Here is a 1,153,433-nt window from a genome sequence, read left to right as displayed (position 1 = left end):
TTATGTGATGGGCTTTGGAAGGAATATGTGTGACATACAGGGAATCCACTGGGGTACCGCTTGTATCTCTCTTGCTCAATCGTGGTGGTAAATAAAAAAGTACAGGTGCCCCTGGCAACCACCAACCTACTCTGTTTCTATAAAATCAATTTTTTTTAGGTTCCATATATATCATACAGTGGAGTAAGTATAAATATATGTATGTATATATATATATATATATATACACACAAATCATATAGTAATTACCTTTTGTCTGACTTATTTCACTTAGCATAATGCCCTCAAGTTATATCCACATTGTCACAAATGGCAGGATTTCCTTCTTTCTCATCACTGAATAATATCCCATTGTTTGGATGGATAGATGGATGGATCAATGGATGGATGGTTGGATGGATGTGCATGTATATGCATACATACATTTTTTCCCATATCCATTGATCCATCAATGAGTTTCCATGTCTTGGCTATAATAAATAATGCTACTAAACTGGAGGTGGTGGTGCAGATAACTCTTCAAATTAGTGTCTTCATTTCCTTCAGATATACAATAGTCTCATATATCTGCAGGGGATATAGCCTAAGATCCCCAGTGGATGCCTGAAACCATGGATACTAGCAAATTCTATACATATTATGCTTTCTTCCTATACATGCATACCTATTATAAAGTTTAATTGTAAATTAGGCACAGTAAAAAATAAAGGAGAAGAATCATCATCTGTGTGACTGCATCAAAGTAAGATTGTGGATTGTGTTTGACCCCGGGTAATCAAAACCAAGGGAAGTAAAGTGCATAAGGGTGGATGGCTCTGTACTCAGAAGTGGGGTTGCTGGAACATAGGGTACCTTTATTTTTAATTTTCTGAAGAACCTCCATACTATTTTCCATAGTGGCTGTGTCAGTTTACATTCCTACTATTAGTGCACAAGGGTTCCCTTTTCTCCACATCCTTGCCAACACCTGCTATCTTTTGTCTTTCTGATAATAACCATCTTAACAGGCATGAGGTGATAGTTTGCTGTGGTTTTGATATGCATTTCCCTGATGATGAGTGATGTTGAGTGCCTTTTAATGTATCTGTGGGCCCTTTGTGTATTTTCTTTGAAAAAAAAATGTCTTCAGGTTCTTTGCATTTTTAATTGGATTACATGGCATTGGCTATTTGGTTTTTTCATTCACCTGTGGATTTTGAAATATTAACCTCTTATCAGATATGTGGTTTACAAATATTTTCTTCCACTCCATAGTCTGCCCTTTCATTTTGTGGATGTTTCTTTTGCTGTGCAAAATCTTTTTACTTTGATGCTGTCACACCTGTTTTGTTTCATTTGTTTGTCTGCTTTTGTGGCTTGTGCTCCCATGTCATATCCAAAGATTCGCTGCAAAAATCAATATCAAAGAGCTTTCTTCCTATTTTTTTCTAGGAGTCTTATCGCTTCCTTTATTATGCCTAAGTATTTAATACATTTCAAGTTAATTTTTGGAAGTAAATGTGAGATAGAGGTGCAGTTTCATTCTTTTGAATGTGAATATCCAGTTATTCAATAAGCACCACTTAAAGCCTGTCCTTTCTACATTTGGTATTCTTGACTTTTTGTGGAAAATTAATTGACCATAAATTCATGGGTTTATTTCTGGGTTCACAATTTTGTACCATTGTGTCTATGCTTCTCTTTTTATGGCAGTACCATAATTTTTTGATTACTATAGCTTTGTAATATAATATAGTATTAAATCAGGAAGCCTGTAGACTCCAGCTTTTTTTCTTCTTTCTCAAGATTACTTTAGCTTTTCCGGGTCTTTGTGGGTTTCATACAGATTTTAGTTTGTTTATTTCTCTTTCTGTAAAAAATCCCATTGGGATTTCAATAGGTACTATATTGAATCTGTAGATAGCTTTGGGAGGTATAGACATTTTAACAATTTTAATTCTTCCAATTCATGAATATGAGATATTTTTCCTTTTATTTGTGTCTTCTTCATTTATTTCACCAATGATTTGTTAGTTTTCAGCATACAGATCTTTTACTTCCTTAATTAAATTTACTCCTAAGTATTTTTTGCTTTTAATGCTATTATAAATGGAATTTTCTTCTTCAGATAGTTTGTTGTCAATATATAGAAATGCAACTTATTTTTGTAGGTTGATTTTGTATCCTGCAACTTTGCTGAATTCATTAATTAGTTTGAACAGTTTCTTGGTGCATATCTTCAGGGTTTTTATATGTAAGATCAGGTCATCTGCAGACAGAGATAATTTTACTTCTTCGTTTCCAATTTGGAAAATTTCTATTAATTTCTTCTTGCCTGATTACTTTAGGAAAGACTTCCAGTAATATGTTGAATAGGAGTGATGAGAGTGGGCATTGACTTGTTTATCATCTTAGAGGAAAAGCTTTCAACATTTCACTGTTGAGTATGTTAGCTTTGGGTTTGTCATATATAGCCATTATGATGTTGAGGTGCATTCTGTCTTTGCCAAATTTATTGAGTTTTTATCATGAAAAGATATTAAATTGTGTTGAATGCTTTTATTGCATCTACTGAAATAATCATACAATTTATATCTTTCACTCTATTAATGTGATATATCACATTTATTGACTTGTATATGATGAACTATAATTATATTCAGGGGTGAATCCCACTTGATCATGGCATATAACCCTTTTAATGTACAACTGAATTTGGTTTGCTAGTATTTTGTTGAGAATTTTTGCATCTATATTCATCAGGAATATTGGCCTAAAGTTTTCTTGCAGTGTCTTTTCCTGGCTTTGGTGATGGTAATGCTGGCTTCATGAAGTGAGTTTGAGAGTATTCCTTCTTCTCCAATTTTTAGAAGATTTTGAGAAGAATTGACATTAATTCTTCAAATATTGGGTGGAATTCACCTACAAAATCATCTGGTCTTGTTTTTTGTTTTTTGTTTTTTTTCTTTTTTTTTCTCTCTGTTGACTACTGATTCAACCTCCCTAATAGTTTTTGGTCTGTCGAAATTTTCTATTTCTTCATAATTTGGTCTTGTTAGGTTGTATGTTTCTAGGAACTTACTAATTTCTTCAAGGTTGACAACTTTATTGCATATAATTGTTCATAACTGTCTCATAATCCTTTGGATATTAATTTTCTAATGGTGTCTTTCAATTACTAGATGTTTTAATTTTTATGAAGTACAATTTATTATACTTTATTTCTTTCTGTGTCTTAAGAAGTCTTTGCTTATCCCCAGGAAGCAAAGATATTTTCCTATATTTTCTTCTAGAAGATTTATAGTTGGAGATTTTACACTTGGCCTATGGCCTACTTTGAGTTAATTTTCTATATTCATATAGATATCCAGTTCTTATATTATTTATTGGAAATTGTTTTCTTTGCATCTTTTTCAAAAGCATTTTGTCATCTTTATAAAAATCAATGGCCATATAAGTGTGGATCTCTTTCTGAACACCCTGTCCAATTGTCTTATACTATTTTTTCTGTTTCTATGCCAACATCACAATACTTTTCATATTGTAGCTTTGGAATTTCTTAAAATCATTGTAAATCTTTCAGTATTGCTGTTTTAAAAGATTTTTTGACTTTGTAGTGATTTTGTTTTTACATGTAAATCTTAGTATTATATTGCCAATTTATAAATACTAAGAAAAATTTGTTGAAATATGTATTGAATTGAATTCAGGGTATCGAGGATATCTGGGAGAGGAGTTGGTCTGGGAATTAAAATATGCACCTTAATTTCTCACAATCTACTTAAAGTGTTTGCATTATAATACATTTCATTATTTCATATTACAACAATATAATAATTAAGCAGCTCACCATCCTTTGGGCTGTTATAGTCACATATATTACATTCACATATATTGTAAACTCCATAATGTAGTGTTAGAATTTTTTATGTAAATGGCCACATATTTTTAGAAAAATTAGGACCAGAACAAAACAACAACAACAAAAATATATATATGGATTTTTGCATTTGTTTGTGTATTTTAACACTTCTAATCCTTTTCACTTCTTTCTGTAAAATCCAGGTTTCCATCTGGAGTCATTTTACCGTAGCCTGAACAAATGTCTTTAACATTTCTTATAGTGAAGTCTGCTGGCAACAAAATGTCTGATTTATTTTTTTGCTAATGTTTGCATTTCACCTTCAGTTTCAGAGGACATTTTCGCTAGATATGGAATTCTGGGTTGATGGGTTTTTTAATTTTCTTTCAACCTTTTAAAATTGTCATCCTGGTGTCTTCTGGCTCATTCTTCCTCATGAGGGAAACCATTCATCACTTCTATTACTGTTCCTCTGCATGTACTCTGTCATTTTCTCTGGCTGTTCCTAAGAATTTTTTCTTTCTCTTTGTTGCCCAACAGTTGGCTTATTGATTTGCTTGGGTATAATTTTCTTTGTTCTTTTCTGCTTAACATATATTTAGTAACTTTGCTTTATGGGTTTATCATTTCCTCAAACTTGGCAAATTTGTGGACATTACATCTATAAATATTTGTCTTCCCTATTTTATATCTCATTTCCTTCCTTACTATCCAGCTGTTCTGGCCTTCTTGATCATTGTCATATGGCTCCAGTATGATTGTGTTCCTTTGCCTCAATTTTAGCTGCTCCAACACCCTATGTCCTGGGGAGGGCTTTCAAGTGCAAATTTTACCCAGTGGAGTTCTCTTGATTCAAGGGACAACTCTGCTCCAGTTTCTGCCTCTTTTTGCTTCCTTCTTTGTAATCCCTTCAAATTATCATGTCAGGTTTCTCTCTCCAAAGTTTATAATAGTTGTCTATGGGAGAAATTGGTACAAGCTCTTCCACCATTATCTGAAGGGAATCTCTCCACCTAAACTTGCATGAATCTCTTCATTTTTACATGCACTCAACCAAAAATGAGTTGGCACTCATTTTTACATGAGCACTCAACTCAACTGCTTTTAGTTTTTCAAACATGCCAACTACCCCTTCCTGCCTCAGACCACTTGCAATTATGCCATGCACCCATGGGTGCATGCACAGGCATGCACACGTGTGCATACACACACACACACACACACACACACACACACACACACACCTAGTTTAGACTTGTGTTCTTTAGAACTCAAGTTAATGACTGTATATATTGTAATGAAGCTTTCCCTTATCTCTTCAACTAAAAAAGTTCTTCTTGTTGTCTCTAATGCTTCCTATAATTTTCTCTCATAACCATTATCACAGTTTATAACTTAGGTTTTTATCTGTCATTACTTAATATTTGTCTTCCTCGTTAGAACTTAAATTTCAATAATTTGTGCTCACCAATTTGTACATAGATGAACCTTCTACATTTTAGTAACCATTTTATGAGAAGTGCTGAGCAAGTATCTCATACATAGTGTGTGTTCTAAAAATATTAATTTAACTAATTAATTAATTCATTAATTAATGGCTCCTCACCTGTATCACATCTTAACTGTTTCTAATTAAATAACTCATTGGTACCTTAAGCACCATATACATCAAATAGAATATGTTTTCTTTCTATCAATCTCTATCTGTCCTCTTTTATTTCTAATAAAAGTTAATTATAACTCTATATATCCAGGTGCCCAAAGTAGAAACCTCAAATCATTTTTAGAGCTTTCCTCTACTCTTATGAACACATCCCATAAATATACTTCTTTGGGATATCTCATTAGTTGAATATTTTATCACCTCCCCATTATTTAACTGCCCTAGTTAAGGGCCTTATTTTTGTGTGGATTATTTCTACAGTTTTCTACCTACTTCTACTGGTTTTGGTCTTTCCCCCAGCCATTCTGCCTTTACTATTCATCATACATTCTTATTTCTCAAATAAAATTTTGCCAGGTCCTCCATTAAAATCTTCCTAAACTTCTCAGTCTTAATTGGAGAAAGTTCAAGAACTGGTTTTTTTTTTTTTAAGATTTTATTTATTCATTCACGAGTCACACACACACACACACACACACACACACACACAGAGGCAGAGACATAGGCAGAGGGACAAGCAGACTCTATGCAGGAAGCCTGATGTGGGACCTGATCCCAGAATCCCAGGATCTTGCCCCGAGCCAAAGGCAGATACTCAGCTGCTGAGCCACCCTGGCACCCCAAGTTCAAGAAATTTAACATGGCCTACATTTTTTTCATTGGGTCCCATAGTTACGTGGTAAGTTCACAAATTTAGGCACTACAACCCAAGGAAGACCTCAGCTATTTTATCTTACATAAGGGATCAGATCTTCCCTGCACAGTCCCAGCCTGTTATATAGCCTAAGCTCTGTGTTCAGTGTTCCATCCACTCACAGATATTCTTAGATCTCCCCTTCCCTGTTACTGGGATACTAGGAGTTTATGGACTCCTCCACACTATGTACAGAGCATGAGGAGCCTAGATAGCTCCTTCAGAACTGTTTTGCCATATCTTGCTGCCAAAGGCAGCTCTGCTCTGACAAGATGGTGCCATATCTTGCTGCCAAAGGCAGCTCTGCTCTGACAAGTCCAGTATTTCCCCAAGCCAAATACTGGACTTCTCTCAGGGTCAGAAGGCTGAAGGCTGTATCTTCAAAGTGGACCATGAACCTGATATTCTCAGGAGATTCCATACCTGTCTCCTTGTTTTATAGTTCCCTGACCCTGTATATCAATTTTGACTTGTAGTGAATTAAATCTGGTGCCTGATCTCGACTTCCTGTTTCCCTTTCTGGCCTGCTACCCTGGAAGGGGATAGGAGCAGGCTTTCCACTTCCTTTCACTTTTTCCCAAGCCAACATCCATTTTCTCCACTTACCGTTAGACAGAGTGAAGGTGAAAAAAATATTTTAGCTATAATTGAAGATCCAAAAAATATTATCCCTATTACCCTAAATTTATAGAGTTTTCCATTTTATTTCTAGTCATATCCTCTCTCCACCACCTCTAGGCAAAATTAATTGCTATCACTTCTCCCACAGCACCTTATTCATATTTTTATTTTATCATTTTAGCACATTATAATTATGATTAGCTTCATGTTTGCCTTTCACACTAGACTGTGACATCCTCAAGGACAGGGATTAAATCTTACTTATCTCTTTATTTCCCCAAAAATACAACAGTGCCTGATACAGAGTAGGTGTCCAGTAACTGTCTGTTCAACAAATGAGCAAACCTCCTAGGAGGTGAGGCTTCATATGAAGGAATAATGAGTGAAATACAGAGTTGGAAAGGAAAATTGTAAGCAGCTTACACAGTGCTCTGATTCTGGACCATAATCCTGCAACAGGTATCAATTTTATTTCAGAGAATGAATGTTTTTTAAGATTTTCAGTGAGTGATGAGTGTATTATTAATAATAAAAATATCACTAGAGATATGCTATATACAATGCATCTATAGCTAACAATATTGTGTTGTTCACTTAAAAATTTAAGAATATAGATTTCATGTTAAGTGTTTGTAACACAATAAAAAAAAAAGTGTTCAAACAGTTCAGAAAGAAAACAGTTATTTTGTAATAAACCCAGATCTGTTACCTACAATAAATAAATAATAAAGTTTCAGCATTGAAAAAAGATATTAAAGCACATTAATAGTTTTAAAAGCCTTAAAATTTACTTATTCATATTTCAGGGAGCATCAACCTCAGAACACAAGGAAAAAATGCAGTCATCTGCCTTTTGTCCAATTAACTTTATACATCCATCTGGATGTCCATCATCCAAGTAGATGTTTTAGATGATTTTAATTCAGTTAGATTTTGAACATATTTATTATAAATTATTTTGGTCTTCAACAGAGTACTTTTTAGATCAGTGAGTGTACCAATTTATCATGATAAAAAGTAGATAGGATATAGCTCAACAACACTATCATATATATAATAATATTACAAGTAAATTTGTCATACAACCATGGCAAGCTTTTTATATTAGAGATAACTCCACCAAAAATATGTAAAAAGTATTCTAGTCCATATTGGTATTACTATTCTCAGATCTTATGTGAAAAATGGCTCCTCGTGGGAGTATTATTTAAATGTGAATTTTCATTAATTTAAAACTTTGTTAAAGTATTAACTTGTTTTAGAAAATAGATAAACCAAAGAGATCAAAGCAAAAAGTAAAACAAAAATATTCAGTGAGCAGAAGTCATTGGTGTCAACATAATTCTTTACATCTCTTCAGTCTGTATGTGTGTATATATATGTGTGTAGACTAAATGATAGGAATGTTTAAAACGTAGAAAAAAATGTTTTATGTCACAAGTGCCATTTCAAAGAAAAATATTAAATATTTTTTTTAAATATTAAATATTTTCTTGAATTTTAAAGATAAAGATATATAAAAATAGAATCACTGAACCAGATATTTCTTTACCATACAAGATAATAAATTCTCAAAACTCTTTCTAAAACAGAAGAGCATTTGGAGTCATATTTTATTTTAAGTACAACATCTATTGATTCTATGACTTTAAAACTAGAAAATGCGTACATTTAAATCTCTTCCATCTCCTATTTCTCATGATCTCTGATAGTGACCTTATTTTTGTTAACATTCAGAGTTCATCATCAATCCCTACAACACTGCTTTTCCATTCCTGGGTACATTATTCTGATTTGTCATTTGTAGAGCTGTAGCACATTGCAATTAGTTTAGTTTATTTTGTTTTGTTTTTCCATATTTAAGAATGTGGTCTTTCATGGGGCTGCCTGGATGGCTCAGTTTGTTGAGTGTTCCTCTGTTGATTTCGGCTCAGGCCATGATCTCAGAGTTGTGAGACTGAGCCCGCTTTTGGCTCAGCGTTGACTCTACTTGAGGATTTTTCTCTCTCTCTCCTTCTGCCCCTCCCTCCCACCATCTCTCTCTCTCTGTTTCTAAAATAAATAAATCTTTTTTTTAAAAAGGAATATGGTCTTTGATTTGAAAGGAATATGCTTTTATAATGTAGATCTGTTATGTTTTCTGTACCATTTGTTCTGTTCTTTCCTTAGGAAAGTGCAGTAAGTATATGAAATATAATTTTACTTTTTCTTATATCTATCTTTCTAATTTATATCTTTCGTATTTTCCACTTGTACTTTTCTGTGCTTTCCTTAAGCCTATCCACCACATCCCTAAGTATCATTTTCATCCTATTTATTCTTTTGTTGTTGTTGCTGTTGTTTCTAATTTGACTTTCATTTTACCAATGCATTTAACTGTCCCTTTCCATTTCTTTGAGTTCCATTCTTTCCTGGCAATGATTAATGTCCCTTTTAATCTTTGAATCTCTTCTTTAAATTCTCATGTTGACTATAATTTTGTTGAGAATATGGAAAACCATTTAACTGAATTATTTCCTGATTTTTTTTAACACTTTCTATTATCATGGACATCCACATACTATTAATAGGCTTAGCCTTCTTTCCTTTGCTTGTCTATTTCTTTACTTTATTGTTGTGTTGGACAAGTGCTAGTTCTTTTTTATTATTATTTGTCTTTGAATGGACTACAATATTTTGTGAATAATATGGAGGAGAGGGACACTGGGGAGAATTGTAATATTTGAAATCTTTGTCTCATTTTTTTTTGCACAAGAATTTTCTCCGTAGTCATTTCGCTTTTGAAACTACCCTATCCTCAGTTTATGCATGGCAGGAATCAATATTATAAAACCCTTTAACCTCAACTTGCTTGTGTTGCAATCTGGTGACACACTTTTCATTGTCCCACCCCAGCCTTAGGAAACTTACTTCTCTAATTTTCCTAAATTAGAAAATGGCCCTTTAGAAAATTATAAATAGCGTGTCAATGTGATTTCTCTTTACCTCCATTCCCCTAATATACTACAGTATCAAAATTGGTTACTACATGGAGCACCTGGGTGGCTCAGTCAGGTAAGCACCCGACTCTTGGTTTCATCTCCGGTCATGATCTCAGGGCTGTGAGATGGAGCCCTGGGTCAGGCTCTGTGCTGGGTGTGGAGTCCACTTAAGATTCTCTCTCTCCCTCTCCCTTTGCCCTTCTGCCCACATTCTTTTTCTCTCTCTCTCTCAAAAAATCAGTTACTATAGCAATGTTCTTTATTTTCCCCACTACTTACTTACCTTACTCCTAATTTATGTATTGTTATATTTATTACTTCATTTGTTTATTCAAAATCATTTAATTGGTTGTCTATGTGTCTCATCTAAGACTGGCAGGGATACTGAAGCTCCCAACTACTTGAGACTTAAAGTCTGGTAGAAAACAAGGAACAAATTCACAGATAAATATATAAGATACTTTTAGAAATTACATGTGCCAAGAAGAAAATAGAATTTGGAGCTAGAGATTGGTGGAGGTTAGATGGTATGCTACTAAAGCAAGGATGGCAAGCAGAGGTCTCTCACAGGAAGTGATGTCTAGCTGGAAAAATAGAGAAGATGCCAACCCTACCTAATCTGGGGAATCAGACTTCCAGACAGAATTGACAGGTCATGCAAAAGCCCCAGTTGGTAGAAGTCACAGTGGTTAGATATAACTTTCAGTCTGGGCCACCAGCTTTTAGAAACAGCTGCTCTGGGCTTGAGGTCTGTTTCAGCTCTCAGACTTCTGTTTATTTTCATCCCAAATGTTCATAATTTGGAGGTTAGTTTATTGGATTGTGGTCCAGAGTTGTGTATGCTTGCTTATTTCCTTAAATGAATAATCTTCTCTTTCTTGTATCTTGTTGTTTGTTTATCAGCTGGTTTTGTATTTCCTTTGGTGGATTTTTGAGGATAGAAACTGACTAAAATTGCCTATATTATGGAATCTGTGTATTCTAGTTCTAATGGGTTTTAACTTAAGGGTATCTAATTAAAGGTATGACTACACAGACCGATATAGATGATAAGCCACTTGATGTCATTTTGATGAAAATTGATAATGGGGTGCCTGGATGACTCAGTTGGTTAAGAGTCTGCCTTTGGTTCAAGTCATGATCCCAGGGTCTTGGGATTGAGCCTTACATCGGGCTCCCTGGTCAGTGAGGAACCTGCTATTTTCTTTCCCTCTGCCCCACGGCTCATGGTCCCTCTCTCACTCTCTATCTCAAATGAATGAATGAATGAATAAATAAATAAATAAATAAATAAATAAGATCTTTTTTTTAAAAAAAAGGAAAATAGATAATGGAAACGCTATTTTTTCAAATAGCACTATCAAATATGAATCTTTCTAAACCCTATGAAATAGCAGGACATGTGCAGTATTCCTTCTGGTAGCTAGCTGACCACACACAGATGTCAAACATATGTCACACTAAACTTCTCATTTGTATTATGTTTGCTTAACATAAATTACCTTAGAAATATGGGGGGGGGGGAGATCTAATATCCTGGTACTACATACTGTAAATAAATTATTTTCTTCTTCAGCTCATCAAGTACATATGTAAATCTTTAAGTACTTAAAGTTCACTTGATGAAAACAAAGTTTATGGTATCAATAAATTCTAAAGATATAGCTTGTCTAGAACTTCAACAAGAATAAAATTGCATTTGCTTTTAGGTAGTTTCTCTATTTTCTCCTAAAGAAGAAATAGAATAAAATAAGCCACGTGTTTGAAGCAACCATGATCTTAAAATATTTTAGTTTCCCAAGTTGCATATCATTTCTTTTTTTTTTTTTAATCTAGAAGCATAAATTTGGAAATCTTAGCACATCCTGAGATATCACTGTGTGATATCAAATCTTATCAAGGCCCCTTTAAATGCGGGAGCTTAACTCTCTAAGGCATCAACTTTATCAAGAAGCTTCTCCATTTTCCCAGTGGGCTGCTACACCTTTAGAGGACTGACCCTGGAAGCAAGTTATCCAAGCTAGATAAGTTGCCTGCATTTTTTTTTTCCTCTCAATCAAACAAAAGCACAAGGACAGCAACAGAAAAGTATCAGTAAGCACTCTAAGGCCAATGCTCAAAATTCAATCAGAAGGTAAACAATGAGTGCATTTTTATCAACAACAAAGGTCAGGCTAAATTAATCCCCTGGTCTAATCTCCCTTCTCATACTCAGGCATGTTTCTTTATATAAAAAAATGTGCATTGCAGATAACAGTGAAGTCAACTCTGAAACCTATCTATTCACCTCCCTCCTCCTCTCCAAAGAAGAGATTTCTGAATTTAGTGAGTGTACTTCCCTTGTCATGGTGTATATGAAAAATGTACAATATCTCCATTTATAATTAATAGAATATGTAACATATAGTATAGCTTGGAGTTGTTTTAAAAAGCACATGGAGCTACCATACATTAAGTATCTATTTGGAACTGACTGTTTTAATTCATCATTAGGTTTTGAGATTAAACCACTTGGTACTCATATATTTCTTTCATTTTAATGGCTGCACAGTGTTAATTATATAAATATACAATTTTTAACCTATTCCTTAATGAAAAATTGTTTTTCTTTTTTTTAACTATTATGAATAGAGATTCAACAAATTTATTCTTTAATCTATCCATATTGAAAACAATTACAGAGATTTAAGATGTCTTTACATTAATCTCTTTTATGTCATTTCTCAATCTATTGCAGTATGGTTTTCTGATTTCTTTTCAATTTTCCCCAAATTGGCTTTTTTAAAACTACTAATTATGTATTTAACCTTACAATACTTTGACCAATTTATTTGTCAGCATTGTTTTTTGCATCCCACTCATTTTTCTGAGTTCAGTTTTCTTCTGGTTGAATGCACCTTTACGTAGTTTTTTCTTGGAAAATATGTGGGTTGTAAACTCTTAATCTTTTCTTCTCTATAAAATTCTTTATTCTCCCCTTGGTCGTTATAATCACTATATGGATATAAAAATAGGTGGACAAGTGTTTTGCTTTCAGATTTTGGGAGATATCAATCCACTGTCTTCTAATAGAAATAGGCATAGTGAGAGTCTATGAAAGTCTGATTGCTGTTCCTTAAGCTATATATAAATCCGCCCAATAGAAACCTTTTAAAAATCTAAATTGGTCTTCTGTATACTGCAATTTCACTCTAATGATTCTAGGAGTAAATTTGTTTTTACTAATCCTGTTCAGGAATTAACATTTATTAAAAATTTTGATAATTATTTCTCTATTTTAAATTCATATAAAGTCCCCTCCCACTTCTATCTTCTCCTGAAATTCCATTACAGTTATGTTGGCTCTTCTTTTTCCATTGTCCACACCTCAAACTTCTGTTTTCTATTTTCTATCTTTAAATCTATACTGCACTCTGATTTTTGTAGATCTGGGTACTACTAATTCATAAACTCTTCAGCTAAATCTAATCTCACATTTAACCTTCACATTGAAATTTTTATGTCAAGGACTGCATTTTTCATTTCTTCCAACTCTATGTGGTTCTTTTGTAGCCCCCCCTTTTGTCTTTAAATGATTTAATCTATCCTTCTCATTTCTATTTTGTGTTTTATCTCTTTGATGTACTTTAAATTCTCTTGAATCTGCTCTGCAATCTCCCATGTATTATATCTAATGACTCTTTCAAAAGTGGTTTACTTTCTCTTGACATTTTTTTTAAAGATTTTATTTATTTATTCATGAGAGACACAGAGAGAGAGACAGAGGCAGAGACACAGGCAGGGGGAGGAGCAGGCTCCATGCAGGGAGCCAGATGTGGGACTCGATCCCAGGTCTCCAGGATCATGCCCTGGGCTGAAGGCAGACGCTCAACCGCTGAGCCACCCAGGCATCCCTCTCATGACATTTGTTGTTTTACCGTAAAGTTATTTCCATTAGAAGCCACTCTCATGGAACTCCTATATGTCTTAGAGTGTGGCAGTATTTCTGTAGTATGGTTTCAGGATTACCTCTGCTTTGGGGCCCACATGTGTCTAGTGTTCCAACTTGAATATCCTCATGCAACTACCTGCATGAATCCAGACCCAACCTGGCTCAGGGCTCATTGGCTTCTTCTCCCTCAGAGGTAGCTTTTCTTTCCACCCTTGATTTCTGCAGTTGGCAAGCTTCCTTGTTGCTTTCCTGGTATGAATGGAAGTCAAGTTTTCTTGTCTTTAGTTCACATATAACCCGATCACTCATGACTCTGTTTTAGAAAGGATGTTCAGTTCCAGAGCCACCATCTGCACAATGTCTAAAGCTGAAACTTTTCTTCCTGATTCAAGAAAATAACTGTTACACACACACATACAAACACACCAGAAAGTAATGCACTGATTAAATCCATGAAAAGAATCCATAAACATATTACTTTTGAATTCCAGTGATTTTGAGTTATCTCTTCAGTCCTCTGAAGAGCTTCTCCTGCTTCTTTTTCTTTCCTTCCTCCTTCTTCTTAATTTTAAGCCCAGTTTTCTATTTAGCATTTTTGTATGTGTTTATATTTTATCCAAAATGCATTTGACAAGGGAAGGTGATTTTCTATAGCAGTTTAGTCTAACATAGTAACTGAAAGAACTTTTTCAGTTTCTCTTTGGAGTCATGAGTACTTATTTCCAGAGTCAACTGCCTTGGTTAGAAAAAAATCTTTTTCACTTAAAAGCACATTCTTTTTTTTTTTTAAGATTTTATGTATTTATTCATGAGAGAGAGAGAGAGGCAGAGACACAGGCAGAGGGAGAAGCAGACTCCTTGTAGGCAGCCTGTTGTGAGACTCGATCCCCAGACTTGGGATCATGCCCTGAGCCGAAGGCAGATGCTCAACCCCTGAGCCACTCAGGTGTCCCTTGAAAGTGCATTCTAATCCTATGGCAACTTTAACATTTGGGTCTGTAGTTACTAAAGACCAACCTTTTTGACTCTAGGAAAAATTGTAACTTCTTAAAAAAATCAAGGATAGTTTTATTTTATGTCATATTCCACATCAAAAGGTTTTATTGAATGAATAAATTGATATATGAAAGAATACTTTATTTCCTTCCTAAACATCAAGGCCTAATACTGTTTTCTTAGAAATTTAGTTTCTCATTTAAGAAAGGATAGGTTTTGGACTATATTTTTTTAGCCAGTTCTCTGTTTTCTTCTCCTCTATTCATTAAAATGTGTTGCTATTTTTTCTTGAAATGGATGTTTTCCAATTATTATAACATTGTTACAGAACTTGATTTGCACCTTCTAATGCCTAGTGTTCAAATTCTTTTGTCTAAGGACTCTCAACCTTATTCATTGGGCTCTGTATACAGTTTTAACCTTTTTTTTCTTATTCCAAAGTATTTAGAGAAAGAAGGAAGAAAGAAAGTAAAAATGAGAATACAAAATCTCCTGATTTTTATTGAATCTATCCATCAATGAATAGAGTGCAATCATCAATGAACTGAGTAAAATTTTAAAAAAAGATATTTCAGAACTTTTTATTTGTCTTATTTTAAACCAGTGGTACATGAAGAACAAGTTGTTTAGAGCCATATATTTTATTTCTAGGAATATATTGTATTCTGCCTTCCACATAAGCAATTCCATTTATTTACTTAACTAATAAAAATAAGACTGATCATCCTCAGTATTTCCTCTCTTATAAGGCTAATCAAATTGAAATCCACTCCTTCCTTTTACCAAAAAAACTTTAGAATTTATGACTAAGCCTCATAAACCTTTTCAGTCATTTTATAATGGCAGATCCCAGAGCCAGATGCTCTGAGGCCTCAAAGAATATAGAATGCATAAGAACATTAACTGATTACTAATTGATGAGAAGTGTCATCTTTTAAACAATGGCCAATTAACAAATCCTAATAAAGTTTTCAGAGGACTCATGAAAGTTAATCACGCTTAAATTCCTTCCATAGAGTCTTCTCACTTTAGTCAATATATGTTCCTAAAAATTACGTGTCAACTAAAAATTTACACATTAAACATATGTTTTCATGGACCTGAATCATCAGTGCAAATATACTTTGTCTTCATTTCTGATTATATATATATAAAATATATATTTTATATATATATAAAACTTATATGTATATAGCATATATATAATATATATAACATATATAACATATATAACTTATAACATATATCTAACTTATATATATAACTTAATGTGTGTGTGTATATATATATATAAATTTTTAAGTTTTTATTTTAATCATTCAGTGTTCATCACTCTTTAATCCCTATCACTTATACCTATCCCTCTACCCACCTCCCCTTTAGTAACCATTAGTTTGATTTCTGAATAGTTGAGAGTCTTGTTTCTTGTTTTTTTTTTCTCTCTTTTATCTCTGCTCAAGTTTTATTTCTTAAATTCCACATATGAATGAAATCATATGGTATTTATCTGTCTCTAACTGACTTATTTTACTTATTTTTCTCTAGCTCCATCCATGTCATTGCAGAATACATCAGGTAAGGAACTGAATATTGCAGAAGCCTTAAAAATGTTTCTAAGAGGTTGTCTTTGAATTTAAAGTTAAAGATTTGTTTAGAGTTACAAGTGTGATGATTCCAAATAATCATACAAATAAGTAGATAGTTGAAAGGTTTCTCAAAATCCACTAATTCAACATTTTTTAAAATGGGAGAGTAAATAAAACATATATCTTATTAAGACAGGCTTGGAGAAACACAAAAACTTTAGCTAATGAAAAATATGCCAATTCACCTGATTACATTTCAGTGTCAAGTGAATACATGGAGTAATGTCACATAGATGTCCTCTGCAAATTCGGAAAAGGTTTACAATTTGTTCCTGCCGGTAATATAGAAAAATTAGTTCTTAATTGTAATACCTAAGGCTCTAAGGACCAGGATCAGCTGCCCCATACAGTTTTTATTGAGGCATAAATAATCTTAATTTCTTGCACTTCTAACTTTGTGAAATGGAATTTATTTATGTAAATAATCTATGTAATTTTTAAACATCCTTGCCAGTAATATGGGCAGAATACATGGATATTACATTAGGTAGAATGATCTGTTATCCTATCTCAACCCAACATAAAACAAAATCAAAATAACCAATAACATCCAATTGAAGACAAGGCTTAGGGACCCATCACAGAAAATATTCCCTGAGCCCCAAAGTAATGCAAGCAAGTCCCCTATGCTTCTCTTCTTTCTCTCTCTCCCTCTACTCCCTTAGCCTTCATCCCAAAGAATGAGAAAACTTCTGCCCACACGCAACAGAAATTGTAATTTTATGTTACTATGAAAATTAAGCAGCTTTGAGCTTGTGATCATAGGAGGCCATTCACATTTAAAAACTGAATATAGTTGATATATAGTTGAGATAGTTTATATAACTATAAACTCTCTAATAAAATGCAAGCCAACTGGGAGGACCAAGAGATTCAGTCAGCTTGATTCACCACAGATTGTTTACCTCGACTCGGAGGAGTGGGGATACCTGTCCACAATATTTATAAGGTAATCTTAAGGAGGTATAATCAGTCTGACACAAAAAACTCATGATTAGATCATGTTTGGCCATTATTGCATCTAAACATGATTTCCATCAAAATATTTAAGACAGTAGAGCTATTTTCATATTGAAAAAGATGTCTGTCTAGTAAAATCTATTTTATCAAGATTTGTAACAACCATTGACTGAGTTTCTAACATCCCGCTGCAAATGAGTAGTTGCTATATATTTTCCTTTGATTGGATGCACTTAAAAGTCTTTGCTGAATTTTATACTTCAACAGGGAATTTTAAGTTTCCATTTATATGCTACATACAAAAGGTAGCTGTAATGTCTGTAAGCTGTAATGTCTTGTCCTAAAGAAGAGAACTCAACCATTTTTAAAGTGAAAAATCAAGATGTCCCCAAAAGGCAACTAGAAATAATAAATGCAATTTCTAAAACATGATTCTATTTTATTTCACTCATATCAAATGGTAGAAGGGAGTATTTTAGAGAATAATTTGTTATTTAAATATTTTTTCCTCAAATCTATGAGGTACACCTTGCGTTTACTCTAAAAATTTTAGGAAGTTGGAGTCAGTAACATAAAGATTATGTATTATTTAATTACACAAGAAAACACAATTCATAAAATATTCTCCCTCTTTGAAAATACTCCAGGTATTTTACAAGGAACAATATAGAGTACCAAAAATATACACAACTGCACAAGCAATTAAAATCAGTAATAAAAATCAAACATAAAATCAGTGTACCATGCCAAAGGCCTTTTGAAATAAAAGAGCTTTAAACCTACAGAACATAAACGGAGGCTAATTCAGTGGTTGTCCTCAATTGAAAAGAGAGGACGTTCCATAGCCCAAGGCTAGAAGACAGAAGTTTCTGTGTCTGTGCCTGTCAGTTTCAGAATGAAAATTATATTGCCCCAAAAGCTCACAAGTTCTTTAATATTTCTCTTTTTTCAAGATACTCTGCTTCGAAAATAGTGTCACCAAAGGGATCTTAACTACGAGGTTCAATTGTAAACATATTGTTTTTCCATCACAATGTTAGCCTTTTCACTTTATGGAAAGTAAAATAAAATTTAAAAATGGCACTTTTCACGGTTTGTACTTCTCACATCAGTCAAGTTCCTTGAGAATGTAAAAATCTGAACACTTGTGGATGAAATGGAAAATAGAAGATAGTTTTGAGCAAACTAAAACTACCTCTTTCTAGGAAAAACAAAACGAAATGAAAAACTTTTCAATATGTGTGACTTTCTGACAGGATGGAAAATGTATTCATTTGTCAAGAATGATCCAAAAGAAGATCCAAATAAGTTTGTTGCCAAATGTTAAAATGCTGCTTTAAAACAGAGTAGATAGAGCTCCTACTTCTTAAACTTTATAAAAATCAAATTGCCACCTTCTTTATATGAACAGCCAAATGTTACTCGAGGACTGATCCCTTAGCATGGATTCATTGGATGAAGTATACAAATTCTTATTCATCTACAAGAATGAATTCCAAGCCATCATAATTTAATATGGCCAGGCATATGGTTGGGATATTAAAAGTGGAAGAGAGACTTTTGTCACCAAGAGGGTACATTCAAGTGAATTTCAAAGACATATATTTTGCTGAGTGTATTTTTAGTTTTTTCTAGCATCAATGTGTTTGAAGAAAGAACTTCACACTTCTTTTCCACCTAATCAGAGGAAGCTTTGTGAAATTCACAAGGATGGAAGAGGGAGAAAAGAACATTCACAGATATCAAAAAAGTTTTTTCTTTTCTTTTTGCATTAGGAGAGAAGTTGAAAAAGAGAAAAAGTGTGAAGCTAAAAAGGATAAAGGAGTCAAAACCAGTTTACCTGAAAAAGAAACGTAAGGTCAGAACACAACTCCTGCCTGCTAACTTCTCCTGATCTGGCTCTAGGTGCACACCAGACTTTCTGACAATAGCCTAAAACTGACAGCTTCTGTTCACCACTGTCAGTATCATGTACGAGGCCTGAACAAAGAATGGAACATATTCTGTGCCAGCACCATGGGGGATATATCAACAAAAGAAAGCATTATTCAATATGTTTTATTTGAAAAGAATTATACATAGAATATTTGTTTCATCTGAACCATTTTCTATTTTTGTCTTGATCCAAGAGGTAGAATAAATATTTGATATCAATATCATCTTGAAAATCCAATATTGTCAACTTGGCATGTACTAGGTGACAGTCATTTTGGTCTGACAGATTTTTCTCACATCTCAGTCACTTTCATATTTTAATGAGGGAAAAGAAACTATAATAAAATGCTTATGTAATATATTTTTTTGTCATCCCAGCATTAACTTCAATATGCTCACATTTTATCCCACAAATGATAAGTTGATTTCATATCCCCAAAAGCCCTTCAGTTCATTAGGGAATCTTTTGGTACATCAATATTTTTAGAGAGCTAATTTGTATTCTTTAACTCTTTATACCTTTAAAATATCACAAAGGGTATTTATAATTTTTAACATTAGGCTTTGAAAGCCCCCCAAATCATAAACCCACATTCAAGTACATGCACATGTATTTCACTATATGCTAGAGTCATGACAAAATGGAAGCATTGGGCTAAAGGTGGTGGCACTTAGCTTCTGCCATTGACCCCTAACTACTGAGAAAATTTATTTTCCTTACTGAGTAAGGCCATGGGTGCTATTTTGGTAGCCCAGATAAGAGAGACATCTCCTAGAATTTTCTGTGCATAACTGCAAAGCTACATTCAGTAGTTCTATCTAATTCCTGACATTGGCTGAGATATTTCAGACTTCTCTGTGATTCAATTTCTTCAGTAAAGGACCTAGAAATCCCAAATCCTATGACTTTTATTATACTAAATGGTCCCCTCTAAAGGTTTAGAAGCCATTTAAAAATGCTCCTTGTTCCCTTCCAATTCTATGATGAGTTGAAGTCACCAGTACTAAGCTTAGATACATCTTCAGCAGTAGTATTTCTATGGTAGGACTTCACCAACTGAAAAACCTAAGCTGAGAAAGAGTCAGTATCAAGAAATAGCCAAACAACAGACTCTTAATCATAGAGAACAAACTGGTGGTTACCAGAGGGGAGGAGGGACAGGGTAGGTGAAACAGGTGATGAGATTAAGGAGTACACTTGTTCTGATGAGCACTGAGTGATGTATGGCAGTGTTGAATCACTATATTATGCAGCTGAAACTAATATTATACTGTATGTTAACTAAATGAAATTTAAATAAAAACAGTCAGCTAGGGAAGTGAAACAAAACACAAAAACAAAACAGTGAAACAAAATCACAAGGAAATGGTATGGCAAAAAAAAAAAAAAAAACAGAACAGATCACTTTAAGGACAAATAAGATATTAATTGCCTTTTTTGATGCTTGCTTACTAGTTCAGACTTTTATACTTTTGATTAGGGTAATTTTATTCTTATGGAGTGTTTCTCAACTCTGAGGAAGCCTTAAATAAGATTTAAAATAAGGAAATGCTTTGAGTTCTTTGGCAGCTTTGGGCGTATAACTGTATTTCTTAAAAACACTGGTAATTTTCCTATATTATATAACACACAACTATGAGATCTCAAGACAGGCTTTTGGAAATTGCTTGATTATAACTTAAGTTCTTTTTTGGAAAAAAAATAAAAACAGAAAAGGTTAATTATTGATTGACCTTCCCTTTAAGAGAGAATACAAATCCAATTCTTAAAGTTCTATGGATGTGTTTATTCCCTCTCACCAGTATCTAAAATACATAATTTAAGGAATATGTAGAGCAAAAGTCAGCATTGGAGAATTCAATTTTAATTGGCAGAGCTCACTGAACACTAGATGACAACTGAGGTAATTAACTAATGCTTTGAACATTTTGAGCCAAAATTATTTAAAACCTAGATTTTCATACATAGCTCAAACAAGCAAATTAAGACTTTGTAGATAAGCAAGAGACATAATATTGTTGGCCAGGCATATTTCCAAAAAAGAAGGGGAAGGAGAATGCCAACAACTCATAGAGAGTGCCATGAAAGGGGGATCCAAGTACTGGGAATCAAAATAAGGACATAGAACACATGAACAAGAAATTCCAGTGTGACTGTGGAGCAAGTATTCTAGAAAGTAATTTTCTTTGTTAGAACAGGAAATCGGAGGGATCACAAAAGATGGTCTTCAAGGAAAAAGTGGCTATGATTGTGATCACCTAAACTGTATGGTTAGAAAGTAAAAGATCTTAATGGTAACAGGAACTGTAATAGGAAAGTAAAGGATCTTAATGTATTCTCTTTGACAAAGGAGAAAGAAAGACAACTAGAAATTCAAAGGAAAACAAACAAATTATTCATTAAATTCATAGTTCAACTAGGAACCAAAGTAAGATATGCATAATTTTGGTAATTGGTAAAATGTGAGGAAAAAGAATGAATTTTATCATGACACTCTAAATAATGTCTTCAGCAACACTGAATTGGCATAAGAAAATATTTTGCTGGCAATGTACAAGTAATGCCATACTACTAGAAACAGGGTTAGGACAGAGTTGGACCAAAGAGTAGAAACTCCAAATTTCTCATTTCATAATGCTGAGGTTCAAGAGACACTCCATTATGTACTGATTTTTAAAACCTACTTAATTATTCCAGTTATGGAGTAGAAATAAAAAATAGTAATTAAGAAACACTGAGAGAAGGGCACTTGGCTGGATCAGTCAGAAGAGCATGTGATTCTTGATCTCAGGGTTGTGAGTTGAAGCCTCATGTTGGGTGTAGAGATGACTTTAAATAAATAAAACTTAAGGGATCCCTGGGTGATGCAGCGGTTTGGCGCCTGCCTTTAGCCCAGGGCGTGATCCTGGAGACCCGGGATTGAATCTCATGTCGGGCTCCCGGTGCATGGAGCTTGCTCTGCCTCTCTCTCTCTCTCTCTGTGTGACTATCATAAATAAATAAAAATTTAAAAAAAAATTGGGAGAAGAGGAAAGGAATAGAGAGATAGTATATCTTCTCAGTGATTAATGAGTATATACTAGATTTTATCCAAATTGTTGAGTGAAGAAATAGATGTATGGAAACAGCTAATTTGAGGTTTTGAGGTTAGCTGCCAGAAGTGTGCACAGAAAGGGACTGAAGAAATAACTTATACAGAGTAAAATTGGGAATTGAGAAGGGATGAGAGAATTTCACTTTAATATCATGTTATTTGTTGTGTAAATTTATTTCAAATAATGTAATATTTTATAAGATATAATAAAATTTAAATTAAAAAATATCTTTGTAATATTATTTCAAGTCCTCATATAAACCTCCTCTTCAGTTCAAGCAATGTGCTTAGTTTTACAGATGGCCATAACCTAGAATCATTTCTGTAGACTTACAGTTCCTGTTGTTTGTAAAACTGTAGTTGATTTTATTAGCCAATATGATATTCACTGTACTGAGACCTTTGAGATATATTCCTGTTCGAGTGCGGTGTCACAAAAATATATGTGTCTCTGCAGATAAATTGTGTCTTTTCTTTTGTCAGAAAATAAAAATTGTGAGGCCTTTGGCTGTCAGGAAACGTAAAAATCAAGGTATTGCTCATCAATTCACCTAGGTGGATTAGGTAGTTAGCAGTTCACCTAGGTGTCTGAACTTTTAAATCATCTTTATTCTGCTCTTAATCCTTTTATTTCCATTGGCAAAGGAGGCATTTTGAAAGCTTCCTCAAATACTTGAATTACTAACAATTTTACTGATGCAAAATACATGAAAAGATATTAGCTCTACTACTATCACCAAGGTTTGCTCTAATCATAGCTATGCCCACATTTTTCTCTAAAACACTTTGGATGCCCTGATCATATCAATTATATATCATGTATTTATATCCCCACAACTCTAGCGAGTGCTATGTATATAGCAGGCGCCCAGGAAATGTTTCCACGTTGGACTAACTTAATCATGGTTACCACAATTTTTCAATTTATGGTCAGCAGTAATTTATATTTCCCACGTTACATATAAACAAAAAGAGTTTTACCTCTTGCTACTTTTATATGTCCTAATAAAATTTATCTAAAAGAAACAAAGCTAGTATAAAAGGCTAACTTATGATTTATAAACACAGTAGTATCAGTTACCTTTCACTGAATCACTTTAAATGCAATTTTACTTCTACAAGTATGTACTATGAGTAACAACAACAAAAAATCCTTCTGATAGAAAATCTATCACAGATGATATACAATAGTGAGAGATCTTTTTTTTCTGCAAAGCCCTGCATTTAACAAATATCTGAACCTAAATAGGGATGGAAGAAAAAAACTTCAAAACTCTGATATTCTTTTGAGAAAAATCAATTCCTACATCTTTAATTGAGAGCCCAATCTGTTAAAACACTCAGTAGTCTCACACATGGAAGTTTGCATTCAAGGGTCATTGAGCAGTGATGTTTTCCTGCTGTAACACAGTCATAGAAGTACTTTGAAAAATAACATTGTACCATTAATTCACAGTGAAGTCTCAATGTTTCATCACTTAGATGCTTCCTTTTTCTCAGAGGTAGGCAAACCAATGTCACTTAACGAGCTGAAAAGGTGATATTACCCAAAGAACTGTTACTTTGCAGAAGTACAAGGGAACACCAGTCCGCAGTGTCACATGGAGGCCATAGACTGGCTTATCTATCCTCATATTTTACTCCCACCAGCTTGAAACAGAAACAGAAATTTTTTAGGTCACGGTATCATTGCTAAAAGGCTAAAGTTAACAAGATAGTAGCTTACCTGAGATACCGCAAATATTGGCAGTATTGACATTAATATGTGTATTACAAAAAATATCCAGCAACTAGTAGACATTAAAAATAAGAAAGAGGACAAGGGTATTTCCCTGGAATCAAGACTGAGCATAGAGAGGAGACCCAGGGATGGTGCAGAATGGAGAACCCATGAGCCACTTTGAGAAACAGCAGATACTGAAATGAAAAGGGAGAACAGGGCCAAAAAGGAATGGGAAAGTAGATCATAACATAACATCACAGATTTTTCCATGGCCTCTCATGCATACTGAAATAAAAAAATGGTGAATGAAAGCTTAAATTAATAACAGTAGACTTTGCCTATAGTATGTCAATTATTATAATGTAGGAAGATAAATCAAAGTTATTGACCATTTATTTTTCCTTGAAGAAATACTTTTTGGCCAGAGCAGAACAACCTCCTGAGAGAAGAAGAGTAATACAGAATGACCAGTTCTGGGTAAAATCCTCAAGAAAATTAAACTTGAAAATGGTTTCACAAAAGGGAAACTTAATTATGAGTAAAATATCAGCAATGGTTCTCAACTCTCACTGCATATTAGAATCACCTGGGAAGTTTTAAATAAGAATGAATCCTGAGGGATCCCTGGGTGGCGCAGTCGTTTGGCGCCTGCCTTTGGCCCAGGGCGCGACCCTGGAGACCCGGGATCGAATCCCACATCAGGCTCCCGGTGCATGGAGCCTGCTTCTCCCTCCGCCTGTGTCTCTGCCTCTCTCTCTCTCTCTCTCTCTGTGACTATCATAAATAAATTAAAAAAAAAAATTAAGAATGAATCCTGAGGGCAGCCCTGGTGGCTCAATGGTTTAGTGCTGCCTTCAGCCCAGGGCCTGACCCTGGGGATGCGGGATCGTGTCCCACGTTGGGCTCCCTGCATGGAGCCTGCTTCTTCCTCTGCCTCTCTCTCTCTCTATGTGTCTTTCATGAATAAATAAAATAAAATAAAATAAAAACATTAAAAAAGAATTAATCCCTTTCCAGAGATTCTGATTTAACTAATCTGAGATGGGAACCAGGTATCAACATTTTTGAAGCTCCCTCAACATTTTTGAAGCTCCCTCAGTGACTCTAATGTGCAACTAAAGTAGCAAACAACAGCTGAAGCCAGGATGTAAGCTTTAGGGTTCTAGAAGGTTTGGAAGCTATTGGTTCAGGTCTCTGTCTGTGTATAATACTTGTTTCTTCTCATTTCTTTTTACTAGTGAATTGTTGAAATCACTGCCATAATAGAGATCTGAGTATTAACAGCGGTGCTCTAAGAATGGCCTTCCTGTTGTGTCAAGGCATGAGTACTGAATTCTAAATGTTACACTTGTGGTTGGGACACTCACAAGTTCAAGCATGTTGATCACAAAGACAGTCCGGTGTTAAGAAGTCTTAGCTTTTCAAACTGGTGACTGTTAGGGGGGCATGAGAAAATGTTTGAGGGGTGGTAGATATGTTCACTATCTTGATGGTGGTGATCTTTTTACAGGTGTGTATAGACATGTTGGAACCTACCAAATTGTATATCATTAAATATGTGCCCCTTTATTAAATGTCAATTACAACTTAATAAGGTTTAAGATATAAAAATTCTTAGTTTTTTATAACTTTCAAGACTGTTATGTTTTATACACAAATTCTAAAAGAAACATTAATTTCATATCTTCAAATCAGTTACTCTCAGTGTCTTAAAGATCTAAAAATTTGAAATCAAAAGTAATAGGAAAGATCCCAACCCAGCAATATCCTTCCTACTAACCTATGATGGTATGTAAAATTCCTCTCAGTAACTGAAGCTAAAACCATAAATGTTAGATGGGAATTCTGATGTCTTTATACCAGTAGCCATATAGCACCACAAATTCATATGCAACTCCCAAAGAAAGAAGGACTTATACACAAAAACAGCAAATCTGAGCTAGAAAGAAAGTGAGACAGTGAGGAGAAGGAAGCCACCCAATTTGCACTCAGAAATTCTGGATACCTGAATAGTTGACAGGATGAAGGTGCTGTGATGGAAGGGATCTACAAATGAGAGTTGTGGTCATCAGAGAACAGTATACGCCACAAAGAGCATCATATGCAAGTTAATCTTTATTGGTTTTGCTGGCATTGCTAAAACATCTGTTCTTTAAGAATACTTATATAAATAGTCCTTAAATAATCGATGTCCTTGTGATTGTTCAGGAAGACTCTTTACTTATTGATGTTCTCCAAATGCATTATTCTCATTAAATATAGAAAAAGGAAGATAAGATTGTTGTCACTTTGATAAAGATCGAACAAGTCCTACTAAATTTTATCTGCACATAGTTAAAGAGGCGAAGACTAGGATGTGTAGTCTCAAAATCCCCACATTAATATCAGAGTTAAGAACCCCACATAACAAAGAATTTCTAACTTAGTAAAACCCCATTGGGTGAATCTATGGGTAAAAAAACAGTATGAACAGACAGACCTTTAATTTTTAAGATTCATAAATTCAAAAAAATATATAATCTTCCAAGGCCATGAAATTTCAAGCCATATTGTGAAAATAGTAATATTTTATTAGAAATGCCAGGAGGCTGAATTTATACCATTTTTTATTAGTAGGCAAAAATAGGCTTCCATATTAGGATAGTGAATTATCTACTGTTACAAAGTAGTTTATGGTCCACTCCAGAGACATTCAATAGGACTAGCTGGTGTCAAAGAATATTCATTTATAATTATTGCACCAGAGTAAAAGGAAACACTTGAACTTGGAAGAAAAAACTGCTGTCACTCTAGTGGTTTCCTAATGGCTTTCCCAGAGTAAAGGCTTTAATGGAGATTTTTATTATTGTTCTTAATTAGACTAAACACCTTAGGGAGATGATCTCTTGTGATTCAGCTTAATTTACTGAGAGCCAGGAGAGTATTCCAAAAATAAAAAAAAATAAAAAAATAGAGGGAATAGATACTCTGAAAAGAACTCTCATTTTCAAAATACTGAGCTTATTCATTCATGGAAATATATTTATAATATTTACTTTGTCTTTTTTTTTTAAATTAGGCATTTTCAAGGCTAACCCTTGGTAACATTTTGCTTAGGGAACCCAGAGGGACAAATCATTTTTTTCCCTTTCAAAAGAGTGCCTCCTATTACTCAATATTCTTTCACCCCTCTCCCTAACCTCATTAAAATGTATCTGTCCTGAGGCGCCTGGGTAGTTCAGTGGATTAAGCATCTGTCTTTGGCTCAGGTCATGATCCCGGTCCTGGGATGAAGTCCTACATTGGGCTCCTTACTCAGCGAGGAGTCTGCTCTCTCCCTCTGCTCCTCCCCCAGCTCCATTTCTCCCTCTCTCTCTCTCTCTCTCTCTCATGTAAATAAATAAAATCTTAAAAAATAAAATAAAATAAAATGTATCTGTCCTATATTTCACATCACTGGATCTGTGTCCTGTTGGATAATGACTATTTTTTTCTGGTTTGACTTAAGGTATAGCTGACAGTGTATGAATCCTACTGGAAAACATTTTTTGTTTTTTGCATTTCAACAGGAACCATAAATTCCTCTGCCAAAAGCAATAGAGAATGATGGAAATTTTACACATAATGAAAGGTTCTAGAAGTCTCTAAAGATCTCTTTGAACAAAATAGCTTTTTCCATTGTTCTCCAACAGGACTGCAGAGGCACATGAGGCAAACCTAATGCAACTCAAATGAGTTACAGGTATTACTGCTCAATAGCATTCATTTAACTAAATGAAGCATTGTTTCACTAAAAGAAAGAAAGAAAAGAAAAGAGCCAAAGAACTGATCCCATTGAAAATATGTATCACACTGTAGGACAAAGTCTGAGTCAGGATCAGAGAAGTAGGAAGAGAGTCAAGGTGGAATTGATTTGCAAAATCCAGCAGGGAGAGAATTTCAGAGAGAATTGGGGTTATCAATATGGTAAAATCCTACAGCTTTAAAAAGCAAGGAAATGAGGACTAAAAAGTGTTATTGACTGGTTTTTAGGAGCTCATTATAATCTCCAAGAGGGATTTTTTTTCATAATGTGATGGGAGCAAATAAAAGACTGTAAACAATTGAATTAGAGAAAAGTAAGAACATGATAACAATGGAGAAACACTACTCTTATAAGAGTTTTGGCTTAAAAGAAGAAAAAGAGAAATGAATAAACATGCAAAGTGTTGACAGGATCAAAAGAACAAATACTTCTGCAGATGGGAAAGAACTGAGAATGTTTACTTTCTAGGATAAAGAAGCAAGTTGAGTGGGAGAGATGGTTATCTGTGAAAATAAGGAAATCAAAGCAGACCTAAAGAAAGTTAGAAATAGGGCATTAGGTTTAGAAATAAGAGGGAGAACTACATAATTTGGAGAAATAAATAGGGGGGGGGCAAATCTTGTATTTAAACTTAAATGTGAGAGAAGGAAGAAGTCAACCTCTAATCCATAAAGCAAAAGTTGAGATCATCCTCATGATTTACAGTAGAGCTGGAAGATTCAGCAGACATTAAAATCTTTAGGAAGCAGCATCAATATCCACAAAGAAAACACATTTCCTTTAAAGAAGAGCCATAATGTCTAATGAAAATTCAAACACAAATTTCAAAACTTGAAGAAATTAAATGTAAAAGTAAAGAAATGAAGTGTGAAGGTAAATAAAGCAATGAATCTACATGCCAGGTTTCTGCATGCTGAAATTGTATTTATTCTAGTTAACATTTTAAATTTTAAAACTTAAATTTCGTGGCCTAAGGCCATGTGTTTCATAAATGAGATCAATTAAAGGAATGCATTCTAAGCTCTTCCTTCGGTGAGTGGACAGAGGCACGGCACCACTATTTTTCTCCATAGTTTCTATTCGATAACACTTGTAAGTCTATCCATTTCAGCTGGAACACACGTGTGTGTGTGTGTGTGTGTGTGTGTTGTGCCATACTTTACAGCAAAAGACTGAATAGGAAATGCAAATTTTCAGCTAAACATCCTAATCAAACATTGGGAAGTTTGGCTGGCAGGCAGGAAGGGCGAAAGTAGGTTTCCAGTAGGGTTTTGGATTGGAGTATTTAAGAAAAGCTCTATACTGGCCTCTAATTGCTGAAAAAGGGGGAGGAAAATAAGAAAAATGTCACTTCTTTGCTCTGAGACCCACTCAGGACAAAGTAAAAAAAAAAAAAATTGCTAAGATACTCCCTTTAAAGGAACAAGGGAATTCAATCATCCCTGCTGCTCAAAACAACAAAGCCACCTGCCACTGAAACATCAGTGGAAACACAATGCATCGCAGAGTCTTCAGACATTGGAAGACAGAAGCATTCCATTATGACATGTGGACTATTCAGTGCAGGCTTGGCATGCTTATTGCCCAACACGGCTAACTAGAATGCTGTGAGTCGGCAGGAATTTAGAGGACCATGGAGATCTATAAACTAGGAATCGGATGAGAATGGTATAGAAATAGTCATTCCTAAAGCATGCTTTGGGAAAATGAATTTATTATACACACTCACAATTGTGGACTGGTAAAATATATTGGTTTTACTTAGAATGCTGTGACGATGGATATTCTTGAGGGCTTCATCAGAAGCAATGTGATCCCTTTAATTCATACTCCCTGACTTGGATCCCATCAAGAAGTGTCATCTTTTAGTTGATGGCTCCCATTTTCCCTCCTTATTTCTGGCCTTTTCATTAGAGCTTCAGCCTTTCATGTCCTGCTGCACTACAGGACACATTTTCTTGGTTACCATCTTGCATGCAGGATGATTAGGTTTATTCTCACCTTCTGTCTCTTCCTAAATTTCCCAGCCTTCAGAAGACTTTCGGTACGAATGTAAATGATTATTACCATTCAAATTTTACTTTATACTTGCAAAAATAGAATTTCATGTTGTGAAGGAGACACCTGGGTGGCTCAGTGGTTGAGCGTTTGCCTTCAGCTCAGGTCGTGATCCTGGGGTCCTGGGATAGAGTACCACATCGGGGTCCCCACAGGGAGCCTGCTTCTCCCTCTGCCTGTGTCTCTGCCTCTCTCATGAATAAATAAATTAAAAATATTTTAAAAAGAACTTCATATTGGTTGAGAGTTTTTCCAATTCCCCTAAACATTTCTAGGAATTCCCAGGAGAAAGTGTCTTATGTCTCTGACCTTTCACAATGCCAGAGTGATGTGCATAGATAGGATGGATGCTTCCCTGCTCTATACAATACCCTTTCTCCAGAAGAAATAAAAAGCATGTTTCATGGTCTCTTAAATGAACATGAGTCCTCCCAAATCAGTCTCTAGTCTCTCTATCTTAATGGCTCAGACTTAATCCTTGAACTGGTCCAAATATCTTGTACCAAACCATCCTATCATTGCCTCAGTATTTTGTGCCTTCCCCAAGTTCCCCAGGCAGAAAATTTTCTCCTCCATGCAACTAGAATCATGCAAATACGGCCTGAGAGAGAGAGAAAGAGAGAGAAAGACTAGAGTCAAGTTTTTCTGTGACTGATGTTCAGTATAGGCAGAGCTGGATTTGTGCTGCTCGATGTCAGTGACACCCAGGCTCTGACTCCCCCAAACTGGATGCACCTTTTGAGATAGTCTCTTCTATTCTGCATAGCAAACTCATCACAGACTCATTCATTCTTCAGTTTCTTTATGTCTGAAGGGAACTGGGTGATGTGCGAGGTAGCTCATACCGGCTTGCCAAAGCCAATTGTTTTCAGGCATTTGGTGAATCAGTTGATCTTACATTGTTAGCTTGAATTCAGTCATTGTGAAAGTATTTACACCACAGAAAGTGGCAAATTATCAAAGTAGGGCATTTTCCCCTGGAGTTAACTGTTAAATATTTACCAGCACACCACTAGACAAATCCGCTATTTTCATGCAGAATGGTACTACTCATTAACACTCAGATTTTCAGAGTAATCTCTCAGCTGCTTTCCTTGCCTACTTTCCATCTCATCCATCCAAATCAAATCACTGATTCGGGTGCCTGGGTGCCTCAGCCAGTTAAGTGTCCAACTCTTGATTTTGGCTCAAGTCATGATCTCAGGATCCTGAGATGCAACCCCATGACAGGCTCCATGCTCAGTGGGGAATCTGCTTGAGATTCTCTCCCTCCTCCTCAGCCCCTCCCCCGACCTGAACTCACTCTCTCTCTCACAAAAATAAATAAATAAATCTTTAAAATACAATCACTGAATATTTAAGGATTTACATTAGTTCTACTGCTAAAGGGTCAAATGTAAATGTGAAGTCTTCCAATATGACGCTGTCAATCTTTAAAAATGGGTTACATGGGATAATCAATATAATACACATAGCATGATCCTTTGGGCTATACAAACCATTTAGTAAATATTAGTGGTATTATTTTCATTGGCACTAATCTGCTATGCATTATGTTTATCCTCACTTGTGTTAAGAGAACCTCCATATTATTCTTCAATACACCAAAATCATTCTTCTACAAATTTATTCCCCACCTGACATGTTCTATTTTCCTTTCCCTTAACAAATATTTTCAGATACAGAACAAACCTTATCTTTCTCAACAACATATTCTGAATAACCCAAGGCCACAACTATTTCTTCTAAATTCCTTTAATACTGTATTCTTACGAATACTTTAGCACTTATGAATACAATACCACTAATTATGCTCAGGTTTTTTTATTTTGGGCATGTAGATTTCTTTTCCATGATAAAGTATGAGTTCCTCAAGAGCAAGAAGCATAATTTCAACTTTTGGGGACCAATTCATATATAAACTTTCATACAAGTGGCCTTCATCTGTTTTCACCCAGTCTCAACAGAATATTGTTCAAAAGTATAAATATAGTTTATAAGAAGCCCTCTCAGTAAACAATATTAATCAAACATAATCCCATGACTGTTGAGCTTCCAATGATCCATTCTAGTTTTCACTTGGGTGAAAATAGTATTCTAAGTCACAAAATATACCTCCTTCCAAGCTGTGACCCCTGTGGTACATCCTTATTTTCTTTCAACTCTAAGAACAAATTAAAAATAATTAAAATATGAAGCAGTTTTCATTTATTTTTATTACTTCATAATTCCATCCGTTTATAACTCATTTAAGCATTGCCCATAAATTTCAAAATTATGTGGCAATAAAAGTAATTAAAAAACAGAAGTTAAAACAATGCCAATGGCAAATCCTTTCTAAACTTAATGTCAACACTGTCAGCAGATAGGATGTCCAACTCAGAAGGGGCGAGATACATCTTATATTGGGGTTTCAATGTCATAAATATTCAGCCAAAGTCCATCCCCTATAAGACAATAAGGGAATTTGCTTTCCCAGGCTAAAAACCCCACATGACCAAAAAGGCCCTGATCCATCATAGTAGGAAAGCTAAGCACACTGATTAGCTACATGTCTATTCTGAGTGCATTCATTCCCCTCTGGGGTCTTTTCAGGATTGAATATTGAATCCATCAATATGTTCTCTATCCAAACCCAGATGAAAAGAAGTTTATGGAAATTGCAAGGACCAAGATGGAGGTGATGAAGCAACTCATTTAGCACTCTTAAAAAAGATACAATTTAGCCCTTAGTTAGCTTAGGAGGGGAAAAAATCTCCCCCCCCAAAATTTTTCCCCAAAAGATAGACCATTTTCACTGTATTTATATGTCAGTGTGAGCAGAAGTCTCAGTGTATGTATGTATGTGCGTGCATTTATTTCATTAATGGACTATCTGATGTGCCATTAATGCAGTCTTTGAGCTACAAACAACTAGACATAAAGATCAAATAAGTTAACCACAGCACTGTTTGAAAAAATACGACTTCATCAGCTTCACATCATTCTCCTTGGACAAGAATTATTCTTTGGGGTTAAAGTACTATTTCCAAAAATCAGCTGCTAAAATTCATATCTAAACCAAGATGAGTCTGGGCATTGGAAAAGATGACCCCGCATCCTTTGTATTAATCACAAGCAATAACTGCAATGATGGTTTTTTATCACACCAGGGAAATCAAAATGTATTTTTGCAGAGTCTTGACATTCTCGAGATTTCAATAATTCCTACAATCTTAGCTAATAACAATAGATGCGTTTCTAGAAATGATAATTCCATAGATTATTTTCTACAATTATTATTAAGGGAGAAAATTCTTCTTTTAGTAGCAAAGTAGTTATTAATCACCAGCACACACATTGGTTTCAATAATGTTGATACCACTAACACTCTCTGAAGCAAGGCCTATGGTAAGATGAAATCAGCAGTTAATTGCAGGAACTTAAATGTAACAAAAATGACTGATTTTAAAAACACTAGTGGAAAGGGAAAGATACCATTTGACTTGCATTTATGTCTGATGATGTAGCAGGAGAACATCAATAAACACAATTCTTCAGTTAATTAAATTGAATTCTATTGTCTGAATCCCTAGGACAAAGATCTTTCTAAGTAAGAAGTCAAAAGTGTTCTTTCAGGCAATCTCCATTGCAAAGTTTGCAGTTCCGTGCTTTCAGCCACAAAATTTGCAGACTAAGAGTGACAGGGCAATTGAATTTTCATGGATTGGATTAGTGCTGATTCCAAAGAAGGGAGAGTTTACTCCCAATGTTGCAATCTATGATAATGAAATGAAATATTTAAATTAAATTTCAGGTTGAACACAGCTTCCCCGCAAGATGGCCCTGGCAGCTGTCTCCGAATTTCTCAATACAGTACATCACCCCCTACATAAATTGCACGTTTATGCAAATGAAGCTGCAAAAAAGCAAGAAGTCTGAGTACAAATTACTTCTTTTCCAATCTAAAGCCTTGATTCAAACTACCATAAGTAGAAACGTACTATGTAGTATTTACTTCAAGGCATAAGCTTTTAGAAAAGAATGCCTATATTTTTTTAAGAAAGAAGTAAAGAAGAAGAAGAAAAAAGAAACAAACAATCACAATGGAGGATTTTCTTAAAAGTAGCTCAATGTTCTATGTACCTCATTCAAATGTAGCAAGAAACTGAAGGCAGAGAAGCCTGTTATCAGAGAAAAAGCTAAAATTGCATTTTAACATCCTTAGATTCAATCTATAACTTTTTCTTCTTTTCTGCTCTTTTTATTCATGGACTCTTTACAACTTCACTCAAAATATGTTACCCAATCACCAACTCTACAAACAGAACTTTTCAAAGCCTTACAACTGCACTGAGGAAGTAATTCTAAAAATTCAATACAGTGATGAGGAGATAGATCCTTTACGTAAAACTCTATTAGCTAGTGATGGTGCTGGAGGGTGAGGCCAAATTAGGGTTTTACTTCTTCTACTGATAGCTAGAGTTTTCAGCGGAAAAAAACTTTTACTGCCAAAAAGAATAAAAGGCAAAACAATTTAAATTTGTGTACAAATAAAAGTTAGACAAGTACAAGAACAAAATCTCAAAAGCTACCAAAAGGTGGGGAACTTTTGAGTTTGTCTATATAGCATGCAGTGTTTGGGTCCATAATATTGCTACTATCACCACAATTGTCATATATTTGAGTATCTGTACCAGTTTCCCACTTAATCCAGACATTCAAGAGTTCAATAAGCATTTATTAAGTGGCTACCCTATACTGGCATCATGCTCCATGATCTAGAGGGGAGCTAGGCTTTAACACAAATATATACATACCCAAACAGTATGCAATCTTTCCTATTTTTAAGGATTTTATTGATTTATTTGAGAGAGAATGAGAGTATCATTGGAGGAGGTGTAGAGGGAGAGGGAGAAGTAGGCTCCTTGCTGAGCAGGGAGCCCAATGCAGGGCTCCATTCCAGGACCTGGGATCATGACCAGAGCCAAAGGCAGATGTTTAACTGACTGAGCCACCCAGGTGCTCCTTCAATCTTTCTTGATGCACAGGGCACCTTGGACAAAGAGTAGAGAACAAGTAGATGATTTTATACATTTGCATAACAGCTGACTTCAGGAGTAGCTAATTTTTACAACTGAATATTCTGAGCACTAAATAAAATTACAGTTAAAAATGTGTAAATAGAAGATACTGTTCTAATTGTTATCAAATCATTTTGATGAACATTTTCCCACTATATCCATCTTAGACATTAGCCAAGCAGTATGACTGATGCTAACTCTACCCATCAGACAATGTTATACCTATGCCAAACAGGCAGTAATCTGTTGGTTTGAGGAAAAAAAAAATAATCTATTCAATGCCATTTGAATATATTTTGTAACTCTTACAAATATAGAAGTGAGAGAGTTTGCTTTTTTTTGCCATAATTTCCTATAACTTTTACTACTGGTGTGGCTCAATTTTAATACTCAATTTTAATAATAATTACACACACATGTAGTTTATATACAATTATATAATTGTATCAGATTTATAAACAATGACTTCAGGAACTTAAGTTAGGAACACAGACTATAGATAAATGTTTACATGCAGAATTTGATCATACTACTTGAAATCTATTTTGTTATTTAAATGAATAAAATGGTTGGTCACAATGATGCTACAAAATTGCTAGAATTGCTTTCCAATTTAAGCTTCAGAGGCAATAGAGAAATTATACTAATTACTTTTCTTGCAAAAATTCTTCTAAATTATAAATCCAAAGCCACTTACAAAGTTTTTTCTAGATTTATGTTGCTCAAGACAAGTTCATTACAAAAAGAAAACAGACAATATGCAGACAAAATTTTTCTTCCAAAACCATTAAAAAATATGTACAACTAGATTTTAATTTATAATTTTAAATATATACATTCAAAAATAGCAAAGATTATGCTAATAATTTCAAATATTTCTAAGAAAATATATCATTTTCCTCCTGAAGTTTTTAAATGTCAGGGGTATTTTTGTTCTTTCATTATTAATTAGCTCAAAAGAATATAACCAGTTTAAAATATGACCCTGATCATGAAGAACAAAGAAAGACTGAGGAACTTTCACACAAGGGAGAAAATTAAATAGATGTGACAACCAAATACACGTGGGATTCTTGATTGGGTTCTACCTCAAAAGAAAAAGACATTCATGGAAAATTTATTATTATTATTATTATTATTATTTTAAAAGATTTTGTTTATTTATTCATGAGAGACACAGAGAGAGAGAGAGAGAGAGAGAGAGACATAGGCAGAGGGAGAAGCAGGTTCCATGCAGGGAGCCCAACGTGGGACTCGATCCCGAGTCTCCAGGATCAGGCCCTGGACCGAAGGCAGGTGCTAAACCACTGAGCCATTCAGGCTGCCCGAAAATTTTTATTATTAAAGCATTACGCCGATAACATTGATTTCCTGGTTTTGATCACTGGAGTATGTCTATGTAATATATTAACGTTAGGGGAAGCTGGGTGAAGGGTAAACAGGAATTCTTCATATTACTTTTGCAATTTTATCTAATATAAATTATTTCAAATTAAAAATATAAAATAAATTCCTGAGTAAAAACGTCCTTTGTTTCCTTATGCAATTGGGCATTTGGGACTATAAATAAACTATTTCTTGCAACACGCCTCAGGGAAGATCTAGTGATAATAAGAAACACAATTCCTCACCATCTTCAGAACACTTATTTGATGACATCATTTGCATGAGTAAAAATACAGTTTTTATCTTGTTAAGGAAAATGCTTAAAAATTCAGCAACTAATGACTTCCAAAAACTGTGATAATAATGACAATGATTGAAACTACCTCATTGCAAGCTGTATCTTCTGCATTATTATGTTAAGCTATAATTATCATGTTTTTTCTCCAGAGTCATTTTTGATTCTAAAATTGTAGGTAAAAGGTGCTTTTACAGATTGCATTCCACAGTCTTCTTTTGGACCTTGTCATAACACCATAAACTACAGCAGAAATCAGGAAATGTAGACTAAAGGGGTCCTACCCAGGAGAGTTTGCTAAAGAAATGACTAATGGATTTCAGTATGAAGCAGTTTCATTTCAAGTTTATCCCAAAAGCATTAGCCCTGGGGGCTGTCTTATTGGGAAGTTTAAGTTCAATCTACTTTCCTTGTGAAAGGACTGTAAAGGCCATAATTATGGCCTGTCTTCAGATCCCTAAATTTTAACTTCTCCAAATTATCCTTGGTCAGCCAACATACTTATCCTCAAAGGAATGAGATATAATACCTAAGAAATAGGATTACCTTTACTTTAGAAAGTAAGCAACTTTGTTATTTTTAAGGTCATAACATATCACTCCTTCCCAAAGTCAACTCTCCTTCTGGCCTTTGACATAAATTCTACCTTTTAGGCACTCATTTGGTTTAAACGTTCTGATAGCAGAAGGCTCGAAGGGAAAGCAAACATGTTACAGACAAAGGCGCCCAGGTGTACAGTCATCCATTAATAGGTAAACCAGAAATGGGCAGATTGGCCAGTTTTTTGTTTTGTTTTGTTTTGTTTTAGATTGGCCAGTGTTTAACTCGAGAGAAAGAGGACTAGCATAGGATGGTGAACTTGTAAGTCCAAATGATAAGCTTCTGTCCAGAGTAGAGGGTAAGGAGCAAGAGACTCAGGACCTGGGGAAGAGAGACAAGTATTGGATGTGATAATAGAAACTTTACCTGCATGTAACTGGCTGGAGGAAATGTCAGATGCCATCTCAGAGGTGATGAAGGTGCCTCTCTGAGGCAGTCAGGATGCCAGCAAGCTGTGCAGTGCAGAGAGGAGAAAACACATTCACAGCTGTGAAATTGTACGGTTCCAGATCTCAACCAATGCAAATCACACAACGCTACCTTAAAATATTTACTTGGAGGTCTGAGCTCAAGCAAAATGAATGCCGAGGCACACTGTCATAAAGTCAATCACCGCAGAATAATGGCTATTGTTGAAGGGAAAAAAATAGTTTCGAAGTTGTTTTTGAAACCACAAAATATTACATCGAAGGTTACAATACAGTGTATTTATTGCCAAGGTAATTTTCCCCCCACTGGAATAATAGGATTGGGCAAAATACAATGCTAGAGGAAAAAAAAAAAAAAGAACCCACAAGGAAATTATACAGTTGAACTACCACATATACTTTATTTTAATTATTTAAAGGCTGTGGGCCGTTACAGGTAAACTGCCTCCAGCCTTCTGAAAGCACCTCTCCCCTACGCTTTGCCAGCCCCTCCAAGAGATTTCTTGTCAGTCTTTGTGCTCCTGTGTGTATCTCCAGCTGTTTTCCAATTTCTTGAAACTATTTGGAAGAGACCATTACATCTTCTCAGATTGAAAAATTTAATTGGCATTAACAAAATTATCATATGATTTCAACACTTCCTCTTTCCATGGTGCTCCTTCCAAAACTATTTAACTAATTATCCTTTTAAGGACTTGGCCCAAACACAATCACAGCTTCTTTGTTGAAATAATTTCTCACCTTTTAAAAAATACTCTGGCAGGAATAGCTCGGTTTTTATTTTATTGTGTTTTATTTGTATTAGTTTTTGTTTTGTTTTGTTTTTTCCCCCCTGTGGGTAATACTTTTGGACTCCAGTCTAGTCCTATGTGTCTATCAGATTGAATCCAGGGTCCTCATCATTCCAGGCAGGACTGGTTTCATAGAACATGGGACCTGTGAAGTCACATGTGGCCTTATGCTCAGAAATGCCCTGTGCTTGGTTTAACGTTCTGCTGTCACTATCCTAATTTTTAAGCAAGGACCTTGCATTTCCATCTACATTGGGACCTGCATATTATATGCTTGGCTTCAGGTAACACTATAACAAATCCCAGCCAGAAGTCCCTGCTCCATGGCCTATCTAAACAGGCCACATGGAATCCCTACCAGGTTTGGCCAGATCGTAAAGATATTCAACTTCCTACAGAGTCATTTTTCAGAATGTTACTACAGATTTGCTTTTTAGCTGAAGCCAGCTTTCAAAAGACCAGGTAAGTAATGGGAGGCGGATAAAGAAGTGTGTATAGGAAGGAATCTTAGAAAATGTTGTCTGAGTTTTTTAAACTGGAACACAACATCTTGGGGGTTTCTAAACAGCAGGCCTGAATGAAGCTAGAGCTATATCAGGGTTGGATATCCCAAAGGAAACATGGCCCTCCTGTCCCTGAGCACTTGGTGGTGGGCCCCTATGGTAAGCCCATTGATGGGCAGCCAGCTTGCCTCCATCCCCTTGCTAATAATGACGCCTCCATTCTGAAGAGCAGACAATTGGCGCATGCACAGTACGCTACAAGAATACTTTCAAGGAATACTGCACCGAACCGGGTTCTGAGCATCAGCTGGGATCACCGGCCTGCTATCCCTGAACCACTGCTGCTTGTACCCACTATTGACAAGGGCAGGATAGAATGCCAGAAGCTTTCCCTCCCTTTCTGAAGGAAGAATGCACCAGGCCTCTTGCTGATAGAGTTCCCAGGTTTAACCATTGGAGGTTTTCCTTGGCCCAAGCCTCCAGGGGTTTCTTATTCCTGAAAAAGCCAGTTTACTAGGAGATTGGGCTAATGACCCAGTGTTATCAGTATTATCATATTCTCATCTCCAGTGAAGAACTCTGGCCCTTCTGGATCCATTTCCATCCCTTTGCTCTGTTTTTGGTCTAGGTTCTTCCTGTGGCCACTCAGACCCAGGGTCTCAAAACAGTACCCTGTGTTGTAACTGAGGAGTCTTGACTATGGGATAGTTTTTGCCACAGAGTGGGCCCCTTATGATTTGGTTTCAGAACTATGTAGACATCAAAAGGCATGGAGCACTTGAGGGTGCCCAGGGGGGAATGTTTATATGTCAGCTAGGACAGAGCTTTTAGGAAAGAGCTGGTCTCCTTTTTGGGACACAGGGAAGCAAAGTTGGATGTCTCCTTCCCAGATTCATCCCGTTCCCTTTTGAAATGTGGTATTTAGCTTTTATTGTAGCCAGTCCCAGCCCCTTGCTATATTTTTAAACATAACATGGTTCACATTCAGGGGGAATGGGGCTGCCATTCACAAAGCCCACTCCCAGAAGTTGGTAGAGCTTTCACACAGGTTCTATACTAAGCTAGAACGATCAGTGTTGGTTATCTCAAAAGAAACATGGGCCTCCTGCCCCTGAGAACTGGATAACAAAGGGAAACCTCCATTGGTCACACACACACACACACACACGCACACACACAAAATTAAATAAATAAACTGTAGGCCTGAATTCTAAATACCACTCTCTACAAATGTATACCCTAGTCAGTACTAAAAAAAGAAAATAAACAATTTTAACATCATGATCATAGCTTAAAAGTAGAAGAGATTATAGAAATCTTGTAGATCAACCTTTATGCGTTTCTGTTTTACCAGCAACATGAAAGTCCAAAGGTTCACGTACAGTTAGAAGTCCAGCAGTGAACAAAGTCTGGGTGTCCTGGTCCCCAGTTCAGGGTGCTGCCAAGCCCATCACTCACCTCCTGAAAAACTAAGTGCCCTTCACTTACCTGATACAGGTACAGTTGTGATGCTGCGAAGGGTGAGCCCAGGACATCATCCATACCTCCGTACAGAGTCTCCCCCCATAGAGAACGCCGGAGAGCTTATACTAATGATGTGAACACCAACTCCAGCTTCCACCTGACTGGGCAGGAGAATGGGGTTTGCTCTGTTTGTGTCTACTCTGCTATAAGGGGGATTTGGAGTTGACCACTAAAAAGCATATTTTTCAAAGTATTTTTTTTCATGGAAAGTGTATATTGGGGTTCTCACTGTATACCCCATATTTTTGCCTTGTTTAAATGTTGCTGGCTCTGAATAATGATATTGTTTTTATTTGTAAGTAAATGTGGCATATGATGCCCCCCAAAACACGTTTTTCTTTTCCAGACTCTTTTCATATTTATTATTGATTTTTAAGGATGTGTGTGTTGGGGGGGGGGGGGGTCCTTTGGCTATAGGTGAAATTTGCAAATGAAGAAAGAGTTCTGGTTTTGTTGTGAAGTTAGAGCTCCCTCCAGTGATCTGTCTGGCTGACTGAACTTTAAAAAAACCCTTCCCTTCCAATTGTTCTTCGATGCATACAAATAAATCTAAGTTTTAGCCTTTTCAATGCAGATTTTTATTTTCTCCTAAAAATTAAACGCAGCCAGTAAATACATGCATCTTGATTTCTCCCAAAATCTTGTTAAATATCCATATTCACTTATCCTCCAATATAGAATATTTAGTCAGTAGAATCAATAAAATAAGACATGGTCAAGGAATTTTCATTTCACCAGAGACAGTGTCCATGTATTGTCATTATATATAAACTTTTCTGATTCTGCGGGTGAGAATTTTCAGTTATTAGCAAACAAAGAAACTGGATAGGATAAGTGCCTACCATTCACACTGGAATTGTTATTTATATTTCAGAGGCTTTTTAAATGAGCTGAAATAACTTTTTAGATTTATCGCAGCCACCTCTAGCATTTCTCCTATAAACCACCTTCAATTTACTGGTTTCTACAACCCAAGCATGACGCTGTCCATATCAGCGATGCCACATAACTCGATCAACCACAGGTAGTACCTAAAGGGATACATGAATAATTCATGAAACTAACTGAGGGCCAAGTAGATATTAAATCACTTTTGGCTGTGAGGAAACTAGTAATGATTTTTGTGATTTATTTAGTTGCTTATTTATTTATTTAATTCCTCTGAATACCACATAAGGTACTCCTTTGCTCAGTATCACAGAATCACAGACAAGGTAATTGGTGAGATGCTCTCTTAACCATACAGTTGTTCCCTTCCTCTCCTCCCTCCTGTCATTCCTTCCTCCTCCTATCTCTCCTATTTTATATTTCTCTTCCTTTCCTTTCCCTCTCCCAAAAGGTTCCATTGAGGGTCATAGCTTTAGAGCTGGTAACAACATTAAAGATAAACTGATACAATCCCCTTTGATTTTATGGAAGAGAAATTGAAGAAGGTTGAGAAATGGCGAGTCAAACCAGTTTCCTCTTCTCTCCTCCTTTCTTTGCAGTAAGGTCTTAAGCTCCCATTAGGTTCAGCAAAAACCCTGGTAGTTTCTGATACAGCTGGCCCCTGGCTCACCTGAGTCCATGTCTATGTTTTGGGTTAACGGTCAAGGATATGGGAACAACAATGAAACTAGTGTTGGTAGAAATAATTTTCCGGGTAAAAAGATTTTAGAAAATTAAGAATCTGAGGAAATTACACGAGCATGCAATATTCCAAAACTATAAAATCTGGTATTTTAGGTTTTCTCCCGAAAAATGCCTTGCTTTGGCGCCTTTAAAGAAACCTAAAAAAGAGAACTTAATTTGACATCACTTTTCCTGACAATGATGTTAATAATGTTGCATTTTATTTCTCTTTATACATTATACCTTTCAAAGTTTTCTCACCTAGTGTTCTACTACTCCAAGTAACTATGATCTCCTTGAATCTCATTGACTAGTACTACATATGGCTGAATATAAGGAAGCAATAGAGACCTCAGAGTGACCCTTTTGCATTTCATGCCACCATTAAATGCTCAGTGTTATTGCATGGCTGAGTTCTATATCCATTAAAATGTTTATGCAATTTAAAGGAGATATCAAATTTAGCATTTTTGGGGGGAAAAAAAAGGTTATCAAGGTGTACACAGTGAAAGCTAATTGGCTAGCCATGAATAATTGCTACAGGCTCTCCAACAAGCACAGGCATCCTGTCCCCGTGGCCCACTGCCTGAAAGTCCAGGAGGAGGAATAAACCTAAAGTTAGCCCCTGGTGTTTATCCTGAGCTGCAAAGATTCCTTTACTGGAGTCCACCTACTTGGGCCAAGATGCTAGGCGAGAAGGTTTCAAGAACATCCAGGCATCTTGCTACTCTGAATAGTATTGCCAGATAGAAACTATTTTGGTGAGAAAGTAATTGAAACTTAGAGCCAAAAGTTCACTCTGTAGAGAAAAAAAGCAATGCCAGTTACCCATAAATTTCACAGTTTCCCTAAGCAATCCTATGACCAGGGCAAATCAAACCTCTTACCCTGATGCTGTGGATCTCAGATTTGAGTAGTTATGTTAAAGTGCAGGTTGAAAAGCTTGTTGAAGTGCAGATTTCCAGGTTGCCTCCCTAGTCCTCTCTCTGTAGCTGCTAAGTACACTAAAGTTATCTTTCTTTTAATCAGGAATTTGAGGTGATTCTGATGGGAACTATGCTTTGAGAAACAATATGTAAATGACATCAGCAAAATATGTATTCAGTCCAGGAGGAGGGTTGGTGACCACTGTGTTACTTTCAGTTACTTCCTTTGCCACAGGAAGAGACCGGAAGCAGCTCCATCCCTGCCTCTGCGCAAGAGAACCTCTTTAGCTTGCTGAGTGAGCATCGGTGACCTCATCTTTCAAGATTTGCTTTGCAGAATACACAAGGTTACAGGGAAGATTTTTTTCAATAACGGTATGAATAAAAATATTTCTCAAAGCATAAAACACCAAAGTAAAGTGTTTATCTTGCTAAGGAATGAAATATTAAGGAAATGTTCCAGCATCACTTACAATGTACAGATTCCTACTTCAATCACAGTTACAGTGTCTTCTGGTCGATGATGATTCCCACATACGCATTCTTTGGAAGTCTGAACAAAATGAGTGAGGGGGAGAAAAAAAGAATCACAATTCTGCCCTCCTTTTTTTTTTTTTTTTTTTGATTATTAAAAATGACTGAAGTAAACTCCTCTAAAAGAGTAGTCCTACGGTGTGAACTCCTCCATGAAGATGTACAAAAGTTACAAATAACAGCAATAAAAAGAAAAAAACAGTAGCCCTGCAGAATAGAATTTACTCCATCAGTGTGAGAAAGCAATGCTGCTAAATTTGCCCCAGTTTTTCTAAGTGCTTAAGTTAACTTGAAAATTGAGTCCATGTTCTTTATCAAGATAAGCCAAAATAATAAGAGCAGGCATGCTGATGTAGTGAGGATGACGAGGGTCTTGGACAGGGACTAAGGAATCCGAGTGTGCCGCTAAATCAAACCTTTGAGTCCTCTTAATACCTCAATCCCCTCATCCATAAAATGGGGATTAATAATGTTTTCCTCCCCTCGAGGGTTGTTTAAAAAGGATAACTAACAAAGTAAAATGGTTGTAAATTATTTTGTAGGCCTGCTGTGTTGCTGCCAAATAGGAAAATTTCAATTTAAAAGCTGGGATCTTTAGAAGCTCCAAAATATTACAAAGCAAGTCACATTTCATGGCTAATTTAAAACATCAGGGGTTCACACAAGTTGCTTATAATGATATTTTCCAATTCCCATGCTATTTGATGATTTATACAGCTTCAACTTATACAGTTGAATCTAGCCATTCCTGTCTGGCCATGATTCTCTTTTATCAATATTACCAGCTCACATAACTGTCTATATCTTTGGGGGATTAAGCACTATTTTTTATCTGGACCAGGAAAGAGTCAATTCAGAGATGATAAGAAATTTCTGGTTGCAAGTCCAATGTGTTATTTATTTAGATCAGGAAAAGAGCTGTTAGATACAGGTTTAGGAAGACTTTTTAAAGCACTGATAACATCTTTGTGTGTCAAATGGAATGGCACTGAAATTATTTTAATGCCCTAAAGCTGTTATGAGTTGAACTAAACTTTCAGTAAAAGAGTCTGATTTTTCCTTCTGGATTTGGGGCCTTCAAAAGACAAAAACCAAGCCAAGCAAAATAAAATGACAGAAAAAGCTGATTGCACCAAATCTTTAAATCACAATATTAAAGTAAACAATATTTGTACATTTAAAAGGAACCAGAAAAATTCAGAAACTGCATAGAGGTGGTATAGAAGATATTTGGGATTTGCCAAAAGTAATTTATACTAAGAATTGGCTAGGATGTTAGATAAAAATATAAATTCCCAGACTACACTCTAGTCTTCCTGAACAAGAATCCTGAGAAAAAATCCCTGGGAATCTGAGTTTTCAGCAAGTATCTAAGTTGCTTGCTACATAAATTATTGCTGGTGGACCAGCAATACCAGCATCGCCTAAAATTTGTTAGAAATGCAGAATATCAGCCTCCACTCCAGACCTGCTGAATCAAGATCTGTAATTTAGCAAGATCCCCAAGGTATTTGTATATACACAGAAGAGTGAGAAGCACTGCCCCAGATGATTCTTACATTCGAACAAGCTTGGGAAACAAGTGTAATGGAATGAGTCAGATGATTTAGGTCTGGGTCAAGCCCTGGCTCTGCCACTAAACTTTGAGCTTCCCCCTACAAATGTCTGGGAGTGAAAAAGAGATTAAGTGTGAGTTTGGCATCATTGAAGAAATCATCATTTTAACTATGATGAACCATCAAAGGCCAAGAATACCCAGAAGTTCTCCTTTCAAGAAAAGAGAGAGGAAAGATTAGACAAGAATTGTTACTAAACAGTTGCTGAGGACCTACCATGTGGTAGGTAGGTATCAGGCAATGAGAAAACTGCCAGCCTGCATAGAGCAAAGTGTGCACACACATACAGCATGCATGTAAACCTGGTGAAATTTGAATGAGGTCAATGGATTGGGCCAATCACAATTGGGCCAATTGTGATATTATGCTAGTTACGCAAGATGCTGCCATTGAGAGAAACTGAGTGCAAGGTATACACGGCCATTCTGCATTATTTCCTAGAAGTATATGGGGAACCAACATCTAGATTAAAAAGTTAGGGGAAAACAAAACAGAATTCCAAGCCAACAAGGATCTTCATTTTGTGTTTGAGAAATCTATGTCTTGCAAAGTTAGGTAACTTTTCCAAATATCCTTCCTTATAAAATAGGTGATTTTTTAAATCAGTAGCTTATGGTGGATAGCGCATCAAAGAAGAAATTCACAGGCTGGACTGCATCTTTGTGTCTTCTATATTATGCTGTGGAGTATAAATGCCATTACTTGTATCCTATTCATTAATGCAGGCACTATTGAACCCAAGTACTATATTAATTCAGCATAAATCAAAGCAGGCAGAAAAGAAAGAGAAAAATAAATTTCTCTATTATAAAAACCATTAGATCTACTATCAGGGAACAGGAAACCAAGTGTGTTTTTTTTTTTTTTTAATTATTCATTTTTAAATTTCAACCTCTTTTTTTCTTTTACATCTTAGAAAATATTTTGTTTCTTAAGAGGAACAAGCACTATATACCTACTCCAAATTGTAAATCAAAGTCAACAGAAAATCTTTTCATCTTGGCAGCACTATTTGTTGTTTAATGTTATTTTTAAAAGTATTTCCAATGAGTTTGTTTAAAGAAAAAGAGAGGGAACCCTGGGTGGTGCAGCAGTTTAGTGCCTGCCTTTGGCCCAGGGCGCGATCCTGGAGACCCGGGATCGAATCCCACGTCGGGCTCCCGGTGCATGGAGCCTGCTTCTCCCTCTGCCTATGTCTCTGCCTCTCTCTCTCTCTCTCTGTGTGTGACTATCATAAATAAATAAAAATTAAAAAAAAAAAGAAAAAGAGAGAAAGAGAGAGAGAAAGGCAAGAAGGAAAAAATGAAGGAAGGATAAAAGGAAAGAAGGACAAGAGAAAAGAAGGTAGAAAAAAAGCTAGTAAGTGACATATATAGTAAGAGCTAAATAATACACTCATATTTTTAAAAATAGTTTTTAAAAATGAGCACAGAGAAAAAAAATAATTTCATAAAGTAAATAGCCAATCAGTAGTTTTGTTTCAAATGTTTCCTCTCAACATGAGGATTCACATTTTCTACCCAACAAATTGGAAAACATATAGTTAAAAATTCTAAGTTCTGAGCACCTGGGTGCCTCAGTCAGTTAAGCATCTGCCTTCAGCTCAGGTCATGATACCAAGGTCCTGGGATCCAGTCCCTCATTGGGCTCCCTGCTAAGTGGGGAGCCTGCTTCTCCCTCTGCCCCTCCCCCTGCTCATGCTCACCTTCTTTCGCTTTCTCTCACAAAAATAAATAAAATCTTTTTAAAAAATTGTAAGTTCTGCTAAAGATGTGGCAGGATGAAGCTATCTTATAGATACATTATTAGAGCAAATGGAATTGGCATAGCCTTTCTGGAATGCCCTAGGTATTATGCCTCCAAAAGTGCAAAGACTTCTATGCAAGGACATTCACCATGTCATCTAATAGTCAAAAATTAGAAATAATATTAATGTCCAACAACTACCCATTAAGTTATAAAACATCAAAATAGAATGAAAAGTCATTAAATAACATATTTGAATAATATTTATTGACCTGGAAAGTGATCATTAGGTTACAAATAAATATTTAAAAATATTTAGAAAAAAATAAAAATAAAAATATTTAGAATGGTTATTTCTGGAAGGTGAATTATTTTTTTAAACAATTGATTTTCTAGATTTCTTTCAATAAACACACTTTTTTTTTTTAATAAACACACTTTAATTTAAAGATTATGAATGGATGGCTCTGGAAGAGAAAGATCTTTCTAGGAAGGTGCCTATCTCTGTGATTTCCATTTTCCTCACTAAGTTAGGTAACAATGGACAGAAAAGGAAAATAAAGAAGACTAAGAAAAGTTCAAAGATTGGAAAAAGGACTGGAGGTGTGTCCTTTGCCAGGATTTCTCAAAGACAATGAGGCACGGCCAGTAAAGAAACCAGGACAGGCAGTTACGTGAACTCTACCTGTCCAGGCCCTTTGTGATCACCTTTGGTTAAGAGTAAAAAGATGAGATTATTTCCCATTCATCAGCAGATTTATTCATTTCCATGCTTTTCTGTGTTTTCTTTTCCCTAAGTTTTTTTTTTCTTTTTTTAAAGATTTTATTTATTAATTCATGAGAGACACACAGAGAGAGGTAGAGACATAGGCAGAGGGAAAAGCAGGCTCAATGCGGGGAGCTCGATGTGGGACTTGATCCCAGGACTCCGGGATCATGACTTCAGTCAAAGGCAGATGCTCAACCACTGAGCCACCCAGGTGCCCCCAATAAGTTTCTTATTAAAAGTTTGTATGTAAAAATTCCATCTTGTTTAGCCTTGTTTTCGCCATCTTGGTCAGGCTAGATGAAGAGTAGAATTATACCTGCGGGAGGCCAATGAGACAGTGGCTTCAGATGATGTCCCTGCTTGGGACCAGGAAGGGCCACTTAGAGACAGGGAATACTGAAGAGATTATTAGCTCGCTGCAGATGAACAACTGCAGATATTGCTCCATTCTCCTTTTGGGCTTGGTTTTTATTTCACACACAAAATAAGCTAGACTCTGGCAGTAATTTATAATAATACTGAAATAAATGTGTCTTCAAATATGAAAACAAAGGAGTTCTTGAACAAAAAAGGATATCTAAGCACCAAAAGTCTGTTTACTTATTACGTTTTTGCAAGGCAAGTGCTTGGAGACTGCGTATGTGCCTGAATATATGTGTGTGCTCCACGGTGAGATCCCTTCCCTCCAAATGAGCATAAAATAGAGACGACTCTAGCTCTAATAGAAATTGAACTCTTCTTAACATAAAAATCCTTTGTTAGCAAACAGACCAGTCAGCTCACAAAGAAAAGGACAAGTATAGGCAGTTGCCTAGAATTTAGCCCAACCCATGATAACAATCAGGGCCAGCGCCTTCCTCCTCCAGGCCAGTGTCGGGGGCTGTTCTTGCTCTGAGTCCTGCAGGGAACTGGCACACATATGAATTTCCATTTGCTATATGTGAACACAGGAAATAACTAATGGCTGTTGAATAAAACCCTTTTATTTAGGGTTACTTTAGCGTAGTATAGAATACTATATGGTGGCAAAGCAGATTACATTAGGGTAGTAAAGAATATGGGGTGGAAAGGACAAAAACTAAGGAGGAAAAGCATCTCAAAGTCACCATTGCTATTATTTCTGTGCAAATATTTATAGAAGATGTTTTAATTTTATTTCTGATGAAAAATCAAGATGTAAATAAAGCCAGGTCATGCCAGTAGTAGTCAAATTTTGCCGAAGAACATTCAATCATTTTGAAAAGTCAGCCCCTATAGGTGAAACTCAAACTATTTGTTGGATTAAACAAGTTGACACAGATGGAGTAAGTGGAATTTCATAAATTAACAAAATAATATTGACTTCTGAAAGTCTGTATTTCCAGCTTGCCATTTGATTTTCAGAAATTTTCTATCCATCATCAGGCTCCTGGGTGGCTCAGTGGTTGAGTGTCTGCCTGTAGTTTAGGTGGTGATTCTGGGGTCCCAGGACTGAGTCCTGCATCGGGCTCCCCGCAGGGAGCCTGCTTCTCCCTCTGCCTACATCTCTGCCTCTCTCTGTGTGTCTCTCATGAATTAATAAACAAAATCTTTTAAAAATAAGAAACAAAATAACCATCATCATACAAAGCTTACATACATTTGATATACAAGTGGCTTCCCTTTACTGAGTGCCAACAGCTGCATATTTCTATACTTAAATAGTCTTGCAGTTTATGTGAAAAAAATGCTTATATACACCTATTACTTCAGTAAAAAGCCTCTACATTTTACTGTTAGGACAAGCTGACTGTTGCTTCTTAGGAACGGATTTCTTCAGCATTAAAATATAGCTTATTTCCTCCTTGATTTAGCAACACAATCACCCATCGAGTCCTTAAGTCCCATTCAAAATCATAATGTTGATCTAGGGTGAATGTTGATCTAAGATGATCATATAATGTAGTGGATAAACTGGAACACTTTTGATAGTAAATGGAACCATGAAATAGGCAAACCTGGATGCCTGGTCACCCTAGTCATGTTCCAAACTGAATCACTGCTTTTTGGTGCATTTATCATATTGCAGTCTCTCTAGAACAGAATAAGATATAATTTATTTTTTCTATAATGTATATGTGCTGCCGAAGCGAGCACTATTTTTTCTATAATGTAAAAAAAAAAATGTGTTAAAATGGCCAAAAATACAGAAAGGCAGAATGACAGTAATGTAAATGATTATAAGGTGATAGGAAAATTATTCATCCCTCCCCACCCTCTCGGGGTTTGCTCCTTTCTGGCTCAGAGACCCTTTCTGTCTGTACTTTCTGCCCTTGTCATGCTCCTGCCTGGCTGCAGGCTACACACAATAGAGCATTAAGCAAGTTACAATACTAGCAAAGGCTTTATGAGGTGATTATTTCAAATAGAAATTGAATGCAAAATCTGTCACAGGGCCACTGTGGAGAACATGATTCACCTAGAAAAATGAAAATTTGTCTTTACATCTGCTTGCAGTTTCAGTGGTGGAGAAACCAAACTCAAAATACTTTATCGTTCTTCCCTTCTTTTCCCTTGATATCTGTTCCCTCTACCTATACACACATACTAGTGCAAGTCTTGAAGCACTGGCATTCCCACTCTTATTATTCTTCCCCTTTGCCGCTCTAGGAAGATTCATCCTCTAAAACTTGCTGATTCACATTTACATTCTTTAAATGTACAAAGTAAAAAGAAACTAGTTCATTTTCTGCCTTTTTTCATTTTGATATCTGATTTTTCCATGGACACCCAATATACATCTGGAGACATCAATCTGGGTGATTTTCAGAAAGATAAATTAATCCTGAGAAAAGAAACTATCATCTGTTCTGAACTTGCCACATTTCTGGTAATGGAGGAGGAAAATAAATAAGTTTCTACTTCCAGAGCAAAAGAAAGGAATAAGATGAGAAAGGGAATTAGAATCACATTCTATATATGGCCCTCTGTCTATCTGTCACCAAGTAGCTTAAAAGGATGTTGCTCTAGCCAAAGCATTAATTTTTTAATGTAAAATTTCATCTAGGTATGACATACACAAGCTTACTGCCTAATGAATTTTCACCAACTAAACACACCGTACAACCAATTCACAGATCAAGAAATAGGACAGTAACAGTATCCCGAGTTATCTCCATGACCCCACCCAATCAGTGCACTTCCTTCCCCAATGTGGTAATTACCATCGATTAGTACTTCCTGCTTCAGGACTTCAATATATGATATGAAAACTCTATTTTCATCTGGATTTTTTTTCTAGTTATTATCAAGTTTTTGAGATTAACCCATTTATGCATTTATCATATTACAGTCACTCTAGAACAGAAAATGATATAATTTATTATATCTTGTTTCATTAAGTAGTAGTCACTCATTCTCACTGATGATTGGTATTTCCTTGTATGATTATATCACAATTTATTTATCCATTCTACTGTTGATGGATATTTAGGGTATTTTCAACTTAGGGCTATGACCAAGAATCCTGCTTCAAACTTTCCTGAGTAAGTCTTTTGGTGTCTATATATTGGGTGCAAGAATAGAACGGCTGGTCAAATGGCATTTATATTTTGCCAAGCAATTTTTCAAAGGAGTTGAATTATTTTAGTGACTAAGAGTGCCCATGCTCTACATTCTCATCAAAATTAGTAGAGCCAGTCTTGTAAAGTTTGATCATTCTGGTGGGTGTGTAGTACTACCTTATTTTGGTTTTCGTTTGAATTTCATTGATTACAAATGAGATTGAAGTACCTTTTCATATATTTATAACACCTTGAATATTCTCTTTCTGAAATGTTTGTTCAAGTATTTTGTCCATTCTTCTACTTGGTTGACTTTCATATTCTTATTTATTTGTAAGAATTCTTTGTATATTCTAAGTCATCTACATATATGGTTTGTGTTTTTGTGCTTTTGAGATGCTATTAATGGTATAAAATATTCTGTAAAAATTTCCTCTAGAAGCCTTATGGTTTTTATTTTACATTTAACTGGAATTTCACTATATCCATAATGTGATGTAGACAGGAAATATTCATTTCTTTCATACAGATATCCAATTTATTGAATTTATCAATTTCTAGAAAAACTCATACTTTTCTCTCTACACTCAGTGTCGCTTTGTCATAAAAAAATGACTACATGAATGTAGCTCTATCTTTAATATATGAATATAAGGCTTTCTTGTTTTGATATTTATGCATCCTAAAGTTTGTATATGTCTTATGTTTTTATAAGTTTATACAAAATATCTTCTCATTTCTTGTAGTTTTGTTTTGTTTTTTTACTCATAGTTTTATTCTTCTTAAAAAGTGTGTTGCTTGCTCCCAAATATTTGGAAATATTCTAATTATTTTGTAATTGATTCTAAGCTTTAATTCTAAGATCAAAGGGAATAGTCTCTATGACTTTTATTAGTTTAAAATGTATTAATGTACTGAAGCTTAATAGCCCAGCATTAATCTGATAATAATTTAGTTATAAAGTTCTTTTTTTGTGCCTATATGTTATAATTTTTCCTAAGACTTGATTTCCAACATTTCTGTTTCAACATTTCCTTTTATTTAAGGTATATTTTTTTCAAATAGTTTGTAGATGTGTTTTTTTTTTTTAATTCAGTCTAACAACATTTTTCTTTTAATGGGAAAATTTTTATTGCTTACATTTAATTCAATAACTTCTATACATAGGTTTAAATATATCATCTTACTTTTTATTTCTAGTTTTTCTCACATATTCTATCTACCTTTCTTCTTAAAGCAAAGGATAACAGGTTAGGCATTTATTCACTTGTAGTGATAACATTAGAGATCCTTTATTAGAATTGAGCATAAATAAGAATTTTACCACTTCCCAGATAATGATATGTTCTTAGAACACTTTATTTTCCTAACTCCTCTCTTTCATGTTATTATGTATAAATTTTAATTCTTGATATGGTTAAATACCTTGAGACATTGTTTGTATTATTATTTTCACTTAGGCTTACTCACATAGCCACCTTTTCCATTTTCCTTTATTTTCCCTTACTTTTTATCCGTTAACTGTTTTTCTTCTGCCTAAAAATTTTTTTTCACATTTATTTTAATTCAGGTCTACTGGCAACAAATTCAATTTTGCTTGTATAAAAAATATCATTATCAGTCTTTTATTTAAAAAAAATTTTTTTTAAGATTTTACTTATTTATTCATGAGAGACACAGAGAGAGAGAGAGGCAGAGACAAAGGCAGAGGGAGAAGCAGGCTCCACGCAGGGAGCCCGACGTGGGACTCAATCCCGGGTCTCCAGGATCACGCCCTGGGCTGAAGGCGGCACTAAACCGCTGAGCCACCCGGGCTGCCCTTCTTCAGTCTTTTAAACGATATTTTTACTTAGTTCATAAATCTAAATTGGCAGATTTTTTTCTCCACACTTTAAAGATGACATTTCATTTTCTCTTCTATTGTTTTTATTAAAAATTCAATTCATTTTTTAAAAGATTTTATTTATTTATTCATGGGAGACACACAGATAGAGGCTGAGACATAAACAAAGGGAGAGGCAGGCTCTCTATAGGGAGTCCGATGTGGGACTCGATCCCAGGACCCTGGGATCACAAACTGAGCTGAAGGCAGATGCTCAACCACTGAGCCTGGTTGGCCAGACTCTCCAAAATTTCAGTTCCACTTAGCTTTTTAGTACTTATCTTCTTGGCTTCTAAGCCTCTTGCTTTCTGTTTAGGACTCAGCAAATGCCCCAAAGGAAAAACTGTCATAGACTATGTGGGCTTTCTTCTTTCCATCTCCCTTCTGTCTATAACCTTGGGTTCCCAAATCTCAGGTGTTTTGGGACTTTCAAGCTCCAATTTTTGTCTCCTTAATCTCATAAGATTGTTCAAAACTTTATTGGCTTCTTTGTTTCCTTAATCTCATAAGATTGTTCAAAACTTTACTGGCTTCTCAGGCTTCTCAGCGGACTTATCCTTGGCTTCTGAGGCTCTCATTGTGAGCTTAAGAGTCAATCAATGGTCTCCAGCAGAAAGCAAGGTGTAGAATGTTGGCCCAAGTCAATAAGATTCTCTTCTTTCCAAGACCAGACTATTAGGGCCTTATTGCTTGATAGGCCCTCCGAAATTTTTAAATATAAATATATATTTTTTGTATTTAAATATATCTTTATATAAATATATCTATTTATTTATTTTTTAAAGATTGTATTTATTTATTCATGAGAGGCACACAGAGAGAGAGAGGTAGAGACACAGGCAGAGGGAGAAGCAGGCTCCATGCAGGGAGCCCGACGTGGGACTCGATCCCAGGACTCCAGGATCATACCCTGGGCCAAACGCAGGCGCTAAACTGCCAAGCCACCCAGGGATCCCTATCTATTTAAAATTCAGCTGTTGTGGTTGTTCTCCCTAGAAGCACTGGTCTATGACAAGCCATTCCACAGATCTGGAAGCAGAAGTCAAAATGTTGTTTCTTGAAACTATCCTATTTCACAATGGTCTCTTCATAAAGGTTATGGTATTAACAATCTAACAATTAGCAATCTAGCTAACAATATGTTAGTATTAACAATCATTAGCTTTCCCTTCTAGTAGTAACATAATATATCCCTGTCTTCATTGCCATCAGCCTGGCCATCTGACTTCAACTAGAACTTTGAAGAGGCAGTTTGTGGATTACCAAGCCTGTTTTCCTTCTGCCTGAGACCAACAGTGATTCAGCTTAGGCTGAGTTTTTTTGTTCATTCGTTTGTTTGTATTTTAGATTTAATTAATTATTTGAGAGAGTACACAAGCAAGGGGAGGAGCTGAGGGAAAGCAAGAGAATCCCAAGCAGATTTCACACTGAGCACAGAGCCCAAAGCAGGGCTCCTTTTCAGGACCTATGAGATCCTGACCTCATGATCTGAATTGAAACCAAGAATCAGCTCATTTCTAAACACAGAAGAGTCTTCTGTTAAGATTTCCAAAGGCAAAGAAGATGGAATAGATCCCAATGTGTTTTTGACTTCGACCTTTTCCTAAAATATCCTATTATGTAAAGTCAGTCATCGAAGAATTAGGTTCTTTTACCAGAATATGTCATTCAAAAGATTTCTAAACTTCCTTTCATATCCAGTGGTAATGAAAATGTTTTCCCTGACCTATTTATTTCATACAGTTACTAGAAGGCTTATATGAGGAAAATACTTTGAAGTAGAAGAAAGCTTCATACAAATGCAAGATAGTAAAAACATATATACATATGTATCCTTTTATTTGCAAGAAGATTAACCCCAATCAAATATTTCACTTTCTTTTTAAAGATTTTTTTAAAGAATTATATATTTATTTTAGGGGGAGAGGGAAAGAGAGAGAATCTTCAGCAGGCTCCCATGACCCCAAGATCATGGCCTGAGCTAAAACCAAGAGTCATATGCTCAACTGACTGAGCCACCCAGGCACCCCCAAACTGATTTTATTATTATTATTTTTTAAAGTAAGCTCTATGCCCAATATGGGGCTTGAACTCATGATCCACAGATCAAGAGTTGCATGCTCTACTGAGCCAGCCAGGTGCCCCAAGCAGACTGACTTTTAATAGGTCTTATTATGCATTTTACTTTTCTACAGAAAAAAACACTCACTTAATACTTGCACCTAGAAGGTACCAACCCCATCACCTTCCTTTGACAAATTGTTGTAAGGGAAGAATATTATACTATAGTGGGAAAAATGGGAGGAAGTTTCTATGAGACTAGTAAAGAAGATACATAATATTTCCCTGAAGGCACTTGAAGCCACTAAAGGACTTAACTTTGTTTCATTTTTATTTTTAATGACTGCTGATTTTCCCTATTATAAATGAGTACATATTTGTCAAAACTATGAAAATTAGAGTACAATTTAAAGGGAAAATTTAGGTATTCATGTTCCATCTGTGTAGTGAAATTTTGTTAATATTTTAGTTATTTCTGCCCCGTATTTTTTCAAGCACATACATTATATATGTTCATATTTTACATTTATGTTCATGATTTAAATGTAGTTTGGTGTCTTGCTTTTCACTGAACGGTATATCATGAACATTTCCCCCATATAAGTAAAATTTGTTTAAAGCCATTATTTATTAATTTAATTTTTTATTTTTTATTTATTAATAAATAAAAATTATTTATTAATTTCTTATTTATTAATTTTATATAATATTCCATTATTGGATTATTATTATTATTATTTTTAAAGGTTTATTTATTTGAGAAAATGAGAGACAGAGAATAAGAATGAGGGGTTGGGGCAGAGAGAGAATCCCAAGTAGGCTCCATGCTCAGCGTGGAGCCCAGCTCTGGACTGGATCTCAAGACCCTGAAATCATAACCTAAGCTGAAACCAACAGCCAGCCGATCAACCAGCTGAGCCACCCAGGGGCTCCCTATATGATTTATATAATATCATAATATGTAATGAAAAAGTAGAGCTCATGGATTGAATTTAGTTTTGACATATGTAATAAGCCCTAAAACATAAAGATATGATCACTCTCTTCCCTAAGCTTACAATCTACACTATTAATCTAGAGGACTCAAAAACTAACTCAACAAAGGTTGCTTCTGTGAATCAACCTCCATTTACTTGTTGCTTTGTGCCCTACTATTTTCCTAGAATATTTGGGCCTTGAATATGATTGGACAGAATGTTCTAAAGTTATATTTAAATATGTATGTATGTGTGTATGTAGACTCCATAGCCCACGTGGAACCCAATACAGGGCTTGAATTCACAACCATGAGATCAAGACTTGAGCTGCGATCAATAGCCAGATGCTTAACTAACTGAGCCACCCAGGCACCCCAAGTAATACTTCTTTATTGACACAAGCTTCTTCCTTATCTATTTTTTCAATATTTGGAGAAAAAAAATATATTGAGGAAAGTTAAGGAATACAATATAAGAAGTAAGTTAAAGACGCATTAAAATGTTTTCTTTGGTATTATAGCTTAGTAAAACTGATAAGAATACATATATATTTCAGTAGCAGGGTATCCATATAAAATGAGAAGCTATCATTGTGCCCTTGTCCAACACTTGTAATATTGTGCTCACACTTAAGCCCTTCATGTTTGTTTTCAATCCATGGATTTACACTTTTCTTTCTAACTCATGAATCAGTTATTTACTCTGACTACTCTTCACTTGGTCCAGATCTGACTGCACAGAAGATCTGAATATAAGTGAAGATATGCATGATTCAGCCTAATTTGATGAATGGGAATGCTTGATGCTGAAGTGGCTCAGAAGGGATCATTTTGGATTAGAAGGGAATAGTTATGGGGCATTGCCACCTGCAAATTTGTTCATGGCTTTGCCTGAGTTTACAGCTGAGCTTTGGGCTGAAAAGCTCTTAAACATGATTTATCAACAGCTTCAGAAGTCTCCATGGGGTCTGTACTAATTCAACCAGGACTTTCTGCTACTGAAAAGAATTTAAGCACCACTTTCCAAGGGCACTCATGACCTTCACAGATCAATTTAACAGGTCATTTCAAAGTTAGAAAACAAAAAAGTATTTTCAAGGCCATTCAAAAAAGCATTTTTAATTTAATCTGCAGTCTCACTCACATTGTATCGCATCATACATGTTAGAATGTGATTCCTTCCTACTTTCTGTGATATGATTTCTCTCACAGTTTTATTGTAATGAGAAGATATTTTCTAAGCATTATAAAAATCTACCCATCATATTAGAACTTCGTTTTTGGGCAAAATCTGTGTTTCATGTGAGATAGGAGAGGACCACAACTAAGATACTGCCAGCTATATGATCAAATATATTTTTTTAGATTTTTATCTTTGTGACTTCCATTAATTGTCAAGGTAGGAATATTGCTCTCTTAGGTAAGCATAGGATGAAGCTGTTTGGTTGACAAGTTCGAATTCTAATAGTTTGAATTTATTTAACTAAATGTTCAAATATTACTTGAATGAATACATTTTAGAAAAATGAAATTTTCGGGATCCTGGGTAGCACAGTCAGTTATGCATCCTACGCTTGGTCTTGGCTCAGGTCGTGATCTCAGGATCATGAGAAAGCCCTGCATTGGGCTCTGAGCTCCACATTGTCTACCTGTCCCTCTCTCCCTCTGCTCCTCCCCCTGCTCTCTCTCTCTCTCTCTAAAATAATAAATAAATAGAATCTTAAAAAAAAAAGTCAATCTGCCTAATATTATCACCATTATTATTTCAAAAGTTAGTGCTAAGATACTTTTCTCTACAAACAAACAAGTGCCTGTGGCAGGGCAAAACACTCCCAGGAGTCTAGCCATTGATATATCACTATCCCCTCATCCCATTAATTGCTATCTAAGTCTGCATCTATTAATTCATCAGAAATTCTCTTCTTCCTCCTTCTCCCCTGGAGAAATTTCTCACAATCCTTAGACTCAATTGCTAGGTCTTCCATGAAAACTTTGCCAATAATCCCAAGCAAAGTTCTTCAGGTGTTTTTATGTACTACCTTTACTCCTTCCACATACTTGTATTAGAGCTCTCAAAGCATCATGTTGTTTGTATTCACTGACCACATTTCATTTTCTTTCACCATGCCCTCGTTCCATCTTCACCCTCATTACCACCCTGCATCCTTCTCCGAGTTAAGCTCCAGCATGGGACGAGCAACATCAGCACAAACAGGGAGGCAACGTGCTGGGATGTAGAATTCTGAAAGACATATTAATGAAACAGAATCTAAAATACGCAGGGAGAGCCCATCATCTTCTCCAAGAGTGGCTGAACTCCTTTTTAGGAAGCAATTTTTGAGGTTTTGACCTTAAAAGTAAACCACAAAAGGTGAACCTAAAGGGAGTCACTTTGAGAATTGCTTTGCCTGAGCTCTGTTTTCCAACTGACCATCTACATGCCTTTAGAGAACAAGGATTAAAACATACCTACACGGAGCAAAAACAGCTCCGTATTTGGTACAGAATCCCCAGCCAGGAGCAAAAAGTATCTATTTCAAGACATTATTCCCTGTCTTTGGGGATTAAACCCAGCTATAGGCAAGTGTGGTTAAGGAAGATAAAAGATTCACTCTGGGTAAAAGACCACTAAAATATGATATTCAGAAGAATAGAAAAAAATAAGATCATCATAATCCTTCTGGTGTCCCCTGCTCCCAGCATGGAACCTCTTGACTTTCATTGAGTATTCAATATATGATTATTGAATTAATTTTTTAAAATCACCTGAAGTGCGTTCTGGTGATATAAATATAAATACTAGTGTAAAAATTAAATTCCCATTTTGAGATATCTCAACTTCTCCACTCATTTATAGAAAACATGAATTTAGTAAGAAAGGAAAAACAAGCACACACCACTGGACTGTGCAGTTGAATCTGGTTCTATTTCCAACCCAAGTGGAACTTGCTTGTGATCTTAAAGCTTCAGCCTTTGTTACGCACTTGTTAAGAAGGAATACTGGCAGAGATGTTTTCTAATATCCAAGCCAATCATCTTAGCTACCGTAGGCTCTCCAAGGAAGAGATGGTGGGTATTTTTCTTGAGGCTGCCAATGAGAAAAACAGGATGGAGGCTAAAACACAGCTTCATTTCCTCACTCCTTGGATTCCAGGACTCCTGGGTTAAAAAGTGCTCCTCATCTTGCTTACAGAGCTTTTGACCTTGTCCTGCTTTGTCTGCAGAGAGAAGCTCCTTTCCTCCTGCTGTGAGGTTATACTAGCACTGAGATCGGATAGACCGTGACTCTAGACAAGGCTTTCAAATTCTCTTACTCTTATTTCTATGAAAAGAGTAACAGTAATATCTGCCAGACAGCGTTACTTTGAGGACTGTACTGTACTGTAATGCATGCAAGAGCTCATTGTAACCCTTGACATATACTAAGAGCATAGTAAGTGAAATTAATTATTAGAATTATTACTGGATCTATTAGATTCCTAGGGCTACAATAACAAAGTAACACAAACTGGATGGCATAAATATTAGAAATGTATTGTCTCACAGTTCTGGAGTCTAAAAGTCTGAAATGAAGGTGTTGATAGGGCCATGCTCCCTCTGAAACCTGAAAAAGAATCCTTCTTGCCTCTTCTAACTTCCAGTGATTGCTAGCAATCCCTGGAATTCCTTGATTTGTGAATGCTCACTCCAATCTCTGCTTCTATTGTTACATATCCATTTTCTTCCTGTGTGTTTCTATCTCTGCGTCCCTTCTCCTCTCCTAATAAGGACACTAGTCACATTGGCTTAGGGTACAAAGAAATGACCTCATCTTTACATGAGTATCTCTGCAAACAGCCGCTTTCCAAATAAGGCCAGGACTTAGGATTTCAAAATATCTTTGGGGGGAAGAGTACAATTCAGTCCTTAACAATGGAACTAGACCTAAGAATTATCACCTGTCTAAATGTATACAATATGATTCAAGAGACCACCCCTCTGTAGGAATTTTCTGAAAAAAGCTAATTAAATGCACTCACAATACCCCAAGATTGAGTAAGAAATATGAATACAAATGCAAGGATAATTTGTTAAGAGTCTGTTGACAATAGTGACGGCCTGTGTTGTCATTTTATCAGAGACTCTTCTTGGTCTACTATCAGAGGTACCTTCTCTATCCACCTTGATTAGGGAAAACCTTACTAATTTATCTTTTCCACTCCAGAATCTTCTTCATCCGATATACTCTTCTTTTTTTTTATTTTTATTTTTTTTCAATATATTCTTCTTATTGCAGACAGACCTCAAAACAAGTTGTTCTTTTCCAAAAGATTAGTGGCTCATTGACCCTTTCTTGCCTGGCACTCAAGGCCTGTTTACTGGTCAGCATTGGGGTTCACTCTCAGAATCCTTCTTGGGTCTTGCCAATTTGGCCTTGGCTTTGCCATCTGGACTGAGCTTCTGCTCACTTTCAGGCCCATTCCCTCTCATATTTATATATATATATTCATATGATTTCTCTGTGCCAAACAACTATCCATCAACTTAAATCCTTTCATCCTTCAAGGTTTATATCCATTTCCACTTCCTTGGAGAAGAAATCACTGCAAATGCAAACTATTTAGCCTTCCTCTGTATCCCTATAGTTCTTACATCTATTCCACTGGTTTAGTACCTGTTCATTTGTGGTCCAGTAATGGCAAGTACTTTTAAGATGTATGCTTTATTCCCAAAATTATACAATGAAGTTCTCAAAGAAAGTAAAAATGTCTTATTTTTTTACCTAAATATACAATGTTTTGTATATATGAGATGCTGACTAATTCCTGTTTCGTTTGGCAGAACATGTACTCTGAGATTTAGGATCTTACGGAAGGGACACCACAACTGGAATCACCTAGAAGAAATGTTTGTTGTCTCAGACTTTCACAACAGAGCCAACCAAGCTAAGTTTGATCTTGGAGTTTGACTCAAAACATGTTATGTACACTGCAAACTCCTTTGAAGTCTTAGTAAAATTTGAGCCACAGTAGTTATTTCTAGGGAAAATTAATTTGCTATATAGAAAAAGAGAAAAGTGCATCTTAATTGTTCTCTATGTCTCATTTTGAGGTTCTGGCCATGAAGTCAATTTAAGGACTGAGGTAAAAGAAGAGGGATCTGGGGACCCCTGAGTTGCTCAGTGGTTGAGTGTCTGCCTTTGGCTCAGGTCGTGATCCCGGGGTCCTGGGATGGAGTCCCACATAGGAAACCTGCTCTCCCTCTTCCTATGTCTCTGCCTCTTTCTCTGTGTCTCTCATGAATAAAATAAAAACTTAAAAAAAAAAGAGGGGTCTGACTGAAGAAATCTCTCAGTGGCTCCCATAAGCAGGCTACAGATCTGAATACTCTGTTCAGTACCTGAGGTTTTCCTCCAGTAAAAATGCACCTGGAATGATTGACTAATTTTTCCAGTGTTCTCTATGTGGTGTATTTTAATCAGCAGTACAATTTAGCAGCTGCATTAATTAATTAGCACATTAATCAGGAGAGCATTTTAGCAGCTAATCCGTAGCAAACTAGCAGTTTGTGATAAAATTTTAGCAGCAGGAGAACAAGCAGCGTACCAAGTTATTTTTCAATGTTATCATCACTGTGGGCCTAGCAAGGGCTGAAATTATGCAACCAAATTGAAACCTTTCCTAAAATATACTTATGCAGGGCACATTTGAGAAATTGTATGCTTCACGTAGAAAGGTTTAACAATTACTACTTTTCTGTACAAAGCAGCAGTTCTGAAGAAAACTGTCAGGCTCTCCAGGAAACAAACTCTCTAAGCGTTCTTAAAATAGTCCTTGTGTAACTTCAGATGAATTCAAGGTTCCTCTTCCAGTAGCAAGATTACTTATGCAATAATGAGAAGTTTCAAGATATTATAGTTACTTCTGTTAGAGCGATTAAGAAGGGAATACTCGCCTTAGCAATGAAACTGTTGCAAGTCTAATTTTTAGCTCTTTAAAACCTTTACAGTGAACCGTATACTTGAGAAGGGCAAAGGAAACAAATTTCTTCCAATACAATGTTTAGAGATAAATGCATGTAGCACCACAGCCAAATGTAATGTACTTTTGATGAAATATAAATTGGAAGATTTCACATGGAAACATCACTCCTTTTTTGCTTCGTTATATTCAAAATGCAGTGACATGTGCTTTTATTGAATCCATGCATATTGAATTCCACATGTTCAAAATTTAAAATTTGACTGAAAAGTCCCACAGGCCGATATGAAAACTTCCCTTCCTTTATGAAGCCTGGGGATATTGAATTCTTACATACTGCAATCTATTAGCCTGAACTGTAAGGCAGTTCTTTATCTTCCCAGCATTTCCTGGGAGAAACCAGCTTTCTTTCATGACTCCACATCACTTTCTCAACCTCAGAATGAAGAGGGTCAGGGTAACTGAGGGAGCATGTGCTGGCTAAGCATTTCCTTACATTTCAAACTCTTGTTATATTGATTTTTTCCCTCTGGTTCATGGAAATTGCACTCTATTTAAATCATATACTACAACTTGAAAGAATTTTAATTTCCACTCTGCCTTTTGTCTCCATTTATAAATTGCATTTATATCTCTCAATCTTTTGCCCTTTCTTTATAAAATTTTTGGCTCCTCACGATATATTTATCAGCAGTTCCACTCCAAGCCCAAAGAAATTCCAAAATCTGGGGAAATACAAATGAGAATGAGATACAAAAAAAAAAAAAAAAGTATAAATTACAGCATTTAGTAAGGATGTGAATGAGCTATTTTCTTATAAATGTCTTATAAATAAAAGGTACTGGTTAGGGCTACCCATGCAACTCCATCTACAGTTCTTTGGAGACAATGTCATGTCTTGTAGATTCCTACGTGCGTAGGTTGAAATTTATGCATACCTTTTGTCACAGCTAAAATCATTGTAATTATGTTGTTAGTGCATTACTTGGCTTCATTTGTGAGCACAGTATTTGTTACCAATAAATGGCTTATGGATGAAAAACCTCTTTTAACTATGAGTCACCTTCTATTGATGTAATCCTTCTTTCTTTATGAACTTTTATGACTAACATCAAGTTTACCTGGGCTCACATTCTATCTCACTGACTGAATTTCCTATTCCCTTCTGCACTGTGAATGTGAGTACACGTACACACATTGATGTAAACACACACACACACACACACACACAATCACACACATACACACAAATACCAACCTTCCTCTGTACTATCCGTTTGAGGGAACTCTGGTGGAGTACTGATTCGTGTTGCCCTTTATAAAACCATTGAGTGTTGCAACACTCACTTGCTCTCTCCCTCGTGGCGGATTTTTATATTAAAATCTGGATTAAGACCAAACTTGACATCCTCCACTGACTGGATCAGTGTACCTCTAAGAGAGATTGATTAAATTAATTTGTTTATTTAACAAATATTTTTTGAGAACACAACATACATGGCTTTGGTCAGAATTTGTTATCTGGTCTAATACAATACATCCAACCTGCCTTGCTGAATTTGGTAAACTTCCTCTACCGCTGAACTCATCTTTCACACTGTTGTTAGAATGATCTCCATAAAACATAAATCTGATTGTATTACTCCCCTACATAAAATTGTTAAATGGGTTTTTATAACACATAGGATAGAAGTCAACCCCTGCAGGATGGCCTACCACATCCTTTAGATCTGGCCCTTGTTTACCTCTATCATACCATCTTGTTAGGTTCATTAATTTTATGTGTCAAACCTACTGGTCTTAGGGATCCCATAAAACATTATTTTGTAAATAAGCGTTATTTACAAATGCTGGTAAAACATTATTTCTAGGTGTGCCTGTGAGGGTATCTCTAGAGGAGATTAGTGTTTAAATCAGTAGACTGAGTAAGGATAGCATTCACTGATGTCGATGGGCTTTATCCAACCTGTTGAGGGCCTGAAGAGAACAAAATGTGGTGGAAGGGTGAATTTGATCTGTCTGCTTAAGCTGAGACTTCATTTTCCCTACCCCTGGACGTGATACTTCTGGTTCTCAGGCTTTTGGACTCAGACCACGTCTTATATGGGCCCAACCAGTTCTCAGGGCTGTGGACTTAGACTGAATTATGCCATTGACTTTCTTGGTTCTTCAACTTGCAGATAGTAAATTATGGTGCTATTAGATCTCCATAACCATGTGAGCCAATGCCTAAAAATATCTCCTCCTATATCTATCTATCTGTCTACCTACCTATCTATCCATCCACCCATCTATCCTATTAGTTCTGTTTCTCTGGAGAACCTTGACTAATAGACACCTCTAGTCATCCCTCTGCACAAATCCCCCATTCCAGTTTATTCCATGAGTGGAATGGAATAATTGGAAGTCTGCTTCCCAACACACTATACTCTCTTACTCCTGTGCCTTGTGGACGCTCTTCCCTAAATACAGAGTGCTTTTTCTCTCCTTATTCTCTCCTTGTGCTGTATAACACACGTTCATTTTATATAGTGATTCAACAGTTCCATATATTACTCACTACTCATCAAGATAAGTGTACTTTTAATCCCCTTCACCTATTTCTCCCATCTCCTCATTCCTTTCCCCTCTACCAGCCATCTGTTCTCTATAGTTGAGTCTGTTTTTTTAGTTCCTTTCTCTCTCTTTTCTTTGTTCATTTGTTTTCTTTTGTTTTATATATTCCACATATGAGTGAAATCATATGGTATTTGTCATATTGGTATTTGGCTTACTTCACTTAGCACTATACTCTCTAGCTCCATCCACATTGTTGCAAATGGCAAGATTTCATTCTTTTTTTATGGCTGAATAATGTCACATGTTTATTTTTTAAGACTCACATCTGATATCAGCTATTCCTCCCCAACACATTCTGTCCTGAAGTAGACCTATATTAGTTGCCATCTATGTGGCAAACCTGTATTAGTTGCTTCCTTGCGCCAATAGAATTCTAGCTCTCTTCACAGAAGTTACTACATTTAACTTTAATGATTTTCTTGTCATCAATTTTACCCAGCATACTGTGAATCCCTTAATGTCAGGGACTGTCTTTCATTCTTTTTTCCCCAACGCTTTGCAAAAAGCCAAGTATATTAATTCCTAATGATGTTGGTTGAATAAGAGTAATTTGTGGTGAGAAGTAGAGGGTGGTATCAACCTGGAGCACAGGCTGTTGTTGAAGGTTTGGGGTCCCAGGATGGAATAAATGGTGGTAGGAAGAAGGAGAGGTGTTTTAAAAACATGAGTTGCAAACCTCAAAGTGATGCTGGAGACTTTTACAAAACTGGACTTTTGCAAATCTCATGAAGTCTATGACTAGAATTCGTAATAGAGTAAAATCCTCAGGCTACTGTGGATTTATCTTATAGTTTCAAGACAAATCAACCTACTTTTGAACTCATTAAGGATAACATACCTTCATTGTGCCTAAGCAATGGCAATTTGGGAACAATGAAATTCGTATTACCTCAGTGGTTGAATCTCTCAGAATAAGTGATGTAACTCATGAGATGCTAGCAAGAAAAGTCTCATCTCAGAGAAAGACAGTCCTATAACACAGGTAAAATACCCACGACCCTTATTTTAGATGAGGAAATTAAAGCTCAGAATCATTTAATGATTTTCCCAAAGTTGCACTGCTAATAAGTAGTAGATATAGGTATCATACTTAATTCTGAAACTAAATCCACTGTGCTCTTTATGCCACAAACCATGTACCAACATCTTAAAAGTCACAATAATAACCAGGTATTTGGACTAATAAAACTCATAACTGCTCCTGGTTGTATATGTGTTTCTGTCTAGGGGAGTGAGAGGTAGTGGGGCAAAATTAATGAATACCATTCTGACATTAAATCATTATTATTTTATATATTAAAAATTTGGGGAACTAATTTCCAATTAGTCATTAGCAGGAATAACTACCTTTTCAGCCAGAAGTAAAGTGTCAACCATTTTTTGCCTATTGCTTTTATGTCCTCTGAAATTAATCTTTCCTGGAAATGGAAGATTGCTGGTTGGGCCAAGAGGAGAAATGACAGAGACTACACTGGGTAAGTACTTTGATTAGCTAATGAAATAAAGTTACACTCAACAATAAATAGTAGGGTTTTTTTAAAGATTTTTTTAAATCTATTTATTCATGACAGAGAGAGAGAGAGAAAGAGAGGCAGAGGGAGAAGCAGGCTCCATGCAGGGGGCCTGATATGGGACTCGATCCCGGGTCTCCAGGATCATACCTTGGGTTGAAGGTGGCGCTAAACCTCTGGGCTTCTGGGGCTGCCCTAAATGGTGGTTTTATATGGCTCCCTACTATGCCTATTATCAAATACTTTATAGAGAAAATCTCTCATGAGAGCAACAAGAAAACAGGGAGAGGTCCAGTAACTCAGGAGGAAAAACAGGAAGCTACAAGAGGTTCGACAAAATGACCAAAGGCCACAAACAAAAACAAAATTCTGTCAATACAGAAAAAAAGGGGGGATTGAATTATTTATAATAGAACTCCATGTTAGAAATGAGGTAGAAATGATTGGAAAGAGGAAGCCACTTTGAACAATTATGCTTACCAGTGGCTTTGAAAAGATAGACCAGTCACCTGGGTGGCTCAGTTGGTTGAGCATCTGCCTTGGGCTCAGGTCATGGGATCGAGTCCCACACCTGCCAACCACTCCCTGGTTGGCAGGGAGTCTGTTTCTCCCTCTGCCCCTTCTCTGCCCATGCTCACTCTCTTTCTCTCTCACTCTCTCTCTCTCTCAAATAAATAATAAAAAAAGAAGAGACAGACCATCACTCAACAAAGGAGAAATATGCACCCTAGCTTTATTGCTTTTATGCCGATGCTGAAAGAGCCCTGAGAATCTGACACCATTCAAACATTCTCTGGAGAACCTGAAATTATTTGCAAACTTAGTTGACTGATTTATTATAAGAAATTTCTTTTGAGATACAGGCACTATTAGGGTTAGGGATTCATAAATTAGAGCAGTTATTTGGGGGCACTGACATGAGATTGAGAAATCACTCTTCAACATCTAGCCCACATTCTTAAGAGCCTGGTGTACCCATAATGCTAATGTAGGCATGGTGAGAATAACCATCATCAGCACAACTTGTCTTTAGTTGAATTTCCAAACCATGGTTTAAAATAGTGACCTGGGGATGAGAAGGAAATGACAATTCCGTCAGTTGTCACTGACAAACGTGGTGGACCCTCCACCAGGTCTGATCTTCATGACCAGCCACTGTGCCTCAAAAGTGGTAGTGAGAGGGGTGCCTGGGTAGCTCAGTTAGTTAAGCATCCAACTGTTGGTTTTGGTTCAGAACATGAACTCGGGGTCATGAGATCAAGCCCCAAAACAGGTTCTGTGTTCTACGTGAGATTTTCTCTCTCCCTCTGCCCCTCACCTCACTCTCTTTATCTCATTCTAAAAAAAAAAAAAAAAAGGAGAAGAAGAAGTGGAAATGAAGATGTTCCCAACTCTCATAGTAGAGGGAAAACTCCCACAAGCAACAGCATCTCTCCTCTGACAGAAGACTGAGCAGTTACATGCAGCTCTGAGTTATCATGGAATCAATAAACTTCCTGTGCTTTTCTCTTGTAAGGACTGCCTGGCAGTTATTATTCTAATGAATCTAAATTTGATAGCAACAATATTCTAAAGGGTGTTGGTACTCTCTTATAGGCATAAACTTGTATAATTTCTGATCATCCATCTGTCACTAAAAAGCAAGATTAGCATGAAATCCTCAGCAAGAATTGTATAGGCAAATCACAGTGAAATAATTGAGCAGTTAATCTACTTGGGAAACACTTTTCCTACCAAGCAAATTTTATAAGTCAATCAACTTTATTAAATTGAGGATAAACAGCAAATAAGAGGGCATCGACTTCAACAGGCTCACTCAGTTGTAGAGTACACTTATTATCATCAACTATCACTCCTTAGTAATTGGAGGCAGGGCAAGTATCACTATAAATTAACTTCAAAGTCCTTAGGAGATTTCAGTGGGACAGAGGAAGGAGACTGTAATTTAAAGAACTGAAAGGATGAAGCACAAAGGCAAACGTTGCCAGCAATTCCACTGCTGAGACAAAAGTACAAAGAACCTTGAAGGGGAAAGACAGGAGGAGATTGCCAAAGTCAGAGAAGAAAATTCTGATAAAGCAAATCATTGGCAGGTAAATAAAAGATGAGTTGAAGATGTATAATTAGTAACAATCATGAGTTTCAATTAATAACAAAGCACTTAACCTCAAAATAATATAATTTTATTGATTACAATAATTCTCTTCTATACAAATGGGTTCAAAATACATATTAATGGATTTTTTCTTCCTTTCTTTTTTTCTTTCTTCTTTCTTTTTTGCTCTTTTGTAGGCATTATCCCTTTATTCCAACTACCAGTTGCATTTGTCATTCCATTTTCTTGACCCACATTAAAATTAGGCAAGTATGAAATTAAAACTCCAAACATTTGCAAAAGCTATTTCAAATTCGGAGATTTATATCCCTTGCGAAATGAGATTTTGACTTTGATGCAGGTCTGGGGCGCAATAGATCCCTAAGCACATTTCAATACAGATATGAAACACGTAGGGTAGTGTGAGGGGTGAGTAATTTTTTTAAGTATCTGAAAGTCCTTTGTGACTAACTTTTCCAGGTTATTTATGTATGGAGCTTTTGACAAATTCTAAATAGGTTCTTTTCAAGTAAAGCAAAATTGACTCTATTTTCTTGGTAGCATTTAACTTATATAATGACACAGGTGTTGGAAATAAGATACCTCTGTGATTCTGTCCATACTCAGAATCTAATGTAAGAAATGCCATTGAAGGTCATAAAACGCCCTCTAAACCCAGTGACAACATGAAAGGCATAGAAAAAGGCAGTCAATATACAGGTGCCGGGTATCTCCAGCTTGCTCTGAAATCCATGGTGGAGGGACTGTTTCATTATCACTTAGAATATAAAATGCCACCTTGATTAATATTTACTGAAAATAAATGCCTAGAAAGACCTTTCGTAAAGAGCAAAAATTTAGAAAGAGCTTGTAGTTTAGCAATAAAAATGTTCCACTTAATACAAATGAGGGCAGGGTCCCTATATACAAGGAGCTTTTAATTAAGCTGAGAAGAAATCTCTCACGTGATAAATCAAAGAACCCCTTTTTCATACTCACACACACACAAATACACACAAATCGAACTAAGTCAGAAAAAGTGTTTGCTTAAATCCTGTGGAGTATATTTAAAAGTGGGAATTTGTAGGCAGGCATCCCTGGACTGCATCCCAGCTGACACTCACTGGGAGCATAACTGCCATCAACTTACCCTTCCTGAGCCTTGGTTTGTTCAACACAAATGTGGGAGACTATTAGTACCTCCTATCAAGGATTGCTGTGAAATTGAGGTGGGAATATGCAGAGTGCCTGATATACAGAAAAACACTCAATAGATACTAGTAACAAGAGGAGTCTGTTTTTAATGCAACATAAGATTCACTTCTGGAGCTCCAGATACCTTCAGTCCTCACTTCTTAAGTCCCTTGAGATGGCAATCTATAAGGAAAACGGGGAGTTAAAATTCATCTTCTCTACTGACACTCCCCATTACCAATGTCGCCATCTCATATATTCCCTTCTCCTATTCAGACAGATGGTGGCCTATCATTTATCAAAATATGCTCAGGAAAGGTGAAATCTCAATTGCACTCCAAACTTTCTCCAAAATCTGCCTTCTGGTTTGTCTTCTTAACACTCATCCTCTCCACTCGATCCTTCCTTTCAATCCACCGTCATATCCATGAACTCCCCACATATAAACAAACCGAAATCTAGCCTCCATTCTGCAACCCACTAGTTCTTACTACCTTTTCCTTTTCCCCATCACCAATCTCCAGTGGAATGCGTCTCACACCAATCCTCTTCACCTGTAATGAATTCCAGTTCAAATCATCCAAATATATACTATAGGCTCATGATTAGCTTCTCCGTACCAGGTTCCTGCTAAAAGGATGTTCACTTTCACTTTGTTCTTTTCCTTCTACCACCACATGAGTGATTGCCTCATCATCAACCAATTGCTCTTCACATGCCAATGAAGATAGAATCTAAACAGAATATCGGATAGAGACTTTTGTTTATATTCAGGCCATCCTGCTATTTCTTGCAGCAAAGTTCTCCAGCCCCTGGCACATTGTCTTCTTGATCTCTGTGATTACATTTGCTTCAGTTGTTTTATCCTTGCCACCTTGTAAGCATTTCCATCACTGTCAACCGGGGCTTCCCTGGGTGGTGTTTCTGCCCCATTTACTCAGTGAGGAAAGGGCCTCTGATCCATTTGCAATCACCAGTAGACTTTCTTCAGGCTACATGAGCTACTGCCCAATCTGATATCCTTTATATTTTCAAATGAACTGCAATCCTGTCTGGATTTTCTTGTCATTTTTATCAAATTTCAATGATATCATGAGAGCTATCCAAAAAAAATAAATAAATAAATAAACCCCAAAAACAACAACTTTGCATATAATCCAACTCTATGAATGTTCAAAGTTATTGAGAGCATTGATGAGATGTGATATCACTTGCAACTGAGTACGAGTTAACTGTGCCTTGGTTTACAAATGTTTCCAATATCATATCATCATATCATATCATATCATATCATACAGAATCACAGAATGCTTTCATGCAAAAAAAAAAAAAGGCAATACAGGTCCACTGGTAAATGCTTCAATTCTCCAATTTTGTTAGTAAAAGCAGCCTGTATTCTTCTCTGCACAGACATAGCTAGGTAATCTAGGAGCTGATCTCCTTTAGTAAGTATCCTTATGTAAAAAAAAAAAAAAAAAAAAAAAAAAGCAATTGAAGTCCAACTAGAGATGTGGGGATCTTTTGCTTAAGTTTTTATTTTAATTCCAGTTAGTTAACAGACAGTGTAATAAGTTTCAGGTGTGCAATATAATGATTCAACACTTCCCTATATCACAGGGTTGCTCATCACAGTGAGTGCCCTCCTAGATGCCCGTTACCCAAACCCCCCACCCACCTCCCTTCTGGTGATATGGGATGTGCTTTTTACCACAGTTAAAAATAAACTTAAAAGATAAAAGGAGAACAATAAAACAATAAATAAATATCGTACAACTAAAAATACATATATTTGAGCCTAAATACCTTTAATTCCACACCACAATTGCATTTAATTTTCCACCTGTAACTATACTTAAAGTCTTGTTACATAAGATGTGTAAGCTACAGTGTGCTAAAATAAACTATGGAAGAAGGTTAAATACTGGTCAATTTGAAGAGGGAAATTGTGGTTTTTATTAACTGTAAAGTAGACCTCTAGTTGTATTAAAATGAGAGGTCACTTTGTTTGACTCTCTCTACAATAGAAAAGAAATTAGGTGTCTTCAGCAAGTTGGGAAATTAAGCTTTTAAAATAAGAAGTATAAACCTGTAAATAGTAAAAACACTTAGCCTTTGGTGTAATAGGCAGGAAAATGGCCCAGACAAGCATATTAGCTTTATAGACATCATCCAAGTCATCAAAAGCACTAGTAAACTATATCTGTGTTTCACCTACTTACAATTAAAATAATAATACAAAGTGAGCAAAAAAATTAATTCGCAAAATTAAAGCTTTGCATTAGTAATGATTTTAGAAACAGCCTACATCTACCATTTCTTTCTATATTTTCATATTAATGACTTTTGATGACATAGGTTTTTGCACTGAGGGAAAACTATGCTGTGGTCAACTTCATCTGTACCACCCTGTCACTGGATCCTTCCAGATGGCATTTTCCAATGGATCAGAAAAACTATATGACCCAGCTAAACCACAGAGCCATAAAATTCACTTAGGAGGAACAAGACAGTCTGCATTTATGAAGGCAATATAGGTAGATCTGCCAGTTATTGCACATTTTTATGTGCTTCAAGATGCTTTACATATATTATGTATGTCATTCAATGTTAAAAATTCCATGGATTAAGTAATAACATTCATTTTATAGAAGTAAACAAAGGTTCAGGAAGCAGAAGAAACAACTAATACATAGCAGAGCATGAACTCAAAGACACACTCCTAAATAATCCATATGGTAGTAACAGCACTCAGTATGCTCAGGCTTTTCTTTTTTCCTCCCCTTTCAATTTTTTTTTGTCCCAATCCTATTCTCTTATTTTCTTAATCTCTTCCCAAATTTACCCCCATGGGTCTATATTTTATCCATATAAAGTCATATTTATTCTTTGATTAAAAATATAGGGCTTACTAAAAACACCATAAAATATGACTTATAACATAAATTATAATATTTATAATTACTAAAGATAAGAGATACTTCATGAGAAAACATTGTTAAAAATATGTAGATTTAGGGGTGCCTGGGTGGCTCAGTCGGTTGTCAGATTCTTTTTTTTTTAATTAATTAATTTATTTATGGAAGACACAGAGAGAGAGAGAGAGAGAGGCAGAGACACAGGCAGAGGGAGAAGCAGGCTCCATGCAGGGAGCCCGACGTGGGACTCGATCCCGGGTCTCTAGGATCACGCCCTGGGCTGAAGGTGGCACTAAACCACTGAGCCACCTGGGCTGCCCAAGTGTCAGATTCTCAATGTCGGCTCAAGGCTCAAGTCATGGTCTCATAGGTAGGGAGATCACACCACCTTACCCAGGCTCTGCATTCAGCAGGTGCCTGCTTGAGGACTCTCTCCCTCTCTCCCTCCCCCACTCACAAGCACACTATCTCACTCTAAAATATATACATAAATCTTTTAAAAAATCGATTTAATAAATCCATAAATTGACTTTTTCCCCTTCTGGAATATAGCTATTTGCCAACATTAATCATGAGATAAGGCCCTGAATGAATCACTCACAGAAATGAAACAGAAAGCCTTTCACTGCCATCATGTCCTCACCTTCACAGCCCATTGTGTTCCTTTATGCTATCAGTTTTCATTGTGACCGCACATGTTCACAGTTCTTACCCTTCATAATCAGAGGCAAGACAATTTCATTCTACGTGCCAAGATTTTAGGGAAATTGTACTTATGTGCTCAAAAACTTGTGAATATGCATTAAGTCCATCTTCACAATTAAGAGTGACAAATCTGATTTCTAATGATAAGTAGCATGGGTGCTTCTGCCATTTTTAAAAATGACTGCACAGCAATTTCACCCAGTTGTCTATTAATGTTAGCTTCTGGGTTGCTATTTTTTTTTAATTTGATATCCCCAAGACTTGATTTGACATTTATCCATTATCCTATATTAAATGCTGGTAATTCAAATATATTTTCTATCTTACTGCCAAACTAATATTCATGGTCCCCCATTGCTAAGTGGTTCTTATTAGTGACATGAGATACAGAATTACATAAAACCATCTGTCTACTCCTATGATATTAGGCAGCTCGGTAGAGTTTCCAGAGGAGAAAGGGCATTGTTTTTCTTTTCTCTTTTTAATTTTCTTTCTTTCCTTTCTTTTTCTTTTTTTTTCTTTTTTTTGCTTCTTATCAATCTAAATGACATAAAAGTTTAGATTAGTTCTCATGTAAAAAGATTAATACAAATCCTCAAAGAATGGATAGCCCAGTCTCTAGGTTGGATTTGCAGAACTGTCTAATTTGTTTCTGTTTATAGTGAGATATTTTGTTGTACAAACATGCTTCATATACATATATCATCTCTATATATTTATTTACATATCTGTGCATAACTTATACCTCCTCCACTTAGAAGAAACCACCCTCTTCAATACAATAAACAAAAATCTCTACGTTGCTAGATACTTCTTGTTTTTCATTATTTTTTCTCTCTCCAATATTTGTCATATTCATCGTGATCTTCAAGATCAATACCTTCACAATGACATAGTAATTGTTTCGCCTGTGCAGAATGGTAGAGTCGCCCTAGATCTTGTGACTGTGTTTGTCAGCAGAGAAAGTGGGCCACATGTTGTTGAAATAGACTCCGCCAAGGAAATTAAATATTTTTTTTTCTCTCAGACTCCACCTTTCCACAATCAATTACCTTTAGTCTAATCTGTGCATCAGCAAGACCACTTAAAACATCAGGGAAACAAAGTTTGCAAGTGCCTTATCTAAACTGACCCATAATTTCCTAGAAATCTGGAATTCTAAAATGATGGCATAATTATGAGTGTGGGATATGAGATATATCTTACAAGGTTAGCACATCTTTCTGTCTAATTTTTAGCAGACCGTGTCCCACATTTTTAGGCAACACTCAGTTGACTTCTGATTCTTGCTATATTTGGGAAATCGCTTCCTTCCCACATTCATGGCTAGCTCAACTCCCCACATTTGAGGAAAAATAAGACCAGCTGTGTTAAAAAACGCAACCTAAATTTTCTTACTGCCAAAATTTCCCGCAGACCAATATTTTGGGGAATCCGCAATACAGTTAGCTGGGTTAGCTGGGCACTGATTAGAGAATTGACCAGTGAGATAGAAGTTCCAGAGAAGTAATTAAACTTTCCAAGGCTTTTAAAACTCTAAACAGTGCTTCATAATCTAAACCAATGTGGATAGAATGACTGTCCGATGTCTACATATGTGCTCCACAAGCTTTCAAAGGTGGCATTTCTTCTCTTCAAGATGCCTTTGCTTTCCATTTTAAAATGATTCACCGTTGAATAATGTCAGGGTAGAGAAAGAAGGATCAATAAAGAGCTCTGAGCAGTGAAACTAAATATTTCTGCCTACCACTTGCAGTGACCCTTAATATCAATTTATCTTCTCTGCTTCCTACTCAGAAACAGGCTAAATAACCAGTTAAACCAGCCAGAGCACCAAAACTGACTTCATGAGGGACTGAAGCATATGACAATTCATTAAACCATGAAAATGCAATTAGTTATCTAGTTTTTCAATCAGTCAAACTCTTATCCAGATTTAAACAAGCATGGTTTGACTATGTACAAAGTGGCCTTGACCAAAACGACAAAAACACACATAAAAATATTAGAGGATAATTGGTATAGAGAAGGCAAATTTGGGTGGTTAAAAATGGAATTTATAGTTACTGAACACCTCGTTTAATCCTCACAATTTTTAAATAAATTATGCTTAATACTCTTATTTATAACTATGTAATTGATTCCTGAAATATCAGATAATGCTTGAGATGAAATCGGAAAATATACTTTTTTATTGTAAAATTAACATTTCTCCTTTCCAGCAACTTATTTAAAAATTTTCATTAAAAAAAATGTGGCTGTAAAACAATAGTTGGTCCTTAACATTTTTTTACATAGATTATTTTGAGAGTTTGGGTTTTTGTTTTTTGTTTTGTTTTTAAAGATTTTATTTGTTTATTCATGAGAGACACAGAGAGAGAGGCAGAGACATATGTCGAGGGAGAAGCAGGTTACCTGCAGGGAGCCTGATGCAGGACTCAATCCCAGGATGCCCTGAGCTGGAGGCAGATGCTCAACCACTAAGCCACCTGGTGCCCCCATTTTGAGAGTTTGAATGAGAAAATTATGGGTCTTGTTTTCTCATAAGAAAATTATGGGCGCCTACAGAATGTGTATATATACCCAAAATTATTGACACAATTTCACTGGCCCCTCCAGTATACTGCACACATGCACACCCCAAGTTCCCCAAGACTTCAGCCTCATTCTTTCTCTGAGTCTTTATACCGTAACCTAATGCTTAATATCTAATTTTTAGTTTTCCCCATTAATTTACTGAACAAAAGCCTTCTCAACCATAAAATAATCTGTTCAGAGAAATGTACCTTTTATATTCCAGCTGGCACACAGAAGATGCTCAAGAATCACATGGGGATTGATAGGAAAATGCGAGTAAATGCAAGAAAATTTGAGATCTGTTTGGATGTGTTAAGTCTGAGATACTTTAAGAGACATCACAAAAAGATGCCATACAGGCCATAATATACATATGTTAATCTGGTGTTTAGGAAAAAGGTCTAGGCTAGATGCCTAAATTAGTGGGTCTCCCAAATATTAGCAATAATTAAGGATACAAGAAAAGTCGGTCACCTAGGGAGAGAATACTGACTACAAAAGCAAGGGGGCCAGAGTCCTACTCAAGGATACTCTAATATTTGGAAATTGGGTAAAGATGGAAGAGTAGCCAGAAACAGGATAAAACTGAGAGTGAGAGTAAGAAACTGTGGAATACACTGGGCAGTCACAGGAGAGGGTAGGGAAGTGACTGCTGGTTTAGCAAGATTACTGACGGCTGATCTGGTGAAGAGCAGTCTGAGAGACATGGGAGGGACCGAAGATCCTATGCATTGATCTTGGAATGTGGAACATTTCCACTTGCCAAATGCTTAGATTGCCTCTAGTCATCGTTTCTTCTGCATCTTTTACCCACTAAATCAAGACCCTGTGATGTTTTACACAATCAGTGTCAAACTCTGTCCTAGAGCTAACTAAATTTCAGCTTCAATGAGCCAAATCCACACACTTACAGGACATAGAGTTTTAGCCCAAGTTTTGGCACTTTAGAGGAAAGACATCCTCACTTCTTTCTCTATCTCTGTTCACATGATACTCCTTCATTTGATGTCTTCGCACTGCCAGGTCAAATTTCTTTGCCTTTGTGTCTGACCTAAGGCCATTTAAACCTACCAGGCAAGGACTAGGACTGCCATGGGGCTTCCTTTCATGTGGCAACGTAACAGAGCAAATATGCTCATCCTGGAGAGGAGTTGTGTCATGCTTTGCTTATAGCTAGGTAGGTCAGTTATGCTCAGCTGGCCACCTTATGAAGTCCCCCGAAAATAGAATAGAAAATTGGTATCTCATGCTGAGGATCACAGAAATCTCAGAAAATGTTTTCATATTTGATCAGAATTTCATAGCTACTTCCCTTTTCCTGAAAAGATAAAAACAAAAACAAAAAGTACAACACATATGCTAATGTGATTATAAGGTGTCACATGCAATGTCATATGTTATTTCAGCTTCCTTGAACTCAGTCATAATCCTGAACAAAAATAAGTGAAAAGGGATTTTTACAAAGAATTCTGTACTAAAGATTGCTTCCTAGGCAGTGGATTTAAGACAAAGAATTTATGATGCACACATCTAGTCTTTTGCTACCCTTCCTTGGTTTCATTACAGTTATACTATACAAATAATTAAAGAAAGAAAAAAAACAAGTGATTCTCCAACTACTATTGGCCATTTGTTTATTTTATAGACTCTACCCCTCCCTGTCTTATTTTAGCAATGAAATGGTGGGTTTTTCATTTAGATGGTGCTGAATCTACAACTAAGAAGTTAATTACAGAATTTGCCATTATGGAAATGTAGGATGGATGAGTGTGGGAGGTTTGTGTTAACCTCAGAAGTACCAAGGTGGGCGTGAGGTGTGACCTAAGGAAGGCCTGCTAGAAAATAATGGCTGGGAGGAAGGGGTTTAGTCCCAGGGACATAAATTGTCTGATCAAGGCCTCCAGCCAAAAGATGGTTCTGCAGTTATCCTATAATGAATGCCCTGTTGAATTTTGAAGTCGTTAACTTTGGGAAGAACTCACAATCCTAGATTTGGAAGCTATTTCTGAGTAAACCTGGAGCAGGTGCTCTAGTCGCTGACCTGCCACAGGACACAGAAAACCCATCAAGTGGAAACCAAAACGAAAGAGGAGAAAAGGGTGGAGGAGGGCAGAAATGAGAAGGACATTGTGAGTCCACACAGCCTCAGCATGTAAGGGGCAGGTGGAAACCAGGACAAATGAAAATGGAGAAACTATTCGGTTAATACGACACAAGAGCCAACTTCGAGGAGTTCTCAGAGAACAAATGTCACCTCAGTGACCTTCTTGGTGCTTGCTAAGGCCCAAATGATTAATCATCAGAGGAAATTTGGCCTTTTTCAAAAGCTTGGTGATGATTTGAAGGGTCTTGTCATTTACACAGCGTGAAGCAGCCAGGATTTGAGCAGAGGCTCTGTTCCATAGAGCGGAGGATTAGATGCTGCTAACTAATCTATTATTGTTTAATTTCTCTATTGCTCATATATCTGAGTGGAATCCTACATTCAAAAGGGGGAGAAATGAGATAGGAAAATCTAAAAAAAGGGTATTTCCCACCGGAGGAAAAATGACACAAGATGTTCTTTCTGCTTCCTATCACCAGCCTCCTTTGTAGGCAGGAGCGTAACTCTATGTCATGGGACATCTGACTCCTGAGTTTTGATGAAGGAATTTAGGGTTGCATCTGGGGCAAATCTGTTTCACTAGTTTTTCAAGCGATGTGTCTTACGGATATTTGAAGCAACTAAGTGAAAAAAAAATAGTTCTGACCTGAGTCTAAATATAGTTTTGCTAGACTGAATCATTTATTTAGGAAGAAAACTGGCCTTAATAATCATACCACATTTTAATTCAGCCTCCGAAACCTATTCTCTACGTTAGACACTGTTAGTCCCTCTGTGAACAGTGTCCAACAGTTTTTTTTCTGAAACTATTGTGTTCTTTTCTTCTCATATTCTGAGATTTCTTCAAAGTAAAAACTGAGCAATGATGAATCATGACAAAATTACTTTTGCCTTCCAAAATATTCACATCTGGTCTTTGTTTAAATAACTCTTAACTGACATTTTTCCTTCCAGAAATCAACAAACAATGAAAACAGACATCAAGTTTGGTGTCGTTTTAGTTCCCAAAGGCTTGCCATCTTCATATTGGTTTCCCCCACAAGGCAAAACCACCCAAGTACCACAGAAATCACTATTAGCCTATATTTCTTCCTGAAGTGATCACTCGGTGCAATAGTAAATGTTTCATTCCTGCAACTACTGTTTCTCGCTGTCTCCTTTCATTTGCTTTCAGCAAGAGTGAGACATTTATTTTTGACAGTTTGTTATTATATGAGGAACTACTCATGTTGGATTGTAAAACACTGAAATCTTTTTTAGTGTACTTACTGAGCACCTCCTCTTCCATCAAAATATAGGCTATGCTACATCTTTACAGAATTCCTATTAAATATCATTTATTGTGGTAGCATCATTGAATGATTTTGAAATGTGATAAAAGCAGGTGATCCCAACTGCCAAGTATTTGGCAGCTTCATATCCAAAGGAACAAGGATTTAAACCTCTGTTTTTGTTGAAAAGAAAACAAGTGATTTTAGAACTCCCTTGACTGTTTCCAGTCTTACTCAGTTAAGAGTCCTTTAAGGTTTCCCTTAGCTTGACTAAACTTTAGACGCTTTTCCAGACTAAAGGCCTTGACCTCCCTTTTTTTTTTTAGAGCATTTACTTTATAAAATTTGTAAATTCTTTCTTTGCCCCTTTAAGATGTAAATTTTAAAAAGCTTCTTGCCAGTCTTACCATTCAGGAATGTCTTTCTCAAGGACTAACTAGGGAAGCATCTTTTTTTTTTGGGGGGGGCATCTTTTTGATATGTAAACACCCAGGCTTCCTTTCCCTTAGCTCCCAGTGTCTGAGACTAACTTTGGTGGTCAACCTTGCTCCAAGTTGTAAAATTACCTTCTGTCATGAAGAATACTTTTCCTTTGGTAAAACTGGTTAACAAACCCAGGTGGCCTAGGACCCCACCTCCCCACCAGAGGCTTAGAAACACTTTCCCACTCTGTTCTAGTGAAGTTGAACGCACTCTAAGTTCTTGTGTCCCCTGCAAATTGGCCTTGAAGAAAGTCTTCCTTGCCAGGTAACTTGGTCCAGCACAATGTTTGCTTTGACATATGACAGTGTTTATATGTGCTGTTCTACAGGATCAGTATAATCAAGGTTTTGCCATGCCATTCTCCTGACATATTTTTAAGTATAAAATAAGAAGATATCAAAAACAGACATAAGGCTATTATGAGATATCAGAACTAATGTAATATCAAACTAGTTACTAAGAGAGCTATTAAAATATTCATGAAAAAATGTTCATGAAAAAGTCTAGGAACAAAAAAAAAAATTATTCACTTCCTATATCTTTCTACAAAGGATTCAAGCCAGTTTGGAATCAATAAAATAAGGAACACAAGTAAAAATTCAAAAGGAAAAATAATACAAATATTCCTCCCAGAAGCACTAACATAGGTGTTGTGATTAAGTCTCATACTTGGTTCCGAAGTTCCTAAGAGCCAGGGAAAGAATGGAAAAAGAGTCAATTCCTCAGGGCAACTTTTCTTAAGTAACTTCTAAAAAATGTGTTCGTGTAGAATTTCATGTAGAGGATACTAAGAAATGTAACAGAGAATATTTTCATGTTAAATGTGAACCGGGTAGGTTAAATGTCTGACTGTTGGTTTCTGGTCAGGTCAGGACTTCAGGGTTCTGAGACCAAGCCCCCTGGCAGGCTGTGCAGTCAGCACAGGTCTCCTTGGGATTCTCTCTACCTCTACACCACTCCCTCTCAAATAAATAAATAAATCTTTTTTAAAAACTGTGAACGTACTTTTGTGTTTACAGCAAATGTTAGAACATATTTGCTGTAGTTATTTCTTTCTTTGTATTAATTTGTCTCTTTTTTATTATTAAACTTTATTGTTTCTAAATAATAAAGCTATTCTAATAGCTTGTAATTTATAGAAAATTTGCAAAGATAGCACAGATGGTTCCCTATAACCCAAATTCAGTTTCTCCTATTTTTAACATCCTATATTTATAAGCTGTATTTGTTGCAATTAGTGAACAAATACTAATACGTTATCATAACTACACTCTATACTTTACCAAGATGTCCTTAGTTTTTACCCAATTATCCTTTTTCTCTTAGTATCCTATCCAGGATACCATATTACATTTAATCATCAGGTCTCCTTAAGCTCCTCTTACTGTGACAGTTTCTCAGGCATTTCTTTTCTTTTTCTTTTTTAAATTCCAGTTAGTTAACATACAGCATTATATTAGTCTCACGTGTACAATGCAGTGATTCAAAAATTCTATACATCACCCAATACTCATCAAGGCAAGAGTACTCTTTTTTTAAAAAAAAAATTGAATTCAATTAGTGGACACATTGTACATCATTAGTTTCAGATGTAGTGTTCAATAATTATGAGTTGTGCATAACAACCAGTGCTCATCATGTCACAGGCCCTCCTTAATGCCCAATTACTCCAACCCCCCCACTCACTGCCCCTCCAGCAACTCTCTGTTTGCTATAGTTAAGAATCTCTTGGTTTTTCTCCCTCTTTGGTGACTTCCCAGTTTTCCCTCCCTTCGCCTATAATCCTCTATGCTGTTTCTTATATTCCACATATGTGTGAAGCCATATGATAATTGTCTTTCTCAGATTGACTTATTTCACTGAGCATAATACCTTCCAGTTGCATCCACATCCATGTAAATATTAATATTTGTCCTTTCTGATGGCTAAGTAATATTCCATTTTATATATATACGTATACATACACACCACATCTTCTTTATCCATGTATCTGTTGATGGACATCTCAGTGTTCTCCACAGTTTGGCTACTGTGGACATTGCTGCTATTAACATTGGGGTGCAGGTGCCCCTTCGGATCACTATATTTTTATCTTTGGGGTAAATATTTAGTAGTGCAAATGCTGGGTCATAGGGTAGCTCTATTTTTAACTTCTCCAAGAACCTCCATACTGTTTTCCAGAGTGGCTGTACAGCCTTACATTTCCACCAATAGTGTAAGAGGAGTTCCCCTCTCTCCATACCCTCACCAACATTTGCAGTTTCCTATCTTGTTAGTTTTACCATTTTGACTGGTGTAAGGTATCTCATTGTGGTTTTGACTTGTATTTCCCTAAGGCCAAGTGAGGTGGAGCATTTTTTGAGGAAATTGAAGAAGACAGGAAGAAATGGAAAAGCATTCCATGCTCATGGATTGGAAGAACAAATATTGTTAAATGTCTATGCTACCCAGAGCACATTTTTTTTTTGTTTTTTTTTTTTTTGAGATTTTAAAATAGATTTATTTATTTTTTTAAAGATAACTGCACATAGTATCAATGGGCCTATGGTGGAATGCATCTTGTCACCCCGAAGCAAGCTGCTTTACAAAAACCTTTCCAACTGTGCAAGAAGTTAACTAGCAACAAGCCTGAAAATTTGGTTACGTATATAGGTACAAAGCTGGTTCATTAAATCCCTGTTCTGGCCCTCAACCCAATGCATTTCAACTAAAGCATCATCCACCTCCTTCTTTACATTTATCAAACACTTGAATAGGTAATGTCCAGCCACTCCTTGGAGATGGCTCCGCTTTTCAGACATTGGACTGCTGAATTGCTCAGGAGCCTCTCGGTCCTGGGCTCCATTGCTAGAGCCTTTACAACTCTCCAAAACCTCTATCCCTCCCTTTTCCTCACTCCTTTCATCCTCCACAGATTCTGGGTTTTCTTCTTGGGAAAGCAGATCCTGGCTTGAGCAATGGCCCTCAACAGTGGTAGCCTCGCCTTCCTGTACAGCAGGCCTGCATGGGATACTCTCCTGGGTGCCCTGGGCCAAGTCTTGGCTACTGCCAGACTCTTTGGGGGTGGACTTTTTCTCCTCCAAGGCTTGAATGACATCCTCAGGAGCTCGGGGAACTTCTCTCAGTTGTCTCACTCGTTCTCTTTTCTTTCTCCTTAAATGAATCCAGGAGTTTTCTATTGCTGTCAGAAAAAGGCTAACTTCTTCCTTTCCACAGGGAACTCGCTTATGCTGGACCTTCAGATCGGTGAGGATTTTTTCAATCCATGCTGTTACAACTACTATTCCTTCCACTGTCTCAGAACCCAGAGATGATGCTTTGAGGGACAATTCTTTCATCACAGACTCCAACACTACAAATGTAATAGGTTTTCTTGACTTCTCTAGTTTTCTTCGCTTACTGGGTGGTGATGGTACTGTAACATCATCATAAAAACTCCAAGCTAAAGCCCATCTCATTGTCCGACCTTGACAGAATTCAGTGTAGGTGACTTTAGGAACCCCTTGTATGCGAAGTTCTTCCTTTAGAGGAGCCAGGCTGCATTTTTTCCCCAGCATACAGCTATACCACCTTAATCTTTTTTTAAGTTGTAAACTGTCATGGATGATCCTTTTAACAAACTCTAATTCACCTCCTTCTGCCATGATTCAATCTACACATTCAATGCAATCTCTATCAAATACTATTGAAATTTTTCACAGAGCTAGAACAAATATTCCTAAAATTTGTATGGAACCAGAAAAGTCCCCAAATAGCCAGAGGAATGTTGAAAAAGAAAACCAAAGTTGGTGGCATCACAATGTCTGACTTTAGGCTATATTACAAAGCTCTGACAGTATAGTACTGGCACAAAAACAGACACACAGATCAGTGGAACAGAATAGAGAACCTAGAAATGGGCCCTCAACTCTATGGTCAACTCATCTTCAACAAAGCAGGAAAGAATATCTCCTAGAAAAAGGACAGAATCTTCAATAAATAGTGTTGGGAAAATTGGACAGCCACATGTAGAAGAATGAAACTGGACCATTCTCTTAACACAACACACAAAGATAAACTCAAAATGGATGAAAGACCTAAATGTGAGACAAGAATCCATCAAAATCCTGAAGGAGAACACAGGCAGCATCCTCTTCAACCTCAGCTGCAGCAACTTCTTGCTAGACACGTCTCCAAAGGCAAGAGAAACAAAACCAAAGATGAACTATTGGGACTTCATCAAGATAAAAAGCTTCTGCACAGAAAGGAAACAGTAAACAAAACTACAGTCAACCTACAGAATGGAAGAAGATACTTGCAAATGGCCTATCAGATAAAGAGCTAGTATCCAACATCTATAAAGAACTTATCAAACTCAACACACAAAAAAACAAATAATCCAGTCAAGAAATGGGCAGATGACAGGAACAGACATTTCTCCAAAGGCATACAAATAGCAATAGACACATGAGAAAAAAGACAAGAGTATTCTTAATCCCTTATAGTTATTTCTCATAGTGACCACTCATAGAAGCAAGAGGCTTAACCTAGGAATATGAGAAAGAGCAGGAAAGGTAACTCCAGAAGGAGAATAATGGGGTCTGACTATAACAAGCTTTGCTTGTAAGACTGGGGTTGGGAATTAGGTTTAAAGCACCATAAGAGATGTGATATTCTCTTTTTCTCATTATGCTTTAGAAACAAGTAACCCAGTGTCAGAGTCAGTTTTCTATCGTGAATTTAAGAAAGCTAAGAAATGTTCAGAACTGGATGGAGGTCCACCCACCTTTGTTCAGAAATAGACCCTAGAGGCATCACTGCTGTTTTGCACAATTCCAGGAGGCACATTTACATAAAAGACAATGTGATTCGAGTTTTCTGGCACTGTGTGACTTGTGGCAATGCCAAAATACAAGGAACCAAAGTTAGGATTTGGGGGCTGCTTTAGACAACCTCTAATTCTGAAGCCACAAGAACACATGGAATAAATCTATTTTAGCAAGAAAATGTTTGTGGCTGGTGGTAGTAGTTACCTGCTCCTGTCTAGGAACAGTTTAATAACAATTCCAAAGTGATCTGATTCTGGGAAACATGACATATGGTGGTAAGGAAAAGAGACTCTGAATTTTCTGTTGATAGTTATTTTTTCTCTCTCAGCTATCATCTGAATTGTGAGGATTCTTCTGATGGTTTATTCTGCTCACAATAATAATAATAATAACAGTAGCATTGTTGGTGACATATTATATAATATACATACATATATAATATATATGCATTCCTTTAAATTTCATAAACCCTCAATACCAAATCTACTATTGTTTCCCCCATTTCACAGAGAAAACTGAGGCATAGTCCGGTTAAGTAACTAGTCTAATGTCATGCAGCAAATGTATAATGGCAGCAGGATTTAGACTGACATTTTGACTCCAGGGCTCATCTTTTGGACAGGGACAGGGAAAGTGCCCTTCAATTATTAGAATTGCTCCCTTCTAACAGACTACTTTGCTGGAAAAATGAAAATGGGGTCATGTGACTTTCTTACCAATTAGCTATAGGCATAAAGAATGTGGGTCATTTCCAGAATGAGATAGTTTGGATCTAACACATCTCCTCCAGTCTTATCATCCACTATTTTAGTGAGTTGGAAGCCACCTATGAGATGGCAGTGTCATAAGATGCAGAAGGGATAGATCTCAGAGTCATCAGATGGAGGAAAGCATCTGTCAACGTACAAAAGATTTTGTAGTGAGAACTAAACTTGAAATTTTAATCGGGTAGTCATTTATTTTCTCACATAGTCTCTTCTACTTTTACTAATACAGAGCTCTTAAACACTACCCTATCGTTCTCATTCACTGCTCTATATCCATTCTCTAGATAATTACATCCTCAGCCTTGATTCTAAATGTTATCTATTGCTAACGAATCCAAATTTGATATTCCCATATCTAACTACCATTTGGAGGGTGTAGATTCAAAACCTTGAAAGCTTATCTCCATAATAAAAACTCTCAGTAAACTAGGAATAGAGGGGAACTTTCTCAACTTAATAAAGAAAATCCTTAAATAATCTATGGCTAACATTATACTTAATGGTGAGAAATCAGAAGCCTTCCCACTAAGATCAAGAACAAGGCAAGGATGCTCCATCTAACCACTCCTTTTCAACATCCTACTGCAAGTCTTAGCTAATGCATGAGATAAGAAGGAAATAAATGCTACATACATTGGAAAGAAAAAAATAAAACTGCCTTTGTTCATAGAGGACATGATCATCTATGTAGAAAATCTGAAAGAATAGACAAAAATTTCCTGGAACTCATAAGTGTTTATGACAAAGTTGCAGAGTACCAGGTTAGTATACAAAAGTCAATCACTATTCTACACATCGACAATGAATAAATGAGATCTAAAATTAAAAACCAATACCAAAAAAAAAAAAAAAAAAAAAAAACCAATACCAAAAATAAAAAAATTAAAAACCCAATACCATTTATATTAGCACCTCAAAAATGGATTACTTAGTATAAATCCAACAAAATATGTACAAGATCTATGTGAAAAAAATTACAAAACTCTGATAAATTAAATTGTAAAAAGAACTAAGTAAATGGAGAGCTATTCCATGTTTATGGATAGGTACATTCAATATTGTCATAATGTCAGTTCTTTCCACTTTGATCTATATATACAATGCAATTCTAATCAAAATCCAGAAAGTCATTTATGTGATATTGACAAACTAATTCTAAAACTTATATGAAGCGGCAAAAGACTCAGAATATCCAACACAGTATTATAAAAGAAAAAAGTTAGACCCCAAGATGTAATATAAAGCTTCAGTAATCAAGACAGTGTGGCTTTGGTGAAAAAAGCAACAAAAAGATCAATAGAACAAAATAAAGAGCCCAGAAACAGACCCCTATAAATACAGCCAACTGTGAGGCTGAGAGAAAAATAACTGTTGGCATAGAATTCCACACCCAGTAGAACACTTTTTTTAAGAATGAGGATGAAATGAAAACATTTTCAGATAAACAAAAACTGAAATTACTTACCACCTTTACTAAAAGTAGGTCTAAACACTATATCTGGATGGAAGAGTATCTCTGCTAAAAGTTGAAGATTCAAGAGCAAACAAGGAATAAAAATAATGGTAGCTATGTTGATAAATAGTAAGCAAACATTGACTGAGAGGTACTCCTAAACATTTAGAAACATGTCTACAGGGATGGTGCGCTGGGGCAAGGGCGGATTGTAGGTGGATCTATGCTGACTAATTGGCTTTACACAAAGGAAAAGTAAACATTCTCATGTCTTTGTGATAGATAATTTTACAACTTGGAGCAAGGTATCCCCTGAAGTTAGGCTCCTACTTTTCCATAGAAACTGGGAGATAAAGACATTGTCTTCTTTGATTATTAAACTTCAAAGGGATGGCTCCCATGTCCTTTCTGGATCCATAAAACTGGCAAGAGTCTTTTTAAGAGATGTATATCTCAAAGCACTAGAGAAAGATTCATAAAATTTCAAGTTTCTAACATAAATCCTCTAAGAAAAGGGAGGTCAGGGCTTGAAGACAAGAAATCTGTCTTAAGTCAAACCAAGAAACCCATAAGGCTTTCGTGGTCAGCAGGTGTTATGGACTGAACTGTCCATAGTTGAATCCAAAAGTCATAGTTGAATCCGTAACTCCCAGGATTTGGAGATAGAGCCTTTAGGGAGGTAATTAAGGTTAAATGAGGCCATAAGAATAAGGCCTTATCCAATGGAACTGGCATATTTATAAGAAGAAGAAGAGACACAAGAGCTCAAACACAAAGAAAAGGCCGAATGAGGACACATTGGGAAGGCAGCCAAGAAGAGAAGACCAACAGACACCAACCTTATTAACATCTTAAGCTTATAAGCTTTTGGCCTCCAGAATCAAGAGAAAATAAATTTCTGTTGTTTAAGCCACCCAGCCCATGGTATTTTATTATGGTAGTCTATGAAGATTAACACAGTAGGTATGAATACATGAAAGTGATTGAACATTGCCTCCCATTATTAGATATCCGATTTAAGGCAAGTCCAGTGAGGTTTATTGAAAACATCAGAATTAGTTCAGCAAATGTGGCATTCTTCTGCACACTGATATAATTTTTAGTGATTCTATTAGTATAATTTAGAGCAAAGAATTCATTAAGAAATGGTACTAATTCAATACTGCAAATTAATTATGACAAATCTGGAGAGGTATTTAGTAAAAATCCAAGGATTACAAATCAGAACACTCAGAAGTTCATCATTAAGCTCAGTAATTGGAGAAATATACTAAAAGCCATGACTACCAGAACAATCAGATTTACTGTCTAATTTCTAAAAAAGAACTATGAAGGGAGCAGTGGTCTATAGATGGGCACTTTTGGTCTGACAGAATGAGGTTTTTAAATCTATCTTTATTTCAGTTCTTCTTTACTTTAAATCTTAACATGTTGCACTTATGCTACCACTTAATATACTTTAATCATAATCTATTTCCATGTTATTCAGAGTTTCCTTTAAAATTTGGATTATTAATTCATACTCCTGAACTTATAGCTTATCTATGGTATTTCTGATACTCTAGAGTAAATTATGAAATTTAATTTTAATTTGATATTTATCAAATTATCAAAGGTCTGAAAATTTGTAATTGCCTTCTCATCATTTCTCATATTCTACTGATCCAGCCAACAGCCTTCAAAATCCCTAGATGTGAGCTTGATGCAGTATTTTTATTAACTCATTCAACCAATATTCATTTGACTATTTACCAGATACTATGCCAGTTCCTTGCAACAGGAGTGATGAATCTGATCTATTTCGTGCCTTCTTTGAGCTTACCATTTAGTAGGAGACTCTCATATAAACTAAAAAGTACGAGAAGAAGTAGCCAATTCAAGTTGAGTGAAGAGATGATGTATCTGAAATAAGAAGGTTTACCAGCTGGACTTAACAAATGAGAAAGTATTTTCCAAAGACTCCTAACTCAGGGAAACGAACTAGGGGTGGTGGAAGGGGAGGAGGGCGGGTGTTGGAGGGGAATGGGTGATGGGCACTGAGGTGGACACTTGATGGGATGAGCACTGGGTGTTTTTCTGTATGTTGGTAAATTGAACACCAATAAAAATTAATTAAAAAAAAAAAAAAAAGAAAAAGCACAACAGGGGCCCGATGCATAAAACTGAATCAGGGGGAACAACAGCCTGGAGGTTGGAAATATTTTTAAAGTTTCACAAAATACTTAACCAAATTTGAACAACTGAAACACATAATAAATTAGGTAGTAGAGTTTGTAAAGCAAGACATTGTACTTTATATCTCAAGTCCTTATCAGAAGCATCTTCATGTCTGCCTAAATATGTCAAATAGATCCAAAAGCATCCATATGTTTTTATCCAGAATATTTGTTTTAACTTCAATGGATTTATGTATCAAGATTTGGAGAAACAATTTAAAATGATGTCAGAAAAGAAATTGATGTATTTATATTCTGGGGATTTTGACACTGAAGCTATTTATGATCCCTTAAAATACCTTAAATATTAATCTCTCTTTCCCCCATTATAAACAGAAAACATATTCATTGTAAAACTTTGGAAATATATAAAAATATGAGGATCAGCTGTTCATTATATATACCTGGAATAAACATTAATTAACATATAGTTTCTGTTTTCACTTAAATGATGTTTTTGTTTTTTAAAAGATAATGTCAAATCACCCATTGGAAATGTGATACCAATTTTTATTCCTACCAGTAGTGTACATTTGTTAAAAAAAAAAAAAAAGTAAAAAAGTAAAAAAATAAAAATTAAAACAATTTAAAAAAAAAAAGTAAGTGGAAGGGCTTTGCAAATTTAGTAAGACATATTGACATTTGATCATTTTAATTTGCATTACTTTGACCACTAACAAACTTGGACTTCTTTACCTAAGTTAATTGGCCTTTTGCATTTCTTCTTTTCTTCAACTATTCTTCATACTCTTTGACCTTTTCCTAATATGGTTTTTTCATTGTTCTCAATGATTTATTTTTTAATGATATTTTAAAATATTTATTTATTTATTTGAGAAAGAGAGAAAACATGTGTGCACGCCCATGCAGGGAGGGGGCCAGGACTGAGGGAAAGGAGAGAGAAAATCTCAAGCAGACTCCCCATTGAGCACAGAGGCCCATGAGGAGGTCCCTGATATCTCGGGATCCTGATATCATGATCTAAGCTGAAATCAAGTCTGACCCTTAACCAAGTGAGCCATCCAAGCACCCCTGTTTTTAATGATTTATAAGAGCTGTTTACATATTCAGGAAATTTAGTGTTTGTCTTAGATCTATTTTGCTAATTTTCCCTTCTTTGTTTTGTATTTTTAATATTGTTTATAAGTTTTTAGAAAAGTTTTCAAGTTTTACTTGTTCATATGGTGCTAGGCTTACAAACACCTTTTCAAATATGTGTTCAGGTAACATATGCAATTCCATTTTCTTCCAGTTCTTAATTTCATTTTTATGTTTAAATGTTTAACTTACTGTGGTATAGAATACCAAGATAGGAGCACATCACTCTTTTTTTGTTGTTGTTTAACTGAACAATTAATCAGTTATTCAAGTATCATTGCTGAATGGTCTTTCCTTTTCTGGAGAATTGGAAGTACCTCTTTTACTATAGAGATATTAAATAGGCCTCAGAGTATTTTTATAGGATCTTGTATTCATCTGTGCTGATTTTATATTCTTGTTTTGAGTCATATCATTACTTCAACCATTATAATTTAATGGTAATGATTACATTTAATGGTAGTGAACTACATCTGATAGTTCAAATGACAACATGTATTCAGATTTGGGACTATAAATATTTTGTAGGATGGTAACATTTACCTTACATACATGTATCACATCAACCAAAAAATGCAAATAGTAAAAAATGTTTATTTTAGTCATTTGAAAGTTTCAAAATCAAGTAACATACAAGTCTAAATTACATCAAATATATAGGCTCCTCATATTATTTGCAAGTAGTAACAACTGAGGCAATATATGCATTGAAAACATCAGAATATGAATATCCAACTATTTTTGCTTACTCTACCCAATATTTCCATTATTTAAATGGCTGATAGAGCAAAAGGGAGTGGAAAGAGAATGTTACTACCAGAATCTGAGCAAAAAATTCCAACCACCAGATATTTACCATCAGAGCCTTTTTTAAACCATATCAAATGAACCTCAGTAATTATTTGGGTTCAGAGTCTATTAATACACTAGCAGCAAATAAAAACAATTAATTATTTGATGCGTTTTAGTAAAATTGATTTTCAAAGCAGTTAAGAAGTTTCCATTTAACCGGTAAAAATGATACTGCACATGAGAGGGGCTTGCCAAGGAGTAGCTTAGTAGCTTATCTAAGTATGTTCAATTACTCAATTTAATGATAATTCATTAATTGTAAGCAATTAATGAATAGCATACCTTGGACATTGAATATGGTAGCCTATCATACTGCAGCCTCTTAACAGTGACACTGAATTTATTAATCTTTCACTATAAAATCATGCAAGTATTTGGATAATGAAAAAATGAACTAAGTATGCAGCTCTAACTTCATCTTGGGAATGTTATTGATCTCATTTATGTTGTTAAATAACTTACATTTTAGATATATTAGATTTTCTAAATAACTCATAAGATATGAGTTTATGAGACTGTCATGTCTAAAATATAGTGATTTTTTTTTTCTGATCTTAATGATGTGAGAAGTAGTGGTACTCAAGATGGTCTCTACAAGTATTTTCCAAAGAGCTTACTAGAGAATCATCTATGGACAAAATCATCTATGGACAGAATGTTCCATTATCCAAGGTTTCAAAGCACCTTGCCTAAAAACCAAAGGGCAAGTTGTTCTACTTTAAGAAGGAAATATAATAACAGTAGCTTCCTCTTTTTATTTTTTTTTTCATTAGTTAGTTTCAGGGATTCATCCCATTTTCAGGGAGGTAAACATCTCCTTTATTACAGTTTTCTCTAGCAGAAACCAGTAATAAAAGGAGATAATCTCTATTTCATATACCATGTCTTTCTTTGGTAGTGTATTTTTTACATCATTCTTTTAGTTTTATTAAAAAAATGCTGTCCTCATAGCAGAGCCAACTTTCAAACTTTTAATACAGTATCTTTCTCTGCTTTTACTTTAGAAATTGGGCTCATTTTATGAAATGGGACGTACATAAATTTTAAAAATGTAATAGTTTTAGTTTCTATCCCATGTGTTCCAATTATTTGAATTGTGTATTTAAATAGAGAGATCTCTCTATGAGATGTGCAGCCAGTTTAGATATGGGCAAATTTGGCAGATTTTTAGACAAGTTTTTAATGGGAAAAATTAAAATCATGCTAGAGCTAGATATTATATATCCTATTAAATGGCTAAATTAAAATAAATAAATGGCTAAATTACTTTACTCAAGAAAAAATAATCATGCAAAATAAATTTATTTCCTAAAATATAAAAACCAAAATCTTTGTCTAACATGACAAAGTTTTTAAAAAGTAAACAGGTAAAAACCCAACCCAGGTTTTCAATTTTCAGAAAGCAAACAAGAATGTAACTATCAGTATACCAGGAAAGGAATCTAGGAAAGCCCTGGGGATCTAATTAGTTTAGTACCTCCAACTAGGTTTTTCCCTATTGGGAGATCTATAAAAACAACAGGTGACAAGTTTCTATAAGAACAAATATAATGTGTGTATGTGTGTCTCTATGTCAGTGCATATAAGACCAGAAGAAACCCTGCTCTTGTTGTTTGTGATAATTTGAAAGTTGAAATGTGCAAACCCAGACTGTCAAATTCTGTCACTTAACTTTTTATCAGCTTCAAGACTGAAAGAAAATGAAAGCTAATTTACTATTTTCTCTAAAAACACTATTATGGGAATGATTATAAAATAGAGCAATCAAATTCAACCATTATAGTAGATCAATACCCATATTTTCATTGATTCTCAGTGGGAATGAAGATGCAATTTACTTAAAAATGACAAATGTTTGTAAGGGGTAAAGAGCAGTAGAAAAGACATCATTCATCAGTGCAATCTTGTAGCTACAGGTCAGGTTCAATGTAAATGGCTACAGCGCAGAATGACTCCTCTCCCAGCCTTTGACCTTTTGCCTAAAAAATCACTTTCCTTGTGGTAAAAGGTCATTTGATTTCTTATGCTCCAGAAGCCCTTCAGAAAAAAACATTCTTTTGAAAGCCGCTATTGTATTCTGTTAGGCCCATCAGTTGCAATTCTAAAAAACCATAGTTCTATTTAAGGAGAAAATCAGGTTTATAACTTGTTGGTTGCTCAATTGTCCTTATTGCCAATGCAAAGGAGAACATTTTATGTGAGATTTCAGTCAGGAGAAGAAGCGAGAGCCATAAGGTAAGTAACCCATAAGCCATAAGCTTTACCTTTCTATGGTGCGGGGAGCAGCAAGGACAGCACAAGAATATGACAAAATCATTTACTGGAAACGAAACACTGGTACACAAATAAAGGACCTTATAATATTTGCCATTTGTGTTTATTTGCCGTAAACATTTCCCTGCTTATGAATAATGACATTCAAGAAATTAGGTATTTTTTTTAAAAAGAAATTAAGTATTTAAGTCAGTGTGTTTCATGATTAGAAATAAATTCATGTGTGTATGTGTGTGTGTCTGTGTCCATATTGCATTTACTGCTGTTTTTATATTTTTTAATTTTTAAAAAATTTTAAAAGATTTTATTTATTCATTCATGAGACACACACACGCACACACACACACACACACAGGCAGAGACATAGGCAGAGGGAGAAGCAGACTTCCTGCAGGGAGACTGGTGTGGGATCTTGGGACCCAGGGATTATGCCCTGAGCCAAAGCAGATGCTAAACCATTGAGCCACCCAGGTGTCCCTGTTCTGTTTTTTGTTTCATTTTGTTTTTTGTTTTTTTTTTTAAGATAAAGTAGATATTCAAAGGTTTGCCTTTGCTTAATTGGGCTGTAAATCAGAAAACACCGTAAGTGCTATGGAGAGTTTTTAATCTACTCCAAAGGCCCAGGCTATTATAATTGCCAAACAGCCAAGGTTCTCTAGAAAGTGGAGCCTGATGCAAGAATTTAAGTGGTGATGCTTTACTTGAGAGGTACAAAATAAAGCAGTGATGATGGTAAAAAAGAAAAATGGAGCAAGAAGGGCTACAAACTAATGTGAGGTGAGACTTTACATGTTGCTATCATTTTCCCACAAACCAGAGAGGGCAGCATGATCACAGGTCCAGCCACTTAGGCAATGAGTCTTCTCTGGACCAGATGTAAAGAGAAACTGTGCCTTGAAGTAGTTGATAGTAGTTGAAGGTAAGGAAGTGAAGAAATTTATGTGCCTGCTCCCTCTGGATTTGCTTCCCAATGGTTACCTCTTGGGGCATTAGCTTCTATAGACTCTAGACCTATTATCTGGCAACCTCTTCCACAGCTGCTCAGAATGTCAGAGCCTACCCTGGTAGTGTGGTGTTTCACCAAGTTCTGATGTAACAGGAGGAGTGAGAAACTCTGCATATGTGTCTGGTCAGTTTGGCAGGCCATTCTGGTTGTGCAGTCTGGTCAAGTAGAAAGGCCTAGCTCTCCCGGAGTAAGTGACTGACCAACAGACTGATCCTCCTGCTTTAGGGAATAGAACTGAGTGGACCTTAGCTTCTGTCCAAAGAGGATGTGACTGAGGTGGATGAGAAGCTGGAGGTTTGGGTAGGAGGCAATGCCTAGGAAATCTGAGGAAGAACACAATGCATCCAAGTGTGGTAGATAAAGTATTGGTTAGAATAGAATACAAAAGCAGGAAACATACAATGGAAGATACCCAAATAAAAGGCTCATTTTGTGGCAATAGGATGGGTCTCTCAGACTGACTAGATATCAGATTGTACTAAGTCCCTTCACAGCAGTTTCTGTTTGACATCATTGAGCTAAAAGTTGCCACACAGTCCACGGCAGACTGTCAAAGTGATGAAAAAGAAGTCAAAGCTACTAGCATCTATGTTCCAGAAGATAAAGACATTGTGGAATTCACCTACCATCGATTCCCCTGCAGACTGAAGGCAACAGGGTAACCCTTGGTGTATCCAGTCTTTTTCCCATGATACTATGGACTTCAACACAGGCTCTATGAACAATTATATCTGCAAAACTTACCTGTCATGGCTAATATTAAACAAGACAGAAACATCAATGAAATCTGAGAGTAAAGTCAGAAAAGATGATAAATGATTTTCTAAAACTTATCTTCCTTTTCCAATTGCCCAGAGAGGATAACTTAAAGCGGTGTTTTCAGGCAGGGGCACTTTGAGAATCACTGCGTTGGGGTTGATTTCTGCTCTAACGCTGAACACAGAAAAGAGTTCTCAGTGACAAATTACTGTCTGGATAGAGTTAAACTGACCAAGTAGAGGGGTTTTTTTCAGGCAATCTCATGTAGTTGTGACCAGGGGAATGGGAGGTGGTTTGTCTAACCTCTTTAAGTTGATGGACTTTCCATGAAAGATTTCTAGGTCAAAGTGTGTTTCATAGATGAGCTGCAATCCTTATTTAAAATGCTGATACCCCTCAAAAAAAAAATAAATAAAATGCTGATACCTGGGGCCCATCAAAGTTCTGAATCATATTCGTGTGGGATGAGAGCTAAAAAAAATCTTCATTTTAATTTAAAAAAAAAAAAACCCAGGGTGATTCTGAAATAAAGGTTATTAAACACTGACTTAATGTCATCTTCAAGGGAAAAAAATCTAGTTGGTGCCTATAAACGCTTTTGAATATTGAAAAAAAAAATCACCTGATACCTCAGGGTTCCTTTCTAGTAGTAAAGGTGCTAAGGTTTCAAGCTGAGATTTCCATTACAGACCTAAGGAGACAAGAGTACTCCTGTGCTGTTAATTAACAACCAACACCTATGATCTCGCCTTCAATGAAAGGCTCTTAAGTAGCTCTCACTTGATCTCCCAGCACTAATAACTTAATTGGAAACATAAAAGACCATGCTAATGGAACATTAGGAAAAAGTCTAATTCAAGCACTGCTCACTAAGTAGAGCTGCTAAATTGCTTGATGTTCCCCTAATCTTGACCGTAGTTCTCATTTTGGGTATCCACCCAGTTCATGTGGCTATTGGCAGATGTCTGTGATATCCAAAGAGTCCTTTAACTCAGATCATTACAAATGTTCAAAGAATTTCTGATGAAGAGGAGATTTTATGCGGGGAGAACACTCACTAAATTTGTACTTTATATTAATTACTACGTATTAAAATCGAAATTTGGCAGAAGCCAAGTAATATAATAGGTTTTGTATTCCATAGGAGGCACTAGACCATATACAAAATTCAAAAAGGAGGTTTCTGGAAACTATTCACATGCGGTTTAACCATGAGTTCACCAGAAGAATTTAAACAGATTAAGATTTACATATTTAAAGAGAATTTGGAAGGAGATTTCTCTGGGGAGAGCTGTGCCACCAGTCCCACACGTTGGTAGGAGTATTGAGAATCTAATGAGCCATTGTCAAGACTACTGGGAGAACTTTACAGGTGTCACACCCAGTTTAGAGACACAATGCACAAGCATCTACCTTACACTTAGAGGATCTAGAGGTGCATGAGAGGCTCAGTCAGTTAAGCATCTGCCTTCAGCTCAGGTCATGATCTGGGGGTCCTGAAATCGAGCCCCATATCATTGGGCTCCCTGCTCAGTGAGGAGCCTGCTATTCCCTCTCATTCTGTTCCTCCTCCCAGCTTGTGTGCTCTCTCTCTCAAATAAATAAATAAAATATTTTTTAAAAACCTAAAGGGTGAGACAGAAGGTAGCTTGCTGTTTTGACAATGAATTAAAAGAGCTGGCCCTAGCTTATAAATCCAGATTCAGTCATAGACCAGATGAGGGAACACACACAATAGACGTAGTGTGGGGTCATCTCCAGTCCCACCCAAAAGAAGCACATGGTAGTTGACAGTGACAGAGAGTGTGAAGGTATCAAGAAATTTTAAAGGGCTGAGAAAGCAGTGAACGACTGTCCAAAACAGAGATGCACTTGGCACAACTTATATAAGATTTCCCGAATGAACATAATCGGGCTAGGGAACAGTTTCTAAAGTAAAGGGAAAGAACCCACTTTAACTTCTTAATAATCCCAGAGAGCATGGTACCAGCTAATAAGAACTCTTCCACCTTCATTTTTCTCCTGCCTTCCTATACCCGGACTGCAAGGTGGTCACAAATACAGTTAGCTAGATCAGGGGAAGGAAAAGGAGACGAAAAATGGAAGTGCTAGGGAACCAACTGACCACATCTTTTCCCAACTGTAGGCTTCCAGCCCGCAGGTGGATCAAGTTAGAAATAGGGAGAAATCTCAAGTTTAAGTTTAGAATTTTGATAAGTACACAGGAATGGACATTTTAATATTAACTAAGTACTGTGTCTGAACTTAAGGCCACCATTAGTAGAAGAACCACAGACCTGGCCCTTGTTTTCAACAGAGACAAAAGAAGAACTGGCCCTATAAGACAGATTTGGGAGAAAAAAAAAAAAAAAACAGCAAAAGGTGAAAATAAAATTGTTCTAAAATTATATCTCAAGATTCATTTTGGTTCAATATAATGATTCCTTTTACTCAATGCTTAATTCATTAAATCCACATAACTAAAAAGCAAAACTTGGAAGATTGATTTTTGTAGATATTTAGTTATTAACTGTAAAGTTGATTAATTAAATTCCTTTAAACAATTTAAATGGCATTTAGCAATTCATTGTGACTGATCCCTTTGAATACATTAATTATCCTAAAAAGCAAATAAAATATACACAAACACAGTGAGTCAATGATACTCTAACTTTTTAAACCTTAGAATCACACTGGGACCAAAAGAACTAATACTATGAATGAAACTTAAACTCATACTTTTATATTTCTTCACAGGGTTCTAATTTGTATACCTTCCTAAGATTTCTGTACCAATGTTTACAACCTTTCCAGGAATTAATTTTTTTTTCCAGATCTAAATGAAAAACAGTGCCTACTTAGAATACTAGAACCCAGGCTGTTGGCTGTTTCATTTATGTTTGTGGTTACGGAACTTGGTAGTATGGTCCAAGGTAAAGCAAACTTAAGCCTCTGCAATAGACCAATTGACGTTTTATATAAAACTTTCACTCATAGGGCACCTGGATGGCTCACTCTATTAAGTGTCCAATGGGGCCCAGGTCATGATCTTAGGATTGTGAGATCAAGCCCTACATCAGGCTCCGCACTGGGGATGGAGCCTGCTTAAGATTCTCTCTCTGTCCCTATACCTGAGAGCTCCCTTTCTCTCTCTAAAAAAAAACAAAAAAACAAAAAAACAAAAAAACAAAAACCCAAGCCAAAAATCTTTCACTCATTCTATCCTGAGATCCATGTATCCCTGTCTTTAAAGTAAATTTTAATTTTTGAAAACTTATCTTTCTTTGCTCACAGCTGGAGGTTCTTATGCCAGTGCCTTGACATTATGATACATTGACCTGGTTTGTTTCAATTATGAAAATATGTGTATTCCTTATTAGTATTTCATTAAAATTCATAAGAGTTTATTCATAATGAGCAGAGGCTTCATCTCCTAGGAGATGAGGGATTGAATCTCTGTGCTTTCCCCTCTCAGAATGGTTGGGTCGTTTATAATTTTGGAACATCCTGTTTTGTAATGGTCATTGTGTATGCCTGTATGGCATAGTTGTAATCAACTTTAATAACCTTATGAGTCATTATTGTATAAGGCCGTTAATTCTGATAAGTCCTTTAGCATTTTGTATGCCCACCTCCCTTCTGGTCATTTCCATATTAAGCGAAAGGTCTACCTCATTGTGTGGAAATCCTGTGTCATAATGATTCATTCATATATTTTAATTCCTCTTTCTTATACAGAAGAGTATATGTGCTAGACATATGGAAGCATACGCTAAACAAAGAGAATAAAATGTCATGTCAATACTCTCCTACTTATTTAAAGCAGTAAAGATATAAAGACCCTACTGGAATAACTCTTTTGTTGTATTAGAATTATTATTATCTTTGCACACTTTGTGTTTTCTCTTTTGAGTATAACTGTGAATGCATGGCATTTTGCAGGCTTCGCTTGTTCCAATTTAACCATTAGCATTATTACTCTTATTATTATTTGCTGGCTCTTTTGTCATTGAAACGCTACCCCTGATGTTTCAAGAGGCAGCTCTGATTTCTGGTTAACAGATTGCTTTGGATCCATCTCCTTTTGTCTTTGTACTAAACTTAGAGGCAACTACCCTCCAGGGATCAGGATTTGTGTGCTACGGGTGAACATGAGGGTTGGTAATGAATTAGAGTAGTGCCCCTGCTGTTGCGCCATTTATGATAATGATAGAGCTGGAAAATAAGTCTTTTAAGGACGTGAATTCACACTGATTTTTCCAATGTAACATCTACTGAACCCAACTTTTCTTGTAGACTTGCTTTTATGCTTATAATAAATATGTAATAAATGGAGAAAATGCATTACTTTCACAGTTGGTATCAGAATTCTTCCTCAGGAGAAATCAACCTCCATTGGGAAAAATGTTTTGATTCTTTAGAATAGAAGGTGAGCGCTTCTCTCTTCCCAATTCCCACCATCCAGGTCTAAGAAAAAGCTGATCCCCACATTTTGATGAAGAGTGTGGCTCTTTGAGGGCCACCAGGAAGAAGGGATTTGAATACAGCAGATAAAAGGAGAGGAAAGCCAAGTTTGATGGTGTTATTGCCTCTCACAATGATGCACCAAATCACAGCAAATCACAAACAAAACACTAAATTCTTGGTATGTGCATATGGCAGTGTGTGCAGGAGCTGTTCATGAAATCCGAAACAAGGGCTGAGTGCTGGGTCTGTTTGAGGAATTGTGAGACAGACATCATATGCAAGGGTGAAGAAACACAAAGACTGAGAGACCCGTGAATGTAAGTTCTCTATAAATTTGCCAAAAATTGGGAAAACCCCTTGAGACTTCTATAGACTAGAATTGGTGAGTTTGGCACCAGTTTCATTTAGGTACTGAAAAGTAAGAAAGCCCTCTGTCTTTAAAATAGAACACTATTTGACATATTTAACAAGTTAAAACACAGAACACCCAGTTAAACGTGAATTTCAGACACATTTTTTAAAAATGTTTTTTAGTGTAGGTATGTCCTGTGCACTATTGGGGGCATATTTATGCTAGTAGGAACTCTAACAAGATTAGAGATTGAACCCACCTAATTCAATGAAATAAAAATTATAAACAATCTATCAAATGTGATATATGTATCCCCAAAACTACACATATTACTAAGGGTAATTACAGCATCTGTATCTCTATCACTATAAATACATAAAAGCCTTAGTTGTGATAAATAGAAAAAGCTCCACCCCATTCACTGTTGTTTTATTTCTGTTTTGGTCACCCTGGTTTTGCATGGTCTCTTCATCCTTGGCTTTCCATGGGCCCTGTGTCAATCTGTAAGCACTCATGGTTTTTTTAAACCTACTTTCCAAAAATTTCACAATATCTGTGTGTGATTGCTGAAGAGTCAGGTAGAAGGTCTACAAATTATTTCTTGAGCTCCAGGTAACTCTCCAACGCACCAAACGTATCTTGATCTCAAACACTCAAAGATATCCATGTAAGTTTTATAAAATGATGGTTAGATGTCACCCCAAAAAGGTCCTTTTCACATCTCCACACTGCATCTAGCTCATCAGAGCCTTTTCAGCCTCATATGCCTTGCAATGATGCTTTGAGGGAAGGTAGGAAGCTCCCTTCGGGAGGGATAAAAACAGAATTTGGTAGGTTGAGGAAAATGTCTGGCTCATCCTGCAGGAATCCTACAACGTGCTGGGAGACATGGAGCCTTACCTGCATTTACCTGGCATTTTTTCCCCTCTGCTGATTTCCCAGTAGCTGCACTCTTCTTTTCTGTACCCCCAGTGTCCTGCCTTCTCAAGGATTTTTATATCCTGGGACTTTTTGCATGCAGTGATGTGAAGGGAATTCTCAACTTGGTTCTGTCGTATGATGAATCACAGACACAAAATTAAGAATCCATGAGGGATACATATTGTGTGTGAAAGATGCATATCTAAGGATCTTCAGCAAGAAACCAGTGGTTTATGCAAAATCCTTTCCAAATGAAACACAGAAAGAATTTTTCAAAGTTACTAAAAACCTTACAACCCTGATTGTGCAGCAGTGAAACATATCTGGGAAAAGTTAAAAAAACAGCACTCTCCTAGTCCTGCAGAGAGAAGAGCGGACTATAAACCCTGCCCGGCTGTGATAAGGGACTCACAATGACCCCAAGCCTTCTCAGGGATAAGATAAAAAAGGGATACAAGGTTTGCTTGGCTCACCAAGAAGTGGGAAACCCTCTTCAAGCCTCTTTTTATCTGTACAGAAGGGATGGAACTAAATCAGTGATCTGCAAGCTGTGCCCCAAGCCTACCTGGTATTTGAGTGGAGACACAGAGATGGAGGAGGAGAGGTGCAGGGTCACATTCCTAAACTGGAGCAGTTCTCATTTTTTTTACATATTGGAATTCGCAGAAAATTTCCATCGAAATAAAGGTTGAGCATCTGTGTTTCCCAGGGCTGCCATAATGAACATAAACATAATGGCTTAAACCAAGAGGAAATTATTATCTTGGTTCTCGAGGCCTGAAGCAGGAGGTCAGGGTGTCAGGAGGGCAGTACTCCTTCCAGCAGCTCTTGGAGAGATTCTGTTCCTTGGCTCTTTCAGCTTCTGGTGGCTCCTGGCTTTGCCTGGCTGGTGGCTTCTCAGTCCAGTCTCTGCCTCAGCCTTTACATGGCCTTCTCTTCTTCCTGCATCTTCAGCCCTTCTCTTCTCTTCTAAAAATACCTGTCTTGGATTTCAGGTCCACACTAGTCTGGGGTGAACCTGTCTGGAGATCTTAAATTAATTTCACCTGCAATGATGATTTTTTCAGATAAGGTCACATTCACATGTTCCGAATGGACACGTCTTTCGGGAGGCAGACATCCAACTCAACGTTGGTTCTTTTTATCTACATTTTTCAAACATAGACTAGCACATGCTTGTGGCAATAAATAAAACACACAGAGACGTGCAGCTGCTTATCTGCTTCCTTCCAAAGTCACCTTTCCAACATTTCTCTCCAACTCATCCATATTTACTGCCCCTTCTCCCAATCAGGCTGATGACTCATGTTAACAACCCTGTGTCTGCAGTTCCTGGCTTTACGTCAGTCTCATGGGATTTCACCTGCACACACACACACGCACACACACACACATACGTGTACACACGTACATGTACATCAATGGGGAGTCTAGAATCAATGATAAACTTTGTATCAGATCATGCACACTCCTCTGTGTCTTGCTTTTCTCACTTAAAAATGCCTTGAGTACAACTGGTATAGTTCTAATTTTGAGTATGTTTAGTGGATTCATCATAGCAAAATATTCCACATTGTGGACAAACCGATACTTATTTAAAGCCTTCCCCTGTTTATGGACATTTAGCATATTTCCAACTTTCAGTAGTTTTGCCCATCTGAGAAATTCTGTAATGCATAACTTTGCACATACAGTTTTACAAGCTGATGATTTTACTACTACTGTTGACCCTCGAACAACACAGGTTCCACTTATATGCAGATTTTTTACAACAGAATACTGTAAATGTATTTTCTCTTCCATATGACCTTAACATTTTCTCTTCTCTAGCCCACTTATTGTAAGAATAGAGTATGTAATACACATAACATATAAAACATATGTTAATCACCTGTTATTGGTAAGATGTCCAGTCCACAGTACGTTATTAGTAATATTTTGGAGGAGTCACAGTTACATGTAAACTTTCTTTTTGAGAGAGAGAGAGAGAGAGAGACAGAGAGAGTGAGCTGAGCAAGAAGCCAGAAGTGGGGCTCCATCTCAGGACCCTAAGATCATGACCTGAGCTGGAATCTAGAGTCAGACACCTAACCAACTGAGCCACGTGGGCACCTTGATTTTAAGGTTTTAAAAGTAATTTCATTCTATTCATTTTTTATTCAGGATATCCTCTGAAAGTTTGTCTAACATGCTTTCAGTTTCTGCTGAAATTATAAGCTTTTTTCCCTCCTTTAGTTTGTTAATTAAGTACATTATAATGAGATTTTGATATTGAACCACCTTTGAATTTCTATATAAATTCTAGGTGGCCTAATAAATCTTCTTTTGAAACAATGCCAGATGGAAATACCTTTGCCAGATTTGGGAATTAAGGTTGGACTGCCTTCAAAAACAATTTAAAGAACTTTTCATTTTTTTTCCTATTGTGTAAATAGACTAACATGAGAGATATCTGTTCTTTCAAGATTATTTAAAACTCATGAAAATATCTGGTCACGATGTCTGTGTTTAGTGTTGTAAAATACACATATACAATATAATACAAAATTTACAATCTTAACCATTTTATTCTATTTATTTTTAAAGATTTTATTTATTTATTCATGAGAGACACACACACACACAGAGAGAGAGAGAGAGAGAGAGAGAGAGGCAGAGACACAGGCAGAGGGAGAAGCAGGCTCCATGCAGGGAGCCCGATGTGGGACTCGGTCCTGGGTCTCCAGGATCACCCTCTGGGCTGAAGGCAGCGCTAAACCGCTGAGCCACCCAGGCTGCCCCCAATGTTAACCATTTTAAATGTGCATTAAGTACACCATTTTCAGTGGCACTAAGTACATTGACAATAGTGTGCAACCATCACACTGTCCATATCTAGAAATTTGTCATTATCCCAAACAGAAGCTCTGAACCCATCAAACAATCACCCCACATTTCACCTTTTCTCCAGCCCCTGGTAACTTTTATTCTACTTTCTGTCTCTTTGTCTACTCTGGGTACCTCATGCTAGTGGAATCATGCAATACTTTTATGGCTGGCTTATTTAACTTAACATGTTTTCAAGGTTCAACCACATCATAGCAAGTGTCAGAACTTACTTCATTTAGTTGATCCATTGATCTGTTGATGACACTTGGGTTCTTTCCGCCTCCTGGCTATTTTGAATAATGCTGCTATGAACACTGTGTACATGTATTTATTTGGGTTCTTGCTTTCAATTCTTTGGGGCATATACCTGATAGTGGGATTGCTTGGGTCATGTTTAATTAATGTTAAATTAATTAATGGCTAATGTTTAATTAATTTATAAAACACCATGCTGTTTACACAGTGCCTACATCATATTACACTTCCATTAGCAAAGCACAGGCTTCATAACGGCTCTTTTATATGGGATCGCCTTTCTTATTGCTTTGGTCATAAGCATTCGATTCTAGTTCTGTACTTTGTTATCCATTTTGGTAATGTTTACTTTGCTGAGAAATCAATTTTTTTCTTTTTGGATTTTCAAGTATGTCTCATTCTCTTTTGCTTTTACTGTTCCACTTATCATAAGGAATTTAAGACTAAATTCTCTCTTTTTCCTATGTTCTATGGGTTCCGATATTCATCTTTTTTTAGTGTTTTCGGAGAGTCTACTTTCAGCTTTCATGTGGTTTCATGAGCTAACCAGGAATGTATTCTTATTTTCCAAGTAGCTACTATTTTGGCATTAGAGAAAAAAGAGGGGGCACTTGGGTGGCTCAGTGGTTGAGCATCTGCCTTTGGTTCAGGTCGTAATCTCAGGGTCCTGGGATAGAGTCCCATATTGGGCTTCCTGAAGGGAGCCTGCTTCTCCCTCTGCCTATATCTCTGCCTATCTCTATGTGTCTCTCATGAGTAAATAAATAAAATCTTTAAAAGAGAGAGAGAGGAAAAAAGAGGATCATCATTTCATTGTTTCTACTTTTTAAAAATATGGTCAAAGAGAGTAGTCTGTAAATATGCTTTTTAAAGAAGACTTATCTATTTGAGAGAGAAAGAGAGACAGTGTGGGGAAGAGCAGAGGGAGAGGGAGAGAGAGAATCTTAAGCATACTCCCAGCTGAGCACCATCGAGCCCAATCTCATGACCCCAAGGTCATGGCATGAGCTGAAATCAAGAGTCAGACACTTAACTGACTGAGCGATCCAGAAGTCCCAAAATTTTGCTTTTAAAATTTCATTAAAATTTGCTTTGTGGTCAATTACATTATCCATTTTCTTAAAGTTTCCATGGACATAGAAAGTAATTTATATTCTATATTCAAGGGATATGTTTCTGAATTATTTTTGTTTGTATCTCTCTACACAAGAAAATGTGTTGACATCATTGTTCAATTCTCTTATATATTATTCTAAAAGTGGGTATTAAGGTCTCTCATTATAATTGTAGTTCTGTAATTTATCCTTGCATATTGAATAGATACTGCTTTCTATATTTAGAATATTAAGAGATCTTTGGGTACTTTTGTTTGGTGTTTCAGAATCTTCTTAAATTGTTCATTTAGTCATTTTTTACTACAAAATGACCCTCTGTCTATCTTAATTAATACTTTTAACTCTACATACCTCTTTTCCTACTATTAACATTGCTCCTGCTACTGCCATACCTTCTTTTTTTCTTTCTTTCTTTTTTTTTCTATTTTTGCAATTTCCTAGCATCCCTTTAACTCACCCCTTTATTATAGTCCTTTCTCCAGGTTCTGTGACCTTGGTTCTCAGGTGTTCTGCTCACCAGAGGGGAGAAGGTCCTCACCAGCACTGTCCATCAAAATTATATCTTCGCTGTGCTCGTATTTTCAAACCCCAGGGCATGCACATCTTTCTTCCTCTAACAAATGATAAACTCTGTTAGATATGAAAGCAGGTGACTGAGAATCGTGCCTCCTTTAGGCCACAGTATTTCCAAAATCCTCTCATCCTCCATTGCTTTACTCCTTGATAATTTTTCCTGTTGCTCTCTGCTCTTAAATTACCTTAAATATATAGAGGTGGAGGAAACTCTTCACAGACAGTTAGGAGACTTGTGTTTTTAATAAAATTCTACCAATAATTGTGTGACCTTAAGCAAGTCACTCATGTCTCTAGAGTTATGTTCTCGGTTGTAAAATGTCCAAATTGATAAGATAACCTCTAGGGTCCTTTCTAGCCCCACAATTCAGTTTCTACCATTCAAGAGTGGTAAAGTCAAGAAGGGAAGGGGAGAATGTGAAGGTAGTACAGGTGAAGTACCAAAGGGCAATTGTAAATTTGCAGGGCTACGGACAAAGAATCTTTTTTTAAATCTTACTTATATAACAAAATACTATATACAAAGCTTCTATAGCATAACTAACTTTTAAAATAATGAATGTGAATTGGACTATATGTTTTAAGGCTAATTCTATGGTTCATTGAGATATCTATTAATGTAAATTGAATACCTTAAAATTTCATGTTGGTCTTCATAATTTTCTAATTTAACCCCTAAGTGATGAACAATCATGTATGGAAATGCACCTACATCTGAGAGAGGGAATTATTTTCTGTGTATTTATTTCAAGTCATGATACACTTCTTATCAACAATGCAGCTAAAATCAGAATCAAATTCCATAGTATAATAACCCTCATCTCCAAAGCTTAATGGCGAGAGTAGGTTAAATTGTGCAGCATAAGTTTTCACACCCATTCACAAATATTGCAGCATTCCTCTTCTTTATCTGAAGGAAGGAGAGTGTGGCAGAGATAAGCCCTTAGATCTCTGGTAAATCTTAACACTTAATTGACTGTCCCAAAGCCTCTCTACGGTCCAACAGCAAGAATTCTGGGAAATAAGTCACATTCTAATTCTTCACTCAAAGTATATTGTTTCTTATATGGTCTGAATATTTGTTGAATCCAAAGTCAAAACTGAGATTTTGTTTCCCCTGAACATAAGTAAACCAGGCACAGGCCTCATTCTCCACACTGATTTTTCAAGTTTTGTGATTCAATAGCTTTACCGAGTACCTATTATGAGCATTAGTTGGCTTTTAATATGTGAGATAATAAAGCAGAATAAATACAAAAACCTGGGATCCCTGGGTGGTGCAGTGGTTTAGTGCCTGCCTTTGGCCCAGGGCGTGATCCAAGAGACCCGGGATCGAGTCCCACGTCGTGCTCCCGGTGCATGGAGCCTGCTTCTCCCTCTGCCTGTGTCTCTGCCTCTCTCTCTCTCACTGTGTACCTATCATAAATAAAAAAAGAAAAAATAATAATAATAAAAAATATAAAAACCCAGAAGATTTGATATCTATTCTTAGGAATTTATAACCCAATTCAGGAATTTTTTTAAAATGCTATACAAAATAAGGAAAATAGGTACAAGACAGACTCAGACAATCAAAATGTCATTTGGTCAGCTAAATAATGGCTACCCAAAGACATCCACAACCTAATCCCTTAAATCTGTGACTTTGTTACCTTACACGGTAACATGGACCTTGCAGATGTGCTTAAGAATCTTGAGATGGGAGATTTTCCTAGATTGTATGTGGAGGCAGAGTATAGTCCCAACAGTCCTTCTAAAAGGGAGACAAGATGGTCAGAGACAGTAGTAGGAGATCTATGAAGGAAGCAAACAGTTGGGATGATGCACAGAAATAATCACAAGCAGGTGGCCTCTACAAGCTGAAAGAGGCAAAGAAATGATTCTTCCCTCACAGCCTTCAGAAGGAATTAACCTTATCTTGACTTTAGCTCATCAAGACTGATTATGGACTTCTGACTTCCCGAACTATAGAAGAATAAATTTGTATTGTTGTGGCCACTAAGTGTGTGGTAATTTGTCACAGCAGCAATAGCCAGAGTATGATTTGAAGAGATAAAGGTAGAAGCTCATACCAAATTAAATAATGAAATAAAGCATAGTAGAAATAAATTATTGACAATTTTAACACTTTGTTAGATGAGAACATCTCCTGGTCTTCATTTCTGTGAGGAAGACTCTTATCTAACACCTCCCTTCTCTCTCCTGACCCTTTGTTCACTCAGATACTGATAATATAGAATCATGTCTCTGGTGAATTTGGAAAGAATATCTGTGCATGCTCAGCCACGTTCTGTTTGGAAAAAAAAAAAGCTCCTTATAGGGATGAGCATGTTTCTCTCTTCTTCCTTTTTCCACGAGCGGGCTGGCTCAGGTGGTACTGCTGTAACAAGTAAGGTGAGTCTGCCAAATGTGGGGCATTACATACACTTAACAAGCCAATTTGTCTGTCAAACTAAACTGTATTCTCCAACCTTTCTCTATCATTAATAAGGAGGTGTTTCTCGGGGTCTTTATTTTTTCTAAAATTTTCAAAATATTCAGAACCTGGGTGGGAAAGAGAAGTGCAATTTTTTTTTTTTTTTTTTTTTTTTTTTTTTTAGGGAGGAGGGATGGGTCTCAGAGTCTCAAATGTTAATATCTATAGAGTACATACCACATACCGTGCACCAGGTGCTGTAGAAAGCATTTTGCATATGATATGTCATTTCATTCTCACAAAGACTTTATGAGACCGGTACTAACATAACTGCATTTTATAGCTAATAAAACTAAAGCACAGAGAGGTTAAGTAATTTGCCCAAGGTCTCACAACTTGGAAATGACAAAGTTGTGATTCACACCCAGGTCTTTCTCACTTCAAAGCCAGAGGCTTCTGAACACTCTGCATATTGTCCTTCTTCCTGGAGGGTATGAGGTTGAAAGTGAATATTAATGATAACTCCTAAGAAAAGCTCTGTCTTCTTGGTACAAATCTTGGTTTGACTCCCTTCTAAGAAAGTTGCTAGATATATAGCTCAAAATAAAGAAAGAGACAGAGACACTAGAAATCACAGCAGTCTTGTTCTGTATACTCAATTAAATGCAATTAATTGTCTGGGTCACTTATAACTTGCACACAGCTTAGATTTGGTAACAAAAACAAAACTTCTTCAAAAAGATTTCACCATTTAAACTAAGACCACCCAGGGAGCCTTTAATGTTCCTTGGCATGGCATTATCCCCAGTCAATCAGAAGCCTCCCAAGGGGTCATTTCAAAAACTGATGCCTATGGCTAAAAATTAAGATATCAGATTTTCATCTCATTTGACCAGTTTTATTTCACTTTTGATTCTACTTCCTTCCCCTTCTCTTATCCTGCAGGCAGTGGACCATATATTTCTCACTTCACAGAGGATTTAATAGTTAGTCACAATTCTACAGCTGGACATCCCACAAGGCAATATTCTCCATGATAAATTTTAGCCAGTTTCAACCCTCAGCTTTCCTCTGAGAGCCGTATCAACCATATTGATAAGACCTCATATTACCATCTCAGGAGTATAACAAGGTTAAGACGATCGCTGTCTCAGCAAGATGCTGAGCTTTTGATTCATGCTTTTATAACAACAAGGCTGGATTACTACCATTTGTTGTTGGCATCTCTCCCAGAATGCTCACTGCTTTGACTTGACTTTGCAAAGGATTCAGCAGTCTGGGTGTTCAACAACGAATACACAAATGCCTCCACATACCATATCAGTACAACAAACATTATGCTGAAATATAGAATCGGTTTGAAAAATTGTAGGTACAAGTCCTTGCCTTTAACCCTATGAAACCCAGTGAACCTTTTCCTGCCAGAAACAAGGCTTTCATAAATAACTCTGGTGCAGAACCGACTATGGCTCAAGAGTCTAAGCTACTTGGTAAGAATGTGACACTTCACTTGACTCAAGGCTCCGATCAGAAATATGGAGAAAATTTCTCTTCTGGGGAGCACAGTATGCTTGCAGCAAATTCTCACTTGCCAACACACTTAGCTATCATTTGTCAGAAAAAAAAAGAGTAATACTTATAATACAATAATAGTCTATAATCTGCATTAACACCTTAGAGGAATTCAAAGCACACAATGTCCCAGGATCTAAAGTCTCAATGAGAAATATTTCATATTGACTTTTATAATATCTGGATAAAGTCTCTTCCAATCACCAGACCAGAACTTATCAAAGAATATTCCAGGAACCAACCACCCACAGGTGGTTTTCATTGACTTTTCATTAAAAACACAGATTTCAGGGTTCTACTCTAAGAATCATAAACTTTGGGGTTAGAGCCAAGAATCAGCATTTTTTAAACAAGCTTCCCAGGTAATCTTCATGTACACTGAAATTTGAGGACCTCTGTATTCTAGATAGAGTAAGCTCTAGGAGTGAGCATTCACAAACTTAGTACGTTGGCTCTGATGGGTAGCCACTGTTTCTACCAATGAGGTGTGAATAAATGAGCAGCTGATGAATTCACATGGGGATTCACAGTCTAAGGTAATGTCTTTCTCTGCTCTTGTGATCTGCTCAGAGCTCCCGACAGAGAGCCGCAAGTAGACATCCTGAGATTGAACAAAACAAAAAACAAATAAATAAACAAAAATGAAAACAGAACACCCAGGTAAATTTGAATTTGAAATAAATAAATTTTCACGTATGTGTCGGAAATATTTGGCAATGTTAGCCCCAGACTACATAGTCCTACACTGACCCAGTGTCTTCTCTTGACTGGTGTCCCCTCCCAGACATGAAAAGATGAAAGGTCAGAGGATCTTCGCAGGGAAGCCACAGGGTCTTCCTTATGCCTCCAGGTGTGGGCTTTACTCTTGAGGAACCAGGTGAGATTTTCCTCTCAATCTCATTGCCACTGTCTAGACAGGGCTTTTCCCATGGGTGGGGCTTTTACTTCTCTGATCCTCTGATAACTCATCTATTAAAAAAAAAAAAAAAGCAAAAATGTTCCCTCACAAAGGCTGCTATGCTGATTAAGTGAAGTGACACTTATTAAGCTCAACAATAGTATTTATTTCCTTACCTTTGCTCTCTTCAGAGATCTATCATTTCACAATCAATATTTCACTTTTGTCATCACTACCAATTCACATATGTACATGCACACAAATAAGTGTGCCTGTACTCACCGTTGCACAGACACATACATAGGAGCATGCACACACACTTTCTGGAGTTCTACTTATGCTCCAGGCAGGAGCTTGGCAAGTTAACAGGAAGGTTAAGAGAGACGGGGCCAAGCATTCAAATTCTATCTCTGCCATTTATGATTTTTGTGTGGCTTTGTCTATTTATTCAACCTATTCATACTTGAGTTTCCTCATCTGTAAAATGGGAATAACAATGCCTACTTACAAGACTGTTATAAAGATTAAGTACATTCGTTCAATCAAACACTTAGAACAGTACCTGTGCACGGTGAGCTTCAGTAAGCATCAACTATTAGCTCTTGTTATTGTTATCACCATCACCATCATCATCATCATCTCCACCCAACCCAGATATGGTCTTGACACTCAGGGACCTCATAGGACCAAGAATGACTTCCCTATGTAATCCCTCTCACTTAGGACTGGAACAACCTCTAAAAGTCCATATTTTAATTCTCATTAGGAGCTAGAAAAATAGTTGAATCATACCTCACTAAACTGATTTCCATCCTGCCATAATTTCTAAAACATATTTGTTATTGAGATGCTCTTTTATTTTTTTTAAAGATTTTATTTACTTATTCATGAGACACACACACACACACACACACACACACACACACAGAGAGAGAGAGAGAGAGAGAGATAAAGAGAGAGACAGAGACACAGGCAGAGGGAGAAGCAGGCTCCCGGCGTGAAGCCTGATGTGGGACTCCATCCCGGGTCTCCAGGATCATGCCCTGACCCAAAGGCAGATGCTCAACCACTGAGCCTCCCAGGTGTCCCGAGATGCACTTTTAATTAACCTAAATAACCACAAATAGAGGAATAGTTTAGAGTTTTGTGATTCTGCATTTATTTTGGCAACTAGTTGTTTGGTTGAAAAAGCTTATCCTTAGAATTTATTTAAACCTCAAAATATGTAAGAAATTATTATATTTTAAATGCTTCATATAAACATACAAGATCAAAATGTGTCCATACTTAGGGAAAATTTGATTCCCATTGTCACTACTAATTTGAAGAATATGCCTGATTCTCCCTCATTGACCATCACTATCTCACCTAATGCAGATAACTTAACACTCACATACATGGAGCATTAACATGAAAGACATTTATATATTGATCCACCTACTTAATAAATATCCATTGACTGCCTCTATATGCAAAGTGCTATAGATATAGCAGTGAACAAAGCATACAAATAATCTTGTTCCCATGGAGGCTGTATTCTATGGGGAGAATGGACACCACTTAAAAAAAGGGGGAAATATATAGGATATCATTTGGTGATAAATTCGGTGATATAAAATAAAGCAAGGATTTGGCTCAGGAAATGTAATGAATACTGTATTTTTGCTTAGAGTCGTCTCGGAAGACCCCACTGATATTTGCACAGACACCCAAGAGAGGTGATGAAATGAGTCCTGCAGTTACCTCAGCAGATAGGGTAGCAATGCAAAGACTTTGAGACAGGACAGTGACTGTCACATTTGGTTAAGAGAAAAAAGATCTGTGTGGCTGGAGTGAAAAGAACAGATGGAGTAGTAAATGATGTCAGAGAGAAGCTGGTTGATAAAGGGCATTGTGGGCAGCCTGGGTGGCTCAGCGGTTTAGCATTGCCTTCGGCCCAGGGTGTGATCCTGGAGACCCAGGATCGAGTCCCGTGTCAGGTTCCCTGCAAGGAGCCTGCTTCTCCCCCTGCCTGTGTCTCTGCCTCTGTGTGTGTGTGTCTCTCTCATGAATAAATAAATAAAACCTTAAAAAAATAGATAAAGGGCATTGTCAGCCTTCATATGGACTTTTGCATCTCCCAGGCTGAAATGAAACACTATTGAAGGGTTCTGAGCAAAGGAGTAACAGGATTGGACTTATCTTTTAGAAGGCTCATACTCGCTGCTGTGTAGACAATGACAGTTATGGGGAAAGTATAATAAAAAGGAGACTATTTGGTGTAATTGCAGTAATTCAGGTGAGAGATGATGGTGGTTTGGACTAGGATGATAGAATGAGGGGGTGAAGAGCAGATGGATTCTGGATGTATTTTGAAGGTACAAAATAACATGGTTTATGTCGTCTAACAATCTAAGCACACAAGTAGAGTCATAAACCAAAACAAATGGAAGTGTAATAGAACGTTCCTTAAAATAGTAAATTTTGCATCAGCAAAATCAGGTATGAGGCTGAGAAGTTACGCGGAGAGTAATGTGAGGACAGACCAGAAAGACCGGGAAGAATATGGGGAATCAGAAAGGCCTTGTGCATTTCTGAGGAGGTAGATGAAAGGGGTGGATAAGGAAGATTGTTAAATTTGTTGTTAAATACGTTAGTCGCTTATACGTCTCTCAAATGAAGTTTGAACAATAGCAGTGTATCTTTAAGGACCTTGTGAGGAAAAAATGCTAGTGGGTGCAAACTATCTCAAGCTGTATGCACACAAGTAAAATGGTGCCGTTTCCCTCAGTAAAGGTCAAGTTGTTTCTAGAACGGAGTACCCGGTCCTGAACGAGTATAAGTCAGCACACCAAGTATGCTTCCTGACCAACATCACCAGTGAACAACCAGCATTCTGCTTCTTGCTTTCTTTCTGCATCCCCTTGACTATACGAAGTCTGAATTACCTATGAATTGAGCCTTATCTGCTAACACTTTCATTCAAATATAATGTTTTCCCCCAAGGTATCCTATAGGGAAGCCCACACCTGCCTGGGGACCTACCTATGGAAATAGATTGTTTCTCTATAAAAACTCACTTGTGACAAAGACTGAAACATCTCTTGAAAATCTGTGTAGTTAATCAGGTTTTGCCATCTTCTTAACCTCTGCTAAGTATCTTCCTGTTGTGATGTTGGTACTGGGAAATGCTATAGTACAAGCTTAACTTATAACACTTTAGTATGCTCATATGCCCTTATAAATCTTCATTCTATTAATGTGTTTCTATTCTTTATACCATAAATATATTTATGGGCAAAGGTGTTATGAAGCCACTTGATATATATAACAGGGTGACCTAACGCAATTTCAGTTACAAGACAAAAACCTGAAATGAGGATATTTAAAGTCATTGTAACAACAATAATAATAATAATAATATTAATAGCAACAACAACATACATTGAGTCCCTAGATATGTCATGCATTTTACATATATTATTCTTAACCTCACAACAACTCTGCTGATACGCATCATTATCTCCATTTTTTGAAATCCTATTCAAATAAATTTAATTTCTTGAAGGAAACAGAACCAGGAAGTGATAATGTTGCTATCTGAAACCACATAAATTTGATTCAAAAACTTCTGGGCCTTCTACTATACCACATTATGTTTCTAGTAGTATTTATTCAGTTTACTTGTTTAAATTTGTATTTAAATCATTTTTGTTTCAGTGATGACATTTTAGAATATTGAAGACTGAAAAACTAGTTTTGTTGAAAATACTGTTTTGACTTATTCTTACAAAATCAACATGTATGGGCAACATTTTAAAATGATACTTGGGACTTCTACTTTTTTAGTGTTCTATTATAAATGCCATTTTTAGAGTATAAAATCATATACTAAGATTTTAGTATATGGGCTCTGTCAATGATGAATTCTGTTCTATAAAATAAATGAAATCGCTTTGCGGTGAAATGTGAAAAAATGACAATTAATAACACCATCTATACCAAAAAACCACGTTTTGGTCGGCTTTCAGAGAAGGCTGCTCAGGTGGCCAAAGCACAAAGACCACTTACACATGAGAGGTCATGGAGAAAGGCAGTCACTCAAAACTGGGACCTTCTAGCATCATGTAAGAACATTCTTAGAGTCAATGTAAGCCCATGAAAATACCAGAATTGACTTAAAGTCCAAAAAAAGACCCCATGTTTATTCCCTATTTCAGAGGGTAAAACATTTTTCAGACAAAAATATTTCTGAGGATTAGAATGTTACTATCCCTCCCTCTGAAAACAAATAAAGCAATAAAATTCAAATAGGCTAGATTACTTCTAAATTACTTAGATTAAATCAAGCCACGTAGACTCCATACTGAGGACAATTTGTGGCCCAAACCCAAGGATCATCTACCAGGCTACCATTGTATTGATTCAGCACCCTTTCTGTAATGAATGGAGTTAAGAAATTCAGTGAGAAAAAAAAAAGAAAAGAAAAGAAATTCAGTGAGTAAGCTAAACTGTTTAGGAATCAAAAGAGTCTCCTTACACATGTTACTACCATTTTGCTGAGTCACTCACCCATATCCTCTCCAAGTGTTCAGGGACACATAAGTGGGCCACTAGGAATAGTGTCAGTTGCTCTGAGAAAGAAAAAGGTGAGGCTCGTCCTTGGCTTGGTTGGTCCTGAAAACTCTAATTTCAGTGGTGATTAGGAGTTGTTAAAAAAAATGAATATTTTTCATAATTTCCCGAGCTATTATATTTATATTCAACTTCTTAAGTTGATTTTAAACAAACAAAAAAACCAGCACTGAAGAAAAATATGAATGCAGAGACACTTCTATTGAAAAGGAACACTTTCATTTCATGGTTGATTTTTTTTCTGCCACAGAGTAGACAATGAAATGCGTGACAATGCTTCTGTATTTTCCTCTTCTGCAACAAGCACAAAACATATACATTTAGATGCTTTATAAATACCCCTCGTGAATATTCACCAATCACAAAATCAAAACTTATAAAGTCTACATCTGATCAGAATATTTTGGTTGCAACGCTATCTTCTACAAACAGAAAACTTACTTTAAACTAGCTCCTAAAAAATAATTCCTATGTAATTTTAGTCTGGATACTGTTTTTCTAGGGTTCAAATGATGTCTTCAGGTCCTGGTTTCTGAGTGGATAAGTACATTGGATTTTAAATCAAACCAATATTCTAAGCCCAGGTCTACCATGTTCTATCTAGGGAATATTACAGAAAGCATAAGTTCCGTGAATTTCAGCTTGCTTATGTGAAAAATGGGAACAGTAATAACCCTCTGAAGTTGGAGCAAATGAGAATGTAGAGAAAAGTGTTGTTAAAACTCCAAAGTATCACGCAAACATTAGAGATGAAAGTAATGACCTTCCCGCGAATAGAGTGTATTAAGGAAATTCCAGCTTTGAGAGGCAAGGAGCTGGTGGAGAAGATGAAAGTCAGGATGTCAGAGAAATGTGTAGAAAAGTAGTTAAGGAGTCTGGCAGCACTGGATGGCTGACCAGCAAAGAAAGGAGTATGGAGTGTGGCATGACAAGGTCTTATAATATGCCTGTCCCTGTTAGTACAGCTGCATGTCATGAAGTATAAACTATTCAGTGATGGTATAGTTAACATGAATATCTCAACAAGTAACTGCCAGAGGCCCTTTTCTATAATCCAAGCCTTGGACCACAGCTTTCTCCTCTGTCAAAAAAGGAAATCAAATTTGAAGGTAAGATAATTTAGATAATGCACTTTTGTACGAAATAGAAGATATCCCGACACAAGCATCTGGCTGGCAAGCAAAGACATAAGATGCCTACAAGTTTGTATCCCTTCATTCTTTAAGCAACTGTCTTCTGAAAACTGGCTACTGTGCACTTGGCAATGAGCATACAAAGATAAATAAAACATTCTCGCTATTTTCTTGGAACTCAGTCTGGTCAAGGAAATTTGTATAATAAATAAACAATGAAAATATAGCGTAAAAAATTGTCTAAGGAGGCATAGAGGAGTAATTCTGCAGAGTTCAGGGAAGGAGTAACAGAGGAGAAAATATTTAAGGTGGTCACAAAGAAAAGAGTGGGGGTTTATGGAAAATGAGGAGATAGTCATCCAAGGAACAGGGGAAGGACATGTGCAAAGTCACACGAACCTGAAAGCCAACTGGCATCTTGCTCAGTGTGACTGAACCATGGGAATGCTGGACAATGTAGTTGACAAGATAAAGATCAGATGTCACAGGTGGTGTGTGTCTGGGCCTTATACTGGAGACAATACAAGCTGAGAATATTTTAAATAAGAAGGGAATATGATCTGACTTACGTTTTAGTGTGCCAGCTCTGGAAGATTGTAGAACGTACATGGTGTATAGAAGCAGACACTGAAAACAAAGTGTAGTGTATTGAGGGGTCTTTAGGATAGAGGTTCTACAGTCTCGGTACCTAATTGGACTTAGAAAGATAGTAGGGAGTTTCTCAGAATGAATCCCAGGTTTCTATCTTTGGCAATAGTGACAGTGTCATTAATAATGCTTGAACTTGAAAAAGGAAGAAAATATTTGGGTGTCATCTGAGGTGTCTCTGGACTCTTGCATATAGAAGCACAATAAACAAGTCTGGAGCTCAGGAGAGAGTCCAGACCTATAGATATGGATACTTAAGGAATATCAGCATAGATTAAAAGTTAAAACTATAAAAGTAATGTAATCTCCCTGGCAAGATGGCATGCAGTGTAGGAAAATCTGTATACCACTGAAATGGGTTGGAGAGTAAGTGCAGGTAAGAAATCGGAAGGAGGAACTCTCAAGAAGTCACTAGTGTCTTTTTCTGGATGGTGCCAAAATACCTTTCCATCCTCAGGATCTAGTAAGGTAAACAGCACATAGCAGAACTTGCCAGTCTGTTAACTTCTGGAGCAAATGAACTATAAATTATTTACCATCTTATCATTAAGATACAGGTAGTATCTGGTTTTCAATAAATGTCAAATAAACGAAAGAAAGGAGAGAATGACGTTGGGCAGAATGCTGTTGCTGGAAGGGAAAAACAGAGCAGAGACAAGAGATTTTATTTGGAATGGGAAATGGAACATAAAAAGCTACACGTTCCCGGGCATCAGTCTGTACTGATAGGACTAAATGACTGTCTACACAAATAAATGAGGGAGAACAGACAAATCCTCCTTACAGAAATATTCCAAATAATACATACCCATAGTCCTTCTCCCTTGAGTGTAGGCTGGAATTAATTACTCACGTCCAAACAATAGAAGATGGGAAGCGAAAAATAATAACTTGACAACAAAGAAATCCTGCAAGCACAATCTTAACCAAGCAATCAATGTTAACATCACCGGTGATGCCGCATTGATCTTCTGTACCTTTCTAATGTGATTTGATGAGAAAAGTTCTTCATCTCTGTGGTATTTCTCCCCAGAATCCATGACTCTGGCTTAATCAGGAGAAAAACATCAGACAAACTCAAACTGCAAGACATCCGAGGAAATAATTGACCGGTACTCCTCAAAACTGCCAAGGCCAAAAAATAAAAAATAAGCAAAGATTATGTTAGTTATCCCTCTATCAGGGATAACTAAGGAGACATGAAAATTCCATGTAATGTGTTATGCTAGATTGAGTTATGCTAGATTTGAATAGAAATAGGATGTTAGTGTAAAAACCAGAGAAGTCTCGGGCCCCTGAGTGGCTCAGCGGGTTGAGCAACTGACTCTTGGTTTTGGTTCAGATCATGATCTCAGGGTCAAGATCTAGGATGGAACCCAGTGTCGGGCTCCATGCTCAGCAGTAAGTCTGTTTGAGATTCTCTCTCTCCCCATTCCTCTGACTCTCTCCCTGTTCCCATGCTCTCTCTCTCTCTCTAAAATAAAAGAATAAATCTAAAAAAAAAAAAAAAAGGAACTAGAAAAGCCTAAACTGAGACTAGGGTTTAGTTAATAGCATCGTATCAGCATCGGTTTCTTAGGTTTGACAAATGTAATGTGGGAAAGCAAGATGGAACATTAGAAGAAACCACATGGGGAATGATCCTCACTTCCTAGGGCTGCCATAATAGATTAGTGAAAACTTTAAGCAACCAAAGTTTACTCTCCCACATATCTAAAAGTCAGCAGTTTGATAACAAAGGGCCAATCGGATTGGTTCTTTTTGGAGGCTGTGAGGGAGAATCCATTGCGTGCCTCTGTCCTAACTTCTGGTGACTTCTGGCAATCTTTGGAGTTTCTTGGTTTGTAGCTGCCCTCCAATCTTACATGGCTTCCTCCCTCTCCCCCTTCTCTTTTTCTGTCCCGTATAAGGATACCTGTCATTGCATATAGGCCCCACCTACAACCATGGTCTCCTCTCATGAGAATTATATCTGCAAAGACTCCATTTCCAAATAAGGCCCCATTCACAGTTACTGAGGTTATGATTTGGCCATACTGTTGCTACTATCCAGTCCATTATAGGATATTTGGGAAATCTCACCACAATCCTGCAACTTTTCTGTAAATGTATAATTATTCCAGAATAAAAAGTTTATTCACAAAGGGGAGGGGGAAATAGTTAAGTGGAATCAGTATGATGGTGGTAAAAACTTAGATATTAAAAAAAAAGTCCTCAGGAATGAATATAGATGTTTGTAATTATGTAGGTAAGATGTTAGGATTGTTTGTGGCAGAAGAATCCCATTCACTCTAAATATGAAATAAGATTTTTTTAAGCAAAGTGGGGGTAAGAGAGGAAGAGGGAGTGAGGGAAGGAGGGAGAAAGAGAGGAATTGGGAGAGAAGAGCTATGCAGTTTGAAGGAGTGGGAGGATGATGCTCAAGAACAGAATACTAAGCAGTCTTGGGATCCGGTTGAGGTCACAAACCCAGTCCAGTTAGGTCATTTCCTCTGGCAGCCCTCAGAACAGCTTAGGCACAGCAGGAGGAAAGGATGCTGGTTTGGTTGATCCAAGGAGGAGACTAGTCAATGGGTCCAATGACAGATGAGTGTGCTGGTAAGGAACAAACTGCAATGTGTGACCTAGACATGCAAGCTGGGTAGACAAGGAGCTGAGTGAAAACTGTTAGTGGGGCACCTTGGCTCAGTGAAGTGTCTGACTTTGGCTCAGCTCATCATCTCAGGGTCCTGGGATAGAGCCCCGCATTGGCTCTTCTCTCAGGGAGGAGTTTGCTTCTCCCTCTTCCTCTGCCACTTCCCTTTCTCATGCTGGCTTTCTCTCTCTCTCTCTCAAATAAATAAATAAATAAATAAATAAATAAATAAATAAATAAATAATATCTTTTAAAAAACTGTTAGGAAAATCTGAAAGTATTAGAGTAGACCTTTTCAAATTTATATGTGCATATGAAGCCTCTGAGGATCTTGTTAAATCACAGACTAGGATTGAGGAGGGGCCGGGACATTTTAAGCAGCTCCCAAGTGAGGCCGATGCCACACTGATGGTCCATGCAACTCATTTTGAGTAGCAAAAGAGAATCTAGAGGTCTCAAAGATGTCAAAATGCTGTATCGAACAGGCACAGCAACTGTAGAAAGAAAATGAGGCTGTTGGGATTCAAGGATTCTGTTTCCTGAAATGGGTTCATGGTAGAGGATGGCAGGGGCCCAGGGAGTAGCTCTGGGCATGAGTGGCTGAATCAAGTGACAGTGAACATTGTTTGAAGAGTAGTTAGAGTGTTTAATGGGTCATCCCTTTACGGATTTAAGCCACACAGGAAGAGGACAGTTTAAGTCCAGAGGAATCCTGTCAGCCAAGTATTAAATTCTTCAATGCATTTGAAGAAGACCCAGTGGTTACTGAAGGGTGTTACAGAGAGATTGTCCAAAGGGGTAGATTTCTGTCCATATTTTGGAATAAAAACTGTCTAGAAAATACCGACTCCTGCTTCTGAGACACTGGGAAGTAGAAGAATGTGCAATCCCCAATCGAAGCCTCTCAAACGAGCTTCACTAACAACCTGAATTTACTAATAAATTCCAATTAAATTAGAAGATAGGAAACAAAAAAAAATCAATGTAAAGGATCAAAGTGTGAGGAAAACTGAGAATACGGGGCAAAAAGTTTAGAGGGAAGTCAACAGAGGAAGTCTGGAGAAAGGTGGTGCAACAAAAAGAAAGAGAATCCCCATCTGTGGCACCTGCCCTGCCCAGGAGGACTGAGAGGGGAGGAGGGCTGGCTGCCAGCAAGAAGGGCCAGAAATAAGGTCAATATATTCCTAGAATTTGGGAGAAGTCACAACAGAAAACGACTTCCCTCCCAAAAACACATTTCCTAGTTCTGCACACGTATGTGAACAAGAAACAGCAAGAGTACATCTCTGACAAACTTTCAGTTTTAAGAAAGATGGTATCTGTTCGGTGACAGTGGGTTGAGGACTTTGGTACGATTATCAAGTTTATTTTAAATTCTGATATGTAGAAAGGTAACTTTTTTTTTTTTTTTTTTTTTTACCTCCTACTGTTGATACTCATGGAGACCATGCTTATCACAGGTTTTGGGAAGTGTAGCTCGGGGCCCTGCAGTGATTGACAGGAGTGCTAACAGTGGATGGAATCCAGAAGGGTGGATTAGAGATGAGAACTTTACAGCTGTCCTGCATTCTAATTAGCTGACAGTCATGAAAGATGTAAGCTTCAGACACTGACATTGTCACTTCGGGCAAGGACAAAAGTCATCTAATTTATATTAATATGAGAAAAGTTTAAATCTGCCCATTAAATATGGGAGAGTTGAGGCAAACTTTCATTAGCTTCTTTGGCTGATAAATGAAATGCTGCAAAACTGCAAAAGCCACATCGCGTATCCTATAAATTAATAGAGACAGAAAATCATCTTATGGTAAATCACCCTTTTTATCAGCAAAAAATATCTCTGAACTGGAGCAAACATGAGAGTATTTTGTTATCGTCTTAAAAATCTTACTCTTGTTGTTTTTAGAGCCATTTATGTTATTGTCTATCCTATAAATTAACATTGGGAGAAAATACCTTGGAAGGAGTTGTGAAATCTGGAGATAATATAGAAGATACTTGTATCCTTAAAAATACACAGTTTGCTTTTAGGGTTTTATTCCTCTTAATTCTTTAGGGAGATGTGGTATGTTTATAGTTTTAAATGCCACAATCTAATCCCCTTTAACTTTATTATACTATTGCCTACAGTGATCTAAAGACATAAAATCAAGATGCAGATTTGATTATGAAGGTAATGCTTAAAATCTTTTTTTTTTTCCTTTTTAAATTGCACTGCTTTTGCCCTCACTCCTCAGTTATGACACAGTGTTATAAGCCTTCTGGAGTAAAGGATACATTTACATCTCCTAGAATGCCACTGATGGATGTAAGTAAAAAGCAAATTGACAACTTCTATACTTCTAAAAAGGACTAAGTCACAACTTGTTTCCTAACCAACAACGCCTCCTGAACTTGGAAGTGTTCATTGAACAAACAGTTGCTGACCTTTTAGTGTGTCCCTGAAAGTATGCTAAGTATTTGATTTACAGAGAGGTTTAAAACATGATTCCTATTCTTTTTTTTTTCTTTTTTTTTTTCATGATTCCCATTCTTAAGGAGTCTACAGCTTAAGTAAAGAATAGGACATATAAAAATTATAAAGATAATTAACCATCAAGGCAGCATATGATTAAATGAAGGACACTAATCTTATTTCCTTCATCAAATAGACTAGGTTTTCTCAAAAAAGCTTCTCTCTAGAATCATTACCCAATACTTGGCCTTTAGAAAATCCCAATTCATTCTAGAACACATCCTTGAGGCTTACTATTCTTTTGTCAAGGTCTTAGTCTTGAGCCATTTCTTTTAGTGTTTGGCACATAGTAGGGACTGAAAAGATGACTGAACAACTGGATGAGTGAGTGAATCAAGGAATGTTGAGAGAAGATGCCAACTGTACAATATTCCTCAGACATTTTTTCTTCATCTGAAAACATGAGACAACTTAGTTTAAGTACAGATGAGACTGAACCCAAGTTGTCATCACTGTTTTCTTAAACAGAGCGAGATATTAGGTCCAAGTAGCATAGCTAGTGATCAGTACTGTTCTCTCCGTCTACCACTTGTTCACCTGCACAGGTATCTATCCACTGAGGTTAGAACTATTTTCTCAGTAATGTTGTCCTGGGTGTATGCCTTCCTCATACTTTTCATTTATTATCTAATTTTTTATAGTAACTACTTTCAAAAACATGAAGCACACTTGAAGGTCCTACATCAATGGATGAGCCATATTAGCTCCCAATATTTCCTTCCTCTGGGTCAAACTTGCCCTTCAATTTCTTCCTGCTGTCAGAAGATGCTCTCTTCCTTGACAATCTCCTTCAAACAATATTTCCCTGTTCTGAGTCAACCCTCACTGTAAAGATGCATTTATTTTAATGTTCTTTCTGCTAAGTTAGGATGATTGTCTTTAAATCTTTTTTTTTCCCTCCATTTTAACATGGTTGTGAATCATCTTGATACTGTGGAGTAATGGCAATAAATTGTGAAAAAAAAATTTAATGGTCCAATTTAGAAATATTTTTATTGCTGTTTTCTTCCCATCCATTTGTTCTCATTTTAAAGCCTGGGTAACTATGCTGTCTCTCTCTATGCCTGCCAGAAGGCAGCTACAAAAATAAATTTCAAGGAACAACAGAAAAAAAAAGGTAACAAAAGGCATAATACATATTAATAAACCTGAAAAATATTCAACCAACAGCCTATTATTATTCTTTACATCAAAAGAAAACACAGGAACTGAGCCTCAGAAGCAAAAATGAAGGGGAAAAAAATGATAACAACAGAACTTGGAAATTAGATGAAACATCAGAAGGCTGAAGGGGGTTCAAGGAGAGAAGTCAAAATATCCAGAAGGAAGTAGAAGAAACGAGTATGGCAAGAGTTATAAATATGCTGCTGCATGAGGCAATTGGTAACTACACTCACTCAGAATTAACATTATCTTATTATATGTTCTTTTTACTTTAAAAAAAGTAATGCCTTCAGGCTTAACCTCTTCAATTAAATGCATGAGGTACTTCTAATGTGAATTAACTTAATAACTAGTTATTCATGCAGTCATTCATCAGAAATAACACATCCTTAGTGCTCAAAGAATGCACCCAACCTCTCGAAAATTTCATTGCTTGCTGACCCCAGTGGATGCTATGCTTCATGAGGACTTCAAAAGTTCAAGTTTCTTTCTCATTGCAAGCTCCAACTATTTATATTTTTATTACTACTTCAGATTTCTGACAAGATTTAAAAAATGAGTCTCACCCAAAATGTTACCCAAGAGAATAAGCAAGATACTACATGGCTTGTTACTAGTGTGCTGTCTACTCCACTCAGACCTTGAAACCATTAATCCCTCTAGCGCGCTCAACCACCGCAAAATGGACACATCACTAGACATGGATCATTCATCAAGAATTCACTGAGCCTGTCATAGAGTAGGCTCAACCAACATGCATTTGGGAACCAAAGGAATGCAGGCTGGTTGTGAGGTGGAAGAAACGAGGACAGGAAGACTAGGACAGCTGCTGACTCAGGTATAGGGCTGGCTACCAAAGATGACTCTTGACCTGATGTTCACCATCTCAGTATCTGCTGGGCAGATACACCCTTGGTTCAGGCAGGCACCAAAGACCAGGCTAACAAAAGCGGTACCACAGCAGAAAACCACAGCGCATGTTGATCGAAGTGGAACAGATTTCCAGAATACCTTCAGTAGTCAGGGGACAGGAAACTCAGTGGATTCTTCCTATGGGAAGGACTTGGTGAAGACTCAGAGAAGAACTACCCAGAGAAACATAAGCCAAAGACCAAGCAGGCGGCCTGAACAACTCACAATGTCTGGGGGTGGAGGGGGCGGTTAGCAGGGGGGGAAACTGCAACTCTTCATGGACATACATGAGCTCATAACTTACAGCAGATATTCTTGGTATTTCCATTCTGTCAGGAAGACGAATTCCTGATTCCGAAGGCCAAGTGGGCAGAGACTAAACACACATCCAAAGCACGTGACTGTCTTAGATGCTCAGAGGCAGGAATGGGAAATGATATTGGGTCAATGAAATGGACCGGGCCCTCAGGCAGAGAGAGTCAGGGCTCAAATCTGAAAGGGCTGGTCAGGACTGGGCACCTAAACTGTCTTCATTCTTGCTCCAAGGTGCTGGGCACTGTTCTTCAAAGTGTTTTAGGAACTTTTGCAAACTCTTGCTACTTTTCTCCCTAGGGGCAAGCATAGATATTTATTTAAGGGTGTGATACACTAAACTTTTTCATCAACTCACAAAATGTGAACCCTTCCCAGAGAGCAAAACAGCACACTCCTATTGTCTTTCATTTCCAAGTGCCAGAGGGGAATAGCTTTTAATAAATACTTTTACACTGCACTTCAGTCGAATTGCTATCGTGCGAAAACAGGCCTGAGGAGAATAACACATTGCCAAATTCCCTCCAGCGAGTGCAAAATAATACTGTAGGTTCTGGCAGAGAAATAAAATGGAAATCTGATTACTTCGTTTTATTCTATGTGGAGATAATGTGTGAGCACATTTAAATACATAATTCAACGTATTTCAGCTATGGCCCTAGATGATGATTTAATGTCAGCCTTACACTAACCTTGTAACATGAGAGTTGCATTTAGAGCTGACAACTAAAGAGAAAGTTGATGAAATTACACTTTATTTTATTTTCTGCAGAGCTAAGCAGACCTGTTTATTCCATTCCTAATGCCAGCTACCGCCATAAATTTGAGGAAACTAAACCTACCCAGAGAAGGCCATACATATTAATAAAGCTGAAAGAATTGTCCGCTTACCATATTGGAATAGATTCAACCAAGAAATAAAAAATAAATAAAATGTGGAGATTGTTTTCATGGGTCGCATTATAGTAAGTCATCATTTAAAGTCCCAATAGATATAGAATAACTTTTAATTATATAAAACCCACAACTATATTAGAGATAAATAAACAGCTACTTTTGAAGAAATACAGAACAGTTTTGGGAAATATAGTACAGAAGATAATTTGCACAAATAGTTAAGAGTTTAGGAGGCCACTAGTAAGATATTAAGTAGAGAATATTAATATTCTTCAGTAGTATTGTAGAGTTGGAATATCTCACATTAGGAAATAGCTTTAATGGTAATAATTTGAGGATGATCATTTTAAATTTGGGTTTCTTCCATTTTACAGATTTACTTCTTCAGCAATGAGCATAGGGTAGCCCAGAAAATTGAAGCTTCGAATAGTTTTAATCCTAATATTAATTTTCAGGCCACAGACATAGCCGATAATGCACTCTTAGTAGATTTCCAGAATCCTATGAACCTGTTATGATGATGAAATGCTCCATAATGTCCCCATCAAATTTAGGTTACATGGCAATATTCACATCTGCAAAGCAGGCCCTATGCAAAGGTCAGTTTAACAACTGCTACTTTTGTGAGCCTAGAAGACAATTATATCTCCTCCCACAACACAAGCAGGAAATAAAAAACTGAAATTTTAGAGGGTCCACATAATCCACGTGTTTTTACAAGAATTCCTTACCTATATGAGTTTTTTTCGCATGGAAATGTTCATAAACAAATGAATTGTAATATGGGAGCATCAACCCCAATTTACCTAGATGCTTAATGGATTATGCATGACATTTCTCTTTTAACGCCAAATTTCTGATATCTTCTAACCACAAGAAAAATAGAGGGTCGGTGTTAAAGTTATCTTCGGTATTATCAACTTTTGAGTGCTGAAACCCTTCTTTTGCTGATCACATTACTTCATTTGTTTTACAATGTAGATTTTGGCAATAGTTGTCCTTTTACGTTTTAATTAATAAATTATAGCTTTTTTGTTAAAAATAAAAGGTGAAGGAGATTTGAAGCAACTTATCTCCAGGTCTGCCCTGGCTGTAGGTTTCTTTTGAAATCACTAAATTCCAATTAGTAATACATAAACCCATCTGCCTTAATTGCTACTGCTGCTACCTCTGTTTCTACAATTCTGTGACCACTACTTTTCACATTGCTTTGACCTCTGTGTTTTCATAATTACACAAATTGCACTGAATTGCACAGAGGCTTGGAAATGCCTGTGTCTGGTAGGGAAATTCTATGACTATTTAATCTGCTGCATTTGGCACAGAGTGATTTGGTCTTTGATTGAGAGCAGGGGACTGCATGGTGCCCACATGGTGAGGCTACACTAACTTCTTACCCCACTGTTGGTAAGGACTCATACCCCTCAGACTGATGGGTATGTCTGTTAGGGTCCTTACCAATGACCTTCTATAAGTGTAATTGTTTCCACTAGTTGCTTATGCCCTTCTACAAAGGACTCTGGATTTTCTATCAGCGATTTCAGGGGTCACATTTTCTAATGGTCACTTGGGCTATGATGAGAATTTCCACACCAAACACTCTGGACCTCGGCCTGTGGTCTCTTCCTATCCTCTGGTCTCATTAGGCTCTCTTTAGCTTCTCATGTCTCAAAACAAACAAGACATTTTGGAATTTGGACCTTAAAAATACCTAATATACAAAAACTGCTGTTTACTTGCAAACAGCTGCCATATTGTTCCACAGCTCTTCTCAGTATTTTCAACCTGTTCTAAGGATTATGCTTTCAGAATAAGTGTAGATGATACCAAAGAAAATGCCTAACCCAGTGGTTTCATTTGCCATAGCTCTTTACATAGCTTTCTGCATTGCCAGCCATTCCCTGAAATCTGTGCATCAGCCATGGCATAACTCACCCAGTGGCCTATTTAATACTACTGGAATCTATTTGGACTCATAAGTATCCAACATCTCCAAGCATCCAGGACTCTGAATGATCGAATCAGACCAGTTAAAATTCACAGAAAAAAAATATATAGCTAGACAATAAACATAGACTCAATGCCTGTCATAACAGAAAATGTAAATTAAAATGCATTAAGTGCTCAACTGTCAGTTGAGCATCCAACTCTTAGTTTCGGCTCAGGTCATGATCTCAGGGTCATTGGATCCACCCCTGCATCTGGCTCCAGGCTCTAGGCTCCATGCACAGTGCAGTCTGCCTGAGATCCTCTCTCCCTCTGGTCCTCCCTGCCCTCATCCTCTTTCTCCCTGAAATAAATAAATCTTTTAAAAAATGCATTAGCCATTATATTTCTTTAAAAATTAAAATATTAAATAATACGCAGTCACTTTCATTTAAACTTGTTAGAAAAATTGGTGAAGCCTTCTAGGAGGCAATGTGGAAATATATACCTTTATAAATCATGACAATGCTGTGTCTCAGTTTCTTCAACCCAAAATGGAAATAATAGTAATACTTATTCATAGTATGTTGTAAGAAATAAACTAGTTAGTATACATAATTAGAATTGTGTCTGATACACACACACACACACACACACACACACACACATTCTACATAAGCGTTAGTCATTACGATCTTTACTATTATCGAGTTTTAAAAGAGGCAGTCCTTGGACTTAGCAACTTTACTTATAGAAATTTATCCCAAAAACAGAGGCAGATCTAGACTTTGTCAAGCCAGAAGCTTATGCAATCTGGGAGGCTCTCTTGAAGAAAAATAATACAGCAGTGTGAATTCAAAATTAGTTACCAAAGTGAATATTTATAATGAGAAAAGAAATTAAAACAAATTATAGGCATCTTGGAAACCAGGTCTTTTCTTTTTTTATAAGTTGTCTTTAGGATAATTACCAGAAATGCTCACTTAGAAATGCTTTCTGTTTGCATCCTGATTTCCCTTCCACCAAAAATACTCCACAACTCTTGGCATTTAAGAGCCATGAGAGTGAGGATGGGTCCTGAAGCTTCAGCTTCATTAAATTGACAGGAAAAATCCACCTCTGCGAAGATAAATGCTCACATGTGTGAATAAGGATATCATTAAAGGTTGTCCTTTTTAAACATATGTATATTTATATATGCGGGAAATTTCTAGAAATATTTTTTTAAAAAGTCATCCATGGCAGTAAGGCTTATACTAGCTAAGGGAAAAGAAAATATCTACCAATAGGTGGCAAAGCATGATGATTAAAAGTAAATTCTGAAGTCGGGCAGACTCAGGTTAAGTTTGGGCCCCACTATTCATTGCTATTTGACTTTAGGCAAGTTACTTAACCTCTGTGTTCGCATGTTTCCTTATCTGTAAAACAGAGATAAATAGTCTCTATGTCATCAGGTTATTATAAAAATTCAATGAGTGGCTATTTATAAAGTGCTTAGAACAGTGCTTGACACATGGTGAATACAATTTGAATGTAAAATAAATACAAATCTACTTGGAGATTAAGTAAGTCCATACATCTATACAATAGAATGCTATATAGGCAAGAGAAAAGGAATGATAAATTTATATTAAAACTGAATATTGATATTGAAAGCTGTTATGTAAAAAAAGGAAATCTCAAAACAGCGAAAGTCAATATGATACCAAGTTGGGGAGGAGGAAGATGCTTGCTTTTGCACTACTTGTAAGCAGGGGTTTAGATATAATACTATTTAGAGATATTAATTGTGTCTAATGTAGGGGAAAATAGATAAACAACTCATTATAGTACATGGTTCATACTTATGGAATTCCAGAAACAATCAGTCCCACAATTTTTTGACTTTCCTGCCATAAAGAAATCACATCTATTTCCCTATCTTAGAATCTGGGCTGTGTCTCTCTCTGTTCTACCAATAGATATGGTGAAAATGACACTGGCCAATCTCCAGGCTCAGGCCATGAGAAACTGACAGTTTCCACTTCCTGCTTCTTAGAATATTCACTTGTGAGCCCAGCTCCTGCTCTGAGGAAGCCTAGGCCATCTATAGATGTTCTGGCTGACAGCTCAATCAACAACCAGCTGAAGTACAGCCACCAGCCAGCATCAACTACCACACGTACAAGCTAACATGCGCCTTACTGCTATCAGCCCTAGCCTTCTAGTCTTTCCAGCAGAGATCCTAGATTGCAAGGAACAGAGACAAGCCACTGACACTCTGCTCTGTCCAATTCCTGACCCCAGAGGTTTTAAGCATTAGAAACTGGCTCCCTGGGCCATTAAGATTTGTGTGTAGACAGATAACAGGAATAGATAACTGGAAAAATACATTTGTATTTCTTCCCATGACTGAGCATTTGCTATGCTCTCAGCCAATGATGGTATTTTAGCAGAATATACTTTATACTTCCAACCAATGAGTTTCCCAAAATGCATACAGAATCAATGAGGTCTATGGCTAAAAACTGAGTGAGGTCTACAGCTTGTATTATTTGCTGTATGATGGTCTACCTTTCTGCCATTTATCTATGTACTCACAAACAAATTAAATCCATAATGGTTGTTAAAGGTTTGTTAGTGACAGTGCTAGACCTATCACCAAGGAAGAAGCTCACATTGCTTCTTACGATGCAAGTTTTGGGATGCACAAAAGGCTTTTGTGAGAACAGTAAAAGAAATCAAGGAAAGCCTCACCCAGTAACTGAGAACTAACAGAAGTGCTTTGACATCATAAAGGACATGCTAAACACCACCGTAATCTGAAAGGACTGGGCAACAGTTGCATGAAATCATTGGAAAGCTGGAAAAATCGTGGCCAGAGGCAAGAGAGGCAGATTTAATCTCTGGGAAATTAAATAAATACGGGAAAGTAATTGCTCTGCATGGTGCATGAAATGTACCTCCATGTGGATGGTGCCCTACATTGTGTTTGTGTCAATTCACTCACTGAAAGTTCCCCAGAAACATTACCTCATCAACTATCCAATGGTGGATGGTTCTGAGAGCATTAGCTCATGCACATTAGGGTGAGAGTGTGTGTGTGTGTGTGTGTGTGTGTGTGTGTGTGTGTATTTTCTCACATGTACTTTTATATGAATTGAAAATGCCTGGAAGCATGTGTAAGAAATTCATCCTAATAGTTAATAATGGATACTTTGGGAGAGTCTGTGGACAGGATTTGGGGAAGCAGATGGTCTGTGGGAAGGGTGGGGAAACTTCACTTTTTAATTTCATTTTTTTTACAAGTAGAATGCATTCCTTATATAATTTAAATGAAAAATCAATTTTAAATAAACGAGTCCAATTAGAAGCATGGGGTTTAAAACTGCACTTCTTGGCTCTCTCGCGGATAACGTGGCAGGATGTTTCTATCCTGGCAGGTTTTCCTCTACTCCCTTTCTGAAAATGACAGTACTGGATAGTGGGTTGTAAGTATTCATTTTTAGCATGGAATGGTTATAAAATGTCAAACCCTTATACTTTTCCTTTATATTATTTAGCTCCAAAGATTTCCAGGTTCTAAAAATAAGATAAATTCTCCTGAGTTTATGTATCTTGGGCCTGCTTTAAGTATACAGTAGTCATTTATGAAGTGTGTATCTAAAGGTGGACATCAAACTCTGTTTGCAATAATCATTTTTCTCTTCAAGCTATTTCAGAGCAATCCCAGGAAATGCTCTTTCATGATCAAAGCAAATCATCTCCTGGAAAAATGCACTATTTTCAGTTAACTCTGCTACTAGCAAGTGCCAAATGCATTTGAAGACCGAATGTTTCACACTAGAGAAAGTTAAGTACAGCACTAAAAAGCAGCCATGAGATCACCAAGAGAATCTACACAAAAAAACATGTGGGCAGACTGTACATGTTTATTCAGGGCAAAACCACCATCAGCGTGCAAAATTTAGTTTTATATATCTCACAACATGCCCCAGAGAATAACCGAGACTCGAAAAAGACAGAAGGAAAATATGCATGGCTCTCAACTGTCAAAACAGGCAGTTGGGCAACTATATTAATCGTGATTTAAAAGCCTTATAACATATTCTGTTTCAATGGTATTCCATCTTTTCCCACGAGGAAGGGAATATAGTCCCTATAAGAAAATGGGCAACTGGCAGTTGAACTACCTTTAAAGCCCTTGCTAAGGACAGACACCACAGAGTTTCTGTCTCAGTGGATAATAGTTCCTGATTAAGAAGACCACAAACCCTACAGGAAGGGAAAAATCACAAAAGGAAACTCACAGAGTGGCTTATGATTAGGGAAAGCCGGTCATAACAGACATGTCCCTCCTTTCCACTCTTCCCACCTCAATTCATATCAACTTACCCATTACTAAGAAGATGCACACGTGATTAAGGGGAGCACGACAGAGGGAAGGGGAAGCACACTCTATCTGCTTTACTGTAGCTATAGCCTTGCTACTAATAATGACTCAAAAAGTCACCTCTCATTTGCTGCACAGCTTGTCCCTGTTACTACACTGCAAGAGCAGTAATTTTTGAAGTGGGATGTGGGAAGAAAATATTGAACTTCCTTTTATTCTACTCTAGAAATAAAAAAAGGAAATTAAACTTGGCTAATGTTTACGGATGAATGAACCTGGGTTTCTACTCCCAGTCCATTTGTCCGAGAGTCACGTGTCACATACGTGCTGCAGAGGAGACTGAGGGAAGGGCAGGACTTCCCCAACTCACCATTTTCACTGGTTCCTTAGTTTCCAACATATTGCCGTGAATTACAGATGATGCATGCCTAATTAGATTTAAAGACTATATTTATAAGGTTTCCAACTAAATTAAATCTCAAGGTGGTCAAAGAGCTTTCAAAAAATATCTTTGTAAATAAAAATAACAATGATTTAATCATATGAGACCTTATGCCAGCCCAACTTAAAATTATCAAAAGGTTTCTATCTACTTTCTCTAATGATGAGCTTCCTGTAATTGTTTATTATTCCCCGAGATATTCATATTAACTAGGTGGTATATACAACATATAAATATACACATACATTTTGAGGAGTACATACTCATTTTCTTTTAATGATAGCTGTGCAGGTCAGAAAATATTGAGGCCACTCTTCTAGAACAGAGAAAGGGGTAAGAAGAGATCGGTAGAAAATAAAAAGCATGCCAATTCTTAATTTCTAGTCGATTTGTTCTGAAATGCTGACTTCGCCTGTTTTGTAAGGAAACACTAATTCAAGCAAATACACATTAAAGGGATTGTTGTTGTTTTTTTTTTTAAAAAAAAAAAACAAAAAAACCTTGTTTTGCTAATGTTGGCCCACCTACCTCTAGAGCTATTTTCCTGATGTGATTAACTTAAGAAATGTAGGATGACACTAGATTCCACGTGGAAATGCTGATTCACTTAAATAAGTGAGTAATTTCCATCTTACTTAAGTAGTTTAAATGCAAATGATCCATTTTATGTTTTGTTTCTATGTCTTCTCTTAGGAGAAATATGCATATTATTTCACAGTGAAAGTAGAAAAGCTTCCTTTGAATATTAACATCTCCAAATAGGGAGAACACCTGCCAAGAGGGCCTCTGTTCTCTCAACTTTACAGCTGGAAGGGACCCCAGAAATCAGCCCTCACAACCTCCTCATTTTACAGGTGGCAAACTTGGGGCATGGCAAGATGAAGCTACATTAGCAAGACTGCACAGTCCACAAAAGCCACAAAGCTAGGACCAAACTCTTCCATGGACCAATCATTCTCCAATGTAAGGAAACTGAAGCAGAAAAACCGTGGTATTCTTAGCATGGTATTCCTACTCAAAAAATTAATTCAGATACAACTGCTTTTCCTAAAAGGACTACCTTCCATGAAAATAAAAACTAGGAAAGGAGATAAAGGGCATAAAAAGAGAAAAAATACCTTAGGATATAATACAACCTTCAAATGGGGTTTTAAAGTGACGGCATAGCCCACTGTTTTGACAGTTGGAAGCAGTGCACATTTTCATTCTTTGTACGAAATCTCAGCTATTCCCTGGGAAATGTTGGAAGATAAAGAAACACATTTATGATAGTTTTACCTAGCAGAGAGAGTCTCCACTTGTATTTAATATACTCCAGAAAATTGTGCAGATTCTCTTTAATACTGGTAATCCAGTGACCCAGTGACTCTTTTTGGTACTACATCTCTCTAGTATGAAATAGTTTTGTCTTCAAATGCATTTGGCACTTGTGAGCAGCAAAATTAACTGAAATCAATGCATTTTTCCAGGAAGTGATTTGTTCCAATTACAAAAGATTTCCCATGAGCCCCTTACCCATCTAAAGTAACATTTTTTTAAGAATACAGAATCTTAGAGATTCTGATTCATTGGGTCTGGAAACTAGCATTTTTAAAAAGCGCCTCTGTGATCCTGATGCAGGAGCACGCTTTCAAACATACTGCTTTGTAAGAACTTCTCCATACACTTGTATTAGAGACAATCCCCTTAGAGGAGACCAAGGAAAATACCCCTGCAGGTGCTCAGGGATGCTGCTCAGTACTGCCTAGGCAAATAAGCTGCTCATATAAATGAACTTCTCAGTTTGACCATGTGGAATCACATACCTCACAAAGAAGAATGTTTACTGAGCTCGCACAAGAAATTATAATACGCAGTCAATGAGATGGACTTCTTCAGGGCTTTCCTAACCAAATCTAAACTCTGAGGCCCTTTCTGTATTGTTTCAAATAGCTCCCGCTTGTTAAAGACTAACATAAATGAGCACCTAATAAAGAAAGCCTCTATTTTTGCCTTTCAGATAAGTCTATCACAGAACTTGTCTTGAAATGGAAATGAGGAGCTCCTAATTGAAAACTTTCCCCTCTATGTCTCCTAGCATATCCAAAATTCCTAACAATACCTGTCGTCTTCTAAATGCTATCTAGAAGGATAATATTAATCCATCAATGGTCATTAATGTGCCATTGGAAACTGACTTATCAGAACATGGGACATGGAACTAACGCCTTAAAAGGAATTCAACCAAGTGAAGATCTCGATAGGATTCTAGGTTCGGTGCTCGGGCCTGGGAGGGCCTGCATCAGAAGCAGCGGTGCAGATTGAGAAAGCCAAGAGAAGCACGAGGGAATTGAAGCCAAGGAAGAAAACTGAAGAGAAGAGAGGAAGGAGCTGCAAAAGATAAACACATCTTGGCATTGCGTTGACCTTGTCTCTTAGCTCTTTCATCCTGAACATTTGCAATGACCCACCTTCCTGGAGGTGGCAAGGTAGAAAGCTGCTAGGCTGAGAGAAGCAGCCCAGATTTGCAAATTAAAACCCAAGCTCTGACAGTCGCTGTGTGACCTTCTGTGTCACCTCTGTTCCCCACACAATTCCTCATCTGTAAAATGGGGATGATGATCACGACCTGTGGAGCTGTACGAATTAAAGCAGTAGGCATGTGAAGCTCCGGACATGCTGCTTTATCTCCTCCTCTGCTCACCTAATCTTTATCTGCTCATTCTTCAGTGTAGGAAAGGAGAGAAGGGGAGATGTTTCTCCCTGGTAACACATCTGAGGCAGTTGTGATCTGGTTCCTGGGTTTCCTTGGAAGTATTTGTTTCTTTTTACAAATTTCACAGCTCTTCCAGGGAGAAATAAACATCACTCCATGAATATGAACTGATTATATCTCATTTTCTGTCATTTCAGTACTCTTACAGAAAAGGTGACTATACATTTGGAATATTATGCATCTCATGAAATGAAACAAAACTAACATTCATTCATTGAGGCTTCACTGGGTTTGGCACTAGAGGAAATGCAAAGAAATAGAAGACACGGTTTCTGCATGAAAGAAGTTAACAATTGATTAGAGGCTCAAGGCAAGTGAAAAGTTTCAGAGCCATAAAAAATTCAACAATAGCTCAAGACATAATAGGAAAGATGTCATGAGGCAGTTCGTGATTAATTTCAAAATGAGGAGCACAAACAATAATTGTTATATGAATTTAGAAGAGAAAGAAATCACTTTCATGTATATATATATATATATATCAAGGAAAATTTTCAAGCAGAAATTGGTGGAATTTGGTGGCCTATAGGCTGAAATCAACCAGCAGGCCTATTTAATTTGGAACTCTTCCTGTTTATTTTTGTTTTTGGTTTTGTGTCATTTTTTTAAGAAGTTGCCAACATCAAAAACAAAGAGAATAATGCTTAGAGTCCACGGAAGGCCCTTCCAGAATAAATTGGTTATTGTGGGAATTTAAAGGAAGAGGAATAAGAGAGAACATCCAATTACAGTCTTCCCCTCCATTAGTTCATTCACTTATGAATAGCATCTCTTTTCGATCTGGCATTTCTAGCACTGAAATATATCCCCTGTCTTCTCTACTGTCAAAAATTCTTGTTAACAACTACCTTAAAGAGACTTACTATTTCTTGAGCTACCAAAGATAATTAAAATCATCAGGGTAAAAACCAGCAGTTCTTTCTCCCAGGTGATTATCAGCTTAGAGCCAGCTTCACAGGCTGACCACTTCATAAAGTGAACAACTAGGTAATTAAATCCTCAGGTCTGTAGAAATCCACAGGGACTAAATGGCAACAAGCAATTTTCCATTTGAGGCATTTTGGGAACCAAGCCAATAAATAAACAGATATCTTAGATTTGACTCCAGCAAATACCCTGACTGCAAAGCAGCAAAACAAAAGCAAAGAGCTTTGTTCTCAGTCACTGTCTTCTTATTTAACACTAGTATATTGATAGAACATTGAAATGTTCTCATTTAAGTATTCAGAAGCCCAGGATGGTTTGTTCTCCAAAAACTTTTTGTTATCATATAAACATATGTCCATCTTTGTGGGCTTAATTGACATTTACTGCCTCAAGTTTCTTTCAAAACTTATTTTATTCATTGAAAACACCAAACATTCTGTGAACCAGTATGTATGTCCAAAATATTTTTTTACACAATATTTCAAAAATGGTTCTACTCATACTCTGACTTCTACTGAGTAGTGCAGCATATTTTAATATCTTAACACTTTAGTCTCTGAATTTACCTTCTGAATTTTAATTGACAACAAGGAGAATCACTCAGATCCATATGCCATGTTAGGAGCAAGGATTTGGAGTAGGAGGAGGAAAGATAACTATTTTCCAGCACAGTAGAGCCACTTAACTATACATGTCATCCTCATATTCACCTAAAACAATTTAGCATACAAAAAAATTAGCTCTCCAAAAATGAGAGACTTTTTCACTTTATAAAATATTTTGAGCTTGTTACACGGTACCCCTGGACATTGCCTCAGTTCTTACACATAGTAGATACTTGACTCATTCACCAAATATGAATTAGATGACAAATGACATGTTCATCAAAATCTATATTTTATATTCAACATAATTTTCTTAGAAATATGTATACTTTTATTATTTGAATATACTTATTCTGTGGTGTTTAAGATCATTTTTACCTGCTAATCTCTTTAAGAAAAAAAAACCAAAAACAATTCACCTTGGTCAAGCCTGGGAAATCTACAACCTAGTCACGTTTAAAGTTAGCCCTGAGGATATCCAGGAATCTGCTATAAATTCTTTCAATTCATAGGGCTTCAAAGGATGAATGGCATTAGACCACTCACCTGGCAGCTCAGCCACTTGGGGTTATAATTAAACAGATTGCAACCTTTCATTAAAATGTTCATTTTTGTAGTTACAGAGAAAAAAATGTGGAGATTAAAGTGACCTTTGTTCCTGCATAATACTAATATTTTTTCCATCTCAACTGATATGGGGAAATGGACAAATAATAATAACGAAGCTGCTTTAAGTTTAAAGCAGACGAGGCTTTGCTGGAAGCTGTGCTTAGAGAGGACCAGATATGTCTCCTAAGGTGCGTACAGTCCTGAAACTGGGACACTGTTTAAATTAGATCCCTCCATTGGGCAAATTCAACCCTTTCAAAGATACCTCTTCCTGGACCCTCATGTAAGCATAAAACAATATAGAGCCACAGGGTTCACAAAGCTAAACAAAGCTCACAAAGCTGGCCAGAAGTCAAAGTTGCTCTAGAGGATATGTGCTCATTTAGGCAGCAGGAGGATAAACGGGGCCTCTAAAGCTCAAGCTTCTGCTTTGTTCTAGTCTCTGCGGTAACGCTCTCTATATCATAGAGCTGAAAACAGGGCAGATATTAGCTGGGTGTTCAACGGGCGAGTTTAAAAAAGGGGGGATTTCACTGCATGGCTTTTTCTCTTGCTGTGAAACCTCCTATTCAATTACTATTCACTCTTCAGCTCTGGCTCCCAACCTTATTCCACTGAAACTCATCGACATTACCCATGACTTCCCGATTACAAAACACTGTTGACACTTCTAGGCCTTGCATTGAATACACCTTCCTGCAGCACCCAACGTGATAATTAATCCATCTCCCAAAGCCTCTCCCTCATGAGCCTCGTGAACTTGCGTGATAGCAGGTCTCTTTCTACCTCTGGTCGATCTTTTTCCATGTCCTTTGTAGACCTTTCTTATTCTACGTCCTCCTAACATACCAGAATCTTCAGTTTTATGTTCTCTCTGGACAAGGTTTTGTTCTCTCTCATGGCTTTAGTTACGACTTATTCATTCACTAAATCCACAGTGGTGGCCAGGGGCTGGGAGGTGAGTGGGAGGTGGGGGCAGATAAGTGAGGAGAAATCATTTAATGAGTATAAAGTTTCATATTTTCAAGATGAAAAATACTGGGGATCTTTTCCCAACAATGTGGACATACTTAACACTGCTCAACTGTACACTTAAACACAGTTAGGTTGGCAAATTTTATGTTGTGCTATTTTTTTTTCCATGTTAGATGAACAGATGATAGATAGATCAATCCCAAATCCCAAGTTTAGGATAATTTTGGTTACAAATAGCAGAAAGGTCATCCTCAGCATAATGGCTAGCTTACTCCATGGATTAAAGATGATTACACCTGCTCCAGGCTGCAAATTCTCACACATCAATGGCCTTATAAGCATTAAGGAACTCTCTCAGCAGGTCCCACAAGACACCTCTTTATTTCTCATTGACCAGAATTGAATCACCAGCCACTTCCTAAGCAAATCACTGGCAAGGGAAATGGTTTCACTATGATCAGAACAGACTATTCCAGCCGAGAGGCAACCCTTCCTGAGAATGAGGTCAGGTTTACCTTCCCAAGCTGCACAGAGGAGAGGGAAGCCACAAAGTCAGAGCTTGACCAGCAAGAAAGAGGCAACGTGTTACAGATGCAGTTGGCTAACAACTGTATCTGCTACGCTGATCTCTTCTCTGAGCAAGAGACCCGTGGATATAACTGTTTCTGAAACGTCAGTTCTCATATCAAACTTAACATGTGCAAAACCCAAGTCATTATCTGCATTCCTTCTTCCATAAGAACTCTTCTCATATTTCCTACTGCATTGGGTAACACTTCTATATAATCAAAAGCCTAGTCAGAAACCTGGGAGAAGACTTCAACTATCTCCTTTTTTTTTTATTTATTTATTTTTATTTTTTTAATTTTTTTTAATCTCCTTTTTAGTAATAATCCCAGTTCTGGCATTTTTGATTCCCCACTTTGTTTCTTTTTTTTTTTTTTTTTTTTTTTTTTTTTATTTATGATAGTCACAGAGAGAGAAAGAGGCAGAGACACAGGCAGAGGGAGAAGCAGGCTCCATGCACCGGGAGCCCGACGTGGGACTCGATCCCGGGTCTCCAGGATCACGCCCTGGGCCAAACGCAGGCTCCAAACTGCTGCGCCACCCAGGGATCCCGCCCACTTTGTTTCTATTGCCACTGCCTGCATACTCATCTCCATGCATGTAGTCTGGCCTTCTCTCACCCAGTTCAACTGCTGAACTGATACTAACCAGAGCAATTAATCTAAAGCATAAAGTGACAATGTGACTCTCTTTTAAGCATTGTGTACAATGGGCGTTCTTTGGACTATGACTCCCTGAACTTAAATGCAAAAATTTTGCATGTGTAAATATGTGAAAATTTCTGGTAGACTATTCCAGAGGAATCCATGACTCACTAAAGAAAACAAAACAAAACAATAAAAACAAAAACACATTATGACACTTTTGGCAAAATGGATAAAAACCTAAAATATTAAAAAACACTAAAATATTTAGCATGGAATATAAGACCTTTTATAATCTGTATCCTACCTACCTCTCCAGACTCATCCTTTATAGCGCTTTGCTTTACATCTTATGTTCTCCTTAAACTACTTACAGATACTCAAGTATACCTCTGCACCTACGTATAAACCATTTTTTCTTTCTAGATTATTTTTTCTGCCCTAATTCATTTAACACACACCAATATATCCTTCAAAATCCAGTTTGTATATCACTTCCTCTGTAAAGCCATTATTTATAGCCCCAGAGCATACCACTTCCCTCTATACATTTTTATTCTATAAATATTTTTTTAATTTAAGATATATTTGACATTACTGTATGTTCACCTATTCCTTCCATCAAATTGTGAGCTGCCTCAGGAAAAGATGGTGTCCCATTCTTTTTGCATCCCTGTATCTTAGAATAAATCCCAATAAAACATAAGTGTGCATGAAGCATTTCTTGAAAGTAACAATTTGAAAATACACATGCCTATAATTAATAGTAGCATTGTGGATAGATCTTATATTGAGCATTATCCTTATAAATGCTTCCTTTTTTTTTACCTCTGATAACAATGGTCCTCAAATTTTAATGTTCATCAGCCTTCTAGTGAAGCTAGAAGAATACAGATAATACAGAAAGAAGCTCTGAACCCTATCCCAGACCTACTATAACCAGAAACTCAAGAGCTGGAGCCCTGACATCTGCTTTTTAAATAAGAAGTAATGTATAGAATTGTCAATTCACTATTTTGGAAACTAATACGACACTGTATGCCAACTATACTTCAATCAAACATCAGCAAGTTGCCTAGATAAGCATCATACACATCAACTCCTAATGACTCCACCACAGACAGCCTAAGAGTCTCAAAAATTGAAAGAAATCAGTTTCCATTCCAGGACAAAGATCAGAAAATATTCTTATTGTCTCCCCATTGTGGCCTTAGGTAGAAGGTTCTGTCCCCACTTACCACATTAGAGGATAATCCATCTTAGTCACTGCCAACCTGCTTCCCTTGAAGTTCCAGAAGAAATGTAAAAGGATTTTCAGTCCTGGAAGTCATTTAGACAGTTCCAGTTGAAGAGCCAAAGCAGAAAATTAACATTCCAGCTCCCAGAAACTTTATTTCCACATTTCTTCGGGGCGTAAATAATTTGTAAATCAAATAGAATTGTTCTGGCTCTACTGATTTTGCATAATGACTCAAAGCGTAGCTCACAGCCAGTATTATTTTCCATACATGTCCACAGAAGACTGACCGCACCATTCCCTAAGCATCCCAACAAAGCCTCCAACCCACGCTCAACCCCCCTGCCCAGGCCCATCAGTCACGGAAAGACAAAAAGGTAAGTTTGTTATATAATAAATCATAAATGGCCCAGAAGATAAACCTGGCCAAAGACTTGAGTGCTTGCAGCCAGAGTATAGCTGCTTTCTTTTCGGTTGAGAGAGCAAGCACAACTCCTCAGACTCTCTCGAAGTCTGCTAATCAAGACAGTGGTTTCTTCTCTGATGATTTTTACCCTTTAGGAAATGGAACAGACATTGGTGTTTACTTACCCTTATAAGCATAATTACTTACCTTACTACCATATCTCATCTTATTTATGCAATTGCCTACCTCGGTAGATATGGCAGTCATGGAGGTGTCTTACATTGTCATTCAACAGAACCTACTGTGGGAAGCACAGCTGATTATTAACTCTAGCTGTCGTCCCTCTGGATCCACTGGACAATTATTTTTCCCAGTATGCTTCCAGCCAATGACTTAGCACAATGCAGTATTAGGTCTAGCTCATTTTCACTTGTCATGGTACTCTTCTAATGAGCGACTTTTGCTCAGGGCAGAGACTTTGCCAGGATTCCATTAAAGTTTAAGTCTTTTACTACCTAATCCTCCTTCTCCTCCTTCCTTTCGTAGATATCAGACCTTCATTGTGGTATGAAGGCTCTCGTTATTCTGCTCACTCTCTCTTTATCCTTCACAGATGTTTACCCTCAATAAATCTCCTATCTATTCCCATCTTGGCTTCTTGAAAGACCTAAAACTGAAACAGTGTTTGCTGTGTTAAAATCTGTTGCAAAATTTTTACAACTACTTCCATTAAATGGTGGAGAGTCAGGGAGCCCAGTCTTCCAACCACCCATACCAGGATGTCAACTGAAAACACCTGCGAAGCTGCCAATCAGTCCACCTGCCAGCTGAGTACCACTAAGTTATCTCCATCAAGACAATGGGGAAGCAGAAAAATCACCCAGCGAAGCTCTGCCTGAATTCCAGATCCATATAATTTTGAGATGAAATCAAACAGTTGTTGTTTTAAACATTAAGTTTTGGGGTAGTTCTCAGCAATAGATTTTTCTCTCTTGTTTAGTTGAGATAAAAAATCAATACCCTATGTACATAATTCTTCACAAAAGAAAAAGTTTTAAGACTTTATAAGAGAATTTTCCATAGTCTCTCATGCTATAATTTTTAATGTAAGATTAGGTTTTATTCAAATCTAACCTGTTGGGTTCAATAGAAACGTCTTGTAATTTCATGTGCTAAGAAAGTACCTTTCAGAAGCTCCCCTACCTATGGGTTTTTAATTCATTGGCTTATTTCTACCTTAACTTTATAGGAAATGACTTATTAATCTTCCATTTAGTATGCAATTCTGTAAGATTTTTTTTATGCTGAAAAGGGGTAGGTGGGGGGTGGAGAGTTTAGTGGGAAGCTTTTAAAAAAAATTGAGGCTGTTGAAAAGAGCATGCTGCTGCAGGCAGATTTGAAATGGAACACTGATTTTATTTTGATCAATAAATCCAGATAACACAAGGCATTACCATTCTCAAACACTGCAGATTTTGCTTCATTTTAACTGAATGTGTCTTGTGGAGTCTTGTTTTATTCTATGAAACAGAATGACAATTTTTTTCCCCAGTCAGACAAGCTAGACCTATCTGAAATCAATCTTTCAGCATGGCAAATGCATTGTAAATTATAAGGCCATGTGTACACTAAAGCAAGTGTCGTAGTTAATTTTAACAATTTTTTAAAAGCATGTCAGGATTTTGATAATACCAGAGTGATGAAAATTTCTTACACAGCCTGCCAGATCAGCACAGTTTTCAATTTGAGATTATAGGTCATTGACTAACACGTCATCAGGTTTACATAGTATTTATGGCCTATATGCTCAAGAAATTAAAAGCATTCAATCTTGGGCAAGCTATATATGTGAATGACTAAAATGGAAGACCTAAACTATTATGGTTGTGATAAACACATAGCTTTAATAGATGTTTTGATTTATCTTCCGAGGAACCCAACATCTGCTCTAAAATCACATAGCCATGGAAATTTTCTAATACCCTGGTGTTGCCATGTCCCCTGGAGTCACCTACAATTCAGGCCATTTCAATACCCTTGTCCTTAAATTAATTGATTCTCTGAGAATAGGAATGCATAACCTTAGTTTCTTACTTTATCTTTAAATGCCATTTTTTCTTTAATGGTGCTCAAAAATCCTACTTTTTTGAAGCATAAGCCATTCATTCATACATGTATATATCCACATATACCTTCTACTAGAAAAGGTTTAAAGAAAGAAGAAGAAGAAGAAGAAGAAGAAGAAGAAGAAGAAGAAGAAGAAGAAGAAAAATTGTTTAGCAAAACACAAATTAATTGTTTTATTTTTCAGGGGAAGTGTATTTATTTGTTTTCCCCTTTTAGTAGTTTGGCCGGTGCTCAAACTCTGAGATTGAGAACGACAACTAGTTGGAAATGCACAGATGTCCAGATCTCCATCCCTATCCCTTCCATGCTCCCTCTTCTGTCTTTTCACTGTTTTTTTTTTGTTTTTGTTTTTTTTTTTAGTGATCCCATACGCTCTTTTAGCTACAACTGCCACTTCTTGGCAGATGAAACACCCTCTAGCTTATGAATCTAACCCAGACTTCTCTCCTAAACTCTACCTGTGGCACATCTCCACCTCATTGTCTTCTTTATAACTCAAAAATCAATGTTTTCCTGAAGTTCAATAAATATTCACTTAATCTAAACCCTGCATTTTCTGGATGTGAAAACTAAATCCTAGTGTGCTTTACTAGGTTAATCTATAGCCGCCTCTTGCAAACAAGCCCATTTCCCTGGAAAGAACCAATGCCTACAGTTTGCTCTTTGAGATGACTAGTAAAATTGAAAAAACCTCTGGTTTATCAAAACAAAGTTAAAGAAGGCATTTAAAAAATTACCACCATCAGAAAATGATAATTTTTAGTTCTTGATTTTCCGCTTATTCTTTATTAGAGTTTTCCAGCAAAGTTTTCCATTTTGTCATTAAGCTTAAATTGTTTAAGCACAATTTTTAAATTTATTTATTTATTTATTTATTTATTTATTTATTTATTTACATACTTACTTACTTATTTAAGAGAGACTGAGCAAGAGAGAGAGAGAACAAGCAGGGGTAGAAGGAGCAGAGGGAGAAGGAAAATCAGACTCTCGGCTAAGCAGGGAGCCCAATGACGGGGGCTCTATCCCAGGACCTCCAGATCATGATTTGAGTGGAAGGCAGATGCTTAATTGACTGAGCCACCCAGGGGTCCCTCCTGAACACAACTTTTAAAGTTATTTTAAATTCCGATATCTGAATCACCTGTGGGTATCTTTCATTGTCTACTCCGCCCTAAGGTTATATATGATAAATCAGGACAGTTTATAGAAAAATTTAGAGGATCAAAAGGGTGATGCCATCCTTCTCCAAAGGGCCCTTCTTAAGCTTCTAGAAGGCAGTTTTGAGTAGGAGTGGAGCCATTAACCCACTCAGGGCTTAAGCTTTATCAGGCCTGATCTGTTTGTTTTACCCTTATATACCTTGCCTGTTGACATGTACGGCTTTCAGCTGGGATTCTGGGCCCATCCATCTGGCAGGCCCTATAGTCCAGTTTTTATCTCCCCAGTACCACCAGCCTTCCCATAACTATTTTGTGCTCAGCTTTTCTGACTCCTGGCCCATACTACCTCAAGGGCAGAATTGGCTTAGAAGGTAAACCTCACTTCTCTGCAATTCTCTTTATTCTGGGATTAGGACTCCTCAAATCCTGGCTGCCTTGGAAACCATACAATGCCTTCAAACAGATGTTTTTCTATATTTTATCCAGATTTTCTAGTTGCTCTCAGTGGGAGGATTAGTTAGCTCCAAGCCAGTCCATCATAGCTGGAAGCCAGGATATATTTTGAAGATACTGTGAATGGGATTCGCAGACAAATTAGATGTGTGAGCTGAGTGAAAGAAACTAGTCAATAATGACTCCAAGGATTTTTGTTTGTTTGGCTGGTGATCAAACTCTGAGATTGAGAGTTTTGGGTTTTGTCCTGAGAAACCATAAAAATGGAATTACAAGTAACTAAGAAGAGCAAAGCCATGTAGGGGAAACAGGTTGGGGCAAAATTTGATCAGTTCAGTTATGAGTATGTTAAAAGTGAGATACTTATTACATACACAAGTGGTGATGTCGAGCAGGTAGTTGGAATACAAGATCTGGAGTTCAAAGAAGTCCAAAATGGAGAAATGAATTTGTGAATCTTCAGCCTGTACTTTTGGAGTTTATTTATTGTTTTAAAAAGATTTTATTTATTTATTCATGAGAGATAGAGAGAGAGAGAGAGGCAGAGACACAGGCAGAGGGCGAAGCAGGCTCCATGCAGGGAGCCTGATGTGGGACTCGATCCCCAGACTCCAGGATCATGCCCTGGACCAAAGACAGGCGCTAAACCGCTGAGCCACCCAGGGATCCCATTTTGGAGTTTATGAGGTAGAGGCTGAGATGCACACTCTTAGAATGCAAAACAGTGAGTGGTGATCTTTCAAAGATGAAAGAAGACCCCTTGTGCATCCTCCACACTTTACAGCAGGACTTTCAGATTAGAATGACTCAAGTGGAACAGGACAATGAGAAAGTTGGGGACAGATTCTGTGCTCACAAACAAATCCTACTACGCCCCAGTCTCTCTAAAGGAAAACGATCAAGACTCCTTGTCCTCTCACTCAGGTAGGAGGCTTGGCGCCATTAGTCGCCCTTTCCACTCTTCCTCCCAGAGGACTCCATCTGGTGAGAGGGGCCCGAGGACAGAGAGAGAGGTGTGTATTAAAAGGAAAATTAGAGAGTACCCAGGGACTTGGGAAAGAGAATGGAAAATGAGAAGGAGAAAAGGTGAAATAAAAACACAGGACACTTGAAAGCAAGTAATTCTTATGTTTTTAATATGTACTTAATTCTATCTGCTTACATTAGGACGTCTAGGGGTGTTGTGTTTGAGTCTAACCTCAGTCACCTGTAAGGAACACATGGCTTTATCATTCACCAGCAGTAGTCTACTTATTCAACAGTTTCTCAAGGAAGAAGAATAAAATTGCTTTTGTAAATTGAAGAATCCCTACATCTTCTTTTTGAAAAGTGATTTTTTCCTGTTGTCTCCCCATTCGTATTTAGCACTTCATACACACTGTCATCTTTTAAGAACCCACCTGGGATCAAATCAGAATCACAAAGGCTGAGCTTGGGTGGCTGCATTTTTTAATTTCCATAGATTTCAAAGCCTTGGTTAGGAACCATGACAAATAGTTTTTCACCTTTCCCCATTATTGATGTTATCCAGTCGCTAATTGCTACAGACTGAATGTTTGTGTCATAATCCTTTTGTTGCCATCTAATCTCCTATGTGTTGGTATTTAGAGGTGGAGACTTTGGGAGGTGATTTATCATGAGAGCATGAGCTCATGAATAGGATTAGTGCCCTTATAAAGGAGACCCCAGAGAGCTCCCTTGCCCCTTCTGCCATGTGAAGACATAGCAAGAAGATGGCGGTGAACCAGGTGGCTGGATCTCAGACACACAATCTGCTGGTGCCTTGATCTTGGACTTCCCAGGCTTCAAAACTGGAAGAAATAAATTTGTGTTGTTTAAGCCACCCAGTCCAGGGTATTTTGTTACAGCAGCCTGAATAGACACAGACACTAAATGAAGAGTGGTCCATGGATGTCACCATCACTGGAGGGTATACTTAACTCATGTCAATTCTGGATCATCTCAGAAGCCTCTGATAGCATTTTCCTTCTCTTGATTTCTACTTGACTTTTTGCCAATATCCATATAACTGATAAAATAATCTTCCTAGAACATCATAAAATCACATCACTCCCTAATGAAGAATTTACCTTGGCTTACTGCTATATCAAGTTCCTTTTTTTTTTTTTAAATCTAAGTCTCCCTAAAACAGCACCGTAATTCTCTATCCTTGCCTCTAATGTCAATCTCTCTAATGTGTCATATAACAAAAATTCAATCCTGTTTATATTTTATTTAGTTTCATAAAGTCTTCTTCTGAATTATAATGTATCACACTGTTGGTGTATAATACGTGATGTAATTAGAACTAGACTCTTAAGGGGTTGACTTTCCAAGTATCCATAAAGGCCACTTCAGAGAATATTAGGAAAATAAGCACTTCATGACCTAAGTGTCAGAAGATCAGAATTCTAACTTCAGCTCTGATGGTAACCAGTTATGTGACCTTAGGAAGATCTTTTGATCTCTTTGAGCCTCTGTTTTGTCATTTGCAAAAGGGAAGGCATATATTTAATTATCTCTCAGGTCCTTGTAACTCTAAGCTTTTATGAGGCTCTTACCTCTCATAAAGAAGGGTGAATTAATGACCAAAAATAAATAGCATTAGCTTACAAGTTAGTGATTTTATAGGAAATATGCATTTGAAGCAACTTAATAAACTTTATACTATATTTAATAGACACATAAATTAGCAATGTAGTCTTACAGAGATTTTTATTTGTTTCTTGTTTTTGTCATTTGTGCAAAGTGTTTTGGCTTGTGTTTATAATCTACAGCAGTCTACCTCTGACTGATATGTCTGCTTTACACAAACTCTTAACATTTCCAGACAACCCCAATTGCTTTGAATCTGCTCGCATCTGGTCACAATAAAGATAAAGCTGTGATAACATTTCTAGAAATAAGTTCAAATTATCTGAGAAGCCAAAAAACAATAACCATAATAATAGAGATTGCTACATCTGTTGAAAAACGAAGGGAACTGCTGCAGATTAGCTGCATCTTGGCCATTTTTGCCTCCAAACTTTGCTGAGATTCTCATCCACACAGATTACGTTGTATGGTGCTATCAGTACACCCATTATTTCCTTCAAGATCGGGGTCAAAACTCACTTTACTAGCCCTTCCCTCTCAGTGGTCCTTTACTCCTCTTGAGACAGCAGTCCGGTTTAGCGCCACTCCACTCCCTACCCATTTATAAACTCTCTCTCCCACCTGAAACATCCACATCAGAGCACCATCATCATCATCACTCTCCTCGCTGCTCAGGAAGCACATTCTGATGTGCCCACTCCAACTTCTCATTCTCCATCCCAAAATTCTACACCAATCCTATACAAATTTCGAATATATATCCTGGCCCGTTCTTCTGGATTATGAATATATTAAAGCAAAATATATTGATGACTAAACAGTAGCACATAGGTTAAAATGAAAACATATTTATTAAAAAATGCAGGTTATGAGACATTTGATAGTGTGAAAAAAAAAAGAAAAAACAGACTTCTGCATAGTAGAGTTAGCTTTATCATATTATAGGTCTGGTTGAAAGTCAAACCTTCCATCAAAATGAAGGATGACCCATAGAATTCTCCTGATTGCTATGTAGAAGAGAGAGGAACCATTTTGATTAATTCTAATAGCTAGGTTACATAGGAGGAAGAATGAAGCTTTTGAGAGAGAGTAAATGGCAGTGGTTAAGGGCACCAGCTCTGGATTCAAGCTGCCCAGGCTCAAACCCCTTTGCTCATTACCAGCACAGACAGTGTGAGCAAGTTACCCTACATCCGTCCCTGTGCCTAAGTGTCCCAGCAATACGGTGGGATGGCACTACTTCCTACTTTATGGGGTCCTGGTTACAATTAAGTTGTCCACACATATGTACGTGTGTAAAGTAGATAAGTGTTTCCAATTATTATTGCTGTTGTTACAAGGTCCCTCAATTAAACATATAAAGCAGCAACTTAAGAACAGATAGAGAGCTGGTAACAAAACCCGTGTTTCAAGTGTGAGTTTTTACCAGTTGCAAATGAAACAATTGAGAATTTTTAACAATTGGTCAATCAATCTTGAGTCACAGAGGGAAAACACATCATGAAGAACCTGGTGACACAGAAGAGGATCATCCTACACACAAAGTTTTCAAAGAAAGAAGACCCAGAATAGGTGTAGCACTGGACATTCCCTTAGCATCCAATTTCTTAGTTGCCATTTAATAGTAGAACAATACTGGGAGTGAGTCATAGTGGAGTTCTTCATACATTTATGTAAAGTATAATGTTTATGTTTATTTAGTAGCATTATATTAATTAAATACAATTCATATATCTGGGGTCAGCCCCTGATCTAGTCATATTTGATGCTGTTTCTGTAAAACCCAGGCCCATAAGTGACCATTCATACCTTGTAAGCCAAGTGTCTGGAGTGATGATGCTGCTGAACCCAGGATGGACAGATCAGGCAAGCAGCTCTTCTTTCACAATGGTGCCTTCAGGGGGGCCTATTCCTTATTTTTCTGTCAGTTCAATTACATGACTCCTCTGAAGAGTCCTGTGAATTATTACAAAAGCATTTGAAAGCTTAACTTAAAGGAATGGGTTCAATCATTGCACATAGTCCACTCCCTTCTTTCCAGACTCCTGCTTATCTACATCTCCAGTATATGGATACAGCCAGCTTCCTCTTGCCTTCTTGGTCCCATTCCTCCCCAACACTTCTCCATACACAGTTCTCCACTCGTGAACTAATGCTGTGTTTTCTTCTCAAGAGTACTTTTCTTTTATCTAGCCAACATGTCATATGACCCCTCACTTTCTGCCTTTCTTACTGAAAGCACAGTAATTCTATGCGATTTTTACTCTCTAATCTTTTTGCACATAATTTGCCTCTTTTTGTAGTTTTCATTTAACAAATAATGTGCCAGACCACTAGTGTCAGTCATTAACCTCAGGAAAATGTGTTCCTTCTCTTCATTCTTTTTATGAGTTCAAAAGCTAGCCTAGTCTTGATGATTTAATAATAGTGATAACAACATATGTGTGCTAATTAGAAGGAAAATTTTAAGTTGTATCAGACATGATACAAATATTCTTATCTCAACTTTTTTACAGCAAGGATCCTGAGTCTATCCTCACCATACCTCATTCCTCCAACTTACTTAGGAAAGTATGGTGGTGATATAACTTGCCAACAATATTTGGCTATTGGAAATTTGGAAACATGACTATTCATGTCAAATGACAATGAGAATGATAAGACATCTGTCCATGGGAAAGACATTTTTTTCCTTTACTATGGCCAGTCTGGGATGTCAACTACTCTGTTTGAACGTATCATGGCTTCATGACCTTCAGTAGTCAAGAAAAATGTAATCCTCAAAGAAGAAAGTAGATGCTACTTCATGAAAATTAACAGAGGCACAACTCTGGGTGAGTATCTGGAAAAGGAGACGAGATTATCATGGAAACAGAGAGGACACAACTCAAGAGGAAAGCTCAGTACTTTATTATAAGAGTTACGTACATATTTTTAAAAATGCTGGCAAAGTTGTATTTGGAGAACTCTCAGGCTATCGATTACCCTACCTGTCTCAAGAGCCAGAAAACAGGAAAAGCTTCGATTGCCCTTGGTGAAGATATCTGTCTGACCTGGAGAAACAGCACAACTGAAACGGTGCCAGAGGTGGGCAGCAAGCCCAACAAGCCCTTGGACCTACATCAGTTAAAAACAACAGTCTGATTAGGTCAGCAGGCAGAACCAGGAGCTGATATGTGTGGAGGAGCACTACTACTAGGGTCAAGTCCTAAACTAGAAGCCGCTCTCTATGTTTGCACTTCTTCCTAATAATGCCAGGAGTTGGGTCATATGATTCCCATTTCAGATAAGAGAAAACTGAGATTCAGAGAAATTGACTCACTTTCCTAAGGTCATAGACCCATGAGGGAAGCCAGTCTCCTGAAAGTCTACGTGACTCCATCTTTCCACTGTACTCCCCAGTACCGTGAGAAGAAGGGCAGCATGCAGAGGGGAGAAGTACAGAGAAACAACCACAGCAGGGAATTCACACTTGAGTGAAAGGATGGTGAAGCAAATTCCTGACTAACTTATTGCAAATGTCTGAAACCACAACCGACAAGCATTTATAGACACTACTGTATAGTTAATTTAAGGATAACTAATCAACAACTCTAGATAACATATTCTTGGGGTGTGGATAAAAATATCTAATATTTTTTAGTCAAGTGACTTTTGAACAAAGCACAAAGGTAGGATTACTTTAGCCACATTAGTGCTCCAAAATAATGTCAGGAAAGGCTTCGCAGAGGGGCTATTCAACCTGAATTTCATAAACTAGTAGGCATTCACCAAGTGTGGAGGTGTTAGGGAGAAAGAAGAATATAGGGATTCCCAGCAGAGGACATGAACAAAGATACTAATACCTGAAGTAGCATAATCTGATCTATAAAAAGCAAACCACAGAAGTCTTCTTCAGGAAAATGTACATGCCTGAAAAGTACTTCAGTAAATTTTGACACACATATACAACTGTGTAACTTCCACCCCAGTCAAGGTATAGAGCATCACCACTCCCTAAGACAACCCCTTTGTGACCCTATAATTCAATTGCTACCAACCACAGTCAATATCGGTTCTAACTTTTATCACCATAGATTAGTTTTGCCTGTTCTTGAATTGCTTCTTAATGGAATTATTGGTGGGCAGCCCCGGTGGTCCAGAGGTTTAGTGCTGCCTTCTGCCCGGGGTGTGATCCTGGAGACCCGGGATCGAGTTCCACGTCGGGCTCCCTGCATGGAGTCTGCTTCTCCCTCCGCCTGTGTCTCTACCTCCCTCTCTCTTTCTGTCTCTCATGTATAAATAAATAAAACCTTTTAAAAAAGAAAACCAAAAAGCATAATGGAATTATTGGTATATATTCCAATGTCTGGGTATCAACATAAAGTTTTTGAACTGGGTGCATCGGTACTACATTGCTTTTTTATTGCTGAATAGCATTCCAACATATGGATATACTGTAATTTGTTTATCTATTCAAGGAGCAGGTTGTTTGATGGCTAATGCATGGTGATGGGTTGAAGAATGGGAAATGTATCTCAAAATGATCTTTAAAAAAAGAAGACAGGACAAAAATCAAGGCATATGACTCACTGAAGAATCTGGACTTTATCCTAAGGACAACAGGTAGTCATTAAGGAGTTTTAATGAATTTTAAAGGGGTGGGGTGTGTATATAATCAGATACTAATACCCATCCTATCACTGAAGGCAAATCTCAATCTCTAATCAATAATTACTTACGTCTCACCTCTGAGTCTTTACACTTGCCATCCAGAGTGGATGCATTCCCTCTAATATCTTTCATTTCCATGTTCAGCTAACATATTTTGAGCATCTACTATGTGTCAGAAACACTATTAGTAGATGATGCACACCTAATTCTTCTTCAGGTTCCTGACATCCTCATTTCTCATGAGAGTATTCTTACACTGCAAGATCCACGTCTACAACACAGCCTGGCCATTTGATTTTGTTCTGCATTATCCAACTGCCTTGTAATAATGGGAGGATTTGATTCTGCTCATTCTTTTTGGAAGAAAACATAACTTTGTGATTGGAATTACAGCTGAAAACATGTCTCCCCCACAGCACAGACACACTGTTTCAGTGGCTCAGAAGTATTAGTGTTTAAACATTTCACGTTCAATCTCAGATAAGCTACTGGTGCCAGTTGGACAACTAAGTTGGCAATTGTCAGCTGAACTAGCAGTTATGGCAGTTTTCTGAACTAGCAAATGGAAAGATTCTTCTGACCCTTTTTATGGGACTAGAGCCAAAAAATGCATGCACACAAAATACCCTAGTCTCCATTTGTCACAGGTAGTTCCAATGTAGGAAGTATAAAAAGAATAAGGGCCATCAATTTCTGAAGCTTTTGAAAAGATCCAAAATCATTTGCTTGTTTTATCCTCCTCCATTTAAAACTGCTTTTATTGAGTACAACTATTTAAGAAAAATCAAATTTTAGCAAGTATAATTGCTTAAATACAGAAAAATACTGCTCACTTATAGAGCACTACATGCTTCATAAAATGCTTTGTGAGTCGAGCTTTATGTCAGGGAATTTTGGAATACAGGTTAGCAGGTGATGCCAGACAATGTGGGGAGAAAAGAAAGACAAAGAGTAATGCCAGAGGAAAACAACTGAAAGGACATCACTGTCACCTGGTCCAAGATGAAAGGTGAGTTATTTGCCAGCAGTGGGCCTCCTGGAATTCAAGGAACAAAGGCTACAATAAAGATGGACTAAGCTTAGGGATCCCAGAGGAAACTGAATACAGCTTTCCTGGCAAGCAGAAGAAACCGGGACCATGAATGCCTACAAACTGGAAGTGACCCACATGGCAAAGGCCTCTGATGGGCAACGGAGGGTGGAAAGACTCACTAGCCAAGCCCTCAATGATCATGAGGCAGCTGCACATTTCAAAGACTGATTATTTTGCTGGATCCTTATTTGCCCATTCTCAGTCTATAGATAAAATATGTGTATATGTGCTATGTGTGGAACAGGGTAACTTTAGGATATATTGCTTGGCCTGCATTCTCTTTACCTTCCTTTGCTTTGAAGCAGAGATTGGGCTCCATGTTTGTGTCAGGAGAAGCTCATGGCAGAGCAACCTGGTCTTCCTTTTGACACGCTTAGCACCTTGGGAAGAATGAGGTTTGAAGAGAATGTTCCCAGGCTGAATTATGAGCCTTTGGACTGGAATTCGTACTATAATCTGTAGTCACACAAAACTTCAAGGAAACAGAATCCTACATGGGTCTTCTGGATTGACCAGGATCCCATAATCTAAGAATGAATGGCATGACAGAGCAGAACAATCTGACTGAAAGAATAAGGCAGGTTGAGAGGATACGTATTTCAGGGGTTCTAATTATTTATGATTTCCAAGCAATCCCAAATTTTCAGACCAATAATACGGGACAGAAAGAACATTCACACACAGACCACTATAGTCTCCAGCCAGGCTGATGGCTGGAAGGAGGTACAACTGTTTTTTTTTTTTTTTTTTTTTTTAGCACAAAGTCCCTTTCAGACCACAGGCAGATGGGAAATACAGGCAAAACCATGTGGATTTGCAATTGCTTGGTTGATTTGTCACGGAACATCATTCATGCTCTTTTTCCCAGCTTTTACACCTCCAGCATAAATGTAGTCTTTTTATAGTTAAAAAATTACTTTCCTCATCATTTTATCTTTTATCTGCAGTATGAAATCATTAAAGACCTTTCCCCCTGAACTCCTTCTACCAATGAAGTTGTAAAACTATATAAATTTCTAGTTTTCTTCCCTGAGCTACAGTCATTTTTCTGCTCCTGATTCAGTCTCTAGTAGTCTCCTTACCTTGGAAGAAATCCCTCTTGCCTTAATCCTATTGGACTTCAGCTTTGAAAATAAAACCCATAAAGCCCTCTCACAAATTTTTCTAGACAAAGGAGCAGGAGACCTCACTATTTCCTTGAATAGAGAGGAAAAGGAGCTTTTCTCATTATAAAATCATTATAAAATTAAGACTCATTGTCCAGGCAACTGGGAGCAGAAGAGGTACAGTTATACCACTTCTGAAATGTTAATTCTACTGTGTCTAACATCTGTATTCTAGGCTTCTCTCCTTCCTCGGGCTAAAAATATGAAGAGCCTTTTATGCTCCAATCAGTGTTTCTAAATTTACTCTTATCACAATGGACATTTCAGTCCTATCTATGGTGGAAAGATGACCAGCAGACCACCAAGGCCTCCCCGAAAACTCGGTAATGTATGTAGAACCTTACTAATGTACATGAAAGAGGAGGCACGGGGATGACTACAGTCACATCCCCTCCAGCCCAGCCAGGAAAAGGGCAGAGCAAAAATTCCACTGCCCTCTGAGGAGAAGCAGTAAGTACACACACAGTCTCACCAGCCAGACTTCCTGAGTGGGGAATCCTGGCTCCATCAGGATTACGTTTCTTTGATAAAATACCTGACCCTGGGGCACCCAGGGGGCTCAGTGGCTGAGCATCTGCCTTTGGCTCAGGGCATGATCCCTGGGTCCAGGGATTGAGTCCCACATGGGGATCCCTGCAAGGAGCCTGCTTCTCCCTCTGCCTATGTCTCTCTCTCTCTCTCTCTCTCTCTCTCTCTCTCTGTCTCTCTCATGAATGGATGAATAAAATATTTTTTTAAAAACTTTAAAAAAGATACCTGGCCCCTCTATACCTCAAATTCCTCACTAGCAGAGTGAGAATACTAACAGTATATATGTTTCAAGTGTTGTTGGGTATTGTTTGGCCTATAATTTTATAATTATAGGCTGGGTGGAGGTAAATTTTTATTTACAGATATCCATATTACAGAGAGCAAGAAGAGAAAGCTGAAGGGAGAGGACACTCCTCCCCCGTGAAAGTTCACACATTGCTTACACAAGCAGTTATATTCCATTGGCAGGAATGTATTCACAGGGACACATCCTGGGGTCAAGGGAATGTGATCTTTATTCTGAGAAGTCATGAACTAAGATTTGGGGTGTTCTGTTTCTGAGAGAGAGGGAGAAGAACTAGTAGAGAACAATTATCACCTTCTACCAGAGGTATCTCTTAAAAGACTGGGTTTATGAGTAGAGATTCATTTCCTGCCACAAAAGCTTAGGTTGTCTCGTTCAACACCCGGTACTGAGGTCTTGCAAGTTGTATGAGGTAAAGAACATGGTTTTTCCTCCAAAATGATAAGTACTTCCACAAGATTGGAAAAAGATATGCTAATGAAGGGGATATTCCTAAATTTAGAAATCTTACCTCCTACAAAAGAGTATGAGCGTTACTCAAGAGTAATTTCATGCGGTGCCAAACCTAGCTTATATGGTGGACAGGACAAGCACTATAATCTGAGTTTGTAGATTAATAAAATTGAGATTTCTTATTCATTCAAAACTTCATCTCTTACCCATGACTTCTGACCATAAAAACAAGCATTTTTTTTTCATTAAACTAAGTTTATTTTGTAGCCTATCTAAATAGCTAATCACTGTTTACAACACTTTTTACAAGAAAAAATGGCTCTGAGCAAAGTAGTGTCATGACAAAGTTGTATTTTAGAAGCAGGGCATCTGGATTCTGCTCTCAACCTGACTGCTACTTAGTTTGCATCTTGGACAAGTGAGTAATATTTGTGTGCATGACTTATTAGATTGAAAAATGTGAAAGCTTTGTAACTTAACTCTTAGGTCTATATAATGTGTCACCAACTATAGTATGAGCTATTCCCAGGCAAGAACCTAGCCCTGGTATAACAGACAGAGAACCACCTGGCACTGAGCATACAAAAATAATTCTATAATATGTAATCTGTTGGACCATATGACCTCTAAGGTTATATGGGAAAATGTTTGGATAGCCACAAAGTGTCAAGAAGCATTGAGTAAATGACTGGTGAATAAGTAAAAGCACCTCTGATTTATACCGTTTGGTGAATAAATCATTTGATCCTTGCAGCAAGTGAACCAAAAGGAAATTGAGATATTCTAGGAAGCAAGGTGAATCAGACAAGAGTCTGGAAAAAAAATTATTTTTTAATGAATTTAACCGCTGGTAATTAGGATTGGCAGTAGATATTAGCATAAACACACCATCCAAATGATAACGCAACTAGAACATTGTTATAAATTCTTAATGCCTCTTTTAAGAATAGAAAATGACAACTCATCAAAGAACAATTCATCGGAGTTCACCCAGCACTGACCTGAGCGCTTCATTGCTCTGAACTACGGAACCCTTTCCAATTTACCAGGCAAAATGCTTAGAGTGGAGAAAAGAGAATTTTCATACATTAATAGTCTAGATTGGTAGGTTTCAAAATTTCTTGGCTGAAGAAAATTGTTCCATTTTTTCAAAGGAATTAGTAGGCAGAAATCCAATGTAAAAACAACAATAATAGCAATAACTAATATTTATTATAACTGTGTTCCAGGTACTATTCTAAATATTCTCATTAACATAGTTAAAACTCATAGCATTACCCAGAGATCGGTAATATTATTACACCCAGCTTATACTAGATGAAGAAAGTTGGTAATAGTGAGTTTAAGTAAATTGTGTAGATCACCAAAGTTATAATGGAAGGAGCCAGATTTCAAACAAGTCTACCCCGGAGCTCATTTATACTCTTTCCTTCCATATATAGCAGAGCTGTCTGGTTGGGAGTGAATGGACTCCCCAAGCACTGCCTAGTGGTCTAAATGAAATCTGCCTTCAGAGCACTTCATATGTAGATATCAGGAAAGTATTTCCGAGGTTGTCCTTGAATTTACTAAACAGAAGTCTCTCCTTTTATGATCTACTGTTTTTAAATATATCCAACCCCTTTCCATTTAATTTTCCAGAGTCAGCTCTAAGATACAGTCATGTGCAAATGAGAAACAATTTTTTGAAGTTTCCTTCTGGAGCAGAAGTAAACAGTAGATTCCTCGTAAGGAAAATAAGTGTTCAGAGCAGCTACATGTGACTAAAATGGATGTCAGCTGATTGTGGGAGAGTAATGACCACGTGGAACTCTGTCCTTTACTTATTCAATAGATGTCCAATGACCATGGTGGTCAGAAGAATGTATAAAGAGGGAAAAGGTATGGTTTTCACTTCCATGTGGTAGGTGTCTTCACTTCAGTCTGTTTGTAGACAAGGGTTTTAATCATAGTGTACTCTCCTGCAAGTGCAAGGTCCTTCTCTCATTCTGAAGCCCTATTTTTTCTTTCTCTGTTGAATGAAGTAGAACATATCCCCAAAACATGAGCCCTGGTCTGCAGTGAATACAATTGGCCAAGATAGACTTAGGCAAGAGAGTATGACCAGCAAACCTCTTACCCAAATTCAACTATCCTGGGAGAAACTCAAGCATATCACCCTGTATGACACTTGTTCAAAAGTATAATCTTGTATCCACAGGAACCTAGACCTCAGATAGTAGCAAAAGAAACTTCCACATACTTTTAAAAATCCTTCCTATAACTCAATTCAGTAAAGATTTATCCAGCCCCCAGTCTGTTTTTGGTACCAGTCATATCAAGATGACAGTGACACAGTATCGCCTTGTCAGTGTGTTATAGTAATCATGATCATCCTTGCTCATTTGTAAAACTTTATCTGTCAACAATTTCTCTCCTATCATGGGTGAAAGTCCTCATCCTTAAATACTTTTCTCTCAACAGTGAAAAATTCCAGTGCTTCTCCTGATCTGGCCACAATAGGAAGGAAGTACTCAATTCAGCATCACAGAAACAGCCTCAGGGGGAAAGAAGTTCCCAGGATAGGCTCAGGCTAGGGTTCATTCCCTGGATTTAATCAACTTTGTTAGTGAGTGTGAAGAATCCTAGAACATTAACCACACATAACAATTGTCTTGCTTTGGTACCTGTATTATGAAGGCTTCACCAGCTGGATGAATTGGCTGTTCCAGAAGAAAAATCCTCTATACAAGAGAACAGTGTGTAAGTGGAATAGATGTGACAGATGATGGTATTGAAGGAAGATCTTTCTCATGTCCAAATCTGAAAATTCTAGTTTATACCCGAGAAATGGTCAGAAAGATGGAATATACCATACCATATAGAAAATGAGATTTCCAGCTCTAGGCATTGGTTCTCTATAAAAAGTGTCAATTATTAAAAATCTTTTCAAAAAACATAAAGAGCATACATAGTTCCAAATAACACTAAATTTAGCTTGGAATTTTGAAAGCCTACTATTTAGATATGCAACTAGATAACTACTATTCCTGCTGTGATCATAGATTTTAAAATATGCAAGTGTGAGATCGCTATGCTTCACTGATTACCTTTTCCTACATTTTTATTTTATTTTTTGAAGGAAAAACAGATGTATGTACAGCCCTTTGGTGAAGTATGAGTAACACCATATCAGGAGTTCATTGGAAAGCTTATAATTGATCACAATAATTTAGTAGTACTTTTTAAAAAAAAATTGATAAAATTGCTGCACGACTCTAGAATGCACAGAAGTTGTGCAATTTAGTAGTCATTTACAAAGGAACATAAAAAAATAAAGTACCCATTTTTCCCAGGAGAAATGGAAATGCAATTTCCTAAGCAAAATCTATTCATGTTGGAATTTTTATTAGCTTTCTGTAATGGAAAGGCTATTAAATATATATTGTTTTGTGCTTCTGAATAGTTTTCACATCTTCTTAAGTGAAGATAAGATCAGTATTGCATCACGAAAAGTACCATCCACGCATTCTAAGTACCAGCTCACAATGCGATAGGCTGGGTATAAGGCAAAATAAATTCCAAAATCTAAATAGGGCAAATGTGTTAAGATGAATGAAAGCTTTATTACTTACTCCATAGATGTCATGGAAAGGATCACGAAAAAACTAAGATTTGAAGCTAGCTTTTACTGAAATGGTCTTTAAAGCCATTTATTTGAAAATATAATGACACCTAGTGGCAGATTCAGCTTATCACTACTGTGTAGTCACTGAGAGACCTCTGACCGGCCACCATTCTAAGACATTCCAAAAAAAGGAAAATAAATGTGGCATTTTGGGTCCACATGAAAGATGGAAAGGTAGTTTATTTCAGCTAAAAGAGCAAGGTTTCATTTAATAGTCAAAACTGACAAAATGAGAGTAAGAGAGCAATTTGAGAGCGGGAGGCTATTGTTCTCTTTCCTTCATATTCCTGTGTGTTGGTGCTCCACATGAACCTGAACAGAAATTTGCTAGAATCCATTCCATCATTTCAATGAGGACAATTAACTAAACCTTGTTAATGTCTACTCTGATAACGTATGATAATGTCGACTTGTACAAAATAATAAGCAAAAGGATGGTCTTGATCCAGTCCCATTTCAAGTGAACCAAGGAGCTTCAGCTATAGTACCCTATCAACTTTCCCTCTCGTCTCTAAGGAACTAAATCCAGTTAGATCCTCTGAAAGCATTTACTGAGAACTTACAGGCAGGTTAAGGATTCTTTCCTCACATGTGCCTGCTTAGACACCATAGACTTACATGGACAATTTCTCTTATCCATGAAATATTTAGGCCAACTTTAAGCCCCAAAGAATCCTCCACCAGGTGTGATATAAACCAGAAATTATTGGGTTATCTGTGGAAATGGTTTGAGAAAGTTTGAGATTTCATTAAAAGCTCCATTCCCATGGTGTTATACTTAGTTCTTAATTTTAATCAAAAGATATATTATATGCCTGCTAAGCCCCAGGCACTGTGTTAGACCTAGGAGAACGAAAGTCAAATAAATCAGAACCTTTGACCTTGGAACTCTCCAGTCTGGTGGATTATGAAATCAGGAAGCACACCAACACTGAAACAAAGGTAAGCACTGGATCCTTTTATGAGACAAGACAGGGAAGAAGTCACCCATCCCATTTTGTGCAGGAAGGGGGAGGAAGCAATGACAATGAGAAAAGCCTTCCTTGACCAGATGGCATTGGTGCTGCCTTTTAATTGTTGAAAAATGCAGAGATAGATGAAGAAATGCACGGCAGCAGGGAGAAGGTTGTGGGGAGGGATGGATAAAATGACAGTGAGTTGAAGGGGGAGAGCATAGGATGTATGTGAAAAGCAAATCATCCAACACACATCTTACTCTAAAGGTAATCAGCTGAAGGATTTTAAGAAGAAAAGCCACAGAGGCTCCTTGTGTGGTGAATCTGGTTGAGCAACCAACTCTTGATTTCCACTCAAGTCATGAGATCAAGCGCTCCATCAGGTTCTGTGTTCAGCAGGGAGTCTGCTTGGGATTCTCTCTGCCCCTCTCCTTCTGCCTCTCTTCTCTTTCTCTGAAATAAATAAATATTCTTAAAAAAGTAGAAAAGTGATAGTGTTTATTTGAACTTTTAGAATGATCACTCCCCCTGAGAGTGAATCAAGGGCTCAATGAGACCTGTTAAAGTCACAAAAGACTGTGTAGGGGACTGTTTACTGGATCCTGTGAGGAAAAGGTGCATCTAGTTTAACTAGTTCAATTCCAAGTTGGCTAGTTAGACTCAGGATCTATGCAACTGAGGCAGAGAATCTCACAAATTGGCAAATTAGTCATTTTTAACAATCCAGTAACTTTCAGTCATTTTGCTAATCTAGAAAACTTTCAATTCTCACTTCCTCCTACCTAACAGTAACAAAACGCTAAGAATGAAAAGGAGATGATAAAACTGACAGAGGCAAGAGTCCTTGTGAGACTTTTCCCGATGGTCTTACTGCTCCCACACAGGTTGGAGCATCTGTCAAGACCAGAACTAATGTCTCCAAGAAATACAAGCAGAGAAGCAAGAGAGAAAATGCACAGCTTGGGGAGAATCGTTAAGTCTAATATCTCCATGGATGGGCTCGTGGTTTTTATTGCTTTAGGAAAACAGCAGAAGAACCTCTTGTACTCTTAGTCTTCCAGATATCTTTTGAAGCCAGGCTCCCCTAACATTCCCTTGAAGCACAATCTGATGATATGACTATTTCTCCAGAAAACCTCACAGAACAAAATCAAAGCAATGAGCACAGAGTTGATACAACTACTGAAAGGATGATATGTTTTGTACACATAGGAGGAAAGGAAGAAAGAAGGGACCACTACACAATATGCAGACAAGAAAACAGACACCACAAATTCCAATGACTGAAGCTGCTGGCTGTTTCCAAGACAAGAAATGATGTGGATCTAAACAGACGCATTGAGAATAAAGTGGGAAAATGTAACCTCTTTTGGAAATACCAAGGAAATTGAATAAAACTTACTGACCAGTTAGTTGGATATAGAATACAGAGGAATGGAAAAATCTGAGATAATGCCCATACTTCTGGCTTTTAGAAGGCTAAGCAGCGATGACATTCACCTAACTTAAAAATGTAGGATGAGCTAAGATTGGAGGAGAGAGTGCAAAAGAGAAAGAATTAAGTTTCGTCCAAGTAAGGCTGAATTTTCTGTGGGACATCAGTGAGCTGCCTTCCAGGGCATTGATTGTTGTTGCTGTTGTTTTGCTATTGAGTTGTGTGTGAGTTCTTTATATATTTTTATTTTTTTAAAGATTTATTTATTTATTTGAGAAAGAGAGAGAGAGAGAGAGAGCAGAGCTAGTGAGAACACAAGTGCGAGGAGGGGGGCGCAGAGGGAGAAGGAGAAGCAGGGTCCCCACTGAGCAGGGAGCCCAATGTGGGGTTCCATCCCAGGACTCTGAGATCATGACCTGAGCCAAAGGCAAATGCTTGACCAATTGAGCCACCCAGCAGGTGCCCATATATATTTTTATATTAATCCCTTATCACATACATGAATCATAAATATTTTCTCCCATTCTGTAGGTTGCCTTTTAATGTTGTTGATGGTTTCCTTTGTCGCACAAAATATTTTTAGTTTGATGTAGTCCATTTGTTAATTTTTGTTCCTTTGCCTTCACTTTTGATGTCGCAAGTTATTTTAAGAATAAACTACCCAAGCTACTGCCTTATTTGTATTCCCTCTCTCCAAATTTCTTTCCTTCACTGCATGCTTACCTCTTAATGAGGACTTGACTTTTCAGGACGATGTTTCCTTAGGACCCTGCTATATATACCCACCCATACATGCACGCAGCTCTTCTTTGGAATGTCCCATAAAGGAGCTGCTCTGTTTTGTTCTACTGTGGGGTGGGATGGGTACAAAGCAGTCTCTAAGAAGCAGAATCAGGGACAATGAAATATATGCATCTACTCCAAGATCCTTTCCCTTTATGGACAAAAGAGCATCCAAACTCAAATGTTCTTAGCACATCTGGGTCACTATGAAACAGACGTGGAGGATAGAACCATCTCTCTAAGGGGACGCTTAAGGTTCTCATGTTTTGTCTCTTCTGAGTTAACTAAAAACCCCAGGGAACAGGTCTAGTAGGCCATTCTGGGTTCTTATCAGATATTTGCCATTTGAATGTTGAATTCAAATTATGATGTCAAATGTCAATACTGACCGTGTGGTCCTTTTGAAATCACAAAACCAAAAGTAAACGATAAAAATCTCACCTAACCTCAAATAATTTTTTCTCTGACTTTTTTTCTTATGAGAGACCTATCCACTCCTAATTTTATTCACTCTATCCCCCATCAAAATAGCCTTTATTTTTTAAGACTTTTTATTTATTTATTCATGAGAGACAGAAAGAGAGAGAGAGACAGAGAGAGAGAAGCAGAGACACAGACAGAGGGAGAAGCAGGCTCCATGCAGGGACCCCTATGCGGGACTCGATCCCGGAACTCCAGGATCACACCCTGAGCCGAAGGCAGGTGCTAAACCACTAAGCCACCCAGGCTGCCCAAAAATAGCCTTTAAAAGAAAAGAAGCATGTGTCAACAAGAAGATAAGAGCATCAATTTTAAATTATTTAAACAACCCTATCACAATGTGATTTATTATATTTATTCTAATACAAAAGTTAGTATTTTATTGTTTTAAGATTTTATTTTTAAGTAATCTCTACACTCAATGTGGGGCTCAAACTCAGAACCCCAAGATTAAGAGTTAGCAATGTTCCACTGACTGAGTCAGCCAGGAACCCCACAAAAATTAGCATTTTAAAATGCTAATGCCTTTATATGTAATCTTGGCTAGAATATTCCTATGTATGAATATGGAAACCCATTAACCAAAATATCAAGTTGCATGTAATTCAATATCAGTTCAATGGTCAACTCTGCTTTGCTGTAATTTCAAAAGTGCAGCAATTATTTAGCATTTGCTATATGCTAATGCTGTACCACAAAGAAGGTGATGAATGACAGAGTTAGTTCTTACCTCCAGAAAGCTCATGGTATAGTGGTATAAGAGTTTCATAAACCAGGAGCACTGATAGAGTGTAGTAAGTATTTTGTGCTGGCACATAGTTATGATGTGACAGGCTCTTTAAATCTACTCCTTAATTAGATGAGTTAATTCATGTCAAAAGCTTAAAAGAATGACTGGCACACTATAAATTCTCAATAAATATTAGCATCTTTGGGAGGAATATATCAATGATCCATTTTAGAAATGATTGAAACAACATACCAAGAGAAATTAATAACTTAGCAAATTAGCTAAAATGTGGAGAGGCTGTGATTGGCACTAATGTTGGTCTGACATCAAAACTCACAACCTACCCTCATTGCCCCACTACTTCTCAGTGTGTGCAGAGAAGAGACACGAGTAGGGCTTCATCCCACCTCTTCACAGAGGCAGCAGGACAAGAGCTAGGACTTGAAAAAAAAAAACAAAAAAAAAAACAAACCTCATTGGGAGGCAAAGAGCAGCAGAAGAAAATTCCAAACAGGGAAAGCACCTGCAAAATAATCAAGACTCAGCTGAGCATGATCTAACAAGTAGTCTAGTGTGACTGGGGAGTTAGACAACAAGTAGTCTGGGGTGACAAGCAGTTGGGGTGACAAGTATAGTCTAGTGTGACTGGGGAGTTAGACCATCTGCCCAGTGCAGAGCCGGACCAAGGACTTGAGATTCTCTTGCTCCCTCCCCCTCTGCCCCTCGCCCCCCTCTCTAAAAAAGGAATGAGGAGGAGGAGGAGAGAACATGATAAGGGAAAGGTATCAGAGTGGTAATTTAGGAGAAGTGTGGAGAAGCACTGAGAAGCCTGAAGACAAAACCACTATTAGGAGGCTGACTAGATGATCTAAACTCACTCAGAATGAGAAAAGCCAAATGAGGGGAATGGCAGAAAAAAAAAATAAAGGAAGGGATAAGGAACCCCAAAGTGAGTTTTGGTGTGCTATCAGCCAGATTTACTGATCATTTCCTGGGGATGTGAGAAAGAGGAGTCACAGATGTCAAAGTTTCCAGGGGAGAGGACTGCAAAGTAATTATAAGAAGGCAGAAGTGCAGAAGAGAAGGAGCAAGTTTATCCAGGAACAGAGTTAGCCCTATGATCTCTGAGAGGCCTTCAGTCCCACCGCATGAAGCTGGTAACTGGCAGCTCTGACACGAGGTCTGGACTGGAGACAGAGGTTTGTGGAAATCAAGCACAGTTGAGGGGATGGCAACAGATAAAAGCATGAGAACAGCAAAAAACCAAGAACTCATCCTTTGGTAATGCCCATATTCCCAAGCTCCTGGAAGGAAAGGAAACCTAGAAAGAGGCTCGTAAAGAGTGGTCAAAAAAAATAAGAGGAAATTGTAGGAAAGTAGGGATTCCCAAGACAAAGGATGCTTTGTCATGGCAAATACCATAGATGTCAGGGAGGAGAACCACTGAAAAGAAGCCAATCGATGGCAGGTTGGAGGCTATCAATGAGTGCCCTCCGAGGCTGGCTTCTGTAGAGTGATGGGTGTGAGAATTCTAGAAAACACTGAAAAAAGCAATGAGTAGAGATTTTTCTTTCAAATTTGGCCACAAAGAACAATGATGATATTGAGCAAGAGGTGTACAGGAGATCCAAGGGAAGGGGTAATAATTCCGTGTGGACATTTTTATATGTTGACAACCTGATAAAGGGCCAGTGAAGAGGAAAATCATGAAGATATGAGAGAGCTGGGGAATAAAACTAACTCCTAAGAAGAGTCAGAATGGAGTCTTTAAGGATGAACAAAGCTCTCATTTCATATATAGGTTTTCCTTTAGTCCCTTGCCAGTCTCCCAGTGTTTTTAGAGGAACAAACTCAGCTCACGGGTGCTAAGATCCCAGGATAAATTATTTTTAAAGACAATAATTGGCCTTTTTCAGGCAGTCATTTTTTATAATCTCTTCAGACACACAACCCATTATTTTTGCAATGTTCAGCAATCTTGGTCCTCAAATCAAGGTGTTTAGTGGCAGATACCTACAGTTTCAGAGCATGACACCTCGTCAGTGCTCTCCTCCTTCTCTTTCTTGCCAGGCTTTTTTATTTATAGCTAGCTCACTTGCACATGCTCTTTCTCTATCTTATATATCTATCATATATACATATATCTTATATATATCTTGCAAAATGCTTTAAGTATAGAGCACCTTCTCATTAATTCTCTCCTCACTTGCCTCAGGATTTATCCCACTTGCTACTAATAAACTGGTATGATTTATAACATGCAGTTTACTTCCACCCGTTATAGGCATCTAAGCCTAGCTCTGAAAGCTTTCCAAGCTTTACTGAAGCTGAGTCCCATCTATTTCCAGTTATTTCACAAAATATTCTAGAAAGAAGTTTTGAAGTTTTGAACTTAAGTGCTCCTTCACAAAGTACATTGGCTTCTATCTGAGACAGTTATACTACCCCATACCCAGAATGGACTTCAACTACTGTGTCTTTTTTTTTTTCTTTTTTGTATCGACATATCTCAAATTCACATTGAACTTTCTTTTTTCTTTTAAAGATTTTATGTATTTGAGACCTAGAGAAAGAAAGAGTGTACAACTGGTGGGGAGGGGCTGGGGAAGAGGGAGAAGCTGACCCTCACTGAGCAGGGACCCCAATGTGGGTCTCAATGGGGGGGCTTAGTCCCAGGACCCTGAGATCATGACTCAAGACTAAGGCAGTCGCTTAACTGACTGAGCCACCCAGGCACCCCGATATTGCACTTTCTATGCATCTTTTCAAAGACAAGTCATGATACTTACTTCAGAATATGTTTTTAAAATGTCTTAAGGGGATTAGTTCTCCTATCAGTGAGAGTTTCGGTATAGCCACAACCTCAAGGCAGGTGGGTGGACTGGTTTGTATATTCTTTTCCTATGTGGCATGATGAGCTTTTAGGTGTTTAGTTCAGGTCTCCATATTTCTTCTTTAGTCACCCAAATTGGGACCACATCTTCCATACTGAAGTGGGGGAGACTGGTGGAAGAGCAAGTATGAGGAGGAAGAGACAAGTGAAGATCAAGAAGCTTTTGAGGAAAGTCCAGATGGAGGCAGACACCTTACTCTGAAACTTATGGTAAAGTTCAGGCCTAGAAAACAAACCTTCTTCCTTATTTCAGGAAATATTCCTAATATTTGCCAGGTGGGGAAAATAACTCAGATAACGTTATGTTTTATTTTCTTCAAATTGGCATTCAGCAGTCCCAATGTAGGAGCTGTCATAAATGACAAAGACTAGTACCAGCTTTCCAAGGATAAACATCAAAAAATAGCTCCAAGCCTTAAAGATTCTCATTCAGCAACTAGAACATAGAGCAGGTGGAAACAAATGGTGATGAGATTTCAGATGATTAGTTTTCATCCATGATACAAGAATAAATGGGTTCCATTTAATCAATTGGATAGTTGTTTCTTAGCTCATTTTCCCTTTATCCAGCTTTCAAGTCCATACAAATGACTATAGAGGAGACTGAGAAGGGAGCAAAGAAAATTAACAGTAAATCTGAGGTATGGAAGCATAAAGGCAATGAGATTTGGCGTGCATCAGCAAAAGGGAAGATGTGGAATTCCTCTAAGAAGTTACTATCACAAAAAGTACTTTAGAAAAAATTTCCTTCTTGTTTATGAAAACAGAAAAATAAGCAAAACTTTTTTCCTAAAAACAACATAGGCACCATTTCTGCTTTCCTTTGATAAGCCATTATGAAGGGAAATAATTAACTATGGCATCTTGTAATCATTCATCCACAAAGCTTCCTTAGCAGAGACATTTTCTGTTCTATAGTTTATAAATGGATCTAGGTTTTCATATTCTGTATGAAAGCTCTTATTAAATGAATCACTGTATTCTAGAACTCCTGGGCTCTCTCCAGAAATCAAATCCCATGGGGATTGGCTGTCTACATGATGCCTTATTCCCCTAGTGCATTAGGGAGACAGCATGATGTAGTATAAGGAACTTAGGCTTGAGAATCCTTAAATGGGTTCTATCCCTGCAACCAACTAAAAAGTGATTTCTATGAGTTATAACCTCTTTGAAGATCAGTTTCCTCAACTGTTTAAAAAAAAAAAAAAGGAGGGGGTACGTCTTCCTCAAAATCTTAAAAACTTAATTTTCTTGTTACAAAAGAATTTGGTTAACCATAATTTCACAATAAGCTAACATCACTTTTTTCAAAATCAGAATGCTTCATTAAAAAACCCAGAGACAGAATTACATTATTAACTCTTTATATTTTTTTCTGAGTTATCTTTAACTGTAATCATAGTTATACTGCTTCATATAAAGGGTAGATCCCGTAATTTATATTTTATATTTAGGCCAGTTAATGTGTTCAAAAGGACCTTATTCTTTCTGAAGTCCTAATTTCCATATGAATCATAAACACCTTTGTTAGCAGCTGTTCTACTATAATGTCTTTCTTGGAGCACGTAGGTGTGATAGTATTAAGACCCACAAAATGCACAGAGAGATAAATATCCTCTTAGCCTATTCCAGTCATACAGTATTTCTTCCTGGGGTGAACATTTTCTGAAGAGTCATTAAAACACTATTTTCCCTGCATAACTAATAGCAGCATGGGGTTAAGTCAAGTGAATAAATGACTAAACAGAGATCATTTTCTTAGAGAAATTGTTTTCTCATACATCTAAAGCTTGTAAATTGTCTGGTATTTGTCTGACCCATCATCATTTTTAAACATTATGAAGTAAACAACACATGTGCATATTTGCACTCATTTACATATCACACAAAAGAGAAATAGACATCATGTCTTAACATAAAAGCCTGAACTGCAGCATACACATCTAGAGTTCTAGAAGGTGAATTAGATAATTAGCTATAAACAGTACCAATTCCCATGCTTTACAGGGCACAGACCTCACCCTGATATACCATTCATTCATTTGTTGCTTTGGTTTGTTCATTTAAGTACAGGGTAATACACTGGGTCCTGGCTAAATGCTGAGAAAATATAAAGACAGTCCCTATGATCAAACACTTTTCAATTGATGACAAAAACAGACATGTATTCAATACAACTATACCAATATACCTTGTAATAAGGGTATGTTCTGGGGACTAGATACTGCAGAAGAAAGTACCTTTGTTAAATGTTTTTCTATTGTTCTTCCAGATTCCCCTTCTGCTTTACTCTGTGATGCTCTCAGGAGGCAGACTTTATGGCTATTTCATCAGTCTTACCCTCTGGCTTCACACTGAGCTCAGACAGTGGAAGACACTAAAAACAGGACAGAAGGTACAAGAATTCTGAGGACAGGGTGTTTACTCCCGGATTCCTCTTTGAGAGATAGCTACAGGTGATGCAACAGAGCACATCTCTTGTTAGGTGGTCCTCTCCAGGGTAAACCATGAGGTACTAGCTCCTCTTGCCCCATCAGGCACAGGGGTAATAACTGCTTCCAGCTGTTGGTAGTTCTAAGACCCTGCACTATCCTTTATGGGTTTTCCTTAATCATATCTACACCTTTGTAAATAATCCCTATATTAAGCCCTCCTCACATTATTCATTTTGAGTTTCTATCATCTGTTTCCTGCTGCTTTCTTGATACATCATCCAACCCAAAACGGCCTGGGAAGGAACACATTTAGGAAGCCAAAGTATATCAGTTGGTCAAAAGAAGAAATAAAAGTTGCATAAGAAAGGAAAGGGATTGGAGAATGGACTGTGAAAGTGGAAGGAGTTGCATTTGCAAAAATGGAAGAGGAGAGGAAGACTTGATATAGCTAAAGCATCTGGATTCATTGGCAAAGCGGCATCACAGACAGCCAAACAGGCAGACGGGGTCAGATCACGTAGAGCCTGGTGTGCTGCTATTCAAGGGAATTTGAGTCTCATTATGAATGCAACTCATTTTCCTCGAAGCATTTTGTTCAGTGCAGTTTCAAAAGGTCACGATGGTGGCATTTTTGAAATTAGAGGGGGAGAGGAGTGAAATTGGAGATAGGGAGAGCATTCATCAGTTTATTGCAATTATCAAAACAATGCAGTTGAGAAGTAATGCACATCTGGACTAAGGTCACACCAGCAGGGATTGAGAGAAGGAAACGGAGAAGCACATATTGGATAGCACTTTCTGACCAATTCAATACTGGGAGAAAGGTAATGCAACATACTGGCTTAAATGGCTAAAAAAGCAATGACATCTCGGGGGAATTTACTGGGTAATAAGCACGGTTCTTATAGTTTTACATATCTGGACTTGTTTCTATCCTCCCAGAAACTCCTAAAAATAACAATAATTGTATCCCTGTTTTTTTCAAATGTCGTAAGCAAGGTATAAAGACCTTAACAACTTGCCCAGCATCACATAAGTAGTGAGTTCAAAAGACAAGATTGTGGGAAAAGGAGAAAGAGTTTGGAGAGGTGGTTGAGCAAGATTATGATATCAGATTGGAAAACCATTTAGTTTCTCTAATAGGAGATATTCAAGTAGAGAAATCTGGTGAGCAACTGGATATACTAGCCTGAGGCACTGAAATACAGAAATTTAATGGCTAGAGATACAAACTTGAAAATTTTCAACACATATTCTTCCTACCTGAAGTCTCTGGAGAGGATGTGAGTTCCCTCAGGCGATTATGCAAAGTGAAAAAGGGGGTTGAGGTTGGAGACTAAGGCAATATTACATTTAAGGAATAGAATAGAGGGGCTTGAGCAGTAGACTCCACAATCCAATCCTGTCCTAAAACTCACTAATCTTCCACCCTTCCCCACTGAGTATCACTCCAGACAAATTTATCTCCTTCTCTTGTATTTTGCTTCTTCTGATTAACTCCCTTTAGAAGATGCCACTTCTGCATTTCACTCTTCCAAACCTTTCTCAAGGACCATTTCAAATCCTACTTCCTCATTGGAATTTGGTCCAAATTATCTCATTCTAGGAATTGTAAGTAGCACCTTGCTGCAAACTCAATGGGTATTCTAAGTTCCTTTTGAGGATATTTTTCTTTACTATTGCCTATCTACTTTTTTCTGTAATGATATATCCCCAAATAGATCATAGACCCCCTAAAAGACAAAACAGGGTATACCTGGGTGGCTCAGCGGTTCAGCACCTGCCTTTGGCCCAGGGCATGATCCTGAAGTCCCGGGATCGAGGCCCGCAACAGGCTCCTTACATGGAGGCTGCTTCTCCCTCTGCCTGTGTTTCTGCCTCTCTCTCTCTCTCTCTCTCTCTCTGTCTCTGTCTATCATGAATAAATTTTTTTTAAAAAAGCAAAAAAAAAAAAGACAAAACATTCTTAGTTTTATATCACACTGCTCCCAAAATAATACCTCAGACGTGGTGGGTATTTGGTAAATAGCGTACACCCTTTGTAGTTAACAAGGACTAGATAGAGTCCAGAATCCATGTTAGCAAGTATGTTCTTTACTAAATCTCTGGGAAAAGCCTTCAGAGTTGAAATCTTCTACTCTATTACTATTCTCTTGTCTCATACGCCCAGAGTATTCATGTTTATCAGGATCACTCTCTCTGAGGAAACGTCATAAGCTCTATACCCTTTCTGAGCTATCTCCTATACAAACTCACCTGACCGTAATTCCATTCTCTCAGTGCCATTCTTTTTGCAAATGCAAACTGGTTAACGTTGACTTTTTTTCCCCCTCCTTCAGAAAAAAGGTGAAATATCCAGGCTCCACATAGAAGAAATACACTAGGCCTATAAACATAATTCAAAGGCAAAAATCTAGTCACTATAGAACATATTTTGAGACAAGTAGGATTTGTGATGTTCTGTAAATCTTCCCATATTCTTCTCATTACTAATTATTTCTAGGATCTTGACTCGAAACCTACTAAACCTACTAAAATATAAAAGCGTTTGGGGTAGAATTTTCCCACCATATAAACTCAAAGTTTTACCATTTCTTTTCATGTGGCTTTGGAAGAATTTTTAGGAATAGAATGCACTTCACTTAAAACATATAATAGGAAGAACATTTTATTCACATTTATGTCCTCTTGTAATTTTGGCATGAGTGGGCTATCTACATGCCTCAACTTCACATTGTATAAATCCTAATGTCTGAAATATCTGTAGGTTTACAAATAATGTTTGCTTTGCCTTTAAGATGAATTTTGCATGTCTTTAATTTTTCAGTATAATTGTACACAGATTATTTAAAATGGCATGTGTAAGTGATAATATTAATAAAATACTAATTTGTGCTCTAATAACAATCTCCCACTGATAGACAAATGCTAGGAAAGATATGTTGACATTATTTTTGAAGCAGTTTTAGCTCATTATAAGAACAGCAAAATTGTCTTTTTTTTTTTCTATGATAACAGCACAGTTTCAAAGAGTGTCATCCATTTTACTTTCATCCAGAAAAAGGAATGATATTGATGGCTAAAAGTAGCTCTAGAATTAAAAAAACATATTAAGCCCTATTTCTCAGTAATTCATTTTCCTTTTTGAGAACTAAACTTCTCACTAATTTTTTTTTGTATCTTTCGGGAAATAAACTCAACATTTAAAGAATCCGTGGGGTTATGTCCATTTTAAATATCTACATTGACCTGGAATTGGGGAAGCTCTGTGGGCTTGGAAACAGGTTTGAGTTTTATCTTTATTACTCAGCTCAAGTTATTAAATAGTGATTCTTCTCACTTATAAGGACCTTAATAATGGGCAAATCACAAGACTACAAAGATTCAATTAGCTACTAAATGTAAGAACTTAAGTGTTCTTAACTGGAAAAACCCTATATAAATATAACTTAATATTACCCTGAGTCTTTAAAGAGCATATAATTCAATGTGATGCTATGGAGGGAAAATGAGTTTTGGAGTTCAACACCACCTCCTAGTTATGAAAACTCGGATCATTTACTTAATATCTAAATACCAAAAATCTCAGTCATTGAAGTGCCACTTTCACTAAAGATGCAGAGAGCTATAAGAAAATATCATTTGAGCCGTTGTTTCTAACAATAGTAAAAAGCTGGACAATTTACACAATCATATTTCGTGGTCCTGTCAGAGAACTGAAGCTACCAGGCATCCAAACGAACTAAAGTCCAATGAGTAATAAGCATCTTGTCAGGGAAATAGGACACACGCACTCCTTTACTTTTGGCAGAGCATGGAAGAAGTGACTGCAGTAAAGGCAGAGATCTGAGAAGCAGATACAAAGTTAAAGGCAAGCATGACAGGTTAGCATAAAGGGGTAACAACAGTCTAGAACTAGTCAAAAATGATCGAGGAAGAATAGGTAAGCTATGAACTACTGAAGCTAAAAGCCAATAACAGAAAGCTATCTGGCAAACCACTGAAGATTTAGAAATTTACCAGCACAATTTTAAGTGCCTCTATGGATCAAAGAAAAATCTCCCAAAGGAAGTCAGAAAATTCCTTACACTCTAAAAATGAGCACACAGCATGTCAAAATTTGTGGCATATAGCTAATGCAGTTATTACAGAGACACACCATCAATTGCTTTCATTAGAAAGAAAGAAAAATTTAATTTTTTTTTACAGAAAAATATGAGCAAATTAAAACCAAAGCTGACAGAAGGTAGAAATAAAGACTGGTGAACAATGAAATCAAAAATAGAAAACAACAGGTAAAATCAACAAATGCAAAAGCTAGTTATTTTAAAAGAGCAAAAATATTGATAAATGTCTAGATAGACTGGTCAAAAAGAAGAAACAGAAGACAATATTTGGATGAGAAATTCTGATATTTTGATAAGAAAAGGGGGCATCTCTGCCTATCACATAGTTAAAAGGATATTGAGGATATAATGAACCGCATAATACTAGTAATTTTTGATGACTTTAGATAAAATAAAAATTCCCTGAGATACTATCAAAATTCACTCAAGAAGGAAGAGATGAGGGATGCCTGATGGCTCAGCAGTTAAGCACCTGCCTTCAGCTCAGAGCGTGATCCTGGAGTCTTGGGATCGAGTCACATATCGGGCTCCCTGCATGGAGCCTGCTTCTCCCTCTGCCTATGTCTCTGACTCTCTCTCTCTCTCTCTCTCTCTGTGTGTGTCTTTCATAAATAAATAAATCTTAAAAAAAAAAAAGAGATGAATATAGCCCAATGTCTACGCAATAAATTTAGAGTTAAAAAAACGTTCCCACAAAGAAAACTTGGGGCCCAAAAAGCTTCACTAGGGCACTCTACTAAATACCAAAGAAATTAATACCAATTCTACCCAAAATCTTCCAAAAAATACAGGAGAGGAGACACTTCCCAACTCATTTTATGAGGCTGACATTCTCCTGATACCAAAACAAGACAAGGATTTTAGAAGGAAAAAATAAAGGGGCACCTGAGTGGTTCAGTCAGTTAAGTGTCCAACTCTTGATTTCAATTCAGGTCATGATTTCAGGGTTGTGAGGCTGAATCCTGGGTAGGGCTCCCTGCTAGGTGTGAAGCCTGCTTAAGATTTGTCTTCTTCCTCTCCCTATGTCCCTCTGCTAGCTCACACACCCTTTTTCTCTCTCCCTGTCTAAAAAAAATTGATAAAAAAAATTAAAACTACTCTTAAATTCTTACCAAAAATGTTAGCAAATAAAATCCTAACATTAAATAAAATAGGATTAAGTGGGCCTGAACCTAGGAATGCAAATTCAACATCCCCAAACCAGTCAATTTAATTCACCATGTCAACAGACTAAAAAAGAGGAAATGATATGATGATCTCAACAGATGCTACCTCAAAAGGCATTTGACATAATTTAGCATCCACTCATGAATTTCAGCAAAATAGAAGTAAGAAGATACCTCCTTAGGAATAAGTATAAAATATGGGTAGGAAGTACATGCTGTAAGCTGGAAAAAATACTGATGAGAAAAAATAAAGGAAACCAAAACTAAATCCTGTGCAGGAACTGAAAGACTTATTACTGTTATGGTGTCAGATCTGCCCAAATCACTGTCTAGATTCAATGCAATCCAAACAACATCCTAGTAGAGGTTTTTGTTTTTGTTTGTAGACATTAACAAGATAATTATACATTTTATATGAAAATGTAAAGGACTTAGAATAACCAAAATGATTTTTTTTATTTTTATTTTTTTAAAGATTTGTTTATTAATTTAAGAGAGAGAGAGAAAGAGTGCAGAGGAAGGGGCAGAGAGAGAGGCAGATAAGCAGTCTCCTGGCTGAGTGGGAGCCCTATGTGGGGCTCGAGCCCAGGACCTTGAGATCATGACCTGAGCCAAAATCAAGAGTCAGACACTTACTCAACTGAGCCATCCAGGCTCCCCCAAAATAATTTTTAAAAGAACAATGCTGGAGGACTCACGGTCACTGATTTCAAGATTAGTATCAAGCTAAAGTAATAAACTACTAGTCTAAGGACACATGTGCAGATCCATGGAACATAATGGAGAATTCAAAAATAGACCCACATGTCTAGGGTCAATTGATTTTTGACAAAATTGTTAAAGACAGAGATAAATGAAGACAAGATTGTCTTTTCAGCAATCCTGCTGGGATATCTACGTGAAATTACATAGAGACAGAGAGAAACAAAGGAAAAAGGAAACAAAAAAGAACCTTGAATCTAACCTTGTACTATTTGTAAAAATTAATTCAGTTTATCATATACCTAATGTAAAAGCTAAAACTATAAATCTTAAAAAAAAAAAAAAAAATTGGTGAAGATCTTTGTAACTTTTTATGTTAGGCAAAGATTTCTTACGTATAACTCCAAAAGCACAATCCATAAAAAAAAAGATAATTTAGACAAGCAAAATTTTAAAATGTCTGTTCTTTGAAAGGACAAACCACAGGGCGCCTGGATGGCTCAGTCAGGTAAACATCCAGTTCTTGTTTCTTTGGCTCAGGTCCTGATCTCAGGGTCCTGAGATTGAGCCCCAGATTGGGCTCCATGCTCAGCACAGAGTCTACTCAGGATTCTCTCTCTCTCTCTCTCTCTCTTTCTCTCTCTCTCATAAGAAAATAAATAAAATCTTTGAAGGGCAAACCATAGACTGAAAGAGACTATTTGTAAAATTCATAGCTGATGAATAACTGTTATCTAGAATATATAAAGATTTCTCATAGCTCATTAATAGAAACGAAACAACCCAATAAAAAATGGGCAAAATATTTTAACAAACATTTCATCAAAGAAAAAAGACTGGTGATAAATAAGCACATGCAAATACTTCATTAGTTATTAATGAAATGTAAATTAAAACCACAACTCGATACCATTCTATACCTAGAATGAATAAAATTTTAAAAACTGACAATAGCAATTGCTGGAGAAGATGTGGAGTCTGAAAGTCTCCAACACCACTGTCGGAAACTTAAAAATGGTTTAATTACTTTGGAGAACAGTTTGTTAGATTCTTGTAAAATTAAACAGATAGTTGCCATGTGACACAGAAATGGCACTCAAGAGAAATGAAAATATCTGTTCATACAAAGACAAATACACAGTAACATGTATTGAGCTATTAGAATATTGTATTTGCTTCTCATTTTTGTGGATGTGAGCTCAATGATGTGATTTTCAAATATCTGGCAGACTACTGGATCTTTGGTGACGTGGGACCCACGCAAAGACTTGGTGCTGCATTGTTCCCTCTCTAGAGGTACTGAAGGAAAGTTCAATGAGAAAGAGTAACTCAAACTCAAACTCTGCCAGTGTGAAGCCATTCTCAATTGAATGGAACAGAACAAGAAAATTAAGAAAGAAATTTGTAGACTTGAAGGCTTAATTTTACCGTAGAATAAGGAAGGAAAACTAATTTTGAAAGTTTACTTTCTCTTCAGTATCAGAAGTTTTATATCTCCTTGGCAACAGGCAAACTGAGGTGAATAGATGCCTTTTGTATAGTATGGCCTTGAAATTAATACTCTTTATCTATCTCTTTAGACCATTAGATATTATTAGAAAAGCAGACACATGGAAGGGATGGTGAGAACTTCCCTGACACTTCTCTACTTTTTCCTCCAAGAGAAATGACCTAATTGTAACATTTGATTTTTAAGCCGATCGGTTTAGAGAAAGAATCAAAGGGGATGGAACATAAATGTATGAGAGGGAAGCCTCTTAAGACTTTTTCCTTGCACCCTCCTTTGCATCCCCTTCCAAGAAGGAAAAATGTTAATCTGATTCCAGTATGGAGGTTAGCCATGTTTACTAGTGAATAAGGTAACTGTATTTAAATAAATGAATAAATGAAGTGGCCCATAAATATAGCCATCCCTTCATGTCAGTACATTCTCTGTTTTTAAAAATATTTTATCTTTCTGTGCAGTAGCACAGTAAGCCCTCACACTTGGACTGAGAGGCAAGGAAAAGGTCAAGTTATAAAAACTCTCTGCTGGAATTTCAGGCACAAGTAATAAAGAGTTTCTTTGCTTCCATGGTTATATTCCTTGTGTGTAGATCTTTCATAGGACCACAGGCGAGGGTCATCCATAATTTGGGGCAGGGTTTAATTATCCTTGAATATCTTTTGCATAATAATGCCATATATCCACCATCAAAACCTAAGACTTCATATGTATAATAAAATTGAGATAATGTTTTTACTGCTGATATAGCATATTTGTTACCAGAACTAGGTACATAACTAGCTACAGAATGATTAAAAGCTTTAGAAGAACTAATATTTATTGGAAACCTACCAAGGGCCATGAGATGTCTACCAATAGCAACAATCTATTGAGGTCCCACAGTGTGCCAGTAGGAGCTTAATGTGCTATATGGACTTTAAATCTCACAATAGCTCTATAAAGTAAAGTTTATTACTCCCATTTTATAAAATGAACTGAGGGTTAAGGAAAGCAAGGTCAAAGTTACTCTATCAGTAAATTGTATCTGCAACTAGAGATCTAATTTTCCTACTATATCACATTGCCTGGTTAAGACATTTGAAGTTCTTATATTACAGTAATGTAATAACTTATAATTGTGTGATGCTTTATACTTTAAAATTTTCATAATTTTCAAGAATAATAGCCCTTGATATTGCACAGCCTTGCAAAGTGTAACTTCTTATTCTTCCCCAACTAGCTCCACAGAGCTATTCATATTTTGATGTCCCCCCATCTTAGGTGTATCTCTCAACTCCCAGGGTAGAAACTCTATCTTGTTATGAAGCATATTGTTTCCAAACATAGGTTCCCAGTTATATGTCCCTACTCAACCAGAGAAAACCACACCAGGTATTAGAAAAGATGCAATGAAAAAAAAAAAAAAAGGAAAGGAAAAGAAAAGAGAAGATGCAATGTCTTTTTCTCCATCACTCTTAGACCCAAGTATGGGACCTTATCACAGCAGTATGCTGAAAGCCATATTATTATTTTTTTTTTTGGAAAGCCATACTAAACACACATTCCTAAATGCTGGAACAGATGGAACAAGAGGAATTTGCTCAGGCCAATGTCAAGTTCATCTAAAAAGAACGGGGGTCAAAGTTTGAAGCCCAGACCTGGCTGTGGAACCAGAGGTTGGGAAGCAATGGGCATGGAACGAATCTTACAGAGTTAGACAAAGCTCTTTGAGAAAAGACAGAATATATCATATTCTGTTTTATATCATAAAACATAGTCACAATTTATCTGCCAGTACAACCTGAATCAGGTCATTGCTTCAACTACATTGGGCAAGAAGGAGAAAATGTACAACAGTTCTTTGTACGTAATATATCAGTGTGTGCTGTCCTTGCCTATAAACAAGTATTGCCCAGTCATTGCTCTGAAATTTAACCAATTAAATTAGTATCCCTTCACTTTGGGGAGGATTGAAGAAGGAGAGTAGATGCAAGGAGCCTATAGAGTTTCCACATGAAGACATAAACATTATCTATTTAGTATATGATTCATAAGGAGTAACAATCACCAAATCTTTAGAAAGGGATAGATTTTATTCTATGCCCTCTTCCCATGATCGTATTGACCTTCAGATCTTCAGTCTTATTTATTCTCAAATATTTGATTTATAATATTCCTCCTTATTAGTGTCATTTGTATTTAGGTTTTATCTCTCCCCCAAAATGGGAAATTATCTAATAAAGGTACTAAGCCTTATTCACCTTTGTGTTCTCTATTGTGCCTTCTATATATTATTAGTTCTCCCTACTGCTCTTTTCAAATAAGTAGCCAAGCCAAAGGGAGAGAACTCAGAAGTTTTATTTTGCTTCACACTCTGACTCAGCTAACATATTATTGACTCTGAATTGGAAGGTAAATTTTAGCCAAGATTTTATTACTTCTTAGCAAGGTACTTCATTATGACTTTATTTTTACTCTCAAAGTTTTCACTGGAGAATAATGGTCAGTCTCAGATCTACTGGACTAGATGACAGAAATTCCATTTGGCATCATTTATTATAACCAAACATTATTATACACTGTCATTAATTTTGTCATTTCAGCTGTGGGAGTTCTAATCTTACAAAATGACTTAGAGGAAAAAGCTGAAATATAATTGGCAGCCCTTGTGGTTTCCCTGTGGAAAGACCCATCAGCTGAAAATCTAGAATAAGTCATCATCATCAGTCAGATCACTCATCACATCAGAAAATACCAGAGCTAGTACTTTCCTTCCCCTATTGTGTATTTGGAGGGTCAGGAAGATCAGTTTCATAGTTGATTTTAAAGCCACCAGAAATTGTAAACATTGTATAACATAAAAGCAATTTTTTAAGGTTGAATAATTAATGTTTGCCATGTTCTATGAAATTAAAGGAGTTTCTGCCAAACTAGTTCTCAGGACTGAAGCAGGGAACCGTACAATATGATAGATGATAGTTCAAAGTTGTTTTCGTGTCCTGTTCCATGAAGTGGTCTTACTTAATGTTTCTTTTGTAGCCCTTCCCTTGAGTTTCCTTCCAAGATAGTATAATGTGGTTTTTAAAATAAACTCCACAGTTCTGGAATACTGAGGTTTGTTTGAGTGTTTCATGGGGAAATACCTGCAAGATGCAGCAACCATTTGGCATTGAGTTGGAGATCCCAATCATTTACTCTGAGACATCCAGCACAACGAAATGCTTCTAAATTAGGGCACTCTCTGACCGCTAACTCCCTGCTTCCCTAACCACGGGTTCTCTACCAGTTTTGAACTATTAACTCTCCTATCCTCAGTCACTGTTGGCAGCTGCTAATCTAGAATTTCTGTCAATCTTACAGAGAACTTCTTAGAAAGACCTTGTTAGCGCAGCTACAGCCAACTTTCAGCTGTAGCCAATATATGCTATTCGAACAAATGTAGCTGCCATGAAGCCCAGATCCTGGCCTTACCCAGGCTTGGCTTAAAGACTGACCTAGTCTCTGAGTCTGTGTGAGATTAACCAAACACCTCCAAATCTAGGTTTCCAGTTCTCTGTAGAGTAAGCCAATGTTGATCAAAATAAGAGATTCATATTAGTACATGAAGTGTTAAAAGAGGGGGATAAAAGCAGGCAACAAATAAAATTATATTTAAAAGACCTTCTTTCTCTACATAAAAATTATATACACATTATATTTTAATCCTTTAATTCAAATTAATAATTGGAAATATCTGGCAGTCCACCATCCCTCAGATGCCCCATATCCCATCCGATCATTCACATATTTTTTTTGCTGAAGATGCTTCCATTTGCAGCTACTCCAGAAGTGGATTTATTTGCCTTAATTTTATTTTATACAATTTGATTACATTTCTCATGGAAATATATAATTAAATCTCTTCTGTTGCCATAGAGGTTGTTTTAAATAATAATTGTTATTAGATTTTGCTATGACAACATAAAAACAAAGTTTCTTTTGACACACAGCTTTTCACAGAAATTAGGGAGAAATCAATCAATGAAAAAAGGATGGTGATCTGAGTCTTCTTGCATTCAAGATATCATTCCTTCTGCCAGAATTGATTAATTTTAGCTAAGAGTACGAAGAACTCACTTACCAAACTAAACTTGTGAGCTTCTTTAGAACTATAATTTGAATTCTCTAGTAAATTTACTTGCATGATCCATAATTCATATTTTCTGCCAAAAGATATGACCTTTCATTTAATGAGTATTATTGACAAATAGTCTAATTAGTTTCTTAAATAAAAAATATTGTATTAGGATCAAAAGGTCTAATGTCTCTGAAGGGATCATAAAAACTTGAAACTAGATGCCTGAAAAACAGTAAACACCTCTGAAGTTTCAACTATCACTGCCATAACACCTACTTTATCTGAAATGTCAGGTTCACGTGGGTTAAATGTTGGAAGTCTATAAAGTTGTAAGATAAAGGTCTTGGATACATAAATATGTTAAGCAACTACTAAGGAAAATTTTTTTATATTTTTAATAACAAGCCAAAAGAGGATCATTTCAAAGGAAAATCATACCCAGCTTTCCTTTTTATTGACATGGAAATAAAATTACTTAGTAAATATCATTATTGTTGTTGTTGTTGTTGTTGTTATTCAATGCTTATGACCGAAACATATCTGGCAGGAAAAAAATGGTATTATCTTCATTGAATATCTCTTAAATGGCAAAGAGAATCTTTAAATTTGAAGATGAAAATATGATATCACTGCTTATGGAATGTTCACTCTGTACTTGCACAGTACCAGGGGGGAAGGCAGAGGTACAGTTTCTATCCAAGGTAGTTACCATCTCAGAAATGCAGACAAAGCCATTTGCATATAACAAGAAAGTCAATACTTGAGTTAAATGTCAGAGTTACAGAAGTAACTCTGGCTCTCAAGCAGCTCTTCAATTGTTTGCCTTTTCTTCCTCCTCTATCTTCATTTTTTCTTCTTTTCTTCTTTCAGCTTCTTTGCACAAAGGATTTTGATAGAAAGGGTAAATAAAAGAACTTTCATTTCATTTTGAGGAAAAATGATTAAAGGAAGGGACAGTTCCAAGGACAAAGGGTGGCTGAGAACATGACAGAGGATAGGGAAAAACCTAACCAGGACACAAGAGACTAAGAAAAGAATAAGGCTGAGAGATAGAACCAATTTCTCCAACTGTTCCTGTGTTCTTTCACTAGTAGAGATTGAAGTAAATACTCAGTGTTATGTGGTTTTCTTTGAAGCCATTGGGATTGCAGAGAAAGAGGCAGTGGTTGAAGACTTGGCTTCACAGCCTTCGGCCTGTATTTAACTTAGAGTTAAATTGACTAATCTTGTAGATGGTGACTGAAACAGGTAGGAAAAAACATCCTAAAGGTCAACTTGACCTCCCATTTGGCTCTGAAATATTACTTTAGGGACTCAGAAAAGTCGAGTTTAAATGACTATAATTACTAACCTTATACTGGAATAATCACAAAAGCACTTGAGGGGATGAGCACTGGGTGTTATTCTGTATGTTGGCAAATTGAACACCAATAAAAAATAAATTTATTATAAGAAAAGCATATCCTGAATTCTACCTTTATTTTCATCAATTTCATAATGAAATAACTTTGAATGAATTTACAGAAGCAAACATTGATCATCTTTTAACGATATGAAGGAAAAAAGGAGAGCCAGAACACTAAGATAATCTTGAGTTCCGCAAGCATTACCCTAATAACTCCTCACAGGAAGTCTCCAGGTAAAAACTATCATCATCCCCTTTCTACAAAAGAGGAAACTGGAGCTCACAGAGGTTAATAACATGTTCAACATCCCACAATTTGTAAGCAGTAGGTCAGGATTTGGACCCACTCCTCTAAATACAGAGCCAACACCATGATTCTCTATACTACTTACCTAAGGGGGAGTTGGAGCTGGTCAGATAGAGAGGGAAGATGCATTCACACAGTTTCTCACAAAATGTAGTACATACAGCACTGGTGGTGTTCAAGATTAATTTCTGTGCTATATAATGTATTTATTAAGGTGTGTTGAGAATTAACATGATCAGGTTATTAAGCCCATTATTTCATGGATTTTTTTGTTTGGAATGAGAACTAAATTTTTTTAAGTGAGCTGTTCAATATACATGTAAAGAAAAAATTATGGAAAAGTAATAGTACAAATGGAAAATCAATGAGGGAAAAGGTACAAGCACTCCAAGTTGAAGAAATCACTAGTATAAAGTCATAGGGACATGAAAGCAAATAGTGAACATAAAGAAGAGCAAATACATCATTATGACTAGAGTACAGAGTGGATAGAAATGAGACCTGAGAAGTTAGCATGTGAAGAAACTTAGAATTCAAAACAAGAGAAATCAGGAGTCAATAGATTCGATATGGTCAGATTTATAAGGTAAGAAAAAATGCTCTAGCTATAGTGAAGAGGATGGATCAGAACAGAAAGATCCTGGCAACAAAGAAGGCAGGTAAGAGATCATTGCATCACACTCATTATGATGGCTACTACCAAAAACAACAGAAAATGGCAGTTATTGGCAAGTAAGTGGAGAAATCAGAGCGCTTATGCATTATTGGTAGAAATGTAAAATTGCATCGTTTGCAGCTGCTATGGAAAACAGTATGGTGACTCCTCAAAAGATTACAAATAAAATTGTCATATAATCCAGTGATTCCATTTTGGGGTATGTAGGGTATATAACTATATATTTAGGGTATATTATTCAGCCTTAAAAAAGAAGGAGGTTCTGAAATATGCTATAACATGAATGGACCTTGAGGGCATGATTCTAAGTGAAATATGTCAGTCACAAAGGACAAATGTTGTATGATTACACTCATATGAAGTACCAAGAATAGTCAAATTCACAAAGACAAAAAGTGGAAATGATGGTTGCCAGAGCTGGAGGAAGAGGGAATAAGAAGCAATTGTTTAATAGCTATAGAATTTTCACTTTGCAAGGTGAAAAGAGTTCTGTGGATAGATGGTGGTGACGGTAGCACAACAGTGTAAATGAGCTGAACGCCCTTGAACTGCGCCATTAAAAATGGTGAATGTGATAAATCTTATGTTAATTTTGCCACAATGTTTTTTAAAAAATTAAAAACAAGAAGGAGACCATTACAATAATCCACATACATAAAAATGGAACCCTTTGCTAAAACTTTGAGTGAGAGAACCAAGGCAAGAACCAATAACTGTGGGAGTCATGGATCCCTACTCACAGTGATGGCTGCATACCCAATAGGGCACAACTAACCCAACTGTTTGCCAAGTTGGTCACTTCAGATGTTTTCAGTAGAGTAATTTGTTCATGGAGCCCATTAACTTATGTATATAACAAATAATTATTGAATACTTACTGTGTAGTAGGCTGTGTAAGACCCAAGGATAAACCAAAGAACAAAATAGATACTATCCCTCTGATTTTTTAGAAGTGGACAGGAAAGGTGACAGGTCTTTCTACATTGACAAGTTTTTGCCCTTCCATTATTCTTACCTTGTGGGTCCATTTAGCACCTTCCATTCCCAGCCCATTTTCTTAGCCAATGTTTGGACTTGGGAGTTGCCAACTTCTTATTTTGATAAGGAAAGATAAAGACCTTTTCAATTACCACCAATTCAAAAAAGGAAGAAAATCTTACCTTACAAACAATAGTCTAACACTAGGCATAACTTTAAAATAAAGAACAATCCAATAAATATATTTAACTTACTACCTAGACACTATTTTTTTTTTACATGAAACAATAAAAGCATCTTTGAGGGCATTCCCTCTCCTTTGGACATTCCTCTGGATCAGCAGTCAGATACCATGGACTTAGGTACAGCCAATTCCTCAAAAAGTCTGGACCAAGTTATCTCTTCCTCTTTTGGAGTACCTAATGGCTTTCATGGGCTCCTACTTCAGCTGTCTTTGAACATTAATACCTATAAATAATAGATATAATTAATAATACCTATAAAATACCAAAGGCTTCTTCCAGACCTCTAACAATCCTGATACCCATTAAATGATAAAATCAATTCAGACTCAGACAACAGGCTAAGTACTAAAAATAAAAAGCCCCTTCACTGTGGGATGGAGATATTATCTATTATGCAAACTGGGACACTTCTAACGAAAGGGGCTCTGCTAATACTTATGCCAGAAAAGCTGACCCAAGCAAATCAAGACATATGGTCATGCTACTTATGGAGCTTACAAGTTGATAAGTATCATGATCAAATTGTTATGAAAATTCAGAGGAAGAGGCAATTCATTTAAGGAGGATAGGAAGGCTAAGAGTGGTGATCATGGGACATTTCCAGAGAAAGTAAGTTAATTAAACTTCAAAGAATTGGTAGGATTTCACCCCCAGGAAGAAATGAGTACACTTGAAGCAAAGGAAACAGAGAAGAATTCTTTAAAATATTGGTTGCAATGCTAATATTGCCAATTACAGTTGAAAATATTAAGGGTTTATAAAATAAACATTTGTCACCATTCTTCACTTTTATGGAGCTTGTCATTTTTGAAAATGTAAACACAATTTTTAAAGGCAAAATATGGAAGAAGCTTTTCCCTGGGCTAGAGAACACATACCCAAGTTCCAGATATGAACAAACTACCAGATTAAAAAGGGGGGAGGGGGTAGGAAGAGTGAAATTTATCAGTATAGTGCAGCAGGGTTCTTCATCTCCGCTAACTTCCAACATGACGGCTTTCTGGGCTCAAGAGAGAGTCCAAGGATGAATGGATGATAGATTAGGTTACAGATTCAAGGATCATATTTTCAGAAACTGTTGCTTTGTAGTTCCAGAAACACGAACAGAGGACAAAGCTGATCCAGTTTATAAAATACCTGAGATTTTTTTTTTTTTTACAACATGAGGTATTACTTCCAGAACTCAATGTGTGAGTGTCTCCCAACCCACTCCAAGGGTTAAACATTTGAATGAAATTTAGTTAAGATACTTTCTCCCATTACAATATTTTATAAACTTCTCCCAGGTTCAGTTTATTTCCAACATCATGACAACCCCAAAAATTAACAGGTAAGAGTCACCCGGCCACATAGCCCTTTACTTTCTATTAACTTTGCTAATTTTCATCATCTTTTGACTTTGAGCTAAGCGTCATGGCAGTTAGTCCTCATGTCCAGTGTCACTAAATCACACTAATGAAAAAAACTACATAAATTCTACATGTTAACTTGGGCCATGTTCCAAAGTGGGGATTGGCCAACCGCCTCAGAATTTCCTGAGTAGTAATTATTAAAATGCATATTTCTTTTTTTTCAATGCAGATTTCTAAACCTAGTTTCAAATCATTATTTCAGAAGCTTAAAAGATGGGTCCTGGAAATTTGCGTTTTTGACAAGTTCTGTGGAAATTTTGCCTCCAGACTCCTGCTATTAAGATATGAGGTTTGAAATAATTCCCATTTCTATTTGAGCTATCTTAACAACTTGAAGTAAAAAAGCAAAATCATCTCAAAGGGAGCTAAGGAAATGCTATCTCAGAAGCAACAAACAGAGGTGTTGGAATACTAGTATATGGCATCATCTAAGTTAATAACTTACTCAGCTACGAATGGCTCACATGCTAAAACAATTTTGAGAGATCATAAAATTTTGTAATTGAAGGGTGTATAGGAGTCATTTAGTGCAACCTTAACTCCATATTAAAGTCGAGGATTATGGAATCCAGTTATTATCTATTATTTTATTTATTTTGAAATAGAAGAGTTTTGCTTGCTTTTTCAAGAATCATACATAATAATGACACATAGAAAATAAATGCATTTTTCCAGAATAGCCAGTCTCCCCATCCACCAAGAGAGTATAATCATAGCAGTTCTAACTTATTTTGCTATAATTTAATCCAATTATCTAAACTCCAAATGTAGGGGGGAAGAGAATTTATGTGAATAACTGGTTCAGTCTCGCAGTTATAAATAGGTTAGAATGTGTCAATCATTCTATGCCCTCAGAAGGCAATGAAGACACAATTTCAAATGTCATGCTTTTGCCTGCTATGAGCCACGTGAAGGTTACTGAATTTTAAACATATTTGTATGCCTACTAAGTACAGGTTCTTCTACATACATGCCACATAAGCACAAGTACATTTTGCTTATTTCTGTGTGATGTTTACAGAATCCATCTAACATGACTCAAATCACAAAACACCATAAAAATGAGGTTTTTTTCATATGGAACATACCCCATGAAAATAAGCTTTTGACCAAAAGCTAAAGGGATTTAGCCAAGACTGTCTACCAGAAATCCACAAAATGCAATCCTCCGCAAGAGAGGGAAAGTAGTTTCTTTTTTCAGGGCATGTAATTAATAAAATGTGTTTTCATTGGGAAAATAAAATTGTTAATCACACATTGTTAGAATCACTCCAACACCTGCTTCTGTCTCCTTGCTCTCAATGCAAATGTCTGTTTCACTAAGAAATTAGATGCAATCCTAAGAGAATGGCCACTAGTTTTGACCCCAACATAAGCATATTTATGCTTATAAACCCTGTCTTCTCTAACAGGAATGAGCTATCTATTCTCCTCAAAAAGGCCAAACCCTTCACTATTACTGAATCTTAATCCTCTTATCTTCTCAACTGAAATCACTCCAGTGACTATTTCTCCTACATTCTCAATGGTTTTTCCTTTCTAGAAGATTATTCCTATGAGCATATAAAATCTGCAATATTGCACATCAAAGGAAAGGAAGCAAAGAAAGGAGGAAAGGTGGGGAGGGGAGGGGAGAGGAGAGGGAAAGAAGTTAAGGAAAAACCTTCCCATACCCTTCTACTGCCTCTCTGGTGACCTAAGAGATAATAAGGTTTACCTTGCCAAGACTAATCTCTTAGCCTGGGCTCCCAGAAAAGAATTCACTGTCTTACAGAGCTCCCATGGAAACTGGGGACTTAGTACTTACTGTAATCAATCACGGGCGACCAGAAGCCTGAACCCCTGCCCTGTGAGCTGGTAGGGCAGGGACTGAAGGAATCAGGCTAGAATCAAAGTATCACTATAGTCCCAGATAACATCAGGAGAGGAGCTGGTGCAGCTTTAAAGCCCCACAGCCTCATATCAAAGTAGCTCTTCAGAAATCTGACACTCAACCTGCTAGCTCTCTATGTATTGCCCTAAATGCACAGGACAGCGGAGGCTCAAGCTTCTGATACTGATCCTGCCCCTATGAGTTTTCACCAAACAAACACTGTTCCAGTACGCCTGGCATGTGTGTTGTCTGGCCATTCACTCAACAATCCCATTCTGCTTATAGCAAACCTCAATAATTATCTATACTGCTATTTTTTTATTTTCTTATTCTCACTGCAGAAAGACTCTGCCTCTATTATTCCTCTGAACAACTCACAAGATAGCCAATAACTCCCAGCTACCAACTCAGGCCTTATTTTACTAGGCCTCTCCATAGCTTCCAACTCGGGGCATTCCTCCCTCCTTCCAGAAGCAGTTACTTCACTCAGCCTCTGAAGCATTACTCTTTTTTTTCTGCTTACATGCCACTATTTCACCTCTCAGTCTTCACTACTGATCCTCCAACCCCTAACCCTCAGCTCTCAGAACTTCTCTATCTAAACTTATTCCAGAAATGGTCTCTTCCGGCTTTCTTGTCTTTAATGGAATTAAATGTCAATTTTATGCTGATGACTGCCAAATTTACATGTGCAGTCATGACCTCTCATAGAACTAGAAACTAAACACTAAACTCTGCAACATCCAGACTTGACATCTTTGCTTGCTTTACTTCACAATCAACATCGAATCCATCAGGAAACTGTCACCTCTATCTCCAAACTATGGCAAAAAATCTAATCACTTTTCACATTTTCTATTTTTATCACCCAGATCCAGACCACTATCTCCCATTGCTTGGATTTCAACTAGTCCACTCTAGTGTTTCTCCAGTTGACCACCTTTGAAGGTATTCTTATAGCATCCAGACTTTTCCCTTTCAGTGAAAGTAAGATCTGGTCACTTTTGTCTTATGACTGTCTACTGGCTTCCCATCTCACTTAGATAAGAGTCAAAGTCATATAATGGCTTTCAAGGCTTTATAAAATCTAAATCTGACACCTTCCTTGGTGATATCTGCTATTCTTCCAGTCACATAGACTTCCTGGCAGTCTCTTGAACATATTCCTGCCTCAGGACATTTGTTCTTGCTCTTCCTTCTGCCTGGAGTATTCTTTCGACAGATACTTACATGGCTGACTCAAAGCTTCTTTAGTTCTCCAGAGTCACTATCCCTAACTATGACATGAAAATGCCTACTATCAATCCACGTACACTGGTGTCTTTTATTGCCTCCATCATCTTTTATTATCTTCTATTAACCTGCTCTATGTTTCCCTCTACAGTACTTATTGCCCCTTGACATATTATATAACATTTTTTAAATGTGAATATTTCTCCTCCAGAATGGAACTTCCATTAAGACTCCCATTTTATTTGCTTTGTTCCTTAGCGTACCCTCCAGAGATTAGGACATCACCAGCCTACTGCAGGTGATTATTATTTGTTGAATGAATAAATATATAAATATTAAAGTGATGAACAAATTAAACCCCTTTTTCAATATTTCAATCACAGGTTGACTAAAAATACAATTATTTCATATTCCAATGAAAGGCTTTTAACAGTCATGCAAGAAATTACTTTGAGATGGCTGATTAAATATTTCATTTCCCAAACTAAATCTCTACCCTGGGGTCACTACTTTCAAACAACCTTTCAGCCCTTTTGAAAGAACTCCGCATAGATTATTATTTACTCTTCTTATTTTTTCATAACATTCTCAAAGATCAAGTAAAAAACACATGTCAAAGCAATTTCTCCCTGTTTCTTCTGATTAAAATCAATACTCTCTCTGCTCTTAACAGCAGTAAAAATCAACACAACAGTTTCTGTTAACTCAATAGAATGTCAAGTGATATCTTAGTGTATTGTTACCAGCAGGGATATCAACAGAGGACTACCAACAGCCTATAATCATTGCTGTTTTTATTATCTACAAAATGTCATGTGTGCATATGGCATTTTACAAAACAACACAGTGAAAACAAGGCTCCTATCTCAAGCAGCTTAGAGCTTATTTAGACAAAGAACTAAAGAATGGGGAGCCAAAACTTAAAAGGAGGGCCTGCTGTTGCGAGAAAAGAATATGATTGATCTGACTGTTTTGGGCAAGGTGGTAAGTCTCCTTCCTTATGTGACTGTACTGCTTAATTCTGCTCTTTGGATCCTAAACAACAGCCATAACCCTAATTGCCTTTCTCTAGACACTGAGCCTGTTAGTCATAAAGAAGAGAGCTCAGAATATATTCATCAGCCAATACACTGTTAGAAATGTCCAAAAACAACAAAAAGCCACATCCCACCAATAGTTGCTAGTAACGTCTTATAAAATGTTATTTTTTTAGGGATGCCTGGGAAGCTCAGTGGTTGAACTTCTGCTTCAGCCCAAGTTCTGATCCTGGGGTCCTGGAATCAAGTCCCACTTCAGACTCCCCGCAGGGAGTCTGTTTCTCCCTCTGCTTATGTCTCTGCCTCTCTCGGTGTGTACCTCTCATGAATAAATAAATAAATAAAATCCTGGAAAAAAAATCTTATTATTTAAAGAAAACTGATCTTTCCCAAGAAGTCTCATAAAAACTACCTTGAGCTTAGCTTAGTAGTGAATTTCTAAGTTTATATAATTTAGAACATTGGATTAAGGATGTTTACAGTAAGTGTTATTAGTAATAGTAATAACTTATTTCAATTACTAAGAAGTGAATAAATACATAATAAATACATGTTTTGAATAAATACATAAAAATGTGCAATGAAAGGACTAAATACAGTAATCAAAAAACTGGAAACAACCTAAATGTCCAAAAAAAATTGTTTAAAAGGATTCGGTGAATAGATTAAATCTATACCACACTATACCATAAAACACCACTCAGTCATTAAAAATGGAGCTTTGGGGATCCCTAGGTGGCTCAGTGGTTGAGCATCTGCCTTCACCTCAGGGCATGATTCCGGAGTCCCGAGGTCGAGTCCCACATCCGGCTTCCTGCATGGAGCCTGCTCCTCCCTCTGCCTCTCTCTCTCTCTGTGTGTGTGTGTGTCTCATGAATAAATAAATAAAATCTTTAAAAAAAATAAAAAAATAAAAATAAATTTAAAAAATTAAAAATAAATAAAAATGGAGCTTTGGATCTATATTGATTGTTATAGAAAGTTTTTTTTTTTAATTACAAGGCAGCATGTGTATAATGGTCTTATTTTGATATAAGTATATGTATAAATACACACACTTGCACGTATATATATATACACTCACATATTCCATACATATGAATATGAATACAGAGAATGTGAAAAACAGCAAAAGTGTGACAGAAAAGATGAAAGGCAGAGAAGCCAAAATAAGAGATAAATAGGGAGGCCCTTATAGATAGGATGGAGAAAAGCACATTAAAAGAGAACGCTCAACAAAAAGAGAAACAGGAAAACCCAAACAGGGCCACCAAAGATACCCCCAGAATGAGGCATTACAGACTGCATTTCATAGGGACAGGAAAGTCTGAAAGGATGTATACTAAAAGGTGAATAGTGATTAAGTGTGAGTGGAGAGGTTACAAGAAAGTGTCACTATACCCTTCTGTATCACTTTTTTTTTTTTTTTTTGCCATGAAAACATGCAGCTTTAATTATCAGAAAGGATAAAGTATAAAACTACTTACAAAAGAAATTGGAAGTTAAGAATGAAATGGATGTGCTTCAAACATAGAAATAAACATAAAATCTTCAAGTTCTTAAGTGCTAAAATTTAATGAAAATTTCAATTATCCTTTAAAATCCTGGAAGGTTTGGTCTTTATTTACTCAATAGTGTATCTTAGTGTAGTTATAAGAAAATACATGCAGCCTGTCTTCCAAGTGCCTCTTAATTTATTCTATAAGACCCAGTGCATGCCAACAAAAAAGTTATTTCTCATTCAGAATATCATTTCCATATGAAAACAGCACATACGTATTTGTATTTCATCTTTTCTTTACCTCTCACAACTTCAAAGCCTGGAGGCAATCTCAACATATCTAAGTAGGAACAAAGGTAATCACCATCATGTCATCCAAAATCAGATACAGAAGGGAATTTTTCAGAGAGAAACAGAATTCTTGATCAGAATTAGATAGTTCTTAAAAGTCACTTCAGAGACAGATCCAAATGTAAGGAAAAGTTTACAAAGGTGGCACACAATTTTTGCTTTAGGGAAGATCAGAAAAGATATGCAACTTCAGAAATCATAAAATAAGTCACTCTGTATGCCCCAGAGTAATGAAAAATAGACTGTTTTTAATTCACCAAATTAGGATTTTTAACTTCCACCAGAGAATTCATTAGTCCAAAGAACAAAGCTGAAGATGATCATTTTTTTTAGTAAATAAAAAGCACTGGTATATAAATTTTGTTTCTGAGTTTAAAAATCAGTAATTTTTAATTCACTTCATAAACTGAAAATCAATAGTACAGTAAAAACTAATGATTTTCCACTTAAATAAATTTCTTACCGTATAAAATATAACTGTACATTAAAATCATAATAACAATGTATGTTTGATTTTCAACATCAGACAAACATAATGCTTAGAAGATTACAGATTAGTTTTCATTTCTACCAAAATTTTGAATAAACTTGGTTTAAAATCATGTTGTTCTAAATATATTGATTCCAAACACATGAGTAGAATAACTCTAAGTCACTGGAAGTTTATTGGTGAATATTATTTACAGAAACCATAATAATTCCCTTAAAATACATCATTTGTAGAATCATTACTTGCTTAAAATAATTTACTGTATTTCACTGCTTCCAAAGTAAAATTCTGGAATTAAGCACTTCCCATGATTTTCTAACCAACCTTAACCTTAATCATGAGACTCATTCATCATAATCTTTCTTTTTGGCAGTCACATACATGTTTATTGCCATCTAAGTTGAACTATAATATCAATAATAAAGTAGATATATATAATTTAAATATATATTCTATATTTTGTGTAATTATATAGTATTATTTATTTCAAATGTATTATAAAATATATTGTAGAAGGAGAGCTATAAAAAAAATCAGAGGTCCCCAGGACTTACTATCAGAGAGCCTGACTTAGTTAACTGAGAGTAGGTACGCAGACATGCAAAATTTCAAAAAAATACTGATGTAAAAAGTTTGTTAAAAAATCTAGGAAATTTCTAGATCATAGCCCTGACTATACCACCTTATGGTACTACATTACACTTTGCACTTTTCAGTGTTTCCTATAAATTAATCCTATTGATACACGTCCCATTCTATCCCAAGATCTTTCCACTGCCACTTCCCAGCATATTCTATGTCTCCTCTGAACTCTATTTTATATACAAAATATTTTGGCACAATTTTATATAGGGACTTGAATGACATTGTGTCTTTGTGTACATGTGTATTCTCTCCTTAACTCACGAATTAGATATTTTATCTTACACCTCCCTGATCATTTTTCCTCTTCTGTTTGCTCATCTCCATGTGGTTCTGCACCTGTTTACAGAACATTCCTTCCCTTCTCCATCTCCCTCTCATTATCTCATAGCTGACCTTCCTCTTAATTCTTTCCAATTCTGGAGTTCCCAGTTCCATGACAAATACTCCTCTACTTCTTGGTTGCTTTACAGGGCGTTCTTCTCATCCTTATGCTTACATAAAAACAAAAGCCTTCTCTTAGGATAAGGCTTGTCTTACAACTCCTCTGAATGGAAGCTGCCCGTGTGCTTATGAGTTTTATACACCAAGGAAAGGAAATGGCATTTGTATCTTCTTGGCTGCCCGTGGGTACTTCCAAATCAATTCATTCATCCCACCCCAGTGTGAAAAGAAAATATTTCTCCTTTGATTCCCATACTATCATACACTCTAATTTCTCCCCTTTCCAATGTGTCACTTCAAAATCATTGCACATTGGCTGCAGATGTTAGCATCTAGATCACTCAGATTACTTCCAGTTTTTAACCAGAGGAACGCTAATACCAAAGGAGAGCCTCATAATCTCTTGACCAGCTCAACTGCTATTACCTTCACTCCTCTTCAATCGCTCTCTTTTAAGACTATATCATGAACTTATCAGCTAGTCATAAGTCTTCTATCTCTGAAAAAAAATAATAATTCAACAGCCAACTCTCTGGTCATATTATCTTAAAGAGCAGTGGTCCCCAGGTCTTGGCTCGACCCCAGACTTTCTCTCCTGATTTGTTTTCTCGTTGGGAAATCTTAGTCCTGCCAATAGAGTCAACTTCCTCTTCTTCCCTGATAACCATTAAATCTATCTTTCTAATTCATATTTCTCCTCTAAACTATAGGTCTATACAGTTAGCTCCACTGTAAATTTCTATTGTGTTGCTTTATAACCACTTTAAACTAATAATCAAAGCCCCAATTTCCTCATCCATCCTCTTATACCCACTCTTTTATTCTAGGTTCCCATTTACCAGAATGATAATGCAAAGATCTACTAAGTAACCAAATACGCGAGAGAATCATTCTACATGCACCTCACACCCTGCCACACAACTATCAAGTTCTGTGAATTTTTACCAACCAAATCTCAATCTCTCTTCTCTCTCTCTCTCTCTCTCTCTCTAATCTCTATTACGTCTCCCCCAAATCTAGGATGTCAACTCTTACCTTCACATTTATAATAACTTCCAAACTGAATAATTCTAAAAATTTGTTTACAAAACTATCACTTGATGTGCATGCAGATTTTCATTCCCTTGCTCAGAAATACTGTTCAGTTGCCTAGAATCTTCACTATCAACAAATGACTTTATCCTTTGCAGGCAATTCCAATCCCAGTGACCCATTCAGTCACACTTTGGGAAGCAGTGGACTATCTGGTCTCCCTGCCTCCTCTATTTCTTTTTCATTCCATTCTCCCACTGGTGACAAAATGACCTCTTATTATATTCAACGATCATGTCTCTGATTCTTCCAGGTACTAGTATTAATCAAATTCTTCAGTTGCATAAACCCAATTCAAATTAGCTTAAATTTTGGGAAATATCAGGAAGGGAGACAGAACATAAAGACTCCTAACTCTGGGAAACGAACTAGGGGTGGTGGAAGGGGAGGAGGGCGGGGGGTGGAGGGGAATGAGTGACGGGCACTGAGGCGAACACTTGACGGGATGAGCACTGGGTGTTTTTCTGTATGTTGGTAAATTGAACACCAATAAAAATTAATTTAAAAAAATAAAATAATAAAATAAATAAAATAAAATATACAAAATCAAAAAAATAAAAAAATAAAAAAATAAAAATGTACACATGCCAATTGGCTCATGTTAAAAATAGCCACAAAACATAGAAAAGGAGGATAGAGTTTGTCTGTTGACACCCAAAAGAAAGCTCTCAAGCACTGCAAAGAAATTATTTTTCTCTCTTATTTCCATTTCTCACTATAGGTTACTTCACTCTCCCAGACCAGCTTCTCCAGAAAGCAGCGAATTAGTGGCTAACAATCCTGACTCATACCTTAATGATCTTTGATGTAGAAAAGAAACCCCCATACTCAAACTATAGGTAGCAAAATCCACAGAAGAATCCTGACCAACTCAATGAGGATCATGAGCCCATCCTTGGAGAAGTCATTGTAATGGAAGGGCTGGAATAATGATTTCTCCAACTGTAATAGAGGTCCACCCCTCCACCCTTCAAAGCCCATGGCTAAATCTGCAAAAGAAGCAATTCCTCCAGAGAAGATATTAGTCTCTGAAGAAGCAAGAGTATTGAATAAGCAAAACATAGTTTCTTAATAGGTTGAAATCTTAACTCCTCTATGTGGCTTGTAGGATCCTTCAAAATCCAGTCTGTACCTCTGTCTTTAGTGCAGCTCTACTCTCCAGTCAGGCTGGTTCAAAGAGCTCTTGCTGCTATACCTGCCTTGTACCTTACCTCTATCTCCTCCATGGTACTTACCATGTTATGTCCTATTTCTTTGAGAGACAGGGTGGCAGTGTGTCTGAACCCATGGAAAAAAACTCAAGACATCTTCATCTTTATAACTTTGGTGTCTTGCAAAGTGTTTGGCATAAAATATGTGCCCTATAATTAATTAATATTTGTGTACTGATCGTGTAAATAAATTTTAAATGTTCAATCAAAATGCTGAGGTCTCTTACCCAGACTCCAACATTAGTGACCTGAACTGGGAAAATTCTTTCTTTCTTTGCCTGCCAGGTCAGTCAAGAGATTAATTCCCAGATCCTGCTACTAAAACTGCAGTTAGAAAAGACAGATTCCAGTAGAACATTGAGTTTTCCCATTACAAATATAATTACATAGAAAGCTTAATTTCTAAAACAGTATTCACACAGTAATATTTTTGGCATGTTATATAATAAATTTTTATGTTTGTGCCCAGAAGCTAACATTATTTCTACGATGATAAAAAAAAAAAGTATGCTTTAAGTTACAACTAAACATTAAATCTCTGACCATAATATCCTACAAATTAAGAATTTTCTTCTGAATATACTTTATGTGGCTATACTTACTGAATTATCTTAGCATATCAAAATCATATTTATTATATTACATTACTCTTAAGAGGAGTATAATCTACTCCAAAACAGTTCCTCCTTATTTAGACTTTATCAGCTACTGTAGCATGCCAGCAGGTAACTGCTATGGTAGTCATCACCTATTTGAACAACGTATGTACAGTCTGCTCTCCTTCTAGTCGTTTGTAGTCACAGCCAGTTAAATATACAGCCTGTTAAATACCAAATAAAGCATCATTAAAGTGACTTGTTTATGGAGATTCCAGGAATCATAGTTTTTATCATTTATTTACTGTAATAAGTTTTCCTATCGGTATCAGTCAGGATTCTCCAGAGAAACAAAATGAATAAGATATATGTAAAAAGAGATTTATTTTAAGGATGTAGCTCATGTGATTATAGAGCCTGACAAGGACAAATCCATAGGGCAGGACAGCAAGCTGGAAACTCAGACAGGAAGTAATGTTGCAGTCTTGAGGCAGAATTTCTTCCTCTTTGGGAAACCTCAGTTTTTGCTCTTTTGTGTGTGTGTGTGTGTCTGTGTGTGTATGTGTATTGACTCAGTGATCAGACTGAGGTGTTTTTTTTTTTTTTTACATTTATTCATTTGAGAGAGAGAGAGAGAAGAGAGAGACTATGCACATGAGTGTGAGGAGGGGCAGGGAGAGAATCCCAAGCAGACCCCCTGCTGAGAGCAAAGCCCAATGCAGGACTTGATTCCACAACCCATAGGATCATGACCAGAGCCCAAACCAAGAGTCGGACACCTAACTAACTGAGCCACCCAGGCACTCCGACCCCCATAGTTTCTGTTCTTAAGGCCTTCAGTGGATGGAATGAAGCCCACACACACATCCTTGAGGGTAATCACCTTTACCTCAAGTTTGTAGATGTTAACTACATCTATAAAACACCTTTGCAGAGGTACCTATGTGAGTTTTGATTTAAAAAATGGATTCTATAGCCGAGTCATATTGACACATAAAAATAACCATCACACTATCAATAGGACATACATCAGGCAACTTTTCCATGTTTATTTTGAAGAACTAAGATACCAAGATACATCTCTTCTGTTTTAATTCTCTTTTTCCCTAAAGAACTTCAGTTTCTAGTTGCTAGGGACCTTTCAATTTCAGTGTAAAGGACAAAAGAACCTACACCAAGCTGTCAGATTCCTCAATAATGAGGAGGAGAGGAAAGAGAAGAGACAAAGATTAGGAAGATGACAAAGACAATGGCAGTGCAGAAGAACAAGGAGGATGGGGAGGAAGGTTCTTAGGAACAGAAAGGGGAAGGAGGAGAAATTGGATCCTTTAGGAAAGAATAAAGCACTTCAAAACGTGTAGTTATAATCTCTCACTCATTTATATACATATGAATTTAAAAAGTATAATACAGAACTACAAGGAGCACAGGAGCTATTAAATTTGGACTCTGATCCAGATACCTCCATCAATCAGAGTCCAGAACCACAAACCAGGAACTGACTTCATTTGCTGTACCATATTTATTTGACAATAGTGATGAGAGTGAGTGCCTGTGTTTGTGTTTAAGTGGGAGGATCCCTCAGTCACAAAAGTAAACAAACTGGGGGGGGGGGCTTTTTTCTTGAAAATCACCTCAATATGTTAGGATGGCTATTCAAAATACTACTACTAGTACTACTACTACTATTAATAATAATAAAGTGTTGGTGAGGATGTGGAGAAAGTAGAACCCTTGTGCACTGCTGGGGGAATGTAAAGTGATGCAGGTACTATGGAAAATAGCATTGGGTTTTCTTAAAATATTAAAAATTTCATATGATCCAGCAAACCCACGCCTGGGTATAGAGAATTGAAATCAGAATCAGGATCTTGAAGAGGTATCTGCACTGCCATGATCATTGTAACATTATTCACAATAGCCAAGATATGGGAACAACTTAAGTGTTCATTGATGGATGAATGGAAAAAGGAAACATACATATGATGAAATATTACTCAGCCTTAAAAAGGAAAGAAATCCTGCCATATGCCACATATGGAGGACAGCATACTGTCCTCCAGTTTGAGATTCAAAGTTTCAGAATAACCCAATTATAAAAGAACAAATACTGCACGGTCTCATATATATTAGGTATCTAAAATCGGCAAATTCACAAAAACAGAGGGTAGAATGGTGGTTACCAGGGATGAAGGGAAAGGGCACTGGAGAATTATTCTCTAGTCAGTATAAAGTTTCAGTTATGTGAGATGAATAAGTTCCAGAGATATGCTATACAACTTTAGTGCTTATAGTCAACATTACTGTATGATACATTTAAAAATTTATTAAGAGGGTAGACCACACACACACGCACCAGGAAAAAAAAAAACCCACGTAGAAACAAAGCCAAATCGTGTATTTTTAAATGTGCTAAAGCAGAAAGGATACATGCATTGAAAATATCAAAAATATTATTTGAATCAAAATAAGACTAGTTTAAAAAAAAAAAGGACTAGTTTCATCATTTCAAGTGGCTTCCATCTCCCTCTCTAGATATATAAACTCGGACGAGATACAGCCTCCGTGCCTCATTCAGACTTTTCCACGGATGAATCCAAAGGACAAACTGATCCATTACACTCATTCATTCAGCAAACCCGTATTGAGTGGGCCAGTACGAGGAGTCACTGTATTAAGTGTCACACAGGAAAGAAATATAAGATAATGTACCTGTAATCGAGAAGCCTATAATCTAGTGGTGCAGACATGCATGTAAACAGCTAAACATTACCCAAGGGAAAATGAAATAAGGGCCGCAAGTAGAGGCAGAAGCAAATTGCTGGCTGCCAGAGCACAAAGGAAATAGCACTTCAAATGGAAAAGGACAGACTTCGAGGAGGAGTTTTCACGGAGCCCTGAAGGAAAGTCATTGTCAATTGCTAGAGTCTGTGGGGTAGTTGACAGGTTTCGTGGGGCAGGAGTGTGAATATGCACAGAGGGTGGAAATTGTACAGCACGTTCTAGGAATAGTAAACACTCCAACGTGATAAGGACATCCAGTCGGGAGTAGCCCTCATGCACCTCGTCTCTCCAACGTGGTTTTGTCCAGTTACCTATTTACACACCTGTACTTTCCCTTAAGCCCAATCACTTATCTGCCTTGGGTTATTATTATATTTGATGGGCAGATAATTTTATTTTCTTCTAAAATGTTCTCCCATATAGTATAAGGAGACACTATTTCATGGGCAATATTTCCCATAAACACATGTTCACATGGAAACACAGAAAACCATCCGCCAGGTGTAAGGACAAATGGTGAAAACTGTCTCAAAAAAAAAAGAAAACTGTCTCAGTTCCCTGTCTGCCTCTAAGTCTCTCTCCTCCCCTAAAAAGTAAAGCAAGCATGCATGAGGCCTATGAAGCATACAACAGTAGGTCCACACTGCAAGGACAGCAGGCAGGTGGAAACGTGGAAAAGAGTATTCTAGAAAGAGATAAATCTAAGAAATATGGATTTTAAGGGGGGAAAAAAAAAGGAATTGAGATCCCAGATACTGAAAAGACGGTTGCCCCGTCCACCTCTCTTGCTATCATATCCTGGCTTGGAAAGCAAGCCTGGTCTGTAGACAAGTTTTGGTTCAGTCTCAAAAGAGCCCTCAGAGAACCTCTTCACCCTCCCGCTACCCAACTGTAGGGAATAGCTGTTGTTTTCCCTCTCACAATCAATTTTCACTTTGTTCTAGGAATAGCCCCCAGATTTCCTTTTAGGCAGCTACCTCTCACAGCTTGGAAATATCTGAGAAAATGAAATTGGTACTTGACTAGTAACTAAAAAGAAGGCCTGTACCAACTGCTCTAAGGCATGAGGTGATTTTCAGGGTCAGTATCCCAATGGAGCCACACATTGTTACACACCATTTCCCCCCTTGCATTAACTGATTACTGATCTTGCTTTTATACCCCCAGAGTTTTATTGACTGTTATTAATAGGACAGCTTTTAAAAGAAACAATTCTGAGTAGCTAAAAGAAGGATTTCCTCTCCAATAAGAAATAAAAACTGCTTTCTCCTCTCTTCAGTATGCCTGTCATTCAGATTAAGATGGAGCTCCATCCATCCCTAAGGACACCTCTTGGCCCCCCCTCACATTATCGCTCCAAAGATAATTTCACAAGCCACATTTTTAACATTATGGCTTTGATCACAGAGTGACTGCTGTATTTTGGCAAAATTTCTTGTTAGAGTATTCACTATTCAACCACAGATAATGGATTTTAATGTATACCTTCTTGTCTCTAATAATGGTTATGAAAAAAAGAAAATAAGAAGTCAAGGAAGGAAGGAAGGGAAAGAAGAAAGGAAGGAGGGAAAGAAGGAGGGAAAAGAAAAAGTCTTCTACTTAGGTATTCTGGTCTCATTTTCCACATCTGTAAGATGAGAGAACAGACAAGGTGATTTATAAAGTCCCTTTGGCTCTAATAACCCACGATTTGAAAACACACTAAGCATTTCAGTTGGCAACACTGTCAGATAGAATGACCCTCACCCGGTGTTACCATTCGAATAGCAAACACTATCATTCAATAGGAAGATGAACTGGCTCAAGACAAGTTGTCATTGTGGCACTAGGACTTCCAGATACAAAACTGAAGTCTGAGACCACCACGCATTATAAAAATGAGTTTCTATACAGCAAAAGCATCAGGATTCCTAAGCACGGAGCAGAGGGGTGAGTTTTGGCTGGGAGGGGGCTGTTGTCTCCTCTATAAATGTTAAGCAGTTCCTATAAATCCCATTTAACAAAAAGACATAATCATAATGACATTTCCAAGGAATCCTATAAAAGACACAAAGCACAACCAGTCCTTTTGTCAATGTCTTCTATTATAACCTGAATGATTTAATGAAATTCGAAGTTGACAGTAATGGTCTCATAAAATGACATACTTTAGCTCAATAAAACAAAGGTGAAACAAAATAAAATCTAGAGCATATGCCTGGTATTTTAAAGATACATACTTGCAGCCTATCACAGGAGTCAATTATCCTGACACCTTGTATTCATGTATATTAGTGCATGTAAAATATGCACTAAATTAAAGGTTTCAACTCGAGTTGTGCAGGATGCACTAAATATGGGCCAGCAATCCGAGAAAATACAGAAAAGACAGACTCTTAATGCCATTACTTACTCATATTTTCCAGGGTGTGTAAAAATGTGGAGTGGGTTTTCCTTCAAAATATACCTAGAATTCAACTACTTTTTCTCCACTTCTATGGTAGATTGCCACCACCCCGTACAGAGCTACCATCTTCTCTTATATGATTATTGCAATAGCCTCCTTTTTGGACACCCTGCTTTCACCCTGGTCCTCTAGACAGCCAGACTATGCTTTCAAAATGTCACTCCTCTACACTTTCTCATCCATCGGTTCTCGTATCATTCAATACAAGCCCAAGTGTTTACCATGATCTACAATGCCCTACAGCATAGCAACGCTATCATCTGAAAGTTTGTCAGAAAGGTAAATTCTCAGGTCCCATGCCAGACCTACTGAGTCATAAAAACTCTGGGAGTGGGGCCCAGAAATCTGTTTTAACAAGTTCCTCAGAAGATGAGGACAAAGGGAAATGTGTGAGAACCACAAATTTACAGGAACATACATCCCACCCCCTCTCACTACCTCTTTGACCCATCTCCTATCTTCCCTTGGCATACCAGGTTTAGCTCCAACTACAATAGCCTTGAACATGAGAAGCATGTCCCAAGCTCAGGGGCTTTGCATATTTTGCTACTTCTACACGTAAAACTCTCCATGATATCTGTGAAGCTTATTCCTTCACATCCTTTATGTCTCTGTACAAATGTCATTTTTTGTAAGAGCCTTCCCTGATTACTCTATATAAAATAGTAAGCCCTGGCCCCAGCACTCCCTTCCCTCCTTACCTTCCATGGTTTTTATCCATTGCACGTATTGTCCCCTGACATACAGCATTTATCTCTTGAAAGTCTGTTTCATCCACCAGAATGTAAACTCCATGAGGATGGGATCTTTGTTATTTACAAATAACCAGTGTCAAGGACACTAACTAATATGGAGCAGACACTTCTTTATCAATTATATAATTCAGTTCCCAAGCCTGAGAAAGAAGACATAGAGACCTAAGACCAGACCAATGTGTGAATATAAGCTAAATATCTGCCAAAGTCCCTCCTTTTTAAAAGTCAGCTCTCCTACATCATAGATTCTTATAGCATTAACAATTAAGTCTCCTTAAAAGTCTTATTAAGGAAACTGCATTTTATCTACCTATAACCATATCAGAGATATGTTTACCTAATTAAATTCATTGTCATATATACACACAGAACACAGAATATATACCTATACCACGCAGGCTTTATTTGGAGGGGTAGATACAGGAAGGTGATGCAGAAAAAGTTGGAAGCTATTGAAAAGATTCTTCACTGGCACCTTTAGTGACCAAGATCCATTAAAACAGAGTAGGGAGCCACCAAATAGCTGCAAAAACAATTTTGTCATGGGGATTACTATAGATATCAGGAACCTGAGAGCTAGAGTTCATAGGGTGGATTCCAGAATCAGAATCACAAAGAGTGGAACAATAGTCCAAACGTAGGAATTTGAAATTAAGAAATCAAGGGTGTAAAAAGAAGGGGATGTGGTTTAATGGCATCATTAACAGGGGGAAAATGAGGGTTTTAGTTGACTGCAAGTGCAGTTGTGTTGTACAAGTACCAGAAAGGTTCTTGGGAACATCAGTTATTATTTGTAAAATGTAATAATTAGGAAAAGGGAAGAAATAATTCACCCCTTTACTATGCAGGTAGAATTAGTATGGCACACTCTGACAGGCCACAGACCAAAGAGAACTGGTCAAGATAAAAATAAACAGGATATTGAGAGGGAACAAAGTTATGTCATGTGGGAACACTCAACTCACAGGAGTGAACAAAATCTGGGACATTTACACACAAAAATAGAAATGTGAAAAAAGGAGACATTAATGGTTGCCTTGAACTGTATACAGGACAGCCAGACAGAAACAGAATGAAGTTTGTCCTGTGTAACAAGAGGAGAAACTAAGAAAAATTGGCGGAAATTCCAAGATGGTGGATTGACTCTGTAGAAGAACGTCTTGATCAGAAATCAGAGTTTCCGAAATTAGTAGGTACCCCCAAGACGTGTTCAGACAAATCCTGGCCATAATCCTGGTCACCATCCCTCTGCCTGGGTTACTGTCATGCCCTCCTTGGTCTGCCAACTCCAGCAGCCCCTTCTCCAAGCCTGAGCAAACCATTCAAAACACAGAACTGCTCTGTTTGCCGCACCTAAAATCCTCCAAAACTTCAATTGTCTTCAAGATAAAATCCAAACTCCTTCTTCACAACTCTACATTTCCAGCTTCCTTGTTTGCATGCCTAACCTTGTACTCTAAGCTTTAGCCCAAATGAACATTTTCTAGGTCTTTGAACAGAACATGCCTCTCTCACCCTCAGACTTCAACTCTCACTTAGGTCTCCACATACAATATGATGGCTTCTCAATTTTCGTCCACAGATTGAAACTTTGGTACCCACTTCAGATCTCCTTCTTTGTCCAAATAAGCTAAAGTCACCCCTAAGCTCACATAAACACAAAAAACAGAATCGCAGTGATCGTTTTAAAATATAAACCAGACCACCTCACTCCCATGCTCAAATCCTCAATGGCATCTCCTCACATTGAAAATGAACTCCTCCTCACCACGGTCTGCAAAGCTTCCTGATCTGACCCTGTCCATCTCCATCGTCACTTGCTACCTGCCAGCCCTTCCCTTGGCTCGAGCCATGCCGGCCTCCTTGCTGTTCTTCAAACACACGATTATCCTTCTGACATCACAGTCATTTCCCTTGCAGGCTCCTCTACCCGGAGCAAACATTTTCTAGATATTTGCATGAGTTGATCTCTTACTTCATTCACAATTCTGCTCAATTGTCACTGCCTTGGGACATCTTCCTGAATATCACCCTACCAAAAATAGACCTCCCCACTCTCTCCCTTTCTCTCTCATTATTTCATCTCATAACCTCTATCACTATGTGACTTCCTGCCACATATTTTGTTTATTTTCCTTAATAGAAATAAATGAAAGCTCCATGAAAAAGAGGGACTGTCTTATTCTCTGTACGCCCAGCTCTTAGACCAGTTCCAAGAAAATACTAGGCACTCATTAAATCTTAACATAATGAATAAATAAATCATCCTGTTTTTCTACATGGCGTTCCTCACTACCTGAAACTTAACACCATTCATTTCCTCAGCTGCCTGTTCACTGTGTCTCTACCTTCCAGATAGAATGTAAGTCCTATGAGTTTATCTCTCTTGAGCCTTGCTAGAACAATGCCTCTCAAGAAAGAAGTGACAGATTAATTAGTTAATTTAGATGACACATTTTTAGAAAACACATTTTAGAAACATTCACTGATAACCCTCATCTCTACTTCACCCAGACAAGGTACATGTTTCTTATACATTCTCAATGTAATATCCTGTGTGCGTCCTTTGTCATGGCCCTTGTACTTCACAATAATACTTGGTTCATTGGTTGTATTTCCTGAGGAATTGTAGGCTCACTTTCTTCGCTGGTCATATCCTCAACATTCATCACCAATCTTTAGTATAAAAATTCATTTCATAAGTGTATTCATGTTTGTACAAAAAAGGGAGAGGGGTGGAGGGAAGGACAGATGAAGAGATAGAAGGAAGAACGTAGTATCTTTCCGGGGATTTTTCAAAGATTATTCAGTTTCTAATACTGGTCAAACAAGGTGACCATTGAGGTCCTCGAATTTTCCCCAAATTCAGACCCAAAGGAGTCACAATGGGATAAATTTCTAACTTGGGGCTTTAAATTATATTGGCTTCTTAGAGAAGCCAATTTGAGTCTCAGAATCCAAACACTTGTTTTGGTCAGACATTTGTCAAAGGGGCACTGCTCACTTTAATATCAAAGACACACCAATCACTTGCATACACAGTGTTCAAATAGTTCAAATATTTTTGTTGGCAGGACCTGAGGAAAATTCTGTTTTTCTCCTTGAACCTGTATTTCTTTCCCTTTTTTTTACAGCACGCTATCTTTATATACATATTTACACTTGAAAGTCATTCATTATCATCTTATCACCTTATCTCTGCCACAAATATAGAAATTTATTTTCAATTTCTTTTAAACACAAGGCTATCCATTTTCTGTGAATTAAGAACTCATTAAAATTTTTATTGGCATAAATTTGATAAAATAATTTACATATATTAGCATATATAAACTTAAGAGATAAACACAAACATAAAAAGTATTAATATATAAGGTAAGGATTATAAATGCAAAAAGTTAGACTTTATTGAAACTATCTCCCCATGAGGAGGGGAAATTTATAGTGCCTTAATCAGAAGAAATATTGAACTGTCCCTCTGCTGCTATCCTGCAGGCTCTGAAGTCCCAAGATCATGCCCCAGAATGAGACTCTTGATGGGAAAAGGTAGGCTTTTCTTTTGTAACACAGATAAAGAGGTTTTGTGGGTGAAAAGATAGCAAAGAGAATGTCTACCTCAGGTAACTGCTCAAGTAAATCAGTTTTAGAAAAATACTATATATGAAGGCAATTATCTGCCAAGTGGTTTTCCTTAAGATGACCCACCAGCATAACCCTTGGAAAGTCCTCTGTACCTGGTCTGAGAATCACAGGTTGGCACCACCCTGTGGGAAAACCTAGGGTGCTCTCCTCTCCTAGACATGTCTCCTTCACTCTCCTCACTACAATTCAGAGCCCTGCTTTTGAGTTCCAGATCAGCATTTCCAGCCCCTTGTGTGGCAGTCCCACAGGCACACCTATCTGTTAACTCATATCCTCATAGGATCAACTCTGTCCAATTTCCAAACAAACTACCCTCTCTTATATTTTCTATTTCACATAATGGTATCCACTAGAAAATTGTGGAAATTATGAGAATACTATTCCAGAGTCTGGGGATATGAAGAGACTTAAGCACTCTGAACTGATAGTTGGCCACCCTCTATAAAGACAAACCCAAGGGAAGTGTATTGGACAAGAACTACTAATATGTGAGTATTCCCACAAACACTGCTAAAATGTACATTATACAGGACTCCTTCCATTTCAAAAGGCATAAAATCAACTTAAAGGAGCTGAAGGGGAAAAAAGATGGGATTTCTTAGTTCATATAACTGAAAAACTGAAGAGGTTCATGCTGCTGTTTTTTCCTGCCCATTTTTCAGTTCTGCCCTCTTCTTTAGTCAAATTCTTTGCATCCAACTAGGGAAATGGAGTGGAGAAGATGCTGGCAATTCTCCACTGGAATCCTTGTAGTTTATGATACACAAAGGAAGAAAGAGTCCACACACCCAGTTCCCTGAGGGTGAAGGGGCTCTGACTGACCCAGCATTGGCCACGTGCATGTCCTTGAACTAATCATTTTGGCCGGTGGAAGGAGAGAATCTGGTGGTTAGTCCTGGAGGGTAGGGGTTGAGATGGGGTAACTTCGTTGTTGTGATTTGGGGCAACTTTGAAAAGAGAAAGGCAGTATTGGGTTTGTATAAAGAAAATGGATGTGAGATAAAGGAAGCATTTAAAGTACTGCTTTAGATTATGTAATGCCTTTCATGTAGTTCGAGCAAACAGAGAAAGAGAGAGTTATTCAGAATTACTATTGGGCTTCTAAATTATTCCTTTGACCACTTCCCATAGGACTAGATCCATTATTATACAAATATTATATTCTATTTGTGTTTGCACATATACCTCCCCCACTAGATTGAAGAAGTCTCCTTGAATGTAGTAGTTATACCTTATACTTATTTCCATAGTGCTTTGCAGACAGAAAAGAATCAGAAGTATATCTGTTGAATGAATGACAAGTACATGATATATGATTTTTCCACTCTCAAGGTATTCCAATAAAGTGTGTCCTTCACATTTTTAAAAATCCTAAAGAAGGTGTTTCCATGGCCTCCAATTATAATCCTCACTTTAAGTAAACAAGAATTTCTTCATACCTTTTATAAATTTATTCCAAGGCATATTCTCTCTTCATCTAAATCAAGAGAGTGAAGGCAGTAATAATCTTTCAACATTACAGAATCAGAGGGATTCAGGCATGAAAAATAACTTGAAATACTTAAACCCCATTCTTGTTTTATGGAGATGGAAATCACTCTTTTTAGTTAAAAATATTTATTCACCCAAATAGTTATTTAGTGCCTAAAACCAGGACTTGAGTTCCTAAACTTCAGTTTCAGGACTATGTCCTATATCATCTTGCCCCCTAAGCATTATACATCTTCTTAAAGACACATTCAAACCTCCTCCCTTCTCTTCATACTAAATAAGCATAATTATCTGTGCCTTCCCTTAGTTCCTTGTTAACAAAATGTGTGTGAATAACACGGGTAGTATAAAAATACAGCTTTAGAGTCCAACAAGTCTTGAATCTGCCTTTTTTTTTAAGATTTTATTTATTTATTCATGAGAGACACAGAGAGAGGCAGAGAGGCAGAGACACAGGCAGAGGGAGAAGTAGGCTCCCTGCAGGGAGCACAATGAGAAACTGGATCCCAGGACCCCAGGATCAGGACCTGAGCCAAAGGCAGACACTCAATCACTGAACCACCCAGGTGCCTGGAGCCTGCCTCTTTAATGCTGTACAATCTGACGAAAGTTTGTTTAAAAGGAGTATAATAAAACCTATAGTTACTGGGTATCTATAAGGTAATGAATTGGGAGCACAGAACAAGATAAAATACCTAAAACATCATAGACTGTGAACAAGTATTAGGCTTTTTCCATACCAAACTCAAACCCCCATCCATAGCCAAATAACATTTATGAAAAACACTGAGACATACAGATTTCTATGCTAGAAGTCTATAATGGGTCAGTGAAGAAAGTTTGGCTGGAAGCTGGCCTATCAAGAGATTTTGGTACTCCATGTAAAACTAACCATTCTCCTCCAAGGTAATAATACTTCTTTACCAACTCATAGTCCCATAACACTAGTGAAATGAAATATTCCTTTAAATTTATTTTTATCATGAGAATGTGTTAGCACCAAACAAGTGCTATAGGCCGGCCCACAAAGTACTCAACGGAGTCTTACAGGATTTACTTAAAAGACAAAATTATTGTGTCAGTGACAGAAGCAGAGATTAGAAACCAAGTAACAACTCCCTTTTTCAAACATTACCACCTAATTTACAATACCATGGCAGCAAAGAGAGCAGTTGTGTAGATAAAAAGTAATTTGATAAAATAATGGCACCATTTTTCTACTGCAATTGCTCCAGGACATAATTTATAGGGACCGTACTTCTCCTCTTTTTGATGACAGGTAATGAGAAAAGTTCAGCAGCAAACATTGATAGGAGGCTACGATCATTGGATCAGTACAACTAAGTCATTTTTAACTGTTTCCTCAATTCTTTTTTTTTCAACTTTTACTCCATTACATCAAAAAAAGGACAAAGGTTGATGATTAAAAAAAAATCTGTTCAAAATTGAGATTTGTAGATTAAAAATAACTCTAAAATGATCTTCACCTTATTTTGTAAGAATAGTGATTCATTCTCTGCCTTGAGATGATCATGAATTAGTCTATAATTTGTCACCACGAATATTAAAGTATGCAATAAAGAATTACAAATACAATTCTTGTGAAAATGAAGCTCATAGTTTTTTGTTTGACTCGAGACCCTATGCAGTTCAAATAAATCCTGAAGTAATTTAAAGATTATCACAGATTATAAAATGTGATATTTAAGAATTAAATGAAACAGATCACCTGAAGGATGCAGGTGGAATATTCCTTTTAAGCACCTGAGCTGAGTGCTTAAAAGGAATATTTTAATATTGAATATTTAAATTCCTTAAGTCCTAAATTTAGCTGTTGATTTTCTGGAATCAAAGAATATAAATAACAGACAATTGCAGGAACTTTCACATTTAGCCACTCATATCATACTTTTCCACATATTTTATATGAATTATAATTTCTCCTTTACTATTTCAATTACTCTTTGTATGGATCTTATCATATTTTTAAAATTATGTGGGAAGGGAGGGAAAACTGGGAAGAAACCAGAGAGGGAGACAAACCATGAGAGACTCTTAACTCTGGGAAACAAACTGAGGGTTGCTGGAGGGGATGAGTGGGGGGATGGGATAACAAGGTGATGGGCATTAAGGTGGGCATGCGATGTGATGAGCACTGAGTGTTATACACAACTGATGAATTACTGAACACTACATCTGAAACCGATGATGTACTGTATGTTGGCTAGTTGAATTTAAATAAAAACAAATAAAATTATGTGGAATAAAATAATAAATGGATAATTTAGATCTTTGAACCTTAATATCTTGTACTAGTGATAGCTCAGGATGCCACATTTCTATGCAAGATAATAGAAAAAAGATGATTTAAATACTGAAAGTTTAAACAAGTAAGGAAATGACCGATTAAATTTTACAAGTTTGTGGTAAATATGACAGCTCAGATTACGCTATTGATGTTTAGCTATTCCTGCTGGTAGTAGCTAAGTATGAAGTCTAACTTCTTAGAAACTACTCCTAGAACAAGGCAATACAGTCTACTTTGACTAACATAGTCAAAGAAGTGCCATCAGTTTTTATACAGGACAACTATACAATCCATCTAAAGAAACCATTCCAAAATATTCAGATAAAGGTCTGTATATTTATTTTTTCAATAAATACTCAATGGGGAGCTTCAATGTTCTCGACATTCTAGAAGCAAGAGATTCAATAATGAAGCTGCCTTCATAGAGTTTCCTTCCATTCTAATGAAAAATAGAGACAAAAACAGTAGATGTGGAATATAAGAGGTAAATGTTCTGAAGAAAAATAAAGGAGTAAAGAAATGAAGAAGAGAAAAATGTAAGTAATAACTTATATATTATTAAATATTAGCTGAGTTAGATTGATATTTTCCAAAGTGACTAGAGAAAGCCTGTTTAGGAGGAAGACTCTGGAGCAACAACATGAATGTAAATATCTTGGGGAAGAGTATTCCAGACAGATAGAATAGCGTCTTTCAAGGTCCTGAGGCAAGATATTAGAAAGGAATCCTAAATTAAAAACCAGGCTAATGCTAATTAAAAAGAGAATTCCATGTAGTTTTATATCCTTCCTCTCTCTAATTGGGTTTTGACAACAATGTTTTAAAAGACTGGAGAAGTAATCAAAAAATTTAAAAAAAAATAAAAGACTAAAAAAATAACAATCATCCAAGGATCAACTTCCTGTTAAGCCAATATATGGTTAGGCCAATATATGTTTCCTGAATTTTGAGGAAAAGGATTCTTACAGGTAATTAATCACTAAATAGCTTTAAATCATCCTTGGCAATTTTCTCTAACCATATGAAATTGCTTTGTGTAGTAGTCAATAATAGAGCGCATGTCTTGAATTTTATGCTTCTTATATAAAATACAGTTTGAGGAAATGATAACTCAATTGTTTCTAAGCTAAAAGAATTTGAAATACGTCTCAAAACCTTTATCCATAATTTCAAAGTAATAAAGTAATCCCTATCCTGAGATAAACAAAAAAAATAGTACTAATTTAATAATTTGGCAAAGATGAGGGTTCATTACTGAGGAAGGATTCTGTATAGATGTTCAACTTGACCTATGAGAAATTCTGAGGGAAATGAGGCCTAATTGTGGTGGACGTACTGATGGATGCTCTGTGAAGAGAGAAAGCCTATCATGTATATACCACAGCAGAACTCTCAAGGTTTTATGAAGAATTCAGCAATAACTAAAAAATGGTCTTCTTTGATAAATTAGTTGGTCAGCTCAAATAAAAAATCTCAGCCTGGCATTTCTGCTAGTTGACAAATAATTAGTTTACCCGCAAAATGTACAAACAAGATTTTTTGTTCTCAGGTTAACCATGGTTGGTTTTTCCTTTTCTCTTTTTAGTTACCCTCACCTTCCTCTCTTTTAATCCTGATTTTTCCTTTGTCTCTTGATTTAGTCTACCACTCTCTGTAATATTTGAATGTACAATTTTCGTTCAAAATAATTTTTAAAGTGAACAACACCCAGCTAAATGTCTCCAAGTTATACCTTGGTTTATTTAGGCTTTGAAACACTCTTCTTAATCTAGATTGATCCTTCCAGAATCTAATGAACGTTACTAAATCTATTCCCTCCATAATGCAATGCATCCATACATATCAAATTCTACACAGATCCGCATGGTTCCTGAAGCACCCCTTGCTCTAAGCATGCTAAGGGAAGACCCCCTGAGTGATATAGAGTTATAAACTTCCTTCATGCCATCCACAAAAAGCTTTAGATCCATTCAGAGTTCAGATAATACAAACCGACTCGTGAAGTCATCTACAAATATTAGCCCCTCCCAGTTCTACTTTAACATGAAGCCATACAAAGGGCACAATGTCTCTCTATCTGTCGTGAGCCTGTCTTAAATACCTGATAAAACCTGCTTCCTTAGAGAATATGATATGTTTAAATTGTTATGTGAGCCAATTAATCCTTTGAGTAGATTTTATTGACCAGCTTATGACATTGTTAAGATAGTTTTACCTAATAGTTCTGGCTTCCTATGGGATTTTGCCAAATAATAAAGTCAATATTATCAGCTCTGTTTCTTTAATCAAGTCTCATTGTGGCATATCTACTCTCTGTTTCACATAATTAGAATTGCTTCTTTCAGACAATGTCATATGTAAAGCCCATGTCGTATTATCAAAGCCCAAGAAATTCTCCAAAGAAAAGACAAGACCCTGACTACACCTCAGCAGTCTTTTCTTTTACTGCTTTGCCTTTCCATTTTAGCAAATAATCTGCTTGATGGTGAGATATTTATAAAATTTACACTGGAAACCATCATTTCACGTGGTCATTAATATCATTGTATCTTACTGACGAAGTTCAATAAACTGGCATTGAATCTACATTGTGAGTACATGCCCATGTTAAAGTTGAGATTGTATATCAACTCTAAAAATGCTTGGTAAAGTGAGTAGCTTGAGTGCCTTCTTATGCTGGTAAAGAATCCTATTTGCTGAAATCAAGTAAATGCTCAATCAATAATCAATATGTGTGTGTTCTGAATGCTTTTTATTGTCAGATTGACACCAGCCCTTATTTAAATCTTCCTTAGGTATTCTGCATCCTCAATGCCTAATTAGAAATAGTTGGGATGACCACAGTACCAAAAGCCTACAACTAGCTCAATCAGCAAAGCTAAATGTGGAGGGGTTTCAGCACGTCTCGTGACAGCTTTTATCTCTACTACCATTCTAAGAAAAACTGTATGGCAAACAATCTTGAAAGATAAAGACAGGGTCGCCCCTCTGGAGAAGACAGCAGATTTTTTTTTTAGCGAAAAGAATTTTAAAAAATAAAATTAAAATTAAAAACTCCCTTTGGAACAAATTTTGGCAAACTGGCTAGCATCTTCTTTGTAAGAATGAGGCTCAGGAATCCTCAGCTGTGACACAGACCTGCTGTGTGCATGCCATTCAACTAGGCCAGTTTACATCCCTCCACAGGACTTGGGGGACAAGGGGAACCTTTAAGAATATGGAGCTCAAGCTTCATGCTGTGCCAAGAGTAATAAATCCCTTGTCTCTGATCCAAGAATGTCGTATATTCTGCCCGCATTCTAAACCTGTGGCAAACTAACTGGTGAGTTTGCAAACAAGGTAAAATCTCAGGCCCTTCACAGTTCTTGACACTAAGCTACATAAGCAAAAACAAATGGGATAGAAAATAGTATCCAGGGATTTCTACATCTGGCCTAGATAGAGTAATGAGCCAAATTATCCCCATGCCTAAAATAATTGTAACACTGAAAATAATAAATGAAAATGATGCTTTTAAGATGTTCGGACATCAGGCAATGTAGCACAGGGCAAGGAATAGTTTGTATTCCCAACAGCCAGAATGTAAAACTCATAACTGATAGAGGGTAGAAGAGTATTGCCTCCATATCGGGGTAAAATTATCCTTAGACCAGAGATTATTCTGGACCCACCAATGCCTCAAAAGGATCAAATTGTTTCCAAGTTCACTTAACTGCATCCTAGAACAAAGCTCAAGAATACTTATAAGAATAGAAGAATATACAGCATCCACCAAGGTAACATTTATCATGTCTGGCATCAAATCAAAAGTCACTATGCCTGGGAGGGTGCCTGCAGGGGGAGAAAAAAAAGTCACCATACATGCAAAGAAGCAGAAAAATGAAGATATCCAGGGATATTCTTTTTGTTCAAAATGTGGTTCCCAGAAACCAGCAGATTCAGTGTCATCTGGGAGCTTGTTAGAAATGCAGAAAAACTGAGGCCCCACCTCTGTTCTACTGAATCAGAATCTGCATTTTAATAAGATCCCCTAGGAGTTTAAATGCACATTAAAATTTGACACACAGAAGTAAAACTTATAGTCCGGGGAGTCTCTCAGAGTGACTTAGAGGAACTACTTGTTCAGAGATTTCTATAACAAATATGGGGAAAAGAATATTTATTCCAGATTTCAGATATTTTCTTTCCTAAAAATACCATAAGGTAGTGCATGCACTTCTTTTAACAAATTAAATTCTATCATAAGCGTATTAAATGAAAAGCAAAGATCCCCAAGCCATTTTTCTAGTCCGAAGTCTGGCTTTCAAAAGTGACAACTTTTAAACTCTTGGTTGTAGCTCTTCTAGTAGTTAGTTCTTTAATGCTTAAAAACATACACTAAAATCTGATCTGTCAAATCTGACTTTGGTATGAAATATAACGATTTAGCCTAACACTAGTTCTATTCCTCTATCTCGTCTCCCCTAATTTTTGACTGGCATTATACATTCTTATTCTAAGTTGACTCTTCATTTCTACTGGACACTTATGTAATTTTAAACAATAAATATAGAGAGATATAATATTCTCTTTCATGAATTTGTGTCAGTATTTCTGTATTCTCCAGTCTGTAGGGTCAAGATATTGGCACCTTCTCTTATCTGTCAGCTGTATCTTCACCTTTTTATTGAGAAGACTGATAACATTTACATTCTATTCTGTTTATTAAAGTTTACAATGCCTTGTTGATAAACTGATTATTAGAATTGAAAATGCACTAGTGGTACTTCCATTATTATATGCACGCATATAAAATTTACTGAAAGTTTAGAAGTGTATTAGCATTCTGTATTTGTTAGTATCCAGGTCATATGGCTTCTTTTATATCCCACTAATTTCTCAAAAGCTGCCAATTTGTTTATTTGCTTCATATTTGGATTATGGCCTTCCTACAGAGGTTCCCGTGTGCCTGTGTGTGCTTGCTGGTGTTTTTTCTTGAGTTCAAATTTGCTTTTATTTTCTCATGTTGAGAAAAGTAACATGTCTTCTCTACTATATCACTAATGTCTACAATCACTTATTTTACTCTTAAAATTCTTATCTACCACTTGGATTCTACTCCAACCTTCTTTAGCAGATGCCGCCTGATACTTGATTCTAGGCCTGCTATATAGCTGATATCCTGAATTTGTTTCCAAGGGACTTCGGAATTATTTCCACATTTTTTGAGTATCTCATCTTCCCCTTTATTGGTTTTCAAATTTGTAATGCTTGAAAAAAAGTAACTTCCTTAAAAAATATATAATGGACGTTAATTTTCTGCACCTTTTTGCATGTCAGAAGGGTAATTACCATCATATCTGAGTGGGTATGGAATTCTAGATTCAAAAGAATTTCCACCAGAGGTTTAAAGATATTGCTCCATGGTTTTCTAGGATTACAGGTTATCAACGAAAAGTTTGATGCAAACCTGATTGTCATTCCAAAAGGAATGTACTTTTTTTTTTCCTTTTCCGTTGGTAGGATGTGTACTTTTACCTTTGGTGTTCTTAAATGAAATAATACAATAGCCACTATAGAGGTGTGTGTGCATGTGCACACGTGTACATATGTGTATATTTTCATTCACTATACTTTATACTTGGAGGCCCTTTTCAATCTAAAGACATTCATTTTCCCTATTATTGGTTTGATAATTTCCTCACTTTTCAAAAAAAAACATTCATTTGAGAAAGAGAGAGAGATTGATAGTGAGCATGAGCAGGGAGGGGGCAAAGGGAGAGAGACAATCTCCAGCAGATGCCCCGCTGAGCTGGGAGCCTGATGCAGGGCTCCATGCCAGGCTGGATCGATCTCACAACCCTGAGATTATGACCCGAGCTGAAATCAAGAGTGGGATGCTTAACCCACTGAGCCACCCACATGCCCCATATAATTTCCTCATTTTGTTTTCTTTTCTTATTTGAAATTCTTATTACATGAATGTTATGCTGACCTTCCTATAGAAACCTCCCTCTGTCTCTCTCGTACATTCTATATCTTTCTCTTTCTACTCTGGGAAGTTTTCTACTTTACTCCCCAATTACTGACCAATTTACCCATGTTCTTGTTCATTTTGCATGGATATTTCTAATTTTTAAGAGTTCTTTCTTATTCTTGTTTCTTTTTTTTTTTTTTTTCATGAGATGTTGACCTGGTTTTATTAGTCCTTGTGTCTTGTTCTTTCTAATTATACAAATTAGAAGTTTGGAATTTATTGTTTGTATTTCTTTTAAGCTATAGCTTTGTTGTCTGAATTAGCTCTTTTTCCTTTGTGATGTTTATCCTGGATGTTATATACAGGTGTCTTTTTTCCTACTAGGTCTCTTCTAAATAGAAAATTTAACTAGGAGCGGTGTTAGTGGACAGGACTCATGACCTCACAGATTTCACTTTAAAGTAAAGGGTAAGGAAGCAGCTTGTAGGTGGGAAGAGAAGCCCAAATGTCAGAATAGCAGCCCCAACTGCTCCCAGGCAGTTTTATTTAATTTCTGTGTAGAAGAATCTTCTGGATTTTCTTGTCAAAGTTTAAATATTGAGTTGTCCACATTCCGCCTGCCAGAGAACAGGAAAAGGCAAAAGGAAGGGAGGTGTGGAAACCAAAGTATTTTTGTTCCAGCAGGCACACTTTTAATTCCCTCATGCCTGTTAACACACTTTCCTATTCTCACCCTCCTATACTGGCCCACGACAAGTCTGGTGCCTTCTGAAGGCTCCTGCCAGACTTATTCTGGCCCCTGGTCCTAACCGGGCTGCATGTACCAGCATGCTCCTATCTGCTTCATCTTCCAGATAAGAACTGAAATACCCTGTCAGCTGTTCTCCACTCTCTTCACCGCTGAGTGTATTCCATTTCTTAGTCTTTAACATTTTATTTGGGTCTTGAGAGGGAAAGGAGGTTAATGCCTGTGCTCCATTAGCCATCTTAAATGAGAAGCCAAAACAAGCGTATTACATACATAATTTCACTTAGTCCCCATGTAGCCTCTGACCACAAAATAAAGTCTGTCTTTTCATCACCTTCTGACCACAAAACAAGGTCACGTGTCCTCTGTGTGTGCAAAGTATGATGGCATGATTTTTACCCCACACAATGGTTTGACTGTGAATTTTGGGGGGGACCCAAAGAGAAGGTCTTAGCCACTTTCAACAGCAGCCTGCCTCCACAGCCTTCTTCTTGCTCCTGGATCATCTTCCTGACCCGGGCCACCCTATGTGATCACATGTGCATCCGGAAGCTACTTTGAGAAGTGTCAGCAGTGCTTCACAGCAGCAGCACATAAATGCCAATGTCTAGCCTGCATGCCATCGGCAAACGTTCCCTGAGGCTGAGAGTGCTGCCTGCAGACATCCCAGAGCTTAGCCCCTCAAACTATCAGAATATTGAGGATGTCCTTCACTCAGGGCCATGCCACTCATTCATATCTGCCCCCAAAACAATTCTGCTTGTACCCAGAAACTCAGAAAATCTAAACTGTTCTCACAGCTTCCTCAACCCCTCTTTGGGAGCTCAAACTTTTAGTCCCTGGAACCTGGTGAGATATTGATACCAATCTCTTCTCTTCATCATCCATGCTCCTTCCTGCTCTGGCTCTCCCAAACCACCCCCAACCCCCATCTCTCCCTGACACATATGCAAGAGCCCTCATGGTTATCAATAACACATACTGCTAGTTCGTATGTGACTTAACTGGGAGTCCTACGGGAGTTAACTCCCTATGGGAATTAAATGGTACTACCGCCACATTTAGGGTGAGATTGTATAAGATACAGCTGTGAGTAACACATAAAGTTTCTCAGATTACTTTTAGTAATGAATCTGAAAATCAGAATTCATTATGTTCTTTCCATTTCCCCCATAACGGTATATGGTTCCTCATTGTAGACTTGGTATTTGCTTCGAATAGCTGGTAACTACTCACTTTATTTTTGTATTTAAAGAGAACTTTGGCAGGGTGGATTTCTTAAAGTTTTTTAGTTCATGACTTAAATTTCCATCCTGAGACCCAAATAACACTGCTCAGCAGAACCCTGAGAAGCATGTCAAGCTCACCACTAAAAGTGGTATAATATGGGAAGTGTGTCATGCCAAGACAGTACAACGAGGTCTTTTAAAATCTGCCACAATTCTAAAAGGGAGAATAATACATCATACGACAAAATGGAAATGTTACCTGACTTCTTTTAAGTCTGGATAGGCTCAGGTTTTAAAGAGACTTCAAAAACCATCAATTCTCTTTCTACAATGAAGGAGCAGGCTGTGTTGTTGATAGTATATAATATCACTACAAACAGAAAGGAATGTGTAGGGAAGGATCCCCCTGAATTTGGCAGATAAGAAAATGGTAGCTCCCCTTTCTTCAGAAAATAACAATCTAAATTCTTTCTTTATGTTAGAAAAAAAATTCATGGTTTTTTTCAGGTTCAGTCAGATTTCTATACTAGCTTGACTTGCAAGGGTGAACTAGTTTCGTTGCTTAAATTAGTTCTCATCCCTAGTATTAAATCTCTGCTTACGAAAGTGGTTTTTTTTTTTTTTCTGTGTTAGCCTATAATTGTAACCATCTCCGAGGTACCAGATTATCAGTATTGACATGAGATTTGTGTTGGATAGAGATAATGCTCCTCATTTTTGCCACTTGGACAGTTCAGTCCCTTCCCTAAAGAGAAGGATAATTAAAGGAAAGTAAACATGAAAGAAACACATCCTGAGGAAAGCACCGACTCACTAAAGAGATTAGACCATCTTAAGAACACATCAGCTCACTGAGTAATTTAGAATCACGTTTTAAGCAGACACAGTTCACCAACACAAACCCTAAACCGCTTTTCCAATGGCTACAGGCAGCATGTAGACTCTGCTCAATTAAAAAATGCAAGTAATTTTTGTAAAAGGGGAGATAATGGCTCAGCACAATCCAGCACCACTCCAGGAAAATGCAGTCAAGGTTTGTGCCATCGTTTGTATCCCCCCCCCCCAAAAAAATTGTTTAATTAAAAGAAAAAAAAAGGGTAATGCACTTGAGGGCATTCTTGTCTCATATGCAGATTCAGACCTCAGGGGTCGACACACCCAGAACACCACCCCAAAGAATAAGTATTAACCGTGCCCAGATGAAAATGTTATTTATGATTGTCAAGTGACTAACTCACTTACTCTCCATCCACATTTGCAGACCCAAGAAGAATGTTCATTTTCCTTATCATTTGAATAAAAAGCAAATTCCTAGTTCAGTAGCCCAGACCTGGTCCCCTCTGGGTCTCAAGAGCCACCATTGAAACTGACACTAATTGGTATCATTGCTGACAGCACAGAGTGACAGGGAAGGTTCTGCAGAAGCACCATTCATCCCTGGGAGTGCATGCCAGCTTATTCCTAGATGGGGAAATTCAGGTAACCCCACACTGAGCCTCCCCTTGTCATTCATGCTCTGTGAAGACAAAGGACGACAGGATTTTTGATCCACCACTTCCTCCAAACACTGTTTACAGTCTTTGCCTCTGCACATCACCTCCCTTCCCAAGCTGAACTGATGAATAGGAATTCAAAGGCAATGAAAGCTTGGCTCTGATCAGTGATCCACGCATGGCAGGTGCTGAGAGGCCCACAGCAGTACTCACAGCACGTTTGGGTGTTATGACAGGAGCTCAGGACTGTGATGCTAATGAAGCCCGTGCAGCAGAATGCAATTTCCAGCCCAAAGAGGCACTACACAGCCGAGTGATAGGAATCTTCTTGGGTTCCACTGCAGCTCACTAACGGTGTGCATGGCAAAACTCATCCCATTGCTAATTCTGTTTCATTCACATCCTTCCTATCTGTTCTTAAATACACTCAGCTTCTTCCTACCATAGTCCTCATATTCCATACCTACATAATTGCTGTAGAACTATAAAGTGGATCAAAAAGTTTGCATTATAAGTCCAAAAGAACATAGACTTTTATCATACCTACTCATAACAAGAGAAGAGTTTGTTCCTGTTAGGGTGTGATCCAGAATATTCATCTTGAGACAATTTATATACAGATATAATCACTAAGTTAAACAAAGATAGAACAAAAACAGCCTTAAGAAAAAAAAAAGCATCCATGTACAAAATGGAAATTTTTCAAGTAGGGAAAAGAAAGGAGAAAAATTTCAAAATCAAATATTGAGCAGCCACTGAAAAAACAGAGACGCACAAAGAGATTCATAATAAATTCACAAATACAGTGTATCTTGAAGAGACAAATTCTATTAAATCTGTATATGTATTTTTATTTTTTATTTTTTTTGCCTTATCTCGAGCTTAGAGACTAGTACAGGTTTCACGGGTCATTTCAAAAGTCATTCTGTTCGTCCCAGAACCTACCACATGTTTCAAGTCCCCTGCACAGTCTTTGGAAGGGTATGTTCTTATTAGCAAAATAATATCATTAATTGGAGTGAGCCAGAGATAAAAAAGAGTGAGTTCTATTTTTCCAAAAACAACAGCCAGCAAATCAAATTTGGAAGAGGATTGCAGGTTGAGATTAATTGTTGGGTTTAAGACCATGTTAAACCCAGAGTTGGAGAGAGGCTCATATTGAATCCATGTGTCTTGGGCCCAACCATTCAGAGCCCATTTAGAGGAATGAGTTATATCAACACATAAGTCCACCAAGCAAATAATATAAAGTAGCTGTAACAGTTAGGAATGCCTTAAAGCAATAAACTCATAATATAAAGACACAAAGTGGAACTCTATATTGAAAATAAATATTCATTAAAAAACTATGGAAGAAACTTGTTATCTGACACTGTGAAGAACAAGAGTGATTTTTTTTCAAATAGGGTTATATCATATATATCAGAAATTTCCCATTACTCAGTGGTAGATGAAATTAAAATTATGCTGCTTTAGCATCGCAACACCCAAAACAAAGAGAGCCACCATTCCCCATAAGCCCCTTAGGCAAAAATGAAGAAGATGTAGGAAGAGCGATGTTAAATGTCTTTTTCTAAATTCTTTGGTATCCCACACAGCACCTTACACATCATTTAGTAGATCCTTGTTGATTAATGATAAAGTCCTTAGACAGGCATAAAGAGCTCTACCAAGCAAGCTAAAATGATTTCCCTCAGGCAAGGAAAATTATACATTACAAGGTTCAGATCAAATTTTAGAGATCTGAACTCAACCTTTCATTTTTTTTTTGAAGGGAAAATTTAGGCTTAGAATGGTAAAGAATTCTCCCCAAGGTTATTCAGTTCGTTTACTAGAAATGTCCAGTCCCTTCAGGAATTCAAGGGACTGAATTCCTTTGCTCTTACTATATGTCAGGATTCTGCAAGATACAGCCAATGGTAGTACCCTTGCCTTTGTGAGATGACAATCTTTGCAGAAGGTAGACGTTTAAAATAGTTGCTACAGGGAAATGAATTGTGTTCCCCCAAGTTTCATATGTTGAAGCCCTGGTTCCCAATATTACTGTATCTGGAGCCAGGGTCTTCGAAAAGCAATTAAGGCTAAATGAGGTGGTAAGTGTGGGACTGTGGCCTTATTAAAATAAGCTCTCTGGCTCTGTGTGTGCGTGTGTGTGTATCTGTGTGTCATGTGAGGACATAGCAAGAAGGTGGCTGTCTACAAGTCAGGAAGAGAACATTCACCAGAAACTGAACCCTGCTGGAAACTTGCTGTTGGACTTTCCAGCCTGCAGAACTGTAAGGAAGTACATTTCTATTGTTTAAGCCACCTAATCTCTGGTATGTAATGGTGGCCTGAGCTGACTAAGACCATAGCTATGGTAATGTTCAGAGAAAGAGAACAGACAGCGCTCCTCAAGATCTCAGTCCAGACCTCCAAGAGGGAAGCACCAGGGCCACAGTGGTCCACTTAGCATCTCTCCCTGGATGACGGACAGAGTGACTGGAAAGGGCAGAATTTTATGACACCGAGAAGGAGAAACAGCTGAGACAAACCACCCAGTTGCTAAAGCAGCCCCAATCAAATGAAACATGAACGAAGAGGCATCCCATTGACCTATTGTAGGTCAGACATCCATTGGCAGCGTGAATATTTATTGAGTGGCTTCTTTAGGCAGACACCCTGCTAAGCAACAGGTATACGGCAGTGATAATTCAGACATTGGCCCTACTCACAGGATCTCCCCTCTATGGGGGAGAACCACCTAAGTGGGCTGCATCGACCCCAGTATTCCCGGAAAACCCAATGAATTCTACAGATTGTCCATAAAACCGGTCTCTCTCCATCTTATTCTGCACTTTAGCTTCTAATGGCAAGAACTTCTGATAGTTTTACAGACACCTGCTACAAGCTTCCTGATGTCACTTTGAAAAAAAAGCACTAATTGGACCACAGTCTATAAGGATTCATCCCTGTGGATGAGATCTGGGGTCATGAACAAAGCTTTTGTGTGTGAATACGGCCAACCAGGCTGCTAACTCTGCTTGTGGCCCGGCAATCAATTTGTGCAGTTCAATAGTTGGTGGCTAGTCTGTCTACCTCTCAGCCAAAGAAGTCAGGATGATTTTGTCCTTTGGATCTCTAGAGCAGAGCCCTCAGAAAATCACCCATTAAGTGGATTATTTGCTAGATGCAAAACATATATCACCATTAAATGCATGCAGCAAAGGCTGCCATTTTTGACCGGCACCTACAAATCCCACCCTTACTGGAGCTGGTGTTCAGCAGACAGGGTCTAGGTATGATCTCTGACAACTATGACTAATGGATTCTGACACCCAGAAAATAAACATCAAGGGCATGTTTTAATACTGCAGCAGGCAGCCATGGCATTTTCATTTTTTTTAAAGGTTCCATTTATTTACTCAGGAGACACAGAGAGAGGCAGAGACACAGGCAGAGGGAGAAGCAGGCTCTCCGCGGGGAACCTGATGCAGGGCTCGATCCCAGGACCCCAGGACCATGACCTGGGCCAAAGGCAGACACCCATCCATTGACCCACTCAGGTGCCTCACCATGGCATTTTCAATGCTTGAAGTCAAGACTGTGAATCACCCTTAATCACTATTAAGTTTCCTCTAGAGAGGGCCGTGGAGATTTTAGAGAAATCCATAAAGGATTTGAGATTGAAATCCATGCTCAAGTGCAAATCCCAATGGCCAGAAACCCCCGGGGCTCTGTCCTCATTCCCACACTTTCAGAATTTCAGAGATTAAATGTCTGAAAAGAATAGCCTCTGATGAAGAAATTTCTAATCAGTTGTAAAAAATAAATTGATATAATGCATTAGAACAAGAAAGTCTTAAATAGAAGAGGTGGGCAGCCCGGGTGGCTCAGCGGTTTCGGGCCACCTTCAGCCCAGGGTGTGATCCTGGAGACCTGGGATCGAGTCCCATGTCGGGCTCCCTGCATGGAGCCTGCTTCTCCCTCTGCCTGTGTCTCTGCCTCTCTCTCTCTCTGTGTCTTATGAATAAATAAAACCTTAAAAAAAAAAAAAAAAAAAACAGAAGAGATGGTGTGCCTTTAAAAATGCAATTAGGGACAGATTTGGGAACTTATAGCCAGAATATTTTCACACAGAGCCAAGTTCAGCAAAGTAGGCAGGAAAACTCCCTTTCTTCCCAGGATGCCGAGGTTGGGCAAGACGAGAAATGTTAGAGTTCCTGGTTCTACTATGTGTATGGCCAGGAGAGGGGGACAGTGAGTTGTAAAGAGACAAGTTCATGAAGTTTTATCTGAACCAGAAGGCAATTTTAATGGAAACCTATACCCAAGGTCTCAGAGAGGGGGTTGGCAGTAGTTTTAACTATTTTTTGATTTAATGATTGAAGGAGACTAAGGAAAGGGGATGGGGCTCTACAGAATAAACAAACAGAAATTTATGTGAGTTTAAAACCACACTTTTCTTTCCCTCAATGTGGAAATAAGTTGTCAGAGGCCTGTCAAAACAAAAACCGAATGAGGATTATAAGCAAAGAATAGTGATCTCTGAAAATATGTCACAAGGGGTGTTCCAGGATAGTCTTTCCTGAGAAGCTAACATTTAAACTTGGTCCGGACGTATGATTAGGAGTTGGCCCTTTGGAAGGAGAGTGGGAAGTGGTAAGAATGTCTTAGTCAAAGGAAACACCACGTGTAAAAATCCTAAGATAAGACAAAACAAGGTGCATTTGAGGCATGAAAGACGCTCAGAGTGAAACACAGGAAAAGAGGGAGGGAAAAGAGATGAGGCCAATAGTCTAGAACCAGTCCAGGTGGCAGAGTTTATAAACTGGATTGAGGGATCTAAACTGTATCTTCAGGACAATTCATAATCATGAAAGCATTTGAATATGAAACTTAAATTGTGAAGTTTTGTAATGTTGCTTTACCTAAATAATGTAAAAAGGATTTAAGAGAAACATAATTGTAACCAGGAAAATGAGTCAAGAGCTGTTGGAAAACTCCAAGTAAGAGAGGATGGCCAAGACAGGAGAGGTGGCTGTGGAGATCTGAAGAAGAGGACACTCTACGTACTTGACACTTCCGGCTTGAACAGGCTGATCTTGGAATCTTCTGATGCAAAGCATATTCAAGAGCCAACTAACAATCTTCAGTCTTTTCAAGTCCAGTAAAAGGCATAATCATTCTCCTGGAAGTGCAAGTCAGAAACCTTGGAGACATAATAGATTTTTCTGTCTTCCTTATTCCCTACCCCACTTCCATTCACAGGGACACAGGACAATATTTCTAAGGGAACAGGGAAGCAGGATGGGCAGAGCAACAGAGGCCTCAGCTGATCCCACAGGGCCCTCTGGGACTAGAATGGTCTTTCCAAGTTGTCCTGACTTAAGGCAAGGGCCTTATTCTTCTTCCTCTTGGACCAGTTACTGGGTGAGAGCCAACCCAAAGCCATGATCTTAAATGAGGCACTTCTGTTGGGCAAAGGACAAGTTCTGGAGACAGACTAAGCTCTAAGTTATTAGCAGTCAACATTCCTAGTAGCCAGAAGAAAGTGTCTCAGTCTTAAAAGGGCCCCTGGCCAGCATAGCACAGAGTCCTCCACAGTAATATTTATTTAGTTCCTTCTCTATTGTTACCAACATCATTGGAAGCCACTATCATCTCTCACCTTGACAATGTGTTAAATCTGTTGCTTTTCTCTGCCCCTATTCTTGATACCCTCCAAACCATTCTCTACCAAAGAGCCAGAGGTATCTTCTCGAAATGGGAGGCTCACCATGTTATTCTCCAATTTTCAATGATTTCCCACTGCCATGAAAATAAAATACGAACTCCTAACCCTGCCTATGTCTACTACTTCCTGACCCTTCTTGTCTTAGTTCATTCATGCTGCTATAATAGAACACTATAGATTGGGTGGTTTATAAATAACAGAAATTTACTTCTCACTGTCCTGGAGAATGGAAAGCCTAAGATTAAGGGACTAGCAGATCCAGCGTCTGGTGAGAGCCCACTTTCTGGTTCACAGATAGCCATCTTTTTGCTGTGTCTCCATATGGCAAAGGGGGAAAGGAGCTCTCTGGAATCCCTTTTATAATGTAGTCTCGCTACATTATCAGCACTGTGAGGTTAAGACCATAAAGATGGTGTCATCTCTGTATCTCCAGAACCTAGCACAGTGCCTGACAGATACTTGTGGAATGAATGAACAAGCCAATGAGTGAAGATTACATCAGGAGATATTTAGGAAATGCAATCAACAGAATCCTGCCAAACGCAGTGGGTGACTGGGGGTGATGGTTTCGGGAGAGTGACTCCTATGATTGCATATTGCACATTTTGGTGCCATCTATTGAGATGTTACAGGAGAAGTGGTGTGTTGGGAGTGGAAGGAAGTTCATCTAACCCTGACTCGTGACATCATGTGCTTAATATACACTTTACTCCCCACAACTGTGAAAACAAGGACATTTACCAGACGTGCCTTTTTTTTAACCTTAAAGTCAATTTCTCTCTTAATAGGCAACTCCTGCTAACTTTGAGCTTTCTTGACCAGCAAACGCTTTGGCTTTGATCCCCCGTTTTCTTTCACTGTAATCTGACAGCTCTTAACGACCCCTTAGCCTCTACAACATGCCAAATTAAGAGCCTGCTCGTAGGACAAAAGCATGAGAATCAGACAAAAATACAGAATATGAAAGAGGAAGGAGGAAGTTGAATATGGAAAGGAACATACAAAGGGGGGAAAACAGCCAGTAGGAAGATAAACCTTTGCCCCATGAAGAGCAAGAGACAAAGACTCAACTCGTTGTATTGAGTTTAAGGGTACAGACCTCATGGAGAGCAGTTAATGTCTTCACTAGTTCTACCTTTGCTCCTCCATGGATGCTTATTTGCAAGGATATGTTGTATGGGAAGCATAGAAACAGCCATCTCTGCAGTATCAGAATTCCAACAATCTCTCATGCTTCATTTTTTCATTGGTTACAAATATTTGCATTTAATTTCATACCACAAAGCCATAGCAGAATGTACAAAATATATCTGTGTTTACATCAACTTTCAACTAACCTTGCTGTTTTAAGTCTGATGATATGGATAATCCCAAGCAGCATTAAACTTCAAATCACATATACATGGCTTTCATTATTACATAGGTTTTTGGCTATGTATTTGCCTTTTCCAAATACGTACTCTAGAATTTATCTGTGACTCGGCAGTGGTTACAATGATCCTGACAAGTTAAAAAAGAAAGTATCTTCCTCCTATTACAGATGAGGAAACCAAAGTCCACAGGTCACTGTGAGGTAGCTCAGTCACATGCTTATTTTGTGGTGGAACCAGGGTTCAAAATTCCCAACCCCCTATTAAGTTTGGCCTGTGGTAAAACAAAACAGCATGTATGAACTGTTCTCATGACCCAGTGATTTCCAAACTTGGAGAGTTACAATACTATTGATGGCCTCATTAACATTACCCCTCAAGATGACTTCAAGCATCATCTAGGAAAATTTAAAAACCCTTCAGATAATGGGGAGCATATTCCAGAGTATGAGAGTATAGCTGAGAACTAAAAATTATGCAGTTATTCTTCAGTTAGTTTCTTAAAGTCACTCTTAGTTCTTCTCTCACTCTGACCTGTCCCTAGAAGCCTGTGCCAAAGGCCCACATCATCCTAGCTCCTTTGTGGCCTGGCCAAAGTAGGGCTTGGCCCATGGGCATCACCATAAGGAAACCAGAGGTTGGGAGGAGACAGAAATTAGTATATTTCTTCCCTTTACACTCTATGCTTTGGACCATTTCTGCCAATTATATTCTTCTAGGTCTTCAATTAACAGTAGTTAATCCCTTCTCTGAAGCTGCAACTTTCATTAGGTTCAAGTAATGCTATAGCCCTTCAAGCTCAGGGACTCGAATGGCTTCCTTTGTTGCTACTTTCTAGGCGCCTTGACATCCTTTGTTTCCCTAATGCCGTTCATCCTCTGTGAATGGCTCTTGAACCAACAGATTTTTTTTTTTTCTGGAGCTTGACCGACACATGCATATAGAAACTGAATATTAATGTTAAGGTGACTCAATTAAATATGCACCCCCGAAGCTGCAATGGTGTATACACAACTGTAATTAGCTGAATCTTTAGTAGAAACAGCAAGTGGAAATAGTTTTAGGTTTGCGTGGAGTATCGCTTGTGCTTTTAATCACAAGCTATAGCAGTCGTAGGTCTACAAAAACCAGCTCAAATAGAGGGGAGAATCTGAGAAAAAGAGATTCAGACACTTGGGAAAGTGTCACCTCTCTCCCCAATTCTGGACTTATGAAGTAGTTGAAGTTCATGCCTCAGAAACACCAGTCAAATAGAAGTAGTATTAATTACATCTAAAACAGCGATGTTATCAGAAAATGCCAGAACCCTGTCTGAAAAATTGCTACATTACCTGCAAGTCCCTGACAGCTCAATTCGATGTTAAGGTGTTTTCACCAAAACAATGGCTTAATCACTCCATTACAGGCAAAAGTGCTATATTAACTGATAAGGCTTATGGTACACTATCCCTTATCCCTGGCAGCAGTGGATAGGTCAGCCCATGAGAGGGTGACTCGCAAGAACATATATCATAAATCCATGCTTAGAAAAACTTCAAGCTTCAGCAGTTCCTGCATTTCCCAGTGACTGCATTCACTTGGAGATTGGGAGAAACAACACTGATATTTTATGTAAGAGTTTAAGTAAATTTATAAGCCAGTACTGCCACCACTGTATCATCTTCCAAGATGTACAACTTAAGGAACTCCCTATATCTAGAACTTTTTGGGTTTTTTGATGCCCACAAGTGACTACATTAAGGCAAAGAAATATAAGCCTTACCCATGTGGACTATTGGTATTTTATATTAATTTCTTTCACATTTAATCTTCTGAAAATTACCTGACATTGGTCATTCCCTTATCATTTTTTTTTATTTATATCATTCATTCATCTGTTTGTTTATTGGAATTATGGACACTAAAGTTCAGAATAGTTAAGTTGCCCTGGATCAAACATGCCCTAAGAGGCAAAGCTCAAATAAAGAAAAGTCTTCTGACTCCCAAGTCTCATGCTCACCCCCCCACCACCACCACATCGTGTGTTTGTTCAGACTGTTCAAAAGCACACTATCTCTTCTAAGAGAAAAATTAATAAATTCTAATTCAATTATACTTCCAAATATGTTCCACTTTAGATTTCTCCCCTTTTCCTTCTCATTTCCCTATTGCCACCCACCATAGTCTCTCCTCCGGACTTCCCCGATAGTCTCCTAATTCATCTCCCTGCTGCTATCCTTGCCTGCTCTCACTCTAATAGTCCTTACTCCACAGAACAAGAGGAAGTGATCTAAATATAGATCATATTATGTCACTACTTTGTCTTGAAAGTCTAATGTTTTCCCATTGCACCAAGAATGAAACCCAAACTTCTTACCAGGCCTATAAGCTCCTGTATGATCTGACTCCTGTCTGCCATGCTGACCTCTCCAATCACCATTATTTACCATGCCTCAGCTACCTTGGCCATCTTTCACCCTTTGAGCAAGCCAGGCTCGTTTCCACTACAGGCCTTTGCACCTATTGTTACCTACATCAGGACTGCCTCTTCTCCAACTCTACCCATGAATTTCTCTGCTCATTGTTCTACCTTCATCTAAACTCTGACCACCTTATCTAAAGGGGCTTCTTGCTCTATCTCCAGATAATACATCTTATTAGCTGATTTTACTTTCTTTATGATAAACATAATTCTCAAAAAATCTTACTCATTCACTTTATTTTTTTTCAGGTAGATTTGATTGTTGTCAGCAAATAGTCACTCTTTCCCACAGTATCCCCTATGAGAGATATGTACTTCCGCAGTTCATTGACCTGACACTTGGTCACATGACTTCCTTTGGCTGATGATATATAGTTGGAAGTGACAATGAGCTTTAGGGACCATAAGTCTCATCACCCCTCTTGTTTTCCTAATACCCACTCCCCCCCACCTCCCATGAGAAGAGCCTGTCTGCGGCAGCCACTGCCCCTTCAACCTGGGTCCTGAAATGACAGATACATGGAACAAACAAGAACCCACTCATAGCAGGGAACAAATCACTATAGTAACCCCAGATCTGAGAGCATGAAATACATGTTCTTTATTGAAGGCATTATGAATTTATCATTCCTTGTTGCCATAGCAAAAATTCAGAGCATTCATCACTCCATGAGTTATTTGTTTATTTGTTAACTTGTTTAATGTCTGTTTCCCTGGCTAGAAGGCAAGTTCCATGAAGGCAGAGACTTTGGCTCTGGCTCACTCACAGCCCCCAAAATAGCATCTGCTTTGTAGTTGGAACTCAATAATTACCTGTTAAAACTCATTAGCAGTGTCTGATAAAATCTACAACTGTAGAAAATTTAAAACTCATTGGACAATATGATACTTTAAGATATAACAATTAAATATCAAAATGTGGAACAATTTCCTAAATTTTTCTGTTAGTTGACAGCCAAAGGAGTTTTTATTGTTCTCCCAAATCAAACCAATTGAGAATGAAAACAATTGAATTATAAACATGTTAAGCAGTGAAAAGGAGAAAGCCTGAGTTACTTCTTAAGAATAACAAAGAAGTTTCTATGTGCTGAGAGTATTTCTCAGTCAAAAGCTAAAGTAGTAGACTTGGTCCTAACCTCTCTTCCACTCAGACTCTCTAGTTCCACCCTAGGCCTCTTCTGCCTTCCTGCCTTTGCATTTTGTCTCACATTCCTCCCTTTATCTGGAGCGCCTTATCTGATATCTCTACATTTTAAGATTATGGCCATTCTTCAGATGCCAGCCCTTTGCAAAACCTTTTCACTCTTTGCCATACAGAATTAATCTTTTCCTGGGAACTTAGGGAGGCTATTTGTACTCTCTATATAATGTTTGTCACATCTTGCCTTCTATCTGGGCGGGAGGACCTCTAATAAGCTAGTGATGACAGGAATCATGTCTTATTCACTGCACCTGCTCTGAAACAGTGTATTTCCAAAAAATATTTGTCACTTTGAAAAATATACTAAAGTTTCACACATCCCTTACCACCATGGTATGCATTAGGACTAGAGAAGAGAAGAGACTACATTACTAACCAAGCCTTCTCACAGTACGGGATTCTTGCGGAAGTAGAAAAGTCAAAAACTAAACCTACTTCTTGTAAGTTCAAAGATGCAAAAAGAGGCTGATATTTTTTTTTCTTATGGCTGACATCCACAGATAATAATTACCCAAACTGATTCTGAAATGTTTTGTAAATATGTTTGACTTTGCCACAAAATCATACTTATGAAATTTATCATTTCTTTCATGAAAGGGTCAATTTGAATATTTTCACATCCAAGCAAGGCTAATTTGTGGGGAAAAGTATAGGCATGTGCATTATTTGGTATTAGAAAAGTAAATACCACCCACTAAATACAACACATCATTCAAGTTTCATTTCTGTAGGGTAGACGGTATCCTCTTTTAAAATTTAGATACACTTGGGGCAGATTAAGCTAAATATCAGTTACTCATATCCTAATTGAATTAATTTAATGACCTTGCTTCCCTCCTGACAGCCAGTAAAAATTGTTGGCCCTGGGAAAAGAGAAGCTTTAAAAATCAGAGAGTGTGGACAGGAAACTGTAGCAAATGAAACTGTTCTGGGAACACATTGCTGATGGGAGCCTCAGCTGACCCTGAGCTGTGGGATATTAGGAACTGGGGAGGGAAGAGGTGCCAGAGATGAAACAGGGGAGCAAAAGAGAAGATACGTGGGTGCTAAAGAAACTTCTAAAAATAGGGCCCAGCAGGGCCCTGGGACAATATTCATGTAAACTGAGTTTATATGATGCCAAGTAAGTCCTTTGGGCTCAGTCACTTAATTACATTGGAGTGGGGGAAATAATCAACATCATCTTCTGTTTTAACTGTCAAATTCCCCAATTCACATTAAGAAATTTCCCCCAAGGTAACTCAGAGACTGTGTTTACGTGCTGGCAAATATATATATTAAATATAACCTTGAAAGGCATCCAGAACAAATGTCTATATAGCCAGTTGATCTAAAACAAAAATTTAGAATGAAGATTTGGCATCACCCACGAAGATATTAAAATAAACTACTTTCCTCACCATTTTGATTCAGACGTTTGAAACCCTATGATCCAGAAATTGGATTAGAAACAAAAATAAATAAGACAGATTTGCTGTCTTCAAAGAGCGAGTAGTTAAAAGGCGGGAGGCAGACATAAAGAGGTAATTTCAGGCCAGCGTGAAAGGACTGGCCCAGCATGGCAGAGAAGAGGTGCCCCCTGCAGAGCCCCTGGGGGTGTGGGCTGTCTGAAGGACCGCCCTGAGCTCTCCCTAAAACTGTGAAGTGGCAAAGGATGGAGCTTTTGCCTCATGGGAGACAGAACTCGTACCACCGTCTCTGCCATGCTGAGCAACTTAGAGGCTCTTCTCTAAGGAATGGAAATCTAGAGAAGAGTTTCAAGCAAGGGAGTGAAATGATTAAAGGTGTGGTGATGTGGTTTATGGCTTGATGTGGGCAACGGTTTAAGTGATATGTGCTGGGAGCATGAATAGGACAGAGACAGTAAGGATCAAAAAGAACAGAGCAAAATCCCATTAACGTTGTGGCTCTTGGGAAGATGCTGGGTTCACAGGTGTTCTCTGTATTCTTCGAATAAGCACACATGCTATAACATACATACTTGTCTTCTGTATTAAATATTTGACTTAAGAGAATTAAGAAAAGGAGTTGCAGATTACAGAATATGCGAGTGTTCAAAATTGAACAGAGATGTGGGTAAGGAAGCAGAAGAATCTAGAATGAGGATTGTCCCCACACAGTCATGCATATCGTGCCCCGAACTGAGGGGGGAAGTGGGGACTGATGCCCAACCTGATTTTTGCTCATCAAGTTGGGTTTGTGTGTGCTTGGAGAAAAGTGAGCCTCTCCTAGAAAGCACTGCATGGCCAAGGGGCAGCCCTGTCTATGGTAACTCCCAGTTTTCTGTCTTGAGCAACTGGATGAATGGTGATAGTACCAGTGACTGAACTGCTAGAAGAGAAACTATTATTGGGTAACCCTGGGCGTTGTGGGGGTGGGAGGGGGAGAAGATCATGATATTAATTTCAGGCCATGTATGATAGTTAAGAGAAGACATCTAAGAAGCATGTATATATGATTGTGAAGGTTGGAGGAAAAGGTCAAAGCTGGATACAGAGAGCTCAGTGGCACAAAGCATAGAAGTAGGAGAGAGTAGCAAGTACAAAACAGTATCACCTCATCTGGAGGGGGGGCAAAGATGAGCCCGAGAAAGGGATCATTGAGCCTATTGTTCTAAACAAAGATTTAACATTCTCTGATACGTTGTTTCGGTGACATCTTATTGCACTTACACTATTTTCCTGAAAACTCAAAGCTTGTTTCCTACAAACAACGCATTCAGTCCCCTAAAGCACCAGCAAGCCCATTTCTCATCAACATTAAGGCTTTTAACTATGTCCTTATCTCATCTTGAAAAACAACTGATTGCCTGTCATTGGCTTATACTTTCCAAGATGGATTCTATAAAAGGTATTTCATCTTACACATTGCGTTAGTCAGCCAAGGATATATTGCCTCATGTTTCAAGACACATTCAATTCAAAACTGAAATTTAAGCCTCTGTCTTCAGCACTATGTCCTTTTGCCCCTGTGGAAAATGGAATTTTTATATAATATTTTTGGTGACAATCTTGCCATTCAAATGGCCCAAACATTTTTTAAAGCAACACTGCACTGTAACATCTTATTAGTAAAAAGGAAGAAGTCTGAGGCGGATTTCTGAAAGAGAAGAGTAAAGTACTTTCACCCACAAGCTGTTCACAAAGGACTTAGGGACGATGACTTCTCAGCCAAATGAGATAACAGTGAGGTTATCTCATTAATAGAGAATTTACTATTATTAGTTACACTTCCCTTTCAAGGGAGAGGCCAGACTTTATCTTAGACCTTGGGAATTCAAAGATGATATTATCCCCACACTTTAGAGATTCAACTTCACAGACTATTAAGAGCAAAATATCGCAAATTGTCAGTTAATATTTTCTCCGGTTCTAATTGTATGAGAAAATATGAAGAGGTCTCCATCTTTATTAAAATTTTATTTTAATTTTACTAAAAAATGTTACATCATTGCCCAATTCACTCTATTATTGCATCTGTTCTCCCCTAAGTTCTTAATTTTAAAACTCCAAAATAAGACAGGCTTCTATGACTTATTATTTATGACATTTTTAATATACTCATCACTATTCAAGGTAAATGCTATACAAAAAGAGATAAATTATGTGTCCAGGAAGGCTGCAGTTCATAATTCTTGTTCTCTGTAATGTCAGTGAGCCCTGGACAAGTTTTCAGGGACAAGCTAGCAGTTAATGTAGATTATGTAGATTCAACCTTAACCATCATTTTATGACCCAGAAACTCCTAGATTTCCAAGCCTGAATTACAAATCAACTTGATATCACATTTATTTTTATTTTATTCACCTGATTATATGCTGCAAAATAAAATAAGAAGACCAAGACACTATATCATGTTATTTATTCTCTTTGGAGTCAATAGAACATGTACCTTGTCCACTCATCCAACAAATAATAGGTGAGCATATACACTGTAACAGACCCTACCTTAGTTAAGAATGGTGTCTATGTTAATGACTATTATGGTCCCTGAATTCTTAGAAACTTAGTACATTTCTATCACATTTCCCTTTGTTTTATTTCCAGCTAATGTTATACATTATAATTAATGTTCATATATTGTTATTACATGAAAAAATGCTCAACATCACTCAGTATTAAGGAAATACAAATTCAAACCACAATGAGATACCATCTCACACTGGTCAGAATGGCTGAAATGAACAACTCAGGAAACAACAAAAATTAACAACTCAGATGTTGGCGAGGATGCAGTGAAAAGGGAACGCTCTTGCACTGTTGGTGGGAGTGCAAACTGGTGCAGCCACTCTGGAAAACAGTATGGAGTTTTCTCAAAAAGTTAAAGATAGAGCTATCCTACAACCCAGCAATTGCAGCACTAGGTATTTATCCAAAAAATACAAACACAGTGATTCAAAGGGGAGCATACACCCCAGCGTTTATGGCAGTAATGTCCACAATAGCCAAACTATGGAAAGAGCCCAGATGTCCATCGACAAACTGATAAAGAAGATGTAGTGTACATATACAATGGAATATTAGCCATCAAAAAGAATGAAATCTTGCCATTTTCAACGATGTGGATGGAACTAGAGGGTATTATGCTAAGTATAATAAGTCAGTCAGAAAAAAACAAATACCATATAATTTCACTCATATGTGGAATTTAAGAAACAAAACAGAGGCGCACAGGGGAAAGAAAGGAAAAGTAAAATATGATGAAAAATGAGAGGGACACAAACCATAAGAGACACTGAACTCTAGGAAACAAATTGAGGGTTGCTGGAGGGGAGGTAGAGCTGGGGGGGGCAGGTGGTGGGGGTGATGGGGTAACTGAGTGATGGGCATTAAGGAGGGCACTTGATGTAATGAGCACTGGGTGTTATATGCAACTGATGAATCACTAACTTCTACCTCTGAAACTAATAAAAAATACAGTGTTACATTAGTTTAGGTGTACAAAATATGATTTAACAATTAATTCTATTTATCATCAGAATTATCAGTGCTCATCAGAATTATCACATTTCTTTATGAGAGTTTGTAAATTCTCAAAAAGACATTGATTAATTGTCTCCTAAAACTATATTTGAGGAAAAAAACTGAAAGAGCTATTTCTCAGGATGAAATATTATGTTTATTTTAGTGGAGTCATATTACATAATAACACAAAACAACCAAAAAAGATCATATGAAAGAACCTTATCTGTAGCTCATTCAAATGAGTTTATTGTGTATTTTGACGGTCATCACAATGTGGTTCAAGGACTAGAGAATCCACAATTGATTTGACCAGCAAATACAAAATTGTAAATACTGGGAGCTGGGCATTATTAAAGGGGTAGACAAACTATCTTCTCAACAAAAATGGCAACATATTAAAATTGTTCCATTTATTTCTTTTACAATCTCCTACACTGCTCTTACCATCCCCTTTGATGATAGAGATTAATCCATCCTAATTTTTCTTCTCCCTCTGAAAACATGTTTAGATTATTGCCCTTAGAATTTCAATAACTCCTCTAGTGCTTCGCTAGGAATTGTGCTAGATTGGGTTTCTAGAGAACTTCCAAATAGACAATAATTTTTGAGTTCTTTAAAAAATCAGTGCTTAAGGGACACCTGAGTGGCTCAGTTGGTTAAGCATCCAAGTCTTGATTTAGACTCAAGTCATGATCTGTTTGGAGCTCTGCATCAGGCTCTGCACTAAGCAGGAAGTCTGCTTGGGATTCTCTCTCCCTCTGCTCCTCCCTCCACTCAAGTGTTCTCTCTCTCTCTCTCAAATAATAAAATCATTAAAAAGTTAAAAAAATGAATATTTAAAAATGTGAAAAATAGATGCTCAAATCACTTCCTGAAAAGCTAGTTTCCTAATCCTTAGAAGATATGTCCCTTAATTGTTCAAAATAACTACCACCCTATGCACGCATGCACACACACACACACACATACGCACACCCCCTCACATTTATCTTCTTTTCCTCTACCCAATAATCAAAAGGACCTGAATTTCAGATATGATGATTGCAAGCGATAAAATACACCAAGGAAAGAACTCATCTATAGACTCTTAGTTCATATGCATAAAACATATGAAATACACTTATAATCAGTAGTGGTTTCAAGTCGGTCTTGTCCTATTCATGATGGATTGTTCCATTCATTAAATCTACCTATATGCTGGCTTCTTTCTGGTGACTACCCTCATAAGGAGTCGGGCTCAAAAAGGTCTTTTTTTTTTTTATTGCAACTTATATTTGACACTCACTGGTTGGAACAAGGCATTAAATCACATTTAGTGACTCATAATGACCTTGAGAAGGAAATAAATGTCACTCTTCTAAGCATATTATATGAGCAAAGGTTAATATGAAGGCAAAGATTTTTTTTTTTGTAAGTCTAACTTTTAAGAAAATGTAAAAGAAGCCACCACATTATTTTAAACACCCAAGTTTTTGGTGTGCCCCAATATTCCATAGTACTTCATGGCCTAGTAAAGACATAGAGATAGAAACAGATATAGATATATAGTATATAATTATGATTATATTATACAATAAGCATTATGAGATATATATAAATATATATCTCCATACCACATTTTCATAAAGTCTCCTGTCATATCCCAAGGTACCACTCTAGCCAAAGCTCTTTGGAAGAAAAAGCCTAAGCTGGGCCAATTACATGTCTCCCATCTGTCATTTTATCAGAGTTTGAACTAAGAGATCCCAGTCAGTCTCTGTTGAATATTTTAGCTATGAGATATATTTTAAAATACTGGGGCGGTCATTTTTCCATCCACTTCAAAATGACATAAAGAGAGTCAGTTAACAAACAAAGTGAGAGAATGAAGCCAACACAAAAGAGCTGGAGACCCTGAGGACAGGAAAGCAGGAGAGAGCAACTGCCTTGCAACTATATGATTTTTCACATCCAATGCCAACCCTTTCTGAGGTCAGACCACACATTCTACCTTTGAGTTCTATAAGATCTACCAAATCTTCCTTCTGCCATGGCATATTTTTAATAGGTTCTGTTTCATGTAGTCAAATTACATTTGATTCAAACATTGATCCCTTTTAAGTATAGAGGAAAGGCAAGGTGCCAGGCGTTGTCAGAAAAGCTGGCTTTGGCCTTGTCTTACAATTCATTTCCAACAGAGGATATGTGGTTGTCAAAAACGGCTGTGTGATCTTAGGAAAGTCATGGTAACTTTGAGCCTGTATTTCTTTACCTTTGAAAGAAAGGTGTAAGGACTTCTACATTTGACAGTATGACAGATTAGATCCCGCCAAACAACCTTTTGAATAAAATAAAATATCAGGTACAGTTTTTTAAGTATTTTTAAAAACGCATCACTGAGCTAACACAAAAGCATTACTGGTGTCAGGCCTCAAAAATAAAGTAACCCAGAAACTCTAGGGGATAAAAGAATGCCAAGGCCCAGTTTTGACCTGAAGATTTTTATTGAAGCTGTGAGACCCTGAGCTTCCACTCTGATACCTACTTAGAAGGTAGGGGATGTGAAATAAAGTCCAGGGCTCCTCAAGACTGTTTCCCGCCACCCCCACTGTATAAGGGTGAGAAATAGCCCTCACTGAGTACAGTGAAACAGAAAAGAAATTCATCTATGCCAACTAAACTCTCTTAAATGTAAAAAATATATACATTCACCCTAGTAATTCATAACCATAAGCCATCCCTACACCACATTTGCAATCAGAGTTCACACTATCTATGTGATCTGAAAAAATCCTCAAGAGGAAATTTTAATTTATGGCAGTTCAGGTTGGTAGCAGCCTCAGGGAACTGGCAAAATAGCTGCAAATCTTATTTTGAGGTGTATTGATCATCAACTAATTAAAGAATAATTCAGACAGTAAATGAAATGCAGCCCTATTGTCTAAATACAAAGCTGATCATATAACTCCTGTGCTTAAAAAAAAGTCATTGCCTTTTAAAAGTCAAACTCTGTTCAGTGTCCTCCCAGTCATATATAATGATCCACCCACAAAATATTTTGTCTCCTAGTCCCAATGTTTAGAGGTTCTTATCACACAAAGGAGCAAATTCCTATACAAGAATTTCTACCACAGAACACCAATAACAGTGCTCTCCAATGGAAGGTAAGACGGCTACTTGACCATCCTGGGATCCTCATGCCATTGGGAAAACAGGCAAAAGATCTTGTTGACCAAGATCCTAAAGTAGTTACTACTATTAAATGCATTCAGGGAGAATGGCTGGAACCAGGTAATTCCCTGGGACACATTCTTTTACAATCCTGCTAGGTGATAAAAATTAATTTGAGTTTTCAAATGGGCAATGGACTTGAATAAACATTTCTCCCAAGAAGGCCCATAAATGGCTGACAGGTATAGAAAAGGTGCTCAACATCACTTATGATTGGGGAAATGCAGGTAAAAAACACAATATCACCTCGTATCTGTTAGGGTGGCAGTTATCAACAACAATGAAAAGATATGTATTGGCAATGATGTGGAGAAATTAACACTCTTATATGCTATTGGTGAGAATATAACGTGTTATAGTTGCTATGGAAAATAGAATGGATGCTTCTCAAAAAAATTAAAAACAGAACTAGCATATGACCCAGCCACCCTACTTCTGGGTAAATTGAAGTCAAATCTTGAAGAGATATCTTTACTCTCATGTTTGTTGGAACAATATGCACAATAACCAGGATATGGAAACAAATCAAATATCCATTGACAGATGAATTTAAAAAAATGTGCCACAGTTTTCCCTCATTATAAATAGAACATTCCTATGAAACCTTTCATAAAGCAAAGAAGCAATTCCACTAATTCATATGGGAAAATTTTTTAGCATTCCCAGACCCCCAAAATAACCTCTCCTAGGCTTTTCTGATACTTTAGGACATATTTTGTTAATGGATACACAAAATAAATGGAGATAAAGCACAGATGCTCACAGACACAGTTCAGAGCTATGGCAGCTTGATGCGGAGATGCTGAGTGTGGTTCTTGGGGAAGGAACTTGGTGGGGCCGCTCTCGGGATGTGAGCTGCCTTTATAACGGCTCCCTGCAAAACAAGCACTGGACACTATTTTCACCTTTTTTCCAAAAAGTGAAAATCCTTTTTTAGATTTCTTTCCATTGGCAAAATCAGGTACCAATGTGGTCTTTCATAAAAGTGAAGTGTTGTAATGCCAACCTCCAAAAAGTGGGGGATACCCATATATACTTAAATGGAATATCAATCTTTGAAAAGAGGGAAATCCTATCAATTGCAAGAATAGAGATGAACATTATATTCATCTCCAGACATTATACTACATGAAATAAGCCAGTTTCTGAAGGACAAATACTGTAGGATTCCACTTCTAAGAGCTACCTAAAATAGGCAAATTCATGAAAACAGAGAACAGAATGGTGGTTGCCAGGAGATAGGGGAGGGGGAAATGGGATGTTATTGTTCAACAGGCACTGAATTTCAGTTATGCAAAATGAACAAGTTCTAGAGATCTACTGTACAACATCGTGCCTATAGTCAACACCAGGGTATTGTGCACTTTAAAACTTATTAAGAGGGCACCTAGGTGGCTCAGTGATTGAGCATCTGCCTTTGGCTCAGGGGGTGATCCTGGGTCCAGGGATTGAGTCCCGCGTTGGGTTCCCCGCAGGGAGCCTGCTTCTCCCTCTACCTATGTCTCTGCCTCTCTCTCTGTGTCTCTCATGAATAAGTAAATCAATTTTTTTTAATTACAGAGGATCGATCTTATATTAAGTCTTTCTACCAAAAAATGGGGGGCAAATGGCAAGGTGAGATACAAGGTAACTTATTAATGGACATGATCATTACCTTGATTGGGATGATGGTTTCAAGGTGTGTGCATATGTCTGAACCCGCACACATTAAGCATGTGCTGTTTTTTGGGCTATATCTGTCTTTGTTTATACACTGATAAAGCTGGTAATAGAGTGAATCAACAGCCATGAAGACTCAATGGCCAGGGTTTTAGACTTTTAAAGAAGGCATATTTGGAACATACATGTTCCAGGTAAACAACCCCTACCACAGGCAAAGGGAACTGTAAATGGGTAGCGCAGAAGAAATCCTAAGTACAAGAACTAAAAACTCTAGCCCTCACTCATATTCCCTTCATTGCTGAGTCATCGTTCTTCAGTAATTGCCTTTCTCTTTGCAGGTGCCCTCCACCTATACCGTAACTGACGCTTAGTGATGGGGGATTAACCTTGTCATTTAGTCCGTAATGTGGGTCATATCAGGATGGACGGATCACAGAGTAACCACGAGGAACAGAATATACCACCCAGATATCTCACACACAGATTAAAATGCAGGGACATGCCACAACGTCAGGCTGTCTCCCGCAGGGAAACGAGCGAACATAGTTTAGGTCGTAAACAATGTAAAAGGTAGGAACATTTTTGAAACTCTATTATTAGTGTTTCTCAATCTTCTATTAGTATCTCCCCCAAGGAGAAAAATTTAATTTAATTTAAATTCTCCCTAATGAGAGAAGTTAAATAGTAAGGAATAAGATTTTGTGATATAGGGTTGAGCTTCGGAGAGCCACAAACCATTGGAATATTGGATTTAGTTTCTATTCCTATACAAATGATCATAATTTAGCAGCTTAAAGTGTAATTTTTTCTTCCTACAGTTCTGGAGGTCAAAAGTCCAAAGTCAGTTCTACTGGGCTAATATCAAGGTGTTGGACTCTGTTCTTTCTGAAAACTCTAGGGAAGAATCCATCACCTTGTCTCTTCTAGATTCTAGAGGCAACCTGCACTCCTTGGTTCTGGCTCCGTCTTCCACCTTCAAAGCCAATAGCGTAACTTCCTTGAATCTCTTGCTTGTGTCATCACATCTCCTGTTACTGACCCTGAGCCTCCTGCTTTCCTCCTAGAAGGACCCTGTGATTACACTGGGCACACTCAGATAATGCAGCATAATCTCTTTTTCTCAAAATCCTTAACTTAGTCACCTCTGTCCCTTTTTACCAAGTGAGGTGACATAATCACATATCCTGGGGATCAGAACATGTACTTTTTGGAGGCGGGGGGGAGGACAAAAGCCTACCACAAATATTCCTTCCCCCTGAGAACCAATTTTGCCCCCTTGAGAGTAATATTGCCTCCACTTAGAATGCATGCCGTATGCATGGAAAGGATATGCACGGATGTTAAGTAGCCAAACAATGAGATATACTAAACAGCTTCAGGGATTGGGAATATTTCCATCCATTCTCCCTTTTCTTGGCACTATCAAACTAGATTTACTTTGGAGAATGGCCCTTTCTTCATTGTGTGCAGCCTTAAAGGACTCATATATCAAAGTGCCCACTTCCTGCCAATCAAGGTGGTCAACTAGACCCTCTCTGTGAGCAGTAAAAATAGGAGTGGCTGGAGTTTCATTCGGCATGTAAGGAGCCCATCTCAGAGCCCTCACTTCCTTAACTCCTGGCTTTTCTGTACTCCTGGTTCTTCAGCCTCCCCTCACCTCCCACTCCACTTCTAGGTTTCCACTAGATCCTTTGGATATATTCCATTTTTGATTGAGTTGGCCAGAGCTGATTTTTTTTTTTTTTTTTGCATGCATGCATTCAAGTAACTCCAACTCATTCACAGTAAGATATTTTAATTTCTAATACTAAAATAATACGTTTGAGGCCTAGAATTTCGGGCAAAATGAATCACCAAAGTCATATTACTTTCATGTTGAATCAAAATGAAATCAGGCAATTTAACAATGAAATAACTAGAAGAACGCTCGCCAACAAAACTTTCTGCGATGGTGGAAATGTCCTGCTGCTGTGGTGTCCGATGCAGCAGTCCCTAGCTACATGAAGCCTATCCAATAGCCCCTAGCTATGTGAATCTAACAAGCACTTGATATGTGGCTAGTGTCACTGAGGAACTGAATTTACAATTTTATCGAATTTCAGTGAAACTTAATTTAGGTAGCCACGTGGGACTGTTGGTTGTAATACTGGACAAAGAAGAATTTTTATAATTAAGAAGGGTCTTATATACAATAAAGCATCTTTAAATAAAGGATGAGACCTTTAATGCTGAGAAATAATTACCCTCATTTTTATAAATACTCTGAAATATCACAACAAAGACTAATGGCCACTGGGCTAGATATTTTGTTTGCCCTTCCCAATCAAGCCTCTATCCTTCTCTTCAACACTTTTGGGGAGGATGCCATCCCCTTCCTGCAAGATAGCTATGAGCTACCGATATCCCTCAATCATGAGTCACAGCTCCTTTCAGGCAGCTGTCCACCTTTCTGTCTCTAGGTTCTGGTAACTACCCTTCAGTCTGCCTCTCCCGTCCTACAGTGAGTGATGGCACTCCACGATTACTAGCTCTCAAGTATTTACTGCTCCAAAAACCCCACCCCTGTTTATTGTTCCACTTACGTATTCCATCTGTTTCCTGCTGGGACACTGACTGATAAAATCAGTCAACTTTTTCATTTAATAATACTTTAGAATAAGACTTAAAACTATAAGCTAACAAATGGATGTATCTCACCACAGAGCTAAAAGAGGACCCTAATCAAATGTATCATTGATCACTGCCATAAATATTAGCCATTTAACACATATACACATCCACACACAGCACAAACACACATACTCAGAGGAATAAAGTTCAACTCAAAGCTCAAAGGGACAGTAACAATATTTCCATCATTAACAGCAAATATCAAAGATTCTTCTACAAAAGCAATTACAAATTACATCTGTGTTGACACAGATCCTAAACTGCAATTTGGTCAGACTCCTGGGAACTTGTTTTCAAATGTAAGTCCCTTGGAAAAGAAGATAAAATATCAGTGGAATCCCATCAGTTCAGCCTAGTTAGGTTACTATTAATCAAAAAGGAAAGTGGAAGCAGAACACAGTGTTATTTGTCAACTAAACACAGCTGGAAACAAAAAATGGAAAAACTTGTGTTTTTCTAGGAGGATGAGAATAGGTTATATCCAAAAGCAACTTTAGGGCTCATGTAATGGAAGATATTCCAGAATACGCTGGGGGTGGTCCTCTAGGAAGCTTCTACGGAGCCTTCCTTAATCTAATCTGCTGGGAGTCAGCCCTCCGCCCTCCTTTCAAAAGAAACAATTCTAACATTAATCTCCTCTGAGTTTTAAATTGACCAAACAAGTCACTGCTAAGAAAGAGAAAAATATGAAAGCCACTCTGTTTCAAAGCCATTCCTTATTCCCATTAAAAATGGGGTCTTGAGCAGCTTGGGTGGTTCAGCAGTTTAGCGCCGCCTTCAGCACAGGCCTGGAGATCTAGGATTGAGTCTCATGTCGGGCTCCCTGTGTGGAGCCTGCTTCTCCCTCTGCCTGTGTCTCTGCCTCTCTCTCTATGTCTCTCATAAATAAATAAATAAATAAATAAATAAATAAATAAATAATCTTAAAAAAAATGGGGTCTCATCTAAGATAAGGGGTTTCACCAATGGCAATTATCTTGCCCCTCAAACCAGGTCTCTAGAGTATCTACCAATTGTTCTTACTATTATATTCCAGTCATTCCAATTAAAATAACACCAATGTTTTCCTTTCACGTGTGTTTGTGCATAATTTGTGTGTACTGTGTGTAAATATCTTATATATAAAATACATATCCATTACTTATATACACACAGACATATATTTATATTTACTTATTTATAACCTTTTGAAGGATCTTGAGGAGGAGTGCATGGTCCAAAGTCTAGTTATTCTCTATATTGGTTAGAGAAATACCAGCTGCCACAATGTATATTGCTTCAAACTCAGCAGGACTTTATTTCTTGCTGGGCAAGTGATCAGATCAGTGGAGTTGCCCTCCTCACAGTCATTCAGGGACCTAAAGTGACAAGAGGCTTTGCCATCTTCAATGCATAGCTTCCAAGGCTCTCATGCCCATTTCCCTCCCAGCCAGCCAAAAAGGGAAAAACAGCACGAAAAATCACACTTGGAAGATTTTTCAAGGCTGGGAAAAAATGTGGCATGTATCACTTCTACTCACATTCTATGAGCTAAAGAACCCAGTCATAGAGCTATATCGAACCGCAGGACAGGCTGGGAAACGAGCCTAGTTGTTTGCTCATGAAGAAAAGGAGAACGGGGATTTGGGGACTATCTAGAAGTCTCTGCCACAGCAGCATTAAATCTTTCTTTCAACTCCTAAAGCATATATGCCTAGGAAACAAGAAGAGAGAGAATCGGCCCTGTTTTCTAAATGGGAAAGCTAAAGCATAGACTGTGTGCTGAAAATAGAAGCAAAAAGAGATCTTTCCCTCCCTTGCCATTAGGCCTGAGGCTAGTATTAAGCGTCCCAAACCATCCTGCCAGAATGAAACACAGTGAGTTGAAAGCACATCTTATCCTAGAGGAGAGGAGTCAGAGGAATTAAGTAACTGACCTAGCTCCACCACTGGCTTCACTCATTGCTTACTGCACAGTGAACCGTCTATGAAATTCACTGCCCACAAGAGGGGAAATTGAACCTACTGACCTATGCCAGAAGACTATGTGCTTGCCAGTCATTTCTCAAGTAGTGGTCTAGGGCTCAACCCTCCTCAGTAGCTCCAAAGTCTTACCAGTGGTCAGTTAGGTTAACACTGGCTGCTCTACAAACCAAAACCCTGCTGAAATCTCAGCAGCTTAACTCATCAGTTTATCTCTCCTGCATGCAAAAACAAAATGGGTGTTCCTGAATCAGCTGCCCGAATTCCTGTGAGCAGTGTTTGAAGACCCAACCTCCATCCAATTTCCTGCTCTCCTACGTTCAACGTGTGATTTCCAAGGTTACCCCAAAGGTGGTCATCCAGCCAGCAGGTAAGAAAAAGAGTGGATGGAGAAGGTGTGTCTCATTCTTGACCCTCTCTTCCTGCAAGTGACACATGTCCGTTCTGCTCATATTTTGTTGGCAAGGCCATTGGCATGGCCACACCTAGATGTGAAGGAGTCTGGGACAAATGAAGTTGTTTCCCAGCAACGGCTTTACACTATAATAGCAAGGACACAAGTTTTTGATGAAGAGCTAGCTCTCGCTGTCACAGCCCACTAGGAACCAGTGGAAAGAATCCTTTTATTTGACTCGTTGTTATCTGTGCCACAAAGAGCTCTGTTTCCATAAATAATGACTTACAGTGGATTTTCTTTAGCCTGGTGTGGCTGAGCTTCAAAGGTAAATGAACACTTTGAAATGTATTCAAATTTTCATGCGTAGGTACAGACTCCATTTTTTAAAAGGGGTCCATAGTCTTTATTTCAGATTTTCAGAGAGCATCAAGACCACTCTCCCCAGATATTTTTAAATCATCACCACATAGAGATTCTCTAAACTAGCTTTGTACTTCTAGACCTCACTGCCTAACCCAGTGGTATGTGAACTAAGGAATCACACCCACTGAGGATCATGTTGAATGTACAGATTTCAGGACCCTACCCAGTCCTACCTAATTCCATGATATTTTTAAGATGGGATGGGGGAGAAATTAGGCAGTGGAGGAACACGTGCATTTTCTTAAACTTTCCACGTAGCCATTGTTCTCACTCCCTGAGCTAACCTGAAAAAGTGCATCACTTGTTAAAGAGAGGCGAGCATGCTTATTCCTCCCTAATGCTGCCAGTGATCAGCTTCCCCCACTCAGAGCACATCCACATTCCCTACAGTCCATCCGCAGTTCTCAGCTTGTCTTTAACATACACAATTTTCAGTCTATTCATCAGACCCACTTTCAATTTCGTGTATATCCCTTAAGGATCTCTTTTTAATTATATTGACTGACTAAACATCTCTCAAGGGCCAAGCACCATGCTTATCATTTCACATTTCATTTAAAACTCACAGCCACCCATTTGCAGATGGGTAGACTGGGGCTTCTAGGCCTCTACCATTTGTCCATTGTCACTAGCTAGCAAGTGTCTGAACCTAATGTCAAGCCTCACTGCCCAATTCCAATCTGTTAGTCTGATAGGAGAACCTATTTTTAATCCCTCCTTCTCTTCACAACATTGCAGAATGCTTTCAAGGCTTTATTATTTGCATCTCCTGCTCTCAGCAGTTTTGCTCTGCTCAAATACTACTTGAGGTTTTTATCTTTCCCCAGTTTAAAATTTTAATTCTGAGTACTCTGTGTATAAAAAAGAGGAGCTCAGTAACTGCTTCCCAGTGGAAACAATGCATATATTATTTGTCATCAATTTTTCAATTCAGAAGCACCAAGTGAAGTAGATGTGAAACATTCAGGATGTTGGGTTGAGCTACGGAGATCTTTTTCTCTTCTTGAACAGAAAAAGAGAGATGTTGGCTGTTACAAGTCTACAGATATCCTTAGAGCTTTGATCACAACATGCATAGCTGAGTGAGGCTGCTAATGACAAACACTTCAAAAAATAATTAACTGTTATATCTGACTTCACGTCTCAAGGAATCCAAGGTGTAATATCAGGAATTTGTGTTGAGACTGTAAATTATTTTGTGGCCAGATGGCACATGGTTACATTTCCTTAACTCATTCTGTATAAATGTCCCATGCTATGTCTTTCCGAGTCCTGTCTCAGCTCTCACACTTTGCTGACATGGTGTGATTGAACTCCACTGGGAAGGGCCAGTCTGGAATCTCCAACATCAGAAGGAAGTGGTTACAACTTTTTTAAGTTGCAGAAAGCTCCTGACCATAAAAACCTTAATTTTCCTGCTGTGTAGGGCACTTCAAGCACTTGGTTGGAGTTGGGGGAGGTGGAGAGTGTTTTGTTACATCGTTTTTGCTGAAGGAAATGTCAGAAATTTTTTTCTCATTAGAATTTTTTTTTTTCCTGGAAGTAAGCGAGAAAGGAGAGATAAAACATAAGCCAGTCAATGACACTGTATTATGAATTTCACTAAAATATTAGGCAGATCCAAATGGTTAAAAGAAGTTTAAAAATAGTTTATAATAAACTGTTTGGGGATTTCAAGTGTTCCTGTCATCATTATACCAACAGCATTGTTGTTTGAAAAAAAAATAGGTAAGAAAAAAGGTAAAAGAAAGGAAATGCCATTACAATAATAGGAGATCAGAGACATAGAGTTGGGGCAGATAGCAATGACCTATTAAACCAATTTAAAAGTTAATTTGAAAATAAATAAATAAATAAACAAACAAACAAATAAATAAATAATTAGACAATACACCTTACATATATATTCTTTATAATTCCTTACTTGTACCTAACTCACAGTCCCCTAACACCCTCCCATTCTGAGCTATCAAGGTGTGTACTGGACAGGTGCAAAGTGGTGTGGGATAAGGCATGGCCCGTGCCCCTTCTGACCCTTCTGAGAGTTCTTCCCTTCCCCTATGTTGGGGAGCTTGTTCTTGTTTGGGAGCCCTCTTGTTTGGGAGCTTGCTTTCTGAAGGGGCCCAAAGTGGCTGCAGCCAAGCGCTCCCACTCTGCTGGCCCACTTGTAGGATCCTCGCTTGGAGATGGAGAGCCATGCCCCATCTCCTTTCCCATCTCTCTGGATGAGTTTCTGTTTTGCACTCTCAACACCTGCCAAAACAAACTGCCTACATTGAAGAAAAAAAAAAGAAGAAGGAGAAGAATGTGGAATCTTGCTCCACATTACTTGTCTCTTAGCTTCATTAGTACCATAACTTTTTTTCAAACCTTTCGTCCTCTTGTACCCTCCAGTCTCCTACCCCTGCTAATAAATGCACCCAGATTTCTTTGATCCTAAAAATGTATCATTGCTTGGTCCCTACCTCTAGTTCTGTGCTTACTTTCTGTTCAGCTGTTTCTGAAAAATATTCTAACTATCTCCACATCCTCGCTTCCCATTCCCATTTTCTCCCAACCACGAAAAGCTGGTTTTCACCTCCTACCCACCCCACACTTGCCTCCACTCTGCAAAAACTGCTCTAGAAATGGCAACCAACAATCCTCATAGTGTCAAAACTGTCAATTGTCTATTCTTATACTACTGGTCCCTTCTGTCCCATTTGAGAATGATAGAGACCCAATCCTTTCTAAAATTGCATATCCTTGGTTTCCATGGTATTATTCTCTCCTAGGTTTTACCCCCTCTCTGACTATTCTATTACTATCTCCTACATGTGTATTTTTGCTTCTCCTCTGCCTGTTCCTTAAAAGTTGATGTTCAACAGGGTTTGATTCTCTTCTCACTTTTTCTGCGCCCTGCCTTTCTCACCATATGCCCTTTTCAGGTATCTGCATTTGAGCTAATGATCTGAACTCTTACTTATGCGCTAAGAACAACAAAAGCTAGTTCTACAGCCCTGCCCTCTGCCCTGAGCTTCAGATTCAATCAACCAAATGCCTTTTTACATATGCCCCCTTGGATGTCTATAGTCATCTCCTGTTCAATACAGACAAACTTGAATGTGACACCTTCTCCCCCACAGTACTCCTTCTCCGGACTCATTCCTCTTTTGTTCCCAGTAACATGTTTGATAGTAACGTGTTTTGGAATCGTACCTCAGCCACATAATCACAAAATCATTTCCTACCCATTGGTCCTGCTTAATTGGACAGTACGCCATTGATTCTGCTGACCCACAGCTGGACCAGGAGCCAGAAAGCAGCAGACATTTGGTGTGCAGCTCAGTCCCGGGAATGGTTACACACAAAGGAAAAAATGCATGAGCTCCTGCCATTAAGGTTCATGAGCAGTCTTGAATCTAAAACCACCACCCTAGTGAAATTGAAATCCAGACCTCCTGACTCCTGTTCTCAGGAGAGAGTCTACTTGTGTTCAGCACACTTGAGAAGTGTCTCTGCTTCTTGCCACCAATATAATCCTGACCAATAATAAATAACAACTTGTAGCTTTAAATCAGAACTGATCTCAACGCTCACACAGGATTACAATGCAATCCCTATTCGCATAAAGTGTGTCTACTGCTCAGAGTTTCTCATTGCCATGCAACCCCCAGAATTTACTCTAATTATAACATGGCTATCTAGATGCGGATAGCTAAGTAGGATCTCAGGCAACATATTGTCTCTGTTCCAATTCTCTTCTCAGTCAGGAACTGCTCAGAATCTAAATGTCAAATATAAATTATTAAAGAATACATTTAAGAAGTCGTTTCTGTAGGTTTCCAGAATTCCTGGTGCTGCATTTTTTGCTAGCCGTTTTGATAATCCTCTTTTAAATTCCATTTGTCAAATTACCTTTAATCAACAAGAGTGCTGTTACATGAGGGATACAAATGGGAAAGAATAAAATGTTCCTCAAGGTGCCTCTTTCTGGAATGAGCCCGGAAAGTGACACCTGGGTGGACTCGATTTTAAAGAAACATACACTCCGAGTTCTAGCATGAAATGTCACACTTTATCATAAAGGAAATCTAGATGTACTAGGCACTGCCTGACATCTAATGCTAATATTCCTAACTGTTAAGTTTAAAAGCATTTCACATGCAGTTGCTTCTTTCAGGAATAAAATGAAGTCCTTTCTTCAGTCTTGGCTTGCGATTCTTTAGTGAGTCAGAAGTAATACAGAGTAGCTAAAGGTTAAAGCAATTTGTCAGTCACATGTGAGCAATTCAAAGTTCTTTAACCCCTCCACTTTGAAAGGATGTTTTCCTTAAAAGCAGACTGTGACATTATTTTATGGGCACTAACTAGCTCATAGTACATAGGAGAGTAAGAATCAGTAACCAGCTTCCCCGACAAAACTCTACAAGGAAAAATATATATAATTTTGCAGTCTAATTCATTTTAAAAAGTCCTAATTAGATATTTTGTTAGGGTTCTCATCCTAGAAAAATGATAAATACCTCCAGCTTATACCATGCTATTCATAAATAGTTAATCCAGTAGCTTGTCAAACTATGATTCACCATGAGTCATAGTAAAGAGGGGGGAAAAGAAAGGAAAACAAAGGGGGGAATAAAACTACCAGGTTGAGCTGCATTTACTCACTCAACATCTTCATTTTTTTAAAGTCACCCTTCAGTCATACCCCTAAAACCTTGATGTTGTATTCAGAGCAAAACATGAAAGTGGGAAACAGCTCCAAAAGAGTTTGTTAAACTTTTCCTTTTACATTAACGAAAAAAGATGTGGGCCAAGTCACCATGTGAACTTATCTGAGCTCTGCTGAAATCTAGAGACAGACATTTTTATTAAAAGGCTACAGTCTTATTTGGTCTATTCATGAACTCAGAATGTCATAATCTTGGTTTTCATATGTGGGATATAAAAGCATATTATCATATAGTTAAATCACTAGCCTCGCTTGCCTAGGATATCATCCTAGGGCTTAAATGACACGCTGATGACGCACATTAATACATTTTAATAAAAATATAAGTTTCTGAATTGTACTGAGTGGAAAAAAACAGGATCATGAAAAATGGCTGTCAGTAATACAAGATAATAAAATCAAATTTTCCCTCTATTATTTAATATGTTGCTTTGGAATTTCAACAGAATTCGATTTATACGCACACATACACACATTCACACATTCTCCCATACAACTCATGCCAAAAATGACAGATTGGGATGACCAAATTAGAAGGAATGTGGATTGTATCCTACCAATTTTGAAATATGCTTGAGCAACCTAGGAAAAGAATGGTTTATTATAAGTAAGATAGACTCTATGTCCAGTATTTATCCAAAACACGTATATAAGAGGTAACTCAACAAATTATATGTAAAATTCATGTAAGAAACAATTCCATGACCACAAGGAATATATTTTCAAACTAGGAAGACAAAAAAAAAAAAAAAAAGCAAAGGTGTGAAAATAGATGGGGTACAAAAGGAATTGGGGAGAAGGGCGAACTCAGGTGGGCTTTATAAATTCACAGTCTCTCTAAAGCAGTAGTTCTGAACCTTGGCTGCACACTGAAATGACTTTGGCTCCATTCTATTTAGGTTCTGATTTAATTGGTCTGGAGTGTGGGCTTGGCATTAAAAATTTTTTTAACTCCCCAGGCAATTCTAATCAGCAGCCACAGCTGAGAACCACTGCTCCATTAGGTGTAAACCCTGCACCACCTCTATGGTCAGATTGGGATGGATAGAAGAAAGTGCACCATGAAGAGGGGAATGGGAAGCACAAAGTCAGGCATTGTAATTTGAAAGGTGAGGTAAGCAAAAAAGTACTACTGGCAAAAACCCCAGGCACCTGGCATCCCAGTCAGAGCTTCCTGTGATGGCATTTACTTAGTGAGAGCCCCACAGCTCAGAGCATGACCTTCAATTTTACACATTAGAGAATATCAATTATCAGCTGCTCAATCTCTCAGAAACCTGTCTCAATAACCAGTTTCACAAAATATTGAAGTATGGGCCAGAATGCCAAAGAATGCCTTTTCAATAAGAGACATATCGGCCCAGCGGGTCAGATATCATACTGACATTGGGTCAAAGCTTTTGGGAAGCCAGATTAGAGTCAAGAGTTTAGTGTAAAGAATCAGAACAAGGATAACTAATTGTACAATTTCCGTGGCTAATATAGCGAGCATGGAGAGCTGGATGCTTCCATCTCTTCTATATATGCATACGTGATTTACGGACCAGAACCCCAGGCAATTTCAAAGCAATTTTTCTCCAAGATGATGCTCTTATTCCTCATTTTTCTTTGGTTTCATGCTCTTGCCGGCTTCTGTTGGTAAATTCTTCCTTTAGCGATGTTAATACCATTGATTATATTACATTTAAGCTTGGTTTATTCTTTTAGATTTGAATCTGGGAAGCATATTATTTCTTATAATTACATATTGATTGTATTTTTTTTAATTCTCAGAGATCTAGAGAAACCTTAATTTTGTTACCTACAGAAGAGAATTGGGAATCAAAGTCACAGAACTGAAACAGAGGAGACAGCTGCAGAGGTAATGAGAAATCAGTTTGTACGGCTCTGATGAGGACAAGAATCCTGAAATATGGTGTACTTATTTATTTATACCCCCCCAAGGCCTCTATCAAAATTCTGTACATAAAATGGGCTATTTATTTGAATGTTATGGATATGTTTACACATGTATTATATATATATAATACATATATATTTATAATTTAATTATGTATTATATAATTCAGCACACTGATAACTTATTTATTTATATTTGCTTATTCTTAGAGAGTAAGTTAGCTGGTAGTAGGGCTTCCCTCTTTCCTTCTTGCAGCTGTTATTTATAAAGGATCTCTTCTCACTATCGTGCTATCCCCAAACTCTAGATCAGATTGGCTTCTGAGTCACAGTTCTTAGGCCATTTCATGAGATTAATCCCTTTTTCATTTCAACAATATATTAGTGTTACAAGATGAAATCAATACCTTGATTTTGAAAAATTCGAATAAGAAGAAAATATCATAACCTGCCCAGAAAGCAACTAGGAGTGTTGCTGCTGAATTATAAAAAGGAAATATCACTTCTAATCATTGGATTTAAAAATAAGTTAGTCATCTTACTCTTCTTCTGAGTGGAACTGAAGCCTTGGTTTAGTGAAAAAAAAAAATGGAAACAGATTAAGACACCAAATACACTTATGTTTTATTAGGATTGGTTAGCTTTTAGGTGATACTTGACTTAATGCCATTTTATATTTAAGCATAGATACATCTCAAAGCATTTATGGAAGGTCAGTGTGATTCACCCAAATTTCAGCTACCAAGAAATTGATTCAGAGGAGCTATGCTCCTGAATTCATGTTCTGCATTTTTTAGTCTATTAGCTGGATTAAAAGCATGCTTAGAGGCTGAATTTACCCTTACATCATCACCATCACTGGTCAACTCTCTTACTGGGCATTCTCCCTCCCAGTTATCTCTGACATTCACCCAAGAGTTTCCATGGCCCCTGGTCATCTATATCACTTTGCATTTTTTCCATTGAGGAACTCACTTTAACAGACTCAATACCCATACACCTGAAGTTTTCTTGTTTTCTTCCCATGCTTCAAATACTAGTTTACCAAATATCCCATAAATTAATAATAGCATATTCCTTCCAACATTTTCTCTAATTAATCCTCGAATCAAAGAAACATAATCTTACAACATAACTCTCTCTTTTCCCAATACCTGCTATTTCTCTCTCCTCGGAATATATGGATTCATTGCTTTTAAATAATTGTGACAGGTGAATTCCAAGGAAAAGATCAATATCTATTTTTTCTCTAAAATTGTAAGCATACTAAATGCTAATGGTTCCAGAAATTTTCCAGAATTCTCCAACACTTTTAAAAGAATTCAATTGTATGAGGTATGATTAGATGTATCAAATGAGACATTTTCTCAAGTTATCACTTCAGGAAAAATAGATGGTTAAATTTCTATCAAATATTTAGGAAGTTTGGGAGGCCACAGATATCTTCTGTGTTATAGAAATTATCTTTTTTCTCAAAGGTCATTTTCAAACTGTGTAAGGATTTTCATCTGAATCAACACAAATCACTATTAAAACATTAACAGTAATTAATGACATTCTATTTTAGTCTTTTTTTTTCCCCCTGGATATTGTTGTTATTGTCACTAATCTAATTATTTAATATAGCCATGCCTAGAGAATTTTAGCCAAACAGCTCATAGTCAGAAAACAAAGTCACTAAAAAATAGGAGAGAGCAAGTGAGAGAGTGAGAGGCTAACATGAAGTACAAACATATTTCTGAGGGCAGAACAACACAGTAAATTCACACTTCTTAGTCAACCTCTTTCATACCCAAAATTGTCCATAGACTTCCCCAACACATCAAGAACAACTACAAAAGTCAGTGATCTTGCATCTTTCCATTTCTACAAAACTCTAAGGTAACAGTTCTTGTTCATACTTCTACAGACACATCATTGCTTTAGCTCCCTTCTCACTGGGAAAATTGGTGATGTCAAAAACCTGCTGGGCTTTCAATTTGCAATAAGAGGCACAACCATTATTCAAAAAGCAAGACTTACTTCATGAAGCTTTAGCCACATTTGTAAAAGGTTAGTTATTCTGTCCATTTCCCCATCTGTAAAACAGGCATAATAGCACCCACACGGCTGTTGGCAGCACAAATGATAAAGCTTGGTGCATAGAAAGAAGCATTTTGGAATTACTAATTCTGGGTGATACTTCTCTATGTAAGAAGTGAGGGAAACTCACATCTCTACTGCTGCCTTAAGCAAACAATAGTTTTGTCAACTAATGAATCCAACCAGAATTCATCGCTGTCTCTGGCTGAGTTGAGAGATGCTCATAAATATTCTTATTTAGGAGGGGTGATAGCTTTTTGTTTACAGTTTCTTTATTTTAGGGCATAAATATGTTTGGTTATCTTATTCCTTTAAGTTAATTATTTTGAATTATTAGCAGTATCCACTATCTATTCCTTTGTAACAAAATCACCTCATATATACATTAGGGTTCACTGAGCTCAGATTTATGTGTACTGGGCTTTCTTAAGGGACATCTCTGTGTATTGCCTCAAATATGTCCTACAGATGGCAGGACAAGATCTCTCATAAGCAAGCAATGTTTGGTCAGGAAGATTAAGTGTACCTGGAAACTGAGTCCAAGGTTCACTCTGAAAATCTGATTATGAAACAGCACATTTCTCTGTTGTTCAAGGACAGAAAATTTAAAGAATACTTTAGAGATAATATATAGGTATTACTGCAGAAAGAAGTAAAGCGATCTTCCTCAGCAAGGAAGATGCAGAGAGAGCATGAAAAACCCAGCTGAGGCAAGTCCCAAAAGGAGGCTGAAACTCCACATAAAGCTTTTTGCATTACAATTCCTTAAACAAACCTAAATTTGCAACATTAAATACATGTTCTGCTTCTGTAGGGAATGGCCTCAGGAATCCATACTCCAACTCTGGAATTCATCCAGTCCACTCTCACTGGGACTCCCCACAATACGGGTTTCTTCAGCACAGATTCCCACCCACCAAAATCCCAATGCCCAATTTTGCTTCATGCTTCAGCTATGTTTTCCTGACAAACCCAACTGATTTTCACAGCTCAATCTTCTGTCTTTGACACCAACATGTCTCAGAAACCAGACTATCACTATTTGCAAGAAATCAGACTATGGACAGGAGGCACCCAACTGGAATCCTAACTTAGATCCTGAAGGAGTAAGTGGCCAGACCTACTCCTCATCAACAGCTCTTCTTCAGAGGAGGGAGATGGGATGTTCCTTAGAGACAAGAGAGATAAATCATGGAGCAAAACATTTAGCAGTTGGAAGTGGTCTGAAGAGGGAGAAGCAGTCTCTGGATGTATATCTGTTCATTCACTTAATGAACAAATACTTATTGAGTCATGTGCTCAGCAGTGTTCTATACACTGAGGATAAAGGGATGAATAAGACGATGTCTCTATTCTCCTAGAGCTAACTAACTAGTTGAGGGGGATAGACATCAAACAAAAAACACACATAAGTGCGTGACTAAAACACTATTAGTGCAATAAAAAAGAGTAAGGGAGTGGAGGCACCTCTTTAGATTGGGCAGTCAGGAAAGGTTTCTCTTAAGACATGACACTTGAGCTTAATCTAAATAAAGAAAAAAAGACAGTCAGGAAAGGATATAGGGTAAGAGAATCCTAGGCAAAGGAAATGACACCTGTAAAAATCCTGAGCTGTACATAAACTTGGTAAGGTTAAAGAACACGAAGGTATTCAGTGTGGCTAAAGCACAGCAAACGAAAGTAGTGGATGATGGCAGAGATTAGTGGCGCCAGGATATATAGAGCTGTGTAACAGCATGATAAAGTGTTCAGATTTTATGCTAACAGCAGTGGAAAGCAATTAGAGGGCTTTACGTAAGATAATGCATGGTGTGATTTATGTTTTAGGATCTCACTGGCTACGAAATGTAGTATACATTATAGGGTTCAAAAGCGGTTGCAGAAACAGCAGTAAAGGGACTCATGTCCAGGAGAGACATGATGTTGGCTTGAATTAGGGCTTGCTGCAGTAGCGGAGGGGCTCCATAAAGCGAGTTGGAGTCTAGTTTGAATGGGGCACTGGGAGACCAGCTGATGATGCACGGGATGTCAGCTACAGACTGACGTGCCATTTACTGACACGAGAAGTAGAAGAACTAGACTGAGGGGAGAAGGTCAAGATTCTTCTTGGGATAGACTACGTTGAGATGCCTCTAGATACAGAAGGAGAGGCCTCCTTAGTCTTTCCAGACTACTATAATGAAGTGTCATTACTATTATAATGAAGTGTCAGAGACTAGCTGGCTTACAAATAACAGATAATTTATTTCTCACAGTTATGAAGACTCAAAGTCCAAGACCAGAGCATTATCATGGTCAGGTTGTGGTGAGAACCATTTTCTGAGTCAGAACTGCCCATTTCTTGAATCCTCACACAGCGAAAAGCAGTTGAGAGAGCTCTCTGAGGTCCCCTTCACAAGGATATTAAATACCATCCACGAGCTGATCCCCTCCCAAAGGCCTCACTTCCTCATCCCAACACATTGCAGGTTAGAATTTCAACATTTGAATTTGAGGGCAACACAAACATTCAGTCCACTGCAGGAGAGGACAAACAAGAGCTAGACTTATGACTCTTGAGCTTGGTAGCTTGGAATTATGGATAAAATCTTGGACTCACTGGCATATAAAGACATAAGACTAGATGAGAGAAATGAGATGGAAGGTCATCTAGGACTGGGCCCTGGGGCACACACCACCATGTGTAGGTCAGAGAGCAAAGAAGGAGCCAGCAAAGGAGACTGAGAAGAAAAACCATGGAAGCCAAGAGAAGAAAATGTTTAAAGGAAGAGGGTTCAACTCTGTCAACTTCTGCCAAGTCAGATGAAGACAGAGAAGGGACTGGGTCCGACCGGGTGAGACAACTGTGGTGCCCAGGTGCCGCTGGCAGCCCCTGACGGGGTGTGTGTCCTAAAAGCTTGAACCTTAGATACCACAACTGCCTCACCCGGACTCCAGCTCTGTCTGGAACTGACCGTTGAATTTGGCAACAGGGAGGTTACTAATGAGCTTGAGGAAGAAATTACCAGCGGAGAAGAAGGGACCGAGCCTGAGCAGTCAGTGATGGAAAGACCAGCCATGAGGAAGACAAAATAGTGAGGGTCAATAATGACACTGAATTGTTTCTGGGGAGGGGACAGAGAAATGGAGCACAAGCCGGAGGCAGATGTTAAGTGAGGGCAGTGGCTGAATCAAGTAAATACTGAAGCATTGTCTCATGCCAATGGGAATGATTCAGGGGTGACAAAATTAAGGGAAAACAGGAAATTGCAATCCCAGGGCAGGGAGAAAAAAAAAATGTCCCTACTCCAGGGGGAAAAGAGGAAGAGGAGAGAACTATAGCCAGAGGTCCCACTGCAAAGAAGCCTGGGTCTCCTCCAGATAAAGCAGCCACTCAAAACTGTACCTTGCAGATGAGTAACTCGGGCTGCAGAGGAGGTGCCCTGCTCCCAGACGGTGCTCTAAAAGCCTTATCCCTTAAAACACTTAGCAGCATTTCGGCCTGGGCTATCCTGAAATGAAAAACACTGCTAGTTCTGGTGGGTACAGCCCCATCTGTCGGGTCACGGGAAGATGGAAGAGATGGTGGCAGGAATAGGCACCCAGAGAGGAGAGGACAGTTGTGGCAATGACAGTGGCTCAGCTTCAGAGCGCAGAGGTGCTGACCAGAACATCTGCAGCATTGCTGTCGTCTGTCACACGGTAAGGAGGCGAAGGAAGAAGAAAGAAGAGGAAGAGAGGGAAGAGAGGAAGAAAAAGAAGACCTACTACTGGCCCTCCTACCACCACAACTCATTTGCTTTTTGTTTTGGTTTGGTTTGGTTCTGTTTTTTGTTTTGGCTGCACTTTATAGTATGTACTCAGTACCTTATTCTCTATGCTGAGGAGTCTGATGACCATCTAGGCCCCGTGCTAGGTGCTTTCAATTACCTCGAACCCACACAGCAATCCTGAAAGTTCTATGTTATTTTCTCACGTCTACAGGTCAGCAAACTGAGGCCCAACAGGGACAAATGATTGTCCGTGGTCACAGAGACAACAGCAAAGATGAGATTCAAACCAAGTCTGTTTGAGTTCAAGGCCTGTGGGTGCTGAGGACAGAGAGCAGAAGAGCCTGGAAGACAGCTCTTGGTGTGGACATCAGCCAGCCCTGAGTAAGACCACCGCAAGGACAATGAGAACAGCACCCAGGACTCTGTCCAGAGGGGGAGGAACGTGGGGAGCACAGGAGAGAGTGCATTTTCCTGGTGATTAAGAGGATCCTTTTGGATGTTGCTACTGTTACTGGGACCATGATGCCTGCCCCTTTAGGTTGGTGGGGCAGGGGAAACACTGCTCGGTCACCGAGTAATTCTGCAGCTAAATACACACTGTGTAACTTCCCACTCTGCTCTCAAGTTGCTGCAGCTAGAAAGAAAAAAAAAAAAAAGGCTTATCTCCATGTGTACAATTAAATCTCTACAGAGAGCAGTGTTAGTCCTACTCAAAGACATCTGTGTTCCCCTCGTTTTATGAAAGAATTATGAAAGTGTTCCTTGCTGAGTTATGTCCTAGAATCTTTGAAGAGAACTTAAGTCTCTCTGGACTTGCCTAGCTCTCTCTTGAAGTGTGTAAAACCGGAAGGAAAAATAAGGTTGCATAAGCTTCAATTAAAGTTTCTTTTCAAATATCCACAACTTAATACACATAAAGAGTAAGCTCTCGTTATTACTCACACTATAAACATTGATAATCTTTTAGGATGTATACTCCACAGAAGAAACACATTTCCATAGTTAAAGATTTTTTCTATTTTCATATTTGGAAAGTTGCAAAATGGGTTCTCTGGCTTCTGACTGACTTTCTTCTTTATCAAACTCTGTAAAGCATCAGTTTTTCACCACTAATACTACCTTCCTCTCCACAAGGCACCAAAAAAAGTATCAATTCAAAATGGGTCACAGGCCTAAATGTAAGAACTAACACTACACACTTTCTAGAAGAAAACCTAGAAGAAATGTGTCATGACTTTGGGTTGAGCAAGAGTCTTAAAAACAAGAGCAAAAACATGATAAAAGAGAAAAATGATAAACTGGTGTTAATCAAAATTAAAATCTTTTGTCTTTCAAAGGATACCATTAGGAAAACGAAAGGACAAACCACAGATTAGGAGAAAGTATTTACAAATCCTATATCTAATAAAGGACTTGGACCTCAAATATACATAAAGAATTCTTTCAACTAATAATAAGGAAACACAACCCAATTTCAAAACAGATAAATTATTTGAGTAGATATTTCATAAATATGTAAATGGTTAATAATCATAAACTTTGCTCAATGGCATGAGTAATTAGTGAAATGAAAACTTGCTCAATGGCATGAGTAATTAGTGAAATGAAAAGGAAATTAAAATGTGATACCACTGGACACCCACCTAAATGGCTATAATCAAAAAATTATGTTGCTGAGGATGTGGAGAAACTGGTGCTCTCACACATTGCTAGCGGGAATGTAAAATGGTACAGCTGCTTTGGAAAAGAGTTGAGCAGTTTCTTTAAAAAGAGAAATGTAAACTTACCATTTTATGCGGCAATTCCATCCCCAGAAATTTACCCAAGAGAAATGAAAACATATGTCTATGTAAAGGCATGTCCCCAAATGTTTTTAGCAGCATTATTCACACAGCCAAAAAGTAGAAACAAATCAAATTTCCATCAGTTAGTGAATGCATAAATAAAGTGTGGAATTTCCTTATAATGGAATACTAGTCAGCAATAAAAAGGACCAAACCACTGACTGGTGTTGAAACATGGATGAATCTCAAAAACTTGTTAAGTGAAAAGGGAAAAGTGCAAAAAATACCATGATTCAGTTCAGATTAACATTCTTCAAAAATTATTATTTCTTTTAGAGGAAATGTCCAGAAGCAGAAAATGTTTACAGACAGGTAGAAAGCATATCACTGATTGTCTGGGGCTAGGGGTAAGAGTAGGGATTGACTGCAAATGGGCAGAGAAAACTCTGGAGGATGATGAAATTGCTCTAAAACTGGATAGCAATGATTGTAACAACTTTGTACATTTACTAAAAATCATGGCATTTTAAGGGTGAGTTTACTGTATATAATTATACCTCCATAAAGTTGTTTAAAAAGAATTTTCGAAAGAAAGAGCCATTAGGTACCTGTCAGTCAGCAAGATATATCTATGGCTTTCAAAAAAAAAAAGAATTATGTAATTCCCTGATAAGAAATATTTTTAAATACTCATTAAATTGAGAAAAAAAAAAACTTATAGTCATTTAATACCACACACTGGAGAATAGGTTAGTCAGGATGTGCTATGATATATACAGCAGTAACAAATCACCTCAGAATCTCTGGTCTAAAACAGAGGTCAGCAAACTTTTGCTGCAAAGGGCCAAGTATAGTAAATATTTTCAACCTTGTAGGCCACATGGTTTCCACTTCAATTTCCCAACTTAATATCCAACAGATGGGCATGGCTATGTTCTGATAAAACTTTACAAAAACAGGCAGTGAAAAAAAAAATAAAAATAATTTAAAAAAAATAAGAACAGGCAGTGAGCCAGATTTGGCCACTAGAACATGGTTCTCCAGCTTCTATTGTAATTTATTTACATCCCCGATTTATTTACAATCCTACTTTATTGTAAGTCAACTGGAGGCATTACTCCATGTCATCTTCACTGAGACCCAATATGATGAAGAAGTCACCACATGGGTCATTAAAATTTACTGAGGCAGAGTCCAGAGTACATAACAAATTTCTCACTGGCCCTTAAGACTCTGCTCACATTTTATTGCCCAAACAAATCTCATGACTACAGCTAATTTCAAAGGGAGTAGGACCATGTAAGCTACCACATGCTTAAAAGACAGAGAGTGAGAAGTCACTGGTGAAATATGTTTCATTACTACAACAGAGAGAATGGAGAGAAATGAGAACTCTCATCCACTGCTGAGGAGACTGTAAGTTGGAAAACCACTTCAGGGAATCATTTAGCATAGTTAGCAAAGTTAAATACGCTCTACAAACCAAAATTTCTGCTCTCAGGTGGGTGCCCTGCAGAAACTCCCACATAAGACCACTAAAAATATATACAAGGATGTTCACTGCAGCATAGTTTACAATAGAAAAAACTGAATGCACCTTCAACGTCTATTAATAGAATAGATAAAATTATTATTCCTTTAATAAAATGACGTCATACATAGCAGTCTAAGTGAATAATATATGGATCAATGAAAACAAATTACTTAATCAGTATGGCTACATCTAAAGAAAGTAATTTTGAGTGAAAAAAGAAAGTTACAAGAGTACGTACACAATGATTCTGTTTATTTCAATTAATTTTTTTAAAGATTGATTTATTTATTTGAGACAGGAAGGGGAGGGGCAGAGGAAGAGGGAGAGAGAGAGAGAGAATCTCAAGCAGACTCCCCACAGAGCATGGAGTTGGACGTGAGGCACAATGTCAGGACCCTGAGCCAAAATCAAGAGTCAGATACTTCACCAACTGAGCCACCCAGGAGCCCGTTTATTTGTTATTAAAAACACATTGCTTGTGGAGACGTAATATAAATAAATGGGCACACATTAACTTTATGACATGCTTATCCCTGAGGACATTTGGACCTTAAGGGACTTTCCTATCCGCAATGCTGTATTTCAGTAAAAGCATCTAATGAAGTCATATCAAAATATTAATATGTATTAAAGCTGGATAGTGAAAAATGTGGACTTCTGTTATATTTCTTTTGTTCTTATTCGTATGCTGGAAATATCTCTTAAATTAAAAAGAAAAATAATTACTGTAGCTAGGATATGATTGTCAGCAGAGAGAAGTGTCATGGTGATATTAAATGACACAAAAGAACTGGCTAAGAGCAAGACAATGAGTTGCCCTTACAAGCTATAAAAAAATGAGCCATGAAAGGGAACAAACCAACCTCACTGGCTGAGCAGTCTGAAAGCAAAAATGTGGGGACTCGACTCTCTGATTTAGAGAAACTTAATAGTGAATAAAACCCTCAAAATGTAAAGTCCGTCTTTTCATGACTTTGAATAACACCTTGTGGTCATTTAAGAGATGATTGTTAGGAGTTTTATGATATAACAATGATCATGTCTTCCGCATTGTGAAAGTGTTCACATATAACAGAAATAAAACAGAAGGGAGGATGGGAAGAAGGAATAAAGAGAAAGAATAAGAGAAACAAGGAATGGAGCGGGGGAGGGTCTGTGCTGGGAGTCAGGTAACTGAGCTCCCATCTGTTAGCTCTGTCACTACATCTGTCTTGAGCAAGTAACTTCAGCTTGGTGAGTCTCAGTTTCTTCCTCCCTAATAAGAGGACAACGACCTAGATTCCAACTTTATATTCTGTGATCCTTGAAATATCCATTCAGGTTCACATTTGGAAAAGAGGCATTACCCTGGGATAAAACCCTCATCTTCTGTCTGATCCAGTGAACAAAGTGCTAGAATAAAAAGTTACAGTCACAATTCAGCATGAAGGTCAAAGCTATACATCATTCATCAGGGCAGCTGCTAGGCAAGGGTAGGTGGGGTGGGAAGTGACTGAAGGTAACCTAGGGAAACTTCTGGGTTTCAGACTTCCATTTATGATGAACAGGATCCAATGGCCACACCCTCAGTCAGGAAGGCCTAAAAGACAACTGCGAGGAGAAGCAAAGACTTATGCCCACCTCCAATTTTCAGAATCCCAGAGCAACACAGGAAACAGGAAACTCTGGTACAGTCAAACCTTTAACTTGCCCCCAAGTTTGTGTGAAACAGATTTAGATTACAGGATATAGGACAAAGTCTCACCAGAGTGGTTTCTAGAATACCAATTCTGTGCCAACCACTACACTAACATCAAGAAAGAAATACAGAGGGCAGCCCCGGTGGCTCAGCAGTTTAGCGCAGCCTTCAGCCCGGGCATGATCCTGGAGACCCAGGATCGAGTCCCACATCGGGCTCCCTGCATGGAGCCTGCTCCTCCCTCTGCCTGTGTCTCTGCCTCTCTCTGTCTCTCTCTGTCTCTCTCTCTCTCTCTGTCTCTCATGAATAAATAAATAAAATATTAAAAAAAAGAAATATAGAAAGACACAGAGAAAAACAAGGGCAAGAGGGAGGGAGGGAAGGAAGGAAGGAAGGAAGGAAGGAAGGAAGGAAGGAAGGAAGGAAGGAAGGAAGGAAGGAAGGACGGGCTTCAGCTGTTCCCTTCCCATGACCCATCCCATGTCACCCACCAGGCAGTGTGTCAGCCCCTCCCTACAGAAGCCATAACAACTTCTAACATTCCCCTCCAGTCTCAGCTCTTTGCCTTTGAAGTGTGATTGGGTCACATCAAGCCATTTTCCCTGCAGCTACCCACAAGAAGTCATAGAGGAAATAAAACTTGGAGAGATGAAGGTAGCGCATGGGACCTGTGATCTGGAGAAGCTCCCTTGAGAGGCAGAATGTCACAGGTGTAAAATAATTTTGCTTCAGAATTACAGATCGATACTCTCAAGTGAAAGTTTTCCAAACAATCCAACTATCTCTACATTTGATATGATGTCATCACAAATCAAGATCTTTCCATTAAAGTGTCAAGACTCAGATTTATACAACAGACATAAAAATAAAAGCTAAACACAGAGGCAAAGACTGTTAATGGAAGTTATGTACATGCATTAAGGGGAAAATGTACCTCTGAGTGTTGTTTATGTAAAAGGCTATTTGTAAGTTTGAACTTGCATTTCCTTAGACATTATTTGAAAGTGTCTCTATTACTGATGTGCTAGAAATATTTCTCACATTTTAATTATGCTGTGGAACATGCTGATTCCAATCAACACATTGAAGACAGTTTTAAAGTCCATGAGCAAGAAAAAATCCTCATTCATACAGAATCCAGGCTTTATGTGTACAGATATTAACATAGATTACGTACCTACCATGTGCTTTACTAAACACAGGTCTTGTTAAGCACAAGTATTTAGATACTAATCCTTCTCTTCTGCATGAATAATGAAGTTTCCCTTTTGTGCCCTCAAGTTAACATGAGGATAATATTTTCCATGTGGCAGAGAGCAACCAGAGGTCAGCATGGAAAGGCAAGCAGAGGCCAGACTGCAAAAGATCTTGTATGTCAGACCATCATCTCAAAAGTTATAAAAACCATAGAAATTATTCATCTCAGGAGGTATGGGATCAGATGTTCACTTGTTAAAGGTCATTCTGGCCAAGGTGGCAAGAACAAGGTACATGTAGGAACAAGGAGATGGGTTCAGGGTCCGTATGGTAATAAAGGGCTTGAGTGTGGATGAAGCTTGAACAGATCCATTGTCATAATTTGGTAACCAAGTGAGTTGGAGGTCCAGGACTGAAGGCAAGGATAACTCATTGTTCCCAGGCTTCGGCCACCAGAAAAGAAATGGTACCACTGGCTGAAAGAGAAAACAGAAGAAGCAGGTTTGCAAGGAGAGGAGAGTAAGACAGTGAATTCAGTTCTAAACATGTCTGAGGTAGCTGTGGGCCGTCCTTGTAGAAATGTGTAGAGAACCCGAGGAAAGCTGCTGAGAGCTCAGAAAAGATATATAGGGAATACCTGAGGCTTTGGGTGTAGATGATCCTCTGCAAGGAGAGTCTCTCTGATGGAAGAGATTGATAATGATAATACCCAACACTTAAAGAGTGCTTCCTATGTGCCAGGCTCCGGTCTAAATCCTTTACATATATTAATTGATATTTTCACAGAAACCCAATGAGGTAGGTAGGCATTTATCACTAGCTCCCTTTTGTGGCTTGTGAGGCTATATGGCACAGTTAATATAAGCAACTTGCCCAAGGTCACACGTAGCTAATCGGTACCAGCTGGGATATGAGCCCAGACAGATTGTCTCCAGTATGGACTCTTATTAATCTCTAAATGATACAGTCTCCCTAAGACAGGATGGAGACAGAGGCACCCTGGGCAGCAATGATGTGAAAGGAAGGAAAGGACCATTTGAAGAGTATTGAGAATGGGAAGCTAAAAAAGAGGGAGTGGGAAGGCCAACGGAAGAAATAGTTTTAAGAATTAGAGAGGGGTCAGGGTCAGTGTCAGGGGTGCCTGTGTAGTGCAGTCAGTTGAGCAGCCAACTCTTTGGGCTCAGGCGATGATCTCAGGATCCTGAGATCAAGCCCCAGGTGGGGTTCTATGGTCACTGTGGCATCTGCTTGAGTTTCTCTCTGTCTCCCTCTGCCCCTTCCCCCATGCTCATGTGCCCACACACCCATGTGCTCTCTCTCTCTCTCTCTCTCTCTCAAATAAAAAAAATAAATCTTAAAAAAAAAAAAGAATTACGGGAGGTCAGGAATGTCAAACACTGAAAATATCATACCCTATCATTTGTAAACACACAGGAGGAGAAAAGAAAATTCTCTAAAAAGAGTCAAAATAAAACTTAGAAGCAATCTAGTAATAATATTACAAACATTTATGTTGAAATTATAAACAGCTTCTGTCCCTAGTGACCACATAAACATGAGGCTGTTGGGCAACGGGTATGAATTTCAAAGTGCAAATATATGTTATTCAAAATAAAGTCTCCTTCTGTTCCTCTTCTGTACAGTTATCTGGAGTTTAGCCTTTCCTATTGGTAGGTAAGGGCCACTGAAACCCAAAATGATTCATCCTGCTGGAACATCGCGCCCAAAGGAGACCGTGAGATCAGTGAGGGCACTTCCCAGCAAGGGTATTAAACCCAATTTGGCCAGCACTAACTCCCCACTGTCACTGCCAAAGAAATGAAAAGAGGAGGCAGAGAGAAAGCAGCTTTGCTAGCCGTCCTTGAAAGAGCCACAATCAGATCAAAAACAAACAAAAATCCTTAAAGCCTTTAGATACGCTCACTGAAGCCGTTGATGTGTCATAAACCTTGACATATCATGCATATTCCAAGAGTCTGCAAATAACTGAGCATCCCAAATCTAATCTCTCATCCCCAAAAGAAAACAGTAAAGCTAAAGGATAGAAAGACTATCTTTTTCTCATTTTCAATTGGGGAAATACACTAAAATATCCTGCTCTAAAAAGTTTGAAGTTGGTTATCTCATTAGCTCCATTCTCTCCTTCAGTGGCAGTATATCTCCCTCTTGTGGATTTCTGGGATATTTCCACCTAGGAGAGTCCTTGCCAACTTCTACTTCTGGGTTGAATTGCATAACGATAAGCATAAATAAAAGATGAGATAGTCACTGTACCCTCCTATTAACTGAAGTACTAGCTCGGAATACACACCCTAGCAACTCACATCCATTCATTCTTCTTCTGGAAATGAAGTAGCTGTTAAAAAAAAAAACAAAAACCCTGATCATGTATCAAATATTTATTGAGCTGTTATGAAAAGCAGGGACACAGGGCACTTGAAAACACAGAGCTTGTTTCAGCAAAAAATTTACAACCTAAAAGAGAAGACCAAACAGCCCATTAAAACTGTGTGTCATTTGCTCTGATGGTAAAAAAAATAAAATAAAATAAATAAAATTAAAGGAAAACAACAACAACTTGGACAAGGAAAGCTGCCCAGGTCAAAATCCCCACCTGAGACTAGTAGTGCCAAACACCTAGATTCTAAAAGACTCTAGGTCCGGGGTGAAGAATGCTGAAGTCCCGTGACTATGAAACTGACATTTTCCCTTATACACATAAAAAGTCAATATAGGATTTAAATCTCATCATCCTGTACACAGCTATGCCTCCAGACAGAAACACCACTGAGTTCTTGTACTACTACCTTAAATTTTTTCAGTATCTAGGTCTACTCTTCCTTTATTTTCTCCTATTTCTGGAAAGTATCACTCCCTTCCAAGGGTAATTTACATGTTTCTTAGCTTCATCCTCCTCTGTGGGCTGCTTTTCCTCTACCTACAATTTTGCTTAGGTCTCTTTCATCCCCTCCCCTGACACTTCTTTGAACTATGAAGTCCACTAGAATTATTCCCATTCGAATAAATTAAGTTCTACTGTGTTTCATTCATTCACTAAGGAATCCTCAGCACCAACAATAATGACTGTTACATAGCAGATACGAATAATATTTTTTCATTATTGTCTATGGATGTCTTATTTGAAATATAAGTCATACCATAAAACACACCCTTTTAAAGACACGCGTGGGTTGTGAGTATATCCACTAAGTTGAAAGACAGTGATACAGTCAGTTATCACCACTATCAATGCTTGCTTATTTTTTCTTTTCCCCCTTTTTTTCAGCTTTACTGAGGTATAATTGACATATAAAATTTATAATATACTTAAAGTGTACAATGTGATAATTTGATATACACACAGATTATGAGAGGATTCCCATCACCGGGATAATTAACACATTCATCATTTCACATATTTCTTTTTTTCTTCATGAGAAAAGTTCCACCCTCAGCAAATTTCAATTCTGTGATACAATATTATCAACTATAGTCAGCATTATACATGAGATCCTCAGACTTTATTTCTCTTCTAACTGCAAACTTAAACCTTTTACCAACTTCTTGCCACAGCCAAGACCAGAGTCAAGGACCTTATGCTTTCTTCTGGCGTTTCATGGTTCCAGGTCTTATATTCAACTCTTTAAACCACTTGAGTTTTTTTTTGTGTATGGTAGAAGACAGAGGTCTAGTTTCATTCTTTTGCATTTGGATATCCAGTTTTTCCAATACCATTTTGTGAACGGAATATCCTTTCCCTATTTTATATTCTTGGCTCCTTTGTCAAAATTAATTGACTTTAGGGCATGTGGGTGACTTCATCAGTTGAGTGTCAGACTCTTGGTTTCAGCTCAGGTCATAATCTCATGGGTCTGGGGATCGGGCTCCATGCTCAACACAGAGTCTGCGTGAAAGACTCTCACCCTCTGCCCCTCCTCCCACTCTCACAGGCACTCTCTCTCTCTCAAAAAAAAATTTAATATATCTTTTAAAAATTAATTGACTGTACGTGAGGTTTATTTCTGGACTTTCTATTCTATTCCACTGATCTATGTGTCTGTTTTTATACCAGTACCATACTGTTTTGGATACTAAAGTTTCATAATCTAGTTTAAAAAGAGGAAGTATGATGCCACTAGCTTCGTTCTTCTTTCTCAAGATCGCTTTGACCGTTCAGGCTTTTTTGTAGTTCCATACAAATTTTAGGATTATTATTATCTGTGGAAAATGCCACAGTAATTTTTATAGGGATTGAATCTGCAGATTGCTTTGGACATTTCAACAATATTAATTCTAAATCACAATTAGACTTTGGATAAAAAAGGAAAAATGGCGTCAAATATAAAATAATCAGTTTGTGTTACTCTAAAGTATATTTCCAGATGAGATTAGCATTTGTATCAGTGGCGGATTCAGTAGGTTGAGCCTCCCAATATGGATGGTCATTATCCAATCTGTTGAGGGCCTGAAAAGAATAAAAAGCAGAGGATTGGAATTACACTACTGACTTTCCTGGGCAACCAGTTTATGGCAGGCAGATAGTGGAACTTATCATCTTGTATAATTGCATGAGCCAGTTTCTCATAATAAATAAATAAATGTAAACATATATATTCTGTTTCTCTAGAAACCCTAATACACACACAGGTTTAGGAAAAACTAGGTAATCTCAATGATAATTTTCCTATCATTGATAACTCTTCTATCTCATTCAACTAGGTAATCTTTTGGCTGGAATAGAAAATGCATAGTTAATTAGAAAATCCTATAGATTTTGTGGGGCACTTGGGTGGCTGAGTCAGTTAAGCGTCTGACTTTGGATCATGATCTCATGGTTCTTCAGATGAAGCCCTGCATTGGGCTCTGCACTCAGCAGAGAGTCAGCTTGAAGATTCTCTCCCTCTGCCCCTCCCTCTACTTGCTTGTTTGTTCTCTCTCAAAATAAATAAATAAATCTTTAAAAAAGAAGAAAATCCTACAGAATTTGTGATATTAAACTTCATTCTCCTAAGCATATAAACTATGTGAATTACCAAAGAAGGTACATTTTAATTTGCTACAAAATTCTAAAAATTATGTGTGAGCTCCCTGATAATTTAAAAACAACTGAGATGCGTGAACTGGATTTATATCAAATAAAGCCATGACATAATTTTGCTATCTAATAGAAACTATGTTACACACTATAATCAACTAACATTTTCACCTGAAAAATAAAATTCCACAAAACAACCTATACCCCTTTCAACATACAATTTGTTATTGCTGTGGTCTGAATTTGAGGTCCCCTCAAAATTCATGCACTGGAATCCTAATGCCCTAAGTGACACCATTAGGAAGTAGGGCCTTTGAGAGGTAATTAGGTTATGGGTGTGGAGCCCTCATGAATGAAATTAATAATCTTATTTTAATAAATGATCCCAGAGAGCTCCCTTGCCCCTTCCACCATGTGAGGACACACCAAGAATTCTGCAAACTGATAGAGGGCCCTCTAAGGCTGGCATCCTGCTATGGAACTTCTAGCTTCCAGAACCTCGAGCAATCAATTTCTATTGTTTATAAGCTACTCAGTCTGTGGTATTTTGTTACAGAAAATTAAATGGACTGAGACAGTTGTGTTCTATTTTCTTTCTAGTAGACATTTCGTCTCCATTTGATGTCTAGAAGAACTAAAAATCGGATGTGCTTTTCCTCAGGAAAGACAAAGGAAGAAATGAATGAGGTATTTCCAACCGCTACCTCAAGACTCCAAAATAAAGGATTCTGCTGATGAACTGAAATGTAGCTCGTTTTTAAATACAAAAGAGTGGTGCTTCTCATCTCATGAAGGTATAATTATTCAAGAATCCCATCCTGGAGGAGCACAAGTACAAAAAAGCACACAGTTTATTATCTTTTCATGCATTGGCTTCTCTAGAATGTGGGATTCCCAAAGGAATTTATACTATCTCCTGACAACCCCTAAGCAGAAAATTAATAAAGAAGGTAAAAGAAAATTTGCTCTAGAGATTCAGAGCTGATTAACTTAAGCCTTGCCCGTCCGTCACTCTCTGGAAGCCAATTAAGTAAAGTACTCAAATGCAACACTTTAACATCATAAATTAAAGTTGGCAAAAAGTTAAATCCTATCATAAAATTAACCATTGTAAGTGAAGTAGTTGTGAAAATGTACCTTTTAAAAATAAAGTATATTTATGTCCTAATTGCTAAGCAAAATACAGGAAATTTTTATTGTGAAACAGCCAAAATGACCTCATCAATCTTTTCTAGTTTTCCATTGGGGGAAAGAGGATCTTTGCAGTATGAGGGATGTGAAATTAATCTCCTTCCAGGGTATTATTCTACAGGATCTTATGGAAAAAAAAAAAAACCACGTACAGTATCTTAAAAATAAAGATGGAAAACTTACCAGATTACTATTTCTCCCTTGTAAACTGTTAAAGTTGACACAGAGCAGCAAGATGGTCAGAGACAGAAGGAAGGGGATTCATGGTCCTGATTTATTGTTTTCCCTCTAATTTATTTGTAGATAGTGTCACCTGCAATCGTATCTCCACACGAGTAAAGAAATGAATAGACTCATAGATTAGATAAACTAGTCCTGTGATGCTGTCTTGTATGCATGCCCTCAATACATTTTGCTTTGGTTTTGTTAACTCAGTTGTCAAACACCTGGCTACTGGACCATGACTTTATGACATTATCCACCCCAGCTGCATGTACTGCACTTCCTTTTCTGTTTACTATAGGTGAACTTTCCATGCTTCCATCCAAAGCCAACTCCTCTACTTGAGCACTGGATCCCATAATTTCTCAAGTAAATGCTATTGCTTTAGAAATTCTCCTCTCTTTCATGATTTTTGTCATCGCTACTATATCATTCTGTTAAGCATAAAATCACCAATTCATCAATACTTCTATTGTCAAGTTCACGTCCCTTTTGCTAAATTAGGTCTCAGTCTTCCAACTAAATGACATGTCTACAATATCTGACTTAGTCAGATATTGACTTGATCACATCCTCCTCCTTGAAAGACTTCATTCACTTGGGTTCCAGAATACCCCACTCTCCTGGTTTCTCCCCCACCAATGGAACACTTCAGTTTCCTTTGCTGGCTCCTCCTCCCCTTTTTGATAACAGCACTGGAGGGCCCTAAAGCCCCATCTCTGGATCTCTTCTCTATATGTACTTATTTTCTGGATGATCTATCAGTCTTCAGGCTGATGACTCCTAGATTTATATTTTCAGCCTGACCTCTCCCATAAACTCCACAGTTAATTGCATTATCTAACTGCATTCATCATACCCTGCTTTAATAATGCTATGTAACAAATACCTCAAAAATTTCACTGTCTTATTATGATGCATTTCTTGCCCATTTATCTGCAGGTCTGCCAAGGCATCTCTGCTTCAGGCTACAGGATCAGTTCCGGCATATTACACATATCTCATTCTGGGAATAGCAGCTCCTCAAGGGCATGCTCTTTGCATGGCAGAGAGAGAACTCTCCAAAGGGATTGCCACATTCCTTGCCATGCCATTGATGGCCTTAGCTTAACTGGCATACTATTATTTTCACCCACATTTAACTGGTGAAAGAAAGTCAGATGGCCAAGTCCAGCATGAGAGAAGTATACTCCACCCCATGGAAGCCATGACAATGATTGACAGGTAAGGACAAATTGTGAACAAATAATATAATCTACTGCACCAACCCCCTATTCAACATCTTCCAAAAAACATCTCAAATAAAAATCTCCCAACTTCTGATGGAAAAAATTGATTTGACCTTCTAAACCTGTTTCTCTCACAATTTTCCCCAGATCTAAAAAAAAAAAAAAAAAGTATGATCATTTCAGTTGCTTCAAAGTCGTCACTGACTTTTTGGAAGTCATCACTGACTTTCTTTCATACACCACATCCAATCCTATTACCTTTCAAATATGTCCAGAATCTCACCTCATCAACTCTATTGCAATCACCTTGGTTCAAGTCACCATTATCTCTTTAAAGGAGTATAATAATAGCCCCCTAACCAGTCTCCAAAGTTCCACCCTCCTTCTCCTATAGGGTATTCTCAATGTGACAGCCAGAATGAGCCTTTAAATGTGAGTTAATTGGGGTGCCTGGGGAGCTTAGTCAGTTAAGCATCTCACTCTGGATTTCAGTTCAGGTCATGATCTCAGGGTCCTGGGATCTGGCCCTGCATCTAGCCCCTCTCAGGCTCTGTGCTCAGAGGGGAGTTTGCTTGAGGATTTCTCTCCCTCTACTCCTCTCTCCATGCACACATGTGCATGCTCTCTCTCTCTCAAATAAGTCTTAAAAAAAAAAAAAGTTGTATTGTGTCACTCTTCTACTTAACCCACCATCCATCTCCCTTACCACTCTGACATCATCTACTATTTTCCCCTTCATTCCATTCCTACCACTCTATCTCCTTATCATTGCACACAACAGATATATTCTTGCCCAGTGACCTGGTACTTGCTCTTATCTCTGCCTAGAAAACTTCTCCTGATACCTGTATGGCTCTCTCCTTTGCCTTTTTTCATACATCTCCTGATACCTGTATGGCTCTCTCCTTTGCCTTTTCTCTCCTTTGACTTTATTCAAATGTCACCATTTCAGGGAAGCCTCCTTGAAAACTCCAATTGCACAGTAAAAGGAAGTACTATGAGAACACAGTGGTGGGAACCAGAGGCTCAGCAACCCAAACTATGAGTCAATGTATAAAGGACCTGGATAGTAGTAAGGTGCCGAAGAAGAGCTGTGGAACATTATACTTTGCCATACACAGTCCTGAAATTCATGTGGTCACTCCCTCAATCTGTAAGAGATGAGTACTTCCCTGATTCATTGATGTTGATGATGTTCATTCATTGATGGAAGGCCACATGACTTCCATTGGCCAATGGACTATGCAAAGGGGTACCGTACAAGCAAAAGCTTTAAATCTGCTATAGTGATTTAGCATGACCAATCATGCTTTTATCAACTGCCTTGAAAAGAACATGTAGTTGCTTCTGGTCCCTGAATGGTCAGTATGAGGTCAAACCGAAACCAATCCACAAGCAGTATCCAAGCCCAAGAAGCCCAGCAGAGCCCAGCAAGTCAGATCCAACCCACAAGCCCACTAGAAAGAAAGACACTATTGTTGAAAGCCATAGATTTGGGGGGTTATTTCAAGGATTTTATTTATTTATTTGAGAGAGAGTGAGAGAAAGAGCAGGACCGGGGGAGGGTTAGAGGAAGAAGCAAACTCCCCTGCTGAGCAGGGAGCCCAATGCAGGGCTGGATCTCAGAACCCAGGATCATGGCCTGAGCTAAAGGCAGACACTTAACCAACTGAACTGCCCAGGTGCCCATGAGAGGTTGGTTGTTATGTAGCATTACTACAACGAAAACCTGAAAGTATTTTCATACACCACATCAATACCATCTAGAAAAATTGCTATAACACTTTCTCCATTTTTTTTTCCACCACATCTCACAGAGTTTTATCCTTTCTCTAGTACCCAACTACCACTAACACTTTTCTTCTTCAGTGCTAACCTCTTGAAGCAACTATCAATGCATATTTGTTTCCTACTCATTTCCCAACATGGTGTAACTCTTCCAATCAGGTTTACATCTTGACATCATAGAGATGTCACTCGTTCCTATACCAAAGGGGCATATATGACACAGAGCTGGGGCAGTAGGAGTCATAGCATCAATAAGCACAAGCAAAGTGTTGGGTTGAATTGGAGAAGAAAATGTAAAGCAATTTGAGAAGCACTAAATTTTTAATCTACTGAGTATTTAATCCTATCCCCTCCCTTTCAATCTGCATATTAAAAATTAAAATAACTTATCTGCTAAATGAGGAATCAATCTTAGTTTTCTCAAAAACTAATTTGGTGATTTTATGCAGTGACACTTCAATTTCTGGATCCTGGTATTTTCATTCTTAAATTTAAAAAGCTAAACCGCATAGTTTTTAAGCAGAAACTTCTGGGAAGTTTTCAAAATTCAGAACCATTGGAGCCTCCTACTCCTCCATCCAACTCTGATACAACGCCTTAGAGTAGAGAGGGATTTTGGCAATCTGAAATGCTCAGCATTGATTTCTTATCTTCTCAGCCCTGTGGCACATCCCTGACACACATGCACACTGGTCATTCAGGACCACTGAGGCAGATATTGTCCAATGTTCCTTTAAATATTTAGTGGGTATGTTTAACTCCTACAGATTGTGATTTGAACACTAACTGAAATAATGTTTTGTACCTCTAGAGCAATCTATTCTATCTAATGAATATGATTTCTTTTTTCCTTTTAGAATATCCATCAAAGCACAAAATGTTAATGCTCTTCATATTAATTTACCCTCCCACACCCTCAAAATACCATATATGCAAGCGCTTTTATGTCAAGCCAAAAACTGAAGTAACATATATTAATTTCTTCATATAACCCAAAGCATGGAGGCTAAGAAGAATTCAAAAACTAGTGTGAGTTGGGAATTGTGTATTTTAGATATACATTTTTCCCATGACATTAACATTTGAAAGCATTATAATAATCGAATGTTTTCTTCTTTTCATTATCTCCCTATTCTGAAAAATGATTATATAATTTTAACTTAATTTGGTATTTTAGGATATGAATGCATTTTTTCATACTTTTCTTTAGCCATTTCGATGTGAATTCACATACATACACATGTACCCACCTTCTAAAAATCTAATACCCCTGCTGCACAGACAGACATTAAGCAGTTTCCAAGGGAACATTGCTTCAAGGTAGTGATCCTATTAAAAAGATCTCTCTGAGAACAAATATCTTTTCTCTTCAATATCATTCAGAAGCATTAAATTAGAGCCACTCCTCTTGAAATGAAGAGAACAATCCTGCACTTAACCATCACAGGGTAATAGAGAATGTTCCCCTTAAAAGCATAATTATTCTACAGGGTGGCGGTACTGGTATGGACCATTAGCTCTGACAGTGAAATGCTTCTGATTCCTCTACAATTGAAAAGTTGCTCGAGACAACAAGAGATCTACAAATCATGATTATCTTAAAATCAGAGAATCAGACCATGTAGCTGAAAAGACTCTCCAGAGATCTGATGCCCAAGTCTTCTGGCTTGGGCAAGGAGCATAGCCAGAAACTAGCTTTGTTGAGTGGTCTTTAGGGAGTGCTGCTTGCCTACCATTAGCCATCAGAGCACCAGAGTACCTCTTTAAAAGTTATTTTTGGTATTGTTCTCATTACAAAACAGTAAAATTTAGAACACATAGAAAAGCACAAAGAGATAAAAAGAAAACATACACGGAGCACCTAGAGAGCCACTGTTAACATTTTGGGACAGTTGTAAACCTACTCTCTGACTCTATACTGACTGTTTAAAGACTCAATGAGTCCATTAGCATACACATAATGCACTTTTTCCACAGAATACATTGTTGTAAATATTTTCCCCATATTACTAAATATACTAGTAATGATTTTAAATTTCTGCAGTAAATTCCAATTTACTATACTGGAATTTATTTAATAATTACCCATTCGGGCGCACTTAGATTGTGGTTTTTCATGCTTAGAACTAACAGGAAAGTAGACATCCTTCAAAATAAAACCTTACATACAAGGTATATAATTTCTACAGAACAAATTCCTAGAAGGACAAAAACTGGATCACAGATATAAGTGTGTTAAGACTTTTGATATGGGACACCTGGGTGGCTCAGTGGTTGAGTGTCTGCCTTTGGCTCAGGGCATGATCCCAGGGTCCCAGGATCGAGTCCCACATCGGGCTCCCTGCATGGAGCCTGCTTCTCCCTCTGCCTGTGTCTCTGTGCCTCTCTCTCTCTCTCTCTCTCTCTGTGTGTGTGTCTGATGAATAAATAAAATCTTTAAAAAAAAAAAAAGACTTTTGATACACTTTGTCAAAGTACTCCTCCGACAGGTAGTAACAATTAAAGGTCCACCATGGGGATCTGGATATGAACACCAGAAATGGCATTGGAATCCTTGGAAGAGGTACACTCAGGAAAGTTCTATCTGCACACAGCAAGAGCCAGAGTAACTCTGCCACCGCATAAAGGTGAGAAACTAGATCACTGAGAAATATTAGATTTACATTAAAAATTAAGAACTAAATTAGGTTTACTGATAATGGTAATTTTAGAAATACTTCTAAGCATCTATAGATATTCCACAGAAAAATTATAGCAGCAAACTCCAGCTCCTCCTCAAAAATAAGAATATTGGGGGGAAAAAAGAGAGAGAGAGAAAATACTGAGCTGGAGCTAGAGTTTACTCTCTTTAGTTTGTTCTGGAAACTTCTTACTAGTTTAAAAGAGCCTCCTTTTGGGGAAACTGGCCTGCTCAGTCAGTGAAGCTTGGAGTCTTGGTCTTGGAATTGTTGGTTCAAGTCTCATGTTGGGTGTAGATCACTTAAAAATAAAAAAATAAAAATCTATAAGAAAATAGTATAGACTTATTAGTGCTTAGCATCACTCTTTTCTTATACAAAGTTGTGATAGGATAAAAGGACCCTTACTACAAATGCCTGACTATCAGAGAGCATAAACCCCATCAACTATAAAGCCCAGAGAGGCATATAGACATATAAACTTTGCCAATATTAAAACATGGGAAGTAGTGGAGTCTGTAGCAAACTAGAATAAAATACTATTAATTCAAGTGTGGGTTTTTTTTATCATGAAAGACAAATTATTTTATGGTGGCATTTTACATTTTTTTTAGACTATTTTGTAGAGCAGTTTTCATTTACAACAAAATTGAAAGGAAGGAACAGAGATTTCCCATATACCCCTGTCCAAACACCTGTATGGACATTATTATGTCCTGTCTCAGTAACATCACCCACCAGAATAGTACCTTTTTTTTCTTTTGAACCAAGGATGAACCAACAGTGGCATACTACATTTAATCTCTAAAGTTAATAGTTTACCTCAGGATTCACTCTTGGTGAGGAACATTCTACGGGTTTGGACAAATGTCTAACGACATATATCCATCATTATAATACCATATTGGGTTTTTTCACTGTCCCCAAAATTCTATTCATCTATTCATCATGCCTATTCATCTCCTCCATCCCAATCTCTAACAATCACTAGTTGTTTTATTGTGTCTATCGCTTTGCCTTTTCCAGAATGTCATATAGCTGGAACCAGACTAGTGCATAGCCCTTTCAGATTGACTTCTTTCACTTAGTAGGACATCTTGGTTGCTTCCAACTTTTGGCCATTATGAATTAGGCTCCTATAAAGATCCTTGCATCAATTTTTGTGTAGACATAAGTTTTAAACTCCTTTGGGTAGACACTAGGAGCACAATTGCTGGACTATATGGTAAGAGTATGTTTGGTTTAATAAGAAATCCCCAAACTATCTTCCAAATTGGTGATACTATTTTAAATTCCCACCAGCAATGCATAAGAGTTCCTGTTGCTCCACACCCTCACCAGCATTTGGTGGTGTCAGGATTCCAGATTTGATGATTCTCATAGGTGTGTAATAAGACAACACTGTTTTAACTTACATTGCCCTGATGATGTATTATGTGGAGCAACTTTTCATATGCTTGTCATCTATCTTCTTTGGCGATGTCTCTAAGGTTTTTGGCCCATTTTCTAATCAGGTTGGTTTTTTTTTATTTTATTGTTGAGTTTTAAGGATTTTTTTGTATATTTTAGAAAACAGTCCTTTATCAGATGTGTTTTTGCAAATATTTCCTGCCAATCTGTGGCTTGTCTTTTACTTCTCTTGACATCGGCTTTCACAGAGCAGAAGCTTTTAATTTTAATGAACACAGCTTATCAGTGTTTCTCTCATGGATCACGCCTTTGGTGCTGTATCTAAAAAGGCATCACTGTGCTCAAGGTCATCTAAGTTTTCTACGGTATCTTCAAGGAGTTTAAAAGTTTTACACTTTACATTTAGGTTTATGACTCGTTTTAATTTCTGTGAAGGGTGTAAGATCTGTGTATAGACTCACTTTTTTTGCACACAGATATTATTTGCATGTGACACTTCAGCACCATATGTCGAAGAGATTATCTTTGTTCCTCAGTATTGCCTTTGCTCCTTTGTCAAAGACCAGTTCACCATATATATGTAGTCTGTTTCTGGGCTCTCTATTGTCCTGCATTGATTTATTTTTCTATTATTGCACCAATGTCATGCTATCTTGGTTACTGGGTTTATGGTAAGTCTTGAAGTTAGATAGCATCAGACCTCCAACTTTTTTCTTCTACTTCAATATGTGTTGGCTATCTAGGTCTTTTGTTTCTTTCTATAAACTTTAGAATCAGTCTGTAAATATCCATAAAAATAGCTTGCTGGGACATTTATTGCATCAAGTATATAAATCAAGTTGAGAAGAACGGACATCTAGACAAGATGCAATTTTTTATTCGCCATCATATCTTTCCATTCATTTAGTTCTTTGATTTTATTTTTCAGCATTTCATAGTTTCCCTCATATAGACATTGTGCATATTTTGTTAGATTTATACCTTAGTATTTCATTTTTGGAGTGCTAATGTAAATGGTTATGATTCTTTACATTTTAAATTCTATTTGTTCATTTTCAGCATATAGGAAAGCAATTAACTTTTATATATTAACGTTGTAGCCTGCAACCTTTCTATAATTGCTTATTAGTTTCAGCAGTTTTCTAAATCAACTTTTTTTTCTTGGATTTTCTACACAGATAATCATGCCATCTGTGATCAAAGAGAGTTTTATGTCTTTTTTCCCAATCCGTAAACCTTTTACTCCTTTTCTTGCTGTGCTGTATTAGCAAGGGCTTATAGTATAATATTGAAAAAAAAAAGTGGTGAGAGGGGACATCCTTGCCTGTACCTGATCTTAGTGGGAAAGCTTTGTGTTTGTCAACATTAGGTCTGATGTTACCTGTAGGGTTTTTGTAGGTAATTTTTATCAAGTGGAGAAAGTTTCCCTCTCTTCTAGTTTACTGAGAGTTTCTATCATGAATGGATTTCAGATTTTATCAAATGCTTTTTTTTTTTTTTTGGTATCTATTGATATGATCATATGATTTTTCTTTTTTAAACTGTTGGGGTAATGGATTACATTAGTTGATTTTTGAATGTTGAACCAGCCTTGCATAAATGTGGTAAATCCAACTTGGTCATGAGGCATAAAACTTTTTATAAATCGTTGGATTCAATTTGCTGATATTTTGTTGAGGATTTCTGTATATTCATGAGAGATGTTGCAGTATAGTCTTTTTTTGCAGTGTTTTTGCCTGGTTGGTATTAGGGTAATATTCACCTCAGAATAAGTTAGGAAGTATCCCCTCTTCTTCTGTCCTCTGAAAGATATTGTAAACAATTGGTATAATTTCTTTCTTAAATGTTTGGTAGAATTTACCAGGGAACCCATCTGGGCCTGGTGCTTTCTGTTTTGGAAGGTTATTAACTATTGGTTCAATTTCTTCAATTTCTTTAATAGATACAGGCCTATTCAGATCATTTTATTTTTCTCTTGTGTAAATTTAGCAGATGGTGTCTTCCAAAGAAATGATCCATTTCATCTAGATTAACAAATTTGTAGACACAGAGATGTTCATAGTATTCCTTTATTATCTTTCTTTTTTTGAAAATATTTGAATTATTTATTCATGAGAGACACACACAGAGAGAGGGGCAGAGACATAGGCAGAGGGAGAAGCAGGGAGATGCAGGGAGCCCCATTGTGGGATTTAATCCCGAGTACTCCAGGATCACTGCCTGAGCCAAAGGCAGACACTCAACTGTTGAGCCACCCAGGCATCCCCCTTTATTATCTTTCTAACATCCCTGGGATCTCTAGTGATGTCCCCTCTTTCATTTCTGATATTAGTAATTTGTGTCCTCTTTTTTTCACAGTTAGACTGGATAGAGATTTATTGATTTTATTGATCTTTCCTAAGATTCGGCTTTTGGTTTTGTTGATTTTCTCTATTGATTTCCTGGTTTTGGTTTCACTGATTTCTACTATAATTCTTAGTATTTCTCTTTGGATTTAATTCCTGCACAGTGGAGAAGTAAAAGAAGCCGTCTCTGTAAGCACAGCTATACACAGTGCTTACTTTGGATTTAATTTGCTCTCCCTTTTCTAATTTTCAAAGTGGAAAATTGGATTAATTTTAAATCTTTGTTTATTTTCTAATATATGCATTTAATGCTATAAATTTCCCTCTAAGCACTGCTTTGCAGCTACTTCAGATCTGGATAAGTTGCATTTTCACTTTAATTTCAAATTCATTTTTAAAATCATCCTGACAGGCAAAACACACTGAGGGAAAAGTTTCACTCATAGGCCTCCAGATTGCAACTGTAGGTCTTTTGTCATTTTGTTGTTTTTTACGATTGTAGATTATTCTCAGTCTCGGACTAATGATTGATCAAAGTATGCTTTGAGCAACAAACATTTATTGAAAGATTTTTATGGATGTTTGCTTCAATGTACTCTTAAAAAGAAGACCCAACCTGTGACATCTTATTTACTAATACTTTTTAGAAGATTTTATTTACTTACTTACTTACTTACTTACTTACTTACTTACTTACTTATTTGAGACAGAAGGAGACCATGAGTTGGGGGGATAAGCAAGGGAGAGGGAAAAGCAGACTCCCTGCTGAGCAGGGAGCCAGATGAGGGGCTCAATTCCAGAACTCTCGGATCCTGACCTGAGCTGAAGGCAGATGCCCAATTGACTAAGCCACCCAGCTGCCCCTGAAATGGGGTTTATTTCTATTTCTGTATCCTGTGTTGTTTGTGTCCTGCCTTGCTGCAGCAATTTGTGATCTCCATACCCATGCAGCCTTAGCTAAAAAAATAAAAAATAAAAGAAGAAATGACATTTTCCCATTACCCACCTCCCCATGGCAGCTCTGGAGATATTCCTTTAAACCATTCTACCCGCAAAAACATACGAGTCCTTCCCTTACAGTAAGGATAAGGTCATTCAGGTTCCAAAACACTAAGTTCCCCAAAGTTAAATGGTGCTTTGCCTTTGGATATAGCAGCATATTCTAGTCACTAATTTTAGAGTTAAAATTGTTACAGATCTAAAGCCATACAACTGAGTCTCGTTTGTTGCAAGGTCTCCCAAAACAAGTGAGAATACAAGCAAGGATGGAAAGGAAGCACTGACAAGGAAATGCAATGGGTGCCCCTTGCAAATCTTGATTTTGAATTGGTAAGGCTGATGTCCCAAGGGAGTAGAACTCTATTTAAGCCTAATGCTTTTTGGGGATGGTTAAATTTATTGAACTCACAAGCTGAAACAATCTCAAGAGGGCTGTTTATTCAGAAGAGACATATTAATCCATTAAGCTAATGCTTTAACATAAAGGCTAGACTCACTACATTAGCTTCAGTGACCCAAGTGATTTTATCCATTTGAATAAAATAACCTTTGGTGTGAACAATATAAAAAAAAAACCAAATGGGCATCAAATTCCACTGTGTGTGTGTGTGTGTGTGTGTGTGTGTATTCATCTGTTGGGTTAAATTCCTAGCCTAGGCCTTTGTAATACTCTGAAAATCACAAAATCTCCCATACTCTGAAACATGCATCTGATCAAAAAAGAAATTGCAACCGAAGTCCTATACTTACTTGGATAAAATGAAAGTTTTCTGGATGTGTTTAAGGGGAAAATGCTGCATAAAAGGAAAGATAAGTTGTGACAACTTGGGCCCCAAATAATAACAAAATAAAATTATATCTTAATTATAATTAGAAAGGTTTGGAGAGTACTGAAAAGTGAGAAAACCATTTATGTTTTCAGTGCATTTACTCAAATATGTTGAAATATCATTTTCACTAAGTCTTAGTAAATCATTTATGGCAGATGTTAAGTGTATCAGTATAACAGGATCATGCAAAAGAGTTAGTAAATTCCAGCCTAGTAAAGCATAAGGCAAAACAAATGTGTGTGATTAACAGTGACAGTTTGAGAGAAGAGCTCTAAGCAATTTAAAGACCCAGGGACCAAAAAGCTCAAAAGAAACAAGTTACTTTCATTGGGTAATAGAAGTAACTTTCAAATTGGGATTGTTGTAAGATGCTACTTAAAATGAGCTACAGGAAAGGAATGAAAGAGGACCTATTTTATTCTTGCAAAGCCTGTTCTGTCAAGGTTGTTGGAGAACCAATTATTTTTAGGAGTTCGTCAAATAAATGCCTCTGAGCCTGTCTCAAGCTAAAAAATTACATACAAGCATTTAGCATGTATTAGTTTGACCCCATGAGCTGACCTCATTCATGAGATTTCAACAGAGTTGTTGAAAAATACTTCAACATGCTAGCATACCTTAATTGAACATGGCATGTTTTATAGCAAAGGGTATAATGTGGGAAATTGCGTGAAAATGAAAGTAAAAAAAAGAAATTAATTTAATGCTGTTCTATATCTCAATACTATTCAGAATTTAACAAGAAACACAAACTATATAACCACTAAATTCTGATTTCATTGATCCAAATCCCCTCCGACTTATCCAACCAACCCACTCAACCTGCCTTGTTTTAAACATTTATGAACACAGCTTTTATAGGGAATAATTATCAATTGCTAATTGTTATATTAATAATAGAAAATTACATTCAACACTGAAACAGATGGTCTCCTTTCACTCCACTCCAGTCTCTTCATCTTATTGAAAACTCTCCTAAAAGCCAAAAACTATCAATCAGTTGAATGGGTTTTACAATATGTTTATAACTCAAGATGGGGTGTCAATGAAAGCTTTTCTTAGTGAGAAGCAATTATTTTGATGTGGAAAAAGTTCACAATATGTTTGATAATCAACATTTCTCCAAACATAATTATTTTATCTTTTTTCCCATTTAAAAACACACAATCTTGTACCTTCCAATCTCTTATTCTTTGACATTTTATTAACTATTAACCTGGTGAATACTTATTTGATATTTAGTGAAAATATAGATAATATATTAACATATATTTGAGAGTATCTATTTAGTGTGGCTTCTCTGGGATTTGGATCTCCATGAACATTGCCTTCCCTCTCCATTCTGTGATCTCTGTCTGTGACCTCCCATGCTTCTCTGATAAAAATAGACCCCATGACCTATTGGAATTCCAGATACTTTCCCAATTAAGTCATCCTCATCCAATCATACATGGTATGATGGAAAAACAAGAAAATCTTCCTAAGAGAAAAGTATTATACATATGTTAATTTTCAGGACTATAACAAAGATACAAATACAAGTTTGATATATGAAGATCTACTTACACATTTTACAGCAGTGCTTTATTTCAATATTTATATTTATTTTCTATGAACATAAGAAAATTTAATGGCTATAACTTTCATGGAAAAACTAATAAAAAATAAAATAAGTTCTTTTTTTCTTTTTTTTAATAACATAAGTTCTTGTAAAGGAACTGGCAGCAAAACACTTCAGACTCAACATGTGAATTATATGTATTCTAGTCATATTATTAAAGTAAATAACACTAATGTCAATTCTTTACTTACAATGCCTTTATTCTGATTAAAAATTAAGAAGTATTTCAATAAGATAAATGTGTCTATTTTATTTATCATAAGCAATGCTCTTGTTTCCTTTCATTAACCAACTGCATTTCAGCATGAAAAACATTAAAATTAGGATAGCCAGTTCACTTTAGTTGTTGCCTTATTATTTATTAATAGGTTAAGATATCAGGCAGGAAATTGCACTTTCCTGCTTTTTCAAATCCTAAACTATTACTCAGTTGCAAATGATTTAGCAAGTAGAAACCATTCCTTCTAAACTTGCAGAATGAATTCTGTTCCTAAAAGTTTAATTGTCTCTACAGCATCCTATGATAGCTTTCTTGTGGGGGGGGGGGGGACACTGCAAATAAGACAAGACTCTGAGATGGAACTTTGCCCCTAAGAGTCATGGTCGGCCTTGGTTCTGCTGCCAGAGATCCTCAATCCTGATGCTCAGGCAACTGAACTGAACTCCTTCTGGAAAGTTTTGCCCTCCCTTCCCCTCAGAACAGTTTCACTCAGAACTGATGTACTGACTCTAGAACAACCCTTGATATCTTTCTCTACAGTAGCTTGAGAGCAACAAGGACAAAGGGAAATTCTCGATTATAGGCAGGACAAGGTGTTTGAAGTCAAAGCTAGAGACACAGTGCTGAACATCAGGTGGGAAGGTGAAAGAGGCTGTGCCTAGGAAGATAAATCATATGTTAAAAGCATGAGGGATAAGGCCCACATGAGAATATGGTACCTCAAAGGGTGGGGGGGGCAGGCAAGTACTTCAGAATGAAAACCATGACCAGTGCATGGCTGTTCTGTCATAACAGCCATGTGACATGGCAAAGGGCTTTATAGCTAATAGGACCATGTAAGTGTTACTTTCTATTCTGCAGGCAATAGTATTATTTAGAATCTTAAGCAGAAACATGACACAATAGGATACGCATTTCAGAGATTTCACTCTAGTGTCAACGTAATAGATTGGAGAAGAGGTCATGTTAGCCGAAGGTAGCAAAGACATTAGGAAACAGGAAATGACAAAGGTGTAGATGAAGGCACTAGAATTGGGGTATGTTTGAAATATATGCAGGGAATACAATGGATAGGAATTGGTAAAAATTGGCTACTGGGTTCTGTGTGGGGGCTTAAAGTGGTATTTTTGCATAATTCCCTGGTGTGGCTTGGTCAAATGTGAGAACAGAACTATTTGCAGAGATGGGTAAATAGAAAGAAGAGCAGACTTCTGAGTAAAATAATGAAGTCAGTTTTAACACTTCCATTAAGCAAGATAGAAGTACCCTGACCAAACCAGAGACCACCCCTTCAGCCACTCTGACTTGGCATTCCCATTCTCCAGGAGGAAGCACAATTTGCAGCAAGAATATCACTGTATTCACAGATGCTCAGAAGTGTCCATAAATTATTAAACCTTACCTATTGTTGCTTTTTAGTGCAAATCTAGTATTTCTCAGCGAATCAATTTCTGGCCTTTTAACAGGTAGAAGAATCCCTCATATCATTGCTAAGGAACTGTCCTGGGCAGACTTGCCCAAGGACTCCAGGATTTATACGCTAATGGTGGACTTTCAATCATTACTACCTTTCTAAGGAAAACTTTGGCCAAGTGTATCAAAAGTCTGAACACACGTTTATTCTATGATCTAGCAATTCGCCATCTAGACATTTGTCCTAAGGAAATTACTGGAGACATACACAAACATTTATGAGGATGTCTAGCACACTGTTAAGTTATGCGGGAAGAATTTAAGGACTACCCAATGGGATTGCTTAGCAAGCAACTGGAAGTAGCTGATCCCTAGTAGCCCATCTCTACCATCCAAATGGGCAGATTTCACCTGCAGATCCAATCCTTCTTTATCTCTTACATCTTTCCTTGATCTTATTTTGCCTTCAAGTTGCCTCATGCCTGTTCCATGTTTCATCCAATCCTGCCCTCCCCAAGACTATTCTACACTCTAAATTTTACCTATCTGTTCTTCATCTAATTCTCACAACTCTGGTCTCTGAAGATGACAGACAGTTAATCAGATATTCAAGTGCATGAAACAATACAAGCAGAAGCCCAGATCCATTGTATGCTCTCTACTCTTCTCCAAGATGAGGTGTTCTCCTAAATGCCATGCACTCTGTTTCTTGTGTTCCCAACAGTATAATTCCAAGCATGAAAATGCCAAACAAAACAGAAAACAGGAATGCCATGGCAGTGAGTCAGGTAAATGCTTTAGCAAATGGGGCTTTCTGGTCATCACCCTTCTATCTGGTCATTTATTCCATTCTCCAACTGGGTCCATCCTGGTCTCTAATCCATTTGAGGGTTGCTTATCTACTGCTTTTCTGGAAAATTAAAGTAAGTCAACCTTTCTGAAAATATTTATCTTGCAAAAGATTGTCATTATTCCTGCAATATGTTGAAGTAATTATGGCAGAAGGATGCTTAGTACATATATGAATATAGCCAATACTTTCTTTGGCAGTTAAGGACTAATACCAGTGCAAGAACTGAGAACACTGAAAGAAATTTAGCTTTAGATGGTTTTATAGTATTATAAAACTTTTGAGAATACATTGTCCTAGATGCTGTCCTTCTCAAACTGCACAGAGCCACCCAAGAGAACCAAAGTAATTCCATTAAGGGTGCCACAGTACATTTTAATTGTCAGAGGAAACGCAGAGACTACTGTCAGACACCATACACAAAGTACAGCTCTAAGATAATCCAGTTTCAACATTAGATCTACTTACATTCCTTTTGACGATGTTATGTCTTTTTTCCCCAGTTTTATTAAGATATAATTGACATATAACATTGTTTTAGGGTTTAGGTGTACATCATGAAGATCTCATATATGCATGTAGTGTGATAGCATCATATCCTTTGAAACATTTTCAGATGTTTCTATGATAAAAAAGAACTAAACGAAAATCAGTGTAAAACAAGAAACGAGAGTGGTAGTTCCATCTGATTTTACAGTTTGAGAATGCATGCCAGGTCCAACAGTCATATACATACTCTTAGTAAATAATTGTAGGTACTGAAGAATAAAATAAAATATTATTTTTCTTTTCATTCTAGGTGTATTATTTTTCCAAATGGCTTCTATGACATTAGAGCATAAATACTAAGTTGCTTGGGCCTCAATATTTAATAAACAGGTATATTAGGTATTTCTTTTGGCCTAGGGACCCAGTGAAAAAATTACCAGATACTACAGGTACTTGCTGTTTACAGAGAGAGTTTGGGAACCTCTGTCTAAATGCTACAAAACTCTAGACAAACTATCCATTATTATTATTACACCATGGCTCTTTCACAAAATTGAATGAAACAATTTTTATAAAATTGTATTTGACTATGACAAAAAGTATTTAACTTCCAAATATAAAGAAATTCTTTTTTTTTAATTAATTTTTATTGGTGTTCAATTTACCAACATACAGAAAAACACCCAGTGCTCATCCCGTCAAGTGTCCACCTCAGTGCCCGTCACCCATTCCCCTCCAACACCCACCCTCCTCCCCTTCCACCACCCCTAGTTCGTTTCCCCGAGTTAGGAGTCTTTATGTTCTGTCTCCCTTCCTGATATTTCCCAACATTTCTTCTCCCTTCCTTTATATTCCCTTTCACTATTATTTATATTCCCCAAATGAATGAGAACATACACTGTTTGTCCTTCTCCGATTGACTTATTTCACTCAGCATAATACCCTCCAGTTCCATCCACGTTGAAGCAAATGGTGGGTATTTGTCGTTTCTAGTGGCTGAGGAATATTCCATTGTATACATAAACCACATCTTCTTTATCCATTCATCTTTCGATGGACACCGAGGCTCCTTCCACAGTTTGGCTATTGTGGCCATTGCTGCTAGAAACATCGGGGTGCAGGTGTCCCGACGTTTCGTTGCATCTGAATCTTTGGGGTAAATCCCCAACAGTGCAATTGCTGGGTCGTAGGGCAGGTCTATTTTTAACTCTTTGAGGAACCTCCACACAGTTTTCCAGAGTGGCTGCACCAGTTCACAGTCCCACCGACAGTGCAAGAGGGTTCCCCTTTCTCCGCATCCTCTCCAACATTTGTTGTTTCCTGCCTTGTTAATTTTCCCCATTCTCACTGGTGTGAGGTGGTATCTCATTGTGGTTTTGATTTGTATTTCCCTGATGGCAAGTGATGCAGAGCATTTTCTCATGTGCATGTTGGCCATGTCCATGTCTTCCTCTGTGAGATTTCTCTTCATGTCTTTTGCCCATTTCATGATTGGATTGTTTGTTTCTTTGGTGTTGAGTTTAATAAGTTCTTTATAGATTTTGGAAACTATAGAAATTCTTAATATTTACCCCTTTTTATGAAACTGTTGCTAACCATTGTATAGGATTTTATAAAGAAAAACATTAAATATTTAGTTTCAAAAGAATTCGTTTTTCCTTTTCTCTTTGGTTTCATATTTCTGTAATTTAAGGAAGTACAGGCTTTTAGGCAAAGTACCTGCTAACTAGTTGCCAAAGAATTTATTTGTATGGAAATTTCTCTGCAGCCCTCTCTACTGATACATAAATATTGTATGCAAAGTTTAACCTCATTCATATAGGAACAAACATCCGAGGCATGTCAATCAAGCCAAAATCTTTTATAAAATTCCAGGTGTGTGCTTTGTTTTCAATATCCAAACTAGCACCAATTATTCAAATCATCTTATTTTATGTAAATTAGTCTTTTCAGAGAACTACTTTAATCCAGGCAGTTATTAAGTGAAATGGGATTTACCTCACTAATGTCTGCACAAAGAGGGAAAAACACACAAGGGAAATCCCATTATAGCTTGAGGAACTGGGCTCTCCTTTGTTGACTTACAATCCCTCCTTTGGCAAGAACAATGAGCGGGGTATAATTTTCTTTCCTTTTTTTTCTTTTTTTAAGAGAAAGGTGAGAGAGAGAGGGGTAGAGGAAAGAGAGACTCTTAAGTAGGCTCCATGCATAGTACAGAGTACAGAGCCTGCCACGGGGCTCCATCTCATGACCCTGAGATTGTGACCTGAGCCAAAATCAAGAGTTAGACGCTTACCCAGCTGAGCCACCTGTGCACCCCATGTAATTATTTTGACTCTCATTTTTGCAGTTTTAATTTAATGCTGCATCTTAAGGAAAAGAGAAGAGGCACACAGTGAAGGAGCCCTTTTGTTCTATACCAGTCTGGCTTAGTGATCAAGACAAGGAGACATCAATTTTCCCCTCATTTCAAAAGGGATATATTTAAGGAAACCTGAACATCTGTGCTTAGAAAGTAGGATAGACTGATTTTCCAACTGGTATGACTGTTTCACTGCTCAAAATAAGAATTTTCACTAGAAAAGAGAGAACCAACTTGGATTTTTTTTTCTCCATTAAGGAGCAATCCATTTTTAAAAAGTTAGAGCCCTCAAGAAGGCTTATATCAAGAAGATATACAATCTTGGGATGGGATAGGAATCAAGCATAGGTTTTATAGTATTAAACTAAAGAAGTTTAACCAGGACGTAAAGGTGAGAGTTTTGATGTCTGTTTGAAAAAAGTCTCAATTGCTATGTATCATAAATTAAAGAATAGCCTGAGGAAAAACCACTAATGTTTGGAACAAATCCACAGTCACCAGTGACAGACTTACATTCTTTTATTTATGTTCAGACCTTGCATGTGCTAATTTAAAGCTGGCAAACAAAGGCCTTAATCACCTGGAAGCCTGGGAAAATGAGTTCTTCTCACAATGTCCCTTTGAAGGTAGTGGCTCACATCCCATACTCCAAAGAAAGTGACACTTAATTTGGCAGATCCTGGTTTTAGGCACCCAAGAGAATACTACTACCCTGGTCACATAAGGTACACAACTGAGGTTGGCTCAGGGTGGAATTCACTTCATCAAAATGTCATAAGCAGCCTATGTCGGAAGCCAGGGTGAAGCTGATGCAAGGCGGATCATGAGAAAAATTATGAGATTGGATGTTTCTATTTTTTGCTATTTTAATTTTTCTAAGACTTGCATTTTGCCAAATGATTTTTTGTATTATTTTAATATATGAGACATTCATTCCAGACTCTAAATAAACACAAGTAAACCTGAAAAACATACTAGTTATCACCTATATACACCATGTTATCACCACCTTCCCAGTCTCCGATGAATCCTGCTAGAGGAACAACAAAAGGCATTTTTGGTCTCCCTGATTTTTTGAGTAATCGGTGCATAATAAAGTGTGAGGCCTAAGCAAAAGCTACCCATAAAAAATGGGAACAAAATTAGGAAAGTCATCCTCTGCAACTGAAATGTATATTAATTAATGTCAAATGAATGTTATTAGCCTTCTGCAGGAGTGACCATCGAGAGGCATTTTGAAATGAATTGTGCAAAACATCAAGGTGTCTCTAAATCTCCTTAGATCTCCAGTCCAGATATAAGTCACTATAGCCTGGGCTTTGACATTGGATAACCTGAATGACCACATGCTTATAATAAAAGCAGACACAATGATGTGGCACTGTGCATGCAGTTTAGAAAATGTCAAGTCGAAGAAGAATAATTTGTTGGGTCTTATTCAGAGAGGTCTGGAAGACAAGTCATTAGATATACTCAGTGGGAAATAAAGCAGGAGTGAGTCTCTAGTTTTTGCCACAACCCCAAGAAATACCCTTCAAGGCTACTCGATTTATTTTACCATCCACCATCTCATACGTTTATGTTTGCCTCACAACGCCTTGATTAGCAACTTGGATTCCTGGGAAGTTTGATAACAGGAAGGGCTGCCTTAGATGAGGATTTTCTAGTGACAAAAAAGGCAAATCCCCACTGACTATTAAGTTAGCACTTGTTCATAAATAAATCCATGAGACTTGTTAGCCGGAAGTTGGTCCCCAGGAGCTCATCCTTCCTAACTGAACTGATAGCATCAAGTTTCTTGAAACTGGAGTTTGGACCCACCAGCCTTTCATATCAGTCTGCAAAGAACCTGCTTGAGCAAATGTGTGAAATGGTTCAAAAGCAACACATGGAACGTGTCGTTATAACATTTGTCAAAGCCCGTAGAAGGAATACCACCAAGAGTGAACCCTAAAGTAAACTATGGTCTCTGGGTGATAATGATGTGCCAATGTAGTTTCATTGATGACAACAAATGTACCCCTTTAGTGCAGAAGGTTAACAGCAGGAAAAGATGTGCTTGTAGGGGGCAGGGGACGTATGCTACTTTCCATTCAATTTTGCTGTGAGCCTAAAACTAACTCCAAAACGTAGCCTGCTTGAAAAACATAATACATACAACCAGAAGGAGTTAAGACATACGCTTGGGAGGCAAAGAGACCTGGAGTAAAATCCTGACATTGGCCCAGGTTGGGTGACATTTATCCTTTCTGAGTTTCAGCCCTTTTACCTGTAAAATGGAGGAAATAAATATCTGTCTTTGGTGTTACAATAGTTACATGAAATAATACATATAAAATGTGTAGAAGAGCGCCTGGCACTTAGTAAGATTTCATAATTTCCATGCTCTGCCCAAAACAAATCCTATAAGGTTGGGCCTGATTTCGAAATTTTTCTTCATGCCAAAAAGTATGACTATTGCTCTGAGAACCGAAGGCACACAGAGTAAAAGGCTACAAGACCAGGCCCCTGGAGAAAGAAAGCATCTCCAAATAATAAGTTGTTAGGGTTAAAATTTTTGCAAAGCATATTGCTGCATCATCAAACTTTCTTATTAAAATATTTGGTGTAGGGGCACCTGGCTGGCTCAGTTGGTAGAGAATGTGACTCTGGATCTCAGAGTTGTTGGCTCAAGCCCCATGTTGGGTGTAGAGATTACTTAAAAATAAAATCTTTAGGGGCACCTAGATGGCTCAGTCGGTTAAGCATCTGCCTTTGGTTCAAGTCAGGATCCTGGGATGGAGTCCCCAGCGGGCTCCCTGCTCAGCAGGGAGTGCTTCTCCCTCTCTCTCTCTGCCCCTCTCCCTGCTCATGTGCACTCACTCGCTCTCTCTCTCTCGCTCTCTCTCCTTCCCTCCCTCTCAAATAAATAAAATCTTTAAATAAAATAAAATCTTTAAAATAAATCACATTTGATGTAAGCTTTATTATATTGAATCTAAACTATGTGCCAGACACTGTCTTAAATGATGGAAATAGAGAGATTAATAAGGTATGTATTCTATCCTCAGGGACCCAAACAACAGTGGAAACCAATAATAATAATAAAATATATACCATAAAAGGTACGATGGAGCTCCCCTCACCTCAAAAAAATTCTTCCATGGTCAGCAAACAAAAATGTTTCTAAAGAGTAACAGGTGAATCTTGAGAAATATTTCAGCTCACAAAATGTTCATGGAAAAAAATTCATTGAACAAAGACCCGATCGTAAAGAGTTTGCCATTTTCATGTGAGGAATTGCAGCAATTCAAGTCAAAGAGGCAAAGCAACTTTTAGAGGAGGTTAGTAAGAATTAGTGTTAAAAAGAAAAATATGGGCAGCCCCAATGGCTCAGCGGTTTGGCGCCAGCTTGGGCCTGGGGTGTGATCCTGGAGATCCAGGATCAAGTCCCACGTCGGGCTCCCTGCATGGAGCCTGCTTCTCTCTCTGCCTGTGTCTCTGCCTCTCTCTGTGTGTGTGTGTCATGAGTAAACAAATAAAATATTAAAAAAAATTATTCCATAATCTAATAGGTCCAGCACATGCTGAGTTGAAAAACATAAACATTGACAAATAGATTTCTTTATTGCAGGATTTCTTAGAACTTTTTTTTGAAGATTTTATTTATTTATTAGAGAGCACACATGAATGAGCAGGGGGAGAGGCAGAGAGAAAGGGAGAAACAGACTCCCCACTGAGCAGGGGGCCCAATGCAGGGCTCAATCCCAGGACCCTCAGATCATGACCCGAGCTGAAGGCAGAAGCTTAACCAACTGAGCCACCCAGGCACCCCTTTCGTAGCACTTTTAATGTGCAAATGTGCACTATATTTGATGTAGGGCATTTTTGAAACTTATCTGACTCAGAACCTCTTTTTTCATGCTCCTTACAGGATATGTCATTCAACCCATTCTAGAACATGATGTCGTTGTCTAGGAGGAATCAATAAAGAGTCTCGATGGGAGAGTGAGGCAAACAAACTTCACATGCAGATCCCAATGTCCTGTAGAACCAAGTCTAACCCCTTGTCTTGCCCTCCCAGCTTGGCCAGGCACTACTTCTCAATCCATATTTCAACTCCCTCCCTCTGTGTTCTCTAACCCCGGACAAACTGGACATTCCCTTTTCTCCTAAGAATGTTTTAGATTCCCTTGTTTCTGAGCTCTTGAATGGCCTCCTTTTAAAACTCTACTCACTTTTAGGGATACAGCTCAAAGACTACTTCTTCAATCAGTCTTTCATGATCCCCCAAAATCATGTTATTAACACTCCCTGTGTGTGTTGCTTTTATTTCGAGTCAGCCCATATTTCATTCTATTTTGTCTAACAGATGGCAGTGCTCATGTGCAATGGGCGAAACTTGGGGGTGGGGAACACTGGTGACTGCTTGCCAGAACTACTCAAGTACCCGTTCCAAATGTTTCCTTCTATATCACTGTTTCCTCTTCCTTCGCCCAGTGGCTGCCCTACTTCACACACACACACACACACATACACAGCAAAGAGTACCAAAATATCACTCATTTCACACAAATGTGCAGAGAAAATTCAGCTTCTTTATTTTGTATGAAACCCATCTAATCTGTCTCATTAGCACCCCCCCTGCTGACTAGTGATAAAAGCTGAGTTTATTCCAATCTTGTAAATTAATCTACTTTTTTTTTTCTAGACAACCCAGTCTTTTCCGGATTAATATCCAGTCTTTCAGAGGTTCTCTCTCTTCCTTCTCTTCTGCAAGAGGATATCTGGGCACAAAAGACGTGTTTCCCGTATCCTCCTGACAGTAGGAGGAGGTCTGGGGTTTATATTCTCCATCCTTATGCTTTTCTCTGGACTGGCAATCATTGACACACCACTGAGCCTGTCCCTGGGGGATCTGCTGTTAAATTAGGTAGATGTTAAATTCATCAGTTGGTAGGATTCATGATCTGCCCTCTTTCTGTTCCTTAAGCCCTCATGGTCTGATGTAGGCCCATCTTCTCTCACTGAAGCAGTTAGTTCTGGCCCAGGTTGTTTATCTGTGACTCTCAGCTATAAGGACACCTCTGCTCTGCTGCAGCAAGCCTCAGCATGCCAAAATCTCACCTCATTTTCTCTTCCTCTCTCCCCTCTGGGGTCTGCAAGATAATCTGGGACTCCCTGCAAATAGGACTGGAACAAAAAGACAGCTTGGGAGAGCCAAAGTCAGTAGGTGCTCAATAAAAATATGAATGCTAAGAAGAAAATTTTTACACATTTTAACATTACCAGTGCCTGTGATATTATTTTCAAGAAGCTCTTGCTAAATAAAAATATAAATTTTATCCAAAGATGTCAACATTTCTTATAACCATTTTAATGTACCTCAGATTTGATTTCTTACTTATTTTAACTTAGCATCATCACTATCCATGTTACAGGCTCCTCATTTTACAGTAACAAGGCCCCTACCCTCAGACATTTTAAATTTTAAGAAAAATAATTATGATATAGATATACGAAGCAAGAGTATTATTTTAGCAGGAACAAGGCCCCTTCCCACAGTTCCTTTGAGTTTTAAGAAAAATAATCACAGTTTAGATTAAAATGAGGAATAAGCAGACAAGAATGCTTGAACAAGATATAACTTCAGGAGGGTCAAGACACAGAAACAGTCTGAGAGTGAAATGAGGGAAGCAAAAGCATGAGACAAGCAGACTTTGGAATGCAGACAAAGTAGGATCAGGGATTTCTGTCATTGGTTTTTCTCCATAAAGGTAACATCCAATGTTATTTAAAGGACAGTAAGCATCTCTAAGAATGACCTTAAGTTCTTCTCCAAATCTGAGACTATCTGAATGAATTCCAAACTGATAGAATCTTTCAAATAGTCCTCTAAGACGCAGGTTCAGAATAAAGAAAATCAAAGAGAAAAGAAAATTAATCCCTTTCTAATATGCTAATCACATCTCCTCTTACTCTTCTGTATTAGTTCACAGGTCAGAGACTGGCTTCCAGCTTCCTGCTAATTGTGACATTAGCGGAATGTAACACTTGCTTTTGAAGGAAAGAGAGAAACCCAGACAGCTTTTAGCATTTGAGTAATTAATCATTTAGTAGGTGCTAGTGGATGTTGGGTCAGGGGAGGAGGATTAGAAATCATTTTAATAGTGGATCAAAGGAAGGCAGGAGCTTTGGATATCATTTTCCTTCCTGGGAATGTCCCAGAAGTTGTCATGTTAAAAAATATATATATTCCTGATACAGAGTCAGGAGTTCATCAGTTTATTTCTTTTTATTTTTCATTGTAAGTAAAGTCTTCCCCGAAGATTGCTGTACCACGTAAGTATGAAGCCAAGCATTACTATTTCATCACGCCGAATACCATCTCTTTTCCTCTGAAAGGTGTTGAAAGGTTCATTTAATCCAATGACTCAATTGCAAACTTTAACAATGCATTTTATACGACACACAATTTATCTAGGTCTTAAAAAAAATGCATTGGAAGAATAGCTTTGTACATTTCAATGACCCTGAGAGAACCCCAGTTACTTTAGATCATATGGATATTGTGCTACAACCTGCCTGCTTAACTATAAACTTTTATCTCCAATTAACTTCTGCCTATGATCAATGTTAAACCCTCAGAGAAGGTGGGAGAGGTAAGAAGTCAGGCAAAGGGCTCCTCCCAGAATAAGGCAGCTCTCAATCAGCTCATAGTATCAAAGGACAAGGAGGCCAACAAAAGCTGCACAAAGCAGGGGATCTTGACTTCTTCATTCAGCCTACACTGAGCCTGGTGGGCATGAACTGGCAGGCTGAGCTGAAACATAGAAATATTCCAAGCAGGCAAAGCAACAATGAGAAGAGCCTGGCCAGTCCTCCCCAAGCTCAGCAAGCACTGGCTCCATGTAGCCACCAGGACTGAGGATCAGAAGATCCAAACCTGAGGGCATTCATTAGCGCAATGAGGGCAGAAGCAGAAATCAGATCCCAGAGCCTGTACAAGTGCATGTCAGTTGGACGAAGGCGGTGGAACACAGATAACTAGCAGCCGATCAGATAATAAGAGAGCTGAAGCCCATTACAAGTGAAGCCAAAGGAAAACTGAGAGACAGGATGTCACCTCCCAAAGGGAGCTGGGTCCACAGTGCTTGGAGAATCAGCACGACTCCTTGGGGAAGGTGGAGAACTTTCTTTAATATGCCCATCAAGCTATGATCCCTTCCTTCCTTAAGGAGACTACATCCTCTTGATGGTGTGCACGTTTGTAACATGCTAAATTCTTTTTTTTTTTTTTTTATTTGTGATAGTCACACACAGAGAGAGAGAGAGAGAGAGGCAGAGGGAGAAGCAGGCTCCATGCACCGGGAGCCCGACGTGGGATTCGATCCCGGATCTCCAGGATCGCGCCCTGGGCCAAAGGCAGGCGCCAAACCACTGCGCCACCCAGGGATCCCAACATGCTAAATTCTACAAGCATTTAGTTGGTACCGGCAGCACTGAGTAACTCTTCAAGAAAGATGATATTAGGCCCCACTGAATGCCTCTTCTGGGTTAGCTAACACCACCAGCAAGTGTGGTACAACAGTCTGCTGCTCTCCACCAAGCCACAGCAACTGTTCCTCATCATAATGTCCCATGGCCCTCTGTGTCCTGGGTCCTGCTTACAACAGACAGAGCATATCCAGCAATTTCAGGTCAGAGTCCCTCATTAAGTTAATGATCTGGTTCAGGGTCAAGCCCTGAGCTTCACATTTCAATCACCGGGGGAATGCCTGCAAAACAACCAGCATCTGGGAAAGGCCTGGATGTGGTATAGATCTTCCCAGAAGAATGTAGTGTGCCCCCAGGGCTGTGCATGGTTGTCCAACTGAAGACATTACACGGAAACAGCAGTAAATGGCAGTGCTTATGGTTTTTCAAATCAGGGAAAGCTCTAACCTGCTAATTCCTGTGGAACATAGCACAAGATAGGGCAGTTCTCACCCTCCTAAAGAAATGGTTCCAAATTGGTTTACCTGGGGATCCCTGGGTGGCGCAGCAGTTTGGCGCCTGCCTTTGGCCCAGGGTGCGATCCTGGAGACCCGGGATCGAATCCCACGTCGGGCTCCTGGTACATGGGGCCTGCTTCTCCCTCTGCCTGTGTCTCTGCCTCTCTCTCTCTCTCTCTGTGACTATCATAAATAAATAAAAATTAAAAAAATAAAATCTTTAAAAACAAACAAACAAACAAAAAACAAATTGGTTTACCTGTTCGTTGTCTTGGGGGCTTGTTGTTGTTAACATACTGGCAGCCCATCACGGGTATGTCCGAGAATCTCCTTGCCAAGAAGTGTTCCCCGCCATGTATTCATTTAATCCAGGCTTCTGTGGACCACGCAGACCGGCAGACCAACACTACCATGGCCCTGGGGACGATCATAATGTGATTGATTCTACCCCAAATCTCCCATCTTGTCCTCTGCTGCCCTGGAAGTCCTGAGTGGTTCATGTCCCCACTGCAAAAGTTTCTGCTTTTCTGCAGCCACTGTCATTGATATCCATTCTCCTACAGCTGCCATTATCAGAGGCTTGTTGACCAACCACAAGGTCAAGTAGGAGGCTGGGTCCTTTATATAGTATCTCATGCCTTCCCTGGCCACACAGGTCGGGTTAATTAAACTTCCCACATGCTGAAAGAGCTCACTCTACTTTCTGACAAGAACTTCTTTTACAGACCGAGTGCTTGCCTGTTTTCTTGCCCATAATGCACCATGAGAGTAGCATTGGGTTTTTGGCCATTATTCTATCCCAAACAATTTCTCTTTCTCTATTACAAAGCAGAACACTCTTAGAGGCCATCCACTTAGAGGCAGCCTGACAGTTGAACCATACTGCCTGATTTCAAATCCTGCCTGCCACTTACTGGCTATGGGACCCTGGGCAAGTTTCTTAGCCTCTCCACGTAAGCACGTCCCCCTCTGCAAAACAAGGATGTCAAATAATAAATGACAATAATAAATAATAAATGTGCTACTAAATATAAAGCGTTTAGAACAGAACCTGACATCAATGACCAACTGCTCTGGTTTGCCCAGGACTGAGGGGGCTCCCAGGATACCGAACTTTCCATACTAAACCTTGGACGAAAGTCCCAAGCAAACCAGGATGAGTTGGTCACCTTAGTTGGCACCCAGGAAGCAGTATGTGCATGTTAGCTTTTGATGGATGTAGTTGATGAAACACGAAAAGATGGTTCTTTTAGGCCATCACTAGGCAGCTACAGATCTCTAATGTCTGTCACTTCTCCAAAAGTCAAGTCATTTGAACAAGATGCATACCACCCAAACTGCTCATCCTGAGACCAGGACTCGGTGTGCTTATGCATTCTTTTGTCTCCAGACATATCCAAAGTAGAGGCCTGAATCATTTCCATTCCATCCTCCCCAAGGTTTTTACTTAAAATCACCAACTCATTTCTCATTGCTTTATTTACTCTTCAGGCCTGCTTGTTAGAAATAGGCTTACTTCTTGTTGGCTCATTTGTTTGATCTTGTTTAATGAAGCAAATTTTCGTAACACTAGGAGGTAAAATATTATTACTGTCAACAGTGCCCAATGTTATTTGGCTTTCCATCATAATGCCTGCTATGCATAAGCAAATGACATTTCTTCACCTTTCCTCATCTCTCAAAGCTAAATAATCTCAAATGATATTAAAAATAGCTCAAATGTGCCGGCCCAAGCTTACATAGATATGTATACATGTAACACAATTAAAAAGTAATGTGAATTTTCACAAACACAACGGAGCTAAACATTGCAGAATGATGTTGTTCCCCTGGAAAGAAAACAACAGGGACGATAAGAAGGAGCAGAACTTTGGTGCCAGAGAAATCCCAACTCTACACTAGTTCTAAGGGATCTGAGATCACCTAAACATTTTAATTCTGTTTCCTTCTCTGACAGGGATAATACTTGCTTCATAGGACTTCTGTGAAGATTAAATGAGAGCAATGTATACTAATCACTGAGCTGCCTTCTTCTCACTTTTACATCCAAGTTATCCTGGGGTGCAAAGGAGACGCACAAAGTCATTCCAGAGAGGATGCTGCTACACAAAATATCTTGGAATTGCTTATACCACAGCCTTGTAAATTTCTAAACAAACAAAAATTCATTGATTCAAGTCTGAGAAGTGAAGAAGGTGACTCAAGCAGGGCAACACTCTCTGCAGTAAGAACATAAGTCCCAAGTAACAACAGGCGCTCTGAATCACTTCCAATTTGGCACTGCCCAAATGGAATCAATTTGTGGGCAAATGAATTCTTAAAATGTTTAATAAGCCTCAATTTATCTTTTAACAGTTCTAGTGTCAGAAAAGGAAAATGAAGGAGACCCCCAGCACCCCCAGGAGCAAGAAGCAACAAGATGTAGGTACCATGAACTGCTGCTTTCCTGCTGCCTCTGAAAATGGTGGAAAAGCTGCTCCTGGGTTTTGGGTCCTAGCTCCAAAGCTTTTGCATTATGACTTTTCGGATTTTATTTGGGCTTCGTCCTCGACTGGTTCTGGAAGCTAGCCAAAGTTGGGCTGGGTCTGGAGTTGGAGTGGGTCCGACTTAGAAACCCTGCTGAACTAAAATCAGGCTGGGCACCTTCAGAACCACACTGGGTCCAGGGTTAGCCTGGGTCCAAACTCTGGAACCAGACCTGAGCCCTGGACTGCATCCAGGGACCCACAGGGTCTGACTTTAAAACTGGACGGGGTCTGCGGTCAGGTTGGGCCCAACTTAGAAATCCAGGAAAGGCTGGGTCTGGGAATGGACAAGGTCTGACTTAGAAGCTAGGCTGGATCCGAGGTCAGCCTGGGTCCTGCCCTAGAAGCCAGATAGGGTCCAGGAAGGACCAGGTCCAGGGATAGACTGGGTCTGACTTAGAAGCTGGACTGGATCTGACTTAGAAACTGGACTGAGTCTCGAACAACCTGGATGTAACTTAACAACCCAGCTGGGTCCCAAGATAGACCAGGTTTGACTTAAACGGGATCGAGTCCTGTGAAGCCTCAGGTGAATAAAAGTTTGTTTTAGGGGCACCGGGGAGCTCAGTGTGAGCGTCTCCCTTTGGCTCAGATCGTGATCTGGAGTCCTGGGATTGAGTCCCATGTCAGGCTCCCTGCATGGAGCCTGCTTCTCCCTCTACCTGTGTCTCTGCCTCTCTCTCTGTGTTTCTCATGAGTAAATAAATAAAATCTTTAAAAGAATTTTTTTTTGTTTTAATGCTGAACAAGTAGGTTAAACTTAACCAAAGATAATCTTGAATTATAGTGGTCACAGTGGAGAACTTTTAACCATCTTAGATACACTTACCCGTTTATGAAACATCCTAGCCAAAAAGGGGTTTCTACCAAGTGCTCCCTAAAAAAAGGTAGAGGGAATTTTTTTTTCTCTATAGTTTCTGATGATCCACTGAGATACCTCACTCACTCACTATAGGCAGCATCCTGGAAAACTGGCAAAAGACAGCAAAGCTAAGAATTCTTAACAAAACCAGCTCTCCCCAGATTTCTTTCTTTGATGCCTGGTTGAGAGATGAAGATAGCATTTCATGTTCTTTTCCAAATTCAGATTGGCAGGAAAAAATATGGGTTATCAATTCTTTCTATCCCAGGGACAGCTGCTGACTTCTTTGTCTCATTTTGTGTTCTGAGATTTATCAACTGTCATGTTGGGGGCTCCCAAAATAGTGCAAGACAGAAATGTGGGCTGCACCCCATTTGTAGCTAGCGTCCTACCAACTCTTCCCAGCTCTTTGAAAAAGTGTGTAAGTCTTTCTTTCAGTTATCTTTGGGAGTGGCTTGGGATCTTGCAAGGTTGGATCTTTTGGACCTTCTTTGGGGACCCTTATTGTGTCCATGGGGTTGATCATACTGCCAGGAATATTTACATTAGTCCCAGATGAAACTTGACAGGAATTTTTTTTAAGTACCTTTATGGTCATAAATTGACCACACTGGAAACTAATACTCAGAACCAGATAGGAACTTTTTTTTTTTTAGGTGCTCTCTCCTAAGCTAAAATGAAACTGTACCCAGAAGGAAAGAAAAACATTCTGAAGCCACTGTGGAAGAATTTACCAAAAGTTTCCAAAGAAACACAGCTCTAAATTTGGAACACAGGAATCTTTTGATTTCTATCTTAGTCGAAGATCTTCTCCCTAATATAAAGAAGCAAATTGAGGATAATGTAGTTCGATGGCTAGGTGAGTGTCTTGAGGTCACTCAGGTTGCAACCCAATTCTTTGAAGAATTTAAAATAATTGTACTTGTCTTATAATTGAGTCTTTATGAGAACAGAAATGCAGCTCTAGAAATAATCCAAACCCCACCTGTCTGTCCTTTTTTACCAATCCCCCAAATTCCTTTATTTATCTTAAAAGGCTTGCAGATACTGTAAAAGATCTAAATTTAGGAAACAAAAGCCCTTCTTGGAGAAAATTCACATTTTTTTCTCCATGCCTTTGAGATGTAAATGCCCTGCCAGATCTTGTCTAGGAACTCAAAGCCACCTCTTGAAAAGCAAACTTATAAGAGGTCATTCTTATAAGAGAAATAAGAAAGCTATTTGGAAATTAGGTGAATGAAAAATCTTAAAAGTATTTCTCACAAATACTAGTAAAATTTTTAGCCACCTGCCTTAGCAACATCTTCCTAAATATGTCTCCTTAGGCAAAGGAAACAAAAGCTAAATGAAAACTATTGGGACGACACCAAAATAAAAAGCTTTTGCATAGCGAAGGAAACCATCAACAAAAGGAAAAGGCAACTTACTGAATGGGTGAAGATATTTGCAAGTGACATGTCTGACTAGGGGGTTAACATCCAAATTATATAAAGAACTTCTAAAACTCAACACCAAAAAAGCTCCCAAATAATCTGATTTAAAATGGGCAGAGGATTTGAATAGATATTTTTCCAAAGAAATACGGATGGCCAATAGACACATGGAAAGATACTCAACATCACTGGTCATCAGGGAAGTGCAAAGCAATACCACAATGAGATATCACCGACACTGTCAGAATGGTTAGACTCAGAGAAGAAAGAAAGAAAGAAAGAAAGAAAGAAAGAAAGAAAGAAAGAAAGAAAGAAAGAAAGAAAGAAAATGAAAAGAAAAGAAAGAAAAGAAAGAAAAGGAAAGAAGAAAAGAAAGAAAAGAAAAGAAAAGAAAGAAAAGAAAAGAAAAGAAAAGAAAAGAAAAGAAAAGAAAAGAAAAGAAAGGAAGGAAAAGAAAGAGAAAGTGTTGACTAGGCAGTGGGGAAAAAAGAACCCTTGCGCACTGTTAGTAGGAATGCAAATTGGTACAACCACTATAGAAAGTAGTATGGAGGTTCCTCAAAAAATTAAAAATAGAAACGCCATATAATCCAATGACTACATTACTAGACATTCCCCCTCACCCCCCAAAAAATCCACAAAAACACTAATCCAGGAAAATATATACACCTTTATGTTTACTGTGGCATTATTTTCAATAGCCAAGCTATGAAGTAACCCAAGTGCTCATAGATGAATGGACAAAAAAAGCTATATATATCATATCACATATTTCATGTATATGTAAAGATATATATTATAAAGAAGATATATAATATATATAATAGAATATAACTGTGCCATTAAAAAAGACTTATTGCCATTCGTGACAACATGAATGGAATTAGAGTATTGCGCTAAGTGAAATAAGTCAGAGAAAGACAATCACCATGTGATTTCACTTTTCACAAAAAGCAGAAATGGACCCATAAAAACAGAGAACAAACTAGTGGTTGCCAGAGGGGAAGGGTAGGGAAATGGGCAAAGTTGGTGTAGAGGTATAAGAGGTATACAGGATTCCAGTTATGGAACAAACAAGTCGCAGGGATGAAAGGCACAGCACAGGGGTTATAGTCAATGGTATTGTAATAGATGTATGGTGATAGATGACAGGTACACTTGTGACGAGCAGGGCATAAGTATTAGACCTGTAGAATCACTATGTTGTAAACCTAAAACCAATGTACATTATGTCAACTATACTTACATTAAAAAAAAAGAATAATTGTAAAAAAAAATTTCAGCCATCTGCGGAGGTAACTTTAATTTATTCTATCTGCCAGAAGTACAATCTGTATCCAACCATTCTTTGATAAGCTATGGAGTTCTGCATTATCATCATACATGTCTCATGGCTAAAACTTTTAAACAAAAGTTATGAGATCTCTGCGCAGACATGTTATAGATGTATGATATTTTTCTACCTCTGGATGGTATTAGCAAAAGTAATTTGTAAAGTTAATTTCTACTTACTTGACTCAAAGAGAAACAAGCATTAAAATAAATCAAGTATACTCTCAGAAATATAAAACCTAATTCCACTGTTTTTTTTAAGTTTACATGATCTAAGCTAATGATCAGTAAATAAAAGCTTCCTTAAGCTTGTTGGTTTAATTACAGTTATCAGCAGTGAGTATAATACTTTTATGCTACTTAAGTTTACTAAAAGTCACATAAGCTCATGTTATCTCTGTTACAGAATTTGTTTTAGCAAGAAAAATAACTTAAGATGGCGGTTAGCTGTGTAATTCTCATGAAGTGTTCATGAGTTCCCTAAATATAATTGTTAAGAACAAGTAAATTAAACAGATATGAGTAAAAAAAAGTTTATAAATAAATTTTTCAATAATAATTATGATTTATGGTATGTCTACTGAACAATAATCTCCAAAATCTTTTTGGTAACTTGAAACCTTAAAGTTACACTGAGATAAGTTGAATAATAGATATTCACCAAGTATCCAGACCCTTTCCAGGTAAGATAAAAACCTATAAAACTTATAAAATGTTACTGAAACATTAATTACTGAACATAGGTTTATCCACTGTTGGTTTCCTTTCTTACAGAGGAACTAGAAATATTTGGGTCTATTAGTAAATGTGTATTGTGCTGCACTGAAAAATTTCCTAGGAGGAAGAATGTACTTCTAGAAACTGTAACACGTATTTCTAAACTTGTTAATTCACAGAATGTAAGTGTAACAGCCCATAATTGCTTCTTAGTTTTCACTAGGAACAAAGGATTCTAAGGGTTAAGAATTCTAATCAATATATAGGATTAAAACTACTTAGAAATAATAAGAGTGAAAGGAAACAACCATATATGAAAAGTAGGTAAGGAAAATAGAATGAATAAGTGGTTGTTTCGATGAGAAAGAGAAAAGCCATACGACAAAACCTGACTGGATATATTTTAAAAATTATAGAAGGTACATGGAGAAGGAATCTTTGAAAAGGAATTTATGGATGGTCAAGGTAACTAAAATTGGAATTGATTTATTTAAATTTTTAAATAATGAGTTTAAATATCAAAAGTATATTGGTACAAAATTAGAATTTGGTTTTCTCTCTGTTAAAAGGATGACGGTTTCTTGGTCTGGTCTTTTTGTTTTTTTCTTGGTGTGCTCTTGATAAGAGATTTGTGTAATCTATCTGGAAAGCAAAATTTGTGTGTTACCAAAATAATTTACTGCCATTTCATGTTGTCTTTATCAGGTCTTTGATTACGTAAGAAAAGCCAGTCTTCTCAATATTAAGAGCTAAATTTTATTCACAACTATGTAACCTTCTGTATTTGCCTTCAAAATTTTCTATTGTCACTTTAGTTAAATCAATAAATAATATTTCATAATGAGCTGAGATTCTAGTAGTCAAATATTCAAACCTTTTGACATTTTGACAACTTCTTAAAATAATTTTTTAAATGGAGTTCCTTTAGTCTCAGAGTAACTTTGAGATTTCCCAGAGGGTCTCTGAAAAATCTCAAAGGATTTGTGTCATCCTGTAAAGTAGAGATGTTAAACTAATTAGGTTTATTTGGCGATTTATTTGGTACATTAAACTATGTGGAAAGCATTATCAAATAAGAGGGAATGATAAACCTGCTTAGGTTATCTGTGTATGGATATATGTTACTAACATAGGTATCCCAGAAATTATCTAAAGTTCCCAGAAAATTGTCAATACTCTCATTGTCCAATTATTATCCTAAATTATTATCTGTCACAGAAATAACTACATTTCCTTGTCAAATGAATTGTCATCAGATCTTTAACCATGGGCATTTTTCAAGTCTTTTTGTCATTTATAGTTATTGTTCTACTCTAATGCTTTTGCAAAGAGATATTCACTAAAAGGACTCTGACAAATACTCTAGAATACCGGTTTCTGGTGACTTTAAGATCGTAAAACTGAACTAGATAAAAATTTCTAGAACCAATGAAAACACTGGATTCAACCAGAATGAGAATTAATAATATGGTATTGAATGAACTAATGAGGATGATTATATTTTGTATAAATTTTTCTTTGAAATATTACTAGTTCCTTAATGTTTTATTTTGCAGATTTCAGAAAATCTGTTTCTTATCTCATAAGCTATCTGTGACTTATAGTAATTATGTAATGTATATCTATGTAGAGGACTGAAACATTTACAGGGTACCTGGCTGGTTCAGTCAGAAGAGCATGCCACTCTTCATCTCTGGGTTGTGAGTTCAAGCCCCAGGTTGGGTGTTAAGACCACTAAAAAAAAAAAGTTACTTTTTTCTCCCTTCCTGATTTCTCTAGAATTCAGAAACTTATTGAGTATTCTTATTTTCATGGCAATATAGTGATTTACATAAGTTCAGTAAGAATCTGTTGTTCTTTAACGGGATGTAATTGGAAACATTGGTTATATTACTAAGGCTTTGACTACAATGTCATATTTGAAAATATGCACAGAGTCAGATATAACCAGATAGTTTTAAGAAACTAAAGTTGACATTATGGAGCCAATAAAAGCCCCTTGGAAAAATTGGTCTTGTACCTTGCCTTTATGGGAACCTTATGGTTCCCAGCGGTCTTACCAGCTGACTATGAAGAGTCACTTTGTGGCAGGCCCAGCAACCTCAAAATATTTAGGCAACCCCCAGAAGACAAGAATTTACCCAAATCTATACGTATTCCAGGCAAAGTCTAATGGTGAATTCTTGGCTTGACTTCTAAGCCTAGAGAGGCTTTTAAAAGTCCAATCTAAGATTCCTTACGAAAAGTTCCAGCAAAGCAGATTTAAAAAGAGCATATCCAGATGATCATGATTCTTGCTGTGCTTACATAAATAATCAGGCCAGTAGACTTATTTTATAAACAAATTAGTCTTGCTGTGATTATCTTTGATAGACATGACAGTGATTTTAGAGGAAAGAATTATGTTTCAGTAAAAAATTATAGCACAACTCTACAGGTACTGGATTATGTTCATTGTCTTTGAGATTTCATTACATATCTATAAACCAAACGGGATCAGGAATTCTTCTATTTTCCTCTAATGTCCTACTACTCTCCAGACTAGCACTTTCAATTTCCTCCCACGGTCTGACTTTGAATCAGTAAAAACAAAGACTGCCCTTGAACATTGGAAGGGACCATACCAGGTCCTTCTCACTACCCAAACAGCAGCCAAAAATACAGGTACCTGAACCTTTAGTCCACATCCCCCAATCAAAAAGGGTTCCTCCAGCTACACACTAGCTGGAGATCTAAAATTTAAATTGATTAGGGAGGTTTCTCCCCAGAAGCAGACAGCATCTTGAAGTAGACAGATCTCCCAAGATCACGGATCAAGATCTTTATTTCCAATTTTAAAGCTCTATTTCTTCTGCCTTTTTGTTACTTGCTTTTTCTCTCTGTTCACACATGGAAAGTCAATGCTCCTTAACTTTGGCAACTATGTCTAAATCTACTGGTAAGGCTATAGCTGTACAACAGTCCCTAGATTTTCTTCCTGGTGGCGGGGCTGAAGGGTGTTAGATAATAGAATTACTTTAGATTACCTTTTGGCTGAACAAGGAGAAGTCACTGCTGTGGCAAATACCTTATACTGTAGCTGGATCAACACCTATGGTATTGCGGTAAATATAGGAAATTAACAAACAATCCAGTTGGCTGAAACGAGTTGTTGTTCTTTAAGTACATATTTTTATTTATTTCACACTGAATGCTTTGGTGGATGGAGGTTCTGGCTAAGGAGCATGCGTCAGTCTCTTGGTATTATCTTCCTAGTAGTTATCTTTGTAGTCTTGCTGATACACTCTGTTCTCATAGATCTTAAAGGCATGTTCATAAGTATCAGCAGTACATTGGATGGTCTCTCTATACTTGAATAAAAACAGAAACATGGACAATGAGATGAACTGCAAAAACAGTTCTTCCCCAGATCTGACATCACAACCGGTGAGTTTCACAGTGAGACAAGAGCAACTTAACTCTGATGGTGCCTAAGAGTGGCACTAATACCAAATTTTTGGCCAATCGCTCACATATGAGAGGATAACCAAAGGTGGAAATTATCAAATTAATTAAACAAGGAGACCATTAGACTGTTATGACTCTAATGCCATGGCAGCCTATGTAAGCAAACCAAAATCCAAGAGTGTAAGTGTGTCAAGGTTGCAAAATCAAAGCCCAAGGACAAGTAATCACAAACAGCCAAAGAGGCTCTATATTATAGTTAATGGATAATTTCCTCCTTTCTGCCTTTTCTCCATAAGAGTCTCTCCCTGAGCTCTTTTTTTTTTTTTTTTTTTTTAATTTTATTTATTTACGATAGGCACATAGTGAGAGAGAGAGAAGCAGAGACACAGGCAGAGGGAGAAGCAGGCTCCATGCACCGGGAGCCCGACGTGGGACTCGATCCCGGGTCTCCAGGATCGCGCCCCGGGCCAAAGGCAGGCGCCAAACCGCTGCGCCACCCAGGGATCCCCTCTCCCTGAGCTCCTGACAGTGAAGCTCCCTTAATCACTTTGGGTTTGGTGCTGCTGTTTCCAATTGATTTTTGCTCAAATAAACTCTTAAAGCAGACAAATAAAGTAATAAAGTAATAAATTAATAATAAACTAGTAAGGAGAAGTAGATTGTAAACTAACTCAGGGAATTCTGATAAAGGGGTTTCAAAAACATTTTGAAAATAGAATACAGGGCAGCCCGGGTGGCTCAGCAGTTTAGCGCCACCTTCGGCCCAGGGCCTGATCCTGGAGACCTGGGATAGAGCCCCGCGTCGGGCTCCCTGCATGGAGCCTGCTTCTCCCTCTGCCTGTGACTCTGCCTCTCTCTCATGAATAAATAAATAAAATCTTAAAAAAAAAGAAAATAGAATTTTTTCAAATTCATTTATAGATCCCCAAGGTAATTCCTTAAAACAGCAACCCTAACCTGAGTGATTGCTTCAATGTTCATTTCAAAATCACATTTATTCTCATCCCTTTTATATAATTAAAATTAATTCTGATTTCAGACACAGATTTAGGTACTCTAATCACCACTGATGCTTGATATGTCATAAACCAAAGTTGAAAATTATTTCTTGTTCTGTACATTCTTCGGGGTTTGCATAACAATGAATAAGGTTGTGTATATTACACATTACTCTTGCTGATGCATACATGAAGGGCAGAGTTTCACAGCCAGAATGAAGAATAGATTTTTGCTTCTCATCTTGACATTTAGGATACAATACCCACATAAACTGGTTAAAAATCCTTTGGTTGCAGTGTGATTAAATAATATGCTTGCATCAATATCTGTTCACTTTGCTATGAACTCTTGCCCTCAATATGCATTATCAGAAACAGTGAAACATGTTCCCAGTTCTCTTATTTCTCCAAGTAAGAAGCTTTTCTACTAGTAGCAGCTGCCATATCTGCTCAAATAAAAAAAAATATATATATATATATATGTTCTTGGCCACAAAGATAAATTATAGAAGAATTTTTAAAAGTTAGGTTTACTGATTTAAGAGGCACTTGGTGAGCTTTCAGACCTCAATTAAGGCTGTGATTTGAGAAAAAGAAAATGAATTTTCCAAGCAATTAGGTGGTAATAGATCTAATGGCTTTGGGGGGAAAGAAGTGGGTATTTTTAACTTTGACAACTGGCTGCCATGCATTTGTTATATAACCTCTTTTGATAAGTATTTTTGCTCCAAATACCTTTTTTAATTATCTGAAAATGGCTTTTGCAGGGAATTATAAAGAGTAACAACCACAATGGAGACAGGCATTGTGCCCTACAGAGTCAATAGCATTCACTTTTCTAAAAACATCTCACGTTAATTTCATAATACTCATTTTAAAAGGTCCAAAAATATGTGCTTACCGATAAACCATATGGTCTCAGAAGGATATTTTACAAGAAAATGTGTCAGCTTTCATAAACTTCCACAGGGGACCCTTTTCCTTTTGAAAGAAAAAACCTGACATTGAAAACACAGTGGAATTTGAACATGAAAAGATTTTTTTAGCAGCATGAGAATGTAATAGAATCCAACAAAATCAGTGTATTTCATATTAAAGTAAGGCCCTGTCTTCAGCTCATTCGTGGGACAAAAGAACAACCCGTTGGTTACAGTGATGTAGCATGGGTATTCAAAGTTAATGGAGATTTAAGTTCCTCATTTACCTATTGTTAAAGGAAAGGCTAAGATTGATTCATCTGAAAATAGAGCCATTTTTCTATACCTTATGCTATAGGCAAAGAAATCGTTTTTTAAGCTTTTTTGTTCTTCACTGCAAAATTTTCTTCATTATTTAACCCCACTTTTCCCCAACCAATTCTATAGAATATCTAAATGTGCCCTACAAAGTCTCACAAAGATGGAAATCTTCCATCCACCACTTTTGTATAAGCAAGGAATAAATTACTTGAGCTTTATTGTCTTCCTCCTCTAGGTCCAAGGAGCTTGGCCTCTTTAACCTACAGAACAGCACAAATACTTGGCTTTGGGGTAGCAGAAAATATTTCAACCTAATAACTGAATGAGATTTCTCTAGAAGAGGACATAAAAAATTAAAACACATAATGGTTGAACCTAAAACTTGGCTGGAGACAAAAGAAGTTTAATGTCCTCTTTGCTGGCGTTGGAATAATTGTTCATGAAATGGGGATTCTGAGGTCATACCATCAATCCATCAATGACTAATGAGTGGAACAATAATGGCCAACTGATTCAGTCACTTTAGGCACACTGATAATGAATATTGATTTCTTTTTTTTTTTTAAGATTTTATTTTTTCTTGAGAGACACAGAGAGACTGGCAGAGACATAGGCAGAGGGAAAAGCAGGCTCCCTGAGGGGAGTGTGATGTGGGACTGGATCCCAGGACCCTGGGATCATGCCCTGAGCCAAAGGCAGACACTCAACCACTGAGCCGCCCAAACATCCCTGAATATTGATTTTTAAATCCAAATCATTCAGGAGGTAATCTGTAGTACTCAGATGACAAAACCAACAATCAGTCCCATTGCCCTCCTGGCCCCTTAGTAGTAGATCCGAAGAGTGCTTGCTTTTGTCAGAGATCAAAACATAATGAGATAGTGATATTAATAGAAAAGTAGGAACTCTCCTAAACTCAGGAACCGTATCTCCAAGGGAAGATGCAAGAGGACCCTAGAAGGAGCAAAGGGTGTACCCAGCTCCAGAAACCTGGGACAGGACCTCAGTGCCACAGAATCAAGCAGGAAAGAGCAGCACAGGTCAAAGAGCCACAGTGACAGAGGCTCAAGCTAAATGCAAAAACACCTCATAATACCAACATCTGGCATATAGTGAGCATAAATATTTGTCAGGAATTGTATTTATCTCAGCAAATCTTGACAACAACTTTTGAGATAAATTCTATCCCTGTTTTAGAATGAAGGAAACCAAGACTCAGGAAGCCAGTGTTAGAGTCAAAGTTAAATCCAGGCAATCTGACACCAGAGTCCTTACTTTTGCTAGAACCTCTTGGGAGCACTGGCCGGAAGTGAGGAAATAGCCAAAATGAATATGAAACTGAATTAATCAGCCAAACATGGAAGGAGGGATAAAAGGAGAGAGTGGGCATATGTTCAGGGGGCTGAGCCCTATACCGGACCAGGAGGTAAGTGTGTGATGCTGCTTTGGAAGCCTGTTTTCAGCCGCATTCAACAGCTATGGCCTGCCTCTCTCTGATCACCTGCGATTACAAGCCACCATCATGCAGGAATAACTAGAAATAGCCATATTGGCAAGTATGGTAAGTATGGGTAATTCAAGAGCAAATTCAGCAGATCAAATAAGATTTTTTCATATATCCTCACACTTTAGAAAAACCATTATTTTGGGGTGCCTGGGTGGCTCAGTTGGTTAACCCTCAGGGGTCCTGGGATCACACCCCACCTGAGGTTCCCTGTTCAGTAGGGAGCCTGCTTCTCCCTCTCCCTGCACCCCAGCCCCTGCCACTTGTGCTCTCTCTCACTCTCTCAAATAAATAAATAAAATCTTTTTTTTTTTTAACTATTATTTTGAAATCTATTTGTAAGCCTTGCTTGAGAGGAGGGTCCTAACGTGGAATAGCATGTCTTCCTCTGAGAAGCTCAAAACATTTTATAAAACACTCTCATGGTGGCCCTAGTAAAAGAATCATTATTCAGCGCCCTGAAGCTAGGGTTGGAGTATTAGAAAACAATGGTGAGTTAGACGTCACCATCTAATAGCTTTTTTAGTAGAAATTACACATGTATGCGGAACCTCCGAAGGCTGAGTATGTGGCTTATTGTGAATCAGGGAATCGGTGGCAGAGTCTGCAGGGCCTACCTGATTAACTGCTTTGCCTGCGTTGATTTGTTAAGCAATTAGAACGCGGGCCATATATAGTCTTACACCCATTAGATGCCAAGCTGGTAAATAGCCAGCTTTAATCTTCAGTACCTTTAAATGGTTGCCATTATATTATATGGTCCTCAGTGGATCCATGCATCTGGTTATAATCCTTTTGTTTCTAGAAACGTGATTTGTAAAGAAATAGATCTGACCAGTGAAACCCATAGTATGAAGCTGACCATCTTTACTAAATCTACATATGACACTTTACATTTACAAAAGACTTTGCTGCCGCTGGTTGTCTTCTTCGGTGGATCCCTTTAGGAGAGGATGGCTGTTTTCATCTTGCTCTTGAAGGCTGACTGAGATCACATGGCTGCCATTTACCCACTGAACTGGTGACTAGAACAGAAGCCATATGCTGATACCCGGTATTGTGTTTGGCCCATTGTTTTTCTTTCACTTAGGCAAAAGGTAAAAAAAAATACAGGCAATTAACCAATTCTCATGTAACTAATCATTATAGATATATAGGTGGAAGGATTCAGACCAAATCCTTTCCTGATCCTCATTTTACATCAGTACCAGGATTTCTGTGAAGAATTACTTACTAAATGGCATATGTACTGGTATTTTTTAAATATTTTATGTTTTAAGTAATCTCTACGTTCAAAGTGGGGCTCAAACTCACAATCCCAAGATTAAGAATCGCATGTTCCACCGACTGAGCCAGCCAGGCACTCCTGTACTAGTATTTTAATTTGTTTTGGTTATTAAGATTTGAGGGCACACACATTATAGACCACGCACTGTACTAGCTCTCCAGGGCTGTAAGGGCAGGCACAGGGACAAAAGCCCCAGGTCTACTTCAAGTGACAGGGTGCTCAAAAAGCCACAATATAGAAAATGTACTCAAAAGTGTGTGACAATAGTCAGGTCAAATCCTAATGAATAACATCCATCTGCAGAGCTGCTAAGAGGAAACTTTTTGAGCCACAGTCTATAGCCTCCTGGTTTTAAACAAGATTTAGCAAAACCTAATTCCCACATACCAAACAAATAAGAACCATTCTTTAGACTTTGGTGTGATGGTATTTGATAGCGTAAACTGAGTGAATACATGCTAAAAGAGTGGTTCTCAAAGTGTGGTCCTAAACCCAAAGCATCAGTACATACCTCAGGCCACTCCCCAGACTCACCAAATCAGAAACTCTGGGATAGGAGCCCAACAATTTGTTTTCACAACTTTTCCAAGGGATTCTGATGCCCATTAAAGAAGAGGCAGCTGCTTAAGGTGGAATGAGATCAGAAATGTTTCTTGAAGGAAGAGAATCTTGAGTCAGACTCAACAAGAAATAGAAGACTTGCCTGATTTTCTCTCTTGATAGGAGACTCTACAAGCAAGCCAAAAAAAAAAAAAAAGATTAAATATTTACCTTTAAAAAAAAAAGATTGTATTTATTTACTCATGAGAGATACAGAGAAAAACAGACATAGGCAGAGGGAGAAGCAGGCTCCCTGTAGGGGAGCAGAACTACTGCAGAACTCAATCCCAGGACCCTGAGATCAGGACCTGAGCCGAAGGCAGATACTCAACCACTGAGCCACCCAGGTGCCCCTAAATATTTACATTTTGAAAGAAGCTTCAGCTCTGTTTAGATACTAAACCATATCATACAGCTACTTTGGCAGATCTGTTTTCCACAGATGTTTCAGCTTCAAAAATATATACTCCCCAGGCAGCCAGTGAGCTATCTTAAGAAAACTAACAATAACTCCTAAATACTTGAGATTTCACATGTTATCATTCAAGATGAAATGTGAAGTACTTCCCTCTCCGACAATCGTTATTTATTTTCTTTGTCCATCTTGTAAACCATATGTTTATTTCAAAAAGAGACACTTGTAGGAAATTTACAGAGTATGAAGAGGCTGAAATTAACGTGAGCACGATGCTACAAAGATTGCTAAATTCTAGTCAACTTTTTTTTTTAAGTTCTTATTCCTGCTAGAGTCCAGGTTCTCTTAACACAAATATACCACACCTTGTCATTAGGCTCCCTTTGACAATTTTAGTGTTCTACTTCCCCCTTGTGGTGAAATAAGTATTTTTACTGTTTCTGAAATCCTAAAGGTTGATAGAAAGGCAAAGAGTTATCTATGCCCAGCATCAAGTTTAAATACAAATTGACAAATTCAACCATTTTATTGATTTCCTGATAATATCCACATTCAGATCTTTTTTTAAATACCCGACGGTTGGTATAATCTGTTCTTTTTCATCCTGATATGTGGAATCATCTAGATGCAGACAAAAACAACTGATGGGAGTGGCTAGTCAATATTTTTTCAAACAACATTAAATTGTTAATTCTGCCTGAATATAGAAATCAATACATTGGACTAATGCAATCATTACTGTTAAATATAAAGTCACTAATGACCCTACAGAGAATTTATGGTAGGCTTCTCAACATTTATTTTGTAAATACTGCACTAGATAACGGATAACTAACACTAGGAAGGGGGGGGAAGCCCAATGTAGTCAAAATATCACTATAAAATCTGAAATTTACAGCGGTAGAGTTGACTTCTCAATAGTACTGGATTAAGTACCATCACAGCAATAAATTTCATTCATTCATCAGAATGCCTTTTGGGTTCAATTACCAGGGGGTTATGAGTGTGGTGTCAAGACTGACAACTTAAAATATAAAACCTTCAAAAGTCAAAGGATAAAAAAAAGGAAGAAATGACACTTTCAAAACAAGTTTGCATTCCTGTTGCATTCAAGTTGTCAACTCCTATACAGTGTCTATGTGAAAATCTCAGAAGCCCTAATTATATCGTCCTAATGATGAACCACACAGGAATCTGATTAATGAAGGTGGACTGGTTACGATATACAACCTCAATCCAAGCAAAACTGGGAGACACAACAATGGACTCAACTTTCAAAGAATTCTAGTTTCCTTCCTCTCTAAGATTGTTAAGCGGTGACATTTATTAAACATTTGCCACATTCAGGATGTTAAACTAACGAGATACTGAGAGACCATCTTATCCTTCAAGAACCAGCTCAAATGCCAGAGTATTTCTAAAATGAGACAGAATTAATTCATCCTCTTCAATGACAGGACAGTGCTTTATTCCTACAACTAGGAATGCACTTCACACATTATTTTACAACTGTTGTGTGCCCACTTGTCTTCCTCACCTAGGTTCTGAACTCTCTGAGAGGAGCCACATGTTAATTATGTAGAATTACTAAGACCTAGCATAGTACCTAGTATGTAGTAGGTGCTCAGTAAATTTTTATTAAACGAATTGAATAAGTTAGAGTAACATGTATGCTACAAAGGAGTTGAAAGTATAATCATTGCTCTCAATTAGCTTATGGCTTATCTGCATAGGTTCCCTAAGTGTATATTGACTGGTTTGGTCTTTGCATGATTGTAAGAAGTGTAAGAAAGTGTGTGTGATCTCTTCTGCAGTTAAAGAGAACGAAGAGATGGTGTTTTATTTGCTAAATGCCCTTTAAATCATCTTTTCCACTAGCCTTTCCTCGAAGGCACAGAACTTGCTGTGTAGCCAAATGAAGCTGGGCCCTTTTCTTGATCAGTGTGATTTTTTTTCCCCTCCACAATAGCTGTATGGACCCCAGCTAAGGCTGCATATGGGCAGATTTGGAAAATGGTCTGTAACCTGTGTTTTTAAAGATGTGAAGAAGACTCCAGTGGTCTCTGTTAACTATAAATTCACCAAAATAACATCGATTCCATTATGTTATAAATTTCCCTGTTTTAAAATGCAATAGCCCCTTGGAGGGGCAGCTCACCCAGTTCCTGGCACCTTGGTATGTGCTGATGTTTATTAGACTACCTACCATCTGTTCTAACAAGACCTGAGAAAGAGCATAAGGATTCTGGGTACTTAATAAGGGAAGGGAAGTGCTGAGGGGTGAGAATGAACATAAATGCTCTGACAGTGAAGTCGAGTAAGCCCTACCATTCTAGATCACTGCCTTCTTGGGCTGCTCAGGGACCCATGCAGCTGGGCTTCCTGTACATTTTCTGCTATCACCCATCCACTCACAGTTTATTACTATGATGCCTCCCCTTCAAAGTGACAGCTAATTAGAGAGAAACCATTCCTTATACTATGAACCCTCAGAATGTTCCTCCTTCTCAAGTAACATATGCTAGCTTATGTGATGTGGCAGGCTGTGATTAAACCAAAACCAGCCTCAGCTTAGCTTCCAAACAGGAAATGCCATTTCTACCAAGGTTTGAAAGCTTTCATCACATAGCCTTGGGGCAGAGTAGCTCAGTTATCCAGCTAGAAATCTGTCAGCAAAAAGTACACAGACCCAGGGCGAGATGCAATGGGGCAGCTTCACACGGTCCTGCTTCCTCCATAAACTAACAAAGCCAGCATCTGGCAGCTTCCAGAAGACACTGAAAAGACACTAAGCCCTGAAAATCAGTAGATGGTAATAATCCTTCAAAACTATGTTCTGGGCTGGAGCTTAACTGAAGGCTAACAGTTCTCTATGATCAACAATATAGATCCTAAAGCAAGAGGGAGACATGCTCTTGTAGACAGAGCGCCAAGAACAGCCTGAAACACTCCAGAGACGAGTCACCCTGGACAGATCACTAGATCTGAAGCAAGGAGTTAGAATCAAGTGGACAACTGTCATTACTCTTGTCATTGTTATTATTACTGTTGGGCCAAGCAAGATATCCTCCTTCCTTCTAATGTTACCTTAATTCCCTTTAGGGGAATTTCTTCTCCAGCTCTCTGTGAAGTCCCAGTGGGACTACACCTTACCCTAACCAGAGACTGGGCATCAAGTCAGGGACTGGGACTCTCTCCTGTACTCTGAATATATGGAGAAGGTGCTACAAATATTGGATATGGAGAGGAGTAATTTTTTATTAAAAAAATAAAGTTGGGGGCACATTCATTCTGGGGCAGAGCCTGTAAAAGACGGTCAGGTACTTTTCATGGCTGAGAGACTGCCTCGGTTTCTGTTCTTATTTTTGAGTGTGTGGAAATCATCACATTTCAGAGCCTATGCATTCTGTGATGAATCTCTCCAATAAATTCGCTTTTTGCTAGAGTTAGCAAGAACAGTTTAGGTTGCTTATAACTAAGAAGTCCCGACTAATATGCCTTGTAACACACACACACACACACACACACACACACACACTGCAATTGTATATTGCAGATATACAATTTAACCCATAACCGGCTGCCACTGTGTAATAAATCTAGTTATTATTCTTAAATACCTGTACCAAGTATCTAACCTGACTGATTGAAGATGCCTATGGTAAGCAAAATCAGGTAAATGGGCACACAATTCTTAGAACTTATCCTTCTGTGGATATGTCATGTGCTACATTTTAATTTCATCAACTTATTTCCAGCCTCTTTCTGGATGATGTCCAAGTGAGCCAGGAGAACAGAAGCAAGGGCAGAATGTTGAGCATAATCCTCCTGACCTCATTGCATGGACCTATTGGAATAGAAAATTCCATTTGTCTCTTGAAAAGGGAAAGAGGCTATTTCTCAGATGAAGTAAAAGAATCAATAAGTGGTACCAAACCTCTAGTCCACATACCTTTGATTCTCTCAGTCCCAAAGAAGATTATTCTTGTGATGAGGGCATTTTTCCTCACAGTGGGATGTGGCTGGCAGCAGATTCACTGGGCTGGATCACCACTAAGGCTCCCACGGGAGAGCTGAAGAGGCCAAGTCCAGCCAATTCCTGTGTGTCTGTCAGTTTGGGTGCTATAACAAAGTACATAGACTGAGTGGCTTGTAACAACAGAAATTTACTTTTCACAGTTCTGGAGGCTGGAAGACCCAGATCAGGGTGCCCGCCTGGTTGGGTTCTGATGAGAACCCTCTTCCAGAATGCAGACTGCCAACTTCTCATTGTATCTTCATTTGGTAGAAAAAGAGCAAGAGAGCTCGTCGTCATCTATTTCATAAGGACGCTAATCCCATTTATGAGGGCTCATGACCTAATTACCTCCCAAAGGTCCCACCTCCCAATACCACCACATTGAGGGTAAGGATCTCAACATATAAATTTGAGGGGGACACAACATTCAGTCCATTGTACTGAATAACAGAAATGTCCCTCGGACATAGTAGTGTCAGGTAGGAGTTCAGTCTCTTGTTTTCTGATCCATCTGCTCCATGTCACCCACTCCTTCTCAAAGGCAGAGTTACATTTTCATTGGTTTATTTACCCCTAGGCACCACTCAGCTAAATGGAGGTTTAATAATTATAAGAAGAAAATTATTTTCTCACAGTTCCTGAGGTTAAAAATCCAATATCAGGTTACTGTCAGGGGGAGTTTCTGGTCAGACTTGTCTTCTTGTCTCTGGGGCCAGGGGCAGGGGGGTTCGGGGGTGGGCTAGGGTACAGATATACAATTTAACCCATAACCGGCTGCCATAACGAAGTACCACAGATTGGGAGGCTTAAACAACACTAATTTATTTTCTCATAGTTGAGATTGGTTTCTTCTGAAGCATCTCTACTTGGCTTGTAAACAACCATCTTTCTTTCTGTGCCTTCACATAGTTTTCCTTCTGTATAGGTTTGTGCTCAGATTTCCTCTTCTTAAAGGACACCAATCACACTGGATGAAGGCTTACCCTAATGATCTTGTTTTACTTAATTAACTTCTTTAAAGACCCAGTCTCCATATATAGTTATATTCTGAAGCATTGGGAGTTAGGTCTTCCATATATGAATTTTAGGGCCCTGGACACAAGTCAGCCCATAACAGTAAAATAATAAGTCAAGAAACTGGGCAAATGATAAGAGGAAAGATGATGAGGATAAAGAATGAGACACGTATCAAGGCTGGGTCCCAACTCTGCCTCTGAGGCCCATAGCTGCCAATGCAGAGAGAAAATCTTGATTAGTTACAAGATATCATGCTTTCCACGAGGATTTAAATGATGTTCTTCCACAAGAAGTGTGGTTTTGTTGTCTAATTAGAAAGTCATGACTTTAATGGTAAGAGACTCAAGCCAGGAAGAAAAAAAAGAACCGCACCATGACAGGCTAGTGGTAAATAAATTCTCCAGTAGTCACGATCTTAGGGATTCCTTCAAAATATGGTCATGAGGCAACTATAAGTATCTCAAGATTCCGGGGGCAGAAAGAGCATCCCCAAAGAAGCCCAATGTTTCACAAATAATATATACTTATATGTGTTTGCATGGGGTAATCTTCAAAAATCATCTACTGTAGTTATTTTAAACAACCTCCTTAAATTAACTACAGGTTTTTGTTTTGGTTTGGGTTTTTGGGGGGGTTTTTTGTTTTTGTTTCTGTTTTTTGTTTTGTTTTGTTTTTGTTTTTTGGAGAGGGAGGTGGGGGAGAGGAGCAGAGGGAAAGAGAGAAAGAAAGAATCCCAAGCAGGTTCCAGGTCCAGCACAGAGCCAGTTGCAGGTCTCCATCTCACAACCCTGAGATCATGACCTGAGCCAAAATCAAGAGACGGACCCTTAACCAACTGAGCCACCCAGGCCCACATGGTTCTAATTTCTCAACTCAGTAACAAAAGTCATGAGGGATCCTTAGATCTAAATAGACTCTTCATGGTCTCTAGCATGTCTAGGTCTCTTAAAAACCATTACAACTCAATGGGTTAGAGATGAAGAATGTTCAGGTGCTAGAATCACAAAATTTAACCTTTGACCTGTGTCCTACAAGCCACTATATCCCCTTTGGAGGAGAACTAAATATTTGTTAGTGAGGAGACAAGAAGGCATACATCAGAAGAATGGCTGAAGATATGTGGTCAGCCTTTCCAGTCCCATTCAGAAATAAAGTGTATCCACAACTGAAGGGAATTATCACGTAAGCCTCCTTTTCTGCCACAGATAGGAAGCCTTATGTAACGCTAAAGGGTCATGAACTTGAGAGATAGTCTGTCTGAGTTTGAAATCCAGGATCAGCATTTATTTATTTTTAATTATTTTCTACTTGAAAATAGTTGATACACTATGTTACATTAGTTTCAGGTGTACAACATCGTGATTCAACATCTATGTGTCATGCTATGCTCACTACAAGTGTAGCTACTATCACCATACCCCACTATCACAACACCACTATATTCCCTATGCTCTTTGATTCCCGTGAGTTAATCATTCCATAATTGGAAGCTTCATCTCCCATTCCCCTTCACCCATTTTGCCCATCCTTCCACACACCCCCTTCCCTCTGGCAACCATCAGTTTGTTCCTTGTATTTATAGGTCTGAATATTTTTGTTTATTCATTTGAGGTTTTTAGATTCCACATACAAGTAAGATCATATAGTATTTATCTTTTTTCAGTCTAACTTATTTCACTTAGCACGATAACCTCTAGATCCATCCATGGGATCCCTGGGTGGCGCAGCGGTTTGGCGCCTGCCTTTGGCCCAGGGCGCGATCCTGGAGACCCGGGATCGAATCCCACATCGGGCTCCCGGTGCATGGAGCCTGCTCCTCCCTCTGCCTGTGTCTCTGCCTTTCTCTCTCTCTCTGTGACTATCATAAATAATAAAAAAAAAATAATAAAAAAAATTAGATCCATCCATGTTGTCACAAATGGCAAGATCTCATCCTTTTTGTGACAGCACAATATTCCGTGTGTGTTGTTTGTGTGTGTGTGTGTGTATCCTATATCTCGGCTATTATAAATAATGTTACAATAAACACACGAGTGCATATATCTTCAAATTAGTGTTTTTGGGGTTTTTTTTTTCAGTAAATAAATACCCCGTAGCAGAATTATCTGGTCATGTGGCATTTCTATTTTTAAGTTTTTGAGGAACCTACATACTGTTTTCCACAGTGGCTGCACCAATTCGCATTCTCATCAACAGTCTACGAGAGTTCCTTTTTCTCTACATCTTCACCAAGACTTGTTATTTCTTGTTTTTTTTATTCTAATCATTTTGACAGGTGTAAGGTAATACCTCACTGTGGTTTTGATTTACATTTCCCTGATGATGAGTGAGGTTGAACATCTTTTTATGTGTCTGTTGGTCATCTTTCAAAAAAGTTCTATTTAGGTTCTTGACTGTCTTTTTATTTTTTTATAAGATTTTATTTATTTATTCATGAGAGACACAGAAATTGAGAGAGAGGGAGGGAGGGAGGGAGACACAGGCAGAGGGAGAAGCAGGCTCTCCATGGGGAGCCCAATGTGGGACTCAATCCCAGGACCCTGGAATCATGACATGAGCCAAAGGCAGATGCTCAACCACTGAGCCACCCAGGTGCCCCCTCGCCTGTCTTTTTAGTGGGATTGTTTGTTTCTTGGGTGTTGTTAGAGTCACCATTTATTAAATGTATGGCTTTGGGAAGTTCCATGAAGCTCTCTACATCCTAGCTCCTCATTTGTTGAGGAAGAGAACAACTGCACCTATGCTGGGGTTTGTTGTAAGGATTTGGTTAAATATATAAAGCTTACAACAGTGCTTGGCCTTAATAAGTGCTATTGTTATTAAATACTTCTTTAAGCTCTGAAAATTACAAGTTGGTATAATCAGATTTCTATTGTGTGACTAGAAATAAGAGAACAGTTTCAGCCATATGTGTATGTTTACATGGCCTAAAATGTTTTTTATATTGTGAACAAGGTTCATGTATTCCGATACGTAATGAGGGACATGAGTTTCTTCATCAAAGCCTCATAATGAGGCACGTCTGCATTTAAAACCCCAAAGGGAATCCTCTTTCCGAGCTGTTGTAATACCTTGCAATTCAGATAGCATCAGCTATCTGCTATCACTCCAGGTCCAGGCTTTACACATTTTCTTCTCCAACTGGGGATCTTTATTTAAGATTATTTTCCCCAGATGCGTTTGTGTTCACTTTTCTCAGTTGAATCTTCTTATGTTTGCTAAAATCTCCGAGCTCCCTTAAGTCTTTGTAAACTACCTTGGTCTGCGGTGTGAGCACCATCTCTTGGTGCTGTTATAAGCTTCACTGCATGTCTTCTCTCTGCCAAATCACTAATGATGCTCTTTAAAATTTACATCCAAGACTTTTTTCAGTCTTTTTCTTGCATCTATATGCCTTTCTCCAGAAAATGTCGCTGGTTGGCTGGTTCTCTCCCTTTGTTCTCTGTCATTCATTTTCTCCTCCTCTTTGTCCTTTTAAGAATGAAGGGAAACTTTGTTAACCCAAACAGGCTCACTTATTCCAAGATGGCTTTTCCCCCTTCCTGTACTCAGTGCTGATATGTAACTAGTATAGAACATATTTGAATGGGATAATTTGTTTTATAAATTACAGCCACAGGCTCATCTGTTTTTGTGTACTTTCTCTTCTTTTCCCTAGTATCTAAAGTAATCGGATTTACACCGCTGCTTATGCTGACTCCCTGTTGTTCTTGTGATATGTGACATCTGTTATTTTACAGTACTTAACTCATGTGCACTGGCAGCCAGACACCTACTAGAAATAACAATTAAAGGCATAAATAACACACATCTGCATGAGTTCTGGCACTCACTCAGGTATTAACTCTGCTCACCATCTTCCAGAGTTATTCTCTGCTGCATTGTGACAACCATTTGATTTTGGAAAGTTTAGCTTTCCTTCCTGTGGAGATTTTGGCATAGATTTATATAATTGTCCATTTTTGTAGGTTGGGACAAGTGTGTAGTTGTGTATGTGTTGTGTGCTCTTTGATAATTGCACATTTAGGAGAGAGAGACTTTCCCCATTGTATTCTCTCATTGCAGTTCTAGCCTTCCCACCTGAATAGTTTTTACAACAGCATCAAGCATGACTCATTGGTAATCCCTGCTGATATAAAATTCATATGCCTGTGTGCTTCCTTCTAAAGGCAGTGATTTGCATTTCTGTAGAGGTTTGAAAGAATAGAAGGTTATTATCTGTTATTATTTGCTGGCCACCCACAGCACTCACAATGGGGTACAAGAGACAGAAAGGAGAGAGGTCAGCTCTTTAAAATGTACGTGTAACTAGCTCAGAGCCAATGGAAGCATCTTGGTGGCACTTTAATTAGCAGCTTGCAGGGTCAGAGGACTCTAAAAAGCTTCCTAACATCTACTTGGAGCCCATGGAAACTGTCACTTCACAGACTCAGGAGATGAGAGGGCTGGCAGAGAACAGCTGTGAATTCTCTCTGCTTCACTGTGGAACAAGATGGCTAGTGCCACCACACTCCTACTTTTTAGAGCTTGGGACTGGGATGCTCCATGGATGTCACTGGCATCTGCTGAGTGCAACACAAAACCTTTAAGGGTTTATTTCCCCTCGAGAAAACAGGAACAAAGGAGGAAGGAATCATCCGAAGTCAGTGACTGAAGGGTGTTTCAGTGGATGGGATTATAATGGCAGGGCAGGCGAGATCCATTGGGAGACAATGGAGCTGGGACAGAACTTGAATATAAGGAGGATTCTAATGGTTAAGTCAGCCTGGAATCCTAAACCCATACTTCCCAGAACTAGCCGTCAGAAAGAGAGTAAGAAGGCTTTTTCTTTTTTTTCTTTCTAAAGATTTTATTTATTCATGAGAGACACAGAGAGACACAGAGACACAGGCAGAGGGAGAAGCAGGCTCCCTGTGGGGAGCCCAATGTGGGACTTGATCCCAGGACCCCAGGATCACGCCCTGAGCCAAAGGCAGATGCTCAACCGCTGAGCCACCCAGGTGCCCCTCTTTTTTGTGTGTGTGTGGAAACAAAAGCATGGCTTGTAACACTAACAATTCTCTCACAGCCACCTATTTTTTTTTTAAACCTTTCAAATGTTTCTAAATGATAGAGCATGAGGTCAGAGAGTTTTCTGTTTATTTTTGGAGGATGACAGATGAATGAGAAGGTTGAAATAGTTTATATATAATTTTTTTTAATTTTTATTTATTTATGATAGGCACACAGTGAGAGAAAGAGAGAGAGAGAGAGAGACAGAGACAGAGACACAGGCAGAGGGAGAAGCAGGCTCCATGCACCGGGAGCCCGACGTGGGATTCGATCCCGGGTCTCCAGGATCGTGCCTTGGGCCAAAGGCAGGCACCAAACCACTGCACCACCCTGGGATCCCTGAAATAGTTTATATATAAATTACACTTTCTAAACGATAGCATCAGAGATGAGAGCAAAGCTTTAAGTACTAAAATCTGTAAAATATGATAATACTAAATAAAAAAAAAATCTAGATATGCAAATGTCCAATGGCAGGGAAATGGTTTAATTATGTTATATCTATATGAAGGAATTATTAGATAACCATAGAATTATGCTTCAAGTTATTTTAATGATCACAGAAATGCTCACTTTATAATGCTAAGTGAAAGGAGCATAGTACAAAACTCTACCCTTAGTATGACACTATTTATGAGAGTGTATGTACAGATGTCTACACACATACACACTCACTCACACTGGAAGGAAACACATCCAATTGTCAGTAACACCGTTATATCCAAATGGGAGCATTAGGGATGATTTCATTTCCTTCTTGATTTTTTTTCAATCTTTCCATGATTAATGTATCTTACTATGAAAATCAAAAATAGATAATAAATGTTTTAAACCATAGCCTGTTCTGAAAAGACAACTCATCTCATGAGTAGGACAAACATTCACTCATGTGATAGAAATTTAAGATTTTTAAAAGTCCATCCTGGGGCTCCTGGGTAGCCCAGTCGCATAAGTGTCCGACTCTTGGTTTTGGCTCAGGTCATGATCCCTGGGTCATGATATCAAGCCTGTGTGCTCAGTGAGGAGGCTGCTTGAGGTTCTCTTTCTCCCTCTCCCCCTCCCTGCCCCTCCCCTCCCCTCACATGTGCACACTCTCTAATTAATTAATTAATTAAATCTTTTTTAAAAAAATAAGTCCATCTTCACCCAAATCTCTTCTGCCAGCATTCTACAGAAATTTACTCCATAACGTATTTTGAGCAAACAATATATATTGTATGATCCTACTTCTGTCTTTTAAATAAGTAGGTATTCTAATATGTATTTATTTTTACTTATTTGTATTTGCTTATTTGTATTATAATAATACATGTGTCTGGAACCGACCCAAACCAACTGGTTCACAAGCACTAGGTTCTTTTTGATAGACAGCTACAGGCTCCAAAGATTAGAAGTAGGTGTTAGCAAGGGTCTCTTCCCCACAGCTGCCCCATCAGAGGGTATCTAGTCCCATGAACACAGGTCTCAGAAGGACTGAGGACACAAGCACAGGACACAAGATTTCTCAGCAGGCAGGTCCAAACACAGGCGTGCTCACTTCTCTTAGCTCAAAGTACACACAGGACAGAATGGCATCCTCAACTTAGTGTGCCAGGCTAGGGTATAGGATTGAACTTAATCAGTTCTTACGCACTATTCATCATGTGCAGATATGTCCATATAACATTTTTAACCAATTCACACATCACGAATACTAATGATTTTACAAAGGAAGAATCATTTCTAATATACATTGTATGCTAAAAAATAAATGATTCTAATAGTTCTTCCAAAGTGTGGCCTTCTGATTAGTCTTCCAATGGTAACTGACCATCCCTTGAATGTTTACCATGATTAGTACCTGTTGAAGATAAACTAATCCACTCTAAGGTACTGATTAGAGACACCTGGGTGGCTCAGCAGTTAAGTGCCTGCCTTCAGCTCAGGGCGTGATTCTGGAGTCCTGGAATCGAGTCCCACCCGCTTTGCTTTCATCTCTGATGCTATCAGTTTAGAAAGTGTAATTTATATATAAACTATTTCAGGGATCCCAGGGTGGTGCAGTGGTTTGGCGCCTGCCTTTGGCCCAGGGCACTCTCCCTTGCTTAGACAACACTGAACATAGGGTAAGAGAAGGAAGGGAGAATGCCTTTCAGAGTCCCACAGAGCCCTTTGATTTTAGTGGGAACCTTTGAGAAGTTATGCCCTCTATTGTTACTATGCATTAATACTTGTTGTGGATTAGTTTATCAGGCTGTAAGAAATCATGATGAAACCCAATCGAGCCTGCTGCCTGTGTCTCTCATTAATAAATAAATAAAATCTTAAAAAAATAATAAGGTACTGATTAAAGCTAACACACATACTTAAGTAATTTATAATAAGTCACAGAGCAATCAATGCATTTACCAAAAAAAAACAAAAAACAAAAAAACCCTGAAGAATAACTAGCAAATTATTATTAGTTGTATTCTCTACAAAGAATGGCATTAGGAAGAAGGGATTTCTTTCACACTCTTCTGTATTATTTGAAGAGTTTACAAAAGCAAATATTACTTTTGTAATATATGTTTATACTAATGAAGTTTTTTAAAGGATGGGATACATGATAATCAGGATTCATCCAGAAATAGGGGCTGACCTCTGAGCACCTTTAGAAGTACTCAGCAGTGTGCTACGGATTGGGGAAACCACAGAATGAACAAGCCATATAAAGAGTAAATTGTGCTAGGATTTTCAGATGGGTTATAGCATTAAGCAACCTAAATGGAAAGCAATTTAAAATAGATTTTTAAGCAGTTTCCCCCTGGCCTTCCTTTCCCCAACCCTATAACCCTGCCTCCCACCGTAATTCCCCTCAGCCCTTTGATTTTAGTGGGAACCTTTGAGAAGTTATGCCCTCTGTTGTTACTATGCATTAATACTTGTTGTGGATTAGTTTATCAGGCTGTAAGAAATCATGATGAAACAATTACCTACAAGGGCCAAAGAATAAGTAAGTAAAGGATGTAATGGGTGGCAGTTAGTGGTTGGGAGATTCAAAGAGGAAATGCAAGAAGGAGAGAAAGAATAGTGTGGGCCTAAAAGGTAAACTGCAAAGAGATACCCTGAACTCTGGGGGCACCAAGCCACTAGCTCTTTGGGGACTAGAGTTCTGAAGTGGTGTGTGTTGGGGCCCAAACAGAAGGAGTGGAGCAGAGAGGTCAGGGAGCATTAACACCAAATAATTTTATTTCACGATTTTATCCCTTCCCAGAAAAAATACAGAGATAAATTCAGCAGCAGACAGCACTATGTCAGTCATAAGATTTGCTGCTGCTGATATACATCTGTCAGCTTATTTGCATCAAGCAAAAGAGCTGAAACTACAAGCCGTGTTCATGATAAATGGAGATTTGGAAGACATTTGCTTTATCCGGCCTTTTGCTTACTTAGGCATCATGCAGATACAAAAGACACTGCCAGCATTTGCTTAGACAACACTGAACATAGGGTAAGAGAAGAAAGGGAGAAAATCACTATGAAATATTGCCACTTCCATTGCAATTCTGGAACCGTCATTCTAAATTGTGAAAGGCTTGCTGTTGCTGCATGCGAGGAGCAGGAGCCTTTCCTGATTCAAAGGCATTGGCAGGGGGCTTCATTTGTCAGGGCAAGAAAATGCATAATTCAAAATGAAAGTCACCTGGCCCTGATAACTTGAAACAAATGAAGCAAAACTTCATTCTTTGGTTCAATGCCAGGGAACCACTCCTGTCCCTCTAGAGAGGGAGAGTTTCCACCCCCACCCTCACCATTTCTCACTTGCTCCCAGACCTTAGAAGCCCAGGGAAGGAAGAGAGAGGATGCTGGGACCATCATCAGGCCAATCAACATTAACAGCTTGTTGTGTATTTAACTTCAGTGGCCTTAGGAAAGTAGCACAAGGCTCTCACTCATTCATTGTTGTCTCTGTCACTACAGGACAGCTTGATTCTGCTCCTGTGTCTGAGTGACTGCAGACCACTCCAGAATGTCTGCTTGCTTCTTTCTCCTGACATTCCTCTTTTCCCCTTCCCTTTCTTCCCCAACGTCGCTCCCTGTAAACCCAAAGTCTAACTCGGGCAGCAGGTGCCTGATAATAAGTCCTCCATCCATCCATCCATCCCCCATCTTTTAGACAAATATTTATTTACAGCCGGTTATGGATGAGACGTTTGAGAAGGGAAAAAAGGCAACGCCCCCACACCCCTTCCAAAGTCTATATCCCTGGAAGATTCTGGAAACTCTGCCCCTAAAGTGACTGTAAACCGTTTGCTGCTATGATCTGTACAGATCTATAAAGAGAAGGTGTTACATAAAAATTACAAATCTATCCTAACAATGCTCCATGATTTCTAGCTGAATGCTACCCTCTTCCTTCAGCAGCTAAGCAAAATGAACCAGCAGAGCAAATAGAATCTGGTGCCCATGGCAACATACATTCCTGCTTTGAACTTGTCAATCCACCACAAGGAAATCACATTAATGGGATGTTTTTCTGCTACAAATAGCTTTCGCTTTCACATTTTAATTACAGGAATAGATTTTTCTTGATTTCTAAATTCTTCAAAGACCTGGGCAAAAAGGGAAAAAAGTAAAATAAAAGTAATGTTGTTTCAAAATGTCCTTGAAATTCCAAGCAGCTTTTTAGTTCAGGGAAGGAAGGTGGAGGAAGAGAATTTGTTTGTCCCCATTTTTTCCCCCACTTACAGGACTGTGAAAGTGAAAGGCTTAGGCAGATACTCTTTCAGCAATTGGTTTCTTAGTTTTTTTAAGACAGTTTTCTCATCTGTAAAAACAGTGATAACAATATCTGCCTCACACAGAGTGTTGTGGGGTTTAATTAATGCTCACTAAGTGCTGAGGATAACTGTTAGGGATTATCAATTAATATTGCTGCTTAATCCTGGGTGGGGGAGCCTCAGTTTCACCTCAGGCCCTTAGCTACTTCTTTCATTCACTATCAGCCCCAAAATGCTCATTTCTATCTATCTTTAATTGCTTAACTGTAGGCCATGACTGTACAAGGTTATGAAGACATTTTATGAACAAATTAGTAAGTTCATAAAAAGGATGAAATTAGAACCAATTTCCAGCACTGAGAAAGCTGGGGAAATAGGAGATGGCACCTCGATTCCACCATGTATTCTGCAGGAAACTTCAAGGAGGACAAATTTGGACAACAAGAAGGAAAGAAACCATGAATATTTAAGTTGCAGATTTTAGTAGTCTTCGTTCTGACCTCAAAACCAGCCATATGAAAAAAAACTAGGGGAGATAAACACTGTAATTAAAAAAGAGAGTTGACAGTTTCTGATTTGTAAGAATCTATCTCTGGAGCTCTAAAAACATTTTTAAAGATTTATTTATGTGTTCATTAGAGACATAGAGAGAGGCAGAGACATAGGCAAGCAAATAGAAGCAGAGGGAAAAGCAGGTTCCTCACAGGGAGGCCGAGGTGGGACTCGATTCCAGGATCCAGGAATCATGACCTGAGCTGAAGGCAGACGCTCAATGAGCCACCCAGGCATCCCTGGATCTCTAAATTTTTTAATCTTGATTTTTGAGAAGAATGGACGGAACAAATCTATACAAAATAAAGAACTTACTTGCAGGCCTTGACTTTATTCACTTTTTCTACCTGTAGGTATGAAAGAAAAAAAGAGGTAGAAGATGACCCAGAGCTCTAGGCCCTCCTAGCTCTTCTTAACAAGGAAAACCTGCTATTTACTTTAGGATATCATTGACTAAGGAAATTGGACCAGCTTTAGCCACTTCCTAACAGCCACTGCTATCCGACTGCTTCTAGTTTGTTGGACAAACTGGACCTCGTTGGGCATAGAGTGCAAGCAGAAAATGGCTATCAGTACTCCCTTCCACTCTTCCACTGGCTCTCACAGCTTCCTCTTCTGTGTCCTTGAAGGAAATCCTGGGCAGGTCTGTAGATAAGTCCATACAGGTAATAAAAAATGTCCTCCAAAGTGTTGGTGAGGATGTGAGAAAGTGCTTTGCTGGTGGGAATGTAAAACGGTGCAGCTGCTAAGAAAAATAGTTTAGCAGTTACACAAAAAGTTAAACAGAATCGACATAATCCAGCAATTCCAATCCTAGGTGTATATCCAAAAGAATTAAAAACAAGAACTCAAGGCACCTGGGTGACTCAGTGGTTGATCGAGTCCCACATCAGGCTCTTTGCAGGGAGCCTACTTTCCCCTCTGCCTGTATCTCTGCCTCTCTCTCTGTGTCGCTCATGAATAAATAAATAAAATCTAAAAAAAAAAAAAAAAGAAACAACAGGAACTCAAATACCTGTAGGCCAATGTTCAAAGCAGCATTATTCACAACAGCCAAAAGGTGGAAGCAACCCAAGTGTCCATCAGCAGTTAAAGGGATAAATGAAATGTGGTACATACATACAATGGAATATTATTCAACCTTAAAAAGGAAGAAATCCTGACACATGCTACAACATGGATGAACCTTGAGTATGTTATGCTAAGTAAAATAAGTCAATCACAAAGGGACAAATATTGTATGATTCCAGTTATATTTAGTATACCTAGAATAGTCAAATTTGCAGAGATAGAAAGTAGAATAGGGGTTACAACAGGCTGAGGCCAAGGAGGAATGGGTAGTTATTGTGGGTACAGAGTTTCAGTTTAGAGGAAGAAAAAGTTCTGCAAATGGATAGTGGTGATGGTTGCAAGACAATGTGAATGTACATAATGCCAGTAAACTATACACTTAAAAAATGGTTAAAATGGTAAACTTTCTATTCTGTATGTTTTATCGTATTAAAAATTTAAGCCCTCTAAGTATTTTGGGCAACAGAATATCTGACCAAATTTAATACTAAAACTTTATCCAGTTTTACTCCCTTCCTCCTTCCTCCATCTGCAGGACCCACCCTTGAGGCCAGAAAATGTGCAGTGGGGAAGCCCAATGCATAAAAACTGTTCAATGAGTACAGTGTTATCAGATGAACCAAATATGCATATGAATCCAAATGAGGAAATGGGACACTGAGAAGGTATGTCTTAATATAGATCAGAAATGCCATAGGCATATCCTATGTATCCAAGAGCAGGGGGCAAAGGGGGTGTTGATATGATGGGGTAAATAGAGGAATTAAAGGAACACACATCAGCCTTCCTCACAGTGGAGCTTTGCACTTAGAACGGGCTCTACCCCCCGACTTCCCTACTGTCCCCACTTCTGACTTGATCCTCTTTCTTTTATGGCCCACTCCAAAGGACAAAAGCATGCACAATGGACAATTGATGGCTAACAATAGAAAGAGCAACGGAACACAGAATGAAAAGGAAAACCCCCATAGAATGCCATTCATTTTAAGGCATGCTGTGGCATCTGGGCTGTCCACAAGCTTTAAAGCAAAGCAAGGCCTCCATCTAGTGGAGAAGCAGAGGTGTCCAACACTGCAAATGTTGGTTGCAAATTTATGAAACTCTCTTCCACCCTCCATATTAAATTTGGCAGCTGTTCTAAAGCTATAAGCCAACTAAATCATGCTTGACAATCATATTTGTTTCTGGCTACTTAATTCATTCATTTAGTCCAGTAATAGATATTAACATTATATGCCCTACAGCAATGCAAACAATTACAGACATTTGTAATGTCCCAGCTTCTGCTGTGTCACAGATGCTAATGCATCAGTGAAACTCAACGAAAAAAAAAATGTGTCCCTCAGGGAGTAGGCTAAATAGAATAAAGGTAATCTTTTCTTCTTTACCAGTAATAATGGAAAAAGTGAAGAATCTGACCATTTTGAAAAAAGTCAAAAAAAAAAAAAAAAGAAAAAAGTCTTTTCACCTTTGGGCAATATATATTTTTATCCACCTAATTAAAACAAACAATATGTCTGAAACTGCAATTCAACCAATATATACCAAGTGATTTATATAAGAAAGAATGGCAAAGTCACTCTTTATGCTGTAGTGTAATGTGGAAAGTTCTTCAAGATATATGAAAATTAGCATCTGACTATCCAAGACACAGTCCACAAGTAAAATTAAAGGCCTGGGGGGTGTAATCTATACCTTCCTATCACTACTCAGAGTAGTTGGGGGGAAATATCAGTCTGGCAAAAATGTGACCAAGTACCACCAATAATAAAAATTTATTAGTCCAATTAGTGGTATGCTTCCATAAGAAATGAAATTGAATTGAATTCCTCCATGTTTTTATTACACAGCAGAAGCTGCAGAAACTTCTGCAAGTCAACTTCTAATTAAAAATTTGGCACAGTTGATAGACAAATGATTATTTTTTTAAATGTGTTTAGAATTCAGTAGAAAAGTAGTCAAAAGAAAAAAAAAGTCAGAAGAAAATAAAATCAGAGAATGGAATAAAAAGAAAGCTTTCAACAAACGGCAACCAGCAGAGTTTAAAAAAAAAAAAGTTAGAACCCCAAGGGAGGATAAATTCATGTTCATTCATGACAATCAGTACCTTTAAGATAAAAGGACAACAGGATGTCTTCAGAGATAAGAACGGAAGGAGTGAGGAGGGCCTAATGTCTTTCATGGAAGTAGGAGACATGGCCAAGAATAGAAGAGATGGGACTATAGTTACTTGGGTATTGCTGAAGAAAGTAGATGCAAGTTGAAAAAGAGATCTGGAAAGTTTAGTGGGGATTATCAACAAAGGGGGAGTAGTGCTATTGCTGGTGAGGATAATGGCAAATGGGAGAAATATATAAACTTCAAACAATAGAAATCCTCCAGGAAAAGGACAGTGGGGGGTGAGGGGGTGGGGAGGGGTTACAGATAGAGTTGTGAAGACTTGAAAAAGTGACTTCAAAAGAATAACAAAATTTAGAATCAGTGTTATATAATTGGCATGGAATATTTTTGGGTACAAGTTTGTTTCATGATACTCTGATGCGACCACCTAATTTTCCAGATAAAATTAAATCTGGTTTGGATCCCTTCCCTTCCCGTTGATGAGAGAGTCAAAATCATCATTATTGATGTACCCTGCTCCCCTCTGAGAAATGTCCGGGAATCCTGGGCTAAGAAGGGACAGCAAAATGGAGCAGTCCTGCCCTTGAGTCCACACCTGTCAGCATCCTTCACCTTGTGCTGCCTGACTTGGCCAGTAAGAACTGAACCTCTGTCCTCTATGACACACTGTGTTAGTTTTCTATGGCAGCTGAAACAAATTACCACAAACCTAGTGGCTTAAAAAACAACACAAATTTATTATAGTTCTAAAGCTCAGAAATCTGAAATGGGTCTCAGTGGGTTCAAATCAAAGTTTGGCAGACCTGTATTCCATTCTGGAAGCTCGGAGGGAGAACCTATTTTCTCATTCCATTCCAGCTTCTAGAGGCTGCCCTCATTCCTTGGTTAATGGCCCCTGTTGCCATCTTCAAAGCCAGCAAAATTAAGTCTTTCTCAGGATACCATTTCTCAAATCTGACTCTTCTGCGTTCTCTTTCCCATTTAAGGACCCTTGTGAGCCTATCCCTCCTGGATAGTCCCGGACAATCTTGTAATGTTACAGTTAGCTGATTAATGATCTTAATTCCATTTGCAAATTTAATTCCCCCTTGCCCTGTACCTGAACATACTCAGATTCTGGGGTTAACATGGACATCTTTGGAGGGCCATTACTCTATCTACTGCAGACACTGTGATAGTAGCTCCATGTGGCAATCCTCTGTGGGAGCTTCCCAACCTCTTTTTACATCACAGTGGAGATGAAAATATTTCATAGCATATTGAGGCTATTTTACAGCAACTGGAAAACCTTATGATCCAGCACAATTTTTGGGAAGCCCTGAAGTCTACACTGACAACAGGATTGATAATAGGGGCAACACATTACTGCTATTAAGGCTGAGGCACTCATAGACCTGCATGTACTGTCTCCGTGGAGTCTTCCAGGGAAGCTAAATGGGAGGGGAAGCTCTGCCATTTAACTTGCCACCCCTACTTCCTCCCATTCTCAGGGGATCACTCTCTCACCAGGCCAGCACATAGTCATCTTCTTACTGAAGCATTACCTACCCTGGTGTTCCTGTCCTCTCCCTTCCTTTTTTTTTTTTTTAATTTTTTTATTTATTTATGATAGTCACACAGAGAGAGAGAGAGGCAGAGACACGGGCAGAGGGAGAAGCAGGCTCCATGCGCCGGGAGCCTGACGTGGGACTCGATCCCGGGTCTCCAGGATAGCGCCCTGGGCCAAAGGCAGGCGCCAAACAGCTGTGCCACCCAGGGATCCCTCCCTTCCTTTTATGGGGCAACCCAATGTGATTCCTTGCCGATGGAGGTTTTATTTGAGTGACAAGTGCTAGAATTCGACTAGAATTCAAACACCTGATGGAGGGTTTATTTGAGCGACAATTGCAAGAATTCAATCAGACTGTCTTACACAAAAAGAAGTCATCTTTGGCCTTTTATAACTAAGGAGTCCAAGAGGAGTACTAGCTTCAGGCATAGCTGGATCCAGAGCTAAATGGCCCTGAAATCCTCTGTAGCTACCATGAAATAGCTCTTGGCAAAATCAGGTTCATGTCAGTCTTTCTGTTAGCAGTCCCAGGGAAAAGATACTTTATAATCTAAACATGAATTCACTGAGATTTCTTTGGGATACCTTGTGATCAATTTGAAAATATTCTACAAGTGTTGAGAAAGGCAAAATTCTTTTGTTTATGATTATCAAATAGGGGAAATTGTCAGTACACCATTTATTGTGGCTGTAAAATGAAATTTAAATTATATGTTTAGGTGCCTGTGCCGAGACACACAGCTCAAAGGGGTTGGGAGAAAGAGTATTCTTTTAAGGTTTCTAAAAGATAAGCGCCACAACCCCATTCAGGAAAGAAGATCTATCTAAAAAGTTAACACTTGACTTTAACTTCTTAACTCAAAAAAAGTTTTTCTAAACTCCCCCTTTGATCTTCTTATAATTGAGGGGCAGTATACTAGTTTTCTGAGTATCTAAAGATCACCAGGATCCGTATATAAACTGATTTTGTCTTCTTTCAAGAATAATTTCTCATAAGATAGTATCTCTGACAGTTTGGACATGGTAGATGAACAGAAAATTATTTTCTAACACTAAAATGTCTGACAAAAAGAATGAGAAAAATTAATAGCAAAAGAGGTGTTACTTAGAATAAAAAAAATGCTGGATGACTATGTCAGATTCCCAATATATTTATGAACAGATGTCACTCTTAGTTACGGTAGTCAAAATAGCTCTATTCAGCTTAATCTTTTATGAGATGAAGGATTCTGTAATGTTTCCAAAAGTCAAATTGCTGAGATATGTGCATTGAGTAAGATGTCAAATTCATTCATTCATTCACTATTTATCAAGTATTCACTCTATGGTAGTCATAGATCTAGGCACTTAAGACACATCAGTGAACAAAACAGAGATTGGCATTCTAATGGAATTTCTATCAAGAGGAAACAGATAACATACTAAGTAAGCAAATAAGTGCTGTGGGGAAAAAATGGCGATGAAAGAGATAAGGAGTGCAGAGGAGGGTGTGCATGGTATGGTATTAAATAAGATGGCCCAGGAAATCCACTGATCAAGTAATATTTGAGCTAAGACTGGAAGAAGGTGGAAGGGCTGGCCCTATGTAGAAGAGTGGCCCAAACTAGAGGAAACAGCTAGTGCAAAAGCCCTGAAGAAGGAGCATGCCTGGCATGTTCCTGAAGGAGTAAAAAGTCCAATCTGGCAGGAACAGAGAGAACAAAGGGATAAAATTAGTGAGTTGAAGGGGAGGGGGGGCGGTGATTATATAGGACTTTGTAGACTATTATAAAGAATGTAGCTTTTATTGTGAATGAGAAGGGAATAAAAAGGTTTTGGTAGAGAAATAATAGGCTCTGATTTACCTTAAGAGAATAATCCTAGTTGCTGCTTTGATAACAGACTATTGGAAGTAAAGGATGGAAATTTATCTTTACTCAATCTGTATGAAATGATAATGATATTTGCATTGGGGGTGATAGGAAGTTGTGGGATTCTGGAAATATTTTGATGATATAGCCAGTAAGACTAACTATTGGGTGAGAGTGCAAAAGCATGAAAGAAATCAAGAATCACTCCAAGGTTTCAACCTAAGTAGCCAGAAGGATGGATATGCAATTGGCTGAGGCAGAACAGATTTCAGTTGGAATATCACAAATTGTATTTTGGAGGTGTTGGCAGGAGCTGTACTTTAGATAGCTGAATATATGAGTATGGAATTTAGGAGAGATCTGGGTTGGAGGTAGAAATTTGGAAATGGCAGGTATATTGACAGTTTTAAAACCACGAAAAGAGGACACATAGGGAGTAAGTATAATCAGAAGACAACAGAGGAAAGGAAAGGAGAAGGAAAAGGAAGAAGAGGAACGAGAAAAGAAAAAGAAAGAAGTGGAAGGGAGAAAAGAACCAGGACTAAGAAGATGAAAAGAACAAGAAGAATCAACAAGGGAGCAACCAGTGAGGGAGAAGAAAAATCAAGAGAAATGATCAATGTGTGATTTGACATTGATTTTTCAAAGTGAGCTCAAGGAAAAGAGAACCCTGACAAAAAAAGTGCTGGCAGAGTGATGTAGCAAAACTTCTCCACAGAAGTAGACATATGAGACAGCAATTGGTTGGCAAAGTGGAGTCAAGAGAAGAATTTGCTTTTAATATGGAAAGAATAACAATAAGTTTAAAATGGGAATAACTGAATGGGAAGCAAAATCTTTATAAGAAGGAAGAATTTCTGGAGCAATGTATTGAATGTCCTGAGTGACATGATCCAGTGCACAGTGGAAGGGTTTGCTTTCAGTGGGAACATGAAGTTTCTTGATGGTAACAGGTTCATGCAAAGGTACAGAAGGTAGAGTTTGTGCTATAGAGGGATGGTGGGAAACTTGGAAAGTTCTTTTCAGATTACTTCTGTTTTCTCAGTAAAGAAAGAAGATCAGCTATAAATGAATATGGATGCTTTTACCTTTGCATTTTTTTCCCATGTGGGTGAATTTTCTAATTTCCCCAATACAGGCTTTCTATATTCATTTTTTATGTCATTTTCCAGGTGGCAAACATATATAGAAGTCAAAGGGCACTCTGGGAATAAGAAAAGAAGGACTTTTGGGCCCTTACTCCTTTAGAGATACATTGCCATAATCACAGGTATTCTAGCTTGATGACCAACATCCAACTTTAATCTGGAGCTTCTCAATATCCACAACAAAGAAAAGCAAGGTAACACCATACACATGTACTCTGCACTTTTAACTCTGCACTTTATAGGTCTCTTCACATCACTCTTCTAATAAATTCTTTCTATACCCACAATAGCTTTGTGGGGACATTAGTCCTAACACTTGTTCGCGGAAAGCTTTAGGGTAAAGCTTTTAGAAGTTTACCTTTTCTACAAATATTTGTTCTTTAATTAGATTTAAAGAAATATTTAGTCCAAAGTTTCCAAAGAGTATCAGTTTTACTTAACTAGTCCAGAAAGCTGCTCATTGAAAAAGGGTTTCTTGTCATAGGTTTTATTTTTTATTTTAAAGATTGTATTTATCCATTTGAGACAGAAAGAAAGAGACACAAGCAGGAGGAGGGGCAGAGGGAGAAGCAGACTCCCTGCCAAGCAAGGGGCCCAATGCAGGGATAGATCCAAGGACCCTGAGACCATGACCCAAGCCTAAGGCAGACGTTCAACCAACTGAGCCACCCAGGCGCCCCTTGCCATAGATTTTAGAAATGCCTCAAACTATATCTGCTTCTTGGAGATATCCAACATAAATTAGCATATTAATGACTTTGAGAAGTCTTAGGATAATAAAAACTTTCATAATCCAGTGTTTCCCATACTTCATTCTAGAATTCTTATTTTCATTAAACACACATATAACACACTTTGCAAAAAAGCTAGTTTAGCACTATTCCTTTTATGGATATATAATATTCCTAATAAAATCATTAGACATATTTTAGTTTGCTAATATTTAAGAAAATGAATGTGACTACTACATTATTGCAGTGTAGACTAACCAACTCTAATATACACCTCTACCTACATAGAAAAAGAAACAGTGATAAATGGATCATAACCTTCCCTGAAAGCAAAGAAATGTTTTTCTCTATGTAAATATAGAAAATACTAAGATTAAACAACAAAATGCTGTGGCTCTTTCAATCATCTACATGTTAACACATTTAGTCGTACCTAAAAGTCAATTGTGAACTCTCAGCAGAGAATTTTATTTTAATGACTTTTCCTTAATATATGTAATGAATCATGTAATACTTCAAGTGATTATTATGCAATATTATATTTAAAAAATAGGAAATTAAGTTTAAAATATTGAATAGTTGAAAGTGCTTGCAATATTGATTTAAATTGCTAATTTAGGGTACCTGGGTGGCTCAGTGGTTGAGTGTCTGCCTTTGGCTCAGGTCATGATCCCAGGGTCCTGGGATCAAGTCCCACAACAAGCTCCCCTCTGAGAGCCTGCTTCTCTCCTTGCCTGTGGCTCTGCCTTTTTCTCTGTGTCTCTCATGAATAAATAAATAAAATCTTAAAAAATAAAATAAACTGCTAATTTAGTGAGTGATAATTACATAATGTGTCCCACCCCAGAAGAGATGTTACCATGAGGCATCCTTGCCGCCTCATGGCCTCAGCAGCATAGGCTGGTGGTAGAAGAGATGAAAACAGTGAGTTGGTAGGACCAAGATTAAGGGAAATAATCCAGATGTCGATTTGACTCCCTAAGGGCCAGTGGATAAAAATTCAAAGCCAGTATTCAAATAAATGAAGGAAAATGGGGTTTGACTGAGGCAGGAACAGAGAGGCAAGTGGCAAAAGATAGGACCAGGTAAGTGTGCCATGGTAGCAACCATCGTCAAGAAAGAAAGAGAGAGAGAGAGAGAGAGAGAGAGAAAGGAAGGAAGGAAGGAAGGAAGGAAGGAAGGAAGGAAGGAAGGGAGAAAGAAAGAAAGAAAGAAAGAAAGAAAGAAAGAAAGAAAGAAAGAAAGAAAGAAAAAGAAAGAAAGAAAGAAAGGAAGGAGAAAGAAAGAAAAGAAGAAAGGAAGGAAGGAAGGAAGGAAGGAAGGAAGGAAGGAAGGAAGGAAGAAAGAAAGAAAGAAAGAAAGAAAGAAAGAAAGAAAGAAGAAAGAAAGAAGAAAAGAAACAAAACCACAAAAGAGGTAGAATACAATAAATAAACTTGACACTGATGAAAGGGACTTGGATCTCTAATTTAGTGAACACCGTGTAGGAAACAATTTCCCTCTTAAAATGCCTACATAATGGCAAATACAAACTAGGGATATTTTGATACACAGATGTTAAATTAGGCGGCTAGGCATGCTTTCTACCTAAATGAATAGTAGACTAGTAAGGCAAAGAGTTCAATTTTGTACTTTAGAAAAATCACAGATTACTATATTATGGAACTCTGGGGTCTGTTCCAAGTAGTTGGAAGCATAAATGTTAAACCTACCAGTGCCAAGATTCTACAGTATTTAAAGTGACGTTGGTTCCTAACTCAAAAACTTGGGCACCATTTGGGGATACAAAGAGAAGAGCCCACTCCTCTATTAAAATGTCTAACAGTAAGGAATAAATCATAAAGGAAGTAAAATGTTCAAGACCACTGAAGTCTTTTTTTTTTTTTTGTAGTATTCAACTATTCATAGCATGCACATCCTTCCCCTCCATCCTTCCAATTCCTAATAGAGCACTGCTTTTTTTTCTTCAGGTGTCAATACTTCTCCAGGAGACCATGACTTGTAGGGGAGAATAGCCCCAGCCCCAGAGTGTGGTCTTGATTGGCCAATACCAATGATGGTGGTCGTATTCCCCCCATTAGTGATTGGTCTAGCTGTGGGTATGTAACTGCAGGAAACATTTGTGGTCAATAAGATGGGAGGGAAAGTTCTTTGAAGGGCTTCCAGAGAAGGTTTCATTGCTCATAATAGCCATCATAATGAAGCCAACACAGAGATCAGAGGAAGACAGCTACAAAGCAAAGCCAGATTCCTGGCAAATCCTGGAGCTGCCTGACCTTCAGACTCTGTTAGAAAAGAGAAACATCTTATGACTTGGGTAGATTTCATTATAGGGGTTTTCTATTAGATGCAGGCATCCTAATAGATGGACGAGGGTTTGGGTTTTTTTTCTAAGTTTATACTAACGTAGGAAAAAATGCATCCACAAACAGAAACTCAAGCATCAGAGGTTCATGTAAAATGCAAGTAAGTGTTCCCCAGCCTCTCGGTGCTACATCTCAGAAATGATGTTAGCAACTTTTCTCATGCTGGTCATTAAAATTGCAAGTGATATATGCTTAAATCACTACTCTTTATCAACTTTCAAGAATCAATTGATGACCTACCATGAAAGAGGATAGAATTAATACACTAACCTTGTCTTCCACCTTGCCTTTCTTTCCTTTTCCATTTCCCAATATGTAAGGTACATTTTACATAATTCCTATAAAAATAATTAAATATTTTGTATACTGTTTATAGATTGATTGCAAAACACTTACGATTATGTAAACAACTTAACTGCAAATTAAGTAATTAGATCCATGAAAGAAACAAAATTCATATTTTCCAAATTGAGAAATTCCCAACCGTCAAATTCTAATGTAGCCTCTCGATTTCTTTCCAGCTCTCTATATTCCTATGTGAAGATAAATACTCAGTTGCCGCTGTCTTGTTTCCTGTGTTGTACCCTTTCTTGAACATTGTAATTTAAAGCAAAAATCAATATTTAATCCATAAAGGATATGTGGGTAATAATCTTTGAGTTCTTGCATTATTAAAATGGCTTCATTTTTTTCTCACCTTCTTTTAATCAAATTTTATCTGGTTATGGAGTTCTAAGTTTCAAACCACTTTTTCCTAAGACCTTTGAAGACATTGCTTCATTCCATGTCAGCACCTGGTATTATTCAGATGTCTGTTCAATTAATTCTTGCCACTCTATAGGGAAACCTTTTAACCTCACTACCCCCCCCCCGCCCCACCACCAACTTCTCTGTAGTTCTTCCGAGCAAAACTCTATACACTGCTTTTCTAGACTTGATGTCCTCCATCCTCTCTCTCACCATTGTGTAATAATTTTTTTGGTATGGTTGGGTTAGAAGAGAAACTAATCTTTATATTCTCTCACAAGATGAGACCATCTTGCCAGCACTTGCCAGAAAGCTTATGATGAAAGTTGGCACTAGAAATAAGGTCAGTAATTTTTTATTTGTGCATATACGCAGAGAAAAAAGGAATCAATTCTCAAAAGACTCTAATAAATTATTCACTGTATAGTATTTTGATCTGTTTCCATTTATCCCATTATTCTGCAGACATAGCCAAAGGATAGTTCGCCAAGAAAATGTATGTATAATATAGGAGTGAGTGTCATTATTCTATTCCTCATTACCTAGAAATACCTCAATTCACTAATCAACTGTCAGAACCTGTTTGATACCACTAGCTGCTAATACTGGTCCAATTACTAAAGGATGACACAGTGAGAATCATTTGCTCTTTATCCTAATAATCACATTTTTAATTCTTCTGTACTCAAATACTATCTTATTTTTAAAATACAATTTAGTAACAATGACTAGTTTTTATTTTCTTGGGAGACTAATAAAGGAGTTTTTCATTTTATTAAATTGTACCGTCCTATTTTGCCTGATGATGACTTTTATAGGTGTATAGTCCTGAAAAAAACAATGTTAAATAGCTATAGCAGCGATCAAAAGAAAAGCATGGTGATGAAATGTAGACTAGACTAAATAAAATCATAATGGGGCTGATGAGAGCTTTTTCATATTGTAGTTAATTCAAATAGATGAGAGAATGGGAACACAAGCATATCATTTTTGCTCTACTTGAAGAATTACTATTTAGTATGTGTTTGTGGACATGTTCAAAAGATTCATTATGATTTTTTTACTCAGTTTTATTTAGGTCAGTGTTTACCAAACTTTGTCAGTGCCACATTTGGATATAATCAAATAGCTCTGTGGTCTAGTAAGTTTGGCAAACAATAATTGGTATATCTTCTAGAAATTCATAATATAGACTGGCATATGGAAAGCTCTGAAGTCACTAAAAGGGCTGGTTCTGGGACTCAAATTTCCAATGCATGGGGGCATGTTTTCTCCCCACACCCAAAGCAATGCTCTGGACACCAGCTGGGTGTCCTACAGTTCAACTCAATTATGACACTGGCTACCTGGAGACATCATCAGATCCCGCAGGTTAAGGGCTCCATCCTACAAGACTACCCCCACTTCAGATGTCAAATTCAAGCCCAGCACATTACTTGTGTTTCTGACCAAACGGTTATATGACTGGAGGTTCCCACCACTTCCTCCTCAGGCTTGATTAATTTGCTAGAGCAGCTCACAAACTCAGAGAAACATTTTACTTACTAGATTATAGGTTATTATAAAGGATATAACTCAGAAACAGCTAGATGGAAGAGATTATAGAGCAAAGTATGAAGATAGGGCATGAAGATTCCTTCCACAGGTTCTCCAGGTATACCACTCTCCCGAAATCTCCATGTGTTCAAACTGGTAAGGAAGGTTGCTGAACCTTCCCCTTTTGAGTTTAATGGAGGCTGAATTACTTAGGCACAATTGATTAAATCATTGCCATTCTGGAGAACAAGCTACTTGCTACACAGTTGGGAGTAATAATTGAAATTCTACTACAATATCCATGTTAAAAATTCTGTCCAATAATTCACTGTAAATTATTTTCCAAATAATTTCTTTAAAAGCACTTAGTTTGGCTGCCATTCTCTTAAACCTGGAGGCACCACTACCACCTGATAGAAACTGGTCTTGCCAAAGTCATTTCTGACCTCTAACTTGCTAAAAAAAAAAGAAGAAAACTCACAAAAAAAACAATGGTCCACTCTAGGGATTATCTTACTGGACCTAGTGGCAGCATTTTACAAAACTGATCATTTTAGACTTCTTTTTTTTTTTTTTTTCACATTAGGCTTCTTAATAGATTTTTTTTTTTCACCTTTTCCCGACACAAAATTCTTAATGCATTGGCTATTTCTTCTCATATATCTTCGTAGGTACCTCATTTTCTTATACTTTTATTAGAATACCTGAGGGCTCAGTTCTTAGATTGTGTTTTGTATAAATATTCCCTTGATTTCATTTAGCCTCAAGGTTTAAAGTATCATCTATATTTTGACAATTCCAAAATACACATTTCCAGGTCAGCTCTCTCTCTCCAAATTCCAGATGTATCTCCACCTTTCCTATATTGTCTCAAAGTTGGTATGGCCAAATCGAACTTCTGATCTTCCTTCTTAAATGTCTTTCTCCTGTAGCCTTCTCCATCTTAGTTAATGGCAACTATCTTTCTGGTCCCCTATAAACACAACCTTGGAATCATCCTTTCCTTCTCTTTCATACCTATATTCAAACCATAAGCAAATCTTGCCAGCTTTTCTTGCAGATTATGTGTGGAATCCAATCACTCTCTACCACCTCCATTGCTAGCATCCTCGTGCACTGGGTGAGCTGCACCAATTTCTCATTCTGGAATACTCAAATAGCCTATTCCATCATTACCCCTCCACAGTTCATCATCAACACGGCTGCTAGAATGATCTCTTTTAAATGTAGGAAAGATGAAGTCATTTATCTGCTTGTAACTGAGTTATTACATCACATTGTAAGGCCAAATTCCTTATGAAAGCCAAAAGCCCTACATAATTTGTCCTGCTCCCAACTCTCACTACCTTTATGAACTCATCTCCAACTACTTTTCTTTGTTCACAGGCCTCTAGGTACATTGGCTTTTTTGCTCTTCCTAGAACTTGTCATTCGTGCTTCCATGCAAACAACTCAAACCTATGCAAATTCACCTTCTCAGTGAGGCCTATGCTGACCATCCTGTTGACAATTGCAACACATGCTTGGCCTGCCTGCTCTCTCAATATCCCCTATCCCTCCTCTGTGCTACACTTTTTCTGTAGAGTTTATCATCTAACATAGTAATTTACATATTTATTATGGTGATTTCCTGTCTCCTTCTACTGGAATGGAAGCACGGGCACCCTATAGCGTTATTATAATAAATAACAATAAATAGGACTGCACAACAAATCACTGTAGAGAAAAACAATTTTTCCTATTCCTTTCCAGGTTCTTGACTGAAGTAGCTCCTCCCCCACCACCACCCATCCTGTAATAAAAGATTAACAGGAGAAAAACAAACAGATGTTTAATAACATCTATATCTCCTGTACATGGGAGATACCCGGAATTGAGTGATTTTAAAATGGCCCAAGCTATCACCTTAAATACCATCTCCAGAGAAAAGACAAAAGATGTTGGGGTTGAGGGAGCTAATTATGGAAAGCTTTCAGGTAAAGCACAGTAAACAAGAGTAAGGTTGTTCCATGCCTTCTCCATTGGTGAGGGTTTCTAGAGACTTAGTCATCATCTTTCTAGTGCAGAGGGAGACACCCTTACAAATGGAGATTTTCCTTACAAATATGTCTCCTATAAAAGCCAACATCTTCCTGGTTTTCAGAGCTTCTTCCATGACTACAGTTTTTTGTTTTTTTGTTTTTTTTGTGGGTTGTTTTTTGTTTTGTTTTTAGAAAAGTAATCAGCCTAAAATAATTCTGATGCCTAAAGGGCATATTTTGAGATGGCAAACTCTGCTTTTCTTCACTAGATAGTTCCCCCATAGAGCAAGGTCTAAAGAAAAGTCGGGGAGGAGTCTGAGCAGCAAAGTGGAGATAAGAGGAAGAATCTGAATTTTGTAGAAGGCTTAAAGTACAGCCTGCATGGTAGGGAACACATGTACCACGTATCTACTGTTATCTTCCTGTGACTTTGGTTGTAATGATTACATGCAAATTGCTTCATCTATCCTTCCTGACACCATCAGCAGATGGAAAGAAATCTTGGAGAAGCAGATTAGATAAGACAAAGACCTATGCTTGATTCACAGATGTAGTATTTTATCAAAAGTCTGGTAATTCTAAAATTTTAAATTATCTCCTAGTATTAGAATTATCTCCTGAATTATATTTGTCAGGGTTGGATATCAGGGTTTTTCTTCCCTGCTATTGGTTTTCCTTAAATGTCTGATATTCCTCAGGCATCTGTATATATTCATAAAGAACTACATCAAATTGCAGATAGCTGTGAAAAGCAAGTTTCCTCAGGAATTACTATATATGCCTGCATTAGACATCCACTTTAAACAGAAGCTATGGTTCTGTTTAAGTTGTTAGGGCATTTCAAGCAGCAGGCACCTATAGGTCAGTATGTGGACAGCATGCAGAAGCTATTCTTGACACGTGCTCAAGTAAGGAGGCTTTAATCTGGGAGTGGAATGCTATCTCACCCTCCCTAACCCCAAGTGAAAATTCACTTCACCTCTATTCTACTATGGCACCTCAATACCCTCACTAGGGAGCCTCCCTGACAGAGTAATCTGTATCTTCAAAGAGTTATTCTTTTAGGCTTTACCCTAAAGAAAGCTATCTCAGTAACAATTTATCTGGAGGTAAGAAGCAAGGGCAAGGGTTCCCAATGCAGTTCTTCAATGAATCAGCATTACTTGAACATTGGCCCATTCCTTGTCTCCTCCCATTCCTGCCCACTCAAATCTGAGCCTTAAAACTTCTCATGGATACTTTCCTTGGCTCTGGTTATTTGCTTTTTCTCTCAATCTAATTCCTTCTGTTTTATACCTTCTTGGAATTTCTCGAAACTCTTGTTTTCCAAGCACTTTTATGACTTCATTCTTATATTTTCTGTCATTGGGACCAAGAGAGAGGGGAAACAATCATGGCTGATTATATTCAACTGGTCATGTGGAATTGAAGGTACCAGGATTAACATTAATATAAAAATTTTAGAGACCTGTTGGTAGTACCAATATTTTTCTTCTTTCTTCCGTTTGGCAATGGTCTCTTCTTCCTCCAGTGTGTTCTTTTAATTGCTAAACAGACTTCTATTTCAGAAAATACCTACCCTAGGAATGTGCAAATTTTTAGCTGTCCTTGGGCAGCCTGAATTTTCATAGAACTAATCTCAGAATTGAAACCAAGACTCATAGCGCAAAAAAATGCCTAAGATCAACAAGCAGATAAGCGGTTAATTATGCCAATTCTGGAGCACAAAAAAATCTCATGTCTACTATGTGCCTTACAGCATCCAATTCAAGACATATTCAATCCAGAAAACTGGAAGGATAACAGAAAATTCATTCAGTAGAAAGACTAAAGGTCATATTATATATATTACTATTTTGTCTAGAAGGAAAAAAAAAGACTGTTGATTTGTGTAGGAAGTATAGATTAAGCTATTGTATTGGTCATTTTCCATTTTCTGTCTGTATACCCATACAGATTAAAAAAAAGAAAAAGTTTAAGTTATTGAGGAAATGTTTATGTTGATTACTGATCTAATTTCCAGGTGTTTATATATCAAACCACACACACACACACACACACCTCCACAGATTACCTAAGTATCTTTTCAATATTTAGTTTGTACCTTAAGTGTGTATGATTCAGGGTCTATTGTTTCCTTGCAAAAATCATGCCAGAGTCAAAGGGAGGTTTAAAAAAAAAAAAAAAGGAAGGAAGGATTTCAAATAAATCTTCAGCACAGGAAAAACAAGAGATAATCAGGTCCTGCAAAAATGGGGACAGCTGCTAAAAATATAAAGTTAATCCTGATTTGGAAATGGCTTTTTTTTCTTGCCTCACTTGTTCTGTTTGATAGGCTACAGATGATGCTTAGACCAAAATTCAAGCTACAGCTATTTTCTTATTATCAAACAAAAGTATTAAGAATACCTTCCAGGAAATAATTAAGATACATGAATTTAATGTAATAATTTCATTTTCTTCACAGCTTTCAAATTAAAAATGATAACAAATAACTTTATGCAAAGTCTCTCCTTTTTCCCCAGTGAGGCCTAAAATGGAAAGTATACTTGCTCCTAGCAAGCAAATACACCAAAATTAAAATTAACAAAATCTTTAAGGTACCAAAATTTGTGAGGGAAGGAAGATGATAAGAAAGTAAGAGAAATTACCAAATGGCAACCAAACAAGGTCACATCAGGGTTTCAGGTTAGTCCAAAATAACTTCTGGAATATGGTCTATGGCCCCATTGTTTATATACCTTCCATAGCTCTAGAACTACAGAATAAACTTTTAACAATAAAATGAGAACCGAGAACATCATATTGTAAATATTATATTTCTCTCACTCACAATGTTGTATGAGACATTTACTAGTTTTAATATGTATCCATAGGATTAATACTCATATGGAGTATGATGCAAAAAGTGCAGGACTAAAGAAATAAGTCTATATGAAAACAAAAGCACACATTTCTTAGGATTTAAAAATATTGCACATAATAAGGTTGCACAGAAATTACTGGCTGTTTTTACATATAGAATGAGGTATTAGTCAATCTATAGATAAAGATGAGTGCAAAGAGGAGGAACCACACACACAAAAATACATAAATCCATGTAAGACCTAGAGCGCCAACAACTAAGAAATGTGAAAAGATGTGTAAATTAGCTATGATTTCAACACTACAAAATCATTAGCCAGGGACCAAACACAGAACAATCTCTTGGTAATATTTCAAAAGTTTTCAATGTTCTTTTGGCCTAAAGGGCTATGAGCAATACAATCATTTCCTTTACTCCAATTTTCACTGCAGGAAGGTATGGTTCTGTGGTGAATATTAAATCATGCCTTTCTGAAGCTTTCAGTGGAAAGATACTGCTATCCTTTGCTGAATGACTCAATTACAATTTCATGTACACTTAGCAACCCAAGTCAGAGATGCTGCGGAGCATGCAATTTTAAATTAGCAAAGGTTTCACTGCAAAAACCATTCAAGTTCACACAATTTAAATCTACAATAAGTTTCAAAGGCTAACCTTTAAATATATCAGGCGAACTCAATCTTTTCTTGGTAATAAAACTGGCCACATAAGTAAGCCCAAGGGCAGGTAGAGAAAAAACCAGGCAGAATTACAATCTTTTTTTTTTTTTTAAAGAATCTTTCCTAATCAGGGAAATTAATAATTAGCTATTTCTCTACTGAGTGTTGCTGAATTTGTCAAAAACCATTTAAATACATTTAATACCTTATCAAGTTAAGTGAAATCATGCACTTGTCAAAATAGTTCACAGAAAATTGTTTTGCATCAAAGATATTGAAGAAAATTCAACTAGTTGGGTTTAGAAAGAACAGAAAAATCGTGAACTACTGTCCTGAACAGTCAGTATATGTAGTAACCATATTTCCTCTCCGTTGAGTGACAGTCCTGCAGTGCTTGCTAGATCCATGGAATCTATTTTCAGTCTGTACTGTGTGCCGATTGGTGGTGTCAAAACCACTAAAAGAAAACATTTTCTCCATATCTTCAAACATGTCATCAAACAGTCCACCTCCAAAAGAAAACTCCTGGAAATGATGTCTTTGTCTACTGGAACCATCCTGGCGTGTCTGGAAGTGATTCTCAAAATGCTTCTTGGATCGAGTGTTTTGGTTTTGACCAAAAAACCCAAAGTCTTTAAATAAGTCATCAAAATTGAAGTTAAATGATTGCTCAAAAGGACTTCCGCTACCTCTTTGTCCTTTAACGTTAGTAAAAGCACTGTGTCCAACTGTATCATATTCTTTTCGCCTATTAGCATCTGAGAGTGTTTCGTATGCTGAAGGAAATAAAAATACTTTAGTAACTGAAGGTAATGAAAATTACATACATCCAAATCTCTTCAAATAAGTGAATTCAACTCTCTTTTTTAGGGAAAAGATTTCATATCACCATTAAGCCAAGGCATCACAAACACAGGAAAAAAAATGAAAGGTACAAAAGGCAGGGCCTTTGTCCTATATACTGTGCAGTATCAGCTGTTGGAATAATGCCAGCCCTTAGTAAATAACCAATAAATGAATGCTACCATTACTTACAAATAAGCATGTGGACAACAATTACAGAGTTATTTTCCATATTACTTGGGTAAAACCATTACCTGTATTAAATAATTTAACGATCCAATACAACCAATTAAAATTTTCACTTACTTACTAGTTGAAGTAAATGTTTAACTCTCTATTCAATTACTTCCACCCACCATTAATTACTGAATGCTCAGGAGGTGCAATTTGTTTTGGAACTAGTCTTAAATCAAAATTTGTTTCATATTTTTCCTTTAAACACAAATGTGGCTTTTAAATATAGATCAAGTGAAGGAAAAAAACCTAAACATTTCAGTCTATTTAAATTTTTTATAGCTAATATTTTATATTTAATCTCCATACTTAGTAAATAAAAACTGTTTCATAAGTTAGCTTTTTACATATCTAAAATTCCTTTTAACATGGAAACAAGCAATTTCATAAATAATAAAAGAATAAAGTAATACATTTTTAACATTTTAGGATCTATATGACAATAAAAATTGATATTACCATTCATCCATCCATCCATCCAGGAATCAAAGCAATTGTGGTAAAAAGATAGTCTCAACAATCTCCTTTATTTAAATGTAGACCCTACTCTGTGACCCATCATCACATTATCCCCAAATATACACTTCTTAGCTATCATTCTCCTTTACTACTAATTAGTATTTGTAAGACCTCAGAGATAATCATTTACTTACCTTCTGCAATCTCTCTGAATTTTGCTTCAGCATCAGGACTCTTATTTTTGTCAGGATGGTACTTCATGGCCAACTTGTGAAAAGCTTTCTTGATTTGGCGCTCTGATGCTGATTTTGGCACACCTAAGATATCATAGTAACTTTTTGATGCCAAAATTAATTCCGTTATCATTAAAATGCAGATTGCAAAGACGAAAACTGACTGGGGAGTAGCCATTTCTAATATCCTAAAAAAAAGAGAAAAAAAATTTTATCCATGGAGCCAACCTTACCACTTCATTCTTCTTTTAGGATACAATGCATACTTAACGCGCCATCAAAATGTTAAGCATATAGTATCTTGTACTTGTTCCCATGTTATTTCGTTTTTGCAGGCTTTATTACCTCTATGTTGGTTGTGACCTTCTTAAAAGCAAATATAATTCAAATTGAGAAAAAAATCGCTTTACCTTTTCACTAATACTCTGATCAGACACAGAGTAGACACAAAAATATTCAATAACTGTTTTTTACCAGTAAACACTGAAGGCTAATGATTTGTGAACACTGTAAAAAGGGTGGAAAATCCAAATACTTTTCAAAGGGATGTCAACTTTCCTTTCAAAAACTCGTATTCTAAGAGGACTAAAAGTATCTGACTTCGCAGGGGGAAAAAAAAAAAAAAAAAGTACAATACCAAGGTAAAGAGCCCAGTATGTCTGAACTGATGATCCTCCCTCCCTAAGAAAGCCCTGACTTCAGCTTTCCTTTCAGCAAGGTGAGCCAAGGGCTGCACATACTGAATCTCAGTGGCATATTAATCTTGACAATACAATAGCACGTGATGATTTTTAAGTGTAAGATTCCCAAATATTTAACCCCAAAACAAAAGTATAAATGGTGTTTTGCTAAAAAAAAAAAAAAAAAAAAAAAAACCTCCTAACGGAATTTAAGATTTCTGCTCAGACTCCCAGAAACATCACAGTCCGTACTTTTAGATAAGGTAAACACGTATTTTTCAAGCTTCTTGCTAGTCATGAAAACCACTTCTCTAACCTTAAAAAGATGGTCTATCTACGTAAGGAATCAACATAGGATCCTGCGTAGTATACATGCGACGACCTGGGATTCAAAAACGAATGCGATCCCGTGTTCCGTGAAGTCCGCACTGAGTCCTTAATAACCTGTGATGACATAACGAGGCTGACGAAAGACGCTAGGGTTTGTGGAAACTGCCTGCCTTCCTCTCCTGTGGCCTCTGCTGAGCGCAATTAGCAGTCGGATTCCTCCTTTCCGAAGACTTACTCAGAGTCACGGGTACTACGGGTCAAGTACGAGCTCCTCGTTCACAGAAGGCAAACCTGGGGCAGCCCGGCTGGGGCGCGGCGGTTCAGCGCCGCCTTCGGCCCAGGGCGCGACCCCGGGGTCCCGGGATCGAGTCCCAAGTCCCGCGTCGGGCTCCCTGGTGGGGCCTGCTTCCCCCTCTGCCTGTGTCTCTGCCTCTCTCTCTGTCCCCCTCATGAACAAACAAATAAAATCTTTAAAAAAAAAAAAAAAAGAAAAGAAAAGAAAAGAAAGAAAACGGAAGCCGCGCGGGGGCTGTGGGCGCCACCGAGACTGCAGGTACTTGCCCCAGCCCGAGGGCAGGTCCGCACCTGACGGGGGGAGGCGCACCGCGCGGGCTTCAGTGAGGGCCGGCCCGCCGCTCCACATGCAGCCCACGGACGCCTCCTTCCCGAGAGCGACCACGGGGACAGCGGCCTGGGCCAGCCCGCATCCCCCGACGCCCGGGGCCCGTCCGGCCCGTCCGGGGCCGCCGCCGCGGTGTCCTCGGCCGTCCCCCGCCCTGGGAGGAGCTGTCCGACGCCCGCAGAAGCCCGCGGCCGGCCCCGAACACGAAACGCCCTCGTCGGGGCTTCGGTCACCTCCTCCTCCTAAGCCCTCACCGCCACCAGGCAGGCAGCTGGGGGCCCCGCGACGGCCGCGGCGGACCCCGGGACCCCGGGTCAGCCCGCAAAGACCGGCCGAGGCCCCGGGCGGGCCGCTCTGCACACCCCTCCCCGCCACCCCGGCCTCGTCCCTCACCCGCACCCTCCGCCGGCCGCTGCCCCGCCGCAGAGCTGAGGCGCCGGGAGACCGACGCCCGGCCCCTCACGGGCCCTCGCGCCGGCGCCCGCCGCCCCCCTCCGCCGCGCGCACACAGACCTAGCGCTCCGCCAGCCGCCGCCGCCGCCGCCGCAGCCGCGTCCCCTCTCAGCTCGCTCCCCGCTGGCCGGCGGCCGCCGCTGCCGCCACCTCAGAGAAGACCTTACACGAAACGCTCCCCTATTGGCTCCTGCGTCCCCACGTGACCCTGGCGCCCTACGCGCACGTGGAAAACTGTTGTTGCCGCTCCGCCCGCGCGTCACTTCCGGCCCCAACCTCCAGAAAGGGCGGCGCTGAAGCCGGCAGAAGCGGAAGTGAGTCGACGGTCGCGACCGTCCTTCCGGCTCGGCCGCTTGTGGCGCAGGCGCAGTGGCTCGGCGACGCGCCGGGGGTGGTAGCTCGCTCCGCCTTGGCGGACGGGGTCACGCCAGCGCCCCTCGCCGGCCCGGCCCCTCCGGGCCGCCGCGGAGGGAGCGATGCCTCGCTACTGCGCGGCGATTTGCTGTAAGAACCGTCGGGGACGAAACAGTAAGGACCGGAAGCTGAGTTTCTACCCGTAAGTTGTCCCCGGAGCAGAAGCGTCCGCCTTTACGGTGAGGCCACAGGGCTGTGGCGTTTGGGGCCGGCGGTACCTGCAGAGTCGTCCTCGGCCCCACCGGCGCGTCCCTTCGCAGCGCGGGAGGACGTGTGGAGGCTCGAGTTCAGGTTTATTTAGAAACGTCCTAACCGAGAAGGACACGGGGCTGGCGGGAGGCGTAGCGGCCCTTGGGGGTGGGGGGGTAAGCGGCCGGGCTGGCGCGTGGGGCGGCGCTCCGCGGTTTTCAGAGCGTTTCCCGCCCTCGCCTGGCCTCTGTTGGGCGAGGACCTCCGCCTCAGGTGAGCCACAGGTGCGCCTCAGGTGCGCCTCAGGTGCACCTCAGGCCGGCCGCAGCGGCGCTCACGCTCACCTCACGCCTTCTGGGAGGTACTCCGCTTGCGTAGACGGCCCTTCCTTCCGTTTTTTCCCCCCGAAGAAACGGAGGCCCTTGAGGAAGTCCACCCTGGGAGCGTCGTGAGCGCGCGCAGGCCGCCGCGTGACTCCCTCCCGACCGCCCCGAGAGCGGGTCAGGGTTGTGCCCAACTAGCCGCCGCGCCCTGGCCCCGTGAGGCCACAGCAGGGAAGCCCCCCTTCTTATTCAGGAGAACGGGGGAGCCGGAGCGGGTGGCATTTTCGAGTGCAGGTCCCCAAAGCCAGCCGGACCCCGGAGGCCCCAAGCCCGGCGCCGCGACTCTGAAGCTGACTGACCTTCCGCACATTTATTTCAAAACTCTGCCTAAGATCTCCCACCTGTAAAGGGAGATTCAATCGTCCCTACCTCCTTTCGTGTGCAAATAGGCAGAGCAGCCCTTAACGGTCAGTACGTGCTTAATGTATGTGAGAATCCACATATTTACAATATTCGGTTTCCTTTTTTTGTTTGTTTGTAAAATTGATTTAGCTCTAACCTGATCGTCTTTTAGATTTTTTTTTACCAGCTATTTTGTGAAGACTTTTTTTTTTTTTTTTTTTAAGACCGGAAGCTCTCTGCTCACAGACACGGTTGTTTTCCATTATTTTAACTAATGGGTTTGGGGTGGGGGAACCCTGATAAGCCAAAATAATTCACATGTGGCAGTATTTCCAGGACTCTTTCCCATCTGGAGGCCACAAGATGCAGAGAGAGATTTTGGGGGAGATTCTAGTTTAACAATAGCTATGGCTCTTGAAAGTTTGTAACAAACCCAGAAAACGAAAACATGTTGAACTTGATTTAGCCTCATTTCCCAGATTGAATTAGCCTTCATCTGGGGGGCAATAATCCCAGACTCCCAAATTCTTTAAATTTTTCCATCGTTACTGTATTTAAGGAAGGTAAAATAACAATGCCAGACGGAGTTAGTTACAAAGATTTTTTTCTTCAAAATGTGAATTTACCAAAATGGATTTTTTAAGGTTATTTCCCCATGTAACCCGCAAAATAGAAATTAGTTTTGTTCCCCTAATAGCATCAAACTTGAATTGGATTTGTTAATGCTGACACTGTAGCAAGCTGTACTATATATTACTTTGAGAATTCAGCTTGTGTGTGCATATAGTAAGTTTATAATATGATTATTTTATGCTTTTGGGGGAATTAGAAAGATGGTGAAACAAAATTACAAGCAAATCGAACCACTGTAAAGGCCCTGAGTTGTTCAGGAAACGTATTGCCTGAGATTTCTTAGAGATTTACCTGTTGAGAAAGCATTGCAGTCCAGTTACCAGTAAGGATATTCAGAGTATTTTTTTTAATTGTGTGATAACTTAGTATATAGGTATGATAGAAATAATTTGCAAACAGCATCCTTATACATGAGATTACATGTAAAAATATTGTAAAGGGCATATTCTCATTTTAGATGTAGCAGAAAAGGTTTGAACTTTTCTATGGCTAAAAGAATTCAGGTCCTCTGAAAAGAAAAATTATTTTTGTCCTTCAGTGCTTTTTCTGATTATGTCTATAACCTGAGTTCTTGATATGTGCAAGGTTTAGGAATTTTCAAACCATGTGTGAAAATTGTATCTGTTGTAAGAACTTCTGAAGGTAGGTCATCTGATTTTTCCATGTAAGGGTATTTGAGTTAAAAATTATTTTCTATAAAGTATCTAGACTCCTTTTCTTTAGCATCTTGTAAAGTTACCAGTATTTGCAGGATGGGAGGAGGGGAGGAAGCATGCTATTATAAAGCATAAACTAAGTGGTAGGAATTGAGAGGGAATATATAATTGCTGCTTTTTGTATGAGAAACCTTATATTCTTTTTTAAAAGTAGGAAATTAGACTTCATAAAATCATTTTAAGAAATATGAATACTGTGTTAACTGTTTAATGCAGTTTAAACTGAAACCTATTTAGACTGGTAGGAAAAAGTTTTCTCTCAGATTCTGTCATTAGCCCAATTTTGCCTATAAAACACATCTCAGTAAGCACCAACTCTCAATAAAGGTTATTGTCAGCACAGGAACAACACATATAAAGAACTGTCTTACCTTTCTCTGTCTTTTCTGTTTGATTTATTTCATGTTATATCAGAGTCTATTTGTAACCTGTTCTTGTGTCAGTTTTCAGAGATTGAATTTTAGGGTTCTCAATTCTCTAATCGTAGAAGTTTAGAAATACTAAATTACATATGGGTAGAATTGAGCCTGAATCTGGTAAAGGGAATGGAATATTAGTAGTTTTATAAAATTTAGTATTCATTGTCAATTAAATCACTTGTTTGAACTAACTTCTTATTTTAAAAATGTTAATATAAGTAAGAGCCTAAAGCTTAATATTTCTCAAGTTATAGACAAGACACCATTTAACTTGTAGTATTAGTGTAGAATACATTTGAGTGGGACTTTGTTTATGAAAAGCTTTTTCCTAGTTCTAGGCAAAATACATAACAAAAATGAAATATAATCCACAGAAAATATGAATAGATTTTACCCTTTGTTGGAACACATATATTTTTACTTGAAGGACTTGTTATGTTTTACCAGCCATTGCTCTTTTTTGTTTAAGATTTTATTTAGAGACATAAAGTGCTCCCGCAAGAAGGGGAAGGGGCAGGGGCTGAGGGAGAGAAGGAGAATTTCTGGCATGCTCCACATTCAGCGCAGAGCCCAACTCGGAGCTCAGTCCCAGGACCCTGAGATAATGACCTGAGCTGAAATCAAGAGTCAGACGCTTAGTCACTTAGTCAACTGAGCCACACAGGAACCCTACGAGCCATTTTTCTGAAAAGCTTTGCCTACACATTTTATAGCTTAGTCATCTTTACTGTAGATGTAAAGTACATCTTTACTGTAGAATTGTCATTAAGGTGCTTTTACTCAGTGTAGATGGTTGCCTTGCTTTTGCAGCACTCAGTGCATAGGTTACCTATATATGCAGTCCTGGAATTTGCAAAATTGTAAAAATATAGCAAAGTTTTCCTTTTTTAATTTCAGGTTTCCTCTACATGACAAAGAAAGACTTGAAAAATGGTTAAAGAATATGAAACGAGATTCATGGGTACCCAGTAAATACCAGTTCCTGTGTAGTGACCATTTTACTCCTGACTCTCTTGACATCAGATGGGGTATTCGCTATTTGAAACAAACTGCAATTCCAACAATATTTTCTTTGCCTGAAGACGATCAGGTATTGGAGGCAGCACATAGGGGAGAGGGGGACAATGCTGAGCAGGATGGTAGGTTGCAGGGTGGCAGGTAATGGAAGTTAAGGGAGGGAGAGGGAAAGATAACTGCTGGGGAAACAGATTCTTGAGGAAAAGGAAGACTAATTTATGCTTCTGCTAAAAGTGTAAATAATTTTATTTAAAAAACTTAAACTGAAGAACAAAAGATAACACATACATAAATCATTAAGTTATTAATGTAAGTTAATGATCTAAGATTTTGGTACTGGTCTTTTGAGTGACCTGCAATGTTTCCATCATGTATTGAATGAATATGCTTCATACTTTTTTAAAAACTAAATTTAGAGTATATTTGAGTCGTTATATGCTTAGAACATTTTTTTAACTTGTGTAAATTTACTTGGCTGGTATTTTTCTCAAAGTTGTAGTTAAATATTCAGCACTGACTAATAAGAGAATAAGGTTAGTGAGGACATCTTTAGAATTTGAAAATATTATTTTCTAGGATAAAGACCCTTCCAAAAAAAAATCTCAGAAGAAAAAATTAGATGATGAGAAAGAAGTGTGCCTAAAAGCCAAGTCACAAGAATCATTTGCTTCAAATGAGTTAAAGAAAAATACAGTTAATACAAATATTCTCCTTGAACACACAGAATTACGTAATTCATCTACTTTGGTGAAGCCACCAGCTCCCAAACCAGAATGTATACAAAATAACGTATTAACTCTTAATCTGCTTAAACAAGATATTGGAATACCAGTATCTACCTTGGAAACTTCAGTTACCCAAGACATAGATATAGGTGGTTTTCACACATCTTTTGAGAATCTAAATTCTACAACTATTACCTTGACAACTTCAAACTCAGAAGATGTTCAGCCATCTTTGGAAACCCAAGAAGTGTTTGAAATAACTGCGGATCATCTTGCTAACCCAAACTTTACAAATAATTCCATGGAAATTAAGTCCGCACAGGAAAGTCCATTTTTACTCAGCACAATTACTCAAACAGTCGAAGAGTTAAATACAAATAAAGAATCTGTTATTGCCATTTTTGTACCCACAGAAAATTCCAAACCAATTAATTCTTTTGTATCTGCTGAAAAAGAAACTGTGGAAATGGAAGATCTAGACATTGAAGACTCCTTATATAAGGATGTAGACTATGAGACAGAAGTTTTACAAATTGAACATTCTTACTGCAGACAAGATATAAATAAGGAACATCTTTGGCAGAAAGTTTCTAAACTACATTCAAAGATAACTCTTCTCGAGCTACAAGAACAACAAACTCTTGGAAGATTGAAGTCATTGGAAGCTCTTATAAGGCAGCTAAAACAAGAAAACTGGGTATCTGAAGAAAATGTCAAGATTATAGAAAATCATTTCACAACATATGAAGTTACTATGATATAGAGTGTAAAGAGTTTAACACTATGACTTTTATATAAGCTTTTTGCAGCCAAACTAAATTATATGTAGCTTTTTCCAGCATAAAGTTCTCATCTTAAGCTAAGAAAATGTTCTAATGTTAAAAACTGCATCCCATTCTTGTAGTTACTCTTCATTATTAAGAAAAACAAGAGAGTTGTTGGACTGTAGAGAAGAAGTTTCACCACTTGGTAATCTTCTAAATTAAAGTTAAAATAGAGTGAATAAATAATATGATTCATAAAATGGGACAACATGGAGATGGTGAAAGGAGCCCAGAAGAGAAATCAGGCTTGGATATCAGTGCCGGTTCTACCTTTGGCATGTGATTTGGGCGAATTACTTTGAAGCCTCAGTCTATAATCTGTACAATAAGGGCACTTACAAAATCTAGTCTGTTTATAGTTCCTTTCCTTTCTATTAAGATACTTTTTTAATAGAACAACTTTTTGGTAAGGTAATACATACTTATAATACTAGATGTTGGCTAGTATTTGATGTTATTTGCTATTGGATTATCCTCAGAATTGAATTCTGTGGTATTTGACTTGTTGACTATAGTTATTTGTAATAATAGTACTCCTTTTATAATTTTATTCCACTTGAGTGATAATAACCATTAGTCCGGTTCATAAGAGAGGTACTTTAAACTTCAAAGAATATGTATTTCAATACCCTATATGTAGCTGACCATCATAATACATAGTCAGGTAATCTCCTTAACATCCTATATTTAAAAAAAAAAAAATTCTATATTTAAGGTTATAATTTATAAACCAAAAATTGTAATGAGGTTAATTTTTAAAACTATATAGAATACTATATTTTAGAAATCATAACTTATATCTATTTAATGTGTCACTTTTTTAAATGTGTGCTTTTGTCATTTTTAAATTCCAGAATGATAGAGTACTATTTAATATTATACATGCCCACTTATGTATATGTATTTTATTAAAATTTATATGCAAGAAACTGTAGATCTGGAGTGATCTTAGACAAGCAAGAAAGGAATGATGGTGATGTAAATAAAAATATTGCTTATATCCATGAGAATTTTTTTAAAATGTGTAAAAGACAGTGGGAACAGCAGAAATGTAGAAATAATGATTTAAAATTGACAGTTAATATAATTGAATATGTTACTGATTAAAGTATTGAGCAAGTTCCTATCAGTTCTTATCACACTTTTCCTTGCCTTTTTTATAAAAAAAAAATACTACTACTTAATCTCAAAGGAGTGTTTTGAGAGTTCAATGAAGTAACATGTTTTTGGTTCTGGAAAATAGGAGGTGCTCAATAAACATTAGTTGACTGCACAGCAGATACTAATTGTTTTGTAAATTCATGGTGATTATTTTTGGCCACACTTTATTTTTTTCAAGCTAATACAATTCATTGGTATTATATAAGTATGTATCTTAAATATGAAAAGTTAATATTGGTATCTTTATTATGGGAGAAAAAAAACCATAGATTTTTGCATAAATTATGTACAGATAATTGGTAGAATTAATGTATTTAAGTATCCCCATGCTCCATTTTACAATATTTATTTGAAATAATTACTGTAGATGAAAATAACTTTAATAAGTCATTATAAAATAATGTTTCAACTCTGTTTTTACCTGTGCATATTGTATTTATTTTCTCTTTATTGAAAGTTGTAGTCTACTCAGGAATAATTTAAACTGGTTGTATTTCTTTAAACTTAATAAATTATAAATATTTAAGATATTTTCTTGGCTTGCCTATGTTCAATTCAGGGTGTTTCCAGCCTTTTAATTTCTATATTTGGGGGTTCTGGCCAACTCTATTTCTTATTTGGATTATTTTAGTCTCTTAGCTGATCTTGCCAGTGTTTTCAGTCCCTTCCATATCATTCTAGATTTTGCTGTTAGCTTTTTCCTTCAACTATAGATCTAACTATATCATCCACTCACTACTTAACTTTCCCAGAAATCTGAAATTACTCTTCAATATAGAATAAAGCCAAGCTTCTTACCATATATGATTCTCTGTGATTTGCTTCATCCTGTGTTCTAGCCACACTGGACTACTTAGCATTTGCCAAACATACCATACAGGTGACTTTCTTCATGTTTATTTTATTCCCCAAATTCAGTCAAAATTATAGCTTTGGTTGAATTTTGTCTCCCTTTTCTCAGTCAAAATTGTTTCCTGTCTACTCCTACAGAAAACAAAACAGCTTTGTTTTATAATACTGTAACAGCATCTGCCTTATATTTTTTTATATCAGATATATGGATGTTCTTTTGACTAGATTGTAAGCTCTTTAAAGCAGAATTTTCATTAATTACTTGTTTCTCTGACAGTGTAATTCACTCAAATGTTTGGATAAGTATTTTGAATCTGCCTACTTAATTCTTTTCCCTTAAAATCAAGAACCTTCTTACAAAATGGATCCTTAAGATCTTAAACATCTTAAGAATGTTTAGGAAAAGACCTACATCTTCACATAATCTTTGAAACATTCCATGTCCTCAATGGACAATGCAATTTACCAGTGCCTGCTATGCCATCTATGAATAGATTGTATTGTGGAAGGCTATTCCCACCCCAAAATAGTCTCTGCTTTCTATCCTGTATAATAAAAAAGGAAGTAAACCCAAATATGGCTACAGAATATATATCATTCTGTATTCTCTTCTATAGTGTGACCTTGTCACTCCCTTATCAAGAGGTGGAATTTATTTCTCTACCTTTTTTAATCTGGTGGGCTATGTGAATGCTTTGACCAAAAGAATACGGTGAAAGTGATAAAGCCAGTTCCAAACTTAGACCTTAATTGGCCTGAATTAAGGCTTAATTGGCCTTAATTCACTTCTTTGTAACAGTATCTTTTAGTATGCTAGATGTCCTATAAAATGTGTGATTACCAAGAGACCATGCTGGAAAAGCCAGAGCCACATAGGCTCTGGAAAGTGAGACATCAGACACATTAGTGAAGAAGCCAGTAAGCAATTGTGTTTCTATGACAGAATCATGAAAGACTGTAATTGAAGTTAACAGGTATCTGGAATTGGAGGAGGAGGTGTGAAGACCTCCTGTTTATAAAAAAAAAAAAAAAAATGATACAAGCAGTAGTTACCCATACAGCTTGGTACATGTCCTTTTTCTAAACTTAAAAGTTTGGAGGTTTATTCCCTAAAGGGGACAAATAGAAGTTCTTCAGAAAAGATAGAGGCAAAGATGCCATACTGAGAAGAGGTGTTAAGTGAATGATTGTAAGCTGAATACTGAACTCCAACCCAGCCTCTATCACATAATTTGGTTCCCAGAACTGTGGCAACCAAGCTTATGCCCTCTACTTTTCTCTCAGGAATTTAACAAACTCATTAGAACAAGATTTCACATTGCAGGTTCAAGTTGGGTCCAGCTAAGTCACTCTGCAGCAGTGATTCTTAACCGTTACTCCATCAGAATCACTTGAGAACTTTTAAATGTTTTCATTACCCAAACCGTTTCAATTGGTTTGGTATAAAACTGAGTCATCTGTGGTTTAAAAATTTTCTCAAGTGATTCTCATATACAGCAAAAATTGAATCTCCTTGCTTTACAATGAATCTTATGAACATAACTCATTCCTGAGTACTGAGCTTCTCAGTGTCCTGCTGTCAACAGTCCTGAAAATATTTAAAGTACCAAAATTAGTAGAAAGCAATTTAGAGAAAACACTAAGTAAAAGGAAAGTTAGGGGGAAGAACTCAACTATACTTAACATTTACTGAGAAACTCTATTGCATACTTGAAAACAATACATTTTTGAAAAAATATTAAAAAGGGCTCTAGTAATTTAAAGTGTGTTAGGGGCACACCAAGGCAAACTATTTTTAAAAATCAGAACTTTGGACACAAAAGGATCTTACCTTCAGCAGAAAAAAAAAAAAAAAAAGTCAAGAACAGCTTCAAACTGAATGGCTACACTGAAAGCAAGAAGACCGGAGATCAATGATCTGAAAATTTTGAGGAAAAAAGATTTCCAAGTTAGAATTCCATACCCAAAGTCTCCAAAGATTGCCTCCTCTGTATCCTTTAAGGCAGCTATTAGAAAATGCATCCTATGGAAATAAGACCGTAAAAGAAAATCAAGAGAATGGCTTATCTCCTAAAATTATTTTCTAGATGATATTATCATTCAATTGATCTAGAGATTAGAAATAGGAAAAAGGAAATCCAAATAAAGAAGCAGAGGGAATTCTAAGTTGGTAGTTAAGGGAGGTCCCAACATAAGCTGACCATAGGCCTAAAAAGCCTCCAGCCCAAATTGGAGTAGGTCAGAAGGTTCAGGGATAGAGTTCTTCAAGAAGATGAAAATTGATAGAATAACTAACGTGTTAACCCCTTCAGAGGAATCTCACATATCTGGGGGCATTTTAAGGGTTGAGTTAATAATACAGATAAATAAATTCAGAGAAAACTTTACAAACAAATCAGAACAAATATCCAAACTATGTAGAAAGGTCAAACCATTATATCCTAGTACACACTGTATTTGCATAGTCAAAATAATGTAAATACAGTATAAACACTATTAGGAAGATAAGGTGTGACAGGAGAGGTGTGTGTGTGTGTGTGTGTGTGCCTGCATGCATGTTTGTGCTGGGGCCAGGAGCAAGGAGTGATTGATGTAATTAAAGCAAAACTCTTTATCAACCATAGTAGGATATCAAAAGAGAATGCCTAAATGCAGAAACTTTAAAAATAGCAAATTAACCATGTTATTTTGAGATCTATATAGGCAAGTATATAAAGAATCTGTATATGTAATTGGAAAGGGTTGGCTCAGGAAAAGAAATGAAGGACTTTTTTGTAACAGGGCTTATAGAATGATGACTTTTTAAGCACATGTTTAAGGTTTTTATTTCTATTCATCCTTTAGAACTGATCTGTTCATTATTTTATCTAGAAAGCCTTCATTTGCCTTTCCAGATGCCCTTTTTGTCTGTTAGCTACCTTTACTTTCCCCCATCATACTACTTCTCTTCCAAAGTCATCATTGCTTTTTTACTTCTTTGTTCTTATACATAGCCCCAATATAAATTTTCATACCTTCAAAGTATAAGCTTTTTACAAGCTTTTATGCTTCATCATGTGAAGCATAAAATTTACGCCCAATTTCTTTTTTTTTTTTTAAGATTTTATTTATTTGAGAGAGAGAGCAAGAATGAGGAAAGGCAGAGGGAGTAGCAGACTCCCCACTGAACAGGGAGCCCATTGCAAGACTCGATTCCAGGATCCTGAGATCATGACCTGAGCCATAGCAAATGCTCAACCAACTCAGCCACCCACGCGCCCTTAGCACAATTTCTAATACAGAGTAGGAGCTCCATAAACATTTGTCAAGTGAACAACTTGTCACGTACTAAACCATACTTTAGCAATTTTGTTGGTCTAATTCTGTCTCTACTTTGAGACAGTCACCAGATAACCAAGTTTAAGCTTTATAATGCATTTTCACCCCACTATTCAGTCAGGCCTTGTTAAATTAATAACTTGAGTTATAAGTATACTTTTATTTAAAAATATTTTTTTTTATGTTTGGAGATGTTATAGCATACAGTGGCCTGCAATTTGTAGTTTATACAAACATTTTCTGATAATCTCACAAAGCTTGAAAACTAAACTTTGACATGTGTAATGCTACTTTAAATCTTTCATTTGGCATGCTATAAATAGTGCCTAGTAAATGTGAAGTAGCATTCCTTCCAGACATGAGTTTTGTAACTTGGAGTCTGAACTATAGGAAGTCTCCAGGAGAGTCACTGGATCCCCTAAAATTTAATGTAAAATTTTTCGTGTATAGACATTTTTTTGAAAAAAAAAAACCATAATTTCTATTATGTTAGGAAAGGTATAAATGACTTCAAAAAATTTAAACAATGCAATAATATTTTAAATTGTGTCATAAATCACAGATCAGAAGCTCTTTACATACTTTATTCTCTATTTTGTTCTAGATTTGAATACACAAAAACCCCACCAATTTAGGTAGAGTAGAACTAGAATGACAAGGAAAATCAGCCCTTATCCAAAAATGGGCTGGGCCAATTCTATACAGAATTCTTAAGAGTTTCAGACCAGTGTTATTTCATATTTACTGAAAAATAAATTTTATTTTTATTTTTTTTAAGATTTTATTTGTTCATGAGAGAGACAGAGAGGCAGAGACATAGGCAGAGGGAGAAGCAGGCAAGCTCCCTGTCGGGCAGTCAGATGCTGGACTCTATCCCAGGACCCCGGGATCACGACTAGAGCCAAAGGCAGATGCTCAACCACTGAGCCACCCCGGTGCCCCTGAAAAATAAATTTTAATGTTCAAATTACTATATAAAATATCAAAAAGATAAATTCAGAGACTATATAAGTACTATTTTGATTATTGGAAGATACTATTTAAGTTCAGTTCACTTGTTTCTTGGTTACTGAAATACATTTCAAAATGAGAAGCAATGGAGCAGGATCAAGTTCCAGAGTGAGTCTAATCTTTCAGCACATGGTTCAGGTTTTTCATTAATGAAAATGTGTAGTGTTGTAATATGCACAACAGACTAGAATATCACAGATGTGAAATGAGGTTAATTTTATTGAATGCTTAGTCTAGATGAAAATGAATTTACTGACGTGAGACTAGAACATATCTGAACCATGGATGAAAAAGAAGTCAGTTCAGTGATTGGGTGTTAAAAAAGGAAAAGGAGGGGATCCCTGGGTGGCTCAGTGGTTTAACTCCTGCCTTCCGTCAGGGCGTGATCCTGGAGTCCCGGGATCGAGTCCCACGTCGGGCTCCCTGCATGGAGCCTGCTTCTCCCTCTGCCTGTGTCTGTGTCTCTCATGAATAAATAAATAAATCTTAAAAAAAAAAAAGGAAAAGGAGTTTTGGGGGGAATGAGGTAAGAGAGCAAAGGGCTTCATTCACATTTTCCAAATAATTCCCAGATAGTCATTAAATAAGAAAGCACTCATCTATTCCTCTTTGGAATAATAAGTAATATGTTTACAAGGGTAATATGTTAAATTTGGTGCTTTGAAACATCTTTTGGCATATCAACTTGCAAGTTCACCTGCAAGTTTAGTTTTATTAACTAGAAAATGTGAAGGGAAAATATGTGATAGGATATAGGAGGGGCATAGAGCTGAGACTGAAAAAAACCTGTCTTGCCTCAGTAATATAGTCTCCTTTGTCAGTAGGCAGAAGCACATGACTAGATATCATAACAGAAATGCATTTCTGCAGAAAAGTACTGTAAACAAAACCTTTTAATGAGAAAAAAAAAAAAGCCAAGCCAGTCCATGTTACAGTGCAGTAAGCAGCTCCTTCCTTAACAATAGCAAAATACTGAGAATGGAGAAACACCACTACTAAGAGAATGGAGCACCTAGTTTTTAACAAGTAATGTTTGGTGTGGGAGAAATTGCTTCCAAACATGGATAAAGTATTCCCACAAATCTTTCCTTTCTCTCTTCTTCTTTTGTTAATCTGGGCGGAAGAGAAACAAGAACTTCATGGAGAGTGGGGCCTTGTGTATCACTGAGAAACCAGTTCAGATGTCACCTTTTTGATGTGGTCACATGCACACACACCAGTTAGTTATTCACTCCTCTGTCTTTACAAACTCTATATCATTATAACTAGATCATTCTCTGTCATAATTACCACCTTACTTATCAGTCTCTGATTACAAGGCAAGTTACTGAGAGGTGGAGGTCAACACTTACTCATCTTTGGCAGTCTATGATTGGAAAAAATTTCTCTGCCTTCTTAGATTCCGTGTCTGGGCCTGCAAAACAAACTTGACAAAAGCTAGATTAACCAGAGAAAAAATTTATTAGCATATTAACATGTATACTCATTGCACATATATATGGGGTAACTGAGTGATGGGTAACTCGAGTGGTCAGAACTTAGGGCTTATAATGGCTTTTTTTTTTTTTTGGAAAGAGAGTGTGTCCACATGTGAGCAAGGCAGGGGTGAGGGGCCAGGGGAGGAGGATGAAGAGAAGGAGAGGGAGGGAGTCCCAAGCAGATTCTGTATTGAGTGTGGAGCCTGACACAAGGCTTGATCTCATGGCCCTGAGATCTTAAACCCAGCCAAGGTGGAGCCAGATGCTCAACCAACTGAGCCACCCAGGCACCCCTTTTATGTAGCATCTTAACAAAGGAAAGCGATAAGACAAAGGAAAAACGGTTGAGGTCCCTAGGGATGGCGAGCTGTGGGAAGGTAAATATATCGGGGAAGATAAGGGTTATTTTAGTAAGGTTTTTTATGTAGCTTACTCTGATGCTGATAACAGTCTAAAGTTGTCTCTGATGATTAAGAATTGTCCTGCTCTTCCTAATAAACAGAGAACAGGGAGGATTTTTTTTGTGTCTGTTTCTTCTCAGTTATCTTCATTTGAAAACAGTCCTATGTCAAAGTGGTATGTTTTGGCATGACATACTCTGAACCTCTTTAGCACCTAGTATGTCCTCAATTAGTTTTGGAAGAACAGTAACAATATGCTATCTCTTGTGGCTGTGTTTGAATGCTGATGGTTAAAGTACGTTGCATTATGCTTAGATCTAATTACTTCTAAATGCTATAGAACACTAAGTAAGAATTTTAAATTATTCAGTCTCAAAGCTCATTCTAATTCTCTGCTAGTTCTTTTGCTCTTAATGTGTAACATCTCAAATTTACCTGTTAACAGCAAATAGGAGTTTAAAATAGTTAAAAATAGGGATATCTCTCTTTTCAATTTGAAGCCCCACCCAGAAAGTCACAACGTATTTAACCCAAGATTTCTCTTTTCAATTGCAGTATGTAGAATGATTTAAAAATAAGTAAAACTCAAAAATCTAAAAATCCAGTAGTACTAAAGGTAACTTATTGACCATTACTAAGTCTTCCTTTTGTTGAATTTACCTAAATTTTTTTTTAATTTTTATTTATTTATGATAGTCATACAGAGAGAGAGAGAGAGAGGCAGAGACACAGGCAGAGGGAGAAGCAGGCTCCATGCACCGGGAGCCCGAAGTGGGATTCGATCCCGGGTCTCCAGGATCGCGCCCTGGGCCAAAGGCAGGCGCCAAACCGCTGCGCCACCCAGGGATCCCGAATTTACCTAAATTTTAAATTAATACTTTTTAGGTCAAGCCTTTAATTATTTACCGGATAATTATCTTCATCTTGAGTAATTTATCTCTTGATTTGGATTTTATTTTATGAAGTTTAAACTCTACCTGCATTTATTCTATAACTTCAAAGAATTTCAAAGACATTATTTCTGGAAGTGTTTGTTTCAGTCACTCATGATTCTCACAATTAAACTGAGAGCATATTAAGTATACTTTGAGCTTGTTAGAGAACCTGCCATTGGTCTTGTTGCCATGGAATGTTTGCTGCTAACTCCCTTAGAGTGACATATATTTACTGCTTATGATTGTTCTGGGAATTACACTTACCTATTTAGACATGAAAAGTCATTTTCACTACACTTTAACACAATATGGATTTTCCAAATGCTGTTTCTTAATGTGAATAATGCTATGCTTCATCTACTGATCTTCTTGAACCTTACATCAGTTCATGTTATGAAGCAATTCAACTGTTTTGTCCTTCTTAGAAATGTGTCTGTTTTTTAAAAGGTAGCATGAAATTCCACATAAACAGTGGCAAGTTACATTTCTCTGAGTAAGACAAAGTGAAGCAAAATATAATTTAGAATCCTCTTTCCTGAGACATGTGTCTCACAAGTTTGATTATTTCTTCCTCCTAAACTTGTTTTACTACATTTCCTATATGGAATTTAAGGAGAACCTATAGAAAGTTTGTTTCACATTCATTTTTACAACCCCTTTGAGTTTTTTGTCTTTTTTTTTTTTTTTTTTACCCTATTCTATGTCAATGTCCTTTTTAATTTAGAGGATTGAAAATTTTGACCATGGATTATCTCATTTTCTTCCTTAAATGTTTGGTAGCAAAATCACCTAGGCCTGGAGGGTTTTTGTGTAAAGAGGTTTCTGAGAACAATTCCAATTTTTATTTTTTTTTAAGATTTTATTTATTTATTCATGAGACACTGAGAGAGAGAGAGAGAGAGAGAGAGAGAGAGGCAGAGACACAGGCAGAGGGAGAAGCAGGCTCCATGCAGGGATCCCAATGTGGGATTCAATCCTGGGTGTCCAGGATCACACCCCGGGCCAAAGGTGGCGCTAAACCGCTGGGCCACCGGGGCTGCCCAAATTTTTTTTTGCCCCAATTTTTAAAATAGAAACAAGGATATTCAGATTTTCTTTTTGATCTTCTGTTTATATTAGAAAGTTGTTTTTTCAAAGACTTTGTTCACTTCATCTAAGTTATCAAATTTATCGGCATATGGCTATTCATAATACCCTGTTATTATCTTTTCGATGTCTGTAGAACTTGTAATGATATCTATCCCTTATTTTATTCCTGTTATTGATTGACCCCTGAGTTAAGTATCATCTTTAAACTCTTTTACATGTGGGAAAGTAAGACCCTAGTGGTAACCTGTATAACTTGCTGGCTCAAGATGGTATGGTTTGCTATTAACCTCTAATTTGTAGGGCACTGTGTTTTTCTGCATATATGTTTACCTGAAATATTTCACATTTTATTTGGCAAACAGTCAAAACTATACCTCGGATGAAAACTAATATGAAGGGAAACTCAGATCATGTTGGTCTTGGATACCTTCAGGTTGGCTAGAATAATTCAATATAGCTATCAAAAATACTTCGAAATATTTCAGACCTAGAATTGAAAAAGATCACGGTTGCTACAAATTGCATCATTTTATTTTTCTTTTTTTAAAAGATTTTATTTATTTATTCATGAGACACAGAGAGAGAGAGAGGCAGAGACACAGGCAGAGGGATAAGTCAACTCCATGCTGGGAACCTGATGTGGGACTCGATCCCAGGTCTTCAAGATCACACCTTGGGCTGAAGGCGGCGCTAAACCACTGAGCCACCAGGGCTGCCCCAAATTGCATCATTTTAAAGATAACTTTTCTTTTGGTAAGTAATCATTTGGTGATGCACTGCATAGCATGGGTCCATAGTCATCAGGATTCTAATACTCTTATGATGGTAGACGGCTATCATCATTTTTCCTCCTCCCTACAGGGAGCATGTCAAGCGTGTCATACTCCCATCAGGTAGTAGAATATAGAACCTATTCCTCCTCTTGAATCTGGGCTGGCCTTAGTGACTTGCTTAATGAATAAAGTGTGAAGCGATATTCTGGGACTTCCAAAGCTAGATCATAAAAAGCCTTGCAGTTTCTGCCTGGGCCTCTTACAACACTCTATTTTGGGGAAACCAGTTACAGTATAGGAAGCTTACCATGTTCTAGAAGCCATGTGAAGATGCTTCAGTCAATATTATGAGCGTAGCATTTTGGCCATGCCTACCAAAGCACCAGACATGTAAGTGAAGCCATCTTGAACCCTCCAGGCCAGCCAGTCTGCCAGCTGAATGCGATTAAATGACTTAGTCAATGCCGTATGGAACAGAAGAAGCCAAACCATGCCCAGATACCCAACCAATGCAATTTTGAAATGTAACAAAATGCTTATTGTTTTAAACCACCAAGTTTTAGGATTGTTTCACAGAAGAAAACCAGAAAAATGACTATAAAATAAATGATGGCAAACATCCCTACTATCTGGATTTGTAAAGACATATGTGATATTCCTGGTTAGTTGAGAAAGAACCTGGGAAAATGCCACCATCAAATCTGCCATACTAAGTGGTATATCCTAAGCAATTTTGTTCTCCTACACAGTGCTAAGATGGGAATACAGTTTCTAGAGTTTATGAAATTTCTTGCCAACATAGTTATTTCAGTTTAAAGTTATTAACTATTTCTGGTCTTCAGCCAGTAAAGACTTGATTTTATGTGTAAGATACTGTAATGAATAGGACTTTCTGATTTCTGGTCATCCTGAAGAGAAAAAACATCATGTATAATGAAATATTTGAGTTGTAATGCAAGAGTTGGGCTTTGGGGGGTTTGGGCTGGTAAACATAGTGGGCTAGCTCAGATTTCAGGATGCTTTGAAACAAATCTCTATGATTGAATGAATCTGTAATAGAGGATTCACTTCCAGAGAGAATCATCTCCTACTGGAGCACTAAAAGCTTTATGCTGGATGCCTGTGGAGCCTCCAACATAATTTAAGGTTAGTCTGTGCTTTGCAACTGCTTTAGCCAATAAGATCATAAACAATATAACAAAGGTGAACATATAAAAAGAATGACTGCTAAATTTAATCAAATCTCTGGTGCTTTTTAAACAACATCCTGGATCATAAATTACTTTCAATAAAAGTCCATCCTAATTTGGCTTGGTGAAAACTTAATTAGAAAGTGTATATAAAATAATTGAATATGTCTATTGTGAGTTTTTAATCTTCCTTTTTATTCTTTAATGAAGAATAATTACATAGCAACAGAAAATACAATCAATATCTAAAGTCATTGATTCTATTTCATGCAAGAATCATTCTCCTTAAAAAATGTAGAGAAATAGTTATTAAAGAAGCTTCTCCTTGGGGCATATTAAAAATCATTATAAGCCTTCAATAAATGACACGTTTCTATAAGTTAGCTCTTTTTCTTTAGCTTTAAAGTGATACTATCAAAAATGCTCAGGTCTCTGAAGAAAATAAGAGAAAGTAAACTGGCTCACATACCCATTAAAAGGAAACAATCGAATGACTTAAACTTCCAGCCTTGTTTTTAGCTCAAAAGGGCAATTGTTATTTTCCTATTGCCTTAACAAAAGTAATTAAATACAGAGTAGACTTTTTAAAGAATATGACTTATAAATAGTAAATCATATCTTCCCTAAAGCTCAGTGGTTACATAAAGTTCATAATAATCACTGTTTTGGAAAGTGTTCATTTCTCAGGATACACAAAGGCCTCTGTCAGTAATAAAGTGACTTGTATTTGACAACTGTTGTTGGCAAGTGAGTAGAAAAGCTATCTTATCTCTTAAAGCTAGTAAATTATAGAGAGATTTTACTTACTGAGCAGACCAAATTGTTCCATGGCTTATGATTATGTTGTAAGGCAATAAAAGCCATAATAAAAGCTGTTATTTCTGGTTATTTATGTATATATCAAAAGATATATTATAGATTATCCCTATGCATTGTGGAAGTTATTGCTCCCTCCCATACCCTGAAGGATTCATTTAGTCATTCATTCCTTTATCAACATTTAATGAGCATATATTGCCTTAAAAAACTTCTATATTCCTAGTTTGCAACAATAAACAAACCAGAAAAAAAAATTCCTGTTCTCTTGAGGCTTACATTCAATTTGAAGAGAGAAAATGATTTTAAAATTTCAAATGAATGTATTATACAATGCATGAGAGGAAGAAATAGTATGAAGAAAAATAAAGCAAGCTATGGAATACATTATAATAGGAACACATTTTTGGTGGGATGTTCAGTGAAGGTCTTTCTGGAAATGTGACACTTTTTTTTTTGTTTTTAGATACTTTTTTTTTTTTTTTTTTAAGTAATCAGTGTGCTCAACATGAAGTTCAAACTCACAACACTGAGATCAAGAGTCGTATGCTCTACCAACTGAGCCAGCCAGGAACTCCGAGGTGACACTTTAGGCAAAATGTAAATGAAATAGAGGGGAAAACCATGGAAATATCTGGGTAGAGAGTGTTTCAGTCAGGAATACCAAGTGTAAAATCTTGAGACTAAAACTTGATTGATATTTCAAAGAATAGCAAGAAGACCTGTGAATTGGAAGTGACCTAAGGAATCATCACCACGATGCTAGAAAAATGGCCGTAGCTTTGGATTTTACTGTGTGATAAGAAGCCATTAAAAAGTTTTGAGCAGAGAAATAAAATATTCCTTCAACTGCTGCATAAATGACAGCACAAGGGCAAATAAGAAAGCCCTGAGAGCAGTTAAGAGCATTTAGGAAGCTATGGCAAAAAAAAAGATAGGGCCTTGGATTAGGATGTCTTTCAGATATTTTCTGTTTGCTTCTCCATGGTGTTTTGTGTACCTAGGAGGCTGGTTTGATTTTGCCAGTGGGGGACTCTGGCAGAAATTGGAGGGCAGGAAGAGAGTAAGGAGAGTACCTATTGTCCTGGCTCACTTCCTGCAGAGTCACAGAAATTGGTGTGTTCCTCTACCCCTAGCTCCTCCCAGGTTGCCCTCTTCAAATTTTTATTCTTTCTAGGTTCTATGACATCTACCATTCACCCCTTCAAACGTAGGCTAATGAGGGCTCTGAACTGTTGCTAACCCTGAGATTTCATACCATCTCTTGTTGAGTTTGCTAACTCTACTTGTACCTTTAAACAGTACATCTTCAATACACTCTCAAATTACCGAGCTTTAATGAGGTACCTGTTTCTTGCTGGACCTTGATGGCACAGAGTGATAATGGCGCTAAGAAGTAGTTAGATTTGGGATATTTTTTGTCAGGATCTGCTTAAAGTCTGATTGTGTGCATACAACATGAGATATGGAGAAAGAAACAACTTGCTTTTTCCTCTTAATAGTAGGGAGGTTTTCTTCTGAGTCAAAACATACACCTCTATTTTTAATTCATAGAATTCCAAAACACAGATATACCATAACTTAATAATTAATCATCCCACTTGAAGACATTTAGTTCCTTTATGACTTTATGGTAATATAAATAATGGTGCAGTGTGCCCCCACTCTATATATCCTTGCTGTATACATCCTGTATCTTTGTGCATGTGTGGATTTCTTAAGGACAGATATGTAGAATTGCTATACTAAGAGGTGGGTACTGTTAAAACTCCTATAGATATTTCCAAATTGCTCTCCAATAAAAGTGACTTTTACTCTCACAATCAAAAGATATTATCAACTGTTAAAAAATCTTATGATAAAAACGTTTTGTTATCTTATTTGCTTTTCTTTGAATGCTAGTGATATTGAACATATTTCCATGAGAGTTGGCCAGTGTTTGATGAGGAATATGATTACACATAGATCCAAAATAGCTCCCACAAAACACTTAATTACAAAGAGAAAAAAAAAAGATTTCACAGTGTAGAAATCTGGCAAACACCACCTTAATCAAGGGCCAGGGCACCTGGGTGGCTCAGTTAAATAAGTGTTGAACTCTGGATTCTGCTCGGGTCATGATCTCAGTGTCGTGAGATTGAACCCCCATACTAGGCTCCATGCTCAGTGGGGAGTCTACTTCTCTCCTTCTCCCTCTCTTTCTCCCTCTCCTTCTCCCTCTGCCCCTAGTCCTGTTTGCATGTTCTTGTGCTCTCAAATCTTTAAAAAAAAAAAAAATCAAAAGACCAAAGTGAATTTTATCAGTAATGGGACAAGTCAGAATTGTGGACCGCCTAATGGTAATGAAATATAATAAGAAAACAAAATCACTTCTGTGGTATTACTACCAAAGATACATAGTATGAATCTAATCATGAGGCAAACCCAAAGTAAGAGATAAACTACAAAAAAAAAAAAAAAAAAAAAAAAAAAACTAGTTTGTGTCAAAGTCATAGAAAATAAGGAATGACCAAAAAACTATTCCAGAGTAAAGGAGACAAAAGAAATGTGACAGTTAAATGGGGTCTGTGGATTAGATAGTAGTCATGAACCAATGTTAACTTCCTGATTTGTAAGCTCGTATAATGATTTGTAGGAGAAACAGTCCTTGTTTGTGGGAAATCTCACTAAAATATTAAGAAGTGATGGGGTAACAGGTCAGCAACTTATCCTGAAATGGTTCGGGAAAAAGAAGATATTTATATTCTATTGGAAATTTTTCTGAAAGCTTGAAATTATTAAAACAACCACCACCAACTTTTTCATATTAGAAATCACAATATGTATTTCTCATGAATACTTCTCTACTTGGCACCCAGTGGACACCATATATTTATTTATTCTTGTGGCAGAAAGGATAAATCTTAACTTGCTTTCTCTTCCCTGGATTTTCTTTTTCTGATGTAGATTTCAGCAGTCATAAATTACATCCTAGTGGCTAGAGAAATGTCTCATCACACTGTCTACAAGTCAGAAGAATAAAGGTTTCTGAAAGCTAGTCAAAGGCTGGTCATTGGAGGGGAAGACTTAAGTAATATATTGGTTTGTTCCTCATAAACTCCAAACTTTTCAAGATTTCAAATTTAGGGAAGTTTCCTGAAACCCTATCTTAAAAGCATTCAAATGTTGCAAGCATTCACAACAAAACAAAACAAAACAGAAACAGGTCACCAAAATCCCGATCCTTTATAGAGGCAATGGTGTACTCTACACATTATTTGTAAGAATCAATTTAATTTAGGATCAAAAAGTTAGTTGCAACAAACCATTATTAAAGTACAAAAGTCTCTAAATATGAGCTAAGTAAAAAAATACTTGCTTTCAGAATTATTTTTGCTCTTATTGCTAGAGATATATTTTAAGTTTCTCAGCCTATTTAACACAAGAAAACAAAGTTACTATGGAATATATTTAAAAAAAAAAACCTTAGAATCTAGTGCAGAGTTCTGAAAACACCAAAATTTATTATTCTTTTATTAAAAATTTGTTATTTTTACTTCATTTTCTCTTCTCTCCCACCTCCTGCTTTTAAGTAAATTAACCTTAAAACTCAAGTTCTAAGCTTTGAAAAGCAGATACAATTTGTTACTTTGGGCTGCCATCTAGTGTTAAAATAAAGAAAACATCTGCCTTTTTGCCTTTGTAAACTTCTGTATTGATAGTATTTTCAATATGACGGAAGGTAAAAGCTAATATCATTAAAAGATGTTTTAGTTTTATTTTTCAAAGACTTTTTTAAAGATTTATTTATTTATTTTAGAGCAGGGGTTGAGGGAGTCGAGGGAGAGAGAAAATCCTAAAGCAGACTCCCCACTGCGGGAGGAGCCAGACTTGGGGCTCCATCTCACTACCCTGAGATCATTACCTGATCAAACCAAGAGTTGGCCATTTAAATGACTGAACCACCCAGGTACCCCAAAGATTTTAAGTGGCCACTACACCTAACATGGCACTTGAAGTCACAACACTGAGATCAAGAATTGTACTCTTTACGAACTGAGACAGCCAGGTACCCCTCATTAAAAGATTTTTTTTTAATTAAGCACATTTAAAGTGTATAACATGCTGATTTGATACATATATTCATAGTGGAATGATTACTACAGTTGAGCTAATTAACATTTCTCCTCACATAGTTACCATAGTTGGGGGGAGCGCACTTGAAATCACTTTAGCATATTTCCAGTGTCCAAAACAAAATTAAATATAGTCATCATGCCTGTACATTAGATTTCTAAACTTGCTCATCCTACAAAACTACAGCTTTGTACCTTTTAACCCAACATCTCCCAATTTCTCCACCATCCCAGCCTCTGATAACCACCATTCTACTCTCTGCTTCTACAACTTTGACTTTTTTGTTTGTTTGTTTTTGGTTCTACATACCATATATGGTATCATACATACACATACAAACACACACAGTTGAACCTTGAACAATGCAGGGTTTGGGGTACTAACCTTCCATATAGTCGAAAATGCATGTATAAGTTTTGACTCCCCCAAAACTTAATACTAATAACCTACTAGCAACTTGGAAGCCTTAATAATAACATAAAAAGTTGGTAAATGTATTCTGTACATGCTTTATATGTATATATATGTGTGTGTGTGTATTCTTATAAAAAGCTAGAAAAAAGAAAATGTTGACACCATAAGGAAAATACATTTATTTATAGAACTGTTGTGTATTTATTGAAAATAATTTGTGTATAAGTGGACCTACCCAATTCAAGCCCATTTTGTTCGAGTCAACTGTGTATATCTTCTTTATCCATTTATCAATTGGTGAACACTTATGCTTTTTTCATATCTTGTCTATTGTGAATAATGCTGCAGTGAACATGGGAGTACAGAAATCTCATCAAGAACTTGTTTTCAATTTCTTTGGATATATACCCAGAAATTAGATTGCTGGAACATATGATAGTTCTATTTTTAATTTTTCGAGGAGACTTCATACTGTTTTCCATAGTGGCTCTACCAATTAACATTCCACCAAAAGTGCACTCCACATCCTTACCAATATTTGTTATCTCTTCTCTTTTTGGTGATAGCCATTCTAACAGTGTGAAGTAGTATCTCATTTTGTGGTTTTGGTTTTTGCATTTCTGTGATGATTAGTGACATTGACCATCTTTTCGTGTACCTGTGGCCATTTGTAAGTCCTAACTGGAAAAATACCTACTTAGTTCCTTTGCCATTTTTAATCAGATTGTTTGGAGTTTTGCTATTGAGCTGTATGTTCTTTACATATTTTGGACATTAACCCCTTATTGGCTATGTTATTGCCAATATTTTATTTGGTAAGTTGTCATTTCATTTTGTTGATGGTTTCCTTCACCGTATTCCTTCACCGTACAGATGCCTTTTAATTTGATGTATTCCTACATATTTTTGCATTTATTACCTTTACTTTGGGTGTCAAATCCAAAAAAATCATTGCCAAGACCAAGGTCAAGGAGCTTACTCCTTGTTTTCTTCTAAGATTTTTATGGTTTCAGATTTTAAATGTAAGTCTTTAATCCATTTTAAGGTTATTTTTGCACATGACATAAGGTAAGGGTTCCATTTCATTATTTTGCGTGTGGCAGTCCAGTTTTCCCAGCCATTTATTGAGGAGACTACCCTTTCCCTATTGTATATTCTTGGCTCCTTTGCCATAAAGTCTTTTCTTCTTTTTCCTTTTGAGATTTTATTTATTTATTCATGAGAGATACAGAGACCTAGGCAGAGGGGGAAGCAGGCTCCAGAGAGCCCAATGTGGGACTCCATCCCAGGACTCCGGGACTATGCTCTGAGCCGAAGGCTGGTGCTCAACCACTGAGCCACCCAGGCGTCCCTCCTTTGTCATAAAGTAATTGACTATATATGCATTGGTTTATTTCTGGGCTCTCTTTTCTTTCCATTGATCTATGGGTCTGTTTTTATGCCAATATTATACTGTTTTGATTACTATAACTTTGTAATATAGTTTGAAATCAGGAAGTATGATACCTCCAGCTTGGTTCTTCTTTCTCAAGATTCCTTTGTCTATTTGGGATCTCCTGTAGTTCCATACAAATTTTAGGATTTTTTTTTTCCATTTCTGTGACAAATGACATTGGAATTTTGATTTTGCATTGAATCAGTAGATTGCTTTCAGTGGTATGGACATTTTAACAATAATAATTCTTCTAATCCATGAGCATGGGATATCTTTCCATGAATCTTCTTCAGTATCTTTCATCAATATCTTAGAATTTTCATTGTTCAGCCCTTTTACCTCTTGGTTAAATTTTGAAATATAATAATATTATAAATTTTTTAAGATTATAATAATCTTTAAAAAATTTAAGGTTTTATTTATTTATGAGAGGCAGAGAGAGAGAGAGAGAGAAGCAAAGACACAGGCAGAGGAAGAAGCAGGCTCCATGCAGCGAGCCTGACGTGGGACTCGATCCCAGGTCTCCAGGATCATGCCCTGGGCTGAAGGCGGTGCTAAACAGCTGAGCCACCCTGGCTGCCAAGTTAAGTTTATTCCTAAGTATTTTATGCTTTTTCAATTATAAATGGTACTTTTTTCTTAATTTCTTTTTCTGATACCTTGTTGATAATAGATAGAAATGCCTAGAAACTAGATAGTAGATATCTAGATAGTAGATAGAAAACTGATTTTTGAATATTGATTTTTGTATCTTGTAACTTTAATGAATTCCTTTATTACAATAGTGTTTTGGTGATATTTAGGGTTTTCTATATAGAATATGTTGTTGCCTCTATATATAATATCATGTCATCTACAAATAGAGACAAATTCACTTCTTTTTACTTTGGATGCTTTTATCTTTTGTTGTTGTTGCTTTACCTTATAATTGTTCTGACTTGGACTTCTAATACTATGTTGAATAAAAGTCATAAGAGTAGACATCTTTGTCTTATTTTTGATCTTAGAGGAAAAGCTTTCAGTTTTTCAAGAAACCACTCATTTTTTCTTTTCTTTCTTTTTTTTTTCTTTTCTTCTTTTTTTTTTTTAAAAAAACCACTCATTTTTGGGATCCCTGGGTGGCGCAGCGGTTTGGCGCCTGCCTTTGGCCCAGGGCGCGATCCTGGAGACCCGGGATCGAATCCCACATCAGGCTCCCGGCGCATGGAGCCTGCTTCTCCCTCCGCCTGTGTCTCTGCCTCTCTCTCTCTCTCTGTGACTATCATAAATAAATAAAAAATTAAAAAAAAAAAAACCACTCATTTTTAATGACAAAATACTAGGACAAAATTCAGTAAAACAATGGTACCCAGCATCCTCTCATTTGCTGTTGAAAACTGTCTTAAGTGTCACCTTCCTTGCCCTGTCCGCTTTCCAAGAGCTCAACATCTTCCTGTGTCCCTTGCTTGCTCAGAACTTCTAGCTAAGGCTCACGCAGGCCCCTCTTGCTCTCATCTACTTATCCTCAGACCCAGGCTTCTGTCCACCATAGCTTCTGCTGGTTGTCCAGATTCTTCTCAATCTGAAGGCTAAAACTGAGCCTAAAGCATAAGGCTTTTAGCAGTTTCAGCATCTTTCCCCACCTCTCCATCCTGACCCCACTGCTAATCATACCTAAAATATGATGCCTGATGCTAACCACTGGGCTTTTACAATATGTCCCATGTTGAAGCCTCCAGCTGATACATTTTGATATTAGGGCCCAGCTCCTAATCTCTGGAAGTTTCAGACAATACATTTACTCCTTCAGGTAATAGGACTTGCTCATTTTTTTGCAAGTTCTCTCTTGTCAAATACCTAGCATGCTCATTCTGTTACAGAAATAGGCTCAACCATGCCATGACCACAGTTCTCAGAGTCCAGCTGATGCCTAGTGTCTGATATCTGTGGATGCCTTTTTAGATCTTTAGAGCTTTCTCAGCATTATCCAAGCAAATCCACCATTACTGTGTCTGTTTACCATAGGGTTTTTGTGACCACCTATTTTCAAAGTGCTGTAATCAGCCCCTATCACAGAGAATTTCTTTGTTCCTACCACCCCCCTGTAAGTGTGAGTCCTTGGTCTGTGCTTCATCTTATTAGACATTAAGTGGGCAAAATCTGTGTAGTCTAAGAAATGACAACTTCACAGTTTTACCTCACTGACTTCCCATTCAAGAGTTGATGACTGAGAACATCTTGGCTCAGTGCCCCCCTTCACAACTGATTTATTACCCTAGGAATGCAGTTTTAATGGCAGTCCCCTTGAGGAGGATTAGATGAGGATTTGAGGATTTTCACCACTTCTTGAATCATTCCACACAAAGCTCGTTTCACCAACAAGTAAAATAGTTTCTTTCTCCCTAATTTATGTCAGGTTAAGAAGGAAGGGAACACAAAGACCCTTTCAGAGGAAAATTAAGAAATGAACAGGGTGGAGTAGAAAGCTTTTTAATGGGTGCCAGAAGCAACCTTTCTGTTTGGGCCTCAAAAATTGTCATTATCCCTGGGTTTAAAATCTGGTAGATATTCACCATGAGCCAACTTGAGAGTTGTGAGGCTCAGTGAAATGCCTTTGTCTTATCAAAAACAAACAAAAAACCAACAACAAAAACCCTGCATGTACATTTTCTTGGAAGTTGCATTTACACTTTTAATCATTACAGAAACAAAAGAAATAATTTAGAATTGAATCAAGCTGAGGTTATATATTTCCAAAATAAAGGTACCTGGATGTCTCAGTTGGTTAAACATTCAGCTTAGGTCCTGATCTCAGGGTCATGATCTCAGTGTCGTGAGATTGAGCCCCACATGGGGCTCCTTGCTCAGCTTAAAGCCTATTTAAGATTCTCTTCCTTCCTCTCTCCCTCCCCAAGAGCTCGCACACTCTCTTTCTCTTAAAAAAAAAAAAAAGTATTCCCAAAATATAGGAATATTTTTTCTGTTCGTAATGTCATAATTGGCAAATCTCCCTTTTAAATTGACTATGCTAGCCCAGGTGGTCTCAATGTTTGCAGACCCAAAATCTTACTTTTTATTGCAAATATTTGGTAACACTTTTACCATTCTAAAACAAAATTTATAGATAATATAACCCTCCTATAGTATTATATATATAATTTCTAACTGTAACATAAAAATGAAAGAGAAAGTTACTTATAATAAAATAATATATATTTCAATGTGTAAATACTCAGACATGATCACAAAAGGAGACAAATCAGCCGGTCTGATGCTGTCATCTATATCTAGTACCCACCTGAATACAACAACTACAAATCTTATTTACAGATGTGTTATGTTACATTTGAATGCTACAGATGGTGTTGACATTAATAATAGACTTTTCTTAGTAAAGTTAGTAAAGTTCTGAGGAAAACAGGATAAAATCTTTCCTCAGTATCCATAGCAGCTACATTTCTGGAAAATTCAGAAAATTAAAACCATACCAAAAAATACTATGTGTTTATGAAAACTGAATAAAACCTGACAATTATTATGAGCATACGTTTCACTTCATAAATGTCTGGAAGAACATTCAAATACACAGCAAGACCTGATAATTATTTACTATGCAGAGTTGTGTGCAAGGCGAGATGTCTAGTCTCTGGCCCCAGCCACAAAATGCCAGTAGTATACTCTTATAATTTTGATATCCAAAAATGGCCTGACAGGCCAGTGATGCCCCCACTCCTGCATGAGATTCATTTTCTTAGCAATTAGAGACAATGAACAGACACATTGAAAATTACCAATTATTTTCTAAATATTGATGAATATATTATCTTATATTATGGAATATTGCATCTCTATATTTGGTAATATTTCTTAGAGATCCACAGAAATAAGCCCTTTGTCATAATATGTAATAATGCAGGGAAAATCATAATTGTCTGAGCTCAACATATTTAAAATATGGAAGAGATTATAATATAACTTACAAGTTAACAGATATTATGATAGTAAGACACAGATATATAAGGAGAAATTTGATGTAATTTCCATAAATTATTGTTTAGAAATGTTAATATACTATTTATATCCTTCTATACTATATTTATTATATTTTATTATTTTATTATAAATTTTATGAGTGTAACAAATTTTCTTAAAACTTCTATGGATCTTAAGATTTTTCTTACAAATGCTATGAGTCAAAAGGAAAAGAAAAAACTAAGGACAAATGGGAAAAGAAAACAAATAAGGAAAAAAGAAAATATAACTTTAAAAAAAGGATAGATAAATTTTAAAACAGGAAAATTTGGAGAACAAGTCTATGTAGCTTGTTACTTCTTTTTCTTCCTCAAAATTAATTTCTATGACTCAGTAATTTTAGTGATCATAAAAACTCACAGGGATATTTCTTATACTCACAGGGATATTTCTTATTCATCTGATAAATCTGTGGATCCATAGAGTATAACAAATTACGAAAAAAGTCTTTAAAACCTGAACATTTATTTTGCTGGGAAAAAAATTTTATCTTAATTCATTCTATTCTTCTATTTCTATCATAAATTGCTCTAGGTTTTTTGAAGCATTAGATATGAACCTGGATTACTTTCTTAGAGAGTTTTGAAATTATGAAACTTTGAGGGAAATAGTAAAAATATAGGCAAGAAGGGAAAAAAACTCACAAGCCTATGTATCAATTTAGTGGCCTAATCTCATAGTCTGATCTCAGTAATTTTTATATATATTTCTCAAAACTTTTTTTAAGAATATTGTTTTCATTTTTTTAAAGACTCATAAATTTAAGGATAGAAAGAAACTCTAAAAAGTGTAACTTTCTCTTTGCAAGGTAAATCTAAATTAACTGTGGCCCAGGACATCTAGAGATTTCTGAAAAAGCCGGAAGGGAAAAATGCAATCACTTCCCTAGGAATTCAATGCTTAGAAGCATATTGGTCAGGAATATTCTTTAACCTATAGTTTCACCCTTATTCATATATGTTTAGTAGGCTTTTAGATGATTTTTGTAGTTATTGAGGATGTTGATCCCATGTCATTAAGCTTGACTTTTCAAAGGTCAAATCTAGATAACCTTGTTATAGCAGAAGGTCACAAGGACTTCTGTTTCTCTTGATTTCTCGATAAGTGACTTCCCACCAAAGTTATGATAATCTAGAAAAGTTTCTTTCTGTTCTCAGCTTTTATCTACTGTTCGTCAGGGTGGGAGTTGAATGGACATCTTATCTGGTTAGCCAAGTAGAGTTTGTGTCTTTGGGGCTGATTCATTACCAGGATTAACTTACCTAAGGTTAAGTAGAATGAAAAAAGGGCTGTATCTAATCTAAAGCCTAAAGAAGACCACGTTTCAAACTGACGAAACTAAAAAAATAAGCTGGTGAAGCTCAGAGACCATTAGACCCATGGTGCCTGGATGGGCCAAGTAGACCTTTTATATTGGAAATAATCCAGTATTGTAACTCTAGGTGGACTGAACATCACTAGACTCTCTTCAGGCCTCATTTAGAGATGGTAGGGATTAAATAAAGACTGGAATGAATGCTCTGGCATTTTATTGTCTTTTTGTTTGGCCACATTAAGGCATGGTTTTTAATCAAGTAAGGAAATACACCTTCCTACTTCTCTGTGCCCATTTTTACTCCCAAAATAAAGTAATTCTGAATACTGTAGTTTATAACTAACGGCACAAGAGGCAATTCCATAGGTCACTTATCTTCTGCTTACAATGGCTTCCTCCAAGAACAAAGAGCAACAAATCAAAGCAACTAATTGCTGTTACACTCAAGAAGATTTCATTATAAAATGCAACAGTATTGTTACAGTCACTTGAGTTTGCCACCGTGTACAAGTAATAGATCCTAAAAAACTGATAGGGAAGGAAGCAAACAAGGATGACTCCTATAAAAAATAGGTTTTTCAGCTGGGCCCAGAACTCCTGGTGGGATAGAAAGGAGTGGCGTAGCTTCCGCATCATTGACATAATGATGAAGATCTGGAAGACCAAGAGAATCACTGCAATGGCTATGACAGTAGTGACTATCATATAGTTGATGACTTGCACATATGCTCGATCAAGTTCTTTGTGGAATTTAAAACAATGTTGCTCATCATACCCCTCGTAAGTTCCATAGTGAGAAACAACCACAGGTACCACAATGACAATCACCAGCAGCCACATGCCAGTACTGGCAGCCACAGCATGCAGTTTTCTGTAGAATTCCACTTTGTCTTTGTACTTGAAGAAGATGAGGTACCTAATGACCAGGATCACCATGTAGAACAGGAATGTAAGGTACATGTGGATGTGTAGCATGGCACTCACAAATTTGCAGAAGGGCAACCCAAACATCCAGGTGTGCTTGATGAGATACGTCAAGCGAAAAGGCACTGTCAGCAGAAAAACACTGTGGACCACTACCAGGTTAATAACCACTGTGGTAGTTACAGATCGGGTGTTCATTTTCACCAGCAGGAACAAAATGGAGATGATGCCCACCAGCCCACCAATGAGTACTATGAAGTAGAGCGTGGTTAAATGGGGCGTCAGTATAGGACTGCAGGAAGAAGTGTTGTGGCCAGCCATACTTCAGAAGTCACCTGAAAGAGACGAAATTCCAATAAAACTGAAAAACCTTCAGAACTTTGTTCTTATCTCCTTCTTAGCACTAGCAATGTGATTTTGTCATTTGTTTATATGATATAAATTTTAAGTACCTTAAGAATAAAGACTATGTCATATGCCTATCTGTATACTCGAGACTGAAAACATAGTAAGTCATTGATTCTTAAGCTTTCATAAGTTAGAGGCCTCATCGAGAGGCTCCCAGAGATGTGTGTGTATGTGCGTGCGTGTGGGTCCTTGAAATGAGCCCCAAGTAGAGCTTGCTGCTCAGCAGGGAGTCTGCTCCTGCTTCTCCCTCTACCTCCCCCCTCATGCTCTCTCTTTCATGTTCACTCTCTCTCAAGTAAATATAAAATCTTTTTTTTAAGTGTGCATAAAACTGGATTGCTGACCATCTATAGCTGATGCATAGATAATAGTACTGCAGCAGCCAGTGGGGGAAAAATTATAACATGGAAGGAAAGTTAAGTGAGTGTGTTAAGTACACAAAATATTTTTCTTTGAAGTATGATTCTAATTCTCTAAGTCCTTTCAATTCATCAGCAAATGATTCGAGAATATACATAATTCGTTTAGGATACTGGTTAGTTTGGCCAAAAAAAAATCGATTAAGTCAAAGCAGCAACAATCAATAGGAGTATATGTGAATTTCTTGTCACAGCTATGTTATCTTCTAGCAGTGAGACTTCGGCTAAGTTCTCATGGGTTCCTCTAAAAATGCAGCATATCTCCCAATTCTCCCATTCCAATACCCTCAAATGAGTAAAAGAACCACTACCATTTTTTTCTCTGGGGAAATCCTTTCCCCAAATAGTGTTGGTCGCTTTTAACTCATTATCCACATTCTAATTTATTCTCTCTTTTTTTTTTTTGTATTTTTTTTATTGGAGTTCGATTTGCCAACATATAGTATAACACCCAGCACTCATCCCATCAGGTGCCGCTCTCATTGCCTGTCACCCAGTCACCCCATCCCCCCACCCATAATTTATTCTTTATTAAATGAAAGATTTAAAAATCTTTTAATTACACTAATCAAGTACTTATATTTTCTTATTTAAATTCCTTCAGTGGCTTCCCATTTCCTTTAAGATTAAAAATATCCTTCTATGTCTAGAATGTTCTGGGTCATGGCAAAATCTGATTCCTTGAAACCAGATTTAAGAAATAATCTAGAGGTTAGGATACCTGGATGGCTCAGTCAGTTGAGCGTCTGACTTTGGCTCAGGCTGTGATCTCAGGGTCTTGGGATTGAGCCCCACTTCTAGCCCCACATGGAGCCCTGAATCAGGCTTCATGCCCAGTGGGGATTCTACTTGTCCTTCTGTCCTTCCCCTCCACTCATGCTCTCTCTTTCTCAAATAAATACAATCTTAAGGGAAAAAATAAAGAATCTAGAGGTGAAAATGATAGAATTTAATGAACTGCATATGGGACAATGAGGGAAAGTATCTCAGTCACTCCTAGATTTCTAACTTGAACAACTGGTTAAAGATGTTTACTAACAGGACACCTGGGTGGCTCAGTGGTTGAGCATTTGCCTTTGGTGCAGGCCATGATCCCGGGTCCTGGGATCAAGTTCTGCATCGGGCTCCCCGCAGGAAGCCTGCTTCTTCCTCTGCCTATGTCCCTGCCTTTCTCTGTGTGTGTCTCATGAATAAATATATAAAATCTTAAAAAAACCCAAAAAGATGTTTACTGACAACAGGGAGCCTGAGAATCAGATTTGAGGTAGAGCAGTAGTTGAATTATAATCTTAGTACCTTTGTAACACATTTGCAGTTAGTCTTATTCACTTCATGAATGTTTTTTCGTACAATCAAAATTACCCAGCAATAAAAGTGAACCACTGATGAACCACAAAAGCATTAAACTCACATACATGTAAATCATATATTCTCAAAAATTTGTTCTTGAAGTGTGAAAAAACTTTACTTTTTATGCATAAAACACATACATAAGTATATAAATAGACACAGAGTATATCTTGGTATTAAAATTTCATAAGGAGGGGATCCCTGGATGGCTCTGCGGTTTAGCGCCGCCTGCAGCCCGGGGTGTGATCCTGGGGGCCTGAGATGGAGTCCCACATCCGGCTCCCTGCATAGAGCCTGCTTCTCCCTCTGCCTATGTCTCTGTCTCTCTCTCTCTCTCTCTCTCTCTGTCTATCATGAATAAATAAATAAAATCTTTTAAAAATAATAAAATAAAATAAAATTTCGTAAGGAGAGAAGAGACAATTAGGGAATAAATGGCTAAAAAGGCTCTTTACAAGGGTAATAGTTTTAAAAGTTAAGAAAAGGGGGGAAGTTAAGAAACATTGCATAAAATAAGAGATGCCAGCCACAAAGGCTACATATCATATAATTTCTTTTTCTAAAAAATTGAAATTAATGAGACAGAAGATCAGTGTAGCCCAGGGCCTATGTTTCAGGGGTAAGGATTGACTTCAAAGGGGTATAAGAGAATTTATGGAGGGATGGGATGTTTTATGTCATGTTGGTTACAATTGCAGTTTTTTGTCAAAGCTTATCAAATTGCACACTTAAAATTGGTGAATTTTCTTGCATATGACTCATATATCAATAAAACTAATTTTAAAAACCAGTAATAATAACCTGACCCCAAGGAAGCTCTGCTTCTGTGAGCACGGAATAGAATTTACATGTGACCCACTTAAAAGATTGCTTCATGTTATACCTCTTCTATGTTATGTGTAATCTCTGTATTTGTCCTTTATTTTTTCCTTTGAAAAGTAGTTCCGGCAAGCAAATATGTAATTTATATTGTGTTTGTATCTGAATCAGGGGTGAATGTGCCACCACAAGTTCTATCATTTTCTTCAGCTATTGAACTAGAATCAGGACTGACTTTTGAAAGAAGAAAGTATAATCAGTCACATATCATCTCTCTCAAATCCTCTTTCATTCTTATAAACTGCCATGATCTCTCTGTAACAACCAACTCTGGTTCCCAGACATTCCAAGATATTTTGTAAAGTGTTACAGAATATAGACAGACACCTTCTGCTTAAACTAGCTAACGTGGGTTTTGTTGTCAGTAGGTAACAACCCTGACATACCTTGTTATTTCCTATTTCTCCTTCAAGAATCAACTGAGGCATCATTTCCTCCAGGAAGCCTTTCATAATCTCCACTCTCAATTCAGGTTCCCTTGCCTCATGGAATGCACCATGCTTACTTCAGTTATGGCATTTATCCCATAGACCATAATTCTCAGTTACCCTTCTGTCTTCCAAAAAAGATTAACAAGGGAAGAATCTTGTCTTCCTTTTATCTACAGAAACTAATGAATTTTTTAAATTAATGTAAATATTGTTATTGAAAGCTAAATACCTATAGTAGAGTGCTCAGCTGTAAGGATATATAGCTCAATGAATTTTAACAGAGTAAACGTAGCCTCACCATAGTTAATCTCTATCCTGGCAACTAACACCATGGAGTAGGTTTGCCGACCTTGAAGTTTATTTGAGTTTAATATCCTTGAGCTTCATTCACTAAACATTATGCTTTCAGATTCATTCATGTGTTTGATTTTAATTAGTTCATTTTTATTGTGGTTTATTATATTGTATGAACAAACATATCACAATTTATTCATTCTATTGCTTTTTAATTTTTATTTATTCATGAGAGACATAGAGAGGCAGAGAAGCAGGCTCCTCACGCAGAGCCCGATACAGGGACTTGATCCCCGGACCCGGGACCACGCCCTGAGCTGAAGGCAGACACCCAACCGTTGAACCACCGGGGCATCCCTTATTCATTCTATTATTGATGGATAATAATATTCTTTCCAGTTATAAGGCCATTATAAATAATGCCATTCTGAGCATTCTTATAAATATCTTTTGTAAAAATAAGTATCCGTTCTTTGGGAATTTACCTAAGTATGGATTTGATCGATCATAGGGTACATATATTTCCCTGGTTTCAAAGTCTGTATACCTGGAAGTGATACAGATATCTTTCTTTATCCAGTTGATTATTTATTATAATATAAACTGTTTGCCAAAGAGTACAGCTGATCTCTTTAAGACCTGAAAGAGGAATCCCTCGATGGCCCAGCAGTTTGGTGCCTGCCTTGGCCCAGGGCGTGATCCTGGGGACCTGGGATCGAGTCCCGCGACGGGCTCCCTGCTTGGAGCCTGCCTCTCTCTCTCTGCCTCTCTCTCTGTGTCTCTGCCTCTCTCTCTCTCTCTCTCTCTATCTCTCTCTCTGACTCTCTCTCTCTCTCTGTGTGTCTCTCATGAATAAATGAATAAAAATCTTAAAAAAAAAAAAAAAGACCTGAAAGAAAGTAAGTGGTGTAGTTTCTCTTCCATGGAGTAATACAAGGAACCAGAAAATGTCTTTAAACAACATTTACATTTATTTGCTGATCCTGTTTAGATATCTTATCCATATATCTTCATTGTTTTACCTTTTCCTGAAATATTCTATCCTATTCAATCCCCTTTTTGTATCCTTGAGATCTAAACTTTATTTTTTTTTAGAAAGAGAAAGAATACACACATCTTTGTGCATGAGGAGAGAGAGCAGAGGGGCAAAGAGAGAGAGAGAGAGAGAGAGAGAGAGAGAGAGAATCTTAAGTAGGCTCCACACTCAGCATGGAACCAATGTGGGACTCAATCTCACGACCCTGAGATCATGACCTGAGCCAAAATCAAGAGTCAGACACTTAACCAACTGAGCCAACCAGGCACCTTGATTATTTTTTAATAATCGCCACAAGTTGTTAATTGAATGGGTGAAATAATGATGAAAAAATGTCTTAACTTTATTAAACATATTCTTGACCGGACCCCATTTGGATCTAGTCTAGTAACTGATGTCAAGACCCCAGAAATAAACTATCTACAGTTTATCTAGAGCACTATTCTAAGGGAGCAGGACTGTCTCCCTGTTTCTACACAAACTACCTTGCCTTGCTGGGATCTCTTCCTTATCTGTGATTGACTCCTGAAGCTTAACAAGAAGCATGCCCTCAAATTCAGTTTCCCTCTGCCTTCTTTCATTCTCCTACTTAAAATCCTTCTTTGGTTCCTTTTAGTGAAAAGAATGAAGTTTGGCACCTACCATGTCATATGAGCCTTTTACAATCTGACCCCAACTTATGTTTCAAGGTAAATCTCCTGTTATGACCACCCCCCACCCTGACATTTCCTCACCCTCATTCTATGCCCTGGAGTTACTATTTTCATGCCATTCCTACAATGTTATCTTTAAAACCCCCAGGTTTTTCTTAAAGTGTAAAATTATGATATTCACTGTGAGACTATAGATGCCTTTAATCAAGTGGAGGAAATTCCCTTTTATTTCTAGTTTATTGATTTTTTTTTTCATGAAAGGGTGTTGAACATTGTCAAGTGCTTTTTCTGTGTCTGTTAAGATTGTCATGTGGTTCTTGTCCTTTTCCCTCACCATTCTTCAGATTATATAATCTCTATTGCTCTATCTCAGGCATATGCACAGTTTCTCTGGCCTCCTTCCCCAGGGACAGTACAGTTTAAGCCAGTTCTCTTTGACTGAGCCCTGTAAGCTTCAGTCTGGTTATCACATCTACCAGTTAGTTTCCACTGATTGATAGCTGATTTTTCTATTGCTTTTGATAACACCGTAGATCTCTCCGTAGATCCTCTGTAGACCCCAAATGTGCAGCTAGACACTGAGACTGAAGTCTAAATGCTGTGATAAATAATATTGTGTCTCTTCTTAAAAAATTTCCCCTGGCCTCCTACTGTCTCTTGGAGATGTGTAAACTTCTTTGCATGCTATGCTAGATCCTTCCCCTTGGCTTTTGTAGTTCTAGATCTAGCCTCTATGCCAATAAAGCACCAGGATTTCCCTGTCCTGCCTGAATGATTTCTTCATCATCTGTACTGACCTCAGTCTACGTACTGCAGAGCTCCTCAGCTTACCCTGTGGTTTGGCTGGGGGATATTTCCTTGTGTCTCTACAATTCCCTTCCCAATTCTTTGCCTACAAACTTGCTTAGGTCTCAGTGGTCATTGCCCATGGCCCAAAAACTGCCTTAATATTAGAAGTGAGATATTGGAAATGGCTTCTGTAGTTGTTTTATAGAGTCCATGACAGAGCCAACATCAGAGACCAGCCTACAAAATGAGAGTCCTAAAAAATTGTAGAGCTCTACAAAAAGGTGTCCTCCTGAGTGCGTAGACCTTAGGTCCCAGACCCCTTCTTGTTTAAATTGAAAAGCAGCTACAATCAACATGGGATTTTTCATTTAATTTAATAAACAAATCAGGTCATTGTATTTTGTATAGTATATAGTGAAGATTCTGAGATGAACAAAACACATCCTTGCATTTAAAACTCTTTCTCTCTGATCTCTTTCTGCCTCTCTGTCTTATTTGCAAAACCTACAGGGCATTAAAAACTGCCACAAAAATTCAGAAAGGGGAGTGATTGATTTAACACATAGTGGAGAATGAAAGCATCAGCATGTAGTGGCAATAGAGAAATTCTTGGGCACAGATGTGTAACAGATGCTGGATCTTGAAGGATGCTTTGAAGTTCCAGGTACAGACAGGAAGAGATACAGTACTCCATGTATAGACAAGAGTTGGAGAAAAAGCATGTTCAGAGAATTACCTGTAGTTTGCTGTGCCTGGAACATTAGGTAAATGAATAAAACACAGATGAATTTCTGTAGATGAGGCTTGCCAAATACATAGCATGTTGCCACTCTGAGGACTTCCTATTTTATCCTGAAAATTATGAAAGATGCAAATTTTAAAATATAAAATGCCATTTAATACTTCAATTCTAAAAGCTTGTTTTTGGTTTTATTGGAGAAAAGATTAGAGGAAGGCAAGACAAAAAGAGCGATACCATTAGCAGGCTATTATGCCGATCAAGTTTAAATATCATAAGGATTGGTGCAAATTGGTACTGCTTAGGGTAATTGCCCCAAACTAAACAAAATTGAAGATTGAGGTTGGAGAAGATTTTGTGTGTTTCAAGTATGTCCATTGGCGAATGATGACATCTTCATATCAAATCAATTATAAAAGAATAGGAATAATCACTGAATATTTTAAGAGTACAAATGACACATTAAAAAGACATCAAATCCCTCAGGCAAAAAGAACTATGAGACTAGTTAGTTTTCTAAAAGAGAAAAGAGTAACTTTAAATTTTAATTCATACTGTCAAATAGAAGAGAATGATGAGAAATTCAATTATAGTTGTTACTGGATAAAAGATATACTGAACCAGCACTATTAGTGAGCTTGTAAGAATGTTCAGAAGGATTCTCACAGATGGAATACAACAACAAAAGACCAAGAGACAGATGGTTTAAAAGAAACTCTAAGAAACACCTAGGGCAAATCTAGAAGTTCCAACAGCATCTGGAAACAGTAGAATGGAATGAAATATTCAAATAGATAACTGAAGAACATTCTTCATACATAGAAGAAAGAAGAAGAAGAAGAAGAAGAAGAAGAAGAAGAAGAAGAGAAGAAGAAGAAGAAGAAGAAGAAGAAGAAGAAGAAGAAGAAGAAGAAGAAGAAGAAGAAGAAATCTTCATGTTGAAGATTTTACTCAAGATTGAGCCAAATTAATAGAAAAGACTCACATTGGACATATCAAAGATAGAATTTCAAGTCACAAAAGACAAACTACATATCCACTTGGATGTCTAACAAAATGTCTCAAGTTTAGTGTATCTAAAGATGAACTCCTGTGCTTTTCCTCCCACCTCCCAAACATACACATATACTGTTCCTCCCAATATCCTCCCAGGCTCATAATAGGAACTCTGTTCTCTAGTTGCTTGAGTGAAAAACCTTAGAATCTTCCTTGATTCCTCTTTTTCTCCCCAAATTCACCTGAACTCCTTAACCAATTCCTATCCCTTCTCCTTCAAAATAATCCACTGGACCAGATTTTTTTTTCTGTAAAAGGACATTACTGAGACAATGAGTAAGACATGAATAAAGTCTGTAGATTAAATAATAGAGTTGCACCGATGTTACTTTCCTGATTTTGATCATTGTGTGTCATTATATTAAAAATGTTATGTTCCTAGAAAATATACACTGTATACCATAAAAGCACCATGTCTTCAGTATACACTCAAATGGATCAAAGAATCATGATCAAAATATATGTGTGTATGTATATGTGCTTATATGTGATATATATATATATTTATTTATCGCATTGTGAAAAGCAAATGCGATAAATATTACAAATGGGGAATCTAGATGAAGGGTATATTGGAGTCCTTTCCTCCATACTTATACTTTTATAAACACTTCTAAGTTAGAGGCACCTAGCTGGCTCACTTGGTGGAGCATGCAACTCTTGATCTTGGGGGTTGTGAGTTCAAGTCCCATGTTGGGTGTACAGATTACTTAAACTCTTAAAAAATTACTTCTAAGGTAAAAGGTTATGAAAAATCAAATCTGAAACATGTCTACTCTTCACCACTTACATTGCTACCACTGTGTTTCAAGTCATATCATCTTTCCTTTTTTTTTTTATATATATCATCTTTCCCTGGGAATTTTGACCTACCCATGAATTTTCCCTTCTTTGACTCTTGTCTCCTCTACTGTCTATTCTCAACTCAGCAACCAGTGCTCTTCAATGTCATTCCTCTTACCACAATTTTCTAATGGCTGCTTATTTTACTCAGAGTCAAATCAAAATTTGGAAAGTGGTCTATTAGGTCCTAAAGAACTGAAGCCTGTCTCCCCCCTACTCTTTCTTTGATTGTATCTCCTACAACTATCACTTTCATTGGTATATTCTAACTAGACATGGTTTCACTCTTTGTTTTTCCTCAAACATCCATGACATGTCCCCACCCCAAGGCCTTTCCACATGGTTTCCTCTTCAGGAGTGTTCTTCTCCCAGATGTCTGCACTGTTTGATCTCTCCTTTACCTGCTTCTTGTCTCTAGTCAAAGGTCGTCTCAGTAATCCATTTCCTGACTTTCATATTTAAAATGTCAACACTCCACTTCCTGCCAGCACATCTCATCTCCTTTTCCTACTTTATTATTCCCACATAAATCCCACAGCATTTTTCATTAATGTACAATATGCTTTATTTGTCTGTCTTCTTATTCCCTCCACTGGAATTCAAGCTTCTTGAGGACAAGCTACTTTTTGACCTCTAGCTTCTGGAACAGTGCTTTGCACGTAAGAGCTTCTTAATAAATAGTTGTTAAGTGAATGAAATTAAACATCCTAAAAGTTCTCATAGTGGGGGGAAAAAAACAGGATAATCTATAACCAGCATTAGAATTTTGACATATATTAAGTGCTGGGGAAAAAATCTGAATGGTTTTGAAAGATGATTTTGAATTTAAAAATCTGCTTTCAACCAAATCTGAATTCAAGTGAGAGAGAAGAGGAATAGCATTTTCTGACACACGAATACTCAGAAAGTTTAACTCTCTGAGCCTCTTCCTGAGTTATTAATGTATATTACAGCAAAATGGAAAAGGATATGCGAGGTTCCAAAAATACAGTAGTGAACCAAAATATTAGTGATACATGATTAAATCTATGTTACTGAGCATACAAAACTAATAATGGTTTTAGTATGGTCAGGGCGGTGAAAATAAAAGGGAGAAGTTGTATGTTAAGATTCTTGTTTTATTGGGTAGGTGATTGAATGTAGTATTTAACTGTAGAGAAACAAAAAAATATGAGTTTAAATTCTTGAGGAAAGTTAAGAATGGTTACTTGGTGAATAGAAGTCGGGATGGCTTATAAATTATGAGAAGGAAAAATGAAATAACGATAAAGCCAATTAAGCAAAAGAAGGGAAGAAAATATAAAATGAACAAGGAAACATGGTAAATAGACAAATTTTAAAAGGAAACAGTAAGTCCAGACACATCTGAAATCATAATATACACTGTATTGTTCCTTCCTCTAATTACTAAAAAGAGGAATTGTATGTATCTCTGTGATTATACTAAAACCCACTGGATTGTACACTTTAAAACAGTGAATTTTATGGTATAGGGATCATATCTCAATAAAGCCATTATTTAGAAAGAAAGAAACTGTCTGAACTGAGCCTCTGATAGTGAGGAGGAGAGAGAGAATCATTATTGACAAGGCAAAGAATTAAGACAGTCAATGGTGCTAAGCAAAAGATTGCCCTCCTGCTGGGAACAGAGGTGTAACTCACAGCTCCCTGGTTAGACAGATATCAGCTCCCTGCTCAGTGGCTGCAATGCCAGGAGCTAAGAGCTGTGGGTGACTTGGCCAGGCCCATGAGAAAGGGCATGTCCCTTTGAGCTTACACTTCATTCTTTTTTGCTTCCCACTCCGTCCCTGGATTCACTTCCTCCTGCTGCACTCTGAACCGATGGCACCGTGGGCGGATTCATTCAATACGAGAGAACAAGTGCCACCCCAGTCATTTTCTTCATAGCGCTTATCACTTTTTAAAGATTTTATTTATTTACTCATAAGAGACACATGTAGAAAGGCAGAGGCGTAGGCAGAGGGAGAAGCAGGCTCCCCAAAGGGAACCTGATGTGGGACTTGATTCCAGGACCCAGGATCATGCCCTTAACCAAAGGCAGATGCTCAACCACTGAACCACCCAGGCGTCCCAGCGCTTATCACTCCTGTCTCACTTTTCATTTATCGGGTTTCATACCCATCCTTGTCCCAGAAATGAAGGATTCATAAATGATGTGTCATTCGCCATTGTGTCACCAGGGCCAGCGAAATACCTGTGCCAGGGATCAGAAGACAACATCACAAACTCTTCCCTTAGAATGCAACCTAGAGATCATGGTGTCCAGCACACCATTTAAACTGAGGAAGACACGGTAGCCCATTCAGGGACCTTCGTTACCTAACAAGTACTATCTAAGCCTCCAGTCTCCTGTTCCACTGCAGAACTGCTTCCCTATCACATGACACCTATAGAAAGACTCTAGAGGCCCAGAGAAATGAAAGGCAGCTTCTGAGCAGCAGAGCCATGCTTTAACCCCACCCCCAAGAATCTCTCTTCAAGGACATCTAGGAGCCAGGATGAATATCCAGCCCCGCTAGAAGATGCAGAACAATGAGAAGAGGCTGTTCCCTGCCTGTGAGATATCCTCAGAACAGATTATATTTTGTTATGTTTATTGAAAAAAAAATAGGAGCATTTGCTTTAATCACTCTGGGAAAATCAAGCAGCATTTTATCCAAAATGTTTTGAGAAAAAGACTCTGCAATGACAGCTCCACATTAAGCATCACCTCAGGGTAGCTAAAAAAAAAATCTGTCTGCAAATATCAGAAGCAGTGTGGAAAACAACAAAACATAAATGTCAACTCTAAAGAAATCCATTTGACAGAATTATATGCCTAAGTAATATATTTAAAAATCTTCCTACCTCTTTTGTTTGTGTTTGCCATCTCTCCCAGTCCTCATCCTTTGCTATCCTATTTTGAAGTTTGAAAGGAATCTCCTGGCTCTTCAACAAAAATTGCAAAAAATACTTCTTAGGCAGCGTTAAGTAAAGCAAGATCTACAGCCTCACTAATCAAAAGTATCAGTCCCAACCAACAATAACATTCTGGGTTTGAGCTATTATTTGTCCAGTTAATTGAGTTGTTAAACACTATTCCTGACTTTACAACTTCTACGGGAAGTGAGAGCTGATGTCAGAAGCCCATGAGGTTGAAACTCAGAGACTTTGTGTTTGTACAGAGAGATATACTACTTCATAAGCCACCTTAGTACACTATTTACCACATATTTTCTCCCAAAATAAGGAGCAGTCTGTGAGGTCCTTCCATTCCTGGGGAGAACTTTGCGCATATCTGTAGGTCTGTAGTTATTAAAGTGTGCTATGAAGTCTGAACCCACAGTATATTCTCAAGCCCTCCATGAGCAAAACCAACAACAGTGAAAGAAAACTGCCAGTTCTAAAGGTTCTAAAAGTTCTCCTGTTCAAATTGTAGTTTCCCTTCCCATCTAAATAGAGCTCTAGGAAAATCATTGACCTCTGTCTTGGAGCCCAATATAATCTGTCAACAAGTCAAGATGCGATGGCCAACAGAACACCTGAAGGGGACTGGGAAATGTCTTTAGAGAATGTTGAAGCCTCTTTATTAAGGGAAAGATGACATTTCATTTGGGAACTAACATCTGTGGCAGAAGGGCACATGAAATAGAAGCTTACTCAGAGCAGAAAGACTTTCCTCAAGTCAAAGCGACTGAGAATATAGCCAGACAATAGCCAGAGAATAGCCAAGGCTCACCCTCCTCCCTTCTTTACTCCCAGGCGCCTCCGAATTGATGCTTTCTTACCAACAGTGGGCAAGTCTATTCAACACAATTCGTTGGTAATGAAAGCTGCCCTGGCACTATGGTGGAAATTTCACATACATTACTTATAATCCTCCCAAGAAGTCTAGGGCATGGGTTTTTTTTTTTTTAATCCAAAATATCAGATGAAAAAATTGAGGCTCAGAGGGTGGCTCAGTTGGTCAAGCAGCTGATTCTTGATTTTTGGCTCAGGTCATGATCAAGCTCTGCCTAGAGCTCCGCACCCAGCAGAGAGTCTGCTTGAGCATTCTCTCTCCCTCTCCTTCTGGTCCTCCCCTCATGCTTTCTCTCTCTATCTTCCTCTCTCTCTCTTTTTCTCTCTTTTCTTTCTCTCAAATCAGAAAGAAAGGAAAGAAAGAAAGAAAGAAAGAAAGAGAAAAAAGAAAGAAAGAAAGAAAGAAAGAAAGAAAGAAAGAAAGAAAGAAAGAAAGAAAGAGAAAAGAAAGAAAGAGAAAGAAAGAAAGAAAGAAAGAAAGAAAGAAAGAAAGAAAGAAAGAAAGAAAGAAAGAAAGAAAGAAAGAATGAGACTCAGGAAAGTTAAGCAACTTTCCCAAGATCACTCAGCTAACAAGTAGCAGCACTGAAGCCCAAGCGTTGAGTGTCACTTTACTGGGTGCTGGTACAAAAGTCCTGGGCAAAAAAAAGTAGACATTCCATCTCTGCTTGTTTCTCTGGTGCATTTATTTGTATCTCGCGATCAAGGTATTTAAAGACAATTAATTTGAATACTAGCAGGAGACTTGGAGAGGTAATTAAAATAAGTTCACTCAGTATTCTCTAAAGTCAATAAATGTTTGAGAATGAGTTCATCAGACTGCAATATAATAGAAAAAAAAACTGCATTAATATTTAACTACCAAAATGTAATTTATCTTACAGATAGATTCCTGAGCCCTTTTCTTAATTCTTTTCACTTTTTGGACTATTAAGTCCTTAACCCAATCTCCTTTTTGAGATTGAATATCATACTGAGAGATGTTATGGTAGGCCCTGACCAGCTCAACCCAAGAGATCTAGCTCAGGGGAGGCCATCTGTTGCCATTGACAGGCACAAGGGGCTAATATCTGCAAGTGTCTACTGTCCTGTCCTCAGGAATCCCTGGATAAAGAGCTAATAACTGGGACACAGCCCTCCCAGAAATACCAGGCTCAAGTCATGCCAGCCTTGACTCTGCTCTTTTGCCTAGGTCCTGGTTCACTTCCCAGCCTCCCTAGATCTTGAGCCTCCCTGAATCCCATCGATTTCTCCTTGTTTTGGTACTCCTTTCTTTCACTCCATGCCCACCCATTTATTTAGTTGTCACTTTCTGATCAGTGATCTTCCCAGGACTAGTCAGCTCTTCAGAATCTGGTTCTAACCTGACTCTAGAGTTCTCTAGGGCCTACTTCCTCAATTATTCCTGCTAGCCCCTGTTTGTAAGGGCAGTTCCTACTTCTCTTTAACCTTGGTTTATTTCTAATGGAATCCCTGGAAGGATTCAAGCCTTGCCTTATACTCTTATTCCCTCACCTCTTCCTTTCAAAGTTTATTCCCTGCCCTGTCTCACAGGGACTGAACCCTACTGAAAGCTCGAGAGTAGAAGATGCCACTAATTTCCTCAGCTAACTCTCAGCTTCTTTGTTCTTGATTTACTATCCAGCTGCCCCTGAACTGCACATTCTAACTATGGCAAAGGTGAGCTCAAAGATTGGACAATTCAGGCCTTTTTACAACAGTGATTCGTGGTTCTCAGATATATGTGGCAAACGGTAAATTTCAGTATTTTTGAAGAGAGGAACTAAGTCATTAGGAGCATTTTGGTCCTTTGTACAGGAAAATGAGGACCAGTTTGCCAATTAAACTGAGGGTAAAATCCATGTTGAAGTAATTAGAAGAAGCTACCAACAATGCTGGATAAAGGAAGGGGCACCAGATGTTCAAATATGGTTCAGAAAACTTCTTGGCAGTTTGTTGTACAGAAAACTCATGGCTGAATATGATTGTCGAGTAAGGTAAGACTGTGAATTAAAAAGACCTGGCTTCTGCAGTCATATCTTACTCCATCTCTTAGGTCACACTTCCTTCCACATTGGGCTCAAACAATACTCCTGGTTACCAAGCAGCTAAAGGCATTTCTTTTGGGCTTTCTGATTCACCTTTCATCTTCTTAAAGCTACCTGATACCAAATCGGCAGCTTCTCTGGATTCTGGCCACAGAATTAACTTCATTCTTGAAAGGTCTTAAAATAGAATATTCAAAAAGGACTTAGACTTTAAAGTTCCAAGACTGTCCAAGGGGAATGGCGGCGTTCACTAGAGATCTCAAACTTGTGTCATTGACTTGGCTTAAATATTTTCCCCTAGGTGATATTTTCTCATCTCAGATGACATTCTAGTATTTCTATTAATGTTCTATATTCATTTATTTATAGCTAGAACTGCTATGTACAATGAGAGCAGAAATGCCCTATCTTTCCCATATTTTCTGAAAGCAATGGTGTAGTGGGATTGAATGGTGACCAGCCCCCAAAGAAATATATCCAAGTCTTAATCCCCCAAGCCAATGAGTTGATCTTATTTGGTAAAAGAATCTTTTTAGATGTACTTGGGGATCTTAAAATGAGATTATCCCAGATTATCCATGTGGGCCCCAAATCCAATGGTAAATGTCCTTTAAAAAGACACAGTGGAGAGGCAAAAGAAGAGAAGAAGACCATGTGAAGACAGAGGCAGAGATTGGAAATATGCAATCATAAGCCAAGGAGTGCCTGGAGTCACTAAGAAGCTGGAAGAGGCAAGGAAGGATTCTCCTTTAGAGGCCTCAGAGGGAGTGTGACTCTTTTGGCACCTTGATTTCAGATGTCTAAGGAAATAAATTTCTTTTGTTTTAAGCCACCAAGTTTGTGGTAGTTTGTTATGACACCTTTAGGAAACTAAGACAGGTGACCATAATTTTGGTGTTTGCATTATCACCAGGAGAAGGAAATCTGAATTGTGGAAGAGCCTCTGGGTGTATAATGTCAGAACCACCCAGATCTGTGTGGACATATTCAAATACAAATTGCACTGTATACCACAGCCTTCCCAGATTACAGGAGAAAGTGAATATCATCTGATGAAACTCCCTATTTACAAATATAATAAAGCTTACTCTTCATGTCTCAATAGTGTCCCCTACAAAACTTATCAGGAAAACCTAAAATAGAAGAGTTTTATGAATCTGAGCTCTGTTTGAGACACTGTGTCTTCAAATTCCAGGCTGTTGGTGGGCATGTGAAACTTAAAATCCTTGAAGTATTTTTATATTCTCTATCGCCGTTGTTATCTCAGAAGAACCCACACTTATGTGGATGAGGTTCTAGTATCAGTTCATCTCTTATTCCTGCTTAGGGCAAACATCATATTTCCTTTGCCTATGAGAGGCTTTTTAAAATGTTCCATGAATTCATGTAGTCATTCCATTTACTTCAAATCAGGGCTCATCAGCAGAAATGACTTTTTAACCCTCATCTTCTCTAAAGCTTCTGTTTTCTCCTGAATCGCCATTCCCTGCCGACATAACATTTAATACAATGTCTGACTATAAATGTGCCTGTTATTTTGTATATTGATTTACCTTTTCTTTCACTAGACAAGAATCTCCCATGAAAGCAGTGATCATGACTATATAGTTCATTACTAGTACGATGCTGGATACATAGTAAACATGAAATATTTTGTTGAATATTTGTTGAATTTAATGCTTCTCATCTCTCTTACAAGGTATAAACCTTCTAATGATGGCAACTTTCAATGTAATTGTCTATTTAATCCGAAAGAGAAGAAGCAATGCATTGCAAAGCTATGAGAGCAGAAACCTATTTCCTGGTGTATTACCTTTAAACACTCTTATTTAAGATGCATATGTTTTCCCAAGAAATTGAAAGATTATATAGTAATGAATGAGGGTCAAAAATAAGAAAGGACATCACCCTGCTCTCAAGAAGCTTATCATCTACTGAAGGAGGCAGATACATGTAGTAGGAATATACAAAGGTAGAATGAGAGAGTGCCTTGAGAGCAGAGTGTTGGGAGAACAAGCTGAACTGGGAGAAGGAGAAATCCAGAGAAGCTTCACAGGAAAGGCTACTTTTGAAATGGAATTGAAGGATAGAAAGGATTTGGTAGACAAAATAGGGGAGAGAAGGAGAAGACAGGAAATGTCCAGAAATAGAACAACATGAGACTCAAAGGACAGACACCAAACTTGGAAAGGTTTGTTTAAAAAAAAAAAAAAAAAAAGGAAAGGTTTGTTTAATGAACAGCACAGTCTTCTTCATTATAGCCTGAACACACAGATCAGCAAATATATACTCTATGTGTAGACTTTGATTATCTAGGCCTAGTTGTTCAGATATGTTCTCAATCTACTTAACTCCAGGAGGAAAGAGGGTGACAAGGTATATTTGTATTTCTCTTTTATTGGTTCTATTTTAGACCATATGCTCTAGACTATAGGGAAAAATCATAGCTTTTTGCTTTCATAGATTTGAAAGCAGTTTCTCATTCTTTTCACAAGGCCTCAATCTACATTTTCTGGCCACATTCCCTGTTGAGGGTTACTATGTGTTTAAGAAATGACAAATGTTAACCATAGCCAGACACATAATTAGGAAAGCCCCTTTGGAATCAGACACCCCCATGGTTTGGACATGTCCTTATTCCCTTTTAATCACAGTCATCATGGAAACTTGAGGCTCCCTGGCTAGGGAACCTTTCACATATCTTCCTGGGCACCTTATATAGAACTAGGCTTTAATAAATGTTCATAACACCCTTGGCCCCATGAGAAGCACTTATCAAACTCCAATCTGTAAAGGAAAATCTTCACTTTAATGTTTGGATACAAAGGTTGAGTTGAAAATTTGGCTGGAAGTTTAGCAATTTTGTGTCCTTTTTCTAAACACATGAGATACAAGCAAATAAATAAAGTTGAAACTTCATGCAGAAATAGAAATTCTTGGGGCACCTGGATGGTTCAGTTGGTCAAACGTCCAAGTCTTGATTTTTGGCTCAGGTCATGATCTCAGGGTTGCAAGATCAAGCCCTGCATCAGGCTCCACACTGGACATGGAGTTTGCTTAAGATTCTCTCTCGCACTCTCCCTCTGGCCTTCCCTACCCCTTGCTCATTCTCTCTCTCACTCTCTCTCTCTTTCTAAAAAAAAAAAAAAAAAGAAAAGAAAAGAAAGAAAGAAAAAGAAAAAAAGAGAAATCCTTAAGAAGAGAACTACTTGAACAAAGAAATACAATTTGTGGTACACTGGCTTCCTGAGCAACAGAACTAACTGAAGGAGTTGTTACAACTAACTTTCAGCCAACAAGAAATCATGCTTTCATCCGTATGCTTATTTTTTTGGCCATCTTTATTAAGAAACTAATCCCAAATAAAATAATGAAATGGGCTAATTTTTTTCTTCAGGGTGCTATGTTTCTAGCTATTACCTCTTGTTCTAATCTCCCTGTCTATCCTATTCCCTAACAAAGCTTGTTTTTTCCTGTGTCCTGATTTCTCTCAGCAACATATCACACATGACCAAGAAAATGCCTAACTGGTCCTTTGTGTTCTAAGTCGTATTTCAACTCTTTCAAGAATTTTCTATTATTCTTCCAGAAATATAATTATCTTTGCCACCCCAGTAGTTGTACCAATTTCGTTTCACATCATTTCAAGTTTTGTTATGGTTATTATTTTAGCTCTTTCCTCTCCATAATAAATATATAGACACGTAGGGAAGAAACTATGTTTATTTTTTTTATTTTTATTTTAGTTTTCCCCACAGTTCTTAGGAAGACAATTTGTTGTCTACATGGTTCATTGAAAGAATGAATAATATTGCAGATGGTTGTATTTGCCTGCATCCTCAGACTCTAGTTCTGCCTTCCTCAAAACTCATCATTTCCATTTCAGAATCTATGTCATTCTGAAGAAATTGACTCCATGTCTCAACTCCAAAGATGGGACTCTAACCTGAGGCTAAGGTAAACTGAGCAGTACATTTAATTATTTAACTCACATCTAATCACAATTATTGGTTCACGTTGGATTTATGACCCAAAATTGGTCCAATTGGAAAGAATTTCAGGACTCTTTATTGTTTAAAGCTTTTTTTCATAGTTTGGAGGGTTTTTTCTTTAATTATTTGAGAGAGAGAGAGAGAGAGAGAGAGAGAGTGTGTGTGTGTGTGTGTGTGTGTGTGTGTATAGTGGTAAAGGGAGAGGGAGACAAGTATATTCTCCACTGAGTGTAGAGCCAGATGTGGGGCTTGATCCTACCATCCTAAGATCATAACCTGAGCCAAAATCAAGAGTCAGATATTTAACCAACTGATCCACCCATGCGCCCCAGGAATTTCGGGATTCTTTCTGGGAGTGCTGGCAGGGCAAATTCTCTTGTTTTAGAGAATCGAGTGTGTGTATTTGAGACTTAGAAGTGCTGCAGTCATATTATTGCCATTAACAGAAGTCAACATATAGTAAGTTCATGATGCTGATACTGCTTAGCAGGATGCAAGTTTAGGTATCTAGTATAGGAAATATGTTCTAATAGAAAAGAGAACAGGAGGAAAAATCCCAAGTTTTGAACCCGTCAATGTCTGATAACAACACAAAAGTTAAATTAGAGTTATCTTCAGTTTGCATTAATAAAAATGCTATTATTTCCCCTCTGTAATATGGGCCCAATAACAAGATAAATTATGTAAAGTACCCAGCATGGGGCTAGACACTATGCGGCTACTCCATAAATCTCAATAATTTCTCTTTTCCTCCTCATCTAGAAGTCTTTTTTAAAAGACAAACAAAAAACCGAAATATATCAATAATGAAAAATTCCTGTAATATGTTTTGAAGAACTCAGGATATGATAAATTGTGCTCAGGAAAGAAACTTCATCTTTCAGCCTTCATGAGGGTATAACTAACCCAAATCAGAACTCACTGAGTTTTGCAAAACTCCTAATGTTTGAGACAGAGATCAATGGCAAGCCATTGCAAATAGGGTAACAGCTTACATCCTGTTTCTACACATCTGAGTAACAAACCATGGTGCAACAGTGTTTGCTACAAATATGGCAGATCAAAACACAAAAGTAAATTCTGGATTCCTTGGACCAGATCTGTACATTTTTAAATGTTCATTGGAAAGTGATTTATTTAAGGTTATTTGGATAAATTCAAGTTTATTTGGCTCATTTTTGGGTTATTCTATAACTTGAATCATTCAAGAAGTTAGGTAACCAGCAATTAGTTACCAAGATTTCCAAGTTCCTGAAGAATCTTGTTACAAATCTAACACTCTAGAACCTAGTAGATTATAAGACTGCATAGTAACTATGTTCTACTAAGATATTTATAACTATTTCATTATAATGTGAGGAATACTCACTCTTTTATTATTCCCAAGTTCTTCTAGAGCCCTATAGAAAAATACAGTCCTTTGGAGTCAAATTAACTGGCTAGTGCTATTACCAAAAATGCACACTATCATTCTTTCAGTTACTATGATTAAATATAGTAATTTAAGTGATGCAAGAGAAAAGTAGCCTGAGCCTAGGTCCCAGCTCTGCCACTTATTAACTGTATAAATCCCTTTACTTCAAACTATAGCCTTCTCAGCTTTATAGAGGACAATAATACATGCTCTGCCAAACCCATGGGCTTTCAAGAGAATAGAAAGGGTCCCAACCAACAGTTGCCACCAAAACACCTGGCATAAAACCTACCCCTCACTGTATCTCAGTGGAAAATCTAGAAACCCAGGTCAGGGAGTAGGTGTTGGGTGGTGGGGAAGGGGAATGAAATAAAAGTCATGCAGAAAATAATAAGGGGATCCCTGGGTGGCTCAGCGGTTTGGTGCCTGCCTTCGGCCCAGGGCATGATCCTGGAGTCCCAGGATGGAGTCCCACGTCGGGCTCCCTGCATGGAGCCTGCTTCTCCCTCTGCCTGTGTCTCTGCCTCTCTATCTATCTATCTATCTATCTATCTATCTATCTATCTATCTATATCTGTATCTCTCATGAATAATAAAGTTAAAATCTTATAAAAAAAGAAAATAATAAGAAAGTCATTGACTTTGAAGCTGAACACAACCATATTTGAATTCTGATACTATAACCAATTTGATTTTTAAGCCATTTATTTATCTCCCTGAATTCAGTTCCCCCATTTGTATAATGGAAATTATACTGTCAATATTGCAGAATTGTTAAGTGAGACAACAAAGAGATTAAAAGGGTCCAGGAAATTGTTAATAAATGGTGGCTGAAATTACACAGGATATTCAAGTAGAGAAATAAGGTTTCAGTCATGTAAATATTACAACTAATGGGTACTTTGAGCCATGAATTGGAGGTTCTTCAGCAGCAAGACAGCATGTGTTGAAGATGGTATATACTTAAAGTGATGGAGCAGTTGAAGCTAGAGTTGGGAACTTTCATTAGCTAATAAGGCTCCACATGGGCAAGTGTAACATTGGCACCATGTGGAATACAGAAAAATTAAAAGAATCTAAGCAGCAAAAGAGGAACAGAAATCTAAACAAGAGATACTCCTTGGATACATTGGCTGAGGTAGTTTTTAACAGTTTACCCATAAGAAAGCATTTTAGATTAGCATCAGAATCCAATGGTATTTTATCTGAATTTTCTTATATGTAATAATGTTTAATTTAATTGATAACATGATATATATATATATTTGTAGCAGGAGCATTATTTGCCCAGTTCTTCGCTCTCCATCCCTGTGTGTACACCAGTACACATGTGATTGTGCAATCCCTCCCACTGCAGGAAGAGCTTGTATTTCCAGTCCCCTTGACTTTACGTTTTGCCAGATGACTTGCTTTGGCAAATAGGCTAAGGTTTTAAAGTGACAGGGTACCAGTTTTGAGCTTAGACCTTAAGTGGCAGTATTTTTGCATATCCCCTGTGCCTCTGCCATTAGCACGAGAAGAGCATACTGGGCTAGCCCCTGGTCCCAAGAGGAGGATGGAAGACACATGGAGTGGAACTAAACCATTCAATAAATCCCAACTTGAGTCAGCAGGAACCAGATGTGGGAGCAAGCTGAACTGAGGTCTACAGAACCACCCCACTCAGCCTAGACCAACTGGCTGACTCTCAGCCAACACATAGGAACATAAAGATAAACAATTGCTTTTTTTTAAGCTACAGAGTCTTGGGATGAGTTATTACACAGCATTTTGCTGGCAGTAGCTAACTGAATACACTATTCTTAAGAGGCGTCTTGTTTTTTAATGTATTGTCCCTATCTGCTGATTCATCAGAAAGGCAACCACGGTTTCCCCTCTTTCAGGTGTCAGATGTGCTTTAAAAGAAAAAAAAATGCTTTGATTTATGACCTAATACATTATCTTGAGAAGCAGAGAAAAGTAGTACAATAAGTGAATAGCAGTCTAGTTTTTATGGCTCAGACAAACGTAGTATTAAGTATGCAAAATCGATCACTATATTACCCTTTTTGTTTTTATTTCTTCCATGCTCTTTAGTATTGTCTTATCTACTCCCCACAGGTAAACATGTCAGTAATCTGAGTCTCTTTCTTTTCTTTTTTTTAAGATTATATTTATTTATTTTTGAGAAAGAGTGAGAGAGGTAATCTGAGTCTCTTAATCACCAGTACTAATCCCTAGGTCCTTCTCCATACAACATGTACACCTACGAACACAAGCCTAGGGAATATGGAGGTAGATAAGTCCCTGTTATCAAGGCATCCATGGGCAGAAACTCAGTTATTCCTCTCTTCTTATGTCCAAAAGCCTGTAGAAACTTGTGACACAAGTAGTTACTCTGAGATTGCTGAATTGTTATGAAGTAAAAGTATTTACCCTACCTTTTGGGGTATCTGTCATCTATTTTTACTATACACAGAGGGCTGAGATTTCCAAATCTCTGACACTTTTGGCTGCATTTAATCAAACCTTGAACTTATTATTCAGGTAAATCAGTGTGTCTTTTATGGAGTTGGAAATTTGCATTTCTAGGATAGCTAGTTCACTAGATCACTCCTTGTTTAAGAATGTCTAAATATATCCTGCAGAAAGTATTTAGGGCCAAGAAAGGATACAGGCAGAAGCTATGATATTTCAGAGAAAGATTTCATATAGATAGGAGACCCACATAAGATTTCCTGGTGGTGTTTGAAACCGGCTTATATTGAAATCAATGGCTTAATTTGCCAGCAGGGGTAGGTTGTTTTTTGTTTGTTTGTTTGTTTGTTTGTTTTTTAAGAACCTGATTTTTAAAAGAAGAATTTAACCTAGAGGGATTAATCTGTGATGAAAATTTGAAGACACCAAGTAGATTGAGAGAGGCAAACTACCTAGCCAATTCACAGTTCACCTGCTCCAGACCCCCTGACTTGATTTTTGCAGCATGTGTTCACAGTGCTTTTCCAGGTGGCTTGAAGTGAGTTTCTCTGTACTTTTAACAGAGCTGTAGCCAAGAAAATGCTCACTTTGGTTATTTATCAGGAAACCGCTAGATTGGAGCCACTCAAGGTTAATCCATGCATTGGTAGCACTGACCTCACCAGGGACTCACGCAGACTGAATCAGAATCTCTGGGCTGATGCTCAGTGATCAATTTTCAAACAAGTTCTTCAGAATATTCTTGACCATATTAATATTTGAGAACTATTGACTTAATTCACCTTGAGCAAGTCACCTCTCTGTCCTTGGGGTATCTGTCCACAAAATGAAGAGGTCAAGTTGGACAATGTCAATAGAGCCTTTGGAGCTCTGTCAGTATCAGTCTCTCCCCTGCTTTTTTTTTTTTTTTCAGTTTTGATTCATGATTGTGACAGTGTATAAAGGAAGATTTTAAGAGCCAGATCATGTGGTAAGTCATCCCCATTTTCACCCTAAAGAAACTGGAACACCACTAGTTAAAATGAATACATGGAATATTTGATTAAGCAAGTATGGAATTCTGAAACTCAAGAGGAAAAAAGTCATCCTGTTATATAGATAGGTAAACAGCAATTAAAATTGTGTAAGCAAAACAAAAATACCTTCTTGATACATCCTAGCTCTATCCAGAAACAATGACCACCACAATAACAAGAAGCATCCCTGGCACCCAGATTGTGGGCTTTAAATATAATTTCCCTAATGCGCCAGAGCTGCCTGCTAGAGAAAAGTGAGGGAGAGGAAAGAATTCTAGGTTTTAAAAGATATAATAAACATATCAACAAAGGCAGTGTATAGGCCCTGTTTGGAACCCAATTCAAGAAACCCAAACTGAAAACAGTATGAGATGATAAGGAATATTTCAACAAAAACAAACTATCTGAAAACACTAAGGAATTATTTGGGGCAAGATAATAGTATTATTGTTATTTTTTTTAAAAAAGGAGTCCTTACTTTTTAAAAATACATATCAAAATATTTATGGGTATTACATCCAGGGTTTTCTTTAAAGTGATTGGGTTGTAGGGTTTAAGGAAAGGAAGAAATCAAACCGGAGTTGTGACTCAAGTCATAGCGGGAGTAGCTAGATAATACGTACATGGGGTTTCATTGCTCCTTGCTGTGCTGTAGATTTCCATTTTTTTCTATAATGGCATTTTTAATTGTTAATCTGAAAAGAAAAGAATAAGGGTAGAAAATACCCACCCCCAAGACAAACAATGAAAGATAGATACACTTCCATTTTCTATACTGAAGAGTGAATATGGTTAAATTCAGTGCCTCCAAAGGAAACATTGTCAGTGGGGGGTCCCTCCAAGTGCTCTCACTTTTTCTACTTGGAACCCATCCTTGTTTTACCCTCTGCAGACAGGGCATTGTGAACAAAGAATCCATGCTATGAAACAAGTGCTGAGCGAGTGTTAGTGCAGGCGTGCTGGGCACACAACAGGCACCCAACAACTGTTCACTCACTACGAAATACCTTAAGTAGAAGGAGAGGCCAACAGACACATTTGAGACCCTGCTCCTGTGCTCTCTGCTCTCACATTCAATCCCCAAACCTTCCTTGCCCTTCGCCCCTAGGTGTCTACCATGCCCATTGGGAGTTACTTGTGATGATCTGATCTATACTGTTGGCAGAAACATCTAGTTTAAGACTGCCCTTTACAGATACTTCTTTTATCTGTGCCTTTAATGAATTGTGCTGACAGGGTAAAGTGATCTGTTATCAGTGGTTTTCAAATAAGTGAAAAATGAAATGGTAAGATCTTTTTCACCTATAAAGTTAGTGAAGTAAAATATGACAGTCATTAGTGCTGGCAAACATGAGGTGACACTGTTTATTAGAGTTGAAATTGGGATCACGTTTCCAGATGTCCATTTGGCAATTAATGGCTAGATCACAAAGAGCAGTTATGCTCTTTAAGGAAGTAATCCCTCTTCTAGGAATTATTAAGAGCAATACTAGCAATATGTATAAAATGTACAGATTAGAGGCAAAGAGACTGTTAATGGTAAGTTAATTATGTCGTACACATATGACCTATAAAGCCTCTGAAATAATGCTTAAATAAAATAGAAAATTCATGTGATAGAGAAGACAAGACTGTTTATACACTGATGTCTATATAATCTGAATATGTATTTATTGAAAATGGCTCTATCAAATATTTAAGAGTAATTGGTTTGGGCAGTTGGATTATGAATGATTTTCATTTCTTCCTGTTTACCTTTTCAGTGTTTTTTGTAAAAATTTTTTGTGATTAGCAAAATACTATTTTCATACTCATAAACATTTTTAAACATTAGTTCTAATATTTCTTCCCTTGCCTTATACTTCTTAATTGCCTGATGTTAATGACTTTGATGACAGAAACAAAACAACCATTATAGATACACTCAGGATAGGTGCTATTGCTTGTGCATTTAATATAGTTTTCCTTGGCTCAGTTAAAAGTATAGTTTAGTAAGAACTCCATCTCAAGGTCACTTGGATGATAAATGAGACACTATCTAGAAAGAATCTGTATAAGCCGTTAAGTTCAGTTTCCTTTGTATGTAAAATGTTGAGAAGGCTTGGGTGAGATACCATCCCTGAACATGACTTGTAGTCTATGAAATGTAAGACTGGTAGCCATTGTTATACTCATTCGAATACACTTTAAGCAAGGCATTTGAGCTATGCCATCTTGTTGCAGCTCTAATCCTCTTGCATGAGGAAGTCAATGGTTATGCAAGGAAAGGACCTATTTGCATGGGTTTAGTACCCTGCACATGCCTCCTTGTTCCCCCTTACCAGTTGCCTAAAGTAATCTGCCTTTTCCTGGGAGGAATACATGACTTTCCACACACACTGTTCCCCTCAGACATGATATTATTACTCATTTTCCTGGGTCTTGCCAGGTCAAGGTTAGCTTTCTCCACTCCCTGCAAATGGCACCTTCTTTTGTCACCACTGTTAATATTTCTATTAAACTGTGGAGGAAGAAATGTGTCTTCCTAACACAAAAATAAATTTAGGAAGAACAAGTCCTGCTTAATTGAAACACAGACTACTTTGGGCCAGCTTTTTTGCCAACTAACTTGTCAGGAAACAGTTTGAGGGAAATGCTGGCAGGATCAGATACTAGATTCAGATTCAACCATTTTTCCTCATCATGCTTAACATGGCCACTTACAAAATTACATCCTTAAATCTGCTGGGCTGCTATGATGGTTTAAATAAGCTAACTCCTAGATCCAGTGCATCTTAGACATTACATATCATTTAGGAAGTCACATATACGCCAATGTTCCTTTCAATTTAGGAAATTTCTTTCACATCCAGACACTTCCATCATCCTAGAATTCATACTCTTGTTTTGCAAGGCAGCCCATAGCATTGTTAGACAAAAATAATTGCAGGAGAGTTTTTTATAATATTGTATAGAAGTTTACCTCCCTATAACAACTCCACCATAGTTATAATTCTATTCTTGGGAGTTTTACACTCTCAGTGTTTTGGGTTTTTTTCCCTTCTAAGTGATATTTCTTCATCAACTGACTGACTATTCCTGTATTTTCTCTTTTCTGTCAACTTCTGTACCCTTCTGTCCTTACTTCAGGCAAATAAATACGGTTACCAGCATAGCGTAGAATTAATAAGCTTTGGCACTGAAGTCCTGCCTTTATCATTTGCTAGCTGGGCTGTCTTAGGCAAGTTATTTAATTAATATCTCCATACTTCATTTTCCTCATCTATAAATTGGATTATTATAATGTTGCATATTTCATAAAGTTGTACTGTTTTCCTTGCATGCAAATAATCTAAATAAAGCAATCAATAGGACTTGGTATAGAGATGGCACTCTATAAATGTTTATCATGAGAGTAATTAAGATGGTATGTTTTACTTCTTCATATGGCCAGACTAAATGGACACTCTGGTTTATCAGTGTCCTTATTCCTGGAGGAATAAGCTTGTATAACCAGGAAAACTCAGAATAGGTGGGATGTATATCACTTGATCTGGATATTAGTTATTTGAAACTGAGCAAGTTACTTTATTCCTCTAAGCTTTTATTTCCTCATCCATAAAATGGGAATGATGGGATTATCTGCTTTGCAAGATGTGAAAATTTAGTAATGATACTACACTAAGGTACTAAATATGTGCAAACATGGTTCTAAGGGCTGTATTTAGGTACCCTGAGTATGATCATCTTGGCAAGTAGTAGACATTCAATCTCTTCTTATTATTATGAGAGGAAAAGATCTGGGAGGCTCATGGTGCAGCTGTCTGCCTCTAGGATTTTTTTTTTTTTTAATCTCAGGCACAGAGTCTGAGGTTACTCCACCCCCCAAGAAACCCCACACGTATCTAACCACATTTCTGCCCAGCTCCACTGCCAGATACTTTAACAGGAAGGAGATAAAGGGAAGAAGAGAAAAAGCTTGGGGAAGCATAGAGGAGAAAGAGGAAGACGGAGAGGCTGTGGGAGTGAGAGAGAAGCAGGGAACACATCAGGTTGCTCTCAGAAAGAACAGGAGAGGAGAGCCACCAACACGAAAAGGGGTATCTTGTATTTTCCTTCATCCATGCTCATTCATGTGAAAAATTTAAAAAAGAACCCTACATAATCCAAACCACCACTTGCTTTTAAAAATGGCATGAAAAACAAAGAATATGAGCTTTGGTACCACACATATTCTCCTTTTTTTATAGTTGCATTTTCATGGTATTCAACATTAAACCCTCCATTTGAATACCAGATTCAAAATGTTCCCTTAATTCATTGACTTAGATCCTTTTTTTTTTGTCCTTAATTTGTGAATTCTTTAGCCCTGCCAGAAATTGAGGGTATTGTAGGGGGAAGAAAATATTTCCACTTCCTCTTGCTGCTAATAGGAATCTGGAGGATCAAGAAAAATTCTCTCCACTGGGAGAACTTAACCTCAAGTCTTCTTGAATCTGGAAAAATGCTTCAAGAAACATTTTGATGTGCAGAGTCACCGATAAGCCTGAGCCCCCTCTATGCTCTGAGTTTTGGAAGTTTACCTATGTCAGTCCAGTGATTCTCAATATATTGACAAATATGCACCATTTCTGCCCTTCTCTATATCCTCTAGACTTCCTGGCCAGAGTTTAGAGTTAGATGCTACTAGTAATAAGGGGTTTCCTATGACAATTTGATGGTGAAACTAAAGAGAAGCCATCACCTTTCGTTTGTAGACAGCATTCAGGCTTAGGGCTTCTGGAGAGAGCAGATAAGTCATTCTGGAGGAGGGTCTCAGGCTTCTGCTGAATCACGCTTCTTGGAGCATAAGCAGCTATAGTTTTCAATGGCAGTTTTCTGAGTTTCCTATTTCCTATTCCTATGCTATATATTTCCTGAAGTTTCCAAAGAAAAAATACAGCAGCTGTCCCCAGTCTTTACTCTCTCGACTTTCTCAATGGTGTTGCAGCATCTGATCCTCTACATGAAATCCTTCCCTGTTTGGGAAGAAACCACCTGGGGTGGTTTCAGGTTTTTTTCATGGTATTCTTGTTGATGCCAGCTACATAATAGAATTGTCTGGAAAGCTCTTGAAAAACACTGATGCTTGGCTCCCACTTCTGGAGAGGGTCCTAGGCATCCATATTTTTAAAATGCTCTCCAAATATTTCTGAGGGGCACCCAAAGATTAAAAGCCACTGTGTCAATCTCAAATTGAATTCCCAACCTCAGGCTTTGGTTTCTTTTTTTGTCAGACCCATTTCTTAGTCATTTCAAATCAGCTTTATCAAATCAGAGACCCTGCTCTATCCCTTCCTTCAATATGTTTTCCCAACACAGTGAGGAGAGGCAAGTATAAGCAACTTTCAAAGTGGCCTAGGGTTTCTTGGTGTCTTACAGAAGGTACCCTGCAGAAGCAACTGTCAATGCAAATATAAAAATATAAAGAAATAAAAGAATACATTAAAAGTAAAAGATTAAAAGGAGGACCAGGCAATTTTTAAAATAGCCAAAATTATACTTTTGAAAATGAAAAGTATGCCAATAGAACCAGCATCTCAAAGGACATATTAGGTAAAGAAAACAAAAATTGGTGAACCACGTAATAGATACTAAAAAGTTCCTCAGAATGCAGCACAGAAAGAAAACTATTAAAAGCAAACACACCATATACCTTTCTTAAGAAGCACTTTGCATATCATTTCTCTTGTAATCCTCACAATAATCCCATTAAGCAGATACTGTTGCTTCCCTGTTTTAGAGATGAGAAAACTGAGGCATAGAGAGGTTAAGTAACTTGCACAAATTTACATACCTAATAAGAGAGCCATTATATTTAAGTAACAGAGCCTGACTTCAGTTACTCAGCAACTATGTTATGTTCTTATCAAGAAAGTAGAAATCATAAAAAAGAAGAGACTTGGATGCTAAATTTGTGTAGAACAGAAGATAGAGCAAAGAAAGGCAGTTTTTTGAGAGCTAATGGCTGAGAATTTTCCAGAATTGATGAAATTAACAATTATCAGGCTCAGTAAGCTCAAAAAATCTTAAACAGGATGAATAAAAAAAAAAATCCATACTTAAACACAACAAAGTGAAACTGCAGAATAGTAAGGAAAAGAGGCTGCTGATCTTAAAGGCAGTCCAGTAGAGAAGACAAATCACCCAAAAGGAAAATACTTTACACAGACAGTGGCTTCTTATAAGCAGCAGTGGAGGCCAGAGTACAGTAGGATATTATCTTAAAACAAGAATAAAAATAACTATCGAGGTCCAAAGTATACCCAGCAAAATGATCTTTTCAAGAATACGGGCAAAATGAAGAATGTGTATAAACAAAAATTGAAAGAGTGTAACACCAACTTATCTTTAAACACGTGGAAGATAATTTTAAGAAAGAAGGACAGTTATACAAGAAGCACTATCTGAGTCACAAAGGAAAGAAACTGCTAATCAAAGGAACTGTAAATATATGGTGCATCTAAACAGATTTTATATAAAACAACAATAATAATATCTAATTTGTTGGGTTAAAATATAAGACAAAACCAAAATACTGGGCAAAAATATGAAACTTGAAGGGGGGGGGCAGCCCCGGTGGCCCAGAGGTTTAGTGCCGCCTTCAGCCTGGGGTGTGATCCTGGAGACCCAGGATTGAGTCCCAAGTCAGGCTCCCTGCACAGAGCCTGCTTCTCCCTCTGCCTGTCTCTCTTTCTCTTTCTCTCCCACTCCGTCATGAATAAATAAATAATTTTTTTTTTTTTTAAAGAAACTTGGGAGGGGATTTTCTGACAGTGTTTCTAGGATCTGTGTATCATTTGAGAGGAAAGCAAGACACTTTAACTTTAGGGCTTTTGAACTAATATGAAGTTCATATTTCTTTGAAAGCACTAAAAGAATAAAAATGGAATGTATATCTCCCAAACTAGTGAAGAGGAAAATTAAATAAAGAAAAAGCAAGTGTGGGGCACCTGCATGGCTCAGTGGTTGAACATCTGCATTTGGCTCAGGTTGTGATCCTGGGGTCCTGGGATCAAGTCCTGCATCGGGCTCCCCACAGGGAGCCTGCTTCTCCCTCTGCCTGTGTCTCTGCTTCTCTCTGTGTGTCTCTCATGAATAAATAAATAAAATATTTAAAAAAGAAAGAAAAATCAAGTTCAAATGATTCCAAAGAAAAGAGATCAAGGAAGGAAGGAAAGAAGGTCCAGGGAAGGAAGGGTAAAATGAAACCTACAAAAAGGTACACAAGTAGCAACAAATTGAAGGGTAAGAATAGATGCACATTTCAGTAATCATTTAAGTGGAACAAACTCTACAGTTAAAAAGATCATCAGGGCAGCCTGGGTGGCTCAGCAGATTAAGTGCCCAGGGCGTGATCCTGGAGTCCTGGGATTGAGTCCCACGTCTGGCTCCTTGCATGGAGCCTGCTTCTCCCTCTGCCTGTGTCTCTGCCTCCCTCCCTCTCTCTCTCTCTCTCTCTCTCTCTCTCTCTCTCTCTCTCTCTGTGTCATCATGAATAAATAAATAAAATCTTTAAAAAAAATAAAATAAAAAGATCATCAGACTTTATGTTTAAAAATTCATTAGAAGCCCATTATTTAGGACACACCTTAAATAAAAGAACCTAGGAAGTTTGAAAGAAAAAAGTAGTAAAAAGCTACACCAGGCAAACACAAACAAACAAAAAACAGAAAATAAAGGAAGGAATTGATATGCCCATATCATCATGATTACAAAACAGGCCTGAAGTTCTATATAATGAATGCTATAATAGAAATAGGAGCGTCTGGGTGGCTCTCTCTTAAGCATCAGACTCTTGATCTTAGGTCAGGTCTTGACTTTTGGATGGTAAGTTCAAGCCCTGCTGGGCATGGAGCCTGCTTAAAAAAGAAGAAGAAGAGAAAAGGTACCGTCTGTTGTGAGGGAAAAGGGAGCAGCACCTACGTCTTCTCAAGAGAGGCTGGGAGAAGAATTGAGAGAATTTTTTTTTTAAGATTTTATTTATTTATTTGAGAGAAGAGAGAGAAAGGGAATATGGGCCAGGGCATGGGGAAAGGAACAAGCAGACTCCCTGCTTAGTGGAAAGACCGATGCAGGACTCAATCCAGGCCCCTAAAATCATGACCTGAGCTGAAGACAGATGCTTAGCCAACTGAGCCACCCAGATGCCTTTCCTCCTTATCTTACGATTTTATTTATTATTTGAGAGGAGAAAGAGAGAGAGAGAGAGAGAATTTAAATGAAGAAAGGAAAAAACATTTGGCCAGTATTTGTTGAGTAGCTGCCTATTCCTGGCCCTAACCTAGGAGATTTATTTGCATTCTCTCCTTGTAATCCTTATAATAGCTCTCTGCAATAAGAATTATTACCTCCAGGTCAACTAGGTTGCCCAGGCAGGGCTCTCTATGTGGCTGAGCAGGAAATTGAATTCAATTCTATTAAACCAGAGAAGTCACCGTGTGAAAACTGAGCTGTAATTCATGTGTAGAATTGACAGATAAAATAGAAGATACCCAACTGATCTGAAATCCAGATTAATAGTTATTTTTGTACAAGTATCCCATGCAATACTTGGGACATATATATTTTGTAAAAAGTATTTGTCACTTATCCAAAATTCAAATTTAACTGGGAGTCCTCTATTTTGGTTTTCTACATCTGGCAACTCTGTGTAGAAGTGAAATGAAAGGGAAGACAGAGGTGTGCTGAGATATAATGGTGCTTAGCAAAAGTCTCCCTTGTGTCACAAAGCAAGGCTCCCCTCCTTTCCTCCTGTGACAACCCACTTAAATGTATGAAAAAAATATTTATAGATCATTATTTTCTTAATTGTTATTTAAGGGTGGTTTTAAACTGAGCTTGTGGGAGAGGAAGAACATAGGTTATTCTTCCAAAAGAAATAATATTATCTAGTGGGCCATATCCATAGAAGTATGTAGGAGCTGGGTATAAATTAATGGATAAATTTTATGACTTAATTTTCATGAAAAAGATCATTGTGTGATATTCAATTTTAAATATAAAATCATACAAATACTCATGAAGCCCAATAGGGCTCGATCTCACAACCCATTAGATTATGACCTGAGTCAAAATGATGAGTGGGACACTTAACCCACTGAACCACCCAGGCACCCCCTTACCTTCTATTTTAAGTGCTACTAGCAAGGACATAACCAACAGCTGCCCAAGAACTTGTCTATGAGAAGGAGGAATAGAGATGTTTCTAAAATATTCAGAGAGATGATCTGTGCATCGTGGCCCAGGTGCCCATCGCTCTTCAATACATACAAGAGAGGCTACCCCAGGGGGAGAGACATAGCTTTATTCCTTTTAGCTAGGTTTTCTTTATAAAAAACCATGACTCTCTCAGCCTTTGTATACTTCTAAGTGACAAACACATCTGCTATGCCCCACTCCTTGGTCAACTCCAATAAGCCTCAACTTTTGTGTCAGTAAAAGAGATCACATCTAACTCAAATAAGAATGATGAGGATCAAGAGTATTAACAAATGAATATGCCCAGGACACAGTATTATTCAATAATCATCACCCTTCTTCCCTCCTACTGCCACTGTAGAGGTTATAGTTCTTATAATAAAACAAATTGAAATTATTTCCATTTCACTGTCCCATCTGTCAGTGACATTCAGTAAAAGGCCACAGGGACCACAGGGACCTGTGTAGATGAATAACTCTGGTTTATTACTCATTGCCTGGAGGGAGAACATATAACATGGGGAACCATGAGGTAACTTAGTAAGATGATGTTGTAGGTTTGAGCCCCGCACTGGCTGTAGAGATTACTTCAAAAAAATAAAATCTAAATAAATAAATAGCTTTCAACTTTATTTACAACAGAAAAAAAAATCCTTTGCTATATTATCAGAGACTGGCAAAAAAATTTTTTTGTAAAAAAATCATAGTAAATATTTTTGGTTTGCAGGTCATATAGTCCCTTCCAGGATCACTCAGCCATCCTTGCAGTAGGAAAGCAGCCATAGATCAGACATGGACAGATGCATGTAGCTGTGTTCTAATGAAACCTTATTTATTAAAAAAAAACAAACAAAAAAACTGTTTTAATGTAACTGACTGTCACATTCCTTGTTAGTCCTCCAAATTTCACTTAGTAAGACTCAGTTGAGAGTCCCAACCTTCTCCGTCTTTATTGACCTTCAAACTCACTAAATTACCCCAGCACTCGGAGTCCACATCATGCTCATGGAGTATGGAGGCTGCTAGGGAAAACTCAGAACTTAATAAAATTCGCTTTCCTGACCTGCTGCAGTATCCAGGTGACCTTAATCTTTGATTCTGTTATTAGCACTGTAAAGGAAAAATGATCTAAACCTAGCCTGGAAGAGAGCTTTTTGTGTAATCCACTTCAGTATGTTCTTCTGGGAAGCAATTAGTATTCTTGATAAAAGGCTTTCAATTTTTTCTAATAAGCCTTAATGGGATTAAGACCTGGTAGAGAAAACTAGCTACCTATACATCATTTAGCTAATGACTTTTATTCAATGTTCTTTTTCTTTTTATTCAATCTAATAAAAATTATCTAACCATTTTTTTTTTCTGTAGATGTCTCTGCCAAGAGCAACATCTTAGAATTGGCCTGTTTCAGATCTTCTCAGTGAAGATAGTTTGACATTAAACTTTCAGGTTCTTTTAATTAAATTTTCTGGAAAAATTTAATAGTAAAATAAAGATTATTATACCTATCTCCTGCTTATTAGCCATTAAAAAATTTGACAAATATAGATTCCCATAATGACATGATCTTTGCATTTGTCTTACATGAACAAATTGTCTCTTTCCAAATGTATTAATAATGTCTCCTAGACAGAAGGAGTCATAAACATCTTTGAGTATTTCTACATGTCTCTCTACCTATAGTATTATAAAGAGTGAAGTAAGTATAAAAATGTCTATTTTACTATTAAAATTTTTTTCCTGAAAACAAGAGAACCTAAAAAATTTTTTTTTCTTTAAAGATTTTAGTTATTTATTTCAGAGAAAGAGAGAGAGAGAGAGAGAGAGTGCAAGCATGGGCAGGAGGAGGGGCAGAGGGAAAAGCTGACTCCAGCTGAGCAGGTTGCCCAATACAGGGCTCAATCCCAGGACCCCGGGATCATGACCTGAGCTGAAGGAAGATGCTTGAATTACTGAGCCATCCAGGCACCCCAAAACCTAAAAAGTTTTATGTGATATTTGTTTCATGAGAAGAGATCTGGAACAGGCCAACTTAACAATTTTGCTGTTGGTAGAGATGTTTTTAGGATATATTATACATAAAATGGTGTATATAGAGAGAGACTGATGGGGCGTGCAGATTGATGAATGAGAAATTTCTTTTATTTTTTTAGTTGTTGCATATCTTGTCCAAAGCCCAGCTAAAGCTTCTCTAAATCAGGCCCTTGCATAGAATAAAGTCTGCGCTAGATATGGTCACTGCTCTGCAAAGAGATTACGACCTAGGGAAAAGAGAAGACCTGCATAATAAAATAATCTAAGGCACTGTGTGATAAATTACATGAGTGCCATTATACAGGTATGAAATAACAAGAAATACATATATTTGTCTCTGCCCTCAGTCCGTGACACAGGATTCCTTAACCCCTTATAAGTCCCTAAGTGATAAGAGTACTAGAAACATCCTGTTTCATGGTGGTGCTTCTGGGTGGGCTTGCGGATAGCCTCTCGGTGAGGGCTGGTCACCAGAATGATCAAATCCCAGTTAGAAACTTGGAATTTTCAGCTCCATCCCCCATCCACAAGAGCACGGCGAGGGCTGGAAATGGAGTTAATAATTGATCATGCCAAATGAAGAAGTCTATAATATCCTAAGAGTAGGGGAGTTGGGGCTTTGGAGAGCTTCCGGGTCAGTGAACATATCCACACTGGGGGGCGGGGAGGGGTACCTTAACTCAACAAGGACAGAGCTCCAGTGCTCAAGGCCCCTACCCAGACCTTGCCTTACATATCTCTTCATCTGGCTGTTCATTTGTGTCCTATATCATATCCTTTAATAAACTGGTCAACATTAAGTAAGTATTTCTCTGAGTTCTATGAGATGCTCTAGCAAATTAATCAGACCTGAGGAGGGAATAGTAGAAACCCCATTTGCAGCCAAATCTGACAGAGTTATGGGTATCATAAGGACCTAGTACTTGTGATTGGTATCTGAGGCAAGCTGGGAACCATTTGGTGGGACAGGGCCTTTAACCTGTGGGGTCTGACCCTATCTCTAGGTAGAGTGTCAGACTAAATTAAATTAGAGGCCACCCAGCTGGTGTTATGGAGAATTACTTGATGAGGGAGGAGAAGCCTCTATACATTTGGTAACCAGAAGTGTCAGAGGTGAGGCATTGTGTGTTAGTACTGAAGGAGACACCCATAGGAGGGAAAAACACTCATAGGAGGGGAAAGTTTTTCTAATGCACCAAGTGACAGAACAATTCCACCTATCAACATCAACATGTAGTTGCTGTACTGGTTCTGATGACTAGGAGTCCCACCGAGGAAAGTGAGGTAGTGGCATTCTAGGCATGGATCACAGGATTAAAAAGGAGATAATGTGTAATGTGAATTTGGGGAGAGGTGAGATGTTGTAATAATTGACACAGGAGAACCAGGTTGGAGAATAGTGGGAGATGATTCACACCAGGTTTTCTCAGACTAGGCCCCACTATTTTCAAGCCAGAAATAGCTGGAAGCCAGAAGAGACAGGCAATTTATTTTTTCATGTGATTCTAACAATAGAAGCAAGAATTTGTCTTTACAGAAAAGAGCAGATACTATGAATCCATTTATGTTAAGGACTCAGAATAGTCAACTTGAAAGAGGCAAAAAGTAGAATAGTGGTTACCAGGGGTGAGGTAGGGAGTTATTGTCTGGTGGGTACAGAGTTTCAGTTTAGGATGATGAAAAAATTCTAGAAATGGATAGTGCTGATGACAATTTGTCCATGTAAAACAAATGCAAATAAGGTATCCAATAAGGTGGATATAGTTAATGCCACTGAACTATACACTTAAAAAGAGTTAAAATGGTAAATTTTGTGTGTACTTTACCAAAATAAAAATGAAAAACAGGAAAATAATTTGTTTTTAGGGCAGAGTCTACCTTTAAGTCAAGAAAAGATAATTTTGGTGAGCTTTTTAGTAATACAAATAAATGGAAGGTATTGAAGATGCTTCAGACCTAAATGGATCACATTTCTGTTCAACAGGCCTTGCTTTTTAGAGATGATTGTAGTATGAATTTATTATTATTTTTTTTAGAGAGGGAAAGGGGGAGAGGGAGAGAGAAAGAATCTTAAGCAGGCCCCGCGTCCAGCACAGAGCTCCATCTCACTACTCTGAGATCATGATCTAAGCCAAAATCAAGAGACACACTTAACTGACAGAGCCACCAAGTTGCCCCTGTACAAACTTATTTTTGAGTAGAGCTTATTATATATTATATATTATAATATATATTATATATATATTATAAACTTATTATTTAAGCGGAGCTTCACATAGGAAGGGAGAAACCCGAATTTAGGTTGTAAAGGGAAGAAGGGTAGAGCTCTGCCCCAGATTCATGAGTGGCCTCAGTAGCATGGCCACAAACCAGGGCCAAGGGAGAGATGGCTCCTGGGGACTTCCAGGAAGAAGTACAGTACTGATGCCTCTACCAGGTGATTCTAACTTTGAGACTTTCATTTTCTTCTGCAACACTGTAACTTTTTCAGTTGTCATCCAGCCTTCAATATAGTTCATGGGCCAGCAAACTATAGGCTGTGAACCAGCCATTTGTTTTTATAAATCAAGTTTTGTATTAATGCACTATGTGCTTTTGCATGACACCTGAAGAATTGAGTAGTTGTGTCAGAGATTGTATGGCCTCTGAAGCCTAAAATATTTGTTACCTAGTCTAGTCCTTCAAGAAAAAGTTTGTCAAAAAAATTTGTCACAGATTCAAGTTAGTTGTGTTTGAAAGGGAACCAGAGGCACCTTATCCACTTTTTGGAGTGACTGACCAGAAAGTCTCAGAGGTGATCTGCAGATAGATCCTGGGGCAGCAGTCAGACGAGAGACACTTGCTGCCTTGGGCTTCCTAAAGCACTTCCTTGAGTGTCTCAGAAATCCTTTGGGAGGGGACTAGGCTTCGTGTCATAACCTAAGCAAGACCTTGGACCTTGAACATATTGGATTATATATTTGAGATCCGGGACGCCTGGTGACTCAGTGGTTAAAGAGCCTGCCTTCAGCTCAGGGAGTGATCCTGGAGTCCTGGGATCGCATCCCACATCAGGCTCCCTGTGTGGAGCCTGTTTTTCCCTCTGCCTATGTCTCTGACTCTCTCCCTGTGTCTCTCATGAATAAATAAATAAAATCTTATATATATATCACAGTATTGTCCAACATCAAAAAGAGAACCAATCTTTGACCTTAGTGACTACTGTTCTTAGGGCATTTTGGGTTCTAAGCCTTTGGTATCTATGGCACAAAATCACCATGATGGTGTCTTCATCTTTTCATTCATTCATTCACTCATTCATTCATTCAAAAAAAAATATATATATATATATATATTTGAGATCCCATTTACAACGGTTTTGGGTTTTGGCCTATATGTGGACTAATCTCAATCCCTAAGGAGATCCAGGAATATGACTTTAGCACAACCTCTAAACGGTTGAACAAATGGTGCTGTTTAATGCAGAGTGACACTGCACAAGCAAGCTCTCTAATTACAACCCAAAATGAATAGTATGTTGCTGTTTCCCTAACAGCTTTTAGAGGTGGAGAGGGAGTGAAGGCAGGGAAGGAGGTAGGATGTACTTTTTTGAATAAGGACATTTCAGGCATAACTCCAGATACATGTAGGATTATGCAGGCTTTTTATTAACATTTCTTAAATTTTTTTTTAAATCTTAAGATTTAAATTTCCCAAGAGAAGTGAATGAATCACAAACCAGCTATTGTAGCGTGAGTTTCTCTTTCAGAAAATGAAATTATTCCTAGATAGAGAAGAGAGGTACTTTTGGATCCAAGTTATTCTCTACCTTCCCCATGTAGCTTTGGGGAATTCCCAGAGAATGGTACTCAGATTTTGGCACCATCAATTGGCCAGGCAATGGAAATGAGGCTAAACCTCTTTTTTAGGGAGCATAGTGATACTCTAAATTCTGTTAGATCTGACTTTTGGATTGCCCAAGAAAGCCTACCATTTAGGTATAATGCTCCAGCTGATACCACCTCCTACTTGGTCTCAGCAGGAATGTCTTAGATGCTGAGCATGCTGCTATTCCTTCAACAAAACATCACTCTCATATCACCCCATCCCCCAGACTAGGTCACTGGAATATCTGTAACACGTGAATTACATTCAGCAAACTTCACTCTTTTTGGAAAACGTGACTTAATATTCAGGAACTGCAATCTTTAGCTGACCAAGTATTTTGAAATCACAGTTATGTCCAACATCAAAAAGAGAACCAATCTTTGACCTTAGTGACTACTGTTCTTAGGGCATTTTGGATTCTAAGCCTTTGGTATCTATGGCACAAAATTACCATGATGGTGTCTTCATCTTTTCATTCATTCATTCATTCATTCATTCATTTATATATCCATTCCAGAGATGTTGAGCACTTCCTGTGTGGCAAACATTGTTCCCAAATACAAAGATGAAAAAAGTATAGTTCCTGCTCTTAAGGAAATCATATTTTTAGGAAAGAAATTCTGCTTAGGTTAAGTCTGATTATAATGGTCATCACTAATGCCATTGTCATCAAAAACAAGATGAGGTGATAAGAATATTTGATTAATATTTTGACATAATTATACTGTGAATTATGAAGATACTTTGCAAGGTACTATCTCAGAAATGTCTAATTACAGAATTTTTCTCAAAGTTATTATTTTGAAGGATATCATTGATTTGTGCAAATTACAATCTTTAATATATTTTGACATGTTATTTTGGTCATAATATGCTAACATCTATTATAATGTTAACACAGTAGCTTAGACATACTAGGTACTTAATTAAATATTTCACTAAATTTCAAATTTGGAGAACATCTTTAGTCATCAGCTAGTTCTATGATCCTTGACCTTAATTGGATTTTGAATCCTTTGAAAATCTGATGAAATATGTGAACCTTTTGTCCTATTGAAGAATAACATGTTTACATACACTCAGATTTTTGTATACAATTTTAGGGGATTGGTGGATCACTCTATGTATCATCTATGAACTCCTACATCTTCCATTTTATAATTGATGAAAATTATTACCTATAACAGGGGTTGGAAAATTATGGCCCTGAGGCCACATATAGCTCATCTTCCATTTTTGTACTGCCTGTGAGCTAAGATGGCTTTTACATTTTTAAATGATTTCATATTGGGATCCCTGGGTGGCGCAGCGGTTTGGCGCCTGCCTTTGGCCTAGGGCGTGATCCTGGAGACCCGGGATCGAATCCCACATCAGGCTCCCAGTGCATGGAGCCTGCTTCTCCCTCTGCCTATGTCTCTGCCTCTCTCTTTCTCTCTCTGTGACTATCATAAATAAATAAAAATTAAAAAAAATAAAATAAAATAAAAAAATAAATGGTTTCATATTACCTTCATATTATCTTCAATTTTGCCTGTTGGCCTGCAAAACCTAAAATATTTACTATCCAGTCTTTCACAGAAAAAATTTGCCAAACCTTGGCTTAGAATGGTTAGAAAATATTTTCTAAATCACTCAACCAATTACAAGAAAATAAAAGACTTGGATTCATACCACCTGATTCCTCCTCTATTGATCTTCCCCTTACTCCTGTTGATCAGTTAAAATATTGACTAATTGATTTAAACCCAATAAGAAAGAAAACAAGGAGTTGTAAATCTGGAGTCCCTAATAAAATTTCTTAGATAAATAATTATGCACTTAATTAAGAAGTTGAAATCCAGGAATTAAGTGACCTATCCAAAAGTATATCACATATTTATTAAAGAAGCAATTAGGGGTACCTGGGTGTCTTAGTTAAACATCTGCCTTCAGCTCAGGTCATGATCTTGAGGTCCTAGGCCCAAGCCGCAAGTCAGGCTCCCTGCTTGGTGGAGAGTGTGCTTCGCCTTCTCCCTCTGCCTCTCCCTCCCACCCATGCTCTCCCTCCCTCCCTCTCAAATAAATAAATAAATAAATACATAAATAAATAAATAAAATCTTTTTTTAAAAAAAGAAGCAATATTAAACTCTCAAACTCAGGTTGTACATTACTGACTTTAAGTTTACATTATATTCTATTTCACATATCTGATGTGCAGTACTTCTTGTAAAAAGGAAATAAAGGTGGAAAAGAAGCTTAATGTAAAATTATCTGAACAGATGTTGTTTTTAACTCTTGTGTTATTTTCAGATTCCTCCTTTCCTGTAGTACTACAAAAATAGAATGAAAAGAATTACAATAACCATTATTACACATGTTATTTTGAAAATACTTCTTTTACAAATTCCAATACCTGATTACTATTGATTTTTTCTGTTATTAGGGCTGCTAGAATAATTTTAAATCATATGTGAGAATATTACCAGTAATAGAGTTTAAAGACTTTCATAGTGAAAAAAATACCACTTAAAATATAAACATTTCAGTGATATATAAATGCAGTATCAAATGCCCTGAAGAACTCTATGATGGTTTTAGCCAGACTCTCTTTTTTCTTTTGACAGATTCTGAAACCACTTTTGTTCATATTTAACCACTTATAAGAAGTAGGTGTTACCTTCTGTACTACACAGGAAGAACTAGACAATTCTTTCTCTAAAGGAGGAATTGTAATCAGAGTAAATAAGCTTGCTTTTTACAGCAAGGCTGAAGATTTTTCTTTTAAAAAAAAAAGATTTTTTAATTTATTTGAGAGAGAGAGAGAATATGAGCAGGAGGAGAAGCAGTGAGAGATAGAAAAGCAGACTTCCCACTGAGCAGAGAGCCCAGTGCAGGGCTTGATGGGGGATTCAATCCCAGAATCCTGAGATCATGACCTGAGCAGGGAGCCTGATGCAGGGCTCAATCCCAGGACCCTGAAATCATGACCTGAAAAAAGGAGATGCTCAACCAATTGAGCCATCCAGACACCCTGAAGATTCTGAATTAGAGCTTCACTGGCAAGTTTAGCATGCTCTCTTTAAGCATAACTTTCATTCATGAGCCCTCCACCCCAGGTCTTCCGCACTTACCTGAAAAAGCCAGACTTCTCAGGGAGGTGCAGAGATGGGCCACCTATTTGAGTTCTGTATAGGATTCTTTTCTAATAGTAAGCCCACTGGACACTTCCATGGTCTGCGAGCATGCCAGAGGCCTGGCCAGTTCACTAAAGCAAAAGGAAACCAAAGTGTTATAAGTTCCGCAATGTCGACAGCAACCACAAAACCTCAAAACTATTTCAAACATACTAGCATTGAAAAATCAACCTCTTAAAATGAAAAGTCCAGGTTGCAAAATGACAGCAAGGCTGATTGTCAAGAAGTACTAAAGTTTTATGGCTACTGCAAGAATCCACTTAAAAAAAAATCATTCAGACCAAATTTTGTAGATAATAGGAGAAAAAGTGATATTAGAAAAAACAAAAAGGAGAGATAAACTGTGTACTGTGTTTGGGATGAAAGATTATACATATATGATATTTCCTGTACAAAAATGTATAGAATTATTCTGTAACCCCTTGGGGGTCTAGAACTACTATTTTTATATTTTGGTGATTAGATCTGTCATTGATATATAATATTATATTGACTGTGATATGAGTGTGTTTGTCCATAGCCTCACTCTTTAGATTCAACATTATCTCAAAAAGAAGATACGCACACACTCACAGAAATAAGTGGCAAATATTGAAAGAAAAATTAGTTCCTCAGGATCCCTGGGTGGCTGTCAGTTGACCATCTGACTCTTGATTTTGGCTCAGGTCATGATCTCAGAATCATGGAATCCAGTCCAGCATCAGGCTCCATGGTCAGCTGGGAGTCTGCTTAAGATTCTCTCTCTCCTTCTCCCTTGGCCCCTCCCTGCCCCACTTTCTTTTCTTTCTAAAATAAATAAATCAATCTTAAGAAAAATAAGTTCCTCAAACTGCTCAAATTTGCCTATCATATTATACAACACTATAGTATTCTATAAATATTATAATTATTGTGTAAATCACATGATAATGTATAGAAATCTGAGAGTTAAAAATGCTAATTTATTAAATATCAACATTTTAAACATATTCCAATTTTTAGCTCTAATTTGACATTTCTGCATTTAAAAAAATACACAAGCATCAAACACACCATTTCTGGGTTGTTTCTACTTTAAAGGCCCTAATTAGAAAGATAATTTTGGTAATTTGCAATGATTTTTGGTCTCCTGTACAATGCTGAAGAATATTCTAGGCACACATTTTGCAATTCCTGTTTCCTATTGTTCACATTTCTCATTTTGAGCATAATGTTATTAGTGCACCTGACTTTTTTTTTTTTTTTTTTTTTTTTTAGTTTCAAGGGAAGGCCTCTTTGTCTGGAAAGTCTTCAGTTTCAGCAGCTGTGCACTCTGTTTGTTATAGGAATAGAAATGTTATATGTTTCAAAATAACTCATGCTGGAGGAGTTTTAGTGTTTAGTAATGGTAGAGAAGACTGTTCCATATAAGCCCACCTGAGAACAACTACAAAAATTGGATAGAATATAAAATCTATTGGTTTGAAAATCTATTGGTATAGAAAGCTGGCCAGGTAGTAAGAACCTGGAAAAACAAAATCCCCAGGAAAAGGGAAATACAAATGTTGAATGTGATTTTCAACTCTAGTTTTCATGCAAGGTATTTCTGATTTGTAACTGGCCACTGAGAGGCAGAGAAATCGAGCAGAAAGGGGTAGCTAGGAGGCTCAGAACTGAAGGACATCTGGGTTAGTTGCAGAATTAGAGTTCAGGGACCACCAAGAAGGTGATGTCCTTATAATTATGCTTTCAAGGGGGGACATTTGTAGGACTACACCTTTGGAGAAAGCATAAATTAGAAATACTTTGCCATCACAAAGTTAAAGCCCAGTTTCTAAGCAACTAACTTAGGTAAATAATCATTGGACTGATTAGGAGATTCTCCTTCCTACCCCAAGCAAAAGTAATGTCTGGAGAAAGATAACACTATCTAGATCAGTAAATTAGCTCTCAAAATTTTTATACATAATGTTTGTTTCAGTAAATATATATTTTATAATCTGAAGATACAATTGGCTTTATTAAATGACCCATGAATCAAGGAGCATCCCACCCAACAAGTTAAGGAGAGTTCCTCGAGTTTCGATTAATATTAACAGGCATGTCAGAAGATAAAACCTAATAGCCAAAATCATGAAAATAGACACAAAACAGAAACAAATGCATAAGGAGATCCAGACTGGGGGACTTTAAGATAACTGTGATTAATAGTTTGAAGAAATAAGGTGAAATATAGAGAATTTTATATTTTATTCCGGAATCTATCTTAAAACTCAAATAGAAATTCTAAAACAGAAAAATAAAATAATGAAATTAAATAATTAATAGGGACTAATAGACAATGAGACACGGAAGATGAAACTAGAATACATCAGAAGAAAATACCAGATTGAAGAACAGAAGAGGGAAGAAAGGGAAAAAATTACATGAAATCACAAAAGAATACACAGGGAAAAGTTCTAACATGTTCATAATTCGTGTCCTAGAAAGAGAGAAGAGAAAGAGTTAAGCAGAAGTAATATTTAAAGAGGAAATAATATGTACATGTGTAAGCAGTCAAAAACAAAGTTTTTTAGACTAGATGAAAAAAAAAATACATGTGACTCAATGTTGATTGAAAGACACCCCTAAAATACAACAACACAAAAACCCTAAATTGAATGGAAAAAACATTGAGGCCAGTATAGCTATGTATTTTTAATATATTTATCAGACAAATTAGACTGTAAGGTAAGAAACTTTATTGGGCATAAACAATGGAAATTTTATTATAATAAAAGAGTTAATCTTTCCAAAATATTATAGTTGTAAATTTGTTGCACTTAGTAATGAATTTCAAACTATATAAAGCAAAACAATGATGAAACTAAAAGGCAAGGTATAAATTCATAAACATAGGGAGATCTTAACAGATGTCTCTTAATAACTGATACATCAAGCAGACAAAAATTCAATATGGTTATAGTATATTTAAACAATGCAATCAATAAATTTGACCTAATTTACATAACTTATATTCAACAAATACAAAATTCACATCAAATGCCAAGCTGATTAACCAAATGATGACTCTAAAAGAAATTTTTAAAAAATATCAAAAAAGTAAAATTATATAGAGTACATTTTTGACAACAATACAGTTAAGCTAGAAATCAATAATGAAATGAGATAACAATAAAAACTATATGTTATGTTTGAAAATTACTCAATACACTTCTAAATAATTCAAACACTAGGTGTACCTAGATGGCCAGTCAGGTCATGATCTCAGGGTCCTTGGTCCAGCCCCAAGTTGGGCTCCCCGCTCAAGAAGGAGTAGTAGGCTTCTCCCTCTCCTTGTGCCTCTCCCCCCTACTTGTGCTCTTTCTCTCTCAAATAAATAAAATCTTGATAATAGTAATTTAAACAATAAAGAATAAATACAAATGGCAATCAGGAAATATTTTATTTTGAAGATAACAAAGAGTATCTTTATGACCTTGGGATATAGATTTATTTTAGAATACAGAAATCTCTAATCACTAGAGATACTGATAAGCTAAACTACACTGAAATAAGATTTTTATGCCCAACAAAGACATCATCAAGAGAATAAAAGGGCAAATCATAGGGTAGGAACAGATTTTTATAGTTCATAAACTGACAAAGAACTCATATCAGGTATGGATCAGGAACAAAACGATAATACAATGAAGTTAGTATACACAAAATACACAAATAGGCAGTTTGCAAAAGATTTCCCAGTAAGCACATATTAGTGATTTGGGAACTGCAGATAAAAACCACAATGCAATACCACTAACTATACACCAGATAGCTGAAATTTAAATAGAATTTAATACCTCACGATTAAAATTTAAATACAGTGTAATGACTTAGAGCATTAAGTATTGCAGAGGATATGGAATAAATAGAATTTCATACACTGCTAGAGGGAGTGGAAAAGTGGCACACCAAAGCGATGTTTTTACAGCTAAGCATACAAATGTCTCGTGAACTAGCAATTGTATTCCTAGCTACACACCCAACAGAAAATGCATATGTGTGTATACCAAGCAAGTTACAGGAATGTTCATAATAGCAGTAGGTATAATAGTCCAAATCTGGAACATCCTAGAGGTCAAAAATAAGCATATTATAAAAACAAAAGTGTGGAATGTCCAGAATTGCTCTTGCCACGAAAACGAATGAGGTAACGCTACGTACAAAAAACACGGATGAATTTTGCAGACATTGTATTAACATATCATTCCAATTTTAGTGTATGCACTGCCATAGCCAGTACATCGTATTAATATAAAGAGGCCATGGCAAATTGAACTCCAATAAAAAAATTAAAAAATAATATAATATAAAGAAGCCAGCCACAAATGAAGTCATTGAGTGATTACATTTATATAAAATTTAAATACTGTCAAAACTGATACAGGATGTCACAAGTAAGTGGTTGAAAGTAGGAGGACTTCTATACTCACTCTTGATCTGGGAGATAATGTGCTTGCTTTGTGGCAATTCATCTGGTTTTACCCTTACAATTTTTGCACTTTTCTGTCTATAGATTATACTGAAACAATAAAAGTTCATGTTTAAAAATGACCCATACTGGAAATGCAGTGCTATAAGTTGTTTGACACTAATTATTTTCACCGTTCTGTGGCTTCCAAATAAGACTTCAGCCAACATTCCTTTTCCTCCCTTGAGGCTTCAGATGGAGTGTTCTCCTTTTCCAAATTTCTTGCATGCTACTGCTCCTTTTCCTAGGTTTGATGCTCACAGAGCCTCTTCCTCACTTTGAAATACGTTTGGTCAGTGTTTCATCCCCAGTGAAACAAGTGCCAAAACAATTAGCTCCAAATCCATTTTCGGAGCTCATTTGGAACAAATTTGCATATAGCATTCGCGAGCTTCCTGCCCTTACCTATTAAATCAATACGCAAAGTAAACTCTGTTTGAACTCTGCTGCAGATATTCAAAATCCTCCTAAGCTCATTAAAGGATTGATTTTCAATATTGAGACCCTGTGTAAAAATGAGGCTGGTGATGATATCCCGTCAAATATTTAAAGAGCAGGGGAGGGATCTGTGAAGCTCAGCAGCTCAGTGTTTGAAGATACACAGTTACTAGAAACACCCTTCCAAGTCATCATCCAGCCTGCCTGCTCATCCTGTGACAGTACTGACATTTAAAGTGATTCATTTCTTACAAGCGGAAATGTCTTACTGTACTATCTACCCACATCTCCTAATCCCCCCCTCATAGCCACAGAGAAAAAGCCTAAGCCCTTTCCTGCACAATAGCCCTGCAAGGACCTGGCGACATTTGCCTTGTCCAGTCTGAGTCTTCTCCAAGCCAGGGGCTGTGATCTATTAAAAAATATTCACGTGGTGTGGCTTTGAGTTCCTCCAGCCTCCTAGCCTCTCTACTTTCAATACCCTTCAGTTCATTTAACTTTTTTCTTCATAGGGATTCATCCAGAACTCCAGGAAATGCTTCCGTGTGCTCAGACCTGTGAAATGATATCTCTTTATACTGTGGTGGGTTTTTTTTGTTTGTTTGTTTTTAAAGAACTGTCAACACATCTCCTCCATCCTGTGCTTTTGGAAACAAGAGAAGACCTTTGCGTTGATCTTGCCTAAATTTTATTTTGCTACACGGGTTTTCAGAACTTTTTAGATCCTAAGTACGACCACTACGTCTTTATTCAAGATGTGCAACAGAACTGAAGTCCAAGGTCTCTGCCCATCCAGAAGTTTCCATTTGAGCATCAGTCCTTCAGAAAAGTTACTCTCTAAACACCAGACAGCCTGTGTTTCCAGAATGTCAATATTGCCAACAGCAACCTTGCCAGATGCCTGGATGAAAACCACATACCTGTGTCTAATGAATATTGTTCAATTTCATTCTGGTAACCTGTGCAAGGTATCCCTGTCGCAATGTAACTTTCCAGCCACATGAATTAGGATTTGGATTCTTCATTCACAGTAGAATGCAACGATTTGGAAATTCAGCTGCATTCCAAGTTCCTCTCTTTTATTTAGTGAACTAGATGCCCTTAGACCACATAGACTCCCTGAGCCCCCATTTTACTAATTAAGACAATGGGATAATGCCTGTGCCTCTAATGCACAAATTTTTAAAATTTGCTTGTTTTATGATTTGTATGGCCTTTATCTAGAGCAGTACTTTCCCTTTAAGGTATTCCATGAATTTCAAACTCCACAAGTAGAATATTCTGAAACAGAGACCATCAAACATCCTCATCAGTGCAGAGGCCCAAGGTTTTCACCATTTAATGCATCCACACATTATACTTATTTAGAAAAAAAAATTGTCACCTGTAAAGAAATCCCTTGTAAGGATGGTGATAATGATGATGATGATGGCAATGATGATGATGATGTCCTGATATCCAAACTGGGGCTTCACCCTAAAGTGAAGTGTTGCTAGAATAACTGATGTTATTCACTTGGCTTCCTCCAGACTTTGAGGTGTTCTATTTATATGCATGTCTGGATATTATAAGGTATTTTAGGGTAGTTGCTAGGGTTGACAGATGAATTTTATGGAGGAACATGAATACACCTCAAATCTATACTTCCTCTCAGCAAGGAACTAGATTCAAGGCCTATGTAATTCTCAGGAAACAATTTCTACAGGACTATTTTTAAAGCACAACTTGTTTTTCTAGAAGCAGAGCAGGAGTTCCTGTATTTTGGAAGACCACACTCCTATAGAGAAGAAATCTAATGGTATTATAACTTAAGAAATCTTAGCATATGGGGGAAGAATTCCAATCTCCTATGTTTTTATTCGCCAGTAATTTACACACACACACACACACACACACACACACACACACACACCAGATAGATCTAGTAACTGAATCACCAGGCAAAAATGTTTATTCCAGGTTAAGCCAGGCCAACACCTAATTTTAAGCTTCAAGCATCCCAACCCTGTTTACAGAAATAGTCTTATTTTCTCTGACCTTAACCTTAATTTCCTTGCTTGCTTTCCATTTCTGCATCCACTTAGCTCTTAACTGTTTTGCTTTGTCTCCCGTGAAGGACCCTGTGCTTGCTTTTTGTAGTTAAGGGTGGATTTGACTTCTTTAGTTCCAGGTAGCCTTCCCACCTGATTGAGCCCTAGCCAACTCATCATCTATCATGGTTTCCTTGGTTCCTTAATACTCACTCCTCAAGTGAGAGGTTCACAGTTCTCCTGAGAATGACCAGCTCTTTCCAGAGAAACTTAATAGATAGTTATAGTGGGTCTTTACTTTAGCTGCTCCTAACGTTGCATTTTTATTTTTTTAAAAAATCATCCCATGTTTTCCTGTTTCCTTAACATTTGTGTCTCCGTCCTCATTTTGGTTACTGCATCTCTACAGTACATTTTTTTCTTGGAGGATGAGTTTGTTTATTTTAAAGATCGATTTATTTGAGAGAGTGTGTGTGCGCACATGAGCAGATGGTGGGGTAAGGGGAGAGAGAATGTCCAGCAAGCTTTTTGCTGAGTACAGAGCCTAAGGTGGTGCTCGTTCCCAAGACCCTGAAATCATGACCTGAGCTGAAATCAAGAGTCAGATGCTTAACTGACTGAGCCACCCAGGCGCCTCTTAGAGGATGAATTTATTAATTTATTCAGCAAATGCCTATTTTACCATTGTATTTAGGTACTTACCAGCACAGCTCCAGAAGCTGCCTATTAATTTGATTCTACCTTTGCTGGGGAACTTGTCATCTCCTTGTACTACATCATAGGCCTCATGATACTGGCCAGCAGTCGGCTAGATGCTATTTATTTCTGAATTCCTTTGCCTTGGTACACAATTCTCCTCATTCACACACAATCTCTCATTTGCTATCATTCCCAATTTGTAAATCAAAACCTTAATTTATCTACTGTAATAAAGTCAAATTTAAGTCAATATACATATTTTGTTTATAATTTAACAGAAAATAAATTCTATGAAATTACAGAGTATAATGTATATACAGTGACTGACCAACACTTAGCACAGTAGCACAAAACACGTTGCATATGCTCAATAATTGTTTGCTTAGTGGGAAGATGGATGGTTGGATTGATGTATAGATGGATGGATGGATGCTCAGTATGTGCCAGACTGATATTAAGAATTTCATATAAAATAAATAAGCCCTAGAGATGTAATGTACGGCGTGATGAGTATAGCCAATACTGTATTATATATTTTGAAAATGGCTAGAAGAGTAAATCTTCGAAAAGAAAACTATAACTGTGTTTGATGGATGTTAAAGTAGAATTATTGTGGTGACAATTTCACTATATATGCAAATGTTGAATCATTATGTTATACATATGAAACCAACATAAGGTTATATGTCAGTTGTATCTCAAATAAATAAATAAGAATTTCATATTTTTTTTTATATCATCTCTTCAGCAACTCTTGGGGGTAAGAGTCATTAGTCTCATTTTCTAGATGGGAAAGAAAACTCAGAAATAGGACGGTAACTTTCCAACACTGTTGCTTATAAATGCTGTTATTACTTGGTATTCTGTTAGAGTTGCATTAATGATTATGATTAATAATCCTATTAGCTAGCATCTGTTGAATACTTATGCCTTCCATAAGTATTTTCCTCACATTATCTTATATATAGTCCTCAGGCAACCCTGTAATACATTATTATGTCTGTTATATGTAGTCTTTAGTATTGCATCCAAAAGTGTCCTCTCTGTGCATACAATTTAAGTGAGGTGTGAAACACTACCTTTTCACTTGTTCACACTTCTCTCTCCATGGCTAGCACGAGAAGTAGAACCTCTGCTTCTGCTTTCCGGGAAGCGGTATTATCCAACGTAAGTAAAAATCAGTAAATGTCAGTTAGTTGCTCCTCCAGTTCCCCATTACTAGAAAAGATTGTCATCCAGATGGCTAAACTGTCATCACTAAATTAATCTGACTTTATCTCCCACTATTGATAGGGATTAGGATAGGACTGCAAGGTTTTGACATACTGTGATAATATTAAATGTACGTATTTGTTTTCTTTTACGTATCATGTCGGGCAATTAAATAGCTTGCTAAATGACGTGCTTTTCTAAGAGAACTCAACTATGAATTGGATTAATCTAATACCATCATTCCTGATTTTATTTTTATTGAAGTGCAATTGACATGTAGCATTCTATTAGTTTCAGGTACACAAAATAATGATTTGATATTTGTACAAACTGTGAAATGTTCACAATGAATTGTTAACATCCTTCCCCATACAGAGTTGCAAAAACTTTTTTTCTTGTGAGGAGGACTTTAAAGATTCACTTTTAGCGACTTTCAAATGTGCAATACGGTATTGTTAACTATAGTCACCTTTGATTCTTAGATTGCCTCTCTTAATAGAGTCTGAGACCCTCATAGGGTTTCTTCACTTTTCAAAAATCTTATTTCTCTCTCTTTATCCACCTGAATAATTTCTAAATTCCTATCTTCCAGGTTTATTCTCTTTTTTCATCTGATCTGCCCTATTACCAAAGCTTTCTAATGCATTCTTCATCTTATTTATTGACTTCTTCAGTTCCGGAATTAAGATTTCTTTTTTTAAAAGTAATTTCAATCTCTTTGGTACAGTAGTCCTTCTGTTCATTAATTTTATTCTTGGGTTTATTGAATTAATTGCCTTTCTGCATTTTCTGTAGTTCATTGAATTTCTTCATAACAGCCATTTGGGGATTTGTGTTTTTGTTTTAAAAATTTTTTATTTGAGGGTAGTTGATACACAATGTTCCATTAGCATCAAATGTACAACATAGTGATTCAGCATCTCTCTAAGTCATGCTATGTTCACAAGTGTAGTCAGCATCATTACCCTACAACGCTATTACAAAATCATTGACTATATTCTCTGTGCTGTGCCTTTTATCCCCACGATCTATTCACTCCATAACTGGAAGCACTCCCTTTCACCTATTTTGCCCATCCTCACTTCCCTTTCCTCTGGCAACCGTGAGCTTGTTTTCCATAACAGCTATTTTGAATTCTTTATCAGTCAGATTGCAGTATGCCGTGTCCTAGAGTTCAGTGGCTGAATTGTCATCTTCTTTTTGTGACCCCATATTACTATGACTTTTCATAGTGTTTCATGAAATGCGCCTCTGCCGTCACATTTAAGGTAGCAAACTCCTTTCTTATTTATGGAAGGCTTCACTTACCTTGATGGTAACAGTTCAACAATAGGCAATTAGAAGCCTTTCTCTTTATTTCCAGGAGGTGGTGCTATAGCACAAGTTTTTTTGGTGTCCCTTATTGAGCCAAATATGCTACACACTTCATTTGCCACCTCCTCTGCCGGAGAGGTAACCGCTGCCAGCTGCTACGCTGCCACCAGCGCAATCCCAGCATGTTGCAGCATTAGCTCTTGGGAATGGGGCTGCCTCACCTTCTCCTTCCCTTTCCTCTGATTCCAGAATTGTCTGTGTCTCCAAAGCCTCACCAAGTTCTCGCATCAGGTGGGCTAGTCCTCCACAAATTCTCTATTTCCCATTCGTGTTCTCTCCAAATTACCTTTTTCCTGATAGCAGCAAGTGGGGACCATCCTCAGACTCCCTTGGGCGCGTAGCCTCCTCCGAGGTCCTCTTGACCCACTTTTGGGTGCACATGTGGGTGGATCTCGCAGGTGTTTTGGTGTACTATGCAGAGGCACTTTTGCTCAGTTCTGGATGCCCCGTTGGTTGTAAATCAAAGGGGAGGGGGGAAAAGGAACAACCCACACTGTTCTGATGGTAATCTCCTCCAAAACTTTCCTTTGACGAATGACGGCCCTAGGGTAACTAATTTTTCTTGGTTTGCCCAGAACTTGCATAGTTTTAGCATGGAAATCCCACTTTCCAGAAAACTCCTCAATACTCAGCAAGCAGGGAACTTGAGTCACCCTGCATGTCCCTTCAAAACAAGCCTCTAAGATCTGATACCAACGCCATACAAAACTGGAGTTCCATGAAAACCTATCAACCCACAACTCTATTCTTAGATAAATCACATTTCTTTTCTATTTACTAAATATGGCACCTTCTTTGAAAATAAAAATCTAAATGATATCTCTCAGGCCTGATGGTGATGATGCTAGAAGGACAGTGGCTCACCAGATTGGGTGAAACTTGTGAAAAACTATGGCCATTATGTCAGGGTTCCTGCCATATCTCCTCCATGGCACAAACTGGGCTCCAAACAGCCGACCATGTAGATGTACAGAGGATGAAACCTCCGGTAGCTGTGGTGCCAATGGACGGGGATATCTGTGGGCACACACCATAATGTGGCCAGTGTCTCTAGTGGTTGCTCAGTAGTGACCCCAGCAGACTTCAGGATCTTTCCTGAATGGGCTCACAACAAAGCTTACTTTATTTTTTTTTAAGATTTTATTTATTAATTTGACAGAGAGAGAGCGTGTGCACAGCAGAGGCAGAGGGGGAGAGAGAGAGAAGCAGACTCCCCACTGAGCAGAGAGCCCGACTCAGGGCTCAATCCCAAGACCCTGGAATCATGACCTGATCCAAAGGCAGACTCTTGGCCAACTTTGCCACCCGGGCACCCCTGCAGTTTACTTTAAGTATGAGCTTTGTCCACACTGATGCTCTCATTCATATTTCGTAGCACTTTATTATTCAGTACTTGTCTGCCCTCATTTGAATGAGCATCTTCAGGAAACTTGTGTCATATTATGGGATGCTCTAGGTAGAGGTCAGAAAACTTTTTCCATAAATGGCGACATAGTACATATTTTAGGCTTTGAGTGTCCTATGAGCCCTGCCACAACTACTCAAATCAGCTGTTATAAGTCAAAAGCAAAAAAAAAAAAAAAAAAAAAGTCAAAAGCAGTCATAGACAATATATACAAACGGCTGTGTCCCAATGATATTTTATTTATAAAAGCAGGCAGCAGGCCACATTTGGCCTGTGGATTGAACTCTGTGAACTTCTACTATTAACAGAAACAAGTGTAGTTAGCCACAGAGTTCTAGAGCAAACAAATGTTGAAGCAGTTCTGGAGAGTGTTACATAAGATCCAGTTTTGTCCATCTTTAGATTGCTAAAGATTTGAAACCATTGGCATCTTGATCCAGTTGTTAAACTCTTTGAGCCACCTCAGACATTTCAGGAAAGCACTGCCATTCTTAACCTCTTATCCCAGAATATCGTGGGAGAGTAGGTATAGATATTCTAAATATACCTGATTGGGAAAAAAAGAGGGGGGTGGTTTCTCTGGGCTATCTTTGAGTATATAAAGTGAACAGAATCTCTGATTTACTATTTTTTCCCAGAATAAACATCTCATCTAAATTCTGGTCCTAATATTTTTCAAATTTCTCTTTTCACTTACAGACTGCCATATGTTCAACTGGCACATAGTGGGCTTCATAACTGTTCTCTTGCCAGCCACAGTGCAAAAAATGTCCCAGGCCCCTCAGAAATTTGCCTGAGTGACTACAGATTGCCTGGAAGTGTGAGTGCCTATAGCCGGTTATAATCTTGAAGGACACGTTGTTCTGAAATGAATTTTAAGCTTGTAGGCTCACTCATTTTAAGTTTTGGAGTCTTGTTAATCCAGTCAACAATTCCTACCTTAACGGAATCATTACAAACAAAATGATCTCATTAAATATAGGCTTTTAAAAACTTACACTTTTAGGGGATCCTTGGGTGGCGCAGCGGTTTGGCACCTGCCTTTGGCCCAGGGCGCGATCCTGGAGACCCGGGATCGGGTCCCACGTCGGGCTCCCGGTGCATGGAGCCTGCTTCTCCCTCTGCCTGTGTCTCTGCCTCTCTCTCTCTCTCACTGTGTGCCTATCATAAAAAAAATTAAAAAAAAAAAAACCTTACACTTTTAGAGAGTTTTGAAACCTATCCCCTAATCAATTTCCTATCCCTTTCCCAAAGATGTCCCCCACCCACCCAAAATGATCCCTATTTTGGTTACCCACAGCTCCTCGGGAGATTGAATCTATTTTAAAACTGTCTGTGCCATGGTCATTTTAGAGAACTTTGCCGTAAGAAAAAAAAAAATCCCCTTTGTTCACATAAGCAAAGGCTAGGGAGGAAGCACATATTTATCATATCAGAGAAAGTTCTTTCACATAAGACCTATCTCGGGGACATAGGTTCAGACAAGTCTCTAACTTGGCTGCTTGTGGCAGGTAGCTCACTGGGGACATACTCCAACCAGCTCTGCTCTAATGATCTTACATAACACTCCCATAAAGTCTGTGGAGGCATCGTTAGGGTATGAAATTGTGGCAAACTTCTCTACGAGTTTTTCATGGTATAAACGGCCCAGAGTTGCTATCATAAAATTAAGTTTCTCCAATAAAATACAGCATCTGTATTTTATATCCACCATTAGTTAGCAGCCCCAACGGAGATTTTGAGTTTGCCTTCCCCTCCTCCAGAAGGACCAGGTATAGGAAAGTGATTCTTAGTTCAATTATATAGATTATACCCAGCCATCCACCAGAAGATATTTAGAAATAGCCCAAATTAGGAGGCCTTTCACATCCATCTCAAATATTGCTTCGATGATCTTAAAAAAGAATTTTGAACAGTGGATGGTGGCGGCTGATGGTCCCTTCACAATGGCAAACAGATTCATACTCTTACTCTCTTAGACATAAAGCCTTAATGTAGAGAAGGAAATAACATGAAATAAAATGAATTCCTATAAAATACAAAGCCAACCCTAATAATAATAAAACCCACCCACCTGGGATCTCAAACCCATCCCTGGTCCAGCTTCCCAAATACAAAGCAAACATTAGCTTTGCTGTGGTAGCGATGACCCAGATAATTTTTTTTTTTTTGCATAAGGCCAGAGCCAACCTCTGAAACCATGTCAACCTACTCTTTTCTCTGCAGTGAATTCTGGGAGACTCTCTTTCAGTCTCTTAGACCACCAATTTGTGTTTCACTCATATCTACTTTGCAATCTCCTGTTTCCTTTTCTATTTCCAAGAATTCTGTCTTGATTTATAACAGCTACAGTTCCAATTTTGTTAATGTTTTCTGTTGTCCTCACCCCCGGCTGATTAACTCTGCTTCCTTGTGTATTTCTTGTGTTTTCATGATACCAGTGCCTCTGTTTCATATTATTAGTTTTCCTGAAATATTTGAAGATTTAAAACTCTATGTTCCTATTTTAAGTTGATAGTTTAGACTTAAAGTTCTATTGGTTAGGGGTCTATTTTCATTCACAACGGAGAATTCCTACCTCCCTGCTGTGACTAGAAGTCCTGGCCATGGACAAGTGGTGTTTATTGAGAAAGGGGGTCTGTGGATGAGGCTGGGCAGAGTGTGCAGAAGCCTAAGATAATAGGGTAGGGCTCCGCATTTTTCCTATTACCCAAATGCTTCTCTGAGAGTCTCTGTATCAGAACTGTCTCTGTAGAAACTCATGCCTTGGTTTTAGTCTAGGGATAAAGCCTGGTGTCTACTTTGCCTTTTCCATTTTTAATTCCTGGCTGTCCCCAAAAGTACAGCTTTATCTCTACCTTTGCTCTGCCTTTTTGGCTACCCCACAGTATCCCCAGGGCTCTTCCTGGTGGGCAGTGTGAGCAGAGAAGCAGTGGGCCACCAACTAGCCTAGCTATTTTGAAGGAAGACCTTTAATGAACTCCTCTGATGGTTGTCTTGTTTCCATTTGTTGACTCTGTTTCCATTTGTTGACTCTGACTCTAAAATTTCTGTTTGGGGAGAGACAGATCCCATCTGAGACACTTGTCTCCAACTTGTATTTTGGGTTGTATTCTTTTAGCTCTGATTCCTTCATAATTACAATGCCTTTCGACTTTTCCTTCCTGATAGCAGACTTCCATTTTTTTCCATCACTGTTAGGAATTATTTCTTTTAAACTACATTTTTCAGATATGTCAATGAAACTTGGAACAGAAGAGAATAGAAGCAAATGTTTCATCCTTCAACTTAAGGCAGAAGTTCCAAGAGGTTATTTAACCTTATTACCAAAAGGCAAATCTTGGTAAAAAATGTATGGGTTTGCGCACTATTTTTTTTCCTCTCTCCCTCTTTCTCTCTTTCTCTGTCTCTGTGGGTATATGCATGCATTTGTATACACACATATATATGCACAATTTTCCAAGCCTTAAAATAATGTTTTAAAGTATTAGGGTCATCAATTTTATGGATGAAGAAATTCAATTAAGGCTTAAGAACTTTCAATTAATGGGATCTAATTTCAAATAAGTAAGAAATTTTGTACTATACTTGACCTAGTATATCTTTTTGTCTATTTTTATCTAAAGTGATTTGCCCAACTAGACTTTGAATTCTATCATTTTGGGATAATGGTTTATTCATCTCTGTCACTGGTGCCTAGCAGTGGCTGACATATACAGTAGGTACTCAATGTGTGTCTATTGAATTCAGTTGAACTGAAAAAAACAGGATTCTAAACACAGAGTGTCTGATTTCAGAGTTTACATCGTTTTTTGCCACTCTCTGTCACCAGGGCTAACAATTGCTTTAATTCTTCCAAGTTAAGACACCACTGTCTCGCAATGCAAATGAAAGAAAACTGCATTCTCATGCAATCCCTTTCTCAAGCCTGAGGCGTTTTCCCAAGTGATCATTCTCATAGTCAGAAACTATTCTGGATAGGTGACTCCAACAGTGAGTTTTAGAGACTGGAACTCTAGAGAGGACAAGCAGCATGTGTCGTGTTTGCTTTTCTACTTGGTTTCCTCATGCCACAAAATTAAGATCATATACAAGTTGGATATACTAATGAGATGTGAAAATATAATGTAATATCAGGGCAACAGCTTTGGAGACAATGGGGGCAACCAGTTTGAGGTTGTGTCAGGGCTGAAATTCAACAGTGATCATGATTAGCTGAGGTTGTGTCAGGGCTGAAATTCAACAGTGATCATGATTAGCAAACAGCAATTAAAGAACATCTGTTCTCACAGAACCATCTATGCTACTGCTTTTGCTTTGGTTAAAGAGGAAAAAAGGAGACCATGCATGCAGGCTTATATGGATACATAAAGGCTGAAAGGGGTGCAACTTCAAGTATCTTCCCAAGATGGAATCCATGGGCCTAGTACTAAATCATATGGGGGGGGGGGGATCTCTTTACAAGGAACACTCACAGAATTGGGCACAAGCAGCATTGCTTGGCTCCCCAGACTATAGATAAAATGCAACACAGAGTGAGAGCCATGAGCATGGTCTTCAATTCTGCTCCAGACTCATTAATCATTGTGATTCTAGTCTTGTGAATTAGTACGTTGATGATGAAGGCCATAGAGTAGCCACAGGACACCCACGAAGACCAGGATGTTCAACAGGAGGTCATGCAAGCCCAGTGGATACCTGTGCAGAAAAATAGTAATGCCTAGACCACACTTGGAATTATTGTGAGACAAATGACATGTCTTGAGAGGGATCCCTCAGAACCTATGTGGGGAGGTGTAGAAAGCAGACTTCACAGAAGACAGGTCACAAAAGATAATGTTGTGGGCCCAACTAATTTGAGAATTAATATTAACATGACCTCACCTTTCGCTCAGCTGTTAAGGTCTGTGAAGATTCTGACTTTATTTCCTTTACTTTTAACCATTTTCTCCATTCCTAATACCATGTATGTTTAGGCATAGTAGTATAGCTTACTTAATAAAACAGGTCCTGAAGTCTAACTGCCCAGTCTGGACACAGAATGTTGCCATTTGCCAGTTGTGCCCTGAATTTACTCCTTAACCTTTCTGTGTTCACGAGACATATCTGTAAAACAGTACTTCCCTCAAAGCATCATTGTGAATATTAAATAAAATAAAGGACCCAAACGCAGCATGGGGCTTGGTCCACTTTAAGCATCACTTTGTGTGAGTTGTATTGTTACTATAATTAGTGCTATCATCGTTAATATTTTTGAGTTTATTTTCTTTTAGAGCATTAGGCCTGCTCATCCCACTCTACTTGTCATTTTCTCAACACTGTTGTGTTGTCGTAAACTTCAAAGGTTCTCTGAATAGTCATCTCTATGCAAACGCTAGACTCTTGCTATAAATTTTCCCTCATCCTTTTGATAGTGGTATTTGTTGACATTTATTCCTTCACTATTCACTGCATCACTTATTTACCCATTATTTATTATGTCTACTATATGCTAAGGATTCTTCTAAGAACTAGGTATACAGCATTAAGCTACCCTCAAGGAGCTTCTGTTCTAATGGTAGAGATAGATAAACACATATGTAATAGAATATCGGGTCAATGTAAGGGCTATGAAAAAAAATAAAGCAAGGCAAATGAAGAGAGAGAGTGATATCAACTTAAATAAAGAAATCAGGGGGATGCCTGAGTGGCTCATAGTTGAGCATCTGCTTTCAGCTCAGGGAATGATACTGGGTTCCTGGGATTGAGTCCCACATCAGGCTCCCCCTAGGGAGCCTGCTTCTCCCTCTGCCTGTGTTTCTGCCTCTTTCTGTGTGTCTCTCATGAATAAATAAATAAAATCTTAAAAAAAAAGAAATCAGGAAAAGCATCCCTTTATTTGTAACAGCATGAGGAAGTTCAAGTCCAAGAGCATTAATGAAAGCAGTAGAGTTCTCAGAGGTGAACAATTAGGGGGAGTCTCCTTAATAACAACAGGACAAATTGTTGAGCAGCTAGAACTATGACAGGAAAACAAAAAGCAAGATAGCTAAAAAGAGCCCCGATGAAGTAAATCAAACCTCAAAGACTACTCCTGCAAAGGAGGCTAGCTTTATCTAGATCAGACTATGGGGCAATTTATGACCCAGGGTATTGTCAAAAGCTATAGAGGAATCAGCTATCAATCAGTGGAAACTAACTGGTAGATGTGATAACCAGACTGAAGCTTAGAGGGTTCAGTCAAAGAGAACTGGCTAAAACTGTACTGTCCCTGGGGAAGGAGGCCAGAGAAACTGTGCATATGCCTGAGATAGAGCAATAGAGATTATATAATCTGAAGAATGGCGAGGGAAAAGGACAAGAACCACATGACAATCTTAACAGACACAGAAAAAGCATTTGACAATATTCAACACCCTTTCATAAAAAAAAATTCAATAAACTAGAAATAAAAGGGAATTTCCTCTACTTGATCAAAGGCATCTATACTCTCACAGTGAATATCATAACTTTACCCTTTAAGAAAAAGAACAAGAACAAGGATGACTACTCTCATCTTCTCTATTCAGCATTGCACTGGTAGTTCTAGACAGAGTAATTAGATAAGAAAAAGAAATGAAAGACCCCCAGATTACAAAGAGAGAAGTAAAACTATCTCTAGTTTCAAATGACATTATCTTTTATATAGAAAACCCTCAGGAATAGCTTTTCTATGGACAATCCTAAGGAATCCACTATTAAATGAGTTAAGCAAAGTTTCAGGATGATCAAACTACAGAAATTGATTATTTTTCTTTTCACTTTTTTTAAAGATTTTATTTATTTATTCATGAGACACACACACACACAGAGGCAGAAACACAGGCAGAGGGAGAAGCAGGCTCCATGCAGGGAGCCCAATGTGGGACTCAATCCCGGGACTCTAGGATCACCTGGGCTGAAGGCAGGCGCTAAACCGCTGAGCCACCCAGGGATTCTCGATTATTTTTCTACGTAGCAATAATGAACAATCTGAGAATGAGATTAAGAAAACAATTTCCACTTGCAATAGCATCTAAAAGAATAAAATACGTAGGAGTAAAATTAATAAATGAACTACAAAGCGTGTAGTGTTAAAACTATAAGATACTGTTGAAAGAAATTAGAAAAGACCTAAATAAGTGGAAAGACATTTACATTCATGGATCAGACTTCATATTTTTTAAGATAAGCATACTCCCCAAATTGATCTACCAATTCAATGTAATCCTTATTAAAATCCCAGCTGGCTTCTGTGCAGAAAAGACATGGGGACTGTGGAGTAGAGAACAGATGGAGGAGGCAAAAGTGGAGGTGGAACCCACTTTACAGGAAATTGTATTCATCTAAGTGAAAAGTAATAGGCTGGGCTATGCTTGAGGTGGTGGGGATAGAGAAATGTGACTAGATTCAAGACATATTTAGTGGGGAAAATCTGCAAAAATATGAGAATAAACCTAGGGATAAATAACATGAGTCTGTAAGTGAATATGATATTGGAATAATTTACTCTAATGAGCTCTTCAGAGAATAACTGCTAGATGAATCTAAATAAATAATGAGAATCTGCTCATTGACTAAGATGCAAAGCTATTCTTCAGTGAGTGTTCTGCATAAAAAGCAACATCTTTCTTGATTGTTCTTGGCAACTTCTCAGAAGTTCTCATATAATTGTTTTATTGTAGAGCAGCAAGTCTTGCTGTATCTTCCAAAAACTTCTTCCCAAAGTAAAGTCTTTAGCGGAGAATAGGGAGATAACACAGTACAGGTGCTCAGGATTCCTAAAAAAAAAAAAAAAAAAAAAAAAGACAGTCATTTATTTAGAATGAATATTCAAAGCTATTACATTATTGACTTAAAGGATTCAATAAATGGGGGCCTGAACTTTGTTTCTGACTTCAGTTTTATTGAGTTACAAGTGACATATATACAATTGTAAGATATTTTTTTTAAAGTAGATCCATGTCCAGCATGGAGCCCAATGGGTGGCTTGAACTCACGACCATGAGATCAAGACCTGAGCTGAGATCAAGAGTTGATACTCAGCTGACTGACCCACCCAGGTACCCCACATTATAAGCTACTTAAAGTGTGCATCATGGTGATTTGATATATGTTTGCACTGTGAAAGGATTCTCTCCCATCTAGTTAACTAGCACATCTATCACTTCACATATTTGTCTTATTGGGGTGGGGGTAAGAACAATTTAACTTCTACTCCCTTAGCGAATTTCAATTACACAATACAGTGTTATCAACTATCATCTGAACTTCTAAGCAATTTTTTCTCTCTCTTGGCTTTAAGATACCATCACAGATAGCAAGAAAGACAAATAGGTTAAGTAGTGGTTTTCTTGTAAACATGAGTTCATTCTCAGGTTGCAAAATCAAATGGATTAAACCTATGGCTGTCGATTTAATCATTTAACTGAATAATGATATATTTTAGCCTTGTGTTCTATACTTCAAGTTTGAGGGTTTTTTTTTCCATCAGCAAAATTCATCCTTTTAATTTGTGACTTTCAATCTAACTATTGACTTTTTATACAATTTATTTAGCCCCATTTCTGTACTTATGCTGATCTCATTTGAAGCTCATTTTATCAAATATTTTTTAACACCTGATTTTGTATGTGCTTTCAGAATTAGATAGCCTGGAGGGGAAATGCTTTGTTGGGCCAAAAATAAAAATACCATTTAAAAAATTCTATATCACCAGGTATGGTTGACATGGATTATTAGAACTTTTAGTTGACTATGGTTATTCTAGGGTTTTATATTAACTGAAATCAAAGCTCACATTTTTATGTTGTTAGCAGAAGGAACTATATATATTATTTTGTATAAATAGTTCTGCCAAATAGGTGCTGAATTCAATACTCATATCAAAGCTAATGTATTTTTATATTTAACCTTTATGCTGTAGCAGTATTAAAATGTTAAAGTTTTTAATGTGACACAGTTATAGAAATTCCGGGATCTGAAAATTAGATATCTTTTATGACAAAAACATTTTTGTTCTAAGAGTTAATTTAGTTTAATTTAATTTAATTCTGGGTAAGTAAAAAAATCAGGAAAAGCTTTGATAAAGTTAAGGAAAGAGTAGGACCTTAGAGGAAATCCTCTGTGGAAATATTTTTAAATCAAGTACATCATATATATATATATATATCCATTTATGCAGGCTTCATATATATATTCATATATAACCAAGCAAGTGTGACAGACCGTTATAGTGGCTACGATGAGACTCCACCTATTGGGATAATCACCCTTTGGCTTAAATCACACTACATCTTTCCTTGACAACCAAATTAAGTTAGAGGGGAAAGAGAACATTACCAGTTACTATGTGCTGATCATGAGGTTTAGTCCTAGCTTCATAAATTGATTTCAGACATTTAGGACACCAAAAGCTCCAACATGCTTTCTTCTCAGTGATACTATCTATAATTAGTAATAGCACAGTTAACTCCAAAGATACCAGTCCAAATTATTATCACAAATAAAAACACATCTGGTGTTAGAGAGAAAAAAAAAAAAAAAACCCTGAGTACTATCAAGAAGCCGTTATGATAATTACCCTCTTTGGAAAAGGGTTAAACTTTGGATGCAGCTCTATGAATTCAGTGGGTTAATATTTCTAATGTGATTTGGTCTCAGAGAAGCAGATGTTTCAGAGCATGATAAGCTACACTGTAAGATATAGACACATGATGGATGAGTGCATGGATATGTAGACAGATAGATACTGAATACTTCCTATGCATCAGAGATGGTACCAAATGGTTTACATAATTACTCCTCACAACAGAACTATTCTCCCCATGTAAAAACAGCAAGTTATACTATTGTACCAATGTCAAATGGGGGCAGACTAGGAATCCAACCCAGGCTTGTCTGTTTCCAAATCATGTGTTTTAAAAATCATTACATTGTGCTCTGTCTTATTATATTAGCAATTATATAGGAGATGTTTACTGGGTGCCAGTGTGTTTACTCTTTGATTATATGTTTTGTGTTTCAAATACATGATCTCATCTGAGCTAGGTATTATTTTACATATGAGGCTCAGAAGGGCCAAATATTAAATAGTTTTATGACTACCAAATCCTTGGGCTTCGTTGACCTTCCAAATTTGATCACTTGGAAAATATGATATTTTTATTCTTAAGAATTTGAATAATCAATGCATAGGAAGAAAGGGTCAGTATATACCCCCCTGCCCCCACCCTGCCGCCCCCATGCCCTTTTAGATGAGGTAACTGAACCACAAAGAATTCAGTGACTTGCAAATTCTCCTTCACCGGTCAGTGGTAAAGTCAAAATTATAGCTCCTGGATCTGAATCATGTTGTTTCTCTGGAATGCTCCTCACCTGAAGGGACTATAGTCAGCCTTGGTTATTCCAATGCCCATCAAGATTCCTGACTTCACATTGCTTGTCTCCTCTGGGTGGTCTCCAAGGAGACCAGGAGGCTACTGCCTGGTAGAAATAGTGCCTGTCTTCTAATACACAGCAAGACCATAATGGGTCTCTCAGCAGTGCAGGTTTTTTTTTTTTTTCCCTCTATGTATAGTGTGTGTTTGTGTGTGTGTGTGTGTGTGTGAAAGAGAGAGAGAGAGAGAGAGAGAGAGAGAGAGATGTATGTGTCTGTCGTTTTTTCTTTTTTTTTTTCCTTTTTTTTTTTGTGTCTGTTGTTTTTAATAGAAGACACTTTTGAGGGGATGATGTACTGGCTTAACTTCAGCTTAAAAAAAAACAGTTTTTCCGCTTATAATCTAAACACTCTCCAAAGATGTGGAAACCTGATAACAATCCACAATAAAGGGCTCATAAGCAGAGGCTTTCCTGCACATACATTTCCCAAGGGGAGAATCAAAATGCTTTGCAAAGCAGGATCTACAGAGAATGCAGTCTCTTCCACACACAGAAGTGTGTATACTGCGAGAATGCAAAGACCTGCTTCCCCAGTGGCCTTGGCGGAGGAGAACAGTCCTTCTTATTACCATGACACTGGGTAACATAGACTGTTGGCTGTGACAGGGGCAAAGAGGGGCCAGCCCCTTTTACTGGGCCAAATGGCCAGTATTGGCAAGAAGGACAAAACAGCTGAGGAAGCTCACACCATCCTTGTTCCTATGAGGCTTAGTGAAAATAGCACACACTTAATCAGGTAATTTAAACTAGTTACGATTCCTGGTCAGTAAAATGATGACAAAAGTAACAACAACTACAGTGATGACCTTTCAGGGAAGGTTGTTGGGAAATGTTAAAGAAACTGAGGTTGTGGGCAGCCCGGGTGGCTCAGCGGTTTAGCGCTGCCTTCAGCCCAGGGCGTGACCCTGGAGACCCGGGATCTAGTCCCACATCGGGCTCCCTGCATGGAGCCTGCTTCTCCCTCTGCCTGTGTCTCTGCCTCTCTTTCTCTCTGTGTCTCTCATGAATAAATAAATAAAATCTTAAAAAAAAAAAAAGAAACTGGGGTTTCAAACGCACAGTAAACGCTGGCTTCCTAGGTTCTTTTGGTTCTGTCCTCTTTCCCTACCTCAACCTGATTTTTGTCCAAATGCTTGGGATGGCTCTGAAATCCCCTTTTCTGTTTTGATTTGAATTTAAAATTCATTTTGGTGGTTTAAAGAAAACATCATCTCCTGTCCTCTACTATAAGAATTATGACTTAGACGTTTCTGTCGGCTCTAAGCTACTGGCTTCTCCTCAAGACAGTAAACAACTGAAATTGGAGGGTTTCAGAGGTTGGTTATCTTGCCTTTTGAGTCACAGACACAAAAGGCAAAAAAAGAGATAAGAGAAAAGCATTCCCTTGAATGTGTACTATTCTCTTAAAACCCATTCTTTTTCTCTTTTTCTCCTGCAACCTCATCTGCTCATCAGCCCACAGCATTCCCTCATCCCGTGGATATTCAGTAGCTGAACTGAGTTGGATTTCCTTTATGTTAGGGTCAGAGTATGTTTCCTGGTTAGAATGCTTGAAATAGCATCTCTAGGCAATCTCCTACTTGTTCTCTGCCTCAGTGTCTTTATACAAACTGTCCTTTCTGTCTCAGGCTCTTCAATATCAGCTCTGTAACCCACTAGCAACCCCCAGGGACCCCTCAGCCCCAGTTCAATCCCACCCCTTTGTTAGGTTCCTGTGAAGCCTTCGGATCCTAGCCAGCTGCTTAGGTAAATTGGATCCTCTTATTACACATCCTAAAAACAAAGAACAAAACAAAAACCACATTTTTTTTTTCAAAGCAGTTGTCACAGGTTGCAATTATATGCATATGTTTATGTGGTTATTTGGCAAACATCTGTCTTCTGCACAGCACCATAAGCTACAGAACAGTGAAGGTTATGTCTGTTTTCTTCTCTATCACTGTACTGAGTCCAGTGCCGGGCACATGGTAGGCAGATGTGCATTTATTGAATGAATATAGTATTGGTAATGACCTAATAGAAAGACTCATCCCCATTAATATTCCAATGCCTCAACTCCACGTAGGATGATGCTGAAATGTCCCCTTAGAAGGGGTATTCACTGGAACAAAAATCAAGGATGCTTTTCAGGTACATCATGGTCAATCCTTTGGTTTAAAACCTAATTCAGGGATCCCTGGGTGGCGCAGCGGTTTGGCGCCTGCCTTTGGCCCAGGGCGTGATCTTGGAGACCCGGGATCGAATCCCACGTCAGGCTCCTGGTGCATGGAGCCTGCTTCTCCCTCTGCCTGTGTCTCTGCCTCTCTCTCTCTCTCTCTCTCTCTATGACTATCATAAATAAATAAAAAAAATTAAAAAAAAATTTAAAAATAAAAATAAAAATAAAAAATAAAACCTAATTCAGGGCAGCCCAGGTGGCTCAGCGGTTTAGCGCTGCCTTTGGCCCAGGGTGTGATCCTGGGGACCCGGGATCGAGTCCCACATCAGGCTCCCTGCAAAGAGCCTGCTTCTCCCTCTGCCTGTGTCTCTGCCTCTCTCTGTGTGTCTCTCATGAATAAATAAACAAAATCTTTAAAATAAATAAATAAATAAATTTTAAAAACCTATTACATATACATATACATATACGTATACATATACATATACATACATATATATATGGTGGCAGCATATATACAACACCCAGGAAATATGAGCTGGTCTCTCTGTTCCACGACTGTGTCACCTGCCTTTCTGAGCAACAGCCAGCACATAGAGGAGGGCATCACCTCTGTCGCTCTCCTATGATGTGCCCAGTACTTTGCCTACACAATTTCCTTGAAGGGAAGGACTGTAATTCTGCTATTCCACATTCCCTAAGGCACTTCTGTGAGCCTTGGATACATAGCAAGGATTGTTGTTAACCACGTGTTAATGCTTGTCAGAAATGTCATTTATGAAAAGAGGGACCCAATGACATGTGGGCAACCTCAGACAAACAAAAACCATGGTGGCTTATGAGGACATGTTTTACACTTCTGTCACGTAGAAAAGGGAACTGTAGCTGAAATAAATTCTGAAAATTAAAAAAAAAAAAGTGTTTGCTTAGTCCAATAGGAGAAAGTGTTGAAGTAAAAGCAATTAAGAATGTGTGTTCATCATGGAGATGAATTTTTAGCTAACTGTGAAAAACTAAGATAGCCAAACTTTAATAGGTGTGGGAAAGGGGTGCTGATTATATGGCACCTTGCTCCAAAGACATCCCCTAAGGTGTTTGGCCTCAACATAGGCAAGTCCTCAAGGTTTTTTTTGGCTCAATCTTCAATCATTTTGAACCGGGAAAGTCTTCTTTCATCTACACCTCCACCATTTCTCCCCCCAATACTAGATTATGTGTAACAAATTACTGATATTATAACATTTCATCTATGAATGTATCAATCCTAAAAGATAAGGACTCTTCCTTTTAAAATAACCACAATACCATTATTATACCTTAAAAAAATTCCTTAGTGTCTTATTCAATCAGTGCTCAGATATCCTAGTATGTCATATAAATGCTTTTATTGTTGGTTGGTTCATTGGTCGTTGTTTTTTGTTTCATTTATTCTCACAGTTGTCTTGTTGGAATCAAATCCAAACAGGATCCCCATTATGCATTGGTTGATATATCTCCTGTGCCTCTTGTAATCAATAGTTTCCTTCTCTTTTGTATTTTTATTTGCAATTTATCTTTTGAAGAAAGTGGGCCATTTGTTCTGTAGTCTTCGACATAGCGCGTCTCATTACTACGTCAATGGGATATTGTGTAAATGCTTTTCTGTCCTTTGTGTTTCCTGTACAGCGGTACGTATAGGCTTGGTAGGTTCAGGTTCAATGTTTGGCAAGAATACGTCATCACTGGCATTTGGTACCTCCTTTGCATCACGTCAGGAGGCCCATAGTATCTTATTGTCTCTGTTTTTTGTTATGTTAAAACTGATCTGTAGATTCAAGTGTTGTCAGCCTGAGCTATTCACTGTAAAGTTTCTTATTAGCTTTTCACTAGATGATTTTAATAGTGTTTTATGCCCTTTGCCTAGATCCAGTTTTCATTAGAGGTTCTGAAATGTTGATACTCCTAATTCTATCATTCTTCCTGCAGTTTCCACCTAGAATTATTTTATAAAGAACATTTTCTCATCAATGGAATATGAATATGTGGGCATATGTATATATTCTACATTATAGTTTGTACACAAAGTGCAAGATACTTTGTTTACCAGTTTTCAGATTGAATGAGATGAGTTGCAGATAATTTTCTAATGGTGATTACAAATTTGTTTTCTTTTTAGAATATCACTATGAACTCATGGATTTAAACATGTTTGATATGAGTCACCTCGTTGTAGCTATTATCCTTACTGATGGTTCAATTCTCCTATTTTTGAGACAAGTGGAAGCAATTAAAGTCAGCTCTAGAGTCCTTCTGCTATGACCCCAATGATTTTCAAATAACTTCCTTACTTTCAAGATAGAGGTGTCAGGGTTTATGTTGTTCATTTGTTGTCACAAATGACCTGGAATCAGCTATTTCTCTGAAATTTTATTGGTAGTTTTCTTCTCTACTTCTAGAATCTCTTTATACATGAGGTGATATAAGCAGCAGTATTTTTTCCTAGTTGGTCTTCTGTCTTTTTACTTTACTTACATGAAAATTGCTTCTGGATTTTGAGTCCTAAGTAGAAAAGTATTCTACACTCTATAGAGGAATTCATCCATGTTTTCTTCTAGAGTATATGTAATTTCACTTTTCAAATTTAAATTTCTAATTAATTTGGAATTTATGCTAGTACACAGTTGAGGGATAGATCAATGTTGTCCTTTTACAAATGGCTATCTAATTATCCCAATAGATGTATTAAAAAGTCTATCTTGCTCTTCTCTTCTTTTTCCTCCATCTAGAAAACAATTACCCATTTAAGCCACTTAGTTGTATATTCTCATGTAGAACAGAGTGTCAGGGGCTGAGGCTAAGTAGGGTGAAAAAGCTGAAAGGGAAAGGATTTACAGAGGTTATCAGAGTCCAGGTAGGTCTGGAAGGTATCCGTGTGGGTAATGATTACCCAGTGTTAGGAATCAAACCCAACAATGGGAGGTAGACATTTACATGTGTGGGAATTAAAGTATGAAATGACAGGTCCCAAGCAGAATGAGGAGGGCATATATACATGAGACTGGCCAGGAATGAGGTGTCGAAGCCCAAGCAGGGAGTAGAGGATGTCTGCACAAGAGAAACCCAGCACAGATTGTCAGCACCCAAGTAGCATGATGAAGTCATCTTTGCGGGGGAGAAGTGTGGCAGCCGTGATTGGGGATTGATTATAGCCAGAGGAATTGATCAAACAGTAAATATGTAAGGGATTTTGAGAGCTGATTATCTCACTGTTGGAAAAAGGAGTCATTAATATAGAATAAAAGAAAACTAAAATGGACACCCCCTCACTGAAAACTATAGAACAATGGGGGGAGAAATTCAAGAATACTTAAACAATTACAAAAAATACACTTTAATATATTGCAAAACTCATTATTTTTTAAATGTGACTCTTTCCCAAAATGACTAATAGATTCAATATCATCTCATTCGCGATTCCAGCATTTTGGTAAAAATTAACAAATCGATTTTAATTTTTTTAAAAGATTGTATTTATTTATTCATGAGAGACACAGAGAGAGAAGCAGAGACACAGGCAGAGAGAGAAGGCTCCCTGCAGGAAGCCTGATGTGGGACTCAATCCCAGGACCCCGGCATCGCGACCTGAGCCAAAGGCAGATGCTCAACCACTGAGCCACCCAAGTGCCCCCAATTTTAATATTTATAAGAAACACAAATGGCTTATAATAGCCAAAAAATCTTGAAAAGGAAAACATTAGAAGAAGAAAAAATTTGAAATCTTTAACTAGAGGCACCTGAGTGGCTCAATTTTTAGGCATCTGCCTTCAGCTTAGGTCATGATTCCAGGGTCCTGGGATCCAGCCCCGACTTGGGCTCCCTACTCAGTCTGCTTCTCCTTCTCCTTCTGCCTCCTCCCCCTCAAATAAATAAATAAAATCTTAAAGAAAAAAAGAAATGTTTAAATGATCTTAAATCTTATCGGAAAATTATAATTAATAAAGCATTTTTATTAGGGATAAATATACATCTATGGTACAGGTCATTTTTAATTTCTCTTTGCAACAGCTTGCTGTTTTCAGTATAGAGATCTTACATGTTATTTGTAAGTATATTAGGTTTTTAATTCTATTGCATATGGTATTTTTTTAATTTGATTTTTTTCAATTATTTGTTGCTAATACATAGAAATATCATTAATTTTGGGGTGCCTGGGTGGTACAATTGGCCAAGATTCTGATTCTTGGTTTTGCTTCAGGTCATGGTCTTGAGGTCCTGGGATTGAGCCCCATAACTGGCTCTGCATTCAGCACAGAGATGGCTTGAGACTCTCTCTCCCTTCCTCCCCCCTCTGCCCCAACCCCCACCTCTCTCTTGCTCTCTCTTAAATAAATAAATCTTTAAAAGAATAAGAAATACAATTAATTTTGTATTTGACTTGTATCCTGTATGCTTGCTCTATTTGTTAGTTCCAATAGTTCTTACAGATTCATTTAGAATTTCCTACATATATAATCATATCACCTATGAATAAAAATCATTGTAATTATTTCTTTCCCTTGCATACCTTTTGTATACCTTTTGTTTCATCTTCATGCCTTATTGCACTAGTTTCGATTCCCTATACAATATAAAATAGAAATGGTGAGAGTGGGCAATTTGCCTTATTTCTGGACTTGGGAAAAAAGCATTCATTCTCTCACTCCTAAGTATGTTAGGTGTAGATTTTTTTGTGTAAATACTTTTGATCAGTTTGAAAAGCTTCCTTCTATTTCTAATTTGCTGAGAGGTATTCTCATAAAAGGATGTTTAATGTTTGTATGAATCAGGATGATCATATGGTTTTTCTTCATTCTGTTAGGATGATGAATTATTTTGATTGATTTTCAAATGTTAAACTCTGCATTCTTGAGATAGAGTTTACTTGGTCATAATGTGTTATTCTTTTTGTATATTTCTTGATTTGATTTCCTAATATCTTGTTAAGAATTTTTCCATCTATGTACATGATAGATATTGGTCTATAACTTTTCTTTCTTTTAATGCCTGCCATTTTATTTTCAGGGTTATGTTGGCCTCATAAAATAGGTTTTGATATGTTCCCTCATCCTATGTTTCCCAAAAGCACTTGGGTAATATTAGCTTTATTTCTTTTTAAAATGTTTATCATTGAAGCCATTAGGGCCTGGAGATTTCTCTGAGAAAAGCTTTTAATTATAGATTCAATTTCTCTAAAAGAGATGGAACTATTCACATTTTCTATTTAATTTTATGTTATTTTAGAAAAATATGTTAGGTCATTTCCCAAGGAAATTTTCATTTCATCTAAGTGGTCAAATTTATTAGCATAAAGTTGTTCATTATTTTTTATAATCACCTTATTAGTATCTTAAACCTTGTATTAATATTCTTTTGTCCTTCTCAATGTTAGGAATGTGTGCCTTCTCTCTTTATTGTATTTATCAGTCTTTTTTTTTTTAGGTTTTATTTATTTATTTGAGAGAGTGAGAGAGAGCACACGTGGGAGAGAGAGGGAAGGGTAGAGGGGAAGGAAGAAGCATACTGAGCAAAAAGCCCTCCATGGAGCTCAATCTCAGGACTCTGGGATCATGACCTGAGCAGATGCTCAACCAGCTAAGATTGTCTTTGTCAGTCTTGACAAAGGTTTGTCAATATTGGTATTCTTTAAAAAACTAAGTTTTGGGTTTATAATATTATTTATTAATTAATTTGTGCTTTTATTTTTGTTTTGGTCATTGTGTATCTCCAGATTTATCAGACAGATTTCAATACTCAAATGTGTTAGAGTGACCTGTTCATACACAGAGTCTAATCACTTAGGAAATGAACTTCTTTTTGTTAAAAGTTACAGGATTGACCTTCAATAGAAGCTGTTTACTGGTAGACATTATCCAATTAAGGAGCAAAAGCAAAACAGACCCCTTAAATAAGCAAGAAATACAGATAGAAACATTAATATTATTTGATATTATTTAAATTTTACTGTTAAATCTAAATGTGATAAATTATTCAAGTTCTAGACTTGGACTGTAAAAATCATATTATCTTCATGTTATACTACATAATCATTTCCTCATGGGCACAATTTTTCAGAAACCTTTTGACAGTGAGAAAAAAGAATCACAGATTTAACTTTGAGACACTAAAGAAAGTGGTTCACAATTGTACATTTAAATGTATGCTATCTATCTATCTATCTATCTATCTATCTATCTATCTATCTATCTATCAATCAAGAGACAGCACAAGCTGGGAAGGGAGTGAGGAGGGGCAGAGGGAGAGGGAGAAAACAGACTCCCCGCTGAGCAGAGCCCATGACCCTGAGATCATGACCTGAACCAAAGGCAGATGCTTAACTGAATGAGCCACCCAGACACCCTGATGTATGCCATTGTTAATTATTAAATTAGTTTTTTAGTTAATTTAATAGGATTTTTCCCCTGAGAAACTGATAATAAAGCTTGTGATGCTTGTAATTGATTATATCTCTGAATTCAAGAACTAAGTATTTTGCAGAGAAATTGAAATTTTCATTAATATTGATGACCTTTTAGGAAAGATAAGAAACCAAATTAAAAGCAAGATGTGGAAAAATTCTGAGCTGAACAATAATCATAGAAGAAAAAGATGAAGTTGTCAAAACATAAAAGCTGCTGGCCCCAAGGGAGCTACTTCTCAGGCATGTTTGTTCAGATCTTAAAGAAAAGATTATTTCTTTGCTATTTAAATTCTTTTTGATCTTATAAACAGACATAAAGCTTCCTTATTAATATTAGAAAGCTAGTATAATCCTGATACCTAATTCTAATAGAAAGAACACACAGAGAGAAAAAACCCAAAACACATTGTATGTTCATTTGTCAATGCTAACTCAGAAATCCCAATAGAGAATTTAATTTTGAAATATAAATTTTAGAAATTCAATGGTTAATATTAGGATTTCTAGTAATATTGTTTATGAATTGAACATATTTCAAATGTCTGATGGAATAAGAAAAAGGGGGAAGCTGAATTAAAGTCAAAGAAATTTCCTGGCTTCAAGTCTCCTCACAACCTTGATTTGTTCATATACAAGGAGAAGCTGTCTTCATTACTTCCAAACTTAGGTGATCATAAAACCTTTTTCTTCTTCTTCTTTTTTTTTTTTAAGATTTTTTTTAAAGTAGTCTCTACACCCAACGTGGGGCTTGAGCTCAACCCGAAGATCAAGAGTTGCATGCTCTACCACTGAGTCAGCCAGGCTCCCCCATAAAATCTTTTTTAGTGCTAGAAATAATATGCTTTACAACTCAGTTTGAGAAATGTTGAATAGTGTCAATATATGAAAAGGGGAAAGCGATGATCAAGTGATCATTTTGATAGATGTTAAAACAGCAAGTGACAGAAAAGAAAAAAGGAATAAACACACTTACATATTTAAAAATGCCTGGAAATTCTAACTGGAGTACTGGTACAAGAAAAGAAATAACAGAAGCAAATACAAAAAGAAAAAGAATATATAACATCACTTTATAATGCTATATATAATGACTGGTTATCAGGAAAATAACTCAAAAAAGTCAACCAGTTAATGGTAAATCATAAAAATATTCAATAAGTTAATCAATTAGCAAGGAGAAAATAAAAACTATTAACAAAAGATAAATTATTAGGAAATATAAGAAAATATAAGCAAGAAGTGTTAAGACATCTGGCTAATTGGGGGAAGAGAAAGCAATTAGAGCTCTACTTCATATACTACATAAATATAAATACCAGGTGGCTAAAAAAATGTGATTACTAGGATAAATCATGTAATATGTAATCATACAGTAGGGTATGCTTTTTTAAGCCCAATGCCAGAAGTGGAACCCATAAAAAGATTGATAGATTCAGTTATCAAAATATTGGAAAGCTTTTTTTAAAAAAAAGATTTATTTGTTTTAGAGAGAGTGCACATGCACACATGAGCAAGGGGAGGGGCAGAGGGAAAATATCACCAGCAGACTCCCCTCTGAGTGGTAACTCATGGTACCACTTGATCCAACGGAGGGGGTGGGGGTTAGGGGGGTTGATCTCAAGACCCTGAGATTATGACCTAAGCTAAAAGCAAGAGTTGGATGCTTAACCGATTGAGCCACCCAGGCACTCCAGAAAACATTTTTCCAATAGCTTCTATGCAACAAAATACCCAGGAACATAATTTACCAATAAATAAAAATATTTTCAGTATATACTATAAAGAGTAAATATCCTTAATATAAGATCTGATAAGAAAAGAATATAATAGGGATGCCTGGGTGCCTCAGCAGTTAAGCGTCTGCCTTCAGCCCTGGGTGTGGTTTTGGAGCCCCAGGATCCAAGTCCCACATTGGGTTCCCCTGGAGGAGCTTGCTTATCCCTCTGCTTATATCTCTGCCTCTCTCTGTGTGTCTCTCATATATGAATAAATAAAATCTTTAAAAAATATACAATAAATTATAATAAAAGGTTTTTTAACATACATTTGGAAGGGTAGATAAAATTAACCAATTGGTACGTGAAAATAGGCTTTACTTCATAATTAAGCAGAGGAACACAATTGACCGTGAGTTGCCAGGCTTTACCTATGAAGCTGTCAATTTTTTAAAAACCTCATACCTACTCAGTGGTTGAGGCGACATAGAGCAGAAGAAAGACTGGAACTATTTTTCAGTGGGCAATTTAGCAGCATACATACCAACATCTTTAAATACCTTAAATGCCACTGCAAATGTTTTATTCCATGGGAATTTTTAGAGATCTAAAATCTAAACCTTTTAGTGAAAGGTTTAGCTCTGAAAGTTTTGTCATTTAGGTGAAAATTTGGGGAAGCATAAATGCTCATGATAGGAAATTGGTTAAATCGTACCAAAATAATCTATTCTATTATTAATTATGCTGTACATGAAATTTTGTGGTAAGGAAATACTCTCCTGATATATTAAAAGGAACATATAGATTAGGAAATGTTGAACAGAAATGAACAGAGACTAACAGAATAGAATCACAGAGAAGAAGACTCAGATGGATATACACTAAGCTGTTAGACGTAGCTGTGTGAAGGGCTTTGCGGTGTGTTTTTAATTATCTGTAACCTTTTTTTTTTTTACAATCAACATGCAATGTTTGTAACAACAACAAAAAGAAATAAAATGTATTATCTCAATTTTAAGTAATATTACACCAAAATATTAACAGCAGTTAGGACAAAAGGATTGTGGGGGGCTTTTCATTTATATTTTTATTTATAAGCCTTTCTGTATTCCCTTTAACAGGCAGGTATAACTTCTGCAAAATGAAAAAAGTGCTATTTTTTTAAAAACAACACTGAGATGCCCTCTGTTACCCTCATGATAAGAGTCCAAAGTACATTAGAAGATATATAATACTTGTGACTTTTGCCCTTGCTTTTACCACAAGCCAGCTCTCTTACTACATCCTCTACTGCAGTTGAATAAGGCTGGATAGGACAACTTTCAGTTCTCTATAAACAGCAGAGCCCACTCTCCCCTCTAGGCATTTGCTCCAGTTCACATGTCCCTTCCTCACTTCTCAAAACTCCTTTACTGGAAAACCTCCCTCACCCTTCATACACTGCTTGGTGGGTCAGGTGCCTCACGCATACCTACGTCCCTTTATTAATCACATATTATTTTCTGTTTTCTTGTCTTTCTCACTCACCAGGTTCTAAGCTCCTATGAGAAACTACTTAATGAGTGAACAGTTATTGTTGTCAAAAGAGATAATGAAATAAAAGAATGAATGGAACCAGCCTCCATGTATCAGATGCTGCCATGGGCATCTTATTTATCTCATTGAATCTTAACCAAGATTTTATGAAGTAGGTATTACTATGCCCTTTTCCAGATAAGGAGATGAAGGTCCAAAAATTTAGGATTTGGATCACCCTGAGCAGCCCCCAGCACCCAGTAAATGTAATCATTACAGAATAAAAGAATACTCAATAGTCTATGGTAATTTCTCTAAAGGCAAAGCTAAAAGAATTGAGCTTATTATCTGGATAACTAAAGCAAAAAGCACCTTGTTATGAGGATGAGATTGAGAGTAGAAATAGGAATAGGTTGTTTATTTTACTTTTTCCTTTTTGTCCTGAATTATTTTAGATGGCTACATAGAGTGCCTGGATTCATCTGCATTAAAACCCCTTGAGAATTTTTATAGGTTGAACCAAACAGAATAATGAAATGAACCCTCCCAGGCAGAAAGGCAGACGCAGACATGAAAGATGATTTCTCTGAATTATTTGGCCTTTATAGGAAGAACCATGATGAGCTTCTAGAAAATGTATTATTGATGTGATGTAATAAGGTGAGCTTTCTTTTTTTCTTTTCTCTTTTCAAATAATGACTTATTTTATATTAACTGTGGTATGACACATTGCCGCTAAAGGTTGTTTTCAGCACAAGTGAATTGTATTTGATTTCATACCCGGCCTTTTCCATCTATTTCAATAGCTCTCATGTTTTGTCAATGAGGTATTATTCATGTCATTATTCGATTTCTAGTTCAACATGGATTCAATGGATTCAAGAGATTTTTCTTCCCTAAATCATACCCTCTGTTCCCTACATTCATTGAGTTTTCTTTGATTTCTGAGTAGTTCTGGTCAGTTCATACTTACCTCCATATTTCATTTATTTCATTTCCATCTACATAAAAATAACACTCTCCAATTGTGCTACAGTTGAGGAAATAGAGGTTTCAAAATAATTAAATATTTTTATTTTAAAAGGGCAGCCTCTTCAATGTCTTGAAAAATATTAAAATCCACAATTCTGTTCTTTTATTTTATATACAAATCCTACATGCATTCAAGATTGTTACTGGAGCACCAGGACAAACAAACTCAAGATCCAATCGATAAAGGGAGAATGGTTAATTAGGGCTTGATAGAAAATTTACAAATTTAAATTACATAAATATTAATGTTCTTCCCATTTGATTCTTCTCATTACCATTCAGTAATGATTTGTTTTCTACTTCAGCATTCAGTTAGCACACACATAAATACAAACTGAGCAAATGTCCATTTTCTTCCATTGTACAACAGAAAGTCTCGTGTGCCATGCACTGTGCTAGACACAGGCTCTATTCTCTTGGAGTTTATAGTATAGAAGGAAGACAGATGAAGTCACACTAGTAATGTATAATTACAAATCAAGACGTGTGCCCTAAAGAGAAGGAATATGGTTGGAGGAACTTCTTTGGAGTGGGTCAGTCAAGTGGCACACCTGCCAGACCTTTAATCTACGGTCTCTGGCGAGTCTGTAGAATTGAGCTTATGTGACTGTGACCATATTGAAACACTTCCCTTGCTAAACACTTGAGATGAAAACTTGCTAGACCTCACCTGGCCTGAGTTCCAAAATTCAGTTGGAAAATCTGCTTCTACTGTTAATCTTGCAACACATTATATTTTCAGGTTTAAAATAAGAAGTTTCACCTTGGAGGCGGCTGCCCACCTGCCAAGTCTTCATTTAAAATGTGTAGTCCAAAGTGTTTGAGTATCCCTAGCAAGGGAGGGTATGGGATAGGCACCAGAGTAAAATCTTTGAGTGTGTGGCAATGGCTAGTTAACATGGTAGCACACAGGGGCTTTGGCAGCAATACTCAGTGTTCCCTGGACAACTCCATCCTGTTTCACCACTGCTCACAAAGAAACTGCCTTTGTGCGTGCACACACACACACACACACATACACACATGCACACCCCTTCCCATCGAATGCATAAACTTAATTAGAGACATTAGGGAAAAAGTGAGAAAGCAAGGTGCCTGAGTCCATTAGGAAAACTTAAACCCAGGGAAAGAAGTGAATGAGTAAAATTTAAAAATTGGTTTTTTGACAAATATTCATGGTCAAGGTAGACATTGTACTTGGGAATGATTGATTAGGTATAAGGTTTAGTGAATTCATGTCAGGTACTTGGTGGCTTCACATGAGACAAATATCATCTTACCAAATTGCAGAAAAATATAATTCAGAGAGTTAAGTCATGTATCCAAGGTCACTTCATTTCTAAATGGCAGACTAAATTTTAACTTGTTTGTTCAGAGTTCTTTTCCCATCATCATTTTAGGGAAAAAGATGTTGAAACTAAAAACATGATGAAAAATCCAAAGTTCATCTTGTGATTGCTGCAGAGGCTTACAGAAAGGGTCCTGGGTGAGGAATGAAAGGTCTTATGTCCTAGGCACCAACATAATAGGTCACCACATAAAGGACAGCCATCCTTCTTTAGAGAGAACCAGTTATTTCTAGGGTAAAAGACAAGGCCCTTACAAAACCAAAGGCATGGTCCGTGAAATAAATAATTGATAACCTGGACTTCATTAACATTAAAGACTACTGCTCTGTGAAAGACACTGTCAAGAAAAAGAGAGAACAGGTCACAGACTGGGAAAAAAATATTTACAAAAGACACATCTGATAAAGGATTGCTATCCAAAGTATACCTACAGTCTTAAAATTCAACAGTAAGAAAACAAGGAGCTCAGTTAAAAAAAAAAAAATGGGTCAAAGACTTTAACAGACACTTCACCAAAGACGACACAGATGGCAAATAAGTATATGAAAAGATGTTCTACATCATACATATGTCATCAGGGAAACTCAAAACAACAATGAGATACTTATCATATGCCTATTAGAATAGCCAAAATCCAGAACACAGCCCAAACCAAATGCTGGTGAGGATGTGGAGCAACAGAGACTCTAATTCATTGCTGGTGGGAATGCAAAACGGTCTGACCACTTTGGAAGACATTTTGGTGGTTATTTACAAAACTACATATACTCTTACCATGCAATCCAGCAGTTGAGCTCCTTGGTATTTACCCACAGGAACGGAACACTTAGGTCCACAGAAAAATCTGCACAAAGGTGTTTATAGCAACTTTATTCATAATTGCCAAAACTTGGAATCAGGCAAGATTTACTTTGCTGGATGAACAGATAAACTGGTACATCCAGACAATGGAATATTATTCAGCACTAAAAAGAAAGGAGCTATAAAGCTATGAAAAGACATGGAGGAGTCTTAAATGCGTATTTACTGAGTGAAAGAAGCCAATCCGAAGACTTCATACTGTATGGTTCCAACTATATGACATTCTGGCGAAGGCAAAACTATGGAGACAACAAAAAGATCAGTGTTTGCTGGAGACCTGCGGGAGGGAAAGATAAATAGGCAGAGCACAAAGGATTTTTAGAGCAGTTTAAATATTCTGAAGGATAATATAATGATGGATAGGGATCCCTGGGTGGCACAGCGGTTTGGCGCCTGCCTTTGGCCCAGGGCGCGATCCTGGAGACCCGGGATCGAATCCCATGTCAGGCTCCCGGTGCATGGAGCCTGCTTCTCCCTCCGCCTGTGTCTCTGCCTCTCTCTCTCTCTGTGACTATCATAAATAAATAAAAAATTAAAAAAATATATAATGATGGATATATGTCATTATACATTTGTCCAAACTAGTCGAATATACAACACCATGTGAGACCCCTAATTTAATCTGTGGATTTTGGGTGATTATGATGTATCATTGTAGGTTCATTGATTGTAACAGATGTACCACTGCGGTGGGAGATGTTGACAGTAGGGGAGGCTGCGCATGTGTATGGATGGGGCATCTGTACCTTCTTCTCCATTTTTCTGTGAACCTAAAACTGCTTTGAAAAAATAAAATCTTTTAAAAATAAAATAAAAAACAAGGCCTTTATAATATTTTACTTTATCCACTTCTCCAATTGATAATCTCTGATCTAGAATCCAGTTGGATGAGTGATGATTTCATTTTTTTTCTCAAATACATGTTTTTGATCTACTCCTTCTCTGTCCCTCATTTCTTTTTGAGTTTTTGTCCAGTTTTCTATAATAATGTGAGTGCCATGTTGACAAATATTAGTTTATTATCTTGATTCTTCTACCCTTAATTGCATATTGTGATCAATAGTGAAATAGCAACTTAGCATTTGTGGAAAAGGGAAATTTGTAGGAACTTGGAGGAAAGAAACATGTACTTACTTACTTCCTAGTTTCCAAGTGATTTATGTGATACAGGGAGCTTAAATCCTCAAGTCAATATTATTATGACTCTTTTACATATGGATAAACAAAGACTCAAAATCAAGATCATATAGCTATGTACCCATATACTACTTGGCATACGGTAACTGCACAGTCACATCTAAATCTGCTACAATATTGAGAGGGTGCCATAAAATGACACAATTAGGAGTTCAATTTTAGGTTAGAAGTTAATCTTACTCTTGTCACCAGGGCAAGCAGGACACTAACCCTGCAAGAGGACACAGCTGGCAGTGCCACCACATGCAGCAGAAACAGGAGCAAGGGCTGCAGCATTACTAGCATTCCTAAGCTAAAAAGCAAGAGCTAAACAAATTCAACAACAACAAAAACAACAAGTAATAGCTAAGGACCATGGAAAGGCAAGAAGGGGCTATTCCTCCTTAATGAGGTACATAAAGAAATGGATCAGATTCCCCCAGCACCAGGCCATTAGGCTTGCTGGTTAAGAGTTATTACCAGTTAACACAGCGAATGGGGTCTGGACATTAATATCAAAACCTCTTGCAGGGACACCTGAGTGGCTCAGAGGTTGAGCGTCTGCCTTCGGCTCAGGGTGTGATCCCAGGATCCAGAATCGAGTCCCACATCGGGCTCCCTGTGGGGAGTCTGCTTCTCCCTCTGCCTGTGTCTCTGCCTCTCTTTGTGTCTATCATGAATAAATTAATAAATCTTAAAAAAAAAAAACTCTTGCATATCCTTTGGAACGAATCAAATATAACCATAGTTACTCCATCAACTTGTACTTGGTGCTCGTCCATAGAGTAAGGGCTAATTCTATCTAGAAATTTGATTATCATCTCCATAAGGGCCTAAATTAAAGCACCTCATGTAGGTGTTATTTTACCCCTCGGGAATGCTCAAATAGCACCAGATGCCACTAGATGGCCACTTAAAACAGATCTTTGATTTGTTCACCATGATGATTGGGTACAAATGGCAGTTAAGAATTGAGCCAAGGTTGAATTGCTGTGCCTAATAGGGGAGGCAACTATTTTACTAAGAGAAGAGGAGGTTACAAGAGAACCAGTGGATGCTGTCAGGGGAGAAGAGGCTGGTGTCCAGAGGACCATACTGCCAGGAAGTAACATTAAAGAACAAAAATGTCTAACAGGAGGTTTTAAAGTTATTTTCTGTGGAATATCTGACATAAACACCCTCCTCTGCCCCCAAGGACCTTTCAGTAAAGTCTGCATCATTCCCCAATGTTTTTCCATCAGTGGAGTCTTAGCAGGTAATTAGCCAAGTGATGAGCATCTGGATGAGTGTGGGGTAAAGACAAATACAAAAGGCTGGGAGAGATGGCACAGCAGGCACAGGTGAGACCTGGCCTGTGGAGGTCATCTCTGTCATCATTTGGAGTTGAGATTCTGATGTGTCACAGAAGAATGGGAGGCAAGACATAGGAGAAGAAAGAAAGAGAGAGGAAGGAAGGGAGGAAGGGAGGGAGGGAAGAAGGGAGGAAGGGAGGAAGGAAGGAAGGAAGGAAGGGAGGGAGGAAGGGAGGAAGGCAGGCAGGCAAGCATGTGGGGCAGCCTGGACCTCAGAGTTGTTTAATTTCTCTTTGGATGTGCAGAGTTTGGGACTCGAACCCAAGTCTCTCTGACCTCCAAGCCCTGCATGGTCTACTTAAGTGTAAGCATTAATCCACATTTCTAAAAGTCAGCCCACCACATAAACTCAGTCCTGCTGACTGACTACAAGAAACCGAGCAAATTGTAATGGTTCCCATGACTCAGTGAAAACACCCAAAGTGCTAGAGAGATTTTCACAGCTTCCCCCCCATACCCCCCTGGCACAGTTCCAGACTACTGTCTAAACTTACTTTCCAGTTCCAGGAACAGCTGTAGTCTGCAGCATTTCATGCTGTCGCTCGTCTCCCTCTGGGCTTCCCTTTTCCACCCACCCAAGTCCTTCGTGTTCGTCACATCCCTGCTCACATCATCCCCGCCCCCCTTCCGGAGGACTTCCAATTCCCTTCCTGATTCTGCTCATGCTCCCATACTCCCATCACCTGTCTCATGTCTGAGGCCTACTTTAGCTACCTGTGCATCCCCCCATAGACCCAGCACAGTACAGAGTCTATAATGGGTTCCCAATAAATAATGTTTACATTGAACTTAAACATGATGGGTCAGTAACTTTACTGGCAGCTAACCTTAATAACCCCTAGAGGTTTCTCCTAAGCAATAGGAAAATCAGATTTCAGTGGTCTAATGCAGAATTCAAATGTGTTGTAATTGGTACTTGTTACTCCTGGTGCTTGATTTAGAGGCTGCCTGCCGGACCAGATTATATGTTTACATTAGAGACAATTAGGAGTATGAAATGATGCTGGAGAGAAAAAGTCCTATTCTGTTTCATGCACCTCAGCTTATCAGCTGAGCCTGGCCAGCCATATCCAGTTTACAACAATTACCAGAGGCTTGAGGTTTTCTGAGGTGAGCCATGAGCTTGAGTGGGCACGTTACCGGGGCCCAGTGTCTGCTCTGGGAGATGCACCTGCTTCGATGCCATTGGGATTTCTAATTTTTTGGCAAAGGTCCTCACACCAGCTGGAACCACAACTCTGGCAGATTCCAGGAGGGGCTGTCTGCACTGCCCTCGGGCTCACAGCTAGCAGATCTGTTCTGCAGGAATCTAGAAATGCAGTGCCTGTCTCTTCCTTTACTCCTTAATTGGCACAGAGGAGATTTCATCTTCCCAAAAAGGCCACAGGGAGACAACAGCATGGTAAATAAAACATCTTGACCATTGAGATGGTAACTATGCCATGAACACTCACACCCAAATGGAAACAAACAAAATCACGAAGTGGTTTATGTCCTTATTGGTTATTGCCAACATTATTCTTTACAACCACATACTGTGTTCCTGTACAAAGGCCCCAAAATGCTTCTCAGATGTCTGGACACGAATATTCCTAAAAAAAGAGCGGATACTGTTGAGTGGCATATCTTATTCCTGCTTCAACAGGCTTCTTCTCTAACTTTAGCATCATTTGAAAATGAGGTAGAAAAACTGATAAAGGGAGGAGCTAGACAGATGTAGACAGGGATAAAAGTCAAATAGAGCCAAAGAGAAAGAGACAGACACAGGGAGAGAAAGAAATAGTGCAGAGGCATAAACAGAGACAGAGTGATGGATGCACAGATGGAAACACAGAACCTAGGCAGAGCAGACTGACAGATCACCAGGGCTGGTCCAAGATAGCCTTCCCCAACCAGTGCCAGGGGCTGCCCTGGGCCAGATCATGCCCAAGACTTGTTTTTCCTAAGAAGCAGCACTCCATCTGTTCCCACCACACCTTCCCCTCTCTTCCATCCCCCTAACCGTGACCCAGCCTGGAGTTGGCAACAAGGAGATGCCTCATGGAGTAAGAGAGTAGAAACATAGTCAGGACGCCTGGGTGGCTCAGCAGTTGAGCATCTGTCTGCCTTCAGCCCAGAGCGTGATCCTGGAGACCCAGGATCGAGTCCCACATCAGGCTCCCCGCACGAAGCCTGCTTCTCCCTCTGCCTATGTCTCTGCCTCTCTCTGTGTGTCTCTCATGAATAAATAAAATTTAAAAAAAAAGAAAGAAACATAGTCAAGCAAAGAGAACACAGGACAACAGCTATGGGAGAAAAAAAAGGAAAGGAGAGAAGATGGGTCAGGTGTGGCAAGGATGGATATCTCTGGGCATCAATTTTCACACTACACAGGTGCCTGGTGGGAGTGGGCATGGGGAAGAGTTGGGGTGTTATCTCCTTGCTTCACCAGACTTCCTAGAAGGTGAGGGTGCGGCCTTTTCTGGGCTCCCTGCTTTATAACCCAGGTGCCAGCCATCTGGTGACCTCAGAGTTCCCAAGCTCTTAGGGTTGAACTTTCCTTTCAATAGCTAAGTGATAGTGCCTTGTATTTAGGAAATATGTGCTTAAGTTTATAGAGCTCAAGTGCACTGAAACTTATATGCCAATGGCTCCACAAAAAATAAAAATAAAATAAATAGTAAACATTAAAATCATACATAGAAAATGAGAAGAAATAAAGCAAAAATGGCCAAATGTTAACAATTCTTGACTCTGTGATGAGTATAAAGGAAGTCAGAGTGATAGTCATTCAACATTTCAGGATGTTTGAAACTTTACAGTTATAAAAGGTTGGATTTTGATTTTTATTTTTTTAAAGATTTTATTTATTTATTTATTCATGAGAGACACAGAGAGAAAGGCAGAGAAATAGAGGGGAAGCATGTTGCGTGCAGGGAGCCCCATACAGGACTTGATCCCAGGACCAAGTGGCTCAACCGCTGAGCCACCCAGACATGCCAAAAGGTTGGATTTTTAAAATACAGAATAGAAAGGAAGAAAAGAGTAAGTAGAGGTCCTTGCCCAGTGGGGAAGAAATCAGTGTTGTCCCTACATTTCCTCAGGGCTTACTTGCTCTGGTTCCTTAGGCCTGCCCCTCCATCACATTATTTTCCTGTTTGATGGTATCCTTTTAGCTTCACCCCACATAGACCCAAACATGGACTACACCGCTTTTCTCCTTGATACCTACAAAATTCCCTTGCAAGGCAGGCGTGTGCATCACTTTCATCATGGGGCTATGTGATCCTGGGGCAATGTTTGGGGCCAGGTTTATACTGCAAACATCATAGGATATACATGAAAATGGAATGTTTTTTAAATTTTATTTATTCATGAGAGACACACAGAGAGAGGCAGAGACATAGGCAGAGGGAGAAGCAGGCTCCCTGTGGGAAGCCCAATGTGGGACTTGATCCCATGTTCCTGAGATCACACCCTGAGCCAAAAGCAGACTCAACCACTGAGCCACCCAGGTGCCCCAAAAATGGAATAGTCTTAAAACTACCAGCACTGTTTGCCTTTATGGTTTTTCAAATGAATATACACTTTAACATAGTATTCTTTTGGTAATATTTTCAATAAAGTGAGATAACTACAGGGTGCTATTTCTAGAATTTCCCTGGCCAGTCCTTCCACCAGGAGAGCCAGCTTCAGTTTTTCTGCCGGTCATCCCTTCTCACAACCCAGCCTCCTCAAGAATCAGCCTCCTCCCAGCCAGCACGCTCTCTTTCCTCCTCCATTCCCTCCCTCTCTCTGTCCACACAAACTCTGAATTCAACTCAATTTTTCATGCAGAACCACTTACTTCCTTCTATATTCTGTCTCCTGCTCCCAAACCCCATGTCTGTCTGTGTGGTAGGAGGGGGAGTTGTACTATAGAACCACAGATCTGTTAATTCATTTGGTTGAGGCAAAGATCATTTGCCCCCCTGAGAGCAATTATGCTAGCAGAGGGCAGAAACATCCATGCAGTGTTTATTTTAAATAGCAATTTAAAAAATTCTTGCTACCCTGAACCGTGGCTTCACCAAAGAACCCTATTTAAAATGTGGCAAACACTCAGTAGCAATTTGTATGGGAACTTTGTCTGCAAAGGCAGCCACAGAAATGCAGTCCTATTTAAAATGGGCTATAAGAATGCTACTGTCATTGTATTTTCCTGGGTCACTAGCCTGGGAGAGGACAATTGAGACAAAGTAAAGAAGTCTCCCTCTGCCCCATTTTCCCAGCCTGGGGATCTGTCCAACTATCATTGGGATTTGACTCCATCCTCCAGCTGACAGCTCTGTTCTCTCCATTCCTCTTTGGGGCCTCGCTTTGTTCTTTTTATGCCAGGGTCCCAGGCCTATCCTGGATCTCACCTGTTCCTGGAAAATCTGCTTTACTTGTGTTGTCCCCACACTGTCCAAGCTGTTTAGCTTCATGTGAGCAGGACTCAGTGACCTCTGTTTCGCCTATCGTTTTGCCAGACCCAACTTTCACAGGCAACATGAAAACCTTGAGGAACATCCCCCCTGCCCTGTTATCACAACTCCTCTGCTATCCCAGCTCCCACAAGATGTTTCTTACCGGAGAGCCTTATTTCAATTCTCCACTTTGAAGGAAGCCAGTGCACTCTCTGCCTTGCTTCTGGAACTTTGTAACGTCAGAAAGAACTGTGGAAACATTGGTCTGATGACTAGCCAAGACCTCCTTGTTCTGGACAAGACCACATTGGAGTCCTTTACTTGCAATAAAATGGAAGCTTCAGAATAATTAGTAGACACTTGTCCAAAGCTCTCACTCTCCCTGTCCTATTAAAGGAAGTACCAGGGACACCTGGGTGGCTCAGCGGTTGAGCATCCGCCTTTGGTCCAGGGCGTGATCCTGGAGTCCCAGGATCAAGTCCCATATCGGGCTGCCTGCATGGGGCCTGTTTCTCCCTCTGCCTGTGTCTCTGCCCCTCTCTCTCTCTGTGTCTCTCATGAATAAAGTCTTTAAAAAAAATAAAGGAAGTACCAGGGAAAGTTTATCAGCACAGTGTGGATAAAGGAAGGCTTCTCCCGTTGCACACAATTCAGACCCCAGACCTGCATGGAGCCCCACTCGGTGGGGGACGGTCCTTGCAGCAGCCAAACTCTGTGAGTAACCAGCACAATCCTTTCTGGGGCAGGGTATCCTTTTCCATGCTCTTGCTATTTCCATTCAGGCCAAAAGTTTTGATCATAATCTTATCTTACCAAATTCAGGGCACTATGGGATAAATGTCATTCTAATTTCAGTAAAAACATGAAAGCATGATTTCCAGACAATGGGCTTTTAGCTGATGGTTTGCAAAAGTTACATGTTCTCCTTTGTAATTGCAGTTACCCTGCAGAGGGGCATTTAGACCTTCTTGTACTTTTCCTAAAAATCTGCAATGAATAGCCCCAGCCTGTTAATCCTATCTGTTTCCCATAACTGAGAAACAGTACCTGACAGGGTTAGGAGTCTCCTGTAACAACCACATGCCAGCAAGTGGTACAGTTCTGAGAACATCTGCTTTCTCTGAAAACCGTGCCCCCCACCCTTTTACAGACATATTCCTACACTCTGCCTCAGTGACTGGTCTGAGGTTGGGCCAACCTGGGCCAACCTGGGTAGAGTCCTTCTCACGGAATTAAGCTCAGGAGAGACAGCCCTTTCCTCTCTGGAGGGAAGATTTGGAAAATGTTGAGTGCACAGCTATTGCCTGCCCCTGTGCCTATTACATGTCCTAAGCCATCCTACAGAAAGACAGAACTCAACATGAACAAGAAAAGCAGAGGTGAATGATGCCAAGGGGACCCAAGTTTCTAGGGTCAGAAGTCCTGAGAAGAGCCCTGGGTATGGCCTTCCCAAGGTTCTGCTTTTAAGTTATGGTTTTCTTTTTCTGATGTTGGTTTTGACGTTCTCAACTACCCAGCCCCTCCAATAAATACTTTTATGTTTAGTTGAATCTAAGATGGTTTTGTAATACTTGGATTTCAAAGAATCTGACCTCACAAATGGCCCATAATGATTAATCTTTTATTGACAATTGATATAATCACTATACTCCAGGAATCGTGTCAGGCCCTGAGCAAATGCAAATAAGGAGGATGGCCTCCATTCTTACTGTGCTCACAACCTGGAGGTGGGTAGTGTGGCAGGTAACATAGCTCCATAGCACTCCTTTCTCTCAGCTCCTGGATTTACCACCCTGAGTGCCAATGACTCATCTTCACAATACTCTAGCACACTCACCCCAAAGAAGTAGCAAGTCACTGCCCCTTTTTCCCTATTATAGTCCTATTGTTCAGTGCAATTATAAAGGCCCTCTGCATATTTGTTATGGGAATCAGTGAAATGCAATCATAATAACAACAATGCCACTTTATGATTTTCAGAGCCTTTTTAGATAAATTATCTCAAATGTCAAGGATATCCAGTCCATGGAATCTTTATAGGAGAAAGTTGATGTTTATCAGGCATCACAGACAAATGAAAACATCCTGTAAGACCTTCCACTTCCTTCCCTTTTCTTATCTAATCTTAATTTTACTAAGTAGGTTTCCTTACTGGGAAAAAAAATGAACTAATGGCTGGGAGCAGGAAAGGAATAGTGATAAAAGTATCTGATTAACTTGGTTACATTTCTTGAAAATAAAATTCACTGGTTTTTGTTGAAGATGAATCTCAGGGCCTCAGGTACCTAAGAGCATGATCCTCCAACCATGACCCAGGAACTAATGTTCAGAGTCTGCAAAGCTGCAACCCCAACATCTCATTTACTTACTCATTTGTTAAGCTCTATTGGGTGCCATTATGTACCAGGCATTATGGTAATTGTGACTGTCTGCACTCTCTCTCATGAGTTTGTAAACTATTACAGTGGTTCTGAACTTGAATCATACTCTAGAATCACAGGAAGAGCTTTAAAAAATACTGATACCTGAGTCCCACCCCCAGAAATTGTGATTTCATTAGTCTGGGGTATGATCTGGATATTTAGAGTTCTAAAATGTCCCCATGTGACTCTAAATGTTCAACCAAGGCTGAGAACCACTGGTCTAAAAAAGAAAGATGAATAAGCAGGGAATTATTAGAAAGGGTTTAAACCCATGATGCAATAGGGTCCAGTGAGGCCCTCTCCACTCGGGCTTTGAAGACCCTTAGAGGCTTCCTGGAGGACAGAGCGGAGACCTGAGGGGTCAGCACTAATCAGGTGATGATATTTGGAAAATGGGAGAAGAGTATTCTGAGCAAAAAGAACAAATGTCATAAGAAAGTGCACTGAAGAGAGGAGGTGTTGGAGAACAGAAATGTCAGCAAAGGAGAGAGAGGAAGTGATAGAAATCGAGCTTGATGAGGTGAGCAAAGATCAAAACACAAGAACTGAAGTTTTGAGATGTAAGGCATCTGATCTGAAGGCAACGGGGGCTTATTACAAAGGGTGCTGCAGAAGACAAGGCTGGGCTGCATTAGAGACCAACCTGCCAGTAAGCCCTAAGTCATCAGGCCTGGGATGGCCACGCCCATACGTAGGACAGCCCCGGAGCAGCAAGGTCAATGTGGATTGGTGCTTGTGTTCATGATTTATCATTCTTTTTAAAATCTCGTCTATACCTAGTGACAGTGTTGGGTATATTTATAGGTTTCCTTTTCTCCCCAAGAGATCAAAGTCACCGCACCATCTCATTAACTTCGCTTGGCATCCCTAAAGGAGATGGCAAGGTAAGTAACATTAGGGAAAATTTTAAACACTTAAAGTTTGAAAGACTTGCCAAAAATACAGTACAATAAGCTAAGAAAACACTGAGCTCTGGGCCTGCTGTATCCTCCAATTCTGAGGCTCCAATTTACCCGCAAGATGACATTGTGGAGAACGGGTCAGCTTGGAGCATTTTCGCAGAGCAGGGAGGGTAGTGCTGAGCTTCAGGCTAACCTGCACTTAGAAAAAAAAAAAAAAAAAAGAAAGAAAGAAAAATCAGAGGGGAATGAAATTGCTTTTTACTCAGGGAAGCTCTTCCAATTTCAGTTCCAGGGGAAATAGTTAATTCATGAGCCGAGCTGTGAGAGAAATGAATGCACTGGTTCCCAGAGGAAAAGGGATCTGGCCAACTCTTCAACTGCTAATACAAATTTTAGGCTATTTTACATTTGCCCTCACGGGGGGAAAACTAGATATCACTTATCTAAAACTTAAACATTTTGAATTGGATCTGACCTGGTCGATTTTTGCTAGCTCAGCCACCGCACGTTGAGGTTGGCTCGTTTGTTCGGTTTTGAACCGGTCAGCTGTATTCCCAGCAAGCTGCTGGCTCTGTATGGGAGGCCCAGACCTGGTTTTTGCTGCTCTTACCCGTATAAAGTTCCCTCTCACCTGAGCACCTGGAAAAGCTGGTTTGAGTTCCGCCTGAGTTCAGACAAAGGAGTCAGAGTATGGGTTAGACGGGCGCTTCCCAAACTGTAATACACTCCCCAGGCCACCTGGAGGCCTTATGAACGTGCAGACCCCACATTCTGCCTTTCTGCCAAGTTCCCAGGTGGTGATGATGCTGCAGGTCCATGAGCCACACATTTTCCTCCACCTGTTCGGACGCTCTGAGGCAACCTCTTGGCTCAGAGCCGTCGTCCCTATCGGCCTGCTTCAAGTTCTATCATTAGAGAATCATCTGAGTCTCGAAGGCCTTTTGCCCTTCCAGAGTCTCCTTTTTAAAACAGTTTCCCTGGAGGATTAACATTTGATGCTCTCTCAGCTAACAGTATCAGGAATTAGATTTCAATCCGTTGAAATCCAAACCAAAATGGAATGAGTTAGGACTGAGGATACTAAAGGGACAAAGGCAGCAGGGAACAGAGAAAGGGACACATTAATGACACAGTCTTCCCCAGTGAAAGGGAAACTAACAAACAAATGAAAACAAAGCCACTCTTTCTGCCCTCAGAGGAGTTTCAAGCCAGAACACACTGGAGAGTCACAGCCTTGGAGCTAAAAACCCCACTGTGCCCTAAGATTAGGACGGGGGGCAAATTATGTAACCTTCTGTGTTCTCTCCCTAATTTGTGGAATGGAAATGACAATACCTGTCATCCACCCAGTGTTGTCATGAGGGTTAAAAGAGGCCTTCCATCCTAGATATCACCAAGCGCCTAGTATGGTGGCCCTAACAGTCACTCAAAATATAATCAAAATGTGACTAACGCTGCCAGTGAAGTTTGCAAAGTTCAGATTAGTAGGACTCAGGAAGGGCTTTTGGAATTCAGAGAGGTCTGGTCTGGGGGTGAAGGGAATATTGTTGATCACACGATGTGTCCTGTCAGATCTCGTGTTCTATCTCAGCCCTCAGCCTTGAATGATGTCCTTTCTTTAATGACTGTCCCTGTTGAATTTACTTGTAGAGTTTTCCTCTAGAGAAATCTCACACTCAAGAAAAAGTGCCCCAGCACTTATTGCGGATCCCTCTTGGTATACCTTACTGGATCAGAAGGCAACACTGGAAATGAGTGACCTCACTTGCCAGTCACTAGTTGACCTTGAGCAAATAACAAATTTTCTCACCCTTGGTTTCTTGTTCTGTAAAGTGGGAGTGACAGTAGCTGTCTCAGAGGACTGAACTGTGGCTTAAATGGAGGATCCTACATGGCCCCTCGGTCTCTGCAGATGGCAGGCCCCCTCTTCCTCAAAATCCCCCATCAAGATGGCATCACCCCATGTGACCCACGGACAAGTCCCATGGGAGCAAGCAGACCAAGCTAAAGATGGATTCTAGCCTTATCTCTTCATTCCCCCCCTAAACTTGAAATGTTCACTCCTGTCCTTTTAACCCCTACCTGAGCTGATGCTGCCGGTTTTCCCCCAAATTGTAGAAGCCCAAAGAACTGTTAGAGAAGCTGAGCTGAATGTGATGTTTTAGGGCTGTTCTTTTCTAACAATAGATCCAAACAGGGCAGATTCACCTGTCTCAGGAGGTCAGCATCTCAGCCACTCAGCCTCAGGGTGGGAACCGCTCCCAGGAAATGATGGTGTCAGGCACAACACTGGCAGGGGCACAGTGAGGCCCAGAGAGGGACCCCCCCTGCTTCCCCCTAGAACTCAGATAGCCGCGAGCCAAGAATTGGAAACAAAATTGCCAATATATGGTTTGTTTCCCAACAAACGATGTTCAGTTTAGGCCATGACAATTTTTCTAAAATCCCATTTAATATAAATTTTGTTTTATATGAGCTAGCAGATTGGGTCAGAAGCTGCAGAGCAGGATGGCTGTACAGTTTGTGATAAGTCACGTTGGGAGGGTAACAGGCTCCATGTGTCTGTGTGGGGTAGGGAGCTGTTAAAACAAATAGGAAGAAAATCAGGTCACCACCTAGGTATTTTGAAAGTGAAAAAAAATCCTAATTTGGAAACCTAGGGGTTGTTAATCTTATTAATCTGATTTTTTTTTTTTTTGAGCTGGCAAATGAAGTGTTGAGATGCACAGCAATAGAGCACCACCTTTACCAAAGTTCTCTTCCTCTTGGGGCCTCAGTTTCCTCATCCAGAAAATGAGTCAGAGATGGCAAAGAGATTTCACCTCATGTGCTAACTCTAACCCATGGCAGTGGCTGCTATGAGGTCTGATCTGAGAAGTCTAAGGCTCTAGCTGGACTGGCGTCACAATAGATGATATCTCTCATGAGTCTGGGGTAGAGTCAGTCATAGTTGTGCTAAACACTTGCCACCCATGGGAATTGGATGGCCTCAGAAAATTGCGTTTTTAGTCGTCCTTGGGTCAATTCACCCACCACAGCCGAAGGACACAGGCAGAGGAGTAGTTGTAGAAGATCAGACTGGAAAGCCCAAGAGAGAGGAGTCACCTAGAGATCACTCAGGAGCATAGCTTTGGCTAAAAGACATCCTGAAGTTTGACTTGCCTTGTCACTAAACTCCCTTCACAAATACAAGCCTAGGCAATAGGTGTGACAAAGAGACCAAGAACATTTTTTTTTTAAACGACAAAGACGTAAGTCCTCATAGTTCCCTGACTCTTGGCACCTATAATGGGTTGAATGAGTGGTGGTCCCCCAAAAGATTTTTCTATTTCCTAATGCCCAGAGCCTGCGAATGTTACCTTATTACAAAAAGGGCGGGGGGTGGGGGGTCTTTGCAGAAATAATTAAGTTAAAGATCTTGAGATGTGATCATCCTGGATTACTCAGGGGGGTCCTAAATCCAATGACAAGTGTCCTTATAAGAGACAGGAGAGAAGGCACATGAAGAGGAGGAAGCATGTGACCACGGAGCAGAGATTGCAATGACGCAGTCAGGGAGGCCAAGGAGTGCTGACAGCCACCAGCAGCTGGAAAAGGCAAGGACGGATTTGCCCCCTGCCTCCAGAACTGTGAGAGAATTCACTTCAGGTGTAAGCCACCACGTTTGAGGTCATTTTTATAGCAGCCACAGGAAATTAGTACAGCAGCCTACAGGAGGAATAGCGGCCAGAGGAAGAGTCAGGGCAGTGGCTTTGTGGAGAGGACATCAGCCCAGATCCTCATCATTACTTCCTGCCTCTCAGACCATCCTTTACACAAGATCTCTTCTGCAGCTCCCCAGGAAGGTGGTTCTTCTGGGGCTTGCCACTCATCTGCACCACCTTGGCCCTCAAATGGCCTCATCCAGGCCACCCCTCATGCCTGCCTTGATCTTGGCCAAGTTTTATAGTCGAACTCAGCTACCCGCTTAATCATTGATCATAGTTCTCCTTGTACGGAACGCTCCTGGCCATGTTGGAAAACATACTCTCCAGCTAGACTCCCCCCCCTTTATTACCCAGGTGACAGCTTACAACTACATGCAAAATCAGTGCCCAAACTCTGCCGGCGTTTGGCAGCTGAGGGATGGCGCAAAAGAGGAACTCAGAAGCAAGCAAGCTCCCTTTAAACAGTGCTTGACAAGGAAACTTTCATCTCCATTTTGCAGTAAGTAATGGGCAAAGGGGTCGTTTCTGAAATTTCATCTTTATGGCCTCCGAACTGCAATCTCATAGTAACAGCAATTCACAGTAGGAACAAGTGGACCAAACCATGAATTCCTCTTGATGCTATTGCCCTTGCCCTACCTTTCTCTAACGCCGTTTATTGCCTGCACATACTGAGAAAATGTGGATTTTACCATATAGCAACCCCCTCCTCCAACCTGGGAACTTGCCCAGTCTAACTTCCACTTCTTGTTTCATGTCCAGCCCCTTGTTCATACTGAGACTTTGCGAGGACAAACTGTCCTGTGACCTCAGCCTCCCCACCACTGTCACAGCAAGGGGGTAATCTGGTTCTCATCTCTTCCTTCAAGGAAAGCCCAGGCCGCAGATTCTAGTTACTGTATGTTACTATGTGATATCATTCATGACCATAGTCTACTATTCACCATCTGCGTGGTGTGGAGCATTTACTTAGAATCTGAGAGACACTGGCTTCTCGTCTATGAGAAAGGAGTAACAACAGCTTCCATGCATGATTACAGCGAGAACCAACGTAACTGGTCTAGGGCTTGGCACTCCTAAAGTCCTCAGGAAATCTTAGCTACAGTGACTCGGTTGCTATTATTTTGTCTGTCATCTTTAGTGCTCTCTCGCAAAGACATATAATCCCTTACTCCCACCTCCCCCATTTCTGCTTGCTTCCATGTGTGCAAGGAATGGAAGCAAAACTTCAATCAAAAGAGATCTGGAAAAAAAAATGAAAAAAACAAAAAAACAAAAACAAAAGAGATCTGAGCCATTCAAGGATTAAGAGGTGCATTTGAATCTCAACCTCTGAGTATCTCTGCCCACAGAGTCCTTGTTAGATGCTTTTACTTCAGAAATCGCAGCAGCCCAACTGGCACTCGACTTTGTCTCCAAAATCACCAACCTGTACATGAAATAGCCATCACCTCAAGAAACCACTTTGTTTTGTGAACGACAAGACATGTGACTCCAGAATCACCCCTTGTGGATAGCCTCCATCCCCTCCAACTGACATCACCGCTGGTGTCCTTTGGCCAAGCACAAAGGGAAGGGCTCCTGCTTCTGTCCCCACCAGCATGATGTTTGTCCCTTGAAAGCGCCAGCCTCGTCCTCTTGGCAGGCTGGCTCTGTGCAGCGCTTTAATCTGTGGTACCTCTCACTGTACCGCCTCCACCACCTCAGTGCTGACTCCTCCCCTCAACCCACCCACCTCTGCCCTCACCTCTCCATTCAGCCATGCTCTTCCGTAACTCTACCCTCCTGGCTCTTGATGAAAATGCAGGTTATTGGTGTGGCCTCTGACCTCCTTAGGCAAACTTCAACCCTCTTGATTGTTCCCACCAACTTAGCCCGGCTCTAACCTAAGTGGGTGCAAGGCCCCGGGAAGTGTGCCTGCCATCCAGGCAGTGCCCCAAGTTCCTCCTGCAATCTTATTGCCCTAGACACACACGGACTCTCCACCATAAAGTCACCTATTAGGGGGAGGCCAAAACGTTGGGAATGTTTGTACCTCCTCAAAAATGAGTTGCTTCAACAAAAGCCAATCAGTTGTGTTAGTTTGGTAGGACTGACATAACAAAGTATCACAAATTAAGTGGCTTAAACAACAGAAATTTACTGTCTTGCTGTGCTGGAGGTGAGAAGTTTGAAATCAAGGTGTCAGCATGCTTGCTGCCTTCTGAGGGCTGTGAAGGACAATCCTTTCCATGCCTCTTCTAGCTCTAGCTTCCGGTAGTCTCAGGCAATCCCCAGCTTGTAGACGGTGCTCTTCCTTGTGCTTCCAAATTCCCCATTTTATAAGGACACTAGTCATACCAGGCTGGGGACCACTCTAATGACCTCATCTTATTTTGATCATCTACAAAGACCCTATTTCTAAATAAGGTCACATTCACAGGTTCTGGGAGTTAGTATTCCAACATCTTTTGTGGGGGCACAATTCAACCCGTTACACTTAGGTACGCTTATCCTTATTTATGTCAAGGATGTCTTTTGGAAGACCTCATGTAATTTAAAGCTCTCATAATTACTTTTTCTAAAGGGAAAACAATAGTTGAGGGCCCGATGGAGGGACTATTGTCTCAAAATGTATCTATTCACAAACGTATAACATGTTTGCCCTTCGATCTTCTTTCTTCTCTCAGTATTTTCTCTAATATTTCCCTTTGAGAATTGACTAATTTTACTGCTTGGCCTATCTCAGTGGTTGTCTGGCTTCTGTAATGGCATTTTATGTAACTTGCACTGCAAAGTCACTGATTTCCAGACCCGGTTTTCAGCACTCATACGAGCTCTATGACTTAATGACATCTTGGATGATACTGTTATGTGATTTGGAAAGTTTTAAATGCTTAAGTAGCAATGCATATTAAAATAACAGCACAAAAGTGACCAAACTCTTTTGCAGAGATTTTGGTGCATGTGAGCAGGAGGGTGATCCACAGCCCACTGGCAAAGGAAGCAGGGTGTTTTCATCAAGCAGCTGAAGTGACATTGTCAAATATGAACATAGCATATCGTTCATTTGCCCCCACCCCCGCTTTGAAATTGTGTGATTTTTTTTTTAAATTTGAGGCATGTATATATATTTTTTCAATTTAGGTAACCATTTGAGACCATAATATTTCAGGTCACACTATCTCAAACTCACATACTTCAAATTTGCATTGAGTGCCATTGGACTGTGTAATAGGCACCTTTACTTCAGTAAAAAGAATCACAGGGCAAAACTCTCCAAAGGAGGAAAGGCAGATGGAAGCTACACGTCAAGTTACAGAGGCCAGCTTTGTGTCGGTTAGGAATAAATGGGTTTTAGCCACATCTCTGGCCATTGGTCTTCAAATTATTTATTCCTTTGTCCTCTCTGCCTGGCTCTCAAGTTTACTAACAAAAGAAAAACTATCTTTATTATATGATTTTTTTTTTGTCCTCTCCTGCCTCAAGCCACCAAAATAGGCCTTGCTATAAAATGTTAAGCTCCTAAAGCAGAATGACACGAAGGCAGCATGAGGCAGTCAAGTGTTCAGCGGTGCTGTGCTATGGGAGGCCACATGGCGGGAGTCCTGAGACTTGGCTTGCAGTCTTGGCTCTGCCACCAACAAGTTACACTTCCTGGAATGTTTCATTTCTCTGGGCTTCCATTTCTCTATGGTGAACGGTTTTGTACATTTTTTGTTAAAGGGATGGAAAGCCAAAGGCAATACACAAGATGCACAATCATTTGCTTTTATTTATTTATTCTTGAGAGACACACAGAGAGAGGCAGAGACATAGGCAGAGGGAGAAGCAGGCTCCCAATGGGGGAGCCGGATTCAGGACTCGATCTCAGGAACCTGGGATCACGCCCCGAGCCAAAGGCAGACGCTCAACTGCTGAGCCACCCAGGAATCCCTGCACAACTATTTTCTCATAAAGAAAAGCAGCACAGGTCATGTGAAGGGGATCTCAGAGCATGAGCCCTCTCTCCTCCCTACTAAATCCCTGGTTCTCCCAAGTCCTCATTTGGGGGGGACTCCCAAGTCACCGCAAATATCTACCTCAGGTAGAGCTGAGGTCTTGTGTGCTATAGGAAAACCCTAGGGCTGCTCTCACTGGTTTTGCCAATTGTCTCATTATGAGTGGCCTCACCTGCCCCACTCTACCCCTGCTTTCATCTACACCTTCATCCAGCCCTTCTAGGGGGAAGAATGTTTTTTTTTTCCTTTTAGGACATGGTGCTGATCCTAACTCTGATTGCCTGGCAGGTCCTAGACAGGCTCACCCTTTGGCTCCTGGATAGAAGGGTCCTAGGTAGATACAGTATCCCTATTTTCTGAACCAAAACATAAATTGGTTTCACAAGAGATTTATACATTTTCCAGGTAAAATAATCAGAAAAACATGAAAATCAAATATTTAATTTTAGCCTCTAATTAATTGCCTTAATCAAAAAGAAACAAAATTACATTAGTTTCATCTACCTGAGGAGACCCAGAATGAGACACATGGCCACACACCTTCCCCTTAGGTGTGAGGGACTGGACTCCTCTCCCCGCCACCCAGCTGCCCTCTGTTGCTAATTCCATAGCTGAGCCCCATTTCTTCTTTCCGAAATTCTTTCCTCTCTCCATAAAGGAAGAAATTAATTTTCAGCCTCCTGGAAGAATAAATAAATCTTTTCCCGGTTTTTAGGAATTTCAGTGTAAAACGTGTTCTGAAAAAAAAAAAAAACAAAAAAAAACGTGTTCTGTTTGTAGAGCAAAGGCTTATTATTTTCACTGCATCTTCCACAATGGTGGCTTCCAGAAAGTTTTGGAATTGTACCTTTTGGTTTCATCCTCAACATCTGGACGAGTTTGTGTATGTTTCGTTGTTTCTCCTCTTATGAGGGTGGGAGTGGAGAAAGAAAGGTCCTCGATACTCAGCTCTTGCCTGCCCCACCAGCAGTGGCAGCAATGGGGGTCAGTATATGAAAATGACCTGGGGTCCCCCATCTGTGAACCACGTTTCCTGTAGAGCTGCTGTAAAAGTTGGAGGCGAGAGGGAGGTTGGAGTCAGGAAGACAGTGCCTTGCCTTTGCAAGGTACAGTCGGGGCAAGTGACTTACTAAGGAGATAGAAAGGCCTCACAGGCATGAGCACCATCCCACCTAATTTCTTCTGGAAGCAGCAGCGCTCAGAAGAGGGCTGACGAAGAGGTCAGAATACACAGTTATTTTAGAGCCATTCGACAATTGTTTTCTGTATTCCACCGAAAGGTCATTAGAATTGCCAGCAGCTGACGTGGCCTGCCCACTTGTTTGCAGGAGAAACCAATTCTCACAAAGCCCTCTTGTCTCAGATTGCTTTACTGTCCTGACAGCTTTCAGAAAAGAGGAAGAAGCAGATGGTTCTCACGCTCGGACTTCAGTGGGCTTCCCACTGACCCCACCGGCAGCGGGGGCCTGGTTTAAGCCCCGTGGGTGCCTCTGAACCAAAGTGCTGCCTCCCCTCTGGCATCTGGTTCTGCACCCCAAGCCTCTCCGGCCCAGTCCGCAGAACCAGGACAAGGCCTCCTCTGTGTTTTTGTTTTTTAGACAGTGAAATTCTATTTTTCTGTTTTTGAAAACAACCGAGAGCTGCAGCACCAACTCTCAAGGTGAACTTGGCCAGCTGAAGTGCAATTGTAGACTCTGTGACCTGCCAGCTTGAGTGACAGGCTGTTTACACTCATTAGGAGACTCCAGGAATTGAAGGCCTCTGTGGATTTCTTGATGCTTTTGAACACTTTGAAAAATAGAGTGTCTTTTAAAAGGGCATCATTTAGGAATCATCCAACTATCTTATGATTCCTAATCTGTGTATGTGACCCTCTGTGGAGTATATCACTACAATAGGGGCATTAGTGATTAATAATTAGTAGTGAGGAACCATAGAGGTTCAGAATGTGTAGTCATTTAGAGAAGCAGCACAGCACAGTGGTTACGGCACAGGCTCTGGAGCCAGCCTACATTGGAACTGTGGCTCTGTGACCTTGGACAAGTGACTTGTTGCCTCGGAGCCTATTTCTCCTCCTGTAAAAATGGCACGAGAAAAGTAATTTTGCACAAGGTTGTTTTGAGGACCAGACCCTTGGGTCAAGACCCAGGCATCAGTATTTTTCAAAACATCAAGATGATTCTCATGTGCAGCCAGGCTCTCCAGCCAGGGGTACCCCTTGCCTGCCTTCAGCTGCTCCTCAGAGGATGCTGAGGTGGAGGAGGCCTGGACTTGATGGGACACCTGGCAAGCTGAGAGGATGGTGAGTGAACCCCACACAAGCTTCTCTTCCACAGGCACTGCATGCAGCAAAGGGGTCCATCTCTGGGGTTGTGCCAGCCACATCAAAAACAAGGTCCTCCAGTAGCCCCACTACTAGAGGTAGCACCTCCAGTAGCCCAAGGCACAGCCATGACCTTCCCACACACTAGATGGGTAACTCTGCTCAAAGTGTGCAGACTGAGGAATGCCATTTCTGTGCTGCAGGGCCGAGGACTAGGGAGGTCTGGCAAGACTCCTACGAGGTGTAATTTTAGCTACAAGTCTCTAAATTGGGTGTTTCCAGCAGTTTGCAGCAAATGTTCCTCCTGTGACTCCCTTATAGCTGAAAGGTGATTGCTGTAACCGTGCCTCCTCAGCAAATAAGAACTTCTTCATTATTTCATAATTGTTGATATAAACAATTTCAACTGAATTTGAGATCCAGTTGCATTATCAAGGCATTTTCTTTTTTTTTTTAAGATTTTCTTTCTTTCTTTTTTTATTCATGAGAGACACAGAGAGGCAGAGACACAGGCAGAGGGGGAAGCAGGCTCCCTGCAGGGACCTGAAATGGAACTCCGTCCCAGGACCCCGGGATCACAACCTGAGCCAAAGGCAGATGCTCAAGCACTGAGCCACCCAGGCGTCCCAAGTCATCTTCAATCTAATGTTTGTCAATGAAAGAAAAGGAAGAGCTGTTTGAGTCTTTAAATATCATTTTTGAATTGTTATTACATGGTTTTAAAGTTTTTATTCCTGATCTTGACAATGATGGTTTTGGTCAAGAATTTTAAAAGACCATCATTTAAAATCTTGACCAGAAACTCCATGCATAAAATCTGATTATTTTTTTTTTTAGATTCTATGTGGAAGTTTTATACAAATTCAGTTTCTTAACACAATTATGTGATATTTAAATTTTATTTTCTCACCAATAATCCTGAAGATACCCCCCTCAAATCCCTCTAGCTTCTCCCAATGTGCTGAGCAAATATCATTGTTTTCTATGAGTGCCATGATGGGTCAGGAAACATGGCCTTAATAAAGAGAAGCTTTTGTGTGAAATATATACAAGAATATTTAGAGTGAAACAAACAGGAAACCACCCAAAGGCCCATCAGCAATAGAATGGATAAATGATGGTGTGCTCATTCAATGGAACGGGTTGCAGCAGGGAGAAATCAATGAACTTCAGCAACATGTCAACATGAATGAATCTCAAAACCTTCGTATTACACAAGGTAAAAAAAAAAAAAAACTATAAAGTTCAAAAATAGGCAAAACCAAACAATAGATTTGGAGGAGAGAGACTTCATGATATTTTTAAGGGAAAATAGAGCTACTCATTCATTCAAGTCTGCTCAGACCTCAGAGTCTTCACATTCAGTGTTTTTTTCTACCTGAATCCTCTTTCCCCAGAGTGTTTTGGTTTGTCTTTCCCTGTAATTAGGTCTCTGTTCAAACAGTACTTTATCTGTGTGAGGACTTCCCAGACCAGCTGATATAGAATCTGGCAAGAGAACATGCAGCTTACACCTAGGCAAATGTGCACATGCATACACCACACACAAAGACACACACACCACGTGCCTATCTCTTACCCACCTTATTTGACTTTTCTTCATAGAATTCAACATGTGGCACACAGATGTGTTTCCTTTCTGTTTCACCCCAGCCCCCAAGAGGGCAGGAACTTATTTTGTTCACTGCTGTCCCTCCAGCACCTCACAGAGTATGGCTGGCACATAATAGGAGTTCAGTTAAAATCTACTGGATCCAGATGAGCATTTATTTAGCCCTTACTTCCTCCCAATCCACCAAATTCTAGTGCAGGTACAAAATTTATAGTCACCAACCTGGGCATAGGAAAATGAATTTTGTTTTGCCACAGTTGGTTTTTCTATTGTTCTCAAACCTCTGCTTTCCCTGGTTGAGAAAATTTAAAACTTTCCATTCCAAGGTAAATCTTTCCATTCTGGATTTTTCCCCAGGCTCTCCTTTGAGTAAATGGTCAATATAATATTTTACCCCACTCACCACCTGGCTCTTGTTTCTCCCCCTGTCTTTGGAGGTGAGGTAGTTCCTGGGACATGGGTGCTTACATTGCGGTGTGAGGGCCCCACCTGCTTCTCCATACAGCCTGCTGCATGCTGACATCTGTGACAGTGCACTTGTCCTGCTAAATCTTTGTTCACAGACATCTGTCTCCACTGTACCCATTGATGAAATATTTGAATTCCACCCTCTGCTCTCATGAGCCACCCACATCACTGATTATTTTTGTTGTCACTGCATAGCAGCTCCATCATATGAGCCCCTCTGAGGGGCATAGGCAACTCTTAGATAACGCCCTGTATCACCCTAGAATTGCAAGAGATCCAGGAAAGGGGATGTAAAGGTTTTCTCTCACACCATTTCACATCTACACCTCCTCTCCCATGTTGATCTATGGCTCTGCTGCCTCTTCAGACTTCATGCAGACGAAGACACTCTGAGGTGGCCCCAAACTCAAGGGGAGTCTCTCTTGAGCATCCTCCTCTTTCTAGTGAATCAAGCTTGATTTCAAATCCCCCATGTGACAAAAACAAGATCTTCCATCATTCTGAGTCCTTCCCTATTCTCTAAAAACTCGAGGAACTTTTTCTCTCTCAAAAACTTGGCTCTGACTCCATTACCAGAGGTTTTCAAAGTAGTCAACTCTCTTCAGAAACTCAACTGATTCTGAACCCATCATCTCCCAGAGCAGTAGATGACTCAGTGGGTGGAGAGCTGGGGGCAAAAAGCAAAGTGAGGAAAAGAAGAACATCTGTTGTTTTCTTCGAGTTTTATCTCACCACAGCAGTACCCATGGCACCACAAGAGCTTAGGATATGGCTTTATAAGTTTCAGTAATGCATTATTTATCTAATCCTTTGGGAAACCTACAGAAGTATCTTTTTTCTCTAACAGATGTTCACTACCCACAACTCCCATTTTTTTTAGTTTTTAACAATTCTTGATGGAAATATTTATGCCACATATTTCACACCTTATGAATTTATTCAGTGTATATAATCCAGAAAATAATGGCCTGATTTTCAAAAGAAAGTTGTCCTATCAAGAATATTAATTATTGGGCAGCCCCGGTGGTGCAGCAGTTTAGCACCGCCTGCAGCCTGGGGCGTGATCCTGGAGACCCTGGATGGAGTCCCTCGTTGGGCTCCCTGCATGGGGCCTGCTTCTCCCTCTGCCTGTGTCTCTGCCTCTCTCTCTCTCTCTCTCTCTCTGTGTGTGTGTGTCTCTATGAATAAATAAACAAAATCTTTTTAAAAAAGTGTAGGAAAAACCAACTCTTTAAAAAAATAATATTAATTATTACCTCATGCTATCCAATAGCTCTGGGAACCATCACAGTTAGGGAAATGGGCAGGATGACTTGACTTCTACTATACCTGGCTCACCTCTTTTTCCTTCTTTCACTTCCTTTCTTACATAAGCTTTTCTCAAGGCTGCTAGCATTTCTGGAGGCCAGGAGGAGTGCCCAGGCACCCTTTCTGTCTATAACAGATTGTTCTTGCTTCTCCAGGTGTGGTCCTTGAGCCCCAGCATCAGCATCACCTAGGAGCTTCCAGAAATGCAGAATCTTAGACCCCTCCCTAGATCAACCGAGTCAGAGTCTGCATTTTATCAAGATCCCAAAGTGATTCATGAGCACATTAAATTTTTTTAAAGGATTTATTTATTTATTCAGAGAGAGCGAAAGAGAGGCAGAGACACAGGCAGAGAGAGAAGCAGGCTCCATGCAGGGAGCCCGACATGGGACTCGATCCTGGGTCTCCTGGATCACACCCCGGGCTGCAGGCAGCACTAAACCACTGCGCCACCAGAGCTGCCCTCATGAGCACATTAAAGTAGATGAAGCACCACTCCAGATTCAGTGCTACCCAAAAACCAGACCTGGCCTCACCCCCAAGATGTATCAGTTCAGTCTGAGCTCAGGTCTGAGCGGCCCCCTACCCACCCATCCATGTGATTATGAAAGGTGACTTGTGGACCAACCAGCATCGGGCTGACATGCCTACATACAGAACAATTCCCAGTATAAGGTGAGCTAGGACAACTGCCCCCGCCTAGAGTCTTGACATTGGGGCAGTAAGTCAGGAAGGCAGCTAATAGGAAAAAGAATGTAATGGAAAAAAAAAACAAACAAACCGCCTCAGACACTTTTTTATACATAAGCCCCATCTGCTTTATTGCAATGGTAAATCATTGCAATTGTGGTTACAAACACACGTACACCTTTTCCCTCACATCCGCCAGATTGTACTTTTGTGATTTATTTTTATCCATGACACATCCCTTGGTATCTGCCATGAATTGATTTGACCTGAATTGCAATTTTCCCTGGGTTAGTAAGATGAGCCTAGACTGGAGGGGGGGGCGGGCAATTAGGGTGAGATCAGCTGGGCTCTTCTGACCCCTGTCTGGATCTTGTAATTGTAGGTCAGAATGTGTTCTGGGGCTAGACTGCCTGGGTTCGAGTCCTGACTGCCTGGCCACTAGTGCACTACCAGTTCCTTCTTCCTTCCTTTTAAAGATTTATTTCTTTATTTGAGAGGGCGAGAGAGAGAAAGAGTGTGTGTGTTCATGTGTACAAGTGGGGGAGGGGCAGCAGGCACGAGAAGCTGACTCCCCGCTGAGTGTGGAGCCCAACGCAGGGCTGGATCATGACCCAAGCTGAAACCAAGAGGGGGGAGCTTAACCGACTGACCCACCCAGGCGCCCCAGTACCAATTATTTCAACCTCTGCCTCAGTTTGCTCATTTATGGTCCTGAGATGATCATAGGCGTACCTACCTCTCAGGGTGAGTGTAAGAATTGTATGAACGAGTACAAGTAAAATGCTTAGAACCACTGCTGATACATAGTAAATGCTCAATAAATCATCGCTATTAATACTATTATTCCTAAGCCCAAAGAGAAAGCCTTAAGCCACTTTTATTTCCTCCTCGAGCCGGTTTCTAGCCATGAGATCCTGAGTAAATTTATTTGTTGTCTCTGTGCCTCAGCTTCCTCACCAGTAAAAGAAGAGGTGCTTACCTCAAAATGGATTAAGAGTAAAATGAGAAGATTTTTAAAGAAGCACCTAGTAGAGTATCTGACACATGTGGGCCCTGAACAGATCTTAGCTCATTTCTCTCCTTTGCCATGAAAACAAATAGTCAACACAACTAAATATTATGTTATTTTACATGCAATTCACATTCAAGATGCTAAGCCCAGGAAATACCTACGTACCCTTCCCGACCCACCTCAAATACCTGCTTTAGTGAAGCCTCCCCACCCTCCCTCAGGGACCCCATCACTCTGTATTCCAATCTCTCCCAAAGCACTTAGCCCACTGGGTCATGGCATGTCTGCTCGTATGTACATCCGCTAAACTAGGCTGTTCACTGCTTGGGGGCAGATATCATATTTTATTCATATCTACAGCTCCAGTACCCCAGCAGGGCCTTACACATGGGTAGGTGGATGAAGTGGTTGGCGTGGAGGAAGATGGGTGGAGAGAGGAAAGCAGGGGAAATTCCTTAGTCCTCTTAACAGGGAAAGATCTAGAGACCTGTTCTGCTCCGGTTGTTTCACAGTCGTGTTGGAAGGCTGGGGCTACATACTACAGGTAAACAGTGCAGTAGTCTATGATGTTATGAATAGGGAACTGCTTTCCTCCAGGTGCATATACAGGCAGAAATAGAAAAAAGTTCTCAACGTTTAGGTAGCTTCAACTCCATAGGTAGCATGTGTGTGCATCAGCGTTGTTCAGAGTTTGTGTAAACCCTTTAGGATAGTGTCCTAAGTCCTCTCTGATCTGGCTCTAGCCTCTCCTCCCAGGCTTCCTTCTTTATCTCTTCACTACCTCCTGAGAACTGATCAATCCAAAAGGATTTTCCAGATGTCCATCTCAGTCCATTGCACCCCCGCCCCCGCCGCACACCCTCAGAACACCACTGAATTTTGCTTTGTTATTTACCATTTTGCAGATAAGGAAGTCGAGGATTAGAGAGATGAAGTAATTTTCCCAAACTCACACAGGTAGTAAGTAGAAGCATCAGGATTTGAATGCGGCTGCATGGCTTTGGAGCAAATGCTCTGGAACACTATGCAGAGAGCAGGGATATTAGGTTATCTTAGTGGTTATGTCAAGAGTATTCTGGAAAAAAGGTGCTGATGTGCTGCCAGAGTAAAAGCTGAAGTTCAAAGCGGGGTCAACTTAACAGTAACTATTCTTTCACTAGCACTTTTTCCCGCTTGTTACTGAAGGACTTACAACCACTGCCAAGCCTCCCCAGAATCTGTTCATTTCAGGGAATCCTTTTCTTTTAAGATTTTATTTTTAAGTCATCTCTACACCCAGTGTGGGGCTTGAACTCACAACCCTGAGATCAAGAATTGCACGTTCCACCAACTGAGCTTAGCCAGACCCCCTTCAGGAATCCTGTGAGATTAAGGCCATGATGGTTACTAATACATGATGTGGACCTTCTCTTCACCTGTTCTGGACACCTTGGGTGAGGCTTGCTAATGCCGCTTCTGTTGTCACTAGCAGGACAGCACCATACTTTCCTCGATTTACCAAAACCATCTTATAGTCCAGATATAAAGCAAGAGAATGCCTGTCTCCTTTATTATTTCCCTTAGGACTCTAAACTCCAAAGTAGTTTTAGATTATCCCCATGTCCCCAAGGTCTTAGCAACACCAAGTGTTTTTGACTAGACAGTCAACCACTGGGCAACTGACTAGTCCCAGTATGGACCCTCTGCTCCTGTTCTCTAGAGCTCTACTTCTCCACACTCACGGTCCTCCCTGTGCTTCCAGAACCAGACTCAAGGTCTGCATTTGACTTTGAAGCCTCTTTGGACTCTGCTGTTCTCTGAAAATTTCTTAGGGTCATGAAACCACCTTGTATTTTTTTTTTTTTTTTTACAGTTCTTTTCCAAATAAACAGTGGCTCTTTTTTTTTTTTAATTTTTATTTATTTATGATAGACACACACAGAGAGAGAGAGACAGACAGAGACACAGGCAGAGGGAGAAGCAGGCTCCATGCACCGGGAGCCCGACATGGGATTCGATCCCGGGTCTCCAGGATCGCGCCCTGGGCCAAAGGCAAGCGCTAAACCGCTGTGCCACCCAGGGATCCCCAACAGTGGCTCTTTGAACTTCACCTTATTAATCTTTGTCACCCACCTTAGAGATAGGCAAGACTAGTGTTTGTAACTGCCCCAATTTGTAGGTGAGACAGTATAGACAGGCATTACAGAAATACTAAAAATGGTGCATGATCCCTGAAGAAAGGCTAGGATGCCCTTGTTTAGTGTAAGTGGAGATACCTGAGTTGTCATGCAATCATGCTTTTCAACTTGAATTATGCAAAAGGCTCTTACCTAGTAGCTTGATGGGGACCAGATGAAAAGAGACACTTTTCTTGCAGACATAAAGTCGATGCATGGAAGAAGGTTATGATGAATACAGTGGGGTAGCATTAGGAAGGGAGGGTGCAGACAATAGTAAAATGAACATGGCTTTTTACTATTTATTTACATTTTGGGGGGATTACTTAAGGACTCTCTGGGAGGGAAATAAATTATGTGACCACAGGACTTTATCTTGTGATTTTTGGTTCTTTATGTCATCCCATTGCCAACACAACCTGAAGAAACCTGGAATATTTTCCAAAGAAGTGTCTGCTCTTGAAAGAAGGGTAGCTTTTCTGGTCACTTAACTTTAGAAAATCCTGGGTTAAGTAAAATTAAACAGGTCTTTTTTTGTGTTTGCAGTATTTCTTATTTTTGCTCTTGGGAGTATGAATCTCTATGAAAAGAAAGTAACACTCTTTATTTCCTCAATAATTTGTCCACAGAACTCCTTCCTCCCAGAGAACTTTGCAGGGCCCAATTTCACAAAATGCACTTTATGTAACATTGCTTTTGATCCAGTGTTTGGGTATTTCTGTAGAAATGTATTTGCTTCTCCCTCTGCCTGCCACCCAAAAGGCAGATACAGGCCCTTGAAACAAGGGATGAGTAGTATCTGTTGTTTGGGGGCAGGGGGATGTTTCTGTATTTTCCTTGAGAATGTCATTATGTGATAAAATACAGTCTCTCCATCCCACAAGGCAAGGGAAGATGAAGATAAGAATGAGTAAGCTCGGGGGTTGTCAGAAGACCACTTGCGGTTCATTGAGAACTTTAGAGACCAGGAAAGAAATGTGTATGAAGAGTGCCATGAGCTGAGAGAGTGATCGATTTTATTCAAGGTAGCCTCTGTTTTAAAAAATCTTGAATTTTTCTAGCCTGGCCTTTTTACCCAAATCTTCTAAGATATACCTCTATCCTAAGCAGCTCCTCCTTCTGGCCCAGCCAAGGACCAACAGGGCATCCTTTCCCAGGCAAAACCTGGGAAGAGGTGGTATAGTCTACCCTTGGCTTTGCTACTTCAGAGTGCCCAGGAATCCAATTAGTCCTGAGGTCCAAATCCAAATTCCCAGTCCCTGGCCTTCATGGTTTCCAGGCTCGGTGTTCATTTTCCTGGTCAGGCCATGTTATGGACTAAATTTTGTCCTCCTCCCTGCCCCAATTCCTTTGTTGAAGCCTCAGCCTCCACTGTGCATTTGAGATAAGGTCTTTATGAAGGTAATTAAGGTTAAATGAAGTCATAAGGTCAGGGCCCCAATCCACTAGGAGAGGTGTTTTATAAAAAGAGAGACAGGGGTGCCTGAGTGGCGCAGTCATTTGGGCATCTGACTCAATTTCTTTTTTTTTTTTTTAAGATTTTATTCATTCATGAGAGAGACACAGAGAGAGAGAGTGAGGCAGAGACACAGACAGAGGGAGAAGCAGGCTCCATGCAAGGAGCCCGACATGGGACTTGATCCTGGGTCTTTAGGATCACACCCTGGGCTGAAGGTAGCGCTAAACCGCTGAGCCACCCAGGCTGCCCCCTGACTCAGTTTTGGCTCAGGTTGTGATTTCAGTGTCATGAGATGGAGCCCTATGTCATCAGGCTCTTTTCCGGGCATGGAGTCTGCTTAAGATACTCTCTCCCTCTCCCTCTGCCCCACCCCTCCCCCATGTTCTCTCTCTCTCTCTCTCTCTCTCTCCAATAAATCAATCTTAAAGAAAGAAAAAGCAGGAAGAGACAGATACCAAGAGAGCTCCCTCTCTGTGTGTGCAGAGAGGAAAGGCCATGTTAGGACACAGTAACAAGGCAGCCATCTGCAAGCTGGGAAGTGAGGCCATAGCACAAATCAACCCCAGCCATTCATGGAGCTTGGACACCCAGCTTCCATAACTACAAGAAAAAAATTTTTGTTGTCTAAGCCACCCAGTCTGTAGCATTTTGTTATGGCAACTCTAACAGACTAGTACAGGATAAAGGTCCAAACAGGTCTCTTCAACAATTGAGAGAAATCTCAGTGCAGTAAAATTCCCTGTAGGCTTCTTCAAAGAAATACATTGCTGGGACTCCTTTTGCCCCATTGATTATTCCTTACTCACTGGTTTCTGTAATTCAGAGAAATATTCTGCTGCCTCTGAGCATCCTGCGGAATAAGGATCATCAACAGGAGAGATATCACCTAATCTCAACCATAGAAAGACTCCCGCAGGGACCAAGGAACACAGGTAGAGAATTTCATTCTCTTGGCATCTCGGCTCCTATGCAAACAGGGGTTGCTGGGAAAAGCTTTACCCCACCTAACAGAATTGCTGTAAAGTAATTGCTAATGACTTTCCAACGACTATTGCTCGATGCAGAGCACCTGCAGCCACCTGACACAGCACAAATCCTGACATTTTGGCAGCATTTCTTTGTCTTACATAAATCATCTCATTTTCACAAGCAACTGGAGCTGCCAAAAGCCCCAGTGAACAAACACAGCCTGGCAGATGTCATGATGGGACCAAGAATACAAGGTCCTGGAGAGGGGACCGGCAGGCTTACACACCTCCTTAGGTCCCAGGAGACAGAGAGAAGGCAACAGACACCAACTGACCTGCATGTTAATGTCTCCAAAGTACAGAGAATAGAACATGGGAGACACAGGAGGAAATGCTGGTTTGGAAGTGTTTTAAAGGGAAACAACACACTTCTCACCACTAACCACTAAGGAGATTTTCAGATTATTTAATGGCAAAGGCAGCCTATAAATAAGGCACAAGCACGTAAAACATGTTTTTAGCTGGAATAAGCAATCCAGGGCTATTTTAAATGCTTCACATAAAAGAAATATTTATATTTAAATGGAAGGCAGAAAAATGGTTAATTGGATTATTTTAAAAGAAGGACCATTGGGGATCCCTGGGTGGCTCAGCGATTTAGCGCCTGCCTTTGGCCCAGGGTGTGATCCTGGAGTCCTAGAATTGAGTCCCACGTTGGGTTCCCTGCATGAAGCCTACTTCTCCCTCTGCCTATGTCTCTGCCTCTCTCTCTGTGCCTCTCATGAATAAATAAATAAAATCTTAAAAAATAAAAGAAGGACCATTAAAACATATTTTCACAATAATTGGCAGCATCTTTCCCAGGGACACCTGTGTCTTCAGGAGTCCCTCAGGGGGTTTGGAAAATCACCCATCTGCAGTGGCAACTTCTTGGATACATCCTTTACACTGCCACCATGCCACCATGAGCTTTTCAAAATATAGAACTCTTCACATTAACCTCTTACTTAAAAGCCAACAGTTGGGGATCCCTGGGTGGCTCGGCGGTTTACCGCCTGCCTTCGGCCCAGGGCGTGATGCTGGAGTCCTAGGATCGAGTCCCACGTCGGTCTCCCTGTGTGGAGCCGCTTCTCCCTCTGCCTGTGTTTCTGCCTCTCTCTCTCTCTATCATGAATAAATAAATAAAATATTTTTAAAAATAAATAAATAAAAGCCAACAGTTGATCCTTTTTTGCCTTATAACTGCAATCTAAAATCATCCGCATGGACCACAAGTTTCTTCATAATGTCCTCCTGCCTATCCCTCTGCCATCATCTCCTACCCTTGGATATCACCCTATACTATCAGTATCCCAGACTACTTGCTCTTTTTATCTCTACAAGTTCACATGTACTATTTCCTCCTGTACTCTACTGAATGATTTATGACTCATTCTTCAAAATATGGTTCAAATTTATCCTTCTTTTCAAAACTTCTCTGATGTCTCTAGGCAGTGTTACTTGCTCTCTCCTCTAAACCCTCAGGATGCTCCATTCTTCCCTCTGATGTAAGGTTAGTATTTGGTATGGCGACTATTAGTTAGGATGTATTGATAAATGTTGAGATGGTATTCCCAGGGGGCAGATACTGTTCTTATTCCTCTTTGAATCTCTTTGATACCCTCTACGCTGAGCATATCATCTGTTGACCTAGACAGATATTTTCCTATTAAAATATGTGGAAACAAACAAACAAATGAAAAACACAAGGTGATTAACAAAATATACAGAAGCATATGGAAAAGGTAATGTTCCTGAAAACTTAGAAGAGCATACATATAAAAATGTATTTCAATAACCAAAGAGGAAAGAAAGAAGGAAGGAAGAGAAAGGAAAATTTTAGAAGGCATTGGCTTGGTGTTTTAAAAAAAACACAGAGAGCATGACCTCCAGAAAATAGGATCAGGGAACTAACTATAAGGACAATAGAGTTGAGATGAAATAATAGATATGGGAGGAACTTGAGGAACTGAAAGAAAAAGTATATAAAAAAGGAAGGGATTACAAAATGCAAAAGCAAACCTAAGACTGAATTAGTGCCATAAACAGCTTTTTCTCATAGTTCAGCTATGCCCACCTGGTACATAAGATCCTGGCTCCTTCCTCTGGCTTGGTCTACACTACAGAAGTCCCAACGGATCTTCTGACTTAGCCCCCTCTTGTTATGAATCTCTACTATCTGGGGAATCTCAATTGAGGCGAGGGACATGTAACTAGGATTCTCAGGTAGGTAATTAGCTGCATCTTGGTCACTTTTGATAAAAGTCATCAAAGTGAGAGAAAAGAAAAACAAAAATAAAAATAGTTGTAAAAATAAGAAGAGAGATAAGGATTCATTATCTTTACAAAATTAGTATTTTGCTTTTTTTAAAGATAATAACATATATCTGACTCCAAAACAAAGTCAACAAAAGCAAAAAGAAACAAGTGGAGCTATATCAAACTAAAAAGCTTCTTTCTGCACAAAAAAGGAAATCATAAAGAAAAAAGAAAAATTTGCCTATCAAATGGAAGAAAATAGTTGCAAATCATATATCTGATAAAGTGTCAATATACAAAATGTATGAAAATATATAAAGAACTCCTACAAATCAATGGTAAAGGCCCCAAACAATATGACTAAAAAATGGGCAGAGGATCTGAATAGACCTTTTTCCAAAGAAGACCTATAGATGACCAATAGATAAATGAAAGGTGGTCAACATCACTAATTGTCAGGAAATTGTGAATCAAAACCACAGTTAGGTATCACCTCACACCTGTAGGAATGGTTATTATCAAAAAGACAAGAAGAAATAAGTGTTGGCAAGGATGTGGAGAAAAGAGAACCCTTGTGCATTATTAATGGGAAACCAAATTGGTACACCCGCCATGGAAGTTCCTCAAAAAATTAAAAATAGACCTACCATATGATCTAGCAATTCTACTTCTGGGTATTTATCTGAAGAAAACGAAAACACTAATTCAAAAAGATATTTTTACTTCCATGTTTATTGTAGCTATTTATAATAGCCAAGATAAGGAAACAACATAAGTGTCTATTGATGGATATATGGATAAAGAGTTTATATATATATAATTCATATATATTATATATATATAATTCAAATTATTATATATTAATTATTCATATATAATTCATATAATTCATATATATATGAAATTTTGCCATTGTATATAAATTATTCATATATAATTCATATAATTCATATATATATATGTATGAAATTTTGCCATTTGCAACAACATGGATGGACCTTGAGAGTGCTATGCTAAATGAAATAAGTCAGACAGAAAAAGACAAATATCATATGATCTCACACATATGTGGATCTAAAAACAAAAAAATAAAAAATTAAACAAAAAAACCAAGCTCCTAGACATGGAAAGATCCCCACTGGAGGCAGAGGGTGGGAGTGAGTGAAATGAATGAAGAGGGTCAAAAGGTACAAACTTCCAGTTATAAAATATTTTGTGGGGATGTAATGCATAGCATGGTGACTATGGTTAATAATACTGTATTGCATATTTGAAAGTTGCTGAGGGAGTAGACCTTAAAAGTCCCCATCACAAGAGAAAAAAAACTGTAACTGTGAATGAAGATGGATCTTAACTAGACTTATTACTGTGATCATTTTGTAATATATACAAATATTGCATCATTATGTTGTATGCCCAAAACTAGTATAATATATATGTCAACTATACTTGAATAAAAATTATAATAAAGATTATATTACATTATAATGACAAACAACAGAGAATTTGGAAAATACTTCAAAAACAAGTATTAAAAATAAGCAAAACTATCCCCAAATTACCACTGACATTGTATTCTACAGTTTCCCCCAAATTTTCCATGATAATATGTAAAAGATTATAGTTACCCTACACTTATATTCAAATCCTACATCATTTTCTTAAGTCCCTGTTGAAAATATCCTCCTAGAGTAAATAAATCTAGCTGCTATAAGAGATAAACCCAGAAATCTGCATCTAAAATGATAAAAGTGTATTACCTCCTCAGATCTCAGACCACTGCAGACAGCAGAGCTGTTCCACTTGTCACACCAAGGCTCTTTTCAGCTCGTGATGCTAGGAGCTCAGAGGCAACATCTTCAATAAGCCTCCAAGGCCACTGTGGATGAGCTCCTGAGAGGACAGGCCTGGAAGGAATGTGCATGCATCACTTCTGCTGATGTTCATGGACTCGATTTCAGTCACAGAGGTAAGAGTATGACTCCAAAAACAAAGGTGACAAAAAGGAGTAAGGATAGAAAATTTAGCTGCATGCCCAACATGAGAGGAGACACACAGAGATTGGTGAGCGGTAGCAGTCTTTGCGTTGTGTGGTAGTTTGAAAATATGTCCACCAATTATTTGGTACTCCTCCCTTCAAAAGGTAGAGCCCGATTCCCCTACATTTCAGTGTAGGGTTAAGTTCTAACAAAGAGATGCAGTGGTGTATGACTTCTGAGATTAGGACCTAAGAGGCACTGCAGTTTTCTCCTTGCTCACTCACTTTTCTCTCTTGAACCAGTTACTCTAAAGGAATGCCAGCTGCCATGTCAAGATGACACTCAATTCAACAGCCCTATAGAGAGGTTGAAGTGATATGGATTTAGAACTCCTCTCAACAGCGAACAACAACTGAGGCAGACTTCCTTTTACCAGCCATGTGAGAGGGCCATCTTGGAATTCATCTTCCAGCCCCAGTCCAGCCTTCAGATGATTGTAGCCCTAGCCAACATTATGACTGCAACCTCATGAGAGATCCAAACTAGAAACACCTAGCTAAGCTACTTAGATTTTGACACACAAAGTCCATGTGACACAATAAATGTTTAATATTTTAAGTCACTAAATTTTAGAATAATTTGTTATGTAGCAATAGATAATTAATACAACATAGATCAACACACACACAGCGTAAGCCTAGGCAAAGTGCCATCTTATCACTAAGTAGGACTTTGGGCCCAGACCCAATATTGAACCCTTAATGGAAGCTCAGTGACTCACTTCTTAAATTTGGCAGCTATGAGAGTAAGGGGCAAAGCTGACAAAGACACTTCCTCCATGCATTTCCCTTTGGCCCAAACTCATATTCTGACCCTCAAATCATTGCCACACAAACAGCCAGGTGAAGCCATTCCAAGGGGAATCAGGCCAAAGAAAATCAAGGAGGAGGTAAGTAGAATTTGAATCTGATCAATAGGTTCCCGGAGGTAGAAGGGGGAGGCATCCCCTTACCCCTTTTTGCAGAAGTAGTGCCAGGAGAAAGGAGAGCAAATTTGCACAGAGGGAAAGAAAACACAGAAAACTTTCCATTCTGACCTGGAATCAAAACTTCTTCCCTTGTTTCTCAAAATTCTCAACATCTAAGTGCTGGGAGTCATTAAATACCCTTGTACACAGATCCATTCACATTAGAATCCCTCTGACATGGGATGAGGTGGGTTAATGCAGAGGAGTTTTATGCTCTCCCTAGAGGCCAAATGGTGTTATTTCATGGCCTCCTTCACTGCTTTCTGATAATAAAGGCTGGAGTCTGGCTCAATTCCGTGGAAGAATAACAATTTCTAACAATAGCCTGTCTTCTCAAGTTCATTTTCACTTAATAACCCCATACTCTAGCACATAGTTACTCAAAAAAATAATCTACAGAGTGTTTCCAAATGGAGACCCTGCTAAAACTGCCTTTAATGGACAGAGTACTTAGTACATTAATTGTTTATATACAGCAACAAACATTAATTTCATGAGTTTGTTAATGTCTACAATTTTTAAGTGATTTTTAAAACAAATTAAAACTGCCCCCTTTCATTAAATTATCACTAATTACTTCCAACTTGACAGATAGCTCATATTATGCCTTGTGTAAATTATCAACAAATTCCGAACTTAGCTCAAATTAAAGAAATATTTTACCAGCAATAGAAATTTGCCTATTGTCCAGCAGTCAATTTTATCCTTTGTTTAAAAGACTAACTTGCATGGGGCATCTGGGTGGCTCAGTTGGTAAGTGTCCGACTCTTGATTTCAGCTCAGGTCATGATCTCAGGGTCATGAGATCTAGCCCCATGTTGGGCTTTGTGCTCAGTATGGAGTCTCCTTGGGATCCATTCTCTCTCTCTCTCTCTCTCTCTCTCTCTCTCTCTCTCTCTCTCTCTGCCTCTCCCCTTCCTCCTGCCACTCACACTTGCTCTCTCTCGCTCTCTCGCTCTCTCTAAGAAAAAAAAAAGACTAACTTGCATGATAGCCCCTTTCCTACATGGATAGAAATAGGCAAATAGGTAGATGAAGTGAAAGGAAAAGAATGAGAAAGAGATGCATACACAGAAATAGAAGGTACATCTGAAACACACAGGAGACAAAGAAACCATGATTACTGGGCAGAAAGCACAACACCCTAGAGTCTGAGACCTGGTTCTATTTTCACCCAAAGCAAGTAACTGAAACCACTCTCAAGTCCATGCCCTTATCTCTGATAGGGAACACCACCACCCTGTCCTGCCTGAGGTGTTGAAATTCTTAATATTGGTGCCGGAGCTCTGAAAGAACCATCCAGAGTGTGAGAGATCATGGGGATGAAGACAACAATGGCTCATGTGGCCACCACCTCCAGTTCCTAACTGTCCAATTCCCAAATTGCTTTTGGTGCTCTGATGGGAGTAGAGGTAGCTTCTTGCCAGGATTCCAGGAGGTTTAGTTCCTGTGAAGCCCCCCTCTCAGGGACTATAGGCCCAATCTTTAGAGAATGAGCCAGAGAATATTTGCATCAACATTCATTTATATCATGCTCCAACACTTTGTTCTTGCCTACCCCAAACGTTTACTTCCAGAATGGACCCAAACTTTTGCTAAAATAAAAATTAACTATAAAGGACTTTAGTCTGAGCACACAACAGCCAAGACCCAAACTATGAATAGATTCCTAAACTCAAACCACCAAAAGAACAAATTTATTCACTCTTTGTCCTCCCTCCTCACATCTATGATGTTGGAATGACCTTTGCTGACCTTTGTCCTCCCTCCAGGACTAATTTTCATCATAGTATCCAAGGGCCTTACTGAAAACCACCAGATTCTCATTACTTTACAACCTCCGCTCCCACCCTGAGTTGCCAAGACTAGCAGGCAGTTAATTTCCCCAAGGACTTCCCCTCTCACCTCCCCAAACACATGACTGTGCAAAAAGAGCAAGTTCCCTGCCCATTTATCCCATCATATCCTCTGCTAACCTGTGGCATGGCATTTTGGTCAAAGCATCATTGAATGAATCATAAATGGTGAAAGAGGATCCCCACTTCACAAATAGTTTCAACATGGGTGGCACCTTACCTTAGTGGATTTGTTAACTGCTTTTTCAGGTTCTGGAATCATGGCAACCTTTAGCAGCTAGCATAGAGCTCAAGAAAAACTAGCCGAGAAACCATTAATGGGATATAAAATGGCAAATATGCCCTAGGCTGATGGAGGAGAACGCAAGTATGTAATCTTAATCAAATGGTTCATGGGCACCTCTAGGTCTTGTCAGGATGCCCATCACCATTGCAACTGCATCATGATTGTTGCAACTGTTTGTATGGACAAAATAAGATTTTCTTTGGCCAAAAAAAAAAAAATACTCAGAGATGACCGATTTCTGTTAACCCAGTCTGAAATTTAGGGGAGCAAGGGAATTCTAAGAAATAATTTTATCACCTCTAAGCAACTGAATGAACATACTAGTCACTCTAAGATACGTTTCCACAAGCCCACAAAGTGCCATTCTCTTTGGCTTGGTGTCTTCAGTCCCACCAGAAAAGCCTCCTGAGAATCCATGCCCATGTGTTTACTCTAGATCTTCATACCTGTGCCTCCCTCAGTGGGCACCAGAAAATATATTTATTGGAAGCCACCTCAAAATTCGGCAGCTTATAATGGTTTGGGGAAGCCTGACTTCAGTCCAGTGTTGCCATGACTTTTGTGACTTCTTAAAAAAGATTTATTGTGATGCCTGGGTCACTCCATGATGGAGTGTCTGCCTTCTGCTCAGGGCATGATCCCCAATCTGGGGATCGAGTCCTGCATTGGGCTCCCTGTAAGGAGCCTGCTTCTCCCTCTGCCTGTGTCTCTACCTCTCTCTCTCTCTCTCTGTGTGTGTCTCTCATGAATAAATAAATAAAATCTTTTTAAAAAGTGATTTATTTATTTGAGAGAGAGAGAGTGGGGAGGAGGGACAGACGGAGAGGGAGAGAGAGACACTCCAAGCAGACTCTATGCTACATGTGGAGCTAACTCAGAGCTTGATCTCACAACCTTGAGAGCATGACCTGAGCCAAAACCAAAAGTCAGACATTTAACCAACTTAACCACCCAGGTGCCCCTTGTGACTTTTTATTTCCATTGCCACTACTGCCACCACAGACAAGGGATTACGAGAAATCAGATCAATTACTGTCACACCAAATGGTGGGACTGAATAATTTTGAGGGCCCCAGGGGAGTAAATGTGTCATATTTTAAAATTAGGATGGGAATAGGACCTTGGTCATTTTCTTGTCCTAAGTAAGAGTCAGCTCTCAGCTTCTGGACTCTGGCTCAGATTCATGATCAAAGTCTTGGGTTTTGTGGCCTTGAGCTTTCTCCACCTTCACTGCTTTCCTCCAAACAGTATGACAGTCTTCCCGGGGCCTTCCCAACAATACAGGTTGCACACAGGTACAACCAGGGAGTGGGAGGGTAGGTCCCTGGGGAGGACCCTGGGTAAATGCCCAGGCTTGCCATGCTGGGTGGGACAGTCCTAAGGCATGTTCTACAGTTTCTCGGAGAGTTCCTAGAAAGCTGGAGTCCCCATTGTGTCCTGCAGCCCCCTTGTCCACATCCCCTTTGTTGGCTTTCTCCTTCTCTGCCTCATTGTACTTCCTGCTTCCACTTCCTGGGGTAACCTCCCAGTAAGCCCCCCTGGACCTAAGTTCTTACCTGAGTGTCTGCTTCAGGATGCTCTGAAGAAAATGAAGACGTTCTTGTTTCTCTTTCTATTCCTAAACTGTGCTGGAAACTCACCTTCTGAGGGGCAAAGCTTGGGGTACTGGATGGGTGCCTGAGTCATGGGGAGTGTGTGTGTCAGGGAGACACCAAAGAATGCTTGAGGACACAAGCTGGAGCAGCCGGCGCAATGCCTGGCTAATGTCGACAGATTCTGTGATGACATTTATCAGAGAAGGTAGGCAGAGATGTTGTCCTTGCTCCATGTTCCTGTATGGAAACTCCCCAGGGTGCTCCGGGGGCCAAATGCCAACAATGACTGTGGCTTACTGGGCCCTCACCTTGTGCCTGCATTGGGAAGAGCACTGGGCAGGATCTCAGTCTGGCAGAACTAGAGAATTCCCCCCCAAATCCCCACCCCCACTGCCAGCATCAGCAATGAGAAGGATAGTCTATTTTCTTGTTGTTGTTGTTTTTTTTAAAAAAAAAAAACAGATTTACAAGATGAGAACATTGCTTCTCCAGCAAATGCACAAGCTTGTCAAGCAAACAAGAACATCAGCAGCGAGAGCATTAGAAATGCAGCAGATAATAAAAACGCTGTGGCTTTCAGTGGGACTTGAAACCCTTACAAAGAGAGAACCCAACACGCAGAATCTAGGTGCTGAGAGTCCCGCGTCGAGGGCATCAGAGCTGAGCGAGGGGTGACGCTGCAGAATCCATGAGCCGTGCCCACTATTCCAACATGCTAGTGACCAGGTGTTAACCCTAGAAAGCCACTCTTAAGTTAGAGTGTTTCAGACAAAGGGTAAGATCATAGAAGATACCTGGAGTTCGGGGATCCCTGGGTGGCTCAGCTGTTTGGCCCCTGCCTTTGGCCCAGGGCACGACGAACCTGGAGTCCCGGGATCAAGTCCCACATCAGGCTCCCGGCTTGGAGCCTGCTTCTCCCTCCTCCTGAGTCTCTGCCTCTCTCTCTCTCTCTTTCTCTCTCTCATAAATAAATAAATAAATAAATAAATAAATAAATAAATAAATAAATCTTAAAAAAAAAAAAAAAAAGATACCTGGAGTTCAAGGCCTCAGAAGTCAAACGTACTAAAATTAATGGATGGGTGACCGACGCATGTGTGAGAAAACAGAGAGAAAGGGACATGGTCTTTATCCCTGGGGAATTTCTTCATGTTGTAAAAGATGAGTAACTATGCTAGAGGAAACTGGTTAGTGAAATTAAAATATCGATGCCGTGCAACTTTAGAGTCAGAAAAACCCAGACTCAAAGCAGCCTCTGCCACACAGCAGCTGTGTTCCTTGTTCAGCTTACTTGCTTGGGGCTGCTTTTGAGCTAGAGCCGGACGGTGAGGCACTCACCAGGCTGTGCTGCACGGCTCCCTCATCCACCTGCTGCTTTGTCTGTGTTAACTCCTTGCCTCCTTCGTGTGCTTTCCAGATGCTATGATGCACTCTTTTACTTTCCTCTCTCCTCTTTATTGCCTAGATGTGCTTTTCCTATTTCATTATGAGCTTAACAAATCAACACCAGATCTGTAAAGGACGAATACTACACGAGGTACCTAGAGTAGCCAAATTCATTAGAGACAGAAAGGTAAGTGGCCGTCGCCAGGGCTGGGGGACGGGAGGAGTGGAGGGCCTCATGGGTAATGGGTGGAGGATTTCAGTTTGGCAAGATGAAACGAGTTCTGGTGATGGATGGTGGTGGTGGAGCAATATGGATGTACTTAATACCACTGAACTGTACACGTATATTGGGTGAAAAGGGTAGACTTTGTGTTATGTATGTTTTATCATAATTTTATAACTAGTAAAAGAAAAGAAATAAACACCCCATTCACTCCCATGATATTTACCTCCAAGGTTCACCAGAATGGAGATATTTATCACATCCAGACCTGCCTTAGCATTGTTTTCTGGGAGGAATCAAACAGGAGAAATACACACACACACACACACACACACACACACACACGCCCGCTACACAAGAAGGATATATATGCACCACCCAGCAGAGGGCAGAAGAGAGTCAAGGTGGCATTTTCCCCTGACTTTTGGTTTTATGATCATTCTTACATCTTCTGTAATTCAGTCTTAATTAAATGCCATCCTTAAAAGTGAACGTCTTTCTAGGACGACCACATTAGAGGACAGAGGGTAAACAACTCTCCCACTGCATATCTTGGTTATATTAGGCCACCATTTAAATTATCACATGAAAATACTTGCTCCGTGCTGGGTTTTCTGGCGGTAACAGGGTTTCAACTTAACTAGTCTTTTTTGTTTTATTTGGGTTGTATATCATTTACCCACATCATTTTGCAAAGTACTCAATGAATACCTGTATGGATGTTGCCACAAAAGGGCACTTAGTACTGCTCTAAATCTCAGCAGAAACCCTATTGAAACACTATTGTAAAACTGATGGGTTTGGGGTTTTTAGGTGTTTTCCTTCCACCCAGCTGAGCTACATTGCCATAACCAAATATCATAAAGATGCTACATTGCCAAACATAAAAAAAAGGAAAATATCTTTCCTTCCCTTGGTTTCCCACAACATATTTTCCAGTTATCCTTTATGCACTATAATTACCTGGAGGAGTTTGCTTTTTGGCTTAAAAGCCTATTGCCGTTTTATTATTTTAGAACACCAAGGGAAACATTTTCAAGGAAGGGAGCAGCATTTTCATGACAAGGGTTTTCTCTTCTCACTTGAAGGAAGCCAGACCCTTTGCTGCCACATGTAAGGCTGCGGATTGTTTTCTGACTTCTTGTTTCAAACAGCCTGAAAGCAGCATGGATGACATATGGATTTGCAAGGACAGTTCTGTTTAATGGCAATGAGCATCAGCTCTCTTCGCCTTTTCCCTTGGCTGCTGCTAGGCATCATGTTAAAACAGTGGCGGCAGCAGTATCTGCCCAGGCAGCTCTGGTTCTTCCATTTATTCAAATAATTTGGATGCAGATAGTCTTTCTCTTGCAAGCATCGAATATGATTCAAGTTTCAAATATGCATTATTATTTCACCTGCCTTGAAATGGGAATTGTAAGCACTCTGATAAATGATTTGAAAGACTGTCTAATTTCCGTAACTACCTCTGTCAGCTGTTAACTTACAATTCCGTGATATCTAAAACATTCTGAAATTCCTCTGTGCATTTCCCTGAGCGAGCTGACAGCCACATGTCCCCTGTATCTATTCTTCCAGAAAGAAAGAAAGAAAGAAAGAAAGAAAGAAAGAAAGAAAGAAAGAAAGAAAGAGAACTATGTTTCTTTTTCTCTGGCAGTGGAAAAATACTGATCTCAATGAGTCCAGCATGTGTGAACAATGAGTCTTTTTCCATAGAATCGAAATAATGGGGGAGTCCATCACAATGCACACTAGGTTGGGCTCAATTAATTTAATTTCTGTCTCCAGAATGCTCTCTTTTCCTTTCTCAGGGTCGAGGTGAGGGAAGAATGGGAGGGAACAAAGATGGGAAGCTGAGAGATCAAAAAAGAACAACTAAATGACTCGGGAGCCCAGTGTTGTTTGAAAGGCTGAAAACCCTCTGAGCTGATGAACCCTGTGTTGTATGTTATATGAGTATTTGTTGCAACATGAAGATAGCTTGGGGTCATCTCTAAGCTCACCCTGCTATACATGGTGACCTGTTGATTTATTATAAGCTTCAGGAGAGCCAGGTTTCAAGAGGAGCCCCACCACATTCAGGAGCTCCTCAAGAGTCACTTTCATACCCCTAAATCCAGAATTTCCATGAGGACACTCTAAACAAACTGTATAGACTAAATAAACATCACTGTAGGGAAGGGAGGGCTCCAAATTGGAAATCATGGTGACACATACATTGGCAGCAGTTGCATGCTACAGTAAATTAAAATGTAAACAGCTTTCCTTGATAGAAAATCCCATATGGAAAATGGAATCCAGCTGTAGACTATAGATCACATAAAATGCCATGTCTCTGCACTGAACGATAAAGCTGAAGAAGACAGTACAGGGGCGCTGGTGTTTATCCCAGTCCGCACAATAGAGGGTGAGCTCGATGTGTTGAACTTCATTATAAAAGGTGGATGCGCAGTTCCCCAGAGGCACATTCCACCTGGGCTCAGGTTTGCAAGCCAGAATTTGTTTCCTTGGTTTCCAGGGTAGAGATGCCGGCTTCTGACAAGGGGTGTGAGAAAGCATCTGAATCCATAATGGGTGTTCCCTATATGCCAGACACTAGAAGAGCTTAATTAAAAACTTGAAGAGAAAAACAGAAAGACTACAGAAAATGATTTAACAAGCACTGTTCCGGATTAACAAATGTCAATATTTTGTCCTGCTTGCTTCAGATCTTTGTGCATTTGTACAAAAGATGTAAAATATTCCAGGCAAGACGGCTCCTCTCCTGAGGCCCATTCCTCTCCCTGGAGCAGGGAAGCCACCACACTGCATCTGGTGAGTATCTTTCTCCTGTGGGTTATGTTACCACATTATCTCATTCAACCCTTCCAGCAACTATTTGAAAAGGATATTATCCCCATGTTACAGATGAGGACACCGAGACCCCCAGGAGATCAGTATTTGTCTGTGGTCACACAGCAAGTAGGTAAAAGTGTTGGTCTCAAACCCAGTTTGCTCTTATTCAAAATCTGTGCCCTTTTTACTGCATCCCACATCTGGAAGAGCTGGTCTTCTTTCTCATGCCACCTGAAAACTGCAGGGATTCCTCCCAGTTGAGTCATTTCACCTCTGTGAATCTTGATTCATGGGCTTTACTTTCTGATTCCTCAATAAATAATTTTTAGATTTTTGCCTTTTTGGTTTGTAAAGCCCAAACATGAATCCAACCAGGGAGGGATAAAATGGGAGAATTACACTATCTTATTATATGCATTTGAGCATCCTGTCTGTTTTTAAATATACCACTGGGCCCTGATTACTGACCTGAGGACCGACAGTGTATCTCATATATCACTAGTCCCATACCATGAGGGGAACTATCTGTAAAGTGTTTTTTAAAACCCCTCCATGGGTACTTATAATTTGTTTTATAGCTGTAACATGCAAAAAAAGACTTCCAGACAAAGGTCGGACAAAAGCAAAGTACAACTTAGATTTCATAGTGGCTACTATACAAATTGAAAAAAAAAAATGCTTTTGCGATTTGGTAATGATGTATCATGAACCACATATCCATATCCATAATCCAACATACCCATAATCTTTGACTCTAAGAACTACATTCTGAGAATCTATCGGAAAGAAGTAACCCAAATAGTGGGGAAAGCAACATTCAAAACACTTCCTAGTTCTGTTATTTATTGAAGTCTGGAAGTGACCTAATGCTCAACAAATCTTGTTAGACGTACCATAGAAGAACCCGTTGATTGAATCGTGTATTGTCATTAAATTGATAATTTTGAAGAAAAGCAAGGTGCCTCACTCTGCTAATTAGCTGTGTTATATTTGCCAAACTGGCTAATCATTCTGATTTTTAAACTTTTCATTTGCAATATACAAAATACTGACATCTGCCTTAAAGATATGAGAAAATTGGATGGACTGAAACATGAAATAATTTATCCCACTTACTGGCACCAGATAGTACTCAATAAATTGTATCTAATAGAACGATTATCTATGAAAAAGGTATAGATATTTGCAATTACTACAAAGTAAGTCAATAAAACGGACTGCATTCAAATATGTAAAAAAGATAAACTATGTTACACGCTTTGTATTACAATAAAAAAAATTAGAAGTATTTGATTTGAGGTAATGGTGTAGGAAAGGAAACATTTTTACTCTACCCTCTTACCTTCATGTTTTAGAGGCCTACAAATTAAATATAAACTTACAGGTTAACAGGGAAACAACCAAAACTTATTTATACGCATATGGGAATACACAAAAGAAGTGGCTTTCTGAACAGAAAAGATGGGAGTTATATAGCTAACTTAGTGTGGAGAGGGGAGGAGAAGAAAAGGGCTTCTACAGGAGGAACAAATGGCTTGCTAGGAGAACGAATAAGAAAGTTTGTGATAATGTTTATGCAAGTCAGACTGGTCTTAACTTTTTTCTCCATGGTCATAAAAATCCCCCCAGAGATCCCTGGGTGGCTCAGCGGTTTAGCCCCTGCCTTCGGCCCAGGGCTGATCCCATGATCTCTCATGAATAAAAAAACAAAATCTCTAAATAACAAAAATCCCCCAGAGAGGGGATTCTTGGCAGCCCCACTTCCAAAATTTCTGTAAAGGAAACTTTTTGCTGCTTCATTAAATCTCAAATGTCTTTGCGCTCAAATAATCTTTATATTAATTCTGGAGGGCCTCAGTGAGTCTCCACATTGGCATTAAAATACTTTACCTGGGACGCCTGGGTGGCTCAGCAGTTGAGTGTCTGCCTTTGGCTCAGGGCATGATCCCAGGAGTCTAGGATGGAGTCCCACATTGAGCTCCTTGCAGGGAGCCTGCTTCTCCCTCTGCCTGTGTCTCTGCCTCTTTAACCGTGTCTCTCCTAAATAAATAAATAAAATCTTTAAAAGAACACACTTTTCCCCCTTATACATTAAACAAACTTGCTGTAATATTGTTAGGCAGATTTTATAGAGTTTTAAAATAAAGCAATATTTTTTTAACTGTTACTGTATAATCTATGTAAAGGAATCTTTCCCCTACAGGAGAAAAAAGTTCTAGCACAATCTATATCCAGAGACCATTGCAACGGTTGAAAGAGCCCTCAGCTAGTAGCCCAGGGACCTCTGATCACGTCAATGGAAAAGGGTTCACCTCCTGTGTTCCACCATCCAACAGACTGGAACCTGCGGTCCTCAGTTTCCTCATCTATGAAGTAAGAATAATAATAATGTCTAATTTGCAGATTTCTTAAAAAGAACTGGATAAGATCTGTGTAGGTTGAAAGGTCATTTCATTAATAAGGACTCAATTGTGTTAGCTTATAATACTTTATACATATGGTCTTATAAGTAAGGAGACATTTTATACATTTAATGAATAAGAGAAGAGGGATGGTGATTAAACCTGAAAACTTAAAGTATATATACGTATTCACCTCCAGGGAATGGCATTCACCCTTAGGCATTCTATGGCTATTGCTTACGTCAATGCTGTCATTTTAAAGACAAGCTTGTTTTTTTTTTTTTTTTTAAACTGGAATTAAGTAAGGGCTAGAGTCCTTACTGAAATAAAACAGTAGCTACTTAAGGATGACCTTGAGCAACATGACCTTGCAAAATGAGACTGTTATTAGAGAACATTGCACTGGATACTCTGGCCTTGTTATTTTCACAGCTCAAACCAGAAATGCCAGCCTCTCAATCTCCTGGAGTCTCTGACATATTTATGGACAGAAACTGGCTGACATGGGTTCATTTTCACTTGGGCAATCTTCAGTTAAACATGGAATTTTTTTTTAATTTTTTTATTTATTTATGATAGTCACAGAGAGAGAGAGAGAGAGAGGCAGAGACACAGGCAGAGGGAGAAGCAGGCTCCATGCACTGGGAGCCCGACGTGGGATTCGATCCCGGGGTCTCCAGGATCGCGCCCTGGGCCAAAGGCAGGCGCCAAACCACTGCGCCACCCAGGGATCCCTAAACATGGAATTTATCTGCTAATTTAACCAAACATTGCCTATTATACCCCCACCCCCACACACACACAACTATCTACCATAATGAATTTTCCCTGAACCTTATAGCCTCACCTGGAAGAAACATTAAGCCATCCATCAATGAAACTATTAATATTAACTTCAAAATTGTCCTAACAAGGTCCAAGTGAATATAAACATTGGAATAAAGTACTGTGTGCACAGTGATTCTTTTATACTATGCTTCTAAAAATTAAGCTTTTCATGTGGAAATTAACAAATAAATAGCTGTGCTCATTTCTGCAGAGAGAAATAGCTCCGAGATGTCATTATTTGTTACAAATTTTCAAAAAAAAATTGGTTAAAACTCATATCTGGCTAACAGCCTGACACAGGCTCTCCGATTTTCCACAAAAAAAATACATACAAAGGGTGTTTTTTGTTATTTTTTTTTCTTTTAGTGATAGTCATAAAATACAATTTTTTTAAAGGACTATTGCCAGAATCTGGGAGAAATTTCTGCATCTCCAAAGTCAAATGATAGACAAAAGCAAGTGATTAGTTGGTGCTTTACCTCTGAAAATAATGGAGGCTTTCATTCTGAAGTATACACAGATAACCCTCATCCCTTCCCAACTTCATCCTCCTGTTACAGACTCTGCCTTGCAGGCACTGTTCTGATGCCTGGATAGACATTTGTAAACCACCCAGAACACCAGTCAGCCATTGCCCAGAGCACCTCTCCTTTCTCCATGTAGTCAGAAACAGTGACCCCCCCCAGAACGACTGAAGTGCATTGCATGCTGGGCCTCTCCACTTCCTGAAGTGCCAGAGAAATATGGACAGAGGACCTGCCTTGGTAACAGGACATTCTAGGGACTGTACATTTTTAACCTTCTTCATTTGCTCAGAGTATCAGGGAATCTTAAGCCTGTAGAAGTATGCTAAATGAAAGCTCACCAAAGCCTGAGAAATCTGCCTTAAACCTGTATGCAGAATAGGGCCCCGGGCATCCACGTCCACTGCATTACCACCCACCAAGCCACTATTTATTTGCGGATAGATAAGTATAAATTTGGTAGAGGTAGCTTATAAAAAAAATAATACAGATAAGAGAAAGGAAGAAATCACTAATTTCTGAAATGATTTTTAAGGCAAGAGCCCATAGAAAGTCATTTTGAATACTCTGTCGTCTTCACTAGCATGCTGGAAGGCTTGGGTTCAAATCTTCTGTGCCTGGGGCTGTCCCTTTGTCTACAGCACATGCCCTCACTACCTCACTCCAGTTCTTTGAATTACTTATCCCTATTTACGCTTCAATATTCAACTCAAGCATTGTGTCCTCCAAGACCTATTGTCCATCATATGAAGTATGTCCAACAAACGAACAATTTCCATTTTCATGGTCTCCCAGAAGAGAGCTACTGCATTCTGTAGCAGTAGCTCAACGACCCCTTCTCTGCGTTATCCTAAAACTATCTCTTCCATGTCTGCCTCTGCTCCTGCCCAGCTGAGGTCTTGAGGACAGAGCCTATATTCTGTGTAGCAATTCTCAACGCTACGTTTCACCATGAAATGATGTTTTCTGTTTTCCAGTGGATAGTTTAACATACGGGTTTTTTTTAAGATTTTATTTATTTATTCATGAGAGACAGAGAGAGAGAGGCAGAGACACAGGCAGAGGGAGAAGTAGGCTCCATGCAGGGAGCCTGACGTGGGACTCGATCCCAGGTCTCCAGGACCAGGCCCTGTGTTGAAGGCGGCAGCGGCAAACCACTGAGCCACCCGGGCTGCCCCTGACATACGTTTTTAAGACTATTCCCACATTAACAGTAAACTATGTAGTGAATTACAGAGCACAAAGAACAATGGTCCAGATTTTCCAAATCTGTGTTTAAGGTATGACGCATTCACCTCATATCGGTGTATGTGTGTAAAATACGTCTGAGTTAAAACAATCTACGAAACCAACATTTCCTAAAGTTAGTTCCTAGAAACTCTTGTTTCATGAGCTATTCCGTGAAGAAAGGATAAATGAATTTAAACATTCTGAAATATCCTACATTCTGAAATATCCAACTGCTGGCATTGTTGAATATGACGGTTCTAAGAGGTATTTGAACATGATGCCGTTTTGTCAAATACACTTATAAACCTTCAGAGTAAGTAGAGTTCTGTGGATGTACATTCTGAAAAATTCTGACTGACTTATTTCAACCAGTCCTCCTGCCAGACGTCATGGCATAGAGAGACACAGGCAGAGGGAGAAGCAGGCTACTTGCAAGGAGCCCAATGTGGGACTCGATCCCGAGACAGGGATCATGCCCTGAGCCAAAGGCAGTTGCTCAACTGCTGAGCCACCCAGGGGTGCCCATTTAGGTATTTTTAAAATTAAGGCATAGTTTGGGAAGTATGTACCAAAATGCACTCCTAATTTGCAACTTTGGGTGGAACAAGAACAGAACTTAGCTTCTCCTATTTTATTCATGAAATCTTAGCATAGGAAATGCTATACTACCCATTTATGTTTGTGGCTTCATATTCAGCACAAAATTAAGTTTTCCGCCTGGTGTCATTTGTCAAATAAGCTTTTTAAGGCAGTAATTTTCCTGTATCTCTTATAAAGGCAGCCTTTTTTTAAAACCAGAATGTGCCACGTTACTCAACAAATTGTTATTAAGGAGAAGGAACGGCATGAGAACTGGACATTATAATGCTGACCAGGTATAAAGCAAGGAATTTTTTTTTTTACTAACATCTTATCTCAAATGCAAAGACTCAAATATCAACTTTGGTAATAATTCAGAAGGTTAACTAATGCTCTGGCCTAAATCTGAAATAGGCATATATTACATTATACATGTGTTGACAGTACACACTATACCAAGGTGCCTAGTGCACCATAAAATATACATGTATTGTATACAAAATGATGAAATGCCAGTCTAAGTATTTAAGAAATTTCGGCTCTAAACAAAATATTTGTTCCGGCAATAATAAATAAATCATAAATGAAATATTTGATATCATATATAGTTGCTAAGAGCTTAAGATTTAATGATGCTTTAGAGAAACCATAGGAAGTCCCTATCTTATTGAAATGCTAGATGGAAAAGTCTGGTTGCTACATCTCTACCTAGAGTCCTAAAAGCAAATCATTTTGCGTTTTCAAAAGAACCTGCAATTACCTCTCTTCACACTAGGTGGTGCAGTCAAGACCAAAAAAAAGCTGTCAAATGGATGTATACATTTGATGTAGCAAGGTCAAAACTGAAGGAGAGGATAATTTTAAACTTGAAAACAGGGAAGTATCTTATATTAGAATTCCAGTGTATTTAATAAATACACACACAGACACACACACACACCGAGAAACCATAAATAAGGAATGGAAAAGCCTCTTCCAATGGCTCTGGGGATATCAGGGCTTCCCAAAAAGTCAGTCCCTCAGCACCAGGGGTGGGCAGTTAAAATGCACATTCCTAGGCCACGCTGCCACACTTCAGAATTATTGCATCAGGATGGTGAGAATGAAGTCGGAACCTGAGTCTGTTTTCCTAACACATACTCGAGTTGATTTTTAGGCAGAACTCCGAGAACTAGGTTTAGATTGCTCTAAATCTGTCTACTAGTAAGAAATCCCAGTTGACAAGTTTGTGATGTTCAGAAACTTTTTTTTTCCAGCTTCCTATAGCTGTATCTTGAAGATCAGGGGTTATAGATTTCACTATAAAATCTCCAGGTGAATCTTTTACTAAGTTACTATCACTGTAAGAAAAATCAGAGAGGCACATTTCAATCTTGTGTGTAATAGAATATGTGGAAAGCAGTTTGAGTTTCGTAGAATGGCAAAAATGTATTTTATGGAATGCAATGAAAATGAATCTCTTCTGGGAGGAATGCGTGGTAGTTTTATTAGATATTCAAAAGTCAAACCACATTGATCTGCCTTTTGAAGTAATTACATTGATATCTGCAGTTTAAAGAAATGTATTGCTTGTTCCCTGTGGATATTTTCAAAACCTTTTTTTTCTTAAACCAGAGCGGTTTTTTTTTTCTCTAGCTTTAGTCACAAAGGAAAACATTTTCCTCAAGCGTGGCTAATTATTGTACAGGAATATGTGCATATGGCGGTGTGTGTGTGTTCTCCAGAACCACCTGAAATTAGTTTCTTTTTTTTTTTTTTTTTAGTTTAAATGAGATTTTTTTTGTAGAGTCAAAATCTTACTCCTTTAGGCTCACTTATTTTAAGATATTTGTAAATGGACAATACACTGAGAAGAATTTCCCACCGAGTGAAATGTAACCATTTCTTTAAGGCTTAGCACAATCATGGGGTACCTGTCTGGCTCCATTGGTAGAGCACGCAACTCTTGATCTTGGGGGTTGTGAGTTTGTGTCCCATGTTGGGCGTAGGATTTACTTAAATGAAAAAAAAAAAACCACTTAGCACAATCTGTGTGAAAATGTATTCGTACAGTGTTTTTAAGTAGCCATTTCTTCAGGGCTCGCTGAGACTATTCCTCTACAGTGTCTGAAACCAGGCAACTTGGTTCCTGGCCTTTTTGCATCCACATTTTATGGTTTTCTGATTTTCCTTCCTTACTTTCGATTGTTATTTCATGTTGCCATCAGTACACTAAAGCAGTAGGAAGGACTTCTTTTTATTCACTCATGCATTCATGCATTCATTTAGAGAGAGAAGGACAGAGAAGAGGGGCAGAGGGGGAGAGAGTCTCAAGCACTCTGTGCTGAGTGCAGAGCCTGACTCGGGGCTCCATCTCATGACCCTGGAATCATGACCTAGGCCGAAATCAAGAGTTGGACACTTAACAGACTATGCTACCCATTCGCCCAGGAGGACTCCTTCTCTGTCTAATCTGCAGAAGTCTTGGAAGGCTGATAGCTACGTTTAATTTGTTAGAAACATGGATAGAGTGCAGAAGAGTAGGGGGGGCCCAGTGGGGGAGAGGGGAGCCTGCATTAGTAAAGTGGCAGATAATTGGCAGTGTCTATACTGGCTATACTTTTATTTTCTCATTCTTGATTGTTGTCCCAAAAAATGAAGCTGCAGGTGGTTGAGCCATGGGTAGTTGAACTATTATTTCAAACAAGTCTTTCTAATCTATTTTTACTTGTGGTTATAACCACACAGTCATAACATTTATAGAAAAGGTTGACGGCCCCCTCAAGTTATATAAATCTTCTTATTTTTCACGTACTAATAGCATAGTGTACTTTCTTTCTTAACAAAAATGTCTACATCCGCTTCAGAGTTTTCATTGCTAAGCGAGCGTTCTCTGCATTATTCTGTGTGCATAGATAGATGTGTGTGTGCATACGCACAAATATGAATGCAAATATGTGAATGTCTATTTAATATGGGGCAGAAAAAGGAGCTTATTCTTCCACACTGGGAAATCATTTCACATGAATCTGCTTTCTTTTGAGTCATTTTCATTGCTTGCTTAATTATCTTTATCAAGGTCACTAAATGGTAGAAATGCTAACAGAAGAAGGAATAAGGGTGCTTTACAAAGGAACAGAACGCCAGGACTGTGACTGTTTGTCTGCTTTCTCTGGGGCAGGGTGGGGGAGTTGGTGAACAAAAGCAACAGTTTCCAAGAACAAACAAAGGCATTCTCTGTGACCTGGAGCACAGCTGGCAACTCTTTGTCCTCAAACATCAACTCCCTCCTAAGACCCAAGCTAACTTTTCCTCCAGCCACTTCTACAAGGCCAGCATCTCAGACACTTTGGACATCTTGTTTTTTTTTCTTTTCAGGTTTTTTTTTTTTAATCCCTCATAATCAACATAAAAATAGGAGTTTATATATGTTTTAAAGATTGTGATTATTTGAGAGGGAGAGAGAGAGCAGGAGTGAGAACACACAAGCGGGGAGGGAGATGCAGATTCCCCACTGAGTATGGAGCTTGTCCTCCTGGGGCTGTCCCTGGATGCAGGGATCATGACTTGAGCCAAAGGCAGATGCTTAACTGACTGAGCCACCCAGGTGTCCCTATATTTTTTTAAATTAAAGAACAACTCCAGCAACTTTACAAATCTCTAAATACAGGGGGGCCTGAGCTTTTTTTGTTGAGACTATTATCTGGAATTGCTAAATACTCCCCTGACCCTGATCTCAATGGAGACAGGCTCCGCTTTGCTCAACGTGGTTGGTCCTCCCTGAGTGGCCCGGGGCCTGGCGTACAGTAGGCCCACGACAACCATGGTTGATCAACCGATTGACTATAGTTATGAAAAGAAAATTGCCTGTGGGGAGAGATTAAGTCTAGCCCATACAAGGACAAGTCAGATCAAAACATAAATGTGTTTATATTTGTGTCTCTGACAGATTTTTTTCCTCTTGTTTCTCCTCATAGAGCTTTTAAAGTTTATGAGGAGCAAAAGATATGTCCCACTGCACCATCTCAAATCTTCTTCTCTGAATTCAGGTTTCATCTCAATTGTAGAAAAAGCAAGCACAGAAAAGTATATTTTTAAAAAATACCCATAATCTCACTGCCCAGGAACAACAGCCACTAACATAGTTGCTGTTTCCTTCACATTTTTCTGTATTTATGTCTTCAATTTATATCTGTGTTCACATAATTGAGGTGTTGTAAATATAATTTCATTTCTGCTTCTTTCATGTTCTTTCATAATCATATGCCAGTCATTAAAACCTCTTTAAGAAGCACAATTGTAATAGTCATGCAGGGTTCTACGACAGAGCATGTCATGTAATCAAGTTAAATTCATTTCTCTATTGTTGAACATTTAGATCATTTGGAATATTTTATCTTTATGACCATCTAAAGATAGTGTTTGTGCATATCATGTGCACCCAGTGTTTGTGCACAACAGATTACTTCCTTGGAACAGTTTCCTAAAAATAGACTTGACTATTTTAAAGGCTCTTGATTAAGTATTGCCATAAAATATTCTGGTGTTATTACAATTTGTAGATTAAACTTCTACCAGCAGTGGGTAGGACTGTAATAGTAGCTCACAGCAGCTACCTCTTTTTTTTTTTAACATCTTGTGTGCCAGACACCGTGCTAAATGCCTTATTATATTATCTCATTTAACTGTAATGACAGCAATATGAAGTAGGTATTATTTTATACTTATTTACAAAGGAGAGACTGAGGTACAAAGAAGTTACATAATAACTTTTCCAAAGTCATACAACCGGATTTGGGATCCAGATAATCCAACTCCTGAGACCAGGGCTCTCACTACACTGATGAAGTCTTTACCAACACTGGAAGATAATACTGAATAACCAGCATTTTAATTCTTTGCTAGTTTCCTGAAAGAAAAGACAGTATAGTATCTTGTTGTTGTTTCTATGTTCCATTAGTTTAATATTAGCAACTTTATGTGCTTTCTTAGTATAGGTACTAGCAGTTATATTTCGTCTAGTGTGAATTGCCTCTTTCTATCATTTGCTACCTCAGTAACTCTTTGCCCTTTCTTAAAAATATACATTCGTTAAATATTAAAAACATTCTGGTTTTCCTGTACCTGTTAGTGGCTAAATATTGCTCCTGTTTGGTATATAATTATATTTATGATATTTGAACCTGTGAAAGCTCTTTGTTTCTAAGAAGTCAAATATAGTATTTCTCTTGCTGATTCTTTTCATTGTTAATTTTATGCTTGGATAGTAGTTCCATGTCCAGGTATCAGACATTACCTTAAATTTTCTTTAGAAACTCTATCCTTTCCCTACGTTGATCAACCAGTCTGTTTACCTAGAAAGTCTTGCTGATGGCCCCAGGTTTCTTCTATTTGTCTAAGACTACACTGTTAGAAACCAAGTTGAAACAAATGTTTTCTAATATTTCTGGTACTCTGAAAACACAATTCACAGAAATTTAAAGGCAGTGACTTTGCTTCCTCTCCCCAGAAGAGGAAAACCAAGAAAGCATAGATGCACATTGCTCGTGACAATTATTTAATAGAGAGTTGGGTTTTGGTCCTGGGCATTCTGCTTTGGTGCTACCAACACAAGCTCCCTTTTCTGATACTGTAATTCACCTGGGCTCGCTCTCATTATAAGGAGCCAAAAGACCTGAGTCGTTCATGAGGTGTTGATTTTTGAAATATAAACCCTAAAAGGACATATTTCCAATCACTGAAATCTGCCTTCTGTGCTAGATCACTGTAGAGCAGTCTTTGTATACAAAGCATCACATTAACTGGCAACAAAACCTCATAATGCCACAATTAAGACTCCTTTCATTTTCCCAACACTATTTACTGATTAATTCTTCACATAAAAACTTTGAGATATTTTTTTTCCTACTAATTTATCCCTACATAAATGGGGGTATAGCATTCTGTTTAAAAAGAAGTAAATAAAATAAAATAAAATAATAAAATAAAATAAAATAAAATAAAATAAAATAAAATAAAATAAAATAAAAAGAAGCAAAAACATGTTTTGGGGATACAGTGTAAAATTTAAAGCCTAACATTTTTATTTACATGCAATTTTCAGTGATTTGTTAATTAATTATCAACTAAAGTAGGGCTGATGTTGAAAGGGTGGATTTGCTATTGGTTCCTAAACTACTTTAACTACCAGAAAAGGAAAGCCTATAATTATAAATAAGACATAGGCAACCATGGTAACAGATCTACTTTTCATAACAAATAAAATTTTTCAAAAACAATTAAGGTTCCTGAATCTTTCACTAATTGTTACAAGCACTTCCAATGATATCTGCTACATTCTTGAAGAAATTAACATCCACATAACTATGGATCTAGATGTATTAACTTCAGATCAGTTATATGGACCTAAGTAATATTAACTTTAGACTTGAAAACCCTGTGATTATGTTTTAATCCAATTTTAGGCTATTTTATTTTACACGTACCTTATCAACAAAGAGTTAATAATCTGGAAGTTATACAATGATTTATAATGCATCATGGGATATTGAGCAGTTACTATTTGAAAGTAATAACGGCAATGGAAATCCAAGTGGTTTTCCAAATATGAGGAACAATAAATCTTCTGCAGCTACTTTTCTTACCATAAAACTGGAAGATATTTCACAGATTACCTGGACCAGCTTTAAAGAAATGGAATGGAATAAAAATTATTTCCCAGAATACCCTAATCAGAAATGATTATTCAGAACAATAGCTAAAATTTATTGAGCACCTACTATACGCCTGAGAGTTTCCTATCATTTGGCACAGATTTCTCACGTAGTATGTCATCCTCATCTTATGCTTAAGAAAAATGAGGCTTAGAATAGTCAAGGAACTTGTTCAAAGTCAACCTTCTGATAATGGGCAAGGCTAGGACTTAAACCTGACCTGAGTTCAGGAGCTGAGCTCCTATCTCCTATGTAATAAATAAATGTCAACCGCATCTCGCCAACCCATCCTAGGTATGTGACTATTTAAAAAGCTGGCTCTTCCATTCTTCCTAAGCTTCATTCAACCAACATAGTGGTCAAGATATCTGGGGAATTGGATTCCATAAAAAGATGCCAGAAATGACCTGATTAGCCAAGAACACGTATTTTTAAAGGTAAATAAGATTGTTTGAAGGTCCCTTGTATTTGAAAGCCCCACTTTCTGAATAATGCACCACCTTTTGCATAGAATCTTTTCTGTGCAGGAATAAAGATCAAAATAGCTTGAAAGGTCTTTTAATAGGATCCTTCTTTTGGGGCACATATGGAGTGCCCGTTCGTGACTAATTTATAGCCATTCTTTAAGTAAATAAATAAATAAATTTGGACCAAAATTCTAAATACTAAGTGTACATTTGAGGCTTTGTGATGCTTATTCTCCCTTGCTATGAAAATATGGCCAATTCCCTGATTGTGTTAATGCGCTCTATTATGTAAGATATCATTGGCGAAAGCTGAGTAGTGGGAACATGGGACCTCTCTGTACTATTTTTGCAACTCCTCATAGTGTCTATACTTTCAGAATAAAAGTTTTAAACTACTGCCAAATTTCCATCTTGCCAGGGAGATGAACTTCTGGGTTTTGCAGCTGGTAACTCATATCCAATTAAGGTTCCTCTTGGGGTACTCGTCATCAATTTGAAAAAGCACTGGTGTGTGAAATGGGCACAATTTGTTATCGTACAAGGACCAACAGAGCACATCCATAGGCTTGCATCAGAGGGTCAGCCACATGCCCTTCTCCTGGTATCTAGCTGAGGGCCAGGCTGTTTCTGAAAGCCTCATTAGAGCTGAAAGTCAGCCTATTGAGGAAGACTCTCAGCTGCCTCCCGTGGCACTAATCCCCCTGCAAAAAGACAAACTCCGCAGGTAACAGGATGAGTCCCAGACACGAGGCTTCAGTGAATTTAGGAGGAGTTAGCTATGCTCCTTAGCCTGGCTGCTGCCTCTGGATATTTACTTATACGTATCAATGCCAGATCCTGACAAGGACAGATCACAGGAACGCTGGGTTCTAGGAAGGAAACGTGCAAAAGAGAAAAGCAGGGCAATCTTGTGCAGGCAAGCAAGGCCAGTCCTGAGCTTACAGGGCCCCTGTCATCAGCGGGACTGTTCGCATGGTCACCCAGGAAATCTACTCTTTGTAAACTGCCTTGAGCAACTAGAACGGTTCCCAAGAGAAGACATTGATTTGGAAGGACTGGTGGAGGGTAAAAGAAAAAAATGTAAAGATCTGTTCTGAAAGCAACTGCCTGAAATGCAGTCCCTGCTTTTTTTGTGTATTTGTGTTAGGAGAGAGAAGGGGACAAAAGAACCCTGATAGCTTCATCTAGTTAATGAGGCTGATCCTGGAAGTTCCTGGAACTCACTTTGGCCCATCCTGCCCAGAAACACTGCCCCAAATGAAGGTTTGCCCCAGTCAGTATTCAGGGGAACCTGTTCAAGGTGGTACTTGGAACAAGGTTGCAACTTTGAAAAGATAGAGCCCTGCACACAGCATGACTTCAGAGGTAGAAGAAGATCTGCTAACAGAATTTGGGAAGACAAATGACAGGGCAGGGAATACAAGGAACTCTCGCACGAGCCATTTCATAGACTGCCCCAAAACTGCCCATTCGTCTTCCGCCGTCAACCTACCAAAAGCCCTGTTGGCGTCCCTGGAAATAGATTGCTAAATAAGCCTAAGCTTTTTTGGTTCATAGAATTGGCGAATCAAAGGGTCAGAAGATTTATCTCATGCCTCTAAAGATCATTTATAACGTGGCTAAGTGGCCCAGGATAAAACCACAATAAAGGTGATTCATGCAGGAAATCCATTCTGTTGAGGCAGAAATGAAAATCCACATTAAATCACAGTCTATTCTGTGCATGGGAGAATTGAAGTGAGCCAAGCTCAGTGGATTCCCAGGCACACTGAAGGCTGAAAACCATTGTTCTTGTAAAATGGAGGAAATGAGACTCCTTTAAAGTGAGAATGCAGCCTCTAGCTCTGAGAGCAGGGAGGTACTCCTGACCAGGGTGAGCAGCCCAGGGGCCCTGCCAAGCTGGTGTCTGGGACTATATTCCCGGATGGCAGCCAGCCTGGGGATCTATTCAATTACTGCAAGTTCCTTGCCAGGAGGCTTTTATCAGCTGCACTATTTGTCAAGACAATCGGACCTAGTACAAAAACCCACCTTTGCAAATAGCCATGAAAGAGCTGTTTATGTGGCTGAATCAGGGATGTCCGCTGCCTCTTGGCTTTTGAACTTAACTGTGAAAGTTATTGCATTTTCTCCTGGCTGGGATCACCTGAAAAAGTTGCTGTACACTCTCCTTCACCTTACCTTCTTGGTCTAGAGGTCTCATGTATTGAGGGATGATGTAAGTGCAAGAGCAAGCTCACAGAGCAATCACGAATTATTTTGTATGTGTTTTATAATTTTTTGTGTGACATTAAGGTTTTTTCTGCTTCTTTCCCTTTCTACAGCTGCAACCACACTTCTTCTCTTTTTCCTTCTATTTATCTATCAGTTCTCACTCTTGGGCATTGGTTTTGACTAAGTGAGATGACTTCCAAGCCCACATCCTCACTTTTCAGTGAGAAGTTGACTGACACTACATCAGAAGGCCTTGATTATATTGTAAATTAACAAAAAATGTCGTATTTTTAGTATACTTAACTTGGGATTTTCCTTCTCCATTGGCCCTTTCCTTTACGTTAGCCTTTATTCATATAGTAACATTGCATATGACTTAAAATATGGTTATTCAATCATAGCGGACAATCTCTAATGAAAGCCAGTTGACAGCAAGGGAACCTGAAATGGATAATCCACAAGTGTGTACAGAACAGTGTGGCACTCACCATGAATCATTAGTGCTCATCTGTTGTCTTTACTGAAAGCTGACAGTAGCCATTGTGACACATTCTAAAGGGTGGTCTAAGCAGCATGTTCAGAGCTGTGATAAAGGAAAGGTCGGAATCCCATCCACGGTATATTTAGCAAAGACAAAACCTCATCAAAGTAAAGCCCCTTCCCTGAAAATAAGTAAAATCTATTAATTTGTTACACCCTTATCAAAAGTAGCTGGTGTCCTTATGGGTGATGGTAAGCTATCTTGTCTATTGACAAACACTTGAAAACTGGATTTATAGGAGAATCGTTGGCGTTCTTAAAAAATAATTCATGCCTCTTCTTATGCCTAGGAGGGATGCACTGCAAACATCAGCAATAAAGAAGGCTTATTTTATGGTGAAAGCAATCTGGTAGATTGTAGATAGAACACTAAACATGTCTGGTCAGACAAATCTTATGAGCTTGAACTAAAACATACTGAATGCATCAATTAACCAGAGTTCCTATTGGATTTTTAAATTTTTTGTTATTTTTATTTTATTTATTTATTTATTTATTTATTTTACCAAAACTATTTCTCTGGGATGCCTGGGTAGCTCAGTCGGTTAGGCATCTGCCTTTGGCTCAGCTCTTGATCCCAGGCTTCTGGGATGGAGCCCCACATCCTGGCTCCCTGCTCAGCAGGGAGTCTGCTTCTCCCTCTCCTTCTGGCCCTCCCCTAGCACACAAGCATACTGTCAAATACATAAAATCTTTTTTGAAAAAAAACCTGTTTCTCATCTCAATACAGTCAGTACTTTGATTCGTTCCCCTTTCAAAGACTAAGGGAAAGGATATGCCCCTGGTAACAGGCTGCTGCCCATCAAACTAGATGGAGAGAATTAATTTAATGAAGTTTCTATTTAGGAAGGAGCAGTAGGAGGAAAGGGCAACAGTTGGGGTTCCTACCAGGTTGGCTGGTGTTTTACATGCTGGAGAAGCAGCTGGAAATGTGGATGACAGTTTTGAAAGCCTGATGATAAGGAAAAGGTCACTGAAATTGAAATGGTGGGTGGGAAAGAAGCAGACCAGGATAATGTGGCAAAACTGAATCATCTCATGCGTGTTAAAGCTTTTAAGGAACTCTTTTCTTTTTGCTTCAAACAGTTTGCTATTCTCCCTAGTGACGATTGTCCCATGAATAGCATAGATTATTTGCCTTTTTTTCTTCCACCTAAATCAATTCTAAAAGCAATTTTTTAAAGTTCAGTTTATACGATAATGTTCTCATCGAACCTGAGTCACATTGTGAATGTGTGCCTTTTGCTTTAGTAGGTAGTTTTTTTAAGCGAACATTGTTCCCAAACTACCTCAGAAACAATGTGTATATTTACAAAACTAACAAACATTGTAGCTTGGAAAATTCCTTTGGCAAAAACAGGAGTGTTCAGCCACAAATGCTCCTGACTTAAAAGCTGAACCAAATAAAACTTGACAGCAAGACAAAATATTTTATAGGCAAAGTGACATTTTATAATAATGGAATAATAAATGCGGAAGGGAAAGTGAACCAAAGCTGAAATATCATCTGAGATCCATTGGATACTAAAGGGAGGTGAATCTCATTTAGATTTTTCCTGTTTTTATTACACTAATAATTATGTCTATGACTGAAGCACTCTTCAACTTGGAGAACTGCAGTATTTCTAATCACGTTGTCACATATCTCCAATCACTTGTCTGTATGAGATCTGGATGATGCAGTGCAGAAGCCTTGATGGCATGCTAAAGTCGATGGGTAGAGAAAGAAAGTGATGGAAAAATCATAAAACCACTTTATCAAGCACTTCAATTTGCAACCAAATCAAGCAATGTTTAAATAAACCTGATGAACACAATCCAACCCAAAACATATCTACAACTTGAGGTTAAATCAGATTACAAATAGAATTAATAATGATCAAGTAAATTTACTTGCCAATCTCCCATCTTCTACCCTACTACAAAGCTCAGTGAGCAGAGTTGAGTTGGGCCAGTTTAGGAGAACCAGCAAGGGTCTATCAACCACCTTCCTAGTCCATAGGACAATGGTAAAGAGGGTACAAAGCATTGACATTTTAGTCTGGAAAAAAATAGGAATAGTTGAGGCTAGTTTTAACACAATTAGGTTAAATTAGGATGAAAAGAGAGCCAAGGTTGCAAGGAATGTTGGTGTGTGGATCCTCCTTCCTGCCAGGAGACATGCGACTGCCTTTTTGAAGTGCTGGTCAAATGCACTTTGGGTTCATTCCAAATGGATGGACTCTGGACTGGGAAGAGCCCATCAGTCCTCATGTTCATCACACAGAAACATTTATTTCCCCCAAAAGAATGACCGTGATATAATACTGAAGAAACAAACCAAGGTAACAACTCATAGTCATCAAATCAGTGGATAAACAATGATTTTAGCTACTGTATGAATTAGTCATTTGACAGACTTTTATCACTTGACAATAGTATTAGACATGCATCCTTTGACCTACTTTTTCATAGTAGTATGTGAAGTGTTGGAGGATGATTGGAAATGATATAAGCATCTTATCTCTGGATATTTGGTTTCATTAGGTCCAGAGTGGGGTCTAGAAATACATTCATTTGCTTGTTTGTTTGTTTGTTTTAAAGTCCTGAGATGATTCTAAGCATTAGCAAGTTGGGAACCCACCAATCTGAAACAGAGTGTCTCAGTCTCTGTGTTGCCTGGTACGTCAGAGAGGGAGCCGTAGGGAAGAACCAGACCTGATGCAGAAAGCATTGATCATAACTCCAGTCTCTGTGCCTACAGGACAGCAGCTACAGGACGTGTTGCTGGGGAAGACTCAGAACTTTTGATCCAAACACTGTTCCTGCTTAGAAGCTGTGTGACCAGGAGCAAGTAAGTAAACTCCTCAAAGGAACACTTATTACACCTCCTTTCAGAATTGCTAAACATTCTAAGTGAGATTGTAACAAGGCCTGGTCTGGTGCCTCATCCACCATCAGGCTTAGTTTCTGTCCTTCTCTTGTGCATACAGTATAGCCTTTCTTCCTCACCTCCTATAGGGTTAAAAATTGCACAACTCGGGCAGCCCAAGTGGCTCAGTGGTTTAGCACCATCTTCAGCCCAGGGTGTGATCCTGGAGACCCGGGGTCGAGTCCCGCATTAGGCTCCCTGCATGGAGCTTGCTTCTCCCTCTGCCTCTGTCTCTGCCTCTCTCTCTGTGTGTGTCTCTCATGAATAAATAAGTAAAATCTTTTTTAAAAATTGCACAACCCTAACCCAACCTACACACTCCTGGAAAGCTTCTTGACACTTCCAACCCCCCCACCACCAAGGCTCACCGAACTTCTCTCCTCTTCGTACTTCTCTGATCCTTATATTCAGGATCACATAATCTGATACTTAATTGTCCTACAGTTTTTTCCTGAGTCTTGATTTAGTTTTCCTGTCCTAGCTCTCCCTGAACACTTGGACAATATTTTCTTCATAAAGGTCCAAAAGAATTACTTGTTGGTTGACCAAAAGTACCTGTTGGGCTGCCACCATAAAAGACATCTAAAGAGGAAGGGGAAACCCTCGATTTTCTGTCAACATAATGCAGTGGAGACCAGCCAGCATTGCCACTGCTTCTCGTAGGCATTAGTATTCTGAAATAATCACCAGAATGCCAGTTTCCTTCCACCCCCACTCACTTATTTTGTTGGAAAAATGCAAAACCTGCATTTTCCATGAACCAGATCTCACTCTTTGCACAGAGTGAATGCAATGTCTGTGTTTAGCATCCCAATGTGATAATTATGCATTATGCTTACACCATGGCTAAATCCTACATCTCTATACTAAAACACAAAGGAATGACTAAATACTCTAGTGTGTTGTCTTACCCTCCCGTACCATCGTGGGTTTTTTTCTTACCATCTAGATTGCCCCCATGCTGAAACGTGCCTGTAAAAATAACTGAGGAGCTTCAAATGTGTATATGACTTAAAAGGTGAGTGATGAGAAGAGGTGAATTGCAGGGACATCTCTGCCAGCAAACACATGAGCATATTGGGAAGAGGTACCACTGTGTATGTGTGTGTGTGTGTGTGTGTGTGTGTGTGTGTGTGTGTGTGTATGCCTGTGGAGAAAGCAGATTTTTTTAATGAGGAACAAAAGCTGGGTTATGTAAGCAGCACTGTTCAAAACAGCTTGTATAGCAAGAATGGAAACAAGGTATGAATATTCATAAGTAAAATGGAAGAAGTGTTCATTTGCAAGGAGGAAGTAGAGATGAAATTCTGAATATTGTTTGACCACAGTTTTATCCAGGAAGATATGATAATTATCACATAATTTATCATACAAACACAAAACCAACTAACCCCATTGCCTCAATATTCCCCTTCTTCAACGCACTAATAACCAGTTTATTAATATTTCTACATGTTATTCAGTCAGGCTGTCTTAAACTTGATCCTTCTCTGGACACCTAAAAGTGAAAGAAGAAAGAGATAACAAAAATAAGAATCATATACAAAAATTAGCTCCAAATGAATCAAAGGCTTAAATGTAAGAGTCAAATCTATAAAACCCATATGAGAAAACATACGGATAAATCTTTGTGACCTTGGACTGGGCAAGGTCAAGGTCACAAAGATTTGTCATTACATATGACATCAAAAACATAAGCAAGATAAGAAAAAATAGGTAAATTGGATTTTATCAAAATGAAAAACTTACGTGCTTCCAAAAGACACTATCAAAACAGTGAAAAGATGACCTATAGAATGGGGAAAAATATTTGCAAATCATATATCTGATAGCCTTGCATCTAGAGTATATAAAGGACCCTGGCAAATCAGTAATAAAAAGCCAATAGCCCAACTAAAATTGGGTAAAGTATCTGAACAGACATTTCTCCAAAGAAGATGTACAAATGACCAAGAAGTACCTGAAAAGATGCTTATTAACATCATTCGTCATCAGGGAAATGCAAATCAAAACCATGAGATACTATAATACACTCACAACAATGGCAGTAATCAAAAAGTCAGATAACAAGTGTTGGTGAGGAGATGGAGAAATTGCAACCCTCATATACTGCTGGTAGTAATTCTTCAAATGGTTGAACATAGAATTAGTATTTTACCCAGCAATTTCACTGCTACGTATATACCCAAGAGAGATACAAAAACTTGTATACAAATACTAATAGCATTTATTATGCTATTATTTATTTGTGATAGCCAAAAAATATAGAAATAATCCAGACATCCATCAACTGATGAAGAAATAAACAAAATGTGGTTATCCATACAATGGAGTATTATTCAACCATAAAAAGGAATGAAGTACTAATTACATGCTGTATCATGGATGAGCCTAGAAAATGTTGTGTTAAGTGAAAGAAGCCAGTCACAAAAGACTGTGATCCCATTTATATGAAATGTCCAGAATAGGCAAAACTCCAGAGATGAAGAGTAGATTAGTGGCTACTGAAGGTGGTGAAAGGTGTAAAAGGGTGATAGCTAAAAGAATATGGGACTTCCTTTATTTGTATTTTTTAGATATTTATTTATTTATTTATTTATTTATTTAATAATAAATTTATTTTTTTATTGGTGTTCAATTTGCCAACATACAGAATTCATCCCATCAAGTGCCCCCCTCAGTGCAAGTCACCCATTCACCCCCACCCCGTGCCCTCCTCCCCTTCCACCACCCCTAGTTTGTTTCCCAGAGTTAGGAGTCTTTATGTTCTGTCTCCCTTTCTGATATTTCCTACCCATTTCTTAGAGAGAGAGATAGAGAGTTGGGGGCAGAATGGAGAGAGAGAGAGAATCTTAAGCACACTCCCCGCTAAGCAAGAAGCCCAAAGTGGGGCTCAGTCTCATGACCCTGAGATCATGACCTGAGCTGAAATCAAGAGTCAGGTGCTTAGCCAACTGAGCCCCCCAGGAACCCTAGGGCTTCCATTTAACGTGGTGGAAAATGTTCTAAAATTGACTGTGATAAAGCTTGCACAACTCTGGGATTATACTAAAAAATAATTAAATTGCATACTTCAAATGAGTGAATTATTATTTCAACAAAACTATTGCAAAAGAAAAAAGAAGAAAGGAAGAGAGAATAAAAAGGAATAAAGAAGCATTCACCATGATCTTGGACTGTTAGAAAACTCAAACTTTTTATCAAGTGAAACTCCATCAATGAAATTATCAATGAATTGAATGATATGAACAACATGAAAAGAAAATGATCAAATGAAACCCGTTTCAACCTCTACTGCATTCTCAAGTCTTATATCCCATGATGTGACTTTTTAATAATGGGTTCTTACATAAGTGAGACTTTTTTCCCCCTCAAGTAGAACTTTGATCCCTCATTACTTGCCTGGAAAATTGGAAGGCTCCAAACAAAGTTGATGTCAAATGGCAGACTAGAAGATAGCATTTGTCACAATGTTCAATCTCCGGAGCTTAAACTTGATAGTATTTTTCTTTTCTACATGAAGCCAAGAACAGATTGTATAATCTTTCAGAATTTGATTTAAAAAAATCAGTGGATCTTGAAAAGGAGATGAAAGTTTTAACCTTGGTATCAGGTATAGTAAGTGCAAAAATTAAATTCATTTCAACCTATTCACACTATTTAGATAATCAGCGAAGAATTGACCTGTAGGCCTGTGTTCTTTGTAAAAAATATTTTATTTATTTATTCATCAGAGACACAGACAGAGAGGCAGAGGGCAAAGCAGGCTCCCTGAGAGGACTTGATCCCAGAGGATCACGACTTGAGCCAAAGGCAGACGCTCAACCACTTGCCACCCAGGTGCCCTGGGCCTGTGTTTTTCAAATTCTGCTCTATGGAGTCTTCTGTAGGAGGAAGGGAGTCAAGGAGGGTATGATCCAGGTTCTCCATCCAGAGGAGCTCTACATTCACCTGTTCTAAATATGGAGTTTCTGCTTAAGGAAGGGATTCTATGGCTAAACAAGAGTTGAAACATTCCATTTTAATTCAGAGAAGCATCCTGAGCTTTCCCAGCCTCACAAGGTTTTTGGCAAAACAGGTCATGTTAAGGTTCTAAGTTTACTCACAGAGAAAATCCCACCAGTTCACAGAAGCCCTGCTTCCTATAAAGGACCCCCCACCCCAAATATTTCTCAGTCTCCTGGAGGCATTTTGCACACACTCAAGAACAAGTCATCATGCCTTTATTCAACAAGCATTAATTCTGTGCCTGGAACAATGCAGGTACCTGCCCAGTGTCAGGTGAGAACTTCCTGCCCTGCCCTGCCCTTTCCCTTGACCTTTGTTCTTTTGGTGAGGCAAGACAACCATTTTCAGTGATGAGGGAGCGAGCATCTTTCCAGTCATTTTTGACCAGCTACCAATAAAGAAATGCTATAACACCTGGAGGAAACACAATTCCCCCTAATTCTTTCAATACAAACACATATTAACAAGATGTACTAGCAGTTAAAAAAAAAAAAAATCTAAGGGTCACCTGGCTGGCTCAGGGGAAGAGCATGCGACTCTTGCTCTAGGGCATGTGAGTTTGAGTATAGGGATTACTAAAAATAAATAAATAAACTTTAAAAAATTAGACAATTTAATAGTTTTTTAAAAAGTCTATACTGTCTTAGGTCAGAGGTAAAGCTAGATTTTTTCATCACGTAGCTTTAGACTCTGGAATTTCAAAGATTAATGGAATTTCGTTGTTTGTAGAATAAAAGGGCTTTTGAAATCTAACTCAAAATGAGCCGTTTCTGGTTTTATGTGGCATCTAACCAGCAGTTTCTGACTTGGCTTCATCCAGTTTCCCACTGAAACACCCATGGAAACTCAGAGAACAATGAACCCTTACAGACAGCTCACCTGTCACTAGAACACGTATGGCACCAGCACTAACTCATTAGTGGAGTTAACATTTGAAGAGCTGAAACTGCATTTGGCAGAACCAAGGTAATATTTTATGATTGAAAAAGCCTTATCCCTCCCACCCTGGCTCAGGGACCTGAGTCTCTCCCAGTCATCACTTGGATACATGTTTGGTCTTCTCCTTCGGGAGGCCAAAACCAATATTTTCAGATCCAAGTATTTAGAAAAGATTAGGTCTTTTTATTTTTGTCTCTATATTTTTGGCAATATCACTTCTATATGCGCTTGGCCAGTACTATGGTGACATTATCTTAAATTTAAATTACGATACAAGGAATTCACTTTTGTGCCCTGCGAAGAGTAGACATTCAATTAATATTCATTGTTTGAATGTTTGTAGGAGTTTTAAAAAGTCAGTAGGACCTCACAATTCTAATCACACTTATACTTTAATTTTTAAAGAGAATGTAAAAATAAATAAATAAATGAAGAAAATGTAAGCACAGAATTCTTAGATAATGGTTAGATAATTTTATAAAGAATTTTATCATGAGATTCAGCAAGAGCTTAGAGAAATACAGGAGTTGGTTGAACGAAGGAATAAACATTTAACAGCAAGGGAACTAAAATAGCCTTTGTTTATTAGTGACCTTCAAGGAATCAGCCCTGTGTCCTCTCCCCGCCTCACCAAAGCAAGTGTTAACAAGCCCACTCATTTGCTGGAGCCGAGCTGGGTTCCCTGTCAATGCTGCTGACACTGGAAGGAAAGAGAAATAATTACTTCTTAAAGCCACGCATTAATTTAAGCACTTGGGAAAATTCAATTTGTGAAAAATAAAGAATTAAATGGGAACAAAAGAAATACTGTGTTTCATGTCAGAATAGAAAGGTTAGAGATGAAAACTCAGTGAACAGAATGAAGTGTGTGGAAACACAGGGAGCTGAAACCGATGGGGAGACCAACCCCACACCGCAGCGTGCTTGGCATGCAGCTCTCCACCTGTGAGTGTGGACATTACACTCTGCACACTACTACCACCGGCTTCCCTCTGTTTAGACAAGGTGGAGAATGCTCACAAACCTCCTGACAGCCTGCTTGCTTTAGGAAGGACATTAAGATCATGAGCATAAGTGCATAGGAAATGAGAGGTAGCTCTGGGGCCTTCTTTACCCTTTTCTTTAGAACCCTGCACTACACTCCTCTGATTTCTATATATAAATTAACGTTCCTCCTCAGCTTTGACAGATAAACATGAAATACTAGATTAAAATGTTTTTAATGAAAAAAAAATGTTTTTATCTCTGCCATTTAAAGGTGCTTTAAAATACAGGTTTTATTATTATTTAAGTATGATAAGGCCACCAGGTCAGAAGACAACTGCCTCTGAAAAGATAGTTTGTTATACCTTTCGATCCCAAGAGGAGTGGGTGTGCCAATGCCATGAAGAGCTACATAAGGAAAGCACCAGGGTCAGTCAGGAGGCAGAAGAAGAGAGGAAAATTGTGAGCCAGAGCGTGTATTTTGATTTCTAGAGGAAGGCATAGGCTTGGCATGATAAGCGGACTGAGGATTGGCTAGTTTGGATAAGTTCAGTGGGTTCTGGGGCATAGGGTCTGTACCTATTTGTCTAGTATCTAGTATCTAGTCCTGAGGGGATTAGGGCAAGTGGATAGTGGCCCAACTTGTGAAGCCAGAAGGATGTGGTGGGGAGTAGGGCTCTGGATTGGCTGGTTTGCATTTGAAAGGCATGCCCATTGGCCAGTTGTTTACTCTCTCTCGGAATTGGCTAACCCTGGGAGTTATAGTCCCTCAGGGTCTTCCAGGCCCCAGATGTGAAAGCATTAGAGCACTGAAAATAAGAGACATGGTTAATACAAAAGGCACTTACATAGATTCAGCTTACCAGAGTAGTAAACCAAGCATTTCACTTGACTTCCATTACAATGTAGAATTCCAGTATTGGAAGGTCAGGCTCCCTATAAATACAAAACCATAAAAAAAAGGTTTCAAACTGGATATGAATAAACTACTTCTAATGCCAGGGAACCATCCTCATCTTTGCCCTGATGATTCGCCCTATCTGAGTACTAAGAAAAAATACTGCAGGAGGACGCTCATGCTTTATTATTGACCATTAACTTGTCACACCATGAAGAGAAAGGATGGTTTAGGACTGCAGATAAGAGCAAGAAGATTTTCTATCACAAGGTGGAAATCCAACCTAGTGCATCAATAGCAGGACCTCTTATCACTCAATAGAAGTTTAGAGCCTTGGAGAAATAGGCCTGAAGAAAATTACTTTCATGGAGGAGAAAAAAAAATGACATCAGGTTATTGGTCCCAAATGGCTCATCCTAACCTCCAAAAATAAAATACAGATGAAGATGTCAGGAGAAGGGAGACATTCAACCACATTTAAAACTAAGACTTTCTACCAGCCTATTATTGGAGTTTGAAAAGAATGCTCTCTAGCACTAAAGCTGATGGAATTGGATAGAAAAATACAATCAGTGGTTCATTCAATGAATGCCAATTTGCCAAAAGGTAGGGAGTGCTTGCCTTCATCTTGCACAGTTTATGCCCTGGTTATTAAAATCCAAAGGGGGACTGTATAGATTTTTCTTCCTCTGGGATGAATAGGCAAGCAGAACAAAAACAGAAACATAATATGCCTGCGGGGGAAAAAAGGTATTACCAAAGGATAAAGAATGCCAAAACAAGAGATTGAGAACTCCAGAGGAAAAATAAGCCTCTGAAATGACTTTATTTCAGGAACTGAAGGAATTGTTAAAAACTGTCAACCTCAGCAGGATTAAAGAAGACATAACCTTCACGAAAAAGAAGCAGAAAAACAAAAAAGAAATAGAAGAGTCTGAGATGCAAAGGAAAATGGATAAGATAAGGAAGGCATTCAAGAAGACTGAAAACTCAGAACCACAACCATTATTGGGAAAAAACAAAACTGCTAATTCAGAAAATCAAATCAGTGCTAGAGACGACAAGATTAAGAAACTTCGGGAAAACAGAGAAAGAGAATTAAGAAAAATGTTTAAATGACAAGAAAGAAAATGATAAATGTCTAGTACAGAAAATAGTCAACAGAATAATTATATGATGTACCTGAAGAAAAATCTAAGGGCAGAACAAGAACAAGAATCAGACCTAAAGGGGATCCCTGGGTGGCTCAGCGATTCAGCGCCACCTTAGGCCCAGGGCGTGATCCTGGAGACCCGGGATCGAGTCCCACGTCAGGCTCCCTGCATGGAGCCTGCTTCTCCCTCTGCCGGTGTCTCTGCCTCTCTCTCTCTCTCTCTCTGTGTGTGTCTCTCATGAATAAATAAATAAAACCTTTATAAAAAAAAGAATCAGACATAAATATGTAATACTTTCAAAGACCCAAAAATGGGGAATTCAATCAATTGGGTTTATCACATTTCTAGAAACTTAGATACATTCTGACAAAATTCTTGCTTTGCAAGAACTGTAAGAAAATAAAAAAAAAAATAAGCCTATAAATTGAAAAGTGGGTTATGGGCAACAGATAAAAATCAGGTTGTCCTTCACAGAGAAAAATCAGCCTTTTTCTCTGTGACACTAAATGCTAAAGGCAAAATATTGGCAGAGTTTTGAGGCAGAAAATTGAAATGTAAGAACTTTATCTTTATGCAAGGTTGTCTTCTCTCAGGGTGAAGTCAACACAAAAAAATATTTCCAGAGTTGATAGGGCTCTGAAAATATATTATTAGCTCTTTATCTTTTAAAAAAAAAAGGTATGTTCCATCTGAATGAGAGAGAAACTGAAATAAAGAACTCAAGATTGTAGATTTAAAGTCAACCAATAATGATAGGCATCACTTAGTTCAAATAACTATTGAAAATTTAGTTATAGTAGCAAATGCAATTGTAAAGTAATTTTTGACAAAAGAAGATTTCTATGACAAAAGAATAATTTAATTCTCAAAATCTTAATCAAAACCTTTAAATTGTTACAAAATCTAGGAATTAGGGTGATTATGATAGAAAAAGGGGTTTTAAATTCCACATTTCATATAAGGAAGACTCAGAGGATTGCTTTCCATTCTTGATTTTAATGTAAGAAGATGACAGATATTTTATGTTTATCTACAAAAACCTTAAAGATAGCCAAAAGCATCACAGAATGCACAACATATAATCTTTAAATCAATGAAGATAAAATGCAAACATATTATGATGTGATCGTACTTTTAGTTCTAAAAATGTCTGTGAAAATCTATATGTAACATGGTGGCATGTATTTTTTCAATTTTCACTGTTTTAGGAAGTGAACATCTATTAATTTTAAACATAGAAAGTGTTTTTTTAAAGAGATGTCTCTCATATATAAATGAGAAATTCACTGGCATTTTTAAACCAGTTTCCATGAGTAGCATTTATTTGCTCTCTGCAATTCACCATCAGAACTATCCTTATGTGCAAGACCCATTTAAACATTCCATGAGAGGGATGCCTGGGTGGCTCAGGGTTGAGCATCTGCCTTCAGCTCAGGGCAGTTGAGCATCTGTTTTCAAATCAATCCCGTGGTCCTGGGATCGAGTCCCACATTGGGCTCCCTGCATGGAGCATGCTTCTCCCTCTGTCTCTGCCTCTCTCTCTCTCTCTCTCTCTCTCTCTCTCTCCCTCTCTGTGTCTCTCATGAATAAATAAATTAAATATTTAAAAAAATAAATAAACATCCCATGAGAAAATGGGCTTAGTGCAAACTTCCAGTTGTACTTTTGGGGGAAAAAATGACCTGTCTCATTTTAAGCCACAATTTTCACTTGATCAAACATCATTTGCACAACATTTGCACTGAGGTTGTATAGAGGGTTCTTCTTTTCTTTAAGTCCTAGAATGACCAACTACTCATGTAGATGAGTAGATCTAGATAGTGATCTCTTACAAGCCCAAGATTGTACTACTCAGCCCAGAGCCTGGTTATATGTTTGTCACATTCAAGTGAAATGAAATGATATAAATGAAATTGTTCTGCTAGATGATTGTTGCTATCACCATGTTCATTCTCCTTATTGATCAAAAGGTATTAAGCTCACAGCCTCAAATTTCTGTAGTTGCATCTTGAGCCATTCCAAATTATTCCTCTCTCCGTGTTTTTTTAAAGTCTTTCACACCTGCAAAACACAGGTGGTGTTTGTTACTATATATGCTTTTAATTACCAGTAGCTTAAATGAGCCATAGTTGTGAAATTGCATTTTCTGCTTAAATTTAAAATTCTTTTTCCATCATCTGATTTTATTTAGGTTCTGACTTTTCTTCCTCCAAGTTCTATGGCTCTGCATTAATTTTATTTTCTTTAGAGAACTTGTTTGAGCTAACAATTTAAACATGGCATACTTTTTCATACCCCCAAGCCTTTGTTCATGCTGTTTACTTGGCCCAAGTAGCATTTTTCCCCATCATCTTTATACTAATCTGAATTTTGATATCATCTCCTTGATGAAGCTTCTTCACCTATAGGTTTCCATTGCACATTGTACGGTCATTATAATGTTTATCAAGTAGCTCAGGGTCTGTATCTCCTTCATATCAGCCCCATTCTTAGAACACTAGAAGATATGTGCATTTGGTAATTTGATAAGCCTAACTTATGGAGAGTTGTGTGTGAGTCCTTCTCCCAGACTCCCAGGATATAACATTGAACAGGTAATGAGCTATGACATGGTCATCTCTTCCTGGAGCTCCCAAGCTTATCTAATAAGATAATGATTAGTTTTGACAGAGACATGATCAAAATAGATGGAATCATATACGTAGAGTGTGTATATGTGGGGGTCTACTTTACATAGGTAGTCAAGGCAGACCTATTTGAGGGCAAACTAAGGCCATGGTCCAAAGTACGAGAAGGAGCTAGACATGTAGAAACCAGGTAACTGCCTTCCAGGCGGAGAAACGAGCCGATGCAAGGGTCCTGGGAAGGCATAACCTTACTCTTTTCAAGGAAAAGAAAGAGGTTAGTTTGTTTCAAGCAAGAGGGTGAGAATCACCCCCAAGGGAGAAGATGGCATGAGCTGTCACTTAGGCAGAGGGACCCAGGCAGTGATGGTCCTGCAATCAGCGGTAAATTTTGATTTAATTCCATTAGTCATTAGTTACTATTCAAGAGTTTTAAATAGGGAAATGATATTACCTCATTTCTATTTTTAAAAGAAATGAAAATTCTTCACTGGGGAAGTAAATTGGCATAAGACATGGTTTGGGTGGATAGTAGTGCCATTTCCTGAGGTTGAAAAGAAGGTGGGGCAAGGGGCGTTGGAGTGATTGGGTGGAAGACACCGTCTGTTTGAAAGTGGAACCATCAAGTAGGTAGGAGGATGTGTGAGCTTGCAGTTCATGAGAAGCGTCTGGCTCAGAGATTTAGTTTGAAAGATATTCTCATATACATGGTATTTACATCAATGGGATAGGAATGGATTACTCTGGAAGGAATGGCGTAGGACTCAGGCCAAGTCCTGAGGCAACCAAATGTTTGGAGGTCACATGGAAGAGGGAAAACTAGCAAAGGAGCCCAAGAAGGAGGGCCCAGTAATGTTGGGGAGTGTGATTTGAAGGAAAACGAAAGGAAAGTACTTGAGAAGGCGTAAACAGCCCAGTGTGTGGAACGCTGCTGGGAATGGAGTAAATGAGGACAGAGTTCCTTCTGAGTAGATACACCCCAGCTGGTTGGTGGCCTTGTCAAAGCTGTTTCGATGAGGTTTCAGGGACAGAAGTTAGATTGGAATGGATTGTAGAGGGAGTGGAGGTGAGGAAGGAGAGATGATGGGGGAGTAGCTTTGAGAGAAATTTTGCCATGAAGGAAAACAGAATTACTTTCTGCCTATCTCCGTAACACATACAAGACATAAGTTTTTAAACACACTGCAATACTTTTTCAAGACTACTCAAAATATAAGAAGAATCAACTGACCAAATAGTAATATTTATAATAAGTAGTGTGAGTTGAGAGAAGTCTTCTGTTAATCATAGTCCTTTTTTGTTGTTGTTGTTGTTGTTGTTAATTTCTGTTCCATCCTACACCACTAAATAAATAATAGCTGATATCTTAGGAGCAATTGAAATTTGCCAAATAAAATATATGGCTTTATTCAATACTCGTAACAATCCTATGAGGCAAGGGCTCGGACTATCCTCTCTTACAAGTCATGGAGAGTTAAGAGATTGCATCAGACCAGAAACCTAGTAATGGTACAGGCAGGATTAGAACCCAAGTCTTGACTTCAGAGTATGCATTTCTAAACTTTGCAAAACAAGAATTGGAGATAAGAGGGAAGGTATTAATGACACAGGATAAAAACTAGAATCTAAGCCATCCTCATTTACAGAAAAAAAAAATGGTCTTTCTCAGTTCACTCATAATTTTGGTAACAAGATGAATGCCTTTGTTAAATAATCCTTAGCAGTAATTTAGATAATTCTGTAGTAGCTGAGAATAAATGAATGAAGGCCTTTGATGTGATCCCTCTACCACCCCCGCACCTTTTTAATGCAAGCAGGAAAGAGGTTTAGGAAATGCCATCAACGTCCTACTAAATCTGGAATATTTAAGACTTAATATTCTAAAGGTCTCTAACAATATGCCCCAAACATTCATAAAGGAAGTGTCTGAGTAAAAGTAGACACTCAGAAAAAGTAGTGTCTGACTAAAAATCCCTTTATTTATGGGATTTATGAAAATTGGCATATAGCAATAACTTCTAGGTATTTTTTTAAAGTAGGTTCCCCAAACATTTGACCAACCAGAACCCACACTCCATCAGTGTTTAAGGCAACATCCAATTAGAAAAGCTGAGCCTCACACATTGCCTAGAGAGATCACCAATGTGTACCAATGTAAAGAAAAGACAGAGGTGGCACGTGAGCCTGCAGAGGATGAATGCCCCCTTAAGCAGAACCCACTTGGCCCTCCAACCAATAGCTGCTCTACTCATTCAGAGAACAAAGAGACACAACTCAACTCTAAGAAATGTTTAAGGCGAATTGTCATTCAGGCATCCATGCATTTAGTCATCTCACAAATGGTTTTGAGTTTTTCAAAGCACATAGCATTGCAAAAGAGGCAGTTCAAGCTTTATGATCATCAGGAGAAAGATGAGTTCTTTGGCTTATTTGCCAAGTGCCAGAGGAGTGATAGACACCAAAAACAAAAACAAAACAAAAAAGGGGTTGTGAGAACAGAAAAAAAGAGTAGTAAATAGTGTCAAAGTTGTTGAACTCAGCACAATCTTTATTTGTTGTACCTTATAAGATGACTTGTGATAAACACTTTAGTACCAACCATGTTTGTCTTTTTCTCTAATAATTTTAAGTTTACAACATCAGAGTAAATGGGAGTACCTACGTGGCTCAGTTGGTTAAATGTCTGACTTGTGATCTCAGCTCAGTTCTTAATCTCAGTGTCATGAGTTTAAGCCCCACTTTGGGCTCCACCCTGGGCATGGAGCCTACTTTAAAAAAAAAAAGTTGAAAAAGGGAAATATTGCCAGAGTGAGTGACACTTCTGGATCAAAAGACAGGAACATTTTTAGGGCTTTTGTTAAATGACTTTCCAGAAAGACTCCAATGATTTCTACTTCTTCTAGGAATGTATAGGTATGTCTGTCTCACTAAACTCTAGACTACCATAGTCATTTAAAAATATATATATATATCATTAATTCAATGAGTAAAACAGTTACTCACAGTTATTTGAATTCTGTGAGTTTTTTACTTAAATTCCATTAACATTCCATTGCCACCTGCATTTTCCCTTTTGTGAATAATCTTTTAATAACCTTTGCTCATTTGCTTTTTGGAATGCTAGCGTTTTAATGATGGGCTTGAATTCATTGTTTATCAAGAATCATAACCCATTACATATTTATAACAAATTTTCCAAATATCTTCCTCACTAATGGTTTGCCTTTCAGTTGCCTTTGCTTTCTGTCAGCAGGATGGACAAAAGCAGGGGCAGAGATGCATTAAAGCATCTGATACCTTTGGGAGGAGTTTCTGGACACATGTGTGCCTCTGTACTGGCAGATGAGTCTGAAAAGTGGCCATTAAGAGCTGTATATGGTTCATACTTTGGATTATTGTTAGAATACAGTGATGAACTCTTGGAGTTTTAAAACGGGGGGGGGGGAGGAAGTAACATAATCAGATCCATCTCTTAGAAATAGAGATCTAGGGATCCCTGGGTGGCGCAGCGGTTTGGCGCCTGCCTTTGGCCCAGAGCGTGATCCTGGAAACCCAGGATCGAATCCCACGTCGGGCTCCTGGTGCATGGAGCCTGCTTCTCCCTCTGCCTGTGTTTCTGCCTCTCTCTCTCTCTCTCACTCTTTGACTATCATAAAAAAATAAAAAAAAATTGAAAAAAAAAAAAAAAGAAATAGAGATCTAGCAGTAGGGAAAAGGATGAGTTGGAGGGGAGAGGGAACTTCCCAGTCTGTCCTTGGACTATTAGCAGAGCCTTCTTAGTGATCTCCTAGGGTTAAATTTCACGACTCTTTCTTTTTCTAAATTTGAATATTTAAATCTAAGCTAAAATAAGGAATAGAGAAAAGGTGAAAATTTCTTTCTCAGAGAAAGAAATAAAATAGGTAAACATGGGTGAAGATATCAATAAATTGGAAGTGTTTGTGAGGCTGACATTAAAGGAATACAGGACTTTCTTTTTCAAAACGTGCTTGCTTGGTGAACATATTTGACTAAATCCTAGTAATTATGTAGAAAAATAAGAGAGATAAAATCAAAAGACATAGGCTAGGCTGAGAGCAGAAATGTTAAATTTAGAATTATTTGTAGGTGATAGGTAACCTTTATGTTTTAGACATAAATAAAGTAGCTTATTGGGAATGCTTTTTTTAAAGATTTTATTTATTTATTCATGAGGGCCACAGAGACAGAGAGAGGCAGAGACAGAGGCAGAGGGAGAAGCAGGCTCCATGCATTGAGCCTGACATGGGACTCGATCCAGGGTCTCCAGGATTACACCGTGGGCTGAAGACAGCGCTAAACCACTGAGCCACCAGGGCTGCCCACTTATTGGGAATGTTAATCTGGGAATGTGTAGTTTGGATTAAAAAGAGAGAGAAGAGAAGCAGGAAGATCAGCTATAAGTTTATTGCTTTGATACAACATTTCTGTAGCATAATTTTGGTGATATGTAGCAACAAATATAATACATCTATCTATCTTTTGGGTTTTTTGGTTTTTTTTTTTTTTTCTATCTTTTGACCCAACAATTTCACTCCTCGGAATTGATTAAAGAAATAATAGAAAAAATTGTTTAAAGTTACAAGTGCAAAGATGTGAACTAAACTGTCATTTATAGTAGAGAAATAATTTTAAGACTAAATATCCAACAATAATTCATAAGATGAAATGCTATGAAGTGATTAAATGTCATGACACAAATCCATACTTATTAACCTTGAAATGGTTTCAAAGCATATTTAAATGAAAGCAGAGGGATGAAAAAACAGTGTATTTAGAATGCCTCGACCTTTATTTTAATCATATAGATCAATCTCATCCTGGTAATGCTTATAGAATTGTCATCTCAGTGGTGGTTTCTAAAGGAAACCTTATTTAGAGTAAATTTCAGCAAATAAAATGGTCAAATTCCACTCTTCCCTTCCTCTTATAGGAGTAAAACAAGATAGGGGCTAGGGCTTGTGTATATACAGTCCCTGATCCAAATGACTCAGTACGTCTGTGCCTAATATTAAATTAGGCATGTTCCATGTCCTATAGGTCTGTAATATATAGTAATACACCAGTTCTGCTTCATTTCAATAACTGCAAAGGTACTTTTCCCCAAATACCATTTATTATCTGATAGCCTTCAAACCTAAGTCTTCAACAGTCCCTGAAAGGTCAACTGTAGAAGCGAGGTATGGATTTCTGTTGTAGTAGAATGATCATGGTTCTGGATTGAGAAATCTGTGTTCAGTCCTCACCTGCCACTTTGTAATGAATTTGGCAAGTCACCTAACCTCTTTGAGTCTGTGTTTCATTCTTCAAAGGAGGTTAATAAAATATCTTTCCTCTAGTTGATGTGAATTGAACACAAATAAAAGCCCTTCCTTGACTTAATTCTTGTCTCTCTAGATTAGGGATTTCAGACAAGGAAAATAAATACTAGATTATTATATTTTTTATCTTAATTAAAAGTAACATACCCAGGAGTGCCTGGGTTTCTCAGTTAGTTGAGCGTCCTACTCTGGGTTTCGGCTCAGGTCAGGATCTTGGGGTCATGGGATGCAGCCCTTTGAACTCCATCAAGCTCTGAGCTCAGTGCGGAGTTGGCTTGGGATTTTCCCCCTCTCCCTCTCCCTTCCCCACTGTGCCTCCCCCTGCTCTCTCACGCTCTCTCTCTCTCAAATACATAAATAAATAAAATCTTTTTTTATCTTTTTTTTTAAATATATTTTATTTATTTATTTATGATAGTCATCACAGAGAGAGAGAGAGAGAGAGAGAGAGGCAGAACACAGGCAGAGGGAGAAGCAGGCTCCATGCACCGGGAGCCCGATGTGGGATTCGATCCCGGGTCTCCAGGATCGTGCCCTGGGCCAAAGGCAGGCGCTAAATCGCTGCGCCACCCAGGGATCCCAATAAAATCTTTTTTTAAAGCAACATATCCACAACCCACTGTGGATATGTCACCTAACATGTGAAATATGTTTCCTTTATAATTAGTCTTTTGGGAATAAACCACCATTTATTTTCACCCAATATCATAAGACTTTATTATTTTCATAAGTGTACATGCAAACTAAAGAGGATCTCACCTTAATTATGAGTATTTAAGATAACATAATTATGTTATTCATATAACCTATCTCAGATTTATGATCAAATTCATAGTCTATTTTCCAGAAAAGAAGGCCTAACTTGTTTAGGTTCATCTAAAACATTTTGCTCATGGAAACAGAATGCTATATAAGATTTTTGCTATCAGGCAAATATATAGGGAATCCTACTTGCCTTTTACTTTCCCCATTTATGCCCCTAACACTAGACTCATTAGGGGAACAAATCCACCTGCTTAGAAGTGAGTAATTACTATTTTTGGTCATAAAGGATGTTTTATTACCATGATAACTAATGTTGCTCTTCCTCTAACGTTCACCCAAATATTTAGCAAAACTTTTTTCTTTTTTTTATGTAAGTTTTTTCTTCTTTTTTATGTATTAAGAACCATATCAAATTCAAAGCCTTAAAATTGGCAATTAATAGGAAAATTACTACCCTATCTTTAAATCATCTTTTCACATTTAGTTGCATCACCTCTGTTTCCTTTGAAATGAAAGAAGAAGAAAAGAAGAGATAAGGTCATATTTGTGAGGGCAAACAATATCGGGTGTTAACAATGGCAAAAACTGGGACTCTGTCTTAAAATAAAATTGATGGCATGGTGGATCTTTGGGAGCTGAAAGTAACCTTCAATCAATCTGGGTCCTAGATAAAAAAAAAATCAATATATAAAAAAACTAGAGATGAGCCAAGTTTCTGTAGGTATATATGTCTTTGGAGAGACTAAGCTAGTAGATGAGCTGATGTGTGCTAACCACCTGGATTGTGTGTGGTGACCCAGGAAGGGAAGTTGGAAGATGCAATTACGATTTTTAGAGATGATGTAAGGAAAAAGGTGGGAGAACAAAATGGTTCAGAGTGACTAATTAATGTGTCATGTGCCTGGACAAAGAGGGAACAATGTTGCAGAAGAATTTTGAGTGGTATCTGGAGGGTACAACTGAGTGTTCTATAGACCAAAAGGAGAGCTTTTTAGGGGTACTGCTGTGGCTCAGTGGTTGAGCATCTGCCTTTGGCTCAGGGTGTGATCTGGATTCCCGGGATTGAGTCCCACCTCGGGCTCCTTGCATGGAGCCTGCCTCTCCTCCCTCTGCCTATGTCTCTCTCTGTGTGTCTCTCATGAATAAAAAAATAAAATCTTCAAAAAAATCTTAAGGGCAGCCCAGGTGGCTCAGTGATTTAGCCCCACCTTCGGCCCGGGGTGTGATCCTGGAGACCCTGCATGGAGCCTACTTCTCCCTCTGCCTGTGTCTCTGCCTCTCCCTCTGTCTCTCTCTCTCTGTGTCTCTCCTGAATAAATAAATTTAAAAAAATCTTTTAAAAATCTTAAAAAAAAACAAACAAAAGGAGAGCTTTTCAGAAATCCATTTTAATGAAGCATAGTTTTTATATAATAAAATTAGTCTTTTCTAAAATTAAAGATTTTTATTTTGATATTGTTGTATATTCACAAAAAGTCATAAGAAATAATACAGAAATATTCCTTGAACCATTTATCCAGTTTCCTCCAATGGTGAAACTATCGTAACATATTACGATATCGTACAATTATACAATTGATCTTGACTATATCAATGTCAAAATCCTGGATTGTGATATTGTATTATAGTATTATTGTAAAATGTAGTGGGTAGCATACTGTACTACTGTGTACTGTACAGCAGTATCACAAGCAGAATATTGACATTGCCGCAGTCAGGATAAAGAGCAGCTCCTATCACCACAAGGATCCCTCATGAAGCCCTTATTTAGCCACATGCCCCAGCTTCTCCCACTATCCTTCTCCAATGTCTCTGACCCATGGCAACCACAAATCTGCTCTCCATTTCAAGAGCTTTATCATTTCAGGAATGGTATTGAAATGGAATCATATGGTGTATAACCTTTTAGGGTAGGATTTTTTTTTTCCACTCAGCCTGATTCCCTGTAATTCTTCCAAGTTGTTATAAAAACCAATAGTTCATTCCTTTTTATTCCTGAGTAGTGTTCCATGAGACAGATGACCTCAATTTGCTTACCCAGTGAAGGACAAAATGTACTAATTCTAAGTTTATGTTTTTGATGAGTTTTGACAAATTGATACACCCATGGAATCATTGCCATAATCATAAATGGGACATTTATACAAGAGAAATGAAAATATATGTTCACATACAAACTACATGAATGTTTGTAGCAGTTTCATTGATACTAGCTAAAAACCAGAAGCAATCCAAACAGCCAACCTCAGATGAATAAATAAGCAAATAAGTAATCCATACCACTCAACAGAAAAAAGAAAGGAATTACTGATATAAATATCAGTAATACCACTGAGCAGTACCACTCAGCAAGTAAAAAAAAAAAAGGAATTACTGATATAAATATCACACATAGTAAAAGGGCAAGACCTAAAAGAATACATGTTCTATGATTCCATTTATGTGGATTTCTAGAAAAGGTAAAGCTTTTTTAGTATCAGAGAGCAGATCTGTGATTGCCTAGGGCTGGGTGAGTGGAGGAGAAGGATTGATCGCAAAGGCGCATGAGAAAACTTTTCATGGTCTAAGAGAACATTTTTAAACCTTAAACTGGGGAGAATCTGTTGCTCAGAATAGAAGGACCTTACTTTCAGGAAAACAAAGAAGGGCTGAAAAATACATTTGTTTATGGTGGATAGTAAAAAGAGTAAAGTGGGGATATTAGATGTCTGAAGAACCAAGGTATAGAGGAATAATGAACCCCAAAGCTGAATATAGAGGAAACTTGAAAGAAACTTATCAAAACTTCAAACCACAGAAGGCGGCTTGGAGCATTGTAACACCAGGGATATGAGTCTTACCTATTTGACATCAAGTTTGTAATATGCAGGTTCTCCCCTACTTGGTTTGTAGATCCTTCTTTGGGTCCCCAAATAAAACTTAGCCCTGTAAATATAGAAGGAAAGAGCGTGGAGCCTGCAGGTGTAGAAATTCTGGAGGAAAATTGACAGCAAAATTCTCTTGATCCCACTAATTGGTAAGACATCAAGTTGAAATTACCTCCAATAGCAGGAAGCAAACAAGGAACGATTTCTTTTTTTTCTTAGAACTCTTTCATGACAAAATACACTGTGCTATTTTCTACCAAAGCCCTTCTGGGAGCCCTCTCCATTCCTCTAAAAAGTATGCAGTCCTGATATAGGAAATGGCATGCCTAGATGGAACTAAGCCCTTTTAGGCCAATATATATCCCCCTATTCCCCCTACCCTTCAAGGAGACAGTACTTCCCTGGTTATGGGGAGAAAGACTGGAGCAAAAACAACGAAAGACAATAGGACTCGAGATATGATTTCAGTCTAAAACAGAACATAAAAACAGAGGTCCAAAGCCAGGTGAAAGTAGTGGGGGGCAGTTCCAGAGGGCCTGGAGGGGAGAGAGAAATGAGATATGGTTAGTGGAATTCAGAACTGGGGAAATAAACTAAATAGGAACCAAGCTGTAATCAAACTGTAAGTGGGGAGACTTGTTGGGAGATGCTAAAACTACTGGATAAAATACCGTTGTGGAATAGAATATTCAAGCAGGGCAAAGTATCCTGCCACATTTCTTATTCTTTTTCTTTTTCTTTTTTTAAGATTTATTTATTTGAGAGAGAGAGAGAGAGAGAGAGAGAGAGAGCGTGTAAGTACACAAGTGCACAGAGGAGGAGGAAGAGAGAATCTCAATGGGAGAATCTCATTGCGCTGAGGATGGAGCCCAATGGGAAGCTAGATTCCATGACCCAAGATCGTGACCTGTGCGGAAACCAAGAGTCAGAAGCCCAACCAACTGGAGTGACCTAGCTGTGGTGACACTTCCCAAGTGGTTAAAGTTGGTACCACCGAGAGTGGCATAGACTGACAATGTATACACCAACCAGTATGATGCAATGTGGAATACCCACATTAACGTGAAGCTCAACTCCTACAGAAGTACAAAGGATAAAGGGGTAAGTGAAATAACATCATAAGAAACAGACAAATCCAGAGTGTGAACTATTCCCTAAGAGGGTTTTCCTTGATCCTGCACCTTATTAGTAATAGTGATTAGAAATACAGGTTCTAGATAGAAGGAAGGGGATATTTTACCTCCTAATACTGTAGGCCATAGATAAAATTAATGGACAAGTTAGAATCTGGATGACTAAAGAAGAAACCTCAGGTAGACCCTTAGACCCAATGTTTAACAGGAATAAAACTGGAGATTAAGAACAGGGTCTCACTATATAGTATTTGTGGAATATAAGTAAGAGGGGGGAAAAAGGAAAAAAGTAAGTGGAACTAATGAACCCAAAGAATCTGATCCTCATCGTGATGGAGGGAGCCCCTTAGTGGGGTGTTATTCAGAACCCTAGTGTTCTTACCTCATCTGTGGATATGGGGTGACATTGGGCACCTGCATCAAACCCGAAAAGATTTACAGAAGGTGGACCGAGGGCTTTGGTCTCCTATATCAACCCCACAAACACAGACATGGCCTAACAGTAACATAGCAAAGAATTTCCAGTCGTGCTTTGCCATTGGATTGGTGGTGAGATAGAGACACATTTGAAAAATAATTGACAAGACCTCAGGCTGTATTGTTCTTAATGGTTAATTTATATGACAACTATTTTTTTTTAAAGCTGAAACTGGCATCTTTCAAGGGAAAGATGGCTAAGATGAGAGAGACTTGAAACCACAGGACTCAAAAAGGAGTTAGAATAATCGAGAAAAGTCAGTCCTCAGGAGAGAACGTTCAGCTAGAATTCAATGTCTTTAAAGATCTATAAAGTTATCTCTTAGAGGAAGGATGTGAGTTACTCCATGTTAACTGCAGAGGGCAGAGCTGGGACCAAAGGTTACAAGGAGGTGGATTTTTCTAATTGCTGTGCAAGGGGAGACAGAGTTCCCTGTTTACTCTTGGAACATTAGGACAGCTAACATTTAGTGAGTGCCGGTGATGCTCTGCGCTACAGTTAAAATCTTGATATGCCTTAGCTAAAAAGTTGTGGATCGAATTCTTAGTTATCATTAGAAGCGCCTCATGGCATCATTAATAAAGGCTCCATTTGCTGATTGCTTATTCAGTTGCTTCATTTTGATAGTTAGCCCGTTTACTGTTATTATATCATTATCATTTTACAGATGAGGAAATAGAGAAGATAGATTGCTTTTCTGGAATCATCCTGTTTTAAGTTATTGGCTTATAATGATCTGGACCCAAATCTTCCCGGTACTAATATCGCCTCCAGAGGTTATGCATATAGTAAGAGGTCAGATCAGGGCTGTTCATTAGAAATAGAATGTGAGCCACTAATGAGAGCCATCTGTGTAATCTTACTTTTTCTATTTGCCACATTAAAAATGTAAAAAGCCTGGCTGGCTCAGTCGGTGGAGCATGGGACTCTGGATCTCCGGGTCGTGAGTTTGAGCCTCATGTTTGGTGTAGAGATTACTTAAAGAACCTAACTTCTTAAAGAACTAAAATCTTTTTTTTTTTTAAAGATTTTATTTATGTATTCATGAGAATACACACACACACAGAGAGAGAGAGAGAGAGAGAGAGGCAGAAGACACAGGCAGAGGGAGAAGCAGGCTCCATGCAGGGACCCTGACCTGGGACTGGATCCCAGGTCTCCAAGATCAGGCCCTGGGCTGAAGGTGGTGCTAAACCGCTGAGCCACCCGGGCTGCCCAAGAACTAAAATCTTAAAAACATTTAAGAATGTAAAAAGAGGGATCCCTGGGTGGCGCAGCCGTTCGGTGCCTGCCTTTGGCCCAGGGCGCGATCCTGGAGACCCCGGATCAAATCCCACATCGGGCTCCCGGCGCATGGAGCCTGCTTCTCCCTCTGCCTGTGTCTCTGCCTCTCTCTCTCTCTCTGTGACTATCATAAATAAATAATAATAATAAAAAATTAAAAAAAAAAGAATGTAAAAAGAAAATAGTGAAAATATTCTAAATTATATATATGTTGTGTATATTTACACTATATATATTTTATTCGTATATACATTTTACATATGTATTATATATATATATATATGCATTTTTTAACCTAATAAAATAACCCAATGGACTGATCACATCTTACACCATTAGCATTTGTTGAAATGATATAACCAGCATAAAAGTTTCTAGCAAGCTATTTTACATTCTGTTTTTCATACTAAGTCCGGTGTCTGTTTTCCACTTGCAGAACATCTCAGGGCACACATTTAGAGTGTTCAATAGTTGCTCGGGGCTCTTGGCTGCTAATGAACAGCCAGCACAGGGGAGGGGGTGGGACTGCAATTTAAGCGATTTCAGTTTTTACCCTCCACCTCAGAGGCCGATGCCTCCCTGCTCCCGGGTTACCAACTTGGCCAGTTTGAAGGGAATGCATTAGTAACCGCCTTTGTCTTTTCTCGGGTATATATATATTTATATTTATATTTATATTTATATTTATATTTATATTTATATTTATATTTATATTTATATTTATTTATTTATTGATTGAATTTGTTGAGGACAGGTGTTTCTCCTGCAACCTTCCAACCGCTGTCACTTGCCTCCTGGCAGCTAGGCTGGGAGTTCCTATTTTTTGATTCTCTGCTTTGGAAAAATCACTGGAGTGGGTCGCATCAGACAGTGCACCTCCAATACCGAGCTGGCGAGGGTAAGAACGTGTCGCTTGGTGAAAAGTCCTGCCAAGTCGGGGAGTCCTCGGTGTAACTGATGAGCGCTGCAGGGCGCACATGCCTGGGGGCTCCCGCAGGGAGCAGCAGAGGTGGGGTCACCTTCGCCAGGGTCAGCCCAAACGCCCCCCGAAGTCTCCCCCCCACCCCTCGAAATTGCCTGCCGGCTGCCAAAGATGAAAGCACGTGAAGGGCGCCACGCGCGCTCGGCCCCCGGAGGTGGCGCTATGACGGGGACGGCTAGTTGGTGCCCGCCCGGCGCCGCGCGTGAGCTCACCCGGAGTCAGGCCCCGCACACACCGTACTTACAGCCCCCCTGAGGCGCGCGCGCCGTCTGACGTTCTCCTTATTTCCAAGTAGGGGACTCCGGAAAGTGGTGGGCGGCCCCGCCCCGCGCCCCGCCGCAGCCCCCCGCCCCGCGGGGCCGAGCGCGGCCGCAGCTCCCGGGGCGCGCGCGGGCGGGGACGGCGCCAACCCCCGGGTCCCGCGCAGGTGCCGGGCGCGGCGGCGGCCCCTCGGCAGGGCCGCCCGGCCGGGAGGGGATCGGGGCCGCCCGCGGGATGCCTGCAGATGCACCATGTGTCTCCGGCCAGCAGGAGGGAGGAAGAGGAAGTGAGAGCAGCGGCGGCCGGCGGCGCGGCGGCCGGCGGGGCCCCAGGGTGAGTGCGTGTGCGCGGCCGGGGATGGGCTCGGGGTAGAGGCAGAGCCGCCCCCCCCGCCGCGGCCCCGAGCCGCGGGACCCAGCCTCGGGCCCGCTCCACGGCCGCGGGGCGCCGCCTCCGCCTCCGCCTCCGCCGCCGCCGCCGCCGTCCTGCGACCCCGGGCAGGTTCGTAAAGTTTCCTGCGCGGGCGCCGCGCCCCGACTCGCTGACCTCGGCGCGGCCCGGGCGGGGTCGGGGCTCGGCGGGGGGCTCGGGGGGGGGCGCCCTGCCCCGGGGCCGGGGGGCGCCCCGGGCGCCGCGGAGACACTTTTGCCCGCGCCCCGCTGCCCCGCTCCCCCGCTCCCCCGGGGCGCCGCGGCTGGAGCCGGGGGCGGCTGCGTGCGCTCGGGGCGCTCGGCACTTGGGGAAGTCCGGGCTGCGCCCCGCGGCCGCTGCGGGAGCGGGAGCCCGAGCCGGGGAGGGGAGGGGAGGGGGCGCCGGGGAGGGGCCCAGCCGGCTGCTGGCGGCCGGGGACGCGGCGTGCGGGGCTCGGGGCACTGGGCGCCCGGCAGGCAGCGCCGGGGAGGGGGCCGGCGGCTCGGACCGCGGCTTCGTCTCCCGCACCCGCGGGTGGGGGCGCGGCCCTCGGCGAGCGCGCCCCGGGGAGGGGGCAGCGATGGGGGCGGGCAGGGGCGCGCGCTTCGGGCGCCCGGGACCCTCGGGGGAGGCAGGTCCCCGCCGCCTGGGGACGCCGCTGGGACCGCGAGGACGGCGGGGGAGGGGGCCCCGAAGGGCGATCCCGGCTCGGAAGGGGGCGCAGCGGGCGGCCGTGCGCGGTGGCGGGCAGCGGGGCGCGGGCCCGGGTCCCCGCCGCGGGGGGCTCGGAGGGAGGGAGGGAGGGAGGGAGGGAGGTGCGCACGGCGGCGGCCCGGGGCGCGCGGGGGCCGGGGCCGGGGCCGGGGAGCCCGAGCGCGTGGCGGGCGCGCGCGAGGGCGGGGAGCGTGGGAGCCCGTGGGCGCGGCGGGGCGCGGGGGGCGCGGGGGTCGGGGCGCGGGGGGCGCGGGAGCTCGGTGCGCGGGGCTTGGGGCGCGGGGGTCGGGGCGCGGGGGGCGCGGGAGCTCGGTGCGCGGGGCTTGGGGCGCGGGGGTCGGGGCGCGGGCTGCCCGCCGAGTGGCCCCCGGTGCCGCCTCCCGCCTGGGGCCGCTTCGAGTCGGCGGCGGCGCGCGGGGGTCGCTGGCGGTGCCGCGGGCGGGCGGGCGCGCGGGGCCGGGCCGGGGCCCCTGGACAGCTCCCGGCTCCCGGCTCGCGGCTCCCGGCCCCAGGGGGCTGCGCCCCGGCCCGCCGCATCCAAGGTTTCCAGAGGCGCCAGGACTAGGGTTCGCGCCCCGGGGGGCAGAGGCTGCAGGTCCTGGCTTAGCGCTGCCCCCGACTTGGGGGGCCCGTGGGGCACTGGAAGACTTCAGGAGTCTGCTGCCGTGTTTTTTTTTTTCTTTTGTTTCTGAAATAAAAGTAATTGATGATGTGTATTTAGGCATTGACTCTCTGAGGGGTAACTTTGAGAACCCCAGGAGGGACCCAACCCTACTCAGGTTCACTTTTAGATCAAAAAGCCGGGCAGCTCATCCCAAGTGCCCCCCCCCCCCCCCCCCAGTGCCCAGCACTTGGCGGGATGAGCACTGGGTGTCATGCTATATGTTGGCAAATTGAACTCCAATTTAAAAAAAAAAAAAATTTTTTTTAAAGAAAGGAAACAATAACAAAAATAAGAGGAAAATCTCTATAAGGGATGCCTGGGGGGCTCTGCAGTTGAGCATCTGCCTTTGGCTCAGGGAGTGACCCCGGAGTCTCAGGATCGAGTCCTGCATCGGGCTCCCTGCATGGAGCCTGCTTCTCCCTCTGCCTGGGTCTCTGCCTCTCTCTGTGTGTCTCTCATGAATAAATAAATAAAATCTTAAGGAAAAAAAAAAAAAAAAAAGCCAGACAGCAGCCCTTAGTAAGGGCCTCTTCTGGTCATGTTTTTCCTGTCTCCCCTCCATACCTACTTCCCAAGGTTATTTCAAGGATTATTGTCCCTCAGTTTACAGAACCTGGAAGCCCGGATGCCCTGCTGTCATGTGGCCGACTTTATTTTTTACGGTTGCCCTTCTGAACCCCTGCTCCGGACTAGGGTACATTTCCTCTCTGGAGGGCTGTGGTTAAATGTTGCCTTTTTTTCCTACTGCATCTATTACTCAGATTTTTTTTTTTTTTTTTTAAATTAGATGGACTGGTTGTCTAATGGGGAAACTGTGAGGGAATGACCAGGAGTGTTGGAAGTCTGTGGGGGGATGGGGTCAGGAGGGAAGGGAACTGGGGGAGCAGCTTAGTGGATATCAGGGAAGGGGCCGTTGTGAAGCAGGCCCAGGCCTGAGTCTTGTGGAATTTAGGTGCAGGCACTGGACTACAGGATGGGTGGTGCCATGAATGGTCCTAGCTCTACCTCCCCTCCCCCATGTCTTATCTTCCTGCTGTTTTTAAATAAAATATTTATTTATTTTAGAAAGAGACAGAGAGAGTGTAGGAGGTAGAGGCAGAGAGAGAGAGAATCTCAAGCAGACTCCCTGCTGAGGTGGGGCTCCATCCATCCCACAACCCTGAGATCATGTCCTGAGCCAAAACCAAGTCAGCCACTTAACCACTTAACCGACTGGGCTGCCCAGGTGTCCCCCCTGCTTTTAACTGCAGCCATTCTGACCACCTTACATTCTTCTTCACCAAGTTCTCTCCCCAGGGCCTTTGAATGTGTTACTCCTTTTGTACAAAGAATGTTTCCCTGCATGTCCAGATAGCTCACTCCCTTGCTCACTTCAGGTCTCTCTGCCCAATTGTCAGCTTACAGGCAGCCTTTCCTTATTAATTAATTAATTAATTAATTAATTAACTAATTAATTAATTAATTAATTAATTTAAAGATTTTATTTATTTGACAGAGAACCAGAGAAAAAGCATGAGCAGGAGAAGGGGCAGAAGGAGAAGCAGGTTCCCTGCTGAGCAGGGAGCCTGATTAAGGGCTCTATCCCAGGACCCTGGGATCATGACCAGTGCTGAAGGCAGATGCTTAATTGACTGAATCACCCAGGTGTCCCACAGGCGGCCTTTCCTGATTATCTGTGGAATAGCAACCAGCACCCCCTCTGGTCCTTTTAAGCTCCTCAGTTTTCCTGCTGAGCACTTTTCACCCCCTGGCATTATATATTCATTTATTTATTTGATTATGTCTGTTCCCCCCATTAGAATGAAAGTTCCATGAGCACAGGGACCTTGTCTCTTCTGTATAGATTCAGAACCTAGACCGATTGCCAGGACAGTAGGTGCTCAAAAAAGACTTGCTGATGGACTGAGTAAGAGATGACTGTTACGGGAAATATACCGGGAAAATATTGCAGCGTCAGTGGCAAGCGAATCCAGGTAACAGGCTTTTGGATTGTTTCCTCTGTCCTTTGCACCATGTCCAGCGGCTCTTCTTGCAGACCCCTTTCTGCCTTGAGCCAACTCAGAGTTTCAGCCCGAAGAAAGAAACAGAGAGATGGTTCCTTGGGAGAGTGGAAAACCAGTACAATTTATTGATAATTCATAACCACTTAAGATCCGGTGTTTGTTTTGTCATACTCCTTGGAGAAAGTCTTTTCTTTTATTATTGTTTTTAAAGATTTTTATCTATTTATTCATGAGAGACACAGAGAGGCAGAGACATAGACAGGGGGAGAAGCAGGCTCCCTGCGAGGAGCCTGATGTGGGACTCGATCCCGGGACCTTGGGATCCCACCCTGAGCCGAAGGCAGATGCTCAACCACTAAGCCACCCAGGCTTTCCTTTAAAGATTTTATTTATTTATTAGAGAGAGAGTAAGTGAGAGAGAGAGAGGGAGAATATGAGCAGTGAGGAGGGGGAGAGGGAAAGGGAGAAGCAGACTCCCCCCACTGAGCAGGGAGTTCCTGGACTTGATCTCAAGGATCATGCATGACCTGAGCCAAAGGCAGATGCTTAATGTAAGACTGAGCCCCCCAGGCGCCCCTGGAGAAAGTCTTTTCACAACATGTGTTGCTTTGGCCAGGGCAATACTCCCCTAGAAAGCAGGGCATTACCGTGAGTGGGCTGAGGTCAGAGATAGCCCCTGTATCCCACTCTGCTCCCCCAGAAGATGGAGGTGGAGGCAGAGGAGGAGAGGTAAGGGAGGAAGCATAGGGAGGCCGGGTGGCAGACGCAGGGGAGAAGATAAATGAGACGCGTCTAGGAGAAGAAAAATAAAAGAGAAAACAGATGAGGGGCCTCTACAGTGTTTCTAAATCATAAGCACTTATTAAATTATGGTATTGAGATAGGACAATACTTAAGTGTTTTAAAGTAACTTACCCCCTTTGGGGGTTTGGTGTGAACTGGTGGGGAGGGGCGGAGGAAGGGAGCGCTTTGAAGTCCCTGCGGAGAGGATGTGGCTGCGGGCGTGCCAAGGGGCTCTGCGGAGTGCACACTTTGCTTACCTTGTCATCTTAACACTGAGGGTTTAGAGCTCTTCGTTCCTATGGAGGACATTTCCTGCCCTGATCTAAGACAGCCAGTACCCTTAAGGTTTTGTAACTGAAGCCTGCAACCACTTTTTCATGCCTGAAACCATCCAAGTGGGTCCTTTGGTGTTTCAGACCTTCATTCTGTCTGAATGAATGATTGGGAAAAGGTGGGGAATTACTAAACCCTCTCTGCATCACAAAGCCTCAAGTGTTTCCTCTAATTACACAACTCAAGTTCTGCTTCCTTCTCCTCAACTAGTCTAGTGTTTTTGAAGTTTAGGCTTGCAATCCAGGAGTAGATCATAGTGTCAATTGATCAGGTCCACACCAGCAAGTCCAATGGAAAAATAGGGCGTTGTACAAAACAGATGCTGACTCTTAATGTCAAGTGTATTGCTTAAGGCGGTAAAAAAAAAAAATGTCTGTTTTAATAATTTTGGAGGCCCTAGGAATCTACATTTTCAACCAGTTTGCCAGGGATTCTGATGAAAGTGGTTCATAAGGCCATACTTTAAGAAATATTTAGCTGCTCCCACCCCTTACAAAGTGCTATTGGTTTAATCTCCTGCAAGAGCTGCCATTTATAAATGTTCAGTCAGATGCAGTAAAAGCGTCAGCCATGGACTGAACTTTTATTTTTTTTATTTTTATTTTTTTTAAAGATTTTATTTATTCATGAGAGACACACAGAGGGAGAGAGAGAGAGAGGCAGAGACACAGGTAGAGGGAGAAGCAGGCTCCATGCAGGAACCCTGACCTGGGACTGGATCCCGGGTCTCCAGGATCATGACCTGAGCCAAGGACAGACAACCGCTGAGCCACCCAGGCATCCCGGACTGAACTTTTATAAAGCTGCTTTGAGGGCACCTGGGTAGCTCAGGCGGCTAAGCGTCTGCCTTCGGCTCAGGTCCTGATTCGCTCAGGTCCTGATTCAGGGGTCCTAAGATCCAGCCCCCATGGGGCTCCCTGCTCAGCGGGGAGCCTGCTTCTCCCTCTCCCTCTGCCCGAAGCTCCCCCTGCTTGTGCTCGCGCTCCCTCTCTCTCTCTCTCCCTCTGTCAAATAAGTAAATAAAATCTTAAAAAGTACTGCAGTTGAAAGAACTTGATGGTGCAGTGGGTCATGAGTCCTCCGTGGTGGCAAAATTGGAAATCCAGGTGGTATGTCTGTCACTGAGTGAGATGGCAGTGGATTCATCCCAAATAGCCCTTTTAATCTTACTGCGAGGAAATGACTGTCCAAGTTTTACTTCAGAGCTTTGGAGGTCTTTAAGCTTTTCAGGTCTTTGGAACTTGACTCTGCTCAACTTTTCCTTCCATATTTTACACGCAGTATTCCCCATAGACCTATTTTAATTACTTTCAGATTTTTGCAAAGACCGTAGTCTTTTCTGGTGGCGGCACGCTACCATGATACAAAACCAGATAAAACAGTTCAGGTGACTTGGCCTTGGGACTGGCCAACCAAAGAAGAGGAAGGATGAGACTAGCTCTACCCGAAACAAGGATTTTGAAGACCAACCATCCCGGTGGCAGGGTGGCTCCCTTGAAAACCTTTGACTCGCCCTAGCACCAAGTTCTTAGGTATAGCAAAGTCACCCCTGCATGCATCATGCACAATGGGTTGCAGTTTGCAATCTCCCACCCACACCCCCATGATTTGGGTTGTCTGAGTGTTAACCATTAGAACTTATTTGCATTAGCCAGCACCGAAGCCTGAAGGACACTGTTAGGATCCAGGAGTAACTGTGGTTTCCACGCTTGCCCAGGATAAGTGCAGGTACAGTTGGAGCAGAGTTTTGTCTCTGGCCTAAGGTGGAGTAACAGTGAAGCGTATCCAACAGGAATCTGTGTGGGAGAAGGAATGCTAGCTCATCAAACAGAATTAAGCCCAGCAACAACCTGGCGTAGTGCTCAGCGGAGAGATTAGTCACACGTATAAATAGAAGGAGATGACGATTCTCAGTGTTCTAGGCCCCCACAAACACCGATTTCCAGAATCCGAGCAAGATTATTATTGGAACCTCAGTTTTAGGAATTGAGGCTACAGTTTTGGCTATTTTAGTTCTAACAGTTAATTCAGGGAACAGAACTTTCCTCAGTTAGAAAACGTTTACTACTTGCTGGACTCCAGGGCTGCTGTGTGCCTGGTGGGTTGTACTTGTTGGACAAAGAACAGCGGTGTGAGGGCACCATGATTAGGTCAGCCCTGACGGAGCATTGCCCCAGAGATCTCCGAGTCACAGGATCCATGTGATATTTCCCTTCCTGCCTCGACAGCTGACACCCTTCTTCCTGGAATACTGCTTTGGAAGTGGTGGAGAACAAGCAGTATAGTAGTAGTATCCCCATGTCATAGGTGTGGCCTGGGGAGAATGAAATGTCACAGGGATATTTGGAGACGAGATCTGAGCCTACACCCAGCTTTTCCAACTCCTTTTCCCCTGCTCCTCCTTTCCCATGCACCATGATGCCTGTACTGGCTATTATCTACCCTTTTGATTCTCCTCCACTAGCCCGGCCAGCCCCCCCCCCCCATGTTGAGCTCTGCTGCAGTGCATCTAGGGAGCCTTCACTCCCATATGCTTGTAGAGATGCCCTGGGTTCCAATGGAGATGCTCTGGGTTGCCATGGCTCCCAGGGACGCGTCTTCCGCCACTGAGGCCGAGTTTTGCCGAGTTGGTGCCTCTCTTTGGATTTCTCATTCCAAAGCTAAACTTCTTAGCCTTGAGAGTTAGTGGATCCTTTTCTTGGGCACAGCGTGCCCATCACCTAAGCTCATGATATTGAGGCACAGAAGCCAGAATGGAATTCATTAATCAAAAATGAGAACAGTGTTTGCCAAGGAGAATAGACACATATTCTTTAGCAAACACTTTTTTTTTTCTCCCCTCTGTGGATGAGTCATGGTGAAAGCAAAAGCATGGAACCAGTTGCTGGTAGGAAGGGACCAAGTGGGGATAGGGAATACACTTAACGGAGTCTTAACTTTTACTATTTCCCTGGCCCTGTAGATGAATACCAACTAAGGGAACCAGAGACTGGAAGAGACTGGAGTCTTTCACCAGGAAGGTTTCTCCCTTGGGTGATGCTGAGGCTGCTTGCAGGCTATTATTGCCCCTTTAATGCTGACCCTTTATTTCAGGAAGATTCAACTTCAGTACTCTTGACGTACGGGGCTGGATAATTCTTTGTTGAGGGCCTGTCCCAGGCATCGTTGGAAATACTAGCTTTTTTGACCTCCACCCTCTAGATGCCAGTAGCAACCCCCAGTCGTGATAACCCAAAATGCCTCCAGATATTGCCAGTTGCCCTCTCAGGGGCAACCTCTCAACCCCAATTGAGAGCCATCGTTTTGCTTTCTTGCATAAGTTAGACTAATTATGTGCCGTCAGACAGGCTAGGCTTTTGACAGCAGTTATAAGTGCCCCATTTTTCTCTTCCTGCTTACTCCTTAGACCCTGACGTGGTGTGTTCACATGTTGGTGGCCTCACCCTGTTGTATGTTCTTTAATTTCCTCTAGATCTTCGCATTTCCTCTGAAGCTTCCTTCCCTCCTGTATTTATAATTACCTTCCTAACCCCAGCTCAGCTTCGTTTGAACTTCACGTGTGTTTCTCCCTGGTATGCTATGGCTGGAGAAACCCATGGCTAGTGATTTCATATTTCAGTTCCCGCACAAGGTCTAGAATCACCTGGCCTCTGGTTGCTGCGCTAACTGTAACCTCTACCTGATGGGAATATGATAAATGAAATCAGGAAGGTGGTTAACGAAGCTCATTCCAAGGCCTCTGTCCCAAGATTAAGGAAGTGTCTGCGTGGGAATGAGTTACCGGGGTGAAATCCCTCCTACATTTATTTGCTTGTAGAATGTACCTTGGCTAGTTGGCTAGTAATAGACAGTCCATTAGTGTGACCAGGACATCGTCCCGGTCGGGGGGAAAGCTTTAAGGTGTGTCTATATGTGAAGTCCTTTCCTGCTCTATCCATTAGATGTCGGTCCTAATCTTGCCACATTTATTTCCTTATGTAATTATCTGTCGACCTTTTATTTACCTTCGATGTTTGGCTGCAGTAATAGTGCAGAGCAGCATCTAGTGGCTTAAGTGATCTAGAAATACTGCCGGCTTGTATGCGGGCTGTGTCTCCCCAAGGCAGCAGCCTTCTTCTAAGTCACAGCCCTATAGCAGCCCTCCACCCTTCCTTCCGCCCTTTGTGCCTCTCTCTCTCTGTCTCTCTGTCTTTCTCTCTTTTTTTTTTAAGTTTGAAATTGCATTTAGAGAGCCAGCATTTTGTGCTGTGGGGTTCTGTGGCTGAGCAGTACTGGATGAGCTATATTTTCCAGGCTGCTACACACAATTACCCTTAATTTTGAAGCGTAATGCATTTCAAAATAATTTTTTTTTCTGTTTTCAGGCTCTTTAATCCAAATGCAGAGCCACAGCTGGCTTTGCCCATGGCCCTAAAGAGGCATGTGGCTTGGGAGGTAGAGCTAGGGGAAGGACTTTGGTTAGACTGCGTATTTTTGGCCAAGTGAAGAGTGAATTCCAATAACTCTCAGTAAGGCTGTTTTTTTTTTTTTCTTGACTCCTGACCACCTTTACCCCTTGCCCCGCCTCCCCATTTTCATGGCATTTTTATAGTGGACCTTGTGCCCTAGTTATTCCAACACTGGGCCATTCTGTGGGAAGTGACTGAGTACTCAACAATTTAGATTTGGGGGGAAGGGGACTGATTCTTTCCTGCACTTACTAGTAAGCTTGTGTGTGTGTATGTGTGAGAAAGATACACACACACACAAATATCCACGCTGCTCTCCTAAGAATGCAAAGTCTTTGGAAGCAAAGAGACTTATTATATCAGCTCCTAAATCATATTTTCTCCAGTGCTTGTCACATTTATAGCAAGTCAGTACAAATCTCATTAAATCAAAATCTTTATCAAGGAATGAATATGTTTCCATCATCTTTAGCCTTAACTCCACTGCCAGAAAGGACTTCAACTCATTAGAACTATTTTCTCAATAACTGTCCATTCTTCAGTCAAGAGTTTTAGGTAACATTTGCCTGGGTTTCTTTTTTTTTAATATTTTATTTATTTATTCATGAGAGACACAGAGAGAGAGAGAGAGAGAGAGAGAGAGGCAGAGACACTGGCAGAGGGAGAAGCAGGCTCCATGCAGGGAGCCCGATGTGGGACTTGATCCAGGAACTCCAGCATCATGCCCTGCGCCAAAGGCAGGCACTAAACGGCTGAGCCACCCAAGGATCCCCCTTGCCTGAGTTTCTATGAGAGAAGCACAATTAAACATGTATTTATTAATTGTAGTATATTTTTAAAAATAAACGTGTGGCTTACACTTAAAATGCATGTAAGTATTTTCAAATTGAAATGTTGCTTGACTTACAGCCCCCATCATAATACATAATTCACTCATTCACTCATTTATTCAACCACCATTTTGATTGCATTTTATGTTCTGTAGTCAAGGCACTTCCTGGACGTTATAAGATCCACTTCATATGAGCAGTATGGGGAGGGGTGCTGTCTGGGAGACAGACCCATTGATAGTCATAATGGAGTGTGATAAATGTCTATGTATGTAGAGTGTTTGCAGATCACAGAGGAAAGAGTTCAAAAATGAAGTGACATTGAGAAAGATCTGGAAAGCTGAGTATTAAAGCACATGACATATCCAAGGAATACAGCAATCAGAGTAGTCAGGAGATAGTCTGGAAGAGGGCTCGTGTCAACTCTTCTGGGACCTGGGCATTTGGTTTGAGTGGAAAGGAAAACCAAAGGATCTTAGGGAAGGAAAAGACACAATTGGAAGTCATTGAGAAGTTTAACTCCCAAGGCAACAGGGAAGGTAGATTAGAAGGTACGGCAGGAAGGAGGTGCCAAGGAGAGATGGAAGCTGTCAGCTGCTTCCTTCTGGGCCTACCCTAAGAAACACACAGTCTTGGTCAAATGAATAAATAAATAAAGCCGCGTGCTTGCCGTGGAAATGCCACTTGAAAAGCCTCTCTGCCCCCACCTTTTAGTCTGAGTAGTGAACCATCCTCTTCCTTTAAGGAGACCACTTCTGGAGACCCCCTGGCTGGACACAAGAGAAAGGATGTTGACATTGATGATAAAAAAAAAAAAAAAAAAAGATTTGGTAGCTGATTGAAATTGGAAAGAAGGGAAAAGCAGGAGTCTTTAAGGTTTAAAGCTAAATAAATACTTGTCAGGCAGGAGGGTTCAAGTATCTTTTTGACTCTACCTGCTGATCCATTTGGTATAAGTTAATTATCATTCATTCTCAGCCTCAGTTTTCTTATCACTCAAGTGGAGATAATCTAAGTTCTTACCTCTTGGAGCTGCTGAGGTCATTAAATGGAATAAATGATTGTAAAGTAGGGTACCCCAAAAGGAGTGGATTGGATTTGCTGCTGTTGTTGAGGTTATTATTACTAATTTAATAGTTCCTATTCAGGTTTTTTTTTAAATTCAAATATCTTGCTAAAATCTTTTAAAGACATGCGTTTATTATTTCATCTTCTCTATGAGTTGTAGCCCAGGAAATTCCTCCTAAGATTTCTGCTGGAAATTTCATTTGATTTATGTAACTTTTCCTCAAGCATACAGAGACGTAGACTGCTGAAATACAGGTCAGGGAAAATTATGATCGATTGTGAATTAAAAGAATTGACGTAACGAATCCTGTTAGCAACCTGAGGTCCTAAAGACAAGCTGTCGTAAATAGACCTCCATCCCAAATAGACCTCCGTCTCTCATCCCAAATAGACCTCCGTCTCTCATCCCAAATAGGCCTCCGTCTCTCGTTCACTTGGAACTAACCTTGGGTTTTGTTGTTTTATTTTATGAGTATGTTGCCTTGTGTAGAGAGAATGGAGGTTGCTAATTGTGGCTCTTTCCCATTCCTTGAAGCCTTCTTTCTGGGGGGTTGTTTGCACTTGCCCAGTGTGGACGGAAGCCCAGTGAGAAACCCCCAGTCAGTGGAGTACCGGTGGAGGAACAATTGGCAGGAATTGAGTTCAGCTGAACTGGGTTTCATGTGATTGTGTTGCCTACTAAGGAAGTTCACTCCTTCCAATAACACTTGGTAAACATCCCTTTTTGAATCATTTGGAACATTCCAGTAAGTGGGGGACTGTTACTGTTCATTGGTAGGTGGGTGGAAGTAAAGTGTTAATCTTTCTTCTTTGATCTGAGCCTATCAACCGGATTAGAAAATACTCTGAGGATAAAACAGAAAAATAAAAGTAGGGTGACTACAGGCCTGAATATGAAACCCAGTATAGCTCTGTTGGCCCAGCATGATGGAGCGTACCAACTTTCCCTTTCAAAAGTGTCTCAGGTTGGACAATTCATTTTATGGCCACCTAAGTAGAAGCCACCTGTTTCCATTCCTGTTTATTCTTTCTGGCTATTGCCAGTTTGTTGGGGTGACTTTTCTGCTTTATGTGCCTTCAGGAAGGCAACACCTAGCTTACAGACTTGCCAGTTCATTCCCCAGTAGCTCATGTACCTGTCACTTGATAATGGCTTTCGTGAAGTGGATGAGAAAAAAAAAAAAAAAAAAAAAAGATAGACCTCAATACAGACATTAAACTGCCCTGAAGTATGGGTGTGCAAGAGAAAGAAATGTGCCAAACGGAAACTATTTCTCTAAACTTTCGCTTTGAGAGTATAGCAATCCCCCTGTTACTCTAGGAATGAAAAGTCACTCATCTAATCACTATATGCAAATCTTGTTTGGTACCTGACAAATTGCACACTGTTTTCAGTGTAAAATAAATTTCCTCTCTCTCTGTGTCTCTCATGAATAAATAAATTTAAAAAAAGAAAAGAAAAGAAAAAAGAGGGACACCTGAGTGGCTTAGGGGTTGAGCGTCTGCCTTCTGCTCAGGGCGAGATCCCTGGGTCCTGGGATCGAGTTCCGCATCGGGGTCCCTACAGGGAGCCTGCTTCTCCCTCTGCCTGCGTCTCTGCCTCTCTCTGTCTCTCATGAATAAATAAATAAAATCTTTAAAAATAAATAAATAAAAATAAATAAATTTCCAGTCACTATCTCTTCCCCTAAATAAGGTGGTAAGTATGCATTGTTCAGCAGCTGTATCGTCGACGGTGTAGCAATCAACGCAGGATTGGTATTAGGATTGGTGTGTAACTTTAAATAGGATCCAGTGTTAACTAAACATTTGAAGACCCGCAAAAAGGGCAGCCCAGGTGGCTCAGAGATTTAGCGCCGCCTTCAGCCCAGGGTGTGATTCTGGAAGCCTGGGATCGAGTCCCATGTCGGGCTCCCTGCATGGAGCCTGCTTCTCTGTCTCTCTCTTTGTCTCTCTGTCTCTCATGAATAAATAAATAAAATCTTTAAAAAAATAAAAATAAAGACCCGCAAAGAGATTTATATAGTGAAATACAGATTTACAGTAAATCATTGGAGAATTATATTCAGACCGAACTCTGTAACAGTTTAACGGTGATTCAGACACACTGACTTAACCCTGTACCCATTTTACAGAAGAGGAAATCTACCTGCTGGAGTGGCTGCTGCCCAGCATCATGCAGATCCAAACTCAATGCTCTTTCTGCAGCACACGTATTGCTAACTCTCCTGCAGCCAAGTCTCCCGTCAATCTGTCAAAATCATTTTTGCCTCAGTCGAACCTATTACATGGGAATGTTGTGTCGAGGGGCCGTGCTACTTGGTGAAGGAGGGGAACAGTATGTCCTGAGAGCTTTGCTTCAGGAGCAAGTGAGAGACTACTGTCGGGGCAGCACACTGTTCCTTACCTGAGCCAGGGCTGACTGCCAGCAGGATGGCAGAAAGAAGAGGGCAGATGGGGTGGCTTCGCTTACATTCCCATGAGACACTATTCTGCTGTCACAGAAATTGTGTTGTGATTATTGCTGACTCGTTTGGGGCCATTTTAAGTCTCAGAATGTGTTCCTGACAATTCCGGCATCTGAGAGGGCCATGAAACAGTCTGAGAATTGACCTCTGGAGCTGAGAATGCCAAGGCCCATGAAGAGGTACAAAAATATAAGAAGTCAGATCTCCAGGTTTTTTAGTTCAAAATATATCTTTCAGACAACGAACAGGCTTTAGGGTGAATTGTTCGTTACCAGATCAATGCAAGGCCCAGAGAAATGGCACAATAGCAGTTTTAATATTGAGTTTCACTCTTCTTTCAGACTCCGGGAATTGCATTACGAAGAGTTGGGCTCATCCATCTGAAGTGATAAGTACCAAAGAAGGTATCTAGTATCTGACAGAGGGAAGGGAAGCTACCAGAAGACTTGAGTCTTCAGGGTACCAGAGAGACGTTTGGAGTCCTTAACTTTTAGGAGAGGGGTCAGAGTGTATTTCATGGCTACCATGGATCTGATTTTGCCTCCAGCATTTCCTTTTCTTTTAAAGATTTTGAGAGAGAGAGAGAGAGAAAGAGAGAGAGAGAACAAGCAGGGGAGGAGCAGGGAGAAGCAGACTCCCCACTGGCAGCGATTCCCCATGTGGGGCTCCATCCCAGGAGCCCTGGGATCATGAGCTGAACCAAAGGCAGACAGACGCTTAACCGACTGAGCCACCCAGGCGCCCTGCACTTCCTTTAAAAATACTTATTCATGCATTTGTTCATCCACACGTGTTTATTGAGCACCTGCCGGGTACCATGGGGTGTACGAGGGGATGCATAAATACCGGTGAGGGGGATCCCTGGGTGGCTCAGCAGTTTGGCGCCTGCCTTTGACCCAGGGCGTGATGTTGGAGACCCGGGATCGAGTCCCACATCAGGCTCCCTGCATGGAGCCTGCTTCTGTGGTTCTCAGAGCCTGTGTCTCTGCCTCTCCCTCTCCCCCACCCTCTGTCTCTCATGAATAAATAAATAATATCTTTAAAAAAAACAACAACACTGGCGAGTCCCCTTCCTACGGAAAATAGCAGACCCATTGCTGCTTTCCTGGGCTGCTTAGATACTCAGTAGTGGAGGAAAGGTACATTGATCAAAGGATCCCACGAAGAAATATGACATTTAAGCTGTGCCAAGGGGTGGGGGAGAAAGGTACTGATGCTGGAAGAGCCTACGGCAAGGGATTAATGTGGTCAGAGTTGGCTGGGAAGAGAATGGGCTTCAGTGCAGAAAGAGGAGTCCCTGCAGATGACGAGTGGATGTGAAGAACAGATAAAGATGAAGGAACCGAAGAGCCGAGTGCCCAGGGCGGGGAGCACTCCAGGCCCAGATTAGGCCGGGGAGGAGGGCTCATCGGGATCAGGGGTCTGGGGCTTCATCAGAAGAGCAGTAGGAAGTCACTGGAGTGTTTTACCGGAGGGAGTGACAGGATCAGATTTATGCATCGCAAAGGTCTCCCTGGCTTCGGTGTGTAAATTTTACATTATTTAAGCTTGCTCACAATGTGACCGCACTCTTACTACTTTTAGAATCTAACAATTTCTAGAAGAATCAATTTAGTCACAAGTGTCTCCTTCAAATGTTAAACAGTTTAGCTGAGTGATTTAGCATGGATATTGCCACTACTTAAGAATGATACAGTACCTACTTCTGTGGTTCTCAGGCTTCAAAACGCCTAAGAATTGCTGGGCACCTAGAAACTGCATAAGTCCCAGTGGTCCCGGCGCCACTTTGAGAAGCATCATTCCCCAAAGTGCCAAGGAGTGAAAAAAGACTATAAACCTCGAGGTAAAACACTGTGGAGGCCGCCAGTAGAGGAGGGAGCCTCTTTACTGCCTGGGTTTTAATGTGGACCTGTTCTCCCGATACTGGAGGGATTTTCTTCTAGTGCACCTGAAATGGATTCTAAATCCTTTGAGTTTTTTTCTAATTTATTTCCTAATCCTTCCATATGCAGCTGTTTTCTCAGATCTGTGGCTTATTCCCCCAATGTCTCTGATATTTTACTTTACATCTTGTCACCATATTTTAATCAGAATCTTTTTATGTAAGTCCCAAACGAGGTTGCGAGGCAGGGAGGTGGTGGGGAAGGCTGGCCGGAGGAGGAGGAGGAGGAGGAGGAGGAGGAGGAGGGGGAGGAGGAGGGGGATGAGAAGCCCTCCGCGGATTTGCTCAGCGAGCCCTTTAGAGCAGGAGACTGAGTGTGTTCAGGTGTCCCGCCAAGGTGACCTTAGGTGGTTACCCTAAGAGGGGATTGTTTTTGGCTGTTCCCCCAAGAGAGTATAAGAGCCAGGATTCCTGCTCGGGTGTAATGGGGTTGAAATGAATATTAAGGGCACATTTAGAACAGAAAAGAAGCCACAGTTCAGTGGGTGCACAGAGAGTAGAGTGCCCTGGACCTACGAGACACAGCCCTGTGGTCACCTCCTCTGGGAACCTTCCTTGCTTTCCTGGTATCCTCTCCTAGGACACAGTGAGTCCTTCTCTGTGCTGAGCAGACAGGAGGTCCTGAAGGTACATATTCCCAGCGCTGAGCCCCGAACAGGCACTCTGTGAACGTTCCAGAAAGAAGTAGATGAGCGCAGGCTGTGTCCTTCATTCCCTGTGGGAGGAGCCCTTTCAAATGACTCCTTCGTCCCTGAGTGAGGAGCCCAAGGACACAGGGGCTGCAACCTCTCACTGCATGAACCCGGTGTTGCCGAGGTCACTGTGACCGAGGCGCGGGCCAGGCCAGGCGTCAGACGGGGCGAGGCGGGTGGCCGCGGGCCTTGCCATGCCTCATCCTGTGGTGGCCTCGCTTACGCCTTGCTGCCCTTGCACCACACCCAAAACTACCCTGGATGTAAGGAACCTTCCAGAGGAGGAGACCAGCGCCTTGTCCTCTGCATCACTGTCCTTGTAATTCTCCCCTAGTCCCCAAAACTCCCGTGGGGCACAGAGAGGAGAGACCGTCACATGTCAGGACGTGCGAGACATTTCTTGGTGCAAACCCTGGAGCGTCTCGTCCCTGTGCCTTGTCCACCGTTCAGCCAGTGTTGAGTCTGGAGAGAACGTTCCTCTTCCTTCCTCTCTGCTGCCTGTGGGTGACCAGGCATCCGTGACACACACTGGGGGCTGGGATCCCTACCACATATGTGGTTACCCACATTTCATTCATTGCATTCTGAGAGCACCGTGGCCCTGATAATTTATGTTTCTGGGCTGTAATTGCACATTATTTTTCTAGCAGCTATCAAGGGTTTCAAGCTAGCAATTGAAACTTGATAGGTGTCGTGGCTCCCCATTGCTGGGATGATTAATCCTGGTGTTCCAGGGCCGAGCCAAGCCCATCTCTTTTAAGCCAAGTAGCACACACGCAGTAAACCCCAAACTTCAGTGTGCTGAGTTCACTCTGAAAGGAGAGCGCATCCGGGTCTTGGGAACCGCATTCTCCGATCCTCCACAGCCCCTTTCCCCCCTAATAAAATAAACAAAGGACGGCTTGCTTCCCCAGCGTGGGGCCTTTGCCAGGTGCTGAGCAGGCCTATTTCGATGATCCGCTCTGGAGCTGGAGGATGACCGAGGGGTGGGCTCCAGGCCCGCTGGGCTGACTGTGGCATGGATCTGAGCTGCAAACCTCCACTGATCACCCGAATCCCGGGAGCACCAACCCCGACTGGTGGACCACCGGTGACCCTCTGGGTCGCCTGGCGTCAGTGTCAGTTCAGAGCCGGTGTCTAGTAATCCCCCAAAGGTCTGATTATTTCCTTTTTCCCAGTGCGCGTTCCCCCTAATGAAAGGCTTGGAGGTCCCTTTGGAGGACGTGTACCTTGTTGGCCATCTACCAGGGTCCTTCCTCAAGGGGACCCAGGCCTCCCCCTTCACTTAAGGGGCCCCGGGTCTCTAAACTGCTTCAAGCCTGGGCATTGATGGAGAGGCCATGACTGTTTTTATGATTCAGGTCAGACTCGTGTACACTTGACTTACAGGTTTTGTGCCTCTGCAGATTAAGTAAGAATTTAGAACCCTTCCTGCCTTCACTTCTAGAAACACTGTGACTAACTGGCCAATACCAGAGGTCTGTGTGAATCCAGCTCTTCTGACTGGTCTTTGACTCTGCCATCCGTGGGGTAACCACACGGCACTGGAAAGTGCTTGGAGCCCTTGACCTCAAGGCTGGAGGGCTGACCTGTTTGCTTCCTTGGACACTTCTCCGAACTGCCTCTGGGAAGCAACCGAGGCAGGAGCTTCACAGCCACACAGATCGAGGTCAAAATTACTCATCACCTCCTTGCTGTGGGCAAATTCGTTATGTTCTCATGACTTCTGCTTCCTTCTGTACGAATGGAAATGGTGCCCAGGTGTTGTCACAACAAAATGAAAACTGTCACCAAGGGATGGAGTTCTTTGGCCCTGGCGGGTGTGCAATAGATGTGAAAGGGTATATGTGTATGTGCTTTCTGAACCTCTTCTCCAGAATTGTGTGTTCAAGCCCATCGGTTCATTGGAAGGTGGAATTACGAGTCGCAAATGGACTCCGAGGACGCACTCTTTGTGGCTAGCTTCCGGTACCCTCCAGGTTTGCTGAAGACTCTGAAGTACGTGCTCGATTTTAACTGCTGTAGGAAAAAAAAAATGCCATTTTATTAGAATAGGTTATGGCTACAAAAACATCTCGCATTTCCCGTTCTCTGTATTATGATTTAGGTTGCAAGTTCACTGTGTTTTCCAGTATCAGAGTTTGATTGCTGGGTCTTCTTTTTCTCTCTTTAGAGAAATAGGGTCTGTCTGGGACAGGTGACCTTCTTAGTGTTTACCTGATGCTGTGGGGAGTCCTGTTTGTGGGTCCCGTTTGTGGACTTCATTCGTTAACTCATTCTTCAAACACTCGATGCCAGGGAGACAGTGATGCACGGGCAGTGGCTTTGCTCCCTCCAGGGGAGGACGCAGCACCAGTGGGCACACTCATAGCACAATGGGACTACTATCCTATCCCCATTTAGGCACCAACCACTGTCACCGTGGGCCAAAGGCATGTTTTACGGAAGATGTACATAGTGGCCCAGGCATGGAATTCAGGATCAAGAGGCCAGGGGCTCATAATGACTAGAATCTGTGGCCTTCCTCGGTTGCCTCGGTTCTCTTAGTTCTGTAGCATGGAAGGAGGATGCTGCTCGACCTGATGGAGAGATCCCAAGCAAAAAGCATGGACCAGCTGCTTCAGGATCATCTCAGCAGTTAAAACAATTAGAACCTGGGCCCTCAACCTCAGAAATTCTGATTCTGGGCAGACTCTGGGATTTGTATTTACGCAAAGACTCCCTGCCCTGGCTAACTGACATACAAAGCTTCTTCTGGAAGGCCCCGGCTTGACTTCTGGTTGCCCTTCTTTCCCATAGCTCCATTCTTCATCCTTTAAAACCTAACACCCTCTTAAATGTCTCCTTCAGAAATCCTTCTTGACCTCTGACTGATTGGCCCTTCATAGAGAATTAGTTCATGCCTCTGTCCAAAAAGACCCAAACAAAACTCAGCAACGTGCGCTTGTGTACGTTTCTGTCTCCCCTGATGGGGTGGGAGCTCCTGAGTGTAGTGATGCCAGCACGTTCGTCACTGCATCCTCTGTGCCCTGCTCTCTGGAATATGTCCAAAGGGGGAGTCTCAGCCGGCAAGAGGGGAGAGTGGGAAAAGTGGAGGGCAGCCTGTAGCACTCCTTGAAGAGACTGTAGGGATGTTTCAAACAAATCACTCCAGCATATTTGGGATTGCCCATTGACAGTCTTAATCTGTGCCAGGCCTTCCTCGCCAAAATCTGCCTGTTCCAGAGATTACCTGCCTTCTTCCTGTAGCCTCGAGACCCCAGGATGGACATGGAATTGCTGGGAGGGTGAGGACCAGAAGACGAGTTGCAAACTGACAGTGTAAACTCAGGTGTTTTGCAAATATAAGTAGTCCCAAAATATTCCTTGGCATTCGCCTCTCTTTACCTCTCCCCTTGCCCGATTGGAAAAGACGAGCAACAATCTGTGGTCCCAAATCCTCCCGTGGACAGAGTGCAGTCACGCTGAGAAAAGGGAAGCTGATTTCCTGGTTGCCCTCCCACTCACAGAGTTCTGGGTGGCGCCGTCCCACACTATTTGCATCACTGAGCTACACACGCTGCCAAGACTGCATCTTAAATTTAAACATTTGGATGAGGGTAAAGCAAGCCTGGGGGGAAAAGGTAACACTTCACCATAAGTGGTGCGTAAGCACTGTACATCGTATGTTTTACTTCTGCTTTTGGATTAAGGACAGAACGTTAATTAAAAAGTAAAAAGCTCATCTTGTGAGCAGCAATTAATTTGTGTTTGTTCTGCTTTCATCTGTTGAGTCTTTGAATTTTTGAAAACATAAAGGCTTGGAAAATGTCTCCTTAGGGGTCTTTCCAGTGTGCCTTCCCATTCGATTGTTTTGATCTTTAGGCTCCATATCGACTTGGAGAGGAACCAGTGTTATAAAAAGAAATGTCATCGCAAGGTTCTGGTCTCTGATCGTCATTTGGATGCCACAGATGCGGCAGGGCTGTGAGCGTGTACTCTGTTGTTCGCTGGTCCTGCCCAGTCCCTGTCCAGAGTCCAATGTTCCATCTAGCCAAGACCGCTAAGAAGCAACATAACTGGATTCATTAGCCTGAGTTCTGAAAGCTCCTCTGAAGAGTTATTTTTGTATCATACAATTTTAATTTTTGGGGACAGGCTGTACCACTTTCCAGGTGCCAAAAGTGATCACTCAGATTTTTTTTATTAGGTACTATTTTAGCTTCAAAAATATTTTATTTTTTATGGACTGCTTTGTGCCTTTGACCCAGTTCTCTTTTCCCTGGCATGCATGTCCTAAGAGGATGAGGTTTATGATGTTAACAATACCTGGAATATATTAATTCCTTTCAAATGAAATTGCTGTCCCCGTCCTCCTCCAACACACACACACACACACACACACACACACACACACACCCCGCACATACACACACACCACACCACTTCCTAAACATGCATCCTTCATATTGATAAACTGTGTTTGGAGTCCGTATGGAAAAAGTGATTTTTTTCTCCCTTTATCAGCAGGAGAAAGAATATACAGGGGTCTTGTGGGACACAGCTGGAGAAATGGAGGACTCCTAATTGGCAGACCTGCACACTGTTGTCTTCACCGCTCCTTGTGGCAGGACTTTCATACTCATGGTAGCTGTGGCGTGAAGGAGGGACCACAGACCTTGCAGAAATAAGAGAACGTGCCATTCGCAGATGTGAGCTGTCAGCAGCCATCTCCTCAACTGTAATTTGCTACAGCCTAGAAATGAATAAGTGACAGCTATTAAAAGGGCTTTAGAATAATTGCAGTTAAAAGTAAAGATATTAAAGAAAAGACATTTTAGACTACCACTTATACTTGTTTCTACTCATGAAAGAGCCCAATGTTTGCGGGCCATGAAGTGTGTACATAATAGAATCCTTGGTCATTTTATTTATGACTGGTCTACAGTGTTCTTCACGGTTTCTCTCTCTCTCTCTTTTTTTTTCCCACCATAGTGGCTTTGGTTTCACTGACATCTGACGGAGGGTGGTATTGCCTTGGAGTGAGCTGTGACACATTTTCAGCATTGGTCGCTGCCAGCGGGGTGAGGTGACTGGGGGTTATTTCATCTGAGGTGTCAGTGCTTCAACATGTGCCTTTCCTAGGGGGAGGGGGCGGAGCAGGTGCTCTTGTTCTTGGCTGGGTGCCATCATGCCTGTTATGTGCTTTTTGGTGAGTTTTAGCTTTAGAATTTGAAGAAGTCTTTGCCCAAAATATATCTTAAAAAAATGTCTTCCTACCTCTCAGCTAACGTCGTACCTCCTAAGAGATGTCCTTTTATTCTGTGGATTGAACTGCAGTGGTTGTCCATTCTTGCAAAACATTTTGTTCCAAATAAGTACACACATTAATTTGCTTGACAGGGAAAAATTGTTGAAATATCTGAACTTGAGTGAGAATTCTAAATGCCATTCTTGCCTTGGAAAGTCACAGAGTCAGCTCCATGCCCTTTGTCATCTCTGATTCCAGCTGTTAAATTATTTGAATCTAGTTTCTACAAAGGACCCCTTTGATGGTCTGAACCATGATCCCTCCTTAGGGGGATCAGGTTAGCTTTGGGAAACTTAGTTTGTGATTTCTCAGGAGAGAAGATACAGGATAGTTAATTGGAAAGATCTTGGAGATTCTTTTTTTTTTTTTTTAAGATTTATTTATTTATTTAAGAGAGAGCGAGAGCGAGAAAGAGAGAGGCAGAGGGAGAGGGAGAAAGAATCTGAAGTAGACTCCACACAGAGATGGTAGGAGGGGCTCCATCTCACCTCCCTGAGATCATGACCTGAGCTGAAACCAATAGCTGGCTGCTCAACCACATGAGCCTGGGGGATCTTGGAGAGTCTTAGTTAAGTTTCCATGCCTATAACATTGGAGAGGGGTTAAGTACTAATGCTGGATTTTGATATATTTAAATAATTTTTTATTCATTTTAATACATATTAGAAAAAGGCATAAGTGCATCAAACCTATGATTTCACAGATTTTCTTGCATAGGATGTGACTAAGATGCAATAATCTTTTTTTATAAGGTTTTTTGTTTATTCGAGAGAGAGAGAGAGAAAGAGAGAGACAGGAGGAGGAGCAGAGGGAGAGGGACAAGCAGACTCTACCGAGCATGGAGCCCCATGGGGGAGCTCCATCCCAGGACCCTAAGATCATGACCTGAGCTGAAACCAAAAATTGCTGCCTAACTGACTGAGCCACCCACATGCCCCTAAGATGCAGTTATCTTAATGTTAAAAGCAATAGGGCTGGAAAATGGTCATTGAAGAACTAGATTTTGGGAAATGCTGATGTAATCCAAAGGCTGCTTTCTGCCTGTGATGAAGCTAGGCAGGGATCCACTTGCCAAAGTCTACTTAGTGGTGAAGCTGAGACTGGAATCCAAAGTATGTTACATTTGTGAAGAGTAATAAGAACAGCTAACGTTTATTGAGTGTTTACTGCATACAATGCAGAGGGATTTATGTACGTTGTTTTATTCTCACTGCAGTCCTTTGAGTTAACTACTATTAATATCCTGATTGTACAGATAAGAAAACTCAAAGGTTAGGGAGGGTGAGTCACTTGAGCCAGAAAGGGGCAGAGGTTACGGGAAAGATGGTCCACAAATCAGCTGATCTTAGGTCAATGAAAAGAATTAATATTAAAGAAGACCCTGGAGAAGGGATCCTTTTGTTAGGAGACTTTCCCGGGCCTGTGGAACAAATATTTATTGAGAGATTAACGTGTGCTGAACTGCTAGGTGCTAGGGGCCCAGAGAGCTGCCTGAAGACTCTAGAATGGAGAGTTTGGTAGCCTTACTGGAGTGGGGGACTCCCACAGGACTTTCCTGGGGAGAGTCTCTTCATGTAATAGCATGCTAAGTGCTGAGAAGCCTGCAGTCAGAATTTCTTCATAATATTTTTGGTTTTCAATCGCAGTTAACCACAGGCTCCCTTTTGCTCTAATAAAACCTATTGCATTTTGCAGAACCGGTATTCTGTGGAGCATGCGCTTGGGACCTAACTTAATCCTTTTAAACTCATTTTTCACACAAGAAACCTGAGGTCCACGATGATTTGCCCAAAGTCAAAATAGTTGTTGGCAGAGTGTGTGTCATTTACCCACTCATTTAACAAGTATCCACCCGGTACCTCCCAGGAGCCAGGCATTCTAGGAAGTGGGGTTTAGCGGTGAGCAGATGGACAAGACAAAGATACATGAAAGCAAATCAATGATTTTAGGTAACTGTAAATCTATGAAAATTGGAAGTTTTTTCTTTTTTGCATTCTTTTCAGGATAGAAAGCACGCCTATTTCATCTTTGTCTTCCCAGTTTCTAGCACAGGGCAGGAATGCCTTTTTGACAAATATTTGTGGAATAAATAAAAGAGCTGTTAGTGATTTGGGGTCTTTCCTATTATGTAACAAAATGGTCAATTAAAGAAATACCAACTGTTGTTACTTTGGGGGTGTATTACTCTTTGGAAGTTAAAAATAAGATCTTCTGGGAGGTCCGCAGACTGAAGTAGGCTCATTGGTCACCTCTGCTAAGAAGCCCAGTTCTGAATAGCATCGACTTTAAAGAGTCATTAGAAGAGAGATACGGGGCACCTGGGTGGCTCAGTGGTTGAACGTCTGCCTTCGGCACAGGGCATGATCCTGGGGTTCTAGGACTGAGTCCCACATCAGGCTCCCTGCAGGGAGCCTGCTTCTCCCTCTGCCTGTGTCTCTGCTTCTCTCTGTGTCTCTCACAAATAAACAAATAAAATATTTAAAAAAAAACAACAACGAGAAGACAGATATGTTATGAGAGAAGTCATGTTTGAAAATCACCTCTATAGGTTTCTCAGCATTGGTAAATTGTTTCATTGCCTTGGATTTTAAGACCACATCTGTTTTTTGATTCCCGGGCTTTTGGCCATGTTGCTAAAATGCCGGAATCTCTAAGGCTCTACCCAAATTGCTAATATCAAAAGATTCCTGAGGAGTATATGCTTTGTTCAGCTGCGACAGAGGTGGGACACAGAAGCTTATTAGATGGCCAGTTTTTCATGACTTGAATTAAGGGGGAACCTGTGGGTACTGGACAATCTGTCTGTCTACTGAGTTTTCTGAACTATATAGCACAACGTGGCCTTCTAAATCTCTGTCCTGAATATTGAAAAGGACTGAAATGGAAGGATGCTTTATACATCCAAGCATGCGAGAAATGGCTGATGTTAGTACAGTGTGAAGGTTCTATGAGTCCACTGGACTAGAGGTTCTGAGCTGCCCTGGTGGTCAACACTACTAGGAAAGATGTCAAGAAGGTCAATAAAACAAATGACTTTTCTACTTGCATGACTCCTTCTCTAAGGAATTTGTGATTGAGGAAGACCATTGTGCTATGGAGGAAATGATGATCTGACACCAGCGTGTTCCTGACTCTTTTCAGTTTGCTTTGTTGTCCCAGGAAGAAGGGAGGTGCTGGACCTCCCTTGCTCTGCATTCCACAAGGGACTCCCTGCCTCCAAGGGACCGCCACCCACGAGGTCGACCAACAGAGCCCTCAGGAAGTACTCGCCCAACACATCATCTCAAGCAGATCATTTAGTTTAGGCGGGCATTTCAGAGAAGGGCGTTTCAGTGGTTAGAAATGCAGCCCTAATTTCAGAGAAAGGCACTTTAGTGGTTAGAAATGCAGCCTCTCTGGTAGAGGGCACTTATAATTTAAAAGAAGAGAAAGGGAAATGAATCTGACACTGTCTGTCAAATTCATTTCTAGGTTTCTCATGGAAATCTAGGTTTCCCCAAGAGGGTATTTCCCTGAAAAGGGATTATTTCATTCTACATGGCTCTGTGCATCACAGCAAAATCAGACATCTATTTCTGGGGAAAAGAGGCAAAGAGGAATTAGGATAAGTATTTGAGAAATAAAATAAAATGGAAAGCTGCAAGTTTTATCTAGCCTCAGAAGTGAAAGCAGAGCTTTTACAGGTTAGGTCAAGAGACGCAGGCTTAATTGTATCTGTAGGAGTTTCCTGTAGGCTGTAAGAGCAATGTCTGACTACAAAGAGCGACGAAATGATGGCATGTGTTATTGAAGGGAAATAGCGGATATTTAACCCTTTCGTATTTTAGGTAAATTATCTGCAACGTAGAAGACATTGGTGCAGGGCGAAGAGCATGATACGTAGAGCTGGAAAGAGCCAGGCTTGAATCCCACCCTCTCCATTTATAGATGTGAGAATTTAAGCGAATTATGTGGTGGTTTTGATCCACAATTTCCTCATCTGTAAAATGAGGATAATAATACAGACTTCTAGAGGATGTTATGTGGTGCTTAACAGGCCTGGCACAGGAAGAGTGCCAAAAAATGGTAGCTTCTATTGTGAACCATAAATAGAAAAATATCTAAATAGTGTCCACCGTACCTGGAGAGGAGCTCTGAAATGCCCTTTGGAGGTTCTTTCAGACCCTGTGACTTAATTCAGCATGGTATCATGCTTGTCTGTTTTTTTTTTAATTTCCAAAGAAATTTTATATTGAATTATTACACTATGAGAAATGAGACATTTTGGAATTTGCACAGTCCATTAACTAATTCCAAAACCCTTTTTCTAAACAGGAAGACAGGTGTTGCCTGCTGCATCTGCCTATTTGTACACCTGTTTAAGCATTTTGAAATCCAGGGAAACATTTAAAATCATGAAAGCCAATTGCTTCACAAGTAAACAAAATTCCCCAAAAGTGTTGTGTATTCCTGCCAACAGCTGAATGCTCTAAAAGAGTCAGGAAAACCACATGAGCTTCTTTATTAATGCTCTTGTGTGTTGAGACTTGTACCAGGTCCCTTAGGCCAAAAAGAAGCACAGATTTGGGAGAGGGGGGAACCCAGATGAATTGAGCCAATAAGATTCAGTCTCTTGGCCAGAGAGATGTAAATTCTTTGTCTAAACAGAGAAATAAGACTCTATCGGATCTGAAAAGACTTTGACAAATGATACAAACTCATTGCCTCATTGAATTTATTTCTCCGGATGCCATATGTATGTAATTGGGGATTGATAAGTAGTGTTTGCTTGCTTTGTGAAATTGTTTCAAGTTGGGGTAAGGATGAGTCTGTGGTGTTGAAATAGAAGAAAGCTAATTTTCTTATTCTGGGATTGGCTTTAATCTTATTAGCCAGATGTTCTAACCATTATAGCTAACCAGTCAGACCGGGCCACAAAATCTCAGTTGCACAATGTAATTGGATTGTGAACTGCATTCTTCAGAGGTCATCATTTGTATGGGACGGAGGCACCTCTTGTCTGCGATTGGGAGCGCAGGTTGGCTCCCTAGTTTCATTCAGGTCAGAGACACCACTGCCCATCACTTTTGGCCCTAGCTCCTTGTGGTTAAATCACAGTGCATTTGTAAGCTCCAAGCGCAGGGGCCAATTTTGGCCAATGAAAGTGGTTAACCCTGCTGCCTGGCTCTCTCCTGCTGCTGTTTATGAGGCATGGCTCTTTCATCCCTGCCTGTTGGAAGAGCATTCAGAAAAATCCGTTGCAACTCCCGATTTTGATAAAGCCTTTAATTTTCCAGCCTTTCCTTTGGCAGCTTCAATCCATTTGCTGCATATTTGGCTCTGAAGAAGCCAGGGTTGAATCAAGGTGACAGTTTCAGAACGGCCTGGAGTTTAGGAGGTGTGATTATATTAGAGAGTCTCCAGCCCTGAGTTAGCTTGGCTTTGAAACCTGGAGGACTATACTCCCCTCACAGGGAAAGATTTACGGCCTCTGGGGAGAGAATACCGTGACCCAAATAAAATGTAATATTTTGATAAGGTGCTTGGGGAGGCTACTGGATATAGAGCAGAGTGGTTTCTGATGGGTAAAACAATCTTCAGCCCTCTTGGGTGATAATTGCAAAATGTGTGCGCGCACTAGGAGATGAGAAAATATGCGGGGGGCAATCTAGAAAGAGTCGAGTTGTCTAAAATAAGGAAATAGGGAAGAGAAACCATTTGAGAGAGAATTTGGCGTATATTTGGTATTTGTGTCTGTTTTTCTCTTGCAATGGGCTGATGTGTTGGCAAGACCCTTCTGGCTGTTGTCAGAGATAGGAACATCTGTGCTCCTTTGCAAAAAACTCAGGATTCTAAAGTATTTGGTGGAAACTGTATAACTGCCTCTCACAACGTCTCCTCATTAAGGAGTTAAGCCTCAACTGCTCAGAGTGTGCTTTTTCAAGGAGGCCGTGGCTTATGGCTCTGGGCTTTACTTTTGCATACCACGTGGCAGGAGAGAGTTTCCAGCAATGAAATCCAAGGCCATCAGATTCAAGTGTGCGTACTTGAGGCAAATCAGCTTTGCTTGCTTGGTTGGAAATAAGAATGATAAGATGCCAAGTCAGCAAGGTTAATTGTGCAAGCCCAGCCAGCAGGAGGTGTGGCTAATTCTTTGAAGGCTTTGTCTTAGCTGCTATTGGTAGCGGTAAGTGCTGTTACAGCGATCCCAAAATATCAGTGACAACACAGAAGGGGTATAGTGATTGGTCACCTCAAAGTCCAGTGCTGGTCAGTGGGGTCACCCTGGGCATCAGCACCTGGCCAGCACGCCACCCATCTTCTACCTGTCTTCCTTTCTCCAGAACTCAGTCACAGTGGCCAAACGTAGAGGAGATGGGGACATGTGGTTTGGCGATCCGCTTGGGGAAATGCAATGAATTTGTGGAATACGCAGCATCGTCTCTACGGCAGCCCTAAAATTTCTTCCTAAACGGTAGTGGATCTAGGTGTTGTGGGGCCTAAAACTTAAGCAAGTTTGGGGCTCACTTCAGAAAATAATGCAAAGTTAGGTACAAAAGTGAATATTCATTTAGTGTGGGATGGGAAGGGCTGAGGTTTCTTAGTGCCACCATAAATGTAGCTCTGTTCCTAGATGTCCAAATATAAAATGTGTTTTTCCCCTGCTTGCAGTGTAACCGAACTGTCCTTGCTCCATGCGCCCTGCAGGGCACTTTGTGCTAGAGAGGGTGCACCGGGCCAGCTACCTCACACCGCTTTTGGGGTGAAAGCTGCTTCAGCCTTTCTGGGGAGTCGCTTGCCTCTGTGCACAGGGAGCCCCTGAGTCTTCATGTGTTTTGACCCCATGGTCTTACCTCTCCTCCTTTGTGTGTCTGCAAGGGGCTGGGGGCTGGGGTGAGGAGGTGGATCCAGAGTGACTGTAACCCTGTTCCCAAACCTTTCCAGACTAAACATTCTCCCCCCCCCCCATTTATAAAATCGGCATAAACAGAACATGTGTCAGTATCAGGATCAGTTGGGATGATGCATTAAAGTGCTTAGTGTAAGTGCCTGGAACTTAGTAAGAGGTTAACACGTTTGGTGTATTTTTGTTTACCATTCACACTAGGCGAAGATTTATGTGTGAAGATGTTCAATCTGAGTTAGTGGCATGTAAAGAAATGAAAACACTCTAACTGGTGACAGGTAAATGCTTGAATTATGTCATCATACAATGGACTATTACAGCAATTACAAATGGTAAAACATTTTATGCTAGGAAAAAATGCATTTAATAGGTGAAAACAGAATGATATGAAACAGTGTGGCTCAATTATATAAATAATGTGTAAATTTTTTAAAAGATTTTATTTATTCATTCATGAGAGACAGAGAGAGAGAGAGAGAGAGAGGCAGAGACACAGGCAGAGGGAGAAGCAGGCTCCATGCAGGGAGCCCGATGTGGGACTCGATCCTGGGACTCCAGGATCACGCCCCGGGCCAAAGGCAGGCGCTAAACTGCTGAGCCACTCAGGGATCCCCTAAATAAAGGGTAAATGAAAAAAAAACACTGAAATTATGAAAATGTGAGCATTGGCTATTTCTGGATGATAGACATGTGCCCAAACTTTATCCTCTTTATAGTTTTCTGCATGTTATAAATTATATATAATTATTTAAATAATGATACTGTTACTGATCTTCCCTTATAAATAGCAATGTTGCAGCCTTAAATTTGCCTCATAGAAACTGTTTCTAAAGTCCTATCATATCACATTTAGTCTTCACAGCAACCCTGAGAGAGCAAGGAAAAAAACCTGCATTTTTAGTTGAAAACAGATAAAGCAAACCCATCTAGCCACTGAGAACTTTGAATTTATTGAAATTTCCAGGTAGTGTAGTCACATAGTCACCTTCTTTGAAATCCATCTCCTTCCTCATGCTCCCAAATTAATTCTGCTGTCCATCAGGCCCTGTAACAAAGTTAAGTTACTACTCTCCTCTCGATTAATACGGTTTTCTATTTAGCTTTTTTAAATTACAAGAAATTTTAAAACTGTTGGTTTGGATTCTTTTTTCATGGCAGTTCTAGAATAGAACTTGGAACCCTGGCCTTGTTCGGCCAGAAAATGCTCTCTGCATTCCAGCCAGGGAGTTTGGGAATGCACGCCCTGGGCCGGAGCCTGCCTGCTTCCTGAGCAGCTGCCTGCACTCCCCGGCCACCACCGCCTCTGCAGGTCTGGCCTTTGGGGCTGCCGAGTGGGGTTGTTGGAACAGTCTAGGACCAGCCGGACCAGCCCCTCCAGATCAGATCATCCTGGATGCACTTCTCCCCTGGCTGACTGGGTGTTCTGTACCTGGCTTCTGTTTTGTTCCAAGTGCCAGTATCCTTTGCCAGAATAACCCATGGGGAGCTGGGCGCTTGGCTCACACCAGACCCTCCTTCTTGCCTTCATGGCCCTCTGCTGCACGAGCGGAAGTTTGCTTCCCACCCAAGCCTGGTGACTCATGCCTCCTTATAAGACTTGCCTGAAGCCTCCCCCGATTAGTCTGACTCCCTCCCTGCCTGCCCCTGAGAATATTGTGTTCCTAGATTTGCCCTCCCCACACGTGGCCCTGCCTGATGCTTGTTAACTCCAACCTGTGGATGCTGACCCGGTTACTTGAGCTACTTCACATGCATCCGTGGCACCGCCATCCAGCAGGTAGAGAATTCCGCTGGCACAGCACACTCCCTCCCAGCTCCTGCAGCTGAGGGTAGTGCTTACCCCAGGGACCCGGGCAGATCCGATTCCAGGTTCTGGACTCTCCCATGGGTCTTACCTGCCTTACTGCAATTAACTGGGCCAGGCCACCAGACACTGCACTTTGAAAAGAGAATTTGTTTGAGAAGTTGCTAACTGCTTGGAGGAGCGCAGAGTTGCAGGCTGCCAGGGGCGCTGGAAATTGGGTAAGCAGGATAGCTTGTGCAGACCTATACCTAGGGAGAGAATCCTCTTATTTCAACTGTAGTTGAAAGTATGGTTCCAGGCAGTTCAAAATATGTTACATTTTCTACCTGTAGCAGTTTCAAGTCCATTAAAATAGCCTGGAATGGAAGTTTTCTTGTCTCTTCTTTAACAGACAGGTCAGGTTCAGTGGAAAGCGTGGGCAGGGAAGAGCGTATTCAGGGAGCCTGGGTTGCTATGTTAGATTCCTAGGGCTGCCTTAACAAATTGCAACAAATTGGGTGGCTGGAAACAGAAATTTGTTCTTTCACAGTTCTGGATGCTAGGGGTGCAAAATCAAGGTGTTGCCAGGGCTTTGGTCTCTGGGAAGTCTCTAAGGGAGGATCCTTCTCTGCCTCTCCCAGGCTCTGGTAGTTCCAGGCATTTCTTGGTTTGTGCACACGACTCCTATCTCTACCCTCATCTTCATATGGTAGTTTGCTTTTTGTGTGTCTGTCTTTGCATGACATTTTCCTCTTATAAGGACACCAGTCATATTGGATTAATGCTCACCCCAATGATCTCATCTTCACTTGACTCCATCTGCAAAGACCCTGTTTCCGAGTAAGGCTACATTCATGGATACCAGGGTTAGGGCTGCAATGTAACATTTTGGGAATCACAATTCAAGCCATAACAGTTGCCTATGATCCAGTCCTGCTGTACTCATTGCAGTGGTGTGGCCATCAGCAGGACTGCTTTTGGGTTTTAGTTCCCTTGGGTTTAAGTGGAGGTAATAACAGTGCCCTGTAATAGGATTGTTGAAAGCATTAAATGAGATAATGCTTAGGATCGGATCTGGCTTATAGAAAATGCTCAGTAGGTGTTAGCTTTTATGGCCAGTTACTTCCAGTTTTTGATTTTGTAAGCTGGTTCATGGAGAAATTGAGGAAGCCAATGAGTCACACACAAAGTAACACTATGGTGAAGCAGGAGGTTAATTCTTCCGATGCTGTGATTGATGGGACTCATCTGCACGGTGAGATGGTTGTTTCCAAGGTTGTTGTTAGGACTTGAGTTTGCCCAAGTATTTGCTTGATGGAAATCTCCTATGCTGCTCTTTAGAGTGAATGCAAAATAACTTTCTTGGGCAAGTTCTGGGGAATGTTGGCCTTGAGCTGGACCGAGCAAATATGTCTATCCTTTCAGATCATCCTGTAAGACATGTGGCATGTGCACCCCTAGGCTCCATGGAGCCATTTATATGGTGGCCTGTGTGAATGGCGCTGTTGCCAGCATTCCAGGGGACATGGCCTGGGCTATTGTGTAAGGTTCTTTCCGGGGTTATAGGACATTGGCAGGTCACACAGTCATAGTGTGAAACTTGAAGCATATTCTACTGGTTTAAATCTTTTTTTAAAATTTTTATTTATTTATGATAGTCACACAGAGAGAGAGAGAGAGGCAGAGGGAGAAGCAGGCTCCATGCAAGGAGCCCGACATGGGACACGATCTGGGGTCCCCAGGATCACTCCCTGGGCCGAAAGCAGGTGCACTACACCGCTGAGCCACCCGGGCTGCCCCTAAGAGTTGTTCTTAAGTCAAACTGCTATTTTCTTCCCCACGTTGTCTTTGTGAAGTTCGTGTCATCGGTTTCACAATTGGAGGCACATCTGACGTGGAACATAGATGCTACACGTTGAAGGTCTAAATAAAGCTTAGCTTTAGATTGAAGTCCAATAAAGGAATTCTCTATAATTCGTTCACTTATTTCTGCTACAAGTCAGTTGCAAAACTGAAAATACAGGCTTGAGTTTGCATGCTCACTTAGTGATGCTGATCATCTGAAATGCCGATTATTAAGAAAGATCATAGATTTCATTACGGTATACTCTTTGAACGTACTTTTATGTGGGTCTATTGATGTTCTGGGAATTGTGTTCTGAGATTTGTTGAAGATGTGCTGTAGCTATCTGGTTTAGGAATTGTTGAGGTGCAGTGTGTTTTTAATATACTCTGTTCTTTCTTCTTCCCAAAGCAAATATTCAGGAATTCATGTTTAACTTTAAGTGAGATTCATTTACTTTATATTGAGAGTTATTATTACTTTATGTTCCTTTTTCCTTGAAGCCCTGATGTCTTCTGGAAGATAAGTCTTTTTGTGTGCTTTTTGATATATTGATTATTTTTCTTTTCAGTGTTATTACAACCCCAGCCGTGAATGTTATGCCAGTCACAAAGCTAACCTCTCTAGGAACATCATCATTATTATTTAATTTTTTTATTAATACTAGATTTTTAAGTAGTATCTGTTAGAATTCACATTTTATGATTAGGATTTGAGGCCTGGGCAAACAAAGTTGCCAACATTAGAAGTGGTGGAGCTAGGGTTTGAGCCCTGATACTCTGACTCAGGGGTCCTATGCTTCTCCACCCTGTACTTCTGATATTGCATATGTAGTGAAATCTTTGTACCTAAGGAACTACAGATGCAATCAAGAATTTTTCTGAGATTCAGAAGGCCTCTGCATTTTCATGTAATGTGAATTTTGGGCCAGTGGATCGATTCACTTTGCTTAATTTGTTTTGTTCAGGTTGACATTATGCTAATTTGCATGGGCAGTAGCTGAAAGCAGTGGGAGATATCCCAGGAAGGTTCTGCGTTGCAGGAGAAATGAGCATGGAATTAAGAAATTCACAGGTCTACATAAATAAAATCTTTAAAAAAAAAGAAAGAAACTCACAGGTCTCATACATAGATAGCCTTGAGAATTGACTCACTTGTTATTGAGGATGCGTTTCCAAGAAGAATGGTACTTGATTTTGTGTAATAATACCATGTCAATTCAACTTTGATAACTGGTTTTAAAAAATAGGTTTTGTTTTGTTTTGACTTCAGGAATTTCTCAAGGCCTTGAATATATGCTATGTGCTTTTACAATCCTCAAGAGAGAAAAAGAGCATTAAGTGTTTTGGGAATGTACCTGACAATTGTTTGCTGGTTTATTTGTTCTTATTTTATTCTGGCAGGTAAGGTTTCTCATAATACACTCAGGATGTGTTGTTGTAGATTTTTGCAGCAAACATAGCAGTTAGGGTGACTTTGATTGTAAGTAAGGGAAAGCCCAGAGCCAAGTGGCTTAAGCCATAAAAGCTTATATATGTGCAAAGGTTAGAGGTATAGTGAGCTAAGAATTAAGTCTAATTCAGCCACTCCCTAGGTCATTTAGGATTTGTTTTCCTTTTTTTTATTTCTGTCCCTGCCACGGTTGAACTTTGGATCTGAGCATGGGGCACCTTCCCCTAGCAAATGAACAACAGGGTGGTGACCAAAGAATGCCAGGAGAAAAATCTGCTCATTTTAGGAAGAGCACATGGGTGCTTGAGAGGTGGCCAGCAAAGGTCCACCACGGCCAGTGACTTGGATATGCCTAATTTAGGTTAATGAAGATATTTCCAGCTTTTCTTCGCTTCACATGTATCAATATTCTACATGTGGTGAATAGGGTCCCCCGCCCCCAATATTTTTGGTGAATATTTCTTTTTAAAAAATTTTTATTTATTTATTCATGAAAGACACAGAGAGACAGAGAGGTAGAGACACAGGCAGAGGGAGAAGCAGGCTCCATGCCGGGAGCCTGATGTGGGACTCGATCCTGGGACTCCAGGATCAAGCCCTGAGCCAGAGGCAGGCGCTTAACCGCTAAGCCACCCAGAAGTCCCTTGGTGAATATTTCTGTAGTTACCTCTAAACACAGAAAAAGTTTCCAGCAGGATACTCAGAGGTACTAGTCTGAGTATTACAGTTTCCCATGTATCAATCCCATAGATCTGGTAAGACATTAGCATTGGCTGCTAGTATCCACGAAAGGTTTTAAGTTTTCTTAGCAAAATGAGTGACATGATGACATTAAAGCCATTCATTGCTATGTGACTCATATTTACACTTAATATTATTTTGAAGTGGAAGTGTTCTGGTGAATGTAGGTTGACTTCTCTTAATTTACTTTTAATTCACTTTATTGCTTGTGTGTTTTCCCTCAGTTCCCAGAAAAGTACCGCAGGGTGTTTCACTAAATGATAGGCCAGGGACAGTGAGAAAAAGAACTGTAGGCTGTAAGTTTGCATGTCACACGGCCCCTCGTGAAATGGGGATTTCTTCTGAGAAGTGAGAAATGCCTTCAGATAACTTGGTTCTTTGCTGCTTGGTCCTATGTATCTGCCATATTGCACCAACTGGCGTTTCTTTCTGTTGTTCAGTTAATCGACTGAATGCCTGCTACGTGCAGCAAGGTATTTTGTGTGGATTCTAAGTTGATTGAGACTTTCTCCAGAAACGCAGCTTCCTTGGTCTCAGTCTGGCTGGGGAGGGGAGACAGGCACACAAATAACTAACACAAAGAATCAAGTGCGAAGGGAGGCTCAAGAAGTTCCAAGGGGCTGGGAGGAGGGAAGGGTTCCTGGTGAGCTGAAGAGTCCTGTGAGAGTGGAGGAAGGGAGAAGAATGAGGACTTCAGACGGAGGGAGTGTTGTTAGCCAAAGGACAAGTAATCCAGAGCCTAGATGTTGTGAGTCAAAAAAGAAAAAATAAAATAAAAAAATAAAAAAACATGAGTTACTTCGAGATTTATTGTTTTCTAACCATGACCCCAAAACTTAGTGGCTAACCCAACTAAGGGTTCTATTACCTTTGCTAGTTTCTATGGGTCATGAGTCCAGGAGGTGCTTGGCTGGACAGTTGTGGCTCGTGGGGTCTGTCCTGGTGTTGTACTCAGATGTCAGACGAGGGCTGGAAGATTGGCATCCAAGGTCGCTCATTCATGTGGCAGGCATGCTGGTGCTTGTCTCCTTGACGTGATGGCCGGCCTACCCCAGACTGAAGGGCTGACACAGAGTCAGTCAAGGGGCAGCTGTGTCTGTTTTATGGGCTAGCCTTGGAAATCACGTAGCATCGTTTCCCAAACCTTCTATGTGTTAGAAAAGGCCAGTCTACGGAAGGGGGAGCGAGGAGTCACTGTTTAAAGGGAGGAGTGTCAAAAATAAGTAAGTAAATTAATTAATTAATTTCAAAGAAAGTGCACAGATATTTTAAAACCTATACTGTTCTTGAAAACAAAATGACAGAAGCATCAAAGACAGTTGTAGGGCAGTGGTCTTTCTTTAGTTGTTTCTACATAACCTTTCCTCACGTCAGTTGACGTGCTAGACGATTTTGATTGGTAAACTTGGTATAAATAACGTCTTAAGGAGTATATTTTCATCTACTAAGCTAGCCATTTAAAATAAAGGATGGTAAAAAATAAATAAATAAATAAATTAATTAATTAATTAAATTAAATAAAGGATGGTGATGTCCCCAAGAGGGATCTCGCAGCAGGAACTTGCTTACGTAAGGTAGTAGATAAAGCAGAAGTGGTTCAGGCTGAGGTGGAAGTGACGGGGGCGGGGCACGGCCTCCCCTGACCACTCAGGAGGACCCCACTGACCCCATGACCCCTGAGCACCCCTTTTGAAAGCCGGGCCATCCATGGACCCTTCCAGTTGCTTTTCGATTTTCTTCATGGATTCAGTTTGTTCTTTTGAAGAGCTCTTTCCTCTGCAGTGATTTAGAGTTGCTTTGTAGAGTGTGTTCTAATCATAAGAATTATTCTCCATATTTTATTCTATTTTATTACTCATATTTTATTTATTTATTTATTTATTTATTTATTTATTTATTTATTTATTTATTTATTTATTTTTATTCTCCGTATTTTAAATAGGTGGTTGGGCCATGGCAGCACCGAATGATAGTGCTGTTTCATTCACAACGTATGTTTTGTGGGTGGAGGTGGGAGGTGGTTGAGAGAGAGGAAGACGGACTTTCTCTTGAGCAGAATCTTCCCCTCTGTGGAGCACACATTAGTTAAGCACAGAGTTGGGACTGAAATGAAGGGGTGGATGCAGCCATGGGAGCCGTGAGCCACCAATCTCTGGGGTATCAAAACTGAAGCCATCTGTGATGACGTGACCTCAGACCGTCACAATATCACTGCTGGAGTGGGAGGCAGAGTTCTGAGAATGGAGATAGGCGTACTTTTGCCTAAGTGTTTTTCGTAGTTACCAGAGGTAACAGGACATTTTTATGAACCAGAGAAAGACAACTGTGCTCATTAGTCATATGAATATTAGTTTTCTCAACATGACAACATGCTGCTAAGGCCCCTCCCCCTAAAAAAGCCATTTGTGTACACTGTGTGCAGGAAAAGAGGCCCTTCAGTAGAGGAATTGGAAAAGTGGATTACATCACCTCTCTTTAATTTAGCACATTTAAAGGGCAGTAGCCAGCAAAATTAAATGTTATTTGAAGAAATTTGAGGACGAAAAGCACAGAGATACTACTTTTTCTCTCCTATCACTTTCCACTTTCATTGCTGCTCCCATGAATTTGACCCACCTGTTCCTGGAAAAGAAAGAACACGTAGCTTGCTGCAGAGATTTCTTTTTAAAATTAAGAAGTGTTGGAGTAAATGTAGAAAGCCTAGAAGAAACTAGGAGCTGGTGGTAAATGCAAGAAAGAGGACTGTATTTGTTTTTTTTTTTTTTTTAACCAAGAAGTGTGTATGAAAGGAGATTATTGCTCTTAATTCATCCATTAACAGTCACTGTTAATACCTGTGGGGTTTCCCATTTAGAATATTGGTGGAGTGGAATTAGCTGCTCTATCTCCATAATTATGTCTTAAAGTGGTTTTCTACGAGCACGTAAAATGCTCTGCTACTTCTTGTTCCTCCTTCCTGTTGAGGCTGTTCCAGGTTTTATTATGAAAATGTATGCGTGGGAATAGAAGGCCAAGCTCTTACTTAGCAGAGGGCCTGGCACAGGATAGTATCAGTAAACATGAATTCTCTTCTTCCTTCCCTTCTCCTTTGGCGTTCCGCACTGACCTCGGCATCTAAGTAGAGAGAGTGTCACAAGCTGCTAGAGTAGTTGGCTTATTATGGAAAGCATCCTTTTCTTCATTCAGCTAAAAATCTTTTAACTTATGTCTTCTTCCCTTTGCAGCTTTATCCGTTTCTCCCCAGCATGCAACCCACTGTTTTTTTTTATTTCTTCACCAAAATAGAAGTCAGGTTGCCTTCATTTAGGGCGGGACCAACAGGCCCAGTGACAGCATCTCATTTCTCGAATTGCACTAGTTTTCTCTCATTTGAGTGAAGAAAATTATTAGAAATTTGAATTGTTCATTCTGGTTTTTTTCCTATATATCATTCATCCATTCATTTATTTGTTCAGCATAGATAACACTTATTGAGAGCCCACTGTGTAAGGTTGTACGTGTATTGGGGTGGGCTGTGGTTTATGGAGACTGTTGTGACCTAGACTGCCAGCTCTCTGACCCTGCATTTTAGTACCTCACAGTCTGGTGCAGAAGTGGAGAGATAGACATGTTAACAATTAAGTTCATTTCAAATAAGCATTTGTCCAACTGTTGCTATGTGCAAGGAAATGAATTGAATTTCATATAAATACCAGATTATGCTAAACTTGATCCTTTCCTTCAAGGGAGTTCATAGTTTAGGACAGGAAAGAAGACACATATCTAATTTGGTGACCATTTAGAGGGCTTTCTATGTGTCAGTCACTAAACTGCTATAGTTGGGAAGTTCAAGTTTATTTTCATGTTACTTACATTAAATAGCCCTTAGTATGCAAAGAAAGTACGTATTTTTGGAGCGGGAGTATTTAGAGTGGGACTTGAAGAGAAAGTGGGAAACAGAGTAATTATAAATTGTTGAATAGTTAAAGGCTCTGGACTCTGGGAGTCAGATATACCCGGACTTGGGTCTTGGCCTCATTACTTGTGACTTTATAGGGGGGAGGCGGTTAATTACCTTTCCAAAGTTCAGTTTCCCCATCTACAAAGTGGGGATAATACTGTTGTAGATTGTATTTTCCAAAGATGGCCAAACCGATATCTCTCATTCCACATGTTTTTACAAATGTCACTTTGACAGTCACCTCCCTTAGTAATAGGGTTTCTGTCTCTTCTTTTTGATCTTGAATGGAAGTGACCATCTTTTTTTTTTTTTTTTAATTTTTATTTATTTATGATAGTCACAGAGAGAGAGAGAGGCAGAGACACAGGCAGAGGGAGAAGCAGGCTCCATGCACCGGGAGCCCGATGTGGGATTCGATCCCGGGTCTCCAGGATCGCGCCCTGGGCCAAAGGCAGGCGCCAAACCGCTGCGCCACCCAGGGATCCCTGGAAGTGACCATCTTGATTGACAAGAGTTTAGTAGAAGTAGTGCTGTATGACCCGCAAGGCAAGGTCATAAAAATGCTCTACAACTCCATCTTGCTGTCTGGTGTTCATTCTTGGAAGCCGGCCACCATGCTATGAGGAAGCTCAAGCTGCTCCTGGAAAGGCCCAGGTGGGAGGAATTGAGGACCCTGGTCCACAGGCCTGGCTGAGGTCCCCGCTGACAGCTAGCACAGCTTGCCGGCCATATAAGTGAGCCGTCTTGAAAATGGTTCCTGAAAACAGCCCCAGATGAGTTGCCTGGGCTGACTCCACGTGAAGCATAGACCGGCCATGCCTGCGCCACCCCACCAAATTGTAGTGTCATGAGTAAAATAAATGATTGTTGTTGCTTGAAGCCACTACTTATTGGGGTGGTTTGTTACACAGCAATAAATAACCAGGACATCTGCCATGTAAAGTTGCTAAGAGGATTCAGTGAAATGATGCATGTAAACCAGCGCAAAACTAACACTTCACTAATGACAGCTCTTTTCATTATTGTGAAGATAATGGAAATCCGCATTAGTTTGAAGCATTTAATGGCAATCAGCATTTGTTCGAAGTATTTAATGGAAATCAGCATTAGTTCAAAGTGAGGTCACAATCTAAAGTTCCTCCCATGAACTTCTGGTATCTGGTAGGTTTTAGGGAACTTGTTTTGTTCACTTTTTTTGTCATTTGCAAAAACTGTTGTGTATCAGCTTCGCAGAGTTCTTTTCTCCTGGGTTTATGATACAGACTCTGCTAGTCTCTGTCCTCCTTTGGGTCAGAGTTTCACTCAAACTTTCAGTGTCATGACCGGATTTGTGATCAATATTTACACTTTTCCAAATGTTCTGTGAATGTCATGCTCCTGATGTTATTAGAATTTTTTTTAATTGTGGTAAGAAATGTAACATTAAATTTTTCATCTTAACCATTTTTTGGGTGTATAGATCAGTGGAACTGGATATTGTTGTTCAACAGATCTCTAGAACTTTCTCATCTTGCAAAAGTGAAGCTCCACACCAATTGAACAGTAACTCCTCATTCCCCATTCTCCATGCTCCCCGCCCCTGGCAACCACCACTCTACTCTCTGTTTCCAAGAACTTGACCACCTCGTGTCATAGAATCATGCAGTATTTATCTTTTTGTGACTGGCTTATTTCATGCAGCAAAAATCCACAAGATTCATCCATGTCGTGGAATGTTCTTTGGGGATAAAGACATTTTGCAGGATGTGCTTCTTTTGAAGGCTGGATAATATCCTGTTGTCTGTATATACCACATTGTATTTACCCTTTCATCTGCCAGGGAACATTTGGGTTGCTGCTGCTTCTTCTCGGCTATTTCAAGTCATGGTGCAGCAAACATAGATGTGCCAATATCGCTCTGCTGATATTTTTCCCACCTCCCACCAATACCAGAATTTCATTGAAATGCATTTGAGAGAATTAAGGGCTTATTTGTGTTCAGTGCCATCTTTTCTAGTATATCTCTGAGAGTTGCACATCATTAGGTAGCTGAGCTGCCCAGATTCTTCCTGGGAGCTTCATTTCAGCATGCATACCTGTTGTGTAACCTGTGGAAGATTAGAGTTCACCTCTATCTGCAGGGTTCTTCCTTGCTTTCTTCTTTTTCTTCTTCCTTGCTTTCAAAGCAGTTTCACAAGCATGATCATATTTAACTCTTGCTGAATGATGGCATGAGGACACAACGACGGATGTAAACTCCATGCAGCTGTGAATAGCGTAGTATTCATGTTCTCTACCAAAGTGGACTTCATTTCTGAATAGACCTGACGTAGTTGTTTATTTTTTAAATTAATAGATGCTGTTATTTAAAGAGAAGTTTTAGGTTTATAGAGAACTCAGGCACTAAGTACAGGGACTTCTCATACCCCTGTCTCCCTGCACAGTTTCTCCTATTACTAACGTCTTGTATTAGTGTGGTCATCTGTGACAGTTTGAACCTGTAGGTGGTACATTATTATTAACCGAAGACCATAGCCTACGTTAGAATTCACTCTTTGTTTTGTACGTACACAAATGTATAATGTACGTATCCACCATTACAGTATCCTACATTAGAGTTTTACTGCCCTAAAAATCCATGTGCACCTCTTCATCCCTTACTTACTTCTGCTCACCCCCAACTGGAGCCCCTTGCAACTATTGATCTTTTTACTGTCTTGTAGTTTTGCCTTTTCTGGAAAGCCATATAATTGGACTCGAACTGGGTGTGGCCTTTTCAGACTAACTTTCTTGACTTAGAAATATGTATATAAGACTCATCTTTTTGTGTGGGGGAGGCTTAGTAGCTAATGGTTGAATACTATTCCATTGTGTAGACGGACTGCTGTTTATCTGCTCACCTATTGAAGGATGTCTTGGTTGTTTCTGAATTTTGGCAATTATTAATAAGGTTGCTATAAACATTTGTGTGTAGATTTTTGCACGGACAGAAGTTTTCAACTTATTTGGGTAAATACCAAGGAATGCGATTGTTGGATCATATGGTGGGAGTATGTATAATTTTGTAAGGAACTTCCAAATTGCCTTCCAGAATGGCTGCACCATTTTGAGTTACCACCAGCAATAAATGAGACTTCCTTTTGGTCTGCATCCTCACCAGCATTTGGTATTGTCAGTGCTTTGGATTTTAGCTATTCCAGTAGATGTGTAGCGTTATCTCATTGTTGTCTTGCAATTCCCCAATGACATATAATGTTGATCACTTTTTCATATGCAACATGGTTTTAATTTTTATTTTTTAAATTTCATATTGAACTCATTATAGACTCACAAGAAATTAACAAACAAACAAACACATATAGAGCCATCCCTTAATCTAGCTTCCCCCAATGGTAACATCTTACTTAATTAGAACATTATCAAAACTGGGAAATTGACATTGCACAATACAATGAACTAGACTATAGACTTTTCTGGGATTTCCTGTTTTTTTTGTGTGTGTGTGTGTGCACTGGTTCTATTTCTGCGTGTGTTTACAGTTCTGTAAAATTTTATTGCTTATGTGGATTCATGTAATCACAACTACAATCAAGATATAGAACTGTTCATCACCCCACGGACACGCCCTAGATCTCTGCCTTCATAGTCTCCCTCCCCTTTTAGCCTCCCCCAGCCCTGCCCTGCCTTAATCTCTGGTAAGTACTGTTCAGATATGTGTTCTTAAAAAATATCCCTGGAATTATTGAATTGAGTTTTGTCTCTGCATCAGCATAATTTGTGGGTTATTGATTGATTGATCTTGTTTTTGACTTCTGATATTTACAGATCTGGTTTCAGGTTAGTTAGAATGAGCACGTGTATCTTCATGTACCTTTGGGACAGGAATATTTCTTCCCAAGATTTAGGTATAAGGACATTTGGCAGACTGTTGCAAAGGTTTGAATGGGTAACAGAAAAGGGGGCAGTTTAGTGATATAGAGTAAAATGAGAACACTTCAGAACTTGGGGCGGATTTGACTTTAGTATGTGTGCGTCTTGCTACAGATTCTAAAGTATAGTTATTAATTTTAATGCAGCAGATGAATTAGGCTGGGATTATTGTATGATAAAAACTTCACAAAAGTTTTATTAGCAAGCTTCTTTGAGTAAAGATGTACCTTAGTTCACTTAAAACATGATTTAAGGGGCACCTGGGTGGCTCAGTGGTTGAGTGTCTGCCTTCGGCTCAGGTCATGATCCTGGGGTCCTGGGATCGAGTCCTGAATCAGGCTCCCTCCAGGGAACTTGCTTCTGCCTCTGCCTGTGTCTCTGCCTCACTCTCTGTGTCTCTCATGAATAAGTAAATAAAATCTTAAAAAAAACAACAACAACCATGATTTAAATTGAGCAAAACAGGGGTGCCTGGGTGGCTCAGTCAGTTAAGTGTCCAACTCTTGATTTCAGCTCAGGCCATAATCTCAGGGTTCTGAGAGGGAGCCCCTTGTGGAGCTCTGTGCTGAGCTAGAACCCGCATAAGATTCTCTCTGTCCCTCTCCCTTTGCCCCACCTCTTGCCGTTTGCATACTCTCTCTCTAAGAAAATAATAATAAATTCACCAAAACATAACTTACAAATAATTTTTCATAAGAAACTCCAACTGGTAGTTACTAAGTAGCAAATGATACCACTGTCTGAAAGTACAAGAATCATAGGAGAGACAGGACATGATGGAAGGAGGGAGGGAGTCATTGTGAGTGTGAACCCATTTCAGGCGTGGTAAAGCTGTTTGACAGTAGTGCTGGAGCCCGCAAAGACGTTTATTTGGGATGTTGGAAACATTTTAATCTCTTAGGTTTCAGAGGGGAGGAAAGTGTACTTCAGAGGCCTCTGGTGATTCCTTCTTCTCTTCCTCCTCCTCTTCTCCTTCTTCTTCTCTTCCTCCCCTTTCCCTCCCTCCTTTTTCTTCTAGGAAAAGGAAACATGACATGTTGTGTCTTGGACCTGGTAGCATCCAGACTCCAGCCACTGGCTGCTTAAAAGAGTTACGCATGCCAGGAAAGTTATATTTGTGCCAGGGGATTATTAATTAAATAATTAAAATCTACAAACCACTGTATTTTATAGTCCTAGAACAGTTTCTCAGCCTTAGTGCTATGGATATTTTAGGCTAGATAATTTTTTGTTGATGTGGGGAGCTTTTCTCTGCATTGTGGGATGGTAGCAGTATATCCGGCCGATGTCTGGTAGATTCCACTAGCACCCCCTGTCCGAGTTATGTCAAGGAAAAGTGTCTTCAGACATTGCCAAATGTCTCCCAGGGAGCAGCAAAGGGGGAGTCACTCCTATTTGAGAACCACTGATTTTATACAGATACTTTCACACGCACATATCCCTGAAAAATATATGGTATTATTTTCTAATTTACGTAAATGGTGTCGTATTCATGTTATCATTCTGCATCTTGGTTTGTCCATTTATTATTATGTTATTATGTCTCAGCCATTAAAGTAAATACAATTTATCCCTTTAAGTGCTATATATTGGTGGCCTTCAGACTGTATCCATATGACATTTTATTTATCTGTTGATGGACATGGAAGTTGTTTCCAGTTTTGCCATTAAAAAATTATTCCTTGTGGCTTAGTCAGTTGAGTGTGTGTATGTGTGTGTGTGTTTAAATTATTCCTCAGTGAATGTTTTTGTCTGTGTCACCTTGAGCATGTATGTAATTATCAGAGACATTGAGGAAAAGCCCCACTGAATTTATTCAGCTTTACTGTAAATTACCAAATTATTCTCCAAACAGGCTTTACTAATTTATTTACACTCCCAATCAGCCGTGTAGGTCATCCTACTTACTCCATATTCCTATTGAAACTTGATACTGTGGAATTCTTTGTTCTTTGCCCTGAATATCTTATATGGTATCTTATTGTTATTTTCATTTACATTTTCCTGATTACTAGTGAGTCATTGTTATATTTTATTTTTTTAAAGATTTTTTTTTAAGATTTTATTTATTCATGACAGACATAGAGACAGAGAGAGAGGCAGAGACACAGGCAGAGGGAGAAGCAGGCTCCATGCAGGGAGCCTGATGTGGGACTCGATCCCAGGACTCCAGGGTCAGGCCTTGGGCTGAAGGTGGGCGCCAAACTGCTGAGCCACCCAGGGATCCCTAGTCAACTACATTTTAAGATGAAAAAACAATACTAGGAATATATCTTTACTTTATTTATATTACTTTTATTTGCTAAGAATATTTTTGTCTCATTATGTTTATGTCCCTTATTTTATTGTGCTGAATGGAAACCTTTCACATTTGCAACGAAGGTGGGAAATGTAAAGTAGGGAAAAAAGAAAAGAAAAATTTTGATAGTACAGATTTACCAGCTACCCCAAGAAGATGGCTCTTCACTGAACTGATTGTGTTCGGCGCAGGGCCTAGTACAGGGAAGGCACTCAGGTGTTTTTATGAAGGATGGAATGAGCCCTGAGATGTAATGAGCTAAAGTCAAAGTCCTAGGAGCAGTTTAAAAATACCCTTAAAACTAGATTTTCTCACCTCTTGCACCTCTTGCTTGAGTTTGATTTCCTGATTCTTGTCTGTACTGGCAGTGGAACTAGGAATTACTGATAAGGGAAGGAAGTGTTGACATTTTCCTTATTAGGGTGGGTTTTCCCAGTGAATTTTGACTCATGCTCTTGAGGGCGGTCCTCTTGAGGCCATCCTCCCAGAGGCCAGCTAATAGGACCAGCAGAGCTGACCCTCTGGGGTAGAGCACTGTCCCCTGAGGGACACGCAGTTTCCTCTCGAAGGCCTCTGGAGACTGACTGGAGGCAGTCCAGCCAGTCTGGACCGTAACTGTTGTGACACTAGTAAGCTCATCTTCCAGACAACCTCATTCTCATTAGCAAACCCAGCATCCCGAGGCCCAGTAAGTACGCCAGAAATGATTTCAGTGCCCCACGCACACGCAAGTTAAATTGCTTTGTGGTTGCATAAGATGCGAAATGAGGGACCATATTGCCTACAAGGAGTGCATTTGTGATTGTGTCTAATTCATTGCATCACAGATATTTGTGTCAGTCAGAGCCACATGGAAATGTATTTGTTTTACTTTGTGATTTGGAAGCATAACTGCACATAATCAAGCTTCCCCTTGAGTTAAACTTTGTGGGTTTATTTTTATGCTGAATGATGCACATAATGCGTGTTAATATTTTGTCAAACTGAAAAATATTTCTTGCTGAAAGAGACTCTGTTTATAAGCCTTTTAAAATCTACCCCGTGGAGGATGCTCTAAAGTCCCTTTGTGTGTTTATTTCTTTTGTGAACCTTGTTTGGAGTAGGCATCTGTTGGTGACCTGCTATAGGCAGCATGCTGTTCCAGTTGCAGGAGCTCAGAAAGGCAAATAAGAGAGAGGCCCTGGTCTTTTGAGCTTTTTGTCAAGTGGAGAGAAAGACATGCAAACAAGATAGTCACTATGAAAGGTGATAGGTACCAGGTGATACAGAGCAGAGAGGAGGAGAGCCGAATAAGCACTCGGGAAGGTTGCATGTTTCTCACTGGATCCTTAATAATGAATGTGGATGCGACAAAGGAGAGGCCAGTGGTGGGGCTGAGGCTGGGGGTGGGCATTTCAGGCAGAGGGGACAGTGTGTGCAAAGGTTGGGAGTTGTCAGGAAGCCTGACATTTTGGGGAGAGAACTGTTAGTTATTATTCATTCTTGGTGTTTGGTCTGAATGTATTAGAAACACCCATGCCCTGCTCATGGGAATAATTCGTTCAGATAAAATCCCATTATCACCCAAAGGGATGCTATCTAACACAAGCATTTTAGTCTCCAGCTGGTGGTCCCCATTACCAATGCTTCATTGATCTGGCCACAGTGACTTCTCTCCAGGGAATGTTTGCTCAGCAAATGCCTTCTTTCGGCCAATTTCATAGAGTCTACACTTTTCAGCAAGGATACTGATCATGTGCCCACTTGCATTTTATTCAGAAGAGATTTAAAAAAAAAAAGGAAATAAAGAGGGGAAGAGATTTGAGCCAAGTAATCACTGATTTTTTTTTTTTTTACTAGATATTTTGTTTTTTTCATCAAGTAACAATTACCCAGCTATAACCTCAATCTGTTTAGAACTAAAATTTCAAGTCAGCCTTCCAGACCCCAGAAAAAACCATGGAAGAAAAGATTCAAGAAACATTTGGGACTATATAGTGTGGAACCTCCTTTTTTAAATATATATTGAATTCAGAAACTGCTCCATTTCCACAGAACAACTAGATCTCAACAGGGGTTCGAGTTCTGGGCCCAGCAGCTGGGGAGCGGTGGAACACGTCTCGGGTAGAAGAACCCCTATGGAAACCACCTGGAGGGCCTGGGGGATTTATTATTTACTAGATTATTACTTCCATTAATGCAGAGAAGCATCTGAAGGAGACCTTTTTCACTCCCAGAGATGTCAGAGGTAAAAATAACTTGGGGACCCCAGGGATGCCTTGGAAAGCTGAATGAGTAGTGGGGAGAGGACAGGGGTGCCCAGAGAGCAGGAGCACTGGTGCAAATAACTGCACGTCCTGCTGGAGAGCGCCGGGTGTGCCCAGGAGCGCCCTGCAACGGAGGGTGAAGGGACCGTGGAGCAGAGGAGCCACCTAAGGCGAAGGTCAGAGATCCTTCTTGGTAGGAGTAGGGGCAGGTGGTTTGTGGAAAAGTGAGATGGGGAGGGGCTGGTTTAGACCTTCCCGTGCCCTCTTGAAATTGAGTGAATTTCCACTCAAATGGAAGAAAACTTATAATTTCAGGAATTCTTTCCCTCCCTCCCTCCCTCCCTTTCTTCCTCCCTCCCTTTCTTCCTTCCTTCCTTTCTTTCTTTCTTTCTTTCTTTCTTTCTTTCTTTCTTTCTTTCTTTCTTTTCTTTCTTTCTTTCTTTCTTCTTTCTTCTTTTCTTTCTTTTCTTTATTTCTTAGTAATAGACTTTATTTCGTAGAATGGTTTTAGATTTACAGAAAAATTGAGCAGATAGGACAGAGGGTCCCAATATACGATCCCTTTGCTGCGCACAGTTTTTCCTGTTAGCATGTTGTATTAGGAGTGTGGTACCTTAAAAAGAATGAATGGATCAATATTGATACATTATTATTTATTAACATCTATAGCTTACATTAAGGTCCACTCCTTGTACTGTACAGTTCGATGGTTTTGGCAAGTGTATAATGTCATGGGTTTACCATTATAGTATCCAACAAAATAGCTCGCTGCCACCGATCCCCCTACGCGACGCCTGTTCCTCACTCCTCCTCTCCCCACACCCGCACCCCCAGCCTCCAAAGCCCTGGAAACCCACTGGCCTGATCTCTTTATTGTTTCTGTAGTTTTTTCTCTTCCAGAATGTCATATAGTTGAAATCAAGCAGTCTATAGCCTTTTTCAGACTGACTTCCTTTGCTTCGAAATATTCATTTAAGACTCATCCGTGTCATTTCATGCCTTTACAGCTTCAACACTTGCTGGATTATATGGTAAAGGCTCTAAGTGTTTAGCTTTGTAAGAGAGTGCCAGACTGTCTTCCTAGGTGGCTGTACCTTCCTCCTTGCTTTTTAACTTTCCACATGACTTTAGTTTGGGAAAAGAACTTAGAGATAGTTTATAGAGAAATGCAGGTGCCACTTACGGTGCAGCGCACTGATTCTCAAGTACCAAGAGAAGTGTTTTATGTTGGATGGGAAACAGTAGCAGAAGACTTCACCAACAGTGCCTTTTGCTCTAAGGACATTTGTTGTTTACTTAACCAGAGGCAAAAACAAGTGGCTTCAGATTCATTAAATAGCTCAAGATGTCATCAAGGGCCCAGGCTCTTCTCCTCGCCCGTGCTGAGTAGGTTGGCCTTTTGTCCTTAGCTTGCATTTCATCATCTCAAGATGGCTACTGTAATACCAGGCATTATGCCCTCCCATGCTCCACAGGAATACAGAGGAAAAGGAAACACTAATAGCTGTCCTCTTACTTTGTCTCTTTCATCAGAAGAGTGACTGTTAGCAGATTTCCTCTGATGTCTTATTGGCCTCAAATGGGTCATCTAGTCACTCTGGCTGTATCGAGGCCAGGAAGTGGCTGTTTTGAGCTCCTCTAATGTTTGATCAGGCCTCACCCATTTATCCTGTGGATTATTGCTACTTGTCACTTTTGTTGGCTTTAGTTGGCATTCATCTGTGATATGAGGGTCGGAGTGTTCACTCACTTTCAAACTGTGTTTCCATGAGCCCCAGGTTTCTGATGGTGAGCTTAGGAGTTCCTGCTGGGAAAATGAGTGGGGATAGAGCTAGCCAGGTTCTAGGCTCCTAATTTTTTCTGGATAATCATCCTTCCAACTTCCTTACAGGTTAGGGCTCCTGGAGGGTTTCCTTTGGATAAGGCTTTGCAGCTAAAATTAAGACTGAAGGCATCTTGAGTTAGATGATGGTGAATGTCTCTTTCAATTCTAAGAGTCAGATTTTTGGACCAAGGTGAAACAAGGCTATTCGTCTCCTAAGTGCTTTGTAAAATCCTTAGAATTTTTGTTTTGGAAGATTTACCAGATGCACATGTCATGCACCATTTGAAAGAAAATTGGTTTTGTCCTCTGTCCTAAAGGGGGGCGGGGAGGACTTTGCCGTTTGGAAAGTGGTTTAAATCTTACTTCTTCCTTGACAAGGAAATGGTCTGGTGGGAGAAGATAAGAAAGATGGTCAGGAGCCTGAGTGTTACCACTAAAAAGTAAAAAAAATTGGTCTGTCTTAGTCTTTTCAAACATAGTTAATCAAATATCTTTGAGCAATTGTGGGAAAGGATGATTTGTGTTCTCTTCTCTCCTTTCCTAACTTCTGTCCAGGTTTATGTGAAATTTGTGGCCTTTCAGATGGGCATTTTATATTTGATGCAGTTATTTTTTGTATGTGCTGGATAATGTTGTGGGCTATTAAAATATATTCAGTTAAAATGCTTTGTAATCAGTATTTACGCACTGAAGTGATTTTATGAAATTTTATGGAATATAAAATACATTAAGCAAAACAAAACTAGGTGTGTGCGCCCGAAGATTGAATAGGTGAATCTCCTGCTGAGTGAAGCTGGTGTGTTCTGTTTTGCTTGCTTGCTTGCTTGCTTGCTTGCTTCCTTTCTCCTTTCCTTTCTTTTTTTTTTTTTTTTTTTTTGAAATAACTCCGGTGGCTTCATCGTTCATGCAGCACGTTATGATATACGGACCGCATGCTGATACTGATTCTAGCCCGGGATGCCCCCCTGAACCTGGCGGGGCAGCCTGTGCCTTTCTGGTGTTATTGGTACAGTGTTTAAGTAAAGAAACCCTGTTCTGTGCAAGACAAAGGCCCTCAGTTCTAAGTGAGCATATGCTTTCTGATGTTTCATGTTGCCATGTGTCATCTCATTTATAACACGCAACTCCCTCCAAAGTAAGTGTTACCTCATTTTGCAGTGGAACACAGTGAAATACCAGACTGGTGCCATATTAAATAGTGCCAGAACAAGAGATGGAGGCTTCCCAGAAGCCTGAACATTTGCCACTAAATCAGTTGCCCTGCCTTCCAAAATAATTGGCATTTCTCACATAAATACAAGGGAAAGAGAATTATTAATTTTTGAAACACTTTTTTTGTGTGTTTATGCCAAATAATTTGCATATTTAAAATATCTGCTCCTCATAACAATCCTAGGGAAAAGAGAGTTTAGTTGGCATGTGGTTTGCGGGTTATAGTATCATCACCACAAACTGAGGATTGAGAATTGTAGAGGAGATATGTCCTTCAAGGACATGTGAAAATCTGAAGAAAGAAAAAAAAAAAAGGACATGTGAAAATCTGCTAAGGATGTTGGAGAAAGGTACTCCAGATAACATAGCTTCGAGCTTCCGTGGATTTATAAAATTCCCCCAGAGTAGTCAATCAGCTTATTCCTGTGACTGTCATGCATTGTCCAAAAATGTGGTGAATGTTTGTCTACTGGAAGAAAAAGATAAAAACTTCAGCCTTTCTTCCTTTCCCACACACTTTCACAGTGGCTCATAGTCTCAGTACTTGGGACGCCCCCTCTTTGCCTGCATGGGGCTGGCACTGGGGCTGCAATGGAGGGCATGCTATGCTGGCGTGGCCTAACTCTTCACAGGGCCTTCTGAGAGTGAGTTCAGGCCCTGGTGAAAAACAAATTGGTGGTCCCTCCAGTGAGGACTCACTGGCCGAAAATCTTTATATATAATTGAGATTGACACGCAACAAAATTTCCTGATATCCCCCCACACACTTTCCCAAGTCTTGGGAGAAAATCATTTCCTCCCTGCTCTCCTTTCTGCCAAGCAGTTTGTTGAGTGTGTTGAATAAAGGGCTTCATCCAAGCTCTCATAGTCATGTCCTGGCAGAGCATGGATGGGCTAATGGACATCCTGCAGGACAGATCAAGGAGGAACCAGAACCTGGAATGGATGTGCCTCTGGGATTGAGGCAGGTTCCAGATTGGGTAGGGGGAAGGGGGCAGAAAGCCAGCTGGAGCCTGAGGATCTTTGTCCAGCCAAGTGGCGGAACATGGTATCTAGACTGGAGGATCTCAGGGGCAGATGTTGGGCGGTTGCCTTGTTAGGTTGGTGAGGGTACTGATGAAGGGGTCTGCTCCTTGTCCCATTAAACTTTAGCATTAATGATGCTGGATCTGGCCTGGTTTCTTCTGGGCAGGAACATGCCGGCTAGGTGAGGATGATCATTTTCGGAGGTCAGTCTTAAGCCAAGGTTGATGTTTCCCAGAGAGGACCCAGAAATAGGAAGCTTTTCTGTGCCTCTGGGCTTGGGGATGGGGACCCTGCGAAGTAGTGAGGAAGGGACTATATACTGGGCACAGACCTCTTTAATAGGTTTATCAGGGCCAAGTCTAGGAGTAGTAGTATCAGGGTGCCATGGTATGGGTTTTTTTTTAGGATTTTATTCATTTATGAGAGGCATAGAGAGAGAGAGAGAGAGAGAGAGAGAGAGAGAGATTGGCAGAGACACAGGCAGAGGCGAGAAGTAGGCTCGCTGCAGGGAGCCCGATTTGGGACTTGATCCCAGGACCTCGGGATCACGACCTCAGCCAAAGGCAGACGCTCAACCACTGAGCCACCCAGGTACCCCACTGTGCCATGGTTAAGGTCATCCTTTATTTCTAGTTTCTAGTGGGATTTATGGAGGAAGCTGAGGCTGACAATAGCAACAGTATACAAGAGCTTGTGCTGTCTTCTGATCCCTTGTCTTTCTTTGTCATTCCCTGGAGGAGGAATCTTTTGCCCTTTGGTTTCCTTATTTAGAAGAGGTTTTTTGTTTGTTTGTCTCCAGTGTCCAGAAAGCCTATGTCGGGAGGTAAAGAATATAATGGAAACAAAGCAGGATGATAAACAAGGTTGGTGAAGTCAGTCCCTTTTTGATTTCCTACCTGAGTTTCCTTATCCTGTTTCTTGAATTAAACAGTGAAAAGAGCTTTGGAAGAAAGAACATGTGATGATTAATTAAATTCTTACATTTAAATGAGTCTCTGATTGGGTTTTCATGTGAAAGAAACCTTATAAAGTACTGGAGATAGAAAGGGAAAAGAAAAATGAAAAAGATATTAACCTCCTTTTTAGGTGACTGAGAATACAATTGAAAAGGCTTTTCCTGCTTTTCTCCTGTATTTACACTTCTTTTTTAAAAAGTGACCCTGGAGGCAGAAAAAAAATAGGACGTACTTACTAGTATCTGTTATGTGTCAGGATGTGAGCTCATTTAATGCTCACAAAAGTCCCAGTGAAATGTGCGTTACTGGCCACATTGATGAGGAAATTGAGGCTCAGAGAGGCTATGTGGGCTGCCCAAAGAGAAATCACTGGTAAGTAGACCCGAGGGATCCCAACCCTGTCTTCACAAACATGCCAACCATAACCCTGTTAGTGTGTGTATGCTACTGAATGGGACAGTCCTACAGACGCCTTCATAGCCATTACTTTTACCCTACATGTTCCTAACATGTTGATTCAAAAGTGAGCTTGAACTTTCTTTCAGTTTCCTTAACCTTTGATAACTAACCCTTCCTGTTTTGAGCATGAGGTATTTTAGGCATTGCTATTCACAGGGATGGAAAGTTAAAGAAGAAATGAAATTAAGAAAGTTTATACTGTGAGAGGCCATAAAAACTATTTTGGGCTTCTGTTGGGTCTTATTTTGTTTCTTGGACTAATATATAAGTAAATTTAAAATTCAACGGATTATATATTTTGCAGATATTCTATTTTTTGGAGTTTAAGACTATGCCCAATTTTGCATATCCAGCTAACTTTTTTCTAATGAAAATTCTTATTTTTAGTGTATACTATTCTATCTTTCTTAGGGTTTAGCTCTCAGATTCGGGGTAATAATCCTTATAAGGTGATGCAGTCATTTTTAAAATTTCCCTTTTCTTCTTGTTCAGTGAAAGCATTTGATGCTATGAATTTTCCTCTTGCTACTTTTTTGCCTGAGTCCTGTAGGGTTTTGTATTTAGCATTCTCAAATAATTAGTTTCTGGGCAACGTTTATTGAACACCAATGATATTTTAGTATAAAGGCAAACTAATATACTTAAAACTTGAAAATAGGCAAATAGCGAAAATGATGACTGGGAGTCCCTTCAAAGTCATCCTGGATTATTAGCACCATCCAAAGATTATCTAATTCTCTAGGTTTGTTGCCTTTCTTTGGTTTTCTTTGATTTACAGTTTACTGTTTTTAAGATTTTATTTATTCGAGAAAGAGACAGAGCAGGAACAGAAAGAGAGGCAGAGGGAGAGGGAAAGCAGACACCCCACTGAGTGCAGAGCCTGACATGGGGCTCGATCCCAGGACCCTGAGATGATGAGATCATGACCTGAGTGGAAGTCAGATGGTTAAATGAGCCACATAGGCACCCCAACTGTTTATCTTTGGTTAAGGTATTTCACAAGTAGGTAAGGGTAGAAGAATACCTACAGGAAATGGTGCAATGCAAGTGATTCTTGTCCATTAGAAAAAAATAATCTCCCAAGATACAGTTTTGCTGCCCTGCAAGGCATTACCCAGTTATCTACTTCAACGATTTTATTTTAGCAGTCCTTCTTTCAGTGACTATATATAAATATGTCTCTTCTCCTATAATCTTCTGAAACAACTTTTCTATCCTGTTGGTTTCTCACTGAATTAAAGAATCTTTAATATGTATTCATTTTACATTCGTATGAAGGTCATGTTTTTAAAGTTTTGAAAATTGCTTTACACTAAGAACGATGTAACAGGCTTTCTTTCACCTGTGTCTAAAAGACCCAGAGCTGCACAGTAGTTAAAACAGTAAACCTGTTGTTACAGGAACAAAGGGGGAAAAAGAGGACTGGACCCATTCCTAATGTAATAACAAAGGACAGCAGAGATTTATAGCCAAGCATCAGGGAGGGGGTCAGTGGATGGGGAACTACTAAGAGGAAACATCAAGAACAGGGGATTCTGTGAAACTGACTCAATAGGATTCTTGCTGAAGGCAGACCAGGGTGACCGCCTATCACCCAGGGGAGAAGGGAGGATGAGGGATTTGGTCAGATACTGAGGGTGGAAATTCTCTCTTAAGCTGATTTAGCAGGATTCTTGCTAGAATTGGACTCCACAGGGACAGAGGTGGAAGCTCATGGTTCAGTTTAGTTGGGCAGAGGACTCAGGAGCCTGACTAAAATTTGATCAAGGAAAGAATCCTTGTCATATGCATAATGCAACTTAATCCTCACATAAATCCTCTTAGGTGAGCTTATCATTGTTTCTAACTGTACTTAGGAAGAAACAGGCTCAAGAGTGTTCAGGCGGGTGTAATGTAGAGATACCAAGTGAGCCCAGGTTTATAGGATTCAAGGTCAACTTCACTATGTTACTCTGAGGAGCCACGTGCTTCTCACCGAGAAGAGCAATGACAGTGTGACCCAATACAGTGCATAAAAGAATATGGATAAATAAAAGGAAGAGATAGATGAAGGAAAAAAGTTTGAGATCACCTAAAAAACAACTATGATCCCATTGAGCTTTTTCTCTCTATATGTCAAAATTAAAGCGTGCAAGATGTCTATGCAATTGTAGAATTGGATGGATTTTACTTGGAAAGTCCCTATCTCCTACATCAGACCTGAATATTTACTTATTGGATATATAGAGAGAAGTGGTTTAAAACAAGAAGCAGCAAAGGTGCTTGCTTTACACTAACAAAACAAACAGAATGGTGGGAGAGAAGAACTGTGCTTGCTTCTAGACCCTGGGTGAACATTGGGTCTGCCGTCTTTCACTATGGAAATGTACAGTTCCACAGCTTAGCTTTTTAACACTGTGGGGTATTTTTAGTTTTTCTCGAGGATCTCATAAAGTTCTCAAAACAAAATTGGTTATAATTCACTTTACTTAAAAATAAATACATGAGGGGCGTGCTATGAAATGAAGTCAACAGTTTGCTGCTTCCAGTCCAAAATCACTGGAAAGGATTAGGGAGACATAAGTGGTAGGTAGTAGTGAGAGAGGCAAGGATGAACAAGCTTTTTTTTTTTTAAATTTTTATTTATTTATGATAGAGAGAGAGAGAGAGGCAGAGACATAGGCAGAGGGAGAAGCAGGCTCCATGCACCGGGAGCCCGACGTGGGACCCGATCCCGGGTCTCCAGGATCGCGCCCTGGGCCAAAGGCAGGCGCCAAACCGCTGTGCCACCCAGGGATCCCTGAACAAGCTTTAAAACATCTCTCTCCTGGGATTGAGTCTCACGTTGGGCTCCCTGCATGGAGCCTGCTTCTCCCTCTGCCTGTCTCTCTCTCTCTCTGTTTTTCTCATGAATAAATAAATAACATCTTTAAAAAACAAAAACAAAAAAAATCTCTCTGTCTTCCTGTAAAACTACTCCCAGTTAGGCCCACAGAAATCACTATAGCAGGTAACGTTAGGAACTCCGATATCATGAAAGTACTGGGGCCGTAACCCCGCATGCCATGCTATCCGTCGTAGCAGCATACCGCGTCCTTGAAATATACTCTACTTAGCGGGTTGAATGTAATTTCTCTGGGATTCCAGATTAGGGGTCGGGAAATCGTTTTGTGTCTGCAAGTGCTCAATCAGCAACACCTACTGTTGTTATATTCTGGATCCTGATTACAGGATTCCTGTCCATTTAACCCAGAAGGCCCTCTGGGCACTCCTGGTACTTTTCTCTCCTCTACGTCTCTCACTCCTGCAAAATCCTGTGGCTGTTGCATCCTGTGTTTCTAAAGAATCTGGCGCCTGTTTCCTCCGCACTGTTCCTGCCCTGGGTGAACCCTCCTCAGCCTCTGGTATGAAGATGACTTCAATTGTCTCCTAACATGTGTCCTTCCCTCTGTTCCCTGCTTCTTCCCCTCTGGGTTCCTCTCATTGTTGTAAAAATACCCATATGATCTTGCCAGTTGGCTTCAAACCCTTTAGTGGTTTCCCAGGGCTTACAGACTCTTGCTGAGCATCCAAAGCCCTTCTAACCCAGTGCCCGTCCTCCTCGTTCTCCAAGTCTCCCTTCTCCTGTAGTTCACCTTTGCTTCAGTCTCATCTGGAATCTGTTTACATCCACTTTCAGGCAGAGCATGCAGACTGTGTGAGCCAGCCATGCCCGTGTGGACTGCTTCCCTCTCAGCCTGGACTGGGTCAAGCATCTCCTTCGCAACACTGCACCGTAGCTGTTTATTTATAACATTTCTATAAGAGACCATGCTTCTGGGGGCAGGGCAGCATCCAATATACATTAGGGTCCCTGTGCTTACAGGAAGAGGCTGCCCATAAACATTTGTGGCTTGAGTGAATGAATGGCTGAATGCATGAAATGGGACCTTTCTTGCATGAAAAAAACTTAATGCCACTAACCTCTATTTAGCTCTGGAGAATTTGTGTGAGAAGGACCTAAGGTATTCTGTATGTCATCTCTTGTTTCTTTTCTTCTACTCCATCCCATCTCTTTCTATAAATGTGTCGGTGTGGATCAGCTGTCATTACTATGACTGCAGTTCCCTCCAAGGAGGAGGCAGGTGTCCTAAAGCAGGGAGAGTACAAACGAAGATCTGTCCAAGCCCTCCCTAGGCCAGCCTGGCTTTGGGGTAGGCAGGCCAGTCTTCACGGACATGTGGGGATTTGAGTGGGCGCGCGCACACACACACACACACACACACAGAAAACCAAACTGGTGGGGAAAAAAATGAGCGTCACCAGCAATGGGACAAATCAAAATCAGGCACCACCTGGTAACATGTAAGGAAAAGGATGCAGCTTCACTTTTCCATGATTTTCCTGCCAAAAACTCCTAACCTGACTCTAATCACAGGAAGCATCAGACAAAGCCGAATTGAAGGACTTCATAAAAATAAACAGCCTGCAATTTTAAAAACTGTCAAGGTTAGAAAAAATCAAGGAAAGACCTAGGGAGGTGTTTTAGGGTGAAGGAGACCGAAGAGACATAAGAACTAAAGCACTGGTGTGATTCTGAACTGGATCCTTTTGCTATAAAGTACATTGTTGGGACATTTGATGAAATTTGAATGGGGTCCAAGGAGCAAATGTAACATGTGTTGCATGTTAATTTCCTGATGTTGATGGTTGTGTTGTGATTATGCAGGAGAATGTTATTGTTGTAGGAAACGCACCCTAAAGTATCAGTGAGTGGTGGAGCTTGGCGTTGGCAAATTATTTTCAAGTGGTTAAGAAAGAAAAGTTCTTTGAACCATAGTAGCGATTTTTTTAATAAATTTGAGATCGCTTCAAAATACATTTTTTAAGATTTATTTCCTTGAGAGAGTGTGTGCCCACACGAGTAGGGGGGTAGGGGCAGAGAAGAGAACCTCCAGCAGACTCCCTGCTGAGTGAGGAGCCTGAGGTGGGGCTGGATCCCACCACCCTGAGATTATGACCTGACCTGAAATCAAGAGTTGGGCACCCAACCGAATGAGCCACCCAGGAGCCCCTCAAATAAATTTTTTTAAAGATTTTATTTATTCATGAGAGACACAGAGAGAAAGAGAGAGGCAGAGACACAAGCAGAGGGAGAAGCAGGCTCCATGCAGGGAGCCCGACGTGGGACTCGATCCCGGGTCTCCAGGATCAGGCCTGGGCTGAAGGCAGCACTAAATCACTGAGCTGCTGGGGCTGCCCCCAATAAAAATTTTTTTTAAAGAAAAAAAGTCAATAAACAAACTTGGACTTGCTCCAGGGACAGGCTGTCCTTATGAGACGTGGCTCTCGGTGTATTTATATTGATGAAATTGTGCAGAAGAGGGGCTTGGTTTTCCTTGAACTGAATTGGAAGTGGAGATGTGGTAAAGTTGAGGGGCATGGCTGAGAGCCAGCCTCCATCCCGTGTCATCGTCTCCCCCCCAACCAGCCCTCAGCAGGCCGCCTCACCTGGAAACAGGCTCACAAGCCAGACTGTCAGCTCCAGGAGAGCGGGGCTACCTCCCAGGGGTAGGTGCAATGGCAGGTTCCTAGCGACTGGGGAGCAAGCTGCCAATTTGATGATTTACTGTGATGTAACCAAAGCCACTGGCGCTCAGAGGAGCAGATTTCCTTTGTATAGTAAGCTTCAAGGGAGGCTTGGTGGTAATCAGGAGAGTGTGACAAACAAGGAATCACAAGGAGAAGGGCTGGTGTGATCAGTGGCCAGAGGCATCCTGTGAGAGGAGCCTGGTTCCCCCATCCTGCAGGGCAGCCTCGCACTTGGCAATGGGATGTGGAGCCGTGATTCTGGGGCAGGGCTTGGGCTCCCTTGGGTGCAGCTGGACTGGCTTCCCAGACTCCAACTTTTGCCTGCGTTCAAGGTTGGCCACCTTTCTGCTTCTGACTGATGTGTTCTTGCTTTAGATATGGTAATAGCCTCAGCCCGATTGTAGACTCTTGAATGTCTTGGTGTGTCTACGATTCTGTGTTGACTGCCGGGTTGATTTCATACGTTCACTCTCAGAGGCATAGACTGCTTTATTCGAGTTCCTTAGGGGTCCTCCTTGCCACTTCTGGCCGCGTGGGAACTTGGACTAGAGAGAGGCTATACTCAGAGTAGCGACTTCCCTTTTGCTGTTTGTTTTTTTAAAAGTCTGGAGCCATGTAAAAGGAAGGAAAGACCTAAAAAAAAAAAAAAAAAAAAAAAAAAAAGGCTTACCTTCTTGGGATATGTTGTTATCTTTAGAGTTCTTTAACTTCCCTAGGTTGCAGACTTTCTTTCTTTCAGAGACTTAGCCAAAATAGATATTTTTCCTTTTGAGAACACTGTGCCCCTCCGCTGTGAACCAAAGGTTTTCAACTTTTTTGGTGCAAAGTCCATGTGGGGCTGGATGTTCTGTGTGTGTGGCGTTTCTAGCTCTCTTTCTACAGCTGAGGAGTGCTCTCTCGGGCGTGAGATTCCCCGGCCTCTCATCCCCCCTTCTCTGGAGTGTTTGCAGTTCTTCCTCGCACGCGTGCTCACGTCTCTACCGGGGCACTGTAAGGCCCCTGGGTACTTAGCCCTAGAGCTCAAGGTTCCAAATGGCTTCGTTTGTAAAAGCCATTTGTTCCCTGGTGGGTGTCACGTGAGGTTGCCCAAACCTTGAGGCTCTTGAGCACCAGAGCATGTTTTTAAAGATGGCCTGAAATCAGAAATGCAAGTCAGCCCACAGAAAGAAGCGGTGGTTCTGTATGGCTCATTAGTTAGAGACCAGCCGACAGGGTCCAGGTCCTTCTGTGAGTGATGAAGGGCTGGGTCCTTTCAGGCACGAACCCCATATTCTCCTTATGCTTAGAAGGTTGTTATGATTTTTGCAGAGGAAGAGCATACACATAGAGGGATCAGCTCACACTGGTCTAACTTAGAGTCCTCAATTTAGTGTAATTTTATATTTTGTTTTCTCCTTTTCCCATGTCATGATAAGGCCCTGCACACAAATGCCTTTATGAACGATAACCAGAACGTGCCTGGTTGGGGATTTCCATATTGGCCCCCAGGTTCACTGGGAAATTGACCCCCAGGTTCATTGGGAGATGGGGAAGCAGCGTCGACAAGATCCCAAAGTCAGGGATCCCAGAGAGAGAGAGAGGCAGAGGGAGAAGCAGGCTCCATGCAAGGAGCCCAACGTGAGACTCAATCCCAGGAGAGAGATGTTTTAAAGCTTGTTCAGGGATCCCTGGGTGGCACAGCGGTTTGGCGCCTGCCTTTGGCCCAGGGCGCGATCCTGGAGACCCGGGATTGAGTCCCACGTCGGGCTCCCGGTGCATGGAGCCTGCTTCTCCCTCTGCCTGTGTCTCTGCCTCTCTCTCTCTCTCTCTCTCTGTGACTATCATAAATAAATAAAAATTAAAAAAAAAAAAAGATCACAAGGTCAGCTGCTGAGCCCTGGCGTGGCCATCTGTGCAACCACGTCACCCTCTCATCTGAAAATGCTGCCTCATGAAGAGTGCTTAGCCCCTGGCTGACAGACCCAATAGACTGGAGAGTGGGGTGGTGAGTGTCCGCGAGGCTCAAGCAACAGACTTGCTTTCCATCTGCAAACAAAGCAAAACTGAAAGCCCTACGTGAATTCTGGCATTAGTCCTTGCCATCTATTTGATTTTTTTTTTTTTTAACCAGGTCAGGAGCTATGATGAGTATCAAACTCTGGGCCAGAGAAAGGATTAGAAATAGAATCACCTGAAACATGCTATTCAGGGCAGGTAGGGCCTGTGGTCTGCTTAGGGACCTATAACTTTCCCTTTCATTCCATCCCTGGGCCTCCTTGCATCTGAGAGTCAGAGAATAATAATAAAATAAAGGCAGGCTGTAACGAGAAATGTGATCCTTGGGGTACCCTACGAAGCTGTGCCTCTGTCAGAGTTCCTATTTGATGGAAAGAGCCCTGGCCTTTCCAGCTCTGCCTGGCATTCCCCTTGGCGACGGGGCACGGGCTTGATGTGAAACCGATCCCTCCGCTTGCAAGTGGCGAGGCTGACAGCTGTATACGGGAACGCTCCCTGGAATGGGCTTCGGGTCTCTGCTCGGGCAAGAGGCAGACTTTGACTCCCAGTGACAGCTGCAAAGTACAGATTTATGGTGGGTACTGGCTCCGAATTCCAATTACCATCTGAGTTTCCAGAGAGTCTACATTTCCATGTCTATGGTGCATTTTTACAGCTTGCCACTGTGATAGGCGATACACAGCCATCCCCTGTTACTAATATTTTTAACCAAATGATGAGAGCACAGGTGATATATACTTAAGGCTTTTTTGCTCCTTGCAAGGTGAAAGTGCTGGGGAGTCTGCTCTGAATTTCAAGAGGTGAGAGAGGCAGGTGGGATGGTGAAGGCGATGAGGCCGTGGAAAACATGTGTTTCTGTTTACAACAATTCATTTGTGTTTCAGAGAGCGGCTCCCCCTAACAAGGGTAGTGTGTGCCAGAGTCAATAAAGGACTCGGGGGGCGCTTGCACTTCTTGCTTTGTGCACGCCATCGGTGGATGCGGTAGCATTGGATTCTCTGGCTCTTGACAGTCTATTTCCTGCGGTTGAAGGATGGCTAGATTCGCTGTCGTGAGAGCAGGACCTTGAGGATCTGCAGGCTCGCCTGTCCCCTGAGCTCAAGCTGTCCTTCTTGCCTGTTAATGCTCCATAGAGCAGGAGGATGGAAGGGGTATCTCCTAGCTTGACAATTTGTGGCTCTCTGAGACTCTTGCAGAGCCGAGATGTTTTAGCAATGGATGCAAGTGTACAGGTTTCAAGTGACAACTTTGCTGCTTCTGTCAGAGGAAATCCACGTGGCTGTCCACATGCACGTCAGCACAATGGAGGAAAACATCTCAACGTTTTAAAATAGATCTTTGAAAACATTACCAAGACTACTTCATGCTTTAAAAAAAAAAAAAATCCTCCTTCTGAACTTTCAAAGTCTTTTTCTCCACACATAAAGGAAAGGTCTTATGTGGCTGTTTTGCTTAATGTGGGCTGGTTTTATTTTGGACTCTTTGAAACCCAGCGTGAAGGCTAAAATTCTATGTGGAGAAGTAAAAAAATGAAAGGAATGGCGAGGTTTGGGTTGTGCTAAATTAAAGTGACAAGGTACAGATAACAGGGCACGGCTGTGCCCACAAATTAGCCCTCTCTAATTTGCTGCTGTGGAAAGTACTGCTTTGGTGTGCATTGTAATTTCTTTCTTGAATTAAAAGTTTAGAAAGTCTAGTTTGCTCAAAAGAGAAAACCTGAAAAACCTAAGCCTCTCAGTTTTGAAATGGCCCATGGTTCCCTATGGCCAAGGAGCTGTTTGAGGAAAATCTTGCTTCAAAAATATGTAAATTACACGGTTTTATTTTTCGAAGCCACACTGTGTGTTGGATTATTATGTGGGCTCCTTGAAGGCAGCCTTTTCCGAAGTTTCCATCTCAATCTAGGAGGCACTTTGTGTTGAGCAGGTGGCCGCTGTATCTTGTATGGTCTCCTCTGTAAATGAGGTACCATATCACGTTTGGAATGGATTTCTGGTGGGGGAGGGAGGTAAAGGAGACCCCAGTTACTCTCTCCAACTTTGGTTTCGCTCCAGGCAGCAGCTCAATATCGATGGGGAGCCAGGATGACACTTTCAGTTTCTCCAGCTACATGTCCTACCCCAAATTACAATATCCCTGTACCCCAAGCTTAACTTTCCAGAGGGCTGAAACGTCATTCTGTGAAACGAATTATCATATTACCAAAAAGTTGGCCATATAGATTGTGGAATAAGACTCAGGATTGTTTCTTATGATACTGTAAAAAAAATAGCAATTCGTGATCATTTATCTTTTGTTTTTAGTTTCTGTGGGTGTTTTCTCAAAGAGAGACCCACTGCTTCCATATCAGATTGCCTACTCCTGGATGCTGGGCACTTTCACCCTCCTAAGAGGCTTTAACCCATCATGGCTCATCCACACCTAGACAGTTATGATGTTTCCTAAATTGTGTTCCGTAGGTGATTAATAGATGAGATGTGGAAAGGGTTTTATAGTCAAATAAATTTGAGAGATGCTAGGATAAACAAAGCCAACAGATTGCTTTATTGAAGGACTTTTCTGAGCCTTTAACATATATACGTGCACGTTGTAAATTGTCAGGACAGTGAGTGAAGTAGTCATCTGGCACAGGAATATGTTCCTAAGTGCATCCTGGGAGAACAATGCCTCAACATTTGGCTCTACCTGCCTGGTAGGGGTTCAGTTGTGTCTCTCCCAGAAAAGATATGTTGGAGTCTTCCCCTTGCCCCCAGTACTTCAGAATGTGACTTTATTTATTTATTTATTTATTTATTTATTTATTTATTTATGGCACACACACACACACAGATTGAGAGAGAGAGAGAGAGAGAGAGGCAGAGACAGAAGCAGGCTCCACGCCGGGAGCCTGATGCGGGACTTGATCCCGGGACTCCAGGATCATGCCCCAGGCCAAAGGCAGGTGCCAAACCACTGAGCCACCCAGGGATCCCAGAATGTGACATTATTTTGCAATAAGGCCGTTATAGATGTGATTAGTTAAGATGAGGTTATACTTAGTAGGGTGAGCCCGTGATCCATTATGACGGGGGCCCTTAATAAAGAGGAATTTGGAGATAGACACATATACACTGTAGGATGGTGCCATGTGAAGATGGAGTTATGCTGTCATACGTGAAGGAGCTACTAGAAGCTAGGAGACAGGCCTGGGATAGATCTTTCCTGAGCACGCTCAGAGGGAGGTTGGCTCTGCCCACACCTTACTCTCAGACTTTTAGCCCCAGAACTGTGAGGCTACATATTTTTGCTGGTTAAGTCACTCAGTTTGCGGTGCTTTGTTATGGTAGCTGTAGCAAACATTGCTATTCTGGGCTGGAGCTCAGTACCTCAGGCTTCTTTTCAGGATGGGCTAGAACCACATCCCTAGTTCTAGAAGCTTCTTAGCCAGGCTACTCTCTGATCTCTTCTGAAGATTGTTGATTCATTCTTTGTGGATGCTGTTTGAGATACTTTCCACTAGGGCATGGGCTTTCTTCCCATTGCCCTGGAACAATGGTTTCTAACTCTAGTTGTGCAGAGGAATTATCTAGGAAGCTTAAAAAAAAAATACTAATGCCTAGGCCCTGCCTAATTAATTAGAATCTCTGAGAGTAGGGCTCAACCATTTCCCTTAAAAGTTCTCTAGGTGATTCTAGTGTGCATGTGGGATTAGGTATTATTGAAGGAAGCAAGCCTAAACTGAGTGTATGTTGGATGGTGGGGAGCTGGGTGTTAGGGGCACCAGCCACAATTCAGCAGGGGATGGTGGTTTTCATTGAAGTGAAAGAGCTGGGTTTGAACCCTGAATCTTCCACTTAGCTATTGTGACTGTATAAGCGTCCTTTAGTGGCTCTATACTGTGGCTTACTCATTTATCCAGTAGGGATTATAATGACGACCCAGGAAGGCTGTCATGAGATGTCTTAGCTCAGGCTGCTATAACAGAATATGATAGATTGGGTGGCTTTTAAACAACACTGATTTATTTCTCATGGTCTGGAGGCTGGGAAGTCTAAGATCAAGGTGTCTGCATATTCAGTGTCTGGTGAGAGCCCATTTCCTGGTTCATCTTCTTGCTATGTCCTCACACGAGGGGCCAAGGGAGTTCTTGGGGGTCTCTTGATTGGGCTCCACTCTCATGACCTAATCACCTCCCAAAGATCCCCACTTCAAAATATCATCACACTGGGAATTAGGTTTCAACATAGGGATTCTGGAAACATAGATATTTAGTCTGGAACACGAAAATTTGGTGAGATGATTTGAGTCCAGGGTCTGAAAGATAAGCATTAAAGACTATTGGTAAACATATCCAGAGACCCTGTGATCCTCTTCTCAGTGAGTCTTCCCAAGGCGAGAGAGAACATCCTGTCCCTGCAACCTTATGTCCTTTATCCAAACCTATGCCTTGATTACTCTTTCTTATTCCTCCTGCCCTTCCCAACCGCCTGCACATTTGGTAGGCTTCCAGAACAAGGAAACCTGCATCCTCTGTGTGTACAACATCTCTTCACACACACACAAAAAAAGAACATTGGTTGAGGTGTGTTTATTCCTTAAGGAAGTGGGCTCCAGGCCAAGGATGAGGTCACTGTGGCCCATACCACCGTGGGCCGCAGGCAGTGCTTTTATATGTGGTCATTCATAGCCAAGAGTGGGCAGCTAAAGCACAGTATCTGAAACACTGCCCAGGAATCCTCAAAATGAAAAGGAGCTTCAATCTTCAGTTAATAGGTAGCTCAGCCTCTCATAAGAAGCTTCTGGTTCCTGGCTCTGAATCAGAATTAAGCCTGTGAATGCCTGCTGAATCCAGATCTCTAGGGGTTCGACCTGGTGTTTGGAGTTTCAAAGCTCTAGAGGCCATTCTGATGCGAGGTCAGAGTTGCCATCCTTCGTATTCTCTACGTATATACGTCTGTATGTGTGCACGTGTCTTGTCACGTGGAAATCTAAGCACTCATTCAGTGCTTCATCCCCTGCATGCTGATTAGGTGTCAGTGTGTGCCAGGCTCTCTCCCAGATGGGATATGGTGGTGAACCTAACACTCCTGCTCACCTGAAGCTTCTTTTCTAGTGAAGAATCCAGAACATAAACAAGTAAACAAATGCCTGACATAACATCAGGCTTCGAGGAGCACCAATAAGAAAATAATGTGAGGGAGGCAGGTGGGAAGGACAGAACACTGTTTTGGTTAGTGATCGAGGCAGGCTTCTCCAAGGAGGCAATGTTAGACCCTGAGTAGAGAGAAGGAGCACACCACAGGGGAATTGGCAGGGGAGGGAATGTTCTGGGCAGAGGAGCAGCCCTGTGCTTGATGTGCTGGAGAATGGCAGGACCAGAGTAGCAGGCCTGGAGAGAGGCAAGGAAAGAAGCACAGGGAGGGGCGGAGGCCAGACCATAGAGGCTGATAGACTTTAAATATGGCTTGAATGTTTTCTAAGTGTGATGGTATGCAAGGTTTGGAGAACAGAGGTGATCTGATCTGATCTATGTCTTAAATGAATTATTCTGGAGAATTGACTACCATTGGCCAAGGATCCCAGAGTGCCAATGAGGCCAGTGAAGAGGTGGATTTTCGGGCGCTGTCCAAGGACGTTTATGCATTTGCTGCTGGAAAAAATAGTAAACGAATTCCTAGGCAGTGTTGGCTCTGCTTAGAACTTCAAAGCAAGGTATAGAATGTATACTTTTTTACACTTTGTCAAATAATTCTGTATGTTTTTAAAAAATGATACCTACTATGTTATTTCCATATAGCCATATGACCATAGGTTCAAAGCAATTTGTGTTCATCTGTATTCCTGTCTTTGTGTGTGTTTGTGTGTGTGTGTGTGTGTGTGTGCAATCCTTGCTAGTTTCATTATAGATTACAGTAAAAGAAGTAATTTGTCAGGGTCAAATTTCAGAGGCAGGCTTTTGAGTAGGCCTAGACTTTAGTGTTTTTCTGACAAACAAATGAAGAGTTTTGTTTTCCTGCAATCTGATTATTTTCACCATTCTTTTTATAAACACTGTATCTTTTTTAATGACTGGCACTTTTTATTTGCATCTGTATCACTTCATTAATCTTGTTTAAGTAATTAAATGTGTGTTGCAGACTAAATGTATGTGTACCTCCGAGATTCGTATGTTGAAACCTAATCCCCAGAGTGATGGCATTTGGAGGTGTGGGGCCTTTGGGAGGTGATTAGGTCATGAGGACAGAGCCCTCGTGAATGGGGTATGTGCTCTCATAAGAAGAGGCCAGAGAGCTAGGTCACTTTTTCTTTCTGCCATACGTTGGTGAAAAGAAGTAGACCGTCTGCAGTCAGGAAGAGGGTCTCACCAGAATTCAACCATGCTGGCAGCATGATCTTGGATTTCCACTTTTCAGACAGAAATAAATTTCTGTTGCTTATAAGCGACCCAGTCTATGGGTCTTTGTTACAACAGACCAAATGTACGGAGACAGTGTGCACATTGGCATATGATTCATGATGCATTTGTTTTCAGTTTATATGACATTTTTATGGATTGTCCAAGCAACATATTCTATACATACTATAAGTAAAAGATAGAAGAAGCCAAAAAAAAAAAAAAAAAAAAAAACCCTCACCTATGTATTTGAAAGTTTACTGAAAGCTAACACCACTTATTTATTTGGGGGAAGGGGTATTTTTTATTTATGACAAATATCCCACATCTGTGATCCTCTCCAGTCAGAATTTCTTTGAAACCATGCCATCAGCCTTGGGCAGCTGGAGGATGGAGTCATCTGACTCACCCATCCTAGGAATGACCCCACAGATAGCGTAGGTTTTAAACCTGCCGTTGAACCTGCCTGTCACCTTGTTAGCTGTGTCCATAGTCATCTGGATGGACACGTGATCCTTGGTGCTGTTGATGTGGTTGCTGGCAGAGTATTTTCCCGGCATGTGGAAGTCCACGAACTTGTCAGTGTTTTTCTGCATGTCAAGGGCACACGTGCTGCCTCTGCCATGAGCATGGGCACAGAAAGGAAGTGCTGCATCCGCCTGACAGCCAAAACTAACATCATTTTATTTATTTCTTATTTATTTATATTTTTAAAAAGGTTTTATTTATTTATTCATGAGAGACAGATTGAGAGAGACAGAGAATGACAGAGACATAGGCAGAGGGAGAAGCAGGCTCCCACAGAGAACCTAGTGCAGAAATTGATCCCAGGACCCTCAGATCACATCCTGAGCTGAAAGCAGATGCTCAATCCCTGAGCCATGCAGGCATCCCAACTAACATCATTTTCGATGATTAGACACTTTTCCTGTAACACATTATAAGATAAAAAGGGAAAGTACTAGAAACATTACATTTGGTAATTAAAGGAAGAAATAGGTAGAAAATAAAGATGAGCCCTCAAATAAAAACTCTGAAAATATAACAAGATACACAGCCATTGAAACTATGTAAATAGACTCATTTATGAAGTGTTTCACAATTTTTGTGTCAGATGCCCTATAACATAAAATTCATGAACTCACTGGACAGATACAATCATAACCAAGTATTCAAAGTTGATATCCTCATCAATGGGACAGACCAACTGCATGTGTCTCTTGATATGAGATATGACACCACTCCTGTCATATTTCTGCCAAAAATCCATTACCAGAATCTCATTGTGAGGAAACATTAACAAACGCAAGTAGAGGGATATTCTACAAAGTAACTTTTATAGATTTTTCCTTACTTTTCAAAAATGTCAAAGTCACAAAAGAAAAAGAATGACTGAAGAACTATCCTAGCTTGAAAGAGACCAAAGAGATTCTTACAACTCAATGCTGTAAGTGATCCTGGATTAGCTCCTAGAACAGGGAAACAAACTTTCTTCTTTTATGGTAAAGGACATCATTGGGACAATTAGAATTTGAATGGGGCCTGTAGATTATATAATAGTGTTGTATCAATTTTAACTTTCTGATTTTGATAATTGTGTGGCAATTACATAAGTGAGTGTTGTTGATCTCTAGAAATACATATTGAAGTATTTAAGGATAAGGGAGCATCATATTCGCGACTTTCTCATAGATGGTACTGGAGGAGGAAAGCTCTTTTTCCTGTATTCTTCTAGGTTCTCCAGCTGGGGCCCTGCACATTAAACTGACAAAAAAAATGAAATAACAGGAGAAAAGCAAACAGAAGTATATTAACACGTGCAGCATACATATACATGGGAGAAACTCAGTGATGGGTAACTCAAAGGAATGGTGGGAACTTGGGCTTATATAGTATCTTAACAAAAGAAACAGTAAATTTCAGAGAAGTGAGAAAGACAAAGGAAAAGAATTTTAGGCTTTCAAGGGTAGCAACATATGGGAAGGTAAATGGGTGGGGCAACTACTGGAAGAAAAATGTTAATTTAGTAAGGCTTGTTTGTGCAGATGCATCTCAGTGCCATCTCATGTAAGATGATAAGATTGTCCTCGTCCTGGCTTGGAAAGCAGGAATTTATGTTCTATTTTCAAGCAGATTGGTAGAGGACAGAAAGCTCATCCTGTGTCCGCTCTTTTAAAAATTGCCTTCAGCTCACAGTAATCATTATGCTAGAGCAGCACGTTTTGGGAGTGACTTACTCTGAACTCCTTCACTGTTTGGAAATAATACAAGAAAAAGAGATAAAGCTACTATGATAAGATGTTAGTATTGGAGGAATCTGGGCAAAGAATATATTTCATATTCCTTTTGGAATTTTTTTGTAAGTCTTAATTTATTCCAAATTATGAACTCCAAATTGGGTTTAGGAGTTTATTTTCCTCCAAATTTCAACCCCTCCCCCCAGTACAAGCTAGTGGTTCTTAAATGGTAGGACGAAGACTTATCCTTTTTTTATTTTTTAAAGTAAGGCAAATGCTTCTGAGATTGTCTTAAATATTTTATCAACTAGCTAAAAACATTTCAAACATCATCTTGTATCAATAGAGCAGTGTGTCTTGACATGCCAAGAGAGCCAGTTAGAATAAAGTGGACCAGTGGGAAGTATTTTTCTTATGCTTGATTCTTAAGTAGCCTTAAGTAGCCTTAAATTCTTGAAGAGAAAACTAAAGTGTGATTTAAAATTTTTTATTCATACTGCTCATAAACCTGCAGATTAGTCTCCTTGTTTCAAATATTATTTTAAAAGGGACATGAAAATTTACGAAGAAGTGAGAAATTCGCTATAGAGGGGACTTCCTGAATAGTAAGTTTGTAGAAAAGTAGTCAGTAATCTACAGCTCTGTGCCACTGAAGATTTAAACCAGAGGAACTAGCTACAAGTTCTTAAGTGACAATTCACAAGGGAACCCCAAGTTACTTATAATAACAATGAGTGATTTATCAATGCCATGTAGGCTCTGAGATAAACAAAAATATGAATTATGCAATTACAATTTTTTTAAAGATTGTATTCATTTATTCATGAGAGACACACAGAGAGAGGGACAGAGACATAGGCAGAGGGAGAAGCAGGCTCCATGCAGGGAGCCCAATGTGGGACTCCAGGATCACGCCCTGAGCTTAAGGCAGACACACAACCGCTGAGCCACCCAGGCATCTGTAATTACAGATATTTTTAAGAGTCAAAGCTTGAACCATCCACAGACCAACGTCCAGGTGAATTTACATGTAAGACGTGAGAAATCAGGTGTTCTTACCTGTTTCTAGCCTACAGAAGTAGACAAAATCTTTGACAAGAACCTAACCATGTATTTCCCCCTAGAAGAATAGTTTAGCATTTGCTAATTCGGTGTTCCCATTCAATTTATAGAGTATAACTGCAAGTAGAGAGAACTGACTATTTGAGCTCCCTGAATTTCAGCTTCCATATAGGTAGAGTGACTGTGTATCTCATCCATCATACCACCCAGAATGAAAGTGAGAGTTTTCCAAACAGTGTGCTGGTTCATTGGGTCTAAGTGGACTGTCAAGCAAACTGGGTCACGTAGTCATCCAATTGTAGGTAGCTTAAAATACCTAATTTTAGTAGCATTCAGCAAATATTTATGGACCATCTCCTACTTTCCTGGTAGAATGTGAGGTAAGATAGAGCCTGACCCCTTTCTAGGAAGACTTTAGTGGCTGAAAAGTTAATGAACGAGGAGAGAATGTTGCAAGGTAAGATCCTGTTAAGGATTCTAAGAGCAATGGGAATCCATTGAGAGATTCTAAGCAGGGAAGTGAGAAGACATTATAAAGGTTCTCTGTAGTGTGTGGAATTGGGAGTGGAGGGAGGAGCAAGTGAATGCAAGGGATCTGTCAGGAGGCTATTACCACAGTCCCAGCAGAAGTGATGGTGAAAGTGAAGATGGAAGAAGACTGCTCTTCTTGGGAGGTCGGGTCTATTGGTCTCGATGATGAATATGAATGGAATGAGAAAAAAAAGAACTATCAGGAATGAATCTCTGATTGTTGTGAGTAGAGGTCCATTTTCTGAAAAGAGAAATGTTGAAGAAGAAACATCATGGTGAGCAGAGTCAAGAATTTAGCAAGTTAGATGTAAGCGTATTTACATAGAAGACATAGAAGACCATCTGTAAATTTTAGTTCCCCCTCCCCGTTTTATTCCTGGCATAGCAATTTTTGAAATGATGTTTGTTTTTTTTTTCCTCCCCCTCTCTTTATCTCTGTGGGTTTGTGCATATTGGCGTCCAAATCTGGTTACTATTCTTTCATTTTCCATATCAATTTTCTGAGCGTTCTGTTGCACACATTAGTTGGAATCCGTGAACTCCCCATCTCTTCAGTCTACCACTACCCACAAATGAGTAGTTTTCCTGGTCCAGGTTTGAGATCTGCTTCAGGCTGCCCAGGGGAGACAGAACTAGGGGCCTCAGCTCATATCTGGTCCAGGTTCATATGCAGGCCACACGCGGTGGGGGGAGGGGGGTGGCCTTCCAAGGGGATCACTCTTCAAGGCACACATCCGAGCTGAGCTACTGCTCCAGGGCAGGCTCCCCAGGCCAGCATGACTGGCTCTGGGGGAGCTTTCTCCAGATCCTGCTTTTGAACTTGGGTTACACTAATGACTTCTCCCGTCTTTGGGATCTTTGGGGAGGAACACTTTCCTCTACCCACTTAGTTTCAAAAGGTCTGGGGCCTGCCGTTTAACTGACAATAGACAGATTAACAGGGAAAAGTGAAGGTTTATTTACATATGCATGCTGGAGGGCTCAGTATTGAGTAATTTGCTGAATAGTCAAAGGTAAAGGTTTATGTACTAACAATAAAAAGGAAGTGTTGAGAGCTTCAGTGGGAAACTATGGAAAGTTCTGTTGGGCTTTTTGATGCTAATGGCAGCTGAATTCATACTTCCTGGGTCAGTCTTCCCTCTCAAGTCATGGGGTGGGGGGGGTGTTGGGGGTTGGGGAAGCCGGGCAGTAGGTGTTAGTGGAGGATGTATTTTCTGAAGCCTCTGCTTAAGTTTAGATAATTTTCTTTCTGTGGCTGCTGATTGTTCTGATGTTTTCAGTTTAAAGTAATTTTAATACCACTTTGATGGACTGTTAATTAATCCCTTCAGACTCTCGATTTCCTTTTATGTCAGGACAATCCCAACCCATCAGAGTCTTAATTAAATCGAATGTACTATGAGAGGGATTCTGGATGCCTTTTGTCCTGTGGGTAGAGGATAGCTCCTCTATCCTTATGCAAATATATCCACCTTCTCTTCCTTGATCTACTAAGCCCTTCAAGGAGTATTGTAAGGGGTAACCCTGCTCAGGTCACAAAAGGTCACTCCTCCTCCCTCTCATCATTGGTACAAGTTCACCCCTCTTTTGCATAACTATGGGAGGCTGCTGTGTTGACTCATCCCCGAACTAAGATCTGCTTCTAGTGATTTATCTTTGTCCACCCAAGGACAGACACATGGCCTGGCAATTTCCCTTTTGAAACGTGTAAGACCTGCCACACATCCTGTGGATACAGAGATTTTTAACTAATGGGTAAGTAAGCGATGCTGTGAATTACAGATTCACAAATTTCTTTTTTTTTTTTTTTAAGATTTTATTTATTTATTCATGAGAGACACCGAGAGAGTGAGAGGCAGAGACACCGGCAGAGGGAGAAGCAGGCTCCATGCAGGGAGCCCGATGCGGGACTCGATCCTGAGTCTCCAGGATCAGGCCCTGGGCTGAAGGCAGCACTAAATCGCTGAGCCACAGGGCTGCCCAGATTCACAAATTTCTTGCAACTTTTTGATCTTGAATGAATGAAAAATGCCTTACATAACAGTAAACATTAAGTCAGGGCTTTGATCAAAGGTATAATCCTAAACCTTTGCTAACTGGTTCAGCCCTTCCCTCTGGAGCTGCATGAATCAGTGCTTTTTGGTTAGGACGAATTTGGTACCTATTTAACCGGTTCCTAAACACAGGAGGGCTTCCCTTCGTTTTCAGTTACCAAGTTTTTAGCAGAGAAAGGAGCAACCTGTTAAGATATGATTGTGTGTGCATTTGAGTACTACTTTGCTTCAAGGAGAGGAAATATCAGAGGAATCAGGGAGATAGGAACAAAGAACGAAAAATTACTTGTAGAAGTTCTAGATTTTTTTAAACGATTAACTAATGTTCCCTTTATCTGGCAAGTGGTAAGGATGCCTCAGATATAGTATATTCAGCTTTTTGCAAGACTTCCAAAAATGTATTAATAAGTTCTTGGACAACATGGAGAAATGGGAGCTGGTTGCTGGTACAGTCAGACACGAATGGTTGCATAACAATCACATTTTCTGCCGCCACCTCCTCTTTCCTTCCTGGGCTTCTTGGGTGTCCAAGGCGCTGGCCTTCAGCCAGGACTCACTGGTATACTGGTCATGGCCAGCATCCCTTATGATTGGTCATTGTGGACTCTGTCTGGTGTTAAATATTTTAAATGTGATCTCAGGGTATAGTAAGCTAGAGCTCTTGGGAAAAGCTGTCCGAAGCCGGACTAAGCCCAGACTAGCTCCTTGGGAACTTCAGCCATAGTGCTCACACCCTATATATAATTAAAATGAAAACCGTTAAATAAGTGTCTGGAAAACCAACGCAGTGCACATTCTCTCATGTTGATGACCTTGGTATGTTTTTAGAACTATTGAGTAACAAATAATGTTTTATTTTCTCATTGATTGGATGCTCTTGCTCCGTTAGTGCCTTAACCATGAGGCTTGGTTGGACTCCGAGGGAGTCTCCTAAGGTTGCAAGGAAAGGAGAGAACTGGGAATTATGGAATGATTCTATTTACATTTTGAGCTTCTATCAGTAGTTGTGTTGGCTTAAGTGAATAAAAATTGTTTGCACAGCCATGAAGCGTTTATGATAACGTGTTGAGTTTTTTTTTTTTTTTAAAGAAAAGCACTGCTTAAATTAAAATAGCACCACAAACAAATAAGCCTCGGACTTCTTGTAATGGAAAGATGAAGCACAGTACTCAACAGAGGGATTTACCACAAAAGTCTAAATTTATTAAACTACCACTTTTGCATATTGGTTTAGTTAGATTGTTTGCTTTTGGCTTTGGGGTAAGTCCGCATGCCCTTCCCAGAACAGACCTCCTCTAGACTCATCTTCACTTGTACATCTGTACATCTGATTCTCCTGCTGCAACCTGAGGCACCGACTCGCAAAGCCGATGGCATGGGGGGGATTTCAGGTGAGGGTCTCTCAGGTGATCTTTCCCTTAAGTGTCACAGCACCCTGTGATGATTTCTCAGCACGAGGGTGAGATCAGAAAAGCAGAGGAGGATGTTCCTTTTACAAGGATACAGGCCTGGCTGTGGCTACATTTGCCATCATTAAGAGCCTGACTGACGGGGGAGATGATGTCTCCTGATTATCACTCTCTTCTGCTCAACGCAGGTTGAAAAGGAAGATAATTATGAAAAAAGAGTGCCGAGGAGAGGCACTGACTGCCAGTTCCCTTGACGAGTGAGGGATTTATCTAGAAACAGCTGAAAATACCAATTAAATATGTAAACTAGACTGAAGGGATTGGCAGAAAGAGTGGCCAATATTTATTGAATTACTGCATTTTTGTTAGTTTGGAATATACTTACGTATGTTTCATTTAGCCCCGGGGAAGAGAGAAAAGTATAGTAGTATAACTCAAAGTTATAAAAGGTATTATTAAGTGGCTATAATTTCAAAAATGAGATGTGTAGGTTAGAGGTGGATAAAAAGAGAAATCTATGGAAAATTCTGTTTTGGACCTTCCTGGCTTTGTGATTTTAGGATATAAAAACAGTGATCACACACTGAACATTTATTATGTGCCAGTGTCTCATGGAAGCACTTGGCATCATGTAATCATCCCAGAAGACCTGTGAGGTAGCAGTATAACCCACATTTAACAGAGGAGACATTGAGGATTTCGAGATTTGCCCAGAGTCACCCTGCTGCTTAGAGATAGAGCCAGTTAGTAATCGTGATCTCAGAGATTATGGTCTTATCACATGAAGCTATGTTTGTTGCCTCAGTCACTTTCCTTGTTAGCTTCCTTATTTTTAAAATGCGGGGATAAGACTGAATTATTTATAATAAATCAGTGAGTTTTAGAACTAGAAACTCACTGCTTTTTTTTTTTTTTTTTAAATAAACCGAGCAGAGCCAGTGTTCATCTCATACTCACTGCTAAAGGTCAAGACAATGACTAAGTGGTAATTACTAGCAAGTTACTAGCAAATTAAGTCATTTCACGATTTTCATTTTGACAATTATTTTTATTAGTTTTAGTAACGGGGACATAGGAAGAAGATATTTCTGAGCATATGTCTCTGTTGCTTTCTCATTTTTCTCTGTATAAACTGCCACCCTACCAACCCCATCATCTTCTGGAGTTCCTAAATAGTCACGTGACAAGCCATCAACTCATCCAGGGAGTGATGAGTAAATGCAAAGGGATGGGTGAGAGGAGGGAATTTCAGGCAAGGAATAAGAAACATGCCACTGATGAAGAGAAGCAGGAAGAGACTGCATTTATTCTGTGCTTTTCAAATGTGAAGGTTATTTAACTCTGCCTCAGTAGAAAACATGCTCCTTCCTTCTTTAGGAAAGAAAAGATTCATTCTCTAGTGCATGATAGATTCTTCTGCGTCATACAGTTTGTTGAGACATAGCTACTTTAAATATATACAAGAAGGTTTAAAGATACTTCTGTTATTTATTAGTAGAGGAGTGTCTCACTCTTTTGTTATCATGCTAAAATCTGGTGTTTCACATAAGTGAATTTTCTAGGTAAATAAATATCGACACTTAAAATTTTTATTTTAATAAATTATGAAAAAACTTCACATTTTTGTTAAGAATACCATAGAGGCAGATGAGGATATATAACATATATGCATTATTTAATGAAGAAAAACAAAAAATTAAAACATACCCATCACCCAACCTGAGATCGAGAACATTACCAGTACCTTTGAAACCCTGATCCCTTTCCCCTCCCTCACTTTTGAAAACTTTGTGCTGAATATTTCATTCATGATTTTTTTAATTTTTAGGGCTATATAAATATAGAGAACATATTTTGGAACTTTATAAAAATGGAATTACTCTGTATGAACTTTTCTGTGACTTGCCGTTTATTTTTCTCAAGATAGATATTTGAGTTGTCTCCAGTTTTTTGCCGTGAGGATGATGCCATGAATATTTTTGTATACCTCTCCTAGAGCAGATGAGTAAGAGTTTCTCTAGGATGTATACTCAGGACAGGAGCAGCTGTGATGTAGGGGGTTTACACACCTACTACTTTACTAGGCAATGCTATCGTGTTCCCAAAGTAGTCATGCCAAATTAAATTCTCCCCAGGAGCGCATGAAATTCTTGTTGCTTGACATACTTTCAACACTTGGTATTGTCAGATTGTATAAAATTTCTAGTCTCAAGGATATTAAAATAGTGTTGCGTTAGGGTTTCTCTCCATTTTCCTAATTACCAATGAGGTTGACTATCTTTTCATAGGTTTATTGATCTTCATGCTTTCTCTATCATAAAATGCCACCATGCTTTTGGTTGCTTATTCTTTTCATATTGATTCATTGGAGCTCTTTTTATATGTTGTGTAGTAAGTCTTTGTTCATTATAAATGTTATAAATATCTTTTCAATAAATGATGTAAAAAAAAACCCAAAATTTAACCAAGTAAATTTTTATATCTAATTGGTTATTAAATGATACATAAATCAGGCAACATCCCACTTAGCAAGTAGAGAGATAGATGCTCCAAAGAGTTGTACAATAATAATTTCATGTAAATTACTGCATTTTGACTATGATTTCTAGCTTTTTGTTTTTGTTTAGAGTATTTTGATTCCATGACTGCAACTGGAACCCAGGTCCAGTGCCCAATAATTTTTTCTTTCTTTTTCTTTAAGATTTATTAATTTAGGGGGATCCTTGGGTGGCTCAGCGGTTTAGCGCCTGCCTTCGGCCCAGGGCATGATCCTGGAGACCCGGGATCGAGTCCCATGTCGGGCTCCCTGCATTGAATCCGCTTCTCCTTTTGCCTGTGTCTCTGCCTCTCTCTCTCTCTCTGTGTCTCTAATGCATAAATAAATAAAATCTTCAATAAAAGATTTATTAATTTATTCATGAGAGTTATTATATTATTCATGAGAGATACAGAGAGAAAGAGAGAGAGGCAGAGACACAGGCAGAAGGAGAAGCAAGATTCCTGAGGGGAGCTTGATGCGGGACTCGATCCCAGGACTCCAGGATCATGACCTGAGCCAAAGGCAGATGCTCAACCACTGAGCCACCCAGGTGTCCCCCAGTAATTTTTTCTAGAACAGTCTGGTGGTACTTAGTTTGCATCATGCTTAGGTAAGCAATTCTTTCTAGTATAGTCTTTTCCAGGCTCTCCAGGTCCCGCACTTACTGAGTTGAATCTGTTACTTGCTATTTTTCACTGCACTTCTGAGGAATTTCCTCAAAGTGTCTAAGAAATAAATGACTTACTTAAATCTAATCAGTTTATTTATTAGTTACTTATTCACCAGATATTTATTGAGAGCTTACTGTGTGGTTAGACGTATAATGGTGAAGATGACAGCATCCTTGCCTCATAGTTTACACTCTAGAGTAGAATTATGACAATAACCTAATACATGAGTGTATAATACGGTGCAAGGTAGGCGACTCCTGGGTGGCTCAGCAGTTAAGTGTCTGCCTTTGGCTCAGGTTATGATCCGGGATCCGAGATCGAGTCCTGTATTAGACTCCTTACAGGGAACCTGCTTCTCCCTCTGCCTATGTCTCTGCCACTCTCTGTGTGTCTCTCATGAATAAATACATAAAATCTTTTTAAAAAAATATGGTGCAAGGTAGTGATAAGTGGTGAGTGAAGAAGGGTGACAGAGAGAGGAAGAGGATGATTGAGAATTATGCGTGCTGGCACGTGTGGCAGTTTTACTGGCATTGGGTGATATAGACAAGGCCTCTCGGAGGGGATAGCATTTGGGTGAGACATAAGGTGAGAAAGCAGCTCTGGGAAGTTGTGGTAACAGTGGGAAGAAAGCAGGGTATTTCTGAGGAACTTCAAGAAGTCCCACGTGGCCAGAAGAGAGTGAGCGAGGAAGAGCGGAGTAGGAGATGGGGACAGTGACATAACCATCTTACATTTTGTACTTATGAAGCTTAAAGTCCATGCACATATTTAGTAGTATGACAACGCGGGAAGGACAGTGGTGTTCATGGTGATATCTTCTATGTCTCTCTATGCCTAGGAAAAGATAAGTGATGAGTTGGAATAATCATAAGCAATTGAGAGAAGAATCTGCTATTGAGGAAAAGAATGTTCAGATCATCACCATCGATTAACTAGTTGGTTAGCTCTTCAGCTCTCCACTTTACCTCAGAAGCCACATTTTCTCCTGTATCTTCACACCAGGTTTGAATTTTTATGATCACTGAGATCAAAGTTTTGGTCCTAAGAAATAATGACTGAGATGAGTAGTTTGTATTTGAGAACTGGCGCTTTGGTGGTTCTGCAATAGACGGTAGTTTTGTCTTCTGCTTCTTCTAATGAGGAGAGCTTCTTCGGGGACCAGTACTGAGCCCGTCTCCGGCTGGGCTTTGTGTCCTGCTGCTACTTTGGTGTTGGCCCGCACTAACTGGCGGGAGCTTGGAGTCCATCCCTTTCCTGTTGGGCTCTGAAGCCCCTGGCTTCACTCTCCTCGCCACGCTTCAGCATGATCCCCTGCAGCAAGCTTGGGAATTGATTCACGGGAACAACTGCTTTCATTTCCAGGTGCTCATTTGAAGGACTCTTCACTCTGTGAAGTTTCACAGCCTTTGATTATCCTAAGACTTTAGGACCACATCATAGAATTTAAAACACGAAATGGCAATGTGGCCTGATGTTAGAAGTTATTTCTGTGAAAGTGGATGTGTTTTCTAACCCATGGGAGGAGATAGGGAAACTACTATTCCTTTCCCATCCCATGCAGACTCAGATGTAAACCTGTGCTGGCAAAGAGCTTTTTATGTGATAAAAGCTAAAAACATACCCACATTTCTCACCTTACAAGTTATGACAGTCATTCACAACCATCAACTATAAAGATGTTTTGGATCCCATCCAGAGATAATCTTTAATAAGTTCCAGTACTAGACATATAAGAGTTTGTAAAAAAACTTTTTGAGCTTTTGTAAGAAGGTGCTTCTGGCTCATCTTCAGAAGGAGTGGCTTTTTGAAAAAAAAAATTTTTAATCAGTAGTGTTAGGAAAGGTAATATCCTGAGCTGTCTTGCATCTAAAAGACAGGATGTGTCTACCAAAGTGCTCTACTTTGCTCCCCTTTCTCAAACAAAACTTACACATTTCAAGATGATGAAATGACAGCGAAAACAAATTTGGTTTGACTTGAATTTTTCTTATCTTAATTATAAAAATTAAGAATTATGAAAAACAATACATAGCAGAAATAAAGATCAGAATTAAAGCACTAAAGCATGCCTTATAGAACTCATGTGGTTATTTTTCCTGTTCATTAAAGATTTTTAAAACAAGCAAACATGCAAAGAAGGTCTTTTTCTCCAATTGAATTAATAACATTTAGGTAAAAGCACAAGTGTCAAGTGTGAGTAAAACTCTTCAGGAAATTCCTAATTTAAGCATACGTTTAAACATTCCAGATTTTTGTCTGAAACTTGAAACACTTTTCGTCATGAATTCAATAATATATTTGGCAGAATCAGCGTCAGACACACAGCCATATGAAGGTCCCCTGAGTATCTCTAAATTCTCATTTTATATTGATAAAGACACAGATAATGACTATTTGAAGAATTTGATCCTAAGGCAAAAATGTATTGAGAGTTCCAGTTTAGCTTGCCAGGAGGATATCATCCTTTGACACCATAGTGGCCTAGAGATAGGGATGTACCAGGGCATCTTCTTGCTTTCTGTGGGGAGGAGACTCATTTGTATCTGAGAGATTTATGGCCTAGGGCAGGGTCTTAGAGATGAATTAAGTGAGGGATTCCTGAGAGATTGGAATTAAATACAAAAGCACGAGTGTCAATGGGCATTGATGGTCATGAAGTCATTAAAGTCCTTCCAGGGTATAATTTTTCAGAGAACCCTTCCCTGGCTTCTTTGGTTTCCTACATTCTGTTTAATTCCTTTCCCCAATTACCAAGGACTGGAGATAACTTCTTTTCTCTTTCTACTTCTGTCAGTGTTTAGATCTTAAGGTATTATGAATTCTGAGAACTTAATCATCATTTCTTGAGATTTTTCAGGAGTTATTTTTCCCCTTCTAGTAAGAAATGAAGGGTAAGAAGTGAAAGGAACAATAAATGTGTTTTAGAGTGACTTCAGGTAGATGGAAAGGAAAATGGAGAAGAGGGGAGACCAAGTTCCTGGTAGGAATTTAGCGTGCTAGAGCAACCAAAAGAGGGCCAGAGGAACTGAAATGGGATTGGGACGGAGGGAGGGAGGGCACAGTGGAGACAGAGAGAGGACGACGGAGAGTGAGAGTGGATATGACTGAGGTCTGGACAGGTGGGCACTGGTTGGATTATTTAGGCCTTTGTGGATCTGTTAAGACTTTGTATTTAAGTCTGAGTATAGCAGGGAGCCACTGAAGCCACTTAAACAGAAGAGCCATAAGAAAATTTTTGTGGTTTCTACTTTGGTGGCTGTGTGGAAAAGAGACTAGAGGCCTGTTATAAGAGTCCAGTTGAGAGATGTTGATTTGGCCATGAAAATAGAAAAAATGGGATATATTTGAAAGGGTTTAGTTGGATTGGTGGTGAATGGGAAGTGGAAGGTAAGGGAGAAGGAGCGTCAAGAAGGATACCTAGGTTTTCACATGAGTACCTGAAGTCCTTATATTAGTCAGAGGAGGCTAGGGCCTGCAGTGGTAACAACAGCCTCAAAACTTTGGGCCACTAGCACAAAGTTTTCGGTCATGCCAAGTGGGCTACACATCCAAGTGACCCTCTAGGGCAACTGTTCTCTAAACTCCTGTGATCAGACTGCCCATTTTAACAAATCTGGTTCCACCAAATTTGCTGTAATGGGAAAAAGAGGACATAAAGGGTCGTGCAGGGACTCTTTGGTGCTTCTGTCTCTTCTAGTCACCTGTCACTGGCCACAAGAGGTTATGTATATGGGTGTACCCTTTTATTTCAAGGAGCTGGAAGTCTAATCCTCTAGGGTGCTCAGAAGAAGAGGAGAAACAGAAAGGTTGGTATAAAGGTCTACCACAATCCCATTTTCTGGTACAGAGAACTCTAAAGGAGGAACAGATTCTGGAGAAGAGAGTTTCATTTCAGATATGCTGTTTGAGATGCTTTCGAGATAACTACATATCTGTATAAAGTAGGCAATTGACTGTTTGAGGAAGGAAGGAAAGAATGAAGGAACAGAGGAAAGGAGGCAAGAAGGAAGGAAGAGGGAAGGGAGGAAACTTGGGGTTTGTATATAGATTTAAATATATCTATGGGATCATATGAAATTGTAGAGACAGTGTCTAGAGAAAGACTAGGATGAAGAAACGAGCCCTTTATTAGTTAGTTAAGCTAAGCTATGCTGTGGGTCCGGGCAGAAACTTGGTTTGAATATAAAATGCAGTGTCACCTTCCCAGCACTGGAAGAGGTAGTACCTGGTAACACCTAGCAGGAGGTAGGAATTGATAAGTTATATTATGTCACATGTATATGTGATACAACGTATAGTTTGTACACCTGTATGTCCTTTCTGGTCAGCTTTGTGGAGATAGAACGAAACCAATCACTTTTCATTGAGTGAGTGTACTTTAAGCGATGTATACAGTCATGCAACCATCACCACAATGAAGATACAAACCATTTTCATCTGTCTAAAAAGTTCCCTTGTGTGCCCTATGAAAGTCGAAACCCTCTGTCTCCAAACCCTGGTAACCACTGATGCGTTTTCTATCAATAGAGTTTTGCCTTTTCTAGAATTTCATATAAGTGGAATCATACAGTATATGTTCTTTTGTATCTGGTTTCTTTTATTTGGCATAAGGGTTGGCAAAGTTTTTCTGTAAAGATTCAGGGAGTAAGTATTCTTGTAGGCTGTCGGGTCATTGTGGGAAGTATTCAAACTCTGTTGGGTATAGCATGAAAGCAGTCTTGGAAAATCTGTGAATCGAACGTAGGTAGCTCTGTTCCAATGAGACTTTGTTTACAAAAACAGGCAGACGGCCAGATCTGGCCTGTAGGCTGAAGTGTGCTGACCCTTGATTTAGCACAATGCTCTTCAGAGTCATTTCTATTATTGTGTGTAGTAATTCATTCTTTCTTTATTGCTGAGTGGTCTTCCATTGTATGGATGATATTCTATAATTTGCTTACCCATTCATCAGTTGATGGGCACTTAAGTTGTTTTTGGTTTTTGGCCTTTATGAAGAAAGTTGCTATGAACATTCCCTTAAAAGTCATCGTGTGAACATATGCCTTGATTTCTCTTAGGTAAATTCCTTGGAGTGGAATTTCTGGGTTGTATAGAAAATGTACATTTAATATTATAAGAAACTGCCCAAACTGTTTCTTAAAGGACACCTACTATTTAATGATTTAAAAAAATATATTTATTTGAGAGAGAGAGGAAGAGCACAAGAGACTTAGCAGAGGTAGAGGGAGAAGATGAAACAGACCCCCTGATGAACAGGGAGCCCCCTATGAGGGCCATCCCAGGACCCTGGGATCATGACCTGGGCTGAAGGCAGACATTTAACCAAGTGAGCCACCCAGGTACCCCGGAGAGCTACTACTTAACCGACAATGTATGAGAATTCTAGTTGTGAGTTCTTGGCATTGTAGGGTTTACTGGAATACATATTTATTAGTATGGAAATATTAATGGACATAAATGAATCAGTGAAAGTATTTTGGGAATGTTGTTTAGCATCATAGATTTTTTAGATGTAATTTTTAAAAAATGTTTTTTAAAAGATTTAATTTTTTCATTAAAGACACAGAAGGAGAGGCAGAGACACAGGCAGAGGGAGGAGAAGCAGGCTCCATATGCAGGGAGCTCAATGTGGGACTTGATCCCTGGAATCTGGGATCAGGCCCTGAGCCAAAGGCAGACGTTCAACCGCTGAGCCAATCCCTAGATGTGATTTTTTAATGACTACTTATTCCATCTTATAGTTTTACCATAAATTATTAAATAGATTTCCTGTTATTAAACCTTGAGACTTTATAAAATTTTCCTGTTGAAAACAAAGCAGTCACCAACTGTGTAGAGGGGCAGTGAGTTCAATATTGCACTTACTGGGGAAGGTAGCAGAGTGCAATCACTCTTGACTCTTCTTGGAAGTTACTTACCACAACATGTACCTTTCCTGGTCAGTTGATATGGGGATTGGGTTGAAATCCTTTGGAAATTTGATGAGCCGAATTTAATCCCACTTTTGAGTGGGCAGCCACCCTACCTCTTCATGAGTCTGTCAAAGAGTACCCTCCTGCAGATCCCAGATTTTTCTTAAAAAAGTATTTTGTACCTCTTGGTCCCCCAATAAATTTGTGCCTTAGCACATGGCTGAATTAATTTTTGCCTGGACAATCTTTAAGTTAATGATAAAATGTCTGTTGAAATGTCTGTCTACCTCAGTTTTTTTTTTCTTTTTTCTTTTTTCTCAGTCAAGTTTTGTAAACTACTTTAAGCTGTGTAACTTCCCAGTGAATTTATACCTGAGTGAATTGATTTGCTATTTAGGTTTTTGCCATAATAAGCTCATTAAAAACTGGGGCCTGATACCAAAAATCATTATTTCAGTTTTGAGTACTTGTTCTGAGGCTATATACTCTGACAGAGCTAGATGTCAATTAAGATTATTCCTTGTTAGTGGGAATAAAATCATGTTATCAGCTTATAAAAGAGTCCCTCTGTTCTTTCTCTAGGGATTTAGGAGAGTATATCCAACTCACGCAAAAGTTTATCCATTCATTAAGTGGAAAGGTAAAAAGATAGAGGCGGTCAAGAGATCCCGGTTTTACCTTACTGGAAGTTATGCTTGAGCCATGGGGTATTTTTCCCGCAGAGCTTTTAGGGTAGTGTCAAGTCGCAGTGTCAAGAAGTGAGTCTGTGTGGAGCCTGAAAAGCTCAGGCCATACGATTCCTTCCATGAAGTCAAAGTCAGAAGCAAGTTCACTACCTCACTATCAATATTGGGTTAGTACAAAGTGGGAAGGTACAATAGGGATCTGTGGTGAAGTGCTTAAAGCCTTCTTCTTCCTCATGAATCATATTTGTTGTAAAATCCTGGATTTTTTGTTGCCATCATCATCTTATTACTCATCTCAAGAAGACTGTGAGGAAGGTACTGTGGTTTCCCCTCCATTTTACAGTTGAGTAAACTGAGGACAGAGAGCAGTTCTCCCAAGGCCACAAGGCTAAGAGGCAGTAAAAGTAGGATTAGAATACATACAATCTGTGTCTAATCTGTGGCTGTAACTGCTGTACTCTGCTGCCTCTCAACTTAATAAGAAGGAAATGGCCATGAATTTTAGGTGTAATCTACAGTAGAGGAAATAGGCCCATAAGGAAGAGGTGGGTAAGAGGGGTGTCTCTTGTACTGATGGCTTGGAGTTTACCACGGGTTCCTCTGGATGAACTTATGCATCCATTGACTTGACAGTGGTCAACAGATTGGCAGAGAGCACATCTTCTATTTGGAGTAGTCCTAGTTGAGTAAATGGCATCGCCATCTATTCTGTTAAGTAAACCAGAATCCTGGTCACCCTTCACCCCAGCTTTGCCCTTGTCTCTGCATCCAGTCTATCATCAATTCCTGTTGATTTTTATTTTTTAAATACCTTGTAAACCTTCATTTTCTCCATCTCCAAGGCACCATATCAGCCCAAGACATTGTCATCAATTTCTTTCTTACCAAGCTCCTCCAGTCCTGTGTATCCTTGCTCCATTAGGGTGTGTTTTTTCCCATAGCCTAAGGCAAAATGCAAACCTTGTAATCCTGTGCCCTGGCCTAAAGCATTGCCCATATTCACATTCAAATCCAGATCTGTCTAATTCTAAAACCTGTCTTCTTTCTTATGCCATCTTGCCTCTTTATAAAGTTTGGAGCAGTGAGCTTTGATTTGAGGAGATGAAAAAAGTTAAGATTCTTAGGTGTCAAGTAGAATCAGGTTTTCTTTGACCTCATTCATTAAATTCATGCCTCAGATAATTAGGTCCTAGAATCTGACCCCGTTACCAGAACTGTCAGCAGAATTCAAGTATTCCACAAAGATTTATAATATCTGACTGCTTTTCTAGGCAAGGGCAGGGTATATTGTTATAAGAAAATGATAAGATGCATGATAGCCTTTTCTAATTTTTTTTCTCACAGTCTCACTCACTAATCTAGCTGGGTTTTTTGGTTTGGGGTTTTTTTTGGTATGTGGTTGTTTTTATTATTATTGGTTTGGTTTTTGCCTAGTCTTTATCAAAACAGATATTAGTTGAGTCCCAAGTTTGCTGGAACTGAGTGCAGATAAAAAGGACTGTTTGAAGGGACTTAATTATTTGTTTGTTTATTTATTTATTTAACAGAGAGAGAGAATGAGAGAGCACAGGCAAGGGAGCAACAGAAGCAGGCTACCTGCTGAGCAGGGAGCGGTTTGTGGGGCTTCATGCCAGGACCCTGGGATCATGACCTGAGCTGAAGGCAGCTGCTTAACCGACTGAGCCGTCTAGGTGCTCCTAAAAATGGCTTTTAAATCATCAGCATCCTGTTCATTTACCAAAGTAAAATTTTAAAGGTACTCAGCAAACTGCTAGCACTGAGTTAGAAGTCCTTCTATCTGTTTTCCTCTTGTCAGCTTTTAATCTCACCCCTTCCCAGGGCATGCAAACAGAGTGTAGGGAAGCTCTGCCCAGGGGAGAGTGAGGAGGAAATGAGCACGCAACAAAAAAAATCCATCCAGAACATGATCCACTGGTTGGCAGTAAGCAGACTGGCAACTCCTGGGTATAATCAGTAATACCGGTTTTTAAAACAGAACTGCAGGCCACCTTTCCCCCAGTTTGTAATCAGTTTTATTTTTATTTTTAAATGAACATGGTAAGGAATATCTGGGTTCACATACATGCCTATGGAGGAGCAATCCTTTTGTTTGTCGACAACAAACGCTGGGCTGCTGGATCCACTAGTATCTGGGTGTTTGTGTGAAAAACTCTTCAAAGTGTAGCCACCTGTGCATGCTGATAGCATGTGCCCTGATAGTATTTTATCTTAAGGCAAATTGCAGCCAACTTGTGAGGGAACCCAGATAAAAACCGGAAGAGGAGATTTCTATCATATAATCCTGGGAGTCTTGACAGAGCCTCCTAAAGCAAAGGAGATAAGAGAGAAAAATCAGGTTTTGGTTTTTGTTTGTCTTGCTGAGGGTGTGGGCTTGTGCCTAATTACCAAAGGGATAAGCTGTCTAAAGCCCTGAAAATGGAGGAAATTCGTGTTTTCTAACAGAAACTTTCCTGAGAAACATTTCAAAGTTCTGTTTAGAGCCAGGATATGGTGCTCCAGTAGAAGTGCTGGGTAATCGTTAGTTCCTACTGAAACCCCAGCTTCTGGGGAGCAGCTGGGCCCAGGTCTGGCAAGCCAAGCTCATCAGGCCCCTAGTGCCTCCCCTCTGTCAAGTTCCTGGGTGGAACATTAGCACTTTAGGGCTACTCACTTGGAAAACACAGCCCAGTGTTTTCCTTGGAAGGACAGCTCGGTTAAGGGGGGGCAGCTGGATGGATCAACCCCTCAGACGGAGAGGTTGGAAGTCACTCCGCAGGGCTGGAGGGACATACAGCTGGGGAGCTGTGCAGTAATAGTGGGGCAGGTCCCTCTCTGGGTAGAGAGCACCTCTTCCATTCTTCTCAAGGGACTCTTAGCTATCTCATAACTGAAGACTACACCTATTTCTTCCTGGAGACAAAGGATTGAGAAGTTGAGTCCCCTCCCTATACTTAGAGACCTTTCCTGCGAGACATGGGTCAGGAGAGAAAATAGGTCTGTAATGCTCCATCTGCTCGGGTTATCTGCTCAGGCATTTCTGCCTTTGAAAGGCAGGTGGATCCTTCCAGACTCTTAACACAACCTTTCCCCTTCCAATTCCTCCCAACCTAGTCAGTCACTTGCCTAGAAACCTGGGCGCATCTTTTAAAACCCAGAAAAAAGAAAAAGTGTCCCTATTTATAAAACATCCCTGGACTTGGAGCTGAGTTCTCATTCCCCTCTAGTGTCAGAACGCTGTGTCCCCTTCTGTTTATGATGTTAAAGGGAAAAAGAACCACCATGCGGTGGGACCTCTGTGTGTTTCACTAGGGGGGCTACAGGGGGCTGTACCCGGGTACCCCATGCCTGCTAAATTGGTATTTTATGAATACTACCCTAGCAGGCTCTGTTTTCATTGCCTTATATATTTAGTCTTCACAACATCCTATGAGACAGGTTCCAGGCTTGCTCCAGGGCTGCAGAGGAGGACATTGAGGGCTGGATGTGTTACGTAACTGTCCAAAGTCACAGAGCTGTGGACACGGCAGGACCTGGCTTAACACCCAAGCAGCCCTCTGACCTCACTCCCTCACCAGCTCGTGCTCATCTGGAGAATGAAACCGGGTGGACCTGAGCGGGGAGAAAAAGGCAGAGGCTAGGACCGTCCCGTGTGCGCCACTGCATTCTGTGTGCGTTCAGAATGACTAATTCAGTGCTGAGTTGTCAGGTGGCAGCCTGTGAAGGCACAGCCCAGCACTCTGCCTTCCGCAGAAAGCCCTGGCTGCTCATCTGATGCAATCGAATTTCCTAGGGTGGCCTTTAGAGCTCGGCTGTTGCTGGAGAGAGGGAGAAAGAAGTTTCACATATTGTTTTTTGATCAGCAGGTTTGGAAACTTTGAGTGTTTGGCTCACAGGATGGTGGAAATGCTCCAGCATTTCCTGTGGCCTCGAGTCTGGGTTCTGAGATAGAGAGCCGGGCCCGAGCTTTGCCTCCCCCACTGGGGAATGTCAGCCACATCACGGGTGACAAGGCTTGCCTGCCTGCCCGGAGCAGGGGAGCTGGGGGGAGCTGGGGGGTGGGGCAGGAGGGGAACAGTCACTGGCATTACAACAGCTGAGAAGGAATTCAAAAAGCAAATACCCCAAAACCAGAATAAAGGAGGAAGTGTGTGCATTAGTTTGTAAAATAATGAACTTTCCAGTTGAGATGCTGATTCCCAAAGTGCAAGAGAGCTCCTAGTGAAGGGCAAAGAACCAGCAGCTCAGCTCCTGTCTCCTCTTGTTTTTGACAGAATTTCTCCAGGAGGAAAACCAATCTAGAGTAGGTCCTGCTCTCACCTCTGGGCGCCTCTATTTCTATTCCCGTCCAATGGGACAAATGAATAGCTGCTGCTTGAAGAAGTGCCTGGAGGTTTTCTGAGAAAGGAATTCTGGATTTCAAAAATGCATCATTGATTTGAGTAATCCTTCACATTTTTTTTTTTTTAAATCTCTGACTTTGCTTTTAAGGAAAGAGTGATTCATTCATTTATTCATTGACTTGTCTGAAAACTATTTACTGAGCTGCTATTCGCCACACCATCTGGTCAGGACTGGAGGTGCCGAGATGAGTAAGATATATGATGCCCACCCTTGCGGGCCTCAAACTAATAGCATCAAGTATGAAAAGGTGCTCTGGTAGATGCATCGCAGGCACCTAAGAAGGCACACGAGGCAGTTGCTTTTCAGCTTGGGCGGCTATGGGGTCAGGGAAATCAGAGGATCTGGCACATGAGATTGGCTTTGAAGCCCAGGTGGGACTCTTTGAAGCCAACCCGAGGGTGGAAGGAAGGGAAAGACATTGCAGGGAGAGGGAACATTATGAACAAAGGCAGGAGGCACAAGAATTTGCCATGCCCAGGAAATGGCCAGCAGTTTGAGGAGGAAAGAAAGCCACTACTTGTCTCGGTGCCTTTCTTCCACTCAGTAGAGCATGGCAAACTGGAGACGAATCCTGACCTGGCCAGTCTGGGCCTTGCCTTATCCATGCAGCTTTACCCACGGCACTGCAAAAGGACTGTCAGAGATCTTTTTTTTTTTTTTTAAAGATTTTATTTATTCATAGAGACAGAGGCACAGAGACACAGGCAGAGGGAGAAGCAGGCTCCATGCAGGGAGCCCGACGTGGGACTCGATCCCTTGTCTCCAGGGTCACACTCCAGGCTGCAGGTGGAGCTAAACCGCTGCGCCACGGGGGCTGCCCGACTGTCAGAGATCTTAAAGAAAAACGTATTCATCATAACTTACAGAGTTGTGGCGAGTGTATTTGGGGGTGGGCACAGGGGTGCAGTTGGTGGGCAGGGGGCACTGGTGTGCTCAGAGGCAGGCAGGAGCCAGACTGTGGGAAGTTCATGTGAGATAGGCCCTGAGTCACCATCTAGAGTTTTATTTATTTTTTTTTTATTTTTATTTTTAAATTTTTTTTAATTTTTATTTATTTATGATAGTCACACAGAGAGAGAGAGAGGCAGAGATACAGGCAGAGGGAGAAGCAGGCTCCATGCACCAGGAGCCTGACGTGGGATTCGATCCCGGGTCTCCAGGATCGCGCCCTGGGCCAAAGGCAGGCGCCAAACCGCTGCGCCACCCAGGGATCCCACCATCTAGAGTTTTAAAGCAGGAAGGGAGATGTTGGGATTCAAGCTTTCACAAATGACAAATACTGTTTCTTCTGCTCTTTGTTTTCTGCCTGTTTGCACAGTAAAAGTTATAGCTGATTGAATTTTTTTTTAATGCCCAATGTGAATTGGAAAGAGTTACTCAAAAGAATTGGGCTCCTTTCCTGGAGATAATCCCACAGATGCAGGTGATGATAATTCAACATGGGACGAAAGGAAAAAGTTTTCTCTGCTACTTTCCACTGTGTATCTGGCCAAGACTATTCAGCACTTCTTTGTTTCCTGAGAAACAAAGGAGGTGAGTGGTCTCAAAGCATCATTTCCCAAAGTGTGTCCCATGTGAAACCGGTGCCACAAGATGCTCCATGGAAGAACAAAAAAAGAATTTTCTAGAAAGACACATTTGGGAAATATTATGTATTGCATAGGAAAATTTCATAGGACACATATATTACATTAAAAGTCCAAAGCGTCCTATGGTAAAGGAACCTCTTAAAAAATGTGGTATAGTGATTAAAAACATGGGCGATGGAATCCGACAGATGTGGATTGAGTCCTGGCGGGCCTCCACATTGGGATATGAGATATTGGACAAGTTACTCAGTGACTGTGCATCTTAGTTTCCTAGTCTGTAAAATGGTTTAGTAACTGTACCTATTGCATAAGGTTGTTATGAAAAATATATGGTACGTGAACTTGTTGGTTCCATAATTAGCTATTATTTCATTCAGTGTTTTTACAAGAGATTTAACTTTTTCTTTCCTTTTCTTTTCTTCTCCTGCTTCTTTTTTTTTTTTTTTTGGTTGTATCACATTACATTTCTGAAGGAAGTAGTATTGTGGAAAATGCCAGGCCAGGACTAATTCCTGAAATGCCTGCATGACTCCTGGTTGCAAGCCAGGAGAGGAAAAGTAGCTCCTAGGCACTGAAGGCTCCATCAGAAATGTGGACATTGCAGGTATCTGAGTCCTAGAACTGGTGAATAAAATGTCATTCCTGTTTAGCTCCAAGGTTAGATTGTGTGACTTCAGTGTTTTGCGTGCCAGTTGTCTCTCTAAGGGACTGGCAAGATTATAACTTGGGGCAATAAACAGATATGATAGGGTTGATGTATTAGTTTGAAGCTTTTCTATTATAAGTGATGGAAACCTAACTCAAATTTATTTAGCATAGCAGGGAATTTGTGGGCTCATATATCTAAGAAGAGTATTAGGAGAGCTCAGAGAATGGAAGAAAGGGGATCCCTGGGTGGCGCAGCGGTTTGGCGCCTGTCTTTGGCTGAGGGCGCGATCCTGGAGACCCAGGATCGAGTCCCACATCGGGCTCCCGGTGCATGGAGCCTGCTTCTCCCTCTGCCTGTGTCTCTGCCTCTCTCTCTCTCTCTCTCTCTCTCTCTCTCTCTGACTATCATAAATAAATGAAAATTAAAAAAATAAGAGAATGGAAGAAAAAGTGTTAGGAGCCCGGAACTCAGCATGGGGAGGACTCTTGTCCTCTTTTCCTCTCTCTCTTGGCTGCTTATTTTTGTCTCTCCTTGCCCCCTTCCTTCCTATCGCAGACGGTTTGTCACCCCGTGGAGGGAAGACGGCTGCCAAATAACTCCCCCCAGAAAGAGAGAACTCTTCCCTTCCAGGCCTCATAGAGCAATCCCCAGAAATTGAGTTGCTTGGATCATGTGTCTGTCCCTTGGGCTAGTCAATCACTGTTGCCAGGGAGATGGGTATTGTCATCCGCCCCACACATGCCCACTGTTGGTTGTGGGGCAGGACCTGATACCTGGAGAGGAGAGGTGGGAAAGCTCATGAGATGGACCAAAACCAAAGCTACAAGACTTCTCTGGAGCTCTGTGTGAGGGAAGATGTGCCAGAGTAAAAGGATACAAAATTGTCCTCAAGTGGTATCAGGGTTGTCATGTTTTTACATAAATTCTCTTTCCTGTTGATTTAAGCAACTTAAAAAAAAAAGATACTATTTATTTACTCATAAGAGACAGGCAGAGACATAGGCAGAAGGAGACGCAGGCTCCCTGTGGGCAGCGTGATGTGGGACTTGGTCCCTTGGGATCATGACCTGAGCCAAGGCAGATGCTCAACCACTGAGCCACCCAGGTGCCCTGTTTTTAGCAACTTAAAAAAACATTTTTTTTATTTCTTCAAGTGAATCTTGTCCTACATCTCATCTCCCTCTTTTTTTGCAGTTAAAATAATGTATTTATGACTATTACTGTCCACTTTGTAAAGTTGGTTTATGTAATACGTTTTTTGAAAAGCAAGATTAGAATCAGTAACCTTAGTGACCTGCTTTTCAACTAGGGATGATTTTGTCTCTTAAGGGACATCTGGCAAGGTCTGGAGACATTTTGATTGTCTCCAACTTCTAAGCAATCATTTGATTGTGTAACTGGCATCTAATACTGGGTAGAGGCCAAGGATGCTGCTAAAAGTCCTGCAGCGCCAAGGATGAGCAAGAATTCTCTGATCCAAAACGTCAGTAGCGCTGTGGTTAAGAAACGCTGCTTTAGTGGTTTCATGAGAACAGATCTTCTTCTAATAGACAAATTTATTACCCTACATTTTGTGGATTAAAAATAAATTAATTTTATTTATTTTTAAAGGGTTTTTGCTTTTTTTTTCTTGATTGCATCAATGTATGAGAGTGTCATTTTGCCCACATGCTCACCAGTCAATAAACGTTTATTTCTTGCCAGTATGATAGACAACAAAGGTATGATTTGCTGTTTTTTTTTTTAAGATCTTATTTATTCATGAGAGACACACAGAGAGAGGCAGAGACAGGCAGAGGGAGAAGCAGGCTCCCTGTGGGGAGCCCGATGCCTGGGATCTCGCCCAGAGCCAAAGGCACACCCTCAACCCTGAGCCACCCAGGTGCCTCTGATTTGCTGTTTTGATTTGCATTTTTCTTATTACTGTTAAGAGTGATCTTTGGGGTATTTATTGATCATACAATTCGTCTTGCGTGGTTTACCTTATTTCCTTTTTTTAAGGTTCTGCAAGTGTTTTAATATATTTATAGGAGATCATTATTAAGGATATTTAGACTAGATTAAGTCACAGCTGTTGCAGATATTTTCTTGATGGTTTTATCATTTATTTTTAAATTTTTATGGTGCTTTTTGGAATTTTAAGCATTTTGTGAGAAATCATCAGCTTCTTCTTTATGCTTTCTGTCTTCAGTGTTATATTGGTTTGCTAGGGCTGCCATAACAAAGCACCATGGCCTGGATGGGTTCAACAACAGAAACATTGTCTCACAGTTCTCGGGGCTGGAAATCTGAGATCAACATGTTGGCACCGTTGGTTCCTTCTGAAGCCTGTCTCCTTGGCTTGTAGATGGTCCTCTTCTTACTGTGTCCTCGGATGCTTGTCCCTGTGTACCTGTCTGTGTCCAAATTCCCTCTTATAAGGACAGTCAGATAGGATGAGGGCCCATGCTAATGACCTCATTTTAACTTGAGTTCCTCTATAAAGGCCCTATCTCGAAGTACACTCATATTCTTAGGTACTGGGGGGTAGGTCTTCAACATATGAATTTTCAGGGGACACAGTAGCTGACAATCATGTTAGAAGGGGCTTCCATCACCTCGGGAGTATGTAAATATTTTGAGGAAGTTATTGAAACTCTCTATCCCCAGTATTCGCATAATCATTATAATCATTTGCCACCAATAGATAATGATGGCCAGTGGGGCAGAGGACAGTTTTCCTGCGGAGGAAGGAAGGGACAGAGGAGTTGAGGCAGATCATTTATCCAGCTGTTAAGTATTTATTCCCCATTGATCTGCCTTTTGGCTTCTACAGGCCCATCTGTCAGGCCCTTTCAGTGCAACCGTGGGGCACACAGTTCACCCAGGCAAGTGTGTTAGTTTTTCCATTACACAGCTCCTATAGGAATGTCCTCTTAGGCTTGTTTTTTTTTTTCCCTCTTTTAATGGGGTTTGCTGGTGTAACAAAGACTAGAAATATGATAAAAGGGTTTAAAGCTATTTATAGCTATTATATTTTGAAAGCAAAAACTATATGGGAAATTAAAGGGGAAAAATCAGGTTATTTGGGAACTTTATGCATCCAAGACCTAATCAAATTGACTGGAAAAAAATGTAGAAATGTAACAGTGAGATGGCTTCAAACTCAGAGATAAGTAGAATTTTGGGCGAAGAACAATGTATAGAGACAGATTTCTAGACGGATTTTTAAAAAAGATTTTATTTATATTTATTTATTCATGAGAGACACAGAGAGAGGCAGAGACACAGGCAGAGGGAGAAGCAGGCTCCATGCAGGGAGCCCGATGTGTGGGACTTGATCCCAGGACCCCAGGATCACGCCCGGAGCCGAAGGCAGACGCATTAACCGCCTAACTGCCGAGCTACCCAGGCGTCCCTCTAGATGGAATTAAGAGTGGTTTCCCTCCGTTGTCTTGGAAACATGTGTGGCCCACAGCTAAGAAGGAGACATTCAGCAGAATGATAAAATTTCAACTTGCTCAAGGGTTATGGAGTCACATCTAACTGACAGGCAGACTTAGTAACTAAGTCCCAAATAAAAAGTGACTCCTCTTATCTCTTTAAAATCACTCAACAATCAACAAGCCATTTGATATGCATATTAAGGTTGTAGAATCTTCCAGTTAAAATTGGAATCAAGGAAACCAATCAGCAGGCAAGCAGGGACATTGTAGAATTCTCCATCCATTTCCCAGCTGCCTCCAGGGACTCAAGAGTTACCTTCCGAGACAGAATGATTGGAGGAGTATCTAGCCAGCTGCAGAGACTTCCCTTTAGAGGGTCTTAAATTTTAGTTTGCATAAGAATTATTATATCAGGCTGTTTACACAAATTTATGAGCCTTATATTTACTGGGCAATTCTGACAACATTAGGCTCAGTTTTACTGCTGGTGGCTCTGATGAGCGAGAATTAACTGTTCCTCATGCCAATATAAATTCAAGAGGATAAAATGTGGACTTCTGAGGCTAACGATGTGGACTGGATTATTCATTCTGCAGTTGTGCACCTGACTCTACCCCGAGGGAGCCCCGTCTGTGCTGTTTGTTAGTGTGGGCAATGCTGATGAGGTCTAATTGGACTTGTCAAGTGAATTCCCAGGGGTTTCCCCCGAGACTCTTGGCTTTCTCAAAGGCTCCTTTGTACACTGCAGCTTTCTTATTCTCCACGGAGACTCAGGGAAAGCCACATCATTGTACTCTCACCTGTCCAACAGGTTTTGTCTCAACAGTCTTTGAGAAATAAATACCAGTTGAAGGGGAAGTAAAACACCCTGGGTTTTTGATTCCTGGGGGGTTAGATGACCCCTTTTAGTGTAATTCTAGACGATTTTGTGTAGAGGTGGGAAGAGGGTGCTCAAAACGCATTTTGATTTTCATTTTGAATTCTCCTGACCCTCAAGATGGTGTGTTCTTTATTTGAATAGTGTTACCTGATATTTACACAGTGTATTTCCACGTTAGAACCTGTTTTCTTAGTTTTTATTCTAAGGTGTATAACTGATCTGGATCCTGAATTGAGATGATGTGGTATAGACATAATACATGGTTCATAGCATTCTCAAGTGAGTAAAAGACGGTGCAGACTATGAAGAAGAAAGCCTCAGTACAGATTGTCTACTTGTATTTGCATATATGAGACTTCATAATTATTTAACAAATCCCTGTTGGAGAATATTCGATTGTTTTCAAGTTTTGGGAATCATAACCAAAATAGCATTTGTCATTTAAGATTAAGTGAATAATTACTTCTTGAGGGAATATGCTGGAAAAGTAAAATAACTTGGAGAAACTGTAAGATTTTTGGTAGTTTGCCAAAAGGACCTCTGGAAAGTTGTATGAGTTTACACTCTGAATAGACGAGCACAGACATGAACTTTCTTCTTTAGGACTCATAAACCAAGAGGGTCTAGGGACTCAAGTGTGTGGTGAATGAACCTCTCAAGTTATGACCCAGCTGCTACCAGAACTACTTTTGCCCTTACTTGGTTTCAGCCACTTGCCTGTTTCACGAATATGCTAGGCCTGTTCCTACCTCAGAGCCTTGGCACTATCTGTTTCCTTTGCCTTCAACATGATTTCTCCAGATCTCCTCCTGGCTCACATCCTCACCTCTCAACAGCCTTTTTTTTTTTTTTTTCTCACCAGCCTTTACTCAAATGCTGCCTTCTCAGCAGAGCTGAGCTTTCCCTGATTTCTCTATTTACCATTACACTTCTGCCTCTCAAATGCAGATACGATCACATGCTTCAGATGCTCCTTCTCTGTTTCTCGTTTTGCTCCTTGAGCCATCTAACATCTGGATTTGCTGCTGTATCCTCAGCACCGAGAACAGGCCTGGCACAGAATAGGTAGGGCTCAGGAATTGTTGAAAAGAACCACTGCTTTGTAGATTTGCTCTCGCTGGTTAGCACCGATTGGCTTCACAGCAGGCTTCCCTCATCATTCTTGGCCAAAGGAGCAGCAGTTTTGTTTTGGTTCATTTCTTACACTTGTCAGCTTGGCGAAGTTAGTTACGTCCGTAACTGTCGGTGTTGTCCAGGTGGCCATTATTGTCCGTTGTCTCCATCATCTCAGTGATGTTCAGCTGCCACTGAGATGGGGGTGATAACTGACAAGGCCTACTCTGGTCTGATAAAGAGCCAAATGCATATGTTTGATCAGAGTCTTCATACACAGATCCATTTCTAAGAAGAAAGGACCAAGAACCCAATAGAAAAGGGACCAAAGATTTGGACAGTTCACTGAAAAGTGGACATGGGACTTTGCCTCTTTATGTTCAACCGCACTCACAGTAAGAGAAATACACATTAAAAGTACATGTGGTATATTTTTTTTCAGTGAGTCAGATGTGCAAATGTTCAGTCTGTTGGTGAGGCTGTGTGTAAATAGGCAGCCTCATCCGTTGCTGGGGGTTGTGAGGGGAGAGTACAGATTGGTGCAATGCCTGTGGAGGGATATCTGGAAATGGCTATCAAAATGTAAAACTGCATATGCTTGGGACGCCTGGGTGACTCAGTTAAGCAGTAGATTCTTGGTTTCGGCTCAGGTCATGATCTCATGGGTGGTGACATGGAGCCAGGAGTTGGGCTCTGCACTCAGCAGAGAGTCTGCTTAAGATTCTCTCTCTCCCTCTGCCCTCCCCTCAAATAAATAAGTCTTTAAAAAAATATAAAATAAAATGAAAGTACGTATGTTTTCTAACCTACCAATTTCACTTCTGTGGAGCTGTTGTAAGGAGGTATTTGCACATGCGTAAAATGATGCATGCGTAAGGCCACGCACCACAGCCTCATTTGTAATAGCTACGAGTAAGAAATCACTCGAGCACCCAGATGATAGATAACTAACTCTTCCTATAGGAGACTTCCATATAGAGAATTACTATGCAGCTGTAAAAGGAGCCGGGCTGCTTTATTTGCACTAATATCCAAAGATTTAGAAGATAGGCAACGTGAAAAAAAAATGGTATGGAATGCTGCCTCTTTTTTATAAAGAAAGGGTGGAGGAAATGTAATATATTTTTCGTCTGCCTTACGTACATGCGAAGACTTTCTGGAGGGGCACGCAAGAACTGGGTAGCTGGAGACATAGGGGTAAACGTGGCTATGGGGGGGATGTGCAACTGTAAGAGGAGGGAGATGCTACACTGTATTTTCTCTCTTTCTCTCTCTCTCTCTCTCTCTCTCTCACACGCGCGCGTGCACACACACACACACACACATTTATGTTTCGCATCATATGAATATCTCACCCATCGGAAAATACTAAGTTAAAACAGAGAACCGGGCTAATCTGGGAGAGGCTGCTGGGGATCATCTTCCTTCGAGAAAGCCACACTGTTCATTCCGGGGAGAATTCAAGGTCCGGATGGGAAGGCCGCTCTCTCTGCCTCGGGGTTTGCCTGTGCCCCGACGACGCAGCGCACAAACCAGCCTCGGGCATGCGGCACTGAGCGCGCATGTGCAGGTGTGCAAACCGCAGGGCAGGTCTCCTTGTTCATGAACGACATCCTGGTTGCATCCTGGTTGCATCAGTGCGGAGCTCTATTTGTGACACAGAATACTGTCCTCGGGCATGTGGCACTGAGCACACGTGTGCATGTGTGCAAACCCCGGGGTAGGTCTCCTTGCTCACGACATCCTGGTTGCATCCTGGTTGCATCAGTGCAGAGCTCTGTTGGTGACACAGAATACCGGCTTCGGGCACGCGGCACCGAGCGCGCGTGTGCAGGTGTGCAAACCCCGGGGCAGGTCTCCTCGCTCACGACATCCTGGTTGCATCAGTGCGGGGCTCCATTGGTGACACAGAATACCGGCCTCGGGCACGCGGCACCGAGCGCGCGTGTGCAGGTGTGCAAACCCTGGGGCAGGTCTCCTCGCTCATGACATCCTGGTTGCATCCTGGTTGCATCCTGGTTGCATCAGTGCAGAGCTCCATTGGTGACACAGAAAACCAGCCTTGGGCATGCGGCACTGAGTGCACGTATGCAGGTGTGCAAACCCTGGGGCAGGTCTCCTTGCTCATGACACCTGGTTGCATCCTGGTTGCATCAGTGTGGAGCTCCATTGGTGACACAGAATACCGGCCTCGGGCACGCGGCACTGAGTGCGCGTGTGCAGGTGTGCAAACCTCTGGGTGGGTCTCCTTGCTCAAGATATCTTGGTTGCATCCTGGTTGCATCAGTGCGGAGCTCCATTGGTGACACAGAATACCGGCCTCGGGCACACGGCACTGAGTGCGCGTGTGCAGGTGTGCAAACCTCTGGGTGGGTCTCCTTGCTCACGACATCCTGGTTGCATCCTGGTTGCATCAGTGCGGGGCTCTATTTGTGACACAGAATACTGTCCTCGGGCATGTGGCACTGAGCACACGTGTGCATGTGTGCAAACCCCGGGGTAGGTCTCCTTGCTCACGACATCCTGGTTGCATCCTGGTTGCATCAGTGCAGAGCTCTGTTGGTGACACAGAATACCGGCTTCGGGCACGCGGCACCGAGCGCGCGTGTGCAGGTGTGCAAAACCCGGGGCAGGTCTCCTCGCTCACGACATCCTGGTTGCATCCTGGTTGCATCCTGGTTGCATCAGTGCGGAGCTCCATTGGTGACACAGAAAACCGGCCTTGGGCACGCGGCACTGAGTGCATGTGGGCAGGTGTGCAAACCCTGGGGCAGGTCTCCTTGCTCATGACACCTGGTTGCATCCTGGTTGCATCAGTGTGGAGCTCCATTGGTGACACAGAATACCGGCTTCGGGCACGCGGCACTGAGTGCACATGTGCAGGTGTGCAAACCCCAGGGCAGGTCTCCTTGCTCATGACATCCTGGTTGCATCAGTGCGGAGCTCCATTGGTGACACAGAATACCGGCCTCGGGCACACGGCACTGAGTGCGCGTGTGCAGGTGTGCAAACCTCTGGGTGGGTCTCCTTGCTCAAGATATCTTGGTTGCATCCTGGTTGCATCAGTGCGGGGCTCTATTTGTGACACAGAAAACCGGCCTTGGGCACATGGCACTGAGCGCGTGTGTGCAGGTGTGCAAACCCCGGGCCAGGTCTCCTCGCTCATGACACCTGGTTGCATCCTGGTTGCATCAGTGCGGGGCTCCATTGGTGACACAGAATACCAGCCTCGGGCACGCGGCACTGACCGCGTGTGTGCAGGTGTGCAAACCCCGGGGCAGGTCTCCTCGCTCACAACATTCTGGTTGCATCCTGGTTGCATCAGTGCGGGGCTTCATGTGTGACACAGAAAACACTTGAAAGAAACGCGGCTTCCTGCCCTGACTTCCTGGGCAATCTGCTCTTCCGGAGACTGTTGAGCGCGAGGAGCCCGGGAGGAGCCGGGAGCGGGAGCCGGAGCCGGAGCCGGAGCTGTGCCCGGGGTCGCGCCCGCGCTGGGGCCTGGGCCTGGGCCTGGGGGGGGCCGGGCCGGCCGGGGCCGGGGCCGGGACCAGGGCGCATGGACCGCGGGGCGGGGCGGGGCGGCGGTGCCCCGTGTGCCTCCTGCACCCGGAGCCGTTCCTCAGACCTCAACCACCAGTGAAAACAGGAAGTGATGAAGCAGAATTCGCCCTGCATCGGCCCCGAGCAACTTCTCTTCCTTTTGTCTGTCGTTCCTCACCAGGTGTAGACACGTGCGGCCGTCGGATCCGGGTGCTGCCAGCCTCGGACTCGCCGGGGTCAGGATGCCGCCCCCCGCGGACATCGTCAAGGTGGCCATCGAATGGCCGGGGGCCTACCCCAAACTCATGGAAATCGATCAGGTCAGTGATGCCCGCAGCCAGTTTTTGGTTCTTTGCTTTTTTGTTTTTTTTTTGTCTTTCGGGCAGGTTATTTTCAGGCTTTTTTTCTGCTTGGGAATTTTCCCAGACTTTAGGATGGCTCTTCCCCCACCCCCCCACCCCCTTTGCTCTCTCTGTCTGTGTTGAAAAATCTGTGCAATAATAGTTGCAGTGTAGTGTGATTTCTGTACCACATGCAGTGGCGATGGATGGGGGTTTTATGCTCGTTCAACATCCCCTTGGACCGTGTCAATACAGGGCTTGTGTCTGGGGCTGTGAGAGGCGGGAGGGCCCAGTGGGCTGGGCTCTGCGCGGTGGACACAGCGGAGGCTGTCCCAGCCCTGCCTGGCAGGGGCTCATGAATATGTGCAGATTGTCTTACTACAGGCAACACAAAACTTAATTTTCTGACTCACTTTCCCCTTCGATTTTTGCAGAAGCCAACAAGTGCATTATATTAACAGCTTAATAATGACATCATTATTTCCGTATAGAAGGACGCACTCTTGCATCCCAGCCAATTATACCAATTATAATTTTATGATTAGTGTAAAATGCGCTGCCTGTCTAATGTCTTGTCTGGCATGTAATAAATACTCAATGAATATTTACTGAATGAAAAAATATCCAGAAGATTTTTTTACATGGCCTGACCTTTATTATTATTATTATTTATTTATTTATTTATTTATTTATTTATTTATTTATTTTTTGCCCTGACCTTTAAAGGCATCCTTTACCTTGGATCTGGACAGTCTTTCGGTATAGCTTTGGTTGGATTTGATTACAGGTTATCTCAGGAAAGTTGCTTATGTCATTGCAGAGCAAATGATTTAAGGGGGAAACAAGGCTGAGACTTAATGTACACTTAGGGTTTCATAAGGCAACTAATGTAGACATCTAGATGGCCTTTGACATTTTCAAAATTAGGGTACGCTTAAGGTTTCATAAGGCAACTAATGTAGACATCTAGATGGTTTTTGACATTTTCAAAATTAGGGTACCATGGCAACTCCACTTTGTACTTATGCTCTCAATACTATTTTATGATTATGATCTACACTTTTTTTTTTTTTTGCCCCTGGTCAGATTTTATTATCTGGTTGAAGAATATTGCAAGAGTTGTATGGCATTGTGTGGATGCAAAAGACTCATTAAGATAAATGATAAAGGTCAAATCAGAATTAGTTGAGCTTGAGAGTGAATGTAAGAAAGGGTAACATTTTAGGATTGTTGTCAGAAAAGGTGTCATCAGTCCAGCTCACCATTGTCATTTTAACTGCTCTGTGGGGTAGTTTTTGCCAGGCTCTAGAAGCAACCCGTGCAGATAGAGAAGCCCACCCGGTCGTCTTCTCTACCTTTGTGTCAGGTACCAGATGTCTTTTTTCGTGTGCTGTTCAAGAAGAGGATAGGAGTTGAATTTTAAAATATGTCTGGAACTACTTGGTGTGGACTAAATATAGTTAGATTAGGTTCGGCTACAACCGAGAGAACGAATGGCTTCAAAGAGGAGCTGTCCTCTCACATCCACGTGGTGGTCCTGGGCTGGCGTGATGCTCCAGTGTCGTGGGCTTGGGCCCCTCGGTCTTGTGGCTTTGCCTTCTGTGGCTGGGGACAGTTGGTCTGGGCTTCCCCCCGGGGGCCCACTGGAAATGCAGAGTCTCAGAACCTCCCCGCCCCCACAAGACCTCCTGACCTAGAATCTGCGTTTTAGCTAGGTCCCCAGGGGATTCCTGTGGGTAGTTAAGTTTGAGAAGTGCTGAGCTGGATACCTGGTGCCCAAGTCTGAGTCTCATCCGGATCACCTGGGGCACTTACTTAAGTGTTCTTGGGGACCCTGTGCCAAGAGATTCTAGGTCAGTGGTTTAGGGAATTATTTCCTTTTCATTCTTCCGTGGCCCCAGGTGTTTGGGAACCTCTGCTGTAAGACCGCAGCCCCTGATACACATTCTTAGAGGTTTGTGAAGTCAGTGTCCTGTTCTTGCCTTGGGCGATGGCCTTTGCTGTGCGCCTTGATACTTTTTAAAAATCATCTCTTTTATTTTGGAACAGTGTTGGATTTACAGAAAAGATTGCGAAGATCATATGGAGAGTTTCCATATGCCCTTCCCTCAGTTTTCCCTAACGTTAACATCTGAATATAACCCGGTACATTTCTTAAAACTAAGAAATTAACCATGACACATGACTGGTTACTAAACTTCAAACTTTACTTGGATGTCAGCAGTTTTTCCACTAATGTCCTTTTTCTGCTCCAGGATCTAATCCAGGAACGCCAACTGTATTGTAACCTAGTCGTCATGGTTCCTCGGTCTCCTTCAGCCTTTGCTGGTTTCTCAGTCTTTTCTTGTTATTTCATGGCCTGATGGTTTTGAGGAGTAACTTTAATTTCAGGACAGTTTCAAACAGAGAAATGGTGAGAATAGTACAAAGAACTTCTGGCTACCTTTTATCCAGATTCTTTAATTATTAATATTTTGCTTCACAGGCTTCATCCGTTTTTCTCTCCTTTTAATATATATCCTTTTTCTGAGCCATCCGAGGGTGATTTAGGGGCATCGCCCCCCTTTATACCTAAATACTCAGTGCATCTTTCCTAAGAACAGACTCATTCTCTTACATAACCGTAGTCTCTTTATAAAAGCCAGGAAATTGAACATTAGTTCAAAACTATCATCTAATTCAAAGTCCATAGGCCATAGTCAAGATTTGTCAGTTGTCCCAATAAGGTCCTTTATAGGTGTTTCTCCCTACAGTCTGAAATCCCTCCAGGATCATGTATTACTACATTTATTGTCCTGTCCCTTTGGGTCTCCACTGATCTGGTAGTTTCCTTAGACTTTATCTTTTGTGACCTTGACGATTTTGTGGAGCACAGGACAGCTTTGTGGAATGCCCTTCTGTTTGAGTTTCTGTGATGTCTTTCCCCCAGGTTTTGCATTTTGGGGTGAAATGCCAGAGACATGTCGTCATGTCCTTCTTGGGACATTGTATCAGAAGGCACATGATGTTTCCTTGTGTTATTCTTGGTTCTACAAACGCAGATATTGAGGTTCGTGGAAGTGATTTGCCAGTTAACGAAGCAGGACACAAAGCCAGGCCTCATTTACACTCCAGACTGAATTTTTAAACAGTTGGCTAAATTGTGGGCATCGCCTTATGGAGACCCACCCAAAGAGTTAGAATCCCTGGTCTTGGTCACCCCATGGGTGCTGAAGTTGGAGCAAGAAACTAATGGCAGTCCTGGTGTCAGGTGTTTTTTTTTTCTTGATGGTGTCAGGTGTTGTTTCTTGAGTCTGACGTTGGCACAAGGATTGGAAGTGTATTTGCACATGCAGTGAAGACTTGAGGAATGATCGTGACTTGGGTTTTCTTCTAATTTCTGCCTTCTTCAGTGAGGGTCACAAACCCTGCCTCTGCCTCTCTCCTAGGGCGTGTTACTTTGTTCAGAAGGCTCATTGCTCCTTTTTAGCCTGAGTGGCTACTATGCCACTAAAAGGTTATTTCTGGAAGTTGGGCTGGGCATTGCTATCTTATGGTCTTCTAAAACCTTGAGTATCCTTCCACTTGTGTTGTCACTCTCTGTTAACTGAAACCAGTGGTCTGACTCAACCTGGAGTGTGCCCAAGAATCACCTAGGGAGCTGACGAAAAATGCATAGTCCCAGCCCAGCTGCAGAGACATGGATGCCTTTGGCCAGGGATCGGGCCCCTCGTCCACTGTGTGATGAGCACTAAGTGAGTTTGATGCGGGGGCTCCCACACCTCATGGTCCAGGGGCTCATGAAAAAGAGTCATGCATGAGTCTGTAGATGGTTTCACCTTGGAGTGCTGCTTCTCTAGTGCCCAGAGAACCATCCGTCCTTGATCAGTGGGTCAAGGGTTAATTATGACTAACTGGAAGAGGAAGCTTCCTGACCAGGGGGATCATGTCTGCCCAGCCTTGCTTTAACAATGCCCCTGTGGTTCAGGGGGATGTCTGCACGGAGAAGACTGCTTTGTCTTCTTTCTAAACTGTGAGGAGCCTTTCTGTGTTTGCACTCTGCCAGGAGGAGCCCCTAAGGGCTTTTTTACAGGTGGAGCCTGTGGTACCAACCTGGTGACTGTCAGCAGGTGTTGGCTCTCACTCGCGGCTTCTTTGCTCTTTTTTTGTATATTTTTTAATTGGAGTTCAATTTGCCAACATCTAGCCTAACACCCAGTGCTCATCCCGTCAAGTGCCCCTTCAGTGCCCGTCACCCAGTCACCCCAAACCCCCGCCCACCTCCCTTTCCACCACCCCTTGTTTGTTTCCCAGAGTTAGGGAACGTGACAGACGTTCTCTCACCCTCTCTGATATTTCCCACTCATGTTCTCTCCTTTCCCCTTTAATCTCTTTCACTATATTTTATATTCCCCAAATGAATGAGACCATGTAATGTTGGTCCTTCTCCGATTGACTTCCTTCCCTCAGCATAATACCCCCAGTTCCATCCACGTCGAAGCAGATGGTGGGTATTGGTCGTTTCTAATGGCTGAGGAACATTCCACTGTATACAGAGGCCACAGCTTCTTCATCCAGTGCTCCGCATCCCTTGCCATCAGGCAAATACCAATCGGAACCACAATGAGATACCACCTCACACCAGGGAGAAGGGTGAAAATTAACAAGATGGGAAAGAGCCAGTGCTGGGAGGATGTGGACGGGGAAGGCTCTTGCCCTGTGGGTGGGAACGTGAGCTGGTGCAGCTGCTCGCTCGTGCTTCTGCTGTGGCCTGTGCGGTGGGTGGCTGAGTGCTCACCCTCCGAGAGGCACTTGGGGCAGCCGTGGGGGGCACATGGAGCCTGAGGGGCTGCTGCCCACCCGTGCTTCCCTCCTGCGGCTAAGCAGCCCCACTCCTGCCCAGAACCTGGAGCCCTCCCTGCCGGGGGTCGGCCCAGGGGTAGCGGGGCCTCGGCCTGGGGCGCTCACACCTGAGCCCCACATACCCTCCTCCAGCCTCAGTACCTTGGCTTTGTAAAGCTGACATCATCGGTTTCCACTTTCACGATTGTTGTGAAGATGAGGGGAGATGCGTGAAAACAATGAAGGACGTTGCCTGGCTCAGAGCGACAGCTCCATGAAGGCCGCCCGGTTGCCCTGATTGCTGCTGATTGCTGCGGTTGCCCTGATTGCTGCGTGTGTGAGCACAACTGCATGAGATGCGGCCCCCCGGGTGGCTCAGTCGGGGAGCGTCCACTCGGGGGGTCCCTGCCTAGCGAGGAGCCTGCCTCTCCCTCTCTGCCCCCCCACCTCACTCATCTTCTTTCCCTCTCTTGCTCTCTTTCTAATAAATAAATAAAATCTTAAAAAAAAAAGTGAAGAAAATGAGATGCACTGGTTTTCCTTTTTACCTGCTCTTCACCATGGACAGTTCCCTTGCATTCTCCTTTCTCCACCTAATGTTCTTTTTTTTTTTTTTTTTTTTTTTTAAGATTTTATTTATTTATTCATGAGAGACACACACAGAGAGAAAGGGAGGCAGAGGGAGAAGCAGGCTCCATGCAGGGAGCCCGATGTGGGACTTGATCCCGGTTCTCCAGGATCACACCCTGGGCTGAAGGCGGCGCTAAACCCCTGAGCCACCATGCTGCCCTCCACCTAATCTTCTTAATGTTTAGGAAGGACAACCGAAGAGTTAGGGCGGGAGGCACCATCTAGCAATAGGGGAGAACTTTATTTTTTTATATATAAATTTATTTTTTATTGGTGTTCAATTTGCCAACATATAGCATAACACCCAGTGCTCATCCCATCAAGTGCCCCTCTCAGTGCCTGTCACCCAGTCACCCCCATCCCCTGCCCACCTCCCTTTCTACCACCCCTAGGTTGTTTCCCAGAATTAGGAGTCTCTCATGTTCTGTCTCCCTTTCTGATATTTCCGACTCATTTTTTCTCCTTTCCCCTTTATTCCCTTTCACTATTTTTTATATTCTAGGGGAGAGCTCTAACTGCACATGCAGCCAGTTTGCGCTATGGAACATTTACGGGCTCCCTAGCACTTCTCCGTGATCCCTTCTTCCAGCCCTTGCCCCCTCACCAGCATTCCTGGCAGCAGCCGTGATGCCTTTGTCCCCTCTCCTCCTCTGCTCCCCCACTGCTGGCAGAGGAGGGAAGGGTGGTCCTGCTTCTTTCCCAGGGTGCTTGGTCTGCCCCAACCTTTGTCTCTTTGGCGGTTCACCAATAAGCTTTTCTATTCCTACCTTGGGAGACCCTTCTCTTAACCTACGAATTCTCTTGCTGGTGTGTGCTTTATTTTTTTGTCTTTCCATTCCAAGTTTTTTTTTTTTTTTTTTTTAAGATTTATTTATTTATTTATTTATGATAGACAAAGAGAGAGAAAGAGAGAGGCAGAGACACAGGAGGAGGGAGAAGCAGGCTCCATCCATGCCAGGAGCCCGACGTGGGACCCGATCCCGGGACTCCAGGATCGCACCCTGGGCCAAAGGCAGGCGCTAAACCGCTGAGCCACCCAGGGATCCCCTTAAGACTTTATTTATTCTTGAGAGACACAGACAGAAAGGCAGAGACATAGGCAGAGGGAGAAGCAGGCTCCCTGCGTGAAGCCTGATGTGGAACTCCATCCCAGGACCCCGGGATCATGCCCTGAGCCGAAGGCAGGTGCTCAACCACTGAGCCACCCAGGTGCCCTTTTCAATTCCAAGTTGATTTACATGTTGTCAGTATATTTGTTGCATCAGTATCTACTTTCCTCTCCCTGGAGCTGCCCTCTGAGGGCAGCAGTGCCCTCTGCTTTGCTAAATCAAGTGGTCTTCACTCTGCCTTGGTTGGCCTCACTGTCTTGGTTATACTCTGCAGAGCTACTTACTCATTCTTATCTTCTTGAAACCCCGTCCTTCCCTTCATTAAGCTGCGGTTCTGAGATTCTCCCCCCTTGTCTGATTAGGCGTTGTTTCCTTCATGATGCCATGCCTTTCTCCTTTTTTTCTAAATCTGTCCCAGCCTCAGTGCTTAGCCTTCTGGTCCATGTGCTCACTCCTGATACTCTTTGTCTATGTTCTATGTTCTCTCTTGGCTTGAAGTGTAACTTCTATCTAAGTAATAACTGCTCATTAGGTGCACTGCTAGCAGGTCACCAGTTCTTCTCTGTTGGATACATTATTTCTCTCTCTAAACCTCCATGTACCTACAGAACACAAGCAGGTGGTTGGTGAAACTGCCCAGATGGAAATCTACAGAAAGACAGTCTCATAGGTGTTAACCAACCTTTGGAAGTTATTTCATGTAGAAGAGGGATGGATGAGATGTGTTGCTTATGGCTCCAAGTACAAACTCCATCCTTTCCATACAAGGACATAGAGCCCAATTCTACTCAGAAAAAAAAGTTATCATAGGCCATCTGGGCGGGCAAGGGGCCTGGATCATCTCTCTTATCTGTACACCAAACACTTGGGAAGACATAACATCTGTTATGCCTCAGGTTCAGGTCCAGGAAGGACGATGGGGAGAGATGCATGATTTTCAGCTTTTTAGCTGAATCCTTCTCAAATGCTTTTGGGGTGAGGGGTATGCAATGTGCTTCCGGGTTCTCCACGTTCAGGTCTGCAACAGCACAGCTTGTATTGACCTGTGTCATTTTGTGATGCTTTTGGGAAAGATTTTGTTTGAAGAGAGTATACCACAATTGAAAAATAAAAAAGTCATAGACACAATTCTTGAATAATCCTGAAACTTGGGTCAGATTTTTTAACTTGACTTCCTGTCCCTCCTTCATGTCCCTATGATTTCCCTTCATGTTATCCAGGGTTCAAGGCATCTACAGGTACTGTGTGCGATTTTCAGGTACCATCTTGCCTTGTAGAAGCTGCCCCTTTAAAAGTGTGTCCCTGCCAAAAAAAAAAAAAAGTGTGTCCCTGCACATTTATGTACTTGTTCATCTCTTGCAGTTTCAGCTTTTCATTCCTATACATCTGGCTTTGCTAAGCACTGCCCAGAGCCTCCATCATACTCGAACCTTTGTGTAGGTGTTGTCATGCAGTTGTTTCTCCATCCTTCTAATTTCTCCTTTGCCGGTAGCTTTTATTCAGTTAGTTCAGTCTGCACGGAGTGTTACTTACATTTTTTTTTAGCTTACCCGTGACTTTTGGAGTAGATTACATGCTCCTGGTGGTCAGTCTGGGCTTTACATACATTTGTGTGTTATGATCCCTTACATTGACTTTTCTTTCTATGTGCAACTACTTTAGGTTTGAAGTATGAACAGGATGGATGAGAGTAAAACATTGATAGTCTTCAATCTTCAAGCAGAAAAATTGTAGTAGCACCCCTTACCCCTATATGGTTGGGGATTTTATTTCCCTAAAGGAAACATAGATGATGTGTTTTTAGGCAAGCATGTACAGAATGACTGCCTGCATTTTTCCCTCGGCTATCCTATTTATATAGTATATTTAAGATAAAATCTAATATGTATAAATTTTATTTACCCAAGACCTTTTGAAAGCTCATTAATTGCAGAAAGCACATTTAAATTTTTGTGCTTGATGTTGGACCTTTTGCTCATTCTGTACATAAGAATGATGGTAGCAGTAGTGATGCTAGCATGCATGGATCATGAGATCAGCACATACGATGTGCCAGGCAGTATGTTAAATGCCTTGATGGAGTATTTCATGTCCTTACTACAGCCCAACAAGGCAGACTGTAGACTCCCTATTTTGTAATTGTTCACAAGTTCATTAATCTGCCTCAGGTCACACAGCTAGGAAGCTACTGATTTGAATCCAGCACTGCATGACACTAAAACCGAGGCAATTTCTACTAAACCATAAATCTGTTTGGTAGCTCGTTTTTTAAAAATTTCATTTCAGCTTTCTCGAGGTATAATCAACATATATAATTATAAGATATTTAGAGTGTACATCACGGTGATTTGATGTACAAATATACTGTGAAAGGATTCTCCCCCACCGAGTTAATTAACACATCCATCATTTCACATATTTATCTTTTGCGTGTTTGTGTGAGAGCATTCAAGTTCTACTCTCTTAGCAAATTTCAATTATACAATACAGTGTTATCAACTATAATCACCACGTTTTACATTAGGCCTTATTCATCTTACAGGTGATGGTTTGTATCCCTTTACCAACGTCTCCCTATTTCCAATACCCCCCGCTCCTGCCCAGCCACTTTTCTATTCTGTTTCTATAGGTTTGATTTTTTTAAAAAAATTCCACACATAAGCGATATTTTGTAGTATTTGTCTTTCTTTGTCTGACATCTTTCACTTATCTGGTGGTTCTTTTTCCAGGTCTTCATCTCTTTTGCCCCCACCCCAATACCAACCCCCCCCCCCCATTAACACCAGCCTGATCTGAGCAGATACATACATGATTGCCACTTGGCTTGCTCCATCCACTTATGATGGGATTTCCGGGGACCCATTGTGTTCTGAGAGCAAAGGTGGTATTTTTTTAAAAATTAAGGAAAATGTGGCAAGTGGCCTGGCTTACTGCAGAAGGAGCCCACCTGAAAAGAGACATCCTTTTGAGGCTGGCAGTTTGGCTTGGTGCTTACAAGCATGGACTGTGGGTAGACTGATAGGGACTAAAAATCTGGGCTGTCACTTAAGACTGGGGACAAGTGTCCTGCTTTGTAAGGAAGAATTGGCAATATTCATACATCCTTCCTGGCATTGTGGGGATTCAGTGAGATAATCACTCAAAGCTCTGCTTACTAATGGTAACCGTTAGGAGCCAATTATGAATTTTTGAGAGTGGTACATAGAAGAGAACAAGCTTTTTGTGTTCCAGGCAAAATTGGAACCAATAATACAAATGTCCCCTTCAGTGCATTAAGCCAATTCTGTAGCCTGAAAACCCATAATTCCTATGGCATTTAAATATTGATAGCCTGGCGAACTAAAATGACAGCTGAGCTCTAAAGAGAAAGTTTTGAATTCGAAACTTTAAGATCTCATAGCACACAGAATGCACAATAGGAATGTACTGAATACCACTGGATCGTACATTTAAAAACGGTTAAGAATGGAGATTTTATGTTATGTGTAGTTTACCACAATAAACAATTTAAAAATCCCATAGAATCAGGAAAATGAGACTGAATTTCTGGAATGGGAGGTTCCAATCTTGCATGGCAAAAATTAAAAGTCATGTGATTTTCCTGGACTGTTCTTTCCCCAGTGGTTGGATTATATCAGAATTTCTCAGCCTCAGCACCACTGATGTTTTGGACTGGATTATTCTTAGTTGTGAGGGCCGTCCTGTGCATTGTCGGAGTTAAGCAGTATCTTGGCCTTCCCACTAGGTACCAGTGGTATTCTCTCACCCACTCGTAGCAACCAAAAATGCATCTAGGTGTTGCCAAATGTCCCCTGGGCAATAGGCAAATTTCTCTCTTTCGAGGGGCTTAAATCAGTGGTTCCCAAGCTTGGTTCTTTCTTGGAATTGTGTATGAAACATACTGAACAGACAGTGGATTACTTGTAGGTACAGTTAGGGGCCTAGAGATTTCCCATGTGTATCCAGCTCCATGGCACTGCTAATGCCCTGGGACCCAGATTCGGAAATCACCGTTGTGAGACCCTTTACATCTAACTGTCTGTGCTGGTGACCCCTCTGCTTCCCACAGTAACCCTCAGCAAGTGCCTTATACCTTCATCAGGAACTACTAATTCTTCTCGTCTCCTTGCTTTCAGAGGGTACAAATGTAGCACCGGTAAGATCTCCTTTTGTTCCATGCAACAAAGACGCAACAAAGCCCATGTGATGCTACACTAGTGCTTTTTGTGGTGTCATGATAAGGTAAAATGACATTGTGACAGGAATAGGCCTTCCTCATCTGATTTTTGCACCTGTTGGATTTGGTGTTATAGCAGTTATTTCTTAAACTTCCTTTAAAAGAAGTGACCGGGCTACTTCCCTTTCTGGCTTTAGCTCTCTTTCCCTGTGTGATGGAGTATATCTAACCTCATAAAACAGAGTTTGACATGCTTTGGAGGAGAAAGACAGCAAACATATTTCTCCTCTCAACCAAGAGCTCAGTTTAATTGAGCAGAATGAACTCTAGCATTCCGCTTTTCCTTCTGAAAATGAACTGCAGATTTTAGTTCCCTTTCTCCGTGGATTTCAGCAGGGAGGTCTTTCTGCAAAGGGGGGGAGGTGGCCATGGTGAGTCCTTGCTCCCACCATGCATTCTAAATGTATTCTTACATTTTGTTAGCTGACTTTATGAAGATTTATTTTTGTCCTTCATTCAAAGCCATCGATAGCCAAAAGACAACCAAATGGCTTTGAGATGAGATATATCCATTTTCAAAATGATTGTGGGGGTGCCTGGGTGGCTCAGTCCATTAAGCAGCTGACTCTTAGTTTTGCTTAGTTTATGATCTTAGAGTCATGAGATCGAGCCCTGCTTTCGGCCACCACACTGACATGGAACCTACTTGAGGTTCTCTCTCTCTTTTGCTCCCCCCACCTCTAAAACAGACAAACAAACAAACAACAAAAAACTCAAAATGATTGTGGATGGGTCATTACTCTTGGGACAAGTTTATGGTGATCTGTTTGAATTTTTCAGCCACCATAGGATGCTGATCATTTCTGGCTTATTTCCTTCTTGACCTCCTGATCCATATAAACAACTACCTATTAGCTCATTTTCCTTACCCATCTATATGTCCCTTGCTCCACAAACTCAGCATCTTCAAAACTGTCTTTATTGCTCCTTTTCCTCCACAACCCGTGCAGTTTTGCTTCAGAATCTTCATGTTTCCTCCTCCTAGTGATAGATGCCAACATACACCCAGTTTGCTGAAGCTGAAACTGTGTCCTCCTAGGCTCTACTGTCTCCCTCAGCTTTTCTATACAATCCATTACCCCAGAGAATTTGCCTGTCACTGGCCCCTCTTTATTGCATCTACTGCTGCTGCTCTGTTCTCTTTGGGCAATGTAGAAGCACAACCAACAAGGGAGGACTTCAGTGTAAGTGTGGTGGATATCCCCCAAAGGCAGAACTTTGAGAGAGAATAGTATTCACTCAAGCAGGAGATTATGAGCACCAAGTAGGCAGATACAAATTGAGGAATATATGGATATGAGAAAGAGCCAGTTAGAAACCTTAGAAATAGAAAATGTACATTTGGTAGGTGAAATCTAAAAAAGAAAAAATACAAAAGATAAATAAAAACAATATAATACATCGACAAAGTTACCCTAGAGTAGATTTGGCTAAAGGAAGAATTGATAACTTGGAGGATGAAATTGAGGAATTCATCCAGAACATAGCCCAAAAGATGAAAGAATGAAATATACGAATGCTAAATTGTGTTTAAAAGTTACATTAAGAGGGGATCCCTGGGTGGCTCAGCAGTTTAGCACCTGCCTTTGGCCCAGGGCGCAATCCTGGACTCCCGGATCGAGTCCTGCGTCAGTCTCCCTGCATGGAGCCTGCTTCTCCCTCTTCCTGTGTCTCTGCCTCTCTCTCTCTCTCTCTCTATGTCTATCATAAATAAATCTTTAAAAAAAGAAAAAAGAAAAAATTACATTAAGAGATTTTGTCCTATGTCTAACTGGCAGTCCTCCTAATAAAGAATGGAATGAATTATGGAGAGGCAATATTTGAGATCTTGGCTATTATCTTACCTCTCTGAAATTGAAGAGAAACACCACAGTGGGAGGGAACAGGGGCTCTGGCTTTTGTTGGTTGGATGAGTAAAGGCTCTGCTGTGAGGAGCTGAGTGGACTTAGTACTTTGTCCAAGAGCCAAAGGCAAAAGGAAGGTTTATAAGCAGGGGGTCGACATGGTATGATTTGTACTTTTAGAAGATTTCTCTGCTGAAATCTACTAGAAAGCAGCCTAAAATCTGCAATTCATCTTCAGCAGGAAAAGCAGAATTCTAAAGTTCATTTTTGCTCAATTAAACTGAATTCTCAGTTGAGAGGAGAAATCTGTTTGCTGTCTTTCTCTTTATGTTTTGCAAGAAATAAAATGAAATAAGAGAGATTAATTTGACAGTCCTCACAATAGTCCAGGCAAGAAGTGATATGCTGTGACTTAGGATAGTGATGGGAGACAGAAAGAAGTGAAACATATGTCTCATCCAGATGTAGAAGAAGATTACATTGAGGGCAAGGGAGAGAGAAATGTGGAAGATTATTTCAAGATTTCTTGTAGGAATAGCTGGGCAAATGGTGATGACAGCCATCATGATAGAAAACACTACTGAAGGGATATTTAAGTGGACTCACAGTCCAGAACCTTATAAATGGGTTAAGGAGAATAAGGCAAGTATCTATATGGCTGCACCTCCTTTCAGATTCTCTCTGGGTTTCAGTACACTAGCCAATTTGTCCACCCAACTGGTCTCTTGGCCTCCAGTGCATTCACCTATCATTAGAAAATGCACATTTGATTATGTCACTTTCCTGCTTAAAAACTCATGATGGGTCCTAATCATCAAGAGTTGTTTATAGGATTTTGACATCTTTTGCCTCTGGCTTGCCTCTTTATTCCCTCTCTCTCACTCATGCATGATGTTGTCGGCTCCTCTGTATGCCACATGGTATTTAGCTATGCCTTTGCATTTACTATACCTTCAACCAAAAGTGCCCCGAGCATCTATTTTTAATTGCTTCTCTGTACCCGTGGGCAGGATAAAGAAGAAGGTTTAGAGATTCACCTGTGAGATTGACTTGGTAGGGCTGATGAACAAGTAAAAGGAAGGGCATGGAAGCTGTAACCTTGATTGCAAGCGTATTTTCTAGCAAGTAGAAGAAGGTGAGTAAAAGTTGAAAATCGAGAAAGAGAGTTTTGGGGTAAGGTTTGAGTTTGAGCTAAAATAGCCTGAGACAGAAGGCGACTCCAGCGAAGTGAAGTCTGGAGGTGTGGATTTGAGCATAAGGTGAGAAGGGAACCTGAGCACAGAGGCTTCTTCCATTGGACCTCAAAAGCCTCAGTGTTGGGGCTCAGCTGGTTGGACATCCAAGTCTTGGTTTTGGCTCAGGTCCTGATCTCCTGGGTCATGAGATGAAGCCCTGCATTTGGCTCTGTGCTCAGTGGAGAGTCTGCTTGCGACTTTCTTCCTCTGTTTTGCTCCCCAATTGCACACACACATGGGCTTTCTCCCTCTCTCAAATATATATATATATATACACATATTTTTTTTTTAAGGCTCAGTGTTGGGGTGCCTGGGGGCTCGGTCAGTTAATCATCTATCTTCAGCTGGGGTCATATTCTCAGGATTAGCCAACATCAGGCTCGCTGCACAGTGGGGAGTCTGCTTCTCCCTCACCCTCTGCTCCTCACCCCTGCTCATGCTCTCTCTGTCAAATAAATAAATAAAATCTTCAAAATAAATAAAATAAATAAATAAAATCTTCAAAAAATATACATATATACATATATAGATAGATAAAATTTACAAAGCAGATAGGCTCGGTAAGATAAACAGAAATGACTGTCAACCCCAGTGGACAGGGTATTATCAGACCAGTGAGCAGATACCAGAAAGCCAGATAAAGCTCTGAAGGCAAAGTAAGGTTCAGGTCCAATTTAAACACAGGATAACGAAGGTTTATCAACTGCAGAGAAACTGAGACTGGATAGCAGACAGCAGTCAAAAGCACACTGAGAGGAACTGGTGGTAAGGGCAGTTTTAAGAAGTGAGTTTACTTTTGAGTCATGTTATCCACCACCCCCCGCCCCGGCTTTTTCTTCCTGACTCTCTCCGCTGTGTCCTGAGTTTACTCCTTTGGGAGCAGGTGCACTAATGCCGATTCATCCTCCTTTCTTAAAAGGTAATGGATGTGCTAAGACAGCTGCCAGCAAGCAGTGGAAGGACATGGGCTTCAATTCGCAAATATAGGTGCCAGGAATGGGACAGTGACAATCTAAGGCTAAACCACAGCCATGAGCTGAAGGCAGACGCTTACCTGACTGAGCCACCCAGGGGCCCCTGCCTTTTAAATTTTAAACCATGCACACAGGTACTGTTGACCTTCCACCTATGAACTTGACACAAATAAGGATTTCATGTGAAGGTAGGCAGACCATAAGGCCTGAATTGGTTTGCAGTGTGAATCCCTCATTTCACATTGCTTCCAAGTGTGTGGTGGAGTAAAATGGCATGCCAGCCAGGGCAGGGTCGTGTGGGTGTACCTCTTGGAGATGACTGACATTAAAGAAAGTGGAGAGGGATATAGGGATTCTGAAATTGATTGTTGGGATCCCTGGGTGGCTCAGCAGTTTAGCACCACCTTTAGCCCAGGGTGTGATCCTGGAGACCCGGGATGGGGAGTCCCACGTCGGGCTCCCTGCATGGACCCTGCTTCTCCCTCTGCCTGTGTCTCTGCCTCTCTCTTTGTGTCTCTCATGAATAAAGAAATAAAATCTTTAAAAAAAAGAAATCAATTGTTGTTGCTGCCTGCAATATTGAAATCTGGGGGAAAAATTCGTTTCTTGTATCTCTAGCAACATTCATATTAGGACAATATAAAATAGTCGAGGACGATGAAGGAGAATCACAAAAGATAATTGATAATCATTAGTGCTTTATTTTTGCATTGTTCATTTTTATGTTTTTGTCACTTTCTAAAATAGCAGTTTCCCTTAAAATTGAAGAAAAACACAATTTCTGCTGAGGAGAAAAGTGCATCAGACTACCGAGAGAGGTTTTTTCACTTGTCTTTAACCCGCTAACACACGAGAGTGCTAATTATTTATGTCTTTGCTCATCTATGCAGTCCAGTGATTTTTATGACACAAAGATTGTACTTGATCTTGCTGAAATGTAATATTTAATTAGTTTCATGGAGCTTGAAACAAGTCATTATAAGGAAACCATTTTTGAAACGAATCATTTGTCAAGAAAAAGGTGGCATAGGCTGTCATCTTTCAATTTTTAAAATTAATGTGATACACATGGTTTTACTACTTTGGAGATGTCATTGGGAGTCCCTTTGTCACTTCTGACAATTACTGCAGTCTTGTGTCAGTGCTGCACATTGGAACTGTTGTCAAAATACTTGCTTTCCAAGAACCAGCTAAATTTGCCCCCAGAAAAGGGTGGTTTTGTCATTCTCCTTCAGATTCTTTAGGCTGCTATTAGGAAAACAGAGTAAGCACACACACCCCTTACAGCACATCAGATTCTTCTATGCTAAAGGTATATAGCTCCGAAGCACGGAGAGTAGTTATAGGGCTCACTGTGGGGGAAATATAGCTGTTCTAAGATGACTGGTGTCATTGACACAATGTCAGGAAGCACCTCCGGGAACTAGGCGGGTTCTCGTACATTAAAGTTTCTCCAAATCATATTGTAGGCTAAGTCGTAGTTAACATGCGTATCCCTTCTCAGGGGTGTCCTGACGTGTGGAAGCTGGGTTTCTTTTCTTTCTGGGCCAACATTACTCATAACTGCTGTGCAGAATGTGTTCAATGAGTTTCCACTTATAAAAGCAAAGTGAAATCCCAAGTGCTATGCTGTATCGCCTCAAAGTGTCAGAATAAAGCATCTGTCACATTCTTTTAAAGCACTGGAGAAAGGCTTTTTAATAGTCCAGGACCACAAAGCTTTAAGTCTTTGTGGCCAATAAGTTTTGCAATTAAAGGACTGTCAGGCGACGGCCGTATGGACAGCCGATGGATGGTGGGGACCGAGGACTGCTTCTGCTTTGCTCTTGCTGTGTTCCATCTTTAGCTCCTGCCTGAGCTTTGGCGGCAGTCAGAAAGAGACCAGAAGAAAGGGAAAGAAGCTGAAAGTCTGAAAAAAGGAAGATAGGTTCTTAATCAAACCGTATGCATTAATTTCATGTGGTGCGGGGGTCCCGCAGCCACTTGCCTGAGAGTGACAGAGGTGTCTCGGAGGAGGTCTCTGCCTCCAAAGCAAGTATATTCAGGTTGGCAGGTGAAATGAAAATGAGCTGAAGAAGTGAAAGACAGGAGGAGATGAGAGCCAAAGGCAGCCACGGGGCCGGGGTCCCTCGAGGAGGAAAGAGGAACTGGGTATCCATCCGTGTATTTATTTAACCAACGTTTTGAGAAAGTGCCTGCAAAGTGTCCAAAGGGGATACGAGAATTGCAAGAGCCTGTTCACAGGTACATCGTGCAGAGCCGTGCTCTGTCCTAGGTGCTATCTCTGAGGATTTACACGTGTCATCTCAAGTCATCCTCACGACACTGCAGTGTGCGAGGGACAGTTTCTGTTTACAGAAGAGGAAGAGGAAGCCCTGAGGGAAGTCTTAAGACTAAGGTTACAAAACCCGGGGCTGTGGGAGTTGGGGTTCAAGCCCAGGAAGTAATTTTCTTTTCTAAAGGTTGTATTTATTTGTTTGAGAGAGAAGGAGAGAGAGAGAGAGAGAGAGAGAGAGAGAGAGAGAGAAAGAAAGAGAGAAAGAAACACAAGCACTGGGGAGAGAGAAGCAGGTTCCCCCACTGAGCAGGGAGCCTGATGCGGGGCTCCATCCCAGGACCCTTGGATCATGACCTGAGCCAAAGGCAGGTGCTTCACTGACTGAGCCACCCTGGCGCCCCCAGGAAGTAATTTCCTAAAGTTATTCGAAAGCTCGCAGTTGAGAGAAGATCTCAAAAATCGGGAGTAGATAAAAATTCATCATTCTAAATGCTTTTCTGGTGTCTGTGAACTTAATGTCATCTCAGAAGCATTTCCCCCCCTCTTGGGTCATTAAAACGTTTAAAATGAACGCACATTCAGTGAAGCCAGGCTTTCTTTTCTGGGGCATGTCTGTTTTAGGACAAGTGTGTGCCTGAGAAGTGAATGTCAGAGGCAAGAGCTGCAGCCACAATGCCCAGGTGCTCTCGTCGGCTGGGCGGCCGCCGGCCCATACTGGCTGGTGCGAAGGCAACAGCAGACCTAAGAGCCCCGAGGTGAGCATTCGGGCCCAGTGAGCCTCCAGGCCAGGTGCCTCGGCCAACGGATAGGAACAGGTGGTTAATATTTAATTGTGCTCCTCACAGGCATGTCAAGGAGGACACATGGATGTGGGGAACCTCAGGGCTGTCTCCAGGGAAGGAGCCTCAAGGCAGGCTGGACCCTGCCCCCCTCCTAAATAAATAAGCAGGGATTCCCAAGGATATTTCTTTGTGGGGTTCTCTGATGCTTTAAAGGAACCATGTGGTTTGAGTGGGAGAATAAAATTTTTTAAGAGATAAAAGGGAGCCAAGAGGAAGATCTGGTTTAGTAAGGAAGAAGATGAAGTGTTAAGCTTGTAAGGGTGGCAGGATCCATGTGGATCCACACGAAGGGTTATTGGAAATGCTGGAGCAGACCTTAGAAGCGGAGTCAGGGTGGGACGCATGGATTCAGGAATTTATGATCCTGGCATTTCATTGAAGGCAAGGGAGAAACGATAAAAAGGAAAGCAAAGGACCTACACCCACTTTAAGGACTAGAGAGAAGCGAGTGTTGCCAGAGACAGATTAAAAATGAATTGCTAGAGGATTTGGCCATTCTCAAAAATCTAGGTGATTTATGAAAAGTACATAAACAGATCTTTTTGTACAGTAAATTTGCTATCGGGGCTTACCGTCTTTGGTAGATTAAATTAAATCGAATTCTCTTGGATAAGAAGAGTTAAAATTAAAAAGGAGGAATAAATCTTAAAAAACAGAAAAAGCTACCCTTTGAATATAACTGTTGGCACATAGTACTTTGCCAATCAGATTCATATGGAAATGAATACTTTGTTTGACAAATAAAAGTATTTCTGCCAACATGAAGATTTTCCCAGAATAATATAAAGTGAAGAAATACTTTTGTATGCTGCAAGATGACTTCACTATTGCTAAGGGGAGGGGGAAGAGAGCGTGGTAGTCTCCAGCCATCCTGATCCCCCTGCATGTTGCAATCTGATAACTGGCTAACCCTCCAGGTTATCCTTAAAAACATTCTTGCTCTTCCCATCTTAGCTCACTGCTGAGTCCAAGAAAATAGTTTTGACCTTCAAAATAAAACGCTTAAGGAATTTAGTTATGATTAAAAAAAAATTAGGTAGGCTCTGCACCCAATGTGGGGCTCAAACGTATGACCCTAAGCTTAAGAGTCACACGCTCTAGTGACCGAGCCAGCCAGGTGCCCCAGGTATGATTTTTTTAAGTCATGAAAACATACTCAGGTAGTTCAAATAATTTTGTCTCAATATTCCAAATTCAGGTTTATTCCAATGGAGTGTAGAATTTTATTTCTAGTTCCTTTAGGTTTCCTGGAATCCCAAAGAGAAGAACCAGTTTTCAGCCTTTTAGACCAAATTTTCTTTTCTCCCGAGCCTTTGCTCTCAATGAGGTGAAAGACAAATTGCTCATCGGGTCTACTGCAAGCTATCAAGGTGTCACCCTACTCCCGAGTCTTAGCGATCTGGGCAGATAGGCAGAAACATCTTTTGTCGCCTTGAGCAAATGTTAACTAAAACATAGGCCAGCGTTCCAAGCCAGTGTTTGGCTTGGAATTTAAGTCACGCCAAGAGCTCAATGTCAGAGTAGGGCTGTATGTAGGCAGTGGGAAAAGCGGTGACACCAGACTAGACATTTCTGCTTGGGGTATCTTGTTCAGTCCTGTTTATGATAGTGCCGCTCACCTGTGTGACCTTGCTAACGGATGGTGACAATCATTTGGCTGGTATCTGTTTTATCACCTGTTGAATCACACTCGTCAGCTAGCCTGCTCCGTGCTCTTCGGAGCCGTGAATCACATAACCCCTTCCCAAACTGTCTGTGCAGCCTACATGTGTCTCACAACTTAGAGCCAGCAGCTGCTTAGAGCCACCCAGCGTAGTTTACATGAGAGGAAGGGGGATGTGCGCTAATGAATCCAAGCTGTTCTTCAGAACAGTTTGCTTTATAGTCAACCTTTTTTCTTTTTTTCTTTTCTTTTCTTTTTTTTTTTTTTTGGTTTGTTTATTTTTTAACAGAAAGTGAATGTGTGGCTTTTCCATTGAACAGAAATGCATTGAGTCTCCTTTTAGATTCTCTTAGCACCTGTCTACTGTGGTAACTATTTCCCAGGGCTGTAGAAGATTAAGATAGATGAAGTAAGATGTTGAATTCTCAAGGGACAAGAAGATAAGGCAGATACAAAGTTTTTTCTTTTTTGAAGATTGTATTTATTTATTCATGAGACACACACACACACACACACACACACACACACACACACACACACACAGAGGCAGAGACACAGGCAGAGGGGAAAGCAGGCTCCATGCAGGGAGCCCGACGTGGGACTCGATTCCAGGTCTCCAGGATCACACCCTGGGCTGAAGGCGGCGCTAAACCGCTGAGCCACCCATGCTGCCCAGATACAAAGTTTTTAGGAGTGATTTATTTAATGTGCTAAGTACAGGGAGGGAATGACCTGCGTAGTTGGAGAGATCAGGGACATGTGTTTGTAGGAGAAGGCTTTGACGTGGATATTAGTGATAGTAAGAGTTCATGGTTAGAGTTGGAACCGAAAGGAGAAGGATGTTTCAACAAATGGTGTAAAGTGAAAGTATGGAAGTGGGGTTTTTTGTTTTGTTTTGTTTTGTTTTGTTTTGGTGAATCAGAATCCAGAAGTCTGGGCAACATGTATAGCGTTAGTAGAAAATTTGACTGCTTGAGCCCAGATCATGGAAGGCCTTGGATGACAAGTTAGTTAAGGGGTTTATGCCACATAGGCGGTGGTCAGTGGGGATCTGTGGAGGATATTGGAGCAAAAAGAGTGACTTGAGCAAAGTTTATAGGGAAAATCCAATTTTGTCTGATAATGGCCAGTGGAGGGGTTGGAGAGAAAGAAACTGGGGATGTGGAGACTTATTTGCAAGGATCTGGTAATGGGGTCCTGAGAACTCTTAACAAAAGTGGTGGTAAGGTCTGGAAAGGATAAAGGAGAGAGAGGTTGTGGGGGAAATAATGATGAGACTCAGTGTAAATGTGTATAACACAAAATAGGGTAAAGGAAAGGGGAAGGCAATGACGAATTCTCTAGAAACGTATGTGGAAAAAAGAAACTGTCCAAAGTAGGCAAGTCGAGTGTAGGAAGTAACGGAAGATAGAGGAGTCACAGTTTGATGTGCCAGTGAAGCATTTGATTGAAAATTTGTGGTGAGTGGTTAGTAATGAAGGGCTGACTCAGGAACAGCACCGGGACTAGGGAGGCAGAGAGAGTTAAAGATGATGGGGTGGGATCCCTGGGTGGCGCAGCGGTTTGGCGCCTGCCTTTGGCCCAGGGCGCGATCCTGGAGACCCGGGATCGAATCCCACGTCGGGCTCCCGGTGCATGGAGCCTGCTTCTCCCTCCGCCTGTGTCTCTGCCTCTCTCTCTCTCTCTGTGACTATCATAAATAAATAAAAAATTAAAAAAAAATAAAGATGATGGGGTTAGGGGACAGTGTGTCTGATAGCAGGAGTTGGGACGAGGAGTCAGAATTTTACTTTATTTATTTTAAAGATTTTATTTCTTCATGAGAGACAGAGAGAGAGAGAGAGAGAGAGAGAGAGAGATAGGCAGAGGGAGAAGCACGCTCCCTGCGGGGAGCCTGATGCAGGACCCAATGCAGGACCCTGACATCACGACCTGAACCAAGGGCAGATGCTCCACCACTGAGCCACCCAGGTGCCCTGAGTGTCAGTATTTTAGAAGAGTAGTTAGGAGATGAAAAGTAATGATGTGAAAAAGCTCCATAGCCTTGTAACTAAGTCGACCCGAAGAGTGAAGGAATGAAGGCTAATGATGGTCCTTAGCAGTAGTGGTGCCCTGACAGCAAGACTTCGAGGTGGGGGTGGGGCACCTTTGGGGCCGTGCTATTGCTGGGGCAGATTGATGGGTGAGGGTGATGCTTTTTGTTTGTGTGTTTAGTAAGGTGCCTGCAGGAGAGTGACCTGCTATATCTAGCGAGCTGTCAGAGATTTGCAAGAGAGGATTTGGGGCCAGAACTATACATGCTCAGGGCAGTTGAAGTAAATGAGGAACTGACTGATTAGGTAAAAGCGGAAGAGACCAGAACAGAAATTTGGAGTTAGGTTGCCAGAGGCAAAAGAGAAACAGTGAAGGATCTCTTGGGTTTTATTGAAGGTTTATTGGCTAAAACTGTAGGAAACTGAAGGAAATACCATAGAAGCTCTGGAAAGAGGGTTTCAAAAAGAAGGTGGTAGTAACAGATAAGGTGGCTGCATTGATGGGAGCTGAGAACTGAAAGGCTGTTGGATCTAGCGTTGGGTGGTGGGGCCAATGCTCCGTTAGAACAAGAAGAATGGAGGGGGCAGGGGCAGGTGTGGGAAGCGGGTCATGGAAACAGCCCCCATCCTCACGTAACGTCCATTTTAAGCGCTGAAGGCTGCATTATGGGTGCATTGTGTTCAGTTAACTGTGATTCCTTTTCTCACCGGTAGTTTAGAGCTTTTCTGTAATCTTTGTTAAATCTCTTAAGTTCCCCCGTGGTCTGTACTCCTTTCATATATCCAACTGAAAAATATTCTAAATATAATAGTACCCCATAGTCTGTCTTTTCAATTTTGGTTCTAAATCTATGAATCAGACCTGAATTTAAAAAAAGTCTAAGAAGTTCTTCTATGATACCTCGACGAGGAAAATATTCTAAATATAATAGTACCCCATAGTCTGTCTTTTCAATTTTGGTTCTAAATCTATGAATCAGACCCGAATTAAAAAAAAAAAAAGTCTAAGAAATTCTTCTATGATACCTCGACGAGGAAGTCTAATTCTGGGAGCTGTCGTTTTAGATGCCTTCCCCTACGTCAGCAGCAATGCTCTCTTGATCTGATCTGTTGTTTTAATGTAACTTAAAGCTGACATCCAGCCGTGTCATTTAGATTTCAGTTTTGAGATGCAAAAAAGAGGAGGGGGCTGGACTGGTAGGTCTTCCTGAAAACCGATTAACATGGAGAAGGCCCTGGCGGTTGGAAGTGCAAAGTCCTTGTCTTCTGGGCAAAGTGTTGTTCCTAAAATCCCTTTGTGATTTGGTTGTGAGAACACCTTCACCCTCAACTCACAGGTGGGGCCATAAGTAGTGGACAAGTTCCTGCGAAGCCCTTGGCTTCTACAACACGTGTCATTGTAGAGCCCAATCTCCATTTCTCCTCTTACTCTAAAGGAGAGCAGCGTAGTAGGTCGGGATACCCCAGCACCCTCAGTTTCCATTCCTCAGTGATTCTAGGTGCCCCTTCTTCCCACTGGGTTTTTAGTTGAGTTGACCATTCTTTTGAACATGTGGTGGTGGACTCAGTCATAGAGGTCGGATCTCTGGTGGAGGGAGTTCATTGAGGGAATACCATTGGTGGACTGAGCTGGAGCTTCTAGCTGGAGCTGGAGGCCCTTGGAAAGGGCTGTGAACAGTGTTCAGAATTCACCGACAGGACAGTTACAGTAGCATCGTGTCCAAGGGCACGTGTGTAAGGAGAAAATGGAACCTCTTCAGCGACATAAGAGGGTAAGAAGCCAGAACCCTAACCCTTTTTTGAATTTTTTGTTCCTTGTATTAATTCCCTTTTAATTCTTACAGCAGCCCTGAAGAGTGGATAGGTCCTATGCCCATTTCACAGATAGATTGGTCGAGGTTCATCAACTTAAAGAAATTGTAGGTTATACTGCAGACGAGTTAACAGAGTTAGGATTGGAATCCATTCTGCTTGATTCAGAATTCCTTTCCCCATACCACGTTGCCCTTCAGAGGGCAGAAGCAGAACATGTTTACGTGTAGACAGCGTTCTGTGTTTGTATCTGAAAACCCAAGACCATGTGTTTCTTTGATTTTTCTTCTCCCCTTGTTTCTTGTCTGTGATTTGTTCTTTCCGTTGACACGCTACCACCCACCCCAGGGGACAGACAGGATCTGTTTGTATCCAGAGTAGAGAAGTTTCAACATCACTGGGTGAGCTGTGTGTGTGTCTCTCTCTCTGCTGCATTCCTTCTCTCTGGAGGCAGGCGGAGCACAGCTGTGGCTATTAGGCCTGGAGCACAGCTGTAGTCAGCCGGCCAGTTGACACCACGGCACATGGTGTCATGGTCTCATTACTCAAGTGTGTCCAGCTCAAGCTGCCGCAAGATTGGCATTTGTCAGGGCCATGGTTGGGAGAAGAATTCTATACACTTTGCAGGAACAATTTCGCAATGCCTCATGCTCCATTTGCCACACGTTCTCATAAAAATATGAATCCAAGCTTGTTTGCATAAAACCAAACTGCCGGTTGCCAGCTTCATGTACTAATTAATCCCAAGGAATTCTGGTTATCATTTAACCTCGGGGCTTTCGTTGTTGCTGTGTTTTCATCCTGATTTTAATGCAGCTAAGTTAAATATGATGCCTATTTTGTCCAACTGATAACGTTAAGAATAGAAAAGAGGAGCACAAGGGCAATAAATCATTATTATATTTGGTGGTGATGGCTGGTAGATTACACTTTGAAAAAAATAACAGACTTACTGACAACAACCAAGAATAGCAAATGTAAATTCTCCTTACTTAGATATCTTTTTATTAGGCTTCCTTTTCTTCTTCTTTTTGCTTAAAATGATGAAATGAAACTAACAACATTTCCCTTTTTTGCTATTTTGCAGAAAAAACCGCTGTCTGCAATAATAAAGGAAGTCTGTGATGGGTAAGTATTACTCAGGATTCATCTGAGTTGCTTCAGTCCACAAGTTGAGAAGCTAATAAAATATTCCTGAGCAGTTATAAAATATTATTCATAAGTCACTACGTGACCTGCCCAAAGACAGCACAAATTACTATGTAAGATTTACATGCCCTCTTACATCAAAAAATTACTGTTGTTCCTGGAAGAGCAGGAAGTGTGAAATGGCTGGTGTATGCACGCTGGGACTGGTTTTATTTATTTTGAAAAGTTGTGGTTCATTCATCCAACCCAGCAGGGAGCCATCTGAAGTTCCCGAGGTTAAATACACACCTCATCTGATACAAATGGAGAGGACCATTTAGGTTCCCATAGAAGATAAAAGAATTTAAAAGACCAGTCCATGTGTCGTTTTTGCTTCCACGTGAACTTCACAGTGTTACAGCTTTCCTCTCTGTCTTTGGCTGCCCTCACGATCCACAGGAGAGGCACACAAAGAAGTTGCATGAGGTTTTTCTGCTTTCAAAGCAGAATTATGAAGGGAGTACTACTTGCAGTTTATTTAAGACCTGGGGTACTTAATTGGGATGTTTCTGTATGCAGCAAGCATGCTGGTGGGGGACCATAGAACACAGAGAGGTTGGAATGACACAATTATCAAAAATTTAAATTGTATTCATTTATTTTGTTTTCTTCTTTCTGCTCCACTTCTTCAAAATGAGGAAGAATGTAGCTTTGTATTTAAATACACCTGCTCAAAGCCATGAAGACAGAATATTCCAGGCACTAGTCATGACATAAGACCAAGATGGTCCACGTAGGGAATGGTTGGTCAGGCTAATATCATTTTGTTTGAGGAGCTGTGCTGTGGGACTTGTTGAGTATGGGCCCGCTGCCAAGTGCATCTAACTCTGTCGATGCTAGATAAATGAAAATGACCATCATTTGTTTTTCTGATCAGTTTATGCTTATATTTTTCAGGTGGTCCCTTGCCAACCATGAGTACTTTGCACTGCAACACGCCGATAGTTCAAACTTCTATATCACGGAAAAGGTAGGTCAACCACATTATTTAATCTTGGACACTTACATCTTTAAAAAAATGAAAACCTGACTGATATTTCCTCTGTTCAGGACTAGACTGGACATTATGGTCTAAATTCTAAATTTCTACCATCCGTGAAAATAGTGTACAGAGCAAACAATGGCTACTTTAGTATTAACAAGACAATTTTTAGCCCATTCAAGAGTGAAGACAGACATGTTTCTGCATCCCATCTTAGCAATTACATTTGCCCTCTAACAGTGAATTTACTAATTATTTTTCTTTCTTATTCCTTGGTTAAAGCATTTGTTTGATGTTTAATGACTCCTTTCTCAGACTTTTTTTTTTTTAAAACCAATCTCTAAGTCTTCTTTAAAGTAGTTGAAACAATGACAAAAAACCTTTTCAAAGGTGTTCTGTGGCTCCTGGGAACTTGCTTTTTTCTTGGGTGATTTTTTTTTTCTTTTTTATTAGTTCTTTAGCAAGCTTGGAGAAGAGGGAGGGAGTGAGGGGTGAAGACTATAGTGATTCTGGCAGTAAGTAAAAGCAATGTCTTAGGGAGATCCCCGATAGGAGAAGGAAAAGCTAATATTTATTTGGCACCCACTGTCCAGCAGTTGGACCAGGCCCATTGTTTGTGGACTTCTTCCTCAAGACCAACCTGTGTTATAAACAATACTGGCTTTGGTTAACAGATAAGAAGAAACTGGATCATAGAAGTCTGATGGCTTGGCCCCTTATCTCAGGGGTACTGAATGATAGAATCAAAAAGGAAGTTCAGACTTTTGTGCTTCTATCACTTTGCCTTTTGGGAATTTCTAGAAGAGCTTAGCATTTAGCTCAGTTTTAATGGAGAAGTCACTGAAATACATAGAACCAATATTGTCCTCATGGAACCTGGTAAGCTTGGTGGGGAGGGAAGGGTCAGTCCTGTGAACAGTTCTCATGACAACAAGCTGATCAGTGCTGGGACAGAAGTGAATACAAAGTGTTCCTGGAGGAAGGGGCATTGGATGACTTCAGGCTCCAGGCTTTATTCCTTCCCACAAGCAATCCCTAGTGTGACTGTAACTTTACCCATGAATCAAGTGATGGTGCAAGGTGGAGGCAGTTAACAAGCTCCTGTTGGTCTGTGAGGGCTCCTTCTCCCCAGAGTGTGTGTGTGGGGGCAGGGAAGGGGTCAGCCAGAGGCCTGGAAATGCTACTTAGAAATTGCTTCGTCTTCCCAGATGGGATCTGGAATTTTCATAACTGATCACATTTTCCTCTTCATGCTGGTTGAGGGAAAGCTGAGAGTAAACAAGTTGACTAGATTCCCTGGCCTGTGTTGTCTTTAATTTTGCTTGTTCCTTTGATTTGTTCCACACACTCTTAGTTTCCTGTCTTTATTTTCCCTTAGCTCCGTTTTCTCAATATTTTTCATTTATTCTCTAATGCATTTATATGACCCACGTGTTATTCTTTGTGAGATCAAGAGGGTATAAATAAATAAGTTAAATGTTGGCCATTAAATGTATTGCGGCTATCTTAAGCAGAATTCTTGTTTTAACTTGGTTTGCCTTTTAGAGATAACTAAAATATTGCAACTTTTGTGGTATTATTGGAAAGCTCGGATGGTTTTCTACTACTTGGAGCATAATATGAGAAATTGTAAAAAATTATTAAGTGATACAATTGCGGGGCAAAAAAGTTCCAATAGGGTTTTCAAATGTCACCAGTTGGTGGGTAGTGATATCAATTTTCTTGGCTATGAGAGCATTAAAAATGAGAATAGAATAGGTCACAGCACATCACCTATGTTGTTTGTAAATCCTTGGGTCATTACACACCCATATACAACACATGTATATTGTACTGGGTTTTTACCCTGGATTATGGTAAAACCACAACCAAAAGTCATGGAATCACAATCTTGCCTTTGATTAATATGCGTTGGCTTGTGTACCCTGGGATTGTCCTGTCTTCTGTCCTCATTGTCAGACCTCTAAGTTTACTGGAGATTACTAGGATGAGATTCTCACACTAGAGAACATACACATTGAAGGGAGAACCTTTTAGAAATGTAAGCTTTCAGATCCTACCCCAGAGACTCAGATTTTGTGCCAGCCTTGGATATGGCCTAGGATTTTGCATTTTTAGAGCCTCCCTGGAATTCTACTGTGGAAACCTGGGGACCACTTGAAGGAATACAGCTCTGAGACTGCTTTTTCAGTACCAGCACCCACAGGTACAAGACAGTGGGCATCGTAAACTAGAAGTTATGCCATAAGTTTGACCTAAGAGTTTGCGCGCATCCAACTCTTGGAATAATTTAAAAATTCAAAGAATAGGGCAACCTGGGTGGCTCAGTGGTTTAGCGCCGCCTTCAGCCCAGGGCATGATCCTGGAGACCCGGGATCAAGTCCCACATTGGGCTCCCTTCATGGAGCCTGCTTCTCCCTCTGCCTGTATCTCTGCCTCTCTCTCTCTGTGTGTGTCTCTCGTGAATAAGTAAATAAAAATTTTAAGAAAATTCAAATAATATTGACGCTTTTGTTCTAATTAACATTAATGCATACTCAGAAAATTAAAGCTACTCAGAACAGTGGAAGAATTGTTATTTTCTCAGGCATCCTCGTCATTTTTTGGGAAAAATCTTGTGCTGCCTGAAGAAATCGTTAATGTTGAGTTTGAAAGGGACTGCCACCTAAGTCTGTCACCCAGTCTGCCCATCTTGAATGGGCAGGAGGAGAGATTATTCTTCTATAAGAGTTTAGGGAATGAGAAGACTCCTCTTCCCAATCACAGCCCTTTGTTTGTAAACAAAACGTCCTTGCTCCTCCTTTTGTAGCTGTTACTGGGCACAGCTGTGTGTCCATGTGACACAGAGCTCGACAGGACGTGCGCGGGGCAGGAGAGGGACCTCGAATCTTGGGTCACAGGGGCAGACCTGGGCTGCCTTGAGTCTGCTGTTGGGTCTATCTACTTCTTTGCAAGTACTCCTATAAATAGAGCTCATTTTCCATTTGAAGTAACGTGTTTAGTATCATCTTGGTTACTTACAGCCCAGTGAGCTGTTAGGTAATATTTGCATCACCATGGTAACTGGTGACTAATTTTTGAAACTTATGCACGTTCTTCCTAGTTACTGTTTTTTCCTTGCCTGTGAGGTGGTCTCCCTCCCTCTGCCAGAGATAAAATATCACCTGTGATTTTAAAGAAGAAAAATGCCCCAGGCCCAACAAGCTAACACATCTTGTGACTGATGGATGGGTGGTGTGACTCTCTTCTAGAATCCCCAGGAAGGCACCTCCCCTACTTTTCTCATGTTATCGAAATGTATTTGCCAAAACCGTTTTCATTTACTTAGTGGGCCATTCACTTTGGCTTTTCAGTGCAGTGGGAGAGATTGTCATGTTGTTGGGCAGCGTTCAGCAAAAGCATTGCGTGCAAATGCCTTACAGAAAGTTAAGATTCACAAGTTCAAATTCTGCCCCAGAAACTTTTATACTTCAAGGTGATGTCCCAGAGAGAGAGAGAGAGAGAGGGAGAGAAAATAAAAAGTGAATTGTGTATCTTTTTTTCAGCTCTATTGAAGTATCATTAACAAATAAGGTTGTAAGATATTTAAGTTTACATCATGGTGACTTGACATATGCATACACTGTGAAAGGATTCCCCTCCTACCATATAATTACATCTTAACACCTCACCGATTTATTTATTTATTTGGTGAGAACATTTAAGTGCTACTCTTTTAGCAAATTTCAATTACATAATATAGCATTGTCAACTATAGTTATGTATTTTAACATTAGATCCTCAACCTTGTTCATCTTGTAGCTGAAAGTTTGTATAGTTTTACTAGCCTCTCCCTATGTGCGCCCCCTCCACTCCAGATCCTGGCAACCATTTTTCTTTTCTTCAAGATTTATTTATTTATTTTAGAGAGAAAGAAAGAGAATGTGAGTCGGGGGAGAGGCAGAGGGAGAGAATCTTTAAGCAGACTGAGTGTGGAGACTGACACAGGGCTCAGCCTCATGAGAGCCTCATGAGAGGCCCATGAGATCATGACCTGAGCCGAAACCAAGAGTCAGACACTTCACTGACTAAGCCACCCAAGAGCCCCAACCACTCTTTTACTCCCTGTTTCTGTGAGTTTGACTAAAGTGATACCACAAGGTATTTGTCTTTCTGTCTGACAGTTAGCATAATGCCCTCAGGGTTTATCCATGTTGCTGCTAATGGTGAGATTTCCTTCTTTCTCATGGCTGAATAATATTCCATTGTATACATACACCACACACTTTTTACCCATTCACTTGTTGACAGACACTAACGCTGATTCTATACCACGCTGTCATGAACAATGCTGTAGTGAACGTGGGAGTGCATGTGTCTCTTTCATAGCCAATTTTCATTATCTTTGGGTAAATATTCAAAAGAGGAGCTGCTGGTTCATTTCATATGATACTCTTATTTTTGAAATTCTGAGGAGCCTCTATACTGTCATCCTGTTTTCCTTGTTGGCTGCATCAATTTACATTCCGACCAATTGTATGAAGGTTTCTTTTTCTCCATATTTTGGCCAACACTTATTTATGTATTTGATGATGGCCATTCAAACAGGTGTGAAGTGATAGCTCATTGTGGTTTGGATTTGCATTTCCCTGATGATGAGTGATGTTAAGCACCTTTTTATGTACTTGTTGGCCATCTGTATGTCTTTGGAAAAATGTCCATTCAGTTTCTCTGCCCATTTTTAAGGGGATTGTTTGGGTTTTTTTCCCATTGAGTTGTGTGAGTTCTTTGTATATTTTGGATTTTAACCCTGTATCAGATAAATGATTTGCAGTTGTTTTCTTCCATTCCATGGATTGCCTTTTCATTTTGTCAATGGTTTCCTTTACCATGAAAAAGGTTCTTTAGTTTGATGCATCCCACTTGTTTATTTTGTGAATTGTACGTTTAAGTATTCCAGTGGAATTTGTCTTCCCAAAAAGAGTTTTATATAGAGTGAGTGCTAAGCATTTCAGCTCATTATCTCATTTTTATCTGGTAAATGCATGTGTTATTGTGTCCATTTTACAATGGGAGAGGTGAGACCCAGAGAGGTTAAGCAACAGGGTTGTTGAGGTCACACACATGGGCAGTGGTCAAGCTGAGGTTTGAACCCAGGTGGGTCTTTCTGCAAAGCTTTCTAGGTCACTTTTGGGAAACCCTCGGTCTGTACTGCATGCGCCCCAGCTTGTTTATGATGCCTTTTCTCTACTGACCCCGGGCCAGTGATCCTGATGGCAACCACCTCAAGAAAATAAATACAGGAAGCTACAGCCTGTGAGCATTTGTTACCAGCCTTAGTCTTGAGGCTTCCTTATTCCCTAAGAGGATAACCTGAAGGAAGTTGTCACATGTAGTCTTCCACTCACTAGGGATTAGCAAAGTGCAGTTGACCCTTGAATAACATGGGTTTGACCTACACAGGTCCACTTATATATAGACTTTTTTTTTTTATAAATACCATATAGTACTGAAAATGCATTATCTCTTCCTTATGATTTTAATAACATTTTCTTTTCTCTAGCTTTATTGTAAGAATACAGTATATAATACATGTGACATATAAAATGTGTGTTCATTGGCTATTTATGTTATTGGTAAGACTTCCAGTCAACCGTAAGCTCTTAGTAGCTCAGTTTTTGGGGAGTCAAAAGTTATATGTGGCTTTTTGACTGAGTTGGGCGTTAGTGTTCTTGACTCCTGTGCTATCACTGGTCAGCTGTTGTACATTTTCATTTGCCTTTGATATAGATTGTATAATTGTCTAAGGTAGTATTATTGCACTCATACCATTCCTTTTTGGAAAGTTGCCTGGTCATCCTTAACCCTAAGCATGCAGAGAGCATGGGGGCATGGTGAAGGATGCCATTGGTAGACTGTAAACTCTACTGTTAACCCCTACTACCATCTGCTTCAAAGTGTATGAAATATCGTGATATACCTTGGCAGGATCTTATTTAAATGCATTCTTACTGTGTAGTAAGAGAGATGACCATGGGCTGTCTTGGCAAGGTTGGCCCCAGCAACCTTTGGGGAGGAAATGAGGTCATTTGAGGGACACCCCCTTTTTATGCCATTCTCATCTCCCAGGTACTTTCAGTTTTCAGAGGCCTTGAGCCTCCCAGAATCAGGGCAGATAGGGATTGTGTCCCTGGGATTTGTATGTCCCACCCAGTCAGGTAACCACTTGATTATCTTGTGGAATGCATTTCAGTAATCACACATTGAATACTGGGTTCCACAAAGAGCTTAGTGAGAAAAATATGTTCCATTCTCCGCATTCATGATCTCAAGATCTAGTGGGGGAGAAGGTCTTGAAATGGGCACAGGTTTTGAGGAAGGAGAGGAAAGAACCAAGTGATTATAGAAGGGAAGAGGAAGCCAAAAGGGTTCTGGAGCAGGCTAACTACATCTAACCTGAATTTGGGAAATATATTCATTCCAAGACTGAACTCTTTTTGTGAGTTTTAGCACCCTGGCAGTTACTTGGTTGGGGGAAATATTTGGTGGGTGCTTGCTATGTGGCAAGCTCTCTCCGCCAAGTGCTTCACATGGATTGTTTCTCTTACTGCATCTTCCAAAAAAAAAAAAAAAGGCTATCAACCAGGTTTTATTATTATATGTTTTGTTTTATGGAGGCACAACAGGGGCTCAGGGGTGTAAGTAAGTAAGCTGGAATTGGACCCAGGAAGACTGACTCCATGCTCTTAGGCTGTTCAGTGAGACAGGCAGGCATTTTAGCAGTTCTCACCATGCCATACCGCAAATGGGGCGTACGCCAGCTCTTGGTGCTGGAGATGAAAACAGATCTTTCCATCCTCTTCTTTTACCCCCCCTGGTTTCCTCCGCTGAAGTTCCTCATTCTATCAGCCCTTGGTCCTCCAGAAAGCCTTTGATTCTACATACACCTTTGACCCAGTAACCCAATTTGAGCAGCATTGCTGAACCAAGTATTTTTGCCTTAGAAATTCTGCAAAGTACACACATCACCAGAGAGCTGCTTTCCCACTGGGACAAGGCTAGTGAGTCCAAGGGAACCGGTTCCCTCTCTGCGTGGGAGAGTCCGCTTTGTACAGAGATGGTGGATGGCATCTGAATGGAGTCAGCTAACACAAGGGTACATGTCTCTGTTGGTCGCTAAACAAAATGAGAGCAGGGATGTCATGTGGCTGGCTCAAGAATGCTGCAATGAAAACAATTCAAACTTGTACATATGCCTTGGGTGACTTTTATTTCAAAGGTGCCCCTTTTAGTGTGATGAACATCGGCTATCTAATAAAAGTGAGCAGGGGCATTTGTGTTAACATTTTTCTGTTTCTTGTAGAAGACATCTCATGTCAACTTGGTTCATCTTTTAAAAGCAGCTAAAATTTTGTGGGGTTGGAGGTATTACTGAGAAAAGATTGGGGAACTTTCTATTTTAAGTATAATGTGAAAGTGTAAAACTTTTTAAATAATAAAATTATAGGACAATGGAATTACTAGTAGCATTTTTCAAACTGTAGATCCTCACTCACTAGTGGGAATGAAATCATTTTAGTCAACTGAAAGAGCTTTAAGGATGGACTATATTAGGGTATAAAAATATCAGTCTATTATATATGTTATTTTGTGAAATATTTGTTTCTCATACATTCATAATAATATGCAGATGGTCTTAGTTTTTCCCTTGGCTTGGGGTCAAAAATGTTTGAAAGTCACTGAAAAATCATTACAGGGGAGGGTTAACTAGGGAGAAGGAATATAAGGCTGTATTTCAGTTTAATAGTTTACAGAAGGCCTCACATTTAGAGTGTGTTCTTCCCTGGAGAAAGTAACACGAGTACACAGACCACCTCTGCCACCACCACCACCAAGCAGAATACAAAGCAAACAGGTATGTCTTTAACTGGGGAGCTGTCCTGCCCCTGGTTCCTGGGAGGAGCAGCTCTATGGCCTGGTGCCATGTGTTGTTTCCCTGTTGCCCCCACAGCTCATGGTACAAGGAGCTGACACCTTAGCCTAGCTGCGTCCCCACACATTCTCTTCTGGGGATCTGAAATTGAGAGGTGAGTCGGGTGATGGTGTTTGCTGGAACGGGAAAGTCATATGGAATCACATTCGATGGCAGATGAATCTTCCTGCAAGCTAAATATAGGGCTTGGTAGACTGAGCCATAAGTGCACAGAGCGAAACCCGCCTGCAGGAAGAATTGAGATAAGTGAGGATCAAGGCCCCTGAGGGAGTTAGAGGAGGTGGAGAGGGAGAAGCTCCCCATCCTGATTTCCCCCTCTGTGTTCTGTTTCCTGTCTTGGCACCCTTGTGAGAGGACCTGCTGGGGCTTTTCAGTCCTCCCCTTTCCCTTAAACCAACTTTAAGTTGATCATAGTTACTCTTGATCAAAGAACTTTCGCTGGGATAGGAATTTTAATTTGAGCAAACCAGAGCCCAGGAATGTCGCAAATTTCCTGACCCAGCCACATCACATTCCCTTTTCTGCTGCGTGTGGTACAAGATTCTGGATTTGTTCATCAGGAACCGCTGTGGCTGCCTCTGCAAGCCTACCCCTCCACCAGGTGTGACAAGCCCGGGGCCACCACCTGCAGACCTGGGCCAGTGCCCCAGGACTGGCTCTCAGCAGGCAGGAATACAAAGAAAAAGGTTCCTGCTTTTTCTCCTTGCCCTGTGCCTTCAGCTCTCCTGGGGCTCCTGACTCCAAGCGTTTCTCTCTCGTGCTGCCCCTTTGCTCTCTCCCTTGTCTTTCCTCACAACCTGCTGCCTGCTGTGGACTTGTTAAAGACTCCACGTTCACATGTGCCTTGCTGCTGAGTTCTTTCTTTTTTGACTTGTGATTGAACCGGACTTCTGTGATGGATGCTCCTTGCCCTAATGGCTGCTGGAATGCCTGTCACCAGCTTTTGGAAAGCACTGGACTCTCCTAGACAGGCTACTTGTACTGGATCTGTCAGCTCATGATCCAGGTCTGTCAAACAGAAACAGCCATGCCAAGAGGAAAAAAAAAAAAACAACCCAACTCTGTATGCATATATTCAATAAAAGAACCTTGTATTGACTTCCTTTATGTCCCAGGCACTGTGCTGAGCTCAAGATGGTTCCAACTTTAATGATTCTCATAGTCCAGAAGGGAAGAAGGACAAATATTTACCCCAAATTAACCAGTTACAATTGCAGCTGTTACAAAGGACAGATGAAAGCATCCAAACTTAATTTAGCCTGGAAAATGGTGACCTTAAGCAGAGATCTAAGACAGAGGTGGAGGCCCTTAAAATGAGCAAGATGTGGCTAGAAGGTTTTTGCCAAGCCTCAATTCTCAAGGCCTTGTAAGGCCATAATAAGGATTTTAAACTTTTTTTTTTAATAGGCTCCATGCCCCATGTGGATCCCAGCGTGGAGCTTGAACTCACTACCCTGAGATCAAGAGTCAGATGCTTAACCAACTGAGCCACCCAGGTGCCCCTAGGATTTTAAACCTTATTTATTCTGAGATCACCAGGGAGCCTTCAGAGGGTTTTAAGCTGAATCATGAATGACTGGACTCCTTATGATTAGTCTGAATGCATCATATGGGAAGAGTGGTCAGACTATGCTAGAAATGACCAGAAAGCCATTTACTATGGAGAGAAAAGAAATACAAGGGTATTTTGAAATATATCTAGAGATTGACATCAAATGCGGGGTGGCACTCTTGATTCCAAGGAGATAATGGGACCTAAGGAGAAGAATTTTCTTGAAATGTCTACCTCCAAAAAGCTTGCTATCTATTAACCTCCTTGATATCCTGGCGAAGGTTAATAATAACACGTTGCAGTTAAATAAAACTACTCTTTATTTATTTCCACAGTGATATCTTCTTGATGAATTTGTTGATCTGCACAGCCAGATAAAATGTTAACATATAGGTACCTGACTCACATACCCAACTTTAACTTCCTTTTTGGGTACTCCTAATTTAGAATGCAAAAATTTTCTAACTTCTATTCATAGGAAAATAAGTAGAAAAAGTCTGTAATAGATTGGGGCATAGGAGTACCAGAGGGAGAAATTGATTTACTCAAATTTGACAGTTAAACAGTGCTGGGGTGAGAAAGATAATTAAGTGCCTGATTTCATAGAGTTTTCAGTCTGGAGGTAGACTAGACTGACACCAATTGATGATTGATGAGGGTCGTGTTTGGAAAGATTATTGGAAATATGATTTTAGAATTAATTAGGTTTATACTTGTCACCCTGCATTTTTGGACTTACATGATTGAGTTCACATTAAAAAAAATCTTTTAAGTAGGATCTGAACTCTTCTGCTTTATTTTGTAAACATCTGACTCATATACCATAAAATCTGCCCAATTAAGGTATTTGCAGCATCAAGATATCTAGTGTATTTACGGTATAATCGTGTATTTATGGTAGTGCTTTACTTTCTAGATTGTAAATGTGTCATGTCCCCCTGGGGTATTTTCATTTTCCAAAACAGCAGCGCTCAGACTTAAATGAAAGTCGTGTCAAATCTAGAGACTTAGATTCAGTAGATCAAGGTTAGGGTTCCAGCATTTTTAACAAGTCTGGGTGGTTCTAGTGCCGTGTTTGAACACTACTACCAGAAATGTGAGCAGCCTCTGGATCATTCCCCGTTATTCCCACATATGATGAAAACCCACCCATATTACGAATTCTTATTGGCTTGTAGGCCTGTGTGCTCCCTGAACTGGAGCCATCCTTCTGATGGGTTTCCACTGTTGGTGAGAGAGAATGAGGTCCAGCTTCCTTCCTTCCTTAACCTGGCCATCAATCTGTGTCAGCAGGCTAACCCCAGGCCACATTTTCAGTGTTGCGGTCTTTCTCCTCTTCTCTCAACTTCAGACAGACTTAGTGTTCTCCAAATAAACCTTGCTCCTGGAACTCAATCTTGCTCCTTCCTCCCATTGTGTTTCAGGTGCCAGATTAGGTGCTGGGGGTAAAGACAGGAAATGACACACTCCTTGCTTCTGGGGAGATGAATCTTAGCAACAAACACACACCTGGAAGCAGTGTTATTAAAATAATCACCATTTCAGGACAGCTGACCTCTTCTCCCTGCCAATCCTAAATTGTTTGAACTGGAAGAAACCTTGACTGCTGGCCTGAAATGATCTTAACCCCAGTTTTGGAGGTTAGTTTCTTAATTCGGTCCTTTTGTCAATGTCTTCTCTTCTTCTCTACTGCTATCAGGATTATTGCTTCTTTAGTTTATGGTCTCTGCGGTTCATTTGTTAGCTAATCAGAATCTGTATCTCTTTACTCTTGTCTTGAACCGTTGTTTAACTATTTGTGTGCTAATTTGTATTTTCTTTTCCACTCCATTAGAAATGCCTTGCGATCAAAACTCTGTTTTCTGCCTCTAGATCCCTGTTCCATTGTCTCACCTGGTTCCTTGAACAAAACAAGTAGGTGTTTGAGGCCTGTTTGTTGATTTAATGTGATGCAGTTTTCTTTGTAAGATAGAAAATACAATTAGTCTCTTAATAAATTATGTATGATGTTGGTTAATTCAATTACCAGAATGTGCGCATACACTTTCAGATTATTCACCGTGGAGGAACTGTAGAGTAAATGAATCTTAATGCTTCTCTTAGAGTCTTAAATCACTGTTAAAAAGTTTTGTTGGCTTTTGGCCCCCCACGACTTATTAATTATCTTTTCCAAAATAAGTAGAATCTATACATTCTCTCCCTCCTCACACACACACATCTGTACTTTGTTGGATATCAATTAAATTTTTTTGAAGATTCATGAGGTTTCATAAAATAATTAAACCACTTCCATGGATTGAAGTACTCCCTATTTGGAATAAATGACCTATTTCTGAGGACGTGGTCAAATTTAGGAATTTATCTTTAGGAATTTATCTCCAGTTCACAGCAATAGCCATAGGGAGAGAAAAATAAGAGCTCCCTCTCCCCCCCCCCCCATTCCTTATATTGTACAAATAAATCATTATTGTGCAGATAATCAGACTGTAATCCAGTTTCAAAGCCAGCATTATCATTTTTATTTTCATTGTAGCGAATAGCAAACGCTGAGAATCGAACTGTAGTTGTGAATGATAATTCACCCTTAATTATGTGGTAGTTTAATGCTGAGAAAACTTGTTTTACTTTATTTCACCATGGGGACCCATTAATATTCATGTGGTTCACGCATCTCAAGTTCTTGATTTCAGGCAGCTCTGAGGAAGCAGTGGTCACAGGAGAGCAGAGAGCGCGAGGCTTAAATAAATACTTAAGAGTTTCCATGAAGGAAAATATGGCCCATGACTTAGAAACCTTGCTGGCATTCTCTGCCCCACCCCCGCATACTCTCTTTTCATTAAGTGAAGGAGAAACTTATGATAGTCACACTTCCCTGTGGTGACCCATTTTCCAAAAACAGGGAACCACTGAATGCAGCCGTTTGCAGTTGGCATTATGTGTACATATGGTGGAAACAAGTCACCAAGAATAGAGGTTGGAGCAAGAATTGTGGCCAACACAAAAAATGCTTTGAAATAGGTCATCTTGTATCTTAGTCCTTTCAGGCTGCTATAATAAAATACCATACCAAGCGGCTTGCAAACAACAAAATTTCATTTCTCACAGTTCTGGAAGCAAGGAGTCCAAGATGAAAGTGCTGGTAGATTTGGTGTCTGCTGAGGGCCTCATTCTTGGTTCATAGGTGGCCATTGTTGCTGTGCCTTCACATGGTAGAAGGGGAGAGAAAGGTCCCTAGGGTCTCTTTTATAAGGGCATTAATTCCATTCAGGAGGGGAAAGGCCCACCTTCCCAAAGGCCCCACTTTCTAATACCATCCCACTATGCATTAGGATTTAACTAACAAATTTGGGGGAGACACATTCAGTCTGGAGCATTGCACTACCTGCAAAGCAACTGTGTCTTATAATCCTCCCCAGACCTTACATTTTAAGTTTTTCTAAGTCAGGAACCAAAAGATTACTAATATTATTAACATTTAGATTTTATTTTTTTAAAGATTTTATTTATTCATGAGAATACACACACACACACAGAGGCAGAGACACAGGCAGAGGGAGAAGCAGGCTCCATGCAGGAGCCTGGCATGGAACTTGATCCCCGATCTCCAGGATCAGGCCCTGGGCTGAAGGCGGCACTAAACCGCTGAGCCACCAGGGCTGCCCTAACATTTAGATTTTATTAGACCTGTTAGACTTTTCCCAGTTCAGTAGATGAAGACAAAAGGCTGGGGTTGAGCTATGGGCAGCATGATAGCCATAAGGCACACCTGGGTATTTGATTCCTGTGATATTGTTTGGGTTAGGAATGATTGGTACCACTTGTGCTTCCCACAGTCCTTTCTCAGCCCGCCAAGCCCAGCTTGTGAAAATTGAAACATACCTGCGCACACACACACATCCACACATGTGCGTACACGCCTCGGATTGTGCTAACTTAGCTCCCCAGCTCTTCAGCCCTGGCATTGGGCATCCACCAGCCATTGCCTTTCTGGGAATGTCATCTCACCTCTGTCCTGCTGTTTTGCTCTCAGTGACTCAAACTAAATTGGCAGTAGACTTTCTGAAATTTTCTGTAAAAACATTTTTTGGGTGGTTTTAGAATTTCCTAATTAGAGTTCGGGAATTGGATGGGAGCTATCATTTTAAATCATTTGCTGCTTTTCCTCTAGGGAAGACTTGGAAGCATATATACTTATTTCAGGATGAAGGGGGAAAAAAAGCCAGTCTAAGCTGAGTCACATAAATGAGAGGGTGCAGGAGAGAGGAGGTACTGACTGCCATTGGTATTACTCAGATGTCAGTGGTTTTATGACATGTTATTTAATGTTTACCACTGACTGTTGGATAGAGGCTATCATGCTGATTACACAGGCAGCTAATTTTTTTTTTTTTTGCTTGGTCTCTCTAGCTTGGATTTAGTAAGATATGACTGCTTCTAGAATTGCAGGCAAAGATAAATGCCAGAGGTCATGATAATTCCATGTTCTCTAGTTCAGCTATTAAACCAATGAATAGATTGACTCAAGTACTCAAACATTTAACTGTGTAATGCTCAAATGCAGAATGAGTGACACACTCTGAAGGCAGGAACTTGTTTACCAAAAATGGCCCTAGAAACACTGGAACAATCCTTCTAAACAAAGCTAACAACAGTATAAAACAAAACCCTTTATCAGTAGAGATTAGTTCTGAGAATGGCTCTGCAGACTCTTACAATGTGTTCCAAAGCCAGCAACTTAATTGCAAATTTGCTCAACACAATCTCATTCATGGTTTTTAATACTTCAGAAATGAGGTTTATTTTTCTCTAGCTGTTAGACTATGTTTCTCAAAGTTTTAGGATGGAAACACAATGTAGATATCCTGTGTTTGTGTCAAAGGATAAAAGATTCACCAAACAATAGTCACTATACTACTTGGAAAGCCTTTTTGTTGTTACTTTTAGTCTGTTATTTTCTGTTTTATTTTTATTTTTAAAATGTTTGCTGGGACCCTTCAGGATGATTTTTTTGACTACTAATAGTTGTGACCCACGGTTTGAAAAACATTTTATTACAAGGTCACAGACAAAGTTAGATTTCCTCACTTTTGCTGTCCCAATGTCTAAAAGCTGCTCTATAAATATTTGTCTTATGAGAAATAAATACCCACTACAATAAATAGTAAATTAGTGACCCAAGGGCAGCCTAAAGGGGTAGATATGAACAAAGATCAAAAGAAAAAAACGAAATAAAAAAAAAAAAGAAAGGTAGAAAATTAGGTAGACAGACTGGGGACAGTGCAGAGGAAAGAGATCTTAACCTCCACCTGCTTGCAGCTGTTTTCTGGACATGACACTGGGTGACATAGGGGTTCTAGTTCATTTACAATAATTACTGTGTAGTCCTTTCCTCTTAAATCTGCATTGCTCCAGTTATCTATCATTACTCCAAACTTAGAAACATAAAACAAAAACCCACTATTATCAGTGGAAATGATTAGTGATACTCTTTGATGCGCTGGGTCAGGGGCTTGGACATGGCCAAGCAAGGATGATGCCTTGTCATTGCTTGATGATGTCTGGAGTCTTATTTAGAAAGACACAAATATCTGGGGGATCGAATCATTGGAAGCTTCATCACTGGTATGTCTGGCCTCTGGACTGGGATGACTCAAATGCTCAGCTCAGCTGGGACTGTAAACCGGAGTGCCTACATGTGGCCTTTGCATGTGGCTTGGGCTTCCTCACAGCATGTGGCAGTGTTCCGAGAAGCTGCCTGAGAGGGTACTTCCTAAGAGCCAGGGTTTCAAGAGAGCCAAGCAGAAGTTGCATGGCTCTTTATGACCTAGCCTTACAAGTTCTCTGGAATCTTCTGCTTTACTCTATTGCTTGAAGCAGTTATAAGCCTGCCCAGAGTCAAGGGGGAGATGGCAGGGGACGTTCCTCTCTATGGAAAGAGGAGCAGAGAGCTTTGGGGCTTTTTAATTTAAAAATATCTTTTTACCTTTCAGGAAAGAGCTGTCAGATAGGTTTACTACTTTTCAGAGGTTATTCAAAGATTAAACTGTGCCTTTTACTTTTTCTAGATTTCAACTCCTTAAGCTAAGAGGAAGAAGAAAACATAAAGAAAAGTGGAAGAGATTTTACATTATTAAAACATACAGCAGCAGCAATGAGACAATTTTCTGATTGATAAAGAATATAGGAGGAGGAAAGATACCTGTTTCTCTTTCTTGAGGGTGGGGAGGGGGAAACAGTGATCTTGTAAACTCAGAACTGTTCACAGGAATTTAGAGGGAATCCACTAGGCACTTTGAGTATTGACACCTTCTTCTTCTGCGTACAATTTTGGGAGAAATTGGTTTACTTCCTTTACCATACCTAAAGTTTAAAGTTAAAAAGTGAAAGAGAGCACTTTCTTATATCAGCTGTACTTGTGAGCTGGTAACTCCTATTCATTTTTCAAAGACAATCTTGAACTTGCTCCTGTAGCTAATGAGAAAGATCTGAAAGAGACCTGGTGGGTTAGTTGCAGTCCTATAAAGTCTCTGAGACTGGTGTAGGTCAAGTAAACCTTGGTTATCAAGCATACTCTTCAATTCTCACTCCTGTGGGGGGGAAATAAAACAAACAAACAAAAAAAAAACTTTACAGCTGATTCATTTTGTGATCCTATTTAAGATTTTCCATTTTATTAAGAGATGAATAAGAAAGAAGAGCTTCCTCTTGCATTATGATTGTTTAAAATATATTTCTTCTCTTTGGCCATTCTTTCTCTGCTCCCTAATGTTTATTTATTTTTTTCCTCCTGTGACCTTGTTTCTTCCTGCTGATTTTTCCTTTCAGTCTTTCTATTGGTGACTTCATTTGTCTCTCATTCTATCTTTCCATACCATCATCTTTAGGTTATTAGCCACCTTTTTTTTTTTTCAATGTCTCTTCCTGGTCTTTGTTCATTTACCTTTCGTTCTCTTCCTCTATGTTAAGATGCCCTCTCTCTTGGCAACTTCAGACTCACATGCCCTGTAGTTAGGTTTGGATTTTTAGATAGAAAAAAATAACGAGGTACAGGTACCATTTTATTAATTTAATACAACTTACATAAAACAGTCCTTTTCCCATTATTTGCTGCTCCTCAGCAATCTGATGTGATGTATCCAAAGTTCATTTTAAAAATGTACACAAACAAAAAAAATAAAAAAAATAAAAATGTACACAAACAGAATAAGCACTTTGGAGACATATTAGAAGAAAAGAAGAAGAGTAAAAATTGTTTAAATGATCACAATTCAAAAAAAATTATCACAATTCTGTTATGCGGTGAAAACTGACATTTTAGTATACATACTTCAAACACAATTTGAGTTTGGGTGTGTATTTGTTTTTGCAAAATGAGATCATAGTGTACGCATTCTTTCACAATTTTCATTTTAACATGATACATAGTGGACATCTTAACACGTTGTTAGTTAATATACTCAGCCCCTTTTATTGTGTACTGATATTAAAAGGCTGAATGCTGGCAAGACAGTATGCAAGGCGCCTAGCCCATGGTCATCCCTTAGTGAGTCATACTTTTTATTTATTTGTCAAACTTCCCTTCATGGCTGAAAGTATTCAACTCAATTTTATTTTTATTTTTCAACTCAATTTTAAAACCAGGGTTTTTTTTTGTTTGTTTGTTTGGATTTTTTATTTGCCTTTTCTTCTCTTTCCCTTTTTGTTTTTTAGAACAATGCTAAAGTGTCCTCCGTTCTTTAAACTGAGTCTTTTTGTAATCATTTCACTGTTTCCTTATAAAATAAAAGTTTAATGATGAGTCAGAAGAAACTGGGTCATCCTGCTTATGCCGTCCATTTATTAAGGATCCCCTAGGCGCCAGGCACTTTAATGGGTGATTTCATTTAATCATTGAAGGCCCACAGGGGTCTGAGGGGCTTTGAGGTTTTAGGTTACACAGCTTCTGAGTATCAACTTTAGAACTGAAACCAAGATCTTCTATATTATTATGAAGAAAGTTCCATCTCAGGGGTTTTCGGAGGTGGTTCAGGAATTGCAGATGTATTTGACTGATATAGTCTTTTAAAATATTATTTTGAGCTATTTAAACATAAGTAAAAGAATCAACATAAACTATAATAATAACTTCATCACTATTAACTTAAAGTGCCAGGTTAAGTTGACTTTAAACAGACCTTAGTATGAAGCATTTCATTTCTTCCATCCCTGTGCATATATTTACACTGCTTATAAATGTGTCGTTGACTAGGAAGATTGTACTGTTTTATTTTAAATCAAGCATGAATCTATCCATTCAAGGAAAATCATTAAGCAAGTGTAGCACTGCTGCATCTGCGTGCTGGCTCACATAAGATCAGGAGTAGCTCAGATATATTGTCTTAAGAGCATGGACAACGTCTGGTAACAGGTGAAGATCCAATTTTATTCCACTTCTTTCTGTGAGGTTTGAAATTTTTGTCTGACTTTGAATATCAGGAATGAGAGTTGAGATTAGATGTGAGGTATATAGATTTGAAAGAAAGAGTGTTCCAATGGACCTTTGCCAAGCTTCTGAAGAGTACTCCTGAGACTTCAAGGTAAGCTCTCAAAAACAGTTACCACTGACAGGTGCATTCGTGTGTGTTGTTGGGAGAATCCAAGATACTCACCAGCTGGTGTCGCATTCCCGGTGTAATTCTTTCTCTTTTGAGTGCGGTCTGGACCTGTGATCGGATGTCATTTCTGTGATTATATTACACTGTATGTCCAAGGGATTTGCAGATACAGCTAAAGTCCTTAATCATTTGACTGGATTAATCAAAAAGGTGATTTTCTTCATGGGCCTCACCTAATCAGATGGGCCCATTACAAGAAGCTAAAGCATTAACAAAGATGCTTTCCTGCCGGCCTTGAGAAGGCGCAAGCTGTCCTGTTGTGGAGAAAGCTCCAGGGTAAGGATGTGAAAGCAACCTCTGGTTGCGGAGCATGGTTTCTGGTCAACAGCTAGCTAAAAAAAACGAGAGGAAGAGGGATCTTAGTCATACAACCCCAAGGAAAATTCACCGACAACTGAAATGAATTTGGAAGAGGCCTCTGAGTTCCTAATTAGGATTGAGCCATCCAACCTCTATTTCAGCCCAGTAAGACACCAAGTAAAGGGCCCAGCTAAAATATGCTAGATTCCTGACCAGTAGAAACTACGACATGGTACGTTTGTGTTGCTTCTAAAGTTGTGGTAATTTGTTACGCAGCAGTAGAAAACGAGTACGCTGTGAGAATGTATCCAGATTTTCTCCACACTGAGAAGATAAACAAAATACAGATTAAATTGAATGTGGGAGCTTGTTATAATATTGTAAAAATCATCCACAATATCAGATATTTAATTTTTATCTTAATAAAAATACATTTATACATTTATAAACCTCAGCTCATAAAACATGTTAATATGAATACAATACCTCTTTGTCTATTTTAGCTTCTGAGGCATCATCTGAGGGATTTTTTTTTCCCCTTTCTAGAACAAAAGGATTTCCTTATTTGAAAACCACTGGCTTGACTAATAGGCACTTTTTAAAAAGACTGCATTTTGGTTGTTTTAAGAATGTAACTGTTGGCAGGGAAAAGAAAAGCAGGATTGTGCAAGGCTAATTTATAGTCAGCACATTGTTTTTAAATACATGTTTATCTTTAATTATTCCCTCATTACAAAGTAATGCATAGATGTGAGAAATCCAGCCACTACTTTTGATTCAGACAGATGACTTTTGCTCTAGTGATACTGCCTTTTAACAGAATTCATTTAAATGGTAATTTAAAACTTTTTAATCATGCAGTATTTCAAACATTACCAAAAAAGCACAGGAAATGATGTAAGTGACACCCATACATACCCAACCATCTAGATGTTAATAGATATTAACAGTTTGCCTATTTCTTCAGATGATCTTAAAAAAAAAAAGTGCTGGTCTGGCTAAAGCCCTACTCTGTCATTCTTCCTGTTTCTCTTTTTATTCCTCCTCCCCAGAGGTAAATACTAGTCTGAAATTGATATACATTATTCTCATGAATGTTTTATAGGTTCTCTACATATTTATGTTTCCATGAATAATATAGAGAATTGTTTAGCATTTTAAAATTTGAGTTATTGCTGTCATACTGCAGGTAGCATTTTGCAATTTAAGTTTTCCAACAAAGTTCTATGTTTGAGATGAATTATGTATCATATCCCATGGCATAAATAAACCCCAGTTGATAAGCAGTTGTTTCCCCAATTTTGGTATCACAAATAGCAGTGTAATGAATATCCTTGTACACGTATTCATGCGACCTTACTTCAAAGTTTCCCCAGGACAGGATGTAGAAAGCCATTGGGTTGGAGGGTGTGCCCATCCTTAACCTCACCAGGAATTGCCCAACTGCTTTCAATCATCCTAGTGCCACCCATAGGGAGTTCCTATTCCCTTTTTCCTACCCAGTGCTTGCTGTCACAGTCTTGCCTAATGTTAGCCACGTGGAAGGGGTGCCATGTGGCTTCTTGTGGTTTTAATTAATATTTCTCTAACTGCTGAAAGCTGAGCATGCTTCCTATGTTCCTTTCTATTCAGACTTCCCTTTTGCAAACTGCCTGTCCAGTCTTTGTCCAGCAGTGAGAGGGGAGTGTTGTACTCTCATTGATTGATAGGACTTCTTTAAAGGATATGGACCCAAGTTCTTTTCTTTCTTTTTTTTTTAATATCTCCACTTAGCCCATAGCTGTATGTTAACTTTTCTATGGTGTCTATTGCCAAAAATAAGTTGAAAAATCATTTTAATATGATTGAATTGTTTTTTCCCTTTATTGTTTGGGTTCCCATGTTTTGCTTAAAGGCATTTTCTCTAGCCATATGTCATAAACATAGTCTCTTGTGTTTTCTTTTGCAAGCTTGATTTTTTATATAGGTCATCAATCCATTTTGAAAATATGTGTGTGTGTGTGTGCGTGTGTGTGTGTGTGTGTGTGTAATAGGTAGGGATCTAATTTTATCTTTTTTTTTGTCCTAGCACCATTTTTTGACTAATTCGTTGCCTGTTTTCCCACGCTCAAGATTTGCATTGTCACCTCTGCTGTGAGTCAAGTTTTCTCAAATATAGGCGTCTGTGTGGCTTTTTGTTTTGGTCCTTACCATACAGCTTTGGCCATTTACAGCTTGGAAACAAAATTTGATACCTAGTAGGATGAACCTGTCTTCTTTTTCTTTATCAAAATCATCCTGCCTAGTCTCTACTCTGATTAATATATATTTTAGCATCAACTTGTCAAAGCTGATGTTAGGATTTTAACTAACATTGAACTAATTAATGGATTAATTTTGCAGGAAGTTGCTTTCTTTAGGGTATTTTTCTATCTCATGCATGAAAACAATGTATCTTCATTTGTTAGAGTGTTCTTTAACATTTTTCAATTAAAGTCTTGTGATTTTTTTCCTTTAATTACATTTAGTAAATAGTGTACACTTAGCAAAATGTACGTGTAGGCACCTCATAATTTTGTATCTGTCATAAATTACATGTTTTTAAGCACTTCCATTGTTTATAGCTATTTATGTATTATTTATTGATCATTTGCTGTTTATAAGCCATTCTTTTGAGCTTAATTAATTTCTGCAAATACACTGAGACGTATTCACCAGTGTATTTCCTGTTTTTTTTCTTTTTAAGGTTAACAAAATTAAATATCAGAAAGATTGAGTAACATTGAACATGATTGTATATGACTAACTGTACAGCCTGGATTTTTAACTCAGTTTTATTTAAATCTTTACCCTTTGCTAAAAGCCATGTTTTAAATGGCTTTTTAAATCAGCTGATGTTTCTCTGATGTATGTCATCTCGTTTCACAGGATCTTTTTATAGTGAAAAACCCAAAACCTCATTATAGAGTCTCTATGTGAAAAAGGCATTTAATTCACCAAGTAGTTGTCCCTTCATATCAATTAGTTAATTCATCTGTATTAGAACGTTTATGGCAGAGAATTAGTCTATAAAAAAATGCTTTCTTTGGCAGTTATTTTTAGATTAACTCTTAAGGAAAACACCCTTCCTAATTGAATTGGCATGGTCTTGTTATTGCTGACTACGTCACTGGTGCTTTCGACCAAGGTAGAGTTATTTTTTTGTCCCACCCACCCACCCTGACAAGACAGACAGCTTCTGGAGACTAGGCCTGGATGTCTGAGTGCAGTGTGGGTGCTCCAGTGAAAAAGGCAGAGAAAAGCTAAAATGCAGATGAGTTTTTAATACTATTTAAAGGTTTAACTGTTGGGACGCCTGGGTGGCTGAGCAGTCGAGGATCTGCCTTTAGGTCAGGGCGTGATCCTGAGGTTCTTGATGGAGTTCCACGTCAGGCTTCACACAGGGAACCTGCTTCTCCTTCTGCTTATGTCTCTGCCTCTCTCTCTGTGTGTCTCTCATGAATAAATAAATAAAATCTTTTTTAAAAATAAAGGTTTAACTGTTTACTTACCTCCTCTTACATCTATCATCCCTACTAACTCCTCTAGAAGATTCTATTTAAACTCGAATTTCACTCCTGGTGCAAGGAGGGAGAAGAGAGGATGGCATGAAGGCAACTCATGTGGATTCCAACTAAAGCCCATTCTTTCTTTGGTGTTCACTGTTGGGTACCTTCCCTCCCATGCTAAGTCCACAGCCTGCTTTCCTATGGCATCCCTCCTACTTCTCATAAACGGGCCCTTTCCCTTAGGGCAGGAGCAGGTGAACCAGAAGTGGTTCTGGACGGTCTTGTGAGCTGCAGAGCTCAATTGTTGCAGAGCTCTGGGGCTGTTTGTTTGTCACTTTGGTCCTGTGCCAGGGCAGGCTGAGGCTGCGGCTCAGAACAGTGTGGTGGAGGGATGCCTGGGTGGTTCAGCCATTGAGTGTCTGCCTTTGGCTCAGGGCATGATTCTGGGATCCGGGATCGAGTCCCACATCAGGCTTCCTGCGAGGAGCCTGCTGCTCCCTCTGCCTGTGTCTCTGCCTCTCTCTCTTTGTGTCTCTCATGAATAAATAAATAAAATCTTTTTTTTTAAGAACAAAAAGAACAGTGTGGTGGATTATAGCTCATTTCCATTCAGAACACCATTGGGAGCACATGTATTGGTATTGGAACACAAGCAAATATAACTCAATTCTCTCTTTTTAAAATAAGGATTTATTTATTTACTTGAGAGAAAGAGAGAGAGAATGAGTGAGCGAGCACACAGAGGGACAGGGGCAGAGAAAGAGAGAGAGACAGAGTGTGGAGCTGGACACGGGGCTCGATCTCCCGACCCTGAGATCATGACCTGAGTTGAAACCAAGAGTTGGACACTTAACTGACTGTGCCACCCAGGCATCCCTCAATTCTCTTTTTAAAAAAATGCTGAATGAGGGGTACCTGGGTGGTGCAGTTGGTTAAGCATCTGCTCTTAGTTTTAGCTCTGGCTGTGATGTCAGTATTGTGAGATCGAGCCCCATGTCGGGCTCTGTTCTCTGCATGGAATCTGTCTGGATTTCCCTCTCCATCTCCCTCTGTCCCCCTCCATTGCACATTCTCTCTTTCTCTCTCTCTCTCTCTCTCTCTCTCAAATAAATACATATTTTAAAAAAATGCTTAATGATAACCAATGCCTCATAGTAGGCATGAAATAAATATCCACTTGTTGACAGAAGGTTGTAGAAGAGGGAAGGAAAGGAAAGATAGTTTGAGATTTATTTGCATTGTGGGAGAACAAAAGGGGCTGTATTTCTGTCTTTGAAGATGTAAGTGGCCAGTAAGCTTTAGTTTACAGATATGTTCTGGCTCTTACCCCCTATTTTGATAAATATCAGAGGAAGTTCCTTTTTATGTCCCTTTTTCTCCTTAACCCCTACATTTTTGATTTTGATCAATTTTGATTTTGATTAAAACACCCATTCCATCCTTTTAAAAAGTATTTTCTGAACACATTTCACCCACCAGGCACTGTTTTAGGCATATGATGCCCCCTCTTTTCTTGCATATGTTCTCGTGTGTGTGGACACAGACAGGAAATTCTTTAAAAATGAGCAATGTATTTATTTTCAGATTGGGGTAAGTGGTCTGAAGTAAGTGACGTCTTGTGAGAAAGCCATGAGCGTAGAGTGTGGTAGGTGTTGCTCTTGAGGTTTAACCTGTTAGGCCCGCCATAGGATACAGGTTCAAGAATGGGTCAGAAGTATAATTTGGCTTGGCTCAAGTTAACAAATAACTGGATAAAAATGAAATAAAGCTACAAGAGTGTGGACATGGTTTCCAGCATTGGGAGCTTAGGACTCTTATTTTTCTAACATGTGAGCCCTGAGAAGAAAACTTACACCTCCTCTCTAAGCAGTCATTCTCCTGTGAGGATTTGTGCTACCCATGGTTCTGGGTCTTTGTCATAGGGTCGTGCCATCTCTAGGGCAATCCATATCTGTCGTGAAGGTCCAATGTCCATCTGTAAGCCTTGGCCAAGATTGCCATGAGACATCAGGAATGTCTCTCTAATGAGGAGACATTTGAGCCAAGACTTGAAGATAACAAGGAGGCAGAGCAGAGCATTTCAAGAAGAGGAGCAGCTGAAATGATAGCCCTGAAGCATGAAGAAATTGGTGTTATAGGGAACAAAAAGGAACAGGGTAGTGAGCTGAGGGCTGGGAAGTGGATTGGATGTGACCAGAAAGGTTGGCTGGGGCCACATCAAACTGAGTCTTTTAAAGCATAGTAAATACTTGGATTTTCTTCTAAGTCCAGTGGAAAACCACCATTTTAACCTGGGGGCCATGAACTTATTATATAGGAAGAAAGTTACAACTCTGTGAAAATGTGAAATTTTGCATTACTTCAATCATGAGTGTAGGCAAGAGGCCATGGTAGTACAAGCAGTATCTGTGCCAATATTACCAGTAGAAATCATAGTTATTTCCATTTATCACTGTTATTACAGCTACCTCAACATGTCATTTATCATCATTACACTTAATTAGAAATTATGATAGTTTATTAGACCTTTTAATATATCTTGTTATTTCATGCGTTAATACAGGTGTCAACAAACTAGCCTGTGGGCTGAATCCAGGCTGCCACCTAATTTTATAAATGAAATTTACTGAAACACAGCCATGCCCATTTATTTATGTATCATTATTGCAGACCTTCTGGCCTGCAATGATTAAAATATGTACTCTCTGGCTCTTTCTGGAGAAAATTGCTGATAACTGCGTTGATAAAGCAGCATGTATGTTACTATGATACAGCTTAAAAAGTGTTTGTATCACTATTGCTTTTTTTTTTTTTTTACAAGCTTATGCATTTTATTTATGCAGTTAAAGACATTCAGAGAAGAGGCCCCATAGCTTCACCAGACTGCCTAAACCTCCATGGCCATAGGGAAGGACAGAATAGAAAAAGAATCTTTTGTCCCAAGGCAGGTGGACAAAATGGCTGACTTGTGTCTCCTTTGTCTTAGATTCTCTTCTTCGTTGGGCAAATTTTCCATATTTTTGGTGCCTGGAACCGAGGCTGCCCCTTCTTTATGATGTGTTGCGTCCATACTGTACGCAAGACAGAGGCTTTTATTAACACTATCTTATTTAACCCCCACACCAATACCATTTAGTTGAGGTGACTGTCTTTATATGGCAGTGAGGGAGGCCCAGAGATGTCGTCACCTGCATGTAATTCACTCAGCGAGTTTCCCTGAGCACCTGCTGTGGTGCCAGGTGCTGTGCCAAATGCCCTGGTGACAACGCTTGAGTGGCGAAGCCAAGCTGTGAACCAGGCCCTTCTGATGCCAGTGTGTAGGTGGGTCACACCTCAGCAGGTTTACGTTCTGGGTGCCATGTGACACCACACCGTGTGCTTGAAGCCAGCCGGCAAGCTTGTTCGGCCCTCCCTCCCTGGTGTCTCCATCCCCCTCTGGTCCATAGCCCTATGCTGCAGAGGTGTGGTCTTGTTCTCTCTGACTCTTGTCTGCCGTTTGCACTGGCATTGCCTGGAATCAGCCGTGGAGGCCACATTTCCCCAGCTGTCCCAGCGTCCTTGGTGATCCCTGCCAGTGCCCCTGGAATGGCCCTTTAAAAGTGTGTATTTTTTGCAAGCATGAGCTGCTTTCCTGTAAATGCTGCTCTCTTCTCCAGCACTTTGTGGGTTTCTGAGGCCACAGGCTCGAACTTGCCAGGGACACTGTAAGCTCGGTTTAAACATCTGCACGTGACATTTGATTGGGGGGTAAGTTAGAATTGATGGCAGTGGGGAGAGGCGCAGGGGGGATCGAGTGTCTCTCAAATGGATGACAAAACAGGACTGCTGGGGAAGGACTGTTGCGTGTGTCCCCTCTAGTTTGCGCTGGTCCCTTCTGTCAAAACCAGAGAGGCTACTTTCTGCCCCAGAAACATAGACAGTCTTCATTAGCTGGGTTGAGTGAATACCCACAATTCCCGGCATTTTTCCTGCTTTCTTCCCTTTTTTTCACCTGTTGCGAGTGAAGAGCATCGTTCATGTAGTTGCCTACACGGGCGCTGGTATTTTTTGGTGTATACACACATGTTCTAGTCCATCAGTCTGAACCCACACTACAATAGTTTGCCATCCACATTTTTCACTGCACAATATAATGCGACACATTCGTGTATCACTAAACATTCTTTTATACCACACTTCAGTGGCTGTGTGACGTATCGTGGGCCTGCTTGGCCATATTTACTTGAATTTTCCTTCACAATTAGGGAAACTTTGGATGACTTGATGTATCAGTCAGTGTCCAGTCAGGATATAGGAACTGTACCATTATTTGAACAGGACACTTTGATTTTAAAAAGTGGTAACTAGTGGGAGCTGCTTAACTGCCAGGAAAGGGGTAAAAGGTGTGTGTGTGGGGGGGACTCTGATGATTCCAGAAGGAGCAGTTGCAGCAGATGAGCTGTGGCCTTTAGTCCAAGGAGTGGACAGCTTAAGAACCAAAGACCAAGAGGGGGCACTGCCCCTCCTCCAGGGCTCCTCAAAGAGGGCGTCACTCCCACAGGGACATCACCACCACGGTGAAGGACGCAGGCCTGTGTTGGACAGTAAAAGTGGGTCTCTTGCTGGCAAGTTGAGAAGGCGGAGCTACTTCGAAGCTCCCCCTGTGAGGGGGATCAAGGGGGGCGTGTAGGGCGGGAGGCCTGAGGGCTTTTTTCCACAATAAATTATAAGTGGATGGATAGAGAACCGCCTTTCTCTGACCAGGCCAGATCATCTTGGTGCCCTCTCCTGGAGAAGCTTAACATTCTCCCAGATGGCAAAGGGGAATGCTTAGGGCCAGCTCTCCTGTCCCAACGTGGGGCCAAGAAAGCTGGGTTTTGAGATAAGAAACAATAAATGATTAACTGGGATACTTGGATTTGCTTTTAGTGCTTTGCTCCGTTATGACCAATATTGCACCGACCTCTTTTGCAAGATGTCTGCATCTCCGATGTTTTCTCTAGGACAAATCCATAGAATTCGATTTTGAAGGTTTTTAAGGCTTTTGTTAAACATCACAGACTCACCCAGCAACAATTTGGCCATATTTACCCTTTTTCAAGTTATGTATGTGAGGAAAGGCATGTATTTTTGCCACAGAGCGTACGACTTACTAGCTTTTCAGATCTTGGGTTCCTGTATTAGATTGTTACCGTGGAGACTAGAGATGCTCAAGGCCAGTGGTCCTGGGGTTGGAGCCCGCAGGCTGCCTCGGTAAGTGCCAAGCCTGCAGTGACAGAGAGGCAACAGTGTGTTGCAGGAACCCTTCATCACCTCAGCCAGCCTCCTCCAATTCACTGCTGCTGACAGATTCATTCCTCTGAAACATCCCCTTCATCACAATCAGTAATTTTGCTCAAAAGCCTTCAATATTCCCTCTTTTGTTTGTTGTACTGAGAATAAAAGAGAAGAGAAGAGAACTGACCTTTGGCACTGTGCCCCTTGCTTCCATTCTGTTGATGAGGAAACTGAAGCCAATTGACTTGCCCAGGGTCACATGGGAAGTTATAGCTGGCTCAGGCCCAGCCTCGGCTTCCTTCCTTGTGGTCCTACTGCGCTTTCTAGCCTCCCAGACCCTGTGGGTCCATCATGCTCATGTCCTTACTGTTCCCCCAGAGCAGTGCCTGTGGCGGAAGAGATTTTATTAATATACGTCCTCATTCCCCGGATGCTCACACTCTGCCCTTGCTGGTGCTGATCCCACTGTCTGGATTGCTAAAATGGTCCCCCTCGGCTTCTGCACTCAAGGGGACTGCCTGCCCTCACTTCAAGGCTGAGTCTAAGACTAGTCCTGCTTTTTGACAAGTTGGACTCGGTCAATTCTTACCTGAGGGTGTCAGAGGGACCTATTTATGGATTGGATTCAATCTTGAGCTTTTGGTGCCTGGGCCTGGATGCCAGGTGAGGATGGGTGTGTGCTCACTCCTTCCACGTGGACCTGGCTGAGGAAGCAGGCAACTTCCCTGCCTTACTGTTCAGCCACAGTGAACACCTCACAGCGCGTGTTCCTTTAAGATAAGACAGCATGTTCCTCTCCAGCAAAACATATTGTTCTTCATCTCTGTCCTCTACAAGTGGTTGATTAAAATGCTAAGGGGGACAGGCATTCTCCCTGTGTTCTTCCCTTGGGGCTCACCTCATCCCAGTTGACTGCCTGGGCTCCTGCAAGCTGTCTACCCACATCTTTCCCCTCCTTTTACCTGGGTTCTCATTACCGATGGAAAGAGAGCAGATCGTTCTTGTGCAACAGGCCCTCCACCTCCATAGTCTGTGTTTACACACCACAAATAGATAGGTAGTAGATATCTTACTTAACATCTGCCTCGTCCTTCCTTCTCTTGATTTTGGGGATTGTGTAAAGGCTCTCTGGGTGCTGCAAAAAGTAAAGTGATGGAAGAAAAGCAACTGAGGGTAAAATCTAGTTAGGGGCAGAAAAACAGAGTGGAAGAGAAGTCAAACACAAATCCTTCAATTAATGGGCGTGGATGACCTGCTCCAGCTGTCTGGAGGTGGTAGGGACGCAGTCCCTGATGGTAAATGAACCTGGGGAAAAAATGTTTTGTCTTTTTTTCAAGATTTTATTTATTTATTCATGAGAAAAACACACACACACACACACACAGAGAGAGAGAGAGAGAGAGAGAGAGAGAGGCAGAGACACAGGCAGAGGGAGAAGCAGGCCGGGTATCATGCCCTGAGCCGAAGGCAGATGCTCAACCCAGGCCTCCCAAGGCCAAATGTTAATTATAGGAAATATGCATTTAGAACAGGTTGCCACCACTCTTTTTTCTTACCCTTCTTCCTCACGCCCCCCCCCCCACCTCTTTTTTTTTTCCTGGTTTGGGAGGTTCAGATTTTATTTTAGGGTATTTCTGACATTCCTTCTCAAATGTTAGACCTGTAGTCCTCTGTCTGGAGGCATTGCTCCGTAACCTAGCAACCAGTGTATCATGTACTGTCCTCCGTGATTTCCTTCAGCCTGAAGATTTGAAGATCACTCAAATGGACACACAAAGGACAAAAGGGATCAGGTTTACATGCAAAATCAGTGTTTGTCATGTTTGAGCAATGGGTGTGAAGAACAGCGCTAGTTAGGAGTAATACATCCAAGGTGAGGACCCCATCATCACTTCCAGGGAGAGAGAGAAACACAAAGACAGAGAGAGGAGGAGGAGGAGGAGGAGGAGGAGGAGGAGAGAGAAAACCAGCGAGAAGACCCTGGAGCTGCCTGCCCTCCAGGAGTCTGGACTTGCTAGGCTGTAAGCCCCTCTCCCCCTCTGACCTTCTCTTTTTCTTACTAAATAACAGGAGCAGGGCTACAACTTGGATTTTTGACCAGGGAATAATTCTTAATTTGTCTGGCTAGAGAGAAAGTTGGCATACTGAGAAAAACAAATTTCAGAGGGAAAAATAGGAGAACAGTGACATTTTTCAGCAGGATCTTATTATCCAACCCACACAGAGGCCGAGTCGCTGAGCTGGTTCTGTGAAGAAACACAAAGACATCCTATCGAGACGACTGTGAATGTCAGGGGCTAGTACAGTCTGGAGCTGCTGGGCCTGAGTAAATATGACAGCAGAGCTCTAGCTGGCTTTCACCGGGCCACTGCTCCTCGGACACTGTGTGCGGTTGGGACATTCCTCTGCAGAAACGCTCTTGCTCCTGCTTTTCTCTTCATTTTTGAGGAGCTGGCATTTGTCTTGTTTGCCTCAGATTTTATTTCCTTGAAATTCAGAATACTTATTCTAAATGTGCTGGGTCGTCTTATGAGTTAGAATGAGATGATGCTAAACACTGTGCTGCATCAGAGCTACTTGGGATCGTAGTGAAAATGCAGCACCCCAGGCCCCGGAGTCAGTGGCTGTGCAGTAAGAACTGTAGCAACCAGCAGTTTAACGTGCACCTCTGGTGACTCTGAGGCGGATGAAATAAAGATCAGGGAAAAAAGGGAAGATTGAAGACTGATTTCCCAGAGAGGGGCAGGGGGCAGTTTCTTGGCCTGTGAATTGATGAATATATTCTTCATTTTTGGAGGATATCTGTCTCCATCTGGGGAGGAAGGGGTTGGCCCATTACTTTCTTTTCTTCCCCACGTGCATTTTGTATGCCATTCAGGGGTGGTGTTCCTTGGGGAGCCCGGAAAAGTGACCCTGACCTGGTACAGTGCTGCTGGATTGACCCGTTGAAGGCTGCTCCCCAGAGGTCACCAGTACAACCTGTTGATGAGACAAAAAGGTGGTTAATAAATTGCTCAGCGCGGTGAGGGAAAACATCGCCATGCAAAGCTTTGGCAGTGTCTCGGTAGGTGGAGTCAGGTATTGGTCAGGGTTCAACCAGAGATGCAAAACCAGTAGGAGATATGTGCTAAGAGGTTGATTGCAAGGGGTTGGCTTGCATGATGGTGCGGGCTGGTTAGGCGAATCAGAAATCCATAGGGCAGACCTTCAAGAAGAGTAGGCTGCAACTCTGGGGTAGAGGCTGCATCTGCTACCTCCTGATAGAACTCAAGGCCTTTCAGTCTGTGGAATCAGGCCCACGCAGATTGTCTGGGATAATCTTCCCTGCTTCATGTTAGCTGAATATCAACTTTAATCACCTGTAAATACCTGTACAGTAACACCCAGATGAATATTTGATTGAATAATTGGGGACGGCAGCCTAGTCAAATTGATGAATCAAAAGACCATCATAGAAATTAACGTCAGAATTTACTGAGAATTGGAAGTTTGATTTAGGCTGTTCTTTCAAAGCATGTGTGGATGGATAATGATACATCAGCCCAGGGTCGCTGTTAACAGCAGAGAATTTCCATTGGAGGGAGGGATCCAAAGAATCTTTGCATGAAAAGTTTTGCACTGAAGAATTTACTTTTAAGTAAACTTTTAAATAAACTTTTAAGAACTTTTAGGAAGTTCTTAAAAGGAAATTCCTGCAGTCCTTTCTAATGAAGGAAGACATACCAGCTTTGTTCCCAAAGCTCATCTTCTTTACTTATGGAATCGAAGCATTAGGCACAAATGTGGCTACCATACTCTCCAACTGGCTGCCTCAGAGAGAGGACACATTCACGGGCAGCAAATCAGAGCCAGAATTTCACCCCACGGACACCTTCCCCTCCCTCTTTAAGTGGCTAAAGGCCAGTCTTCCTTGTAAGTGTCCTATCTTTCCATTCTTTGTGCATCCCAGGCTCGTCAGTGACCGCACAAGACTATTCTGTGTTCCATGCGGATGTCTTGTGCTTTGCAGTGTGCTGTTTCTTCTCTCCTGGGAAACCCTTGCTTATAGATTAAAAGGCCCTTTGGAACTTCACCTCCACTAAGGACCTTTGCTGAGTATCCTCTTCCTCTCTTCCTCTTGTCACACATATGTGCTCATACGGGGCTAGTCACTCACTGTAGAGGCCAGAGCTTTTTCATGGTATTGATATAACACCTCAATCTCCCGCTTTGTTGAATTTCCAGAAGACGGGACTTAAGTCTTTTTTCTTTAAAAAATATTTTATTTATTTATTTATTTATTTTTTTATTTATTTATTTAAGAGCGAGGGAGAGAGCACAAGCAGGGGAAATGGTAAGGGGAGAGGGAGAAGCAGACCTCCCACTGAGCAGGGATCCCGATGCAGAGTTCAACCCCAAGACTCTGGGATCATGACCTGAGCTGAAGGCAGTTGCTTAACCGGCTGAGCCACCCAGCCACCCTGAGGAGTTAAGTCTTGTTTAACTTTGTATGTCTCATCTTTGGCCAGGCGTATAGTAGGTTTAGACATTTATTCAACTAATATTTATTGAGCACTACCCATGTGCCAGGCCATAGGCATTCACTGTCTTAGAAAGAATGCCACAGCAGTGACACACCATCTACTCTCAGGGAGGTGACATTCGGAGGGTGGGGGCTGACTGCCAGTAGATACACACACGTACACAACACACACAGCGCTTACTGAATGCTTGCAGGACTACATCAAAGAATGCCTCTCCAAAACAGATGTAGAAGCTCAAGAATGATAGAGCAGTGAGTGCCACTTCCCAGCCTTTGATGTGAAGCACAACGTGTGGCACAGCTCCTTATTGTTGACAACCCCATGTTGTTTTGTTGATAGAAGATGCATCCATTTGCTAATATTTGTTATTCTGCTACTGAATTTAGGGTCTTGGACTTAGGATAACATAGATTATACTATTATTTTTGTTGCTCAGATGATATAGAGAGAATTGCTGAAAACAAATAAAGCTAAGTAGCGATGTACTTTTTGGGTGATATTTTTGTGCCTAATAATAAACAGCCAACTTAGTTTTTTCGAGTGTTTGCAATGTGCCAGGCACTGTTCCAAGCACTTTAAATGGATGATTTCAGTTAATCCTCAGAACAACCTAGGAGACAGGTACTATCCCCATTTTACACCCGAAGGAGATAGCACAAAGGACAGCTGTGTCACCTACACCAGATTTCCCAGGGAAGAAGTGAATTGTGGTCACATCCAGACTATCCTGTCTGGAGACCCCGCTCTGAAATGATGTTCCATGTGGCTTGGATGGAATTTATAGAATCAGGGCAAGCATGAGCCCCTTCCTTTGCTGGCCAAGTTAACATCCTTCAGAGAGTAGAAGGTGGCATCAGCCAGGGGTAGAAGAGTGCAATCTGGTTGATTCTCCTGCGAGAATACAGCTCCTGAAGCGCTGGTGTGCACTCTCTTTCCCTTTGGGTCTCATCCACCTGTCTGCTGGGAACTTAATGTTTTTTAATGCATATTTAATGGCTCACCTACTTAACTGCTTTTATTCCAAAATGCAAAGCATGAACTTAAAAACAACTCTTTCAGAGGAAAGGGAAAAAGAGAAGGGGAATGAACTGCCATCCGAGGAGACACAGGCAGAGGGATGGGAGCTGCTCTCTAGTGGCGATCACTCTCAGTTTTGAGCCAGTTCTAGGCCAGGCTCAGTGTCTGTGTCACCTGTGGTTCTTATTGTCCTCTAAGCAATGACTTGTTCTCCCCACTTTGAGGAAGAGAAGGCTTACATCAGAGTGGGTTAGTAGCTTGCACAGAGCACACACAGCTGGTGCAAGGTGGATGAGGAATTTGAACCCAGCTCTGCCTGTCAGTGGTTATAGTACTACTTTTGTTTTAAATAGACTATCCTCAAGACCCTTTCTTCAAAGAACTTGTACGTCGATCCTAGAAAGTCAAGAGTCAACATTGCAAGAGTCAACATGGAGGCCAGCTGCTTGTTTTCACCCCAGTCATACCCCCATCCGGTTTCTTCTATCTGTGGCCTCACAGGGAGCCTCTGGGAATCTGCAGGGCATTCGTTACTACCATGGTTACTTCTGTGCTCTCCTGAATGTTGACCAGTTGATGAGGATAGGAGCATTGCTCCTCTGAGGATAAATGTAAGATCTTGGTCTTCTTCCAGAACGTTAGAGCACAGCTTCTGGTGTTAGACCTCGCTCTTGCTCCGTGATGTTGGGCAAGTGACTTATCTTCTCAACAGCTTTGGTTTCTTATCTTTAAGATGGGCAGAGACTTGGGGCACCTGGCTGGCTCAGTGGGTACTACATGCAACTCTTGATCTCAGGGTTGTGAGTATGAGCCTCATGTTGGATATAGAAATTACTTTTAAAAAACTTTTTAAAAATGGACATAGAGTTATTATGATGATTAAATAAGCATGACAACAAACGCCAACAATACCTCAGCTCAGTGCCTTTCAGTAAATGTTTATTGCTGTTATTAGGAATCCTTTATCCCCACTCCAAATTTCCATAAGGAGATTTTATCCTAAATCCTTCTGGCTGGCCTCTTTGTATGAGCAGGGCCTCTTTTTCTTCTTGACTTGCTATTTGGGAAGAATAAACTGGACACTCTTTTCCTCTGGTAAGGTCTTACCTCAACAGGTATGCCAATCTGAGGGCCCAGTTAGCTGTGTTCTAGTTCTCACTCTGAGCCTTTTTCTCCATAAAAACTAATAAAGGGGAAGTTTTAGGTTTTTCATCTTCTGACTCTTATTTCTCAATTCATTTAGAACCTGAGCAGTAAAGAGGTATTCAGCTTCCTTAATATTCAATAATGAGTATTTGCTGTCTTCCTTTCCCATTTTCATAGAGTTGCAGAATTTTAGGGCTAAAAGATTTTTTAAATGACTGAAATTAATTTCACCATTCCTGCCCATCAGGTGGTCATTCAGCCTTTGCTGGACACTTGCAGTAATGAGGAGCTTGCTTTCTTAAGAGGCAGCCCTGGGTGTCTGTGTGGGGATGCTCTGGATTGGGCTGGAATTGCCCAGGAGGGTTTAGATCTGGCAACGTTGGGCTTTCACGCCATCCTGCACTTGATATAAAACGTTCAGATTAGGTTTTCTTTGGGAGACAGTATGGGCCCAAAGCCTGCTCCCTTTCAGGTAGTTATTTTAGAAAATTCATTTTCCGATACGTAGTCAGAATTGGCTGAGCGAGAGAGTGGGTGAGTGTCCTATGTGCTTTTGGCATCTTATCCTGAGAAATTTCCCACCACTTGAGTGCACCTGCTGAGCAAATTCTAGCTTGTGGCTGGTCTTGAATGATGCAGGAGAACGATCCTCGTGGCACTTTATTAACTTCCTGGCCTCTGTATTCCAGAGTAGGGCATGTGGATGTGTGACTCCTATCAGGTCACCTCCTGAAAGCTGAGTGTGGTGCGTACTCTGGTGGCAGGAAATAAAACTGCCAGTGAAATTGTACTTTCAACGCCAGGAACCCTAAGTGACTGCTACAGAACACTCACCTCAAATACACCTGCCAAGTGGAGGAAGATTGAATTGGGATCTGCTTGTTTATGCTGTTTGTTCTTAACATTAAGACATGCAGTTAGAGCCAGCAAATGTTAAGAAGCCAAACTCCTTAATATAACCTTTAAAAATAGCTTTTTTTTAAAGAGTGTATGTGTTTGTGTGTGTGTGTGTGTGTGTGTGTGTGTGTGTGTGTGTTATTCATGAGAGACACAGAAAGAGAGACAGAGGGAGCAGAAGGATCCCTGTGGGGATACTGATGCGGTTCTCCATCCTAGGACCCTGGGGTCCCTCCTGAGCCGAAGGCAGACTCTGCTCAACCACAGAGCCACCCAGGTGTCCCTAAAAAATAACTTCATTGAGATATAATTCACATTCCCCCAAATCTACTATTTAAAGTGTTCAGTTCAGTGGCTTTTAATATATTCATAGATTTCTGAAATCATCACCACCATCAACTTTAGAATATTTGCATCCCCTGGAAAAGAAACCCTGCAACCATCGCATTCATTCCCCCCACCCCTACCCACCAGCCCTTGGAAACCACTAATTTGCATTCTTTCTCCACGGACTTGCCTGCTCTGGATATTTGATATGAATGGAATCATAACATATATGGTCTCGTGTCAGGATTCTTTCACTTGGTGTAATGTTTTCAAGGTTCATTCATGTTATAGCATGGATCAGTACTTTTTTAATTGCCCAATAATTTCTGTTGAATGCGTATACCATATTTTGTTTGTCCATTCATCAATTGATGGACATTTGGGTTGTTTCCAACTTTGGACTATTACGAATAATGCTTTTGTGAACACTCATGTACAAGTTTTTGTGTAAATTTGTTTTAATTCTAGCAGAATTGCTAGGTCATATTTTCGAAATAACCTTTCAAAATTGCTTTTTTTTTGGTTTGCTGTTCTTGGGCCCCATATTCCTGTTCTTTGGATTTATATTAACTTCTGTGCAGGATACATCTGATATATTAACTTGATAAAAAGTTACTATACCCAGTTTAAAGTTCTTGGTAGAAATAATTTAAAAATTACTCAATAATTTTGAGAATAAAGTGACAATAAACTGAATCATAAGAATTCTTATTATATAGTGTTACTACTAGATTATTTTTGCCTTTGCTCTCGTTTACCAAGCTTCTTCACGTTTGAAGATTTACAAAGTTTTTATTTTTCTTTTCCAGAATCGCAATGAAATAAAAAATGGCACTATCCTTCGGCTAACCACATCTCCAGTAAGTTGATCTTAGTGTATAGCTTTCTAGCAAACATTTTGCTCTCCAGTGCTGCTGTACGTGATTATGAGTTGTTAATTTTTGAGGGTGACTTTAGTGAAAAATAGAAGATCTCTGGAATGTCCTCACGTGCAGATTCTGGGTTAGCAGGAATGCCCTTCCTCATATTTCTCATTACAGAGGAGGAAGCTTTTATTGCACGTTAGGTACAAGTAAAATGACTTTAAGGTTTGAATTTGGTGGTCTTTTCAACAATTCTTGTATTACAGACGGGATAACTCAGCTATACTGTTTGGTTTTACCCTCTTGCCCAGCACATCCACTTACTGCTGTCTGAACAAATTCAGTCAACAAACAAAGCAAACAAAACCGAAGACAGCCTGTTATTCAAAGTCAGGGTGTGTCTGTGTGTAAATGAGAGAATGTTTAATTAAGCATTTTCTAGTTTTGGTCAGTGATTATGACAATTCATAATAATATAGTTTGAGAAATGTCGTCTGTTTCATTGACAGCTGATTCTAGATAAAACACTTTAAAGTCTTCCAAATAAAAGCTGCTAAACAAAATGCTATAGAATATTTAGACTACTGTAGCTGGCTGTGTTACTTATCTTCATCTTTCTTACTTGCTTGTAGATACTTTGGATAGTAACATTAGCATATTCAAACTATATTATTTCACAGTGCATTTTATTGCTTTCCTAAAAAATAATCTGCGCGAAATATACCAAGTGTTACTATTTTCACTCTGCCTATGTGATAAAAACTGTGTCTAACTCTTATTTTCAGTTTCCACTGAAGCCATGTGGTAGGCTAAAAATAAATTTAGAAATTGGGAAAAGCATCTGGCTAAAGTTAAATTGTGGGTACTGTAACTACCACACATTCTTCTTATTGAAAATCACATTAGAGAGGCTTAAAAACTCCTAAACACTTTACCCAGTAACATCCTGAACCTAAACACGGTGACAAGCTCCACAGAAAGCATTGCTGGAGTTGGCCAAACTGTCTTCTGAAGCCTTCTTTTCTACTTACTGGAAATTATAATTCATACTCCTTTTTCCATGGCCACATGATGAGCTGAGACATTTTCGTCTGACTTAGCATTGACTTTACTTTAGTCAGCATGAATGAATGTTAATTTGACCTTTTGAGACCATGGTTTCAGCTGGTTTTTGTAGTTTCTGTTTATCCTGTTACAGTTGCTCATCTGCTGGCCGGGCAGAAAGAGTACACCTTGCCTTCCATAAGGTCTTAGAATTAGAAAGGCTCAGTTTTTTATATCAAGGTCTTCTATAAGCCAAAGAAGAAGTTAGTTCTTTTTTTTTTTTTTTAATCATCATGGGTTCGTGAACAAAATTTCCACAATGTGAGCCACTCCTTGGTAGAAGGTTAGGTGTTTGGCAGGGTGAAGTTTTTTCAGCATCCTTAAAGTCTGTGCTTTTCAAGTAGTGAACTTCACATTCTCAGAATGGTAAATGGTGAGATGGGAAAACCAATATACAAAATATCATAAGATAGAGTCCACCTACAACAGACCTGTTTACATAATCTAAAGAGCAGTGATCATCAGGCCTGAATCATTGGCTTAAAGCCTGAACTTTAAAAATGCTGATGTTTGGGCCTTTTACAGAGAAGCTAGATTATGATTTCTAGAGATGAGGTCCAGGAATCTGCATTTTATTTTATTTGTTTTGTTTTAAAATATTTTTATTTATTTATTTGAGAGAGAGAGAGAGAGAGAGAGAGAGAGAGAGAGAGAGAGACAGACAGAGATAGCAAGTGAGGGGGAGAGGGAGAAACAGGGTCCCTGCTGAGCAGGGAGCTCGATGCAGGCCTCTGTCCCAGGACCCTGGATCATGACCTAAGCCAAAGACAGATAATCAGTTGAGCCACCCAGGCACCCCTGGGGAGTCTGCATTTTGAAGAAGCATTTTATAATTTGGCTGTAGCCCTAAGGGCTAGAACTCATTCTATAAGCAAAATATTTTGGATCTGTAAACCTCACTTGTTAGTAGATTATTTTTTTATTATTTTATGTTTGACTAAAAAATATGGGTCAGCATATGCTAACTCTTTCACTTTTTATACACATACACAAAATGTTAAAAGAAATATAACCGTCTCCATAAAATTTGCTAGGAAGTGTTAGTATACCGTCGAGAAATGAGCAAATGGTGTTATACCATAAAAATGTTCAGTTTTTTCACCTACCTCGGCTGAACTCTCTCTGTCTCCAGGCAGAAGACACACACGCCTACATGGGTACACTTGTGTACACTTGTGCACGCACACACGTGCACACACACTCTTGCTTTAGGTAATGTGCGACTCTGCTGGGTTCCGCCTCTGACCTTGGGCAAGCTACATAACTTCTCTGCACTTCAGTTTCCTGTGTACGATGAAGATGATGAGGACACCTACCAGATAGGATTACTATGTAGATTAAATGAATTGCTTCATGAGGGTATTTGGAATAGTGGCACCACAGGGAACTTCGTTGTTCTTATTACTAGTATTAGCAGCACAAACACGGTTAGCATTGATACTGACAGTGAGGTAATCTTTGAGTACTCCTTATTATCATCGTCAGTACAGCAAATGCAGACTTCCTGCTTGGAGAAAAATGTACTTTTCGAGGAATTCAAAGTGATCCACTTGGGTTAAATATATGTGAATGCCGTAGAGCCGTTTGAACATTTTAGGAACAATCTGTCTTTGAGTGATTTTTAAAAGATACAAACTTGGGATTTAGGCTTTGGGTGACTTGTCAGATAGCTGGGGATCTGTGAATGAGTAGAGAGTTCTTGTTCTCCTGTTTCTTTCTCCCCCCTTCTTTTATTTATTTCTGATGCAAGGTGTCAGTTGTGGTTTTAACTACGATGGGAGACCTCTATGTGTCTCTGATCATGGTCGGGTGAGGGGGCGATTGGGTTTCATTCTGTCTTGGTCCCTGAAGAGGTGGCATTGTTTCCCCGCTGGGTCCCCTGCTCTCCCGGGGCTACTTCCAGGTGACAACACAGAGGGTCCTGGGCAGGGAGGGAAGGGACCTTGGCTGTGCAGCCTGTTGGGGTGGAGAACCTTTGCTGACAATACCTGGTGGATTCCCTTGCTTCACTCTGCAAACTTAACCCCGTTACAGCTCCCTTGGGGCTCCTCGGATAGTTCTAATGAGTTTCTGCTCAGAAGATACCTCACTGTTGGGGACAAATACCCCCATCTTCCCCTTTCTCTGGAATATAACAAGTTTCGAAGGAGAAAGCCAGAGCCCAAGAAGAAGAATCTGAGGATGGCAGTGGCACATTGCGGTTTTGAGTTAAGTAATAAGTGCAACAGATGGTATGTCCATTAGGCGAAAATACAGGCAGAAAAATTTAATATTTTATTTTTCTTCCTGTCTGCCCCAACTGAAAAGTAGATATGAAAACCATGACTGGATGAATGACTAATAAGAACTGCAGGTTATTATCCAGAAGGTCAGCTCCTCCCAATATATTTCCATTCCTTTCTGTCCTGCTTGTAGTAGCCAAGGGCAGATGCCTTAAAAGGAAGTCTAATTTTAGGCAAAGCTGCTAATTTGGTTTCCTAATTATTTTGTTTTATGTTTATGCAGTAATTAGCCAATGCATGTGAAACACATGATGTTGAAAAGTGAAATTTATAAGCACCGTTGTGCTATTGAAAGATTTTCAGTAACTGGGAAAGATCATTTGGGGGTCTCATGAAGCTTTGGAACATGGTGTGTAGGCAGGTGTTAGAGTATTGACTGAACAGGTGAACATGCTGCATACATTTGTGTAATTGCGTAACTAAGCAAATAGCTTTTTGTCATTTGTAGGTAATAATTATACTTAAAAGGTAAACATTTCCCCCCATTTTGGTCTCCTCACTGCCACCCTGGTTCCGTTGGTAGGGCTTTGCTGTTTTTGTGCTCTTGCTTTTCCAAGAGTTGGAAATATGGGCTCTGTCAAGAAGGCAGTTGATTCCCGTCCTCCTGTCCTGATGTTAACAGACATTGCCTGGGGGTGGAGTCATTATGGTTGGAAACCTGCCCGTGGTATAGAGTATGCATGTGGTCTTGTGCTTTTGGCCTCTATATCTTCGTTTTTCAACAAAAGAGTAATTTTTCATCTGTTGTGGTTTCCTCTGTGAACACTCTTTCCCTTTGTTTTTGTCCTTGACAAGGCTCAAAATGCCCAGCAGCTCCATGAACGAATCCAGTCGTCGAGCATGGACGCCAAGCTGGAAGCCTTGAAGGATTTAGCCAGCCTCTCCCGGGATGTCACGTTTGCCCAGGAGTTCATAAATCTCGACGGCATCTCTCTCCTCACGCAGATGGTCGAAAGTGGCACCGAGTAAGCATCTTTTATTGAGACGCTGAGTCTGTCCTATTCTTCCCAGTATTCTGGTTATTTGTTACTTTCCTTGTACTAACAATTTCTAGTTTTGAGGACCAGAAATTGCTCCCCCCCCCCGCCCCCTCAAAAAACTCCTTATGTTTCAAAGTCTTAAGCTAGGTTGAAATAGCATCCTTGAAGTAATCTTAAAGAAGTTATCATTTGAGGGGCCCCTGGGTGGCTCAGTCGGGTAAGCGTGCGACTCTTGATCTCAGCTCAGGTCTTGATCTCGGGGTCGTCGGTTCAAGCTCCACTCTTGGCTCTGCCCGGGGCATGGAGCTAACTTTAAAAAAGTTATCATTTAAATGATGAAATGTAGATCCGTAATTATTTAAAATTTAATACAATAAATATTGTTTCGGTACTGTGTACAAAGAGCGAAAGTTGGTAGAATTTAAAAGATGTGAGCCTTGCCATTACAAAATCTACAGAAGCAGAATTCAGCTGAGGTATGATTCCTTCTGAGGGCTGGGAGTCTAGAGGTTGGACCAGTTGCAGCTCACAGAACCTGACAGAGGGGGTGTCAGTGAATGGGCCTTGAAAGAGTTTGAGTTTCGTCATGATCCCAAAAGGGATGGGCATTTCTCCTTGGGGAGCTCACTTTCTCAAGGTAGGCTTTGCTTCTATGGTTTGACTAGAGAGTATAAGGAGCCAGATGGGGCTAGCTCTTACGTGTGTGGACAGATAAGTCCCCTGACCTCGAGTCCCAGGGTAGAGGCGACAGGGAGCTGCTCATTCCCATATGGTCAGGTGCTCCTGGCATTCACTAGTAGAGCATGTAAGTTAGAGCATGTGAAGATAACATGGTGGTTAATTACACATTAATATTCTAAATTATTGATGGGAAAGTTGGTATAGATAGTTCTGAGGAAAGAGAAAATGCCACTGAGAACTGGGGTTTGAGCCTGGGCAGTTAGCTCTGTCTTCAAGACCTGGTGATTCAAAGAATGAACCGTTGACTGGGCATGTTGCAGATCCATCTTGACCCTCTCCCTTCCTTCATTCTTTTGTTCCTCCATTCTTCCTTCCATCTCCCACATGTGGTTTCTGCAGTTGTCACTAGTGAAAGATTCTTTTTTTATTGGCAATCAAGCTTGGGTGATTTGGAAAGGGTTGACTGTAGACAGGTATCATTTTTTTTTTTTAATGAGGGCTAAAACTCTGCTCATTAAATTTTTGGTGAACATCAGCTTGGAGCAGACCAGGGAAACTCAAATTCTGGGTGTTACTGGAATCTTAGTGTGCCTGCCATACATTGGTGTTGGTGTGAAACCACTCAAGGGAAGTTGAATAAGGTTTTGGATCTAAGGGGCTTGACCCAAGAAAAGGAGAAAATGCTTTATCTGTGTTGAAAGCTCCAGGCTGAGGTCTAGTGTGGAATGTGTCAGATCCCTAATTCCGTGGTACTAATGAGCAGGAGGGTGTGAGCTATGATTATAAACATCTTCAGTCTGTGGATGCTGTCATGTGGTTGCGACACGTGGAAGGTTCTGCTTCCTGCCTGTCACTGATTCTGGTGGGACAGTGAGCCCTGGAGGGTTCAGCCTCAATCACATTCACAGCATATTAAGTGAAAACGTAAAAATGTCCCTACATTTATTACCTGAGTCCCAGCCATTGATGTATCAACATCAAAAGGAATGTACTTGAGCCAGTGGTAACATAACCTGCTAATATGCTGCAGATACCCAAGTATCCGGGGGCTCACACTCTTGAATATTCAGAATGGTATAGTGTTAATGCTTTTAAATTTAGCAGAATTGCGGTCATAATTGCAATTACAATGTTAAATTACACTGAAAGCACTGGTCCCTGTGATTTGTAGCCTGAATAGGGGCTGGGACCTCCAAGGCTGGCAGTTATATATTTTGATAATGAGGAAAAATGCATGTTGGGAGCTTCAGTTTTGTTGTTGTTGTTGTTATTTATTTATTTTCTTAGTCTCCATTATATTTGTTTACTAGTGCTGCCACAACAAAATATCAGACTGGGTAGCTTAAACAACAGACATCTGTTGTCTCACAGTTATGGGGGCTGGCAGTCCAAGATCAAGGTGTTGACAAGGTTGGTTTCTTCTGTGGTCTCCTTGGTCTGCAGAGGACCGCCTCCCTGCTGTGCTCTCACACAGACCTGTGTCTTTGGTCTGTGCACACCCATTTCTGGTGTCTCTTTCTGACTAAATTTCCTTTTCTCAGATGGGATTAGGACACACCCGAATGGTCTCATTTTAACTTGATCATCTCTTTAAAGGCTCTGCCTCTAAATAGTGTCCCATCCTGAGGTACTGGGGGTCAGGGAATCATCATATGAATTCTAAGAGGACACACATTAGTCCATAACACTCAGCAAAGGGACACTGCCCTTTCTGCTTGAAAAGAAAAAGAGTGAAAAGGGATGCTACGCATTTGTCTTGTCAATTGTTACTTATTATCTGTGGCATTGCCTTTCTCTGTAACTCATCTTGACCTGTAGAGGGGCCCCAAAGAACCACTAATTCTCAGACGGGGGGACTGGGGAGGCATCTGAATTCTGTCCCATGTTGCACGTGTATACCCGGAGAGGATGTTGACACTGAACGTACTTTATGTGAACCACAGTGATTGAATTCCTTTTTTTTTAAAGTGTGTTATAGTTATTAGTATTTTAGTTATTTATAATCCGTAAGCCATGTCGATTTGTTCCCATGCAGCCAGGTTTCAGACAAAGGACTCAAGGCCAGATCTTGGGTGAGTTCTGGTGTGCATTTATCTCTTACACTTCCCCACCACATGCTGTTATGGGAAGGAATGGTGTCTGTCTGGATCACCTTTGGTGTCCTCCTCACTATCTTACATCAGTTCAAAGTCCTGCTGCTTTGGGGGATGGAGGAGGGAGGCTCTGGAGCCATGCAGCCTCTTGCCTCCTTCTTCTGGGTCATGCAACTCATCTTAAGAAGCTGCTCATTTGATGCACAGCTATTTTTAGATCTTTTCAGATTAAAAAAGATAAGAGAAAGACATTTTTCTTATAAGAAAACCTGGCTTCTCAATTAAACTTAGAGCAAGACTTTAATTAATTAACAGAAAACTTTGGGAATAGAAACTGTACAAATTAAAAAGATCCTGCAATTTGGAATGCATTTAGTCATGACTCCTGGGCAGATTTCCAGCTGGGGAAGGCAGAGGTTGCCTAAGCAGGACCTGTGGAAATTTTTAGGAAACACAGAAGAAATGTGGCTGGAATTTTCCCCCTCACTTTGAGTTATAATGAGATTCCAAGATTATTCACCTGCTTGTCATTACTCAAGGCTAAGCTTCTAAAGGTCTCTTTCCCGTTGGTACCAGGAGGGGCCATGGGGCAAAATGAGCAACAAAGGAGCAATGGGAGTGTCACTTTGGCAAGACACAATGTTTGAAACCTGAATTGAATTTTTCCATCCTTGTGGAATTTTGAAATTCCATTCCTAGTTTAAGCTTGAAACATATGCGTATAAGGAAGCAAATAAAGTTGTGGGGAAGCATGTTAGCTCAATCTGGGCAAGGAAATGGTGTCAGGTAAGGAAATTTAAGGAATGGGCAATGTATTTCTTTTAAGTGAGTATTAAGAGATTTCTCAAGGGGTTAATATCCAAAATATATAAAGAGCTCATACAACTCAATAACAAAAAAGAGCCCAGATAAGAAATGGGCAGAGGATCTGAATTAGACATTTTTTTCAGAGAATGCATACAGATGGCCAACAGGTATTTGAAAGATGCTCAACATCACTCATCATCAGGGAAATGCAAATCAAACCACAATGAGGTGTCAACTTACACCTGCCAGAATGACTACTATCAAAAAGAGAAGAATAACAAGTATTGGGGAGCATGTGGAGAACAGTGAACCCTTGTGCATGGTTGGTGGGAATGTAAATTGGTGCAGCCACTCTGGAGACCAGTATGGGGGTTCTCAAAACATTAACATTAAAACTACCATAGGATCCAACAGTTCAACTCCTGGGTATTTATCTGAAGAAAATAAAAATGTTAATTTGAAAAGATACACACATTCCTATGTTTCTTGCAGCATTACTTGCAATAGCCAAGATATTGGGAAACAGCCCTAAACATCTACTGATCATTGATGGATGAATGGATAACGATACAAAATATATGTATAATGGAATACTACTAAGCCATTTGTGACAACATGGAGGGACCTGGAGGGTATTATACTAAATGATAGAAGTCAGACAGAGAAAGGCAAATACCATGTGATTTCACTTCCATGTGGAATCTACAAAACAAAACCAAACCAAACCCAGACTTAACATGACAGGAAATAAATTGGTGGTTGCTAGAGAGGAGGGTAGACAAAACGGGCGGAGAAGATCAAGAAGCACAGACTTCCAAGTCTGAAGTAAATAAGTCACAGTGATGTAATGTACGGCTTGGGGAATGTGGGCACAATAATGTTGTATTAACTTTGTCGGTGACAGATGGTAACAGACACTGTGGTGATTATTTCACAGTGTATACAGATGGGGAATCGCTATGTTGTACACCTGAAACTAACATACTATTCTGTGCCAGTTACATCTCAATAAAAAAAAAGTTCTCTCAGACATGATATATTTTATTTTACTTGAAAGAAAAAAAATCATGCCTGCAACCCTAAGTCTGATATAGCAAATAACACTGCTTTTCTTGGGCTTTCAATAAAACACCATGGTCTTTGTCTATGCCTCTATGCACACAGTCAGTTGGACAGTTTATCCTGTGCCCTTTCAGTGTTCAACAGGAGAACAGGGGAAACATTTCCAAGAACGAAAGGGCAGGATTCTTATAGTTTCCTTCCCACTTGGCTATGTGACAGGAAAATTATGCCGTTGAAATATGAGTAAGCTGTAGCACCACCCTGGGCAGAAAAGTCAAGGGAGAAAAAAAAGTTAAATTCATGTATTTACAAGAAACTCAAGACAGTGTTTTGAATTAGCTTTCTCTCCTTAAAAAAAATATATATATATTATTTAAAAAATAAATATAAGAAAACAGAGGAGGAAAAATAAGAATCACTTATAACCTGCCTTCCCAGAGAGATTTTTTAACATTGTAGTGTATATATCCTTTTTGTACTTCTTTTTAGTACACACACACATGCACAGGCTTTACAAAAGGAGAGTTATAATGTCTACTTGTAGCCTTTCTGTACCTGCCAGTATTTCCATGTAATTAATATTATTTCGGTCAGCACTTTTGCTGTTTGTGTGTTATTTCATTTTAAAGACTTTGTGGAGGTACAGTTGACACCCAGTATACGAATTTGAGGGATGTGCATGGTATGGTTAACCATTCCACTATTGTTGGACATTTACATCGTCTTCTGGTCTTTTTCACGATTGTGAACATTCTTTAATCAGCTTTTCTTTTAGGAAAATCTTTATGAATATTTATCCTGCTGGAGTACAATTCTTGATTCAGAGGATATACACATTTCAAGCTGTTCTTAAAATAAGAACAGGGACGCCCGGGTGGCTCAGTGGTTAAACATCTGCCTTTGGCTCAGGGTGTGGTTCCCGGGATCCGGGATCGAGGCCCGCATCGGGCTCCGTGCGTGGGGCCTGCTTCTCCCTCTGCCTGTGTCTCTGCCTCTCTCTGTGCCTCTCATGAATAAATAAATAAAATCTTAAAAAAAATAAAATAAAAAAAATAAAAAATAAAAACAGCCCTGTAGCTCACTGAAATATCCTCATTTATACTTACCCCTTGTGGAGGAAGCTGTTTGTTTCTAACACCCTGGCCAACACCGGGCTGGTGTTCTCTCAGGGATTCTCGCTTTCCTAAGAAAAATAGCAGTGAGATAGTTGAGGGGTTCTCACTAATCTGGGGAATTTACGAGTGCTTTTTATTTTTTTGGTTGAAGTCATTTCTCTAGAATTTGGCAGAATCAGGAACAGTGGAAAGAGTCCCAGAGTTTATTTGAGAGATATGTAAAGCTCCTAAATAATTGTCTTAAAGACAATGTTAATTGTTTAAATTACGAGTCCCCTTCACTTCCTATCATACATATGACACAGATGAGGACATTTGGCTGTGCGTATGTGTAGCTGTGTGTGTTTGTGTTTTTAAAAATTGTTGTCATCATTCATTAACACACAGTTTCATATGAAACTTTAATTGTTCGAGTCATTTTCTCCTGGACAGCATCAGAGCTATGACCATTCCTTAGGAAATGTGAAAATTGATGTATGACTTGAATTAAGCACCCAAATGATGTCTTGGCTCTGATGTTGCCTAGTACCCACGGTTTAGAGTGGATTTGCAGATTTTATTCCTTTAGTAAAGTGTATATTATTTGAGTGCTCACGATTTCTGACACTGGGTTAGGCACATGGGAGGAGGTGTGTGTGGGGGGGAGAATCAAAGATGAGTATGACAGTTTGGGACTGAGCGTTTTATGATATTTTATCTTCATGCAAAAAATAACTTTGCTTTTTGAAAGTAACTTTGTTAACCTCCACGGACCTGGATTGTCAGCTCTAACTTAATGCTCTTGTTTCTAAGAATTTAGTGTCTCTTCTAAACCTTGGCTGTTCTGGAAGCTCCAAGCCAGGCCAAGTTGATCAGCGACTCACTGTCTAGCAGCGAAGCACGGGTCACACAGTGCATGTCCTGCACGTCACCTTGGACAGAGGCCACAGGGAGGAGCAAGCAGCTCCCTGGACCAAAAAGAAGCTGCTCTGTGTGGTCTGCGGGCCCCAGCCGTGAAGGCTGCTAGGTCTCCCCAGATCCATCTGGCTGATTTCTTGGATCCTGCAGTTAGCAGAGTGCAGGGAGTTCCAACTGGAACAGCCCTTCTGGGGCCCTGCCAGGAGTTTGCATCACAAACACCCAAGGGGCCAATCATCATGAGCTTTGTCAGCCGCTGTGTGGCAGAAAAATCCCTTCAACTGGATCTTCCTCCTTTCCATCGCTCTTTGCTTTGTCTCTGGGACTTTGTCCATCTGTGCAGCCACACTGCAGCCCAGTCTAAGTTAAGGGTGGGCGATGGTCCAGTGAGGCCAAAGAAAAGATCCGGAAATAGCAATGGAGACACAGGTTTATTGGGGAAACTTATAAACAAGGAGTCTAGAAGCAGTCAACTGGACAAAGCATCTGCTGCTGGGATCTGCACGCAGCAAGCTTTTATAGCACGGCAGCTTAGCCTAGCAACTGGCTGCAGCCTCTCCCTTCTTGCATGGCCAGCCTTCCAAGGAGATGAAGGCCTGCCATCTGGACACCCTTCATTACAAAGGAGACCCTCTGGGTTGAGCATCCCCAGGAGCCCCTGACCCTGAAGGCTGCACAACACATTCTTCTACACATTCTGCTTGATGGGAATATAGAGGGTGATGGGATCTGTACAATTCTCAAGACAGTGATTAGCAGGGACATTCAGAATGTGCTTGCACAAATGAGCTCTGCAGCTTCACTTTGGAAGTGAAAATGGAGATGAGAAGGGGTTACAGAGCCTGTTTAGAGAGGAAATGATCTTCTGCTAGGGAACAGAATGCCATACCTTGGGCTCAGGTGAGAGGCTTCTGGCCAGCCTGAAACATCAACCTTATTATTTTTTTCCTGGTATGTTTCTTTTAAAAAAAAATCGGTATATTGAAAGAAAGAGAGAGAGAAAGAAAGAGACAGAGAACCTCAGGAAAAGAGACTTCATAACGAAAACTTCCTCTTTGTTTATGCTTCATCTGAACCCAAAGTGAGGAAGTTGAGAAGAAGAAGCACTAGTCAGGGAGGAACTCTCAAGGCCAGAAGAGTCTGCTGCGGCAAGTGGAACACACATAAAAACCTAAAGGTGCTCAGGCCCCAGGCCAGAAAGCTGTTGTGCAAATTTGCGGGGATAGCTTTGTATATTCTAGACCCACACGAGCACACACAGGGGCACAGATACACACACCTCTGCCCCCACATACACACTTATTTTGAACCAGTCTGTTAAACAATAAACTGAAGCATATTAAAATTTTTAAGAATTTATTTGAGCAAAAATCAATTAGAAGGGGGTCAGTGCCGAACTGAAAATGGTTAGGAGTGCTGCACCCACAGGGGCCAAGAAAAGGACTTTTATAGAGAAGAAGAGGAAGCAAAGCAAAGCAATTGTTTGATTGGCTGCAGCGTAAAGCCTAGCTGGATATTTGTGATTGATTGTCCATAGGTTTCGGGGTTTTTTGGTAACCCTGTGGCATTCACGGGCTTAGATTTTGTCTTGTTTATATAGGCCCCTGGCCTTGGGACAACCTCAGTTAACGGCCTCCTTGCTTAATTAACTCAACAGTTCTGTGCTTACTGGAGGAGTTTCCAGATCAAGTTTCACACTTGTCTGTGTTGTGTCCTTGAACACAGAGCTCTAACTTCAGAAAGCACCTTGCACCAGTCTGCCCTGTCTTTATCTCGCTCCGTGTGGAACTAGTCCTGAGTGGTTCCTTTTCTCTCATGATGTCGGCACGTTTTAAGATTATAGTTCAGCCACTTTCAGAATATACTACAATTTGGGTTTGTTAAAAGGCAATTCATTACAGGTGATTTTTAGGAAGAGATAAAAGCCTGGCTCTCATACAGATAGAAGAATGAGCATGTGTTAAAACAATTTTACTCATGTGATGTGAGGGAATTAGGCAGATGTTTTAAGGGTTTCAAAAGAAAAGCCAAAAGGGCACCAGTTTCTCTGGAGCAAAGGGTTTTGGAAATGAATTGCAAATGAAGGCAAAGCTGGCTTTTCACCTGTAAGGAGGAAGTCCATTAAATCACTACAAGATAGGACAAAATATACATATTCATCAATTAGCTACAACTTAGAGACAACCTGGCTGTCATCTGATAACTCAGAAGGATATGCACAGCTTCCCACTGGAACATGATTTTTTTTTTCCTACAGGCTTATCCTGTATTGCTTTTTGTTGTAAACCCATATTACTCATCTTTGGCTGGAATATCACAGCTGCCTTGTGGTTATTATTTTTTTTTTCATTGCATCCTGTTGATGGCACATGATGTCTGTCTTATTCCTGGTTTCACTGTGGCCAATTAAGAGAGTGTGTTCCAAGGGTCTCTACTGTAACACTTTTACCCCACTTTGTAATTAATTAATAAATGATTTTGGAGTAGTTAGACCATGGAAGACAGAAAACAGTACAAGTCAGGTTGGTATGCATCCCCCACCCCCACCCCCACCCCCATGAGATGTGGTTCTTGAACAACACCGGCACACCACTCTTTGAAATGTGGACTCAGGGGATCCCTGGGTGGCTCAGCAGTTTGGCGCCTGCCTTTGGCCCAGGGCGCGATCCTGGAGACCCGGGATCGAATCCCACATCGGGCTCCCGGTGCATGGAGCCTGCTTCTCCCTCTGCCTGTGTTTCTGCCTCTCTCTCTCTCTCTCTGTGTGTGTGACTATCATAAATAAATAAAGAAAAAATATTTTAAAAAAATGAAATGTGGACTCATTCGGTCCTGTTTAATTCAGTAAGCTGGAACCTGGGACTGCTGTCATTTATTTGGGTGCTCAGTCTGTTTCAGATCCGGCTGTGGAAGCTTCAAGCAGCCTTCTGTGTCCTTCTGACCTGTCTCCTATTATTCTTGGAACATTTCATTCCTTCCTGGCCCAGTGAGCTGTTCTAGGCTTATCTAGAGCTTTCCTTGCCTCAGTCCTTCTACAAGGAGCCCTATTTCTTTTAGTGGATGGTAGTGTTTGGCCCTTGCAAGAGGACCCAACCCCTGCTCAGGTCTGCCTTCCTGTGGTCACCTACTACTTTCACCCTGAGCAGTGGCTTTTTGAAGGAGGGAGGAGGGAGGGAAGGAAGCTAATGATGTTTTTTTGTTTGTTTTGGTTTTTGTTTTTCACAGGCAGGTAAAGGAAGGGGATGGGGAGGAGGAAGAAGATGGCTATATATGTTTTTACGGACCCCCTGACCCCCCTCCACCCCACCCCACCCCACCTGTGATTTACCAGAGACTAGATCTGATCTCCTTGTGGTCAGTTAGGTTTCTGAAGTGGTTACATTTTATGTGGATGAAAATGAAACTTAACTTCTTCTGAAGAGCCAAATCATTCATCAACCACTTACTGAGAATTTCTCTTCCATGTGCCTGACATTATGATACTGAGTCCCAGTGCTAAGACCCTGCCTTTAGGAAGCTGGAAGGTCAGTGAGATGTCCTACCTAAGTCATACGGTTAATGTTTCTCTCAGCGAGTGCAGGTGTGAATGCCACCCTCAACCTGGTCAAGGAAGGGAAATCAGAAGTCAGGAAGGCTTCCCAGAGGAGAATTCACTAGAATCTGGTGAGTTTGGAGTAGGACTTAGCTAGTTGGTCAGGCTGCTTAGCAGGGAAGAGTATTCAAAACGGAAAAATTTGGCAGATTGGAGGGATGGTAAGTGGTTTGATAGGATGAACATGACTTGTTTTCTTATCTTCTTGACCCCAGTTTTTGTAAGAAGCATAGTTGTCCTTTCTTGCAGACAAGATTTGTCTATTGCACATTTTCTTTTTTGCAGGCTACCATCACAGAGTCCCATTTGTTGTCCAAGACTATTGAAGTATCTTGGGATGTCTTACCTGCAAAGAGGCAGCAATCTTTTCTCAAGAAAAGGCAAAGTAGAATTAGTGGGCATTTTCCCAAACGAAGATAATCCATTATTTCTTCATTGTTGAGCATATACTTAAGAACTGGCCTAAGTAACTTTTGGCTCCATGTTTTTCTCTTTGAAAATGTACCCATTCAAAAAAAAATGAAAGAAAGAAAGAAAATGTACCCATTCTTGTATCTAGGAATTTTCTCCCCATTGAACACATACCCATTCTGATCCAAATGGAGTGTTCTGGTTGTGTTTACTCTTAAGTCAATGCAGTGGCTTGGTGATAGTAGTTTAACTCTTGTCTTTTGATTGTTCTTTTCACTGGAGAACACCAATTTCTTACCTTGAATAATGTTTTGAAGTGAAAAACATCCTTTACATCATGGCAGTTAAATCTCCCCCATATCTAATCCTGAGCTTTCTTCAAGATATGTTCTTTGTAAAAATTATTGCTTTCAAACATGCTTCTCATATGGTTTCTTTCAAATTTTGCAGACGATACCAGAAATTGCAGAAGATCATGAAGCCTTGGTAAGAATTTATGATCAATTAATATAGATGATGTAACACTTCCTTCTTCTCTTCATAATTGAACTCTGTCCTCTGACTGATTATATAACTATGCATCTAGATATTTTGAGTAAGTGAATTTTTTTTGCTTCTTTGATGTTCTTATTAACAGGTTCTTCAAAAATTTATCCCCCCTCCTGCTTTTTTCTCTGCTTTGTGGTAGAAAGGATACTTTATGTTTGTTGCCACAAAATGATTACATCAGAGTTGCTATCCTCTTCCTGGAAGAAAGCTAGGCATAATTTTATGTATTACTTTAAACAAAAACTCCCTTTTTTGTGGCCTGTGTGATGTTCAAAGTCAAAAATCTTTGATTTTCTTCAATGGCTCAGTATGAAAAAGATACACATTAGAAAAAATTCAGGATTGAAGTATGGAATGAAAATTATTTACTCGTAGTCTCAGGAAGTGCTCAGTCACCTATCAGGTGAATTGCATGATAATTGTGTTTGGAGATCTCAGAACTTCTTTTCTCAGAGTTTTTCCTCGTCAGTGCGTTTCTTATCCACTAAACAAGGTGAGTCCAAATAGAGTCTCACAAACCCTCTGCAGTAGGCAGAACAAATTTCCATTTTGCCAAGTTGTTAGGCAGATAATTTCAATTTAAGGAGCAAGACTGAACAGCATCTGAAAATGTGCACCTTAGTTTTTGAGTCTTCAGAGAAAATTCTGATCGCCTTCAGGGTCTAATACTGGTCTTGAGTTATTCATCTTCTTCTCCCCTTCCCACATAGAAAAAAAGTGTACACTCTTTAGTTATCAAATCCTAATAAAGCAGAAAGCACTGTTGAGTTTTTAGGTTAGGTTTTTAAAATATTTTTTGGTATGTAAATTTAATAAAGTAGAAATACTTAATGGTAATGGCAGCAGAAACCATCTTTTATGAAGGTTTACTCTGTTCTGGGCACTGTCTAAATGTTTACACTCATTACCTTTGATTCATACTTGTATCCACCACACGAGATCAGTATAATGAGAATTATCTCCTTGATGCAGTAATTAAAAATCAGGTGGTGGAACTGGGATTCAAACTGAGTTTTTCTCTGACAACCTCGTACAACTTGCTAACATAGAGGAATTTGGAGGCTCTGAAGCCAAAGTAATTTCTTAAGCTTTATCTGCCAATAGTTTTAATCTTTTGGTATGTAGGGATGCTGGAAGTATGCCTACACATGGACCATGGTTTTCACTTATCTAACATAGACAAAATCAGTGCTCAGGGCCTTCATTCTGGTGTTGGCATAATATTTTAATTAGACTTCATACAGATAACAATTATAAAATCTAGACAAAAGATTTTAGTGTAAACAAAAACACCTAAATACAACTATTTGAAGAAACTGGATAGCAACCTAAAGTAGACAGGAAAAGGGAGGTCAATCCTTGAAAGAACAAATGGGCCTTGGATGAGATTTGTGTGTTTGTACTTTTTGCCTGAAGATAACCACTCATCCAGTTAGCATGGGGTGGTTGAAAGCCTCAGTCAGCCCCAAACTATTTCTTCTTAGTAACTTACCAAGACTGAGGCTTATGAGGGAGAATCCATGAAAAAAGGGAAGCTCAGAGGGTATGAGATCCCGTACCTACACATCTACATATACCCGCCTATAAAATCTGCCCAAAGTGGAAGTGTGAATGTACATGTGTGTAAGTGTGTATGTATGTGAGAACCCCAATGGGCCTGGTAAAGACAGCAACTAGAAATGGAAAGAACTGAGAAGAGATTTCAACTGCCACTCACTGCAGAATTTGGAGTTTGATTCTAGCTAGGTTTCTTTCTGCTCTAACAAAACATTCTTCAGAAGAACAAAACTGGATATTGAGACTTGACAATTTTATTCCCAATGTTCAGAGTATAATAAAACATTTATTCCCAATGTTCAGAGTATAATAAAGAAATTACTAGATATATGAAGAATAAGAAAAGATGACCCATTCTTAATAAAAAAGTAAAGTAGTGGAAGCTGAGCCTGAGATGCCCAGGTGTTGGAACTAGCAAATGAAGATTTTAAAGGAACATTTATAAATTAGAAGACAAAAATATTAGTGTGATGAGTGCACAGATGAGAAGTCTTAGCAGAGAAATGGAAACCATAAGGAATAACCAATTGGAAACTATAAAACTGAAAAGTATAATATTTTAAATGTATGGGAGTTGAAGAGGGCAGAAGAAATAGTAAACTTGAAGATGTATCAGCCCAAATTCCCTAGTCTGAAGACTGGGCAAAATGAGTAGTGAGTAATTGATCTGTGAGATGGTAACAGTTGATTTAAAATACATTTAATTGGGGTCTCAGAAAGAGAGGAAAGAGAGAATGAAGCAGAAAAATATTTGGGTTTCCAAAATTTGTTGAAAAACATAAATGTATAGGGTTAAGAAGCTCAGTGATCCTAAGTGGAATAAATAGGAAGAAAACTGTATGTGGAAACATCATAGTCAAACCTCTGAAACTTAAGGATTTATTTACGTATTTTTAGAGAGAAAGAGAGATCGAGTATGAAGGAGGGTGGGGAGGAGAGGGGCAGAGGGAGGGAGAAAGAGAGAATCCCAACTAGATGCTCCGCTGAGTGCAGAGCCGGACATGGGGCTCGGTCCCACAACCCTCATCATGACCTGAGCTGAAGTCAAGAGTCCCACACGCTTAGCTGAGGGAGTCACCGGAGGTGCCCTGAACTTCTGAAATTTAAAAATAAAAGGATTCCTGGAAGGCAGAGAAAAACAGCTTATTACATTAAGAGAGTAAAATAAGAATGAGAGTGGATTTCTCATTAAAACCAGTAGAGGCCAGAGGGCAACATTTTAGAAGTGCCAAAAAAAAAAAAAAAAATCCCCCAAAACACAAACAAAAACTTGTCAAGCCATAATTCTTATCCAGTAAAAATATCTTTTGGAAATGAAGGTGATATAAAGACACTTTTAGATGAAGGAAAATGAAGGTGGTTTGTCGTTAGCAGGCCTGCACTATATAGGAAATATGAAGGAAGTTCTCCAGACTGAAGGGATGTGACACTAGATAGAATTCAAGGTCTATGGAGGGAAATTATAGAGATGTGGATAAATACAAAAGACAAAGTTTTTGTTTTAAAATTTTCTTCTATTTCTGGCATGCTCAGTCTGTTAAGTGTCTCACCCTTGGTTTCAGCTCAGGTCATTATCTCAGGGTGGTGAGATCCTAAAATCCTGGGTCTGAAGCCTATTCAAGATTCTCTCCCTCTCCCTATGCCCCCTCCCACCCCCAAATGCTTTCTTTCAAAAATAAATAAATCTTTAAAAAATTTTTTTTCTCATATTTCTTTAAAAGACATGTGACCATACAAAGCTAAAAGAAGGATAACTCAAAATCCAATAGAGGAATTAAAATGGACTATAAAAAATATTTGCTTACGCAAAAGAAGGTAAGGAAAGAGAAACAGAACAAAACGTAGTTGAGACAAACAGGAAATAAATGATAAATTGACTTAAACCTAATCATATCAATAATCAAGTCTAAATAGATTAATCACTACGATGAAAGGATTACAGATCAAATTTGAAAACACGTGACCCAGACATTTGCTATTTATAAGAGATGTGCTAGAAATGCAAAGGCGCATGTAGTTTGAAAGTTGGAAAATGCATAGGTGTAAATGTGAATAATACATGTGATTGTGAATAATAATAAAACTAAGTTGTTTCATTAATAGCAGAAAAAATAATACTTCAAGAAAATATTTTGTCAGAGATAAGGAAGGATACTTCATAATAAAATGGTTAACTTATTAGGAAGACATAAAAGTGTTAAATGTTTAGTTAATTTAAGATTTCAAAAAGCTTGAGACAAAAACTGACAACTAAAGGGAAAAATAGACAAATTCATAATAATAATTGGATATTTTAACACTGTCTTCTAACTTAGGAAAACTTGGCAAAATCAGGGTATATAGGATTTGATCAACACTAAGGATCTTGGCTTTTTGTATAGAGAGTATCACGTTCAACAGTAGCAGAATATGTACTCTTTTCAAATGCATGGGCAACGTTCCCCAAATAGACCTTATACTAGGCCATGAGAAGTCTCAAGAATCTTCAGATGATTGAAATTATACAGATTATATTCTTTGACCACAAGGAAATTGTATTAGAAATCAGTAACAAAAAATTTGCTGAAAAGCCCCAGATATTTGAAAATTAAAAGACACCCAGGAGTCAGGTAATAAACCCAGGTGAAAATGCAAAATATTTTGAATTGGATGATAATAAAATACAATATAGCAAAACAAAATCTGTGGACATAGCTGAAGCAGTGCTTAGAGGGAAATTACAGCCTTAAGTGCCTATATTGGGAAAGAATGGTTTTAAAAAATCAATGATCTAATTTTCTACCCTAAGAAGGTAGAATAAATAAGTGTGAATTACATAAGTAGGGAAAGGAATAAAAAGAGGACCTATCAGTGAAATAGAAGACATACAAATAATAGAGAAAAAGCCACAACTGATTATTTTTAAGTATTTAGTAGGAAAAAAGAAGAGAAAAATCCAAATATCAATACTAGGAGTAAAAGAGGAAATATTACTATAGGTTACACTGCAGGTAAAGGATTATTGTGAATAACTATATGCCACTAAATTTTAAATTTTAGATATCCAATGTGCCAGCTAATCAGACCATCTAATGAACACTGGTGCAAAAGCCCCTGGCAATGTATTAACAGATAGAATCAAATGATATATAAATAGGATAATACACTGTGGCTAGTAAAGGTGTTTTTTTTTTTTTTTTGTGGCCAGTAAAGGTTTATCCCAGAAATGGTTTAATGTTTGAAAAGCAGTCACTATGATTCAGCATTTAGTAAAACAAAGGCGAAGACTTAAGGAGAAAAATTTTTTTGATAGATACGGAAAATAATTAGAAGATACAGAAAAAGCATTTCATAAATCCAACATCCATTCATAAAGTTCTCAGCAATCTAAGAATAGAAGGAACTTCCTCAATCTGATAATGTGCACCTACAAACAAACAAACAAACAAATGCGTCATACTTAATGTTGGAGGACTGAATTCCTGCCAATCTCTGCCCTCTTAAAAACTGTGGATATAGTAAATATGTTTACTTTATACACTTGTGTTAACATTGTACTAGAGTGTTTAGCTATAGCAATAAGTCAAGAAAGAAAGAAAAGACATAATGATCAGAGAAGAAGGAGTAAAACCAACTCTATTCATAGAAGACATGACTGTCTATGTAGAAAAATCACAAGGAATCTGTAAAGAAACCGTTAGATCTCATAATTTAATTTAACAAGGTTTCAGGATACAGCATCAGTGTATAAAAGTGATGTGTTGTTATACACTAACAGTCAACAACTAGAAAATGAAATTTAAAAAATTCCATTTGCAGAGTGTCACAATCATAAAATTCAAAGAAATAACTTTAACAAGAGACATATAATATCTGTTCACTGAAAAATAAATACATGGCTGAAAGAAATTAAAGACCTAAACAAGAGGAGAATATGCCATTTCCTGGAAGATATAATATTGTTAAGATAGCAGTTCTCCCCAAATAAACCTGTAGGTTCAATGCAGTAGGATTGTTTTTAAGATTTATTTACTTATTATATAGAAGGAGAGAAATCATGAGCCCCAGGAGGGTCAAAGCGGGAGAGAGAGAGAGACAGAGAGAGACAGAGAGAGAGAGGGGAAGCTGACTCTCCACTCAGTGGGAGTCTGACGCTGTGGCTCCATCTCACGACCCTGAGATCATGACCTAAGCCAAAACCAAGAGTTGGCTGCTTAACCTACTGAGCCACCAGGTGCCCCCAATGCAATATGATTTTTTAAAAAGACATTGCAGACCAATCCTAAAACTTAAAGGAAATGTATAGATAGCGCCTAAAATAGCCGACACAGTCTTGAAAAAGCAACAAAGAGAAACCAAGTTGGAGGATTTCATTAGCTGACTTCAAGACTTACTAAAAAGTTATTAACACAGTGTGATACTGGTGTGAGGCGATAGACAGATCAAAGAAATAGAATAGAGCCCAGAATTGATTTGCAGTTAAATTTTTAACAAAGGAGCCAAAAGAACGTTTGCACGCAGAAGGCATGCTATGAAATCTGAAGGCCAAGGGAATATCTAAAGGGTGATTTAGAAATGCATAACCTTTTATGTATATAATGTTTACCATATACAACAGGAAACATTTGGAAAAATTCAAAGGGCAGAGCAGAACTATATTCATTAACTTTGGGCATTAAGGATCTAGTGAGTATGATGGATAGGATTTATCGATAACTTTAAGAAGTGGCCTTAACTTGCATCTTATCTCCCCTTCTGCCTTGGGCATGGCACCCAACCGAAACATTTGGAAGCACTGTTCTTTTATAAATTTAGCAGCTTAAATTGAAATGCCTTGAGATTGGCTGAATTTTGTTGGAATGAAGATGGTCTCTACTGAGTTGATGAGAAACATTTATTTGAATCATTCCAGCACACATGGTGTGTTGGCTGTGACATGGCTCTCGACCAGAATGTAAAGTTTGCAGTCGGCTTAATTTGTGGCAGGCAGTACTGCAAAATCTTTAGCTTAGCACTTTATAAAAAACAAATAAACCAAACAAATAAAAGTGCTCCCGCATGTGCCATGTGGTGGCTTTATACTTGTAACCCTTTTGGCCTTGATCTTGTGCACACAGCCTTGACTTCAGACACAGGGCCTTGGCTCCTGCCTTCTGTCTTTGGAGTCTGTGTCACTCATCTCGGATTTAAAGTAAACATCTATGTCAGGGTTCGATAAGGGCTTTTATAGCTGCATCATTTGAAATTAGGTGATTGAGTCGCTTGGATTTGGAATGCAATAACATGTTAGCATGGACATCTTCTCTTTGCAATTGAGGTTTTGAGGTTGAATTACAAAAAATTCTCTCTTGTGGAAACCTTGTATGCCATCTAACAACCAGCCACAGTGAATTATACTTATGTCTTATGTGCTATAAATACATATGTAGCATATTATATGTGTACATTTTATATTGTAATAATACAACACATGTATTTGATATCTGTTATATATAATGTAAAAATAGAATATATATGATCGAAGAATATATATAGAATATATTAAAATATATCACATGTATAAATAAAATGTTATTAGGTAGTAGTTCTATAAAATTGGAATATAAATAATACAACATTTATATAAACTGTTATTAGATGGACCAAGGGAGCGATCCCTGCTCTGGGCATCTTGGTGTGTGTTCTGGAAGAAGCTTCTCTCACTTACCAGTCATTCACACTGATGGATAACAGCAAAGCATATAAAGGCCTACCTGCAGTTGCAGAAATGGTGCTCCACGTCCTTCACAACCGTGGAGATTGAAATCCTGGCCCCAAAAGCAAAACGTGGATATTTGGAAACCAAATAATACTCTTTCTCTTTCTCTCCATCTTTCCTCCCAAGTCCTTGCATCCTGCCTGAGGAGTCCATGGGCAGAGCTCTGGAGCATTTGAGGAAGTGGGACAATCCCCAGGTGTTACTAAGGCCACTTGGATGATGGGCCCCTTGAGTGGGGAACAGAGTCATTTTGCCTGCTGATAATTAGCAAATATAATTTATTTTTTGTTTCTAAAGCAGTTAAGGAAGACTAATCCTATCTCTGTTCTCAGCTTTAAGTAGCTCTAGGGGATATAAAGTAAGGAGTTGGATTCCAATAGCTTTTTTCTTTGTCATTGTCTGTTTCATTGCTTGTACTGCGAGTGACAACACGAGGCTGTGTTTTGCACTGTATGGAGGCCACGGATGCCATTCTCCGATGTCGATGTCATGTATAATGGGAGTCTTTTAGCCGTTGAGGTCTTTTAACTTGCCACATATATGCAAATGGCAACTATTAGTTACCATGTTTGTTTCCCCCCTTTCTAAGCAAAAAGGACAAAAAATATGCTAATGGTGTTTACCACTCATGCTATAATAAAAAAATACATTAGCTAATATCGTTTACTACTAATACTATACATTATTATGTAATAATATCTTCACAGTAATACTAATGCCAAGACGTTTTATTAATAAATCTTACTAATTGCTTTAATACCTGGCTCTCTTATTTTCCTGAGGCAATTTCCTTTTTTATTTTTTTCCTCTGCATAATCTGACATCTGGATTTTCTTGTGATTCATTGTAGAAAGAGTTGTTTCTGGATTTTCTTTTTCTTTCTTTTCTTTTTTTTTTTTAATTTAATCTTTCTTGATACTCTTTTTAACCCATTTTTCATCTTTCTACTTTTTTTTTTTTTTTTTTTGGTATTCTCCTTCAAGTAAACTTGGGTTTTCCGGTTTGGATATTTTGGGGGGCATGCCATCTAGGGAGAGCCCCTGTAAGATTGGTATTGCCAGTATGTGATTCTGAGAAGCCTTAAAAAAAATGTATTTCTGACCTGAGTGGTTTGGCTCTCCTTGCCTTTTTTTTCTGCCCTGGACAGAGAATCCTTGACACAATGAAGGCAAACATTTGAAGATCATGAACTTCATTTACCTTTCTAGAAGATCACTTTTGCGTAATGATCATAGCTAACAATCACATGTTGCTACATATGCGCTACACACTGCTGGAGAAGATTGAAGTGTGGTAGCTTGTTCTGTTTCCCCAGAAATCCTAAGTAAGGTATCACCACCACCACTGGCACTTTTAAGAAGGAAACTGAGGCACAGCATGCATCAGTAACTTGACCACTTTGAGTTGCAGGGGAAACTGGTGTCTGACTCCAGACACCACCCACATAATGGTGTCTTTCTCTTGCATCCCATCCTCTCTGATCTCTAGTAGCTTGGGATCACGGTCTTCTCCTGAGAGCCTCACAGCCTCTGAAGTGATGCAGAAGGCCCAAGGTCATCCCAGAGGCTGGGCTGAGAGCACTGGCCAGAAGGGAAGTTACGAAGCTGTTTTAAAAGAAATAGGAGACTGTTTTCTATTCTCTTTGCTGAAAATAGTTGAGAAGTTTCATTCTAAACATTCTATGAGACTTTGTAGTGTAACAATTGTGGTATGTAGGAGTCTGGAGATTCGAAATAGAACAACCAACTTTATTTTTTTTTAAAGTCTCAAGTGCATGAAATCTGTGAGATGGCATACATGGGCAGAAATCCCGATGGGCCTCATTCAGTGTACTTGAAGAGAGTACTTATCTTGAGAGTTAACATTTATTATGGTGATAATTTACGGTAGAGGTGAGTTTCTGTAAGACTCTGAGTGTCTGTTAAGTGTTGTTTTGAGAGCATTAGAAACCAGGATATTGTCTGATGAGGAACAAGGGTCAAGTTGTTTTAGAAGGATAGTGCTTTTGCCTGAGTGCATCTGATCTCTGTTCTGATTTCTAACCCATGCATTCAAACCTTCTACAGCCCTCCAAATCACAGCAAGTCTGTGGCCGGCAAATAATCATTATTTTCACAGATATTCTGTAAAGCCTATTAATAAGGATATAATGCTGGCCAGTGTAACATAGAAATGAGTACGCTCATTTACATATATATTACATATATATGTAATATTTGTATCGAGGTGTTTGTGTGTGTGTAAGCACTCACCTAGACACACACACATACGCACATGTGTATATAGACCACTCAGATCCTCTGCAAAGTGCTAGTGATCTTACTAGAATTATTTCTAATTATTAGATACCCATGAATAATAAAAGAAGCACATTGCCCTCTGTTGGCTGAGATTTTCTTTAAGCTACCATCTACTGAATGCTTATATGCTGTACGTTATTAAGTGCATTACAAGCAGCCCTGTATTAAATAGGTATCATTATTCAGTTTTTCAGCCAAGCACATAGAGGCTCAGGGGGATTAGTTAATGGCCCCATATGACACAGCTCACCAGAGTGAGAGTCAGTATGAGTCCAGGTCTGTCGCACTGAGGCCCTAGCTTACTTTGCAAAGCTCACCTACCTTCTTCCCACTGACTCACATTTTTGAGGAAGTTTCCTATGGCCCAGCTGCTTATCCCAGTGATCTTTTACAGATCCATTGCATTCACTTTTCTGAAGCTTTCTCACCTCTGTGTCTGTCCTCCTGCTCAGCTCTTGGTCCCATCTCCATTAATCCTCTTTGTGTTTTCCAGCTTTGGAGACATGCTGTCCTTCACCCTGACGGCCTTTGTTGAGCTGATGGACCATGGGATAGTGTCTTGGGACACGTTTTCAGTGGCATTTATTAAGAAGGTAATGCAGCTTGTGATTTTTGAGGTTCAAATCCCTTTCATAGATATTTTGCTCTGCTTTGAGGATATTGCTTGGTGGTTTCCTTTCTTCTTTGTGTTACAGTTGGTGTGCCTGTTGAGAGTATTATGAATGTGGGGGTCTGGGCACTTAAATTCTGTGCAGATGACCTTGTCTCCCCACCAGGATCATAACGACTTGTTCACAAGAACCTTCACTCAAGGGAAATCAAGGCGTCACGTTGTCAACACCACAGTAGTGGTCCCTGCTGTGTCCCTGTCCGAGACTCAGTTGTTCTCAAGACCTAAGTAGAGTTCCTTTTTAAACTTTCTGCCCTCAATCAGCTATTCAGGGAACAAGAAAGAGGCAGAGTATAACTTATTTCCTACATGCCCGGGTTTAAAGCAGGGACGTAAGAGAAGGAGGTGTGCTTGGGTCCGTGCTTCTTAGGTGGAGCCCACTTACTTGTTATCATGGAGCAATAAATGTCTCTGGGATCGATTGCTCCCTCTTTAGGAGGAAGCTAATGAAGGGGTGGGAAAGGTGGACTTGGCGTGGGAAGAGAAGGAAGAAGAGCTCCCACCATTCCCCACAGGTGAGTTGTGTAAAGACACATTTGCAAACCTACAATTCTGTTTCCTGTCCTGTAACAATAAATAAATAGTCATGCCTTTGTAACTGTTAAATATGGCATTAAATAATGGATTATTTTTGCTATTTATTAATTTGTTAATTGATTTTCCCTCTCTTTGTAATTGTGAAATGGTTTATTAGAATATTGGCATTTTTCTTCCTGTTGTTGTATTGGGAGTGAAGAGATGTTTGGAATTCATGCATTTCTAACTATAGATTTCTGGGAAGGGTTATATGAAATAAAGACTTTCCGAGAATCCGTGCAAAAGCTGGAAAGTCAAAGCAAAATCCAGAAGAATCACTTGAATTTTTTAAACATTCTATGTTGAAATCATGATAGGCTTATAGAAAAGTTGCACAAAGTAGTATAGAATATTCCCATATACCTTCATCTAGCTTCCCCTAGGTTAACATTTTGCATAATGATGGTACAATTCCCAAACTAAGGAATTAACAGTGGTGCAATAGTATTAGCATTATTTGATTTCACCAGTTTTTAATGTCCTTTGTCTGGTTAAGGACCCAATTTGGGATCCCACATTGCATATAGTTGTCTTCCAATCTGACAGTTCTTTGTTTTTTTCTGAATTTTCATGACTTTTGTTGAGTACTGGTCAGTTATTTTGTAGAAATCCAAATCAATTTGAATTTGTTTGATATTTGATGGTTTAATTAAGGTGGTGCATTTTTAAAAAGATTTTATTTATTTATTCATGAGAGACATAGAAGGGGGGAGAGAGAGAGAGAGAGAGAGAGAGGTAGAAGCAGGCTCCATGCAGGAAACCTGATGTGGGACTTGATTGCGGGACTCCAGGATCATGCCCTGAGCCAAAAGCAGACACTGAGCCACCCAGGTGTCCCAAGGTGATTCATTTTTGGCAAGAATACCAGAGAAATAAAAAAAAAAAAAAGAATACCAGAGAAATAATACTGTGTCCTTGTCAGCTCATTGTATTAGGGTCCATGCTGTCTATATGTATTAGTAATGGCGGTGTTGACCTTGATTATGTGGTTGCAGTGGTATCTGTTGGGTCCCCTCACTGTGAAATTACTCCTTCTCCTTTTGAAGTTAATCAGTATCTTGAGGGGGGAACAATCTTGAATTGAAGGGCACAGGAGAGCCCCTGTGGTTGAATGAGGGTGTTGGGAATGGAAGCCCCACAGATTGCATGATGTTGCACGTTTATTTCAGACAAAGAGCTGATTGGGAACTCAGGGCCTTCTCAACAGACCTCTGAATTTTCTTTCCTTATATAAGGGCATAAAGCCAAAGGAGATGATTAATGAGAACCACTAGAAAAGGAAGCCTCTTTTTGCCTGTATTATTCAGTGATACAAATTGCTAAAGAGTAAAGAAATAACTGTAGATGAGAAAGCCAGAGAAATTTAAACCGTAAATTATAAATGCAAAGAACAAATTGCTGTGTTCTGTCTTTCTAGGATAAAAGATCTATAGAAGTAAGTTCAAATTGGAAGATACTGAGTTTTGTGGATTTTTCATACTTAACAAATATTTTATCCCATTCTGGATTTACGGCAGGCCTTTCTTTGCTACATTCAAATTGCCTTGCCTGTCTGTTGTTAGAGCCTCTTTGGCTCTAAAAATAATGCTGTCCTGAATGCAAATTCCTTGAAGTTGTGTTGTGCTTTCATCCACAGTATCTCTTGTGATCTCACAGCAATCCTTTCCAGAATAGAATGGGCCATCTCGCTATTCCTGGTCAGGAGGCAAGGATGCAGTCAATGGCTTGGAGAGGTTAAGTGATGTCACAGGGAGTGAAGTGTTATCAGTCCCATGGTTAAGGGCTTCTTCCCCCATGTCATGCACTTGTGCTTTCAAGTGGTGGAAAAAAATAGCTCCTGAAGACTTGGTGAACTGGCATCGCTTCTGTTCAGCCCTCCCTGACCTCACTGGTATGGAGTTAAGTGATTTCTTCTCCTCTCCATTCTCTTTGGATCTCTTCTTTGCCCTTGTGCTAACACTCACCACATTCTGTGAATTCTTTTTTCTTTTTACTGGCTCCCAGTAGACCATGAGTCCTAGGAGGCTGGCATCACAGGTTTCTGCATGACTTTATCCTTGGGGCCTGGCACAGAGTAAGACATTAATATGTTTCTGTGAAGTGAATGAATGAAATTTGTTTTGGAAGCATTTTTTTTAAGCCCTAGAACTTGAAGAAGAGAAGGAATATAATGACATTGTATTTAAATATATTTCAAGTCAAATTTCAGTCATGAATGGAAAGGAAGAATGTCAATAATTTAATACCTAACTTCTTAAGAAAATGGTTCTCACTCACTAAAATTAAATAAAAAAGCATCTAAGGAAGCAAGGACTAGCAGTCTTGGCAGTTTAAAGAGAAAACAAAATATTTTCTCAAAAAGCAATACATTTAACAAATCTCATGTTCTCATTCCTGGTCACATTCTCTTTCTCTTGCATTGCTACTTAGACCTCAATCCCTTTGTGTGAATCTGAAAAATGGTCATCAGAAAATGACTTTATAATTGATAGTTTTTGTAAGGTTAACTTTTTTTATTCATTAGCTGGATCAAATTCAGCACTTTGACAACCCAGGAATTGTATGCAGGCAACTGTCTTTTAAATGGAGCTTTATCTCGACAAAACTCAACTAGGAAATACACTGACAAAAGATGCTTATCTCTGTGGTCCAGACTTGGCTTCCTATTAATGCCAAATTCATACCACTTTGGAGAAATATATTTTTCCCTGCCAGCCCCTGTCTTCTTCTTTACTGTTTTCTTATGTGGGGATCTAAATTCTAGTTTGCAGACTTTGTCTGCAATAAGTAAGGTCATTCCATAAACATTTGAAACATGGGCTCCCTTGATGCCAATATATAATGTTGCTTTTTAAAGATTGCTACTTAGGGAGAAGGTAGGAAAGTATGGAGAAGAAAGAAAAGAAAACCAAAACAAAATAAAACAAAAAACCTGTAGAACTTCCTGTATTGCGATTTGGTTTTCCCCTAGCCAAATATAACACCAGTGCCTTTTCTTGGAAGGAGTGTTTCATACAAATGCTCTACACCCTCGGCCCTGCAGGAGGGCCTGGTTCACCCTATGGTGTTCTTGGTGCCTGGACAAACATCCAGCCAGTTCTGTTTAGATACCCAGTAATTTTTACCTCTTAAAAACTTGAGAGATTTATGGGCCTGTGCCCAGATAATTTAAAATATGGCAATGGAGCTGCATGCTCTCTCTATGGTTCTTTTTAGTTTGCACGGGAGAATTTTAAGATCTCATTCTAAGTTATTCTAGGAGGTGTTTATGTGATTTTAATAGTTTATGTCATTGATTCATGCACTGTGATGCTCTTGGCTTCTTAGAAGCCATGCAGTTACTCTTCTGTATTATTTAGGTAACATTTTTAAGTGAATGGAAACATGTGGAAGTAGTATATACACTTATTGCTAACTCTTCTTACCTCTTCTTTCTTGTGGTACAGTCTTACTTTCATGCAGCTGTGCGTTGGCTTATAAGAGCTGGCTCACCTGTGTCAGCCAAAAGTGTAGTTACGGAGCTGGGGATAATCTAAAGGCAAAGAAAGTCATTATTGATTATTTTTGTTGGGGGAGGGTATGGGAAGACAAGAGAAATTAAAATTTAACCAGAAAATCTTTAATTCTCTGTAACTATACTAAGACCCATAGTTTTGAAAATAGAGAAAATAACATTTGTATTTTGATGAATTTGTATGTGCACTTAATGAGGAGCCTGTCCACAGACATTAGGTTCACTCAGCACTGATGCCTTGGTTATTAGAACTCCTTCGATGAAAATATTGGGTCATTTAAATGTCTGGTTAAAACAACTGACACATAAAGACAAAAGATAGAAATTAGTTTAAAAACACCACTAGTAAAAAAAAAAAAAAAAAAAAAAAAAAAAAAAAAAAAAAAAAAAAAAACCACCACTAGTATCATCCACAGACTTGTATGTAGGTCTGTGATGTTTTGCATGCCTGCTGTCTGCTCGGCAGTACTCAGCTAAGCATGCTACAACAAAATGCTCCTTCTGTAGCCTCATCAGTATTGCTCAAATGACAGGTTCTAGATATCACAAAAGAAATGAAATAATAGAAAAGATTAATATTAAAAAATATTTTGATGAAAGCAAGAGATTAATTGTATGGGAGAGAAATATATATAAATAACCAATGGAAATGGAATATGTATGTGGAATTCAAATATGAATGAAATAAAATAAAGACCACGAACTATTTTACGAACATTGAGCAAGCAAGCCCCTTCGGAGCATGATCACCAGTAATTTGTAGAGAACTTTGAAACCCATTATGAGAAGGTGTACTTTTTATCAGCAAACACTGAGAGTTCTGGTTGGGTATTTAGAGAAAGGAGATATTATCAAAAGGATATGTATGGAAGGAAAGGATAAAATTGTATCGGAAGGGAATCTCAAACAGAGAGGAAAGTAAAGGAGATGCTTAAGAATCCAGGAATGAGTTGGATCCTGAGCCAGTGTTGTACATGTACACCTGAATGTGTATCAAAGGGGAGACCTCACAAATGTGTTCACAGGGATGGAGCACAGGAGACTGGGACTCTGAATCACTAATGATTATGACAAATTTGGAAAAAAAGTGATCACTGAGGGAGGAGGATTAAGAAGACAATGAGTGGAGCGCCTAGGTGGCTCAGTGGTTGAGCATCTGCCTTTGGCTCAGGCCATGATCCCGGGATCCTGGGATCGAGTCCTGCATCAGGTTCCCCATGAGGAGTCTGCTTCTCCCTCTATGTCTCGGCCTCTCTCTGTGTCTCTCATGAACACATAAATAAAATCTTAAAAAAAAAAAAAGACAGTGAGATTGGTTTTCACACCATTTAATTTTAGGCTTTGTTGGATATCTAAATGGAGCTATACTTTTAAATGCCAAGAATAAGCAATTAACATACTTTATAGTAAATGGCTTTTTATCTCTCTGTCTTTGCTAGACTATAAAGTCCTTAAAGGTCAAAATCCTGTGGATTTTGCTTATTTCTCTATTTCTAGATCCTAGGACAGTGTAAGCCTGTTTGGTGTTACCCAATCCATACGTATGACTTGGATGAGTGAGAAGAGAGTGCAAAGGCTGAAGGGTAGGGGAGGGAGTCTTGACAGTAGGCTCTCAGGTGGGAGATTCTAAATGGGGCAGCCCCAGTGGCCTGGCGCTAAACTGCCGCCTTCGGCCCCGGGTGTGATCCTGGAGACCCCGGATCGAGTCCCACGTCAGGTTCCTTGCACGGAGCCTGCTTCTCCCTCTGCCTTTCTCTGTCATGAATAAAAAACAAAACCCAAATTGACTAAATGGGGACAAGAAAAGAAGCATGGCTGGAGGAATTAGTGCCGAGAAAATCGGAAGTATCCTCATCAACAAACTTCTTTGTGAGTTCTTCAGTTTTTTTAATAAGTGCCAGGAATTGTGCTGGGATAATGGAAAATGGTTGAGGTGGTGTCAAGGAGGAAGCTGAGGAATTGGCATTCTGTTTAGAAAAGGTCCAAGGGATGTGTTAAATCATGAGCTCAGGGTGAGGGTAATTGGATTTTTGTCAGAAAAAGATGGCCTTAGCTTGGTAGATTTGACAAAGGGGAGCAGATTGTGAGCATTAAGGCAAAGGCTTGCCAGGGACAGTAAACACATTGGAGGAGTTTATTAGCCATGAAAGGAGCTCAAGCAGCCTTCTGAGAATCTTAAAATTCTCGTACTCTTCCTGTACTTTATGTTATAAAATAATAGCTTTTTGGAATATAAAATGCTAATATTACTATACTACTTCCTGTCGTGTGTTCCCCACCCCTGAAATCTAGATGTATCTGGGGGCAGAGAGGGTATTGGTATCTGTCCAGCTACCCCTACTTTCACCAGGGAGTCATCAGCTAGAAACAGTGGAGATGGGCACCTCAGTTGCCATGGGCACCTTTGCATTTTCTCTTGTCCAAGGGTGGAGGGGGAGATGAGGAGGAGGGGTCAATGGGATAGCAGAAAGGAAGAAATTAGTGTCGATGGGGGACGAGAGCAAATGTCAATTTGTCATGGAACCAAATTATTTAGCTTTTAAGAAAGCAGTCATTGTGTTGATGTAATAACAGCCTTTTCGTGTGAGTTGTCAACAGATAGTAATAACTTTTAATGAGGCCTCTAAAATAAAACCTTTATGGTACCCACGTGTTTGGGTTACTGTGATCCATTATTCTAACCCTTATTTTACTTCCCTCTTACATTGTGATTTATTATGTTTGACGCCTCGGTGATTAATTCCTTGGGGAATACATTTTAGTGCTTAAGCTATTATTTTAACTTTTAGCACTGCTAATTTAAATATTTTCCTGTGTGCTAAATTTGAGATGAGAAGAATTTGTTTTAACCATAAGAAATTGGAGAATGGGGGAAAGAGCATCTCATCGTGGAATAACAAGGAGAATAGCCAGTGACTGAGAAGTTGCCAGTTGAATTGTGTTGACAAGTGTGATTTGTGTGAGTCCCTTAAGAATGTAACAGGGTCATAATACAAACATAAAAATCACACATTGTGTGGGTGAAGGAGTAGCCTTGGGAATGGAAGGGGATGGCTATTAGTATATGTTGAAATTACTGCCTCAAAGAAATGCAGGAGTCCTTACAATATATGTGTGGAAACCATCTGCCTCTGAAAGCTAAAACCCCGAAGAAAAATCCCAGAAAAACCAGACAATAATTCCTTGAAACTGTCTGCTTTTGAGGATTGCTTATTATTAAATTATAGAAATAAGATATAAATAGTGCTTTGTAGTAATATGAGCAATCATCGCTGACTTGATGCATTTCTTACTATTCCGCTCTAATTCCAGATACGTTTCCTCCTGTGTCTGGTGTTTCTTAAGCGAGCTCCTGATTTACTTGATTAGCTCCCTTCTATGCTTCTATGCTCTGTTTACCACGAGTGGTCAATTGTGTCCTCCTTGGATTTTCAGATAGCAAGCTTTGTCAACAAGTCAGCCATGGACATCTCAATCCTGCAGCGGTCCTTGGCCATTTTGGAGTCAATGGTGCTCAATAGCCACGACCTCTACCAGAAGGTGGCTCAGGAGATCACTATCGGCCAACTTATCCCACATCTTCAAGGGTAAGCATGCTGTCACCACCCATGTGGAAAGGGGGAATGGTTCTGGTAGACAACCACCACAAAGCCCTGGGAAAGGTTTTCGGTTGGTTCGATTAAAAATGCAGAAAAGGAATCTTGATTTGGCATCAAGCCACACCATGTCCCATCCCCATCCCCACCACACTAAAATGGCTCAGCAACTGGCCTCTGGGGATGCGGGGGTGGGGGTCCCATACCTGTTCTTGGCACCCTTCTGTCCCCAGTGGTTCTTAGTAGGCAATCGATTTTGATGAATGTTGGTAGATACCGGTAGAGTTTTGTTCAACGTCATAGGACAATTTGCTGTCTTAAGTTCTCAACAGCATATTTCCTTTGTCATTAAAAATAGCACTTTCTGTGTCATAATGAGTCTTTTCATAGATAATTAGGAATTTTTAAAGGTAGGCTTCTTTCTTAGGCTCAAGGTGATTACAGTGACCTTCTTTTGTCTTTTATAAAGTGTGTGTTTTATCTCCAGAGGCTTGAGCTATAAGGCAAGGCCCTTAGCAGCCTGCAAGCTTTGGGGCTCTCTCTCTTGTCTCCACTCAGGTAATTAGTAAGATTGTCCCTGAGAAGAACACCACTGTACAGTGCTACTTTATAAATTAAAATATGTGGAGTTGCAGGTGGCACCAAACCCCCTGAGGTGGCTTAGTCAGTGAGTTTATTGAAAGGATCCTGGGGGACTTTATAGAAACCAGGAATGACTTAAGTAGCTAAGCCTTGAGAAGAACAGAAACTATGGCTTCCTTGGAGTGGTCACAACAGGCTTTTTCTCAAGTGTACTGGTTGGCACTAATGTGACTTGGTTCCCAGCATCTGCCACCCTGCTCTCTCAGGTCCCATTTGAAAATTCTCAAGAGGAAATATGATTGGCCTGTTTGGGTGGGGGATGTGGGCCGGGGATGTGAGGGCATATTCAGTAGTTCTCAATATACCCAGAATGTTAACTGTTGTGTTTATTATGTCTACCAAAGTGCATTAGATGTTTCCTTCATGTGGGAGGGGACATGGTGACCACAATGTAAAATTTTAAATCATACAAGCTGTGGACTCTGGCCTCAGGGAGAATGAGCACATGCTCTTTTGTGTGAAACCTCTCTAGAAATAATTTTCGCATTTCCCTGAATGTGAAATGTATTAATTCTACAGTCTGTGTCTCTTCTCTGAATCTCAAGGGCATACTTGGCATTCACAGTGTGCTTTGCCAAAGCAGAGAGTTTCTTATTTGGCAAGTGCCGCGCTGAGGATTTTATATACATTAACTCATTTTATCCTAAAAGCAACACCGTATATTAGTGTGCTCTTACTCGGTGTTACAGATCAAGAAACTGTTTTGGGGACACCCTGTGAACTCGTGCAAGGCCAGACAGCCAGTCTGCGGTGCACTGGGCTTTGGATTTCATCCTGTCAAAGGCCGTGTTCCACACTTTGCCTCTCCCTAAATTATTTCTGAATGCAGCTCACTAGCTGTTTTGTTTATGCCTGGGGTCCTTCCTATTTACTGTTTACCACACGCTTCTATGGAATTTTTTTCTTCCTTTGGAATTTCTAATTTCATTTCAACAAGTGTATACATTTTGAAAACAAAAACCTATTCTTTTTGTTATTAAAAAGTTTCTATTTGGAAATAGGTTTTTAGAATATGTCCAATCATTGCCATGGAGGCAAAGCAGTTTCCTATGTAATAAGTCCAGGAGTATAGGGATACCCAGTTCTAGTCCCAGATAATACTTCATGCATCAGAAAGAAAATCATATTCACCCTGCCTGCCCCCCTCCATGTACAACCCCCTGGGTTCATGTTTTTAAGCCTCGCAGAGGAGAAGAGGAGAGAGCTCACTGACCACCTATACTTTCTGGGTGATCTCCACTAAGCAGTACATTGTCCAGCCAGTAATAGTAATTGTCTACCCCCGCCCCCCCATCCTCACCCTCCCACTGTATCTCCTTTCTCATGATGGTTGAAATATATTCTCACTCACTTGCCAACTGCATTTTCTAGGCCATGCCTTTCTCTCTCATCTTTTTTAGGGGGAGATCATGACCCTTATCATGGTCTAATTCAGAGATAAACTATTCTTTTCTTAAAAAAAGATTTTATTTATTTATTCATTCATGAGAAACAGAGAGAGAGAGGAGAGAGAGAGAGGAGAGAGAGAGAGAGAGAGAGGCAAAGATACAGGTAGAAGGAGAAGCAGGCTTCCTATGGGGAGCCTGATGCAGGCCTCTATCCTAGGACCCCGGCATCCTAACCTGAGCCAAACCAGATGCTCAACCACTGAGCCACTCAGGCACCCCACCTATTCTAACTTTCTGTATTATTTCATGTGTCTTTACAGGACAGATCAAGAAATCCAAACCTATACCATTGCAGTGATTAATGCACTTTTCCTGAAGGCCCCTGATGAGAGAAGGCAGGTAAGTTGCATTTCTTTTGTTTGAAGACTGTACTCAGGGCTGGCAACTTTCAGGGCAGTGAGTGCCCTCTTGTTCCCATCCTGGGCACTCCTTGGGCATCCCCGCTGCTCTGCAGCTTGGCTGGCCAGCCTGGGATCATTCACAGATCTGGTGGGAACTAGGTAGAGATGCGCAAGCCCTTGTCTCAGGAAGAATGCTAGGAATGTTCCAGAGGCAGAGTCCTTTCAGCAATGAAACCCAGCGTAGAAGCTAAAAACATAAGAAGATGAAAGCATTGCTCCTGTGGTAGAAGCAGAGGTAGGAGCCCTTAGAGCTTCTGTGATGCCATTGAATGCTCTCTAGGGCAAGGGAAGTGTTGTCCCTATTTTCCTGATGAAGACATTGAGACCCTGAGAGGTGTCTCGCTTCGCACATGGAAGTTTAGATGGAAAGGATAGGAGGAGAACACACAGTTTGCTGCTACTGGTTGAGATAACTGCTTAAATGTCAGGGGGGCTCTTTGCTGTGACATTTCTGATGTCCATGTGTGCATGTGGCCCGGGGGGGGGCGGGGTTGATGAGCAACACATTTCCCTTCCTCTGCTCAAACAAGAGAAGGGAACCCCTTAAATGTACCTATGTGAAACCCATCCTTTGTGTCTTTGGTTCTTCTGCATTGAGGTAAAGGATCATCGTAGAGGGAGGTGTGGAAGGAGTTGATTCTTGTGTGTTTTGGAACATAGCTTGCACCTCGCAATCTATTCATGTTTTTTTTTTTTTTTTCCGTCAAGATAACATATACTGTGTTATCTTGGTCACACAATTCACCTCATCTAAAAACCAGGTGGAAATAAGAGATCTTTCAACCAATAATGTACCGGGAGCTCAGTGACAGTTACCACTACATTGTTTTAGAAGAATTTAGAAGCTATCATGCTACTGAACACTGTGTCAAGAATTTAATTTTTTTTTTTCATTTTGATTTTTTTGTTGCCAAGTATTTTAAACCTCAGTGACTAAATGTGAGGGTTTTTGGTTTGTTTTTCATTTAGAATTGTTTGCTCATTCCTTGGGCTATGTTTGCACCGGGAGAGGAGTGACTTTGTTGTTTCCTGTGCTTTTGGTTTGGTCTTGGCTGGAGCTAGGAATTGCCTGCTCTCCTTAAGGCCTTATCTTCCAGGCTGGATTTTTAAGAGTGGCTTTGTAGGTGGATTCCTAGGTGGGGCTCCTCTTTTTATATCCAAATCTAAATGCTGAGCTCATGATGACTTCCAGCAGCTCAGCGAATTGCCCGGCAGCTCTCACATGTGCACTCCTGACATAGTCCTGGAGAAGCTTGATCCTCCTACGGGCCAGACCAAGGACACCTGGCCAAATAGGTAGCTGAGAGTGGGGCAAAAAGCCATCTGGTTTGACCTCATGGGCTTTTTCTTTTTTCCTGTGGAGGAAGTTTGGATTAGGGCAAGCAAAAACTCATGCCCACTCTTACTGCTATGATTTGGATCCCTGGATCTAGACATGCATACACTTTGCATCTTCCTTTTACAACAAGAACTACTGTTAATCTGCTGAATTGGAATCGTGTGACCATGGAGAAATAGGGACTCAGGTGCTAACCTGTACTGACTCTAGAATAATCATAACCATGAAAATATAATGGCACGGCAATACAATATAACATTAGGTTCAGTTTCTGTGAATCAAATTTTGTTTTTTGAAAATTAGACAGTATTTGAGATAACACAGATTGGCAATAATTGCCAATAATTGTGATTTAAAAAAAATCACAAAGGATAGTCTATTAACGTTGCATAATTTAAGAAAATAATCCAACTAAGATAGCGTGTATATAATAATACAGAATATCCAGAGTCTGACTAATTTAGTCTTCAAAATAAAAATAGCGACAACAAAGAAAATTAGCTTGGACTTTATAAACTGTGCTGAATTAAAGATGAGTCAGTGACTATTGTTTGTCAAGAAAAGGGATATTTTGATTTTTAATTTAAAAAATATTTTTCAGTGAATTAAGGAAAGAGTTGGTTCTAAAAAAAACTAGTTTCAAGTTCATAATGAAGAAAAGTTTGATGTTATTTTCTGAAGGTTAGTGGAGCCTGTAAAGCAGAAGACCATACTAATTGGGGGTGTCATCTGGGTTATATTCTGTATTGTTATCGGCTTTTCTTGAGAAAAATTAAACCTTCTGAATTTGGGGAGTCGGTAGGAAAATTTACCAAAGCCTGCCATCAGTGATATTCTGAGAGCTTGCCACTTGCCAGGCTCAGGGTTCAGTGCTTTGTGTCCTATGTCACTTTATTCTCTTAGTAGAAAGCCTTACTCTTGCCTTCTTACAAATGAGGAAATTGAGACTCACAGGGAGTAAGGGATTTGATCAGATTGCTGAGCAGATAAGAGTCCCACGTAGGCCTTGCTCTTCTCTGCAGAGCATCCCATTGTCAAGGAGGCGTCACCCACCGAATTCTCTGATTTGCGGAGTGAAGAACTCCCTGGAGCCTGAAAGAGACTCCAAGACCATTTTCTCACTCCAATTAGATTAAAACATAATCTAAACATTTGTTTATTAGATTTACAGGAACAGCTTTGTTTGTTTTTTTAAAGCCTTAGGATATTGGGTAAATTCCACTTCCGCGCAAAAACTTTATTTCAACTTCTCTTCCCGACTTTGGGCCAAGCCCATTGGTAGGACTCCATTATCTGGGTTTTCTCTATTTTTCAAAATGTATAAAATGAATTTGATGGATTTTAAACACCGATATCTACTTTTACTGAAGAAAAATACTACCAGAGTCAGATCTTTTTACTTGGCAGACAAACTGGAGTGATATTTCTGTTTTGCATTCGCTGAGTGCCCTTTACTGAGAGAGCTGTGGGTTTGTAGAGAGCTGGGCTAGAATTTCCTGTTTTGCCAAGGCCCCCTGGGCTCTCTCCCATTGGCTGGGAGGGTGAGGGAAGCAAGGGAGGGGTCTTCCCCATGCCTCCTGGATGTGGGACATTCTCCCTTTCTCTGCACAAATGAAGAGGAAAGGGTATTTGTTTTGTGAAGACGAGGGCAAAAGGATCCTTTTCCTTATAATTCCTTGCCATTATTTTATTATTCCCATGGCAAATATGTTGGTGAGGTCCCTTCCAAATTTCTCTACAAATATTTATGACTTTCATAAGCATTATTTAAAAACCATTATAAAAGTTAAAAGATGTGGGAAAAGCAGAATGATTGCATGCCCTGAGAGAGGACCCTTGCACACATGGGGCCCTGCTTTGGTCTATGCAAAGACTTTTCTACATACATCATCTTTTCACTGGATGGGATCATACTACTTGTACTGTTTATTTTTTTCTAACTGCTTTTAAAACTAAACTTGTTTTGTGAACATCCTTCCATACTAATATCCCTATATCCATATTTACGTCTATCTATACTTTTATATCATCTTGATGGTATAAAATATTCTCCATGGAGTCTTGAGTTTTCTCAAACCCTTTTGTAATATTGAACAATAACAACAGATCCATGATATGGACAAGGATTTTTCTATTTTCTCTCTGACCAAACTTCTCTATTCCTTAGTAGTAGAAAATATTCTTTCAAAAAAAAAAAGAAAGAAAGAAAAAGAAAATATTCTTTCATTTTCAACCAAACATTCACTGTCTACTCTGTGTCAGACATAGTGCTCTAGGCCTGGGAATACAAGGATGAAAAAGACAGTCTCTGTGTTCCTAAGTTGACCATGGTCTTATGAAGAAAATAAATCATGTCAACAGATAATTACAACAATTGCTATATATATTGGAACTATATTGTCCCTTTGAACTTATTTTAAAATGTCACAAATCAATAGGCTAAGATAGGCACGGAAGATATTTTTCTTTGTGTGTCAGGCAGTAATCTCATTTTTATAAAAGAAAATAAAAGGGCTCTAGGGTGCTTTGGGCCCTTTTGTTTTTCATCTGGTCTGGGAGAAAAAAAGAAAATGGACCTATTTGCGTTTGGAAGCAAGCCCTGCTTTCTGTGCACCAAGGAAAGACAGGTTCCTTCTAGATTGCCATTACCCTTGTTCCCGAATGCGTCATTGTGCTTGCGCTCTTTGTTTTCAAGATTGAAAGGTGTTTTGAATCACGTCACAGTATCTGTGCACTTGGCTCTGCCAGGCAGTGGGTCAGCAGGGGTGTTAAAATCAAGTTGTAACCTCTAACAGAGTGCTCTGAACTTCCATGCCTTCTTCTCTCCTGCTTGCTTTCCTTTCTGTGGTGGCGATGGCGCCGCCAGGTTGGTGTAGAGAGCAGTGTTGACATCCTTGATTGTCCTCTGACTGTAAGTCCTCAATCTTCTGCTCCTGCCCAAACCCGCCTGTGTGTCCCCCTCACCCTTCCCACCCCTGTGTCTGGGCTCTCCTTGCTTCCTGCGAGTTTTTCACCTTGATCGAATTCACGGTTGTAGTTTTGAATCATAGCCTAGTTTCTTCTCTACTCAGCAAGAGTAGCAACTTAAACGCTGAAATCCAGCCCCACCCTACCAAAAAACACTCAAGTGCCTTCCTGAATATGAGCAGTATTTTCATTTTTGAATGTTTGCACCAAGGTTGTACCCAACTTTATAGTTTGAACTTAATACCTGTTTCTCGATATTTAGAAAGAATGTCTATGAATCATTTCTTTTAATAAAGCCACCTACGAATCCTCAGTGCTAGGCAGGCCAAAGTCCCAAATACAATTTGTATAAATGAGGCCTAGCAAGGTGGGGTGGGGGCTCTTGGAGATTAGCCCCTGCCCAGATATTTGTCTGTCCTAAAAGCGCCACACACTTGACTGGCAAAGACTGTTTTCAAGCCCTGGGGTACATACCACTCACTCTTTGGTTTTGCACAGATTAAGATCAAATGGCTCTTAGAAGACTTGGAGACTTAACATGGTTGGAACTCCTTGGTGCAGGCATGTTTCCTAGTAAAACCTCTCTGCACATGTGCAGTCTAATAAAAGCCGATGAACCTTTTGAGTGGAGAACCATTGCTTTTCATCTGGAGAATTTGCTTTTTATTCAACACTCACTTTTTCCTGGAAGGAGGAAATTCCTTAAAAAAGAAGTTTGTGGGTGCCAGATTTTCTTTCTTTGCTTTTGGACGAGGCTCTGTTATCTGAACATAACATGCAAAAAGCAATTTGAATACGATGGACTGTTTGAGTCTCTCCTTTCACAAGAAATACTGCTGATATCCAGTTAGGAAGCACACTCAGGATCAAGCCATTTGGGGCCATGTTGAAATGTATTTCTCTAACCTCAGGTTTTGCGTGGGTGTGTTTTTCTTCAACAGGAGATGGCGAACATTTTGGCTCAGAAGCAACTGCGTTCCATCATTTTAACAGTGAGTATCTCTGTGGTGTGAGTACTGTCTTGGGCAGGAATGGTTTGGTGCATTCATGTTTCTCCTCTTTTGGCTTCAGTCTGTGGTCTGTTCTGAGCCTTTGCTCCTGTGAGGAAGCAGTAGTAACTAGAAAGGAAGAAGAAGTGCGCCTCTGGAATTGGAAGAAACGGGCTTTCCCACAGGAATGGTCTCATGTGACTGGAGGGAGGAGTCTCTGGGACTGCTCTAGAAAGACTTTCTGCCAGGAAGGGGTGGAAACCTCTCCCAAGGGGGCAGGTTTATTACACTCCCCATCACATCAGTTTTGCATTTAGGAAATCAGGGGCTCTAGGACCTAAAAAAAAAAAATCCATTGCTGTGAACCTAAACTGTTTTTAATGTAGAAGCTTAACTGGAAACCACTTGGACGCTGACAGAAGTCCTGAAATGATGACAAGCATCTCCCTGGACCCCTTTGCAGCAGAGATAGGCAGGAAAGGCCTACATGGAATCTACTCGTTAACTGCAATGCAGAGATGACCTGAAATGTCAGTGGAAAAGAAGCCCTACACGTTATGTCTTGAATGTTTAGAAATAAATCAAGTGGCATGATTTCCTGAGGCCTTATCCGCTATTTAACTTTAACCAGAGACTGAAAGAAGCATGCGTGATTGATTCCCAGCGTTACCAAAGAAGCAATTTCTGTTTCTGTGATTTCAAAGAGTTCTCTGCAAGCTCACAATCATACACACACACACACACACACACACACACACGCACGCACACATTCCAATACCGTGAGGCAACTGCAAATTAAAAACCTTATGAGGGCAAACACAATAAATATTCTAGAACCCAAAGCCAATAGCAAGGACTACAATTTGTCATCAAGTGTGATCTTAAACTTCCTGGCTGACAAGGCCTTAAAAAGAAACATATGAGTGTGATTTTCATTGTTTGATAAAAGAGGTTACCTCAGTTCTTGGGGGATGACATACCTTTTTCCCTGGAACTGGAATATGAAATGGGTGACGGCAGAGCATTCGAATAGATTCTTGGCCCAGGAATAGTGTGGTAGAGACTGCAGGAGGATTCATAATGTTAATCTTTACCCCAGTTCTCAGTGAAAGTGGAACCTACAGTATCAGAGCGAAGTTCAGGGAAGGTATTTGTGTAAGAGGAGGAAGGTGGAGAGACGAAGGATTGGAAGTGTTATATTAAGGTCTTAGCCTGCTCTTCTTATTTTGGTGTGGCCGTCGGCGTGAGAATGCCTGTAGATGAGGTGGGTGGAATGGCTGTAACCATCGTGTCTGAAAGATCCTTTTGCTTCGATGGGACTTCTGTGGGGCCGTGATGGCTGGCAGTTCAAGGCTGCTATTCTCAGGCAAAAAGTTGAAGTGCAGATACTTTGGAGTTGCTAATAAAATAGATGGCCTACACACCTTGGGTAGGAAGCATATACTCTGAATTAACATTCTGTTCTGAAAATGGAAGGACACAGGTTTCTTTCCACCCCCCATCCCCAAATCTCACCGCCTACCTACCTTCCCACCCCCACCGCCCTCATTATTTTGGTTTTGTGGCTTTTTTCTGTTCCTCATTCTTCTCCCCACCCCTCCCTCTTTAACTGACTATTTTGACATGGTACTCACAGCCAGGGCGTGGAGTCCCAAGTGCATGCTGGGTTGGGGCACCTCAAGAAAGTTCTTTCAGACAGCAAGACGTGGTTGGGTCCAGGGCATTCAAAACAACCGATTTGAATGGTTGTTTCACCACATTGACTGGTTGTTTGGCATTTTTAAGACATAACCATGGTCTCTGTGCAAGAGGATGTATGTTAGGCCCAAGTGTTCAATCTCCTTTCTGACCCAGCTCCAGTGGGGGGCAAAGGTACCCATATCTAGTCCTGCCATTTCTTTTATATCTGTTCCATTTTGGTTCTGTTTCTAAGGGGGTCATTTTATTTTTTTCATTTAATTGTTGGCAAGTGAGTTAAGTTAGGCACGTGAATCCGCTCATTTTCTTGTGGTGGTGGTGGTGGTGGTGGTGGTTTCTGGAGACGTTTACATAGTGAATTAACTTCGGGTCTGATTGGGACTTTGCTTTTTTATGTTGCTTCTCAAACTCCGCCCCATTTAGAAGCTGGATCACCTGTCAGAGACCATTGTAGGGTAAGATGATGGCAAAGTTGCTTACAATACCTACGCACCATTTGTCCCTCCACTGCATGCAGGGAAGGCTTTTGTTGTAGAAACCCACCTTTCTCTTCAAGATACTCTTATCTCAGGCACACTTTCTTGATTTATATAGCTGCACTCACCAGGGCATTTGCAGTGCCTTCCTTTCTTCTACTCTCTGCTGCACACAGGAGGTCTTTACCTGGATTCTGGCCCACACATCCAGAACTTTATTGGGCTCTGGAATGTCAAGAAAAGCTCCAAGATCACCTGCATCCTCACCTTCCAGCTGACAGGTGATCCCACCAACCTGCATTCCCCGTGCCTCCACGGGAAGACTTCTGGGCTTCTGCTTGGTGTAATGATGGGGCTTGATTGTTGCTGGCTTTTTCTTTCTTCCTTTTCTTAAGAAAAAAAAAAATCCTGATTTCTGAACTATCTCCCCAGCACGTCATCCGAGCTCAGAGAGCCATCAACAATGAAATGGCACACCAGCTATACGTGCTGCAGGTACTTACCTTCAACCTTCTAGAAGACCGGATGATGACCAAGATGGACCCCCAGGACCAGGTGCGTGCTCACTAGACAGCAGCAAAAAGGCACATAAGGGAGAGAAAGTGGTTATTAAAATCTCTTGGGCTACTCCGAGATCCAGAATTTTTAGATAATGATGTTGTTTTCTTACCATCTGAGAACTTGGGGGAATGCATTTTTTTTTTTTGAGATTTTATTTATTTGAGAGAGAGAGACAGAGAGAGTGCAGCAGGGGGAGGGGCAGTGGGAGAGCGAGAAGAAGGCTCCCCGCTGAGCAGGGAGCCCAACTCAGGCCTCCATCCCAGGACTCTGAGATCATGACCTGAGCTGAAGTCAGATGCTTAACTGACGGAGCCACCCAGATGCTCTAGAACTTGGAAGAATGTATTTAGAATTTAGATGAACTTTGACTCAGAGAATAAGAATAAAGCAAATGGATTCTTTCATTATGCATCACACACATGCGTACTCTTCCTTTCTTGGCTAAGAAAACCTGATGTCACATGGCCACCAACCTTGGCCCTTGGTCCCAATACCTTCAAAAGTAATAGCTCTGGAGTCAAGGTCCCAGACAAGTAGGGCCTCTGGTTGCTCCGCATGATACTTATTCAGGTTGAGGAAGTAATTTCCGTTCTCAGTGATCAGTGCCGAGGGTGGGGGTCCCAGGCTACACCTGATCTCTGGGCTTGCATTTTGGTCGGGCTGTTTGTTACAATTCTCTCTAGGTCTCTGGTTGTTGTGTGTGGAAGGTTCTGTCTCTGTCCAAAGGCTTTTGGGGAACTTGACTGTGTGAGGACAGAGTGTGAGGAAACAGCTGGGAGCCCTGCTGTAGCACATTTTCAACTTAAGCAGCGCTGCAGCTTTGGAAAGGAAAACACTCATTATTGGCACGTGAGGGCCTGATCTATTGCAGATGTGCCCTGCACATGTGAAGTGTGTAACTGCTGCAGCACTTCGTCCATGGCGCGAGGCCATGCGATTAAGGATGATGGAGAGGCTTTGAGAGGCTGTCCAACGTGCCCCGGACTTTTGGCAAGGCCAAGTGTAATCATCTGAGAGATGAGACTGTCATCTTACCACTCCTAGTGACGGAAGGCCATGCATCTTAATGTGGAACGGCCCTCCCCGTTTGGAAATGCTTCCTTTTATTTATTTAAAACATACATATTTTTTTTTCTTATTGTGGTAAAACATACGTAACAAAAGGCTTGCCATTTTTAACCATTCTTCAGGGCTTGTTTCTGTGTAGTCACTTCTTCGTGGAGTCCGGGATCCCTTGTCGCTTAAATACTGTTCATGAACTTGTGTGCCTCTCACTTTGTTTCGGACAGCGTGGGGCTCCCAGGTTCTTGAACCTGACTTCCCCCAGGCCCAGGCTCTCTATCATATTTGGGACTCCATCTAGAACTTCACTAGGCAGTTGACCTAAGCACTTCAAATGACTTGGTCGTGAGGACAAACATGGAATGAAGCCAGGGCTGACCAGCAGGGAGAGTGGCAGGGGAACTATGCACAGCTCTAACTTAGAACATTGGTTGTCTTTTATCTGTTTTTCTTTTTGCCTGAAAGCAGTGATTCATTTAGGCCCTGGGGAAAGAGGGAGTATATGTAATGTCACACAATGAAAGCAGCTCTTCCCTCCCCCTTTTCTCTCCCTCCCCCAACGCCTTCAGGCTCAGAGGGACATCATATTTGAACTTCGAAGAATTGCTTTTGATGCAGAGTCTGAACCCAATAACAGCAGCGGCAGCATGGAGAAACGCAAGTCCATGTACACCCGGGATTACAAAAAACTTGGCTTCATTGTAAGTAAGCTGTCTCCAGTAAGCTCTCTCGTTCCAACACCAGGGGTCTGACCTCAGCCACGTAACTGATGTCTCCTCCGAGCGTGTGGTCCTCTTGCGCCTCGCGGAATAGTTTCCACATTTTCCAGATGTTTAGCTGGTTTAAACAGGATCACATGAAAATCTCTTCTGGCTGCAGCGAGTCGGAATAACTTGCACAAGTGTGACTAATACTGAGCTTGTTTATTTAGTTCTGATTAAGTGTAGTTAGCCCAGAATGCATCTAGACTTCATTAAATCTACAGCACAAGATGCTTAAGGCTCTATACACGAAAGACACGGGGGATGGCAACTGTGGGAGGGATCTTATTACTGGGTTAGTGACTGGATCACTTATATACATGGGTTTCATACCCAAATCAAATTGAGAATCTCCTGAAATGTATTCACATGGAGATTTATGCAATTTATAGTTTCCTAACAGTTTTGTCTTGTTATGGATGCTAATAAGATGACTCCTCCTGGATTTTCTTTTTTTCCAGTTTGCAAATCAGAACACAGCTTGTCCTAAATATAATCTGTTGTTTTTGTTTCTCCATGGGTTCCATTCTGGCCTTTCTCACCATTGCATTTCTCTGGTGACTTTGAGCTGATTAATCTCAAATTCTACGTATGTAAAATTGGATTTCCATTTTGGCCTGCATGGTAAATGGCAAACAATGAAATTTTGGCTTCAGCGATTAGAAATCACTAGGCAAAAAAATAAAAATAAAAATAAATAAAAAAAAGAAGAAATCACTAGGCATTACTTTATAATTACAAATACACCCTTCTTTAGTACACACACAAATATTAATTTTATATACATCAGTATCACGCTTTGTATATTATTTGGGAAACCTTGTCTTTCGTGGGGATTGTTTTGGGATATGTTTCCACATTAGTTAATATGTACTGTTTTTCATTACTGAGGAGTTTTTCATTTTTGGATGGACTACAGTATATTTCAACCAACCCCTTCTGCTGAATAATCCAATGCTTTGAAATTACCAATAAGTCTGTAATTGACATCTTTGCCACCTGGTATTTATGTGCATCCACGATCACATTATTAGGATAAATTTGTGGGACTGTCATTTCTATGGCTTTATTTTTAAACTTGTTGATATTTACCAAATTGTTTTCTACAAACATTGACTCATTTCCATTTTAACTAAATGAATCAGAGTGACTTCTGTTTTTTTTTGTTTTTTACTTTTCTAGTAATGCTTCCTAAACTAAGATTTTATTTATTTATTCGTGAGAGATACAGAGAGAGGCAGAGACACAGGCAGAGGGAGAAGCAGGCTCCATGCAGGGAGCCCGATGTGGGACTCGATCCCAGGACCCCAGGATCACGACCTGAGCCGAAAGCAGATGCTCCATCACTGAGCCACCCTGGCGTCCCAGAACAATGTATTTTTTTTTAAAGATTTTATTTATTTATACATGAGACACACACACACACACACACACACACACACACACAGAGAGAGAGAGAGAGAGAGGCAGAGACACAGGCAGAGGGAGAAGCAGGCTCCACGCAGGGAGCCCGATGTGGGACTCAATCCTAGGACTCCAGGATCACTCCCTGGGCCAAAGGCAGACGCAAAACTGCTGAGCCACCCAGGGATTCCCCAGAACAATGTATTTTTTTAATTGAAAGTTAATCTGATGTGGTTTTTAAGGCTTTAGATATTTTTTTTTCTTTTTAAAGATTTTATTTATTTATTCATGAGAGACACAGAGAGAGAGAGGCACAGACAGAGGCAGAGGGAGAAGCAGGCTCCATGCAGGGAGCCCGACATGGGATTCGATCCTGGGACTCCAGGATCACCTCCCTGGGCCAAAGGCAGGAGCTAAACCGCTGAGCCACCCAGGCGTCCCTAAGGCTTTAGATCTTACGTGGCCTCACTTGAAAGGTCATTTGAGTAAAAGCGAAGACCTGGAACGCAGAATAACCAAAAAAGAGTGTCGGTTTCCTTTATTTTTCCATGGCTCTTTTTTTAGTTTTCAATTTTAGTCCTTCCCCCTGAAACTTCTTCCAGGCCACGATCTTGCATCAGGAGAGTTGAGAAATTGGAAAGAATCATTTAATAATGATTTTCTAATGGTGGAAAACCTCCAACAGTTTTGACATCAAAGCAGAGATTTTTCACTTTTGAGTGCCCAGTCCCCCAGAAATAGGCAAGTTCCAGTAAATGGAATCACGCGCTCATTGCGCCACCTAGAGACCATCGTGGGGAAGCGCTGGAGCTGGCGGAGGCTAGTACGGGCTCTGGATGCTGCAGGCTGTGCAGGTGCAGAGCTCCCTGTGTGCTTCTGAAGGACGAATGATCGTGCCCCTCCCTTTAATGAACTCCTTCCTTGGCCTCCTTTTAGGAGCAATTGAGGTTTTGGAAAATCTTTGGAATCTCGTTGAAGAAAACTTCAGTTCATACGATGAAGATGTTATTTCCCACATAACATCTCCCCAGTAGGCACTGCCCAGGGGGTGTTACATGACAAGTTTTTAGAGTCGAGGGGGCCTAGATTTCAATTTCATTTTTCCTAATTACCAGCCCTTGGACCAGCGGGTTAAGTATTAAAACTGCTCGGGCATCTGGTTCCTCTCTTATGCTGTTACTCTTGTATTTCACGGTCAAGTAGGAGGCCACCAAAGAGCATCCATTAGTACCTGGCACAGCACCTGGGATGGAGGATGTACCCAGCGAATAGTACTTCCCTTTGTTGCTCTTCGGAGAGTGCGTATCGTGGAAATCACAGGCAGCTTCTTCAGTTTTCCAACGTGGAAGGGGCAGTTGCTCCAACAAGGCAAGCAGAATAGTTGTTAAAGGATAATAGGGAACAGCACCTTTGAGGAGGCAGATGGCCTTACATTCCTGCTCAGCACGGCATCCCAACAGAGCAGATTTTTCTGATGAAATAATTCTGAAATCTCAATTTAAAGTGGCTAAGTGGCGTGTATGGTTAGTCATAACACAGAGAGGCACCTGCTTCTAAAACAAAGCAGCTTAATCTTTTAAGATCTCTCGGTTAATGATTCTCTGGTTTCTGCATGGACGTGCAGGTGCCTGGGCGGGAGAAGGGGTCAGGGTTGTCTGGGATAACGCTGGTTTATTGGCACTCACAAGGCAAGGGCCATGTATTTCTCAAGGTGATGGAAGGCAGATTCTCATATTTAGAATGACTTTATTTTGAAAACCAGGGAGATGCCTGAATACAAACTGTTATCTTGTTGATTATCATCACCAAGAACGGTGCAAAATGGTGTTCGTACTCTGTGAAGAGTTGTGTTCCTGGCCAGAAAGCCTTCAGAGTTTGTCTTCTTGTCAAATTGGTAGATTCTCTTTTGTGAATTTTACCTTCATCCCGTCTGTTGGGCAGTCATTACAAAGGATGTTATCTGTAGTTCATTTTTCTGATCTCTCTTGAGCCAAGGCAGATGTTGAAGTTGGACAAGGCTGGTGTTTTTTTCCCCCCTAAATGTCTTTTCTTTCCTGTTCTTTTAGCTTGTCCCAAAATAAACTCATTTTTGTTAATTAATTAATTAATTAATTAAGCAGACTCTACGCCCAGTGTGGAGCCCAATGCAAGGCTTGAACTATGACCCTGAGATTGAGACCTCAACTAAGATCAAGAGTCAGACCAACTGAGCCACTCTGGTGCCTCAATAAACTCATTTTTAAAAGAAACTTGCTGAACAATATGTCTTAATATGAGAAGTTTTGATAAATCTTTCCCTTAGCATTTTCAGATTGTCTTTATTTTTTTTTAGATTGTCTTTAAAAAGTGACTAAAATGTGGAAGCAAAAAAAGCTAATGAGAAAAATATTATTTCAGAATTAAGATTCTTTTTTAAAGTGTAGGTTTGATTGTGTTTAGGTGTGGCGAGGCCAGCACCTCACCTGGAGGAAAGATACCACATTGCTCATAGTTCTCAAGAGAGGGAGCGTGTCACACCACATAGAGCACCTGGACAAGCACTGGGGACCGTCGGGAAGCAGCGGAGTGAGGGGAAAACGTGGACAAAATGGCCTTTGTTGTGGTTTCCATGAAAAAAGTGAGGCAAGATAGTGTAAGCAGATTTAGGATTGGCCAGTTTGAATAATCTCATTGGACTTTGGAGCACAGGGGCTGCCCCTAGTTGTCTGTTATCTGGCCTTGTGGTGCTGAGGGCAGGGGAATAGTGGCTCAGAGTGTAAAACTCTGATAAGGGAGATCTGTTGGGGTTTGGGGTCTGGATTGACTATTTTGCCATGAAATGCATGCTTCCTGTCTCTAGGAATTAGCTAACCCTGGGAAGGGCAGTTCCTCCAATCTTAGCAAGGACCCAAGATCTCAAAGGATCAGAGAATATGCACAAATAAGAAAACATGACTAATACAGATTCGTGTTAAATTTTTTAGAGGATTTTCTGCTTCCCAGATGATAGAAGATAATTACGCATCTTTACACAAGTATAATTATATGTAATTGCATATGCAGTGCTTGGTGTCATTTTAATATATTTTTTCTCAAATACAGATGGCAAGGAATGAAGTGAGATACATATTTATCCATGTCTTCCTCCATCTCCATCCCCGTCCCCATCTCTGTTTCCCTATCACAGGAGGAAGCCTCCTGGTCTAAATGAATTCAACTGTAACTGTGAGCGTGACACGCGGATTAAGGTTGGGCTCTGAATTCAGGCTGCCGGTCGTTGATTCTTGACTCTCCTTCTCACAGGCTGAGTGACTTGGGCAGATTACCTGACCTCTTCATATCTTAGTTGCCTTATCTTTAGGGTATAAGAGTTGTCTCCATCAATAAATTTGTTGTGTGAATATAATTAGATGCTCGTGGATCATACATATTAACACAATGGCTGGCACATGGTAAGCAGGCTAGGCATTTAGATGCAGTTATGCTGATGTTATAATCACTATTGATATTATTGGAGCATCACACAGTGTCCCGTGACACTATGACAGGTAGTGACGGGGGGTGTGAGGGTTTTAAGTTGTGCCAGGAGGATTGTGAAAAAGTGTGTAGTTCAAAATACGAGTTACTGATGAGAGAATAGTGTATGTTTAGGCAACTTCCAAAGGGGTCATGGGCTGACATTTAGGTCGCATGGGGAGAGTAGAGTTGGCTTTTGCAAATAAGGACAGATTATAGAGAATTTTAAATTCAAGAGGGTTCGAAAAATTCAGGCAATCCTCATGGTTCGTGGATTCCGTGTTTGCAAATCCAGCTCCTCACTGATATATATTTGTAATCCCCAAATCAACACTCGTGGTGCTTTCATCATCATTTGCAGACACGGGTCACAGAAGGTGACACTGCCTTCTTATTTCATGTCTCATACTATAAATGGGAGTCCCTTTTGTAGGCTAGCCAGGGCCTTGATTTTTAAAATTTATCCCTTGTGTCGGTGATACTGCTGTTGCAAGTGGTCCCCGAGTGTAATACTGTAGTGGTGCCTGGTCCCCTAAGTGCACGGAGCTGTGATGTGCCTTAAGGGGGAAATGTGTATTAGATGATAAACCCAAGTCCGGCACACATTAGTGTCGTTGCTGTGAGTTCAACGTCAATGAACCAGCAATATATGTTAAATCAGTTGTCTTATAAAAAAAAAAAAACACATAAAGTTATGTATCAACTGATTGACAAAGTCTTGTGACCAGAGCCTGGAAGACACCTAACCCTCTATTTGCCTCTTGGAAGCAGTGGCTCAGTGTTCGCTATCTCGGGATTTGCAATGACTTCGTAGAACATAGCTACCGGGAGAAAGCAGAATGGATGTACTTTGATTGCTTGGGGAGCTTACAGGCAGGGGTAAGCGCTGGAGGGGAGAAGCCCAGGCTGTCCTAGATTCACTTCCCTCCTAGCTCTGTGGCCTGTGTGTGCTAAGTGGGGAAGAGAAAGCCCACCCTTCACTAGGGTGACAGGAGCATCTGCCCAGCACTTGGCGCTGCTCAGGACGGTCACGGGGGAGCATGACAGCAGACTGGGATCTGATTCATTTGTTTGAAGTCAGAAGCTGCCTCGAAACCGCTGCTAGGTGAAAATCTCATGACATTGAGGTCAGGGGAATTTTCAATCCATAATCATTGTTCATAGAGGAGGAATCTCTCTGCCTATGGCGGACTTGGCTTTTATTTTTGCATCATTCCTGACAGGTCATCCTCATAAGGTTTTGTCTCTGAGAATGTGATTCGGTCCCTTGGAGCCCAAGGACAGTGTTAATAAGAATCGAGTACGTGTGTGGGAAATGTAGAAAGTAAATTTTGACATTTACCTAATTTTGTGGTGCTCCTCATCCCTCCCCCTCTTTGCAACAAACCGCCTCTTGGCCTGGTAACCACAAGGTAAAGCAGCTTTCTGTAAAGTAAGTGACCTTTCTCCGTATGAATGATTTAATAATTAGGGTAGTATTCCTAATAACCAAGCACTTTGCTCTCAAATAGTTAAATATGTGACCCTTAAGCAGTAGGTCATAAAAGCAAAAGGACAACTAATAATTTTTTAAACTGTTGTTCATTGAAATTATCCAGGTTTTAGCCACTCAGAATTCAGGAGGTCCCCGCGTGGGCTGGGGTGCTCTTCCAGGAAGCTCTGGCCAATCTTTGCCAGTTCATCCAGCCCCAGACCATTCCTTCCCTCTGAGACCCCCAGGGCATGTTGGTGAGGGATTATCAGAGACTGGTGAATTCACAGGCAGATACTGGGCGTGCTTGTTCCTTGGAACCCAACCTTCTATTTTCTGCCTCATGGACACCACAGTCTGGTCTATTCTGATCACACACTCCCTTTCCCCATCTGAAATGCTGCAAAGCCCCAGTCCTAATCATTTCCACTCTTGCCTCCCATCAGGGTGCAACTAGCTGGGAGATTCCTTATCAGAGAAGCTAGAGCAAAATCGGCCACCAGATGGCACCAAAAGCACAGCCGTGGACTCCCAACCAGCGTCCCCAGGGTCACACTGCCCCCAGACTGGAACAAACAGCCACTGGGACACCCAGTGACATTGCAGCTCTGCTTATCTGCCTGCAGAGCATGAGGTTGTGGGGCCAAAACAGGGGCCTTAGGGTCTCCTCAGGGTGGGATGGGAGGCTCTAGCCTACATGGGGGCCTCCAGGGGCTAGGAACATTCTAAGATGTCCAGCGGGCCTCCCTGTTCGTTGAGATTTGTCTCTTTGTGGCAGATGAGCTTTTATCTAGTACCTACGTATCCTGACTTTCCTTCTCAATTCTTTTTCCTTATACTGTCATTGAGGGCTTTTATATGGGTATAATAGTCTGCGTATCTAGTATTTTTTTAAAGACTTTATTTATTCATGAGAGACAGAGAGAGAGAGAGGCAAAGACATAGGTAGAGGGAGAAGCAGGCTCCATGCAAGGAGCCTGATGTGGGACTCGATCCCAGATCCTGGGATCAAGCCCTGAGCCCAAGGCAGACGCTCAACCACTGACCCACCCAGGTGTCCCTGCACATCTAGTATATATCTTCTGTCTTAACATGGACATGCAGGAAAGAATGTGCTAGAAATGGAAAAGCTAAATGAATATTGGCTGTAGGAACAATAGTAATGATGCATTTTGAGTTAAAACTACACATAATTGGGCAGCCCGGGTGGCTCAGCAGTTTAGCGCCGCCTTCAGCCCAGGGCGTGATTCTGGAGACCCAGGATGGAGTCCCACATCGGGCTCCCTGCATGGAGCCTGCTTCTCCCTCTGCCTGTGTCTCTGCCTCTCTCTCTCTGTGTCTCTCATGAATAAATGAATAAAATCTTAAAAAAAAACTACACATAATTAAAACGTGTGATGCAATAACATGGAGGGGGTAGGAGTGGTCAGTGGAGTCCCAGTAAACTAGCATTGTTGTGATGGGGTCAAAGCTGTCTGGGGAAGTCTGAGCTGACTTACTTACTTTCTTTCTTTCTTTCTTTCTTTCTTTCTTTCTTTCTTTCTTCTTTCTGTCTTTCTTAGTTTAATCATTTGAGAGAGAGAAGAGAGATCGGAGAGGAGAGGAATTGGGGGAGAGGGAGAGAGAATCTGAAGCAGACTCCCTGGTGATCACAAAGCTGACATGGGGCTCAATCCCACAACCCTGAGATCATGACCTAAGCTGAAATCAAGAGTCAGAAGCTCAACCTACTAAGCCACCCAGGCACCCACCCCCTGAGTTGATTCTTGATCAACATTTCTCAGTTGAAAATGATCTTACAGAGTCATTTTTCAGCTTTTTCTTTTAAGTAGCCACTTCCTGAGTTATATGTTCAAAGATGTCATTGAGACTTCTAACTTGATGATAGAAAGTACTTGAGTCTCTCGGAGCCTCGTGGATAATTTTTGCTTTTATCTCTGCCTTTGCCTTCCTTACTCCAACAAACAGCGGGGGTGGGGGGTGGGCGGTTTGGAAAGGAAAGTAGCCAGTGGAGGGCATTCAGTGAGGCTGCCAATAGTTCAGGCAAAAAGTTGCAGGCAGTTGTGTTGCTCCCCTCCTTCATTGGTGAGTGGGAGTCCTGTCTTTCAAGGGACTCTTCCCGTACAGGTGAAAATCACCAGTGTCCTGTCCGGGGTGGGCTCTGCGGTGTTTTTCGTGGATGTCTTTGGTTAAATGATACAGAGCATGGCACACACTGTCTTCACATTTGGTTTCAAGCGCAGAGACCATAGTTTCGTTGTCCTTGTACACGTCGAAGAGGAAGAGTTAGCTCCGGGAAGATCTCTCCCGCAGACCCCAGGAAGATCAGATGTTGGTTTGCAGATCCCATCAGTGAAACCGGCGAGCAGATCACTGGGACAGAGCTCCTGCGAGGTGGGCTCTTCAGGTTGGGGCAGCCTCGTAGGGCCACCTCTCTCTCGGGTTAGTGTCCTCACGCTTCCTAGTGATGCGGAGAGACAACCAAGAAGTTCCATGCAGAATACTTGCAGATCTTTTCTTCCCTGATCTTGCTCTGCTCTCTGGATTGGGGAAGGACAGTCCAAACTGGTGCAGGGTGACTTGCAGGGGCAGCCCCAGCATGAGTTCTCACTGTGGAAGGTGGAGGATAGACTCTCATTTCCTCTGCCTTTCTCTTGCTGCTTGGAGTATGTTGTCCCTCCCATTTCCATCAGGTCAGTGATGTACGTATGTGCCACGTTATTCCCCTTGTGCCCACCCTAGCAGGGGGCGGGGCTCAGAGGGCCAGTGGGACCTGGGGATATAACCTCATTTCAGAATCAGCCCCCAGACATCCAGCATTTACTTGCTGTGGATGCCCCCCTGAAGATGGTGAAAAGCACATCAGTCCTTACTCCTTGACCAGGGACACATGAATAATTGTGCTTGTGAAATGCTTTGATATTTTTAGAGGAAATATTTGAAAAGGAAACCTTTTAAAACCAATAAACTGTGATCCATTGTCATGACAGTCTTTGAGCTTCGTCTTCCTCTTGTATTTTTTATTGTGATTTATTTTTCAGGGATGGCTACCGAAAAGAGGAAGGAGACAGATTTCCCTTGCTCCCTATTTTCCCAGCTCCTTTGCTGTTTCAGCACCCACTGTGCCCCAGGGCCTTTTAGATCTCTGATAGAGCTGGGTCTGCTTTCTGTCACTAGGGGGTGCTCCCAACAAAGATATGTCTATTAGTTGCTATCCAGGCTGAAGATGTCTTTACAAGAGCAATTCAGATGTGCTTGATAAGGTGGAGTATTTAGTACGGTTATTTTTATTTTATTTTATCTTATTTTATTTTATTTTATTTTATTTTATTTTAATTTAATTTTATTTTATTTTATATATTTTATTTTATTTTTTATTCTGTTCTATTTTTATTTTATTTTATTCTACTTTATTTTTATTTTATTTTATTTATTTTATATATTTTATTTTATCTTTTATTTTATTTTATTTTACTTTATTTTATTTTATTGTGAGAGAGAGCGAGCATGAGAGAGAAGGGACAGAGGGAGAGGTAGGCTCCATACCCAGTGCATAGCCAGATGTGGGGCTCAATATCATGACCCTGAGATCATGACCTGAGCCGAAATCAAGAGTCAGTCTCTTAACTGACTGAGCCAACCAGGCACCCCTGGTGGGGTAATTTTTAAAAGGTTCAGAAGAACCCTGCCCCAGCCAAAACCTTTCACCTTCCATTTGTAGCTTAAAACACGCAAGAACTTTGTCCCATTTAAAACATGTCTGTGGCAGAAGGAGGCAACATACTGAACAGCGTTAGTCATTAACCTCTTTTTTTAAAAAAAATGTTTTATTTATTAATGAGAGAGATTGAGAACGGCAGAGACACAGGCAGAGGGAGAAGCAGGCTCCATGCAGGAAGCCTGACGTGGGATCACGCCCTGGGCTGAAGGCGGCCCTAAACTGCTGAACCACCCGGGCTGCCCTTTTTTTTTTTTTTTTTAAGATTTTATTTATTTATTAGTGAGAGACAGAGAGAGAGAGTGTGTGTGTGTGTGTGTGTGTCATTTGTCATTAACCTCTTAGAGTATTATTGTGCACACCTTTTTGGCATCCTTTCTTTGTACATGGAACTTTGGAGCGAAAGGGCACCATCCACAGGTGTGAGGTTGCTACATCAGGGATGCAGGTTTAGTGATATATAAACAAGTCAATTTTATTGAGACTCTATAGCACAGCTTCTGTGAGCACAGCCTCTGGGTTAGACTGCCTGTTTTTGCTCACCAGCTGTGGGACCTTGGACAACTCATCTTAACTTTTCTATCTTCGTTAGTAAGATGGCCATAGTAATAGTAATAGTTCCTACCTAGGCTTGCTATGGAGATTAGCGAGTTAATAGTTGGTAAGTTCTTAGAAACCTGCCTGGCATTGAGAAAATATTAATAAATTCTAATTATTGATATAACCATTTGGATCTGATGGTCATAATGAGACCAGGGACTGCATTTTCTCCTCCTTGGATGACTGGCACAGTTCTCCATCCGACCATAACCAGCTGGGTCTGAGATTAGAAATAGGTATCTTTATTTTATTTTATTTTTTAAGATTTTGTTTATTTATTTTTGACAGACATAGAGAGAGAGAGGGAGGCAGAGACACAGGAGGAGGGAGAAGCAGGCTCCATGCTGGGAGCCTGACGTGGGACTCGATCTCGGGACTCCAGGATCGCACCCTGGGCCAAAGGCAGGCGCTAAACCACTGAGCCACCCAGGGATCCCCAGAAATAGGTAGCTTTAAAAGCAGAGCTAATCCTAAGGGGTGACAAATCCCAAAGTCCATGAATTCTCGAGAATTTTCGTTAAGAGTGCTTATCAGGGCAGGGATTTTATACCCTTCAAAGGGCCTCTTTAATGAAGGGGTAGTTATTTTTCCTCTACCTTTTTGCTGCTCGAGAGCTAGCACACAGGGCCATCACTAAGTGTGTCTCTCCTTACGGGTCCAGTCTGTCACAGTTGTCTGCTTCTGTGAGAATTTTCAAAGGCAGGGAGGGCTCACAACCACAACATAAATAAAAGAAATTTTGTTAGCCACAGCAGGAAGCATTTTTCAGTTGGCTGGCTCCATCTAAGGTAACCATTTCAAGTGCCTTGAGCTTAGGCTGGGCAGTACTAGAGCCAGAGCCTTTGATCAGAGTAGGATAGAATGAACGGTTCCGAGGTTCTGGCATCTATGATGGGTTGTTGTAAACATCTAGCACCTCTTTCCCTTATGCTTTGCTGTCATTGCCTGTGATTTTGCCCCTGGTGGGATGGCATCAGAGCACCCTTGAGAGCAGTTCTGGCTCTTCTGGGGTGCAGGAAAGAGGACGAAGGAAGAGACACCCAGATACAGTTGCCTGCTTGCTGTTGGCCTTGCTTCTGACAACCATTAAACAGCGCTATGTGGATTTTAGGGTGCCTCCTATTTTGATTCTTTTTCCAGAGACTTTTTTTTTCTTTTTCTTTTCCAAATGGTCACCAATTGTCACTGTGTCTCATAGCTCTGAATTTGGTGTGATGTGACCTTGGAAGAGGAGGTGTGAGCACGACATCCAGACCTGTTTCATGTCTGGGAGGAAGTAATTTATACACCAGGAACTGGCTTCATGGCGTGGGATTCTAATTCTGGGGATGGCATTTTGTATGTGTAGGAAGACTGTCAAAACCTTTCCAATGGGAAGGGACAAGAACCAATTTGAGAATAATGTGGTTATATAAAAACTGTCCTGGTGCAGGCATCTTGGCACCCTTCCTGTACTTGTTCATTCTGAAGGGGAGAGGAGGGGGGCAGAAGGAATTCTCTGGTGGACTCCTGCAAACCTCCAGACTCTCCAGTGAGAAATGACTCACACTCTCGAGATGGTTCTGGAGATAACATAGTTAAAAGGGGAACAGGTGTTTATTAACTCTTTGCTTTCTTCTTATTCTTGCCCCTCCTCTTTAAATGTTGGCCAAACTGATTAGCCTGCTGAGAACATACCATTTTTAGGTGACTCCTTGGGGTTTCCACTGGTTTTATATCCGTAACGAAGCCGCCGCTGCAGCCACCCCTGCCACCAGCAGCATTTTGGGGCGTGTCCTGGGGCATGGGTCAGAGGGCTCCTATGCGGTATTTCATTTAATCTCTGCAAGGCACAGGGCACAGCTACTAACTTTCCTATTTTAGAGATGAAGAAAACGAGGCTTTTTCGCTTTAGGAGGTTAAAAACCTGCCAAGGGGACTGCATTGTTTTGGCAGGAAAAGGACACTCTTGTAAACTTAATGTGACTCCTTGAGTTGTTTAGCCAAAGGAACAGACTGCAGGGGAAGCAAGGTGGGGAAATGGGTGCATGCAGTGTATCTCAGCGTGGCTCTTTTTCTGGCCCCTAGGAGCGCTGAGTGGGTGTGCAAAGCGGAGACATTCTCCGCTCCCGTAGAGTCCTGCCAGGGTTGAGAAACCCACCAAATGCTTGTCTCACCGTGGCCTTTTCATTCTCAGAACATCGCCATGAATGAGGACTGCACACCAACTGCTTGCTTCTCTCCTCTTTTTTAAAGGCTTATTTATTTGGAAGAGAGAGAGAGAGAGAGCAGAGGAGGGGCAGAGACAGAGGGAAAGCAGGCCTCCTACCCCCACCTGCCACTGAGCAGGGAGCCCACTGTGGGGCTCGATCCCAGGACCCTGAGGTCGTGACCTGAGCTGAAGGCAGACACTTAACCAGCTCAGCCACCCAGGTGCCCCTCTGCTTGCTTCTCTTTAAGGGAATGTGTACAGACCCATTGACTTTGCTGTTCTCAAATCAACCCAGCTGTTCGAGTACGTCCACATCCTTGTCTGGGGGTAGAAAGTAGAGTAGTACTTCCAGTTTTTCAGAGTCCTAGAAAACCTCTCCTAGCACTCAGGGCCAGCAAGCAGCAGCCCCAGGGGTGGGTGTCCCTGCTGCCTGACTGGTTTCCTCCTCAGCCTCTAGGCTGTGCTGTCTGTCTAAGGAAAAAGATGAAAATGCCAGATGAAAGTCTCACTCTCTAGATTCAGTTCAGGTTAACAGAGAGGCCTTGTTTCCATTCTCTGCTTGCTTAACTGCCACCTGCTAGCTTGATGCTTTTCACTCATTTGAATTTCATCCATTTTGTCTCTGGGGTTTCTTTGCCCTCCCCCTCTTCTTCCTCCAAATTTGGAGTCTTTCTGCTCAGAGGTGCTATCTCTTTACCGCACTGATGTTCACTGTGCTCCGTAACTGAAGCAAAGTAATGAAGGGAAGCAAGGGCTTTGATGACCAGAGTCCTGAATGCTCATCTCCCTAACTTGATGGCAGTCGGCAAATTGTCTGAATTCTTTGCCTCCTATTGCTCGTGGAACACGACATTAGCAATTCTGATCTTGCTTCTCTTGACCATCCAGCTCTTCGTACGTCTCTCTGAGATGCCGTATAAGTTCTTTCTTAGCTTCCCTGGAAGGTTCTCTCCCACACCCCCACTGCAGCCCTTCCTGGTCACTGGTGGGCAGTGGGGAAAGTGGACAGGCTGGGGAATGGAGAACCAAAAGAAGGAGAGCCCTGCAGTTCAGCTCTGGTTCTGGGGGCGGAATCCATTTCGAATAGTGTATCTGGGACCAGGTTGTTGGGGGAAAAGCCACACCAGCCCTTGCCAGATAGGAAAGCCACATTAGGAAGTACATTCCACCCCTACTTGAGGAAAGCAACGCAAAGCCATGCATTGAAGGGAGCCCCACCTCCAGCTGCCTGGGCTGGGCTGAGCACCCACACCGGCTCTCCAAGGCATGGGAGGAGGGGTGGCCTTGGACTTCAACTGTCTGGTCTCAGTGGGTCACTGAAAGATGGCACCCCATTGGGCACCTGTAGAGTTCCTTGATAATAATGGATCAGGCAATGGAATGGGGGCAGACAGAGTGATAAGGGACTAATGAATTGGCTCGTTATTTTTCATGCAACCAATATTCACAAGCATTTACTATACTTAAGATGCTGTGCCAGTAAACCTCTAGTCATAAAGATGAACCAGGCCAGAGCCCACACCTGCATGGAACCCAGTGTTTAGGGAATTCTCCTTGTCCCTGTGGACCTCTATGCATAGTATTCCCTCTACTTGATCTCTCTTCTCCTTCTCTCCCCTACAGTTCTCAGTCCAGTTGTGATTCTGGTGGGATGTATTACACTCTCAGACTAGAAAAGGTGAGGCGGGTGGGAGGTTCAGGACCTTCTCCTGTTTCAGCACCTACCATCCTCATCGTTATCACTTGTTTGCCAGTGTGATGTCTCTGTAGAGGGACAAACCCTTTCCTGTTTTGGTCACCATAGCATCCCTTGTACCCAGCACAGTCCCTAACACTCGATCATTGCATAGGCATATGGTGTGTGTTCAGTGAATGAATGAATCAATCAATGAGTGATTCTCATTCAAAAAGGGAGATGCATTTGTGTGTGTGTGTGTGTGTGTGTGTGTGTGTAATACCAGGTGGATGTTGACATACAATATAAGAAAAATACACAGTAGAAAGTGCCCTTGAAATTCCAACAGGAATAAAAATTTTTTTGAGGAATCCGTGAAATAATATGGAGGGGACATTGGAGTTGGTGTTAAAGACCAGGCAGTGTAGACATGCAGGAATTGGAGGAAGAACAAAGGAACCCCAGCATGAGTGAGCGTGACAGAGGAAGGAGGAGCATGAGTGACAAGCAGGGAGATACTGAAAAATGTGAAGAAAATGCTGCTTGGACAACGGGCCATGGGAGATTGTGTGCTGGGGTGTTTGGATGAAACTTGATCATTTTTAAATTAGGAGATGATGTGAAAGCTGAGGATTTCCCTTTGGAAGTTTAAAGATGACCGAGTGGTGCATAGCTTCTTAGTCTTTCTGCTCTGCGTACCCGTGAGGGTGCTGTAGGACTCTAATGGGCATCCGGGACTAGACCTGTGTTAAGTACCCACAGTGGGTTCTTCTGAGCAGAGCGTGGTAATGGGCTTACATGTTTCTGCATGTTGTATGTATATATGCATGAAGCGTGTGCACACATGTCCCTGTGTGTGCCCATCTACCAGCGGGAGTCAAAGTGAATGGCTAGAGAAAACTGGGTAGCCTGTAACACCAGAACTCTCGGATTTATTTGTAAGAGCTAGGAAACCTAATTAATACTCTTCCTATACAAGACCATTTGCACAGTCCTATTTTAGTGTTTCCTAGTGATGCAACGCTGTATATATAGTACTCCCCTATTTTTAGTGCTGGGCATGAATATACTGCAGAAGGCTGTTGGTTACCAAGAGTGTTGTACCTTTAAGCTCCCGGTCCTGCAGGGAGCCACCCTGAGTAGTGGCCCATGGCCCTGTGTCACTCCCTGATATCCCGGAGCCTAGCAGAGCATATCCCTACCCTGGGTGGTCAACAGCTCTGTCCTTTTTGCCCTCCACTACTGCTTATCTAACAGCCTTTTGTTTTCACTCAGTCTACATATTAGAAAGAATTACCTCCATCCTAAAAGAGGTTTTTGTGAAAATATCAGTCTGGTAGAAGCATAGCAAGCCAAGGGGCCTTGGTTGGGTAAGCACCAACTTTTGGGTTGTGCGTCATATCCCCCACCCCACCTCGTCTGGCTCAGGGGCTTTACATTTGCTCTGCCTTCCTGAGCCATACTTTTCCTTTGAATTCTTTTCCTTCCCTTCTGAGAAACCAAGGAGGAGGGCAGTCAGAAGTGCTCATGAAGTCCTTGGCAGTGTTGGCATGATAGTGCAAACGTGTAATAAACAGATAATTACTTGTCAGGTTAAATCCTTCAAATCTCAAAAAAAAAAATTAAAAATCCTTCAAATCTCCCATAAAAATTCCCTCACCAGATCTGAACATGTGTCTGCAATGTTTGGTTTTGCTTTTGGTACTTTTACCTTATGCACGTTCTCTTTCCACTTTTTAACAGCATTTCTCTCTGCTGCTCCATCTGGCGTGGCCCTATTATGGAAACTTTAGAGAGCAGAGGCAGTGGTGAAGAAGCAAAGCAAACACACAGGAGACCACAAGAAAGCTCCCGTATTCCCGCCCCCCACAGGCAGGCACTGCTACTGTTTGGCCTGTTTCTTTGCCCCTAATTCTATGAACTCTGTTCTTTACACAGTTGAGATTACACCCTGTGCTCAGTTTCCTATCAGTTCCATATGTCATCACTAGTCCTTGATGCAAATCATGTGTAGTGGCTGAATAGCATTTCATTAAATGATTGAACCATAATTTACTTAGGCCTTCTCCTGTATAATTAAGGATTAAAAAATATATTACAAAAAAATAATTCAGTAAACATACTGTGTGTAACTATTGGTCCACATTTAGAATTATTTCCCTAGGAGGGATTTTTAGACTTTTGGGCCCAAATGTAAGGACATTTTTGAAACCCTCATCTATAATTTTGTGTTTTTGTATATTTCTTCCAGCTTTCCATACGGGAGATTTTTATTCATATCATTTCTACTACTTTATTTGAATTTTTTTTTTTAAACTCACCTGATTCTAAAAGCAGGACATGGCTGTTGCAGAGAATTCAGAAATGTAGATGACCAAAATGATTTAGGTAAAAATCAGCCATATTCCTTCATATGTAAATAAAATATCGTTATGATTTTGGTGAGTATCTTTCCAGATATTTTCTATACTTATATAGATAAATAATGCTTTTACTAAAATTGTGATCATATAGGTTGTTTTTTAAATTTTCAAAATGGGTTTTATTTATAAAGTGTCTAGTGAAATGCTGGAATGGGAAAGTTTATTATGCCATTTTAGTATATGCTTAGCTTTATGTGACAGATAGAGATTTTCTTCCTTTCATGTCTCAGGTACAAAACTTTGATAATAAAAATAATTCCTATAGAAAGCATATTGAGACATGTTCTCTACATTAGTTGTGGTGTTATTAAATGCTAATTATTGCTATTAATGTCTATCTGAGACTAATCAACATGGTACCTACAGAACAAATGAAAGGTCTAATCTTTCTACTGGAGCAAAGTAATCCTTTTACCATCAATCGTCTGTCATTAGCATAATGTTTATTTTATGCATTGCAGACTTCTTATCGCCTGAATTATAGCTTATAAATATTTACCTATTGATCTTCGCTGCTCTTTCGTTTGCTATTAGAGTTTCTGATAAATATCATTTTTTTGTAAGTGAAGGACAAAACAATAAAGTAAATCTAGATATCTGATGATTGGACATGGCTGTAGAAAGATTCCAAATCCAGGATTGTCTAGAAACATAAACCCCTCAAGCTTTCCTAGGGGCTTACATTACAGCTTATCCATAAAATCCACACTGATAATATGTTCTCTTTTAAATAAAATGCAGAGTGAGTACAATAACACCACCTACATATTTTACCCAGCATGGTGATTGTGACTTGCATGTGCCCTATAAATTATCAAATCCCGTGCTGAAGATGTACTTGGTTTTATCTCACCAAAATCTACAGCCATTTATTTTCTTTTTCAAGTTTCAGCAGTAATTTATTGAAGCATTTTTCCCTGGAAAAGTGCCTTTTCATTCCTTTTGGAGTTCATTACTTAGGCTAGATCATGTGATCTGATTCCAGGAAGGTAGTGAAGATCAGCTCTCTGAATGACCAAAATAACACACCCATGCTCCTCCGAGAGTGGCTTCTCTCTTTATACATAGCTTCTGAGCTTCAGTTCCCTAAGGTCTAAATGTTCTTTATCTCTGTCCTCGGATCCTCCTGAGCTCCTGCTGTCTTTCTTGAGTCATAACAGGCATTAGGTAGACTCATTTTTCTCAAAGGTTTAGAGTTCAGGTAATTGTCTTTTTTGGGGTGAGTCACTGGAATCTCTTTTGTTGGAATGACTTATGTCCTTATTTTTTTTTTTTACCATGCAAAGTGGTGATGGTGATCTTATACACTCCTCCCTTAACAAAGTTGTTACACATCAGAGGGGACAGCGTGTGTGCGTGTGGTTTGTAACTTCTGAAGCATTGTGCAAATGATAGCAACAATTGCCATTGGAAACAAGATTTTGATGATTTTATTTTTAAAAATATTGCGAGTGGATCTTGTCACAAGGTGCTAGGAACCATTGAAGTGAGAAGACTATATATATATAGAGAGAGAGAGAGAGAAAAAACTATATATGTATATAATCACATTTAATTAATTAAAAATTTTAAAAGATCTATTTATTTTAGAGAGAGAGAGACACACACAGCATGAGTGGGAGGGGCAGAGGGAAAGGGAGCAAGAATCTCAAGTGGATTCCATGCTGAGGGCAGAACCCAACACGGGGCTTGATCTCTCCACCCTGAGATCAGGACCTGAGTTGAAACCAAGAGTAGGACACTCAACTGGCTGCGCCTTCCAGGCACTCCAGTCACGTTTAATTTATTAGGTATCAGTTGTTGAGCATTTGAGTTGCTTTCCCCTTTTGGTTATTAGGAATGATGCTGCATATGAACATTTGTGTAAAGTCTTTGTGTGGACATATGTTTTTATTTCTCTTGGTTGTATACCTAGGAGTTGAATTATTGGGTCACATGGTAACTATGTTAAACACTTTTGAGAAAAATGTCAGGTTTTTTCAAAGTGTTCACGCTAAGTTTAATTCTCACCAACAGCTTATGAGGCTTCTAATTTTTCCACATCCTTCTCAACACCTGATATTATTTGTCTTTCTGATGATAGTCATTCTAGTAGGTGTGAAGTGGGCATTGTGGTTTTGATGTGTATTTCCCTGGTAGATAATGTTATAGAGCATCTTCCTGGGCTTATTGGTCATATTGGAGAAATACTCATGTCCTCTGCCCAATTTTAATTGGGTTGCTCCTCTTTTTGTTCTCTATGTATTCTGGATTAAGTCCCTTGGCAGGTATATGACTTGCATATTTTTCTCCCTCTCTGTGAATTGTCTTTTCCCTTTCTTGGTAGTGTCTTTTGAAACATACAGGTTTTTAATTTTAATGATGTCTTTTTTTTCTTTTATTGTGAATGCATTTGGTGTCATAAATGAAATCATCATGAAGATACATACCTATGTGTCTTTTGTAGTTTTAGATAGGGCATTTCTATCCATCTTTTCCTTTTCTTATGAGTTAGCCTTGAGGAAATATAAACATTCTGTAATTTAAGTAGTGAAGTGAGAAAGTTGAGGATTGGAGAATCCATGGCACAGTCTTTGACCCTTCTTTCCTTGGTGCTACTTCTCACTTTGTGCACACCTTTGCTGCTTTCGTAGAGTGAATTCCAACTCATCTCCTAATTTATTCTCTTCTCTGATGGGCCCTGAACAATAGGAGATCAGCTTCTAAGGCTTTCTTATCTCTTTCCCTAATAGGAGTTGAATGAATGGGTAACCGAATGAATGAATGAATAAATAAATGAATGAACAAAGCTTTTGGGTCACTCAGCTACTATTGTCCCTCTGCCTTTTTCTTGTAACTGTCATATTTTTATTGCAAATGCTTTCGGGTGATTTGCAAGAAATCATACTGGTTACGGAAACAATATTATTTATAGAGTACAATGGCAGAGCGTATGCCGTTTTTCTTTATAATCAGGTTTTATTTTTGTACAATTTATTTAATCACTATGAAAATGAAGGTGACAATCCCTGTAAATAGGCCTGTCCATCCTCCTGCCCCTCTACTCACATGTTATATCTTCAATGATGTCACTAGCTTTCATTAGTTCTCCTGGGCAGTTTTTACAGTGTCCAGTTCTAAAATATTCCCTGTGAAAATGGTACCATAAAAGTAAGTCTACACATCAATTGCTTTTACCACATGCATCTTGGTCATTGCATTTTACACCTACCTTCTCTGTGTTAGACCTTTTTTTGACATTTTGTGTAGGGCTTTGAAGAAAAAAAGAGAATAGCAGAAGTGTGAGCCCTCTTTATGGATGACCAGGCCTAGGGGGGAGGGAGAGAGGAACTCAAAATTTGTCTACTTGTTATCTTGGGCCAGAGCCTCTCCTGGTGTTTGACATACACTTTCCCTATTCAGTCTTCACAACTAGCTGGTGGGATAGATCTTTTGCCCCTTATATTCTATCTGAAAATACTGAGGTTAAATAACCTGCTTAGAGTCTCACAGACAGTAAGGAGTGATTCAGTGATTATTTTTTTATAATAATCAAAATATTAATCAGTGATAATTTTGTCTCCTACCCAAGTCATTGCTGTTTGGCATTAAACCATGCTGCAGCTCTCTGAAATAGAAGGTTAGGAGAACTCAGGAATGCAAATGAGAACGGGTTTGTGGGCAAGGGTGATTGATTTGGCTTCCTGTGTAATAATTTCTACCCTTTCCCCACTATAAAACTATGTGATGGATCTCGTACATACCCCTCCTTCCAATTTAAGAGCTATTAAGAGCCTCTCTTTCAATCTCAAGGACACAGCAGAGTGCAGGTGAATAGCTCCAGGCCGTTACCATGAATCTGCTTATGGTATTTGCCAGTGTAGAAAACACACTAGTGTGTAAGATGCATGGCCAATGTTACAAAACCGTGGAGAAGGTGAAAAACTCTGGTCTTTGTTAAGCTGCTTGCCTCACAGCTGCCAGCAGGGGACAGTATCTTCACACAGTTTCCTTAGTGGGCATGTGGGAGCGTGGGCAGTGCTGTCATCAAGCTCACTCCCAACCTGGTTAGCTCTTTACCTCTTATCATCCACGCCTGACCACCCAACCTTAATTAGGCAAAGTGAATGCAAGCCAGTTTTTAATGGGGTTTTCTTTTCTTTCTTTTTTTTTTGGAGGAGGGCGATGAAAAGGAGGAAATACTCCTTGTATGTTAGCACCCACACACTAAAACATTTTGTACTTTACATGCATGCATGTGTTCTGTGTATCTAGGGTTCCTTCCTCTACTGAGAGTACCCAGTCCCTTTGCCACAGCTGCCGTGCTCGGTGTATGTCTCGACGACAAGTTAAACCTTATTTTGCTAAAGAAACCCTGCAGCGTTGGAAGGCACTGAAGGAGCTCAGAGCCCTTTTGGTAAAGCCCACTGTCCAAAGTGCTGATTTTAGAGTCAGCCAGCCTGCATTCAAACCCCAGTTCAGCCCCTTATTAGCTGTGGGACCGTGAAGGTTATAATACATGTTTGTTTTCTTTCATTCAAGGAGGAATTTTTTTTTCCTTTTTTACAGGTAGAACAGGGTATTATGCTCTGTGTGCGATGGTATTTATATATATACCTCCCAGATCAATTTCACATAAATTGGCCTCTTATGTCTGTAAATACATTTGTATTTCTGTCAAAAGCCCTGGCTGATGCAGGGAGATTCAAAGGTAAGAAAATCTGGGAGTATAAAATCAAGTGACCTTGGGCGCTATCAAATTATTTAAGTTAGAGAGAGAAATTGGGGTGACCTACAGGGTGCCCTCTTGTTGAACAGTACCTGCAAGGGCATGAGGTGAGTGAGCGTCCTTTAATCAGCAGCTTAGCCTAGCTGAGAGTAGGTTCTGCGATGGAGCTTGTAGGGCAAGGGATTGACTCTTGTTTGGGGTGGGTGCTCTGTGGCCACTGGGCCTGTTGATAGCTTGCCAGCTAACAGTATCGTCTGCTACTTGTCTCCATTTTGAGTTTGAGCAAACTGTGCCCCCTGAATTATGGATCCTAGAGGCTCTCCCAGGACTCTCGTTATTACTTTTATTTTTATTGAGGTGAGATTCACATAATAAAATTAACTGCTTTTTAAAAAAGATTTTATTTATTTACTCATGAGAGACAGAGAGGCAGAGACATAGGCAGAGGGAGAAGCAGGCTCCCTGCGGGGGAGCCCGATGCAGGACTTGATCCCAGTACCTCGGGATCACACCCTGAACCAAAGGCAGATGCTCAACCACTGAGCCACCTGGGTGCCCTAAAGTTAACTGCTTTAAAGTAAATAATTCATCTAGTACATTACCAAAAAAGGCAGCTGGCCCCTCTATCTAGTTCCAAAAACTCATTATAATTTTCAACCCCTCATTTTGGTAGAACTTTGAATTTAGTACAAGGAACTCCTGCATAATCTTCACCCAGATTCAGTTATACTGCTTATCTTTTCCCACATTTCCTCATTGCTATTCGTTCTTGTTCTCACTCTCCCTAAATGTATACACACACACACACACACAATATACACATACTTACGTATGCATAGGTAATATATGTATTATGGATGTTATGCTATATTCTGTATTAAATACAAATGTTATGCTGTATTCTCTATTAAATATAGGATAGACACCTATATCATATATATGTGTATTTGTACACACATGCACAATGTATATACGTACATTTTTTTTCCTTGAGCCATCTGAGAGCATGTTGGAGATACTGTGTTTCTTTCTCATTAAATACCTTAGTGTGTATGTTTATGTACTAATAAGGGTACATAATACAGTTACTGAAATCTGAAGATTTAACATTGTTAAATGCTCGAATTTAATCAAATAGTCTTCATACCTTCATTTTTTTGCAATCCAGATCCACTCCACAGTCATCCATTGCACTTAGTTGCGATCCTCTTTGTTCTCCTTTTGTCTAGAGCAATTCTGCTTTTCTTTCTGTTCCTTGACATTGATATTTTCTGAAGAGTACTGGCCAATTGTTTTGCGACATTGTCTCTCAATTTGAATTTGGCTAATACTTTTTGTGATTAGATTCAAGTTCTTATTATATTTTCTACCATCCCCTATGGAAAAATGAGTCCTGACTTCCAAATGCTAGACTTATGAACGTCATTTATCATTCGACTCTTTCAAAAACCCATTGTTGTGTTTAGTCGGCATTTTTCTAGCTTCTCATTGTGAAGATGCCCTAACCCTGTGGGCTACAGTGGTAGAATTAGATTTACCTTCCCTGGGACCACTGACAGTCTGTTGCCATGTGGATTTAGAAATCATTAAGCTGGAAGTTTATGGCTTTAGGACTGGAGGCAGTGACTGAGAATCATGTTGTGCAGCCCTCTCTGTTAAAATCATTGTTCTTTGATATCACGGAGCCAAATGGAGTTTACTGTATGTTCATTCACTTGTCAGATGTTGAATGAGAAAATGACAGTTTGCAATGTAAATTGTTAAGATAATTAAGTCAGTCTTCTAGGGCATGGTGGAGAATACTTGAGGCTGCCTGTTGGGCTCCTACACCCCTATCCAAGGAGGATGGAGAGGTTCACTTCCCCAGGAGTGTAGTTTCCCTCGGTCAGGCAAAAATGTGTTACTGTGCCAAGAAGAATGAAAAGCAAATCAACAATGTCAATTTGGATACATGGCTAATTTCTTAGGACTATTTTATTTTTATTTGTACAGCGACTATCAGAAGCAGATCCAAGGAAGTGACCTTGCCTTTCTACTCTTACCTCTTCCTTTCATCCAGTCTCCCTCAAATCTGTGCTTTTCCTTTTCCTATCCCAATGTCGTCCACAACTCAGCTTTTCTCAAAAGTATTTTGGCTTTTGTTTTAAATGTTGAAATGGAATAACTAATGCAGATTAAATTTGGATTATTTTTAAGTCACATGGACAAAATTCCCCTGGCTAGTTTGTTCCCACAAAGAAAAAGTCCTGTGTTGTTGCCTTTAGCTTTTAGACTTTTAATTTTGGAATAAGTTTAGATTAGCAGAAGTGTGTCAACTCTAGTACAGGGAGTTTTACCTAACCCTTCATGTAGCTTCCTCTAACATTAGTGTCTTACACAATCATAGCATACATATCAAAACTAAAAATTAACATTAGTATAATGCATATTAACTAAACTAAAGAGTTTCTTAGGATTTCACCAGTTTTTCTGCTAAAGTCCTTTCTTTCCCAGGATCCCAGGGTCCATTTAGATGTTATGTTTTCTAGTCTCTCTATCCTTCTCAGATATAAAATAAGATATAAAATAAGCTTCCCTGTTTATAATGGCCTTGGCACACTTTTTAAAGATCGAATCAGATATTTTGTAAAAATTTTTCTCAATTTGAGTAGGAGGTCTTCTCATGATTAGACTGGGATTATGGCTTTCTGGAAAGAATACAACAGAGATGAAGTGCCATTCTTATCACATCATATGGGGGATACATGTTATCTTTGTTGATTTTTGAAATGTTCTTATTTTCTTCCTCTGTTTTACAGTTTTAAATATCTTTTTATGGTACTAGAACTATTTTTAAAAATGGAATGTTGTGGATCAGTTGCTGGGTTGTTCATTCCAAATCCCTAGAACCGTTTAGGTTTTCTGTATAATGTGGGCTATCTCCATGAAAGAAAATCAAATCTGTGTCACTTCCTCTTTCTCAAATACTTTCAACCTTTCAACTCAACCTCAAAAACATGGGTATAATGCTTTATAAAGTGTTTAGAGAGTTGTGGACAAAACATACCAAATCTTGAGATTTCTTTTAAAGTGATTTTTGGAATAAATCATGCATGAGAAATATAAATGATTGAGTGAGTGAGTTCTGTGGCTCTAACCTTCTCACTGAAGCCAAACTTTGACTCTGACTTTCAGAGAGCCTGGGTTTTTTTACTCAAAGAATCTGTAGTTTTTTTTTTTTTCTTACAGAAAGCTGATTTTAATCCTAATATAAACCTCCCTTTCAAATATAAAGAATCACATAGATGTGGCTTTATCTCATGTCCCTTCACTCATGAGCTTTCTAGGTCCTAGTTGATAGTGTCTATTAAACAGCAAGTCCAAGTGAGAAGGAGCCTAAGTCATCCACAAATGTCATCAATGCATGACGATCACTAAGTGAAATTGTCACTCTCAAGCTTTCCCTAATTAGTGGTACACTTCAGAAATCTTTTATAATGATGTCCTCTGGAATATAGAGTGACAGAAATAAAATAAATCACATAACAAAATAAATACATAATTTTTAAAAATAAAGTTAATCTTTAGAAGGAAGGTCATCCTTGTTTACTTCCTAAGATTTAATTCTAATTGTGGCTCCCAGAACACATTCTGAATTATTATGGTGAAGCTTGTCTGTCACTAATTACCCCTATGCTTCCAATTGGGAAACAACAACAAAAAAAAAAAAAAAAAAGGAAAAGTAAAGAAAGAAAAGAAATTTAATTAGCTCTGAAGTTTGAGAACTCTTGAAACAAGCGCTATTTCCATGCCATTTCTCTGTACTTTCCCGTGCAGATGATGCATGTAATTGCTAATATGTCTCGCCTGGTGCATGATGAATGTGTTTGGCAGCTAGCACCACAGAGTTGAGTTTCATGAGCTTTCATAGGTTACGTATGTTCAGAAGGTTTTCTGACAGGGCAGAGGAAAGAACATCTCAGACCTTCTGTAGCCTGCAGCCTCCCACTAAAACATGCTGTTTTGAGGACTAATTATTGAAGTTCTAATTGGAAAGGTGATCTTTTTTAGATTCCGTGAAGCTCTTAATTTCACTTGCACTGAGAACTCTTCCTTCTACTTTCTGTCTAGTTTTTAACAGGCGGTATCTGTTTGCATGAGTGGGTCTGTTTCCCCACTGGAATACACATCTATGCTTCTTCCTTATCATTTTTAATTGCTGTGCCATCTCCATACTTTCTCATTAAGCTCAGTACTCTACGTTGGTCTATGTCAGTATTGTCTGACGTAGACTGTGTATTTTTCTAAAAGCTATGAACTGTTTTTTGCCTCTTTCCTTCTTTAATTTTTCCTTCAATTTTTGTTTATTGCATGAACGCCAGCCCAACAATGATAAGAAAACAAAAGAAAAATAGTTTCTGTGTTCTCATTACAATGGACCAGTTATTTTTGTTCTCATCTCTTTTTAGTTTTTGATCCACATGTAAATGTCAACTTAACTGTAGTACCAAAGGACAGCTTTTTATTACTTGAAGCATTATATCATAGTTTTTTCATATTCTTGCTTCACCATCATCCTAATGACTGTTTACTTTGTTGAGTTGACACACTGTCATATATTTTGATGTTTTCAATTGCTGGACATTAATGTTGCAGTGTTTTTCTATTTATCAACAATATTCTATTGCATATCTTTGTTCTTAAAGTGTTTGTCTTTCTTTTCTAATTACTTCACTGTGACAGGTCACTAACCAAAGTGCTTGAAGATTTTCATGGTTCTTAGGCTCTATGCTCTGTTTTGCTTGTGTTTGTTTTTAGCACAGTGTTATGTATAAGAAGGTACTTTGTATATATCTTGGGATGAAGTGATGTTAAGGAAGTCTATTTTGGAAGCAGTCTTCTTATGTGATATTGTCATTGGGATTCTGAAGATGTCTTTTAGTGAAATAGTGAAAGTAAAGCAGCCACTGAGTCTTGAGGAGCTTGTCAAATCATTGGCTTGTGAAAGGCCATTTTGAAACTCATTTGTCTAGCCCACTGTAATGTATACTGAAATTATTCCTAGTGACTACCGATATATTCTTAACAGTATTCAAAAACTATTTTAAAACCTGCCTTGGTCTCCTGTATATCATTCAAAATATCATTTCAAAGTTTTCTTTTATGTCTTGCCCAAATCTCAATCTGCCATAGAAAATCATTTTCCATATTTACAGTCTGACTTGCAATTAAATGAAGCTACATTCTCCTGCATGGAGAATAGAGGCAAATCCTAAGGTCCTTTGTAGGGTTTTGAGTTGGGCGTGGAAGAGAGTGAAAGCAAAGCAAACCCTAAGGTCCCTGTAGGATTAAGAGATGTATGTGAAGGTGATCCTGGATATTACTCCAGGGTGGGGTCCTCTTTCTAACATTTCTTTAGTTTCAGTTGTCCTAAAGGGAGGACTTACTCTGCATCCCGATCATGTCTTCTTCTGTGATGCATGACCATTGTTACCCCATTCCAATCAGACAGTCTGAAAATCTGCTGAACAATTTTTTTAAAAGATTTATTTATTTATTCTGGGGAGGGGGGAGAGAGAGCATGCAAGTGCAGGGGGGAGGAGCAGAGGGAAAGGGAGAGACTCTCAGGCAGCGGACTCCCTGCAAAGCGTGGAGCCCCACACAGGGCTGGATCTTATGACCCTGAGGTCATGACCTGAGCCAAAATCAAGAGCCAGACACTCAACGACTGAGCCCCCCAGGCGCCCCTTTGCTGAACAAATTGAAAGACCTGTAGGTAGTTACTAATTTGTATTGGGTAAGGTGATGATAATAAATGACAACTTGCTCTAAAGGCCACATTCAACGTTTAGAAGTGATAAACATTGTATTAATATCCTCGTTCCGAAAACCCTCAAGCTTTCTTTTTTTTTTTTTAAGATTTTATTTATTTATTCTTGACAGACACACACACACACAGAGAGAGAGAGAGAGAGAGAGAGAGAGAGGGGCAGAGACACAGGCAGAGGGAGAAGCAGGCTCCATGCAGGGAGCCTGACATGGGACTCGATCCTGGGTCTCCAGGATCACACCCTGGTCTGAAGGCGGTGCTAAACCGCTGGGCCACAGGGGCTGCCCCCTTTATTTCTTTTTTAATTTTCTCTCTGTCCTTTTCATCTTAGTTTTCTCCCCCTTTGTCTCTTTTCTGATGTTTCAAGTGCTAGGTGTGTGTTTTTTTAACTCTTTCCTTTCTTTTTTCCCTTCTGCACCTCTTCTTCTTTATCATTCCCACCCCTCTGTTGCATCTTTAGAACTCCCTTCTTTCTTGGTTTCTGCCATTCTTAATTCCTTTCTTGTTCCTCTGGGAAAATAGGCCTTAAAGTTTGAATGCACTAAGGGAATGCCATTTCATAGTGAAAAGCTGCAGGACTCAGGGACTGCATTTGTGGCTTATTGATAGAGGCCGTAGGAGCTAGTGCTTATGGAGGTGATTTAAGGGTGATGGCTCAGTGTCTCAGGTGGACTTGATTATATTGTGGGACAGCTGGATTCCATTTCAGCCTGATTTTGACCTCTCCTTGCCATGTAATTAACAGTGTGCCAGCCACAGATCATAAAGTGAGTGCCATTCAATGAATAATATCATGTACTGGTGCCTGGAGTTTGTCTTACCCATGGGACCCAGTGGGCATGGGGTATGGCTGAATGTCTAGCCAGGAGTGACATTTAAACTGAATTGCCTGATGCTGGGTGATGAGAGCTCTGACATGCATCCCCAGACAGCTGCTCAATGCAGATGGCTGATGAGCTCTGAAGCTGCAGGCTGACGTGTCCAGGAACCCAGGGGCAAACTGACCCTTTTCTCTTTAGGCACAGCATCTGTGTTGACTGTTTAGAAATATTCAGAAGACATTTTAATTTGTTTTCCAGCCAAAGCTTGGGGGGTTGAATTTTTGGTGATTAAACTAGACTTCTAAATAGATTTCCTCTAACCCTGAACACCTTGAACAGAGATTCATGTAGTAAAGTGGGTTGGCCTCCCTTGATGAGTGTTGTAGTGAATTCAATCCTTTTATGGCTGTTTTGTTGTATATTGATCAGTAGAAAACGAGCTGACTGCCAGGCACATTCATAGAAAAAAAAGAAGTGGGGGGGTATTAATCATGGAGTAGATAACTCATTTACTTGAGACACATAAAACAGATTGAGATAGAATGTAAGTGTTCAGGGCAGAAGGCATACACACACACACACCAATCATGGTTTCATTTCCTATTTGAGGAATTTGGTAAGGTAGTTCAGATATAATCAAGGGCTAAATATGCAAACAGTCTTCCAATAATCACGAAGGTATTATTCATAACACAAGCCAGTTGACTTTAGTTTCACCGGAAGTTGGGCAGACATGGCCAGGTAGTCAGTTCGTAATTATAGGAATTCTGGAGTCTTGAAGGAGCCACCGCTATTGTGGTTTATCTTTGTCCAACCTCGTGAATGCCAACAGAACAGGTACCGTCCAGGCTGCACGTGGGAGTTTGGGCTGGTGGTCCCAAGAGGAGCCCAAAAGAGAGAGAGCAGACAGTTAAAGGGAAGACATTTCTGTTCCCTAAAAAAGTTTTGAGTTTAACAAATACCAACATAAAAGAAGACGTTCACCTTAGGTGTATACTTCATGCCTGCCTGTGGAAAGATGCCACCATGGGGAGACAGGAGAACTGATCAGAGAGGATGGGCCACCGGGGCTGTTCTGAATTCCCTACACATTCATTCATTTGTGTAATCATCCACTCAGAAACAGCAGCATGAGAGAGGAGCTAGTTCTAGCTTTTGCAATTTAGCTTCACTAGTTACTTTTGAAAATTTGTATATAAGTGTAATTGACCTACAATATCCTATTAGGTTCAGGTGTACATTGCAGTGATGGGTTATTTCTGTACCTTGCAAAATGATCCCCGTGATAAGTCTAGTTACCATCTGTCACCATATCAAGTTGTTGCAATACTATTGACTATATTCCCTATGCTGTACTTTACATCCCAGTGACCTATTTATTTTGTAACTGGAATTTTGTGCTTCTTAATCCTGTTCCTGTTCATTTATATTGCCTAACCCTGCCCCCCCCACCCCCCGCCCCGGATAACTAACATTTTGTTTCTGTATCTATGAGTCTGTTTCTGTCTTGTTTGTTCCTTTGTTTTGTTTTTTAGATTATGCATATAAGGGAAAATGTATGGCATTTGTCTTTCTCTGTTCGACTTAATTCACTTAGCATTAAAACCCTCTAGGTTCAGCCATGTTGATGCAAATGGCAAGATCTCATTCTTTTTATGGCCGAGTAATATTCCATTGTGTGTTTAAGTGTGATATATATATGTATATATATATATCTATATCACATCTTTTTATCTTTCACGGGTTGGTAGACACTTAGATTGCTTTTGTATCTTGGATATTGTAAATAATATTGCTGTTTCCTTTGAAATGAATTCTAAAGGCAAATCTTTCAATATTCCACTCCATTTCTTCCTTCTATCAAAGAGAACTGTCGTGAATTGGCCCCTAATCCCTTAGTGATCCCTTTCCTTGGACCTTCAGATGATAACATGGGGTCCACAGGTTGGGACACAGGAAGAGATGGATGCTGTCCGATGCACCCATATCTGCCAGGTCTGAGAATAGGGGGATATTACTGTAGTCACTAGATCTGATTTCAAGAAGTGTATCTCTAGAGTTCAATGAGTTTGCCTTAAATTCTGAATGGTTGCCGGTGATGTAATCCTTTGAGGCATTTTATTAGGAAGATTAAGTTAAGGTACAGGAAATGCTACTTCACATTTCATTGGAATGGAAGTCAAGTCTTGTGAAAGTTGTTTACTATAATAGGTTGTGGTATATTTGTTTGGACTCCGTTTTCTCATTGTTTCAGGATCTGTGTTCTTGCTATCCTCTCCTCATGCCTTGCACAGTGGAAAATCCAGTCTGCTAGGAGTCTGTTGAGATTATAAGGGCCCTCTGCCATTTGTGGGGAATTTGGGGTCAATGAAAATAGTCAGTGAAAACCTCTACTGTATCAGCCACACAGTACCTAGATACATACATGGAACCTATTTATTTAGCTCCTGCATTGTAACTAAGATGTCAGTTTTCCTTCTCGGCATAGCATGTACATGCACTAGTTTGATGGCAATTGAGTAGTTGACTTAAGTTCTATTTCTGGTATTGATGATGTGCCCTCCATCTGAGATGAGTTTTTTTTTTTTTTGGCTGCCGAAGACTCTAAAATCCCAATCAAGGCTGTTAGTACCTCCTGATAGCAAACTAGGTCTTTAATTTACATAAATGTCACACCAAATCTTACCTGTTCTTAACTTAGCTAATGAAGTCTATGAACAGATAGGGAGAATGATAGTCTGTTTTTGGTGTGTGGTATTTTGGACAATGGTGTGAGGAGGAAACAGAATGAGGGATGCCTTGAAATGTTTCATGTAGTCTTTCTTATGTAAAAAGAAGTACCGAGAAAACATTTCCTAGATATTGAGAGTAAATTTCTTTTCTGAAACATCCTAAGTGGCTCAGAAGAGGATTTCAGTATGAAATGACGTCTTTTTTTTTTTATAATGAAAATACAGACAATTCTCTTTCCACCCTCAACCCTTTACAGAATTTCAAAGGAGAGGAGAAATAGAAATGAAGTTGACAAGAGAAGCCATCTAAAATTATAACTCTCCATATGGAATTGCTTTTTCTTTTCCTCTAGATATTGTACTCACTCTAAGTCCTAGAGACTCCACTCCCTCTTTGAGAATTTTCTTACAAGATGGTCATCGGAGGCTCTGTTAACTCTAGCTTCCATCATCATGCACAATCTGTATCTTCTAAGTGGTGAAAATATGTTCTTCTAAATGACAAGTTTTTATTTTAAGCACATCTTTTCTAACTTTACTTATATATTGAGTAGACGACAGTACAACATTCAAAAGTTCCAGAAGGTAAAAAAAAATTGTAAAACCTGTTCCTTTCATCCCTTCGTCCTCCCCTTTCCCTTCTCTAAAGGCAAATAATATTCTCCCCACATTCTTTGTTGATTTTTAGTCTTTGTTTTGGAGGTGATTGTATCTAGGAACTAAGGGTATGTAAGTACCTCTTTATACTAGATGTGATTTATTGGTTTCCATCAATTTAAATGTAGTAGTGAGGAAGGCCTCGTTACAGTAATAAACTAATGGATCATATTTAGCTACTCATATAAGCTTACTAGAAACCTCATGGGCAAATCATCCTGCTGTTCTAGCTACATTGATATGCTCCTATTTCACTGTCCAATCTGCCATTCATTAGTAGACACACATTTTATGTACAACTAAAAAGGAAAAAAAAACCCTAAACAGTTAACTATTACTCAGTATTTCCATTATTTCAGAATTTTAGAAAATATCATGTTTATTGAAAGAGCCCTACTAGACTTGATGATACACAAATGCTCACCACTGAACACTCCTGTGTTTCTTTTGAGCATAAAAAGAAAATACTGGGGAAGTAGATTAGGTAAATCTGATTCCTGAAACTTGTATCCATGGAGCCCAACTCCTTCGAATCACTTTCAACTCAACTTTTTGTTGTCTGTATTGTCCCATGTAATTGTCCTATGTGCCATCAAGAGCATTGGCAATTTTGTTTAGAAAGAATCTGAAAAACAATTAAAAGCTATTGGTGATGAGCTCTTGAGACACTATCCTTCTGCAGTTTGGTAGAGTTAAACCTTCTGATTAACACTGGGCTAGAAATGTCTTAAAGGAGGTCTGGATCACCCGAGCTTCCTGTAGTCTCCACAACCATTTGGTGCTCGGGGTTAAAAACCATTATGGCATTGTCTCAATGTTTATTCCAGACCCAGATACCCATTCTGCCCATGTGATGCTGGTGTTTTTAGTATTCACACATGCCCATGCAAAGAAAATTCCTTACTGACTGTGGTCTGCTTGAGAGTAATTCAAAGATGCCATTTTTGGTGAAATTCTACCCAAATTTAGAACTGTTAAAATATGAAAAAAAGGACATATTAGGATTAATGGAAGATGATAATATTAATTTTAATCTTATTAGTTAAAAATAGAATTTCTCAAATTTTTATTCTTTCACATGAAAATTATCTCTAAATTGTGAACTTTTGCAGTGCTTATAAATCAAAATCCTAAGTCGTAAACACTGAGCTTTGATTTTTTGAAATATCTTACATTCTTCAGTGTGAACCTGCCCTTCCTTAGTATGCTCACAAATAATGATGACACATTCCTTTTTCAAAACACCTGAAGTGAGTCAGTTTGAATACTTAAGTGGCAGGTTTAAAAATCTTTTTTACCCCCTCCCTGCTGAGTCAACTATTTGTTTTTACAAACCCATAAATCAGATTTGAGGATGATCTTCCAATTGAAAAAGGGAACAAAAAAAAATCTTTTCTTTTTTTAATTTAAATTCAGTTTGCCAACATAGAGTATAACACCCAGTGCTCATCACAACAAAAAAATCTATATTTGCAACCCAACTCAAGTCATAGCTATTTTTCCCTTTCTTTGAAATGTGTAGTGTTAGAGTCTATAGGCTACTAAGAAAAGTTACTCAAAACTTGGAAATAAGGCAAAAAAAGTAGAGCAGCACATCTTATCCATGTGATATTGGAGCAGTCAAAATAGTAATAATAATTATAGACCTGATCAAAGACTCGTTAGTCTTCTAGGAGAACATCCTTCTATTTGACTTGGTTATTTACTGTGGTTAGAGCCCAGACACTGGGCAATGTTACAATGATGTGTAGATTTTTGGGGCTGGGAGAGCCATCTAGTAGGAAAGCTTACCCCAAATGTTGACATGCTCTGTGGGACATCAACCAGTTTTGTAGGTAACCTAGCAATCTTACACTACAATTCTTTTTGAAAATGCTGCAAAGCCCATTCCCCCTCAGTGCTCTTTGAACTAACTTGAACTGAATAGATCTTGACACCTGGTTAATCTGTGTTTCTATGAATCCCATTTTTAATTTTCTGAAAATTTTACTTCATCAAGATTTAATTCTCTCAAGTTAAACAGTTATTGCCAGCTCTTGTGATGCATATTTCTAGATTGACAAGTGTGCTCAGCAAGTGGTCCACGGTAGCCCGAGAGCATGATTATGTATGTTTACCAGGTTCAAAAGTAGTTTGCTGAGGCTGTGCATGAATTAGCCTCTATCCAGTGGTTCTGATGTGGTTAGCAAATGATTCTGTTTGTGTGGATGAAAAAGTTTCAGGAGCCAGAGCTGGGCTTGCGTCCCAGGAGTTGTGGGATTGCAGTCAGACCCGGCATGGTGTAGAGAACCGTGAGCACCATTCCAAGAGAGCAGCCTAGGGGGTGCAGGAGTGCCCATGGAGACAGATGCTGGCATTTACTCCTTTAGCACTAGGAGCAGGGTTTTCTAAGCTCTCATCTGTGTGTGTAGTGGTTGGTTCCCTGGAGTCACCACCCTTGTCCTTCTGGGAATATCAGACATCAAATTCACTTAGATCTGTTCCCCACCCACTTCTCCAATTATTCTTTTATTTTCTCTTTCCCTCCTCCATTAGTCCGTTTTTTGCCCCCCTCTTCTGCCTCCCTGCCCATTAACAGGTGTTCCCTGTGTTGGAATGGTGTGGAAGGTGACATCATGTTTAACCAGATATATATCTATTTGATTACTGCAGGGCTTTCTAGAATGCCTTAGTGGCAGCCTTCACAGTAAATGCCAATCAGGGAAACACACAAATCAGTGAAGAGAAGTGTCTCCTTTATTGTAGCAGTGCACTGATCACCCTCTTGGGTATCTCTAAGCCATTTTGAAGTGACAGGATACTCACAGAACAATGCTGCATTATCTTCTGTAAGTTAGCACCTGGAAGCCAGGTAAAATGTTGCTGAATGTATGAGTGAGTGAAAAATGAGAAAAGCTATTGAATTTTCTTTGCCCAGAAGTCCTTATGAATGGAACAAGTTACCAACAACAGGAGGCTGAAAACTGCCATGCTTGAATGCAGGAAGAGGGAGAGAGTCGAATATCCTCCAAGATCTTCTGGAGACTTGTTATTCTTTTGTTAGTTGATGTCTGATCCTGGGTTGGGGAGATGGTGCAGCCGTGTCAGGAAGGAGGCCTCCTTAGCACAATGCTGGTGAAATCCAGGAGTAAGTGTGGCCTGAGAGTAGTCCGGGGAATCAGAACCATGGGACCAGTGAGAAAGCCAGATGTCAAATTTGTGATGGCCGAAGTCTTAGAACTCAAGGTCAGTTGATGTCCTGAGGGCATCCAGTCCTAGAATAAAGACTAGGCTTCCCAAACATAGAGCTCCAGACGGAATGGAGGGTTATGGAGGATACTGATGCCACTCGATGGAAAGTGAATAAGGCCCAGCTACCATTTCCCCCGGGGCTTACCTGGCGCTAGGCTCTGTTCAAGGCGTTTTCTACATGTTCTTTCATTTGAGCTTCACACCAGGCCAGTGAGAGAGTTGATACCTCAACGGTCACAGGTGAAGCAGTGGGTTTTAGGAAGGTGACAATTCTTTTCTAAGAACATCAGCTAATATTGAAGATTGCATTGGATCTGGGGTTAATGAAAGTCTGGGCTGCTTATCCCCAAGCTATGCTGCCCCCGGCATGTGCTTGTTTAGCCCTCTGTGGTTGGTTAGTCAGGCTCTTTCCTGATGAAGCCCTATCGGGCTTGAATGACTAGAGTCTTTGCCACCTGTGCAGAGCCATCTGGGGTGGAGCATCTGGAGGCCATGTAGAGGCCCCACGAGCATGATGGGCACAAGACCCAAGTGGTCCTTCTCCCAGCACTGTCCTCCCAGGGTGGGCTTTTCTGGGATCTTCTGGAGCGAGGGGCAGCTGTACTTCCTTTGAGCTATTCCTTGAGTTTTCCCTTCCCACCCCCTATACACAGGGCCACTGAGGGACGTCCTACCTCCGCCAGCTTTACCGATGAAGAATGAGCACTTTGTGAATGAGCAGACCCATCCTGCCCCCTCTGCATGTTGTCTGCTACGAGAGAAGTCCGCAAAACTCCTTCACATCAGGGTGCCGAAGACAAAAAAAATGATCCTTGACTAGAAAGTGGGGAATAGGAGAGGAAATCATGCTCTTTTGGTGACTAGGGAGGATTTTATATAAATACGTTGAGAATGGTTTTACAAAAACTGCCCATATACATACCGAGTCTGTTCAAGAAAGATTCATTTGCGGAGGATTGAAATGTTCCTATTAATATTCCTTATCTAAGAGAAACAGAGGAGTCCGGTGAATTTCACGAAAAGGTAATATGAAAACTGATCTCTGAGGGTCTTCTTTAATATTTTGCTTCCTCCTTTGTTGTTGGAAATATATTTCTGTTCTCCTTTACATGCCAGCATACAGCAGAGGAAAAAGGTAGCATAATCAGTGTGAAAGTGGTATCAGACGAAAGTACCCATTTGCATTTCTGGCAATGACTACTTTTGATCTTATATTGTATTATTCTATAATGTTTAAGGTGCAAAGTCCTGAGGTCATTAACCTACTTTAGTTTGCTGAGGTCAAATAAGATTAGGAAAATGTAGACTTTCTAAATTTGAACTTTAATTATGGAGTATTTTAACTGGAGAGAAAGAACAGAAATCTAAAAGGCATTCGTGTATGTATGCACCACTCAGATTTAACAGCAACTGACATTTTGCTATATTTTCTTCAAACACCTTTATTTTGGCAGGGGTACTATTACGGAAATGAGACATTATAGGTTCACTGGACATCCAGCCCTCTCTTCCTGTCTGTTCCACTTTCCGTCCCTCATTTGCCTTCCCATGTGTATTTTTTTCCCTGCGTATTTTTCGTACTTCGAAAAACTGGTTGTGGAAATTTTGAGTGAAATTTTCTTCACGAGTACATTTTGTGATAACACGATCAGTTGAAGGCCATATATGTATATTTTTTAAAGTTATTTTGCTGGGAGATATAATTATCAAAGCACCCAGTTATTAGAAGAGGTTGAAGTTTGTAAAATAACTACCAAAAAAATAAGTTTTGCTTTAAGGAGTTAGTTCCAGTTTCTCCTGGCCTCACCCTCTGAGAATCTTATAGATCCTCCCATATGTGTGTAGAGGGGGGGCTTTCCAGACAAGATTCTTAGAGCATGTGAGGGTCACAAGGAGAAAAAAGAGCTTTTTTTTTTCCTTTTTTTTTTTTTAAACATAGTAGTCTCTAATTCCATCTAATCTGTTCGCTAAGGTTAGGGGCAACTTGGTATTCACATGCTATTTACCTAACATTTCCAATAGTTCTCATCCTCTGTCAGAGTTTATTGCCTCTCTGGTTGTGGTAGTGGTCTCAAATTCTTATTTTTCAGATCCTCATTCTCAGGAGTGAGAAAGTCACAGTCCCTCTGTCCGCAGATGGGGAGATTGATATGGGTGAAACCAGACTGAAAGGATTGCCTGTCTTCCACTGGCTGTGCTAAGTGGCACCCAGGAGGGGAGCTAATTCCTTCTTGCTATTCCTCCTTGGATTTCATAGTGGCGGGAGGTGTGTCACAAGATGCACTTAGAAAAGTTTATTTAAAAAATTAATTTCAGTGCTGATTTTCAAACCAAAACTGAGGCATACCCTGTTGGTCTTTTTATCCACAGCTACAGCTGATTGCCTTTGAGTTGTTTCCAATTTATTCCCTAGAAAGCATCTCGTCTCAGTAACTTTCAACATCACTGGGGGTGATTGCATCTATTTAGCTCAATTGTTATTAGGTTGAACCATGCGAAATTCCATTTTCCTAGGTCAAAAATGGTTGGATGTTAGCAGTTTCAGTGGTTCAACATAATAGGTTTGGGGAACCCTAAACATTTACAGGTCAGAGTACTTTCAAGCTGCTAGGTCCCATCAAGATCGGATAGTTGTCCAACTGGTGACATTTACAAGCCATCGCCCTGGCACCGGCCCAGAATTGCCCAGTTGTCCCCTGACAAGCTGTGAGGTGTGGTGTAAACTATCAGGCTGTAGGAGGTGCTGGCTTAAAAGGGTCATGATAAGTGAGGGGAGGGAGTCGTCCTTTAAGCCCAGAGGACTATACTCTGGCAGGACAGGCAAATTGAGCAAATATCCTGAAATGACCCACATTCATGAGGCCTCAGGATTTAAGTTTGCCCCTGGATCTGAGATTTTGATTCAGACAGGACCTGTTCTGGGCTTCTTCCATTTGAATGAAACCCTTCTCATCCCATACTGTCTGAAATGCTGTCTATAGGATCCAGATCATACACCGGCCTACACAGGACTTACTTGAGCAGATGGAGATGAGCCTTTCTGCCCAGTGTGTCCCTCTGGCATAGCTGGATACTGGCCTACAGGGAAGGCTTCTGCAGAGGGTTCAGAACAGAGTCCTGGATAAGAATTCAAACTGTTTCTCATGTTCTTCTGCATAGATCCCTGTTCCCTTTTGCTAGAGAACAATGGACATAGCTTTAATCAAATATAAGTAAAAATCAATGCATTTTCATTAGAGAAAATTAGAAAAATATGGACAGGTAGAAAAAATCTCCCACCTGTCCACCACCATAAATAATTACTATTAATACTTAGGGTTCTTTCCAGTTTTTAAAAGCATTTAAAAAATTCCTAATTACATGCTAAGTCTATATCTTGGTATTGCTAATACATATATATTGTATGTGATAAGAATACTCTAGATAAAATACAATTGCCAAGGAATATATACTACTATAGAAATTCTACACAGACTAAAGCATACGTTTTATATTCCTATCTTTTTCGACTTATGGTAACTAGCTCTCTGTGAACACAGTTTTTAAAGGCTGTGTAGTATTCCATCAAGTTATCTTTTTTTTCCATTGTGTAGTTACCCAATTCTCTTCTTAGAATACTACTTAAGAACATGAGTTCTGGTCTGCTGGGTTCAAATCCCAGCAAAATGGGTGTGTGCACCTGACGAGATACTTAAGCTCACTATACCTCTCTGTTTCTTCCTCTTTAAAAGAGGCATAAGAACTGTACTGATTCTGTTGTGGAAAAGAGACCATAGTCCCCAAATTCAAAAAGCCAGACTTTGCCATTACAGGAGCTGTACTGAAGGGAGGAAGGAGGAGAACACTTAGCAGCTACAGTCCAGGCTCCTAACATATCACAATTGCAAGCAGGCTTCTACCCCCGACTATATCAAAGGCTCACTGCAAGGTTTGCCTTTAGTCAAGGGTGGGGAGAAGGGGCCCAGAAATACCAGGGTGGGGCAGGGAGTCAGGAGTAAAGATACTGAAATCATTCCCTTCAACATAATGGAATTTGTCCTTGTGAATCTTTAAAATAATTACAATGTTTATCCAGGAGAGTAAAGCATTGGGCATTTACGGGAGGGTCATAGTGTTGTCCAGGGAGCAGAACATTAGCATCTATTTGTTAGTTGAGCTTCTTAACTTCTATTAAGGAGGGACTGATTTTCTTTACTCAAAGGATTGCTGGAAGGACCGAATGCATAGAACAGGGGAAGGCAAGCTCTTCCTGTGAGGGGCCAGGTAGTAAATATTTTAGGCTTTGCAGGCCATATGCAAAAGCAGCCACAGAATATGTAAATAAATGAACCTGGCTGTGTTCCAATAAAGCTTTCTTTATGCACTGAAATTTGAATTTCATGTAATTTTCACATGTCACAGATTATTATTCCTCGTTTGATTAAAAAAAGATTTAAAAATGTAAAAATTTCTTTTAATATTGTATGTGATACAACTGTGCATAAGTAAGTGGTGGACCCAATTTGGTCCCTGGGCTTTAGTAAGCTCTGGCTCGGAATAGCCCTTGGCACCCAGTAAGTGCTGTGTGTGTGCGAGCTCCCACAATTAGAGTTGTTATCGCCGCTGTCACTGTCTCTACCCCAGGGCCATGCAGTGCCTGTCTTGGAGGAGGCCAGGGTGGCAGCACACAGGCCCTTGCATCTCTGTGACCTCCCAGGAATCCGTAACAGCTGCAGCTTCATCAGCTCTTGGCTTCATCATGGCAAAGAGCTGCCTTCCAAAGGCTGCTTGCTTGGAGAGCTATGCTGGAATCCAGGGAACAGGCTTCCTGACCGGGGAGCTAGGCCTGCTCTGGAGCTATGGTAGCGCACGTTCTTTGTCCTCCCTCTGGCCGACCTTTACCCTGTGCTCCTCCTGGCCATGGGTGAAGAAGAGAGATGGAGATCCCCATCCTAGTTCATGTCCTGTTCAGAGTAACAAGGGTGGGGAGAAAAGGGGGTTCCAAACACATGGTAAAAACTCAAGCCAGATGTGGAAGGAAGAACCAGGAAGGAGTCACTAGCATGAACCACGGTGCTTGGATTGTTCAGAATCCTGTGTGTGCTCAGCTCCGTAGAAAAATTGCAGATATCTTTATAAACCTTGACAGCATTATTTCATTATTCATGAAGGCTTTAAAAAAAAAACACACACAACCAGCTTCGTTTTAAAGGAAATTTATTCTCAAGGCATTTTTTAATTGAGTTTTTATGGTAATTCTTTGTGTTGACTGTTGACTCAACATTACAAATAAACGATTCACGTTTATCCTTTTATTCAGTAAGTCTTAACTTTGCCTGTTCAGGATAATGAAGTGAGAGGAAACCCAAGAGTTTTCTGAATTGTGTACATGGTAGTACATGGCCTTTTCTGACCTCTGAAGAGTAGTTTTTAAAAAGGACATTATTTCTTAACTAAGGACATTTGCCTTAAATCCAGAATTTTTGGTGTGATCATCCATTGTGTGCACATGTGGAGTTCTTTATGAATGAGTGTGTGTGTGTACACGTGTATTTCAAAGCTGTGTCATGAGGACTTTTGATAACTTTTGAGTTGGAAGTTTTTTGGAGGCAATGACTTTTTCGATTTTCTTTCTTTCTTTCTTTCTTTCTTTCTTTCTTTCTTTCTTTCTTTCTTTCAATTCCTCTTAAATTATTTTATTCTATAAAATAAAATATGTATAGTGAACCTACAGTGTTATGTTAGTTTCAGGTGTACAATAGGGTGATTCAAATACTATTTTGTCTTCAATTCATCTTTGGATGAAGCTGATCAGGTCAGGTCCCATGTACCTTGTGCACGAGTAAGAGCCAACATTTTCTAATGACAAGAAGATGGCTGTGAGGCATCGAGAGGTCATTGGCTCCAATCCTCTGCCCTTTTATTGTCTCCGTGACACTCCTCCTGTATGTCCACTCCTTGTCTCAGCATTTCTAAGGACAGGAACCTCTCAGCTAATCCTGTTTTCTTTTAGCTGCACTGAATAATATTCACCCTTCAGATGCCTATAGGCAGAAGTAGTAGTTCAACCCACAACACCCATCCCACCTCCAATACCATGCCATACAACCCTCTCTTTTCTCCTTGGGCCAAATATCTGAATTGGTTTTTTTCCCTCCATACTTTTCTGATATGCCTTCTATTCAGACATTTCTTCTTTCTGACCACCCTTCTATGCATGATTTCCTGTGTGTCAGGAGCTGGCTCGCTGTGTGTGTGCTGGAACTGTGTACTATATCCAGATGTAGCCTGACTTGGGACTGGTTAGTGGAACCTCCTTTGTTCTTCTTGTTGTACTCCTCTTAATGAAACCCAGCATGTTAGAGGCTTCTAACTACCCCGTGAAATTGACTCTTCTTGGACCTATTGCCAACTCTTAACTCCTAGTTCCTGATATTATCAATGGTCTTAGACTCTCCTAGGTTTCAGAACACTTCTGGGGAGGGGGTTCCTTTAGTGACAGTAGGTGGTTGCAGATGGTCCTAGAGCTCAGTTAAGCCAGAAGTGTTATCCAAACAATAAGTGTGGACTTGCCAAACCAGGAGAAACAGCCAGGTTGAGGGGCAGGATTGGGAATGGAATGACAGAAGCCACCAGAGGTATTAGAGAGGCCAGGCAAGGAGAAAAACATATGCTGCTGAAAGGGAGGGATGGTAAGGAAGTGAGGTGGTTGAGAATCTGCTGCCCTGAACCCTTAGCATCTTACTGGGTGTTTCTTTCATGCATATCTTTTGTGTTTTACCTAAAAGAATCAAATTTTAATGATGAGGTGCTGGGCTCTGATGAATTATTCATAAGCCAGATTTCCCTTATTCTCTAGATGTGTGCTTGAATTTTTAAAAATTTTTTATAGGATTTTACATTTTTCTGATTAAACTTCTTGCTAATAGGGCCCATCTTCCTATTCTCCAAAGACCTTTTGGACCTTAATAGGAAAAAAAGCTACAGAATTGAAGTGGTGACTCTGCCACTTACTAGCCATGATCTTACATAAGTCTGGGGTTCTGACCCTCATCTGTAGGAAGAGATGAATAACATTTATCTCATTCATAATACTCCCCTTATTGGGTAGTTGGGAAGATTAAATGAAATTCCACATTTGGAGAGCCTGGCATGATGCCCACCAGTACCAGTCCCCAGCTGGTCACAGATTTCTTTTTTCTGCTTCTCAGCATATTCACCATCTTGCCCGTTTGTAGGGCAGATTTCATAGGGTGCCTTCTCTGTATTCATCCAAACTGTTGATTTTTATTGAATTTAATGGAGAGAGACTAGGGCCAGAATCCAAAGATTTCTAGAAGCTGCTTCTAGGACTCTTTGGAATATTGGTCTACGTTGGGGATCACAAAATTGAATGCTATTGAGAACCTCCTTACGTAAACGTGCAAAATAGCCAATGACAGAATGGTGGGGCCTGCATGTCCCAAGTAGAGCAGGTTGTGTGTGTGTGTGTGTGTGTGTGTGTGTGGTTTTGTTTTGTTTTGAGTAATAGTTGATTATCAACCTAGCTTTATGTTTTATACATGCTTAGTTAACATCAATTGTATGAGGTTTGGATGTTTCTTTTTCACATAATTATCTTCTTTTTCATTTCAAGTCCCAATCTAGACCCTGTGGAAACTTTACCCTAATTTAAACAGTTCTTTTTTAAAATTTTATTTAAATTCAATTGACTAATGTATAGTGTATTATTAGTTTCAGAGGTAGAGTTCAGTGATTCATCAGTTGCATATAGCACCCAATTCTCATTATATCACGTGCCCTCCCTAATGCCCATTACCCACTTACCCCATCCCCCCACCTTCCTTCCCTCCAGCAACCCTCAGTTTGTTTCCGAGAACTCGGTATCTCATGTAGTTTGTCTCCCTCTCTGATTTTGTCTTGTTTTACTTTTCCCTCTCTTCTTCTATGATCCTCTGTTTTGTTTTGTTTTTTAATTGCCCATATGAGTGAGATCATAGGATAATTGTCTTTCTCTGACTTACTTTGTTTGGTGTTAATACCTTTTAGTTCCATCTGTGTCATTGCAAATGGTAAGTTTCATTTTTTGATGGCTGAGTAATATTCCACCGTGTGTGCATATATAGGTATGTGTGTGTATATATATCACATCTTTATCCATTCATCCATCGATGGATATCTGGTAGAGCAGGCATTTCAATAAAAGTCACTGCCTAACTGATATAGGGAATCAAGGTTCCAATCTGTTGGCTGGTGGATTTAAGTCCCTAACATACATTCCTATGACATTAGAACTGTGGTTCTCAAAGTATGGCCCAGTGACCATCAGCAGCACCTGGAAACTTATATGAATGCAAATTCTCGAGCCTCACCCCAGACCTATCAAATCAGAAACAGAGTGAGGAAGGGGCAGCAATCTGATGGACAGACCTTCTAGGAGATTCTCATCACTCTCAAATTCGAGACCCACTAATTGAGGAACATGTTCTCTACTGTGGCTGGACATTGGATAATCTGGGGAGTTTTAAAAATCTAATTGCTTGGTCCCTACCCACAGTTTCTCATTGAACTGACTTGGGGTACAGCCTGAACATTGGGACTTTTCAAAGTTCCCTAGGGGATTTTCAGGTGCATCCAAGGTTGACAACTACACTTCTTGGGAGCCTGTTGAAGCTGTAGTTTGACACAGCTCCCAAGTGATCTGTACCAATCAAACCCTGCCTCCCCTTGGAGAACATGACCTTAAACTACCAGCCTCATGAAATATCCTTGAGAGGGCTTTTTGTAGACTGAATATTCACTAAATGTGATTTGTTTTAAAGGTTGTTTTTAATGCTATATTTGTTCAGCAAATGTAGACGCTCATATAGCACAAATATTAACTCCTAAATTCTCAAAGGCTTTCCCCACGATATGCCATCTGGCAAGCATTATTGTAATCATCTCTTTATTATCCACACTAATGAAAGACTAGCATGGCATTAGTAATTGAAAAACACAGATCATTTAAAAAATCATTCAGGCTAGTGCTGGCCCCGCTTCCCTAACCAGGAAGCATTCAGGAGTAGGAAATAGTGACGGATGACAGTTTCCTACCTTCCCTGGAGGTTCTAATACATCTTATTTTAGTCAGAAATTTGAGCAATAGAAGAAGAAAAAGGCTTCTAAATTACAATTATTTTTTTTTCTGAATAAAGGAATCTGTTTTCTCAAGGAGAAGCCAAAAAGCACAAAACAGATAAACAGTGAATATACTTAAAATGCATTTGTATGTTGGAACCAGTGCAATCACAGTGTGCTTTCATAGAAGTTGCATGGGATTTGAGGGAACAGTGGGTCTGGATTCTAGATCTTATTCTGCTATACTTGTGTTATCTGAACATTTTAGGCACCAGCAGGGCTCAAAGTGTGGTCCCCATCCAGCAGCATCAAATCACTTGGGAATTTGTTGGAGATTCAAATTCTCAGACCCATTACAATCCTTCTGAATCAGAGACTATGGGGTGAGACCAGGAATTGGTGCTTTAAGAAGCCTCCAAGGAGATTTGAATGGCTGCTCAAGTTTGAGCATTGCGGCTCTCCACCGGGGTACAGTTTTCTCATCTATAAAATAAAGCTACCAGCTTAAATCATATTTGAAGGCCGTTCCAGCTCTCCAGTGGCCTTGGTGTAACAGGTTGGAAGATTCTCTGTCTTAGGCCTTGAACCTTTTCTTGGATGTGTAGGTAATTCAGCTAAAAAGCTGGCATATGGGTAACAGAAAAGAAACAGATCTCTGGGAACTCTATACCCAAACACCCCATAGAATGTTCACTATAATGTAAATTGTGCTTTCTTCATCCATTGTCCCAAAGTGGAAAAACCCTGGTGCTTTGGGAGGGAAGGCAGACGCTACCCCCTCCTTTGGGGGCTGGAGCTGTCTAATGTGATTCACGGAGCAGCACTTCTATGGGAACTAACAAATGGCATCTCAGAAGGGTGTACAGAGGTACACGGGCTTTGCAGTAAAACAAGGAAAAATTTCAAGCTATTCATCAAAGCTCTTGCAGCTTCCATTTCGAGACAGGTGGAAAAAAATAACATGGAACAAGCAAAGAAAATAAATCTGTATCCAGAGCATCTCATAAATAAGAAAGGACTGGGGAAACTGTTGGCCTTGCTGGATTCTCAGGGTATTTTTGTCACGGTATAGAAAGCTTTCAACTGTTTTGGCATGTAGTTCTTATTCTTTTTCTCATTATCAAAATCTGGGGTTGTAAAATCATTTTACTGCTTATTAAAATCAAAAGAGAAAAAAGAAGCATTTCAAGGAAAGGGAGACTGGGGAAATGATATCTGAAGTTAAAAGTAAGAGAGAGGGAAAGCAAGTGAGCACAAGTGGGAGAACGCATAGTTCCCCCAGAAATACAAAGTAATGTTTTTCATCTAAAAGGCAATGATGCTTTATCAATTCAGGGCAAGTCATAGGGAATCAAAGGCAGTTTTCTAATTGGCTTTTGTTTAGTAAGGGTCTATTTGTTGGAGACAATAAGGCATGGTTTATTGAACATGAGAGAGACTTTGGCTTGTTATCTGGGAGGGATAGAGAAATTATAGCTTTTATTCAAAGGGATGGATCACAGGCCCACTTTGCCTGAGTGAATGATGCTGATTGAGGAGCTGCAACGGTCATCTTCGTGGTATTCCCAGCAGTGTCCAGTTGACCAATGACTTGACATTAAAATCCTGGTTAAAGCCCTGTGCCCTGAGTTCAGATTCCGGCTCTGCCACATAACTGGCTCTGAAGCTTGGGGCAAGCTACCCAGATGCTCAGCAATTGTCGTTCAAAGTAAGATAATAATAGAACCTACTTTGGGGGAAGTTTTATGAGGATTAAGAGTTAGCATATGCAAGGTACTTTAAGTAATGCCTGACATGTAGCAGGCATTATTTTATTGGGATTATTTGCTAAAGAGCTCTAGATTTCTTTAAAAGAATCCTAAAAATAAATTATATTATTTCTTAACTGTAAGACCTTCTGAGAGCAGCATCACCCTATTAGATCTCCTCCATATGTGCCCAAGGAGGGGTGTGATTGCTATTAGGCTTTGAGTGGATCCTGGAAGCACAACTGAAACAAAACTGATGACTTTAGTGCCATAGGGACCTTCTGCTTGGTCAGCTTCACTGACATAGCTTTGTGGGGTTGTTCGAATTGGATTCAGAGGAACTAATTTTCGTCATTTGATTTCCTTTTTGTGTGTTTATTTTTGGAATGGACTCAGAGCAACCCTAGAAATAGGTCTGAAGTACATGTCATCTTTTTCTCTCTTACATTTGGCACAGTCTCCTTTGTTGGCTGGGCTACTTCATAGCAGCTAATATTGATTAGCCTGTATTTTTCTCAAATAGACTTTTCCCTGGCTATGGAAAGTCTAAATGCTAGCAGCACCAAAATAAATGCATTCAACTTATAAACCAGTGGTAGGGAACAAAGTGGGAACAAAAGCGTGCTGAGACATACTGTCCAAACAAGACATTGCCTGCTCTGTCAAATCCAAGCTGTGAGGCCCTGGGCGAGCTTCTTGTCTCATCTAAGTGGCAGTTTCCCATCCATACAGTGGGGATACTAGTAATGCCCACTGCCTATTTATTATTAGATCATACATGCAAAGCACAAACTAGTGCCAGCCCTCAGAAAGTACTCAGCAAATACCAACTTTTAAAATGTTGCTTATGTTCATAAAAATCTAATGTATTGAAGTCAAAATAATAAATTTGTGTATAATGGATGAATTCCATTATTCCAAGAACTAAAGCTGTCGTAAAATCTTTCATTACAAGTTACTTTTCAAACTGAATCTCTGGTCATTTATTTCTAGCCTTTTGGTCCCCTTGTTATTGATACAAGCCTGACCCTCCTACTTTAGTGAGTATTGAATGAAGGCTAAACACTACTGCATTTGGTCTGCCCAGTGATTTTTATTTTTGTTACAAGTATATTAATTTTAGGAGATGCATCTTTCTTATTGCAAGTGGTAGTGTTTGGGTATTTTAAAATCTTTCTGACATCTTCTATTGATCAGAATAAAATGCTAAAATAAAATATTGAAGTCACTGCACAGACCCACCTTGCTATAGAGATATGGACGGGGGAGATCCCTGGGTAGCTCAGTGGTTTGGTGCCTGCCTTTGGCCCAGGGCACAATCCTGGAGTTCGGGGATCGAGTCCCGCGTCGGTCTCCTGGCATGGAGCCTGCGTCTCCCTCCTCCTGTGTCTCTGCCTCTCTCTCTCTCTCTCTCTCTCATAAATAAAATAAATCTTAAAAAGAAAAAAAAAGAGATATGGACGGGGATGCTCTTGAAACTTAGGCCAATAGGCAGCACCACTGTTCCATAGGTCCTTTATTAGCTCATATTTTTTTTTTCCAAATCAGAATGGAAAAGACAGTTTAGATGTACTCTTCAATATTGCAGAAAAGTATTAGTTGTTTGAACCTCGAGCAAGTGAACAAGAAGGCTTTCCTGTACTTAAATTAGAAAAAATTGCAGTGAACCAAAATGTCCCTGGCAGATCAGAGATTCAAGCTGTTTATTAAGACATACACAGGAACAAAACAAAAATATGTAGCTGCATACAAATTACCTGTGTTATGAGGTAAAAACAGTTTTCTTTATTATCTCTTTAACATTCTTTTTCATCTCTTTAACAAAAAATGAATTAAATCATTTACCATGTAGATCTGAATTTTTGGGACAGATCTTGGTGATCCTTTTTAATGATGGTGGAGAGTGGTTTGCAGCTCTGAGCAACAGTCTTGTGGTGTTTACTGAGTGATCTTGAGCATATGGAGAATTTGCTGGGCATATTTGTAGCTATTATTTTGTCTTTGTGGCCCTTGGCACTGTGTGTAGTGACCACAAAACCAGAACACTGCCTGTCAGCAGGCTGATGTCAGGAATGTGTGGACATCTGAAATTTTATCAAGTGTCTGTACTCAGAGGCCTGCAGATGGTCTAAGCCTGGACAGTGCACAAAGTCCATGGGCAGATATGGCTGTACTTAGCCCTCACCCAGAAGGATGAAGACACTAAAGTACAGAAGGATGAATGCCAGAGATGTGGCGTCATCCCAGATCTCTCTCCCCAAATGCTACTGGTTCCACCAACAGCACAGCCACCAGAAGTACAGTTTTTACATTATTTTCTCTTCCCCACAGGGTCATAGTGTCTAAGAGTAATCTTATATTTCCATTTTCAGCTGAGTATCCTAAGCCCAGATATTAAAGCTGCACCCGTAGAGAGAAGCCCTCACTGCCAACCCAGTAGGTTTACCTGAAGATAGAAAATGTCATCCTACTTGGTTATTTGGAGCTGGCCTTGTGGTACTTTGGTCTTGAGAGGAGAAAGAATTAACCTGATCCAATATTTTGTTTTAATCACAGAATCATGTCAACCCTGCCATGGACTTTACCCAGACCCCTCCCGGGATGTTAGCCCTGGACAATATGCTGTACTTTGCCAAGCACCACCAGGATGCCTACATCCGGGTAAGCATGCAGCTGTTGTAGGTTCCCAACTGAATTTGAATTTCTAACTTACAAGTATGGAGGGATTACCTTTAGGTGAGTGGCTCCAGAGTTTTGGCTTTCATCGCCCAGTAAAATAAATATTAAAATAAAATAAAATCAATAGGGACACAAATTGAGATTTTTTTTTAACTTAAATTTTCTCACATGATGACATTTAAAAATACACAGTAGATACTGGAAAGTGTCTTATATAAAACTCATATATAAGATTCTTATTTACAAAAATTCTTAGGCTTAAATAGCAAGGAAGAGAAATGAAATATCTACCCTAAGCCTCCACAATTCCAACTTTAGTGGAGACCCTGATGGCTTATTCCACTTGTTGGAAAAGAGACTGAGAATTCTCTCTGGTTCTGCTTCTGTTCAGTCCAATGCTGGAGACACAATGAGATAAACAAAAAAGAAAGAGAAGAATGGGAGAGATGGGGAGGAAAGAGAAATGATTTTTCTCACATTTCATAACAGACTAGTGAAACTCCCACCACTGAGAGGGACTCTTTTGTGGGTGGGGCAGAAGGAAACAAGAAGGTGCCGCCTGCTGAGTGGGCAGTGCCATGTGGAAAGGGCCAAGTGTGAACCAGTAGGAGCCTAGGGATGGTGACATAGGGCAGCTCCACTGGGTGCACTGGAATTGTGCTGACCGCTAGCCCCTGTCATCGGGGACAGGAGCCCAGATTCAATGGGGTTGAGGTATACTCATCCAAGACTGAGATGGAGGAGGATATGAATACACGGGCCAAGGGAATTGGCAAGTGGTTAAAATGACGACTGGATCTCAGCTAAGAAAATACTTGATGAGTGAATTGCCTAATGCAGAAAGAGTAAGGCTCAAACTAGAAGAAGATGAATCTAATACTCTGATATTCTCTGTTGGATCCCTCTTGGCAGCACTGGCTTTTGGAGACCAGGGTTCATGACTGGGCACTGTCATGGTGTAGTGATAGTAATGTGGACAACTCCTCTTGTCTAGGCTAAGTTTCTTCTCCAAACAAGAGAGCGGTACCCCTCCAGAGGGCATTTGGAAATGTGTGGGTAGGTTTCATAGTCGCCATGCCAGTAGGGTACTGCTGGCCCAAACCTGTAATTCATGGGACACTGCACAGTGAAAAATTATTCTACCCGGGAACGGCCCCCTTGAAAAAAGCCATGCCAGATTTCTGAGTTCCCTGTAGGTACTATATTTTAACTTTATGTGTTTTCCTATATGTGCAGTTTGACAAGCTTTGATTTGTACTGAAATATTATTTGTAATTTGATTATGTAAAGGATTTGATGCATTCCCGTGAACAGTCTGGGATCAGGTGCTTAGTCAAATGCAGTCTTTCATAAGAAAATTATTTTTTCATGAAAGTTTAATTTGGCTTATACGTGTATATATTTATTGTACAGATTTTTTTTCTAGGAATATAATCTGCTCTCACAGTAAGTAAATAGTATTTTTGAGATACCATATAGTATATAGCCTTGGAGAGTTGAGTGTGAAAAGAAGAAGCCAGATAGAAATTGAATTTAGCATTAACTGATTAATGCCTGTAGATGAAGGTTTCTAAAATTAGAGCTTATTGATGCTGACTGTATTGTTAATTGCATAAGAAGCATATGTCTCACGAAAAGTAATTTAGCGTTTGAAGCCCATTTTCCTCAGTGTATTCTCTAAACTGTTATAAGTAAAATGAACACATGGATTAATACATGGCACCCGTAAGAACTTTATATCTGGTAAGGACTTAAAAGAAAATAACATATTTGTAAAGAAAAATGTGGATCTTTTTGTCCACGTGCCCTTTTCTTTATTATTATTTTTTTCACATGCCCTTTTCTTTACCAACTAGACAGTATCTACATGCGATAATATCTATATCTCTGTCTATAACTGAGATGTCTGTTATTTTCTCAGAAGTATTACTTTCCTTTTTTTTTTAAAGATTTTATTTATTTATTCGTGAGACACACAGAGAGAGAGAGAGAGAGAGAGGCAGAGACACAGGCAGAGGGAGAAGCAGGCTCCATGCAGGGAGCCCGATGTGGGACTCGATCCCGGGACTCCAGAATCATGCCCTGGGCTGAAGGCAGATGCCAAACCGCTGAGCCACGCAGGGATCCCCAGCATCACTTTCCTGATATTTCCTTTGTCCCGTCTGACTTTGGGGCATTTACTTCCAGATGGAAAGCCAAAGTCATTTACATGAATAGTTGGGTTTAGGGGATCACATACAAAGTCTGAGAGCTTCTACAAGGAAGTCTTGGAGTGGCTCTGGAAGCCGTTATCCCAGTAATAGTGAAGTAGTGGTTACAGATGGTGAAAACCGTCATCCCAGACAGCTCATTAAATTTTTATCTATGAGCTGAGTGGTCTCTTCTGAAACATAAAAATGGGTTCCTTTTATTTTTTATTTATTTTATTTTTTAAGAAGATTTTAAAAATTTATTTGACAGAGGAGAGGGGGGAGAGAGAGAGAGAGAGAGAGACCATAAGCAGGGGGAGCAGCAAGTAGAGGGAGAAACAGGCTCCTCACTGAGCATGGAGCCTTAGGTGGGGCTCGATCCCAGAACTCTGGAATCATGACCTGCACCGAAAGCAAACGCTTTAACTGACTGAGCCACCCAGGTGCCCCAAATGGGTTCTTTTTAAAAAATAAGTTTATATTTTGATGAAGCTTGCTTTATTTTTGACAGGTAGATCTCCTGTCTGAATGCAGTAATTTATTTATTATTTATATCTTTCATTCAGTAAACTCTTATTGTGTACCTGAATGTGGCCTCACCCTTCACTTTGCCAGTCAGATTTCCAGTTGAGATCTTTAAAAGGAATTATGACACACACACACACACACACATTTCCTCTTTGCCCCTGACACCCCTTCCAGCTATCATATTCCTTCAAACACCACATATTTGTATTTTTCTGGATTGTCTTCTTGCCGTGTTCCAATTCATCTGCCACTCACTTCTCAGCACCCTGCACCAAGGCTTCCACTAATCACTTTCCAGAAACTGTTCTCCTGCCAAATGTAGAACAGCCCCTCTCTTCCTTCCTCTCATCTGCCCTTCCATTGACACCAGACACTGCCATTGACCAGTTTCTCCTTTTTGCCTGAAGCCAATACTGTCTGTCTTGATCCAACTTCTTGTCCATTTCTCTTAGCCTCTTTGGTGGGTTTCTTTCCCTCTGCCTGCTCCATCTTCATGCCCAGAATGTCAAGGACTCAATTGTAGAGCTTTTTCTCTTTTCAGTGACTCAGGCTGCACATGGTTACTGAGTAACTATCAAATGCTCAGCGGGGAGCTAGGTGATGGGGATTCCCCAAGGAGCAAGTCACTTGTGAGTACTGTCATTGAGGAGTAAAGGAGGCATGAAGAGGTAAATGCCAGTCACTTTCCCAGCCACGTGGAGTATAGTTTGGGCAGGGGAAAAGGGAGCATCTTGGGGACACAGAGGAGAGTCACCAACACAGGTGTGGGAGTCAGGAAGTGGCATCTACACTAGGACCTATTGGATAATGCTAGATAATCAGGCGAAGGGATGGGGACATGGAGAGTAATCCAAGTGGAGGGAAACATGTAAACAAGTGTATAGAGGTGTGTGCCTTTTTTAGGGAACCAAAAATAATAGAGGATGGCTAAAGCAGGGAGTGGTGAATAGGATCATGGCTTGAGGCCATGTGAGCTGGCTCATTAGGAACCCTTGAGGCCATATTAAAGTGTTTGTTTGGACTTTCACCTCAAGGCATTGAAAAATTTCTGAAGTGTTTTAAGTAAAGATGATGTGAGTTAATTTTAGAAAAATCACTTTCCTGCCAGAAAACAAATGTGAGAAATCAAGACGAGAGGCAAAAATAAGATTTGGGACCTTAAGGAGAAATGACAGTAATCTGAACTAAGGTAGTGACACTGAGGAGAGGCAGTTTGAGTGAATTATTTTGGGACTAAAATAAACTGGGCTCTCTCTGAGGGAGAGGGAGATGACTGGCTTGAGTGAATGGAAGGATGGTAATGTCATTAATGGGACAAACAGTAAGGGTCTGTGAGGGGCTAGTCATTTGGAGACATCCAGACCCTTATATGCATGTGGGATATCTGTCCGGTGGACGTGTCTAGTAGGCAGTGAGATGTGGGCAGCAGAGCTCGAACCCAGGTAGATGCCACATTCTATAAATTCTACATCCTTAGACTTGATCATTCCCTTTAATCTGTTCATCTAGATGGTTGCTGAATTATCTTAATGGCCTCCCTGCTGAAGTCTGGTATCTTCACACCCACCTTCCAGACCAGCTAGAAACATAATCTTTCTAAACAGAGTTCAAACATTTTGGGAACTACCCCTGGGCCATAAGCCTACCCTTTGTAGTACCTGGCACACAGTAGATTTTAATAATTTCTTGTTAATTGATTAGAGACTTTCTTTAGTTTTTATTTAAATGGCCTCTTGCCAAGGATTAATTCATTTTTTTTTATCATCTGAGAATCATGGGCTTCATTCCTTTTAACAGCTTCATAGAGGTATATTTTTGCAACATGAGTTTATTGACCGGCAGCCTGATTTCTTGTGTGTTATTTAAATGTACTCTCTAACTGGGTACTAATGAAAGTACTGGATGTAATTGAATTACCCCACACTTGGACAGGCCAGGAACAGGAGGAAGAATTAGAAATCTGAGCATCCCATTACGCCTGGAGTAAAATCTTGAGGCATAGTATGATTTCAGACTTCTGGGTCTTATTTACTCCGGGCATAATTGCTTTCGCTTTTTCTGAAGTTGCTTCACTTCCCGGCTCTCCCCCCGTCAAAGCTCTCTCTGTGAGAGGTGGAGGGTGACACTTGGCTTGCTCCCATGATCCTGCTGTCATTATTTCACAGACAGGATAATGGTACAGAGCAGAGTGTGTTGCATGTTTTGGTTTTGTTTGCTTTTTTGTTTTGCTTTTCTCCCCCATCCCTGGAGTGGCAATTCTCAGTACCTTAGAAGAAAGAAGATTAGTGACTCCACTGGAAATAAAACCTTTGGACTTATAACATGTGTTCTTGTTATATTTAATTATTCATTGGGCGCTACTGAAAAAAAAAAACCCAAAATGATTGGGTTTTACATTCGGTTCAAGACTCATGCTGGCTATTGGGGGAGCCAAGACTGAGCCACAAAGCAGGAAGTAATGATGAGGAAATCTCAGGGCCCCAAAACACGTGATGCCCAGGTCTGAGGAAGAAGTAGGATCATGAAAAATACTTAAGACACACTACAACTAAAAGAGAGTGGTTTCAGGACGCAGTCCAGTCTTCACAGTCCCATTTGTCATCCCCTGTTTGAGAAAATGTGTACCTAGCGTGTGTTGGGTTAGCCTAGAAGTCATCTTCTGTACGTTAGCTCAGTCTTCAAGAAAATCCAGTGGGAGAAGCATTGTCATCACCATCTTGTAGACCCAGGAAGTGGGATCTAGAGAGGTACGGAGAGTCCCAATAGGACAAATAGCCAGTAGACAAGTGCAACTTGAACTTCAGTCTTTGGCCTTCAAACCTGCAGTGTCCTGTCTCTGGGCTTGGAGTGTGGTGGACACAACAATGCTCTTCTTGATGAGATGGAGGAGAAGAGGGCAGAGTCAAAGACTAATGGTTAGAAGACATGGAGAGTTGATGATGCCATCAAGGAAGTGTTTGTATTTACTTACAGTCTTCCTAAATCTGGCATAATCAGAAAGTCATTCCTCACAGTGTGAGCGGTGGTACCTTCTCTTTTCATTTAACTACAAACTTTATGCATAAACATCAATACGTACATCAATACCTAACTACAAACTTTATGTTTATACAACATCACATTACCTTTATTAAATTGTAAATCCTTTGAAAACCAAGGCTGTCTTTTTCCTTTATGTTACCATTTTACCCAATATTTGATTGAGACTCGAATGATGTTATTTAAAGAAATAAATGAACCCGGCAAAGGTATCACTGCCAAGCTTTCCAGATTTCAGACGTGGTTGTAAGTTTCAGACTAGTGACATGAGAAGTGACATTTAGAGGATCAGGGGAGCTTCAGAACCTATTGTCAGTCATCTGTCTCCCTCTTGGCATTACAGCCAGACAGAAGCGTGCTGTGCATTAATCCCAGGCCCTAAAGACGTCAGATAAGCTATTTAAATGTGCAACAATAAAAGCCAAATGCATGCAAATGAGATATTTCTGTTATTGCTTACATCTTTTTCAGGGGAAAAAAATTCACACAGAAAAGAAAAACAGCCCATCTTCTTAGATGCTAAAAAGCATCTAACTAAAGGGAGAGAAATCCCTTGTAACATTCGCATTTTTTCATTCACTGACTCATTCAGGAAATATTATCAAACACCTACCATCTGCCAAGCTGGTGCTATGCACGGTAGCTGTGGTGGTCAAGAAGAAAGGCAGGGTCTAGTTCTTAAATATCAGAAATTAGAACTGCAGGCAAAAGAAGAGAGTAGAGTTTGTTTGTCTTATTATGTTTTCTTTTTGTTCTCCCCTTTGGGGTTTTTCTTGTCTTCTTCTGGATTTTTAGATGTGACCTATCCTGGATACATCTACCGAGTCACAAAGCCTTTACTTGACAGTTCTTTGCAATTTTCCACAATATACTGAGCAGGTAAACATTCACCGATTTATAAATTATCATACTGTTTAGCTATATGAGAATCGTTGAGGACTTGCTTTCTTAACCAGTGACCTAATTTTAAGCAGCGGTACTCTTTCTTAGAGAAATACTCTGGTTTTGGGTCACTGTGGACTAGAACAAACCTGACCTCTCTTGTATACTTTCTTTAGTGTGATATTTGTCATAAGTAAGATGTTTTCTTAATGAGACTATTACATACCTAACACGGAATTTATAAAGTCTTGAGGCTTCTAGTAACAAAATTAAGAGTAAACACTGGAAATGACTTGTTCTTCATGCACCCTGCAGTTCTTGCCTCAACATCCCTCCTAATTTATGATGAACATTTTCAACTAATTGGAATATCTGAGCACACTGGGTAACTACGCTAGAACATAATGGATTTCCTGAGTGGGGGAAGAATAGAAATCCCTTTAAAAATAAGATTAAGTATAATGATTTCATGCAATTGTGAGCCAGGGCACATGTATGTTTCTAATGTTACACTAAATCAGGACAGAAATATTTATAATACGTCAAGTAAATTAGATTACGGGAAAAGGCGGATATTTGTATTTAAGAATTGTTTTCTCAAGCTTCTTTCATGGTAGTCATTTTTTTTTTTTAACAGATGAAAAATTTAAAGTGTGTTTACACGATTTCAAAACCTTTTGACGGATTCTTCCTCCTCAGGATGCATACGTGGTAAACACACTCGTAAAAAAATAGTTGAAAGAAATATTGACTTAGACCCTAACTCCCCACTGAGACCTGGAGGCTAGCCCTAGAGGCAGTACTGAAAAGAAATGCTCTGAGATGACCTACAATGGTAAAAGCTGCCATCTCTTAAGCCTTTGCATATTTTGAGTACTTCACACACATTATTCGCAATTTTCCCTTCAGTGCTCCCAGAGATGGGAAGATAAGGTGACCCTCATACCCTCTTCTTCCAGGACACAGATCTGTTTGCTGAGACCCACATCAAATTCAAAGCCTTTTGGGGGAAACTCATTTGGACTTCTGTCTCCTTCATCAGAAGGCATAAACATACGTGTGGTAGCAAACACAGAGCTTGCCATGACATGACAACTGTGCCAAGCCCGTTTATTAATCTTTCACAACACCCCTCTGAGGTCAGCACTGCTGTTACTTCTATTTTACAGACGAGGAGACTGTCACACAGAGAAGTTAGGTGGCTTGCCCAAGGTTGCACAGCTGGGGAAGTGCCAGAGCTGAATTTAAAGCCAAGCAGTCTGCTTCCGGTGGCTTTTTAGGGGTTTTTAGATTCCTACGGGGGGTCTCAGCTACGGTTCAAATGAGTCTGTGGATGTGTTTGCTCAAGTGGCCCAGTATTTTTAAAGGGAAGAGAATTTGAGTCGCCTGTAGTCTGGGTAGGCATTCTCTCTTCAAGTAACCATGAGCCCCAGAACTCTCTATCATATTGTCTGTCTGCTTCATGCATTCTAGTTACGTGCCTTGTACCTGAGGGACCTGAGTTAGTGGCCTCCAGTACCTGGGGGTCCACGGTGACGTTTGTGAAGTTCTAAATACAGTATCAGCACACAGTGGGTGCTCAAACCATTTTATTTGCCTTTTCCCTTTCCCAGTGCAAAAAGTTATGCTTGATGAATATGTCCTCTCTCTCTTGCTAAGAATAAAGAACTTAAATTTCAGCCTCCCAAGGGCGGGCAGAAGGAACAGTCATGCTTCCCACATTCTCCGGTTGTCAATTTCAAGGACACAAAATCATCAGATCTTATTATAAATACAGTGTTCTTGGGGCCGTGCACATGGTCAGCCCTCCACACCGTATGTCAAACCATGCAGCGGCTCCCTGGCTGCCCACTAGTCGTCATTTAAAGGGAGCAGGAACCAAGTATCCTCCACTCACTAAGGCAGGGTGCTGATGGAGGCAGTGCTGAGTCTTTAAAATAAATTAAGGAACTTTTAACATTTCAAGGGGGAAATTGGCAGTTTCCCAAGCGGCATAATTACAGGACAGTGTGTAATGTGTAATTAAACTTAACTATGAAGCAAATGATTGGAATAAAGCTTGGTGGCACATCATTTTTTGCTCCCACAGTGCTGACAGATCCTCCCCTCCTCTTGTCCCTGAAATGGCTTTAGCAGCAATTGCTCCTAATTTTTTTTTTTAATGAAATTATATGTTGCCAGTTAAACACACAGTTTCATGTAAAGGAACCTTTTTTATTTGAATGACGTTTTCCTTCTAGGTGATCTGGAGCACAGAATCAATTTGGAATAACAAGGACCCCAAGGCCTAGCCTTGCTGGAACTTTAAAATGACTCTTTGTCTAATAACTCACTGACATACTTTATTCTTTGCTTTTATTTTTATTCTTTCTTTGACCAAGGTCCACAGCCTGGAGGCTTATTTTCCTGTGGCTTTTTTCATGTTATAAAAATAGCGGCATTAATTTCATTGATTGTGAATAACCAAGCTGTTACTGCTAGTCAGGACCCCTTGAGAGTGTGAATATATGTGATTAGATTTACTAATTGCACTGGAAAAGCAGAATTTCTGACTTCCAAAGTCAGTGATTTGAAAGGGATGCTTCAGGCCTCAGGATGAGATCATTGTTTAACACGGGCCTGGTTTTGTCTCAGAAGATCCATCATCCGAGGAGGGGCAGGCAGGTTCCACGTACATTCACTACTCGGTGAGACAGTGTATGTGCTCATGCCACCTGAGTTCTTTCGGTGCCGGATTCAGAATCTGAAATCTGAAGCAGGTCCAAGACAGGATGACTATCTGTTTCATTCTCCTTTGCTACCAGCCCAAGCTGGGTATTAGATTCAGAAATGTTTTATTCAGCTATATTTGAAGGTTTTTCTGTTTATGTATTTTTTTTTATTAAAATGCAGTAAGGGCTTTACAACACAATGATAGATTGCTTGAGAAAAAAAAAAAAAAGAAACCAAGCTACATAATGAACTCTATGTAGTTGACACACTGTAAACCCAAGCCCAGAGTGAATTACAAGGTTGGAAACTACAGACACCCTCACTAGAGTACCAGCGAAGCCCTTAGCAGTCACTGCCCAGAGGTCTCTTAGACTCAGTCATACCTTTCCATTAGTTCTCCAAATTGGTCCTCCCTCAGTCCACATTGTCCATTTTGATGTCTCGCCGGGCTAAACAAATAAATATTTATTGAGCACCTGTTCTGTGACCAGGTGCCTCCTTTCAGCTGTCATTGATCAAGCTTCCATCTTTGATTATACATTTTCTACCTTCACAGTACAGAGCTCAACAGCTGCTGTGCTGGGGGTTTGCTGTTGTTCCTCCCCCCTTTGGTGTCATTGCTGCACCGTGTTGCAATCCAGAAAATCCAGGAGCTGCCACTCGCTTGTGCCTGTCTTTTTTTAAGAGGGAAAGTTTTCTGGGAATCCTCTGTCTTTTTTGTGCCTAGATTGGAAGGTATTATAGGCCTCATTGGCTTCTTAGTTATTCTTAAATAATAGACTTTATTTTTAGGAGCAGTTTACAGAAAGATTGAACAGAAGGTACAGTGTGTTCTCCTACACCCCCTGCCCCTCTCTGTTGCACACAGTTTCCCCAATGATTAGCATCTTGCTTTAGAGGGGTACATTTAGTTAAATTCCATAAACCAGTATCCTGCAACTTTGCTGTAATTGCTTATAGGTTCCAGGAGTTGTTTGTTGAGTCTTTGGAATTTTCTAGATAGATACTCATGTCATCTGTGTACAATTTTATTTCTTCCTTCCCAGTCTGTATACCTTTTATGCCTTTATCTTATTGCATTACCTAGGGCTTTCAGTAAGATATGGAGGAGTAGTGGCAAGAGGGAACATCTTGCCTTGATACTGATCTTAGGGGGACAGACTCAAGTGTCTCAGCATTAGGTATGATGTTAGTTTGCTGTAGATTTTTTAAATAGATGTTCTTTATTAAGCTGATGAAGTTCCCTATTAGTATCCATTTGCTAGGACGGCGTAAGAAAACACCATGGACTGGGTGACTCAAACAACAGAAATATTTCCCTTCACATTTCTGGAGGCCAGAAGTCTGAGATCAAGGTGTCAGCAGGATTGATTCCTTCTAAGATCTCTCCTGTCGGTTTGTAGATGTTTGTCTTCTGCTTGTGTCTTAACATGGTCCTCTTTCTGTCTGTGTCTGTGCCCTGTGGAAGGACATCAGTCATATTGGATTAGGACCCACTATAATGACCTCATTTTGACTTTATTAACTTGTTAAATACCCTGTCTCCAAATATGGTCACATTCCGAGGCACTAGGAGTTAGGGCTTCAATAAACGAATTTGGGAGGACATAATTCAGCCTGTAACACCCTCTATGGCTAGTTTGCTGAGGGTTTTTTATCATGAGTAGATGTTGGATTTTGTCAAATGCTTCTTCTATGTGCATTAATATCTTTGTAGGATTTTTCTTCCTTTGCCGTGATGAGCTATATTAATTGACTTTTGAATGTTGGACCAACCCTGCGTATCTGGAATAAATCCCGTTTGATTACAGTGTATAGTTATTGGGTTCTATTTGACAATATTTTTTTGAGCATTTTGCATCTGTGTTCATAAGAGTGTTGGTGTGTAATTTTCCTTTCTTGTGATGTCTTTGATTTTGGTTTAGAGTAATGCTGTTCTCATGAACAGATTAGGAAGTGTTCCTCTGCCCCTATTTTTTGGAATAGATTGTAGAGAATTGACATCACTTCTTCTTTAAAAGTTTGATAGAATTCACCAATAAAACCATTTGGGAATGGTGCTTTCTGTTTTAAATGGTTACTAATTATTGCTTTCATTCCTTTAATAGATATAGGCCTATTCAGACTATCTGTCTCCTGTCTCTTGAGGAATTGGGCTCTTTCATCTAAGTTATCACATATGTGGGGTATAGAGTTGTTTATAGTATCACCTTCTTACTCTTTACTATTATCGGGTCGGTAGTGATGGCTCCTCTTTCATTTTCGATGTTGGTAATTTATCTCTTCCCTTTTTTTCTTGGTTAACCTGGCTATAGTTTTATCATTTTAAGTGATCTTTTGAAAGAACCACCTTTTGGTTTCATTGACCTTTCTGTGTTAATTTCCACTTTTCAATTTCACTGATTTCTATTCTAATTCTAATTTTTTTCTTTCCACTTACTTTAGATTTAATTTGTTCTTTCTAATTTCCTAAAGTGCAGGAATTGATTTTACATCTTTCTTCTTTTAGAATACATGCATCAAATGCTATAATTTTTCCTCTAAGCATTCTTTTGCTGCATCCCATAAATTTTTAAAAGCTGTGTTTTCATTTTCATTTAGTTCAAAATATCTTCAAAATTTTTTTAGGCTTTTTCTTTAAACTTTGTGTTATTTGGATGTGTGCAGTTTAATCTCCAAATATTTTGGGATATCCTAGCTATCTTTTGCTTATTGATTTCTAGTTTAATTCCACTGTGGTTCAACAGCATACTTTGTGTGATTTCTATTCTTCTTTTCTGTTAAGATGTATCTTATGGCCTGGAATATGGTCTACCTTATAAATGTTCCATGTGAGTATGAGAAGAATGTGTACTTGGTTGTTACTGGATGATGTATTCTATGCATGTCAATTAAATCCAGTTGATTAATGGTACTGTTTATTTCAACTCTATTTTTAATGATTATCTGCCTGCTGAATCTATCAGTTATCAAAATATAGATATTCAAGTCTCTAAGTATAATACCAAATTTGTCTGTATTTTCTCACAATTTTATCAGTTTTTGCCGAACATAATTTAGTATTCTGTGGTTAGGTGAATATGTTTAAGGATTCTTCTGTCTTCTTAGACAGTTGACCTCTTCGTCATTATTTAATGTATCTCTTTTCTTCTTGACAGTTTTTCTTGCTCTGAAGTTTGCCCAGAAAGTCATATTGATATAGCTAGTTGTTTTCTTTTGATTCATATTACCAAGTCTGGGGGTGCTCCAGTCGGATTGGGGCCACTAAATATGGGGGGTGCCAATGGGATGGGAGCCAGCAACACAGATGGTGAGTAGGTATGGGAATGTATGGAATTTTCTCTCTTTTTGGTAATCTTAGTAACTGTGCCTGTTGTAATTGGCAGTTAGGGACTATGACTATTTTGAGGTGGATTGCTTAATGAGCCTGTTTGTATTGCCTGTTTGCATTCAGTTCTGTGGTCATTGTGGGCCCTTTTGTTTTGTTTTGTTTACCTTACTGAGGTTTCCATTGCTCAAGCTTGTTGCCTAAAAGCGGTCTCTATACCAAGACATATCTTTCTCCATCTCTCTACTTTTATAGTCTATGTATCTTTATATGTAGAGTAGATTTTTTGTGGACAGCGTGTAGTTCGATCTCAATTTTTATCTACCTTGACAGTCTCTGTTTTTTAAATGATATATTTAGGGATGCCTCCGTGGCTCAGCAGTTGAGTGTCTGCCTTTGGCTCATGGCATGACGGGATCAAGTCCCACATTGGGCTTCCCACCAGGAGCCTGCTTCTCTCTCTGTCTATATCTCTGTGTCTCTCTCTGTGTGTCTCTTGTGAATAATTTTTAAAAACATATTAATTACCACACATTCAGTTGATATATTTAAAGACAATTCACATTTAAAGCAATTATTGATATAATTGGATTAGTATCTACCATATTTATTTCTGTTATCTCTTATCTTTCTGCGTGTATGTGTGTGTATTTCTTTTGTTTTTTCACTTTAATCTACCCTCTCTGCTTTAATTGAGCATTTTCTGATTCCTTTTCTCTCTTCCCTTGTTTTATCGATCATACTTCTATTAACAGTTTTTAGTTGCTGCCCTAGAGTTTGCAATATACATTTAAAACTAATCTAAGTTCACCTGGAAATAATATAATACCACTTTGCAGGGAGTACAGGTACTTTATAAGAGTATTTCCGATTCCTCCCTCCTGCCCCTTATTCAACTCACTTATCCAGAAGCTATAATTATTCAATACGTTATGGGTATTATTATTTTGAACAAACTATTGTCTGTTAGATCATTTAAAAATAAAAGAATATTTTATTTTGCCTTCATTTATTTCTTCTCTAATGCCCTTTCTTTCCTTATGAAGATCCAAGTTTCTGACCTATATCATTTTCCTTCTCTCTGAAAAATTTCTTTTAATGTTTCTTGTAAGACAGATCTACTGGTGACAAATTCTCTATGTTTTTGTTTGTCTGACAGTCTTGATTTCTCCTTTATCTTGCAAGGATAATTTTTTTTGGACACAGAATTCTATGCTTTTTTTCCCCACTCAGCACTTTAAATATTTAAAAGGATAATTTTTTTTGGACACAGAATTCTGTGTCTATGCTTTCTTTTTTCCCCACTCAGCACTTTAAATATTTCATTCATTCTCTTCCTGATTGTATGATTTCTGAAGAAAAGTCTGATGTAATTCTTATCCTTGTCCCCCTTTTGGTAAGGTGTTTTCTCTTTCCCTCCAGCTTCTTTAAGGGTTTTCCTTGTTTTTGATTTCCTTCAGTTTGAATATAATATGCCTAGATGTAGATTTTTTTTTTTGTCATCTATACTGCTTGTTGTTTTCTGAGTTTCCTGGATCTGTGCTTTAGTGTCTTTCATTAATTTTGGAAAACTCTTAGACATGTATGCATAGAATATTTCTTCTGTTGCTTTCTCTCCTTCTCTTTCTGGTATTCTCATCGCATAGGTGTTATAACTTTTGTAATTGTCCACAATTCTTGGGTATTCTGTTCTATTGTTTCAATTCTTTTCTTTTTAAGCCACCAAACCATGCCAATTCTGTAGAGTTAGGAGATGTTGCTGGAGAGGTAGGCAGGGGACAGATCAGGAAAGACCTTGCATGCTTTGCTAAGTAGTTTACATAATTCAACAGAGCATTTCTGCGTTTATCTGCTTCACACGTTGTACTTCTATGTGAATATTTCATTTAGATACAGGGTCTAGGGATCCCTGGGTGGCGCAGCGGTTTAGCGCCTGCCTTTGGCTCAGGGCGCGATCCTGGAGACCCGGGATCGAATCCGACGTCGGGCTTCCGGTGCATGGAGCCTGCTTCTCCCTCTGCCTGTGTCTCTGCCTCTCTCTCTCTCTCTCTATGTGTGACTATCATAAATAATAATAAAAAAAATTTAAAAAAAAAGATACAGGGTCTACTTCTAAAACAGCTATAGACAATGGCAATGACAGGAATTTTGAACTAGTGAGTGATGTGGTGCCTTTAAGAAAGATCAGGCTGGTAGTGGTGTGGAGAATGAATTGGTGGTATCTGTAACTAGAGCAGGGTAATTCTAGTGGTCCAGATGAGAGATGAAGAGGTTTGATGTAGAACAGTGTAGCAGGAATGGGTTTGAGATACCAAATTCCTTTTTTTTTTTTTTTCAGCTTGGGAAGTTTGTATTGCCTTATGTTTAACTCACTGATTCTTTCCTCATCCCTGACCAGTATACTAATGAGCCCATCAAAAATGTTCTTATTTTTGTTACAGTGTTTTTCATTTCTGGCATTTTCTTCTGATTGTTTCTTAGGGTTTCCATATCTCTGCTTACCTTGCCCATCTGTTCTTGCCTGTTGTCCACTTTTTCTGCTAGAGCCATTAGCATATTAGTCATAGTTATTTTTAATTCTTGATCTGAGAAGCCCCAAATCTCCACCATATCTGAGTCTGACTCAAATGTTTTCTTTGTCTCTTCAGATTGTGTTTTTTGCCTTTTAGCATTTCTTATAAGTTTTTCTTGAAAGCTGGACATAATGTATTGGGTAATATGAACCAAGGTAAATAAGCCTTTAGTGTGAGAGTTTATGTTTGTTTAGTTAGAAATGATCCTGTGTTCACGGTTTGCTATAGCTGTGGTGTCAGAGGCTGAAATTCCCTCTGCTGTCCTTGTTTTTGTCTCTCCTGTTGCCTTTGTGTTTCTCTAGAGACTCCTTCAAAAATAGAGTCTGAGGCTTGTTGGTTTTTGTTTTGTTTTGTTTTGTTTTACTTGTAATCTCCTGTTATTATACAGGAGCCCTGTCTATATGATGGTCAAATATGGAGAGAAGGGGAGTGTCCTATAGTCCTTTGATTAGGTCTCTTTCTCTCTCTTTCTTTTAAATGAGCCTGTGCCTTTGTGCTGTGAACTTTTACCTGTCTTTCTCAGTTCCCTTCTCCTCTTTCAGATGAGACAAGAAGGCTAAACATGGCTATAACCTGGTATTTCCCTTCCCCCAGATTGCTTGGGCTCTACAAAAAGTAGTTTAAGCTTTACAAATCCCTTGAGGGCAGGCCACTATTAAGGAGAATGGAATTCTCTTTAGAGTTCAAGACTTAGTCTAATATGCTTAATTTTTTTCCTCCCCCTGATTGAAGGAAGAGATGATTTTTCTTTGATCTTCACCTTGAGAACATAACACAGCTCCCAGAGGTATAACTCATGGAAGTGTGGGGGTCCTTGTTAGGCTGGGCCCCCAGGAGATTTTCCCTCTGAAGTCTCATCCAGTCTCTAGCAATGTTGCTTACCCTTGAGTGTTCCCAGCAGGCTCCAGCATTGGTTTCTGCTCCCAGTAAGCTGCAATCCTCCTTATTTGCCTGTTTCTCCAGTTTTGAGGGTGACAGTCTGCCCTGTGGCCTCAATTCTCTGATGGAACTAGGAAGAGGTATTGATTTTCAGTTTGTTCAGCCGTTTTCTTGTTGGGAATGTAGGAGTGACAACTTCCAAGCTTTTTACATGTCAGGCAGAGAAACAGAAATTCCCTCCTTGGTTTTTTTTGGGAGGAAAACACAAAACAAAACATTTGAATTAAAAAATAGCTGGCAATTTTGTTTCATTGCTGGAAATTCCTGTACTCAGTTGTTATTTAGCTACAAACATCCTTCTAGGATCTACTTTCTTCAGGGGTTAAACCTGGCTAAGTCTACTTAGAACATTAATGCTGAAATGTTTCATGGCACTGAGTATGGGTTGCCGCAGTAGCTCCTTCCAATGACTCTAAAATCCCTGGCTCAGAGGATTACTCTTCATTTCATTAACACTCAGTTGCCATTAACCTCCATCAACAAATTCTCTTGATTCTACCTACAAAATATACACACAATTCCACCTCTTTTTCCCCACCTCTGCTGCCTATATAGTAATCTAATCCATTGGGGCGCCTGGGGCTCCTTGGTAGGTTAAATGTCTGACTCTTGGTTTTGGCTCAAGTTGTGAACTCAGTGTTGTGAGATTGAGCCCCATGTTGGGCTCTGTGCTTAAGGGGGAGTCTGCTTCTCTCCGTTTCTTTCTCCTTCTTCCTCTGCCCCTTTTCCCCTCTGCATGCATGCATGCTTTCTCTCTCAAATAGCTAAATCTTTTAAAAAATAATGTAATCCACTAAATATCCCTCTTTTAATATTATAATAGTCTAATTGGTTCTTCCTGCTTCCACCTTTGTTCCTCTTGTCTATTCTTTTTTTTTTTTTTTTAAGATTTTATTTATGTATTCATGAGCGACACAGAGAGAGAGACACACACAGGCAGAGGGAGAAGCAGGCTCCATGCAGGGAGCCTGAAGTGGGACTCAATCCTGGGTCTCTGGGATCACACCCTGGGCTGAAGGCGGTGCTAAACCGCTGAGCCACCAGGGCTGCCCCCTCTTGTCTATCCTCAACCCAGTACTCAGACTATTAGGAAACCAGAACAATCCTAAACATTTTTCTCATCATTATCACTTCTCTTCTCTAAATCCTCCAGTGGCTCCCATCTCACTCTGAGTAAAATCCAGAGTCATTGCCAAGACCCGGAAGAGTCGACCATAGTCTGCTGCTATGTCTTCATGTCCATCTGTTCTTTGCTTACTCCAGCCTCAGAGACCCCCTTCATATGGGTCTCCTAGAGCCCCCATAACAAAATACCACAGACTGGCTGGTGTAAAAATAGAAATTTATTTTCTCAGAGTTCTAGAGGCTGTGGGATCAAGATGCCAACAGGGTTGGTTTCTTCTTTGGCCTCTGTCCTTGGCTTGCAAACAGCTGCCTTCTTGCTGTGTCTTCACACAGGGCATCCTGCTATGCACTAACGTCCCTGGTGTCTCTTCTTCTTACAAGGGCACCAGTCCTATCGATTTAGAGCCCCTCCCTAATAGCTTCCTTTTAACTTAATTGCCTTTTAGAAGGCTTTTATCTCTCAGTATAGTCACATTCTAAGGTGCTGAGGGCTAGACCCTCAACAAATGAATTTTGGGGAAACACAGTTCAGTCTATACATCCTGCTGACCTTGGACAGACCAGGTATAGTGCAACTTCCAGTCATTGTACTTGCTGCTTCCTCTCCTGGGAACCTGCTCCGCAGTTATCCCTATCATTTCCTCCCTTGTTGCCTTTAGGTTCAGGATTGGTCTTTCCTCTCCATCAAATATTCAGTAGTGATTTCATCCTTTTGCTCCCTGTTTATCACCACCCCCCCCCCCCTTTGTTTTTCTCCAAATGTAGTACTTGTTTATTATACTCCGAAATTTTTTTGGTATTTATTTCCTGTTTACCTGTGCTGGTGTATAAGCTCCATGAAGGCAGACATCATGTGTTGTGTCTCTGCTATGCTCCTCTGTGTAGAGCAGTGGCAGAGAGACAGAAGGCACTCAGCACATATCTGTTAGATGGTAGGAAGCCATGGAAATAGGTTTCCATCTGGAACATGCTATAGCCTTCCTGGCTGTAGCTATCCTTCTGGCTTTTGTCCATCCTGCAATGGAAGCCAGATTAGCAGCTATACTGGTGTGCCCCCAAATGGCCTTGCCCCAGATATGCTGATACTTATGCTTGGGTGAATCACTGCTGATTTTTGTTTTAAGTTGTATTCATGTGACCAGAACCCAGCTAGTATTAGCAACCTGCCTACCAAATCAAAAGGCATTTTGTATTAGTATAATAAAATTTAGGTGGTAATGTTCCCAAGTGTACTATTGTATTTGATATAAATAACTTTTTTTTTCTGTAGGAACTTTACAATATGCCTGGTACACCCAGGAGTGTTTGACATGTCAGGTAATCTTATTTTCACATTGACCTTAATTTTATCAACTTTTTTCCTGCATTGGTAAAACCCAAGATTCCAAGATTTAGATAAAGTCATAAATAATAGACAACATTTTTCTTGCATTTTATAATAAAGCAATTAAAACACTATTAGTAACAAATACAAAGGTCCTGAATACTAATTTCTCACTGGTTGATTTATTAAATTTTATTCTATATAAGAGTCCTTATACCTTATACTTGGAGGCTTTTAGAATCCAAGACCCCAATGTATGTCATTCATACCTACCTACAAAGTCACAATTACCAAGATCAGGGAAACTAGCTTGATTGACTTTTCAGTTCCTGAATGAAGATGCTCCTGTATTGCAGGACCTTTGCACTAGCTGTTCTTGCCGAGTCAGCCCCTGTTTTCTCGATCTCTACCCCTAACTGAGCTTTCATTTGTTCTTTAAGACTTCATCCTTAAGGCTTCTCTCTTGTTGATTATGTTTCCTTGTTATTTCTTTTATAGCACTTATTCAATTTGGAACTATAAAATCCTATTTTTTATCATTTGATCATTATCGTTTTTGTCCTTCCTCTGTAGCACTTGACCATTTAAATTATTTGTTAGGTGAATAATTAAAGATTTGGCATGTTCAATCCCCAACCAGTGTTATTTCCCTCTTTTCCCCTCTGAAATCCTTCATGGCCATGTCAGAGGATCAAAACTGAAAACAGACTTGGAAGAAATCTCCTTTTCAGTGAGCTGATGGGATTATCTAGATGGGCACAGTTTGTCAGGACTGATGAGCTACATGATATTAAGCCTCAGATAAAGTGTCAGTTGTGAAAGCCATCAGAATATGTGTATGCTACATGCGTGGGCGTGAGTTCTGTATGAGAACATGACTAAGAAGAGCAAAATTTAGTTAATTATTTTGGCAGTGGGGTCAATTCTGCTGATAGCCTGGTAGCTTGGAGCTCCGTTCTGTATATGGTAGGAATAAATAAAAGGTAAACTGTATTGAGTCATGAATGCATACCAGTGGCTGCTATGAATATTTTACATACATTATCTCATTGAATTCTTTTTTAAAAAAAGATTTTATTTATTTATTCATGAGAGACACAGAGAGAGAGAGAGGCAGAGGCACAGGCAGAGGGAGAAGCAGGCTCCATGCAGGGAGCCCAACGTGGGACTCGATCCTGGGTCTCCAGGATCAGGCCCTGGGCTGAAGGCGGCGCTAAACCGCTGAGCCACCCAGGCAGCCCTATCACATTGAATTCTTACAGCTCTATCGGTTTGGCACTATTGTTGCCCCATTTTGCAGATGATGACACCGAGGCTCAGAGCTATTAAGTAACTTGTTCATTATTATAAGTGGTGAAACTTATAGAGACTTGAAATTTCGACCAGACAGTTCTGGGGGTACCTTCTTAGTACTTTATATTTAACTCAGTGGTGTGCTGGTAAATATGCTTTAAAAGAAAACTAAACTGATTTGTCAATTTCTGTGTTATAAATACTCCCACTGTGGCTGATTTCAACCTACCAATGGTTTATGGCTTACAATTTTTTAAACAATTGCTAGTTAGCTTGATTTAGTGCACCACGCATTCAGTCCCTCCAGAGCTTTCACCTTCACACCCATTATCCCATTTGCTTTTCTCACAATATGATAAACTATGTGGAATCAGTGGGATTAACCTCAGTGTCCTGATCTTTTCAGTGGGTGGTTGGCATGCCCAGTTCCTCTTGCCAGTAAGTGATGTAGTTGAATGAGGGGCACTCTCTCTCTCTCCTACTGACTCACCCCTGCTTCTACACATGCATGACCTCTTCTGCTATCAGCATCACCCATCAGAAGGGACATTTGTTACAAATCAGTGAACCTACATTGACACATCTCAATCACTCAAAGTTTTTAGTTTACATTACAGTTCACTGTTGGTGTTGTACATCTATGGGTTTGGGCAAATGTGTAGTGACCTGTATCTATCATTATGGTGATATACAGAGTATTTTCACTGCCCTAGAAATTCCCTGTGCTCTGCCCATTCATCCCTCATCACCATGCCCAACCCATGGCAGCCACAGATCTTTTTTTACTGTTTCCAAACCTTTCCTTTCCTAGAAGGTCATATAATTGGAATCATATAGAATGCAGCCTTTACAGATTGGCTTCGTTCACTTACTAATATGCACTTAAGTTTCTTCCATGTGTTTTCATAGCTCAGTAGTTCATTTATTTTTATTTTTATTTTTTAAAAGATTTTATTTATTTATTAATGAGAGATACACAAGGGGGGAGAGAGAGGCAGAGACACAAGGCAGAGGGAGAAGCAAACTCCATGCAGGGAGCCCGACATGGGACTTGATCCTGGGACTCCAGGATCATGCCCTGGGCTGAAGGCAGGTGCTAAACTGCTGAGCCACCCAGGGATCCCTAGCTCATTTCTTTTTAGTGCTGAATAATATTCCATCATCTAGATTATACCAGTTTATTTATCCATTCACCTACTGAAGGACATCTTAGTTGCTTCCAAGTCCTGGCAATCATGAATGAAGCTGCAATAAACATCTGTGTGCAGGTTTATACATGCACATAAGCTCTCAGCTCCTTTGAGTAAATACTAAGAAGTGCTGCTGCTGGATTAGTATGGTCAGAGTATATTTCTTTTGTAAGAAACCACCTAATGGTCTTCCAAAGTGACCATACCATTTTGCATTCCTATCAGCAAAGAATCAGAGTTCCTCTTGCTCTACATCCTAACCAGCATTTGGTGTTGTCAGGTGCAGATTTGGGTGGTGACATGATTTTAATGGAACTCTCCCCCATTTAAATGGAGTGTGAAGTGGCACAAGCTTCTTGGATGATGATTTATCAATATATTTTAAGTGGCAAAAATACTGAGATCTTTTGACCGAACACTCCCATTTCTAGAAATGCACTTAAAGTAAATGATTTTGTAAATAAACATTTAAAAAATGCTCCACAAGAATGTTTAGCATTAGGCTTGGGTAATGTGTGAAGGAGAGCCCTTTGGGGTCAAGGGAGGAGTCTGGATGCAAGAATGTGAGTGAGGGTGCAAATGCCAAGCCACTGTGCCTCTTTGCCTTGACAGCCTTGCATACATCAGGATTTGTGTCTTTTTTTTTTTTTTTAAGAAAATATTCTAAAACGAAGAAGTAGAGTCTTTTTTGGATATAGCAACTGTAAGACAGTTGATCTCTCTGATATTTAAACACTTAAAGTCTTTACTACATTGGCTGGTTGGGAACAAGAATAACCAGCCTCTCTGTGGTGCCCAGTGGGCACCTCATGTGGCATAAGAGGGACTGGGTTAATTTTAGAGGACAGTTTGGGGCTGGTCAAGGTTGCTTCCTGGGAAAACCTCAAGCATTGCTTTGGCTTGCTTTACTCTCTGAACTTCTCTATCCATATCTTCAGAGATCTATGTCAATTATAGGTAGGAGAAATCTCCGTGTTAATCTTGCTATAAAGGAATACTTTTGAATGCCTTGTTTTCCATTTCTCATGTTGTACCTGCAAACGTAGAATTAATGGAGACGCCAGTCATCAGGCAAGGGAAATGGGGCTCACATCGAGGGCCTGTTTACAGCTGGAACAGGGGAGTTGTAATCAGAACTGGTGCCCAAAATGCAACAAAGAGATGGAAGGCCTACGAGGGAAACATGAGTAGGTCTCCCCTCAGGACTTCACATGGGATGCCAGCCCTGAAGCTCCCTTTGTGGGTTGCCTCTCCTCTGCCTCTAACCCCCAACGCAGGATCCCCTTGTAATGGGAGAGTGAAGAGTGGAGCCAGCACACCATGCAGGGTGTGTGCAGAGACGTCTTTTGCTATGGAAGCTGGCTCCCTGTCATTTCATACATTTTTTTTCCTGCTAGTTCTCACTCACAGTATTTACAGGAAGCATTTATAGCAAATACTTGCCAAGTGTTTTCCATAAACACAACTAAGGACATTTTTCACACATTCCAACAGCTCTGTAAATGTTTGTTTTCACAATGCACAAAGAAGGTGAGTGTAGTTTCCCTAAACAGGACTTTGAAATATGGGCTTTGGCCCAGTGAGAATTTGCACTGGGTTGCTCCTTCACTGTGGCCCCCTCTCCCTGGGGAGGGGGGGACCCCTCAGGCCCTTGCAGAAGATTCCAAAATGAGTTTTCCTCCATAGTTTGGATTCCTTGTGTGGCCAAGTGCTCCAGCTGTGGGGAAGCTTATGGGTCCTGGGCGATGGAAAGGGTGAGATTGGAGGTTGCTGGGAGCATCATGGAAATCATGACTGCTGATAGAGTCCACAGGGAAATAGAATGGGGAAGACGGATGGCAGGCAGAAGAAGGTGATTGTAACTCCCTGAAGATGCATGTGAACGTACAGAAGAAAATTATGAAAGTATTCATGTTAAAACCAGGCAAGTTGATGCTTGCTGTAAGGGATGGAAATGTCTGGTGGACCCTTGGTGGGGACTGCCAGCCCAACTGGAGGCCAGAGTTGTGTCCTGTACTGTCCATTCCCTTGTGTTAGTCACTGTCTCATTAACAAGTGCCTAGTGTATATGTGACTTTACTACACTGTGAGGGATTCACAGGTGATTGAGATGTGGTTCTACCCAGTAGGGAAAATAAGGCACACATACTTTGCCACAATTTCGGGCAGAAAGTGAGAACTGCTGCAAGAAAGACAAAGGGCTTTAGGAAGGAATTGCATAAGGTTTTATGAAGAGAGTAACATTGAGTTGGGTCCAAAGGAGAAGAGAAATTTAGACAAATGCGGGAAGGAAATGAGAGGGGGGAGTAGTATCAGGGGAAGCAGTCTGCAGAGAAGGAAACCACATGGGGACCCAATCCTGTAAGAGGGCTGCCCCACAGAAGAGAGCTCTCCTTTCACAGAAGTAGCCAAGGTTTGGGATGCTTATATAGAATGAGATGAGACAAGGTGAATTCCATTTAAAAATCTGGATTTAATAGAAGAAAGATTTCCTTTTCACATTAATTCAAGTAAAACAGTATATGGCCTAATTTCTTAATTAGGTTTCAAAAAATAATTTCCCCATTGTAGCTAATTTAATATGTGTGTAATCAGAAAATCAACATTTCCAAACAGAAAAGGCTGATTAATTATTGTCTAGAAGAAGGTGATAGGAAATAAATAATTCTCCTCGCCTTTCCATCCCCACAAGTCCATTCTCCCAAGCCAGAGTGAATTTATAAATCTGTGAGCTAAGTGGGAAAATGAGGTGTGATCTGACTTACAGGGATTCGTTTTATCACTAACTCTCCTGGAATGTGTTTGTTTAGTAAAGCGAGTTATGTCCAAATATGTTTCAGACAATATATGTGGAGCGTAACTTAGCTTTAAGACTGCAATAACTGTTAAGGCAGTAGTGACAATTTTTCAGTACGAAATCAGGCTTGAGAAATGTCAAGCCTAATTTTTCATCCAGCAGTGACTGTCAGACAATGCCAGCATCTCGGTGTCTTTGCATTCCATTGAAGGAGATGGAAGGCATTTGTATTCAGTAATGTAATGTTGAGTGAGTCGAAATTTTGCCCCGTGATCCTGTGATTTATTGCTAATACTGCCCAAGATGCAGAGGGGCTTCTTTGCCTTCATTCAGCATCCAATTCCCAGTTGCAATTAATCTTTATTACATTCCATAGCTCACCTCTGGTCTGGAATGTTAAGATGCCTCAGGAGAGAGTCTGGTTTCAGTTTCTTCCCCTTCAAGGCTCACCCTCTCTGTACAGTTGACTCTGCTTGCCCATTGCATGTCACGCGAACCTTTATCCCACAAAGTAACACTTCCTTGTAAAAAATGCAAACAGAAGTAGATAAAAGTAGATAAAAGAGAGACATAGCAAGTGAAAGCCTGTCCACCCTCCAAATTTCATCCCCTTGCATCTTCCAAATAGATCACAAGCCCTTAAAGATGGTATTTGGTTCATATATGTATTTTTAGCAACTAGCAAGTCCTTAACAATGAATGCTTAAAGAAATACTTGTTGGAAAAAAAAAAAGAAATAATTGTTGAGTGAATGAGTGAATGAATGAATGAATGAGTGAATGAATCAAAGGGTGGGGGCTAGAATTCATATGACAGATTTGGGAAGTACAGTACCTTGCTTTTCAAAATGTGGTTCTCGGACCAGCAGCATCAGCATTTCCTGAGAACTGGTTAGAAGTGCAAAACCTCAGGCTGACCTCAGTCTTTTGGATCAGAATCTGTATTTTAAGAAGATCGTCAGGGGATCCATGATCTTTAAAGTTTGGATAAGACCGTAGTAGCATATGTCTACAAAATAATATAACATAGGGGTGCCTGGGTTGCTCAATGGTTGAGGGGCTCCTGGGATCAAGTCCCGCATCAGGCTCTCCTTAGGGAGCCTGCTTCTCCCTCTGCCTGTCTCTACCTCTCTCTCTGTGTCTCTCATGAATAAATAAGTAAAATCTTTAAAAAATATATATAATATAATGATAATATAATAAATACATATTAATATACAATCATATATAATATAGTAGACATATATGTATATAATATAATTAATACATGATATTAAATATGTTTCATGTTAATATGATAATATAGAACTATTATAATTAATATAATGAATGCTGTTATATTTGTATATTCAATATAATTATATATTTATTAATATAATCAATATAATAATAATAATACGGATGTGAGTTTTCACAAATAAATGCAAGGAAGCGTGTGTGATTTGCCTTTAAGCAGTGTGCAGTGGAGCCCTTCCTCATCAGTGGATACTGAGGGCTTTGTAAGGACCTCATGCTTTACTCCTCTCTCAGGCTGCATGTAGTTGTCCTTGGGTGTCCTGTAGGACTATTATCCCGGGCCATTTCTGAACCTCTGGTGCCTCTGTCTGGTCAGCCCCCCACCCCAGCTTGGAGATAGAAATATTTTATGCCACCCAAGAAGCAGTTCAAACCATTGCACAGAAGTTACGAATCTTGCCTGTAGACTGACGATGCCAGCGCATCCCATTTAACGGATAGACAGCAGATGCAGTTCTCAAGCTGCAAGGCATGGTTTCCTCATCTGTAACATGTAGTCCTGCTTGATGGCTTGTGGGGACCAAATGAGTTAAACACTTGAGAGTTTGCACATGATCATCAGTCCATCTGTATTCACGCTTTCTTAAATTGAGGTGAAATTCACGTAACATAAACCATTTCAAAGTGAATTATTCAGTGACATTTAGTACACTCACATGTTGTGCAAATGCTATATCTATATGGTTGCAAGACATTAATTATCATCATCCCCAAAGGAAACCCCATCTCCATTAAGCAATCGCGCCCCATTTCTCTCCCCAGCCCCTGGCAACTACCAAATCCGCATCCTCTATGGATTTGAACTCATTAATGGTATTTTTCATTAGTCACAGAAAAATATCAGAACCGTCAGATTTATTTATTTCTGCTTTTCATGTCTTTAAAAGCAAGAGGTTTGTTTGATAATGATGAAAAATGAGAATATAGACGTGGCATAACTTTAAATTAGTGACTGGTAAAGTGTGGTCCCAAACTAGCAGCATCCACAGTCTCTGGGAACTTGTTGGAAATGCAGATTCTTGGGTCTACTGCAGAACAACTGAATTATAACTCTGGGGTCGGAGCCCAACAATCTGTGGTTTTAATAAGCTTCCAGATGATTCTAGCACAAGCTCATGTTAGAAAACCATGGCTTTAAATAAACAAGATGTTACCTCTCCAAGCATGTAGTGATGCCTGCAGGTGCTGGCCACACCTGCACCATCCTTGGGCCCAGGAGGACATGTCCTGGCCTGAGAGGAGGTCTTGTAGCTGTTTCTGTGATGCAGGCATCAGCAGGGGAATCCCTCCTTCTGGCCTCTGACCTTTGAAGAGTCAACAGAGCCGATGTCTCAGCTTCCCTCAGTGACAACAGTCACTATGCAGTTATAGACTCACATCATCCTAGCTCTTACGTAATCTTTCCCTCTTGGTGTTGCCCAGCTCCATACCCCCAGGGAGGACTTCTCAGCAGAGCTTGGCTCTGATTGCTTGGTGTGCTCCACACATCCTGCGTTGGTTGCACTATATCAAAGTGCAGGCAGCGCTTCTTTTTGGTTGATTAATGTTCAATTTGAGGTCTATTATGAACCTCCAGGCTTTAATTACTACACCATTACCCAGTCAATTCCTTGCCATTTTATATTTATGGCTTTTGTTATGCCTCTGTATGTGCAATTGCCTAATTTCATTCTGGAAGGATTTCACCTCATTAGCTGGGTTTTATACCATTCTTCTCATTTGTCCAGATTGTTATTTATCTCAGTTCCCTGTGTACGCTTTCTACTTTGTTTTCTTCACTAATCTGACCTCTTATACATTCTTTCTCTTCTTTTCCTGGGATGCATTGTTCTTTTGCCCTTGGCAACAGCTCTTGAAGTCTTTGCATACTCTGCTCTGGGTGTTCCCAGAGCCACATTCTTAACTCAGTTATTCCATTGCAGCCACTTGGTGTCATTGGCCTTGTCCAAAGGCTTTGAGGCCTGTCCTTTAGCCCTGGACATACCATGGGGAGTTTTATTATCCGACTTATTTCTTCCTCCACCCAACTTCTGTATGTGTATTTACAAGGTGCTTTTTTTTTTTTTTTGAGTATACTGCTAAAAATATGTTTGAAATGTTCTCTAAAATTCTTTGTAACACGCCTTCCCTCAATCCCTTCAGCCTCTCAGGGTTATCTATGGTTTAGTTTGCCTGCTTGTGTATTTTGTTCATTTCCACCCCAGGCCTGCCAAATCAGACTCTGTGGGAGCAGCCCCCCAGTCTGTGTCTGGCAATCCCTCGGATGATTCAGATGCCTACTCAAGTTTGAGAACCACTATTCCAAAGAGATGCTGAAAGAACCTTATGAACCCCATCTAAGTGAGAAATAATATTTACCCCACCCGAGCCCTTCCTTTGCCAAAAAGCAAGATTAATAATCACTATAGCAGTTTTGTTTTCTGTTGTGTGTGTGTGTGTGTGTGTGTGTGTGTGTGTGTTTTAACAGCTTTGCCCTAGAATTATAAGAATATTTCGGTAAAGCGAAGACTAATACCCTGGAACAAGAGCTCATGTAATTATTGATAGCAATAGGAGATCAATCACCTCTACCACTGAGTGTTTTAGAAGTCTTAGGCACTAAGGAGATCTTCACCTTCCACTTTTTCTCAGTAATCTGTACAACCCTTGTGGATAGGTGTTCCTGTCCCCATTTTTGTAGGGGAAAACTAAGGTTAAGGAACGTGCAGAAAGTCACCAAGCCTGTTAGAAGTGGATCAAGGAAAATCCTTTCTGTTCAGAGCCATAGAGGTGTCTACGCATCTGTTAGGGATGAGTCCCATGGTAGGGACTTCCCCGAGCCAAACTTTGCTACTGTTTCATCCTCCGCTTTTTCAGTAGGAGCATGTGTAGTGTGTTTTGATAGGAATCGGTAAGTAGGAACATGTGCTCTGCTGTGGGGCCACCTAAGTTCCTGTGTGGGGCCTGTTTCCATACTATGTGATATTGGGCAAATGAGACAGCATCTCTTTGCCTCAGTTTCTCCATTTGTGAAGTGGGATGGTGCAAGTATTTCTGTCATGTAATAGAATGTATCCCTTCAGTGAGACCATCAGTGGAAGTTCTTAGAACGAGGCCTGGGAAATAAATGTTCTCAGTAAATATTAGCTGCTGCTTGTCTTTCTCTGCCCTCTTGTCTGCACCTTTAAAGCTTTCTCTTTTAGGTACATTAACTCTGGGGCCTCACTTCCCTTATCTGTAGAATGGGGGCGGTGGATCAGGTGGCTGAGCAGCTGGGATTCTGACTTGTTCTGGTTTGTTTTCCTACTTGGCATGCTTTCTATAATTGTAATGTTCTTTGTTCTCTGCCCATTTGAAATCATCTTATTAGGGTTCAGCATGTTTGTTTGATTTTATGGACTTGCTCAAAATTCATGATCACAATTAAGCTCTTGTGCAGCCCCCTTGAGGCCGCTCAGTGTACTTTCTAATGCTTCTCTCTGGCTTCCTGGGACCAATCACCATTAGCACTTGGTACCATATCAGTACCAAGGGGAAACTCAGGAGCAGTGTTCCCTCCTGGCTCCCAAGTTGCTGTGAGAGGACCTGAAGCTGGGCTTACACTCTGACCTTAGAAGAGGTCTGGGTCTTGGTGATGGGATCTAAGGGCTAATGCGCCCTTCTGGGGTGTTTATGATCCTGTTACTAATGTGAGTTACTTCTGTGTTGCAGAGGGAACTTCATGGATACAAATGAGGGTTTTTTTTGTTTGTTTGTTTTAGTTGTTGGTTTAACATAGGAGAAGATTGGCACTTCCTCTGGTGGGTCAGGAGACGGGTTTTAACAGAGCCTGTGAGGTTGACAAGACCCTGAGGATAAGTGTCCTGGCGTGGCCATAATGGTTTAGCATTGGGACTTGTTGCCAAAATCATCAGACTGTGACTTATTTATTCTTCACGGTCCTTGCTCATTCTTGCACTTGTACCACCACATCCTCCTGTGGAAGACTCCTGCTTGATTCTGAGTCCATGGGGCTTCCTATCTGCATTTTGGTGTAAGCAAGTGGTTATATGGTTATATGGTTCTCCTGCTACAATGATGTGAGAACCTCTGGTTTATGTTCATGTGTCCCCCAGAGAGCCAGCCTCACTGCAGTCATAATTTTGTTTTAGTTGCTGGTAAGAGCATCATGTGGATGGCAGCTGAGGGGGTCACACAGGAATAAGAAGAGGAAGGGCCGTAAAGAGATAATAAACCACGAATAGATCAGATCTGTTTTGGGCACTTGGCCTTTGTTTTGTGATTGCACCACAGTCCTGGGAAGTGAGCTTTCTGTAACTTCTGTATGTCTCACAGAGATGGAATGCCTTGTACAAGTTAAACTAGTTTTGCTCAGACTCTGTACGTTTGATGGTTTTCCTAGCAGCCTTGAATTAGAATCGGAGCAAGACGGACAATCCCTTCTCTTTGGAGAGAGCGCAGTCCATGTTCACACATTGTCTTGGGTGGCCTGTGAAGAGACCACTGTGCTTCATCTGACTCTGAGAGTCACAGCAGCATATGAAAGAAGACTTCATGGGTGAGAGAGGTAGTAGAAGGAACCCTTAAGGCTCTCACTTCAGGGTTGGCTGTGGGGAAAACAGAATGGATTGAGCTCACCCTAGAAGAGAACTCGAAAGAAAGTGAAGGCAAATGGGTCAGGGGTAACCAGCTGAGTAAGTCAGCAATGTGACGCTGAGGCCAAGGGTGGCTCCAGGAGCCAGAGAAGGGGCAAGTGCTAGAGTGTGGCCAGCCTTCTGTTTAGCACTTAAACACTCAAGCCACATAGGTTCATGATCTGAACCAGTGGAGAAGAGAAAATGCAGAGCTCTCAAGATGGGTACTCAAAAGTTTAGAGACGTAAAGTCTGTGAGCTGCTCCATGCAGCACTGGGTCACTCACCTTGAGTAATTGTTGCTGATCTTCAGGGGATGAATGAGATGACAGAGAATCTTGTATTTTTGTCTAGGAGGAGCAGGGATTTATAGACCCACTTCAATGAGATGGAAGAAATTGATCAAAGTTCCTTAACCTCTTTAGTCATGAAATCCATTGGGGTTTATGACAGCATGTATGTGAAGACCATCTTCACAGGTAGAGATTTGGAAATGGAAGACTTCACAATGAAACTCTATGACTGACCTAGGCTTGCTCTGTGATCTAAGCAAGTCAACTCTTCCTCTTGTGCCAAGAACTTAAAGAGATTAATAGTAGTACCTGCCTTATCAATCTTATGGACTTGTTGGGGGATCAACTGATAGAAGTTATGTAAATATACCCTGCAAACCAGAAAGTCTTTAAAATACAGTTTGTGCTTAATATGGCACAAGTATCTGGTGTTTTATTTTTACAAGACATGTAGACAATAACAACTTCTTTTGGGGTATGGCACATTCTAGGATGAGTGATAATAGCAGGCTTTTGAGCTCCATCCATCATGGTTTCTGTTCCAGTATGTTTAGTCTTAAAATTAAAGAGTGAGGAAAGAATGAAGATGGAAAATATGCCTTGGTATATTTTCAAATGGAACTTTTCAGAATGTCTCTTGTGAACATGGTTAATACCAGAATGTTGAGATTGAATATAGATAGATCAGCGCATTAAATTTAAAACAAAAAGCTACTGTCTAGTTTAAGAATTATCTCTCACTCTAGTAATACTTTATTAGTAATGTTCATAATCGTAGTCTTTTCTGAATATTTCTGCAGAAACGTGGATCTTAAAATCCACACAGGTAACTTTAAAGACTTGTGTCTGCCTTGTCTAAAAGACACTGCTCAAGAAGGAGGGTTTATTTTTCTTTAGGTGAGTAAATATGATAAGACGGATGGTACATTAAAGAGTAAAGAGAAGGGCTTCTCAGAGCTGATTTACATATTGATTACTTAAATTACTCCTTAATTTAGTACCTGCTAATAAACAGTGCCTTGGAAATGTTTCCGGAACATTTATTGGCTGCAGTAATTCTATCTTCGGTGTATGCAGATCACATCCTCATTAAATATTGATGTGCTCATGAAATGTTAATAGAATGTTAATGTGAAATGCAGGGGAATGTCCTCAGTGGGAGCTGGGAGCTGGCTGGAAACTACCTGTCTTCCGTCTTTTCTTTATATTCTGTTGTCTTCTTGCTCTGTTGTTTCCATTCATTCCCCTGTCACCAGGAGATCGGGATTTGCTCCTTGATACATGTCTAACTGTTCCAGATACAAAATTTTTAAAACAGAAAAATTCACTGTTTGATGGGGATTTAGCTGTTCTCCCCTCCTGCCTTCCTGAACCGGAATTCCTGATTAGAATGAGAAAAAATTCCCTTAACAGGAAAGGGGTGATTCAGGGTCAACCTAATGAGTCCTTGCACTCAGGTAGATTGCCCAGAAGAGACTGCGAGAAGGGAATGAATGAGCCTTTCGAAGACTCTTTACCACGGGTCTTCCTTGCTTGGATGGAGGAGGGGTTTAGTTGGAGCTGATGTTCAGCTTTCTCAGAGGAAAAAAAAAATCGACTCCTAGCATGTGGACCCAAAGGGACCACTGGGAAGAATTTTCATCATAAATCCCAAGGACAATAAAGGTTATGCTCATGATGATATTCAATACATAATTATTTATGAGAGCATATGTTCCAGACCGTTGGAGAGTCTTACAAAACGGTGTGGTTCATCAACTTCTCGGACAATCATGACGGAGGGAAAAGTGGTGATGGTGGAGGCTCTGAAAACTGTGCGTGGCACATCGAGTGGAAGGGGAGATTGAATATGCAAACCATGTTGTGACTGTGCCTAGGTTTTAATGCAATGCTTGCAGAAATACCTCCAAATGGTTGGTTTGTTATTGGGGTGCCATCTGCGCATAGAATAATATATGTACATACGGATGTGTTATAGTGTTTGTGCAGAAAATAATTTGGAGCACATTTTTATTAGAATCTGACTCCTTTGGTTTTAGTTATTTTTTTCTAAGATTTTATTTATTTATTCATGAGAGACACGCCAAGAGAGGCAGAGACACAGGCAGAGGGAGAAGCAGGCTCCATGCAGGGAGTCCAACGCAGGACTGGATCCCGGGACTCCAGGATCAAACCCTGGGCTGCAGGCGGCGCTAAACCGCTGCACCACCGGGGCTGCCCACCCCTTTGGTTTTGGTTTTGGTTTTTTTTCCACCCCTTTGGTTTTAAAGAGTGCACCTAGTGTGCAGCTCCCTTACATCACTTTGCTGTTTAGAACCTGACCGGAAAAAAAAAAAAAAAAAAAAAAAAGCCCTGATACCTGTCCGTATCAGTAAGATAGCACTTCACACTTAACTTTTCCTTCTTCCCCCTTTCTTCTCTCCTTCCAAGTATTCTTTCTTTCCTCTTGCTTTTCTAAAAGCCTTTCCATCCTTCTCCTGTTCATTCCTTGCCTGCCTCTCCTTCCCTATGACTCCATGCTAGGTGCCCCATGCAGGCCCAGTCTGAGCCACTCTTGGCTCTGCCAGGGATGCTGCCCAGGGCCTGCTTGCTTTTTTTCTTTTCTTTCCTTTCCTTTCCTTTCCTTTCCTTTCCTTTCCTTTCCTTTCCTTTCCTCTCCTCTCCTCTCCTCTCCTCTCCTCTCCTCTCCTCTCCTCTCCTCTCCTTTCTTTCCTTTCCTTTCCTTTCCTTTCCTTTCCTTTCCTTTCCTTTCCTTTCCTTTCCTTTCCTTTCTTTCCTTTCTTTTTCTCTCTTCTAGCCATTCTCTGTACTCCCAGATATTTTCATAACAAATCAGGCTGTGTCACTCATGTCACTTGCCTGCCTAAACCTCGTGGTTAGCATCTCTAGGTCTTAGGGTGACACCTCATGGAAACCCCGGGGCAGGGGCCCTGGCTCACCTCTGCTCCCTGCACTCGGGCTCCTGCAACCCAAAGTGTTGCCTTGCATAACCCCATATCCCTTCACATTATAGATTGGGTGGTGTGCTGGCCTGTCCCAGACACATCCTGCTCAACTCAGGGTCACTGTCCTTGATCCCTACATTCTTCCTTCCGGACTTTGACATGGCAACCTCTTTCTCTTCCTGGATTCCCAGCAGTCACTTGGTTATCAAAACTCTGCTCCTCAGGCCTTTCCCGTTGCTCTTTTAGCACCTCAGCCAGTTATTTTTTTTCCCATAGCACCTGTGATAAACTGTAATTACCTATTTTTTCATTTGTCTTCCTCAGTTAGAATGACTGCTCCACGAGGAGTCTCTACTTTGTGGAGCATCTTCCTGGTAGATAATGGGTACTCCATGACTGTTAGTGATGGAATGAAGAAAACACTCTGTCCACCACTGAAGAGTTCATAGTCTAGGGGGTAAAACAGCATAAGTTTTTGCACAGCATTGGTGTAGATGCTATTGGGAGACACGCACCTACTCAGGATGGTATAGCTCTTGAGAGGAGGTAGCAGACAACTGTATTCGAGATGGCTCCAGAGATGCATAAGCTGGTGATTCCTTTTTGTCAACATATGAATTTGAAGTTTAATAATTTTAAAACACAGTTTTATTGCTTTGTTTTACTTTTGTCTCATCCATGTGTGCAATGGTTCCCTTAATTGTGGTAGCAACATTTCAGACAATCTTAAGGACAGAGGAGAATTTATTGGACCAACCAAAGAGTTTTCAGAGGAAGGGTTTGAGCAGATAAACTGTAAGGACAGGGAAGCAGCTTTGCTCTAGGAACAAATAGGACCAGCCATTCAGGTGCTGCCAGGGCTCCCATTGCCTCCCCTCTCTGCTTTCCTTTGCATTTGGGCTTTTTGTTTGTTTGTTTTGTTTTGTTTTAAATTTTATTGCAGGCTTGCATTCAGGTAGCTCCTGTGCTCATACCTCTTGGGTACTGTCAGCACAATTGGGCCATTTTATTTTCTCTTTTTGTATGATAAATCCCAGGGACGAACTCTGGTTAGTTCTGTTTTTGTCACATGTCCCTTAGGCATGCTCTGGTCAATTAGTGCCAGGGCTTGGGGCTCCTGGATGGCTCAGTCAGTTCAGCATCCGACTCTCATTTCAGTCATGTCATGATCTCAGAGTCATGAGATTGAGCCCCATGTCAGGCTCCAAGCTGGGTGTGAAGCCTGCTTAAGATTCTCTCCCTCTGCCTCTCACTCCCTACTGACTCTCCCTCTCTCTTTCTTTCAAAAAGAACAACAAAAAAGTTTTAAACTAATGCCAGGGGTGAGATCCTGTAAGAACATGGACCCACCCCTGTGGGAGATACATGATTAAAATGTAGGAGTTGAAGGTCCAAAGAACTACTCTCTCCAGAAAGGGGAAGATGTGACTGGGGAGGGGCAGGGGGGAGCAGTCTTATCACTTCAGTAACAGGTTTTTATTGTCTTGGTTTGAAAAACTCTCCATCCATCAGCACTTCTGCGTAAGTATAACCGATGAGCAAAAATACCCTCTTAGAGGGTGGAAAGTTTTAGGAGATTTGGAAAGCATAAGAGTTTTACATGCTCTATACTGAGAATATACTCAGAGTATAATTTTGTTTTGGCCCTAAGCCTGACTTTGGTAATCTCAAGTGGATCTATGTCTCTTTTACCACAAAGCCAGTGTTTTTGATGTTTTCCACAAACTGACATCCCGTTCTGACCTGTTCCCTTTCTACTTGCAGATTGTGCTTGAGAATAGTAGCCGGGAAGATAAGCACGAATGTCCCTTTGGCCGCAGTAGCATAGAGCTGACCAAGATGCTGTGTGAGATCCTAAAAGTGGGCGAGCTGCGTAAGTAACACTTGTTTCCCACACGGGCATGACGCTTGGCAGGCACCCAGCTTCCAGGGTTGTGCCTGGACTGACACAAAGAATTCTCGAGGTGCTGACAGCTATGCATGGGCAACCCCCGTGGACCTAGCATTCTTTGGTTCAGGTTTGCAGTGTATGTGTTTCTGCATGTCTGTCCTGGGAATAAGCATTATTAAAAACTACAAGAATTGAAAAATTTGCAGGTATTATGACTGACTTTCAGATATTATAAACATGAAAAGATATTAAAACAGCCCTACCTATAGTAATCTTTTAAGGAAAAAGATCAATGGATTTCTTTTTTAAAATTCCAGTTTTTAACCTAACAGTAGATCATTTTCTTTTCTTTCTTTTGAAACGATTTTTCTCTCTAAAGAGAAATTGAATACCTTATTAAAATCCTCTTGCTCCCAGTATCTCACTTGTTTAGAATGCTTTCTCTAAGAAAGAAGGAATTATAGAAGAAAATGGGTAGCTGATCATGACAAATGTGGTCAGAGATATGCTCATTGATCTTTTTCCTACGTATATTACAAAATTTAGGAGAGGACACCCAGATAAAGGGGGTATGATAATTTTCCTGCCTTGTGCTCATTGGTATAATTTGAGTTGAACCTGTTACGATGAATCTGATTTAACTTGGCCTGCAGTCATTGTCAACACTGAGCCTCCTTCAAGTGGCTGGCTTCCATTCCCTCCAACATCTCTAGAACTGACACACATATAAATCTTCCCTTGTAGGCTTAATAACACGGGTGCCAGAGAAAGACTGTTTATACCACAGAGATGTTGGGTGTATAGTGGTGTTGTGAAGGCATAAATATTCAGTTACCTGCTTGGAGCTTAAAATAATGGTCTGAAATGATTAATGGAAAGGAATCCGATGATTACATTGGAAGAGGGGGTTATGCTTTATTTACCTGACTATAGGTCCTGCTCAGGTAAACTAGAAAATGGAGAACTTCGTGAGGAAAATCTAACAATTTGAGTCTGATCAAACCCAGCAAACGCTGTCCTCCAGTATGGGTAGACGGGGGAAAGGAAGCATAAACTGATATGGAACTGCCAAGAAAGTTCATTACCTAGGAGCCCAAATTAGGGCATCTTTGTATTAGAAGAGTAGCAGCCTGACCTGAGAGATTTCTTTATCAGTCTGCTCGGGATCATGGGTCACCAAGGTTAATTCAGTTTACCTGCATCCTTGACCTGAGTTCTCCCTCCTACTCTCCATCATACTAATTTGATGAGATTTACATCTGTTGCCTAGCTTACTGTTTATTTGGTTGAAGGATTAAAGTCCTAAATCAAGCAAATCCTACTGAATTCCTCAGTCTGATAACTGTGTTTCACGTTTATCTCAATTTTATGGGGGGACCTGCAGGAAGCCACTTTCTAAGAAGCATTATAAGACCATCTAGGATTTCTAGAGACTGGACAACAGTCAGGCTGTCCCCGGCTGGGGCTTGTCGTGTGTTTGTTATTGTCCCCATCCTTGTGGCCTGCTTGGGCTATCGGTTCTCATCTTGTTGGCAGCAGCAAGTGTAATCTTTTGTGCTTCACTACAACACCCAGCCTCTGCTCTTTTCCTTTGCCCAGCCGACATGTATCTGTCACACTAAAAGTTAACCCAGAACAAAGATGCAGGGGAGTGGAGGGAGGATGCTGGCACTACAGGGGAGCTGGGTTCTGTCTCTACCATATAGGACCTTTGTGTCCTCGGGTAACGTGCCCGCAAACTTCATTGTGTTATTACAACTCCACATCTCCCCCAGAAGTAGATTGGTAATATTTGGGGTGATGGTATGGGTAGTTGTATTCATTTTTGGCTTAGTCGCTGGTAAGGGCCCTGGGAACAGAGCGTATTCAGCCTAGGGAGACTACCTTGGAAAGATGGCTAAGTTCTAGGCTTTGGGCAGGGCAAATGTGGATCTGATTCAGACCCTCGTCCATGTCAGTGGGGCCCTACTTGGTGGGCAGGGGTTGAGGGTGGGGTGGGCGTGGCAACGAGAGTCTGAGCAGACAGTGCTGTTCAGGTGAATGTCTTCAGGTGAATGTCAGCTCTGTGCTTCCTGGGTTGGGGGGGTGGTGATAGTGGTGATACAGAATAGGGACTGACCTCTGGCTGGTGCCAGGCAGCCCTCTCAGACTGTTGAGGACCCGGTATGAAGCCAGGAACGAGGACAGAGCCCCATTCCTAGGGGCTGAGATAAAGAGTGGAGATGAAAGCAAACACCTTGGGGATCTCACCTGGGGTGCCCCAGAGGCTGTTCTTGCACTGTATATTATTCCATATCTCACCGTCTGCTGCAGAGAAGGCTCCAGCCTTCTATTACAGCTCATTTAGTACCTAGTCAGTCCCACCTCTGCAGCGAGGTTGGGCTTCGTCTCCTAGGGCCTGGCATACTCATGGCAAGCTCCCTTCATCCCAGATGACAAATGTATGTATTCATCTGTTTAATAAAAATCTATTGATTACTTACAGTGTGCCAGGGACCATGATGGACAATACAGATGCAAAAGTGAATCAGATATGGCCCCTGTGCCCCAGAAGCCTGCACTTGAGAAAGTGTAAGAATGATTTGGGACCAATATCTTCTACCATAAGTTATAAATGATTGCATATTTATTTTAAATGCCCATTATCTATTCTAAGGCATAATTTTTCCAATATTCTGAGAGTTTGAGTTTTCCGGTTGGCCTATTACTTGCACAGTAAAGGTCATTCTGGACGTTTGGCAAGGCTTACAGAGGACTCCACATTTCTGCAGTCTACATGCCCAAAAGAGTTGTTCTCTGCTCATAAAATATTAAAGGATTGCTACATTCTGATTGAATGCTAGACATCAAATGATAAAACACCCTGTAGTAAGAGGAAAATTGCTTTTTAATAGATTGCCTTTTGCCCATTGCCATATTAAATAAGTTACTAATATGGAAAACAAATCTGAGTGCACCCTGATGTTGAGGGAAATATCTGTTTTTCTTCTGAGGAAAATTAGCTTCACGTACAAATCCGTCTTCCTTTGGTCTGTTTGGTCTGCTTTGGTCTGCTTTTCTCTGTTTTTAAGTTCACAGTCCTTCTCAGATTTGTGTCAATAATCGACCTAGAAGATCATGGTTGTGCTAGATCTATAAGCAAGAGCAGAGATCAAAGAAATACCAATTAAAAATCTAACTGATTGAGGGAAAGGACATATACAAAAGTAGAAAGATTCCGTTTTCTACAATTGCTTTGTCTTTTAATTTAACTTACCGTCTTTTGAGGAAACCCACTTCTGAAATACTGGTTATATTTTGGTGTCCAGAGCACACCTATTAATATTCAATTAAATTACTGATACTAAATATTTATGCATAGTGTTTTTAAGACTACTTTTTAAAAACACTATTTTTCTGCTTCCCAATTATTAACATTGCAGGAGGCAAATGTTTCGTAGTGTGGTATAAACAACAATATCTGATAATGTATATGCTTAGAGCACTTTATCAAGGTAATTTAATTGAAGCCTATTACACCCCCAGGAGTTAATCAAGATCAATAGCTTCTATGTTTATTAATGAAGACAAGACTTAACACTTACTGCATATTGTCTGGGATCACTGAGCTCAAATCAGTGTTCAGGAAGCCCAAAGAATAGTGTAGAAAGAAGCAGAAAAGTGGAGTGGTTGCATTTCGGCACCTGGATGACCCGTCCTTGAATCACAGAGCAGCTGCCTAATTGGACGCCTTGGACATATATTTCCTCTCTGTTCTGAGCTTCTGCTTCCTTATCTCTTTGTAAAGATAATCCTGCTGCACACAGTTGTTGGGAGGATTAAATGAAATAATGGGTGCTTTTTTGTTACAAGATAGATGGTTTCTTTTGCGAGTGATAGAATCTGACTTTCCATAAGCAGACTGCAGGTTACACGACGACGGAAGGAGAATGCTCTGATTTAAGTAACAGCTGGGACCAGGATTTGGAACAATGACTCTTCTTTCTTCACTCTCTACATTCTGACAAAAATTATTCTTTGTAATCTGCTTTGTCCATGAGGCCCTTTTGAGAGCAAGACACTTGTTTTCCCTTAGTTTCAATTTTAAAAATCACAAAGAATACCTATGGACCTGAATATGGTCATAGGTCCCCACAGCATGGGTAATATAATTAATTGGCAGCCCGAGTTCAAAGAACAGGATTGAAGTAGAACGAAGAGCAAGTCTTTAGAAGAAGTATATTTGTGTGTGTATGGAGGGTCAGAGTATGGGACAGAAGAAGGGAGGCATGTCACAGACAAATGCAAAGATCTTTGCTATAGATGTGAAGTCCTTAGGCAGATACCTCACTCTTACCTATGGCTAAAAAGTAGTAATTATTGTTTGTGTTATTATAGCACTGCCCCTAAAACTGTAAGTTGTTGAAGGATAAAAGGAAAACTTGATTCCTGGCACAATAGCTTGCTTACGGGATGCCTGGGTGGCTCAGTGGTTGAGCATCTGCCTTCAGCTCAGGACATGATCCCGGGTCTGGGGATCGAGTCCCACATCAGGCTTCCTACGAGGAGTCTGCTTCTCCCTCTGTCGATGTCTCTGCCTCTCTCTTTCTGTCTCTCTCCTGAATAAAGAAATAAAATCTTTAAACACACACACACACACACACACACACACACACACTAGCTTACTTAACTTACCTTTTGGATATGTAGCATCTCATCCAGTTATATTTCAGTATCTAGTAGAGCTAGGATACTTCTTTTTGTCTCTCATTCATTTATTCACTCATTCATTTATTCAGTATTTACAGGGCTTCTTCTCTGTGAGTCAGGATCTAATCCCTGATGACATGGACGTAGAACACACTCCATCCTCAAGCAGCCTTCCTGCTGACTGCAGGGTCCTTCACAGAAACGAATAATTAGAAAGTACATTGTTATTTAGAACATTGCATTTAAATTATGTTAGTGTCACTAGGAGGCAGTGGTTGGTTCTTTCTGCTCACAGGAAGTTGGACAGGCTAAGGAAGGGACAGTCTTTGGAGGTGTGACACAGAAAAGGAGATACTTGAGTATGTGGAATCAAGACATGAAAAGAATAACCAGGTAAGCACAGGTATGTGTATGGTGGGCAGCGGCTGTTAAAAATTCCAGGCAGTGAGATGTAGGTGAAAAAGACTTGGAGGTTCAGATAATTCTGGTTCCATGCAGCTAAAGCAGATAGCTTGAGGGGGCAAGTGGAGGAGATGCTAATAGAAAAAGCAAGAGTTAAATCGTAAAGAGTTGCCACACAGAGGAGCTTGGATTTTACAAGCCATGGAAATCGATAGAAGGATTTTTAATAATAAGAAATGCTCTAGTCCTGGGCATAAAATTCTAGAATTAGATTATGTCTTCTGGCTATGACAAGAACTAGTGAGTGTGATAATGTACAGGGCCAGGACCAGGGACAGGCTTATCTCACTCTAGCCCCAGCCCAGTCAGGATAGCAGTTAGGAGGTTTCAGCTACAAGTGATAGAAATCCCGACTCAAAATCGCTTATGTATGAAGAGCCTTTATTGAATATTGTAATTGCAGAGTTAGATTAAGTCCTAGAGATGGTTAATTTAAATGTTCAGCAATGTCATTAAGGACCCAAATCCTTTCTACCTTTTGGTTCTCTTATCCTTGATGTACAAGATTTGTCCTTAGACAGGCAGCAAAATGGTGATATCATCACACGGTCCAGAGGAACAAGAAGCTGTTTCTTCTAGATGTGTGGAAATGTTTCCAAAAGTCCGTCAGCAGACTTTCTCTCATGTCTCATGAGCTAACATCATGGCCTGTGCCTATGCCTAACCGAGTCACTGATAAGGGGAACAGGATCAGTCACTAGCTGCTCCTTAGACTGGGCATGAAACCAGCCTTCCTTAAGTATATGACCACAGGATGATCTCGGTAGCTAAAGAAAACTGAGGTTCTGTTCAGATAGGAAAAATAGCTACTTGCAGCCCTTAATTCTGTCCCTTTACTTGGAAAGCTCTTTTCTGCATTTTCCTTACTGCTAGAGAAAACTATAGCAAATTAAAGTCAGATTACAGCCCTCTGTCATTCTGCCTTTACTGGGAATTGGGGGCTGCATTAGTATTTTTTTTAATGTAACAATATCAAAGGTTGCAGAAAAATGGCAATTGGGGTTTGATTATAATGTATTTCATTTCTCATCACTAAGATGCTAGGGCTCCACCACCTTACTTTCCTCTAGCAAATGTGTATTTTTCACGTCCTCAATTATGCTTTTGTATGTGGGTTATTCTCTGGTGTATTTTGAAGGGCAGAGCGGACATACATTTGTGATTAAAGTTTTCATATTTCCCTGAAACGGTTTTGCCATCTTCACCTATTTGACTATATATAATTAGATTAAAATTTAATAACTACTTCTCTGTTTTGAAAAAACAAGAATGAAATCTACATCACACACTATGAAAATACACAGCATTTCCTTACTTTGTCTTTCAGTGGTAATATTTATTATAACACACCAGTGGTGCTGAGTGAAGCACCTTGTATAATTTATCACCCAGACACCTCTGCTTTAGCAAGTAAAAATAACACAGATGAGCAATCTGAAGACCTTTTTGGAGTACAGCAGCAATTAGAATGGACACTTAACTCTGGGACATTGGTGTTTTTGTACTTTGAGAAGTACCATCCATCACTTTCATTCTTAGAACATTCTGGCTGAAGAAAACTCAAGAAAAGTAGTTTTTAACAGTTAAGCCCCTTAAGGGACTCCCCCCCCCTTTCCTAATACTAGCTTATACCCATGCTCAATGGAAAGTTGAAGCCTCTCAGATCTTGACTCTGTCTTGAATCTTCACTTTTAACTTCTGCTTTCATATTACTTCAACCTTAAGCTTAACATAAAAATAAACAAAAATAGATAAAAAGAATGTTCGAGGCCTGAGCCTATATTGAGAAGACTATATGCACTTTTGGCCCAAATTAAAAATGTCAGGAGGAGAGAGTATAAAAGTCTATTGAGAATAGGGTTTACAATAATTATAAAACTGGTATCAGGATTTATAGTAGTAGTGTCACAAGATAGGAGGACCCAATATAAGATTCTTGCATTCAGAATCAGAAGTGGTTGGTAATTGGCATAGCTGATCTAAGGAAGGGCTTTTGTCAAGATGGTTAGCCATCTTGCTCCTTAGTCTCCCATTTGTAACCTGGGGATGTCATCATCATCATCACCACCACCACCACCACCACCACTACCATCATCATCATTCTCAGCTCAGAATTAGATGAAGAAATACAGGTTAGAGTGTTTTTTTTAACTGTAAAATACCCTACTTGTGAAGGAGGTAACTGCTGAAATATGCACAGATTTAGAGACACCGAGATGTATCTCATCTTGTAGCAAAGTCAACTCTGTGCATTTAGTGACTGCCTTAAGAATTTGAAGTTCTGTGGCGATTTGTTGGTGTTTCAGAAGGCAGTACTTGTAGATACTTCTAAAATCACAGGGTAATCCTTATCACCATAGAAAGTGATTGCTGAGAGAAATTATACTTGGCAATTTAAAAAAGAATATCTCAAGCACATCTCAATTACAAATGGATGAAAATAATTCATATTTAATCATAGGCATTTTTAGCACTTACTCCTGTTTACATCATTTCTGAGAAGATAAGTAGCTGGGAATGACCAGCATCCATTTCTGTTGTCTCTGAGGTTATAGATTGAGAGGTGAGCCTGGGAGGTTTGCCCAACCTCATAAAGAAGGGAGACAGACACAGAGAAAGAACACAGATGCCCACTGTCTTCCTTCCAACCATATGGAAATACTTTTCCACCAGCTTCATCTCAAACATCAGGTTTGGATGACCATTTTGATTCCTCTTCTGAGTGGGTGCTATCGAACACTAATATTCACCAATATTATTACTCCTTGACCTGGGTGACACAGACAAATAGACGTATAGTTCATTGAAAAAAAAAAAGTAGTTTAAATTATAGATAATGAAACTATCTATCTAGAAACTCCTGAAGGAGCAAAGGAAAAGCTATTCGAATTAATATAGTTCAGAAGAGTAGCTGCTTAGTGGGTAACAGAAAATTGGTAGCCATTCCATGTATCAGCAGTAATTAGTTAATTATAAAATGGATACAAAAGATTCTTTTTAGTAGTGTGCATACAAATGTAAACTGCTTCAGATTAATCCTAATGGAAAACATCTCAGACTTATATGTGAAGAAAGCTGTAAGACTTCACTAAGATATTCAAGTTTTAAATAAATAAATAAGTGAATGTTTTATTCCTGGTAAGAATACATCCATATTGGTTTTTTAAAATTTATTTATTCATAGAGATGCAGGGAGAGAGAGAGAGAGAGAGAGAGAGGAGAGAGGGGCAGAGACACAGGCAGAGGGAGAAGCAGGCTCCATGCAGGGAGCCCGACATGGGACTCGATCCAGGGTCTCCAGGATCATGCCTTGGGCTGCAGGCAGGGCTAAACCGCTGCGCCACCGGGACTGCCCAGAATACATCCATATTGTGATAAAGATGTGGGTTCCTCCAAATCAGTTCATCGGCTCATGTAGCATTCCAGAGTGCCAACAGAAACAGAGATGGAAACTCCACAGAATGCTTGTGGGGTTCATTTGGAAGAATAACGAAGGGAAATTGGCAAGAAAGGACTGATAAGGAGAATAGTGAAAAGTGAATGGATATAAAATTATATTCCTTTTTTAAAAACGTTTTTTGCAAGGAAGTCCAAAGCACTCATTCATATACAATTTTCACCCAGGTTTACCTATTGTGTTAATATTTTCCATATTTGCTTTATCATTCTCTTTCTACACGCAGACACATGCATGCAGCCCCAGATACACATTCACATGTCTTGTTATTAAAATATGAAAACTTTTTATGACAAGAAAAAAATATAATTTGAAGAAAAAGAAGTGAATAAAAATGATTTTAAATTGGATCCAGGGCAGCCCGGGTGGCTCAGCGGTTGAGCATCTGCCTTTGGCCAAGGGCATGATCCTGGAGACCTGGGATGAGTCCCACGTCCGGCTCCCTGCATGGAGCCTGCTTCTCCCTTTGCCTGTGTCTCTGCCTCTCTTTCTCTCTGTGTGTCTTTCATGAATGAATAAATAAAATCTTAAAATAAATAAATAAATAAATTGGATCCAGCTCTAGCTGTATCCTAGGTGGAGCAAAGGTACTGGGAGCCCTGCCTAGCAGGAGGCTTCTCAAGAGAGCTGCGGGGGGCGGGGGGGGGAGGGAAGTTTCTGGGGGCTGCAGGATGAGGCATCATTATGGAAGCAGTGTTGGGAGTCTGGCTTAGAATACTCAACTGCGGGAAGTCTGAGAGAGGCTTGCTGCTACCGGACAGCCACCCAGTGCAGGTCAGGGGTGTGTGTGCTGATGAAATCTATGCCCACCTTTCCTTCTGTTCTTTTGCAGCACTATGGGTGCGGCTTACCTAGAACCCAGTGGTTATATACATGAGAAACTATGGATTTCAGGACATGCAGCTTCCTATATAAGTTAAAATATTATAAAGAAGGCATAAAAGTAACAGGATACCCGTAGATGAAAGAAGCCATTTGCATGAATGATACCTTCACTTCTCATCTATTAAATCACTCTAGAATTAAAGTTAGTAGTCTCACTCCAAAAATGTAAAATGTAAAACTACCTTTCCCTAGTTCTATATCCTGGGCTTGGGCCCACAAGCTCTTTTCCCAAAGCAATAGTTTAATCAGCCTCCTCAGCTTTTATTGTAGGATTGTAATATACCGGGCCACAAGTTGAAAGGTCCTAGCATGCTGTAAAAGTAGAATAGTAATTTGGAAAGGTAGCATGAAATTAGAAAGTGTAAGCAGAGGGCCCAAAGATTCAAATACATGGTAAAGTAGGATAAAGTGGACCGCAAAGAATTAAAATGACAGCAATCAGAATGCCCAACTGCACTGAAATAGTGATGAAATGCTATGCTGTGAGGTTTTTAAAATCAAAATATACATGAGTAAAACAAAAACACACAAAACTGAGAAGCATGTTCCCAGCTTTGGTCTTTAACTCACTTCCCGCAGAGGTGTTTCCTCCCTTCAAGGGAATCCCCAGTGGTTGGGAGAGCAACAGAGGACAGGACACATTAGGATGCCTTTTACAACCTCTCATCGTTTGGGTGGAGAGGTTTTCCTAGTGGTTAGAGTAGATTAGGAGGTAGATGCCAATGGAGTCTCCCAGCCCTGGGCACTCGAATTTCAATAAAAAACCACTTGCTAATTTATGGGAAGTCTGGGTGGCTCAGTTAGTTAAGTGTCCGACTCTTGATTTCAGCTCAGGTCATGATCTCAGGGTGGTAAGATCAAGCCCTGCATTGACACTGAGTGTGGAGCCTGCTTAAGATTCTCTCTCTCCCTCTCCTGTGCCTCAACACCCACACAGCCACTCATATGTACCCTTGCTCTCTCTTTCTCATTAAAAAAAAGCAACAGCTAAAACATTTGCTGATTTAAAAATAAGTAGAAAGAATTTATTTTTAAAAATGTAAATGATCACTGCCATTTTTAGATGCCTTCTACATGGCAGGTGATTCCCTGAGGTCAGTACATTGCTAACCCTTTTAACATCTTCATTTACAGACCAGGGGTCCGGGCCTTTTGCAGAAGTTAAGTAGACTGGGGTCACACAAGCAATTAGATACAGTTAACTGTTGTGGGATGCTGTTGTGCTCTTTACTCTTAACTGTTACACAATCCTGTAAACCACTGCTTTCAGTTTTTAAAATGTCTTGTCTTCCTCACAGACTATAAGCTCCCTGAGCACTAGACTCAGAATTAATCCATCTCCCACCCTACCCTGTAGTCCAGTGCTTTACATATCATGTGCACGTAATAAGTATTTATTGCATGAATAGAGTAGCTTTCTATTTGCTTTAGGGTCAGTTGCAAAAATATTTTTTCAGACATCACTAAATTTTTTTATGAACTTTCCGTTTTACCCTGAAACCTTGCAAACAGCATTTTTTTTTTTTAAATAAAGTGAGAATGAGTTATACAAAAGGGTGCCTCCTCAGTCCTCCCCCTTCTCTTCCTCCTCAGGATAATTTAGTGAGAAGGCCTACTGAGTCCAAATTTGAATCAGAAAATATCAACACTACAGTATGTTCCCCAAAGAGGAAAAAAATGATCTATTTTCAATCTTGTGTTTCAGAACACACAGCTGTGTGACTTCCTAATTTATTGTATTCCCAACTGCCTCCAGACAGCTCTCAGCTTGCTGTTGCTTTCCTAGCCACCACCCCCTGGATGTGGGAAATAGGGCGGACTTTAACCAGTCCAGAATGAGGATGCAGAGAAGCCCATGAGCTGCTCCTCCACAGGTACGCCCAGCAGCTAGGACCTGAAAGGAGCCATGTTTCCTGGGATGGCTGCCTTGGGCCAGAAAGTAAGCTGTTGACTCCTTGTAGATCAATCCCAGCTGCACGTGTGCAGCTCTGGAGTGGGGTCATTCCTCTGCCTCTAGGGAGGAGGACACACAGCTTTGGATCCCAGCAATCAAGCCCTATGTGGCTTCCCTTAATTTGGCTTTCCAAGGGTTTGGCCATGAGAACAGATTGCAGCTGTGGCCTGAGCATCTTTAGAAGTGTGAATCTTTTTTTTTTTTTTCTGAAGAAGCTATTTTGAGCTTTATAATTGCATATTTCATGTTTTTTCATAGAGTAAGGAGAATGACTTGCATTTTTTTAATAGATATCTGCTGGGCTTTTTTTTTTTCCCCTCTCTTCTGTCTTGTATAACTTGGGCAGTGATTTCTGAATGTGGTGGCTGTGCATCAGATTCATTTGGGAGAGCTTCTGGGAAATATAAATTCCTGCCATGGAATCCAGAAATCAGTATATTTAATGAACTCGCCAATTCATTCCTAGGCAGCTGGCTCTCCTCTCCTAAGTTTGGGAATCTCTGTTGAACTCCTTCATGGTAATTTGGATTGTGGTTAAATGGCTACCTTTGAGGTGATAAGAGTGCTAGACTGAGCATTAGAAATCACAGATTCTAGTTCATTCTGGCTTCATTCTGATCAGCTCTAGATAAGTCTGTTCTCCTGTGTGGTGCCTTAGTTTCCTCTGGTATAAAACCATTATTGCCCAGGGGGCCACCAGCTCCGAAGCTGCTGTGCTAAACACGGTCCTTTTTATGTACCCAGGATAGTGACTCTAACCATGAAATAAGTTGACCAACACTTTGCCATCACCAGTTCTTGAGGGATATGTATAACCTAGGTTGGTGTTGGATTCTGTGCAAGAGAAATGCCCCAAGACCTTGTTAAGAGGGGTTCCTGGTGATGAGACCTGCAGCATGGACCGAGGACTTGTTTCCTGCCATGCAGATATGACTGCTCTCACCTTCTGAGTGTAAAATGTAGTTTAATGTGATTTTCCCACTCTGAATTTTTTCCTCCTTTGAAATATCAACTTTATTGCCAGCAAAGAGTTCTTTGAGAAGAATCAAACCTTAATTTTGCCAGAACAGATAAAGGAAATGGCAAAAAAAAGAAATCCTCTGGCTTTATTCTAACCTGCCTAGCTGTTTTCACACTGTCGTTTCCCACCTTGATTCTCTCGGCTGGGTTTGGTGGCTCTTGCCTCCCCGTCATGTGGCGGGGCTGTTGGCTCAAGCAGCTGCCTCTCCCCTCTTTACTTGGGAACAGGAGAGTTTAAATCATACTGAAACTTGGAAGAAGAAACAAGCCTAAATCCAAATGCTATTTAACATTTCTGCAAGTCATACCTATTCCCACCCCGACAAACACAGCTCTAATGGTTCTTTGGCTTTTATTGGCTATGTAATAGTTTCAGGAATTGCTTTGTACTGGAGCCCAGACAAGTCCAACCAAAGAGTGCACACACTTCATTTCCCATCTCTCCCTGCCCAAGTCAGAACTAATCCTGCTGCTTTTCTGTGTCATTAATGGTATCAGAGGAAAACCTCAAATTTAAGGCCTCGTGGGTTGACTGCTCCTGATCAGTTAAAGATTTTTGTCTGGGGTTAGGAATTTACCTTAGTGCATATACTTCAACGATTTTTCCTATTTGATTTTATTCTAAAAATGAGCTAATATCATCCTTGGCGCTTTGTCACCTGATTCTTTTCACTTAATGTGTTTATAGACCTCTTTCTAGTGAATTTATTCATTTGCAGTTTGTTCAAACTTTCAATAGCTTAATAGTATTTCATTTCATATGCATATGGGCCACATTGTGGATATAGATATAAATAGTACCCATTTTATGAAAGTATGGGTCTTTTATCAACAGGCAATTTCATTGCTTACAAATTTTTGTTTTTGTTACGAGCACCTGGATGAACATTTGCCCAGTAAATGTGCTTAATTAACACCTTAGTACTAGGGCTGTAGCAATGAGTAAAACAGAACACCGTCTCTTTCCTTAAGTTGCATATATTTATTTTACTTGGAGAAAAAAATAGTAAAGAGAGAAGCATGCCGCATGGTGGGAAGTGGAATGCAGAAAAATCAGAACGGAGAGGATGCGTGGCATTGCCTCATTGAAAGGTCTGTGTTTATCACAAACCTATGCATCTAGGGAGGGAGTGGGCCAGGATAGTGTTGGGACAAGAGTTTTCTTGAAAGAGGGAATTGCAGTTTAAGTGCCTGGAGGCACGGGTGTCCAGCTTAGGAAGTGAAGAGCAAGGAGGCCAATGTGATGGGAGCAGAGAGCACTAGGTGGGGAGTAGCAGGAGGTAAGGTGGGGTTGGAGAGTAGAGACATTCTCCACTGTAGCAAATTTAGTTTTTATTCTGAGTAAAAAGAAAAGCCATGCAGTGGATTGAGCATATATGTGACATTATATAACCTACAATTTGAAAGAATCATTTGGGTGATCTGTAGATCATTAGACTATCCTACGCGCCATGACGGTAAACAAGTTGAGGGGTCACGGTGATTGGAACCAGAGTGCTTGCAGTAGAAATACTGAAAACCGGTTGGATTCCAGATATATTTTAAAGGTAGAACCAAAAGGACTTCCTTGACAGATTGAACGTAGGTGGGAAATAAAGAGTTGAGAATGGGCAGCCGGAAGCATGGACTTGTCATTGAGATAGATGGAGAACATAAAAGACCAGCAGTTTTGTTTCAGTTATGCTAATTTCGAGATGCCTTTTAGACGTGGAGTGGAGATGTTGATTTCGTAGTTGGATATCAGGGGATGGTTCTGAGCCAGAGATTTACCTTTGGGCATCGTCAGCCTAGGAACAGTATTTATAGCGGAGGTTGGATGAGAGCATCCAAGAGGCTCCAGGGTTTAGCCATGAAATAGCCCAAAAGTTGCTGGTTGGGGAGAAGAGAAAGAACTGGGAGAGGAATCAAAGGGATGTAAGAAGAAAATCAAGAGAAAGTTCAGCTGGAAGTGAAGGAGAAGCTGCCTGTGTGGAATGCTGCAGATGCTGGAAGTAAATGAGGATTGAGAATTGATCTTTGATTTTAGCAACGATCAGTAGAGGCCAGGGGTGACCTGAGCAAGAGCAGTTTCACTCGGGTGGTGGGATGAGATCCTGACTGGAGGGGGTAATGGCAAGGGAGGGTACAGAGATTAGGACGGTGAACACGGAGGAGTGACACACGGCGTGGTCCGGGGTGTGCTGCGAGGGAGGTAGCGCAGAGTCAGCCTTCGGAAACCTTTGTAGCGCTTTGACATGGCCACGGCATTCAATTCATGAGCATTTTTCTAGTGATTAAGTTTTATTTTATTTTTCAGGAGGGTCTGTTTCCAGTCAGCAAATTAGAAGTGAAAAATGACCTGGTCCTTCACCTCATAGTGTGAGAAGTACTGGTGGAGGTGACTGTTTAAAGGGGGTTTGCTTTAGAGCAGAGTAGAAAAATAAGGTGGAAGCTGGAGGGGAAGTTACAGTCAAGTGAATTTTTTTTAAATGATGGTAGAAATTATAGGATGTTTATGTGCCTATAGGAATGACTCAGTAGAGAGGGGGACAAGTGATGATGAAGGAGACCTATATTTCTATGGCTACATCTTTGCTCGCATCTTTAATAATTTCCTTAGTGAATGCCTCCTAATGGATCCTGAATCAAACAGTACATGCCTTTCATGGTTTTGTAATCCAATGTAATATATGTGCATCGTTGGAATATTTTTAAATGTGGAGAAGCAAAACTAATAAATCGTCCATTATCCTGCCACCAAGATAGGTTGGTTGGTAATTTTTTTCCCATAAAATGAGATTAAATTATATTGTTTGAAATACTCTGTTCTTTCCATTTAATATATTGTGACTGTCTTCCTACAGCAATAAATATATACTTACATCATTATTTAATGTCTGCTTAATATTTCATTGTGTGGATCAACCATAATTATTTTGGCCAGACTCTTATTACGAGATATTTAGGGATGTTTTCATTTTTAGCCGAAATGGCTCTATAATGAACATCTTTGTAATTCCATCTGATTCTTTCCTCAGCATCAACTCTTAGAAGTTAAAGTTCTATGTCAAATGATCTGAAATTGTAAAGCTTTTTATTCCTTTATAATTTACCCCTAGAAAGACTAAAGCATCTGCACTCCACTGAGCAGGCATGTAGATTTCAGGACAAGGTTAACACAATTTATTGAACTACTGAAAAAATTGGGAGTGGAGGAAGAAACCTGAGATGGGGAGATTTGGGGAGATGATATATAGGGAGACATTCAGACAGGTGGACACAGACCTAATAGATACAGACACGAGAGAGATTTATAGAGTTAGATGTGATCGATATTTATTTATACCACAGCCACATTTATGACTTTCATGAGACCTAGGTGCTTTTGCCTTTGTGGATCCCTTCCTCTTTAAAATTGTACTAAAATTTATAGTTTTGACTGCATTGTTATAAAGATGAATATTATCCAGACTGGATTCATTATTATATATTCATTATTATCCTATTTATGGTTCTCTTCTGATTTTATTTTATTTATTTATTTAAAGATTTTATTTATTTATTCATGAGAAACAGAGAGAGAGAGAGGCAGAGACATAGAGGGAAAAGCAGGTTCCCGGCAGGGAGCCTGATGTGGGACTTGATCTCTGGACTGGGGATCACGCCCTGAGCCGAAGGCAGACATTCAACCCCCGTGTCCCTCTCTTCTGATTTCAGAAGCGATTAAGCTGAAAACATTTCATGGGCTTCTAAAATATCATGTGCCCTCAGAACTGTGCCTGGCTGGCCCCATGTATAGGTCAGCCCTGATGACACTTCTCTATGCTTTTAATATTTCTAATAATGAATAGATATTACTTAGCACCAAAAAGAAAAGAGAAAAAAAATCAGACTAAATTTATAAATACCCATAGTCCCTAGTAGGTTTCTTTAGTTTTTTTTTTCCCCCACAAAGGGAGGAGATATTTTCCTCTTTTCTCTTATATTCTATCTCACTTCCTCTCTCCAGCAGTGGGCTTCATGGAGGACCTGGCTCCTGCTATAAAGAAAAAGTAAAACCTGGGCATCCCGGGTGGCTCAGCGGTTTAGCGCCTGCCTTTGGCCCAGGGCGTGATCCTGGAGACCCAGGATCGAGTCCCACATCAGCTCCCTGCATGGAGCCTGCTCCTCCCTCTGCCTGTGTCTCTGCCTCTCTCTCTCTCTCTCTCTCTCTCTCTGTGTGTGTGTGTGTATGTGTCTCATGAATAAATAAATAAAATCTTAAAAAAAAGAAAAGAAAAGAAAAAGTAAAACCTAACCAGCTTCCTTTCCAAACTTGCTGCTACTCCTGATCCCTGGTGTCACCATTTACCTAATTGTTTGCCCTGGGATTGATGTCATCTTTGGTCACAGCCTCACATCCACAGTCAGTCATTGACCCAAGTCCTGGCACCTAAAGGCTTTTCTTTTCTTTTTTTAAATTCGGATGTAATTGACATCTTACTTTGTATTAGTCTTAGGTGTATAAATGTAATGATTTGAGAAGGGAAGCTGATATATGTTTATATTGTGAAATGATTACCAGAATAAATTTAATTAACATCCAGCACCTCACATACTTCCACATTTGTGTGTTGTGATGAGAACTTTTTTTAAAAATTTAAATTCAATTTGCCAACGTATAGTGTAATACCCAGTGCTCGTGATGAGAACTTTTATGATCTACTCTCTTAGCAACTTCAGGTATACAATACAATATTGTTGACCATGGTCACCATGCTGGACCCTACGTCTTCAGAAAGTTTGTACCTTTTGACCCCTGAAGATTTCTGTCTCCTGATTGTTACCCTAATTCAGACTACCGTGGTACTGCTTCTACACTTGACACTCTACTCCATCCCTGCTCCATCCTGCAACCTGGGCTTTATCTAAGGCATGAATCAGGTCTGTTTAATATCATTTATTAAAATGAGGGGTTCCTCTTTTCTCCTGTCCTCACACAGGAGGGCTCCTCTTTTTTCTCAGAATAGTCTGAACTTCTTTTCGCTATCCCCATGCTCTGGAAATCGCAACATGACGTACTTCCTCTTTACCCTGGACCTTTACACACTTTTTTCTCATTCTAGAGCACCTATCCCCCAATCTTTTGTGTCCCCCACTCAGACCCACTCTTCAGCCCACCCCCATCTCCAATAGCACTCTTCCACAGGGCTGTGTTTTCCCTGAACTTTCCCCATGGAAGCACATCTCACGCTACATGGAAATTACTTGTCTGTCTTTGCACATTATCTCCCTTCATCTCTATCTGCTTCATAATTAGTGTCAATTCCATCCCAATTCTTGTGTAAGGCTGTCCCTCAATCAACATGGATGAGAAGCTTCTAGAGGTTGCATGGGTGGCAGCCAATGGTGCCGTAATAGAACTGGACATAATACAGTTTTGTTATAAAGTTGAACCGATTGTCGCTGGGGTTATAATTGGGCAGTTTAGTAGTCAATAAAACCTCTCAGTCAGGACAAGCAATGTCATGTGGGATGACAGAAGGCAGTGGAATGGGTCTTAGCCACAGTGTCTGACACACAGGAAGACCTCAGCAGATACTGTTTGTCACTATCATCCCGATGGAGGTGGCATTGGGAATTTGGCCCACCAGGGTTTGCCCTCTGCTCCCTGGAGGCTGCCTGTTGGGTGGTGGAGCAGCCCCAGTCCAACATGTGTTACTATCAGTCAGATAGAGGTCAGAGACCAGCAGGTGAGTCCTCTGGTTGCTAAATTGTCACCGGTTGGTAGGACCAAGCTCTTTGTTCTGTTTGTATGAGAGAAGGACCCAAGTTTCTTTGCTGATCTTGGCTTTGAGAAAAAAAATCAGAATCACAGCCCTTGACATGTACTGAGCTATTTAGGTTAGTTAGACGGCTGGGTTTTCAGAAAACAAATGATGAGAAAACAAAGAAAAACAAGATAAAACTCAAATATATCTAAACAAAATACATCTAATCCTCTGGCTTTTGACCCCTTTTGCTTTTCTCTTAGATTGGTCATTACATCTGGTTAGATGGTAAGAAGAGGACCCCAGGATTTTTTTTTTCTTTTTTCTAGGATCTTTTTTTTTTCTTTATGCCATGTGGTTGCCTGCATTTATGCTTAAGATAATAATATAATTTGTATTGTTTTTGAATATTCCTTGTGAGTCATGACCTTGAGTCATTGGATTTCTAACTTTGAATAGTTCATGAGACATGGTTGTAGGTATTTTATCTCAAGAAATAAGAAAAAAATATATATCTGGAAGGAGGCAGTCAAATGGATTACTCTCTTGAAGTAATTTCAAATAGTGACTCATCAGGGGTAATGAAATCACTTTAGTGAATTTTGAATAGAGTTTTAAGAAATGGGATAAAATAATTTTTAGAGTGCTTCACAAGTAGCAAAGATAAGTGTTTCATTAGATCAGTTTTACATTCATCTGCATGTATACTGGGATGAAGTACAAATGTGTCTTGTACTATAGGTCACAGCTGAAAAATTTTAACCCCCCCCAATCCTGTCATAAGACAATTCACTCTGAAATTCCTTACTCAATAGAGTGTTGTTTTTGCATTAATGTTTGCATCACACTTTTTTTTTTTTGGCTCAAACATGTTATTCTGTCAGAGTTTATCTTAAGGGATGAGTGCCATGCCATGATTCAACTGAGGTGGCTCATGCTCACGTGTTTTCTCTGCTCCTGATTCTTAGTGATATCCCTTAATTCTCAGACTTGTTCCCCTTAGAAGGACTTCTTTATAGATTAGAAAATGAGAATCGTATATGTGACATTTCCTATGCATGCTTAAGAGGGAGCCACGAGACATATCTTTAAATGAAAGGACAGTGTCCGTCCTTTGTGCCAGAAATGACTGGTGCCTTTAAACAACTTTTGTGTTTCTGATTTATTTCAGTGTTTTTCCAGTGTTGTGTCTGAAAGAGGATATTCTGTTTCAAATAATTACTAATGGAAAGCCATCAACTGCCATTTATATAAAAGCCTGTATCTGAAACCCAAGCAGAAATGTCTGGTTCAATGATAAACGCCCTTCCTCCTGGGCCCCCTTTGCACACACTTGAGGGAACATGAATGAGAGTAAGTGGGGCATTAGAAGGCAATTTCTAGGTCCTGACTAACAAGAAAATTGAATGATCATTCTCTCCCACCCAAACCCAGGACTGTGGAAAATCAGCTATTGTTTGGGGCCTTTAAAAAAATCTGTCCTCTGCTCTTCTGACCTCAGACCTCTAAATCAACTCCCCTAACCAGTTTATGTTTTGTTGAGATGGAGCCTATTTGCAGCTTCCTAACTGAGTCAGACAGGTCTCTTCCACTTCCTTGGCTCCTTGGCACTTTGTCCTACAGCTGCCTTTGGTTTAATATCCACCCAGCTTCTGTGGCCCAGGTTGGTGCCACAAAACCTTTGGGGATCCTCTCTACTCATTTGAATTCACTCTGCTTCTACCATATTCTAAGACCAGTATTCACATATGACAGCAAAGAAGACATGATTCTTGTCTTCATCCTTTCTCCCTCCCGAGATCCCCAACTTACAGAATTATTAGACAAGTATCTACTGAGCATCTGTGGTGTCCCACATCTTGTTCCAGGCACTAGGACTTTACTGATCTATTGAAGATAATCTACAAGTCAGCTATGGAATTATCTTTATGCTCCTCATTAGCTTATATTCTAGAAACAAAAGACTAATAAAGCTATTTTCCCCCTGGTAATCCTTCAATTTTTATCTCTGTTTAGATGAGTGATATTTTATAGCATATGTTTTATTTTGAAATTTGTTACTTTTAGAGAAGATCGGTATTTTACTTTTCTAAATGAATAATCACATAATAATTGCTCTTAATTTTTTCCTGCCATTTCTCTACTGAAAAATTACATAAACCCAGCATCATATCACATATATTTGTATATATATATATACATAAGATTATAAAATACATTAAAAATAATCTTAAAAAAAATAAAATAAAAAAAAATAAAAATAATCTTCTTTAAAAACAGCACACATTCACTGTTGAAATTTTACAAAATGGGGAAGATGTTTCAGGAAGAAAATTAAAGCCACTCACTATTCTGCATCCTGAGATGACAGCTGTAGGCACAGTGGTATGTTTCCTTCTACCCTCTACTGATTTCTATGTTTGTAGAGTCACATTATCTGCATTATATGTAAGTTTGCATATACATGTATGTAGAAAAAAATGTGAGGTCATACTGTCTCTAAAGTTCAGAACCATCTATAACATCTGTCTATATCTTCAAATATCTTTCAGGGACATATTAGTTGATGACTTGATATCATTCCATTATGTTGATATATCATAATTTATGAAATAGATGCTAATTTTTATGTGTTGAAGTTTTTCCTAATTTTTACTATTATAAATACCTATAAATTATCTTGTAGATAAATCTTGCATTCATCTTTAATCTTTTACTTAGAATATATTTCTAGAAGTTAAATTACTAGCCACATCCATCCTTAAGTTCTAGATATCTGTTGCCAAACTTTTTTTCTGATAAGGTCATCTCAAGGTGTGTATACTCTTCAAAAGAGTATGAGAGAGTACCTGTTTAATCACACTAACTATTATCATAAAAAGAACAACAAAACCGAGAAACCAAGAAATCATTAACTTGAGCATTCAAAATGTTGCGTTATTTGTGACTGTTACAAGAAATGTTAGACAGTTTTTGATGTATATACTGGCTATTTATATTCTGTGTATCAAAATGAGTGGTTCTCTTCTAATTACATGAAAATCATATGTGTCTCATGTTGTATAAATAGGGAAAAATGGTGACACCAACAGGTGACATGTGTTTTTGATACAGGGACTGTTAATATTGATTCTTTGAGATAATGGGAATGGGTGATTCTCATTTGAAAATGAGAAAAATGTATAGGGTCATGATTTTACTTAGATATTTCAGGCTGTTTGAAAAATATTAAAATAGAGGAGCAATACATTGGTTTGCATTCTAAGGTAATAACAGATCAAGTTGTGAACAGCCAGTCTCTATTTTCAGAGGGAACCCTTTTTAAAAAGCCCCCCATTTAGGCATTTCATCACTTTGGGGGAGCACTCTTCTGTTTATTGAGTGTCCAAAGGCTATGGGGTAGTTGGGTATTATTTTTTTAAGGTTTTAGATTTTTTAATTTAATACTTTTATGAAAAGAGTAGCACATGATACCCTAAAGTATTTTATGTAGGAGATTTAAAATAAAGAGAATGTCTTTCTCCATCTTCAACTTGTTTCTTTTTGTATCCTAGCTCCTGGCAGGAGCTTTGATTTGATGGGCTCTCTAGTGCTTTTTAATTGCATGTGTGTGTGTGTGTGTAATATTATTGAACTCATTATTTTTAATGGCTAGATAATATTCTAGAGCAATGTCTGATCTAAGATAATTCTTTTTTTAAATTTTATTTATCTATTCATGAGAGACACAGAGAAAGAGAGGCAGAGACACAGGCAGAGGGAGAAGCAGGCTCCATGCAAGGAGCCTGATGTGGGACTCAATCCAGGGACTCCAGGATCACACCCCACGCTGCAGACGGCGCTAAACCGCTGCACCACCGGGGCTGCCCCTGATCTAAGATAATTCTTGAAATGTGGTTTATCTACAGGACATTTTGTTTATTTTAATCTGTTGGAGAAATTGAAGGACCCAGGAGATGATCTTTTTGGCAAATGTTGGTAGAGAAGATATAGTAAAATGTGGTGTTGTTTTAAGTTATGTCAAGTAAAGGAAGATGATACCAAACGTAATTATCCTCTTTATTTGATAAATTTATTTAGCTTTGGGGAGCCTATTAAATTTGGAGGAGGGGAGTTAATGTGTACTATCAAGAAGCTGTCTCTGAAAATCTAAGGGAGTTGAATCAAAACATCCAAAAGTGATTTCTCTTGTTGAACAATAGTCCTACTCAAAACTCTAAAGTACAATTATGAAATCCCTTGCTAGTTTCTTCTTGAGATTGTGAGGCCAGCTTTGGGAAGACACATTTTTTGCTAGGTTTGGGAATGTGGTGAGAACATGAGGTGTGTGTGTGTGGATGTAGGTGTAGACGGGAGTGATGAATGAACCAGGTAAGCTTTATTTTGTTTTGCTTTTTTCCTTCTTTATTTGAGTCAGGTTTATTGAGATATAATTAGCACAGTAAAGTTCACTCTTTTTAGGTGTAGATTTCTTTAGTTTTGAGAAATGTAGATAGTCATGTAACTACCACGACAAGCAGGATATAGACTATTTCCGTCTCCCCAAAAAGTTTCCTATTGACAATTTGCTTGGTCTTTGATCAGTAGTTCTCCACCAGTAGAGAATCCTGGAAGAGGAAGTAGTGAAAAATCTAACCTGACTGATGTATACCTCTAGTAATCTTATATATTCATTGCTTAGATTTTCGCTGCTATTCCTTGATGAAAGTGTCGCCCTACTCCTTGTGAATCATACAGAAAGGAATATTACAGTAGAGAAAAGAGATGACTTATGTTCTTTTCCACTGGATTATCACACTTTACTTAATCCAGGTATGGTGGTTCCACAGGATGGACCATAACCCCTCCCTGGCAACAGAGCAAAACTGATGTCCATTATTCTGAAATTTACCTCATCATCTTTAACTGGAAGACCATAATAGCCAAAATAAGAAAGCCTTGCTCAAGAAAACAAGGGGTCATAGGTGACAACATGAGTTGCTCATCATTGTACCTGAGAGACAGATATGATCCAAATTTGATACTTAAACACAGGTTCTGAATATTGCACACACGTGCATACACACACAGAGACCCACAAAGTTCACAGGTGTCCGTAGAAATTACCAAGGGGTGTGGTTTTCAGTGAACTAACCAAGTCGATAAATAGATCCTTTTCTAGGTCTTAACCCTCTAAGGGTGTGGTTTTCAGTGAACTAACCAAGTCGATAAATAGATCTTTTTCTAGGTCTTAACCCTCTGCTACAAATGAAAAAAAAAAAAAAGTAAAAGAAGATTGCATCTTTAGAGAGTTTCTCTCAGCCTCCCATATCCTCTTTAAGTCTGTTTATCACACTCCCACAAGATATGGAAGGCTCTGGAAGCACTGGAGAACGAAGTGACTTGAGCGGCATGGCCCCTTCTGCCATCAGACAGTGCCACGAAGGTAGGGTAACAAGGATAGAAAATGGCGCAGTTGCACTTTTCCTCTCTTTTACCTCCTCCAATTGTGATCTTCTCACCCCCCAGGCAGAGTGTCTTCCATGTCTAATCGGATGAGGTGAAGAAAAGAAAATTGCATTTATTTTAAGCTTAAAGTTTAGCCAGATGGGAGCCAGCTTAAGTTTCGTGTGAATGTAATTTGATTTTTCCATCGCACCAGCCCATGTTGAGTTGCCTCTGACAACTGATAAAATTCACATTTCCAAGCAAATCTTGGATTTAGATATAAATATGCAGAGTGAGCACGCAAATTAACTCATGTTCTCAAAGTTAAAAAGGGTGAAAGCGGACTAACTTCACATAAGAAAATTTTCAACTTAATGCTGGTGAAATGGAGCAAAATAGAATATAACCCATAATTAGACTCCAAAATTCTTTCAATTCATAATTTTTAACAGAATGAGTGGGAACATTCTAGCAAAGTTGATTACTAAGTCTGAGACCCATTTTCTCATTAACTTTTGGTATAAAATTGCAATGGATTCCATTTGAGGTAATTTCCCAAAGATTGACCCAAAAATGCTTGTTATGAAATAAATTTGGGCAACATTATGAGATGTGAAACATTAGAAATGTTAGCACCTATTAGCAGTTCACATTTCTTTGCTGCACCAAGGCACAATGTGAGGATTTCTCAGCTAGGAAATTTCTTCATTTCATGCTAACAGCTCCTGGACCTTTCTGCTATTAGTTAACCAGATTTTTATCCTGTCTTGTAAGGTGAAGGGGCTGGGAAATGATAGATTGAAATTTGGGTTTTCATTCTCAGTCTGATTGAGGTTTAACTTTCTACTCCAATGGTTTGGGTCTAGAAACTTTTTTTTTTTCTTTTAAATAGATCAGCCTTAGGAACAGACTTGCGAGGTGTGGATAAGGCAAGCTTTTATACTCTTGAGAGGAAATGGGCTAGAGTTTCACCTCAATGGCTGGGAACTACATAACTACATGGCCCATCTTGTATCTCCACAGCTTTAATTTAGGGTGCACCCGGAGAGGGGGATGAGTCATGGGAACATTTATATGTGTCACAGTGGAATACATGACCCACTTTCAACTCCTCTCCAGGACGGTGGTACATGCCAATCCATGGCCAGTGATTACCTCTTGATCTCTTTCCTAAGCTTAATATTTTGTCTTGAATATTCAAATGCAAATGTTTTGGGTCCCTCCATAATGCTAAATTTGGTAATATCGTAACATCAGGCAGAGATTGAATTATTTTATTTATGAGTGAGAATAACCTGCCCAAAGTCCATATTTCAAACTCATCCTTTTGAGATTTGTGAAGGAATCCAATCCAAGGAGAGCCTACAAGAACACATTTATCAGCCACATAACCTTCATTTCCAAGGAAACTTTTTAACCTTCACAGTGTTAGTAACAGAAGAAAATTCTGCCTTTTTCTTTTTAAATTTTATGTGCATTTTCAAGATGGTCTAGACTAACAGTTTCTATTTCTGGATTGTTAATTTTCTGATTCTTAATAGAGATAAACTAGAAGCAAAGATGTTTTAATATTTTAGCAATCTAAAGCCATTTCTGAAATTATCTCCTTTTTGACATTTTTCCTTAAACCTCCCCCCCCCCCCATGGTGGTGAAACAGGCTCCTATACACAAAAGAAGAATTAGAAAAAGAAATAAAAAGTATCATCCCAATAGCCATTGCTAATATACTTTGAATTTCTGCCTGTCTTTGGTGCGTGTGTTTTTTTTAATTTTTAAAAAGATTTTATTAATGTATTTGAGTCAGAGAGAGAGTGAGCACAAGCAGGGGGAGGGGCAGACGGAGAAGCAGGTTCCCCGCTGAGCATGGAGCCTGACAGGGGGCTCCATCCCAGGACCCTGAGATCATGACCTCAGCCATGATCAGCCACCAAAGTCAGATGCTTAACTGAGTCACCAGGTATCCCATTGGCGCATGTGTTTAGAAATTTTGTTCATTACTGTATCCGAGCATCCGACAGACTTTCTCAAAGTTGTTAAGATGATCTGCACGTATGTATGGGCTGGATGATATTTTTCATGTTGGTTACTCAGTTCGTTTTTTTTTTTCAATTGATGGAGCATCTTAGCACCATTTGATCAAAATATTTACTTCTGAAACATCATATTTGCAGATCAGTGTGTGGGCTGCCTGCTGCCCCTCAGGAATCATTTAAGATCTTTATCTAAAAATGCATGGATGAGTTTCCACAGGATACATGGATCCCAATTTATATCAGGTCCTCTTTAAATTCCAGCAAGGTTTGCCTCATAAATACTTGTGCAAAATTGTTTCTGCCCCTAAAATGACTCAGATAAAGAATTTATTCCCAAGTCCTCTTTATTGGCATCTCTGTTCAATCAATCAAAAATCTTGCAGGTTATTGCAGCCTACTAGTTTTTCTTAACTGGGTAATGCAAGTGGATTTCCAAGTAGCAAGGCACAAATATGTTGCCCTCCAGTTTCTTTATTCCTAAAATTAATTTTATTCTACCCTAAAATTGATAGGAGTCCTTGAGTCCAGTTTTCTCAGTATCAGTAGCTCTTTGCGGCACTAAGGCCCACTGGCTTGAAACCATAATGCCTTCTCAGTCACCTCAGAAGACTTGGGTGCTAAGTGCCAAGGGACATCCTGGGGTCTGCAGCCAGGGGACCTGCATGTGTTCTTGCAGAGTCACTTTGTGCTGAGCAGGAATCCATATTGTCTAGTTCTTGCCATTACCCTCAGGTTGCTGCATAGATTCAAGAGTTGGGCTCCACATCCCGCATAAATGTTTATATTTATGGACATGCTACATCCAGTGGTAATTGTGAAGCTCGGTACCTACGGATTTGGCTCCAATTGCTCCTTCGGTGACTTACAAGATTGACACTCTCTTCTTCCCATGTAGCCTGAATGCTGCTTGAGGCAGGCAACATTCTTATTCTTGATTTGTTCCTCCTGTCTACTAGGATTATTGTGTTTTCACTGTCAGAACAGACACCTGATCAGATCAGAGAACACAGTAGAAAAGCCTGTGCTAGAGATAACAAATTGCGAGTTCTTGCCATATAAGTTGGTGTTAAAGTCACAGCATTGGTTAAGATTGTCTTGAGAGAACTTAAGTGGGACGTGCAGGAATCCAGGATGTAGCACCCTAGAAAACCTTCATTTAGGAGTCTCATAGAGGAAGAGGAGGACCCTGTAAAGGAGAGGGTGGGGCGGAAGGGCACAACCAGAAGATACAGAGGCCCCAGAGGGAGGCTGCTGAGATTTAGACCAGAAGAGGACTAAAATGTGTCTGGGAGCCATGGGAGATCTTAGCCAGAGCAGTCTCCATAGGGGAACGGAAATGGAAGGAAGAGTGGGATATGCAGAGTGGAGGAGAGATCTGGGTATAAAGAAGCCCTGAGGGAAATAGCTCCTCCCAGGCGCCTAGCCAGAGGACAGTAGCAGGTTGGGTAGAGGGTGAATCCTGGGACTTTTTTTGGTTTTGTTTTTGTTTGTGATGCTCTTTGTTTTGTTCGTTTGGTTGTTTCAGGATGAGAAAAAAAAAAAAAAACAGCACACATCAATGATGTGCCAGAGCAAATTATTAAATTTTCCACAAGTTTGGTGGCCAATTGTTAAACACGTGGAGGTTTAAAACTGGACAGGGCAGAAATAGGTCTGTCACAGAAACTAGCAAAGACAAATAAGCCCCCACCCAACCCCAAGAGCTAGTGGTTAAATATTTACCAACATAATTCTGGACATACCTTAAATACAGATAGATAAGGCTGCTAGAATAGGAGAGAGGAAGTGCTGATGGGGCCTGGTGTCTGAAGATGGAAAAGGAAATGGAATCCAACTATCTATGGAGAAACTGGCTTTTAAAAGCAGGAAGGTAAAAAAAAATAAAAATAAAAAAAAATAAAAGCAGGAAGGTTATGATCTCTATTTTAATGGGGTGCCAGGAAAAGAGGATGGGAGAAGAGAGGACCAAGGCTTATAAAAACAGTGGTAGTTATCAAAGCTAACATTCCTGAGTGCCTTTTGTGTGCCAAACATTTTTCCATGCACTTTGTTTGGATTATTTCCTGTAGCAGCCACACACTGAGGCAGGTACTGTCATTATGTCTTCATCGATGAGGCATCTGAAGCCCAGAGAGGCCTAACAGTGGTTATATCAAGGAGTCACAATTCAAACGCAGTGGTCTGACGCTCCAAGCCCTTGTACATGGCCTCTGTGCTCTAGAGTACATCCCGGAGGATGTGTAGATTCTATAGCAGAAAGTTGACACAAGTTCTCTACTGATCGCTTTTGATTTCTCTCTGAAGAATCCCGTGACATCTACACCCCCTCAGAATGAGGGGACCTAATAAGAGACGTTTAAGGAAGGTAGAAAATGTGTAAAACGATGTGGCCTGTGGGCAAGCAGGCTTACCAGAGAAGGCTAGCTGTGCATTCAGGCCATGCAGTGGGATTGTATACCTTCAGCCACTTCAGCTGTTCTGGGTAGGCACAGAGCAAGTGGCCTGTAGGGCTCTTCCATGGTTAGGATTATGACACTGGGACGGGAAAGAAGATTGGAAGGACAAAGGAGTTTAGGGACTTTGGAAGATAGAGCACCATTGTAGTAATGCACCATGGACTCTGGATGGGAGAGGAAGGAGGTGGGAGGAGGCTAGTGGACTCAAGGTTTCAAGGAGGTTGAAGATCTATCGCAGTGGGAGTATTTGAACTAATTAGGGAGGTTGTCCCTAATTGTCCCATGGTAATTACAAGGAGGCTGTCTAGAGTATTGAGATGTACTGATTCTGGTGATAGCACATTTTCTTTCTTAACATTCTCAGTTCAAGTATGATTGTGGAAGGATCGCCAATGTGGAATGGCAGTTACGGTCACTGAAGATGATGCCAAGGGTCACATGCGTGGGCTTAAAAGTATCAAGGGTGAAGGCAGGAGTTGTGATGAAAAGAAAGACTGTGACCCTGGTTCTAGAATATGTATGATTAAATAACATGTCATTTGACATCTTTTAATGAATGACCTTTAGATATGGCTGATATTAGTTGACAATTTTGAAGGTCACTTGGTATCTAATTTGTTGTGTCTATCAGAGAGGAATATAATCAGACTTTGTCCAGGTGTGAACACCATCAGTTGGATTGACAATCACATAAGGCTTGAAACCTTAACTTTCATCTGAGTTTCAGATCCCTGCCCCCTTTCCTCTCTGGAGCTCTCACTGAAACCTAAAGAGAATTGGACATTCGTAAATAATAATAAGTTTATTATTATTGTTATTACAGTGTGTTTATTGGGTCTCCTTTTCTTACTGGCTGGATGAAACCACTTCCCATGCCTTGGTGTGTAAGGAGAAGGGGCCTATGTTTATTTTCTTTGATCCGCCTGGAATTCCTGGGCTCACACGCACTGCACTATCACCTGGTCAGGTGGTGCCCCTGGAAGGGAACAGATTTCTTCCTGTAGTGAGTTACTAATGTGAGTGTTGTTTGCCCTGGACCTCATCTTGAGGAAAGTGCGCTGCTTTGTTAATGAAAACCTCGACCGACCTGTGATTCCCTTGCTTAGGGACAGTGTTTCCTTGTGCTCCACGTGGGACTAATTTTCATAACTTCATTTACTAGGTCCAGGAGGCGAGCTGCTGTTGCTATGGGAACAAGTAACTGAATTTCCTTCCTTTAGTACACTTAACACAACAACAATGATGCTGTGGCGGCATAGGTACATCATCCTTTCTCCACTTTGATTTCCTTTTCCTTTTTAGACAGATTATTGTTGAGGGAAGGAGAAGGGGGAGTTAATTTCACCGACTAGTTTACCTGATGAGTGTGTCATAATATTCTCCTGGCCAGGGTCCCTGGCTGGCTTAGTCGGTTAGAGTTAAGTGTCTGCCTTCTTTCAGCTCAGGCCCTGATCCCAGTGTCCTGGAGTCCAGCCCCACATCAGGCTCCCTGCTCAGCAGTTGTCTGCTTCTCCCTTTCCCTCTGCTGCTCCCCCCGCTTGTGCTCTCTCTGTAGCTCTCTCTGCCAAATAAATAAATAAAATCTTAAAAAAAAAACATTTCACCTGGCCAGTTGTTTTCATGGTAATTACAAGTCCAAAGGATGTGTGTGTCTAAGCTTTATTTCCTGCCTCCAGTTGGTTGGTGCTCATTCTGACGTGCTTTCTAACGTCATGGAGGCCCTCAGGGAGAGAAAAGTGTTGCTCATCCTCATGCCCCTGGTGCCCAGCCTCGTGCCCCAAACTAAATAATTGCTTATTGAACTTAACATGGCTTTGTGTACTATGATAAGTTGTGTTCATTCACATTTTGTCTTGACCACCATGCGTCATTTCTTCACTGAAATTAAAAGGCCTTTTGGGTTAGATATCTATAAGCACATCGAGTGTGATTGTCAAAGAGGTACTTGCATTGCATTTCTAGGCCACATAATCTTTAGCCTAACATTTGCATATTAATGGATAATTGTAAAACATTATGTAAATTATACATGGTGGTGAATATATTATCAAATCAAATGGCCTTTAGGGGTAATTACAGGATGTGCTGTGTCAACCAGGATGCTGCAGGTTGAATGCTGAACACTCTCCATAGAATGAGATATGTAACCTGGCTAGGGTTTATTTCTGTCCAAAGTCATGGGTTGCCTTTCAGTGTGATTCTTCCTTTTGTTAGATGATGAATCTAACACTTGGGGTGATATTAGTTGCAGAATATTAGGGATTAAAAGAATAAAATCCTGACTGAAACACATTAGACTGTGGAAACTTTTAAGGTTGGTGATTAATTAATCTTAAATATTTGAGTCACAGAGAAAGTCCCATGAGTATTTACGTCTTTCATTATACTTACTGTAACATGTTTTCTTTTCCTTTTTTTTCTTGCGAAATAATCCATGCTCATAGTAAAATGGAGGAGACAATGCAGCCTTCTCAAATTACCCCACTACTAAATGACTTCATTCATTTATCAATTGCTTACATGTACTCTCCTTGAGGACCACTGTCTGACTTACCACTCTGTTCTCCACGAGTCTGATTTGGCGTCTGTTCTGTATATGCCTGCAAGAGAGCATTGAGAAAGGAAGGAAGGAAGCCAGCAAGCTAGCAAGGAAGGACACAGGGAGGAAAGGAGAGAAGGTGGGATGGCAGGAGGAAGAAAGTTGGACCAATAAGTGCTACTATGATGAAACAAATCTGGGCAGCCCTGGTCATTTCTTCTACCATTTGTTAAGCTTGTGGTAGGAAAGAAATAAGGTTTCTCTTGAGAACGTGTCTTTTTCCATGAAGGAGATCAATGAAGTTTGGCTGTATCTAGTGCTTTGAAGGGAGGCTACCTCTCTGTAAATATCTCCTGTAGTAAACTATAGGTAGCCAACCAACTGTCATCTATCACCATTTAAGTCTATTCCTTAAAAATATATATATTTTATTTACTTATTTTAGAGAAAGACTGAGACTATGCAGGGGAAGGGGCAGAGATGGGACTCTCCATGCTGTGCCCCACATGGGGCTCCATATCAAGACCCTGAGATTACAACCTGAGTCGAAACCAAGAGTTGAATACTCAACCAAGTGAGCCACCCAGGCACCCAAGTCGGTTCCTTTCTAATCCCTTGTTCTTAAAGTTCCAATACTACTTGATTTCCTTGCAAAATGACCTCCCACCCCTATTATTCTGTTTCTGGGTCTCAGGGTTCTCTTTTCTTTGTGAAAACTGAAGGTGAAACATTTTATCCTAAAGGAAACCTGATATTATGGCAGATATCCACCTTCCAAAAACAAAATACAATCAACTAATTTCAAAGATCAAAAGCCCAAAAGCCATGTGGACCAAAACAGTCACTCAGATGTGTACTTGCAAATCTGAATTTTTGCAATGAGGAGCCTCCGAGATCAGAAAGTTTCTGTGTCTGAGTGCTCTGCTCCTTTTCCTCTTCTGTGCTTCCCTTGTCTCCAGCCCATCACCAAAGTGGGCTGGAATCAGGTGACTTGGGACTTTAACCCCAAATTCTGACACATTATTTACTCAGTTTAGTTTTACTGTAAAAAGAAAAAATCCAAAAATCTCATATTATACAGGCAGTAAAACTCAAAAGAATTGTTGACCGAGGTTTTCGTATTTTGATCAGTTGTTCTCGAATTTTGTAGGCCCATTTCTAACCAGATACAGAGAAAGGAGCGCTGCCTCATTAAGAGATATTTCTGTTGCTTTTTTAGCACCAGAGTTTGAATTAGATGGTTAAACGTCCCCCTTTCCCCTTGCTAATTCTGTAACCTTGGGCAAATACCCACATAGGCTCTGCTGCCCTGACCTTTCAAGATGTGGGAAATGCTTCTAACTCATAGGACTTGTTGCAAGGGTCAAAAGAGATGACAGATTTGAGCCCCTAGCAGGGGGCCTCATCCCTAATAGGTGCTCAATACCTGTTTTTTTCTCTTGTGTACGTCTTTCCCTGTTTCCTTCCTCTTCCGGTGATGGTATCACAGAAACCTCTAAAAGTGATTACTGCCTAAACTAAAATGCCAACAGGCAGTGAGGTGCAAGTCTGCACCTGCCCTTAGAGAACTCTGATATTCATCATCAGTTTGCCTTTTTTCCATTTCCAGCTCAGATTGGTAATTTGGAATCATTGGGAACTAATGAGAAAATGAAGGACATTGTTATCATTATTGCTCTGGTGCCGTGAGGTCTCATGTGGGAAAATTTGAGAGAGGGAAAAGGATAATAAAAGGGGAAAAAAAAGAATCCTGCCTGGTATTAAGCTATGCTATCTAGGGCCTCTGTCACAGGACTTCAAAGCCACATTTCCTTTATGTGGGTGTTAAAGGTTTAATCTCCTTGCCAGTTAGAAATAATTCCTAGTGATTAACATAATAGTGAATCATTTTTTGGCTCTGTGAGATACTATTGATGGTCACTGAAAGGCAAGGAAACGCAAAAATGGCCTCTGCCATATGATGAAAGAGGAAAATAGAACAGCTAATTAATAGGCTATAGAACATTCTCTACTACTATGTGCTAAGTTTGACACACATGCTGTTCATTTTCAACAAGGATAAGTTATCCAATTTTTATGGTGTTTCATATGCAGAGAGCTGATACATTGACCCTAAGCTTGCATTCCTGCCTTGAAATCATTTTAACCTGACACTTGTGACAGGTGCTGTAAGGATTGTGGCTCATTGGGCTCCCTGATTTACAGAGCATATGTATATAAAAGTCCCTTAACCGGTGTGTCAATTGTCCTGGGCAAATCAGAATTACCCCCCCCCTTGGGTTCATTAAGAGAATTCATCAATATGAATACAGAGGAGTGAAAGTAAGGGAGCTGTCACAGGGTGGCTCGCTGGACATTGGGAAAGATTATAGCATCCAGCTCTCATTTGAGGCTCTCACTACAGGGAGATCTCAGGTGCCTCAGATTGCCTTGGTGGGAAATCTCAAGCCACCAGGATGCCTCATGGAATGCAGTACTGTGCCTAGAGGGTATTGGCCCCTCCACATAAGCCCCCAGAAAGGAAGGATCCTCCCATGGGTTCCAGAAATCTTTCTTGGAGTATGGATGAAATCAGACCACTAACTCTAGACTTTCCAAATAGTTTATGCTCTATGAGGAATCCTTCTGCCAAATATTCTTGGATGGGGATATTGCCCCTATGGAATCTAGGGCCTCTTGGTTTTCTAGAAGTATCTTCATACTACACTTAATACCTAGAGTGTGTCCTGGTCCTGGGGAACCACCCTAGGGTCCCTGTCTCAGATTCTCTGAAAGAGAGGTCACAGCACATTCCAATGCAAGGTGTTTAGCCCTTCCTGAACCTGCAGGAGTTGTGTTTTGTCCCATATGGTCACACAGGATCATTTCCCATCACCTACTCTGGTTAGGCTGTTAAAAGCTTAGCAAGATTCCTTTTCCTCACTTTCTTCCCTGGTACCCTGTGGATGCCTGCCCACTCTCCCCAGTGTGGCAGGAAAGTGCAGGGAGAATGTAAGAGTGCCCTTGAGGGCAAGAGAGAGAGCAGCTGCTACATGGCTCCCCACCTTTCAGGTTTTTTTTTTTTTTTATGATAGTCACAGAGAGAGAGAGAGAGAGAGAGAGAGAGAGAGAGAGAGAGAGGCAGAGACACAGGCGGAGGGAGAAGCAGGCTCCATGCACCGGGAGCCCGATGTGGGATTCGATCCCGGGTCTTCAGGATCGTGCCCCGGGCCAAAGGCAGGCGCCAAACCGCTGCACCACCCAGGGATCCCCCTTTCAGGTTTTTAAAGTGAATTTTAAAATCTACAATGAAAATGTGATGAACCAGCTAAATCTCTCCCACAAGAGTAAGAGATTAAAAAAATTTTTTTTACAACTCTGTTGTTTTGACTTGAGTGATGTATCCTGGAGAATTTAACATTTGTGTGAAACCAGTTCCACAGAATCAAAGAAAGTGAGAGCAAGTCCAGAGAACTTTGGACTAAGGGCCCTGAGCATTTTTACTGTTCAGCAGTGACATATATACTATGACATATAAACTATGACATATAATGTGTGTTTGTCCATGCTTGTTTGTGTGTGTTAGTATAAAGTTGCCATCTTATAGCACTGAAGGACTAGTCTTTCTGTATTTGTGCCCTGACAACTTCTATATGATTAAAAATGTCTTGCTCTTTATTAAACGTTGGTAGTAACAGTAGAGGACTTTTTAAATGGTTTTATTTGACACAATGGGAAGTTGATAACATTATGCCAGTTCCCAAATTTATAAGAAAACGTTTACTACTCTGTAAAGGCCCAAAATAGAGATCATTAACTAGCAGAACTGCCAGTAACCACTTCCCACCAAACTCAACTCTTTAGATGAAGCTCAGAACTGTGAAGAGATGTGTTCTTCCTTACAGACACACGCTGAGCTCTTTGCGAGCATGTGCATGTGTGGATGTGCACACATGTACTCATGTGTATCAAAAGCTTAGACTAGCTTCTCCTCTTCTAATAATGCTCTAAATATTCTTGGCCGAGGGGTTGTTACTGAGCTGAGTGAGCTATTTTAGAGAAATCTGAAAGGAGGAATGATGAAGGCCTTGTAAGAAATAAAAGTCATGAAAGAGTTTCTTTTGTAGAAATTTCATGAGAGCCTCATGACTCTAGGAGAACTTTACTTCTCTTTCCAAGTGGCTTTACCATTTTCTGTCTGGTGTAACAGATGGCAGGACATCTATTGTACAAAGAGCAAGCCTGGTGGAAGTCACTAAAAGAGTCAGTCTCTAACCTTTTATTTTCTTTAATCCTATAAATTTAAACATTTGCGCAAATGGTTGTTAAAATTTAGCTTTTTTCCAAAAGTATGACAAATCTGCCCCATGATATCATTGATTTTAACCTTAAATTGGAGCCAGGATGCAAAGCCCACCAAAGATTGTATAAAAAGCAGGGGGCGTGGGGGGGTGTCCCTGGGTGGCTCAGTGGTTTAGCGCCTGCCTTGGGCCCAGGGTATGATCCTGGAGTCCCGGGATCAAGTCCTATATCAGGCTCCCTGCATGGAGCCTGCTTCTCCCTCTGCCTGTATCTCTGCCTCTCTCTCTCTCTCTCTCTCTCTCTCTCATGAATGAATAAATAAATGTTTTTTTTAAAAGAATGTATAAAAAGGAATAAAATAATATAAAAACTGCCATTGGTAATAAAATTTTCCTCAAAATAATCATAATTGATGTCTTGTTACATGTTTGCCTCAATCCATTTAACAATCATTTATTATTCATCCTACTGACTCTCTGTGATATATTTAATAATCATTTTTTAAAGATTTATTTATTTATTTTAGAGAAAGAGAGAGAGCACAAGCAGGAGGAGGGACAAAGGGAAAGGCAAAGAGAGAATCTCCAGCAGGCTCCCCACTGAGCGAGGAGCTTGACATGGGGCTCGATTCCATGACCCTGAGATCATGACTTGAGATCATACCCTGAGCTCCAATTGGTCATTCAGCTGACTAAGCCATCCACACACTCCTATCATACTCATATTTCTGAGTACTTACCATGTGTTAGATATTTTGCTAAGAATTTTTAAGCCTATTACCTCATTTAATATTTAGCCAACTTAATGGTATTAATCTCCATTTTACAGACGAGTAAACTTATTCACAGGCCCAGTGACCAGCATGAGAATGAACACCTAAAAGGGTCCAGAGAACAAATGAAACTCAGGACTCTAGCTCTACGCTTTCACCCTTCATACTGGGTTCCATCATTGTGGCCTTGAGTGTATCATTGCATTTCTCCTCCTACTTTTCCACCACCATATACACACCCACACAAAGTCAAAAGAAACTGCTTTTATGGTGGGCAATTCCATCTGCTAGTCCTAGAATATCCTTCCTCTGTCCAGTGGAGTCCCACCTTTGGTGCCTTACGACCCAAGTAGGTGGGTAGTCAAAACTGCTTGCTTAGAATGCACCAGAAGTAAGGGCATATTTCCTTCATTCTCCATGTCATCCCTCTCATATTTAAAAGTTGCCAGATTAAATAGACCCAACTTGTAATAAAGATATCCTGTCTTGTTTTTTAATAGGCACTGACATCCCATCCAGCGGACCATGGTTGGGTTTAAACTTTTTCATGGGAGCTGTGGTTGGTCTGACCAGGATGGTCACAGTAAGAATTTTGAAGGTGTAGTACTCTCAGTATTAGTTATCTAGTGAATGGATGCATGGAAAGCAGGCCCCACTTGGTGCTTCTTGACCAGTTCCTTAGAAGAAACTGCAACTCTTGTTGCTTTTTAATCTCTACTTGTCTTTCTTCTTGAGTACACTGACCTCATAAAGAATGGGCTAGAGATCTATAGTCAATAAAAATAGCTTATATTTAAAAATCGTCTTTTCCCCAAGATGAAAGAACTACTCCACAAATTTTACTGAAATTAAAATACTTCCTGAAATATTATTGAAGGAGGCAAGACTAGTGTAATTATAAATTCCTTTTGGGTAGGATCGTGCTTTTACATTTCTCTTGCTCTTTTCAAAGCACCCGTGTTTACTAAATAATTTGTAATTAATTGGTTCCTAATTAAGGTCAATGCTAAATCTTGGAGTATATGTAATGAAACATGATAATCCAGGGCTGCCGCTTCTGTGGCAGCCCACTATGTATGGTTAGGTATTGATCATCTGTAGGTGTGCCACTCACATGGCCTGTGGTAATTATGGTGTCCCCTAGAATTGGGCACTGCTCAACCATTTACAGTAATGTAGTTCTGGGCACAGCAGGACCCGTGACTAACAAGACTTAACACAGATGTGGTGAGCAGATGCATTCCCCAGACAGCTTCCCACTCTCAAAATCTCAGGAGACAGAACCAATGAGAGATTCCACCTGCTGGAGGGCTGTAGCTAACACCCTGTTGAACATGACACATAAGCTGGTTGGGGAAGATCCTGCAAATGGAGAGTTAGTGACCATGCTTTGTTGGTTCTTGAGAGAATATCTGGGCAGTGAATCTGAAGGGGGAGGGTAGGAGCCTTGAAACTTGATTCTAGGCTTAAACACTTAACTAGAAATTCTTAAATCTATGTAATAATGGACCCAGGAGTCTGTTTGACTCCTGCTTTAGTATCAATTGCCAAAAGTTGAAGAAATTGAGGTTCAGAGAAGGAACTTTTTTGCCCAGATTCCCATATCTAGGAAGCTATAGACATGCATTTCACCCAAATATTTAAAGCCTATGTTTTTTGCAGTATACTCCGCTGCTTCTAGTTTGAACAAGTTTTTTTTTTTTCCTATACACATCCCAGCTCTTTGTTTCTTGTTATCATCTCTGTGTATTTGTCCACTGGCCACAGAAACCATTTTCTCATATTCATTTTGATGTTCAGCATTTACGTTGAGGGATGAGTTGCAACTGCTTTTTGACATGGCTGACAGGGAGACATGGGTATCATGGGGAAGCTAAATGATAAGCTTCTTAGAAATCTGTTTCCTGGGTGATGGAATATGCTCAGCTCTATTGTTTGTAAGCAGTAGCATTATTGCTAGGACAAGAAATGCAATACATATGCTAATACGTGCATGAATGGTTGGAAAGATGTTTGAACCAAAGAAGCTTGTCTGTTTCACATTTACAGGCAATGGAAATTGAAATTTTTTAGCAGGTTTTCAATGAAGATGGGAGAGGTGCCAGAAACTGGAGATTGCTACATAGTGAATTACTCTGAATTACTATAGGCATGCACACTATTTGCAAGGGCTTGGGTAAAATTATTTTGAATCTTGAAATCCTATGATTCTGTAAGATATTACGTAATAGAGGTATACAAATCCCCCGGTTACACTGAACATAATCTGTATAAACAGAAATTCTTAAATTTAATTTGAATTAAGATTATACAGAATGCTAAAATCTTACCTCTTTTTCACAGTATCTCTTAAGATTTCTTAGAAGCATCTAACAAAATATTAGTACATTTTGCCTGTCATAACTAACCTCAATGTAAAAGTAGCCCTTGTAACTTTATATATTACTTTATTATAGTACATATCACTTTCCTCCTTACAGTGTGGTTCTTGTGCCCATAACCAATTTAATCTTCTTCCCAGATATTTGAAAATAGAGGCCAATTCTTGTGCATCTTTGTGGCAGGCAGGTAATCAGTGTATGCTGAGAGACTGAGGGTGAATGGTATCATTTTCACAATCTTTGAAACTAGATTCTGAAAACTATCACTGATAAAATTTTTAAATAGATTATTGAAAAAACTCATGTTTGGTTTTTATAAGAGAAAGTAACAAATACTTGGAGACGTTCTGGGTTTCTTAGATTTAATTTATTTTTTTAAGGTTTTTTAAATGTATTTATTAGACAGAAAGATAGAATATGAGCGGGGTGAGGGGTAGAGGGAGAGGGACAAGTAGACTTCCTGCTGAGTGCAGAGCCGGACATGGGGCTTGATCCCAGGACCCTGAGATCATGACCTGAGCTCAAAATCAGATGCTTAACTGATTGACCTGAGCTCAAAATCAGATGCTTAACTGAGCCACCCAGGTACTCACCCTAGATTTAACTTTTATCAAAAATCACTTTCTTTTCTGTAATAAATATTAACATGATAAATTAGGCGTACTGTAAATAGAGTGTATTTAGTTTCTAGCATCAGGTTATGTTTTAAGAATTTCTTAGAATCAGTTTCTTGGAGAGAACATGAATCTATCCTTGGCTGTATCTTTTTAAGGATTTGAATCCATAATCTGAATGAAGATATGCAAATTATACTCATCAGACTTTTTAGAATACTCAAATTAAGAGAAGCATTTCATAATTGCAGATTTTTAAATGTCCTAATAGGCTGAAAACTCAGGACAAATATCAAGATTAATTGAACTTTGATAAAATTCTTCACTTAGATTTAAAAAAATCAGTTGCACAAGTTTAAAACTCAGGAGACTTTGATCAATAACTCAAGGTAAAGAACCTGAGCATTTTAGTTGATGACACTGTCAGTCTAATCCCATGGTAAATGGTTGTTAAGTAAAACCAGTGCAGTCTCAGAATGTACTCACAGAAAAAGAGTTCCCAGATCCAAGGAGGGAGTTAATAGTCTTGTGATGAATATACTTGCCGCAGACCATGCCTAGAATACTTGGAATAATTCTAGGACACATATTTTAAGAAGGTGTTTAGCAATCCAGGAGCATATATAGGGAAGTAAGTAATGATGTCTTTAAGCAACAATTGAAGAAATGGGGTATGATTAGCCTCAAGTCGAGAAAGCCAAAAAGAGACACATCAACTTTCTTCAAGAATTTCAAAGGTTGTCAAGTGGAAAGGTATTTGATTTACTGCATATAACTTTAGAGGGTAAACTGGGACTAATATGTGTGGAAGTTTCAGGAAACTACCCGATGGTTTTTTGTTTGTTTGTTTTAAGCACATGAAATTGTACTGCAAAGTTGTGGGCAGCGCTTCTGGTCCAACCAAAATTACATGACAGTCTTGTGGGTATTGCCAATTAAGAAATTTCTAAAAAAAGGATTTCCTCCATGTCTAGAAATGCAAATTCTTAGGATATTTTCACAAAAGTACCTCCAAAGATAGAAAAACAAAGAGCCATATGATTTCTACCTGACACTCACCCCACTCCAAGACATCTGTTGAACAATTCTTAAACCATATACAGTTCCAGGCTTTCTCTATGGAGGAGACTAGAAAGCCATCCATAGGGAATCTTTTGATGGAGGGACTATGGTGGTTGCTGTCCTTGGTGCTGAGCGTAAGCAGGACCTTTTGGGCCTCCTCCCAGGCTAAGGTTTGCTTTTTTACTTATCTCTGCCCTGCCACCATTCAAGGTGCACCTCTTGCCTATTGATCTGCCTTCATATTATGGCTCCATACCATTTGGATTATACCCTTACATCAAGACTTTTTTTAATATAATTTTGCCTGCCTTTCTTAAATCTGACTGGCACCCAGCCTGCCTTGACCTCTCAGGAAAGATGAATTATGGAAGAGATTTGAGATTTGGGTAGGGAGCTGCAGTAGGTGAAGCATGACATTCATAGATCTCTCTTGACCTATTAAGCAATTACATTTCTTATCATTTGAAAACTCATGGTATATATTCATTGATTCTTAGACAAAGACATGAAAACAAATATTAGATAAGGTGGGTATCTGGCTGAGGAAGAGGGTCTTAAGAGTTTAATCAGGCTACTGATGAACTAGATATAAAAATTGGAATTCTTAACCTATACTTTGGTTTCTCTAACATACACTGTTCTTGATGGCTGGAGATATCAGTTCTTTACGCTAAACTAACATGGCTTTGCATGGAAATGAAAAGCTTTTAGGAAAGGTCACCACATGACAACTCTAAGGACCACCGAGACAGAGCATCTTGACAACAGAAGCAGAGATATGATAAACTTGGGCTTTACAAAACAGACAGTCATGTTCTGAAAATGAGAGAAGGACACTGCTGGGCTAGCAGGAAAATGTCCTTCTGTCTTTCTGTGGGGTCTCACCAGACATAGAGAAATTGATGGGAACACTGTTCCCTGTGGACCCAGGGAACTAAGATTGAGTTCAAATGAGAAAATCTTGGAAACCTAAAATTAAAAGGAGGAAAAAGAACTACTAATGGAAAAGAATAACATGAAGCATAATGGAAGGAAAAGCCTGAAAAATCTCTTATATTTAATGATAATTAACTTGTATAAAAACTTGCACAGAAGCCAAACCACTTAAGGTTCATAAATTATATAGCCAAATTTTAATGGTAAAATTCCTTAAGGAAAGAATTCATTCAAAATTTGCTAGTTATAATGTATAAAACATTGTTGTTCACAGTTATGTGGTTAGTAAATGCTTTCCATGATACATGTGATTTTGATTAAAAAAAAAAAAGAGGAAAAAAATCCCACTTAAATTAAGGGGAAAATAGAAACATCATTTCAGGAAATATAACAAATGAAACTGTTAATCCTCAAGATTCATCCAGTGAGATTTTGTGATTAAATAATATTTCATGTAAAGAACTTTGAGAGTGAAAGAATCTGCACTCTTTCATAATTTAGGGCAGTCCTTTAACAGCTGGTCAAACTGAAGGTCAGATTTATTGGTTTTAGAAAAATTATACAAATTGGGAAGAGGCACTAAAGAAGCAGCCCATTTATTGATTAATTCACTTTGAACGTTTTTTTTTTTCTGAGTAAAATATTCTCCAGAGCTAAGGTGTTTCAGTGTCCATTTGAAAAGCTTTATTCTCATATATTACCCAATGTGATAAAAAAAAAAAAAAAAACAAGCAGACAGGCCCATTTCTCATCATCTCCTTCATCTCTTATTTTTTTTAACACTGCAGTTGTTTCAAACATTTTGGTGCTACTAATATCCACTTGGAAAGAAAACAATATTTGATTAAGCACTGTGTAATAGCCAGAGGAGGAAGGAAACTGAACACGTCCAAGAAGGAATTCCTATGGGAAATTCCACATTTTACAGCAGGGCACCCTGCCTGAAATCCTTAGATGTAAACTAAGCCCTCTGTATGTGTTGTCTTCTGGGGTTAAATTATCTCCCTAGTTAACCTCGGTTGGAGCACACTATCAGACACAAGTGTGTGATTTTTGGGCAGCCTGGGTGGCTCAGCAATTTAGCGCCGCCTTCAGCCCAGGGTGTGATCCTGAAGACCCGGGATCGAGTCCCACATCGGGCTCCCTGCATGGAGCCTGCTTCTCCCTCTGCCTGTGTCTCTGCCTCCACCCCCACCCCCATGTTTCTCATGAATAAATAAATAACATCTTTTTAAAAAATGTGTGACTTTCTTCCACTCAAGCACAGATGAAACTGTCATAAAACACTTAAAGTTAGCCTCTGAACTTGGCTTCTCCATCTATCCATTTTATGATATGGAAACTCTATCTCAGCAAAGCTATTAATTCTTTTTGAGGGGTGAAAAAGTGGTATACTCCAACAGCATGGACCCTGAGGACAGGGCTTGGGTTCAGAGCCCTATGAGTTGATAGTTTATTGTTGGTGGCTTTGGGCGAGTTACTGAAGGACCCTACAGCTCAGTTTCCTTGTCTCTCAAATGGAGATAAGACTTCCTTCTGAAGTTGGCATGAGGATAATTGCGACAATGTATGTAAGATATCTACCAGAATGCTTACCTTAGAGAAAGTCCTCAGCAATGCTGATTGCTGGGAATGGGGGAATTTGGCAGTACTGATAGTGTGAATAGAAGTAGGTCTTCAGTATGTAAGGTCAGAGCCTATAAGAAGCCCTTGTGAGAGAACATTTGACCAGCCCATTTCAGGACATATTTCTTCCCCTAAAACTGTATTAAGGAAAATTGAGTTCTTTGTATTTGCTCAATAAGCCCCTCTTCCTTCGCCCTCTTCCTAGGCTGACCTGGAGACAGAATCAGCTACTTCACTTATGTAAGTATGGGGCTAGAAATCAGACAAAATTTGTAAGCTCTTCAGGGAAAGCAAGGCACCTTTAACGTCACCCACTACCTCCCAGCCTGGTTTCCTTTATGATGGGAAAGCTGAATTGGACAAAGAAAAAGTGTGTTGAACATGTCCCATATCTTAATTAGTATAAAAGGGCCATCAGCTGAATCCCTTCTGCAGCAGAATGGTCTTTCCATGGGAAGGTATGCAGCCAGAAGAGAATCCTTGCTGGAATACTGAACCAGAGACTTTCTGGAGAGAGAACCCTGGGATTCCCAGAGTCACACTGGCAGTGCTCAGGCTGCAGGAAGCCCCTCCGTCCCCCAATTTAGATCCTGTATTTATTTCCCCAGGTCATTCAATATACATGTACTAAGTGCCAGCTGTATCCGAGGTGGTATAGTAAGTGCTTAGTATTTATCCCTAAACAAGATGAATGTAGTGGTCTCTGTCTTAAAAGCTGACATCCTGGTGGGAAGATCAAAGAAAACAAGTTAAAGAGAAATAATTGCACATTGTACCAAGTTATGAATAAATCAAAGGGCTAAAAAAGAGAATAGCAAGCAAGTGCTTGCTTTCCCAGTGGGTCTGTCTGACCACATCACATCACTAGAGTAGTCCTTTCTATACACTTGCACATCTGTGAAAAAGGAAAAAAAAATGCCCACATCAAGAAATGTAACCTAAGCCCTTTTAGTGAATGCACTATATTCTGGGTCAACTGAACTTTAATTATCCAAATAGGTTACTTCTTAGGCTCTATTCATAAAAATCTTACAGAAAACAGTAGCTTCATGAGTCCAAAGAGAGCCATCACTTTGAAAACGTTAAAGAACATAGGTAGAAATCACTCTGATGATTATCTCATGGAATGTTTTTAACCATGCGTTCAAGCTAAGTCCTTCCCTGACAACTTTCAAATATAAGTGCTTTTATTTGTTTTGTTTTGTGAGCTGAATGGCAAGCTGATCTCAGGACAAAGGCTTCTGCTCTGTAACACCAAAGAGACAAGGATCTTTTCAGCATTTCAGAAAACAGAAGTCATAGTTATTGTGCAAATACGCAGGAAAGAATGCTTTTCATCTACTCACTTATAAAATAATTAAAATAAAGTTCTATGACATAAAGAGATTATGTCATTTTTATAGTTTAAGGAAATGTGTTTTTTAAGTATGTAATGTATAATAAAGTAGGCTTTCCACTAGATTTTAATGGCTTAATCAGTGGCTCTCATGGAGAGTTAGTTTTACACCCCAGGGCACATTTGGTAATGTCAGGAAACATTTTTGATTGTCACAACTGGTGGAGATTGCTGCTGGCATCACATGGGAAGAGGCTGCTAAAAATTCTTTTAATGCATAGGACAGCCTCCTCTCAACATAAAGTTATGTAGCCCCAAATGTCAGTACTGAGTTTGAGAAACCCGTGCCTTAATCAGTGAAAATTTTTATCATAAATTTCAAGATGTGAAGGTTTAGTTGTACAAGGGAAAAGCAATAATTTATGATAAAGTATAATGATTTTTCAGATAAACTGCCATAGTAAATATTTAACATGATGACTTATATTTTGATCAAAGAAAGCAAGTTTCTCTCATTTTAAGATGCTTTTTTTTAAAAAAAAAATCACTATTTCTCTCAGTAAGAGGATAGGGAAAGAAAAAACTATGATATGAATTCCTTTCCTGGAGACATTTACCCACTAGCCTCAACTGAATGCAGAAAGATCTCTTGGTGACAACTCCAAATTCAAGCATTAAGAGTTCATGTACTTTATTTAGGAAAGTCTCTCAAACTCTGGCACAGGCCATGTTTATTTGTAGGTTAGGTAAACTTCAGATATGTTTGTGGTAGCAGGTGTGGTTATGCATAAGGCACTTAACTAGATTGGACCCCAGGACCCAGTTAGGAAGAGTCTGCTGCTGTGGTGCAGCCGGAATTATCTTATTGAGGGAGATCCTTGAATGCCGATGCATGGAGCCCATAGAACAAGTGGCACTGTGGTGGCTGCATTCACTCACTCAAGGGCATCTGTTCTCCTCCATATCCCTTGTAGCTCTCAAAGTGCTCATAGGCCAAGCTGGATCCTGCTCAACTGGGGCCAAGCTGGTGTTCCTGTTCGTTACTTAACCTGGACCCACTTTTGTGATCAGCCCTGCTCTCTTGATTGTGTGTTTCAAAGCTGGTACAAGAGACTGAAAGTCGGCTGTGTATAGAGAAGAAATTCTGTGACAGGCAGGTACCCTGATTAATGAGCTATTTCTGTATTTAACAAGCTATGTTGTTCAGCTGGCCTATAAAATGCAATGCCAGGTCATTTGTATTCAACAAACATGTGTTGCAGATGAAGTGCTGGAGGCTGGGAACGGAAAGGTGAGCCAGCCCTAGCCCTGCCCTTCTAGGCATTCACTTACGTTGCTCAACGCTTTCTTTTTCTCTTTTGCAAGTTAAAGAAGCTCCAGCATCAACTGCTAAAGACAAATGGTGGAGACTATTTTCTTTGAGGGTAATGTTTGATCGCTCCCGAGTCATAATTTCTTTACATGGGAATCTGCGACTTGTAAACACAGGAGGAGGATTTCTGTTTCATTATAAGCATATAGTGAGTTGTTCGCGGCATTTCTCAATCTCTTCCATAAACTGAAAGGATCTTGAAAACCTCTTTGTGCTTTGTGCTGCGATTGCTTAGAGAGTTCCCAGGTCCCCTTTAAAAAATCAGAAAGTGAATTTATATCAGCTGTTATTTTGCTCCAGAAACTCCCTTGATCTCTCAAAGATCTCCTTCCTCGATCTATCAAAATCTCATGCAAGGTACATATTGTTGCTTTCCCCTTGATCTCGCCATGAGTTTCAGACTGTAGGGTTAACTGCAGACATTTGCCTCAGTCTTTGATTTGTCTCATGCTTTGATTTTTTTTTTTGTTTTGTCTTGTTTTCATCATTCTCATTCTCCCATTTGATTCATCAATGATTATAAAATATCAAAACCTCAAACCGAAATTCCTGCTCTAACGAGAGCAGACACACTGGGGTTCTTTCCGAGGCCGATCTAAAGCCTGGAGGGCAGCTCCAAGTGGGATGCTCATAGTCCTGTCATTATCTAGTAAGAAGGCGGCTGGCCAGAGGCCTGGACCTCTTTTTTTTTTTTTTTTTCTCACATTTATTAGTGCCAATGTCTTGGAATTCCTTGTGGGAAGGAGATAAAGAAGGCTCGATGTTTCTGGTACAATCACCAGAGATGGTTCTGACTCCTAACAAACATTACTGTGTATGTGTAGAAAACAATTTTCTCCCTTTCAGAGGCTGACCTTGAGTTCATCTGTTGAAACTGTGTATAATTGCTGGGCAGTTATATAGACTCTATAATTTTAAAAGGAGACAGGCAGGTAAAATACAGTGAAAGATCAGCTGGCTCTTGGGTTATTTATGTTCAGGAAGCAGGGAAGTGGTATGTAGGCAAAGGTGGACACCGTGATTATAAACTGAAGATTGATTTAGAATTTAGCAAGATGTTTCTATGGGCTTTATTTACAGAAGGCTCCTCCAGAGTGACAGTGTGGGTTCCAGGGCCGGCAGGGTGGAGGAAAGGCCACAAGGCCTGCAGGAAGCCGACACCCTGCATGGCTTGAAGGTTTTACTTCACCCCTCAGAACCTGTTTTCTAATTTCCAAATAAGGATAATTATTTTTATAAAAGATTTTATTTATTTATTTATTTATTTATTTATTTATTTATTTATTTACCTACGAGATAGAGAATGTGAGGACAAACAGAGGGCAGGAGAGGGACAGATAGACTCTGCACTAAGCATCAAGCTTCATGGGGGGCTTGATCTCAGGACCCTGAGATCACGACCTGAGCTGAAATCAAGAGTCCAGTGCTTAACCAACTGAGTCACCCAGGTGCCCCAAAATAAGGATAATTTTAAACCTTACAGGAGTTACCTAATATGTGGAGAAATGCTTTGTTAACTCTGAAGTATTGCATAAAATATACTCTTTCTCATGGAAAGAGTAAAAGACTTTTGTAATTTTAGACTATTTTGGAATTTAGGAAAAATAAGACTTTATTGAATTACTTTCCTTTTCTCTCAATTCCTTTGTGGAACAAGGCAACGCAGAGATATGGAAATAACTCTTCTTCCTCCCAAGTTTGAATAAGTGGTATTTTTAAGATTTAATAGAGAATAAAGGAGAGGGAAATTGCTGTAGAGCAAAGTCAGTGATGGGAAAAAAATGTTTTAAAAAAAGCTTTTGAACTATTGTGATGTGAAAAAATGTATATATACCATCTTATCAAAATAGAGACTTTTTTTTGTAACAATGACATGTCATAAATTTGGAGCAGTAAAAAGACAATGCCAAATCTTACTGGTTTCTTATACCACTATTTTTTTAAACAATATATTTTGTACAGTGTTAGATTTACAGAAAAATGCAAAGATGGTACGAAGAATTCCCATGTACCCTGCACCCAGATTTTGTTATCTTAGTGTGTTACATTTGTTATCATTAATAATATTAACTAAAGTTCATACTCTCTTCAGATTTCCTGGAACAGCCTCAGTAAATGACAGAGTGTCAACCAAATTCATTTACATCACTTCTAGCATTACTTTCTTAGTTCATGCTTCCTTATTTTTCACTAACTCTTTTTGTACCATAGAGCATTTTGAAGCTTTCAGAATGAGTCCCCTACCCATAAACAGCTGAAGGTTACGTAAGATCCTAGAATAAATCTCGGTCAGAAGACCCAGAAGTTAGTGGGGATGAAAGTATTATTCTTTTAATGACTTTAGCAGCTTTTGAATTCATCATAATGACAAGTAAAGATGTGAATGACGTAAGAATATATTAAGTGTTCAAAGATGCAGCTAGTGAAGCTCAATGACTAAATCTAGACTCTGCTTATGTCACAGGAACTTTTCTAGAACTTTCTGCGGAGTATATAGATGAATCATCTTTTTAAAGCTAGGAGTAATCAAGCGACTCAGTAATTGGGACTTACTATTTCACCTTACTACCTGTGATGCTCCAAACCTTCCAGGTGACCTGAGAGAGGGGAATGGTCATTATCCTCGTTAATCCGTAAGGACACTCATCCTCCCCCAGATTGGAGGGCAGTAGTAAGCATAGTCGGACAGAGCTCTTCTTCCCTTCCCGTGCCTAACTGAGGATTTTCACATCTGCCCCAAAATAGCCTATTTGCTGTATCATAAACAAACAGAACAAAAGAAAAAATATTAGCATGTGTCCATGTATTATTATTCTCCACTTAAAAAAACTGAACGGGTTGTAGCGCTCTGCCCTTAGAACAAACATTCCATGCCACTCCCCCTGGCCCTGACTCTGTCTGATGTGTATAAAAAAGACTACCCATTATTCCAGCCCCTTATTGGGCAGTAGGGATAGCATCACTGTAAAGAAGTGAGAGGAGAATGTACCTCACAAACCTCAAAAATAGGAACCCTGAACCCTTTCAGGGCTAGTAGCACAGCTGGCCTTTGGCCCAGCCCCTTCTCCTGGTGGCTTCCCCTCCTTTGTGTGACTATTCTGTGGCCATGGGACTCACTTTGGGCTCCATGTTAGAATAACTGGGGAGCTTTTAAATCATGTTCTGGCTCAGGCTCTGATGGTTTCATTTAGATCATCTCAGGTAGACTCGGACCTCAGCAGTTTTTTGCTAATTACATTTATTGATATATAATTTACACACAATAGAGTTTACGCTGTTTGTGTGTGTGTACAGTTCTTCGAGTTTTGACACGCATTTATAATCAAGGAGCCAACACCACAATCAAAACACAGATTATTTGTATCATCCCCCAAAACCCCAGTGTGCCCTCATAGCCAGCCTCCCCTTATATACCCTGTCTTCGAAACTACTTATCCAATTATTATGCCTTCAGTATTTTTTGAAAGTAGGCCAGTCTTGAGAACTGTGGTCAGTAGAGTTACCTAGCAGCCTTTAATAAAATTCTGGGTGCAGTGGAGGAAAGCTGTGGTGTCTTTCCATACATTCAGGGAATCCATCAGTTTATCTCATGTCTTGTTTTCTTTATGACTATTGGCTGAGAAAAGACTACTCTGTTGCTTGCAGTTTGCTTGGTTGTATCTTTGCTTTAGTCGTGGTTAGACGAGAGAAGTTAATGGAGTGATTGAAAGGCTCTGAGACTTTGCCTGGGGGAGGCAGACTTCTCAGACCTGCCTTAGTGGCAATTTGACGTCACCAGATACATTCACAGTCCTTTCTAGGTGTCTGCACTGTTCTCAGCCCTGTGGACACAATGATAGGCTGCATATACAATGTCCCTGCCCAACGGAGGCTTGCTGCAAGTGGGTGGAAAGGGAAAGTGAATAAAAATGTCACATTGTGAAAAAAATGCAATGCACAGACTGAATCAAGTGATATGATAGCTGCTACTTCAGACCGAATCTGATTGTGAAGAGGTCACATTGTTAAGCTGAGACCTTAATGTCACAAGGAAAGCCACCATGCAGCATTAAGGAATATTCCAGGCTGAGGAAACAGCCAGTGCAAAGGCCTTGTAGTTGGAAATGAGATTTGTGGGTGTGAGGACAGCAGGAAGTCAGTGTGTCTGGATGTAGGGGCAAGAGAGGGACATTGAAGATGAGGTGGGAGAGATGGATAGAAGGCAAAGCTCCTAGGGCTTCGTAGAATGATATCCAAGTAGATTTCATTCTAAGTGTGACAGGCATGTGATTTGAAGCAGGAAACAACACATTCTGATGTGTTTTATTTTATTTTTTTATATTTTATGTTTTTATTTTATTTTTATTTTTTTAATAATAAACTTATTTTTATTGGTGTTCAATTTGCCAACATACAAAATAACACCCAGTGCTCATCCCGTCAAGTGCCCCCCTCCGTGCCCGTCACCCATCCACCCCCACCCCCCGCCCTCCTCCCCTTCCACCACCCCTAGTTTGTTTCCCAGAGTTAGGAGTCTTCATGTTCTGTCTCCCTTTCTGATATTTCCTACTCATTTCTTCTCCCTTCCCCTCTATTCTGATGTGTTTTAAAACATCACCGTTGGATGCCACATGGAGAATGGATTACAGCAGGTGTAGTGGGGAGGAATGAAATGACAAAGTCTAGTTAAGAGGTTGATGAGGTGAGGTGACAGTGGTTTCCTTACACTGGGGACTGAGACAGTGGCCCCATTCGTGTTGATACTAGAGATGTGTGACAAGCAGCTCCTCTGGTCTTGTAGTGGCTTGGGTGCAGAGTGCCAGGGGAAGAGCAGAAGCAAGGGTGTCTCAGAGGTGGAATTGAACTTCTGATCTCTTGTGGTAGATTTCCACTGGCTTCTCCCCACATAACCTGCATCTTTATTATAGCTTGCTGGGCCCAAAGATGTTAAGGCATAATCTAATCGTGACATCACCAGTGTAGCAACTAGGCAACTCATCTTGAGCTCATGCGCTCTTGCAGATTAACCCAGGAAAGAAAGAAATCAGAACGTGACTGAGGGAAACCAATACCAAGCAGGAGGAATGGGGTTAACAGAGAAACATTTGATTAATTACTACAGCACTGCCTTAAACAAACCAGGTTTTACAGAAAGACCTGGCTCTGCATAGGCCTCTCCAGTGAAATGCAAAATAAAATGTGAAACGTAAAGTCCCTGTGAACATGTCACTCTCTTAAGCAAGATAGAGCTGTCGAAAACACATGAAAGCAGTTACTTAGGTTTTGAAACATAAATCATGAGTGTCTTTATTTTCCAAAGTGTAATTAGCTGCAAATATTTCATCAAGGTAGCAAACAAAATGAAGAACACCCAGGACCACTTTGGGCTAACTCGATGGACAGTGGCTCAGTTCAGGATGTGTCCCTGCGCGGGGGGCCACTCTGCCATATTGACTGGTGTGCTCTCGAGGGCAGGGTCACCACTGTGCACAGCTTGATTACTCACATTTTTACTCCCCTTTCTATGGCCAGTACCAGGTGTTATGACTTCATTCTTGTTCACTGCATTTCTTTTAGACTTACATCAAAAACTCATCCGTTTTGAAAACAACAACAAAACACTCATCCTTTTTGTCTCCTTGGCAGTACTTTTCAAATAATGCCTCTATCCTACTCCCAATCCCCTCACTCTGGCTGGGAATTTCTAGGAGAAATTGGACAGAATATATATATGGCCCTGCTGTTCTAGTGATAACTCAGGAGCCCACAGGCAAAGACCTTCCTTTTTGAAATATACCTTGTATTTTTCAGGGGCCTGTAGCCCAGCCATGCTGAATAAGGCTTCATGTGTCCATGCTCATGACAAATGGCGACAATCTTTGCATTGTTCCTTTTCCTTAAGGACATTATAGGAACAGCCAAGGTGGTACAATGATGTAACATAAGTGTTGTTTTTCTTTATTTTTTTCCTATAAGGACTGTTAACATTACCTATTATATATGTTACACTTTTCTTTAATCTCCCCAACTTGCTATCCCTGACTTACATAGAATCTTAATGATACACCTATGAGGGACACACAACACCTGTTTCCTACACCCACCATATTGTGGCTGATGGGGTGGGCCATTATAGTCCCATTATAATGTTCCTCCTTCTCTCATAGAGAAATACGCTAACTGGAGGTAACATGATGTGAGAAACATGTGCTTTAAGTATGTCACTGGCTTCTTTTGTTCCAGGACCCACTATGAATGGAATTATATCTTGGGGGAGAGAAGGGATTTGCCACTCTTGGAGTGTTGTACATCACATCAGGCCCATACTAGTAGCAGCTAGGTGGTTTACATTTCTGCTATTCTAATGTTCTGCTTTCTAACGTCTACATTTCTGCTATTTCTGTGTCAATGTTACTGGCATAAAATATTAAATCCTTTCCATGGAGATTCACTTCTATCGGTCATGAATTGGAAGACCTAATATGCAAGAACTCTTAGTACAATATCCCAGCAATTTTTTTTTTCTTGAACAAAGTCACCTGTTTAACCTGTGCCAAAGGGAGTACTGATGAGTAAAATGATCTCAAACTATTTCTATTCAATTTTAGTTTTGTACTTTGAGACTATTTTGTCTGATAATAGGTGTTTAAACTAAACATCTTTCTAAGACTGCACTTAGCCACTAGCCATGTATATCTATTTAAATTCAAATGGAGTAAAAACAAATAAAATATAAAAATTCAGTTCCTGGAGAGCCTAGGTGGCTCAGTCAGTTAAGGGTCTGACTTTGGCTCAGGTCATGATCCCAGGGTTCAGGGATCAAGCCCCATGTTTGACTCCCTGCTTAGCTTTTCTCTCTTCCTGTCCCTCTGCCCACCACCCCCTCCTGCTCAAGCACTCTGTCTCTCTCTCAAATAAATAATAAGATCTTAAAAAAATAAAATAAAAATTCAGTTCCTTGGTTATACTAGCTACCTTTCGAGTGCTTAATAGCTCTGCCCAACACACACACGCACACGCACACACAGAGTTTCATTATCACAGGAAGTTCTTCTAGATAGCATTATAATATACCATCTTTCCTGAGTAAAATAAAGATTTTAAGTTGTTGCATTTTTAATTATCCTGGGTTGGAGCCTACATTTTTATCTTAAATCATCATTATGTTGATCATATAGATAGAGGAGAAAAAACAAACTATTTTACCTCCGACCATGGCACGTCATGATCTGTACATCTCACCCTTCAATAAATACCTGATGTAAACGGCCACCTATTTTATGAGCCTATGTGTGCCCACATGAGTGTTCTCACAAACAAAGTCACATTTACTTATAGCAGCAGTGATTCCTTTCTTTAAATCTTACACGGAACTTCTTCTAACCCTTTGAAGAAAAAAGAAATCAATCATAGAGTTTCCTGAAATTGGAAAAGTAGTATTAAAAAACATGTAAGCAAGGAAGAAACTTGTCATATCTTTTCATTTCCAGCCTCTGTTGCTAAGAATTTAAGGTGTAGGTGATGCTTAGAATATCTAGAAAAAGCAACAACACTAATAGTAAGAATTGAGACCAGAAAGTCTATCCCAGGGGATCCCTGGGTGGCTCAGCGGTTTAGCGCCTGCGTTTGGCCCAGGGCGTGATCCTGGAGTCCCAGGATTGAGTCCCACGTCGGGCTCCCGGTGCATGGAGCCTGCTTCTCCCTCCTCCTGTGTCTCTGCCTCTCTCTTTCTCTCTATGTCTATCATAAATAAATAAATCTTTAAAAAAAATCTTTAAGAAAAAAAAATGTCTATCCCAAAATATTATGAGCATCCTTGGGGTCACAGGCATGGACTTTTAATTCATGGTTTCTACAAGGTTTCTATTAAAATAAGGGAAATTGTCCTGCAAAAACAGGGCACACTTGGGTGGAGATCCAGGGACATGAGTGCACAGGCAGGTCAGCATCCATGGGCAGGATGAACAGGGGACTAAGTGCACATGTGTCCTATGAGATGACAGCCAATGAGGCCGAGGAAAGACAAGAATGTTATGAGCAAGGGAGACATTGGAACTTATAGGAATAGGAAGTGTAAGAGTATAAAGCTGGATGATCCTTGGCAGTTGTTGCCAAAAAGCTCATAGCCTCATGCTTGTTTTCTTTGGCTTCCATCAAGGTTGTCTGTGTGGTTCCCTTACTGAAAAGCATGGGACCATGTAGGACACTTAAAGGATATATATTTTGGGGGTATGGTGGATTGTGGACTGAGAAGGTGGGTCCACTTAAGCATTACGTCTGTTAATTTGGAACCATCATCTCTGGAAACATTTATTATACTTTTTTTTAAAGATCTTTTTTATTTTTTTGAGAGAGAGCACAAGGCATGGTTGGGAGAGGCAGAGGGAGAGGGAGATGGACAAGCAGACTTCCCAGTGAGCAGGGAGCCTGACATGGGTCCCAGGACCCTGGGATCATGACCTAAGTGAAAGTCAGACACTTAACTGGCCAAGCCACTCAGGCACCCTGGCATTTATTATACTCTTGATTGCAGTCTCTCATCAGTGTTTCCAAGTAGATTGACTTTTCCATAATTCTTACATAATTTCTTTTATTCCATATTGACACTTTTAGGGGTGTCAGCTGCCCAATTAACCATATCCTGAAGCCGTAGATTAGCGTATTTGTGTGGGCATTTTGATATTCATTTGGTCAAATGAGATGATGTCTTGAAGCAAAAGCAAAAAACCCTTTAAAAATGGCCTGTCTTGTTAGTAAGTTTCTATATTCCTTACGAAAAATACTCAGAGAGAAGTTCAGAATATAACAGAGATGGAGAGAGAAAGAGAGAGGAGAAATATTTCCAGATACAGATATTAAATGTTACCCCCACTGGCTCCTTGTCGTCTATGTTCATGCACTTAGAAAGCAGCCCGACCTTGACTTCTGACCTTTCCGAACTTGGTTCGGTGTTGGTAAGGGAGCTGGGCTAGTAGCCGATTTCTGTGGGTTCTGTCACAGATTGTTATTTGCCTCAGCTCATTTCCCCTCCCACCTCCCTCTGTCTGAATTTTCTCCAGAACGAAGTTGGCCTTGCTTATCTTTGTCACATTCCTTTGCCAGGGGCTCCAGGCCCGTGTCCAGGCCGCTCAGGCCTTCTGATGGCCTGATTCCTGGCACTGCTTGCTGAGTCCTCACCACAGGCCATGGTTGTGTCTCCCCAGGTAGCAGCTCAATTATCTTCCCATGTCCTCAGCCATAGGGGTTCGTGGACAGAACTGGCCAGAACTCAGTAATAGAATGGCGGATCCGTTTTTTGGCCGAATTGGAGAAGGATATGCAAACGTAAATACCAATCTAGAGTGAAAACAAAAGCTTTTAAGGTTAACAAAAATAACAGAAAAACATGTGTGACTCTCCCACATAATGCACAGGAACTGTTGGCATCAAACCTATTCCCATGAGAAACCTCTTCGCTGCAGATTTTCTTCTGTTAAAACATTAAAGGGCAGATACTAACTCTCCTTTACGTAAGAGAATCGCCATTTTGTTTTCTGTGAGATCGACTAGCAGATGCAGAAAATTTTCCTCTAATAAAGTCTCAACTCCTCATTTTATTATTTGGTTAGAAGCTTACTTTTGGTTCCGTAATAACCTCATTGGGGTTTCATACCAGCGAAGTCCTCCCTCCTCCCCATTTTACCATTTTCTTTCCTCCATCCAGCTTCCCATTTACACCAGCCACTTTATTCTTCTATGATTTCTGCAAAATCAGGCTTTCAAGGTCATCTTTGTTTCTTTCATCTTCTCTTCCACTTCTGTTCAATTTGTCAAAAATCTGTTTTGAATATTTCTCTATCGCGGAAGTCCAAACACTGGTTATATCACTTCTGGGTTACTGGGTCCTTTCCAGAAGCTTCCATCCAACTCTAGTCTTGCATCTATTTTGAAAAAGAGGAAAAAAACTCCATAGCCAGAATGCATGGCTCTGTTCTGTGGACTTTCTTCTGATTTTTAATAATTCTTTAGAACTCAGCTCAATTACAATGTATAATACCCAAATATCTTTGAAGATACTTTTTTATACATTTTCTCCTTTGATTTTTCTCAGCTATGTGAGGTTGTGAGAAATTAAGTAATTCACCCAGAAAACATATGTCTGTTCTGTATTGGAGAGTGGACCAATACTTAAGCCTGCGAACAGCCTGCTTGCTTGCTTTACACCGTGCTCCCATCTAATTCAGAGTTGCTCACCAACTGTTTACACCCTTTCTTTATCGTCTCTTGTCATTATTCTGCACCACTGAATGTTCTGGATCACCTGCCCCTTTCTGCCTTGGGCACTGAATAGGTTTTCCTCTCAGTGTCCTCTGTATGTCCTCCTCTTGGCTTTTAGAGAATCAATTCTGATTATCTTGGATGTGGATATTCTTACCTGGTCATGAGACAAATTGCCTTGTGGTTCCTTTTGCACATTCTGTACTTTAATAGGAACCCCTGTCATCAGAGACACTGCCTTTGCCTCATTTCCTCATATATTCAACCTGCCCCAGATCATTATACCCCTACCCTCTGGGAACGACCCTTCCAGCCTTGGCTGTGGGATGCTGACTCACTTGAAAGTTATAATCTAGTGTCTGGGTTTTTTCCTCCTTAAACACATGTTCTAGACATTGTTTTCACTTCATTTTCACCCAACATGCATGATAACAAAGCTCTGTTTTCATAGAGCACTTTTCTCCTACAAAATCCTAAGTGCTTTGAACATTATCCATTCTTGCAGTGTGCCTCCGAGGTAAGTGGGTGGTAGTATTTTTATCGCTTTCTATTAAAGCGGAGTCAGAATTCACGGCACCAGGATCCCCTGGAAAGCAGAGCGATCTGGACTTAGTCTCTGCTCTGTTTCATTTATTGGCCACCATAAACCCACTCCTGATAGAACTGTGCATGGAAGCATCTTTGCAGGCAGACTTCTATGCATGCATTTAAATGGCTTCCAAGAGACGTTGATTATGGAATTTGGAGCCTGAATGTAAGTGGAATTTGAAATGAGCCTGCCTGGGAAATTGTTCTCAAAGAAAAACACATTCAGAACTATGAATTAGATTCTATCCATCCTCAAGTCCAATTCAAATGCCAATTTCTCTAAGAAAATAAACCCATCCTCCCCCTGGATTTCTCCTAACCCTTTGTGTGTTCTTCCTTTGGGGCATATAACTCACTGCACTTTATTCTGCTGCTCTCCTTCTGTGCAGAGTCCATGTCTGATTTACCTCTGTATATAGCCACTCAAAATGTTTTCTGGAATGGAACGAAAGGAATTAACCTCTATTGTTTACAACTATGGTGGAACTTAAAACTTCTTCCACTGGCAGCACTGGAGTGTCCTAGGTGACCTGTAGGAGGTGGCAGTCATTTAGCTGTCCTCTCCCTTTGCTTCATGTTCACTGCTTGACCGCTGGTTATGCTGGAGAATGTCTCCTCTAGGTCAGGCATTGGAAGATCATAACCAAGAAAGCATATCCAGCTGGCCACGTATCGACAGCAGCCCTGGGAGACTGGTTTTAGGAGCCAACCCTGCAGGAGGGTATTGTGCGCTGTCGTCACCTCCTTCGAGCATGCCTGCCTCCTGCTGATGACAGGGCAGAGTGAGACTGGCCAGCTACCGGCCTCCCAGGAGTAGTGTGAACTTCGAATGTGCCAGGCCATCAAAGTATCTGCTGCTCTGATGAAAGGCACTTTAAGCAAAGTTGCTTGTTAAAAATAAATAATGCCAATTCTTGAGCTGCCCCTGGCTCCCTTAGATGTTTCTAAGAGGTGCCAATGAAGCCCACAAAACATCAGTAATGAAAAGGAAGGCGAGCAAGTTCTTTTTGTCATAACAGTGAACTGTGAGTCATGTCTCCTAACTCATCGTGAACATACAAAGGAAGCCAATCAGTGGGGGTGCACCCTAATAGGATGTTTCTCCAGTGACTCAGGCAGGCCTGGAATGAGGAGCAGCCTGAATCAAGCCAAACAAGTATATTTTTAAATATGGGAGGGCGCGCTTCCTGGTACAATATGATGATGAGTCCTACACACTCACATGCTTATTTTAGCCCAGGCACTGAAATGTGTGGGCATGGTCTCTGCAGAGCCTTCTCCTGTGGTCATGTTTTGTTTTGTCAGTGGGGAGGGATGTTTAGTGGTTAACAGACACTGGCAAGAATATATTTCAATGCAAAAGTTGAGTATAAGGAGATGAAGTATTTTTGAAAGTTGTGACTTTAGTAACTTTGCACCATCAGTCGAGGACCACTTCACAATGAACCATGCATTCCACAACATGACTTGAGGACCTAAGTACGGAGGATACAAAGACAGGGAAGGCATGGTCCCAAGTCCCCAGGATCATAGAATTCCTATGAGGAGACATGAAAGCAGACAATTGGGAAATTGGCAGAGGATGAGATGGAAACACTTAGAAGTGTCAGCCTCTAGATAAGAGGAATAAAAGTATTCCATAGAGGTGCTACCAACTGCAATGGAACTTAAAGACCTGTAGGAATGTTCACTGAGAAGGGGAGTGGGATGAGGAAGGGTGTTGAAGTCAGATGTCGGCATCTAGAAGTCTTGTAAATGGTGTATTTGATCTTTTTGGTCATTTTATTTTGTTCTTAAGATTTTTAAATTCTTTTCTCCCGCTCCCTTGATAAATGCACTCTGGAAGTTTTATTTTTAAAAACTTGCCCTGAAATTGGCTTATTCAAGACAAGGCATAGTCCACATTTATTAAGGATTAGGGACTTTATCTGAGGGATTTTAAACAGAATGGCTTAATTATTTTCACTGTGAAAAAGCACTAATTAAACTCTTGTCATTGCTATATCTGTGTTTTGTTGTGGCTGTATTAGATTTCAACAAACTCTGTATGTGGACCAGTGAGGAACACAGATGCATCACGAGGGTGGGAGACCATTTTGAAAGTCTTTTGTCATAATCTGGGAGAGCAGTGATGAGCATTTGAGCCAAGACAGGATGAAATATGTTTAGGATATGAAGGTGACTGAGAGAGTAGGCAACGCTGACCTGGACAGCCAAGTAGATTAGCAGCTGAAGTGGAAAACCAGTCAATTTGGATAATGAGTTTGGGTCCCTTTGAGTCTGAGGCAACTAAGGGACATCCAGGGGACATATCCAGGAAGGAGGTGTTTGTCTGGAGCTCAAGGGAAATACTAAGGCTTGGCATGGAGATTTGGCAGTTGTGAGCATTGAAGTTGCAGGACTAGATGAATTTTCCTAGGACAAGAGTGAAGGGAGAGAAGAGAAAGATGAGAATAGAACCTTGGGTAGAAAGGAACCCTGAAAACGAAGAACAAGTCTATGAAGGAGGTGACAGAGAGCTGGGAGACAGAAGAATAACAGTTATACAACATTAGTGTGCTGTTGTCATTATGTTTTCCCCTCTAAGGTCCTAACGGCCATTGGATAATCTTGAAGGCATTCGTGAGGAATCCACCTGCATACATACATGCTAGATGTAATGGCTTTCTTCGCAGGAAACATGGTGCCATATTGAATATCTTATGGTACATTCCGGTGACCATATGAGATGTCCTGGTCACTTGTATGGGTAAGAGAATAACAGTAATAACAGAATGATCTCTATTTTTAGAGAATTGGAAAACTTCTATAAAATAGAAGTTCCTAGATGCATTTGTCAGGGAAGAGGAAAAGAACTCTTTCAAAATATCAAGAACAAAATTGAATGATCAAAAAAATGAGATAAGTGTCTACAAAGAATGAAAATTAAAGTGTCTGAGAGCATTAACTTTTATTTCATATAGAAGGAAGGTCTGAGAGTTTCCGTCAGCATCTTCCTACTGAGGCTAAACGCATCTTATTTTTAGTCTTATCCTTACTTAGGTTTTTCATTAAGATGCATCCTTATCTAAAATGACCTCTTTTTGGTGAGGGTTTAAAAAGAAAGAAAGAAAAAGATGATCGCCACGAAGCTGAAGGCCAAAATAACTCTTGCTGAATTTGGTTTAAGGCTAATTCAACTGGAGGCAAAGTCTGCCATTGGATAACAACCACCCGAAAATACAAGGATGTTATAGAAACTGTAGGGGTTCATTATCATTATATGTCAGCAAGACTGGGGAGGCAGAGGGGGAGTAGCAAATATTTAGTATAAGAAGAATTTAAATAACTAACGAAGGGTTAAAATAGATCTTCACCCATCAATTTAAGACGGAATTCTTCAGAAACACACATTTCTAATGCAGAATCTATGTGTGCATCCATTCCGGTGGGCGAGGGACAAGAAGCCAGTTTCCACTTTGCTAGTATACCAGTTAGTCCACAAAACTGTGTAGTGTGAAGAAAAAATAGTCTCATTAAAACAATAACAAGAGCTTCAACCTAATTTTATTAGTGAAAATAATTTTTATCAACTGCGAAACTAGACTCGCTTCCAAGATGTGTGTACGCTCAAGACGACATGATCGGTTCTTAGAGCACACCCTTGTGAACGTGCCACGGTCTACTCAAACTTGTGTTGCAAGATACTACTGAAACACTGGCAGCTGGGTTTTTGTTTGTTTGTTTTTGAGTCTCTTTCTGTGAAATAAAGAGATTCAGCCCTAACATAATCTTTTTTGAAAAAGAAATCAGAGTGTGTGGCATTTTTTAATGTGAGGACGTGATAGAATTTGGCTCTTTATTGATGAGATTCTAAAATCTGAGGCACCTGGGGGTAGTCATGGATCTGTTGGTGACCAGACAGGGCCAAAGGGGCCTAGTGACCTTAGTATATGTACTCTGGGCAAGTTCATATCTAACCGTAACGGTTAGGACAGCAGCAGCTACTATGTAGTTAAATAGCTACTGGGGCAAGGAGACCTCCGAATGAGCACACTGATTATGCCCCTACTTGATTCAGAGCACAGCCTCTGCAGGCTGATCGCCTCCTACAGGCACACTCTGGCTGTGTGACCTCAGACAAGTCTCATAGCCTCTCTATGCCTTGGTTCCCTCACCTGCGAAATAGAGATGAAAATCGAATGTGGCTTATGTTTAATTCTCATATAATTAAATCATTTAATAATCTTAAAGCCCTGAGAACAGTGGCTCATATATATGAAGCACTATATAATTGTTTGATGAAAAAAAAAAAAGATTGGTCTCACTAGCTTGATTTCTTAATCTTTCAGGATATTAGCCTGCATTAAAAGAGATAAATTTTATATCTTCTTTATTAGGATAAGGATCTATTAAGCCAGTGAGCGAATAAATGTCCCTGAAATTAAGAGTGTACAAATTGTTGATTTCCACCCCCCAGCATTGAAACAGTAATGTTTCAGTGGGAATGCATGTCTGCCATAGACGAATTGGCAAAAACAGTGCCGTCTTACCAACTCTAAGAATCGCATATCCAAAAAATTATCTTAGCAAGATCAAGTCTTCATTAAAGTGGTGGGTCTCAGAAGAAAGAAATGGAATTAAACTTATTTTTAAAGCATAGTAAGTAGGCATTCTAGAAATGCTTTAGGCTCTAGGCTTTTCTGCTTTAAAAACCTTCAGTGGAGAGAAATCTCTGTCCGATGAGCAGCAAGATAACAAGGACTCTGGACCCAAACCTTTGTGAAACCCTGGCTCTGGCTCCTGTTAGCTCTGTGAGCCAAGCCATGTCGCTCCTCTGTGTCTCAGTTTCTTCATCTATACAGTGGGATGATAATAGCTGCACCTACTTCATGGAATGGTTTTGATGATTAAATGAGAAAATACTTGTAAGGAGCTTAGAACAGTTCCTGGTACATGCTCATTGTGATATTCTAAAGTAAGTAACACCCTTTTCTAGGCTGCTCACCTTCTAATTTGCTGAAGCTGATTCCCCAAGTGTCTTGTTATTCAGATTATGTCCTTTTCAAGTTGCCTAGCCAGCTGTTTCTGGTTTGATATTTAATGCCTTATCCTTTAGCTTCCTCTTTTTTGGTAAATCTCAGTCAAGTGCCTGTGTGAAGCTTGACCTTTTCCTAAATTATTATGGCGATGCTTGAGGATATGTTTTTTGGGGCCTGGTGTTCTGTTCATACACTGAGGGCCTCTCTGTCCCTCCACACAGACCAGCCCACATAATCTTGAGCAAGAGAGAGACGTGCTTCTTAGCATGCTCTCTTGTTTAAGAGGACTGAACGGAACTATATATAGGCAAAAATATTAGGGACTTAACTCTGTTGTTGTTCACTGATATAAATCTCCATCCTTTCAAATTTCTCATTGGCAAAAGCATGATTGTCAGTGGATTATTCCCTTAACATCCTCCCATACCTCCCTTAGTTCTACCAACCAGGGTAAATGCATTGTTCACACTGGCATGTAATTCACGAGGCCATATGTTTCTTCTGACAGAGTCCAAGAAGGGCCCAAGACAAGAGGTAGACCCCGTGTTCCTCCTCTTAGTGGGTGTGTGGTGAATGAGGTGGGGTGAGGAATGGTGAAGGGAAGCCCCCTCCCAGGGCAGGGGTGTTGGCAGTTGATCTATGGAGGAGGGTAATGCCTCTGTATTTTAGCAACATCATCAGATTTGTTTTTCTTTTCTGTTGAATTTGTGTAATTAATTTGCTTCCTTTATAACGTCCCTCATTGTTCCCCTAAGAGAACACTTATGCTTGGGTTTCAGAAACGTGGGGGAGAGGAGAGGACTGGATCATTTTGCAGGTTGGACTGTTTTAAAGCAGGGGGTGAAGGCTGTCTAGATCCTTCCACCCTTATCATGGCAGAAGTACTGAGATGTGTGTTGTACAAAAGTTGGGGCATCCTGTTAAGTGGTGCATGAAGTGGGGCATAATGGCAACCATGAGGAAGAATGGCATGCCACTGGAGAACAAAGAGGGTCACCGAGGAAGGATGTGCGGGCACGTGCTAAGGGGAGGCTGGCCATGTGAGAACTATGAACAATGTAGAAATGACCAAAGCCTCCTATTTTTGTAGGTTCATAATCAGAAGGGGCAGTCCAAATAGGTGGAGGAGAAAATGAAAGGTCTGTAGAAACACAAAGGGGAGAGACAGGCAGTCAAGGCTTGAGTCTCGGAGTGCCTTTAGCAAAGGGATGGACTTTGGAGGACAACTCAGTGGGCTCCATGAAGAGGGAAACCTGTGAGCTGAACACATAGCAATACAAGCAGGGGTGGTTTATTTGCTAAAGGGACAAACTGTGATTGATTTTAGAGTTCCATCAGAGGATAGACATTAGAAGGAGCGGAATAGGTTTAGCCTGGGAAGTGCTGAATGTGCTAACCCAATTGCATTTTCTCCTAAGAGTTATAGGTAGTCACTGAGATTTTTAAGGGGAGTCATTTACTGAGCATCAAAGATAAGAAAGAGTGATATGATGAGCAAGCCTCAGCATGTCCTCTTCCCTTAATATTGCATCTATTGGATTCAGGAATACTCATTTTTAGCCATGTTGGCCAGCTCCCTAGCTCTGGCTAAGGCTCTGAACCTCAAATAAGGTGTAACCAATCCATGGTCATGTGATGGTGTCCACGGTTCTTCCTGGGTCTTCCATTAGGCACATCCCAGCTGCTCCTGAATCTGCCTCTATCCCAGCATAACCTTTGAGTGCCCATCTCACATGGTTGGACAGGCAATTATTTATATCCATGCTAAATTTGCTGTATGACAGGCTCTTAATGTGCCACTTCTCAGAATAATTTTCCTTATAAAGGAGTTTTAACAAAGATATGCAGAAATTTGCTTCTTGACTATGCTCTTCCTTGCCCTGCCTTGAATTATTTACCCCCCAACTAGAATCTTCCTTCCTAATTTTCCACTGGACCCTCCGAGTGCTCTGGGCACCCCACCCCCAGAAGGCAGGTAAAATATCTTTAGCCAGGTAAGTGTGCTTCACACTTGGTTTATACATCACTAACTCACACCACAAATTTGATATTCTTCCAAAGAATTCCTTTTTTTTTTTTTTACTGCCCTTTTTTTTTTTCTTTTTGGGCCAAGAAAGAACCCTTTCATAGACCTGTAAGCGGATCCAGAGATAATGATTTTGCCAAAAGATAAGATGTCAAGGACCCAGGTTCCATTTTCCTGCATGTCATAGTTGTTTCAGCCAGAGGACAAAGGAGAAGCATAAATGCAGAGCATATCAGCAAGACCATTTTTTAATTATAAGCAAACTTCCAGGGGTCACTTAGCTTGCTCTTATCAGAAATCTTAATTTAATGGAATTTCTGCACATTTTGTCTTTTTGTTAAATGTCTTGCAAGATGATGATGATATTGTTGCTCTATAACTTTCCAGGGGAACGGAGTACCTTCACAAAGGGAGGAGGTTCAAGTAAATAAGATTTCACCACAAGCTAAACCTCATATTCAATTCAACATTTGGAGGGGGAAATCACACACCATATTTGTATTCTGAACAAGTCTTTATGGTTAACATTTATTGAAAGCTTATTATATGCCAGGCACTGTGCTAAGTGTTTTATGGGAATCCTCTCTGTCTTCACTCAGTTCTACAAGCTATGAGTTACTGTTATTGCCATCATAATAAGAGACTTTGAGACATTAAAGAACTTGGTTGGGATATATAGTTAAGGTACAGAAGGAGGATTCTAGCCCCAGTCTAGTCTAGAACTGACACTCATAGCCACTTACCTCTAAAATTTCTGTCTGATTTATCACTCATCCTTAATATACTAAAATATCAAGTAAGTGGATTCCAGAATAACAGGAGTCTTCAATTCACCTGAATGTTAATCCCATTAAAAAGAAAAAAAAAGTAGAGTAAGAAAGGAGAAGGGGAGGTGTTACTTTATCATCATCTTATTTAAACTCCTTTAATGGCTTTCCATTGCAGGAGGAAAAAAGCCTGACCTTTTAATGTGGTCTCCAAAGAATTAGATGATCTGATTCCTGCCTACTCCATCAGCTTCATCCTTTACTCATCTATCCTTGCTCATAAGCTCAAGGTCATTTGGATAGTGAGTGGCAGAGCCAGGATCCAAGCTCAGACAGATTGACTCCAGGGCTATGCTCTTAACTACCTTGCTAGTTGAATGGATGGACAAGTGGACAATACATGTGGATGGATGGATGGATGGATGGATGGATGGATGGATGGATGGGAAGGAAGGAAGGAAGGAAGGAAGGAAGGAAGGAAGAAAGAAAGAAAGAAAGAAAGAAAGAAAGAAAGAAAGAAGAAGAAAGAAAGAAAGAAAGAAAGAAAGAAAGAAAGAAAGAAAGAAAGAAAGAAAAGAAAGAAAAGGAAAGAAGGAAGGAAGAACAGAGGAAGGAAGGAAGCTATAAATGAATGGGTGAAGGAAGGGAGGAAACTCATTTAAAAGAAAATTATGATTATGACTCTTCTTCGAGTTCATATACAAGCAGCCAAATCTAAGGTCAGGATCCTCATTTGCAGAAGAAAATGCAAGAATATACATAACCTTCCAATAGGTGAAATGATACTAAAGTCCAGGTGTGAAGACGTGCATCTGACCAACTTTAGAAGCTGATACCACTTAGATAATTGTGCTAGGATGTGCCTTTTTATCTAGCTGGTCAACCTGGCTGGGTAAAATGCTAAATCTCTGTTTCCAGAGGTGATGGGTAGGGCAAAGACAGTACCGCTTTTGAGAAGTCCATCTAAATCATCTGCAATAGTTTTACCCTGTCTAAAATGTAATTGTCTGTTTTTGATCACCCAGAAAGCTCATGTTCTACTTTGTAAAATTAACTTTTTATGTAAGTGTAACTTAAATGCATAGAAGTGTTCAAATCCTTAAAGCGAAACACAGCTCAATGAATTTTACAACTGCCAAATGACTATCCATTTAGCTACTTTCTATCTAGATCAAGACAGAGCATATTATACAACCATAGGAGACTCTTTAGGGTTGCCCTCCCCATAATTTCTTCCCCCCCTCAAAAGAATAATCTGTTTCCACTACCATAGATGAATTTTGCCTGTTCTGAACTTTAGATAAATAGGATCATATATTATGTTCTCTTTTGAATAGGGCTCTTTTTGTTCAACATTATGTTTTCAATTCACTCATGTTATTGTATATATCATTTTTTTTTAAAAAATCATTTCTTTGTAGTAAATATGTTACTATAGGAATAAGCTATCATTTATCTAATCTCTTGGGTAGACATTTGGGGTTTTCAAGTTTGGGACTATAACAGATAGTGCTGCTCTGAACTTCCAATTACATTTCTTTTGGAGAGCATATATATGCATTCTTGTTGGGTTTAGATGTTTGGGTAGAATTCTGTGTCATAGAGTATGAATATCTGGGTTTAACTAAATACTACTCAAGTGGTTTTCAAAGTGGTTGAGCCAGTTTACACTTGCATCAACAATGTATGAGAATTCCATTTGTTCTACATGTTTATCCCCAGTTAGTATTTCCTGTCTTTTCATTGTAGCCATCCTAATGGATGTTTGAAAGTATCTCATTGTTGTTTAGATTTACATTTTCCTGATGACTAAAAAAGCTGAGTGCTTTTCCATGTATTTATTGGCCACTTAGATATCCTATTGCATGGAGTGCCTATTTACATTTTGCCCACTTTTAAAAATTGAGTTGTCTATCTTTTTCATACTAACTTACAGGGGTCTTTATATATCATGGAAAACACTTCCTTATCAGGTAATCTTGCAAGTTTTTCTCCTACTCAGTGGTTGCCTTCCCATTGTATCTTTTGTTAAATAGAAATTCTTGATTTTAATATAAACCAAACTTTTTCCTTTAGACTAATGATTTTTCAGTCCTGTTTAAGAAAACCTTGCTTACCTCGAGGTCCTGAATATATTCTCCTATATTATGTAGAAGCGTCATTGTTTTTCCCTTCACAGTCAGAACTGTAATCCACTTAGAACTGATTTTTGTAGATGGTGTAGAGTAGGGAGTCAAAATTGATTTTTTTTCCAGATACTTATGCAATTGGCCCAGCACAGGTTTTTGAAAATCCACTGTAGTGTTATCTTTGTCATATATCTGGTGACTGTATATACAGGTCTGTATCTAGACTTACTGTTCTATTCCATTGTTCTGTTTTTGCATCCATAGACTAATATTGACAGTAGAATTGCTCTGTCATGGCAAATATTGTTTTTAATTACTGTAGTTTTATAACGTCTTTGCTTCTCAAAGTGTCATTTCTCCAAATTTGCCATTCTAGCTACATACAATAATAATTATTTTGCTACTAGAACTGGTAACAACTGGCATTTATTAAGTGCTCGTTTTATATTAATATACGAATCATGTATCACTATACATTTAGCCCTTGCAGCAATCTGATGAGATAGAAGGCATTGTCTTTTTTTTAATTTTATTTTATTTTTTATTTTATTTATTCATGAGAGACACAGCAAGAGAGGCAGAGACATAGGCAGGCTCCATGCAGGGAGCCTGACGCGGGACTTGATCCTGGGACTCCTGGGATCACGCCTTGGGCCAAAGGCAGATGTTCAACCGCTGACCCACCCAGGTGTCCCTTGTCTTTTTTTTTAACAAGGAAATGGGGTCCCGAGGAGGTATAAGTTGATCAAGGTCACATTGCTATTAAGTAGTGAGACCAAGTTTTGCACCCTGGCCAACCTTGCTCCTGAACTTCTACTCTTTTAATAACACACATTGTGTTGCCTGGGATGGGCCTCAGGTCCTTCTTGCTGAATTGGCTGTCCTTTGGTGCTACAGTCTAATTTTCAGTCCTAACACTATAGTCAGTATTTTTTTTTCCTTTCTCCATGTCCTTAAAAAAAGCCCACAGGAAAGGTGAACAATGAAGCATTGGATTAGCTACTGTGTGTCTTTTCAGTGTGGATTTCATACTATTTTTAGGCATTAGAGGATAGAAAAGAATATCTAGAGTTCTATTAAACCAGGCTTCAGGAGCTCGAAAGAACTGAGCGGGTTTCAAGCCTCTGATCCCCTGTCCTGAAATAGTGGGGGTGGTAGCCTCTGTATTGGTGGAACTCAGCGGCGGTTGGGGAACTTCAAATTCTTTGCCCTCACTCTCCTCTTTTCACCTCTCCCACCTACAAAAGGTTCTGAACTTTCGGCATCTACCCACACAGTACCAAAACCCCTAAACCAAGCCATTAAAGAATTCCGGGTCTAAAAATAGAAAACTCAAAGGCTACAGGGGTAAGATTTTCTGCAAAGGTATAAAGGTATAAGTATGCATTTGCATCTGAGAATTCATAAATATATTATCTAGACTGACCCTAGAGCTGCAAATAGTTCTGATTTGAATTTCCATGCAATGGATAACTAGTAAGATTTTATAACCACTCTAGCAGTTTTCATGTATTAAACACTTTTGTGTGAATATGATTTATCTGCTTCTTCTGAAACTCATAATTTTAAAACAAAATGCCCTTTATGTTAAGCCAGTGCTTATTTCTTTTTTGGTAAAAATAATCAGAATTTGCCTAGTGCTTCCCAAATCTGTGTCCCTCCAGTCACCTGCAAATGGATTCATAGTCTCTCTTAGAATAATGAGGGTCATGGGAAGAATGGAACAGAGCTTTTCAGCATCTCAAAAATTATATTTATCTTATAAAATCCCTATGAAATAGCAGAAATTTTGTACATTTGCCTGTGTCATCTTGTCATTCTATCTATAGTTAAGTAATCTTCTTATGTAATGGTCTCCATTAGGTTATATTAGTAGGTTGAAAGGGTATAAAAACATCTAACAATTTTCTTATGAAAGACAGAATAGGTACTAGCTCATCAAATATTTTCCAAGCCTAGCAAATGCCATTTTGATGCCTTAACACCCTAAATGAAGTGTGTAGCCATCCTGTCATTCAAATAAATAATAATTTAGGAAATAATTCTAAGTTCAGTGCAGGTGCGATCTCCACGTTGTTTAATTGTTGTTGGGCATTAGAGAATTGAAAATACATTATCTGGTGTGTGTGCATATGGACGTGTCTGTAGTTTAGAATTTTAGACTTGGCGGGAACTTTACCAGCCCATATCACTTACAGGTAAGAAATCTGGATCCCAGGGAACTGAGATGACCTTCTGAAGGCTATGAGTAGCACTTAAAACCCATTCTCTTTCATTGTTTACTCACTATACTACAGTAGCCCTTGTTTCCCTGAGACTCCAAGGGACAATCCCCACCTCGTCTCGCATTATCTGATGGAAAAATAGGAACAGATCTACTTTGAAGGGAAAAGTGTGACAAGTTTATGGCATTCTTATTTTTATTTTTAAAACATAATGTACATGGATTATGGCTGCTTTCACAGCTGGCCTATTTATAAATGAATTCGATGTCAGCAAATTAATAAGAACTCGTTTTACCCTCAGTTCTGAAAATACCTTAATATTCCAAACTTAAAACACCATCAAGCTGATTCTTTTTTGCAAAGTAGAATCTCATTGTGTTAAAAATAGTGCACTTGAAAACAATTTGGTTTTTGAAAAGTCTTACTATTTTTGTCCCATTGAAAGTTCCTCTGTAAATTTCATTTATAAAATCATTGCCTAGTAACTCAACACTTTTTTTCCCTTAGTGTTTTTATTTTTAAAAAGCAATAATAAGCCTCGCCCTCTGTGTTTTTGTTTGTTTAAACCTCTGAATTAAGGAACCCATTCTTGAGACTTAGGCCATCCCTCTACTGATGCAAGCTTACGCTTCTCAGTGGAAAGGGCTGGCCGAGGGTCCACCTGATACCCGGGGAGCATCGTCTTTCTGTGGCCTCGCACATTTATTGAGATTACTTCTCGTAGTCACTGTTTCCACTGAATCCTCACAACAACCTGATAGAGTTTATACTGTTGTTGCCACTAGTTAACAGATGGAAAGAATGAAGTATTAATAGATGAAACAACTTGCCTTGGTGACTGAGCAGAAGTGAAAGAACCAGATTTTGAACGTGGCAGTCTGGTTCCCAGCATCTTGGCCCCCTTTCTGCCATCATGAACTCTTGGGCAACCTGTTTTGCCTTTCTCAGTGCTCTTACCTACAAAGAGAGGAAAGCAGATCAGATGGTCTGAAGGGGTGCTTCCTGCTTGATAATCCTCAATCTTGAACATCTGCAATCTGAACATTTTAGAGAAAAAAATATATTAATAATTTAATGCTTTATCCTTGTCTCTAATACTGGAACATCCTTAAAACAAGAAGTCATGAATCCCCAAATACCTCAGTATCTTTTCATTGTCTCCCGTGTAACATGTCCAGGAACAAATTATTTTTGATTTATTTTTATTGAAGTGCAGTTGACATACAATATTGTATTAATTTCAGATGTACAACATAGTGATTCAACATTTATATACATTACAAAGTGATCACCATGATAAATCTAGCTACCATCTGTCACTGTACAAAGTTGTGACATATTATTAACTATATTCCCTGTGCTGTATGTTGCATCCCTGAGTCTTATTTATTTTACAACTGTGAGTTGTTTGCCCATTCCTCTGCAAGGAATGAATCTTTTAAAGAAGTTTAGGATAGGGGCACCTGGGTGGCTCAGTCAGTAAAGCATCTGCCTTCAGCTCAGGTCATGGTCCTGGGGTCCTGGGATCAAGCCCTGTGTCAGACTCCCTTCTCAGCAGGGACTCTGCTTCTCCACCTCCCTCCACCCCCACTGGTGCTCTCGAGGGCACGAGCACTTGCTCTCTCATTCTCACAAATAAATAAAATCTTTAAAAAGATGAAGTTTAGGATAATGGTGAGCCAACGCCTTCATATGGAGGCTGTAAACACTGTTGAGAGAATACTGGGTTTGATTCCAGGCCCTGTCACTGCAAGTGACTGAATTTCACTGTTCTCACTTTCCTCTTCTGTGAAATATGGATGATCACAGTAACTCTGCTGTTACTGAGGGTTCAGAGTCGGGACAGGCAAAGCTTTTACAACAGCGGTCAGCAGAGAACTTTCAGTAATTGCTGACTAGTATGGTTTCTGAATTTCAGCTCCTCTGGTTACCTTTATTCCTCATGAAATCTCCATTTAAGCTGTGTTTTCCAATGCTGCCACCACCTAACTAGACTGCTCGTCAGTCTCGAGAATCACTCCTGCAGGAAATGTGCCCTGATGCTAACTCGATCCTGCTATTAAGCCATGGTTGTGTTGTCTCGGTGTTCTTCAGCTGCGGAGGCCTGTGGTTTCAAAACACAAAAGACAAAGGAAAGTAGGGTAGTTCCTCCAGTATCCTTCCCGTGTGACTGCTGTTCTCCCAGCCTCCACCACTTGCGCCTTCCTCCCTCACTGGGAGGGCAAAGGAATTGTGCCCTAAAACATTGATTCTGGGGTCCAGTCCTCTGTCCAGGGACCATCCCACTGTTTACCTCTTCATGAACCATTGGCAGCATCTCTCTCATTACCAACTTGAAAGAGCTATAAGACTTGGGTATTATTTGGAGGTTTGAAGAAGAGGATGGAAACTTAGACTTAACTGTGAGTCAAAGCACAGCCTCTGGCAGACACTTCACCCCCTACAGCCCCGGTAGGTATCTTACTAGTGTCCATCTTCCTGATAAGGAAGCTGGGGAGAGAGATGCTCACATCACCGACTGAGTGAGAACTTGAATCGAAACTCACCCGATTCTGAAATTTATGTTCTTTTCATAATGCAACACAGTGGGAAGGATCCAGGTGCTATTTTTCTCTCCAGACAATGTTGATTTGGTAGTGTTGATGGTACATGTGCACTCAGCATGTGAAATTTCAGCTTAAGCATCTGAATGTCCCATGGGATTTTGACATAACAAGAATGATTGGCTGACCTTACGCCCTCCCTATCAGTAGGACCCCAAAGACCATTCACTACATTTTTCTACTTCCCTTATCTCCTAGAAGTATTCAAGTCTTTAAGAAACCATAGAGTACACTGATGATGATAAAAGTAATACTTAACAACCACTGTTTACTAAACCTATCTGTATGCTAGATGTCTTATCACCTTCTTCATATACATTACCTAATGTGATGCTTATAAATTTTATATGGTCATATATTTCACAAATTTGGGGAGTTTCATTTTCTAAGCTTGTGTATACCCTAGGGGAGCATCGGGTTTGGTCTTTGAATGTAGTAGTCTGATTGTAGCCATTATGAAATCCTGCCTCCTTATTCCTACTTACTCCATGGCCCCAGTAATCCTGAGCATATGTCCTCTTATGCTAATATCTGTGCGCTTGCATGAATTTAAGTTTCCATATCAGTAATTTCACATGTCTAAGAGCAATAGAAAACCTGAAAACAGTGACTTAAATCCTATACCAAAACTCCTTAGGAGGTCAATTCAGGTATGGTGATTCCACGGTGTCATCAGGAGCTCCCCCTAAGTCTCTATTCTAGGGGATAGCCTGTATTTTTATGCTAACAGAATGGCTACAGGAGTTCCAGTCACTACTGGACATGAAGTTGTGTTCTGAAATTAAAGAATTTGAGGGGGATCCCTGGGTGGCTCGGTGGTTGAGCACCTGCCATTGGCTCAGGGCGTGATCCTGGAGACCAGGGATTGAGTCCCACATCAGGCTCCCTGCATGGAGCTTGCTTCTCCCACTGCCTGTGTCTCTGCCTCTCTGTCTGTGTCTCAAATAAATAAATAAATAAATAAAATATTTAAAAAATAATAATAAAATAAAGAATTTGAGGTGTGAAGGCAGAAGTAAAAGGAAGAAACCAGTCAAGTGTTTTCTTTTTTAAAGGTCTTTCCTGGAAACTGTACCCAGCACTATCCATGTATCTATCACTGGTTAATATTGGGTCATAATGATCACTCTTAGTTATAAGAGAGACTGGGAGGTGTACTTTTTTTAGGTGGGTGCATTGTTGTAATGAACAAAATTGGGGCTTATTAACAAGGAACCTAACCTGTTTATTTCTTGAAATAAGTTACATAAATTAATCTAGTGTGACTCTTCGCCAGGAACTGACTATCTATAGGAAACCTGATGTGTTCTAGAGGCCAAGAATACCCCAAGAAGATGAAAGAGTTGGTTCAGTAGAAGCTAGAACCAGGTGCACTATGTCTTAGGTATTCAAGAGAGTTGTCAAGAGTACAGCTTGACCCAACCCAGAGAAAGGGGAGGAGTGTAACCTGGTGATTTGAATCTAACTCCACTTGGACCAGGACTAGTAGAGGGAAAGCAGAGGAATCCTAAAATCGAAATATATCATAAGTATTAATAGTTAATGCCACTTGTAAGATTTTACTTCATGAATATTTTCTGTGGGTATAAAAGCAATTCTTTCATACTTGTGTTGGGTGGGGGAGGTGCAGTAGAGTCAGAGTTAATTGGGAAACAAAATAAGGAAATAAGTACAACCAGACAATGATGGGCTTTGGTGATAGAGGTTGGAATCCTCACTGTACTACTTGCAAGCCTGGTGACGTGTGACCTTGGAGAAGTCACCTAACCTTTCTAACTCTCCTTTTCTAATTAAAAAAAAAAAAGGAAATAAATTGATAAAATCTTCCTCACATGCTTCTTGTAACAACTAATAATGTAGATCCCAATGCCTGACATATGGTGGTGGCAGTGGTATGGCTACTGTTGGTACTGTCACATTGACAGGTGTTGTCCATCAGCAGATGCTGGTTGTATACTTGCTGTGAGCCCCACTGGACTCGGGGGTCAAGATCCTGGTTTCTCTTGAAGGAGCAGTTCAAGAGAATCTGAGTAGGTGAGAAGTTAATTTTCAAAGCAGCAGTCACAAGGAAATGTCCTGTGCTCTTGTCACCTAAGGCAGGAAGCCTGCTGAGCCAACCATAAATGCAGGTTTCAGATGCTCATTTGGGGCCACCTCAAGAAAGCTCATGATGAAAGGTTTAATTTCTCCAAGTTTTATCTTCTTTATATATAAAATGAGGATAAGCATAATGCCTGCGTCCCAAGTTGTTGTGAGGATAACACCAGAAGAGCCCCTGGCACATGATGTGTACCCAGGGTATATTCTCTATTATTAATGATGTTTCTTCCCTCTCTCTTCACCAAGCAACGGCAGGGGTTGTAGGTCTGTTTTGTCTGGTTATCTCAGTAATCCCATAAATACTTTAACTAGGGCATAAAGTACGCATATGATCACAGTGGGCCCCAAAAGATACGGTGATAATGTGATTAATCATGAGTCTTGGATAGCAGTAGAGTTTGAGAGTGCTGCTGTGGACTTGTAAATTCCACCGGCTTCGGTGCTTACGGAATTGAGACTGACAGCTCATTGCCCAGGGCAGCAAACACACAACCGCCTGTGTTTACGTTCCAAGTTCTTTAAATAGCTTTGTGTCCCAGGTCAGAACTTCACTCTTGCCATTTTTCTGCCAGTGACACAGGCTGGGGGCTGGGGTGACATATGTTCTTGCTGCTAATTTCTGAGATGTGAACAGGCTTGACTAGGAACTGGGGGGAAATCAAAGAATGGCCCATGTTCTCAGCAATGATATGCTGGCACAACATTCCTTATCACCACCACCACCTTGCTCCACGTTTACGACAGCTTCTCCCCCTTCAAATCACTTTCCCGTGAGTCATGTCATCTGATCCTTTCCAAAACCCATGAAGATGGACAAGGAGATCTCATTAACATTTTTTTAGTTAAGAAAATCCAGGTGCAGAGAGGTAAATGACTTGCTCCTGATCGGCATGAGCTGGACTGGAACCCAGATTTTCTGTCCTCAGACCCAGACCTTTCCTACATGACTGTACGTTGCTATTAGCCTGTGTCCTTAGCTTGTCTGGAAGAAAATAGCATTTATGGATCTTCGTATCTACCCTTTCAGAAGCCTGGAATCCTCTATGATAGAAGAGGTTGGTGCAGGGTAGGTCGTGGCCTCACCAGAGCAGAGTGTGTTTCCTTAGCTTTGGTTAAGGTTTACTTGCTGGGGCCTGCACCAGAGGATTTTCTCTGGGTAGAGTCAGCCACATAGCAGGTGCAGGGCTTTCCCAGGTACCCAAGGTCTCTGCTAGAAACCCAGCTCCTGCCCTGCCTCATCCTCTTCTCCTAGGCTTCCAGGGCTTGAAATTCCACTCTTTGGAACCCTGAAGGCTAATTAGCCTTTAAAGAGATGCCAATTAAAATAGGAAATCTTTCACTATGCACAATAGCTTATATTAAAAAAAAATTTAGGGTACTGTTTTGAGTGGGGGGTGGCCACAAAACCTGGCTCCTTCTAGTATCCTCATCCGTAAGGCATGAACCGTAAGAGGCATTGTAAGATCAGATAAGATGTATGTAAAAGGAGTATAAAAATGTAAGCTGCCCAGATAGCAGGGAAGCAATGGTCTGGGAAGGAGGGGAGAGGTAGGCACAGCTAGAGCTCAGAGCGCTGGCTCCGACACCCAAGCTCTGCAATGGGGAGGCATGAAGGCAGTCTGGCTGATTTCACATTTTGGTCCAGGACTGGACCATTCACGGCCTCCAGAGCCATTTGGGTTGCTTTGACCTCCAGCCATCTGTGTCTGGAATGCGAAACAAATGGTTAATGGCATCAGATGGTATATGATCTCATATGTCCCCCTGCTTACTACCGTAAGAGGGAAAGAGCCCCCTGGAGAAATAATCAAGGATGCTATTTTCAAAGTTGCAATTAATTGTGTGCTCGGGAAAGCTCATCCTCTGCCAGTTATTCTGTCGAGAAAGGGGAAATTAAGGGTGATGGAGCTGTGACGAAGAGGCCAGTTTGAATCGTCCTTTTAAGGTCAAAAAGCAGGCATAGAGCCCATATTCAACACCAGGGATCCTGAAAAAAAAAAAAAAAAGATGTAAGGGTCTTGTCGTGGGGGTTGGTTAGGAGCTGACTTCCTTCAGGCAAAATCCATGCCTAGGGACTGGTCTCACTGGCTGACCTTCAACTTGACAGCTGCACAGGGACTGTCATTAGGTTGCTTTTTCAAAAACACCTTATGTCCACTGTGGCTTGAGCCCTGTCATCTCTCTTTGGGACACCTATGTGTGATTGTGTCCTCTCATTTCACTCTGCAAACTTCCTCTCTAACGTCCCTGCTCTTTCTTCCAGCTAGTGAGACCTGCAACGACTTCCACCCAATGTTCTTCACCCACGACCGATCCTTCGAGGAGTTCTTCTGCATCTGTATCCAGCTCCTGAACAAGACCTGGAAGGAAATGAGGGCAACTTCTGAAGACTTTAACAAGGTAAGGGGAATCTGATGCAGGGGCATCAGGTTTCTGGGCCCCAAAGAAGCCCCACATCTGGTGGGGCCCCTTAGCTATACACGCCTGTATGGACATGAGCTTTGTGTTCATGATGCTTTCATCTCTCCAGGGATGAACTTGGAGCAGCTTTGCTCCTTTTGGCTAACCAAACTGTAGCCACCAGCAGAGACCCTTTCCTGAAACGTATCATCTAGATTAACATTTTCCCTTAAGGACATTAGTCCAGGAAGCCTTGATACGGCAACATCCTCTGGGAAAAATGCCTCCTGCTCCACCTGTGCAGGTGGCTGTTAGAGAAAGATCAGGAAGGCTGCTCTGTTTAGGCAACTTGATTTCTTCGCGGATTATGGATGTGTTGAGATAATCTGTCCTTTGCTGTGTCAAAAGAATTTTTATTGAAGTGCAAAATCTCTTTCAGGGAGTTGAGTAAGTTTATATGGAACATTTTTTTAGTTTATGGAAAGCATTCAGTTCTTTGAACGGATGAATTTCACATTTCTGTTTGTAAGTAAATATTGGGTGCTGAGAACAGTGTTAACCAACTTAGAGGAAGCAGAAATATCATGTAAACTTTTCTTTCTTTTTTTCTTTAATTATTTAAGATGGCCTTTGCCTTTTTTTTTTTAAGATTTTATTTATTTATTCATGAGAGGCACAGAATGAGAGAGGCAGAGACACAGGCAGAGGGAGAAGCTCCATGCAGGGAGACCCATGTGGGACTTGATCTCGGGTCTCCAGGATCACGCCCTGGGCCCAAGGCAGGCACTAAACCGCTGGGCCACCAGTGCTGCCCATGTAAACTTTTCAAGATAAAATCTCTATTCTTAGATAAAGACCTTGTTAATGATAATCACAAGGCCAGTAATAATTGGTAGTTGGGACAGGTATGTTTAGGACAGGAATATTGGGAGAGTCCTCAATACTTTTAATTTGCTGCTATTTTCTGGATGTGGATTTGATCCACCACCCATGCCTGCTGACCTGGTCCTGGGGACATAGCTGTTGCTAAGAGTCTAAGGGTCTGATCTCACAGTCCTGTAGGGCCTTCACAGCTGGTGCTTGGGGCATAAGAGAATATCAGAATTCCAACCGTCTCATTGATCTTTGCCCTCCTGTCACCTTTCCTCTGAACTTACATTCCATCCTTCTTTCCACCATATTTCTGGTTCTTGGCATCTTGAACTGATATTGGTTGAAAAAAAGAAAACCAGGAAAAGGAAATAACACTCTTTGCCAAGCCTCAGTCTGGTTCCAACCTGACTGTGTCCATCAGCGTGATGATCTTACCTGCAGCTGAGGCTGGCAAACACCATTCTATCCCAGTCACCTTGGGCCATCTATCTAATTCATTGAAATAGGCCCTAGTGACGCCCCTCTGTGAGAGCACTGATCTGCAAGCTACAATCTAGAGCTGCCAAGGGTCTTAGCAGCTATTCCCAGGGGCAGGCATGACTGAAAAAGAGAGGTGAAGGAAAGAAACCCAGTAATTCAGTAGCCTCCTAAGTGCACTTCACTTGATTACTAGGGACTTTGCAATTCAGGTACAAATCATCCCTGAGAAAAAGGAACAAAGTCGCAGGGAGACCTCTATACAATCAAGGCAAAAAAACCAGTTAAATAGTCTCTGAAATGGCCAAGGCCACCTTGCCCCTGGATCAGATCAACTCTTCGTGTACTATAGTGCTTCTGAAAGCCATCCGGTCCTCAGCTCTCTTGTGCAAGGGACACCTGTTCCTTCAGAAGGGGACCTCCCAGGCTGTCATGTGTTCCTGCATCAGAGAACTGTCTGCTTCCTGAGAGGATTTCATTCTCTCTGCTTCTTCTGAATTCCAGAAATCGGCATTTTTGTAAATGATAATAATGCAAATGTTCTTGTTGTTGGTCTATGCACACATAAGGCATATGGAAAATACTACCAAATAGCTCAAGAGGGCTAGCACTTAGACGCTCCAATCCTACAGAACATACAGTTTATGAAATGAAGCCCTGAGAATGCATCAGCAAAGGGAACCAGAGGCTCAGTCTGGAGGAGGTGGGCATGGCTGTCGGGTCCGTGTGGCTCCTCACAGCTGGATACTTGGGTCAGTGGTCATGTAATCCTTCCTGTGCAGGGTGAGGTCCCTAAAAGTGTCACTCTGAAACTTTTTTCATATTTAACTTATGTGTAAGTGAAAACTGCCTTTAGCAAGATCTAAGGGCCACGTTTGGGGGCTAGTTTCTTATTGTGGCCCTAGTGCCATCTTTTTACATTGTTTACCAATCATAGACGTCAGTCCAGCATCATATTTGAGCTGCCAAGTAGTGACAGCAGTTTATGGCTATGAACAGGCAGCCAGAAGCTAAGACGCCAAGGGTCCCATCCTATGTACACGTATCCATTGTCAAGAGTGGATACCAGAGGTGGGTCAGGGATGGGAATGACAAGGGATGTAAATGTTGCACATGGAATATTTTTGCTTTGGTTGCCTTTTTTGTTTTTTAGTATTACTCGTGCCTTACTTTGGTATAACAGAAAAGTCATACGCTATTTTATCATGTGTGTACTAGTTTTCTATGGTTGTTGGAACCAGTTGCCACAGACTTTGTAGTTTAGATAGTACAGATGTACTCTCTCACAGTTCCAGAGTTTAGAAACCAGAAATGGGATTTATGGGTTAAAGTCAAGGAGTCAGCAGAGCTGTGGTCCTTTTTGGCTGCTCTTGGGCCTCTCTGGCTGCTCTCCTTACCTTTCAAGTTCTAGAAGCCACCCGTATTCCTTGGCTCATGGCCCTTTTTATCTTCAAAGCCAGCCAACTGTGGGTCCCGCCTGTCCTTCCCACGTCACACCTCATCACTCTAATCCCTCTTTGGCTTGAATCTTTCACTCTTACTGACCCTTGTGATTACAGTGGACCACCTGGATAATCCAGGATAATCTTCCCTATATTAAGGTCAGCCGATTAGGAACCTCAATTCTATCTGCAACCTGAATTCCCCTTTGCCATATAGGGTCACATATTCACAGATTCTGGGGATTGGAACATAGACATCAATGGGGGGGTGCATTTTTCTGCCTACCATAATATATATATTTAATTTGAGATGTATTAAATTTGTATCTGTATTTGTGTGTATCAACTTAAGGTATTAAAACATAGACACGAGCTTTTTGTTGTTGTTGAATACCAGTCAGAGTTCCGCCAGTGATTGCTCAAGCACGGATTTAACTGTGTCCCTTTTCTTTTATGTCCCCATTTTGCCTCTAACAGGGTTTTGAAAGATGGGCCCTGTATGAGGGCCTCTAGGTCAGTGTCTTCCTGATTTTTTTTTCTTGCTGCTTGTCTATCAGCCACTGCTGTGCTTTGCTAGATAATAAATTGGAAAGGAAGAAGAAGAGCTGAAATTGTAATCAGTTCACTTTTCTTCCTGTTAATAACTTGGTAGTAGAAGCTATTGATTTTAGGAACAAATGTGGATTTGGTGTTATTGGTAGATTTAATGTTTTTCTTGTTTCTGAAGATTGTCCAAATTTGAATTCAGAATATCTTAAAAGAGCCCAACGTGAGACACACTTTCTTTTCAGTTTTCTTGAACACTGTCTCAGACTGTCACTACCTTGAACTGAAGCATGGATGACGAATTTCCTTGTCGACCTGCCACCCAGGTTCTATAAGAAAGGGCTTAGCTATCTGCTTTCTTCAGCTCATTACTGGAGAAGCAGTATCTCTCAATTCAAAATCCTGATTTTACAAACACTAACTAGATTCTAGCAGATGCAAAAAGTTCTTCTACAACCCACTTTGCTTAGGACACTAGTTTGGAGATATATAATATATGGTAGTTAATGCTTTGGCTGGAAGTGAATATTTGGAAAAGCAGCTGTCTTCTTGCTGTAGACTGGGGCAAAGCAGAAGATGCGGTGTTTTTTATTTATGTGAAAGCAGTAGAATTAGAGAGTGATTAAAATATTTATGCTTTGAAAAATACTTTCTTCCAGTTTCCCAATATAGCAGTCTCTGCAGAATAATCCATTGATTCAGGCCATTGAGTTTGTATTCTGTTTTTGCCTTTTATTACCAATATTTTAGAGCATGCATTATTCATTTTTATGGGCATTAGCAAAGAGCTTAAACTGCAGCTGGATACCTCAGCACACAAGTGGCCCCATAATCATTTCACTGAAGCCCTCATTTTTTTAAGCAGGGTAGGAAAGAAGACACAAGTGATTTGGTATTTCAGGTATGGGGATCTCATTTAAAGCTTTTGTCGTAGACCATGCCTCTTTAGAAATTCTAGCAAGGATATACACAGCAAAAGCGGTATTTGTGTGTAGCACTGTTTCTCAACCTTTCAGCCTTGCCTGAACCCTAGAATCACCTGGGGGAGGGGAGCTTTGGAAACCTCTGTTATCCCAGTGTCCAGTTGTACAACATACCAGTTACATCTTTGAGATGGGGCCAAAGGTCTCATGAAGATTTTTCATGAAGGTAGATTTGATCTCTAAAGGTGAATCACATCTATAGAATGGCCATTAATTGCTACATATAACACAAACCACCAACTAGTACAAATCGTGTGTGTCAGTGAAGTTGTCTGTCCATTGGTTTGTAAGGCTTACGTTCTAACCCAACTGGTTCTGCTACTCAGGAACTTTATGCTTGAAAATTTTTGAAAAAGTGGATACCAGTATCCCATCCCCCTCTCTTATGGTGGTGCAATACTAAATTGAAGTAATAAATGTAAAAATGCTTCGAGGAAGTAAAATGTCATATGCAGTTGTATTCTTTTTGTATGTAATAAGATAAATCCTGTCTATGAAAAATGAGTAAATTACCCTTTTTAAAAGAAAACATTTGGGGGGCCACATTATGTTAAAAAATAGGAAGGAAGGAATTAATGTTAAAAAGAAGGAATTATGTTAAAGGGAAGGAAGGAAAGAAGGAAGGAAGGAAGGAAGGAAGGAAGGAAGGGAGGGAGGAAGGAAGGAAAGAAGGAAGGAAGGAAGGAAGGAAGGAAGGAAGGAAGGAAGGAAGGAAGGAAAAGAAAGAGAAAGGAAAGGGAAAAGAAAAAAGAAAAAGAAAAAGTAAAGCTGTCTGTGTACCACAGATTAGGGTCTGAACTGAGTGAACTCATTTAATTTGGACAGAAAAAGGGTTAAACTGAAAACATCGTGGATTTGGCAAGAAATAACTTTATTAGGCACCTTAGTTTTCCATGTGACAAGCCATGAGCAGCAGCCTAAAAATCAGGTTTCACAAAAGCTCAGGTGCTTAATGGATGGAGAGAGTTAAGGCCTCTGTAGCCATTACCTCGCTGCACGGACCTCTCTGGGGATGTGTGAGCCTTCTAGATACCTTCAGAATATTTGTTCGTGGCATCAGTGTTACCTTAGATGCTATCAAAATCGGCATTAAAAACAAGATCAAATGACTTTGCCGTGCTTTCAAATTGCCAAAATGGAAGAAACTAATGATTTGAAAAATGTAGTCACTCTAGAGCAAAAGCACTATTTTGAAACTTTACCCAGCAGCATAATATGCAAAGCACACACGATAGAGGTTGGAATCTCGGGGCTTGCAGATGAGAAGCCATCCCTTAAAATAGGAGAGACTGTGCACAGGGAGAACCCAGGCCCATCAGACAAAGCCGCAGCTGCCCCTGGCTAGGCTACGAGCTCCTTCTGAGTCAGTGGGAGAAAATCTCAATTAGGAAGCATTGGAGAGCAGAACAGAGCTCACATCCTGGGAAGTCCCCTGGAAGATTATCCATGGAAAATAGCCACTAACTAGTCACCTCTCGTGGATTTTGGTGTGGTGTAGACAAGGGATTGTTTGAGAGCTTAAAGGCAGTGATTGCATGAATAAGAAAGGGAAATATGTTCACTCCCCGAACTGTTTCCAGCTTACTGACTTTCTGTGCATGCTTTTCAGGGGGCAATTATATATTCCGGAGTCCCCTTCCTAGGCCAGCTCAACCTCACAGTGGTGCAGACGGCGCTCTTGTTGGTTAGCTGAGCTGGCCTAAGGAATGAAACGTGGTCTGTAACTCTCACCATGAATAAACATGAATCTCCTCATTTGCATGAGGCAGGTGACTGTAAAATATCTTGGAGCATGTTGTGAAAGGAGGCTTTGTGCATCCGTGCCCAGGGGAAGCTGGGGAGGACTCAGTGTTGTTTATCTTCATTAGAATTCCATCTAGGGCTGCTGGTATTGATCTGAACGGGGCCTGGGGTAGCTAATAAAGTAGGTGTATGTTTTAATTGAAACATGAATATTTAAGTAGAGGAGAAGTCTTTTAAAGGGCCCTGATGTCGTACAAGGAGGTTATCCATTTTTCAGCTGTCTAGGCCATTTACAAGTATTTATTCAAAAGGCTTCTCATGTTTCACAAAGGTCTTTAGGTTTGACACGAAGGAAATCGCACTTCCTGTAGAAGCAAATGCATTATACGAATAGATTTATTTTTTTCTTTTGATGTTTCCTGTTGGATAGGTAGCAAATGGCTTCGTGTGTGTGCACATGTGCATGTGTTTAAATGAGTGCTTTTAAGGTACTCACTTAAGGTCATTCACTTTTTTTAATGAAATTTGCCACTTCCATTGAGACAGCAATCAAGGTATGTCTCCTGCAGTCTTCATCAGTATCAATTGTGCTATCTAGAGACAGCTGAAAGACTGGGAAAGAAACCAACTTTATTAACTTATTGTTTTTTTTCAAGAGACATCTTTTTAAATAGACCCCAGTATGTACACTTTCTAAAAAGAAATGTTTTAATTGCAGGTGACATGGGCCTGACCAAGGCAGGTGGCATGAAGTGTTATTTCCCAGACTCTTGCATTACCACCTCCCTAGGATGTCTTTTAGACATCCTTCCCTTAATCACCCTCCCCCTGAAATTTTAATTACCAAATACATTGTTACCCGTTTATATATTGTGTGTATATATCTGTGCTTTATACATTAAGAAAGTAAGTTGTTTGTTTTTTTCTTTTTCCTGTTCCTCCAAGAACCAAATTTCTCCCCCTGGGGGCACGATCCCTGCCCCATTGAGAATGCCAGGTGGAGAGGCTGAGCCTGAGCGCAGCAGGAAAGTCTGAAGGCAGCCTTGTCCCAGGGTCCCTTGCCAGCAGTGTGTCCTTGAGCATGTCCTTTAGCCCCCAGACCCTTTCTCACTCTGTAAACTAGTGGTAGCAAAAATAACAACAACAACAATAATAATAACAATGGTGTTTCCCCAAATCACTGAGACTTAGGCCCTTAAATGTTGAATTTGTAAATTGCCCCATACAAATGGGAGGTGCTGGTGCCAGCAGACAAAACCTAAATAGACAGTCATTTGCACATAGTCATGTAGTATATATAATTGAGCTGCTTTGATTTTCTGAGGTAGTTTGTTCAAATATCTAGAACTACAGATTTTCCCATATCTCTGTGTGGGAACCCACTGAAATTTGGTTTGACTGCAAAGGGAGACTTTGACTACAGTGGGGACAGATTCCTAAATGAGGAGAAAGTCCTCTGTGTGGGTTCCTGATAGTGAGGGATGCTCCTCCCCAGCCTCCCCACAGACATATTTTCAGTGTCTGAGGGGCTTAGCCGAACCTCAGAAGCACAGCACACTGGTCATTCAAGAGCCCAGGCCTCCCCAGCCAGCTGCATAGCCTTGTGCAAGGGATTCAGCCCGGTGAGCTCCAGATTGCTCATCTGTGAGATGGGGATGGAAAATGAACACCCCGAGGCGGCCTCTGAGCCCTGGACCAAGTCCGACAGATAAACTACTTAGCTCAGTGTGACCTAAAGCAAATACTAGGTGACACAGGTTTCTAAATGCCTCTGAAAAGGAAAAGGCTAGTCATGGCAATGCTGATGGCAAACATTTTCGGAAAAAGACAAGCTTCTCCTGTGGATCTAGTGATTAAGTTAATAGAACACGCATCCCAGCATGCTGTCTTGGTGGTCCCAGCTGCACAGCATCTGTGTGGCTTTTGTGAAAAACGTGGGGGTGATCATGAAGTGGCCCATTTCCAAGGACTGTTCTGGGTCATGCCTTTGATAGCCTGGCCATCTCTCTTTATGAAGGGATTGTATCCGGAGTCATGCAGAGAAAGTTGGATTTTGTTGACTCTGTTGATGTAATTTCCCTACAAAATAGCTAAGCCATTTAAAACTTGTTTAAAGATCAACCGTTAGGTTTAGTTGGCTGAAAACACTGCTAGCCTGTTTTGCTTTCTTGACATTTGCCCTAACTAGAGCATGTATAAAACTGATAATTACTGTGATTGAGTCTGATGAGTAATTTTGGATAAAGCCCTAACAATAGTGACATACGCATCTCGGAGGTTTCTTTGCACTCAAGGTCTAGCTTAGAGCTCTCCGCATTTCCAGTGTCTTCCTAGAAGTCAGTGTATGTTTCTTTGTATGAGTAACATGCGCTAACCTGATACTTGCCAATTATGAGACAAAAAGAATTGATAGGATGTTCTGCTGGGTAGCAGTACGATACATCAGTCGCTTGGTTCAGCTGCAGACCATCCCTGAACATGGACATAATGGGGACTCTTAAGTTCGCTGCTCTACATAACTCTGTTCAATGACTTCTGAAACTTCTTCCCCTTTTGTTAAGTACACTTTGGGGTGCTGCATGAGTTGTTAACTGGTTCCTATGACCTGAATTTCATATTCCATTGTGGATTGTGTTAGGGATTTGATAATGGCACAGAAATCATTTTATTAGTATATGTCCAATTAAAAGGAAATTGCCTACATCTTAAGTAAGGCATAATGAGATTTAGGTGTTTTAAATTAAAGGGCAGATAAGAATCAGAGTTGGATAGCTAAGGAGAGTACCATTAGATGGGAATCTCTTATAAAATATGAGTCCTTCTTGATTTAAAAGAAAATATTTATCTTGTAATTGCAGACAAAATTATGTGCTGTGGGAGTTGGGAACACAGTTGTACCAAGGGCTATGTTTCCTAAGGTGGAACAGAAGAACATAATGGGTTTGTCATGAAGGTGCTTTTTATTGCCAGCTCAGGGTACCAGATGTTAGGAAGAGGCAAGGGATGGAAGGCAAAGAGGTGCCCTCGATGAGATGAGACGGGAGTCAGAATGAGAGAGTAGTGTCAGAAACCATTTGTTAAGACTCCAGCGTAAGAGGTAGGAGAAGTTAGAAGATCCCAGGTGAAACTTCTAAATATCTCCTGCAAAAATACCAGACCTAAGGGATCAGACGTTTAAAAATGTATTTTATTATTTACATGTGTATAATTCCCCTGCTAATCTAAATTCTTTATATGCCTGTGCAAGTTTTTCAAAACTGAGCTTTTATATCTGAGCAGCAGTGAGTGATGGGTCCAGTCTACCTGGTCCAACACCAAATGCAAGCTGCTCTCTCCACCTCTATCTAGCATAGAGCCACTAGGTCGGGCAGGTCAAAAACAGGTGCAAAGGTGGGGAGGCAAGAAGAAGGTACCAAAACAAGGCTAAATTTGTTGTAGGGAGAAAAATAAACCAGAAAACTTGAATATGAAAGATGAGAATTCTAAACTGCTAGTTTCTTCTTCAGTCCTCCTCTTTGCCCCTCATTTTGTTTCTTTTTTTTTTTAATTTTTTTAAATTTATTTATGATAGTCACAGAGAGAGAGAGAGAGAGAGGCAGAGACACAGGCAGAGGGAGAAGCGGGCTCCATGCACCGGGAGCCCGACGTGGGACTCGATCCCGGGTCTCCAGGATCGCGCCCCCGGGCCAAAGGCAGGCGCTAAACCGCTGCGCCACCCAGGGATCCCCTTCCTTTTGTTTCTATGTGTTTTCCATGCAGTTCTGTTGAAATGAAAAACAGTAGTAGGTGCTCAGGGAAATGATGGGGGAGGAAGTCATGTAGGCAGGTAGTTAACTCAGATATCATTCCTACATGGGGCCTATATCTTCCCTGGGAAAGTTCTCAAGTTGGCCATTGTCACTGGTGGCATCAGCGTACAGAGATGTTCCTCAAGTGATCCCCTTGCTCTGGCCCCATGAATAATACCATTACCCTAGAACTTACCACAGTGAGCTGCAGTGGTCTGTTAATACTCAGGCTCCTTGAGAGCAGAGCCTTGCATTTTTCTGTATTCTCAGGGTCTACTCAGTGCCTGGTAGCTAGATGGTATTCAATGTCACTATCCCGCAACCTTCCTACGCACGGCATGGTCATGTCAGTGTTCCACATTTTGGTGAATGGTGTCGCTGTTTAACCTGCACTTCAACTGCTGTTCATCTTTCAACAGAGATTACTTTGTGTTCGTGACACAGAAAGCATGGTGCTAGGCACCGGGAGTACAGGTGGGTTCTGACTTCATGGAGCTGGCAGGCCAGTGAGTTTCTATTTGGAAGTTTACAGACTAGTTTCTCTTTGGGAAACCAATCAGTGGCCAAAGTCACTACAGTCACTATAAGCTCCTCTGCCTTCTCATTATTGCCTGGGCTCAGATCTTCCGCTTTTCTCACTCCACATCTGGTAGGTGGAATGGCTGGTTGCAGTTCTTTACGGCTCCATTGGAGTCCTTGTCACAATCTGATGGGGGAGTGAAACCTATTTCCCCTGCCCTTTAACTTTCGACCTTGGCCAGTGAGATGCTCAGAAACGTGAAGTGAACAGAGGCCTGAATGTTTCTTATGCGGTTGGCTTGGGCTCTTGCACACCTGCCTTCATCCTGAGATAAAGTACGTACCCTGGCTGGCCACTGTGCCTACGTGTAGATCTCAGAATGAGGCATATAGAGTACGGTTTCTCCAGTCAGCCCCCAGAATTGCAGCTAAAAACTGCCACTCAGCTGACCTAAAGAGCTGTGAGTATGAGAAGAACTTCTTAGCTATGGGATTACTTGTTATGTGGCATTAGTATGGCAGTAACTAACTGAGACACCAGCTATTGCAGTAACTTATCTCCCAGCTTTGAAACCCTCCCACTTTCCAAATGTCCTCCAACACATATCTGACCATATCACTGTTGCTTTTAATCCATCTGTGCCTGTGCATTGCCTGCCTCATAAAGTTTCACGGCCTTAGCAAGATGTCTAGATTTCTCTTCAATCGACATAAACTACTTTTCTTGCTTCATTCTCATGTCTTCACCCTGCACCTGCTCTAAGCTCTGCATGTCATGAATTGCTCATAATTCCTTGTGTATGCCATGGTACTTTCATATCACAGATATGTGTTCACTCTCATTCCTTCTGCCACCATGCCTTCCCCCATCTGCTCATTGAAATTCTGTTTTAGGATTTTACACAGTGCCACTTCAGGGGTACCACCTTGGATGGTTATCATTTCCCTTTCATTCAGAATGAAATTTTATACCTCTGCCCCATGATATGGAAGTCTGAACTTCTTTTGGAAAAATTCTCCTACCTGTATAGTAGTAGTTATTTGTTTATAAACTTCTCTTTCTCAGTTAAGTCAATATACCATTGGGAACAAGAAATATAACTTTAAACCTTAATATTCTCCAGACGTTTTTGAAATAGTATCTGCCCAATTACTTTGGGTTGAATGTCAAATAAATAAAGGGCCAGAAGTGTTTAATTCACACATTATTTAGAACAGTCCTCCTAGGCAATAAACTGAATTAATTTACACTGTTTAAATATGGGACAGTCACTCTTACTCAATTCCTGGAGACCATAAGTATTCTGAAGTTCTGCAAAATGAAGAATTTTCTTGTCCAAAATACCAGTAGGCCTTATTAAGAAATATTTCTAGATCCTTCAATCGGAGTCTCTTCTTCAGATGTCAATACTTTGAGGGAATTACAAAATGATTTCGCCATTCATTTCTTAACAAAAATGGCAGTAGTAATTATTTTTCCACCTATATAGCTTTCTATAAGGTGAATGAAAGCCTCAAAGACATAGGGCAGTCATAAAATAAACCAAATTTCTCTTTTCCCAGGAGAGTGGTTGGATCCCCTATTGAAAAAAGAAATCCCTCTGTTTCCTTTTTTCCCCTTCATTTTAGCTCACATATGCTGACCATTTGGGGGAGTACGCTGTTTCCCAGTAGTCTTATTTCCAGGCCAGTGAGGAAAATAATGTCAATAACGGTGCTTATCCTTTCACAGGATGGCTGCTGAGAGACCTTCAGTGCAGAGGACACACATGCCTGCTGGCAGTCCACCCATATAGGTGACTGCTGTCTCCCTGAGTACAGCCAACAGACACATGGCTGTGTAGCAGCCTCGCTGCATAGTAAACGTGAGCACACCGTGCCATTCACAAAAATGGTCTTGGATATTTTACCTTTACCTCCCAAAGTGATCTTAAATTAGAAAAAAAATTGCATTTTCTAAGAGTGTCATAAGAATAGGAAGATTTGATTCTTGCCACAGCGATTGTGTGTTTTAGGTGCTGGAGGCAATCGGCTCCCGAGAACTTTTCTGGTCCTGATTTCCCTATTTCTCTTTCACATTTCCGTTTGCGTGGCTTGGCTGGATCTGAGGTGTGTGGCATATGGCTTTTTGCTGCTTGAGCTGCTGCAGAAGTGAATGTCACCGGCATGTAATGCCAGATTTCCATTTTGTGAATCACAGAGTATGAGCTTCTGTCCGAAAGCTCCCAGGCCACTAAGAGTTCTTCTAGCAGAAGCAGGAAAGGGTAAGACCCATGCCTTAGAGCTGCTGTTCCTATTAAAATGCATCTGTCATGATAAAAAGTGTGTATAAAATGGAGATGCTCTTGCCCCTGAATGTGTTGGAAAAAGCTGCTTGGCTTGCGTTATTGTGGTCAGGGCATTGGACAACTCTTGATTTTTGCTTCCAAGCCTCAACCAAGCAGACCTTGGTCAGTCAAGGATATAGAGTTGGTTTTGAAATTTTTCAGATAGATAAAAATTCACTTGTGCACATACCAGAAAAATAAGGCTGTGAGTAAAAGATATCAGTGGTTTGGGGATGCAGTTTACCAGCATTTTGTATTCATTGAATTTTCAAGTTATAAAACACTTTAAGACAGAGTTGATGATAAAGGGGAATCGAAACTGCCACAGACACAGCCTCAGCCTCTGCTCCCCATCTCCACCCATCACTCCACACCCCTCCCTACTCCCCAACTGCCTCCCTTGCCTGAGGAATCAAGAGGAGGGTTTGGAAATTCACAAAGAAGAATAAATTCAATCGATAAATTCAGCACGTTCAGTAAACAGATTTAGTAAGTCAAGAGCATTGACCTTGGACTCAAGGAGTGGGCTTCAAATCCTTGCTCCGTTATTTCCTTGCTGGGTGGCCTTGGGAACATTAATATCTTTACCCTCTTTACCATGTTTTTCAGCCTTTTCATCTGTGAATTATGGAGCTTAATATATATATATTATTAAATATATATTTATATAATGATATGTGCATGATAATATGCAATGACCAAAATTTGACCCATGGCTGAATTGGAAAATTATTTTGTATGGTTTGTCCTAGTATGTAAAACACTTAGGCCATTTCCATGAGGGGGAAAGTACAAGAGTGATGACATAATGCTCTAGAGCAGGTGTGGGGCGGCATGAATCCTAGTCCAGCTCTGCCTCGAGCTGACAACATGACCCTGGGCTGTTCTCCAATATCTGCCCTCACCACCCCTCTCCTTTCTAGATGAAGGTGTCCCTCGTGGCCCCAGAGGGGGATTCTTCCTTCCGTGCTTTGAATTCTCTTCTCATCTACTCTGGAACACCACTGGTCAAGTCATCCCTTCTGGTCCTTATATCATCAATCTCGTCCTCTTGGATGCAGTCTTCTCACCAGCATATAAGTGTACTCACGTGTCTTGTGTTTGAAAAAACAAGCAGATAACTCCTTCTTAATCTTCCATCCAGCCCTCACCCCAAGTCAGATTTCCTCACATAGTTGCCTCTGTTTGCCACCTCTTCTTCTACCTCCCAGTAATTTATCAATCCACTGCAACCGGTCTTTGGCCCTCACTAAAAATACCACTAAGCAGAAGAAGAGACATAGGACTCTAAAAAGCACTCAATTATACTGTCAATACTTGAGAACCTCTTTAGCCACAAAAGCCATTGGGTTTAGATGAGGTCAAGAATGACCTCTGATGGACATTCTAAAATCTCTGTCGTTTGCCTTCTTTGCAGCCCTTGATTCTCTCCTTCTTAAACACCATCCTCCTGTGGCTCTGGAAATGAACACACACACCAAATAGATACCTGACACACTATACATATTAAAGAAGAAATAAGATAATTATTGTTGTTCCAGTTACTAGTGATATTTTTAGAAAAAAATCAAAAGACAACGAAAATGTGTAACTAAGCTCAAGAAAAGAAACATACCTCTAAAATACACTAGTAGGTGTTTTGAACAGTCAAAAACCTCTTTCGCCACAAAAGACATGATTTCTTAGAGGCAAGTGGAGATTGAGAGGAATTGTTGAGTTGTTCTAATTTAAGACTGGAAAGAAGTCACATTGTTATGACTCCCTGCTCTGATGAAAAAGATAGACATCAAAAAATTTGTAAAAATAAATCTTTCCATCCCTTACATTTTTTTATGCTTATTGGCATCCTCCCTTCCTCCCCCTCAATTTCATTTCTTCAACCTAAAAATCTACCCAAATCTCTCCTATCCATAAAAAAAATTTTTTTCACCCCCGTTCTTCTTTCAAGTTCTCATCCAATCTCTTTCCTTCCCTGTGCTGCCAAATTTTCCAAGAGAGAATGCCATCTCCACTCGCCTACCTCCTCCACTCACTGTGGTCTGATGTTCACCCACGCCCGCCCACTGAAATTGCTTTATTTAGGTCAGCAGTTACCTCCCGAGTGTCAGGTCTCTTCCCAGTGCTCATCCTGCTCCATCGCCCCAAAGCGTTGGCTTGTGTCCCCACCTGTGCTTCCTGGGATCCTGTCCGTTCCCCGACTCCTGAAGCACTGCCTCCACCTCTCGCTGACCCTCATGTTTATGTGTTCCCCAAGCCCTTCTTCTTGATTCCCTCCTACCTCCTCTCCACTCAGTCTCCGATCTTCAACCATTCTTCCACTCTAGGAGTGGCATGGCATTCCACCTCGCCCCTTAGACTTGGAACCTTGGGGTGATCCCTGGTTCCCTCTCCTCTCCTGCCAGGTCCCCACATCCTCTGGAACCACCAGTGCAAAAGAAGGGGCCATCTGGAGGCACCTGGGAGGCTCAGTGGTTGACCATCTGCCTTTAGCTCAGGGTGTGATCCCGGGGTCCTGGGATGGAGTCCCACATCGGGCTCCCCCAGGGAGACTGCTTCTCCCTCTGCTTGTGTCTCTGCCTCCTTCTATATGTCTCTCATGGATAAATAAATAAAATCTTAAAAAAAGAAAACCATCAGGCTTATCCTGCTATGCCCCTGCTTCCCAACACCATCGTCTCTTATACAGATTGTATCTGTCCTTTAATAGTTCTCCCTGAATCTGGACTCGGCCCACCTGGGAGGTTTCCTTCCCCTACCAGAAACATCTATCTATCTATCTTTTTTCTTTTCTTTTCTTTTCTTTTCTTTTCTTTTCTTTCTTTTCTTTTCTTTTCTCTTCTTTTCTTTTCTTTCTTTCGTACAGGGCCGTTCAACCCAAGACTCGCTCCCAGGACCCCTGAGAATGACCTGAGCTGAAATCAAGAGTCAGATGTTTAACTGACTGAGCCACCCAGGTGCCCCCAGAAACACCTTTCTAGAACATAATTTTTCTCATAATATATCCACACTCAAAAATCTCTGCCTCATCCCTCTTCTTACAGTGTGATAACAAGAGCTCCACATTCCATTGCAAGCTACTTTTCTAAGCAAAATGCCTATTGCACGCTTCAAGATCCCTACTAACCTCTCATTAATTGATGGTTCCCTGAGCATGCTTTGTGCTTCAAAGTCTCTGTCTTTACCCATGTTTTCTCAGCAAGGAAGACGCTTTACCGTTTTGTTGAAATTTTGCCCATCTCTCAATGCCCAGCTCGTGGGCCCTGTGGAGCTCTTCCATGGAAGTGGAATTAATTGTTTCCTCTTAGGCACACTTTCTTTTTCCCTGCTTTGTAGCACTTAAAGCATTTAACACACTCAGCCATACACTGAGTTTGAAAACTTCTTTTAGCAAATTAGCTTGCTTAACACAGGTCCTTGGCCACCCCTTGTCCCACCTCATGGCTGCCTTGAGGCCATACTGCAGAATCCTAGATGAACCCACTGAAAACCATGGTCATATACTATGCTTAGTTATCCACACTCTCTCCCTCTTACTCCTCAGAACAAGGGCAAATTCTTCCTACCCCAGGGCACCTACCAAAAAATTACATAGGTGCTCAACACATGTGACCTGGATTGAATCTTTTCTCCATCCATTAATGGGAAAAAAAGAGAAGTATTTTGAGCTTCTTTTTAATAAGCTGATAATGTTTTAAAGGGAAAAAGTATATTCTAGAACAAACTTTGCAAACTATAGAATAAATTCAGTCCATAAGTGAAGGGCATTGTGTGGCTAACCTATGACATGAGAAGAAATGATTCTTCAGAATGATGATTTCTTTTAGGACCAAAAAAGAAAATGAAACCTTTTCTAAAAGAGAAAAAAAACGTGTGTGTGTGTGTGTGTGTGTGTGTGTGTGTGTGTGTGGTAGTGGTGGTGGGGAGTGGGGAATTTTATGTGTGTGGCTTAAAAACACTTTCAGATTTTATTTTGGTGGTATTTACTGCCTGACAAAAGCCAACTGGTTTTTCCTGCTGGCATGTGCCTCTTGCACAGAGACCAGGGGCTGAGATGCTTGCAAACACATTCACATCTCAAACCAGGCTGTGGCTGAGTCTGGGAGATCCGGCCTCCAGTTATTTGTGAAGTTAGCCCCTCTCTGCACCTCCCTTGTTTATGTGGGGCAGAAGAGCATGGAGCTCCTTCCATAAAAAGGAAAGAAAACTTGCCATCCACACTGACTTTAAAGGACCCCTTGCTACCACTCTGCTGGTAGAAACCGTGGCATGTCAATAGAATTTTAAGAAAGCTGTTGGGACAAAGTGCTATTGGGAATTTCACCAACCGCTGATGACCTCATTTATAAAGTAACACAGTACAATGTGGCTATTTAGAACCATAGACATTTGGGGGAGAAAAAGGTACATATTTAGATGTTCATTTCATTGTTATTTATAGCAGCAAGAAAATGGGATATAACCCACAATTCAGCAAAGAGAATATGTTAATTTATGAGCACATTTATTGACATGTTAAATTTTTCAGTCTTTCAAAATCACATTTGTGGATTGTATCTAGATATAAGAAAATGGAGCACCTGGGTGGCTCAGTCAGTTAAGCATCTGCCTTTGGCTCTGGTCATGATCCCAGGGTCTTGGGATACATCAAGCTTCCAGCCCCCATCAGGCTCCCTGCCATGCCGGGAGCCTGCTTCTCCCTCTCCCCTGCTCGTGCTCTCTATCTCTCTCTCTAAAATAAATAAAATCTTTAAAGAAGTAAATATAAGAAAAATTTTTTTATATTATGTTAAATGTAGGGGGAGCAGAATGCAAATTACATCTTAAGTAAAAATAAAAACTAAGAAGCTTTAAACCTTTTTAACAATGGTTTCTTCTGCATGGTGTGATTAATTATAATTTTTCCTCCTTTATTACATTTTTAATGTTGTACGTTTTTTTTCTTCTGACCATGCATGTTCTTACAGTCATAGTTTTAAAGCCAACTTTTAAATATGGGGATGCAGAACTGTCACCAAGCTCCAAATCTGGTATGATTAGTGGTTCTGGTCTAAAGGGAATTGTTTGATCTCAACACCCCATCTTATAAATTCAAGCTAAGTTTTGTTTATTCTTCCTTGAAATAAAGCATGGGTTTAAGCCAGCTGTACTGGCTTAGTCCCTGTGTCTTTATCCTGAAGTTGATTGGTACAAAGATCAAAAGCCCTCTGAGGCTCCATTCAAGGAAGACTCATTAACTGGAAGGGAGTTCTGAACAGATGTGACATCCTTGAAAAAAGGAACCAGACAGTAGACAGAGCTGGGCCAGCACCTGGACTGCCTAAAACATGGGTTTCCAAGAGGGAGGTTTCAGGAGTGCTTTCCAGCGCACGCTCTTCTCTCTCAGGCTGGGGATTGCAGAGGTGGGAGGAGGGAGGAATGGGAGACACATGAGATGAGTCACTGAGATGTTTTCAAAGATATCCTCGTCTCCCAACTTTATCCATGATGTTGGGTAGGATAACAGAGGAGCGAGCGCTCAGAAAGCTTTTGTAACTTCTGTAAGTATAAAGGTTTTCAATAAGATTTTATATTTTGAGCTAAGGTATTAGAGCCATCTAGAGATGTTATTCCTGATGTTGTGTTAATAAATCTGACTCTCAGGAGTTCACAGCATTGGGAAAAGCTCTGCAAATAGGTAATTATGAAATAACATGACACGTGCAAGAGCACAAGCCCATGCATTATATGGAAGGAATTTGAAGGAGAGAATTCCATCGAGGAAGGACCACCCTTAGGAGGGCTTTAACGTATGGAGAAGCTTATCTGGTGAGCAGAGCATTGTTGACTGGGGAAAAAAAAACATGAAATTTAAGAAACACATAAAGATAAAACTTAGTAAGTGGTACTTTATTAGTTTCAAGACATAAGGCTGCATTCTTGGGTTCCTGAGACTTGAAAGAAATATGTAGCAACATGTGAAAGTGCATTATTAGCACTTCCCTTTAAAAAAAGATGTATTTTTTATTTGAGAGAGAGTATGTGTACATGAGCAGGGGGTAGGGGTGCTGGGGCAGAGAGACAGAGAGAATCTCAAGCAGACTCTGCACTGAGCACAGAGTCCAACTCGGACTCAATCTCATGACCCTGAGATCATGACCTGAGTGGAAACCAAGAGTCAGACATTTAACTAATTGAGCTACTCAGGTGCTCCGCATTATAGGCACTTCCTAAACATTAGTTGAATGAATGGAGGCCAGTTTCTTATTCCCAAACTGGACATTTGGTGTATGCACAGAACAGCTGAAATGTCTAACACACAATAGATTCCCCCCAAATATAAGCAAGAGCACTTACTCATGGCTGAACATGTGCAATTATTTGAAATATTTGCTCCACAATTCTTATGCCTGTCACTGTGTCGAGAGAATTGTAGGCGACGCATTTTGGAAATCATGTTTCATATTTGCCTTGGGATGACTGGGAAGAAGAGTATTTTTGAATGTAAATGGATTGGTTATTGCCCTTCGGGGCCAATTTTTATTTATATTATCAAATTAACTCCTTCCTGCAGTTGCTAGCTTAAAGATACAGGCAAGTACTGAGCAATAAAATAAAATTATATTTTTGTGCGAATTTAATTGCTGCACAAATTAGGTTTCAGGGCTCGTTCTTTGTGAGAGTTGGGAATAACCTGTCAATATCATTTGCCTAGAGGATTATGGTACACATTTCAAAGTTTCCTTTAATTGGAAGTACAATAGAGAGCAGTTTGAAGTGATCTGGCTCTTACAAGCTGGTGGTTTTTAAGAACTGAGTTTAAGAACAGGTCTGTCCAATGCAGGTTGGCCAGGAGGAGGTGCACTCCGAGCAGGTGTTGCTAGAGAGCTGGGTTGTTGCTGGTATTCACTGAAACTCTGGGCACATCATTGTGATGTGACTGGCTCCTCACGAAGTCAAGAGACAAGATAAAAATAACTGGGTTAAAACGGAACTGGCCCTAGAATTCTGTATGGTGATCCTCCTGGTCCTGGGGGTGTCCTCACCTTGTGGTTCCATATCTGGCCCTGTACATACTTACTAGATCCCCTTTCACATCTCAGAACATGATCCCGGGGAACTGACTGCCTACATGTCTAGAACCTCCTCTTCCTCCCTCCTTGCCTGGATGAACTGCATCTACTCACCTTCTTGATCTTGTTTGCCCTCTTGCACAGCAGACCCTCCATTCTCCCCCCTCCTCTCTGGTTTACCCTGTTCTGTTGCAATGTACTCCTTGTTGTAACAAGAGACCAGGACCACAGATTATCCGTGAATCTGTGGGCAGAAAGAGCAGAGAAAGTAAAGGCATCAATGTTAACTCTATTTGATAAAACATAGATTTAATCTCTACCAACTGCTGTGAAATTGGTTCTCTTATTGAGAATATCAGAAACTAATTTTTTTTCTCGAAAGGTGGAATCACTTGTGTGTGAAATTGATATGTGTTTCAGAATTGGAAGAGGCTTACTCATGCATGAGAGCTGAAACCCAAGAAGAATGTGGTAACGGCCCCAAAGCTTCCCTTTTCCTAATGGTGAAGAAGCTGTTTCTCATTTTGTGTCACCTAAAGAATATCCTACCTTTGGCCCAGTAGATTTTTTTGCCACCATATTGCCAGTGGACATGCTTGGCAAGGCTGAGTTAAGGATTTTGGCATTTTCATTTTTCCTTTTGGCATGATTTTTTTATCAGCCTGCATTTCTGGAATGCATTTCCCTGGTATATTTGGAAGATACAAGCTGGCAAGATGATAAGCTTTCAGAATTCCACCAACTATTTCTTTGAAGGCACTTGAGAATTATAACAGATGCTTCATATTGGTCCCTGCCCTTCTGGCCCTCATGTTGTTCTCAGTTCAGCCCATTCCATTTGGTCAAGTTTATCACACCTCAAGGACTTCCAAACCTTGAGTCTTCAACCCTATAAATGCAAATCATAGTCACCTATCAGAAGTCAAGCTCTGAAAGAGGAAGAATAAAAGATTTGTTTGTAGTTATGTTTGCATTTTGTAGATCTGGTTTTATTTTGGTGTTTGTAGGTTTTGCTTATATTTTAGGCATTTTTAAGGGAAATACAAAAATGGCAAAGTCTAGGGAAATAAACCTACTCACATTAATGCCTCATAAATATGAGTTACAAAAATAAAAGTCAGCCTTAGAATGCTATTGGAATAATCTCACCTGCTCCAAACAACTTTCTTATGGGAGCTCTGAGGCAATAGACTGCTTGTGGTACTTCAAAGGCACAAGTTTGAGTCCTGAGTCTCACCCTTGCGGGATAGTGACTGTAGACATACTACTTAAATGTTACAGGTTTCAGTTTCCCTTTTTGGAAAATGGGCATTATCGTAATGTTATCAGCCCATTGTAAGCACTTCATATACATTTGTTGTTATTTCTCCCATCCTCCCAAAGATGACAAGGGTATATCGTGCGATGCTTAGCATCCTGGGACCTAAAGATAGAGTGACACTAGCAGACTTGGTAAATTCTGCTTATGGTCATCTCCCCATAGGGTGAAACAAAGAAGCATCTACCTTTGTATGGGGATTTTCTATGACATATTGTTACGATCATCTCTCCTTTGGGATTAAAAGATACCTAAAACTTATCCTGGCCTGTTTAGTTGAAGTTTTGTGTTTGTTTGGTTTTAAAATGCACCGTGTAAAAAAAAATCAGAGATAACTATCTACTTGTTAGGCCCAACCAACTAAAGAATTATGTGTCTTGAGTGAAATAAAACAGTTGAACTGAGCAGTAGTCATTACACTTCTGACCTATTAGGGCGGAAATGCTACCTCTAACCTCACATCCTTGGGAGATATGGTCTGGTTTGGGCTTTCCTAAGCCTGTTTCTCTTCGGAGTGGAAGTGAAGTCAGTGTGTGTGTGGTGTGTATGTGTCTGTCCACACATGCGCTCATTTGCATGCATGTTTGAATAGTGTGTGTGTGTGTGTACGTGTCTGTCCACGCATGTGCTCACGTGCATGCATGTTTGCATAGATGACCAGGAGAGAGAGTGTGCCTTGAGAAGACTAAAATATAGTTAGAGGTAAGCCTTCTACAATATATATCCTACATGGTCAGAATTTTTTTGAGGCTCACTTTGACCCTCATGACTTTCTTCTTAAGAATCAATTGACCCAAAAATGGGGTTCACTGTAGCCATTTTATAAACTAAGAAAGTAATTACCATCATACCCATTGTTGCAAGTGATGAACATGCATCCTGATAAAATGGATGGCCAGATTGTGGAAGTAATCTGGTTGGGCCCAGGAGTAGGAGAGTGGAAGGATTTACTATTAGTGCCACATCTCCATAGCCCAGTACGTGGCATCCCCTTCAGCTCCTTTTTAAATGCTCATTGTAAGTGGTGTTCATTTCAGGTAAGACCATTAGGCTCACTGAGGGAAATCTAGCCAGCTAGTTTAGAAATCATTCTGCAACAGACACTGATCCAAAAATACATATCATCTAACGATTCTTTTTTGATTTGTGAATTTATTTTAAAAGTACTATAAAGGTATATGAATGATACATCAAATTTGGTAATAATATACTCACTACATCATGTTTATGGAAAGAAATAAAATTTAATTAGCTTGTATCTTCCCCCAAGAAACTGCAGGGTAAATGGTTCCAGCAGTGCCTACCCAGCGCAGAGCAGGGAATACAGGCTGTATTGGGAGGTGAAATGGAAAGAGATTTCTTCTGATTTTTGCTCGGGTGCCCAGGGGTGATTTTCTTTCCCCCTATCTTCCAGGTTGATGCTGTGATCCCCTTCGCCTATCTGTAGACAGCACATAATAAAGCTGAATGTGTTCAGAAGCTTGATGACATGCCACTGATGATACATTTTGAGCCTCTGTCGTGCAAAACCATTACACTTTGTGCAAATTCTTGGGGGCTTGTTCAGATATCAAACCGATAAAATGTCGGTTTCCCTTTTCTGAGGTTCAACAGCAGCTCTGAGGCTTGTATAGACTTTCATTGCAGGTCTAGAAAGGAAAGAATATACAGCAATAGCCAAATTAACTGCTAATCTGTGATCTCAGTAACAAAACTACTAGACAAGATTCTATGGAAAAACTCTTTGGAAGTTTCTCCAAAGACCGTGTAGCTATTTGGTGTAAAGGGACCCCTGTGGAAATGTAGGCAAAGCCACTCTTTTTTCAGAACTAACACCTTGACTGGCTTGGTGAACCAAAGGCCCTGCTCGCTAGCTTTTGAATAGATGAGGAGGTTAGAACAGACAGAAGGACAAAAAATGTTCTCAGACTACCTTGCAATTTTGTCTTAAAAAATGAATTTTCTAGGAAAACATTACCTGAAGAAAATCTATGACATGTCTTAGTGTCCACAATACTACGTGATCTACCCGTCTTACTGCTGGCAGGTCTGATAGCATCTCTATCCACCCGGTGAATCTGGTCTTTAAGAACACCCATGTTCTTTCTTCATTCATATGCCTGCTCCTAGCAGCTACCAAGCCCCACACTGTGCAATGGTACCCACCCTCAACTTGAGAATTTGTAGTCAATCCAAGGAAGGTGACCTTGTTCTTTTTTTTTTTTTTTAATTATGATAGTCACAGAGAGAGAGAGAGAGAGGCAGAGACACAGGCAGAGGGAGAAGCAGGCTCCATGCACCAGGAGCCCGATGTGGGACTCGATCCCGGGTCTCCAGGATCGCACCCTGGGCCAAAGGCAAGCGCCAAACCACTGCACCACCCAGGGATCCCCGGTGACCTTGTTCTGATATAGATGCATCCTTTGGGATGGCTTAGAGCAGTGAGACACACACCCCCCATTCTCAAAAAAAAGTTCTTCCCCATTTTATACATTAAAAAACAATTCATTTCCTTTATGCATACATCTCTTAGCAGTGATTCTCAAGCTGTGGTGTGTGTAGGAATCCCCTGGAGAGCTTGAGGAAATGTTCCTAGATTCTACTCCCTGAGATTCTGGTTCAGGAAGGATGCAGTAGGATCTCAGGAATCTTCATTTTTGGGAACTTTCAATGATTCTGACACAGGAGGCCCCTGTAGATCACTAATTTAAAGAAGCTGGAGCTAGAATCTTTGGTTCAAATCCCGGCTCTGCCACCTTGTGTCAACTTGGTCAAGTTACTTAGCCTCCTTATGCCTGTTTCCTTATTCTGTGCAATAGGGATGATAGTAATACCTCATAGCATTTTTGTGAGAATTAAATCAGTTAATTCATATAAAAGTGCTTAGAATGCTCTGTGGACTATTCATTGTCCAGTAAATGCTGGCTAGACTAGTCCAACAAGTTACAGATGCCTTGAAATAGATAATTTCTTATATTGAGTTATGTAGGTGTTTTGAGAGGCAGGGAATCATTCAATGGAGTACTTCAATGGTTTGTCCTTGCTAATTGGATGAAAACCAACCTCTTTAATGTAGTCTCTAGGACCCTACATGTCTAGCCTTTGCTTGCTGTCCAAGGTCATCTCACACCATCCTAAATTTTAATCATTCCCACTGCAATCAGCATTTGGTGTCTTTCAAGTTTTCAAAGATGCCGCATCCCCTCCTGGGCAGTGCACATCTAAATACGCCATTCACATGAGCTCTTCCTTATGTCTGAGACACACTGTTCCCCTCACTTTTAGTTTACTAATTTTTACTCTTCCTTTAGATCTTAGCTCAAGTATCACTTCCTCTGAGATACTTTTCCTCACCTTACTAAGTTAAAACTTTTCATTTGTGCTCATGGCGCATAACTCTCCATCATACCACATAGGAAGGGTGTACTTTCACACTTTTTTTCCTCCTCTACTAAGTTAGTGTGCCATAAGTCAAAAACCACACCAATTTGTTTGGTCACTATGCATCTGTAGAACAAATGACAGGTTGGAATGACATGTTGCTGCTTAACTACAGCGGTGATTTGGATATTTTCAGGAGGGTGAGAGGGTCAGGGTTGGGGGGGAGATGTCCTCATGGCAGAAGAGGTTAGGGATGTTCTAGAAAGGCAGTCAAAAAACCCCGAGATATCCACCACCCCAGAGGGTGGAGGTCATCTGGACAGAGCTGAGGAAGATGGCCAGAGTTGGATTTGGGGGCCAGAGAGAACCGACATGGGCGAGAAGTCTTTTCCAAGCTCATGGGGGCAAAAAAAGAGATAAAATGGAAAAGCAGGATCCAGATTGTTGAAAGGACAAATTCAACCTCAAGACCACTGTGCCGGAGCTGAGCGCTTGGAGCCAGAGGGGAATGAGGTTTATACTGAGACTCATTTTGGAATACATGAGGCCAGGGCTACTGCTGCTTATTAAACTGCGAATGTGAGGTAGATAGATGGTTCACCTTGGCTTCAGGAGCCAGAGGTGGGCAAAGCCCCCGCTGAAGCTTGCTCTGTGTCATTAATGGTTTGAAGGCACCAGGCTGGTAGAGACCTTCAGGAAAGAGAAGGCTCTCCTTGATAGTCGTGATGGTGGGACAGAGGAGAATTCCCTTCTATCTTAAGCCGGAATCATAGCCTCCTTTGACATTTGCCATGCTCAGTCAGTCTTTGTAGAGCTGAAGGCTTCCACAGACACACAGGTGAGATCCCCACCGCCTGGGTCTCCTCTTGGCCTGACCTGGCCTTGTAGTCATTCATTGCTCAGTGGCGGCCCCTGCTGATGAAGAGAAAGATAGCACATCCAGAGTCTGACATGAACTCTTGTCCTGTAACTAGAAGAATTTGGAGCTAACGGGAGTTGGGGTGGGGGTGGGGGGGGGCGGGGATAGAAACGGACTGAGGACATCCCCAAGGAGATGCCCGTGTTCAGGGTGCCTTGTGAGCTGTGAGAGAAGAAGCTGAGCTTAAAGACTTTGTGCTTAAAAATCTTCTCCGAGCCTCTCCGTTTAATCGCTTCATTGCAAAGATTTGCTAGGAACCATCGCCAGTGCCCCCTGAGAAATGCCATTGCAAACTTTTATTTGGGGGCCTTTCAGGGCTATTAGATGACAAATATTTTAAAAGATAACCCGCTACCTCTGTAGGTTAACTTACAGTAAATTTTCATGAGCGGTGGAGGCACCGTGCTTATGCTTGTTTACATTCTGGATGGGAATCAGAGTAGAGATCCTTCCTCCGTAGGAGTCCTGCTGGGATGCACCCTTGCGTGCACGCATTTCTGGGCATGTGAGCACTTCTAGTGTGTGTGTGTGTGCCGAGTGTACAAAGTAAGGCAGTTACATGACATTTCTGGACAAAAACTGCATGTGAAGAGAAGAAGAGAAAGCAAACTCACAATCAAATAAAAGTAGGGAGAGGGGGAGAGATGAGATTGCAGTTGATTATGGGTCTGGCAGCAGATGTTCTACACGAATCCAACTCGCTGCAGCCAGTCTGTTTCCATGGCAACAGAATCAGTAATTATTGAGCCCAGGCGCTCCCCCCTCCTTCCTCCCAACAAGGTGGAGGCTGATGAATATGAACTATCTCTAGCCCATCACCAGCTCTTTCTTTTTCTCCTTCTTTTCCTTCCTTTCTTTTTTTTTTAAGTCCTTTATAAGGAAAGTGGGGGTATAGAGGAATACCCAGAAGAGGAGCTATGTATGTTTATTGATGAAAGAGCAGAGGGCACCAGAATTGAAGTTATTATTTTTCTCTTGTGATACTATAAGAGAAAAGCTCTTCCTAGAAAAGCCGATGATCTCTGAAGATGCTAAATAAATGAGCAGGAGTTTCCCTGAAATGGAGGCTCCCTTTGATTGGCTGATCTTTCTGCGATTCCTGCCAATGGGAGCACCCCTGGGCTCGGGCTCCATAAACATAAGCAAAGCTACATGCTTATTCTTCTGGACTTGAAGTGTGTACCATTCAAAGGTGTGCGGCAGGTCTCCATTCACATGGCTCAACTGGAAACCTGTTTCATGAACAAGCTTACTCAGGAACCATCTGGTATTCCAGCACATTGTTCTTCTGGGGGACGACTCTAAGTCATTTGGTGGCGGCAGCAGGCTTAGCAGCAGTATTTGTAGTTGGGAAAGATGGACTTACGGGAGCTTGGTGAGTAAACCTCCGCCTTACACATCTGTCCGCCGGTATTAGCAGCCTGAGCTAAAATGCAGCCTTGTCCTATTGTCTGCCGAGAAAACTAGGAATTGGAACGAGCACATGGAGGAGCAGGCATTCTAGGGTTCCCGTGATGTGTGAGCTTCTGTATTCCAAAGCCTGCATGCATTGCTTGGGTAGGATCGGATTCGTAGTTGCCTGTGTATTATACTGGAACATTGGTTTGTCTAGTTGGGATTAGTATGAGGAGTGGGGTCTTGCTTTATCTGCCGGGATATAGATCCATTTCAAAAGAGGGTGCTTTTCCAACTAAATTAATAAGAGTCCACCTTGTGCATTGCTGGGGAGAGAGAGAAAGGTGCAGGCACGGAGCCGAGAGGTGAGCGGCTTGACTGTGTTGCTGGTGTTTGCATTGTGAAGAGAGATGTTATTACAATGGTCTGTCAAACACTTCTTCAGACCCCCAAGCACAGAAGGAGGCGTCTCTTCTGCATGCACTGCTGATCTCGGCTTCGGGAGTGTGCAACTGAGCTAGGTCATGCCCCTTACTTCTTTCATGAAACCTGTCTCTAAATCAGAATATGTTCACTCTCTTTCTAAAAATTAATTGCAAAGATGACTTGAAGTCAGAGAGATTTCGGCTGCCAAAAACCACGCTTCCAAACGACTCTGTTTTGCATCCTTTTAAACCCCTGAAAACCAGAGAGGGTTTGCAAAGTTATATTCAAGGATTGGCTCCTTGCCAGGGAAGGGTTGCTCCGAGCTATTGCTTTGCTCCCTGGGGTTTAATTTTCTGACACTGGTGATGAAATTCTCGATTTCTTTGGGTAGAAGCAGGAAAAAATAAGAAAGCAGTGCTGTAAACAGGCAATGGAGGGGCAGCATGGAAAAGGAAAAACTCTTTGCCTTTAGAGACCCTTCTAGCTGCAAACTTAAAAATATATGTGGCAAGACAGAACTCAAGCACAGTGTAGGATTCCAGAGGAACTATAATCTTTCAGAACATGGAGAGGGGAGGCATCGCTTTCGGCGTGGGTGCAGAGAGCGGGGGCTGAACTTGGGGCTTCCATCTCTGCCTAAGAACCTCTCCCCAGCATCTCTGCTGGTTGTGAGGCTTCTTCATCACTGTTACTTTTTTTTTTAAATGTAATTTCCCATCTCATGTGCCAGGAAGACTGACAGCACACTGCATGTCTTCTATTTACAGTTCACTTGGGTTCAAACAACAGAGAGAGAAAGAGAAGAAAGCAATATCACCTGGTTCAGATATATATGCACATGAAATAGTTGAACATGGGAAATCTTACCGGCTTGTCCTTTATACAGTGTCCTTTTGACAGAAGAGCGTGTTGTAGGTCTTCACGTGGCTGTAGATTGGAATTTGCTGTGTCCTAAATGGGTCTGTGATGAGCGGGTAAAGAAACCAAAGAGCTGGGAAGGTTGTGCCTGTAGAAGACCCGAAAGCAGGGTGAGAGGGGTTGGAAAGGGACCTGACCTCTTCTGACCCGATGCCATGGGAGGAGATGGCCAAGTTTCCTCATTGTGAGTCACAGTACACAGTATAGGAGAACCAGGTCACTTGACCAGGTTAGAGACCTGTTTGTTAGCTGAAGGCCCCTCTAGAAATGTAGGCTGTCCTTTCATCCCAAGAGGCTCAAGATGGTGTGCCAAGCTGAGTTCCACCTGGTCGAAGGCAAGTGTGTGCACGTGAGCTCTCCCTATTGCATCCCGTTCCTTGGCACACCTTGACACACGCACACTTTTGAGGAAGTCTGGTTTCTAACGGGTGTGCATTAAGTGACGTCATTTCATTAGAATGACCCTCCATCCTCTTTTGGTGTCTTCTCTCCCCCGGTTGCATCACTTACACGAGTGAGGTACTGGCATCTGTTGGCAAGAATGAGAGAAGAAACGGCCTTTTATGGAAGCAGTAAAAATGTTTTTTAAAAATTAAGAGTAGTTATTAATCTATTTTTAGATCATGGAAGTCTAAGAATTTGAAAACTATGAAACTCTCCCCCCGGGCATTAAGAAAATACATTATGCATAATCACATAATACTTTGATGACGACCCATTTGAGGGCCACGTAGGATCTCTGTCCTGGGTAAATAGCCCAGAGTTTATTTTACCCTCAAGTTTATTTGCCCTCAAGTTATTGCAAAGGGTCCACTAAAAACTGCCACAGCCCTATGCCAATCAACTGCTGACCTAAGCAGTGGCTTCAGTACCTGAATGAGGTCCCGGGTGTTTTCACTTAAGGTTTGAATGAAGAAGTCTTGGAATAGTTCTAGAACATGGTGGCTTTCTCGTTTCTCAGCTTGCAGTGTTGGGTGATAAAAGGGTAACGGGACTTGAAAGGAACATGTTCCTTTAGCTGCCAAATGGCTACCTGTTCACTCCAGAAGCAGAAGGCTACTTCGTACTTCTTCTTAATGGCATTTGTAGGATATAGGACATATTAGAATCATACGTGTAAAGGTGAGTAAAAAATAAATTTCCTGAGATTTTCATGTCACCGTCAGACTTGCCTGAAAGGTCAAAGTGAAAATAAATATGTTAAATCCGATCCCTGAAATTCAGCATTGAACTTGATGACGTGAGCACTGGGTGTTATACTAGATGTTGGCAAATTGAATCTAAATAAAATATTTTTTAAAAACAAGAAATTCATTGAGAATTGGAATGATAGAATCTTTCATTTCTCCTAGCAGCTGGAATAAAATCAATCACAATAGGAAAAGCTAACCTGCCTTGAGCATTTGTTGTGTGCCAGGCACTGTTCAATACAATTTATGTAGATATAATAACTCACTAAATCTTTCAAACAGCCCTAACAGGATTATTTTCTAGATGAAGAAATTGAGGCACCAAAATATTAAGGAACTTGCCTGTGTTTAGCAAGCTAGGGACTGGCAAGTGGCTTGTGTTTTCACACATGTTGATTTACGTGTTTGCCGCATCTATGGATGGAAGGAGTGTGAATGGACAGGGGAAGGGGGTCTTCTCAGCTCTCATTCTGTCGAATGGAACCAGGTCACAGGAAACTGAATTCAACAACCATTGTGATAATTAAAGTCAAATTAGAAAGGCATTTTCGGGTGGTTGGGCAAATTCTTCAGAATGCCATTTAGGAAAAGATGTTTGAGTTAAGTAAAACCTCGTTTGCCAAAATGCCCCATGTGTTTATCCCCTTGTGTTACTGTACGATGTGCCACCTCATTCCAAGGAGTGTTTCTTTGACGGATACGAACTAGGTCAGTTTCTATGTGAGATTGGCTCCTCTTGGGCCAGCTGTGAGAGGTGGAAGGTCATCAGTTCCATGGCTGCCCTTTGCTCTCATTTGCCAGGAATGATTTGCAGTTGCCATAGCAACAGCCAGGGTCTTGAAGGGGCAGGAACAACAGTGCAGCCGGTCTAGGGGCATGCATGACCCGCAGTAGATGTGGGAATCACCAGGGCTACCATGCTTTCTGAAGACCCTGTTAATAGACCCAGCTCAGAAAGAGATTCCAGCTAGTGGCAGAGGACAAGCATTGATGGAGCAACTGAAGATTCAAAAAATGAGATCTGAAAATCATTGATCGTGATATAGTTTGCAAACCATGCCTCTCAGAGTTGGGGGCCATTGATGGAACTGAGGCAATGCGTGTGTGGCGGGATGTGAGTGGATCCTTTACCCCCTATTTCAGAGCATCTCCATTTCTATCTGTTTTAAAAACTGCCATTCCCACTGAAGACTTAGGAATGAAAAATGGAGGGGAAAGAGTTAGGTCACTAGATGGAAAAAGGAAAACTAGTGATGTCCTTGAAGTTTTCAGTTTAACATGTAAAGAAATAGCAGAAAAGAGCATACAAGCAAGATGGCATGGCTAGATGGAAAAAGGATCTGTAGGGGTTTCAGCAGCAGGTTTTAAAAACATGGGTTCTTTGCTGTACATGCCTAATATTATGCACTTTCTACTATTACACTAGGTATGTGAATGTGTAAAAGACAATTTCAATAGCTATTCAAAAAATAATGTCCTACAGGGATAATATGGTAGATCTGTTTCTAGACCAAAACTGTCTAGTGGAAATATAATACAAGTTACATATGTAATTTTGATTTTTTTTTAGTAATCACATTTAAAAAGTAAAAAAAAAAAAGGCAGGTCTAGAAATGTTAATAATGTATATATTTAACCCAGCATGCCCAAAATATTTCAACATGCAACTACAAAATTATTAACAAAATATTTATATTCAATCTCTTATGTTGTCTTTGAAATCCAATGTGTAATTTGCAGTTATAGCAAATTTGGTTACTAAATTTCCACAGGAAATCTGTTTTTCATAAAATTTACCATTAAAAATGTAGATTCACATACCCAGTGTTTTCTGAACGTACATAAAAGTTTTTCAATAACTGAAGTTATCAGTTTTTAAATTTAAATGAGCTAAAATTAAATAAAATTTGTAGTTCAATTGTGCAATCATACAAGCCACATATTTCAAGGTGTCCATAGCCACATGTGGTTAGTGACTAGTCTATGATAGACAGCACAGTACTGGGCTCCAAAGAACTTTCCTGATACAACAGGCCAGTGACTTCCACCTCATCATCATGTCATGGCACCTTCATTTCTTCTTCATCTCCGCGAAATATCTGGAAGACACTTGCCCTGACAACAGAGAAACAAAATATTAGTATTCACAAATTTGTTTACTTTTTCCCTTAACCATTGTACATAGAAAACCCAACATGTAGCTAAATCTTATTTTTTCCATTACTCTGTTTGGCATGGGGAATTAAAAGGTGTGCTGTTTTTTTTCCAATTGCAGAAAGTCAACATTCACCATCTGTGGCATTTTTCTGTCCCTAGATATTGTGCCCCCGCCCCTCACCACACTTTGGACCACCTCCATCAACTCAGTATGTTCAGGAAACATGGGTTTAGTTTTAATATTAAGCTATGCAAACCTTGATTGAGAGGGTAACTCTGCTGCAAACAGATAATTCTTTATGAAGACAAGTATAAATTGAGGCAAAGGGATGATTTAATTGCTGTCGTCTTATTCAATTCTGCAAATTTTGTTTAGCTAGAAAATATTGACTAAGTAGTTCTTACAGTTAATTTGGTCTTAAAATCCTTACCTTCAACATCATATGTTATTCTATTTATCCACTCCCCCAAGGTTTTTTTTTTAATGTAAAACTAATTATGAAAATGTAATCAACGTTTTCAGTAAACTAGATCAAAATCATGCAGTGGAGCTTTCTTAGAGGAATCCAGTCCCAGCCTCCTAGAGATGTCCTGACATTGACAATTGCAGCCAAATCTGCAAATGGAAGGATAGAGCTCAGTTTAAGTTTGGTCCTCTTAAACCTTCAGTTAATAAAGAAGTCTTTTAGAAATCTCACAAAACATTGAGAAAGGGAGAAAAAAAAATCCACACAGTGCAATACCATCCCTAATGACAGGGATGCCTTCTGGTCCAACTATACCCATTACCTGCACATTGGACAGAATTCCCAAGGAGAATGCCTTGTGCACTTAAGCACTCAACAAATGTGTTCTGGATTAAGTTGTATGACTCCTTTGCAACTTCTTTCTTTTCATGGCAGGACTTTATTGTCTTTACTGAGGCAACACTGGCAGACCAAGTAGGTTAAACTATAAGCAGGGTTGAACCTAAGAGCGAGATACTTGCTTTGTGAATCTGCTGATACTTGGCCACGCCAAGGACTATCATGAGTGGAAAGAAGTGCTGTGGGATTTCAGTGAGTACAGCAACACTGGGAAGTAGCTATATATTACGCAAGTGAAATTAGCATTACGGTAATTGTCTTTGAATGCCACAGGACTTTGAAGTCCACTAATTTGCTAGCTAATTTCCAACAATCTATGATATTCTAGAAATCTAGGGCTAGAAAAGTACTTGTATAGATGAGAAAGCAGTAATCCACGATCTAGGGCCTTGGATTATTGTCTGTGGTTTAGCAACTGAATTCTGTAAATCATTTAACCTTTATGCTCCACAGCACATGGGTAGAGTGAAGCTTAGACTTGGTGATTTCCAAAGTCAAGCTTTCAAACAATCTGCTCTCTAAGGCTCGTATTTCATAGATCGCAGCAATCATTCCCACTGTACCTAGATGGAGCCTCAGAATCCATCTTAACACAGCACTAAGTCAGCCACTACCAAGCAATCAGAACTGGCTTACTGCAGAAACGGATTTTTCATCCCTCTCCTATGTCCTTTTCTCAGCTCTGTGCATTGTGCAAGACTTTGAAAAGGAACATACAGGGAATTATCATCAGTATGCAGGGTTTCAGGGATAAGGGAACGTCAGTTCTTTACTCATCCTCTTGCTCAGCTGTTCCATGGAGGTGTTGCCATCTGACAAGGAGGGCTGCAGCCTGGCACTTTGGGAGCTCACTTTTCCTTTCCTTTGAGCTATAAGTGATGAGAGACCTGTCAAGGAGAGCAGTTCACTGGCATCATTCCCAGACCTGGAAGCATAATGAAATAAAGTTTCATTCTGACTTGGTTGGAATTTTTATAGCTGAACATTTGAGATAGCATCTGGGGCAGTTCTAACATCCCTTTGCCTGGTGGGAATGAAGCACCCATCAGCTAATGGAACTCAGGCCTTCATGCTGGCAGCGCATACTGACAGACTTACCCTTTGGGCAAATCATTTCTAAGTAGAGCCAGCCAGGCCACAGGTCCTAGCAGCTAAGATGGAGCTCACTCGTGTCTAATGGTTGAACAATGTGAAATATGCATTATAGGAGCTTTATCACCTACAAAGAATGATATCAAAGAACTGGTCTGAACACCACCAACACTGGTACTAAGCATCGATCTAGACCACTTAATGTTAAGGATTCAACCGAAGGCTTGGGCTCTAGGGATCCTATGTTGGTACTGTCCATTGGCCCTCTCTTCCTGATACCCACACCCTTCCAGCTTTAGAGAACGGAGTGGGTCAGTGGACAAAAGCCCTCACTCTGGATTCCATAAGCCAGGCTCAAACATCTCTGCAAAGTGGGCCCAAGAAGCTCTGCAAAGATCACTTTATGGATAGATCCCTCTATCCTCCATAAAATTTCTTGAGAGCTAGGTAGATGACTCTTTAACCCCTTTGAACCTTAGCTCTCTTATTTATAAAAATGGAAGTAAAGGTGCATTTCTCACAAGGCTGTTGGCGAGTGAAAATTAAATTATGGTGTCTGTGTAAGTGATGAGTGAATACATTGTGTAAGAAGAAAATAGTATGATTATGTTCTTGAGTAGAAGCCATTTATTTTTTTGTATCTCAGAGGATGTCTAGCTCAGCTCTTTGGCTGTGTCTCTGATTGGACAGCTGGAGTGCTAGGAGGGCACGTGCCATCTGCTCTCAGATCAGTTTCCTAAATCCTCAGAGACTACCTCAGCCCTGCTAGCACCAGAGGCTACCCAGAGAGAAAAGGACGCTGCCCTTAGAACAAAGAGCTTGGGATAAAGTCCCAGCTTAGCCACTAGTAAGATGTAGGTCTTGCCGTATTGCCTCTCCAATCTTTACTATCATTTTTCTCATGTATAAAATATAGATAATATCTATCCTATCAGATATATAAAAATATTTAGAGAACAAATTAACATATCCCATGTGCTCTGTGGATTGTACTTAAGGTAATATATAAAGTGTTACTATTATTATTTCAAATCTAATATCTCTTAACAACTCAGCCTTGCTTATAGAGGAGGAATCACTGGAAACATGTTTTTAGAGCAAGAGTCCCAGAAGCTCCAGGGTAATGATGTATGCTTTCCTGATTTTGGAAGCCAGTCAAGATCAAATGATATTGTGCTTCTTGGCAGATGCCTTGTGGCATTCAGGAAGCCTGTGACCTGTCATAAATAATTGGTCCCTTTTACATTTGTAAGTCAAGATGTTCTTGGTCTCTGCATATGGCCCATAAATCTTTCTGGATTGCCAGGTTTTAGCCATCCTGCCCCAACTCTGTCTTTCTTCTTCATGAAGACATAATAAAATTTTGGAAAACATGCATATATTTGGTTCTTCCATATGGACGTTCCCAGCTACTTCTTGATAGCTTTCTTGTCTCCCCCATTCCCCTTAGCTGTGCACTCTACACCCCTGAATTCTATATTCTGTCAAGAAAGGAGAAAGGGTGATGTCCTCCTTTTTCTTGCTCTCTGAATTCAGTCAATAACCACTATTTGCAAAATACTTGCTCTGTATCAGTTCTAGGCCTTGGTGTTATCTATGAACATAAATCACCTGTGAATGTCTATGGCTTAACCTGCAGAAAGGTTTATTTTTCATGCAATCATTAGCCTCAAAGTTGCCCAGAATTTAGAAGCCATGATAACAAAATTCCCAACAAACTAGTTTTTTATAGAAGTTGACCTTTGAAGAGCACAGGTTTGAGTCCATTTATAGGTGGATTTTTTTTTTGCAGTACAGTATTATAAATAGTACAGTACCATCTTCCTTATATTTTCTTTTTTAAAAAAGATTTTATTTATTTATTTGAGAGAGAGAGAGAGAGACAGAGATAGCAAGAGAGAGAGCATGAGCAGGGAGGAGAGGGAGAAGCAGGCTCCCTGCTAAGCAGGGAGTCCGACATGGGGCTTGATCCCAGGACCCTGAGATTATGACCTGAATCAAAGGCAGACACTTAACTGCTTAACTGACTGAGCCACCAAGGCGCCCTTCCTAATGATTTTCTTAATAACATTTTCTTTTCTCCAGCTTGCTTACTGTGAGAATATAGTATATGTAATACATAGAACATAGAAAATATGTATTAACTGACTATGTTATCGGTGTGACTTCTGGTCAACAGTAGGCTATTAGTAGTTAAGTTTGGGTGGGGGAGTCAAAATTATATACAGCTTTTCAAATGTGTTGGTGTGTCTAACCTCCACATTGTCCAGGGGTCAACTGTATTCACTAATTTATTTGTATATTCACTTAAGCATTCATTCTCCTGCCATTTACATAAAGAATAAATATCCACTTCTTAAAAGTTGGACTTCTGTAAGAGTTCTTTCAAAACAACCTGAAAGTAATTGATAAAAACAAATTGGCCAAGAACTGCCCTTGATTTTTGCCTTTGTTCCCCTCGGTGTGCTACTTTATATGGCCTAGATGGCACAGAGGTAAATGTAAATAATGAAAAATCAGAACCATAAAAGCAAACTCAAGAGCTATCCACTCTCTTACTTTTTGCAGAGCAGTTTAGGAGATGAAACATAGGTGAACCCAAAAATGTTCACTTTACCAAAGGTTTCTGAACTGTTAGAATTTTCAGGGGAGATAGAATTTGCAACTATGGTGATAGAGAACTGTTGTAATTTCCTTGTCACCTGCTTAGAGGTCTGAGTAGCAGTGGGTGGGGAACTCTTGTAGCCCTCTGAGCACTGTAGTAACTATACAGTAATCAAACCAACAGTGTGTGGCGCTCTCTCTCCCATCCCTGGTGTAGTTGTACAGGCTCCCTCCCAGTCACTGGCTTCAAGGCCAGATCAATGTCAGAAACACTTGCCTGATGCTTATAAAAACTGTGCCTTCGTTGTGCTAGGCACTTTTATATGAAGAGGTCCTTTTAATGGTATTTTCCGAGCTGTTTTTTTTTAAATTCTTCTCTTTTTTTTTTAAGATTTTATTTATTTATTCATGAGAGACACAGAGAAAGAGGCAGAAACACAGGCAGAGGGAGAAGCAGGCTGCCTGAGGGGAGCCAGATGTGGGACTCGGATCCTGGGATCCCAGGATCACACCTTGAGCTGAAGGCAGATGCTTAACCACTGAGCCACCCAGGCATCCCTGATTATTATTATTATTATTAATGTGGCTGTTATTTTAAAATTACTGCATACAGTGGTCTGTCAAGATACAGTTTTTTCCCCTGGTTTTATTGAGAAATAATTGACATACATCACTGTAAGTTTAAGGAGTACAGCGTGATGGTTTGATTTAAACATGTGCAATCATTACCACAGTGGGTTCGGCTAACATCCATCTTCTCACATAGATACAATAAAAAGAAAAGAAAAAAATTCTTCTTGGATGAGAACACTTAGGATCTACGTTCATAACTTTGCTGTAAACTACACAGCGGTGCTAACTATAGTCATTAGTTGTACATCACGACCCTAGTACTCACTTATCTTTTAACTGGCAGTTTGTACCTTGTGAGCACACTCCTTCTCCCCACCCTCTACCTCTGGTAACCATTAATCTGTCTCTTTTTATATAAGTTTGGTATTTTGTTGGTGGTGGTTAGTTGGTTTAGATTCCACATATAAGTGAGATCATACGGTATTTGTCTCTGTCTGACTTAGCATCATGCCTGCAAGGTCTATCCATGTTATCACAAATGATAGAATTTCCTTGGTCTTTTTTTTATGGCTCAATAATATTCATTGTATATATATATACATATACATGTATATATATAGGAGATGAAAATGTATGTATATATAGGAGATGTATATACATGTATATGTATATACATATACATACATATATATATACACACACTACACCATCGTAGGATATAGGTTTTTATCAAAGAGTGCATCCCCCAATGCTCAAAGGACAGAGGGCGGGATTCAGGGAGGCTTTAGTGCCCATTCTCGGTCTCTGTCCTTTTTCCTAATACATTTCATTGCAACGTTAAGAGCAATCTTTAAAGGCATTATATACCCTTTTTACAGGTAAGGAAACAGATGCAGAGAGTTAGCTTATTATCCTTCCTGTAAGTGGCAGAGTGAGATTCAAATTCAGGTGTGTCTGATTCCCAAGCCTGTGTTCCTCTTACTGACATCTAATACCTCCATTTCAGCCCCACCACTTATACCCTGATTTATAACTAATGCATTAGAAAAGTAGACTTCAGTCTGGGGTGCTCATTCCCCTGAAGAGTGGGAAGACTTTTCAAGGGAAAGTCAGGCATGTCTAGTTTTAAAGTGATCCATTTCCACATTCTCAGTTTCCACCTGTACCTCAAAACGGACCATCTTGAGAGGGCTCTTAGGACCCTCCCAGCGGCCTGCTCCCTCTTGACAAAAGAAAGGCCTCCTCTCACCTCCATCGGATCTCACAATGGTGTGTGGCCCAATGTGTGGAAGCCTTCTCTGAGAGCCACACAGAGGCATGTGACAGATCCTTTAAGTAAAGATCCATAAATGGGTTCCCATCTTAATAAGAAATGGAGTCCCAATGAAATCTTTCTCTTTGGTTTAATAATCACCAACATTTGTAATGTATTTATTTCAATTACTTCATATTAAAATTGTACTGTTATACTCAATGAAGAAGAATATTTTTATTATAGTCTCCTGTTCACAGAAAATGTATTTTAAATGAGATTTTAGTGTGTGTGTATATATGTATATATATATATATACCAAGAGATGTATAATAGTATGATTAACAGTTGACTTTGAAGCATAGAATTCTATCATGCTAAAATTCTGTATGAGTAGAATTGAGGTAGAATGGGAACAATGGGAAGTAGAATGGGAATTTGAGTTCTAAGACAGGATGGCAAACAATGACCCATGAGCCAAATCCAGCCCACTGCCTATTCTTGTATACAAAGTTTGCTGGGACACCAGCCATGCCTATTCATCTATGTGCTGTTTATGACTGCTTTTGTGCTACAATGGCATTGTTGAGTAGCTATGACAGAGACTGCTTGGAAAGCCTAAAATAGTGTTTGGCCTTTACATAGAAAGTTTGCAGACCTATTATTAAAGGAGAAAAATGATGTAAAATTTCCAACTATTAAAAAAGAGCTTATTCATATATTTTTAAATGAGTAATTATGGGTATAAAAACCCTATTGAATATATATCCAAGCATATATTTTAAAATGTGATGTAACAGTTTTATTTTTTATTTTTATATCAATATTATAATATGCTGAAAATTATATTCTTTGCAACTATTCCAAATGCGATGAAAATTTTCAGCCATCAATTTAAAAATGTGCACGTAGAAGGTATACATAGATTTTTTTTTTTTTCAAAATAGGGAGGAGACCACTACCTTTGAAGACAGGATCAGGGATGTGACTTTCCACAGTTTAAGGCCATCCTACGATGGATGGGAGCTTACCTTTTTCATGGAGCAAATTGAGCCCCATGTGAGTACCTCAGCCCTCACTCAAGCTGTTCCTCCACAGCCTTGATGGGTAGCTGACGTCAATGTTCTCTAACAGGGCAATGTCAAAGAGTGGCCTTAAATGTCTGGGTTCAGTCTTACAGATCAGAAAATTCCTTCACAAGCTCCTACTTTGGCCCTTCTATTGGCCAGCTGGGGGAAGAAAGAACAGCAGTGCCCTTCCAAGAGGTAGAAGGTTGGGCTTTTTAGGACATCCCTGCAGAACTGATGGGAGCCTGTGCTGCCTCTGGCTGCAGTGTTGGTGGATTGCACCCCACAAGTGGATGTTGACATCTGACTTGATACATGTTTAGGATTGAATTCTGTCTTTCTCCAAAACTGACATGCTGGTCAATATTTCAGAATATGACCTTGTTTGGAGATAGGGTCTTTATAAAGGTAGTCAAGTTAAAATGAAGTCCTTAGAATAAGCTCTAATCTGCTTGTGTCCCAATAGAAAGGAGAAATTTGGACACAGAGATAGACATGCCTTGAGATAAGACGTTGAAAAAACACAGGGAGAAGATGGCCACTTACAAGACAAGGAGAGAGGCCTGGGACAAATCCCTCCCTCACAGCCCTCAGGAGGAACCAACCCTCCTGATACCTTGTATTCAGACTACTGACCTCCAACACGAGAAGGCAGTAAGTTTCTGTTGTTTAAGCCACCCAGTCTGTGGTACTTTGTACTTTCTGACCAAAGCCCTAACAAATAAATACAGTGTGCTGAAAAGCACAGATTCTTTTTTTTTTTTAAGATTGTATTTATTTATTCATGAAATACACAGAGAGAGAGAGAGGCAGAAATGTACGCAGAGGGAGAAACAGGCTCTAGGCAGGAAGCCTGATGTGGGACTCGATCCTGAGACCACAGATCACGCCCTGAGCCAGGGGCAGGTGCTCAACCACTGAGCCACCCAGGCGTCCCAGCACAGGTTCTTTTAATGAACTTTCCAAAGCCCAGTGATTTTTATGTTTAGCTGTGTTCTGAAATTACTACATGACATAGCCCATCAGAGCACAAGTTATCAGAATGAATCTAAAGACAGAGAACTGGACCCAGGGAGACTTTGATCCTGACCTTTCCTTCCCCCTAGAGCAGTTAATATCAAAAACTCTGGAGCCAGAGCCCTTGGGTTTAAACTTTACTAGCCATATGACTTTGGGGCTTGAATGGCCTCACTTATTAAATGGAAGAGTAACAGCACCTGCCTTGTTAGGTTATGGCAAGGACCAACTGAATTCAGATGTAAAACCCAGTGCTTGGCACATAGTAAATGTTCAACAGTGAAATGTTCATTGTATTATTGAGGAACCAAAAAGAAGCAACTCTGCCTAAGGCCACCCCAGACCTGTGAGTCACCTAGCAAAGTACTACCCACATGTCCCTTGCAATTCTGTAAGTTTTGTTTGTGAAATTACTATATAAATGTTAGAAAGACTTTTTAAAAAAAATCTAGCATTGTCTTTTCTCTTGTTGTATCCTGTCTTATTCTAGCAAAGCCTAATATTTGAGAATAGCTGGCATGCCTTATTAATCCTTAAAAAAGTATCTGCTCCAGCACCAGTTGGCAGTTAGATTTCATCAGTCACTTGAGATTATGGATTAACTCACTGATCTTTTTACCCTTCGAGCTAATTAGCCTTTGGACAAATACAGCTAGTCACAGAAGCCAAACACAGCTGACCAAACACATTTCAAAGAGTAAATTTGGTGGGTAAATAATGCCCAGCTTAGATCTCTCAGTAATATTGCTTTTCTGAGTTACTGGAATCTCCATGATCTTTCCTTCCCAGCTAGCATTGGAAGTGAGGTATTTACAACGCTTATAAGCAAAAGGGACAATGTGACTAATAAACCAGCTATCTCCTCCCTACTTAACTCTCCCTCACCCCCATTTAAGATAATTCTTTCTCTCATGTTCTCTAATAACTGCCTCAGTTTGACTTGAAATGATTGCAACATATCCTTTGGGATACTTGTTTAACAGACAAGGGAAACTTTCCTAGATCCCCATCTGAAATATAATTTTACTCAACTTAATTTAATTACCACTAACTGCCAAGACTTTCTCACACCTCCATAAAGCTCTTTAAACAGTTCATGTCTCACCTTGGTGCTAAGGCCCGTTAAGTACTTGGAGATAATTATCGCATTCTCTTAGACGATGTTTGGTGAAACTCAATATTTTTAGACCTTCCGTTCTTTGCTAAAGAAGGCCTCTCCAGGTAGTCTTTTTAAAGCTCCCTTTAGTTGAAATTATTCTCATATTGTAAGAGGCACAGCCTCACCAGTGAGTTGTAGGAAGTTGCAGGAGGAATCTCTGCCTGGGGCCAGCCAGTCCCTTGATAATAGCAACTGGAATGCTATGCCCATCCCGGTGTACAGCTCTGTTGGGCGGGCTCCTGGTTTCTCCTCTGATGTCTCCTTGCACGGGCAACCTTACACTGTGCATCCACATCTTCTGAGTGGCCACTGCTTCTTTCTGACCCCAAAGAGCAGAGTTCTAGAGGAAGAAGGATTCCAGATTGAATGACAGCTCTGACATTGCACAAGCACATACCTACTCATTTGGGTTTGGTTTTTGTTCATGTAGCCAAGAAAACAGGAAATGGTTTAGCTCTTATTTCAGAAGAGTAGAAGTGTGGTTGTTTTGCACTGTCATCAATATTCATTGATAAAAAAACATTTGTCACGTGAACAGTAAGCGCCTAGCACTGTGTTTTGGTAAATCGAAGGAATCCAAAGAGAATATGATCTAGACTTTGGTCTCAAAGATCTTAGATAACAGGGAAAAGCTTACAAGATAGGAAATCATATTGAACAGTGTTACCTAGTTAATAACAGAATTGTAAGCTTCAAGTGAAATAAATCCTAGGCCACTATTCTGTAACTAGTTCATTTGAAAAAATATCCCATGGTGAAGAGCACCATATGTTACACTTGCGTGGGCTTTCCCAAACCAAGATATCGTGTCTGATACCAAGTGGCATCTGTCTAAATGAATTATGATAATACGAGTTTATTATACAGAATGAACTGTATATGTATCTGACAAGGAAAAATGACCAAGAAATATTTCTCAGTGAACAAAGAAAGCAGTAGGATAATATACAGCATATGACCCATGGGGTGTGTGTGTGTGTGTGTGTGCGCGCGCACATGCTCACACATGTCTATGTTTTGGGAGTATGAACAGATTTGTATGTGTTTGCATATATATAGGAAAATGAATAAGAAATGAATAAGGCAGTGGATAACTCTAGAAAATGAGCCTGGGGAACCCAGAAAAGGACTTTTATTATTTTTTAAAGATTTTATTTATTTATTCATGAGAGACACAGAGAGAAAGAGAGAGAGAGAGAATGAGAGAGAGAGAGGGGCAGAGACACAGGCAGAGGGAGAAGCAGGCTCCATGCAGGGAGCCCAAGGTGGGACTCGATCCCAGGTCTCCATGATCAGGCCCTGGGCTGAAGGCGGCACTAAATCGCTGAACCACCCAGGCTGCCCAGGACTTTTATTTTTAATATGATATTCTTCTATACATATTCTTAGTATAAATTTTATATTTATGTTTATTTTATTTTAATTTAAACATCAAAATTGATTCTTTAAAAATGTAAATCTTGACAAAATAATGATAAAAAATAAAATGCCATGAAATACTATCAATATAATAGGAAAGTGTGTATATCCTTGACTTTAATTATTGGAGAAATACAATTTAGAGTTTGTTTTGGAAATGTTTAAAGCAGTGATTCTCATCCTTTGGTGATTTTTACCTGTTGATTCTATTAAAACTGAAAAAAACCCAGCCCCAACTTTATAAACCAGAATTGCAAGTGAGTCTTAGTTTTGTATATTTAAAAACATGCACATACCCTGCCACCACCAACTTCCTCAGGTGGTTCTGATGTGTGCCAGGTGAAAGCATAGGGTCAGAGAAAAAATGGAAGATGACAAAAACTATCTACTGTGACCATGAACATATGAAGTGAGACCTGTGAAGAGATAAAGATCTTAAATTGGATTGAAACATGATATAGATCATGTTTTACTCACCAAACAATTATTCAAACAAATGATAGAAAAAATATTTAAAAGGAAAAATTCAGCACACAAATAAGAAAAACATAGGAATGGCAATATGGACATCAGAGAAGAAATTAAGCCAAAAAGCTTTAGCTGGCAAGAAGAATCATTTCATAGAGAAAACATCCAAACTGATTTACAAATAGAGTAGTCATAAATCTTTTTTCAGAACATATCAATATCATCAAAATGAAAAGGAAAAACTAGAAATAAAAAGAGAAATGGACAAAAATACAGGTTTGAGAAAACATCATTGCATTATTGTTATATTTCAAATATAACACATAGAACACCTTATAATTCATAAGTATTAACCAATAGGTACATGTTGAGTTGGTATCTTCCACTGGAAGTATACCTTCTTTTCTAAGGATCCATGAAACTTTTTAAAAATATCTCACTTACATGGCCAAAAGTCTTTAATACATTCCTAAAGCCACTGGCTTTTCAGTAACTACTGAATCAAAACAGAAAGCAAAACTGATGCTAGAGGCTGTTTAGAAAACAATGATCATGAAGATGTGGTATGAGAAAACTTACACAATATGGCCAAAGTTGTCCTCAAATGGAAGAGCCCTAAAAATCATTCTTTTTAAAATTATTATTTTTATAAAAAGAATGAAAATACGTGAACCAAAGATTTAACTCAAATTAGAAAATAAAAGAGCAAAGAAGGCAAGAGGAAAGATATAATAAAGATAATAAACTAGAAAACAGAGAAATAATAGAATCTTAAATAAATCCAAGATCTACTTTTTTTAAAAAGATTTTATTTGACACAGAGAGAGAAAGAGAGAGAGCACAAGCAGAGGGACCAGGAAAGAGAGGGAGCCTAATGCAGGGCTCAATCCCAGGACCCTGGGATCATGACCTGAGCCAAAGGCAGATGCTTAACTGACTGACCCACCCAGGTGCCCCCCAAGAACTCCTTCTATTAATGAATAGCCAGTGACAATTTTGTCAAAGAAAATACAGAGGAAATGTGAATTAACAAATTTATAATTGAAAATGATACTGAAAGAGGCATGGAGGTAGCTAAAACATGGTTAATGAGTTCAGTGGGTGTCAATATGCAACATACTGGGTAAAGCTCAGTTAGTTTGCACACACACACACACACACACACAAGTGAAATAATTATAGGCCATTAAGTATGCATGTATTTGAGGCAAAATATACAAATTGCCAGCAGAGCAAATTCTGTTACTTCGTTGGTTGAAACACATATTTGTGTGATCTTCCTGAAAATGGCAGTGTGTATCAAGAACTTAAAAATTTATATGATCCTTGACCCTCTTATTCCAAATCAAGTAGTTTATCAAAAGGAAATCAGAAATGTGGAAAGATACTCTTTGATAGGAGACAGTTTAAGAAGACTAATGTCATGGGAGTGTGCTGATGATATTACCATTTGGGTGGGAAAATACAAAAATAGAATGATTTCATCTAGGAAAAAACATGTAATTGTGAACTGAAATGATTCTGGACTGCACCACAATGTTAACACTCATTTTTGGGGTGTAGGGATTACAAGTGATCTTTATCATCTCCTCTGTGTTTTGGGGGTGTCTTCCAAACATTCCTCAGTGAGGAATGCGGTCTTTTGTAACTAGACCATAAAATTATGAAAGTAACTGGAGAAATTTTAATATAAAATAATAGAAAAACATTTAACCAGGAAAGCACAAACAAAAGGCATGACGTTGCATATAGCCTATCAGGACTGAGAATGCCGCAAAACCCTCTGGCGTTCACTGAGTAGTTTGTATACTTCCCGTTCCCTTGAAGGGGGTACAGAGGAGAGGTGGAGGGAGAAGGTACTAGTGAGGGCATGATCTTCTCCCAACCTGAGGTCTTTGGTGTTACCAGTGATCCTCAGGGTGCGGTTGGCACCCTCCCTCCCTCCCTTTACCAGAAACATAAAGTTTGGTCAACACTCCCCCTAGTGGCAACTTAACAAATCTCCTAAAGTTACTTCGCCAAGAGCCAGGGGCTGAAAACAGATGCCAGTGTCAGTTCATGGAGGCACTTAATGACACATATTGCCAGACTCCACCTCAAGTGTGTGGCTCAGACATATGTATTCCTTCTTTAACAAGCAGCCCAGTGATTAAAATCTTCAAGTGTGGAAACTCTTGACCTAGATTATACATCCCTGAATGTTACAGAAAACGGAGGCAGCGTGAGAAGAAATTCATGTAAATCTAATTTAGTATTAATTTCCAAAGAAGAAGAGAGGCCAGATGCATTTGTATTAGTTTCCTGTAGTGAATCCTTGGGAGAACACTAGCTGCTACTTTTATTCCTTAGGCTATCTATAAATATGGGAGTATAAGTTGGAGACAAGTGAGTTATACCTGGCCATTGTTGCCTTATTATTCTCCATTCGTATTTCTAAACATCCTCCATACCTTAGATTTTTCTTTCCAGGTTCTAGACAGCCAGCCCATTTGGAACAGCTCGCCGATTTAATCAACATGCTGCTTATCATGTTTTCCAGATGGTTAATGGGTCTCTTAAATAAAACTGGCCCTAATTCTAACTAGAGTTTCTATTCTGGTCCCTTTTGTAGAATAATTTGTCTCATGGCCAAAGTTTCCTTTCATTATTTCTCTGTAGTCTTCGGTGATCCCTTTTTACCACTTCTTTGTTCAAAACTGTCAAATGGCACATTCATTCAGTTCACTAACGTTAATCCTACATGCAGGAAAGAGGAGACTGTTCATATTAATATCAACACGCTACCCAAATCATTTATCATTTGCATCTAAAGTTTTAGAGACTAGGTCTCTCATCATTATCGATTGAGAGAAGAAAGAGCCTTCTTGTGGACCTGCAGACCGGTAGTTCCCATTGCTACTTCTGCCTTGAGAAAGAGTGTTCTTGTCATCTGAAACAGCATGACTAGGGGGAGCAGTGGGTATGGATCCAGTTTTCGGGAGTCCTACTTGAAAGACCTGTGGTCTTAATGTTCAGTGCTACACAAAGGATTCCAAATATAAATAACCTTTGAGCTGACCAGATCAGATTGAGGTCTGATTCCCACTTCACAAACGGTTTCCAAGGCCTACAGTTAGGTTGTATAAAAGTGACATTAAAACTCACATTGGCGGAATGCCGTTATGGCATGACTTCCGCAATAATGAACGTCTGGAAGTAGGCAAGATAATGTAAGATTTGAATGAGGTTGTATCCTGAAAGGAAGGCAGCCAGAGGTCCCGAGATTTAATGGAGGTGCTGCAGGAAAAAAAAAAAATATATATATATATATATATGACTCTATTACACCAAGCACTTTCCTCTTTTTCTTTCTATTGCCTGCCTGGGATGATTTTGCAGAGTTTAAAAATAAATGAGCTGTATTCATTTTTCCTTCAGAGCTTTGCTTTGAAGGCATTCTATACAGGGGAAAAAGAAAGAAAGAAAGAAAGAAAAACTAACACGGGCAATATAGGGGGGATCGAAACATGAAAATGTGAGCATTCTCTCCAGCAGTATTGTTTAATAGCCCAGGACTCCTTATGTGGGGAGATATGCCTGGTTCCAATTAAGGTCACATCATACAGGCAAATGTGATGCTTCAAAGAGGTGCTAATGATCTACTAGGTAATGCAGAGGAAATGCTGTTTTTTGAATGGGCTTCGGCAGCATTTAAGCCTTCCCCCTGTCATCTGTACACCGTACACAGTGCCTGGGATTAGGTTTCTTAGAGCAACTCGATTGCAATTTTCAGTGCTAACTAGAGGCCAGGATTCTTTTGCAGGCCTGTCATTTGTGTTGATCACTGCTTTGCACATTTTATTTTAGCCGCAGAACCTTAGTTTCAACAGAGTGGACCCTTACCTATAAAGCACATGAAAGTACAACTCTATGAAGGAAATCAGGTTGCACATCTCAGAGATTGCCCACCCCCGCTGCCCTCCCCCACTCCCCCACCCCCGAGCTTTTCTTTCAGTGCCTCCCCCACGTCTCTCCATGACAGAGCTTGAAAATAGTCTTCTGGGAGAAAGAACAAGATTTCTTCTCTATAACCCAGAGGGGGAAATGCCTTTAATTGTTCATTCATTGTTTGACGGGACAAGTATTTCTTCAGTGCCTGTGGTAAGCCAGGCCCTCTTCTAGGCACTGTGGATGGAGCAGTGAATAAGGAAGACCAAGAGCCTGCTCTGGGGGAGGCAGCGGGGGTGGGCTAGCTGGGCAGCCAGGGACATGTTGGGTGCTATGAAGCAAATAGAGATGGAGGCGCAAGGAGACAGGGGTTCTAGTGAGGAGGCTAACAGGAAGAAGGGTATGGTCTGTCCAAGAAACCAGGGTGTTGAGGGAGAGTGGCCATAGTCAGAGCTTGGGGGGGTGGTATTTTAGGCAACAAAAGCTCCTGAAATCTCTGAAGCAGGGGTATTGAGGCACACTGGATGTCACCACCAGGATATGGGGGTGTTAGTGGCTGTGGCAAGCTCATTTCTGGAGTGTCTAGTAGGCCATGATGGAAATTCCCTAGTTTGCTTTTTATTTTAAATTCATTTTCAATCATGGTTTAATTGTTTATCATTAAACTATTTGTGATTAAGCTCTTTATGTTTTTTTAAAAATGTATTTATTTTTAGAGAAGAGAGAGAGAAGTGAGAGCATTCATGGGGGGAGGAGCAAAGGGAGAGAGAAAAAAGAATCTTGTGCAAACTCCCCAACTCTGTGCCAAATGCAGAGCCTGATGCAGGACTCGATCTCACAACCCTGAGATCAGGACCTGAGCCGAAATCAAGAGTCAGTGCTCAACTAACTGAGCCACCCAAGCGCCCCTAAGCTCTTTATATTTTTATTTCCCTGACTTCTAAATGGGCTTTGAGGTAATTCACATACATGATGCCTAAACACTAGTCCATTCAAATAAAAGCTCAAAACCATGTGGCAGGTGAATGAGGTAATAGTGAGATTGAGCAGGAAAAATGTAGTTCTATGTTCCATCAGAGCCAGGGTTTAAAAAAGAAAATGAAAGAAGAAAATGATGGCTTCTGTAATTCTGATTAGTTAAAGAAAAAAAAAGGAAGACTATCCATTCTTAAGGGAAGAAACTTCTAAAATAAATTCTAAACGTAATGTGTTCCGTTGGGCCTTATATAAGAAACATTAATAATTCCCTTTATGAATATTGAATACCTAATACATGCAAATTGTTGACACTCTAGGGGATATAAACCTTAATCAAACATAAATTCTACCTTCCAGGAGCTTGCAGTTTAATGCAGTATATAACAGATGTTACAAATAACTCTACTACAAGGCAGGAGATATAAATATTAGTTTTCAGAGTACCTAGAAACAGGAATAATAGGTGTCACAGTAAAGCATGACTCTGGAAGCATTTCAGGGTTAAAGGAAAAAGCTAAAGTGGCCAGGCAAGTTTATAGCTTTCCCACAATCCAAGGATTTCCCGCACAGGCCCTGGGGCAGGGCGGCAGGCCCAGTTCTTGAGGCTGTCTTCCTCTGCTCTCTCATTTCACACCCAGGAGCTCCTCCTCATACAGTTCAGGGGTGACTCTTTGTCATGGGCCTGGGAGGCAGGTCTTCTGCTTCGCTCATTTAGGGACATCATACTTTGGATATTAGTTGTGTAGGTGATAAATTGGCTTTGTTATGAAAATTGAGTTAAGCTGTAAGCATCATAAAAGAAAAAAAATGCCTCTAATCCATCTATCCAGAGAAATACTTTGTTGATATTCGGTCCATGTCTTCTCAGACATTTGTTTCTATGAATGTGGATGAGGAGAGAATCACACCATCTAAATGATTCTGTGACTCCCTTTTCTTACTTAAACTTCAAGACATACAGTCAATGATAGCCTTATTAATTGCCACATGGCACTCTGGTGTATAATTGTATCATAATTCACCTAACCAATTTTCTAGAGTTGACACTTAAGTTGTCCCCGGTTTTTCACCACTAGAACCAATACTGGGATGCACATTCTTTAAAATACATTTTCCCACACTTCTCCTTTTTTTTTTTTTTTAAAGATTTTATTTATTTATTCATGAGAATACACAGAGAGGGGAGAGAGGTAGAGACACAGGCAGAGGGAGAGGGAGAAGCAGGCCTCATGCGGGGAGCCTGATGCGGGACTTGATCCCGGGTCTCCAGGATCAGGCCCTGGGCTGAAGGCATTGCTAAACCGCTGAGCCACCCGGGCTGCCCTTTCCCACACTTTTCCAATCTTCTGTAGTACTTTTCTAGACGTGGAGAGACCAGTGATTTTTGGTAACTGTTCTAGTTCTAACTTATCCACATAAATACCCAAAGTTTTGCTTCAGACTTTTTTGTTCATTGGGTCTAACTACAGACAATGCTAAGCTGTCCTTTCTATAGAAGGAAGGGAGCCTTCACAGCACCAAAGAGGCCCCTGAATTTTAGATTCTCATTTGTGTCTCCTTTCTTCCCATTTCAACCTCGCTAATTGCTCTAAATCAATAACTTAAGCCAGAGCATGGAAAGCATTCAGTAAGTCATCAAATTCCTTAAGTTCTGCCTCCTGAAAAGTATCCTGAATCTGTTTTCCACCCTCCTCTGGCTCAGGCCATGACCACTGACCCTGGATCTCTATAGAATTTCCTACATACTCTTCCCTTCTTGGGTTTGGTTCACCCTTTAATCCATATTTCATACTTCATTTTATTATAGATATGATGAGGCCAGTGCTCTGTCTCAAACTTTGCAATGACCCCATATTGCTTTCTAGATAAAATTCAAACCCTATGGCTTAGCATACAGGCCTCTATTTCTGGATCGAGTCACCTGGGCCAAATCCTAAGAATCTATATATTTTAAACTTCCCTTGTGATTTCAGTGCAAGCAGCCTGGCCCTTCACGACTCCCAAGGTGGGCTCTTAGGAAGCGCTGGTCTGTTTGGAACCTATTCTAGAGCAGAGGCCAGCTACAGCTAGAAATTTCTCTTAGCCAGAGCTTAAAATGATCCAGCATACTGTGATTATTTTAGGAAAAAATTCAAAAGCATTTCACCAAAGAGCAGCATGTTTGCAAGTGTAGATTATAAAATCATTTCCATTTAGGAATCCTAATTTAATTAAGTGACAATTTTTAAGATATGAAAGCTTTTCCTGCTGAGTCAGGATTTTCTACTATCGGCTAATGCAAAGCAGGTAGTTGAAATTAAAGACTGGCTCCAGAGACTACTCCGTGCTTGGCTGCATCAAGTTCAGAGCATCAAGTATTGTCCTGTGGGACAGAGGGGCAGGAGGGTATTTTGTTAAAAACCTACTAAAGCACTGTGTTAAACTTTTTTTTCAATTAAGACATTCAAATTTTAGGTTCCTTAGAAAAATACTTTAAAGCCATTTGATTCTTTGTATTTCTTGTAGGAAAGAATATTCATCTTATCAAATTGTTAAAAAAGAAAAAAAAAGATTTTTGAGAAGTCCTCTTGGGATTAATGGTGCAGTTTTTAAAGAAAAATTACATTTGTGAAACTGAAGACAATAATAGTTTATTTGATCTCATCTCTTGCTAATCCTTAAGGAGTTTAATGGACTAAAATCTCTAATTTTATAGCAGGTAATGTGAACACCCATTATTATATAGTCACTAATATCATTAATAGTACTCCTGAAAGATACAGAGTTGAGATTTAAAACAATTTTGGTTACTTTTCCTTCTCTGTCCTCCACTAAAATGTAATTTTTAAAGCCAGAGTCTTTCTCTGTCTTGTTCACACTGTGTCCCCAGCCCCTGGTTCATGGTAGGCATGGGGTAAATATCTGCTGAGTTATGTTGCATGCCATACAACAGAGATTTTGTGTAGCGTCCTCCTCTGAGGACATATAAGAGGAGAGAGAAAGTGGATTCTCAGCCTGAAGGAAGCTTATTATAGTGGAAAATAACTTTTATTTAAATCCAACAGATTTATCAAATTATTATCATGCTATGTACATTGCAGGGTGAATCTAATAAAAAATCTGTTTGTCTTTCATATCTATCCTACCTTATCACCCGTGTTGCACATTATCGATAACATATATTCCAAAATTGTTATCAATGTGTATATTATTTATATATGTATGTGGTGGGGGCAACTCACAGCACATTTCATTGTCTCTGGATAGGTCAAGAGTTTAAAAAATCGTTTTCAAAACCATAGGCAAGAAATAGCAGGAGACACTAAGCTAGATGATCTATATCAGTGTTATTCAAAATGCTGGTCAGTGAGTTATTTGTAACTAATCTGCAGCAGGATGAGGATCTTGTGCTAAATTGCAATTCAATTGTGTCATTAAGCACACAGTTTAGTTCAGATCACATCCTTTTCCTGGGATGACTTTCTCAATGAAGGAAGCAGGGCATTGGCACACATTCTCATATAAGCTCCTTACCTTGTTCTGGACTGGACTAAGACAGTTCACTTGCACTACTCTATAACCATGCTTTGAGTAGCACTGTTCTCTGTCAATGTCTCACCTACTTCAAAAAAAATCTCCAAGCTGCTTTTTAAAAGCATCATTTTTCAGTTAGATGCTTATTTCTTCTATCATTAATTATATAATAATAATAGAAATCAAGCAATTAATGATTCAGACAGATAATGTTATGTCAAGTAGTAACAATGTCATGGAAAAATATTAAACAATGGTAAAGAGAGAAGGATAGAGGATTTTTTTTGGTCAGTGCTCATGGATGGGTCCTGTGAGGAGGGGACCCTGGGGCTATGATTGCTCATGGATGGGTCCTGTGAGGAGGGGACTGGGGCTGTGAGTGATGGGCCCTGTGAGGAGGGGACTCTGGGGCTGTGAGTGTTCATGGATGGGGCCTGTGAGGAGGGGACTCTAGCTGTGAGTGCTCATGGATGGGGCCTGTGAGGAGGGGACCCTGGAGTTGTGAAGAGAAAGTTATATAATGATAACTGGGGAAGAGCACTCCAGGAAGACAGAAGAGTAAGCTCAAAGGGCTTGAGACGGAAACAAGTTTGCTGTGTTTCCAAACCACAGGGCAGCATGCCTGAAGGGTAATGAACAAGGAGGAGAGTGGTAGTGGACTGCATCCAGGAGCCAGCCAGGTGTCAGGCTTGGTAGGCCATGGTTAGCACCTTGGCTTTCATTTTGAGTGAGACAGGGAACCATTGGAGGGCTGTGAGCACAGGAACAGCATGATATGACAGGCTTTAAAGGATCACTGTGCCTGCTGGGGAGTAAGGGTGAAATGAAACAGATGAGAAAGTTGTTGCTTGCTGTTAGGTCAGATTAGGGCTGACTGGTGGCTTAGACGAAGGCCGAAAGGTTGAACTTGGTAAAGGCAGTCATGTTCTGAATTTGGGGGTTTTTCCACTAGAGTGTTATTGAATGCTGCTGCAAGTGTATACGAAATAATTACCCTTGTAAAATAGAAATGTATGAAGATCCAGTGAGGTGTATGTTAAGGACTGACAGAAGCAGAAGTTTATAGAGTATGGTGCATGTGATGGGGATAAACTGGTGCACAGGCTTCAAGTTCATTTCTCCTTTGAATATTCACTGGTCCATAAAAAGTGGTTTAAAAAACCATCCAAAGATTTGTTTACCATAAAAAGGAGCAGACTTTCTGAGGTCTGAAGGGATTGGTACTTGAAGATACTCTAGTCAGCAGGGGGTCGTGTGGAACATTCTTTAGACGGGATTGTTTCAAATCTGCAGCTGCCTGGGATACCTTCAGGAGGTTGAGCCCGCTTCCAGTCGGAGCTGGTGAACCACTTTCTTCATGGTGCTCATGAGACCCGGGGAGATTACTTGGTGCATGGATGGATCCAGTTGGGTCCACAGAGCAGGGCAGCACAGCCCTGAATTTGTTTTAAAGGCAGAGCTGATAGGATATATAGACTGGATATGGTAGATTGGGTGTGGGATGGGAAAGAATGAGTGAAGTCAAGGATGATTCTGGGTTTTGATGGCACCATGTACAGAGATGAGGAACATGTGTGAGGAAGAGACTGAGGCCCAGGGAAGAAGAGTTGAGTTTGAGCCTGTTGGATGTGAGATGTCTGACAGACTTAAAAGTGCAGGTGTAGAGAGAGCACTGCAATATATGCATCTGAGGCCAAGGAAGAGATAGAATTTGAGAGTTGTCCACACATATAAAGTCCTAGGTCAGACCATCCCGGGGGAGTGAGTGGAGATAGAAAAGAAGTTCAAAGACCAAACCCAGGGTAGAAAATCTAGAGGGAAGGAAGAGGAGAAAAACTCAGCAAAGGAGACTAAGAAAGAAATAGAGGTGTGTGTGGGGGGGAGTAGAAAGTATGCAAACAACAGCGAAAAGATAATACGGTGAATATAGAGAAAAGAAAGACTTTCTTATAAGGAGGCAATAATCACCTGTTTCAAAAGCTATTGTAAAATGAAGACTGTAAATTATCAGATTGGTCCTAATGGAGGTCACTGGTGCCCATGATTAGAGCAGTTTCAGCTCTCATTCACTGCCCCATTAAAGAAGTTCTCCTGTGGTTGCTTCTAGTTTCTTAGTGTAATGAGAATCAAAGTTATCTGATGAGAACTGAGGAGGTAGGATTTGGGGCCACAGAGGTTTGCTAATGGAGGAGAAGCTGTGAAGAGTGGATCAACTAGGGAAATGCAGTAAGAGTGGCCAAACAGAACTATGAACTCATTTGTTAGTTAAAGTTTAAGATGAGCACCACTGTATGCATTTCTCCAGACCTGTTCAGATGGGTGGAGGCAGAGAACAGGATTTAAGGAAGATCAGTATTTGGCTAGGCAAACATAAGGCAGGGAAGAGGTTCTAGGGATTTGAGAGTCAATGTAAGGGAGTGATGCAATCACAGCAAAGGGTGACTCCGGGGAATATAATGGTTGAGATCATTGATTGAGGGGACCATGGAACTAAGAGGCTAGAGGTTTGGTGGATCATCTGTGAGGATATTGAAATTACTGAGAATGATAACAGAATGGTGGCAAGGAGAAAGGAAGGTAAGAAAATCTTTCATATATTGTGGGCATGACCAGGAGGAGAGCAAATAACATAAGGAGAGATAGTGCTACTACAGTCGGATGGCAGGCAACTCAAAGGAACTGACTGGGTGGGGCTTAGGCAGTAGGGAAACAAATGGTCTGGAAGCAGCAAGAAGGAGCAGGAAGGAGCCTATCCAATCTCCAGAATCAGGAGTACCAAGTGTCGGATGCAAAACTAGAAAAGAATGCAAGAGAAACAATCTCCTAGGAAGTCAGCCAGGCTTTCAACAGGGCAAGAAAGATAAACAAGTGCTTGGAGACGATACAGGAGAATGTATGTATACTGATGACGGACCCTGGGTTCCAGAGGACACAATAGACAGGTTTGGAGATGGAGGGCAGGGGTGGTCAGAGATTCAGGCATTTTACGACATAAGCAGAGCCTTTGGGAATATAGATCTGTGAGAGTCTAGGTGATGGAGGATGAGCTGGCTTCCTGGGAGCGAGTTCATGACTGAGGCCTATAGGAATAAGAGGCATGACGGGCTGATTCTGGTGGAGTCTTAGAAAGAGTGGGATACTAAGTACTAAAATTAGTTACTTGTTGCACCTGGTCTCTTTGGTGGTTCTTCTGGCGAAGTGGAAGATCTGGAGGAGGGAGAGTGGAGATTACACTGGAGATTGCACCAGAAGGCCAGGGCATTCTTGCTTGAGGACTCCTTGGCTGCCAAGGAGAATAGTCTATCAGGGACTGCAGAGCTCTAGGGATTTTTCCTTAATCCTGTCAAGGACACAGCTCAAGGTTTCCAGAAAGCATACTCCTTCAACTGTCCATTACCCTCTCTAGATTGGAAAATTGTCACTTAGTGATCAGGTCTTTGAATGTATTTCAGAACTACTAGGTTGGCTGAATGCTTCAACAAATACTGTTTTCATGGAGCGCGCTTCAAATTTACATTGCAAAAGAGTCGATGCTATTCCTCTCCACAGAAACAAGGCTGACAGCACCTAAATAGCTTTGGCTATCTCTTGGGGGAGATCACAGTTGGTGGGAAATCGACAACATTACCAGGGAACATAACTTGGAAATGATACTTTTCTTTGCTCACCACTAGGTATTTTGGTCTTAGGAAATTCAGATTACCCAAGAGGTAATTAATGTGTAAGGGCAGTGGGGACTTGCTTCAACAAATGATTTCTTGCCGTTTTTCCTGCATTATAATCAAATCTATAGACTGCTTATTATTTACCTATTATAAGTTCAGCTTTCTTGCTTTCCAAAGTAGTCATTGAAAAATTGCCCAACTGATGGTTTTTATGTAGGCAAAACATATTCTTGATGGTAGTCATTCCAAAAACTGCTATAAAGCTTTGTCACTACAGTCTGTCTCAAGATGGCCTCACTTGGTAGTCTAATTAGTTTTCTTGTACGCCTGGGTGCATTTCTGAGCCGTAAAATGAAACCCATTGGATAAAGTGACCTTTTTTTCCTACATGCAATCTAGCTGATTTCAGAATTGTCCTTTACGAACATATAATACATTGATTGATCTGATGGCATTTGGGTCTAAAATTACTTCTTGGATATAGAAGAGAACATGACCTTGTTTTAAAAGTTTCTGGCTTAATTATTTTCTTTAACAAAAAAAAAAAAAAAAAAAGAAAGCAAATTCAAGAATTTGAAGTGAATTATAGATTTTTACTTTGACCTGTTCCTGAATCAAAATGTTTATAGCCTTAAGGACACTCTAGACAAGAAAAGGTTTTTCAGAAAGGGAATAGATATTGGGAGAGATAAATTTGAATCAGGCACCTATTTACGTGTCAAGTCCTAAGAGGGAGATATAAAAATGAAAAAAGGATCTCATCTTAAGCGTAGAATGGTCTAGCAGTGGAGACAGACACATAAACCAATAACTCTTGAGTTCCATTAAACTTAAGTAGAGGGTGTGAGGTCCTCTTGGGAGAGGAAAGAGGCAGGAAATGGAGGACAGTGAGCTGGGAATCTACCAAGAACAGAAGATATTTCAGTTGGCCTTTGGAAGATAATAAAGAATTTGCTAGACATTTTGGGTAGGAGTGGAGTAGGGTAGGTCATCTGAGAGGAAATTCAAAGAGGAGACAACAGCCTGAGCAAAGGATGGAGACATGAATAGGATAGCCTTTGGGACCCTGTGGAGAAAACAAGGGGCCTCTGATTGAGATTCCTGGCACTCTACCTTTGACAGATTTAGAGAGAATAAAAAGATGTATACATGTTTCCAAGACATTATGGAAAACACTCATTTTTACTTGTTACTCAGAGACTTTCAGAAATCTAATTATTGAACTGAAGTAATATGGATTGGATCATTTTTCTATGATGAATCTCAATAATTCATCTGGTAGGTGTTTTGATAAAGGAAGGCTTTACACCTTCTCATTGCGTTATTTTTCTTGGGAACTTGTTCTTAAAAATTGATTCTCCATCTTTTGGTGAGCAAGAGCCAGGGGGCTTAGTGATGAGAATTATGAGAGATAAGATGGTGTAGAGAAAGAAAAATGATTTGAGCCAGGAGAGGAGTGTTTCTTTCCTAGTGTGAGCAATTAGGCGCTGTGTGGCCCTAAACCCACCAGAACTCCTGGAATCCATTCCTTCCTCTGCAGAGGGGCAGCTGGTGAGTTGTTTTGAGACATACAACAGCATATACGGGGTAACATGAAAGCCCTCTAGCACAATAGACATGAGAGTTGATAGTCATACTAATCTCTCAGTAATGAACTTGTCTTTATTAAGGCCCAGAGCCATAAATTGTAGGATGAACTTAGGGAATGGTTCTCAAACTTTGGATATATCCCCAAAACATTTCTCACCTGGTATATTTATTAAAATGTCAAATCTTAGGAACCTCCTCCAGAATTTCCAATTCAGTAGGACTGAATAGGGAGATGCCTTAGGAATCTGCTTTTTTAAACAAACATTCCATGTGATTCCAAAGAAGGTGATTCAAGGAGACCATTTTTAGAGAAACTGTCCCAAAAGATCTTAAAAGATGTGGATATCCAGCACAATCAGGGCAGAAAGTGACCCACCTATTAACAAAGCCTTGGGTCCTTACCTTCTGAGAGAAAGTATGCATACTCCTTGTTGAGCTTCTGTGGATCCTCTTTGACAGGTGTCACAGCTGAAGTTTACCTGGCTACCTTGAACCAAATCAAGGAAGTGCTGACTTTTCTGAAGCCCTGTGACAGTGTTTGGAGTGAGGATTGAAAAGCAGAGCCTGTGGCTCTTGGGCTCCTGGGGCTCTTTCCCAACATGCAGATCCTGCTTGTGGCAGCAGTGTCCCCTGCTGAGGATCAGCCTGCCTTCTTGAAGCACCTCACCTTCCCTTGCTTCTCCATCAGCACTGCCCCGGGGGCATCTGCCATCAGGAAGGTGCCCTAAGTGTTTGGCCTGAACCCTAATTCTGATACTCAGCAGTTCTGTGACCTCCAACAATTTCCTTAAGTTCCCAGTTTCCATTTCTCAACCATAAATGAGGTTATCATAACCTAGCTCACAGCACCACTAAGAAAATGAAACAAGATCTGCTTAATGCTCTGTGTGAACCTGCTGTGTGGGCTCCTCCATCCAGACCATAATGGGCTCATGCCTTACAGCAACTTGTGTGTTTACACTCTTCTGAGCAATGACAGTGTGGCAAGGTTGCCTAGGAGTCAGAGCAAGGTTTCAAGTGTTGGGCATAGAGTCAAGAGCAGAAAATAGCTTTAAAATTTTCACAACAAGTCTGTTAGCTTCTGAATAAAGATGGTAATTTGAGATGTTCTTTAAGTATAGCTGACACACAACGTTACATTAGTTTTAGGTGTCCAACGTAGTGATTGGACAACTCTCTATGTTCTGCTCACAAGTGTAGCTACCAAATGCCACCATACACTCCTATGACAGCACCATTGACTATATTCCCTATGCTGTGCCTTTTATTCCCATGACTCTCCACTCCATAATTGGAGTGGACAGTCTCCCACTCTACTTCACCTAGTTTGCCCATCCCCCACCTCCCCACTCCCCTCTAGAAACCATCAGTTTGTTCTCTGTATTTATAGGCCTGAGTGCTTTTTGTTTATTTATTTTGCTTTTTAGATTCCATGTATAAGTCAAATCATATATTTGTCTTTCTTTTTCCAATTTATTTCACTTAGCATATACCCTCTAGGTTCATCCATGCTGTCACAAATAGTAAGATTGCATCCTTTTTATGGCTACATAATATTCCTCTGTCTGTGTGTGCATGACATCTTCTTTATCCATTCTTCTATCAGTGGAATCTTGGGTTCCCTCCATATCTTGACTGCTATAAATAATGCTATAATAAACATAGGGGTGCATACATCTTTTCAAATTAGTGTTTCATTTTCTGGGATAAATATCTAGTAGTGGAATTATTGGATCATGCAGTATTTCTATTTTTAATTTTTGGGGGAACCTCCATACTATTTTTAACAGTGGCTGTACCAATTTGCATTTCCACCAACAGTACACTTGGGTTCCTTTTTCACCCCATCCTTGCCAACACTTGTTATTTCTTGTTTTTTTAGTATTTACCCATACTGACTGGTGCGAAATATTATCTTATTGTGGTTTTGATTTGCATTTCCCTGATGATTAGGGATGTTGAGCGTCTTTTCATGCATCTGTTGTCCATAAAGATGATGATTTTGGATCGAAACATTTAATTCTCCTTTTTCCAAAATTCCCTTCAAGATAACAAAACATATGACACACATGCACACATGTACACACACACACACACACTACATACTCTACCAGTCATTGAGCAGGAAATAGGGCAACCTAGTGATTTGTTTAGCAACATGAGACATATACACCCATGTGGTGCCAGACTCTCAGTGGGCCCGTGTTATACAGGCTAAAATTGGAGATAATCTACATGTTCAGCAATAGGAGCAAAGTTAAATAAATAGAAAACTGTGCATTCCTTAAAGATGGTGGTTCATTAGCATGGTTTTTCATATAGAAAAGGTGTTTGTTATATGTAAAGTTTTTAACATACTATACACAGTATTATACTAAAACTATTCTTAATAACAATTTCTAGAAAGATATGCATCAAAAATTTTAGTTTTTTGTGATAGGATTAGAGATCATTTTTTTAAAATATTGCTTAGCTATTCTTTCTAACTTAATTACATTGAATTTAACATATTTGTATAATAAACAAGTATGTCTAATCAATTTTAACAGTTGGGGCCTTCAGACTTTAAGACCTAAAAAGTATCTGTGCAGCTAATTTGAGGCTTTTGTATGATGCCTATCTTTATATTAAGAGACCAGTATCTTCCATTATCTGGCATCCTCACCTTATTATACTAAAATGTCATGAGTCTTGTCATCTTCCTGTAGGTCCCCTAAGTAATACTTTGGGGGTAACAAGATTTGTCTCCCCTAAGAACAGAAGCAACTTGAGTCCTCTTATGCTCTCTGTATTATTTTCCTCCCCATCTATTCACACACCAATAGAATTTCTCTTATGTAAGTAGACCTCTCTTGAGGCTCTCTGTGATAGAAAAGAATGTATTGTCTTTTCTCTCTCTCTCTCTCTCTTTTTTAAGAATACCATTATAATTCCCACTTTCCTTCCATTCATTTTCATAACTGAGTCTAGAATGATTGCTTTTTTTCTTTGAACCTTGCTTGAAAGTGTCTCCGCTCCTTTACAAGAGCCTTTGTAACCTAGGGCCTCGAAGGTGAGAGCGATAATATGGAGGTGCTGTCTTATTAATCAAACGTTTGCTCAGCGCTGGGCATTAATCATATAAACCTGCACAGCTGGATAAGATTCATTAGTGTCATCTTTCACTGCTCTTGTCTACCCATTCTGCTCACTGTCTGTGACATTCATTAAAATTCCACCGATGCTCTGGTGGCTGGCTCCATCTCTCTCTCTCACCTCCCATGGCCAGGTGCTGTGTTTGACCCCCTGGGGACAGGGGAAGATCACTAAGAGGTTACCAAGCAGAACATTTAATTAAAGGGCCTCTGATGGCCTCTTTGACTGATTTCCTTTCAAATCTGCCTGGAACCTCTGGGAGCTTCTTCTCAGGATCCGTGTTCTACACTGAGCCAGATGGCAGCCCCCAGGGGTGAAGATGGTCCTTGGCATGAGACTGAGCATCTGTATGCTGTGGGTTTGCCGGTGAGACACACCTGTTCACCAGTCATTGCCCCTCACCTGGGGATATTCTTCTGGCGTCCAGACCCTCCTCCCTGGTTCCTAACCACCTTCTTCTTCAAAATCCACTTTCTAACTTCTGTTAGGGGTCTTTGAGTTCAGAGTCCCTTGCTCCAGCCTTTAAATCCCCCCTTTATTTAGTCATTCTTTCAACAAATACTTACTGAGTACCTTCTATGTGCCAGGCCCTGCACCAATCTCTGTGGACACAATGCTGAGCGGGAAAGACATGGTTCTGGCCCACGGAGTTTACATTGTAGCAGGGGAGACAGTCAAAAGCAAAACAAAGGAATGAAAAAGAAAAATCGTCTCAAGTGTAAGAAGTGCTATGAAGTGAACAAAAAAGGGCAGAGACAGAATCTGCAAGGGCTGGCGAGCCTTAGTTTGAACAGTGTGCTTTAGGAAAAGCTGTGCTTTCCTGGGCCAGCACCATCATTGTCACCTGCGAACCTGTCAGAAATGCAGATTCTCAGACTGTACCATGTACCTCTGAATCAGAGACTCCGGGGTGTGCCCAGAAGGCTGTGTGTAGCAAGCCCTCCAGGTGATTCGGATGCCCACTCACGTTGGAGAATGACCAGTGTAGGTTGCATCTACTAGATGGGAAGGAAGCAGCGATGTGAGAGTGTGGAGGAGAGTGAATTCCTGGCGGAGGGTGCTGAAGACCCAAGACAAGAAAGAGGTTTACTTGTTCAAGGAAGTGAAAGACTGCTTTGGCCAGAGCCAAGTGAGGGGAGCAGAAGATGATATTAGTAATTTGAGCGGGGTCAAATCATGCTTATAGACCTTAATCTATAAGGAGGGGTTTGGACCTTAGTCTAGGTAAAGGGAGAGGACACTGAAGCATTTTAAGCAATATCATGCACTGATCTGATTATTTTTAAGACGATTTCCACTACGGAGCCCAGAGCAGACAAGAGGCTTTCCAGAGTGAGAGTGGGGAGACCAGTTAGGAGGCTGGTGTACTGGTGCAAGCAGTAGATGATGGTGCCCTGGGCTAAGGTGGTAGCTGTGGAGATAGAGGTAAGAAAGTAATTCCATGGTATGTTTCAGAGAGAAGTTCAAGTAGACGCACTGATGGTCTGAGTATAGATGGAGAATGGCTCTGGAATGGGAAGGGGTTGCAACTCTCCCCTGTTTCTGTCCTGAGTATCTGGGTAGATGGAAGTGTCACTAACTGTTTTGAAGCAACAGTACGGCTGACATACGTTTTTGGCCTTTATCTTAGACTCTCCGTAACGTGTTTGGGCAGGCATCCCAGTATCAACAGCATCAGGAAGCCTGTCCTCACCTTGGTTCACAGGCTACCTCCTCAATCCAATCAGACCTCAAGACAGGAGCCATTGGACTGATCCTTATAAAGTCTCTATCCCTTTGCAGAGTATCTTGTGTGCACGAAGGTTTGAGGAATACCTAAATGACTGCGCCTGCACGTAAAGCAGTGTCCTGTTGGAAAAGGATTGAGTCCGTCCCCAGGCTTGTTTAGGAGTGCATACTTGTTCTCTTCACTTTAGGAAGGAGAAAAGAAGTAGAGAAGAGAGGCAAATTGCCTGGAGCCATAAAGCAGAGACAGCCCTAGAATCCAGTGGAGGTTGAACCAGAGGAAGCAGAAGGCAGGAGTGACCAGGAACAAAAGCAGAAATTAGAGAAATCTGTGGCTCAGTAGTGAGTGACCCTTTGCTCAGTCACCTACCATGAAGAGGGAACTGCAGGGGGGAATAGGAAGGAAAACACATTTTTAAACTGTGTCTCCTGCGGAGAAGGTGGGCTGGTTACATAAAAAGCTGCTTTGTGGGCTGCTCAATTCCCGAGTCTTGCTCATGAGGCTAAAGGAAACGTCACCTCCTCTCTTATACCAATGAATAATAAGCATGTCAGGCAGTCCAGCCACTCAGGAATCGAACCTCCAATTGTCCATGTACCTTATTGTTGGTGTGACATGTATAATACCTTTTCCCTCACTTAAGCTGTCTATTTGAAGTATGCAGATGCAGCCATTTAAACCTTGAAAAATGTGATGAGACACAGGGAATGGGGATGAGGCAGATGTAAAGAAGACACAAAGGAACATGGGGAGAATAGAGAACTTGGTAACTCTGGCCGAAAGAGCTATGACCTAAAAAGTTGGGAGGTTGATCCAGCAGAATAAGCTTACCCAGGTCTTTGGGAATTTGCCTCAGAAATATGTTTGCATCATCTATGCAACCAGCATTTAAGACTGGTGGTTCTCCAATTAGGGGAGGAATTGACCCCAGGGGGCATTTAGCAATGTCTAGAGACAGTTTTGTCATAGTTAGGTGGGTGGATGAGGGTGGCTACTGGAATCTAGCAGGTGGAGGCACAGAATGCTACTAAACCTCCCACAGTGCACAGGACAGCCTCCACAACATAGAATTGTCTGGACCAAAATGTCAATAGTGCCGAGGTTGAAAAACGCTGGGCTAGGCCATGTGAGGAGAACAGAACAAGAAAGCATGGTCTGATGACTATCAACAGAAACGGATACGGCCAGCCGCATTGGGAAGGGTGCGTCAGCTGGTCTGTCACTAGAGAAACAAGATGAGAAAATTCAGTGAAATCCCAACTATAATCTCAGCTCTTGTCTGAGACTCCCTGGCTATCAACAAAGAGTTTACTGCCCTCCGTCTATGCACAAGGCACCAGGTGAGGTGAGGTGGGAGTGCTGGGGGTTGTGCCAAGCGGAGAAATCAGAGGTAACAAGACCAGCCCATTTATGGATAGCCTAGTAGGCCATGATGGAAATTCCATATTTCTCATCTATATTATAGAGCTTTTGTAAAGGTAAAATGATAATATATACAAAGTGCCTATACCTGGCTGACATACTAACCAGATGCTAAATCTTCTCCTTGTTCCAGGGTTTAGCTAAAAGAGTCCAGCTGCTTCTGCCCATAGTTATGTGAATTTGGATCCCACGTGTTGCCTTAGTTTCCCCCACCTTCCCCAATCAGTGCACAGAAGCAAATCCCCCTCCTCTTTCTCTGTCTCACTAATTTTAAGGACAGTATTCCTAAGCTACTCTAAGATAAGTTTTCATGTAAAATCAAGATCCTATTCATCCTAGTTATGCTTTTCACCATTTTTACTACTTAATCTGCATCAATTGAGCATATACTGCATGTTAGGAAGTGTCCTAGAAACTGGGGAAATTAAGTCAAAGAACGCATAATCCCCCACTTAACTGTGTTTATCACAAACAAGTGTTTTCTCAGTTTCTTAATGATGAGTCACTTGAACCCTACCTTCAGGAATTTTATCATATTATTTAACCCATATACCTAGGCTATATCCTGAAGGAGGACAGTCAGCCAGAAGAATCCGGGGTGGGGGTCGGGGGCACAAGGCCACTTGTGGGACATTCCAGGCGGAGGGGGTAGCCTCCTTATGGCCTTCCAGGTCACTGATCAGAGTCTGAGTAGGTGAGGGGCAAGGAAGGTCAGTGTGGAAAGGGCCTTCTCTACACTGCTGCGGAGTTCGGGCTTTGTCCTAAGGTTACTGAATATTATAGAAATATTTGAAGACAAGGAGAGACATCAGATTTGTGCTTTAGAAAGAGAAGTGTCTAATTGAAAAGTCCAGGATTATCAGAGGAGAGACTGGGTTAGGAGGCAGCAGCCTAATCCAAGCAGGAGATGATAAAGAGCCTGAATCAAGGAAGTGGCCAAAAATGGGAACTGGGTCAATAGACATTTAGAATTTGGAATCAACAGATCTGGGTAATCCATTGGATGTAATTGAGAGTGAGTTGGAGAATGAGATATTGACGATGATTTCTTGGCAGATATTGGAACTTCCCACCCAGATAGGAAATATGGGAGGGAGTAAGAGCAAATCAAGATTTGGGGGAGCAATGAGTTCAGTTTCTGAGTTACCTGTGGAGTGCTCTGGTTACATCCAAATGGAAAAAAGCTAGAGAGTCCAAAGAGCAAAGGTGAGTGAGAGGGGCTGGAGATACAAAATTGGTATTACAAGCCTGAGCTAATATTGCAAGACATTTGAATAGATGAGGTCACCAAGGGAGAGAGTAAAGAGTAAGGGAAGGGGGGGGGCACAGTACTGTGCATGTGCATCTAAAGAGCCTGCAGAAGAAGGAGAACCTGCAAAAGACACTGAAGAGGATGATCAGGGAGGTAGAAGAGATGGCTCTTTTCAGGGGAAAATAGAGGGTCCTATTGGTTTCAGAAGGAAGGTGTGGATTTTTATGGAAAACTGCCCCACCCCCATCCTTATTCTAGATACAAGTCTTCCCTTGGAAGGCAGGGAGCAACACACACCTTTACACACATACACAGCGCACAACACATGCAACACAGAGGCTGTTGCAGAAAAATGCCATTCTGGTTTTGACCAAGGGTGGCTTGGAAGCTTCCACCACAAAGTGATGGGAGACTCCCACTTTTTAGTCCTGACAGCCCCTTATCTTCACAGCATAGCAGGAGGGTCCAGTGGCCATGCAGATGCCCTTTCCCTGTAACCATTAATACCACTCATTCTCCTGTCCACCTGGAGGGAGTGTAACCCTCATAGTTACCCCAAGCCTCTCTTCCTGGTGATGGAAATTTCCATTATTGACTGGGAAACAGCAGGCTAATGCACAGATGAATTGTAAATTTTGACAGCCCCGACAGGTAAATATTGGCTTTGCACAAACAAGTTTCTATAAATAACCTGTCTGCTGTAGAAACTCCACAGATGGCAGCAGGGCTGCCCAAGCGTTAATTTTCCCAGGGCGCTCGGTGCAGAAAAGCACAGCTGTCAGCTTTGCTGTTCTCGTCGCGAGCTCAGGCCGCCTCTGCTGTGCCTGCAGCCTGTCCCCAGCCCATCCTCCCTTGGTGGGCAGAGGCAGGGACAGCAGAGATCAGTCATGTCAATAACCTGCCTTCAGCGCCTTTCATGCCAGGATGGCAAAGGGGATTCTTCAAAATGTCACTTTTTCAGGTTTTGCACTCAAAAGTGGGGATTTGTCTGATATGGGGATTTGTTGGCCCCTTGTCATTAAAGCTGGTCTTACTGAAAAGAAAATCAGGTGAAGTAAGACACACAGGCTCCTGCACTGTGTGCCATGTGGCTGCATTGCTAAAAATAGTGCTGTCAAGGGCTCTGGGCAGACGTTGGACTGTTGTCTGTGGCCACGCCACGGAGGCCGACCTGACGGGTAATGTGCGCGATGGGGAGCCATTCACACCAGCAAGTCATCTTGCTGGGAAAATTTGCCCAGTGACCATCTCACCCCACCCAAGGAGCCAACAGGAATGTTGTAAGCCACCACTGGAAAAATTCAGAGGCATTTTTATTTCACAAATGTTGGGCTAAGGGTCCATCTCTAGAATGATTCTGACTGAAGCGATGGCATTCTAGAAATGCCCAGAAAGCTTAGTGCTACGTTGAACGATCTGTCATTGTGACCAGGCTCTAGTTTGGGGTATACCTGTATTTCCCTTTCTCCTTAATATTTATTTTCTGTTGTTTTGTATTTCTTTGGGCTCATCAGTTTAGTGCATTTTGTTGTAAACCCCTTTAAACTCTCATGGAAGTAGAGAAGCGACTCAAAGGGTTCTAGAGGACGTCGAAGACAGCAAGAGTAATCAAAAAATTATTATTTTTTCTCCCTCTACCAAAGGCTTGGAGAAAACACATGATAATAATAGACACTGTGCAATTAGACAATTTGTGATAGAAAATTAGGAGGAAAAATGTTGTGGAGAAATGTGAATAATGAAGTAATGAGGTGTCACACCCAAAGCAGAGCTGTCTGTGGTGTTTTCTTTTTCCGTATCCTAAGAGAGGAGAGCAAAGCTGACGTGAGTCTGTAGTCGTTATAAAGTATAGCACATGTTTGCTGTGCTCTGTGTTCACAGAGCGAATTCCAGACTTTTTATTCCTGCTCCTGGGCAACTGGTCACCAATAGCAAGGTGTCTTTTGCTTTTCTGGTGGGGTTACCTTCTGATCATAATTCCATGTTGAGGAGTACTAGTGTTTAAGGGTTTGGGGCTTGGGGCTTGGGACTTTTTCTCCTGTTTTATCTCCGTGTATGATGTCTGTGTTTTCAGTAGCGGCTTGTGTCCATGCCTTGAGCTTCCCAAGCACTCGGTAAAGTGCCCGGCAGCCAGCAGGCACCAGATCAATGTTTGTAGAGTGGAGTAGACACAGTGAGCTCTGGTTATCAGGGGAATCTAATTTCCATATTGGGGAAGAGAGCAGAAAAATTTTTCATGGGTAAAATTGCTGCTTGATATTCAGTAGTATAGTTGAGCAAGATGCTCAGCATAGAAAATAATGAGTCATCTTCCACTAAATCTGCGAGAAGGACGGAATGTAGACTCCAAGAGGCCCCAGTAGCTTTGTAATCAGACAGACTAAATTTTGAATTATGCACTCTTTCGTGTGGACTGGTGAACTCTGGCCAAGTTATTGAGTCTCTTTGAATCTCAACTTCTCTGTTTTTAAGAAAATAAATGATAGCAATCGAATTCTCAGAATTGTGGCCCCCAAGAGGCAGTATAATGTCACCACTGCCGGTTCCAATGTCTGGAACCACATTGCCAGGTTCACATTCCTGCTTTGCCATTTACCGGCCGAGTGATCTGTAGCAAATCCCTTAACTTTTCTGTACCCAAGTGTCATTATTTTTAAAATGGGGAGCATTGCTGTGTGGAATAAATAATTAATATATGTGAAGTGCTTAGAATAGCTGGGCAGATAAGTGTTCAGTGTGTACTTGTGACAGTATCAGATGGCTCGGAGCAAGGATGCCTTGCCTAGTGTGCTCTCTTCCTCCATCTTCCTCTCTCGCTCTCCTGCTTTTCCGAACAATTTTGTTAATTGTGAAGCCAGCCACATTATTGCCATCTTCATAAAGGATTGCACAGCTCCTGTCTAGTACACGTGGCCCCTGTAAGAGGGGACTGGGTCAGCTTCCACACAAAGCCGGGAAAGCAGCCTCTGAGGCCCCAGGAGAGAGAGGGGTGAGTGTTATGCAGGGCTGGAGTTAGGGTTTTGTTCCTTTTTCATCATTATGAAAATATGTTTTTTTAATTGAAAAATAAAGTACAAAGTGTTCCAAAAACCAAAGTAATACACATGTTCATTTACTAAGGGATGAGTGAACTATGGAGGCATATGATATCCTTCACTTATTCACGATGTTGATATGTACTCCATTTATTCTAATTCTTTTTCCATCGGTTTTAGATTTTATTAATTTTGAATGTAGTTAACATACAGTATATTATTAGTTTCAGGGGTAGAATTTAGTGATTCATCAGTTGCATATAACACCCAGTACTTATTACATCAAGTGCCCTCCTTAATGCCCATCACTCGGCTATCCCATCCCCCCCACCCACTTCCCCTCCAGCAATCCTCAAACTGTTCCCTATAGTGAAGAGTCTCTCATGGTTTGCCTCCCTTCTTTGCTTTTGTCTTACTTTTTCCTTCCTTTCCCCTGTGTTCATCAGTTTTGTTTCTTAGATTCCACATATGAGTGAAATCATATGGTATTTGTCTCTGACTGACTTAATTCACTTAGCATAATACACTCTAGTTATAGTGGGTCCTACACCAGGTGCTGGGGCTAGAGATAGGAACAGGACTGACTAACAGGACTTAGTGTTAACTAATGAAATTTGATAGCACAAGAGATTGGACAAGATGTGTTTATGAAATGATCCAGAATACCAAAAAGAAGATTACAGACAAAGGAAAGGCAACCAGCCTTAGGTTAGGACTAGTGTAGTACCTTAGCTGGAGCAGAGCATAATAGAGGATGCGGGAAAGGAAGACTGAATTAATACAAACACTAATGTTACTTAGAAATTTTAAGAATTAAAGCAAAATATGATTATGAATGGGCACAATGGGAGGACTCAATGAGTATGTTTTGTTCCCATTGGCCGATTCATTGTCCTTGAACCAGGTGATCAGTGGTGTCCCCACTGTACAAATGAAGAAACTGGAGCTCAAAGAAAATTAGCAGATAGCACTCATAAGGAGCGCCTCTGAGATGGGAATCTAGGCTCTGCCGGGGGCTGCAGTCCACAGTGCACTGTCCCACGATGCCAACTTACTGCAATTGTGATCTGAAGGTGGTTGGTCATGATGATTTGTCACTGCAAGAGAACTCTGGGATTTCTCAGTGGCAGGTTGGGAGCAATCACCTTTTATCTTACGGCTCCTAGGGCATCTTCTCCCCTCCTTCCTGGGAGTCTCTTATCAGTTAGTACCAGTTTGTATAACAACGCTTGGGCTTTCTGTACTTTTCTCAGCGAGGGTTCGTCATATGTGTGGAATTTTTCACAGAGCCTAAAAAATATCCTGGCTGGGGCAGTAAACCTCCTAATTAGCATGCAATGCCATGTATGCTTTCACGTTATAATTCCTTCAAGCTAAAACACAGTGAACCCACCATCAAAGTAAGCACTTCCTTTAAGAGGAATAAATCATGCCATTTATCCAGATTACTCCCTCATAGTGTAAATCTATGGCTTTCATGTAACTAAGACAATCCATTGTCTGCAGCAAAGAAAATGCCCTCTTCATATCTTTCCAGAAATCCCCATCACACAACCTAAGCTTCCTTAGATGGCGGCGGCACCACCCTCTCTCCTGAGACTAAGAAAGCGCCACTTTTGAGCCTTAGCACAATTTGAGGACTGTCACTTGTAATCACTTCATGTTTCTATTTCAAGGGTTGTTGACTGATGCTTTGGCAAAATCACTTTGTTTCTTCCAGATATAGCTGAGGGGTCTTGGAAGTAACGTGCAGCTGCACTTCCTGGTAGAAGATGAAAGATATTCTTGATGCAGCAGAAGAGGGGACTACTTATTGAGTCAGTGTTGGGTATAGCTCAGTGACCTCTGCTCATCTTTGTTCAGTGTCCACCAGGTTGTGAACTAGTGTGTGGAGATCTAGCCTACCAGGGAGTGCTGGGGGCTACCTTATTGTAAAAAAAAAAAATTCTCTCTCTTTAAATATCTATTGATGAGATGATGACTGTATAATCCATTGGCTTTATGAAAATTATAGATTACTGTTTATCTCTGCCCCAAAAAAAAACATTTGTTCCCTGGAATTACCCAGCACTAAACTAAGGTGATGCTAGCTCCCTACTATTGTGAATCTAAGGCAAATGAGGTAGAATGGACACGGAGGCTTAGGAAACAGAATTGAAGTCCTGTCACCTCCCAGTGGTGCAATCTTAGAGACATTGGTTAATCTCTCTGAGCTTCAAATTGTTCATCTAAGAAAAGGAGAGGAATAAGGCCCACCTCACAGGATGCTGTAAAAGCCCAGATAAGGGTGTTTTTATAGAGTGAGTGCAGGGCTTTCCAAATGGAGAAGATGAGTAAAATCCTTCGGCAGTCCATGTTTGATTATCTACCCAGGAGTAATCATAAGACTGGAAGCCGCAGACCTTTTATCCTAGGTTTCCAGATTGCCCGAATGTGTTTAGGTTTGGCATGATACTCTAATGACCCTTTGGACATGCCATGCCAACTCCTCAATTTCCAAGTTGCACTGGAAATTAGTGGGTATTGTGCCAGAGGATAAAAAGCCCTACATGCCCAAATAGGTTTGTGACATCCTAGGTTTAACAAGTTAGATAGGTTTAACTGATATATGCTAATATGTATAGTGAAGCTCCAGGAGGAATATAAAAGAAGTGAAATTTCTCAAAACTTTACATCTCAGAATTCTTTCCTTCTTCTCATGCTTCCTTTCTTCCTCAACCCCACCCAGCATGTTACGAAACTAGTATTACCTGGAGCATATTTTGAATGAAAAATGCAGATCCAACAGATTCTAAAGGGGCTACACTCAGCTCTTTACGCCTGTGGTAGTAGAAAGGCATGGTGTCATAGGTAATGCCAAATACCAAACACCATATAAGGTAAAAATACATGACTTCTGAATATAAAGAGGAAATGAAGGTGATTGGAGCAGTAGGCTTTTTTTCCTACATGGTCTCTGTTTAGCTGATATTTCAGAAATCAGTTTATTTTTTTAGAGCCAATGTGAATAAGAACAATGGAATTTATCCCAGGAATGTACTGTATAATTGGAAACTAACTTGAAATTTAGTTTACATTGGCTAGGGATATTTCATAAAACATAAAAGCTGAGAGCCAATGCTACCTCCTTCATGAAGCCCCTCTAAATTCCCTGGCTAGAAGTTGTCCTTTCTTCTTCTCAACCTCTTACCACACTTTACCTATGCCTCTCCTTGCATTTATAATTTTCTACCTCATACAAGAACTAATCAAGTACATGGATTATCTCCTGTGCTGATGAAGAAACTCCTCTTGTGGAGTACTTCTTAGAGCCTCACAATGTCTAACAGTGAGTTTGTACATATAGACATTCAGAGATTGACTTGATGAAAGAGTTTTTTTTGTATTTTCCAAAGATTATTTACTGTTATTATTATTAGCTAATATTTACTGAGCATCTACTATGAGCTAAGCATCCTGCATTGGTTATTTCATTTAATATTCATAGCAAAACCCTGAGGTAGATACCTTTTTCCCCTCAGCTTATAAATAAAAAACTGAAGCTTTAAGAAATTATAAATAACTTGTCCAGTATCAGAATCAGTACTCCAAACTATAGGTGTCTCTTGCCCAAACCTGTGCTGCAGATCATTAAGCATCACCCTCTCTGGGGCTAATGAATAGACAAATACTCACAATCCAGTAAAGCAGCCTCAGCGATACCCCCAATATCCTTAAGTTCCAATGTAAAGACAGCCACATCCAGAAATGAAAGACTACAGGCCACCCGCCAATTGCTTTTTCTCCTACAGTTTGAGTGTTGAAGGTTTCTCTTGGCCTGTTCTGTCTGGGGTTGCTTTCACCAGATTTGCCATGCTGTGACTATAAGCCCTTGTTAAGTTTGGGTTAATTGCCAATTTAGGCAGTGTTCTCCTTTAGAAAACCCCTCTAGAGAGAATGGCCTTAGAACTGGGAAATGGTTGTCTATTTGCTCTCCACTTGTCCTGCTGCTAATAGGGTTAGGAAGATGCCAACAACATATACCACTCCAGATTCTTCTCATTTGCAAAGTCTTGATGATTTCCACACCCAGCAACTCCCAGCCTATTGCCACCTGTGGAGTCAGGATGTCAAACTAACCACTATTTACTGAACATGTGACCATGTAAGGGTAGATAGGGTGGTACCATGAACTCATCCACACCCATTTTGATTCTTCTTCCTATTTGCTTTTGCTAGAGCCATACAGTATGGGGAATAAGACAGGAAATTTGAGTTATCACTCTAAATCAGATGCCACTCCATGCATGCCATGGGCAAGGGACTTGGCCCCTCTGGCTCCCAGTCTCCTCAGCTAAAAGCAGAATGGGCTGTCATACTTTCTATTCTCTCCTTCTTGGCCTAGCTTCCTCAGAGTGGGTGCAGCTTCCCAAGGAAATGGTTTATCTGGAATCTGAATGGGGATGGGGACCCTTGTATGCATATGGAATAGTCCAGAACTACTGCAGTACCACTGATATGTTTTATTTACTGCTTCCTGTCTGAGAATGTCCAGAGAACATAACTCTTTTTAAGTTAATGAAATCAAACAGAAATCTAAGTTGCAGTGGGATTTATGCTCTGTAGACTTTTACTTGCAAAAAGTGAAACATTCAAAGATAGCAGGTAGAGCAATTCTAAGGGTGCTTTCCCTATTGCCCACACACCTGACTGCGTCAGGTTGTAGAGCAGGTATCAGTTCTCTGTCTCTGGTAAGTGATTGAGTCTTTGATCTAGTTATGATATGGCCAGGAAGTCATCGAAGTCCTTTCTCACGCCCAATGCACAACTATACCCACAAGGTGGTTACTTATAGGTCAATTTCCATTTTTTAAAGTAGCTTTAAAAAATTATGCAGGTAGGATCACGTGGGTGGCACAGTCAGTTGGGCATCTAGTTCTTGATTTCCACTTGAGTCATGATCTCAGAGTCATGGGATTGAGCCTCCCATCTGGTTCTATGCTCAGCATGGAGTCTACTTGGGATTATCTCTCCCTGTCCCTCTGCCCCTCCTGCTAATACAATAATCTCTCTCTCTGTCACTCTGTAAAGTAGATAAATAAATCCTTAAGAAAAGTATACAGGTAAACACATGTTTCTTAAAAAAAAAACTGACCATATATATTGTGTTTTGAACCAATAGAATTTCTTTAGAAATGAACATTACCGAACAAAGCAAACAAGCATTCTCACCCTCATGGAGCTTACATTCTAGGTGGCCATTGATGACTAAGATAGAAAAGCAGCATTTGCCCATCCAAAAAAACAGAGTATCCAAAATGAAACAACTGCAATAAAGACCCTCTCATTGCGCAGGTAGACCTGGCAGCTGATTAGTTAATAAAAAAAAATGTGAAAATGTTTATGATTAATCATTACATGATATGTGTGTACCTTCAATATTTTATTTGAACTTAGAGCATATAAATGCATGTTATTTATTTCATGTAAGCCCAAAGCATTCCTTAGGTTTGCTGACTAGAGTTTTTTTTTAAAGATTTTATTTATTTATTCATGAGAGATACAGAGAGAGAGGCAGAGACACAGGCAGAGGGAGAAGCAGGCTCCATGCAGGGAGCCTGACGTGGGACTTGATCCCAGGTCTCCAGGGTCATGCCCTGGGCTAAAGGCAGGCGCTAAACCGATGAGCCATCCAGGGATCCCCGTGAGTAGAGTTTTTTATGACCAATAAGCCATACCTAAAAGTCACCATCTGCAATTTTCAGTTCCCGTTTACTTAAAATAGAATGAGATCCTGAAGGCACTTAGGAACCAATCTAAGTAAGAATCTTCTAGTCTTTTGTGTTTGACCCACCCACACCTGGTTTGCCAGCAGTTTTCATTTTGTTTTAGCAGCTTTTTTTATCCAGTGTTCCAAAGCATGCAACTTAGAGCATTTTCTTTTCACGCTTACATTTCATCAGTGTATATAATCTGCAACCAAATTACGTAATTACACTAACAAGACAAACTGGCAGAAGCAGGTTTGAAAACAGACTCCAAAATCTCACATCTCAAGTGGTGGAAGCAGAAGTACCAGGGGCACAGCTCATAGATCCAGCTTGAGAATCAGTCACTATGTTTTACAGAAAGGAGAACATTTCTTAATTTGCTGAGTCAGTTTTGTGGCCATCATTCAAGAGAACTCCTACTGTACTTTTGAATGTGGTGGTAAGCACCCATAATTTGCATTCCCTAGAACAATGTTTCTCAGCCTGAGTGCTGTGGAACCCTGGTAGTTCCTCAGGGACGATCTGGGATCAGAAGAGAGAGTTAGCACCAGGTCTGAACCCCCCAGTTTCCTTAAACTGTAGGAACTATACTTGTATCTATTTCATACATCTGGCTACTTCATTTAATTTCATTTTCTTAAAAAAAGATTTGGAGAATGGTCATACCTTTTAGTAAAGGGATATTGGGATGCTTTGAGAGAGGAAATGTTAAACTTTTAGCTGCCTGGAATAAACTATCATGGGTAGAGGACACCTGATAATATTTGTAAGTCTTTTAAAAACATAGATGATTTACAAAGTCTGGTTTCCACCTGATTTCTTAGTATTTCTGAATAGACACTGTCTTTATTTCCTAGGGCTACTGTAGCAATGTACCACAAGCCAAGTGGCTTAAAACAGCAGAAATTTATTACCTCACAGTTCTGAAGCCTAAAAATCCGAACAAGGTGTTGACAGGGCCATGCTCCTTCTGAAACCTGTGGGGAAATCTTTCCTTTCCTTTTGGTGGTTTGTCGGCAGTCCTTGATGTTCCTTGCTTGCAGCTATGTAACACCAATTTATACCTTTGTCATCACATGACCTCTTTCTCTGCATATCTGTGTCTTCACACTGCCATCTCCTCATAAGAAAACCAGTTATATTGGGTTAGGGGCCCACCCTACTGCAGTATGATCTCATCTTAACTCATTACATGTGCAATGACCCCATTTCCAAGTAAGGTCCCATTCTGAGGTACTGACTTTAGAACTTTGACATATTTTTGGAAGGGGACACAATTCAACTCATAACTGGCATTAAGAGTCCTCTGGATATAGTTCTTTCTGCCTGCCAGCACTCTCAACTTCTAGAAATTGCCAATGAGTAAAACAAAGCCTCTCAACATTTGTAATGCCAGAGATGTCCCTGTGCTTGAATAAAACTGAAATAGATCCTCTGGAAGAATCCCTTAATTGAGATGAGGCGGTGTTGCCAGAAAAGATATGCCAGTGAAAGAAGCTATCGTGTTTTGAGTGCTTATTTTGTGCTTAGTTCTATGCTCAATGTAACACATCTCTTGTTTTTTATTTATCTCCCCAAAAATTCTAATAGCTATCTCTCTTATTTTATATACTTTAATTTGCAAGTAACAGAAAACTTATAAATTTTAATCATCCTTCACAAGAAGAAAATTGGCTTATATAACTAGAAGGTAGTGATAATGTGGACTTTAGGGCTGGCTGAATCCAGGGGCTTCAGCTTCATTTTTTCTGTGATTCCTGGAGCTCTGCCCTCCTCTGTGTGGCAGCTTTAGTGATGTACATTACATACCACAATATCCAGTGAAGAGGAGGTCACTTCAGGACATGACCCCAGAAGAGTCAAGAGCATTCCTAGAAGTACCCGGTCACCCCTCTACCTTGGCTTAAATTTGAGCACACACCCAGTTCTGAACCACATACTGTCCCAGAAAAGGATGGGTTATACTCAGACCAATCAGATCTGCATCTGAAGCAGGGTCAGCATTTACTCAGGCTGAAGGACTGTCCGGAGGTTAGACAGACACATGGATAAAAGTAGGAAGAAGAAAGAAGGCAACCATTAGGTAAGCCACCAACAATCACCCACCTCAGCAGGCCCTGTGTACAGTTGAAATATCTCAGATTTAGGGAAGTTAATCGCTTCTTCCCAAAATCACACGGCTCATCAATGTTAGACTAACATCCACACCAAATGTCTCTGACTTTCTCATTTAGCGTGCTACTACCAGTTCTCTTACTGGAGTGATACAGCACTTCCTGTGCTTTTTGGAGTAGTTTCCTAGGCTCTACTTCTTAGGAACTTTGTTCTACACCCTTGACCATGTGCTTTCTAATAAGAGCACCAAGAGTCTCAAAATGTGGAGTGTTTCTGTGAGTGAAAAATGCTGTTGAGATGTTGAGTGTCAAGAGAGAATTCTGGGAGCGCTTATGCTGGGGGGATGGAGTCCCACCTCATAGACGGCCTCAGTAGGGCCACTGAATTGCTAGCCATGCTTTTTGCTTTAATGCACTACGATCAAGATATCAGGCAGGCTGTCTCACCAAATAAGGATATCAGAGAGAGAAAAAGAACTCCCCGCAACTTTGCAGTTAGGCTAGTTGGGTACTCTTTTTTAGAAGACAGGGCAATACCTCTATAATGTCTAAGGAGAAGCTTGCAATGGTGGTATTCACTGTGGTTGAGCAGGAACAGAAACTCCAAGATGGAAGAATGGAAGCTTTCTTGCATGCTTGGCATCTCAGTCCAGTGATGAAAAATATGGGAAGACTTTCTTCACACTCAGACCTTGGGGACCACCTGGGTTTTTGGCTCTAACACTTAGTTGAACTACTTCTATGAGTTTTCTTTAGAATTTATCTGGCCCTTGACTACTTGAAGTTTTTTCTAGTGTCTCCAGTAGAGGATTACAAAACTGAAAAGTTTTTCAAGGACATTTCCTCTCGTGAGCATCTGTATTGTCGAGGAGAAAAAAATTATTTTGCCCATTATTAACCTTCATGCTAATTGTTTCTTTTTCATCTCCTAATCATCAAAAGCACATGTTCATTTCCATTTCAGTCATTTCAATTAGTTGTATCCAAAGCAGAAACAATCCTAATGTTACTAATTTGTGTACTCCCCAAAAGGAAACAGCTCTCAGGCTTCCCTAGCCATGCCCAAAGGTTCTCTTCCCCCTTGGAAGGCATGCCCTCCAGGTTTGGTCTCATACGTGTGTGCAGCAAGAGGGATGCATATTGTGTGAGTGCTGTTGAGCTGGTGCCCTGCCCTACCTGCAATTTCTAATGCAAAAGCAGATGTCCTCTTCTCAGACCACCCTGGCCCCTGAGCTAATTGGGAAAGTATTTCAGCAGCCTCAGTCCTACCGTCTAGGTTGCGGGAAGGGCTGAATTAAATTTGCACAGAATAAGCCTGATTTGCAGAATGTCAGAAATACGTCTTGCCATCTGAGTTGTCCCCACTTCTCCACGTGTTTGTCCCTCGCTCTGCCGGCCCAATCTCTTTAAGACTTTGCTCCCACTTCCTGGTGCTACAGATTGCCTCTATGAGTGAGACCTGCCCTCAACCCAGCCCCCTTGGCTTCAGTCCCACAGGGCTCTCTCAAGTCCCCTACCTACCCAAAGCCTCTGGGACCCAGCCAGGAGAACTAGATCAGCATATTTGAAACATTTCCACAGCCAAACTCTTCTTTTTAAAAAAGGCTAAGGGGAAGTTCAGTAAAAAATAGAGATAAAAGCAGAGCCGTTCCCACTCCAGTGGGAGGGGACAACTTGAACTCTTGGCTTTTGGTCCACTGAGGTGGCATCCCTCATGTCTTTTGAACACAGTATAGAAATCACAGACCTGAAAGCATGAGATCACTGCTAATCTAGCTGGGACCCTCCCTCAGCTGCACCTGCATTCTGCTCCCCAGCAGCCTGCCCTCTCTGCCTAGCAGTTGGAAACCCCAAACCTCCCCATGTTCATGTGCCTGGGAGGCTTTCATAGAATCACCCTTCTTCCCACAGAGATCCAGCCCTTGCATGCAGAAGAGCTTTGCCCTTATCCTATTGCCCTGGTTCTGGATTTCTCTCCTCTCAAGGACTAGAGTTGGTCACACACCTCTCTTTGTAGCTCAGCCAAGCCCAGGAAATATTTGAGAGAAAGTTTTTAAAAATGTGTGCAGATAGACAAGCTTGGGTCACTATTGCTCATATGACTATGATTTCACCACTAATTTCTCACCTCGGAGGGCTGGCGAGAACCCATGTTCCAAGAGAAGAGCATAGAGTTGGAGTCCTCCCAGCTCCTCAGCTAGACACTGCATGGTCCTCCTAGAAAAAACTACTCATTCCTATCTGGGGTGCCTTGGACCAAATAGATTAGTGTCTTTGAAAATGCCACAGTTGCACCCCGTTCCTGTAAAGTTTTAGCTGCACAAAATCTGTGGCACTTGAATAGTGTCCTCCAAGCAAGCGTGGAGTACAGTCGCTCCCAGCCTTCAGCATGTGAGCGGCATAAAAGGTCCTTTCCAGCCCTACATGGTCTGAGCTGCTTTGAGGCAGGGGTCACCTCAGTGTGCCTATCACTGTAGTGCCTCTCTGGGTTGCTATGAAGAGCAAGATTGATTCTTCTTGTCCTTTCAAGGCCAGTCCAAACAAAATTCCTGAGCCCTGGCTGGAACAGCAGCTCTGGGAAGGCTTTTCTCTATCCGCTGTCTCTGCCACCAGCAGGAGGAACCCTGAGGCGCCACACAGGCATTTCCCATTCATCTGCCAAGTCAACAAATGTTTACAGAGCCTTTTCTGTGCTGGCCACCGAGCTTGATGTTGGGCACTCAGAGGTGAATGGAGCACAGAGGACAGTGTTGTCATTACTCAGCAGGCTGAAGAGATACAAGGAACCTTCATCTTAGAAACATCCAAGAGTTTGTTGGATGTTTGAGACCTAGAGAAGAAAAGAAATCAGCTCCTGTCCTCAGGCTCTGCCTCTGTTCTCTGGATCTTCTCAGCCAGTTCTCTCTCCCCAGTCAACAAAAACATATGTCTGTAGAACCTTCCAGCTGTGTCTCACTTGGTATTTCCTTAGCACTATATTCTCCTACCCTCTACCCCTATAAGGGTAAGCACAGACCACCTTTTTCCAAATTACAAAGCCTTTTGATTAGTGGGGTCTGAATTAATAGCATTTTTTTACCCATGCATTTCAAGATTCCATTAGAAAGTAAATAGACTTCTCAGTCCTAGCACACTTTTTTCACCTCCATCCATGAATCTGGAAGTGACAGAAGGGCACCAGGCATATTACTCTCTTTTAGTATTTGCCACCCCATCCTTGAATTGATTTTCGCTTGTCTCCCAGTTAATCAGAGATCTCCTTGAGGGAGGAAAAGAAGAAAACTAATACTTAGAGTCGAAGATACTGAGCCAAGAACTGTGTGGAAATTCTCTCTCATGCATTGACAGGGGCCATGTTTTATTAAACTGTGTCTAATAGTGCCTTGCCTGCCTCCTAACACACAAACGATAAATGTTTAACGAATCAATGAATGAGATTTACCTTCTAAAGAGCAGGTAATCTTATATCTTATAGCGCATGTTTGCCACCTGAACCCATGCAATTTCTTATGTATAGTATCTGATTACCTGAAACAATACCTTGTATTAGAGCTTTCTAATTGTCATTCACATCCTTAAAGAGAGACATATACACAAAAGTCCCTGGCATGTACAATTTGCTCAGTTACTATCTGATACCTACAGATGGTCATTAAAAGAATTCTGTGAGATAGGAAATGCCATTCTCCTTTCCGTGGAGATAATTCCGTGTGCACCCAAGGTCACACAGCTCATGTTTTCAATTTGTGTTTCAGTTACAGGTGTTGAGGACCTACCATGTGTTAGGTGCTGCCCATGTGATTATAATTTGATCCTAGAGTCTATATTAGTGTTGTGATTAGAGAGATTATGAAACTGAGGCCTTGAGAAGATAAATGAGTTTTACTTAAGGCCACAAGTTAATACATAACAGGGTTCTTTTCCAAGAGCACTCGATATGACTCAAGTAGCCAGTCCTGTTCCAAGGAAACTGACCCTCTTGAATGAATCCCAAGAAGGCTTCCTTATACATTCTAAAGGAAACAATTTTCTTTCCAAAATTGCACCCACCTTTCTTACTATAAGTTGGCACTCAATTGCGTAATCATGGCCAAAGTTTCTATCTTACTCAAATTTTGCATATTTAAGACCAAGTGTGTCAACTATAAAATTTATGCTAATGGATCAAGTACAAAAGGAAAGCCAGAAATTTATTTCCATTCTGACCTTTTTCAATGACTAAGAACATGATAAAGATGGAGATGGAGAGAAAGAAACTAAAAGTACCCATAATCTCACCTCACAAGTAAGTCTATTTGAAAAGTCACTTAATTCGTCTGCATGGTCTCATTATACAGAATTGGAGGAAGTAAACCTTTACCACTCTACGGATTTGCTTTTTTTTTTTTTTTTTTTGGACTTACCTGATTAGAAAACAGCTGAAATTGCAAATATGACATGGTTGGAATGATAGACTTTGTCATTGAGAACATAAAATGGAACCAAGTTTACTTAAATTATGTACCTGAGCATGCTCTGTAGAAGATAATTTTATCCAATTTTGGGGAGTATTTCAATTATGGCTTACTCTTATAAGGAGCAATGCCCCAGAACACAGGAGTGAGTAACGGAGCACAGTGTGTGGCTTGGGAGATTTCCCACTAAATGCAACTCAGCAAATTAAAGGCATAAGTAATTTTAATGACAGCATAAGAGAAATGAACCTTCAAAGGTTAGGCAATTTTAGCTTTAACTTGGGGGAATTGCATGTAGGTAGACTTTAAACTCTTTTTAACTTAAAAAATTGCACTCTAAAATATTACAATATATGTATGTAGAATAAAATTTATTGAATCTGCAATTTGGAAGTGAAATATAGCTTTTGAATTTCCTAACATTGACCTGCTATTGATATTATTAACAAGACTTCCTCGGGCGCCAAATACCCAATTAACATTTTTAGACACATTGGGGGCAATGGCTACTCCCTGATTCTATGGCAGCTGGCCTGGGGGCTGGGGGATCTTGTGCAACAGGATAATCAGTTCAATCGCAATACAGTGAAAGAGCTCATGGCCACTCACTGACTAGATGTGTTTCCTACTTCTCTTTGCGTTGGGTTGACCAGTTCTCCTCACAGCAGGGATGCTACTTAATGAGCAACATAATCCCCAAACATAATTTAGGCCCTTGTGGAGTTGCATTATTTTGTTAGGCCACTTGGATCTCGTGGAACAGCAGACTATTCATTTTCTCAATTGCTCCCAAAGGGGTGTACAAACCTGATGAACCTTTTTACTTACAGTTTAGAAGTAACTCTTTGACCAGACAAGCATTGGCTCACATCCAGGGAACTCACTGGGAAGGAGCGTTCTTTGCATTTGGAAGCCAATACAATGGATTTGGTTATTGTAGACTCTAATACTTAATATTTTAGTACACCCTGCCAGCTACTTTTATATTGTTCTGCTACAGTGATTTTAAGACCTACCCTCTTCTAAATCCATCAGCTGATTGAACCATTCATTGTTCATTTATTCAACAAGTACTAACTGAGTGCCAACCATTCAGAGCTGGGCCACACTGAATATCAAGCTAGAGGACTTTAAGGATGCTTGATAAAGGTCTGGAGAGTGATGCTGAGGCTTATATGGGGCACCTGGGTGGCAGAGTCGGGTAAGCATCTGCCTTCGGCTCAGGTCCTGGAATTGAGCCCCACATTGGGCTCCCTACTCAGTGAGGAGTATGTTTCTCCCTCTCCTCCTCCCCACCCCCGCCCCACTCATGCTCACTCTGTTTCTCTCAAATAAATAAAATCTTAAAAAGAAATAGTTAAATGACAATTTTAATTCTAACCTAGTATGAGAAATTTTCTAACTAGTACCTTGATATGTATTCACCTTCCTTCAGAAAACCAGATATGGGAGGCAGGAGGCCCAACAACAACAAAAAAGGAAACCTAAGAAATTAAGAGCATATGACAGCACCTACTCATTCATCCACACTGGGGGAAGGCAGGGCTCAGCAATATGGCCTGCCTCTGGACATCAGGAAGTGAGCCCAGTGGGAGTGCATAACCCATATCCCAGCCTGTGGCTGCCCAGGCTGAAGTAACTCCTCAAAGGCAGCAGTAAGGAATATGTGCTTTGCTGTCTCCTATAGCCTCTGTTCGGATCCCAGTCTGATACTTACTGGCTGTATGACCTTTGAATAAAGCTCTTACCTTCTCTGAATTGTCCTTTCTTGGTAATGTGGAGATAATAACATCCCTACTACTAGGACAGGTACAGCACTTAGCTCAGTGGCTGGCCAGACAAAACCTTCCATGAATGTGGCTATATTGCCTTGTTCCCAGTCCCTGTTGTCCTTCTAGCCCATTGTCCATGACTGTACACATGCAAAAGGTCACCCACTCACTCTGCAGCTCTCTTTGTATCAGATCTACAGAGTGTACACTTGGGTACATTCTTGCCATTCAGAAAAGCTCTTTCACATTCAATCCAGTAGAAAAGGGCTCCTACTTGCTCTGCAGGGGTTGTCTCATTCCTGGGGCCTCTCCAAACAGCCCCATGGGTAGGATGACTGACTGCTTTTTAGACCGTAGTTAATATTTACAGTCAGGACTGGGAATGAGGTTGGGAGGATGGCTAGCCAACTCTTTAGAGGCAAGTGTTATTAACTAGGCAGTGGGATCCAAGCAGGGCCCAAAATAGATGTCGACATTATCTTTTTGTTGCAGAGTGTTGCTGCTCCTGCTGCTTTTCTTGTCAGTGCTTCCCGGATGGGGGTAAAAAAAAAGACGACAAAATATACCAATCTTATCAGAGACTCAACTTTTCAAACATAGAATGCTGTTTGTGTGCAGCTGATGCTTTTTTAATTGCCTTCTGCACCTGATTTACAGATGGTTCTTTTTGACTGGTTACACTAAATGATTTGCTTAAAGTCCTATCGATTGGATGGGGAAGGCTAGGCATTACTGTCAAAGCCCTGGAGTCTGCAGGATAGCAGGTAGAAGGAGATTCAGAATGTCTTAAAATAATCCCATTTTTGGATAGGAAGTGCAGGTGACAAGAGACAGCCAGCTTTCTGTTTTCTAGGGCAGAGGAAAGACACATTTATGAATCCTGAACTTAATCCTGAAGCCTCACCTGAACCAAAAGGAGCTTATCTTCTTGGTTAACAAGTGGCAAAAAATGAAACTTCAGAATCTTCTTTTTCCTGATCTGCCTTTTGAGCTTCTCACAGATTTACCAACATCTAAGGAAAGTGATGGAGCACAAAGAGATGAAGCTCAGGCTTCTTAATAATCGGAGGTTGATTGGCCCACCTTATTTATGTTAAATTCAAGTGTGGCTTCCCAGAAGAATTGAGAGATAGTCACCTACTTCCTGCAATTTGAACCCCAAAACTTCTCTCCCTTGAGTCTATTACAGGTGTTGAAGTGACAGTCTTTAAAAGTAACCAATTTCTTTAAATATATATTAGTAGCCCATGGGCCTCTGTCCATCATTCATATTCTACTGTGATCTCATTCCATCAAGTTTGATTTCTAGAATTATACTAAGGGTATGCGAGGAAGGGCCATGTGTCTTACAAAAATCAAAGCAGTTTGGTACTATCTCCCAGAAGTAAGACTGGACGTGGTACCACCGTGGGGAGTTCTCAATTCTGGACCCACTGCAGCCTCAGGCTTTGTGTAATCCTGGTCGCTAGTAAGATGTGGCTGATGCAGATAAAGGAGAGAAGCTGATCACCTGGCTACTCTGGGGAGCGACGGGGCACTCATGCACATTCATTCACAAAATATTTATTACCCTATATCTGGGGCTGCATTTGGGTGTTCTGGTGCTGGGAGCAAGAAAAGGCATCTATTATTTACTCAAGCCACACCCAAAAAGCAATGTGCAAAATTGTACCTCGATGATACACATAAAAAAGTTTGGACTCCGCTTACCCAAAGTCGCACAACTGAAAAGGTCAGCTTAGGATTTGGATCTGGCTCTGCCTAACACCAGCTTCCATGCATTCCCCCAAACACTGTACTGCTTCCTTCTTAGAGCTCAGAAACCACTCTAAAACTCCCAAATTTCAGCTGTCTGTCAAGGGTTGCAACTGGTGATTTTAAATGTTTGAGTCAATCTTGTTAGTTGTGGGTTCCTCTCACAGACGAAAAATGAAAATTCGTTTACAAAAAATAAGCAACAGCAGCAACCTCCCCAGCTGTGAGACTTGGAGCCTATTCCAAGGATGCTGAGTCCGCCCATTGGCATTGCCCATAGTCCTGCCTCTCTCCCATTGGATGGCCCATGGTTACCAAAAGTGTCCAGAGCCTGGATATGCTATTTGGCAGCCTCCTCTAACAGGAGTCACTCAGATTCTTTAAATTGGAGGCAAAAATCTACTGCAAGTGAAATGGGAGCAGCAATTTCCATAGGGCTAAGGGGAGTGAAGAAAGACAGGAGGAGCATAGATGCATGGAATGTCTCAACCATTCGTTTGTCATTTTCGAAGCCCTGATCCCCTTGTCTTTTTGGTTTGATGGTGTGTACCTTTTGCATGCTTCTAGATACTCCAACAAAAACAGTGGAATGAACCCAGGAAAATTGGTAGGTTAAATTAAGGTATACAGGCATTTATTTTTCTCCAGCATGTGTGGAATTAGAATGCAATTAACTTAAAAAGCAGGAAACACAATAAATTATGGGATTCCATTGCATTAGATATAGAGAAAAGTATAAATCATAAGAGTCTAATAGGAATTTGAACATAATAGTAGTTTGAGAACCAAAAGGGCAGGCCTCTGGGGGTCAGAAATTCATGCATGAAATGAAAGCAGGCAAAGCAGATCATATGGCTCCGTCTTGCCCCTCTGTGCGTTTTGAGCATGTAAGAATGCAGCCTCCCTGGGACTAAGTACAGGCGTTGAGAGCTGGATTTCCTCTCCATCCTCTCCTTGTTCACAGTGAAGGGAGAGGCAGGAGAGGGAAGGCTTGGCTTTAATCATTCGAGGTTTAAGTGCAATCCCCAGTAAAGGCCAAAGCTAAAAAAAAAAGAAAAAGGGCAAAGCCCTAAGATCCCAGCCTCAATTGGAGTGGGTCACTTCAGTAGGATTCTGGGGGACCATGCAAAGAGCCTCTAACCCTACCACACAGAAGACAAAAGGAAAAATTGCCCACTTGAGTTTATAAATTCACAGCCCTACTCCTCAGAGAGTCTGGAGTTCCACTGGGACCCCGGGCCCTACCCGAGTCATTAACCAAGTGCATGACCTTGAGCAAGTCCCACCAGGCCCAAACTTGGTTCTTCATCTATGAAATGGGTCTTAGCCTGGGTCTTAGCCCTGCCCTCCTGTAGGACAGCCTCCCGTTGTCCTGAGGACAATGAATTCTGCTGAGACTACGCAGCAGGGGAGAAATGAGGACGAAGTCTTGGTCACGAATTCGGCGTCCTTCCCCGCCCCTCCACCTCCTTGCCTTGGGCAGCTGGGATCTTCCTTACATAACACGGTCAGGGAAAGGAGGGCAGGAAGGTAAAAATATTACCCCAATGCTGTAGCCAAGCCAGTACCGCTCTGGGTTCTGGGGATAGACAAATGAAGATGAAGGGGACTCAGAGGGAAATGGCAAGGAACAGAGTATGCGTAAAATCGAGATTGATTCCTCTGGCCCGGGGCATTCATCTGTACTCGGTCCTCTGTGTGGCTGCGTCTGCGGTTGGAAAAGAGGCCGTGGGGGTGGGCTCGAGGGGAGATGCATCCATCACCATTGTTGAGGGTGTTTAATTTTCCAGAGACTGTCATTAAACAAATTTCTGCTGTAGCCTAGCAGCCCTCACAGACATTTGCTGGAAGAAAATTATGAAGAGGTGATTTGTCTGAGGTAATAGCCGGGTTGGGCTTTGGATTCTTAATGGCACATGAACCTTTTGCCTTTTAAAAAAAAAAAATTGCTTGTTAGGAAATTCATTTTCTGGCTTATCTTTGCAATCTGAGTCAAAGGGGTTAGGGCATAGCTGTATAGACACTTGCCGGGGTTTCGGGACTGGAATTAGGGCCCAAGAAAATTGAAATGAGTAGGGGCAGTATAGGGACCAAATGCTAGGGATTGAATGAGAGAATGGAAGGGATTCTGGGCATTAGAAAGGACGCCTTTCCTGGAAGTTTCTGGCTATTACCTGCCAGGAATAGCATCCTTTCATAAATTAAGTTCTTATCTTTTGCTGCAGCAGCCAGCCCAGAGAGGCCAGGCGAGGCACGGCGCAGGGAGGATCTGAGGGGCTGGGAGCTATGTATAGATTGCAGGGTTGCTCTTCCCAGCCTTTGGAAATGTTCAAGCACTGAGAGAGTCACGAAAAAATGATCGCTCTGTTTGTTCCTTGAAGTATAAAAATGGTTTTATTTTTAGACATTACGGTGTTTTTTTTTAAAAATCTACTGGCAGTTGTCTTCATATGCAGCCATGGAAAGTAGAATAGTGCTGCCAAGGGTGGGCACAGAAAAAATTTTGTAAGGTATCAGGGTTTTCTCAGCCTCAGCACGATTGACACTGGGACTGGGTAATTCTTTGTTGCAGGGGCTGTTCTGTACATCTCAAGATGTTTAGCAGCATCCCTGAATGCTGATAGCACCCCTGCTTCCAGCTGGGATGACCGAACATCGTGGAGTTCAGGGGCAGGGGGTGCAAATTGTCCAAAGTTGAAACTGCCGCCCAGAAAGTAGTCTTTCCCATGGCCCTGCCTTCCATTTTCTTCAGTAAGCAATTGTCCCCCCCCCAGACCACGGGTCTGCCTTGTACCCATGTTCCTTCTGGTTGTCCACTGCCATTCCCACCCCCATGGAGGCACTCTTGCCCCTCTGTTCTCTCAGTGCCTCCATCAGATGAAGTGCATTTCACCCTTGCAACATGTAGGAAGCTTAATGCACATTGTCCTTGTCATGAAATGTTTGCATTGTATTTACCAACTATATGTCCTGCAAGTATAAGTTTGCCAAATGTGCTGCTTCAGCAGGAGAAAACACATTTTCACTCAGTGTTTCCATTTGGATTTGTTTACGTGTGTTTTTTTAAGGCAATGCCAAGAGGACATATTCATCCTGAGATCTCTGTGATTCTGTTTTTTTTTTTTTTTTTTTTTAATACAGCGTTAGGTTTCTTTTACACCTTCTGTTACTTAGGGCCCTAGAATGCAAGCAGGGAGACATGCTCTGCCAGTGGGAGGACCTCTGTTTCAAAGCACCTACATACAAGATGGTGGCAATGTGTACTGAGTGGGCACAGCCTCTAGCCCATGCACTTGCAAGCCTCTTGCACCCAGATTCAACACCCCCCCCAAAGAATAGAGAAAGACATTTGTCCTAGGAAAGATGAGCTAAACCATGAGGTCAAGGCCAGGGCTGTTGGCCAATAGTCTAAGATCTAAATGTTTAAAAAGATCCAAATTTAAGATATGAAGTGGAGCCTGGCTGGAAGAGGTAATATTTAGGAGGGTAATTGTTCTAATACATAATGTTGGTGGCCATGTCACTCTTTTGTGGAGCACTTTGGTGCTTCAAGCACAAGGTGTCCAACCTCCTTGGCCTAGAATATAAAGTTTCTGTGATTTGCCCACATCAGACTCATTGACAGCCTCCCCACTGGCCAGCTCCCTCACTGTCTGTGTTCCAGCTATGCACAACTGTTTTGAGGCTTCTCAGTGTGTCAGGCTATTCCATTCCATGCCTGGAATGTCCCTTTCATCTCTCTACTTGGGAAATTCCTTCCCATGATTCTTGACTTGCCCCCAGCATCTTATCTTTGGTGCTACCTCTCTGCCTAATAAACTAGAGTGTATTATGATTCTTCTCGGGATACATTAGAATTATTTATGATTTTTTTCTATTTTCCCAAACTTGGTGCAGAGTACACACTCCCTGATGTAAGTGAATGAATTCATGATCCCAGTCCTATACAAGTCACTTAAGATTTGCTATTTTAGGAAGAGTTTCTCTCTTCTCTCTCTTTTATCTCTCTCTCTCTCTGAAATGCATTCATTTTAGAACTTCAGTTCTAAATTTCATCAGGTACCTTGAAAATTCCAAGGTCCCTATCCAACCTCTTCTTTGGCAATCCCAGCCAATGCTAAGCCCATCGGCCAGGTCCTCCACTGCTATGTATCCAGCCAACACACGGGTGATTAACTATGGTTTCCCTCCATGTATGGTTTTCAGTTGTCATGACATCCTTAGAACTGTTTTTCCCTAAATTGAGATTGATTTAACTTTCTACCTTTACTTTCCTACCTAAAGATACAATATTGATATACAGGGATTTCCTGCAAGATGTGAGCCCAATTTCAGAATTTCACTTGTTCGGTTAATGAACCCATAAGTTCTGTAAGTTGCAATCTATCCTATGTCTTTGACTAATCTCTCTCTCTTTTTTTTTTTTCATTCATTAATGAAAGAATTCCACCATCAGGAAGCCCACAGTTCAGTGAGATAACTATTTCCTTTAATATCTCCACTTCGCAGAAAACACGTTCCCATCACCATGTGCTGGGAATAGGGAAAGCCCATTGGAGAGAGAGACAGCTTGTTGGAAGGTCCAAACAGATGGCACGGAAGAGGGACAGGGCTGTGAGTGTGAGGTCCTTGGATGCCTGTGGCATTCCCATCTCAATATCAGTTCTTGTTGGTCATCCTCCTGGATTACTTTAATTGTAGTTATTCTTACTCATTATCACCCTTAAGGAAGACAGCAGGTGTGAGAGGCTCTGCAAGCACGCCGTAATAGGAAATATGTCATTAGGAGGAAGTTTTAAGCTGACGCTCACCATTTCTTTAAAACTATCATGAAAGATGAATGTGAAATGGAGCTACTTAGACCTTGATTCCTGCTGGCAGCCAGGTGCAGCATCCACAACGGAAGCTCATGCTATGTCTGGAACTCAGCCACCATTTCCCATTTGATACCGCCCAACAGAAGAGAATTATTAAGTCATACTCATTTACAAGATGGAGATTTTCATGTTTTTCTTTGTCTTCCTTGTTTCCCCCTTCACTTTCACTCTGTCAAATCACGTTTGTGAGGATTTCTTAATTTCAAAGAGAAAAGATCCAAGATATACCATTTACCTCAATTTAAAAAAAAAAAAGAGACATGGGGATCATTTTCCTAACGTATAAAAATATAGAATCACTATGATGTACACTTAAAACTGATAGGATATTATATGTCTATTTTACTTCAATTTTTAAAATCACAGAATCCAAGAATAAAACTAACTACAATGACAAATTAACCAAAATGAGAAAAATGACAAATAATCTGTGGGCTGAAATTTTCCCAAAAGCCAAGAATAAATAAAATGTCTCTTAAAGTGCTTAGTGGAGGAGGCTGATAAAAGAATCTCAATTATCTATGGTTTTTTCTTCAGTCTGTGATATCTGACTTTAAAGGGGAAAAATAGTGAAAAAAATTAAGAACATAAAATAAAATAATAAATAGAAGTCCATGAGCTTCTGTGAATTTCCAGGTTGAGAGAAAATGTATTCATAATAAAACAGCCAATGAATCTGTAGATTTACCTTCAAGAATAGCATCACTCAGCTTAGCCTCCTTTCCTTTATAAAAGTTAAATTGTTTCAGTTGTACAATTGGACACCTGACTACCTACATATTATTATTGCAATTCTTACCTATTTTGCTGTAAATAGATATCATACTCGTTAAAATTTCCCTGTTTCCCTCAAGTTTGTCTCATTCCCATAGAGGAACAGAAAAAATTATCAAGGAGCAAATATGTAGAATTTCAGGTGCTTGATGGAGAATGGGGAAAGTTCCACAGGAAAGGGAAGGCAATCGGACAGTGTCAAGTAGGCTAAAGCCCAGAAAATGTGCTAAAGACAGATGTGGTCCTTCTTCAGAGGACTTTTCTTTGGAGATTTACAACCTTGAAAGATAAACGGCTGCTATAAATAATAGGGGGTTTTGCAATGAATCTGCTATGGTCTGAATGCTTGTACCCCCAGCCCAAATAGTATGTTGAAGCTCTAACCTCCATAGATGATGATATTAGGAGATGAGAACTTGGGGTGCTTTGCCCTCGTGAATGGGATTAGTATTCTTATCAAAGAGAGCCCACAGAGATCTCTAACCCCTTCTATTACCTGAGGACACAGTGAAAAGGTGATGCCAGCTATGAATCAAAAAGGGAGCCTTCACCCAACCAAACTAACACCCTGATCTTGGACTTTCAGCCTCCAGAACTGGGAGAAATAAATTTCCGTTGGTGTTTGTAAGCTACCCAGTCCGTGTTATTTTGTTACAGCAGCTCAAACAGACTAAGATAGACTCCTATCTGGACCCTTTCTCCATCAAAGAACATTTTGGGAAATTTTCTGTATTGAAAATAAGGGGTTCTGGAGGACTAAGTTGATAGTCACTGAACGCCCGCAATATATCAACAATATATCAACACTTGACTCTTGAGCCAGTGCAACAAAGAAGAAGACCTTCATCTAGCTGTCAAGGAGGTCACAGACTAAGTAGGAAGAGAGTACTAGTAGTAGTAATAATAATAATAATAACAATAACTAGTTATTATTATTAATATGGGGTATGGTACTATTATTTCCATTTTATAGTTGAAGTAACTGAGGCCAAGAAAGGTTAAGTAACTTGACAAGGTCACATAGCTAGTACGTGGCAGAGCTAAGGTCCAAAAGCAGAAGTTCTGATCCAGTGGACCAGCTCTTGACCACAGTGTGGCTACACTGTTTCTCAAGGGCATAGACATTGAAATCACCTCTTAATGTGCTCATAGAGGCCTATAGAAAGAGCTTTGGGTGTACAGAGACTAGAGTGACTAGCTAGGGTGTCCAATGAGGTGACATTTCAAGAGAGGCAAGATGGTCAATCTAATAGCAAAAAAGTAAAATGGCAGAAAATAGCATAGAAAATTTTATTCTTGAGTTACCATTTTGGAGAGAGATTCAATATGGATATGTTTTATGCCAGATTTTTTTAAAAACCCTTTTATGCATAAAACCATAGTAATCTATTGATATTCATTAAAAGATGTGCCTATATATATATGCATGAATTTCATTATGTAGATATCTATATTAGTGTGCTGGGTGAGAGATTGTTTCAGGAAATAAACCAAGTGCCGTGTTATGATTAAATTTTAAAGAACCATATAGTTTTGGACATTGTGGCAGTTGTTTTAATATCCACACATCAGATGAATAGGAAAACATGAACGCTTCAGAGCTATATGAGGTCATTGTCTCTCTCCAAAGGCAGTGCCAGATGATGGTTGCCTGCTCTGGGCGACAGTCCAACTACCCAATCAATCCAAAACTCATTCAGAATTGAAGAGTGACACACCTCATTCACTCCATCATTTGTTTTCATGGACTCACTGACTCATATTCAACAAATATTTTTTTAGTAGGTTCAGAACCCTATATGTTGGCTCTTGAATGGCTTGACCAAGAGGCATATTACTCAGGGCAGAAGGGATGGGATTTGGGTCTTGCAGGCCAGGCTAGAAGATGAGGTCTGAGGCTGGCCCTTGGAAGAGAAATCTGTTAGACGTCAGTCAGGGCTAGTATGCCCAAAGGGAAGAATCAAGCATCTTGATCATATCACTGTTGATGTCAAGAGGGAATAGGAAGATTTTACCATCATGGAGGGTTTCCAGTAGTGCCACATTTTAGTTCTGAGTGTTACACAGAATCTAAGATATCAATTTCAGGCATTGTCTGGAGATTTGGTAATGTTAGGAGCTAGGACTCCAAGGAAGGGTGGCAGAAAATAGTTAGGTGGGTTGTTCCAGTTACAGCCAAGTTGGCAATAGACTGGGCTCAGGGAGGGTTCAATTCTCATGAGAGTTTTGAATTTACAGAAACTCTTCTACATGAGCCCCGCATGTATCACGGAACATAGACATATGAACGGGAGCTCTGTGAGCACTGGGATGGGGGGTGGCGGGGCAGAGCTTTCATAGGAAGACTAGATATGGGATTTGTAGCAACACCTAGAGCAGCAGCAGCTTCACTTCCATATTTTCCAGACCCTCACTGTTCCAGGCACTGTACATTCATTATCTGATGCTCATGGCAACACAGCAAGGTTGATATCCCTAGCCCATTTCACAGGTAAAGAGGCAGAGACTCACTCAGCCAGCAGGTGACAGAGTCAGGATGCAAACCCAGGGTTAGCAGACTCCAAAGCCCACATTTTTCCTGCTTTACTAAATGCTGCTTCTCTCAAGCTAGTCGTAGCCTCACCCATTGGTTGGGGAGATTGGTTCAGGAATTTGTTGGTGAGAGCCTTATGGCTCCATGGTTGCAGCCTGCATCTGAGCAGCACTGGAAAAGTCAGAGAATCCTTGATCCTAAATGCTGTGGGAAATAAGATAGAAATGAATGATTGTCCTACTCCACACTAACCAAATGCCAGAGTCCAGGAGGCACCTAGTGACATCCAACAGAGAGTTAGCTGAACCATCCTCAGTACCTCCTCAGCACTTTGTTTTAGCCCAGGTGTTGGCTGAATGACTAAATGAATGAATGAGTGAAGGCACGTTTGCTTGCTCTTACAGATTAGCTTTCTTGCTGCGGATAAACCAAAGGAAAAAATATTTTCCCATACCCCCTAAAGCGAGTCTACTTTGTTTTGTGGGAGGTAGCAATTTATAGACCTATCTACACATTATTTTCTAAAACTCAAGTATTTTGGAAGAGCAGATGGAGTACCATACTGTATACACTAGTCATATATTTTGAAATACATTTCTTTTTGAGCAATTTGGTTCTGCTTTATTTAGCAAAAGCCGTTGAAGGTTTTAAAAGCAGTGATGCAAAAGACATGAGTGGCTGAGATCACAGTGGACAGACCTTGAGGCACAATGCCAGTGCTTTTCAAATTCAGCTCTGCCGACCTCGGCCCTGGTCCCCATTGCCTCCCGCCCCTAGAGGAGATAATCCACTTTGTTCTGGAGGGTAAGGGAGTGGAGCCTGTTTATCTGTATTTTTTCTGTAAATCCTCTGGATGATTCTGATGTGCAGCTTCTATACCGGTGTTTGAGCACTACTCCTATACCTCATTTTCTTGAGACCCTTATTTATTTTCATCTATTAGAGAAACAAAGGAAAGAGGACTCCATTCTTTTTATATCTTCTGAGAGTCATTGGGGAAGGAAACAAATAGGTGTCAAGTACCTCCTATTTAATCATGAAATTTGGCTAATGGATTTTATTTAATCTTTGCAGAACTTAACAAAATTTGAAGAATCAGTTGATCCTCAGATATAGAGTTGAGTCATGCAGACCCTTGAGCTCATAGCTTTTTATTATCATAAGTCCCTGAAGACTTTCCCCTTATTTTGTCATTGTTCTTCTTTACCCTTGCTCCCCAAATCCACTCCCCTTCCCTAGTAGAGAACCACCTAAATATGCCAGAACTAAAATGTGCACGTGTCCCTATAAAATACATCTTATTATTTGTGTGTGTGTGTGTGTGTGTGTGTGTATTGGTCATTTACATAAATGATAAATCTGTAATGTCAACAAACTATAAAAGAGTAAGAATTTTTCTTATTTTTTCACTCAGCATTGTGTTTTTAGATATATCCCCATTGCTGTGTAGACTTCCAACGTCTGTATATTACTTCATTGTCTGCATTCACCCCCTTTGATTTATATCCTTCCCAGTTGACATACACCCATGCTACCTCCAGATCCCCACTGTCACGAAAAATTCTGCAACTAGCATTGTGATCCTCGGGGACCTGTGTGAGAATGATTTCTGGGACTTGTGCCCAGGAGTTGGATCTCAGAGTCATAGGATATACACATATTTAATTTCAGATTGGTTTCCTAAATGGAAACAGTACGCGAGAGTTCTCCTCTCCCTGCATCCCCACCAACATTTGGTATGAACCATCTTTTAAATTTTGGTCACTCTGATAGCTGAGAGTCATTGTTGTTTTCATTTTTATACCTTGGATTACTAGTGAATTTGAGCATCTTTTCACATGGTTTTTACATATCTGGACTTTCCTTTCTGAGCATTGCCTTTTCATGTTCTTTATCCACTTTTCCATTTCTTTTTATATTCTAGGCATTAATCCCCTGTCAGCTTTAGCTGCTGCAAAAATTAACTCCCAGTTAGTTATTTGATAATTTACCAATAATTTCTATATTTGAGTAAAAGTCCTTACTACTTAAAAGGGGCTGACATAACAATTTTTCATCTTATGGGAAATGACTTTAGGATCTTTTTTATGAGATATTTTCCCACTCAGAGTAAGGATTAAGATTCCCATTTATGTAGACAAGGAAACAGGATCCTGGTACTGTTGCTCAGAGTCACACTATTGGCACATGATTGGAAAGAATTAATAAATTAGCTGTTAATGAGTTAAATCGCAGTATTCACAACACTTTTAAAGCAATCAAGTATTGTTTGCACTAAAAACAAGCAATCTTTCAAAAATTGCAACCTACAGCTTCTCTGTCAGATTTCACTGAATTTTCCTTTCTGCCCTGAAATTCTTGCTAAGTGTCTCAAACTGCATTACATCCAGGCTGGTCGTAATTACAGCTTTGGCCTTCATTAAGCTAATTACTACTTGTACTCATATGGAGCCATTTCACTCAAAATAATACCGTAAACCAATCCTTTCTCTGTGCCATCTCTGCCTTTTTCAGGAAAGTACAGGGGCTGATATCAGAGTTCTGTCTCTCCGTAGAGCAAAGGATTTCAAGCTTTCTTTCTCCAAGGAGCCCTGGGGTGCACACAGGCTGTGTGAGGGGAATGGTAGGAGGAAGTTGGGGACTGGAGGGAGGCTGAGCACAGACCCCCTCCTCCAGTTGAACCCAGACAGGCTTTGCCTTTATTTGTTGTGGGTATTGGGCAATATGTAAGATCTATTTGAAAAAGGATTCTACTGCTAAAAAGGGGTGGCGGGGGTGGGGGGGTGGAGAAGCACTGCCTCTGAGAACTAGACTACTTAATATAAACTGATACATTTTCATCTCTCGGCTTGTGTTACATTTATATAGTGCTTTACATTTTGAAAAACACTTTAACATGATTTGAAATTATAAAACCTTCTAAGGTAGGCATATTTTAACAGCTGCCGCAAAATTTTCCCACAATTGAAGCTCCATATTGTGGCACCCCTCCTAGCAGGCAGGCTGAAGGGCCATATGTCAAGAGATGGTGGAGATTATCACCAGTTTGGGTAGAAGGTAGAACTAGATGATCTCTAATCTGCCTGTTTGTGCAGAGATGCAATAACTGGAAATGATTAGAGAAGAAAGTAATGTCAAAAGAATTACCTGCACTAAAGCTTCTTGTCTGTTGGGAGTAGGAACATTTATTGACCTGTTCTGGTCTAGTGGCCAGGCTGGGTGCCTCATTCCTTTTAATCCTTACCGACACTCTAGGAAGGAGGTGTTATTGTATCCATTTTACTGTGATTTTTTTTATTTTAAATTCAATTTGCAAACATACAGTATAACACCTAGTGGTCATTCCATCAAGTACCCCCCACCCCAGCTATACCACCCCCCACCCACCTCCCCTTCCTCAACCCTTTGTTTCTCAGAGTTAGGAGTCTCTCATGGTTTGTCTCCCTGTTGTATCCATTTGAAAGGTGATGAAACTGAACCATGTTAGGTTAAGTGGAAAGGCTTAGATCTCAGAGTTCTCCAGCTCCCCAAACAGGGCTCTTTGCACTGTATGAGAATGCCTCCGCAGAAGCATTGCATCTTTTTAAACATTAGCCTCCCTGAACTTTATGGAAGCAGTTATTATTTTTGGAAGGAAGTTCTTCGTAAGTGGTTCTGTGTCACTCTGGGCATCATATTCATGTCCCAGTCCTCTCCCTCTTTGCCTCCCTCAGGGCCTTACCTCCTGCTTTGGATCAAGCCCCATCATCTGTCATCTACAGCTGCACTCAGCCTCCTTATCAGAGAGGTCACTTGCCGTGACTCAGCTGTTAGCATCTTCCTTTGCTTTGATTTCCCGTGTTTCCAACAACCAGTTCGTGCTATTTTGGGTTTTGCCTCAGATAGGAAGATTGGGAAAAACAGCAGTCCGGCCTTCTGGCTCCCCAAGTTGTTGATTCAATTCGGCTTTCTCTCTTCATTCATGAATTCTTTCTGTGCTGCAAGCTGAGGAGGTTTACATGTTGGAAAGATTCTTCTCTCTTCTCAGAGGGTGCACATCTGGCCCACAACTGGGGGCCGAACGTGGTGGCAGCTTAGCTCAGCTTTCTTTCACTTCCAGTGAGAATCTCTCCAACTAGGAAATCATCCTTTCCCCTCCTAGTTCTGAAAGAGAAGAATAAACATATCAAATAATATTGTTGAGTGACTTCACTTCAAATAGATATATTTAATCTTAGCCTTTTATTATTAGGGCAAATTGTTTAAGAGATTGTGCTCTGTTGAATTAAAGCTCTCCGGGTTTCACAACTTGAACTTCTGGAATCTTGCATTTTACACTAGGAGGCAGTTTATTCACATGCTTCTGATCATTCTAAAACAATGGAGAGTAAGAATGTACATTTATTTGTATACCACCTTACAGTTTATGAAGTGTTTTCATGTATGTTGTGTATTTTACCTTAGTGACTCTAAGGGGCAGGTTTTATCAGCCCTATTTCACATAAGCAAATTTGGACGAAAAAGCCTTAAACATTATACTAAAGCATTAGTTTTGAAAAACAAAGGTATGCATACGGAGGTTCAGCAGAGTTCCCCAGACCTAGCACATGTGAGTCATTAGGGGATTTTTTTGCCACCAACAGTGCTGCATTGATGAAGAAATAGTGTTGATTTTGGGAGAACTGGTCCATATAAAAAATGGAAGTAAGGCTGAAATGTCATGCAACTGGCTGACTCTCAGGTCAGAGTGTCCGTGGGGCAGGACTCATGGAATGAAGCACGGTTTTATATTCGCCATATAAAAAGTCAGGACCTTTCTTTGTGAGCTGTTTTTCTGCTTACCTTTTCCTTTCAGGGCAGCTCCCTGCTTCTAGCTGCTGTTGGCCGAGACTCCAGAGCAGCCATGATGCTTTCAGGATAACCCAACTAGAAGAAAATGAATAGCCCACAAATTCTCAGTAGATTAGGCAGTATTTTAGGTCTTGGGGATAACATGATTAATAGGAAGTGTCCTTGCCTAGAATATAGCAGTATAGTGGAGGGCGGAAGTGTTGTTTGCTTAAATTAAGTCTTTTAATACAGTGGGATCAGGCTGTGATGGGGTGGCAAGCCTGCCTGAGTGAAGGATGAGCAGTTAGCCTTGTTAGAAGGGGCATTTCAAAAAGAGAAATCAGCACAAAAGAACAAGGAAATTGCCAGTAACCCAGGGTTTCTAGAGGGTAGCATCTGAACTGAGAGATGATAGGCAACGAGACAGGAAGACACAGGCAGATGCCTCGTGATGGAAAACACGGTTTTCATTATTGAAAAGTTTGGTTTTTATGCTGCTGAGCACCTGGATCCACGGGGGTCAGATTTGTGTTCAGCTCATCATACTGTCTGTGGAGAAGGGATGGGAGGAGCTGAACAGGGAGGGAGTGAGATAAGCTCGGAGGCTTCTGAAGGGTCCAGATAAGGCATGTTGAGCCTCAGTAAGCAGAGGAAGGAGCAGTGGAAAGGAGCAAACAGAACAGAGAAACACTGAGAAGGTAGAGTCATAACTTGATGATTAGACACAGAGCACAAGAAAGAAAAACGTGTGCAAGATGACTTCATTATTTTGGGCCCAAAGGAGGATACTATAAACTCTTAGAAGGAATGTCGCAGGAAGAACATTTTAAAAAGAAGATAGTTAAGTTGAGTTTTAGAATGTGGTGTGAGAGGAGCTCAGGGGACACTTCTAGAAGAAAATATTCCGTGGACAAAGAAAGCCGTTCGTAGCCCAAAGCTAGAAATGCAGCTTCTTCTCTGGTTTTCGTAATTCTTTTTCTCATGCTACCTCTTTAAATCAGGATTTCTTGTGGACTTCATCATGACCAACTTTGGGAACATGATGAAAGCAGAGTCCCTGGGGTTGGAAGAACACATTTGTGCATGTTCATGAGACGTGACACACAGTTTCAGGTAGTTCAAAGAACTCCAGGTTAATAATCTTTACTTTAAATAGGACATAGAGCTTTAAAACTCTGTACAAATCTCTGAGCTTCCGAGTCATATACTGAGAGACTGTCAAGGGTCCTCTGATGCTGTTGTGTAATTGGAGGAGTCCAGTTAAAACCACATGGTTTATTATCAACACAAGTCAGTAGAGGATCAGCCAACAATGGCAGAACCCAGAAACTGTAGCACACAGGCTCATTTTAACTTTCCATTGCACTCCTCTCATATCTCTTTATTATGACCCCATTCTTTGCCTTTGCCATAAACTCCTCCCCAGATTCTCCTCTAAGGCAGAGCTAATAGAGCACCTGTTCAGATTCTGTTACTATTTATTAAGGTGCTCTCTGGTCTCTCTTGTTACAATTTATTATTGTCATACAGTGAGGATCCTAATGTGAGGACAACCAGCTCTGTCTTCCACTGTATCCTCTGCTCAAGTTGGCCAGAGATCAGAATCTGTGTCCAGACCTCAAGTCTTTTGCATTTTTACAAGAATATGAACATTCTGTAGTTTTCACTTCTATGTTTTAACTGTTTTCCTACAAGCTCTGTACAAGCTCCTCTGAAATAAACTTTATCACAAATTTTGTTCTCCCAGTGAACCTTGTTGACGTTCCCCTCCTCTAATGCAATAGTCTTTCATATCAACAGAGTACCCCAAACAGATATAAAGAGGTATTAAAGTATCTTCATTTCATTGAGGAATCCAGTCTAAAGGAATGAAGCAAATGTGGATTTATAAATTATACACAGTGTGATCATTGTGTTAGTAGAGGTGTGGGGGCTGGAAGGTCATATTGTGCAGGTTGTACTATCCCTTGTCTAATGGGTTGAGGCATTCAGCTGAGTTCCAGTGAGCATTTTTGTATACCTCCTGAACAAGCTGCAAGGTGCTGTGGAGATAGATACTCAGACAAATCTTGAACTTGAGAAACTTTCACAGCTTAGCAAAGGCAGACAAAATAAGCTATAATGGAAGCTAGATGTGATACATGCCATAAATGTGAAGAAAATCAAAGTGGAAACCCTATTTATCGAATACCTAATATGTATCAAGAAATACTTCTGGCACTTTCATTTACATTTTCTACTTGAATTTTCCAAATTATGTTTTGAAGTATCATCCACATTTTACAGAAGAGGAAATTAAGGCCCAGAGATGATAAGCAAGCAACCATAGATCACCTTGTTTCTAATGCTCATGTAAGGGCAGCTTGGGTAGCTCAGCGGTTTAGTGCCGCCTTCAGCCTAGGGCATGATTCTGGAGTCACAGGATCGAGTCCCACGTCGGGCTCCCTCCATGGATCTGCCTTTTCCCTCTGCCTGTGTTTCTGCCTGCCTTTCTCTCTGTCTCTCTCTTAAATAAATAAATAAATAAATAAATAAATAAATAAATAAAATCTTAAAAAATATAATGCTCATGTACTTCTTCTCTATATAGCTAAAGAACCTAGGAAATATACTAAAATAATCAAGTGAGAAAGAATATGACCCACTTAGTTACTACCTAGTGTTCCAGTTTTCTCTTAACTTCATCTCTTTCCCCCTGCCCATTATGGTTAAGTATATACCCTGGAACATCCTTAGGGCTTGTCCCTTACCAGCTCTATTATTAATATCTTGGTAATTTAAAAAACATCCCTTTGGATGTGGCTTAGAAACTATCTCTTGTATTCCTCCCATGATTTACCTAATCCTTGATAGTAGTATTAATATTAGATATAATTAAGTGTGCTACCCTTCCAGGACAATTGTCCATGGACATGCCATATTTTTTAATAAATAATGAACTTTTTAAAAGATTTATTTATTTATTTTAGAGACAAAGAGAGAGAGAGAGTTGGGGAGGGGCAGAAGGAGAGAATCTTAAGCAGACACTGCTTGAGAGCTCGATCCCATAACCCTGAGATCATAACCTGACCCGAAACCAAGAGTCAAATGTTCAACCAATTAAGCCACCCAGGTTTCCCAAAGCATGAACATTTTTGATAAGACACAGACATGGCAGGCACCTTTTCTTATAATTCAGGGCTTCTTGTATCCTTTTTAACAAAACTACTAACAAACCCACCTGTATGGTTTCCTTTACTGACAGGAATTATTATTCTCAGCCACATTTATCCAATATCATAGAAATTGCTGAATATACTCCTTAAATGACCCAAGCTTTATCCTCCTTTCAATTTAACACTTTAAATAAATGCCAGCAAGCTTCAGCGCATTGGAAAATTACTATATGTCTGAAACAATCTGGATATCGATATTTGTCATACAACTTCCTAGGTGTAACATCTAAAGCAATAGTCACTTAGCTTACTCACATTCTCCGTGTGGTATTTACCCAATAGTCATCACTCATGTGTGTTCATTAGGTCTTGGGGTGATGAGCCAAGCCACTGTATTCTCAGCTGGGCCTGGAGCCTGTTTAGTTTGGCACTGATTAATGATGTGCGGGGAGTGAGCAGTTTGCGGAGCCATCTTAGAAACCCAGTTAGCCAAAGACAAATAGCTGAAAGTTGGCTGATGGGAGCATGGGAGGTGGGCTTTTGAGACAGGGGAGTCATTTAGAAACACCAGTGTGACTTTTGGTTATCCTAACAAGGGGAGGAACAGGCTAGGCTCCACAGTAGATGATGCTGTGGGTCTGTTGTGTTCATCCAACTACGTCCTTTCTCTATGCCTTGGTTCTCACCATTTATAAACTTGCATGCCAGAGCCTAGCTGCTTCCCAGTCACCTTCAAACAAAATGCCCTGATATCAGTAAAGTATCTTGAGATGTTCCTTTTGAAGATCTTATGCTAAAAGAGCAAGCATTCGTAGCTTTACTTTTTTTTTTTTTCCAAGTGAATCTTATACTGAAAAAAAAAAAAAAGCTTTAAATGTAGTGCTTGGGACACCTGAGTGGCTCAGCAGTTGAGCCTTTGGCTCAGGGCATGATACCAGGGTCCTGGGATGGAGTTCCACATTGAGAAGAGTCTGCTTCTCCCTCTGCCTGTGTCTCTGCCTCTCTCTGTGTCTCTCGCCAATAAATGAAGTCTTAAAAAATAATTTAAAAAATAAATTTAGTACTTATCTTGACTTATGCACTTCCTATCTCTTGCTTTTCTTTCTCATTCCATTCACCTTTTGCACTGTGTTGGCTTAGCATCCATTCTTTACTCAAATTTTCTCCTTTTTTTTAAGATTTTATTTATTCATGACAGACACATAGAGAAAGGTAGAGACATAGGCAGAAGGAGAAGCAGGCTCCCTATGGGGAGCCCGATGTGGGACTCAGTCCCCAGACCCCGAAATCATGACCTGAGCCAAAGGCAGATGCTCAACCACTGAGCCACTCAGGTGCCCCAATTTTTCTCCTTTTTGCCTCCTTCTATTCTTTGGGTGAGACAATAAGGAGAGATATGTTGATCTTGAAGTTGTAGAGAAATGTCTCAGCTCTAATTGGGGTGCTATCCTTTTAGTGGCATACCAAAACTGGGCACAGCATAGTTTTTGTAGTCCTTTCCAGAATGGACTCTTTCTAAATTTCCCTTGGCAACTCCCAGCTAGAGATTTTATGAATATCTAATTCATAGAGATCAGTAACACCTTGTTTAGAGAGCATTTTTTTTCACTAGCCCATTTAGAATTCTCAATTCAAAAGTTAAAAGGATACCTATAGCCATTGGGGATGGGGGAGAAAAAACAGAGAGGTGGAAAGATGTGCTCAGGGTTACATAGGATGCAGCACAAGAAGGATGCAAAGCCAGGTAAGCACCTGACTTAATTATTAATCTTTGACTTTATCACATAGTTCTAATCTCTCAAGATCTTAAATTTCTACTGCTTTCTGTAAGATACAGTTCAATCAAATTCTTCTTTTTATTTTTTTAAATTGTGTATTTATTTGAGGGAGAGCATGAGCAGGGGAAGGGGCAGAGGGAGAGAGAGAAACAGACTCCGCCCTGAGCAGGGAGCCAGATGAGGGACTCAGTCCCAGGACCCCGAGATCATGACCTGAGCCAAAGGCAGATATTTAACCGACTGAGCCACCTAGGTGCCCTCAAACAAATTATTCTACTTGGCAGTTACAGGCTTCCAAGTTTGATCTCAGTCCATCTTCTACTTTATCCTCCCCCTCCCCCTAAGTGAATAAGCATAAACAATAGCTATTGTTTATGTCTGGTCCTGCAAAAGCTGCTTGACAAATATTCTTTTAAGCCTTATATCACACTGTGAAGTCTCTACTGTAATTTCCAGTTTATTAGGGGAACTCAGGCTTAGAGAGGTTCAGAAATTTGCCCCAGAACACATGGATGGTAATAGTGAGACAGCCAAGAATCAAACCCAGTTCTGTGTGACTCCAGTGCTTGCTGTTTTCCTTTGATCTTTCCATAAACTCAAAGTGATCTTGAGCATTTGCCTTTCTATTGACCTAGGAAGCCCTAACCCCCTCACTCTTCTTTTTAGATCTAAATCATACCCATCCTGCAGGACCCCACTCAGAACCTGTCTTTATCCTAGTCTTTTCTCATCCCCCAAGGGAAGGTCTCCCTTCCCTTGAACAACAGAGTACTTGGGAATGACCATTTGACATCATTGCCTCAGAGCAAATAGTATGAAGCAGGTAGGAGTTAGGAGCTTTGGAGTCAAATCCCTGCTGTGCCAGTATGTACTGTGTGATTTTGATTAAATCAATTTTATCTTAGCATATGCTGCAACCTGACCTCTAAAGTCCCACCCAGGCAAAAAATACTAAGATTCTGAAGTTGTTATTATATATATAAAATTTCTAATGTGCATTGAGTCCTGTACAACTTTTTATTCACTTAGTCATTTATTCATTTATTTACTGAGCATTGAACTTCAGCATTGATCTCAGAAGAACTGAGATCTTACAGAGGCCTCACCTCCCATTTTAGACAATATAGTTATTGGTTTGGAGTGAACTCCTTGAGGGCAACGTCTTTTCTTTTCTTTTTTTTTTTTTTTTTACACCCAAAGGAGATAAAACAGAAGGAAAAGTCACTTTGACAAGATGTGAGCTCAGAAAAAGGAGTTTAGGCAAATACCAATAAGCACTTTGTTAACATTTTCAGTGTCAGATTTTTCAATGTTTCATCAATCCTTATGCACCTGTACATACAAGCCTATAGTTATCAGCCTTTAGGGGAAGAAAAAGGATGGTTATCAATTAATTGAAGTCACCAGATTTCTAATATGGTTTCCAAGGACTATCATCTTCTATACCACCTTTAGTGACACTTGTCCTCTTTGGTTCCTGCAGGTCCTCAGACATTCACTTTAGCAGATGGCAGTTCTGCTTATCCCATCAGTAAACATCATTTTGCAAAGTAGATGCCATCCTCCTCCCCGCAAAGCCTCAGCAAATTTCTCAGACCCCATTTTTATTTGTCAGATTGTTCATGTTAATTTCCAGATGCCCTATAATATAATAATAAAAGTAAAATTCTCACCTGGATTTTATTTATAAACACTTTTCGAGTTTGCTTACTGAGTACTTACTAGCCAGGAACTATGTGCTACTTGCTAATCTTTTCACCAAATTAGTGCAATAGCATTTGTTAACTGTAGGTTAGAGTTGCAAGCATCTTTTCATCCAACTCTCATATTCTGAAATCAACTTCACCTTGGTATTTCCATTTTAATAATTTAAAGGATAGGCTTTCTTTTTTAATTTTTTTTTTGAGAGAGAGAAAAAAACATGAGCAGGTAGGGATAGGGGCAGAAAGGGAGAGAATCTTAAGCAGGCTCCACACTGAGTACAGAGCCCATTGTGGGGCCCGATCTCATGACCTTGAGATCATGACCTGAGCCAAAATAAAGAGTCGAACACGTAACTGACTGAGTCACCCAGGTACCCCTAAAGCATAGGCTTTCTACATTCAGAACTTGGATTCAAGTCTCTCCCCTGTCACCAGTATAAATTCTCTGACCTGTGGTTTCTGTAAATGAAAGAAATGGAGGGTCCCTATGTAGTAAGATTGTTGTGAAGATGCGATGAGATTAAAGATACCAAGCTTAAAACACTATACCTCCACCTAGTACATCACCAGTAAGCACTAAGAGTCACCATTCCATGGCCTCTGATAGAGAAAAGGTGCTTTATGAGCACCCATCCCATTTGGCTCTTATGACCATACTTGATGAGGTAAGAGAAAGGGTGGATATTAGATTTGTTTTCAGTTTAAAATTTTATTTTCCAAAGAATGGGATGCATGGTGAGATTCAACATAACCTGCACACATTTCTTAAGTGAGAAATTGAAAACTGTCATAGGTGTAGTTTAATGTGTTTTTGTTTTTTGAAGCTTGCTTTGTTTGTACCACTTTACATGACTCATGCCCTTTCTTCTTTAACACTTTCTTTAGAAAAAAAAATAATAATGAAACAGAACACTGACTCTCCAATATATCTGAACTCTAATATAAATTATATCCTCTTGGAAATTATTTCATTTGTTTTTAATAAATAAGTAGCAAGAGGATTTGTGTTACAGAAACAGATTGTTTCCAAAAAATCTTCAGTTAATTTCACCAAAACTGTAATTCTAGGGAAGTTCCTCAAACATTGGTCATAGGAGTTTTTTCCAGACTTATAAAAATCATGGAAATTTGAAAAGAAGGAAAATGGTGATTGTGTTCAACATCAGCAGGTGTATAATTTGACCTAGGAGAGCCATGTCTGCCCACTGTTTTACCATGTCAGCAAACATGTGTCAGCTCTGAGTGTCAGGCACTATTCTAGGACCAAAGACCCTACTCTTACCGTGGACAGTACATCATTTCTAGAGGTGTTAGTATTAGTTTCACTTGCCAAGATGGTGAGTCAGATAGAAAAACTGTGTAGTTATTGAACAACTTTCACAAGTACACAAGATTGAACACAGGTCCAGGCCCTGAAAGGACTTGGGCTAATCCTCAAAGAAATTGGGCATTGGGACTTTTAGGAAACTCTAATCCAAAGTTATTGAACAGTTAAATGTATTGAGTAAGATTAACTATCGGTCATCAACATCAATTTCTCCAGAAATGGAGATGGGTGCCGTCGTGAATGCCAAATTCAACTGGTTGGTGGGAGTTGCCTGCAGGCAGAATCTTGGTCCAGCAGGAAAAAGAAGTGCCCTAATAGATTAGTGATGCCCACCATTGACAATGGAGAGAAGAATAATGGTGCATATGCCACACAATTACCTTCTAAGCAGCTTCCTCCAAAGGACACATCAGGAAGGCAAGGAACTACATTCAGGTGAAGCATGGCAGATGCAGTAGATTTTTGGAAACTGTGGGAATAGCTATGTTCCACCAGCTGTGAGAGGTAGAGCAAATCAGCAAAAAGGAAAAGATATTGGGTGGAGAAACACAGGAGCTATTTCAGACCTTCTTTGGGCTCATTGGCTCCAAATCACCAAGTGATTGTTGGGATTTTGCAGAATCAGAGCAGTCTAGGCTGTTTTAATTGTCTAAAATTTGTGCTGTGGTAGTTGACAGGTTCTCCTTTAAAGATAATAAATGGCTCACAATTACTTTAGTTTAGAAAGTGCTCTTCTGCCCTGGGACACTGTAATAACCAGCCATGGAAAAGAAAAGGCCTGGGGATTTATGAGGTGTCCCAATTTACAACCATCTGGGAAAAATACAGCAGGACGTTGGTATAGCAGTGTGCTAACCAGAGTTAATCTATCATTGCTACTGTTCTAAACCCTCTCTTTCCTTCTGCTTAAAACTATCGCGTGGATTCATCCCTGGCCTTCACAAAGATGCACCAGAAAGCATTTTTTTAACATGTAACTCAGAAATACAGTCTGGTTGACCTTCACTTTACTGGACTGAGTAGGAAATTTTCCAGGTATGAGAGATTTTAAAACCCACTAGTGATAAAAATATAAATGAGGTATAGTCTCTTCTTTCTGAAAGCTCAAGGTCCTACTGGGAGACCAATAGTGAATATATCATTTCAATTCACTTTGAAGAGTGCCATTGTTGAAACAATAGGGTAAGAATAGAAATACATTTGTATATGCAAAAAACAGTGGTGTGCTTAATAATGACTTCGTTTTTCCTGCCCTCAAATTGCATTGTTAGCCCACACCTATAACAGGACTTATTAAAGTCCAATGTTATTATTTGTTTATACACCTCCCTCCCCCTAAGAGTGAGTGTTGTAAGGTGGGCACTGGGTCTGGTTCTTTGTATTCTTGGTACCTCACCCAGTGATTAGCCCATATTAAGTGCCTAATAAGTGTTAGCTGAGCTAGTACAGGACTGAACGTGTACTTACTTCTAAAGCTTTTAATACTGGGAATTGACAATTTATTAGGTAAAATTTAGAAAATCAAAATGTATTTACTTTAAGATGTTCTTTTGATGATTCAGATGAATTTATTTGGAAATTAAAATGCATACCATGGTGTTTAAAATTTCTCAGCAGAGAATGGTCCACTCAAAATGTCATACTGTTAGTTTGATGAGGAGTGAAAAGGGGAAAGTATCTGGAGAAGAGTAAAAAAGAGCAATCCTTCCCCAGAGTAGAGAATAATGGATACTGCTAAATTTTAAGTCCCACTGTATAGCCATCTCTCCTGCTCCATCTGTCTGCTGAGTAGCATCTACCAACACTTCCATTTTGGTGGCACTGTCCTTCCAGAGTGACTCGCTGAGGCGATGATTCTAACTTCTTGGGGTTTGGCAGACTTGCCTGATGGCAGAGCTAGTTTATGGGAGCCGGGCCTCGTTTTTCCCACCCTATATCCCCTGTAGTCTTGCCTGAGCAGTCTGCTTATGAAAAGTTTATTAAATCTCTCTTCCAGAGGGGCAGATTGTCCCATTTCATTTGTCACTATTTAACACGTTATGCAAAACATGCCAGAAAACCTCAGTGTGCGGAGCTTCTGGTTTCACCTCCTTGTGAAACAGTAGACATTTCATTTATTTCTTAATGGCAACTAATTTCAGAGTAGTTTGAGGCTAATTTAACAGCACCCACTGTTATTCCTCATCTCCATCTTCCTTTAGCCTAGCCAGTCACTCTACAAATATTTGTGAAACTGATCGTAGACACACAGGGATGAATTAGGTAAAATTTCACCCTCCACAGAGGTAAGACACACTAGAGTAGATCAACACACAAGCAGACATTACCATTCACTCCTTTCCTTCACACTTTACAACAAGTGAGCGAAGGGACAGTGAGTCGATCTCAGATTTGTTGGTAAATGGCCCATAATGTTTAAAGGGATATCTGTGGGCAGCCTGGGTGGCTCAGCGCCACCTTCAGCCTAGGGCGTGATCCTGGAGTCCCGGGATCGAGCCCCACGGCAGGCTCCCTGCATGGAGCCTGCTTCTCCCTCTTCCTGGGTTCTACCTCTCTGTCTCTGCGTCTCTAATAAATAAATCTTTAAAAATAAATTTAAAATTAATTAATTAATTAATTAATTAATTAAAAAATAAAGGGATATCTGTGGATGTCATTTATCCATTAACAAGGACAATCAGGAGTTGCTCATCATTTAGCACTGTGTATTTTGGCCCCATGATCATGTATCTTAAAATAGGAAAATCCTTTGAGGCTCAAAGGTTCACTTCTCTGGTGAGGTTCCTCCTCTGCTTTTGGGGACCTCCCAAGACAGCCAGTCCCCCCACCACTGCCACCACCACCCAGCCTTGGCAGCCATAGTGCAAGAGAGCAATACCTCAGCAGTGACTACAGTTTGAGAGACTTTCCCATTGGGAAGGTCATTCTTTGTAACTTCCGGAAGGTTTGCAAAAGATTTTGCTTTCAGCATCCGTGCTTGATAAAGTTTGGCTAACTTTGGTGAACAAGCATTAAAAAACCAACAGTAGCATAATTATTTTAAAACTCTTAGCTGTTTCCCCCAACCCTATGGGAAGAAACTTTCTCAACTTTTGTAAGCAAACCAGCCCCATTTGTTTCTGCCTCTTTCTCTGCACAAGGTCACGTGTTTTGACTGACTTGCTTGACATGTTGTTTATTCAAAGCTGTAGATTAAATGTCACCCACTAATGTGATTTGCTCAGACTTTGCTGCCTGAGGCCGACTCCATCAGACACTGGAGAAAATAGCTTCCTGTTGTCAACCAGGATCTTCAATTAGCTGGCCAGCAAATCTGCCCTGATTACTGTATTAATTTGGCTCCCTATCTTCAGAGGAGAAAGGAAGTTTGGCCACACTGCTGTTTGCCTCTTAATTGCTGTCCCTTCAAGGGCAGGTGGCAGAGAGAAGGTCATGATCCCAAACTTCACCTTTGTTTCTCCTCTTTTGAACTGGCTTCCTGCGGATGCTAAAGAAAATGAGTAGTGTGTTGCGTCCATTCCATTGTTCTTCAACACACCCAGCTAATTGATTTTCAGATGAATTGCCAGTTGAAAGGTTTATTATTATTTTTTTTTTACTGGCCATAAAGATGCCTTAAGTCTTAAGTTAAATGCCTTCTCATGAGGCACAGGACAGCTGTTAGTGTTTCAGTCTCTGGAACGTGAAGTCACCCAGTTAGCACCTGCACGGGACTGTGGAGTTGGGCATTGTGTAACGGGCTATTTGAGGGACTGACGCCAAGGCCCTCAAAGCTCTCAGTTTGAATTAGGATCAGATTCTCAGGATGCTTGAAGCTGCACCAGCATCTCTCTTATCTCCTGCCATCCAATTCCTATCTTATTAGCAGCTAAAAACCAGAGGAAGTTCTCAAGCAAGGGAACAGTGCTGAGCAGCCGGCTCCCTTTCTAAGGGCTTCAGTGCCATCTGCTTTGCTCTCAGGGTACTTTTGAAGAGTCACCTTGCCTACCCTCTAATACGAGCTCTCCCTCAGGTTCCCCAAGCCCGTGTGGACACTGCCAGCTACAGGTCGCCTGCTCGGGTTGGCACACAGGCTGCTGCCCTGTGTCAGGGAACACTGATGCTGATTGATGCCCAAGGAATTGTGGGCTCACTGGGAAGACAGTGGCTGCCCTTGCTAAAGGGGGTCCCTCAGCATCACTTGATCGAGGCAGGCAGATGCCCAGAGCACCGTGGCTTTGACTGCCTCCGTGATAAGCAGCCCAGGCCGCATGGTCTGTCTCCTGAGTAAAAATGGCTCTTTGAAGCCTGCTCAGAGCCTGCATGGTCCCCTGACCATCTCTCTGACTGTCCAGGGGAGAGCACCCATCCTGTCCACACTGTAGCCAATACCTGAAGGCCACACCTTGGGGCAACTAGAGGCAGTAACAAGCAGAGGTCTTGGGTCCTCTTCTGTAAGGTGCACTGGGAAGTTTGATGAGGGAGGGGGGCATGTCCCTACTCTCTTCTCCCTGAAAGGGCAGCAGTCATCACTCCTTCCTATCTCCTTATGTCTTCTCATTTAGACCAGTAGACCTCAACCCCAGCTGCACATTGACATCCCTGTGGGGCACTGTAAAACATGCCCAGTGCCCCAAAACCATTCCAGACCAAACAAATCAGAATCTTTAAAGGTACGCTTTAAATCTTATTGTAGACTGAGGGTTGAGAATTCCTGATTCTTAAAGCTATTTCTTTCTCTTCATCACTTGATGAGTCCATCAGTCATAAGTTAAAATAGATATTTTCTCAGTAACTCCTGAGTGATTGGATTGTGCAGACTCTGGATATGCCATAGTAAACAAAGGACACAGTTCATGACATTATGGGACAATCCTATGATGGGAGAATGGGAGCACCAACACCACCTTTGGGGGGAGGGCAGCACGGCAAGAGGAGGATTTTATGGACCTGAAGAATGAGCAGGTATTAGGAGAATTTTATTCACAGGTGGAAAGAAGAGCACAAATGAAGGCACCAGGGTGAAGTTCAAGGCACCAAAAGGATCTCAGTGTGGCTAGATTGTGGGGTGTGCGGGGGTGAAGCCAAAGAGGAGGCATCTGCTAGAACAGAAGTTGGAAGGCAACCATGAGTGCCCATGTGGTCACCCCAGAGAGCCTGGTCTTCATCTACAAGCAGTGCTGAACCATCATAGGTTTGAAGCAGGTGAATGATACGATCAGACTTGCATTTTGGAAACAATCCAGCTTCTCTGAGCAGGTGCTGGAAGGGGCAGAGGCTTTTGGGTAGATCAGGACAGGTAATGAGGGCCAGAGGCCCAGAGAGGGGCTGGTGAGAATGACACAAAGTAGACAAAAGGAACAGCTATTCAAGAAGAGAGTCGATTTCACAACACTCTTAAAAAGTATAATCCTTGGAGGAAAATTCCCAACTTCCAAGCACAGGTAGTTCTGTTATTTGGATCATTGCTACATAGCTTTCCATCCCTCACCAAAGACTTAATGCAACTCAGAGTCTCATTTCGGTCACCAGTACAGGTATAGATATATGGCCGCCTAAAGAACAGGTCCCAACTGTCAGCAGTTTGCATTCCAGGCTCTAACTTGAGAAGAGTCAAACCAGCGGGAAGTTCTGGGCTGCAACTGTGCTTCTCTCAGCTCTGGGGTACGGATCTTGGCCTTAGATGTGATGCACAACAAGCCTAGCAGGTGCTGGCTTCAGAAATACCATCTTAAGAAAAATTACAGTGACCTCACTGCCCACGTCACACACAGCACTGGCCTTTGGCTCTGGATTAGGTCATCATCACCCCCTCCGACAGATACCCTAGTTGTTCAGAGCTCAGAGTGCTGTTAGAGACTCACTGAAGAAACAGACGCAGGGAGGGAGAAGTTAAGTAACCTGCTGATTCTTATTATGACTGCCTGCCAAGATCAGGTCACGTCCACTGTTAAATGTAAAGGAGCTTTTCTGCATTTATTAATGAACAAAATGCTTCAAATTCTTCTGGTATAATTGAGGACGCATGAGGAAATCAAGAGGGGCTGGGGGTTGCACACCAACTGGGCTGATCTGTGATTTCTGTCCACTTACATTAAGCCTGACCCCACAAGGCCCCTCACCAGAGGACTGCACTGGTCAGACCCCAGCAGGAGATGTGGCAGGAGGAAGCAAGGACAGGCCAAAATATCTTCAAGGCCTGGAAACCATTGGGGCGGGGGGGGGGGGGGGGCGGTGCAAGGAGCGGGGGTTGAAAACATTGTTTTTTAAAAACAAAAACTTTAAAATCTCGAAATCAGTTCTGTTCAGTGCAACTTAAATATAATCTTGACCTGCCTCACATGTGTTATAAACGTCTCGTGTCATCACATGTGTCATTTGCATGCTGCAAGGAGGATTCTTTTTTCTCTGGATAAGCTGTCTTTAGGACTGGGATTCACAGGAAACCTCGTGATGGTGGGTATAATGTTTGGGCATCTCCTAATCCAGACTAAAGATGATCACCTCCACTTTATAGATAAGGAAACAGGTTCAGAGAAGCTGCGTGATTCACCTAGCTCAGCGGGTCGTGGGGCCAGACTTTAAATGAGCACTGCCTAACTCTAAAGCCGGTGTTTTTCCTCTCTGCCAGGCCTTGCCAGGTTACTGCCCATCGGCCAAATCTAACTCACCACCTGTTTTTTTGTAATCAGGTTGTATTGGAACAGAGCCACACTCATTCATTTACTTCTTGTCTGCAGCCACTTCATGCTGCCAAAGCAGAGCTAAGTAGTTGCTGCATACATGTTATGGTCCTTAACAGAAATTTGCCAACCTCTGCTCTATGCCCACACCCAGAATAAATACAGAAAACCTAAAAGCTGCTCCTTGGGTCCAGAAGCATTTTTATTTTTTTTTCTCTCCCCTTACGTGTAATACACTTGACACTATTCAGCAAAAACTCTCATTTGTGTGGACGAGCCTAGGCATTCCACTCCCCAGCTGTGGCAGAACTACAAAGTGAAACCATTTTCAGTTTCCAGAAGGTGTCCTAATTTTAAAGACCTCTAGGGGACTTGGGGAGGGTGGGGATCAACAGCCTGCATCTAGGTCATTTGCTGGTCATTGCTTACCAGCTGCCAGGTATGTCACCAGTTTTTACCCTAACTTCCAGTACATTTTCTGGGCAGGGCCACTTCTCCTCACATCCTAAGTTTGGAGAGAAGCCCTTCAAAATGATCCCTGGCCTCTGGGAAGTTCTCCTGTCTGTATATGAGCACCCAGACACCTCTCCAGGCATAATCCTTCCAATTTTTTTGGTCCTTATTAGTCTTCAGTCATTTTTTTTGTGTGTGTAAGGAACATTCTCAGGAAGAAAAATGATCCAGTCCCGAAGCCCAGCAATGAAAGTTCTCCCACATGACTCATTTTTAAGCTGGATTGTGTTGACATCTGTCTTCCCCATGACAGCCTTTTCTCTTCATTATGAAGATAAATCCATTTAATGGGTTGCCACTGATTGGGTAGATGGACATTTTTATTAAGTGCTCACCCTTCCCCCCGCTTTAGTGGCAATGCCCAGTAGTGGCTTCTCCAGAAACCCTTTGCTCAGCCCGCTGACCAGCCTTTTCCAGCTCAGCTTGGGAAGGAAAGCCCCAAATGACCTCTCAGACCCTAAGACAGCACTTCAAAGCCACCGACTCTATTTTTTAGTCTTTGTAAAAGTGCTCTTTGAAAACCACCTTAACAGTCTTATAATTCTGTTAAGGATGTATTTGTCTAGTTCTACAGATGAAAGGTGGGAACCCAAGCATCTTGGGCATTGAATATATCAACCGTTATTAAAGTCTGGAAGATACTGTGTTAAGTAGTAGGGATCACAATACAAATAAGAAATAGTGCCTGCCCTCTACCAATTTACAGTCTAGGTTACTGTAATACCTAGAAAGGGGAAAAGTAACACCAATAACTGACATAACTGCTTTATTGTGATAGACAAGAACCACCATAGATACCATACTGAAGGCTGAGAAATGGTGCTGGATGTTTGCTGAGACCAGTGCTCCTCACATTTGAGTGAGAGCTGGAATCACCCGGAGGGAGTGTTGTAGGGTGTCACTCCTAGCGTTACTTACTAGTAGGTGTGGGGTGAGTCTGAGAAGTTGTATTTCTGACCAGTTCCCAGGTTGATACTGATGTGGTCTGGGAATACTCTGTTGAGGTTATTTTTTTATAGGAGACATCTCTGACATAGGTCATTTCATTCTCAAAAGGTAAGGGAATATTACATCACATTTGTTGCGTGTCTAGTATGTTCCATTCAGTGTATCTATCAGTACTTTGCAAGTAATATCTTATTTAGATTTCACAAAAACTCTATGAATTCTGAACTATTACTTCCACTTTATAGTGAGCAAATATCCACAGGGTACCAGAAAGGGTATGAGGCTTTATCTAATGAGCAACACCTCGATGGTTTTTAAATGATTAGTACTTCCGGTTTACAGATGATAAAACTGAGTCTCAGAGGGATTGAATATCTTGAGGAAGATCGCAGCCTGACTTTATAATTGTGTGTGTTGCGCTGAGAAGCCATCCTGAAATGAGTAGCATCCGTTTGCTGAAAGCTGTGAATGGGGACTCCCAAAGTATATTTTGTCTCATGCCTGAGCCATGCACCCCCTCCCTCCAGCCTTTGCTCTTGCTAGTCCCTCTACCTGGACTCTCTTCCCCTCTTCACCTCACAACTCCCATCTGTCCTTCAAGTTCCAACCAGTCTTGTCTCAGCCTTCCAGATTTCTCTGACATCCCTCCTTCCCCTAATTGAGCAGGGAGAATGAGTCCTTTGTAATGTCTTCCTTTCCCCAGATGCCTCTCCAAGCAGAACCTCTCCAATTTTTGTGTGCGCCCCAGCATAGTTTATAGTATGGAATTCCATCACACCACCAAAATCCCCTGGTGACTTATCAGTAATTACAGGGGGAAAATATCCAAATTTTTCATCATAGCCCATATACTGACCACTGTCTGGCCCAGCCTGACCTTAGCCCCACCTCACTTTTCCAAATAAATGAAACCATCATACACTCGTCCCCACCCAGGGCTATGCTCTTCTTTCTCCAAACCTTGGCTCATGCTGTTTCTTCCAACAATATGGCTCCTTCTCTGCCTCTCATCATATCCACATCTGGTCTCTTCTCCCAGCCAAAGTCCTAATGCTGTGCTGTCAGTGTGTCAGCACTTGAGAGGGGCTAAATATTTGGGGAATGAATGTCTCCCCCTTGCTTCATCGTAATATCACTTCCTCCCTTGGAGGAGGTAAATATGTACATGTCTTATCCACTTGCCCAGACTAGGAGCTCATTTGATACAAAGCTTTGAGTATCTCACTTATGGTGCCTTGCACATGGTAGGTGCTTGAAAAACAGTTGTTGAGAATGGATGAATAATGCTGGATGAGGATTGTGGGTATGAAGGTGGAGTCAAGTTGGTGACTAGACTTGGAGCATATGGAGGCTCAAGGGATGTTGGAATAAAACACAGGAGCGCATTTCAATGAACAACAGGGAAACCAGGAGCACAGTTAGGGGCCAGGGGACCCCAGAACTTACATCTTTAACCCAATCTTCCAACGAGCCAAAAGGTTTTCTCCATTTGAAGTACATGTGTGTTATGAGACTCCCACTTTTTTTGGAACTTGTGACATTATTACAGAGAACATGTGCTGGAAAAATTCCAGAAACACACCGTAGGCACAGTTTGACCTTGAGAAAACACCAGTAAATGAATTTGGATTCTGAAAGCACATTTTATTTGATGTCTGTGGCAAAGCATCTTCTGTAATTAAGAAGTTTTAAGTCCATTGATTTGCTGATACCTCTGCAACACCATCTGTGGGTTTTCTTAACAATGAGAAAAGGTTTGATATTTTCCAAAGAAGACAGAGTCAAGCATGGTGGTTGTGAGTGTCTTGATTTGAAATGGTACATAGAGAGCATTGATAGCAACTGAACACTATTAATTGTAGCCCTTTTGAAAGCTACTTTGCAAAGAAATAGAGGAATATTTGATTTATATAACTATTTTGTCTTTGTAAAAAAAAAGTCAATGACATATTTCACTGGGGTCATTTTCTTTGGCACACAGAGTGACCATAGACCTTCTCAGGGCCAGAGTCAAGCAAAACTGTGAAGTAAATCAGGCAAAGCCAGTCTTTGTCTCCACCAGCTTCCATTCTCTGCTGTATACCAACCACTTTCCTCCCTTTCCGTGGGGCCAGGTGCCCCCCTTGGCTTCTTCTTTCTTTTCTTATCAACCTACTCTTAAGAAATGGTTGATATTCACTTTTAAACTGAGGCATAAGTGATTGTTGGGAATTTAAAAGATTGTCCCACTTACGGATTCTTACATCTAGCAAAAGATGAAAGCCTTAAGCTATAGGAATTGTAACTCTTAACAGTGGATTTTAAACATAAGATATAAGTAGGAGCTGAAGAATTTCCTATACCACCGTAAGGGATTATAATCATTTCCACGAAAAGGTACAACTGTGAACATATAAATAAAGATTATTTTTTTAAAGTTATATCCTATTGAAGTAGCTTCATTGTTTCTATCCAGCTTTCCTTCTCTTACTTTTACCCAATCTGGGCAACCTCTATCCCATAAGCTGATACTCCTCTTTTACTTCATTGCATGTATTCCTTGAGATCTTAAGTTGCAAGTGATAAGAATTCTGTTCAAATGGGGACAAAAAATATTCATGTAACAAAACCACCAAATGTCAGGATTGAATTGACATTATGGTTGAATGCAATTTAACCATTATTAACTGTCTCTCTCACACACAGAGACACACACACAAACCCTTCTTCCAATAGATTTTATTTCAATAGAATCAGTGTCAGTATCTTCCACTCTCCCACATGTTAGGAGACAGTGTTACTACTTGTCAATTTTAGGGGAAAAGAGCATGCTTCAGCTCTGCTTCCAGTCAAGGCAGAGGTCTGGGGAAGGATACTGATTGGTCAGTTCAGGTCACGTGCCCACTTATACTAGTGTAATCATTGTGTCTAATCCATGTGGTCTGAAGACTGTCTCTGTGACAGCCCCTTACGCAGCACATGAAGCGAGAGAATCCCTTGGCCCTCTTTCCTTGTCTATGAAATGAGGGAAGTGGAGATGCCTCTGAAACTTGCCCAGCAGTAACCTGATTCTATTTAAAAATTATTTCCTCATTTTTGGCATTCTAATCACTCTTAGTCTCTCTTACATGTCCTTCCTCCCACGTGAAGGTCAAATAAAATCGGGAGATGATAATTATCTCTTCGACTCAACTCTGAGTTTCTCTAAATGGGGAAAGAGGCCACTCCTGTGATGACCCTCTCATGAAACAGCAAAGTGTTATATAGTTCAGCCTTGACCAAATTTAACCACCGTTTATACCACATGATATAAGATGGTCACAATTTCAAAATTTGTCAAGCATCCCAAATTTAGCATTTTGCTTGAGTAAAAAAAAAAAAGAAAGAAAGAAAGAAAGAAAGAAAGAAAGAAAGAAAGAAAGAAACAAATCAGGTAGAAGGTCAAGTGGAAATTTTCCTTTCTGCCCTTATGCTGGGAGCATGAAACGATGCTTATGTAACTGGTTCCAGTTCAGACATAGCCCAGGCTCAAAGGGGTTAATGACGGGGTCAGGCTCAGGTTACTCTTCTCTTCCCACAGCATTGAATACCCATTCTCCCTGCAAAAGCCATAGGATCTCTTCTCTGAAATGCCCCCCCCCACCTGCCACCAAAGGCCACCAGTCCGTCTTGTCTATTATATCCACTCTTCTATTGTCATGATCATTGCCCATGTCCCATGTCTGACTACTCTTTTACTAGATCATTAGTTCACAGAAGGCAAGGGCCATATATTATTCACCTTTGAATTCCTAGTGCTTCACCCACTATAGACACATGGTAAGTACTCAGTGATGTTTGTTGTGTTGACTTCATAACAGATGCTTCTCAAGCAACTTTTTATTAATTGCTTCTATCAATATCATCTGGTGTATGGTAAGCTGGTGACCAATGGAGTTAGACTGAAGGACCCAGTCATGGTCCTCAAAACACCCATGAATCAGAGGACAGGAGGACAGTTGCCTTTATATCTTTATACCACTGCTGTCACCAGCAACGGCCCCTTCACAGGGCAGGCGTGGCACACAGGTCCTCAGAGAACAATGGTGCCTATTGGATAAAGCAGATCTATGAGTACTTGATAGAGATCTGCCTTCCCCCAAGTTTTCTTCCATAGTTTCCTGAGATTCCTGCCATTAGATTCATTTTTCATGAACTACCTCCCAGAAAGCCCTCCTGAAAATGCAAATGTCTTACCTGGTGGAGGGGATTCTTATTGTGAACTTGAATTCCTACATGTCAGGCATATAAGGGAAAGTGAGGGTTGATATCACTTCAAAACAGATAGGTTTGTTTTTATTGCCATTACTTATGACTTGTCTTCCCTTCAGTTCAGACATTTTCAGTTGACTAAAGGAAAACATGGCTGACCTGGGGTCCTCGGAGCATGGGGGCACTAAAAGCAATGGGTCAGCGGATGACTACAGAGCTTGAGGGCACCTGGCATCCCTGGGGGAGGGGACTCATGGCCTTGGATTCACCTGTGGCCTCCAAGGCAGCTCCTAGCTTTTCCTGGAGGCCAGTTTAGTTTCACCACCAGGTGCTCTACCTCCCAATGTCCTGTAGACCCCTGCAGGTCACTGGACGGATCCTTAGGTGACAGGACAGCTATGAGAGAGACATATACTTGGCAAAAGAAACCTGAGTGGATTGCTTAGCAACCTGTACCATGGGAGACCGGCTGCACCACTAAACAGAGCTCAGCAAGTGCAAGGAGCCATCAGGTGTTTGGAGAACATTTCAGTCACCTGATAGCTTCTAAGGTGGGGAGATTTTCCCATCGCCTAGCACTCAGGCACACTTGGAAGTTCGGGTTTGCCACAGTCTTTCCCATGCTGTAAAATTGGTACCTCTGTTACAGTAACACTTCATGAGAACCCATTTTGGTGTAGGACTAGTCTAGGAGCAATTACCAAGTACCTACCATGCATGGTTTGTTCAACCAACAACTGGTAAGAAGCCATAAGGAGTAGAGTGGGATCATAGTTGTAGTGATAAAGGGTAAGCAGCACCCCAAGGCTCTTCAACATTGAGTGCATGCTGTATCCACCACATGGGGCTACCTGGTGTCATAGAATTCAACTAGATACATATGGCCTTGGATAAGTCCTCAATCGTTCAGTCTCAGCTTCTTTGTCTTTAAAATAGTGATAATAACACCTATTCTACTTTACTGGAGGGAAGATTAAATAAGATGATGAATAAACATTTGTCTGGCACAGAACCAAGCTTATAATTGAGGTACATTTGTGATTTTTCTCTCATTTTTACTTTACTAAGCGACTCCAAGAAGGTGGAATGATTGGCAGTGGAGTAGAGTGTTCACATCCTTGGTTCAGATCCCAGCTCATCCACCAACCAACCACCTGTATGATTTTGAACTAGTTACTTAATACTTCAGAGCCTCAGTTTCTTCATATGTAAATAGAATGATGACCACATCTAACTCCTAGACTTGAGTGGGTTAAGATCAGGAACACACATGAAGCTCCCACCACGGTATCTGGCACACAGTAGATACTTGTCAGTGGTAACAATTGTTCTCCTCTGCAGTGGAGGATCAAAAAAAAAGGAATGGAAAGATTGCTACACATCTCTCGGATGCCTTATGTATTTTCTGGTCTTTTCCTGCTTTACAAATTCTGATGAAGATGAAATCACATTAATAAAGGCAATGTTTAATTGCCTCCTTGTGGGCTGGCCCTGTCCTTTGGCAGCACATTACCATATTCTTTTTTCTCGAGACTTCCAATGGGATATGTCTGTTCTATTTAATAGATCTCTTTTTTTAGTGCCTGGCTCAAGAAGGCAGCAGCACATGCACATTTCCAAATCCCTCATTTGTATGAACACTCAGGCCTTAACTACGTGGGGAAAGCATTCTCGGAGGGGCGAGTGTGGGTATCATTTCACGTTCATTTGAACCAACGCCAACCAGACTTCCACAGTTAATTGTGTCTCAGCGATTTTCTTCTGGAAAAAAATAGCAGCAATGCAGACTCCTAGCTTTTGCTTAGGCTTCTTTCGCTTTTGAAGTTTGCATCATTCGCAGCGTGACTTCAGCAATAGTCCTGTAATATGCTGAGCAAATGGAGCACTCCTCCCAGCCGGGCCCACCGCTCCCAATTCCAAATTAGTCAATCCATCTCCTTCCTTGTGGCTCCAGCAGCACAAGAGAAAGTGGAAGATGTACATTATGGCAGTTTGCTCTTTGAAGAGCACTCTCAAGGTTTGGAGAGAGTGCAAGTGAAGGGAAGCAGGGGTATAGGGAGCCCTTAAGTCTGGAAGATCTTTCCAGATGGGCGAGGACAACCCCCAGGAAAATGATGGTCTTCCTTTCATCTACAGGTAATGCAGGTGGTGAAGGAGCAGGTTATGAGAGCTCTTACAACCAAGCCTAGCTCCCTGGACCAGTTCAAGTGCAAACTGCAGAACCTGAGCTACACTGAGATCCTGAAAATCCGTCAGTCTGAGAGGATGAACCAGGAAGATTTCCAGTCTCGCCCGATTTTGTAAGTAACCCCTGGGCTCTCTCTCCTTGGAGGCTCTGACCCACCATTTCTGGTCCAAACGCCTGTCACATGCACCCAAGTGGGCTGTGTTGTGACCTCTCTACAGAAGGTCAACCAAAGACACTCCAGAAGTGTTCAGTTCCCTACATCTCAGCAGCTCCCTGAGGAAGGCAGCCGAGGGGAAGGTGGCGACAGGTGCTGGCAGCAGGACTTAAACCAGGAAGCGGCCTGCTTACTGATGAGTCCTCTGAGAATTTGTAGCTGAAAAGCGAGAGCACCTTTTCTTATCTTGGGATAATTTTTTTTTTTTTTTTTTTTTTTGCCCATGAAGCTATTTCTTGGCAGGTGCCTCTGAGTAGCAAGATGCCCTGCCCAGCCAGAGCAAGGCCCACTTAGCTCAGGCAGTGTGAACATTGAAATGGTGAGTGGGAAGAAGAAGAAGAGAGACATTCACTCCTCACTGCCTCATCCATCGGCTTTGCCTCACCCCAGAGCATCTTGCATCAGCCCCCGTGACTATCAGCCCTCAGGCCCAGGTAGAGAGCAGCAGAGCCCCCTGTTTATAGGACTTTGTAGCAGATGCCACTTGCAACAGTTGTCATCTCCATCTTTAGGGTGTTCTGAGCCTCCGACACTAAGACTGCTTGGTTTGCTTCATCTTTTCTTAGAACTGGCCTATTTATCTTCCCTTGTCTTTTTCTAAGAGCTAGGTCAGTTCTGTTATGCTTATAATTTGTAGAGAAAGAAACAGGAGAAAAGGTGGGGGTAAGGAAAGTGTGTGATATTTGTTCTCATTTTTCCCTCAGACTGGACACAGCTTCCTCCGAACTTTTGTACGAAGTCAACTTACCACACAGGTGTCATTATGACATCAACCCCCTCTCTGTTTCTGATTCGTTTTTCTTTCTGCCCCTCCTTCTGTTTTTTACTCTTATATATTTGACATTTTTAATGCTTGGCAGTTTGCAAAGGAACCCTCCCAGCCCCCGCTGTTTCATTTCTTCACATCTGTGTGAATTAGGTAGATCTTATTTCCGTTCAAGGAGCGGGAATAGTCTGGAGAGGTGAGAAGCCAGGACTTGAACTCCAGCCCACTGATCCCTAAGCTCATGCTTTCTCCTCCTCAGCAGAGCTCCTTTGCAATGTGCAAGACTAAGATGAGGTTTATAGAAGTTCACAGGTCTGCAGCTACCTACTGTGTTTGCTTTCAGGTCCTAAGAAACACTGGTAGACTCTGTGGAGCAAAACTGTAGTGTTTAGTGGGAGTGGAGCTGGGCAGCAAGGGACGGAAATGCTTCCCGGGGTCTTCAGCTTGCATCAGGGTGACACCTGAATCGTACTTGCATTGAGCACCAGCCAGCTCTGCGGCAGGTGCTGCTGGGACTTTGTATGGTCCTCAACCAGAAGATACAGCTTAAAATACCAAACAGAAACCCCTTCTGATAAATGCTTGACTCCTCATAGATGTGGTTTCTCACTTGCAGAGAGAGACAGTGAGTGGCACCTCGTCCCATCACAGGGCATACAGTACCGAAATGTTGGATTTCATAAGGTTTGTTTCAGCAGATGTGTAAACACAGGGAGGCTTTATTATGCTTTTGACAACAGTTCATAAAACCTAAAGGGAGACTCAAGGAACCACTGCAGTGAAGGCCAAGGGATCCCAAATTAACATTTGACCATGACTGTTCTAAGTAAGAATGTTAACTACATGTGAAATGTGAACACTTTGCTCCTGTTGGGGCTTCATTTCTTTATTTCCTGAGACTCTGCCCAGGATATTCTGAAGTTTTCTCTTAATTATAAGAAGCTCTTATCTTTACGTTTATTATGTAAGGAGAAACAATGTAAATATAAAGGAAATCTGTGTGTATGTCACTTTGGCATCATCATTCGGCCATGGGACGAAAAGGCACTACAGCTCACTGGAGTTCTTGCCATCGTTGAGATAAAGTCATAAAGACTTGTCAGAAACTATTGCATTTAAGGGGGAGGCCATGCTCCCGGTGCATGGAGCCAGCTTCTCCCTCTGCCTGTGTCTCTGCCCCTCTCTCTCTCTGTGTGACTATCATAAATAAATTTAATAAAAAATAAAATCCCTTTCAGCAGGGCTGTGTTCCCTTCTGGAAGCTCTCAGGGCGATGGTCTCTGCTTAAAAAAAAAAAAAAAGAAAAGAAAAGGGAGAGGCCATGGACCAGCCTGATCATTATCTTAGCCTTCGAAATGGGTAGGTGGGAGCCAGGCACCAGCTTCTTGTGCAGTGATATTTTGTCTATTAGAATGACCTACAGGACAGGAACTCATTGTGGGGTTGGATGAAGCCTAAAGGCTGCCAAAATGGCTCATGGGACAAACCTGTGTCAACAGAAAGAAAGGGACAGGCTATGTATGATGGTTTACATTTGTTCATTCATTCATTTAACAAATATGTATCAAGTGCTGTGGACAAGCAGAGACACTTGACTCCCCCACCCCCCACCCGCCCCACACTGTCCCAGGTTGTACAACTAGGGGTAGAGGGTGAGCACGGACTGTGCTTGGGTTGGGGGCTGCCATGAGAGCACACAGGAGACTCATCTCACCAAGCTCAGGGGTTAGGATGTTAGAGATGTAGAGCTGAAAAGCACCTTTAAGGTCATCTAGTTCAAGCTTTTCATTCTGCACACTGGGTCAATGACTTGGCTGGGGCTTGCCTGCTAGCACAGAAGCCTGCTGGCCGTGCCCTTACGAGCCTCTGGAGCCCCGTAGCGCTCTCCCTGTTGCCTGGCTCCCTCTGTGCCTGCTGCACACAGCACAATGGCAAACCTAAAGTGCCACAGAGATCTTTTGAGGTGCATGTCCCATTATTTTAAAACATTATGTTTCCAGAGAAGAAAAATGCACACTCTGCGTGAGCAAATATTTAGGGGGACTATCCAGTGGGTTGAAGAAGCTCCATTGTATTTCTTAGCTCTTGACTGATTATTTTGGTGAGGAGGTATTTGTTATTTTCCACTTAGCATGACTTTACAGGGAAGATAAGTCCCTCCACACAATTAATCCAAGTTAATGGCTATTAAAGCTTGAATAGTCCAAAAACAGGTCATTTAACACTACATTGGGGGGAAGCAGAGATGCAAGTATAAATACCAATGAAGCGTAGTAGCAAAAGGTAGGAAATCCACACCCAGGGAGCTAACAGATCTGGTATCAGACTCCAAGGGCACTATTTAGAAATGTGGCTGTTTAGACAACTTATGTAACCCATTCCAAGCCTGTTTTTCTGATGTCTAAAGAAGAAGATGATTAAACTATCCACATGGTTGTGCTGTTATGAAGATTCAAGATGCAGAGCCTGAAAAGCACCTAGCATATATTCTGGCACATAATATCCACTCAGAGAAATGGTCACTCTTATCATTAGCTGATAACCAGAACGGGACATGTTGTTACACTGTCGGTATGTAAATGGTAAAACTCACACTATGAACGTATTTGTATATGTCTCACCTTATCTCAGAAGGTACAGTGGGAGTATAGGTGAGAAAGAAAAAGTAAAAACAGAGCCAGAAATAAGGCCAACCGCCTACCTTGCATATCTGGCTTCTCTCTAAAGATTGGGCACAAGCTTCGGTCAGGGATTTCACTTAGCCAGTGCTACTAGGATAGTCTGATCAGTCACGCAATTTTCAGTGTTCAGCGTACTTGACAAATGCTTATCAAATGCTTACCACGTACCAGGTACTGTTCTGTGTGTTGATGATTCAGCAGTGAAGAGGAACATGGAATTCTCACCCTGCATTGATTGTATTTTAGTGGGGAGAAACAGATAATAAACATAGTAAACAAGATTAGAGCTTGTTAAAAAGCATAAGGACAATGGAAATATAAAGCAGGATAATGGAAACAGAGAGCTTGCAGTCTTAATGGGGTCAGAGCAAATCCCTCTAGTTGAGATGGTAATATTTGAGTGATGTTGAAGGGACTAAGGGAGCGGGCTATGTGTATATTTAGGAGAAGGATATTCCAGCAGAGAGAGCCACCAGTGCAAAGGCCCTGAGATAGGAGTAGGTCTGGATGCTCAATAAAGAGGGCCACTGTGGCTAGAGAAATAGGCAAGGAGGAGAATGATAGGAGGTGAGTCTCAAAAAGTGGCTGGGAGTTGATTATGAGGGCCTTGTTGGGGAGCCACTAGAGGGTTTTGAGCAGAGGATTAATGTGCTCTGACTTGGGCTTCTAAATGATCCCTCTTGCCACTATATTGGGAATAGACTCTAGGGAGACAAGTTTGAAAGCAGGGAGATCAGTAAAGTTATTTCAATAATCCAAGCAAGAGATGATTCGAAGTGATTAAAGTCTCTACTATAGATTTAGACAGATTTTGAAGATAAGAAGCAATGGTATTTCTTGATTGATTGGATATGACAGAGAGAGGAGTCAAGGAGGAGCTCACGGTTTCTTTCGAGCTAAACAACCAAAGGAGAGAAAGAGTGGAGCAGGTGGAGACAGGGGGTCAGGAGTTCAGCTTTGGACATGTCAAGTTTGAGATGGCTGTGAGACATCCAAACGGGCAGTTGGATTGATGAATTTGGAGTTCAGCTGAAAGGTCCAGGTTGGAAATATAAATTTAGGAAGTTGTCAGCATAAAGTTGATATTTAAAGTCATGAGTCTACAATATAAAGAACAGAAGAAGTACCAGGACTGAATTTGGAGACCCTCGGTGTCAAGACAGAGATCAGTTTCCATGAAACAGACACTGTCACTCAGCCCACCCAAAGTCATCACAGAACCCTTTTAGATATCAGGGGTCGGCAAAGTATAGATAGCTCTTGGGTTAAATCCAGCTCACTACCTGTTTCTGTAAATGAAGTTTTATTGGAACACAGTCACACTCCTGTGTTTGCATACTGTCGACTGCTTTCACTCTACTGTGGCAAAGCTGAGTAGTTGCAACAGACAGCATATGGGCCCCAGAGCCTGAAATATTTACTGTCTGGCCTTTACAGGAAATGTGTGCCAACCTCTGTTCTAGGCGAACACCCAAGTAGCAGCTCGGTAGGGCAGACCACAGGTCCGGAGAGGCATCTCACTGATCCAGTGGTGCCGTCTGTGTTCTGTGTATGGTGCTGGCCTCACTGGGCCTGGACCCGGGGTTGTCTCCCAGAAATCATGCTGGACCTGGAGTTGCTCTTCACACACTCATTTACCCTACCCCCTTTCATCTTCCTTCTTTTATTTATTTACACTGCCTTTAGACAGAATTAGAAGAATATCTATCAAAACAAAGGCGGTAAACCCATAACCTTGGCCTCATTGACCCCAGGCTGAGATTTTCTATTCCCAACTGCTGCCCATGGGGCTATTGGCTGGATTACCCTGAGGTCAAATCTCATCCACAGACACACCGTGTAGGTGTGATATAGATGTTTTCCTAAGATGAGTGAATTTCATAGCAAGGGGGTCCATTTGCATGGAAAGAAGAGGAAATCACTTAGAAAAAAAAAAGAAAAGTTGTCCTCTTTTTCTCATTGCTCAGTCATGTTTTGGAGGCCTTTGGGGGTTCACAACAAGGAACAGCTAACTCCTGCAGCAGCAGATTCACTCACTCTGGTAGTGTGTCCCCGGGAGATGTTTCCGTAATAATGGAGGGTGTTACGATGCGCACATCTGGGTCTCACACTAAAATGTCATAAATCATCAACTAAAATGACTCGGAAGTACTTTCAATTATTTCCTCCTTTGGTCCTCTTCCCTGCATCTTTATCTCCATTTTAATAATTCAACTCCAGCCTACTAACACTATTATTTTTTTTAATAAATTAATTTTTATTGGTGTTCAATTTACCAACATACAGAAAAACACCCAGTGCTCATCCCGTCAAGTTAACACTATTATTTAAAGGTACATCTGAACCTGAGAGTCAGTGAAATTCCCAAACCCCTTCTCCACAGTTTCTCCATCCCTTGGTGCAGTGTCATCCTCTCTGCCCCATCTCCTCGTCTTGGAAGTCAGGAGCAGTGATTCCATGTGGCGTGTGGCTGCCCCAGCATTTCCCCTCCCGTTCTCCCATCCAGAGCAGGGCTCATCAAAGCTGCAGTCTACTAAGTCCATTTTAGAAAAGCCGAACACTTATAATAAATAGTTTTCAAATTTGAAAGCCTGAGACGAGACCCTAGAGATCTGCACAGGAAAGCTCTACAAATGTACCAAGCTGTGTTATTAGGGCTCAATCTCCATATTATGCTTTATAGATGTTCAGTTGGAACAGTATCAAATGACAGGAGGTTTGAAGCCACTTGAGTTTAAAATATGTATTAGCAGAGTATTACCACACCCTGTTAGATGGCCAGGTCCTTTGATGTGACTTTTTCATTCTCTTTATCTCACGTGTAAATAGAAGCAGTTCGTAGGCAGATGACTGAGTTCACTCCTAACCTCTGTGAGCTGTCTCCCCATCTGTAAGATAGAAATAATAATACCCATTTATTAATGACACTAATACCTATTCCCAGAACTTGGGGGGGGGGGGTGTTGAAAGAAAGTGAGAAGGGGATGTTCACTGAGCTAAAATCAGATAGTACTACTACCTGGCTCTCAGAGCAGACACTTAAAAGCGTGAGTGCCTTCCCCCCACCCCCTCCGTGAGCTGAACACCCTGTGTAGACAGTTTGCCTGCACTCCAGAGCAGGTCCAGAGTTAAAGCTGAAGCTGACAGATAGGTGAGCCTTGACTACAGTGAAATGGGGGCAAATGGAGAGTTGGCCTGAGGAAAGGAGAGAATACTGTCAAGGCAAATTCAGTGATACCTCCTGTCCCTGCCCAGTGCTTATAAATCACTTGCACTCACACTGTCTCCTTTGGGAGTCACAGCAGTTTCATAGAAAAGATTCTCATCCTGATTTTACAGATGGGGAAACTGACACTTAGATGAGCTACATGAAATGCAAGTCATGGGCAGAGTCTAGATTGAAACCCAAGTCTTTCAAGTTCTATATCCTAATCACTACTTTAACACTACTGACGGCTCTCCCTGTCCAGCTCAAATAGAACAACTCTAGCTTTATTAGATGATGATTAAAAAAACAACAACAACAACAACTATGCTCCTGGGTGCCTGGGTGGCACAGTCGCTTAAGCATCCAACTCTTGATTCCAGCTCAGGTTGTGATCTCAAGTCCTGTGATGAAGCCCAGCATCGGGCTTCTTGTGGAGTCTACTTGTCCCTCTCCCTCTACTCCCTACCTCTCTCTCCTCTTGCTCTCTCTCAAATAAATAAAAAAAATATTTTTAAGAATATTTTTTTAGGCAGATGCTCAGAGGTTGAGCACCTGCCTTTGGCCCAGGGCATAATACTGGGGGGTCCTGGGATCTAGTCCCCCATCGGACTTCCTGCAAGGAGCCTGCTTCTTCCTCTGCCTGTGTCTCTGCCTCTTTCTCTCATGAGAAAGAGTGTGTCTCATGAATAAACAAATAAAATCTTAAAAAAAAATTTTTAATTCTCTGCTCTTAAAAAAAAACAAGAAGATTTAGAAAACACTGTACTCTATCCTGATATCTTTACAGCATAGTGCATCTAAAACTAAGTTACTCTGTATTAGCCTGACTCAAGATGCAAATAATCCCTAATTTGTCCCATCATGATGCCAATCTCTCTGGGCTGGGATCTGGGGTGATGTGTTGTTCCCATCTGTGAGTGATAGAATGGAAAGCAAACTGTGGCCCTGTGGTTTGCCCAGGACAGTGTTTGCTGTGGAATTAATGATTACGTGGCTGCCCAATATTGCTGTTTGGGCAGATCACAAATGTAGTCGGGAGCTTACCTGCTGTAGGGAGGAAATGTGACCAAAGGTTTACTGCCTTGGCAAAGCCAAGTGCGTTTCTGCGTGAGTTTTTATCTGTGGCTTTGTGAAACAAGGAAAGACATTTCTCACGAGACTGGTCTAGCAAAACGTCACTGAAGCGGCTGGTGCTTTTGTGAATATTCTGTAAATGTCAGAGAATCTATAGTGTTGTTTTAACAGATAACCCTGTCCACTAACTCTTAATAAATAATTCTCTAAAGCACCAAGTTGGAAGGTTTTGGGATGGTCGTGGACGATGCAGCTTGTACTTCCTGCCCCATCTGCCCACGATGCCCTTTCAACCACGCACTGTTCTCAGGGCATGCTGTGCAATGTGTGTTTGTCCTTCACAGGGAACTAAAGGAGAAGATTCAACCAGAAATCCTGGAGTTGATCAAACAGCAACGCCTGAACCGCCTCGTGGAGGGGACCTGCTTTAGGAAACTCAACAGCCGGCGGAGGCAAGGTATTGTGCTTGGGGCCATCCCTGCCCTCGGCTAGGGTGAGCAGCGGCCTGCTCCACGGGGAATCATGGGCATGGGTGCTGCTTTAAGGGCTGGCCATGCAGCATGGGACTTAGCATGAGAATAGCAGCCCAGGTAAATTCTGACTCCCCATGCATTCCCAGGGAGAATCAGAGAATTACCAGAAGACCCATGGAACTGAAGAGCCATGCTGAGCTATTTAGTGCCTCAAGCCTCCTAGTAGTTGTTCAAGAACAGCTAACATGTATTGAGAGCTTACCATGTACTAGCTCTCATTTTACTTATTTTAACGCATTTCATCCTCCTGGTAACCCTGGGTAACCCTGTGATTACACCACTTCACAGATAAGGAAACCAAGACTGAGGAGTTAAGCAACTTGCCCAAAGTTGTGGAAGAGCAAGGATTCATACTCCAGCCACCCTATAGCCCTTCTTTTTATTTTTTTATGGCCTTACTTTTAATGACTCACTCTGCTGTTGTTTTGACAGATAACCCTGTCCACTAACTCTTAATAAATAATTCTCTAAAGCACCAACTTGGAAGGTATCGGGATGGTCGTGGACAGATGCAGCTTGCACACACAGGAAAGCTGGCACCCACTGTTGGGTTTGAACTTCCATCATGAATGGCCCTGATTCTCAAACCCCCATACTGATTCCCTTCTAGGTGAAAATTACTTTATTTGGAGACATAAGTAACAGTGAACCAAGACAGGATAGGATCAATCAATGTTCACAGTCTTGCAAAAAGAAGTTCTGAATTGTCTCAAGTGAATTTTAATCCCAAAATATCATGCCAAAATGGGTGCCATTAGACTAGTTTCAATAGGTTGGGAGCACTTTCACGTGTTTCTGAGTCAGGGAAGTGAAGCCCTTGGATGGCTTTCTTCTTCTCTTGACAGGCTGCTGATTGCAAAGTCACAGTATTCACATCATACTGTCCTCTAAATACACAGTCAGAAAATAAAACTGAAAAATAAGATCTGGGGAGAGGTGAAGAACACACATAAGCAGTAGCAACTATACCAAGAACAAACACCAGTTACGGCCCAGGAGAAACTCAGGTAGATATTTTTGAAAGCCAGCGAGCAGATGCTCTGCTCAGACACAGAGCTCACCCACTAATGACAAACATCCTTCGTGTTCTTTATGCCGGGCCCATCCCCCTGGCCATTTGCCTTAATGGCTTTGTGCTGGATATTGAGTAAAATCAAAACTATTTCAAATATGATGGTTAAAAATCATATTAAGGAACTTCCGAAGGCAGGGCTTCCTTGAGAAATGAAAATGTAGGTTGTTCCCAGAGGATGGAAAGCTATAGCAGTGAGCTTCAGAAGGGGCCTCAGGGGAGAAGACAATGGGCAGAATAATAATCAGAGCTGAGTTACAGCTGGGGCCGAGAAAGACTGTTTGGGAGAACAGCGGAAGAGAGAGCTCCCGTCCTTTCTTGCCACACTCCTTGCATCGGATGTTGTCATCAGGGCAGATGCTGTTCCAGGAAGGTAGTGGGGCGTGGTGGTGAGGACAAGAGCCCCGGAGCCTGATGAAATGGGTGCAGTCCTGCCTCTGTGCCTGACCCGCTGTGTGACCATGGGCAGTTCCCCTATCTGAAATGAGGACAAAATGCCTGTGTCCTAAAGTTAGCCTGGGGAGGGAAGGTGATCACGACTGTAGCTCTTGGAAAGCAACAACGGAGGGAAGCTACTACTCTTCTGGGAGATTGTGTAGGAAAAGAGCAACGTGCCGGGAGTGAGTAGACTGGGTTCTAGGCTTCCCAACCCTAAGTAGCCAGCTGAGTGCCTTGCCTGTAGGCAGACATGAGACCTCTCAGGGCTACAATTTCCCACCTACTAATAGTGGGAGAATAGGACTAGATGATCTATCTCTTTGCCCAGGTGGGCAGATAGTCAATTCTATCCCTGATCTCTTCATCGCCTTTGGGAAAATCAATAGTCGGGACATATTGCTCCCATAAGATGATTTATAAAGTTTTTATTTACTTGGCCAAAGGACATAGAAGTAGGAGAAGGAGGGAAGAGATGGCACGGAGATACATTTCATCCAGTTACTCCACTGACATCCAGTTAGAATCCTCCGGAACCTAATTCAGAGAGCTCAACTTCACCTTCCAGTCTACTTTGTCATGAGTCTTCCCTTTCTAGGCTGAAACGGATAGATTCTACTAGAATAATCCTGTTCCTAGGTGTAATTATGACAGAGGTTTTTTTTTTTTTTTTTTGGCTAAAGAAGTGTCAGCCAATTATCTGCAAATTTTTCCGGTTTTCTAAAAACAAATTACCTAATGAACAAAAAATTATTAGCACCTGGATTATACATTTATCAGTCAAGCTCCTTAGAGAGCCCGGCCATCCGTATTTAATATAAAATCATCCTTTTGGGTGCAGAAAGGAAGGCCTTTTGGTGTTTGGTGAATGGATTTAAGAGCTGGTGACCAGGTCTATGTGCTTAAAACTAGGGATTCAAAGCAGACAGTGCTGAAATTGGTTTCCTATCACCCCATCGAAACATTCCACTTAGATTCACACAGATTCATGAGGACATGATGTAAACTCATTTTAATCCCTTTGGAAGAGGTGTGCTCCCACAGGCGCTCCCAGAAGGGAACAGCCATGTGCCATCGCAGGTCAAAGAGCAAGCACACTGGGAAGGAATGGTGGCCACGCTCCATTTAAACTTATTCGACAGTGAGTCAGATAGTGATGAGTCGATTTAGGTATCAGCTTTACAGGGGATAATATGAAAGAGCTTTCTGTCCCAGAGCACTGGAAAGCAGAGGAACAGATAGAGTCCTTCACCACACCGCCTTTGGCTAGAAGACCCGAGTTAATACCTGCCCATCATCCGGCCTGCCTCATCCACAGCTCTGCTGCTTGGTTAGACTGATGTAGAGATTCACAAATCTGGGTTTCTAGGAATTCTGACCACATTAGAACTTGGAGGCAGTGAGTCATGAGAGACCCATCAAGCAGCTTTCAAGGCCTTGCTTTCCCCGCTCACCAGCTGGGTGGCCTTGGGTAATGTTCTAGACCTCTCTCCGTGGTCCTATTTCCTCATTTGTCAAATGACGTCAGTTCCTGCAGTTACAAATAGTTGTAAGTAAGGGTTAGATAATACCCTGCATTGATAGCACTCAGTAGAGTGCTTTGCACGTTGTCTAACATTCTTTAGTGATATCTAGCATTAATTTTAGCTTGTAGATCCTCAGAATATAGGTTTTTAAACACAGGCAAGAGAGTGGCAAAGGGTGTCACAGACTAACTTCGCTCCTGTTCGGATCCTTCACAATTAGATAGTTTGCCCTGCTTCCGTGTCTCCTGGGCTTCTGCAGGATGACATTCAGGTGAAACTCCAGAAGTTGTGTATGTTAGCCATTATTTGCATCATGAGAATCTGCAGGACCAGGAATTGCTATTTTCCTTACATTTCAGAGATTGGGGTCTTTCAGAATCCTTCGTGTTGAATAGCCTTGATAAAAGCACAGGGCTACACAGTGGAATGTCATTACAAGAAATGATAATATGAAACTTTTGCTTCTCGTTGAAAACGTTGTCCATTTTGTTGGCCAACATCCCTTCTCTAAGCATGAACTCGATAAACTTTTAATTAGGGACTCGGAAGTGAGCAAAACATATGCCCCTGAGGAACTGGCATGTTTCCATGCTGCTTCCAGCGGTGATATACCTTACTTTGGTCTTTCAGCTCACTAAGAAAACCTGGAGCCAAGTGGTATATTCAGGCATGGTAACCAAATGAACTCTTGTTAGGAGCAGCCTATTTCTTCCTCTATCCTTGATTGAAGTTTTCACTCAATAATTAAACCTTATCATAACCCTTTTTTATAAAAAATTTTTTAAAAAATCAGGGATAAATAAAAGTGGATTTTCAAAGGAAGAAAATCCAGTGGATTTTCAAAGGAAGAAAATCCAGTTGATTTTCAGGGACAGAGCACTTTCCAGTAGATCGAAATAAGAGATAATCCTTGTTCTTGGAAGGTGGAGGGAGCAGGAGTGGACAAGAGGGGTTGCCATTCACTGGAAGAACAGGAAGTTGTGAGCCACCTCTGTGCAGGGTGCAGAAATGGAGATTTTATATATGTTTTACTAATATAATAATTAACATTACTTAACAAAAGAACAGAATCCCTAAGGTTCTTGTAACTTGGCCACGGCCACTTAACTGCTGTGTGAGGGCCAGGTGCGTATGACTCCAAAGCAGCACTTAGGCCAAACCATCTTTAAAAGGATTTGGGGCTCTGGAGTCATCTTCTGTTGTGAAAGAAAGTAGCAGTCTGCAGGGAGCCATCTCTCATTCTGAAGACTGTCCAGTGAAATGAGGAAGATTTGGAAGGCAGGATGGGCCTCTGTCTCTACCTATATTCATTGTCTTCCTTTACTGGACCAGCAGAGGAATCTGGTATCTCATCACCCCTCAAAGAAGACATTTCCCTTTAAAACCATTGCTGGGGTCCCTTGTGTTTTATGACTTGCAAAGCTTCAAGCCTGAGCAGGAAAAAGACCTGCACACTCTAAAGATGTTGCACATTTTAGGTTAACCTAGGGAAAGCTCTAAAATCCTGATGAAAGTGCCCTAAGAGCTCACTTTAGTGAAAGTCACCTGCTTCCCAAACAGGACTCTCAGGGCCCCCTGGGCAGCACCTATCTGCCAACCAGGGGCTTTGTACCCAAGACATAGATGTGCCCCTGAGTCCACAGCAGAGCTGATCAAGACTCCATTCCTGCTGTGCCCTGTGCCCCACTGACCCGCCCAGCATTTCCCACTCAACAATAGTAGCTGGTATTCCACTTGCCCAGCTGCCCTGCAGTCCTGCTGGCCAACCCTAAATATGTCTCTAGCCTTGATGATGGATATTAACCACCAGTTGTCCTATTGGATATAGCTACCTATGGCTCATTTAATTGAAATTAAATAAAACTTGAAACTTCTTTTCCTACTATTGGATAAGTATCCACAGAGTATTTCTGTCATTTCAGAAAGTTCTCTATCACACAGAGCTGCAAGAATTACAGTTGTCAGTGGTTATTAGCTCCATAATGATCTATGCGACATTGGGAATAGCTTTAATCAGCCCTGGAGACCTTCTCACCAGGCTTGTGAGCTCTAAAACCGGCTTTCTTTTCTGATTCTTCACACACACACACACACACACATGCACACCCACACAAATGCACGCGTACAGAGATAGAACGAGAAAATGAAGCACAAAATTGTCTCCATTGTCAGTTTTTGAATTTGGAGAATGAAGAAATGGCTATTAGCATGCTAACACTCGTAATTGGCTGGAAGACCTCTCTATTAACTCCTGTTTATTCTTTAAATGCTAGTAAACAATCTTTGATAATGTTCTCACTGCTTCCTACTAATTGCTTTTAGTGACACGATCCACTCATTCATTGCCCAGAGGGATTGAGGAGCTAGTAACATCATGCTGGGTTTTGAAAAGAAATACACATTTTTCTTACCATAAAAGAAACTGCAAATCAAGCTGCTGCTGCTGGCTGACACTAAAATTGTCTCCTGCGATGAGCCAGCGTGTTGTGCTGCTCGGGGCTGGCAGTTCTGCTGTCCTTTACAGCAGCTCCACCTTGGAGACAGACATACACCAGTTATGATGCCTCTAAACCTTCCCAGAGCTAATGACTCCAGCCTTTATCCTGAGGAAGGTACTGGCATGATACCTACCCATTGGCTTATGAGCAAAACAGCCTCCCCAAGACTTTTCAGCCCCATCTCTAATATTTTGCCATCCATCCAAGATTCCTGTTTGATGGGAACAAAGTAATCACTTACATCAATGACGTGCAGATCTTTTTTGCTCTCTCCCATTTTAGTAGTAGACTGAGAAAAAGGAACTCCTTAGGAAGCAGAGGAGTCAGCCAGAGGTAGGAGGAAAACCAGAGGAGTGTGGTGTCATAAAAGTCAAGAGAACCTAAGCCTCTGGAAGGAGGAAATTCCATCAGCTGTGCACCTGCTATTGTCATGGCAGGGTTCTGGGGAGCCTCTTGTGTTCCCTTTCAGCTAATGGCCATCGCAACCTTGCAAAGACGATGCTTGCTTTGCCTCCAGGAACCCTGATAACTGGCCACTGTTCTCTGTTAGCTTCTGAGTTGGAGAATATGTTGCACAAGAGACCTTCCGTATTCCCATTTTTCCCTGTGGTACAGAGTTGCTGAGTCCCTAAGCCTACTTCCCAAACCTAGGAAACGGGTGTTTCCACCATGTTTCTCTCAGTTGCCACCAAGAACCTGGGGAACTCTTTGTCCTTCAACTTCTTGGCTTTTGTCTCTCACATCTGTCTGCCTTTCATACTGATGACTTTTTGCTGTACCCAGTAGACTGCCGTGCGCCTGCCTCGTAGGCACTCTGCAAATATTCATTGGATAAATAAAAGTCCCTTGAAAGTATACGCGGCAGAAATTTTGGAAGACTTACAAATGAATATAAGTTGTGCATTTTACTTCACAATCTATCTGTTTGTGCCACTTAAATTTTGTAATGCTCCCCCAGCATCCTGAGAATGAATGATCTTTGATTGCGTCATATTGACCCTTGGGCTTTGGGTTGCTGCCGTTACCCCTAGAGCTTATCCCAGCTTAAGAAGTGAGGGATCCCTGGAGAGAACAGGTTGGGCCCTTACTCAGAATAAGACCAGCGTGTCCCAGGGCACAGCTCATTGACTTCCTTGCCAGCTTTGGTCACCCTTCAGTTGCTCACTAGCTAAAACTCCCACTGCCGAGGTGTCGGGAAGGAAGCATCATAGTAAATCTCTCCAGCTGGCTTTGCACAGTCTCCGCAGGCCACTTAGACGAGCTGAAAGCTCCCTTTGGGGAGGAAGAAGCTACGCAGCCCATCATGCAGGCCCCCCAAGAGCACTGTTGATGCTCACGGCCAAAGCACGGCCGGCTCCTTTGGAATTCACATTCCTGTTGTGAATCACAAGTCCAATTCCCAAATGTATTCTCCTCGTGGAGGATTGATGATTATATGTTTGCCTAATTGAAATGACTGGAAATTATTCAGGGAGTAACTTTATTTTCTCCCTTTGAAATACTCTCCCAGGAAAATGACCTGTGTTGTATGTATAGATAGAACTTAATTTTGAAAATTGAGCAAGACCAGCTGCTGCCCTAGCCGTCAAGTAATTTTTCCTTTCCTCTCGCATTTTTCCACCAGAATTCATATTCTTTTTAAATATATGGGTTGCCATATTCGGACTGCACTCAAGAATTCTCAAACCCTATTTATAGATGAGGAAGATAGGAATCACAGAGGCATTTCACTTTTGTGGATCAAGTTTGGGAGTTTTCTTTGTTCATTGTGTGGTTTTCCTTCCATTTTTAAAACTTTCTTTTCGGGCACCTGGGTGGTTCAGAGGTTGAGCATCTGCCTTCGGCTCCGGTCGTGATCCCGGGTCCTGGGATCGAGTCCTGCACCGGGCTCCTCGTGGGGAGCCTGCTTCTTGATCTGCCTATGTCTCTGCCTCTCTCTGTGTGTCCCTCATGAATAAAAAAATAAAATCTTAAAAATAATAAATAAAACTTACTTTTCTATTACAGGAGTCCTAGTTAAAACACAAGTTTTGCATGAAGGCAATTTTAGATAGGAAAACAATTTCCTTACAATGTTACAGAGCACTTTCTAATTAGAATAGTTCAAAACAATACATCTGCAGACACAATAATGAGGTGACTTGACCAAGGCCACCATGGTCGCCAACTGCATAACTGCACAGAGGGGCGTACGGATGCTTTCAAGGTCATGCATGCTTTGTGCCTTAAGCGTTTTGACCAAGTCTCCTTGGGTCCTCATTTATCAACTTAGCCAACACCAACTGTACAACTCCTACATCCCAGACACTGTGCCAAGGGATTGGGACCGTGCAATTGTGAAGACAGTGGCTGTCATTAGAGAGCCCTGGCTTCTCCACACTGTCCGAGCTCAATGAGTATCCTGAGTCTTCTTGCATCAGTAATTGTTCACAGTACACCTGCCAGGGCAAGTTGCTTACCTGGGGCTTGTGGCAAATGATGAGAAATACCAAGAGGCTTAACATGGGGGTACCAATAATCAAGGAAGATGCTGGGGCAGCTAGGAGAATGGGGAGAGTCCCTTCAGTAGTAATCAGAGAGGGCTTCCTGGGGGAAGAGGCGTCTAAGCACAGCCTTGCTTGAGAGCGTCACAAAGATTGCTGTCACAGTTTAAGTTCCTTATCTATAAAAAGTGTTTTTTGCCTCCTCCTTCCTACCTCACAGGCTTATTCAAATATTTTTAATACATGGGAATGCAGAGGAGGTTAAGTGAGGGAGTTACTTATAATAATGGCCCTAAGGCCCTGGTCATGCCTATTTCTTTGGTTTTGTCTTAATATTTTATATATGTTTTTGGTTTCAGGTGTACAAGATAGTGATTTGATACTTATATATGTTACAAAATGGTCACCACAGTAAGCATAGTGACCATCTGTCACCATACAAAGTTGTTACAGTGTTACCAATTACATTCTCTATGCTATACAATACATCCCATGTCTTATTCATTTTATAACTGGGAGACTGTACCCTTTAGCCCAATTCTAGTCATGTCTATTTAGAGAAATAAACTCTAGGAATTAGAGAGGAGACGATTGTGAATATCCTCGCGCTTTGGATAAATCCCTGAATTATTTAGATTATTTCCTCATGAATTCCACCCCTGTGTGTATCACTAGTATCCTGACAATTCATTCTTTGATTAATTTGTGTGTAGTAGCCCCAGGGATGGGGGTCTGGTATACCAACTAAGATATGGCATACAGCTATCTCAACAGTCTTAAAATCTCAGAGAGGTATGTAGAAGGAGAAGAGTTCCAAGAAAGCCGTTTTTTCTACATCTCCCTCCCCACATCTGCCAGGCCTAAGTGGACAAGTGGTAACCCCCATAGTCATTATAGATATTAATGAAATGATGCTCTGGAAACCACCACCTCAGAAAACCTGGTGTCAGTATTCCTGAAGGATTTCACAACCTCCCCAGTGGTTAAGCAGGACAGCGCCAACTAAATATCAAAATCCAAAGGGGACTCATCGCCCAGGGCTCTAGAATTCAATCCTTCCCGAAGACTTAAAATCAAATGCATTACTTGCGCTTCCAGGCAAGACTATTAGAAAATAAGGATGTCGATATTTTTGGAATTCAGAATCACCTGTCTCATAAATTTGTGTGTTTGTATTTTTCCCTCAGACAAATTTTGGTACTGTCGACTTTCACCCAACCACAAGGTCCTGCATTATGGAGACTTGGAAGAAAGTCCTCAGGGAGAAGTGCCCCACGATTCCTTGCAGGACAAACGTAAGTGGCTCTCCTGTGCAGGAGGAGTGAGTTTGCATTGTTGGTTTAGCTTCCTGGTCACAAAATAGCATGCTGGAAAATGACCAACCCAAATAAATCCACTGGGCATGTCTCATCTTGTTGCGCATCTTGGCCTGAGCATTCTCATCATGAACAAGAACCTGAGAGATTAGGGGTTTGGGACTGAACAGGGGAGGGCACAGAAGGAATGCTCACATATCTTTCCAGAAAGACGTAAGCCCTGGGGTTCAGACATCCACTTTTGCACTACTTCTCCAGGTGCTGTTTCAAGAAGCAAAGACAATAGAAGCCTGACTCTGTCAGTTGTCTTATTCTGGTGATGAAATAATTTCTCATGAATCATGTGCTTGATTTCTAGCACATTTATTCATTATAGTTCAGTGTATCCTATAATTATAAAGCAGAGCTAATGGCAGACCCCAGTATGGCTAACCTACTTCAGGAGAAGTAACTTAGAAAAATCTATGACCAGTTACAGTCCATTGTCAGCTAACGATTCCCTGAAATACATGTTATTTGTATTTATTTGCTGTTTCTGCATGGTGTCTGTTTTAACATGTATGTTTTGAAGAGTCAGTAATTTACTAGATTATTTTAGCCCAACACCAAGCCAGGTTCCAGGTTTTTAGACAATATTAAGTGTACAAGTTAAATCAGGTATTAAAGAAACATTAAAATACACCAGGGTCATGAATTGATTTGGAAGAGGAATGAGATAAAATGAACATAACCTCAGAGGATATCCCAGGTAGAGAAATCAAAGAGTGAGAGTGAGAAAAAATAAATAAAAAAACACTTTCAAATAGCCTTCAAAACTCATGCTGCCCAGATCAAATCCTTATGCCAAGCCCCAGCACCCTTCCTTTCATCACCCCAGGACCCACAGAAGTCAGCTCTGGACTGCCTTCCTTGCAGCCCATGGCTACTAAAGGCAACAAATAACCACAGTGAGAAATTCCTGACACTTTCAGACGCTGGAACATTCTCTCTTCGCCCCTGCTGCAAAATGGAAGACTCTGGTCTTCATAGGGTCATTTAGTTCAGAAGCAAGCTTGTTTGCTGTCATAGGAGCACTGCCTCCCTGGCCCACATCATCGGTACCTATTAGTGGGAGGAGAAGGAAATCTGAAACACATGACTGCAGAGTCTGGGGTAGTGTCTGTGAATCCCTACTGTGGCAGCGTTCTGGGGTTCTGGCCCTAATGAGGACTTTCCCTTCAGGTCTCAGAAAGCCTTCCCCATTCCACCATGGACAAGCCAGACCAGTGGTTCTGAGTGTCGTCCTTGGACCATGAACAGCATCTCCTGAAAATGTACTAGAAATGCAGATTCCCTGGCCTCATTTCCAGTCCTACTGAATCATAAACTGGGTTTGGGAGCCAGCCATCTCAGTCTTAAGAGACTCTCCAGGCAATTCTGATGCACGCTCATGAAAACAAGAACCACCGAGCTAGGCACTGCCTGATACTCTTCTCTTCGTGGTGGTCTTCCATTAAAAAATGAGATCTAACTAAAATTTAATATCACATTTCTTTCATTAAAAATGGGCTCTTAATCATGAAAAACAATAAGAGAGACCTAATCTTGGAATATAGCACAGTCCCATCTACTAAATCACATTAGCTTTATTAAAAATTCACAGCTGTGTTTGTATTTTCCTCTGTTTGCTATTAACTGGTGAAAACTCACTGGTGAAACCTCCCTTGTGAACTTGGAACTGTTCAGAGGCCAGAAATTTGGAATAAAGACTCTACCATGGCAAAATGAAGAGTTAAAGGTTACTGTTACTCAATGCAACCAGTTATATACAAAATCTTCATAGTCTGGTTCTTAACCTGACCAGGAAATAGGGCAAGTGATCTGGGCAACACACACACACACACACACACACACACACACACACACACCTTGATTGACTTTCTTCCTCACACAGACAGTGAATCGGCTCTCCCTCTCACTGGACATATTATTTATCCCCATATATTTTTTAAAGATTTTATTTATTTATTCATGGGAGACACAGATAGAGAGAGGCAGAGACACAGGCAGAGGGAGAAACAGGCTTCATGCAGGAAGCCCGATGTGGGACTCGATCCCGGGTCTCCAGGACCATGCCCTGGGCCGAAGGCAGGCGCCAAACTGCTGAGCCACCCAGGGATCCCTATCCCCATATTTATAGGTCTGTGATCCACTTCTCATCTCAGAGATGGATATCCGATTGGCATTGTTTGCAGGTTTTATTTATTTATTTTATTTTTAAAGATTTTATTTATTTCCTCATGAGAGACACACAGAGATAGAGAGGAAGAGACACAGGCAGAGGGAGAAGCAGGCTCCATGCAGGGAGCCTGATGTGGGACTCGATCCCGGGTCTCCAGGATCTTGCCCTGGGCTGAAGGCGGTGCTAAACTGCTGAGCCACCCGGGCTGCCCTGTTTGCAGGTTTTATATGCAGCACTCCCATTCTAGCTGGTTCTGCTGCTTAGGAAATTGGTAGCCCTGCTCCTAGAGAAGGTCAAGGTATAGACCACTCCTAAGCCTTGTAGGGGCAATTATAGGACTTGTCCACAAGCTGATACCCCCTGGCTCTACCAAAGCCTGCACCCCAAAAGGCCAAGGTGAAAGTAACTAGCTATAAACCCAGACTACCAGTGCCGGGGAGAACCAGCTCAACAGGTGGTCACAGAAGAGTAAGGCCAGTGCTGCAAATCTCCAGACAGCTTTTGGTAGTGGCCACATAGTGATACTGGTCCTGGGAAAGGGTTACAATGGTCCCTCTGACAATGGCTCAAAACCCCCAGCCCACTCCTTCCTCTGCAGCCTTTGAAAGCCAGTACTTCAGACTTCAAAAGAGCTGTTCCATCAACAGTTTATCCATTGCAGGATAAACCAGGAATGCATACTTGTACAGGTGTGTGCATGTAAGAGGGTGTGTGTGTGTGTGTGTGTGAAAGAGAGAGAGGGGGGATCCCTGGGTGACTCAGCGGTTTAGCGCCTGCCGTTGGCCCAGGGTGCGATCCTGGAGTCCTGGGATCGAGTCCTGCGTTGCTTCTCCCTCCTCCTGTGTCTCTGCCTCTCTCTCTCTCTCTCTCTCTCTCTCTCTCTCTATGTCTATCATAAATAAAATAAATAAATATTAAAAAAAAAGAAGAAAAAGAAAGAAAGAAAGAAAGAAAGAAAGAAAGAAAGAAAGAAGAGAAAGAAAGAAAGAAAGAAAGAAAGAAAGAAAGAAAGAAAGAAAGGGAGAGAGAGAGAGAGAGATTGTATCTGTATGCACATATGAGCCAAGGAGGGTGTGTATTCATGTAAAGAAGTAAAATGAGCCCAGTATGTGCCTGGGATGAGCAGGCCCCAGCTTAGGAAACTAAAGTTTGCTGCTTCAGGTCTGCCACTGGTTTGCATTTAATTCCAATTCTGCATTCTGCCCCATCCTCTTAGAGCCCTTGGAAGTCATAAACTTCATTCCACTAGAAAAATGAAATGTTCCTTTAATTAATATCAAGTGCCACTGCTCTTGCCATGTACGACTGCCCTCTCTTGAGACCAAGGGGGAAATTGTCTTCCGCCCCTTGAGTTAATCAGTGCTGAATATTGAGATATTGATAAATCAAAGTGTGTAATTGAATCTTCTTAATAAAGAGAGGGTGAGTAAAGATTGAGGGCCTCTCCTTGGCTGTCATCACCCCTTAAGGTTTAGGAAATCTCTCCTCGTATTACTTCTTTTTGGCAGGAGAGATGGCCCCACATCTCAACTACCAGGTTTACAGACTCTTGTCACCCCCAATAGTCGCTAGACTCCATGGCTTTCCAGCGGTGCCCCCAGGCTCCTCAGTGCTGCCCTTTGAAAGAATCTAGGCCAGAGCTCCTCACTCCCACATCAAAGGGGCCAGCGAGGAGAAGGCTCACTCCCTCACAGGGTGATTAAGCCTATTACAGAGGATGAGAGGTGCAGCTGAGACAGCAAAGTGGGCAATTTAGGTCACTGAAGCACGGTGAATAATTCAGGTCCCTCAATCTATAGAGACAATTAACTTTGATTATTGATAATGAGAATAATTGCAAACATTTATTGAGTGCTTACTATATGCCAGGCACTGTGCTAAAAGCTCTACATAAATTACCCTCTTCCTAACCTAGAGAGGTAGATACCATTGTCCTTCTTTTACAGATAAGGAAACTGAGGTACAGAAAAATTTAAATAACCTGTTCATGGCTAGTAAACAGTAGAACAGAGATCTATGCAATCATCAAACTCCATAGCCCTAACTTTTACCCCCAACCCTGTACTACCTGGATGAAAAGCCAACAATGATCCTGGGTCCAGTGTTAGGAGGTCATTCTTGGGGCAACTCTATGACGTAACCGATGCAAGTGTTCCACATTGCAGATGAGGAAGGTTAGGCTCCAAGCACTTCAGCACTAAGTGGAACAACCAGTGGTGGATCTAGAATTCAAAGCCAGTCAGTGACTCCAAAGGCATAGCCCTTCCCACCGCTCTGTGCTGCCAAGTTAGAGATCAGTTCTTCACTGAACTGTACAGGGATAGGGTCTACCTGTCCCTCATCTGTATCCCCACTCTTAGAGGCACCTATGGTGCTGTATATACAGCTATTGCTCATGGCTTACTAGCTACTTCCTAGGGTGGTTTCTGCCTCAATTTGGCTCCCAGTGGTGAAACCCAAAAGAATTTTGGTGGCTATACTTAACTTTTTCAGTTGTATTTTTGTTTTAAATCATAATTCCAGTTCCTTCCACAAAAATTAGCAGCCATAGAGTTTCGTAGAGTATCTGAAGTGATTGCCAGCCACCTCTGGGGCTGTGTTCAGCATGATTTGGGTGTTGATACCTTCCAAAAATAGGGAGAAGTCATGACTAAGCGAGAGAGCATAGAGTAGAAGAAAAAACAGTCCCAACTCTGTCCCCCACTAACTACGTGACATTGCATCATTTATTTCTTCTCTGTAGGCTTCAGCCTGAAAAAAAGATTGAAAGGAATGAATGCCCCAAGGATTTAGAATGGGATGTAGGGTGCCAGCAAGGACCCTTTTATTTCTTATATCTCTGGGTACCACTTCTTTAAACTGCCACCACATTAAAAAAAAAAAAAAAAGTCTAATGGAAACACTAGCCTGACTTTGAAGTAATCAATAGCCCTCTCCTGCCTCCTCAGAGTGTAGATTCAAGGGACATGAGTCTGATTCTGCTCATGGGAATAGAAAGGATGGCATTCTAGCCCTTCTGATGCCTAATCTTCCAGTACATCTAGAGACAAACTATGCAAACAGCAACCTTTAAAAGCCACAGTGTATTTTTAGAATTTTGTGTTTCCTCTTAGCCATAATCCTGTGAGTAATACAGCAGCTTGTCTCCTTGACAGGGGACAATACATATAAAAAAAAAAAACAGAATATGTACTGCCACAAGCATGGTAGAAAAGTTCCTTTTCTCCCCTGAAGCCTTCTCATTAGAGATTCTGAAGACTACTCCCACCGTAGACTTTTGTGTTACTCTTGTCCCGTTCCATATGATGGGTTTTCAAAGCCAAAGGGTAACTTGGTATTTATAGATTGTAGAAACCCTTTCTAGTTCGTTGACCATGTTATATATTATACAACAAAAGATTTCCACAAGGTACTTGTGACTCAAACTCCATCTGAAGCTTGAGAAGGCTTTTGAATAGGTTAACTCTTTCGTAAATTCACTTCCACGGTGGATGTTCAATTGAAAAGTAAACACAGAGTCAATCCGACTTCTGAAAGTGCCCAAATGTCCCCCTCCTGGGGTAGTGATGAGGCAACCAGATTGACCACTGAGGGGAACAGGGCTGATTATTGGTTATAAAAATGGATTTCAGGAGAGCTGAAGTCAGCCGGTTGTGGTCACAAGTAGGTCCAGGAATTATAGAGACCACCTATAGGAAGATGCCAAACCAGAGGGGCAGGAAAGGCATCCAAGGTAAAAAAGGATGATGTCCCTCAAGGTAGGCTGCATTGCTGCACTATGCTGCTGGAACAAACAGCTCCAGATCTCAGTGGCTTATGACAAGAGTTTCTCACCCACATTGTATAACTGACATGGGCCGCGAAAGGACTGTGCCACACCAATGGCTGCTATGCCATCCCACATCTGTGCCACCTGGATGGAAAGTGTAGCCTGTTCAGTTTCTGACGAGAGGCTGATGGATGTGAACTTTTTTACTGCCTCCTTCAAGAAGACACATGCATGCTGGTGCCTCTCACATTTCACCAGCCAGACCTAATCAGGGGGCCCAACCTAACTGCACAGATTGCTGGGAAGTGTAGTCTTCCAATGCCCAGAAAGGGAGGAAGACCAGATATGGGTCAGCACAAGTAACATCTGCCCATGCAATCTAGAATCAGGACTGCAAGATGAAGGAGCGGACGGGGGAACGGAGAGCAGGGAGGATGTGCAGAGATTACGGGAAGGGTTCATTACAACCCCACTTCTGTCCAGGGTTAGAGAAAGCTCTAGGGCTCTCAACAGATTTGAACAAGATCTTAGCAATTGTAGGGAACCTGGAAAATGTTAGCTTTTCAAGGGTCTTCCTGTGGTATCATTTTGATATTCTATATGTTTCATCATTTCATCTTCATCTAAATCTCTCCCCTACAACCCAATACCTCAGTAAAGGTATATGAACTTTAATTATGAAATCTCTCATTATCTTCTTCATTAGGGGAATCTAAGGCATTGATTACTCAAAGTTTCTGCAGATCCTAAGTTCACAATGCCTTGTGGGCCTAAAAGACTAGGGATTGGAGAGGAACAGGTGACTTCACAGTTTTTTAAAGTGTGGTTCCAAACCATCTTACTGCCTTTTCTCTTTCAGATGATCTGGGCAAAAGTTTCCAATGCTCAAACCTGTCCATGTCTTTTATCTTCCTCCTAAGTCCTGAGTAAGACATGAGATAACATCATTTTATCTAACTACATTATTCTCAGGATCTCTAAGATAAATACCAGCTACCATTTCCCTATCAGAAAAGAATGTTCCCTTTCTTTAATTGAGTTTACTTTTGTTGTCTGTAAAATAGGGATTAAAAATATGCCTGCCTCACAGAGTTGCCGTGAGAATTAACAAGATGGGGGATGCTTGGGTGGTTGAGCATCTGCCTTCAGCTCAGAGCACGATCCTGGGGTCCTGGGATCCAGTCCCATATCGGGCTCCCTGCAGGGAGCCTGCTTCTCCCTCTGCCTGTGTCTCTGCCTCTCTCTCTGTGTCTCTCATGAATAAATAAATTTAAGAAAAAAATAACAAGATGGTAGAGAGCTGGAATTTGGAGAGTGAGTGTTCAGATCCGGATTCATTTTTTTGTGGTAAGGTTGCTTCTCCTTGTTATCCAAAACTCAGAAGCTAATAGATGCAGGTACTGTAGCAAGAGATACCAGTGTGTGTGAAGCACCTGGCGTTGTTCCTGGCAGCAGCGGTTCTTCCGTATTATCAGTATCAGTACTGCTAGTAGTAGTACCATTACTGCTGATTCTGATGCCATTACTTTTACACAACAATGATGGGTTTTCTTAGGATTTGTTTTGTTTCTGCTTGTGAACGTAGATTTTTTTTTCTCCCCAGGGATGCTTCTTAGTAAAATATAAGAATCAATTTTAGTTTCTGGTCCTGGGATTTTGCCTTTTTCTCTTTCTCTTTTTACCTTTTTTCTTTTCTCTTGTTGCAGTAGTTTCCAGGAATGACAGCTGTGCCCGCAGACACCATGCTCTCCCCTGCTTCTTTACTGACATCTCAGCTTTCCCATGGTGTAGTGACTTTCATTTTCTTATGAATTGCAGTGCCGGTGGCAGATATCAAAGCTGTGGTGACGGGGAAGGACTGCCCTCATATGAAAGAGAAAGGTGCCCTTAAACAAAACAAGGTATGATTTCCAAAGTTCTTGCAAATAGTGTTATCTGCACAGTGCATTCAGCGAAGGTAGGGGGTCCAGCCGTGTGTTAGTAACTGTGCGTGTGTGTGCGCATGTGCTTGCATGCATGCACCTGCATGTGCTGTTGCATGTCACTTAGCTCTCCTTTTTCCTTCTCTGACTGCTTTTATATCCCTTAGCCTTATACTTTCACTGATCACTTCAGAACCCCCACCTCTTCCGTTCTCTCCCTTCCTGTCTCCTAACAACCTTAGGGATGGCCGTCTTCACCCACTATTGTCACCCAAGCTTTCTCTGCTCATCTTCATCCATTCTCTGGGGCTCTCCTAGCCTCCCATTTATGTTCATGTTGTCTCCTCCCTGACTTCCACCCCAATCTCTTCCATTTTACCTCCTTCGGTAGCCTCTCTGGAGTCTCTGTGAATCCTGGGAAAGGCAGATACCAGAACATTCAAAACATTTTAGAAAATTTAAGGGCCTGATAGTCTTCAGCATCATGGAAAGTATTATTAAATAACTCAAAATCAGCTTAAGGGAGAAAATTTCCCCCAACGTGAATATTGCATAAATTCTCTTCATATCACAGTATCTTTCATCTTCCCCTCCTGGTTTACCAACCAACTGTTCATCATAACAGCCTGTTCCATACCAGAGGGTATGGCAGGAGGCACCATTTGAAAAGATGGAAGAATTTCCTTTGCCCCCCCCCCCCCCCCCCCCCCGTTTGGAGGTATTTGCCCTTGGAAGGCCACGAGGGAGCCAATTCTTTGTTTCTACCTCTCGGCATCTTGTGATACATAGTACCCATCCATAAACAAAATTATCTAGATTGATCTGGGTACTCTAGCCACCTTGGTACCAAAAAATATCACATAGATCAGTTGTACTGTAAAAGTACTATTTATGAAGGTAAAGGGAAGCGGATACAGCCAAGAAGGCCAATAACAAGATCACTGCTTCCTAAGTCACATAAATATAACTCACCTCAACTCGATGTGAATTCCTTCTTTGTCAAGCCTGTCACAGCATCATCAGATGATGCACTTAACTGACAAGCATAATGATATAAGGGCATGCTTCAGAGTCTGTGGGTCAACTGTTACACAGCATTTCTTTCTTTTTCATGATATGGGAAACAGGGATTGTACCGCTCCTCAGATTTCAGATGAACATCCTTAACTATACCAGCAGGTTCCCAGTCTTCATGGTTTGCCTCTCCTACCACCTGATATCAGAGCACAATCTCAAGGAGCACTGGCTCTGCTCATTTCCAGCACTGGCTCAGCTCCGTCCCATGGTTACATAACACTTGGAGCTGAACAGGAAACAATGTAAGGAAATTGGCAGAAACAAGACTTTATAACCCAGAGAAGGCCAGGAAGGGTGTAGTTGGCAGCAAAACAGACTGCCAGGACTCATGCACTCTGAGTAGGGATAGAGAAGATTATGTAAAATATGTGTGGAGAGACTGGTTTCAGTCCCAACATGGAAGGCACTTGGGAATTGTCACTCCTGTCCTTATAGTAAGAAGAAACTGAATAAAGTAAGAGTCAACAATTTTCTTGGATCTACTAGGAACTGAGGTCACAGGGCAAATCACCACCCTGGAATCTGGAGAGTCAAGTGCATCCAGAGAGTCACAGCCAGATCTGCTCACCTGAGCAGAATCCACTAGAACTATAAATTATAGGATCACCTAAATGACAATTCTGATTAATTGCTGAAGGCTGAGTGTGGGCTAGTGTGAAGGTGAGAAACTCAGGGTTTCAGTTTTCTGGGGGGCATGCTTTCATGGGCTTTTCAACCCGTAACCCTAGCAGATTCCCACAGTGAAGAACTGAAAAGGACTACCCTTCAGTCTCTAGCAGGGGAAAAGGAGGAGCAATCATGACATATGCCAGAGACTTCCCCATAACAAAGTTCTATTTTGCAGACCCGTTTCCTATCTAGGGGAAGAGAATTTCTCCCATTTTATCTCATTTTAGCCTTCTGTCTCAACTGTGGGGTTGGGGGTGGAAGAGACATAGTCAACAACAGTCGAGCCTCAAGGAAATTGATAGGAAACTCTGCAGCCAGAAAAAAAGGGAGGGGTAAGAGGGAAAGGGGAAGGCTATACCATTTGAGAAGGTGACAGCTGCAAGATATAGAGTCCCTAAAAGATGAAGGTTTAATTGCTAAATTATAGAATCCAATCCCTCACCCATATCCTACCACCACACCCATATCCTATCCTACTGCCACACAACCTATTATCCAAGATAATAACATTGGATTAGGGCTGAAAGATCTGCCAGACATACACTCTCTCTGAGGAGGAATACTTAGGGAAGCCCACTTGTTCTCAATAGAGAAGGCAAAAAGAGGGATACTAGAGGAATTTGAAGCCTCTGCCACTTAAAGCTTCAGTAAATATTAAACACATTGCAATTCCATGCCAGATTAACATAAATCATCACCATAAGGGTCTATATATATCACTTCTTATTGCCTGACACAACATGTCTGGATCTCAACAAAAAATTACACGCCTGCCAAAAAGCAAGAAAAAACAGCCTGAAGAAACAAAGCAGTCATCATAACCAGACTCCATTATGACACAGACGCTGGAATTATCAGACAGATTTTAAAATAACTAGATTATAAGTGTCTTAGACTCTAATGGAAAAAAGACACAACCTTAACAGATGGGCAATGTAAGCAAAAAGATGGAAACTCTAGAAACGAATCAAAAGGAAAGGCTATAAATAAAAACACTGTCACAAAAGTGAAGGATGTTTCTACTCGGCTTATCAGTAGATTTGACATGGCCAAGGAAAGGATTAGTGGCTTAAAGATGAGTCAACAGAAACTTCTAAACAAAATCATAAGGAGGGAAAAAATGGAAACCTCAAAGAACTGGGAGATAATTGCAAAAGGTATAACATATGTATAATCAGAATACCAGAAGAAAAAAAGAATGGGGCAAAAGAATATTAAAGCAAGAATGGCTAAGGACAGTCCAAAATTAATGACCCACACAAAACCACACATCCAGGAAGTTTAAAGGACACTAAGCAGGACAAATATGCAAAAAACAAAAAACAAAAAAAAAAAAACACAACACTTAGGCATATCATATTCCAACTATAGAAAACCAAAGACAAAGAACTGAGAGGAGAAATTCACAAATCTATTATTATATCAGGATTTCAGTACCCGTCTGTCAGTAATTGATAGATGAAGCAGACAAAAAATCAATAAAGATATTGATGACTTAGAACAGCACCATCAGTCAGCTTGATCTAATTACATTAATAGGAAATCCACCTGACAATAGCAGAATACACATTCTAATGAAACAAGAGACATTCACTGGATAGACTACATTCTGGGCCATGAAATATACCCTAACAAATTTAAAAGAACAGCAATCATACAAAATACATTTTCAGGGATCCCTGGGTGGCGCAGCGGTTTGGCGCCTGCCTTTGGCCCAGGGCGCGATCCTGGAGACCCGGGATCGAATCCCACGTTGGGCTCCCGGTGCATGGAGCCTGCTTCTCCCTCTGCCTGTGTCTCTGCCTCTCTCTCTCTCTGTGTGTGTGACTATCATAAATAAATAAAAATTAAAAAAAATACATTTTCAGACCAGAGTGGAGTTAAGCTAGAAATCAGTAACAGAAAGATAGCTGGGAAATCTCCCCAAATATTTGGAAATTTAAGAATACTCTTGTACATAACCCATAGTTCAAAGAAGTCTCAAGAGAAATTACAAAATAAACTAAACAGTTAAAATATAAGATCAAGATGTGGGGGATGGGGCAAAAGCAATGTTGGAGGGAAACTTATAACATTAAACACATATATATTAGAAAAGAAGAAAGATTTAAAAATCAATAAAGTTTCTACCTTACCAAACTGGAGAAGAGCAATCTAAGCCTAAAGCAAAGAGAAGAAAAGAAATAATTAATATTAAAGTTGAAATCGATGAAACTGAAAACAGAGAAAATAAACAAAAGCAAAACTTGGTTTTGGAAGATATTAATAAGACAGTTAAACGTCCAGCCTGACTAACCAAAAAAAAAAAAGAGAGAGAGAGTGAGAGAGAGAGAGAGAAGAAGATACAAGTTGCCAATATCAAAACAGGTGTGGAGATGATGATCTCATTTGAGCATATGATATGTGTGGGTGGAATGTGGCCTTCCTGTGTCAGACTCCTCCCCTTAGATGAGATCAACAAAACAGAGTAAATGATATTTTCCGATCTATTTTGGGTTTGTTTGTTTTTTTTTGCCATGCATGGTATTCATGGAAAATTGGATGGATGGATGGATGGATGGATGGATGGATGGATGGATGGATAAATGGGGCACACTGCTATAGCCACATATATAATTCATGGAAAATTGGATGGATGGATGGATGGATGGATGGATGGATGGATGGATGGAGAGATAAATGGGGCACACTGCTATAGCCACATATATAAGAAAGCAAATAGAGGCTATTTCCTAGCATTCACTGGTCAAGATGTTCCAGTCACCTCCAGCTCTTCCAGGCTACCTTGAGGCCTGAGACAAGCAGTATCTCTGCTAGCCTGTCTCTTTCATTGCATACACATGAAAATTGTCTTGCGGTATCTATAGTGTTCATACACCTGGTTTATCAGGCAAAACATCAAAAGGCAGAAGGGAAACCAATGGTTCTAAGAATTTCCTTCCTCAATCCCCCATACCCACACCCCTTCTCCTAATACCCCACAGGCCTGCTACCTCTGGGACTTCTGGTAGAAAAGGAGAGACCTGCAGCTTAAAAGGAGAGCTGACCATAATGTGTCCACAGGAGGTCTGTTAGTACATGGTAGTAGGCAGTAACCAAGGTGTGTTATTGGCTCTTCAGACAGTTTTTCCTTTTTTTTTTTTTTAAATTTTTATTTATTTATGATAGTCACAGAGAGAGAGAGAGAGGCAGAGACACAGGCGGAGGAAGAAGCAGGCTCCATGCACCGGGAGCCTGATGTGGGATTCGATCCCGGGTCTCCAGGATCGCGCCCCGGGCCAAAGGCAGGCGCCAAACCGCTGCACCACCCAGGGATCCCTAGACAGTTTTTCCAATTAGAGGGTAGTTTCTCACATCTTGCGCCATGGGACTTTTGGTTAGCTTAAACACAAAGCAGGACAAACTGACACATTAGGATCCATAAGGGAAACACTTCGTTAATAGCAATACGTGGGTAACTGATGCACTTCTCACTCCTTCAACATCTGATATGCTGGGCACTGTCCAAGGTCCTGGCGCTAGAAAAAAGAAAGGAACTGATCTAACCAGATCTTACTGATACAGGTAGGAATATATCTGACGTAGCAGAAGCTTCCATCTCATGATGTCCTAGAATCCAGCTTTTATTTTTCCAGTGTGATTTATGAACCAGAAATAAGAAGCAGATTAAACTAGAAGCTAATGCTCTAACATCAGCTTGAAAACCCTGGTCTTAACCCAAAAGGCTTTTATTGAGATTTACTTCATTCATCACTTGTATTCATATGAGATTGAGTATCTTCTTTCTACCAGGTCTATGCCAGGAGCTAGGAATTCAGAGATAAACATGACCTGGACCCTGGCCCTAGGAGTCTAGTAGATACAAGACTTATATGCCAACGTGCAATGATAATCCAATGTTGTCTATGTCCTGGAACATTTAAATATAGGGAGAGCCTGGGAGATGTGAAGAGAGGCTCTCAGAGGAATTGAAAAGGAATTGCTAAGGGAGGGGAGAAAGAGGAAGACTTTCTAGGAGGGGGAAGGAGTATGTGAAAAGGCACAAGGTCCTTCCACCATATGAAAGAACATCCTCTGTTCTTTGAGAGTGATTGAGAATCACTGAGTTCAGAGTATAGGATTGAGAGACAAAGACAGAGAAGGCAAAGGACCGAGAGAAGAAAATGGGTTGGGGAACTATTGGCTGATAAGGCTAAGATAGAGTGGGGCCAGAAAGTTACAGCTGCCTGAAGAGGGCATTATCCTCTATTAGTATATGCTACATGAATGGGTAATTTTTGCCTTCTAAAACAGAAACTCAAACTCCCAGACCTATAGATGAGCAGCAGTGTTTTATAGCTATGAAATCTACTGCTATGCCTATGGCTATATTTAGCACATGCACATGCCAAGTTATGTCTTGTGTCTTTGCCCTCCAAGATGACCTGAATAAATGGTGGAGAACCAACATAGTTCAAGTGAGTGCTGGAAAAAATGCCCAAATGAGACCTGTCACCTCAAAACAATGGCAGCCAGCACTGTATACTGAATATATGTCCTATAAAATTCTGCTCTTATATTCAGTCTGTCATTTTGATCCCTGGAAAATGGCAGTCCCCAAAACAAGATGTCATCCATGCCCAAAATTTCTCTGAGCCTCCCCTGACCCAACATGCCTTGTCACTGGTCATAAGCCCAAGAGTTGAAGATGGGGTCAGAGGTCCTAGTGCATGCTGGTTTGGTGGGTGGAGGGGGGAATTCAGATTCTCCTGCCCCGTTTCAGAATTCTCCCATCCCAGGCCTTCCTCCACCTACTGAGAGATGTAAATTAATGAAATAGAGGATGAAAATAGGAACTCCTGAACATAATTTTTCACTGAACCAAATCCAGAGGGGGAAAAAGGACTGTGAGTAGCAAAGCCCCAGAGCATCAGATGTCTGAATGTTGAGGAGTGTGACAAAGCCCCTGAGGGGGATACTGCCCCAGATCCATGACTGCCACTCTCCCACCTCCTGGCACCTCTATCCCTCACAGACAGTTTGGACAGGTGGCAGCTTCTGGAGTGTTAGTCTGAGAGGTGCCATCGCTCCCAGCTCTGTAGCCTGTGTGTTCGAAGAGCTGAAGAGCTGACCTCCACCAGTGACTCAATGACAACAAGCCAGAGACGTCAATAAAACTCATTATAGGCGATAGCAGCCTTTAATGCAGGCATGTGGTTCAGAGAATTAATTCCTCCCACCCCTCCCAGGCAGCTTTGGTGAAATGAAAGTGGGGATTGACATTCTCACGAATTTCCTATTTCCTGCCTGTGTTTATCAGGAATCTAGGTCATGACGACTCCACTCATTCACGTCCTCACTGGTTTGTGCCTTAGGAGGGCAGAGCCCAACATGAGCAGGCCCCATCCTTTCTTTTCCTTTTCTGGGCCTCTGCAGAAGAGAAAATGTCACAAGGACAATCACACTGACACTCTGGCCTCAGGTGACTTCAGCACCTAGTCAAGAGGCTGAGTCTGGGCTCTGGTGGTGTTCACACTGGCTGTGGTTAGCAAGGGGATGATTCACATGACTGCCTAAGAGGAGTACCAGTTGTCCAGCATCAGCCCAGAAATGCATTCCTGAATTTTACCTTTTCCTAGTGACTTCTGATGGTCACCTTAGGCTGTCACCATATACTGACTGGTCGTTCACAAGCAAAGCCCCGTCCTCACCTTTCTCCCCAGTCTCTCAATCATGAGTCAGGGAGTTTTCCTGATAAATGACACTAAGATTAGTACAAAATCATTTATATCAATGTGCCTAATCTAAAAACAATTTTTTATGAATTTATGAGATTGGAGCTTAACATTTTATTGAAAATAAACTGTTACATTATTTTAAAGAAAAAAATAATCACCTATGATCCCAGCCCCTTAACATTAATTTTAATTTCTCATTATTTGCCTTCAGTCTCTGTCCACAGGTAGACATTGTTCATAATTGTGATCTGCATGTAAATAATGTTCATTTCTCCTTTTTTATCAAATCTTCGTAACTATCATACTGAATGTCTGGCTGAATAAATTTATCTGCTAATTCATGATTTATTTAACGGTTCACCCAAATTGGGGAAGACATTTACTTAGTTCATATTATGTTCTTCAGGTGATGATGTATACAGCATTCGCTTGCTTTCAATTTTCTAGGAATAATCCCAGGAATGGGATCCCAGGCTCTTAATATGGATTGCCTGACTGTTGTTTTTTTTAAAGATGATCCAATTTATGATGTCACCTATAAGGCCCATGACAAACTAAAACACTCAAGAGAGATGTCAAATTTAATGGAGAAAATGTTTTTGTTTTATTAGTTTTGGTGAACTTTTTTTTTTTTTAATACTATTGATCTTCACTGGGCGGGCAGGCCTGAAAAGAGGCCTACAGTAGAAGTAATGAAAATGAGGAGACGTAGTTTTACAGGGTAGCTCCCTTCCTGCCTCAGCATTCTTTCCTTTAATTGTCCCTATTTCTGGCAGAGTGAGGAGGCCATAAGAGTTTGAGATACCTTCTGGGCTCAGAGCAAGAGCCCCTCCCTCTTAATGAGGGGACAGCTGGAGGCAAGGTAGACACAGAGGAACCTCACAAGAGCCCAAACAGCTGGATGTTTGATTGTGTCAGGAAAGGTATCCAGTTAATGCTAGGCCTTCATAGTTCCCTTGGCAAAGACTCTTTAGCCCATTTGAAATTCTGAAATCTGGAAGCATTGACCTCATCTCTGCCTTCTCTCTTCTTTCTCGGTCATTCTTGCTGTGAGTTACTGGTCAAAGGCAAATCCCCTGACAAATGTTAGGCAAAGAATGATGTGGAAAGATCTACCTTCCTAAGAAATTACACAATATTTGTGTTTTGTAACAATGCAGTGCGGGTTACACAATATTTGTGTGTTGTAACAATGCAATGTGGGTTCACTTGGCCCTTTCCCTCCAGATTAGGAGCTTTTAGGGTGTTGAGATGAGCCATGACTCTCATCTTCCAAAGGTTGTATCCTGCTGACTGCTCAAACCAATAGAACGATCATTGTACCCAATAATGTACAGCACATAATTTGAGAAGTGTATTATAACATACATGTTAGACATGACCCTGAATGTCTCAGCCAGTGTCATACAGCTACAATGAAAGGACAGTGTCACTTAGTCCTTGGCCCTTTGGGTCTGACTCATACCTGCATTCAGTAGACGCTCACCAATGAATGAATGTAGCATTGGGCCCTTGATTCTCCTTTCTATTCTTCAGCCTCTAGATAATATCTAAGTTTTATGTAGCCTTTGCTGTATAGAACTTCAGAGATCAAAGGACCTAAAGATAATGAGTTCACTCGCAAGCCTCATTGGCTCCCATGTAGCTTCCATGTTTTAGGAAGTTCATACCCCTATGGACATTGGGGGTGATCAAAGATAGAGCAGCCCTTAACTCCTGGAAGGGAGATGCTGAAGAAAGAAGAGTGGCACGGCTTTGGAGTTATATGGCTTTGGACAATCATTTCCTTTTCCAAGCTCCTTCCCATAAAAGAGGAACACTCAGACTTGCTACAAGGACTATCTTGAGAATTAAATGAGCTGGTTATATAGACTTCCCCGGAATAGGAGGACATGTTCTGTGAACCTTGAGGAGGAAGAACAAAACAAAACGAACAAAAAATACTCCTTCCTCCCATCAGCTCATCACTGCCCCTCATGTCTGTACGTATTCTATGTTCAGTCCACAGCCATTTTTAACCGCAGAACAATGTGCCCATTTTCCTTAAGACGGTGTTTTCTCTGATCCCTTGTAGGAGGTGCTTGAACTTGCTTTCTCCATCTTGTATGACTCAAACTGCCAGCTGAACTTCATAGCTCCTGACAAGCACGAGGTAAGGGTCTCAGTGGGGTTAATTTGTGAGACGGTGTCACTTTTTTTTTTTTTCTAAAAAACAAGCAAGAGAGAAGTATTGGAAAGAAATTTCATTTAAAAAAAGCCTGCCTAAGAAAAATCATAGACAAAGGATTTGGAATAGAATGGAAACTTCTTTTAAAACTGCCAGTTATAACAGGTTCAACCTCTTACTGTCTTGACCAAGAGTTCATGGTAAAGAAAGAGAATGTACAAATGCTTCACACTCAGCAAGGGCATAACTGTCAACCCTGAGGAAGAATCGGCCCTGATGAAGCTTTGGTTTTCATTGAGAATTAAAATTTTAGTCAGGATCTTCCCAAGATAAACTTGTCTCTGTTCTTTAAAACATTTGATGAAGTAGGTTTTCTTCCATGTTTCTTTAAGTTATTTTAAGAGATTTGGGGCTGTCTCTGCTGTTGGAATTTTATTTTTGAGATGGTTCTGTTCCTTTTTGACATCTTGTTATATGTATAATTTGTTTTTCTTCTTGAAGCATGCCTGTCAGCTATATTTAAAATATTTAGCATAGATCTAGGAAAATGTATTTGTAAGGTGCAATAGCATCTATGGTTGATGTAACTCGTTCTCTTGTAAACGAGAACCTAACATTATGCTTGAAACTCTTATTTTTAGATGATACCATTCAAATTTTTGTTTTACATGTGGTTGCATAAACAGCTTTTAGAAAGGAAGGGAGCATTTTAATGGAATCTGACTTTTGTTTCCCATTTCCCCTAGGAGACTCTGCTCATTTAGAAGTTATTCAGTATCTGCTTTTCACTGGTTTAAAGCTTTTGAATAAAATTGTACATCCCAAAGAGAGAGGAAAGATTAGATGCAAATCCTGCATTTAGAATGGTGCTTAAATGTAATTCTGTGTTACTTGACATTTAGTTTGCAAAAGGGTATGACTTTGTCTTCATCTTTCTGAAAATAGATACTGAGGCCTACCGTTTCTCTTTTTAAATAAAATTGCTGTTACACGCAGGCAGGCCACCATATTTAAGAGGTATACAGCTGTATGGCAAACTATTTAGAAAGTAGAACTGTGGATGTTATTTAAATCTGGGCAAGGCTGTTTTCTGCAGTGTGCATTCATTCCAGATAAGGATAAATGTTCTCAGACTGCCAAATTTTTATTTGTCACTGCCACTTTTTATTGATATAGTGAAGAGGAAAATGCCATACACCTGTGAATACTTTTAATTTCCTTGGATCTCTTTCATATGTATTACCTCGTTTTATTTGCATAATCACTCAATAAAATAGGAAGTTCTGTTACAGATAATCTTCATTTATCAAATAAGGAGAGAGACCTCTGAAAACCGAATACCTCAACATTTAGTAAAGATAATAGTAATTCCAACTAGCCTGGATTCCTCTGTGCCAGTAACCATTCCATGTCTTATGTACTTCACCTAATCTTCATCATACTGCTGAGAGAAACAAACTATTATTATGCCTATTTGATAAAGGAGGGAAATGAGTCACAAAGAGGTTAAGACTCTTGCCCAAGGTCAAACAAGTGGTAAGTAATAGAGCTGGAATTCCAACCGTGGAGCCTTGCTCCAGAAACCCAGTCTCCTTGGCCCCTTGGTACCATGTATGCAGCATGGGAGGCAGGAAATAGGATCCATCCTCCCTACTTCCTGCCAGTGCCTGCCCCCCAGTGTCAGCAGTTAATCACGTCGGGGCCAAAGCGATGCCATTTATACCTGAACCCAATTGCCTCCCCTCTAGATTCTTAGCAAAGCAAATCCAGATACATCAGTTGCTTGTAAATATTCCCGTGTGCATCTCTAAATAATGGCATCCCTTTGAAACCAACTACAATACCAATGATCACACCCGATTTTTTAACATTTTGATACCAGCAAGGGTAGTCAGTTTTCAGACTTCTCCACTTGTCTCCTTGGTGTGTTTTATTTCTTTGATACTTCGTTCAAATCAGAATCCAAATAAGATCCATGCATAGCAATTGGTCAACACGTTTCTTCAGTTTCCTTGAGATCATAGGTTCCTCTTTCCTGCTCTCTCTCTCTCTCTCCCTCCCTTGGGAGCATCTGCTTGTGCTTTTTTTTTTTTCCTTGCAATTTATTCATTGAAAAAAAACCAGGTCATCTGTCTGGTGACCTTGCTGAGAGTCTAAGATTTTGCTGATTATAATTATGTGTATTAGTTTACTGTGGCCACTGTCACAAATTACCACGAATTTAGTGGCTTAAAACAACATAAATGTATTACCTTACAATTCCAGAGGTCAGAAGTCTAATGCAGGCCTTTTCCGGGCTAAAATCAAAGTACTGGCAGGGCTGAATCCCTTTCTGGAGGATCTAGGGGAAAATCCGTTTCCTTGCCCTTTGCACTTCTAGAGGCCACAGGCATCCCGTGGCCACGGTGTACATTCATCCAACAGTGGCGATTGAATCTCCACACCACCTCATTCCGCCCTCCTCCTCCATAGTCAAAACTCCCTCTCTTTCCCTTCTGTCACTCACTCCTAGCCTGTTTCCCTCTTCCACTTTTAAGCACCCTTGTGATCACATTAGTCCCACCTGGACAACCCCAGATGACCTTCCTGTTTGCAGGTCAGCTGATTAGCAATTTAAATTCCCTTTGCCATGCACCCTAACATACTCCCAGGCCCCAGAGATTAGGACAGGATCTCCTTTAAAAGGAGGGTATTCTTCTGCCTACTGCCACCTGCACTTTATTTCACGTGGTTTTCTGTCTCCCATATTTCCTATTAAGTGGCAATTAGAGGATTAATCTAATGGAGGCCCAACTTTAAGCAACAGTGGTGGTGTATTCTTCCGTGGTGTCTGGTTTTCTCTTTTTGGGGGATGTTAGCAGCCACTGATGATTATTGCCCAGATCCTTGGCCCCATTCGACATTGGAAAGATTGATATCTCAGTTTTATCATTCCTTCTTCGTTTATTAGTGGGAAACTGGCCTCATCTTTGCAGTTATACAATTTATATGTAATGGGCAGAATAAATATTTGATTCTCTTTGTCAGTCTTCAAAATCATGTGCATCTTCCAAGTGAGAACAATGAGGTGGTTTTGGTGTTTGAGTATCATTATGAAGTAATGGATTTAAACATATTTGTGTTTTAGTGGGTTGCAATTGTTATTATCAGTATCTAAACTGTTCTATCTAGGGGGATCCCTGGGTGGCTCAGCGGTTTAGCACCTGCCTTTGGCCCAGGGCATGAATCCTGGAGACCCAGGATCAAGTCCCGTATCAGGCTCCCTACAGGGAGCCTGCTTCTCCCTCTGCCTGTGTCTCTGCCTCTCTCTCTCCCTCTCTCTGTGTCTCTCATGAATAAAAAAATAAAATATTTTTTAAAAATAAATAAATAAATAAACTGTCCTATCTAGAGAAAATAGGAGCATCTTCTGGTTGGCTTCTGAGTCCTATTGACATGATGCCAGATGTCTTTGACAATATGCAGTCACATTCTACTATGACAAAATATTCCAGGCTCATCTTGCATGTTTCGTGAATTTTCTCTGGGGAGCCTTGGTCCCTTTTGGTAGAAAATGGTATTTAGCAACCAGAATCTGGGCATTAGGTATGCTTACTATTACTTGGTTGGTCATTATGTTTAGTTTTTTTATGGGCAAAGCTAGGAGTTAACATCATTTCTTTAAAGACAAAATACATTCAAAGTTCATTTTGATACTGCCAACTCAGATTCAGGAGTACAGAGTTTTTATTTATTGGTTGGTGTACTTTTTAATGAAATTTTCTGCACCTGCTGTTTCTCAAAAGAAAGGCACCACGAAAGTGTTCCTGTGGGTTAAATTAATCTGTACTAGGAAGCTGGCCAGGCCTGGAATGGCTATACAAAAAACAGTAATCCCAGTACTAAGGGATTTACAATGAAACAGCGTTCGAGCTGGAAGAGACCTCAGAGGGCATGGAGTTCAGTGGTCCCCATATCTGGAAGTATATCAGAGTTATCTGGAGGCTTTTATAAGTAAAAGTTACTCAATCCACAATCTGCAAGATCAGGATCTCCAGGGTAGAACCTTAGTATCTATCTTTATGAAGGTTATTTATGTGGAAACAAGTGTTTAGATGAGTTCAGAATCTGTCTAACATATTCATGAGGACATTAATATTTCCGGATGTCTGTTAGCATTCAACTGATGTTTAAATGGGTTAGATGCTTTGGCAGAGATCACACAAACAAGGCAAAGTTCTACACTTCAGGGCTGTACTACTCAGATATATACGCTCATAATATACTCATGGTGCATCCCCTCAGCTTAAAAAGTGGTGCCACTGATGTGCATCATGGTGAGATTTCCAGATCACTGTGACTTATGATTTGTAAAGTACTTGCAGTCCTGTAATACATTTTATTTTAAGATCTGCTATTATATTCTGGAACCTAATCCAGGTAACCATCGTGCAAAGATCAGACTAAGTACAGGGCCTGGAATTGTAATGTGACCCAGTGAGGGCAGGAGAGGGGGGAATCTAGGGCACATTCCAGAAAGAAGACTAGTCTGACAGTAAGAGCAGAGCAAATGCTATCACAGAGGTCCTATATAGGACTAGGATATCCTAAAAGGTAAGCAGATCACAGCATCTGGAATGCAGGCAATTTTCTCAGATGCTGACAGCAGAAGCTACTTCTGCCCCCAGGTACTAGGCTCTGATACCCTCATAACCCAGGGGGTTACAGCTTCTCGGAGGGGAAATGACAAGAGCAAAGCAGGTCCTGAGATAAACAAGGTACATTTTCTTTCCTCGAGGAATTCATTGTCTCCTGGAGAAACAAAAGCATGGTCAGTTTTAATGAGAAAGAAAGAACCAAATTCTTAGCTGGGGGCTCTGGAGGACTTTCCAAGTTGGGTGACGCCCCCAGGAACCAGGTTTCCCAGACCCAGAGGAGAAAAAAACCCTGGAAACTAGAGACTCAGAGAGAAGAGAGAGGGAGGTAGCCCACCTCCCATGAAGATCAATCAATAATTGTAGCCTGTTCACCAGACATTGGGCAGCAAAACATTATTTCCTAGCCCTTTTGCTGAGAAATGCCAAGGCGGAACTACCACATTGGTAATACTCCTCTGGTGGGAGTGGCTTGTCATCATGAGTGTTAGGAATCAGATGGGAGAGGCAGAAATTAGCCACTAAACCAGGAACCATGCTTGGAGTCAGGAAAGAAGCAGGCTTGACCTAATGCTGAGTCTAGGCGTGTTGGGACAGAGCCTATCAATTGCTTAAAATCAGACTCATAGGTAGGATGTTAGAGGTTTGTGAGGTTATGCAGAACTCAGATCTTTTTGCTGTTACATAAGAAGGTATTTGCACAGAAGAGTGCAGGCACTAGAGTCAGATTGCCTGAGTTCAAATCCCACCCACTCCCCAAGCCACCAAGTTCCTTGGCTTCTCGGTGCCTTGGTCCTCTTATCTGCAAAACAGAGAGGAAAACACAAGTGTCAACTTCATTAAATGATGCTATAGGCAGAGCACATAGCACGCAGCCTAGCGCACATTGAGTAATCGTTGTTAACCACTGTCACCATTCTTGTCGTGAGTAGTTACCCTTGTCACCTCCTTTTCCACCAGTACTGTATCTGGACGGACGGACTGAATGCGCTGCTGGGGAAGGACATGATGAGTGAGCTGACCCGGAATGATTTGGACACCCTGCTCAGCATGGAAATCAAGCTCCGCCTCCTTGACCTGGAAAACATTCAGATCCCTGACGCACCTCCACCCATCCCCAAGGAGCCCAGCAACTATGACTTCGTCTATGACTGTAACTGAAGTGGCCGGGCTCGGAAGCGCCCCCTCCAAAACTGGAAAATCTAGCTAATGGGAGAGAAGAATGAAAACACACCCACGCCTTGGAACCCTCTCGCGGTAAAGAGAAGCTGTGGGTCAACAGTCTCTTTGGCCTCGCCTCTACCCCCAACATTCTTCTGCCCCTCCCTGGCACCTTGCTCACTGCCCTGATTCTGTTTCTAGACTCCATTGCTTTAGGTCACTTCCCACTGCTGCAGTCTACTGGTGGGAGCAGAGCAAAACCCACCGCCAGTAAGAGAGCCAAAGGGGCCCTTCCATCCTAACCCCCAGCAGGCATATCCTCCCTCCCTGGAGGGTGCAAGCCAGTAGCACCAGACTGCCCCGAAACCTGCCCATCAGACCGAAGGAAGTGTCCCAATGCTTGTGTCTGGAAGAAACAGCCTAGCTGCTGGAGAAAACCAAACACCACCTCCTTATTCCCTTTCTCTCTAGAGTCCGCTCACACCACCAGTTCCATGTGATTTGAAATCCGCTTTCCAGTCCCTTCTTTCCTCCATGCAGGCCTTTGCCTTGTGCTGTTCTGCTCTGGTTCCAAGAGCAGCAGCAGCAGCCTCGTTCTAGCTGTGGCCGGCACCGGGTCTCCCGGACACAGTCCCAGGTCCCATGCCCACTTCACGTCTGCACTGTGACCGTGGCCAACCTTCTTTCCTCGCCAGCTAGTCTTGGGTGTCCTCTCTCTGCCCCAACCCACACCTGCCTTCTTCATGCCTCACACCCTTCCAGCCCCTTAGCTGAAAGCACAATTGGTGAAATCAGTCGTCATCCCCATCTCTAATATACTAAACCTAAATGCCTCTGTGGCAGGCGGCCCCTCTCTACGGGTTTGGTGTTACCTTCTCCTGGGGGTTCTGCTACAACACAGGCTCCGCAGGATGGTCAAGCTGTCAAACATCCAAGTTTACATCATTGTAATTATTACGAGTATTGACAATTTGCAAGGGTTTGGGGTTGGTTGTTTTGTTTTGTTTTGCTTTGTTTTTGTACAAAAGAGTCTAACATTTTTTTGCCAAACAGATATATATTTAATGAAAAGAAGAGATACATAAATGTGTGTACTTTCAAGGTTTTTTTTTTTTAATTATTTTAATCCTAAACATCTTCCTGAGAATAACATTCCCTTATACATGCTGTGGAATAAAATTAATTGTGATGAGTTGCTGTTTTGATTTGGTGACTTAGGGACTTGCTGCTCAGTCATTAGCGTCACTCGTGAGCTTGTCACACACATCTTTGGCCCCACCCCAGACCCGCGGAATCAGGTGATCCGCATGCACATTAACTCTTGAGAAGCCCGGCCTTAGGGGACTCAACCATTGCCCAGTCACCATACACTCAGAGCATCAGTAAAGAATGTTACTTCTAAAGACCATCTCAACTCATGGAGAAGATTTTCACGTAGTGAAAGACCTACTATGTGAAAATCTGACCATGCATATTACACTGTCACCTCCTAACTGGGACTCTCCTCTTTTCTTTTTTTCTTTCTTCCCATTTTATAATGTACAGAACTGACCAAATTAGACACATCACACTTTGAGGGAGCACATTTAGCAATAAAAAAGAACGCAAACCCATAGACCGGGAATAAATTAAGTCAAAGCTAAATAAATCTAACTATGAATTAATAAGATATGGGTCAGAGCCCAGCAAAGGATTTTTCTGAGTCAGTTCCATTGGAGGAGTATCTGGATCATAAACTCCGAGGGCTGCAGGGATGTCAGAAAGGTCCAAGCATGCAAATTAAGCATGGTTGCAGCACAAGCCACTCTGGACTCACCGCAGAAGTGTTAGATGCCTTCAGGTCACTGCTCTTTACCGTCATCAGAATGTGCAATTACAGATTGACTTGAGTGGGGATGACATGGTCCAGAGCCCTCCATAAATTGCAGGGAAAAAATCCTTTATAATCCATATGAATTCACAGGCGATTATGCTTCCCATCAGAGCACTCACACCTGACTGTCAAGTCAATGCATCCTTTATCATTAAGTTTTAATGACGTTAACCCATATGTCCTCCTTGTCGGGAGTGCTTATTGATCTACCCACCATCATGATGCAATGACAAATGTTAGGTAAAAGAAAGTAGACAGTCATACTGATTTTTACTTCAGAGTTCCAAATCTGTCCATGAAAGGGAAATTCTTTCTATCAAGGTATCTGAGGTCCTAAACTCTAGGTTTAGGAGACTGATCTGTCCTATAACCCTTTGGGGAAGAACCAGCCTCTCTCTCTTTCGGCACTCATGCTTTGGTGCATTAAATAGAAGTTAACCCTTTCCAGACTATGAAGAGAGCATTCTCCTACCCCTCCTTAGATCCTCTGTCTACAGACAGGTGAGATCTGGAGAGTGTGACATCATTTCTTCATTTTGCAGCAATGTGGTGCAGGCTTGCTGTCCATATTTGGACAGCTCATCTTGTATGTCTCAGCTGCCAAGGCTTCCGTGAGCCTTCCTTCAAGCCTGGGTGAATCTGGAAAGCCAAGGAAGCAGTGAAGTAGGAAGTTGATTTTGTTTTTTTTTAAGATTTTATTTATTCATGATAGACAGAGAGAGGCAGAGACACAGGCAGAGGGAGAAGCAGGCTCCATGCCGGGAGCCCGACGCGGGACTCGATCCTGGGACTCCAGGATGGCGCTCTGGGCCAAAAGCAGGCGCCAAACCGCTGAGACACCCAGGGATCCCCAGGAAGTTGACTTTGTCAAAAGACCTACGCTGCATTCTCCAATCCAGCTTTACCTGAAATAAAACTGATCATTGCATTTGAATCTGCTATTTTCATTCCTGTCTAGTTTCTTATTCAGAACCCATAGAGGGGAGGGTAATGTAACTGCCCCCCCTCAAACTCAACTACTTATAAGGTAAGAAAATCTAACAGTCACTGCAAAGGAAAAAGCGCCAGGCTGAATGCTTCTTGAGTCTATTTGCAAATCCATCCTAAACCACCTCCGAATAAAGCATGTCCTAGCAACTGCTCTTACAATGAACTCAGCAGGTGTCCCAATGACGGACATGCCTTTCATCTATCTTGTGTAGTTATGCAATATTTTACAATGACCATAAACCTTTAACCTGAAGGAAATAAAATATCCATACCATAATCCAAAATGTGCTCACAGCTAAGCACAAGGAATACAACAAGAATAAAATACGTAAATCTAAAGTTTGCAAAAATAAGAGCAAAATCTATAAAATCAGGAAAGTTATAATCAAATCCATTAGTGAAATATAAAAACCAAATAATTGTGTCACAGTACAGTAAACAGGACTATATAAATATGTACAGGGTAGAGAACTAGAAAGAGGTTGTGCTCAACACTTTTGATAATGGGATGAAGAGAAAACAAGAAAGGAATAGAAATTTGAGTTAGGTTGCAAAGGACACCAGATGTTCATGCATGAGATAAACACTTCAGGCAGAGCAAAGTGCAGAGGGCATGGAGGCATGAAAACCCATGACTGACTTCACAAATCTGTAAGTCACTCAGTGGTGGCTGGTCTGTAGGATGCATATGAGAGAGAATACTGGAGAGGAGGTAAACGAATTGTGAAAATCCTGACATGGCTGGCAAGGAACTTTGACTTGGGGGCAAGAGAGTGCAGTGAGAGGAGGGATGTTGTCAGAGTTGCCATTCAGAAATATCACCACAAAACACCCACGTCGGGGAAAGACTGGAGTGGGAGAAACTGAAAGCAGGGATATTAGGAAAAAGGTGATGGGAATTGGCCAGAGCCAGAGCCACTGAGCCCAGACTTTCGTACAAGCAACGGGAAAGAAGAGAGCAAAGGCATTAAAGAGGCAGGACTACTAGCTGCAGAGAGAGTGCAAATGACTCCTGAGTTTCTGCAGTGAGTACACAGATAACAGGGCTGTTTTTCTCTAAAATCAGGAATAGAGGGGGGACAGGAGATTTTAGGAAATGACAATGAGATGAGATCATAAACTATGAATTTGTTGGACTTCTCCAAACAAAGAAGTAAAATGTTGGGCAGCTCATTTAACCTTTGTGAGCTTCTTTCCTTGTTAATAAAATGGAAATCTCATTACTTGAGAACACTGTGGATAAGGTGGCTAGAAAATCAGTGTTCAGGAAATAGGTCCCCTCTCTTCTCCAGCCGTGGCCTCCCCTTCCTTTCCTTTGGTTTGAGTGAACCATCTCTAGTACAGCTCAAACTAAATGACATGTTTCAGCAGATGCAGCCTGCTTTGTGAGAAAGAAAAATAAGCGATGGGAGAACAAAGGAAAAACTGAAGCTGTTAACATCCTTCTTGAAATAAGGATTTCACTAACTTGCAATAAAGCCACAATTTAAAATAAATTTGGGGGGAAAGGAGGTATGGTTTAATCCCATGTGAGAATATAGTTATACTCTAAATTTTTCTTTTAATATAATTACATGTTTTCTGACATTAAAATGTAAAATGAACACTTCGAGTTAAGTGGGCTTTTTTAATTCAGAAAAATAATTAGAACACATCCAGGTGAAGGAAGGAAATAATTCTACTAGAAACATCATGTAAAGAGAGTTGCCAACTTGAATGTTAGATCCAAATTTCCTCCTGGAAGCCAGTGTAAATAAGGAAGCCAAGTGGGATGAATAGCTCTCATTTTCCTAGTAAAAATTGTATTCCATTATAAGAAGGCCACCTTCCCAGGCACCAACTTTTGGAGGAGATGTGCTATTAAAAGCACTTACCACCTTCAATAGACACTGCTTAGCAGGTGCTACTTGTCTGTCATTCTATTTTGCAGAATGAAAGGGGTTGCCCTTACAGCCCCTGAAAGGATGAAAGCACACAGGTGCCAGTGAAGGGACCATCTGAGTGCTGGAGTGGGTTTAGAGACAGAGTGATAGAAGAATCAGAAAAGGATTCTGGGAGTAGAGCAACCAAAGAAGTCTTGGCCAGAGAAAGAGGTTCAGAAAGCATGGAGTGAGGCCAGGGCCAGAAGAGGTGCTGCACAAGAGAAGAGTAGGGTCCAGGAACCCAATTCCACTGCACTTTAACTGGGCACCAAGCACATTGCACAGGGATATAAAATAAGAAGTGGATTCTGACTTCAGAGTCCAACACTGAACAAAGAGGCTTTGAATAAACACAGTCTATGGCTAAGAAGACCCTACTGTACAACCTACTGAGCTAGTACTCAGACCCAGAGGGGACTGCCCCTGCCTGGAGGAAGTGAGGCCTGACAAATCAGAGCGGGAACTGGAAGCCACCAGGTCATGAGGGAGAGAAGGCCAAGCTCACTCCCTACTTGTCCTTTGGGTCTCACTTTCCCTGGAGAGCATTCCCTGAATATCAAAGTCAAGGCTGGAGATTGCTCTATGCTCCCATAGCCACCTCTACTTACCGTGTTGTAACTGTTTGAGCTTTTCACCATCTTGCCCAGTAGCCAGGAGCTCCGTGAGGGGAGGAAGCAGGCCAAGTGTTCTCACCATGCTCCTGCACTACGGCACAGTGCCAGGCACTCAACAGGACCCCATCAATATTTTCTACAACAATTGATAAAGGGCATTCCCGGAAGTGGGAAGAGCATGAGGCCTTAGAAAGAGGAAATGTGTTGAGGCTGGAGCCATGAGTACAGGAGAGAACAGTAGGAGACAAGCTTGGGACAGAGAGTGAAGAACCGTGAATGGCACCCCCAGCAGCTGGATGTGTATGCTTTCCAGCACCAGGGGCCACTGACAAGCCCATAGGTGACTGGCAATGACCAGATCTGTATTTTAACATCACCACTTTCTCACTGGCAGCAGCACAAAAGACAGTTTGAAGAAGAATGGGTCTGGAGGCAGGGAGGTGGGGCTGAACCTGTGTCAAAGGTGCTTCACTTTTAAGAAGGCTGAACGTGCCCATCAATCAAATGACTGGGCTCACACAGCGCCCAGCGGAGATTATACACAGGTGCTGTAAAAGAGGTGAAACGACCACCGGGGCAAGGCAAAAAAATAAAAGGCAAAAGAATATGTTTTGGAAGCCTAATGTATAAATACAAAAACAGAGATAAGACCAGATCTTCCTCAGACTGCCTGAGAAAGCAAACTCTGGACCAATGCTGGTTTACAAAAAAAGATAGGGAGTAATTGAAAGTACGGAGATGGGTAAGATGTCCCAGCAAAGACAGAGGCACAGTGGCGCACAGAGGGAGGGAGCAAATAAATGTCAGGCAAGTAAAATAGAAGATAAAAGGCTGTGGAAAAGAAAAATTATTTTGTAATTCTCTTTGACATCGGTACAATTTACTATGGTGACACAACTGACGAGAATGTCTAATGCCGAATAAAATGGCCCCAAAATACATAAACTAAGACTATTATAAATATAAGAGAATTGATGAACACCATGCTTTATGTAGAGACCTCAAATAATGGTATTAGGCTTTAAGTAATACGAATAACTGGATTCAATAGATATTTCAATATGTATAATCGACAACAAATGTATGTTATTCAAATATCTCTGGAATATGTTCAAAATTAATTGTGTAGTTGTCTGCAAAGAAAATCATTATGTCATAAGATAGAAAGTAAGTATAAAGGATTTCGGGCTCCATGACAATACAGAAAATATCGTTCCCCGCCCCCCCCCAAATTAAGTGCAACAAGAAACTTAAAAGCAATAAAAATGATTTTAAATGATTTTTACCTGAGCTTATATTAAAGAAAGTGAAATCCACAGGTGTCCACGATGAGGAGACACTAAATGGGAAGCACTAAGCTGTGGCCGAGGGCGTTGGCGCCTTGACAGGGCTGTGGGCTCTCATGCCCAAGTGAGGATGGATACAGGCATCATGTGCAAGCCAGATGAGAGGTAGAACTGGGCTCTTCCCATAAAAGCCAGGATCCTGAGAAGGTTTGGTTGCAGGTGAGAAGGGGGAAATATCTATCCATTGATACAGGATGATAATATGAAATCTTGAGACCTTTAATCCCATGACTCATATGGATTTAGGGCTCACCTTTGTACAGCCCCCATATGTTCTAAAATGCCCACTTGAAAGACTAACATAAAACATGGTCATGGGCTGGACAGAGCTGGACTCCTGGCAAAAGTAAATGGAAAACCATTCTGGATGTGACCCCCTATGAGGCAATTTACATGGGATTCCCACGGGGGGGAGGTGGCATTATAAAGTTGTGCTTAAAATCAAAAGTAAGGGATGCCTGGGTGGCTCAGTGGTTGAGCATCTGTCTTCGGCTTGGGTCATGATCCCAGGGTCCCAGGATCTTGTCCCACATCGGGCTCCCTGCAGGGAGCCTACTTCTCCCCCTGCCTATGTCACTGCCTCTCTCTCTCTCTCTCTCTCTCTCTCTCTATCTCTATCTCTATTTCTATCTCTCATGAATTTATTCAAAGGATTTCTGGCTCCATGACAATACAGAAAATATCATCCCCCCAAAATTACTTTAAATGCAACAAAAAACTTAAATACAATAAAAATGATTTTAAATGATTTTACCTGAGTTTGTATTAAAGACAGTGAAATCCACAGGTGTCCACAATGAGGAGACACTCAATGGGAAGCACTAAGCTGTGGCCAAGGCTCCATGACAATACAGGCTGTGGAAAAGAAAAATTATTTTGTAATTCTCTGACATCGGTACAATTTACTATGGTGACACAACTGACAGGAATGTCTAATGCCGAATAAAATGGCTCCAAAATACATAAACTAAGACGATTATATAGTCTTCAGTTCAATATACTTGAATAAATAAAATATTTAAAAAATAAAATAAAAAGTAAAACACCTGGAAGCTATCTATAGTGAATAAGTGGAAGATAATAAACTAGAATTCTATTCCCAGTTAAAATGGCAATCGAAAGTGGGAAAAAAAAAAGGTCACTTTTTCATTCCAACAGGGTTCGAGGGAGTTGGTCACATGCAGATCATTTCTTCTTCTTTTTTTTTTTTTAAGATTTATTTATTCATGAGAGACAGAGACAGAAGCAGGCTCCATGCAGGAAGCCTGATGTGGGACTTGATCCCAGGTCTCTAGGGTCATGTCCTGGGCCGAAGGCAGGCGCTAAACCACTGAGCCACCCAGGCATCCCCATGCAGATGATTTCTAAGAGTGGGAAGAAAATGGAGAGTACCTGGAGTAAATCTAGGAACAAAGGGCTGTGTAAAAGACAACAGTAATAACTAATTTAAGGTGTATTAAAGCAATATGGAATTAAAATGTGAGTAAATCTAGGAACAAAGGGCTGTGTAAAAGACAACAGTAATAACTAATTTAAGGTGTATTAAAGCAATATGGAATTAAAATGTGAGACAAGGATATAACACACAAAGAAAGGGCATGATGTGACTTGACACATTTTAGTCTTTTAACCTTCAGTATTATAGAAATACTGAACATTTTTAGACTTTAAATTAATTCTGCATAGTAAAAACTGGGGAGTAACTACTGAAAATACTAAAAACAAAAATGTGTGACTTCCCTATCAGTAGAAGAAAAAATACATAATAAAGAAAATTAGGTCAATTCAATAAAAAATAAAAAAGAGCACCCCAAAATTGAAAACTCTGAAAAGGAAATCAAACAGTCAATTAATAAAATATAAGGTGAATGATCGGTAGAGTAATAAAAAATTTTTCACCACCACACAGACGAAGAGATGCACATCAAAATGAGATGCCTATTTGGCCCACTACCATTGGCAATGGCTATATGATTACAGGTTATTTCTCTCACTATGTAAATAGATCAATAAGAAAAATAGAATAACCCAACACAGAATACTCCAAAAGAAATGTGGGTTAACAAGAAAAGTAAGTAAATCCTGAAAGAATCATGAGTGAGCAGAGAAAGTGTTCATGGCCACAAATAATTTCAAAAGGCATATTATTAACACCTAAAGACAGAGTTTTGCCTAAGAAATGTATACATTCAATGATGAATGGTAAAAGGATAATGAAATAGGTTCTCACAATCTTCCTGAAGAAAAATTTGGCAAAATATCTCCAGAGTTTTCAAGATATGACTGACTCTGACCTGTAATTCTCATCAAACAGAGCTGCTCCGTTTGTTTGATCTGTTTTACACACTAAGCTCCTGTGTATGATTTTAAGAGATTTCAATGTCTAAAAATAAAACTTTAAAACCTCAGGATTAAATAACTTACGGGACATCCATTTCTACCATGGCACATGACTGGCTCTCAAAATTACACAGAATGTTTCATTAAAAGGAAAGATGTTAATAAATTATTAACTGAAAAAAACAGGTTATAGAAGAATAGGAGTATGTGTATTTTATTTTTGAATGTAAATGTGTGTATTAAATATGCATAGAAAAGGATTTAGAATATATACCAAGGTGTTTTTAATGGATTCCTCTATTTGGATATTTGGATAGATTCTGAGAATTTGTTTGCTTGTTTGTTTATTGCCAAGTTTGTGTTTCAGATTTTTGTAATATATATATGGCCCTGCCTTTGAAATAAGAAAAACTTATTTTGCTTTTTTAAACCTAATGCCAGTAGATTAACGACCTGCACTAATACTATTCACTCTGTTCCCTACATTGCTCTGTTGCCCATACGTTCTCATTTCCAGCTTTCTGCAATGTCCACCAATCCTCTATACCCTTGTCTGTCACTGCCATTGACCCTCAGTTATGCCCTTGTTGGTCTCTGACATCAGCTCTACCTTCCCCTGCTCACCTGACTCCTCCTCCGAGCAGCCCCTCCTATAACTCATGGGCAATGGTACTCCAATCGCCCCCTCTAGTCTGTCTGTTCCAGATTCTTACAAAAACTGTCAACAACTATGAGGATCTCTGCCTTTGGGGATGATGAGGCTTAATGGGTCAAATTGTATTAGTAGTCATTAATCCGACCTACCATCCAGGCATAGGATGCCCATCTTCAAGCAAGCCTGTGCTGGAAAACTACAGTGCCTAGAATCCAACCAGTCACCGAAATGCCCCCTCCTAATGCAGAAAAATCTGAACACAGCAGTTCCCTGCCCCTTATCTGAAGGGAGTACATGCCAGGACCCCCAGTGGATGTCTGAAACTGCAAATAGTACTGAACCTTATATACACTATGTTTTTTTTTCTTAAGAAATGTAAGTAAAAGTAAGATTAACAGCAATAACCAATACTAAAATAGAATTATAACAATATTCTTTTAAAATTTTTTGTGAATGTAGCCTCTCTCCTTCTCAAGGTATCTTATTTACTGTACTCACCCTTCTTCTTGTGATGATGTGAGATGACAAATGCCTACGTGATGGGAGGCAGGGAAGTGAATGACACAGACAGCAGCATTAGGCTACCATTGATCCTTTGACAATACATCAGAAAGAGAGTCATCAGCTTCGGGACCGCAGTTGAGGGGGGGTAACTGAGCCCCAGAAAGCAAAACCACAGATGAGGGGAGACGACTGTGCATGTAAGACTAAAATAACATTCATTATTACCTTTACTGACTTTCATCTACTCGTCCTGTGTGCACCACTTAAGGCCATATGCATACATTCAATCCATCTTCTTCATGACAACCTTTAAATATTTGAAAGCAGCTATTATGGTCCTTTTCAGTCTTTCCCTAGTCCTTCTGACCCTTCCTATGTGACTTAGTGCTATGGATTGAATGTCTTGTACCCCAAAATTCCTATGTTGAAAACATACCCCCCAAGGTGGTGGTATTTGGAGGAGGGGCCTGAGGGTGGAGCCCTCATCAATGGCATTAGTGTCCTTTAAACAGAGGCCCCAGGGAGCAACATCACATGAGGATATAGTGAAAAGCTGGCAGTCTGCAACCCAGAAAAGGGCTTTCACCAGAACTTGGCCATGTTGGCACCCTGAACTTGAACTTCCAGTTTCCTGAACTGCCAGAAATAAATTTCTGTTGCTATAAACCACCCAGTATGTGGTATTTTGTTGTAGCAGCCAGAAAAGAGTAAGACACATGGACTGTAGCTCACCATCAATAAATAAACTCTAGTTTGATGGTGTTCCGCTTGAAATATGTCACTTGAAACCAATCAATGTGTTTTGACAGTCCAGCAAACAAAAGACCTTACTTACAGAATATTTTTTCATGATTAGAATTTAAGAACACGACTTATTTTATTTTATTTTCATTTGATTTTGAGAACCACATACTCCTAACCAAAGATTTTGAGATTTAGCGAAATCAGATGATATGAAACATAATTTAAAAAAATAAATGCACAAATTAAATACCAAAAAAGAACTCCTGAGTGTGTGTGCATGTGATTCTAGCTAATTATGTGTGTGTGTGAGAGAGAGAGACAGAGAGAATGTACATGTGTGTTGAGGAAAAAAGCCCAACTCTTATCCAGTGTCATGGCTGTAGAGTTCTTAAGATAATCTAAGCTTTGAAATTCTGTGTACAAATTCCAGTTCTAACACATGCTGATTGTGTGACTTAAAGTAAGTTATTTCCTGGTTTATAAAACTTTCTCTATAAAATCCTTTTATAACAACTATTGATTACATTAATTCATATTTATACATTTCATAAGAAATATCTAGAATACAGTAAATACTCAAAAATAGTAAATAATAAATCACATAGCAGACATTTCAGATGCCCACAATCAAACACATCTATACTTGGTCACTTTGAGTTTGAGAACCAGGTCACACTCCACTCCTCCTCCCAGGTGCTTACCTGCTGACCACATGGGTCTCATAGTTAACTATAACTTTCACACTTTTCCTCATGAATTACTGTTAAACCTTATTTCAGTATTCAAATCCTACCCCCACCTTCCTGTGTGGTATGCTAAGTGGTGGATGCTAAGTGACCAGATCCTGGGTATTATCTAGAAACCCAGGACCAGTGGTCCAACCTATAGGAATAGAGCAAAAGTAGAAACTGAGCCATCATGCAGGAGTCAAGCAGAGCAGGTAGGTAAGGAAGCAAGGTGAGGAGCTAAGGGGTATTCCAAGAGGTGCCAGGAATTATGGGGTAATCTCTGTAACTTGACTTTTTTGGACAAGAGAAATGTGGCCCCCTGTGTGGTTCTGGCTGCCTTTTACTGATCACTCAGTGGCAGACATTGTGCTAAATGCCTTCCATTCATTAGATCATTTCCTTCGTGAGGAAGGTGGTAGTGTTACTTATTTCCCAGATGAGGTGTCCAAAGCTCTGAGAATTTAGGTCTCTCTCCAAGGTCACACAGTAAGGAGATGAATCTGGGACTGAGTCAGGCTTTCTCTAATTCCATGGGCTCTATGGACTCCAAAGGACAGTTATGGTGGATCTTCACCCTCTAATACTCATGCTAATTTTTTTTTTTTTAATCCTAAATTTAACTTTCAGTTCTCCTCAGTGAGGGAAAGGAGGCCATGGTATTTTGCTAATGGAATTCTTTACCTCCAAAACACTAAGCTTCTCTAGAAGCCCCATGGATTGTGTATCCAAACCTACTTGGGATCCTGCCATCCCTAATCCCTTAAACCATGCCTCACCTGTTCAGCTTAATGTCTGAGCAAGTCTCCACAGCTGCATCAGTTCTAGATCTTTCACCAGGCATCTATCATGCCTTACCCAGTTGTTAGTTGTAACAGACCTTTCTCACTATTCTCAAAATTCCCCTACAAAGGAGGAGGCAAGATGGCAAAACAGTAGGGGTCCTCAGTTCATCTTGTCCCACCAACTTACCTAGGTAACTTTCAAAACATCCTGAACACCTACAAATTCGACCTGAGATATAGAAAACAGCTGGAATGCTACAGAGAGAAAAGTGATCACTTATAACAAGGTAGGAAAGCGAAGGAAAAAAAAATGGGGGGGGGGGGGGAGCTGCGGTAAACCAGGCGAACTAGGCCTGAAAGGGGAGCGGGACATGCAGAGCATGAAAGCCAAGCTCGGAAGCCAGGGCACAAAAGCCGAGCCCTGGACAAGCAGGAAATTTAAAAATCCGTGCCTGAGTCTTCCCTGACTGAAAAGTGCTCGACAGGGAAATAGGGCAGAATCAAGGAGGGATAGAGAAGCCTCAATATTCCTGGAGTCACAGTAAGAAGAGGGGCGCCTGGGAGAGAGCTCAGCGTAAACCGCGGTCAGATCTTGGTAAGGGGCCGGAGTGCCGCAACTCTTGGGGGCATTTAGGAGAAGCCATCTGATTACGTGGGCTGGCACTGGAGCTCCCTTTTCCCTAGAGCCCGGCAATAGACAGAGGCGGCTGTGCCCTTCCCGTCGGGAGAGGAGGACCCTGGGAGGGCACAGGACAGCGAGAACTCATCTGCTGCTGGGTGCCCTGCAAGCTGCGCAGATCGGTGCACCTGCCCCTGCCCCCAGGAGCATCGATACCAGTGTGGTCTGGAAGACTGCGGCTCTGTACTCATGGGGAGCTCTTGGCTCTGGAGCTGGAGGTCTGTCCACAGCCAATTTTTTTCTCTTCTTTTCACCTTTGACCTGGGAGAGGCAAGGCCACCAGGGAACAAAGGCCCACAGGATAAAAAGTTCATACTGAGCCCAGCACCTGGCAAGAGGCGGGGCATCTCTGCCCAGACACAGACACCTGAGAATCAGCACAGCAGACCCTTCCCTAGAAGAACCTCTGGAAGAACAAGGGAAGAGCAAGTTTACTGAACAAGCAGCACTGGAAAGCTCCAGGACTGAGGGAAAATAGTATATAGAAGTAGAGGGTTTTTTACATTATGATTCATTGTATTTCAGGTTAAAATTTTCCAATATTTTTTCTCTCTTCCTTCCTTAACTACAATTTTACCAACTCTTCATTTTTAAGCATTTTCTTTTTTGACTTTCATATTTCTACAATTACATGTTTTAGATATATTATTCATTATTGGATTCCTTTCAATGTATTCAATTTAATTTCAATGTATTCAATTTAATTTAATTCCATATACAAGTTATGGGGTTTTGTTTTTTGTTTACTTGATCTCCTTTTGTTTTATAATGGTGGAAGTTAGCACCTTCTAACACAAGGACAAAAAAACACCCAGAACTAAGTGGAACACCATGTTGGTTCATTATGTGAGATTATATTCTCTCTTCCTTCCCCTTCTGCCCCCCTCTTTTATCCTGTTTCTGTTTTTGTGGTCGATGTTGGGTCTCTATATAAGTTTTGCTGGCTTTTATAAATTTGGAATTGAGAATCTTCTAACATACAGAATAAAATACACTCAGAACCAAGAGGAACACCCTTTTAGGTACTCTCTGGGAGACGATATTCTCTCTCCACCACCACCCCTTTTTTTCTGTTTTTGTTTTTGTTTTATATTCTTACTATTTTGTTTTAAAATTTGTTTTTCACTTTAGTGGTCCTTTTACTTTGTTCTGTTCTTCTTTTTCTTTCTTTCTTTTTTTTTCTGATCTCTGACCTCTTTGGAATCATCTAAGATGTATTGTATTTACTTAGGTCATGATTGATATTTTTTGACTCTGCTCACTCATACAGCATACAATATTAGAGATGTCCTTTTGTATTATTCAATAGTTACTTATTGAGAACCCATTTTATGGCACACATACTGTTGTTTCCCATAGACAGTGGGAAAGGAGGCCAGATAAAGAATTAGCGAGTCCCAAACTATGGAAGGAGCAATGTCCTTCAGCAGAAGAAAGGATAAAGAAGATGCGGTCTATACATACAATGGAATATTACTCAGCCATCAGAAAGGATGAATGCCCACCATTTGCCTCAACATGAATGGAACTGGAGGGTATTCTGCTGAGTGAAATAAGTCAATGGGAGAAGGACAATCATCATGTGGTATCACTTATATGGGGAATATAAGAAATAGTGAAAGGGATTATAAGGGAAAAGAGAAGAACTGAGTGGGGAAAATTAGAGAGGGAGACAAACCATGAGAGACTCCTAACTCTGGGAAACAAAATAAAGGGTTAAGGAAGGGAAGGTGGGTATGGGAATGGGGTGACTGGGTGATGGGCACTAAGGAGGGCACTTGATGGGATGAGCACTGGATGTTATACTATATGTTGGTAAACTGAATTTAAATTCTAAAAAATTAATAAAAAATAGAAATAAATTCCCCTATAAACCTTGATTTATGTATCCTGGATTCTATCAAGTTTTCTTTTTTGGCCTGTCTCTCTCTTTTATATTTGCTCTCAGATAACTTCTTTAGCTACCTCCCCATTTTCTTTGGGGTCACCATGATCCTTGAAAGTCACCAGATAGCTTTTTATAAAGATTGGTTCCAAAATATATGCCCAGGACCTGTGAGGAGGTGCTTCAAATACAGAAGAAAAAAAAATGATCCTTGTCCTATCAGTGGGTGCCACTGGGTCACCCCCTTGTGACAAGGCGAATCCATGGCTTTTCCTATAATCAGCTTTCTAGCACTTCCCCCACTACAGACTAGTGGCTTTTTGAGAAAGGAGACCATTCTTGGATTTCTTCAAAATCCAAGACAAGATTTTCCATTTTCCTGTCTACATCTGGGAAAGAGTGATACGCTATCACTGCAGAATGCAAAGCAGAAGAGGGAGTAAGAGCCAGAACAGGAATGGAGCTCCAGGCCCCAGCGGAGCCTTCGGTGGGGCAGTATTCCCATGCTGGCACATTTGGCAGGTATGCACAGCCCTCCAAGAGCAAGTGCTCAGGGCTGACCCTGCCTCTGTAAAGAGGAAGGCCATGTCATGTCATTCCTTCTGTCCCATCTTGGAGCTGTCTCTTTCCCACACCTACTATGAGAAAAGTGAGGAGCAGTAAAGAATCATACATCCAATTTTGTTTGGCCCAAGTCATTTTAGCATCTGTAAAGCAACCATGAATTCATCTATCACCAAATAAAGTCATTATCGAAGCAGCTGTTACCCAGACATGACTCCTCGCTGGGGCGGTGGGAGAGCAATTTATCTCTTAGCAGCAGCTTGCCAACATCTAACTTGCAATTTACAGAGGAGGAGAAATCCTCAGAATATGAGGTTCAGGCAAACGTGTTGAAAATGGCTCTTTAAATTCTTTAAAAAATAGTATCTTTTGTTTTTCAATTTATAAAATACTTTTGGAAAATTCAGAACCATGTACACGGGATAAAAATGATCTGATCAAGATAATCATCACTAATATTTTACTATATTCTCCTTCCAGGCATTTCTCTGTATTTTAACAGATAGGTAAAAAGAAGATAGAGAGATAGAGAGATGATAGATGATAGATAGATAGATGATAGATAGATAGATAGATAGATAGATAGATAGATAGATAGATGATAGGTAGGTAGATAGATGATAGGTAGGTAGATAGATGATATATAGATAGATGATAGATAGAGTATTATTGAGAATATGCTGTATATTTGTATGCATTTGTATCACCAACTGAATGGAATCAACCAGGGAAAATGAGTCTGTTCCTATTACTCTGTCCTCAGTTTAGCCAAGTTTTCTTGGCGTCTCATCCAGAGATTCTATTCATCTTTTTCTAGTGTTTAGCATCTGTTTCATGTGGTCACTCCTTGATGACTTCTGGAAAAGTCCCCTGGCCAGTCTGAGCACCCTCAACTTCATACACCAGGATATCTCTCATGTTTCTTGGTGTCTGGTACTAACACATGAAGATACCAAACAAGTCAATCCCATAAATCAAATGGGGGAAAGTCAAAGGAAACGAGCTGAATCAGGATAATAGAGAAATGCTAACAGAGCCCAAATTGAAGACCAAAGAGGACCAGGTCAGACTTAATCTGCCCTCCCCACTTACACTCAATAATTAGAGCAATTCCATTTGAGTATTTTCTCCAACATTCTTTCAAATTTTCTTCATGAGAAAGGAAACTGTATAGGGCATATTCTTTACCTTTGAGGAGCTCAGGGGTAAGAATACATACCATCTTCTAGGGCCAGTTCTCCACCTTAGTACTAATTACATTTAAGTTCAGATAATCCTTTGCTGTGGGTGGCTGCCCCATGCTTTGTAGAATGTTCGGCAGCCTCCCTGGACTCTACACACTAGATTCCAATAGTATCTGCCCTGTGTCCACCTCTTTTAAGTTGTGACAACCAAAAATGTCTCCAGATCTTACCAAATGTCTCTTGGGGGGCAAAACTGCCCCCAGTTGTGAACCACTGAACTAGATGTAGAGGATGGGGACTAGGAGCTACTCCAACTACCTGTTGACATCCAACAGAATTATCTTATTTGCAAATCATGAAAAAATGTCAGCAGCAATGACTCTAGGGACATGAGGGCTGAAAGCGCCCACAGCCATTTGGGTTGGGAAGACAAAGGAAATACAAATCATTCACATATCTTACTTATTTTAAACCTCTCAACAGTCTGTCAAGGTGTGCCTTATTTCCCTCATTTTGCAAGTGAGAAAACAGGCTCAAAGGAGATAAGTAACTTGATGGGGATCACAGAGCTGCTAAATAGTGGGCCCCCTACCCTACAATGCTGTACCCAGCCACAAAGTGAGAGTTCCTACAGTCTTCACAATGGAAACCTTATAAATTCTGAATTTATAAATTCAAAATCAGAAGATCTGGAGCATAAGGAGATGGCTCTGAACAGGGACAGGCTTTAGCAACACCAAAAACTGAGTGATCCCTCAGAGAAGATATTACCCTTTCAAAATACTCTGGTTTGTTTAGATTTATTTTGTCAGCAAAATTGCCGTTGTAGTATTTTATCTACTGATTGGGCCCTGCAATTAAGCCTCCCTTGATGAAGGCACGTTAAGGCTAATTTTAAATCTGATTACCATCAGCACGACATCTATGGGAAGCTGTTTTTGAAACAAGCTGCAGTGATTTTCCTGGGGATGCCGGTGTCAGACTTGGTCACCAAAAGTCTCTGCAGCCACATCTTCTTCTCCCAGCCTGGTGGCCCCCTCCAGATGCAGCCAGTTCAAGGCATGCCAAGCTCAAAGCTCTCCATGCAAAGAAAGTGCCAGTGCTTCTCTCCAGAGTCCAGAAAGGCCTTGGTGTTTAAGTGTTGGCCTGAATCAGATAGCAGTGGAAGATTGTGTGTTTAATCAGATTAGTGAGGCCAAAGGCTCTGGGCCGTGTCTCGGGGTCCCTTGACTTGGATCCTCTCATATTAATAAGAGTAAGAGGGGACTGTGCAGCCCTCCGCTCCATTGTGGAGAAATAAAGGCAGAGATGGATTGATTGGATTGTTAAAAAGCCTCTTGGCCCCAGAGCCTTCCACTGCCTCTCAGATCATCTGGTCTTTCTTTGAATAAAACATATGTTAAGCAAGACAGGAATTCTGAAGACTCTCTCTCCAGACCCTCTACAACCAACAGAGAAGCGACATTCTACCTCTGCTGCTTAAGATGACACCACGTTCATTAAGTGTGTCAAGTGGGGCAGCACCGAGCATGCCCAGTGCTATGGAATCAATTCTGGAGTCTGCACATCCGCCTGGGTCTGGTGCTAATCATCCTTTCTCTGACTCTCAATGTTCCCAGCTCCTTCCTATCCTCTGCCTTCGAGATAATACACATCCCTATAAACTATTGTCTTCTGGAGTTTCTGGCAGCAAATAAGGAACCTAAAGCCACTCGTTTCTGGGCCCTTGCTTATTTCTTCGGACTCCTCTTACTTACAATGAGGGCTTGATGGGGTGCCTGGGTGGCTCAGTAGATTAAGCCACTACTCTTGGTTTCAGCTCAGGTCACGATCTCAGGGTCATAAGATCGAGCCCCAAGTCGGGCTCTGTGCTCGGTGTAGAGTCTGCCTGGGATTCTTTCCCTCTTCTTCTCCCTCCCTCTCTGCCCCTTCCCATCTTCATACTCTCTCTAAAATAAATGAATTAATTAAAAATCTTAAAAAACCAAAACTGTGAGGGCTTGACAAGTGCAGAGCTGACAAGGCCAGAAGACAGATTTAGAGGGAGAAGAGGTGGCCAACGGGATGTGGGAGTAGACACGAGGGAGCAGTCCGGAGTGGCTCTGAGTGTGCTTGCTTCATTGATTAGGCCAATGGCGTACACATTAGACAGCAGAATGAACTCAGGGTGGGCAGGCTGGCGTGGGAGGAACACATCCGCAGGAAGATGGGTGGTTGAATATAGGTCATAGGCGTTGGAACACTGAGGGCCACTCCAGGGACTGTTGCTGTGAGAGAAGAGCAGCTCCGTCTGCCAGGAAGGCTGACCCCTCTCTCCTCCTCCCTAATGACTGGAGCAAGCCTAGTCATGGTTCCATTGGCAGGAAGACTTCTTAGAAGTGAGAAGGTGCCCTAAAGGGAAATGACAAGTCAGGGTCTTAGTATAAGATATTTCATGTTAGGGAAAATGGAGAGAGAGGAAGAAGACAACTGGTTTCTTTGTGGTGTTTGCAGACAAACCAAAAATAGGAATTATTAAGGGACTTGGCCTTCAAGCTCTGGAATAGCAGCTGGGCCACAGTTCCAGTAGCCAGGCCTGGTCACAAGGACCTGAGTCTTTCCCCTAAAGGTTCCCACCTAGGGCCTAGAAAAGTTGGCAGCTGCCACCAGGTATGACTGACTTGCTTATGCGTTTCATTGTTGGTATTATTATTAATTATTATTATTATTATTATTATTATCTCAACATTAAAATGCCTTTTCAGGGACTCCTGGGTGGCTCAAGGTTGAGCGTCTGCCTTTGGCTCAGGTTGTGATCCTGAGGGGTCCTGAGACCAAGTCCTACATGGGGCTCCCCACAGGGAGCCTGCTTCTCCCTCTGCCTGTGTCTCTGCCTCTCTCTGTGTATCTCTCATGAATAAATAAATAACATCTTTTAAAAAAAAAAGTCTTTTCATTCTGCCATGTAAGTGTGTTTTATCCTCCTCTCTAAAGACTCTCACCTTATTTTACCTGCTTTACCATTTAATCTTTAACCTTCTGAGATTTAGAGCCAGTTTCTTTTATCAGTTTTTTATATTTTCGTTAACATGCTACCTTACTTTACCTTACACACATTTGAATTTGTTTGGATTTTCATTTTGTCTTTTAAGCTCTGAACTTCTTTCAATTGTTTAATTTTTATCTCTAAACCTTTCCTTGGTATCTCTTGAAGTTTTTACTTTAATTCATTTACTGATTCATTTAAAATTTTTTTGTCCTATTACTCATTTTCAAAATCTCTACCCTTAAATTTTTAGCTTGTCTCTCCCAGTCATTTTCTTACTAGGTTTTCTCCTTCTAATTTCTATTTTGTCCATTTTTGCTCCCTCTGTCTGTTGTTGCATAACGGTTCTGGAAATAATTCCCCCACTTCCCGTGCTAAACAGAGATTGGATGTCTTTTTCCTTCTAACAGTATACTCCTTTCCTCTCTGACCCCAACAAATTTTTCCAAATATTTTTAGATTTCCATATAGATTTTTAGGAAAGACAATTCTAAAATAAAGTGAACACGTGCCCACGCAAGAACGTGCATGCACGCACACACATACACACACACACACACACACACCGACCTCTTACCTTATAAAATGAAACTCCTTCATGTCAACCATGCTGCCTCTGTAGATCACACATCTGAAGAGCTGGAATGATGATGACGTATCACTTCACCACATTATAAGGAGCTGTGGGGTTTCACAATCTGGCTCCAGAGAATTCAATGAATAATAGGAGACAAGGATTTCAAGGGGGCTACAGTCTTGTCAAGAAAGAATAAATGTCATGGGAGCCATGGATTAGGAAATGGAACCAGTTAAGAGGGATAATTGGAATGTTAATTCAGGGTTGATTGGGAAGAGCAGTTTGAGAGAGAGACACCCCTGCTAGATACTAAAGACACCGCCTGGTCTGTTTATAGACATTGTCCCCTTCCATCTTTTTTTATTTTTTTATTTATTTATGATAGTCACAGAGAGAGAGAGAGAGGCAGAGACACAGGCAGAGGGAGAAGCAGGCTCCATGCACCGGGAGCCCGACGTGGAATTCGATCCCGGGTCTCCAGGATCGCGCCCTGGGCCAAAGGCAAGCGCCAAACCACTGCGCCACCCAGGGATCCCCTGTCCCCTTCCATCTTTATGATAACAACCCGCATGGAGGTTATTACCACCGTGTTATAGATTATAGAACTGAAGTTCACAGAGGTCAAAACATTTTTCTATGACCACATAGACACTACATGATAGAGCCAGAAAATGAGCAAGTTCTCCCTAATTCTAGCATCTGTGTCCCTGATTACCATCCTCTCCCCTTCCCTCGGTAAAGATGAAAGAACAAAAGGTTGTGGAGCAAGTAGTACAATATAGGAAATGTTCTCCAGGCCCATAATCAGGGCATTTTGGAACTCTGAGGGGCCTTATAAGACAGGGACAGAGGAGGTCCACTAGGTGCTTCAGCAGCTGGGATGATCTGGAGGTGAATGGAAGGAAGAGGACCAACGCATGAACAAGTGACCGGACAGAAGCCATGTGAGTAGGGCATGGGTGGTCAGAGTGGGGGTGAGGGAGAGCCGGGTCTGCCGGAACAGCACCTGTGCGAACGGGAGCTGGTGTGCAGACAAGCCTGGGGTGGTCTGGAGGTGCCTGAGGTTTCCTAGGTCTGTCAGAACAAACTCCCACAAACTGGGTGACCTCTGGCCACAGAAAGGTATTCTCTTACAGAAGCTAGGGGTCTGAAATCAAGATGTTGGCAGGACCAGGTCCTCTCCCCAGGCTTCTGGGCATCACCAGCCAGGCTGGATGTTTCTTGGCTTGCAGCCATCTAACTCCAGTCTCTGTCTGTCAACATGGGGCTGTCTCCCCTTGTGTTTGTTGCTCACACGACATTCTCCATTCTGTGTGTCTGTCTCTGTGTCACTCCCCTTCTTCTTGTAAGGACACCAGTCATACTGGATTAAGAGCCCACTGTGCTCCAGTATGACTTCATCTTAAATTAACCAACTCCCTTCGCAATAATCCAATATCCAAATAAGGCCACAGTTTGAGATTCTGGGAAGAACATATGCTTTGGAGGAGGCATGATCCAACCTATTATAAGGTCACAAGCAAAGTAGCACCAACAACTTGGAAGATTGTGCAAAACTCTATCACCAAAATCTGAGTCTGGAGCTCTTAAACCTGGCTGCACTGAGGAATCACCTGGACTGCTTTAACCGACCCTGCTGCCTGGGCCCACCCCTAGAAATTCTCATTTAACTGGTTTGAGTGCAACCTGGGATTTGGGGTTTTAAAAGCTTCTCAGTAGAGGTAAACACACAGGTGGAAGGTTTTCTAGGTTTTCTAGGTTTTCTCCTTCTAGTTTTTATGTTGTGCATTTCCAGGTGGAAGCATTGGAGGCAAGATGCCAGCCAGTCTCCAGTGTCATCATCACAAGTTAGATGACCTAGGTGGCTTTATGTCATAACCCTCAGACTGGGGGTGGCTGGACCTCAGTGGAAGAAGCTCTGCACTCAGTCTCATAAGCAGGTGTAGGTTTGACTTTCATTTTGTTAGCTACTTGTCCTCTCCCAACCTTAGGCTCTTCTATAAACAAGATGGTTGGACTAAATGTGTTCTGAGTACCATTCATGCTATCAAAAAACACTTCAGGGGGTGCCAGGGTGGCTCAGTTGGTTAAGTGTCTGACTCTCAATTTCGATTCAGGTCATGATCTCAGGGTAGTGAGATCAAGCCCTGAGTCAGGCTCCCCGCTAGGTGTGGAGCCTGCTTAAGATTCTCTCTGTCTCTCTCTCCCCCTGCCCCTACCTCTCCACTTGTGCTCTCTCTCTCTCTAAAATAAAGAAATAAAAGTCTGAAAAATTAAAAATTAATTAAAACTATTGTAAATTAGCATGTTTATTATTTAAAAAGTGCTATTTGCCCAGCCACCCTGTCTCACTCCCCAGAAGTAACAACTATTCAAATAACCTCAATGTTTTTGTGTATCTCTACATAGATATAGATAGACATGGTTTGGTACAATAAAGCAATTGTCCTCAAATTTTGATGTGACTGATACAATCATCTGGGAAGCTTGTTTAAAAGGAAGATGAGGCCCAGGTTGTTTTAAAAAACAACCTGGGTGATTTTGATGTAGGTGGTCTGCCCACCAGTCTCCAAGATGGTCCCGCATTATTTATGACTCTTGGTATACCCGCCCTGTGATTCCCTTCCATATTGAACAGGGTTGACTTCTGTAACCAGTAGAACATTGCAGATACAATCAAGTGTGCTTTCCGTAGCTTGGCCAGAAACTTGTAGCCTGCACTTCACATGCTTGGATCACTCTGGAGGAAGAAGTTGCTGTGCCCTGAGGACAGTCATGTTCATTATGGAGAGGTCCTTGGAATAGGGAACTGATGCCTACCAACAGCCAGCACCAACTTGTCAGTCATCTGAGTGAGCCACCTGGGAGGCAGGTCCTGCAGCTACAGCCACACCTTCCAAGAACATGGCCCCAAGACAACATCTTGACTGTGGCCTCAGGAGCAAACCCCCCTGCCCCGCCCAGGAATCCACCAGCTCAGACCCTCCTGAACTCCTAACCCACAGAAGTTGTGGGAAATGATAAATATTTGTGATTTTAAGCCACTGTTTTGTGGCACAGATAAATAGGTAACTAAAAACAGTTATATATTTTGTATCATATATTTTATGCCACAGGGGTTGTTCAGTGACAGGTTAATACCCAACATTATCAAAGCTAAAGTTTTTATAGATGTAAATTATTTCGTTTCCAAATGTTACCAGTACTAAACACTAACAGTTAAGGAGGTGATCTTTCCTGCTTTAGTTAACAATATATTGTTCTCTGGCTGAAGTTAGCCATGGATCTCAAGACCCCCAAGAGGTTTGTGATCTTAGAGTCTGGCTCTGCACTTGGCATGGAGCCTGGTTGAGATTCTCTCTCTCTCTTTCCCTCTACCCCGCCCCACTCGTGCCCTCTTTCTCCCTCTGTCTCAAAAAAATAAAAATAAAAATAAAGAAGAAGAGAGAAAGAGAGAAAGAAAGACAAAGAAAGTAGATCAAGTTACAAGAATGTAGCCTCTTAAATACTGACATTGTCTCCTGCTACATAGACAGAAGTTAGAATTCCGTGGAGTATCACTAAAGGGGATTCACCCACTCTGGCCCTGCTATGTTCCTCTTCAAAGAACTGGAAGCCAATCTAAGAGAGGCAAGGTGGCCCAGTTCTTCTCCTTTCCATTCTTTTCACTTCGCTGCTATGCGTCCACAGAATAGAGATCACACATTTTGGCAGAGAATGCATTGGTGCGACTGAATGAGAATGTCCTTGTTTTAACACTTCAACTGTTTTCCTTGTCCTATTTTCAAACATTTATTTACACAGTCCCATACCACTCCTAGAGGTGTTTTCAGATCAAAACTCCCCAGATGATTTTAACTGGTGGAAGCCCAAAGCTTATCAGTGTTCTTTCTGGGGATTTTAGGGAATGTCAGGCCCTGAGCAGCTCAGGTAAGTATAGCGAGACTGGAGAGGAGAGGCAAAGAGGGCAGATGACTTGAATTAGTTGCCTTGGTAATATCTGTCTTGGTATTTGTGATATCCCATTATTAATATTTCTCTATTGTCCAGTAATGTGTGGGGGTGGAATAGGGTAGGTAGGTTGACTCCCTCAGATTCAATGGTGCCCTGATTCGCTCTTGAGTGTTGGAAGGCCTTAACTCCATCCCTCTTTGTTCTTCCTTTATCATTTGGGCAGTTAATCTGAGTAAGCATCTCTAATTATCTCTTCAGGTAGATTCCTAGAAGTAGGACCTCTAGGTCAAAGAGTGCAAACAACTTTGATAACATTGATTCATGTTCGTTCATTATGCAAGTGCTGCTCTGCTATCGACAAATATTCTGTAACAGACGTGTGTTTATGGGCACATGAATTACAAATTGTTAGAAATAGCAAAGCTTTAATGCTCTTCAATGTATATAACACTTCACTTTGCTCAATCTATGGGTTTGGCTTTAAATATTTAAAGTTGTTTAGTGGTCCAAAAGGTTTCAATGGCAGTGCCACCACTATGTAAAAGAAAAGTTTAGAATTCCTAATCCAAGTGTTCAAACTGATGTGGAATCCATAAATCAAAGGAGCCAGGCAAATTGTGTCAGCTAAACAAGAAACTAAAGAATCCATATGTCTTGATGGTTGTGGAAATACAGGTTCATGCGCATAATATACTAACACTGTTCATAAAAACTGAGATATAATTCACACACAATAAGATTCATCCTTTTAAAATTCAGTGTTTTTTAGCATATTCACAAAGTTGCACAATACCACTAATTCCAGAATATTTTCAGCACCCCAAAAAGAGACATATTCTCTATTTGCAGTCACTCTCCATTTTTCTTCCTTCCAGCCCCTAGCAACCATGGATTTGCCTTTTCTGGACATTTCATATAAATGGATGCATATAGTATGTGGCTTTTTGTGACTGACTTCTTTCACTCAGCATAATGAATTCAAGGTTCCTATATTATAATATGTATCAATGCTCCACTCCTTTTTTAAGACTAAATAATACTCCATTGAATGGATATACTAATTCTGGTCATCCATTAATCTGCAGAGGGTTTTTAACATAAAATTTTAATCCAAATATGGAATACATCCAGAAAAAAAATGTTAGTTGCAATTGTATACCATGGCGAATCCTTATCAAGTGAGTAATCAGCGCCCAAGAACTAGAACATTGTCAGAACTCCCAAAAATCCCTTGGGTTCTTTTCTAGTCCCCAGTCACCCTCCAAATATAACCATTATCTTGATTTCTAATTCTACGGATTTTTTTTGCCTGCTTTTGAATATATACAAATGGAATCATATCCTATGCAGTCTTTTGTGTCTGGTTTCTTTTATTCAACTTTGTGTTTGTGAGATTCTTCCATGTTCTGGCATCCAGTTGATTGTTTCTCAACCCTGAATGGCTTTCCACTGTGTAAAGACTATTGTTGATAGACGTTTGAGCTTCAGTTTGTGGCTATTGCTAATAGTGCTTTTCTAAGTTCTTATATATGTCTCTAAGTGAATACATTTACACATTTCTGTTAACTACACGTCTAGGAGTGGAGTTGCTAATTCATAAGGTGTACCTATATTCACTTTTAATAGATACTACAGAATAGTTTTCCAAAATAATTCTAGCAGCTTACAATCTCCCCTTCAGTTTATGAGCGTTATGGTTGTTTCACATCCTTGCCAATACAGGGTGTATATGTCTTTTTCATTTTAGCTATTCTGGTGGAGGCATGTTGATATCACCTCATAGTCTAAAACTATTTCCCTATTGATTAATGAAGTTCAATACCTTTTCATATAGCTATTGGCCATTGAAAGCCGCCTTTTTTGAGGTGTCTGTTCAGTGCTTTTCCCCATGCTTCCATTGGCTTATCTGCTTTTTTTCTAATTAATGTGTAGGAATTCTTTATATTCTGAACTTGGATCTTTTGTTGAATATAAGTATTACCAATAACATCTACTTTGTGACCTGTCTTTTTACCCAATTAATGGTTCCTTTGATAAACAAATTTAATTTTAATGTAGTCCTGATTACAAATGTTTTTCTTTATGGTTAGTAATATTTTTATATGTCATGTTTAGGAAAAATTTTCCTACCCCAAGGAAATGAGACTGTTTTTTTTATTTGTTTGATATTGATGTGCTTTCTGTTGAAATGCTTATTAATTATCAACTTCCTACTAAATTGTAAATATATCTCTGTCATGGCCCCATCAGGAGGGGCACACAATGTATTATAAATGTCATTTTTAAAAATTATTCAACAATTATTTATTGAGAACCCATTTTGTGGCACATATATTGTTGTTTCCCATAGGCCAGATAAAGATGTAGTGAGCCTCAAACTATGGAAAGAGCCATGATGTCTTTCAACAGATGAAAGGATAAAGATGTGATATATATATATATATATATATATATATATATATATATATGATGGAATATTACTCAGCCATCAGAAAGGATGAATAACTACCATTTGCTTCAACGTGGATGGAACTGGAGGGTATTATGCTGAGTGAAATAAGTCAATTGGAGAAGGACAATCAAAATATGGTTTCACTCATATGTGGAATATAAGAAATAGTGAAAGGGACCCTAAAGGAAAGGAGGGAAACTGAGTGGGGGAAAGTTAAAGAGAGAGACAAACCATGAGAGACTCCTAACTCTGGGAAACAAATAAAGGGTTGTAGAAAGAGAGGAGGGAGGGGATGAGGTGACTGGGTGGCGGGCACTAAGGAGGGCACTTGGTGGGATGAGCACTGGGTGTTATACTATATATTGGCAAATTGAATTTAAATTTTGAAAAGGGGGAAAAATAAAATAGATACTGAAAAAAGAGAATTAGTGAGCCCCAGAGGGGTTGGCATTACCCTGCCTTGGGGTTTGGTGGGGGGCAAGTAAGGTGGAGGTAATAATAAAAGATGTTCTGAATGAAAATAAGAACAAAGGAACAAGTCATAGCATGCAATCTGCCAACATCCAGCAGAGATAACATACCTCTCTCTGTTAACAACACTTTAAAGGAAAATGATCCAGGATTTCTTTTAACTTAGCGTTGTTTGTTGTAACTCCAATTCTTTTCCAACTTACACGTCATCATCATTTGTAACGACAATTAATTTTGATTCATGAATCTTTGTCTTTTTAGCTAAATATAAGCCATACTTCATGAGTCCATTAGTCAGTTTCTAACCATCCAGGCAGGAGTAAGGAAATTTGTGGAAAGGACAGCTCAACCATGTTCCAATAGATTTATCTCTCCAGCTGAACCCTTCTTGAGGATGCCAAGTGTTCTTTCAATTACCAATCTGGTGACACATTGAATATCACTATAATTTATGTCACAGGGAGTCTGGGGGGCAAGAATGAGAAATTAGCCAGATTTTCAATGGCATTGCACTGTCACATGAAACAGAAAAATTGTGCACAGGCCAGCTTCTCTTCAAGGGTCATAGTGCCTTCCCAGGCTCACTCTGATACACACCATATTCACATCAAACTAACAGTGATGATAGACTGCACCACACTGCAAATGCAAAACATGCCGTTCTTCCAAATTAACTGCTGCTAAATAATATGATCGGACAGAGTGGCACAACCAGATTGCTGAAGAAAGGAATGATTCACTGGGTGCTTGGAACAGCCAGCCAATGCATCAGAGGATCTCATGCCCTCACAGAGCACAGCAGCTGCGTCTTGCAATGATGGTAAGCTATTTTAAGCTTTGCAAGCAACAAGAAGAAAGGCAAGACTCACAAAATGGGACCATGGGAGAATTAATGGCAGCACAGCAATGAAAGACATGGTCAAGATGACGTTATCTCCACCCCAGTGGCACTCCTCAGGTCACACAGCAGGTGGGGTGCTAAGACTGAGGACTTTGAGAGTGGGCAAGTGAATAGCTCAAGAAGCTGGGCAAGAGAATGGCTCAAAAAGATTGACAAAACATACTTGATCTTGTCTCCAAAACTCACAATTTTCTCAAAGTTTTGGAGAAACAGGTAAAAAGCTAAGAGTATTTAAAAAAAAATGCTTATTAAAACTGCCATGTTGAGGAGCCAAGGATTTCTCAAATTCTATTTAGTAAAGCGGGCAATAATTTCTCTTTTCTAGCCTGTAAAACAACATTCCAATAAAATAATTTATAAGAATATTCCCCTACTGCTCTTCAAAAAGTGCCAGGGATATAGGAGGAGAGAGAGAATTGTAATTCGCAATATGCCAAGGCCAAACATGTGGATGCTCTGCTGTGAATTAGCAATGTGCTGAAGGGAATGCTCTCACTTGGGCATCAGCACCTAGGGAGTTGAGTTCAGATAGCAACTCTGAAAGGAAGGATTCCTTTCTGGTCCACTTCCTTATGGCCAATTGGGGGTAGTCATTGACAGGACATGACCACCAGTTGACCTGTAAGGTGGACCAGGGCAGTTGAGAACCTGGGGTCCTCATCCCTCCCCTTTCCTTGGAATATGCATTCTGCTTGCCTCCTCTGCTCTCAGAAGACAGTGATGTGGTTCTGAGACCACCTGGATGGTATACATAAGTGAACCCAGGTAAGACCTCCATATAACTTATAAGGTTCTGGCAGGTGGGCACAGAGATCTCCTTGTCTTTTAGCTACCCAAGACAAGCCAGGCAAGTAAGTTCCCTTACTGATTAAACCTACCCCCTACCAATCTAGAGTGGCCTGCCTCTTTCTTGGGTCTTGTCCTTCACAAAGGGAGCTGGTTTTAGATTACTCCTATAAACTCCAGAGGAGAGTTTGAACCAACAGGCTTCCCTTCCCAGGCCTACCCTCTTTTTCACCCCCAGGTCTCAGCTTGAATACTACCCAGCAAGACCTTCCTGCCCAGTCTATCAAAAGAAGTTTCCTTACCACAGCCCTGCAGCTGGTTACACTCATTCACCTCACCTGTTTATTTCTTCATGAAAACTATCACTATTTGAAATTACCTTTTAATGTCTTTGTTTACTTTTTATGGTCTGTCACCAGTAAAATGAGCCCTGCACAAGGGTAGGGACTTTGTCCTTTTGTTCATGCTTTATTCATGGAGGCAGAAACAGAATCTGGTATTGTAGGTGATTAAATATTTGTTAAATTAATGAATCAGAGTGACAAAAAGGTTAGCCAAGAGTTGCTGGCCAATATTCTAGAGTATAAATAATATGCTTTAGATTGGCAAAAGCATCAGTATATTACAAGTTGTAAAGATAGAGAGCAATTTCTGATATTAAGTGTATAGACCTCCTCTCCTCATGGTAGAGCTGTCATGGTATATTATCTGTTTCTTTGGAGGAAATAACCCCAGAACTTAGCAGGTGAAAACAATAAACATATGCAATCTTTTCATTTCTAGGTGTTAGTAATCTAGGAGTGGCTTAGCTAGGTGGCTTCTGCTCAATGTCCCACATGAGGTGATAACTTGGGGCTATAGTCTCTGAAGAATTGACTGAGGCTTAACCATCCAATTCCAAGGCTACTCACATGGCTCTTGGCAGAAGGCATCAGTTCTTCCCCATGTGGGTCTCTCCATTGGACTACCCGCAATGTGGCTCACTCTGGAGCAAGTGATCCAACAGAGAGTGTGCACAGGCAAAGAAGACAGTGCCCAAGATAGAAGCTGTAACCTTTCACAACCTAATCTCATAAATGACATATCATCACTTATGCCATATGCTCTTGGTCACACAGACTGAATGGGTACAATGTGGGAGGGGACTCTACTGGGGTGTGAATACCAGGAGGCAGGGCACCCTATGGGGCAAAAGAGAGTGCTCTTCCTTCTGATCTCATCTGGTTCCCTCTTCTCTCTGGAGAGTCTATGAGCTGTTGACCATCCTGTGGTAGGTCCTGTTGCACCCTTGCTCCGTGCTGTCTGCCTCAACTTATAAAACTAGTTCACTTTTCATTTTAATTATTTCTATTTTCTTATTATTTATTTATTTATTTATTTATTTATTTATTTATTTATTCATGAGAGACACATACAGAGAAAGAGGCAGAGACATAGGCAGAGGGAGAAGCAGGCTCCATGCAGGGAGCCTGATGTGGGACTCGATCCTGGGACTCCAGGATCATGCCCTGAGCCAAAGACAGACACTCAACCACTGAGCCACCCAGGTGTCCCTAATTATTTCCATTTTCAATTATATATTTTACCTCCCTCCAATGCAGCCTTGAAAATATTAGCCACTAATTACTTTTATCCTCAAGAGGGTTCTGTTGTAGGACATGGCCTCTCTGCTCTGTGGTTGGAACATCCCTATTCTGTAACTTCAAGCTCTGTCCTAAGTTCAGCCCACTCGGTAGGTGGGAAGTAGAGGTTTTCTTTTGTCTGAGCTGTCTGAGCTGAGGGCAGGCCCTGCAACGGACAAATACATGGATAATGTGAAACATCATGTGACCCTGTCAAATGTCTGCCTTTCTGCAGCAATCAGAAATTTGGTCACTGGGTGATAGGCACTGAAGGGGGCACCTGACAGGATTAAGACTGGGTGTTATACTATATGTTGGCAAATCGAACTCCAATAAAAAATACACACACACAAAGAAATTTGGTCTTTTAACTAATGGTTTAATTAATGGTTGCCAGAGTTTAAGCAGGCCAGTGAATTCTGAAGTTGGCTGCTATTTAGAACTTCGTGGGCAGCTTCTGAAAAATACCCATTTCCTACATTCCATTCCCAAATTTGGGAATTCATTTACTTAATCTTCCTCTTCTTTAAAGCTCTTCAGGTATGTCTGATGATCAAACAAGTTTGGGAACAGCTAGGATAGGTAAAAATGAAAATCAGACCCTAAAATAGGAAATCAGACCCTCTCAAATCTTTTGGAATGGGATCTCAACTATAAAGGGGGTTTATTACCAGAAGATGAGGAAAAGGAGAAAAGGGTAAATCCATGAAGCTGCGCACACACAGAAGTTGCTGCCATTATATAAGCATCTGCTCAGTGAGTGGCTTTGAGAAGTGTAATTCAGCTTGGAAGGAGGAAAAGAGAACAGGTTACAGTACCTCTTCAAGCTCCTTCTGCAAGCTGGATGACACCAAGTTTGAAATGTTTGAATGATGTCATGCCGAATGCCTGTTCTTTGGAGAATATAATGGCGCTGCATAAAAAATACCTTGGTGACTGTTTTTTTGCAAGATGATTTCAGCTCCAGTTCAAGTCAGAAATGACCTGACCCTCCAAAAGGAGTTTAAAACATCTTTCATCTTGTTACAGTGTGCCCAAGCACACGGTCATCAGAGCTGAGAGCACTGGGTGTGACAGCCAGAACAAAGAATCACAGAGGCTACACCCACAGCTATCACCAGCCAAGTGCATCGGAAGCAAGCAAAGCCCATGCTAGAAATCAGTGAGGAAGGCTCAGAATGTAAACCTGGTATTTGTAGGAAACACAGCCAAAAACTAAGACTTCTGACTAAAGTTTTGAAACAAAAGAGAACAATTGGTCATCTCCTTTGTGGGTTAAGAGTAATGTGTAACACCCAGGAAAGGACTGGGTGAAGGATGGCTTTACTCCCTCAGAGAGAAGGAGCCAGGGATTATAACATCAGATTTCATTGTCCATTTTTCAGTAGTTTATTGCATATATGTATACATGTGTGTCAGCCACATGTGGTTTTTATCAATGGGGTGGGTTTATCTTTGGTCATCTCCATCCAGTCTGAGCTAGAAAATCTTAGGACTGGGTGGTTCCTAGCCACACATTGAGAGCCAAAATTCTAAGGTTCAAATCAAGTGCATACTTTTCCTTCCAGAATTCTATCTCAAAAAAGCTTATCTCTTTCTGGGAGTAGACAGCCATCTCCAATACCACGCCACCACACAAAAAAAACAGTTTGTAAAACTGTCATTAATTTTTAATCAACCAAATTTATATATTTTGAATACAAATTTTCTTTTTAAAAATATCAGACGGCATTTAAATATTTATTTCATTCAGTGCTGCTGTTGTTGATTTGTTTCAGAAACTGACAAGAACTTACCGTTAATTATGTTTATAAGTTTTCTATTGAATAACAGATTATTTTAACAATGATAATTATCAGATTTGCTCTATTTATGGAAAATGAATGCAAAACAAAATAATAGTCATTTCCATATCTCAATTATTTCATCCACACAATGCTGTTACATTCTAGAGAACTGTTTAGTTAGATTTTTAAAACCTTAATCTCTGCCCATGGTTCCTTTAATTAATTCCATTATTTTAGCTTGTTTCTTGTCTTTTCTTATAACCATCTCATTATTTACTCTCTTGCTGCGTACGAGCCAGCCTGCATTAGTATAGATGAATACGCTTCCCTTCATTTCAGCATATGTAAGTGACCAAGCAAATTTTAGTGTGCCCGTGAACACACATGCAAAGGCATGCACACACACACACACACATGCATGCACACACACATACCCCATACCTCCGTGATCACATGCAGAAAGAATTTGTCTCCTTTATTCAGCCTTGGAGTTCATACAGAACAATAAACTACCAGGGAAAAGAAGAATAGTGTTACTGATTTTCTCCAGGTCAATCACCACAATTTTTATAATTTAGCTTTTATTTTGTATCAAATTTATATATGCATACAGAGTCAAATAGTTCCACCAGGATTTTCACCAAAATCAAACCAAGCCAAAACCATCCCCTTCCTCACCCACAATCTGAAGTTTCCATTTCTAAGAGGCCACCTTCTGCAACTGTTTCAACTGTTTCTCTTATCTCTCACAGGCACATCAATAAATTACACGCTGCTTTTAGCACTGCTTGTCATTTCTTAGTGGTGGGCAGCGTAAGTTGCCTCCCTCCTATCTCTTCTTTACTCTTCCTCTCACCTCTCTCCTGCACACATTCTCTCTCTCTCTCTCTCTCTCTCTCTCTCTCACACACACACACACACACACATGCATTCCTTCCCCTCAGATCCCACTTACACCAAAATTTTTATTAATTCAGTGTTTAATATTGACATTATAACTATGTAAACACAATTCTCGGTTGAGCCACATCGAATATGCACAACTATTTGTTTTCTCTAAAATTAATGACAGGCTTGTTTTTTTAATTTAGTTTTCTTTGTATTTGCCCAGACTCAATCCTGTAAATCTCCCCCAATCCTTTAGAACATGTCAGGAATAATGCCAATTTCATCCTCTCACGGATACTCTCTCAGGGCCTGCTGAACCAGTTGCTCTCTCCCTCTCCATGCAAGGTGGTCATCTAGGATCTCCCTTCACGGTCATCCAGGTTCATCATCTGATTCCTGGATCCCAAGTCTCCTGCTCTCTTGGTTTACACCCTCGTTTTGGAATTGTTGTTTATTGAAATCAAGTTCACATAACACACAATTTATCATTTTAACCAAATTAAAGTGTAAAATTCAGCATTGTTAAGTGTATTTATGATGTTGTGCAACCTTCATCACTATTTAATTCTAGAATATTTTCATCACTTCCCCCACCAAAATACCTCCTCACCGTTTAAGGGATCACTCCACATTCTGTCCTGCTCCCTGTCCTGCCAACCACTAATCTACCTTCTGTTGCTATGGATTTGCCTTTTCTGGATATTTCGTATACATGGAATCATACAATAGATAACTTTTTGTTGCTGGCTTCTTTCACTTAGCATAGTATTCTCAACGTTCTTCCATGTTTTACTCTTTTCACGGATGAATACTCTTCCATTGTGAGAATATACCACATTTCTTTAGCTATTTATCAGTTGATAGTCATTTGAGTTTTTTCTACTTTTGGTCATTATAAGGAATGCTGCTGTGAATATTCATGTGCAAGTTTTTGTGCAAACATCTGTCTTCAGTTCTCTTGGGTATATACCCAGATGAGGAACTGCTCATCATAGGGTAACTCTATGTTTACCTTTTTGAAGACCTGCCAAGCCACATTCCACAGAAGCTGCAGCATTTTACATTCTCATCAGCAATATATAAGGTGGCCAATTTCTCTGTATCCTTGTCAACACTTCTAATTTTTGATTTTATTTTTTATTATTGCTATTGTTATTATTTTAATGGGTGTGAAGTGATTCTGATTTGCAGTCCTCTAGTGGGTAATGATGTTGCACATTTATGTATCTCCTTTGGAGAAATGTCTTCTTGAGTCCTTTGCCCAGGTTTAAAATAAGCTGTCTTTGTGTCGTTGAGCTTGAGTTCCTTATGTTTCAGCTACCAAACCCTTTTCAGATATATGATATATAAATATTTTCTCTTGTCCTGCGGGTTTTTTTTTTTTATTCTTTTTTTTTTTTTTTTTTTTATGATACTCACACACACAGAGAGAGAGAGGCAGAGACACAGGCAGAGGGAGAAGCAGGCTCCATGCACCGGGAGCCCAATGTGGGATCCGATCCTGGGTCTCCAGGATTGCGCCCTGGGCCAAAGGCAGGCGCCAAACCGCTGTGCCACCCAGGGATCCCCTGTCCTGTGGGGTTTTTTTCACTTCATAATAACATCCTTGGATGCACAATTTTTATAAATTTTGATGAAGCTCATTTTATGATTTTTTTCTTTTACCATTTGTACTTTTGATGTTATATGTAAGAAATTGTTGAGGGGAGCATTTGACGGGATGAGCACTGTGTGTTAACTATGTTGGCAAATCGAACCCCAATAAAAAAATATACCAAAAAAAAAAAAAAGAAATTGTTGCCTAATCTGAGGTTGCAAAGATTTATACCTACAGTTCCTTCAAAGAGTTGTATAGTTTTTGCTCTTAACATTTAGATCTCCTTATTCAAGTTAATTTCTGTGTATAGTATGAGGTAGAGGTTCAAATTCATTCTTTTGCACATAAATATCCAATTGTTGTGCACCATTTGTTGAAAAGACTATTCCTTCTCCACTGAAAGGTCTTGGCATGCTTGTTGAAAAATCAATTAACCATATGCACATGGGTTTGTTTCTGGACTCTCAATTCAATCCAATTCATCTATATTTCTGTCTTGATGCTGGTAACATACTGTGTGTGTTAGTTTTGAAAACAAAGCTTTTAGAGCATGTTTGGAAATCAGGAAGTGTGAGTCTCCCTTTGTTCTTTTTTGAGGTTGTTTTGGCTCTTCAGGGTTCCTTACAATTACATATGAATTTTAGGATGAGATTTTCCATTTCCCTTAAAAGGCCCTTGGAGAGGCCTGTTTGAGAGGGAATGCACTGAATCTATAGATTGCTTCGGAGTGTATTGCATTTTAACAATATTAAGTCTTCTGATCCATGAACACATGATGTCTTTCAATTTATTTTGGGCTTCTTTAATTTCTTTCAACAATATTTTACAGTTTTAGTGTACAAGTCTTGCAGTGCCTTGTTAAATTTGTGCACAGGTACTTTATTCTTTTTTGATACTATTGTGCAACAGATTGTTTTCTTAATTTCATTTGAGTGTCCATTGCTGGCACTTAGAAATACAACTGATCTTTGTATGTTGATCCTCTCTTCTGTAACCTTGAGGAAACTTCTCTTAATTTGAATCATTTTTAATGGATTTTCAAAGAGTTTTCTCTATATAAGAACATATCCTCTATGGCTAGAAACAGTTTTAATTCTTCTTTTCCAATCTACATACCTTTTATTTCTATATCTTGTTAATTGCACAGGCAAGAACTTCCAGCACATTGTTGAACTAAAGTGGCCAAAGGGGACATCCTTGTCTTATTTCTGATAGAAAGCTTTCAGTCTTTCACCCTTAAAAATGATATTAACTGTGGGTTTTTCATAAATGCCCTTTGTTGGGTAGAGAAGTTATCTTTTATTTCTAGTTTGTTGAGTGCTTTTATTATGAAAGCCTATTGGGTTCTATCAAATGCGTTTTTCTGTGTAAATTATGATAATCATACAGGTCTTTTTTCTTTTCTTCTGTCAATGTGGTATATTATATTGATTTTTATAAGTTTAATTACTTTTGTATTCCTGGGAGAATTCTCCTAGGTAATGGTGTATAATCTTTTCAGTATTCTACTATTTTCCTAGTATTTGGTTAAGAATTTTACATCTATATTTTTAAGGATTTTTGCCTGTAGTTTTACTTTTCCTTGTGATGCCTTTGGCTTTGGTATCCGATAATACTGGCCTCTTAGAATAAACTAAGAAGTCTTCCTTATTCTATTTTTTGAAGACATTTCAAATAATTAATGTTAATTCTTTAAATGTTTGATAGAATTCACAGAAAGGCCATCTATTTTCTCCTCTCAGGAAAAATTTCTGTTTATATTCAGTGTTCTGACATTTTACTATGATGTGCACTGGTATGGATCCATTTTCATTCAATATTGCCCATGGAATCAACTTCTAGCCAGAATACAGAGAGAAAACAAACAGGATTACACAAAAAAATTTTATGGCCTAAACACAGAAAATTGTATATTTCCACTCACATTCCACAAGCCAAAACTCAGTTACATAGCCACAAGATAAGAAATTTAGTCTTGGATATGTATAGTTGAAATGTCCATTAGGTATCCAAATAGAAATGTCAAATAATTAGATGTATATATGAACCTTGTGTTCAGGACAGAGGTCTGGGCTGGAGCGCCATCATCATTTAAAGATATTTAAATGTGGGAGTGCCATCATATAAAAGATATTTAAAGCCATAAGACTATGTGATTCCCTTACATGGAGAGGAACACAAAACCAAAGAGTTCTGGGGCATTCCATGAAAAAAGCAGGGGGAAAAGAGAAGGAACCAGTAAAAGAGGCTATAGAAGGATAATCATTGATATAGCAATCAAGTGAAGAAACCAAATCAATGACGAGAGAGATCAACTGTGTGAAATGCTGTTAAGTCAAGTTTAGGATTAAGAATTAACCAATATTTTAGCAGTATAGTGGTCACTGGCTATATTGACAAGAATAGATTCGTTGGAATGTTAGGAATTGACACCTATTTAGAATCTGAGTCATTTATTTATTCATGCAACAATGTTGTCAGTAGCTAAAACCTGTGGTCCGATGCCCTCTCCTCCAATAATTTATAAATAAAAGGAACGTTACTTTTAGATTTAAACTATAAAATTGGGATGCTTGGGAGGCTCAGTTGGTTAAGCCTCTGACTCCATTTCGGCTCAGGTCACGATATCAGGCTCCTGAGATTGAGCTCCAAGTCCAGCTCTGAGCTTAAGATTCTCTCTCTCCCTCTCCCTCCCCCCACCTCTCTCTGTCTCTGTCTTTCTCTTAAATAAATAAATAAATAAATAAATAAATAAATAAACTACTAAATCAATACCTAATTGATCTTTGGGAGACATATAGAGTAACTTTAAAGTTGTAAGAAAAACATAGCTCCTTGGTCAGCAAGACTTGAAAATTGCTTGGCAAAACGTATTCATAGATCCAAGGACTGGGAGTGAATTGGCAAGGAAGCAGAGCAAGGGACATCTCTAGCAGATGCTGGTTCAATCCAGGGGACAGAAAACCTTAGTCAGCATCAAGTGTTTCTGTACCTGTAACAGTGAGTTCTCATTTAAGTCAATAAATTGGCAGTTATATATCAATACATTAGACTCGAGAGTGTGATTAATGTGACTCAACTTCTGAGGAATGAGCCACACTTACTGTGTGTTGACTAGGCCAGGTTTCTGAGCCACTGGCACTGGGGACTGACCTAAGGCCCCTACTCCCTAGCATCTCCCCACACCCCCATGAGCCCTTTTAGGAGCCAGTCTGCAGGCCTTCCTCCAGGGGCAGCCCTCTTTGTGTTGCCATCTGAATATCTTCACCAAGAATTTTTTATGTGCACTTGACCATGAATTTAAAATTCTCAGAGAAGTAAAAGAAAACTCCTGGGCTCATGCGCTCATGGGCTCATAGGGACAATGATATTGCAAGTTGATAGCAAGAGAGAATGGCAGAGCAGAAAGGGAACAAAGTAGTAGAAAGAAGGGCCAAATGAGAGCTTACAGACAAGAGACTCTATCAACCCCTCCGCCCCACCAATCCTACTCCTCGTGACCTGGAGCTGCTGTTGCCAAGAGTTCAAGCACTGAGAAACGTTTTCAAAGGACATCCTTTGGTTTAGAGCCGAGTAAGTATCACTTTTCAGTCTTTCTTGTTTCATGTGATGTAGTGAAAAGATGCAGTTCCTTTGGAAGTAGGCAGACGTGGCTTCAAATCCTGTCTCTCCCATTTAATTGTGTAACACTGGGAAAGTCAATCCCTCTCGGCAGCAGATCGTAATTGAAACCACTTTTCCTGTAGGCTCGTGCTGAGGATTAGATAAAAGGTGTGGAATAGACTAGGAACAGAGAAAATTAAAAAAAAAAAAAAAAAAAAGAACAGGTTGCTAATCTTAACATTCCTATGATGCTTAGGCAAATAGGTCAGGTCATTTCCCTCTGAACCAGTATGTCCTAGCTCATGAGCTTGAGGAATTTGTTGTGAGTTCAAGCTGAAATTCATCTGTGTAACCTTCGGCAATTCACTCAACCTCTATGAATATCAGTTTTCTCTTCTGTAATCCATAGACTTAAAAACCCTTTGTTGTCTTAAGTGAGACAATGTCAAAAGTTGTATAGTATCAGGCACAGTAAAAGGCTCAAACTCAGAGTCCCTTCATTTTACCTTGCTTCCTGTCCCCATCTAGCTCTTCCTGTTCCTTCAGGGGATGGGGGCATAGTGGAAAGTGGCTGAGCATTAAATGATCCAGGTTAAAGAACCAGATTCTCATTTTTCTTTTCTAGAAAATCAAAGAGTCTTTTTTTTTTTTTTAAGGATTTTATTTATTTATTCATGAGAAACACAGAGAGAGACAGGAGCAGAGACAGAGGCAGAGGGAGAAGCAGGTTCCATGCAGGGAGCCCAACGTGGGACTCAATCCCAGGACTCCAGGATCACGCCCTGGGCTGAAGGCAGACACTCAACCGCTGAGCCACCCAGGCATCCCTCAAAGAGTCTTTTGACAATAATGTTAACCAAATCTATGCCTCTGGCTATGGTCTGTGATGTGGGGAATAAAGTGAGAAGGGAATGTAGATAAAATTAAATTGCTTGTAACCTGCAGCTCATTGACAAATACTAGAGGCAGGCAAAGTTTAACATTTTTCTAGGAAACCCCCAACTATCTTAATGTTAATGCCTTGCTAGAGGGAAGAACAACCTTAGCTAGATGATAGCAAGGTCTGCAGTATCCTGTGAATCTTCTTTGGGATACAAAAATCCTTTTGGAAACTTCCCCCTGCCCTTACCTCTCCCCAACTCCATAGTATATTACCAGTTGGTCCTCAAAATCCTCAGGCAGCAGCCCTTTCTGACCACAGGTCCTTGTCCTGGCGCTTTCATAAAACCACCTTTTTGCACTGAAAGCAACTCAAGAACTCTTTCTTGGCCATTGGCTCCAAACCCCACCACTCCAAACCACATCAGTCTGCACTGGTGAATTACTACTGTAGAATCTTTTACCATTTGGTAAGATGGTTTACTTGGAAAAGTACATGCCATTCTTGGGGTGAGTGGAGTCTACCTCTGCACTTGTGTCTGTTATTTCCTGTAAGCCTCAAGGCAACCCTGGAGGGTGAGTGCTGTTTTCTATAAGGTTGTGGACTCACTCACAGGTTACACAGAGAGTGTGCACAGAACCAGAAGGACAAGTCAATTCTAAATAATTCTCTGGGTCTCCTTCAACCTTTTGTCTCCTGCACTTTCTGGCCCTATGGACTCAGCACTACAACCTTGAGAAGACCAAGGCTTTTTGTATATCATCAATTCTCCCACTTGCCTGAGTTTCTCAGAAGTCTGGTTGGAGCCATGCATTCCCCTGAGTAGCTCAGGGGGCCACTCTGGTAACCAGGAATGTGGCCAGGCAAATCCCTGGCCTCTCATTGGGCCTGAAACAAGACAGCTATGAAGGTCAAATGCTTTAAATTGGGGGATACGAGCTGGTTATTGAGAGGATTAAAAAAGATTCACTGTTGTGTTTGGGGAGGGCAGGAGAAGAGTGTGTCCTGCTGTGGTAATTTCTAATTAATCAGACTGGCTTGGGGATGTGGGTTTGGCTCTGTAAATAGAAAGCAGATGCTGCTGTGGGGGCTGCCAGAGGAAGGGAAATAGCAGAAATGGCTTCAAGCAGGGACACTCTCAATTAAAAGGATTTGAAGAAATGATGGGGAAGTTGTTAGATATTTTATTTTATTTTTAAAGATTTTATTTATTTATTCATGAGAGACACAAAGATAGATAGAGGCAGAGACGTAGGCAAAGGGAGAAGCAGGCTCCATGCAGGGAGCCTGATGTGGGACTCGATCCCAGGACTCCAGGATCCTGCCCTGGGCCAGAGGCAGGTGCTAAGCTGCTGAGCCACCCAAGGATTCCCAGATATTTTATTTTATTAAAAGTAGTAGTGGGCGTATATAGCCATAACACCTTATTCTATCCAGAGGAAAGCTGCCTGAAATATGTTTCAAATAAATCTACCCAACTTCCTGGTCATAAACAAACAAACAAAAAGATTTGAAAGCATAGATATTGTCAATTGGACTTAGAAACCAACCTGTATTTACAAAGTACATCCTTGTTCTCTCAAAAGTAAGACACATATTTTGAGCATCTACCTTGTGCTGCCACTTTACAGTGGATATTTCCTTAAATTCTCATATAAATACTGTGAAAGTTTGGTTTTTATTTTTTTCTAAGGATCTTCCAGATGAGGAAAGGGAGGCAGAGAGGGCGATGAAGAAGCAAGCTGCTCTGGGTCACACAGTGGCAAGGGGAAGAGCTGGGGGATCCCCGAGCTGACAGGCAGGAGCAGTGGGGGTGGATGGAGCCTGGTGAGCTGAGCTCTGCTCTGGCTCTGCAGCCCACTTGCCTGGTCCAAATCCCAACAAAGCCCTTACTGCCTATGATGCCTTGAGCAAGTCACTTAAGCTCTCGTCCTCAACCACAGGTAGGAATAAGAGACTGAATATACAAACGGACAATGGTCAGGCTGTGTGTGACAACAGAACTCTGGCCCTCTACCTTTGCAGCAACCAGCCCAGGAAGCCAAACCACCAGGTCTATAGTAATCAGTCCAGAACTGTGAGGATGTGACCCATGACTGCCAGCTTCTCTAGTTTTTTGCCTTTCCTTTCAACTTAGAACCCACTGGAGAAAGCCAAATATACCCCCAACCCCGAAATCACATAAAATGCCCCACTTAAAGTTAGCCTACCTCCTGCTTCTGCATGCCAACAGCTTCTGACCAGAGCAAACTTGATGACTGCCCTTTTAGAGAGCTTTCCATTCCCCTGTCTCTCAATCTACCAAATGCAAGTGATGGTGGCTGGCTCCCCAACTATAGTAAACCTTGAACAGCCTCTGTTTGTTCTCATTCCGGTGGTCTTTGTTCATTTCCCCAGGGATAATAACAGCATGAATTCTGTAGGATGGCCATGAGGATACATGTAAGCAATGTGGTGAAAGGGCTGAAAGCAGAACCTGGTACATATTAAATGCTCACATAAGTAGTTTTTTAAAAAAAATAATTTCACAATGGAAAGTGGTAGGAAGATTCCAAAAAATATTTGCACGTGAAAAAATTTAAGAACTTCTGAGGGATGGGGGATTTGGGAAGATATTTAGTTGAGGCTCTTCTCCGACCTGTCCTGGGCAATATTGTTATTCCTACTCTATAGAAGAGGAATCTGACACATGGCAATGCTGAAATTTGAGGATGAAGTCAAAATCCTAAAACCACGTTATTTCCACTTGTCATACTCATTTTCTATAATGATTTTTTTTTTAAAAGTTTCTCTTGGACAGTATGGTTACTATAGTTAATAATATAATAGTGTATACTTGAAATTGGCTGAAGGTAAATTCACAGTGTTCTCATCACACACACAAATAAGAGTTAACCATGTGGGATGACAGACATGTCAATCAACTTGTTCCTGAAGATCATTTCACAATGTATATGTATATCAAATCATCAGTTGTACAGTTTAAATATATACAGTTTTATGTAAATTATTCCCAAGAAAGCTGGGGGAAAAAAGTTTCTCTTGGAGATGTCTACCTCTTAGGGGTTTGTTTATGTAATCTTGGCTTTCGTCTGAGAACAGAATGTGTAGGTCACATGACTCTGATTTATGACTCCAACAATCATATTTATATCATTCAGTAATACTATATAGGACTTCCTGCAAAGGTAAAGATGTCACTGGGTTAAAGTTAGTTGGTTTAGGTTAATCCTCTAGAGAGCAAGACCCAGAACAAAGTATTTCCCAGCCCCTGGCACAGTAATGGTTGATTGTGAGTTAGAAAACCAATTCACAGGTGATATTTGTGTTTTATTTCCATGGGTATTTCAAAATATTAAGATAGACAGTACTAGGTACTTAGATAGATAGAAGGTAGATAGATAAATAGATGACAGATACATAGATAGATATGGATCTGACTTTTGTATTCACAGATTATATCAATTACTTAGATGAAGAACCCAAAGCTGGAGCAGTTGGAGATAGACATTGTGCATTACCATATTAAAGGCTATTTAAAGACAACAGAGGAAAAGACAGGGAAGTCTCCAGAGAGATAAGCTTTGTAGCTTCAGGTGGTGCTCCTTTCTTAGAAAAGAAAAAAAGGAAGAACCATTTGATGATTTTAGAGCAACAGGAGGAATAAAAATGAGTAAGGAAGATAATGAACACTTCTATTTCACAGTAAAAGTTCATTTTGCAATGGGAAACAAAAAGCTATGAAATAGCCCTGGGAAGCCCATATGTGGGAGAAAGGTGAATAAGTAAATATTTTAAAGAAAAGTTTCATTGAATGTATAAATTACTCTGGGTAGTGTCGATATTTTAACAATATTTTTTCTTCCAAGCCATGAGCATGGAATGTTTTTCCATCTCTTTGTGTCTTCCTCAACTTCTTTCATAAGTGTTTTACAGTTTTTAGAGTGCAGATCCTTTACCTCTTTGGTTAGGTTTATTCCCAGGTATCTTATGGTTTTTGGTGCAATTGCAAATGGGATTGATTGCTTAATTTCTCTTTCCTCAGCAATGTCCACAATAACCAAACTGTGAAAGGTGCCGAGAGGTGTATATACCTTCTATATCCATTCATCTGTTGAAGGACATCTCAGCGCCTTTCACAGTTTGGTTATTGTGGACATTACTATATATATATATATACATTACTATATATATATATATATATATATATATAGTGGAATATTACTCAGCCATCAGAAAGGATGAATACCTATCATTAATTTACATTAATGTGGATGGAACTGGAGGGTATTCTGCTGAGTGAAATACATAATTTGGAGAAAGACAATTATCATATGGTTTCACTCATATGTGGAATATACGAAATAGTGCAGAGGACCATAGGGAAGGGAGGGAAAACTGAATGGGAAGAAGTCAGAGAGGGAGGGATCCCTGGGTGGTGCAGCGGTTCGGTGCCTGCCTTTGGCCCAGGGCGCGATCCTGGAGACCCGGGATCGAATCCCACATCGGGCTCCCGGTGCATGGAGCCTGCTTCTCCCTCTGCCTGTGTCTCTGCCTCTCTCTCTCTCTCTCTGTAACTATCATAAATAAATAATAATTAAAAAAAAAAAAAAAGAAGTCAGAAAGGGAGACAAACCACAGAGACTCAACTCTGGGAAACAGACAGCGTTGCTGGAGGGGAAGCGGCGGAGATGGGGTGACTGGGTGATGGGTATTGAGGAGGGCATGTGATATTATGAGCATTGTGTGTTATACACAACTGATGAATTGTTGAAACTACATCTGAAACTAATGATGTACTATATATTGGCTAATTGAATTTAAATTTTAAAAAAGAAAGAAAAGCTTCAACAGGTAAATTAATTATGAAACTTAGAATGCACAGGAGGTATTTATACTCTTTTAACACATATTCTAACTGGAGCATTGTATGGCTTTTAAGCAAAAGTTATGGTTCACTTATCCATTGCATTTGTATAAGTAGATAATGTTTTCTTGTTTAAATTGGTAGATTTGGTAAAGTCTATGGGAGATCCCATATTTAACTCCATTCCTTCCCTAATTTCCACAATAAAGACTAAAAAATTAAGAAATAGTCTGGAACATGATGATCTAACACATGAATGTATGGCAAAACAATTACCAAAATAAGGTTTATTAACATCTTCATCCCCTCACATAATTTCATTTTTTTATGATAATAGCTTTTAAAATCTATTACCTGAACAATTTTCAAGTATATAATACAGTATTGTTAATTATACCCACTGTGCTGTATATAAAAGATGGGATTCTTTTTTAAATACTTCAAAAAGATAATAAAGAAAATACTGCAGTATCTTGATAATTGTTGAATCTGGGTGCTGCGAATACAAGGGTTTGCTGTATTGTTTTTGATACCTTTTGGTGTGTTTGAAAATGTTCATATTAAATTTTTTCATTGTATCAGTGACATTTTAGTCAAAATGGACAATGTGTCCATCATTTGATTCATTATTCACAGTGAGCAGCCTCTGGAACAGAATGTTTTTAGATGATCTATTTACTCCAAAAGTTATCGCTCATGAATTTTGCAATATTAGATCTGTAGGTATTAGTGGGTGCTGGGATGCCAAGTCTATGTCCCACTTCAGGATTGAAGGACTGTTTCCTCAGCTGCCCAGAGGGCTCCCTGCCAATGTCTGAAAGCTGAATCCCTCCCCAGAAGCTGTCAAGGGGATCTGCCTCGCGCCAGGTCATGGCCTCTTCTGAGGGCAGTTCACATGCAATCTCTGGTACATATGGCTCCTTTCCCCAATTGGAGACGAGTCTGAAAAACTCCAAAGCCCTCCATGAGATGGCTGAGAGCTTTGTTGTGGCTGCATTGCAGTTTAACCTTTCCTTCTGTTCAATCCTGTCCCTCTCCTCTCCCACAGATGTTATTCCTAAGAGCAGTAGCCAATCAACCCCCAACACGCAGTTCTCTCCTTCAGCTTCTGTTTCCCAGGAAACCTGACCTAAGCCAGTGTGGAGTGACCTCCACTACCTGTTGCTGAATGAAAAACACAAATTGGAAAACAGTATGAATAGAAAGTTTCTTTGCAAATAATAAAAAAATTCAAAAGCATACATTTCTATATGGATGTAAATATACATAAAAAAGTATGGAAAAACACACCCACACACATACACATCTCTCTAATTTGGGAAAGGGAAGTGAGTTGGGAAGATGTTAAGGGCAGCTTTTCATCTTACTTGAATCGCTTTAACCTTTATCAGTAAGATGAATTAATTTGTTATGTGTATTGCTAAAAGTAAGTCAATAGTTTGTTCTTTTTATAAACATGCAATAGAAGCTGCCTTCAACAGATGGGGAACTATAGACACATGTGAGTGCATAAGAAGATGAGATTAAGGCTCCCAAAACCCAGGCCAAAAAAAAAAAAAAAAAAAAAAAAAGCTAATGTGCAATGTGCAGAAATATAAAAGAGATGAAAAGTAGCCCCAGAGGATTATGTGAGTGTGTGTATGTGTGTTTCATCTGAAAGAGAGATTCTGGAAGCAAAGCAGACCAAAGGAGCAGGAGCAATCACTAAACAAATAATAAAAGAAAAATGCCCTGATTTGAAAAGACTAGAGGCTTCAGAGCAAAAGGGTCTTTAAGTACAAATATCTGAAAAGAAATACAAAAGGGTCTCCAGGCAAAATATCTGAAAAGGAATGCACATCTATGTGGTAGAATTTTGAAACTCAAATGACAAAGAGAAACATCTTACCGGAATTCGGGGATTAAAAACAGGTTGTCTTCCAAATATAAAAATAGTTCAGTTGGCACTGGTGCCAACTTCTTAAAAATACCAAATGCTGAAAGTCAACAGAGAATATCCACAGCATTTGAGAGAGAAATATTGCGACCTAAGGGTTTTGCATCTAATAAAGTGGTATTTAACATGTGCAAGAGCATCAGAACAGAGTCTCATATATGTAAAAACTAAGAAACATAGCATCCATCTATTTTCCTTAATAAAAACTACTTGAGGGACGCCTAGGTTGCTCAGTGGTTGAGCATCTGCCTTCAGCTCAGGTTGTGATCCCAGGGTCCTGGATTGAGTCTTGCATCAGGCTCCCAATGGGGGAGCCTGCTTCTCCCTCTGCCTATGTCTCTGCCTCTTTCTCTGTGTCTCTCATGAATAAATAAATGAAATCCTAAAAAAGAAAACCCACTTGAAGAAGTATTAATGCACAAATACCCCAAACCAAGAACTTGAATCTGGAGGTTGGATAAGAAGTTAATGGTGATGAGCAAGAAAATAAGTAAAATTTTGAATTAATCTAAATAATTGATATTAACTTGAAATAAAACAATCAGATGTCAAGAGTGATTCTTTAATATACATAACCAAAAAAATCATTACTATTATTATTAATCTGATTGGAAAGCCCACTGTTTATTAACAAAACCTAAGGAGACATGTTAGGCAAGAAGGGAGAAAGGAAAGTGAGTATGATAGCAACTAAATCCCATATTTATATAGATATTGAAAAGGCATTATTTTTATCCTTGGAGCGAATTAAAAAATGTATTTTTTTCAGTTTAAAGACTATCAGTGGGTGTTTTTCTGTATGTTGGTAAATTGAACACCAATAAAAATTAATTAAAAAATAAATAAATAAAGACTATCGTAGTAGACCAAAATTACAACTTTTAATTTCTAAGGAAATAGTAAAAAAAAAAAAAAAAAAAAAAAAGAAAAAGAAAAATTTGGCCAATGTAAGAAAAAAATAGGAAAAAAAAACAATAAATGAGGATAATATGTTTAAAAGTACAAAACAAGATGACAAAATCAGAAAATTATTAAAATGAATATGAATATATTCAGTGGAAGTACTAAAACCAAGATAACAGACTTAGTTTAAAGATTCAATTATATAGGATTTTCCAGAGATTCAACTACAATTAATTAAGATTAAAAATAATGTGGATAAAGACTCAGTGGACAAAAAGAGATTGTAGGGATGGCAATAACATTATCAAATAAGGTTGAAAAAAAGAGAAATAATTGCTAACTGGGACAAATGGGGATAGTTTTATGTTTTTGAATAATATCTACAATAAAGAATTAATGGTCATGAATGATGACTAACTATTTATTGAATCATGTAGCATTAAAATGTTAAAAAAAATATATATTAGCAGTATAAATTGACAAAAATATATCCAATAGTAAATTTCAGTGTGCCTGTCCTAGAGTCTAGAGAGTAACAGAGAAAATTACTAAGGATTTATAAAACTAATGTAATTAATAAGCTTGTATGTCTATTTTTATCTATTTATCATGAATTATAATTATTATAATTATTCATGGTACTTTTATAAAAATAGATATCTTGAGTCACAAGGCAAATCTCAATAATTCCAAAAGAGACATTATACTAACTTTTTTTAGCACAGTGCAATAAAACTGAAAGTTAATGGCAAGTGGCTTTTAAAAATTCTACTTGGAGGTGCACCTGGGTGGCTCAGTTGGTTAAGTGATTGCCTTCAGCTCAGATCATGATCCCAGGGTACTGGGATCAAGCCCCGAGTAGGGCTCCCTGGCCTGCTTCTCCCTCTGCCCCTCTCCCTATTTGTGCCCTCTCTCAAATAAATAAATAAAATCTTAAAAAAAAATTCTACTGGAGTCAAAGAAGAAATCAAAATTGCAATTAGAGATGATTTAGAAAGTGATTATAATGACTAGAATGAATTCATTTTAATGTGGTATGGCCAAAGCTATCTCAAAGACATTTCACAAAGAATAAAGGGGTGCCTGGTTGGCTCACTGGGTTGAGTGCCTGACTCTTAATTTTAGCTCAGGTCATGATCTCAGGGTCATGAGATGCAGCCCTGAGTTGGCTCCATGCTAGGTGTGCAGTCTGCTTAATATTCTCTTTGCCTCTCCCTCTACCCCTACCTCCCCCACTCATGGGTGTGCATAAGCGGGCTCATATGCTCCCTCTCTCTTAAAAAAAAAAAAAAAGAATACATGACTTGTGCTTTTACCAAATACTGACCAAAGAAAAAGAAAAAACATATAAACTGAAAATAAATTTGAAATAGAATTGATAGATGAAGTAGATTTAATTCTGGGCAGGCCAACCAAGAAAGCAAAGCAGAGAGACAAAAATATACAACATTAAGTGTGGAAAAGCATATATTACTGTAGAAAGAGAAAAACATTAAATTCTTAGAGATGACAGGAAAGAGATCAAACAGTGAATATAAATAGATTACTTTCCTTATTGTAAGACAAACTTCTTCAAATTGAACAAGAATTAAAAACAAAAAAAAGAGATACAAGTAAAGCAAATAATCAGAAAATTTTAAATGAAAGAGGGAGGTAGAGGTCTACCAAATAAATACAAACACACAAAATTTGGGGATGGTAATATTATCTGACGATGTCGAATCTATGGCAAGGGATTAAATAAAACAAAGAAGCTTATTTGTAATGGATAAGAGTACAATTGCACTGGCAATACATGGAAAGGTGCTTACTTTTCCATGTCAAATAACACAGCCCAGAAATAGATAAAAACCAAAAGACATGAAAAACAAAAAAAAATAATCATAATTAAGATATGTATAGGAAAACCCTTGGAAAATCTCATTTTATGGGCTAAGTCTCTATAGCATGGCCATGTGAAAAATCATCCTTTCCTTTGAAAACAAATAGAATTAATAAACTGTGGCAGTTTTTCCAACCTCTGTATTCCTTCCCAGAGAGACTGTGCAATAAGCACTTTCTCCCTCTGAGTCTAGAAATGATACTTGCTTGCTGCTTAATGCTTCTATTAGAGAAAAAGAAAAACAAGCAAAGATTGGTCCCTTGGCACTTGAAATCTAATAGCATTAAGACTTGATGTCATCCTTAGGCCCTTTAATTCTACCCTAGGAGAAATAATAAAAGGAGACATAACTCAGCCACTTTTGAACCCGCAACCTAGTAGAGCCCATCGACACTGACTTCTGTGTCAAGGTAAACTTCTTGTGTCCCCTTTTATAAAAGGGAACTAGGCTAACATGGGAATTTGGGACTGCATGGAAACAGGAAAAAACAGTTCTTTTTCCTTTTTAGCAGAGGAATTAAAACAATCTGGGGAATATTGTCCTGAAGTGTCACTTGCTTTTATATAAGTAACAGAATTACACACTGTAGTACAGACATGTGTTCAGGTGGAGGAGGCACGTAGACAGGTGTGGGGCTCACTATTTCACTTCCCATATATCTCCATTCTTTCCCAGGACCAGCCAGCCTCCCTACCTACAAACACACACAGACACATTCAGACTGTGAGTGGACATGGGAGGTCAGAAGGAGCATCTCATGTCATAATTCTTCATATGGCAAGAGCGGTGCCCATGACTGCTCTGTTGTAAAGTCTTGGGCGGGAAGCTCAGGTGTCCAGAGTATAGTCAGTGTGGGTCAATGTGCAGACAGACAGGCCTGGGTTCAAATTTGGTTTTGCTGCTGCCTATACAACCTCAGCAAGGCCTTCAACTCCCCCCAACAGGCATTAATGCACATACGAATCACTGGAGATACAGTGATGATACAGTCATGAAGCTTACAGTCCAGCAGGATCCTGTAAGTGAGAAGGGGGCTACCTTGCAGGACCATAGGAAATTTCAATGGGCTTAACATCTGCAAAGTATGAGCCTGATATAGAGCAGGGGCTCAGTATTTACCCCCTGTCTTTACCCCCACTCTCTTCCCTCACTGCCTCATTTCCTTGCTTCCTGTAGCCATTCTGTTGCTTAGTAGCCCCTTCAAAAGAGACTGGGGACCGAGATGGAAAAAGGAAATCCACATCGACAACTCTTTCTATGGCTAAGAAGACTAAAGTACTGGTGAGATTGGGAGCTAACTATCTGCTAACAATTCAGCTAAGGGTTATCTGTGGATTTCTGCTGAATGTAAGTATCTCTGCCCATCAGTGAAGTTTTGCCTGAGGATTGACAGACACATCATGCATTTATCAAATTATAAGTTAGGATGTCAGCAGAGCCAGGATTAAAAAAAAAAAAAAAGTCATCTAAGTGTTTGTGTAAACTATAATGAGAATAGATCCTTAAAGACTTGTGTGTTTAGTTTTTGTTGTCTTCTGGTGCTGACTTTGACACAGACCTCTAATCTCAAAAGTCATATTAAAAACTATACACACTAAGTTCATATCAAATACATAATGGGTAACCTGACTAATGGAATCTGGCTTATTCTTCTGTACAGGCATTTCTTTCTCTACTGAATAATAGTAGTAATAGTAATAATAATGTAGTTCATTATTATTTGACTTCCACAGTATCTCATCTTCAAATGAATGTAGGCTTCAAGCTCTTCTCTCTTTATGACAGCCATGAAATGTATTATATATAAGATTCTGAGCTTTCTCAAAAGACAAAGGTGAGAAACTTCTCCAGTAAAATGATCATACAAGAAAAATCATTGAGAAATAAAGATGACTTTCTACCTAATGGGCTATAGGCTGATATGAAGAGCTGTGTAGCTAATGACATCCTACAAATGCATAGTCATAATTATTGTAGAATTTCAAATGGGAAGGGGAGTGGTGGCAATTTCCATTTGTTGTCATTGTAGAGGGGCCTGGGGATCTCCAGGGCAGTAGATTCAGCCCCTTCTCACTACCCTCTTATGAACAACTCCAGTAGACTGCTGCTCCCTGGGTATCTCTTTTAACTCCCAACTTACCCCCTCTCCCTGCTTTAAATGACAACAATATCATATTAGTGAGAGTATTAGTACTGTAGCTATTACTTCGACTACTGTCTTTCTTCAGCACCCATTCCGTGCAAAGCACTGTGCCAATGCATTACATAATTAGCTTATTTGATTTTCTCCATCACCTTGTGTGATTGAGATTATTATTGTTTTCATTTTCCAAAAAAGGAACAGGTTTGGAGCTTGTATGAGTTTCCTAGTGCTGCTGTAATAATTATCTCAAACTTAATGACTTAGACCACAAAGTCATTACCTTAAAGTTCTGAGAGTCAGAAGTCTGAAATGGGATACACTGGATTAAAACCAAGGGATTGGCAGAGAGGCATGCCCTCTGGATGCCCCAGGGAAGAATACGTTTCCTCATCTTTCCAGCATTCCAGAGGGTGGCCTTGTTCTTTAGTTCCAAGGCCATTTCCATTCCATTTCCAGTGATGGTAGGTTGAGCCCTTCTCACATTGCATCACTCTGATTGCCCTTCTGCTTCAATTTCTCACTTTCAAGAACCCTTGTGATTACACTGGGGCCACTTGGATGGTCTAGGTTAGTCTCCCTTTCTTAAGGTCAGCTGATTAGCCATCTTAATTTCCCTCTGCCATGCATGCAACATTCTCACAGGTTCTAAGGGTGATGATGTGGACCTCTTCAGGGTGGCCATTGTTCTGCCTGCCACAGAGCTATTACATAACTTGTTACAGGCCATGGAGGCAATAAACAGGATTTTCTTGATTCAAATATTAGTCTCTTGATTCCAAAGCCTCAACCCAAGCTAATAGCCTCAACCCACCCTGTTACCCAATAACATTCTAGCAACTAGGTTATTTCTTAAGACCCTTTTCTGTGTCAGGCACCATCCTGGATATTGGTGGTTCATATATGAATAAGAGTTAACCTCACAAGCTTGGAGGTGGTGGGGAGAGTGGCTTATAAATGTTAATAAATAACTATAATGGTAAATGGAAAGTATATGTAAAAGACCATGGGTGCACAGAGGAGGGAGTAATTCATTCTACAGGAGTGGAAGTTAGTGTGGGATGGGGTTGAAGAGGATATGCAATGCGATCTGAAGGATCATTAATTCAGTAGGCAGAGAAGGAAGGGAAGAACACTTCATGCACAGAGAATGATGCGAGAAAGGCTGAGCAGTGGAAGTAACTGTAGGGAAAATCATTCATTTTGGTGGAGCAGGCTAAACATCAGAGGTGAAAGTGGAAACTGAGGTTGGAATGGGTTCTGAGAGAGAAGGGCCTTTCGGGCCATGCTGAAAGGTAAGGGTTCATGGTGGAGAAAATGGAGCTCCATCAAAGGATTTCAAGGAAGAGAGGATCATGATCAAACGTGTACACTGGGAGCTCCACTCTGGTATTTTCTCAGAAGATGAATTAGTTGGCAAATTGTGAGGAGGCAGTAGGGCTGAAGTCAATATCAAGGTGAGAGATTGTAAGAGGCAAAGGATGGCCAGTCGCCATGGGAATGGAGGCCAAAAAGCATAGCCAAGACAATTCTGAAAAGGATAGACATTAGCAGGTGGTAATGGTCAAGGGATTATGGGGCAGGGAGCAATAAGGAACATAGTGTCAAGAATTGCCCACAGGATCTCTAAGTTAAGGGTATGTAGTAGCACCCTAAACAGTGGTAGGATTTCATACAAACCCATCCTATCATTCACTGCCAAGCATATTTGTAAACTCAGCATCATAGATTTCTGGGGGGGGGGGGGGAGTTTCTTTCTGGAGCCTGATTTTCTTTACAAAATCACATGGAAGGAATTGCTAGTGGTGACTGTGGTGATCGGAGATGCTGAGGGGTGTGTGTGTGTGTGTGTGTGAGAGAGAGAGAGAGAGAGAGAGAGAGAGAGAAGGAGAATCTTTGGAGGGAGGTATGCTCTTTCTAAAGCAGCTGGCCCTATCACTGAAGAATAAGGCTCCCCTTTCCCTCCTCCATGCAGGACCACTAGTGGAGAATCATCAGCCTTCTGCTTCCCTCCTAAAACACTTTGACATCCCCCAGCTCTCTAAGGAAAGCTAAAACAGGTAATCTGTTGAGCAGTTTGTCAGTGGCAGGATATTAGGAAGAACTAAATCTTTGTGGTGTATGTATCTATGTACATACTTGCTTGTGTGTTTTTGTATGAACTTCTGCACATATACCTATGTGTGTGTTTGTGGTAACGTTGACAGATCTAGCAAATAAAAAAACAGGGCACACAATCAATTTTGATTTTCAAGTAAATGGGCAAATAATGCTCCTAAGATAAGCATGTCCCGTGTGTGTGTGTGTGTGTGTGTGTATACAATATTTAAAACTTATTTATCCTAAAATGTTACTTGTTACTTGCCTGAAATTCAAATGTAAAACCCATGAGTTTGTGTATTTGTATGTGTGTTGTATGGTGTCTGCTTATGCGTGTTTTGTGTTTATTTATGTGCCTTTCTGTTTATGTGTATGTTAGTGCAAGTGTGTTTTTTTTGTGTGTGTGTTTGTGTTTGTGTGTATATGTGGGTCTGGGTCATAGAATGCCTCATATTTGTATTTGTCACTGAGGTTTGTATTAGCCATTCATGCCCTGGAAAAAATAGAACTCTTCACACAGAAGGAAAAAAGCAATCAGATTTTTTTCTATTATTAATTTTGACTTTGAACAAGTCACTGCAAAGTAAAGAGGTTGAACAGATTCATCCATTTAAATATTTATTGACCATTCTAGGAGCAGAAGGTACAAAGGCAAATAATTCACAGAGGGCTCACAGTCTAGAGAAAGGACATCTATACAACTGATGAGGTTACGACGTAGTAAATGCCGCGATAAACGTGCCAGCCGCGATCCCGGGGACTTAGCAGTACCTTCTAGTTCTTTGTGTCTGTATAGCCAGGCCAGCATGAAGGCAACAGATATTTCAATGTGATGCTTTTATCACTTGGAATCTTTAAATTATGATGATTGGAAGTATTCGTGCTGCTCTGCTGAGCACAGATGATCACCCAGTCATTCAGCTGAGGGAAGCATTGCTCTATTTGTCTAGTTTGTTTGTTTTTAATACCAGAATTATTCATGAAAGCCAGGAAATGTCACTTACTTCTGCATTGAAAGCATTTCTTATCAGCCCTCCTATCACCTTGTGGCTTTAAAGGGCTTCCCGCTTCCCCTGCTAGGTATCTGAGCTCCTTCAGTGTTGCTTCCAGATGCTTCTCTGCCTCTCCCCGTTTTTGCACCCACTGTTCTCAGGATCTGTATTTCAAATAAAGTTAGCTGGCTAAGTGAGATATTGGCCATTCTGGCTTGAAATCTGTCTCAAGTGAGCATTCACACCCTTACAGAAAGCTGCCTTCATGTAATAATTGAGGAATTATGTAGGAGTGACTGCATCCAATGATGTATAGTTAGAAGACAGGCCAAGCTGCTACAGCAAAGAAGGATCAGTGGTGGCAACAAGACAGAAGTTTATTTCTCACTCACATAGTAGTCTGAGTCAAGCTGTCTTGGCTGACATGCAGTCCCAGAGGGACAAGGAGCCTACTTCCTTCTGGCTTCTTGCTCTGCTGCCTTCGATCCATGGCTGCCAGCCCACAGTTAGCTCTTATCAACATGGTGGTGTCCCAGTCTGCAGAAAGAGGGTGAGGAAGAGCAGTGTGGGTCCAGTTCCTCTCAAAGGCCAGACCTGGAAGATGTATCATCAACCCCCCCTCACAGCTGCAGGTGAGGATGTGGCCATACTTGGCTTCAAAATAGGCCAGAAATATGATCTTCATCTGGGCCATCATGGGGTCTCTATCACTATGGAAGAAAGGAAGGTGGATACAGCAACCAGCAATCTCTGCCTGAAAAGCATCTGCCTTAAACTATGTAAGAGCACTTAGGGCAAATAGCCTACAGAATACACTTGTCCAGCTATAGCTGGGAGAGGCAAGAACCGGTACTAACTGAGCATTCACTGTGTTCCAGACTGTGAGAATCATGCAGTGTTTGTTATTTTATTTAATCCTGATAGGCAAAGAGGCTGAGAGGGTGAAATGAATTACTTACTGATAACTAGAGGTGCCAAAGGGGGCATTTGGACCCATGACCTTTCCCACATATCTCCCTGCCTCATATAATCTGCTGGTGACTGAATGAATCCCTTGGCTATGTGCAGGATTCTTGGTTGTCAGCTTAGAATCACTAAGATTCTAAGAATCTTAGAATCACATCCCCTTCTAGGTCTCCACTGCATTGCAGAAGTAAAGTAGGAACTGCATTTCCCAGAATTCCATTCCCTGCAGGATCCAGGTAAGAACATCAGTGAGCTATCTGGAAGGCAGAAGAGAAACAGAGGCCTTTATCCTGCGGAGATGATTTTATGTAGATGCATGAGCAGATGCAGCTTCACAGCAGCTTTCCACCAACTCCTAAGAACCTCTCTTGCTTTAGTGTTTCAGGCTAAGATCATGGCAGGTGGCTTCCCTGACTTTTACACCTTGGCCCTTCCAATGGTTACACAAATCCCTGATCACTCTATAAAACTCTCCATACCTGGTACACATAGCCTCACAGACACAGAATGTAAGATGGTGAAGTCAGGGAGAAATCTTTGTGCATGGCAGAAAGAACACTAACATTGGAACTGGATAAACTGGATGTGAATCCAGCTTTCTGAGCCCACCGAGCATGTGCTTGAGCGCACCATTTAAATTACGTGAGCATCCACATTTTTCACTTATCAAATGGGAATACCAATATATATAAAATCATTCAGAAGATCACATGTGATAAAATATTTAATAACAAGTAGCACCACAAGAAAGTAGAATATTATTGTCACTGTTACGTAACAATAATAAGAATCAAGTGTATTATTGGCATTATTTACATTTAATTCTAAGACAACTCTGTTTACTATTATCATCCCTTTTTACAAGCAAGAAAATTAAGAAACAGAGAACCAAATTAACTTGCAAATGACCCACAACTTGTTCCTGACAAAACCAGAAATTGAGCCCGTGTCTAGTTCTAGAGATCACACTCTTAACCACTATGTGTTGAGCTTCCTGTTAATACACATTTCAACTAGCTTGCTTAGTTCCACCTTCCTCCTCAATAAACTGTTTACCAGAGTTGCCAACAAGTACAAACACTGGATAAGAATTTATGGACATTCATATATATGGAATAACCTCCAAATAATTTCAAGAATCTTGTTAGAATTGGTCCATCTGGTCAAGGTGCTTGGTCCCTGGGTACTTTCAAGGAAAAGCTTAAGGACAACTTATTTAAGGCCAGTGACTCTCAAACTGGGATGACTAGAACCTCCAGAGGACAATTAGCAATGTCTGAAGACACTGTCACAATTGGGGATCAAGCATTAATGGCATCTAGTGGGGAGAGGCCAGGAACGTTGCTGAACACCCTCTAGTGCACAGAATAACCTCCCTGCAAAGAATTACCTGACCCCACTCAATAGACAGTGTTGCTGTTGAGAAATCCTGCTTTATAGGAGGTGCTGTGGGATTTTTAGCTCCTTATACAGGTTACAGGGGACATTCTCTAAGACAGTGTTATCCAATACGGTAGTCACTTGCCACGTGTGACTATTTAAATTAAATCAAAAGTTTAATTCTTTAGTCATACTAGCCACATTTCAAAAGCTCGATTGCCAGAAACAACTAGTAGCCACTGTATCAGACAATACAAATTTATAGAACATTCCATTATCTCGGAAAGTTCTTTTGGATAGTGCTGGGGCAAGATCTCATTTTATTTTATTTTTTAAAGCTTTTATTTATTTATTCATGAGAGACACAGAGAGAGAGAGAGAAGCAGGGACACAGGCAGAGGGAGAACCAGGCTCCATGTAGGGAGCCTGACATGGGATTCGATTCCGGGTCTCCAGGATCACGCCTTGGGCTGAAGTCAGCGCTAAACCACTGAGCCACCCGGGCTGCCCAAGATCTCATTTTACTCTGAAATTCTATTAAATATCTCAAGCTGCAGTTCCTTGGATGTTATGAGAAACCAAATATTAAAATGATGATTTTTAAAACAGATAAAATAGGGCATATTTATTTATATTGTAAAAATGATCTTTTAAACGTGACTGTTTCTAATACATTTGATGGCTTATCTCCTTGTTAGAAGTTTGATTTATTTGGTTACAGATCATTAAAACTGGGAAGAGAGTAGAAACTTAAATTTGGCAGAGCCACTATCAATTGAAGCTCAAGAAAAGGATTTGACAGCTCTGAAATTGCAATCTAAAGCAAAGATTTTTATGAAGCTGTAGAATTTCTTAGTTTAAAATGGGGGTGTGCCTAACATTTTTGGCTTAGATTTGTATAATTGTTTTTAGGGAACGCAAAGTTCTTGGAGAAGCTGATGGATGGTACTGATGTTCCATTTGCAAGTGGGAACGTGTACACACAGATATGTACAGATGATTACAACTCATGCATTTAATGACTTCCTAAAGCCCAAATAACCCCCCCCTGTTTCCCACTTGATCTCTGCAGATGATGAGATTGAGGCCCTGTGAAATGAACTGAGTTCTCTGAGTTTACACAGTGACAGAACCTGAATCAGAAGGTGGATATTTTAAGTTTCAAAACTTACACATCCATTAAGAAATACTAGTCTATGTAGAGTAGCAAAGAAACTAATCTACTGTGTGATGTAAGATATACTTGTACTATCCAAGTTCTTCTGCTTGGCCTCTATGAAAGGAGGAGAGAGGGTAGTGCTTAAAAATCAATGGAGCAGGACTCCAAAATTGCCGGAGGGTAGACTAGAGAAATGCAAGCCCATTCAGTACTCCACAGCCTGGATTGTGTAGCTCTGAATGAAGAGGCATGTTCTGCAATTTCAGATTTTTATCAGAACTCTCCCTCTTTGAGAATCCATTGCCTTTCTCCATACAAGCATTTCCAGTGATAATAACATGAGCTCCTCACCCAAATACCTCCATATTTCTCATCAAGGCTCAGGAAGCACGGTTTGTGAATTCCCCTTTGAATAGCTCATTAAGTTATTTGCTTTCGTTCCTGTCTCCTATCTCCTGTGTTCTGTGTCCTTATTTGTCCTTGTTCTTAAAAGCCAACAAAGAGCCTCGAAACCTCCCTTATGTAAAATTCCAAAATTCAACTGTGTATTTTACTCCTGAGCTTAATTATAAGAAGTCATACCTGTTCTATCCTTATGGCTTTTCAAATGGTGCTATTATGTAGAACAGCAAGCAGAAGCGAAAAGGTAGCAAAGCTCACTGGAAGTCTAATCCATGAAGTGCTGTCCCTATTGAAATGCGTAAATAGAAATAATATTCAAGAAAACAGAGACTTCCTCTAAAGCTGTGCCCAACTAATCTACTTAGAATCCCCAAAGTTTAGAGAATCAAGTACACTTAGCCCAATGTTTGGAGGACAGCAATTAGTTTAAAAAAAAAAAAAAAGTTGTTGCATGAATATACTATTTTTATTTCCCTGTTTGCCATTCATTCTCTGTTTTCCACCGATTTCTTTTGGTCCCTGTCCTGACCCTTGCAGACTGCATCACCCAGGCTTTCTTGCCAGGTGGCTGTCCATTGGCTACGGGCAATGGGAGGCTGGAAGGAGGGGAGAGAAACCCAGTAAGTACCTCTTCCCATGCCCCTCTTCTGCACTTTGCTTCTGGGATGGCTGTGCCCTCCACAACCACAGCTCCCACGGGTGGCCCCTCCTCCACCGTGCCAAACCTTCATGCGATCCAGAAACATTACTTTCTCCTTTTGCCTCTTTAGGTCTGAGGCCCATAATAGTTTCCAACACCACTAGTTCCTGGATGTCTCCACATGCTTTTTGGTTCCTTCAATCCTGCCCACATCTCAGCAAACCATGTGTCTTTCTTAGTAAGTTTGGCCTGCTATAACAAAATACCATATACTGGGTGGCTTAACTAACAGAAATTTATTTCTCACAGTTCTGGAGGCTGGGAAGTCTAAGGTGAAGGTGTAGGCTGATTCTGTGGTACAAACCCACTTACTAAGAGCTAGTTTTTTGCTCTTATCTTATGTGGTAGAAGAGATGAGAGCTCTCTCTTAGGGATAAACGTCACTAACCCCATTCAGGAGGGCTTTGTCTTCATGATCTAACCATGTCCAAAAGCCTGCCTTCTAGTACCACTATCTTGAGGGTTAGGGTTTCAGCATATGAATTTTAGGGGGACCCATTCAGCCCATTGCATGATCCCTTCATTAAAATATTCAGTTGAACCCGATGAGTTAAATTTTGTGTTTCATTATCCTATTACGGTAAATAAATGAAGTAGATAAACTAAAAGATTTAGAAAACCAGCATTAACATAATTTTGAATGTATAATTTTTTAAAGATTTTTAAAAAATTTATTTACTCATGAGGGACAGAGAGAGAGAGAGAGGCAGAGACACAGGCAGAGGGAGAAGGAGGCTGTGTGCAGGGAGCCCGATGTAGGACTTGATCCCGGATCTCCAGGATCAGGCTCTGGGCTAAAGGCGGCGCTAAACCGCTGCACCACCCGGGCTGCCCTGTATAATTTTTAAGATTAGGAATAAAGCTATAAATATTAAATTCACTTCCTAATATATTAAAATTTCAATTACTGAAATTTTACCAAAAACAAGTTCTAATATACAAAATTTACACTCATGTTTATATAATATATGCCAGGGATCAGGGACAGGCAATATAATTGAGAAAAATGATATAGGTGTCAAGAAAAAAAGTGCTAAGAGCACTAATAAATGACAATTGGCAATTAGTTTGTACTTCCATTGTAGACTGGAAGTTTACTACATGTATATATGGATATGTACCGTAAGTAGTCCCAACCAATCATAAAATTGACACAGCCTGGTATATCATCTGTGGTCCAACTTCTGACCTAAGGCAAAATCTTCTTTTATCATAACTACATGCATAGATTTAAGGAGGCAGGGTCCAAGTGGGGTTCAGACATAGGCTTGAATCAGTTTCAAGGTATAGGTATGAGCCATGAGGAGACAGCTCACCGTCAAAAGGATTAATTATCCATCAGGAAGCAGGACTTGAATTAAGTTAATGTAGAGAAAAAAAAAAAAGTTAATGTAGAAGGTAGGTTGAAAGCCAGATTCGGAGTTTAGGGCCTGGAAACCCCAGTCTGTCTCTGAATTAATGTTTCCTTTCTTCTCTCACAAACATATTCCCTAGCATGCTGGCACTTGCTCTCTCCCACTCTGACTCTCTCTTGTTCTAGTAATAGTATTTATTTTTCTTATTCTAAAAAGTAAGAAATAGTCAACACAGAGAAAACACCATAGAAATAAAGATAAGCAAAAGGAAAATAAAGCATAAAATGACCAGTAATCTTTTCATACTGAGATAACTGGTTTTCACAGTTTGGTGCATACACTTCAATAGGTGGGTGATTGATGGCAAGGTAGGTGAATAAATGATAGGTGGGTATTTCCTGGCAAAAAAAAAAAAAACCACTCTAAGGTACATGTTTTATAACTTGTTTTCACTTAACAATACATTTTAATATCCTTCCTGGTTATTGCCTACCCTTCTACAAGCATCATTTTTAAGGCTGAAAAATATTCTATTCTATGATTTTGTCGTTGTTTGTTTACTGAATTGTTGGAAATTTAAATTCTTTCCCATACTCTCCACTTTTAACCAGGCTATAAAAGATATCCTTATAATTGTTTGCTATTTCAATAGCAGGGTTATTGTTATTTTCTGGATATTTTAGAGTAATAGCAAAGGGTTTTGCTTACCCTTTTTTCCTCTAGGGTATGGCCGTGATTACAGAAAAATACGATAATCAGAATCAGTTTAGTTTAAAGGGATATTCAATCCACTGTTGCCATTGTTGCAAGTCCTCCCTGCTACCAATAGCCCTGTCCCCATACACAGGAATATAGACTAGGACATCTTGGGAAATTAATTAACATTTTATTTAGTATTTCTTTTTTTCTAATGAATATAAAGGTGGCAAAATGAAAGGGGACACACATCCTTCTCTAATTCTTTCACGTACCCACATCTGCACACTAAATGTAACGCATTGCACAAATGTGTGTGAAAGTGCATATATATATATGGTGGGGTGTCTCAACGATGGCTCGTGCTGTCACAACAGTTTCTGTGTAAGAAATTCTTGGGCACGTTTGTTTTGGACTCCTTATTCCACTATCCTGATTACAACCTAGCAAATCATAGATTTATTCTAGATGCTATCTTTTGCAGAGTTACTATCAAATTAGTCTGAAGGTCTTTGCTGGGTTCCAGTCATGAACACATCTTACTCTCTCAACGTTATGTCCTTGAAAGAGCTCTCACTGTGGGAACTGTAGGCACAGTGTACATTCCAAGGACAGGATTGGGAGGGAGGAGCCTCTGATTGCCTGGATCCAACTCTCCAGTCAAGAGGCAGTCACGTCCTCTTGATTGCTTCCTTCAACATGACTTCCATTTGCGGAGCACTTACTATGTGCCAAGGGACTTTATATGGTTATCTTATTTAATCCTAACAACCTTACGAGAATGAGGCAGTTGAGAAAGAAAGATTTCATAGCTTAACCAGGATCACAAGGCTACTGGGTAGTAAGTGTCCTATACCAAAGCCTGTTTCCCAAATGTTACCAACAAATTTGCCAGGGAATGAAATCCAGGCTGTATTTGGCTAAATAAATAAACTAAACTAAACAATAAAAATTGTCATTGGCTGTGTAATTTAATAGCCTAGATCCTTATTTGGTGATCTCATAAAACAAAAAACTTTACTCTGGGTGTCTCCCCCTGACACAAAAAAATCTTGGTCAAAGTGATTGATCAAAATCTAAATGTCATTGTTAACAAGGTCCTGGAGACTACTGCGGGTGGACTTGTTTCTCCTTACTTTCCTTGGTGTGCTATGTGGGTTTTTTTTTTTTTTTTGTCTTTGTTCCTTCAAGTGTGGAGCCTTATCTCCTTATTGTTCCCTTCCCCTCCTTTTTTCTTTTTCTTTTTTAAAGGGAGAGACAGAGAGCAAGAGAGCCAGTGAGAGGAGGGAGGCGCAGAAGGAGAGTGAGAGAGAGAATCCCAAGCAGGCTCCAAGCTCAATGGAGCCTAATGCAGGGTTCCATCTCAACACTGAGATCATGACCTGGGAGGAAATCGAGAATCCTACCCTTAACCCACCCACAGAGCCACCCAGGCACTCCTCCCTTCCTCCCTTTTATAAATATTTATTTATGCCACAGTTATGCCTCCCCCAGTTGAAAGTGAACTCTGTGAGAGAGTGGAGGGAGAAAAAACCCAGCATTTGAATACCTGCAATGAACCTCACTGGGAACTTCACGTACATCCTTTGGATGGACAGGAGCCAAGTCCAATTCCTCTCTCTAGGTTCAGGGCTTATTATACCTCATGGTTTTGCAGCCTATAGGCCAACACAAACTGCTTCTTTGTTCTATCGACTCTGATGCACTTTGCTGCATATATGCATATTTACATTTTCAAAATCGTATATTAATCGACTTGGTACCAGAAGGCAAAGTCTGAAACTAACAGACTGTTGATGTAATGCAAAAGACACAGTGAAGATACTGAAATGAAACTAAGATGTAGACGCCTAAAAGATCCCCAGGGAAATGCTGAGATAACAAAGTGGAATTCGGTGAGTTAGGAAGGCAGAAAAGGATGCCACGGGCAGAACAAACCAAGTTAAGGAGGGTTCATCATTAAGATGATTTAGTGCAGAGTCTATGTAAGGGGAAAACACTTGGGGATATGGGAAGAAGAAGAAGAATGGGAGGAAGCAAATTAACATTCCAATGTGTCTTTTTGTGACTGTTAAGATAATTCTGGTTGTACCTTCAGGGAATTAATTACATCTCATAGCATAAGACTCAACTCATATTGCAATCTTGCCTTGTGATCAAATTTACCCATCACTGAAAATTGTCCTAATATCTAGTCTTAACTTTCTGAAGCAGAAGTAAACCCTCAGACCCCAGATAGACCTTACTGCCCTTGGTTTACTGTCTTCCATCTTTATGCTGATAGTTGGCAGCATCTCTGGCATTTTCTCTAAATGTCTCAGCTGAAGGGAAAAATGGGTTTTTTTTAATGGCTCTGGGTCTATCTTCTGTCACAGAATTTATTTTCTCCCTTGGGCCCTGGATCCTGTTCTTTCCCTCCTTCTAACCACTTTTGTTGGTTAATTACTCCTTGCTCACATTTATCTTTAACTGTTCCATCTCTAGGCTCTTCTATATTAAAAAAAAAAAAAATACTACCACCACGTATGTCTATGTCATAGCCAAGCATTCTGGACAATTTTCTACATTCCTTATTTCCAATTCTCCACTCCCTTCTGTGCCAACACTCCACCGGAAGTCCTCTCAGCAAGCTGACCAATGACATCCTAGTCCAAACCCAGTCCTTATTTTTGCTGGACACGTTTGTAGCATTTAACAATTGAATCCGTTCTCACTTTTAAAACTCTCCTGTATTTGCTCCCACAAACTCAATTCCATCTACTCTTTTCTTATCACTTCCCCCTTGGGTTCCTGCTAAATGCATCTTAAATGGACTTCCTGCTTTTTTAGCTTTGCCTTTGTCCAGTCTATCCTTGCTTAGTGCTTGAATTTACATATTTGAAATTGCATCTTTGACCCCTTAGCCATGTCCTATTGCTCTTGGGATAAAGTTTATATGTTGTCACATGGTCAGAAATGTCCTCCTAATCCAGCCCTGCCTTACTTGCTTAAAAGGAAATTGTTTGCCTCAGACTTCTTCACTTTTTACTCTTGTAAACAGGAACAGACATTGCAGTGACCCATCTTCAACTGTGCAAAAGTAGAAGAACAATATGGCTCCTGAACATCCTGGTATAGCTATGCACCAGCCTAGGCTAGCAAGATAATTTTGTGAGAGGGAAATAAAAATGTATTCTACTTGGGGTGTTGTACTTGAAGGTTCTTTATTACTCTATCCTAGTCTTTACCCAAACTAGTTAAACTGCCTTCTTCTCATGTCATTGTGGCCCTAATCTCGAACTGAATCCCATGTTCCATCTAACCTGCACTAGTTGCATCTCCAAATGGTCCATTTCTCTTATTCTCCATGTTTATGTACATGGCATTCCCTCTGTCTAGACTCTGCCCCCTCCTTTTTTTTTTTTTTTTATCTCTGCTTGAATATTCCTATTCATCACTTAGGACTCTAGTTAAGTGTCAGTTCTCACTTGAATCTTTCCCTAATAGGCTCCCCAATTCCCTCCTCAGCCCCCCACAGCACTCTGCACATTTTACCATAGGATCTTGTGACCGCTGGTTTACCTGCATGTTTTCCTTCTGAATGTGAGCATCTTGACGGCAGGGGCTGTCTTGTATCTCTGGCACAGAGTTGGGGCTCAGCAAATGTGTACTAAGCGAGGAGTCAGAGAAGCTCAATATGTTCCAAGTTTCCCTAGAGGAAGTCTGTGTGTATCTGTGAATATGTGTACACGTGTCTGGGATTGAGCCATCTTAACAGAAGTACCAGGAGCCTAACAGCCAGAGGCTGGGAGTGTAGCCAGCATCTTTAGTGACTGCTGAAGGAGCAAGCTGGGACTAAGGATCAGAAGCAAGGGAGATCAGGAGTGGAGTAACCAGGGCAGTACTGTAGAAACCAGGATAATGGCCCTTCGAGATTCCATGTCCCAAACCCCTGAACCCGTGAATATTTTTGACTACATGGAAAAGAGGAATTCATGATGCAGTTGGCATTAAGGCTGCTAATCAATTGATCTTAAAATAAGATTATCCTGGATTATTCTAGTAGATCCAAAGTAATCACAAGGTTCCTTGAAAGTGGCAGATTGGGGCAAAAGATGAAGAAGCAGAGAGATGGCAGTGTAAGAAGGACTCAGTCTAATGTTGTTGGCTTTGGTGGTCAAGAGAGGCCATAAGCCAAGGAACAAAGGCAGCCTCTAGAGGCTAGCAAAGCAAGAAAGTGGGTTCTCCCTAGAGCCTCCAGAATGGAAAACAGGCCTGCTAATACGTTGATTTTAGCTCAGTGAGACCCATTTCAGACTTCTGACTTCCAAAACTGTAAGATAATAAGCATGTGTTGTTTTAAGACACCGAATTTGTGGTAATTTGTTGCAATAGAAATAGGAAACTAATAGAAGTATTATCAAGTGAATGAACTCAGACAAAACATTTAATCTCCCTAAGCCTCCTGTCTAATCTTGTAAGTAGGGATCATACTCATTGCACTCTTGTGAGAATTAAATGAGATATTATATCTTAAAATCTTGGTAAAGTGCTTGGCACAGAGTAAGTGCTCCGTAAATAGTAGTAATTTAAACATCCTCGTTGTTGTTCACTAATTCGCCTAATACGTGTGGGGTGGAGGGGAAGGAAGAGACAGAGAAAAAAAAATGATGGGAAATAGCACAATAAACATCTATTTTGGAAATCTGCAGGCTTATTTGGTTTTAGCTCTTTTGTAATGTGTCTTCTTAACTCAGAGAATGTGCTTCATTTCCTTCTGCTTTCTCTCTCTTGCTTTAGGTATTAAAATCTATTTTAAATTTAGTCATTTCAAAGTCTCCTTGGCATCATGTAAATGTCGCACCATTAAATATATATTCAATGAGTGCTCGAGTAGGCTGGTTTCCCTGCCAAGAAATGGAGTCCCGTAGGTGGGCAGGTGGAGGAACGATAGACACCACCACCGCGGCCCCCCCCCCCCCCCACCGCCCATAAACTCTGCTGTCCTTACTTAGCAGAACCACGTTTTAGGAGCTCCAAATCAGGATGTGTGGTCTGACAAGCACGTTTGCTCCTGAGTTTTAATTTAGTGTTATGAAAAGGTTTTCACAGGTATTAAATTAAATCACATGAAATTTCGTGGATAATCTTTACTGCAAAGAATAAAAATCTCAAGTAAAAATTCAGGGAAAATCTCTGTCAGTTTTTACAATATTTGAAATTTGAATTATCCATGACAATCTAGAATGTAAAGTTTGGTAGCCATCTGGGGGGTTTTGCTTCTGTTCTGTCTTGTTTTCCTTTGCTTTCAGGTGACCCCTCCCCCTACTCTTTCCCTCCAAGTCATGCTGCCTCCTTTCTAATCAGGGCACGCTAGTGAACTGCCAGACCCAGAACCCCAACTTCTGGGTGACCGGATTAGACACATAACACTGGCCCAGCCAATCATAATACCCCTTCACCTGGCCATGATCGGTCCTATGAATAAGCATTTGATCCAAATGGAGCCAATTTCATACAGATAGATAACGTGACTTTCTTTCCTGTAGAATAACAAGCAGTGGAGATGTATGTAGGAGCTATTGCCTGCATACTTGCTACCACAAAAAGGAAACCCATCTGCAGGAAGTGAATGAAGCTAAAACCCAGAAAGAGACAGGCCTGAGAAATGGAGAGGAGAAAAAAACCTTAATGACATCTCTGAGCCCGCAGACCCAGCAGTACCTGACACCACTTACTCCCCATCCTTCTCTGTACATGAGCCAATCAATCTTTTTTAAGTGGGATTTCTGTGATTCGAAATTGAAAGAGCCCTGGCTAATACACAGGGTCACTGAAAAACATGATCAAAAAGAGACCTCAGAAAAACCAACCCGGAGGTGGGCAAAACAAGGACAGGAAGAAAAAAGAGAGGATAGAGCAGGCAATAAGACAGGGAAGAGCATGAGACTGAGAGCCTGAATTAGGGTTTATATTCCTGCTCTGCCATTTGCCAATGACCTTGGTAAGGTACAACCCTGGGTGACAGCATAACATATCCACTTAATGATCTGCAGAGTGGATGACAATCATACTGCTGCCATATACAACGCGATGCACTGGGGGAGGCTCACCTGAGATGATAAATGCGAGCACTCTTTGTAAATGTTAACTGCTTGCAAATGGCACTTATTCCATAGAAAGTGGCACAGTAAAAAAAAAAAAAAAAAAAAGACTATGGACTGAAACAGAGACAGAAAAGTAAAAGTTAAGCTGTAAGTAGCTGAACTCTTGAGAGAGGAATATAGAAGCCAGTTAATGGTTGGATCTTCTATAAGGCATCTAAAGGACACAAAATACTGAATGTCATTGGTTTGAGTAAAAACATGCAAAATCTATGCAAAAACTAGAAAACAACTCTATGGCTGTGTGTGGCATAGAAGTTGGAAGAAAGAAAACAAAAGAGAACCAACATTTGGGAGGTGTCCATAGTATCTAGCCTATATACCATACAGGCTCTCACATGACCCATGAAAGCAATACTGCAAGTGTCAGGTCTTAGGGTCCTCAGTTTATACGTGAGGAAAATAAGGTTCAAAGCCCAGGTCTTAAGATTCTACAACTGAATCACTAGACTATTCCACTCTCCAGATAATACATTTAAAGCTAGACTTTGGGGCTTAGAATAAGCTTAGTTTGCTTTCCAGATTACAAGGACCAATAAACCAATATTTTAAAGAAGTCTAGAATTTATTTAAAATTTAAAAATTTGATTGTGAATGGGTTTCTGCTAGATTTAAGGTCTAGCGCTTTCCGTAGTTCTTAGAAATCTGTGTCTTCTCATCTGTGTGCCAAGAATTGTAAAGGGTCTGGGATTTTACCCTGCTTGGACATGAATGAACTAACCTGCTATTACTTTGTGGATGCTGGTAGAAGACATAAGACGCTTGGTCAGAGACAAAAGACTCGATTATCCCCAGCAAAAGTAGTAGCCAGAGCTTTATGTTGGTTTATGTTGGTTGGTTCCCAATCTCCATCTCCTACCACCAAAGCCCATGAGGGTGACAGAAAGAGCCCATGATGTAATGCAACACATATGCTATGGGTTGCATTACAAGACAGGAACACTAAATTTGGGGATTTATTGCTTCGTTAGCAAGTGAAGGCAAGCCTGTTATTTGGGAAAGATATTACCTCATTACCTCATCCCTGAAGATTGCTTACTGCAAACACAACTCTGAGAAATGGTATAAGTAAAGAGTGGACTGGGCCTTGCATTTTGGGCATCCTCAGCAAGAATACTTAGGGAAACTAAGGGCTCCTGGGGAATGGCCCCTCTCAGTACTGACCCATTCTCTAGACAGCAATGGGGCTTGTTCCTACTTACCCTCTCCAACTAAATTTCATTCTTTTGTTTTCCATTTGAATCATTCCCTTGCACATATTTCTTCTAGCTCTTTCTCTTTCTTGTTGCAGATGTCTCCCACTTTATTCCCAAAATTCTTAGCCTTTGTGCCTCCACTGTTTAGCCCCTCTGTGATGCCTTTGTGTTGTGTCAACTTGGCTAGGCTGAGTTACCAGAGAATTATCTTTCTAGTATTTCTAGTTAGGGCAGGTTACGAGTGATATTCCCTTAGGTGAGTTGAAGGACAGAAGGCAAAGGCGGCTGTTTTCTCATGTTCTCCTAGTTAAACAAATACCATTCTAGATCCTACTATGAAGGGGTTTTACAAATGTAGACTGTAAACTGCCAAATCAGTTGACTTTAAGTTCATCAAAAAGGAGATTATCATGGGCAGGCCTTACTTAATTAGAAACCTTTTAAAAGAGACCTTAGACCTTTCCTGAGGTAGAGACTACAGCTAGCTTTACAGTGGTTCTCTTTTCACATTGGATCATCCTGCCTGCTTGCCTGCCTGTGGACAGTAAGGTTCAGCTTGGGCTCATGGGGTTCTAGCCTGCAAGTCCCCACAGTTGTGTAACGCAACTTCTTGTGACAAATACCATAATATATTAATAAGAATGGACATATTATACTTATCATTAATATCTATTATTAATCAATACATCTGTATTAATATTTATAATGTATATAATCGATAATAAATATTATTTTAATTCACAATATTTGTATTCAGCATATGTATCCTACTGCTTTTGCCTAATTGAAACCTTGACTGATACATATGCACTTCATGGAAACTGCTTATTTGATGAGACTGAGACCTCCTTCCTACCAAATTCAATGGCATTCTTAGTCCTCATTTTGCATGATGCCTTCAGTAATATCTCTTTAGACAGCATCTCCTTTGGTTTTAGAAATACCATTGAGGCTGTCTTGCCAGTCTCTATCCCCTACTGTGGTTCTTCTTGTTCCTCTAACTTTGGTCATTTTCCTAAGAGTATTCTTGTCATGTATTATATCTCTTCCTTCTCTTATACAGGTGGCTTTCAATCCTCACGGTCTTGACTAATACAGATGACTCAAATATATCCCTTTCATTTTCACCATCTCAGAGTCTTAATAGTGTAACTCTTGCCCAGCACAGTGCATGAAAGATGAATCAAAAAAGAGACCAGTTCCAGGATCCCTGGGTGGCGCAGTGGTTTGGCGCCTGCCTTTGGCCCAGGGCGCGATCCTGGGAGACCCTGGATCGAATCCCACATCAGGCTCCTGGTGCATGGAGCCTGCTTCTCTCTCTGCCTCTCTCTCTCTCTCTCTGTGACTATCATAAATAAATAAAAAAAATTAAAATTAAAAAAAAGAGACCAGTTCCAAGACTGTTTAAATCTTCTTGCCCTCTGGACTCTGAAGAAACTGCCTTCATGGTGATAATGATGCTGATAAACACCTTTGCCATTTATTGAGCCTTGATGTGCACTAGACACTCTTGAAGGTGCTTTACAAACATGATCTCATCTAATCCTTATGACATCCTCATGGAGTCAATATTGATTCCCTTTTTTTCTTATTCATTTTAGTATTACTTCTTCTAGTTCTGTGAAATATGATTCCCATTTTTCTTATGAGAAACCTGAAAATTTGGGAAATGTTATGTAACTGGCTTTGGGACCCACAGCCAGTAGATGTCACAGTCAGGATTTATACCCTTAACCCAAGTTCCAAACAACTGGCACCATTGCCTTTGTCAGAAGATATGGACAAGGAGGGCATAATTGCCAAAGGCCACTTGATTTGTAGGATCTGGCCAAGCATGGCAGAGCTGAGCTGGTAGTTTCAGCTTAAAATTTGGTGGTAGCCCTCAGGCAACTGTTGAAAGCATTATAGCCATAAGTCTCATCTAGCTGGTGTAATTACAAGTGTTCTTTGCCCACGGTTCCTAACGCAGCTTTGCAGATTCCCTGAGTGCCACTGTATACCCTCCGACCAAGGACAGCCAGATGTTTCCTTCGCCAAGCTGTCTGTCTCCGATGATGGACAACAACCCAGTTGTCAGACCATACTATAGTCTCACTGATACTGCTTTACCGGTCCTGATCCATGACCTTGACACCACCGAATCTCAGTTGCACTATATCTGGCAAACCAACCCCCAACAGGCAAAGGGATTTAATGATCATTCCCTCTGATGTCAAGTCAGTGCAGTATTTTTGCAGAATCACGGCACTTAAGGCATCTTGCAGTAGAGAGAGGTAGAACATGGATGCCAATACGAAAAGAATTACCTTCTTCCCAGACAAGAATTTTTGGCAATTATCTTAGTCTTGGCTAAAGCTTGTACATTTTTGGCTCAGTGTTTACTTTATGGGCCAATCTTCAAGTCCTGATGTGGCTATGAATAAAGATTATGTAGAATATGAAAAACAAATTACAAAGATGGTCATGGAAGCCTTGCAGAATCCAAAGGTGTATGTGCCAGGATGACAGAGCATCTTGGCAGATATTTTCCTTGGAAGAGAGGGAATAGGGTAATTACTACCGACTCTTGGGATTTTACTTTTTGCTTCTCAGAGGAAGTCCTTGATGAATATTTTACATTTATCCACTTCTTTTGGTGGTACCGTTTGTTTAAACATTTATTTCAGTCGGTTGTGAATTTGTTCCAGTATTTTCAGAAGTTGGTTTGACAAATTCACGGTACCAACTACCTTAGTCAGTGCAGTGGCCACTCCCTACCTTCTTTTTAGTTCAACAGCATGAAGAGCTCAAAAATGGCCTTGAAATAGGCTCACCTCCCACTTTAGTTGAAGGATGACACTGTTTTCTGCTAGAACATTCCTCCTTAGATTAGAGATCTGAAGATTCTGGGGATAACAGCAAACATTACTCCAGCCACTCTCATTTCTCTTGGTTCCTAGGCCCATGCATTCTGGCTACAGAGAAGATGGCACCAGATATTGGCCACTGATTTAAGGCACCTGCTTGTAAAGGATTTTCTTCATCAGGTCATTCCAATAATATATCAAACCATCTGCTTCTAAGTGACAGGAGAGTAGTAAATATCAAAGAGCTCATTGTCATACTTCTTTGCCATCAAATAAATGCCTTAGATAGCTGTGACATTTTGTGAAATACCATGTCAATGGATAAGGCATTTGTATGTCCACAAATTGGAATTGCAGCAGAAGAATTCTGATAAAACATGGTCAATGTATATCTGAGATATACATCTATTCTTGTAAGGACAAATCACTGCTCACTCTGTGCTTTATCAGAGACTCAGGAGTTGACCTTGCCTGCTGAAAAGTTTGGCAATCAGCAGTGGCTCCAGCCAAATAAGCCTTGAGGATGAGAAATCCATGGTAAGCCTCCATCTTTGTCTCTATAGCCACTTTCTACATGGGCTCATGAATAAGCACCAACGTGGTCAAAGAAGGAGAGTGACTGACAGGTACCTTTCCCACGTGCTTCTTAAGAGCATTTGCTTGCCAATAGCTGAAAGCCAGGTGCCAGGAGCAGTTTTTTATTTTTTCTAATAAAGATAGCATATCCAAAATCTCAGCTATGATTACCATAACCACCTTATTAAGTCTGGAACAATCTGCCATTATTCTCTAAGATCCATCTGGCTTTTGCACCTGCCAAACAAGACTGGTTAAGTGGGAATAATCACTCCTTCGTCTCCCAAGTCTCTGATGGTGCCATTAATCTTTGCAGTTCCTCCAGGGAATGCCACATTACTTTGAGCTTATTATTTTGGAGATTCCACTTGGATCTTCCTATCAATATAATCTTCATCCCGCACAGAAGAGAACTAATGTGAGCATTCTGCCAAATGAGTGTATCAGTTCTTACTATACTTTTTGGAAGTGGGGAAATAACCAGATGAGAACTGGATAAGAGAAGACACATCTGCTTGTCAAGGATTACTAGTGTCTTATCCTTTTCCTTCTCTTCCCATCTATGCACTCCTCAAATTTGAACTATCCAATCATAGAAACAGGTTCAGTGTTTTGTTTTTTTTTTTTAAGAGGCTGTATCTTAGGACCACTTCTCCCAGTACTAATTACTATGTAAGTCAAGATTCTGGCAGGAAACAAGTAGCCATCCAAATTAGGGTAATTTGAGAGTGTAATAAAGGGACATTTTACAAAGGTGTGGGTAAATTTAATAGAAACCAATAAGGGATAGAGAAGCACCATGGGGTTAGCAACATCAAGGAGCAACCACTGGAACTCAAGAAGAGAGAATAGTTATGGGGACCCAGAAATATATGTAACTTCCAGTAAGGATTATAGCCACTGCAAAACTATGGCCTAGCAAGGAGGGACTCAGAGGAATTAATATCCTGACCTCAATGTGCTACTTCCCTCAATGTCCCGTCAGTGTCATTGATAGGCCTAACCCAATGTGAAGCCAAAGAGCAAGAGAGCCTGTTGGTGCAGCCCATATAAGTCATCTAGCACAGCAGAGAGCAGGATGAAGGGTAAAGAACAGACCTACAGGGATCAAGAGACTATCAGTATATCATCTTCACCAAGAAACCCACTCTGAGCACTCTAACGTATCAGTATGTCCTCAGGTCCTGGTATTCTCCATCCTCCTTATATTGCCCTACTTTTTCTTTTTCCATGGCACCATTACCATCAACCATATGTAATTTACCTATTTATTATATTTAGGGCATGTTCTTTATCTCTCTAGTAGAAAGTAAACCCTCCTAGCCCAGGCGTCTTCACCTGTTTTGTTCCCTGATGCTTCCAAATTATCCAGAACAATTTGTGGTATATAGTAGGTGTTTGATATGTATATGTTGATGGAAAAAAAAAAACCAATGAATTGTGGATAACAAGAAAGAGCTAGACAGAGGACAAGGCAAACCTAAGAGCTGAGAAATCAGGAGATGGGAAAAAAAAAACTAAGGTATAGAAAGAAGAAAGAAAGAGACAAATAGCAAAAGATTTAATTTATGTCATAAAAGGAGAGAAATCCAATGAGGAATGTGTTTTGTTATTTCTAGTTCATCTCATAGAAGTATCAATATATTATTTAACTTCAGGATTATTAAGAAAAAGTGACCAATGTTTGAAATGGGCCCACCTTGTCCAGTTAATTATCTTGAGTCTCCTCCAAGAGTCCCCGTGTTTCCCACCTTACTCAGCATCTCTCCTTCCTTCTCTCAGTAATATAGCAATGGAGGGGATGAATGGAACTGGGATTAACTGAGAACCTTCACTCCTCTAAGCTTCTAAATTTCCTTCCCTGAATTCCAGTATATTTATATCATTAAAAAACAAAATTACACCAGTTAAAAAAAAAAGTATGGGTCAGACAAGTATGTTTATGTGTATGATGAGGGTCCAGAGAAATAAGGTTAAGCCATCCACTGTTCTTGCCTGCCCAGCAGCACTTTCCTTTTTCTTTGGTGATAGTGTCACTTATTATTTTGGGCAGTGTTATAGACTAAACTCTGTCCTCCCAGAATTCATATGGTAAATCCATATTGCCCAGTGCCTTACAATGTGACTATATTTGGAGATAATAGCCTTTAAAGAGCAGATTAAGATTAACTATGGTCATAAGGGTGGGACCCCAATCCTATAGGACTAATATCCTTAAAAGAAGAGGAAGAGACACCAGAGAGGCACACATGCAGAGAAAAGGCCATGTGGAGAAGGTGTCTCTCTACAAGTCAAGGAGAGATCACTTAGGAATAACCAAACTTACCAGTACCTTGATGTTGGACTTGCAGCCTCTAGAACTGTGAAAAGATAAATTTCCTTTATTTAAGCCACCGAGGACCTGGTATCTTGTTACAGACACCCTAGCAGACTAAATATGAGGTTACACTTCCCCCTTTATTCACGGCATGATAATATCAACATATGTCACTCCCAAGCCAAGATCCCCCAACCCAACAGGCTTCCTATCCCAGGTGGACCAATTCTCTCTCTCTTCAGAAAGTCCTAATTCTAGAGGGACAGATTGTATAGCAGACACTGCAATGGCACTGTCCAAAACAGACCATGCTTGAGTCCTCCTACTTTCCAAACTCAGGGTGGTCAGCCTTTTCTTCAATTAATTGAGCTACCTGCCTCCTCCTGTGATCCTTTCTTTTTCTTTAGCTTAAATTAACTGGAGCCATTCCTAATGCCAACAAAAATTTATATGTGGTTCTCAAGTGGCCAAAAAATGGAAAATGTTTCTCCCCAAACCTACCTTCTGGCCAAGAATTAATTTCACTTAATGTTCCCATTCAAAGTCAATTTCCATAGATAGAGTATGTTTCAAGTGATGGATCCTGGAAGATGAGCCAATATGCCAAAAGAAAAGACAAGAGAAACAAAATGATCTGAACTTCACCTTCCAATGATTTATAAAATAGGACATGTAGGTTACAAGTCAAGTCTGCTCACATCAACAATAGAGTAAGCAGAAAGAAGTTAGACTAGACTGATGAAAGACATCAGAAGCTTCTGAGCATGGCCCCTCCAGCTTCTGCTTGTGCAAAGATTTTTAAGTAGAGGTGAGACAAGCAGAGCTATTTTTAGAAGGGTCACTCTGGTTGCAGGATGAATGAGAAATAGACTGGAGGAAGGACCAGACTGGAGTTTGCTACAAGGTCCATGCAGGAGAAGGCACCTGTGTAGGCCAAGGCCAGGGAGGAGCTCCAGGTATGTACTGGGAGGGTGACCAGAGTGTTTGCCATCAGGTCATGTGGTGACTGGAAGGATAATTCAGATATCATGGTCTCCATCTACACTGAGACAAGCAAGAAGATAGTTCAGTCCTTCTTTTTATACCCCTGAAATGTGCTTATTTCACTTTGTAGACATAAAAACAAAACAACAGCAACGAAAAACCTAACACAAAGTAAATATCTATCAATATAATTTTAAAGAAACAGCATAATAATTAGGCATTAAAAGAGAGACCTGTAGATCTATGGGAAAATGAACACAATATCAAAATGAAAAGCAGAAGCTGCTGATGTTCTATACAGAATGCCACTATTTTTTAAAAACAACAACAAACAAAAGTGTGTGTGTGTGTGTGTGTGTGTTCCCAGAATTATAGGAGTGCATGTGTATGTGAATAGAAAAAGTCAGGAAAGATATTCACAAAAATGTTAATGGTGGCTATGTTTGCAGATTACTAGACGGGAAACTTCTAACTCCTTCTCCATACCTTCTGTATCATTTTCATTTTTAACCACAAATATGTTTTATTTTTATACTGAAAAAAAGCAGAAGAAATATGTTCATTCTGGGATAACAAGACCACTTAAATAAGGACATTGCACATGTTTAGAGACAGAAGCTGAGAATAAAGCCCTCTGTGGACATTACAGTAAGGATTGCTGTGGAACAAGAATGGAATTGGCCTTTAGACACCAAACTACAGTCTGGGACAGACCAGACTATTCTCTTGGTGATACCAGACTAAGGCTTTTTACCAGTCTTTTGGTGAAATTAATATGAGAATCCCATGGAAGGTCTTTTAAGAAGTGTTGATTGTAAAGACATTTAGGTTAATGCTATCATAAATATGTAGGATTTTTAGTCCTTATATTTTATAGTCTCTGCAAGATCAAAGAATTTTTTAAATTATTGGGTAAAGTAAGATGTAAATATCCACACCTCCCTTGACTACTATTGTCAATATTCTGGTGGAGAAGTTAAACAGGACTGGGCATGAGAATACAGCTTGAGGGCAGCCTGGGTGGCTCAGCAGTTTAGCACTGTCTTCAGCCCAGGGCGTGATCCTGGAGACCCGGGATCGAGTCCTGCGTCGGGCTCCCTGCATGGAGCCTGCTCCCCTCTCTCTCCGTCAATCACGAATAAATAAATAAATAAAATTAAAAAAAAAAAAGAATACAGTTTGACTCTGTCTGGATGTGCTTCACCAGGAGAGCTGGTTTTACACAGGGTCAAGTTCAGAAGAACCCTGAGCCTAGTTTAATGTTCTGCTGTAGGGACCACCTGCGTCAGAGGTTGAGTATCTGCCTTTGGCTCAGGGCCTGATCCCAGGGTACTGGGATTGAGTCTTGCACTGGGTTCCCTGCGAGAAGCCTGCTTCTCCCTCTGCCTATGTCTCTGCCTCTCTCTGTGTCTCTCATGAAGAAATAAAAGCTTTAAAAAAAAAAAGTAAATTAATTTAACAAAAAATAATGTTCTGCTGTAATCATTCTGAAATTCCTTTTTAAAAAAGATTTTATTTATTTATTTATTTATTTATTTATTTATTTATTTAGAGAGCAGGGGGAGGGGCAGAAGGATAGAGAGGGAATCTCAAGCACACTCAGTGCTGAGCATAGAGCCCTATATGGGGCTGGATCTCACAACCCTGAGAACATGACCTGAGCCGAAATCAAGAGTCAGATGCTTAACTAACTGAACCACGAGATGCCCCCATCCTGAAATTCTTAATAATTTATCTTTGGCTTGTGTTTTGTAAGTGAAATCCAGTGGGACAAGGGAATGAGCAGAGGTGACTTGTGGTGTAAGCAGGTGTTCTGGCTCCTGTCTATTTGCATTTAGCCTTTGAGATGCATATGAGCAGAGAATCCCAAAGGATCCACAATGCATGGAGCTCAGCAAGACTCAAAGTGAATACAAGGAAACCTGTTGTGTCTCCAATGAGTGAGTGGAGGTGCTGACAGCTCTAAGAGCCCATGGTTTCTGTTCAAACCAGAAGTTGCTTTGAACAGAAAAAAGAAGGCAATAGCATTCTAAAAAAACATGAACGACCAAAGAATCTGTCATATTCTCTCTTCCTCTTCCTACTTCCCTGCAAGAGCCAACCACGTACTGAAAATGATCACATAGAAGAAAAGGAAAAGATATGGCACCCCATAGTTCCTGTCCTTTTCTTTTCACTCCTTTCTCACAAACCACAAAGCCAAAGGTAGAGAGTATTAGTAGAAATGCACATATGAAATGTAAAATAAAATAGTGATTTTTTCTGTGCATTTCCAGTGTTTTGTTAAAATGAAACATACATACATGTATGAGATATGAAATCAAAATTGTGTGATTTTGGTGATCTCACATGAGAGGTTTACGTTTGCATCTAACTTTGGTATTGCACAATATGAATACAAATGGAAAATTCAAACCAATAATGTAAAATTTTAATTTTTCTTCACTTGCACTACACAAAAAACTTAAAAACACCATGACAAGGTAAGAGAGAAAATGTGGAAGAGAGAACAGGATCTGTGCTGTAGGACCTTTAATGGTATGTTTTCCCTGCTTTTTGAACAAGGGCTCCCACATTTCCATGTTGTGCTGGGCCCTGCAAATTACATAGTGAGCCATGCCTGTGACTGCATGGACTGTCAGAACAAGTGGCTTTGGGGTGTTTTGGTTGTAACTTGACAGAGGCAAGGGTGGAGGCTGAGAAGCTGCACCAACATCACCTAAGGGGTGCAAGGAGAAAGGGGCCTGAGGGAGGGGTGGCATGAACTAGTGTCCTTTAGCAGTGCCCCCCTGTACAGCCTTCCAGGAATGACAGGGACAACATCACTAAAGAGAGGTGCTTAGTGAAAAGAGGCAAGTTCATCCCTTTAAACTGCATGGATTTCTCTGCAATTTAGTGCTGAAAAGTGATGTTAGAGAAAGGCTCTTTTCTCATATGATCGCTGATAACCTTCTGTCTATTACTTGAGCTCAATACTGGGAAGTATTTGTGCAGCAAAGCTGAGCCCTTGCTCTCAAGAAGCCCAGCGAACAGCGTGATAGATCAATTGATTTGTCAAGCCCCAGCAGACAGAAACAATTTCCTTGGCTAGACTTAGCTAATGCAGATGGCCGCCTCCTTCACCCTTTCATACACCTCACCCTGGGCTTGGAGAATGTTCCAGGGAGGATGTCACAGTCTCCCTGGAAGGCTCTGGGCTCTTCCTCCTGGCATTTGAAAGAGGAGATGGCACAGCACAGCACAATCCTGAGAAAGCCATTAGCAGAAGGTAGATGTCTCCTGGGAGAACAGGTAGGTGAGTGATGCGCCAGCCAGTAGTTCTGTAAAAATCTGATTCTTTGGGTTCCTGTGTCCAGTCATCCACCAGTACATCTGAAGCTCATTGGGGAGAGAAGACAAAGGACACACCAACCAAATATGGGTTCTTTATGTCTGGAGCGTTGACTTCCAGTATCTGTCTGATGGACTGGTGTGGTAGGCTGTCAAGAAGCACATGACCTTGGTATCTTAGGAGGCTCTGTTGTTTCTGATTTTACTGCTTTGAAGGCAGAAAAGACAGAACTTCCCACCCATCTTCTACAAATACTCATATTCTTCACACTAAATGCCCCAACCGTCTCTAGCCCTCCGCAAGTAGGGGTAGGGTGGGGAAGAGCTGAGTGCTACACTGCAGGTGTTCTGACAACCGCGGTGGCTCAGAGTGCCCTGCTGCACCGTGGCATTTTGCCTTCCACGTCTTTATTTGCCAGAATGCCTTCCCTACTCCTTCACTCACTAGTTCATTTCCTCTTCTTCCTGGCTACGCAGATAAGATTACATTTCCCAGCCCCTTTTGCTGTTAGTTGTAGCCATATGACTGGGTTCTAGCTGATAGAACGAGAGCAGAAGTCATCTGGGCACCTCCAGGCCTGACCCAAAGGACTTCTTTCCCCCATACAGACTACTGCAGAGGACCACAGCCCCAGGAGAGCTGGGAGATAAAGGTGGTGGGGCCACAGGAAAGAAAGGATCTAGTCCTTTAATCTCCACTGGAGGACAACTTGTAGAGGATCAGACCTGCTGGTCATCGGGAATACCTATTTTGGAAAAGGAGAAATGAACTTTTATTATATTTAGGGGGTGTTTTGGCAGCTGGGTTACCATAACCAATAACAACTGACTTCCAGTAATAGTCTCTCTCCTCCTGGGGATTGAGACCACAGTTGTAGCTCAGATATTAACTGCTCAGTTGTCCTCCAGCTGGCTAGAGACTCCCTGGTCTTTGATATTTACTTTTAAAGGCTGAAATTCCTTCAATTTGGGGGGAAATCATGGCTCTCTTCCTCCCACCTCCTTCTATACCAAAATCTCCTGGGTTTCCCGAAAGGCTTACTTTTCTCTTGGTCACATCTTGTTCTGATATCACACAAGTGAGAACAGATATGATGAGGTTCTTTGGTCTTTCATGTTTCTTAGAGCACCGTTGTCTTCCTTTTGTGGTCAAAGGGTGTTCTGATTTGAGTGGAAGGTGTGGGAATTGTTGGTTTGTTCTCTCTTTGAGTCCTGCTAAAGTCCCATGAACCAGGGTCCACTGAAATTCTGTACTGATGGGGTATTACAAATACTGATCTGGGGAGGCAGGGGCTTGTGGATGTATCCATGACACCTACCTCCTGCACGTGGGCACAGGCTCTGTTATCCTATCAGGCTACTCTCAAAACAGAGTTCATGGATAAAATATTAACTATTTTAAGAGGACGAAAGCAGAGCATTAAATCGCATAAGGGCCTCTTTGCTTTTGGGCCCTTAGATGATAGCACAGGTCACAGGCCTCTGAATCTAGCCCTGGAGAAGGGAACCTCTTGTGCCATTTCTCTCAGGGGCTGGCAGAGCAGGTGAGTGAGGTCTAGGGAAGAAGGGACAGATAAGAGTGGACTTGATGAGACAGCATAACGTAAGACCCTCTTCCGACTCTTCTACTGAAATCATTGGTTCCAATTTTAGTATACGTGCTGCCAAAGCGAGCACATACTGAAATCATTGGTGATAATGTTTGTGAAGTGGATTTTCCTTTGGGGGAATATAACCAAGTGCTGCATCACGCTCCAGACCTCTTGTGGAACAAAATTATAGCCGAAAGATGGGGCAGTGGTACCCAGGCTACATCTGCAGATTTGGGGCTGGGGATGAGCACACAATAAACAACTTTAATTAAATAATTGATCTCTGGTCTTTAATAGCCTTTGCCTGACCTGCCATTGGGCACTTTCCTCTGGCATGGATTCTCCCAAGACCCACCCCCTGGACTCTCTGGATCCTCACTCTTTCCCCACCCCTCCCCCCTTGCATTGCCTTTGGAAATGCAAAAATTTTCTACTTTACTTGCAGAGCAACTATTTCCACTTCTGATGGATCCTGACCTGATAGGCCAAATTATTCTAACAAGTTAATTGCTTAAGAAAACAAAAACAAAATGACCAGCAAAAACATGGCTTATTTCCTTTAAGAATTTGGCTGCCAGTATTTACATAATTATTTTTCTCCCAGATACTCTAGTAACAGACCTTCTTGACATGGTTTTAAAATCCTCATAAATCCCTCCCTGCCTCCCTAGGTGGGTGCAGAGGCTCTTCCTTTGGTCTCCTGTAAAATCTGTGCATATTTCACATATACCCACACATAGACATTCACATAGACATTTATATTACATGTAGCATGGAGTCAAAAATCAACAAATCCAGACATTGAAATGCTAAAACAGATTTTATTCAGTAACTATTGATAGCTGGAAAACAGCTGAGCTCCTTTCCAATTTATGCACAAGTGACTAGACATTTAAAAGGAGAAGGAGGGGGTATAGAGAGGGGTGAGCAGGGACTCAGTAGTCAGGGAGGTGAAAAATAACAAAGGGTTGGTCAGTTCAATGCGATCAGGTCAGCTGTGACTGCTAGCTGGTAATTACCCAAATCAGGAGTCTATCCTCTCATCGAAACTGAGGGATAGGGATGCCTGAATGGCTCAGTGGTTGAGCATCTGCCTCCGGCTCAGGGCATGATCCCAGGATCCAAGATCGAACCCCACATTGGGTCCCTTGCAAGAAGCCTGCTTTTCCCTCTGCCTGTGTCTCTGCCTCTGTGTGTGTCTTTCATGAATAAATAAATAAAATCTTTTTTAAAAAAAAGTAAAAAAAAAAAAAAAAAAAAGAAACTGAGGGACAGAGGTCCTATCCTCCTGATGATTACATTTCAAAGGAATGACTTTTAGGTCCTTGAGAAAAATGGCTCTGAGTTGTAGGAGATGCATATTTTCGATTGTAAACCCTTCATAGTAAATTATTGAAAAAAGCAATGATGTAGGAACAAGTTAGGGGTAGATGAGGTTAGGCAGGGAAACATAAGGGAAAGGCCCCGAGTTAGGCTCCCATAAATCTGTGGACTCCCATAAATCCCAAGGACACCAAGGCCCCAGAGTCAGGCTCCTACCCATCCCAAGGAAACAGAGATAGGACAGCAAAAACAGAAAAAATAAAAATAAGTAAAAATAAATATGGCTCCCTAGCTCTAAGATGTTAGGGATTATCTTCCTTTAATGGTTACTAAGTAATCATAGAAACTCACCAGACCACAAAGAAAGAAGTCATGAAGGTGTTATCAATAGTCCTTACTCAAACCAGCACAGCACAAGAATCTCAAGGCCACAAGCTTCCCAGTCAGTGCTCCATGACTGCCACTAAAAGCCCTCAGTGGCAACCCTATTGGGACCCCTCTCACTCCTGAGAGCTTTCTCTGTATCTGTGCTTAATAAGCTTCTAACCCTTTACTCAACATCTCCATTGTCCACAAGATTCATTCTTCGACTCCATGAGACAAGAACTTAGCTTTCCTGTAACAGCATCTCATGTGTAGGTCTTCTCAGCCACATAAGAAAGGGTTCTGGGCCTGGAACATTCCTTACCAGGAGATAAGGAGCCCATACAGCCTGCACCGGGCTTATCGCCTGGTGTGGGACTCTCTCTCCCTGTTCCAGGCCTCATGTGCTCCTCCTTTGTTCTGTAAGCATGGCGTCAGCCACCCCCAGGCACCCCTTCAGCTTTCAGTATTTCCAACTCCAGGGGAGAGAGTGGAGGTCCTTCTGCTGCAGCACCAGAGGGGTGAGCTCAGGCCAACTCCCTGTGGGGACTGCCAGGGACCTCCGCTAGCCATGGGGTTCAACACACATTACTGGAGCTGATGTAGCTCTGTCTCTCCTCTTTCTAGGTGAGTAAAGCATTGTTCTTCCAGGGCTTGGCTGCATTGGCAGCATTGAACTTTCCCAAAAAAGCATTTAAGGGAGAACTGGGGTCATCCTAGGGACGTAGCCTTATGTTCCTAGAAGCCCTGCCAGAGTTTGATCATCAGTTAGTGAAGGAAGAGGTTTGGATGGAGTCGTGATGTGTCAAAGAGTCATTCTGCAGCTCCTAACAAATACACATACATACTCACATATATACATGTACATGTACAAAACACACACACATAATCTTTTTCAGTGACCTCCCAAATGTGCCCATACCTCAGGTGTGAGGCAACTCTGTCTAGAGGAAGTCCCATTTTACAGGCCATACTCTAACCCCAAAGGACAATAGGGGAAAAAATGCAGGCCCAGTACAAGATACTGTCCCCTCTGAAGAGCTGCTAGGGCTCTCTTATCCCACAGCTGTAAGCCATGTAATGCATGATGTTTCTCCTTTCTCATTAAGCTGCCAGGACCCTCAGGTTTTTTTTCTGTTTGGCTTTTTTTTTTTTTTTTAAGATTTATTTATTTATTTGAGAGGAAGAGACAATGCACGTGGGAGGGGGAAGGCAGAGGGAGAGAGAATCTCTTAAGCAGACTCCACACTGAGCTGGGAGCCTGACACGGGACCCTGAGATCATGACCCGAGCCAAAGTCATGAATCCCAAGCTTAACCGACTGAGACACTCAGGCACCCCAGGACTCTCCGGTTTACGTGAGATGATTGATCATAATAACTGTACTAGCCTTTGTGTTCCTTTTTCTCCTCTAGTGATTTAATTTCCTACTTTTATTTCTGTAATTGTGT

The 1,153,433-nt window shown here is 40.1% G+C and overlaps 4 protein-coding genes, 1 long non-coding RNA gene and 3 pseudogenes across 29 annotated transcripts; 3 read left to right on the top strand and 5 right to left on the bottom strand.

Moving 5' to 3' along the window:
• Positions 1-43,569: 43,569 nt before the first annotated feature.
• On the top strand, positions 43,570-43,657 carry LOC112909777 (small nucleolar RNA SNORD116; annotated as a pseudogene).
• A 38,423-nt stretch (positions 43,658-82,080) lies between these two features.
• LOC140599584 (RNA N(6)-adenosine-methyltransferase METTL16 pseudogene) lies at positions 82,081-83,238 on the bottom strand (annotated as a pseudogene).
• A 262,189-nt stretch (positions 83,239-345,427) lies between these two features.
• Positions 345,428-350,195, bottom strand: DNAJB9 (DnaJ heat shock protein family (Hsp40) member B9). Of its 2 annotated transcripts, none has more exons than XM_072764761.1 (3): positions 350,067-350,195; positions 347,883-348,109; positions 345,428-346,928 (listed from the first exon to the last, which is right to left on the bottom strand). In XM_072764761.1, exons 2-3 carry the CDS (start codon positions 348,097-348,099, stop codon positions 346,477-346,479), a joined length of 669 nt encoding a protein of 222 aa, XP_072620862.1. In that variant the 5' UTR covers positions 348,100-348,109; positions 350,067-350,195; the 3' UTR covers positions 345,428-346,476. The 2 variants fall into 2 exon arrangements, with proteins under 2 accessions (XP_072620862.1, XP_025841606.1); XM_025985821.2 differs by lacking the exon at positions 350,067-350,195 and adding an exon at positions 349,167-349,480.
• Positions 350,196-350,432: 237 nt separating this feature from the next.
• On the top strand, positions 350,433-357,357 carry THAP5 (THAP domain containing 5). 4 transcript variants are annotated; one of them, XM_025985817.2, is made up of 3 exons: positions 350,433-350,562; positions 354,000-354,192; positions 354,696-357,357. In XM_025985817.2, the coding sequence occupies exons 1-3, from the start codon at positions 350,483-350,485 to the stop codon at positions 355,605-355,607; spliced, it is 1,185 nt and encodes a 394-aa protein (XP_025841602.2). In that variant the 5' UTR covers positions 350,433-350,482; the 3' UTR covers positions 355,608-357,357. The 4 variants fall into 4 exon arrangements, with proteins under 4 accessions (XP_025841602.2, XP_072620860.1, XP_025841603.2 ...); XM_072764759.1 differs by having other exon boundaries at positions 350,494-350,599; XM_025985818.2 differs by lacking the exon at positions 350,433-350,562 and adding an exon at positions 351,279-351,399.
• Positions 357,358-378,790: 21,433 nt separating this feature from the next.
• Positions 378,791-381,239, bottom strand: GPR141 (G protein-coupled receptor 141). Its single transcript, XM_025985824.2, has one exon. It carries the CDS (start codon positions 381,226-381,228, stop codon positions 380,323-380,325), a length of 906 nt encoding a protein of 301 aa, XP_025841609.1. The 5' UTR covers positions 381,229-381,239; the 3' UTR covers positions 378,791-380,322.
• An 18,300-nt stretch (positions 381,240-399,539) lies between these two features.
• ELMO1 (engulfment and cell motility 1) lies at positions 399,540-1,071,672 on the top strand. 21 transcript variants are annotated; one of them, XM_072764753.1, is made up of 28 exons: positions 399,540-399,610; positions 404,430-404,486; positions 493,985-494,185; positions 503,277-503,382; positions 505,607-505,776; positions 521,623-521,712; positions 542,117-542,469; positions 644,533-644,671; positions 669,258-669,298; positions 670,256-670,328; positions 706,321-706,371; positions 710,556-710,725; positions 721,849-721,884; positions 732,035-732,134; positions 739,737-739,888; positions 742,248-742,326; positions 747,636-747,686; positions 750,290-750,412; positions 752,050-752,181; positions 800,580-800,684; positions 835,531-835,639; positions 910,648-910,784; positions 1,029,286-1,029,449; positions 1,037,625-1,037,737; positions 1,047,015-1,047,122; positions 1,054,952-1,055,034; positions 1,064,593-1,064,670; positions 1,070,280-1,071,672. In XM_072764753.1, exons 8-28 carry the CDS (start codon positions 644,594-644,596, stop codon positions 1,070,478-1,070,480), a joined length of 2,184 nt encoding a protein of 727 aa, XP_072620854.1. In that variant the 5' UTR covers positions 399,540-399,610; positions 404,430-404,486; positions 493,985-494,185; positions 503,277-503,382; positions 505,607-505,776; positions 521,623-521,712; positions 542,117-542,469; positions 644,533-644,593; the 3' UTR covers positions 1,070,481-1,071,672. The 21 variants fall into 21 exon arrangements, with proteins under 21 accessions (XP_072620854.1, XP_072620859.1, XP_072620856.1 ...); XM_072764758.1 differs by lacking the exons at positions 399,540-399,610; positions 404,430-404,486 and adding an exon at positions 494,498-495,144; XM_072764755.1 differs by lacking the exons at positions 399,540-399,610; positions 404,430-404,486; positions 493,985-494,185 and adding exons at positions 500,231-500,532; positions 522,740-522,808.
• Positions 525,192-545,581, bottom strand: LOC140599746 (uncharacterized). Its single transcript, XR_012002754.1, has 3 exons — positions 545,490-545,581; positions 528,585-528,657; positions 525,192-525,303 (listed from the first exon to the last, which is right to left on the bottom strand). It is a non-coding gene; the product is annotated as an uncharacterized lncRNA (long non-coding RNA).
• Positions 611,992-615,664, bottom strand: LOC112909764 (small ribosomal subunit protein eS21 pseudogene; annotated as a pseudogene).
• Positions 1,071,673-1,153,433: the final 81,761 nt, after the last annotated feature.

Source organism: Vulpes vulpes, chromosome 7 (assembly GCF_048418805.1).
Source record: "Vulpes vulpes isolate BD-2025 chromosome 7, VulVul3, whole genome shotgun sequence".
Lineage (NCBI taxonomy): Eukaryota > Metazoa > Chordata > Mammalia > Carnivora > Canidae > Vulpes > Vulpes vulpes.
Note: the sequence above shows the minus strand (reverse complement) of the source record. Positions and strands in the feature narration are given on the sequence as shown.

Coding starts and splice junctions, on each gene's coding strand:
- DNAJB9 (XM_072764761.1), bottom strand. CDS start 348,099: ATGGCTACTCCCCAGTCAGTTTTCGTCTTTGCAATCTGCATTTTAATG. Junction 346,929..347,882: donor ATTCAGAGAGATTGCAGAAG/GTAAGTAAATGA, acceptor TATTTCCTTCAG/CATACGAAACACTCTCAGAT.
- THAP5 (XM_025985817.2), top strand. CDS start 350,483: ATGCCTCGCTACTGCGCGGCGATTTGCTGTAAGAACCGTCGGGGACGA. Junction 350,563..353,999: donor CGGAAGCTGAGTTTCTACCC/GTAAGTTGTCCC, acceptor TTTTAATTTCAG/GTTTCCTCTACATGACAAAG. Junction 354,193..354,695: donor CTTTGCCTGAAGACGATCAG/GTATTGGAGGCA, acceptor ATTATTTTCTAG/GATAAAGACCCTTCCAAAAA.
- GPR141 (XM_025985824.2), bottom strand. CDS start 381,228: ATGGCTGGCCACAACACTTCTTCCTGCAGTCCTATACTGACGCCCCAT.
- ELMO1 (XM_072764738.1), top strand. CDS start 545,751: ATGCACCATGTGTCTCCGGCCAGCAGGAGGGAGGAAGAGGAAGTGAGA. Junction 669,299..670,255: donor ATAAAGGAAGTCTGTGATGG/GTAAGTATTACT, acceptor TATATTTTTCAG/GTGGTCCCTTGCCAACCATG. Junction 670,329..706,320: donor ACTTCTATATCACGGAAAAG/GTAGGTCAACCA, acceptor TTTCTTTTCCAG/AATCGCAATGAAATAAAAAA.